This window comes from Hemiscyllium ocellatum, chromosome 10 (assembly GCF_020745735.1).
Source record: "Hemiscyllium ocellatum isolate sHemOce1 chromosome 10, sHemOce1.pat.X.cur, whole genome shotgun sequence".
In the NCBI taxonomy this organism is placed as follows: domain Eukaryota; kingdom Metazoa; phylum Chordata; class Chondrichthyes; order Orectolobiformes; family Hemiscylliidae; genus Hemiscyllium; species Hemiscyllium ocellatum.
The window spans coordinates 56,937,263-58,090,695 of record NC_083410.1 but is presented as its reverse complement, the minus strand read 5'-3'; the positions used below and the strand labels follow the sequence as shown (position 1 = coordinate 58,090,695).

Below are 1,153,433 nucleotides of genomic sequence, written 5' to 3'. Positions count from 1 at the left end.
CATTGATTCTAATCTAAAAAATGAGATAACAGAGTTTTACATGAATTCATGCAGTTTTTCAACAAAGTACAATATAACTCTGCAAGTACAAATTCACCCCACAAAATATATGTATATGTGTGCATGTGGGTCTTTGTTTGTGTGTGTGTGTGTGTCTGGGGTGGAGGGTTATGAGTGTCTGTGAGAGTGTATATGTGTGTGTGTGAGTGTAGAGTGGTTTAAGTCTCTGAGAGGATGCATGTGGGAGTGTGGGAGTGTGTGTGTCTGTGAGGGTGTGTGTGAGTGTCTGTATGCGTATCTGTGTAAAAAGTGAGGTCTGCAAATGCTGGAGGTCAGAGCTGAAAATGTGTTGCTGGTTAAAGCACAGCAGGTCAGGCAGCATCCAAGGAACAGGAAATTCGACGTTTCGGGCCAGAGCCCTTCAACAGGAATGAGGAGAGGGTGCCAGGCAGGCTAAGATAAAAGGTATGGAGGAGGGACTTGGGGGAGGGGCGATGGAGATGTGATAGGTAGAAGGAGGTCAAGGTGAGGGTGATAGGCCGGAGTGGGGTGGGGGCGGAGAGGTCAGGAAGAGGATTGCAGGTTAGGAGGGCGGTGCTGAGTTCAAGGGAATCGACTGAGACAAGGTGGGGGGGAGGGGAAATGAGGAAACTGGAGAAATCCGAGTTCATCCCTTGTGGTTGGAGGGTTCCCAGGTGGAAGATGAGGCGCTCTTCCTCCAACCGTCGTGTTGTTATGTTCTGGCGATGGAGGAGTCCAAGGACCTGCATGTCTTCGGTGGAGTGGGAGGGAGAGTTAAAGTGTTGAGCCACGGGGTGGTTGGGTTGGTTGGTCCGGGCGTCCCAGAGGTGTTCCCTGAAGCGTTCCTGTGCGTATCTGTGTATATGTGTGTCCATGTGTATGTGTGTGTATGGGAATTTTACTATAAATTTTGTGCCTTACAACTGTGGCCTCCACAACCACCTGATGAAGGAGCAGCGCTCCGAAAGCTAGTGTGCTTCCAATTAAACCTGTTGGACTATAACCTGGTGTTATGTGATTTTTAACTGTATTTACTGTGGAAAAGGAGATGGAACATATAAAATGTGGGGAAATAGAAGATGACATCTTGAAAAATGTCCATATTACAGAGGAGGAAGTGCCAGATATCTTGAAATACATAATATCCCCAGGATATGATCAGGTGTACCCTAGAACTCTGTGGGAGGCTAGGGAAGTGATTGCTGGGCTCCTTGCTGAGATATTTGTATCATCAAATGTCACAGGTGAGGTGCCGGAAGATCTGAGGTTAGCTAACATGGTGCCACTATTTAAGAAAGGTGATAAGGACAAGCCAGGTAGATATGACCAGTGAGCCTGATGTTGGTGGTGGGCAAATTATTGGAGGCAATCCAGAGGAATAGGATGTGCATATATTTGGAAAGGCAAGGACGGATGAGGGATAGTCAACATGGCTTTGTGCATGAGAAATCATGCCTCACAAACTTGATTGAGTTTTTTGAAGAAGTAACAAAGAGGATTGATGAGGACAGAGTGGTGGACGTGATCTGCCATTTCTCAGCTCATTGTCCCATCTGATCAAGATCCCATTGTAATCTGAGGTAAACTTCTTCGCTGTTCACTACACCTCCAATTTTGGTATAATCTGCAAACTTACTAACTACACCTCTTATGCTCACATCGAAATCATTTATGTAAATGACACAAAGTGATGGACCCAGCACCCATCCTTGTGGCACTCCACTGGTCTGTATGTGTGTATAGTGCAATGCGGAACATTTCAGAGAACACCTCTGGGACACCCGGACCAACCAACCCAACCACCCCGTGGCTCAACACTTTAACTCCCCCTCCCACTCCACTAAGGACATGCAGGTCCTTGGACTCCTCCATCGCCAGACCATAACAACACGACGGTTGGAGGAAGAGCACCTCATCTTCTGCCTGGGAACCCTCCAACCACAAGGGATGAACTCAGATTTCTCCAGTTTCCTCATTTCCCCTCCCCCCACCTTGTCTCAGTCGAATCCCTCGAACTCAGCACCGCCTTCCTAAAATGCAATTTTCTTCCTGACCTCTCCGCCCCCACCCCACTCCGGCCTATCACCCTCACCTTGACCTCCTTCCACCTATCACATCTCCATTGCTCCTCCCCCAAGTCCCTCCTCCCTACCTTTTATCTTAGCCTGCTGGACACACTTTCCTCATTCCTGATGAAGGGCTTATGCCTGAAACGTCGAATTTCCTGTTCCTTGGATGCTGCCTGACCTGCTGCACTTTTCCAGCAACACATTTTCAGCTATAGTGCAATGGTGGTCACCTATAATGTGACTTGTGACTCTATATGGACTTTAACATCTTCAATGCATTATCTGGGCCAACATGACACCACTTGTTAAAGTTCACTTGAGAATGTAACTTTTTAAAAACGTTTTGCAATTTACATATGAAAGAACTGAAACCAGCATGGTCATTCTAACAGATGGGAGACTTAACAAACAATCCAGGTCTTTTCTAATATATAATTTCAGTTACATCACACTGTAAACCTTTGCTACAAAATCTGTGTCTTACAATCTTATACTCCACAACCACCTGATGATGGAGCAGCGCTCCAAAAGCTAGTGCTTCCAATTAAACCTGTTAGACCATAACCTGGTGTTGTGTGATTTTTAACTTTGTACACCCCAGTTCAACACTAGCATCTCCAACTCCTTTCTGAAGGCTTCCCGTTTTCCAGCCATCCCTTTGTCTATGAACATCTGTCCTCAATTAGCTTTTGAAAGTTCTTAACCTAATACTTTCAAAATTAGCCTTCCTCCAATTTAGAACTTCAACTTTTAGATCTGGTCTATCCTTTTCCATCACTATTTTAAAACTAATAAGTTAATGGAGGTGCAATAGTATCAGTGACGCCAATACACAGATGGAGGTGCATTAATAACAATAAGCATTGATCTGATTATGATCAACCAATCACAACGTAAAATGTAGGAGAGAACAAAATCAACACTAGTAGAGAGCATATTGTACAACAACTCTTTTAAAGAAAGGCTCTGAATGGCACTTACCAAAAGAGCAATTAACGTCTTTCCATGTACAACTGAAGACTTGTTTTTACGAACTTTAGAACTAATACAAACAGGTACTGTTCAGGTATATTTTAGAGGCAGAGGCAGTAGAAATGCCTTCAGATGCACTGAAACCCAATCATGTGTTGTCAGAATATTTTTTCTGATTATAACATAAATCACCAGGCCAATGCATTCTGTCACTCAGTAAAAAATAGAAGAGATGTTTCTTGTGCTGCAATCCTTAGAAATAAGTATGCAAATAAAAGTGAACTTGACTAGCTACTGCTGATAAAGAAATCTCACTTAGCGCTGAATATTCACAAGTCAGTGCAGCAACAGAAGCATTGTTGTTACTTTTAGTTCTGCACCCCCCCCCCCCCCCACGAAAAAAATAGGCTGGTGCCAACTGCAGAAATGAACTATACATAGTAAAGATTTTTCTGTAAAATTAACGGTGAGAGTAACTGCATTCTCTGTTATTAAGATATAAGTGGTATAGCAATTTGCAGTGTTTGCACATGAACACCTAAATGTGAAACTCAGAAAGTTAACATCCAAATTTCCTTGTCCTTCAAAAGCTGTATGAGAATGTATCTTCGAGTAAAAAATGAGGTCTGCAGATGCTGGAGATCACAGCTGCAAATGTGTTGCTGGTCAAAGCACAGCAGGCCAGGCAGCATCTCTATTCCTGAGATGCTGCCTGGCCTGCTGTGCTTTGACCAGCAACACATTTGCAGCTGAGAATGTATCTTGCCAAGGAACTCAACATTCAAATATGTGAAACTGTACTTAGATGATATAGGCCCACTAAACTCACCAGAGGAAACCAGGCCTTGTCCATTCTAATTAAATATTTAAAGGCCTTATAGATCTTAATTAATGACAAACAACTTATTTGTTTTGTGAATGCTTTAAATTATGGATTAAATTTTATGTTTATTAATATTATTAACTTTTTATAGTTTAATGATGATACTTTGCCTTTAACAACTGCATTCACCAGTTGAAAAATAAGCTAAGTGCAAAACATGCTTTTATTATCCTATGTGCAATAGGTGGATTAGTTACATGAACTAGTTCTAATATAATTGAGCCCATAGTAGTCACAAGGAGTATCATTGTATGTACAGAAATAGCCAGGCCAGGACTTGTAAGTCTGAACAAAATGCATTGCCACAATATCTATTTTTATATTATTTGTCTAACTTAAATTAACTTTTGCAAAGTCTAATTTCTTCAGATTTGAAATATTGTTGAAGATATAAAAATGTCAACAATTTTTTTTAACATTTTCTTTCTTTGACTTCTATCTCACTATCCTAACTTAATTTATCTTTCCATTTCTTTCTGTAGCTAATGTAAAATTGAGTTAAATATTTGAATTGATTGCTTCAGACTCTGCATGTCTCATTAATAATTCTTCACAGATTCCCTGTGGAGGGGGGCATACTAAAATGGATTTCTAATCATTGCATGTGCCAGTGCAAAATCTTTTGCCTGAAATAATAACTGGCACAGTTAATTCACCACTGAGAACAAAATGTTGCCCAGTTACTTTTTCTCCCCAAAATCCTCCACTCTTCAAATGTTTTTATTATAAATAAAGCATGACTTATATATGTCTTAATTTTAACTCAGTTTGTCCTTTGCCATAGCAAGTGCTGGCTCATCTCAAATTTAAAAATTCAATTTTCAAATTGAAGAAATATAACAAAAAAATCACATAGGTAGCATATTTTCTGAAATAAAATGTTTGCAGAGTTTTGAGGCACCCATTAAAGTGATGTGTTGAGATGGCTGGAGGAGAAAGAGAGTTGTTCTCTAATTGCCTACGAACTGAGTGTGTGATTGCACTAGAAAACTGACAGCATGGTATTATTACTAGGACCTTTAAATTATTTGAAGCTTTCAAAAGAATAATTCTCATTTCCTTAGTTTGTGGCTCCACATTTTCAAAATTGAAAACTAAAGAAAGTCAAAAGAAGCAGTAAAAATAGACATTGTCACATTATCTAATTTATTAATATAAATATTAGCTGATGAACAAGTCTAGAAAAAGCCAGAATGAGTGACCAACAAAAAGAAAAATCATGTGTTCCAGGGATTAAAATTAAGCTTAAAATAGATGATGCACCAATAGGGTTTGTTCAGAATGCAAGCCCTAGCCTGGTTCTTTATATATGTATGATGCACCTTCTTGTGACTGCCAGTGACTCAATTATGTTAAAACAGTTCAGGTAACTATTCCAGTCATGCTTACACAGAAAATTAGAAATATGTTTTGCATTTGATCTCAATTTTCATTGCTCAACTGGATCTATTACAGGAAAAGTCATTAACCAACAAATAGCAAATACTCTTTAAAAACTCTTTAATTTATAAAGTATTCATTAATAATTTCACAGAATCGTTAAAACACAATCTAAAATGTCAATGCATTCATACTTAACATCAACTGATTTGAAACTCATTTGAATTTTGTTAGCTATAAGACCATAACACAAGGTCACCTGCTGAAACAGAGATATGTTTATAAATATCAAATATCTCATTTCTGGAAGCGTAGCAGTTACTTCCATAAAGGGCACACCCTTTTTAGGAGTGCCTTAATCCAACAAAGGGTATCTAAAATGTCAATCTCTCTTTTCCCCCTCAAATGCTAATAATTCTGCTGTATAGTTCCAGAATTTTCTTTTTTCTATTTCAGTCTATCTCAGTTTTTTTTTCACCTTACAAATCTATCTAATGAGAGATCCTTAAAAGAAAACAAGTTGCGTGTTCAGTTTATTAGTTTTTTTGGTGAATCCATCATTGAGTCTGGAAAATTAATGATTTATGAGATTGCTAAATATTTTTAATCATTGTACGGATCAATCACATTGATGGCATTTTCGAATTGCAACATTTTAACTGAACATTTCTGCAAGTTCTAATTCAGCATTTATTGTGAAAAGATATGTAAAAATGCATTTTGTGATGCGTCTGAAAATCTTACAGGAAATACTACCTAAATTAAATTTTCATGTATTAAAAATGAAATCTTTAATCACTGTGGACTGTTCCAATTGCAAAACTACAAGCATTCCCACAGTTGCAGCAGATTCAGTTATTGATTCAATAGAACCTTTATGTTTTTTATTCTCATACAACAGTTTGTATTAACAGTTATTGAGTGAACAAGAAAACCACTAAAGTTGATCATCAACGATCTTACAATAAGGGATGGCGTTTGAGGCTTCACACATCTGTTAGTCAAAATGGCAAAGCACCATATTATCCTATACTGGCTCAGCAGAGAGCAGCAGTGCTTCTTGTTCATACAATGACCAAATTTAGAAAACAGCAGGTTATATCCTCAAAACCATTAGGAAGACAAGGATCCTGTGAGACTTAATTTACCCAGCTGTCCATTTTGGTACCAGAGGACCGTGACAGTATTGTTTATAGTGTAAAGGCCCCTTATATTACTGATATCAATAAACTCTGCTAAGTATTGTGAGCTCTGACTCATAAAGTGTAGTGCTATGGATAAATACACTTTGTGACAAACTTATTTTTTCATTCTGGGTTGGGCTGCGAACGCTCACTTTATCATTATAGTGTTCTGTTAAAAAATGCAATACATTTCAATACTCTTTATGGGGGAGATCAAGATTAGCTCAGAAAACAAGTGAGGGATTATAACGTGTAATGATTGTGTCCATTCATTGTGATGTAGGCACCATGCAAGCAGCATGCTGCCTTCTAATTTAAATGATAGTGGCATGTAGCCGAGCACTAAACATACTGTTCAGTGGCAGCAAGTCTCAGCAGGGGATTCAATTTCATGGAGTTTAGATTAGTGTAGTGCTGGAAAAGCACAGCAGGTCAGGCAGCATCCGAGGAGCAGGAAAATCGATGTTTTGGGCATAATCCCTTCATCAGGAATGGAGGCAGGGGAGCCTGCAGGGTGGAGAGATAAATGGGATGGGGGGGGGGTGCTGGGAGGAATGTACCAAAGAGTATGACCTGGGGGTTGCACTGAGAGAGAGAGACTCACTGAGATTCTTATGGAGAGAGAAGAAGAACTTCTTCAAGATAGGCATCCTTTCAAGAGGATTCGCAGTAAGGTTAAAATCAACTAGGCAAAAGTGAGGACTACAGATGCTGGAAACCAGAGTTTAGATTACAGTGGTGCTGGAAAAGCACAGCAGGTCAGACAGCATCCGAGGAGCAGGAAAATCAACGTTTCGGGCAAAAGCCCTTCTTCAGGATTGCTGGAAAAGCACAGCAGGTCAATTTCATACCAGGTTAGCACCACAAATTAACATGTACAATTTAAACCTAAAAATCACACAACACCAGATTATAGTCCAACAGGTTTATTTAGAAGCACTAGCTTTTGGAGCGCTGCTCCTTCATCAGGTGGTCGTGGAGTATCACATCGTAAGACAGAATTTAGAGCAAAAGTTTACAGTGTGATGTAATTGAAATTATATATTGAAAAAAACCTGGATTGTTTGTTAAGTCTCTCATCTTTTAGAATGATCATACGTAAATCGCAGAACATTAAAAAGTTACATTCTCAAGTGAACTTTAACAATTGGTCAAGATTAGAGTCAGGCAGCATCCGAAGAGCAGAAAAATCTACATTTCGGGCCAAAGCCCTTTTACAATTGATGTCATGTTGGCCTGGATAATGCATTTAGGGCGTGAGGTGCCCTGTGTGAGACTGTGCCACAATGGTCAGACTGATTCTAATCTAAAAAATGGATTTACAGAACCTTACATGGATTCATGCAGTTTTTGAGCAAAGTAAAATGCAAGTACAAATTCACCCCACAAACCTATATGTGTATGTGTGCATGTGGGTGTGTGTGTGTGGGGGGTGGTGGGGGGGAAGGTTTGGCGGGAGCACTGCAACACTGCAACACTTCAGTAGTCCAGGACATATGACCTCCGACCTTCGGGTGACCGTCCTCCAAGGTGGACTTCGGGACAGACAGATTCTGTAAATCCCTTTTTTAGATTAGAATCAGTCTGACCATTGTGGCACAGACAGTCATACACAGGGCAGCCCACACCTTCAATGCATTATGTGGGCCAACATGACACTAATTGTTAAACTTGACTTGAGAATGTAACTTGTAAATGTTCTGCGATTTGTATATGAAAGAATTGAAGCCAACAGGCTGATTCGAAAGGATGAGAGACATAACAAACAATCCAGGTCTTTTTCAATATATAATTCTAGTTACATCACACTGTAAACGTTTGCTCTAAATTCTGTGTCTTACAATCTGATACTCCACGACCACCTGATGAAGGAGTAGCGCTCCAAAAGCTAGTGCTTTCAAATAACCTGTTGGACTATAACCTGATATTGTGTGATTTTTAACTTAGTACACCTAGTTCAATACCGTATCTCCAAATCATATTTAAAATTAGCCTGCATCTCTTAAAGAGAAAGCCCCCATTCAGGCTAATGTTGTAGGCTTTCACACCAGACTTTAATTCTGGAATCTAGATCTAGGGGTCATAGTTTAAAAAGACAATCGCCAATTAAAGCAGAGATGAAAATACACTTTCTCTCAGAGGGATATAAGTTTTGAATTACAATGTGCATCTTGAATGCTATGTCCTTACAAACATACCACCAGATTCACATACTGCTCTATTCACCAGCCGCCTGCATTGACCAACCAAAACTCTCTATCAAACACAATTCTTTCTAACCTTACTCTGTGCCATTATCCTTTAAGTTGACCAAGAACTACCATCTAGATGTGAACTGGTATAAGGGTGTGATTTGCAAAAGGAATAAGAGACTGGAGTCAAAGATCCCCATAGCCCCATCTCCATGCCTGGGTTCTGGGGGCCAATGGGTGGGGTGATGTAGTGTAGATGTGTACATCTCCAGCAGATCCTGAGGGTGCTGGACTTGGCTTTCCATTGACAGCTGCCAACCTGTTCATGGAGGCAGACAAACAGTTGTATGATTCACTGCATTGCTGTAGCTTCTGGGAATTGGGGTGCACTGTGTCCCACATACCTTTTTGCCAATCCCGTTCTTCCTTGTGCATTTGGATGGAATTCCTGATTTCAAACACCACAGAGTCCTATCTGGGGCTGATCAGGTGTCTAGTCTTTGTCAGTGCCTGTGGCCTAGAATATTGTTTTCATCAGACAGCTCTGGAGCTGTCACAATAAGCTGCTCACCACATTGAATACCCACAGTCTCTATGTCTATGGTTTCCCCCAGAGTGTCAGTATCTGGGTTGGTGCAGGATTCAGGAGGCAGTCTTGCTGATGTTTCCTCTGAGGTTTCAATGCTGTCATCCTCAGAGGCTGAGGATCGGGCTTATGGGAGAGCTGGGTGTTTATTTGCAGAGGTCATGGGCAGTCTAGCAGAACCAAAACAAACAAAGGAAAGAGGAGGCAGTGTTGCCAATGGTTGGATGAGGTGTTCAATCATTGAGAACGGCAGCGGGGTTAAAGTGAGAGTCACATTGGAATGACTAATGGTACTGACCCATTTGGTGAGATATGGATGTTTCTGCATCCACTCAGGCGTGGTCCAGATCTCCTCCTGCAAGTGCTAGAATTTTCTATGTGTACGGATGTTGGGCACCTCTCCAACCATACAAGCTCTCTCTGCCCTGTTATGGTCTGTCTTCTTCTGTAATGAGCAATAGCAGTAGAATGAGTGAGGGAACAGTGAGTAGGGTGACATGGCTGGTGCATGGGGACAAAGAAATAGTGCATACAGAAGGATCAAGGAAGCAGTGTGGCAATTTGCAGAATGATTGGAGGCAGTGTAAATGAGAATAAGTGAAGGAAGGTGTTACATGCAATAGTGAGAATGACCAAATATGAGTCTTGGTGTGTGGTGTGTGCAGTAGTAGAGATAGAGAGAGTGTAAAGTGGGCAGAGAAAAAATGTGCTACTCACCTTGGGAGAATGGAGAAGGCCATTGACCTCCTTGTGGCACTGGTGGCCATTCCCCCACACTCCAGACAACACTAAGTTGGGTAGCAACTATGACCAGACTGACAAGGCCCAGTAGCATGGTATCCTCTGCTGATCCTAGAGAAAAAGGATACCTCTTTTCTGCATCACCCTGTCCATCTCCAGTTCCCTGTTGGAAAAGCACTGAGTCATCTTTCCCTTCTCTGCTATGTTCTGACTGTACCCATTGATGAACAGGGCAGCTTTGGATTTCCAGGTGTATGAAAGATGTTTAAAGATGGCACAAATTCAAGGAATATTTGTATTTGCAGTCTTTGGGCAATACCTCCAATGGGCTGAGAAGTGGCAGGTGGAGTCTAATTAAGATAAATGCGAGGTGCTGCATTTTGGGAAAGCAAATCTTAGCAGGACTTATACACTTAATGGTAAGGTCCTAGGCAATGTTGCTGAACAAAGAGACCGTGGAGTGCAGGTTCATAGCTCCTTGAAAGTGGAGTCGCAGGTAGATAGGATAGTGAAGAAGGCGTTTGGTATGCTTTCCTTTATTGGTCAGAGTATTGAGTACAGGTGTTGGGAGGTCATGTTGCAGCTGTACAGGACATTGGTTAGGCCATTGTTGGAATATTGCGTGCATAAAACCATAAGACCATAAGACATAGAAGTGGAAGTAAGGCCATTCGGCCCATCGAGTCCACTCCACCATTCAATCATGGCTGATGGGCATTTCAACTCCACTTACCAGCATTCTCCCCGTAGCCCTTAATTCCTCGTGACATCAAGAATTTATCAATCTCTGCCTTGAAGACATTTAGCGTCCCGGCCTCCACTGCACTCTGCGGCAATGAATTCCACAGGCCCACCACTCTCTGGCTGAAGATATGTCTCCGCATTTCTGTTCTGAATTGACCCCCTCTAATTCTAAGGCTGTGTCCACGGGTCCTATTCTCCTCGCCTAACGGAAACAATTTCCTAGCGTTCACCCTTTCCAAGCCATGTATTATTTTGTAAGTTTCTATTAAGTCTCCCCTTAAATCTCTAAACTCCAATGAATACAATCCCAGGATTCTCAGCTGTTCCTCGTATGTTAGACCAACCATTCCAGGGATCATCTGTGTGAATCTCCGCTGGACACGCTCCAGTGCCAGTATGTCCTTCCTGAGGTGTCAGGACCAAAACTGGACCCAGTACTCCAAATGGGGCCTAACCAGAGCTTTATAAAGTCTCAGTAGCACAACGGTGCTTTTATATTCCAACCCTCTTGAGATAAATGACAACATTGCATTCGCTTTCTTAATCACGGAATCAACCCGCATGTTTACCTTTAGAGAATCCTCGACTAGCACTCCCAGATCCCTTTGTATTTTGGGTTTACGAATTTTCTCACCGTTTAAAAAGTAGTCTATGCTTTTATTCTTTTTTCCGAAGTGCAAGACCTCGCATTTGCTCACGTTGAATTCCATCAGCTATTTCCTGGACCACTCTCCCAAACTGTCTAGATCCTTCTGCAGCCTCCCCACTTCCTCAGTACTACCTGCCTGTCCACCTAACTTCATATCATCGGCAAACTTCGCTAAAATGCCCCCAGTCCCTTCATCCAGATCATTAATATATAATGTAAGCAGCTGCGGCCCCAACTCTGAACCCTGCGGGACACCGCTTGTCACTGGCTGCCATTCCGATAAAGAACCTTTTATCCCATCTCTCTGCCTTAGAACCTTTTATCCCAACTCTCTGCCTTAGAACCTTTTATTCCAACTCTCTGCCTTCTCTACAGTTCTGGTCTCCTTTCTATCGGAAAGATGTTGTGAAACTTGAAAGGGTTCAGAAAAAATTTACAAGGATGTTGCCAAGGTTGGAGGATCTGAGCTACAAGGAGAGGCTGAACAGGCTGGGGCTGTTTTCCCTGGAATGTCAGAGGCTGAGGGGTGACCTTAAAGAGGTTTACAAAATTATGAGGGACATGGATAGGATAAATAGGCAAAGTCTTTTCCCTGGGGTCGGAGAGTCCAGAACTGGAGGGCATAGGTTTAAGGTGAGAGGGGAAAGATATAAAAGAGACCTAAGGGGCAACGTTTTCACACAGAGGGTGGTATGTGTATGGAATGAGCTGCCAGAGGATGTGGTGGAGGCTGGTGCAATTGCAACATTTAAGGGGCATTTGGATGGGTATATGAATAGGAAGAGTTTGGAGGGATATGGGCCGTGTGCTGGCAGGTGGGACTAGATTGGGTTGGGATATCTGGTCGGCATGGACGGGTTGGACCGAAGGGTCTGTTTCCATGCTGTATATCTCTATGACTCTATGACCTGCAGAGTAATGAGTTGTTGTGGGAATAACATGTGGTAAGATGGAGTGAAAGTCAGCTGTGGGAAATGCCACAGAGCAAAATATGTAATTAAATCAATAAGTTTGGTAAGATACGATGAGGAAACCCATTTAGAGCCTGCAGCGAAAAGTTGTCCAAAAAATTCGATGCATCTGAGCCAAAGAAATATAAGGTGCAGCCCACTGTTACCAACTGATCAACAGTTGAATGATCCTAATGTGAAAACCTCTGGGCTATAGTCACCTTCACACTGCAATCTTAGTTTGGTCTAGCACTGTAGATCTGATTACAACAGAGATGTGTAATGGAGATCTGTGAGCACCTTGTTTTTAAAATGCAGATTGAAGCACACTATGCCCCTGCCTTAGGTGGAGGTATGAGAAGTTCTTCTGGTAGTTCCTCACTTGATTAGGGCTACTGAGAATCCCCCTCCCCCTCCACTTAACCCTTCCATTAGCAACATACCTCCTATTGGCTGCCTTTCTCCACCTCCCACAACAACAATGTAATAATGGTCAGACTTAGTGATGTAGGTTGTGAAATAAATATTGCACAGGACACTAAAGAGATCTCGCTTAATATGCTTAAAAAATATATTTTTTAAGAAACACTATGGGATCTTTGATTCCCATCTGAGATGGCAAGTCTGATCCTCAAGGTGGCACATTCTGACTGCAATGAAGTGCCAGCCTAGATAATATATTCAACTGAATCCATAACCTTGACTCAGAGGTTAGATTTTTAAACTGAAATTAATTACTATAACTGTATCGGAGTCATGTATCCATGCTGAATACCATGTGTCACTCATTCACTAAGCTATCTTAGAGTTATAGAAATATATAGCACGGAAACAGATCCATTGGTCCACCTCGTCCATGCCGACCAGATATCCAAAATAAATCTAGTCCCATTTGCCAACACTTGGTCTATATCTCTCTAAACCAATCCTATATATTTACCCATCCAGATGCCTTTTAAATGTTATATTTGGACGAGCCTCCAACATTTCCTCTGGCAGCTCATTCCATACACACACCATTTTCTGCTTGAAAAGTTGCCACTTGGGTCCCTTTTAAATCTTTCCCCTCTCACCTTAAACCTATGTCGTCCAGTTTTGGACTTCCCCAACCCAGGGAAAAGACCTTGTTTATTTATCCTATTCACGCTCCTTGTGATTTTATAAACCTCTATAAGGTCACTCCTCAGTCTCTGATGCTCCAGGGAAAATAGCCTCAGTCTATTCAGCCTCTCCCTGTAGCTCAAACCTTCCAACTCTGGCAACATCCTTGTAAATCTTTTCTGAACTGTTTCAAGTTTCACAACATCCTTCCTATAGCAGAGAGACCAGAATTGCACGCAGTTTTCCAAAAGTAGCCTAACCAATGTCCTGTACAGCCACAACTTGACCTCCCAATTCCTATGCTGAATGCACTGACCAATAAAGGCAAGAATACTCTAATACCTTCTTCACTATCCTAACTACCTGCAACTCCACTTTCAAGGAATTATGAACCTGCACTCCAAGGTTTCTTCGTTCAGCAACACTCCCCAGGACTTTATCATTAAGTGTATAAATTCTGCACTGATTTGCCTTTCCAAATTGCAGAACCTCACATTTATCTAAATTAAACTTGACAATATGTTATCTAGCATTTATAAATTTTAGCGACTGTTAGGCTGTTTGCTAGTCCAACATCACTACGTCCTGTCTGTTTTATAAGCTTCCTCAGTGTTTATTGATAGTTAGGCTTTGAAAATTGAATATGCTCAAATCTGAGTGGAATGTCTATTGCTCGCAGCTAAGAGACTAATGGCAAGGCTGCCAGATCCAATTGATTATGGTTCACTGGGCACAGGGTGATCAATTAAGGCAGAATGCAATATGTGAAGGTGGGAGGACGGCATGTGGAAATTAGGAAATGGGAACAACATGTGTCTGCATTTTAGATATAGATCCCAGGAGGAGCACCTCTTCCTAGTTTCACATTCAGGGAATTGTAAAATGTTGTATTCAGCTGTTTGGCACATGTTCTACCTGCAGGGATCCATAGGTCCTGCTGGCTTGATTGCTATCTACTAACAACAGCCAGCACAGCTCATACTACACGTAGTCACAATCCAAATTGACAAGGAGGCCAGAAACTGGACTGGGTCCCAAATTTTGATCAACAATGCACCTGATATCTTTTTCAGGCAAAGGCCTGGACAACTGCAGAGCAAATCCTAATCACTGTTGTTGGAGCATATTTTCAATAATGGCTGAGCAGAGATCTATGCAATATTGTATGATTCAGCAATCATTTCTTATATGAAGAACAAATGCTGCACAATTGATTTCTAAGCATTAGTATTTTATGCACAAGTTCCAAACACATTTTAAATTGCATTAAGAAAAATGTAATGAGCACAACAGACTCCGAGGTGATATAATAGCTCCACTGGTGCAGCTGGGCTCAAGTTCAAATCCCAACCTTGATTGTCAGTGAAATTATACCTGCTCTTACTGGGTGGTTTTGAAACATGCTTGAAAATTGAGCAACATTGTGGTACTCCACCTAAAGGGTGGAGAACGGTGGGGCATCAAACTTGCTGGATCACTTATTCATCACAAGAATGCTTTTCTCATTGAATGATTCATATCAGTTTGATCAGTTGTTTAAACTAATCCATCTTTACTCATTCCAGGTGAACTTAAAGCAGCTCTTGAAAAATGTTTTAGAGTACTTATGTACCCCTGCATAAATTCTAACACTAACGCTTTATTTTTATTCAGTCTACAAGTGACAGGAAAAATGATAAATGAGGAAAATTGTACAGTCAAAGCTGGGGAACTTCAACAAGTGTACAAAGTTAAAAATCACACAACACCAGGTTATAGTCCAACAGGTTTATTTGAAAGCACTAGCTTTTGGAATGCTGCTCCTTCATCAGGTGGCTGTGGAGAATTTCAACAGGTGTGGCAGCATCTATGCAGAGATAAAAAAAAGTTAAGGTTTGACTTCTGGAAGTTTTGAGAAAATTGTAGTTTTCAAATGTTTGACAGAGTCAGAGGAGGAGGGAGACAAACAGATGTGTAGGGAGCTAGTGCAACGGACAAAATGATTGCTAATTGTGATGTAAGAGAAATAGAGATGTAAAATGGGTGTAGACTAAGGTGTGGGAGAGAGAATATGGATCCTCTTCACTGAGATGAAAGTAAACTGTCATGGAGTGGGGCAAGGTGGAGAATGCAAGAAAAATGGATATAGACATATGTGTCAAGCTTTGAAATTGTAAAATTCAATATTGAGTCCAAGCTGCTGTAAAATGCGTAAGTGGAAAATGAGCTGTTGTTCCTTGACCTTGTGTTGTGCTTTAGTAGAACATTACAGCAGACCAGGAGAGAAATATTACCATGATAGCCATTCTAACCTACTTCCCTCTGAAATTTCTGCCTCCATTCTCTCACGTCCAACTCTCATTTCATTATCAAACCATAATTAACCACCCTTTTGCTGCCAGACCGGCTCAGTGTCTCCAACATTTTCCCTGTTAGTCGACTTGTACCTAGATTTCCTGGAACTTATTGAATTCCTTCAGATGCTTCTCAGTTGGGGTGATTTATGGTGTAAAGGAAATACTGTAGATTGAAACAAGCAACATTAAAATCACTTACAATGCATAGACATTTACATATTTATATTAGAACATAAAGAAAGCATTTGCGGGAGATCCAAGATGGCGGCGACTCAGCAAGTCTGAGTCTACAGAGCCCTTCCCAAAACCTGGGTAAAGTGGGTTTCCTGCCCCCACCACACTTGCCAAACCACCCAAAAAATTTCTTTAATCTTAATTAGCTGCTGAATATTATATTTAAATAGTCTAATACTGAGTGGATACTGAGTAAATCAAAGGGACCCCGCAGCTCTCAGAAAACAAAGACCCCTCCCCCACCCTCCTCTCCTCTGGCTGCAGCTGATGTAAAAACAGGCCTTATAGAGATGATTGCTAGATTGGAATCGACACTCGTCAATTTCATCGCAGAATCCCGACAGAGATGGAATGCATTCGAAGAAAAGCTGCAGAAACAGAATCAAATCATGGAAGAGCTGCAGGGCCGAGTGGAGGGGGCGGAACTAAAGGCCACGACCTCCGAGGCTGCAGCTCAAACAGTTGCAGAACAGGTGAGAGCTCTGGAGCAGAGAGTCAGGGCCTTTGAAATTTACATCGATGATATTGACAACAGAAATCGGAGAAAGAATATTCGGCTGCTGGGCCTTCAAGAGCAAGAAGGGAAAGAACAGTTAGTAGCATTTCTGGAGCGATGGCTGCCGCAGATTTTAAACCTGGGGGCTGAAACTGACCGGGTAAGGGTGGAGTGGGCCTACCGGGTCGCAGTACGCGGATCTGGCCCAAACCAGCGCCCACGCCCGGTCCTGTTCCGGCTGCAGAGTTATAGGGAGAGGCAGATACTCCTGGATGCCTCCAGAAAGCTTGGAAAGGATCCTAAAGCTATGATTCATGAAGGATCCAAGATTCTGTTATTTCAGGACTTCTCCCCGGCTTTGGCACGAAGAAGGAAGGCGTTTGGTGAGGTGAAGAAATGTTTAAGGGACTTAGATATTCAATACACCTTACGCTACCCAGCGACGTTATGCTTTACCCACGAAGGATCCGAGTATAATTTTAGATCATCGGAAGAGGCCAAGAAACTTTTAGACTCGGTTAAATAAATCGTAAGAGACAATTTATGTTGGCTTGCCTCTCCCACACTCCGTGGGGAGAAATGGTTACTTTATTCTACTTTACTTTTGCCTCTGGGAGCGGGGTTGTCTTCCTTGCTATGTTATTATACTTAACTGTAATCTGTTGGAGTTGTAATTTTATAGTTATGTGTGTTTGTACGTGGCATTGATGCTATTAGATATACTCAGGTATGGGTGGGGTGGGGTGGGGGTGCGGCGCTCACTGTTAACTCTAGCTCGGTATTATATCTAAATCCTATTAAGGAGCGCCCGGGTCGAGGGTGGGACACTGTTTGGGAGAGGATATGGTGGAACGTTGGAAAGGTAGTAAGGCCCCCTGAGAACAAGGGGGAAGATCTCCATTCAAACATGTTGAATTTTTTTTTTTGTTTGTTCTTATTGTTTGGAAATAGCTTCCTTTTAATCATACTGTTATGAGTGTATTAGAGAACATTTTCTCTTATTTGAAGGATGTAAGCGACTCAACTATACACTCTGGATGATTGTGGATTAGTTGAATTTTGATGATTATATATTTAAGATCTATTTTTATATTAATGTTTGTGCTTGAAAATTCTGCTTATTTTTGTAAATTTGTCAAAATGTTAAATTCCCAATAAAAATATCTATAAAAAAAAAGAAAGCATTTGCATTTATATAATGCCTTTCATGACTTCAACAACTAAGCACATTCAAACTGTATTATTGCTGCTGTGAGTAACACAGTGGTCAATTTGCACACAGCAGGGTTTCAACTGTCTCAAATGTCATAATGAACAGATTATCTTTCTTTTATTGCAAATTCTTGCATTGTAAACTAAAAAGGAAATGCTAGAATTCTAAGTCTTGGTGAAAGTTTGATTTGCAACAATAACTTTCTTTCTGTCTTCACAGATGCTGCTAAGCCTGTGCTTATTTCCACCATTTCCTGTTTTTATTTATTTTGTAATGTTGACTGAGGAGTAAATAAAACCCAGGACCCTAAAGAGAAATCTTCTACCGTGCGAATGTTTATGTTCATCTGAGAGGACAGATAGGGGTCACAGTTAAATGTTTCAACCAAAAGATGGCATCTCCAGTGGTGCAGCGCTTTGTGAGCACTACATTGAAGTGCCAACCTGAGCGAAAAGATCTTGGAGTAGAACTTGACCCAGTGTACACAGCTAAATGTGTATTTTCTTGCTGCAGTACTGAACGATACTGCACAGATGCTGTTTTCTTACAACTTGGAAAAGGCAAAAGTCTTCCTTAATTGGGAGAAACCACGTGGGGCATATTGTTCTAATGTATTAACAGGTAACAAAACAGCTAATGCTGGAAATTTAAAATCAAAAAGAAGTTGCTGAAAGTATTAAGTAGGTCAGAGACTTGTAGACTTAATGTTTCAGGTTGATGGCCTTTCATCAGATGAAAAATTCTGATGAAAAAATATTAAACTGAAACATTAGCGCTTGCTTTCTCTCCATAGATGCAGATTGACCTGCAGTATTTCAGCATTTTCTGTTTTTATACCATAGTTACGTTATTCATAGGAATATAAAACACGATAGCGCACTACAGGCTTTTCTGCCCTTGATGTTGCACCGACCTGTGAAACCAATCTGAAGCCCATCTAATTTACACTATTCCATTCTCGTCCTTATCCCTATCCAATGACCATTTAAATGCTCTTAAAGTTGGCGAGTCTACTACTGTTGCAGGCAGCGCGTCCCACGCCCCTACAACTCTCTGAGTACATAAATTACCTCTGACATCTGTCCTATATTTATCACCCCTCAATGTAAAGCTATGTCCCATCATGCTAGACATCACCATCCGAGGAAAAAGGCTCTCACTGTCCACCCTTGTGTGTCTCAACCTTCTTCTCTCTAATGAAAACAGCCTCAAGTCCCTCAGCCTTTCCTTGTAAGATCTTCCATACCAGACAATATACTAGCAAATCTCCTCTGAATCTTTTCTTAAGCTTTCCATTCTGTTCTCCTTCCTATCAGAAAGATGTTGTGAAATTTGAAAGGGTTCAGAAAAGATTTACAAGGATGTTGCCAGGGTTGGAGGATTTGAGCTATAGGGAGAGGCTGAACAGGCTGGGGCTGTTTTCCCTGGAGCGTCGGAGGCTGTGGAGTGACCTTACAGAGGTTTACAAAATTATGAGGGGCATGGATAGGGTAAATAGGCAAAGTCTTTTCCCTGGGGTCGGAGAGTCCAGAACTAGAGGGCATAGGTTTAGGATGAGAGGGGAAAGATTTAAAAGAAACCTTCGGGGCAACTTTTTCACACAGAGGGTGGTACGTGTATGGAATGAGCTGCCAGAGGAAGTGATGGAGGCTGGTACAATTGCAACATTTTAGAGGCATTTGGATGGGTATATGAATAGGAAGAGTTTGGAGGGATATGGGCCGGGTGCTGGCAGGTGGGACTAGATTGGGTTGGGATATCTGGTTGGCATGGATGGGTTGGACCGAAGGGTCTGTTTCCATGCTGTACATCTCTTTGACTCTATGACTGTATATCCTTTCTATAATGCGGTGACCAGAACTGTACACAATACTCCAAGTGCGGCCGCACCAGAGGTTTGTACAGCTGCGACATGACCTCATGATTCCGAAACTCAATCCCTCTACCAATAAGAACTAACACATCGTACGCCTTCTTAATAACCGTATCAACCTGGGTGGCAACTTTCAAGGATTTATGTACATGGACACCAAGATCTCTCTGCTCATCTACACTATTAAGAATCTTATCATTAGCCCAGTACTGTTTATTCCTGTTGCTCCTTCTCACTTTTCTGCATTAAACTACATTTGCCACAACTCAGCCCAGCTTAATTATGTCCCTCAGTAAACTACAACATCCTTTGTCACTGTCCAACTCTACTGACCTTAGTGTCATCCGCAAATTTACCAACCCAAACTTCTACGCCCTCATCCAGGTCATTTATAAACAGCAGTGGACCCAAAACAGATCCTTGCGGTACCCCACTAGTTACTGAACTACAGGATGAATATTTCCCATCAACCACCACCCTCTGTTTTCTTTCAGCTAGCCAATCTTTGATGCAAACCGTTAAATCACCTTCAATCCTATGCCTCCGTATTTTGTGCAAACGCCATATCGAAATTCATATATACCACATCAATCACATAACCCTCATCCAGCTGTTTGTTCACCTTCTCAAACAACTCAATCAGGTTTATGAGGCATGGCTTACTCTAATCAACTTATTCATCTCTAGAAGATTTATAAATCCCATCTCTTATAACCCTTTCCCCCACTTTACCCACAACCGAAGTTAGGCTCACAGGTCTATAATTACCAAGGTTGTCTCTACTCCCCTTCTTGAACAAGGAGACAACATTTGCTATCCTCAAGTCTTCTGGCACTATTCCTGTAGTCAATGATGACATAAAGATCTAAGCCAAAGGCTCTGCAATCTCCTCCCTGGCTTTCCTGAGAATCCTTGGATAAATCATATCTAGTCCAGGGGACTTGTCTATTTTTACATTTTCCAGAATTGCCAATACCTCCTCCTTGTGAACCTCAATCCCATTTAGTCTAGTAGCCTGTATCTCAGTATTCTCCTCCACAACATTATCTTTTTCTAGTGTGAGTAATGACGAAAAGTTTTTATTTAGTACTTCCCCATCTCCTCTGACTCCATGCACAACTTCCCACTACTATCCTTGATTGACCCTAATCTTACTCTCATCATTCTTTTGGTCCTGACATACCTATAGAAAGCCTGAGGGGTTTCCTTGATCCTATTCACCAACGACTTCTCATGTTCCCTCCTGGCTCTTCTTAACTTGCTCTTTAGGTCTTTCCTGGCTAACATGTAACTCTCAAATGCCCTAACTGAGCCTTCATATCTCATCCTAACATAAGCCTTCTTCTTCCACTTGACAAGAGATTCAACTTCCTTAGTAAACCACAGCTCCTGTGCTTGACAACTTCTTTCCTGTCTGACAGGTGCATACTTACCAAGGATCCACAGTAGCTGATCCTCAAAGAAGCTCCACATTTCAATTGTGCCCGTCCCCTGCAGTTTACTTCCCTATCCAATGCACCCTAAATCTTGACGAATCGCATCACAATTGCCTTCCCTCCAACTATAGCTCTTGCCCTGCTGTATGTACCTATCGCTTTCTATCACTAAATTGTTGTGTCTATCACCAAAGCGCTCATCTACCTCCAAATCTAACACCTGGCCAGGTTCATTACTCAGTAACAAATCTTGTTGACCTGTCTACAGACTGTGTCAGGAAACCTTCCTGCACACATTGGACAAAAACTGACCCATCTAAAGTACTTGAACTATCGTATTTCCAGTCAGTATTTGGAAAGTTAAAGTTCCCCATAACAACTACCTTGTCATTCTCGCTCCTATCGAGGATCATCTTTGCTCTCCTGTGCTCTACATCTCTGGAAACATTCAGAGGCTTATCGAAAACTCCCAACAGGGTGACCTCCCCTTTCCTGTTTATAACCTCAGCCCACACTACCTCGGTAGATGAGTCCTCAAACATCCTTTCTGCAACTGTAATACTGTCCTTCACGAACAATATCACCCCTCCCATGCACACATCCCCCCAATAGCCAAGAAACAGCTGCCTCCCTGCTTCTCCATAAACCAAAAGGGAAACATCTAGTTTGTAATTCAATCTTGAGGCAATCAAGTTTATCAGTGATTTCTGGACTTTTAAATCCCAAGTTTTTATATTAGAACACCAAGAGCCTTTCATGAGTTTAACAATGCCTTAACAACTTCACAACTTAGCATATCATTAGGAAGGGTTTGGAGAGATATGGGCCAGGTGCTGGCAACTAAGACTAAGTTAAAAATCACACAACACCAGGTTATAGTCCAACAGGTTTAATTGGAAGCACACTAGCTTTCGGAGCAACGTTCCTTCATCAGGTGTTGTGTGATTTTTAACTTTGTACACCCCAGTCCAACACCGGCATCTCCAAATCATGAAGACTAAGTTCGGTTGGGATATCTGGTCAGCATGGATGAGTTGGATCAAAGGGTCTGTTTCTATGCTGTCTATCTCTATGATTCTATATTCAAACTGCATTATTCTATTCTTTGGTAATCACCTTTTCTTGTGATTTTGTGTATGTGCATGTGTATGTATGGGTCATATGAGAACACTATCACATGTTACCTTTTTTCAAACTTGAGAGTAAGCTGTACTTTATTCTTTTGAGCTACAAGATTCAAAGGTTAGAAATACTCTTTCACTTTGAAACACAGCTATCTCTGGTCAATCGAATAGAGAAAAAAGTGGGATCAATCTACCATTTCTTCCCGGTCAGAAGCAAATTGTTGTATTGATACCTAGATATTAACAGAGATGTATGGACATTTCAGCCCTGTTTTTCCTTTGGTCAATTTTTAAAATCACAGTATTTTATAAGGTGGTACATTATCCAGTACCATCCATGCTTTGGGTGCAAGTTACAGTGGCAATATTTTATTTAACCTCTTTAACATATGAATGCATAACAAAAATACATAGTAGACATCTTAATTTTCCCAAATATATTGTGATGTGTGGGGAAGAGGTCAGGTAATATGGTCGTTGAAGGTTTTGGTAGGGATACCTGATACCTTCCTTCTGTCAAGGGATATTAGCAGCTGCACGAACCTCAGTGACACTGCTTCCACTGGGCTGTTAATTCAGCCATTCAATAGCCCAATTAATGGCCCATTCTGTGTTTGCCAGCATTTTGCAAATATTGAAAACAGTCTGTTGTCATGTGGCAAAAGTCAGATAAATCCTGATGGCACGCCTGTACATTCCTGGAGAGGAGAATTGAGTTCTTCCTTAACAGGTAGTCCATAGCTCCCATCCCCCACCAAGCCGCAGTAACAATGACTACCTCTGTGCCCAAGGCAAATGCATTATCTCTGTAACATATCCCACAGCTCCTCCAATCACTGGGGCCTGCCTGCTTAACACTTGTTTTTTCCAGAGTGATGCTGGTCTTTAAGGGTGCCTTAATATTAAAGAACCTTCTTGTTTGTGATGCAGCCTCTTAAATAGTTGTCACCTGCAAAATACTTCTGCAGGGTCCTATTTTTCAATCCTCAAACTTTGTCCTCCAGAATTTATATAAAAAAAGAGATAGATTTATCGAGTAAAAATAATTTATTTCCTATGTGTTCGAATAAGACTTTGAGTAGGTGTTAACTGGAAGGGGCTTTGCCAGCAGGATATGTGGAATGTGGTGAAGCTGGAATATGAACTTTTTAACCGCTCTAACCTTTAGGTGTGGTTTGGAGATTAGTTAAGTGATTAAGTAACTTGGCGAATTGTGATAGATAGTTGAGCTGTAGGTTTCTACTGTAGCAAAGATTTACTAAAATCAGCTGATCAAAGGCAATGCACTCCTCCACACAAGAGCGAATATAATCGTGGAGAAAATAAAGAAGCAGGGGAAATGCAGGCATTAATGTTTAAAGATTAATGATCTTTATTATGGCAATGAGGGTGCTGTTACATATGTACCAGAAATTTTTGTGATTAGGTCTTGTGATTTTATCACAAGATAATTTATTTTGCAGCTGAGATTTACACTGAGGTTTTTAGAGATTTATCTGCCTCATTAAATGGTAAAATAAATTTAAATTTACCTGGCTTCCAACTTTCTGAAATGTGCCCTGATATATTTGTTCTTCCAAAACTTTTTCTTGTTACATTTGAGAATCTTTTCTAGGATTGTTCTGCACATTTTTAGCTTTTTTGATCATATTTTATTTTCTGTCCATTGGGATTTTTTGAGTTTTACCAAATTAGGGAGAATAAAAGGTACCTTAAAGTATTAGTGTGTGTGTGTTTGCTGAAGTGAGACATTGAGTCCTTGTTAAAGGATGAAAGGAAGTGGTGATGTAATAGCAATATCAATGGAGAAGTAATCCGCAGCACCAGGCTAATGTTCTGGGGACATGGGTTTGATTCATAACACAGAAAATAACGAAATTTGAATTCAATAAAATCTAGAATTGTAAACCACGGCTAATTGTGTAAAAATCTCAGCTGGTTCAGCAACATCTATAAGGATATATAGATAATTTCTATCTTTACCTGATTATGTGTCTCCAACCTATAGCAAAGTGGGTTGATTCTTAATTGCTCAGTTGTATCAATCCCTCAAACTGAATGGACCACCCAACAGCAACCTAGACACTGGAAATGACAATGGAAAACTCAGTCTTGTTGACCCTACTAGATCTATCTTACTAATATCTGGGGGCTTGTACACAAAATTGGAGTGTTGTCCCACGGACTGGTCAAACAACAGTCACACTCATACTGGCATTCACAGAATCATGCCTATATAAACAATGATAGAGACAAAAAAACTGCAGATGCTGGAATCACCACCATTACCATCCCGATTATGTCCTGTTCCACTGGAAGGACAGACTCAGCAGAGGTAGTGGACAGGTATATACTCAGGAGAGAGTAGCACTGTGAGTCTTCAATGAGCAAAAAACCTCTCGCTAATTGCAATTTACCACCCTGCTCCTCCTGCACACAATTCAGCTGATGAATTAGCGCTCCTTCATGTTGAACACCACTTGGAGAAAGCAAGGGATGTAGAAAGGGCACAGACCGTACTCTAGTTGGGGGACTTGAAAATCTATCAGCAAACATAGCTTATAGTACCAATATAGACCAAGCTAGTTGAGTTCTAAAGCTCATTGCTGCTAGACATGACATCCCTGTTTAAAAAGGGAGTAAGGCAAAAGACGGAAAATTACATACCGATTGGCCTGACCTTGGTTGTGGGTACGAACTTGGACTCCATTGTGAAGGATAAGATTTCTGAATATTGGAGGTGTATGGTAAAACACGTAGGTGTTGGGCAAAGTCAGCATGGTTTCATCAAGGGGAGATCATGCCATACAAATCTGTTGGAATAAAGTAATAAGCAGATTAGACCAAGGAAAGTCAATGGATGTTATCTACCTGGACTTCAAGAAGGCCTTTGACAAGGTGCTACTGAGTAAGATAAGGGCCCATGGTGTTAGAAGCAATGTGCTTGCATGGATAGAAGCTTGGCTGTCAGGCAGAAAACAGAGAGTGGGGATAAAAGGGTCCTTCTCAGGATGATAGTCAGTGACAAGTGGTGTTCTGCAAGGCTCAGTTTTTGGACCACAACTTTTCACTTTATACATTAATGATCTAAATGAAGAGACTGAGGGAGTTCTGGCTAAGTTTGCAAATGATACAAAGATAGGTAGAGGGACAGGTAGCATTAAGGAGGCGGGGAGGCTGCAGAAGGATTTGGTCAGGTTAGGAAAGTGGGCAAAGTGGCAGATTGAGTACAATGTGGGAAAGTGTGAGGTCATGCACTTTGGTAGGAAGAGTAGAGGCATGGACTATTTTCTTCATGACGAGAAAAATTCATAAGTCTGAAGTGCAAAGAGATTTGGGAGTTCTTGTCCAGGATTCTCTCAAGGTAAACTTGCAGGTTGAGTCAGTAGTTAAGAAGGCAAATGTATGATGATATTTATTTTGAATATAAAAGCAGGGATGTATCTCTGAGGCTCTATAAGGCTCTGGAGTATTGTGTGCAGTTTTGGGATGCATATCACAGGAAGGATGTACTGGCCTTGGAGCGTGTTTATAGGAGGTTCACAAGAATGTTCCCAGGAATGAAAAGCTTAACATATGAGGAATGTGTGAGGACTCTGCGTCTATACTCAATGGAGTTTAGAAAGCTGAGGGAGGATCTAATCGAAATATACAGAACACTGAATGGCCTGGACAGGGTAGATCTTGGGAAGATGTTTCCATTGGTAGGAGATACTATAACCCGAAGGCACAGCCTTAGAGTAAAGGGAAAACCTTTTTGAACCGAGGTAAGGAGAAACTTCTTCAGCCAGAGCATGGTGAATCTATGGAATTCACTGCAACAGAAGGTTTTGGAGGCTAAGTCTGAGATAAATAGGTTCTTGAGTACCAAGGGAATCGAGGGTTAAAGGAAGAAAGTGGGAGAATGGGTTTGAGAAATGTATCAGCCATGATTGAATGGCTAAGCAGACCCAATGGGCTGAATGGCCTAATTTCTGCTCCTATGCCTTATGGTCTTACAATATAGACTAGATTTGTGACATGCAGTGAGGGAACCAATAAGTGGGAAAATACCTCCTTGACATTATCCTCAACAAACTATCTGTCGTAGATGTATAAGCCAGACTATCACATAATCCTTATGAAGATAGTATCCTATTTTCATGCCCATTGTGTTGTGTAGAACTGCCACCATGCTAAAAAGGATAAACTTAGAATAAATCTATTTACTCAAAACTGAACATCCAAGAGATGCTGTTGACTATTATCAGTAACAGTATTCAACCACAATCTATAACCTCATGGCCATGCATATCCTCCAGTCTACAATTACTATCAATCTAGGAAATCAACACTAGTTCAATGAAGAGTGCAGGACAGCAGTCTAGGAGCAGCAGGAGGCAAACCTAAAAATGAGATATTAACCAGTTGAAGCCAGAAGAAAGGATGTTGGCATGAGGAACAGCAGAAGCAACAAGTGATAGACAAAACTAAGTGATCCTGCAACCAATGGATGAGATCTAAATTCTGCAGTTCTGCTATCTGCAGTCATGAATGGTGGTGAATAATTAACCAACCAACAGAAGGAGAAGGTTCCACAAATATCCACATCGTTGGTGATGAGGGACTTCAGCACATCAGTACAACTGACAAGTATGAAGCATTTGCATCTATCTTCAACTAGATGTGCTGAGTGGATGATCCATACTGGCCTCCTCCTGAAATCTCCAGGATCCGAGATACCGGTCTTCAACCAATTCAATTCACTCCACATGGCATCAAGAAATATTTGATGGCACTTGTGGGATCGTGTTCAAATAATAACTGAAATTGATGAGCAGTAGAAATATTCAGCAATCACAGCACAAGTTTGAGGCGGCAATAGAATCCCGAAATGCAGTTCTTTTACGAGCCTCTTTATACACAGTTCTTACATATATTAAAATTCCATTACTGTGGTGTTACGTTTTTCATCTATAGTACACAAAAGTTTGAAGGGCTTCTGTCCTGGGGAGACAGAAGATGGGTTAAAACATGTGCTAAGTATTGGCTATTACTTGTGATGGGATTAAGGGTGTCTGTCTGGTTTGCTTGCATGATCAAGAGGTGTTAGTTCTTTCATCTTTTAAATTAGCAAATGTTAGTATGAAGAGTAGACCATTATGCTCTAAACCCAGGACTCTACAGATTAGATTAGATTAGATTAGACTTACAGTGTGGAAACAGGCCCTTCGGCCCAACAAGTCCACACCGACCCGCCGAAGCGAAACCCACCCATACCCCTACATTTACCTCTTACCTAACACTACGGGCAATTTAGCATGGCCAATTCACCTGACCCGCACATCTTTGGACTGTGGGAGGAAACCGGAGCACCCGGAGGAAACCCACGCAGACACGGGGAGAACGTGCAAACTCCACACAGTCAGTCGCCTGAGTCGGGAACTGAACCTGGGTCTCAGGCGCTGTGAGGCAGCAGTGCTAACCACTGTGCCACCGTGCAGGTGACCCCACTGCACAATACACTCTCTCTCGGTCACATTTACACTCTCTCTGTCTCTCTCCTCATTCCTGAAGAAGGGCTCATGCCCGAAACATCGATTCTCCTGCTCCTTGGATGCTGCCTGACCTGCTGCGCTTTTCCAGCAACACATTTTCAGCTCTGATCTCCAGCATCTGCAGTCCTCACTTACACACACACACACACACACACACACACACACACACACACACACACACACACACACACACACACACACACACACACACACACACACACACAATCTGTCGCTCCTACATTGCACACATATAAGCTTATGGGTGAATTTGTGAATTTGGTTTGGCAGAATTACATTTTATTTTGCTCAAAAACTGCATGAATTCATGTAAAACTATACAGGGGGTTTGTCAGTTTGACATAGCATTGGGAAACAGAAAGACTTTACACTTATTGTTTAAAAAGCTGAGCTATCTTGAAGATGTAATTTAAAAGAAGTTCTGGGATTTACATATCAAAGAACAGAAACCAGCATATCCCATTATGAAAGATGGAAGTTTTAATCTAAGATTGTTTACTGTCACATCTCTGTGACACTGGACTCTTTTGGCTATAAATTCTGTGAGGAGAAAGTGAGGACTACAGATGCTGTAGATCAGAATCGAGAATGTGTTGCTGGAAAAGCACAGCAGGTCAGGCAGCATCCGAGGAGCAGGAGAATCAATGTTTCGGGCATAAGCCCTGCTGTGTTTTTCCAGCACCAGTAATGGATTTGAATGGGTTGTTTTTAAATGTGGATACCACAGAACCGTGGTTTTATGAATGAATGAAACTGTTTTATAGTAAATAATGGGTCAGTAAAAGTTTATGAATGAATGAATGAATTTCTGTTTTCAGCAGTAGCAAGAGTGGGAGCTTGGACCAGGGCACTGTTGGGGAAGGTGAGTCACTAATTTAGATCTTTAAAAGCTGACCTCTGAGAGCAGAGGTTTCTGGGAAAGGAGGGACTTTTGTTTTCCCTCAGCTATATCAGTGAGTATTTTCAGGTATAAGAGGGGGAGAGTGTGGCTTTGTTAGTCAAGGACAGTATAACGGTGGCTGAAAGAACTTTTGACGAAGACTTGTCTACTGAAGTGGTCTGGGCTGAGTCTAGAAACAGGACAGGAGAGGTCACACTGCTGAGAGTTTACTATAAGCCTCTGCAAAGTTCCAGAAATGTGGAAAAGAGGATTGGCAAAACGATTCTGGGCAGGAATGAAAGAAACAGGATGGTCATTATGGGGGCTTTTAACTTCCCTAACATTGACTGGAAATGCTATAACTCTAGTACATCTGGTGGATCAGTGTTTGTCCAATGTGTGCAGCAGTATGTCAAAGGGCCAACAAGAGTAGAGGCCACACTGGATCTGGTATTTGGTAATGAACTAAGCCAGGTGTTTGATTTAGTGATAGGTGAGCACTTTGGAGAGAATGATCATTATTTGGTTACGTTTAGTGATGGAAAGGGATAGGTACATGGGCAAGAGTTATAAATGGGGGAAGGGCAATTAAAATGCAATTAGGCAAGACTTAGGAGGCATAGAATGGGCTAGCAAAATGCAGGGAATGGGGACAATCGAAATGTGGAGCTGGTTTAAGGAACAGATATTGCGTGCCCTTGATAGGTATGTCCCTGTCAGGCAGGGAGGAAGTGATAAGGTTAGGGAAGCGTGGTTTACTAAAGAAATTGTATCTCTTGTTAAGCGAAAGAGGGAGGTTTATGTGATGTTGAGACGAGATGGTTCAGATGAGGTGATGCAGAGTTACAGATTAGCTAGGCAGGATTTAAAGAAAGAGTTAAGAAGAGCAAGGAGGGGGCATGAGTAGTCTTTAGCAAATAGAATAAAGGAGAACTCTAAAGCCTTTTATAGGTACATGAAGAATAAAAAGATGACTAGGGTAGGAATAGGGCCAGTCAGAAATAGGAGTGGGAGGCTCTGTGCGGACCCTGTGGAGATCGGAGAGGTGCAAAATGAATACTTCTCATTTGTTTTCACTCAGGAAAAGGAAAATATTGTAGAGAAGACTGAAGTATGGGCTATTAGACTCGAAGGATTGAGGTTAGTAAGGAGGAGGTGTTATCAATTCTAGAATGTGTGAAAGTAGATAAGTCCCCTAGGCCGGATGGAATTTATCCGAGGATTCTCTGGGAAGCTAGGGAGGAGTTGGCAGAGCCTTTGGCAGATCTTTGAGTTGTCATTGACTACAGGTTTAGTACCAGAGGACTGGAGGTCTGCAAATGTTGTGCCCTTGTTCAAGAAGGGCAGCAGAGATAACCCAGGTAATTATAGACCAGTGAGCCTTATGTCTGTTGTAGGAAATGTTTTGGAAAGGATTATAAAAGATAGGATTTATAATCATTTAGCCTAGCAACAATTTGATTGGAAATAGTCAACATGGATTCGTCAAGGGCAGGTCATATCTCACAAACCTTATTGAGTTTTTTGAGAAGGTGACCAAGTATGTGGATTAGGGTAGGGCAGTTGGCGTGGTGTACATGAACTTCAGTAAAGCCTTTGATCAGTTTACACATGGTAGGTTATTGGAGAAAATGTGGAGGCATGGGATTGAGGGTGATTTAGCAGTTTGGATTAGAAACTGGCTTCCATTATAGAAGGATGTGGAAGCATTGGAAAAGGTGCAGTGGAGATTTACCAGGAAGTTGCCTGGTTTGAGGAAAGGCTGACAGACTTGGGTCTGTTCTCATTGGAGAGAGGAAGATTAAGAGAGGATTTAATAGAGACATACAAGATGATCAGAGGATTGGATTGGGTGGACAGTGAGAGTCGTTTTCCTAAGATGATGATATCGGCTTGTATGAGGAGGCATAGCTGCAAATTGAGGTGTGATAGATTTAAGACAGATGTCAGAGGCAGGTTCTTAACTCAGAGAGTGGTAAGGACATGGAATGTCCTGCCTGCTAATGTAGTTAACTCAGCCACATAGGGGCATTGAAACAGTCCTTGGATAAGCATATGGATGATGATGGGATAGTGTAAGGGGATGGGCTTAGATTAGTTCACAGGTCGGTGCAACGTTGAGGGCCGAACGGCCTGTTCTGCGCTATATTGTTCTATGTTCTATGTTCTTGCCATATTACTGAATATGGCAAGCTGGTAAGTGAGTCAATATAGATAGCATATAACACAATATCTCATAACACAATGTCTCATACACTCGATACTGCAAAGTCTATGGTCCCAGATAACATTCCAGCAATGGACTTGTGCTCCACACCCCTAGCTAAACTGTTCAAGTAATGCTCCAACAATTTATCCAAAAACATGGAAGCTTTTCCAAGTATGTTCTGTACACAAAAACAGGACAAATCTGACCTGGCTAATTACCAACCTATCAGTTTACTCTTGATCATCAGCAAAATGATTGGAGGGGTTGTCGACAGAGCTAATAAGAGGCATTTGCAAAATAATAATCTGTTAATTAATGCTCAGTTTAATTTCTGACAGCACCTCTCAAGTCCTGCCCATATTACAACTTCACTCCAAACATATGCAAAAAAACTGAACTCCTCAGCTGACAAGAGAGTGATTGCCCTTGACATCAAGGCAGCCTTTCACCAAGTATTGTATCAAGGAGACGCAGCTAACCTGGAGCTAATGAAAATCGGGGAAAAGGTTCCAAAAATGATTGGCTTTTAGCTCCATTAATTTCCCAGTACTCTGTCAGCAGTGATTGTTATTGTGTTTATTTCTTGCCCCCTTTAGCTCCTTGATTATTTAGTATGTTTGGAATGCTATTGGTATCCCCTACCATGAAGACTTCTCTGCCTTTTTTTTCAATCCCCATTAGTATTTTCCCAGCCTCATTCTTTTAAGTTAGCAAAAGTGAAGACTGCTGATGCTGGAAACCAGAGTTTAGATCAGAGTGGTGCTGGAAAACCACAGCAGGTCAGGCAGTATCCTCATTCTTTTAAGTATCTATGTTCACTTTGACCTCACTCTTCCTTTTTATATATTTAAACTACTTACTGTCTGTCATTTCTTGCTAGATTGCCTTTATAATTTAGATTCTTCCCCTTTACTGTTAGATGGTCATCTTTTATTCGTTTTTAAAACTTCCCAATCCCCTGGTTTATCACTAATTTTTGCTACATTGTGTGTGCTTTCTTCCAATTCATTAATATCTTCTCCTCCAGAGCAACTGCTGTAAATGGTAGTTACCTAACACAAGATCTGACGAAACACTGTTATGGGGGCAGGGGGAGGGGTGCAGCGGTATAGTGGTAATGTCACAGGGCTACTATCCTAAACCCCAGGTTAATGAGGTTCTGAGGGCACAGGTTTGAATCTCACCATGGCTGATGGTCAGATTTGTATTCAATGTGAAAAAAATCTGAGGACAAAAACATAGTTAATCTAATAGTAACTAAGTTAACATGCTGCCTGACCTGCTGTGCTTTTCCAGTGCCACACTTTTGACTCTGAGCTCCAGCATCTGCAATCGTCACTTTCTCCTATTGGTTGTAAAATCCCACCTGGTTCAGTATTGTCCTTTAAGAAAGGAGATCAGACATCCTCACCTGGTCTGGCCTACATGTGACTTTAGATCCACATCAATGAGGCTAATTCTTAACAGCTGGCTGGGAAATTCGAGATAGGCAATAAATGCTGACCTAAGCATTGACACCCAGGTACAAATAAAACAAAAGGCAATATGGGAGTACATGGTGAGTTGGGAACAAGCTCTCTATTCTTATATCCTTCCACTGAACCACTCCTGCTCATCGTGAGGGGTTTGGGGGTGGGAGGGGAGGTTGGGTGAGATGTATTAAAGTAGTCGACACCCTGGAATTCAAACAAGTCCATGTATGTTCAACTTTAAGGTGAACCTGGATGCTAGCAAGTGTTGAAATTCTGCAAGTTGTGTGGCTTATGGCTGCACTCATAATAGTTTTCTAAGACTGACAATTATCCTAGATTCATTTTGGAGTTGTATAAAGACTGAAACTATGTGTTAATTGCTCTATCCTATGCATCCATTTAACTTAAGTACATGCATTGTTTTGAATTTTACCTGCTGACCATAATTTGTATACCTTCCATTAGGGTAGCTCCATGACTGGGAAAAAGTTACAGATAAAGCTGTGAATAATTATTCAAAGGAGCTGATCCCATAAAATTTCAAGCAGTCTGTTCACTGTACTGTTGGCCAGTTTAGTTCCATTTCAAAGATAAAAAAGCATATACAAAGCTAGAACCTATGTATAGCTACATACTTTTTAGATTGCCCTTGGAAGATGTACCTAACATATATGTTTTACATTGATTTATACTTTGCATCTTAAAGGTAACTATATTTTTTGAGTTGCAGCTTATAATCAAGATTGGTCCCATCATTCTCCTTAAGTGTAGGGATTTCAGGGCCTACTTTATTTAATGTGATAGAGAAAAACCACTTTCAAGTCCAACTAGAAGAACGTTTTATAGTTACAAAATACAGTTTATTGCATTTTAGCAACTAGTTACAAGTTACATTGATATGGTTTTAAATATAATTAGATAGATTTAAGTGATCTGCAAGCAAAGCAATGGTGAAATGAGGATTTTGTTTCACTCAGTGAATAATTAGCGTATGGGATGCACTGCCTGGAAGTGTAGGAGAGGTAGGTTCAATTGAAGCATTCAAGAGGGGACTGGATGACTTTTTGGATAAATATAATGTGCAAGCATGTGGAGATTTAAAAAAAAAGAGATTGGCACTAGATTATGATGTGCATTTAACAAAGTTAGCCCATTGCACCTGCGTAAATGGCCTATTTCTGTGATTAACTAGGAGAAAGTGAGGACTGCAGATGCTGGAGTACTAAAGTTGGAAAAACATAGCAGGCCAGGTAGCATCCGAGGAGCAGGAGAATTGATGTTTCAAGTGTAAGCCCTTCTTCAGGAATGAGGCTGGTGTGCCAAGCAGGCTGATAAAAGGCAGGGGGGAGGGAATTTGGGGGAGGGGCGCTGGGAATACGATAGGTGGAAGGAGGTGAGGGTGATAGGCCGGAGAGGAGGTGGGGGCGGAGAGGTCGGGAAGATTGCAGGTCAAGAGGATGGTGCTGAATCTGAGGATTGGGACTGAGATAACATTACTACAAACTGACCGACTCCCACAGCTACCTAGATTACACCTCCTCCCACCCTGCCCCCTCTAAAAACGCCATCCCATAATTCCCAATTCCTCCGCCTCTGCCGCATCTGCTCCCAGGAGGACCAATTCCATTACCGAACAACTCAAATGGCCTCCTTCAAAGACCGCAATTTCCCCTCCAACGTGGTCGACGACGCTCTCGACCGCATCTCGTCCACTTCCTGCACCTCTGCCCTTGAACCCCGCCCCTCCAATCGCCACCAGGACAGAACCCCACTGGTCCCCACCTTCCACCCCACCAACCTCTGGATACATCGTATTATCCTCCGTCATTTCCGCCACCTCCAGACAGACCCCACCATCAGGGATATATTTCCCTCTCCACCCCTATCTGCATTCAGGAGAGACCACTCCCTCTGTGACTCCCTCGTCAGGTCCACACCCCCCACCAACCCAACCTCCACTCCTGGCACCTTCCCCTGCAACTGCAAGAAGTACAAACTTGCACCCACACCACCCCCCTTACCTCCCTCCAAGGCCCCAATGGATCCTTCTATATCCATCGCAAATTCACCTGCACCTCCACACACATCATCCGCTGCACCCGATGTGGTCTCCTCTACATTGGGGTGACAGGCTGCCTATATGCAGAACATTTCAGAGAACACCTTTGGGACACCCGCACCAACTAACCCAACCGCCCCGTGGCTGAACATTTTAGCTCCCCCTCCCACTCCGCCAATGACATGCAAGTCCTTGGCCTCCTCCTCGCCAGACCCTGGCCACACAAAGCCTGGAGGAACAGCACCTCATCTTCCGCCTAGGAACCCTCCAACCACACAGGATGAATGTAGGTTTCTCCAGCTTCCTCATTTCCCCTCCCCCCACCTTATCTCAGTCCCAACCCTCGGATTCAGCACCGCCCTCTTGATCTGCAATCTTTTTTCCGACCTCTCTGGCCTATCACCCTCACCCTCACCTCCTTCCACCTATCATATTCCCAGCGTCCCTCCCCCAAATTCCCTCCCCCCTACCTTTTATCTCAGCCCACTTCCTGAAGAAGGGTTTATGCCCGAAACGTCGATTCTCCTGCTCCTCGGTTGCTGCCTGGCCTGCTGTATTTTTCCAGCACCATATTTTTCAACTATTTCTGTGATTGTAAAGTAGACATTGTTGGAGACTTCCAGGAGGACCAGATGATAGGTCACATTCCTTGAAGATTCTAAGCTGTTTTGCCCACAAGTCCACATGATATCATTATTATGCCACTTCTCAGTGTTAACCCTTTCAGACCATATACAAGAAAGGTGAGGGGTCCTGTGGCCCAGTGTAGTGTCCCTATCTCTGAAACAGAAGGTCTGGATTATAGTCTGAATAGTTTGATTCAAAAATTCTACAAAGGTGAACAGCAGGATGTTGTGAATGCAGCAGTTGTCACCTAACCAACATATAGTTGTGTAGATTTAGCTAGCAGATACTTTAAAGTGACAATTTTTAATTTTCAATATTTTCATAGAACTGATCTCAGAAAGTTGTTGCACTTTTATTATTTTTGAAACAGGCTCAAACTCCCTCTCTGTTCTGGCCATTGTAGAAAAATAGCCACTCCTTCAGAACCATCACCACCTTAAGAAATGTACATTATCCTCTGGAAATTTGTCTTATGTATTAAGGATCATAGTTGTCTCCTAAAATATAGGCTGAAAAATACGCCAAATTCCTTAATTTTCATTATTTATGTTGCAGAGGGGCACTGCAATCTTTACAAAGCTGAATTAAACTAACATCAAAAGGGCCCCATCAGACAATTTAAAATGCTTCTGAGATAACCCAGTGAAAAGGCAAGATGGCCTGGATCCAAATTTGAAAAGACATTTGATTGATATTTTGCTGAAATTGCTGTGATGTTAATGGCTATTTTTCTTAAATTCAAATACTGCCTGTACTTTTAAACTTAATTGCATTGAAAATTATATTAAACATTTAAAAGCTTAAGTTGCAAAATCAATATATCATCATTACTTTATTTTTTATCACTGCACACATTGATTAAATTAATACGATGTCCAGATTTTGTTCTATAAATATATTTTGATGATATAATTCTTACCTAGGTCATTGCTACAATTTCATCAATTCTATAAGTCACTTTGCTGTATTTCAACATTTGAACAATCAAAATTTGGAGATTACACTTTTTCTATAAATATCTTTGGAAGTCATTAAAGTCTTATTTTTGACAAATTACACTTATCTTTAACTACCTTAGGTGGTGCTGGTGTATCTGAATTCAAATATCTCATGGGGAGATAAGGACTGCGGTTAGTGGCAGTGACAGAATTCCCACTGTCGTACCTGAAAGAGGAAGGATGTGAACCATTGTGACAGAAGGATTTAAGGCCCAACCAGTTAGTAACAGCCAATTAATTAATGATTATTAATTAGGAGTACCACATCCAGCACTTTCCTGCACCATCTTGCCAGCTTTCTTGCCTTGCATCTCCAAAATGCTGGTTAAACCTAGCCACATGACTAAGAATTGCAAATAGAGTGCTCAGTTGGGAAAAAAACTATTTCTTTAGCAATTAAGATTACAAAAGACTTATGCTAACTAATTAGGATAACAAGTTGTTTAGATGTTTATACTGGGCTTCCAATGCAGGTAGAAAATGCCATTGTTGCTCTTCACAGCCCATCCACTATACCAAAATTGACAGTGACTAACTCATGTAAATGAATGTCTGATGTTTCAATCAGACCAATCTAGTTCATGAAGGAAAATTAACCTGTATTTGTTTTTTTCCAGAGATGGAAATGAAGATGATGAGGAATAAAGAATTCCTGCTTCATGATCTTTGGGTCTTCTATGTATTTAAATCTTATGTTAACATTACTGGGGCAATCAGCAAGGTTCTCTGACACCAGCATCAAAGTCATGGTGGACAAGGTTGAAAAGCTCTGGCTGAGATGGAACAGATGGTGGATGAGTTGAATGTGATAATGCCCAAGAGGGAGGCTGAAGCTGCTCTGGGAGCATTGGAGACTGAGATTTGGCAGAGGGAAACAGAACTTTAGGCTAAACCCACATAGACTCCCTATGTGAGTTCCCTTGATGCTATGGAAGAAGAAAACAATACCTCCTTGTTGAATATTTGACTTGCTGATGAGTAGGGAGCTATGCAGATTCAGGGAAAGACCAGAAACATTTCATGATCCCATGATAAAAGACTGGATTGCGGACACACAGCTGGTTATGGCAGCCTCAACACGAGTGAGTAGGTGGTTTTTGTGATGGAACATCTAGGCAGGGAAGCCCATTGGGAAATATTCAGGTGAAGCCCAGATGTTCAGAAAAGTCTGCAGCTGATCATTGATCTACTGACAAAGGTTTCGGGGTCAGCACTATCTTGATATCATTATAGCCGAGGTTTATGAGTTCAAGAAGCCAAAAGGGAAAATTTGCTTTCTTTATCCCTTGAGCTGGTGAAGTTGTTTGATTTTATTACTCTTCTTCCAATTGACCAGGTCCAGAATACTGAAGGTCTGCTGATCAGAAGCAGTGAAGGATGGGAATGTTCAAATAAAGTTGAAGATGTTTAATAGAGATAAAGCCTATCAACCTGTATGGCACCCTGAATTGCTCAAGTAGCAGGGAATTGGGCTATCCCTCTACCTGGCTGCACAATCAATGTTCTTGAACACTCACACCAGCCATCTCCACATGTTCCCACTTGGTGTAACTCTGAGAGCCACCTTTGTCACTGTTGGAAAAAGAGTAGGGTACCCTTGTGGATTGCCAATTTCAATGACAAAGGTCTTTACCTCCAATCAAGAACTCCCGTATATGTATTTACACCTGCCACAATTTTCTTTTAGTTCATTCACTGACCAGGGCATCAGTATGTAGGCCTCCATTTATTGCTCAGAGGTAGTTAAGAGTCAACTATATTGCTGTGGGTTTGGAGTCACATTTAGCCAGACAAGGTAAGGATGGTAGTTTCCTTTCTTAAACGTTATTAGTGGAAAATAAGGGCTTTTCCGATAATTGATAACGGTGCCGTGGTCATCATTTGTTATTTAATTCCAGATTTAAAAAAAAATTGAATTCAAATCCCACTATCTGCCATGATGTGATTCAAACCCAAGTGTATCCTGGAACATTACCCGGGTTTAAAGATTAACAGTCCAGTAATAATACCATTAGGCTGTTGCGGGACATGGACTGATTGGAGGAGATGTCTCACTGGATTTCCAAAGATGACAGAGAAGGAAGCTTGTTTCTACTCTTGCCAAGTATGGGACAACTCTCCATAAAGATGAACATGACTTCGGGTATTACGGCCTAGTAAATCATGGGATTATGACTAACAGTGACTGTTCAGTAAAGGTCTCTTATCACCAGATCCCACTCATCACTGGGACAGTCTGCATAAGTGCTTGGAGTGAGGTGTCATCCAAGTGTCATCAATTCCATGTGCTTCATCTGTAGACCTTGTGAGCAAACAAAGTGGAAAACTGAGGAACTGTGCTGATTACTGGTGCAAAGACCTATCATGATGCTTACCCACCATCTAGAATTACAACTTCTAAGGTCCATACCGTTTCTTCAGTCTCAGTTTGGCCCACAGTTACAACTGTCTATCCATTGCTGAACAAATTGAAGAAATGGCATTCTAAAAAGGCACTGAGGGACTTTATGAAAGCCACTTGGCCTCTGTGTTGCTCCTTCTGCCTTTGTGTGTCTGATGGATAAAGCTTTTGGTAACCTTGATCTGCAGTTCATCTTTGTCTATTTAGATGACATACTCATCTCCTGTTCAATTTTTGAGAAGACTCTTATAAAGACAATACACTATCTTAGTCGATTTGTCACAGCTTAACTTGAAAGAATAAAGCAACTTTTCTTAAAATAAGCACAATTCATTGGGGGCAGTTCATTATCAATGAAAACATTAATCCTGTTGGAGAGAAAGTCCAACTGGTAGCAGAATAGCCCCAGCCTAAGTTGGGGGGGAATCTGTGTTGGGTTCCTTGGTCAAGAAGTGACTAAAAGAGATTTGGGCAAGTACAGTTGTCCGCCTCACTCCATGATCTGTCAAGAAAATCAGAGAATAATAAAGGAGTGGTTTGGAAAGGATGAATGATGTGCGATACATCACAGGGAGTTGGACTCCAGCACCCACAAGCAGAAGCTTGTCTCATCAACCATTTTTGGGCTTCCCAGATTTCCATTTCCCTTTCATACTCGAAAGTGACACCAGTTTCCTCAGCCTAAGAGCACTGCTGTCACAGAGGAGGCAATGGCCTAGTGGTCGTACAACTGGACAATTAATCCAGAAACTCAGCTAATGTTCTGGGTACCTGAGTTCAAATCACTCCATGGTGGAATTTGACTTCAATAAAAAGCATCTGGAATTAAGGGTCTAATGATGACCATTGCCGATTGTCAGAAAATCCCATCAGATAAGCTAGTGTCCTTCAGGAAAGGCAATCTGTCATCTTTACCTAATCAGGCCTACTTATGACTGGGCAGTTAGGAATAATCAATAATGCTAATAATGTCAATAAATGCTGATCCTGTGTGTGATTACAAACAGAAAGGCTCAAGACAGGAAGAAATGATTACTGCTTATGTCAGTAGCAGTCTCATGTCAAACAGGAGGAATATGGAGAATTACTCCAGTATGACAATTGGATTGCTAGCTTTGACGTTGGCTATTTCAGCTGATTAACATTGGTATGAATAGACAGCACCATTACTGAAAAGCCCAACTTCCACCTAAATGATGAGGGAGTCTAAATTGGCACAGTAACATTTGAGGTGCTGGAAGAGGATGAGGGAGGAGAATTGAGTCCTCTATCAGCTGGTTCATTACAAGGCTATAGAGGTGAAGCAACTCATCTTTTCTGGCAGCCTCAACTCTCTAGTTTTGGCAACTGTTCATGATTAAGCAGAACACAAAGCAACACTAAAGCTGACTGTGCTGACAGAGTGGTGTTACTGGAATCAGGATGATTGCTGATATTGATGACTACTGTCAAATTTGATAAAGGTGTACTTTGGCTAAAGCAGGGAAGTGACTTCATGCAAAATGGATCACTGTTTGCCAAGAGACTTCTAGAGGGCCTTGTAAAAGATTTTATAGACTTTGACTTGAGTAGTAATGGATCAAGGATGTTCTCATACTCATGGATGTCTTCGACAAATTCAGAACTGGTTAATTCTATAACAGCATTCTGCACTCATCATCAGGTTAATGTCCTCACCAACCCTTCTTTGGATGAGATCCAGTCCTTCCCATTGACCATCTCCATGGGTTCACTATGTTTTCTGATAGAGATGGTCAGATCAATGAGTAGATGGGCAAGTTTTGAGTGTTTGAGAAGTGGCCAAGAGGACTGAGAAGAAAAGCATTGAACAATTGCAAGACCTTTCAATTGACACAAGAATATACTTCTGAAATCAGACAATAAAGGGGCTGAATAAGTTACTGGATATATCCTGAAACCAAAGGAATCAAGCACAAAAATTGCTGGAAAAGCCTAGCAGGTCTGACAGCATCTGTGGAGAGAAAGCAGAGTTAGCTTTTCAGGTCCAGTGACTCTTCTTCAGAACTGATGGTAGCCAGGAAAATGTTGGCAGAAGATTTATACAGAAGATAGGTTGGGGAGAGGGTGAAGAGTCAATGACAGGTGGTGATAGAGCCCAAAGAGAGAGAAACACAGTTGGGCAGATAACAGAATGAGTAAGGGTCAGTCCAGAGGATCAATAGCTACTAATGGGAACTAATAGTACTATAAAATATGTAGTAGCAGCCCATGTGATAACAAGGCCTGCTGTATGGGTGTTAGGCAAAAGACATGGGAGATGGTGCTCCAACCCTAAAATTGTTGAACTTGACATTAGATCCAGGAGGCTGCAGAATTTCCAAGCAAAAAATGAGGTACTGTTCTTTCAGCTTGCTGGAGCACTGCAGCAAGCCTGAGATGGACTTTGGCCAGGGAACACGATAGCGTGTTAAAGCAGCAGGCAACTGGACCCTCAAGGCTATTTCTGTGAACAAAATGTAAGTGTTCTGCAAAGTAATGATCTGGTCAGTGTTTCATCTCCCCAATGAAGAGGAGACCACAGTATGAGCATGAATATAGCAGAGTAGATTGAGTGAAGTGTTAGTTACATTTGTTGGGAAGATCTTTCATTTGTCAGTGATTAAACTTCATCAACAAGGCACCCAATGGCTTGTGAGAATTCATCAAATTCAATCCTTTGTTTAAAGACCATTGACGAAAAGTCATGATTTTTATTTTGTTTTTTTTCATTATTTTTCTTTTACAAGATACACTTTGTGCAATTGCAGGGGAAGGCACATGGGGCTGCATGTCTGTTGAATCTATTCCAATGATGCCAACTTCGACAAGGGGGCCTTGGAAATGCCCACCTTCTTCTTCAACTGAGGATTCCCTAGTGCTATGGTTGACAGGCCTTCAGCCGTGTCTGACCCATCTACTGCACTTTTTCCTCATCTCCTGTCTTCCTTCCCACATCAGTGATAGGGATCCCTTGTCCTCACCTACCATCCCACCAGCATCCAAAAGATCATTATTTGCGATTTCTGCCCCCCTCCAGCAGGATGTCATCACCAGACATATTCCCTTCCCCTCCCTTGTCAGACTTCTGTAGGGACTTTTCCCTTTGCAACACCCTGGTCCACTCTTCTTTCACTTCCAACATCCCCCCACATAGCTCTGCAGCACCTTCTCCTGCATTCGCCTCTTCACTATCCAAGATCTCAGACACATCTTCCAGCTGAAGCAGCACTTTACCAGCACTTCACTTAATCTCATCTACTGTATTTACTGTTCACAAAGCGGTCTCCTCTACACTGGGGAAATAAAATGCAGACTGGGTGACCACTTCACAGAACACCTACATCTATCCGCAAAAAGACCCTGATCTTCTGATTGCCTACCACTTCAACAGACCACTGTGTTCCCTGCCCAACATTTCTATTTCAGTCTTGCTGTAGTGCTCCAGCAAAACTCAGTGCAAGGTGGAAGAACAGTATCTCATTTTCTACGTGGGAACGCTGCAGCCTTCTGGGCTCAACATCAAGTTCAACAATGTTAAGGCTTGATCAGCTTCTCCCATATCATTACCCATTGTACTCAGGTGCTGGTCACTGTCATCATGAGAATAATTCTGGTTATTGAGCCTCCTTGTTTGCATTATTGATTTTAATTATCCACCACAACTGAATGTGCAGGACTACAACACTTTGACCTGAGTTGTTAAATGTGTCCATGTCATGCTTTGTCTATAGTATGTTGCTTCTGATATTTGCTGAAAATGTGTTGCTGGTTAAAGCGCAGCAGGTCAGGCAGCATCCAAGGAACAGGAAATTCGATGTTTCGGGCAAAAGCCCTTCATCAGGAATGAGGAAAGTGTGTCCAGCAGGCTAAGATAAAAGGTAGGGAGGAGGGACTTGGGGGAGGGGCGATGGAGATGTGATAGGTGGAAGGAGGTCAAGGTGAGGGTGATAGGCCGGAGTGGGGTGGGGGCGGAGAGGTCAGGAAGAAAATTGCAGGTTAGGAGGGCGGTGCTGAGTTCGAGGGAATCGACTGAGACAAGGTAGGGGGAGGGGAAATGAGGAAACTGGAGAAATCTGAGTTCATCCCTTGTGGTTGGAGGGTTCCCAGGCGGAAGATGAGGCGCTCTTCCTCCAACTGTCGTGTTGTTATGTTCTGGCGATGGAGGAGTCCAAAGACCTGCATGTCCTTGGTGGAGTGGGAGGGAGAGTTAAAGTGTTGAGCCACGGGGTGGTTGGGTTGGTTGGTCCGGGCGTCCCAGAGTTGTTCCCTGAAGCGTTCCGCAAGTAGGCAGCCCGTCTCCCTGAAGCGTTCCGCAAGTAGGCGGCCCGTCTCCCTGAAGCGTTCCGCAAGTAGGCGGCCTGTCTCCCTGAAGCGTTCTGCTTCTGATATTTAGCATGTTTATTATCCTGTTCAGAAGGTTGAAACATCGTTCATAGAAATGACTAGTGCTGTTCCTTGCATTCTCTCTGACATTCTTCAATGACAGTGTGAGGATTATCACAGACTGTAAACTTGCAGCCGGTGGTGGACTACAATTCACTGCTGATGATCCATAACACTTCATGACTGCATACTTTTGAGTTAATAGTTGTTTTCTAAATATTTCCCATTTGTCATTCTGCTCGTGCCACCCAACATGATGTTGGATGCCTTGAATCAATGAGCATTGTGCAGTGGTCATTCCTACCAAAACTATAATAGATAATTGTATAAATGTCAGAAACCTTCTGATGATGCATTTTACTCTTATATTGATTGTCTCACCACCTGTCGCAGGCCCAGTCTGGCAACCATGTGCTTTAGGACTTGGCCAAGTTGGCCAATCAATTCACTCCTAGTTATGGATATCAGAGACATTCTTTCTTCTTACTATTTTTACTGCTTCTTCCAAGGACTGTTCAACATATATTAGTACAGATTTAATAAGTGAAGGGAGGACAGTAGTTAGCACAATTAACACAATTCTCACCAGTGTGAGACCTGATATCATGAAATTTTATGGGGTGTGGAGTCAGGTAGAAGACTCACAGGCCCCTTTATTTCCAAATGTAAGTATCCATGCCATAACTTTTGTGGGTTTGGCCTGCTGGTTGGGTGGAAGTTGGGTACCCAGATTTAATAACATCACATTGTGTGAAAGATATATTTATGTGAGATAAATGTCTGTTGCTTAGACTGTCTGTGGGATATATCAATCAATTTTGACATATTCACTTATTAATGAGGAGGACTTCAAAGAGTTGATTGGGCAAGGTGTGTCTTTATCATATCTGCTGCCAGTTTTGTTAATATTGTGAAGCCAGAGCTGAGAAGTATATTAAAGTACTTGCTCTATTTTATCAAACTATTATCTATTTACCATTTTCCTTTATAAGAATATGTGCTTAGCAATATTACAATAACTGATGCAATAGACAGATAAGTTTCACAATACTGAATGCTTCCTAAAAGTATTGGCCTCTCCACCCACTCTTCTTCTTAATATCCATCAATATGCCCAGACTTTTGATAAACTCACCAAATATCCCCTTTGGTTTGTTGTCAAATCTTTTTTTCATTTGATTCTATAAAATCCTTGCAATGTTATGGTTGCTACAGAAATACAAACATTTTGTCTTTTCATAGCACAATAAAGCTGGAAGTGGCTGAGATATCAATTACTGAAAGTAGTTGTCAATTAATTTAATGTTAAGTCAATGCATTTTAATTCATTCTGCCTATCTGCACATCAGCCCCCTCTGTGTTGCCTTCTCTTCCTAGAAGGCTTCAGATTTCTCAGCCCACTTTTCTGGCGATTGCCAAATTGTGAACCATGAAGCATAAAAAGGTGATATTGCTCACCTTTTTTAAACTATAGAGTATGTATCAAGCGATACATACAGTAGAAACATCGCTTGCCCGTACTAATCATTCACCTCCAGTGCACCCACTAAAAGAATGACTTATGTTGTTTTACAAACTACTACCATGAGGAATCACCTGCTGGTATGTCAACTAGGAATCTCGTGTGCACTATTTACAATTATAATACTAATGTATTGATCAACTATCATTTGAAAAAGTTCTAAACTCTCACCCACAGCTGAAGTTGTTTCACTGCAATTATTCTACTAAGTACTGCTCCTGTCAAATATGTTGACTAATTGGGTGACATGGTGGCTCAGTGGTTAACACTGCTGTCTCACAGTGTCAGGAACCCAGTTCGATTCTAGCCTTGGACAGCTGTCTGTGTTGGTTTCCTCTGGGTTCCCTGGTTTCCTCCCACAGTCCAAAGTTGTGCTGATTAGGTGAATTGACTGTGCTCCATTCCCATAGTGTTCAGGAATGTGAAGGTTTGGTGCATTAGTCAGGAGAAATGTATAGGGAAGGTGAATGAGTCTGGGTGGATTAGTCAGAGGGTCAATGTGGACTTGTTGGGCTAGTGTTTCCACACTGTATGGATTCTATGATTTGCTTGCTATTTCATGCATGTAGGCTAGCTGATTTCATTGGTGTCCCTTGTAATTCCCTGGAGGACTTGGTTGTAAAATGTTAAGGCTGTTACCATGTTCACAGTTGTAAGAAACTCTCATATGATTGAGGATGCTGTTTGCTGGTCACCAAGTAATATGTTTGTCAGATCAAGTTACTTTTCTTTGAAAAAGCACAGCTGCTAAGCACAAGTCTTTGAGATGTCTACATGTGAACTGTGTCGACTCAAGTCCTTATATTATGGAGAATGTACAAAGTCCCAGAGGTGCTTACATACGTTAAGGTGTTTTATGGACATTATCACCTTATCACACAATTTTTGAAACTTAAAAAAAGATCATCAGGCAGCCCATTCAGTAATTCTTCAGAAAATTTCCTCACAAATGAATTGATACAAATTGAGCAAAATCTAAAAGACTACTGCTCTTGTAATTTTAAAAATGAGGATTTTTCTGTTTTTCTTGGATTTCAGGATGCTGAAATTGTTTTTGAGTTATATGCCTTATTCATCTTGGCTAATCTCTTTCACTTTGACATTAGTGATATTTGCATAAACCATTGAAGAAAGAACAGCAATGCTGACCTACTTATTAGGGCACAGCAGGAGTTGGCAGTGGAAGGTTGGGGGGGGGGGGCGGGGGGAATGCTGCCATACCCAGCCCAAGGGATTCAAATGTCAAAAGTAATTTCCCCAGATGTCTCAATTGCAGAGTTTTCAAGAGATTGTGCTTCACAATAAAAACAGTGCAGCATGGAGGGAGGATTATGATTGTGCCATGCTAATGCCACTGAATTTGTAATCTAGAATCCATGACCAATTCTCTGGAGATTTGAATTTAAGTCACATTACAGCAGCTAGTGGAATTTGAATTCATTCAACAAAAAAAAAAGCCAATCTCAGTAATAATGACTATAATTAATTGTTTATTGTTGTAAAATTCCATTTCATTCACCAATGTCCTTCAGAGATGGAAATCTTACTTGGTACGGTCAGCACATGATTTCAAGCTCTCTGTAATGTGGTTGAGTCAGAACTGTCCTCTGAAATGGCCAGCAACCAACTCAGATCCATGGCAATTAGGATGGATAGCAAATGCTAGCTTTAGCATCAACACACACATCTCATGAAGGAACAAGAAAAAAGACCCAACTGCCTCCTGATCCAAGGAAGCAAGTTTGTGGCTGTGAAAGTCACATCTATCTGAACCTTTTTGCCCCACACTCCATCAAACAGTTACAGAAGACTCCATCCACAGGTCCCAGGTTTCAGGATACATTAAGCAACATACCAATTGCTTTATAACCAGAGCCAGACAGTTCAGTAGTCAGTTCAGGAAATTGCCTTCACAATGGATAGTATCAACTAAATTGAGAAATTTCTGAAATTTTGCAACTGTTGCCAGCTTCTCTTGTGCATTCAACATCATTACTTGAATGCACATGCTTATTTGGGAACCAGAGACTGAGTTGGGAACTTTTCTCCACAAAAAGGCCATGATTCCATCAAAATACACAGATGTGATCACTGCAGAAGGATCCTGGACATCTGTGCCGGCTGCTTCCAAGATGCTTTTGTTCTAAAACATTCATTCAGTCACCCATCCACTATTCCACCCTCCAAGAATGTAAGGCAATAGATATTAAGGGAGACAGAGATACACTTGCAATATGTAGTTGAAGACTCCCTCTACAATCCTAATATACTTACAAAAGTAGCTCAATATAATTGAACATACCATTGACAACTTCAGTTTATGTGACTTAATTTATCTGGGGGCTCCTTTCATATGACTTCAATAAATATTGGTTGTATAGTGGTTCTCTGCTATTCTGTGTGACGACTAATCAATGAGTAATTATTCTAAATTGCAACGATGAAACTTGTAATGCCGAAAGAAATAATTATTTGTTTCTCAGCCCAAATTGCTTGGTGGGTAAAGAGATAGTCTTCTCAAATTTAGTGCTTCTATGTTTTTGACTGCTGCTTAGAGGAATGAGTGACCAATAATATTTACAGTGAAATGTTAATGTTTCTGGAGGTGACCTTCTGTCTCTTTCTTGTCTGTTCCATTTAAAGGGATAACAAACAACAATTAGTTAAAATGACTGCAGAGTTCAATTAACTCTGCAGGGTGTAGGAGAGAGAGCTAGGTGTTGAGGTCTCCGCAGAGGCATGGGTAGATATTTGGGAAAATGCAAGAAAGATATAAATTTGCAATACTTCCCATGGTTTATAGTTGAAGATTCTCCACAGGGTCCATTTGGCTCCAGATCATTTGACAAAATTTAAACCAGGAGTATCTTCAACCTGTCCCAAGTGTAAAGTTAGTACGGGCACTCTTACCCATTGTCTCTGGTCCTGCGGTAGGCTTCAAGCATCCTGGAGCACTGTAGCATGTGCAATGGAGGGGATTTTGAGTGTAAGGGTCGAGAAGAACCCGATCTTTCTTCTTGTCCTGCCCAGTGTGTTCCCTGTAGATGCGCATAAGAAAAAACTTTTCAACATCCTCACTTTCTGCACAAGAAAGAATGTCTTGTTAGGTTGGATATCTGAAATTCCCCAGGGCCTGTCAGGTTGGCGGAAGATTGTTATGGAGTATATCCCTTTGGATTTTCTCACAAGTTTGGTACACCACAAAACGGAGAATTTCTATAAACATGGCAGCCCTTTTTGGAAACCTCAACACAGATTTGTCGGCCACACTAATAAGGGCTTTTATGTAGCCGTAACAATTGTGCTTTATGAGTCCAATATCCAGAGAGTGGGGAACTGCAAATGTATGAATAGGTGAAAATTAATGCTCTCGATATTCGAGAGTTAGTGTTTCGTTTGGCTGAGTTGTATTATTATTATTTATTAGTTTGTTGTTAGTTATTATTTATTTGGTTAAGTAGTTAGTTGGGGATTTTTGTTTTTTAAACATATTTATACTTTTGTACATGAGGGTGATTGGGATTTTTTTACAGTTAATTTGGTGTTCTTTCTTTGTGTTGTTTTGAATTGCATTGTTTTGTGTGTGTGTTGTAATATTAAAAAAATTATTTTTCAAGAAAAATACCTTTTAAAAAATGGTTGCAGAGAAACTGAACTCATAAGTTATTTTCTATAGAAGGACCAACAAGAGAACCTTCACAATTTAGTAACAGGTATTGTATGTGAGCCCAATAGAAGTACTAGTAAATGAAGCAAATTATCATGATGAACTGCCCTCTATGCCTTCAATAATTCCTATAATATGATTGACAGAGGTATATAAACCAAACAATTATATAAGTTTTCAAATGAAGGACTTCTTTCAGGTGATGGCTGAAAGTGTTGTCTGTCCTGTGCTAACCACAGTTGTTGATAATAAATTCTTGGAGCATATTAGCCCAGTCAGAGAGAGGTGTTTCTAAATGGCAGAATTACTTAGTATATGTGATTTGAAATGTTGCTAGGTTCCTCTTGACCTAATAAAATCATTAATATTTTTGTAACAATCAATTATCATCATAGGATTATTGAGTTGAATTGTAAGGGATTCTATATCACTGGAAATCTGGGATAGTATACTTTAGCAGCATTCATAGCAGCACATTTGCCTTTGGCATGGATATAGCTTTCTGTAACAGAAGGTGCCAAATCTACCAAAATTTGAAAGATAGCCTCACTTTTTCTTTTCCATATTCTCCATTCATTTAGAAAATTTGCCATGGGAGACAGCCTCTGTGCTGCAGTTTGTTGATAGGTGCAAAATCAGGTTTTTAAAGGTTGCTGTTTGCGGGGGCTTACTGTAGTTGCGCTAATCTGAGGAATGTGAACTTAAACAAGCCTGCAACTAGCTAGATGACAAAGGCTCAGTGCTCCGAAAGCTTGTATTTCCAAATAAACCTGTTGGACTATAACCTGGAGTTGTATGATTTTTAACTATGTACAATATGGGTTGTGGGAAAGACGGGCTCTTCTTAAGATGGATCTTTGGCAATCCCACATGAGGCAAAGCAAAGAAGCCAAAAGGCTGTTCTACTAATTATTGACTGCCACCACCCACAGCAGTAAGTAAATTATCTTGCAATCTTCTTACATTAGTCAGGTGAAATTGCATATGGGTAGAATATGAGTTCTTCAGGAAATTGTTGTCATAGATTCCATTTGCTACAATGCCAAAGCAACACCTAACTAACAAGAGAATCACAGAGGCAGTTGTCTCATTTGAAAACAGGCCATTGTATGAATTTGTGGCTTTACTTGGTTGGAACAATGTCTTCTTTAACTATTAACCAGGGGAGATCCAAGATGGCGGCGACTCAGCAAGTCTGAGTTTACAGTGCTCTTCCCAAAACCTGGGTAAAGTGAGTTACTCACCCCCACCACACTTACCAAACCACCCAAAAAAATTTTCTAACCTTAATTAGCTGTTTACTATTATATTTAAGCAGTTTAATATTAAGTGGATAATGAGTAAACCAAAGGGATCCCGCAGCTCTCAGAAAACAAAGACCCCTCCCCCACCCTCCTCTCCTCCTCCGGCTGCAGCTGATGTAAAAACAGGCCTTGAAGAGATGATTGCCAGGCTGGAAACGACACTCGTCAATTTCATCGCAGAATCCAGACAGAGATGGAACTCATTCGAAGAAAAGTTACAAAAGCACAGCCAGGCTCTCGAGGAATTACAGGGCCGAGTGAAGGGGGCGGAGCTAAAGGCCACGACCTCCGAGGCTGCAGCACAAACAGCTGCAGAACAGGTGCGAGCTCTGGAGCAGAGAGTCCGGGCCTTTGAAATCTACATGGATGACCTGGATAATAGAAATCGGAGAAAGAATATTCGGTTGCTGGGCCTTCAAGAACAAGAAGGGAAAGAACAGTTAGCAGCATTTCTGGAGCGATGGTTGCCCCAGCTTTTACACCTGGGGGCTGAAACTGACCGGGTAAGGGTGGAGTGGGCCTACCGGGTCGCAGCATGCGGATCTGGCCCAAACCAGCGCCCACGCCCGGTCCTGTTCCGGCTGCAGAGTTACAGGGAGAGGCAGATACTCCTGGATGCCTCCAGAAATCTTGGAAAGGATCCTAAAGCTATGATTCATGAAGGATCCAAGATTATGTTATTTCAGGACTTCTCCCCGGCTTTGGCACGAAGGAGGAAGGCGTTTGATGAGGTGAAGAAATGTCTAAGGAACTTAAATATTCAATACACCTTACGCTACCCAGCGACGTTATGCTTTACCCACGAAGGATCCGAGTATAATTTTAGATCACCAGAAGAGGCTAAGGAACTTTTAGACTCGTTTAAATAAATCGTAAGAGACAATTTATGTTGGCTTGCCTCTTCCACACTCCGTGGGGAGAAATGGATACTTTACTCTACTTTACTTTTGCTTCTGGGAGCAGGGTTGTCTTCTCTTGCTATTTTATGTTATTATACTTAACTGTAATTTGTTGGAGTTGTAATTTTATAGTTATGTGTGTTTGTACGTGGCATTGATGCTATCAGATATACTCAGGTATGGGTGGGGAGGGGTGGGGGTGGGGCGCTCACTGTCAACTCTAGCTCGGTATTATATCTAAATCCTATTAAGGAGCGCCCGGGTTAAGGGTGGGACACTGTTTGGGAGAGGATATGGTGGACCTTTAGAAAGGAAGTAAGGCCCCTGAGAACAAGGGGGAGGATCTCCATTCAAACATGTTTTATTTTTTTTGTTCTTATTGTTTGGAAATAGTTTTCTTTTTATTATACTGTTACGAGTGTATTAGAGAACATTTTCTCTTGTTTGAAGGATGTAAGTGACTCAACTATACACTCTGGATAATTGTGGATTAGATTAGTAGTTAACTGAGTTTCATTGTTTTTCTTTCTTCTTTAGTATCATTCCTTTGAATTTTGATGATTATATATTTAAGATCTATTTTTATATTAATGTTTGTGCTTGAAAGTTCTGTTTATTTTTGTAAATCTGTCAAAATATTAAATTTCTAATAAAAATATCTTTAAAAAAAAACTATTAACCTTCTTACACTTTCTTATTCACTGTGGTAAGGGGGATGTATGATGAGGTACATAACAATGATATGAGTTATATGAACATATCACATTTTTAAGGCATTTCATGAAACAAAATTTGAAACTTAGTCATGTCAGGAAATATAGAGCAAATCACCAAAACCTTGTACAAACAGGATGGTCTTTAGGAGTGTCTTCAAAGGAGTAAACGCAAGTAAAGTGCAGAGAGGTTGAGGAAGTGAATTCCAGATCTTAGTATCGTGACAATTAGAGTCTAGAGACGTACAGCATGGAAGCAGACCCTTCGGTCCAACCCGTCCATGCCGACCAGATATCCCAACCCAATCTAGTCCCACCTGCCAGCACCCAACCCATATTCCTCCAAACCCTTCCTATTCATGTACCCATCCAAATGCCTCTTGAATGTTGCAACTGTACCAGCTCCACCACTTCCTCTGGCAGCTCACTCCATACACATACCACCCTCTGTGTGAAAACGTTGCCCTGTAGGTCTCTTTTATATCTTTCCCCTCTCACCCTAAACCTATGCCCTCTAGTTCTGGACTCTCTGACCCCAGGGAAAAGACTTTTCCTATTTACCCCATTCATGCCCCTCATAATTTTATAAACCTCTATAAGGTCACCCCTCAGCCTCCGATGCTCCAGGGAAAACAGCCCCAATCTGTTCAGCCTCTCCCTATTGTTTAAATCCTCCAACCCTGGCAACATCCTTGTAAATCTTTTCTGAACCCTTTCAAGTTTCACACCCTCTTTCTGATAGGAAGGAGACTAGAATTGCATGCAATATTCCAACAGTGGCCTAACCAATGTCCTGTACAGCTGTAACATGACCTCCCAACTCCTGTACGCAATACTCTGACCAATAAAGGAAAGCGTACCAAACGCTTTCTTCACTATCCTATCTACCCCTGACTCCACTTTCAAGCAGCTATGAATCTGCACTCCAAGGTCTCTTTGTTCAGCAACACTCCCTAGGACCTTACCATTAAGTGTATAAGTCCTGCTAAGATTTGCTTTCCCAAAATGCAGCACCTCGCATTTATCTGAATTAAACTCCATCTGCCATTTCTCAGCTCATGAGCCTATCTGGTCCAGAACCTGTCGTAATCTGAGGTAACCCTCTTCGCTGTCCAATACATCTCCAATTTTGGTGTCATCTGCAAACTTACTAACTGTACCTCTTATGCTCACATCCAAATCATTTATATAAATGACAAAAAGTAGAGGATCCCTGTGGCACTCCACTGGTCCCAGGCCTCCAGTCTGAAAAACAACCCTCCACCATCACCCTCTGTCTTCTACCTTCGAGCTAGCTCTGTATCCAAATGGCTAGTTCTCCCTGTATTCCATGAGATCTAACCTTGCTAATCAGTAACCCATGGGGAACCTTGTCAAACGCCTTACTGAAGTCCATATAGATCACATCTACCACTCTGCCCTCATCAATCCTCTTTGTTACTTCCTCAAATCATGATGCCAATAAAATTGGGATTGACAATTCCAAAGAAGAGTCTTATTGGACTTGAAACATTAACAATGTTTCTCTCTCCACTGATGCTGTCAGATCTGCTGAGTTTCTCCAGTGAGTTCTGCTTTTATTTGTTGAAAATTAGGAATTGTTGAAGTGTCCAGAATTGGAGAAGTGCAGGGAATTGTAATGGAAGAAATCACAGTAATGAGGAGCAATGAAGCCTTGGTGATTTGTGAAGCAAGGATGAGAATGTTAAAATTAAAGCTTTGCATGACTGAGAGCTAATGTAGTAAAAAATGAGGTCTGCAGATGCTGGAGATCACAGCTGCAAATGTGTTGCTGGTCAAAGCACAGCAGGCCAGGCAGCATCTCAGGAATAGAGAATTCGACGTTTCAAGCATAAGCCCTTCATCAGGAATAAGAGAGAGAGCCAAGCAGGCTAAGATAAAAGGTAGGGAGGAGGGACTAGGGGGAGGGGCGATGGAGGTGGGATAGGTGGAAGGAGGTAGGAGATGACCTGGGGGGTGCAGTGAGAGAGGGACTCACTGAAATCCTTGTAGAGGGAGGAAGAGAGCTTCTTCAAGGAAGGCATCCTTGTAAGAGGATTCGCAGTAGGTTAAAATCTTCGAGTAAAAAATGAGGTCTGCAGATGCTGGAGATCACAGCTGCAAATGTGTTGCTGGTCAAAGCACAACAGGCCAGGCAGCATCTCAGGAATAGAGAATTCGACGTTTCGAGCATAAGCCCTTCATCAGGAATAAGAGAGAGAGCCAAGCAGGCTAAGATAAAAGGTAGGGAGGAGGGACTAGGGGGAGGGGCGATGGAGGTGGGATAGGTGGAAGGAGGTAGGAGATGACCTGGGGGGTGCAGTGAGAGAGGGACTCACTGAAATCCTTGTAGAGGGAGGAAGAGAGCTTCTTCAAGGAAGGCATCCTTGTAAGAGGATTCGCAGTAGGTTAAAATCTTCGAGTAAAAAATGAGGTCTGCAGATGCTGGAGATCACAGCTGCAAATGTGTTGCTGGTCAAAGCACAGCAGGCCAGGCAGCATCTCAGGAATAGAGAATTCGACGTTTCGAGCATAAGCCCTTCATCAGGAATAAGATGAAGGGCTTATGCTCGAAACGTCGAATTCTCTATTCCTGAGATGCTGCCTGGCCTGCTGTGCTTTGACCAGCAACACATTTGCAGCTGAGAGCTAATGTAGATCTAGTGAAGAAAAGCATTGTAGTTGAACTGGATTTAGTGTCAGTTGGCATAAGGGATGATTTCAAACTTATGAAAGGTAGAATGTGGGAAGCCTGCCAGGAATGCTGTTGAGTGCTCAAGTCTAGAGATAACACAGACATGAGTGAAGATTTCAGCAGCATTGTAACTGAGACACATTGGAGTCAGGTGACATTATGGAACTTAAACAGGCTGTCTTGGTGACAATATGGATATCTGGTAAGAGTTAGGATTTTGGTATCAAATGTAGCGCCAAAGATGTAAACAGTCTGGTGAACCTCCGACAATTGCTAGGGAATGGGATTTAATTAATGGTTTAGAAATTAAGATTGTGATGGAACAAAGACATTGGCTTTGGTCTTCCCACAATTTATTTGGAGCAAGTGTTTGCTTATCTAATTCTGGATGTTGGACAGGAGTCTGAGCATTTAGAGACAAGAAGAGTGTTGGTGAAGTGGAGCAATGTGTCGTCAACAAACATGTCGGAGGTCAAATGATGTTTTCAGCTGAAGGTTCGTATATAGATGAGAAATAGGAGGGGGTTAAAGTTTGATTCTTGGGGATACCAAAAGTAATGATGTGAGAGTGGGAAGAAATTCTATTTCAGATGCTTTCCTGGCTCTCATGAGATGGATTGTCATAGAACAAGCAAGTGCCTTTTTCACGGGGACAGAAATGGCAGAATGGGATTACATGATTAATCTCCTGAGAAGTAGCATGAACCTGATATGTTAATTGTTCTCCCATCTGTGCTGCTATGACTCTATGAAATTGCAACATTCTGGAGGAATGGTGATAGCTAATCCACTGGATATATCTACAGGGTCAGCACTGGCAGGTGTGAGAACGCATGATAACAGGAGAGAGGGGGCTAGAAAGTTTGGAAAAAAAAGCAAAAATAGGGCGGAAAATTGTGGATGTTGAATTGATAGACTCAGATCCATGCACAAATGAAAAGGGAAAATGCAAGCCTTATGTAACAAATATTAGGATGTATACATGTGTATGTATAGAGTTATAGTCATTAATCTTACCTAGTGGAATAAAGTTGATGTATGATTTGGAGGTGCAGGTGTTGGATTGTGGTGTACAAACCACCTGATGAAGGAGCAGCGCTCCCAAAGGTAAACCTGTTGGACTATAACCTGGTGTTGTGTGATTTTTAAAGTTGATGAACGTAGTGTTAAATTTGCAACAAGTATTAATGAACTGTTCTCCAAACTTGGAGACAGGCACAGAGATTAATGTAGTTGGAAAGCTGTTTGAAGTGTTGAAGCTACCATTAGGTCCAGAAGTTGTGCAGCAGAGTGTGGGATTCAGTGGAAACCCATAGAACAAGAAAGGGTTAAATTGGAGTAATCAGATCAGGGAAAACATAGCGAGACTTGATGAGATTAAGGATGAGTTCTTAACAAATAGGGTTAAAGCACTTACGTGAACAGCAAGGGGCTACTTCACTGAACAATTGCTGTTAACCACAGAGGTCAGTTTCAAGTGCTATTACTATAGAGCTAAGCCACAGAAAACACAAGGTATAAGAAAGTGAGCTGTGATTGGACAGGAGCAGCTGCCTTATACCACCTATGAATTTGTCACATCTATGCAGTTATCTTGTACCATCCAGATGACTGTCATATTTCTGCAATAAAGACTTAAAGAAAACATTGTGTAATTCCTGTGCCTGCTTATTCTATAATTGGGAAACAAGTACCCAACAGAATGTCTACAGCTCAAGAAAGTCAAGGTCTACTCAGTAACTAAATTGTAGTTGAAGCTAAAAATTTAATAAGAAATGGCAGACCAGAATAGCAGGAATCAGCAGCAAAGGGACAACAGTTACGAGCTGATCAAGGTTAAGTTAAAATTTGAGCAATAGAGCAGCACATTAGAGACAACAACAAGTATTATGGTATAAATCAGAAATCTAGGTTTTGTAGTCATTAGCATGCACGTGGCCACTTTGGAGCAATTTTGTATGTATTATCATTGCCAGACTCATACCCCTTAACTGAAATGAATTCACTGCTTTCATGGGAGATACAGCAACCTCATCCAACAGCCACCAATGTAATGGGCTTTCCCTCTAGTAGAGACACTCCTACACTTATTAATTTGTTGGCCTCTATGGGATGTGCATCAATGCTACCTACTTCAAGTCTCCTTTTCCCTCCATTGTTTCACATAATATTCTGGTCTAAAGAAAACCAGGAACTTGGAAGCTAAATTTGAAAAGAACTCTAGCCCCGCATCGAGTATAGGAGTTGGGAGGTCATATTGTGTCTGTACAGGACATTGGTTAGGCTACTTTTGAAATATTATGCACAATTCTGATCTCCCTCCTACAGGAAGGATGTTGTGAAATTTGAAAGGTTTCAGAAATGATTTACAAGGATGTTGCCAGGATTGGAGGGTTTGAGCTATATGGAGAGGCTAAATAGGCTGCAGCTGTTTTCCCTAGAACATTGGAGGCTAAGGGGTGACTGAAAGTTTATAAAATCATGAGGGGTATGGAAAGGGTAAATTTCCCTGGGGTAGGTAAGTCCACTACTAGAGGGCATAGGTTTAGAGTGAGAGGGGAAAGATTTAAAAGGGACCTAAGGGGCAACTATTTCACACAAAGGGTGGTGCGTGTATGGAATGAGCTGCCAGAGGAAGTGGCGGAGATTGGTACAATTACAATATTTAAAAGGAATCTGGATGGATATATGAATAGGAGGGATTTAGAGGGATATGGGCCAAGTGCTGGTAAATGGGACTAGATTAGTTTAGCATTTCTGGTCAGCATGGACAATTTGGATTGAAGGATCTGTTTCTGTGCTACACATCTCTATGACTCTATAATTCTAGTGTTTACTGTGAGAAAAGGTTGAAGTACAGACAATAGTGGTCTTAACTACTGGTTAACTTCAAGACAGTGTTAAATGCACTATTAGAACTGAGGACCAGAGGATACAGGTGAGAAAATAGATAGCAATAGATGGCCAAGGATACAAGCAGACATATGAATTCCACCGTCTCCTAAATCGAGAAACAAGATCTTAAATGTCAAAATATTTTATAAAATTCATAAGTTGCTAATTTTTCAACCATAAACAAATATTGATTCAAATGCATTTATTTCATAATTTGAGGATTCTTTAATGTCTGGAACAATATTAACTCAGCTAAAAATATTATATAAAATACTTTTCAAATATCTTACCTGTTTACCTCTACCTTGACATGCCTATCAATTTAATGCTACAATGACTGCACTTGAGATTACAGTAAAAGGAGAGATATATTTGATTTTATGATTTTCCTTTTGATTTTTAGTTTAATTCAATATTAAAGAGAGGGCATCTTTGTTTGATGAGAAGACTGCAATGTGTTTTTGTTGGTTTATTAGTAAAAGGAACAACGAAGATCTTGTGGAAACTGCAGCTACATGAAGCCTTAAACATTCTGTGTATTTCATGTGGCATGTTGCCTTTAAAGAAGTACGAGGTTGAAGAGAAAAATTAAAATAAGCTCCATTGAGTTGATCTCACTTTCCAATAATTAATAACTGCTGACTCGTCAGTTCAGACATCAGATATTGACATATGCAGTATTGAAACTTTAGTACAATGCCTGCTTGATTCTGTTGAGAGTACAAGGCTGAAGAAATGAATGGCACAAATATGAAGCAAAAATTGAAGAATAATTGTAAGATAATTAGGAAGTCTAAGTTCTACTTAGAATTTGCATCTCTCAGCAAATGGCTCGCCTCCAGAGACAAAGAGAAGGAATTCCCTTTCCTTTGTTGGAGTTCAGGATGGAAGTGATGAAGTGTCGGGGTTTACGAAAGCAGTTAATAATACAGAAGAAAAAAAATCATTGGAATCTTTTCTGGGATCGAAGTAGCCTGTACAAGAAGGATGGATTGCACCTGAATTGGAAGGGGTCTAATATACTGGCAGTGACATTTGCTAGAGCTGCTCAGGAGGATTTAAACTAGTAAGGTTGGTGGGGTGGGGGAACCCAAGGATAATGAAGGGCTTTTGACCTGAAATGTTGATTTTCCTGCTCCTCAAATGCTGCCTGAACTGCTGTGCCTTTCCAGCACTACTCTAATCTTGACTCTAATCTCCAGCATCTGCAGTACCTCCTTTTGCCTGAGGTGCAAAACTTGACCTACTCTTGGGAAATAAGGCAGCGCAGGTGACTGAGGTGTTAGTGGGGGAGCACTTTGGGGCCAGAATCATTAATTGAATTAGTTTTAAAATACTGATGGAAAAGGATAGACTGGATCTAAAAGTTGAAGTTCTAATTTTGACGGTATTAGGCAAGAACTTTCAAAAGCTGACTGGGGATAGATGTTTACACATAAAGGGAAGACTGGAAAATGGGAATCCTTCAGAAATGAGATAACTAGAGTCCAGACACAGTACATTCCTGTTAGGATTAAAGGAAAGGCTAGTAGGTGCAGGGAATGCTGGATGACGAGAGAAATTAAGGTTTTGGTTAAGAAAAAGGAAGCACATGCCAGGTATAGACAGGAGAGATCTAGTGAATCCTTAGAAGAGTATAAAGGCAGTAGGAGTATACTTAAGGGGGAAATCAGGAGGGCAAAAAGGGGACATAAGATAGATTTGGCAAATAGAGTTAAGGAGAATCCAAAGGGTTTTTATAAATACATTAAGGACAAAAATGTAACTATGGAGAGAATAGGGCCCCCCAAAGATCAGCAAGGCAGCCTTTGTGTGGAGCTGCAGGAGATGGGGGAGCTACTAAATGAGCATTTTGCATCAATGCTTACTGTGGAGAAGGACATTGAAGGTATAGAATGTGGGGAAATAGATGGTGACATTTTGAAAAATGTCCGTATTACAGAGGAGGAGTTTCTGTATGTCTTGAAATGCTTAAAAGTGGATAAATTCCCAGAACCTGATCAGGTGTACTCTAGAACTCCATGGGAAGGTAGGAAAGTCACTTGCTGAGAAACTTGTATCATCGAGAGTCACATGTGAGGTGCTGGAAGACTGGAGGTTGGCTTACGTGGTACCACTATTTAAGAAAGTTGGTAAGGAAAAGCTAGGGAACTATAGACCAGTGAGCCTGACATCAGTGATGGGTACGTTGTTGGAGGGTATCCTGAGGGACAGGATGTACATGTATTTAGAAAGGCAAGGACTGACTAGGGGTAGTTAATATGGCTTTGTGTATGGGAAATCATGTCTCACATACTTAGTTGAAGTTTTTGAAGAAGTAATAAAGAGGATTGATGAGGGCAGAGTGGTGGATATAATCTATATGGACTTCAGTAAGGTATTCGACAAGGTTCCTTATGGGTGCCTGGTTGGCAAGGTAAGATCTTATGGAATGCAAGGAGAACTAGCCATTTGGATTCAGAACTGACTCGAAGGTAGAAGACAGACAGTGGTGGTGGAGGGTTGCTTTTCAGATTGGAGGCTTTTGACCAATGGAGTGCCACATGGATCGGTGCTGGGTCCACTACTTTTTGTCATTTATATAAATGATTTGGATGTGAATGTATGAGATATAGTTTGTAGGTTTGCAGATGACACCAAAATTGGAGGTGTGGTGGACAGCGAAGAAGGTTCCTCAGAGTACATCGGGATCTTGATCAAATGGGCCAATGGGCTGAGGAGTGGCAGATGGAGTTTAATTTAAATAAATGCAATTTGCTGTATTTTGGGAAAGCAAATCTTAGCAGGCCTTATACATTTAATGGCATGGTCCTAGGGAGTGTTGCTGAACAAAGAGACCTTGGAGTTGAGGTTCACAGTTCCTTGAAAGTAGAGTCACAGGTAGATAGGATAGGGAAGAAGGCATTTGATGTGCTTTCCTTTATTGGTCAGAATATTGAGTACAGGAGTTGGGAGGTCATGTTGCAGCTGTACAGGATGTTGGTTAGATCACTTTTGAAATATTGCATATAATTCTGGTCTCCTTCCTATTGGAAGGATGTTGTGAAACTTGAAAGGGTTCAGAAAAGATTTACAAGGATGTTGCCAAGGAGGATTTGAGCTACAGGGAGAGGCAGAACAGGCTGGAGTATCGGAGGCTGAGGGGTGATGTTATAGAGGTTTATAAAATCATCAGGAGCATGGATAGGATAAAAGTCTTTTCCCTGGGGTGAGAGAGTCCAGCACTGGAGGGCATAGGTTTAGGGTGAGAGAGGATAGGTATAAAAGAGACATAAGGAGCAACTTTTTCAAGCAGAATGTTGTGCGTGTAAGGAATGAACTACCAGAGGAAGTAGTGAAGACTGGTACAATTGCAGAATTTAAAAAGCATCTGGATGGGTATATGAATAGGAAAGGTTTAGAGGGATATGGGCCAAGTGCTGGCAAATGGGACTAGATTAGGATAGGATATTTGGTCAGCATGGACGAGTTGAACCGAAGGGTCTGTTTCTGTGCTGTACATCTCTATGACTCTAAGGGAGCAAATTTTCCACATGAGAGTAGAACTCAATAATACTTAATGCAATCTGGCTAGATTTAACAGGTTAAGCCAGTTGTCCATCAAATCTGTACCCCTTGGACTGATGCCACTGAATTGTTGTATGTAAATAGTGCTTAAGAGTAATTTAACAGAAGTTCCATTGTATTTATGAATGCAGCAGTCTGGAGGGAGGGGTTGGATGCTCTATGCAGAGACACCAGTCATGCTGATCTCTGATCAACCATCTATATCTTCGCTTTGAATTTGAATGCACAAGCTCTTCATTATTACCTTTCCAGTAAATTAATCACAATACTCATATCCCTGCTACCTCCACATAGAACTGGTTTGTTAAAAATGCTATTCTAATTTTAGAATATTATGTCAAACACTACTGTAATGGCTATAAACTAGACTAGGTAGAGTGAGATAGGAGTGTGATTATAGATAGCAAGATATAGGTGAATCTGAAATTGTTCTCACCTATCCTGCCCAGGTTATGCCACATATATGCTTCTTGGACTACTATTGGGAATGTAACACAAACACAATAAATCCTGGGCCAGTTCAAGCCAGGATTACTTCATGGTAGCTGGTGTCTTTCGCCTGCCAACTATCTCCAAGATCTCATTGTGCCCACTAAGTTAGGCAGCACTGAGCTGTAGTACAGTCTGTGAGCATCCTAAGTCCATCCTACCTCACTCTACCTAGTTAATTCTATTTCAACATATTTTATCATCTTCCTTACAAGCACACCAGCCTTCTCTTTCTAAGAAAGGTTGCAACGATAACTAAACTCTGCTGAACTGCACGTAAGTGCCATATCCCAGGAGTCATTCATGAACAGGATAATTATTGATCTGGCAACAGAAATTCTCTAACATTCTAGCAGGCTTTATATGCAAACTTTCTATCAATGGAGACAGTGGGTAAAGTAGTGATTGTAATGAGGTCAGCCAGATGGACGTCATAGAATTTGAGTTCCCTGATTGCTGCTGTTAACCTGATCCAATCAGGGAACCTTGGCTCACAGATCAGATGGGAATATCAGAAATACTGTCACGCCGTTAGCAGACTCAAACTTAGGCAGTACTGAAGTCAAGGACTGTGCATGTGTAAATAAAGGGTGACTTGGTGACAGGATACCTGCTTCTGTGGAGTCATTTCAGTGGCAACAAGAGTAAGGAACGATCCTGAAGAAATTTATTCGCAACAGTCGTCTATGCGTTAGGGTAAGCTTGACTCATTCAACCCTGCCATTGAGGACTAGGTCCAGAATGTGGAAAGAATGCGTTATTTTTTCCCGAGCAAAGCTCCCACAAAATACTGGCTGAAATCTACCAGGGTCATCCAGGAATTTCCAAAATGAAGATGTTGGCAAGACATTTGGTCTTTTGGCCAGACCTGAATGCAGAAATAGCTATATTGGTGGGGTAGGGCCCAGAGTGCTAACAAGGACAAAAGTTACCACCAGCAGCTCCCAATATGGGAATGGCCAGGTAAACTTTGGATTCAGTTGCATATTGCCTATGCAGGTCTTTTCACAGGTTCAATGTTCTTAATCATTGTAGATGCCACTCAGGTGGCTGAATGTGCATAGGGTCCATTTATCAACACAGGGGCAATGATAGAAAAACTGCACACATCTTTTTCACGGAGTCCAGGACATTTTAGTCACAGATAACGGGCCATTGTTTACCAGCAGGGAATTTGGGTATTTCCTAAACTCAAATGGGATTTGACATATGAGGACAGTGCCATACTATCCATCCCCCAATGGACTGGCAGAAAGAGCAGTTTAAACTACCAAAGGCAGGCTTGAAGAAACAGCCTACAGCCTTGCTAAATACCAAGCTATCATAGTTCTTATTTGATTATAGGACTACCCCACATGCAACTACAGGGATAGCATCGGCAGTGTTACTAACAGAGAAAAGACCCTGAACCAGGTTAAATTTGAACTTCCCAGATCTGGTGGGGGGAGAGGGTGAAACACCACCAGGAATACCAATGCCAGACTCAAGCCTCTGTCAAGTGAGAGAGACGGATTGATACAGGGGGTGAAGTTTGGTGTTAGAATCATGGACATGACACCACATGGTTAAGAGGCATGGTTGATGTGAGGTCAGGACCAAAGACGTATAAAATTTGGATAGGTATGATGGTCCTGAACAAGCACGCAGACCAAATGAAAGCTGCCCCTCAAGACAATCAAATAGGCTGCCAGAACCCATGGGTTCACCCTCTCTGTCAAGTGTCCATGAGTCCTCAGAATCGAAGATAGAAATGACAGATATAGCTACCTTGACACCTTTGCTGCCAGAAGAGGGGAATAAAATTCTACTGAGGTGCTCCTGGTGCAAGAGGCAAGCTCTGATGCATTACATGCCAAACGTAGCAGACGATAAGTTAGAAGGACTTGGCCTGATGCTAAAACACAGCAGGGGGCTATCCAAGTAAAAGGGCCAGTCTATGTTATCGGTCTCTGAGGGGGAGGGATGTATAGTGTAATAAGGTCAGCCTGATTAAGAGTTCCCTGATTGGGGCTGTTAATCTGGTCCAATCAGGGAGTCCTAGCTGACAGATATAAACAGGAGTGTCAGAGATATTGCCACTCTGATAGCTGACTCTGAAGGGAAATACTAAAAACCAGGACTGTTCAGGTGTAAAGAAAGGGTGACTTGGTGATGGAATACTGGTATCTGTGGAGTTATTTCAGTCAACTTTGTGTGACATCAATCATCAACAGGCCTCAATCAAAACAATGTTGGGTCTGAATTGCATCATTGGCTTATAATTTGTCACGCATCTACGTCAAACTGCTCTCTGATGGTAGGAATCAAGTGCAGCTGAAATATGAGAGACAGAAGAGAACAAAGTGTTTCCTTATTAAAGCTGTGAATTCTCTAAAACTCCATCTTTGAACTGAATTGAAATTGTTTCATTCATATCTGTACCATATCCACTGCTGTCCATTCAATGACAAACATAGAAACACTCTATCATTAAGTAGTTGCAATAAAATGGCACGGACAAAAGCTCCGAAAGTTCTTCTGGTTTCTCACTTGATATTGTATCTCATTGATTTATCACCTCCCTCGCAATCAGTAAAATGTTTCTGCTTTCTTGCTTTTTTTATGTTATACAATTAATACTGAAATACAAAAGAAAGCTTTCTATCTTTGGAGCTAAGCTTCTAAGCTTCGGAGGGAGGATAGATATTAAATAAAAGCTAACATGTCTGTATAGGACAATACCTGTAATAGTTATTTGTGTGATGTTGTAACATACATGCAATAGGAGATAATGGAAACTATATATGCAAAAAATGGATAAGGTAATAATAGTGAAATTGAAGATTTTATTGTTAAAAGTGTAATGATTTGTTATACAATTCAAAAATAAAATTTAAGCACTTATATAAAGATTGGATTATGGTTTTTAAACCGTTAAAAGTTTTCAATATTCAAGGGTTATAGTCCAGCAAGTCAGATGTCTGCCATCATTACAAAGGGTAATTTTACAAGGCCATGGTGGGTGGTGGCATAGATCTGATCCAGGTATCTATCTATCCAATTTGTGGATAGGTAGATATCCACAAATATTTACCTATAGGAGATACAGGTAGCAGGGGTACTAGGATTGTGCTAGGATGGTGGGACTCAGAAATTATGGAAAGACACGTAACATTTCTCAGGAGAGGAAACAACCGAACTTTGGCAACCTAATTTTTTGCACTCCTACTACAAGAAGATCTCTTGAAATCTCATTCAATTACATGTATATGTTATCTCAAAACATATTCTTGGTTGCAGTTGGCTTTTTAAGTGGTTTCAAAGAAATTCCTAAACAATAAGAAATGCTTATTACCTAAGACAGTGACTTACATATAGGAGCACGAGTAGGCCAATAGACTACTGTAGAAACAACAAGAATCTTATCTTGGGAGTGCAATTGGGGGAACCAATGAATTTGCATTAAATTGTTTTCCTCTAGGATACCATCCAAATTACAGCAACATGTCTTGTTTTAGACTAGGCAGTTTGTAAGTGGGTCCGGTGGTCTTTTTCTCATGGGTCTGCTGACTTCACACATGATTCTGCCCATACTCCTGGGGTGGACTCAGTTATAGCTGCAAGTTGTTAACCCCTTGACAGTAGGAGTACACCAATAAGGGTAAATCCTGTCTTGCTACAGTGAACTGCTTCATTTCAAGTGACTGCTTGCATTTGTGATGGTATAGTCCTTTGTGTACCTCACTGTCTTAGGTAATAAGCATTTCTTATAGTTTAGGAATTTCTTTGAAACTACTTAAAAAGCCAAATGCAACGAAGAATATGTTTTGAGAAAATATATACATAAATCCAAATGAGATTTCAGGAGATCTTCTTGGGGTATGAGTGCACAAAAGGAGGTTCCCAAAATTAGTGTGTCTCCTTCTCTCCCAAGAAATGTTACTCATCCTTCCATAATTTCTGAGTCCCACCATCCTACCACAATCTTAATACTAATGTAACAGTCCTGTTGCTGTTGGGGAGGTGATGGTCCAGTGGTCTTATTGCTGCACTGTTAACCCAGAAACCCAAATAATGTCTGGGGATCTGAGTTCGAATCCTGCCATGGCAGGTGGTGAACTTTGAAGTCAATAAAAAAAATCTGGAATTAAGAGTCCTAATAATGACGATGAATCCATTATTAATTGTTGGAAAATCCCATCTGTTTCACTACTGTCTTTTAGGGAAGGAAACTTACCTAGTCTGGGTTACATGTGACTCCAGCCCCACAGCAATGTGGTTAACTCTTAACTGCCTTCTGGGCAATTAGGGACAGACAATAAATGCTAGCCTAGCCAGCAACACCCTCCTCTTGTGAATGAATAAAACAAAATCAGAAAAATTAGCTAAGTTCCCTCACCTGTGTCTCTGCTACGACATAATGCAGTCAGGTGTTGGAGGATGAAGAACAGTATAATACCTAATGGGGAAGAAAATTTTGCGACTTCAATTTAGGGCTATTTGATAGCAGACCTCCTTCATTGCCAGGCTTGCATCTCCCCTCCCCAATCCATTGTACAACCAAAACATGAGAAACATAAATAGAAATGTGGGGGTGGCAAATACAGCAAATAAATCAAAACAGTGATTCAGCTTCTCAATGTTTTAATAATCCTAAGTAGTGAGGCATACAGTTTAATAACAACCAACAGCTTCTAATCAACAGCTCTGTTACCAGGGTAATGTTTTGCTGTAAGGTAAATATAGCTTAACATTTGTTCATTTGCAGCTATATGAATCATACATTAATAAGCAATTGTTATCCACACTAAGGAAAGATTTTTTTCAAATATTAAGTTCCCTAAATTAATATTAGACAAAAAGTAGCAGGAATTGATAACAGTGCAAGGAGTTCAGATTACATCTTAACTATAACAGCAAAGCTTTATTGTTTTATAGCTATTGTCTGATCCAGTCACTTGTTAGACAGTCTCATGGGAGTCTGACAAGGTCAAAAGAGAAATTTAGAATTAAAGACATCATGACTCAACATTTTACCAAATGACAGACAGGCTTTAGAAGCTGTACAAATGCTACCTGACGTATGAATATTTCCAGTGCTTTCTGTTTATATTCCAGTTCTCTCTTATCTGCAGTATTTCGCTTTTGTCCTACCAATACAAATATGGCATCAGAGTGATCTATTATATGATACTGCAGGAACGAACAAGGGAACAACAGTAACTCAAAAAATTGTCTGTAATACAATGTCAGTCTCAGTAAAAGTGACCGTAACAGCTATCATCAATTGTTGTAAAAATGCATCTGATTCACTAATGTCCTATAGAAAACCTGACCATAAATTTTTGACAACATTCTGTGCTCAACAGTATTATATTGTGCTTATTTGTGATGGGCTGCATTCTAAAACATTCATTCACTCATCACTTGACAGCTAAAAAAGGTTTATTGAAATCAGTGACCCTGAAATGAAATCGCAATGCTCAAACCACATCAATTGCAAACATTTATATGCCTTTAATATGGTCAAAGCTGTTCCACTGAAATAACTTAAGAGTCATAGAGTCATTGAAATGTACAGCACAGAAACAGACCCTTCAGTCCAACTTGTCCATGCTGACCAGATATCCCAACCTAATCTAGTCCCATTTGCCAGCACTTGGCCCATATCCCTCTAAACCCTTCCTAATCATATACCCACTCGGGTGCGTTTTAAATGTTGTAGTTGTATCAGCCTGCACCACTTCCTCTGGAAGCTCATTCCATAAGTGCACCACTCTCTGCATGAAAAGGTTGCCTCTTAGGTCCCTTTTCAATCCTTCCCCTTTCATCCAAAACCTATGCCCTCTAGTTCTGGACTCCTCCACCACAGGGAAAAGATCTTGTCTATTTACCCTAGCCATGCCCCTCATGATTTTATAAACCTCTTATAAGGTCACCTCTCAGCCTTTGATGCTCCAGGGAAAACAGCCCGGTCTATTCGGCATCTCTCTGTAGCTCAAATCCTCCAACACTGGCAACATCATTGTAAATTTTTTCTGAACCCTTTCAAGTTTCACAACATCCTTCCTATAAGAGGGAGCTCAGAATTGCACATATTCTTCCAAAGTGGCATAAACAATGTCCTGTACAGCTGCAACATGACCTCTCAACACCTATACTCAATGCTTGGAATCATTTGACAAGGAATGAAGCTAGAAAGAAAAGCACCAATGCAATCCCACAGCCTGTAAATGACAAAGAAGAAACATCTTAGATAAACAGCGCACAGTTTCAGGCATTTTCTCAAGTCCCATGATCATTAGAGTGTTGTTGATATTAGTTATATTTGTTATCAGAATTAGCACTAACTAGCACTCACCAGAACGAAGGACCCAATACCCAGCATGTGCAAAACCAATGTAGTGTACAAAATCCCATGCAAGGACTGCACAAAACACTACACAGGACAAACAGGAAGACAGCTAACGATCCGCATCCATGAACACCAACTAGCCACAAAACGACATGACCAGCTATCCTTAGTAGCCACATGCGCAGATGACAAGCAACATGAATTCGACTGGGACACTACTATTATAGGACAAGCCAAACAGAGAACAGACAGGGAATTCCTAGAGGCATGGCACTCATCCACAGATTCAATCAACAAGCATTTTGACCTGGACCCAATATACCGATCACTGCAACGGACAGCTGGAACTGACAATCGGAAGTGGCAGATTCAAACCACTACAAATGCCGGAGGAAAGATCACAGAAGCGCTTCACAGGAGGCTCCCAAGCACTGAGGATGTCACCTAGACAGGGGATGAAACGTCTACAACACAAATACAAATCTTCTCACAGACTTTGTCTGTGTGGAGTTTGCAAGTTCTCCTTGTGTCTGCGTGGGTTTCTTCCAGGTGCTCCGGTTTCCTCCTCCAATTCAAAGATGTGCAGGTCAGGTGAATTGGCCATGCTAAATTGCCCATAGTGTTAGGTGCATTAGTCAGCGGGAAATGGGTCTGGGTGGGTTACTCTTCGGAGGGTAGGTATGAACTTGTTGGTCCAAATGGCCTATTCCACACTGTAGGGAATCTAATCTAACAATGTAGGGAATCTAATCTAAGTGATCCCACAATTAATAATTAGGTCTAAGCTCTGCAGTCCTGTCACATCCAGTTTTGATTCAGCAACTCACAGGAGGAGGTTCCACAAGTATCAAGTATTCCCATCCTCAATGATAGAAGAGCCCAACGTATAAATGCAAAAGATAAGGCTGAAGCATTCACAGCAATCCTCAGGCAAACATAGAAGAATCCTCACCAAAGCCAGTTCTTCTAGCATTGCAAACATGATTTCTTTAAGTTACCTTCATTGTCTAGTTGCTTTCCTCACAGGCCAAATATCAGCTTCCAAAACAGATCCCCTTCACACAACTCATGGGTGGCACCCAATCTCAAGATCACAGAGAAAATATTTTTAAGAACACTCTGAATATCTCTTTGAAATAATGTGCATAAAGAATTTATTCCAAATAAGGCCATGTTGTGGGCCCTCAACAATAAGCTACAACACAGTCAGCACAGTCAGAAATAGACTACATAACTTCTACTCTCAAGAAGCAATAAAACAGAAAGGGATTGAACAGAACACTGGCTTGAGAATCCTATTCCTCTTTGACCAAAGACTTATGACTCTAGGGTTGTGTGGCTCAGGAATCTGAGGACACATAAATCAGGAAGCCAGGCAGATATCATCCTTGTTTGGAGAGACTCATGCCGTGCAGTTCTGACAATACTCAGGTACTCACTCTTCAGAGAAAAGCAACCTACTTAATCCATTATTAACACACATTAGCAGCAGTGTGTACCATCTACAAGATGGACCACTACAATTCATCAAAGCTCCTTAGACAACATCTTCCAAACTTGTGACCTGTACTACCTGGAAGGACAAGAACAGCAGATACATGGGATCACCACCATGTGCCTACATCCCACCAAGACATACATCTTCCTAACTTTGAACTTTGTCATTGTATTCTTACAGTCGCTAGGTTAACCTGTTCCTTCAAGTTGGAACCCTGTGACCATTCACTTTGTCCTGTGGAGCAGCATATGACTGTGGTAAAAGCAGCTGCTGTTGCTGCGCCTGCTGCTATTAATGTTTCAGCTATTAGTGTGGCTGCTGCAATGATTTGCTCTCTTGATGCAGTGAAATCTGACAGCAAGGAAGCAATAAAGTGTCAAGTCCAAGTGAATGAAATGGCTTCCAGTAAGTTGGAACACATCTGTGAAGCACTGAAATTAAGCACTCAGAAAAACTGCTGTGAGCACAATCTTTTCACAAGCCGCAGCAATGCAGTTCCCCATTTAAAAGCTTGGGCGTTTCATTATTAAACAATGACACCGTGCTGTGATTTTGCTTTGTTGATCTTGGTGAGTTCTGCAGTGCTCAGAAAACTGTGCACTGACTGTTAAAGGCAGAACTCTGTACTAACCACAGAATTGGCTATCTGAGGTCAATCCATTCAGAGATGTTATGAGGTAACTCCGGAGCAGATGGGATTTGAATACAGGCCATCTGAGTCACTTTCAGTGTATTATCTGAATATGTCTGTCTTCTACATTTAGATAGCAGTGTATTCTCATTGATTTATAATACCTGTGTGCCAAATCATTCTGAAACTTAAAGCAATAATGCTGCTTCTTATGGTTTTTATTTCCAAAAACCAAAAAGACTTGTGATCATTTACAAATGAATCAAGTTCAGCTTTGATCATGTTTCAATTCTTAGATATTACAATCTGATACTTTGCAGTGCGTGATCTTGAATTATATTGGAATTCAGGATCAAGACCACCATTGGGTTCAGTGAGCTTTTTAAGACATTCTGAGACACTTTATTGACACTGTTCAGATTCACTTACAGATTTGCAACTTGGGGCAATGTTCTGGAAAGTTGCTAGGCTTCCTACAGCCATTTCCTGGGCTGTGAATTGGATTCCCTGGTCTAAACTTATACTGCAATGAAGAACTCTTGTAGTGAAAACATGCTGAAGTAAGAAATCCACTGCAACTTTAGTGGTTTTCACTTGATTGGGAATCGTCTCTGCATTTCCTTTAAATGTCTACAATGACCAGGACATGCTTATATTTCCCTTTATAGGGTGGTATGGGGCAGACGTTGTATATTTGAAGATCAGTTTATGGTTGTGCTACTGGCTTAGCACACCTTAACTTTTCTGTGTTGACACATTTATCTGGATTATTCTGGGTACAGGTGACACAATTCTTGACATAATTTTTCATGTCTTTTCTCATTTCTAGCCACCAACAAATTGCTTAATTTTGATAGATGTGGTTTCAGTCCTTAGATGACCCTGGATATCGTGACATTGACAAACAATTAGATTTCAGTCTTGGGCCAGTACCACATAGTGGGCGGCACAGTGGCACAGTGGTTAGTACTGTTGCCTAACAGTGCCGGAGACCCGGGTTCAATTCCCACCTCAGGCAACTGACTGTGTGGAATTTGCACGTTCTCCCCGTATCTGTGTGGGTTTCCTCCGTGTGTTCTGGTTTCCTCCCACAGTCCAAAGATGTGCATATCAGGTGAATTGGCCATGCTAAATTGCCCATAGTGTTAGATTAGGGGGTATGGGTGGGTTGCGCGTCAGTGTGGACTTGTTGGGCCAAAGGGCCTGTTTCCACACTGTAATCTAATCTAACCTTCTATTTTTGAGAAATGTCTGTCCTTACTATTTAACCTGCTCTATCGGATAGATATTGTTTCCTCCTGCATTTGCTTTAACTCATGTTGCTGTTCTGAAACTGTACCAGATCGTCAACCTTAATTTGGTTCACAGTGATGGTGTCTGGAATGGGGGTGTGTCATGTTTCTTCTTTGTGGGCACCCTTCTCAGCCAATTTGTCAGTTTTTATGTTCCTAACTGGGGAAGTTCAATGCTAGGTTCTAACATTAGTGATGTCATATTCATTATCTTGGGCAGTTTGGAGAAAAATTTGAGCATGGATGTATAGAGCAGTGGTTTCCTGCCTGCCAAGATGAATCCTTTAGCTTCCCATGGTGGCCGGAAATATCAGTTAAACTGTTGCAGACGTACATGCTGGGCGGGGAAAACACTTCAGGGTGGCTGATCATATTGGCTACAGCTACTATTTGGCCTCCTGAGTGCACATTTAATTGGGGAGCTTCAGTACAACTCTATCAGGGGTTTGCTCCAGTGGTTCTCCATATACACAGTATATACTACATCCTGTCTTTCAGTGTCCATCCTCCACTGTAGAGGATCCATCTACTTATGTAATCTAGAGGGATCTCTCTACTGCTTCCCAGGTGTCTTGGATCTTCTTCCGTTTTGTTGTGGCACAAATAGTCCCTTAGGGAAATTTGTTACCACTACCTGAAACCCATGGGATTCTCCTCCGTAGCTCAAATTCTTGGCTAGGTATGTTTGTCTGCAGTGTTGGGACCCTGCAACATTAAGGTCCAACACTCAATGTGATTTGGGATGACTGTACCATCTTTAATCCTGCCATCCAGCAAAAGTTGATTGGGAGCAGGATTTGTCAGAATGGTTGGGGGATTTAGGTCGACAATATTGGCAAAAGGTTGCTTTGTTCAGAACATGGCTAACAATTGCTTCTCACATATACAGAAGCCTTGCTCTACTGGTGAAAGTGTTTGAGAGGTATAGGCTACTGATCTGAATTTATTGTGTCATTCTTAGAGAAGTACAAATGCCAGTATGGCATCTGTTGCTGCAACTGTCAAGGTGAGAGCAAGTTCTGGGTCGGGTACCTGCAGTGTGGGATCTTGCACTATGGCCTGTGTGCTGTTCAGTCCATTCCCATGGTGAATTGCATTTGAGGAGGTCAGAGAGTGGAGCAGTTTTAGTGGTGAAACCATCAATGTGGTTCTGACAGTATCTCACTAGATCCAGACAGGAACACAGCGAGCACACTTCCTTGGGAGGGGCAAATGAATTATGTCTGCGATGTTTCCCCTTGAGTTATCATGTTTCCCCTTGAGTTATTACAATTCCCAAGCATGGGACCTGGAACCTTCTTGGTGTTAATTCTCTTCATGAGAACTCAAGTTTAACAGTTCCTGTAACAGTGTCAAATGTTCAGTCCTTGTCTCTGTCTGAAGGAGGAGATTGTACCAAACAGTCTGGTCAGGAAAACCTCTCTAGCCCTTAATCAGCCTCCAATAAAATATTGATGGAGAATTGTGAAAACCCTGGGTCAAGCAGGTCCACGTGTAATGGTGACCTTGAAATGTGAAGGTGAATTCATATTGGCAGTGTCGGTGCAGGGGAATGGACCAAAACCTCTTACAGATCTCCAGTATGGTGAAATACTTTTCCCACTGGGCCTGCATCATCATGTTTTCAGGGCTAATCGCCCATGTAGGTGCATGTTTGAGGTATTTTTATTCAGTTCCTGTAATTGATGGTGAACCACAACAGCCATCCAGATTCTTAACCAGCCATATTGGTGAGCGTAGGATACTTCATACTAACAAGCTCTGAATACTCACTTTCCCCTTTGCCTGCTTGGAGAAACTGTATTGTCTTTGTGGCTTTGGGTCAGGCCCATCTATCATGACCTTGTGTCATGTTTATGAGTGGCAAACATACCCTTTGCCCAGTGAACTGCTTGTGCTGCTGCATCCTCAGTCATGGCAGTGAGTCTTATTGTCCCAGGGTACACATTCTCTGTGTGTATGAGTCTCTTATAATCTCTGCTGGGGCTGCATTAACTTCAGGCATTTGCCAAATGCAATTGGCCGGGTCAAAAATTAAGTTCTGAATCTAAAATCTCCTCAGCATCAGTATGGAGATTAACCAACACTGCTGGATGATGGTAGACTATGTCTCCCAGTTTAACTTCTGTGGTTCTATCTTCGCACTCTTCTAAAACTGTCTTGCGAATCCACTAAGAAGAAATGTTCTTACTGGTGTGCATGTCTTATCAAAATGTCGGGATGAGTTCATTCTCGCTCTTAACTTAGTCTCACGAGAACACAACAGACTGGCCTTCCACCTTGCCATCAAGCAGGGGCTGTTCCACACTGTCCCATCTGGCACTGCACAGATGCAACTCCATCATGCTTTGGGGAGAGTATTCATCTGGGGGTGTAAAGAGTTAGACAGTAGGACTTCCTTCACTACGTTTGTCTGTGTGGTCTCCCCAACCAAATTCACTGGTTGTTTGTGTATCCAGTCCTTCCAGTAGCATTGACTGGGGTCTTGAGCCTGGCTCTTATGGTGGCGCTGACTGCCTGGGTACCCTGCAGGCCCTGGTGAAGTTGCCTCTGCACCCACAATTGTAGCATAACCCTTGCAGTGACAGCTGCTGCCTCAGTCTCCCTGCTGCTGAAACCTATTTCTCACTGCGCGATGAGCATATGGACGTAGGTAGCTTCAATAATAACTCCCCTTGTTTTGGTCACCCCCTATGTTCCTTTATATGGGACTGGGGTTTGGGGCTTTTACTCGGTGAATTTCCCCCTTGCCTTATTTGGCAGGGCTCTGATTCAAGGATCTCTTTCTCCCGAGCCTGGACCATTCTCCTGATCACCCATTGTTCTGTGCGTGGTCCAAGGGATCAAAATTTTCGCAGGCTTTCCTTGATGCCTCAGTGGCCAGTTTGTCCTGTTTTATGGTGTCAGTGCCGTCTGATCTAGATTACTGAAGATTCCTGTGAATAGTGTCCGTTGACACCTGGCAAATGAATTTGGGTCCTCTCTCTCTCTCTCTCTCTGGCAGCCTACACTTATTTCATTCTTCCAAACAGTCTTCCCTATTGTATCCTACAGTGACTAAGATTGCTATTTTCATGGCCTGCAGGTCCCTCCCTCCCACATTCTGAGGATTGGTTAAGGCAGAATGGAATGCAGGACTCAGGCACATTAACATTCATTTTACCTCCTTGACATTGTCAGGCCCATGGAGAACCCTTTGTTGGTGGGTGCTTTCGAACAACATATAGGGGCCACATGTGGGCTCAAATACAGGGATGTTTTTGCTATTTCTGGCAACTGCATCACCATAAACAATGGTTGTATAAGCAATTGGACTATTGTCATTCCTAAGGGAGAAGTAATCGAGTCACATTGTACAAAAGATAAATCGGCTTAACAAACATTCCCATATCGATTCCTTCTAGAATTGTTGAGCTGAATATGGTCTCAGGTCCAAAACTGGATGCTATAAATTGACTCACAGTCAGAGAAATCAAGTCTGACAAAAAATTTGCTTAACGAAATTCAGCAGCAGTCAGCAACTATCACTTTCAGAGAACAGTGGAAAACAAGATCAAAGAGGTCACAAAGATACAGGGGTAACCAGTTATAATCGGTCTAGGGTTGTGTATTGGAGAAGTATTAATCAGACTTTCTGGCATCTTGACTTGCAGCAAATGCTTAAGGACATGCATTTTACACCTCCCTGGTCTGGCAACAGCGAAGGGTATCAGCACGATCCCATGGGATGGTTTGAACCCAGCTCCTAACCCACAGAACACTCAGGAATATTCAGTAAATGCTAGTCAATAGCAAAAGAACATCTCACAATAAATATTTTGTTTTGGGTTTTGCAATGTGCAGGCTGATTGAGTACCAACAACATTCATTGGGGAAAGACCTTCCAGCAACCGGGAAGACTCTGGAGAAGATCTGCCCTGACCTGGAGACCCACCTTCATGGAAGAGAGCCAGCCCTATGTTGGACAAGAAGGCAATTTCAACGACCAAGCTCAAACACATGGATCATTGCAAGTAATATCCTTTCTCAGACAGATAAAGACAGATAGAGAACAAATATTGTGGGAATTTGGAAAATGCTCACATGGTGTTTTTAATAAGGTATATTTTATTCATAAAACTAAGTTGAACCACAAGTTGAATTCTGTGGCCCTTTGTCCTCCTTACCATCAAGAGTCTTGGTAAAATGTTTATAACACATAAACATGTTGACATGTCCAAAGCAGAGACAACACTGGCATCCTTGGGTGGGTTTTGATGAGAATTGTTTATACGACCTCTGAATTGTATTGAGTGTTGTATTGTCACTTGTATTTAACAAATAAATACATTGAAAAGTGTAGTATGCTGCCTTGCACTGGTGCCATTTTGATTTACAGAAGATGTTAAAATATAACTAGAATACAACTAAAAACAGAGTTCTCCCTCCTTTTGGTGGTCTGCTCGAAAAAGGAGGTGAAGGGCTTCCACAACAGGCTCCAGGCACACCAACACCCCTGTACAAAGAATAAAGAAAATTTACAGCCCAGGAACAGCCCTCCAAGCCTGAGCCGATCCAAACCTACTGTCTAAACCTATCCCTCAATTAGATTAGATTCCCTACAGTGTGGAAACACGCCCTTCAGCCCAACAAGTCCACACCAATCCTCCGAAGAGCAATCCACCCAGACCCATTCCCCTACATTTACCCCTGACTAATGCACCTAACAATACGAGCAATTTAGCATGGCCAATTCACCTAACCTGCACATCTTTGAACTGTGGGAGAAAACCGGAGCGCCTGGAGGAAACCCACGCAGACACAGGGAGAATGTGCAAACTCCACACAGACAGTCACCCGAGGCTGGACTCGAACCTGGGACCTTGGTGCTATGAGGCAGCAGTGCTAACCACTGAGCCACTGTGACGCCATCCTAAGCAGCTGTATCCCTCTGCTCCCCACCTACTCATGCATCTGTCCAGATGCACTTAAAATGAATCTACCAAGCCTGCCTCTTCTACCTCTGTTGGCAGCGTGTTCCAGGCACTACCACCCTCTGTGTGAAGTACTTACCGTGTGTATCCCTTTAAACTTCTCACCTCTCACCTTGAACGCGTGATCTCTCATTATTGAATCCCTCTCACCCTGGGAAAAAGCTTATCTCTATCTACCCTGTCTACATTCTTCATGATTTTGTCGACTTCAATCAGGCCCCCCCTCAATCTCCTTTTTTCTATTGAAAACAATTCTAAACTACTCAACCTCTCTTCATAGCTCGCACCTTTCATACCAGGCAACATCCTCGTAAACCGTCCCTGCACCCTCTCCAAAATGTCCACATCCTTTTGGTAACGTGGTGACCAGAACTGTACATAGTATTCTAAATGCGGCCGAACCAAATTCTTGTACAATTTTAACATGACCTGTATCACAGTCCGCTCCAGGGCTACCAAGCATTCTAGGAATACCAGACTAGGCCCACAATACCACTGCTGACGGAACTACTAAAGCTGAACCCAACAATCTTAAACTCTTGAACATCCAACCTAAACCTGGATTAAGAGGCAGCTGCTCTACATGATAGCCAGGATTCAAGTGGGTGATAAAGGGTGAAAGTTTCCAACCAGTGAGTCGGCCAGAAACCAAATGCTTGTAATGTGAGGAGGACAATAAATCAGAGTTCAGAGCTTGGATGGTCTAGGATTTTGTGGGTGCAATCAGGCAGGCAAATTGAATACAGGGTCGGAGGACCCACGAAGATACAAAGAAGCAAGGGTAGGATAGGGAACTCATGAGGTAAGAAATGTGAAAAGGGTTGGGACCTAGAGTTGCAGAGAAGTGAAAAAGCAGCTAATATAGAATCAGGAACCCATCAGAGAGAGAGAATGAGGAAGGATTAAATTAGAAGGAAACAGTAGGAGAAATGGCAGACGAGGTATTAAGAAAATATCGAAATAAGAAGTGGCCCAGGTGGGTCAAGCATTGCAATGAACAAATATCTGGTCTGGCACTTGTGGGACAGAGAAGTTGGGAAGCGGTATCAAAAAGCTGAAAGAAAATATGCTTTAAAACTCAGCAAGGTTGCATGGTGCAGCGGTGAGATAAAAAAACAGGAAAAAGTGAACCATGTAAGGAACTGGAGGAGGTGAATCAGGAACTGGAGAAAGTAAGAGTCAAAGTGGTAGAGCATGAGAGGAGGAACTAGGCGACAGTTTCAGATCCAGTGTGACAGACCATACAGGAGGAACAGCACGCTGTCAATGGTCGGAATGTAGTCCAAATAGCTGTGGATGAGCTGACCAAGAAATGGAAGAACGAACAGGTTTTTCTCAGAGTCCTGCACCAGATAGGTAAAGAAAACAAAGCCCTCACTGCAGACCATTTGAAATGCCAGTGTGAGATTGAAAAATTAAAATCCCACTTGCTATGCAGAAGGGAGGGATACGTAGTTGTTGTCAGAATGTTCATCAAGCGGGAAAGTTGGTAATAGGTTCAGATGGAAATAGCAATTATAGGATAGATTAGGAGGAAATGAAAGAACAAGCCTGTATATGTGTGGGAGTGATGAAAATGGGGGAACCCTACCTTTCTGGAAGGAGTAGACCCTTTGGTAAGCCAAAGAATTTATCCTGCTACATCAGAGGCAATGCTGCAAGGTAGGCCTAGGAGTGAAAGATGGTCCCTGAGGATCAGCAACTTCAGCGAAGCAGTGGCAGAAGGGCATCACAGCAACATCGACAAGGTGAGTCCAGTGGCGAGACATGTGACTCCAATGTTGGTGGGTTTGGTGCAGGCAGCAATGAGGCAGTGTGGAGGAGAAATCGGCCCAGCAGCGTAAAATGGTGCATGAAAAGTTGCGACTTCAACATTGGTTGGGTCCAGTGTAGGTGGCAGTGAGGCAGTGGAGGAGGGATGGTGATGCAGGTATCATTGATGATAAGCTGCATCAGGACTGATTGGCTCACTTTAAGCTGTATTTTCCTATTTTTTTTCTTATTCCTAAAACTATTCAAAATGGTGCTTGGTCATGACAACAGTAGAAAATTTTTCTTGTTTTTCACACTGTTAAATACAAGTGACAATAAAATCATCATTCGTTACTCTGTCCCGATGAACATACTGACCACAACCCGTCAGGAAAGCCAGAACAATAATCCAATTACTTATAAATTTCATTTACAATTGTGCAATTGCTGGAGATAGCAAAAAGAGGATGTCTGAATTTGAGTCCACAACCAACCCCCAATGTTTATCGGCAGTACCTATCAACAAAAGGTTATCCATGGGCACAATGATGTCAAGGAGGCAAAATTGATGTTAATGTGCCTGAGTCCTGTGATCCATTCTGCCTTTCCCAATTCTCAAAATGTGGGAAGAGGGGACATGTAGACCATGAAAACGGCAAACTTAGCTCCTGCAGAATATAATAGGGGAGACCTCTGTGAAGGGATGAAATAAGTATAGGCAGCAAAAGAGAGAGCGCACCCAACTGCACTTGCCAGATGCCTATATACATAGTTCGTAGGTGTCTTCAGTAACCTTGATCAGACTGCACTGGCAATGCAAAACAAGGCTGTGATGTCCATCATAGGTAGGGCAAGAAGGCAGGTCTTGGATCCAGCCCAGCAGGAATAGAGATCAAACTTTGTCCTCACTTCATGGCATTCTTGCCTGTTAATGATTAATAAACCATTAGTCTTGAAGGATTATGTTGCTAAGAGATCTGTTCTTTCTGAATACATAAATAATCTGAGAGTGAATTCTAAGATGGACTTGTGCCAACCTTGCCTCAGAAGCTCTACATTCAAGCCCAGTTCAGGACTTGATAACCAAGGACGATGCATTCATAACATGGCCAAACATGTTGATTTTTAACTTATAAATCCTTCTAACACATAGAGATGGCAGAGATTCTTGGTCAGCCATATGATGGAAAGAACATTTGGGCTTCAACCATCATTATTCATAGTTCAAAATGACAACATTTATGTGAAAGTGTATGTTGCCACAATAACTTGGACTTCTTGGAGGAATGGACAGTTGTCTGTATAGCTGGAGTAATCAGATTAATGGTATTAGGACAAAGTTTGATCTCCATTTCTGCAGTGGTGGATTCAAGAACTGCCTCTTTGCTCTACCTGTGATGGACTTCACTACCCTGTGGTTTGGTAAGACAACTGAAGAAAGAGAAAAGAATAGCGAATTTTAAGTAGTTACATATTTAGGATGCTATAGAAGGTTAGTTAATAAATCACATGATTATCTAGCGCCTGTGCAATGCCAGGTACGTAGCCAGCATGTCTCAGTGATTGACTGATCAAATCAAACAGTATGTTCTTTTGGTTGTTGGTACACTTTTGCCTACACTTGCAAAACCCAAATAAAAATATTTACTATTAGATGTTCTTCTGCTATTGACTAGCACTTACTGATCAATATCTAACAGCTATACTAACAATCAATTTAAGATAATCTTTCAATTTCAAAATGTGGCTCATTTATGCTTGCTCAAGCAAATATGATGTGCAATGTACATAGCAGAGGCATGTTCTTTGCAAAGGAAAGGAGTATATTTAAGTCTTGCACCTGTTTTTAAATTATCTGGGAGCTTGGAAAGTGTGTAGTTCCTCATGTCCTAGGTGTTTTCATGCAGAGGCCAATCACAGTCAACTTGCAAACCAATCAGCATCATTTTCTCTTGCTATTTGATTTTTTTGGAGTTTGGTATTCTTGTATTTGTCCTGATGAAAATAAAGTAAAAACCTTTGACAACATGTCTCCCTTTCCAACAATATATAAATGTTTATTTCTTAAAAGTAATATTGCAAATGTTATAAACTACAGAAAAAGCATTACAGGAAATACTGTGTGTGATCATGAATGCTCCTGTTTTGACTTATTACTTCATAAAATGCTGGAGAATGAGTTTGACCCTTGTGGAAGCATATCATTGATTTTATTCAGTTTTTAATTATGGCTAAAAAGTGACTTGAACATTGGAAATACGACGAGGTAAATTAAACATATTTTTGCACTTGCCTATATTTGTATATTCATGGAATCAAATAATTCTTTGTTGATGCTGTACACAAGAAATTATTAACAAAGATCCAGTAAATAGCCCTTTTGTTTTCTTGTTTGTAAAGATTTCCTCCTCATTTACATCAGTACCAGGCAGTAAAGACTCTGAATGCAGCAGCAAAGTAGGGCAAAATCTGCCTCCTGTGAAGCATACAGACTGAACAGTTTAAATCTCTGCTCACCTTCTATTTTATTAAAGTGCAGAATGGACAACAATGACTATCACTCTAGGTAGTTAAAAAAATGTAGAGGGGAGGGTTAAGGATTCATACTATTTCAATGCTGGAAATCCATTGATTTTATGACAGCCAATTAAACACTATTGTTTGCTGGACGCTGCATTAGATCTAGTGCAGAAAGATAAAATTAAATAGATATCTCTATGTATTCCCCCTTTCTCTCATTAGATTTACTAGTTAAAGTTGAACTTGTTTTCAGGAAAATTCCTGATGAAGGGCTCTGGCCCGAAACGTCGAATTTCCTGTTCCTTGGATGCTGCCTGACCTGCAGTGCTTTAACCAGCAACACATTTTCAGATCTGATCTCCAGCATCTGCAGACCTCACTTTTTACTTCAGGAAAATTGTCACCACAAATGATCTATAATTCAGTGTTAATTAAGCATTATCATTCGTATACTTCTTTAATTTGGATTTTCCCACTGCATTTATGATTATAGCACCCTAATTGTGACATGAAAATTCTAATGGACATATTAATGAACACAGAATTAAAATTTATCTGATTAGATTTCCACTGATTCAAGATGATGGTCTGTTGATCCTAACACGTACATGCAATGAAACAACAGTAAAAACTTCCCATATGATATTGCGACAGACAGCCACTTGTCTCAAAATGTAAATCTGAAATGTGCATGCAGCACACACATGTCCGCACATGTGTGGTGATACTCAGTCAAGATTGAACAGCAGATTATGTTTATTAATGTATCTCAGGAGACAGCATTTCTGAGTCAACACATTAAATACCTATAACAACGAGTTCAGTTTTTAGAAACACAATGGGCTAGATTTTTGTGGGGTTGGGCCAAATTCAGAAATCTTTGAAATGGAAGACAGGAGATAGATCCAGAAGTCACATCCCTATGTTTTGACAGGGACGGGAGGAATATGAATTACATAGACTAGATGCTACAACTTATAGGGCCATTCGAAATTAGTGCTGTGTTCAAATGGACCACAATCTTAAGGATCAGAGTTATGTATTTATAGTGTAGAACCAAATGATTGATAAGACTTATTTAAATGTTATGATGTGAAGTTTTAAAAAAAAAATTCCCACTCTTTAAATATGAAAGAATCAGGCTAAAGCTGTCAGTTAAAGTTAAGAAAACTCAATTTTTTGCACTGTTTTACTTGACCAGCAGCTAATATTGGTTAGAAAAAGCCATTACAATTTGTTCCTGCAGTTTCAATAGAGTTCTTAATTGACATTTTACAAGGATTATTATTTCAACTGAGGTCATTATGAACAGTTGTTTGCATTTCAAAAACCAAAAACATACAGCATAGAATTTTGTGTTCAGTTTTTGATTGGCAGTTCAAAAATACTATTAAAGGATTAGCTGTCTTTGATTTAAATACTGAATATAACTGAAGTTTCTTTTTATAGCAGGTTGATAGAACTTCATTAAGTTGTTATGAGTAATGTTGTTCATCTTGATACTAGAGGTCTGCCCAAAGTGGATAATGGGTGAATGGCTAAACATGGAGTACGGAAAGGGCATGAAGGGAATTTGAGTTAGCCTGGAGGTAGCATGATTGTATGAGATGGCATGGAAGGGGCATGGGGCTATGAGATAGCATGGAGGGAGCATATGGCAATGATAGAATTTGTGATTGGATGACAGGCATAAGGTACCATTGCAATAACATTCTAAAGCAACTAGGACAAAATCCAGAGAACTAAAATGTCCTACCAATCTGCTTTGCCACACTTATGATTTTTTTTCTGGGTTGACTAGTCCTGCCTCTGCCTCCCCAGAGCAAAATTTGATGTAAAAGAGGCCCTTTGTACCAAGGAAAATTTCTCAGCTCAAGCTAATGGCCGCCAGAAATAAAAATCCAACCCCACCTTTAAGTTTAGGATTCAAATGAATTGCTGACATATTGTAGACTGATATACTATAAGACAGAGGAGAAGATGGCACAAGTTGTACTTTCAGTGGCTGTTTGGAAAGGCATACTGGAGTATCACATTTGTTGTGGTTTTAGGTATGTTCGCCAAGCTGGGAAGATGATCTGCAGACATTTTGTCCCCTATCTAGGTCTCATCTTCAATGCTTTGAAGCCTCCTGTAAGCGCTGCTGTACTTCTGGAATTTAATTGGTTCCGTTTCTGCTGTTTCCAGTTGTTCATTGTAGTTATTGTTCATATTGGGTCTAGGTCAATGTGCTTGTTGATGGGGACTGTGGCTGAATGTCATGCTTCAAGAAATTCACTGGCTGTCCTCTGTTTAGCTTGTTCTATGATTGTTATCCCAATCGAATTTGTGGTCCTTGTCACCTGTGTGTATAGTTATTAGGGACAGCTGGTCGTGGCGTCAGTGGCTAGTTGGTGTTTGTGGATGCGGATTGCTAGTTGTCTCCCTGTTTGCTCTATATAGTGCAGTCTTTGCATGGAATCCTGTAAATTACGTTTATCTTGTACATGATGGATACAGGGTCCTTTATCCTGGTGAGTTGCTGTCTGAGCATGACTGTTGGTTTATGGGCTGTCATGAATCCTTGTGGTTGGTTACATACAAAAATGATTCGGACCTGACAACCAGACTGTTCCAACCATGAAACACTATATAGAGCAAACTTGCAATCTGCATCCACGAACACCAACTAGCCACTAAACGCCACAACAAGCTGTCCCTAGTAGCTATATATACAGATGTCAAGGACTACAAATTCAACTGGGACACACAATGATCATAGGACAAGCTAAATATAGGACAGTTAGAGAATTTCTCAAAGCATGGCACTCTACCACGGACTCCATCAACAAGCACATTTACCTAGACCCAATATACCAACCACTACAACGAACAATTGGAACCACAACTGAAAGAAGCAGAAATGGAACCAAATAAATTCCAGAAGATACAGTACAGCAGCACTTCACAGGAGACTCCAAAGCACTAAAGATGTCACCTAGACAGGGGATGAAATGTCGGTAAACCAACTTCCCAGCTCAACGAACATGCCCACAACCACAACAACCGGCACCCAAGCTACAAATCTTTATACAAATCTTTTTGCACATCTGTGTCAAGAAAGTTTCAAACAGCCTATAATCTCCTGTGAATCACACAATCATACAGAAGAGAAGAGGCTCTTTGGCCCATCAAGTCTGTACCCCAAAAATACACTATTACCTACACTTGTTCCATTATCCCATGCCTTGAATATTTTGAGACTTGAAGTTTTCATCCAACTACTTTTTAAAGGTTATTAGGTTACCCGCCTCAACTATCCTACCAGATTGCGGATTCTAGATGCCCACCAGCCTCCTGATCAAAACATTTTCCTCAAATTCCCTCTAAAGCTTGTGCCTTTCACTTTCAAAGTGAAAGTGCCACCTTGTTCTTGACTCTTTGACTGAAGGGAAAAGCTGCTTTCTATTGACAATGTCCAATTCTCTCATCATCTGATACACATCAATCAGATCACCCCTCAACTTTCCTTGCTTGGAAGAAAACAACCCTTATCCAGAGCTTTTCCAGCTCTTTTCATAGCTGAAATGCTCCATCCCAGGCAACATCCTGGTGAATCTCCTCTGCATTCCCTCCAATGCAAACACATCTTTCCTATAGTGTAGTGACCAGAATGCGCACAGTACTCCAGCTGAGACCTATCTAAAGTTTGGGTTAAATTCCATCTACCACTAATCAGTGTATATATCTTCCTGTAACTAAAGACTTCCCTCCTTGTTGTCAACCACCTGGTCAATTCTTGTGTCAACCACAATTTATTAACCCCACCCACATCTCATCCATATCATTTATGAATATCACAAACAATAAGGGATTCAGCATTGATCCCTGTGAAATTACATTGGACACTAGCCTCCAGTCACACAAACTACCACCACTGTCTCCTGCCACCTTAGCTAATTTTGGATCCAGGTTACCCATGAGCTTTTTGTTCTTCATCAGTTTCCATTTGGGACTTTATTGAAGGCCTTTCTGAAATCTATACAAATTATCTCAACTGCCCTACCCACCTCTATTCATTTAGTCACAGTTGGAGTATCTTAGACTATGAATTTGATGGGAGAAAAAAACAAGTCTGGGCAAGAGATGCGTTTGTTTTCACTTTCAAGAAAACACAGGGACAGGGACTAAAAGCAAATTTCAACCTTAGTCCATGTGTGCTAGTGAGCTTGAAGTACTACTATGCTGTGAAAGTCACAGTCGATGAACATGGTGGCTCAGTGGTTAGCACGACTGCCTCACAGCGCCAGAGACCAGGGTTCAATTCCCGCCTCAGGCAACTTTCTGTATGAAGTTAGCACATTCTCCCAGTGTCTGCGTGGGTTTCTTCCGGGTGCTCCGGTTTCCTCCCACAGTACAAAGATGTGCAGGTTAGGTGAATTGGCCAAGCTAAATTGCCCATAGCGTTAGGGGTAAATGTAGGGGAATGTTTGGATTAGATTACTTACAAGTAGGGGAGTGTGTCTGGGTGGGTTGCTCTTCGGAGGGTCAGAGTGGATTTTTTGGGCCGAAGGGCCTGTTTCCACACTGTAGGGAATCTAATCTAATCGAACTATTTACTAGCCATCTTTGTAATACAGGTAAAGGACTCTCTTGTTCTGGATGCTGGAAGCCAGTCAGCAAACAACTTTAAAAAGAAACAGGACAAAAGAAATACTCCCTCTAAGTGCTGGGAAACCAGTTAGCAAGCCAATCAAAAGGGACCAGAACTAAAAGATTTCACCTAACCTGAAAAGCAAAAGATATTGAAATCAATTGATCAGCTGTCAATGCTTCATTATCTACCCTTCATGAATGAATCAGAGACTGGTCAGTATATGTTTAACTTCCATATTTTTTGGATTAATGCATAGGTTAGAAATGAGAAATATGTGTATTACATTATTATGTCATCTTGCTTTTAGTAACTAATTATCTAATTCCATTGTTAACTCAAAAAACCATTGTCAAATTGACTCATTTTAAAACATAAATTCATTTGGTCTAGGAAGAAATTTTGTGAGCTACCAAAGAAGCAGCTGAATAAAGAAGGGGAGTCAGTTCATCCTCCTTACCTGGAAGCTTGACAAATTGGAGTTTCCCACTTAGAACTGGAATAATTTGGGGAACTCTGCCCAGGGCCAGATTGTAACACAGCATAATGGAGGGATTATGCAAAGAATTCAGGCTGGAGACAATCATAGCGAAATATGTTTATGTCAACTTATTTCAAGACCAGGTATTAGCTTTCAACTTTATAATCCAAAATGTTTTAAATGCTAAACATACAAATTAATGTTTGAATATTACATTACATAATTGCAGAAAAATGTTAAGTTGTATATACTTATTGCCTTATATTGAAAACTGAAGCAGCACTGAATGACTTTTTGAATTCATTTCAAGAAGCTTGTAGTTTGATTTGTGTTGAGAATGAACACATGGTTGAACAGACATTTTCTAAAATTGCTTATTCATCTTTTCTTGGCAATGTCTGAGTGACTCTGCGGTATATAGTTCTGCAGCTTTCACTTCCTCGGCAGTATTGCAGATAGAGGCAAATAATGAATTGCAGGGTACCAGAGTATCTGCATTTATGACTGACAAATACTGAGATGCACAGCCAGAGAAAGATCAATAGCATCAAAAAAATGGATTGCCAGACTAAAGGAACATTCATTTATATAAGATTTCAATGTTACATTTAAAATAATATGCACAAACACAAAGTCATTCTGACTCCACAGTAATGCCATGTAACCCCTTCAATGCTGGAAGGAATTTATTTGCACGTGGATTTAAAGGGAGATTTTGGCAATTCATTAATTATGTCCAGATGCTTTATTAATGCGAATCAGCACCTGTGTATAAGGAGCAAAACTGAGACCTAGGGGATACAGTCTCAGAATTAGGGTGTGTTATTTACTGAAGAGATGAGGAGGAATTCCTCCAGCAAGATGATGCTGAATCTTTGGAATTCTGTACCCCAAGGTTTTGTGGAAATGAGAGAGCAATAAATTTTGTAGATATTAAAGACATTGAGGGATATGGGAAGATATTGAAATGGTGTTAAGATAGAAGATTAGCTATGATTTGGTTGAAAGGTACAGCAAGTTCAAAGAGCTAAATATTCTACTTCTGCTCCTAATTCTGATGTTCCTATGCCAACATTAATTGCTTATAGTTGTTAGTTTATTTTTTAATTTATTCATTCATAGGATGAGGCCATCACTGGTTAGGCCAACATTTATTGGCCATCCCTAATTGCCCAAAGGCAGTTCAGTGTCAATTACATTGCTGTGGGTTTGGAGTCACATGTAGTTGAGACCAGATAAGGATAGCAGTTTCCTTCCCTAAAGGACAGTAGTGAATCAGATGGGTTTTTCCAAAAATCAACAGTGGATTCATGGTCATCATTAGTCTCTTAATTCCAGATTTTTATTGAATTGAAATCCCTCCATGGTGTGATTTGAATCCGGGTCCCCAGAGCATTACCAGGGTGTCTGGAGTGATAGTCTAGCGATAATACCCTGGGCCATCACCTCCCCATTTAAAACCTCTGTGGTCTAAGATGAGATGTGTGCCACAGTCTGGCATCAGGCCCATCGCGATATTGAGATCATTTCACTCCATCTTTTATGTTTTTCACATGTGGCATTGCAAAATTCTTGCCAGAGGCAATATGCAAACTGACTGAGATTACTGCTTATTGAAAGTTTTGTTAATGCCACAACCTACCTCATTAACATTTAGACTCCTATGTTACTAAATTTAACAAATAAGCTAGATGTTGAGAAAACCTGACAAGCAAACTAGTGCAAGAAACTGGTAGATTCAACTCACTGCTTGTCCAAGTGACCTCCATTCTGGAAACTAGACACCAACATCTTAGACCACACTGCCTGGACAGCAACCATGCCACCCCACATCATGGACATTGGCATTCAATGTTTGCTAGTCTCTCAGGACCCTCATGATATACCACTTGCCTTCTGCATTTTAATGCTATACCTCAGGCTGAGTTGGCAACTATTGTTGTAACGCTGCAGGAAGGACACTATGCACTGAGGGATACGTACTCTGAACTGGACCAGACTGCATCTCTGGGCTCTTTGCTCACTATCATAGCATTTACTCACTCTAACTCTACCAGAATACTCACAGCATCCCTACCTTCCATTGCCTTGTCCTTTGTTTTCAATTTTGTCACCTCAGCCAGAAATACTAGGGTAATTTAACTGCTGCCCGGGCCTTGCCATTCAGAGCAGACACAAAGCCAGGAAGCAGGCCTCAGACCAGTCAAGGGGATTCCATGGGGCAGCCTCTGATACCAGTCTCAGCCCTGCTCAGGGGGTCAGTATCAGGATATCTCCTTATAGGGGCTAGGAAGCCAAATTATGGGCAGCACGCCACCCATCTATTGTGGCCTGTATTCCTCATTGAATGAAAGAGGCAGGTACTACAGGAGGTGAATGTGGGTGGCATGGGTATTGTTGGCGCAGGTTGGGAGGTGCCCTGAATGAGCGAGCAGGCATGCAGGGTTAGTAGTGTCAGGAGTTTAGGGCAGGTGAAGGTGAGTGGGGAACTCAGTCCAGGTGATTGTGAGAGTGGTAGAGCATGACCTTTGGTTGGAGGTGGACACAGCAGCAGAGGTAGAGCGAGAGTGAGGAATCCAAGAGGAGCTGGTGACACTTACACTGGCAGAGTGGAGAAGGGCATTGACCTTCTTCATATAGCACTGGCCATTCCTCCAGATAGCTGAAATTGCTTAAACCAAGTTAGCAATCATGGACCAAGCTAGTGTGTGTCTTCCACTGCTGGTCATGAAGCAAGAAGTCCCATATGTGAATGATTCCTCCAGCAGGACCGCCAGGTTCCTGCCCATATAGTGGGGCACCAATTTCCTCTGTCTGCAATGTCCATGCAAATGTCTGTGACTCTGCAGGGCAACTCTGGACTGACAATACTTGTCCAGATGCTCAACGGGCTTTCAAAGATGGCATGGGTGCAAAGGATGCCAGTAAATTCTATGATATTCACCAACTGGGGAGTTGTTCTGAGAATGGTGGGGTAAGATGGAGTGGAATTCAGACTTGACAGATGTCATTGGGACAGGTAGATATTCAATGAGGTGAGTCTTACAAGGAACCATAAGAAAACTCATAAGGTGAGATACCCTCCATAAAACTCTATACCAACTCAGATTTAGACAAATAAGCATAAGATTTAACTCATTGTTTTCAGTTCCCCACCACAAACACCTTCCCAAGCTGCTAATTCCTCACTTTCTCTAACCAATGTCATAGGCTAGAGTAAATTGTTTACAATCGCTGATATACTCTCCACTATAAACAATGTGTACTTTCACTTTTGGAATAGCCATATCTCTGTCACTATCTCAGATGGTGAAACTCTCATCCTAGGAAGTATTGTTGAACAGAGAGACCTAGGGGTGCTGGTAGATAGTTCCTGGAAAGTGGCATCACAGGTAAACAAGGTGGTGAAGAAAACTTTAGCATGAGATTACTTACAGTGTGGAAACTGGCCCTTCAGCCCAACAAGTCCACACTGACCCTCCGAAGAGCAACCCACCCAGACCCATTCCCCTACATTTACCCCTTCACCTAACGCTATGGGCAATTTAGCATGGCCAATTCACCTGACCTGCACATCTTTGGATGCTGTGGGAGGAAACTGGAGCACCTGGAGGAAACCCACGCAGACACGGGGAGAATGTACAAACTCCACACTCTGCCCGTACAAATTCCACACAGACAGTTGCCTGAGGCGGGAATTGAACCCGGGTCTTTGGCACTGTGAGGCAGCAGTGCTAGCCACTGTGCCACCCATGCTTGCATGAATTGAGTAACAGGAATTGGGTCATCATGTTACAGCTGTACAAGACATCAGTGGCTACATTTGGAGTGCTGCATACAATTCTAGTCGCCCTGTTATAAGAAGAATGTTATTAAACTAGAAAGAGTGCAAAAAAGATTTACAAGAATGCTACCGAGCCTGGAGAGTTTGAGTTATAAGGAGAGGCTGGAGATGCTGGGACTTTTTTCCCTGGAGCGTAGGAAACTGAGGGGTGACCTTATAAAGGTTTATAAAATCATGAGGGACATAGATAAAATGAAAAGCCAAGGTCTTCTCACCAAGGGAAGGGTGTTCAAAACTAGAGGGCCAAGGCTTAAGGTGAGAGGGGAAAGATTTAAAAGAGACCTGACAGGCAACTTTTTTACACAGAGGATGGTATGTATATGGAATAAGTTGCCAGAGGAAATGGTCGAGGCAAATACAATTACAACATGTAAAACACATGTGGATGGGTGTATGGATAGGAAAGGTTTAGAGGGATAGAGACCAAATGCAGGCAAGTGGGACTAATTCAGTTTAGGAAACCTGTTTGACATTGATGAATTGAGCTGAAAGGTCTGTCTCTGTGCCGTATGACTCTATGACTTCAATATTCTATGACATACATAAACTGCCTCCACTTTTTCAATGTTCTCCTGGTTATCTGCCTATAGTTCATTCAATAAATTTGGCCGAAACCAAAATTCTGCTGCTCTATCCTAACAAAGGCCCTTTCATCCATCTCCTAATCCACCCATTGTTCGCTGAATAATATTGGCTCCAGTAATACAAAATATTTCCATTTTGCTTCCCCCACTTCTAGCCTCTTCTACATATTTAATTTGCTTTCCTCTTCTTTTGATAGCTACACCTTAAGCGACTAATCCCTAATCTGTGGAATTTCATCTCTGATCTTGCTCCTCTTTATCGCATTTTAATCCTTTAATATGTAAACTGTAACCAACTTCTTTAAATAATGAAGATGGTAAGTAGTAGGAGCAGAAATAGACCAGATGGTCTCTCGAGCCCGTTCTGTCATTTCATCAATATTATTAATCATTGGCCTCCACTCTTCCCTCCTGCCTACTCCTATATCCTTCAACTCCATTACTGACCATAATCTGCCAAGCTCAGACTTAAGCATATTTAACAAAGCAGAATCCACAACCCTCTGGGATAGGGAATTACCTTTGGGTAAATAAGTTTCTCACATTAGACTCTTATCTTGAGCCTGTGTCTCCTTGTTCTATATTCACCCAGGGGAATCTCTTCATGTTTACCTGTCAAGCTCCTTCTGAATATTCTATACTTTACTGAAATCCTGATTTGGAGATGCTGGTGTTGGACTGGGGTGTACAAAGTTAAAAATCACACAACACCAGGTTATAGTCCAACAGGATTAATTGGAAGCACACTAGCTTTCGGAGCGATGCTCCTTCATCTGGTGATAAGCGTCGCTCCGAAAGTTAGTGTGCTTCCAATTAAACCTGAAGGAGTATAACCTGGTGTTGTGTGATTTTTAACTTACTGAAATCACATCTCATTCTTTTAAAATCCAGAGAATAAATACACAATGTACTCAGCCTCTTATCATAGGATAAGCGTCTTATCTCAGAAAGGAAAAAAAATTTAAATGGATTAGTTAAAGCAGTTGCTGAGCAGTATGTGAAAACAACTGGGCACAGTTGATCTGGTTGCTGAGCAGGATGCGCTTCTGCCATCTGAATATAGTCAACATTGGTTGTGAATGGTCAATTAATACCTATTAGAATAAAAGCCGAAAGAATTGCAGACACTGGAAATCAGAAACAAGAACAGAAATTGCTAGAAAAGCTATTGGAAATGGTTATTGCTAGTTGTGTTCAGTCAGCTATGACCAGTTGGAAATGATTGACATTGGTTGGCTTTTCTAGGGCAAAAAAACTGCCTTGTTTCTTGTTAAAAATCACACAACACCAGGTTATAGTCTCAACAGGTTTAATTTAAAGCACACTAGCTTTCGGAGCGTCGCTCCTTCATCAGGTGGTATTGGAGGGCTCAATGCTAACACAGAATTTATAGCAAAAATTTATACTGTGATGTAACTGAAAGTATACATTGAAAATTGATTATCTGTTGAGTCTTTCATCTGTTTGAATACCATGATAGTTTCAAACAGATGAAAGACTCAACAATCAGTTTTTCAATGTATAATTTCAGTTACATCACACTGTAAATTTTTGCTATAAATTGTGTATGTTAGGATTGAGCTCTCCACTATTACCTGATGAAGGAGTGAAGCTCCAAAAGCTAGTGTGCTTCCAATTAAACCTGTTGGACTATAACCTGGTGTTGTGTGATTTTTAACTTTGTACACTCCAGTCCAACACCAGCATCTCCAAATCATGCCCTATTTCTTGTTCTTTTCTATTACTCTGCTTGAATGCAATTTGTGAAAAGGGGAATTGGTGAACCCACCACGAATGAATCTAGCTTTTGTTTATCAGGATGACGCGTTATCCTGAAAGATTAGTTAAAAAGCCAAAAGGAACATTGGCTGTAGCTATAATCAACACTTTCTTCACAAAATCTACATACAACCCAATTCACCTCCAGGAATCATCATTTCTTGGTGATATTGTGTTTTACTGGAGACACAAAATTTTCTTTACCTCTGATGTTTCATTCTGGACACTTAAATCTTGGGTGCTAAAATGGTAGATGAAGTGTATGGTAAGTAGAGAGAAGAAAAGAATAAAGCAAGGTTCAACTGAATTTGTCCAGCAAAGCAAAGATGACATTCAAATAAAATTACAGACCAATCTTGATTGAGCCTAAGTAAACCAGTAAAACTGAAGCTTATCTGTCTCTCAAACTAACTACTCTCAATAGCTCCTTTCTCTGTATTTTTCCCTACTCTGTATGTCTCCACAAAATGCTACAAAGAGAATCCAAGAAAATGAAAAATAATTCCTTAAAATACCTAATGGCTACATATCTGCAAAACCTTAATGGGTTGTTGATTGCAGGGTGAAATTTTCATCATTTTAATAAATAAACAATGATGGCTTAGACAGCTTCTGCTGGGGCACTGTATCAAACAAAAACATCAAAAGATCAAGACATCTTGTCCAGACCCAGAAGCAGAGCTATGAGGAGGTTTTACAATCTAACTGCCCCTGTCCACATGGAGAGCTCATAGATCAGGAGCATGGGGTTCAAGTGCATCCAAAAATTTAAAAGCAATCCCTTTAAGTAGATAAATATGGGCTGCAAATGAAAATAGTCTACATACTGTGAAACACTGTTTTCTCCAAGCCACATAAACTGCATGTGGCCCAGAACCCATGAACTTACTTAAGTCATACATGAACCCCTTCTACAGCATTTTAAAGGGCATATATGAAATTTCCTCAAGATGGTTCAAATTGGGAGGTACAGGATCCTAAGGGAAGGCTCAGTCTCCAGGAGCCAAAATAAATTCTAGACAGTTAGAAGTCAGTTCTTCCAAAAGATTACTGCAGGCTTGAGCCACTTTGGCCCACTGTGTATTCTCATGTACCACAGTCAGGAGTTTTCAGTTGGCTTTGGCAGCATGCTAGATTTTAACCAAAGCCTGAATGGTTGTTTGCACCAACATCATTCAGCTTGCGCCTCTGCCAGTGATCAATCCAGTATCCTGAGCTCTCTCTTCTGCCAACTACCTAAACACTTATTGACAAAAGACCCTGATTTTGAGCACTGATTTTCTTAAAACATATGCCACCCCTACCAGGCTCCCCTCCAATGTGAGATGGCCATGCATATCTTGAACAGGTCCACACAAAAGACAGGCAATTTTTGGAAGATGGCTCAAGAACCTGTCCACTTCGTAAACAGGAACTGTATGTCATATTGAGGCCATGTTTGTGACACCATTAGGGTAGAGCACCTTGGAGAAGGCTTAATGTAAAGGTATTGCTGTAGAATGTGAAGGCAAAAAAAAAATCAGTACACCAGTACCTGACCCGCTCTGTAAGTAGGAGACTCAGTACCTTAGCAGCAACCTAGTATTGCTTTTTGTCCCAGGAAATCCGAAGGTTTTCCCTTTATGTTTGTGCCAAATTCCAGGGAAGGGATTAAAAGGACCAGCTGGCAGTGCAACATAGCAGGGATCAGCTGGTTTCTAACCCAAACCCAACCTCAGTAAAAAAAACATTTGGAGCATCTTGTCCAGCATCCTCAGTGAATGGTCAATTTGGCTTCCAATCCTTGCAAATTCACCAGCCAGAATTCCTTAGCAGGGCAAAAATAGAAGAGATGAATCGCATTCAATTTGAATTGTCTAAGTTCCTCTGGTAACAGGTCCGTGTGCAGACATTAGAAACTCAGAACATTTATTCCAGTTGAATAGATCTCTTGGCATTTCCACATCTTCCGCATGTCAGCAGAGTCTTATAACATGAGCAGCACATTATTAGTGTCAGCCAAAAGGGCCATCTCTGTGCCTGGTCCCTGCAGAATCAAACCGGACAACTTCTTACATAAGAGATGCAGAAATATTGGGGAAATAGAGGGAAAGTCATAGGCATTTAAAGAGGTAAACCTACCAGATTAATAGGGGTCAGGTAGAACCCATAGGAAGTTACAAGGTGAAGAAAGAGCCGAGAGAGTTGAAATCCTCATCATGAACACAAGGAGACATCCCAGAGAGGCTATACAATCAACCCTGGAAAATGCAGGAGGAGAAAGAAACAACGTGGACTCAGATGTCTCAAGTAAAGTTACATAAATGTATTGGGAGCAAAGTACTAGATTGGATTGAAAATTGGTTGGCTGATAGGAAACAAAGAGTAGTGATAAATGGCTTCATTTTGGAATGGCAGGCAGTGACCAGTGGGGTACCACAGAGATCCGTGCTGGGACCGCAGCTTTTTGCAATATATGTTAATGATATAGAAGATAGTATCAGCAATAACATTAGCAAATTTGCTGATGGTACAAAGCTGGGTGGTAGGGTGAAATGTGATGAGGATGTTAGGAGATTACAGGGTGACCTGGACAAATTAGGTGAGTGGGCAGATGCATGGCAGATGCAGTTTAATGTGGATAAATGTATGGTTATCCACTTTGATGGCAAGAACAGGAAGGCAGATTAGTATCTCAATGGAATCAATTTAGGTAAAGGGGCAGTACAGAGAGACCTGGGTGTTCTTATGCACCAGTCAATGAAGGCAAGCATGCAGGTACAGCAGGTAGTGAGGAAGGCTAATAGCATGCTGGCCTTCATACAAGAGGAATTGAATATGGAAGCAAAGAGGTGCTTCTGCAGCTGTACAGGGCCCTGGTGAGACCACACCTGGAGTAGTGTGTGCAGTTCTGGTCTCCAAATTTGAGGAAAGACATTCTGGCTATTGATGGAGTGAGCGGAAGGTTCACGAGGTCAATTCCTGGAATGGCAGGATTACCTTGCACTGAAAGACTGAAGCGACTGGGCTTGTATACCCTTGGGTTTAGAAGACTGAGAGGGGATCTGATTGAGACATATAAGATTATGAAAGGATTGGACACTTTAGCAGCAGGAAACATGTTTCCGCTGATGGGTGAGTGCCAAACCAGAGGACACAGCTTAAAAATACGGGGTAGACCATTTAGGACAGAGATCAGGAGAAACTTCTTCACCCAGAGAGTGGTGGCTGTGTGGAATGCTCTGCCCCAGAGGGCAGTGGAAGCCCAGTCTCTGGATTCATTTAAGAAAGAGTTGGATGGAGCTCTGTAAGATAGTGGAATCAAGGGCTATGGAGATAAGGCAGGAAGAGGATACTAATTATTGCGGTTCTGTTCGCCGAGCTGGAAGTTTTTATTGCAAACATTTCGTCCCCTGGCTAGGCGACATCATCAGTGCTCTGGAGCCTCCTGCGAAGCGCTTCTTTGATGTTTCTTCCGGTATTTATAGTGGTCTGTCCTTGCCGCTTCCGGGTGTCAGTTTCAGCTGTCCGCTGTTGTAGTTGGTATATTGGGTCCAGGTCGATGTGTTTGTTGATGGAGTTTGTGGATGAATGCCATGCCTCTAGGAATTCCCTGGCTGTTCTCTGTCTGGCTTGCCCTATGATAGTAGTGTTTTCCCAGTCGAATTCATGTTGCTTGTTGTCTGCGTGTGTGGCTACTAGGGATAGCTGGTCGTGTCGTTTCGTGGCTAGTTGATGTTCATGTATGCGGATTGTTAGCTGTCTTCCTGTTTGTCCTATATAGTGTTTTGTGCAGTCCTTGCATGGTATTTTGTAAACTACATTAGTTTTGCTCATGTTGGGTATCGGGTCCTTTGTTCTAGTGAGTTGTTGTCTGAGCGTGGCTGTTGGTTTGTGTGCTGTTATGAGTCCTAAGGGTCGCAGTAGTCTGGCTGTCAGTTCTGAAACGCTCCTGATGTATGGTAGTGTGGCTAGTCCTTTTGGTTGTGGCATGTCCTCGTTCCGTGGTCTGTCTCTTAGGCATCTGTTGATAAAGTTGCGCGGGTATCCGTCTTTGGCGAATACCTTGTACAGGTGTTCCTCTTACTCTTTTTGCAGTTCTGGTGTACTGCAGTGTGTTGTGGCTCTTTTGAATAGTGTCCTGATGCAGCTTCGTTTGTGTGTGTTGGGGTGGTTACTTTCATAGTTTAGGACTTGGTCTGTGTGTGTTGTTTTCCTGTGTACCCTTGTGGTGAATTCTCCGTTCGGTGTTCTCTGTACTATCACGTCTAGGAATGGGAGTTGGCTATCCTTTTCTTCTTCTCTCGTGAGAAAAGGATAGCCAACTCCCATTCCTAGACGTGATAGTACAGAGAACACCGAACGGAGAATTCACCACAAGGGTACACAGGAAAACAACACACACAGACCAAGTCCTAAACTATGAAAGTAACCACCCCAACACACACAAACGAAGCTGCATCAGGACACTATTCAAAAGAGCCACAACACACTGCAGTACACCAGAACTGCAAAAAGAGTAAGAGGAACACCTGTACAAGGTATTCGCCAAAGACGGATACCCGCGCAACTTTATCAACAGATGCCTAAGAGACAGACCACGGAACGAGGACATGCCACAACCAAAAGGACTAGCCACACTACCATACATCAGGAGTGTTTCAGAACTGACAGCCAGACTACTGCGACCCTTAGGACTCATAACAGCACACAAACCAACAGCCACGCTCAGACAACAACTCACTAGAACAAAGGACCCGATACCCAACATGAGCAAAACTAATGTAGTTTACAAAATACCATGCAAGGACTGCACAAAACACTATATAGGACAAACAGGAAGACAGCTAACAATCCGCATACATGAACATCAACTAGCCACGAAACGACACGACCAGCTATCCCTAGTAGCCACACACGCAGACAACAAGCAACATGAATTCGACTGGGAAAACACTACTATCATAGGGCAAGCCAGACAGAGAACAGCCAGGGAATTCCTAGAGGCATGGCATTCATCCACAAACTCCATCAACAAACACATCGACCTGGACCCAATATACCAACTACAACAGCGGACAGCTGAAACTGACACCCGGAAGCGGCAAGGACAGACCACTATAAATACCGGAAGAAACATCAAAGAAGCGCTTCGCAGGAGGCTCCAGAGCACTGATAATGTCGCCTAGCCAGGGGACGAAACGTTTGCAACAAAAACTTCCAGCTCGGCGAACAGAACCACAACAACGAGCACCCGAGCTACAGATCTTCGCACAAACCAGGATACTAATTAGGAATGATCAGCCATGATCATATTGAATGGTGGTGCAGGCTCGAAGGGCAGAATGGCCTACTCCTGCACCTATTGTCTATTGTCTATTGTAAACAGCCTGAAATCAAGTAGAATTGAAAGGGGCCAAAAAAGGACCTGTAAATTTCACAGATGATAGGATTGAGCCAAAAATTGAACGTAAATAGCTTCCTTCCTGAAGTAAACAGGAACCAGAACAGCTCCCATGCAGATGAACAGATAGTGACAGAGGGACCCCATACAGTGAAACAGCCACGTAGCAGAGTAGTAGAAACGAGCTGACCCAATGTAAGCCATGATGTCCCAAAGGAAATGGGATACAATAATGATCAGCCCTTTCTAAAATTGCCTTGAGTGCATTTTTGACTTGGGGGTCTGTAAAAGATGGAGGCAATAAAGCTAGCGATAGTAGATCCCATTTAATTGTAGGAAGTTCATGAATTCCTTATAATTATTCTTGAAATATAGGATGAATGAAAGAAAGGTTTAAGGATATATGCACAAAGGACAAAAGTAAGCCACTTGGCTCCTTGAACCCTGCTCTATCATTCAATAAGATCACGGCTGATCTGATTTTAGTGTCAACTCTACACTTCTGCTTATTGCCGATAATCTTTCAATGATTATTTGTGTGAAGAGAAAAGAGGTTATCTTTGCTGACCAGGTTGATTCCAGAGTGAGCAGCTCAGAAAAGCTGATATGGTGATATGGTCATTGCAATATCATTGCTGCATATGAATTTCCCTATTTCACACACCAGCCATTTTCACTTCAAGTGAAATATATTTCCAATTTTGGGTAAATGAATCTGACCTCGCAAATGCTGCCTGTTGAATAATTGAAAGACCATGCGGAATTATAGCAACTGGCTCTGTCTAAACTCATTTCACATATATTCAGATTCCTCCACAGTGCTTTGGAGGATTAAATTATCTTCATAATATTTTCACTGTTGTTTAAGAAATGTCACAATTATTTCCTATATAACGAGGCCTCACAAACAGAAAATGAATAAGCAAGTGGACAAATAACATACTTTAGTGGTGTTGATTGATTTGAGGGATACATATTGGCCAGGTCACTCTGGGTGGAATTTTAACATCCAAATGAAAGCAGTTTTCAAGACACGGGAGGGAGAATTTTGAAATGAATGGATCAGATCTTCTGTCTGGTGTGTTATAGAGTCACAGTCATAGAGATGTACAGCACAGAAACAGACTCTTGGGTCCAACTTGACCATCCCCATCAGATATCCTAAATTAATGTAGTCCTATTTGCCAACACTTGGCCCATATCCTTTTAAACCCTTCCTATTCATATATCCATCCAAATGCCTTTTCAATACCAGCAATTGTACCAGCCTTCACTACTTCCTCTGGCAGCTCATTCCATTCACACACCACCCTTTGCATGAAAAAGTTGCTCCTTAGGCCCCTTTTAAATCTTTCTCCTCTCACTCTAAACCTTTGCTCTCTGGTTCTGGACTCCCCCAATTCAGGGAAAATACTTCGCCTATTTACCCTATCCATACCCCTCATGGTTTTATAAACCTCCAGAAGGTCACCCCTCAGCCTCCAACGCTCCAGTCTATTTAGCCTCTCACAATAGCTCAAACCCTCGAACCCTGGCAAAATCCTTGTAATTTTTTTCTGAACACTCAAGTTTCACAGCATCCTTCCTGTAGGAGGGAAACCAGAATTGCACACAATATTCCAAAAGCGGCCTAACCAATATTCTGTACAGCCGCAGCATGATCTCCCAACTCTGTGTTCCCAAATCCAAACTACCTTGCTTGAGGCAGGGTGAAACTGACATCAGCTGCCCATCCAGCAGTGATGGGTAGCTAATTATCAGCACAGTTCACTTAGGAGCAACTAGTTGATGCTATCACGATCTCAACAACAGCCAATGTGCCTCCCTGAAGCCAAAACCCAGCAGGTGACCAGAGGCAGCCTTCAAACACTAGGTTGGGAAGCCAGCAAGGTTTTTTTTATTCCACGCCTTTCTGTGATCCACATGTGTCAGAGGACCATAACTGCGGACTCAGGATTGCAAGGTTTCTCTCTAATCTGATGGATTAAATTCATACATTAGTTTTAAGCAATTAAAAGCCTTCAGAGATTTCCAACATGGCATTCACCTGTAGTGGCGGCGCCCATTCGACCTCCAGACTCTTAGTGCTTATAATAGCTGAGGAGCCTCCTTACTGTGCTTCATTCGAGGGATTCCTGGAGACAGTCTGTTAACCGGTTGCCTTTGGCAAGACTCAACAGGTGGGCAGAACTCAGAACCATTGGAATCAGAACCTAGAAACTAATTATCAGGAACAGGTAATATTCTGCCCTTTCATAGAACAATACAGTGCTGAACAGGCCCTTTGGCCCTTGATGTTGCGCTGACAGAGTGTACTTCTTCAAATAATGTCGTAGGATCTTAGGTCTGCCTAAACAAATGTCTCATGCAAAAGATGGCAATTCTAACAATATAGTATTTTGCTTGGTAGTTGTCCTGACAAATTTTATTTTCTTTCAGATTTGGTTTGAGATAAAAGCCTACCTATGATCCCAGTTGAATGTATTCATAAATGCTCAGAGCAATCTTCCAGTGTCCTGCTCTTATTTGTCTCTCTATCAACCATGCTATCTGATTATTTAAATTTATGACGTTACCATGTTCCTTGCACTTCAGTTCCTGTTAAGTCAAAGTCACAGGATTTTTAGGAACAACCGCTTGTACTCTACTATGGAACATTGTATAAATATATAGTCAAATTATAGTTTAAGATTTTATTTTAAAATCTTAACAACCTAACCATTATGAGAAGAGTTGAATTAAAAATAAAGCTGAAACAAAAGTTTATTCTGTTAAGTTTGTGCTTCAATACTTTGCTAAGAGGTCAGATGTAACTCTTTTAAATCAATTTCTCCAAATGTTTGTGATCTCAATGTGCCATTTGAATAAACCACTGAAGGGTGACAAATGCCAGGCTTGTCTCAGAAATCTAAATCAAGACAGAAATAGCAAATGGCTGAAGCAGTTATTTCATTATCTAGAAACTGACGAGTGGTGTGAATGAACATGAGAAGTAAAGTTAAAGGCCAATGAAAATCCAAACTGAAAATTTCAGACTCTTTATTAGCTGCATGTACAATCAGTATGAGAATTTTTTCTGTTATGGTCTATTACTTCACTCTTAGATAAACTTACAAGAGGCACTTGCTGTTTTGGAATTTAAGGGTCCTGTGGTATGTTAAAACATAGCAAAACTATTATCTGCAACAAATTAATGGACTATATGGGCTAAGTTTTTAAGTTACTGACTAGACTGAGAAACATAACAAATTTACTACAACAATGCCCTAGCTAGTTTCCAAGCTTTTATTAACAATTTTGCATGCTGTTATAAAATGCCGCTTTCAGTTGCTTTGAATTTTAAAAAAAACTTACATTGTCTACTATTTAGTACGTGCATATTGTCTTACAAATGATAACAGCTTATTTTCAAAACAATCAGTTTTTGAAATCCCTTCAGGAAAGATTTATTTATTTTCAATTTAAAATTATAGTAATATTATCTTATTTAGAAATAAGCTACAAATATTAAATTTCTATGTATGTTGAAAATATCTTTTTTGTAGAATATCTCTGATTTGTAATATATAGAGAAAATAATATAATTTTTTGTGTATAGCAACATAAGGTGATTTGGAAACAATTAAGCTTTGAAATAATTTTATTAGGTTTATTTTGTAATTAAATGTTTATGTAATAGGATGGTTTGAAATATATACAATAGTGACACTTTTTATCCTTTTACTTTTCTTTTCAGTACACTATTACTAATACTAGGCAAGAACTGGCAGCAGCTGAAGGTGGCAGGATGATGTGAATCCATAACTATCAATATCAGACATGGCTCATCTGCATAGCTTTTAGCATGACATCATTCCTCAAATACATAGACTTTTCTGGCAGTGGCATTCTGGACCATCTTTCTTTATGTTGAAGCTTGAAGTATTAATGGCAACATTAATTATGATGAACTAATTTGATGTATGCATGTTTTTAGTTATCACTGCACGACGTTATATTCAGGAACTTGGAGAATCTTTCCACTATTGGCAACCTGTTTTGCCAAGAAAATATTAACAAGGCCTGAATTTGTAAGTAATTCCAGGAACCTGACTGCAGCAATAGTCAGGCACTGCAGAGTCATTACCAAAATTGTGTCAATTCAGTGCCCAAACTAAACATCTCTTGTAATGTTACATTCAAAAAGCAAAAATGCATTACTGAGGCTAAGATTCCATGCGATGAGTACGGTGCATAAATTGATTTAAATGGTATCAACAAAATTCAAGTAAAATCTTAACTGTGCATTTTTATAGTTTTGGAGACACTCTTGCCATGAGACCCAGCGACATCTCTCACTACATTTAACCAAATGTACCTCCACTCAATGATGTCTCTCATGTGTGAGGTTATGCCCAGCTTATCACACATTGCTACACAACTCGCCACTCATTGGATAGCCACCAAACGATCAGCTTATTCAGTGTCTGCAAAATCTTTAAAGGCATGTTGGGCACCTAGACAAGCACATACCAGTCCTGAGTTGACATACATGGTTTCTGACATTAGCCCTGAACATGGAAAACAGGGACAAATTTGTGCCCCAGTTTGTCAACAGGGACTTGGAGATCCTGCTGAATGGGAAGGTGCAGTTGCAGGACCAGCAGTGGAGAGGCCACAACACCATGTCATGTCAGCTTGGTCTTGATATTGCCACTGTACCGAGCTCCCACAAAGGCCCAGGCTTTACCACACTTTCTATTGCATGCAATATCTTTCCCACTCACTCTCACCCACCCCAACTCTGATAGTATGAATATTGCATGCCCTCCATGCTGTCTACTCACGAACTTGGGACACTTCCCCAACTGCACCAATACCCATATCACCCACTTTCATCTCATGTAATACCTGCCTCTCCCTCATTCTGGGAGGAAAACAGCTCACAATAGGGTAGAAAGAGTATAAACAGGATCTGTGATACCCTTCATTTGGCTCCTCACTCCTTATGTGGAGACCGTCCTGACTCTGATCACCCTGCGTGGCTGATTGACTGTATCCAAGCCCCTGGACTGGTATCAGAGTTTGGTCTTGACCTACTGTGCTAACACCCTCTGTGAGAAGACTATTTCCCTTGACTTGACTGGGGCTACCATCAACCATGACTTCCATCTTGAGAATTCTTGATATTCAGCTTGCTTAGCATGTTTAATAAAAGAAGCTGAATATTGATGAGAATGACAACCCCAAACTGGGAACCAAACCAAAAGATTGCACAAAGAGTAGCAGGTTCAATATTTGGGCTCGTTTCATAACTCACATTGTCCTAAACACAGCCCAACACCAACAGTTCTAACCAAGCCTTTGGTTTAATCACAATAAAACAGAATTATACAGCAGCATATGAGGTCATTTGATCCCCAATACTGAAACTCAATTCCCTGTGATCTTTTAAATTTTCATTTTTAAAATATTAGTCCCCTTTCTTTTTGAATTTTATTATAATCCCTACCCCTTAATAACCACATGCAGTGAAGGACCATATGGCTTCCTGGCAAAGTATCTTTTTCTTCCATTTCCTGTTGGTCCTTCCATTGAAAATTCTTGAGCTCATTTCCAGAGTTCCTCAATCTCCCATCAATGAAAATACCTTTTGTTCTTTGCCCACAGGAAAAACTCCAGGTTTCATTTACCTCTTAGTGGCTCATCTTCAGTCTGTGCCATTATTATCTACCATGGTGTTGTTGCTGCTGCTTCGTAACCTGCAGAAAATGCTGGTCATCATTGCCATGCCCCTGCTCAAATGTTTGAGCCCCAATCTCAAATCCCTTTATTGCTCCCAATCTCCTCTTGTTTGCAAATTTTCAGTTTCCTGAGGTCAACCTGCCTTCCTGTCTCCTTGAGTCCCATTCCTAAGTCTCTACCTTTCTCAAGTTCCCTTTGTGTGACCGGGCAGACCTTTAAAAGTGGACTCTTGTGGCACAATGATAGTGTTCCTACTCTGGACAAGGAGACCTGAGGTCAAGATCCAGCTGCTCCAGATGTGTGTCTGAACAGGTTGATTATCTATCAGCATTTCTTTCCCCCTATTGTAATTATCCAACTTCAATACATCAATGCAATTTACATCAACTATTCAATGAAATATATGGAATTTTTAATTAAATAAATTTCTCCTAACTTCCTTGGATTCAAGCAGTGGGATACTGAGGTGCCCAACCAACTGTTCAATCGCTCCTACGGGAGGCCTTGTCCATTTAGAAAGCTTGTTACCTCAATAAATTAGAATATCTGAATTGCTAGTAGAAATAATTATTTTGCAGAATGGTGCAAAAATTCAAAGTCGCCGACATATTGTGATTCTGATTATTTCTGGAATCAGTAAAAAAAAGTTGCAAGTTGGTAGTCCATTCTTAAGGTGCTGAAGTGGTCCCAGATTAGTTTTGTGAGGTCTGTACTTTTGCTTCTGTTTGACCTGCAGAAAATATGTTTTACTTACCTTTTGATTGCTCTTGGCTACACTGGCAGCTGAAACTATGTTGAGCATGTGTGACACATCCTATACACAGGGTGGGTTGGCTAGCCCAGTTGGCTGGATGAATTGGTTTGAGATGCAGAATCATGCTAATATCAAAGGCTCAATTCCCATACCATCTGAGGCCACCATGAAAGTCCTGCCTTCTCAACATTGCTTCTCACTTGAGGCATAGTGACCTTCAGATTATACTCACCACCAGTCATCTCTCTTGATGAGCGAGCAGCTCAATAGTCTTCTGGGACCGAGGTTACTTTCATCCACTTGAACTCTTCAATGCCAATGTAAGTCCAATGAAATAGTGCTATTTGCAGGATCAGAGGAGCCCTTTAAAATATTGCAGATCAAATAAAAATGCATAAGCTGAGGACATGGATATTGAACACCAAAAAGACAGAAACAATGATAGTTAAAATGAATATAAGAAACCAGAGTGAAGATTAAAGTCAATGGTGTCACACTATCTATATGTCTATTTAAGACAGAGTAACAGACAATAGCTGATGTGATGCAAAAATTAGAAGGACAGGGATAACCAGAGGTTATTTTGTGAAGATGAAAAATGTGTTAACAACAAGAAAACTCAAGCTTGTAATAAGGATAATTGTAATAAGGACTGATTTTCTTGTATGCCTCAGAAACGCAGACAATAAGTAAAGATCTGAGGAAGAAAATACAGGCCTTTTAATTGTGGATGCTAAGACATATGTTAAAAATTCTATATGCAGACCATAAGAAAACTGAAAAGTACTTGATAGTGCAAGTGCAAAATAAAAGGTGACATCCAGAAAAGAAAATATCAGTATTTTGGTTATTTGTTCAGAACTGAAAAGATACTGACATCTCTTCTGGATGAGTAGAAGCAGAGGTCACCAGAAAGAGGTGTTGGCCTGGGTGTCCTTGAATGACAGATGTCACAGAGTGGTTGCAGGCATGCTTCAGAGGATATAGGAGGGTGATACAGCACTAATAAGCATGGCATACCATTATAGCAGTTCTCCTTGCAACAACAGGTACAGACTACAGCAGCAATAGCAGGTATTGTTGTATCTGGGTTTAATGGTCTAAAAATGGATTGGGATACTATCCCTGGCAGCATAAACCTTAGGTTGCTGAAAGAATTCACAAGGGTGTTGCCAGGGTTGGAGGATTTGAGCTATAGGGAAAAGCTGAATAGGCTGGGGCTGTTTTCTCTGGAGTGTCGGAGGCTGAAGGGAGACCTTATAGAGGTTTACAAAATTATGAGGGGCATGGATAGGATAAATAGACAAAATCTTTTCCCTGGGGTTGAGGATTCCGAAACTGGAGGGCATAGGTTTAGGGTGAGAGGGGAAAGATATAAAAGAGACCTAAGGGGCAACTTTTTCACACAGAGGATGGTACGTGTATAGAATGAAGGAAGTGGTGGAGGCTGGTACAATTGCAACATTTAAAAGGCATTTGGATGGTTATATGAATAGGAAGGGTTTGGAGGGGTATGGGCCGGGTGCTGGCAGGTGGGATTAGATTGGGTTGGAATATCTGATCGGTGTGGACGAGTTGGACCGAAGGATGTGTTTCCATGCTGTACATCTCTAGGACTCTAATTGGGAGTTGTATTCTATGACCTACATGATCATATCTTTAATAGCTCCTTAGGATGGAAAAATGTCCTTTGATACCAATCTTAAGAAACTGAAATAGAAAAAATAGAAATTGTAAAGGGCTGCAAGAAAGGCTTCTAAATAAGGTTGCATTTTGCGGTATAGATCAACAGATTCAAAATTGGATAAAGAGCAAACCGCACTTGCATGAAATGAACACAATTACCAATAGCAGAGTGTGTGTGCAGGAAGCGGACACTGCAAGGGTGTTGCTCTTTGCCATTTATATCAGCAATCTGCATATAACCATCGGAAGAACTAAGCATGTTAACAACACTGCGATAAGTGCATCTGTGTGTGTGAGATCTTAATTGCAAACTAAATAAATTACAGGCAGATCTGAATGGAATAGAAGAATTGAACATGTCTCCATTTCTTTTAGTACTGTATACAGAAATAGCGAACGTGGCTTTGTGCATGGGAAATCATATCTCACTAACATGATTGTGTTCTTTGAAGGCGTAACAAAGAGGATTGATGAGGGCAGAGTGGTGGACGTGATCTATATGAACTTTAGTAAGGGGTTTGACAAGGTTCCTCATGGTAGACTAAGCATCAAGGTTAGATCACATGGAATACAGGGAGAATTAGCCATTTAGATACAGAACTAGCTCGAAGGTAGAAGACAGAGGGTGGAGGTGGAGGGTTGCTTTTCAGACTGGATGTCACAAGGGGTGTGCCACAAGGATTGATGCTATGTCCACTGCTTTTCGTCATTTATATAAATGACTCGAATGTGAACATAGGAGGTATAGTTAGTAATTTTGCAGACGACACAAAAATTGGAGGTGTAGTGGATAGCGAGGAAAGTTAGCTCAGAGTACAACACGATTTGATCAGATGGGCCAATGGGCCTAGGCATGGCAGATGGGAGTTTAATTTAGATAAATGTGAGGAGCTGCATTTTGGAAAGCAAATCATGGTAGGACTTATATGCTTAATGGTAATGTCCTGGTGAGTTTTGCTGAACAAAGAGACCTTGAAATGCAGGTTCATAGTTCCTTGCACGTTGAGTTTCAGGTAGATAGGATAGTGAAGAAGGTGTGTAGTTTGCTTTTATATATTGGTCAGAGCATCAAGTATAGGAGTTTGGAGGTCATGATGCGGCTGTACATAACATTGGTTTGGCCACTTTTGGAATATTGTGTGCAATTCTGGTCTCCCTCCTATAGGAAGGATGTTGTGAAACTTGAAAGGGTTCAGAAAAGATTTACAATGATGTTGTCAGGGTTGGAGGGTTTGAGGTATAGGGAAAGGCTGAATAGGCTGGGGCTGTTTTCTCTACAGCATCGGTGGCTGAGGGGTGACCTTATAGAGGTTTATAAAATCATGCAAGGCATGCATAGGGTAAATAGAAAAGGTCTTTTCCCTGGGGTGGGGAGTTCAGAACTAGAGGGCATAGGTTTAAGCCAAGGGGGAAAGATTTAAAATAGACCTACGGGGCAACTTTTCATGCAAAGGGTGGGGTGTGTATGGAATGAACAGCTAGAGGAAGTGGTGGAGGTTGGTAATGTTACAACATTTAAAAGGCATCTGGATAGGTATATGAATAGGAAGGGTTTATAGGGATATGGGCCAAGTGCTGGCAAATGGGACTAGATTAATTTAGGATATCTGGTGAGCATGGATGACTTGGACCGAAGGGTCTGTTTCTATTGTATATCTCTATGACTCTTTAACTGCACAGTTTGTACATGTGCATGGAGAACTGCAAGCATGTATATCTCATACACAGTTGTGTGCTCAAGGCTATTTTCTTATCCTATTCCACTCCGATCATATAGTCCTACTCTGTGCACCAAACAGATGCAAAGAGATAAGACACTTTTTATCCTTTTCTGTGCACAACTTTTTCTGGTGTTCAGACCTTGTGGTGACTAATGAATGCTTTACCTCCTGCATGATCACCTCCTTGTATGGTCAAACTTGATGTCACTTCTTGTGCTAATGTCCCTTTTCTGGGCTGATACTGTGACATTAGGACAAGATCTCCTTCTGGTTGTTACAAGAGTTCATAATGGGATACATCCTGTAAATATTTTGATACATATGCATCAGGAAGCCCATTATCAGGGCAAGATTATGTTCAGATTATCTATCAGATTATATTCAGAAACACAATCTAGTAAGCACATCGCTAACACATGTCTGCAACCACTGAAAGACAAAAACGCCCGAGATCTCTGACACTCAACGTTGCATATGAACTTATGAATTAGGTGCAGAAACAGGTGATCAGCCCCTCAACAGCTCTGCCATTACATAAAATAGTGGATGTTCTGTTTGTGTTTCAAATCCAATTGCCTTCTGTCCCATAATCCTTGATTTCCTTGCCTAACAATAATCTAGCTATGTCTGCCTTAAAAATAGTCAATGACTTTGCCTCCATCCAAAAGAATTTTCATCTCTGTCCTAAAAAGGTGACACCTAACTTTAAAAGTGTTCCTGGATCTCGAATCACTCAGAAGGAAAGGTTTTTTCTATGTCTAGCTTGTTCAGGATAATATACACTTCAATCTAGACATCTCTCATTCTTCTACACTCCAATGGAAACAGACACAATCTCTCTAACCTTTCCTCATAAAACAACCCACTCTTTCCAGGTATCAATACAGAAAACCTTGTCTGAGTCACCTCTAATACGTTTATAATCTTTCTTCAATAAGGACTTCTTCAATAAAACTACAAACAGTATTCAAAGTATGATCTTATCAATGCCCTGCATAAATGAAGTAGAGCATTCTTACTTTTATGTTCACTGTCTGTTATAAAAATGGAGAGCATTCCATTATCCTTTTTGTTAATTACTTGCTGTATCTATGTTTTAACATTCTATACCTAGATCCCTCTTCACCTTGGAATTCTGCAGTCATTCTCCATCTAAGTAATTAGCTACATTTTAATTATTTCTGCTAAAGTGAACTGCCAGACTTTTGCCCACCTATCTATGTTGATCTGCAACCTTATTATGCCCTCTTCACAACATACTTTCCTAACTACTTTGTGCCATCTGCAAATTTAGCAATCACGCCCCTTTACTTGCCTTCAAGTAAGCCACTAACTTAAATTGAGGGCAAATTACTGATATGGCTGGGGAATTGGTCTAATGGCAGGTGACAGAAAGTAGGGATAATGGATAGGCACTCAAATCCGCAGAATGTGACCAATGGTATCCCACAAGGATCTGTGTTCGGACCTCAATTATTCACATTATTTACTAATTAATTGAGTAATGGTGTAGACACCCGAATTTGCTGATGACACAAAGTTAGGCGACATTTGTAGACATGTAGGCGGTTAGCATAAAATTACAAAGGGCTATTGATAGACTAAGTGAATGGATAAAACCGTGGCAGCTGGAGTTCAACGTAAGCAAGTATGAGGTTATCCATTTTGGATTAAAGAAGAATAGATCAGAATACTTTCTAGATGTATTTAAATATAATGGATGTTCAGAAAGACTTGAGGGTTCAGCTTCATAGACCTTTAAAATACAATGAACAGGTGCAAAAAATAATGAAGAAAGCATATGGAATGCCAGCATTTATATCTGGAGGACTGGAGTATAAGGATACAGAAGTTATGCTGCGTATATACCAAACCCTTGTTAGACTTCACCTGGAATACAGTGAGCAGGTCTGGGCACCACACCAAATGAAGGGTATATTGGCTTTGGAGAGAATACAACATAGGTTTACAAGAATGATACCTCAACTTTAGGGGTTAAGTTATAAGGAGACACTATATAAATTAGGCCTGTTTTCTCTAGAATTTGTAAGGCTAAAAAACTAGCTGATTGAAGTTTGCAGATGACACCAAAATTGGAGGTGTAGTGGACAGCGAAGAAGGTTACCTCAGATTACAACAGGATCTTGACCAGATGGGCCAATGGACTGAGAAGTGTCAGATGGAGTTTAATTCAGATAAGTGCGAGGTGTTGCATTTTGGGAAAGCAAATCTTAGCAGGACTTATACACTTAATGGTAAGGTCCTAGGGAAAGATGTTGTGAAACTTGAAAGGGTTCAGAAAAGATTTATAAGAATGTTGCCAGGGTTGGAGGATTTGAGCTATGGGGAGAGACTGAACAGGCTGGGGCTGTTTTCTCTGGAGCGTCGGAGGCTGAGTGGTGACCTTATAGAGGTTTACAAAATTATGAGGGGTATGGATAGGATAAATAGACAAAGTCTTTTCCCTGGGGTCGGGGAGTCCTGAACTAGAGGTCATAGGTTTGGGGTGAGAGGGGAAAGATATAAAAGGGACCTAAGGTGCAATGTTTTCATGCAGAGGGTGGTACGTGTATGGAATGAGCTGCCAGAGGAAGTGGTGGAGCCTGGTACAATTGCAACATTTAAAAGGCATTTGGATGGGTATATGAATAGGAAGGGTTTGGAGGGATACGGGCCAGGTGCTGGCAGGTGGGACTAGATCGGGTTGGGATATCTGGTCGGACTGAAGGGTCTGTTTCCATGCTGTACATCTCTATGATTCTATCTTGACATTTGTGAGGGCCTTCTTGGGTCATTTTAAGACCTCCATCTTCATAGAGGCAGATAAGCCATTCAACCCTATAAGGCTGCTCTGTCACTTGATATGATCTGGGCTGATCATCAAGCTCAGTACCTTAATCCAGTCTCTAGCCATTTTTTTAAGCTTCTTAATTATATTTTTCTTCCATTCTCAAGCTTTCAGGAAGGGTCTAGGGGCAAACATTAACTTGCTTCATAGAATCATAAAATCCCTTCAGTGGGAAAGAGGCCATTTGGCCCATCCAGTCTGCACCGACCATCCGAAGAGCATACTACCCAGACCCAGCTCCTCCACTCTCTCCGTATAACACCATATTTACCATGTGCTAATCCACCTAACCTGCATATACCTGAACACTATGGGGTAATTTGCCTTGGCCAATTGATCTAGCCTGCACTTTTGGATGATGGGAAGAAAGCAAAGCACTCAGAGGAAATCCATGCAGACATGGGAAATGTGTAAACTCCACACAATCACCCAAGATTATATTCTTACAAATTGCCAGAGGTCGCTCTGCACCTTCACAAAACATTCTTTTAGTTATTTACAAATTAGACTTTTACAGAATAATTATAGCACAGGAGGCCATTTAGCCCATCATGTCTCTGTTGCCTCTCCAAATGGACATCTCACCAAAACACATTCTCCTGCCTTCCCCGTCATCCTTCATATTGTTCCTTTTCAAATAATCATTCTTTTGAATAACTAATGCACACCAGCATTTACTTCTCCAAAGAGAATAGTCCTGACTTCTCCCTTGAACCATTCTCACGAACATCTTCTGTACTCCGTCTATTACCCTCTTCTTCTCAAAGTGCAGCACCCGGCTTTGCACACAATACCCTGGGTGAGTCCCTCATAACCTCCTTATTCTTGTACTGCATATTACAATTACAATTTTCTATTAATAAACACTAGGGGCCATATCCCATATGTTTTTTGCTAATGGAAACAGCTAGGATGCTTTGGGTAGTTTCACTATCACCAATCCTTTTTGCTGGCATCAGTCCATGCTATTGATACTAAGCAGAGAAGGATGCACTCGTCAGTAAAACAGGCTCAATCTTGGTGAACAATTTTTAAAATAAAAATGTATATTACTTAGTAGCTGGTTACATTACATTTGAGATACATGATTGCATCTTGTGTGAGGCAGGTTCCACTTAAAGATTAACTTAATCTATGTGCTACCAGCACTAACAACTCATTGGACACCACTGAGTCACAGTCCTTTACGTCCTGATGGTGCACCTTATAGTGATATTAATGATCCCTTTCAGGCATTAAATGCCTTATAAAATACTGCATGCTTTATTAAATGTTTTCTCAAATTGTCCTATCTCTGATCTTGTACTCCTATACGTGTCGTAACTTCATCATACGTTGTCTCCTCATTTTTCCCCCCCAGTGCATGACCTCACAATTACGTGCATTGAAGTCCAAGTAGTTACCCACCCTCTCCAGTATTTTGTCAGCAATTTATAACGCCTTAATTCTCACTGGAACGTAAAATAACTATTTTCACATTCCGCTCCTGCAAAATAAAATCCCCACAAAAGTGATAAGAGTTTAAAATTTAAAAACATAGTTTCTTAAGAAATATATTTTTTTTCTTAAGATAGACGTGATATTTCCAAACCCCTCAATGGACTACACATTTTCGTGAGTGATTTGCATTCATTATTATAATTTCCTAACCTTTTTGCACCTTGAACTGCGGAACAAAATAATCCTCTTCAATTATTGCGCAGGATAAAAACTGGGTGGACAACATTGACACGTCTAACCAATCAGATTATAACCTCAAACTCCTTTATCTTCATTGGTCCAGACTGATCCGCCGGCGCCGAGTATGACCGTCGTCCACTTTGTTGATTGGCTGAACACAACATCATTCAGTTCATTCACCTCCTCCAGGTTGGACTGGTCTCCGGAGCCGGCGGCGCCAGGTTTCTATGAATCACGGCGACGCCATTTTCTATTATTATAATCACCGCACAAGGGGAGTGGGCAGGGAGGGGTGGTCTCCTGCCTTTTTACTCAATTATACCCGCCTCTGTCTGGTGGCGCACTTCTCAACCTTTCAAACACGCATCAACGACGCTTTTGTGTTTTAAGTCAGTTAGGTAGGTGAAGACGAATAGTTAAATTTGTTTTAAAAATAAAGCCTGAAGATTTCAAAAGAACTAAGTCAGAACCATGACAGATCCCGAATGGCAGTCTCCTTCTGTCTCGTCCTCGGCTCGTTTAGACGACGTTATAGACGATCGTACCGCCGAAGGTATGGAGGAAATGCTGCATGATTTGGATCCTCTCAAGCCTGGGGCTGGCGACGCACCCAGATTTGTACCTTCGGTCCCTGTACCTCCGGCTCCCAGCGGCTTCGAGCTGGCAGAGAGCACTAACATTGGCGATGAGGATACCCAGGTCCCTCTACTTCTGCCCGCCAGAAGCCGACCAGAAGCGGACTCCACCTCAGAGACGGCGCCTGCTACATCCACAGTGTCCGCCAAGACCTGTCCAGAGTCTGCCGGTAAGTTTTAGGACTACCAACTTCACCCACCGCGGCTCATTATAACAAGATACTGTAACCAACTCAACCAGAGAACATGAGGCTCCACAACGTCACCCCACTTTTAGTTCGACGTTCTTACATTTTTATTTAGAATTTATACCTGAAAGTAAGTTAACACGTCCCGCACTTTCCGCCACAACGATGAAGCAGTTCGTTGTATTGTGTTTTTAATTGCGATTTGTGTTTAAATGGGGAAGTTTTAAGTAACTGGTAAAATCAGAAGTGAGTCACGAACTTAGCCCTGTTGAAAGGGCGGTGGTTGCAGATCCAGTAACTTCGAAAGGGAAATTTTAAAGAACCGAGAGAAACAAAGGGACCAGAACTGGCAGAGGCCGGACATGACGGTCCGAATGCTGCCTCCCGATTGTTAAAAGGTTTGGGTGTGTAGTGTATAGACTTTAGGGTTTAAATGAGTGACAATGCTTCAGTTGGCGTAATGTAACCGCTATCATCGGTGGATGTCAGGCAGCATGAGAAAGGGAAATCAGCCAGCGGGCCGTTTCCTGCCGTTTTCATTGACTGTCGCCGGGACATCTCCGTTGATTGGTCAGAGCCAGTGTCAATCAGGAAGATGGTGCCGACGGTATCTCCAATCACCGTGTGTGTGGGGGGGTGGGCCTTCTGATAGGAGCGGCTGGCCATGCGGTATGATGAGGTAAAAACAATGACTGCAGGTGCTGGAAACCAGATTCTGGATCAGTGGTACTGGCAGAGCACAGCAGTTCAGGCAGCATCCAACGAGCAGCGAAATCGACGTTTCGGGCAAAAGCCTTTCAGGAATAAGGGCAGAGAGCCTAAAGCGTGGAGAGATAAGCCAGAGGAGGATGAGGGTGGGGAGAAAGTGGCATAGAGTACAATAGGTGAGTGGGGGAGGGGATGAAGGTGATAGGTCAGGGAGGAGAGGGTGAAGTGAGTAAATGGAAAAGGAGATAGGCAGGTAGGACAAGTCTGGACAAGTCATGGGGACAGTGCTGAGCTGGAAGTTTGGAACTAGGGTGAGTGGGGGAAGGGGAAATGAGGAAACTGTTGAAGTTCACATTGATGCCCTGGGGCCGGTGTTCCGAGGCCGAAGATGAGGCATTCTTCCTCCAGGTGTCTGGTGGTGAGGGAGTGGCAGTGAAGGAGGCCCAGGGCTTCCATGTCCTCAGCAGAGTGGGAGGGGGAGTTGAAATGTTGGGCCACGGGGCTGTGTGGTTGATGTTTCCTAAAGCGCTCTGCTACGAGGCGCCCAGTCTCCCCAATGTAGAGGAGACCACATCGGGAGACCGGATACAATAAATGATATTAGTGGATGCGCAGGTAAAACTTTGGATGTGGAGGCTCCTTTAGGGCCTTGAATAGAGGTGAGGGCGGAGGTGTGGACGCAGGTTTTACAGTTCCTGCGGTGGCAGGGGAAGATGCCAGGATGGGAGGGTGGGTTGTGGGAGGGCGTGGACCTGACCAAGTAGTCACGGAGGAATGGTCTTCGCGGAAGGTGGAAAGGGGTGGGGAGTGAAATATGTCCCTGGTGGTGGGGTCTTTTTGGAGGTGGCGGAAATGTCGGCGCATGATTTGGTTTATGCGAAGGGTGGAAGGTGAGCACCAGGGGTGTTCTGTCCTTGTTACGGTTGGAGGGGTGGGGTCTGAGGGCGGAGGTGCAGGATGTGGACGAGATGTGTTGGACGGCATCTTTAACCACATGGGAAGGGAAACTGCAGTCTCTAAAAAAAGGAGGCCATCTGGTGTGTTCTTGGTGGAACTGGTCCTCCTGGGAGCAGATACAGCGGGGGCGGAGGAATTGGGAATACAGGATGGCATTTTTGCAAGCGGTAGGGTGGGAACAGGTGTAATCCAGGTAGCTGTGAGAGTCGGTGGGCTTGTTTTAAAAAAAATATTAGTGTCAAGTCGGTCGTCATTAATGGAGATGGAGAGGTCCAGGAAGGGGAGGGAGGTGTCAGAGATTAAGGTCAGGGTGGAATGTGTTGGTGAAGTTGATGAATTGTTCAACCTCCTCGCGGGAGCACAAGGTGGCGCCAATGCAGTCATCAATGTAGCAGAGGAAGAGGTGGGGAGTGGTGCCGGTGTAATTACGGAAGATCAACTGTTCTACGTAGCCGACGAAGAGACAGGCATAGCTGAGCCCCATACGTGTGCCCATGGCTACCCCTTTGGTCTGGAGGAAGTGGGAGGAATCGAAGGAGAAATTGTTAAGGGCGAGGCCAAACGAGTGAGTGTCGGTGGAAAGGTACTGTTGGGAACGTCTGGAGAGGAAAAAAAAGGAGGGTTTGGAGGCCCTGGTCATGGCGGATGGAGGTATAGAGGGATTGGATATCCATGGTGAAGATGAGGCATTAGGGGCCAGGGAAACGGAACTCTTGGAGGAGGTGGAGGGCGTGGATGGTGTCTCGAACGTATGTGGGGAGTTCCTGGACAGGGGGGATAGGACAGTGTCGAGGTAGGTAGAAATGAGTTCAGTGGGGCAGGAGCATGCTGAGACACCCTCCTTTAGCTTCTCTCCACGCTTCAGCTCTCTGCCCTTATTCCTGATGAAGGGCTTTTGCCCGAAACGTCAAATTCGATGCTCCTTGGTTGCTGCCATGCGGTATGATGTCAGATCTGAAGAAGGGTCACTAGACACGGGAATGTTAACGCTGATCTCTCTCCACAGATGTTCCCCAGACCTCCTGAGATTTTCCATCATTTTATGTTTTTGTTTTAGTGTTACGGGTGTGCGTGTGCAGTCAAATTCGTACAAAAGAATCTTAATTAAATGTGGGCAAGGATTAGTTTGATTATGGCAACTGTTAACTACTGAAGTATTTGGTCACTTTTTTTGTTTTGACCCGCTTTGTAATCTCTTCAGTATCTGGAATTGATGTGGAGCAATGATTGCAGCTGACTGAAAACTAAAAAGCTGCATGGCGCCCTCTTAGTGTCACACTGCAGCATAATGTTTGAAAACTTTCCAATTGAAATTAATACTGTCTTATAAGGGTCAGGAGAAAATCATTTACTTCAAATAGAATTTTAATGTTTACCGCCAGTTCATGAGCTCTTCGCACATAAGCATTCCAACCAGAGGTGAAATGGGCAACGTGGTATTTACAACAATCAATTGGAAGTCTAGGTGGTAGCAGAGTAAGAGTGTTCTGGGAAAACTTCCAGTTGACCAACATATACCTCATGTTGCTCTTGGGCATTCTGAAATTTTGTTGATATGTTCAGCACCAACCTGTCTGTCCCTTTTAAGTCACACTCAAGTAGTCTAAATGGTAAATTTGTGTTGAACCTAAATGTATAGTTCCTTGGGTTAATCAGTGAGGAATTACGGCTGATTTGTGGAAACATGGGCAAATTTGACTGATTTTAAAGCAACTCATTATTTTGCCAGTATTTCAGAAACTGATTCTCTTAGATTCTCCCGTAACACCATTCACGCTGAGTCTTTTTAATCTGTGGATGCTATCTACTTTTTAAATTTTATACTTGGGGTCCCTGTTGGGTTTCAAGGCCTCAAACAGTCCTTCTAAGTAAGATAGAGGTTCACTTGCTTCTCCAGCCGGGTTTACTGTATCCAGTGCTCCTGATGCTGTCTTCTCTATGTTGGGGAGACCAAACGTGACCTAAGGGAAAGTTTCGCCGAACATCTTAGCTGGACATGCAAGAGCTGAGCTGACCTGACCTCCCGGTCACAGCCTATTTTAATCCCAGTTGTTTTGGCCAATATCTGAGGTCATGTCTGCTTGTGAGACCTTGCTACTTACCCATCCACCATTTTTTTGGATGCAATGTCTTTGTTCTTTGGCGTCTTCTATCACTCCTAACCTGACTGTTTAAAGTTGCTAACAGGACTTGTACTAACTACTTTACTCTTTCTCTCTTACTGGAGATGTTTGCTGCTAATCAGTCAGCTGTTCTTACCTGTTCATGCTTGACACCTTGCCCTGCAAGTCAACTTTGTGTGATATTCGTTCTTTCCTCACTGATTTTGTTACTGTGCAGCTGTATTGATTGCAATTCCACTTTTTGATTTGCCTCTTGCAGATTAGAGTTTGCATAATTTACACTCAGCTGCTGCTGGCTCTTCTATAGCTGCACCACTTTGTTTTTGGCTGTGAACATTCTTGTGACATGCTTCAGTGGCCCTTTTCACAAGTGGCTTGGAAAGCACATAAATGTTACTTATTTTACCCCTCTTTTAACATGTACTTGAATAGGAGCCTTAATGAGTCAGTGAATAAAATTTTAAGCAGGTAAGCATCGTAATACTTCAGACAAAAGTTTCCACGAGCAGGGTTAATGGAACGGTAAAGATTCACTAGTATGCAAAACAAGCTTACAACCATTAGGTAAGATAACTAAAGTTGATTCACGGGTACTGCTATGGGCATCAGATGGCTAAGTTAGAATTTATTATGGTATGTTGTAAAACTTTCATGATGGTGAGATTCCAGAATAACCACCACACCTCCATTTTGGTGAATGAAAATATTTTTACTCAAAACTATGATATGCTTTAAACACATACTTTCAGTACTGGAACTAGTGATTTGCAGAGATTTAAGTGATAGCTGTATGTATAGTTAGGGTCTAAATTACAGCGGGATGTGACTTCTGTAAAGATTAAGCTAATATTTATCATGAATCTAGCAACAGTGAATTGCTGTAAACCTTTGTTCTGCAATTAAAAGCTGCTCTGAATTTGGAGCTTTGATTGTGTTCGTAATGGATTTCAGTAAATTAGCTTCTGTACATACAATTGAGTTAACTGCATGATTTAACTAAGCCATTGCTCACGGCTGTAATGTGGTACAACTGCATTACCATATTCTGGATTAGTGGTGCTGGAAGAGCACAGCAGTTCAGGCAGCATCCAAGGAGCAGCAGAATCGACGTTTCGGGCAAAAGCCCTTCAGGAATAAAGGCAGTGAGCCTGAAGTGTGGAGAGATAAGCTAGAGGAGGGTAGGGATGGGGAGAAAGTAGCATAGAGTACAAAAGGGGAGTGGGGGAGGGGATGAAGGTAATAGGTCAGGGTGGAGTGGATAGGTGGAAAAGGAGATAGGCAGGTAGGACAAGTCTGGACAAGTCACGGGGACAGTGCTGAACAGGAACTTTGGAACTATATACTGTGTCAAATGATAGATTCCCACCTTTGTTTGGCAGGAGTGACTACTGCTGCTTGTTGGCAAATTGGTTGAAAGGAGTTGTTGTTGAAGAGATGCAATTATTGCAGAATTGGTTCAGAAATGCTTGAAGGAGAACATTCTGATAAAACTAGTTGTTATTTCTATGCTTATTAATAATTTGAAGACACCAGATTGGGGGAGAGTGTATACATGAAAACACTTGTCGAATGTGGATGTAATTGGTTTTTAAAAAAAGCCTTACTATGAGTAAGTGTTTGTTAACCCTTCGAGGAAGGGTATGCCACTAATAGTTGGAAAATAAATGTCGAACATTGGTAGAGGAACACTGGGGTCTAATGGTTCAGGTACACTGAAAAACATAAAGTGGGGCAGAAACAGGCCGCACAACCTTTCAAGCCTGCTCTGTTATTCCGTATGGTCATGGCTGGTTATCCAACTCAGCTGTTTTTCAGCTTTCCTCCTATATCCTTTGATCCCTTTATCCCTAAGAGCTATGTCTACCTCCTTTTGGAAGTATTCAGAGTTTTGGCCTCGCTTGCTTATTGTGGGAGAAAGTTTCCCAGGCTTTCACTCTCTGGCTGAAGAATATCTCCTCAGTTCATTCCTAAGTTGCCTACCCCAATGTCCCTAAAATCTTGACCCCTGTTTCCAGACTCAGCAGTCATCGGGAACATCCTGTGATTACCCTATCTAGTTCTGTTAGAATTTTATAACTACTCATGATATTCCACCCCATCATTCTTCTAAAGTCCAGTGAAAATAGTCCTAACTGATCTGATTTGTCTATTTATATATCAGCCTTATTCCTGATGAAGGGTTTTTGCCCGAAACGTCGATTTCGCTGCTCGTTGGATGCTGCCTGAACTGCTGTGCTCTTCCAGCACCACTGATCCAGAATCTGGTTTCCAACATCTGCAGTCATTGTTTTTACCTCCTATCCCAGGAATCAGTCTGGCAAAGATTGTTGCACTTCCTGGATAACCAGAGGATATCCATCCTCTGACAAGGAGACGAAAACTACATAAACTACTTCAGCTACAATTGTAGCAAGACATCCTTGCTCCTGTACTTGAATCCCCTTCCTATGAAGGCCAACATACCATTTTGCTGTCTTTACTGTCTGGGTCACGTGCATGCTTGCTTTTAAGTGAACAATGAACAAGACACCCAGGTCTTGTTGCACCTTGTCCAATGCCAATTTCTTGCCAGTCAGATAATCTGCCTTCCTGTTTTTAATATCCAAAGTGGATAACGTCACACTTTCCACATTACGGTTCATCTGCCATGAATTTGCTCACTCACTCAGCTTGTGCAAAACACACTGAACCGTCACTCCATCCTCCTCACAGCTCATTCTTCCACCCAACTTTGTGTTGATTGCAAACTTGAAGCCATTATGTTTGTTTCCTCCTTGACCTCTTTATCTCCAACTGCCGTCGCAAAATTGACTGCCTCAACCTGTCCACCCCTCTTACCCACTCCAAACTCTTACTCTTGCATAAGCAGCCTTTCACTCTTTCAGCTCCAACCCCAACCTCACTGTTAAACTAGCTGACAAGGGGTGCAGTGGTAGTATGGCACGCAAACTCTACCTCACTGAAGCCAGATGCCAACTTGCTGACACCGTCTCCTACTGCCCCATAACCACGACCTCACTCTTATCACCAAACCATTGTCTCTCAAACCATCCATAACCTTATCACCTCAGGCAATCTTGCATTCACAGCTTCTAACCGAATAGTTCCCCAACCCTGCACCACCTGATTCAACCTCTTACCCAGATTCCACAAACCTGACTGCCCTAGTCAATGCAACAGTCTCCACCTGTTCCTGCCCCACTGACCTTATCCCCTCATATCTCGACTCCGTCCTGTCCTGTCCATAAGCTCCCCATATATGTCCAACGCCCTCACCAACTCCTCCATAACTTTTGATTTCCCCAGCCCCCAACACCAACTCTTCACTATTGACATCCAGTCCCTATACACCTCCATCCACTAACATGAAAACCTAATCGCCCTCTGTTTCTTCCTCTCCCACTGATCCAAGTAGCCCTCCTCCACCAACACTTTCATTCGATTGGCAGAACTGGTCCTCACCCTCAACGACTTCTCATTTTAATCCTCCCACTTCCTACTGACCAGAGGATTAGCCATAGGCCCCGGTTATGCCTGCATCGTTGTGGAATAGTCCCTCTTGAATTACACCAGCTCTATTCCCCCACCTTTTCCTCTGCTCTGTTAATGACTTTATCAGCCCCACCTTGTGACCCCATGGGGAGATTGAATGGTTCATCAACTTGAACATCTTCCACCATGACCTCAAGTTCACGTGGACTATCTGTGACGTTTCTGCTGACCGACTCAACGTGGACATCCATTTGAAACTCACCAGCTCCCACAGTGGCTTTGACTGTGTTTTCCCCACCCCCCCCTGTAAAAATACGGTCCCTTACTTCCAATTCATATTCATCTGCCTCTGTTATATCTGCTCCCAGGAGGAGAAATTCTACACCAGGACATCCCAGATATTCTCCTATTTCAAGGACAGCAATTTCCCTTCCCACATGATCAACAGTGCCCTCCATCTCATCTCCATGTCTTACACCTCTCTGTTCTTGAACCCCGCCCGTCCAACTGCAACAAGGATACAACCCCCCCCCCCCCCCCCTCACCTTCCACCCCACGAATCTCCAGGTACAGCATATCATCCTCCGCCATTTTCACCTCCTACAGTCAGACCCACCACCAAAAATATATTTCCCTCCCCACTGCATGTGTGTTCTGCAGAGACCATTCCCTCTGCAACTCCTCTCTCACCTCTCCCCCCCCCCCCCCCCCCCCCCCCCGCCCCCCAACCTCCATCCAAGGTTTCAAAGGATAACTTCAAATTGGGCAGAGATTTTACTGCACATCCTCCCACCTCATCTACTGCATTCACTGCTCTCTGTGGTCTCCTCGACTTCGGAGACAAAACGCCAACTTGCAGAGTGGTTCAGGGAGCACCTGTGGTCTGCATGCACCACCCAGCCTCACTGCCCTGTGGCCAACTATCTTAACTGTCCCACGCATGCCAAGGATGTGGAAATCCTGGGCTGCCTCCCCTGCAGTACCCTGCTAGTTACTGGTTGCCACTTATAGAAAGAATTGTTTATTCCCACTCTTCCCTGACAGTCGAATTCTGTATCTGTTGGTATGCTGTCTCTCCCCAGTCCCATATACTTTATTTTGACTTGCTAATTTCTTAAATGGGACCTTTATCAAAAGTCTTCTGCAAGTCCAGGTTAACCACATTGGCTGCTTCTCCCTTATCAACTCTACTAATTCCAATGTTGCAAAATTCTGGTAGATTTGTAAGTCCATGTTGATTCTGTCCAATCCTGTCACTGCTTTTCAAGTACTATGCTATCTAAATCTTTTTAAATGGCCTCTGGCAATAGGAAAAATGCAAATGTCAGGCTAATAGGCCTACAGTTCCCAGTTTCTCTACCTTTTATTAAATAGTGGTTACATTAGCGACCCTCTGATCTAGAGGGACTGATCTAGAGTCTAGAGAATCTTGAAAGATGGCTGTCAGTACATCTACTATTATTTCTAGGCCCACCTTTTTGAGTACTCTCGGATGTAGATTCTGACCTTGGGGATTTATTGGCCTCTTATTCCCATTTTTTTCCCTACTAATTTCTTTCAGTTCCTCCCTCTCACTAGGTACTGTGCTTCCCAACTTTTCAGACATTGGTTCTGTTTTCATGACGGATGACACAAAGTATTTATTGAATTGGCCTGCTATCTTTATTTAGAGTCATAGAGATGTACAGCATGGAAACAGACCCTTCGGTCCAACTCGTCCATGCGGACCAGATGTCCCAACCCAATCTAGCCCCACCTGCCAGCACCCGGCCCATTTCCCTCCAAACTCTTGCTATTCATATACCCATCCAAATGCCTCTTAAATGTTGCAATTGTACCAGCCTCCATCGCATCCTCTGGCAGCTCATTCCATACACATATCATCCTCTGTGTGAAAAAGATGCCCTGTAGGTCTCTTTTTATATCTTTCCCCTCTCACCCTAACTCTATGCCCTCTAGTTCTGGACTCCCCAACCCCAGGGAAAAGACTTTATCTATTTATCCTATCCATGCCCCTCATAATTTTGTAAACCTCTATAAGGTCACCCCTCGGCCTTTGTTCCAGGGAAAACAGCCCCAGCCTACTTCGCCTCTTCGTAGCTCAGATTCTCCAACCCTGGCAACATCCTTTTGTAAATCTTTTCTGAACCTTTTCAAGTTTGACAACATCTTTCCGATAGGAAGGAGACCAGAATTGCATGCCATATTCCAACAGTGGCCTAACCAATGTCCTGTACAGCCGCAACATGACCTCCCAACTCCTGCATTCAATACTTTGACCAATAAAGGAAAGCATTTCTGATTACAACTTCCACTATTTCTGAAACAAACCATTTAAAAGTACAAAAGCAAGTCAATAAAACTATTTACAAAATAAAGTGCAAGGCTTTCATTATATCATAAAGAGATGGGAGCATGAGTAGTCCATTCAGTCTCTTGACCCCTCCCCTTATACTATCATTCAGAAATCATGGCTGATCTGATTGCAGCCTTAACTCTACTTCCATGCTAACAAAACCCTTGATGTCCTTGTGAAAACATTCTTCAACTTAGCCTTGCATATATTCAATTACCCTTTTTTTTTGCTGCTTTCTTTGGAGGAAAATTCCAATGTCTCACAGCCCTGAGAAAAGATTCCTCCTCACCTCCCTCTTAAATGGGAGACCTCTTATTTTCCAAACGTGCCTGTTTAGTTTTAGACTTTCCGACAAAGGGAAACAGTCTCTCATCATCCACCCAGTCATGTTCCCTCAAAATGTACCTTTCATTAAGATCACCTCATTCTTCTAAACTCCATTGAACCTAGGTCTGATCTGACAACCCCTCAAACCAGAAATCAGCTAAATGAACCTTCTCTGAACTGATTCCAGTGGAATTACATCGCTCTTTAAATGCTGAAAAAACTTTTATTTTTCTTTATTTTTGATTATGGAATAAAATGGAAAGGTAATTATTTTCTTAAAATAAAAGCAAGTAGTATTGAAGAATTTCTGCACTTCAAAGCATGTCACCTAACACCAGCGTACCAGTAATTATTTCTTCTTCTATGCAGACGTATAAAGTCTGAGTGGCAACAACTTCTAGGACAGGAAGTCAATGATGCAAATGGTATTGACACAGTGATCACTTGGCACGGATCTTCTGAGCAGCTGTAAACATGCACAGCTTATGGAGAATATTGTCTTGACACTCGCTGTAATTCTGTTTATACAGCTGCTCGACCAAAGGATGTATAAAGTTGGTGATCAGTCATTGATGACAAAGGTCTGCCAGTGACTATGATTGACTCTCAGGTAGTGGAGCACTTGGGTAGGGGGTGACTGATTGATTTGTTTCAGACAATAGAATCTCTGGAAATGAAGAAACTGTTTTGCTCAGTAGAAAAAGCATCTTAAGCCTGGAAGATGATTTCAGAACTTGTTTGGGACCGTTTTATTTCACCTTTTTTAATTGCTGTAAGCTGTGACTTCTTAATTGCTAAGTTAATTCCTTATAGAACCGTTTACAGAAACTAAGAGCAAGAGTGTTCCTTTTGAACCCTTGACCTTGCTCTGCCATTCAATATGATCATGGATTGACCGCCCTTGTATTTCCTTATCTGTCCTGTTGGTTAAAAAAGTAAGTTCACCAAATTCTCGAGGGCAACTAGGGAAGGGCAATAAATGCTGGCATAGCCAGAGATGCCCATGTCCTATGAGTGAATTTTAAAAAATGCTCTTTCATTTCCTTATTGCTATCTGCTAGTCCTAAAACTTACTTGATCTGCCACTTATCTTAAATTATGTGCCTGCTATAAATGTACCTGTATTATTTCGTTATGTGTACTTTGCCTTGGTATAGCTACTGCCAGTAGACCCATATGCTAATCCCACAACTCAGTTTCCTTTGCTGTCTCTTATTTCCAACTAAACTGTGCGCGTTGCTACTCTGAACCAAAGCTATCTCACATAGCATGGAAGCTGTGGTTAGCACTGCTGCCTTGCAGTGCCAGGGACCAGGATTTGCATTCACCCTTGGACAACTGTCTGTGTAGAGCTTGCACATTCTTTGCGTCTGCATGAGTTACTTCTGGGTACTCTGGTTTCCTTCCATTGTCCATAGATGTGCGGATGATGTGGATTGGACATGCTAAATTGCGAATAATGTGCAGGCTATGTGGATTAGGGGCATGGTTTAGGTGGAATGCTGTTCAGTGGATTGATATGGACCTGATGGGCTGAATGGCCTGCTTCCACGCCATAGGGATTGCGTGATTCTCCTGTATTGATTTTAACCTTTTTTTCTTAAGAGCGCAATACTATCTTTTCCTTAACTCCTGCCCTTCTGAAATATCAAATGTTAAATATTCAGGTCCCAACCGTGGTTTCTGTAATCAGTATCAATAATATTTCTTTTAGTACTGTCAGTCCATCTGTTGTATGAATGCTGTGTGCATTTAGGTAGAGCTTCTAGTTGTCTTTCTACTATTCTTCCACATTCTGTCCTACCTGCTGATTATATTATTGTATTGTATGCTTTGTTTCTGATATTAGTATATCAAATACTGTAATGCCTTGACCTTAACTTTCCATTTCCTCTTGTGATTCTCTTCCCAACCCTATTTCTAAAGCCTTCTCTACAAGTATAAATTGTATTTTGAGTTCCTAGATATTGCTAATACCTGTTCAGAATCTCTCTTTCTGATTTATATTGGTCCCCACATGTATCGCAAACACTTGTACTTTTCCTCCCGCTTCAAGTTCCTCTCCAGCCCTCAGCAGAACGATTATTGCGCAATCTTCTTACACTGCTTTTTGCAGCAGAGTGTATGTCCCATCAACTACGCTACCTCTTTTACAGCTGAATTCCTTTTTTTTGCTTCATCTACTTGGGGTACTCTGCACTGTGTTGTCCTGTTAAGTTTGTTCACCCACTTTGCAACCCTGACTTTGATCTGTCAAATCACTAGAACTGCAAACCTGTTGAACAATAGCAAGAGCAATGTTTCTTCACTTCTAATTCCTAGATGCTCATACCTGCCTCAGCTGCAGTCTGATATCAACTTGACCATGAGCCAATGTGAAGAACTAGCTTAAGCATTGTGACTGCCTCAGGCAACTGTGTGCAGATACATCAGAAATGTTATCAATTGTAGTACCCTCAGCTTTGAACTCTGTGCTGAAATTGCTTGATGAGGTCACTGTGGGTAATGCTGTCTCCAGCCACTTCCACATGCTACATCATTTGCCCTTCATCCTAATTATGTTTTACTTAACAAATTAAGTTTCAAATATTCTTAATTTCCCAGCTCCCAACTCAAACAAGTGTCCACTTTTAGAGAGAAAATAGGAAAAATGTGCTCGTCAATCAATGGCTCAACTGACCTGTTTGTCATGGGTTGATCTTTTTTAGAACATAGATGGTCTGCTCTGAATCCACAGATCCAGCCAATGCTGTTAAGGTTTGCTGTTTTTCTAGAAGATAGAACTGTTGAGAGAAGATAATTATGTAAAGCATTTTTAAAAATGTTGGTTAACCCATTTAGACTCTTGGAACCAATTCTAGTGTTTTATGATGAAATAGATATAGAATTGGAGAATCAAGATATTTACCAGAATGATAACTGAGAAGCTATACTGAACAGACTTTAGTCGTCGTCTTTTTCTCAAAAAAAAAACAAAGGGATAACCTCAAGACACTTGGAAGTTTATGAATGCAGAGATGGTTTTCTGCAATTAGGGGAAAATCAAAGAAGGTCACTAACGTCCTATTGGGTGTTTGCTGAGACACTAATTAGAATAAAAGTTCTCTCCCACAAGGAGGAGTTGAAGGAATTGAATTTAATTGAGGTGAAGTGAAGGGGGAAGATCATGTAGAGCATAAAAAAACCTTTTTGGGATGAATGGCAAGATTATGCAATAAAATTGGGTGTGAAAATAGATATTTTCCCTTTATACTTCTGATGATTCACTGTTTTTTCTCAATGTTTAGCTTTTGATTTTGGTTTGGAACTGACTACCGCTATTTTTCCTCCCTGCTCTGCTTGCAGGTTACACTTTCCTAGAGCAGAAGCTAGATCCAGAAGGTAACACCACTGGTATCTGTTATATCAATTATTAATTGATTTGGTTACTTTTGATTTAAAAATAATTTTTGTTAATTGCTGATTTTAAAACTTTAATCCATTTAAAATTATCTTTTACCTTAATCACCAGTGTTTGGGTTGGGGGAGTTTTTATTTATGTAGTGCAGAAACAGTTCATTGCAAAGGGACTTGTATAGTGGTGTAGTGTGCCTACTCCTGGTCAGGAGATCTGGGTTCAAGTCAAACCTGTTGTGGAATTGTTTAGCATGTTTGGGTTGATTGATTGCATTGTACATTGATTAAATTTAATCAATTATATCAATTTGGTTGTTTTTTTAAACCTAATTTCCCAAATATATGCTACATTTTTGAAAAAAAGATTTTTTAAAAGGAAAATGTACAACACAAACATTAACAAAATCTAGAATTTTTAAACTTGCAGTGTTGGCTTCTCTGGTAGAAATGAAAACTAATTGTTTTTAACGTTTCCTACTGATATTTGTGAACTGAAGAAACCTTCAGATATCAAACAGTCTCTTACAAATGATACTTTAAAACATAACAATGTTGACTGTCAGACATATGTATGGCGTGGAATGATAATTTTGTTACTGCCTTGAATTTGAGCATTATCTAACTGAATCTGAAGCTCAAAGTAGAAGATCTTTATTTTGATGGGATTACCTAGATATTGCTCTTAATAACAGAAATTGCTCAGGAGATATTTGGCAGGTATGGCAGCTTCTGTGGAGAGAAAACAGTTAATGTTTTGAATCCAATGATTCTTCAGCCCCATTTTGGACTCAAAGTATCAACTCTGTTTTCTCACCACAGATGCTGTCAGTCCTGCTGAGTTTCCCTGGCAATTTGTCTTGTATCTCAGATTTCTGGCATCCGTGGTTCTTGTTTATTTGAGGTATTACTCTCAATTGTTTTGTTCAAAACCTATTTCTAACAAGGTTGTTTAAGAGATTTTTCTTCTGTTTGTATCAAATGCAGTAAATATTTTATATTTTCAGATTTTTTGCTTTGAATTCTATTGATTTGCGTCAGTTCTCCAAATCTTGTGTGAAGGTTTTGTTTGGAGATGAGGTTTCATGAGTATTGGATGTCTCAGTTTCCATATCTAAGTAACTGGTCATATTTGATTTTGAATATGGGAGAATAGAAGCAAGGATCAACCATATGCTCTCCAGAAAGTCAAAAAGGTTGGCAGGGTATGATCCACAAATGGAACTTGGTTTGAGACAAGAAGAAAAAATATTCTTTTTTTTGTGCCTAAGATGTCTCCAGTAATTGTACAGCGAATGAAATACTGAAGTTGATTTGCTAATACAGTGTAAGATATGCACAGGCAACTTCAACATGGTATGTTCAATGGGCAACAAATTAAATGACCAGATTATCTCTTTCGGATATTGTTGGCTGAAATGTTGGGGTCACAAAATAGGAATTTCTAACTCTCTGTTCGCCATCAAGACATCAGGTAGTTCATTGAATGCCACAATGATTACCTCCAATGAACATATTTTTTTGTCTAGTGTATTTCTGGTCTAGTATTTGCATTCATTTTCTATGTAGGGGACGTTTTAAAAGGTAGATAAGACTTAAGATAGCTGTAGCTGTGAAAGTATTTAGGAATGTAGAAAATGAAATGCAAATAGTTAAAAGGAATGTAAAATAATGCCATCACTAAATAGAATTAGTAAGGACTTTTATAAACATATGTAAAAAGAAAAACAATTGGAGAAGATTGGATTTCAGCCAGGCTGAGATGATTCAGTGTTTTAGTTTTTGTTAGACCGTGGTGTAAAGAGGAAGTTGTGGTATCAATGTTTGAAGTATCTGATGTAAAGGAATTTATTTTGAAAAATAGAACTGTTGCTGTGCATTCTAAACGTAGAAAGTTGGAAGCTCTGGGTACAATTCTAAAATCCCTTCTGAATAAGCAAATTCATAATTCTTCAAGCAAGAAAGGAATATGTCTGGAAAGTATAACATTTAATCTAATGAATATTGTAATTAGTTGAAATGGCTTTTTAAAAAGCATGGATTAATCAAGGATAATTAGCATTTTTTTTGTTAAAGACTAGTCATGATTTTTCTCGTAGTAATGGCAAATTGGGTAGTTGGAGAATATTGTGAATCAACAGTGAGGCTTTTCAGAGAAAAGGTGTAATTACTAAGAATATTGACTGGACACAGCAGTTTGGTTAAATGATAGTGGTCAGATGGGAAAAAAAATCATGACCTTTTAACAATAAACTGGGGACTTCGTACGTAGTGAGAATTTTCAAGAATTTCAGGAAGGCAAGTGGTTTGTGCTCTTGGTAGGCATTGATTGTTTGAGAATATTCATTTTGAAAGGACGATTGTAGAATCAGAATTAAAGTTTGAAGGGTTTTGGACAGCTGTTTGCCAACGAGCTAAACATCAAATTGCAATGTCCTGCGAACGTTTCGTACTTCAGTTTAAAACACTATGCAGATGAAGGCCATCTTGTGTGGGCCATCTTTGTTATTTATAAATTGAGCATTCTGGATTCATGTTTACTTGCAAATGGGTCCTGATGGCTATTGAAGGCTTATTTCATTCATGTTCGAAGAAAAGTATTTCTTTTAACATCTAGTTTTTTTTAAAAACTGACTTGCTGCTGTTCAGGACAAATCTATACAAACTTGACTTGTGCCTAGATTAAACTAGGTTTTATTACACCAGAATCTAAGTTTTTTTTGGAGCTGTGCACTGGAAGCAAATGGAATAATCGTATTTCTTGTTTCCCTACAATGTAGAAGGTGGCCATTCACATCATTGTACCTGGGTCTACTGAGTCAAATACTGAATCTTGTTATCACAATTAATCCCTTCTTGTGCTATTTTCGAAAAGTAATTTATTAACTGCCCTTAATACACTGTGGATTCTGCTCTTCTGAAGCTATCCAAAACTTGCGTTGTCCTCCAGTTATCAATGTTTTGATTTAATGCACCTCCATTTTGAACACCTCTATTAGATCTCTAATTGATGTTCTCTTTAGTAAAAGTCATTCTTGATGTCATGTAATGAATTTTGAGGACTCTGGTTCAATTGGCAATGCTGAGTCATGAAGTTCTGGTTTCAAGATCCACTCCAGAGATTGAAGAAAATGATCCAGGCTGATTTGGATTAGTGGGAAAGTACTGACTTTAGTATTTCACATGAGACAGTACATTTGGATTCCATTGGCTAGTTTGTGTGGATATAAAAGATCCCATTACATTATTTTGACAATGGACACAGCATTTATGAAGTATTTTTGCTAATATTTATCTTGATTAATATCTCATGAATAATCTGGTCATTTTTACATTTGATGTTTGTGAGGGTTTGGCATGAATTATCTGTCACATTTCCTACCTTGCAACACTGCATGTAAAGTACTTTGAGATACCTGCTACTAAAGAAATGCATTTTTTAGATATTCTGTTCATGGTGTTTTCATGTCAAAAGGATATCTAAAACTGGACAGACTATCCACTACTATTAAGAAACATTGCAAGTTGGCAAGGAGATAAGACTAGAGTTGAAAAGTGTGGTGCTGAAAAAAAACACAGCAGGCCAGGCAGCATCCGAGGAACAGGAGGATCAATGTTTCGGGCATAAGCCCTTCTTCAGGAATGAGGCTGGTGTGCCAAGTGGGCTGAGATAAAAGGTAGGGGGGAGGGGCGCTGGGAATACGATAGGTGGAAGGAGATGAGGGTGATAGGCTGGAGAGGGGGTGGAGGTGGCAGGTCAAGAGAGCAGTACTTGATCCGTGGGACTGACTTAAGATTTGGGGGGGGGGGGGGGAGGAATGAGGAAGCTGGAGAAATGTATATTCATCCCGTGTGGTTGGAGGGTTCCTAGGCAGAAGATGAAGTGCTCTTCCTCCAGGTGTCATGTGGCCAGGGTCTGGCGATGAAGGACACCAAGGACCTGCATGTCCTTGGCGGAGTGGGAGGAGGGAGTTAGTGTTCAGCCATGGGGTGGATGGGTTGGTTTGTGTGGGTGTCCCAAAGGTGTTCCCTGAAACGTTCTGAAAATAAGCGGACTGTCTCCAATGTAGAGGAAACCACATCGGGTGCAGTGGATACAGTAAGTGATGTGTGTGGAGGTGCAGGTGAATTTGCGACGGATATAGAGAGATCCATTGGGGCCTTGGGGCAGGTGTGGACGCAAGTTTTGCACATCTTGCGGTTGCAGGGGAAGTTGTGGGGAGTGGAGGTTGGGTTGGTGTGGGGTGTGGACCTGACGAGGGAGTTGCGGAGGGAGTGGTCTCTCCGGAACGCTGATAGGGGTAGGGAGGGCAATATATCCCTGATGGTGGGTCTGTTTGGAGGTGGCGGAAATGACAGGATGATACGATGCATCCGGAGGTTGGTGGGGGGAAGGTGAGGTTCTGTCTTGGTGGCGATTGGAGAGGCGGGCTTCAAGGGCAGAGGTGCGCGATGTGGAGGAGATGCGGTGGAGAGCATCATCGACCACGTCAGAGGGGAAATTATGCCATCCCATATTCCCAATTCCTTTGCCTCCGCCGCATCTGCTCCCATGAGGACCAATTTCACTACCGAACAACCCAAATGGCCGCCTTCAAAGACCACAATTTCCCCTCTGATGTGGTGGAGAGCATCATCGACCATATCTCCTCTACTTTGCGCACCTCTGCCCTTGAACCCCACACCTCCAATCGCCACCAGGACAGAACCTCACTGCTCCTCACCTTCCACCCACCAACTTCCGGATGCATCGTATCATCCTCTGTCATTTCCGCCACCTCCAAACAGACCCCACCATCAGGGCTATATGTCCCTCCCCAACCCTATCAGCATTCTGGAGAGACCACTCCCTCTGCGACTCCCTCGTCAGGTCCGCCGTGCCCCTTCCCCAACCCAACCCAACCTCCAGACCCGGCACCTTCCCCTGCAACCGCAAGAAGTGCAAAACTTGTGTCCACACCTCCCCCCTCACCTCCCTCCAAGGCCCCAATGGATCCTTCCATATCCATTGCAAATTCACCTGCACCTCCACAGACACCATTTACTGTATCCGTTGCACCGATGTGGTCTCCTCTACATTGGGGAGACGGGCTGCCTACTTGCAGAACATTTCAGGGAACACCTCTGGACACCCGCACCAACTAACCCAACCACCCGTGGCTGAACACTTCAGCTCCCCCCTCCCACTCCGCCAATGACATGCAGGTCCATGGATAGAAGTGTGGATTATTTTCTAAATGGGGAAAGGCTTCTGAAGTTTGAAGCACAAAGGGCCTTTATCCTTAAGAGAATCATGAACCAGGACTTATGTGCAAGGTTGAAATTAGGAAGGCAAATGCAATGTTAGCATTCATTTTAGGAGGACTAGAATAGTTGAGTAGGGATCTACTGCTGAAACCACACTTGAAATATTGTGAGTAGTTTAGGACTACATATCTAATGAAAGGATATTATAGCTTTGAAAGGAGTCCGGAAGAGGTTCACAAGAATTATCCTTGGAGTGAAGGGCTTGTAACATTAGGAGTGGTTGAGGACTTGGTGGAGCTTAGAAGGATGAGGGGAGAATTTCACTGAAACTTGCAGAATATTGAGAAGCCTGGACAGAGTGGACGTGCAGGTGTTTTCAATAGTAGTATGGACTAGGATCCAAGGGCGCAGCCTCTGAGTAAAGGGATAGTCCTTTAGAACTGAGATGGATGAATTTCTTCAGCCAGAGATGGTGAATTTGTGTAACTCTGTGGAATGCTGTGGAGGCCACTTCATTAAGACAGACAGATCCTTGATAAGGGGATCAAGAGTTATGGGAGGAGGCAGAAGAATTAGGGTTGAGAAACATATCAGCCATGATTGAGTGGTGAAGCAGATTTGATGGGCCATTTGACCCAATTCTGCTCTTATCTTTTGATCTTTATTAAAAAAGATTAGGTGACGTGTTTTTAATTTAAAGGTGAGTATTGAAACTCAAATCTTGTCTGTTCCTCTCTCTCTGTGTTTAGAGAAGTTAAAATAGAAAGTAATTTAAATGAGAGCAAACTGAATGAGGAAAGTTTTAAACAAAAAGATGCAAAGAGTATGATAACAGACTGGCAGTAAATGAAAAGAGATCAGCTAACGTATAAAGGTATTTATAATCCCTTTATGTAGGCATGTGGATAGTAAGAAAGAAGAAAAAAGGAATTGGGTTTGATAAAATGTAGAGCAGGAAAAAAGCACAGCAGGTCAAGCAGTGTCAGAACAGCAGGAAAATCTATGTTTCAGTAGGAATCTCTTCATCGTTTAGAGACTGAAAAAGGGATTTTTTTCAGGGGGCCTGTCTTGCCTGTAGTGAGACCTATGACTATATTGCCCTAAGAATGTGCCAAGTCAAATTGTGGAAGATTAGATAGTTAATACATTGTTTTTAAATTTTGTTTTAAATCTAATGTGGTTTTTTTGGTAGGTAGGCTGTGCTAAAACTTCAGGTACTGAAGGGATGCATCCAACAACATGGAAGGATGTAAATGTAGAAGCTGTAGAGACACTGACCTTTATCTCCCAACCTTCCCTGGATGCAGGGCTGGTATCAGAGGACTGGAGAATTGTACATAGTGTCATAGAAATGTACAGCATGGAAACAGACCGTTTGGTCTAACCCATCCATGCTGACCAGTTATCCCAACCCAATCTAGTCCCACCTGCCAGCACCTGGCCCATATCCCTCCAAACCCTTCCTATTCATGTGTTAAATCTTTGCACAGTAACTGTAGGTCTGTGACTTTGACATCGATCAAAGCTTTTAGAATAATTTGGGACAAGGTTAAGAGTCACTTGGACATGCCTGGATTAATTAGGGAAAGGCAGTATGGATTTTTTTTCTTTAAGGGCATAGTGATTAATTTGATTTATGCTTTTTGCTATTTGGAATTTGGTGAAGGTCTTGTAGTTTCCCCACTGGTAAGAATTCTATTCTCTATTTACGTTAGATTCTTTACAGTATGGAAACAACAGGCCATTTGGCTCAAAATGTCCACTCCAACCCTCTGAAGAGTAACCCACTCAGACCCATTCCCCTACTCTATATTTACTCCTGATTACTGCACTTAATACTATATGGACAATTTCGCATGGCTAATTCACCTGACCTGCACACCTTTGGATTGGGGGAGGAAACTGAGTACCCAGAGGAAACTCGTGCAGACACTGGGAGAATGCGCAAACTCCACAGACCCAGGCGGGAATTGAGCCCAGGTCCCTGGTGCTGTGAGGCAGCAGTGCTATCCACTGTGCAACCCTGCTCTATTCTGTTCATACATGGTTGTTTTCAAATAAAAAATGTATTTGCTAAAAGTTCATAGCACAGCTGAAAGACATAACATAAAGTGGGTGGTGGCAGCCAGGATATTAAGTTGGGTGTGACAAGCATCAATAGTGGTCAACAGTTGTCTAATGGTTTGGAGGTTGATATATAGTAGGGTTCCAAAGGTTTGATACTAGGACCATTGCTTTTGTTAATCCATATTGTATTAATGGTCAAGAATGTGTACTGAAAGAATGCAGAGAAGCAAAAACTGAAATGTACAGACTGCAGCACCTCCGGCTCCTTCAATAGCATCTTCCAAATGTGTGAACTATACTACCTGGAAGGAATAGGACAGCAGATGCATGGGAACACCACCACCTTCAAGTTCCCCTCTGAACCATGCACCATATTGTATTGAAACTTTACGGGTGACATGGTGGCTCTGTAGTTAGCTGCCTCACAAAGCTAGGGACCACTGTCTGTGTGGAATTTGCAAGTTCTCCCTGTGTCCGCGTGGGTTTCCTCTAGGTGCTCTGGTTTCCTCCCACAATGTGAAGATGTACAGGCCATGTGAATTAGCCATGCTAAATTGCCCATACTGTTCGGTCCATTAGTTGGGGGTAAATGTCGGGGAATAGGTCTGGGTGAGTTACTCTTCGGAGGGTCTGTGTGGGCTTGTTGGGCCCAAGGGTCTGTTTCCACACTATAGGAAATCTAATCAAATAATCTAATCTACATTGTCCCAGCAGTAGTGAAAGAATGACAAAATTCTGGAGTCTGAAATTTCCTTCTTAACTGAGTATATCTACACATTGCCTTCCAGAAACACTGCTGTCTGCAGTTCACCATGACCTTTTCGAGGGCAATTTAGTGTGGGCAGTAAATGTTAGCCTATCCAGTGATGCCAGTGTCTTATGAATAAATGCATTGAGGAGTAGAAAGAAGTAAGATGTTTGTACAATATTGAATGCATGATCTGTTGAGAAAAATGTCAATACAGGATCTTGGCCCTTTATAAATAGGGATATAGAGAATATTAAAAGCAAGAAATTTGTGCTGAAGCTATTAAAATCCCTAGTTCAGTCTCAGCCGACCATTTTGTCCTCTTACAGGCACAGCACCTTAGGAAGGATTTGCAGGCTTTAGAGTAGTTGCAGAAAACATTCATAGGAATAGTTCTAGGGATCAGAAGCTTCAGCTACAAGGATACTTTGAAGAAGTTGAGTTATTTTTGTTTCTGATAAGAATCAAGGGCAGACTTGATGGCAGTATTCAAAATTGAAATGTCTGGACAAAAGTAGATTGAAATAAACTATTCCTATTGCTGGAAGGCTTGAAGACCAGTATACATCAATTCAAGATGATTATGAAAAGAATGAATGTACAGTATGTGGTTAAGATTTGAAATACTCTGCCTCAGTATCTGTTAAGGCAGAATCAACCAAAGTCCTCAAATGAGTAAAATGGGAGTACAGAATTGAGGATCATGTTGCAAAAGGCAAACTATGAAATGCTGCAGGTTTGTTTGAAATAGGGGAAAAATTATCACTTGGAAAATTGGGCCCTTTAATTACTAGAACTAAGTTAAGATGTGACTGTTTAAGGATACCTTTAAGATCATGAGTTCTATTGGAGTTTTATTTTCTCCACCGTTTGCTTTGTAGGTAACAAGGATGTACATAGTTAACATGAATCTTGAAGAGTTTGTGCTTAGTTGAATGTTAAAAATATTCCTCCCATATTGTGGTTAGAATGGAGTTCTCTGCCAGAAGCCTTTGAAGTGGACTCCGTCAATATATTTCAGTTAGTTTAATTTTTGCTGAATGCCCTTGTGTCAAGCAGTTAGAATTCCTAGACTGCACAAAACTTATTCAGTAATTTTGATTTTCATGTGACTATTCTGAAACATTTTTGCTAAACTAATTTAAATGGCCAGTAAGCATATATATTGGAATTGATATATGAAAATATAGCATTCATTAAGTAGTAAACCTTATAGCTGAAGGCTGTGTTCTATAACATGTTAGCATCTTTCAACTGCTGATCCTTTACAAACGATAGTTTAGTATCATTGTTGGTACGATTCCTTTTAGACTTTAGACTATAGGAACATGGGAAATGGGAGCAGTAGTAGACAATTTGGTTTCTCGAGCCTCCTTCAGCATTCAGCTGGATAATGGTTGTTTTTTTTTTGTATACACAACATAGTGCCATTTTCATGCCACTACACCCCCAATCCTTGATGCTATTGTCTAAGAAATCTATCAATCTCTGTCTTGAAAATACTCAGAGTTTCTATACATCTCTGAAGTAGAGAATTCCAAAGACTCACCACCTTTTATGCTCAGAGTATGCCTACTGATTGTTGAACTCCCAATTAGATGATTCCATTTTGCATCAACCCCATTAAGCACTGTGTTCCACAAGATTGCCTCTCATTTGTCTGAACTCTCTCCTGAATAAATTTGACCTTGCAAAAAATTCTCTCATCCTAACCAAGTTCGATTTTAATCGTTTCTCTGAACATCTCTTGCTTTGTTGACTGTTTTTGCTTGGGCTATGCTCCTGTGGAGTGCATTGAATGCTTGTCTTCAATTTGAAGGCTTGGAGGTATGGGGTAGATGTAATTTTATTATATAGAGATATGTTGTAATTTGAGTTGATTTCATAAGTGGCTAAGCAAAAACTGATGTGCAGGTGCTGCTTGATTTATAAACAAATGTAACTTCTTGGGTTTGTGGTGATTTGGGTTTTTTAATGTCCTTTACTGAGCACTTCAAGTGTTATGGTTTTTAAAGGTCATAAATCTGGTCAAAAAGCAGTGCCAATGGTGGAATTCTAAGGGTTCCCCAGCATAATCTTGTATTTTCCATTTTGGAGTAGGATTGGGAGAGACATGAAGGAATGGGGTCAGTTGTTTAACCCAGAGTTTTTATTTTAAATTGCACACATCTTCCTATTAGGTTTTTTGGGACAGGATTCAAGTCTACAGATTGGGCAGTTAGGCTACATCACTAGTTAAAAAGGCCTTGCAGATGTTAGCATTTGGTTGCAAATCTGCAGTAGCTTTTGCACCCCAAAAGTTTGGCCACTCCAGTGGGGATCACAACCCACAGTTTGGGAAGCTCTGGTGCTCTGTAAACCTTCTCATTTGCAATTGTTTGTTCAGATGAAAATTCTCATTCTTCACCAACCTTAAACTTCTGTAATTATGGTACTGTATATTTCTGTACAATAACCATTTCTCAAAAGATTTTTAAAAATGCAACTAATTTAGGCTGTTGACGTGTCTCTTCAAACTTATAACTTAATTTAAATTATCCCTAACAGTATTGTTATTTGTTTGCATTAAATCCAATTCAATTTGCAGGCCACTACTCTTGTTTAATTAACTTCCCTTTTTTTTCTGTTTTTTTTTGCACAGGTCTGCAATTAGCAGTTGACTTCTGAGTAATTCCTTGCATTTGGAATGGCATTTTATAATAGACTATTAAAGAATGGGAAAATGCCAAGAGACTGTTATGAAATCCAAAATCTTAGCGTTAACTTTTGATTTTTTTTTGTGCTAATTATTTTCCTTCCTCTTTTCCCTCTTTTTTTACTTTCCTCTCTCCTCAACCAGAAGGAATTGCTTGGTGCAAAGTGTATACTGTATGGTGCCGAATGTGCTGTCTTTGTGCTAATTCTTTGTCTGAACCTTTATAGTGAAAGCTGCAAGGTTGTGTTGCTGAAATCTTTCACAGCTTTGCCTGTCCTCAAGCAGACTTTCCACAGAGGCATATTTAGACAAATGGTGAGCAGGAAATGATCCCACCCAACCCCCAAAGAAAGTGATTTAAACTTCAGGATGCATTGTTGATTCTTACTTGACTTTTTTTTAAAAAAAACTGTTTTTGATTTGATACACAGGTCCTTTTTCCCTTATGAGCAATATTTTAGGGCTTCCCAAAGTAGATGTTGGGATCCCATGTAGGCTTGTTCAGCCCTTTCCCCTCACTGTCACAGATCTTCTGCCTCCTGCCCCCTGCTCACTGATCTCTTAGGGTTATGACAATTTAAGTCTCAAAGTCAGTCACAATGGTAAAAGTTTTGGACAACACTGATTTAAGTATTATGATTGATCTGCACTGGCATTTGGACGACAAGACTAAAGTTTCAGATTAAGTCCCTTTTCATGGTCACTTGCATAATTTGATATTTAAAATCAAAATATTGCTTGAAAGCTTTAAAGTTCATTGGATTTGAAGGACTTTGTTTGGGCCATCTGATATCATTTAGTTATATTGCTTGCCCCGCTGAGGTCCTGTCATATTTGTTTTTCAGACGAATCCTTTCTTTCTCCTTCCGTTGCACCTGAATGTGTGATGCAGTCCTCTGCAGGCAAGTTTCTTCAGCTTTCCTTTTGTTCTTATCTGCATCTTAAAATCTAATCAGTTACGTAACATGACTTTTGATTTATTCTGGCCACTTGTTAAGGGCTTAATTACTAGATGATATGTTGGCTTCCTGTTTCAAAATATTCCTATATCAAAGTCTTACCTAAGTACAGAGTGTGATTTGCAGAGCTGAATGCAAAATGTTTGGCTCAGAAGTAAAAATTGTTTAAAGCCATATAAATCAAAGTTCACCATTTCATCCATGGTTAATGCCCTGCGAAAAACTATTTGGCGATTTCCATTGAAGAAGTAAAGACACTTTTCCTGATTGCATTGTTATTGCACTTCAAACAGGAATCTGTGGGTAATGTGGAAACAGTAGATTGTGATGTCCTCCATAGACTGATAATCTGCTGCATTACCTATTTGGATGTGATTCTGGAAGCTGACTGCAGTCCACTAAAAGTCAACATACTCAGCAGTAGAGATGGAAATAAGAATAATATAATTATTAAAGTATGCAGTAATTGAATAATTGACTTGTCATACTCTGCACTTTACAGCATTTGGTATCTTTTTCTTGCATTAACTTGCCTTAATTAGTTGCTAACCAGAATAGTGCACTATGTAGAAAAATACTGCTGTCTGTAATATACTTTAATCTTTCTGTTTTTTGTCTCTATCTTTATTTGTATATAATATCTCATCCTTATCGCTTCTCTTTTTGTCCAAATTCTGTAGCTACACTTGCCTCATAAATCCAAACTAATGTTCCACTAATAATGTGAGACAATCTTCATATTCAAAAGGACCACTCTGCAATACCTGAATGACCCTTTTGTTCTAAGAATGTAAACTGTGCTCAAACTCATGAAAGGTTTTAGGGGGAGGGCGAAGAAATGCTTTTAAAGTACTTTACTCGCAACAGACATGGAGTAAATACCCAGACACTTCCAAGACTTGCTTTACAGTATCAACGTTGGTATTAGTTATGCTGTCTTGCTTTTACCTTTTATGGAAAATAATCCAGCCAGAAGGAGGATGCATACTTCAGGAATATAATATATTGAGAAGGAGGAGCTGGGTGGATCCATTGAAATGTTTGAAGTTTGGTGTGTTCTTGAGTTTTGCTTTGGGAGGGGAGTTAAAGATGGGAGGTTTGAAACTAATTTGAAATGAGAGGAGAAATGTTTTTATAGAATCCCTACAGTGTGGAAGCTGGTTATTTGGTCCATCAAGTCCATACTGACCTTCCTGAAGAGAATCCCACCCATACCCTAACCCTGTAACCCTGCATTTCCTATGGCCAATTCACCAAAACTGCACATCTTCATTATTGTGGGAGGAAACACCACAGATGGGAAAAACGTGCAAACTGCACAAAGCCAGTCTCACAAGGATGGAATCAAACCTGGATCTCTGGTTCTGTGAAGCAGCAGTACTGACCACTGTTACCCTTTTTTGTTTAAATACATTGACTAAATGTATGCCCATTTTATCATAAATATTTTTGAGTTGGGTAGTCTTAATATTTTCAGCCTCATTTGTTTAGTCTTCTCTCAGTGTTGAGAAAGTATGATTCAACAACAGTGAAGGTATCGCTATCATTATAATTGAGTCAAAGGGCATCATTATGCATTAAAATGATAAACTGATACAGTGCCTTTAGAAATTAAGGTCCAGACTTTTAATATATTAATACTGTACAATATTCAGAAGAAATCCTTCTGAAGTTGCTGATACATAAGCAAATGCTTTTTGGAAATTTGTTATGTTCTCTAATTTGTTAGGTATCTATCAGCCAAGTGTACATCAAACTTCTCAAAATTACCAAGTGGTACTTTATAATTAAGCAGTTGCATTCATTTCTCAGAATATTTCTATATTTTTACATAGTTCTCCTTTGTGTACTGAACAATTAAGTGTTTCTAGAAATTGCATAAAATTATTTTGAAATATTTCCAGTGTCCATCCCATCCAAAAACTTTCCCACATGGTGCTAATCTTCAACGTGTGTATAAACCTCCGCATGAGATGAAGGCTTTCCCATTCTTTTCTATATCTGTTGTAACAGCAATGTTTTTATGGTCTTCCCATTCATCAAAAATCTATTTTGGAAGTCTAAATTTTATTTTAATATGATGTTTTAGATTCACAAATATTGCCATTTCAATGTTGGTTACTACTTTTTCCTCTGACGTTTTTTGTTTAAGCTGCATATCTGTCGGGGAATATCTAGAGTCCAAAGGAAGAAATTTCTTGGCTTTGTTCTTCAATTTTTCAATAATTTTCAAAGTTTGTATTTTGAATGGGCATTATTCTTTTGAGAGTCTAAATAGTTGGCAATGTATAGTTAACCATGGAATAGGCAGCTGAATTGCATTGGAAATTACCATGAGTCTTTCACCCTATCCACAGTATTCACAGGTGTACTTTTTTTAGTTGGCTTTTTGGGTAAAGTCATAAATCTTGCTTTTCTTATTTCCCTCTTCCAGTTATTCCATTTATATAAAAGCTTTAGATCTGGACGTCAATTGTCATATCCATAATCTATCTGAGTGAGTATTCATTAAGTGCTAGTTCACATCAGTATTGCTGTTGATGACATTTAAGTTCCAGCTAAATTCTGTTGAGTTGCTGTTGACTCAGTATATTGTTAATTTGGTTGGAACAACTTTTGTCAGCTCAAATATAGCAAAGAAGCTAAGTGGAATTTTGGCTAAAGGGGTAGAGTATAAAAGTAGGGGTGTGTTACTGCAACTGTACAAGGCATTAGTGAGACTGTATCTGAAGTGTTTTTTTAACAGCTTTTTAATTCCCTTACTTGCAGAGGGATGTAGTTGCATTGGAGCCAGTACAGAGGAACTTCACTAGGTTGAATCCAGAGGTTGAGGGGTTTATCTTCTGAAGAGACATTGAACAGTTTAGGCCTGATATAGACAGCTTTGACACATTGTTCTCATTTTAAAATCTGTGATGACTGACCGGAGTTGTCAATATCTATGTTGTTTGCCATGCATGATGATTGCTGGTGTGCGATATACTCGCTCATTCCTTGTCCAAGTCAGGGCAAAGAAATGGGAGAGATTAGGGCTGTTTAGGAGAACACAGTTTATTCTAGTTTTATTGAAAACCTCATTCTCAAGGCTGAACAGCTGGGCAGTTACTCGGTGTCAAAGCAAGGAAATGTTTAGTCATTTATGCTGCTTGCATATATATGCTAGCATGCAGTCATGAGTTTGTACTGATAAAAATTGGTAGCTCTATAGTGATTGAAATTTGAATCTAAACTCTGAAGCAAAACATAATATGCAAAATCTGCCAAAGTCATTTGCTAAACTTCTGAATCATGATTTAAGAAGCAAATTTGAGAAGAATTTTTTTTGTCTAATTTTAGGATTATTCTGAGTCTGTCCTTCATGTTTGAGCAAGCGTGTAGGATTTAGGAAGAGTAAAGATGATACATCTTCTGCCTTTAGATTCCATTAGGCATTGCAAACTTTTTCTTACATTGGGACTGGTCAAGACTATTGCTCTTCCTTTTTTTTATATAAAGGTTATTGAGATATGAATAACAGTGCCAAAGCTACATTTATTGACCCCTTTCAGAAGGGAAAAACATAATTAACTAGCCATTTGGATACAGAACTGGCTCAAAAGTAGAAGACAAGAGGGGGGTGGTGGAGGGTTGTTTTTCAGACGAGAGGCCTGTGACCAGTGGAGTGCCACAAGGATCGGTGCTGGGTCCTCTACTTGTCATTTTACATAAATGATTTGGATGCGAGCATAAGGGGTAGAGTTAGTAAGCTTGCAGATGACACCAAAATTGGAGGTGTAGTGGACAGCAAAGAATGTTACCTCAGATTACACCAGGATCTTGACCAGATGGGCCAATGGGCTGAGAAGTGGCAGATGGAGCTTAATTCAGATAAGGGCAAAGTGCTGCATTTTGGGAAAGTAAGTCTTAGCAGGACTTATACACTTAATGGTAAGATCCTAGGGAGTGTTGCTGAACAAAGAGACCTTGGAATGCAGGTTCATAGCTCCTTGTAAGTGGAGTCGCAGGTAGATAGGATAATGAAGATGATGTTTGGTATGCTTTCCTTTATTGGTCAGAGTATTGAGTACAGGAATTGGGAGGTCATGTCCTGTACAGTCGCAACATTGGTTAGGCCACTGTTGGAATATTGTGTGCAATTCTGGTCTCCTTCCTATCGGAAAGATGTGAAACTTGAAAGGATTCAGAAATGATTTACAAGGATGTTGCCTGGATTGAAGGATTTGAGCTATAAGGAGAGGCTGAACAGGCTGGGGCTTTTTTTCCCTGGAGCTGGGAGGCTGAAGGGTGACGTTATAGAGGTTTGTAAAATTGAGGGGCATGGGTAGAATAAATAGACAAAGTCTTTTCCCTGAGGTGGGAGAGTCCAGACTAGAGGGCATAGGTTTAAGGTGAGAGGGGAAAGATATAAAAGAGACCTAAAGGGGCAACTTTTTCACAGAGGATGGTACGTGTATGGAATGAGCTGCCAGAGGAAGTGGAGGAGGCTGGTACAATTGCAACATTTAAGGGGCATTTGGATGGATATATAAATAGGAAAGGTTTGGAGGGATATAGGTCAGGTGCTGGCAGGTGGGACTAGATTGGGTTGGGATATCTGATCCTTGTGGACGGGTTGGACCAGGGTCTGTTTCCATGCTGTACATCTGACTCTATTATGATCCAGTACAGTCTTTGTGGTCATGGTATACTTAATATGGCATTTATACAGAGAAGCCCAGGATTTTAAGTAAGAAATGAAAGGAAGTCCATTTTGGGATGAAAGTGGTGGTGATCCGATAATATTGGTAAAAGGAATGAAGCTGGGAGGTATTGTAAGGCGAGATGAATAAGCCTCTCTATTATCATAGCTATATGACTGTTTTTGTTCTAATTGTGTTGAATGTCTGGAGTGTAATGATTGCACCATCCTATCGGTATTCCATCATAATTTCCTTAAGGTGGCTGCAATCTGATTTTAGCAAGCTAAGTTATTTAGCATGTCTGCTATTCTCTTTTTTCTTTCCCATTGACTGCACCATTATTATCGCTTTACAAAAAGCCAACATTGTTATGACAACCCCTTTTTCCGATATGCACGGGAGAGGACTTTGTTGCTTTTGATACGTCTTGTAATGTTCTTTTTAATTCCTTTTTGCAGTTCTGTATGTTTTTGTAACTCCATCTTTCTTGTGTGCCAATGTCTATACGGTTTTGTATTTTTTGTCACATTCTCGATAACTTAATGTTTTATTTAAAAAACGAGACATTACAGCTCAGACAGTGCATTAAAAGAGAGGTTAGAGAAACTGTCTTTCTGAATCTCAACCTTGAGTCAGATTGGTTCTACTTCCAATGTGGAATTTATAATATGGATTGACTGCTCTGCAGATAGTGCACTTTTTGAACAAAATAAATTTATCTGCAAATGCAAGTTCATCCCGTAGGGTGTGTGTACGCGTACATGAGAGAGCGAGAGAGAGAATGTGAATGTGTGTGTGTTTGCATGTGTGCATGCTTGCCAACGTGAGAGTGTGATGGAGTGTACGCCTGTGAGAGTGTGTGTGGGGCTGTGTGAGAGAGAGAGGGCCTGCATGAGTATGTAAGAGGATATGCATATAAGAATGAGAGTGTATAGTGTATTGGGATCATCTATACTGTGACTTGAATCCAAAGTCCCGTTGAGGCCATCCACATGGGTACCGAACTTGGTCATCAGCCTCTGCTCCACCACCCTGCGTTGTTGTGAATCAGCCTTGCAGGATGGTCACCTGAAGATCAGAGGCTGAATATCTCTGGACAATCAATACTTCCTGGGAGCGGAGAATCTATGCCATGTTCTTTGCAGCCTGTGACACATTATTGACAAGGATGAGCACCTAGCCAAGACTTTGCCTCTGCCTCCACTTCTCCCCTTTTATACAACTGCCAAATCTTAAACAGATGATTGTTTGCAGCAAACTGCCCAGCCTTCAGGACAACATTGATCACGACACTGTACAACCCTGTCATGGCAACTACTGCAAGATTAGTCAGTGACGACATGGATACCATCATTATATGTGGGGGGACCCCCCCCCCCACCACCACCACCACCCTGTATGTGGCAGGTACTCATGTGACTCTGCCAACGTTGCCTATCTCATACGCCGCAGGCAAGGATGCCCTGTGGCATGATATATTGGCGAGCCCAAGTGGACGCTACAACAACAGATAATTGTGTCTGTCTGTGTCTCTCTTATGCATGCGCACACGCAAGTCAATGGGGTAAATTTGCATTTGTGAAATTATTTGCAGATATGTTCTATTTTGTTCAAAAGGTCCACAATCTACAGGTAGCCAATGCGGGCAATCAATCAATGTAATATTTTATAAATTACACTTTGGGAAATCGAACCATTCTGAGTCAAAATTGGGATACAGACCTACTGTAACCACACATCTTTAATGCATTGTCTGAGCTGAGATGTCACCTTTTTGTTATAAAATCTTGTTATCTCGAAGGTGGCTTAAAAGAAGTTCTCGCATTTACATATCAATGAACTGAAACCTGCAACCTATTCTAAAAGATGAAAGTTTAAACAGCAATCTACGTTTGTTCAATACATCATTTCAGTTGCATAACAATAATCTTTTTGCTATAAATTCTATCTTATGGTCCTGCTCCATAGCTACCTGATGACGGGGCAGCAGTCTGAAAGTTAGAGCTTCCACCTGTTGGAATATAACCTGGTGTTGTGATTTTTAACTAAGTGTATGTTCAGTAATTGCTCAAATTGAACAGTACGAGTATGATTTCAGATGATGCTGGGATGTTTTGAATCCAACTGCTATTTGTTGAAATTTCTTCTTGAGAAGCTGATTGGGAGAGTCAATGGAAATACTCCATTTTTTACCTAATTCCAAATTAAATGAATTAGTAATTCTATGCAATTTTACCATTTGAAAGGGAAATGAATAGACCTAACAAGGAAATCATTCAGGTATGTTTGAGTGGTCCTTTTTTTTTGTGTACTTATGAGAATTGCTTTTATATTAAATTTATATATGACTTGATATTTTTGTGTGTGTACATACATTCCAATTAAAACTAAGAGTTGACTTTCTCATTTCCTTTCTATCCATGAGCACAGACTTTTCTGTCAACTTGAAAGATCAGCCAGCTAGTGCCGAACCTGTGGGCCCACAGGATGCTGCACCTGTGCATGTTGAACCTGTTCCTGTCGAACCTGTTCCTGTCTTCTCTTTGCCCTCCTTTTCTTCTGATTCTGTAACTGAATTAAGAGTGTCCACAAAAACAGTCCACAATGATGATCTTACAGAGAGTGAAGTTCCTTTAAACACCGAATTACAAACAACCTTGGGTTTTTTCGACAATGCAGTGGACAAACAAGTAGCAGAGCATTTAAAAAAAGTTCATTCTGTTGATGGAAAGGCACAAGTGAAGCCAGCATTTATAGAATCATCAGAGGTAGACAAACTAAATTCTGCTGATGAAAGTCCATTTCAAGACACACTTGGTCAGTGTGTAGAGCCAAATGGAAATGAATTTAAAGGGACTACACTCCATGTTGAAGAAATGAAGCCAGAACAAGTCATTGCAGATAAGGGAGAACTGAAGATTAGTGAGGACATGAGAATACATAATGTTCAGTTATCAGATGACAAGAAAGTTGAAATGGAAACAAATAATTTTGGATTAATTAATGAGTATGTTGGTGTGTCAGGGGCTGATATGCTTCCCCTAGGCAGAGTTGTTGAGGAAAAGGAGTTTATGCAGAATACACTGGATTCTAATGACCAAACTATAAAACCAGTGGACAGTGGTCTTAACTTTTGCTATGGGGACATTTTGGAAGTAAAGGAGAAAAATGAACTAAAGATGACTGGTCCAACAATTAATCAGGTGGCTCTTATTGATTCTAATATCAAAGATGCCATCAATGTAATTGATAAGTCTGAGAAAGATGTGTTTGAAGATCAGGAACCTTCAAAGATACCATGTGAAACCAGAGAAACAATTATGGCTAGAACTACTGGAATGCTGGGTTATACAGACTTGGAGGACCATGTAGAACAGCCCTTTGAACAAGATGACAAGCTGACTCCAACTGGTGAAGCATACTTTGCTGTTTCGCAAGTTCCAGTTATAAATGAATCTCAAACATGTATGACCTATGCTACGTTTGATTCTTACAACGTGTTGGAGTCTGATTACTTCAGCACTAATGAAATGGTTCCTAAAAATGAAGTTATAAAAGGAAAGATTGTGTTCAAGGAAACTTCATTACCATTCCAGTTAACTGATGTTGAGTCAAAAGTAAATGATAAGGTCGGGGATCCAACATCTGCGGCACCAGTATTTGCTAAACACAAATCAACTTCTAATACAGATGTGACAGCTACTTCTGAAATGAATTCAGAACTGCTTAGTAACTTGGCAATCCATCCAAAGCAGACTGTGCAATCCGACTATTTGAATGAAATCATTAATTCCAATCAGACTGAGCCAAGTTTTGCACCCTACCATTTACAAAGAACTTCTGAAATCATGTCCCCAGGATTAACGCAATTAGAAATCAGTGAAAACTTGATCGAAACAGAAGTGAGGAAATCTCAAGAATCTCTTGATCAATTCAAACCACAACTTTACTCTTCAGAAGTGTGTGTTTTAGACAGATCTGATGACATACAAGATTTAACAGACACTATTGTTAAGGCACCAACTTCCATAGACACAGAGTCTAATCCTGATTATACTCAAAATGCTGCTAAAGAGCAAATTGTGCATGTCTTTCAGGAACCACTTAGTGCTGACAGTGATATTCCAGAGTTATCGAAAACACAGCCTTTCTTTGAAGAACAAAAGGCTATTACAGAAGGGGGAGTTATTGAAGATACTGTAATTATTTCTGAGAAGATTCAGGTTTCCGAAAAGGGAAATATACTAGAGCACACATTAGATTCTGTTGTAGAAGTAGGAGGTAATAACAAAGATTTACGTGTATGCTTGGAGCTCAGCGAGCCTGACGTGTCTGAAAAAATAAACACGTTTGATCAGTCCAGGAAAGAAGAATTATTACCTAGTAAGATTGTAGAAGATACCAGTTGTTCTACATTGCTTTATCAAATATCAGATATATCAGCTGATATTTCAGTGACAATGAAGAATCCAGATGTGATTACATGCAAAGAAGTTGCCATCAGTAAATCTGAACCTATTTTGGGAACGCAGGGAGCTGCTACAATTGGAATGAAACCTGTTGAAGGAATTTTAGCTGATTACAAACATGTTGAGCAGTGTTCACTTCCTCCACTTTCACTCCAAGATGAAACTGAAATCCCATCACTGATTAAAAATGTAACTGAAGATGTTCCATCTGACCTATTAAAGGTTACAGAGAAAGGTGTACCAGAAAGTAATTTAAGCTATCGGGACACTTCTGAGGAAATACTCCCATGTCCAACAATAAGTGAAAGGTATGACTTAAACAAATCTGGTCCTATTTTGATTGCTGATAGAGAATTTGGTTCACAAGTCTTGGCTGAAGGGACTAGTTTGACTACTTTCCATCCAGTGACTGGTGATATTGCCCCATCTTTGCAAAATACATTTCCAAACAATGTTTTAGAAAAAATTGATGAAATGAAAACCAGATTTGATGACCATTCTGAAAATTTGGAGATGATGCAAATACAGATGAAGACCCAAAGTGATGCTTCGTTCCCCATAAATGAAGAAGTAACTAAGGCTTCAAAAGAAGTGGTTACAAAAATTTTAGAAACCAGTGTTGCTTTAGCAGAAGTTTTGGGAGGGAAGGAAGCAGCAGTAGCACAATCCATATCTCAGCAAGAATTAGATATAATGTTTCCTTCCCCTGTTGAAGATGATGTAAGCAAAAAAATTGTTCCTGTAGAAGCCCTGGCGCCAGAACTGCTCCCTGTGGCTGAGAGTACTAAAACATCCACAGATGCTGCTTTTGTTGGTATTGAAGATTTTTCTGTAAAACCGGACAAAAAATCAGGTAAAAATATGTGCACATCATTGCTGTATTTCAGAAATGCGCCTTGACCTGCAGATAGAATGTGATATTACTATGTAAATTGAAAGTGCGTTCACATTTGTTAGCTTTTAGTAATGTCTTGAATGCATGACTGCTTAATATCTTTGTTTTTACAAATGCTCTTAAGTCTAATGTCCAAGTCCTTCAGTCTAACTCCTAAATAATACTGATGAATGCTTGATTATGCCAACATTTGATATTTTAGTGCATTTTCAACTGACCTACAAAATTGTAATCTAGGGATTTACGGTAAGATTAAGATACATTTCCTTAGATTGTGCATCTAATATTAGATATTGTGCTAATTTGTAAAACAATCCTTTGTAAATTATTTGATTACAAACTTTTTGATTTAGCTTGTACTTGTGGAAAAACTCCCAGGTCTACTACTTTTGAATTGCTAAATCATAGCACCAGATAGCTAACATTGTGGCAGCAATCCTAAACCATTTTCAAAAAAAGACTCCTTCCAGAAATGCAATCAGTCTTTAAATTTAGCATATGCTGTTCAAATAGTGGACTGACTATCTAGAAAATTTGAATCCTTCATTGTGAATTTTTTAAAGTATATTTTTTTCTTGAATTTATTTCTAAATTTCATTTTAAAATTTTTCTTATTCAAATTTGAATCATTCAAGACATGCCTCTTCATGTTTTGTCACTTCCTTTTGAAATTAATGGGAGTATCCAAACTCATGAAAAATTGAAAGAATATTTTGTCATTTTGATGTCCCCTTTGGAATGTTGGGTGTACAGTATTTGTGCACCTCTATGGTGAAAAATGCAGTATCGCCATTACTAATGTGATCAAAACATACTTAATTGGTACGAACTTTGCATATTTTCCTCCCACTGTGTTATTACCTCTGTCTCCTTGGACATCTGGTGGCATCCAGAACATAATTTTGTTCTGTGTACACTGATACCCATCTCTCCCTCACCTCTGCCTTTTTTGTCCTGTTTGCTGTTAAACTTCTTATCAGACATCCAGTATTTGATAAAACATGCATGAATGTTTGAACATTTGAACCATTTTGGTTTTGCTGTTCCTTTCCAAGTCTGGCCGGACCACATAGAACAGGACCTGACACTGCTTTATGCTCCCAAACTGCTCATTGTCAAATTGTCATCGAATATAAAGTTAATTCTTGATTTTTATTCTCCTCTCTTCTCTCTCTCTTCTCTCCCCCCCCCCCCCCCATATGTAATAATTTTAAACGTTTAACACCTCCACTGTTACTTTTTAAAAACCAGAAAGAGCACTGATTATGATTTGTTCATCTGCCATTGTCTTGCCTTTGCCAGGCTCACTTGCCAAACACACTCTGTGGTTCTTTGTTCTATTCCTAAACTTGCATCTTCCTCATTTCCCTCCCATTTCTTCTCATTCCCTCTCTTCCAAGTTTAACTTGTTGATGACCCCCACCATTTGCTTCCTTAACATTATTTTTAAACAGCAAAATCAATTCCCTTGCGAATGTCCATTTTAGCTGATACTAACAGTTCTCTCTTTCAAACTTGCAGTCATTGTTCCCCTCATCCAAAAAGAAAGTCTTGACCCCTCTGTTCTTATGCCTCCTTTTTTCCAGTCTACTCTTTTTCCTGTCAAGTATTTGAAATGTGTTATCTACCGCCTTCCTTGCAATCCATATTTGAAACTTTCCAGTCTGTTTTTACACTCATGACTAAAACAGTCGGTGTGAAAGTCACAATGACTTGAGATTCTGCCAATCTATCTCTCCTCCTCTTTCACAAAATTTGCAGTATCATTGCCTTGGTCAATCACACAATCTTCTGTGTCCTCCACCATCCAGCTTAGTTGGGCTGATTCTCCGTTCTTTTTGGTCTTACCTATGTAACCGTAGCGAGAGGAGCTTCTCTTCCTTCTTGCTCACTTATCTCTGGTGTCCTCGGTGGATCTTTCCAGGACAACTTTTCCGTTTTTCATCTGTATGGTGCTCCGTGGAAAAAAAGCGCATTACATCCTGCATGTTCTGATGAAGAATCATTGGATTCAAAACATTAACTCTGCTCTTTTCCAGATGTTGCCAGAGCTGCTGATTTTCTCCAGTAATTTCTGTTTTAGAATTTTTTGTCTCCGATTTCCAGCATCAGCAGTTCTTTGTTCTGCTTGTATGTTGACTTCATCAAGCTCTGTTTCATAACCAACTGTCTTGACCTTTGTCTGATTTCAGTATCCAGTTCAACATGGTTGCCATATCAAGCATCTTTAAATGTTGTCTCCTTACTCCACCCTAGCCACTGATTTGTGACTGAACCAGACTTTGCAAAGCCTTAGTGTTAAATTTGACCCCCAGGTTAGGTGATGAGTACACCACTTCACCATCAAAGTCACCTACCAAAATTACCATTTTTTAATGTCTACGTTTGCTCTAGCCTCAGCTTATTGCTGAAACCCTCATCTATGTCTTTTTAATCTCTAGATTGACTATTGCATTGCTCTCCTGGTCAGTCAACCAGCTATCTGCAATAAATGTGAGTTTATCTAAAGCTGCATTTGTGTTCATACACAGGTAGCAAAGTTCTGATCGCCTGTCACCCATGTAGACTGACCCACTGTGGCTCTTAGTCTGAAAATGCCTTTTTAAAATTCACAGTTTTATTTTTGTATAACTCCGTGGTCTAACCTGTCTTATCATCTGTGGTCGTATAGCCTAATCTATGCTCTTCCGATTCTGGGCCTTTTGTTTTGTATCCCTGATTTTTGATTTATCCACCTTTGGTACATACCTTCAGCTGCTTGGGCCTAACTTTGACATTTCTTCCCATTTGTGTTTTTTGATCCCTTTTCCTTTTAAGACATTTATTGAACCGTATCTTTAACTAAGCTTTTTGACATCAGTCCTAATATCTCCTTATTTAGTAAACTGTGTGGAAGGGCCTTGGAATGCCTTATAAATAGCTTACTATGAATGCAATATGTTTTATATTAGTTTTTTTTAAAAAGTGTTTTACCTCAAAAAAAAATGAAAATGTATCAGCAATAGCCACATAGCAACCATTCATAAACTGTTAGTCATGGAGGAATAGGAGCAGTTTGCATCTGGCTTCCAGCCTCCTCCTCCATCGGAAGTTCTCAAGTTCCCTTACTGCACCATGAAAAGAGAAAAGTCCAAAATTTAGCTAAACTTACTAGGTTTATGTTTGTGTCGTCCAGATGCTTCTTGCTGAATCTTTTAGTCAGTGGTTAAAAAATGCAGCTGCAGTTTTTTTTCCCTCCCTTTTCTGCCAGGTGGCAAGTCTATGTCAAGAGTACCTGTTCTAATGTATTTGTGGCTAAACATCTTACTTGCTGCTGTTGAGCACTGGTACTAGGAAATGCTCACTCATTGTTAGGAGCATTGCACTGCAGCTTCTAATGCTATACATGCTCAATAATTGCTGTTGATATTAAATTTTCTAGCTCTGAAGTTATATTATCAATGTGTTCCAGAAAAAGAAAATTCTCTAAACTTATGATATTAAAGATTGTGTAAAATAGCTATGGGGAGAGATTGTGCTAATGATTTCAACCAGCCATTTGGACTCAATGGGCAAGTTGCAGATTGGTTCAGTGGACTTTTATATAGATTGGTAAGGGGAACAGAGGACAAAATGTAGACAGTTATACCACTCAAGTATGTAAGTCATATTGCTGGATGATTAAGAATACAAGTCTAAACGTGGAGCAAGTCCTGGCTACAAAAAATGGTGGCATTTGTGGCATAAATAGCAGGGTGGTGCTTCAACTTTTTCTTTGCATTGAATAAGATGATTAAATTTGCATTACTTTCTGAAGACAACTATGACATGAAGAATAGTTGAGCTTTTCATACACCTTCAAAGTAAAACTAGTGAAGTGACTATTAAATGTTCATATTGATTTTTCTCTTTGCACAGAACTTAAGCACAAATTCTTCTGCCTGATTTGTACTATGAGCAAGGTGAGGTGTCAGGTGGCAGAATATTGGAATAGTTAAGTCCACAGATAATGAGCATGCATGAGAGTTCTAGCAGAAGTCCTGATGAATTGTTAGAACTGAATTTTATGGAGGTGAAAGAAGGCTGTCTTCGTGATGGAGAGGGTATTTGCTGAAAATTTCTCTGGTTAATTAAGATGTCTGTATTTTGAAGGAGAATGGTCGATGAGTAAGGCAGTGGAGTTCAGCTGCGGACCAAGATATTGGCCTTGGTCATCCCAATATTTTAATTGAATACTGTTTTTGTTCTTCAGCACCTGTTGGATACACGGTGTGGGAAATTCCTGGTATTGAAAATGTCATATATTATACAGCTGGAAATATTGATGGTGGGGAGCTCCAAACTCAAGAATGCCAAGGTTAAATGAGTGAAGCTGCCTCAAACTTTGTCATATTTATTAATGACTTGGATCAAGGAATTGAACAAATCGCTACCAGCAACTTGAGCACCATAAGTGGTATAAATTAGAGTAGGAAGTTACAAAGGGCCATTTTAAATGAATTGGTAAAAATTGAACAAATAAAGGTCATTATAGACAAGTTTGATTTTTGTAGTGGAGAAAGATAAATTGGCGTGTTTATGAAGTGGTGCTAAATTTGGGATTGTAGAAGAGCAGGATGCAAATCATTAAAAGTTGGATTAATTGAAAAGTACTAACGATCATGTTGACCTTTGCCTTAAAGGGGCTGAAATATGAAGGAAAAGAATTGTAGAGCCTTGTTCAGGACTGTATCAACATTACTGCATTCAATTTTAGCACAGCATCTCACAGAATTGTTACATCACAGGAGGAAACCTTTTGTCCTTTGTCCCTGCATTGCTTCTATTAGCTAGTGCCGATAATGGTAGCTAAGACCATAAGATATAGGAGCAAAGTTTAGACTCATTGGACTAAATGACTATTCTGCTATTCAATGAGATCATGGTTAATAGAACTCTGCAGTGTGGAAGGAGGCCATTAGGCCCATCAGTTCCACACTGACCTTCCAGATCCAACCCCTACCCTATCCCTGCATTTCCCATGGCTAACCCCCCTAACCTGTACATTCCTGAACACTAGGGCAATTTAGCCATGGTCAATCCACCCAACCTGCACGTCTTTGGACTATGGGAGGATACTGAAGCTGTCCGAGGAAACCCATTCAGACACTGGAAAAATGTGCAAACTCCACACAGACATTTGTTCCAGGCTGGAATCAAACCTGGGTTCCTGGAGCTGAGAGGGTGCAGTGCTAATCACTGAGCTACTCTGCTGTCTTCTGCTAGTCTGCTAATCTTTAACTCCACTTTCCTACTTTTACAGCATTTAATGGGCATTTGGATAAATACATGGATCGGAAATGTTTTGAAGGATACTTTGGTTGGCATAGACCAGTTTGGGGCTAAGGGCCTGTCTCCGTGCTGTAAGACCCAGATGACTTTTCCCCATAATTTTTGATTTCCTTACTGATTAGGTATATTCAAGGCTGACAGATTTTTAATGATTGAACCTTGACAGGGCTCGGTGGTAAAGAATTACACAGATTCTCTACCCTCAGAAGAAATTTCTGTTGATCTCCCTATTAAATAAATGACCCCTCATTTTGAAATTGAGGTCCTAGACTTCCATAGGCAAAACCAACCTTTCTGTATCTATCCTGTCAAGTCTTCTCAGAATTGAAAGTTTGAATAAAGTCGCCCCTCTTTTTTTGGGTAGGTCTCCAGTCTTTTCCCAGAGCCCGCATTACCATTTCTCAGTCCTATAGCATGGAGACTGGCCCTTTGGCCCAAACTTGTCCATGCTGATCAAAATGTCCAAAATGCCCCAGTTCCCTGTATTTGGTCCATATCCTTCTAACCCTGTCCTACCCATGTATTTATCCAGATGCTGCCTAAATGTTGTTAATGTAGCCACCCTCAACCACTGCTGGCAGTTCATTCCATATGCATACCACCCTCTGTTTAAAAACAATTATCCCTCAGGTTCCCTTTTTATTCTTTCCCCTCTAATCTTAAATTGATGCCCTCTAGTCCTTGATTTTCCCCAACCCTGGAAAAAAGACCAAGAGCATTCACCCTATCCATGCCTCACGTGATGTTATACACTTATTTAAGATCCCCCCCCCCCCCCCACTCAACCAATCTCCTACGCTCTAAAGGAAAATGTTTTAGCTTATCCAACCTCTCCCTTTAACTCACCCTTGAGACCTGGCAGTATCCTTGTAAAGAGTGGCTCAGTGGTTAGCACTGTTGCCTCTCAGCACCAGGGACCAGATTCAATTTCTGTCTTGCCTCGGGTGATTGTGTGTGGAGTTTGCACGTTCTCCATGTCTGTGGATTTCCTCCGGTTTCTTCCCACAGTCCGAAGATATGCAAGTCAGGTGATTTGGTCTAAGTTGCTAAATTGCCCTTAGTGTTAAGTGCGTTAGTCGGAGGGAAATGGGTCAGGGTGGGTTACTGTTCAGAGGGTTGGTGTGGACTTGTTGGGCTGAAGGGCTTATTTACACTCTAGAGAATCTCTAATCTAATTTCTTATGCATTCTTTCCAGTTTAATAACATCCTTCCTATGGATGTAACTTTGCTCACTGAGCTGGAAGGTTCGTTTTCAGACACCTTGTCACTATACTAGGTAACGTCATCAATGAGCCTCCAGTATAGCACTGATGTTATGACCTGCTTTCCTATATCAAGGTGATCAAAACTCAACCCAGTGCTCAAAGTGCAGCCTCACCAATGTCCTGTACAATTGCAAAATAACTCCCCAACTTCTAAACTCAATGTCCTGACTGACGTAGGCCAGTGTATCAAAAGCTTTCTTCACTGCCCTGTCTACTTTTGACTCCACTTTCGGAGAATTCTGAGCTCTTATTCCAAAATCCTTGTGTTCCACCACACTCAATAAGGCCCTACCATTCGCCATGAAACTCCTACCTTGATTTGACTTTCCAAAATGCAAGACATCACACTTATGTATATTAAACTTCATTTGCCATTTCTTGGTCCAATTCCCCAGAAAATCAAGGTCCTGCTGCAATTTCTGATAATCTTCCTCACTGTCCACAATACTGCCTATTTTAGTGTCATTTGCAAACTTAGTAATCATGCCTTGTACATTCTCATCCAAATCATTTAATGTAGATAACAAACAGCAATGAGCGCTTCACTGACCCCGAGGCAGTGTACTAGTCACAGGCCTCCAGTCTGACAAGCATCCTTCCACTATTACCCTCTGTTTCCTAATATCAAGCCCATTGTGTTTCCAATTGCCAGGTCCTCCTGGATTTGGTGTGATCTAACCTTCCAGAGTTGCCTATCAAAGGCCTTAGTGAAATACATATAGATATGTCTACCACTCTGCCCTCATCAACCTACCTGCTCACTTCATCAAAGAACTTTAACAAACTTGTACGGCATGATCTCTAATGCAAAAAGCTATGCTGACTATTCCTAATCACACCCTGTCTTTCCAAATGCATGTATATCTTACCGCTCAGAATCTTCTCAAGTAACCCAAGTAACAGATGCTAGGCTTACTGGTTTATAATTCACAGGTTTTTCTTTGCAGTCTTTCTTGAATAAGGGCATAACTTTTACTACCCTCCAGTCTTCCAGGACCTTACCTATGGCTAGTGATGATGCAAAAGTGTCAGCCAGGGCCCCTGCAATTTCTTCTCTAGCCTCTTGTTGTGTTTTTGAATATATTTGGTCAGACCAGTAGATTTATTTGCCTCTTATACATTCTTCTAATATGTTCAACACCATCTCTACTGTGATATGAACTGTCCCCAAGATATAGAGTCATAGAGATTTACAGTACGGAAACAAACCCTTCGGTCCAACTGGTTCATGCCAACCAGATATCCCAACCCAATCTTGTCCCACCTACCAGTACCTGGCCCATATCCCTCCAAACCCATCCTATAACACTTGTACTAATCTCCGCCACTTCCTCTGGCAGCTCATTCCATACATGTACCACCCTCTGCCTGATAAAGTTGCCACTTAGGTCTCTTTTATATCTTCCCCTCTTCCCCCTAAACCTATGCTCTCCAGTTCGAGAGACCCACCCCCCCCCCACCCCCATCCCAGGGAAAGACTCATGATTTTGTAAACCTCTTAAGGTCACCCCCCAGCCTCCGACACTCGGAAAACAGCCCTACTCTATTCAGCCTATCCCTACAGCTCAAATCCTCCAATCCTGGCAACATCCTTGTAAATCTTTTCTGAACATTTCAAGGTTCACAGTGTCTTTCTGATGGGAAGGAGATCAGAATTGCATGCAATATTCCAATAGTGACCTAACCAATGTCCTGTACAGCTGCAACATGACCATTCAATTCCTGTACTCAATACTCTGACCAATAACGGAAAGCGTACTCCAAGGTCTCTTTGTTCAGCAACACTCTCTAGGACCTTACCATTAAGTGTATGAGTCCTGCTAAGATTGTGCTTTCCCAAAATGCAGCATCTCTCATTTATCTAAATTAAACTCCATCTGCCATTTCTCAGCCTATTGGCACTTCTGATCAAGATCCCATTGTACTCTGAGATAACATTCTTTGCTATCATGTCTTTTTGTGACTAGTTGATGTTCCTGTATCCTGGTGGCTAGTTGGAACGACCTTTCCACAGACAACAAACAAAACTAATGTCATTTACAAAATACCTTGCAAGAACTGTAACAAAACACTACATTGGACAAACAGGCAAAAAACTAGCCACAAAAAGACATGACCCACTCATTAGTATCCTTACATACAGATGAAGAAAGACGCCAGTTTGGTTGGGACACTACCTCCATCCTAGGACAAGCCAGAGAGAGACACGAGAATTCCTAGGAGCATGGCATTCCAACAGGAACACACTCAACAAACCTATTGACTTGGATCCCATTTACCATCCCCGAGAAAAAGAACAGGAAATGATGTTACCATAGGAAATGACCTCACCAACCCAAGGAAACCTAGACGCATAAATAGAAAGCAGGTCATGCCGCCAACGCTTCATCTGGAGGCTCACTGATGTTACCTGGTTTAGTGACGATGTCTGGAAATGAACCTTCCAGCTCAGCAAGCACACCTACATTTAGAACCTCAACTTAAGCTACAAATCTTCTCAAAACTCGCTATCATATGTTCGTATGTGAGATTATTAAACTTGCAAGACTGATGTATTTTGTTAGAATGTTGTGCTGGGGACAAAAGACCAGTTTAGGTCTATCATGATCTGATTGAATTGTGACATAGCTTTAGATTGAGTAACTTGTTTTTCGTATCCTAATATTCGTATCTTTTTAGTTGCTAGCATTTGAGTTTCTAGAGGATGAGACATATTTCTCGATACCATTTGGAATCTTCAGTTATAGTCTTAAATTCATTTTTTATTGTTACAGTCTCGTAACAATTAAAACCAAAGGCAATTTTCCTGTAACTGATCATGGTTCTTTAATGGGTGAGTCTTGCAACCTTGAGAATGTACCATGCATATCAATGTGCCATAGGAGTAACCATGACATACATAGGATGTCCAACACAGAAACAGCTGTTTGACCTAACTAGTCCGTGCTAATGTATGTGCTCCACTTTAGCTTTCTCCCTGGTTTCCTTTTTTTAGATTAGATTACTTGCAGGGTCGTCCCAACTAGTCCACGTCGACCCTCCGAAGAGCAACCCACCTAGACTCATTCCCCTACGGCTAATACTGCGGGCAATTTAACATGGCCAGTTCACCTAAGCAGCACATTTTTGGACAGTGGGAGGAAACCAGAGCACCCAGAGGAAAAACACACAGACATTGGGAGAATATGCAAGCTCCACACAGAATTGAACCCGGATCTCTGGCGTTGTGAGACAGCGGTGCTAACTTCTAAATCCTATCTTTGTAAACCTTGATTCCATCTTCATTCTGGTGTCAAACTTGCCTTAAATATAGTTTTTTACTACTTACTTCAACCCACACCCCTTCATCAGAATGTTATCAACCTGGAAAATTAACTTTCTCCACAGATGATGCTACACATGTATAATTACAGTATTTTGAGATTGATCTTTAAATCCTCCTTTAAATGTGAAGTAGGATATGAAAAATGCAGTTTCTTTTCTGTTGAGGCGTGACCTAAATCTGCCTTGATTTTTTTTGTCTTTATCTACTGTGTCACATTTCTGTCTTGTGCACTGTAGATGGCGATCAGGTTCTGAGGAGTGAGGTGGTGAGTTACTTGCTGCAGGATTCCTACCCTCTGACCTGATAAACTTGATTGTGTTATTTAATATGATGGGGTGGTGATGTTGATGCATATATATATGGTGGTGGGTGATCGACTTTGCAAAGTTGAAGTCCCTGGGATTTGAGGAAAGTAGGGCTATGGATATGGAATGGGCTAAGATGCAGAAAATAAAACTGATATTTTAAGAAAAGAATAAAAGTAACAAATTTGAGGATGAAGAATGTATGCTAGACAATTACCTGTCACGAAGTTTAGTGCACAGTAGTGTGAAGTTGTGCATTTTGAAAGAAAGACTGAGGCTATGTAAATTTTAAAGAGGATGCCGGAAAAGATGCACTGAGGTTCAAAAACCTAAATATTTAGGGGCTAGCAGAAGTTGATGAGGCTTAAAAAGCAAGGGATCCTAATCTTTAGGTATAAGAATGTAAAAGTTTCAAAAAAAGTTGCACTAAATGTTTGTGGTCCCCTAGTTGCATTTAGGAAGATGTTAAACAAGGCTTTGAAGAGTGTCATCTGGAGAAATAGACTCCCTACAGTGTGGAAACAGGTTAGATGCCGCTGGCATTTGCCTGAGGACCAGAAAGATGACTGATAGTGGCTTAAACGGAGGGTCATCGTACCTCAAGCGAGGGGTTGTTGAAAGGCAGGACCTTCACAGGGACCTCAGTCAGTACGGGAATTGAACTCACACTGTTAATGGTGCCCTGCAACACCATTGCAAATTAGCCATCCAGTCAACGGAACTAATGGACTCCTATTTTTTGTAAATTAAATAGGATTTAATAAAGGTGTAACTGTTTGTGCTGGCAACTTGATTAGTAGCCAGACAGCAGAAACTTGTCATCTTCCTGATTCTTTTGTAAACAAGACATGAGAAGTGGTAGAGTCAATAGTAAATTTCAAAAGGTAAGTACATAAGATTATGAACATATTTAGACAACAGTAAAAATGTGAGGATCTAGTGAAAGAGCATGGGCATGTAACTAGTTGGCAAACATGAACTTAATGGGCATAAGGGCATCTTCTATGCTCTCTAATTCTATAAATTAACACTTGTTGCCCTGTACCTCCTCACTGACTTTCATCTCTGTTCATATCTCCCATAAAGTTTTGAACAATTTTAAGCTGCCTCAGCTGTGGTTCATGTTTGAGTCAGAAAACTTCCATATTTCTTAAACCTTGAGTTTTATTAAATGGTCAAATTAATTGTTAAATTTCATTTTACTTGTTCTGCTACAACTGGTGAATTAAAGCGGTTTGTCAATGCTGTTCACTTGACAAGTAGACTGACTGTACAGGACAATGCACTGAATATACAGAGCTCTCTTGGGTGTTTGGAGAAAAATGTTATTTAATGGGTATTAAGTAAATGAGTTGTTCCTTTTTAACTTTTGCGTAAATTTTGTCAGAGCAGTGGAGTGTGCTCAAGAAGGAAATAAAGTACAGGCCAAAGGATAGGACCAACCCATCCTGTGAACCCTGGATATCAAAGGGTATATAGGAATGGACAAAGAAGAAGAATGGAGGCTTATGATTAATACCAAGAACTCAAAACAGCAGAAGCCTTAAAGGAGTATAGAATATGAAAGAAAACATGAAAAGGAAATTAGGGAGCAAAAAGGGAGTGCATGAAAGAATAATGGTAGATAAAATAAAGGAAAATTTCAAGTTGTTTACAAATTCATTGAGGATAAAAGGATAGCTAGGGAAAGGGCCCCTTAACCGACCACCGTGCTGTTTTGTGGATGAGACTGTCAATAGGGTTCAAAATGATTAGTGTTACTGTTAGACCAACTGGCCTGTAGTTTCCTTGTTCCCTTGAATAACAGTTTGACATTGTTGAGTGAGAGGAATGGAGAACAGCCAGTGAGGATGATGTGAAAGACTGTGATATACTTAAAGGAATTAGCATAGATAGGAGGTTCTAAGTGGTCTGACAGGTTTAATAGATACATTTCCATGACCAGAGGAAATGGATCCCAGGCTATAGAGTGAGGCAAGGGACTGAATAACAGCACTGGCAATAATTTTCAATTTCTTTCTGGCTGGAAAATTCCATAGGATAGGAAGACAGCCATTGTGGTACTGTTGTTCGAAAAGGAAGCAAGTGATAAACCAGGAAACTACAGAACAGTTTCCTGACTGGCCTGAGACATAGAATTAATTGTTACTTGGAGAGGTAGGGATTAATCATGAACAGTTAGCATGATTTTGTTAAGGGGGATGTCATGTCTGCCCACTTCTTTGAATTTTTTCAAAAATTTAACCAGGTTTGTGAATGAGGCCAATGCATTTCACGTGGAATCTTGTCAAAAGCCTTGCTGATGAATTATGGGACCCTGGGAAAAAGAGGATCAGAGGGAAATTGGTGTATTTGATCTGTAGTCCTTTAAGGTTGTAAGACAGTAGATAATTGTTAATAAAACAAAGAAAACTTTCCTTCATTAACTGAGGCATACAGTATAAGAACAGGGAGATTATACTGGAACTTAGAAAAATTTGGTTAGGTCACAGCTAGAATATTGTGTACAATTCTGGAGTCCACACTACTGACGGGTGTACAGAGGAGATTTACCAGTATGATACATGGGCTGGAGAGTTTTAGTTATGAAAAGAGATTGGTGGCGTTTTCCTTACAGCAGTCTGACTGATGTATAAAATTGAAGGGCATAGAAAGGGTAGATAGGAAGAAACCATGATGGAGTGATCAATGACTATCATCATAGATTTAACTTAAGGTAAGGGGCAGGAAGTTTAGTGGAAATGTGAGGTGGAGAGAAAGGATAATGGAGTGTGGTGGGAATCTGGAACTCGCTGCTTTTAAGAGTGATAGAGGCAGAAACCCTGATAACATTTAAGAAATATTTTAGATATACAGTTGTGATGTAAAGGCATACAAAGATGTGGACCAGGTGTTTAAAAACTGGAATTAGAATACATAGGTAATTGTTTTTGACTCAGCAGACTCAAGGGGCCGAAGGGCCAGTTTCTGTACTGTAGACCTCCGACTCTAATGCTATGCGATTTTTAATATCTACCTAAACTACTAAAAGAGGCAGTTCATGCTCTGAAAGGCACTCACTCACTCACTGACCTGGTTGTCCATGAACTGGATTGTTCATGAGCAAACATTTTCAAAACTATCCTATGTGGACAATGTAACTAGCCATTGCATCTTACTAGATTGTCTATTTTGCCAAAAGTTGCCAAACTCTGCATCAGTCCTAAAATTGATTTTTGTGTACCTGTATTATCTAGTTTGTGTGCAAAGTCTCTGAAGTGGGTTCAAACATTAGTACACACAGTAACTAGACTTTTATGGACATGGTGAGCATCCAACATTACTTTAATGTGAACTGAAATCTGGGCCCTTTATCATTCAGTTGGCAACCCGTTCATTGATAGCAACTCGCTATTTTCAAATGTAATTCAAGCTTCAACCTCTATGTATAACTGTTTAGTCATTTTTTAAAAAGATGGTCATCACATTTTCTATGCTCTTTTTTTCATTTTTTTTAAAAAAGCTGTAAAATGTTTGGTCAGGAAGAGAATCTATGACTTTGCTTTGATCTTTTAATAAAGCATGTATGCAAAGCCAGTGAGTTAGAAATTGAATGTAAGTTTCAAACCATGAAATCTGAAATATCTGCAATTAAAAGACATTTGGACAGTTACATGAATAGCAATGGTTTAGAGTGATTTGGGCCAAATGCAAATAGGGCTAGTTTGGTTTGAAAAAGCTAGTTGGCATAGATGAGTTGGACTGAAGGGTCTGTTCGCTGTGCTTTTATTTGACTGTACAATAGAGGTGCTGTGGTCTGTGTAAGCTTGACTTCTTTATCTGTTTCAGCATGATTCAAAAAATTTTACTTTTATTCTTTTGATGCTTTATTCATTCAAGGGATATGGGTGTTATTGGCTGGGCCAACATTTATTGCCCATCCCTAGTTACTAGAGAAGGTGAGCTGTCATCTTGAACTGCTGCAGTCTATTTGCTGTAGGTTTACCCTCAGTGCTGTTGGGGAGAGTTTGAGTAGTTTGACCATGTAATATTTAAGGAATGGTGATATATTTCCAAGTCAGAATGGTGACTTAGAAGGGAGCTTGCAGGTGGTGGTCCCATGTACCTGATGCCTTTGTCCTTTTTAGATCCTGTCTAAGGAAACTTGATTAATTTGTGCAGTGAATACTTCTAACTTTGAGGGAAGATTACTTAAGAGGCAGCTAAAGATTGTTAGATCTAGAAACTCTTACACAGATGTCCTAGGGCTGAACAGAAAAACCATGCTGGAAATCAGAAATAAAAATATAAATTGCTGGGACAGGTGTGGCAGTGTCTATCGAGAGAAAGCAGAATTAACATTTTTTTGGGTCTAATAATAATACTTCAGAACTATTATAGGATTGGGATGACTGACCTCCAGTATTGACTACATTCTTCCTTTTATGCTAGGTATGACTTCAACCAATGAGCAGATTTTATTCCCATTCCCATTTGAGTTTTAATTTGCTTGATGCAGTTTCTGTCAAATATAACTTTGTAAAGGGGACTTGTACTCCATTTTAAAACTGCATGATTGAGTTCATACTTTTTAAACAGTTAATTTTTTTTTGAAGAAAATCTGCTTTAACTGATTATCCTTGTCTACATTCGATACATTGATTCATACAATCATAGTGAGAAAGAGGCCATTCGGCCCATTGGGTCAGCAACACACGCCCACCATGCACGTGCCGCGCCACCCCCCCCCCCCCCCCCCCCCCCCCCCCCCCCCCCCCCCCCCCCCACACACACACACACACACACACACACACCTGAATGCTGTCAATGTCAGAATTACCAATGCACCTCATTAGCACGTTTTTGCATTTAGTCCATAAGCATCCAGTACTTTATCCTTATTGTTATGAACTAAGCCAGACCACTGAAAACATTCTTAAACAGGCAGCCCACGCTATAACCTTGCACTCTTTGTTTTTTCGGTAGATGTACAGTGAAAATTACCTGGAGTAGGTTAGCTACGTTCACTACCAGATTTTAGGACAGGCAAAGATTTATTCACAAAATTATGCAATCAAACACAAAACAGAAAAAAGAACCCCTCAAAAACTCAGTCTATTCCATTTGGACTTAATTATACTGTTCCAAACGTACACAACAGTCCCAATATGCAAACCCCCTAAAACAGTAAAAATGGAACAAATACTTACAGGTTGAAGTTAGAAGGGCAGAAGGAGGGAGAGAGAGAGCATGTGTCCACACAGCTGAAGTCGTAACTAGTTCTGGACTGAACTGTTCAGCTAGAGAGCTGATCATTTCATCATGCAGGTTACTTCTAAAACATGACCACTTTTTGGCCTGAAGACTCATCTGTTTACGTATAAACAAAAAGGCCTCAATATATTTTTTCATCTCTGTACAAAACCAGTCTAATGGTAACCAGAACTTGTTTACAACCCCTCTGAAAAGAAAGCCAAGGATGCAATTTCCTTGGGAAAAGAAACAGCTTTCAGGTTAGTGAGTGGTAATGTATGAGGGCTTAATTAGGATGTCAAGAACCGGTTTATTGAGAACTGTACTGTTTCACATTTAATCATTTGTGGAAGAAGAAAGAGGAAGTGGGGTACACAAGTACAAGATTAACTCCAAACAATGGTTTCCCGTCAAAGGGTGTTACTTGAATGGGAAATTGGTTGAAAATAGTGTACTGTGTACTCCATGCTGAGTGCCTTCACCTTGTGCTGAAGGGAAGGTAGTTTAAAGTAGCCAAAGATTCTTTGGTCAAATACTTTTTCAACCTTTTGCACTGATCCTGGAACTAAGGTGGTCAGTTTTTGTTAACTGTAGCCAGTAGTCTGGCTTAGTCCATAACACACTGTGGGCTCTTTGCGGGATTTTGAACAGAGTGATAGGTGCTAGTGTTTTTATTTCGCGTGTTGGTTTGGTTGGGTAGACAAAGCTTGGAATAGTAATGGCTCTTTCAGTTGCCAAAAGCTTTCTGGAAGTGGATGTGGTGACTTTGGAAGTTTTGCGAAAAGTGAATAAGACCAAGCTGCAGCAATTAGCAGACCAGCTGGGATTGGATCTGCCTGCTTCTGTGAGGAAAGGAGAGATAATGACAGCAGTAGCTCCGAATTTAAACTTGCCAGAGAAATCATCAGAATCTATAGAGATGGCAAGAATTCAATTGCAAATGAAACCGCTTGAGTTAGAGACCAGAGATAAGGAAAGGGCAGCAGAAATGGAACAATTTGAGTTACAATTAAAAGCAGAAGAGAGGGAAAAAGAGAGCAACAGAAGAGAAAGAAAAAGAGAGCTTGTGAACTTCAAAAACTGACACTTGGAAAGGAAAGTCAGCTTAAAAGGCTAAAGGTAGGCTTAATAAGGAAGAGAGTGAAGAGGAGCAAGCTCCGGGTAGTGAGAAACTGTAAGTATGTTCAAACATTGCCTAAATTTGATGAGAAAGATGTTGGAAGCCTTTTTCATCTCACTTGAAAAGGTGGCTAACAAGTGCAGTGGCCATTGACAATATGGGGTAAGTAAGGCTAGTGAGGTATTTGCATCACTATCAGAGGGAACAAGTTTTGAGAAGATTTGTAGCGGAGGTTGAAGTTCTGGATATAGGTTTGCTCGCTGAACTGGAAGGTTTATTTCCAGATGTTCCTTCACCCTACTAGGTAACATCTTCAGTGGGCCTCTGGGTGAAGCACTGCTGATGATTTCTGCTTTCTATTTATATATGTTTGGGTTTCTTTGGGTTAGTGGTGTCCTTTCCGGTTCTTTTTCTCAGGGGGTGGTAGATGGGGTCTAACTCTGTTTATTGATGGAGTTCCAGTTGGAATGCCAAGCATCTAGGATGATATATGAACATCAACTAGCTACAAAAAGACATGACCCTCTCTCTCACTAGTACCCGTACATGCAGACGAGGAAGGACACCACTTCAACTGGGACAACACATCTCCTTGGGCAAGCCAAACCAAGACACCCATGCGAATTCCTAAAGCATGGCATTCCAACTGGAACTCTATCAACAAATACATCGGGTTAGACCCCATCTACATGCCCTGAGAAAAAAACAGGAAATGACCTCACCAACCCAAACATATATATAGAAAGCAGAAATCATCAGCAGTGCTTTGCCCAGAGGCCCACTGAAGATGTTGCCTAGTAGGGTAACGAAATGTCTAGAAACGAACCTTCCAGCTCAGTGAGCAAACCTACATCCAGAACTATCAGTGTGATCTAGGGAGTATGAGGATGTGAAAAAAGCTCTTTTAAATGCAAATGAGCTTGTACCAGAAGCATTTCAGGAAGGAGGGACCCAGGTCAAACCAACATTGAGTTTGAAAGGATCAAATAGATCAATTTCGATAGATGGAAAATAACTTTAAAAATCAAACGAAGCTAAGATGTCTTTAGAGAGGTAATTATTTGGGAGGCGTTCAAAAATTCATTACCTGAAGTAGTGCAAACTCATGTGGAAGAGCAGAATTAAAATGGCAAGGTTAGCAGCTGAAGTGGCTGATGATTGAGCTGGTCCATAAAACACTGTTTGGCTTCCAGAATTAATTTGTCTGAGGGATGGAAATTGGGCAAAGAGAAATTCTCATGTGGAAAGGGAAAAGTAGATCTCAGTGAAGATTCATAAGGATAACTTACCACAGGGTAAAGAAGAAACTCTCTAGGGGGACAAACAAGTTTAAAAGTTCCAGTGTTTTCATTGTGATAAAGTGGGCCACACAAAACCAGTGTGTTGGTGGGCTACGAGAAACCCAGACGTAGGAAAACCAGACAAGCCTGGGAGTTTTGTTGGACTAGTAACAAAAAGCACAAGGGAAGTTAGATAACTGTCTCAATGTACATGATGATCAGATCTGCTTAAAAAACATACATGCAAGGGTAAAGTTTATTCTCACAGGCCAGGCGTACCAGATAAAGAGGTTATAATATTAAGGGACACAGGATCCTCTCAGTCTGTAGTGCTGAAGGATGAGGCGATGTGTACTCCTGAGGGACTATTGCCAGAAAAGGTACCGTTAACAGGAATTCATGGGGACATGAAAAGTGAGACTAGAGAGTCCAGAGAAGAGTGGAGAATTTATGGTAGGAGTACTGGACACAAACTCAGCTTTAGGAATGCAACTTATCCTTGCAAATGATTATCGCTGATTCACTGGTAGGCATGCTGCCTACTCTAGTTGAAAAGCCAGTGGAGACGCAGGAAACTGAAGAAATGAAGAATCTTTATTCAGGGAATTTTCACAGATTGTGTGGTCACAATATTACAGAGCCACAAGCTGAAGTAGGAGAGATCAAAAGGCACAGGTAAGGAAGCTGATATAGCTTTGTTCAAGACACACTTTTTTTTATCATATAAGTGGGACAGAGCAGGAGCAACAATATATCTTTAGCTCTGCTACACTTGGAGCAGAAAGATGAGAAGTTAAAACAGTTGTATCAAAAGGCACATATAGCGAAGAAGAGTGAATGCATCTGTGTTATTACTTAACAAATGGTTTTTTTAATGAAAAACGGGCAGAGATTCGTCAAATTGTTTTGCCAGTAGATTACAGAAAGGTGCTACGAGTGGCACATGAGTTACCACTCGGAGGTCATTTAGGATTGAGTTAAGCACAGGCTAAAATACAAAGACATTTTTACTGGCCTGGATTACACAGATGTAGTTGAATTTTGCCAGACGTGTCAGTCATGTCAACTAATGGGAAAATCACATGCAGTCATAAAACCCGCACCTTTTAATACCTATTTGAGGAACTTTTTCACAAGAGTCTTGATTGTGTAGGTCCCCCATCTCAAACAAAAAGTGGAAATAAATATTTATTAACAATAATGGACATATCAATTAGATTTCCAGAGGCAATCCCTGGGAAGTTCTGGGATTTGCATATTAATCAATCGAAACCTGTAACCCATTCTGAAAGATGAAAGACGTAACAATCCAGGTTTGTTCAGTATATTTTTTTTGCATGACAAAGCATTCATAGCAAAAGATCAGTGTCTTATGGTCCTACTCCACAACTACCTGAAGGAGTGGTGCTCTGAAAGCTAGTGCTTCCACATAAACCTTTGGATTATAACATGGTGTTGTGATTTTTAACTAGCAAAAACAGTCTGCTTATCCAAACTTTCCTTATAGTTAATATACTCTAATCCAGGTGATGTACTGATAAGCCTCTTTTACACCCTGTTCAAAGTTTCATCTCAGGAACGTGCTACCAAAGTTCTGCCAACACATTTTCCTGTTCCACCAAAGGTTTGAACATCCTTGACCATTGCTACACAATCATTTAAAAGATGCCTACTGCTCCATTCCCCGTCACATTTTGGAAAATCAGACCACAATGCTGTGCTGCTCCTCCTGGCTTACAGGCAGAAATTGAATCATGAGGACTCAGTACAGAAAGTAGTGCAGTGTTGTTCTGCGGAAACTGAAGGGCTTCTATGGGGCTGCTTAGAATTGGTGGATTAAAGTGCAAGAACTCAGTGGCAACCTAAATGTGTGCCACTACTGTTACAGACTTTAGTAAGAGTATAGAAGAATGCATGCTGAAGAAGTTAATCCAAATGTTCCCCAACTGGAAACCATGGACGAACTAGGAGATCCATTCGTTACTGAAGTCTGCAGCATTCAAGTCAGCCGACCCTGACCTTTACAGGAAATCCAAGAACCACTTTCGCAAGGCCATCAGGAATGCCAAGATGCAATACCAAACTAAGCTTGAATAGAAGGGCAGTGAAACAATATCACCTGTCCCATCAACCTCTGAAGCACCTGTACACTGAGTCACCACTGCAGACATTAGATTGGTCGCTTTTTAATGGAGATCCCATGGAAATAGGGTCCCTGACCGTGCTCTCAGATCCTGTGTGGACCAGTTGACAGACATCTTTAACTCTCCTTACTATGATCTGAAGTCCCCAACTGTTTTAAGAAGATCACCAACATTTCCGTGCCAAAGATAAGTCATACAGCGTGCCCCAGCAACTAACACCCAGTGGCTCTGACCTCCATAATTATAAAGTACTTTGAGAGGATGGTCGTGGCTCACATCAATGCCACCTTCCCAAATTGACTGTTTCCTTGCATTTTGCCTACCAGAACTGGTCCACAGCAGACACCATCTCTCTGTCCTTGCACTCACCCATGGAATATCCATGGAACATGGATACCTACATCAGTCTCCTACTTCATGACTATAGCTTCACCTTCAACACCATAATTTCAAACCAACTCCTCTCCCAACTCTGGGTTCTCGCTCCTCTGTAGAGTCATAGAAATGTACAGCATGGAAACAGACCTTTCGGTCCAACTTGTCCACGCCAACCAGATATCCCAATGCAATCTAGCCCCACCTGCCAGCACCCAGCCCATATCCCTCCAAAACCTCACTCTTAAATGTTGCAATTGTAACTAACAGCCTCCACCATTCCTCTAGCAGCTCATTCTGTGCGAAAAAGTTGCCCTGTAGGTCTCTTTTATATCTTTCCCATCTCACCCTAAACCCATGCCCTCTAGTTCTGGACCCCCCGACCCCAGGGAAAAGACTTTGTCTATTTATCCTATTGAAGCCCCATAATTTTGTAAACCTCTACAAGGTCACCCCTCGGCCTCCGATGCTTCAGGGAAAACAGCACCAGCCTGTTCTGCCTGTGCCTATTGCTCATCCTGTAACCCTGGCAACATCCTTGTAAATCTTTTTCTGAACCCTTTCAAGTTTCACAACATCTTTCCGATAGGAAGGAGACCAGAATTGCGTGCAATATTCCAAGTGGCCTAACCAATGTCCTGTATAGTCGCAACATGACCTCCCAACTCCTGTACTCAATGCTCTGACCAATGAAGGAAAGCATGCCAAAAGCCGCCTTCACTGGTCTATCTACCTGCGACTCCACTTTCAACAGCTATGAATCTGCACTCCAAGGTCTTTGTTCACTTACCATTAAGTGTATAAGTCCTGCTAAGATTTACTTTCCCAAAATGCATCTTCATATTTATCTGAATTAAGCTCCATCTGCCACTTCTCAGCCCATTGGCCCATCTGCTCAAGATCCTGTTGTAGTCTGAGGTAACCCTCTTCGCTGTCCACGACATCTCCAATTTTGGTGTCATCTGCAAACTTACTAACTGTACCTCTTGTGCTTGCATCCAAATACATGTACATCCTGTCCCTCAGGATTCCTTCCAACAACTTGCCCACCACCAACGTCAGGCTCACTGGTCTATAGATCCCTGGCTTGACCGTACCACCCTTCTTAAATAGTGGCACCACATTAGCTAACCTCCAGTCTTCCGGCACCTCACCTGTGACTATCGATGGTACAAATATCTTAGTAAGAGGCCCACCAATCACTTCTCTTGCTTCCCACGCAGTTCTAGGGTATACCTGATCAGGTGCTAGGGATTTATGCACCTTTAACCGTTTCAAGACATTCAGCACTTCCTCCTCTGTAATATGGACATTTTGCAAGGTGTCACCATCTATTTCCTTACAGCCTATACCTTGCATATCCTTTTCCACAGTTAATACTGATGCAAAATACTCATTTAGTATCCCCATTTTCTGCGGCTCCGAGAAGAGGCCGCCTTGCTGATCTTTGAGGGCCTATTCTCTCCCTAGTTACCCTTTTTTTGTCCTTAATGTATTTGTAGAAACTCTTTGGATTCTCTTTTAATTCTATTTGCCAAAGCTATCTCCTGTCCCCTTTTTTTGCCCTCCTGATTTTTCTCAAGTATACTCGCTCTTCCTTTATGCTTTTCTAAGGATTCATTTGATCTATCCTGTCTATACCTGACATATGCTTCCTTCTTTTTCTTAACCAAACCCTCAATTTCTTTAGTCATCCAGCATTCCCTATACCTACCAGCCTTTCCTTTCACCCTAACAGGAATATACTTTCTCTGGATTCTTGTTATCTCATTTCTGAAGGCTTACCATTTTCCAACAATCCCTTTACCTGAGAATATCTGTCTCTACTTTTGAAAGTTCTTGCTTAATACCGTCAAAATTGTCCTTTCTCCAATTTAGAACTTCCACCTTTTAGATCTAGTCTATCCTTTTCCATCATTATTTTAAATCTAATAGAGTTATGGTCGCTGGCCCAAAGTGCTCCCTCGCTTTCATCTCCGTCACCTGCCCTGCCTTATTTCCCAAGAGTAAGTCAAGTTTTGCACCTTCTCTGGTAGGTACATCCACATACTGAATCAGAAAAGTGTCTTGTACACACTTAACAAATTCCTCTCCATCTAAACCCTTAACACTTCGACTGGGACTGCCAATGTTTGGAAAGTTAAAATCTCCTACCATAACCACCCTATTATTCTCCGAGATAGCTGAGATCTCCTTACAAGTTTGTTTCTCTGATTTCACTCTGACTATTAGAGGGTCTATAATACAATCCCAATAAGGTGATTATCCCTTTCGTATTTCTCAGTTCCATCCACATAACTTGCCTGGATGTATTTCTGGGAAAATCCTCCCTCAGCACAGCTGTAATGTTATCCCTTATCAAAAATGCCACTTCCCCCTCCCCTCTTGCCTCCCTTTCTATCCTTCCTGCAGCATTTGTATCCTGGAACATTCAGCTGCCAGTCCTGCCCATCCCTGAGCCATGTTTCTGTAATTGCTATGATATCCCAGCCCCATGTTCCTAACCATGCCCTGAGTACACCTGCCTTCTCTGTTAGGCCTCTTGCATTGAAATAAGTGCAGTTTAATTTATTAGTCCCACCTTGTCCCTGCCTGCCTTGATTGTTTGACTCGCTTCTGTTCTCAACTGTACCAGTCTCCGATTTATCTCTTTCCTCACTATCTCCTTGGGTCCCATTCCACCACCTTACTAGTTTAAATCCTCCCGAGCAGCTGTAGCAAATTTCCCTGCCAGTATATTAGTCCCCTTCCAATTTAGGTGCAAACCGTCCTACTTATACAGGTCACTTCTACCCCAAATGAGATTCCAATGATCCAAAAATGTGAAGTAATTGGTTTGTCAACATCCAGGTCAACAGACTGCAGTAGGTAAGGGTAGGCACCAGCACCACCTTCATGATAATCCTCAACACCAGTGCCCCACAAGGTTGTGTACACAGCTCCCTGCTGTACTGCTTATATATACACAAATCTGTGGCCAAAGTCCACACCAAGTCCAATTAAAAGTTTAGTGATGATGCTACCCTTGTAGGTTGGATCTCTGTGAGATGGAGTACAGGAAAGATATTGTTGACTTTACACCATGCTGTTAAGCAAAGGAGCTGGTCATTGACTTCAGAAAGTGGAGTGGAAGGCATACCCGTTTGTTTCACTGGGGCTGAGGTGGAGATGGTTGACAGTGTCAGCTTCTAGGAGGGATGATCACCAACAATCTCTCCTGGTCTACCCACATTAACACCAGAGTTAAGAAAGTCCTACTTCCTCAGGAAGCTAAGGAAATTCAGCACTTCCATAAAGACTTCTAGACATTTTATAAATGTGCCATTGGTAGCATCGTAGCTGGATGCAGCACAGCGTTGTACAGCAACTGTTGTTTTCAAGGCTGAAAGAAACTACAGAAGGTTATGAACACAGCCCAATGCATCATGCAAACCATTCTCCCATCCTTTGACTTCATCTATATTTCGTGCTATATCGGGAAAGCAACCAACATAACCAAAACTCCTTCCACCCCAGTTTGTATAAAAGTTTGTACACAAGTACAACTTCTCTGCTGTTATCAGACTTTTGAGTTGACCATTGCAATGTTAATTTCTGACTCTGCACTTTCTTAGCAGCTGTAACATTGTATCCAAGCACTTTGTTCTGTTACCCTAATGCACTTTCATAGTACAAAATGCCTGCAAAGCATGGAAGGCAACACTTCACTGCACCTCGGTACACTTGAATGTGTTAAATAAAATCATAAATCAGATTACATCTCATCCTTCTTATGCAGCAAGTAGAACTGCACACAGTACTCGAAATATGACCCAACTAAAGTCTTATACAGCGGCCATATAACCTACCAGCCTTTATATTCAGTGCCTCGATCAAAGGTAAGTATGCCGTGTACTACCTTTATCCACTTGTGTTGCCACTTTCAGGGACCTATGGATTTTCAACCTAAGATCCCTTTCTATATCAATGTTCCTAAGGCCTTTGCCATTTGGGGTATATTTTCCTTTTGCATTTGTCCAGATTAAACTCTACCTCTTTCCCTGCCCAACTTTCCAGCTGGAGCCAGTCATGCAGCTTGGAAACCAATACTTTGGACTAAACTCGTTCAAGCTGAGCAGACATCTCAGTCTGACCAAATCTCATTTGCCAGCATTTGGCCTATGTGTTTAAACTCTGTTTTCTTATACCCATTCAGAGACCTTTTTAAATGTTGAAATTGTACTATACTCCTCCTCCGCCAGCTTGTTCCATATATACACTACCCTCTGCGTGAAAAAAATTACCTTATGGGTGCTTTTTAAATCTTTCCATCTCACCTTAACCCTATGCCCTCTAGTTTTGGATTCCACACCCTAGGAAAAAGACCTTTGCTATTCACCCTATCCATTCCCCTGATAGTTTGATAAACCAAGGTCACTTCTCCAGCCTCTGACGCTCCAGAGGAGAAAAGCCCTCACCTATTCAGATTCTTCCTATAACTCAAACCCTTCAGTCCCAGCAATATTGTTGTCAATTGTTTCTCCACACACTCTCAAGTTTAACAACATTCTTCCCGTAGATATGTGACCAGAATTGAACACTAGTGAGACACTTTTCAAATGCATGTCCTGTACAGCTGTACCATGGCATCCCAACTCATATACTCCATGCTCTGACTGATGAAGGCAAGTATGCCAAATCCCCCTCCATCTTTTGTCTATTTTTGACTCTACTTTTAAGGAACAATACAAGCACACCCCTCTGATCTTTGTTCAGCAACACACACCAGGACTTTGACATTAAGTGTATATGTCATGTCCTGATTTGCCTTATCAAGATGCATCACTTCGTGTTTATCTAAATTAAACTCCTTGGCCCATTAGTCCACTTGATCAAAGCCCCATTGTACTCTGGGAATCTTCTTCACTCTCCTTTATATAGCTATTTTAGTGTAATTTGCAAACTCTGATCCTTAGGCCAGAATACTGGTCCAGTCCATAAAGCAAACCACTAATAAGTACCCTGCTCTGTCTCCTGCCTTTGCATCCAGTTGGCTAGGTCTCCCTGGATGCCATGTGATCTAACCTTACTAATCAGTCTACCATGCAGAACCTTGTTGAACACCTTGCTGAAGTCTATATAGACAATATCTATTTCTCTACTTTCAATCTTCAAAAAACTCAATCAAGTTTGTGAGACATGATTTCCCACTCAAAGGCATGTTGACAATCTCTAATCAGTCCTTATCTTTCCAAATGCATGTAGCTCCTGTCCCTCAATCCACTGCAACAACTTACCCACCACTGGCATAAGGCTCTCTGGTCTGTAGTCTCCTAGCTTTTCCTTACAACCTTGCTTTAATAATGGCACCTCATTAGCCACCCTCCAATCTTCCAGCACACTACTTGTGATTGTCGATGATAAAAATGTCTCAATGGGCCTGGCAGTCTCTTCCCTAACTTACCACAAGTTCTGTGAAACACTTGAACAGGTCCTGGGGATTTATCTAACGATGCATTTTAAGACCCCCAGCATATTCTTTTCTGTAACATCAACACTCTTCAAGACATCACTATTTAATTCCCTAAGTTCCATAGCTTCTACATCCTCCTCCACAGCAAATACTGACACAATATTAATTTAATAATTCTCCCATCTCCTGTGGTACCACACCTACATCTTTTAAGGATCCTTATTCTCTTTCTAGTTACTCTCTTGCCTCTAATGTACTTGTAGAATCTCTTTTTGGATTCTTAACTCTATTTGCCAACATTATCTTACATCTTGTTTTTGTCCTGATTTCCCTCTTAAGTATACTCCTATTGCAATTATAGTCGTCTAGGGGTTCACTTGATCCAAGTTCTCTAGATCTGATGTATATACCTCCTCCTTTATCTTGATCACAGCCTCGATTTCTGTGGTGATCCAGTGCCTACCATTCTTGCCCTTCATGCCAACAGGAACATCCTGTCACTGAACTCTTTACCTCATTTTGAAAGGCCTCCTACTTCCCAACCATATCATTATCTGTGAATAGCCTCCCCATGTCAACTGTTGCAAGTTCCTAATATCAAAATTGGCCTTACTGCAGTTTAAACTTTAACTTTTTGAGTCACTGGCCCTGCCAGTGCTCCAACTCCAGCCTCATTGAATAAGAAAGTTTTCTTTTCAAAATTCCTCTCCATCAAACCCCTTAATGGTATAATGGTCCCAGTCTGTTTGGAAAGTTAAAATTCCCTACCATTTATAACTGTTATTCTTTCAGATATGAAAGATCTCTTTTCATATTTGCTTCCCCATTTTCTGCTGATTATTAAGGGTTGCTGTAATACAATCCCAATAATGTTATCATCCCTTTCTTATTTCTCAGTTCCATCCATAGAACTTCACTGGCCAATCTCCCAGGAGTATCCTCCTTGAGTACAGCGATAATGTTATCCCTGACCGAAAACATCACTCTGAGTTGAACTGTCCTTTTCAAACAAGTTTCTGTAATGATTACAAAGTAATTCTCAAATACTAATTCCAGCTGTAAGCATATCTGCATTATGTATTAATCATCTTGAATTACAATAAATACATTTCACTTCAGACCGTGAGTCCCACCATGTTTGATGACCTGGCCCTGCCTCTACCTTCTCCTCAATCACTCCACATGCTGACCCAGTGCTCTGGTTCCCACCCTCTTGCCACGCTAATGCTAAATCACCCCCCCCCCCCCCCCCCACTTTCTGCAACAGAAAATATGCTTCAAGGAAACCAGTGCAACCTGTTCAGAGGAGATTATAAAGATACACAGGAGAATGCAATGGTGATAACTGAAAATGAGGGTGAGAATTTTAAAATCAGGTTGCTTGAGTAGTCCACAAGAAGTGATGGGTAGTAGGAGACACAGTAAGTTAGGTAGATGGGAAAGGAGAACACTTTTTCTTTCCCCCTCATGTAAAGTGTATTGCAGACTAATTAGACAAATGTGTGGTTTTATAAATTAATGTAATTCTATATAAATTTGAATGCTAAAAGCATTTTCACCTCTTGGAAGTTTTAACATTTATATAAATATTTTCTATGAGCTGGAAGCAAGGAAGTAGAAGTGCATTGATCATATGTCTTGTCTTTTGGAATTCTTAAAATCTTCACTTTGTTGTATGAGAAGTTAAAGTCCTGAGTGTAAGAAGTTTGAATTGATCAACAGGTTTATAGCTCAACTACTTCGGTAGATTACGTATTATAACCAGTGCCTAGTTTACAGCTGTCCAGTGGCTTCATTCCTTGTAGCAATCCTTGTCTTTGCAGTTAATATGTTGGACTTTGGACCTTCTGTTAAAAGTCTATGCAGTTGCCTCCAGTGTCTGTGAATTTGAAGCCCCTCAATTTCTGTCATTAGACTGGAATTTGTAATTGATAGCAGCTGTAGGTTGAATTGCTTTTGTGGTGGGGAATGGGGCGTTTGGGTAGCAACTGGAAGAATAAGGATATTTACTGTTTAAAATCTTCTTTTCACTTAAAGCTGCGTTTTCCTATTGGTGATTTTTTCCTTTGTCTATTTCTTCCTGTTGATTTCACCCCCCCCCCCCCCCGCCCCCATGTGCTGTATTATGTGCTCTTGCATTGAATTGAGTCCATCAGCTCAGAAATCTGGTTAGGTAGTTGTCTTTCATCTGATCACTTTTTGTCCTTTTTAATAAATACAAATCATATTATTTCTTAATTTTACTTGTAGCAAGTATGTTGGAAATACGGACATTACTAAAATCTCAATTCGCAGGTATATGACTTTATAGACAGGGCAGAGAATTTCATTATGTTCCACAAGTTCCTAACAGTTGGTCATTGATTTTGTAGTAGATTTCAGTTGCGCAGTCAAATAGTGCACAAAGACTGGATCTGCTATTTGTGCAGTGACACAGGCAACTACGTATGCAATTTAACCTCTGTATGACCTAGCAGGAAGTAAAAGGTTGTAATCAGCTGTGCCGGAGCTCAGTGCATGTGAACAGCTTCAAGATGGATGCCAAAATGGGTTTGTAATTTTTAAATTATTTTCATATGCTTCAGTTGAAATCTTTTCCCCTGGTTTTATTTCAGCAGAATGTGTCATCTCTGCTTTATTTTGGTTTTGAAAATTGGTATCTGAATTGCAGTTCACTATTTTGGGCAGAAGGACAAATAAGGTCAGATTGTGTACATACTGGAAGATTTATATAAAAAGTAATGAGTATTTTCAGTACGGGAGTACTTCAGTATTAAACATTCTTGTTTTAAAAACTGTAGAGTGGTTTCAGATAAGAGATTGGTTAAAGGTGGAGGGTTGGTAATTGGATGAGATCGACATGCTTGTTGCAGCTTATTGATACTATTTTTAGGCATAGCAGATGCCAGTAGTTGCATACCAAACATTGCAGTATTTTATATGGTCTGCTCCAGTTTGCACTGTTGCACAGCGTTGAACCGATTAAGTCATGCATACTAAAAATCAAGCCTTTAATTTGGGAATATTACTGCAACTGACTTGACAGTATTGTAAGTCTTTAACTGCTTCTGAACTGAAGAATTAAGTTCTTCTGAAAAATGCAGCTTTCTTATATTCACACCCAAAATACAAGTAATGAGTCTAATGTTTTTAAATTGATTATTTGTAGGTACATAGCAAAAAGGTAGAACAATAAGTAGCTTAACTGGTGTCCTAAAGCTGTATTTCAGAAATTTGAAATCTCATTGTTGATCGGGTTTTTAAAAAGAAATTGTTTTGGTGGTTTCAAGTCTTAACCTACAGAATGTAATTAAATGCAAAAATTTTAGATATGTACAGTATCTATCTGTAGTATTTTTAATACAAAATGAATATCTTTATTAACAATTGTAATCAAGTTATAGGTAAATGAATTAAAATTGCCACTCGGGTGCTTTTATAAAAAGGGAACATTTAACTAGAGTATTAAGCATGATCTGCCTAAAAGGAGAAAAGTAATCAGGCTTGAGCTAAGAAATCCATTAAAACTAAAGAGCTGGTAATTGAAGATCAACGCTATTTTCACTGATAAAAATACTAATGGGTCAAAATAAATACATGGTGGGCAATAAAGGCAAGCAGGCCTTGGGCTAGGTTTACTATGTAGGCGGATCTCCAGAAAAATGTTTTTAAGACTGCATGCTTTTTAGTGTCTTAACAAAGGTATATTTGTGTTAAGTGACCTTTTGGCTGTTAATAGATTTACAGTCTCTTTTATATGGATTCTTGTGAATAATTCTTTTTTGAAGTGGCTTGGGTAATTGCAGTCTAGTAATCTCAAGGCCTAAACTAACAATTGAAAGATGTGCAATTGAAAACACAAAAGCTAGTCTCAACCATGAAGCTGATAGATGGTTATTAAGATTCCATCTCATTCACAAATGTCTTTTTAAGGGACAAATTTGCTGTTTTACCTGATATGGCTGACATGTATCTCTAGAAATGTAGTTGATTCTTAAATACCCTCTAAGATGACCTAGCAAACCACTGAGTTGATCAAGAGGTGCAGAAAATTTGATTTAAGAATAAAATTGGATGGACCATTCATTAACTGTCTAATGTTTGATTAGATTAGACTTAGTGTGGAAACAGGCCCTTCGGCCCAACAAGTCCACACCGACCCGCCGAAGCGCAACCCACCCATATCCCTACATTTACCCCTTACCTAACAATACGGGCAATTTAGCGTGGCCAATTCACCTGACCCGCACATCTTTGGACTGTGGGAGGAAACCGGAGCACCCGGAGGAAACCCACGCAGACACGGGGAGAACGTGCAAACTCCACACAGTCTGTCGCCTGAGTCGGGAATTGAACCCGGGTCTACAGGCGCTGTGAGGCAGCAGTGCTAACCACTGTGCCACCGTGCCACCGTTTGCTTGGTAGTGTTTGAAGAAACTGCAAAATTGGGAAAGCTGTTCTACAGACTAAGCAATGACGTAACATTGACAGTAAAATGAGTCAGTTAGTGAGTATATCTATATCCCAGAGTCCTTTTAATACACCCCTTGGGAGTTCTTCATTTTGACTGCAGTTCCAAGGTTTTATGGCCTTATGTCAAGATGAGCAAGGAAGCCTGCAGATTATCCGGCACTGCAGGGCGGCACGGTGACTCTTGTTAATGTTGCTACTTCGCAGGACCAGGGACCCAGGTTTGATTCCGGCCTCGGGCAACTGTCAGTGTGGAGTTTGCACGTTCTCCCTGGCTGCGTGGGTTTCCTTCGGTTGTTCCAATTTCCTCCAACGGTTCAAATATGTGGAGATTAGGTGGATTGGCCATGCTAAATTGTCCGTAGTATCCAGGGATGTGTAGGCTGGCTAAGTGGGTTAGCCTTTGTAAATGTAGGGTTACAGGGATTGGGTAGGGGGTTGGGTCTGGCTGGGATACTCCTTCAGAGGGTCTCTGGACAAGCTGAGCCAAATGGCCTGCTTCCACCCTATAGGGATTCTATGATGATTATCTGAGTGCTTGTACTGCACAGACTCTTTCCCCTGTGTTGAACCCTGCTTGAAAGAAACACTGAAAGCTTGGATGCACAAGGTTCTGAATGGGGTACCAACGCCAAGCAATTCATTAGCACCACTCCTGAGTGAGCTGGCCAGGTTCTCGGGGCATATTTTCCTGACTAGGCCATGAGAAAATCAAGTTGTTAAAACCTACTTGACATTGTTTTTGTTTATCTACGTGGCAGGTGTATTTGACCATCAGGCTATTGTTAGGAGTGACCAGTGTGCAGTCCTAATGGAGATGAAGTCCTGTCTTTGGCCTTGTGTTCAAGTTAAGTCCATGCTTCTATAGGCTTTGGATATGTCAATTAACAGTTATAGTTGCAACCTGACATGAGTGCAGTTACCATTTTAACTATTTCATTCTTTAATTGAGGCAGAGGGTAAGTTGGGTGTTTTGTAGCTTTTGCTGTGCAGTCTTTTTACATTTCTTGTGCTCACTTATTAGGGGAAATAGTGAGAAAATGTGCTGTAAATGTAGCCAAATTTACTCCAAGCCTGCCTGATAACCTTCATACCTAGTTCAATAGACTATCAATCATTGGTTAACAAAAACAATGATGGATCTTTGAATATGAGGATAGTAATTGATAACAGTGAATCGAGAAGCGATCAGCAATTGTAGTTCCCTGTTTAAAATTGTGGAAAGACTGCAAGTCTGAGTCAGCTTTGTTGTCAAAAATGAACTCTTGAAGAAATTGACTCTTTTAAGGCAGCAGACTTTGTTTCCCTTTTTGTGATTTTTTTTAAGTCTACCGTAGACTGAGGCCAAGTTGGGGAAAAAAGATTCTATTTAAATCTAAGCATTGCTTTACCAGCTGTAGAATTATGAGATTAGATTAGATTCCCTACAGTGTGGAGACAGGCCCTTTGGCCCAACAACTCCACATCGACCCTCTGAACAGTAAGTCACCCAGACCGATTTCCCTCTGACTAATGCACCTAACACTATGGGCAATTTAACATAGCCAATTCAACTGAACTGCACATCTTTGGACTGTAGAAGGAAACCCACACAGACATGGGGAGAATGTGCAAACTCCACAGAGACGGTCACCCGAGGCTGGAATTGAACCTGGGACCTTGGTGCTGTGAGGCAGCAGTGCTAACCACTGAGCCACTGTGTCGCCCAAAGATTAATGCCAAGGAGGGGGTAACCACAAACTTTGGGAAAAACACATGGGAAAGTGTGACCGTAGATGCCAGAGGTTGACTTTGACTGGAAACTTAACTGAACTAGACACTTATGTGCTGAAGCAACAAGAGGTCAGAGGTTGGAAAAGCTGTGGTGAGCAAATCAGGATTGTGTTGGGATACTCATTTGTATGGATGAAAGCATATCCAGTTGCACTTAAAACTCATGGTTAACCAGAACAAAGCAGTCCTCTTGATTGATACAAGATTTGCATCTTGAACACTTATGCCCTCTTCCACTGGTAAACTAGCAGTAATGTGTGCCTTCTACAAGATGCACTGCAGCAATTTGCCAACCCTCCTTTGAGAGCATCTTTAAAATTTAGAAGATCAGGGCTGAGAGATTTTTGATAGGGGCCTTGAGATTTTTGGTTGGGCTTACAGGAATGTAAAACTATAATTATTACATCACAGAAGAAGGCTGTTCAGTTCATCCTGATTGCACTGGCTTTCTAAATGACTACACTGCTCAATGCCATTTTCCTGACTTTCCTCTCTGAGCCTGCATGTTTCTTTTTCAAATAATAGTCCAATTCCCTTTTTCAATCAATTGAATCTTCTACCATAGTGCATTCCAGCCTTGACAACATGCTGAGTGTAAAAGTGCCTTTTCTCCTAATGCTCTTGCTGCTTTTGCCTATTACTTTAATTGTCTTATTATGAAAGACATTTCCTCACATTCTTTCATAATCTTATTGAATGACAGAATAGGCTGAAACTGTCAAAAAGACTTGGGAACATCCCCATTTTGCAAGGTTTGCTCTAAGTTACGTGCCTTCCTAAGATGGAACTATATCATCCGCTGTTGCTAGATCAAAAACTGGAATTCTCTTACTAACATTGTGGGTGCAGCAAGCCATGTGAACTACAGTGGTTGAATAATGTGGCTTGCCACTTTCTATTGGGACAGTTACAAAGATGCACAGATGTTTTAAAAAGCTGTGAATACCCGTGAAATTCAGTAGTTATGAGGTCATTGCCACAGGTATGCTATCAGTTTTGGAAAGTTATTTTCAGGTATGTTTCAATTGATAGTCTGAATCATATGGGTCATTCAGTTCTGACTTTCTGTCACTAAAAATGGGCAGTATGAAATGCATCTAGAAATATAAAACTGGTTTAAAAAGTAAGATTAGTTGCAATACTGAACACTTTCAGTTTCTTTGGCTGGCTAAGAAGATGGAAATAATGGTACAGGTACAGAATTTTGTCATGGCTGTAGAAGTTGTTGACTTCAGTTTATCTTAACTGGAGGAAATTGAGTCTCATGCATAAGACTGCTTGGCTGATAGCCAACAGTTTGTTTGATGGATGCTAGGAGGAGAGTTATTTGAGTTAATGGAACAGTGGAGTTGGTACATACTCAGTTGAAACTGATCTCTTATCTTGAAGTGATGTCTATTTGATTTTGTAAAATAAATAAATATATAAATGCATTTTTGACGTTTTTTTTGTTTAAAGTATTGCCAACTATGTTGGATGGTGATTTCTTTCCACCACTATAGTCACCAGATTATCGGTTTGTTAACTTGTTCAGAGCTGATAAGCTATTCCTGGTGAGAGCAGGCGATGGTGAAAACAAATGTAGATACTTTTGTACTAAAGATGGCACCCTGTGGTGACTTTATAAACTATTCAGTGCACTCGTGTGAGAATATGTGACGATAAACCTAATTCTGATTCAATTTGTGGCCTTGACAATGGTGATGTGAGTTGCCAGAAGCTTTCTGCCCATCTGGGGCCAGCACTCTGAGTATTAAAGTCTGTTGGTATTGTCCTGTTTCCAAATCCCTGAATCTGTCAAAGCAAACACTCAGACACAGGATGACTCTACCTTTATTCTGGGCCCTAGAGAGAGAATGATTGTCCATGTACATAAAGACATTAGCTCTGATCTTCTCCTGAACAGCAGATTCTTAAGGAATTATATAGTCACTTACAGGGAGCAGCATCCAAATAAGACAACATCTATATTGATTGGGTGACTGTTACAATCAGTGAGTATCAACAGTAAAGATCAAGTCATCTGGTATTACACAATGGATGTTCCTCACCTCGTTAAACCACTACCCCTGCCTTCAGCAACTCATTGTTTACTGCAAATTCTTATCTGGTCAAAATCATGCTAGCTGAGCCTTTTGTCATGTAACCCAAAACTTAACACTTTCTCTACCTGCTCATACCTTGTACACATTCTCATTCCCTCCTTATTATTTCATGATAGCATAGGGGCTGACCTCAGTGCTATGTTGCCGTTTGAATCCTCAACTGCTGGTTATTGGGTCACCAAAGCCTGTCCTGTTGGAAATAGACTCTACGCAGAGAATATCATTTGTTGTAAGATACATTTCAGAACAGCTATTCCCAGGAATATTCCTATTATAATCACCCCTGCGTAAGTAGCCATATTGACTAGCCAGTCCTTCCATCCTCCGAGCCCCCAGTCTCCCCATCTGGCCCATCGCTTGCCCTCCTTTATAGACCCTATCTTGTTCATCTGCCTTGTGGACATAGTGGGTAACATTAGCAGTAATGTCATCCAGGCCCAGGATACATTTGTCTTGCACCATAGGGCAAACGCCCACCATGATGGGCGAGGAAGTAATCCAATGCATGGCGATTATTGTGTAGAGAAAAGTCTGAGTTGGTTCAGGTTCTTGGTGATGACCTTGAGTGCTCTGCAAATAGCATTGCCAGGCATGGTAAGTCTGTATGCAAGATAATTATGGTTATGGGTGGCCATGTTGGCCCCAGAGGCCCCTAGGGAGAATAAGCCTGCTGCACTGTAACTAGCTGTCTGTCCAGTAGTAAAGGTGGGAAGGTCTTTTATAGGCAGTGCAAAACTCCTCGGAGACATCATGCTTCTGATGGCTGCAGAATGGTCCTCAATGTCCTGTACAGGGTACTGTCCTGGGGAGTAGGGTGCCAAGCGCCACCGAGTGAGGGTAAGGGGACTCTAGGAAGTTTGTGGCCATTCTGTTAAAGAAGAAGAAAATCCCGGGTCTGCAAAAAGACTTTCAGAACAGCCTTTATCATGAGAGTAATTGTGAATAATCCAGGCAAATGTACCATCATGGGACATGAGACCTCCTTAACTCCTCTGTTTTGAGGAAGCACAAAGACTGGCATCCACTGTGAGGTGGGTATGGTTGACTTTATCACATAGGAGCTGTTCCCCTCATTTAAAGGGTACACAGTTGGACCCCTCACAATGATGGTTAACACTTTGCATGTCCTGGGTAGGTCGCACTCATGAATGTGGCAGGAATAGTAAAGGCAAGAGGTTTTTTCATCGCAAATGAACACTTCGAAACATCCCCACCCATGACCAGTGCAGTATCTCTCATCCCAGGTTGTTACTGGGCAGTTTCCCTCTTGTGCCTTCCCACCATATGTTCCCCTTCAGCCAATCTCTGTCCATGTGGTCAGAACGCTGGGGAAGATATATGTAGTCTGCCACAGGGGCCTATGCAGGTTGAATAAATCTATGAAAATTTATTCTTTGGGACCGTGGTAAACTATTACGGGCCAGAGCACACTGGTAGTGTAGGCTATGGTTCCACTGAAGGAAAATGGAGAAGTATGAGTTCACTCCAGTGGACCAAGAGAAGCAAGCAACTGTGCCATCACCGTTTAGCCGTTGGTAGACCTGGTAGAAATAATTGCCAGCCGTGTATTCCTGAATGGTCAATACCAGTTGCTCTTTTTCAGGGAGGGTTTATTTTCCAGAGCCTACTTAAAGCACTTCCCATCGTACAATTGGTGATGGTCTCTCCCTTCCAGGGGATCCCTCCTGCAGGTAAAGTCAAACTTGCAGCCCCAATAACAACACTGGAGTTGCCACAGATTCCTTTGGTCCAGGACCAACTTGTAATCTGTTTGGACAAGCAATCCATTATAGTAATCAATTTTAGTAGCCTTCCATATTCCAAATGGGTTCCCTTGCACATTGATACAAGTGAGAATGTCTCTTCTGCACAAATGATGGACCTGGTTACGTCTGCCCTGCCTGCAAATCTTGACCCTCCCTTCTCTCCAGGTTGGAGGGAAGTAGACATAGGCTTGGCACGATATCATAATGCTAATAATCTCCCTTGGTAACCCAATCCGTCACCTTACTGGAGGCAAGTGTGGAGGCACGCAGTGTATCCGTAGCAAAACTAGCAATACAGAAGAACACATTAAAGTTTTTCAGTCCTCCTTTAGTCCTTTTCCTCCTCCTTCCCTTGGTCCATAATCCGTTGTTTACAGTTGCTCAGGTGAATCCACTGATCCTTTCCTTTGACTTTTACTGCAGTGAAGGTTGGAGCAACACCTGGAACGGTACTTTCCTGCAGGGTCCTAGCTTCGGCCTTCCCTGCTCTCTGATTAGGACCAACTCAGCGGTCTCTACTCATTCCCAGTCACTGTCACAATTGGGGGGTGTGTGGTGGTTTCTCTCACCTGTAAGTGGAGAGACTCTTCAATCAATTAACAATGTCTGTAATAACGCTACATTTCATTCCAGCCCCACCCTCCCAAAAGTCCCATTATATGCCGATCAACCTGGGGTGGTGGGGACTGGTTGCCATCCCACGTGATAGGAACACACGCATTCACTCCTTTCCCAGGTGAGTGTGTGTAAATTGTCAACGAATAAAGGCAGAAGGGTCTCTGGGATGAGTGTTTGTCTGCCAGAGATTCGTAACAGTATTGCATACAACAGTGTTTCTGCACATATCCTTTTCTGAAGCAGTGGCGTCCCCCTGAAGTTGTAAAGTGGTGTGCATGTCTGGACATCCTGTGGCATGGAGAACCAGCATCATTTCTATTGTAATCTTCCCCACTATCAAATAACACCTGGGATCAAGGCATATCCAGTGACGCTGGAGAGACATTTTTCTCATTTTTGTCTTTCGTAGGCTTTCATTTGAAATCATATGTTTCACACGATGCCTTCAAAACCTCCCAATGATGGGTTTTCCCTTTATCATCGGTAATAGGGATATTCTTCTGTTTAGTGATGTGTTCCCAAGAAATTTGGTGGGATTTTTTTGTTTAATTTGGTGGCCACCGTCCTCCAATTAGTAATTAAATCTTTCCATTTTTGGGAAATATTAGACTTTGACACCTCGAACTCTGCTTTTGAACATTTATCTAGATCCCAAGATTCCCCCCACCAACTGTTCATTTCCCAATAATTTGTTCAGTCGAGTGATCAATCTTTGATAATTGAACTCATCACATGGATTATCCTGACAAATCTTTCCTAACTGGGTCAACAGACCTGATTTATCAAGTGTCTGCCCCATTTGTCTAAATATACTCTGGACTTAACAGTGATACTTGCAAGTCAATTCCTACTCTAGGGCACTTGAACCCCTTTCTCACTTTACTTCTCACGAGGACTTGAATCCCAGTTAGGTCCAGGGGATTTAAACGCACCGGCAAACAGGGGTTCATGAAACTGTGTCACTTGACTGAACTAATTACTGTTCAAGAAGTCCATAGAATAGAAAGCAATTGAATGAGGGGACTGTTTCTGACACACAGGATTATCGAAAGGGACCAAGGTTTAAAATCTTACCTGTGGGCCTGTCTGTCTCAAGATAGCGGTGTGCTGGGTGCTCGTTGACACTGCCCGATCATAACTATTCGCTTGCACTTCCTGCTGGTTCGCCATATTGTTGTTCCGTTTCTGTATCCCCATATCAGTTGAAGCAAGCACTCCGAGACACAGTATGTCTGTACCTTTATTCTGGGCCCTGGAGAGAGAACGTTTGCCCATGTACACACAGACATGAACTCTGTCGTCTCTTGAACAGCAGATTCTTAAAGAATTATATAGTCACTTACAGGGAGCAGCATCCAAATGAGGCAACATCTGTATTGATTGGGTGACCATTACAATCAGTGCGCATCAATAGTAAAGATCAAGTCTTCTGGCATTACACAGTAGATATTCCTCACCTCGTTAACTGGCATTGTATGATAGATGTACCTCACCTCACTAAACCACTACCCTTGCCTCCAGCACCTCTTTGTTTACTGCAAGTTCTTATCTGGTCACTGGGCCATTGTCAGGCAACCCCAAACTTAACACTTTCTCTACCTGCTCATACGTTATACACATTCTCAGTGATCGCTTTACACTTCGCCACCGGATCTCCTGAGCAAGTAAGATTTTATTTCCTTTCCTGCAGACAGAGGCAGGTCAGGGAGTAAGAGGCCAGGGCAAGAGTAGGCTTACAGAGGATTTCCATTCAGCTCATTAACTCTATTGCTTTCTGATTAGGAAGAATGCAAGATAAAACCTTTAGATGCCTTTTAAATGGCCACCTAAGGGCCTGAATTGCTGGTGAGTTAAGTCCCCAATGAATTTGCTGACTCAGTAATTAATTGCAGAGTTGGTGAGCAGGGGTTACATTTCATTCCAGGACAAACTCCCCTAATTCTCTTTTTCCTTGCCATCTTGAGTTTGAGGGTGGGGGGTGGGTGGGAGGAGATATAACATGCCCATGGTTTGAATATTCTTTTGATATTCTTAATGAGGTGGGATATAAAGAGCATATAAATTATTAGTTTCCTAAAATTAAGTTTTAATTGGAAGTTGTCCTATTCCCACTAGTTAAATCTGGAGATGTGGGCTGACTGAGACTGTAAATATTCATTTTTAACTATTCAGTTGTTTTCTGTCTGATTCCATTAGTTCTAGCTTTATGAATCCCTTTAGTTTTGATTATGTATTTTAAAATGTAATTTATATTTATGATCTTCATGCTGTAGTAATACCTGCAGTGTATGTATCAGCAGTATGAATTAGAATAAGCTTGCTGATCAAGCTGCAATCATCAACACGATTAATATGTCTTTGGTGCAGAATGGACCAAAAAACAAAACAGGTAGTGATAGAATCATCTCATTGGGCTTTTGGAAAATTGTAACTTTAAATAGGCTTCACAAATTCATTTTAATTGGCAAATACAGTTTATGTAAACCTACTAAAATTTGTGTAATATGAACATTCTTTGAAAAGATTGATATTCACTTGTTATTGCTCTTCACATGGATTCAACATGACATTCACTGGATTGTGGACTTTCCAACTATTCTGTGAATGGCTGAATGCAGTGCTACCAATGGTGAAATTGTCATGTCTAGTTCTAGTATACAGTTTTTTTCCTTCCTTAATCTCTTCTTTTTCTGATCTTTCAAAACAAAACCTTTTCAGTAGCAAATAATGCTGGTTGACTGATTTCTTGGACAGTCCTGTAATTTTAAATTACATGTTTTTAAAGTTACTTGTCCACAGTACAGCTGAGCAGTTTTATTGGAATTATAATCTTGTGTTCCAGTTTGAAAGATGATGTACTGATGTGTGGGGGAACAAATTGAGAACTATTCAATGGAATTTCTGGGTATCAGCTTGTTTAGGGTGTGTACTTTTTAACACTTACCCAGTTTGAAAATCTTTTTACAAATTAATTTGAAGTCCTGTTCCAAATACAATTGTTGAATGTAGTTACTGACTGACTTTGACTTTAAAAGTAATCAATAATTACATGACCTTACATTAGATTATGCTACTTATTATGCAATGGAAATAGTTAATGCAATATGCTAATTCATAGTTCTCCCCCTTTAATTCTGGCAGTGATGGACTTAATCTACTGGCGTGATATTAAGAAGACTGGATTGGTATTTGGTGCGAGCCTGTTCTTGCTGCTGTCTATGACCATTTTCAGCATTGTCAGTGTGATTGCGTACCTTGCCCTGGCATTGCTTTCAGTTACCATTAGTTTCAGGATATACAGAGGTATTCTGCAAGCAGTGCAGAAGTCTGATGAAGGGCATCCGTTCAAGTAAGTATAATTTAAATATTGGGGCTACTTTATTCTTCTTTGTGTTGTCATAATAATCTATAATATGAAACATTTTAAGAGGGTGTGAAGAAATTGAGAATCGCTCTCAACATTAGGTGCTTTTATTCTTGCATGTGACTGTCACAAGGCATGATACCACAATAAAGTGAAATTGTTATCCCACATTCTTGATTTTAGAAGTTTTCCTGAGAAACTTACAAACTGTTATAGTGAGCTGCATTTGTATCATTCTAAAAAATATTAACTTTTTAGAAGGCTTGCTTCTAATCCTATGCTGAAATGATGGAAGTTATCATAATTTAGTGTTTAAAGATGAAAACAAAACGTCACTCAGGTGATTTTCAGCTTATCAATATAGTTCACAGTAGGATTCCAATTAATTGGCAAATTCCTGTTTTGGTTTTTTGTGCTACCACACTTTTTTTTTCTTTTTAGGGCCTGTTTGGAGACAGATGTTGCTGTATCTGATGAACTAGTGCAGAAGTATAGTGATGTTGGGCTAAGCCATATCAACCGTGTGATTACTGAATTAAGACGACTATTCCTTGTTGAAGATCTGATAGATTCTCTGAAGGTAAGTATTCGTAATTTGTCTTGTCTTAAATGTCAACATTTTATTATGCATTTTGCTAATATATTGTATATTTTGAAGGTTTTGGTTATGTAAAAGTTTTTTAACAATATTTGAGTGCTAGTATTCGAGTAGATTGGTTTAATAAGTGACGTTTTTTGTTTGCATTTAAACAAAACTCTTACCAAAGCCAAATACAATAAATGGATATTATTGAAATTTTGTGCAAGCTGAATAAAAGCTTAATCAGGAATGGAATTTGGGGAGGACAAGGGAATAGTGTTTAAGATCTAGTTCTGGTCCTAATAAAAACAGTGATTTGAGTTCTGAAATGCAGGAAGGTTGATTTCCAATGTCAGCTTGCATCTTCATTTCCATCTGCAGAATGTGTTCTTCCCATATTCTGTTGCACTAGTATGGTACACTATATAAATGTATGGACAGTTTGGAAAAAATAGTTAAACCCATATCAGGAAAGGTTTCTGGGTATCCTCGACAGAAGTAATCCACTGGCATCCAACTCAACGATTATTCATTGTTGCGCTATTTTTGTTGACTTTTTGATAGTGTGTGTGTTTGTGGACTGAAAGTAATTTCATTTTTCTTTTCATCTCTAGAACATAGAACAGTACAGCACAGTACGTGCACTTTGGCCCACAGTGTTGTGCCGAGCATCTAAATCTAAAATCAACCTAACCTACACACCCCTCAATTTACTGCTGTCCTTGTGCTTGTCCAGCAGTTGCTTAAAAGTCCCTAATGTCTCTGACTCTGTTACCACCATGGCAGTACATTCCATGCACCCATCACTCTGTGTAAAGAACCTACCTCTGACATCTCCTCTATACCTTTCTCCAATCACCTTAAAATTATGACCTCTCATGGCTATTTCTGCCCTGGGGAATGTACTCTATCCATGCCTCTCATTACCTTGTACACCTCTTTCAAGTCACCTCTCTTCATCCTTCTCTCCTGTGTGGAAAGCCCTAGCTTACTCAACCCTCTCTTCATAAGACATTGCTCTCCAATCCAGGCAGCATCTTGATAAATCTCCTCTGCATCCTCTCTAAAGCAAATGCATCCTTCCTATAATGAGGCAACCAGAACGGGACACAATATTGCAAGTGTAGTCTAGTCACATTTTTATAGAGCTGCAGCAAAACCTCGTGGCTCTTAAACTCAATCCCCCTGCTAATGAAAGCCAAAACACCATGTGTCTTCTTAACAATCCCATTAACTTGGGTGGCAACTTCAAGGGATCTAAGTATGTGGACCCCAAGATCCCACTGTTCCTCCACACTGCCAAGAATCCTATCGTTAACCCTGCATTTAGCATTCAAATTTGACCTTTGAAAACAAATCACTCTGCATTTAACCAAGTTGAACTCCATCTGCCACTGCTCAGCTCTGTTTCCTGTCAGTGTCTGGTTGTAGCTTGCAGCAGCCCTCAACACTCTTTGGAACACCACTGACCTTTGTCGCATCAGCAAACTTACTACCCATCCTTCCACTTCTTCATCCAAATTATTTGTAAGAGCAGAGGCCCAAGAACAGATCCCTGCAGGACACCACTGGTCATCGAGCTCCAGGCGGAATACTTTCCATCCACTACCCCTCACTGTCGTCTTTCAGCTAGCCACATTTCCCTGTATCCCAGCAATCTCATTCCTCAGTTCTCATAGTAACTTGGAATATATCTGGTCTGGCCCTGGGGTCTTATCTATCTTGATTCTTCCCAGAATTTCCAGCACACCCACTTTCTTAATATCAATCTGTTCAAGTCTATTCATCACTTCCACTGTGTTCTCATTATCAACAGGCCCCTCTCTCTACTGAATACTGAAGCAAAAAAACCTCATATGCCCCCCCCCCCCCCCAAACAAACAGACAAACAGACACACACACACACACACACACACACACACACACACACACACACACACACACACACACACCTCTCTCTCCAGACTCTTGGTGCAAGTTCCCTCTACTTTCCTGACCGGCCCTAACCTCTGTGATCATTCTATTATTCCTCATAGAAGTGTAGAAAGCCTTTTGAGTTTTCCCTAATCCTCCTCGCTCAAGGCTTTTTTGTGCCCCCTCCTTGCTCTCCTCAGTTCGTTGGAATTGTTTCCTAGCTACCCTGTGATACTCTAAGCTGTGCCAGATCCTTGCTTCCTCAACCTTAAGTAAACTTCTTCCTCTTGATGAGACTCTCCTCTTGTTTTGTCATCCAAGGCTCCTTCACCTTACCATCCTTGCCTATCTCAGTGGGACAAAATTATCCAACACTTGCAACAAATGCTCCTTAAACAGCCTCCACGTTTCTGTTGTGTATTTCTCGTAGAACACATGTTTCCAATTTATACTCCATAGCTCCAGTTAATAGCATTATAATTTCCCCTCCCTCAATTAAATAACTTCCCATCCTGTCTGTTCCTATTCCTTTCCATGGCTAAAGTAAAGATGAGGCAGTTGTGGTCACTCACTGAAATAATCTTCCAACGAGAACTCGTGACACCTGGCCTGGCTCGTTGCGACACACCTGACAAAATTGGCTCCATCTGGACATTTAATTGTTCAGAAATCAATCCAGAGTCAATCGTATTGTAACATATAGGCCAAGGTAGGCAGATTTCCTTCCCTGAAGATATTAGTGATTTCCTTCCCTGAAGATATTAGTGAGTCCCTCCCCTGTCCTCTTGCTCTCTTACTCTCCCTCCCCCAACTTCACCAGTCATAAGTGTAGATCCAAAACAAATTGGTGCCTCATTACGTTGTCCTCTTGGATCTCTCCCATCCACCTACCCACCTAAGATAGCTTTTGGCATGAAAACTAATTATCTTTGCAGCATCTAGTTAAAAGTAAGAGTGTGGAGTTCACTTCCTCACGTCAAACTGATTAAGACTCTATGTGAAACCCAATCCATTGATTGGTTTCTACAAACTCCCTGCATATTAATAGTGCAAGAGGGTTTTTGTTACTTTAATTGACAAGTGTTGATTCTGAGTACTCATCTCCTGAAAAATCAAGCTAATCTGATTTGCTGTAATTATTCATGCTGTACATATTGCTATGATGATTTTAAAGTGGACATTTAAGGAAAAAAACATTGGTGCTGTAGTGATTCAGTAACTTGAAATTCAAACCTAATTTCCTGTCTTTTACTGGTACTGTATATTACTGCATGTGTCAATCTTTATACTTGTAAACCTCTTATTGCAGATAATTTCAAATGCTTGAATCTTAAATCCACGTGTACACAAAATGTTGGTAAAATTCTTAGTTCTGTGCATAAATTGATAGCTCAAAAAGAATGTTCACTAATTTTAGAAAAATCGATGCAAACTTTGTACTATTTTACTTTTTTATGAATCTAAATTCATTGTTTGAGAGCACTGACGTCATGAATGGCAGTGATTTATTTATTTGTTGCTTAATACGTTTGTTAATTTTGGATGCTAGATAGATATTTTAGTCATACAGATACAGTGAATAAGAAAGCAGTACAATTTATTTTAAATAAAAACTGAAAACTGCAGTGCTAAATCAAACAAAAATAGATGTTGCTGGAAAAACTCAGCAGGTCTGGTAGCATCTGTGAAGAGAAATCCAATGTTTCTGGTCTGGTGATCTGTCATAGACCCTTCTCTTCACAGATGCTGCCAGACCTGCTGAGCTTTTCCAGCAATCTCTTTTTTTTTTGCTTTTAATTCATTTTACTATCCAGACAGATTTGAAGCCTGTTTGAAACCTGTGCCATTGACATCTTGTACTAATTACACTTCAAATCATAGTATAGAATGATGCAGCTAGCTGGTCAATTCACTTTGATTTTAGGAGGAGGATGAGTACTAAAAATTCAAAATGATCTCCGAATAAGAATTCAAGAGTAGGCAAATAGAAAAAAAATTGAGTGGTGTTGATATTTGAACCAGCCAACTGCTGTTCTGACAGCACTTCTGCACTAGAAAATACTTCACTGCTTAGAACAGACTTTTGAGAGAATTGGGTTATTTAATATGACTTATTTGCAGTACAATTTCTATCATTTATAGCTTTTAGTTTATTTTGCTTATGTTTTTGTCCCTCCTATGTTTCCCTGTCTGAGTTAAGATGTCAGGTGAAGAAATAACTTGTGCTAGTAAGATTATTACTACCAGGAGTTCTTGAATGCTGTGGAGATCTTTGGCATAATTTTGAAGTGATTTATGATCTTTTAAGTACATAGACCTAAATTGAAACATGAGTATTTCACTGGTCATTTCTGACTGCAGAATTCAAGTTAGTCAGTTCCACAAACACCAAGTTTAGATTTGTAAGATTTAGGCATCAATCCCACTGCAGAAGCCAGGCAAGAATGTTGCTGTCATCCAAATAACCTTTAGTTAAACCATATGTAGTAAATGCCCCAGACATTTTAAGGGTTGGGGAATCTCTCTCTTCCCTGCTTGAGGAAATGTGGGATTCTGCAGTGGGATTGATGCCTAAATCTGGTCTTATCCTAGTTTCTAACTATATTTCTGATAAGAATCTTTGGAACCATCCAACTGATAAGAAATCCAATATTCTTTCTGTAATTGATATTATAATGTCCAACTGTGATTTTTTTTGTCTCCCCCCAGGCCTTATTGTTTAAACCTTTTGTTTCTGCTGTTTAATTATTAGCATACACAATTGCTGGAGAATCACAGCAGGTCTGACAGCACCTGTGGTGACAAAACAGAGTTAGTGACCCTTCAGAACTGATAGCAGGTGGGTTTTATGCTGGTAGGGGTTAGGGGCATGGAAAATCAATGGGCAGAAAGTTGTAAAGGGAGCCAAGAGAGAATGATCTGTCATTGACCCTGAGCTTAGGGTTGTTTGCTACTTTGTGCTGAGTTGCTGTGCCAACATTTCTGTCTCTGACCTGCTGCAGTGCTGCAGCAACTTGATGCAAGCTAGAAGAGTGACACCTTATGTGGGCGGCACGGTGGCACAGTGGTTAGCACTGCTGCCTCACAGCGCCTGTAGATCCGGGTTCAATTCCCGACTCAGGCGACTGACTGTGTGGAGTTTGCACGTTCTCCCCGTGTCTGCGTGGGTTTCCTCCGGGTGCTCCGGTTTCCTCCCACAGTCCAAAGATGTGCGGGTCAGGTGAATTGGCCAAGCTAAATTGCCCGTAGTGTTAGGTAAGGGGTAATATGTAGGGGTATGGGTGGGTTGCGCTTCGGCGGGTCGGTGTGGACTTGTTGGGCCGAAGGGCCTGTTTCCACACTGTAAGTCTAATCTAATCTTATGGTTGGAGCCATATCTGGCAATAGGAAGTTGGTCACGGTTGTTGGAGGTCAGTCATCTTAGGTCCAGGGGATTCTGCAGGAGTTCCTCAGCGTGGTGTCTTAAGTCCAAGCATTTTCAGTTTCTTTATCAATGACCTTCTTTCTAGTTTGAAGTGGGAGTGTGCTGTTGTCGGCGAACAATGTTCGGCATCATTTGTAACTCCTCAGATACTAAATCAGTCCATGTTCAAATGCAACAAGATCTGGACAATATCCAGGCTTGGGCTGACAAGTGACAAGTAACATGCATACCATGCAAATGCCAGGCTATGACCATCGCCAATAAGAGACAATCTAACCACTGCTCTTTGACATTCAGTGGTGTTTCCATCACTGTACCCCCCCCACTATTGACATCCTCAGGGTTATCATTGGCCAGAAACTTAACTAGATTCGCCACATAAACACACTGACTACAAGAACAAGTCAAAAACTAGGAATACTGCAGCGGGTAACTGACCTTCTGCCTCCCCAAAGCCACCATTGATTAGTCAGGAGTGTGATGGAATACTCCCTACTTAACTGGATGGGTGCAGCTCCTACAACATAAAGAAGCTTGACACCATCCAGAACAAAGCAGCCTGCTTGATTGGCACCACATCCACAAGCATCCAATACCACCTCCACTGTTGTTCAGTAGCATATTGTATATTATCTACAAGATGCACTGCATAAATTCACCAAAGATCCTCAGCCAGCATCTTCCAAACCCACGATTGCTTCCATCTAGAAGTACTAGGGCAGCAGAGATATAGGAACATCTCCACCTTTTAAGTTCCTCTCCAAATCTATCTCTATCCTGATTTGGAAATATATCACTATATTCCTTCACAGCCGCTGGGCCAAAAATTTGGGACCCCCACTCCCCCACCAATGGCATTCTGGGTCAACCACCGCAGGTGGACTGTGCAGTGGTTTGACGCGGCCACTCACCACCATCACCTGGATAGCAATTAGGAATAGACAATAAATGTTGGCCCACCAACGATGCTCACCTCCGAACAAAGTGAGTTTTTAAAAAAAAAAAATCCCTTCATCTTCTTGGGAACTTCTTGCAGCCGTCTGGACTCAATATCACGTTGAACAGTTTTAGAGCATGACCATCTTCTTTCAGGTTTATTATCCATCTCGACTCCCTACATTTTGACATGGCACTGGTTTGTTCCAGCACAGCCAAACTATTTTCACTTTCTCAGTGCCCATTATAATAGGTCTATCTTCTCTTCCCTGGCATACTGTCAACATCCCTTTTGTCTGACTGACCTTTTTTGCTGCCTGTCTCATGATTTCTGTTCGGGTTCTCTCCACCTAATCTTCTAACTCCTTTATTTCCAAACCCCCAACCCCACTCTGTCATCAGCATAAATACCACATTTTCCTAGCTGAACTTCTTCAGAAGAGTCACTGGGTTTGAAATGTTCACTCTGCTTTCTCTGGACAAGTGCTGCCAGAGCTCCAGCAATTTGTTTTTTTTTGTTTCAGATCTCCAGCTCCAAAAGTTCTTTGTTTTATTTTAGGTTTTAGTATATGTATGTAATTTCCATGTCCCTTTTTAGATGTGTCCTTTACCCTCAGCTGAGTTTGAGTTGTTCATGGTTAGATTCTGCATGAATCTTTAGCTAAAACTGTTTTTAATATGTGCATCACACGAAATTATACTTGTTTCTCTCACAAGCTGTATTTCTAACCTGATATAGTTAGGTGTTTTTTGATTAATTGCTAAAGACACAGACCATCTGTAAAACTGTCAACTATTTTCTTAACGAATGAGGAATATTAATGTATTATTTTGATTAAAGCTTAAATGTTTTTGTTTGTGGGATTTGGGCCTCACTGGCTAGACCAGTATCTATTGCCCATTCTTAATTGCTCTGGAGAAATGAATGATAAACTAACTTCTTCAAACCCTGCAGTGCATATGGTGTGAGCTCATACACACCACTGTTGGGGAATTCTAGATTTATCTATCTATCTTTTGTCTTTGCCTCTTCCATCATTTAGCATGTTTTTTATACCATTAGATTCCAATTAGCTCCTAAATCCCCCTGCCATTCCACTGACTCACTCATACACATGTGCACTCTTTCCTTTGCCTGTGTCTTTGCCTGCTGTCTCGCATTATCCATAGCTCCACTATATAAATCTTTTTTTCTTAGCTTTTAGGTTTAGTATACATCCTTGACTTCACTTGCCCGTCACCTGTACCCTCAATAGTTTCTCACCCTTTCCATAGGATTAAATTTAAAATCCTTTATATCTATAACTGAGCCCACATCTGCATCATCTCTGGTAATATTCATATTATCAGCTGTGCAACCACCAGGTTCAAGTACAGCGCCTAATATATATATAGAGAGGCCCAGTTCATGCACGCATAATTGTGTGCCTCTCTCAACATGACTAAATAGATGACAGCCATTCTCTGGTTCAATTCTCAGGGCAATCCCTTCATCAATTAGAATCATTTTGCCTTGTTTCAAATTTAAATAAAGCTCGATAGTTAACTGTCTTATTCTCCAGGCCAGCATCTGTACCATAGTCCAGTTGCCAATCAATCAGCACTCTCTTATAAAATATTAATGCTGTTTGCGCTCTACTTTGGTTTAGATGAATTGCCCACTGAATGCCAGGCAAAAAGCTTTGACAAAATGTCTTTGCAAGATTCAAATTCCATACTATCAAGCTTATTAAATCCAAGACCACATTTAACTATAATATGTAATACATACACACACATAGATACCTTCATTACATGCAAGTATCTCCACACTTTGAGCTTTGACTGACAATCACTTGACTGACGATTCCAGTTGTCAGCCTAATTTTTTGCCCCCTCAGGTTTATGTAGCCAGTGTTGTCCATTTGCAGAATTCTATCCAATATTGGATACTTGACTTTTGCAGGCACAGGTTATTTGGGTTGTCAGTACTTTGCTTGTAGTGAACAGCCGAAGTGATATGTTATTTGATGCTTTTTGCCAGTCTTTGGGTGTATGGTCTGCATGTTTACCACACCATCACTGAAATATACACACTATATTACTTGCTTGTATGATAGGAAGAATGTCTTTTACTCGACAGCAGCATCCGATTAGTGATGAACACCACTTGCATTGCTATTGCATTTTGGTCAGGCATTTGAGATGCCTTGCCCTTCGAGGCTAATTTAAGGTAGACTGGGCACTTCTTAATGCCAGTAGTGATGGTATGAGGCCCGTTCATGATTTTAAGAACATACAATGGATAATTATCTTCAGGGTAGCCATTTGCACCTACATTAACTTGCATGGTGAACAGACAGCTTGGGCGTTAAGTATGAGTATGCCAGTAAGGTCAATGTGATAGCACGTGGAACTGTAGGAATCTCTGTGTAAATTGCCCAGTGAAAATAGGATTGTATCAGATGGTAATAGAGAACTCTGGCTGATCACTTGACTTCAAGGAAAGGGAGCCCATTTGATTGCTCCATTTTAAAGTTGAATTTGAGCACAGAATGGAGCTCATTAAGGCATGTAAGGCAATTTTTCCAATTAACTACATAAAGTATGTAAAGTATATTGCTGTTATGTGGAATTTGGATTTTTTTAGATGAAGAGGGGCATATGAATGTGCTTTAGAAGAAAGTCAAATTCACTCCGAATTAGCAATCTAAGTAAACCAAGATGATGTGACTGCAACCAAGAGCTTGGGAAAATCTCCTAGACTGTTGATGGAATAATGTGTTTAACCTTTGGAGTTGACAATAAGTAGTACAAACACATTAATCCATTCAAAGAACAAAGAAAATTTACATCCCAGGGACAGGCCCTATGGCCGTCCAAGCCTGAGCTGATCCAAATGTACTGTCTAAACCTGTCGGTCAATTCCTAAACATTTGTATCCCTCTGCTTCTCACCTATCCTGCATCTGTCCAGACGCATCTTAATCTACCGTGCCTGCCTCTGCCACCTCTGCTGGTAACGCGTTCCAAACATCCACCACCCTCTGTGTGAAGTACTTGCCGCATGTATCCCCCTTAAATTTTCCACACCTCCCCTTGAAAGCATGACCTCTTCCTTTTGAAATGAGTTGAAAGTTAGGTTCAGTTGAGAATAATTGTGTTGAATTCAGAAATAATGTTTAGTTTTGTTCCTGGCTGGAGTTTTTGTTTCTATTCAGATGAAACCAGTATTGCATTAGTTTGTGAAATTTCCAAAGTAGAAGAATTTGGGATAGAAATGTTTGTTAAAATTAGGAGCAAAAAAAATCCTAAATTTATTGCTTAGTCCAATAAAGAGAAACTGGAAAGAGTAAGTTAATTGGAGACTTTAATTTAGAGCAGAGTTTAATACTTCTGGCCACGAGTCTGCAGTGGCTAGTGTTAGAGGAATGCTTTTGGGAACGGAGAGTTGTGTCCACAGGGATCGGTGCTGGAACCTCTATTCATGGTCTACAAAAATGATTTGAGGGAAATATAGTTTGCAGATGATACAAAGATGGATGGAGTTGTGAATAGTGAGGAGGGTTGTCAGTGGATACAGTAAGGTATAAATCAGTTGGAGGCGTGGACAGAAAAATGGCAGATGGAGTTTAATCCGGACAAATGTGAGATGATGCATTTCGGAAGGTCAAGTACAGGTGGAAATTATGCAGTGAACGGCACCGCCCTTAAGGGTATTAATATGCAGAGGGATCAGGGTGTGAGGCTCCACAGACCACTGAAGGTAGCAGCGCAGGTAGATGAGCTAGTTAAAAAAGGGTCTATGGTATGCATGCCTTCATTGCAAGGGACATTGAGTGTAAAGATCGGAAAATTATGCTGCAGCTTTATGGAACTTTTAGTGAGGACACACTTGGAATATTGCGTACAGTTCTGGTTCCCACACTACCAGAGGGATGTGGATGCTCTAGAGAGGGTTACAGAAAATGTTTGCCAGAACGTGGCCTGCATTGGGGGATTTTAGCTAAGGAAGGTTGGATAGACTGGGTTTGTTTTCACTGGAACACAGGAGATTGAAGGGTAACCTGATAGTTTATAAGATTGTGAATGGCATGGATAGAGTGGAAAGTATGAGGCTTATTCCCAGGGTGCAGGAATCAATTACTAAGTCACAGGTTCAAGGTGTGGGGGTAGTTGGGAGGGGGTTGGGGTGGGGAAGGAAGTGGAAGGTAGTGAAGTTTAAAAGAGATGGGACATGTTTTTCCACAAAAGGTGGCGAGTGCCTGGAATATGTTGCCAGAGAAGATGGTGGAAGCAGACACAATAGCAACATTCAAGAAGCACCTGGGCATAAGTGAAGACAGTTTTAGTATAGAAGGGCAAAATGTGTCAGCTCAGGTCTGGAGGGCCAAAGGGCCTATTCCTGTGCTGTATTGATCTTTTGTTCTAAATAAAGTATTTAAATTTTTAGTTTTAATTTTATTTAAGCTCTAAGTGTGTATCTAGAGCTTGGTTGGTTGGTTTGCTTCCTTTTGTGTGATAAATATCTGTTTTGAAAGAATATCTGCAGCCTTGTGACCATTTCAGTGACTAAGTGTCACACTAACTAACTAAACCAAAAAAAATTAAAGATAATGATCTATCTAGCAGTGTTTCATTCTGCAATCTGACTTGTCCAGAAGTGCCATCAGTGAGGACCATAATTGCCACTCTGCTGCAGTACAAACATCTATGGCTTCCTTGAGTGGTACATTAGTGAATAGGCCAGCAATTTCAAATGTGTATGTATGATATGTATGATACAAATGATATGTAAGTCTTGTATGAATTTTTGTGCCAGTATGATGTAGGTTATACATCTCCAAAGGCTGTTTGAGCGTATCAAATACCTTATTCCTTTGGCTGTTTGCAGCAAGCAAAGTATTGTGCATACTGAACCATTCTACCTTTGCAGAGATTCAACACTGGACAATAGCAGAACGGATTCTGCAATTGCACACTTGCTAAATATATAATATTTTCATTGTTTTAATATGAAATCATTTTCTGGATGTGCAGAGCATGACATTGAATTTAGGATTCAGTCTGGCTTGCGGCATGACATACCTGTACTGGAATTGGCATATAATGCCTAGGGCTTGATTCTTTACACAGAACATGTACATTGTGTACCTGTTTCAGTGCAACAAAATAGATAAGACATTGATTCATTTCTCAGGTCAGTATTTTGACAAGTCAGTCTGTAAGATTCCCTTCTTGAGATTCTTGTGTGCTTGATGCAACTGCAGTGCGGCAATTTCTGTGAACTGCCAGGAGTTATTTTAGCAAGTACCAGCTTCTAGAGAATCACTTACACTCTGTAAGCATAGCCTCATTTGACAACACTCTTTGCTATCTGAACAAGGGAATCATCCTCCCTTTATACAGGGTCTTACATCAGTCAGTCATGCATGCAAGACACTCCCCCATAGTAGGAGAAAGTGAGGACTGCAGATGCTGAAGATCAGAGCTTAAAAATGTGTTGCTGGAAAAGCGCAGCAGGTCAGGCAGTATCCAAGGAACAGGAGAATCGACGTTTCGGGCATAAGCCTGAAGAAGGGATTCCTGAAGAAGGGCTTATGCCCGAAACGTCGATTTTCCTGTTCCTTGGATGCTGCCAGACCTGTGCTTTTCCAGCAACACATTTTTAAACTCCCCCATAGTCACATGTCACCCAAAAGCAATGTATGATCAGAACATCCCTCAAAACAGTGTATGATTAAATTATTTCTCAAAACAGTGCGTGATTAGGTTACTCCTTGAATTGTAGCATTTGCAGAGTATGATTAGATTGTCACATCCTGCCTGTAAGACACAAACCCCCTTCTGGGACATCCAATTTCTTATATGTCAGCAAATTAACCCTTTAATATCTCAAGTCCATCTGCTTTGTTTAAAATCAAGCAACTCTTGGCAGCTAACTATTTGTCATTAACAGGTGCATTCTTCAGGGCAACAACTCTCCCAATTGTAGTCCACTGAACAAGTTGCCATTTTGCTGTCATACCACATCAATGTTGTTTTCCCATCTGACCCTTCGAGCCTGGTCTGCCATTCAATAAGATCATAGCTGACCTTTCATGGACTCAGTTCCACTTATCCGTGCTCTCACCGTATCCTTAATTCCTTTATTGTACAAAAAGGTGGCTGTCTTAGCTTTAAAAACGTTTACTGAAGTAGCGTTAACTACTTCACTGGGCAGGGAATTCCATAGATTTACAACCCTCTGGGTGAAGAAGTTCCTTCTCAATTTAGTCCTAAATAGCTTTGGTTTTCCTTACAAATTGTCCAGATGAGTGCTAGATAAAAAGCTTTGACACACTGTGCCCTTTTTCAGCAATACTGAATATTCAACTTTATATTGATTAGCCAGTTAACAATAAAATTTTAGCAAATCATTAATGTCAGATGTTTCATAATTGTTTTATAAAATTGATGTTAAATGTCTTAATGATAAAATCTAAAGTAAATGTAGAAACTAATGGATTAGCTGAGTAACAGGATGTAATTGTCAAAAAAGGGAGCTCTAAGGCTATGATATCAGTTTTTGCAGTTTTTTGTTTGAATGCTTTGAGGATTTGAAGGGATTCCGACTGTTATCAAAATTGGAGTGAAGCTAATTTGGTCTGATTTGTTAAGTGGGAGATCCAAGCTTGTTTGAACGTAGTTAGAGAAGCATGCTAATTGTCTGATCTGTGGTTACGTTCTAGCAGATAGTATTCGCAGGCAAAACGTTGGACAACTTGTTGCACTAATGTTTCAAAGCTCATTTGTCTAGGGCAGCAGATATGATTTTGTAATAATTGACCTGATTTAAATATTTGGAAGATTGATGCCATAATAGGAATCAAGAACTCTAACAAAGATGTAATTCTATTATATCGTAAAAACTGAGCTGGTATTCTCAGGAGTAAATTAGTTTAAAATCCATAATTGGCAGTTTTAATTTTTTAAATTTATACAATTAAGTATACTGAAATTGATTTTAACTATTAACTCTTATGTAAAATTTAAACCTATTTTACATGTATTCATAATGGAATGATTCTGGAATTAGCATTCTGTAAAGATTTAATTGCAATTCATTCCAATTATTTGGCAGATATGTCACCACATATGTTCAACTCCTACTGTTAGGGAGTAGTCTACTCCATGTTTTGGACTAATAAGGAATTGATGCTTTTCATTTGCATTAGTTGAAAATTGCTGATGAGATTTGAAGTATTGAGAGTTGAGGTTTAAAATGCTGCTGCTGCTGGGGCATTGATGCATTTTCCCCAACCAATTCTGACATTGATGCATAGGTTTTGTATGTGTTCATATGTGTGTTCTTGTAAACCCAAGTCATTTTAAAAGCAACTGATATACTCTGTTGTGATTTGCTTTGGATTCTTAATAGTGTCTTGATAAGAACCTAAGAACTAGGAGCAAGTATAGGCCAATCGGCCCTTCGAGCCTCGTCTGCCATTCAATAAGATCATAGCTGACCTTTCATGGACTCAGTTCCACTTATCCATGCTCTCACCGTATCCCTTAATTCCTTTATTGTACAAAAAGATGTCTGTCTTAGCTTTAAAACGTTTACTGAAGTAGCGTTAACTACTTCACTGGGCAGGGAATTCCATAGATTTACAACCCTCTGGGTGAAGAAGTTCCTTCTCAATTTAGTCCTAAATTTGCTCCCTCTAATCTTGAGGCAATGCCCTCTTGTCCTAGTTTCACCTGCCAGTGGAAACATCCTTTCTACTTCTATCTTATCTATTCCCTTCATAATTGTATATGTTTCTATAAGATCCCTCCTCATTCTTTTGAATTCCATTGACCATAATCCCAATCTACTCAGTCTGTCCTTATAACCCAACCCCCTCAACATCAGAATCCACCTAGTGAACCTCCTCTGCACCCTGTCCAGTGCCTGTACATCCTTTCTCAAGTAAGGAGACCAAAACTGCACACAGTACTCCAGAGGTGGCCTCACTAGCACCTTGTATAGTTGCACCATTACCTCTGTGCTTTTAAACGCAATCCCTTTAGCAATGAAGGACAAAATACAATTTGCCTTCCTATTTACTTGTATCTGCGGACCGACCTTCATGATTCATGCACAAGGATCCCCAGGTCCCTCTGCTTAGCAGCATGCTGCAACTTTTTACCATTCACGTGATGATCCTTTTTAATGTTACTCCAACCAAAATGGATGACTTCACCTTTATTAACATTGTATTCCATTTGCCAGATCTTTGCCCACTCACTGAAAGTATGTGTTCCTCTGCACAGTTTGCTCTGCTATCATCTTCGACTCATCTGCAAACTTTGACACACTGCAGTGAGCCCCCCAACTCCAAATCATTTATCTAAGTTGTGAGTAATTGCAGTCCCAACATCGATCCCTGAGGCACACCACTAGTCATTGTTTGCCAGCCAGAATAACACTCCTTTATCCCCACTCTTTGCTTCCTGTTAGGCAACCAATCATCCAACCATGCTAATACTTTACCCATAATGCCAGGCATCTTTATCTTATGCAGCAGCCTCTTGTGCGGCACCTTGTTGAAGGTCTTTTGGAAATCTAAGTACACCACATGCACTGGGTCCTTGTCCACATTGCTTGTAATGTCATTGTAGAGTTCTTAAAGATTTGTTAAGCTTGAACTCATGCTTTATCTGCCCAATGAGACAAGTTCTATCGAGATGCCTTGCTATTTCTAAATGAAGAGTATGAAGGCAGGTAAGGGGATCCTAAGTTCAGGAATGGAGGAACCTCAGCTTTAGACTTTATCTAGCAGATATGAGCTGTTTGCTCAGAGTGTGGATGAGGGAAAGGGGTGCAGGGAGGATGAGCCAGCTGACCACGGCACCATGGTGCATAAGGCCATTTGGGGGGTGAGCAATAAAACAAGTGGTAGTTATACGGAATTCTATAGTTAGGAAGATAGTATCGTTTGCAAGCCGGATCGGGAGTCCTGCATGGTGTGTTGCCTGCACGGTGCCAGGATGCAGGATATCTGACTGGCTTGAAAGGATATTGGAGAAACAGGGGCGAGGATTCAGTTGTTGTAGTCCACGTTGGTACAAACAGCATAAGCAAGGCTGGGAAGGAGGATCTGTTTTGGAGATTATTGAGCACTAGGAACAAAACTAAGGAACAGGTCCTTGAGGGTCATAATCTCCGGATTACTGCCGAAGCCATGTGTAAATTGGCTTAGGGATATAAAAATTAGGAAAGTAAGCACAGTGGCAGCATGATGCAGCTGCTTTAAAATAGCATCTAGATTTCTTATTATTGTCAAAGTTTGAAGTGAGGCATTTTATGCTGAAAGGAGGCAGACGAGGTTGGGAATGTCTATTGGAAAGGCTGGACCATGCCAGTTCCTATTCTTCTGAGATTGATCTGAAGTGAAATTTCAGATCCTGAGTGCTTAAAACTGACCTAATACTGAAGGAATTAATTATTTTTAAATCTGATTATTTCGTGACAGCTTTTATTATCTGGCAATAGTGACCTTTTTCAATTATTACTCTGTTCTTTGTCTCATCTTTGTTACAATTTTAATTTATTATGCCTGTTGGCTGTTTTGGATAAGTACAAACAGGTCAACTTTGACAAATCTGTTATGTCAAATCTTTTAAAATTCCTTGTGCCTATCTGCTTTTAAGGTTTAAGTAATTTACTACCTTTAGCACATAGTTAAATTGAAGGCTGTTCTCACTGAAAAAAGCCTTTTGTACTAGTATTTACTATGTTTAATCTTAAAGGATTGTCCCAATATGCTACATCCGGGGTAAATCATTATTCCTGCTAAGTGTGGAAGTCTTCTGTTTAGATCAGATTGGCATTATGGAATGTAATTTTTACCCAATTTACGATCAGTTTTCAATTTACCCTCTTGAGCTCAATTTGATACTTTGTGTTCTTTTGTTTACCAAGACAATGGTTATAATCTTGAATTCTTTCCTCTGTTGTTAGTAGCTAGTTGAGGGCTTGCCTGAAATAGTTCTTCTTGGTTTTACTTTTATGGATTAGACAACTAATTTGGTGTTTTTGGGGGACTTATTCATTTTTAAAAAAGTCTTCTATAAATGTTGCTCAGTGCAATTCAAAATGCATGCTTTGAGTTGTATTTAAATTCATGTTCCTTTTATTAGTTTTCAGCGCTGATGTGGCTGCTCACTTATGTTGGTGCCTTGTTTAATGGACTGTCCCTGCTGATAATAGGTAAGTGCAAATAAAGACGTTGATTGCAATTTATATTCCTCTTATTTGCAATAACTTATAGCTTCTGTTTTTTGAAATGCTTACATGATGGGTACATGTATGTTAAAAATACATGGCTGGCGATTGACTCAGTTCTATTCCATTTATTTACTGAGAGCTTGCTCTGTAGGTCTGGGTTGCATCTGCTTGAGCCACACATCTAAGTATTTTGTTTAGTTAGTCATGCATATCTCCTTTCAAAGATGCATTCTTAACATCCTGCTGAAATCTCAAGATATGGTCATTTGGGTATTGAAGCTGACTTTGAAGAATGCTCCCAGAATGGAAGGTGAAATAATTTAAAAATGCAATATTTTGATAACAACCTGATTTTGTGCATTTTCATAATAAAACTATCTAAGCTGCCTCAAGGAGATCTGTAGAGGGGGATTTCACACTGAAGATATACAAGGGCAGATGGCCAGAAAGTTTGATAAAAAGTTGTCATTTCGAGGGCATTTTAATGGAGAAAGGAGGTGAAGTCTCTGGTGCACAAGCAAGAGCTGAGAGTGGGCGGAGGCAAAGGCATGACTACCAGTGGTTGTGTAATTAAAATCAATGCTCAAAGTCACAAGTAGGTGAGTTTAAATCTTTGAAGGGTGTGGAGTGAAAGTGCAAAGATAGGAAGGGTCAAGGCAATGGAGGAATTTTGAATCAAAGCTAAGAATTTTAAAATCGAAGCATTGCTTCACCAGAAGCCCATGTAGACCAGTAAGCACAAGGGTGATGGTTTAATGAAATTTGGCACGTGTAAAGGCAAAGGCGGCAGAGACTTGGATGATTTCAAATTTATAGAAGTGACATATCCATAGAGAGCAATTATTTCTTAAAATATATTTGAATGCTAAATGATCAGCTTAAGGGATTGCTTGATAAAGTTTCAAGTTTAAGACTTTTAGGGCACCAAACTAAACCTTAATATTGATTAAACTCAGTATAAATTAACATTGCATCTGCAGCCTTCTCTCTGTACCAGCAGCCACCTTTGTCTCTATGCAGTCACTCCTTAACAAAAAAAAATGACAGTCCATTCCAGTTGCTCCTTCCTTTGTCTTCAATGTGAGCACTTTTTGCAACTTGAGCCAGTAAGTCTCAAAACTGGGCCCCAGTCTCCATGGTACCCAAGCTAGGCAAGTTGATTGTCCAACAGAGCTCATAGCAGATCAGACTCATTTCATTCTTCAGTTGTACCTTGAGTTAAAGAGATAATTCAAGATGTAATTTTCTTTTTTTTAAAGAAAGCTTTTCTAATCGACCTGTTCAGAGATGTTATTGGCACACCTCTGAACAGGTGAGACTTGAAACTCGGTCTAAAAATTTCAGTGAAATAAGGATTGAGACTGACTGACTGCTCTTGAAATCATGGCTACCTTTGAGTGAGTGTGGCCTTAATTTGAAGATAATGGGATTCAAGGTAAAATTCTTCACGGCTGCAGTCTGTGGCTAAACAAGTTAAATATAGCATCAGATTGAAAGCATACAGTTACTGTTCAGAAGATGTAGAAGCAAAAGTAGGGTATTTGTTCCATCGTTCAGTGAGATCATGGCTGATTTTTATATTCCTCAACTCCACTTTCCTAACTTGGCTCATAATGCTTGATTCACTTCCTGATTAAAAGTCTATCTCATCTTTGAATGAGATGGCCTCTGTGATAAAAATTCCACAGATTTCTCCTCACCACTGTTCTAACTAGATAGTTCACTTATGTTGTCCAGTCCTAGACTCTCCTACAAGGCAAAACAACTTCTTAACATCAGCCCTGTCAAGGCTCCTAAGAATCTTTAAAAACAAAATACTGCAGATGCTGGAGGTCTGAAATAAGCACTCCAAGTTCTGGAGAAACTCTGTCAGCATCGGTTGTCGTGTGTTTCAATATGATCGCCCCATATTCTTCTAAACTCTGTACAATCTTACTTTGTAACAAAATCCTTTTATGCCTGGGATCAACCTAGTGAAGTTTCTCTGACCTGCCTCCAATGCTAGTATCTTGCCATGAGTAAGGGACTGAACCTGTTCACAATATTCTAGATGTGGTCCAACTAGTAGCTTGTATTGTTTTAGCAAGACTTTTCAATTTTTATTTTCCATTCACCTTGAAATAAATACCAACACTACGTTTTCCTATTATCTGCTGAAAATGTATGCTAGCTTTTTGTGATGTGTGTGTGTGTGTGTGTGTGTGTGTGTATATATACCTCCAAATCCTCCTGCAGATTTCTGCAAACGTCACCTGTTTAAATAATATTCGGCTCTTCTACGCTTCCTAGCAAAGTGCACAATGTCACGTTTTTCCACATTGTTATATCTTGTCAAATCTTTGTCCAGTCACTCAATCTGTCTTTTATTTTCTGCAGATTATCAACCTCATTTACTTGCCTTCACTTTTGTCATCTGAAAACTTGGCAATAATGTATTTATTTCCCACAACCAAGTCATTAATATGTGTATTATAAATGATTGTGGCCCTAGCATTGATCTCACTGCTTATAGGTTGCCATTCTGAAAATGGCCCCTTATTCCAACTCTCTTCTACTGTTGCCAATTGTCTATCCATGCTAATACACTACTCCGAACACCATAGACTCTATCTTAAGTAATCTTGTGTACAGTACCTTATCAAATGCTTTCGAAATCAAAATTTTACATCAGTGGGTTCTTCTGTATCCTGCTTGTTATCTCCGCAAGAGTTGTAATAAATTTTGTTAGGCATGATTACCCCTTCATGAAGCCGTGCTGACTTTGTCTGATTATATTACGATTATAGTCTCAAGGACAGATGTTAATCAAACCGACCTACAGTTGATTATTTCTTGTTTATTTCCCGTTTTGAATAAAGCTGTTACATTGGCAGTTTTCCAATCCTCTGGGACTTCTCCAGAATCTTAGGATTCTTGGAAACTTGCTGCCAGTGCATCCACAGTTCCTGTAGCTGCTTCCTTTAATATCCTGAAATGCAACCCATCGAATGCAAGGGACTATTGTGATATTTTAAATTGGGCACTCTCAAGATTGTTGCCAATGTGTCTGAATTGAGGCTTATGTTCTCACTTTCTTGGCTAATATTCCATTTCTTTTCTAAAGTCTAAATTGAACAGGGGAATCCTCTCTAAATTTTTATTCTAATATATACATACTCGTGTATTTTGTCCCCAAAACCTTGTATTTTCCATATATCTCATGTATAAGTTGACCCTAGTTCTTCACACTTGCAGATCAACATTTAAGTCAATGTGCCTGCCAGTTGTGCTCAGCTCTGGCTTTCAAGTCTGCTGGTCGTAGTGCTCTGTTCTGGGTCTTCTAGTCCACCAGTCGTCGTGCTTTGCTGCAGGTTTTTAGAATGACTGTAATGGAATGACAGTACAGGGCAACCACCATAACCGCGGAGTCACTTTTCACAGTTTCAGTTATCTGCGGCTTGCTGCAGCCTGAACATATAGGGAACCAGGGACAAGGAGGCTGCCGGGAAGGGAGGTTTCCCATTTAAGTGAATGGGTCTGCGGTTTTGGGCCTCCACTGTAGGTCTTGAAAGGTATCCCCGTGGGTGCGGGCGGGACTTCTGTACCATTCTACTGTAGCAGGCAGAATAGAGACAGTTATTTTACAGATAAATATTCAATAATGGCCATAATTCTTTTTCCTTTCATTGTTATTATTTTATATAAAGATCTGGCTCTTTGTCCATTTTTTGACTCATACCAAGCATGAATTTCATCCCCTTGAAAACAATACCTTCAAAATTCGACCTATCCACAAGTATTTACGGTATATCTTTTCAGTAAGCTATCTGGATAGTTTGTGCATCTAAATTATGCTACATTTTTAGGGCAGAAGTTACTGTGAATCAGAAAGAGTTGATTATTTTGTTATAGGAGTAAGAAATATTTTCTGAATCATTTAGTTTTTAATATTTTTACATTTTTTTTTCCTGTAGGTCTGGTAGCAGTTTTCAGCATTCCTGTGGTTTATGAAAGACACCAGGTAAGTGATAATTTGAGCTGTATTTTGTGCATCTCTCCCCCTCTTCCCTCCCTTTACCACCACCCCTCTCCCCACCCTCCTGCACAATAAGAATGAATTGGCAATTGAATTTGTTGGTATGCCATACTGATGTCCTGACACTTTGTGTGGATAGCTTTTTTTATTATTCTTATTCAGTTGTGGGATGTGACGATCACATTTATTGCCCTTCCATAGTTGTCCTTAGAAGGTGATGCTGACTACTTGAACCAACAAGACAGATGTGGAAGCATTTCTTCACTTGAGTAGTCAATCTATGGAATTCACTATGACAAAAGCTGTGGAGGCAGTGACACTGAGTTTATTCAAGAAAGAGATTTAGATTTTTGGAGATTAAAATACATCCTGGGACCTGGAAAGAATGTAGGAATATGGAGTTGAGTTAAAGGATCAGCCGCAATCGTACGGAATGGCAGAACTAGCTCAAAGGCATAGTCTTCCTCCTAGTCTCTCTTGATTTATCAGTTAAAAATCACATTAAGCTAGTCATTTTGGTAGAGTGGGAATTGTCATAGTTAGCTGGTTCTTGGTTCAAGGATGATGTATACTCGAGGTTCATGAGCCTGCCATGGATCTTCATGTAACTGAGCAGGCAATCTCTTAGCTCATTGGTCTTTGAGCAAATGTGGCCAGCCATTCCAGGAGTAAGAAAATCTGGAATGGCAAGGCTCGCATTCTTTCCTTTGTCACCACTGTGCCTCATCATTAAAACATTGATTTAATCTGATCCAACTTGATGGACAGATTATCATTTTGAACAGTTATCATACACTTCCCAGTCATTAATGTCAATGTGGCAATGTATGTTTGTACCCTTTCCTTATACCATTTGAGAGTTGAGAACAGAAACTGTATTTGGAGACTTTTTTCAATCATCTGTCGCCACACAGTTTCATCCAGCATAATTGATCTTTTTTATAGGCCATTTTGCCTGAATGCTTGTGGAAATGGCATCTAGTAGAACTCCAGCATTTGTTTGGTCCTCCCACTGATTCTGAATGAGTGAGCAGGCATTTGCTGATGGAATTTCTGTTACGTGTTGCTGATGCACGATTAAGATCCATCCTTAGTAATGGAGTAAGATAATGACTGCTCTGTTTACGAGGACCTTCGTTGACTTGCCGATGTTTTTGTTATCAAACATTCACTGCTATAGTTTGTAAAAGGCTGAACTGGCACATCTGATCATCAGCACCCTTTGAAATTATGACCTGGACTATAAGGTCTGGGGATTAGTTGGTTCTAGCAAGAGTCCTGATCCCAACCCTTGGGGATCTCCACTATAGACATTCCTTCAAAGTGAAAAAAAATAACAAATAGAACTAATCTGATGCAAAATTGGGATACAGACAAATTAACCTCACCTTTAAATTGGTGGGAAAGTTGCTGGAGGAGGTACTGAGGGGTAGGATCTATTTATATTTTAAAAAGAATGGGTTTATCAGTGATAAATGCTGAAAATGTGTTGCTGGAAAAGCGCATTCCTGAAGACGAGCTTATGCCCGAAACGTCGAATTTCCTGTTCCTTGGATGCTGCCTGACCTGCTGCGCTTTTCCAGCAACACATTTTCAGCTCTGATCTCCAGCATCTGCAGACCTCACTTTCTCCTCCTTTATCAGTGATAGGCAGCATGGTTTTGTGCTGGGGAGATTGTGCCTTACCAACCTAATAGAATTCTTTGAGGAGTTAATCAAGTTGATAGATGAAGGAAGGGCTGTTGATGTCATATACATGGATTTTATAAGGGGTTTGATAAAGTTCCCCATGATAAACTAATAGAGAAAGTGAAGTCACATGGTGTGCAGGGTGTTCTAGCCGGTTGGATAAGAATTGGTTGAGCAACAGGATACTGAGAGTAGTATTTGAAGGGAGTTTCTTGAACTGGAGAAAGGTGACCAGTGGTGTTCCACAGGGATTAGTACTGGGGTCACTGTTATTTGTGATATGCATAAATGATCTGGAAGAGGGCACTTGCTGTTGGGAAAAGGTAACGAACAGAGAGATCTGGGAGTGCAGGTGCATTGTACGCTGAAAATTGCTGCACAGGTGAAAAGGATGGTCAAGAACGAATATGGTATGCTTGCTTTCATCGGACGGGGCATTGACTATAAGACCTGGCAGGTCATGTTAAAATTGTACACCGTGTTGGTTCGGCTGCATTTAGAATACTGTGTACAGTTCTGGTCACCACATTACCAAAAGGATGTGGACGCTTTGGAGAGGATGCAGCAAAGGTTTACGAGGGTGTTGCCTGGTATGGAAGTGTTAGCTATGAAGAAAGGTTGAGTAGGTTAGGTTTGTTTTCATTAGAAAAAAGGAGATTGAGGGGGGGGACCTGATTTGAGGTCTACAAAATCATGAAGAGAATAGACAGGGTAGATGGTTTTTTCCCAGGGTGAAGGATTCAATAACAAGAGGTCACACTTTCAAGGTGAGAGGTGAAAAGTTCAAGGGGGATACACATGGCAAGTACTTTACACAGAGGGTGGTGGGTGTTTGCAACGCATTGCCAACAGAGGTGGTAGAGGCAGGCATGGTAGATTCATTTAAGGTGCGTCTGGACAGATGCATGAGTAGGTGGGGAGTAGAGGGATACAGATGCTTAGGAATTGGGCGACAAGTTTAGACAGTGGATTTGGATCAGCTCAGGCTTGGAGGGCCAAAGGGCCTGTTCCTGGGCTGCAAATTTTCTTTGTTATTTAATGCATTGTCTGAGCTGAGATGTCACCTTTTGTTATAAAATCTTAAGATATCTTAAAAGAAGTTCTGGGATTTACATATTACTGAACCAAATCCTGCAACCCATTTTAAAAGATGAAAGACTTAATAGCAATCTAGGTTTGTTCAATATTTTGTTTCAGTTGCATGAAACTGCAATCTTTTGCTACAAATTGTGTCTTGCAGACTAATTCTCCACGACCACTTGATAAAGGAGCAGTGCTCTGAAAGCTAGTGCTTCCAAATAAACCTGTTGGACTGATTTTTAACTTTGTCCAGCCCAGTTATTTTTAGATTAGATTGCTTAGTGTGGAAACAGGCCCTTCAGCCCAACAAGTCCACACCAACCCACTGAAGTGCACCCACCCAGATCCATTCCCCTATGTTTACCCCTGCACCTAAACACTACAGGCAATTTAGTGTGGCCAATTCACCTGACCTGCACATTTTTGAATTGTGGGAGGAAACCGGAGCACCCAGAGGAAACCCACACAGACACTGGGAGAACGTGCAAACTCCACACAGTCAGTCGCCTGAGGTGGGAATTGAACCCAGTCTTTGGCGCTGTGAGGCAGCAGTGCTAACCACTGCCACCCAGTTACTGGCTCCTCCACATCATTACTTAAATCCATACAACTTATCCCAAGCTTCCAATTTTAAACTTTTCAAGTATCTGAGCTGCCTCCTTTCTCACTATGACTAGTATGCTATCATCTTCCTTGATAAAGACAATGCATGAGTCCCCTTTTGATCCTTAATCAGCCCCAGAACTTTTGCTACCCTTTCTTTGATTATATGCCTTTGGAAGATTTAGAATTCCTTTTGTATCAGCTGTCAGCCTCTTTTCCTACTTTTGTTTTCTGAATTTTTAATTCCCCTGTGAACTATTTATTTTCACTTTGTTTCTCTCTTGATGAGCATGTTTTCTTATTCATCTTGATCTTTCTCTCTTTTGTCATCCATTTAGCTCTGAATTTATTTGCTGTACCTTTCCACTTCATGGGAGTCAAACTTACCTGTCCCCAAAACACACCTCTCCAAAGGCAGTACATCATTTCAGATACTGTTTTGCCTGCCAACCTTTGATTCTTGCCATCTGGGCAGAATCCATTCTTAGCCATTAAAATTGATTTTTATCCCCAGATAAGCATTTTATTCTGGTTTGTTCCCTGTTTCCACAATTAACCTAAGCTTTATGATACAATGATTAATGAGGTTTATGAAGCTGGGAAAGTAGAGAGGGGGTTCATTGTTTTGTGCTATTACCACCGTAATGGAGAGGTAGGATAGGCTGGGAAAACTCATTGGAGCATAGGAGATTGGGGGTTGACTGTAGAGATTTATAAAGTTATGAGGGGTATAGATAAGGTCAGTGGCAGGTGTCTTTTCCCTCAGTAGGGATTTCAGGACTGGCAGCATATTTTAAAGGTGAAAGGAGAGAGATTTAAAAAATGATGTGAAGGGCATTTTTTTTTTGTTAACATAATGGTTTGTCTGTGGAATGAACTTTCAGTGGAAGTTGCAACATTTGAGATGTCTCCAACTCTATTTTCATGTTGAATTAATTGCATTAAGTGGTACAGGTAATGTGTTTCAACAAAAACCTACTTTGTAACCTAAATGACTTCTGAGAACTCTTGCACCATTTTCCCAGCATACTCCTGGTCACTATTGATGGATGTTTCCATTGATAAACTGTGAAGATGAGACTGGAGCTAAAACTTTTCTCCGGTCTTCCAAATTAATGGTTGTGAACTTTGAATTCTGAGGGAATTGTTTTGCCCCAAATACAAGAAGCAGTTCTACAATTCAATTTAATCAGGTTGTTGCAATATCTGCACTCATTTACATACAAGAAAGCTTTTTATGGCTAGTTCTTGCACATGAATGACTGACTCCTTTTCCCCCCCCAGGCCTCTAACATTAAAATGGTCCATAATTTCCATCATTATCATGTATTGCTGGTCTTGAGGAAGGCTGGGATTTGCTGGAGCTATTTAATGTGAGGCCTCTACTAGAATGATCTTAAATATATGAATGCCCCTTTAACTGTCTTTTTTATTTCTTTAGGCTCAAATTGATCATTACATAGGGATAGCAAGTAAGCAGATTAGAGATATTACTGCTAAGTAAGTATCCAAAAAATTGTGACATGTTTTAAACATGGTAACTATGCAGTGTAACATTTTATTGCAAGTGGAAGTTTGTGTCTCAATTTATGATGCATGTTTTTAACTTGAATTTAGCTGACATGCCTATGCAATTTATAAAGCTGTGATGCTACATTGTCCTTGAACACTAGAAAATACTTCTGCATTTTTGCAGTCAACCTTAAAGTTTGGTCATGTTCCTAAGGGAAATTAGTAAACACCATTTCTCAGATTTTGATGTTAGCTAAACTGTAAATAAAATTGTATTTTGGCATGTTAACAATTCCATAACTTAGTTTCTTACTGTGTGCCTTGCTTAATTCTAAAAGATGTCAATATACCAGGTGTTGGAAATTACTTGAAATAATTCTGGAAAGAAAATCAATTCCAGAACTTTCTTTCTATTTGAGATATATGGTATTGATGTTGAGCTATACAGTTACTAGGCTTGCAAATTTTAAAATTCATGGTGTGGTTCCTATGCCCTTGCTGTGTTCATAATTTTTCTACGCTGACAACTTTTTTTTTAAAGCATTCTTCATTTGTGTGCACAGCTTGATTTGGAATATCACTGGTTTGTTACACCATGAAAGAAATTAGCATCTTATTTATTGAAGTTCTTATCTGTTTTTGTTTAGATTGACTTAGACCAGTTCGTAAGCGGTTTAGAGTTCTGCTCATTCTTCCTTTTAAAAGAAAGTTACTGTTTTAATTAATGGCATTGATTGTCCTTTGGTTTGTAATGTTTGTCATGTTGAATTAATTGCATTGCTCACTGGACGTTTTCCCAAAATTCCTTGAGTTAATTTGTGTTGGTCTTTGTAAATTTCTGTAATGCTTTGCTGGTGTCACATAGAAAAATGACTTTCTGGTCAGCAGCTATAGTGAATTTGGTAAGTTTACTTTGCTGTTGCAGGTAGATAAGAATGAATTGGGCCCAGCAAACGCTGAGTGCCAGATCATATGTTAAAGCTTCTATCAGATTAGGAAATAAATTGTTTCAGTTTCATGTACCCACTGATGCTATTGACTACCATTTGTTTGAGGCATGTTATAGAGTTGACTGCTTGAATATTATTTGTAAATTTAGCCTAATTAATTAGGATTGATACTCTCCTCTGGTTCTGTCATCCTTACTCCATATAGTTTCTTGAGCCATTCTTTAAGACTTATTGGTTTGTTCCTGGCCTATCATGCCAATTATTAATTTTTAAATTTTATATTTTATGGAGAGATATGAAGTCAGGCTGTTTGTGGTTTTTTGATGTGTGATTTCTCTTAGCCTACCAAGGCAACCATATAGCTTCATTTTAACTAGTTTTGTAGTTTAACTAGGTCGTAGCATTTTCAGTTTGATGTTTTTGTGGGCACTAAGAAATTTGAAATGTATTCATTTATGGATGAGGACCTCTTTGGCGAGGCCAGCATTTATTGCCCATCCATAATTGTTTAGATGGGGCAGTTAAGAATTGACCATATTTTTGAGAGTTTGGAGTCACATGTAGGCCAAATCAGACTAGGATGGCTGCAATCCTTTTGTAAAGGATGTTGGTGATTTATGACACTGACAGTTGTTAGCATGGTATACATTAGGACAGCTTTTGCTGATTTTAAAATTTCAACATCTGCCATTGTGGGATTTGAACCCACGTCCCCGTAATATTAACCTGAATTCTGGATTACTAGTCCAGTGGCATGACTACTAGCCCTGATGCCTTATTAAGAGTATTGCAAAAGGTTCATATTACCTGCATGGAATTCAAAACGTTATCCTGATTTCTATACTCCAGGCTTTCAGTGATCAGACTTAATTCCAAAATGCCCACAGTTTTAAACAATTACAACTTTTATTTTTAATTTTTTTCCATTTATGCATGAGAAAAACCATTAAAGCCATTCCTAAGTGCATCTATTGTGTGTAATCTTTGACTAAATGTTAATGTTTTGTCATAAAATTTTACTTCACTGCTGTGCTATAGTTACTGCCTACTACAGAATGTATATGCAATTACCTTTAAAATTGTGAAACTGGCTAATGAAATGATATAGACTAGTAAAAGTATATAATGTTTTAAATGTGTAATATGACAAATTTGTGAATTGTATATCAATTTGTATCTTCTCATTCTAGGATTCAAACGAAAATTCCTGGACTAAAGAAGAAGACTGAGTAATGGAGCTTGTCCTGTGCTTCATAGCATGTTTTCTGCTGGGCTGTGACTTGGATTATCACAGGGAGGATTGGAAAGAACAAAATAGCCTTGGAACTGCAGTGTAATTTGCAAGTCTTTTCCATTTTGGTAGTAACAAAGTGTTTAACTGTAGTCTATTTCGTATTACATTATATCATATGCTAACATGTAGGAAGTTTGAATTCAGTTTATTTATGTCATTTGGTACAGAGAACACTGGTTTGTATTAAAGATTTGAGAAACTGTACATTGCACGTGTCGGGGTAGTGTCTTATTATGTGAAAACAAATCATGGTGCAGTTGGAGCTTTTGGTATTCCCTGCCCCCTCCCCAGTTTGCACACTGTTTGTAGGATCTACGCTGTGAGGTTGGTGCAAATTTCTAACTCCATGTGATCAAAATATTTACTGTTCCATTGTAGTGAAATTTGAGGTCTTGCTTTTCTGACTAAAACCTGTCGCTGTATTAAGATTTTACTGTTTTAACAATTACCCAGTTAGTGTTTCACTAAGCTAGCGAGTTGACTTGAGCAGCTCCACAGTGCTTGTTATTTCAGAGGGAACTGAATTTTAAAGATGGATCCACAGCACTGAACCATACACTAAGATATATATGCCATAAAATCTCAGCATAAATGTTCAATTCATCAGATTTTCATCTGTTTAGCCAGAAATGTATGAGCACATCTATAGCAAAATTTTAACTGTACTTTTGATTATTTGTGGACTGTATCTAATGCTATGAATAAATGTAACTTGGAAATTTCAAACATTGTTTGCGCACATCTGAGAGTGGACATTACATTGTAAATGAATTGGGCTCAGGCCTTTGGGGAATGCATTGTGAAATAAAAATGAGAATGAATAAAGCTTACAAACAACATGGATTTTGTGTGTAAACCATACATATGTGGGTTAGCTTAGTATAAAATTATCCGTGTACAAAATTTGTATATTTTATATAGAAGTTGTCTTTGTCAAAGTAATTTGAAATTTGTTAATGGTCTGTAAAGGCCCTGTAGTTTTTCAAATGTTTATAGAATCATAGAATGATTGCAGCACAGAAAGAGGCATGTCAAGTCTACAGCCACTCTGCAAGAGCAATTTAACTAGGCCTACATACTGACCCTAATAATAAAGAGCAAGTGTAGTCCATGTCGTCTATTGAACCTGTTCCACTATTCAGGTTGATCATAGCTGATATCTGGCTTCAACTGCTCTTTCCTAATCAGTCCCATATCCCTCAATTCCTGAGAAACCAAAAAAGATGTCTGTCACAGCCTTAAATATATACAATGGAGTTTTGACGGCCAAATGGGTTACATAATGCCAAAATTTCTGAACACTTCAGTGAAGTAATACTTAATTCCAACAAACCACCAGGACTTTTAGTCCCTGGTACTTCTCCAGTATTTTTTCCTTGATTGTTAATTGTCCTAATTTCCTTCCCTTTAGTTACTGTCTATTTCTGGATTGAATCTTATTTTAGAGTCATAGTCAGAGATATACAGCACAGAAACTGACCCTTCGGTCCAACTTGTCCACGCCGACCAGATATCCCAACCCAATCTAGTTCCACCTGCCCGCACCCAGTCCATATGCCTTTAAATCCTTCCTATTCATATACCCATCCAGATGCATTTTAAATGCTGCAATTGTACTAGCCTCCACCACTTCCTCTGGCAGCACATTCCACACAATGCACCACCCTCTGTGTGAAAACATTGTCCCTTAGGTCTCTTTTATATCTTGCCCCTCTCATCTTAAACTTATGCCCTCTAGTTCTGGACACTCCCACCCAGGGAAAAGACCCTATCGATTTACCCTATCCAGGTTCCTCATGATTTTATAAATAAACTTCTTTAAGGTCGTCCCTCAGCTTTTGATGCTCCAGCCTGTTCAACCTCTCCCTATAGCTCAAATCCTCCAACCCTGGCAATATCCTTGTAAATCTTTTCTGAACCCTTTCGGGTTTTATAACATCCTTCCAATAGGAAGGAGACCAAAATTGCACGCAATATTCCAAAAGTGGCCTAAGCAATGTCCTGTACAGTCACAACATGACCTCCCAACTTCTGTACTCAACACTCTGACCAATAAAAGAAAGAATACCAAACGCCATCTTCACTATCCTATCTACCTGGTGCGACTACTTTCAAGGAGCTATGAACCTGCACTCCAAGGTCTCTTTGTTCAGCAACACTCCCCATTAGATGTATAAGTCCTGCTAAGATTTGCTTTCCCAAAATACAGCACCTCACATTTTTAAACTCCATCTGCGAATTCACAGCCCATTGACCCATCTGGTCAAGATCCTGTTGTAATCTGAGGTAACCACCTTTGCTGTCCACTACATCTCTAATTTTGGTGTCATCAATGAACTTACTGTACCTCTTAAGCTCACATCCAAATCATTTATATAAATGACAAAAAGTAGTGGACCCAGTACTGATCCTCGTGGCACTCCACTGGTCACAGGCCTCCAGTCTGAAAAACAACCTTCCACCACCCTCTCTTCTACCTTTTGAGTCCGTTCTGTATCCAGATGGCTAGTTCTCCAGTGTTCTATAAGATCTAATCTTGCTAACCAGTTTCCCATGGAGAACCTTGTCAAATGCCTTACTGAAGTCCATATCAATCACGTCTACTGTTCTGCTCTCATCAATCTTCTTTGTTACTTCAAAAAAACTCAAGTTTGTGAGACATGATTTCCCATGCACAAAGCCATGTTGACTATCCCTAATCAGTCCTTGCCTTTCCAAATACATGTACATCCTGTCCCTCAGGATTCTAATCCAACAACTTGTCCATCACCAATGTCAGGCTCACAGGTCTGTAGTTCCCTAACTTGTCCTTACCACCTTTCTTAAACAGTGGCACCACGTTAGCCAACCTCCAGTTTTCTGGCACATCACCTGTGACTATCGATGATACAGATATCTCCGCAAGGGGCTCAGCAATCATTTCCATAGCTTCCCACAGAGTTCTAGGGTACAACTGATCAGGTGCTAGGACTTTATCCGCTTTTGTGTTTCAAGATATCCAGCACTTCCTCCTCTGTAAATTGGACATTTTTCGAGATGTCTGTTTCCCTGCAATCTATATCTTCCATGTCCTTTGCCACAGTAAACACCGATGCAAAATATTCGTTTGGTATCTCCTGTGGCTCCACACAAAGACCACCTTGTTGATCTTTGAGGGGCCCTATTCTCTCCTTAGTTATCCTTTTGTCCTTAATGTATTTATAAAAACCCTTTGGCAAATAGAGTTATGGAGAATACAATGTTATCTCATGTCCCCTTTGTGCCCTCCTGATTTCCCTCTTAAGTATACTCCTACTACCTTTATACTCTACCTGACATTTGCTTAACCAAACCCATAATTTCTTTAGTCATGCAGCATTCCCTATATCTACTTAGGTTACCTTTCACCCTAACGGGAATATACTGTCTGGACACTCCTTATCTCATTTCTGAAGGCTTCCATTTTACAGCTGTTCTTTTCCCTGTGAACATTTGCCCCCAATCAGATTTTGAATGTTCTTGTTTAATACCATCAAAATTTAGCCTTCCTCCAATTTAGAATGTCAACTTTTAGAGATGGTCTATCCTTTTCCATTACTATTTTAAAGCTAATAGAATTATGGTCTTTTGTCAAGTCAGACACAAAATGCTTAATGCCTCTGTTGTTTCCTCATTTCCCACTCTGGTAACAATGCAGAAATGATTGTTTGATGTTCTGTACTTTTAAATTTGCAGCCTGAATCCCCTCATTCTCTCAGGTAGAGCTAGAAATGATATTCTAATGACACTTGTTTCCACGTGAACCATAATACCTGAATCTTTCCCCTTCCATCTCCAAGTTCCTCTTCAATGTGAGGAGTTTCTAATTGAGGCTACAGAGAAGAACATTTATAGTATTCTCTATCATCCAACTTCCTCCTCCTCCATTCAAATGGCATCCCTCACCATGATGCCATGGTCAGTCTGCTTATCCTCCTTGCAGTCAATTACTTCATTCACACAGGTAACAAGTACATCCTACTTGTTGGATGAGGCACTGGAGTTTTCTCCCAGCTGGTTCCTTGTATTTTACCTGTCACAGCTTGCTTTCTGTGAGACCTTTAACCAAATCTAAAGTTCTATATAATCTTAAGGATATGTCTGCCTCCTGCAACAAAGTGCTGAGGATACTCTCCTTCCTGACGCCCTGCAGTGTTTGCAACTCATACCTGTTCAGCAATACTGAGCCCAAAGGTGCACAAGCTGCAGACAGTTACTGCAGGTATGGTTGTCCAGAACTGCTAGGAAGCCTGGGTTTTTAAGTCACATTTGCTTGAGAGGTGTGTAACAGCATCACTGAAAAGTATCAATAATAAGTTGTGTGGCACTAATACGTATTCCTACATACCTCAGTTACCACCAGTGCTTCCATTTATAGAATTATACAGCACAAAAGCAGATCCAGCTGTCCAACCAGTGCAGGCCAAACACAATCCCAAACTAAACTAGTCCCAGCTGCTTGCTCCCTGACTCATCTTCCTCCAAAATATTCCTATTCAAGTGTCTATCCTAATGTCTTTTGAATGTTGTAATTGTACTCTTATCCATCACTTCCTCAAAGTTCATTCCACAAGCAAACCACCTTCTGTGTAAAAAAAAAAGCCTTGTCTTTTTAAATCTCTCTCCTCATAAGACTGAATGTGTCCCAGTCTTGAAATTCCCCATCTAGGGAAGGCATACTACCCTATCTATACTTCATTATTTTATAAACTTCTGTCAGATTGCCTAAGCTCCAGTGAAAAAAGTACCAGTCTATCCAGCCTTTCTTTAGAACTCAAATATTCCACAACTGGCAAAATCCTGGTAAATCTCTTCCAAACCTCCTCCAGCTCGATAATATCCTTCCTATAACTGGGCAACCAGAACTGGACACAATATTCCAGAAAAGACCTCATCAGCTTCCTGTACAACCTCAACTTGTATACTCAAAGGACTGAGCAAATGAAAGCAAAATAATACCTTTTTAACCATTCAGTCTATATATGATGCAAACTTCAAAGAATTATGTACCTGTACCCCTAGGTCCCTCTCTTCTACAACACTACCCAAGGCACTACCATAATTGTATAAGCCCTACCCTTGTTTGTTGTTTCAAAATGCTATACCTTGCATTTATACTGATTGAAGTTTATCTGCCATTTTTCAGCCCATTGACTCATTTGATCAAGACCCCTTTGTAATCTTAGAAATCGTCTTCACAATCTACTATGCCACGAATTTTGGTGGTGTCTGCAAACTTATGTTACAACTGCCTTCAATGTTTTAATATACATCATTTGAGTAAATGATAAACAACAGAGGACCAAGATCTGATCCCTGTAGAACACTGCTGGTCACAAGCGTCCAGTCCAAAATGCAACCTTCCACTATTTTTTTTCTTTTACAGTGAAAGACACAAGGTGCACAAATCTTTATTCAGTTTCCACCACCAGGAAGATAGGAAAACACCCGAGTGGCCAGTGACAAGCAGTGCCCTTCACATCAAAGGGCAATGCTGTGTGATCAAACAGTGAAGGGTAGGGCAAGGATTAAATCAAAATAGAGTTGGAGAGGGAAATAATGCACTCCACACCCTGCGGTGCCCACCTCTCCCTGAACAACACCCTGGTGTTGGTGGAGACCGTGTGCTCCTTCTCCAAGGACACTCAGGCTCTAACATAACCGTGGAAGAGGGGCAGGCAGTCGGCCCTAACGACCCCCTCCACGGCCCGCTGCCTGGACCTGTTTATGGCCAGTTTGGCCAGGCCCAGGTGCAGACCCACGAGGAGGTCTTCAGACTTGCCCTCTCTCCTCCGTACCGGGTACCCGAAGATTAGGAGCGTGGGACTGAAGTGCAACCAAAAGCAGAGGAGGAGGTTTTTAAGAAAATCAAAAAGGGAGTGCAAACACCCACACCCAATATACATGTGGTCCACGGACTCCACAGTGCCACAGAACAAGGAGTTGAGCTGGGAGTCCGTGAACCACCGCAATCTGCGGTTGCAGGGGACCGCTGCGTGCAGCATCCTCCACCCCAGAGAGAAAGGGAGAGTACTCCCACGTAGAGAGCCCTCCACTGGGGATCCCCACCGCCCGGTGGCAAATGGGCATACTAAGGCGTGTCTGGACGGTGGATGAGGGAGAAGAGGTGGACGGTGTGCAGCAGCAGACGATACAGGGCCCGCCTTTTTACGTCCTTAAAAGAGACAAAAATAAAATTCCGGAGGCGGCTCTGGTTGTGGGACACAGGCTCCCACGGAAAGCACGGGACCTTGTGAAATTCCGTCCAGGCAACTTCTACTTACTTTTTTTTCCTTTTTCTTTTTCTCAGATTGAGCAGAACCTCTGACACTCCGTATTTTTTCTCCTCCCCCACACTACCGCCTAACTGGGATAGTGCTTATTCTTTCCCCAGCACCTATGTTATGTGTGTGCAGGTGTGAGACACAGTGATAGACACAAGGTGTACAAATCTTTATTCAATTTCCACATTCAGGAAGCTAGGAAAACACCCGGGTGGCCAGTGACAAGCAGTGCCCTTCACATCAAAGGGCAATGCTGTGTGATCAAACAGTGAGGGGGCGGGGTGGGGGGGGTGGTGGCAGGGACTAAATCAAAATAGAGTTGGAGGGGGAAACAATGCACTCCACTCCCTGCGGCGCCCACCTCTCCCTGAACAACTCCAGGGTATTGGTGGACACCGCGTGCTCCTTCTCCAAGGACACCCGGGCTCTAACGTAACCGCGGAAGAGGGGCAGGCAGTCAGCCCTAACAACCCCCTCCACGGCCCGCTGCCTGGACCTGTTTATGGCCAGTTTGGCCAGGCCCAGGTGCAGACCCACGAGGAGGTCTTCAGACCTGCTTTCCCTCCTCCGTACTGGGTGCCCAAAGATCAGGAGCGTGGGACTGAAATGCAACCAAAAGCAGAGGAGGAGGTTTTTAAGAAAACCAAAAAGGGAGTGCAAGCGCCCACACCCAATATACACATGGTCTACAGACTCCACAGCACCACAGAACAAGCAGTTGGGCTGGGAGTCAGTGAACCACCGCAATCTGTGGTTGCAGGGGACCACTGCGTGCAGCACCCTCCACCGCAGATCCCCAAGAGAAAGGAGGAAGACTCCTGTATAGAGAGCCCTCCACTGGGGATCCCAATCACCCGGTGGCAAATGGGCACACCAAGGCCTGTCTGGACGGTGGATGAGGGAGAAGAGGTGGACAATGTGCAGCAGCAGTTGATACAGGGCCCACCTTTTTGCATCCTTAAAAGAGACAAAAATAAAATTCCGGAGGCGGCTCAGGTTGTGGGGCACAGGCTCTTGCAGGAAGTATGGGACCTTGGGGCTAATGTGAAATTCTGTCCGGGCAGCTTCCACAATTACTTTTTTAAAATTGTTTTTAACCCTCCTCTTTTTATTTAATCTCCCGTTTATATATATTTTTTCTTTTCTTTTTCTCTAACTCCCACACTACCGCTTAACTGGGATAGTGCTTATTTTTTCTCCAGCATCCATGGTGTGTGTGTGTGCAGGTGTGAGACACAGTGAGACACAAAGTGCATGAATCTTTATTCAATTTCCACCACCAGGAAGATAGGAAAACACCCGGGTGGCCAGTGACAAGCAGTGCCCTTCACATCCAAGGGCAATGCTGTGTGATCAAACAGTGAAAGAGAGGGCAGGGACTAAATCAAAATAGAGTTGGAGGGGGTAAAAATGCACTCCACTCCCTACAGCACCCACCTCTTCCTCTGAACAACTCTAGGGTGTTGGTGGACACCGCGTGCTCCTTCTCCACGGACTCACGGGCTCTAATGTAACCGCAGAAGAGGGGCAGGCAGTCGGCCCTAACAACGCCCTCCACAGCCCGCTGCCTGGACCTGTTTATGGCCAGTTTGGCCAGGCCCAGGAGCAGACCCATGAGGAGGTCTTCAGACCTGCTTTTCCTCCTCCGTACCGGGTGCCCGAAGGTCAGGAGCGTGGGACTGAAGTGCAACCAAAAGCAGAGGAGGTTTTTAAGAAAATCAAAAAGGGAGTGCAAACGCCCACACCCAATATACACATGGTCCACAGACTCCATAGTGCCACAGAACAAGCAGGTGGGCTGGGAGTCCGTGAACCACCGCAATCTGCGGATGCAGGGGACCGCTGCGTACAGCACCCTCCACCCCAGATTCCCGAGAGAAAGGGGGAGGACTCCCACGTAGAGAGCCCTCCACTGGGGATCCCCACCGCCCGGTGGCAAATGGGCTCGCCAAGGCGTGTCCGGACAGTGGATGAGGGAGAAGAGGTGGACGGTGTGCAGCAGCAGTCGATACAGGGCACGTCTTTTTACCCCCTGAAAGGGAACAAAATTAAAATTCCGGAGGCGGCTCAGGTTGTGGGACACAGGCTCTCGCAGGAAGTACGAGACCTTGGGGCCAATGTGAAATTCCGTCCAGGCAGCTTCCACTATTACTCACTGTCTCCTGTCATTAAGCCAATTATATATCTAATTGGCAAGCTCACCCTGAATCCCATGTGACCTAACTTTACTAATTAGTCTACCATGCAGAACCTTGTCAAAGGCTTTATTAAAATCCAAATAAACAGCATCTACTGCATGGCCATCATCAATCTTTTTGGTAACTTCCTCAAAAAACTCAATCAAGTTTGTGAGACACTATTTTCCTTGCATACCACCATGCTGACGATCCCTAATCAATTTTTGCCTCTTCAAATGTCCATTAATCCTATCTTTTATAATCTCCTCCAACAATTTACCCATAACTGACATAAAACGCAAAAATCTATAGTTCCCCTATTTCTCCTCAAACCCTTTTTAAACAAAAATACATTAGCCAGCCTACAGTCCTCAGGCATCTCACTCGTAGTTATAGATAACACAAATATTTCTGCAAGAGGTCTCTCAACTTCCTCCCTTACTTCCCACAATGTTCTGGGATACATTCGATCAGGTCCCGGAGATTTATGTGCCTTTATATTCTTTAAGACCACCTGAGCCTCCCTTTCTGTAATGTGAATTGTTTTCAAACCATCAAAGTATATTACTCTGCATTGTCTAGACTTCATTTCTTCCTCCACAGTAAAAACGGATATGAAATATTCATTTAGTATCTCTCCCATCACCTGGGGTTAAACACAAAGATGACTACTTTGATCTTTAACAGGTCCTACCCTCTCTCTAATTATCATCTTGCTGTTAACGTAGTTGTAGAATCTCTTTGGATTATCTCCTCTTGGTCTTCCTGATTTCTTTCTTAATCAATATAAAGAGCGTAGAGGCATTCTTAACAGATTCAACTGAACCAACTTGTCCGTGTCTAAAATAAGATTCTCTTTTATTCTTGGCTAGAACCTCAATATCTTTACTCATTCATTGTTCCTAAATCTTACCAGCGTTACCCTTCACTCTAACAGGAACATAAGGCATCTGAGCTCTTTTCATCACACTCTTCAACACCTCCCACTTGTCAGATGTCCTTTTACCTGTGAACAGTCTACTCTAATCAATTTTTGAAAGTTTTTGTCTCATATCATTAAAATTTGCCTTACTCCAATAAAAAACTTTAACTTTTATGGAAAGCTTATCTTTTTCCATAACAATTTTGAAACTAATACAATTATGTTTATTGGACTCAAAATGTTCGCCGACTTTTACTTCAGTCACCTGCCCTGCAATATTGCCCAAAAGGACGTATAGTTTTGCTCCATCTAGTGAAAGAAGATTTTCTTGAACACATTTGACATTCTTCACCATCCAAATCTTTAACACTACGGTAGCCCCAGTCAATGTTTGGAAAATTAAAGTCCCCCATTATTACAACCTTATTATGCTTACATATATTCAAGATCTCCTTACATATGTTTGTCAATTTCCCTCTTACTATTGGGGAAGGGGGTCTACAGTATAATCCCAAAGTGATCTTTATTTGTTCAATTAGTTAATAATTTACTCAGTTAAGTAAATAAAGTAATACATTTTAGGAATTTGCACTTTCCTAGCTTGGAAAGAAAGGAAAATATATTAATGACTGGATTTTAAAAAGACAGAAGTGGAGACTCTTTCTCTGTTAACCAAATTCCCATGTGAACTAAATTTGCCATTATACACTGATAATGTTTTGTTTGGGTATAAACATACTATGCATTGCTTACCAGTCCAAGAATCTATTTTTCTGTAACACCGTTTATGACTTTGGGATGTTATAAAGCATTTTATAGCCATTAACATTTTGGGATATCAGAAATACCTCAGTTAATACACAACAACCTCCCATAAAAAGCAATGATATTGTGTGTTTTATTTTTGATATTGCTTGAGAGATAAATATTGGGGTCTATTAGCAATGTCTAATTCTAATTACCATACTTCTAAGTGCAGAACTCCATCAGTAGTACTCTAGAATTTCAGCCTACATTTTCCTTTGTTCTTAAGTGGGACTTGAATCCAAATCTTTCATTGGAGTGCTATCCAGTGAGTCATAACTTGCTTTTTCCTTAAAACTAGTGTCTAACAATGACCACTTTGCTAGCAGTATCTTTAAGTAGTGTTTGGATACCATATACTAAAACATTGAAAATTGAATCATGATTTTATTTCTGTAAAAAAACATTGACCACATGTTCAGAGAATTTGATGCTGCACTGGCCACAAGCAAACCATATTTAATTTAAATACATACAATCACTATTCTTGTGAAAAATTTAAAAATAATTTCATGCATGAAGCTGTTTCTTATATATTGTTACAATGTATAAAATTTATTTAAATATTTACAGTATTTAAAAATCAAATACAAAAATTATATAGGACTATATTTTCCAAACTGAATCAAAATTAATATAGTTGCAGTTTATAACCATTTCATGTCAGTATTTCCATGGATATTTATTATATTGCTATTTTATTCTACTGTGTACTACATCGCTAACTCAGTTATACACTGTCATTTGGATACATTAAAAAAACTCAATTTCATAATCTTTAAATTTTGAAAGGCAAAAGGATTAGCACAAATACAGACTATAAATGATAATACAAACTTTGTTTACTACCATTACTAATTTGATATTCGTATGAACTATTCAAAATTAGTTTGAAACCACCATGCTAGTGGCCACTGCATAGTGAACTTTGGCTTGCAGAATTTAGACACCAATTTAATCCATATCCTTAAATATTATAAGGCAATATTTCTTGAAATGTGAATATTTCTGTAAAGCTGAATACAGTAGTCAACTAAAGATGCTGAAAAATATTATACTTCCTAAATTATTAGGAATTTAAATTTCTTAGAGGACTCCATATATCAGGACATTGCACAATGGGCACATCATTCAATCAGTGGGATTATGCTGCATATAATGAGAAAATTGGGGTCTGATGTATCATATTTCATAGCCATTTTATATATTCTAGATACACCAAATTGCCTTAGCAATTTCTGCATATTTACTTCTGGTATCAGTGGTTAAAATACTGCACATGTGGCAGATATGCTCTTTTAATTTGAAAATGTTAAAAAAAATCGTAACTGTTAGCCAATACATTTAATTCCAAATTGTTAAATGCAAAAAATCCAGCATTGTCTTGCATCTGGAAATTGAACATCAAAATCAGTATAAACAAAAAAAAATGCAGTAAGGATTTGATTTTATACATTTTTAAAAATCAGATTCAAGATAGCCCTGGTTTTATTTCAGTCTTTCTAGATATGATAGCACCATGAATGGTCAACATTTCTATTTTTAAAAATAACTGATTATGTAGAATTTCTGTACAAAGGCACTTGTGCATAGGACTTCAAGTCAGTTAACCATTATTCATCAGTGATAAACTATGAAATACGAGTTACATCCAAGGAAAGCCATGGCATAAAAGGATTCAATTGCATAGGAGCAACAAAAGTGGTATCTGAGGTGTACTGTTAGGAGTAATTGGAGGAACACATTCACACACAGGACTGAAACATGATTGGAAAAGATACAATTTTGGATATCTAGATGCTTTCTATGAAGGCTGTTTAAAATTAATTTCATCTAAAAATATTTAGCACTTCCTCACTGAGTATGTATTGGGATTTTGCAAACTAAAGACATATTTTTGGCACAGACTAGAAAAGCTACTTTAGCTAGCCTAGACAAAAATGTAAAGAGACTAAAATCATGATCTTTGTAAAATTGTAAAAGTCTGCCATAGTTCCAGAAAATGGTTTTGTTTCCATTTTCTTTTTGATTACATAAATGTCACCATAATGCTGTTCCTATTTGAAATTCTATCTACACATGGGGAACATTCTTTTCATTTGTGTGGATCAATTAATCCACACACCGATAGAAAGACTTTCTTTAGCCAAACCTATCAATTTGATCCTATTTTTACAGAAGTACAACACATTGTCTTTCAATTTACCACTTCTTAGTTTCATAAATGAAGCCTGTAACTTGGCTTGAACAATTCCTGTTTGGCACTTTTCAAGCTTTTGATCATAATGTGTGAAAAACATTGTGAGCTTTACAATAACATAAACAGCAATATCAAAATCTGTAGTTTGACACGTAGGAAGGGATGTCAGGTTTGACATTCCTCCATGATGCCTGAAATTGGGTTGCAAAGCTGCAGAAGACAAATCAAAATTGGAAGACAAGGCCTGCTACCTTTGTGCTGCCCAACTCTCATTCAGCTTGCATTTGTACCAAGTCTAGGAACAGTATAGACCACATCTTTGTGACTTGTTGCATGTAAATATTGACAAGATGTTAGAAACCTGCCTTACCAGCTAACTTCGTTCTCATCACCCTGTATTATTTGCATTCCTTGGGACTGCCAAATGAAAAGCAATAGTGGACTCAGGGAATTTGTGGTAATAATGGTTATTTGCTTTACATTTTAGCCTGATCCTCATGGCGACAGCCTCAATGAAAACTTAAGAACTTTATAAAATTTATCATCCCTGGTGTTACATTGGCCCTTTTAACTGAGTTACTAAGCCTTTAGTTTTGCTGCAAAAATGCCAGATTTTCACATGTTAGGAACAGAAGACACTTTTTTTGTAATTAAAGCTGACTAAGTGCCTGGACTGTTTGCCACGTTAACAAAAAAATTGGCTTAGGTTACAATGAGGTAGGAGAGACAGGCAGAAATACTGCCCACCATTTATCTTGGTGCAAAAAGGAAAGTTCAGCCTATGATATAAACCGAATGATAACTCCTCCCTTGCAAAAACATTATATCCTTGTTACAATTCTAATTAAGAATGGTACTAAAATTCACTTCATTTGAACTCCCTTGAATTCAGACATAGAATCGTTGGTGAAAAGACCATTATGGAACATGTCTAATGAGCTGTGCCTCTGCCCATTAGTAGTCATGACTAATGTAACTAGCATTCATTATTCTATGAAACATTGAACCCACTGCACTTTTAAGAACTAAATAAACTTTTAAGTGCCACCATATTAACAAAAATATTTAGAATATTTTAACCTGAATAAAAATGTTCATGTAAACTTGGAACTAAATTCTGCAGCATTTCTCTTGTTGCAGAGTCATATTGCATTATGCAGGCATATTCTCTGATTCGAAATCACTCTGATAATCACCTCTATAATGCACTAGTGCTTTTGGTTCAAAGGACATACATTTGTTGCAATACATAAACAACTGCCATGTGTTAAAAGCTGTTTAGCGAAGTGATTTTGTTTACTCTAGCTAACCTTAGTTTTATTTAAAAACTTAAAATGACTATTGCATAATTTTTTCAAATGTATGTGCCATTTTGTCCTCATTTTCAGCATCATCAGTGACGTTTACATCATGAGCTTCACAATCACAATATATGTGTTGTAGACGGATATCTTAAACAAATACACACAATTATTTTTAGTATATGCACCTTAAAACACTTTTGCTTTATAGCAGCCAGGTTGTTATTGAGGCATCTAAGATTCCACTTATTAAATGAGAAGGTCATTGGAAAATGTTCCTCCTTCAAAGACATCGCCATACAAATATACTGGAAATAAACAAAAATGTACACATAATTGTATTTATTTTCCAGGAATTTATGTTGAAAATGCCATCTTGTTAAACTTAACTAAAATATTTGGCAAAAAAAATTCTATAGCACTTAGATAGTAAAAACTATATAAAAACTACAGCATCCAAAGTCTTTCCTATTGAATATTACCTTCAAATCAAATTTTGACGAAATAGAAAATTAAACTGAAGGGGAAATACTAAAAATACTAATACTTTAATCGTGCAGAATATATTCTATTTTATGAAAGGACAGATGACCATTCCTCCATAATAAAATTCCCTTTTTCAAAGAAAAATAGCCACCACATCATAGCTTGAATGATGAGTATTATTTACATTTTTTATATTTTTGATCATAGGATATGGAGATCACTGGCTGGACCAACATTCATTGCCCATCGCTAATTGACATCAAAAAAGTGGCCTTCTTGAAGTGTTACCATCTACATGAGGTCGGTACACACACAGTGCTTTTAGGTCAGGGGTTTCAGGATTTTGACGCAGTGACAATTACGAAATGGCAATATATTTCTAGCTCAGGATGATGTATAGCATAGAGGCCAACTTCCAGGTGTTGTGTTCCGATGCAGTTGCTGCCCTTGGTTTTCTAGGTGGTACTGATTGTGGGTTTGGAAGGTGCTGTCTAATGATCCTTGGTGAGTCCTATCATGCATCATGTAAATGCTACACAGAACAACTTCAATTATCCGAACGAGATGGGAGGGGAGTATTTTGTTCGGATAACTGATCGTTCAGATAACTGATCAGGGTTCCCATGGCTGCAGCAAAAGCACGACCCAGGTTCCCATGATAGTGGCAATAGCAGAAACAGGGTTCCCGTCACGGCGGCAATAGCAGGAACGTGGTTCACATGGTGGCGGCAATAGCAGAAATGGTTCCCGTGATGGCGGCATAGCAGAAACTGGGTTCCCGTGATGGCTGCAATAGCAGAAACAGGGTTCCCGTGATGGCTGCAATAGCAGAAACAGGGTTCCTGTGGTGGGGCAATGGCAGAAACAGGGTTCTCAAAGTGGTGGCAATAGCAGAGACCGGGTTCCCATGGTTGCAGCAATAGCAGAAACAGGGTTCCTGTGATTGCGGCAATAGCAGAATCCGGGTTCCCATGGTGGCGGCAACAGCAGAAACAGGGTTTCTGTGATGGCAGCAATAGCTGGAACCGGGTTCCCAAGGTGGTGGCAATAGCAGAATCTGGGTTCCCATGGCGGCGGCAATAGCAGAAACAGGATTTCCGTGGTGGTGACAATAGCAGAAACAGGGTTCCCAGGGTCCCTGGGTCCCTGCTCCCACTGCCAACCCATGCTGCCTGATCTCGCTGTGCTGCTATTTAAATTTCATAAAATTTTTATGGGACCTTGAGATCTTGTTCAGATAATCTGAAATTCGTATAATTGGTGTTTGGATAACTGAGGTTGTTCTGTACATTGCTGCCAGCGTATATCAGTGATGGAAAGAATGAATGTTGAAAGTGGTGGATGGGATGCCAATTAAGCGATTTGCTTTGTTGTAGTCAGTGCTGAGTTATTGAGTGTTGTTTGAGCTGCAGTCATCCAGGCAAGTAGAGAATATTTCATCACACTCCTGGCTTGTACTTTGTAGATAATGGGCAGGCTATAAGGAATTAGCTTCTGACTTACTCTTCTAGCCACAGTTGGCCCATGTTTGGTTGGCCCAGTTCAGTTTCTGATCAATGGGGTTAGCAAAATTTGACTTAGATGCTCATTATGTTTGCATCTTAAATACAAGATTAAGGATTTATAATAAAAAGGGAATATATAAAAATATATATAACGTGAAAGGATGCCATTTGGTGCTTTGCCTCCATGCCCAAACATTATCCAGAATAATCCTACTTCCAACTTTTAGTCCACAACCTTCTAGATTAATAGACTTCAATTTCATATCATGGACATTTTAAAAGTAATGAAGATTTCTGTCTCTTTCACCTTTTCAAGCACTGAGTTCCAGATACCCATTGCCTTCAAATTTCCCTCTAAGTCACCTGAATCTATATGCCTTGTGATAGTCTGCTCAAGCTTGGGAATAGGATACTCTTTTCTAACCTCTCTAGATTTCTCATAATTTTATACATTTCAATTGCGTCTCTCTTTTGCATCCTACATTACACAGAAAACAACCCTTGCTTCTCAAATCTTTTCTCTCAACAAAAATTCTCTTGTTGCTACTTGGACATCATAAATATCCTCTGCTTCCTCTCTAATGTGCAATCAAACATTTCCTATAACGTGGTAACCAAAACTGCATGATGTAGTCTAACTACAGTTTGACCAGTATTTTATATAGTTATAGCACAATCCCTCAGCTCTTGTATTTCTTCTAATAAAGGCAAATATAAAGTCTACCATCTTAACCAACTTGTCTACCTGTTCAGTTGCCTTCAGGGATGCACTTCTATTCCTCCACACTTCTCAGTATCCAAGCATTAATACTGGACTTTTCACTGTCATAATTGTGTGGACATTAGTGAACCAGATAGTTTTCATGGTAACCATTACCCATTTAGCATTTTTGTTTACTTAACTGAATTTAAATTTGTCAGATTCCACATTTAAACTCATGTCTTCAGATCATTACTCTAGGACTCTGGATGACTAATCCAGGAACATATTGATTATGCTACCACAATATATGGACTTGTAACTTCAGACAGCCAACATAAATATTTACCATGATTTTAAATTTAAAGTACTCGAGCTTTTCTGAAACACTGGAAATTAGTACAGAATTTATTGCAAAATTATAATAAAACCTATCAGCATTGCCATTGTGTACAACCAAAGATCTACAATTCATTAAATTCATCACATTCTTTGCAGACACTATTAAACATTTTACCTGCAGTCATCACCACCAGCACTGATAACATACTTGTCATCATGCGAAAAGCGTACATTGGTCACATGAGCAGAATGACCAAAATACCGCTTGTGTTTTGCCTAATGAAAAATAAACAAAACAAAAATTCAAGACTATTAGTAATTCAAAAACTACAACAATGAAAAATAACTTTAAAGTTATAAAAGGGTTTGATAAGGTATATATTTGAAACCATTTCCTCATGGTAGTTGTACAAAATGAGCAATATTGTTAGAGTCCAATCCATAAGCACTATTTTACATTAAGGCACTCTTTCCCACAAAGAAAGTGAAAGATGGGTCAACTGAAAATTTTAAGACTGAGATTGATAGTTTTCTATCAATGTGAATGTGTGGGAAGGAATGTCTAACTAAGAGTGTTAAATAAAGTTAAGGTTCAGATCAGACATTATCCAATTGAACAGGGGAACAGATTATGAGGAACTGAATGGCTACTACTGTTGCTACTTTCTAATGTTTCTATGTTCCACCTTTTATCAAAGACATGAAATGAGCAGACCATATGGACTTACAAAATCCATATGATGGATTTTGGAACATTAGTAAAAAAATACATTGGATGCACCATTTTTGCTAGTATAATCTGCTTTCATTGGTGGCAAGCTTGAAGGCAGGATAGGCATGAATTAGTGAGTTGGTGGCATAGCTGTATGTTCCATTGTAATTTCTGCTGGAATTAAATTTTGGCTGAGGCGACCAGATATTCCTACCTCACTGCCAACTGAGGTCATTGCATTACCACTTCAGGGCTTCATCCCACTGCCATTGGTATTAGCCAAGTTACAAGTGGCCCTATTGCCAGTTGAAACTATGTGGTCAGCTTGTCAGTTCTGGGGAGCAGGGGTTCCTTAATAAAGAAACAGAATCTAATTCAGAAACTGGAATTAGAACTGTTGGTTTCTGATTGTCCTGTGGCTCTCAAAGTATGAGACATCTAACTCAGGGTCTTGATTTGAGGAATGCTTGCTGGTGGCATTGCTACTGTCTGACTGGTTTGTGGTTTGGAGGTTTTTCCCAAAAATAGGCAGTACAGTCTCAAGCTCCATCTGTTATCTCCAATTCTGGCTAAGCTATAACAGTTACATTGCTCTGCAATCTCTCTGCAGGTCCAGGAGTTTCAGTTCTAAGATCTTTTGTGACTACAGCATTATCAAGTATCTGATTACATATGGAATTTACATCAACAATTAATAGTAATGAGAATTGTAAAAATAAATTGTGAATAATATTTTAGTTTTAAGTATTTTAACATTTAACTTACATATTTTTCAGTGCAAGGAAAGTCAAAGAGCTTCACCAAACCAAAATCATCCCCAGACACTAAGTTTAATCCAGCATGAGACACGCAAGCACAGTTGACATCTGCTTTATCAGCATTGCGTGGCCAAATTCCAAGGACCTCGTCTCCCAAAATGCTATCCAAGGGAACGAAAATGCACAATAAAATTGTTAATTTAAAATTTCTCACAGTAAGCATTTGCATTTTTACACACCCTCCATAAATAAAATCCTTGCTTTTCTTGCAAGTTCATACTACAACCTGGACTTTCCCCTGTTATCCTCTCCTTCTTAGGCTGCTGTCAGTGTTTTTAAAATCCCATGTTTCTTTGAGTACTTTAAATAAACTGTAAGGGTTTTGTTTTCCTCTTTTTGGTGTCCCACTGAAGTATTACCTATATTTCACTGCAAAAGTTGTGGATAGGTACAGGGTGGGATTTAATTGGAATGCAAACCCATTACAGCAGGCCTGTAAAATTCTGATGATGGAGTCTGATCTCTACAGATATAAAATCTCAAGAGGATTAAAGAATCTGAATTTTGTTGTTTTTCTAAATTTTTCCATACTTTTCCTTTTTATTCACTTTCTCTCTTAACCTCATCTTTTTCTCTCTTTGTTCTCTCTACATTATTTGCAATCTATTTCCTCTTCCAATGTTCTTGTTTCTTTCTCGACTGTTACATTGTTATAGTTATGGGAGACAAAACATTGGTCCAGGCATCCAACATAATAAGCACAACCGGATTCTCGACTTTCTAACAAACAGACTGCAGTAATTAAGTATTGGCATCCACACCTCCTCCACAATAATCCTCAACACTGATGCCCCGCAAGGTTGTGTTCACAGCTTTCTACTATACTGCTTATACACACACAACTGTGTGGCCAAATTCCACTTACACATTTGCTGATAGGACCACTGTTGTAGGTTGGATCTCAAACAATGAGATGGATTACAGGAAAGAGATAGTCCTTAACAGCATGGTGTAAAGCCAACAATCTCTCCATTCCCATTAGCAAAATGAAGGAGCTGGTCATTGACTTCAGGAAGCGGAATGGAGGGCATGCCCCTGTCTGCATCAATGGTACTGAGGTAGATATGATTGACAGTGTCAAGTTCCTGGGAGCAACAATCACCAACAATCTGTTCTGATACACTCACAGTGACATTATAGTCAAGAAAGCACGGTAACAAATCTACTTCCTCAGGAAGCTAAGGAAATTCAGAGTCCATAAAGACGTTTACAAATTTTTATAAATGCACCATAGAAAGCATCCTATCTGAATGCATCACAGCATAGCATGGCAAGCGCTCTTCCCAAAACTGAAAGAAACTAGAAAGATTTGTGAACACAACCCAGTCCCTCATCCAAACCAAAATCCCATTGATTTCATCTATACTTCCCACTGCATCAGGAAAGCAATCAACATAATCAAAAGCCTTAGCCCACCCCGGTGACATTCTCTTCCATCGGCAGAAGCTATAAAAGTTTGTATACGTGTATGATCAGATTCAAGAATAGCTTTTCCCCTCTGTTATCAGACTTGTGAATGGACCTCTCTCTGCACCTTCTCATTATTGTAACATTGTATCCTGCACTCTCTTCTGTTACCCTGATGCACTTGTATAGTACGATCTGCCTATAAAGCATGTAAGACAACTCTTTTCACTGTACCTTGGTACACAGGACAATAATAAATTAAATCAACTGTCCCATTATCCACACTGTATTTATGCCAACTCATATAATCAGTAAACTGGAGAACAAAAAAAGTGTTTCAAACTAAAGGCTGAGTGAGGAAAAATATCCACCAAAGGAAGCACCCCGCAGGATGCTACACTAAAGCAAAATCGAGGTCAAAGTGATAAATTATTTTAAGTAACTTAAAATAATGTTTATGTTATGTAACAAGTTAATGTAACAAAATAAATGAATAAAAGATCTGCTGCATCTCATAAGCATCAGTATGACTAAGTAAAAGAAGCAATTTTATAGATAGACAAAATTAAAGAAAGGAGAGAATAACAGGGATGAAGAATTCATATAAAGTACTAAGGCAATGAGCAATTATGTCACCTGTAAATGTAAATAAAATATTAGTTATTATATTTATATTCTATAAAGTGTCATAGTGTTAGTCACTTTCACAAGTGGCCTGAATAACTTGCATTTCTAATGTACTGCCAAATATCCCACTATAAGATGTAACTTGTAAAATTAACTTCATATTATGGACTTGATTTTACTGTCTTTCATTATGATGCTCCTCCAATTTCATTAAAGACAGACTAAAATACTTCGTAAGACGAGGCCAGGTACAAATTGTTAAACTGTTTTGTTATACAGAAAGTGAAGGACATAGAATGCAAAGTTATGATCAAAATCAGTTTAATCACCAGAACCTGACTTCATATAGTAAGGTACACAGCATACTTCCCCTGTTCATTCAGTTCTTCTACGTGACTGAAAGAAAACAGGTAAAATTTCAACTTTGCCAGCATTGTAAAATAGCAATAAAGTATCACTCATCTGTTACATATTTTGGAGGCTGCACTGTTGCATGGCAGTCAATACCTAATCGCATTAGGAGGAGGTTCTGAAAGATATGGGAAATGATTCATGTTGTCCAGGAACTTAGTGCAGATTTTGATAGCTGAGGGGCAGTGTTCTGTGGCAGGACTGGGCTGGCGGAGAACCTTTATTTTCCGGATTCCTAGTCTCAGTCCCATTCTCTTATATGCTTTGATGAATGTGTCATGATGGTTTGTACCTCAGTTTCTGAGTGTGCACACGCAAAGGTGTCATCTGTATACTGCAGCTCGATGACAGAAGTTGGGGTGGTTTTGGTTCTGGCCTGGAGGTGTTGAAGATTGAATAATTTCCTACTTATCCTGTAAGTTAGTTCTACTCCAGTGGTGAGCTTCATAGAGATGGGACTGGGTGTTACAGCAAGGAAGTTGGAGAAGTGCATTGATGTGATGGTGCAGCCTTGTTTGACCCCAGTTTGCACTCATATTGGGATTATGTTGGGTCAGAGCCTGCATGTTATCATGAAGCTGGCAGAAAATGGTGACAAATTTCTGTGGGCAGCTGAATTTAAGGAGGATATTCCACAATTCTTCATAGTTGACAGAGTCAAAGGCCTTTGTAAAATCAAAAAAGGCAATGTTTAGAAGTTGACGTTGTTCCTTGCACTTGTTTGACAGTAACACCTTGCTGTTCGGCAGGCAACTCAATATACTCCGGCTTCTTGTATAAATGCCCATAAATACTCTATTTGCCACCCCATTGATGTCCTCATTTAAGTCTTCTGCAACAGTGAATGTTGTTATTTCACTCTCCAATAAAAAATTCCTATATTTGCTTCAGACCATATATCCTAAATCTCACAAGATCCCAAATCTATGCTTGCTTCCAAATCAGATGCAGTATAGATAGTTCTTCTATAACGATAGCTGCATTCTTGTGCAATGCTGCATTATAGAAAAATTGCGCTTTAGCAGGCAGTGCTTAAAGCATTGGCAATGTAATGACGTTACAGCCAACACACGTTTTAAAAGTTCACACTTTAGACACTCAGGCACCCGGGTTTGATTCCTGCCTCGGGCGACTGTCTGTGTGGAGTTTGCATATTCTCCTTGTGTCTGCGTGGGTTTCCTCTAGGTGCTCCGGTTTCCTTCCACAATCTAAAGATGTGCAGGTCAGGTGAATTGGCCATGCTAAATTGCCCATAGTGTTGGGTGCATTAGTTAGGGGTAAACATAGGGTAGGGGAATGGGTCTATACGGATTACTCTTTGGAGGGTCGGTGTGGACTTGTTGGGCTGTGTTGTCATGGTACAAAAACAAATTCAAATGCGGCCAATCAATTTAAATTATGCCCCAGATACCAAATTCTAATCAAATTTGAATTTTACTGTTTGGAATGATATCAAGCCAATGAATGATTTGAATGTTTTGGGGTATAAAACCTAACATTTGGAACAGCTGTGGAGAACTGTCAAGAACACCAACAAATCATGAAGGGAATGGTTAGAGTAAATAGACAAAGTCTTTTCCATGGGGTAGGAGAGTCCAGAACTAGAGGATATAGGGTGAAAGGGGAAAGATATAAGAGAGATATAAAAGGTGCAACTTTTTCATGCAGAGGGTGGTATGTGTCTGGAATGAACTGCCAGAGGAAGTGGGAGAGGCTGGTACAATTGCAACATCTAAAAGGCATCTGGAGGGTATATGAATAGGAATGGTTTGGAGGAATATGGGCAGGGTGCTGGCAGGTGGGACTAGATTAGGTTGGGATATCTGGTTGGCATTAATGAGTTGGACTGAAGGATCTGTTTCCATGCTGTACATCTCTATAACTCTATGACTCCATGTATAGACTGCTAGCAGAATCATTCTCCGAAAAGTACCTGACCATAAGAAAAGTTGTGCAGCAGAAGACCAAAGAAAAGACAACCCAGGAAAATACAGTGAAAAATCTACAAAGGGGAATTGACACAGTTGACTGGTTTTGAAACGTGATTTTTTTTTGTAAATCTTAATTGGGTTTTTTTTTTAATTGGACCAGTACCGCAGAATGGGAGGTAAAAGAACGGTTTAAGAGAAAGGAGTTGTAAATAGTTGTTTAATGTTCTCTTTTGGACTTAAAGAATAAAATTGTTAGCTTTTACTTTAAATAATGAGATCTGGGATGGTTCATTGCCTCTCAAAGGTTAACAGATTACGGCGTGAGGTGAGCTTCTCTGTGTGTCGGGTTTAAATTAGCAGAGGGGTTTACCCCGTGTCGGATCAACTGGTATGAGAGGAGGGTTGGAGTGGGGATTTTAGGATCATGTCAAGGCAGCAGGTTTCTCAATACACTAGATGTCAGCATCTGGTATGCTGGGAATTGAGAACCAACATATGGAACAAATATGCCATTAGGTTCAATGTTCTCATATGTGGGGCTTAGGATCTATAGTTCTGTCTCTGTGAAGCTGTTAGAATAATTGTGGCATGAATGCCCACCCTTCTGATCTAGACTCCAGTACTGACCTTTCTGGTCTCTTGCTTATTCTCAGGTTGGTCCTGAAGGGCCTCCTACTGTCTGTCTGCTCTCCTGAGCAGAGACCATAGGCAGCTTGATGTAGAAGACATTTGAAGCAATGATGCAGGCATGCAGACAAGGTGAGTAAACCAAATTTTCAATTCTAATTGAGAATTGAAACCTTTGGTGCCCAATAAACAGAACTGTCCAATTTCAAGCCCTAAAATCTCTCAATATAATGTTTATGAGGTGCATTACAACTGTTGACAGAGGCTAATTAGTTGCTTAATATTCAAAGGATGTGAAGAAACAATGTCATTGTAGCATATTTGCACTTTAGCTACTTATTATTTCAACAACTTCCTAAAAAAAATTTGTCTTAAAACTTGTTATTCGATATTACTCTTCTCAAGTCCTTTCTTTGGAAAAGAAGTTACAAAGGATCTTGGGATGTTGTATGTGCTAAAAACATACATTCAAAATGTTATGATGTTTGACCCAGAAGCAGGAAACTCTAATTTCTTCAAAATGTCTATAGAATATGTATTTTTTAAAATAGTATTTGAAAAGGATGTTTTAGAGTTTGCATCATGTGTGAAGAGATAAATGTAATTTTCTTAGATAATAAGAAAGAATGGTTCATATGACCTGAACACCCTTTTAAGTGAAGGCAAAAGGAAGGAAGTTAAATGACTAAAGATAAAACAAAGCGACAAGTAAAGGAGCTGATGAGTGAAGACTCAGGTGCAGAACAAATCAAAGAGAATTCTTATGACAAGCAACAAGTTAATAAGAGTGAGGTTTCTACTTTGGCAGAAAAGGAGACAGGAATTCTTGAAAGTGATTTAAAATCTGGCTAAAAACTTCTGAAACATGAGAAACCTTGCAAAAAGCTTACATACAGTAAACAGTTGAGTAGTTTCCAGTGGCCAAACATAAACTGTGGTGTTATTGGTTGGTCAGTTGAAAAGTAACTCTGGAAAGCTACACAATCAGAGATTGTTGTGACCTGAGAGAGCTCAGAGAAATGTGTATTGCTGATGATAATCATACCAGTGAAAATCAAAGGTGAAAGCTGTTGTTAAGCAGGACAACTGACCTATCCTGTGTGAATGAGAAAGATCATATTGTGGAACTGTGTAGTTATGCAGTGTTGTCATATCTGTGCAGGAAATGATGCAAATACTTGTTGCACAAAATGCAATTTTGTTGTGCTGATGTTTTAAAAGTGAAATTTACCTTTTAGTCTGAAGGATCATTTAACTTCTAATTAATGTGTACTTTATTCTGCTAATTCATGTCAAAATATTATGTGTTCCCAATAATAATCCCTAAATGATGCACACTAGCCTCACCACATCATCATGCACATCTCCAACTCATTTAGAATACAGTTATTCACTTCAATTCTGTACTTTGGAATGCACTGCTGCCTTGCATTGTAATTCTGCTGCTCAGCAGGGACACATACCCATTTCATGCATTACAGCAGACAGCACCTCTATCTGTGCATACATTATTGTACTTGCAACATCACACTATTAGTGCAAAAGGAAGATAACTACGTTTTAGCAAAGTTCTGAACAGGGCACTTAATTGAAGCTGAGATCATTGTGGAAAGCATTTTACCCCGTTTTCATAAGTGTATTTCCAAATAACATCTACTGTGAGAAAGAATTGCTTGTTAGAAGAAAGTATTCAGTATCACTCAAAATACATAAGTTACTTGTATTGTTGCTCTAAGTATATATTGACTGAAGCTTTAGTTTATATAGCATACAAATGAAAAGTAAACTTTGACAGCCAGTGTGGTTCCATCACTTACCTGACCAGATTAGTTTAGCCACCTAAATGTCAGATTATCATTTGGAGAGCATTACAACCATTCTTGATGCTGTTCTTACTTGATATGGAAACTACATTTGCCTAATTTCTTTCCCACAATTTTGGAAAGGCAAATCAGGGTAAGACTGATATACTTAATGGTAAGGGCCTGGGGAATGCTGCTCAAGAAAGTGACCTTGGAGTGCAGGTTCATTGTTCCTTGAAAGCGGTGTCGCAAGTAGATGAGATAGTGAAGGCGGTGTTTGGTATACTTTTCTTTATTGGTCAGAGCATTGAGTATAGAAGTTGGGAGGTCATGCTGCGGCTGTACAGGACATTGGTTAGGCCACTTTTGGAACATTGTTTGCAATTCTGGTTTCCCTCCTATAGGGAGGAATAAAGCCCTTCATCAGGAATGAAAATAAGGCAAGATTGAAAAATTAGATTTTCAATGTAAAAAAAACTTAGATTTTGCCACCGAAGTTTGAACGGCAAAATGAGACCCTTGCTAGTGAGTGTCGAAAGGCCTACTTTCATGCATTAACAGCCCATTATTCCCTATTCTTCCCCAATTTATATGCAGTTTGCCCCACGCAGTGAGAGAAACTAGATAAAGACGATTCCTAACATGAAATTAAGAGTGCGTACCAGGAGGATGCTGATCACACTTGCTCCTTAGGGCCTCCATCTTGGCCAGCTGTCCCCAATATCTCAGGGACATGCTCCATGGATATTGAATGCCTGCAATCATTTCACGGAAGTTGACTCAGATGCACACTAGCCTCATCACATCATCATGCACATCTCCAACTCATTTAGAATACAGTTATTCACTTCAATACTGTACTTTGGAGTGCACTGCTGCCTTGCATTGTAATTCTGTTGCTCAGCAGGGACACGTACCTATTTCATGCATTACAGCAGACAGCATCTCAGGACTCTTGCTTTCTTAACAGTTGCTCACTATGTGCCTACATGGATGCTCACAGCATCTCTGCCTTGCCTCACAGTACTTCTGTTTTGCTTTGCCTTTTAGTACATGGTTGTCATGGTATGGCATCATATTACATTATATCACACTTACTGCATGTGCCAGCAACGTAGGCAGCAAACACACTAAATTATGCTTCAATCAAATAGCCATGTCTCAAAGTCTAAGGGGAGCAGTCCTGAGTAAATTCAAGGTAGTCTTTTGTCAGTTAAACGCAGTGTCAGATTTCAGTCCATAGGTTTAGACACAGTCAGCCACTTGGGGCAGTCAGAGCCGGTCCTGCAGCTCCGTTGCAACCAGTCCAGAGATTAGCAATTGGCTAGTCAGGGAATTGCACAGAGATAATTTTGGGGGGTAAGGTCAATCATCAGTTGGGGCTCTCATTGAAAATCAGTAAGGGTGGACCATGGTCAGTGCTGGGGGCCTCACCACATCATCAAGGGGCTTATCAAGGTCCGTTAGCATGGCAGGGAAGTTGGAGAGGTAAACTGTGGGGATTGGAGGCAGCATGTTGGGATGCACAGGGGACTATATTTGTCTTGGGGGAAACTCAATAAACAAGGGTGGGAGACAATAATGCATGAAGGTCATGGGACTCTCTGCTAATTTATGTCTCGCTTAAATAGTGTTGGAGATTTCTGACAGTTCCATAGTACTTACTTGGATAACAGAAAATGTTAAAACCTAGTCAGTCCCTGCAAATCACATCGTCCCCAATCCCTGACGTTCTACTGACCATAACTACACTGTAACCTGACTTATCATCCCCAATTTGACTACACCCTGAACACTCAACAACTTCCCCACCAGATTTGACTATCTCCCAGGAGACCATCCAACTGATCTCCTGTCCCATTCTAATTTCTTTTTCAACAATCTGACTACATTGCCAACCCAAATACCCTGCAACCAAACACCACCTCACTTGACCACCCCTGACCTGACCTAACCTGAGTGCACCACAAGACCAAATACCCAGCCATCCTCCTTCCCTTTACCCAGCCTATTATCCTCACTCATGTATGCATCTCACACATTTCTCACTCACTTACTCACCTTACCTACCTCAACCACCTACTTCCTCACCCATTTGTCCACTAGTTCACATCAGCCACTTGCTCAATTGCCCACATCATCCATCTATTCACCACCCATTCACTTATTCACCCGTCCATCCACTCACACAAGCACTCATCCATTCACTAACATTCTAAGACTGGACGTTTAAACTTACCATATGGTAGCTAGAATCATAAAAAGAGTGCTCCAACAGAATTTTCCAATGAATGCTGTACTGCACATTTTTATGAAAAAGCTTTGGAAGGCCACAGTAAAAATGAGTAGCACTGTTGAGTTTTGGAAAACTATGAGTGCATCAGCAATCATTGCTGCTGCTTAGCTCATCTAGACTAAGATGAATTACCACAAATCATTCCACATAAACAGAACATACCATACATGTTTGAGTTCAGGGCAACCAGAAATTGATCTGTAATCACTTCAGTTATATGTAACTTGGTCATTAAATTATTGGAATGATCCACAAATATCTTAGTTGACAAGCTTGTTAACAAACAACAACTTATGTTTACACAACTTTGGAGGAAAATGTCTTTTGGCTCTTTACACAACCAGAAGGAAAACTGAAGTTTAAGCCAAAAATTAAAAGGTAGAGTTACCAAAACTCTGATCACAGAAACATAGTTTTAAGTACGATCTTAACGAGGGAGATGAAAGTGTACTTATGAAAAGGTTTACTCAGTTAATTTCAGATTATTAGGTCTAGGTGGAAGGTTGCATTTAATCTAATAATGGCATAAAAGGAGAAGGGATCAACCAGAGGTCAGGGCAGGGAAAGGAGTGGGGCCTATAGGGTTGAATAAGATAGAGATAGAGAATGTGGTTGCCATAGAGGGATCTAAGCTGAAAATGTGTTGCTGGAAAAGCGCAGCAGGTCAGGCAGCATCCAAGGAGCAGGAGAATCGACGTTTTGGGCATGAGCCCTTCTTCAGGAATGAGGAGAATGTGCCAAGTAGGCTAAGATAAAAGGTAGGAAGGAGGGACTTGGGGGAGGAGTGTTGGAATGTTACCTATTGCATTTCCAACACCTCTCCCACAAGTTCCTCCTCCCTACCTTTTATCTTAGCCTGCTTGGCACACTTTCCTCATTCCTGAAGAAGGGCTCATGCCCGAAACATCGATTCTCCTGCTCCTTGGATGCTGCCTGACCTGCTGCGCTTTTCCAGCAACACATTTTCAGCTCTGATCTCCAGCATCTGCAGTCCTCACTTTCTCATAGGGGGATCTAAAGCAAGAATGAGAATTGAATTACTACATTGGAAAAATTACATCAATTCTCTTAATAACTTTCACCAACCTTGTCCATGATGCCCATGTGATTTTCTCAATCGATGCCTGGTCAGATAGTTGCTTGCCTGATGGAACCTCATGTATCTGACGCTTGTAGGCACCTGTAGATACCTGCACAGAGAGATGTATTTACTGAAATTACATGATTTATGTTTCAAATGAAAACGATCGAGAAAACAATCAGTGCTTTTACTGCTCTTCACTGTAACTGGAATTGCTTTGACATTCAACATTGTTTTGCATAGCACTTATGCATAATACGTTTGGTAAGAGCAGTGCTACTTCAGGAAGGTACATGGTATATATGTAGGAAAAGGTTCAGAAGCATTTTAGGTGGAAAGTAGAATAAGTATGATAAGAAACATAGTACTATAAACTGGGAAAGTTAAAAATCACACAACACCAGGTTATAGTCCAACTCATTTGGAAGCACTAGCTTTTTGAACGCTGCTCCTTCAGGTGGTTGTAGAGTATAAGATCATAGGACACAGTATTTACAGCAAATCTTTACAGTGTGATGTAACTAAAATTAGATATTGTAAAAGACCTGAATTGTTTGTTAAGTCTCTCATCTTTTAGAATGAGCATGTTGGCTTCCGTTCTTTCATATGTAAATCTCAGAACTTTCTTAATGTTACATTCTCAAGTGAACTTTAACAATATGTGTCTTGTTGGCCCAGATAATGCATGGAAGGTGTGAGGTGCCCTGTGTGAGGATGTCTGTGCCCCAATGTTCAGATTGATTCTAATCTAAAAAAGGGGATCTACAGAATCTTACATGGATTCATGCAGTTTTTCAGTAAAATAAAATGTAATTCTGTGAGTACAAATTCACCCCACAAACTGAGATGTATGTGTGTGTGGTATGAGTGTCTGTGACAGAGTATGTTTTTGTGTGTGAGTGGGAATGTTAAGGGGTACAAGTCTGTGAGAGTGTGACAGTATATGTGTGAGCATATGAGAGAGAGCTTGTGTATAAGAGAGGGTCTGCGTGAGTGTATGGAAAGAGTGTGTGTGTGTGTGTGTGTGTGTTGCAGTGGGGTCACCTGCAGTGTGACATGAACCCAATGACCCCCAACCCAAGGTTGAGGCCATCCCCAGATATGAACTTGGCTATCGGCCACTTCGCATTGTTGCCTGTCCCAAAGTCTGCCTTGGAGGATGGTCACCCAAAGGTAGGAGGTCAAATGTCCTGGACTGCTGAAGTGTTCTCTGACTGGGAGGGAACATTCCTGTTTGTTGATTGCTGTGCGCAGCCTCTGCTTGGTCTCACCAATGTACCATGCCTCAGGGCATCCTTGTCTACAGCATACGAGATAGACAACGTTGGCTGAGTCACATGAGTACCTGTCACGTACATGTCTTTCAGTGTCCACTATGACAAGGTTGTACGGTGTTGTCCTGACAGCTGGGCAGTTTGCTGTGAACAATGATCAGTTTGAGGTTTGGTGGTTGTTTAAAGGTGAGAAGTGGAGGCGTGGGGGAGGTCTTGGCGAGGTACTCATCCTCATTGATAATGTTTTGCAGGCTGCGAAGAACATGGCATTGTTCTTCGGCCTCTGGGAAGTACTGGAAAATGAAAGGTTGCAGCTCGTGTCTGTTTCCTGAGGAAGTTATTACGGTTTCTCGCTGCGGCAAGTCGGAACTGGCGATTGATAAGTTGAGCATTGGACCCCGTTCTTATGAAGGCATCCTTGAGTACTTTCAACTGCCTGTCATGTTCCTCCGCATCTGAACAGATCCTGTGGATGCATAAGGCTTATCCGTAGGGGATGACTATTTTAATATGTTTCAGGTGAAAGCTGGAGAAGTGTAGCATTATGAGATTACCTGTGGGTTTGCGGTAGAGTGAGGTGCTGAGGTGCCCATCCTTGATGGAGATGCATGTGTCCAAGAATGAATCAGATTTTAGAGAGCAGTCTATGGTGAATTTGATGGTGGGATTAAACTTGTTGATGCCACTGTGTAGTTTTTTCAGTGACTCCTCACCATGGGTCCAGAGGAAGAAAATGTCGTCAATATACCTGGTGTATAGTGTTGGTTGGAAGTCCTGCATAGAGAAGAAGTCTTGTTCGAACCTGTGCATGAAAATGTTGGCATATTGCGGTGCAAATTTGGTCTCCGTGGCTGTTCCATGTGTCTGAACGAAGAACCGATTGCCAAAGATGAAAATGTTGTGGTTGAGGATAAAGTGGATGAGTTGTAGGATGGTGCTCAGAGATTGGCAGTTGTTGGTGTTGAGTACCAAGGCTGTTGCCGCGATACCGTCATTGTGGGGGATGCTGATGTAGAGTGCTGAAGTGACAAGGAATGTTCCCAGTTCGACTGGTCCGTGGGTGCTGAGTTATGATAGAAGCTGTGGGTCCCCTGTACAATGGGTTTCAAGTTGCCTTCAACATAGCCAGAGAGGTTCTCCCACAGGGTCCCAATGCCTGATATGGTGGGACATCCTGGTGTATTGGCTTTGTGTATCTTTGGAAGGCAGTAAAGGTCTCCTACGCGAGAAGTACGTGGAATGAGGGTGCATAGAGAACTTTGAAGAACTGGATCCAAAGTTCTGATCCATGTGTTTAGTTCACAGGTGTGCTGTTTGGTCAAATTGCCTGTAGTTGTTCAGTTGTCAGTACACTTCTTTGCAGTAATCTGTTCTATTCTGAATGACAACAGCTCCTTTTTTATCTGCTGATTTGATGACAATGTTGTGATTAGTTTTGAGAGCATGGATGGCATTGCATTGTGATTGGGTGATGTTTTGCTCTACTTTGTGGGTGCAGTTGATGAATCTGGCATTTATATACTTTCTGGCGGTTTGAGCATACAAGTCAAGCCCAGGGCAGCACATCCAAGTTGACTCCTTCTTTGGTTGCCCCTCTATGGATCCCTGTGATGACTGTTTTGGTTCCTCATTGGGATTACCAGAGTCTCATTTGTCTGATGAATTCCTCGGTGTCTGCTACATGACGCAAGGGGTCAATTTTGATGGTGGGTCAGAAATTGAGATCCATCTAAGAACTTCAATCTCGTCCGGTTGGAGGGTGTGGTCCGACAAGTTGACAATCAACTTCCCTGTAGTGATAGCACTATCCACTGTGGTTCCTGGGTGGGCTGGGCTACTGTTGGTGATGATGCCGTTTCTCCAGTTTCTTGTTCTTTATGTGCATGTACGTAGTGTAGTTTTGTCAGCTTATCAGTTTGGCAATGTACCATAGCTGTACTGCTGTATCCTGGGTGCAGGCTGAGATGTGGACTTCATCTTAATTTCAAGGTTGTGGCGTCTACTGTAGAGTTGGTGCACAAGATGATTGAGGAGTTTGCACGAGGTGCAGTGGCAAAGTCTCTCTGTGTAGTCTGTGTTTTAGGTTGACTTGAGTGGGTTCGTGATCCAAAATCCTTTTGGGATCTTTCTTGCATTTCTGTAGAAACTTGATGTATGTGTTGATATGCACGATCTTCTTGGAGATCCTGTCCACTTTGAGCTGGCAGTTAGTGGTGTCGATGGTAATCATTATTTGGAGATGCCGATGTTGGATGGGGGTGTACAAAGTTAAAAATCACACATCAGGTTATTTGGAAACACTAGCTTTCAGAGTGCTGCTCCTTCATCAGGTAGTTGTTGAGTGTAAGATCGTAGAACACAAAATTTATAGCAAAAGTTTACAATGTGATGTAACTGAAATTGTATATGGAAAAAGACCTGGATTGTTTGTTAAGTGTCTCATCTTTTGAAATGGGCATGTTGGTTTCAGTTCTTTAAAACGTACATCCCAGAACTTTCTTAAAGTTACATTCTCAAGTGAACTTTAACAATAGGTGCCATGTTGGCCTTGATAATGTGAGGTGCCCTGTGTGAGGCTGTCTGTGCCCCAATATTCAGACTGATTCCATTCTTTAAAAAGCATTTACAGAATCTTACATGGATTCATGCAGTTTTTCAGCTAAACATAACGTAATTCTACAAGTCCAAATTCACTCCGCAAACTTAGATGTGTGTGCATGTAAACGCACGTGTGGGGTATGAGTGTCTGTGAGAGTGTCTGTGCATGTGTATGTGTGAGAGTGTAAACGGGTACAAGTCTGTGAGAGGGTGCGTGTGTGAGTGTGCAAGTGTGTGTGTGCGCCGATGTGAGAGAGCTTGTGTATGAAAGAGGGGGTGTGTGTGTGTGTGTGTGTGTGTGTGTGTGTGTGTGTGTGTGTGTGTGTGTGTGTCTGTGTGAGCAAAGTTCGGTACCCATGGGGATGGCCTCCACCGGGACCTTGGGTTCATGTCACACTATAGGTGACTCCACTGCCCTACACACACACACAGATACAGACCCTCTTTCATACACCCTCTCATCCGCGCACACACACACTTCCACACTCACACACGCACCCTCTCACAAACTTTTACCCGTTTACACTCACACTCACAGACAGACACATACTCACAGATAGACACGCTGACACACACACACTCCTATAGACCTATACACTCTTGCATACATGGGAGGGTGGGGTGGGGGCAGTGTTGGGGAGTGGGCCAATGGAGGTATTGGGGGTTGGGCGGAGAAAGGTATTGAGAATGGGTGGAGGGAGGTATTAGGGGGCAGGCGAAATATTGGGGCAGACAGAGGGAGATATTGGGGGGCAGGCGGAGAGAGGTTTTGGGGTCTGGCGGTGGGAGGTATTGGGGTCTGGCGGACAGAGGTATTGGGCCAGACAGAGGGAGGCATTGGAGGGCAGGCGGAGAGAGGCCTTGGGGTCTGGCAGAGGGAGGTATTGGGGGTCAGGCGGAGAGAGGTCTTGGGGTCTGGCAGAGGGAGGTATTAGGCGCAGGCGGAGGGAGGTATTGGGGTGCAGGGAGAGGGAGGTATTCGGGTGGGCAGGTGGTAGTGTTGGATGGGAATTTGGGGGCGGGCGGGGGACAGGCGCAGTGTTGGATGAGATTGGGAGTGGACGGGATTGGGAGCAGACGGGGTTGGGGGGAGGGGGCGGGGCTTTGCGCATAGTGTGCTGCAGTCTCCTGAACAGGGAGTAGACTTAATTAAAAACTCCTGAACCCCAGAGGAAAGGCATTGAATCGATTAACCGAATAATCAATTATCTGAATGAAATAGTGCTTGCACATCTCATTCGGATAATCAAGGTTCCTCTGTACACTCAAACTCACACATACACATACTCTCTCACAGATACTCATGCCCCCTCATACACACACACCCACATACATACACACACATCTCAGTTTATGGGGTGAATTTGTATTTGCAGAATTACATTTTATTTTGTTGTAAAACTGCATGAATCCATGTAAGAATCTGTAAATCCCTTTTTTAGATTAGAATCAGTCTGAACATTGGGGCACAGACAGCCTCATGCAAGTTACCTCACACCTTCAATGCATTATCTGGGCCAACATGGCACCTATTGTTAATATTCACTTGAGAATGCAACTTTAAGAAAGTTCTGGGATTTACCTGTGAAAGAACTGGAACCAAAATGCTCATTCTAAAAGATGAAAGACTTAACAAACAATTCAGGTCTTTTACAATACATAATTTCAGTTACACCACATTGTAAACTTTTGCTATAAATACTGTGTCCTACGATCTTATATTCCAGAACCACCTGATGAAGGAATAGCGCTCCAAAAGCTAGTGCATTCAAATAAACCTGTTGGACTATAACCTGGTGTTGTGTGATTTTTAAATTTTGTACACCCCAGTTCAACACCGGCACCTCCAAATCATAAACTGGGAAGATGGATTTTCAGAAGATAAGGGGAGCAGTTCTTCAAAATAAAGTAGTTTCTTTAGCTTGTATTACACTGCAGTCACTAACAACTGTGAGTACGGATAATTACAGATAGAATGTACTCTAACATGAGACCTCTAATTCTCTAGATTCCAGAAAGGCGCCAAATATTGCCAATGTAACAGCACTATGAAACAGGAAACTATAACTTAGCCTAACACCGTTCTTCAGGAAATGTTATAGACCAGACCAAACCACCTCAAAATATATTTAAAAGATAGTCTAGACCCCAACTTTTCCTTATGTTTAAAGGCAAGTGTAAGGCATTGTGTTCCAGATGCAACTTGATTGGTCAAACTACCAGGCTTGAAGCAAAACACACTATTTGTGCACTATAGTTACAATACAAATGAAATAAATAAGAATTAGAATAACAACTCCACTGGAAAGCTTAACAGAATAATACATTATTTAATTACTAAACAGCAACTGTTCCAATAGAGTAACATCCCATAAATATGCCTTTAGCAAAGGCAAATTCATTAAATGTCTCACATGCAATTCTAACAGCAGGAAGAGAACCCAAACTTTTCACTGTGGCAGAGAAGAAGCTTCCATATCCTTTCAGACCCCAGCAAGTACTGAAAGTTAAATTAAAATCCTACGGGAGCTTGATCCCATCTTTTCATGTTGCTTCTGTTGTTCCAAGTTTTAAAAAAAGCCGAAGCCTTACAAGCTACTTATTTTATCAGATTGGAATGTTCACTCAGCACCTCTGTCTCAACCTCTCTTCATTAAAAAAAAGGAAAAAATACACCTCTTAATGTCATAGTATCATCACAGGAAAGTACAAATCTATTATTAAGGAAGTACCAACAGGACATTTGGAGTATCATAACACAATAAGGCAGACTCAACACTTCTGCAAAAGGGATTTTTTGTTGTTCTTCCATGAAATATTGATGTTGCTGGCTGTTCCAGCTCTTATTAACAATCCCAAATTGCTCTGGAGGGTGGTGGTAAGTTGCCATCTTGAACCACTACACTGGCACTTACCCAACAATGTGGAAAATTGCTCAGTCATGCCATATGCCTACAAATTCAACCCACCATTTACTGCATTATCATTCTAGTCTTGATCATCAGCAAGGTGATGGAAGGAGTCATTCACAGTGCTATCAATTGGCACTTTCAAAGGAATAACTTGCTCACAGATGTTCGGCTTGGTTTCTGCAAAAGCCACTTAGATCCTGACTTCATTACAGCCTTGGTCCAAACATGGATTTAAAAAAATCCAGTGGAATGGGCATAGGGTTTTGCAGCAAAGATAGTTGAGGAAAAATTGCAGACATTTAAGAAAATAGTCCACTGCTTACAGCAAAGACGTAGACAAGTGAGGATGAAGGATTCTAGGAGGAAGATGAGCCAACCATGCTTAACCAGAGAAGTTATGGATAGCATCAGATTGAAAGAAAAAAGACTTATAATGTGGAAAATTCTAATGGTAAGCCAGAAAATTGGGAATGTTTTTAAAAAATCAACAAACAACAACCAAAAGACAAGAGGGAGAAAATAAACTTTGAGGGTAAACTTAGAAACAATATTAAAATGGATAGCAAGAGCTTCCGTCAATATATATAAAGGAAGAGAGAATCCAAACAAGTATAGGCCTCTTAGAGAATGAGGCTGGGGAAATAATAATGGGGAATCAAGGATAGTAAAAGGGAGAAGGGGGAGAGGAAATAAATACACAAACTATCACAAGAGAAAAGGCACTAAGGAAACTAATAGGCTAAAGACTGGTAAGTCCCATGGATCTGATGAAATGCATCCTAGGATTTTAAAGGAAGTAGCTACAGAGATGGTGGATGCACTGGTAGTAATTTTCCAGGAATCCTTAGATCCTGGAAAAGTTCCAGAGGATTGGAGATCTGCCAAAGGTATACATTTATTTAAAAATGGAAGCAGTTAAAAAATAGGTAACTATAGGTCAGTTATTGTTATTGGGAAATTATTAGACTATTATAAAGGACATCTGTTATTGGGAAATTATTGGACTATTATAAAGGACAGAATAACAAAGTATTTAGAAATACATCAAATGATTAAGCAGAGTCAGCCTGGCTTCATGAAGGGGAAATCATGGCTGATTTATTTACTATAATTATTTGAGGAGCTAACTCTCAGGTTAGATAAAGGGGAAGCAGTGAATCTAATAATTCAGATCTTCAGAAGGTGTTTGATAAGGTACTGCAAATTAGACTACTTAATATGATAAAAACACATGGTGTTGGAGGTAGTATATTAGCATGAGGCATGTGTCAGGTCACGGGGAGGTTATGAATTCTTGCCATGATTTTTGTTTGAGTAGGTGAATGGAAGGGCATTGTGTGAGACTAGTAATTGATTTGTAATGATATAGCATTTGAAGATGCAGCCTTTGACTTGTGTGATTAATGAAACTTACTTGAGACTTGTTTATATTGACAATAATGGCTATCTGTTCTAACTATCATCTCAATTTCTGTTCAGCTGGCCCACAATAGGAAAAGAACATCTCTTCTCTTGCTAAACTTCAAAGCTAAAGAGAACCTTGGACCAAGCTCTTTGCTCAGATGAGCCATTTTCATTTTTCTTCTGGCTCAAATACTCTTTCACTGACATTTCTAGCATCCGTAGCCACCAAAATGCATCTCCCCACAGAAGAGCACACTTTGTCCTGAGCAGTATGCAATTATCATTTAAATCGACAAAAGGAACAAAGTTTGCAGGCTGCCAGTTGCATAATGAACAGGCATGTGTTAATTGCACATTTTAATCCCCATGCCCAGTATCATGCCCTTTTCAACATATTTCTCAATAGAAAAGATTCCACAAAGACAACATTCAGCTAAAGTATCTTCAGCTAAAGTTTTCATTCAATTTTGAAACTTAGAATAGAAGTTTACAATGCATAGCAAGCTCTAAAAATAATTAAAAAAAAGCAATTCTGGGTTAATAAATACTTATTTCGAAACTTACCACTGAAGGTCAGCTTGATGAAAATGAAATTCAGTCTTCAGGAAGAAGCATCAAAGCTGCCTGACTTTCAGCACAAAATACATTATATAGCAACGTAAATCACAAGCTGACACGAATTCTATTTTACTCTAAACTGTATTTCTCTTTCTCTCTGAGTTTGCATTGCTCACTCTTTTCCTCCCCAGTTTATGTTAGTCTTTCTTGCTCTCCCTATTTTATACTTCCTTCTCTTCCTCTGTTCCTTCATTATGTTTCTCTCTCCTTCCCTGCTTGTGCTGGTTTTTATATTTTCTCCCTTTCCATTTTTTGATGCTATTTCTCCCTTTTTTCAGCTTTAAAAATCACACGACACCGGGTTATAGTCCAACAGGTTTAATTGGAAGCACACTAGCTTTCGGAGTGATGCTCCTTCATCAGGTGATGGTGGAGGACTTGATCGTAACAAAGAATTTATAGCAAAAATTTACAGTGTGATGTAACTGAAATTATACATTGAAAAATTGATTGTCTGTTAAGCCTTTCATCTGTTAGAATACAGTGATAGTTTCACTTCTTTCACGTGTAAATCATAAAACCTTTTTTTTAAAGTTGCATTCTCGGGTTAGCTGTTAACCTGGGCATTGATTAGATTAGATTACTTACAGTGCGGAAACAGGCCCTTCGGCCCAACAAGTCCACACCGACCTGCCGAAGCGCACCCACCCAGACCCACTCCCCTACATTTACCCCTGCACCTAACACTATGGGCAATTTAGCGTGGCCAATTCACCTAACCTGCACATTTTTGGACTGTGGGAGGAAACTGGAGCACCCGGAGGAAACCCACGCAGACACGGGGAGAATGTACAAACTCCACACAGTCAGTTGCCTGAGGCGGGAATTGAACCCGGGTCTCTGGTGCTGTGAGGCAGCAGTGCTAACCACTGTGCCACCGTGCTGCCCAATTGCAATATAGTTGCAAGCACATCAGCAGGATACTGATTTATCCTGTGTTGGCAGCTGTAATTCTCAGATGTCCAACTGTCTACGACAGTGGTCTCCCACTTGTAAACCAATGGGAAACATATTTCATGTAATCAGGTTGTCACTTTGTATGTAAAACAATAGATTTATAATTCTAAATTCGACATAGATTAATTAGGGAAAGCCGATTTGGATTTGTTAAAGACTAATAGTCTCTAAATAATCATTAGGAAACAAATGGTTGATGAGAGTAATGAGAATAATGTGATGTCATTGGTTGCCAAAAGGTGTTTGATAATACACTTGTCATCAAAGTTGAAGCTGAAGGCATAAAAAAGGTGGCAGTGTGGGGTAACAGGAAACAGAGTAGTACAGGTACACAATCCTTTATCTGAAAAGCTCTGAAATGAGAAGCTATTCTCTTGAAGCCTTTTCTGTATAAGTGACATGGCAGTGTGGTCCAACACTGGCAAGCGTCAATTGTGTCTCAGCGTTCGAACTAGTCACACATGGGTCTGCTGTTCAGTAATTGTTTTTTACTTCACTGTGAAAATGTCATTTATTCTGAAAACCAAAAAACAACTGGCCCTAATGATTTTGGATAAAGGATTGTGTACCTGTACTGAAAAATTATATTAAGGGAGGATAGAAAGAGTGGCAGATATAGGATCACTGATTTTCTTGATCTATATTAATGACCTAGATTGGAGTCTGCAGAACACAATTTCCAAATCTGCGAATGACACAAAACTTGGAAGTATTGTGAGGTGTGAGGGTAGACTTCAAGAGGGAACAGGTGGATGCAGAAAAGTATGAAGTGATAAATTTTACTAGGATGAAGGAGGAAAGTCAAAACATAATGAAAACATTATTCTGCAGCTGGTGCTGGAAGAGATCCTATGTACATATATACACAAATGGTTGGAAATAGCAAGGCAAGTTGCTAAAGTGGTTGAAGGGCATATGGAATTGTAGGCAATAGAGACGTGAAGTACAAAAGTGAATCAATTATTCAGACCATTTGTGAAGTTCTGGTTTAGTCTCAACTAAATCCAGTTTATTGTATTCAAATTTGGGCATCACGCTTTTACGATGTGAAGACTTTAGAGTATGTGCAGAGGAGATTTCCAAAATATAGTTCAGGGATGAGGGACATTGGTTACCTGAATGCTGTTAAGAAGCTTAGTCCATTCTTTCTATAGAAGGAAACCCGGGTGCTCCGGTTTCCTCCCATAATCCAAAAATGTGCAGGTTAGGTGAATTGGCCATGCTAAATTGCCTGAAGTATTAGGTGAAGGGGTAAATGTAGGGGAATGGGTCTGAGTGGGTTGACCTTCGAAGGGTCGGTGTGGACTTGTTGGGCCAAAGGGTCTGTTTCCACACTGTAAGTAATCTAAGTGAAAAAGAGAAATTGATTGGGGGATTTGATAGAAGAGTTCAAAGTTATCGGGGATATGGACACATTTAGTTAAAGTAACGAACAAAAGAAACAATAGCACCTCAAGAAAAAGATACATAGTGACTGATTAAGTTTTGGAGTGTACTACTTGTGAGTGTGATGGAGACAGATACAACTGGGCGTTCAAACAACATTTGATATGCCACCTGAAGAGAAAGAGAAAAACAATACAAACCTATGGGGAAAGAGTGAGGGAGTGGAACTAGGTAAGCTGCTCTTTCAGGGACTATGCACTGATAGCAGGCTAAATGGCATCCTTTTATGCTGTAACTGTGCTATGATTGTAAATGAAAAACATTAATACAAGATGTTACTTTATTTGAGGTTTCACTATCAAATGTACTCCAGCAATTTAATAATAGGCTTTGTTATAATCCCATGTGATGGTAATGCTGACAAGTCAGATTCCAGAGTGAAAGCGGGCTTGATAGATCATATGTTTAATTTTTGCCATTGGTTACCATGATGGGCTGTCACCAGACATATAAAAATGAAGCTGGAAAGGTTATTTAACAAAAGAACACAAATGTTTTACACAAGAATAAAAACAAATTTTCTTTACATGTATATAGTTCAGAAAGGTTTTAACATAAACAGCAAAACAAAGAATCAACTTATTTGCCAAGACTCTCCTTTACAGATACTCAATCTCAGAGAAATAACAACTCTTTAATTTCTTACTTAACTGACTCTTCTTGGATTGCTGCAACAATTTTATAATTTCTTTCAGAGTCTGTTTTTATCATTCAGATAGCTGAAATGTCTTTTCAGTTCCAATAATTTGAAGATGCCGATACAAAGTCTCATAGCTGGCAGTTTCACAAACCAACATCATGTTGCTGGAGTCTGGTTCCTCTGAACTGAAACCTTGCTTCTCATGCTAGGAGGAAACAGTTCTCCCTTCTAAACTGATTTCCTGATTCTTCCAAACTGAAGTCAAAAGCTAACTAATCACCTTTGGTCTGTTTTCTTTGTTGTAAACCCAGCAGCATAGAAATTCCATCATTTAATGCTTCAGACTGGATCACATGGTTCTTGGAAATGATATGTTTAAATTATTTTGATTGAAAAAAAAATCTCTATAGAACTGACAAAAATCCATCTGCCTCTATTTTAAAAATCCAAATCCTAAATGATAATATATTGCATTAATATTTTGTCACAGTATTGAATAAGCAGAATCCTATTAATGCACAAACCCTCACAAATCTATGCACTCTATCACTGCTATAATCATCCTGTTATAACCTCATAGGGATTAAAAACTTTTATGGAGAAATTCAAAATTCTAGTTAATATCTGAAAGAAGCACATTTCAAAACTTAACAGATGACTAAAAGCACTGTTGCCTAAACATCTCTCTTTTATATTTATCGCACATTGCAATCTCCGTAAATTACAGTCCTTAATTATATGCCTGCTACACTGAGTAGAAACCGAGTAATATTTTCTAAGCACTTTTTCAGCTTCCAAAGAATTTCTTAAATCCATCACCAGCATTAAATCCCATTCTGTTGATTATTCTGTCCCCAGACCATGCTGGGATCAGTTTCCTCAGAAGGCTGCAGGATGTAATGATTTGACTAGAGAGCATCATCCTTCTGTATTTGATTACATGCAAGGCCAAGAAGTCTCTTTTTCCTATTGAACATTCAGATCTGGTGTCTATCTGAGATAGCCATTGATTTTCAGGAAAACCTGAAACTTGATCTCAAAAATGGCTGCCTTAGCTCTCTTCCTCGGGTCAGGGTGAAATACATAAACCATGCATCCAGGTAGAAATATTAATTAGCTATCTTTAGCCATGACTCTCTTTGATTTTAGAAATAAATGCACAGCTTGCAGAATAACTGTTTACAACCTGGTACATTCAGCACATTTATAGAACTTGGGCTGTACCCAAGGTAAATTCTTGCCACCATTGCCTCCAAGCATAAAAACCTTGCGCCTCAGTAAAACAATCTTTGCCTTCCTATGATTTCTAACAATCAAACTCCCCTCAGGAAGACTGCAGAACAGATTGATTTACTCTAAATTTGAAGCTACATGCCCAGAAATAAAACTTTTGTAAACCTCATAATTGTAATAATGAAATAACAACAATTTCGGCCACTAGTTTCAATTTCTACTCTTTGATTAATTTTTAAGGAATGAACATTACATCTGCAATTTCATTGCACAATAGAATTCAAGAACTGGTAATATATGTACCAGAGTGATCAATATTAACTGCCCAGATTTGCAGGCGTCCAAAACTTCTCTCCCACATTTTTACAGCAAATTCTGATTTAAATAATGGCAGATGACAAATATAAAACTGTTAAAATGAAATTTAGGTAAATTGATCAAATGATTTCTTGCCATCAGAAAGTTGACAAGTACTATCCTGCATACTTTTAGTTGAATCAGGAAATGTACTCAAATAATCTAATGAAGGAAATTAAATTGATGAAAGAAAACTCCTAAATGGAACTCCCTTCTCTTCCCAGTAAATTCCACAGAGAATAGCACAGTACTCTGCACATTACAGACTTTTATGGCTGTTCATCCATACTTAAAATACAGGGTTTGATGAACTGTGAGATTTATATAGTTTGGAATAAGAGTGTTTTCAGTGAGGATTTGATTCCCAGCAGTCAGATTACTCAGTTACTTTACCATTTCCAAATGAGTGGTGATCATCTGCATGGTAGAAGGAAAATATGAACACTTTTTAGGATTAGAAGACTCAAAGAAACAAGTTGTTGTTTCCAATACAATATGAAATTTGTCATTGAGCAGGTGATGAATGTGTCTAATATTGAACATGATAAAGAATGCATTAAACATAGAATTTTCAGCAAGAAGTCAAAATTGGATCTCTGTCTGCTTAAGGATGCCATTAATTCTGCTTTGTACTTCAAAAGTGCTGAGTAACTAGATATTAAAAACCTTGGTCATGTAAAACTTCATGAATTACTCATGGAAGTAACTAAGGAAAATGAATCATCTGAAAATTTGTTGTTTCTTTTTTATGATGGAGGACAGAATACAATGCTACTGTGCTCTGATTGTGTTTCCAAGTGTACTGATGCCATTACTAGATCTTTGACAAGGCTATGTTCTCGCAAAATTCTTTTGGACTTGAACTACAGCTAAGACAGACATGAGCAATGAAGCAGTTTGTGGCACTATTTATTGGAAGGAAGCAAGAACTGTATCTTGCCTGGAAAAAACAACGTCATTGTTTTGTTGAACATGCTTTTATAGAAATGATTGCTGTATCATTCATTGTATATTTAATGTTAACATATTAATATAGCTAATAAGATTTAGATTTAATACTAAAATAATTTTGATGAAAATGTGTTTTTCTTTGGGTGAAGGTGTGATAAAAGTTTGAGTATGTATTTTATATGTATTTTGGCATTGTTTGCTGTAAGTTTGGACTTTTGGAGCTCTTTGTTAAGCATGTGAATTTGTAAGTTTGGAGTTGCTAATTGGCTTTTGAGATAAAAGCTATAATATAGATGATTCCAAGCAATGACCGAAGGGTCTATTTCCATGTTGTATGACTGTATGACTATATGAGAGGATAGAATCATAAAATCATGGAATCCCTACAGTATGGAAGCAGGCTATTTGGCCCTATAAGTCTGCACAACCATCCAAGCAGAATCACACCAGACCCATCTCCCTATCCTATCCCTGTAACTCTGCATTTCCCATGGCTAATTCACCTACCCTGCACATTCATAGACAGGATTGCCAAATTAGCATGGCCAAGCCACCTAACTGCACATCTGAAGTTACCCTGATATCCTAAAGAATTGCTCAAAGGGCTTAGGGAGAGAACTTTCCAGATTGATTCAGTATAGGGTGGGAAGGCATTTCAGAGAGAAGCATCTATTAAGCTCTGAAGCATTGAGACATTTTTTGATAAAGTAACATCTACTAAACAGCATTATTAAGAAAAGGGACTTAAAGTAATAAAATTATCTTAGGATAAGAAGTTAATATTGCCAGTCTGAAGTATTGGGCAACACTGGTTAACGACAGAAGGGCAATAAATTTTGGCTAAGTCAGTAATGCCCACATTCCATGAATGAATTTTAAAAATACAGTCAGTAGAAAAGAAGTGATGAAGGTTTTGAATATCGTTTAAAAGAGGAAATGCATCAGAGATGGTAAAATACTGGAAGTTAATCACAAATATAATAATAATTAAGAAAGAGTTATCTACAGTTTCAGCAAATGAGATGAAATTGTAATCAGTTCAAGCTCATCTAAGTATAAAAACAAACAGAAAAATCTCTCTCAGTTGGACATGAATTGAGCTAGAAATGAAATACTGGATGTTCATGGAATTGCAACAATATTTTTAAGCTGTACCGTGTTTGGATCATTTCCACAGTGTGTTCAAATATCTTTGAATCTGTGTTAAAACAAATAGAATGTGTTTTCCTCTTTGCTTAGCCTCACTTCTATTCTTAACAACCTTTTGTTTTATTCTTTAAACAAAGACAGCAACATTGTTGCTTTTATTTTATGAAAATGCTGGAAAACAGCATGATTAAGTTCTATAAAGACTGTGCATGTATGAACCCAATATTATTCTGAAGTAATGGAAAGCAGCAGGTAGTTTCAAATAATGGTGCCAAAAGTGTACATTATCAAAGAAGAGAAATCCAAAACTGGGTGGCCTGAATCATATCCAGCAATGAGTATGAACAGATAGATTGTGAGGCCTTTGAAGGGCAGCTGCGGCAGTAAAGCTCAAGTAGCAGTACTGTTCCAGCGGCTGTCAATGGATAATGACACGATCCAGGATGAGGAGGTGGATCATTTCTTCTTTGATGGTGAAGGAGAGCAATAGCAGCCCTTATCCTTGGGCAGTATGGCATCTGGAGAGGTCCGGGTGGGGAGGGGGGTGAGCATGATGAAGGAACAGCAGCTGAGGAGACTAACTCTACAGACACCATAAAGAAGGTGAAGGTACTCTTCATCTGCCCCAAACCTCCATCTTTGCCTCCCTCTTGCTCCAGCCTCCATGGCCCCCTTATTCCAGTCCGGTGACATCCAGAAGCCTGTCACAGCCAGTTGATGTTATAGGCTGCATCTGTGCATGTGTTGGCATTATGGATAATCACTTTGATGTATTTTGTATGTCACATTTTGGCCAAAAATTAAAGAGAATATAAAGAAGTAGTGTAAGTAGGAATTCAGTAATTTATAAGCAATCGTTTGTCTATGGTATTAATATTTTGTATTTATCTGAGGCATTAGCATATTGAAAAGTATCCAAATAATTATCAGAATTTGCACACTAACTGATATTTGCTGAGATTAAAGAAACACCTTACCTGAATGTGTTTGCTGTCAGCTGAGAAGTCCATTTGAATGACAAAACTAGGAATGTCTTTGCAATAACCAGTTCTGTTTAAAGTAGGGCCTTGTGTGAGGTCGTAAAAATCAACTGTATTTTCTGCAGAACCAACAGCCAGGTACATGGAATTGGGGCTAAACCTAAAAGAAAAAAAAAATGATTAAAAAGACAGTATTATAAATTTGAATATACCAATATTTTATCAATACATTTTTGTATCTTTCTTATTGTTAATTGATGTAACATTTGATTTCTAAGATTATTTTCTCAATTTTCAATTATATCCACTGTACACTCTTGGCTTGATGAGGTAAGTGGCTGTGATTTCTTCTGATTCCCGTAAATTAGAACACTCAAAATATACAACTTCATCAAGCATATTTCTTACTATCTTCCATGCAGCTGGTGGACTGGGAAACTTTTACTCAACATATGATTGCAGTGTTGTTGCAAATGTGATATCCCAGGATATCATATTCTGATTTAACCAACAAGGTAATTAAATTAAGTAATTATATGAGATTAGCCAGATGGCGGACTTTTAAAGGAGCACTGATACAAAAATCAAATCAACAAAGGAAATTTACAACATATAAATTAAATTGGTTTTGAGGGATAATGGCGTACTATAGCTCCCATGGTGTTCACTGGTTGTGATCTTGGGGTATATATTTACATTAGTACTAATTCCAAGATTTTTATGAATAATACAAGTATAAATGTGGTATGATTGCATGTAGTTAACCTAATGATAATGTAAATGATGATGCTATTCTAATATCAGAAGAGCAATGGAGAGTCCAGAGAGAACATCATAATGGAGGAGGAGTGAAACACTATACTAGAGACCTGTATTTAGTAAAACGTATACTTAAGTGTAAATAAAGTGTTAACCATACTAAACAGTACTTTCATTCTAGGATAAGGTCAAACTAAGGATTCCAGAGGTGCAAAACAATTGCCTAATAAGACAGAGAAAATCTAAGAGTGCAAATGCAGACACCCAACTTCCTAGAAAACTGAGACAGAGTAGAATTCATGAAGGGATACACAGCCCAAGTCATGGTGACCAAGTCATGTGTTCATAAAATATATTGATAGCAGTATTCACTTAAAACAAGGCAGGAGCAAGGTGGAGTTCAAAATCAAAAATCTGAAGTCAGATCATAGTTCACAAGGAACAGAGGAAAAAGGTGGAAGACTGTGATGGCCAAAACTGAAATTTGGAAGATTTGAAGACAAAACAGTCTGGCAAAAAATGGAGAGAAAGAACTTAACCAGCTCAGTACGGTGTGTTGAAATGCCAGCTTCAGCCTCGACATTGTAATTACCACAGTGATATGAAAATGCTGAAGGCCTACAACAAGGCCAGAAGAGGAAGGACTGGAAACCGCAGTTCCTGAGTTACAGATCAGTACATTTCAATACTGTTGGGAATGTAGCAAACTATGTCATAAGACTTTAAATCTTTAATTAAAGTGCTTGTCAAATACTGTAGTCCAAAAATAAACCTGGTCATAGAATGAGATTTAGTCAATGGCCATAGTGACAATGAGAATTGATTGAAGATTTATCTAGATTAGCTGAATGTTGTGGATATGCAGCATTAAAAGATAAGGTAATAAGAAATCATGTCATTATAGGCACCAGGGATTAAAAAAATGTCTGACCTCCTTCAGTCAAAAGATGACACCACACTGGAGCAAGTAATTCAGTATAGTACACAAGTCAAGATCACAATGCATCCTTAGAGGCAACACCGAGGTTCTTCTAATTTGATCGGATAGGTAAGCCTCAACATGATGTGAACATGTTCCCAAGTGCTCACAGCTGGAAATAATATCACTGCCTACATCAGAATGTTCAAAGCAATAGCAAAATTGCAATGTGCTAGATAGGAGGACCTGAGTGGTGTGCTATCAAGGTGGAATATAGAATTCTTAAAAATTGTTGTTTAGCAGTTCCCACCCACCATAAAAACAGAGAAGTCACACCAAGGGAAAAGTTCCTGACAAAGGTCAATGATTTGGAAAAAAAAATCAAAAAATCAAGCATAATGATCAACAGAGTAAGCCAACATTCTTAAGTGAAGTCAAAGAGCCAGCAGAGATTTTGGGATAGCATCTTACAAGTGAAAGGATATAATGCAAAATTTAAACTTGATCCAAGGGCGGCTGTTTCAGTACTGGCTGACAATCTACATAGTTAATATCAGTTGAGATTCAATCTGTGAGCATCGAACTACAACGTCTTGGGGCACAGATCTTCAGGTGCACAGCCAGTTTATCATCACACGCAGTTATAAAGATTGAGAGATCAGTGAAATTTTTTACATATTGAAGAACCACAACAAATACTTGCTCAGTAGAAATACACACATACAGTAGGACTCTTAGAGAAAGTGGGTGTAGTGATGTAAGAGAAAATGGAAGAGTATTTTTTTCAAGAATTTTCAAGATTATTCAGAGGATTTGGCAAGCTAAAACAGAGCACCACATTATGCTGCAAGAAGATGCTGACTCCATCTGCTGGTATACTCTTGAAAAGTACTTCATCTACTATTAGAAACAGTGAAGGTGCAGTTAGAGGACATTTGAAAAGTATGTTCATATCATTAGTGAAAGGACATCACTGCTCATATTAGGATGTTCAAGACAAGAGGAAAAGCACATCTGGATTCCACTACAAGCTGGGGGCTTGTAGATTGAGTGCTGGTGTTTTGAAGATATGGGTGTACTGTACCTTTAAGAGAGTTAAACTACCTGACACAGCACCAAGTGTTCTGAAAAAGATATAATGTAATAGTTGGTCGAACAACTTGATTAGTGGTTGCCTGGAGATGACAAAACAAATTTGAATGAGGCCAATCAATTTAAATTATACCCTGAAAAAAACAAACTCTAATCAAGTTTGAATTTAGTATCCTGACGACCTTAAAAGCCAATGACACAATATGATGCTTTGGGGTATAAGATCAGGGAAGATTGAACAGTTGGGAGGAGAACTGCCACACTATGAGCCTGTACAGACTGCCTGAAAAACCGCTCCCTTAAAGGTACATTTATTGATCCATGACCTATGAAATACAATCCTTAAGAAGAAGAAAATAAGACAGAGGAAGATCCAAATAGAAGATTTGACAGCTGGCTAGTTTTGAAATTTGAATTTTTTCAGTAAATCTTAATCGGGGGTTTTATCAGACTAGTATTACAGAAGGGAAAGTAAAAGATAAGTTTGAGGAAGGAGTTGTAAATAATTGTTAGTTAATTATTCTCGAAGAAATAAAGTAGTTAATTTGTACTTTAAATAATTCTTGGCCTCTCAAATTTTCACAGATTACTGCATGGGATAAAATTTTTCTGTATTGCTGGTTTAAATTAAACAGGAAGGTTTCCCCCATGTCATAAACTGGCAAAGTGAAAGAACACTTGCTCAGAACTTGTAACAGTTCCAAAACTCAATGAAGGACAAAAAATTTGCACAAATCTCACACTACTGAACAAGAGTGTTTAAGGAAAAAAAAACATCCAATTTCATCAGTCAATGATAGTTTGGCCAGGTTAACCAGGACCAGGTTTTAACCAAAATTAGATGCAATTAGTGGACTTTTGCAGATATCCCTGATCAAGATTGTCGATTATATTCATCAATCTTTTGGAATTTTGTAAGTAATGTCAAAGATTCTTGAAAGCAAGCAAAATATTATTTGTCAAATGGATGACATCCTGATACATGGCCAGACCAAAGATGAATATGACCACAGGGAATATTAAGTACAGTTCTTACACTCAATGAGAAGAGCAGGGAATCTTAGTGGCTCCTGAAAAAAAGAGGCCCATACAAGACTTTCTGCAACAAAGTGCATAAACAGTACACAAGGTTTCTAATGAATGGTGAATTAAGTAGAACATTTCACTTCTAACTTAGTCAGCTCACTGAACTCATAACAGATAATTCCATCAACCACCCTCCCCACTAAATGAACAGATCACATATTTTCAAAAGATTGAGAAGCTACTCTCCTTAGATGTACCAATTTACTATAACTCAGGCTTATTAAACATAATATTTGCAGATGTATTGTCCACAGGATTAGGTGCAGTTCTCATTAGAGTGCAGAACGATGGAATCAGGAAACCAATGCATTTTGCATCAACAGCATTTACAAAGACTGAACAAAGATATGCTTAAATGGAAAGGAAGCATTGGCTAGTACATAGTGATGTGAACAATTTGCAGATTACCTCATAGAATTCAGATTTCAGGTCGAAATAGATCATAAATCAATCGTCACGTTGCTGGAGTTCAAAAGAGGTTGCAAAATATTCTGAATACCAAGTTTCATACTTGGACTAATCAAAAATGACAATGTGGTACTCTATGACCCAGGCAAGGCGTAGATTATGGCTATTACACAATCCAGGGTAGTCGTGGACGACGAACAAAGAAAATTTGATCATTGATGAGGTTCTACTACAGTTATCAATACACCATCAGGTATTGAGGTGAAGTTCAAAGAAATGTGTGCAACTCAAAGTAGACAAGCAGTGCCTAAAAATGTTGCAACTTTGTCTACAAGGATGCTCAGATACTTTAAGCAGATCAAGTTCTGAAAATGTATGCATGGAAGCAGCATTACTACTACTGATTCGTTATATTGAATTCAATGAGGCAAGAAGTGTTGAAAGACTTTTTTTTAAGGTGGACATTGAGGGATCACAAAATGCAGAATTAGAGTTGAACAGAACATTTAGCAGCCAGGTATTTTCAAGGAAATTGAGCATTTTATTTTGTTGTGTCACATATGTGCTGTCCATAATCAGGATCCAACAAAGCATTCATTAATGTTTTCAAATTTTCTAGAATGGCCATAGGATAGACTAGCAATAGATTTAGGTCAGGCAGCATCCAAGGAACAGGAAATTTGACGTTTCGGGCACAAGCCCTTCATCAGGAATCATCAGGGCTTGTGCCCGAAACGTCAAATTTCCTCTTCCTTGGATGCTGCCTGACCTGCTGCGCTTTAACCAGCAACACATTTTCAGCTCTGATCTCCAGCATCTGCAGACCTCACTTTTTACTAGCAATAGATTTATTCAACTTCAAAGGGAAGACATATTTGGTCCTGGTAGATTACTAGCCCAGATGGATTGAAGTTTTCAGACTATTGTTATGGAAAAATTTAAAGATAATCAAGCCCCACTACTCTACCAGATGGATCTCTTTTGAACAACTATCCAGAATAAAAGAAGCACGCACTAGGAATATTTATTTAATTATGACAACTGAGATTCTTTTCTCTGAACTTTCACCAAGTTGATAATGGGAGGTCAACTAGACAACAACCCAATCGCCCTCCTGTAGCTTTAGCATCCACATCTGACAAATAGCAACACCCAAAACTAGTTCACCCAAAACAAGATTAGTTGATGTTAGGTTCCCAGTGAGGCCTCTGTTAATATCCGAACATTTGCCGTTTGTTTGAGCATAATGGATCTCCAAAACAGCAATGTCTACAGTGTTCTTTGGACAAGAATCAACCTATACTTAACTTCCAGGCCTGGCCTCATTTAAATTTTTTTTAAAACAAACCAGTGTTCACAATCCAAAGGTCACATTCAGCTCAAATTCACAACTCTAAAACAAAAATGATAAAAATAAAACCAAAAGAAAAATGGTCTCGGTATCAGACAGGAGTCTTAAGCTATTACCCTTCCATCACTTGCCATCAGTTACAAATCCTGCTATCAGGCAAGTTAGGAAAGGAATGGGATACTCTCCACTTGCCTACATGAGTCCACTCCAAGAACACTCAAGGAGCTTGAATCATGCAAGACCAATCAACCTGCGTTACTGGTACTGTGATGATTAGAACCCACTGGATCATGTATACTATGAGATCCTTGATTGGGGTTGTTAACCTGAGCCAATCAAGAAATCCCTGGCTGACCAACATAACCAGGAGATGGGGCTCTTGTGGTACGTTGGTAATATCCCTACCTCTGGACCAGATATTCAAGTCCCACCTGCTCCAGACATGTTATAATGTGTCTGAATAGATTGATTAGAAAATATCTGGATTTCTAAGTGTGAATGGTTGTTAATTATGGAGTTTGGCCTTGCCACCCCTTTTCCTGGTAAATCACTATTTATTGTTCACTGTTGACTATTTGTATTTTGTACCATTTGATAAAAAAAAACAGGAGATAAGATTCTCTTCAATTGAGGATTGACTCTGAGTTGGCTGGCCACAGACAGTGTACCATGCACAAGTGAAAAAGGATGACTTGGTGACATATTACTGGCGTCTGTGCAGTTATTTCAGGTACCTAAACAAATACCTTCAAATTTTACTCCTACCGCAGTCAATGCACAGTTGTGTAGTGTGGATACATTAATCTGTAACAACTGTAAGATGTACTGTAACAGTTCACGAAGGCTCCTCAGACAGATTCATCTAAATCTGCAATCTCTATGACGTGGAAGGACAAGGGCAATAGAGTCATAGAGATGCACAGCATGGAAACAGACCCTTCAGTCCAACCTGACAATGATGACTAGTTATCCCAACCCAATCTAGTCCCACCTGCCAGCACCTGGCCCATATCCCTCCAAACCCTTCCTACTCATATACCCATCCAAATCCCTTTTAAATGTTGCATTTGTACCAACCTCCACCACTTCCTCTGGCAGCTCATTCCAAACGTACCCCCCTCTGCATGAAAAAGTTGCCCTTAGATCCCTTTGATATCTTTCCCCTCTAACTCTAAACCTATGCCCTCTAGTTCTGGACTCCCCCACACCAGGGAAAAGATTTTGTCCATTTATCCTATCCATGTCCCTCATAATTTGTAAACTTCTATAAGGTTACCCCGCAGCCTCTGACACCCCAGGGAAAACAGCCCCAACCTGTTCAGCCTCTCCCCATAGCTCAAATCCTCCAACCCTGGCAACATCCTTGTAAATCTTTTCTGAACCCTTTCAAGTTTCACAACATCTTTCTGATAGGAAGGAGACCAGAATTGCACACAATATTCCAACAGAGGCCGAACCAATGTCCTGTACAGCCGCAACATGACCTCCCAATTCATGTACTCAATACTCTGATGAATAAAAGAAAGCATACCAAATGCCTTCTTCACTATCCTATCTACCTGCGACTCCACTTTCAAGGAGATATGAACCTGCACTCCAAGGTCTCTTTGTTCAGCAACATTCTCTAGGACCTTACCATTAAGTGTGCAAGATTTGCTTTCCCAAAATACAGCACCTCACATTTATCTGAATTAAACTCCATCTGCCACTTCTCGGCCCATTGGCCCATCGGATGAAGATCCTGTCGTAATCTGAGGTAACCTTCTTCGTTGTCCACTACACCTCCAATTTTGGTGTCATCTGCAAACTTACTAACTGTACTTCTTATGCTCGCATCCAAATCATTTACGTAAATGACAAAAAGTAGAGGATCCAGCACTGATCCTTGCGGCACTCCACTGGTCACAGGCCTCCAGTCTGAAATACAAACCTCCACCACCACCCTCTGTCTTCTACCTTTGAGCCAGTTCTGTATCCCTTTATTCTGTGAGATCTAACCTTGCTAATCAGTCGCCCACGGGGAACCTTGTTGAATGCCTTACTGAAGTCCATGTAGATCACATCTACTGCTCTGCCCTCATCAATCCTCTTTGTTACTTCTTCAAAAAACTCAATCAAGTTTGTAAGACATGATTTCCCATGCACAAAACCATGCTGACTATCTCTAATCAGTCCTTGCCTTTCCATATACATCCTGTCCCTCAGGAGTCTCTCCAACAACTTGCCCACCAGCGATGTCAGGCTCACTGGTCTATAGTTCTCTGGATTGTCCTCACTACTCTTCTTAAAGAATGGCACCACATTTGACAACCTCCAGTCTTCCGGCACCTCACCTGTGACTATTGATGATACAAATATGTATCGTACAAACATGACGACCTACAAGTTTGCCTCCCAGCTGCACATCATTCTGACTTGGAAATATACCGCTGTTCCTGTAGCTGGATCAAAATCTTGGAACTCCCTACCTAACAGCACTGTGCACGTACCTACACCAGAATAAACACAGCTCAAAAACCCAGGTCACCACCATCATCACAAGGGCAATTTGGGGTAGCCTAGCCAGTGCCATCTGAATCTTGTGAATGAATGAAGAAAGGTCTTGATCTCAGTGCAAGGACTGAACACTTTACTAATCATATTTTTCCACTTTACAACCTAGACCACCTCTGCTCATCTCTTTGAGTGCAACACAGTTTATTATGTTCCCTGGGCAAAGCCTGTCTTTTATCAGTTTATTAGGCCTGCTCAGCTGTTACCTGGATTATTTGCATTTATGGTACTGGAATCTACATTAATCTACTATACCAATTTATAATATTAGAATTATAATTTATTGGATCATTGTATAATAACTTCTGTTATATTATACAATATTGTGCATACACACTTTCTGTCCTTAAACTTCAATTTTCTATTGACAGGAATACCTTTTCTCTGTTGGAATTTCCTTCCAAGCTGTGTTTTCATGTAAACAATTGGCCATCACTCTTAGTTGATGAACTAATCATGTCACTCTAAACGATCTACCACCAATATTTATGAATAATTAAACTTACAAGATCCAAAAATTTTCAACGATAGTATTATTTAATAACATATTAAGGTTACTAGGTCAAGGGAGGCTGCACCCTCCATCTTTCCCACTGTTCCACAGGCCTGCCACCCCATGACCCACATTGTCACTGCTTGCTGCAAGTTTCCTCCTGCTGGATTGTATTACCCATGCTAAGGACCATCTCACTTTAGCTTATAGAACATTGGTGGGTAATGACTTCCTTTCTGGCAGGTTGGATCTCCAGAATGGAATCAGCTGGTTGAGGAGCACTTGGGAATCTGGGATAGTGAAAGAGTGATGCAGACTGGTGAGAGGAATATGGTTGGGCTGGAAAAGCAGGAATGGGGATTGAAAATTGGGGGTTGGTGGGTTTTATTCACTGGTAGAGAGAGAAAAACTTAGGGTCTCGATCACAAACTTGGTGAGAGGAGATACTGTAGATTAGTGGATAGAGTTCTAGGTGGAATGTGGGAAATTAGACAATAGGAAAGTTGAACATTGTGTCCAAGATTTGGGGAAAGGGAGAGATTGAAGACTTGAGGCTGGTATTAGGGCTCGGACAGATTAGGAGAAGCATAGTAGTGGTTCTTTGCAAGTTCGCTCCATTTTGGGAGCCTTGTTCCATATCTTGGTACCTTGTTAGTCCATCCTTTATTTTTCTTCACCCTTCTGGATTCCATATGATGGTAGGATTTAGGAGTAGAATTAGTCCATTAAGCCCACTGAGTCTGTTCTACCATTCAATCATGGCTGATATGTTTCTCAACCCCATTCTCCTGCCTTCTCTCAGTAACCCTTGATCCCCTAACTAATCAAGAATCTGTCTTCCTCTGTCTTAAAGGCACTCAATGACTTGGCTTCCAGATACTTCAGTGGCAATGAATTTCACAGATTCACCACCTTCTGGTTGAAGAAATTCTTCCTTAGCTCAGTTCTGAAAGGTCGTCCCTTCACTCTGAGGCTATACCCCGGGCCATGTCCAATTTATCCACGCTCTCACTATTCTGTGATCGTCCCTCATGTTTCTAAACTCCATTGAAGACCGACTCAGAATCCTCAACCGCTCTCATATGACAACTCTTCATCCCTGGCATCATTCTTGTCAACCTCTTGTAGACCCCTCCAAGGCCAGCTCATCCTTTCTTAGATACAGGCCCAAATCTGCTCACAATATTCCAAATGCAGTCTGACCCGAGCCTCATACAGCCTCAGCAATACATCTTTGTTCTTGTATTCCAGCCCTATTGAAATGAATGCTAACATTGCATTTGCCTTCCTAACTGTCAACTGAACCTACGTGTTAACCTTAACAGAGTATGGCCTAGGACTCCCTAGTCCCTTCCCTTTCAACATGAACTCAATTTCCAGTGGGAGTTCACTGGTTATTTATCTGGAGGAGGAACCCTGGCTGCTGTTCAAGGTTCCCAGGTTAGTGGGTAGTGATCAAAATTAGGTTTATGTTGCTAACACTCATAGGCAATTTGTGTTTATCCAGGAAAAAGGTAAACCCCAGGAACAGATTCTAGCAAATCAGTGGAAATGAGTAGATTGAACTATTGTTCACAATTTTTTGTGTTGGCTTAATTGCCTTGCCTGTTAGCAGGGGCTTTCCTGGTTCTAGAATCTTCTGACATTTGCTGGCATGTAACAGCTAATAAAGATACTCAACTACAGAGCATTTAATTGTTATGAACTACAATAATATGTATAAACTTCTGGGAAGCATCATGCACAAAGGTGTAATATGAACAGGTACCAAGTGATTAAATATCACATGATTATCTGCAGTGCTGTGACAGGGAATAGAATGGTTCACATTGGGCAATCTGCAACCATATGAAATGTTGAAAGCATAGCAAAACAGTTTTTCACATAGCTGACAGTTGACCATGACGCTAAAACTGGTGGCTAGGGTACCAAACAAGCAAACTGATGTTGAGCTTCGAGAATAGCTGCAGTTAAATGCAAACATGCAAGTAGAATATATTTCATTACACCCCGGATTTACGCTTCGTAGGTGCTAAAGAAGCTGTGGAGAGTCACTCACTGCAGATCACCAAACCTCAAACTTTCCCTTGTAGCTATACTATTTATTTGCCAGACTCAATTAAGTTCCTGGTCAATAGTAAATCCCAGGATGTTGTTGGTGAGGGGTTCAGCAATGGTAATGCTGCTGATTGTCAAGCAGAGATGATTAGGCTCCCTCTTGTTGGAGTTAGCACTTGTGTTATAGAGTCATAGAGATGCACAGCACAGAAACAGACCCTTCGGTCCAACTCGTCCATGTCGACCAGATATCCCAACCCAATCTAGTTCCACTTGCCAGCACTTGGCCCACATCCCTCTAAACCCTTCCTATTCATATACCCATCCAGATGCCTTTTAAATGTTGCAACTGTACTAGCTTCCACCACTTCGTCTGGTAGCTCATTCCATACATGTACCACCTTCTGCATCAAAAAGTTGCCCCTTAGGGCTCTTTTATATCTTTCCCCACTCACCCTAAACCAATACCCTCTAGTTCTGGACTCCCCCACCCCAGGGAAAAAGACCTTGTCTACTTAAGTATCGATGCCCCTCATGATTTTATAAACCTTTAAGATTATCTTTCAGCTTCCGATGCTCCAGGAAAAACAGCCCCGGCCTATTTAACCTCTCCCTATAGCTCAAATCCTCCAACCCTGGCAACATATAGGATTTACAACATCCTTCCGATAGGAAGGAGGCCAGAACATGCAAATGTTACTTGCTATTTCTCAATCTAAGCCTAAATCTTGCATCGGGCATGGCATGCTTCATTATCTGAGGAACTATGAATAGCTTTGAACATTGTTCAATCATCAGTAAATATTTCCACAATAGTCAGAATAGTGAAAGTCATTAATAAAGCAACTAAAGGGAGTTGGGTGTCTAAGTAAAACATCCTGGGCTCAAGATGATTGGTCTTCAAAAATCACAATTATTTTCCTTTGAGCCAGTTAAGACTCCAGACATGGGTAAGTTTTTTCCTCTGATAATGTCTTGAACGTAACTGAAGTAGGGTCAGTGGGCTCAAAATGTTAACTCTGTTTTCTCTCCCAGACCATCTCGACACCTCCCTCCCTTTCCTAGACCTCTCCATCTCCATTTCCAACCTCCATTTCTTCCTATGCTACTGACCTAACCAGCATCCCTCCACTGACACACTAATTTGATGAGCTGAACTGGTACTCATCCTCAACAACTCCTCTGAATCTTCCCACTTCCTTCAGACCAAAGGGGTAGCCATGGGAACCCGCATGGGCCCCAGCTATGCCTGTCTCTTCGGTGGGTACATGGGACAGTCCATCTTCTGTAGTTACACTGGCATTATTCCCTACATTTTCCTCCCCTACATTGATGACTGTATCAGCACCACCTTGTGCTCCCATGAGGAGATTGAACAGTTCATCAACTTCACAAACATCTTCCACCTGGCCTCAAATTCACCCGGACCATCTCAGACATGTCCCTCCCATTCCTGAACCTCTCCATCTCCATGCCTGGCAACCGACTCAACATGGACATCTACTTCAAACCCACCGACTCCCACAGCTACCTGGACTACACCTCCTCCCACCTCCTCACCCCAGCCTGCTGTAAAAATGCTATCCTTTACTCCCAATTCTGCCTCTGACACAATTCCACTCCAGATCATCCCAGATGGCCTCCTTCTTCAAGGAATGCAATATCCCCTCCCATGTGGTCAACAAGGCCCTCCAACACATCTCCACTACGTCCATCACTTTGACCCCCACCTCTCCAACTGCAACAAGAATAGAAGCCCCTGGTCCTCATCTTCCATCCCACTAATCTCCAAATACAACACCTCATCCTTCGACATTTCCACCACCTACAGTCAGACTCACCAGAGATATATTTCCCTCCCCACCCCTATCAGCATTCCGCAGAGACCCTTCCCTCTGCGACTCCCTTGTTAGGTCCACACTCCCCACTAACCCACCCTCCACTCCAGGCACCTTCCCTTGCCACCCTAAGTGGTGTAAAACCTGCGCCCACACCTCCTGCTCACCTCCATCCAAGACTCCAAAGGATCCTTCCAAATTTGGCAGAGATTTTCCTGCACATCCAAGCACCTCATCTACTGTGCCTGTTGCTCTCGATGTGGTCTCCTCTACATTGGGGTCACAGGACGCCAATTTGCAGAACGTTTCAAAGAACCTCTCTGGGATACATGCACCAAACAATCCCAGCACCCTGTGACCAACCACTTCAACACCCCCCCCACTCTGCCAAGGGTATGTAAATCCTGGGCCTCCCCCAGCACAAAATCCTAGCCACCTGATGCCTGGAGGAAGAACGCCTCACCTTCTGCCTAGTAACCCTCCAACCACATGGCATCAACATCCATTTCACCAGTTTCCTCATCTCCCTTTCCCCCACCTTATCCCAAATCTAACCGTCCAACTTAGCACTGCTCTCTTGAACTTGTCTCACCTGTCCATCTTCCTTACCATCTATCTGCTCTACCCTCTGCTCTGGCCCATCACCTTAACCATCCCACCCACATATCACCTTCCTAGCTATACTCTCCCCCAGCCCTACCCTCCTCCTATTACCTCTCAGTCCTCCCCCCACCACATTCCTGCTGTAGGGGTTCTGCCTGAAGTGTCAACTCTCCTGCTCCTCAGATGCTGCCTGATCTGTTATGCTTTTCCAGCGCGACACCTTTTGACTCTCATCTCCAGCATCTGCATTCTTCACTTTCTCCTTTCTCTCGAAAATGCTACCAGACCTGCTGAATTTTTCCAGCCCTTTCTACTTTTGTGACTGACTTCCAGCATCTACAGTTCTTTGATTTTGTTTTTATTTCTTGCACCTTTGAGTATCTCTTTAATCAATTTTGATGGCTGAAACATATTGATAGGATGATAATTGACTAGATTGGATATGTCCTGCCTTTTCTGGTCAGCAAATAACTGGATAATTTTTCACATTATTGAAGCTGCACCGTGTAGCTAAAGCTGCAACTAATTCTGGAGCATTACAGTTAGATTTTGACATAATCTTTTCTGCATAAGGTGCAGTTTCTTGATATCATACAGAGTGAATCAAACTGGTTAATGATTGTCATTTGTGATAGTGACAACCTTAAGAAGATGTTGAAATGTTAACATTGTCTATATTTTTGCAACAGGTTAGTAAAGAGATACTTTACATGGTGTGCCACTATTCTGGTGATGAGGTGTTACAGGAATTTAAGCCTGTACTCATGCTGATTTTCATTAATTTATTCTGATATCACTATCAGAGTACGCACTTAGAAACTGCTAGCCATTAGCTAGACATTTCTACCATGAAAACATGAGCCTTCTGAGGAATCCTTTATTTGACAAATGCATGCATCATCTCCCTACCTTCTTTGAATGGCTGGCAAAGGAAAATGCAGGATGTCAATGCTGTCTTATATAGCCAAGGCAAAAACCTGCTACTGAATTAAATGAATCCCAAACTTGCTCCTGACTTCCCTCTAGGATAAGATTCCAGTCATTGCTCTCCAGTGATTCTCAAACCATGATGTGAGATACCTGATTGCACATTTGGTACATGTGGAAGTGTAACTGTTTGGGCAATCAGCTTCTGTTGAATCCATCCTGACCAGTAGATGATCTACACAGCCTGGATGTTACAACCTACTGTGGCAGTTTACTGACACCAAAAACAGCACATTATACCTGGTATCGTTGATGGCAGCACTCCGGTCACGTTTTTTGCCCCACACTTTCAGAGAATTAACCAGCAGTATAATGAATTCTCCATTCTTCATTCCAATTGCAACCATTTCTCCATCAGGGCTGTAAGCAGCACATTTTGCACCGTAGCCAAGGTTCACTTTGTTTAGCAATTTCTACATTGGGGAAAAATCAGGAGCATAATTTAAAATAGTTTAAAATATAACAAAGCTCATATATCATGCTTAGATTTACACAATTATTGTTTGAATTTTCTAATCTGGATCAGATTCTGATGATTAAAGGATAATAACATTCTGATTCATGACATTGGAATTCCAAATAGATTATCTCGGTTATCTAACCTGTTAAGTTGCCCTATCTCAGCTGTTTGGTCAAGAAGACAAGAAAATCAGAGTAAAGATCAGAACTCAATAACAACATTTTTTTAATAGATATTTTTATTAGAAATTTAACATTTTAACAAATTTACGAAAATAAACAAAACTCTCAAGTACAAACATTGATATAGAAATAAATCTTAAATATACAATAATCAAAATTTAACAAAAGAAAAATACCGAGAGAGAAAAAGCAATGCTCAATTAACTACTAATCTAACCTACAATTAGCCAGAGTGTATGATTGAGTCACTTACATCTTTCAAATAAGAGAAAATGAGAGAAAAAAAGAAGTGGGGGAGAAAAAAAATCCCAACGGTTAACATAGAAGTTGGATATTGAAATACTTGCTCGGAATGTGTTAACATCATATATAACAAAACCCATATTCGTGCGGGATTCCTCTCCCAAGGGGCCCCTGACCAGCCATGTTTGTAATCTCAATTAAATAAATAAAAGCCCTTGTTAGGATAACCAAAATATCTATGTAAAAGGGCTGCCATATTTTATAAAATAATTCGGTCTTTCGGTGCACCATATTTATAAGGAAGTCAAGAGGAATACATTCCACGATTAATCTGGGCCAATTTGAAAATCCAGGGGAACCTTCAGCCACCCAGTTTACCAAAATATTTTTCCTTATATGGAAAGAGAACAGAAAATAATCTCTTCCTATTTGACATTCCAGGTGTACCACTTAACCGACTGATCAACCATAATCATCCGGGTAAATCCGATACCCCTCGGGAGGGGAAACCCTATCTAAAACATCCCGAGCATAGAGCATATAGAATTTACAAAAATAAAGGTTCTCTAATACACTCATAACAGTATAATAAAAAGGAAACTATTTCTAAATAATAAAAAAAATATAAAACATATTTGAATGGAGATTATCCCCTTTGTTCCCAGGGGGTATCACTTCTTTTCCAACAGTCCATCATATCCTCTCCCAACCAGTGCCCCACCCTTGACCCAGGCGCTCCTTAATAGGATGAGAAGAATTCAGATATAATACAGAGCTAGAGTTAACAGTGAGCACCCTACCCCCACCCCATCCCCACCCACACCTGAGTATATTTGGCAGTATTAATACCATGTACAAACATATATAACTATAAAATTACAACTTCAACAAATTATAATTAAATATAATAATATAAAATAGCAAGGGAAAATAACCCCGCTCCTAGAGACAAAAGGAAAATAGAATAAGGTAACCACCTCTCCCCACCAACATTAACTAAACCCCCTGGCTTATATATATATACATATATACACATACATGCATACACACATATATGTACATACACACATACATACGTATAATAATAAAATAAAAGAACCCTAAGGGGGGGGGAGAAAATCGTTAAATGGAGAGCAAATAAATAATTCCCTCTCCCCCGCCCAAGATAATAATAAACAGTAAGATAAGAAAAAGAAAAAGGGGGGGGGATATAAATCGGAGTGGGGAAAAGGCAAGCCAACATACATTGTCTCTTATGATTTATTTAAGAGAGTCCAAAAATTCCTTAGCCTTTTCTGGAGATCTGAAATTATACCCGGATCCTTTGTGGTTAAAACATAGTGTCGCTGGCTAGCGTGAGGAGTATTGAATATTTAAGTCCCTTAAACACTTCTTCACCTCATCGAACTCCTTCCTCCTTCGAGCCAGAGCCGGGGAGAAGTCCTGAAATAACATGATCTTGGATCTTTTATAGATCATGGCTTTGGGATCTTTTCTAAGATTTCTAGAGGCATCTAGGAGTATCTGCCTCTCCCTATAGCTCTGCAGCCGGAACAGGACCGGGCGTGGGTGCTGGTTCGAGCCAGGCCCGCGTATTGCGACCCGGTAGGCCCATTCTACCCACACCTGGCCTGATCCAGCCTCCAGATCCAAAAGTTGAGGCAACCACTGTTCCAGGAATGCTGTGAGCTGGCCTTTCTCTTCCCGTTTGGGAAGGCCCAGCAAACGAATATTTTTTCGGCGACCTCGATTATCGAGGTCGTCGATGTAATTCTCTAAGGTCCGGACTCGCTGTTCGAGAGTCCGGACCTGATCCACGGCCGATTGAGCTGCAGTCTCGGAGGTCGCGGCCTTTAACTCCGCCCCTCCGACTCGGCGCTCGAGTTCCTGGATGTCTCGGCCGTGCTTTTGCAGCTCGGCCGAGAGTGATTCCCAGCAATTTCGGGACTCCTCGATAAATGCGTCGATTTTCGCGTCCAGCTTGGTGATCATCTCCACAAGGCTTGTTACTGTCGATAAGTCCCCCAGGGCGGCTATGGACGCCTCAGCTGCAGCTGGAGAGGGTGGGGGAGGGGTTCCTGCTTGCTGAGAGCTGTGGGGTCTCCTTCCTTTAGTCATTTTTCCTAAGAGATTAGATTATTTAAATTTAATACTAACACTACCAAACAACTAATTATATTAAATAAAAGCTATTTTAGATGATTTGGTGAGTGTGGTGGGGGTGGGTGATCCACTTTTCCCAAGTCTTGGGAGGAGCACTGTAGACTCAGACTTGCTGAGTCGCCGCCATCTTGAATCCCCACATATTTATTTTTAAATACCACTGTATTCATTATTGTAGATATACAAAAGAAAAACATTAAGGTTAACTTTCAAAAGCAGCTTGGCTGCTCCCCTGCTGTGAGCTTCCACAATGGTGGCTCAATGGTTAGCTCTGCTAACCATATATGTTGCTCTTTTGTTGAACCTGTTTTTTGCTAAAAATCACACAACACTAGGTTATAGTCCAACAGGTTTAATTAGAAGCACACGAGCTTTCAGAGCGATGGTCCTTCATCAGGTGATTGTGGAGGGCTCATCGTAACAAGAATTTATAGCAAAAATTTGCAGTGTGATGTATCTGAAATTATACATTGAAAAACTGATTGTCTGTCAAGCCTTTCATCTGTTAGAATACAATGATAGTTTCACTTCTTTCATGTGTAAATCACAAAAACCTTTAAGTTGCATGCTCGGGTAGCTGTTTGTGCGGGTTTTTTGCTGGTTGACTACAGGAAGCTACATGCCTGCTTCACATGAATTTAATGCAAAGCTCAGGGAGACCTTAAAGAGGACAGGAAAAAATTGTGACTGTAAGAGCTGCTCCTTTTTTGAGGTATTTTCAGCATTGGAGCTGATTTCCTTGCATCTAGGAGTAGTAATTATTGTTTAAAAAGTGCTGCATTATTTTGGAACTTTGGGGGAAAAAAAATCAAAACAACTGCACTTTAAAAAGGAGGATGACAAAAAAAGGCAGTGACCACATGGGCAGTGATTCAAACAGAAAAAGAAACCAGTAGTAACCTGCACAGCTGCTGCCTAGTTTCAAGATTAGATTAGATTCCCTACAGTATGGAAACAGGCCCTTTGGCCCAACAAGTCCACACCGACCCTCCGAAGAGCAACCCACCCAGACCCACTCCCCTATATTTACCCCTGACTAATGCACCTAACACTATGGGCAATTTAGCATGGCTACTTCACCTGACCTGCACATCTTTGGATTGTGGGAGGAAACCGGAGCACCCGGAGGAAACCCACACAGACACTGGGAGACTGTGCAAACTTCACACAGACAGTCGCCCAAGGCAGGAATTGAACCCGGGTCCCTGGAGCTGTGAGGCAGCAATGCTAACTACTGTGCCACTCATTTGAATCTTTGGACATCAGTTTGTTCTTTGAAAATTAACAAACGGCAAAATTCACAGCTGATCTTGGAGAAACCTGTGTTTTCATAGAATTCCTGCAGTGTGGAAACAGGCTATTTGGTCCAACAAGTCCACACTGTCCCTCCAATCAGTATCCTACCCAGATCTATTTCCCTGCCCTATTACTCTACATTTCCCATGACTAATGCTCCTAACTTAGCATACCTGAACACTTTGGGCAGTTTAGCATGGCCAATTCACCTAAACTGCACATCTTTGGACTGTGTGAAGAAACTGGAGCTCCTGGAGGAAACCCACACAGACACAAGGAGAATGTGCAAACTCCACACAGAGAGTCGCCTGAGACTGGAATCGAATCTGTGAGGCAGAACTAACCATTAAGTCACCATGTGTGGGGACTCTCAGGAGGGGAACAGCCAAGCTGCTTTTGAAAGTTAACTTTAATGTTTTTATTTTGTAAATCTACAATAGTGAGTACAGTGGGGTTTAAACAAAAAATGAGTTGTTATTGAGTTCTGTCTCTTGATTAAAATGTTAATACAAAAACACAGGTACTAAGCTAGCCTGGAGCAATTAAACTGTGCTATTTTTTGGGTCTGTAGTTCATTAAGGTGCAAAGATGGCCTTCAGTAGAGTATTATGCTCTTTCTGTTAGGGCCAGTTTCCATGTTACTGACGATTATGTCTGCAGGAAGTATGTTTTGTTGTGAATCCTATCGGATTGCATGGATTGGTTGGAGCGGCAGTCAGTGACAATGAGGAATTTACAGGAACTAGGGGGTGTGATAAATGGCAGTTGCAGAAGGGAGATAAACCGAAGATACAGTCATGTAGAGGGGTGACCTCCAGGAAAGTTAGGAGAAGAAGGGAGGTAGTGCAGGAGTCTCCTGTGGCTATTCCCTTCTCAAACAAGTATGTAAGGGGTGATGGACTCTCAGGAAAATGTAGCACTGACAGCCAGATTTCTGATATCGAGACTGGCTCTAATATAATGAGGGATATGCCAGGTTCCATGTGATTGATTGTGATAGGGGACTGTCTAGTCAGAGGCACAGGAAGACAATTCTGTGCCAATGGTCAGAAATCAGAATGGTCTGTTGCTTTCCTGGAGCGAGGTCAAAGATATAAAGAGAAAAGAATAAAGAAAATTTACAGCACAGGAACAGGCCCTTTGGCCCTCCAAGCCTGAGCCGATCCAAATCTACTGTTTAAACTAATCGCTCAATTCCTAAGCATCTGTATCCCTCTGCTCCCCACCTACTCATACATCTGTCCAGACACATCTTAAATGCCTGCCTCTACCACCTCTGTTGGCAACGCGTTTCAGACACCCATTGCCCTCTGTGTAAAGTACTTGCCGCGTATATCTCACTTAAACTTTTCACCTCTCACCTTGACTGCATGACCCCTCGCTACTGAATCCTTTAACCTGGGAAAAAGCTTATCTCTATCTACCCTGTCTATACCCTTCATGATTTTGTAACCCTCAATCAGGTTCCCCGTCAATCTCCTTTTTTCTAATGAAAACAAACCTAACCTACTCAACATCTCTTTAACCTCTCTTCATAGCTAGCACCTTCCATACCAGGCAACATTTTTGTAAACCTTCTCTGCACCTTCTCCAAAGCGTGCACATCCTTTTGGTAATGTGGCAACCAGAACCGTACACAGTATTCTAAATGTGGCCGAACCAATGTCTTGTACAATTTTAACATGATCTGCCAGCTCTTATACTCAATACTCGTCCGATGAAGGCAAGCATACCATATTCCTTCTTGACCACTCTATCCACCTGTGCAGCAACATTCTGGGTACAATGATCTCTTTGTTCATCAACTTTTCCCAATGAGCTTCCTTTTACCGTATAATTCGCTCTAGAATTAAAGCCTAAATGCATCATCTCACATTTGTCTGGATTTAACTCCATCTGCCACTTTTCTGCCCAACTCTCCAGTCTATCTATATCCTCCTGTATTCTTTGACACTCCCTTATGCTTTCTGTTACTCCACCAATCTTTATGTCATCTGCAAACTTGCTGATGATACCAACAGTGCCCTTTTCCAGATCATTTATGTATATTACAAAGAACAGTGGCCCCAGGACTGATACCTGTGGAACACCACTGGTTACCTTTCTCCATTTCAAGCAACTCCCTTCAACTACTACTCTCTGTCTCCTGTTGCTCAACCAGTTCTTTATCCACCTAGCTAGAGAACCCTGCACACCATGTGACTTCACTTTCTCTATTAGTTTACCATGGGGAACCTTATCAAATGCCTTAATAAAGTCCATGTATATGACATCAACAGCCCTTCCTTCCTCAATCAACTTGGTCACTTCCTCAAAGAACTCTATTAAGTTGGTAAGGCACGATCTCCCCCCACACAAAACTGTGTTGCCTATCATTGATAAGCCTATTCTTTTCTAAATATAAATAGATCCTATCCCTCAGTACTTTCTCCAGCAACTTTCCCACCACTGACATCAGGCTCACTGGTCTGTAGTTATCTGGAATATCCCTACTACCCTTCTTGTACAGGAGGACAACATGAGCAACCTTCCAGTCCTTCGGCACCTCACCTGTGTTTAAGTATGCCACAAAGATATCTGTCAGGGCCCCAGCTATTTCCTCTCTCACCTCTCTCAGCAACCTGGGATAGATCCCATTCAGTCCTGGGGATTTGTCCACCTTACTAACCTCTAGCCTATCCCAACACATCTTCCCTACTTATGTCAACGTGATCCAGACTAATCAAACTTCTATCTCTAATCTCAACATTCATCATGTTCCTCTCCTCAGTGAACACTGATACAAAGTAATCATTTAGAATTCACCCATGCTCTCAGGTTCAGCACCCAGCCTTCCTTCATTTTCCTTTAGTGGACCAATCCTTTCTCTAGTCACCCGCTTGCTTCTTATATAAGAATAAAATGCTTTGGGATTCTCCTTAATTCTGCTCGCTAAAGCTATTTCCTGATCTCTTTTAGCCCGCTTGATTCCTCATTTAAGACTGGTCCTAATCTTTCGATATTTCTCCAGGGCCTGTTCTGTTCTTAGATGCCTGGACCTTATGTACGCTTCCCTTTTCCTCTTGGCTAGTCGTACGATTTCTCCTGTTATCCACAGTTCACGTATCTTGCCTTTCTTATCTTTTGCCTTCAATGTGACATGCCTATCCTGCATCATCTTTCACCTATCTTTGAAAGTGTCCCACATATCAAATGTGGACTTCCCTTCAAATAACTGTGCCAATCCATATTTCCCAGCTCTTGCCTAATTTTGATATAATTGGCCTTGGCCCAAGTTTAGTACTCTTCCCTTAGGACCACTCTCATCTTTGTCAATGAGTTTTCTAAAATTTACAGAATTGTGGTCACTGTTCCCAAAGAAATCTCCCACCACAACTTCTACCACTTGTCCTGACTCGTTCCCCAGTACCAGGTCCAATATGGCCCTTCCCTCATCTGACTATTGATATACTGCTCTTGAAAACTCTCTTGGACTCTTCTTACAAATTCTACCTCATCCGGACCTCTGACGCTAAGTGTATCCCAGTCAATGTTGGGAAAATTAAAATCGTCCATACCACTACCCTATTGCTTCTACATCTTTCCATAATCTGTTTACCTATTTGTTCTTCTACCTCACGCTCACTGTTGGGAGGCCTGTAATACAGCCCCAACAATGTAACTGCACCCTTCTTATTTCTCAGCTCCATCCATAATGCCTCACTACCCACGCCCTCCATAGTGTCCACCTTTAGCACAGTCGTGATATCATCCCTGACCAGCAATGCAACTCCACCCCCATTTTTACTTCCCTCCTTCTCCCGTCTGAAGCGTCTATATCCTGGAACATTTAATTGCCAATCATGCCCTTCCTTCAACCAAGTCTCTGTGATTGCAGTAATGTCATACTCCCAGGCACCAATCCAAGCCCTAAGTTCATTTGTCTACACACTATACACCTTGCATTAAAGTAGATGCACTTTAGGCTACCAGTTCTTTTGAGTTCATCTGCTCTCTGTCTCCTCTTCCCCTTATTAATGCTATTTTCATGACTCTTACAGTGTCCAGTTTCCACCTCGCTGTCTACTTGTCTTCTCTTCTGGTTCCCAGCCCCCTGCCACATATCTTGGAGATAGTGCAAAATATTCTCAAAGGAGAGTGAGACCAGCAGGAATTCATTGTACACATTGGAACTAAAGTCACAGGAACAATAAGGGACAAGATTCTGAGGAGAGAATATATAATATCAACCAGGAATTTAAAAAGTAAGTCCTTGATGTTAGTAATATCTGGGTTACTTCCAGTGCCATGAAATAGTGAGGATAGGAATAGGAGAATAGAGCAGATGAATCCATGGCTGAGGAGTTGGTGCAGAGGAGAAAGGTTCACAATTTTGGATCATTGAAACGTCTTATACAGTGACCTGTATAAGAAGGACAGATTGCACTTGAACTGGAAGGGGGTCAATATACTGGCAGGGAGATTTGCGAGAGCTGCTCAGGATGATTTAAACTACTCAAGGGGAGGGGTTAGGCATTTGGACTTGGGGAGATAATAAGCAAAGAGATCAGTCTGAGACTCGTACAGATGGGAAAAGGAGTCAGTCAAATTGACAGAGTAGGTTGGAAATAAGTAGAGAATGAGGTAGGACTGATAAATTGAACTGCATTTATTTCAATGCAAGAGGCTTAACAGGTAAAGCAGATGAACTCAGGGCATGGTTAAGAATATGGGACTGGGATATCATAGCAATTACAGAGATGTGGCTCAGGGACGGACAGGTCTGGTAGCTTAATGTTTCAGGGTATAGATTCTGGAGAAAGGATCAAAAGAGGGGCAAGAGAAGAGGGGAACTGGCGTTTTTGATTAGAGATAACATTTCAGCTGTACTTCGGGAGGGTTTTCCTGGGAATATGTCCAGGTAAGTTATTTGGGTGTAACTGAGAAATAAGAAAGGGATGATCACCTCATTGGGGTTGTACTATGAACTCCTCAATAGTTAGTGGGAAATTGAATAATAAATTTGTAAGGAGATGTCACATGAACAGCCAAGTTTCTGGTATTGAGACTGGCTCTAATGCAATGAAGGATACGTCAGGTTCCAAGAGATCAATTGTGTTAGGGAATCTCTAGTCTGAGGCACAGATTGACATTTCTGTGGCCAGTAGTGAAAAATCAGAATGGTGTGTTGCCTCCCTGGTGCCAGGATCAAGGATGTCTTAGAGAGGGTGCAGAATGTTCTTAAGAGGGAAGGGAAACCAGTAGGAGGTCATTGTATACATTGGAACCAATGACATAGGAAGGCAAAATAATGACATTCTGAAGGGAGAATATAGAGAGTTAGGCAGGAATTTAAAAAGGAGATCCTTGAGAGGAATAATATCTGGATTACTCCCAGTGCTGCGAGCTAGTGAGGATAGGAATAGGAGGATAGAACAGATGAATGCATGGCTGAGGAGCTGGCATTTGGGAGAAGGATTCACATTTCTGGATTATTGGAATCGCTTCTCAGGTACAAGTGACCTGTACAAGAAGACAGATTGCACCTGAATTGGAAGGGGACTAATATATTGGCAGGGAGATTTGCTAGAGCTACTCGGGAGGATTTAAACTGTTGTGGTTCTGTTCGCCGAGCTGGGAATTTGTGTTGCAGACATTTCGTCCCCTGTCTAGGTGACATCCTCAGTGCTTGGAAGCCTCCTGTGAAGCGCTTCTGTGATGTTTCCTCCGGCATTTGTAGTGGTTTGTCTCTGCCGCTTCCGGTTGTCAGTTCCAGCTGTCCGTTGCAGTGGTCGGTATATTGGGTCCAGGTCGATGTGCTTATTGATTGAATCTGTAGATGAGTGCCATGCCTCTAGGAATTCCTTGGCTGTTCTCTGTTTGGCTTGTCCTATAATAGTAGTGATGTCCAGTTGAACTCATGTTGCTTGTCATCTGCGTGTGTGGCTACTAAGGATAGCTGGTCGTGTCGTTTCATGGCTAGTTCCGTTCCAACCAGAGGCCGAACAGGGAAGGTAGATTAACTCAGGGCATGGTTAGGAACATGGGACTGCAATATCATAGCAATTACAGAAACATTGCTCAGGGATGGACAGGACTGGAATCTTAATGTTCTAGGATACAAATGCTACAGGAAGGATAGAAAGGAAGGCAAGAGAGGACAGGGAGTGGTGTTTTTGATGAGGGATAGCATTACAGCTATTCTGAGGGAGGATATTCCCGGAAATATATCCAGGGAAGTTACTTGGGTTGAACTGAGAAATAAGAAAGGAATGATCACCTTATTGAGATTGTATTATAGACCCCCTAATAGTCAGAGGGAAATTGAGAAACAGATTTGTAAGGAGATCTTGGTTATCTGTAAGAATAATAGGGTGATTATGGTAGGGGATTTTAACTTCCCAAACACAGACTGGGACTGCCATAATGTTAGGGGTTTAAATGGAGAGGAATTTGTTAAATTTGTACAAGAAACTTTTCTGACTCAATATTCAAGAAGATGCAAAACTTAATTTTCTCTTGGGAAATAAGGCAGGGCAGATAACCAAGGTGTCAGTGGAGGAGCATTTTGGGGCCAGCGACCATAATTCGATTAGTTTAAAAATAGTGATGGAAAAGGATAGACCATATCTAAAAGTTGAAGTCCTAAATTGGAGAAAAGCCAATTTTGATGGTATTAGGCAAGAATTTTCAAAAGCTGATTGAGCCAGATGTTTGCAAGTAAAGGGACGGCTGGAAAATGGGAAGTCTTCAGAAATGAGATAACGAGAGTCTAGAGAAAGTATATTCCTGTTAGGGTGAAAGGAAAGGCTGGTAGGTGTAGGGAATGCTGGATGACTAAAGAAATTGAGGGTTTGGTTAAGAAAAAGAAAGAAGCATATGTCAGGTATAGACAGGATAGATCAAGTGAATCCTTAGGCAGTAGGAATATACTTAAAAGAGAAATCAGGAGGGCAAAATGGGACATGAGATAGCTTTGGCAAATAGAGTTAAAGAGAATTCAAAGGGTTTTTACAAATACATTCAGGACAAAAGGATAACTATGGAGAGAATAGGGCCCCTCAAAGATCAGCAAGGCGGCTTTTGTGTGGTGCCACATGAGATGGGGGAGATACTAAACAGTGCTTACTGTGGAAAAGGACATGGAAGAAATAGATGGTGACATCTTGAAAAATGTCCATTTACAGAGGAGGAAGTGCTGGAGTTCTTCAAATGCATAAAAGTGGATAAATCACCAGGACCTGATCAGGTGTAGCTGAGAACTCTGTGGGAAGCTAGATAAGTGATTGTTGGGTCCCTTGCTGAGATATTTGTATCATCGATAGTCACAGGGGAGGTGCTGGAAGACTGGAGGTTGGCTAACGTGGTACCACTGTTTAAGAAAGTTGGCAAGGACAAGCCAGAGAACTGTAGACCAGTGAGCCTGATGTTGGTGGTGGGCAAGTTGTTGGAGAGAATCCTGAGGGACAGGATGTGCATGTATTTGGAAATGCAAGGACTGATTAGGGATAGTCAACATGGCTTTGTGTGTGGGAAATCATGTCTCACTAACTTGGTTGAGGTTTTTTGAAGAAGTAACAAAGAGGACTAATGAGGGCAGAGTGGTGGATATGATCTATATGGACTTCAGTGAGGCATTCAACAAGGTTCCACATGGGAGGTTGGTTAGTAAGGTTAGATCTTATGGAATATAGGGAGAACTAGCCATATGGATACAGAACTCACTCAAAAGTAGAAGTCAGAGGGTGGAGGTGGAGGGTTGTTTTTCAGACTAGAGGTCTGTGACCAGTGGAGTGCCACCAGGATCGGTGCTGGGTCCACTACCTTTCAACATTTATATAAATGATTTGGATGCGAGCATAAGAGGTATACTTAGTAAGTTTGCAGATGACACCAAAATTGGAGGTGTGGTGGACAGTGAAGAAGGTTACCTTGGATTACAATGGGATCTTGATCAGATGGGCCAATGGGCTGAGAAGTGGTAGATGGAGCTTAATTTGGATAAAGGTGAGGTGCTGCATTTTGGGAAAGCAAATCTTAGCAGGACTTATACACTTAATGGTACGGTTCTGGGGAGTGTTGCTGAACAAAGAGACCTTGGAGCGCAGGTTCATAGCTCCTCGAAAATGGAGTCGCAGGTAGATAGGATAGTGAAGAAGGCATTTGGTATGCTTTCCTTTACTGGTCAGAGTACTGAATATAGGAGCTGGGAGGTCATATTATGGTCATACTAAACCAGTATTTTGCATCAACGATTACTGTGCAGAAGTATATGAAAGACACAGTACGTGGCTAAATAAATAGTGACATCTTCAAAAATGTCCAATTTACAGAGGAGGTGGTCTTGGCTGTCTTAAAATGGATAGAGGTGAATAAATCTCTGGGACCTGACCAGGTGTACCCTTGGACTCTGTGGGAAGCTCTGGAGGCAATTTCTGGGCCTCTAACTGAGATATTTGTATCATCGATAGCCACAAGTGAGTTGCCAGAAGACTGGAGGTTGGCTACCGTGATACTGCTATTTAAGAAAGGTAGTAAGAAAAAGGCAAGGAAGTATAGACAGATGAGCCTGAAATCGGTGGTGTTATGAAGTTGAAGGCATGTACAGTCACAGAGTGTGCAGGAAAATTGGAAGATGTAACATTTGGCTGTAACCTAGATACTGCAGTTGTTTTCACAGCAGTTTGAATTTAATGACTTTAAAATATGTCCAAATATACTCAAACCCAATTGAATTTGAATTTTACTGTTTTGACAACATCAAACCAATGAGACGATCCAATGGTTGGGATATTTAAAAAGAAAGCAGGCAATATTGACAGTTAGCAAGAAAGAGCACCAACTGCCATTGACAGACTGCTATTCATCACATCGTCTTTAAAAGGTACCTTTCTTCATATGAAACATCTTTGTAGCAGAAGACCGAAGATGACCCAGGAAGATCTACAAACAGAAGACGATCGACAACAGAGATGATGGCTGCTGTCTGATTTTGAAAATTAAGTTGTTGTAAATTTAATAGGGGCTTTATTGGATCAGTATTTTGTTTAGAGTGGGAGGTAGACAACAAATCTTTAAGAGAATGGAGGTTAAGAGTCGTAGCTAGTTGTTTAATGTTCACTTTTAGCATTAAAGAATAAAATTTATACTTATGTTAAATAGTGGAATTTGGATATTTTTTTGTCACTCATTCTTTAACAGATTACGAGACAAGGTGAGCCTTTCTGCATGTTTGGCTGAATTAGCAGAAGGGTTTACTGCCGTGTCGTAACAGTTTGGGGGCTCAGGTCTGTGATTTGGACAGGTTTAGACAGATCCAGTCTGACATCTGGACAGATTTCAACAGATTCAGGATAAAAGTTTCCAGCAGAATTAAACATTTGCCAACTTTTGTCCTAAATCTTCAAATAAAACGTAGGTGAGACGATTTGTTTAATTTCGGTTACTTGTGGTTAGTTAAATTAAAAGTGAGAAAAATGGCTCTTAAAATTGCTAAAAGAGGTTCTGGGGTTTTAAAATGACTCCCAAATGTACCAAGAAAGGTTAGAAAGAAATGAAAAGACCATACTTTTTAAATTAGCAAAGAGGTTAGAATTGGGTTTAACCAAGGACAAAAGTAAAGCTGAAATTATAATGGAGTTACTCAAACACTTAAGTGGGTCAGAGAAACAGACAAGTGCAGTAGAGTTAGAAGAACCTAAACTACAATTGAAGAAAATGGAATTACAAGATAAAGAAAGGGAGAGAGAGAGAGAGAAAGAAAGGGAGAACGAAGAGAGAGAGAGAGGAAAAAGAAAGAGAGAAGGTTCTTAGCTGAGCAAAGGGAGAGAAGAACGGGAGAGAGAAAAAGAGAGAAAAAAAACAGAGAAATTGGGAGAGAGTTTGAACTTCAGAAGTTGCGACTCGGTCAACAAAGTCAGCAGGATGGAGATGAAGAGAGAAGGAAGTAATATATACAAATATGTTAAAACACTGCCACATTTTGATGAGAAAGATGTCAAAACTTTCTTTATTTCATTTGGAAAATTGGGTAGGCAGACGGAGTGTCCAGAGGACTTATAATTCAGGCTAAACTTGTAGGCAGAACTAGTGAGGTATCTGCAAGGCTGTCAGATGAGGGGTCAAGAGATTATGAAGAGGTCAATAGAAGCTATTTTGAAGGCCTATCAATTGGTACCAGAAGCACATAAACAGCAGTTCAGAAACGTAAAGAAGGAAACAGGTCAGACTTATGTTGAATTCGAAAGAATTAAACATAGTAATTTTGATAAATGGGTGTGGGCCTTAAAAATAGATAAGACCTTAGAGCTTTAAGAAAGATTAATCTGCTAAAGGAGTTTAAAAACTCACTTCCAGACATGATAAGAATTCGTGTGGATGAACAGAAAGTTCAAGAATGAGATGAGCAGCAGAGATGGCAGATGAATATACATTAGTGCATTAGGCAAAGTTTTGCTTCTGGCAAGACTTTCATCCTCTAAGGGATAGAAATTAGGAGAGGGGGAGATCCTACACTACGAAACAAAGCGTAGAGAACACTGGTAATTGTTGATCACAGGTTAAAAAAGAAACCCAAGAGGATGGAAAGGAGATGAAAGGCCTCAGGTGTTTCCACTGTGGTAAAGTGGGACTCATAAAGTCACAGCGCTGGTCATTAAAGAAAGGCACTGTGGGAAAAGATACAGTAAAAGAAGCTAAGCCAATAGCATTAGTGAAAGTTGGAAAGGAACTCCTAAAACTCGAGGAGCTACAGGAAAGTGCACAGTCTAGGCAGGGGCTGGGTTTGGAGTTAGTGCCTGATCTCTATAAAGAATTCACCTCTGTGGGTAAAGTTTACTCAGAAAGAACAGGGGAGAAGGGAAAGAAGTTATAATTTTGAGAAATACAGGATCTAATCAGTCTCTAATAATAAGCGATGAATGTATTTGCACTCTTTCTGCCCTGTTACTGGAGAGAGTGGTAATTTGTGGAATAGATGGACAGAAACTTAGAAAACTCCTCTACGTAAGATCAGGTTGGAGTGCCAACTCAAGACTGAGGAAGTAACAGTGGGAGTGATTGACTGAGTGTCAGTTCCAGGAATACAATTTGTTCTTGGGATCAATTTAGCAGGTTTCAAGGTGGAAATGATACCTATGTTTTGGAAAAGCCCAAGGAAGACTCGGGAACTGAGGAGTTAAAAGGAAAATTTACCCTGAAATTTACCCAGCTGTGTAGTAACAAGATCCCATTACCATAAGTCACAGCACGAAGCAAAAACTAAAGAGAAAGAGGAAGGAGTTGAGGTTCAGTTAGCGGACGCCCTATTTGATGAAATGGTGCAGGAAAAACCTGGACAGACAAAGGGTCAGGCAGAAGTGTTTAGCCCTGAAAGACTAATGAACTTACAACAGAAAGATCAGACAATAAAAGATATATATGTTGATGCATACTTAGAAAAGGAACTGAGAATATTCTAGAGGGTTATTATTTTAAAGCCAGAATCCTAAGATGAAAATGGAGACCATGGCAGGTTAGTGCAGAGCAGAAATGGACAGAAGTGCACCAGATTGTGTTGCCGGTAGCATACAGATAGGAAATGTTAGTGGCAAATGAACTACCAATAGGATGTCACCTAGGTGTACGGAAGACTCAGGCTAAGGTACAAAAACATTTCTATTGGCCTGGAATGTACAGGGATGTGGTTAACTTTTGGTGTACATGTCAAATGGTAGGTAAGACACAGGCAGTAATAAAACCAGCACCTTTGTTGCCAATTCTCACATTCGAAGAGCCTTTCACGCAGGTTATGATTGATTGTGTAGATATCCTCTCAAAGTGGGAACCAGTACTTGCTAACTATAATGGATATGTCTACCAGATTTCCAGAGGCAATTCCATTATGAAGCATTAAGGCAAAAAAGGTGGTAGAGGAGTTAGTAACTTTCTTTGTGTGGTATGGGCTACCCAGAGAGATTCAGTCAACCAAGGGTCTAATTTTACTGCTCGTCTGTTTAAGGAAGTCATGGATAGCTTAGGTATACAGCACTTTGAATCAAATGTGTATCATCCTGAAATCCAGGGAGCTTTGGAAAGGTGGCATCAGACCCTGAAGATAATGTTGACAGCATACTGTCAGGATTACCCAAAGGTATCCCATTTGTATTATTTGCCATTAGAGATGCCCAAACAAATCTACTCAGTTTACCCCCTTTGAGTTAATATTCGGAAATGAAGTGAGAGGCCCTTTGAAATTAATTAAAGAAAAATTGACAGAACCAAAGTTTGAGATCTCACACTTGGAATATGTATTGGAGGTGAAGGAGAGATTAAATCGAGTAGGTGAATTAGCTAAACAGCACCTGAAAAGGACACAGCATTGAATGAAGCAGGTGGCAGATAAAAACTCTGAAATTCAGACATTTTCCTGTGGGGATGACATATTAGTACGATCACCAGTGGTAAGAGATCCCTTCAAAGCCAGGTTTAGTGGTCCCTATCAAACTGATAAAAAGTTGAGTCAGGTAAATGATCTGGTAAAGATGATGGATCAGAAAAACTGTATCACATATGTCACATGAATATGGTAAAACGTTATTATAATAGAGAAGAAACTGGAGAAACAGGTGTTAGTCACTGCCCTGCAGAGTGAGGAAGCAAAGCCAGATGTTGTGGAGTTTCATGTGCCTCAAAATATGTTAAATAATGAGGAAGTTCTTAAGGAGTGGGATAGGTTAGGAAACTATCTGTCTCAGGAGCAAAGAACACAGTTGAAAGGTTTGCTGCAGCAATATGAGGACATATGCAGGAATAAGACGGGGAGGACTAATGAGGCAGGACTAGGGAATACTGTTCCAATAAAACAACACCCCTACAGGCTTAATCCTTTCAAAGCCACACAGGTCCAGACAGAAGTGGATGCGATGCTCAACGAAGATACCATTGAACGAAGTCAGAGTGAGTGGAGCTCGCCGATCGTCTTTGTTTCAAAACCTGAGGAGACTTAATGATTTTGTGTGGAATGTTGGAAGGTCAACGCCGTAACAAAATCAGACTCATACCCCATACCAAGATTGGAGGACTGTATAGAGAAAGTTGGAAAAGCCAGTTACATCACAAAGTTGGACTTACTGCGTGGTTATTGGCAGGTACCTTTATCAGAGAAAGTGAAAGAAATTTCTGCGCTTGTAACCCCAAATGAGCTATATCAATTCAAAGCGATCCCCTTTGGAATGAAGAACACACCAACCACATTCTAAAAAGTCATGAACAGAGTTGTGGCTGGGTTAACAAACTATGCAGTCTATCTGGATGATGTAATGATCTTTAGTGACTCCTGGAAAGATCACATGTTACAACTGGCAGAGTTCTTTGAATGACTAAAAGAAGCAAAACTGGTAATTAACTTAAAGAAAACACAGTTCGCGAAGGCAGAGGTGACATTCTTGGGACATAACATCGGTCATGGAAAGTTGACTCCAAGGAATGCAAAGACAAAAGCCATTAAGGAATTTCTACGACCAACCTCAAAGAAAGAAGTGCTTCGATTTTTGGGACTAAGCGGATTCTACAGAAATTTGTTCCAAACTTTAGCAATGTAGTGGTACTGTTAACAAATTTGCTGAAGAAGAACACAAAATTTCACTCGATAGACCAATGCCAAGAGGCATTTGACAATTTAAAAGCAGTATTTAGCACTGCACCAGTGTTAGTTACACCACACTTTTTGAAACCCTTCAAAGTTGCAATCGATGCTAGTGACATAAGGTTTGGAGCTGTACTGCTACAGGAAGATGGTGATAGAATTGAACTGCCAGTTGGTTACTTTTCAAAGAAACTCAAAACCCACCAGATAAAATACTCTATGATTAAAACTGAATTATTGGGTTTGGTACTGGCCTTACAACATTTTAATGTTTATGTGATGAACAACGTGTTAGAGATCATTGTGTACATGGATCATAAACCTCTTGCATTCCTGGAATGATTTAAAGACAAGAATATAAGACTAGTTCATTGAAAAGTGCTCTAAGTTGCCCTACCATGAACTTAGATTAATGTCCAATATATTTCATTGTAATGACATTAAGAATTAGAAAAAAAAATGAAGCCATTTTTCATTATGATGGCTCATTTTTTTCTTAAGGGCAAGTATTATGAAGTTGAAGGTGTGTACTGTATCTTTAAGATAGAGTGAATGCTGAAAGTTGGCAAGCATCTGTCATGTGACTGACTAGCAGTCACACAGTATGCTGGAAAATTGAAAGATTTGGCTGTAACCTAGATACCTCAACTGTTTGCAGAGCAGTTCAAATTTAACCAGTTTAAAATTATGCCCCAAGATACTAAAACACAACTGCATTTGAATTTTACTCTTTTGACAATATCAAACCAATGAGACAATCTGATGTTTGGAAAATTTTTAAAAAGGCATTTTGGACAGTTAGCAAGAAAGAACATCAACTATCAATGACAGACTGTTATTCATCACAGTCCCTGTCAAAGGTACCTTTTCTTATATGAAACCTTTTTTATATGGCAAGGACTGAATGACATCACAGGTTCTAAAAAGAGACAGTGCAAGATAACAGACGATGACACATCCCTCCCAGATTGTTTCAACATCTTCTATGCTCGCTTTGAGCAGAATTTCAGCAGAGAGGCAACATCTATTCTAACAAGTCCTGACGAACCTATCACAAGAGGTCAGATCAGTTTTCCTTCGTGTGAATCTAAGGAAAGCGATGGGAACAGACTGAGTACCAGGCCGTGCACTCAGAATATACGCAGATCAACTGGCAAAAGTCTTCTCAGACATCTTCAATCTCTCCCTGCAGCAGGCCACTGTCCCTGCCTGTTTCAAAAGGGCCAACTTCATTCCTGTGCCTAAGAAGACACATGTAACATGTTTCAATGACTATCGCCCAGTGACCCTAACCTCATTGGTCATTAAATGCTGTGAAAGGCTGGTCATGGCATTAAGCAATTCTGGCCTCTCCACTATTCTGGATCCACTCCAATTTGCCTATCAGGCCACCAGATTCATGTCAGATGCCATATCACTTGCCCTTCGCTCCTCACCAAGAACAGCTATGTAAGAATCCTACTCATTGACTACAGTTCAGCCTTCAACACTATTATCCCCATGAGATGGATTATTAAATCTTGGACTAAGCCCCACTTTTTGCAACTGGATCCTCAGTTTTCTGACCCACAGGCCACAATCAGTGAAGACTGGGGACAAATATCTCATCCTCACTAACACTCAACGCTGGAGCCTCCCAGGGGTGCATACTCAGCCCCCTACTGTACTCACTGTATTACCAGACTAGACTAATGCCATTTACAAGTTTGTTAATGATACCACCACCGTTGGTCAAATCTCAGATGGTGACGAAACAGACTACAGATGGGAGGTTACAGTTCATATGCAGAAGGGAGGGTGGGGGAGGGGCAAGAAGTAAATGCTAGGTGGAGATAAAGTCCAAAGAGAGAGAAGAGCAGTTGGACAGACAAAGGAGTGGATAATGATCTGGCTATGAGGGTGAATAGCTATTAATAGGGACTATTAATGGCTAACAATGGGTTAGGTATAATAACAGACTATGTGATAACAAGCCCTGGTGAGTGGGGGGGGGGGGGGGGAGTGTTGGTTGGGTAGGGACATGGGAGAGCTCAATTTATTGAACTTGACATTGAGTTGGGAGACTGCAGGAACTCCAAATAGAAAATGAGGTGTTGTTCTTCCAGCTTGCACTGAGCTTTGCTAGGGTACACGGTGGTGTGTTGAAGTGGTTTGTTCTGATGATGCCAACTGCGACAAAGGCGCTTCTGAAATATCCACATTCTTCTTCAACTGAGGATTTCCCAGCATTGTTGTTGACATGATCCTCAGCTGGATCTAACCCATCTCCTACCCTTCAACCCTCAACCCCTCTTTTCCCTCTTGCAACAATGATAGGGTTCCCCTTTTCTTGACCTACAATCACACCAGCATTCACATCCACAGGATCATTAGCCAGCATTTCCACCATCTCCAGAGGGATGCCACCATCAGACACATATTCCCCTCTCCAGCCTTGTCACTCTTCCTTCACTCCCAACATTCCCCCACAAGTTCACAGTACCTTCTGTTGAAATCGTAGAAGGTATAACACCTGTCCATTTACTTCCTCCCTCTTCACCCTTCCAGGTGAATCAGTGCTTTATCTGCACTTCACACAACCTTGTCTACTGCATTTGCTGCTCACAATACGGTCTCCTCTACACTGGGGAAACAAAGTGTATTCTGGGTGACCGCTTCGCAGAACACTTGCATTCTGTTTGTAAAAAAGTTCCTGAATTTCCCGTTGCCTGCCACTTCAACACATCACCCTGCTCACTGGAAAACATCTGTCTCTGGCTTGCTGTAGTTCTCCAGCGAAACTCAGTGCAAGCTGGAAGAACAGCACCTCATTTTCTGCCTGGAGCCTTTGCCACCTTTTGGAGTCTATATTGAGTTCAAAATCTTTATGGCTTGAGCTCTCCTATGCCCTTACCCCACTTGGAGAAACTGAGGACTGCAGATGCTTGAGATCAGAGTTGAAAAGTATGGCAATGGAAAAGCACAGCAGCATCCGAGAACCAGGAGAGTTAATGCTTCAGGGATGTGAGGAATATGTCCTTACCTCAACCTCCCACACAAGCCCTTTTATTGGACGTGTTGTAATGAAGGTTGACTCCTTAGCTCATGACATTGTACATTTTCAAGCATTTTCTGTTCACTTTTTGAAACTACTTATTTGTCCAGAAAACAACTTAAGACAATAGAATTTGTGTTCAACATGAGACAGATGCCATTTTAACTATAAACTGTGAAGAACTAATCAGATCTTAATGGAAAGTAAAATGGAATGTTATTTCTCAGAATAGTCAACTGGTTATTTCTGTTCGGGATGGGGGTGGTTGACCAGCAGCTCTACGCTCAGAGGTATTTATTGGTAGTTTAATTTCTGTTCTGTTCTGACAGATTCAATGAAGTTCACATGGGAATGTAAGGGTAGCAATGTTTAGATAAATTTGTTGTGCGCGTGTATTAGTCACTTGTCTAGTTTGGGCCACTAGTAAAGTGTTGTGATATTGTTACATTTGTATATAGGAAACTACAAATTGGAAGTAACAATGATGTGGAGATATTGGTGTTGGACTGGGTTGGACAAAGTTAAAAATTACTCGACACCAGGTATAGTCTAATAGGTTTATTTGGAAGTATAAGCTTTTGGAGTGCTATTCCTTCGTTAGGTCCCTAGTTGAGTAGGAGTATAAATTGAAAGATTACTTGAAAGTGCTGGTGGCTATCTGACGAAGGAGTAGCGCTCCAAAAGCTTGTGCATCCAAATAAACTTGTTAGACTATAACCTGGTGTCATGAAAGTAATAAGTGGGATCTGACCTACTGAATCACTGTTACTGGCCCAGATTTACTTCTAATAAGCCTTTTTATGAAACTTGTTTTGTATGTGAAACAGTCTGATAAAGAATTGATTCTTTGTGGAGTGTGGAAGTTAAAAGAACTTAAAAAGAATTGTGCCAAATTCTATGAAGCAATCTGTGATGTTTTGACAATATTCCATTATCAGACATATACATATTAAACTCACTCACATTTTAGAGTGAGTATGATCCCATTTAAGGGGTTGGTCTTAATACTGAGCAAATATCTCGACAAGTCCCGAAAAAAAACTTAGAAACATGAATTCAAATTCTACCAAAGCAGTTTCAGATTTTTAATTTCTTCAAAAGTCTGAACATACAAGCTTTTTAAAATCAGTATGAATTAACATGAGACTATCATAAAAAGCCACATGGTTAACTTAGGTCGTTTTTTGCTCCGACTCTCTGAGGTGGCCTAGCAATCAACTGTATGAAGCTGCTCGGATGGAAGCTTGACATCATCCAGGATATTTACCACTTCACTACCTGATATATTGACTCTCTCCACTGGCATATTTAGCTATGTTGGGTCTTGCTCTGCAATAATTGTCAAAGGCTTTCTCAGAAGGACCCCCAAACCCATTATCTTTAATATTCAGAAAGAAGAGCCAGTAAGTTTTTGAGAACACTGGCATCTTCAAGTAATCTTTCAATTTATATCCATCCTGATTTGGACAAAGATTACAAAGTCTGCTCTGACCCTGAATTAGAAAATTTAATCAATTTCCACTCTTCCCTCACTATCATATAGTCCATATCTGACTCGTCCTTCCCAGTTCTCAAACTCTTTATTAGCATTGCGTGGGAAGATTAATGACCAAAATTAACTTTAACCCAAATGTGTCCCACAGCTGCCTCGATTACATTTCCTCCTATCCCTCCACAAACTCCACTTCATTCTGCCGGGTTCTTAGTTTCTGTTGCATCTGCTTTTATGGTGCCAATTTCTAATGCAGTGTTTCTGGTATGTCTTCCTCTCTTTCTCCCAAACTGGGATTTCTCTCCTGAGACAGTAATAGAATTCTTGATCTTGAGCATTTCAATTTCTGTACTTCTTCTAATACCCCTTCAGCCTCCTTCCAGAATCACAATAGGACTTACACATCCTCAACTTACATCCACCAACATCCACACCTTACATCCATATTCAATGGATCATTCCTTCAACAACATCACAGCTCCTTCTTCAATCACCACCCATTCCCTTTCTCATGATGCTTTCTTGTAAAAGTGCAAGGAGGCAATTTCAATCCTTTTACCCTCTTTCTCCATACCGCCCAGGGCCCCAAACATTTCATACACATTCAATTTAGTAAACTGCATTTCAATGCTCACATTGAGTGACTGACTTCATTTAGTTCACAAATATGATACAAGCTTCCAATCACCTGTCATTTTAATTCTCCAACCCACTCCCATTTTGACATTTTTGTTCGTAGCTCCTACCTACACTGTTTGTATGAAACTGCATGTAAGATTTCAACTTTTGTTCAGATACCTCGCAGTGTTCTGAACTTAACACTAGGTTGAACAATTGCAGAATCATTGCTATAATTTTTCCAGATGTCAGTGTTTGGTAATGATTCTGTAACTCACATTTCTATTTACTTTGGACTTGCACTTTTGTTTCTTAAGTTGTATTACTATCCTCTTTTGCCTTGCACCATCATCTTTTTTATGATTCAATCTATTCTGCCTTCCACCCTATTACATCTCTTCCCTTTTGCTGTTCCTGAACACATTTTCCTACTTCTGTACTTGTTTACATCCTGTAAAATTTTTGTTTCCCGTTCTAATGAAATGCCATTGATCCTGATATATCAACTTTGTTTCTCTCTCCACAGATGTTGCCTGACCTGCTCAGTATTGCTTTCTTGAAGGCAGAAAATTTTAGGAATGTCCCTTTTTCATCCTTCCTCACTTACTTTATCAGCCAGATCCCAGATTCTTATAGTGCCATCATCACTTGCTGAAATCAGGTGGTCTTTAGCGGGATGTGTAGCAAGGCCCCAAATTTCTCCTTCCATGTGTGCATCAATTAGACAATTTGATGCTGCATTCTTTTCTCCAACTTCAATTATCTGACCATCTTTAGTTCCAACAAGTATTTTTCCCTGTAATCAATAATAATGTGTATTAGATAGAAAGCAATGTTAAGATGTAAAGTAAAAAGTGACAAAACCCCTGGAGATCTGAAAAAGAAAACAAATCAAATATTATTGCATGTGGTGAAATTTTGGTTTTTATTAAAAGTGAGTTTTTTTTTCAACTTAGTTAAGTAATAAATAAGCAGAAGATGCATTACATTTTAAGGTATCCTCAACTCCAGTCTCAGCAGCACTCCTCTGTTTAGAGCAAAGGTAAATTGTGTGCAGAAATTAGATTATTACAGAGAATTTTGAAACATCAATACGATAGCTCCTTTTGTGCAGCCTATATGATTAAGGAGTCATACAGCATGGAAACAGATCCTTAAATGCAACTAGTTCATGCTGAACATAATCCCAAACTAAACTAATCCCATCTGCCTGCTCCTGGCCCATATCCCTCCAACCCTTTCCCATTAATGTACTTATCTAAATGTTATAACTGTGCCCACTTTCATCACTTTCTCAAAGTTCATTCCTCAAACAAACCACCCTCTGTAAAAAAAATCTGCTGTCATGTCTTTTTAAAATTTTTCTCCTCTTGTCTTAAAATATGCCCCCTTGTCTTAAAATCCCCACTCTAGGGAAAACCCACTTACAATTAACTCTATCCATTCTCCTCATGATTTTATAAATCTCTATAAGGTCACCTCTCAATGTCCTACGCTTCAGTGAGAAAAGTTCCAGCCTATCCAGCTTTTTTTTAATAATTCAAACTTTCCACACCTGGCAACGTCCTGGAAGATCTTTTCTGAATCCTCTCTAACTCCATAATATCCTTCCTGTAACTGAGTGACCCGAACTGGACACAGTACTCCAGAAGATGCCTCACCAATGTTCTGTACAACCTCAGCATGACTTCCTAACTCCTATATTCAAATGACTGAGCAATGAAGTCAAGAATGCTAACAATGAAGTCAAGAATGTTAAATGCTTTTTTAACCACCTTATCTATGTGACACAACTTCAAAGAATTATGTATCTGAACCCCTGGATCTCTTTGTTCTACACTATCCAAGGCCTTACCATTAATTGTATAAGTCCTACCCCTGTTTGTTGTACCAAAATGTAATACCTCACATTTATCCAGATCTGCCATTTTCAGCTCATTGATCCATTTGATTACGATCTCTTTGTAATCTTATAAAACCTTTGCTGTCTACTATGGCACCAATTTTGGTGTCTGCAAACTTACTAATCATGCCTTCTATATTCTCATCCAACTTATTGGCAATCAAAGAGGACTCAGAACTGATCCCTGTGGAACACCACTGGTGACAGGCCTTCAGTCCGAAAAGCAACTCACTAAATTGTATCTTGCCGTTAAGCCAATTATGTATCGAATTGGTAAACTCACTCTGAATCCCATGTGACCTAACTTTATTAATTAGTCTACCAAGTGGAATCTTGCTAAAAGCTTTACTAAAGTCTAAGTAAACAACATCTACTGTTCTGCCCTCAACAATCTTCTTGATAACTTGCTCAAACAACTTGCCACATTATTTACTGCATTTTGTAACTGACTGACAAACTACAACCTGAATTTTAAAAATATGAAATAACTGTTTTTCAGATTATAATTTAGGAATCTAAAATTGATTACCAAACATACTGTAGTATCTATCATGAGATTTTTGCATTTTGGAGGTATTGAGACTTATGGTCAGAATGGGTGGTTGGTGTTTGGCTGCTTTAGAATAGACCTTGAAAGAGGAGCCTGCCATGCAGAGGTCTGCAGGAATCTGTACAAAGGACAGCAGCAGAGAGGGGGAATAACAGAGAAGTCAAAGTTGTAGGAGACAATACCTATGTCAGAGGCATATGGACAGATGTTCGGCTTCCTGTATCTCAAATCAACTTAAATTATGTATCACATTTTACATAATAAATCATCTCGCAATGCAATATATAGCAAAATACGATACCAAGTCACATAAGGGAAATTTGGTCAGATGATTAAATATACTACCAAAGATATATGCTTTAAGGAGTGTCATAAAAGAGGAAAGCAAGGTGAAGAAGTGCAGGGAAGGAATACCAGAGTTTAGGAAATTGTCAATTGAATCAATGACTGCCAGCAGTGAAGAGATTGAAATCATAATGCTCAAGAGCTCTGAATTTATATGCAGATATTTCAGAGGGTTGTGACCTGGAGATTACAGCGATGGGAAGGAGGAAACCGGAGAGGAATTTGATTAAAAAGGATTCCAAAATCAAGCTGTTACTTGATCAGAAATGAAAAAAAAGATCAGTAAGCAGAGGAGTGATAGATGAATGGATTTGGCACAATTTAGGGCATGGGAGCATAGTTGTTGATGAGTTTTACAAAAGACTTTATTAGAAACGTTGAGTCTAGAAGTAACAAAAATTTGAATGAAAGTTGCAGGAGCAGATAAAGTATGGCATGAAGGTATGGTTGGAAGTTAATCTCTGGATTAAGTATGGCACCAAGGCTGCAAAAAGTCAAATAAAAACAAATACTGAAGATACTAGAAATCTGAAATAAAAATCTGAAATTGCTGCAGAAACTTAACAGGTCTGGTCACATCAGGAGAGATAGAAACAGAATTAACATTCTAAATTCAGTATGACGCTACTGAAAAAGACTCAACATTAATTCTAAATACCATTGGGACATAAACTATGTAGTATGAAGTGAGTTGCAAAATACAGTTGGAGGAACTTCACTAGTCTTCTTCTTCAGAAGCCATAAGCTGAAGCAAGCCTGGTTAAATTAGTTTTTAAAAAACATAAAATAATTTAGTATGAGAGAAACGCATTCATTAGGGAGGAATCCTTTTTAAAATTAACGTTCTTACAACTAACTGAGGGAGCAGATGAATAAAGAAGGGGAAACAGTTTATCCTTTCTCCCCAGAGCCTCAGCTATTTGGATTTACAGTCTGGAGAATCTCATCTAAGTTCTGGTTGTAATAATGTGCTTCAAATACCTGGACAAATCTTGAAAAGTCATTTATATTTGCCATGAGGGTCTCCATTAAGGTCTAGAAGACATTCTGCTTCCATTGTGCAGTGGCTGGGACTGGAGTTGCATAAAGAATCTAAGCACAATTTGTTTAATGGCTAATCCAACAAAGAGGAAGACAATTCCCAGTCTAACACATCATCAGCTGAAAGGGTGAATTCTCATTTAGCAAGCAATGACAAATGTAGAAAAGTGGTGATATTTTCCATGTGATTATAAGAAACAATAGAAATAACTAAATCAATAAATCCAAGTTAAAAGGTAGTCTAACATGACTGTGAAACCATTGCTGATGTAAAAATCCATCTGGTTCACTAATGCCCTTTAAGGAAGGAAATGTGCCTTCCTTACCCAGTGTGGTTTACATACAACTCTGACCCACAGCAGTATGATTGGATTTTAACTGTCTTTTGAAATGACTGAACAAATCATTCACTTCAAATACAAATAGAGATGGGCATAAATGCTGGCTCACAAATCATACCCCATGAAACAATAAAGAAAACATAAATTTGACCATTTTTCACAGCCATATGTACTGAGCATTTGCATGAGTACTTAGCATGTCAGGATTCTCATAGCTGAAAAGTTCAGTTAAACACTACCACTAGACTAATGTAGCAGTCACATCTAATTCGACACCTACTCAGATCTCACTGACATGAAAGGAGTCTTATAATCAACCATCTCCCACTGTACATGCCCCATTTACAGTCAAAGAGTCATAGAGATGTACAGCATGGAAACAGACCCTTCAGTCCAACCCATCCATGCGGACTAGATATCCCAACCAAATCTAGTTCCACCTGCCAGCACCTGGCCCATGTCCCTCCAAACCCTTCCTATTCATATATCCACCCAAATGCCCCTTAAATTTTGCAATTGTACCAGCCTCCACCACTTCCTCTGGCAGCTCATTCCATACCCGTACCATCTTCTGTGTGAAAAAGTTGCCCCTCAGGTCTCTTTTATATCTTTCTCCTCTCACCCTAAACCTATGCCCTCTAGTTCTGGACTCCCTGACCCTAGGGAAAAGACTTTGCCTATATACCCTATCCAAGCCCCTCATAACTTGGTAAACCTCTATAAGGTCACCCCTCAGTCTCCAACGCTACAGGGAAAACAGCTCAGACTGTTCAGCCTCTCCCTATAGCTCAAATCCTCCAACCCTGGCAACATTCTTGTAAATCTTTTCTGAACCCTTTCAAGTTTCACATCTTTCCCATAGGAAGGAGACCAGAATTGCATGCAATATTCCAACAGTGGCCTAACCAATGTTCTGTACAGCCACAACATGACCTCCCAACTCCTGTACTCAATACTCTGACCAATCAAGGAAAGCATACCAAATAACTTCTTCACTATCCTATCTACCTGCGACTCTACTTTCAAGGAGCTCTTAACCTGCACCCCAAGGTCTCTTTGTTCAGCAACACTCCCCTAGGACCTTGCCATTAGTGTATACGTCCTGCTAAGATTTGCTTTCCCAAAATGCAGCACCTTGCATTTATCCAAATTAAACTTCATCTGTCACTTCTCAGCCCATTGGCCCACCTGATCAAGATCCTGTTGTAATCTGAGATAACCCTCTTCGCTGTCCACTACACCTGATCAAGATCCTGTTGTAATCTGAGGTAACCCTCTTCGCTGTCCAATTTTGGTGTCAACTGCAAACGCACTAACTGTACCTCTTATGTTCGCACCCAAATCATTTATGTAAATGACAAATTTACTCTGAACATTATCAATAAGTGGCATAAAGAGTGTACTTTGTCATGACCAAATGTGTGAATATAATTGATGGGGTAAGGGATTGCTGTACAGGCTCTGGGAAACCTCCCACCCCACCCCAGGGCAAGTGATGGTGACTGAAGAGATCTTATTGCCTACTCCCAGACTCCTTCACATCCTGGACTCCTGCCAGCTCGTTGCTCCTCACACGAGCCTTTATTCGGTTCTAGCTGGCATCTCAGCCTCCACCTTAGGTACCCCACCCCTTGCAAGATGGCGCAGGCTGTGCACGGAACACAACGATGTCACTGGGGCATACGCAGTAGCTTCTTGCATTCTGACGTGTTAAGGCTAGGTAAGATCACTGGCTGTGTCAACACCATTACATTTCATATAATAACTGCATTGTTACCCAAAGGGAAATGAAAACCTAGAAATTAATAAACTGGTCGTACAGGACTGATGTACATAAGATGAGTCTGACCCGAATGCGTCATTCACAAGTTTTACTAGTTTTTCCTCTGGCTCACCATTTCTTCCCATTCATCAACAGCAACAGAAAAGTAAGTTCCGACTTGGCAGCCAATAGCTATACACCAAAGTGGCAAAGTACTAATTTTATATCACTTTATTAAACAAAGAAAATGAAACAACATAATATTTTCACATACATAGAGTCATAGAGATGTACAGCATGGAAACAGACCCTTCGGTCCAACCCATCCATGCCAACCAGATATCACAACCCAATCTAGTCCCACCTGCCAGCACCCAGCCCATATCTCTCCAAACCTTCCTATTCATAACCCATTCAAATGCCTTTTAAATGTTGCAATTGTACTAGCCTTCACTACTTCCTCTGGCAGGTCATTCCATACATGTATCACCCTCTGCATGAAAAAGTTGCCCCTCAGATCTCTTTTATATTTTTCCCCTCTCACCCTAAAGCTATGCCCTCGAGTTCTGGACTCCCCCACCTCAGGGAAAAGACTTAGTTTATTTACCCTATCCATTCCCCATATAATTTTGTAAACCTCTATAAGGTCACCCCTCAGCCTCTGATGTTCCAGCGAAAACAGCCCCAGCCTGTTCAGCCTCTCCCTATAATTCAAAGCCTCCAATTTTCACAACATACTTGTAAATCTTTTCTGAACCCTTTCAAATTTTACAACATCTTTCCAATAGGAAGGAGACCAGAACTGCACTCAATATTCCAAAAGTGGCCTAACCAATGTCCTGTACAGCCACCACATGACCTCTCAACTCCTGTACTCAATACTATGATAAAGGAAAGCATAACAAACACATTCTTCACTAACCTATCCACCTGTGACTCCACTTTCAAGAAGGTATGAACCTGCACTTGAAGGTCTCTTTGTTCAGCAACACTCCCTAGGACCTTATCATTGAGTGTATAAGCCCTGCTAAGATTTGCTTTCCCAAAATGCAGCACCTCGCATTTATCTGAATTAAACTCCACCTGCCACATCTCAGCCCATTGGCCCATCTGATCAAGATCCCATTGTAATTCGCTGTCAACTACACCTCCAATTTTGGTGTCATCTGCAAACTTACTAATTATACTTCTTATGCTCACATCCAAATCACTTATGTAAATGATGAAAAGTAGAGGACCCAGCACCGATCCTTGTGGCACTCCACTGGTCACAGGCCTCCAGTCTGAAAAGCAACCCTCTGTCTTCTATCTTTTGAGACGTTCTGTATCCAAATGGCTAGTTCCCCTTATATTCTGTGAGATCTAACGTTGCTAACCAGTCTCCCATGGGGAACCTTGTTGAGTGCCTTACTGAAGTCCATATAGATCACATCTACTGCTCTGTCCTCATCAAGCCTCTTTGTTACTTCTTCAAAAACATTAACATACCTTCGTGCAACTATAAAGGCTTACTCTTTTTTAAAGTTCTTCCCTGTGGAGCTATCCTTGAACTTTAGTGGAGCTATAGTGGTAGCCTACACAGAATTCAGTTCTTGCAACTGAGATATTCTTGGCCCAGGATGTATGTTTTGGATCCTGTGAAAGTGCCACAAAAAAATAACTACATGCATCTATGGCAGATTCAGCCATTGGGTGAGATGGTAGCATGTTAGCTCATAACTGAAGAACGGGCAAAATAGTCACTGGATGAATGGTAAAGGGTGAATAGATGGGAATATTAGAAAGTGTTTCAGAAGAGAATGCTGGATAAATGGTGTGAGAAATTATTTGATGGAGCAGACATGATAAGGTAAGGTCAAGTATATCAAAGAATAAAAGTGAATGTATAAGAATATTCAAGGCAGATTGGAGTCAGGTTTTGAGGTTAAGTCAGATCAAAATAGGGTGAAGTCTGGGGGTGGTGGAGGCATTGACAGGTAAATGTTTAGTTGTGGGCTGGTAGTTAGGAGGTCAGGGGGTTAGTTGAGTGGCAAAATCAGTAATGGGGTATTGTTTGTAGTGAGGGGTGTAATATGATTGGCTCAGGAGAGAGTCAGTGATGGTGATGAGGTATAGTTGCTGAGGTCAGTTATATAGTTTCCCAGGATCTAGACTAGGATTTAGACTAGGATTTTTCTAACATTTCCGAAATAAACATTCAATTAAAAAAATCAGATGTCTCTAACTATAAATCTTTGTCCCATGGAGCCAGACAATTGCCATTGGAAATTCAAATTTCTCAGGCAAATCCTACTGTGTTAGGATTTCCCTGGGTTCCTAGCACACATCTTGTGTTGTAATCTGGTCTCTGACCAGAGAGATGAAGATGTGAGTCATTGTTAAATTGATGACAGCTGCAATACTCCGTGCCCTGAATGTCTGAAGAGATATTTCCCTTTTGATTAAAATTTTTAATTCCATTGTAACTCCAATTTCGAATGAGTGTCCTTACCTTTAGTCTCAAACCTTCCTTAACATCAAAGACAGAGCACTCTACCCCAAATCTTTTCAATTACTTTTTACCAAATAAGCACATTTCAAATACAGTACTACCATTAATTGGCAATACTTCTCACATTCAGTTTTCCAACAACTCAATGTTGCAATTTCATGAAACTTGGAATTGAAATATTACATTTTTTGTATTGTAAACAGACAGTAACCTATTCTTAACCCTTTGCCCTGTGAATTTTAGTTAAAGTTTTGTCTTGTTAAAAATGTGATCATTTAATAGAAGGCAATAATTTATGATATCACAATGAAATTTTCTATGCAAGTCAGTTCAAACCACATCAACTGAAGACGAATTTCAATCCAACACAGAATTTTAATAGCTGTCTTTTTTTTTTGGATGGATGAACTACATTTTCAAATATCATTGCAATGGACTTTAACCAAAATGCTTTTTAAATTTGAATGTTCTGACCTTTCCTCGACAGACAGAGCGCACACAGTCCACAAGTTGTCCTGTCTCCAACTGAAATGGTCGACATCGCTTCATTTCCTGATCCCACAGTTTTACTGCACCTCCCTCTTTTGTCCTTTTAAAATTAAGAGCACATCAATCAGTTTTACAGTAAAGAGCAAATAATTTGATCACTTTAATTTGTCCAGGTTAGACTAACAATTGCATGAACAAAATCACATATAAAACTTTGAAACCGATGGTATTCATGGTGGTTTCTGTGCATTTATGTTAATGATCCCCATACTGAAATTTATGTTTCCTGCATTGTTATTGTAACTTGTGATATAAATTAATGTCAGCTTTAGCTGGCTAGGTATGGAAAAGTAGGTTTCTTACTGGAGCTTTCAGTACTGGTTGTAATGTCTATTTTTTTTCCTGAGTCTCATGAATTTAACATGCTGACTTAAGAAAGGGGTATATTTGCACCATTGATGCTATATTCATCTGTTGATTATCCCATTTATGAAATATCCGGCAATCAAGAATAGCAAGGAAGCAAGATGTCCACAATGGATGCTCAAAGACGACAGAACTTAAGAGATATTTCCATATGCATATTTAATAAGTCTCACATATAATTTTTATGTACAACAGCACAACAATAGACACCAGGGTGGAGGACTGTGAAATATTAGAAAAAACTGAAATAAGGGAAAGGATATATTAGTGGATTTAGCAACCTTAAAAGTGGATAAATTTGGAGGCCAGGATAAGATATGAGTTGTATCCTAAGCTGTTGAGAGAAGCAAGGGAGGAGATATCAGGGGTCCTGACAGTAATCTTCAGATCCTCTTTGGCTATAAGTGAGGTGCCAGAGGACTAGAGGACTGCTAATGTTGCTGCAAAATTTAAATGAGAAGAAGGAATAGAAAAGAAACCTACAGCCCAGCCAGGTTAACTTCAGTGGTGTGGAAATTATTGGAAAAACGTCTGAGATACACAATTTATTGGTAGTTGGAGAAGCATAGATTAATCATGGATAATGTTAAGAAAAGATCATGTTTGATTACCTTTTTTGAAGAAGTAACTAGGAGTGTCAATGAGGGTAATGTATTTGTTGTGATCCATATGGACTTTAACAAAGCTTTGTCAAGGTCCCTCATGACTGCTCAATAAAAGCAAAGTGGCATGTTTGATCGAAAACTGGCCGAGAGACACAAAGCAGAGTGACAGAGTGATAGCAGATGGATGTTTATGTGATTGGTATGTCTGTTTCCAGTGGAATTGCTCAGGGCTCATGCTGGGACCCTTCCTGCTTATCATGTACATTAATGATTTGGACTTAAAAGTACGAGATATGATCAAGAAGTTCATTTCTGACACGAAAACTGGTAAATGGTGGAGGATAGCTGTAATCTGGAGGATATCAATGGACTGGTCAGCTGGGCAAAGCAGTGGCAAATAGAATTCAACTTGGAGAAGTAGGAGATAGTGCACTTGGAGAGGGGAAGGGTAAGAAGGCAGGGGACTACACTATGGAAGGTAAGACCCTGGCAAGTACTGAAGTTCAGATATAACATGGTGTGCATATCCACAGATCACTGAAGGTAGCAGAGCAGGTAGATAAGGTGGATAAGGCGGCATATGGTATATTTGTCTTTATTGGCTGAGGCTTAGAGACAAGATTAGGGAAGATCTATTTGAACAGGGATGGTTCGCGTGTGTAATGAACTTCCAGAGGAAAATGGTAGATGCAGGTACAGTTCCACCATTTAAAAGACATTTGGACAAATATATGAATAGGAAAAGTTTAGAGGGTTATGGGCCAAACACAGGAAAGTGGGACTAGTTTAGTTTGGGTAACTTGGTCAGCATGGGCGAGTAGGACCAAAGAGTTTGTTTCTGTGCTGTAACTATGACTCTGATGAAGGGTTTATGCCTGAAAAGTTGACTCTCCTCTCCTCGGATGCTGCCTGACCTTTTGTGCTTTTTCCAGCACCACATTTTTCGACTCTGGCTCTCCATCATCTGCAGTCTTCACTTTCTCTATGATTCTATAACTGTATAAAACATAGTTAGGCCACAACTGGATTACCACTAGCAGTTCTGGTCAACACATTACAGGAAGGATGTGATTACATATTCAGAAGAGATTTATCAGGTTTTACGTAGGCTGGCGGTGGGTTAGAGAAAGATTGGATAGGCTGGGACTATTTTTTTTTGGAGCAGCATAGTTTGAACGGGATCTGATTGAAGTGTACACGATAATGAAGGGTATAAGAAAGAGTTGATAGGAAAATACTGTTTCCATTAATAGAGGGGTCAAATAAAATAAAAAGGACGGCGTAATGGCTCAGTGGTTAGCAATGTTGCCTCACAGTGCCAGGGACCCAGGTTCAATTCCCACCTTGGGTGACTGTCTGTGTGGAGTTTGCAGATTCTTCCCATGTTTGCGAGGATTTCCTCTGGGTACTCTGGTTTCCTCCCACAATCTAAGATGTTCAGGTTAAGTGAATTGGCTGTGCCAAATTTCCTGTGGTGTTGGGTGCAGTAGTCGGGGTAAGTATAAGGTAGGGGTATGGGTCTGGGTGGGTTACTCTTCAGACAGTCGGTGTGGACTTGTTTGGGCGGCACGGTTGCACAGTGGTTAGCACTGCTGCCTTACAGCGCCAGAGATCCGGTTCAATTCCCGCCTCAGGCAACTGTCTGTGTGGAGTTCGCACATTCTCCCCGTGTCTGCGTGGGTTTCCTCCGGATGCTCCGGTTTCCTCCCACAATCCAAAGATGTGCAGGGTAGGTGAATTGGCCATGCTTAATTGCCCATAGTGTTAGGTGAAGGGGTAAATGTAGAGGAATGGGTCTGGCTGGGTTGCTGTTCAGAGGGTCGGAGTGGACTTGTTGGGCCGAAGGGCCTGTTTCCACACTGTAAGTTATGTAATCTAATCAATAACCGACGGGCATAGATATATATTAAGAGTTAAATGGGGAGTTGAGGAGAAATATTTCACCCAGAGTGGTGGGAGTCTGAAACTCACTGCCTGAATTGGTGAATGTGTTGCCAAAGCCTCCAGAGTTATGGGCTATGAGCTGGAAAATTTAATTAGTATTGTCAGATTTGTTGACTGGGTGGACAAGATGGGTCAAATTGCCTCCTTCTGTGTTGTAACATTTATAAGTCTATGAGATAAATGTTCACAGTATGATTAGAGCATGCACCACCCATTTGTACAAGGAACAAATTGTCCGAAGAGCAGGATCCTTGAGGAAACCACTGAACACTACTTCAAAAATGATGAGGAAATAGTTTTGAAACAGGTCTGGAACAATAGCGATGTTCGCATTTATACCTGCTCTCCAGGTTTGTATTTACTGTCCAAGGAAAATCTATTTGGGCTTCTCAGAATAAATTTAATTGTGGTGTTCCAATTCATAAAAAAAATGCCATTATTCCAGGTCAACAAAATAAACCGAAATTCATAATTGCCAGTTAAAATTACATTAAGTTTGAAAATCTACATGTTTTACATATTATTAAATTAAAGAGGAATGCAGGAAAAAGGTAGAAAATGTCAAGAAATCTAAAGATTGAGAGCCATAGGTAGTAATCAAGTTCTAATTGAATTAATTTTAAAAATTGTGAAAGGAGTTTATAACCATATTTGGGGAAAACAAATACATTTACAGACTTTGAAATTAAAGTGGCAATGATTAAAATAATAGCTATTAATTATACTAATTGCTTCTAGAAATATGTTTGGGAGATGTGATAGATTGACCACAAACACTGAAGGATTGCAAATAACCTGACACCAACATACATCAAAACAGAACAATTAGATGATGACATCTTTAAAAATGTCCATATTATAGAGGAGGAACTGTTAGATGACTTGAAATGCAAAAAAGTGGATAAATGCCCAGGACCTGATCAGGTGTAACCTAGAACTCTGTGTGAAGCTAGGGAAGTGATTTCCGGGCCTTTTACTGAGATATTTGTATCATTGATAGTCAAGGTGAGGTGCCGGAAGACTGGAGGTTGGCTAACGTGCTACCACTGTTTAAGAAAGTTGGCAAGGACAAGCCAGGGAACTATAGACCAGTAAGCCTGATGATGGTGGTGGGCAAGTTGTTGGAGGGAATCCTGAGGGACAGGATGTACATGTATTTGAAAAGGCAAGGACTGATTAGGGATAGTCAACATGGCTTTGTGTGTGGGAAATTATGTCTCACAAACTTGATTGAGTTTTTTGAAGAAGTAACAAAGTGGATTGATGAGGGCAGAGCAGCAGATGTAATCTATATGGAATTCAGTAAGGCATTTGACAAGGTTCTCCATGGGAGACTGGTTAGCAAGGTTAGATCTCACAGAATACAGGGAGAACTAGCCATTTGGATACAGAACTGGCTCGAAGGTAGAAGGCAGATGATGGTGGTGAAGGGTTGTTTTTCAAACTGGAGGCCTGTGACTAGTGGAGTGCCACAAGGATTGGTGCTGGGTCCACTACTTTTCATCAATTATATAAATGATTTGGATGCGACCATAAGAGGCATGATTAGTAAGTTTGCAAATGACACCAAAACTGGAGATATAGTGGACAGCAAAGAAGGTTACCTCTGATTATAACAGGATCTTGATCAGATGGGCCAATGGGTTGAGAAGTGGCAGATGGAGTTATTTTAGATAAATGTGAGGTGCTGCATTTTGGGAAAACAAATCTTAGCAGGACTTAAACACTTAATGGAAAGGTCCTAGGGGAGTGTTGCTGAACAAAGAGACCTTCGAGTGCAGGTTGATAGCTCTTTGAAAGTGGAGTCACAGTTGGATAGGTTAGTGAAGAAGGCATTTAGTATGCTTTCCTCTATTGGTCAGAGTACTGAGTACAGGAGTTGGGAGGTCATGTTGCAGCTGTACAGGACATTGGTTAGGCCACTGTTGGAATATTGCATGCAATTCTGGTCTCCTTCCTATTGGAAAGATGTTGTGAAGCTTGAAAGGGTTCAGAAAAGATTTACAAGGATGTTGCTAGAATTGGAGGATTTGAGCTATAGGGAGAGGTTGAATAGGCTGGGGCTGTTTTTGCTGGAGCGTTAGAGGCTGAGGGGTGACCTTTATAGAGGTTTATAAAATCATGAGGGGCATGTATAGGATAAATAGACAAAATATTTTTTTCCTGGGGCCAGGGAGTAGAACTAGAGGGCATAGGTTTAGGGTGAGAGGGGAAAGATATAAAAGAGACCTGAGGGGCAACTTTTTCACATGGAGGGTGGTACATGTACGGAATGAGCTGCCAGAGGAAGTGGTGGAGGCCAGTACAACTGCAACATTTAAAAGGCATCTGGATGGGTATATGAATAGGAAGGGTTTGGAGGGATATGGGCTGGGTGATGGCAGGTAGGACTAGATTGGGTTAGGATATCTGGTCGGCATGGACGCGTTGGACCGAAGGGTCTGTTTCCGTGCTGTACATCTCTATGACTCTAATTAATGAAAATACAATCAGACATAAAATGTCAGAGCTGTTAAGTGCTGTTGAATATAACTACCCTAAATTGATATTGTGTACACTTCTAAGCACTGATGTGGAGATAATTCTTGCCTTCTAGGAAACAGCATGGCACCTCAATTGCTAAATGATATTAGGCACCAGTGCTAAAAGGAATGAATCAGGGCACTAGGGATGTTGTTTTAGGGTTAAAAGTGACTATATTGAACTAATTAACATCACTAGTGTGAAAGATTGGGGATGAAATTGATGGTTGTGAGTGGGGAGAAGCTGTGTTCTAATTATAGTTCTAGAAGCTCCACATTCAGTTAAATATGTCCATCTTCCTGACGTTAGTACTACATTGTAAAGTGCAAGCAAAATGTAACACTATTCGAGATTTTAAAAAAATCAAATAAATGTCCTCTAGGTGGACACAGATGATTAATTTTTATTGGTCTTGCAAACAAATCTTATTAATCATAGATTGCAAACAGACTTAATAGAAACGAAGTGAATCCACTAATAGAATTAAACACATGTTAATGTTAAACATTAGAAGAGTTTTTAAAGTAATGTGTATTCATTAGGATAAACATATTCTTTAAAAAACAATTAAAAATCTAAAAATTAATCTTACGGTCTTTCTTTGCCTCCAGTAACTATCAAGCCATCTCTCAAAGTTGTGTACATTGTAAAAACAGGTCCTGTATGGGCTTTTGCTACAACTCGAATTAAACTGTGATCCTTCCAGACATATACATCTCCGCTTATGGCACCAGTGAACGTAAGATTGTTCTATAAATGAGAGATATAAAATTAGATAGTAAATAAGTAATGCATTCATACATATTTTTAGTTCAGAGGTAAATACTGTAGCTTGACAATTTTTTCTTGAGCTCTGTCAATGGAGAAATGTGCGTCTGCCATGGAACTCACAGCTCAGGTGCTTAATAGTTATTTTGTCTGAAGTAATTAAATAAGTAGTCATTCTCTTGGGATGTTGCAACAGGAATTAAGACCTTGGGGCTGAAATTGCAGTGTTGCTGGAGACAATATAGCAAAACTGAGGCTGAGTTGGATGTGCTGTTCCAACAGGATCCAATTCAGAACAGAAATGCGGAGACATTTCTTCAGCCAGAGAGTGGTGGGCCTGTGGAATTCATTGCCACGGAGTGCAGTGGAGGCCGGGACGCTAAATGTTTTCAAGGCCGAGATTGATAGATTCTTGTTGTCTCGAGGAATTAAGGGCTACGGTGAGAACGCTGGTAAGTGGAGTTGAAATGCGCATCAGCCATGATTGAATGGCGGAGTGGACTCGATGGGCCGAATGGTCTTACTTCCACTCCTATGTCTTATGGTCTTATAGGCATTTCTAGTATAGCATCCCATCCTAGAAAGGGTGTTTGGATGTGCATCCCATGCAAACACCAGAAACCTCTGAACTAGGGCTGTCATGACTTCAAAAAGCCCAACTGGCAGACTTGATGAACTGTTTGCAGACTTGGGCCATGTGGATTGATTCAACACATTTGCTTGTCATTCATTAAATAACATAAGTCCACTTGCAATAGGGATTTAGCAATTAGATTATTTGCAGGATCAAACATTCACATTACAGGGAAGGCAATTCTGAATAACCTTTGCTCTTGTAAAGTCACTATAAGTACTGTAGAATGTTCTTGGAAGTATAGTGGTGAGTTCCTGATTTTGGCAGGAAGTGTTACTGCATCATTGCAGGGAAGGCAAAGGATTTGTAATCTGCCCACACAAAACTTCAAAACATATAAAGCTGCAGCTGCAATGTTTTTGGATCAGTGGTGATAGAAAAGGTGCAGCAGAGGTTTCAGAGGAAACAACTGTCTATGGCATACTCTAACAAGTTAAAGTCAGACTCCTCCATGTTCCTTGACACTGACTTTGGCAGACATTTAAGTATGCATCCTTATTAGCATTCTCCTGTATGCTGCCATCTCCAGTCCACTGGAGCAGAACTCGTTTGCGCTCCAATCCTCCAAAGAGCTGACACACAAATATTTCTTACCTTTGGCCTGGCTGTAGCCAACCCATGCACGGTGATTCATCATGTGATGATCACAACTCCATATTTGCCTCTAAATTATGTGCAGTGTTAATGTCAAAGTTGTGGCTACAAGTGTTAGATTCAGTGATGGGGACTTTTCATAAATGGTGTGTTGTTGTTGTATTTCCTCTTTCTAGGTGTGATATGATTGGAAAGTGTAGTGATGGGAATCAGAGCCACATTGACTGCGAGATCCTCGATTGGGGTTGTTATCCTAGGCTACTAAGGGAACCCTGGCTGACAGATGTAAACAGGAAATTCAGAAGGTCCTCTCAGTTCAGGGACTTTCTGTGAACTGGCTGGTCAGAGCCCATGTACTGCATACACGTAAATAAAGAGTGACTTGGTAACAGGATATCAACCTCTGTGCAGTTATTTCAGTGGTAACGAGAGTGGAATCTGAACCCATGCATGAAAAGCACAATGGGTTAACTGCTTCTTGCAGATGGAAAACTGACAGGGATGCTATTCTTCATGAAGCTGGACAGGAGCCACAACTATACTAGATTGCTATTTGGGATATCATCAGCCTGTACCCTTTTCCATTGTACAAAGAAGAACATTTTACAAGGCCTACCTCAGGTTGTCATTTATCTGGCTGATGTACTAATAACTGGGAATAAAGAGCACTTGGAGAACTTGAACATTGTGCTTAAATGTCTCTCCCTGGTTTGGAGAGAATCAACAAAACCAGGTTACATCCATTCAAAGATAAAGTGATGGTGATCAAAGGTGCCCCAGCTCCCATGCCTGTACTGGAGCTTAGGTCTTTCCTTGGGTTGGTAAATTATCACAGGAAATTCATACATAACCTGGCCTCCAGCTTGACACCCTCAAACTTGCTATTGAAAAAGGATCAGCCTTGGAACTGGTTGCATACTCAAGAAGTAGCCTTTAGGGAAGTGAAAAAGTCATCTAAGTTGCTAGCCCACTACAATCCCAAGTGAAAGGTAATATGACATGCAATGCCTCCCCGTATGTTATTGATGTGGTGTTGGCTCACCAGGGGCCCAATGGAGAGGAACGCCCAATAGTGAACTTTGGCTAATGCCGAATGCAAATATGCCCAGATAGAGAAGGAAGGTCATCTTTGGTGTGTGAAACTAATGCCATTTTGAATGTAAATATGTCACAGTATTGAACCACAAACCCCTGTGACCAGGAAGGCAAAACTGTGTTGCCCATAGCTTCTGGTCAAATTCAGCAGTAGTCCCTTATTTTCAGTGCATACAATTACAAGTTGGCACACCATCCAGGAGGCCAAATGACAAATGTAGATGCCTTTAGCTGCTTCCCACTGGCAGATACTCCACTGATAATGCCTCCCTTGGAACAGTCAGTTCTGGTTTTAAACCATCGACACACCCTTCCAGCCACCACTGACAATATTTGACTGCGGACAAAAAAAAACAGAAGAGCCATTACAATCAGGATTGAAACTTTCCTGGGCCCAACAAGACCAGATGACTGTAGATGATGGCATATCAGTATGGGGAGCAAGAGTGACTGCTCTGAGTAAAAGTTGCCATTTGATACTGGCTAACAATATCAGGGTCATCCAGGGGTTTCCAAAATGAAGATGTTGGCAATGAGTGGCCAGATGGTGGTCAGAATTGGATGCTGACACACTGCGTTGGTGTGGCAGTATTCAGTGTGCCAACAAGGACCAAAAGATATCACTGGCAATGCCCCCACATTCACGGGAATGGCCAGGTAAATCCTGGACTTAGTTAAACGTCGACTATTCAGATTCTTTCATGTGGTCAATGTTCCTGATCATTGTGGATGGCCATTCAAAGCAGTTGAACATGTATAAAGTTCGTTTGGCAAACTCAGGGATGACAACTGAAAAGGTGCTAGCACCATTTGTGATACACAGACTTTCAGAAGTATTCAAAGTTTGTGAGAAGATTTGTAGCTCGGGTGCTCGTTGGACAACACAGGACAAACAGGAAGACAGCTAACGATTTGTATCCATGAACACCAACTAGCCACAAAATGACATGACCAGCTATCCTTAGTTGCCACACATGCAGATGACAAGCAACATGAGTTCGACTGGGACAACACTACTATTATAGGACAAGCCAAACAGAGAACAGCCAGGGAATTCCTAGAGGCATGGCACTCATCCACAGATTCTATCAACAAACACATCGACCTGGACTCAATATACCGGCCACTGCAGCAGATAGCTGGAACTGACAACCGGAAGTGGCAGAGACAAACCACTATAAATGCCGGAGGAAACATCACAGAAGTGCTTCACAGTAGGCTCCCAAGCACTGAGGATGTCACCTAGACGGGACGAAACGTCTGCAACACAAATTCCCAGCTCGGCGAACAGAACCACAACATTTCAGAAGTATTGGTCATGAATAATGGCATGTCACTTATCAGCAGGGAATTCGAGTATTTCCTAAAATTGAACGGCTTTCAGCATATTCAAACAGCTCCATACCATCCCTGATGAAGGGCTTTTGCCTGAAATGTCGATTTTCCTGCTCCTCGGATGCTGTCTGACCTGCTGTGCTTTTCCAACACTACCCTAAACTCTGGTTTCCAGCATCTGCAGTCCTCACTTTTGCCCATACCATCCATCATCCAATGGTCTGGTGGAAAGAGCAGTCCAAATGTTGAAGGCAGGCTTAAAGAAACAGCCTACAGCTTCATTTGATACTAAACAGTTAGATTGTAGGACTCTCCTTCACGCAACTATAGGGATAGCTCCAGCAGAGTTGCTGATGGGCAGAAGACTCTGCAACAGGTTAGACCTGATATTCCTGGACCTGGGGATGGAGGGTGAAATGGCAACAGGAATGCCAATGCTGGCCACTTGCCACTCCTAAGCAAGAGAGAGACCGTTTATTTAAGGAGATGAGACTTGGTGCCAGAACCACAGAAATGGCCTGCCATGGGTATGAAGTGAGGTCATTGCGAAGTCAGGTACCGTGACATACAAAGTTCGAGTAGATGAGGTGGTCCTGAACAAACATGTGGATCACCTGAAAGCTGCTACTGTGCAAACTGGACAGGAGCAAAGCATACCTACCCCTCAGAACAGCTGGAAAGGCTTTCAGAAACTGTATGTTTGTCCTCTCCCTCGAGCATTGAGGAAACCTCTGAGTCTGAGATGGATGCAGCCTTGATACTGCTACTGCCAGAAGAAGAAAAAACTCTTCGGAGATGTTCCAGGTGCAAGAGATGGGCTACAGTCTGGTACACGCTGCCCTTTTCCGAGTCTAAGTCAGAGGAACCGGACCTGGGATGAAAATGTCCCAGGAGAATCTACAAGAGAAGAAACAGGCCCATAGTCCCAGAATTTTGGGGAGGGAGGGGGTTGTTTGTGGAGGGATGTAGTGATTGGAACCAGGGCCAAGTGGATCTCATTGACTAGGAGATTCTTGATGGGGTTGTTAACCAGAGCCAATCAAGGAGCCCTGGGTGCCTGCCATAACTGAGTTACAGGAAGTTTTTAAAAAGGCTTCTGATTAGGCCTTTAGACTTGAGAGACCACGCTTCATCATTCAATGAATAGGAAGCCCAACCCCTGGCCATTAATTGGCCACACTGTGGAAAATGACAACAGGAGCACTGTTTCCCTCCCGGTATATTGACCCATATTTTAGTTTGATAGCAAGGCTCAGAAATGTTTATTTGGGATGTAGGAGTTTCTTTTGTGGACAAGTTGTAAGGTTGGAAAGCATATAAGATATTGATGGGGTTTGATCAGGTAGATTCTGAAAGCTTGTTTCCAATGGGGGTTCACTAAAATATGAGAGCCCAGTCTCAGAATAAAAGGGGCAATCAGGGGTTGTAAAGATCGATTGCCTGCCCCTCTTCCACGGTTACGTTAGAGCCTGGGTATCTCTGGAGAAAGAGCACCAACACCCTTGAGCTGTTCAAGGAGAGGTGGGCACCACAGGGAGTGGAGTACATTATTTCCCCCTCCAATTCTATTTTGATTTAATCCCTGCCCCCCTCCCCCCCCCTTCACTGCTTGATCACACAGCATTGCCCTTTTGCTCTTTGATGTGAAGGGCACTGCTTGTCACTGGCCACTTGGGTGTTTTCTTTCATTCCTGGTGGTGGAAATCAAATAAAGATTTGTGCACCTTTGTCTTTGACTGTGTCCCACACCCGCGCACACAAATATGGGTGTGGGGGAAAAATAAGCACTACTGCAGTTAGGCGGTAGTGTGGGGGTAAGGGGAAAAAAGAACAGGAGTGTCAGAGATTCTGTTCACTCTGAGAGCTGGCTCTAAAAAATATTAAAAAATAAAATAAAATGGGCAATCATTTAGTGCTGAGATAAGAAGAAGTTGCTTCACTCAAAGAGTTGTGGTTCTTTGGTATCATCCAGCCCAGAGGATTGCGCATGGTCCATAATTAAATGGATTTAAGGCTTGGGTCTCTCAGGGAATCAAAGGATATGGAGAGCAGGGCGAAAGATTGAGTTGAAGCCCAAGGTCAGCCATGGCCATATTGAAAACAAGTACAGGCTCAGTGAGACATACTGTCTAGTTCTCCTATTTTTGTGTAAGAGGCAAAACCATCAGCTGGAGGATAAAATTGTAATTTCGTCAATTTAATTAAACATTTTTCATTATAAATATGGACATAGGGATAAATAGAGCAGAAAATAACACAAGAGCGGCAAAAGAAAGTAAGGATTATGGCAAGAAATGTATACAGAACATAAGAATTTTAATATCACAGATTTGCTAACAATACTTATAAAAAACAATAAATTCCAGCCATGGAAAAGAAAACACAACAATTTCCTGCTTAGGTTTTATCGCAAGAAGAGTCCTGGATTGGGAGTATATTTTAAAATGATAATTATTAGTTTTCTAATATGTAAATCTATCCATTTCTTATAATGTTGAATACTATTAATAAGATAATTACTATTTGAATAATCAAAAAATACTTACAGCACCAAAGGCAACGGATAGCATGGTTTGCATCCTTGCATCATTCACAGTTCCAATGGTGCCTTTTTTCGAAAGTAATGCTCCACCAGCCAAGGTCCAAAATTTTATATGTTTTATCCCCACAGATACAAACTGTGTATCTGAATCTGGACGGAACTCAACCACAAAAATTCTCTCACTATGGGCACTTTTGCTAGTAACTTTGACACCTAAAACAAAACAAGAACAATGAACTTGATTAAATCTGTTCCAGGTGAGAAATTGTGTCTGACATAAAGTAGTTTGTTTATGCATCCCTTTGTTCATAGAATCCCTACAGTACATGAAGAGACCACTTGGCCTATCTACACAGATCCTCCAAAAAGCATCTGACCCAGTCTGACCACCCCCCACTTCATGCTCATAACCTGTATTCAGTGGCTAATTCATTTAGCCTGCACAACTTTGTATTGTGGGAGGAAACCGGAGCACCTGGCAGAAACCCAAGCAATCATGGAGAGAATGTGCAAACTCTATGTGCAACACTGGCAAACTTTACCAATTTTATCCACTGAAGACACAATGCTGTGTAAATTAGTTATCTGATTGCATTCCTTTATTACCACCGCCTGATCTTTAGACATCATTGTAAAGTTGCAGAATCACTCTTTCTAGTGACCAAATGTGAATCATCAATAAGGATATAAAAATTGAATTTCTGAAGGTATACCGGGGGTCACTGCAAAATAATGTGGAATGAGTAAGTATTCACCAACTAATTGTTAGGACTGATGTCAAATTTTTTTGTAGAAGGTCTGGAGTTGAGGGCCAAAATGTGGCTTACATGGAGGTCTCATTCCATCAATTGCTACTGGAGACCCTTTCTCCCACATCCCTGATGCCATGACATGAATGTAATCTTCCCATTACAGATAATGCTGGTGAGAAGTGCCCAAGTTGAATTCTGGGAGAAGTCAGCTCAGTCATCACAACTGAGAAGAGGATTGTGGGTATAAGCTTTGACGCTCAAGGCTAGATATGTTGACTGAGTGAATAGTGCTTGGAGAGAGATAAGGTACTTTGTAGTTATGAAGGATGGGCCTGGCCTTGTCGTTGCAGAACACCCCAAGTAGTTGGATCATTGTGTATCATTCTTCCTTCATAGAAAAATTTGTGAAGGAAAATACATTGACCACAAGTCCACTAGGCAGTGGTTGTGGGTATATTGGAGTTGGGTAATGGTGACAGATTTGAAAAATAAGTCATCTCTGCCATGGTATGTGTTTACAGTTTCATTTAGCATGGGGATGGAAGGGGGTTTTAATTGTTTGGTCATCAGTTTGGTGGAAACAGAGAGAGAGATTGCATCTTATGTGGAAGTCATTCAGAGAACATGTGGGAGGAGACAAGAGAGAAGCTAGAGAAAGACTTGAGTTTAAGGTTTTAGCAGGAGAACTTAAGGCCATTAAGCTTACTGGTTAGGGGAAAGGGCAAATGAATAGGTAATTTTCAACTTTTGTGAAAAGATGTTCATAAGCTCCTTTCAGTTACAGGTTGTTCTGCTATAACATGTGTTTTGTTAACACAAATTCACTGTAACGCAATTGATGAATTGGGGACACTGTTTCTAAAGCATGAACTTTTAAAATGTGTGTTGGCTGTAATGCAAATTACATCACAAACACTTTAATCACCGTTTCTAAAGTGCAATTTTTCTATAATTCAGGGTTGCACCAGAATGCAACCACTGCATTATAGAAGAACTACCTGTATTCTTGAAGGTGATGGTAAAGTAGGTGGGAGAAGAATTTAAGTAGATGGTGGATATTGAAGAAGAGAGACAAAGCATTGTTTTTAAGAATCTAGGATGATTCTAAAGTTGTATAGGCTCTATAGGATTTTATGGGGTCTACCCAAATCTTCCTGACCTCTCCGCCCCCACCCCACTCCGGCCTATCACCCTCACCTTGACCTCCTTCCACCTATCACATCTCCATCGCCCCTCCCCCAAGTCCCTCCTCCCTACCTTTTATCTTAGCCTGCCTGGCACCCTCTCCTCATTCCTGATGAAGGGCTCTGGCCCCAAACGTCGAATTTTCTGTTCCTTGGATGTTGCCTGACCTGCTGTGCTTTGACCAGCAACACATTTTCAGCTCTACCCAAATCTAATGGATGGCTGAATGTCAGATGTGAATTGTGCCAGTCAGACTTGGGGGATATGCGTCAAATTTTTGTCAAAATCAGAAATTAACTAGGCAGAAAGTGAGAAAATAATAGAATAAAAGAAAAAAACTCAGACAAATGGTCTCTGTCTCATTGCTACTGATGGAAATGTAAGATGAGATATCTTGTTAATCATTTTTTGCCTTTTGCTGTGAGTTCAAATAAAGCATTGATGCAAGTTGTACAGAATCTACAACCTGCTCACCTACCATAATTATAAATAAACGAATGGAGGTCAATGATTTTGTAAAATAGAATAAATACAATAAATAACTTCTTAATTATAATTAGCTTAAAAATTACCTTCCTGCCACCTCCAAACAGTGATAGTGTGTTCAGGGTCGACACCCACTGATAACAGCAACTTGCCAGTGGCACTGAAGTTAACATAACTGACACCTTTATTGTGGGAACAACGGAGAATAGAAAGCGTCTGCTTGGTTATGACATCCCACACATGAATGGATGGAGTTGTCCCTAGTAATTGTAGAAATATTGCATTAATCAAAATGAAAGTATAGACACAACAAGATAAAAATATTTAAAACTTGAAGGTGGTTTTCTTTCAGTAGCTTGCATAAACATTTTAATTAATTATTTGAATCTTCTCAGAATCAAAATCCATTCACAATCAACTAATTTAGTTCAGGCAAGTAACATAGAATAAAGGCTTATTATCCTAATACTAACTATTAAGCACTGCAATGAACTCAGAACAAAATCATAGGTTGTACATTCACATGTATCTGCTTTATGAGCAAATACATTGTGACAGTTTCACAGTCACGAGAGAACCAATGAAACTGCACAAATAAATATAAAGAGAATGATGGAAAGGAGGAGGAACAGTGGGCATTGGAAAAGGGAAATAACTTACCTGATGTATCTGCAATATCACCTGCATTGAGATAGCAAGTGCAAATGAGGAAATATTGATCCTAGATAAATTATACCTCTGATCTTGAGGCATTATACAACAGAATCCGAGGAAAAATACCAATAACAAATTAAACAAGTAAAATGGACGCAAGGTAAGATGTGTTTTTAAGAAAAGCAAAATTCTGATTTGAAGGCAAATTAGAAGTGTGACATGGATATTATTACCATGTATGAAACTTTATTATTCAAACTAGCTTGTTAAATTAAGATTACAATTTAAATAATTGACCCATATTTCAAACGAGGTTTACATTATAAAGTACAGTGAAGAAATAGTTTTAGTCTTACTACACAATAGGAACTAAGCACTAACACAATGAGAATACTAACTACATTCAAGGTTTGTGCGAAGATTTGTAGCTCGGGTGCTTGTTGTAGTGGTTCTGTTCGCCGAGCTGGAAGTTTTTGTTGCAAACGTTTCGTCCCCTGGCTAGGAGACATCATCAGTGCTCTGGACTGATTGAAAAATACCTTGATTGTTTGTTAAGAATCTCATCTAATAGAATTATAACAGATGAGAGACTTAACAAACAATCAAGGTATTTTTCAATGTATAATTTCAGTTACATCACACTATAAACTTTTGCTGTAAATTCTGTCTTACAATTGTGGACTCCACAACCACCCGATGAAGGAGCGGTGCACCGAAAGCTAGTGCTTCCAATTAAACCTGTTGGACTATAACCTGGTGTTGTGTGATTTGTAACTTTGTACACCCAATACCGGCATCTCCAAATCAAGTCAAGTACCAGAATGCAAGAATATGAACAACTGCTATATGCAGTTCATCAGATGTAGGTTAAATATATAGTTATCTGTACAGAAAGTTATAGCTCAAGGTTTTAAATAAGTCTTCATGCGATTTTAAAATAAACTGAATACCCAAGCTTCTTAATCTGTATTCTTACCAATAACACAGGAAATAAGAGATGGTGATCAGAACTGGGGATTTTTCTTAAAAACAAAGCAGTGACAAGTTTGAATATCACAAGAGATGACGTCAGAGAAATGCTGCAACAGTGAAGAAGTTACACCTATGCTGGGATTCCAGATTAAAAAAAGCTACCCAACTGTGAGTAATAGATTTGTAAAACAAAATTAAACAAAGACCAAGCTGCATGTAAAAAAAACAACAGGACAGAATGAAACAAACATAAAAGAAACAGAACAACACCACTGCTGAATCTTTGAAATGAGATAGTAACCTTATAGTAACAAGAGCACAATAAATTCTCATTGTTGAAAGCAAGAAACATCAGAAAGATGACCAACAAAGGCCATACCCATCCTATTCAAGTGTAGGCTCTTTCAACAAACAATGGAGCTGTGCTTTTTAGATCGAAAAAACAAGGTAAGCAAGGAGAGAAAAGAAGGAAGTCATTGGAAACATTTCTGGCCTGTTTCAAAAAGACCATATAAATCTTGCTGAACTATGAGAAATGGTGGAAAATCAGCCTTGTGTAAAAATAAACTTCACCATTAGAATAGCTATAAGATTTAACTGACCAGCTTGGATCCAAATACTTTGACCATGCATGACATCACTAAATGCCAACTGCAGCAGAAGAGACCAAGGATCCTCACATTGAGTATAATTGTTGTGGGACTAACCCAGACAAATTCAATGCCATGGAAAACATTTGAAGTTGGTGCTGGATTGTATAATGAAAAGAGGAAATTTTGTCAATCCCAGAAAGCTCAGCTCACATGAGGAAGCTGAAGAAATCAACATTGATGCAGTGTGGTTGGAGGGTCCCAAGGCAGAAGATGAGATGTTCTTCCTCCAGGCATCAAGTGGCTAGGATTTGGTGGTGGAGGAGGCCCCGGACTTGCATGAAAAGGAAGGGTTGGAGAGATATGTGCACCAAGTGGGATTAGATTCAGTTGGGATATCTGGTCGGCATGGACGAGTTGGACCGAAGGGTCTGTTTCCGTGCTGTACACCTCTATGACTCTATCTCTCTATATTATTGGCAGAGTGGGAGGAGGAGTTGAAGTGGTCGGCCACAAGGTGGTGGGGTTGTTTGGTGCATGTATCCAGAGATATTTTCTGAAATGTTCTGAAAGTTGGTGGTGTGTATCACAAGTTCCAAACATACCTGTTTGGAAAGCAATTCACTAGGGAAACTACAGAGAATTGGAAATGATTTTGTACAAATCACTATAAGTGCACTGTCTGGACTACAAGGAATTCCTGTAACACTACAGAATTATGATTTGATCACTTACTACACACTCAAAGTGCCTATATCTCTGGACATACGCTTACCTTCACCAACAGAGACCAAGATAGGATAATATTGCCAGGCTGCTATCTGTCTAGACTCTCAACAAGTCCTAACACTGACCAACATAAAGGAAAGACAGAAGCTAACACAAGGAACTGTGCAGTACTAGAATTATGCACAAAACACACACAAAAATAAGGTATGGAAAACCATTAGGATAACAGTTAAGACACTAACAGCAAATAAGATTCCAACATACCTACAAATCAAGAAAAGCCAAGTGCAAAGTCTAAATCTCTGGAAGGTTACACCATCACAAGACCCAGAAATATTGTCAAAACAAATATACATTATATAGACTCTTGGACTCAAACTCATAATCTTTTCAATTTTTTTTGTAAGTAATTTCACAACTACCATAAAGTGTAAGTTGCTGGAAAAGCTCAGCAGATCTGGCAGCATCTGTGAAGAGAAATTAGAGTTAATGTTTTGGGTCCACTGACCCTTCCTCAGAACTGAAACATTATCTCTGATTTCTTTTCATAGATGCTACTAGATCTGCTGAGGTTTTCCCAAAATTTCTATTTTTGTTTCTGATTTACCAGCATCTGCAGTTCTTTCAGTTTTTACCATAACACTTATATAGGGTGTATGTAACTTGTTCATGGAAGAATGAGATTGTATTATTATTTTAAGAGCTGTGTTACTTTAAGTCACACTCTCTCATACACAACAGACACACACATACATACCCCACACTCACACCCTTGGACACACCCTCTCACAGGCTTATATCCATCACATACACACACACCTTACTAAGCTTGTGCACATGCAAACACACTCTCTCATGCACACACTCACAAACTCTCTTGGTCTCATGCGCGCACACACACACACACGCACAGTCTATTTGGGTGGATTTGTATTTGCAAATACATTCTATCTTGTTCAAAAAGTGCACCATCTGCAGGCAGTCAATGCAGGCAGTCAATCCATGTGATATTTTATAAATTCCGCTTTGGAAATAGAACCAGTCTGACTCAAGATTGAGATACAGACAGACTCTAACCTCACACCTTTAATACATTGTCTGAGCTGAGATGTCGCCTTCTTTTATAAAATCTTAAGTTATCTTGAGAACATGACTTAAAAGTAGTTCTGGGATTTACATATTAATGAACCGAAACCTGCAACCCATTCTAAAAGATCAAAGACTTAACAGCATTCTAAGTTTGTTTAATATACCATTTCAGTTGCACAACACTGTAATCTTTAGCTATAAATTCTGTGTCTTATGGTCCTGCTCCACAGCTACCTGATGAAGGAGCAGCGCTCTGAAAGTTAGTGCTTCCAAATAACCCTGTTAGACTATAACCTGGTGTTCTGTGATTTTTAACTTTGCCCACCCCATTTTAACACCGGCTCCTCCATATCATGGCTTTAAGAACTGGATATGTAAATCAACCAAATAACATATGTATCCACATTACCAAATATCATATACAGTCAAGGAGAAACAAGCTAGAAGCAGATTGCATATGTGATTATATTTAAATGTGAGTTGTAGTTTGAGCTGTTAAATTTGCATGAGATTTTCAAGAAAACTAAATCTGTGTTACTAATCTGTGCTGCTTGCTAATTAATACAAGGAATTCAACAATTTTATGTTCATGGGGTCTTGTGTGAAAATTGGCTGTCACACCTTGCTACCTTGGAGCAATATCCTGCCAAAGTACTTCACAGTGGATTTGTTAAGGCAAGGTTGTATTTGAAAAATTTGATTGAATATTTTGAAGAGCTTACTTGGCCTGTTGATGAGAATAATGCATTTGATGTGGTTTGCATGGGCTTTAGCAAGGCTTCTGACAAGGTCTCTCATGGCAGACTGGTCAAGAAAATAGGACCCCATGAGATCCAAGGCAAAGTGGCACACTTGATCCAAATTTGGCTGAGAGGTAGGAAGCAGAGGGTGGTGGTAGACAGATGTTTCTCTGTTGAAACTCTGTCTCCTGTGGAGTTCTGAATGGCTGCTATTTATGATGTGCATTAATAATTTAGATTTATATGTAAGGGGTATGTTCAAGAAATCCATGGATGACATGAAAATAGATAGGGTGGTAACTACGCTTCTATGCGATCTAATGTTCTTGAACAATCTGCCATGTTGAACCTTATCAAAAGCCTTGCTAAAGTCCATTTGGAGCATATCAAATGCATTTTCCCTCATCAACACTTCCAGTTACCACCTCAAACTTGCCAAATTTGACATTCCCTTAAATACCTATGCCAACTATTCCTTAACAATTCGTATCTCTCCAGGTGTCCTTCAATTGCGTCCCTCAGAATACTTTCTAATAACTTCTCCACACTGAGATTAGACTGACTAGCCTGTAATTTCCTAATATGACCTTCCCACCTTTTTAACTAATCGCACAATGTGGGCTGTCCTTCTGCAACCCACCTATGGTCAAACAAGATTACAAATCATTGCCCGAACACTCCCTTAAGATACATATCATCCAATCCAGCTGATTTATTCCTTTTAACACCACTAAACCCACTAGTCCCTCCTCTCTCTCTGTTTCTTCCAATATTTCATGCTCTCCCCCTGAAGTCTATAACAGTATTATCCCTTTCATTGTGGAGATAGAAACAAAGTTTTAATTGAGGAATGTTCCATGTGCAGAATCGTATAGGGGCCTGGCTGATGTGGGCTCTTGCTCCACCTTTCATGCAACCACTGAGCATTGAGGTGAGTTTCTTGCGAGGCAGTGGTGAAGTTGCCTATTAGGGTGGATTACTGCTTGTTAAGCACCTTATTACCATATATACATAAGTAACAGTCAGTCAATGTCATGTAAAGATCAATCCTCTACTTTTTACCAAACAGATGGAAAATTCCAGGTTATCTCGTGTAAAAGTTGACTCTAGTTCTTCACAGATAACAGATCAATATTTATTAAGTCTATGTGCTGGCCATCATGTTCCAATCCAGCTTTCCATTCTGCCAGTTGTTCTGCTTTGCTCCCAGTCTTGCAGTCCACTGGTTGTTGTGCTCCACTCCAGGTTTTCAGAATTAACAATTTTTTTTCCCTCTTTCTTCATTTAGAGATCAGTTGGGTTTCTGCTAATGATATAGTATGAATTTTGATGGGCATGAATTTCAGCCCCTCAAAAGTAGTATCCATGTAATAGTCAACTCCAAAAATGTAACCTTAAAAAGTAGTCCAAAAAATTTGACTATTACTCGAGTATATACGGTAATTGCATTTTTTGCCTCATTGACATATATACCTTCCAATCTCACTAAATTTGTTAAACAAACAAGATGCCAAGAATTCTCAACCGGAAGTCAGTGTAGAAACCTGGTGACTTCAGCTCACCATTGGCTGTAAATAGCTTAAATGTTGCGCAGCACAAAGCAGCATCTCAGGGCACATCCAACTTGTTTGGTGCATTTGACAAGATAGAAAGCTGACTATAAATTAGGTGAATTGGGCAGTTAGCAAGGCAATTAACAAGCAATAATAGTTCTTAATTGGCAACTCTTCACTGCCTAGCAAGAAATTTGCCTTGCAGCTCGCAAGAGCATTACAAAAATGGAACAAGATACTTCAATGTAGAGATTAAGCCTTGCTGGATTTCTCACCTATTTTTTGCCACAAATCTTGCCATAGTCAACATTGCTCAGACCCCTATAAGATTTGGTCCAATATAACTGAAAAGACGTTGGGGGTAAAACTCACCATTTGTTGGAGAAGAGGAGCAAAATGACTCAGCATTATATATAGGTGAAAGTGAAGACTGCGATCAGCGTGAGATCAGAGTCAAGATTAAAGTGGTGCTGGAACAGCACAGCAGATCAGGCAGCATCCAAGGAGCACCAACAACCCACCCTCCCCTCCTGGCACCTTCCCCTGCCACTGCAGGAATTGCAAAATCTGCACCCCACACCTATCCCCTCACCTCCATCCAAGGCCCTAAAGGAGCCTTCCATATTCCATCAAAATTTCACCAGCACTTCCACAAATGTCATTTATTGTATCCGTTGCTCCCGATGCAATCTCCTTTACATTGGGGAGACTGGACACCTTCTCGCAGAGTGCTTTCAGGAACATCTCTGGACACCCGCACTAATCAACCCCACCACTCCATGGCCAAACATTTCAACTCCCCCTCCCACTCTGCCAAGGACATATAGGTCCTGGGCCTCCTCCACCGCCACTCCCTCACCGCCCGACACCTGGAGAAAGAATGCCTCATCTTCTGCCTCGGAGCACTACAACCCCAGGGCATCAATGTGGACTTCACCAGTTTCCTCACTTCCCCTTCCCTCATCTTACCCCAGTTCCAACCTGCCAGCTCAGCACCATCTTCGTGACCTGTCCTTCCTGCCAATCTTCCCACTCTCCTCTCTGACCTATCACCTTTACACCCACCTCCATCCATCTATCGCACTCCCAGCTACCTTCTCCCCAGCTGCCCACCCCCCATTATCTCTCCACCCTGGAAGCTCCCAGCCTCATTCCTGATGAAGGGCTCCAGCCTGAAGTGTTGATTTTCCTGCTCGTCGGATGCTGCCTGACCTGCTCAATGTTATATATATCCATGAAGAGAAAAGAAAATCAGGTAGGTGAGTAATGGTGGCTGATTGGCTACTGCCCATTTTCTACCCTACCCAGGGCAGAATGTTACTGTTTCAGCATTTTTAAAAAAACATTAGTTCAATCTATATCTTTCTTTCATTGATAGACTTCTGCACCACTCAGCAGAAGCTTCTTACTTCATACTGATGAAAGCATTTTGATTGGTTTTGACTGAATTATTTTGTTCATCTTCATATAAGCATTGCAACAGATCAGTGTTCAATGAGCAATGTTAGGAATGTGCCATTTTTAATAATTATATGGAAAAGTAACACTGAAATCTGCCAATACAAATGACCAATGTTTGAAATATGATGGAAGAAAAATTCTCTATTTTCATTTTGTTAGAAGTAAATCTTATTTGGTGTTGCTCACAGTAAACACAACCATGTACCACTTTATAAGCAATATACAAAGCAAATCATTAATATTTCTTGCTTTAGATTTATCCTTTAAGGCTACATAGTCTAATTATTGTTGAATAACTAGTGGTTTGTTTAATGCAAAAGATAGTTAAATAGCTATACACGTTCTGTATTTGGTATTTTGTATCCTGGTGAGATACTGATTCCTTTACACTTATACCTGAAATGTGACATTCGAGCAATAACAGAAGTATTTGCTTTTCTTCAAACAACATTTTTAAGAGCCAAGTTTGGAATCCTTAACCACCATAGCCCTGGCAACTGTTGTATCTCACCACAAATCTGGTTGAGATCCTGCAAGTAGACCTGTTGTTGTATTTCTGGTGAAGCTACAGTGAGTGAACAGGCACAGACTCAAGTAAGTTCTGGATGACCTTGAGTATTTTTTTCCTTTTATTCTTCCCTACTTTTGTAAATCTTGGTGTTTTCCTCCACTGTGTATTGTGGTTTAATTTTAAGCTAACATATAAATACTATTGGAAGCTAGTGCTTTCACTTAAACCTGTTGGACTATAACCTGGTGTTGTGATTTTTAACTATACAAATACTATTCTATTATTAATTGAGCCAATTGATTATGATGCTTCTGTTTTGAGTTGAAATAGCAATTTGTCTTACCTATTTGTCCAGTTGCTACAACATTCTTGTACTTTGGGTGTTGGTTGACAGTTAAGCAGAGTATGTCATCTGTATGCTCCACATAAAAACTTTGGAGACCTAATGAGAATCATTTAAACAGAACAGATACAATACAAAATAAGACATCTGCATACTGGACCAAGACAATATAAATTTCCTATTGTAAATTCACACATTTAATTTACACAAATGCTTTGATATTCAAACAGATTGACATAAATTTTAAAAAAACTATCCATTATCTGCACCGAGGAGCTTGGTTTTATCCTATAAAACCATTTTGTCAAAATGATTGATGGCCTTTTATTTCAAACCAGGAGCGACCAGCACAATGCAGTCAATCTAAGGACCAAACAACATATATTCCCTCTAAGAAGATAAGGGGACCTAATTGAGTGTTTAAGCTACTAAAGAAGCTGGATAGGAACTGTTTCCTCTGATACAAGTTCAGAGCAAAAGGACATAACCCTAGACTTAGAGCTAAGCTGTTCGGGTTGATTTCAGGAGAGACTTCTCTGGACTTCGTGTAAAAACCTGGAACTCTCCCCAAAATGCTATTGAGACTGTCAACTGGAATTTTTTAAAAACCGAGATTATTGGATTTATGTTTGGCATAAGAACTAGGGGTTATGGAATCAAGACCATAATTCAAGAATTACATATGAATTCACTTGAAGGCAGAAATAAAATAGCATAATTGTTGCCTGATGTTCAGAATTCTATCTTCTTTGCCTGAATTGAAAAGTCATTTACTTATTACCTGATGACAGGTTCTGAACAACGCCAGCAGCAGCTGTGTGAAAAACAATATCAGTCCCATCATTGAGATAATGAAGATTGTTGCGGCAGTCAAAGCCTCTGTATCCAAACACATGTTCTAAGGTAATTTCCTGAAAGAAAAACATGAATTTAATTTCAAAAACACCACACTTCAAAATTACACAGTGGAAATCTGTTATAATATGAACATTGGAGGTTCAGAAAGTGAAGCCATGTTATAATGAAACCATGAATCATTGTTGGGGCAGACACAGTCAAAAAGAATCTGGACAGAAGCCAAGCCCACTTTTCACAAAGTCTAAAAGCCTCTTTTACATGCAAAGCTATTTCAATAATTTTAAAATTGGGAGGAGGAATTAGTGGTGGGGCTTAGGTGAGTTTGGGAGGGGGTCAAGCAGGAATTGGGTTTTGGCTGGTGCTAAGAGGAGAGTTAAGTCTGTGCCATATGCAGGGTGAGAAAGAGCTGAATGGGACAAGTTGGAGCCAAGCAGCACAGCGGATGCTAGGGTACTTCATACAGATGCTGGAAGGAGTCCAAGAAGGGGTCATAATCTGGCAGAGGATTTGCAATCAAGATCCAAGAAGAGAAGGGAGTCCAGATTGGGGCTGAGACTGAGTGGGAGTCAGGTTGGATCTAGTCTGAGAGATGAGGTGAGAGGGAAGGGAACAGGGATCAGCACCAGGCAAGTAGTGTTGTCAAAGAGGGAAGTGGGTCAGATTGGGACCAAGGTGGTGGGGGGGGGGGGGGGGGGCGGTGGATAAGTGTTATCAGGTAGGAGATAGAGCTGGGATTGGGGTGGAGATTCAAGTTAGGGTCACTTAATACTAAAGCAGCCACAAAAATTCAAAGGCAAACACTGTTTGGATAATGTAACAGAGAGATGAGATTGACTGGGTATTAGTGGTGTCGAGAGTGTGGTGCTCGAAAAGCCCAGCGGGTCAGGCAGCATCTGAGGAGCAGGTGAATTGACGTTTCAGGCATAAGTCCTTCATTAGAAATGAGGATTGTGGGTCAGGAGGCTGAGAGATAAATGGGAGAGGGTGGGAGTGGGGAAGGTAGCTGAGAATGCAGTAGGTAGATGGTGATGGTGATGGGTCAGAGACAAGGGTGCGGCAGGTAGATGGGAATGATGATGGACAGGTCAAGAGGGCAGTGCTGAGTTGGAGGCTTGGGACTGGGATAATGTGGGGGGATGGGAAATGAGGAATATAGTGAAATCCACATTTGGTTGCAGGGTCCCACGGCAGAAGATGAGGTGTTCTTCCTCCAGGTGTTGGGTGGCTAGGGTTTGGTGATGGAGGAGGCCCAAGACTTGCATGTCCTTACTGGAGTGGAAGGGGGAGTTGAATTGTTTCCCCACGGGTCAGTGGAGTTGACAGGTGCGGGTGTCCTAGAGATGTTCTCTGAAACGATCCGCAAGTTGACATCTTGTCTCCCCAATATAGAGGAGACCACATTGGGTGCAAATGATACAGTAGATGACATTAGTGGAGGTGTAGGTAAATTTCTGTCGGATGTGGAAGGATCCTTTGGGCCCTTGGATGGAGGTGGTGTGGGTGCAGGTTTTGCACTTCCTACGGTGGTAGTGGAAGGTGCTAAGAGTGAGGTGGGGGCGCCATGGAACAGATGAGAGGGGAGTTGTGGGCACAGGGCATCCGCACCAACCAACCCCACCACCCTGTGACTGAACAATTCAACCACCCCTCCCACTCCACCAAGGACATGCAGGTCCTGGGCTGCCTCCATCACCAAACCCTAACCACCTGATGCCTGGAGGAAGAATGCCCCATCTTCTACCTTGGGACCCTGCAACTAGATATAATTGAATTTAGACCAGTATTGTTTCAACTGTAATGGAAGGAGTGCATTGAAAATCAAACTCCTCTAACAAGTGCATCATCAGTATAATTGTTTAATCTAATTACTTTTCTTTTGTACTATTGTTCAGCGTAAAAGAAATGTTCACCAGGCTTCTTTAATGAACTCAAAATTTTAGTTATTATAAACCAACAATGACTAATATCTAAACTATAATCCAGAACTGGAATAATATCCCATGAATCCTCACATAACACAAAAAGAAAACAGTCCCTGTACAGATGCTACTTTAACAAAGGCCAAAGGAAAAAGAAAACTGAACCAAGGATTTGAAAACAAAGGATTGAATTTAATGGCTTCTCATGGTCCACTGGGTCTTCTGATCACAATTGATTCCAATTTTGCTTGTAATTAACTTGAATCCAATTCTTTGGAAAGTGGTCACAGCCCAGCTTTTCGCGATATGCAAAGTTGTCAGAAATATTACTTTAGGAAACTTAAAGTTCTTAGGAACTTCTGACAAAATGAGAGAGACTTGCAGCTTCTGGGATATCTTTAATGAATTCATTAGTCTATAAAATAGGAAACCATTCCAGAAAGGGGTGCTAGGCAACTCTGAGCATTAGTTTAAGGCCTTTAAATACTGAAAAACCAATCTCTTATCTCCTTGAGTTTGCTTGCCTTTGCTCTAAAGTCAACAAATTTTCTTTAAACAGCAGGTAGCTTACATGATGCATAAATTTGTTGATTTATAAAGCTGTAGTCATCAGTAACCAGGTGACACTAAGAAAAATTGCAAAGGTTCAGGCATCAGTAACCAAACGGCTCATTGTTATTCCTTGATAAATTCACATGGTAAACCCATGCAATCCAGAAATGTCGAAACAGCTCCATATCTTGTAATTTTTTTCATAGTCCTTAAAGTTAAGTAATTATTCCCAACCGGGTGGCATGGTGGCATAGTGGTTAGCATTGCTGCCTCACAGCGCCAGATACCTGGGTTCAATTCCCGCCTCAGGCAACTCTGTGTGGAATTTGCACATTCTCCCCGAATTCTCCCTGTGTCTGCGTGGGTTTCCTCTGGGTGCTCCGGTTTTCTCCCACAGTCCAAAAATGTGCAGGTTAGGTGAATAGGCCATGCTAAATTGCCCGTAGTGTTAGGTGAAGGGGTAAATGTAGGGGAATGGGTCTGGGTGGGTTGCTCTTCGGAGGGTCAGTGTGGACTTTGTTAGGCCAAAGGGCCTGTTTCCACACTGTAGGTAATCTAATATTAGTGTTTAAATTGCTAGGATGTTTCATATGTGATTGATCCTCAGAGGGACATGTTAAATTTGAAGCTTTGAAAAAGCTCATGGGGAAGCAGTATTTCCTTCAGCTTTTGTGGAACCAATGGAACACTTCATGGAGACAAAGAATAAGTAACTTCATGATTACCAGATTTTGAACACAGGTGTTGAAACAAATGGAAGGGTTAAGGACAGGCAGGATGATGACTGAAATAGTTTTACAGCAGCTGGTATCCGCATCACCAAGTCACCCTTTCTTTGCACATAAATAGTCTTTGATGATAGTACAGTCTCTTACAGAGTCCGGCTCAAGAATGTCAGTATCTTTGACACTCACACTTACTGTACATCAACCAAGTCTCCCTGATTGGACCAGATTAACAGCCCAAATCAGGGAAATCATAAGCTATGAGGTCCAGCTAGCTGACCTTGTTATAATCATCACATCCTTCTCATTCTGCCTCCACGGACATAGACTGGTCCTCTTTTGTTGGAGAGTGAAATAACTGCAGAGGCATGTATCCTGTCACCAAGTCACTCTTTATTTACATGCGCACAATACATGGGCTCTGACCAGCCAACTTAAAGCCAGTCCCTAGACTGAGAAGACCTTCTGAATCTAAATCAGAGAATGTAGGCCTATTCTTTCTATTGTAACTTCTCCTGGGACATTTTTGCTCCAGGTCCAGTTCCTCTGTCTCAGACGCAAACACAGGTGGTGGGTACTGTGCCCAGAGTGCCTTGGGAGAGTTTTCTCCTTTTTTTCCCCAATCGTAACAGTATTAAAACCTTAAGACATCGGAGTGGAAGTAAGGCCATTTGGCCCATTGAATCTATTCCACCATTTAATCATGGCTGATGAGCATTTCAACTCCACTTACCTGCACTCTCCCCTAGCCCTTAATTCCTTGCGAGATCAAGGCAGAGCTTGATAAATTCTTGAAGACATTTAATGTCCCAGTCTCCACTGCGCTCCGTGGCAATGAATTCCACAGGCTCACCACTCTCCGGCTGAAGAAATGTCTCCTCATTTCCATTCTAAGTTGACCCCCTCTAATTCTAAGGTGGTGCCCACGGGTCCTAGTCCCCCTGCCTAATGGAACAACTTCCCAGTGTCCACCCTTTTCTAAGCTGTGCATTATCTTCTATCAGATCTCCCCTCAAACTTGGAAACTCTAATGAATACAATACCAAGATCCTCAGCTGTTCATCATATGTTAGACCTACTATTGAGTCTGCATTCATCTCATACTCTGAGGTTTCTTTGCGATTCTGGCACCAAACCTCATCCCCCTGAAGTCAAATGTCTCCCTTGCTTAGAGGAGGCATGCAGTCAGCACCTGCATTCCTGCTGTTATTTCACCTTTTATCCCTCCACTAGGTCCAAGAATATTGGATTTAACCTGGTGCGGAATATTCTCCCCATCAGCAACTCTGCTGGAGCTATCCCTGTAGTTGTGTGAGGGGTAGTCCTCAATCAAACAGGAACCAGGACAGTTTGGTATCAAGTGAAGCTATAGGCTGTTTCTTCTTTAAACCAGCTTTCAACATTTGGACTGCTCATTCCACCAGAGCATTGGAGGATGGTTGGTATGGAGCATTCCAAACATTAACAATGCTGTTTGACTTTAGGAAATACTCTAATTGCCTGCTGATAAGTGACATACTGTTGCCTATGACCAATACTTCTGGGAGTCCATGCAATGCAAACAACCCTCACAGCTTTTCAGTTGTCACACCTGAGTTTGCTAAATGAACTCTATGCAATCACTTTAGTCATCCACAATGACCAGGAACATTGAGCCAATGAAAGGACTGGCACAGCAGATGCATAACCAAGTATAGGGTTTAACTGGCCATTCCCACGAATGTGGGCATGCTGCCGGCAGTAAGCTTTGTCCTTGTTGGCACTCTGGGCACTGCCACATCAATGCAGCTATGTTGCTATCCAATTCTGGCCACCAGACATAATTCCTGCCAACTATTTCATTTTGGAAACCCTTTGATAACCCTGGTGGAGTTATCTGGCGGTGACAAGCATTTTTGCTCCCCACAATAATATGCTGTGTTTTTGGTCCTGGTTCTGATGGGGCATCTGTTTCCCTTGCAACCACCAGCTGTTTTAATTTTAACAGGATGGGATGTTCTTGTGTCCATGCTGTCAGTAGTGACCAGAAGGTTGTCCAGGAAGTTAAAAACCATAACCGACTCTTCTGGTGGGAGGCAGCTCAAGGCAACCACATTTACCACATGGCTCCTGGACAGTGTTCCAACTTGTAGTTGTATGCACTGAGAATAATGGTCCACCACTGAATTCAACTAGAAGCTGTGGTCAGTATAGCCTTGTCGTCTTTACATAGTTCCAGCAGGTGCTTGTGGTTTGTTAATATGACAAATGTACATGTACAAAAGTATTGCTGGAACTTTCTCATACCAAAGGTGACTCTCAAGTCGTCTTTCTCTACCTGAGCATATTTGCATTTGGCACAGGCCAAAGTCTGGGAAGCACATGCCACTGGGCATTCCTCTCTGGTGAGCTAACATTACCTCCATACCATGTGTGGAGGCATTGCATGTCGCTTGGGATCATAGTGAGACAACACCTTCCTTGAGTTACTTGGCTACATAACCATTTCTAAGGCTGACTCTTCATGAATAGCAGATATGAGTGCCATAATGAATGTAAGGTTACATAGGAATTTCCCATAATAATTCACCAACCCAGGAAAAACTGAACTCCAGTACAGACCTGGGAGCCAGAACACTTTTGCTTGCTTTATCTTCCAACATGTCTAACCTGCTTTTTGTCGGCTCTGTAACCAAAGTAGGTCATTTGGAATACCTGGAACACCCATTTTTTACCTTCTCATGTGTTTGCCCACCTGGGAGAAACATTTTAAGCACCAAGTCCAAGTTCTCAAAGTGCTCTTTTTTGGTTCGCCTGATTATTAGCATGTCATCCAGAAAAATGGCAACCTGGGGTAAATCTTGCAAAATGTTCCCAATCATCCACTCAAAGGGTGCAGGCTGATATCCCAATTGGCAGCCTTGTATACTTGTATAAACTCTTTTTATGGGCATAATTGTGTCATACTTCTGGAACTCCTCATTTAGTAGCTCTTGTGGGGATGCATGGCTTATGCCCAGCTTTGTGAAGGACAGCCCCTTCATCAATTTTTTGCATACAAGTCCTCTATGAGAGGGATTGGATATTTATCCAGCTGCAAGAAGTGGCCCATTGTTTACTCAAAATTCCCATACAGGCGAACCAAAACATCAGGTTTCACAATCAGTATGACCAGTGCTGCCCATTCCGTAATTTGCTCTGGTTTGATGATTCCTTTGCTTTCCAGCCTCTTGTTTTCTGCCTCTATTTTTGTCCATAAGGAAAGTGGCACTGGGCAGGCAAAATTTCCTTCTGGTCAACATGTAAACTAGCCTTGGCCCCTTGTTAGTTTCCTAGCCCTTCTTGAAAACTTTGGCACATTTAATTAGGCAGCCATTTTCCAATGGACAAATGTGAACCAATAAAGATTAATTTTCCTCAATCAATTCTGTTGCAATAGACTTGGGCACGAGCCTGTTACTACAATCAGTGATGGTTAGGAGCACAGTGCTGGTCTGAGGCAGCACAACAGCTTCCACATGACTGCCTGGAATTGGTGGACTGGTCCATATTCAAGAACACAATGGGCAATCTAAATGAATATAGCACGACCGTTACAGACTTCATTAGCAAGTGTGTAGATGACTGCATGCCAAAGAAGTTAATCTGAATGTTCCCCAACTGGAAACTATGGATGAAATGGAGATCCATTACCTACTGAAGTCCAGGTGCGTGGCATTCAAGTCAAATGACACTGGCCTTTTCAGGAAATCCAGAAGTGATTTCTGTGTAGAGACACCAAGAGAACAATACTGGACTAAGCTAGAGACCCAAACTAACCACATGGACACCTGCCTTTTGTGGAAAGGCCTACATGAAATAATGGGCTACAGAGTGAAGCAAAACATAACAGCAGACAAATATTCATTCCTCCCTGATGCTCTCAATGCATTTTACGTTTGTTTTGAAAAGCAAGTTAGTGAAACAATGTCACCTGCACCAACAGCCTCTGATGTACCTGTTCCCGCAGTCACCACTGCAGATGTCAGATCAATCTTCTTGGACAGTGAACCTACGGAAAGTGACTGACCCAGATTGAGTCTCCAGCTGTGCATTCAGATCCTGCGTACACCAGTTAGTGGGAGTATTTGCTGACATCGTTAACCTCTCCTTACTATGATGTGAGGTCCTCACTTGCTTCAAGAATATCACCATCATTCCAGTGCCAAAAAGGACTTGTGCTTCAATGACAACTGCCTGGTAGCTCTGACTTAACCATGAAGTGCTTTGAGAAATTAATCACTGCTTATATCAATTCTAGCCTCCCAGTATGTTTTGATTCCTTGCAATTCGTCTATTGTCACAATAGGCCGATGGCACATGCCATCTCCCTATACTCATCCCTGGAACATCTGGATAACAAGGATACCTCTGTCAGGCTCCTACTTATTGACTACAACTTCACCATAATTCCAACCAAACTAATCTTCAAACTCCCAGACATAGGTTTCTTTCAAGCACTGCAACTGGATCCTCAACTTCCTGACCCACAGACCACAATTAGTGAGAATAGGGAACAATATCTCCATGATAACCCTCAACACTGGTGCCCTGCAAGGTTGCCTTCATTCCCTTGGTTATAATCTCTTCCATGGGGCAGAAGATACAAAGCTTTAACACACATCAACTGATTGAAGAAAAGCTTATTAGACTTCTGAATGGACCTCTGAAAGTTTGAGTTTAGTGTTGATCTTGCTCTTTGTGCACCTTCTCTGCAGTCATAACATTTTTTGCGCTGTTCTATTACTATTATGCACTTTTTATGGTATGATCTGCCTGTACTGCATGCAAAAAATCTTTTCAGTTTACCTAGATATGTGCTAGTAATAAATTAAATGAAACCACAAAAACTTCTGGGCCTCCATGTATTACAAAAGATGCGTGCAGTTTTTCTATGGTCGTCCCGGTTTTTGATAAATGGACCCTATGTAGGTCCAACCACTTTGAGTGGGCATCTATAATTATTATGAACATTGAACCCATGGAAGGACTTGCATAATCGACATGCAACTCTGTTCCGTTTATCTGGCTATTTTCACGGATATGGTGGAGCTGCTGTTGGCACTCTGGACACTATCCCACCAACATAGCTGTGTATATCCAAGCCTGGCTACCAGACTTAACAATCTTCATTTTGGAGAGCCCTAGATGGCCCTGGTGGATTTCAGCCATTATGTGATAGCAACCTTTGCTTGGGATAATCACTCTTGATTTCCCCCTAACAATACGCCATCCTCTACAGTAAGCTGGTCTCTCCGGGTCCAAAAAGGTTTCAGATCGAGTTGGGACAGCACTTTTTTTTTCCCATAAATACCAGTTTCAGTTTGGAAAAGGCTGGATTTTGTTATTGTTAGCTGTGACTAAGACAGTGTCCAGAAAATTTAATATCATTCCAGAATCTTCCATTGGGGGCACCATTTACATTGTATCACTACTCTGGCTCCCAGACAGTGTTCTAACTTTTAGTAATAAGCACTTAGTATTAGAGTCCATCACTGAATGTGGCCCAAAGATATGGGTGGTACTGGCCTTATTCTCTTTAAGTAGGAGTTTGTGTCCATGATTACACAAGTATCTTTATGAATGGAAATGTGTGGAATTTCTTAACTCCAAATATGACCACTAATCTTTCATTTACTATCTGGGCATTATTGTGCTCTGCATTAGTCAAAGCCCTGGATGCATAAGCTATTAGCCATTCCTCTCCATTGAGCCACCTATATGCGAATACCAGCCCGAAGCCATGCAGTGAGGAATCTTGCATCAATAACAAATCTTTCTTGGGATCACAGTGTGTCAACACATTATAGGATGACAGCTACTTTATAGAACATAGAACATAGAACATAGAAGGATACAGCGCAGTACAGGCCCTTCGGCCCGCGATGTTGCGCCGACCGAGTCCTACCTAACCTATACTAGCCCAATAACTTCCAAATGCCTATCCAATGCCCGCTTAAATGAAAGCCAGAGCTGGTCGTTGAGACTATTTCCAAGGCTAACTCCATTTTAGGAGTTGATACAAAAATGCCAGGTTATGTATGAATTTTCCATAATTTAGCAGCTCAAGAAATAAACAAAGCTCCTGGACAGACATGGTAATCTGGGGCACCCTTGATCACTGTCACTTTTTTTTCAACAGGTGTGCCTTAGTCTTGTCAACTCTGTAGCCTAAGCAGGTCACTTGCACGGTCAGGAACACTCATTTTCCTTTCTTAGCCATATGCCTGCCTCTGAAATAGACCTTTTGGACTACATGCAGGTTCTCTAAGGTGTTCCTTAATCTCATCTATTAGCACAAGCCCTTATGAGTATTAATTGGAGTGTTCTTGTGCAACTAAATGTGGCTCATGTCCACCTTCTTGGAGATCAGCCCCCACCCCTGCCATCTTTGGGTATAAATCCCCTATCTGAGGGATTAGGTTATTATTCAGCAGCAAAAAATGGTTTATTGTTTGTTTAAAATTTCCCACAAACACCCATTGGGCTTCAAAATTGGTACACGAATTGAACTGGTTTGATAATTTCTTCATTTGCCAGCTTCTGATTTCTGCCTCTACTTTTGCCTGTAAAACAAATGGTGTGGACAGACCTTGCTGAATCATGGAATTGCTTACAAGTCATTTTGGCTCCTTTGACATTCCCTCAATCTTCCTGGAAAACTTCCTGGTATTTAATTTGGACTTCACTCAGTCAACCATTTTCTAATTGGAAAAATGTTGAGCCAATCCAGGTGAATCTCTCTCAATCAATTTTGTTCTTGGGCCTGAGCCTTTTATTGTAACAGAATCATTCTCTGTTCATAAGAGACCAGAACTGAAATTGTATCCTGAATCTGTCAAGGTTTCCTGGTATAGGTTCTCAGCCTAGCTGTGCTCTTATGCAAAGAGCAAGGAGGAGTCCAAAGTGAATCTTTATTAAAAACTGCGATCGCTGATACAACTGTGCCAATATTGACCTCCATTAGCACTGAAAAGACCATTTAAGCAGACATTTATCTTGGTTCTGATTTTAATGTTGCTAAGCAACTTAATTGTTGCAAATCTGATGTAGATGGACTTTTCAGGGTATGAGCTTTAAGGATGCCAGTCTATGAGCCATCTTAATCAACTTAGATGCTGTCTTGATTCTGCATACTGGCAATAACTACAATGGCTTGCTGGTCAGAATCCTGGAGATGTTTTAACTGTTTGGTAAAGACTTGGCTTTGGTTTTGGAGCTTTGCTGTGGGTCTTCCGAGAGTCCCTCTGATCAAGATATGTCCTGAGTGAGGCTGTGCACTTGCCTGCACTTAAGTGGTGTTCACTTGGCTTAGTTGGACTGAGGGTGTTCCATCAGAATTCCCTGCAACTCATGCTCCACATTTTCAAATGATGAAACCATTTGTAGCAACTGTTTGAAATCCAGTTGAGCTTCAGCCAGCGGCATTTTTTGCATAGTTACATCATTAACCTCCATATCAGATGGTCCCTAAGCATCTCATTAAGGGATAGCCCAAATTCACAGCCTTCCATCAGTCATCTTAATCTTGTCAAAAACCTGAATACAGATTCTTCCGGCTCTCTCATTGCCCAATGAAAGTGATAATGCCTCAGAATTAGAGGAGGCTTAGAGTTTTAATATTTCTTAACTATGTCAGTGTATTCTTGAAAGGTTTTAGCATCTTGTGCCTCATGAGAGGTATGTTTGGTATGTTGCCTCCCAGGTGCAAGGGTACGTGATGTCGCTGATCGTGTTTTCCGGGTCCTTAAGGGGGAGGGGGAGCAGCCCCAGATCGTGGTCCACGTTGGCACCAACGATATAGGTAGGAAGAAGGGTGAGGATGTAAGGCAGGCTTTCAGGGAGCTAGGTTGGAAGCTCAGAGTTAGAACAAACAGAGTTGTAGTCTCTGGTTTGTTACCCGTGCCACGTGATAGAGAGTCGAGGAACAGGGAGAGAGAGCAGTTAAATGCGTGGCTACAGGGATGGTGCAGGAGGGAGGGATTCCGGTTTCTGGATAACTGGGGTCCTTTCTGGGGAAGGTGGGACCTCTATAAAAAGGATGGTCTACACTTGAACCTGAGGGGCACCAGTATCCTTGGGGGGAGGTTTGCTAGTGCTCTTTGGGAGGGTTTAAACTAACTCCGCGGGGGCATGGGAACCAGGACTGTAGCTTTAGGGTACAGGACCTTGAGTGTAGGGAGGTTAGGAATAATGCAGCGATCTCTAAGGAGGGTGCCTGTAACCAGAAAGGTGGATTGAAGTGTGTATACTTCAATGCCAGAAGTATAAGGAATAAGGTAGGTGAACTTGCAGCGTGGGTTGGTACCTGGGACTTCGATGTTGTGGCCATTACAGAGACGTGGGTAGAACAGGGACAAGAATGGCTGTTGCACGTTCCAGGGTTCAAATGTTTTAGTAGGATCAGACATGGGGGTAAAAAAGGGGGAGGCGTGGCATTACTTGTCAAAGACAGTATCACAGCAGTGGAATGGACGATGGAAGAGGACTTGCCACCTGAGGTAGTTTGGGCTGAGGTTAGAAATAGGAAAGGTGAGGTCACCCTGTTAGGTGTTTTCTACAGGCCTCCTAATAGTCCTAGAGAAGTAGAGGATAATATTGCGAGGATGATTCAGGAAAAGAGTGAAGGTAGCAGGGTGGTTGTTATGGGGGACTTTAACTTCCCAGATATTGACTGGGAGAGCTATAGCTCGAGTTCATTAGATGGGTCGGTGTTTGTACAATGTGTGCAGGAGGGTTTCCTGACACAATATGTCGACAGGCCAACAAGAGGGGAGGCTATATTGGATTTGGTTCTAGGTAATGAACCAGGCCAGGTGTTAGACTTGGAGGTAGGTGAGCACTTCGGGGACAGTGACCACAACTCGGTGACTTTTACTTTAGTGATGGAGAGGGATAATCGTGTGCCGCAGGGCAAGAGCTATAGCTGGGGGCAGGGAAATTATGATGCAGTGAGGCATGACTTAGGATGTGTGGATTGGAAAAACAGGCTTCAAGAGAAGAACACTAATGAGATGTGGGGAGTGTTCAAGGAGCAGCTACTGCGTGTCCTCGATAGGTATGTACCAGTCAGGCATGGTGTAAAGGGCCTTGTGAGGCAGCCGTGGTTTAGTAAGGAATTGGAGTCCCTTGTGAAAGGGAAGAAGGCGGCATATGTAAAGATGAGGCGTGAAGGTTCAGTAGGGGCGATTGAGAGTTATAAGGTAGCCAGGAAGGAGCTAAAGAGGGAGCTAAGAGAAGCGAGAAGGGGACATGAAAAGTCTTTAGCTGGTAGGATTAGGGAAAACCCAAAGGCTTTCTATAGGTATGTCAAGAATAAAAGGATGACTAGGGTAGGTATCGGTCCAGTCAAGGATAGTAGTGGGAAGTTGTGTGTGGAGGCGGAGGAGATTGGAGAGACATTAAATCAGTACTTTTCATCAGTATTCACTCAGGAACAGGACACTGTTGCTGATGTGAATATGGAATCACAAATAATTAGAATGGATGCCCTGGAAATATGCAGGGAAGAGGTTTTGGGAATATTGGAAAGGATGAATATAGATAAGTCTCCTGGGCCTGATGGCATTTACCCCAGGATCCTATGGGAAGCTAGGGAGGAGATAGCAGAGCCATTGGCCTGGATTTTTATGTCGTCGTTGTCAACAGGAATAGTACCAGAGGACTGGAGGATAGCGAATGTGGTCCCATTGTTCAAGAAAGGGAGTAGGGATAGCCCTAGCAACTATAGGCCAGTGAGTCTGACTTCAGTGGTGGGCAAAGTCTTAGAGAGAATGGTAAGGGATAAGATTTATGAACATCTGGGTAGGAATAACGTGATCAGGGATAGCCAGCATGGTTTTGTGAAGGGCAGGTCATGCCTCACAAACCTTATTGAGTTCTTTGAGAAGGTGACCAAGGAAGTGGATGAGGGTAAAGCAGTAGATGTTGTGTATATGGATTTTAGTAAGGCGTTCGATAAGGTTCCCCATGGTAGGCTAATGCTAAAACTTCGGAGGTATGGCATTGAGGATACATTAGAGGTTTGGATTAGGAATTGGCTGGCTGGAAGGAGACAGAGGGTAGTAGTTGATGGATTATGTTCATCTTGGAGCGCAGTTACTAGCGGTGTACCACAAGGATCTGTTTTGGGACCATTGCTTTTTGTTATCTTTATAAATGATCTAGAGGAAGGACTTGAAAGCTGGGTAAGCAAGTTTGCGGATGACACAAAAGTCGGTGGAGTTGTGGATAGTGAGGAAGGAAGTGGTAGGTTACAGCGGGATATAGATAAGTTGCAGAGCTGGGCGGAAATGTGGCAAATGGAATTCAATGTAGCTAAGTGCGAAGTCGTTCACTTTGGTAGGAATAACAAGATGATGGATTACTGGGCTAATGGTAGGCTACTTGGTAGTGTGGATGAGCAGAGGGATCTTGGTGTCCATGTACACAGATCTCTGAAAGTTGCCACCCAGGTAAATAGTGCTGTGAGGAAGGCATATGGTGTACTGGGCTTTATTGGCAGAGGAATTGAGTTCCGGAGTCCTGAGGTCATGTTGCAGTTGTATAAGACTCTGGTGCGGCCTCATCTGGAGTATTGTGTGCAGTTTTGGTCGCCATACTATAGGAAGGATGTGGAAGCTTTAGAACGAGTGCAGAGGAGGTTTACCAGGATGTTGCCTGGAATGGTAGGAAAATCTTATGAGGAAAGGCTGAGGCACTTGGGGCTGTTCTCATTGGAGAAGAGAAGGTTTAGGGGAGATCTGATAGAAGTGTATAAGATGATTAGGGGTTTAGATAGGGTAGATACTAAGAACCTTTTACCGCTAATGGAGTCAGGTGTTACTAGGGGACATAGCTTTAAATTAAGGGGTGGTAGGTATAGGACAGATGTTAGGGGTAGATTCTTCACACAGCGGGTTGTGAGTTCATGGAATGCCCTGCCCGTATCAGTGGTGAACTCTCCTTCTTTATGGTCATTTAAGCGGGCATTGGATAGGCATTTGGAAGTTATTGGGCTAGTATAGGTTAGGTAGGATTCGGTCGGCGCAACATCGAGGGCCGAAGGGCCTGTACTGCGCTGTATCCTTCTATGTTCTATGTTCTATGAGAGATTAGGCTCCTAATGACAGGAAAAAGCTGCAGCACTACAGGCTGTCAGGATAATTTACTGTTTTTTTTTATCTGCCACAATGGTATTTGCCAGGAAAATATAACTTTTTTTTTCAGTACGGATGAAAACAGCAACAGAACTGAGAATTTGTTTTTCTCTGAAGCTAGTAAAATATATATTTTGCATTAGGAAGGCATGACAATGGAAATGATGTTGCCAGGAAGATTTAATTTCCGAGATGGATCAAATTGAACACAGAACTGAATATCTTGGAACAAATGTCTTCACGGGTAGAAGTGACCTGTACAAGAAGGATGAATTGGACCTGAATTGGAAGGGAACTAATATACTGGCAGGGAAATTAGTTAGAGCTGCTTGGGAGGATTTAAACTAGCAAGGTAGGGGGTTGGGACCCAGGGAAATAATGAGGAAGGACATCAATCTGAGACTAGTACAGCTGGGAAAGGAAGTGAGTCAGGGGAAGGAACAAAGCAGAAAACAAGGTAGGACTGATTAAATGAAACTGCATTTACTTCAATGCAAGAAGCCTAACAGGGAAGGCAGATGAATTCCGGGCATGGTTAGGAACATGGGACTGGGATATAGCAATTACAGAAAAGTGGCTCAGGAATGGACAGGATTGGCAGCTTAATGTTTAAGGATATAAATGCTATAGGAAGGGTAGAAAGGGGGAGAGGTGGTATTTTTGATAAGAGATAGTATAACTGCTATACTTAGTGGGAAATATTCCTGGGAATACATCCAGGCAAGTCATTTGGGTGGAAATGAGAAATAAGAAAGGGATGATCACCTTATTGGGATTGTATTATAGACTCCCCTAATAGTCAGAAATTGAGAAACAGATTTGGAAGGAGATTTCTGTTATCTGTTAAGAATAATAGGGTGGCTATGGTAGGAGATTTTAACTTTCCAGACATAGACTGGGACTGTGTTAAGGGTTTAGATGGAGAGGAATTTAAGTGTGTACAAGAAAATTTTCTGATTCAGTATGTGGATGTACTTACCAGAGAAGGTGTAAAACTTGACTTACTCTTGGAGAAGTCAGGCAGGGCAGATGACTGAGGTGTCAGTGGGGGTGCACTTTGGGGCCAGCAACCATTATTCTATTAGTTTTAAAATAGTGATGGAAATGATAGACAGGATATAAAAGTTGATGTCCTAATTGGAGACAGACTAATTTTGATGGAATTAGGCAAGATCATTCAAAACTGAAAATGTGTTGCTGGAAAAGCGCAGCAGGTCAGGCAGCATCCAAGGAACAGGAAATTCGACGTTTCAGGCATAAGCCCTTCATAAGATCATTCAAAAGCTGACTGGGGGCAGATGTTCACAGGTAAAGGGACAGCTGGAAAATGGGAAACTTTCAGAAATGAGATAACGAGAGTCCAGAGACAGTACATCCCTGTTAGGGTGAAAGGAAAGGCTGGTAGGTGTAGGGAATGTTGGATGACTAGAGAAATTGAGGTTTTGGTTAAGAAAAAGAAGAAAGCATATGTCAGGTTTTACACCTTCTCTAGTAAGTACATCCACATACTGAATACAGGATAGATAGAATGAATCCTTAGAGTATAAAGGCAGTAGGAGTATACTTGAGAGGGAAGTCAGGAGGGCAAAAAAGGGACTTGAGAGAGCTTTGGCAAAAAAGGTTAAGGAAAATGCAAAAGTTTTTTTTTGTAAATACATTAAGAACAAAGAGTAATGAGGGAGAGAATAAGGCCTCTCAAATATCAGCAATGCAGCCTACTTGTGGCGCTGCAGGAGATTGGGGAGATAATAAATGAGTATTTTGCATCAGTGTTCATTGTGGAGAAGGACATGGGAGGATAGAATGTGGGGAAGTAGATGAACATTTTTCAAGATGTCACCACATTACACGGGAGGAAGTGCTAGATGTCTTAGTGCATAAAAGTGGATAAATCTCCAGGACTTGACCAGGTGTACCCTAGAATTCTGTGGGAAGCTAGGAAAGTGATTGCTGGGCCGCTTGCTGAGATATTTATATCATCAATAGTCATAGGTGAGGTGCTGGATGACCTGGAGGTTGGCTAACGTGGTGCCACTGTTTGAGAAAGGTGGTAAAGACAAGCCAGGGAACAATAGACCAGTGAGCCTGACATCAGTGGTAGGTAAGTTGCTGGAGGGAATCCTGAGGGACAGGATTTATATGTATTTGGAAAAGCAAGGACTGATGAGGGATAGTCACCAAGGCTTTGTGCGTGGGAAATCATATCTCTCATGCGTTTTTGAAGTAACAAAGAAGTTTGAGGGCCGAATGGATGTGATCTATGTGGACTTCAGTAAGATGTTCGACAAGGCACCTCATGGGAGAATGGTTAGCAAGGTTAGATTTCATGGAATACAGGAAGAACTAGCCATATGGATACACAACTGGCTCGAAGTTAGAAGATAGAGGGGGGTGGTTGTGGAGGGTTGCTTTTCAAACTGGAGGTCTGCGACCAGTGGTGTACCACAAGGATCAGTGCTGGTTTCACTGCTTTTCATCATTTATATAAATGATTTTGGATGTGAATTTGGGGAGTATGGTTAGTAAGTTTGCAGATGACACCAAAATTGGACATGTCGTCGACAACGAAGAAGGTTACCTCAAATTACAACAGGATCTTGATCAGCTGGGCCAATGGGCTGAGACATGGCATATGGAGTTTAATTTGGATAAATGTGAGATGCTGCATTTTGGAAAAGTAAGTCTTAGCAGGACTTGTACACTAATGGTAAGGTGCTAGGGAATGTTACTGAACAAAGAGACCTTGGAATGCAGTTGATAGTTTCTTGAATGTGGAGTCACATTTGATAGGATAGTTAAGGCGGCATTTGGTATGCTTTCCTTTATTGGTCAGAGCATTGAGTATATGAATTGGGAGGTCTTATTGCAGCTATACAGGACATTGGTTAGGTTGCTTTTGGAATATTGCATGCAATTCTGATCTCCTTCCTATCGGAAAGATATTGTGAAACTTGAAAGGGTTCAGAAAAGATTGATGAGGATGTTGCCAGGTGTGGAGGATTTGAGCTAAAGGCAGAGGCTGAGACTGCAGTGTTGGAGGCTGAGGGGTGATCTTATAGACCTTTATAAAATCATGAAGGGCACGGATAGGATAAACATTCAAAGTATTTTCCCTGGAATGGGGGAGAGCAGAAGTAGAGGTCATAGGTTCAGGGTGAGAGGAAAAAGATTTAAAAGGGATCTAAGGGGCAACTTTTTTACACAAAGGGTAATGCATGTATGGAATGACCTGCTATAGGAAGTGGTGGAGGCTGATACAATTTACAACATTTTAAAAGGCATCTGGGTAGATATATGAATAGGAGGGTTTAGAGTGATATGGGCTAAGCACTGGCAAATGGGACTAGATTAGGTCAGGATATCTGCTCGGCATGGACGAGTTGGACCAAAGGGTCTGTTTCTGTGTTGTACATCTGACTCTATGGCTCTAAATAATTTATAAGGCACCAAATAACTTCTAAATTAAATACTAAACCGAAAGCTGAAGGAGTAAATTGACTTTAACACACAACTGGGAACATAGCTGATGATGTCATTCACTCATCAAGGGTAAAAGAAGCAACACCTACTTTTGAAGAAGTCCTAAAACATTAAAAGCTTTTGAATAGAAGAGTTAAACATTCAGGGGAACCCCTAGATGGTTTAATTTAATGATCTCTACAGATTACTAGAGAAACGAAACTAAGGTGACTTTAAGTCATACCTCATAAAAGACAGAGAATTGCTCGTTTATTACAGTCCAAGGAAAACCTGACTGCACAGAAAGCCATTCAGATGGTGACTGAAGCTGAAGTTTGAATGCAGCATCAGATCCATCCTTCAAGGAGAATATCAGTCTTGGCAAAGGAGATGAGCAGTATCCACTCAATTTTTAAGGTACAAAACTACAAATAATTTGTGAGAAAATAACTCAGTGAGTTAGGTACAAGACAGTAAAATTCTTCATCAGTGCTGTGAACCAAAGGCACTTCACAGGCACAGACACTATTCAGCTATTAAGTGAGTGTTTTATCTGTCACTTCCTGCAAAAGAATGGAAATGGGACACTGTTCCAGAAAAGCAAGAAATCAAACAATGACTAATAATGAAGGTGAAAAACTGCATTTTGGGAACCTGATGCTTATATCAGGTTTACCTCACGTATTTATACACTGGGGCAAGTGTTGCTTTTTCATCGGATGGTTACCTTATGGTTAAGAAAAGTTTACAGCCAGCAACAGTGGAACAAAATTGTCTGAGACATGTCATTTAAGATTAAAGGAATGTTACAGCAATTTTGCAATATAGAGGAGGTCAAATAGTAGAAATCCTATATGTACTTCAGAGCGATAATTCTTGACTGTGAAGTAGGAACCTTAACTGTAACCCTAACCAATTCTTGAATTAAAAAAAAGAGTAAGGAGGATATGAGAAACTAAAAGGGGAAAACATGAGGAAAGGAGCAGAATACTACAAAATATGCTGTACAGTAAAATGTAAGATCAGACTAGCAGTAGAGAGTAGGGCTAAGTGTGGACTACATTCATATAAGGAAATAGTTAGTGCAGCTTAGGCAATTTAACCACAGGAATATAGAAAGGGAACAATCAGTTGTGTGTGTGTTGGGCAAGATGGTCATTCTATATGATTCCTAGACCACAGGTCATTGGCATTGCACAGTACGGTGAGCTATGTATAGGAATACAGGATATGGAGGACAGATGGTGAAAACAGATTAGCCTTATTAGGGAAACAGAGGATCTGGTGGAAACGTGAAAACACACAATTGAGAACTGACTAGCAAATGACTGACATGGTAGTTGATTCATATCAATATTGCATGTAACCATCATGATGCAAAATGTATAAATATGCTGTTTTCAGCTGTATCCAAACCAGACTTAGAGACCTACCCTGCATAGATGTGGTACAAGATTAAATAAATTCACCTTGTTATGATCTCCTCAGGCCTGATGACTTGATCTTGCAAAACCCTCTGCCAAGATCAATCTCATTCAAAAGGTAGAAGAGGTTAAACAGCAGAACATATGAAAATATGAATTAGGAGCAGAAGTAGATAATTTGAACTTGCTCAGCCATTCAAGATCATCACTGGCCTGTGGTGTTTCCAATTCCACCTTCCCATCTAGCTTGTAACATGTGACTCCCTTGCCTTAAAACAATATATCCACCTCTGTCCTAAATACACATTCATCATCTTCTGAAGTAAAGTTCCAAAGCTGCACAACTTTTAACAGAAAAATTTCTCCTCATCTTCGATCTCAAGGGTGACCCTTTAATATTTAAATAGTTTCCCCTAATTCTGTACTCACCGACAAGAGGAAACATCCTTTCCAGGTTCAGCTTGTCAAGACTGTTCACAATTTTAATGTACTTCAATCAAGTCCTCCTCATTCTTATAAACTCCAGTGGAAACAATCCTATTCTGTCCAAACTTTCTTAATGAGACAACCCACTCATTCCAAGTATCAATATAAAAAGATCTGCTGAACTGACTCCAATACCCATTACACCCTTCCTTAAATTCCTCAATTGCGCATAGTAATCAAGATGTGGTCTGACCAACACTGTCAAACTGAAATATAACATGCTTAGTTTCATGTTCAATTCCTGTCTTAATAAAGTTTAGCATTCCATTAGCTTTCTCAGCTGCTTGTTCTTTTGGTGACTCAAACAGTAGGACACTTAGATCCCTCTGTACCTTTAGTATCCTGCAGTCATTCTCCATTTAAATAATATTCTGCAAAAGTGCACAATTTGCATTTTGGCAGACTATTCTCCTTTTTGCCAGATTTTTCCCATTCTGGCAACCTACATACAACTGTCCACAATCTTCTTCTGTACTTTTCTCATGTTTCCCTATCAAGTTTTGTCATGTGCAAATTTAGCTACCTTACCTTTGCTCCCCTCATCTAAGTTATTAGCACAGATCCCTCCAGGACTTCAGTCATCACATCTTGCCAATCAGAAAAAATACATACTTATGTATATTCTATGCAGCTCAGAGAAGGTTTACTGGATTAATTGGAATGGGCAGATAATGTTAGAAGGAAGGATTGAACAGTCTTAGGCTTTTATACACTGGAGTTTAGATGAAATGACTTGATTTAAATATATAAGATTCGCAGGGTATTGACAAAAATTAATTGGAAAGGACAGTTCCTGTTATGTAATAATCCAGCAATAGGGGATCATATTTTAAAAATAAAGGGTCATCTCATCAAGACAGTTGATGAGAAACATTTTTTCTCAAAGCAATACAAATCTTTGGGACACTTCTTCAGAATGTGGTGGAAGCAGGATCTTTGAATATTTTTAAGGTAGAGGTAAATAGATTCTTGGTAAGTAAGAGTGAAATGTTACCAGGGTAGGGCAGAAAATTGGAGTTGAAGTTATGAACAGTTCAAGAGGGTGAAAGGTCCAAAATCTTAATAAAGGAAATTTATGATGGCATGAAGCATGACTCCGCTATGATGGATTGGGAAATATTACTGAAAGGAATGTTAGTGAATAGGCAATGGCAAATATTTTAGAGTGAATGGGGTGAACTACAAAAATTGTTTATTCTCGCACAGCACAATTGTGCGAAGGAGCAGTGGCCAAACCATGGCTTATGAGGAAAGTTAGATGGCACTAGATGCAAAAATGAGGCATACAAATTGGCAAGAAAAGAGAACAGTTGAGAAACAAGGGATTTATTTAAGAAGGGGAAAATGGAGTATGAGAATAAGCTTGTAGGGAACAAAGGAACTGATGGTAAAAGTTTCTATAGGTATGTATAGCATAGGAATCCAAAAATGATATTTCCAAATCATAATATTAAGGGTCAATTGGGCCAGCAATAAGCAATTAATGGAGAGTGGAAAAATGTTTTGCAAGAAGATGGGCTTGGCGCAGGAACAGGCTATTTTGCAGTGACACCTGGACTTGTTTTTGACCACCAAGCACAGGAATGCTTGGGAAAAGTATTCAGAAGAGGCAATTCAGCACATAACATCTAATGAAGTATATTGAGGACTTCTCATAGTTTGTTGGACTAGGGTTGTGAATGGTACCACAGAAATTGAGATCGTGCTTTAAGTGCCAGCTATTGTTCAGAGGTCCCCGATGAAGCTCACTTATTGAATATGAAGTATCTTAAGCTAATATATTGACTCAAGTTTGCATATACTTAAAGCAGTTTAAGATAATAGATTAATCATTAGTTTGCATATGTCTAAACTATTTTAAGCTAATGAATATACTTATTAGTTTGCAATATATTTAAAGTGGTTTAAACTAATAAATTTACTTTATATCAAATTGCAGATGTCTTCTTGAATTCATTATGATCAGACCTTAAAGAACCTGTTAAAGCACCTTAGACTTACATTACACTTGACACTGTGAGCAGGGTCTGAGCAAAATATTAAAGAAGGTCAACTTCAGGGACAGGACAATTAAACTTTTACAGCTAGCATGACGAGTTGGCTCATGCACAGTGGGCTGGCCCAATAGCAGGAGGGAACTGCTGGGGCTGGCACTGAGGTTGTAATGTTGTCAGGATAGTTGGTGGACATTGAAGAAGACTGAGTTAAGATGCAGCTAATGTAGAGAAGTAGATTAAAGAAACCCCAGGAAAAATCAGGAAGCCAAAGCAAGAGGTAACAAAAACAAAATGTTTGCTGCCTTATTGAAAGCAGGAATAGATAAGTCTGAAATGAGGGATGGCATGATGGTTCAATGGTTAGTGCTGCTGCCTCATAGAGCCAGGGAGCTGGGTTTGATTCTACTCTGGAGTGACCGTCTGTGTGGAGTTTGCACATTCTTCCCGTGTCTGTGTGGGTTTCCTCACACAGTCCAAAGATGTCCAGGTTAGTTGGATTGCATGCTCAATTGCCTGTAGTGCGCAGGGATGTGCAAGCTAGGTGGATTAGCCATGGGAAATACAGGGATAGGGTAGGGAGGTGGGTCTGGTGGGATGCTCTTTAAAAAGTCAGTATTGAATCGATGGCCTGTTTCCATACAGTTGGGATTCTATGATTTTTATTCTGAAATAAATGATATGCCTACTAGTATTTTGTTGTTTCTTTAGATGAAGGTCCATGCTGACACAAAGGGTGGTAGATTGTGAATTAGTTGTGTGAAGCTAAGGGGCATTGTCAGGACCTTTTTGAATAATTAAATGTTAGCTAGGCATGACAGCTACAAGTCCTGAGCAATGGGCTTCTGAGAGTTACTGCCTTCAGGCAGCATTTGACTCAAAAAGCCTGGCTAGTATGATAGCTGAATAAAGGTAATCAGAAAGGAAACCAAACAACCAACAGATGGCTAAAGTAATACTGGTTGGACCAGTATTGCTGAGTCCACGTGGAATTAACAAAAGACATGTTGGAATTGAGGAACCAAAACTCCCATCAAGACTGCGTATAATAAGTACTGGTTCTGGAATCATTAGATGTGAAACTACTTGTATATCTCTCTCTCACTGAGCAACCACCTGATGAAGGCGCAGCGCTCCAAAAGCTAGCGCTTCCAAATAACCTGTCGACGTGTGATTTTTAACTTTGTACACCACAGTCCAACACCCGCATCTCCAAATCATGAGTTAAGAATAAGCATAAAGTTAAAAACTGAGATTGGAACAAATTGTTCACATGTTGTAGGGAAGACCAAGACCAGCTTTTTGTTTTCAATTGTGGTAATAAATCTTTTCTGTTCTTCCAGTGTCAACAGTCACTGAGCCAACTATTAACTCTTTGTAGTCCAGTTTGTAGTTTGTTGGCTGTTAAAATACTGTCTTGTATCATTGTATGTTTTCCATCCTTGGATCTTGAGATCTGGGGATACTTTGAGTTTAATTTATATTTTGAGTGTATGCTGATTTGAAAGTGCTGTGTATACTTTTATCAGTTTGGAATATGTTTGGTTAGGTGGTGTCCATTTAAGGAACAATTGGTGGTCATTTTCAAAAAAAAACCTGCTACAGAATACTTATTTGGAATTACCTTCTTGATTTACCTCTTTGACTGACTGTAATTAATTACAATCTAAAACCAACTGAAAGAGAAAAAAAACAAGTCAAGTAACTTATTTCCCCTTTCCTTAAAACACTAATATTTGTTGATTTTAGTTTGAGGAAAGAGTCCTGGATAAGTAGTTAAATTCAGAACCCTTAATTGAAATTCCATAACAATAATTCATTCTCTGGCCTCAGTGAACTTCCAAATATTATTTTAATAAACTCTCTTAATTCTGACTTAAGATTCAGCTGCACACGACACTGGTATGGCCGCACCGGGAGTATTGCATGTACATCTGGTCACCACATTATAGGAAGAATGTGGAAGCTTTGGAAAGGGTTTGGGAGATTTACTAGGGATGTTGTCCAGTATGGAAGGAAGGTCTTACGAGGAAAGGCTGAGGGAACGGAGGCTGTTTTTGTTGGAGAGAAGAAGGTTGAGAGGTGACCTAATTGAGACATACAAGATAATCAGAGGGTTAGATAGGGTGGACGGTGAGAGCCTTTTTCCTCAGGTGGTGAAGGCTAACTAGAGGGGACGTAGCTTTAAAGTGAGGGGTGATAGATACAGGACAGATATCAGGGGTAGTTTCTTTACTCAGTAGTAGGGTTGTGGAACGGCCTACCTGCAACAGTAGTAGACTCGCTGACATTAAGGGTATTTAAATGGGCATTGGACATACATATGGATAATGAACACTGCAGGTTAGATGGACATCAGATTACTTTCACAGGCTGGCATAACATCAAGGGTTGAAGGGCCTGTACTGCACTATAACATAGATATATATTACAAACAGCAGGAGTCCCAGTACAAATCCATGTGGAACACCATTAAACATGGACCTCCAGCTCTATCTTCATCAAACATCTTTTGTGACCACCTAAAAAAATTGAATCAAGCTTGTAAGGCATGACCTGCTCTGCACAAAGCTATGCTGACTGTTCCTAATTACGCCATGCTTTTCCAAATTTGCGTAAATTCTGTCCCTAAGCATTCTCTCCAACAGCTTCCCCGATACTGATGTGAGACTCCACTGGTCTATAGTTCCCTGGATTATCACAATTTCACTCCTTCAACAGGAGAACATTAGCTACTTGCCAGTCCTCCAGGACCTCTCATGGTATTGAGAATACAAAGATCTTGGTGAAGGCCTCAGCAATCTCGTCTCTTGCCTCTCTCAATAACCTGGGGTAGATACCATCAGGCCCTGGGAACTTTATCCACCTTAATGTTCTCTAAGAGACCCAACGCCACTTCTTTCTTGATCTCAAAATGCCTTAGCATATTAGCATGTTCCACACTAATATTACTATCCTCCACATCCTTCTCCTGAGTGAATACCAATGCAAAGTATTCATTTAGGATCTTGCCCACATTTTGCCTCCAAGCACAAGTTCCCTCCTTTATCCTTGAATAGTCCTATCCTCTCCCTAGTTATCCTTTTGTTTTTAATGTGTATATATAGAATGTCTTGGGATTCTCTTTTAACATCACTTGCCAAGATCATTTCATGGCCCCTCCTTGCTCTCCTAATTCCCTGCTTGAGCTCTTTCCTGCTTTCGTTATATTTGTGATTGTAGTTAGGTCACCAAAATGGTGGGTTGTCGTGCAAATATTTCTTCACCATGCTAGGCTATATAAATGTGACTTCTGTGACATCACATCCACAACCTGCACTACAAATCTTCACAAGATTCTTTATAGTCATCATGGGCCTTATCCAATTTTAGCTTCCTAAATCCTACGTATGCTTTTTTCCCTTTTTGACTAAATTCACAACTTCCCTTGTTAATCAAGGATCCCTTACCCTGCCATCCTTGTCCTCCCTCTTTAGTGGAACACACTCATCCTGAACTCTGATCAGTAGGTTTTTAAGTAGCTCCCACATGTCAAATGTGGCTTGCACAATAACTGCTGCTCCCAATTACTTTTCACTAGCTCCTGCCTAATACTAATTTGCCTTCACTCCCCCTAATTTAGTACCTTCCTGCAAAGTTCTGACTTTTTATTCATAGCTATCTTAAAACCTAATGAGTTGTAATCACTGTTTCCAAAATGCTCTCCCACTGAAAGGTCAGTCACCCTTTGATGTGAAGGGCACTGCTTGTCACTGGCTACTTGGGTGTTTTCTTTTCTTCCTGGTGGTGGAAATTTGAATAAAGATTTGTGCACCTTGTGTCTTTCATTGTCTTACACCTGTGCATGCACACAACATGGGTGCTGGAGAAAAATTAAGCACTACCGCAGTTAGGTGGTAGCGTCGGGGTTTAAAAAAAATGAAAATAAATTTTTAAAAAAGTTAAGTCACCTTGCCAGGCTTATGAGCCAATACAAGGTCCAGTAAGTCTCCTCTATATGGACCATGCACATACTGTTTCAAGAAACGCTCTGATGCACCGGACAAGTTCTGATCTATCTAAGCCTCTTGCTCTAAGGAAGTTCCAGTCAATACGGGGGAAGTTAGTCACCCACAATGACAACCCTGTTGTTATTGCATCTTTCCATAATCTGCTTACATATTTGTTCCTCAATGTCTTGGTGGTCGTTGGGGGCCTACAGTATCCCTGCAGAGAGATTGCACACTCCTTATTTTTGAGCTCTACTGCCTCAGTGGATGACCCCTCCATTATATCCTCTAAATGCAGATGTGACATTCTCCCTGATTAGTTATGCAATTTTCCCACCTCTTTCACCTCCCTCTCCACCTCATCTAAAACAACAACAACCTGTAATGTTGACTCGCTGGTCCTGTCCCCTTCTCAACCAAGTCTCTGTAATGGCCATCACATCATAGTCCCATTCACTCATTCAGGCTCTAAGCTCATTTGCCTCACCCATAATACCCCTTATATTGAAAGAAAAACATTTTAGCCCACTGTGTTCATTTTCCTGTTTCTGCTTGGCTTTCCTTTCAGACTTACTGGTCCTAATATCTACGTTTCCCTCAATCCCTCTATTTGCTGACCTGCTGCTCTTGTTCCCAACCCCTACCATTCCAGTTTAAACCCTCTCGTGTAGCATTAGCAAATCCCCTTGTGAGGATGTTGGTTCCCCTCCTGTTTAGATGTTCCTATTGTACAGATCGCTCCTACCCGAGAAGAGATCCCAAAGATCTAAGAACCTGAAACCCTATCCCATGCACCAGTTCCTTAGCCATGCATTTATTTGTCCTATATTTCCATACCTTGCCTCACTGGCATGTAACACGAGTAATAATTTCTGAATTACTACCATTGAGATCCTGCATTTTGGCCTCTTTCTTAACTCCCTGCATTCACTCTGCAGGACTTCATCCCTCTAAGTAAAGTTGCAACAGTCACAGAGGATTGTTCTCTCATTGGAGGTACAGAGGTGATTAGGGGTTGATTAACCTAAGGGTCACCACACCTCACATGAGGGAAAAGGTTGAGAAGTAGAGTTGGAGTTGTACAGCATGGAGAAAGGCCGTTTGGTCTAACTTGTCCATGCCTACCAGATATCCTAAATTAATCTAGTCCCATTTTGCCAGCATTTGGCCCATATCCCTCTAAATCTTTTCTATTCATAGAATCCCTACAGTGTGGAAGCTGGCCATTCAGCCCATCGAGTCCACACCAACCCTCCGAAGAGCATCTCATCCAGATCCACCCACTTAGCCTGCACATTCCTGAAAACTAAAGGCAATTAAGCATAGCCAATCCACCCAAACTGCACATCTTTGAACTGTGGGAGGAAACCCATGCAGACATGGAAAGAATATGCAAACTCCACACAGATAGCCACCAAGGTTCTTGTGCTGGGCAGTGCTAACCACTGAGCCACCATGCTATCTGTACTCATCTAGATGCCTTTTAAATGTTGTAATTGTACCAGCCTCCAGCTTCCTCTGGCATCACATTCCACACACGCACCACCCACTGCATGAAAAAGTTGCCCCTTATGTCTGTTTTAAATCTTTTCCCTCTCTCCTTCAACCTAAGCCCTCCAGTTCTGGACTTCCCACCTTGGCTATTCACCCTATTCATGCTCTTCCTGGTTTTAAAAAACTTCTATAAGGTCAGTCCTCTGCTTTCGATGCTCCAGGGAAAATAGCTCCAGCCTAATCAGCCTCTTCCTTAGCTCAAACTCTCCAACCCTGGCAACATCGCTGTAAATCTTTTCTGAACCGGGAGAGCAGAATTGAAAGCAATATTCCAAAAGTGGCCTAACCAATGTCCCATACAGCCACAACATGACATCCCACCTCCAATAATCATAGCACTGATCAATAAAGGCAAGCATACCAAATTCCTTCAATATCCTGTCTCCCTGCAACTCCACCTTCAAGAAACTATAAACATGCACCTCAAGGTCTTTGTTTGGCTACACTCCCCAGGATTCCTTCATTCCTGATGAAGGGCTAGTGTCCAAAACGCTGATTCTCCTGCTCCTCGGATACTGTTTGACTTGCTGTGCTTTTCCAGCACCACATTCCCAGCTCTGATCTGCAGTCCTCACTTTCTCTAACACACTCCAGGGCCTTCCATTAAGTGTATAGGACCTGCTCTGATTTGCCTTACAAACTCCTCACATTTATCTAAATTTAAACTCTAACCGCCTTTGGTCAGTCCATCAAATCAAGGTTCCATTGTACGCTGTGATAGTCTTCTTCACTTCCACTACACACCAATTTTGATATCCTCTGCAAACTTATTTAAACTATAGTAAGAAATAAAGGCAAATTTAAAGAAAATTGTAAGTTAGAATTCTGAATGTTGACTTTTGCTGTAAACATTAATTACTATTATCAATGCATTATCACAGCAATTTATCTTTGATTTCTTAGATTACAGTTTTTCAACCTATTTCCAAAAGATTTGCCAAGGACTACAATACTCAAATGCTTGGAACAAATTTTACAACATTTTTATACTTTTGTAGAACTGCCATTGTAACCTCAGCTAGAGTGTGAAATGAATCCACACTGTTGGCATCACTCTACATTGTAAACCAGCCATCCAGCCAACTGAGCTAATCAGGCAAGAGCAGCAGAAGGTGTTTTCCTAATAACAGCTATGAATTTCTGAATTTGTCTGCAGACTTCTGGTATTGTAACAGGACAAATTGGGTTGTATTAATGGAGTTTGCATACAAGTTCAAAGAGAGCACCTATTACGTTCAACTGAAATTAGGACTAAAACACAGTACTCTGAAAGTATTAATAGGTTCAAAACTTTGAAATATTATATCAGTGAAAAGTTTAAAAAGTTTCTGTTTTAAACTGTTATAGAAAAGATGTGATAATATGGTTTAGCTTGTTCTCAAAACTTAGATACATTTTTTGAAGACATCCAATTTGAACTCAAAATTTGGAATGAGGATTGTTTTGTCAATATACTTTTTTTTGTGAAGAGGGTCTTAGAGAAAACATTTCGTAGTTATTCCTCTCAAGACATTAGAAATTTAAAATGCCAGTTTGAGATTATCAGAAGATTTGAACAGTTTTTGAACAGAGCACAGGAAAGTATAGCATAATGTGATCTGGGTGATTTGGCCCTTCTCAGACCAGCACTCTTTCAGCTGAGAGTTTTAAATCTTTTCACACACCTTCTGTGTAATGAAATGTGTGATTTTGGACAGGACTAAACTCATTCTAAAAAGAACATAAAATCAGATCCTTTGGCCCATCATGTCTGTGCCAGTCTAAACTAATCTCATCTGCCTGCACATGGTCCTTATGCTTCAATTCCTTTACTGTTCATGTGTCTCTTTAAACGTGTCTTAAACTTTGTTAATGTAACTATTTCTACCACTTCCCCTGGCAGTGTGTTACAGGCATCCTGTTTCCTTGCACATCTCCCTTAAACATTTCCCCTCTCACCTTTTAAACCTATGTCCCCTAGTATTTGACATTTCCACCCTGGAAAAAAGACTGACTATCCACCCTATCCATGCCTCTCATAATTTTATACACTTTCACCTCAACCTCTGACACTCTAGTGAATGCCTGCAATCTCTTTAGTCATCTTCACAATATACATTCCTATCTATCCTTGGGTATCAGCTAAATTAGATACTAAGCTTTTGCTCCCCTCATCTAAGCTATTGATGTAAATTATAACATTTTCAGCAGGATACTATTCGTCAAATCCTGTCAATCAGATAAAAACCCACTTATGAATATGCTGGCTGGCTAGTAGAAAACAATCTTGTGACCATGCTAATATATATTGTCATGAGCTTTAAATTCTGCAATACCCTTTGATGAAGCACTTTATCATTTGCCTTCTGCAAAGCTGTATACAGTACATCATCAGCTCCCCTTATCTACAGCACATAACTCCTTCAAAGAATTCCAATAAATTGAATAAGCATGGTTTCCCTTTGACAAAATTATGCTGACCCTTCCTGATTACCTTGAGTTTTCCCAGTTACATGGCTATGATCTCTTCAACAATTGATTCAAACACACTCCTCTTGACAAATACAACCCTGTGGGCCAGTTAGCATTATATTTTCTGCCTCCCTCCTTTCTTGAATAAAGAGAAGTTATATTTGCTACTTTCCAATCTGATGCAGTCTTTCCTGAATTGAAGGAATTTTGGAAGATTACACCAAAGCATCTACTAAGTCATTAGCAATTGGTTTGCGATACAGATTGATGTAAACAGTTTGGGTTCAATTCCCACACTGGCAAAGGTCATCATAAAGGACTCTCTTTTTCTCAATCTTTTCCCTTACTTCACCATGGTTATTGGCATTTTTTTATTACAAGCATCCAATATTTCTGCATACTTTGTCTGACATTGTTAATATTAAAGGGCCTGATGAAAACTCCCACTACTGACTTCTTTGACCTACTATTTTTCTTCTTCACCCAAACTGATTCTACATCCTGATCTCCTGAACACTGGAACAGAAGGCCATTCAGCCCCTGAGCCTTTTCCATCATTCAATGAGATCATGGCTGATCTGTGACCTATCTCCAAATACCTGCCTTTGGCAAATATCCCTTAATAATTCAGCTTAATTTTTAAAACAAATCTCAGATTTAGAATTAAAAAGAAACAATGTCAGTTTTAATTACCGCACACATGCCATCCTTGATAAACAGTGCTACCTCTGTATCTGTACCTTGCTTCCATTCTTCTTGAATGCCATTCACCCCTTAATGTTCAGGACCCAATTCTTATCCTGTTGCAGCCACCTTTGTGTAATAGCTTTCAGATCATAGTTATTTACTTCAATGTGCACTATAAACTTGTTTGTTTTTACTATGAATGTTATGTGCAAATGTATTGGAGACTAAATTCCCTGAGGCCTTACTCATCGTGGCCAGTGACGTCAACCAACCAGGCCAACCTCTAGGGGGTGCTACCAAAATACCACCATCACATCTCTTGCTCATTAGGGGGCCAAATATCCTTGACTATTGCTACACAACCAAAGATGCCTATCAACCCACATCCCTTCACAATTTGGAACATCAGATCACAACACTAAATTCTTCCTCCTGGTTTATATGCAGAAGTTGAAACATGAGGACCCAGCACAGAGTACAATGCTGGTGTGAAGCAGTGGAACAGCTTCTCAGGCAATGGAATCAGTGGACTGGACCACATTCAAGAATTTGGCAGACAACCAAGATGGGTATATCACCACAGTCACAGAGTGCATTTCAAGTGCATGGAGGACTGTGTGCCAAAGAAGTCCATCCTAATGTTCCCCAACCAGAAACCTTGGATGAACCAAGAAATCTATTGTCTACTGAAGGTCAGGCATGTAGAATTCAAGTTGGACAATCATAATCTTTTGCAGGAAATTCAGATACCATCTCTGCAAGCCATTAGAGATGGATCAAGTTAGAGACCAAAACTAACCACACTGATTCCAGCTGCCTGTAGCAAGGCCTACATGATATAATTGGATACAAAATGAGCAGAACAAAATAGTGGACAGAGATACATCCCCCTCTGATGCGCTCAATGGTTTTTATGCTGTTTTGAGCAGAATGCCAGTGGTACGGTGTCACCTGCCCCATCTGGACGCACCTGCAGACGTCAGATCAGCCTTCATGAGAGTGAACTCAAGGAAAAGGACTGGCCCACATGGAGTTCCCAGTTGTGCCCTCAGATCCTATGTGGACCAACTGGTGAGACTATTTGCAATTTCTTCTTGCTACAATCTGAAGTCATCGCCTACTTCAAAAAGTCCACCATCATTCTAGCACCAAAGAAAACACATGTAACATGTCTCAACGACTACTGCCTGGTGGTTCTGACCTCCCATAATTATGAAGTGTTTTGAGAGGTTAGTCATGATTCACATCAACTCTAGCCTCCCAGCCTGCCTCAATCCCTTGCAATTTGCCTACCAGGGGACCATGTCCATGGCAGTTGCTATTTCCCTAGCCCATCTCTGGAGCATCTGGAAATTAAGGTTAACCATATCAGGCTTCTATTTATCGACTACAGCTCCACCTTCAACACTTTAATCCCAACCAAACTAATCACTAGACTCCCAGACCTAGATTTCAGCTCTGCCCTCTGTAACAGGATCCTCCGCTTGCTGACCCACAGACAACAATCAATTAAGACAGACCACAGCTCCTCCTCCATGATAATCCTCAACACTAGTGTCCGGCAAGGTTACATACTCAGTCTCATGCTGTACTTCCTATACACTCACGACTGTGTGGCCAAATTTTGTCCAGACACCATCTACAAGTGCACTGATGACATCAGCTTACAGGCTGGTTATCAAAAATGATGAGACAGAATGCTTCATGTCATGATGCAAAGGTAACAATTCCTCCCTTCAATGTCTGTAAAACTAAAGAAGTGATCATCAACTTCAGGAAAAAAGGAGAATCAATGAAGCAGAGGTGTAGAGAATGGAGACAATCAAGTTCCTCACACTGATGATAACCAACAATCTGTCTTGGTCCTCCCATGTAGATGAGATGGTCAAGAAGGCCTCTTCTTTTTCTTTTGAGGGCTAAGGAAATTTTGTATGTCCATTAGGACCATCATCAACTTTTACAGGTGCACCATGGAAAGCATTCCATCTGGGTGCATCATGGCTTGGTGTAGTGTAGGACTGTAAGAAATCATAAAGATGGCTTGCGTGATGGCCCAGACCATCACGCAAGCCAACTTCCCATCCATGGACACCATCTACACTTCTCTGTGCCAAGGAAAGGCAGCCAACATCAACAAAGAGCCCTTCCACTCTAGTTATACTTTCTTCCATCTCTTCTGTCAGACAGAAGATACAGATGCTTAAACACATATACCAACAGGTTCAAGAATCTTCCTTGCTGTTATTAGACTGCTGAATGAACCTCCTGTAATTTAAAATCTAATGTTGATACTGCTTTTGTGCACCTCCTGTGCAGCTGTAACCTTGTATGCCTTGCTCTGTCTAAATACCCTATGATCTGTGTCTTTGTATGTTTATGATCTGCCTGTGCCACACTCAAACAAAACTTTTTTAACTGTACTTAAGTACATGTGACAACAATAAATCAAATCAAATCAAATCATTCATATACAAAGACTTTAGCTGTTTTCTTTTTGTAATTTTTGTGACATCTGCTCCTGATTTTTCGTGTATTCCTAAGTTTTTTTTTACCTCCATTGTTCCTGGCATTCTCTGATTAGTCACATTAGTATTTTCCTCTCCTATTTTGTCTCTGCTCTTTGATACACCATGCCTTTTCACAATTGAGCCCTTGACCTGTTGATATTCAGGAGCTCTCATATGCTGCAGCCTTGTCACATCACCTGTCCTGTCATCCTTAATGAGTTTTAATTAGTTACGTTATTCATTTACATTGCTAACTTTACCATCAATTTGTACACTACATTATACTTAAATATTTAAAAAGCCTTAATTTTTACATTATTCACCCACTGGGTTTCTTCCAGAGCCACAGTTTTTTTTTGTTTGGTATTTAAACAAGTTTCAAAAACACAAGGAAGGAGCTGGAAGTCTTGAGCAGACAAAGTCTTTGAAAACAGGAGAACCCTGAATTGACGATGATCACTTGAATCTTCAATATAAGAACACTTTTTAAAATTACAAAGCCTAGATATAATTGTTACTGAAATTGGGTCTGATAAAATGACTTGATATAAATTGCTAATTCAAGCATGCAATAGGAAATTCAATTTAATTTTAACGGGTAAATAAATTTCAATATTTAAAATTTAAGTTAAAATTAGAGCTAATGGAAAGCCTCAGTGGTTTCAATTTGTATCAACAAAAATAGTAAAAAGATTGCGAATAGATTTAATTATTAGTCAATTAATTGTTAGCCCACCAACACATCTGCAGCTGTACATAAGAGGAATTCTTGATTTTCTGCTGTTAATTTTAAATTTGGAATAATTTTAAAAGAATAAGTCACATTTGAGAAAATTGTACATACTCTCTCTTATGAGAAAGAACAAACAAGCAAAGCTTGATAATGCTAGAACCCACATAGTAATAATGTTTGTTTTCCTGTTTTAAAGCTATTATGAAGACATGCTTTTCTTTAAATTGGACAGTAAAGTTTCTTCAGAGCTTCTGTATCAGTTATAATTGTAATTAATGGAAGGCGCACTTTGAGAAAACGAATAATGAAAGGAAAAAAAGTAAGATGGTATGAAATAGAAAGGACTCACATTGGGTGTAGTTAAGTGGAATATATTCAATGAAATGAAAGTGTAGATAGAATTAAATGATTAATAATTTTCTCTTGGAGATTTGTGAACCCTTGCCTATGAACTTTGTTTAAAAAGGGAACTGAACTAGATGATTTGGTCACCATGTGGAACAGCGGGTACAAGAGAAGAGGATGCATAAGTAGCCTCCACTTTAGAAAAGATTGGCTGAAAGTCAATGTATGGCATGATCATGGGATGCCATTTTAAATGTGCAAAAGTGATTGTTATAACTGAAGTAACTAACACAGTGTATTGTGTGGCACTATCACTGTACTAAATGTGACAGACTTCGAACATATCTAGCAAGTCAAGACTGGCCATCCACGAGGCTTTGTTGTCCATCAACGGCAGTAGAACTGTACTCCACCACAATCTGGAACCTCATGGCCTGGCACAACTCCCTTGTCAAAACAGGGGTATCAACATCTGTTCAATGGATAGTGCAGGAGGGCCAGCTAGGAGCAGCATCAGGTACACCTAAAAATGACATCATTCGTTATCATCACTTCACAGGTGAAGATGATTTACTTCCACTCTCAGGAAGAGTCTGTAGGTGGCTGTACAGACCCATGTGGTTTCTGCAGGCTCTGATAGACCTAGGGCAGGTCATCACCGGAAGGAGCAGGTGGGGCCTTGGTGTGGCAGTGTGCCCCTTATGCTTTTCTCTCCTGGTCTCTGCTTATTCCTGATGACAAGTCTTGTGGTGCTCGATGCCTTCATGGATACTCCTCCTCCAATTTGTATGGTCTTGGGCTAGTGATTCCCAGGTGCCTACGGTAATACTGCACTTCACCAGTGAGGCCTTGAGAGTAGCACTGAAGCGCTTCCTCTGTCTACCTGGGGCTTGTCTGCTGTTTCAAAGCTGGTAATAGAGTAGCTGCCTGAGGAGTCTCTTGACTGGCATGTGGACGATGTGCTCAACCCTGTGCAACTGATTAAGAGCGGTCAGTGCCTCAATGCTGGGGATGTTGGCCTAGACAAGGATGCTGGTGTTGGTATGTCTTCCTGTTACTGCGGATTCACAGAATCTTGCACAGGCAATATTGGTGATACTGCTCCAGCGCCTTGAGGTATCTGCTGTAGACAGTCCATGTCTCAGAGCCATACCTATAGATGGGAACCACCACAGCTTTGTAAACCATGATCTTGGTGTTGGATCTGATGTCGCTGTCCTCAAACATGCTTTCCCTTGGTGGCTGAAGGCTAAGCTAGCACAGGTGGTGGTTCTCGATCTCTCCATTAATAGGTGCTTTGGCCAACACGATAGTCCTGAGATATTGGAAGTGGTCAACATTCTCTAAGATCTCCCAATGGACCTTAATGATCAGGAGTTCACTCCACTATGCCGGGCCAGGTAAGTGGAGGACCTTCATCTTGTGGATGTTCAGGATAAGACCCATGCTCTCATATGCCTCCGTAAAGGTGTTGACAATGGTCTGGAGTACATAAAAATGAGGTGTCAACCCGCTGAAGCTACCAAACAGGATTACTTATATGCAAAACAGTACAAGCAGCAAGTGAGAGACAGAGCTAAGCAATCCCGCAACCAACAGGTCAGATCTAATCTCTGCAGTCCTGACAGATCCAGCCCTGAATAATAGTGGACAATTAAGAAACTAGTTAAAGGAGAAGGTTCCACAAATATCCTCCTATTCAATCATGGAAGAGCCTAACACATCTGTGCAAAAGATAAGGCAAAAACATTCACAGTAATCTTCAGCCAGAAGTGTCAATTGGATGATCCATCCTGGCCTCCTCCAGTTGTCTACTGCATGACTGATACCAATATTCAGCCAATTCGGTTCACTTCACGTGATATCAAAAAAATGGTTGGAATACTGGGTACAGAACAGAATAGATTAGAATCCCTATCGGGTGAAGCAGGCTATTCAGCCCATCAAGTCCACACTGATCCTCTGAAGAGCATCCCACTCAGACCTACCTCCCTAACCTATCCCTGTAACTCTCTACATTTCCTATGGCGGATCAACCTAACATGCACATCTTTGTGACTGTGGGAACAAACTGGAGCACCCAGAGGAAACCCATGCAGATGTGGGGAGAATGTTCAAATTTCACCAGAGTCAGTCAGCCGAGGGTGGAATTGAAATGGCGCTGTGAAGCAGCAGTGCTAACCACTGAGCCACCATGCAGCCTCCTATTAAACCTAATGCACTTCCTATTCCAGACGGTCTGCCATCCAAGTCCAAACGAGGCCTGAGTCTGCTTAGCTTCCGAGATCAGATGAGATCAGGCATTTTTTAGACGGGTACGGTTGCAGGCTCCAAAGGCTATGGGTTCTGACACTATTCTGACAACAGTACCGAAAACTTGTCCTTCAGAATTTACCACTCTCCTGGCCAAGCTGTTCCAGTGCATTTACAACATTGCCATCTACTCAAAATGTGTGTCCTGTGCAAAAGCAAGGTCAAATTCAACCTGGACAATTACTGCCCCATCAGTCTACTCTCGATCATCAGCAAAGTGATGGAAGGTGTCATCAACAGTAGAAACAAGCAGCACCTATTCAGCAATAACCTGCTCAGTGAAGTTGAGTTTGAGGTTCCGTCAGCTCTTGACCTCATTATGGCCTTGGTTCTAATACAGGCAAAAGAGCTGAATTCCAGAGGTAAGGTGAGAGTGACAGCCCTTGTCATCAGGGCTGCATTTGACCAAGTGCGGCATCAAAGAGCCCTAGCAAAACTGGAATCAATGGGCATCAGGGGCAAACTCTCCACTGGTTGGAGGTGTACTTGGCACTTGGGAAGATGGTTGTGGTTGTTGGAGGTCAGTTATCTCAGCTTCAGGACATCTCTGCAATAGTTCCTCATGATGGTATCCTCGGCCCAATAATCTTTAGCTACTTCATCAATGACCATCATAAGATCAAAAGTTTGGATGTTCATCAATAATTGCACAATGCTCTACACCATTTCCAAATCCTCAGATACTGAAACAATCCATGTTCAAATGCAACAAGATCTGGATGATATCAAGGCTTGGGCTGACAAATGACAAGTAACATTTGCGCCATACAATGGCTATCTCAAATAAGAGACAATCTAACCACTTCCCCATGACACTCAATAGTGTTACATCACTGAGTGCCCCACAACCAACATGCTGGGGGCTACCATTAACCAGAAATTTATTGGAATCACTACATAAACACAGTGGCTACAACAGCAGTCACAGGCTAGGAATATTGTACATAGAACAATACAGTGCAGAACAGGCTCTTCAGCCCTCGATGTTGTGCCGAACTGTGAACTATTCTCAGCCCATCCCCACACTATCCCATCATCATCCATGTGCTTTTCCAAGAATTGTTTAAATTTCCCTAATGTGGCTGAGTTAACGACATTGGCAGGTAGGGCATTCCACACCCTTACCTCTCTGAGTAAAGAACCTACCTCTGACATCTGTCTTAAATCTATCACCTCTCAATTTGTAGTTATTCCCCCTTGTACAAGCTGACGTAATCATCCTAGGAAAAAAACTTTCACTGTAACCCTATGTAATTCTTTGATCATCTTGTATGTCTCTATCAAATCCTCTCTTAGCCTCATTCTTTCCAATGAGAACAGACCTAAGTTTCTCAGCCTTTCCCCATAAGACCTTCCCTCCAGACCAGGCATCATCCTGGTAAATCTCCTCTGTACCTTTTTCCAATGCTTCCACATCCTTCCTGAAATATGGCGACCAGAACTGTACACAATTTTCCAAGTGCAGCCGCACTAGCTTGCTTGGTAACTCACCTCCTGTCTCTCCAAAGCTTGTCCAGCAGCTACAAGGTACAATTCAGGAGTGTGATGAAATACTCCAAACTTACCTGGATGGGATCAGCTCAAACAACACTCAAGAAATTTGACCGGCATCCCATCCACAAGCACTCACTTCTTCCATCACTGATGCTCGGTAACAGCAGGGTGTACTATTTATAAAGATCCATGCAGAAATTCGTCAAAGATCTTTAAACAGCTCCTTCCAAACCCTTTACCATTTCCATCTAAGATAAGTGTAGCAGGTACATGGGAACACCACCACTTGAAAATTCTCCACCAAGCCACTCAGTATCCTGGATCAACCTACAGTGTATGGACTGTGGAGATTCAAGAAGGCAACTCACCACGTTCTGAAGGGAAAGTAAGAATAGATAATAAATGCTGGCAACCAGCAATGCTCATGTGCCATGAGTGAATAAATGAAAAAAAATTCTTGTAGACTGCTAAGAGTTTCAAAGAACTTCCTAAAAAATAGTTAGGTGCTTTTTTGGACCTGTGCAGACTCGATAGTCTGAAGGGCTTTTTCCTATACTGTAGACATTTATAACTCTGACTAATAGATGTGTTAGAAGTTTAGTGAAACATTTAAATTAAACTTCCATATAAATTAGGAAGGTAAAATCACCATATCCTCCCGGACTATAGGGTTGTTCTCTCACTCAAGAGAGAGAGAGATGACTAGTGGTGGTTTAATTTGAGTAAAAAATGAGGTCTGCAGATGCTGGAGATAACAGCTGAAAATGTGTTGCTGGTCAAAGCACAGCAGGCCAGGCAGCATCTCAGGAATAGGGTCACCACACCTCTTGCAAGGGGAGAGGTTGAGAAGGACAATCTTTCATGGTAACCTCAGCCACTTTGAGAAGTGAACCCATGATACTGGCATTATTACACATTACAAACAAGCCATTCAGCCAGTGAGCTACTGAAAGAGAATTCCCAGGAACATTTTTAAAAGTGTTCTGAGGAAAGGTCACTGAACCTGAAACATTAATTCTGATTTCTCTCCACAGATGCTGCCAGATCTGCTGAGCCTTTCCAGCAATTTCTGCTTTTGTTTCCAATTTCCAGTATCCACAGTTCTTTTGTTTTTTACATTTCTAAAGGAAGTGTTTACCTTCTAGTTTGCACATCATGTGCATCAGATCAAGTTGTGTAAAATCAACTTTTCTAAATTAGTGAGAAATTTCCTTTCACTCAGTTTCCCCATCAAAAATGTGCGAACTGGGGAAAGATCTCATGCAATTGAGCTCTTCAATTCTGAAATCAATAGCACTCCTTTATGCCTGAAATTCAGTTGTTATCAATTTTCAAATGTAATGCTCAAAATGAATACTTAGATGAGACACCCACTATTTGAGCATTCAAAAGGGAATAGTTTCAAAACTGGTTAAAATCCTATTAAGTATTTTCTAAAATTTTGGATGATAAGCTTCATGTGACATTTTTGACTGTGTTTTGCTTGATCATTAAATGACTCCACTACATGTGAATTTCAAGTTTCCAAAACTGATGCAATGATGTTTGATGTCTGATCAGCTGTTGATAAAAGATAATTAGTATCACTGAAAGTGCTTAAAAGAGCTCAGGATTTGGTTACCTCCACCAGTTTTTTCTTCTTGTTAAGATTGTTCTTTTGTAGTTTCTCCGGTTGAGGAGTGGCTCTGCTGACTGGTGGTCTGCAAATAAATTGACAGAAAATGTAACTGTGCAACTGCCTGATAAATTCATTGTGTGGTTTATTACTAACTAGAGATCAAGATTTGGAAAAACTCTCAATTAATAAGTGAGTTTTAATTAAAGCTTAGTGATGGACCAATATCTGGAACAGAGAGTCTTACACTTATCTTTTTCAAAAATATAAAAGTTACGGTCTAGGTTGTTTCCATAGAAGAAATCTGGTCTTGTCCATGACAACTTATCATTGGGATGTTTTTCGTTGGTATATTCTTTAAGTTTATCATGCATCTCTTTGCACCACCTGTAGATTGCACATAACCTGCACCAAACCTGGCCACTACTTTGGTAAATGCGGCTTAAAGTGTCATTTGGGCACTCTGCTTCCAAACACCTCATTTATTAGCAAGTTCTCAGATGCTGTACAACTTCACCATTTAGTTTCAGAATCTGCTTTGTTTTTGCACTTTGAGTTTAGTTTCATGTCAATTACTTCTTCCAAAATACTCGAACCTCAGTCTCTGCAAGGCTGTAAATATGCAAAATTCATTTAAGTTTGAAGGCGGAAATAATATTATCCCAATAAGAAGACACCGTGCACATCCTTTTATTGAAGACCTGCTATTTAAATATGTGTGTTTGCTGTAAAACAAATGTTTAAGTAACAAAAACTATCAAATAAGAAGCCAACCCAAAATTAACCAAAACTACAAGATTTTTGATAGTGGCTGCCTTTCTGCTGTTGTCATTTACATCTCTCTGAGATCCAATTTTATTTCTTTATTTATGCCATGATTACTTTCCTTTTATTTTACATTGTCTCTTAATGCAATTTTATATCTCCTGTTTTCTGTCTTATGTCAGACTTTTCCTTTTGTTCTTTCCATGCCTTTGCATTTACTTAAAACTAGCTTTTCCTATTAAAACGTATGGAGAAATCTTAACAGGGGGGAGGAGGTGCGATTAAGTTCAGATGGTGATGAAATGGGTAACCAATTGAGTACTTAAGAAAGCTGCATTGGACCCATCAACTTCTGGGGTTCACATGGTTAAGAACAGACAACGAAACTATTCCATAGAGGTTTAACGTGTCGGAAGAGTTAGTAAGACTGGACAACCTAAATTTAATTTACTTTTGTGCTATAACACTGGTATATGGGCTTCCTGAGTCTCAGAGAACCTGGCGGATTCAGTACTTGTGGCCAGGTCAGCCATGAGGAAAAGGCTGGTCCCTTTTATAGCATGCAGTGCATGAGGAGGAGCAGGAATGCTTGCCTGTACCGACAAAATGTGAGGCTGGGGCATTAGACCAATCAGCTTGATTAGAAACCATATTTGTCAGTTCGGCTAACTTCCGGGCAGGAACCTGACCCAGCTAAAAGCCATATCTGAGGAAATTCAGACTTCCAAGTCTTCTGCTTGCTATCAGACCTGCCATTTCTCCTCAAGTTTATTGGCAAGTAACAGATATATCTGTTTCTTGTTTGACGGATGCTATCTGGACTGAGTAGTTCCAGTTTAAAGTAAATTACATTTAATTTCAGATTTCCAGCATTCGCAATATTTTGCTTTTGTAAAACTTAATGGTAATAAGTCCACTACATTGCCGCATAGCTATGCTCCCCATTATTGAAGCTCAAGAAAGAAAATATGGGCTACTACTGCTCTTGATTTTAATTCCCAACCACCTACTCTCCACATGTTTCCCATTACCTATGAACATAGTGTCAATTCAGTCCACCAAGCTTTGTTGGCCCTAAGCCAGCAAAGTACCCCTGAACACCTATCTTTAATGTGTAACTAGACAAGGAACATTACTGAGATTTATCCTAAAGGACACGGCTTTCTAGTGCAGCTCATGTAATTAGGTACTTTGTTGGCTTTCTACTGAGGTATTAAATTTCTTTCTTAGATCTTGGATCACCCTTCCTGCATATATGGGAGCGATATTAGACTTACATTCAGTTATTACCAAGTCAATGATCAGTGAAAATAATCTTAACCCTGAGCACCTCTCTTAGTTCCTTGCTTAACCTTGTTTGGTCCAGTCAATAGAGATTATTTTAAAGTTTCTTGTAATCAATAATATTGGCCTATAAATGAAACAGTAGTTAATCATTCTGTTTTTATACAATCCAAATTTTCATATTTACTTATGGAGTAATGTGAACAATGAAAGTATATTGAGTTATTTTTACACAACACATTCAGGATACAAACTACTGAAAATTTAGAAAATAAGACTGGTGATGTACCTGGATCCCCTTGACAGCAGCAAATAAATTTAAGTGAAAAGAATTAGTATAATTAGGAAAATTATGTAAAATAACTGAATTCATGCACAAGCATTTTCATCAGTTTCAACCAACATTCCTGTATGGCACAAACCATGCTTCTCAATCATGCCAGCAAATAAAACCAAAAATCAGAGTGTACCAGTCTACAAATTCAGAAAACCCATACCCTGATATCACTGGGAAAATTCTGCACTAAGCTCCTATAAAATAAGGAGGAAACAAAGAGGAAGCTATGTCAATGCTTCCTATGAGCACTGGGTTCATTTAACCCTCAATAATCAGTACTCAATAATACTTACTGCACTTGCAATTTCTGAAATGAAAAGGTGAAGAATACTAAATGATTAAATAATAGAATCATAGAAGAAAGTAACTGGCAGCTGCTGGTGTAATTAGTATATTTAAATCAAAGTAACTATTCCTGAGGTAACCTATCCAAAGAAATCTTGTTTCTTTGGATGAAATCTTGTATGAAAATTCTTGTTCTGCGCTGTACATCTCTATGACTCTATATCCAAAAATTTTTTCATAGTCTGAAAGATTAAGAAATACGCAGTATTCCTCAACTTAATTTTACCATACAGTACTTAATGTAGGTAAGGTAAAATTAAATTAACAAATATGTTGTAATTTTTCAACTTTCAAACTATATTTGTATACCTTACAAGAATTTTGATACAGGTTTTTCTGGATAATTACCAAACATGGTATTCATAGATTAATCTCTAAATATTGATAAATTAGAAAGTAACAGCAAGTTACTAGGCCTGTAACCAAGTGGTTGGAGACTGGGTGAATTATAGAGAAGTATTAATCTGGAGAAATTTTGCAATGTACTATATCTGACTCTAAATAATTAGCTACAGTTCACAAAACATCATACAGCCATCTCTCCATTATGGAGAGACAATTGGTAATGCTTAATTTGAGTGAGCACAATTCTGTAAGTATAGAGCAAGGCAAGAAGGCAGGCCTCCATAGACTACCATAGCTAAAGCAGTCAGCACCAGTATCATTTTGCACCTCATTTTTACTTTCTCTCAGCATTTGGAAAACAGTGACAGGATTGGGCAGAGTCAGCATGGATTGATGAAAGGAAAATCATGCTTTGCAAACTTACTGGAAGTTTGAGGATCTAAATAGTTCAGTAGATAAAGGGGAACCAGTAAACGTGCTTTATTGGACTTTCAGAATGCTTTCACTAAGGTCCCAATAAGAGATGAGAATGCAAAATTAAAATTCATGGGGTTGGGTATAATGGATTGAGAACTGGCTGGCAGAAAGGAAACAAACAGGAGGAATAAATGGACCATTTTCCAAGTGACAACCAGTGATGTACAGCATGGATCAATAGTTGGACCCCAGTTATTCACAATGTCGACTAATAATTTAGTTGAGGGAACTGAACATATTTTCTCAGCAATCTCTGAGTTCTCAATGGGTAGGTTGATTGTCTCCTAATGTTGCATTTTTGAAAACTGTCTATTTATTTCTAAGCTCAAATACAATTAGTGTCAAGAATAGCCAAACCTCAACCACTCTCCCTGGATGAAAGGGTAATTTGTTTTATGTTGCTAGGAGGAAGACACCAGTAGAACTCAATTTTGAGATCAAGTTATAGGTGTTCCTAGAAATAAATGAATGTCTCAGATAGACAGTAGAAGATCTATCAGAGGGAAAAGGCTATTTGCCTTTTCAAGGCACCATAGTCTGATGTGGGAGAGAGATTCTGCAGCCGTCACAGGATTCCAGGAGATTCATGCTAGCATGAGAAGAATGATATGCATGGGCTTTAATATGTTTTTCCCATTTATTTTCAGGATATGGTCATCACTGGCTAGGCCAGCTTTTATTGCCCATCCCAAATTGCACTTGAGAAACTGAGTGTTAAGCTGCTTTCTTGAATGTCTGCAATCTTTGGGGCTTATATGCATCCATAGTTAGTAAGAGAGTGGTACTGGGTGAAGGGTTTTTGAAACTCTCCAAAATCTGTGGAAAGCACTTAGAGATAGTCACTCTATGTTCTTGCTTGACAAAGTGGGAATGGAGAAATCCTTTGGATGCTGGGAACAAGTTATGAGAATTGTCATTCCATGGTGCAATATGTAGTAAGTCTAGAGGAATGTTCTTTTCTGTAGTTTAAAATAAAAGTTGCCTACACAAAATAAAATAGTATGCAATCAATAGCACTTTCAGTCAGTTGTTTTACAAAGTTTTAGAGTATGAAACCTTGTGTATTTTTTCAACTCTCAATGGAAGTTCAAATATCTTTTGAAGTATTTTCAATCCCTTTAATGATAATAATACACACTATTTTAAGAATACTCAAAGATATTTTATTGTGTCAAAATGTCAAAACCAGGATGCAAATTATAATACACAGTGACAATGTTTTTCTATTAATATAAAATATAGAATTATAAAATTATATTTATAATTAAATATACACATAATACTTACTTGACAATTCCCTGCCTCCAAAGGAAAGCAAGTTAAAACATAATACAATATTAAGTGTTTCTTAGCAGATGTTTAAATTTTTTAAGTAATTGCACAGTGACTGAATCTATCAAGAGGTCTGTTTTCAGGTAGAAAATTTGCTAAACAGGTAAAGAAGACATTTGTGTCACTTTATTTACTTTATTCAAACTTATATAACCTTATTCAGTAGGCAAAATAGCTTAAGTCTATTGTTAGCTAAAGCTGATAATAATTAAATCTGTAGCAAGGAGTCGGACACCAACATTTTAATCAGTGTGCTTTGCCACATTACAAGACAGTATCAATGTCGTCAGACTAATTTGAATGTGTTACACTGATGTAGCTTAACACTTGAAATTCTTGATTTGTGTGAAATGAAATGATGGATTTTTGTTACTTGGAATCAAGTGTGGTTTAGACTGAATCATGAGGAGAAACAAATTCATGTTGATCATCTACTTCGATATAAATCCATCACTTTATTACTGTGCATGATTTTTATATTACAGATATCAGAGTTGTAGTCAGGCAGTTTACTAGTTGAAATAAAATTTGTCAAAACATGGTCAGCAGACTAATTTAAATGCTGATTTATTTACAGCAGAAGCAGCAGCCTAGAGATACTTGAACATAGAAATCCATTAATTTTACCGACACTTCGTATTCAAAGCATTCAGTAACGGAGTTAACGACTACAGTGTTTTCGCATACTACTATACTATTCAAAACATCAAACAAAACTTTTAGAGCAATAGAATGGATAGATTTGATTTGAAGGATATTCTTTGAATAGAATTCAAATGTTGCAAATGCAATAATGGATAAAAATTCAAATAAGTATATTTTTAATCACATCACAGCAAAAGAGTTGTTGATTAACTGACCTTAAAGATTTTTCACTAAAAAAACTGTCAATTCATTTAAGCAGCAAAATGAAACAAAGAATTATTACTTCCTAATTACCAACTATAAATTTATTTCAAGACTACTTAAATCTATTTCATTGAAGAACACTTTAATTTCAGTATTTCCAGATATTGTATTAATCATGAGTAAAGCTCTTAATTCTATACCAAATATCAAAATATACGATACTTCCATAAGCTCTCTTTACACAACTAATATGCATTGTTCAAAATTTTCTCTGCTTGTCCTTGGAACAAGCAAATTAGACAAAAGAAAGTTAGTGGATGCAATCTATTTGAATTTCCAGAAGGCCTTTGACAGGAGGCTGCTAAACAACAGAAGAACACATAGGTTAGGGGCAAGGTACTGGCATGGTTAAAGGATTGACTGACTGACTGAAGGCAGAGGATAAACAGGTATTTTTTGGATGGCAGCTGGTAACTAGTGGAGTTCCACAAGGCTATGTAATTATTCATGCTATACTTAAATGACTGGAAGAAGGAACTGAGGGAATTGTTGCTAGATTTGCAGATGACATAAAGATAGGTGGAGGGCAGGACATGCTGAGGAATCAGGTATGCTGCAGAGGACTTGGACAGGCTCGGAGAGTAGACAAGGAAGTGGCAGATGGAATACAATGTGGGAAAATGTGAGGTTATACACTTTGGTAGGAAGAACAGAGGCATAGACTATTTTCTAAATGGGCCAAAACATGTGGTGCTGGAAAAGCACAGCAGGTCAGGCATAATGAAGCATTCCTGATGAAGGGTTTATGCCTGAAATGTTAACTCTCCTGCTCCTCAGATGCTGCCTGACCTGCTGTACTTTTCCACTACCACGCTTTTCGACTCTGACTCTCCAGCATCTGCAGTCCTCACTTTCTCCTATTTTCTAAATGGGAAAGGCTTCAGAAATCTGAAGCACAAAGGGACTTGGGATGCCGAGTTCAGGATTCTCTTAAGATTGACATGCAGGTTCAGTTCACAGTTAGGAGGGCGAATGTAATATTGAACAGAAGGATACTGCTGAGGATGTATAAGGCTCTGGTCAGACCGCATGTGGAGTATTACATGCAGTTTTGGGATCTATATCTAAGGAAGGAGCTACTGTTGTTGGAGGGGGTACAGAGAGGTTTATGAGAATAATTCCAGGGATGAAAAGCTTGTCATATGAGAAGTGGTTTCAGGGTGCGGTTCTATACTTGGAGTTTAGACGGAAAAGGAGAGATCTGATTGAAACACAGAATATTGAGAGGCCAGGATTGAGCAGATGTGTTCTTCTGTTCCCTTTCCACACCTTGTGGTCTACGAGGGAGACAAAGCTTGTGCTTATGTTGGTTCTTGTATCTGTTCTTTATCCTGAAACAAATTATGAACCTGTTTCTAGGAGATATAACTTGAGATTCGCCACTCCACATTAAGCAGGAATGACCAGGAGATTCTTCTGTTATAGCTACCTGCTTTAGGGTGTTGGTTTGCTCGCTGAGCTGTAGGTTTGATATCCAGACGTTTCATTACCTGGCTAGGTAACATCATCAGTGACGACCTCCAAGTGAAGCGAAGCTGTTGTCTCCTGTTTTCTACTTATATGTTTGTCCTGGATGGGGTTCCTGGGGTTTGTGGTTATGTCATTTCCTGTTCGTTTTCTGAGGGGTTGATAGATGGTATCTAGATCTATGTGTTTGTTTATAGCGTTGTGGTTGGACTGCCAGGCCTCTAGGAATTCTCTGGCATGTCTTTGCTTAGCCTGTCCCAGGATAGATGTGTTGTCCCAGTCGAAATGGTGGGTTTTTTCATCCGTGTGTAGAGCTATGAGGGAGAGAGGGTTGTGTCTTTTTGTGGCTAGCTGGTGTTCATGTATCCTGGTGGCTAACTTTCTTCCTGTTTGCCCTATGCAGTGTTTGTGGCAGTCCTTGCATGGAATTTTGTAGACGACCTTGGTTTTGTCCATGGGTTGTACTGAGTCTTTTAAGTTTGTTAGACTTTGTTTGAGAGTGTTGGTGGGTTTGTGTGCTACTAGGATTCCGAAGGGTCTTATTAATCTGGCAGTCATTTCTGAAACTTCTTTGATGTATGGTAAGGTGGTTAGGATTTCTGGCTGTGTTTGGTCTGCTTGTCGTGGTTTGTTCTTGAAACTCTCATTCCTGGACGTCACAGTCAAAAGAAAGGACAATCGAGAACTACAGAAAACCGACAAACACTGACCAAATACTTAACTACACCAGCAACCATCCCAACACACACAAACGAAGCTGTATGAGAACACTATTCCAACGAGCCTCCACACACTGCAACTCAGACGAACTTTGGAAAACAGAGAAGAACCACCTATACAACGTATTCAAGAAGAAAGGATACTCAAAAAATACAGACCGCAGATTCCTCAAGAACAAACCATGACAAGCAGACCAAACACAGCCAGAAATTCTAACCACCTTACCATACATCAAAGAAGCTTCAGAAATGACAGCCAGACGACTAAGACCCCTCGGAATCCTAGTAGCACACAAACCCACCAACACTCTCAAACAAAAACTAACAAACTTAAAAGACCCAGTACAACCCATGGACAAAACCAACGTCATCTACAAAATTCCATGCAAGGACTGCCACAAACACTACATAGGACAAACAGGAAGAAAGTTAGCCACCATGATACACGAACACCAGCTAGCCACAAAAAGACACAACCCTCTCTCCCTCATAGCTCTACACACGGATGAAAAAACCCACCGTTTCGACTGGGACAACACATCTATCCTGGGACAGGCTAAGCAAAGACATGCCAGAGAATTCCTAGAGGCCTGGCAGTCCAACCACAACGCCATAAACAAACACATAGATCTAGATACCATCAATCAACCCCTCAGAAAATGAACAGGAAATGACATCACCACAAAATGCAGGAACCCCATCCAGGACAAACAAATAAATAGAAAGCAGGGGACACAGCTTTGCTTCACTTGGAGATTGCCACTGATGATGTTACCAAGCCAGGTAATGAAACGTCTGGATATCAAACCTACAGCTCAGTGAGGAAACCTACACCCTAAACCTCAACCTTCACAAACCTTGCATAACTACCTGCCACTGGTATTGTGAAAGGGTCCACACATTGGTCGTGAAGTTTTTCGGCTATGTTACGAATGCACCTTCCAAGACCATTAAGTCTTGGAGTGGACTGAAACTCAGAACTTCTAAGTCAGAAGGAGACTATACATTGTACCACAACACCTCTTATCTGTTGTGTACATAAGAACAACTGTCAGCCAAAATCACTGAAGAGCAATAACTACTAATTGGATCCCAGCATAAATTTTCCAAAAAAACCCCAAGAATCTTACAAATATTTGCAATGCTTTTTTAAAAAAAATTAAACATACTACATCTTATAAATATAATTCTAAGGCACGTAAATGGATGCTATCAAGAAATTTTACAGTTGTTAAATTGGGGATTTGCCTTCATAATGTCTTGGTCTGCAGGAAAGCAGTGCAGAGTTGTGACAACTGATCAAAGAATACTTATAAGTACCAAACAGGATTGGAATGGCACGTGCAAGATCAATCATTGTCAGTCATGGTCGAAAGCTTTGCTGCACTTCATTGTAAGTAAGGCACAATGTTAACTTCTGGGAAGCATTGTGAATTGGCATAGATAGCCAAATTCTCATTACAGGATTTCATGAAATACCAGATTGATTTGAGTGGTCAGAGTGGAAATTGACGAATGCCATTTTTCTGAAAAATGCACCGAGTATTTCCCTCACAACTCATGTCCTTTTCTTTAATAAACTTGTCAAAGGCTGCCATGCTTTGGTTTCTATCTTTAATAATCTTCTTCAATCATAGCCCTCACAAATATTTTCTCCTACAACTATTCTGTTCTTCAGATTCATTAAATGTTGGAGTGACATGTTGGTTTGTTAGTTTCCTTTTGCCACATGTATTGGCTTGTATGTTGAATAAGAATTAAAAATCCACTGCAAATCCTAAAATTTAGTTTGAAAAACTGTTGACACTGCTATAGATGCAAAATATTAAGTATGTTCAGTAAGTTTTTGTTTATGCATGAAATCTGTCCCAAAATAAAGAACCTTGTTTATATACCTCAAGTAATGTAAAATTGTTAAGGTTTAAGACAGTTATGTTTATTCTACAAGTGTTCAAACTATTAGAATACCTAAGAAGTATTATTTAATTTGTGCTGTGAATTTTCTATGGAAAATATAGATGTGTACTTTGATAAAATTTTCCATTAAGAACATGCAAAAGTGTAATAAAAGTGTAACAACTAAACCAAAGTGTAATAAAAATGAGAACAATTATTAACTTTTATAAGATATAATCAACATTGCCAATAAGGTGGATTTTCAAAGTAATAATGTACCTTTCTTCTGTTGAGACTTCTTTCGGTTGAAGATGTGGCTTTGTGCCTGACATCTCCCTGATACTAACTGCATAGATCTTGGTTGTGTAATCGATGGACTTCTCTTTTGCAACATCACTGTCATAGCCTAGAAAAATGTAGAATCAATTGTTGAAAAACAATAATGAAAAGTAATCTTCTTCTGTTTTATGTTCAGGCACAGAATTGGCCTCATTGGTGCTGTATTATCTTGGTAAAGATCTATGGAGCTGGTAAATAAGAAATGGTAAGTTTCCATTTAAGTGGTGATCTTTTAAAGTGATTGAAATATCAAAGAATGATTCAAGAAACAATAAGAAAAGATGCCACTAAGATGACCATTACTGTTAAACTAATCAGGAATTGGGGATACACCACCAAGTCAATCCATGTTTCATCATGAATGGTTCACGCACTAACAAGACAACTGGAACTGAAGATTATCCTAATCATGGCTGAGGCATAATGGCTAGTAAGCATTCATAAGGCTTAGTTCTAAGTAGTACTGTGTATTAAAAGAAAAAGACAGAAGGATAAATTTAGTCAATGGGAGCACAGCTATCATCCAAGACAACTAGAAATTGAGAGCTGGTTTTACACTGTGAATTGATTGAGTCCACTGCTTTTATTTAGAATTTTTTTTTGCTTGTTGTGATAACTTAAATTTGTGAAACCTCTTCAGACTTCTAATCGAAGTAGTCTTATAATTAGTCAGAACCAATAGATAGACTTGCGATTGACTTAAGTTATCCAATTCAAGTTGAATTGAATTCCAAAATCCTACAATACACTGTCACAACCATTATGGAACAAGAATGGAGATATTGAACACTTAATTGTACATGAGTTTTTTAAAATGAGGAGACGATGGGAAAGGGTCAACAATGTGAGTGAGAGACATGTTTATTCTTTCATCCCCTTTCAAAATTACACAAGAACTGGGGTTAAATGCCAGTCTCACCCTGGTCTGTATGTGTTAGTGAACTAAGGTGTTTGCATGTGCCAGGGCTGAGATGTATATTAGCCTGGCTTTGAGTGATAATGTGCTGTGAAAGTAGTACAATGGAAACTCGAGTATCCGAATGTGGTGGGTGGGCACTATTTCAATCGGATAATCGATTATTCGGAAAATCGATTAAATGCCTTTCCTCTGGGGCTCGGAGTTTTAAAGTCTACTCCCTATTCAGGAGACTGCAGCAGTGCGCAGCGCGAGACCTGCCCCCCCAACCCGGTCCAACCCCGCCCCTCCAGCACAAAGTGCGCAAGCCCCCGCCACCACCCCCTACCCCGGTCCTACTCCGGGGTATCAGCATCCGGACTGCACACCAACAAGAAGACTGCTGTTGTCTTTGTGGGGTAAGTCTCCAAATATTCCTGGGAAGCAGGGAGGGGTTAGGGTACACCCCTCTGAAGAACTCCAGGGAAAGTGTGGAGAGAAAGAGATGACGGGAAGTCAGTCATTTGGAGATGGTGTCTGTTTAATCACTATAAACAAAAGACACGATCGCTGCTGGAAATAGGTCTTTGATGTAATGTTTCTATCAGGTCCTCAAGATCTCCTTCGGATAATCCGATTTTCGGATAATTGGTATTTGGATAATTGAGTTTCCTCTGTAGTCAAAGAACTACGACAACTGTATTCCAGGTAAGGGGGTTTCTCACTTTGAGTGGGGAAGCCATCGAGCAAGTTAATTCAAAGGGAACTAGGACAAAGCCAACAATCTCAAAATAGACTGCTCAACTATCAACATTCTACAATCTACTATTCGAAACAACCCAGAGACTGATCTGTATATCTTTTAACTTTTTTTTTGGACTTCTCTCACATTTGCTTTTTATGTGGCTACAACATACTTGTCCCTTTTTTCAAAGTTATTAACACGGATTCTAAATAGTTTACACCCCGCACAAATCCCTGTCAGTCTACCACCCTGTACACCAAAATTGTCCAAACCTTTTGTAAGTTGTTCACATGGGCAGCACGGTGGCTCAGGGGTTAGCACGCTGCGTCATAGTGCCAGGGACCTGGGTTTGATTCAGCCTTGGGCAACTATCTGTGTGGAGTTTGCATGTTTTCCTGTGTCTGCGTGGATATCGTCTGGGTGCTCCGGTTTCCTCCCACAGTCCAAAGATATGTAGGTTAGGTGGATTCGCCATGCGGAATTGCCCATAGTGCCCAGGGATGTTTAGGCTAGCTCGATTAGCCATGGAAAATTCAGGGTTATAGGGATAGAGTAGGGAGATGTGTCTGGGTGGGATACTGTTTGGAAGATTGGTCTGGACTCGATGGACTGAATGATCTCCTTCCACACTGTAGGAAATCTATGATTCACAATTCAATATTTTTCTCATGTGACAAACTAGTAAGCAAAGCTCAGTTAAGCTAGGGGGCTGAATATTACATACCTTTGCTGGGTGTGTTTTTGGTGGTGGTCCTGTAACATCGGACTAGCCCACCATCTTCTAGAGCTCACCTCATAATTAAGGATAAATTGAGTTTGTTATAAGTTCACCTGACTCCAATAATACACTGCCCATTTAATAATGTAGTTGGTATGGAATTCATAATTTCTTTTAAAGTACTAAACCCGTGTGGAGTGGGGAGAGAAGGGATGTTATTAATGGAGGATGCCTCTTGTCCATGAAGATGGGAAGTTCCTCAAGAAAGAGGCTAAAGTCCCACGAGGAGCTCATTTAATCTATCTGGGAAGCAGACCTGTTCTTTCTTTTGTAGCTTCTCCTGGGACATTTCCACACCAGGTCTAGTTCCACCGACTCTAACTTGGGCAGCATGTACCAGACCTTGTGCCCAGAGCATCTCGGAAGAAATTCCTCCTCCTCTTTAGGCGGTAACGGTATCAAGGCTATGACATTGGCTGCGTCCATGTCAGACTCTTAGGATTCTTCATGCCACACAGCAGGAGAGAACCCACAGTTTCTGACAGCCTTTCTGGCTGTTCTGAGGGGCTGGATAAATTTTGCACCTAACCTGTTTGCGAAGAAGCAACTTCAATGTGATCTACATGTTTGTTCAGGACTGCTTCACCTACTCGAACTTTATATATCACAGGACCTGACCACATGTTGACATCACCTCGTACCCATGAAGGACCATTTTGACTCCAAACTTTATCCCCTGAAGTAAACTGTCTCTCTCGCTCAGAGAGCATTGGTGTCCCTGATACCCCACAGGTCTGGGAATATCAGGTTTAATCTGGTGCAGATTCTCCTATCTATCAGCAACTCGTTGGAGCTATCCTTGTAATTGTTTTAGGGGTGGTCTTATAATCAAACAGGAACTGAGACAGTTTAGTATCGAGTGAAGCTGTAGGCTGTTTCTTTAAGCCTGCTTACAAAATTTGGACTGCTCTTTCTGCCAAACCATTGGATGATGGCATGGAGCTCTCTCTAAACACGCTGAATGCCATTTGGCTTGAGGAAATACTCGAATTGCCTGCTGGGAAATGACATCCCGTGGTCTGTTACTAATACTTCCAGGAGTCTGTGTATTGCAAATGATGCTTGCGGTTTTTCAGTCGTCATCACCAAGTTTGATGACTGAACTCTATGCATGTCAACCACTTTGAATAGGCATCTACGATGACCAAGAACATTGAGCCCATGAAAGGACCAGTATAGTCGATGTGCAACCAAGTCCAGGATTTCATTGGCCATTCCCATGAATGTTGGGGAACTGTTGGCAGTAATTTTTGATCTTGTTGATACTCTTTGCATTGTTTCACCAATGTGGCTAATGTCGGAATCCAATCCTGGACACCAGACATATCTTCTTGCCAACATTTCCATTTTGGAAACTCCTCAATAACCCTGGTGGAGTTCAGCCAGTATCTGGCAGCAACCTTTACTTGGGACACTCACTCTCGTTCCCCAAAATAATGCACCATTCTCTGTGGTGCTCTGATCTTGTCTGATCCAGAAAGATTTCACTTCTGGTTGTGATGGCCCTTTTGCTTTCCAAATCCCCAGCAGCTGGTTTATTTAAGACAGGATTGGATCTTTTTGTGTCCACAGTCAGATAATGTCATTGGTGATGGGAAGGGTGTCCAGAAAGTAAACGGACTCTTCCAGGAGAGGTATCACCGGTGGTGTATCTGCCCGTGGGAGGCGGCTCAAGGCATCCGCATTTGCCACTTGGCCTCCCAAACGGTGTTTTCAACTTGTAATTGTACGCATTGGGAATGAGGGTCCAACACTGAATTCTACTAGAAGCTATGGTGGCATTTCCTTGGCTTCTTTAAGTTGCCCAGCAGGTGTTTGTGGTCCATTACGATTACAAATTTATGTCTGTAAAGGTATTGTTGGAACTTTATCATTCTAAAGATAACCGCCAAACCTTCCTTCTTTACCTGTGCTTATTTGTGTTCGGTATCAGCCAAAGTCCAGGAAGCATACACTGTTGGGCATTCCTCTCCATTGGGCCAACGGTGAGCCAACACTAAACCTGATATTGTAGGGATGCATTGCATGTCAGCACCACCTCTCGCTTGGGAATGTAGTGGGCCAACATCTTAGAAAACAATAGCTACTTTTTCACTTGCCTACAGGCTACTTCTTGGCTAAATGACCATTTCCAGGGCTGACGCTTTATCAATAACAGGTATAAGGGTGTCAGGATGGAGGCCAGGTTAAATATAAACTTTCCGTAATAATTCACCAACCCAAGGAAAGACCTAGGCTCTTTTTACAGACATGGGAATGTTGATCGTCCTCACTTTATCTTTCAATGGGTATAAACTGGTCTTGTTGACTCTGTAGCCCAAGTAGGTCACTTGGGGTGCCTGGACTACACACTTCTCCCTTCTAAGGTGTACACCCACCTGGAAAAAACATCTAAGGTCTGTCCAAGTTCTGTAAGTGTTCTGTATTGGTCATCCCTGTATTAGCATGTCATCCAGACAAAAAATTATCTGGGATGAACCTTCTAAGATGTTCTCCATCATCTGCTGAAAGGTTGCATAGGCTGATGATACCCCCAAATGACAGTCTTATATATTGATCCAAACTCTTGTGGGTATTAATTGTGGCATGCTTCTGGGACTCCTCATCTAGTCATAATCACAGGTACTTGTGGCTCATGTCCAGCTTCACGAAGAATAGGCCCCTGCCAGTTTTGCGTACAAGTCCTCTATGCTAGGCTTTGGATATTTATCCAGCTGCAAGAAGCAATTTACCATTTGCTTGAAATCACCACAAGGGCGACTGACCTATAAGGCTTCACAATTGGTACGACCTGTGCGGACCATTCCACAAACTGTACCAGTTTGATGATTCCTTCACTTTGCAGCGTCCTGATTTCTGCCTCTACTTTTGCATACAAGGCAGATAGTAGTGAGTGGGCCTTGCAAAATCGTAGAATTGCTTTGTGGTCAACATGTAAGATGGCCTCAGCTCATTTGATAGTCCTTAGTCCTTCCTGAAAAACTTCTGGGTATTTAATTTGGACTTCACTTAGGCAGCCATTTTCTAACTGAAAAATGTGGAACTAATTAAGGTGAATTTTTCTCAATCAAGCTAGGGCCTGAGTCCTACAATCAGTGATAACTGAACCAGTTGCTACTCATAGGAGACCAGAATGGAGGTCTCACTCTTAATCTTAATGGTTTTCTGGTACAGGTTCTCAGCCTGGTCAAGGTCTTGCACAAACTTAAGGATTGAAGTCCAGAGCGAATTTTGTTAAAGACTGGTTCTGCAATCATTGATTAGCTGCACCAGTATTGACCTCCATTAGAACTGGGTTACCATTTAACCAGATATTTGTTTTGATTAGTTCTAATTTGGATGCTACTAAGTAATTTAACTGTTCCAAACCAGTAGGTGGACTTTCCAGGGTATGCATTTTCCTGGATACCAGCCTTGAGTCCTCTTACTCAAGTCAGGCAACGTAGAACTCATTTGTTGTTTTGAGTCCGCATACTTGCAGCAATTAAAATAATATGCCGGCCTGGATCCTGAAGAACATTTTAGTTATTTGACCAATGCTCAGCTTTTTTTTGGAGTTTTGCTGTGGGCTTATCTAGGGTCTCATGACTCAGGGTATATCCTGCATCAGGCTATGCAACTGCTTACACTCAAGTGGTTTTTCCCAAGCTCAGTTGGACAAGTGAAGAAAAGGGTAGCTCTGTGTCTGCTTCAGACCCACAACCTCACCCACCCACAGTGGAATGCTAAATTGCACACGTTCATATAGTAGTTACACACACTCACTTGCTCAGCCATTCACCCATCCACTAATGTTTACACAGTCACTTTGCTCTTACTCACATCAACACATGCACTGAGTCACACAGGCCCAGGAGGTTTAGTGATTAATATCAATGAGAAGCAGTACCTGTAGCTATGATGATGACAACCTGTGCTTCCTCCTGCCTAGGTAACACTCCAGCCTTCCTGTCTTGCATGGCTGCTGCACCCACAGCTTCTCTTGCCAACATCTCTTCCAACAGAACCCCAACCTCCACCTCCTCCCCCTAACTCCAGAGGCCCAGCTCCCCTTCTCCTCCTTCCCACCTCCCAGTGGCACAACTCTCATTCACCTCCTCTTCCTCTCAACAGATCAACTCTCATTTTCTACCTCCCAAATCAGTGCCCCAGTAAAATACTCCCAGTTTCTATTCTACAAACTCATTACTATAGGGGGGCACAGTGGCTCAGTGGTTGGCGCTGCTGCCTCACAGCACCAGGGTCCCGGGTTCAATTCCAGCCTTGGGCGATTATCTGTGTGGAGTTTGCACATTCTGCCTGTGTCTGCATGGGTTTCCTCTGGATGCTCTGGTTTTCTCCCACAATCACAAAGATGTGCAGGTCAGGTGAATTGGCCATGCTAATTGCCCATAGTGTTAGGTGCATTTGTCAGAGGGAAATGGGTCTGGGTGGGTTAGTCTTCGGAGGGTCGGTGTGAACTTGTTGGGCCGAAGGGCCTGTTTCCACACTGTAGGGAACCTAATCTAAACTAGCTTCAAATGTGAAGTCAAGTGAAAATACTTACATTTCACTATTCACCACTATCACTACAGATCATTTATTTCCATCATTTGCTGTTGATATGATCACTAATGGTAAAAAAAAAGTCTCTGATTGGAGGATTACTCCTTGTAAAACATTCTAGTTATGTTTACTTGCATTTACAACAACGACTTGGCACACCACATATGATCACTTGATGATCCACACTATGGCCTGCAGGCTGCCTATTGAATAAGCTTAAGATAAATGAACAATTTATCCTCTCAAATTCTTTGTTTACCAATGCTCTACCCATTTGAGGATATTCTTCCCAATAACAGGAGCTGCCCTTATTTAATGCAGTAAACTTTTATGTAGCAGCTTACTAAATGTCGTTGGAAATCCAAATAAACTACATCTACTGGTTTTCCTTTAGTTACCTGCTTCATAAGTCCTCAAAGAACTCTAATAAATTTCTGAAAAAGCAATTTCTCTTTCATAAAACCATACTGGGGTTTGTTGAAAATTTCTAAAATGTCTTGTTACTATTAACTTAATAACAGATTCCAGCATTTTGCCAATCATAGATGTTAGGCTGTTTCTTGTTTCCTATTTCCAAAGAAGGGGAATTGCAATTAAAAAAGAAAACTAGACAAATATTTGCAAAGGAAAGAATAGGTGCTGGAGGTGATTTCCTCGAATTGCAGGAGCAGCAATTACTGTTTCATATGCTGTTATATTGTTTTGGAACTTTGGAAAAAAGAAGTCAAAACAACAGCAGTTTTCAAAGGGAGAAGAACAGACAAAGGAAGCACATGGTGAGGTCATTGCAGAAGGGAGAGAGAGAGAACCTGCACAGTTACTGCCTTTGCTGTTTGAATTCGTGTATCGCTGGTGTAAATATATATTAAAAAAACACTTACCTGGAAACTAAATTGTCGGGTCTGGGGGGCGTGTCCTCGGCGCTCGGAGGTCATGTGGTCCTCTGATGCGCGCGCAGAGGATGATCATGTGATGCTCCGGGACGCGGGCGCTGTCACGTGGTCTCCCTGTTTCGCGCTCCGGGAGGTCACGTGATCAGCCATTTCGCGCCCCGGAAGTGGGCGAGACTGCCGTTTTGCGCTCGAAAGGAGGCCGCATGGTGGTCCTTTGTCTCCGATAAAAGGAAGGTCACATGAGAACGGACAGCCGGAAATGCGAGGAGGCGGGGAATGTTATCGGAGCAACAGCCAATGAGAAGACAGTTGCACTTGAGTGATGGTGTGATGTTTTGTATAGTATAAAAGATTGGATCAGGGACAGAGAGTGGTCTTTTTTCTTTGTGAACTGACTGACTTAGTAGTTTGTCAGGGACAGAAAGGTTTAGACCCAGAGCTCTGTATACTTTATCCACTTATTGTTAGAATAAAACTAAAAGTGTAAGATTAAATGTTTTTTCTTATTGCTTTTATTTTAAAGAGCACGCAGGACTTGGCTCACACATAAAAGATAATAAGTTTGTAGATTGAGCCTAAAGTCCATCAGATGGTGAGCCTGACGTGATGCTGACGTGATCCCGGCTGAGCGACGTAAATGAGAGGAAAATAGAAACAACGGACACTGACGTCTGATGACGACAACAAGCTGCGCCGCTAAACAAAAAAGGTGAGCAGACACCTGTTTATATCGAAGTTCTGCGACTGGAGATACTAAATTGATTGTTGTCACTAGACTGCAAGTGTCCTAGTAATAGTAAGTGGATAAAGTATAAAAAGAATTGGTTGAATACGTACGGGTTTAAAGTCCCATGGGGTTAGAGTCCTCATAAAAGCACCAAGGTACGTATGTGTGAGAAGGTTTAAAGTCCTTTGAGCAGGGTCTCATAAAAGCACCGCTCACAAGTGTTGGTCAGATACGTACGGGTTTAAAGTCCCATGGGGTTAGAGTCCTCATAAAAGCACCAAGGTACGTATGTGTGAGAAGGTTTAAAGTCCTTTGAGCAGGATCTCATAAAAGCACTGCTCATGAATTTTGGTTGATGATTGATATGTTGTAAGTTTTGAAATGATATTGGGAATGTACGGAGGGTGGTAGGAAAGTCAGTGGTGTCTCTGAGACAAAGAGGGTGGTGTCTCAGTGAGAAAGAGTAGGCAGTAAAAATCTAAAGGTGATAACAAAACTGCTGATAACTCGGACTGTAAGGGCCAGCTTCCTGGGGTGTATTTTATACAGATTGATTGATTCACAACCGGATTTGTTTTAATCGGGTTGGTTGCTTGGTTAAGTTAAATATAAATCGATTGGTTATTGGACAGGAGGATTTTTTAAAAAAACAGAAATACATAAAATGGTAGGGGAATTTGATAAAGAGTGTGAGGAAATCGGAGGATGTTCTTCTGATTTAATGTCCTTAAAACAGCAGTGGGGGAAAGTTAGCAGTCAGTTAATTAGCGGGCTTGCAAAGGACAAACAAAAAACAATGATGAAGAAATATGATAAGATTTGGGAAGATTTACAAAAACAGGGCAAAGTCCCTAAAGATGAGGAGAGGAAGAAATTGTCACCGTTTTTGGGAAAAGCAGAAGAGTAGATTAGATTAGAAGTAGAAGAGCATGTGAAGGGAAACAAAGGGTCAATACTGGTTGGAAGAAAGTGGACAAAAGAAGGCGAAGAGAAAGAAGAGAGGAGGAGTCAAGGAGTAGCACAGATAGTGAAGACGAGGAGTCCCGCCCAGGGGGCGGTCCAAACACGTACCCTGTCACTTTAAAAGGCTCACTTACCATGCATACTGAACAGAGCTTCTCAGGGGTACAGCCTCCGTTTGAAAACAGTTATGATTTGTGACGGAGGGAGATATTGCGGCTGCCCATAAAATATCAGCACCAACTGCCTCTAGATTATAAAGGCTCTTTTATGGGGGATGTGTATCAGCCCTTTACCTATACGGATGTGAATTGTATTTTGGATAAAATGTCCCCACCCATGGAGGGAGGTGGACCCTGGATGACTAAATTTTGCCAATACACACTAGGCTTCAAGTTGGCCATGGGTGATTGGAGAGCATTCGTGGGCAAACAATTGAGTATGTGGGAGGTACAGCAGATTGAAGTGTCTGCGGGGACCACCTTAGTACCTGACTCGGACCCGTTTGCGCAGCATGCCAACTGTGTGGGAAGGGCAATGAGGGATAGATTCCTGATTCCACCGGGAGCGATGCACTCGCTCACCTTCACAATGAAGGAGGGCGAGAAGATGCTTGCCTTGCGGGGAACCATCCAGGGTCAGGTCAGCTACAGACCACGTTATTTAGGAATGCCGTTTTGGCAGGGATGCCTAAGGAAGTAAAAGAGGCAATGGAGAATAATCCTGATATCCCAGGGTGTTCTACAGAACAGTGGGAAAAACATTTGATGCATCAGATGAAGCGATATAGGACAAAACAGAATGAAGATAAACAGAGCAATGAGTCAGCACAAGTGCAGTTGCTGAAGTTACAGCTTGATGAGGCTAGACGGAAGGTAATGAGACAAAGAAGGCCTCCCAAAAGACGACTAATCAGATGGTGCAGCAGCCCTTGCCACAAAATAACCGGCAGAGTCTAGACCCGGTACCTGATTCGATGCCATACTACCCCCTTTTAGGGGGGCAGGCCAAGAGGTGTTCCAGGAGGAATGCGTGGTAGAGGAAGGGGCTGTGGAGGAGTCAAAGGTTAGCCACCGGACACTTGTTTTGAATGTGGCCAACCTGGGCATTAGAGAAGAAAATTGTCCCTGGCTGTGGGGACTCCAGGGATTGATCTGAGGACAGTATGTCCCCTTAAATCAGCCTCGTAATCTGCCTTTGACATCGCCACTGTGGCCAGGCAGACTTTTTATCACCAATATATTTCATCACCTGCATGCCCTGTGAATTTGATGGGACGTGACTTGCTGGAGAGATGCGGGGTCCCGGTTCTGTGCGGAGGACCAGACGGACTCGTAGTGACCTTTCCAATTGGCTATTCTGTTAATTGTTCTATGTCAATGATTCACTCTGGACCCCAAGTGATATTATCACCAGACGCATCACCAATGGCAGAAGGGCAGTGGGCAGATATATACTGGGGACTCCTTGAACCTGAGAAAAGGCAGAATAATGGCATACAGTCTTTATATAACCAAGGGCGACCCTGGGTTCAGATGCTGCATCCCTATGCTCCTCCTGCAGATCCCCTTCATGTGATCCTATATTACAACAGATGACAATAAAATCTATCCGCATGCATTCTATCAACACCTGGAAGGTGCGGTGGGTGTTGTGGAACTAACTCTGAAACAGTTGGAATGGTATGAGATATCTGAAGAAGCTATACCGCATTTCACATTGGCAGTGCATGCTGAACATCAGGCCAAAGATCTGGGACTCATGTCCAAACGCTTGATAGAGCTAACTGATTGGGTTCGGACTCAGTTACCCGGTTTGCAATATTCACCCTCAGTTGAAGCTTATTGTCTTGTGCACAGAACAACTGACAAGGTGTTGCTGGAACATAGGCAGATTGAAAGGTGTCATGGCAGGGAAAAGACGGACTATCCACAGGCTGCAGCAATGCTTGATACACTACTGGGTGCCTTGTGGTCAGCAGGTTCGACGGACGTTGGTTACTGCAAACATGTCGCACCAATCACATTCGAGGTAATAGACTACACTCCGATTTGGCAGAGACAATACCCACACAAACCAGAGGCTGAAGCCGGCATCGCCGACACAATTGAAGGATTGGTAGCAGCAGGGGTGCTAGAACCCTCACAGTCAGCCTGGAACACTCCTATCTTACCTGTAGAGAAGCAGAATACAGGCAAATATAGGATGGCGCATGATCTTAGACGGATCAACAGTGTCGTTTCTACTCCGACAATTTCGGTCCCAAACCCCTACACTGCGATGTCTGTGCTGACCCCTGACCATAAGTGGTTCTCGTGCATTGATCTGGCTAACGCGTTCTTCTGTTTGCCCCTAGCTGATCATTTCAGGGACATGTTTCGTTTACCTATAAAGGCCATCAACTTCGTTATACAAGGGTCCCTCAAGGGTTCATTTTGTCACCTGGGGTGTTTAATCAGGTACTGAAACAGCAGCTGAAAATCTGATGCTCCCAAAGGGGATGGTATTGATCCGATATGTGGATGACATTCTTATGGCGGCACCCGACCATGTTTCTTGTTTGGCAGCTACAAACTCATTGCTGTTACCCTTGTATAACGTCGGTTTCAAAGTTTCATGGGTTAAATTACAATGCTGCAGACGAACGGTGTCTTTTTTGAGCAGAGTTATTTCCAGTAAGGGGACAGGTGTGTCTCCATCCCATAGATCCTCCATTCTGCATCATGCCAAACCAGTCACTGTAAAAGACATGCTCTCATTTTCTTGGATTGGCAGGACACAGAAGACAATTTGTTCCCTCATATGGGGAGCTTACTTTCCCTCTAAGGGCCATGGTAAATGAGCAAGGCATGAGAAATTTGTTTGCCCATTTGCAGTGGACCACGGAGGCAGACGACGGTTTATATCTCTAAAACAGGCCCTAACGTGGGCTGATGATTTAGCGGTCCCGGATTACAGAGAGCCATTTTTCCTCGATATTTCTGAAAAAGAACACACAATAAATGGTGTTCTTTTTCAGAAAAAAGGGGGAGGCAGGCAGGTGCTGATGTATGTAAGTGTTACTCTTGACCCAATAGAGGGCGGCAAAGAATCAGCCCAATTGGCTGAACTACAGGCAATGAATGAAAATTATATCAGAGAATGTAAAACGTGTTCAGAATATAATTTAAAAGCAACAGTAAAACCACAAGAGGGAAAATTTCCTCCCCCAAGAATGCCAGGTCAGGAAATAGTGATTGACTACACTGACAGGGTAGAGAAAGTAAACAGATGTAGGTACCTTTTGGTACCAGTGGATGCAGACACTGGTTGGCCAGAAGTGATACCTGCGAAAAAGAAAGATGCGAAGACAGTGATCAAATTTTTGATAAACCAATATATTCCAACGCATGGGTTTCCAAAGAAAGTCAGGTCAGATAATGGCACACATTTTAAGAATAAAGACCTGCAAGAAGTAGAAGCAGCTTTAGGACTGAAACATGCATTTGGAACGGTGTACCATCCTCAGTCACAGGGAAAAGTGGAGAGAATGAACCAGTCCATAAAGGGAAAAATAGGAAAACTGTGTGCACAAACGAAGTTAAGCTGGGTGGATGCCCTACCTTTAGCCTTAATGTCTATTAGAAGCTCAGTAAACTCTATTACAGGGTTTACCCCGTACGAGCTAACAACAGGGCAGCAGTTTCCGGGACCAGGAGCTAGAACACAAATGTTAGAGGGAGGAGTCTCAATAAGGTACAAACCTTATTATGATCAACTAACAGCTTTGGTCTCAGCTTTCTCTAAACAGGTTGGATCGGAAAAAGGGGGACCTACAGAGCCAGGCGCCATCCACCATAGAGTGGGTCCTGCTGAAGGTGATCAAACGGAAATGGTCGGAGCCACGGTAGACAGGACCTTACAAGGTGGTGGAAAGGACATCTCATGTGGTTCGACTACAAGGGAAAGGAGACACTTGGTAACATTGGAGCCAGTGTGCGGCCACAGAACCGCCAACGAGAACTCTAGAATAAATAAGAACAGAAAAGGAGTAGAAGGGTCTTAAACTTTTAATTTTTGTGTAACGAATGTCATGTTTATTTTAGTAACTAGCCCACATTATCCTAGGCCGTTAAGGTTGGGAGTTTTCACTATTTTATGTATAAGTGTTATGATACTGTTAATAATGGCATCAACCGCGAGGGACAAACACACAGATGAGGTAGAGAGTCCCAGGAATAAGAGATCAACAGGACAAGAGATGGACAAATGTTAAGGGAGCCGGGTAGACAAAACCAGGTAACAACAGGATTTGAGAATCTCCCAATCATTAGTGCTTTATTCCCAGTTACGCCGAATAAAAACATTGATCAAATTAATTATGTACATTACAATGTACTCAGGCTAGCCAATAGAACTAGAGACGCCGTGGCAGGACTCTCTAAACAACTGGCAGGGACCTCATTGATGACAGTACAAAATAGAATGGCCTTAGATATGTTGTTGGCAGAAAAGGGGGAGTGTGCTCTATGTTTGGAGATCAATGTTGTACGTTCATCTCCAACAATACAGCACCCGATGGCTTGGTAGCCAGAGCCCTGGAAGGATTAAGAACTTTGTCTGAAGACATGCATGAACATTCAGGTATTGACAACCCTCTAGGAGGCATTTTCGATTCCTGGGTAGGGAAATGGAAAGGATTAATTGTGTCTGTGTTTATGTCCCTCGTTGGTATGACCATTGTGTTCGTGTTGTGTGGATGTTGTTGTATCCCCTGTATCAGATCTTTGTTGAACAGGGTAATTATTACAGCAATTGAAGGGAAGGCTCCACCGCCCTATCAGATGTCACACCTATCAGATGTCACAAATAGCGGTGGAAACCATGGCCCTGGCAAGAGGGGAGGACTACGTGTCATGGAGTGAATGTGATGCATAAAACTGGTTTGTTGGTCTCATTTTCATGAGACCAAAAGGGGGAGTTGTAAATATATATATATATATAAAAAAACACTTACCTGGAAACTAAATTGTCGGGTCTGGGGGGGCGTGTCCTCGGCGCTCGGAGGTCATGTGGTCCTCCGATGCGTGCGCAGAGGATGATCATGTGATGCTCCGGGACGCAGGCGCTGTCACGTGGTCTCCCTGTTTCGCGCTCCGGGAGGTCACGTGATCAGCCGTTTCGCGTCCCGGAAGTGGGCGAGACTGCCGTTTTGCGCTCGAAAGGAGGCCGCATGGTGGTCCTTTGTCTCCGAAAAAGGGAAGGTCACATGAGAACGGACAGCCGGAAATGCGAGGATGTGGGGAATGTTATCGGAGCAACAGCCAATGAGAAGACAGTTGCATTTGAGTGATGGTATGATGTTTTGTACAGTATAAAAGACTGGATCAGGGACAGAGAGTGGTCTTTTTTCTTTGTGAACTGACTGACTTAGTAGTTTGTCAGGGACAGAAAGGTTTAGACCCAGAGCTCTGTATACTTTATCCACTTATTGTTAGAATAAAACTAAAAGTGTAAGATTAAATGTTTTTTCTTATTGCTTTTATTTTAAAGAGCACGCAGGACTTGGCTCACACATAAAAGATAATAAGTTTGTAGATTGAGCCTAAAGTCCATCACTGGACATCGGAGTGCATCTGGGAAAATTATCAAACAACGAAATTCACAACTGATCTTGGAGGAACTGTTGGGTGAAGTTCACAGCACAGAATCAGATAAGTTAAAAGTTGTTTTAAGTGTGGCCTACAAAGAATCTGCAGTAGTGAGTAGAGTAGGTTCTTTCTTGATTATATGTTTTTGGAGACATGTCTCTTGATTAAACTTAAAATATAACTCATAACTATTAATTTAACCTGGGGCAGTATTTGTAGAGGAATAAGACGGTGTTATTTTCTGGGTCTGTAGATTGTGTGAAGGAGCAAAAATGGCTTTGAATAGAGTGATATGTACTTCTTGTCAGATGTGGGAGTTTAAAGAGAGTTTAAGAGTTACTGCGGATTATATCTGCCATAAATGCTGATGGCTGTGAATCTTATCAGATCGAATGGATCGGTTGGAGAGACAGTTTGAAGCAATGAGGAATTTGCAACAGCCTTGATGGATGCCAGTTATAGGAAGGGGGAAAGTCTCAGATACAGTCACATAGATGGGTTAACTCCAGGAAAAGTAAGACAGGTAGGCAGCTAGTGCAGCAGTCTTATGTGGATATACCCATTTCAAACAGGTATGCTGTTTTGGAAAATGTAAGGGGTGACGGATGGTCAGGGGAACATAGCATGAACAGCCAAGTCTCTGGTATGGAGACTGACTCTAATGCAATGAGGGGTACGTCGGGTTCCAAGAGATCAATTGTGTTAGGGGATTCTCTAGTGCGAGGTACAGACAGACGTTTCTGTGGCCTGCAGCGAAAAAGCAGAATGGTGTGTTGCTTCCCTGGTGCCAGGATCAAGGATGTCTCAGAGAGAGTGCAGAATGTTCTCACGGGGGAAGAGGGGCCAGCAAGAGGTCATTGTCCACATTGGAACCAACGACACAGGAAGGGAAAAGGTTGAGATTCTGAGGGGAGATTACAGAGAGTTAGGTAGAAATTTAAAAAGGAGGTCCTCAAGAGTAGTAATATTTGGATTACTCCCGGTGCTACGAGCTAGTGAGGGCAGAAATAGGAGAATAGAGCAGATGAAAGCATGGCTGAGGAGCTGGTGTATGGGGGAAGGATTCACATTTTTGGATCATTGGAATCTCTTTTGGGGTAGAAGTGAACTGTACAAGAAGGATGGATTGCACCTAAATTGGAAGGAGATTAATGTACGAGCAGGGAGATTTGCTAGAGCTGCTCGGGAGGATTTAAACTAGTAAGGTGGAGGGAGGGGGGAAGGTAGGTGGGACCCAGGGAGATAGTGAAGAAAGAGATTAATCTGAGACTGGTACAGTTGAGCACAGAAGCGAGTCAAACAGTCTGGGCAGGCAGGTACAAGGTAGGACTAATAAATTAAACTGCATTTATTTCAATGCAAGGGGCCTAAAAGGGAAGGCATATGAACTCAGGGCATGGTTAGGAAAATGGGACTGGGAAATCATAGCAATTACAGAAACATGGCTCAGGGATGGGCAGGACTGGCAGCTTAATGTTCCAGGATACAAATGCTACAGGAAGGATAGAAATGGAGGCAAGACAGGAGGGGGGTGGGTGGCACTTTTGATAAGGGATAGCATTACAGCTGTGCTGAAGGAGGATATTCCTGGAACTACATCCAGGCAAGTTATTTGGGTGGAACTGAGAAATAAGAAATGGATGATCACCTTATTGGGATTGTATTATAGACCCCCTAATAGTCAGAGGGAAATTGAGAAATAAACTTGTGAGGAGATCTCAGTTATCTGTAAGAATAATAGGCTGGTTATGTTAGGGGATTTTAACTTTCCAAACATAGATTGGGATTGCCATAGTGCTAAGGGTTTAGATGGAGAGGAATTTGTTAAGTGTGTACAAGAAAATTTTCTGATTCAATATGTGGTTGTACCTACTAGAGAATGTGCAAAACTTGACTTACTCTTGGGAAATAAGGCAGGGCAGATGACTGAAGTATCAGTGGGGGAGCACTTTCGGGCCAGTGACCATAACTCTATTAATTTAAAATAATGATGGAAAAGGATAGACCAGATCTAAAAGTTGAAGTTCTAAATTGGAGGAAGACCAATTTTGATGGTATTAGGCAAGAACTTTTGAAAGCTGATTGGGGGCAGATGTTCGCAGGTAAATGGATGGCTGGAAAATGGTAAGCCTTCAGAAATGAGATAAAGAGAATCCAGGGAAAGTATATTCCTATTAGGTGAAAGGAAAGGCTTGTAGGTATAGGGAATGCTGGATGACTAAAGAAATTGAGGGGGTTTGGTTCAGAAAAAGAAGGAAGAATATGTCAGGTATAGACAGGATAGATCGAGTGAATCCTTAGAAGAGTATAAAGGAAGTAGGAGTATACTTAAGAGGGAAATCAGGAGGGCAGAAAGGGGACATGAGGTAGCTTTGGCAAATACAATTAAAGTGAATCCAAAGAGTTTTTACAAATATACTAAGGACAAAAGGGTAACTAGGGAGAGAATAGGGCCTCTCAAAGATCAGCAAGGCAGCCTTTGTGTGGAGCTGCAGAAAATGGGGGAGATACTAAATGAGTATTTTGCATCAGTATTTACTGTGGAAAAGGATATGGAAGATATCGACTGTAGGGAAATAGATGGTGACATCTTGCAAAATGTCCATATTACAAAGGAGGAAGTGCTGGATGTCTTGAAATGCATAAAAGTGGATAAATCCCTAGGATCTGATCAGGTGTACCCTAGAACTCTGTGGGAAGCTAGAGAAGTGATTGCTGGGCCTCTTGCTGAGATATCTGTGTCATCGATAGTCACAGGTGAGGTGCCGGAAGACTGGAGGTTGGCTAGGGAACTAGAGACTAATAAGCCTGTCCTCAGTGGTGGGCTAGTTGTTGGAGGGAATCCTGAGGGACAGAATGTACATGTATTTGGAAAGGCAAGGACTGATTAGGGATAGTCAACATGGATTTGTGCGTGGGAAATCATGTCTCACAAACTTGATTGCGTTTTTTGAAGAAGTAACAAAGAAGATTGATGAGGGCAGAGCAGTAGATGTGATCTATATGGACTTTAGTAAGGCGTTCAACAAAGTTCCCCATGGGAAACTGATTAGCAAGGTTAGATCTTATTTGGATACTAGCTATTTGGATACAGAACTAGCTCAAAGGTAGAAGACAGATGTAGGAACTTGACCAGATGGGCCAATGGGCTGAGCAGTGGCAGATGGAGTTTAATTCAGATAAATATGAGGTGCTGCATTTTGGGAAAGCAAATCTTAGCAGGACTTACACACTTAAAGGTAAGGTCCTAGGGAGTGTTGTTGAACAAAGCAACCTTGGAGTGCAGGTTCATAGCTCTTTGAAATTTGGAGTCGCAGGTAGATAGGATAGTAAAGACGGCATTTGGTATTCTTTCCTTTATTGGTCAGAGTATTGCTTACTGGAGTTGGGAGGTCATGTTGCGGCTGTACAGGACATTGATTAGGCCACTGTTGGAATATTGTGTGCAATTCTGATCTCCTTCCTATCAGAAAGATGTTGCAAAACTTGAAAGGGTTCAGAAAAGATTTACAAGGATGTTGCCAGGGTTAGAGGATTTGAGCTATAGGGAGAGGATGAACATGCTGGGGCTATTTTTCCTGAAGCATCGGAGGCTGAGCGGTGACCTTATAGAGGTTTTTAAAGTTATGAGGGGCATGGATAGGGTAAATAGGCAAAGTCTTTTCCCTGGGGTCAGGAAGTCCAGACCTGGAGGGCATTGGTTTAGGGTGAGAGGGGGATAGATATAAAAAAGACCTACAGGGTAACTTTTTCACGCAGAGGGTGGTACGTGTATGGAATGAGCTGCCATAGGAATTGGTGGAGGCTGATATAATTGCCACATTTAAGAGGCATTTGGATGGGTATATGAATAGGAAAGGTTTGGAGGGATATGGGCTGGGTGCTGGCAGGTGGGACTAGATTGGGTTGGGACATCTGGTCAACATGGACGGGTTGGACTGAAGGGTCTGTTTCCATGCTGTACATCTCTAAGAATCTATGACTCTGAAAGATAGACAAGAGGAAAAGGGATAAAACATGGATATCAGCTTAAAATGATGCCTGTCAAGAAAAAAAGACATCAGATGCTGACTCAGAAGCTGACTCATAATCTAAAACACAGTAAGGGAATAGTTACACGGCAGAATTTGAAGAAAAAGATGTGGAGGCATTCGTTGTGTATTTTGAGGAAGAGGTGAATCAAATGAATTTGTTAAAGAGAACTTGGACGTTGCCCATGTAGAGTAAGGTGATATGTAAAGCACAGGAAATTTATCCTTTTCTCTCAGGGGAGGTTTCTATGATATATTGGCTGCATAAGTGTTAGTGCCCTAGGCATTTAGGAGATGGTTTTGAAGTTTAAGCCAACAGCCAAGTATACCACGCTGAATTTCAGAGCCAAGGAAAGTAATTCTGACAGATTGATAAGAGCATGAGGAGCTGAAACTATGTATGAAGAGAGATTCTTCTTTTAAAAACTCATTACCTTCCATAATAAGAACCCATGCGGAGAATTATAGAGTTGCAATTGCTCAGTTGGTAGAAGTAATGATTATGTAGAAGTAGATGATTATGAGCTAATTTACAACCTTACATGTTTTTTCCCTTTCATCACAAATTTGAAAAGGATAGAAAGTGTGATGCTGATTGGAGGACAAGTAGCTAGGAATGGCCCAACATCTTTTCCTAAGATCAAAAAGTAAAGTACTGAGGGTGAAGGTGAAAATTGAAGGCTGAAATTCTTCCACTGTGATATTCTAAATTTATTCAGAATACCATAAGTTACAATGGAAGTCCATGGTATTTGTGTGAAGTATGTAAGAATGAGTCCTAAAAGGGAACTCAGAAGGAAAATGCCACAGATCAAATTGTAGCTGCAACTACAACTAAGTGACCAGAGATAAAGAGGTAAACCAGAGGACTTGGATGTGAAGAATGAAGGGCATGGATAGAGTAAATAGACAAAGTCTTTTCCCTGGGGTGGGGGAGTTCAGAACTAGAGGGCATAGGTTTAAGGTGAGAGGGGAAAGATATAAAAGAGGCCTAAGGGGCAACTTTTTCACACAGAGGGTGGTACGTGTATGGTATGAGCTGCCAGAGGATGCAGGGGATTTGAAAATACACCAATCAGGGATCTGGACAATCATGTTTAGGATCTCTTTTGTCAGAGGTCTGGAGAAAATAGAGTCCTCAATGTCCATTTGTTGATTTGAGTTCAAAGAGTGGTCTATAGGCACAGCGGGGTTCAATGACAGAAGGAGTAGGGGAGTCAAGGATAGAAGCAGAGGGATTTACAGTAATGGAGATTATGACAATGTTAGAGAGATCACAAGTTCAATGGGTGGAATTTGGACTGTAGGAAGGAGGATTATTAACTCTGACCAACACCGTGGCCTCCACTGGGAGATGATAAAACAACAAGATTGGAATCATCAAGGTGTAATTCAGGTTTCAAGGCAGGGAGGACAGTTCTGGATGAAGTTCAATATGGTGGGTCTCCCTTTTGGGGGAATGGGTTGAAATAGACTGTCAGGGTAGTGTGATAGTAGGCAACATGCAGTGAATAGGCAGGTACCTAGTGACAGGTAGTACCATGTACTGGTGACATCCAACCTAATCTGCATTGCCAGCTATCACTTGTCCCTGTTTACATGTGAACTGCTCCTAGAAAATAGCTGAGACAATGCTCAGGATAGACAGAGTAAGAGTCAGTTTAGTGGCTAAAAGTGCGGAATCCATGTTTTCTGGACATCACAACATTACACTGATAAAAATGTTTGAAAAACACAACTACATTGGAATTACTGAGTGGTCAGATGCTGGTCAAAAGTAATTTGCTACGTGCCATTAATGCTGCAATTTGAACTTGTTGAAGTTAACAACAATAACAATGCAAAAGGCCAGTGCTGGGTGAAGAAGAACCAGAATTAGTTCCACCATCAAATGTCCTGTGCCGGGCATGCAAATTTGAGTCCTCATCAATCATGTAAGTTTGATATGAATATAGGGTTTGGAGGCTGATATTGTGCTGCAAAGAGTCCCTTTCTGCTGATATGTGGTGGTCACTGAGCCAATGTAGTATAGGAAGTCCCTGGGTTATGAATGAGTTTCATTTTTAAGTTTGTTCGTAAGTCGAATTTATATGCAAGTCAGAACAGTTACGTACGGTGCACGCTTGGCATCAATTAGTTCAACGTTTTTCTTAGCATATATGTTTTGAGCGTTGTGCAAAAGTAGTCCGGATGTTCATTAGTGTGAACCAATGTATGTCATGTGATTATTTAAAATAAGAGGCTTTACAGAGGTCAGTTTGTAAGTATGGGCATTTCTAAGTTGGGCGTTTGTAACCCGAGGAAGCCTGTATATTCAGCAAGTGACTATACATGCTGTGGCAGAATGTAGATATCCAATGCAGACATGAACCCTATTATCCACATCCAGTATGCCTTATGCGCGGCAAGTTATGCTCATCTGAAAAGTACATCACCATTATTGTTCTGAGATCCATGAATGTTTTTGCTCCTTCACTGCTCAATTTTCACTGAAAGCAATGGGCCTTGCAGCTGGTGGAATGTCGGATATTGGCTGCTTACCTAAGGCAGCAAAGACAGATGAAGGAGAAGCAGCACTGACGGCAAGCCCAGAAACATCAGCAGGCCACAGTAGAGGTTGAGGAGCACACAGTTCAAGAAGAGGTCACAGCTGCAGGATCCCTCAGAATGTGTGGGATATGCTGCAGGCCTTGAGTTGTCTGGCCTCTATATTTCCTAGCATGAGTGAGGTAATTGCTGATACAAATTGTGTGTCTCAAGAAATGTTAATGGAACTGTGATAGGTGCTATATCCAACCTGAGGGTTGCAGAAGTGGGAGGTCATTCTCTTTTGGTGGAATGAAGGTCACTAGAGCGGTGAACTCCTTTGCGCTGAACTCCTTCCAGCGAACAGTGGGAGACCTATGTGGAATGTGTCAGTCATGCATCCACACATGCATCAGGATTGTGACTGATGTTGTCTGTGTGAGGTCATACAGGTTTATTTTGTTTCCCCAAGATGTGGTCAGTGCTGAAGCCTTGGCAGTTGGATTTAGGAACATAGCTGGGTTCACCTAGCTACATGTTGCCATCATTTGCATACTCAGTCGCACTGAGAGTGCTGTATCATGACACTATGGAATTCATCAACAAGAAGGGAGTTCCATTTGATTAATGTCCAGGTGTTCTGTGCTCACCATTATAACTTCCTAGAGGTGTTTACTCGTTAGCCTGGCAACTGCGATAGGTCAAACATTCTGGAATGCCCTCATATACTCAGTGTGTTTGAGGGTTGGGAGCTGTACAAATTCCTTGCTGAGTGACAATGGCTAACCACAGTGACAGTGGCTCACAAAACCATTGAGCAATCCCTCAACTGATGCAAAGCGCAAGTTCAACGCTATTCATGCTTTAACCAGGCATGCTGGAGCAGAGTATAGGGCTCTTGAAGGTGCTTTTCTGCTGCCTGGAAAGGGTAGAAGGGGGTAAGGCACTTTACTCCAGATAGTGTTCCACATCATCCTGGCAAGCTGAGCTCAGCATAAGTAGGGGGCATGGTGGCACAGTGGTTAGCACTGCTGCCTCACAATGCCAGAGACCCGCCTCAGGCGACTGACTGTGTGGAGTTTGCACATTCTCCCTGTGTCTGCGTGGGTTTCCTCCAGTTTCCTCCCACAGTCCAAAAATGTGCAGATTAGGTGAACTGGTCATGCTAAATTGCCCATAGTGTTAGGTGCAGGGGTAAATGTAGAGGAATGGGTCTGGGTGGGTTGCGCTTTGGCGGGACGGTGTGGACTTGTTGGGCTGAAGGGCCTGTTTCCACACTGTAAGTAATCTAATTGGTGTATGTAATGAGGTTATATCCTGGATACAGAGGAACTAGGGGAATGGGAGCAGACTTGAGTAAGAGGACAGGGATGTTGGGGTGGAGGAAGCTGACATTGTCCATGATGTTTTTTGAAAACAATGCCAAAATCTGGTTGACATTGCAGGGATGCAGTTCAGCCTCTATGTCTGTTCCCTTTTCCTTTCTGTCAATGAAAAATCGTGGTTGTAATGGAAATGATACTATCATTGTTATTGGAGATTTTGAGTGGTATAGATATAGGGAACCAGTCAATGCAGTAAACTTCGATTTCCAAGAGGCATTTAATAAGATGTGATTCAAAATTTTAATAAGCAAGATGGGGCTCATTGAACTGGGGAAACATATTAACAAGGATACAGAATTTATTAACTAATAGGAAGTCAGGGCTGGGCACACATGGACCATTTTCAAGTTGGCAAGCTCTAACTAGTGCTGTAGCAGATGGATCAGTGACGGGGCTTCAGGTATTCACAATGTATACTGATAACATAGACAAAAAGACAGAGAGTAAAGTATCCAGGTTTGCTGAAGATACAAAACTAGTTGGGAAGGCAAGCCGTCAGAAGGACACAAGGAGGATAGAAATAGATATGGACAGATTAAGTGAGTAGGCAACAAGTTGGCAGATGGAGCATGATGTTGGAATTTTAAGGTTATTTATTTGATTACTAAAAATAGGACAGCAGAATATTTTTAAAAATATATGGAACTTATGAAAGTTGGTGTTCAGAGGAACCTATGTGAATACAAGGAAAGAAGTGAGGATTGTAGATGCTGGAGATCAGAGTCAAAAGTGTGGTGATGGAAAAGCACAGCTAGTTAGGCAGCATCCGAGGAGCAGGAGAATCGACGATTCAGGCGTAAGCCCTTCATCAGGATTCCCCTGCTCCTTGGACGCTGCCTCACCTGCTGTGCTTTTCCAGCATCGCACTCTCAGTTCTGAATACAAGGAAGTCAAATGTTTAACACTTGGCATGGCAAGTAATTAGGAAGATAATGGCATAGTTCCCTTTATTGCAAAAGAAATGTAGCATATGTAAGTGTTGATACAATTGTACAAAGCTAGCAACAACTTGCCCGCCACTGAGGTCAGGCTCACCGGTTTATAACTCCCTGGTTTGTCTTTACCGCCCTTCTTAAACAGTGGCACCATGTTTGCCAACCTCCAGTTTTTCAGCACCTCACCTGTGACTATTGATGAAACAAGTATCTCAGCAAGAGGCCCAGCAATCACTTCTCTAGCTTTCCACAGAGTTCTTGGGTACAGCTGATCAGGTCCTGGGGATTTATCCACCTTTAACCGTTTCAAGACATCCAGCACTTCCTCCTCTGTAATCTGGACATTTTGCAAGATGTCACCATCTATTTCCCTACAGTCTATATCTTCCACATCCTTTTCCACAGTAAATACTGATGCAAAGTATTCACTTAGTATCTCCCCCATTTTCTGAGGCTCCACACAAAGGCCGCCTTGCTGATCTTTGAGGGGCCCTATTCTCTCCCTAGTTACCTTTTTGTCCTTAATATATTTGTAAAAACCCTTTGGATTCTCCTTAATTGTATTTGCCAAAGCTATCTCATCTCCCCGTTTTGCCCTCCTGATTTCCCTGTTAAGTGTACTCCTCCTTTCTTTATACTCTTCTAAGGATTCACGCGATCTCTCCTGACTATACCTGACATATGCTTCCTTCTTTTTCTTAACCAAACCCTCAATTTCTTTAGTCATCCAGCCTTCCCTTTCACCCTGACAGGAATATACTTTCTCTGGATTCTTGTTATCTCATTTCTGAAGGCTTCCCATTTTCCAGCCATCCCTTTACCTGCGAACATCTGCCTCCAATCAGCTTTCGAAAGTTCTTGCTGAATACCATCAAAATTGGCCATTCTCCAACTTACAAATTCAACTTTTAGATCTGATCTATCCTATTCCATCACTATTTTAAAACAAATAGAATTATGGTCGCTGGCCCCAAAGTGCTCCCCCACTGACACCTCAGTCACCTCCCCTGCCTTATTTCCCAAGACTAGGTCAAGTTTTGCACCTTCTCTAGTAGGTACATCCACGTACTGAATGAGAAAATTATCTTGTACACACTTAACAAATTCCTCTCCATCTAAACCTTTAACACTATGGCAGTTCTAGTCGATGTTTGGAAAGTTAAAATCCCTTACCATAACTACCCTATTATTCTTACAGATAGCTGAGATCTCCTTACATGTATGTTTCTCAATTTCCCTCTGAATATTAGAGGGTCTATAATACAATCCCAATAAGGTGATCATCCCTTTCTTATTTCTCAGTTCCACCCAAATAACTTACCTGGATGTATTTCCAGGAATATCCACCCTCAGCACAGCTGTAATGCTCTCCCTTATGAAAAATGCCACTCCCCCTCCTGTCTTGCCTCCATTTCTATCCTTCCTGTAGCATTTGTATCCTGGAACATTAAGCTGCCAGTTCTGCCCATCCCTGAGCCATGTTTCCGTAATTCTTATGATATCCCAGTCCCATGTTGCTAACCATGCCCTGAGTTCATCTGCCTTCCCTGTTAGGCCCTTTGCATTGAAATAAATGCAGTTTAATTTATTAGTCCTACCTTGTCCCTGCCTGCCCTGACTGTTTGACTCACTTCTGTTCTCAGCTGTACCCTTCTCAGATCGATCCATTTCCTCACTATCTTCCTGGGTACCCCCAACCTTACTAGCAAATCTCCCTGTCAGTATTTTAGACCCTTCCAATTTAGGTGCAATCCGTCCTTCTTGTACAGGTCACTTCTACCCCAAAAGAGATTCCAATGATCCAAAAATGTGAATCCTTCTCCCATACACCAGCTCCTCAGCCATGCATTCATCTGCTCTATCCTCCTATTCCTGCGCTCACTAACTCGTAGCACTAGGAGTAATCCAGATGTTACTACCCTTGAGGACCTCCTTTTTAAATTTCTGCATAACTCTCTACTTATGATTTATATTTGGGAACAATTTTGATACTTGATACTTTTGAGAATAAATGAGTGAATTGGTTAATTTAGTGTACTGTGTGCCTTCTAAACTCTGCTGAGGTTAACTGTTGTATCAGACAGACAGGCAACAGAATTTGGAATTCCTAGGTGGGTGTCGACAAAATGTTTTACTGGACCTACCAGCCTACCTACTAAAAGGAAACATCCAGACTGAGGCCCTGAGGGGATGCCAGGAGGGGAAGGAGCTAAAATAAATAGTGGAATGAATCCTGAAGGGTACAGAGCTTTTAAAGTTAGGAGTGTTGTTATAAATTGGGTTTAGGAACCCTGACTGGAGAGGATTTCTCGATCAATACGTGGCCAAGAAGTGTCCAAAATACAGCAAATTTACCACAAAGACGGTACTGGATGCGAGGCCCACAGTAACATCCTTTGGAACTTAGTTAAGGATAGCATGAGGAGTGGAAAGTTTAAAGAGTTACAGAAGACTGTAGCAGTCAGTTATCTGCTGGAGGACTGGGCAGAAAACCTATAGGAAATGCTGAAGCTATGAGTCCAGATAAATGACCTTTGAAAAGAGATGAACAGACTTACAGAAAAAGCTGAGAATTATTTCACCCACATGAAACAACATAAGATACAGTTTTAAAAATTAGAGAGAGGAAAATAAATATGAGAAGGCATCTGAACAAGAGAAGAGGCATTGAAAAAGCAATGAATGATTTGAAGATTGCTATGAATGTAGTACATAAAACAGCTCAGGAGAATTGTAGTACTAAGGAGGATCACACAAAGTGAGAGAAATAGAGAAGTTATGGAGCTACATCACAGCTCAGCAAAGCATAACACGTGCCTTTGCACCCCCCACTCTTTGAAGAGGAAGGGGGAGGAAGTGGAGTCGTAGACTGAGGAGACAGAGCTGCTAGGGTACAGTGAGGAAGTTAACCAGGAATGGGATGACCCTATTCCCATGTGAGAGAAAACAGAAAGGCCCAGCCCTGTCTGCTCCAATGGCTTCTGTAGTGACAAATCGTACCGGAGGCAGGAAATGCTTGGACCATTAACTATTTCACTCTCTTTGGACTCTCAGAACTGACTAACATTGCCAAATTTGTAGGCACGTGTCAGCTTGGGGATAATGCCCTGGAGCTGTTCACAAAACCAAACATCAAGAGACTGATACATGGATTAGATGATGATGAGCAGAAATTAGTATTAATCTGCCTACACCCAAATGTTGTTTTGGCCCTACTAAGAGAAAAAGCTAATGGACAGGGAACCTGCACTCAGTTAAAGGAAGCTATTTTAACAGCTATTGGAGCTATTAGAGATGATCCTGTGGCGTTATTAAGTAAGTGTAGGCAGAGAAAGGGGTAACACCCAACAGCATTTGCTTCCCAAATCTGGTCAGTGTTTTGGAATATTTATGGGCTGGGTTTAGATCACCAGAACCTATAAGACTGAAAGATCTTTGTATCACATGGTATGGAAGACTTAGAAAAGGCTTGTGACCCAACAGAGACCACACACATAGAAGCATGGAAAGTAAGATGGATGACAAGAGCATGGGATAAGGCAAGGAGGAATCCAAATAAGACCAATATGATGAGAATGGCACTGGCTAACAATGCTAGATACCCTGGAAAACGAAGGGAAAAGGTCCGTGCTGGGAGACCCATCCCCATCATACCAAATGATGGATTATGTCAGGGCGGTGAAGGGGAACCGCCGGCAGCAGACACATCATGGGAAGTAATAGTTGGTGTTTTATCTGTGAAGGAGTGGGACACTACGCTCGAGATTGTTCAACCCCTTGGAAGAGAGGGACAAATCAAATGCAGATTTAAAGCTTGCCACTAGAGGGACCCCAGCCTGTGCCACAAAATAATATACTACCAATGTACCCCACCTCATAATGACAATTTCAGGCACCTCCAAATTAGATGTATGATGCCAGGAGGGATGGAACAGGAACCCCCTTGGTGGACTGTAGGGTTGGAGGCCATGCTACCACTTTTCTTTGGGACATAGGGGGATCCTGAACCACCCTAAACACATTCACTTTACACCAACATACCTGGAAAACAAAGGCAGAAATTATTCTAATTGGGTTTACAGGACATTTACAAGTAGAATAGGTAACTAGTCCTTTAAGTGTATAGTTTGGATCTGTACTCTTATAGCACTGTGTGGTCCTACTACGACTACCTAGCAGCAAGTGATTACATGGTAAGGATTTTGCTTTGACCTGCTAAACTAATGAACTGGCAGATATCAGGGAGGAGCAAGGAACATTCTGTTGCTGAAATACCTGTTGGTCAATACTGGAAATGAGTTTGCACAGTGGGAGAATTGTGGATATCTTCGAGTAAAAAATGAGGTCTGCAGATGCTGGAGATCAGAGCTGCAAATGTGTTGCTGGTCAAAGCACAGCAGGCCAGGCAGCATCTCGGATCCAACAATCCAGACCATACAGAACCAAAATGCTTTTGCTAAAATCAAACAGGAGGGAAATTTGTGTCCAAAGAGACATAGAAACAATAAGAGTTCCTTAAACAATAGAAGGAGAAAGTAATCCAGAGTTTAGTAACTCAGGGAATATTGTGACCTGTTGCCAGGACTAATAATTCTCCAATTCGGCCAGTTGAAAAGCCAGAAGGGAGCTGGCAATTAACCACTGACCTAAGGGAATTAAATAAAGTCATGCCTATGGCAGCCCTTACAGTGGCTACTAGCCTTGAAACTATGACTAACCAAAGCGAGTTAGCACAATATTTTACAGTTTTAGACATCAACAATGTATTTTGGTCAATCCATTTGAGTGTCAGTATAAAGTTGCATTTACCTTTAAAAGATAGCAATATCTGTGGACAATTTTATCATGGGGAGTCTGCAATTCCCTCTCAATATTTCATTAATGGTTAAGCAACAGATATTTCTAGGCCAGACTGATACAATACGTTGATGACATGGTTTTACAAACAGGAACTGAATGGGAGCATTACCAGTCCTTGAATGAGTTGTTGCAACTATTAAAGAAATTTGGGTTGAAAGTGAACCCGAAAAAGGTTCAGATAATGAGGCAAGAAGTGAGTTACTTAGGTGTTAACAGCAGGGAAAAGAGCAATGTACAAACAATGAATTGAAACTGCAGCTAGACTTCCCATCCCCACATTTAAAGAAGGGACTAAGCTTCATTTTTGGGCTTAATTGGGTATCACAGAGACTACATCAATGATTTTGCCACAAAGGCAGCACTATTAATGACATTATTAAAGAAATAAACTCCATGGGAATGGAAGCCAGAACAAGCAATATCTTTGAAACACGCTTGGTGAATGTTTCTGCCCTGAAAATCCCAAAGCCAGCTGAACCATTCTCCCTACAATTTTTATTGCAACAGGTACATAATCAGTTGAGTTTATTAGCCTATTCCTTCGTGCATGCCTATGCCAGTACAGCAGGGATACATGACATGTGAAAGGCATTTGTTGATGGTGTCCTGGACAGTACAGCATTTTACCTACATTGTAGGGTGGAATTTATTGACAGTTTTGATGGAAAATGCATCCATTCGGATGCTGCTGAATGGACGTATTAATGATGGCACAGTGAGCCAAAATAGGATTGCCAAATGGGCATTGCTATTACAAGGGAGGAACATAGAGCTAAATAGGATTAAAAGTAGCACCATGTTAGCAGCCAATTTAATTTACTTGGGGACACTGCATGAATGTCACGTGATAGGGGACATTTGTATCAAAACTAAAAGGAGAACACAGAGAAAACTTTTGTTGATTGCTGTTCACATTTACACACTGTGGAAAGAAAGACAAAAAGGTGGTTTGTACATAGAGAATAATAATGACAGGAAATGGATAGTATAGTCCTGAAACTGCCCAAGACCATAAGTGCTCAAGCAGCCAAGTTGGCAGCAGTGGCATACACAGTGAGACACCCAGTGATATATCCCTCAGGATCTATTATCTGCTCAGACAATACTCATGTGTACACCAGCCTGATGGAATATCGACTCTTAAGGGAGATGAAAGGGTTTGTATCAGCAGATTAGAAAGCCCTACTGTCTGTCCCATTGCTAAGGTATAAGGTATAAAAGGCAAAGGGGAAAGAATATGGAGTGATCAAAGAAAAAGCTGATTCCAAGTTATCACCAGAGGGAAACAGAAAGGCAAATTAAGATTAGATTAGATTACTTACAGTGTGGAAACAGGCCCTTCGGCCCAACAAGTCTACACCGACCCTCCGAAGAGCAACCTACCCAGACCCATTCCCGTACATTTACCCCTTCACCTAACACTACGGGCAATTCACCTAACCTGCACACTTTTCTTTGGACTGTGGGAGGAAACCGGAGCACCCGGAGGAAACCCAAAGCAGACATGGGGAGAATGTGCAAACTCCACACAGACAGTTGCCTGAGGCAGGAATTGAACCTGGGTCTCTGGTGCTGTAAGGCATCAGTGCCAACCACTATGCCACCGTGCTGCCAATTAATTGGCTAAACATGGGGTAATAGCAAAGAGTGGCAGTTGCAGAGTGAGGAAATAGGAGCACAGAAAGAGAAAGAAAAGAACCCCACAGACTTAACAGGAGAACAGAGGAGGGATACTGAATTACAAACATTTCTAAAAGAAGAGAAATTGGGTTGTGATGAACAAAAGGGACTACATGTAAGAGATGTAATTGTTCTATGCAGCGGCAAGTTTGTAGAAGGAAAGGAACCAACTCTCACACTGCTTTCATAACATTCGCAGGCACTAAGGAGCAAAGAAAGCCTGGAAAGACTTAAGGAAGTGTGTTGGAGGACACGCATGAAGGGAGTCGTGGTGCATTATGTCAAGAATTGTTTGATATGTGCACAACATAACCCGGATAGGAATGTTAAGAAATTAGCTTTGAGACGTACTGGGCCAGTTGAAAGACTTGGACAAACTTGCAGATAGATTTTGTGGGTCCACTACTCCCAACCACAGGAAGATATAAGCATATCCTAGTGAAGGTGGATACCTTCACCAAATGAGTAGAGGTATTCTCTACTTTAACCGATACTGCTAAAAGTATGGTCAAGATCCTGTTAGATAAAGTCTTTACATGTTGGGGTTTACCAAGGAGTACTGAATCAGATTAAGGATTGCATTTACGGCCCAAGTGATGCAGAATGTCATGACATTACCAGGGATAAAACAAAGGTTCCACATACTCTATTTGCCCCAGTGGGATAGTAGAAAGAATGAATCGAACTTTGAAGAATATGTTGGCTAAGATGGTGTAACAGTATATGACCACTTGATTGACAGTGTTTCCTCATGTCCTGATGATAATAAGAAGCACTGGGTCTTTCTCTATTGGATTTACCCATTACACATTGATGACAGGATGACAGGATGAGAATTAGAGCCCTTGCTAGAGTTGGACCTCTCAGAACCAAGAGTTGACAACATAACAAGGAACAGGTGGGTTCAACAGATAATTGAAAGAGTAAAGAAAGCTAATCACGTAGCAGCTAATAACATGGAAAAATGGAATCAACAAAGTAAAGCTCATTTTGATTCAAAGGCAAAGCTAGCAGAGTTATAGGTGGGTCAACAAGTAATGATCTCCATCCACCAGACAACATTCTTTTTAGCCCCCAGATTTGCAGCACCATATGAAGTAATTGATAAAGCCAGGCCCTCTTTATACAAGGTTCTAACAGCCCCTAACAAGGGTGGGTGATGTCATACAAATCAAATGAAACCTTCTAGGGAGATGAAAACAATATCACCATAATCAGCACATTATGTTGGATTCTTTTGCAGCCAAAGGAATTTCCGGATGGAAGAATGGGAAGATCTTATGCTAGATTGGTTTTGAGAAGGTGGCTGAGAACACTGGGGCAACCAGGTAGAACAAGAAATGGATTCCACTGAGGTCCCCCTCATAGAAATGCAAAGTAACAGACCAATACCAAATTGTACACTGATTATCTCCCAATGGAGAAAGCAGAAAAAGAAGGATAGAGATCGACATACTCCTTTTCAATCCAGATGGATGGAGAGAAAAACAGGGAGAGTACAAGAGGTACCAGATATGCCTGAAGTAACCCAGAGGGTGCAGGGTCTGTCACTGGAACAAAATCTGATTGACTGCAAATAGAGCATAAACTACATTAGTTTTCTAGAAAGAAGAATCAACAAGAATATGAAGGATCATTATCGTCATTTTCCTTTGAATGGAGCCCCTTCCGCAATGAATACTGTGACTGATGTTTTCTAAGAACAGGAGGGGATAATGTTGTTTGATTGTGAGCAGGGCATATTTCATGTTTGAACAAATGTCACAGTAATGGTCGCATGTTGGGAGGAGATGTGGGGATACCAAAACGGATGGAAATGGTGTGCTTTGAATGGGCATAATGTGGCGATTAGAAATGTTCCTCCTGATTTAGTCACTGGCTCCAAAATTTTGTTTAAGCCTGAACCTAATGAGAAATTGTGTATAACTCTATCCTTCCGTTGAAATGACACAGATGAAGATTTGTGACAGCTTGTAGCTGCGGACCTTCCCTCATTCCACAATTCATTGCAGACTGGATAAAGATTATCCATAAATGGAGCACGACTGGAACTCTCCGGAGAATAACAATGTTCAAGGAACTCCTAGCCAGGAGGTGGGGCAAAGACAACAAAGGCACTGGCCAGCCTCCCCTGGCCAGGTGACCATTCCTGGGAAATGAGCTTTAATTAAATGAGCAGAAGGGTGACTAGTGTGGTTTCCCTCAATTATTTGTGATTTACATTTGGGAATAATTTTGATAATTGATATTTTTGAGAATACAAGAGTGAACTGGTTAAGTTAAACTGTGCTCTGTGCCTTCTATACTCCCTTCCATTGGGATTAATTGTTGTCTCAGACAGAGAGAGGCAACAAAACTACTGAGTATTATGCTTGATTTAAAAAGTCTGAAACGAATTTGTTGGAAAAGTAACTGCATGCAGTTTTTTCCCCTCCAATTCCATTTTAATTTCAATTCCTCCTTCTCCGCTTATCCTTTCCTATTTTTGCTGCTGCTGTACTGCCTCTGTGCTTGTTATTGTTTAATCTTTCAAATGGGTGATTTATGGGGGGTATTAAGAAAATGCAGTTTTGTGACACTGGGGTAATATATTGTTGCTGTCTGGTGGATTGGTGAGATAATTGTAAAATTTCAATTTATTGCAAAGATGAAAATAATTACGTATTTGAAATATAGCTGTATACTGGTTAAGAAAATGCTCAAATTATGAATATATTTTCTATCTACCTCCATCTTCATCAGTGTCATCAGACTCTTCACTGTCCACAGGCTTGTTGTCCCTGTTTCCATCAGTTTCCCAACTCCAGATCATCAAAGCGGTGTCAGCTCCACCCACCGTCAGCAACATGCTGTCGTCTTGTGCCCATCGCACATTAGTCACATGTGCACTGTGGCCCACATACTTCTTAAACTTTGCATATCGGCCCTGGAATAAAAATTAGTTCAATTTTCTACCAGGTTTTGGTTATGATGACTTTATATACCTAGTATTAGTAAACCTTGACAATACAGAAGCACGTATACCATACCTCAACTAGATATTTTTGTTGATACTTTACATTTTGCTGATAATTTTAATAAGTTTTTTTCTGGATTAATTATCCAAAATTTGTACTGCACTAAATAACAGAAAATTTAAAAAAAATAAGCCATTTTGGCTTTCGATAGATTAATATTTTGTGTGCTTGTCAATACTAATCTCCTTCCCTACTACCAAAATTCAAAATTATATTCTCATATGAAGTTTTTAAAAAATTGTAATATCTCATAAAGTGCTCGTCATTGAGTCATACAGCATGGAAACAGATTCTTTGGCCCAACTCATCCATGTGGACCAGATTTCCTAAACTGAACTAGTCTCATTTGCCTGTGTTTTGCTAATGTCCTTCTAAACCTTTCCTATTAATGTACCTGTCCAAAAGTCTTTTAAATATTGTAATTGTACCTGCCTCTACCACCTCCTCTGGCATCTTGTTCCATATATGCACTACACTCTCTGTGAAAAACTTACTCCTCCGGTGCATTTTAAATCTTTCTTCTCTCACCTTAAACCAATGTCCTCTAGTTTTGATAGACTAATTGTGGCAAAATATGACCTCATGGCAATTCTGTTGTTTAAAGGTGAGGAGGGTGGCATTTCTCTGATTGGTTGTCCTGTGAATGATTTTCTTAAGAGATTTGGGAACATCTGGAGGTAAATTTGCCTGCTGTCTCCCCAAATATTTTGAGTATTGAAATCTATCCAAATTATATTATGGCATCAGCCTTGTCAGAAGGATTCTTGCTTCTGCATCAGATGAAGTGCAATTCTCCAGTTTTAGCCTCTTGTGAATCTCTGATTTCTTCATTTCACATTAGTGACTGTGCCTTTGTGTCTCGGCCCTAAACTCAGGAATTTCCTCCTGAAATCTCTTAGTCAAGCTTTCAGTCACTTTTCCAATATTCCTTCATGCAGATAAGGTTAAATTTGGTTGATAATTCTTATAGGTAGTCAATTGAGATTTTTTCTACTCTAAAGTTGCTACATAAGTACAAGTTATTGTTGTAAAGGGTATATCAAATCAGCAGAACCCAAATGCATAATTGTGCAATCTAGCTATAATTCCGTATCTCTTCAAAATGGGAAAATTTGGGTATAGCTTTGTCGGCAAAGACTAAGAGACAGCCTAGTTGTTTACTTTATAAAACCCATAAACAGTCTGTAAATGATTGAGAGACTAATGAACACAAACTGATGACACACGATCCATGGAATTTAACATAAATGCAGAAAGTCGTGAACCTTTTGTTTTTTCTGTAAAATAAATTCTGTGAATTAAATTAAAACTGGATTATGCAAAATATTGAGCTTATATGAATGATGAAATTATAATTCTGCAATATTTTATTTTATGCCATGAATTATGTTTTTTGTCACCTCAATTTGGCACCTGCTGCCATGATAAACCGATTGTCTATCTAAAGATTCACCTTAAAGCTTCAGAAAAAGGACCCAATAGAGATCTTGTTGATTAAAAATTAATATTTTTATGTAAATTTAGCATTGTCCTGTTGCCTTTATTGTTGCTTTTGTGTGACTTATTTGTGCAGATTTGACTGATAGGGTGAACACGATCTCACACTGTGGTATTTTTCTGAAGAAGATAGCACTGCATAACATAGAGTCATAGAAATGTACAGCACAGAAACAGACCCTTCTGTCCAACTTATCCATGCCGATCAGATATCTTAACCGAATCTAGTTCCATTTGCCACCACTTGACCCACATTCCTCTAAACCCTTCCTATTCATATACCTTTTAAATGTTGCAATTCTACCAACCTCCACTACTTCCTTTGGCAGCTCATTCCATCCACGCACAACCATTTGCAGGAAAAAGTTGCTCCTTAGGTCCCTTTTATATCTTTCCCTTCTCACCCTGAACCTATGTCCTCTAGTTCTGGAGTCCCCCACCCCAGGGAAAAGACTTTGTCTATTTATCCTACCCATGTCCCTCATGATTTTATAAACCTCTATAAGGTCATCCCTCAGCCTCCGATGCTCCAGGGAAAACAGCCCTAGTGTATTCAGCTTCTCCCTGTAGCTTAAATCCTCCAGGAAATTTATATTCATTAAGTTGATAACAAGGCAATTTATTTTCTATGTTTTAACTGCAGTTTACAAACAAATTGATTTGTTTTCAGGTCATAGAACTAACAGCCTGTGGAAACTGCCTTGTGCTTCAAGTATGAGTGAAGAATTTTGGGAGTGAAGCTGAATTGCAACAGGACCCATTCCTAAGTATTGTTAATTTTCATTGTAATTGTGCAAATATTCTCCTTTGATCTGGAACTTATAAATGTTTGTGAACACAGTGTTCCTATTTTAGCATCCTGCAATTCTCCAGTGGTCAAGGTCAAGGTAAGTACAAGGTCCTATCTATATTTTATTTATTTTTAATGCAAGGTTCTGCCTTTCCCAGCCTTTCTATCTCTAACTAATTTTCACACATTCACTACTGAGAGACAAGATGAAGAAACACAAAAGCTTTAGTTTCAAAGTTGGAACCACAAAATTGCACAAATACACAGGATATCATCATTCAAAGGAGCAGAGTAAGTTCATATTTAGAGGACAGCTTCCCCTTGAATTTCTGCTTTTAGACATTGTCACAAACTGTTAATGCATCCATGTAGCCTATCTCATATTAGTATAAAAGTTGAGGATGAATGGGTGGATCCCCTATAAAGTTCCATCTCCGTGTTCTAGGTTTCATACATCGTATTCCACTGTAAATGTTTTTGCTCTGTCCTTGGCTAAAACATAAGAAATTTTTTTTAGTTCTTCTAACATTTAAAAATAAACTGGAATTAAATAGAAGGGAGAAATATCAGAGTTGGGTACCTCTACAACAAAAAAAAACCCCTTTTTAAAAACATGCCATTAATTTTCATCCAAAAATTTAGTTAGAAAATGAAAGTTTGAGGGTTTGTGATTTTCTGATCAGAACTACCTGAAATGATAATTATACAAGTTTTCCAAAGAAGACATTAGCCACTCTGGATTGTTGCCCAAAAATTGAGGATTATTTTATATCTCTATGTATTTCAGTTTAACTTCCCAATAATTCCATGCAATATTTTTTGAGACCACACCTAATATCCATGCTTTTTACCTGCACCACATGACTGTGGATGCATTTGTAGAATATTAAAACAATGAAGTATCAATAGCCTATGTGGTTGCAAACTTAACTGAGTGAGCATGTTTGACAGCAATCACACAGAAAGTACAATATTGTCCTGTTATGACAGAAAATTTAAAATTAAGGTGTATTGATTAACCATCTGGACTTTTTAAAATTTAGACAAAATACTACTTATATGAATCACGTTACCTTTACTGGATAAGAAAAGAGTTTCATAAAGCCAAAATCATCTCCTGTGACAATGATTTTTTTGTCTTTGGTCAGACAGGCTGCATTGACATCTGTGATATCACTGTGTGTAGGCCAGATTCCTTCACATGTTGGTCCTAAAACGCATGACCAAGTAGCCCAATCTATCTTCTCTATCTGCATAAAAGATGAAACAGATAAATTGGAACTTCCTTCAGATCAAATCAGTTACGATTTACTGTTATTAAGCAGAATAATTTATCTCAACGTAGGAACATTGAAATATAGAAAAACAAGTAGGTCATTCAGCCCACCGAATCTGTTTCACCATTGAGGAGATCATAGATCATACAATCCCTACAATATGCAAACAGGCTATTTGACCCATCAAGTCCATGCCAATCTTCTGAAGAGCATCCCACCCAGACCCACCACCTATACCCTATCCCTGTAACTCTGCATGGCTAACCCACCTAGCCTGCAAATCCATGGACACTATGGGCAATTTAGCATGATCAATCCACCTAACATGCACTGTGTGGGGAATCCGGAGCACCCAGAGGAAACCCTAGCAGACACAGGGAGATTGTACAAACTCCACACCATTGCCCAAGGCTGGAATTGAACCCTGATCCTTGGCGCTGTGAAGCAGCAGTGGTAACAATTATTGAGCTGATGGGTGATCCACAGCAATTCTCCAAATATTTTTGTTTGGCCCATAACCATGCCTTTGGTCCATATCCCTTGATACTTTGGCTTCACAAAAATGTATCGATCTCAGATTTAAAATTAATAACTCAGAGTCATAGAGCTGCACAGCACGGAAACAGATCCTTTGGTCCAACTTTTCCATGCTGGCCAGATATCCTAAATAAATCTAGTTCCATTTGCTAGTATTTGCCCCATATCCCTCTAAACCCTTCATATTCATATACTCATCAAGATGCCTTTTAAATGTTGTAATTGTACCATCTTCACCACTTTCTCTGGCAGCTCATTACATATGCACAGCACCCTCTGCATGAAAAAGTTACTATTTAGATCCCTTTTAAATCTTTCTCTCACCTTAAACCTATGCCCTCTAGTTTTGGAGTCTCCAATGTCAGGGAAAACATCTTGGTTATTCACCCAATCAAGACCGTCATGATTTTATAAACATCTGTAAGGTCACTACTCAAGCCTCTGACGCACAAGGGAAAATAGCCCCAGCCTAATTAGTCTCTCCCGATATTTCAAACCTGGCAACATCCTTGTCAATTTTTTCTGAAACATTTCTAGTTTAACAATATCTTTCCTATATTAGGGAGATCAGAATTGCACACAATATTCCAACAGTGGCCTAACCAATGTCCTGTACAGCCTCAACATGACCTCCCAACTCCTGTGATCAATGCACTAACCAATAAAGGCAAGCATACCGAAGCCTTCTTCACTGTCGTATCTATCTGGACTCCACTTTTAAGGAACTATGAACAAGCACTCCAAAGTCTCTTTGTTCAGTAACACTCCCCAGGACCTTACTATTAAGTATTGTTACGACACAGGTAAACCCCCCACCCGCTAATTTAAACCAGCAACACAGAAAAGAATTAAAGAATCTATGAAAATTTGAGATATGAAGAATTATTCCAAAAGTCACTCTTTAAAGTAAGAATTAACAACTTTACTTTTTGAAATATAACAGAGAATAAGTAACTAACAATGATTTACAACTCATTTATCTAAACCTATCTTTTACCTTCCCCTCTATAATATTGGTCCAATAAAACCCCCGATTAAGATTTACCAAAAAATTCTAATTTCAAAACCAGCTGTCAAATCTTCTCTTTGCATCTTCCTCTGTAGACTTGTTCTCCAGATTGGTGTTGATGTTTTTTCTGTGCGAACTCCTTCTCTTGGCAGGTTCTTATTAACATCCGTTGGTCTCTTGGCAGTTCTCTTTGCTGCTCTGATTAACTGTTCAAATTGTCTCATACTTATACTCCAAAGCATCGGATTGTTTCACTGGTTTAATACTGTCAAAATAGCAAAGTCAAACTTGATAGGAGTTTGGTATCTTGAGGCATAATTTAAACTGGTTGAATTTGAATTTGTTTTTCTCTCATAACAACCCAGCCAGTGCTAGCTGTCCTGACCAAGTGTTACATTGTTACCTTGTTCCAAACTCCCTGTGCCTCTCTAAGTCCTTGCTAGTTTTCAACTCTCTTAAAGGTACAGTACACCTTCCACCTTTATAACACCTTAAGAAAAAATAAACCATCATAATGAAAAGATGGCTTCATTTTTGTTTCTATTCTTTAAACACATTACCATAACATGGAGATAACTTTAATCTAAGTTCACCTTCTTCCCATATACATTGGATAAATACAAATCTCATCTAAATGTTATCAGTTAAATCTGCAATAACACATATGCAATTATATTCTTACCGCCCGTTACATGTGCGATTTTTAAATTAAAAGTCTGTAACATAAGACTCCAATGAAATAGTCTCATATTCTTGTCTTTAAAGCGTTCTAAGAATGTAAGAGGATTGTGATCGATGTACACAACTGTCTCCGTCACATTGTTCGTGATTACACATTAAAATGTTGTAAGGCCAGTACCAACTTAATAGGTCTTTTTTGATCGTGGAATATTTCTTCTGGTGGATGTTGAGTTTCTTCAAAAAGTAACCAACTGGCAGTTCAATCCCATCCTCATCTTCCTGTGGTGTACAGCTCCAACTCCTATGTCACCAGCATCAATGGCAATGTAAAAGGCTTTGAAAAGTTTGGAGTAGCTAGAACTGGTGCAGTGGTTAATTTTTGCTTTCAAATTGTTGAATGTCTCCTGGCATTGTTCTGTCCACCAAAACATTGTGTTCTTCCTCAGCAAATCGGTTAATGGCGCCAAGGCACTGCTGAAGTTTGGAACAAACTTCCGATAGAATCTGCTGAGTCTTAAGAATCGAAGTATCTCTTTCTTCGAGATTGGTTGTGGAAATTCCTTGATGACCTTTGTCTTTGCATTCCGTGGGATCAACCTTTCATGACTGATGTTATGTCCCAAGTACGTCCCCTCTGCTTTTGCAAATTCAGTTTTATTTGCTTATGACCAGTTTTGCTTCTCGTAGTCGTACAAAGAGCTCTGCCAACTGTACCATGTGATCTTTCCAGGACTTACTAAAGATCACGACATCATCCAAATAGACTGCACAGTTTGTTAACCCAGCCACAACTCTGTTCATGAATCTTTGGAATGTGGCGGATGTGTTCTTCATTTTAAAGGGCATCATTTAAAACTGATATAGCCCATTTGAGGTTACAAACACAGAAATTGATTTCATTGTCTCTGATAAAGGTACCTGTCAGTAACCATGCAGTAAGTCCAACTTGGTGATGTAACTGGCTTGTCCGATGTTCTCTAAACAGTCCTCCAATCTTGGATAAGCATCTGATTTTGTAACAGAGCTGACCTTCTGATAATTCGCACAGAATCATTGAGTCACGTCCAGTTTAGGATCTAAGAGCATCGACGAACTCCACTTGCTCTGGCTTGGTTAGATGATATCCTCGTTGACCATGGCTCCACCTCCTTCTGGACCTACCTGGCTTTGAAAGGATTAAGCCGATCGGGGTGTTGTTTTAGCGGAGCAATATTCCCTATGTCTACTTCATGTACAATAGCATTAGTCCATCCCATCTGATTCTTACATACGTCCTTATACTGCAGTAATAAATCTTTCAACTGCATTTTTTGCTCCTGAGACAGACAGTTTACTAACTTATTTCACTTCTCAAAGACTTTTTCATTTTTAAATCTATTTTGAGGCACATCCTCAAAATCCACAATATCTGAATTTGATTCTTCACTCTGCATGGCAGTAACGAACATCTGTTTCTCCAGTTCTATCTCTCTGGTATGATACAGTTTCAACATGTTCACATGACATACCCGATACCTTTTTTTTCTATCTGGCATCTTCACATCTTTACTTTTTCTCAACCACTAAACCTGGCCTTGAAGGGATCTCCTATAACTGGTAACAGTACTGACATGTCATCCCCTCGGGAAAATGATCAAGTCTCAAAGCTTTTATCTGCCACCTGCTTCATTCTATACTGTGCCCTCTTTAGGTGCTGTTTAGCTACTCACCTACTCGATTTAATCTCTCCCTCACCTCCGATACATAATCTAAGTGTGAAATCTCCAACTTTGGTCCTGTCAATTTTTCTTCAATTAATTTCAAAGGACCTCTCACTTCATGCCCAAATATTAACTTGAAGGGAGTGAACTGAGTAGATTTGTTTGGGGCATCTCTAATGGCAAATAAAACGAATGGGATACCTTTAGACCAAATATTTGGGTAATCCTGACAGTATGCTGTCAGGTGACAGATGTCACCCTTCTAAAACTCCCTGGTATTCATGATGATATGCACTGGATTTCAGATAATAACCCTCAGGAATATTTTCTGACTCCTTTTCTGATTACGCACCCAAATATATATCTTTTATCGTCTTGTCTTGCTGTTGCACGTTCCTCAGTCTTCAGGACTAAACTCTTCTCTCTGACCCTCTGCCTCTTCAGGTTTTTCCTGCACCATTATATTAAACAGGGTGTCTGCTAACTGAACCTAAACTCCTTCATCTTTTTCTTTATTTTTTGCTTCGTGCTGTGACTTATAATAGTGGGATCTGGGAAAACACCAGGATATTTCTGTTTTAATTCCTCAGTTTCTTGGTCTTCCTTAGGTTTCTCCACAACAAGAGGTATTATTCTCACCTTGGATCCTGCCAAAACATTTCCAAGGACGAACTGAATTCCTGGAACTGACACGCTGTCAATCACTCCCACTATAACTTCCCCAGTGTTGGGTTGGCACGCCAATCTGATCTTACAAAGGGTAATGCTAAATTTCTGTCCATCTATCCCACAAATTACCACACTCTCGGGTAATAGATCAGAAAAAGTGCATATTTGGTCATCTCTTACTATCAGTGACTGGTTAGATCCTGTATCTCTCAAAATTATAATTTCTTATCCTTCTTCCCCTGTTCTATCTGTGTAAACATTACCCACAGAGACGAATGCTTTGTAGAGATCAGGTACTAACTCCATACCCAGCTGCTACCCATGCTGTGCACTCTAATGTCACTGGCTTACCTTCGTTTACCACATCTTTTCCCACAGTGCCTTTCTTTAATGACCAGCACTGTGACTTTACGTGTCCCACTTTACCACAGTGGAAATACCTGAGGCCTTTCATCTTCTTTCCACCCTCTTCGGCTTCTTTTTTTGACCGGTGGTAAATTCTTACCAGTGTTCTCTACTCTTTGCTTCAAAGTGTAGAATCTTCCCTTCTCCCAACTTCTTTCCTGACAGGACAAAACTCTGGCCGGAAGCTTGTCTTATGCATTAACATGTATTCATCTGCTAATATTGCTGCCCTTCTCATTTCCTGAACTTTTTGTTCCTCCACATGAATTCTTACCATCTTTGGAGGTGAGCTTTTAAACTCTTCCAGCAGAATAATCTCTCTTAGAGCCTCAAAGGTCCTATCTATCTTTAAAGCACACACCCATCTATCAAAATTACTATGTTTAATTTTTTCCAACTCAATGTAAGTCTAACTTGGATCCTTCTTTGTTTCTGAACCACAATCTAAATGCTTCTGGTACCAAATCATAAGCACTTAAAATAGGCTGTTTAACCTCTTCATAATCTCTTGACCCTTCATCTGACAGTGCAGCAAATACCTCACTAGCTCTGTGTACCAGTTTAGTCTGAACTAGCATTACCCATAAATCCTTGGACCACTCCATCAGCCTAACCAATTTTTCAAATGAAATAAAAAAGGCTTCAACATCTCTCATCAAAATGTTGCAGAGTTTTGACATATTTGTATTTCTTACTACCTTCTCTTTTAATCTCCATCCTGTCAACCTGACTTTGTTGACTAAGTTGCAACTTCTCAAATTCAAATTCTCTCTCTTTTTGTCTCTCTTTTTCTTCTCTCTCTCTTTGCTCAGCTAAGAACCTTCTCTCCCTCTCTCTCGTTTGCCCCTCTCCCTTTCTCATCTCTCTTTCTCTCTCCCTCGTCTATCTCTCTTTATCTTCCAGCTCCATTTTCCTCAATTGTAATTTAAGTTCTTCTACCTCTACTGCGCTTGTCTGTTTATCTGACACACCAAAGTATTTGAGTAACTCCCTTACAATTTCAGCTTTACTTTTGTCCTTGGTTAAACTCTATTCCAACTTCTTTTCTCATTCTAAAAATATGACCTTTATCTTTGCTTTGAAACTTTCTTGGCAAATTTGAGAATCATCTTCAAATCCCAGAACCATTTAAACAATTTTAAGAGCCATTTCTTTCACTTTTAATTTAATCAACCACAATCACTGAAATTAAACAACTTGCCTCATCTATGTTTTATTTAACATAAACGAGGACACTAACTTGCAAGTTTAAATCTACTGGGTGTTTTTGTACCAGAAATGTGTCTAAAACTGTTCAAATTTCAGATGAAAGCCTCCAAACTGTTACGATATGGAGTAAACCCCCCTGCTAATTTCAGCCAGCAACACAGAAAAGACTTAGCTCATGCAGTAATCTGTGAAAGTTCGAAAGGCAAAGAACTATCCCAAAAGTCACTATTTAAACTAAAAATTAACAACTTTATTTTTTGAAGTACAACAGAGAATAATTAACTAACAACTAATTGCAACTCATTTATCTAAACCTATTATTTACCTTTCCCTCTACAACACTGGGACGATAAAATCCCCGATTAAGATTTACCGAAAACCTCAAACTTCAAAACCAGCAGCTGTTGAATCTTCCCTTTGTATCTTTCTTTGTAGATTTGCTCTCTTGGTCAGTGTCGATGTTTTTTTCTGTGCAAACGCCTTCCCTAGACAGGTACCTGTCAGAGATTTCTTACTAGCTGCCTACATCTGTTGGTCTTTTGGAAGTTCTCTTTGCTGCTCTGACTAACTGTTCAAACTATCTGATACTTATACCCCAAAACATCGGATCGTTTCATTGGTTTTAATATTGTCAAAATACAAAATTCAAACATGATTGGAGTTTGGTATCTTGGGGCATAATTTAAACCGATTGGATGAACATGAATTTGTTTTTGTCTCATAGCAACCTAGCCAGTGCTAGCTGTTTTGACGAAGCATTACATTGTTACCTTGTTCTGGACTCTCTAAGTCCTCGCTATTAAATGTACATGTATTTGGAAAGGCAAGGACTGATTCGGGATAGTCAACATGGCTTTGTGCATGGGAAATCATGTCTCACAAACTTGATTGAGTTTTTGGAAGAAGTAACAAAGAAGATTGATGAGGGCAGAGCAGTAGATGTGATCTATATGGACTTTAGTTAGGTGTTCGACAAGGTTCCCCATGGGAGACTGATTAGCAAGGTTAGATCTCATGGAATACGGGGAGAACTAGCCATTTGGATACAGAACTGTCTCAAATATAGAAGACAGAGGGTGGTGGCGGAGGGTTGTTTTTCAGACTGGAGGCCTGTGACCAGTGGAGTGCCACAAGGATTGGTGCTGGGCCCTCTACTTGTTGTCATTTAAAAAAAATGATTTAGATGCGAGCATAAGAGGTTCAGTTAGTAAGTTTGCAGATGACACCAAAATTGGAGGTGTAGTGGACAGTGAAGAGGATTACCTCAGATTACAACAGATCTTGATCAGATAAGCCAAAGGGCTAAGAAGTGGCAGATGGAGTTTAATTCAGATAAATGCGAGGTGCTGCATTTTCGGAAAGCAAATCTTAGCAGGACTTATATACTTAATGGTAAGGTCCTAGGGAATGTTGCTGAACAAAGAGACTTTGGAGTGCAGGTTCATAGCTCCTTGAAAGTGGAGTCGCAGACAAATAGGATAGTGAAGAAGGCGTTTGGTATGCTTTCCTTTATTGGTCAGAGTACTGAATACAGGAGTTGGGAGGTCATGTTGCGACTGTACAGGACATTGGTTAGGTCACTGTTGGAATATTGTGTGCAATTCTGGTCTCCTTCCTATCAGAAAGATGTTGTGAAACTTGAAAGGGTTCAGAAAAGATTTACAAGGATGTTGCCAGGGAGAGGCTGAACAGGCTGGGGCTGTTTTCCCTGGAGTGTCGGAGGCTGAAGGGTGACCTTATAGAGGTTTACAAAATTATGAGGGATATGGATAGCATAAATAGACAAAGTCTTTTCCCTGCGGCCATTGAGTCCCAAACTAGAGGGTGAGAGGGGAAAGTTATAAGAGAAACCTAAGGGGCAACTTTTTCACGCAGAGGGTGGTACGTGTATGGAATGGACTGCCAGAGGATGTGGTGGAGGCTGGTACAATTGCAACATTTAAGAGGCATTTGGATGGGTATATGAATAGGGAGGGTTTGGAGGGACATGGGCCAGGTGCTGGCAGTGGGACTAGATTGGGTTGGGATATCTGGTCGGCATGGACGGGTTGGACCGAAGGGTCTGTTTCTATGCTGTACATCTCTCTGACTCTATGACTCTAAAGGTGCAGTACCCCTTACACCTTCATAACAGTATATAAGTCCTGCCTTGATTTGCCTTTCCAAAGTGCAGCACCTCACATTTATCTCAATTAAACTCCACATCCCACTCCTTGGCCTATCTGATCACGGTCCCATTATACTCTGAGGTAAATGTTTTCGCTGTCCACTACACATCCAATTTTGGTGTAATCTGCAAACTTACAAACCATACCTCCTATGTTCACATCCAAATGATTTATATAAATGATGACAAGCAATGGATTCCAGCACCGATCCTTGTGACATACTGCTGATCATAGGCCTCCAGTCTGAAAAGCAACCCTTCACCAACACCCTCTGTGTTCTACCTTTGCGACTGTTCTGTATCTGATCAAGCATCACTTCTGTTTGTGAAAGACTGTTCCAAACATCTATCTTGCTTTGCGTGTAGAAATGCTTCCTAACATCTCCCCTGAACGGTCTAATTCTCAGACTATGCCTTTAGTTCTAGACTTCCTAATTGTTGGAAATCATTTATCTTTATCTCGCCTGTCTTTTCCAGTTAATATATTGAAGATTCTGATCAGATTACCCTTGACTCTCCTAAATTGGTTAGAGCTCTCAAGGATATTTGGAATCAAGGGTTATGGAGATTAGGCAGGAACAGGATACTGATTAAGGATGATCAGCCATGATCATATTGAATGGTGGTGCAGGCTCGAAGGGCAGAATGGCCTACTCCCGCACCTATTGTCTACTGTCTATAAAATCTCGAGAAAATGGGCCTCAAATCTCTCCTCATAACCCTGAAATCTAGGTGCCTTATAAGCCTGTATTGTACTTGCTCCAAGGCCAATATATCCTTCCTAAGATATGTGCCCAGATCTGCTCTCAGTACTCTAAGTGGATTCTGAACAGGGTTTTGTATAATTGCAGCATAATTCTACAAACTTATACTCCAGACTTATAAAAGAGCCAGCATTCCATTAATTTTCTTGATTATTTTCTCCACCTGTTTGTGACATTTTACAGGTCAATGCATCTGAAGCCCCAAGACTCTTTGGAAATCCACTGCATGTAACATGATACTATCTAAAAAGTACATAGATCTATCCTTGATAAGTCCAAAAGGAATAACCACACACTTGCTTACATAGAACACAGAACAGTACTGCACAGTACAGGCCCTTCAGCCCTCAATGTTTTGCCAACCTTTTATCCTACTCTAAGATCAGATTAATCTTCATACCCTTCATTTTACTAATTTCCATGTGCCTATCCAAGAGTTGCTTAAATGTCCCTGATGTATCTGACTCTACTACCACTGCTGGTAGTGCATTCCACACACCCACCACTCTCTGTGTAAAGAACCTATTGATTAGATTACTTACAGATTACTTACAGTGTGGAAACAGGCCCAACAAGTCCACATCGACCCGCCGAAGCGCAACCCACCCATACCCCTACATTTACCCCTTACCTAACACTACGGCCAATTCACCTGGCCCGCACATCTTTGGACTGTGGGAGGAAACTGGCGCACCCGGAGGAAACCCACGCAGACATGGGAAGAACGTGCAAACTCCACACAGTCAGTCGCCTGAGTCGGGAATTGAACCCGGGTCTCAGGCGCTGTGAGACAGCAGTGCTAACCACTGTGCCGCCCACGATCTCTGACATCTCCCCTAAATCTTCCTCGAATCACCTTAAAATTATGTCCCTCGTGATAGACATTTCCACCATCAGAAAACGTCTCTAGCTATCCACTCTATCTATATCTCTCATCATCTTGTACACCTCTATCAAGTTACCTCTCATTGTCCTTTGCTCCAATGAGAAAAGTTCTACCTCCCTCAATCTTTTATTCATAAGACATGCTCTCCAGTCTAGGCAGCATCCTGGTAAATCTCCTCTGCACTCCCTCTAAAGCTACTACATCTTTCCTATAAGGAGGTGACCAAGACTGAACACAATATTCCAAGTGTGGTCTAACCAGGGCTCTATAGAGCTATAGCATAATCTCGCAGTTCTTAAACTCTATCCCCCTGCAAATGAAAGCCAACATACCATATGCCTTCTTAACAACCCTATCAACTTGGGTGGCAACTTTAAGGTATCTATGGACATGAACCCTAAGATACCTCTGTTCCTTCACACTGCCAAGAATGCTGCCTTTAACCTTGTACTCTGCATTCAAATTTGACCTTCCAAAGTGAATCAGTTTGGACTAAATCCCATCTGCCACTTATCAGCGCAGTTCTGCATCATGTCAATGTCTCGTTGCAACCTACAACGCTTTCCACAACTCCACCAAACCTTGTGTAATCGGCAAACTTACTAATCCACCCTTCCACTTCCTCATTTAAGTCATTTACAAAAATCACAAAGAGCAGAGGTCCCAGAACCGAACCTGCGGAACACCACTGGTTACTAAACTCCAGGCTGAATACTTTCCATCTACCACCACCCTCTGTTTTCTGTGGGCCAGCCAATTCTGTACCCAGACAGCCAGACTTCCCTGTTTCCCATCTGTCAAACTCTTTCCCATTCATTTAGTCTATCAATAGCTCTTTGTAATTTTATGTTATAATCTTTGGTAATTTTGAGTCATCACAAATTTGGATGTATGACTTTCTATGTCATTATCCAATTCATTAACAGATAATGTGATTATTTGGGATCGTGAGTATCTACCCATTAACCTACTTTCTGTCACCTGCCACTCAACCAGTTTCCAAGCCATGCCAGTAATTTGCCCATAATTCCGTAGGCTTCTACTTTAGTTAACAATCTCTTATGTGGGACTTTATCAAATGCCTTCTGGAAGTACCTATAAAACAACATCCATTGACATTCCCTTATCTAATATCCTAGTCATCTCTTCAAAACATTTCAGTGAGGTTTGTCTGGCATGACCGACCTGTAATGAATCCATGCTGGCTCTCCCTGATTAACTGCAAATTTTCAAGGTGTTCAGTTACCCATGGGTAATAAACTCCGACAGTTCCCTCAACACAGATGTTAGGCTAACCGGTCTGTAACTCCCAAGTTTTCCTCTTTCACCCTTTTTAAAAGTAGAAGGAATGTGCAATTTTCCAATCCAGAGGGACGACTCCCCTACCTAGGGAACTCTGAAAGATTACAGTTAGGGCACCTACGATATTTACGAGGAAGAAGTGAGGATTGCAAATGCTGGAGATCAGAGCTGAAAAGGTGTTGCTGGAAAAGCGACACATTTTCCTGAAGAAGGGCTCATGCCCGAAACGTCGATTCTCCTGCTCCTTGGATGCTGCCTGACCTGCTGCACTTTTCCAACAACACATTTTCAGCACCTACAATATTTCCCTACTTCCTTTAACCCTCAGATGCAAACCGTCAGGTCCTGGGGGGATTATCATTTATTACTTCCATTCATTTCCTCTTAATGATGTTTAACTTATGTTAATTTTATTCAGTCATTGTCCCCGATCCTTTTCTAATTTTCTTAGGACTTCTGGCAAGCTTTCCTTGCAGTTTTGTAAAAATAAAGCATTTGTACAACTTTGGGGCTTCCATTAGAATTTGATAGCATCTGCATAAAATTTTACTTGATGCATGTTGAAATCATTCAGTAGCTGTTTATAGATATTGCACCTGAGTTCTTACATCTGAGCAAGATGCCAGTGGGCATACACTAAGTTGGGGGGGGGGGGGTCATTAAATACATCCAAAAAGGGGCATGGGGAACATGGAATGCAATTAGCCCTTTTAATTCATTGTATTGCAGACAGCATGGTAAATTTGTGCTGCCTGCTTCTTTACATGTTTGCAGTGAGCAACTAGTGTTATCCTTGGAAGCAGATTACATGGTATTGCATGTGGCTGGTGCTACATAAAAAGCAGCCTGTGCCTCCTAAGAAGGAGATGGCATGTGGCTGCAAGATGAAAACTGTACCTATCCTCTCATATTTGAACAATGGTTACACATTAGAGAAAGGGTGCAACATGATGTTCAGACAATGCCCTTGAGGTCTCTATCAAAGAAGTAGAAAGGAAAGCTATCCCGATCTGCTGAGGGGACAGACTGCTGTTCAGGAAGCATGTAAAGTGGTATTGGCAGAGGTCAATAGCATAAATATTTCTTCAAGAACATGGTCATAGTAAAGGGAGAAATGTAACCATATTACGAGTTGTCAAGATGAATGAGATAAATTTTAAATAGCCAACAATATCACTAGCCTCAGCCACTGCTCAATTCACCAGATGCCTATATAAATTCCTGATGAAGGGCTTATGCCCGAAACGTCGAATTTCCAATTCCTTGGATGCTGCCTAACCTGTGCTTTAACCAGCAACACATTTTCAGATGCCTATATAAACCTAACAATCTCTATCAATTAATAATCCTTCAATTCATTTGCCTTATCCAACTTCACACTTGGTGCTACTGCAAGCCTGGCACTCAATTCACAGCTCTCACCCACTGACAGATCCTTATTAACAGAATTCTCTTTTTCTTGCAGAAGAAGGTGACATAAAATAGCAACAGACAATAAAAAAGTGGAGAGGATTAAATCAACTGCATTGGTTTTAACCAAGGAAGGAGACAGATTTTTGTCTCTGTCTTGAGAAGAAGGGCATCATCGACCTCAATCTCGTTCTCCCTCATCTCTTAATATCTGCTAAATGTCACAAAGCTACTCCTTTTTCTCAAGATTATTGTGTCTTTGATTTCTTTCAGACGGGTTGTGAAAGTGCTCAGGCTCCAAAAGGGCTGAGTTGGTGCAGGGATGAATGGTTTACTGGGGGCCTTTTCATTTACCCCAAAATAGGTGATACCTTAGGCCAAAGGCTTTCATGTTTTAGAAATAACATGTATAATGAAAGTGGAGTGGCCAGTCCTGGTTGGTGAGGTTCTTTTGGTTCAGTTGCAGCAGGGGATGTAAGAAACCGGCTGCTGACGTCTCTCTCTCTCTCCTTCCAAACTGTAAGCCTTTGTTTGATTTTATCTTCTGTGCCAAGGGCTGTGTTCATTGGGATTGTTGCACATATTTTTAGAACAACATCATTAAGTCAGGTTTGGAAACGTTGTTATACGGTATTTTGTTTTCTATTCTTTGTGTTTCGTTCTGTAATTTTGTAAATAAATCTTGTTTGTTTAAAACTTGGCAGTCGACCCAGCTAAATTTACACCATACATCAAGCTAAACAAATAACAAAACATAAAAGCACCTCTTTCAATTTGGTCTATTGCATTCGTTGCTCCCAATGTGGTCTCCTCTATATCGGAGAGACAAAATGCTGACTAGGTGATCGCTTTGCTGACCACTTTCGGTCTGTACGCAATCAGGTCCTGGATCTTCCCGTGGCTTGCCACTTCAACACACAATCCTGCTCCCATGCCCACATGTCTGTCCTTGGCCTGCTGCAATGTTCCAGTGAAGCTCAACGTAAACTGGAGGAATAGCATCTCATCTCGACTAGGCACGTTACAGCCTGCTGGTCTCAACATTGAATTCAACAACTTCAGATGATTATCCTATCTAGACTTCTCTGTTTTCATTCTGCTCCGTAATTTTATTTCATTTATTTTATCTATCTTATTAAAAAAATTTTCACTGTTCTGTACCTCTTATTTCTTATTTGTCTCTTTTTCTCTCACTCCCCACTCTCTCATCACCTTTTTCCTCTCCTCTTTCCCCTTTGCTACCCTTCTCGCCTGTTTTCCATTTTGTCTCTGCTTCACCCATTCCCCCACCCCTCACATATTTTGTCACATAGCACTAGCTTCAGCCTTGGTCATTCACAGCTCCTAATCATCCTATAATCTCTCTATGCACTGTCATTATCACCTCTTTATTGCTACCTTGCTTCTGGAGCCATGACTCATCTTCTCTCAGCCTAGTATAAATACCTCCCTATTTCTCCCCTTTTTGTAGCTTTGACAAAGGGTCAGTTAGACTCAAAACATCAGATCTTTTCTCTCCTTACAGATGCTGCCAAACCTGCTGAGATTTTCCAGCATTTTCTCTTTTGGAAACAAATAACAAAGTTACAGTCTGGGTTACCTGCTTAAAAATGTTTTGTGGGGTCTGGCCTAGTCCATAACATGAATGAGACATTGTAGATTATATAAGCACACACTTCTTACTTTCTCCTCTTCCCTCACCATCAGCAAAATTTTGTCCATTTTTCACTTCTGTTACCTAAGAACTAAAGGTTTTCCACAACAGACTCTGTCACTCAGTCAACAGTCACATCCATCAGGTGGACATATTTTAAAGATTAGGATACAACAGGGCTAAACACATGATCTGACACTATTAGCCAGAGTAGTAGGGGAAACATGCTCTCTGTAGGGCAAGGTCACATATCATTTCTTCTGAGAAGGACTTCAATGAATTAGATTAAAGGTGGAAGTGGAAATAGCTAAATCTTAATGCACTCTAAAGGGTGCTAGAATGTCTCTCCTCAATGTCAGGGAGGATGAAGGAGTCCAGCACTGGCTTGGCTTTGGGCTATATTTTCTCACACAAAATGGAAGATTCTCTCCATCAGCACATCTGTGCAGCATTTGATGGTTGATGTCAGAACTTTAATTGGGCATAATTTCCATCACAAGTTTCCGTTACAAAACAGTTTTCAATCAAGATCTGATGAAGGGCATTCCTGATGAAGGGCTTATGCTCGAAACGTCGAATTCTCTATTCCTGAGATGCTGCCTGACCTGCTGTGCTTTGACCAGCAACACATTTGCAGCTGTGATCTCCAGCATCTGCAGACCTCATTTTTTATTCAATCAAGATCTGTCTGCTGAGGTGCAAGTTCAGAATGTTATCAACATGGCTCTGGATGCCACTGTTAAAAGTAGCTTCAAAGTCACAACAGTCCAACAATCTGTTCTTCAATAGATTAGCAAGATTGTTGAGGAGCTATTCCAAGAGAATGGCAATAGATAGATTTAGACAAATCTGCCTTAGTCTCACAGAAAGAAAGCATTACCTCTCTCATTCCTGCAATGTTGGCAAACCACGGGAAGATCCGGGACCTGATTGCGTATAGACCAAAGGTGGTCAGCAAAGCGATCACCTAGTCGGCGTTTTGTCTCTCCAATATAGAGGAGACCACATTGGGAATTATAAAATCAGGGGATTACTTAACCTGCAACCAATAGAGATTAGGGACGATAGGTAAAAAGGACTTGACGTGAATGAGAATGAAGACAGTAGAGTTTTGGATGACCTCAAGTTTATGGAAGTTAAAATAGGAGGCTAGGAATATTGTGTTGGAATAGTCAAGATCATAAGAACAGATATTTTGTTTCTTAAGCCTTTTAGCCTTCAGCAATTGCTCTTTAAGAGATAACTGCTGGTTTGCGGAAGGTAGGCAAGGTTTAATTGGTCCTAGCTGAAAATGTGTTGCTGGTTAAAGCGCAGCAGGTCAGGCAGCATCCAAGGGACAGGAAATTTGATGTTTCGGGCACAAGCCCTTCATCAGGAATCTGGTCCTAGCCTGGATTGAACATGAATTCAGCTGAGAGTGCAGTTACTTAAACAACAGATTTAGTTTGGGAATTGTAATTTCACATCACAATTTCCATGCCTGCTAAGAGGCCTGAGCAATTCTTAGCCCACCAACTTTAACATCATGGTGGAAATTAAGTTTCACAATAATACTCAAGATCAGGACAAAGTGACCCACTTGACTGGCATCACATCAAAAACATTCACTCCCTCCACCATCGGTGCTCAGCATCTGCAAGATATATTGCAAAAATTCATCAAGGATTCTTAGACAGCACCTTCCAAACTCACAACAATGACCATCTTGAAGGACGAGAGCAGCAGAAATGTGTCACTGGATCTAAATCCTGTAACTCCCTGCCGAATGGGACTGTGCGTCTACCTACACTAAATCAATTGCAGCTGTTGAAGAAGGTAACTCATCACCACCTTCTCCTAGACACCTAGGGATGGGCAATAAATGCTGACCCAGACAGCAATGCACACCTGTGAATAAATTTTAGGAAGTATCCAACATAGGAACTTAAACATTATCAAAACAGTAGAAGTGACTTAATTTAAATAACAAAGCTCTGGAATGAAACAAAAAAACTGACCATTGTGGAAGATTCAAATGCAAAGCTACTCTCTCTAGATCTAGCACATTGCAACGATATGTGAGACCTTTGTTGCCATTTGTTGCATGTTCCGCCTGATATATCCAGGAATTCAAACCTCATTTTGAGCAGGCCTATCACCTGTTCAATCATTATCCTTTTATTAGCATGGAAGTAGTTGTAGATGTCCTTGTCTCTTCTGTAGGGGTTCTCATGGGTTTAAGGAGGTATGTCCTCAATTCTTGTCAAAAATATCCATCCACTAAGGTACAGACAGCTTGGATTAGCTGAGGGACTTAGAGGACTTTCTCAAGATGAGAAAGCAGTGGAAGCCACTTGACAAACTTGCACACAAATACAGGATCCTATGGCCACAAATTAACTGTCCATTCAGCAACCAGAAACCTCTTTGTTCATGAAGATCCCTGGATATCTGTGGAATCATTGATAACCACGTATACAATTGATTATCCCTGAACCTGCAGAGAATCCAGCTAAATCCTGAATCCTAGCATTCTTTGGCCAGTTAGCTCAGTTGGTTGGATGGCTGGTTTGCAATGCAAAATGACACCAATACCATTCCTGTGCTGGTTAAGGTTACCATGAAGGACTCTCCTCTTCAGCCTCTCCTCTCACCTGAGCCACTGTGACCCTCAGGTTAAGCTACCACTGGTTGTCTCTCTGTCTAAAGAGAGAGCAGCCCCATCATCTGATAAAACGATGGTGACTTTACTTTTGGCCTGTGGTTAAATACTTTAAATCAGATACTGTATAAGGACATACTGAGGATAGTATATCCTGTGAATGTTACATAGATAATCAGTGCTGATAATATATATTTAACAAAATCTGTGAGTAAGGGAAGTTTACAGTTTGATCTTGCTGGCTTGAAATAAATGCTGGAGACAAAATAATCTTGAAATTTAAATAGGAGGATCCAAATCAGCAACCCTCTGATTGTTTTCCAAAACGAAATGCATGCATGAACAACTCAGAAGTCATTGAGGCAAAGCATCCCATAATATAATGGTTTTGAAACAATGACATTATTTATTATGAAACCTTAGTGTTTTCATAAACTTTACTTTTTATTAAAAAATAGAACTTGTTAATTAATATTAATTAAGTTTAATTGTAAAAATGCATGGAAGTAGTTAATTTTTTCATGCCTGTAACTGGAAATGGGCTGTCATTGTTGTTTTAGGCTAGGTAGTGTTTGGTTATAATCTGCAACTGTATAAACAAAGGCTTATAAGGATGTATAAAGATTTGCTCTGGATACATTGTTTATTAACTGGTTTTCTAGATTATAACAATTTACGTAGCAAAATTAAGGAATTTCATACCTCTGTACTTCTAATAGATTGCCTTCTCCCTCTTGGTGCTTCAAAAAACAAATGCTCTTTAGCACCTGAATTAACTTGTAATAGCTTCCCTGCATGAGACACAAAAGTCAGAATTTATATTTACAGCCACAAATGAATATTGTTTACTGCAATGATTTCTGTTCTTTGAAGCTAGTAACACAGAAAAGTACATTTTGAAATTTGAATAACATGTACTTAAAAACTGAAAAACTTTCAAATTCATGCCGTGTCTTCTTCAAATCTTAGATGTCTAACAACTGCAATTCTATCTGTTTTGCATCACATCCTAAATAGAAATATTAAAGAGTGAATATATAAACTGGGTAATGTGAGGAAGAATAACAGAAAAATATATGAAATGGCAACATTTTAAAAGGAATGCACCTTAAGAGCTCAAATGCAAAAGTATTTGCAAATGGGAAGAAAAGATTATAGTGCTGTTTAAATAAAACATACAAATCATAAAAGACCCTGCAGCTTCATACAGAAGTCTTGAGTACAAAAACATAGAATTCGAAGTCTAGACACAATTAATAGTTAAGCTGTATTTATAATATTGGATGGAATGTTGTGCACTTTCCCATGGCAATTTTAGCAACAAGGGGACATTTAATCAGGCAGAAAGGTGGTAGATAGGTATTTTTGAGAGCAGAAGAGTTGCTAAGCTCTGATTTATTGGCAGCTCTCAGCAAGATGAGCATCGTACCTGGTGTCCTTACATTCTGGGAGAAGGCTTACTGTTGGCCTGTCAAAATACCTTAGTGGCACAGGATTTGGCATGCCTTCTCAAGAAGAAATGATGTAGGGCTCAAGTCAGCAGTCAAGACTCCCGCCACTTCCAAAAGATTTCACTTATTATGCCTAGCTTTTGAGGTCCTACATTAAAATCACAGTGTATAGGAGAGATGACTAAAAACTCTTGCCAATATTGTGAAGCTAAAAAACCTCAGAAGTATAACCATGCCTAGCTTTAGAAAGTAAATGCTTTTACTGTAGGAAAGCAGGTTACTTACAGAAAACATGCCAAAGCAGAACACAGCAACAGAAAAGCAGAAGACCAAGAAGGTTTAGAGAAGAGATAAATGAACTAGCATAGTCTTCAGAAGAGTGGAAATCAGTGAACCAGTCCAAACTTTTAGCAAGTAGACATTTATATCATTGGACATCACATGAGGTTCAAGTCAGAAACAGGAACAAGTGATGCAATATTGTCACATGGAGAGTCACCTTGATTGACAAAACTTACAGCTGGCAGAGTTCAACCACATGTTTGGGAGTGTTGCACTTAACATTAATGTATGATGTGTTATGGACTAGACCAGATCCCTCAAAACATTTCAAGAAAGTAGCCCAGACTCTAACTTTGCTCGTTGTTTTAAGTAGGTGTAACCCAGATACAGGTATTCCAAGGGGGATATAGCTGGTCAAACTACTTAGTTTTAAACACAACAGAATTTATTTACAAGATTACCAAATGAAACACAAACAGAAGCCAATACTGAATAACTTACCTATCTGAAAACCAAACAGATTATACCAACTTAATAATGCTGCTCCAAATACTTGCAACAATCCCCACAAACACTCCTTAGCGCAAAATCAAACACAGGGTCTTACAAGAGAGGTGTGTGTGTGTGTGTGAGAGAGAGAGAGAGAGAGAGAGAGAGAGAAAGCATGGAACAGCTTCTTCTACAGAGCTGTTTCTTGGATTAGCAGCCTCAAAACTATGCTATGCTAAAACCAAACCAACCCAGAAAAAAGCTGAACTGGGAGAACTGGCCACTCCCCTTTCATTGTATAAGTGTTTTTTTTTAAACTTGAAAGCCTATTTCCCCAAGGCAGTATCTGTTAGCTATAATCAAACTGGCTCTAAAACACATCCAAACTAGACTTTTCAGAATCGCTGCTTTTACAACCTTTCTGCGAAAAGAAATAGCCAAGTATAGCATAACCTTGTTAAATGAGCAACATCATCACAGATGCAAGCAAGTCTATATCTTGGGTTATCAAATACTAGAAACCTAAACATAGATCACAACCAAGAACTTTCACCTCTGAGGTCAAAGTTCATTAAACGTAAGCCCCAAGTCCTAATGATTTAATTGATTAAAGCAACATCGAAAACATGAAACATGTAATGTTTGTTCGTGGTTAAATTGATCATTTGCTGGAGACTAGATAGTGTCAAGATTTGGATGCATGTTTTCTTTGCATGGAAAAAGTATAAAAAGACCCTTGCCTCACTAGACAATTAGCTTGAGGAAGTGGTCTTCTGATCAATGGCTGGAGGTTGAGATGGAACAAGCTAATCATCTAGTCTGGCCTGATCTGTGGTCAAGTCCATATAAAAGGGCTCAGTTATGATTGTAAGTATTGATTGATTTTTGTAGTACGTTTTAAAGTGTACTTTGATTTAATAAAGAACATTGAAGGTGTAGTGGACAGCGAAGAAGGTTACCTCAGATCACAACGGGATCTTGATCATATGGGGCAATGGGCTGAGAAGTGGCAGTTGGAGTTTAATTTAGATAAATGTAAGATGCTGCATTTTGGGAAAGCAAATCTTAGCAGGACATATGCACTTAATGGTAAGGTCCTAGGGAGTGTTGCTGAACAAACAGACCTCGGAATGCAGGTTCATAGTTCCTTGAAAGTAGAGTCGCAGGTAGATAGGATACTGAAGAAGGTGTTTGGTATGCATTCCTTTATTGGTCAGGGTATTGAGTACAGGGGTTGGGAGGTTATGTTGCGGCTGTACAGGACATTGGTTAGGCCACTGTTGGAATACGGCGCGCAATTCTGGTCTCCTTCCTATTGGAAAGATGTTGTGAAACCTGAAAGGGTTCAGAAACATTTACAAGGATGTTGCAGGGTTGGAGGGTTTGGGCTATAGGGAGAGGTTGAATAAGCTAGGACTGTTTTCCCTAGAGTGTTGGAGGCTGAGGGATGAACTTATAGACGTTTATAAAATCATGAGGGATATGGATAGGATAAATAAAGTCTTTTCCCTGGGGTCAGGGAGTCCAGAACTAGAAGACATAGGCTTTGGGTGAGAGAAGAAAGATATAAAACAGACCTAAGGGGCAACGTTTTCATGTACGGAATGAGCTGCCAGAGGAAATGGTAGAGGCTAGTACATTTGCAACATTTAAAAGACATCTAGATGGTTATATGAATAGGAAGGGTTTGGATGGATATGGGCCAGTTGCTGGCAGATAGGACTAGATTGGGATATCTGGTTGGTATGGACGAGTTGAACTGAAGGGTCTGTTTCCGTACTGTACATCTCTATGACTCTATGTTCATTATGAGCCCCTAATAACTGCCTTAGGTTATTGATATCCACGTAAACCCAACAATGGGATTAAAATATTATTTCTCCTCAATGTATTATTAAGATATTATTAGGATCCAATTATAAAAATGGTGAAGCAGAATTCTTAGTAGCTTTTCACACTTCAAATCATGACTGTTCTCTGATCTATCCATGTACACCACATCCTAAGAAAATACTTTTTAGTCATAAGGCAAAATTTTGTGTAGCAATGAGCAGTTGCCAGGTACCCACAGAAAATACATTGGGGCAATTGGGTGCCATTGAAGACATCCAGAAGGGGAAATCCTCATTGAGTAAATTAGGTGGTGACCTATTTTTTAATGAGAGGTCAGTAGTCATTCAGGCTAAAAAATGACCATGCAACTTGGATTTTAAAGGAATATGACAGAGAGCAAAAGCAGGAAGGAGGAGACATGATGATGTCATGCAAGCTGCTTTGTCAGGAATATTTTACAATCCCAAGCACTGACCCGAAGAACCTGGTTATAGTCCAACAGGTTTATTTAAAATTGCAAGCTTAGGATTTGATTTTTGACCTTGTCCACCCAAGTCCAACTCTGGTGTTTTCACATCTTGGCTGAAGAACCTGAAGTTCCCATTGTAGCCTAATTGCCCACATATACATATAGAACATAGAAAGATACAGCGCAGTATCGTTGTTGCGCCGATCCAAGCCCACCTAACCTACACTAGCCCACTTTCCTCCATATGCCTATCCAATGCCCGTTTAAATGCCCATAAAGAGGGAGAGTCCACCACTGTTACTGGCAGGGCATTCCATGAACTCACGACTCACTGAGTAAAGAATCTACCCCTAACATCAGTCCTATACCTACCACCCCTTAATTTAAAGCTATGCCCCCTTGTAATAGCTGACTCCATACGTGGAAAAAGGTTCTCATGGTCAACCCATCTAAACCCCTAATCATCTTGTACACCTCTATCAAGTCACCCCTAAACCTTCTTTTCTCCAATGAAAACAGCCCCAAATGCCTCAGCCTTTCCTCATACGATCATCCTACCATACCAGGCAACATCCTGGTAGCCCTCCTCTGCACCTGTTCCAGTGCCTCCACATCCTTCCTATAGTATGGCGACCAAAACTGCACACAATACTCCAGATGCGGCCACACCAGAGTCCTATACAACTGCAACATGACCTCAGGACTCCGGAACTCAATTCCTCCACCAATAAAAGCCAGTACGCCATATGCTTTCTTCACAGCACTATTTACCTGGGTGGCAACTTTCAGAGATCTGTGTACATGGACACTAAGATCCCTCTGCTCATCCACACTACCAAGTATCCGACCATTAGCCCAGTACTCCATCTTCTTGTTACTCTTACCAAAGTGAATCACTTCACACTTAGCTACATTGAACTCCATTTGCCACCTTTCTGCCCAGCTCTGCAGCTTATCTATATCCCGCTGTATCCTGCCACATCCTTCCTCACTGTTAACAACTCCACCGACTTTCGTATCATCCGCAAACTTGCTCACCCAACCTTCTAGCCCCTCCTCCAGGTCATTTATAAAAATGACAAACAGCAATGGTCCCAAAACAGATCCTTGTGGAACACCGCTGGTAACTGTACTCCAAGATGAACCTTTACCATCAACTACTACCTTCTGTCTTCTTCCAGCCAGCCAATTCCTAATCCAAACCTCCAACTCACCCTCAATGCCATATCTCCGTATTTTTTGCAGTAGCCTACCATGGGGAACCTTATCAAACGCCTTACTAAAATCCATATACACCACATCTACCGCTTTACCCTCGTCCACCTCCTTAGTCACCTTCTCAAAGAATTCAATAAGGTTTGTGAGGCACGACCTGCCCTTCACAAAACCATGCTGACTATCCTTGATCACATCATTCCTATCCAGATGTTCATAAATCCTATCCCTTACAATTCTCTCTAAGACTTTGCCCACAACAGAGGTAAGACTCACTGGCCGATAGTCACTAGGGTTATCCCTACTCCCCTTCTTGAATAAGGGAACCACATTTGCTATCCTCCAGTCTTCTGGCACTATTCCTATGGACAACGAGGACATAAAAATCAAGGCCAATGGCTCTGCAATCTCCTCCCTTGCTTCCCAGAGAATCCTAGGATAATGCCATCAGGCCCAGGGGACTTATCTATATTCACCCTTTCCAGAATTTCCAACACCTCTTCCCTACATATCTCAAAGCCATGTTGGAACAAATTCTTCCAATCCATTGTCTTTTCTACTTTCATGACATATATCCTAAACCTTAATATAATAGTGACTAAGCTTTTGGATTAGTGGACAAATGATTCAGAAAAAAAGTATTTGAATTGATTTTCTGGAAATATGGAAATAAAAAGCCGGGGCCAGATATTACATGCTCCCACTGGGTATGTGTTTGATGGTGATAGGTAAAGGAGGGGTTGTCACAAAATAGGTCCAATGCCCAGCCAACCATTTACCCATATATCCCTGAAATCACCCTCAGAAAATGGGTTGGTGACTGGAGGAAACTCAATATATTTAAATAAATAATTAAGAGTCAATAGAGCTTGTTAACCTTAATACATGTTAAAAGCTCAATTAATTCAATATTACCATGCCAGGCCATAATATGTTTGGCATGGACATGCAAGCAGGATTGAGCAGATTATGGTTTTGATAATTTTTTTTAAAGTGCAGGGAGGGAAGTGGTGCATTCACTTCAGAGGGTGTTCTTTGTCCATTTGGAGCACCTCCCAAGAATACAGTCACTTCTTCTTCCTATCCTCCTATACTTAAAAACCTATCACCTCACCCCTCCCTTTGTCCAAGATGGCAAAACCCAATACTCCTCATTTACTTCAGTTCAGGATGGATCAGATCATGAGTGTGCCTTCAATCCTGGCAGTACCAACTACAAATCTCTCATCTGGCTGGGATTGTATTTTAATTCATTTGTGAGATGCGAGCATCACTGGATGGTCAGCATTACTTGCCTGTCCCTAGCTGCCCTTGTGAAGGTGGTAGTGAGCTGCCTTCTTGAACTGCTGCAGTTCATATGCTGAAGGTTGATCAACAAAGACATGGGGGGGTGGATTCCAGGATTTTCACCCAGAGTCAGGTGGTATATTTCCAAGTTAGGAGGTGAGTAGCTTGGAGGAGAACTTGCATCTTGTCCTTCAAGATAGAAGGGTTATGGGTTTGGATGGAGCTGTGAAAGGATCTTTGATGAATTTCTGCATTGTCTCTTATACATAGTCAATGGTGGAGGGAGTGGATGCTTGTGAATGTGGTGCCAATGAAGCGGATTGCTTTGTCCTGGATAATGAGGTGGACTTCACCAGTTTCCTCATTTCCCCTCCCCCACCTTACCCCAGTTCCAACCTTCCAGCTCAGCACCATCCTCATGACCTGTCCTACCTGATAATCTTCCTTCCCATCTATCCGCTCCACCCTCTTCTCTGACCTATCACCTTCATTCCCACCCCATCCACCCATTGTACTCTTTGCTAACTTCCCCCACCCTCCTCTCTGACTTATCACCTTCATCCCCACCCCTATCCATCTACTGTATTCTTCGCTACCTTCACTCCAACCCCACCCCCATCTCCCATTTATCTCTCCACCCTGGAGGCTCCCTGCCCTCATTCCTGATGAAGGGCTTTTGCCCAAAATGTCAATTCTCCAGCTCCTCAGATGCTGCCTGACCTGCTGTGCTTTTCCAGCATTACTCTAATCTAGACTCTGATTTGCAGCATCTGCAGTCCTCTCTTTTGCCTTGCCCTGGATAATGTCAGGAAGTGGGGAATATTCCATAACACTCCTGACTTGTGCCTCCTTGGATGCTGCCTAACCTGCTGTGCTTTAACCAGCAACACATTTGCCCCTGTAGATGATAGACATGCTTTGAGAGTCAGGAGATGGGTTATGCGCTGTGGTAGTCTCAGCATCTAACTTGCTTTTGTAGTCAGTGTTTATGTGGTGAGTCCAGTTGAGTTTCTGGTCAATGGTAATCCCAAGGATGTTGATAGTGGGTGACTCATTGATGTTATACCATTGAATGTCAAAGGACATAGTTAAACCTCTTATTGGAGATGGTCATTCCCCTTGCATTTGTGTAATGCAATTATTACTTAGCACTTGTCAGCCCAAGCCTGGACATTGCCCAGATCTTGTTGCATTTGGACATGGACTGATTCAGTATCTTAGGAGTTGCAAATCGTGCTGAACATTGTGCAATCATCGGCAAACATTCCCATTTCAACCTTATGATGGAGGGAAGGTCATTGATGAAGCAGCTGAAGATTGTTGGGCCGAGGGCAGTACCCTGAGAAACTCCTGCAGAGATGTTCTGGAGCTGAGATGCCTGACATCTAACAACCACAACTGTCTTCCTATGTGTCAGGCATGACTCCAACCAGTGGTGAGTTTTTCCCCAATATCCATTGATTCCAGTGTTGCTCGGGCTCCTTGATGCCATAATTGGTCAAATGCAGCCTTGATATCAAAGGCTGTCACTCTCACTTCACCTCTGGAATTCAGCTTTTTTGTTCATGTTAGAATCAAGGCTGTAATGAGGTCAAGAGCTAAACAGCCCAAGTAGAACTCAAACTGGGCTCCGCTGAGTAGGTTATTGCTGAACAGATGCTGCTATATAGCACTTGCTTGATACCTTCCATCACTTTAATGATGATCAAGAGAAGATTGAAGGGGCAGTAATTGAATGGGTTAGATTTGTCCTGTCTTTTGCAATCAGGACATACCTGGGCAATTTTCAACTGTACTGGAAGAGCTAAGTGAGGGGAGCAGCAAGTTCTGAAGCACATGTTTTCGGTATTTTTGCCGGAATTTTGTCAGAGCTTCTAGTCTTTGCAATATCCAGTGCCTCCAAATGTTTCCTCATAACAAATGTACTGAATGAAATTGGCCTGAAGACTGGTATCTGTGATGCTCAGCACCATTGGTGGAGGTCAAGCTAGAGCTACTAGCCCATCAGATTGGCTGGCAGCTCCAGAAATCAGGACGTATATCATTCTCGCAATTCAACCCACCCTTACCATAATATATCATAATAATAAGAGAAAGTGAGGACTGCAGATGCTGGAGATCAGAGCTAAAAATGTGTTGCTGGAAAAGCGCAGCAGGTCAGGCAGCATCCAAGGAGCAGGAGAATCGATGTTTTGGGCATGAGCCCTTCTCCCTGAAGAAGGGCTCATGCCCGAAACATCGATTCACCTGCTCCTTGGATGCTGCCTGACCTGCTACGCTTTTCCAGCAACACATTTTCAGCTCTATATCATAATAATGTCCATTATGAAAGAAAACTGCTGCCACACACAATCTAGTTTGTATATGACTCCAGTTTCATGGTTAACTCTCAATTGCCCAAATGACTCAGTTGTATCACCTAACATGCTGGGCAATAACAAATACCAACCAAAGTGGCTACATTCACATCTCATAACACAGATCTTTCTAGAGTTGCCACTTGCCCAAAAGATTCTCTGACATCTCCATGCTTCTTGACTATTGGATTTCTGGGAGGTTTTCTAATGCATTAAGTATCTGGATATGCATATCCATTAACTGCATTAGCATTCTGCATGCCTCCATCATATCCATCTTTGAGTCTGCTAGTGCAGAAATCCTAAAAGATCAACTCATGCAACTCTTGCTTATAAAAATCCCCCAGAGAATTCAGTGTTCAGCATTTGAGTTGGTGCTTATGAGTGTGAAGAATGGTGTTTCTAACGCTTTTCAACTTTTCTCTTTCACCACTGTCTTGCACATTTACAATTCTTAGCTATTTGAAAGCAGAAAGATGCACAGGCATGGTTGTAATGCACCAAGCCTCTTTCAACAGCACCTAAAAGGACAGATTAGGCAGATGCAAGAGACCATCATAGCTTGAAGGCTCCCCTTCAATCTAAGAATCTTCCTGACTTGGAAATATAACATCATTCCTTCATTGCAGCTAGGTCAAAATCCTAGAACTCCTATTCTAATAGCATTGTTGCATACCCATATCAAATAAACAACAGTAGTTCAAAAAGGGAGCTTATTGTTTGTTTCTCAAGGGTAATTTGACATAACCAACAATGCCCACAACCTGAGAATGAATAAATTAGAAAAAAACAAAAACGTGTGTGTGGCATCGAGGAAATACAATGGGGTGACTTCTGTTAAAGGCCGTGTGTCAGGCCATCTCTCAACATCATGGACCCAATTTCTAAACATCAACCTACCTGCCAGGTATTTTAGTCTCTGGATATTCTGAATGAATGTGAGTCATGGCTCCTTCCTTCTAATGCAGGCCAAAGGTGGGAACAGAGGCGAGCAGATGCCAAGATTATTTACTGGGGCATTGGCCAATGATTGTTAGGCCCTCTAGCCCTCACATCTTACCCTCAATGTCCTTCCTCCATACCCCCATATCTCGCATGCTCCTCCAAAACCTTTTTTTTCCCATGTCTCCTCCATGCTCTCATTTATCCTCCAGATTCAGTGACCCAGTATCCCATATATACGGAATCAATGGGCTATATACTTATTTGTACTTGTAAACATTTGAAATGTTCATGAATTTAAAGAACATTTATCAGATGTTCAACATTCCCTTTGAACAAACTGTTAATTTTATCCAAATAAATGTACAAGCATTAAAAAAGCACCACAAAGAAAGATCAAGCCAACACAAAATAATAAAGCCGTCACTCAAAGTCAGTGAAATTTTCACTGAAGGAGACTTTAATCTTGTTTTGAACAGTTGAGCAAGGTATCTATTTTGCAAGATGGCCTAATTATTAGTGCTAGCCTCAGCTAGCAAAGGTTTGTTTACTCAGTTGCAAAGTGGTTAATTCCTTTGTAATCTTGACTCATTTTTAAGATGTTTTTCACTTTGGATGAGATTAAATATTCCTATTATGGAAATGTCATCAGCTTTGTTTGAGTGACAGATTTATTATCTTGTAACAATTTTTTTGAAGTCATTTTTCAATATAGTTTTATGTATTTGGACAAGATGAAAAGTTTCCTCAAAGGGAATGTTGATTGATTTTTAAAAATATTCATGAGCATTTCAAAGACTTACCAGTATTATTGTATAGCCCATTTGCTCTATATCACAGTTACTGAAAGAGTATTTCAAATGCGTAGCAGATGTCAGGACATAAAGTTGATTTGAAAATCAATTCACTGCATTGAAAACATACTTGAATTACAATAAACCATTACATTATGACATCTGAAGTTGACAAGAGCTTTTAAAGTGACTTCACAGCAGGCTTCCTCTGAAGTTGACAGCTGACTTGCCTGGTGTGGATCCCAGTCTTCAGGAATCCAGCAATTTACATGAAAATACCAAAGGCAGGGGAACATCATATTGGGGTAGGCATATGAATAGTAAATCTGAGTCACTTCAAGTGGGTGTTTGGCCTCAAACCAATACAATTCCCAATTCAACAAAAATGGCAGACAACTGAATTGGAGAAGAAATTTTAAATGTGGTCCCAGCAGTCTGATGTTATGTTGTCCTACTTGGGTTCATTCAGCATTCAGAATGAAAGTTTAGCCCAAGGTGTTTACGCATAGACCATTCGCCGTTTGTAAATTAGAAAGATTATGAGATGAAGGAGCATTAAATATCAGAACACTGATTAGGTATGTGCATGCCATCATCTTTAATGCGTCAGCTATGATCATGATTACTCCAATAATGGTGAGACTATGCAGGAGCAGCTTTTCTCTGTTGAGTATACATTGTTGCCTCTAATTATGTGGCACCTTGTTTTACAAGAGGGAGTGTAGCAGGTATGGCACAATCCATTTGGGTGATTTGGCTGTCATGATTGAACAGTATCTGCAAGCTGCAAGATGTTGATGTAAAACTTGTAGTAATATTAAGTGTGTGAGAATGAGATGTAGCTAAGAATGTTAGACATGAATTATGTTTAATAAAGTGTGTTGGTGGCTGAATGTAGAGGGGATGGTGGATTCGCAGTGTGAGGCTAATAAGTAAGCGGTGACATTTGAAGATGCATTCACTCACTTTGACAACTGGCAATACTGCATCGAGATCCTTGAGCTTGACCATTGATATTACTGACAACAGTCATCTAGTTATACTCCTTTGCATGGATGTCCTCCTTATGATGGAGGATCTTCCTGACCACCTTCTGTACCAAGGCCTATAATGCAACATCTGAGAAACTTGGAGCATGCAACACCAGTCACTGTTCTTACAGGCCAATCTCTTTTTCACATCAGAATCAACAATATTTTAAAAGCACTTACTTTATAAAAAGGGCAGGTTAATTCTAAATCGTGCAGGCTAACATAAGTGCTGGTAGCCTTGTAAAACGTAGTGTCCCTGCCAAGTCATGCAATCACTCAAATGTACGTCTAGTGTTGGGACTACAATCATTAAAGTTAACAGGCCTGGTGAGGATTGCAGGTTGGAAACAATAAACTAATTACACATTGTAATCCTGACGTCAGTTTCTGGAGTGATCAAATTTTGCTTCCCAATAGGTCTGAGTGATTTAGGATTTTCAGTTGTAAAGTAGGTTGCCATTGTAGGAAAAAAGAACTGCAGGATTACAGCTTTTTGTTCATATAAAATGCAAACCATTGTACTAGGGAACACCTCATTAAATTACATGAAAATTATATCTCACTAATGGTAATGAATTGTACCCACCTTGTCATAAATACTTGTCTAGATCAGACTTCTGGAGGGATCCAGTGCTTAAGTCTAGGTATGTTGAGTTTAGTCTTTAAGTATAATAAAACGTTTTTAAAATAATATACTGTTTTGCTAAATAATATTTAGCCTTAAATTTTAAAAGCAGATATATTTTAAAATTAGTGACTTTGTTATATTAGGAACTGATGTACCCTAGTCAACTTCACAACAGAACTTCTGTGAGCATTTCTTTAAAGTTTTGATTTTTTGCAATATATTTTTGATTTCTAAAATGCTTTATAGAAAATATAGAAAAGACTTGAGGAATAACTTCTCACCTCTTACATCCCAGTCTATATGAGTAATATAACTAGAAGCTCCTTTACATATTCCAACTCTTTTACTTGAAAGCACATTGTAGATGTCCACAAAATTATCATGTGAAGAAACTGCCAGGTATTTCCCTGCATCTAGGAGCATAATAAATATGATCAATAATCACACGCACATACAATTGTGATTTTAAGCTGATAATATTCTGAAGACTTCAATAGTTGATTTTATCAAGAGCTATTACAGTCATAGGGAAGTAACATATTAATGTTCTAAGTCACTTTGCAACAGACTAGCAATAGGAAGAATCACAAAAGTGGGTGGGAAAATGAATCACTTGCACTTATTCCAACAGAGCACACCCTGCATATTAATGATCCAACCCCAAATGATGCAATCTCTTCAAACAGGTCATCAAGAGCTTTTAGATTTTATAAGGCAATCAATAAAATTCCAAGGGTAAGGTGGTCCTCATAAATAATCATAATTGCAACAACTAACTGATTATAGATGTACCTCTTTCCTTCAAAGGTGAGTTCTTTCTCTCAGTCATGAAGTAACAAAAAGCAAGTTGCTTCCTTATACGTTAGACACATCAGGTTGTTCTTCCTACTGACCTTAGTGCCACCAAAGTTCCCTTTAAAACTTAACTGTGGTCTATCATCAATTTTTTTCAGTGTAATTTCATTACATTGTCACAGTCATCACAGAACAGGATGTGATCAGCATCTTCTAAGCTGCTGTGTGGCTGTGCCCCTACATTGCTTAGCAGGAACATATTTGTTTGACACCTTTCTTAGTCAAGAATAATGTATGCAATGAATATTAATCTATAGAAGAGAAGCGAGGAAGGTATAAATGAAGCACTTGGAAAGGCTGAAAGGCCTATTTCCACACTGACAGGATTCTGTGGAAAGTACAAAAATGGATTTGTATCATGCCCAGATATCAACTTCTACCTTTAACTTCCAAGTTAAATTTGTGATGTTGAAGGAAAAAAGGCATTCCTCAGTGAGCCACAAAGGAAAGTCAGAGGGCAGAATCCTGCAAGCCTCTTACCTACCCTCATGGATGTTTACAAAATAACATTGGTATACGGATTTGTAAATTCAAACAGCCCTATGCCAGCTTTTCTCTCCAGCCAAGACTTGGGACATGAAAGGAATTATTTGTATAAGTGTGGATAAAGACGGTTATGGTCGGGGCATGATGGAACACAAGGTAAATGGGAAAATATTGACCAGCATCAGAGGGCATGGTAAGTTACAGGAGGGAGATTATTGACTATGTTCATGAGTGTTGCTTCTACAGAGAAGAGTGTAAAAGAGCAGGATAGCATCGTCTAGACATAAGCGGTGTTTGGCGAGCAGGGTAAACAGTTGTAGGCAAAGATCAATGTGATGGATCTCTACAAATTAGGGGAAAGGATAGAAATTGGTATTGGAGTAATGTGAGGTAAGAGGGAACATGGACGCTCAGGAAGTACTTAGTGCCCAGATTGGGCCTGGTGCAGATGGTGTACACAGTGAACTGTATTCCCTGACTTCACGTCCCCTTCTCTAAATGCACAATGCTACAAGAAAATTTCTGCAACAATGGTTGGCAAAGTAAGTGGCAGTTTGAAGGCACAGGATCTGTGTTTCCTGGGCACCATGACTTTGCAACAACAAAAACATAGAGCAAGCATTTTCAAAGTTCAGCTACACCAAACTCGCAAACATTTCATTGCCCATTTGCCATGCATGCAGAGTGATGGTGCTTAGGGGTCAGATGCTTGCCAAAACTGACTTGCTACATCCATTGGTGCTTGCAAATTGAACTTAAACATCTCAGTAGTACTGAAGTTATCAGTAATATTTCCACATGAGGCCACTACAAGCCATACAGAACTCACTGACACCTGCTTTCTAATTGAAGAGAATAAAGCAGCTCACAATTATTCATTGTAAAACAAATTTTTGTTCATAATTGGTTGGCATTGTGGAGGGGAGAACAGAGTGGCAGAATGTTCAGCCTCTTTTGGCTTTATTTGTGTTCCCTTTTGCTTTCTGTAGATAAAAGCTCATGTGTTTATATTAATTCAATAGCTTGCCTGTATATGATATTCCCTTGCTGGACAATGACAGATGCAAATTTACAGTGGGTAAAGCTGAATTGGTGAGATTGTTTAGACAGGATATAGCTAGTATTATAACCCTTGCTGATTTTTCATTATTTTTGTTTTATTCGTTTTATCATTTTTGATCTGGACCTATGAACTATGAGCTGAGAGGTAACAGGTGACCTTGCAGCAGCTTGTGTTGTTTGCTTTTGAGGACAGGCCTGAAAGTTATTTGTAGGTTGTTTCTTGATCAAAGTGCTCCATTGATGCTTCGATTCCAGAGCGGCCTTATTCTCAAACAGATGGCCAATGTTTACTGTTAACTAGAACTCTGGGGAGATGGTCACTCTGGCAGGAAGAGGCCAGAGTTTGAGCTGGTTTTTGTACTGTGATTTGGTCAAAAGGATTGTGCCTGATTGCCCTCTCACCAACAACTTATTGAACATTCAGAGAATACTCATCAGAGCCTACTGGAAGCTATTTGCATGCATTGGTAACATCAGAAACCATGCAAGATATAATCCCATGTGCTGGTAATGTTATACATCATCGTGTTGCCTTAAATGAACTAGCTTTTATTTATCTCATCCCATTTATTTTTCCTTTTTGATACGTCCGTTAACTGTGTTTATCTTTACGTGAAAATGGAGCCTAGAAGTAAAGAGTTTTGGGTTTAAATCTTAGACATTAATTAGCCTTGTTGTTTAAATTTGCTCCACTTAAGTTATTATATTGTTATTAGTCATATAAGTCATTAAGTCCTTTGTATGAGCTATAAACTTGCTGTTTAGTATTAATTATTCACAAAGTCTGGTACTGATTATTCAAAAGGTCTGGTTAGGAACCATTGGGGTCAATTTTGATGAATATTAAGCATTTTAATTTTACTGTGTTATGAATACAGAGGTAGGGAGGCTGATTTGACTTGGCTGTTTGCCTCCATGTTATAACACTACAGTCAAGTAAATTGTGTGATGTGACAGTTAAACAGCAACTAGGATGACAGAGATTAAATTTGTGTGGGTGAGTCTCACTATGTGTACTGGACAGCAAGGCTTTGTGGTTGCTGTACTAATATGCTGCTGGTAAGGGGCAACGCTGGATTGCCAACACTTGTCCAGTTATATTAGTGGCTTTTCAAAGGTATGTATTAGCAAGTACTTTAATTGGTGGCAAAACATGACAGTTGACTTAAAATATAAGCCATAGCTATTAATTTAACCTGGGGCAGTGTTTTGTAGAGGTATAAGACGGTGTTATTTTCTGGGTCTGTAGATTGTGAAGGAGCAAAAATGGCCTTTGCAGTGATATGTACTTCTTGTCAGATGTGGGAGTTTAAAGAGAGTTTAAGGGTTACTGCGGATTATATCTGCTATAAATGCTGTTGGATGCGAATCTTATCAGATCGAGTGGATCAGTTGGAGAGACAGATAGAAATGATGAGGAATTTGCAACAGCAACGATATGTGATGGATGGCAGTTATAGGAAGGGGGAAAGTCTCAGATACAGTCACATAGATGGGTTAACTCCAGGAAAGGGTAAGAGAGGTAGGCAGCTAGTGCAGGAGTCTTTTGTGGATATACCCATTTCAAACAGATATGCTCTTTTGGAAAATGTAGGGGGTGATGGATTCTCAGGGGAATGTAGCATGAATAGCCAAGTTTCTCGTTTTGAGACTGGCTCTAATACAACGAGGGGTACGTCGGCTTCCAAGAGATCAATTATGTTAGGAGATTCTGTAGTCAGAGGTACTGACAGACATTTCTGTGGCCAGCAAAGAAAAAGCAGAATGGTGTGTTGTTTACCTGGTGCCAGGATCAAGGATGTCTTAAAGAGGGTGCAGAATGTTCTCACGGGGGAGAAGGGCCAGCAGGAGGTCATTGTCCACATTGGAACCAACAACATTGGAAGGCAAAAGGTTGAGACTCTGAAGGGAGATTACAGAGAGTTAGGCAGAAATTTAAAAAGGAGGTCCTCAAGGGTAGTAATATCTGGATAACTCCCAGTGCTATGAGCTAGTGAGGGCAGGAATAGGAGGATAGAGCAGATGAATGCATGGCTGAAGAGCTGGTGTATGGGGGAAGGATTCACATTTTTGGATCATTGGAATCTCTTTTGGGGTAGAAGTGAGCTGTACATGAAGGATGGATTGCACCTAAAGGGGACTAATATACTGGCAGGGAATTTTGCTAGAACTGCTTGGGAGGATTTAAACTAGTAAGGTGGTTGGGAGGGGTGGGGTGGAAAGGGATCGATCTGAGACAGGTACAGCTGAGAGCAGAAGTGAGTCAAACAGGCAGGGCAGGCAGGGACAAAGGACGACTAATAAATTAAACTGCATTTATTTCAATGCAAGGGACTGAACAGGGAAGGCAGATGAACTCAGGGCATGGTAAGGAACATGGGACTGGGATATCATAGCAATTCCGGAAACATGGCTCAGGGATGGGCAGGACTGGCAGCTTAATGTTCCAGGATACAAATGCTACAGAAAGGATAGAAAGTGAGGCAAGAGAGGAGGAGGAGTGGCATTTTTGATAAGGGATAGCATTACAGCTGTGCTGAGAGAGGATATTCCAGGAAATACATTCAGGAAGTTATTTGGGTGGAACTGAGAAATAAGAAAGAGATGATCACCTTGTTGGGATTGTATTATAGACCCCCCAATAGTCAGAGTTACAAACTTGTAAGGAGATCTCAGCTATCTGTAAGAATAATAGGGTGATGATTTGGAGATGCCGGTGTTGGACTGGGGGTGTACAAAGTTAAAAATCACACAACGCCAGGTTATAGTGCAACAGGTTTAATTGGAAGCACACTAGCTTTCAAAGTGACGTTTCTTCATCAGGTGACAGTAATAGGGTGGTTATGGTAGGTGATTTTAACTTTCTGAACATAGACTGGGTCTGCCATAGTGTTAAAGGTTTGGGTGGAGAGGAATTTCTTAAGTGTGTACATGAAAACTTTCTGATTCAGTATGTGGATATACTGACTAAAGAAGGTGCAAAACTTGAGCTACTCTAGGGAAATAAGGCAGGCAGATGACCGAGGTGTCAGTGGGGGAGCACTTTGCAGCCAGCAACCATAATTCTATTAGATTTAAAATAGTGATGGAAAAGGAAAGGCCAGATCTAAAAGTTGAAGTTCCAAATTGGAGAAAGGCCAATTTTGATGGTATTAGACAAGAACTTTCAAAAGCTGATTGGGTGCAGATGTTCACAGGTAAAGGGACGGCTGGAAAATGGAAGCCTTCAGAAATGAGATAAAAAGAATCCAGAAAAAGTATATTCCTGTCAGGGTGAAAGGGAAGGCTGGTAGGTATAGGGAATGCTGGATGACTAAAGAAATTGAGGGTTTGGTTCAGAAAAAGAAGGAAGAATATGTCAGGTATAGACAGGATAGATTAGACTTACAGTGTGGAAACAGGCCCTTCGGCCCAACAAGTCCACACCGACCCGCCGAAGCGAAACCCACCCATACCCCTACATTACCCCTTACCTAACACTACGGGCAATTTAGCATGGCCAATTCACCTGACCCGCACATCTTTGGACTGTGGGAGGAAACCGGAGCACCCGGAGGAAACCCACGCAGACACGGGGAGAACGTGCAAACTCCACACAGTCAGTCGCCTGAGTCGGGAATTGAACCCGGGTCTTCAGGCGCTGTGAGGCAGCAGTGCTAACCACTGTGCCACCGTGCCACCCACAACCCACATAGATCGAGTGAATCCTTAGAAGAGTATAAAGGAAGTAGGAGTATACTTAAGAGGGAAATCAGGAGGGCAGAAAGGGGACATGAGGTAGCTTTGGCAAATACAATTAAGGAGAATCCAAAGGGTTTTTACAAATATATTAAGGACAAAAGGGTAACTAGGGAGAGAATAGGGCCCCTCAAAGATAAGCAAGACAGCCTTATTGTGGAGCCACAGAAAGTGGGGGAGATACTAAATGAACATTTTGCATCAGTATTTATTGTGGAAAAGAATATGGAAGATATAGACTGTAGGGAAATAGATGGTGACACCTTGCAAAATTCCATATTACAGAGGAGGAAGTGCTGGATGTCTTGAAATGCATAAAGGTGGATAAATCTCCAGGACCTGATCAGGTGTACCCGAGAACTCTGTGGGAAGCAAGGGAAGTGATTGTTGGGCCTCTTGCTGAGAGATTTGTATCATTGATAGTCACAGGTGAAGCGCTGGAAGACTGGAGGTTGGCAAACGTGGTGCCACTCTTTAAGAAGAGTAGTAAGGTCAAGCCAGGGAACTATAGACCTGTGAGCCTGACTTCGGTGGTGGGCAAGTTGTCGGAGGAAATCCTGAGGGACAGGATGTACATGTATTTGAAAAGGCAAGGACTGATCAGGGATAGTCAACATGGTTTGGTGCATGGGAAATCATGTCTCACAAACTTGATTGAGTTTTTTGAAGAAGTAACAAAGAGGATTGATGAGGGCAGAGTGGTAGATGGGCAGCATGGTGGCACAGTGGTTAGCACTGCTGCCTCACCCCGCCAGAGACCCCAGTTCAATTTCCGTCTGTGTGGAGTTTGCACATTCTCCCCATGGGTTTTCTCCGGGTGCTCCGGTTTCCTCCCACAGTCCAAAGATGTGCAGGTTAAGTGAATTGGCCTGCTAAATTGCCCATAGTGTTAGGTGAAGGGTAAATGTAGGGGAATGGGTCTGTGTGGGTTGCTCTTCAGAGGGTTGGTGTGGACTTGTTGGGCCGAAGGACCTGTCTCCACACTGTAAGTAATCTAATCTAATCTATATGGACTTCAGTAAGGCGATCGGCAAGGTTCCCCATGAGAGACTGGTTAGCAAGATTAGGTCTCACGGAATAAAGAGAGAACTAGCCATTTGGATGCAGAACTGGCTCAAAAGTCGAAGCCAGAGAGTGGTGGTGGAGGGTTCTTTTTCAGAATGGAGGCCGTGACCAGTGGAGTGCCACAAGGATCGGTCTGGGTCCTCTTTTTGTCATTTACATAAATTATTTGGATGCGAGCATAAGAGGTGCAGTTAGTAAGTTTGCAGATGACATCAAAATTGGAGGCTGAGCGAACAGCGAAGAAGGTTACCTCAGATTACGACGGGATCTTGATCAGATGGGCCAATGGGCCGAGAAGTGGCAGATGGAATTTAATTCAGATAAATGCGAGGTGCTGCATTTTGGGAAAGCAAATATTTGCAGGACTTATACACTTAATGGTAAGGTAGTAGAGAGTGTTGCTGAACAAAGAGACCTTGGAGTGCAGGTTCTTAGCTCCTTGAAAGTGGAGTCGCAGGTAGATAGGATAGTGAAGAGGGAGTTTGGTATGCTTTCGTTTATTGGTCAGAGTATTGAGCACAGGAGTTGGGAGGTCATGTTGCGGCTGTACAGGACATTGCTTAGGCCACTGTTGGAATATTGCGTGCAATTCTGGTCTCCTTCCTATCGGAAGGATATTGTGAAACTTGAAAGGGTTCAGAATGAAAAAACAAAATAAGAATAACAATTGAAGTACAGGTATGAAATTTTCTTGAGACTGGGGATAGTTCATTTATGTTGTTATGATCACAGGTCAGAATCCTGAAGTACTGTGACCATCTTTAATTTGTAATTCAAAAATATGTTTTTTAAAAGAGTACTGATATAGTCAAAAGTGGCTGTGAACATAAATTAAGTGGCTGAGATATTAATGGAATATAACACCTAAAGTGTCAAAGAAACCTCAGACAGACTGGACTGGGATTTCTTGTGACTCAAAAGAGTAATTAGGGGTTAATGAATCCCAGGTCAACAGCAGGCTACCCACTATGGATTACATAGAGTCATAGAGTCATACTGATGGACAGCATGGAAACAGACCCTTCGGTCCAACTCGTCCATGCCAACCAGATATTCCAACCCAATCTAGTTCCACCTGCCAGCACCTGACCCATAACCCTCCAAACCCTTCCTATTCATATACCCATCTAAATGCCTCTTAAACGTTGCAATTATACCAGCCTCCACCACATCCTCTGGTAGCTCATTCCAAACACGTACCACCCTCTGTAAGAAAACGTTGCCCCTCAGGTCTCTTTTATATCTTTCCCCTCTCACCCTAAACCTATGCCCTCTAGTTCTGGACTCCCCGTCCCCAGGGAAAAGATTTTGTCTATTTATCCTATCCATGCCCCTCATAATTTTGTAAACCTCTGTAAGGTCACCCCTCAGCCTCCGACACTCCAGGGAAAACAGCCCCAGCCTGTTCAGCCTCTCCCTGTAGCTCAGATCCTCCAACCCTGGCAACAGTCTTGTAAATCTTTTCTGAACCCTTTCAAGTTTCACATCTTTCTGATAGGAAGGAGACCAGAAGTGCATGCAATATTCCAAAAGTGGCCTAACCAATGTCCTGTACAGCCGCAACATGACTTCCCAACTCCAGTACTCAATACTCTCACCAATAAAGGAAAGCATGCCAAACACCTTCTTCACTATCCTATCTACCTGCGACTCCACTTTCAAGGAGCTATGAACCGGCACTCCAAGGTCTCTTTGTTCAGCAACACTCCCCTAGGACCTTACCATTAAGTGTATAAGTCCTGCTAAGATTTGCTTTCCCAAAATGCAGCACCTCGCATTTATCTGAGTTAAACTCCATCTGCCACTTCTCAGCCGATTGGCCCTTCTGATCAAGATCCAGTTGTAATTTGAGGTAACCTTCTTCGCTTTCCAATACACCTCCAATTTTGGTGTCATCTGAAAATTTAGTAAATATACCTCTTACGCTCACATCCACATCATTAATATAAATAATGAAAAGAAGTGGACCCAGCACCAATCCTGGTGGCATTCCACTGGTCACAGGCCTCCAGTATGAAAAACAACTCGCCACCACCACCCTCTGTCTTCTACCTTTGAGCCAATTCTCTATCCAAATGGCTAGTTCTCCCTGTATTTCATGAGATCTAACCTTGCTAATCAATCTGCCATGGGGAACCTTATTGAACACCTCATCCATCCCATACTTCAGAAACATTTTATGTTTCTCCCTTGGATAATACACAAGGACAGGGGTTTAGAAGCCAGTTTCAACTCTAAAGGAGTGTACTGGTGGGACTGAACCAGCCTGGTTTCAAGCATTATTGTGCTGTGAAGAACTATGAGCTTTTTATACTTAAGTTGCAGGTAAAACTTCTTTCTGACTCAGCGTGCCAAAACCAGTTAAATAGGAAAGATAACAAAAGGCCCACCTCTCACCCTGAATGCTGAAATTCAGTCATGGTCAAAAGGAAACAAAACTGGAAAATCTCAACAAGGTTACAAAACTGAAGATAGTGAAACTGACTGTTCAACGATAAACATCAATACTCCACTGCAGCAGCACAATGTTCAATGATCTGCCTTTTGTGAACATTTCAGAGAATGATCTGTATAACCTCTTTAAAACGTAATCTTTTTGTATTCACCTCTTCTTTCTAAATCTATGTGTAAGTGTGTTGTGTTCCCAAGTCTTCTCAGATTTATTAATTTATAAAATTGCTCTTTTTGTTAATTCAAGAAATTAGTTAATTCTAGCTAAATTGCCTCCTCCTTAAAATGTAAGTTCCTTTGGTGTAGGAGAAAGATCTTCACAAGGTTACGTATCATTTTCAAATTAACCTTGTTGCAACCAACTTAGAGCATGAGTGAATAAAGAAGGGTTGTCAGTTCATCTGACCTCACTTTGCTGGAGTCTAGTCATGACAATGAAGAGCAAATGAAGACTTCTTTGCCAAGAAAGGAGTGAGAGTCAATTACGAATGACTTATTTATTTGTGAAATCCTATTTTCTTAAAATAGAATGATATATCATTTAGGATGAAATGTTCACATCCGCTTTTGTCACTCAGAAATATAGTCAGTTCTGCTATAATATAGTAGTTCCAATCTCATGCAATAACGTGTTACAAGAAAATTGTGCACTAGCAGCACCATTTAAATAAATGGGGCCGCAATCATGTTATAACCAACACACTTTAAAAGTTCGTGTTTTAGAAACAGTGTCCCCAATTCGTAAATTGCATTACAGCGAATGCATGTTTTAAGAAACACACATTATAGCAGTACGACCTGTACAAATTAAATGTATTAGTAAACTTTCAGAAATATAAGCATTCTATAGATTTTTTCATTTAGTAGGGGATGTTATCATTTAATGTAGAGTTGAGACCTGAAACTGGGAATGAACTCCCCTGTCTCCTATGTATCCTATAACTGGGGCGGCACGTGGCTCGGTGGTTCGCACTGCTACCTCACAGCGCCAGGGACCCAGATTCAATTCCTGCCTCGGATAACTATCTGTGTAGAGTTTGCATATTCTCCCCGTGTCTGCAAGGGTTTCTTCCGGGTACTCCAGTTTCCTTCCACAATCCAAACATGTGCAGGTCAGGTGAATTGGCCATGCTAAATTGCCCATAGTGTTAGGTGCATTAGTTAGGGGTAAATACAGGGTGGGGGAATGGGTGAGAGTGGATTGCTCTTCGGAGGGTCTTGTTGGACCAAAGGGCCTGTTTCCATACTGTAGGGAATCTAATCTAATCAAACTGCATCATATACCTGTCTCTTTTTGAGTTTCTTCATTTGAGAAACATTGAGCATAAGGACATTTAGATAATTATTTCTTGAAATGTAACAATATTATTTGCATTCCTAACTTAAAAAAAAATTAGTTCTTTCCCTTATCTTGTCAGGTCATTTATTTCACCTTTCTTTTCAATTTCATTACACTGTGGGGAGTGGGTGTGGAACTCATGTGTGTCACAGTACAAGCAGACTTATGTCAAATGACTGGGTCAGGCAGCATTCTGAATGATTCATGCAAAGTTCTTCTTTGATAACACTGAAGAACCCCGCACATATGGTTGTAAACCATGTGCTGCTTGCACCAATAAATTGACATAAGTCTGCATAGCTGAAAATGTGTTGCTGGTTAAAGCACAGCAGGTTAGGCAGCATCCAAGGAAGTCTGCATAGACATGAAGAGAAATTACTTCATTCCAAGAGTTATGAATCTGTAGATTTCACTATCCCAGAATGTGTGATAGATGCTACACTGAGTAAACTTAAGGGGAGTTAGATTTTTATCTAATAAGGGGTTGAGGTTATGGAGAGCAGGTAGGAGTAGAGTTGAGATTGAGATGAGATCAGGCATGGCAGTACCAAATAGCTGATCAGGCTCAAGGGACAGAATTGTCTACTCTGGTCTTACGTTTTACCCATTCACCTTCCCAACACCACAAAACTAAAACATGTGGGGCACTCTCTCCTGTGTTGGGTTTACAGAACTGGGAATTTTTCTGACTCTCTGTTCCCAAGCCAAGTGTGAAAAGGCAGATCAGTTTTTATCAATTCCATGTAAATGCAGCAGGGATTATTATTTCCAAACTTAACAGATACAACTGGATTTTAAAAAAAAGCAAAAGCTGATTTACTTCTGCTTTACCTGGTGAAAATTTTATATCGGATATATTTTCCTTCCTGTGGTGAAAAGACACTATATCTTCCAGGGTATCCGCATTGACTACATGAAAACTCCCATCATTTAAACCAACGGCTAAGACTTTTCCATCTGGTGAGAAATCACAACATCTGCCACCTAGAAGAAATAAGAACAGACACAATTGAATATTTTCACACCAACAAATAAAATAAAAACATTTATTTTGGAGCTGTTTTTGTTTATTTCCATTTTGTTACACAAAATAATATTATCCTTTCACATCGAGAGATTGGTTTAATAAGTGATCTTACTGATTCTGTGCTGCCTCCTTACACTACTTGTTCAATCTTGTCCCACCTTATCACCATAATGAAAGTACAGTGTAACAATTGTAATGAGGTCAGCCAGGTGGACCTCACAGAATATGAAGTCTCTGACTGGGGCTGTTAATCAGGTCCAATTTGGCAACCCTAACTGACATATATAAACATGTGTGTCAGAGGTTCAAGCTGAGAGCTGGCTCTGAGGAAGCTGGATCAGTGTCAAGGACTTTCCACATGTCAATAAAGGAAGATTTGGTGATGGGACACTGACTTCTGTGGAGTTATTTCAGTGACAAATGAAAAAAGCACACTCCTAAAGAAATCTGCTCACAACAGTCATCTTTGAGTTGGGTTAAGTATTTCTGGCATCATGCTGTTAATTGGGAAGTTTGACTCGTTTGATCCTGCTGTCAAAGACTGGGCCTAGCATGTGGAAAGAAATCATTATGTTTTCTGGGCAAATGATATTGGGCAGATGAAAAGCAATTCTCCTGATAGCTTGTGGACCTGCAGCTTTTTCATTTATTAGGAGCCTGACCTTCCCTGAGGCATCAGATACCGAAACTTTGCAAGAGTTGATGGACTTAGTTAAGGAATATTACAATGCCAAGTTTCCTTTAATTCAAGATTATATTGGTTTTAGTCATAATTTGAGAACCATGGGGATTGATCAGTTGGAGATTTTTGACGAGGTCTAGATGACTGGCAGAGGCATATGAATTTGGTTTAACCTTTAGTGAGATGCTGAGAGACTGTTTGGTGTTTGGGATTAATGATATAAATATACAAAGGCATTTACTAGCTGAAGCACAACTGGACTTCAAACAGGTATTACAACTGTCTTTTTCATTGGAGAATGCGGCAAGTGGACCATATGAGTTGCAGGAGGTGGAAGTGATCACCCTCACTGAGCTTGGGGACACTACTTGAGTGAAGATTGCACAGCCTCACTCAGGACATATCCACAACAAAAAAAAGCCAAGCCTCAGCCAAATGGTTACAATTTTAAGGGGGCGGTAGACCATTGTAGTTGCTGCTGTTATATGGACTTAAGGCAGCAAAAGAGTTCCACTACACTTAAATTGAGTAGGAAAATTGGGTGCAGAACTGGCTCTAAGGTAGAAGACAGAGGGGCGGATGGTGGTTGAGGGTTGCTTTTCAGACTGGAGGCCTGTGAACAATGGTGTGCCATAAGGATGGGTGCTACGTCCACTGCTTTTCATCACTAATATAAATGATTTGGATGTCAACATAGGAGGTACGTTTCGTAAGTTTACAGATGACACCAAAATAGGAGGTATAGTGGACAGCAAGGAAAGCTACCTCAGAGTACAATGGGATCTTAATCAGATGGCCAGTAGGCCAAAGGAAGGGCAGATTGAGTTTTGTTTAGATAAATATGAGGAGCTGCGTTTTGTAAAGGCAAATCAAAGTAGGACTTATACACTTAATGGTAAGGTCCTGGTGAATGATGCTGAACCAAGAGATCTTGGAGTGCAGGTTCATACCTCCTTGAAAGTGAAGTCGCAGATAGATAGGATAGTGAAAAAGGCGTTTGGTATGCTTTTCTTTATTGGTCAGAGCACTGAGTATAGGAGTTGAGAGGTCATATTGCGGCTGTACAGGATGTTGGTTCAGCCACTTTTGGAATATTGCGTGCAATTCTGGTCTCCTTCCTATCAGAAGGATGTTGTGAAACTTTAACGGGTTCAGAAAACATTTACATGGATGTTACCAGGTTTGGAGGATTTGATCTCCATGGGGAGGCTGAATAGGCTGGGGCTATTATCCCTGGGAGTGTCGGAAGCTGAGGGGTGACCTTACAGAGGTTTATAAAATCATGAGGGGCATGGATAGGGTAAGTAGACAAGGTCTTTTTCCTGGGGTGGTGGGGGAGTCCAAAACTAGAGGGCATAGGTTTAAGCTGAGAGAGGAAAGATTTAAAAGTAACCTAAGGAGCAACATTTTCACGCAGAGGGTGATGCATGTATGGAAGGAACTGCCAGAGGAAGTGATGGAGGCTGATACAATTAAAACAGTGAAAAGGCATCTGGATGGGTATATGAATACGAAGTGTTAGGAGGGATATGGGGCAAATGCTGTCAAATGGGACATTTATTTAGGATAGGTTGACATAGACTGGTTGGATCGAAGGATCTGTTTCTGTGGTGTACATCTCTATGACCCTATAACTGATGGGCTTGTGTCCAAGAGAATGCATACCCTGGAAAGTCCACCTACATCTGGTTGGAATAGTTTAATTGCTTAGCAACATCCAAACCAGATAAAATAAATAAATGACTGCTGAAATGGTCACCCAGTTCCAATGGAGGTCGATATCAGTGTGGCTGTTTCAGTGTTTGCAGAACCAGTTTTACCAAAGTTTCCTCTGGACTCCAACTCTTAAGGTTATGTAAGACTTTGGCTACCTTGAGAACCTATACCGGAGAAACTTTACAGACTAAGGGTACAATTTCTGTTCCAGTCTGTCATGAGAAGCAGCTGGTTCAGTTACCACTGATTGTCATAAAAGGCTTGGGACCTAGATTGACGGGTTGAGAAAGATTATATCCAAAGCCTCGCATAGAGGATTTATATGCAAAACTAGCAGGAGAACTGTCCATCACATGAACCATACTTGCAAATACAGTTAGATGAGTGTATAACAATTAATACCTGATGAAGGGCTTTTGCCCGAAACATCAATTTTCCTGCTCCTCAGATGGTGCCTGACCTGCTGTGCTTTTGCAGCACCACACTCTCGACTCCAATCTCTAGCATTTGCAGTCCTCACTTTTGCCTACAATTAATACCCACAAGAGTTTGCACCAATATACAAGACTGCCATTTGGGGTATCGTCAGCCTGTGCAACTTTTCAGCAGACAATGGAGAATATTGTAAGAAGTCACTATTTAACTAGATGACGTGTTAATAGCAAAGAAGACCAATAAGGAGCTCTAAAGAGAATTTGAATATAGTCCTTAGATGTTTCATCTGGGCAGATGTATGCCTTTGAAGGGAAAAATGTATTTTGCAGGCACCTCAAGTGATCTCCTTGCGCTGCAAAGTTGACAAGATCAGTTTACATCTGTTGGAAGATAAAGTGAGGACAATCAAAGATGTCCCAGCTTCCAAGTCTGTATCAGACCTTAGGTCTTTTCTTGGGCTGGTGAATTTGATTAGATTTCCTACAGTATGGAAACAGGCCCTTTGGCCCAACAAGTCCACATCGACCCTCCGAACAGTAGCCCACCCAGGCCCATTCCCCATTTAACCTTGACTAATGCACCTGACACTATGGCCAATTCACCTGACCTGCACATAGAGTCATAGAGATGTACAGCATGGAAACAGACCCTTCAGTCCAACCTGTCCACGCCGACCAGATATCTCAACCCAATCTAGTTCTACCTGCCAGCACCCGGCCCATATCCCTCCAAACCCTTCCTATTCATATACCCATCCAAATGCCTCTTAAATGTTGCAATTGTACCAGCCTCCACTACATCCTCTGGTAGCTCATTCCATATACGTACCACCCTCTGCGTGAAAACATTGCCCCTTAGGTCTCTTTTATATCTTTCCCCTCTCACCCTAAACCTATGCCCTCTAGTTCTGGACGCCCCGATCCCAGGGAAAAGATTTTGTCTATTTATCCTATCCATGTCTCTCATAATTTTGCAAACTTCTATAAGGTCACCCCTCAGTCTCCGATGCTCCAGGGAAAACAGCCCCAGCCTGTTCAACCTCTCCCTATAGCTCAGATCCTCCAACCCTGGTAACATCCTTGTAAATCTTTTCTGAACCCTTTCAAGTTTCACAACATCTTTCCGATAGGAAGGAGACCAGAATTGCACGCAATATTCCAAAAGTGGCCTAATCAATGTCCTGTACAGCCGCAACATGCGGAGCACCCAGAGGAAACCCACGCAAACACAGGGAGAATGTGCAAACTCCACACAGACAGTCTCGCGAGGCAGGAATCGAACCCAGGTGCTTGGCACTGTGAGGCAGCAATGCTAACCACTGAGCCACTGTGCCAAAACGTTCATACATAACGTGACCTCCACCCTGGCACTTTTGCATCAACTCCTGAAGAAAGGGTCATCGTTGGAAATGGTGTGCAGCCAAGCCATAGCCTTCAGGAAATTGAAGAAACAGCTTTCATCCTTTAAAGTATTGGCACACTATGGTTTCAAGTGAAATTTGGTATTGACATGCAATCCCTTCCTGTATGCCATCAAAGTTTTATGAGCTCATGGGTGGCACAATGGAGAGGAATGTCCAAAAGCATATGCACTCAGGACTTTGGCAATTTGCCTAGATAGAGAAGGAAAGCTTGGAGTCATATTTGGAGTCAGGAAATTACACCAATACCTTTGTGGGTGTAAATTTAGAATAACAGATCTCAAAGCTGAAAATGTATTGCTGGAAAAGCGCAGCAGGTCAGGCAGCATCCAAGGAGCAGGAGAATCGACGTTTTGGGTATGAGCCCTTCTTCAGGAATTTCCTGAAGAAGGGCTCAAGCCCAAAACGTTGATTCACCTGCTCCTTGGATGCTGCCTGACCTGCTGTGCTTTTCCAGCAACACATTTTCAGCTCTGATCTCCAGCATCTGCAGTCTTCACTTTCTCCTAACAGATCTCAAACGCTAGTTCTATTTAAACAGGACAAGGCAGTGCCACCCACAGTTTCAAGCCAAATTCAGCAGTGGGTCTCTAATACTAAGTTCAAATAATTACAAGTTGGAACATGGTCCAGGAGGCCAAGTATCAAATGCAAATGCACTGAGCCACATCCTGCAGACAGATACACCACCAGTGGTACAGCCACTGGAACCATCTGTAATGGTTTTAAATTTTCTGGACACACTTGCAGTCACAGCTCAAAATATATCAGGCTTTGGACGCAGAAAGATCTGGTCATGGCAAAACTGAAATGGCTGGTGGTCATGAGGGAAAACAAAGAAATGAAACCTTTCTGGATCTGAGAGCTGGGTCTGTGGAAGTTGGATCAGTATCAAGGGCTTTCCATATGTAAATAATGGGTGACTTAGTGATGATTTACAGGTGTCCCTGTGGAGTTATTTTATTCAGATTATTTTCATGTACACCTAAAGAACAAGAGGGTAAGAGATAAGTGTTTTAAAGAGCAAATTTAATACAACAGGAAGCCTATCTTTATAGAATTACAAAGTGTTTTATAGGAAAAGTGGTCAGAGTTAGGGTTTCGGGCTCATTATAGCATCTATTAAGAAACTGATAGATTTACAATAGTAAGATTAATATTTTAGAAGCCTAAGATTAAGTTATTTGGACAAATGTATGGACTGTAGAAGAGGAGGCACATCTATGAAGAGAGCTAAGGCCTGATCTGCCCATAATTATGATAAATGGCCTTTAATTCAGATAAGCACAATGTAATGCATTTAGGCAAGTTCAAACAAGTGTTAAACAGCACATGGCATGAAAATAAAACTGAAGAAAAAAAAACAGCTTGGTTTTATTGCTACAATTCTCTAAAGTTGATGATCAGACCAAAAAAAGGTGTTTATTTATATAGCACTTTTTGTGGCCACTAAAACTCTTGTAGTACATAACAGCAAATGAATTACTTTTTGAAATATAGTCACTGTTGTAATGTCAGAAACCTGGCAACTTATATGCACACAGGAAACTCGGGTGCTCACAAACAGCATTGTTATTGTGACCAGATAGTCTGATGTCTTTTAAAAGGTAGAGTTAATACTAAGTAATAAAGATATAGAGTTGAATTTAATCAGCTCTCTGGAATCAGAGTGGAAGGTAGGAAACCTTTTAAAATGTGGTAGGAGGTGTCAGTGGGTGAAATGGGCAGCTTCCTGTGACAATGAGATATTTTCAATGGTGGTAATCAATTAATTATCCATTAATGGCCACTTCCTGTCCTTGTCAGGTTTTATTAGCATTGGGAAGGGTACATAGTGCTTGGAATATCATTAGGAAAACTGCAATAGCCTCTCAATGGATTCCAATGGTGCAAGAGCCTTCCCTTACAAAGATAATCCCTGCATCTCTGACACTGCCCAATGGAAGGCTCATCCCTCTAAGCACCAGAGTCTAGCTACCTGAATCTGTTACAACACAAAACAATTATTCAGCCCTCAGGTAATGTCAACATGAAGATGTTTTCTTCTCCTTGTACAGTCTGCACTGAGTTTCTTTACCAATGGTTCTGCTGAACCTGCCACACTGCCAGCCCTCTGATCGAACTTGCAGTTCTCAGAAGTGGGTTGCCTTGTTCAAGCACACAGTCATACTGCCCACATCCACTAAATTGGTTTCTACCAATGATATTCTCACAAGGTCTATCAACCATTAGTGCAGGCTTGGCACTTGCATTTAGTCCACTTGGAGTGATAAACTGTGGCTTGACAAATTTCCATCCATAGCCAACATGGCCTCCTTGATTATTTCTGATCAACTGAAGAGTCTAAACTGTATTTTTTCTTTACCTAACTGGACTTGGGGATCTTCTGAATTTTTCCCATTTCCAAGAGATTACAGGATTGATGGGGAAGGTGGATACATCAGTTGATGGGAAGAGAACTTAATCATAATGTTTTAGCTGTTGTCCTTCTTTTTCAGGTTTATTTTTCAAGCATATTGATTTAATATGTTTGGACATTCATAAAGAGATGAAAGGTTTTCTTCACTGAACCTACTTGCAGCAAATTACAGATAGCCCATCTAATTCTTCCATCTAGAAATAACCCACGAGTCTCCTAAATGTAGCACCTAGTTCTTCTTAATTTATTCCAGGCTTTCTACCCCTATTGCTCTAAATGATAACCTTACCCATACAATGATGAATATGTAGAATTCTCAGTATCATTCTAAAGTAACCTTTCAGTTGTTTGAACTTGTATCTCTTGTTCTGGACTTGTTACTTAGTTTAATTAGTATTTTGAATTCATTTTATCTATTCCATTTGCTATACTTCTAACTATCTCCTCGATGACTCCTTCCAAATTAAAATGCCCAAGTTTTTCCCATTTTTCCAGATAGCTCAGCCCTTCCAACACTAAAGACCAGATGCATGGCTCCTTTCTGCATAAGCTTCATCACTTGCATAGCTCCGTTCTGTCTTACTTATTGTTGATCACAGTTTAATCAGGACTGGCTTACATTCCATTGTTTTGATTGTCTGTTAACAATCTACTGCTCCTATTGATGTCTGTGATGTATTGGTTAGATATGGCTAATAGTAAGTTAAAAAAGATTCCACTTTGGACCGGTGATATTAGGTGGAATTGTACCAGGTCCTCAATAATATAGAATATGTTGAGAAGTCTGGGAGAATCATGTGAGATGGCCAGCAATATTAGGAGCAACAAGTAGCATTTTCCAGTTGAGTTCTAGACATTAAGATGAGATTCTAACTAATCAGTTACAAGAGACCTATTTACAAAAATTATTGCTAATCATCGCAGAAGGAACCACCGAATCTTGCCTTATTGATACGTAGGTAACTTTTATGCCACTAATGGATAGAAACTTGATGCTGAGGAGTCCAGACATAAAAGTCAATCTCCAAGTCAGCACTTTGTAATCCCGATCACCAATTGGACACTAGCACCAATGCCTCAGGGCACGCTCCATAGGCAGCAGTTGAGTGCACACCACATACAATAGAATATAGAACAAAATATCCTTTACTGACACATGTACTCAGGAGAACAGTGAAAAGGTTTTTTTATAATAGCTGCCTTTAATGGCACCATCTTAGGTGCAAGTAGCTGGGTAGAAATCTTGGATACAAAAGAGGATTAAAAGGAAAAGTAGTAGCATTACTTAGTGTTTAAAAACTAAGTTAGAAATAAGATAGTTATAACAGAGCTAAAAGATTTACATCACAGTCCAGTAAAAAATTTCAGATAGCAGGAGATCAGCACATGATCTTACTGCTGGCAGCAGGCACAAATCCAACAACTATCCTGCTCTGCTCCAGCCTCCAATCCGCTCCTCACCAGCACTCAGCTGCAGCAAGGTAAGTTGTGCTGTACCAGGACTCGCTTCTCTTGTGCTGCACCAGGACTCTGGTTTCCCCGCGTGCCACTGCGGTACATTCATGAGCATCCAATGTGTGCCAATCTCTCTGCATCATCATGTAATATCTTCAATCCACTTAAGTATGCTTCACTGTAATGCTGCACTTTGGAGCGCAATGACACCTCTCCTTGAAATGCTACTGCAAGGACACTTTTCACACAGGCATAAATAAACACTTAGGTGCGAAATAAATACTTAGCATGTGTCTTTACTTTGGAGGCAAATACTGTCCAGTGGAGGAAACCAATCACTAGGAGGGTCTAAAATTGGCCAGGGGTGGTATTGGATAAGCTGTCAGTACTTAAAGTTGATGAGGCATATTGCAGGAAGGGAGTGTGGAAATTGCAAAGGGACAGGCAATAATCTTTCATTCTCCCCTAGGATTAAGGGTGATGCAGAAGGACTGAAGAACTGCAAACATTATGCTTCTGTTCAAATTACAGAGATTTCCTGGTGGGAAACATCTGGAAACAATTCTATGGGATAAAATTAATAGTCGTATTGAAAAATGTGAGTTATTTCAGATGTCAGGACAGATTTGTTAAAGCAAAACCTTGCCTAACTAATCTGCAGGAGTTTTTTTGAAGATGTAACAGCATAAGTTGATGAAGGCAAGGTTGCTGATGTGGTGTACATGGATTTCCAAATAACTTGCAATATAATGAGACACACCAGGCCTGCAAGGATATTACAGGTCATAAAAAAAAGGGACACTGGCAAAGTAGATATAAATTATCTGAGTGATAAGAAACAGAGAGTAATGGTAAATGTGTATTTTTTGTGTTGGAAGAATTTTTGTAGCAGAGTTCCCCAGGAGTTGGAATTGGGACCCTTACTTTTACTGATAATATATACATTATCTAAATTGTGTCGATGCTATGGCTTTTGACCTGGATTTATTTATGAAGAGAGGTTTTAAGGCAGAGGTATCAAGCAGTCTACCAGAACCACTAAGTCAACAGTTTGTGAGGTCATGGGATTTTTCTTTTAAAAGTTGGAACAATAGAAGCAGCCTGAAGGAGTGTGGGCACACTCCCACAGAACCATGCTCTTTAGTTTAGCTATCAGCAGTTGACTATCAGAATTGTCTTTTGATGTTCTTTCCTCCTGCATTGGAGAACTACATGTGAGACAAGCTGTTTTTTTTAAATTTGCCTTTTGCCAAAAGGGTGTGTTTATGGAATTTTGCAATATTGAACAGTTAGTTTGTCACAGTCACTGTATCTATTGTTTTGTTAAGTTTTCAAATAGAATTAGGTTATTCAAATTCCTTCTTTCTTTTGCTGTATTTTAAAGAAAATGGATGAATAAACTGTGTTTTGCTTTAAATCCAGTAGTTTAATCAACTGATTTGCATCTGGAATGCAATACCTTATATCCACCTTTAAATCCAGAAAAGGCAGAGTCTAGACCATCTTCTGAATAGTTTGAGTGAATTTAGTCTGGTCCATTACAATATCTTGATGTATGATGGACAATTTCATGCTGTGGACAACACAAAACCTAAAAGAATTGCAAAGTGTGTGGAGGATAATATAGAACTTCAAAAGGACAATGAAAGTGGAGTGAGCAGATGGGTTGCAGATAAAGTTCAATGCAGAATAATGTGTGGGATACATTTTGGTACAAAGAAAATAAAGAGACAGTATAAAATAAAACTTACTATTCTAAAGGGTGTCAGGAGTGAAGTGATTTGGGTGATGTAAAGATCATGTCATTTTATTTTTATGTACTTTTGATTGTGGACTGAAATGGAAAAATGACTATTTTATTGCAAAGGACAGCAGAAGGAATTGCTGAACTTTTAGAAAGCAACTTACAGAGACTCATTGTAAGTGGTGCTTGCTTTGTTGTTTTGTTCAAGGAGTAGTGGAGGTGTTTGCAGATGTACTGGCACCAGAGAATATGTACAAAGTAATATTTGTCTGGCAACAGGTTGCTGATTGAATTGTGGAATTGTGACTAAGGCCTTCAGCCTGACAACAACTGACTCCTATGCAGCTGAACAGTTTGTCGGAGTACATGATACTTGCAGCAGCCTTTGGCCTGTTGCAAAGGCAGATGGTGTGTTTTCTTCTGCAATAGAATATCCAAAGCCTGAAGAAAGCTGGTTTATTTTCTCTACCAATTCATGTACGCCCTAGTCTTTAATCAGTAACTAAGAGACTTTGCAGTTAATGTACACTGCCACATGTGAAGAAGTAATAAGAATCTGGTTAAAAGAGAATGAAAAATAGAAAATTCTGACAAGCAAAACAATCACTTCAGTTGGACTAGCGACACTGAATTCCTTCCCCAATTTTTTTCCCTCCATCTGTAAGTGCCTGCATACATGGTTGGAAGGGGATTAGAGATTTAGCTAATGGAATTATATGCCAACAATTCATAATTGTTTGCCTGTGGTTAGAATCTACTTACTTATAATAACTAGTCGTCCTTGTTAATCTGTTTTCTGTTCGCCTGGGTCCATCTGACAGGTAAATTGCATACTTTGAGAAACTTTTAAACTTTTATGATAACTTCAGGGGTAATGGAGTTTGAGTTCAAACACACTACCCCAGTGAGGCATGACAAGTCATGAAAGGTGGCAGAATGTGTGGAGAGAACTATTAAACAAAATTGTTTTCCAGACTTCACTAACAGAGGACAAGAGCAAGGAAATTACGCTAAACCTATGTAGGACACTGGTGTGACATCAGCTGGAGTACTGTGTACAGTTCCTTTGTAAGGAATTGAACACACTGAACTTAGGTATTCAACGATGAGAAACTTCAGTTATGAAAATACATTGGAGAACCTGGGGTAGCTTTCCCTGGACTGGAGAAGCTGAGGGGAGGTATGCTGGAAGTTTTCCAGATCATAAGGAGTCTGGACAGAATGGATAGGGAGAAACTGTTCTGACTTGTAATAGGATCAGAAACCAGAGGTTTTGAAATGTTTTACAAAAGAAGTACGTGGAAAGTGAAAAAAAATTATCACAGTGAACTGTTCAAGTTTGGAATGCACTGCCTGGAAGTATGGGGAAAGCAGGTTCAACTGAGGCATTGAAAAGGGCATTGGATGATTATTTAAAAAGTAACAATGTGTGCAAGGTTGTGAGGAAAATGTTGGCACTAAGACAAGATGTTTGGAGAGCTGGTGCAGACACAATGGGCCAAATGACCTCTTCTGTACTATAACAATTCCATGATTCTGTGATTCTGGTGATTGAGTCAAAACATTTATACTAGTATAAAGCTCTCGAGAGAAGCCTGATTTCTCTTGATTATTCCTCCCATTACAGATATAACAAAGAATTTTTTAAAAATACCCTCACACAGAGCTGATGCTTTCAGAAATGAATCACTTATCTAATTTACCTCTGCACTTAATGATATCCTTTAGCCCTTTCTTCCATTTCAGACGCAAAACATCCACATAGACCTCAGGTGGGAGTGGAGGAGGGGGAAGCCAGCATGAAAATTAGGAGGCACTGTAGAATAGGAAGTGTCACGCCACTTTACATAGGGACATAGCCTGTTGTTATCACGTAGGCAGCTGAAACAGAAAGTCCTAACCAAAACCAAAGTTCCAGCAGTATGTCGATAGATTGTTGACAGTCAGAGTTCATCAGGATGACCTTGTACTGCCAAATGAAGTTTCCTTAGTTAAGTTTGGTAGCCTTCAAACTGTAGAAACATCTCACTGGTTCATTTGAATACATCACTGTGCATACAAACTAGACACCATTTATTAGTTTAGTGTTATGTTATCATGTGTTTTTACTGGACTCTCAACTTTTCCTCAGTACTGATATTAGGCTAACTGATCTGTAATTCTATTTTTCTCTCCCTCCTTTTTAAAAAAATACTGGGTTATATCTGTCACCCTCCAATCAATAGGCTGTGTCACCATAGCATTACCAGACCATAGCAGCTTCTCTTTTATTAGAGAGAAGTGACTAGTGGTGATTTAACCTGAGGGCCACCAGATCAATTCCCAATCAATAGGACTCTGCTTCAGAGTCTATAGAAGTTTGGAAAACAGCCATCAATGCATCAGATATTTCCAGGGCCACTTCCTTTAGTGCTTTAGGATGCAAATGATCAGGCCCTGAGATTTGTCAACCTTTAACTCCATTCATTTCCCCAGCATTATTTTCTTAGTAATGCTTCAAATTAATCCCTCTCACTAGACCCTTGGTTGCCTCACATTTCTGGGAAATTATTTGTGTCCTTTTTTCTGAAGAGAGAAGCAAAAAATGTTTTCAATTGCTTTGCTATTTCTTCATTCTTCATTATAATTTTGTTCCATTTATTTGTCTTCACTAATCTTTTTTCTTCACATATTTATAAAGCTGTTATAGTCAGTTTTGATGCTCAGTGCAAGTTTACTGCATTTCCCCTCTCTTGATCCTTTCTTCCTCTTTTGCTGAATTTTAAACTGCTTCCTGTCCTCAGACTTGCTACTTTTTCTGGCAATTCTACGTCTCCTCTTTGGATCCAATATTATCCCTAATTTCTCTTGTAAGTCATGGTTGAGTCACTTGATTGTTCTATTTTTGTTCCGATTAGGAATTCGTTGTTATATTTTGTGCATATGTTTGTTAAATATTAGCCATTGCCTATTTACTGCAACCCTTTTAGTATGGCTCATCAATCCATCATTGCCAATTCAAGCCTTTGTAGCTCATTTTGTTTAGATTCATGACTCTCATTTTCCATTCTTTACTCTCCATCTTTATTAAAGTACTTTCATATTATGACTGCTCTTACCCAACAAACCCCACATAACAAGGTGGTTAATTAATTCTTTTTGTTTTCATTTACCTGTACTCAGTCAAGGGTAGCCTGCTCTCCCAATGTATTAGTCTAAAAAAAGACCATCATATACACACTCTGCAAATCCTTTCCACAGTATTATAGTTGGTTTGGTTCTGTCCAATCCATATGTAGATTAAAGCCACCCATGATTGCAGTTGTACCCTAAATGCATGCATTTCTAATCTCCGATTTAATGCCTTTACTTACATTGACACTACTGTTTGGCAGTCTATAGATAATCTCCACCAATGTTTCCTGCCCTGCTTTTCTTAACTCCACCCAAACAGATTCCACATACTGATTTCCTGAAGCAATTTCTTTCTTCACTATTCCATTATTTGTCTCAATTACCACCAATGCTATCTCACCTCCTTTCCCTGTTTATCTGTCCTTCCTAAATACTGAATGCCCATGGATATCCTGCTTGCTTTCTTGTTCATCATGCAGTCTAACTCCATACTTGCAATGATATCATAACCATATATATATTTATTTGTGCTGTTTATTCACCTACTTTATTGTGAATGTGCCAGCAAGGTTAAAAGGAGAAGTCAAATATAATTCATTGTCATTTTATTTTGCACCACAGCTCCATTTGTTGTTCAGCTGTGATTTTTCTGCCTTCTTATGCTTCTTACTTTTCAGTCTTTCATTTCTATCACTGTTTTCTCCCTCTCTGTCTCCCCGGTCAGGCTCTCATCTAACTGCAATTTTAATTAAATCTTCCTCTACGGCACTAGTAAACAAACCATCCAAGGGCGCTGGTCCAAGTGCTGCCTAGAAGCAAAGCATTCTGTTTGTAGGATCTGTTCCAATGTTCCAGGAATCTCAATCCCTGACCCCTATACCATTTCTTCAGTCACATACTTATCTGATTTATCCTGTTATTTCTAAGCTCCTAACATGTGTCACTATGAGGTCCTTATATCTAATTTACATCTTAACTCATTATACTCAGTTTGTAGTATCTTATCTTTTTTTTAACCTATGTCATTGATACAGATATGTACCACGAACACTGGTTGTTCATCTTTCCCCTTCAATATGGTTTGCAGCTTTTGGAGCTGCGTCTGATCCTGAGGCAATATACTATTCTGGAGTCCCTTTATGGTCATAGAAAAGCCTGTCTGCTTTCTTTCTTAATGAATCATCTATCACTCTGCCACTTTTCTTCCTCCCTTCTTGTTCAGCAAAGCCACTGATGGTGCCATGGACTTGACAGTTGTGCAATCCTCTTAGAATTCAACTCCCCTAACAATATCCAAAATGCTATGTCTTTTATAGAACCATTGAGTCTCTACAAAGTGGAAACAGGCCATTTGGCCCAACAAGTCCAAACTGACCCTCCAAAGAGTATCCCATACAGACCCATTCCTCTAACCTATTACTTTACATTTCCCCTGTCTAATGCACCTAACCTACACATCCTGGAACACTATGGGCAATTTAGCATGGCCAGTTCACCCAACCTGGACATCTTTGGACTTTGGAAGGAAATTGGAGCACTCTGAGGAAACCCATGCAGAGATGGAGAGAATGTGCAAACTCCACACAGTCACCTGAGGCTGGAATCAAACTGGGCCACTGTGCTGCCCTGAGAAAGGGAAATGGCCACAGAGGTCACTTGCACTATCTGTCTACCTCTACTTTGCCTGTAGTCACTCACACCCTTTCTGGCTGTTCAGTCTTTATCAGTAGTGTGACCATCTTACTGAATGTGTTGTGCATGATAATCTCAGTGTCACAAGTGCCCCACAGAAAGTCACCCTGCAGTTGTGGTGCAATGATAACAATTTCTCTCTCAATGTTGGCAAAAACAAAAGAACTGATTATTGAATTCAGGAAAAAAGGAGAAGGAACACCCCTATCTACATCAACAGAGCTGAAATGGAGAGGGTCGAGATCATCCAGTTCCTAGGAGAGACAATAACCAATAACCTGGACCTCTCATGAAGATGCGATGGTCAAGAAGGCACAACAACACCTTTTCTTCCTCAAGCAACTTAGGAAATTCGGCATGTCTATAAGGATCCTGTTCAACAGGTTTATTTGCAAGTACAAGCTTTCAGAGCGCTGCTCCATTGTCAGGTAGCTAGTGGAGCAGGATCATAGGACACAGAATTTATAGCAAAAGATCATAGTGTCATCATATAAGGATCCTCACTAACCTTTTCAGATATATCATAGAAAGCATTCTATCCAGGTGCATAATGGGCTGGTGTGGCAACTTCTCTGCCAAAGACCATAGGAAGCTACAGAAAATTGGGTGCACAGCCCAAACCATCACAGAAACCAACCTCCAATCCATGGACTCCATTTACACTTCTTATTGCCATGGAAAGGCTGCCAACATAATCAAAGATTCCCCCACCCCTGTAATGTTCTTTACACACACCAACAGGTTCAAAAACAGCTTCTTCCCTGCAGTTATTAGACTGCAGAATGGACCTCTTTAACTACAAATAATGTTGCTCATGCTAACATTGATCTTGCTTTGTGCATGTCCTGTGAAGCCGTACTTTGTATGCCTCACTCTAAGTTCCCTATGATTTGTGTATCTTTATTTGGTATGATCTGTCTCTTGTAAAGCAAAACATTTTGCTGCACCTAGGTACATGTGACTACAATAAATCAAATCAAGTCAAGCTCCAGCTCTAAAATGTGGTTAGCCAGTAGCTATACCTCGACACATATAGCACATATGGCCACCAAGGTCAGATGGTCATGTGTACCTAAATATGACACATCTAAGAAGGTATGTGACTTCAGTCAACTGCTTGAGAGAATCCTGTAGTTAATGGATAAAATGTTTATACTTTTGAGTTTATGACAAATAGAGAAACCACATCAAAGCAATTAGTTTAATTTCAAATTCAGAACAGAAGGTTCAAGTTCTCAGTTATAAGAGTCCAGATTTCCGTTCTAAAGAGAATAGTTTTGTTTTTGTACGAGGAAGACTACTTTTATTTTCAATTTGTTTCAGGGGAATGAGAACCCTCAGGAGATGTGCTTTTTCATCTGTGGAGTTTTCAAGTTGGAAGAGTTTGTATAGAAGTTTTCAAGCTATTAAGAATAAAAAAGTTTAGGATATCAGAAATATGAAAGGCTCATGCCTAATATTTGGAAAGGAACTGGAAGTGGAATGAAACTACAAAGTGTGAGTTAAGTAAAGAATTCAAAATGCAGATATTGTTCTGGAATTGAGTCACTGTAACAGACAGCATTGGGAAACACATGAAAATTTTGTTTTGATTTTTGTTAAATATGTTTCTGTCTTCTATAAATGTATTCAGATGTTATTTTTTCTTCTTTTACGTAATACATTTATATTCTGTTGTTAAGGGATATCTTCAGCCTCGTATAAATACATTTCAGTGACTTACTAACATGTTAATCAAAAGCAAAAATTAAATATATGATCCATGAAGTCATGTTTCATTTGAGATCTGGCTTGTTCAGTATTACCATCAGCCCGAATCACAACAGTACAATACATTAAATAATTCTGGTTTTTACTATAAAATTAATTTACAAAGTGGGACCATATGCTGACACTTTTGACATATTATGCTAAATTGAGAAAATAATGAGGTATTTACCTTTTTTAAGTTTACGCACTGCTAGCATACGATGATTAAAGGAGAGTTCCCAAATTCTTAATGTTTTATCATCACTTACAGTAGCACAGATGGGGAGCATAGGATGAGCTGCAAGACCCCAAACCTCCCCTTCCATATGACCCTAATTGGATAAAAGAAAATTAGTGCCGTTCATTGTATGTCATATTTAGTCACAGTACTGAATAAGGAGAAGAAAGTAAAATCAAACACAAATGTATAAAAGATACATGACATTTAATCACTTTGATGAAATTTCTGTAATCTATGTATACTAACTCATGAAGGTAATGTACACCTGTAGTTAGAAAGGGAAATTGTGGTGCAGTGGTCATGTCCCTACCTCTGAGCCAGGAGGTCCAAGTTTAATCTCCACCTGCTTCAGTGGTGTGTAATAACATCTCTTAACAGGTTAGTTAGAATATATCTAAAGCTACAGAAAACCAGCTTCTTTAACTGTATTAGTATTTGAGGAATTGATGAAATTCATTGCCTTCTTAATGCTTAGCATGTCATATACTATTTGCATTCTTGCAATTTTTCAAATTATGAGCCATGAACTGTAATGCTGCGATTACATTAAAGTTATTCCTAATATAAATATGTGAACATATACATAATCAGAATATAAGAAGGTTGCTGCCAAATTTTGTAATATCAAGTAATACTCGATCAAACGTGAAATGTATTCAACTACATTGGTGCAACTTACATATTCAAAAATGCAAATAAATGACGGTTTACTTAGACTGAATTACATGAGAATTGTGCACATATGGCCACCAAGGTCAGATGGTCATGTGTACCTAAATATGTCACATCTAAGAAGGTATGTGACTTCAGTCAACTGCTTGAGAGAATCCTGTAGTTAATGGATAAAATGTTTATATTTTTGAGTTTATGACAAATAGAGAAACCACATTAAAACAATTAGTTTAATTTCAAATTCAGAACAGAAGGTTCAAGTTCTCAGTTATAAGAGTCCAGATTTCCGTTCTAAAGAGAATAGTTTTGTTTTGTACTAGGAAGACCACTTCTATTTTCAATTTGTTTCAGGGGAACGAGTAACCCTCAGGAGATGTGCTTTTTCAAGAAAAACATTGGAACATTATACAGTTTAGTATACATTTGATTCAAAAGACTTCATCACAATGTATGTTAAATACCTGGGTGGGTTTTCGTTTAAAAAGTCTGTTTGAGTCATATGGTGAAGTGCATATGTTTAAAAACAGATGTGAAATGCAAACTCACCTATTGCTGGCTTTCATGTTTTATTGTATCATGTTATATTAGCTTCATATATGTGTCTGCTATTTGCCAGTTCTCCTGTGTTTTAGCTTCAGTATGTTGATACCTACTTTTTAGATATCCTGACATGCCCTCCTGCACCTCTCATTGAACCAGAGTCGATCTCTAAGCCTGGCTATAAAGGTAGAGTGGAGACATGAAAAGATATGAAGTTACAGATTGCAGCTGAATACAATTCCTCTGGTACTGATGGCTCACAGCACCCCATGGAAGCCAAGATTTAAGTTGCTAGATCTATTTGAAGTCTGTTCCATTTGGCACAGTGGAAGGGACACACAACATGGGATATCCTCAAAATGAAGACAGGACTTGGTGTCCACAAGGACTGTTTTGTGGTCACTTCTACTGACACTAATAAATTAAATTGACCCCAAATGTTTAGATCTATCAGCTGTGAAATCTACTGTACTTGAGTACTGCTAAATCCTAATTTTTGATATAATAAATGGTTAGGTGTCCCAGGCAGATGATACGAGGAACAGGTAAAGTATATTTTTCTCTTTTGTTGGTTCCACTATCACCTGCTACAATCCATTTCAGCTGCTATAGATGGTCTACCTGATTTAATTCCTTTCTTTGGGTTTTGTAGCAATTTTGATGCAACTGAGTGGCTTGCTAGGCCATATCAGAGGCTGTTCAGAGTTAACCACATCGCAGTGGGTGTGGAGTGACATGTAGGCCAGACCAGTTGTGAACAACCAGTTAGTGAATAAGACATGGTTACCATTATGTAATGATTGTAATGAGGTCAGCCAGGTGGGAATCATAGAATATGAGCTGTCTGGTTGGGGCTATTAATCTGTTCCAGGGAAGCCCTGACTGACAGATTAAAAACAAGGCTGGCCCTTCACTGTTTGATCACACAGCTTGTCACTGGCCACTTGGGTGTTTCTTTTCTTCCTGGTGGTGGAAATTGAATAAAGATTCATACACCTCGTGTCTTTCACTGTGTCTCACACCTGTGCACACACAACATGGGTGCTGGGGAAAAATAAGCACTACCGCAGTGTGAAAACAAAAAGAAGGAAAAAAACATAAGTGTCAGACATCCTGACATCCTGAGAAAAAAAAAGGACTAGCAGACATCTTGTTTCATGTGAGAGCTGGGTCCGAGGGAGCTGGATTAATATCAAGGACTCTCTATGTGCAAATAAAGGGTGACTTGGTGAGGAGATACCAGCCTCTGTGGAGTTATTTCAGTGGTGATTCAAGAGAAAAGCACGCTCCTGATAAAATTAATTTGCAATCACTATCTTTGAGTTGGCTTAAGCATTTCTGGCATCATGGCATCATTTAGGAAGCTTGATTGGTTCAATCCTGCCATCCAAAGTTGGGCCCAGGAAGTGGAAAGAATGTGTTATGCTTTCTGGGCAAATGATATTGAGGCAGATGAAATGCAACCAGTAATTCTCCTTGACAGCTTGTAGAACCCACAGTTTTTTTGATTATTAGGAATTTAACTTTCACTGAAGCACCAGATACTAAAACTTTTCAGCATGGATATTGTTAAGGAATATTACAACCCCAATCCTCTCTAATTATGAGAACTATCAATTTTACTTGGAAAATCAAGAACCCGGGAATCCATATCAGTATTTTTGATGAGATTAAGGTAACTGGCAGAGGCATGTGACTTTAGTTTAACTCTTAATGAGATGTTGAGATACCATTTGGTATGTTGGGATTAATTATGTAACCATATAAAAGCACCAACTAGCTGAAGCCCAACTGGACTTCAACAGGCACTACATCTGGTTTTATCATTGGAAAATGAGGCAAATGGAGCATTTGTGTTGCAGGTATTCTGACGGAAACAGACACCCTCATCAGACTTACTTAGTTTGAGGAATACTACTTGATTGAAGGCAATAGCATAACCTCATTCAGTAGGTATCATGAACAGAGGGACTCTACATCAGCCCACAGCAAAACTCTAAAACAAAGCCAAACCTCAGAGAAATGGTTAGAATTTTTTTCAGGACCCTGGCCGGCAAGCTATCGTAGTTGCCTCTAGTATGTGGACCCAAGACAACAAAGGGGTCCTATTTAACATAAACTGAGTAAAATAACACATAGGCTGGTATCTAGGAGAGTGCACACTCTGGAAAGACTATCTACATTGGGTTTGGAACAGTTGCTCAGCAACATCCAAATCAAAACCAAACAAAATAAACGTCCGTTTAAATGGTCACCTGGCTATTTCAGTGATCGCAGAATCAATCTTTCACAAAATTTGCTCTGATTCCACCCTTACATTTGCACAAGGCCTCAGCTAGACTGAGAAACTATACTGGGGAAACTTTACAGATTAAGTGCACAACTTTGATTAGTTTGTTATGAGAAGGAACTGGTTCATTTAGCAAAAGCATACAGCCCTGGCTGTAGCAAAAGACTTGGGCCCAAGCTTGATGGAGCAAAATTGGTTGAGAAAGATTCACCTAGATTGGCTCAATATTTTTTGATTAGAAAATGGCTACCTAAGTGAAGTCCTAATTAAACACCTGGAAGATTTGCAGGAAGGTCTGAGGACTATCAAAAGAGCCAATGCTGTCTTACATGTTGACCAGGAAGCAATTCCACGATTCTACAAGGCCTGTCCAGTGCTATTTGCCTCACTGGCAAAAGTACAGGCAGAAATAAGAAGGCTAGCAATTGAAGGAATCATCAAAACAGTCCAGATTGTGGAATGGGAAGCACCAGTCATACCAATTGTGAAGCCTGACAGGTCGTTTCAACTTTGTGTGGATTTTAAACAAGTGATACACCACTTTTTGGAACAGAATAAATACCTAAAGCCTTGCATAGAGGATTTACATGCAAAGCTAACAAGGGGGCTGTCCTTCACAAAACTGGATATGAGCTATGTGTATTTGCAAATTCGGTTAGAGGAAGATTCCCAGAAGTATGCCACAATTAATACCTCCAGCAACAGACCTCCCTCTGGATCCTCCGGTCCACCCTTACAGCCATGCGTCGCTACCTACGTTCCCTGCAATCAGCCCTACCCCAGCTCAGGACAACACTCTCACAGACCTGCAAAGGACCTCTACTGTTCTTCATCTACAGAAGAATCCACACACTAAACAAACAGTTCTTCCTAGTCATATCAAAAATTAAAGACAGTAAGTACCGAAAACTTTCATGTACTTACCCCCACACTCGTGGTTCCTCAACTGTTCCAGAATCTTCTATCGGCCTGTCGGACGCCATTACACATGTGGCCGCTACAGCGCCCGCGGCACCAACGGCCGCCGACGACTGTGACGTCACTTCCGCCCCCACCGACCTCGCAGCCTCCGCGTTCGCCGCCCAAACAACCGCCCCGACGATCACCGCACAGACAACCGCTTCCACGATCGCCAGGAAGATCGCCGACGGACTCGCGACCCCCACGGCTACCGGGAATGACAACAGCTCTTTCGTCGCCACAACCATTTCCGCCCCTTCGGCTGCCGTCGCCGCAGCCACTTCTGCCCCCACTTACATCACTAACCTGCATGACCGCAATGCCTCAGGTGTCTCCGCCCCCACGCTGACTTTCGTCATCACGCGTAACCCTGCCCTCACGCCGACTTGCGTCATCACGCGTAACCCCGCCCCCACGCCGAATTTTGTCACCACGCATAACCCCGCCTCCACGCCGAATTTCGTCACCACGCGTAACCCCGCCCCTACGCTTAACCCCGCCCCCACACCAAGCTTCATCACCACGTCTAACCCCGCCCCTACGCCGATCTCTGCCCCCGCCCCTAACCCCGCCCCCACTCCCAGCTCCAGTCCCACACCAGGTCCTAGCTCCCAGCTTTGCCGGGTCTTCACCATCCCTCCAGACCTCCCCCTCTCTGAGGATGAAAGATCAGTCCTCAGCAGAGGCCTCACCTTCATTCCCCTACACCCTCGGATTAATGAGTTCAACACGCGGCGAGATATTGAACAATTCTTCCGCCGCCTTCGCCTCCGTGCCTACTTTTACAACCAAGACTCCCGCCCACCCTCTGACGACCCCTTCTCCCACCTCCAACACACCCCATCCACCTGGACACCCCGTGCTGGCCTCTTACCCGCCCTCGATCTATTTATAGCCAACTGCCGCTGCGACATTAACCGACTCGACCTGTCCACCCCTCTCACCCACTCCAACCTCTCACCCTCAGAATGTGCAGCCCTCCACACCCTCCGCTCCAACCCCAACCTCACCATCAAACCGGCAGACAAGGGAGGTGCAGTAGTAGTTTGGCGCACCGACCTTTATACCGCTGAGGCCAAACGCCAGCTCGCGGACACCTCCTCCTATTGCCCCCTTGACCATGACCCCACCTCCCACCACCAAACCATCATCTCCCAGACCATCCATAACCTCATCATCTCAGGGGATCTCCCATCCACCGCCTCCAACCTCATAGTCCCACAACCCCGCACCGCCCGTTTCTACCTCCTGCCCAAAATCCACAAACCTGACTGCCCCGGCCGACCCATTGTCTCAGCCTGCTCCTGCCCCACCGAACTCATCTCCGCTTACCTCGACACGGTTCTGTCCCCTTTAGTCCAAGAACTCCCCACCTACGTTCGGGACACCACCCACGCCCTCCATCTCCTCCATGATTTTCGCTTCCCCAGTCCCCAACGCCTTATCTTCACGATGGACATCCAGTCCCTGTACACCTCCATCCCCCATCACGAAGGACTCAAAGCCCTCTGCTTCTTTCTTTCCCACCGCAACAACCAGTACCCTTCCACTGACACCCTCCTTCGACTGACTGAACTAGTCCTCACCCTGAATAACTTCTCTTTCCAATCCTCCCACTTCCTCCAAACTAAAGGAGTTGCCATGGGCACCCGCATGGGCCCCAGCTATGCCTGTCTCTTTGTAGGATATGTGGAACAGTCCATCTTCCGCAACTACACTGGCACCACCCCCCACCTTTTCCTCCGCTACATCGATGACTGTATCGGCGCTGCCTCGTGCTCCCACGAGGAGGTTGAACAGTTCATCAACTTTACCAACACCTTCCATCCCGACCTCAAATTCACCTGGACTGTCTCAGACTCCTCCCTCCCCTTCCTAGACCTTTCCATTTCTATCTCGGGCGACCGACTCAACACAGACATCTACTATAAACCGACTGACTCCCACAGCTACCTGGACTACACCTCCTCTCACCCTGCCCCCTGTAAAAACTCCATCCCATATTCCCAATTCCTTCATCTCCGCCGCATCTGCTCCCAGGAGGACCAGTTCCAATACCGTACAGCCCAGATGGCCTCCTTCTTCAAGGACCGCAGATTCCCCCTAGACGTGATCGACGGTGCCCTCCACCGCATCTCCTCCACTTCCCGCTCCTCCGCCCTTGAGCCCCGCTCCTCCAACCGCCATCAAGACAGAACCCCACTGGTTCTCACCTACCACCCCACCAACCTCCGTATACAGCGTATCATCTGCCGTCATTTCCGCCATCTCCAAAAGAACCCCACCACCAGGGATATATTTCCCTCCCCTCCCCTATCAGCGTTCCGCAAAGACCACTCCCTTCGTGACTCCCTCGTCCGGTCCACAACCCCCACCAACCCAACCTCCACTCCCGGCACCTTCCCCTGCAACCGCAGGAAATGCAAAACTTGCGCCTACACCTCCTCCCTTACTTCTCTCCAAGGCCCCAAGATCCTTCCATATCCGCCACAAATTCACCTGCACTTCCATGCACATCATCTATTGCATCCGCTGCACCCGATGTGGCCTCCTCTATATTGGGGAGACAGGCCGCCTACTTGCAGAACACTTCAGGGAACACCTCTGGGACGCCCGAACCAACCAACCCAACCACCCCGTGGCTCAACACTTTAACTCTCCCTCCCACTCCACCGAAGACATGCAGGTCCTTGGACTCCTCCATCGCCAGAACATAACAACACGACGGTTGGAGGAAGAGCGCCTCATCTTCTGCCTGGGAACCCTCCAGCCACAAGGGATGAACTCAGATTTCTCCAGTTTCCTCATTTCCCCTTCCCCCACCTTGTCTCAGTCGATTCCATTGAACTCAGCACCGCCCTCCTAACCTGCAATCCACTTCCTGACCTCTCCGCCCCCACCCCACTCCGGCCTATCACCCTCACCTTGACCTCCTTCCACCTATCACATCTCCATCGCCCCTCCCCCAAGTCCCTCCTCCCTACCTTTTATCTTAGCCTGCCTGGCACCCTCTCCTCATTCCTGAAGAAGGGCTCTGGCCCGAAACGTCGAATTTCCTGTTCCTTGGATGCTGCCTAACCTGCTGCGCTTTAACCAGCAACACATTTTCAGCTCTGATCTCCAGCATCTGCAGACCTCACTTTTTACTCTACAATTAATACCAACAAGGGTTTGTACCAATGTATGAAATTGCCATTTGAGATATTGTCAGCCTATGCAATTTTTAGTGAAAGATGGACAATACTTTAAAGGTCTACTCCCAGCTCACTGTTTATCTATATGACATGCTAATAACAGTCAAGACCAATAAGAAGCACTTAGAGAACTTGAACATTGTCCTTAGGCATTTCTTCCTTAAACGCATACGCCTTAGAAGGGAAACATGCGTGTTCCAGGCACTCCAAATGACCTACACAGAAATTGCTGGAAAAGCTCAGCAGGTCTGGCAACATTTGTGTAGAGAAATCAGAGTTAACGTTTCAGGTCGAGTGACCCTTCCTCAGAACCTACAGAGCTGACAAGACTGAGTTAGATCCACTGGAAGATAAAGTGAAGGCAATCAAAGATGCCCCGGCTACCACATCTGTACCGGAACTTCGGTCTTTCCTTGGGTTGGTCCTTTAATATGGAAAACTCATACATAACCTGCCATCCATCCTGGCACCCTGGCATCAACTCTTTTCAAAAAAGGATCAACCTTGGAAATGGTCATGAAACCAAGCCATAGCTTTTAGAGAAGTGAAGAAACAGTCATTCTGTTATAACGGCATTTGGTTTATGTGAAATTGCTGTAACACCATTGACAAACTGGCAACACTATTTCTAAAGCGTGAACTTTTAAAACTTGTTTTGTGGGATTATGTCACTAACATATTAAGCGCTATTTCTAAAGTGCGATTTATCTATAATGCGGGGCTGCAGAAAAATGCAACCGTCAAGCTATAGAAGAACTACCTGCATTGACATATGATGCCTCTCCATATGGTATCGAGATAGTATTAGTTCATAGGTGACCCAATGGACAAAAATGCCCAACAGCATACGTATCCAGGACTTTGGCTAAATACGCCCAAATAGAGAAGGAAGATTTGGTGGTCACATTTGATGTGAGGAAGATCCACCAATACTTTTACGGAACACAAACCCCTGTTAGATCTATTTAAAGAGGACAAGGCAGTGCCACCCGTAACTTCAGGCCAAATTCAGCATTGGGTTCTAATACTAACTGTATATAATTACAAGTTGGAACACCACCAAGAGGATGAGTAGCAAATGTGGATGTATTGAGCCGCATCCACTGGCAGTTACACCACCAGTAGTACCAACTCTGGTAGAATCCATAATGATTTTAAATTTTCTGGACACACTTCCAGTCACAGTTGACAATATTAGTCTTTGGATGCAGAAAGGTTTGGTCCTGGCAAAACTGAAACAGCTGGTGGTGATGAGAGAAACCAAAGGGCCGCCTCAATCAGAACTGAAACCTTATTGGACTCAAAGAAAACAGATCACAGTACAGGATGGCATAGTATTACTGGGAGCAAGAATGATTGTCTTAAGCAAAGGTTTCCACCAGATATTGGCTGAACTCCACCAGGGTCATCCAGGGGTCTCCAAAAGAAGATATTTGTGAAAAGTTATGTCTGGTGGCCGGGCTTGGATGCAGACATAGCTACCTTGGTGGGGCAGTGAATGCCAACAAGGACAAATATTAGCACCAGTAGCACCACTACATTCATGGGAATGGCTGGATAAACCCTGGACTCAGTTACACATGGACTATGCATGTCCGTTCATGGACTCAATATTCTTAGTCATTGTGGACGCCCAGTCAAAGTGACTGGATGTGCAGAGAGTTCAAATGTGAGGAGGACAATAGAAAAACTGCATGCACTTTTTGCAATAGACATACTCTGGAAGTGTTGGTATTTGATAATAGGCCATCATTCACGAGCAGGGAATCTGAGTATCTCCCAAACTCAAATAATATTCATTATAGCAGGAGAACTCCATACCAACAATCATCCAACTGTCTGGCAGAAACTTTGAAGACAGGCTTAAGAAATAGTCTACAACTTCACTACATACCAAACTGTCCTAGATTCTATTTGATTATAGGACTGCCCTTCATGCAACTCTTGGGATAGCTCCAGCAGACTTGCTCATGGGGAGAATACTCTGCACCAGGTTAAATGTGATCTTCCCGGACCTGGGAGTGATGACAAATGGCATCAGGAACACCAATGCTGAACATGAGACTCTGCTAAGCAAAAGAGACAGTTTACTTCAGGGGACCAAGTTTGGTGTAGGAACTATAGGAACGGCCTTGCATGGGTAAGAGGCATGGTTTTCATGATGTGGGCCCAGCGACATACAAGTTAAGGTGGATGCGATGATCCTGAACAAGCACATGGACCATATGAAAGCTGCAAAATTGCAAAGAGTATGGGAGCAAAACATGCCCCTTTCCTCAACAGTCTTTCTGACTGTTCCAGAACCCATGGGTTCTCCCTCTTCATCAATTGTTTGAGATACGTCAGAGTCTGAGATGTACGTGGCAGATCTTACCACCTCATGTTTTTGCTGCCTGAAGGGGAGAATGATTTTCTCCAGTGACACTCTTGTCAAAAGAGGCAAGCAACGCACTGCCCTTATCAGAGGCAGAGTTGGAGGAACCTGACCTGGTGCTAAAATGCTCCAAAAAGAGCTACAAAAAAAAGATCGACCGATGTCCTTGGAGTTAGAGAGGGAGGGATGTAGTAATTGTAACAAAGTCAGCCGAGTGGTGTCATAGAGTATGAGTTCCCTGACTGGGGCTGTTAATCTGGTCAAATCAAGGAGCCATGGTTGACAGATAGGAACAGCAATTTCAGACATCCTATCTACTCTGAAGAATCAGCATCAAAAATTCTTTGTAAATAAACGATGACGTGGTGATGGGATACCAGCCTCTGTAGAGTTATTTCACATCAATCTTTTTTTTTTAATTCCATGTTTTATTGAACTTAAATTTCAATCCAATGACATTATTACTATGCCACTATTCCCTAGTGATGTCATTTGACTAATAATCCAGAGGTCTAAGCTAATGCATCGGTACAAATCCCATCGTGGCATCTGGTAGGATTAGAATTTGATCAATAAATCTGAAATCATGGTTATTCTGACAATCATCCTGAGAGGCACATCAGCCATTCCACAAACTTAATTTTGTAACTATGTTACCATCTAGAGGTACCAGTTCAAGTACTGTGTACAACTAGTGCTTTCACAAGTTCGAGTTTTATCTCTGGATTACTTTTTTACCCTTGAACAAATGGACATAGTGCAAGCAAGATTTGAAGCCTGAATGCATAGCTCAAATATTGGAATGGAGGAAATATTGCTGTGGCTGGGACACCACGACTGGAGAAAATGTGGCCTGTACCATTGTTACATTTGAACAATACTGGGACATGTGTTTTGGCAAATTGTATAACCAGTGTATACTAAACAGTGAGGGCAAGGGATCGATTGTGGGAAATGAAACAGCAAAGCTATCGAGCAGGTCAGGACTTTGGACATGATTACTAGTGTGTGATAAAATTGGATGGAACACAGATTAGAGATTAGCAAATTTAGAGACAATGAGAATCAGGGTGGGGGAAACTCTCTGCTGATTGGAGTAATATCTGACACTAAGGAAGATGGTTGGGATTGCTGGTGGTTCAGTTATCTCAGCTCCAAGACATCTCTGTAGGAGTCCCTCATGGGCGGCGCGGTGGCACAGTGGTTAGCACTGTTGCCTCACAGCGCCTGAGACCCGGGTTCAATTCCCGACTCAGGCGACTGACTGTGTGGAGTTTGCACGTTCTCCCCGTGTCAGCGTGGGTTTCCTCCGGGTGCTCCGGTTTCCTCCCACAGTCCAAAGATGTGCGGGTCAGGTGAATTGGCCATGCTAAATTGCCCGTAGTGTTAGGTAAGGGGTAAATGTAGGGGTATGGGTGGGTTTCGCTTCGGCGGGTCGGTGTGGACTTGTTGGGCCGAAGGGCCTGTTTCCACACTGTAAGTCTAATCTAATCTAAAGATAGTCCTCGGCCCAGCTATCTTCAGCTGCTTCATCAATGACCTCCCTCCATCATAAGGTCAGAAGTGGGATGTTCACTGATGATTGCACAATGTTCAGCACCATTTGCAACTCATCTGAAACAGATACAGATACTGCATGTCCAATGCTGCAAGACATGAACATCATACAGGCTTGGCGTGAAAAGTGGCAAGTAATGTCCGTATCACACATATGTTAGGCAATGACTATCACCAACAAGGGAGAATCGAACCATCAACCTCTTGACATTCAATGGCATTACCATCACTGTATCTCTCACGATCAACATTCTGGGGGTTACCAGTGATCAGGGATCATAGTGGCAGCAAGGATATGCCAGAGGCTAGGAAGCCTGTAGCAAATAACTCACTTCCTGACTTCCCAAAGTCTGTTCACCATCTACATGGCACAATACTTCTAAATTACTGAGATGGCTGCAGCTCTAACAACACTCGAAAAGCATTAAACCATCCAGGACAAAGCAGCACATTGATTGGCACCATATCCACCAACAGTAGGGTGTACCATCTACAAGATGAACTATGGAGATTCATCAGACTCCATAGTCAGACCCTTACAAACTCAAACATTTCCATCGAGAAGGACAAGGGCAGCAGATACATGGAAACATCAACACCTGAAAGCTTGACAAATGTGGCTTTGAAACGGAGTTCGAGGAGTGCCTTTCGGACAATTTCTTAGAGTACATATGCTGGACTGAACCAGGCAGCAGAATACCTTCACTAAAAGTGTGGCGCCGGAAAAGCACAGCTGGTGAGTCAGCATCCGAGGACCAGGAGGGTCGACTTTTTGAGCATAAGCTTTTTATCATGATTATGGGGGTGGTGGGGATCCCAAGGGGGTTGAAGGATAAATAAGAGGAGGGTGGGGCTGGGGGAAGGTAGCTAGGAAGGTGAAAGGTAGACAAAGTTGGGGGGCACTGGTAATGGTCAGAGTGGAAGGCTGAGCAGATAGGTGGGAAGGAAGATGGACAGATAGGATATTTTAAGAGGGTGGTGCCGAGTTGGATCTGGGATAAGGTGGGGGAGGGGAAATGAGGAAACTGGTGAAATCGACGCTGTTTCCCTGTGGTTGAAGGGTCCCAAGGCAAAAGGTGAGGTGTTCTTCCTCCAGTCAACAGGTGGCTAGGATTTGGCAGTGGCGGGGATCCAGGACTTGCATGTCCTTGATGGAGTGTGAGGGGAATTGAAGTGATGAGCCACAGGGTGGCTTGGCGAATCACTTCAACACCCTCTCCCACTCTGCTAAGGACATGTAAAATACCTGAGCCTCCTCCACTGCCAAATCAGAGTCACCTGATGACTGAAGGAAGAACACCTCAACTTCTGCCTTGGGACCCTCCAACCAAAGGGAATCAATGTCAATTTCACAAGTTTCCTTATTTCCCCTCCCCCCCACCTTATCCCAGATCCAACCTTCCAACTATGCTCCACCCTCCTGCAGTGTCCTATCTGTCCATGTTCCTTCCCACCAATCTGCTCCACCCTCCACTTCGATCTATCACTATCAGCCCCAGCTTCATCCACCTATCGCATTCCTGGCTACCTTCCCCCAGCCCCACCCTCCTCTCATTAATGTCTTAGCCTCCTACGGCTCCCCCAACACCACATTCCTGAAGTAGAGCTTATGCTCAAAACGTTGACTCTCCTGCTCATCAGGTGCTGCCTGACCGGCAGTGCTTTTCCATGCCACGCTTTTTGACTGATCTCCAGCATTTGAAGTCCTTACTATCTCCTAGCAGAATACCTTAGAAGCTTATAACATGCAATGGAGCAGGGTGGATCAATAACCTCATGCGAAAGAGATGTCTAGGTGACAGTGATCACAACATGATAGAATGTCATGATCAGTTTGAGAGGGACAAGAATGACTCTGTGATTAATATTTTAAAACAAAATGACGTTAGATAGTGGTGTACTAGTAATGTCAATGGACTAGTAATGCCACCTCTCCCCTTATCCCCTGAAACCCTAACTTTGCCTTCAACATAAATACCACTTTTTCCGAAGTGCTTACAATTCTGATGAACAGTCACTGAGCTTGAAATGTTAACTCTGCTTTCTTCCCATAGATGCAGTCAGACCTGCTAAGTTTCACCAGCAATCTCTATTTTTATTCATAAGACCATAAGACATAGGAGTGGATGTAAGGCCATTCGGCCCATAGAGTCCACTCCGCCATTCAATCATGGCTGATGGGGATTTCAACTCCACTTACCTGCATTCTCCCCGTAGCCCTTAATTCTTTGTGACATCAAGAATTTATCAATCTCTGCCTTGAAGACATTTAGCGTCCCGGCCTCCACTGCACTCTGCGACAATGAATTCCACAGGCCCACCACACTCTGGCTGAAGAAATGTATCTGCATTTCTGTTCTGAATTTACCCCCTCTAATTCTAAGGCTGTGTCCACGGGTCGTAGTTTCCTCACCTAACGGAAACAATTTCCTAGCGTCCACCCTTTCCAAGCCACATATTCCAATACATGTACATCAAGAATAATTAACATCACTTTCTCAATGAGAAATCATGTTAACTGATCTATTCAAGTGTTTTTGATGAAGTAATATTCATAGAGTCAGAGAGTCATGGAAACAAACCCTTCAGTCCAACTCATCCATGCCGACTAGATATCCCAAACCAATTTAGTCCCACCTGTCAGTACCCGGCCCAAATCCCTCCAAACCCTTCCTATTCATATACCCATCCAAATGCCTCTTAAATGTTGCAATTGTACCAGCCTCCAGGGGCTCATTCCATACATGTACCACACTCTGCATTGCCCCTCAGGTCTCTTTTATATCTTTCCCCTCTCACCCTAAACCTATGCCCTCTCATTCTGAACTCCCCAACCCCAGGGAAAAGACTTTGTCTATTTATCCTATCCATGCCCCACTTAATTTTGTAAACCTCTATAAGGTCACTCCTCAGCCTCCGACGCTCCAGGGAAAACTGCCCCAGCCTGTTCAGCCTTTCCCTATAGCTCAAATCCTCCAACCCTGGCAACATTCTTGTAAATCTTTTCTGAACCCTTTCAAGTTTCACAACATCTTTCTGATAGGAAGGAGACCAGAATTGCATGCAATATTCCAATAGTGGCCTAACCAATGTCCTGTACAGCCGCAACATGACCTCCCAACTCCTATACGCAATACTCTGATCTAATCAAACATATCAAATGCCTTCTTCACTATCCTATCTACCTGCAACTCCACTTTCAAGGAGCTATGAACCTGCACTCCAAGGTCTCTTTGTTCAGCAACACTCCCCTAGGACCTTACCATTAAGTGTATAAGTCCTGCTAAAATTTGCTTCCCCAAAATGCACCATCTCATATTTATCTGAATTAAAATCCATCTGCCACTTCTCAGCCCATTGGCCCATCTGGTCCAGATTCTGTTGTAATCTGAGGTAACCTCTTTGCTGGCCACTCCACCTCCAATTTTGGTGTCATCTGCAAACTTACTAACTGTTCCTTTTATGCTCATATCCAAATCATTTATGTAAATGACAAAGTGTAGAGGGCCCAGTACCGATCCTTGTGGCACTCCACTGGTCACAGGCCTCCAGTCTGAAAAACAACCCTCCACCACCACCCTCTGTCTTCTATATTTGAGCCAGTTCTGTATCCAAATGGCTAGTTATCCCTGTATTCCATGAGATCTAACCTTGCTAATTAGTCTCCCAAGGGGAACCTTGTTGAACGCCTTACTGAAGTCTATATAGATCACATCTACTGCTCTCCCCTCATCAATCTTCTTTGTTACTTTTTCAAAAAACTCAATCAAGTTTGTGAGGCATGATTTCCCATGCACAAAGCCATGTTGATTATCCCTAATCAGTCCTTGCCTTTCCAAATACATGTACATCCTGTTCCTCAGAATTCCCTCCAACAACTTGTCCACCACCAGTCAGGCTCACTGGTCTATAGTTCCCTGACTTGTCTTTACCGCCCTTCTTAAACAGTGGCATCACGTTTGCCAACCTCCAGTCTTCCGGCACCTCACCTGTGACTACTGATAAATATATCAGCAAGAGACCCACCAATCACCTCTCTGGCTTCCCACAGAGTTCTCGGGTACACCTGATCAGGTCCTGGGGATTTATTCACCTTTACCGGTTTCAAGACATCCATCACTTCCTCCTCTGTAATCTGGACATTTTGCAAGATGTCACCATCTATTTCCCTACATTGTATATCTTCCATATCCTTTTCCACAGTTAATACTGATGCAAAATATTCATTTAGTATCTCTCCCATTTTCTGCGGCTCCACACAAAGGCCGCCTTGCAGATCTTTGAGGGGCCCTATTCTCTCCCTAGTTACCCTTTGTCCTTAATGTATTTGTAAAAACCCTTTGGATTCTCCTTAATTCTGTTTGCCAAAGCTATCTCATGTCCCCTTTTTGCCCTCCTGATTTCCCTCTTAAGTATACTCATACTTCCTTTCTACTCTTCTAAAGATTCACTTGATCTATCCTGTCTATACCCAACATATGCTTCCATCTTTTTCTGAACCAAACCCTCAATTTCTTTAGTCATCCAGCATTCCCTATACCTAACAGCCTTTCCTTTCACCCTGACAGGAATATACTTTCTCTGGATTCTTGTTATCTCATTTCTGAAGGCTTCCCATTTTCTAGCCGTCCCTTTACCTGCGAACATTTGCCTCCAGAGCTGAAAATGTGTTGCTGCAAAAGCGCAGCAGGTAAGGCAGCACCCAAGGAACAGGAAATTCGACGTTTCAGGCATAAGCCCTTCAAGTACAGTGGTGTTAGAGGTACAGTATTTGCATAGATAAAAAATTGGTTCATGAATAGGAAGATAATAGAGAAAAATCCGTCTTTTTTGGGTTGGCAAGCTGTAAAGTAGTGGATAGTCACAGAGATTAGTGTTGGGTCCTAAAGCATTTTCAATATATACCAATGATTTGAATGAGGGGACTGCATGGTTGCAAACTTTGCTGATGACACCAAGATAGGAGTGAAAGAAGTTGTCAAGAGGATATAGAAGGTCTGCAAAGATAAATAGACAGATTAAGTGAGTGGGAAAAAGTTTAACAGATGGAATATAACATAAATAAACATGAACTCATCTATCTTGTCAAAGAAGAATTGAAAAACAGCATACTATTTAAAAAAGGGAGAGTGTCGGATCATAAGAACCATAAGACATAGGAGTGGAAGTAAGGCCATTCAGCCCATCGAGTCCACTCCGCCATTCAATCATGGCTGATGGGCATTTCAACTCCACTTACCAGCGTTCTCCCCGTAGCCCTTAATTCCTCGAGACAACAAGAATCTTTCAATCTCTGCCTTGAAGACATTTAGCGTCCCGGCCTCCACTGCACTCCGTGGCAATGAATTCCACAGGCCCACCACTCTCTGGCTGAAGAAATGTCTCCGCATTTCTGTTCTGAATTGACCCCCTCTAATTCTAAGGCTGTGTCCACAGGTCCTAGTCTCCTCGCCTAACAGAAACAATTTCCTAGCGTCCACCCTTTCCAAGCTATGTATTATCTTGTACGTCTCTATTAAGTCTCCCCTTAATCTTCTAAACTCCAATGAATACAATCCCAGGATTCTCAGCCGTTCCTCATATGTTAGACCTACCATTCCAGGGATCATCCGTGTGAATCTCCGCTGGACACGTTCCAGTGCCAGTATGTCCTTCCTGAGGTGTGGGGACCAAAACTGGACGCAGTACTCCAAATGGGGCCTAACCAGAGCTTTATAAAGTCTCAGTAGCACATCTCTGCTTTTATATTCCAACCCTCTTGAGATAAGTGACAACATTGCATTCGCTTTCTTAATCACAGACTCAACCTGCATAAGAACATAAGAACTAAGAGCAGGAGTAGACCATCTGGCTCTTTGAGCCTGCTCCGCCATTCAATAAGATCATAGCTGATCTTTTTGTGGCCCCAGCTCCACTTACCCATCCTCTCACCGTAACCCTTAATTCCTTTATTGTTCAAAATTCGTCTATCTTAGCTTTAAAAACATTTACTAAAGTAGTGTCAACTACTTCACTGGGCAGGGAATTCTATAGGTTCACAATCCTCTGGGTGAAGAAGTTCCTTCTCAATTCAGTCCTAAATCTGCTCCCCCTAATTTTGAGGCTATGCCCTCTTGTCCTAGTTTCACCTGCAAATGGAAACATCCTCTCTACGTCTATTTTGTCTATAAGGTATTCTATATGTTTCTATGGGATCCCCCCTCATTCTTCTGAATTCCAATGAATATAATCCCAATCTATTCAGTGTCTACTCATAGGCCAGCCCTTCAACGCCAGAATCAACCTAATGAACCTCCTTTGCACTCCCTCTAGTGCCCGTACATCCTTTCTCAATTAAGGAAACCAAAACTGCACACAGTACTCCAGGTGTGGCCTCACCAGCACCCTATACAACTGAAACATAACCTCCCTGCTTTTAAATTCAATCCCTTTTAGCAATGATGGACAAAATTCCATTTGCCTTCCTAATTACATTTTGTACATACAGACCAACTTTCTGTGATTCATGCACAAGGATACCAAGATTTCTCTGCATAGCAGCACGCTGCATCATTTTACCATTCAAGTAATAGTCCTTCTTACTGTTATTCCTACCAAAATGGATGATGTCACATTTATTAATATTATATTCCATCTGCCAGATCTTTTCCCACTCAAAGTATCAATCCTCCTCTACAAAGTTTCACAGTCCTCTGCACACTTTGCGCTGCCATTCATCTTACTCTCATCTGCCAGTTTTGACACACTACGCATAGTACCCAACTCCAAAGCATCTATATAAATTGTGAATAATTGTGCTCCCAACACCGATCCCTAAGGCACACCGCTAGTTACTGATTGCCAACCAGAATAGCACTCATTTATCCTCACCCTTTTCTTCCTGTTAGTCAACCAATCCTCTATCCATGCTAATACTTTACCCGTAATGCCGTGCATCTTTATCTTACGCAGCAGCCTCTTGTATGGTACCTTGTCGAAAGCCTTTTGGAAATCCAGGTACACCACATCTACTGGGTCCCCGTTGTCCACCGAGGCTGTAATATCTTCATAGAATTCCAAAAGATTTGTTAAGCATGACTTGCCCTTCATGAACCCACGCTGCAAATGCCCAGTGGGACAATTTCTATCTTTGTACCTTGCTATTTCTTCCCTGATAATAGATTCAAGCAACTTCCCCACTACAAAGGTTAAGCTAACCAGTCCATAATTCCCTATCTTTTGTCTATCATCCTTTTTAAATGCATAGGACATGAGAGCAGAAGTAGGCCACTCAGCTAATCAAATCTGTTCCATTATTCTCTGAGATCATGGCTGATCTGATAATCTTCAACTCAATTTTTCTGCCCTTTTCCCGTAACACTTGATTCACTTATTGTTTAAAAAGACTTCAGTGGTAAAGAGGGATTTGGGTGCCTTGATACACAGAATCACAGAATGTTAGTCTGTAGGTGTAGCAAGTGATAAGAAAAGCTTTGGGAATTATTAACAAAGAGAATGGAATGTTGTAATTTATTGGAGGGGAAATGGAACATAAAAAAGTGAAATTTTATTGCAGCTGTTCAGGACATTGATGAGACCACATCTGGAGTCCTGTCTTCTTTATTTAAAAAAAATATATAACCCTTTATAAGCAATTCAGTAAAGGTTCATTCAACTCATTCGTGGAATTAAGGGCTCATTTTATGAAGCATGCTTGGACAGATTATCCTTATGCTGAAAATGTGTTGCTGGAAAAGCGCAGCAGGTCAGGCAGCATCCAAGGAACAGGAGATTCGACGTTTCAGGCATAAGCCCTTCATCCTGATGAAGCGCTTATGCCCGAAACATCGAATCTCCTGTTCCTTGGATGCTGCCTGACCTGCTGCGCTTTTCCAGCAACACATTTTCAGCTCTGATACTCCAGCATCTGCAGACCTCACTTTCTCCTCGCAGATTATCCCTATGCCCAATGAAATCTAAAATAAGGAGGGGTGATCATAATGAAACATGTAAGAGTCTTTGGGAGCTGCATTGGGTGGTTTCTAATAGAATGTTTCCTTTTGTCGACGAGACTAAACTAGGGGACATACTTTAACAAGAAGCCATCTCTCTTTTAAGACAGAGATAAGTAAAAATGTTTTCTCTCAGAGGATCATTAGAGCATGGAGTTCTGTTCCACAGAAGTTCTTGTAGTCTGGCTCTTCTAAGAACAAAAACTCATTTTCCAAAACCCTGCATGCACAATAATGTACTGCGATGACCAATAAATCTTTTGTTTATGCTTCTGTAGAAAGCTATTCTCATAACTCTATCTATTCATTTTAACTTTTCTGTCTATAACTAAGTTCCATTGTTAATTTTTAAAATTTATCAGAGAAGATTCTGAGTAAGGGTTCACAATTTGTTCTAGTGCCTCTCCAACTGATGTATCGATCTTGGTGACAGTAGCAATTAGTACAGATTGGGAGTTGCCACTGATTGTTCACTCCAACACTGCAGAAAGCCAACCAAGGTTCAGAGGGAGCTTAATCCTATGACCTTGCAACAAGTCCAAAAATGACCAGTAAAGGAAGTTACAATCCTTAGGTAAAAACGAGGAGGCAGAATTGTCAATCCGAACCCCGCAGCTGTGTGTGTCTGAAGTCAATGGTTAGAGCTTGAGCAGTGAGGTCCTGGAAATAATTACTCCCAGAGAAGTGACACACCGCAAATGCCTGCTTGGTAGGGAATCATGGGGATACTGATTGAAGCAAAGAACAGATAGTTGTGCCTGGAGCTGTAAAGGTAGAACTGGAGTGGTGTGGAGTCATATTGTTAGTGTCGATTGATAAGATACCAGGAGGAGATTTCCCATAAGAAGAAACCAACCCAACTCAATAACTCTTTCAAAGGCTTAAGCTCTTTCATCGCCGAATTGTCATAGAGCTGTTCAGAGCGGTTTAGCATATTTGGAGGTCAAAATTGCTAAAGTGCGATTCAAATAAAGAGTCCAGCCACCCTTCTCTCTTTCTATATTTGACTTAACATCTAACCTCCATTACTAACCTTTTGTCTTGTTTATCAGGTTTAAGTGCCAGCTTGGGAGAATAAAGGTGGATTTTGGGGTAATAGGCTGGGTTGTTAGCTAATAGTTTTAAGAGTTTGCCAATCCTAGAATGTTGTAAAATACTTCTCGTTCATAATAAGTAGTTATTCTGGTTTTACATAAAACAAACGTCAACAGAAGTCATCTAAACTGTAAGTATAGTTTTGGATAATAAATTGAGGGATTGATGAATTGGGAAGAGTTATTGAGGTGACTTCAAGAATTCTCATATGCTATGGACCTGTGGTTCTGCTGGTATCACAGGTATGACTTTACGCTCCCATCCTTAATTTGTTCCCTACATGTATCCAAAGGTCTACTTGACAATTATTTGAATAAACTGATCTGACCAATATGAAGCATTTTCACCACATTTCTGTTCAGGAAGGATTAACACAAGTTTGTAAACCTTTAAAATATGACTAACACCCAGAGGAAAGTTACCACATAATGTATATCATTTTAGAGCAGTAATTAATAAAACAAGTGAAATGCTGAACTAGAGCATAAGCCTAAAGTATCAAGTGGAAGTTATATTGGTCTCTGGTCCTGCTTTATTTAAATCCTTTGCTCTTTAATGAAAAACAAATACCTGAACTAGCAACGTGATAGGTCCACTTTTATCAATTTCAAGTATTTCACCATTCTTTGTTCCGACAAGTATATGTCCATGTCCCAATGTAATGGCACGTAATGAAGGATTGTCTTCCAGAAGCAAACCTGCAACAACACCAAAGAATCATATAAAAAGCACAAGCAGTAGCCTACTTGGCTCATTGTCTCTGTGCCTCAGACTTATCTACTCTATTGCCATCCATTTCCTGTACTATTTTATGTTTTCCTTCTTCAAGTCTTTTACTCATATCCTCTTAAATGTTGACTGATATTTGCAGCAGGTATTTGTGGTAATGTACCTCATATAACTTAATATTTCTTAATATAAAAAGAACCTTCTAACCTCCTCCTTACACTTGTACTTCATATTGTGAATGCAGAAGCTTTTGTTCACTTTATTTTAAATTATTGCATTTCCCTAATTATGTGCCAAGACTTTAGGTCCACCAGTAAATAAACACTAAATTACATGAAATAGGGAAAATAAATAACAATGAATAGCAGATTTTAAAATGGTAATGATAACAAAGTATCCAAAATCATTTAGTCATTAAACAGACGGCAACTTTGAAACTCTGCATACATACACAATAATATTGAAAATCTGGAAACTGCTGTTGATGAGTCCATGCACCTCTAGAAGGGCAATGCAGAGGTTTCCATAAATCACAAGGAAAATGTCCACTTCAATGATGTTTAAATTATTTTAAACTCATTTTAAATACTCTTGAGAAAGTTATAGCTTGCTGAATTGGATGTAACTCTATATTTAATACTAATATCCTAACTATTGCAAATGTCCTGAAAAAAAATTGTGGAATGGAAAATTTTGTTGCAATATTAAAGAAAGACTTATTTTAAATTTTTTTAGAAGCCCATTTATCTTTATTAGTTTCTATACTAATCAATCATAAATAATACACTTTGCTATCTGGAAAATATACCTTAGCAATGAAAGATATAATCATAAGTTCCCTACATTGCAGAAAGAAGCCATTTGACCCATCAAGTCTGTACCAATCTGCCGAAAAGCATCAGACCCAGCCACCTACTCTATCCCTGTAACCCCACATTTACCACGGCTAGCCTACACATCCATGGAAACTACTGAAAATCCACCTAAGCTGCACATCTTTGGACTGTGGGAGGAAACTGGAGTACCCAGCAGAAACCCATGCACACACAGCGAGAACTCGCAAATTTCACACAGATGGACAGTCACCCGAAGCTGGAATTGAAACTGGGTCTTTGTGAGGCAACAGTGCTAACCACTGAGCCACCATGCCATGCAGATATCAAGTGCTCTCAACTTCCTGGTTTCCTGCGGCCGAATACTTCAAATTATTGGCTGCTCACCTCCTTGCTGACATAACTGATTCAGATTTAAGCTGTAGTCAGAAGGGGGAAAAAGAAAGTCATGCCACAGAGATCACTAAATCTTTTAGGGTGGCTTTTATTCATGGTTAGTGGCAAATATTGTTGCCTCACTGCTGACCACAAGATCTGGGCCAATATACAACAATATACAAGTCAAGGTCATTAACTGATGCATGACCAATGCACAGGTAACACTAGGAAGTGGGAAAGAATCAGGGATAAACAACCCAGAAATTCAAGAGACATGAAGATCTTGCTGAATTGTTTGGGGATTGGGGAGAAGAACCTATATAAAAACTTGTCGTCATGAAAGGAATCTGTTAAAAGAGATATACTATCCCAATTAGGAGTTTAAGATATTAAATACAGAAAACATTGGTCAGAAAAAATCAGGTTCTTTCCTTGTTCTTACAACTTGTACTTTTGATTGACCCCTCCAAACTTAGAAACTTCAAAGACGCAAGTAATATTCTGTTAACAGAAAATGATTAAGCTTCATGTAACAGTATATTTAAAGTAAGAAACATAAGAAATGAGAGCAGTAGTAGGTCATACTGCTTTACCATTCAATAAGAAGAAAGATCAGCCATTTAATAAAACTGAAGTTTATCCGTGATCTTGTTGAATGGTGGAATAGTTTTGAGGGTCAGTATGGCCTATATCTGCTCCCAATCTTATGTTTCGTACTGTATAAATAATGTATATGAAGCTAAACTAATTTTGTTACAGGAAGAGAAAATATGTGCCCTTAACTTCTTCGGGAATCAGTTGTGAAACTTGGGCTAAAATCTGATTCGACCAGATCTCAGAACCTTTTATCAACATCTTAAAATTTATATATCAAGGTATATTTCAGGAAGGTTAATTTGGTTAAGCTAATGCTGAAGTCTCTCTGAAACAAAACCAGAAGTTGCAGGAAAAGCTCAGCAGGCCTAGCAGTATCTGTGAAGAAAAATCAGAGTTAATGTTTCAGGTCCAGTGAACCTTCCTCAGAACTGCAGTTCTGAGGAAGCAACTTTTGTTTTTGTTTCTGATTTACAGATTCTGCAATTCTTTCAGTTTTGCTGTAGTATACCTTTTGAGCCAGGTGACAATGCTGATCTCTTGATTGCATATGTCTTTAGACATCTCTCAAATATATCATCCCAGAGTTCAACAATACCATCTTTGCCACCTGTCACAAATCCCTGAAGACAAATATAATTGTAATAATTAGGAACATTATAAAGTACATTGAGAGTTTGTGCGAAATATTTATAATGATCCATTAGAAACATTTTATAATATTGCCCCTTTTTAATAATTAACAACTAATAAATTAAATAAACAAAGAGGATTTAAGGTTTCCAGCAATTAGCATGTCAATTTATGTCAAATCAATTCAGTATAAAACTATTTAAGGAGCTGCACAGAATAATTAAGTACTGTCTAATTTGCTGAAAGTAATGCTTCAAAATTCAATTTTGTAGAGCTATATTTCAGTGCTATCAGTGCCATTTTGCATCCAAAATGGTTTCTGCATTACAAACACATACTTCTGGTATGGGTCTTGCCAGACTCTATTTTGGATAGGTTGGCATGACATTGGTAAAGTATGCCCGAGAAGAAGGTTGAGACATCAGTAAGCACATGGTGCTGATTTTATTCTCAGGATATCACTCAATCTCAACACTATCATTGAATTCATCTTAAAGTTGCATTACTGAACTTCTCCTTACCAGCAGAAGGACCATTCTACCACATAAGCACTATTTAAAAGGATGATTCGGCAATCTCAGATTAGTTGCTGATTGATTTCTACTAACTGCTACGGAATTAGGAAAAAGTGTTTGGCAGATTTGGACGCTCATTTAAAGTTTGTGAAAATCATAGGGCATGAAGTGATATATAGCGAAGACCCAGGTTCTGACTTGAAGAGTTCTACACAGATTCAGAAATCAGTGCTGTAGTTTTCAACATGCTTGGCTTGCAGAATGGCAGGGAAAATAAGCAGTGGTGACGGAGAAGGCGTGGTGGAAATGGCTCTCAGCAGGAAGCCATTGTCACCCAGGGTATGAAGGGAGTATTTCTTTAAGATCAACTGAGACAAGAAACAGTTATTAGAGCCTGGTTTCTGAAAGAGGCATTGATTGAAATCCGGAGAAAGTGAGGACTGCAGACGCTGGAGATCGGAGCTGAAAAATGTGTTGCTGGAAAAGCGCAGCAGGTCAGGCAGCATCCAAGGAGCAGGAGAATTGACATTTTGGGCATAAGCCCTTCAAACCCACTATCTGCTGCAAACAGACTTTCCAGCCTCAGGGCAAAAATACCACTGCAAGATGCTGTTAAGATGGCTGTGGTCAGTAAATTCTTCATGTCACACTCCTTTCAGGTTGAAGCAGGAAACAGCTACAACACCTTGTAGTTGATCATCTCATATGAAAAGTAAGATTATACATTGGGTTGAATTTTCCCATTTCGAAATAAATGAGTTGAGTGGGATTCATGGAACCTGCTCTTCCATGGCTGAGGGTGACTTCTTATGCAGTCTTCCATTCTTCATCTCAAAAATTTAGTATCTGGGCTCCATGGTACCTTGGCACCGCTCCATGGTGGGGTCATACTGCGAACGAGGTGGAAGTGCCTGCTACTGCCAGGGCTAGACTCCGATGTTTACACCCTAGCACTATATTTAAAGCTCAGCTGCACAACACTTCAAACACCGTCTGCCAAGAGTTGATCCTTACACAGTGTTGCTTGACAATTATAACTGAGCATGCCGCTCAGAAGCTGACCTTTCATTCCTTGTGGACAGGGTGGTACAGAAGATGGCAGTACTTTATCCTGATGGCCATACCACCTGAAAAAGCTAGCCTGAGCCAAGACAACGGCACAGGTCCACGTTGTATCAAAGGTACAAAAGAATGCAAAACAATGCAGGAAAAAAGCCAATGATCCTCTCTGCTCTGCAAGGGTACGTCTATGATCTTTTTTGTGCTACCATGCATTCACAGGGCCACCCACTCTAATTTTGCCAGTATACAGGTCTCCCACAAATGTTCATGGACTACAACTCTCACCACTGCATTCATTATGTCTACTCAACGGGTCTCGTCTACTTCATTCTCAAAAACCACAACAGTTTTCTTGCCCTGTGCTTCTTACTCCATCACTCAGTATAATGCATCACTTCTTCTGTTCCTCCATCAACAATAATTGTTCTTTCAGCAAATCCCACCATAGTTAACCCTTGTTTTGTCTCACTGCAGGAAAACTAGCCCACATTCAGACAGAGTGTCAAGACAAGCAAGTGGGGTAGGACATCAGGCTCCTCACTCAATATGAAGAGAAAATTCCTGAGCTAACTAGAAAAGAGCATGACCATTCCTGTGAGGATACGGGACCTCAATGTTTCAATCAACCCAGTATGCTTCATTGTGTTGTGTTGTGCACCAGTGCTAACTCAAACTTAACCTACATAAGGTTTTATCCCTTTCAGGAAAATAATTTATTTTCTTCTCTTACGTAGGTACTAGCAGCATCTAGCAAACCTCAGCCAAAAAGAGGGTAGCTCCAAAGACCCTCAGTTCTCCATTACATCTGAGGAGAAAGTCACTGAACCTTAGAGGATGGCAAGGTTTTCATCTGTACCCTCCCCCAGTTTAGAGACTTTCATCTTGGTGGATACTCTACCTGGATTAGGCTCAGGAGCGTAATCTTGCGATAGCATCACAGGACACACTGCTGAAGCAGTATAAGGAAGAAAAAGCCTGGATCTCTGAAATTCAGAGGACTGTCAGAGACCCAGGCAACAAATACTTAATTAAAATGCCCTGATAGAAACACGAACAGCAGGCAGGTTTGCCAAAGGCAGTTAGTAATCAGCATCAAGGGATGGAAAACTAATGTTATCAGTACCTGCTGGCTCAATATGCATCTGGTTATCTCCATGAATAGATCAGCAACTGCCATAGGGATTCAAGTCCAGTGCACTTAACATCAACCATTTGTTACCAGTACTATGTAGCTGTAGCCATAAGTACTTGGTGTTAATGGTGAGCCACAAGTCATAGAGATGTACAACATGGAAACAGACCCTTCGGTCCAACCCATCCATGCCAACCAGATATCACAATACAATCTAGTCCCACCTGCCAGCACCTGACCCCTATCCCCCCAAACCCTTCTTATTCATATATCCATCCAAATGCCTCTTAAATGTGGCAATTGTACCAGCTCCACCACTTCCTCTGGCAGCTCATTCCATACACGTACCACCCTCTGTGTGAAAAAACTGCCCTGTAGGCCTCTTTTATATCTTTCCTCTCTCACCCTAAACCTATGTCCTCTAGTTCTGGACTCCCTGACCCCAGAGAAAAGACTTTGACTATTTATCCTATCCATGCTCCTCATAATTTTGTAAACCTCTATAAGGTCACCCCTCAGCCTCTGACGCTCCAGGGAAAATAGTCCTAGCCTGTACAGCCTTTCCCTATAGCTCAAATCCTCCAACCCTGGCAACATCCTTGTAAATCATTTCTGAACCCTTTCAAGTTTCACAACATCTGTCTGATAAAGGAGACCAGAATTGCACGCAATATTCCAGTGAGGTGAGAGAGCAAGATTCCTTGACCTCACAGCAGGTGCCTCCTCCAGGCATCCATTGGGAAGAGAAGTCCAACATAAGATTCCCAGAAGCTTCTTTTCAAGACACTCCAGAGGTACCTTGCCCCTCCACCTTGTCCTCTTTCTGACTGTGAAGTCTGCAGTAGTTCAAACCGAGGAATATCAGTCTGCATCTGGGCAGGGGACTGCTACCATGTTTGGCCCCAAAAGTCATCAGAGCATGAGTGACCTGCCAAATCCGGATGGATGTGTTGGACAAAGAATCCTCAATTTTAAGTAGCAATGATCAAAATCTGTGTGTGAAACTGACATGTGAGATCTTGATCCAACATTTATTGGCTGAGATTTCCTGGATATAAATAAAGCTGGTGATGGCTCCCATCTTTTCATCTCTTCCCAGTCTTTTTCTAAAAGCTGTTTCTGACCCTTGTTTGTTCAAACTGGAAAGGCTGTCTGAGATCAGATAGCATTTGTAGACATGCGAAAAAGAATGGCCACAGAGTCATAAAAACATAATTTATAGCAGCTATTATAGTAACTGTGTGTTATTTTTGGCTTCATCAACTTAAAGAATTAATATAAAATCTATAAAATTCAAAACAGTGCTTTTGCTGAAAAGCTGTACCAAGAATAGAAGCTCAAAACACAGAAGTTAATCAATCTCTGCTCTAAGTTCAGACAAGACTAAAGAAATTGAGGGTTTAGTTAAGTAAAAGAAGGAAGCATAAGTCAGGTACAGACAGGATAGATCAAGTTAATCCTTAGAAGTGTATAAAAGAAGTAGGAGTAAAGTTAAGAGGGAAATCAGGAGGGCAAAATGGGGACATGAGATAGCTTTGACAAATACAATTAAGGAGAATTCAAAGGGTTTTAACAAATATATGAAGAACAAAAGGGTAACTAAGGAGAGAATAGGGCCCCTCAAAGATCAGCAAGGTGGCCTTTTTGTGGAGCCACAGAAAATGGGGGCGATACTAAATTACTATTTTGCATCAGTATTTACTGTGGAAAAGGATATGGAAGATATAGACTGTAGGGAAATAGATGATGACATGTTGCAAAATGTCCAGATTACACAGGAGGAAATGCTGGATGTCTTGAAACGGGTAAAGGTGGATAAATCCCCAGGACCTGATCAGGTGTACCTGAGAACTCTGTGGGAAGCTAGAGAAGTGATTGCTGGGCCTCTTGCTGAGATATTTGTATCATCGGTAGTCACAGGTGAGGTTGGCAAACGTGGTGCCACTGTTTAAGAAGGGCGGTAAAGACAAGTCAGGGATCTATAGACCGGTAAGCCTGACCTCAGTGGCGGACAAGTTGTTGGAGGGAATCCTGAGGGACAGGATGTACATGTATTTGGAAAGACAAGGTCTCATTAGGGATAGTCAGCATGGCTTTGTGCATGTGAAATCATGTCTCACAAACTTGATTGAGGTTTTTGAAGAAGTAACAAAGAAGATTGATGAGGGCAGAGCAGTAGATGTGATCTATATGGACTTCAGTAAGGCATTCGACAAGGTTCCCAATGGAAGACTGATTAGCAAGGTTGGATCTCATGGAATACAGGGAGAACTAGCCATTTGGATACAGAACTGGCTCAAAGGTAGAAGACAGAGGGTAGTGGTGGAGGGTTGTTTTTCAGACTGGAGGCCTGTGACCAGTGGAGTGCCACAAGGATCGGTGCCGGACCCTCTACATTTTGTCATTTACATAAATGATTTGGATGCGAGCATAAAAGGTACAGTTAGTAAGTTTGCAGATGACACCAAAATTGGAGTTGTCCAAAATTGGACAGCAAAGAGGGTTACCTCAGATTACAACAGGATCTGGGCCAGATGGGCCAATGGGCTGAGAATTTAATTCAGATAAATGCGAGGTGCTGCATTTTGGGAAAGCAAATCTTAGCAGGACTTATATACTTAATGGCAAGGTCCTAGGGGAGTGTTGCTGAACAAAGAGACTTTGGAGTGCAGGTTCATAGCTCCTTGAAAGTGGAGTAGCAGGTAGATAGGATAGTGAAGAAGGCGTCTGAAATGCTTTCCTTTATTGGTCAGTGTATTGAGTACAGGAGTTAGGAGGTCATGTTGCGGCTGTACAGGACATTGGTTAGGCCACTGTTGGAATACTGCGTACAATTCTGGTCTCCTTCCCATCGGAAGGATGTTGTGAAACTTGAAAGGGTGCAGAAACGATTTACAAGGATGTTGCCAGGGTTGGAGGATCTGAGCTACAGGGAGAGGCTGAACAGGCTGGGGCTGTTTTCCCTGGAGCGTCGGAGGTTGAGGAGTGATCTTATAGAGGTTTACAAAATTAAGAGGGGTATGGATAGGATAAATAGACAAAGTCTTTTCCCTGGGGTCGGGGAGTTCCAGCACTAGAGGGCATAGGTTTAGGGTGAGAGGGGAAAGATATAAAAGAGACCTCAGGGGCAACGTCTTCACGCAGAGTGTGGTACGTGTATGGAATGAGCTGCCAGAGGAAGTGGTGGAGGCTGGTACAATTGCAACATTTAAGAGGCATTTGGATGGGTATATGAATAGGAAGGGTTTGGAGGGATATGGGCCACGTGCTGACAGGTGGGACTAGATTGGGTTGGAATATCTAGTCGGCATGGACGAGTTGGACCGAAGGGTCTGTTTCCATGCTGTACATCTTTATGACTCTGTGACTCTAAGACAATATTTTGGGCTGAGACCTAATTTTGTTTAAAAGCAAAATATTTTAATATTTAAATTACTTTAAATATTTAAAAATATATTAGAACTAAAAATATATAAAACAAAACAACATTTTCTGTTTTTATTACTTTGCTTATTTTGTAAATTACTTTAAAAGCTATATTGTGCCAATGCTGCAAATCGCATTCATTTTCCAATTAAATTTAACTGCCAATTTAAATTTAAATCAGCTTGTTCACATTGGATAACATTTGTTACTTCACATCTTGGGCAGAACTGGATTTAGAAAGCATTTCCAAGCGAACATCATATGAAATGTAGAGGGCACTTTAACCAATGCCACCCAAAGATTTAGATTTACAATGAATCTTGATATAAATCAGTTCTAACTGTTCTTTTTTTAATGTAAAATCTACTGATATGAATCTTTTTAACTTGTAAAAAGCATTGAAGGTTTCAGCATATTCAATAATAGAGTGCCAGTGTATTTATTCAAATTTTTAACTGAAATTATACTTAGCATACATACATATGGAGCAATGTTCTCTTTTGGCAGCAGCAGAAAATTGGTATTTATAGACCCCATTATTGACATTATCTGACTTTTCTTCTAAGGATTTCGATGGAGGCTTATCTATTAGGTCCAATCCCACCAAAAGTGAAACTGGTTCTACATAGTAGACCACACAAGACATATATTGTAAAATTAGTATTATGAATTAAGACAGAAAATTCAAAGCACCTTATCTAAGGCATGCATAGCAATAACAGGACCATCATGTGCTTTAATTGTCTTGAGTAGAAGGTTTCTTTTCCAGATGTAAACATCTCCATTTGCTGCTCCAGAGAACATCATGTCTTCTATCTGGCCATACGAAACACACATCATTGTCTCCAGTTTCCCCATGTTACCAAATGTTCCTCGCTTAGAAGTAAGGCCACCACCTTAAACATCAGATAACTGTTAGTAATATTCTAATCAACAACTGTGGTAAAGCAAGGTATTAAAAATAAATGAATTCTAAGTCAATTACAATCTGTTAAACTAGTTCCAGTATACTTTCTTTATGCATCTATTTAAGTTTGCAATTTTCCTAGCTGAAGAAATTGAAAATTTAATTTGGTTGGAGGATAAGATTAATACATGCAAGATATACTTGTGATAAGGATTTTTTCTGGCGCAAACCCTTCCTTAAAATATCCAGAAGTGTAACTGAAGCAGTAATGTATTATTCTGATTCAAAGTAAACGTTATCAACAAATATCTAGTTCTCTGAAATAATGTCATTTCTGGAACCAACAACAATTTATACTTTTTTACTACCCAAATGAATTCAGGGTGGATTTATGAACATCTCAACCTTACATCGAAAATGCAACATTTTTAGGATAATTTATGGAATATCCATTATTGTACTGGGTTTAAGACATACCATTCAGTCCTACCAAAGTAGTTAGAGAATGCATTTGAAGTGGAAACCAACAGTTGTAGCTATTACATTAACTACATTTGTTGCTAATATTATGCAGTTAGACATAGCAGTCAATTTCTTTGGTGGTAGCAATTGGATTTGTATTGGGGACCAAACATAACAATTTCGGTCTTCACAAATTGGAGAAATATCTGATCATCTATGAGTATTGGATGTTGGAAAAGCTGTCTGATAAATTAGCAAGAGTGCAGGCATCGAGTGAGATGATAGTAAGCTACATAAGATCATAAGAAATAAGAGTGGGAACAGGTCATTTGGAACCTGAGCTTGGTCATTAGTTTTATATAACCCCATTGTTAGAAAACAAGAAGGTAAAAACAATGACTGCAGATGCTGGAAACCGGATTCTGGATTAGAGTGGTGCTGGCAAAGCACAGCAGTTCAGGCAGCACCCGAGGAGCAGGAAAATCGACGTTTCCATCGATTTTCCTGCTCCTCGGATGCTGCCTGAACTGTTATGCTTTTCCAGCACCACTCTAATCCAGAATCTGGTTTCTAGCATCTGCAGTCATTGTTTTTATCTCGTTGATTTTAACCCTACTGCAGATCCTCTTGCAAGGATGCCTGCCTTGAAGAAGTTTTTATCCTGAAGGGCTTTTGCCTGAAATGTTGATTTTCCTGCTTCTCGGATGCTGCCTGAACTGCTGTGCTTTTCAAGCACCACTCTAATCCAGAATTAGAAAACAAGAAACTATAGCCCAGATAGCTTAATATCTGTCATGGTGAATGGGTTAGAAACAGCCATTATAGGGATGATACCTGCACATTTAGAAAAATCAGATTAGTTGGGAAGAGGAGCAATGCAGTTTCATCAAAGGGAAATCAAGTTTAACCAATTTATTGGAATTCTTTGAAGGAGTAAGAGAGATATGTTCAGTGCTGCTTCTCTTGCAGAGAAATGTTGCCACAATGGTGCCAGGATGTCTGCTTCAGATAGGTAGTTGCTAAAGGCACATGTGCAAACTCCACACAGTCAGTCGCCTGAGGCGGGAAATGAACCCGGGTCTGTGGCGCTGTGAGGCAGCTTGGAGGTATTTGAGGGTTTTTAAAAAAATTATACAAAAGAAGCACAAGTCAGTTGGGTAAGGCCTCACACAGACCCAGAAAACATTTTAATTTTGCTTTCAGCTAGTGAGGAAGTTTCTGCTGCTGGTGAGCAAACAGTTTGAGTTCTCTGCAGCTAGAGTTTTGGATAAGAGGCTTACTCTTAGAAATAAAAAGAGGCAGATTAATTTCTTTCAGTAACTCATTCTCCCAGACTGAAGAGTTGCAGTATATGAGAACCTTAACTGTTTTGCTAAATTGTCTTGCCAAGTGTGTGTTTATAGGATGCTACCTATATTGAAACAGATGATGATTAGTGGTTAACTAATATATTATCTTGTTAAGTATTCTAAAAACGTTAATTTGCCTTTTCTTGTACTTTAACTGTGTCGTAAGGATAAACTGTGTTTTGATTAGAGCTTGGTGGTGGACCAATCGATTCACATCTGGAACACAGCATTTTGCACTTGTCTGAAACAAATATAAACGTTAGGGTCTAGGCTATCTCTTTACTATATTTTGGGGAGACTGATCTGGTCCATTACAAGTAAGATGCAATATGGATAAAGGGGAGCCTGCAGATTTCTTACAGTATGGAAATAGGCCCTTCGGCCCAACAAGTCCTCACTGACCCGCCGAAGCACAACCCACTCAGACCCATTCCCCTACACCTAATACTACAGGCAATTTAGCTGACCTGCACATTTTTGGACTGTGGGAGGAAACCGCAGCACCTGGAGGAAACCCACACAGACACGGGGAGTATGTGCAAACTCCACACAGTCAGTCGCCTGAGGCGGGAAATGAACCCGGGTCTGTGGCGCTGTGAGGCAGCAGTGTTAACCACTGTGCCACCGTGTGTTTGGATTTCACGAAGGTATTTGATACATATTTTGATACATATTGCGGGAAATTAAACCTAAGGTATGAGGGTAATGCATTATCATGGAATGAAGAGTGATTGGCTATCAGAAAACAGAGAATATGTGTAAATGGATATTTGATTGGCAGGATGCGATAAGCCACAGGGGTCTATGCTGGGTCCTCAACATTTTACAATTTACGTCAATGACCTAGGTGAGGAGAGCAAAGGCATATAAACTAGATTTACCAAGACAGATAGGAAAGTGTGTTGTCAAGAAGATGTAACAAAAATGCAAACAGATATAGATAGATTGAATGTGTGGTTGAAATCTGGCAAACGGAGTATAGTATAGGAAAACGTTAAGTTCATTTTGGCAAAAAGACTCATAAAGCAAAGTATTACTTAAATGGAAGATCTCTGTGAAATTCAAAGACAGAGGTGCAGAGAGATTTAGGTGTCCTAGGGAAGGAATCACAAAATATTAGCATGCAGATATAGCTCAAAATTATGTGTTGGTGGTTGTGGATTGGACAAGGATGACCCAGAGGGAATGATCCCTGTGAGATGTAGAGGTGGAGTGAGGGGAAGATGTGTTTGGCAGTGGCATTCTGCTGGAGTTGTCTGAAATGGTGGAGACTGATCCTTTGAATACAGAGGCTGGTGGGGTGAAAAATAAGAACAATGGTTCCTGGTCATGTCGTTGTGAGTGATGGGAAGGGGCAAGAGCAGATGCACGTGTGAAAGGTCGGATGCAGTTGAGGGCCTTGTCAACCTCTGTGGGCAGGAAACCATGGTTATAGGAGAAGAAAGCCACGTCAACAACACTGATTTGGAAGGTGGCGTCATCTCATCAGATGAGACCTAGGTGAAGGAACTGGGAGAATAGGATTGAATCCTTGCAGGACATGAGGTAAGAAGAGCTGTGGTGAAGGTAGTATGGGAGTCAGTGGCTTTGTAGTGGATGGCAGTGGACAGTTTGTGCCCCAAAATGGAGACAGAAAGATCAAAAAAGGAATGAAGGTTATTGGAAATGGACGGTATGGAAGTTATAGGGGGTGGATATTGGAGGCAAAATGAACAAATTTTTCAAGGTCCAGACAGGAGCATGAAGTAGCACCGAAACAATCGTTGGAAGTACCGAAGGAAGTTGTGGTACGGGCCAGTGTAGGTCTGGGACACCAACTGGAACAAGAATTGTTCCACATACCCCATAAAGAGGCAAGCATAACTGAGACACGTGAGTGCCCATGGCCACTCCTTTAACTTGGCAGAAATGAGGTGAATTAAAGGAGAAATTGTTCAGTGAGAGAACAAGTTCAGTCAAGCGGAAGAGAGTGGTGGTGGATGGAGATTGTCCAGGCCTTTGGTCGAGGAAGAACTAGATTGATATCTGGAATGAACAAGTTGTCGTCTGAGGATAGGGTGGATAGGATGGGCTTGTTTCCGCTGGAGTTTAGAAGTGTGAGGGTAACTTGTTGAAGTTGTAAGATTCCTAAATGGTCTAGAAAAGATGCATGTGGAAAAATGCTTCCTCATATGGCTGAGTTCAAAACTATGAGACGTGACTTAAAAATTAAGGACAGAGAAGAGGGGATATTGTTTCTCTCAGGCAATTATGCAACTTTGGAACTTTCTGCCCCAGAAAATGGAAAGAAGGGTTAATAAATATCTTTAAGGAAGAGATGGAGAAATTCTTGTTAAACAAGAGAATCAAAGAGTATTGACGTTGATGAAAACGTGAAACTCAAAACATAAACAGACCAGATCTTATTGAATGACAGATCAGACTCCAGGGGCCAAATGGTCTACTTAGAGTCATAGAATCATAGAGATGTACAGCACAGAAACAGATCCTTCGGTCCAACCCTTCCATGCTGACCAGATATTCCAACCAAATCTTGTCCCATCTGCCAGCACCCGGCCCATATCCCTCCAAACTCTTCCTGTTCATATAGCCATCCAAATGCCTTTTAAATGTTGCAATTGTATCAGCCTTCACCACTTTCTCTGGCAACTCATTCCATACACGTACCACCCTCTGAGTGAAAAAGTTGCCCCTTAGGTCTCTTTTACATCTTTCCCCTCTCACCCTAAACCTATGCCCTCTAATTCTGGACTGCCCCACCCCAGGAAAGAGACTTTATCTATTTATCCTATCCATGCCCCTCATAATTTTAGAAACCTCTATAAGGTCACCCCTCAGCCTCCAAGTTCCAGGGAAAATAGCCCCAGCCTATTCAACCTCTCCCTATAGCTCAAATCCTCCAACCTTGGCAACATCCTTGTCAGTCTTTTCTGAACCCTTTCAAGTTTCATAATGTCTTTCCGACAAGAAGGAAACCAGAAATGCACTCAACATTCCAACAGCAGCCTAACCAATGACCTCCCAACTCCTGTACTCAATACTCTGACCAATAAAGGAAAACATATCAAATGTCTTCTTCACCACCCTATCTACCTGTGACTCCACTTTCAAGGAGCTATGAACCTGCACTCCAAGATCTCTTTATTCAGAAACACTCCTCAGGACATTACCATTAAGTGTATAAGTCCTGCTAAGATTTTTTTCCCCAAAATGCAGCACCTCACATTTATCTGAATTAAACTCCACCTGCCACTCCTCAGTCCACTGGTCCATCTTATCAATATCCCATTGTAATTTGAGGTAACCCTCTTCGCTGTCCACTACACCTGCAATTTTGGTGTCATCTGCAAACTTACTAACTGTAGCTCTTATGCTCGCATCCAAATTATTTATGTAAATGACAAAAAGTAGAGGGCCCAGCATCGATCCTTGTGGCACTCCACTGGTCACAGGCCTCCAGTCTGAAAAACAACCTTCCACCACCACCCTCTGTCTTTTACCTTTGAGCCAGTTCTGTATCCAAATGGCTAGTTCTCCCTGTATTCCTTGAGATTTAACCTTGCTCACCAGTCTCCCATGGGGAACCATATCGAACTGCTCCAATTTGATGTTTCGATATGCACCCTGACAATGGAAACTGTTTAACTGAGCATTGAACATGTTCAATGACCCAGGTAGAGGCAAAAATGAGAAAGAACAATATGTTATCATGTTACATGCAAAAATGGTTTAGTTCAGCTGACTAGATGGCTAGTTTGTGATGCAGAGCAACACCAACGTTGGGGCTTCAATTCCTGCAATGACTAAAGTTATCATAAAGGTTTCTCCTTCTCAACTTCTCTCCCTCCCTGAAGTATAGTGACCCTCAGGTTAAGCCACCGCCAGTTATCTCTCTTTAATGAGAAAGCAGCTCCATGATCTAGTAAGACTGTGGTGACTTTATCCTTACCTATATGTAAAACCATGTGGTGTGCTTTTCTGTGTTATCACTACTATATGATGAGAAACGAGGAAGGCCGAAGTCAGAAAGAATCTTAGGAAATGCCATAGGTTAGCGTGCAAGAATGGAAAGAAAAACCATAGGTAGTAATTCTCCGGCTACAATTTTTTTGCTCAGAATAGAACCAAGCAGGCAGGGTGATGGAGTGCATTTGAAGGTTGTAGAATATTTGAGAAAGATGCGGAGAATTAGCTTGCCTTTGTTACACTGCACAGAATTTTATTTCTGACTATGATAAGAGCTCCTTTGGCAGAAGCAGAAACATGATTAGAAGATTTGGAGCATGAACTCTTAGAAAACATGCTCAAATTTTGGAGCATTAAACACCTTCAGGAATTGTGAAGTGAGAAAACATTTGAGATGGAGTAGTGGTTTGCAATAACAGTTGGACCAACAGTTAGCTTTGTAAGAAAAAGCGTGATGATTACAGATTTAAAGGAGAGAAGGACAGAACCTGAAGGGAAAAGACCATTGACAATAGCAGCTAAAATAGAACCAGGAAGGGAAGTTGGGCAGGCAGCACTCTCATCAAAATAAGATCAAGAGTGCAGGAGGCAAGTGTCAGAGACAAGATGACTCCAACAAGAGTAAGGGGAGATAGAGGAGAAACTAGAAAGGAAAGTGAGTTTCTGGCAAAGGAAATAGGACCTTCAAGCAAGTCTTGCCTGGTTGGTAAGGGGCAGACAAAGAAATGAGGCAGCTGGTCAAATGGCTTCAATCAAGAGTGGTATAGAGGGGAGAGGTTACACAGTCAGCAATGGGATGGATAAGTTGTGAGGGAAGCAATAGGATCAATTAAGAATGCTCCATGTAATCAGGCAGTGCCAAATACATAAACGGGCTTTTGGAAGACACCAAGAGAGGTACAGAGGGAGGTTATAAATGTATCTAAAACTGAGTCAAGCCCAGATAGTTACAAAATAGAAAATAATACCACAGTCAAATAATGTTGAATAGAGAATTGTGGAGTTGAATCTTATTTATTATTGGCTGTCAATTTTGTTGGCTTTCATGGAACGTTTCTCTCCATGAAGACAAGTAGGTTTTCCCATGCTAGTGTCTCAAATTTGCCTTATTAATTACACATTCCACCCTATGGTGACCCTCTCTTCTAATGATAGCCCAATTCTCCCACTCATCTTAGCCAGAAGAATTTGCTGCTGCCAGAATACCACAGATTGGACTGGCATCCTGGAGCATGTGCCATTTTTAAAAAGCTTTTATGGACCTGGACAAGCAGAGTCAGTCTATAGTTGCCTTGCATGATTTGTGACATTTGTCCCAACATGGCAGGTAAGGAAAATGTTGTGTCCCTTTTTGCAGACAGGCACCTGGAGATCCTGATGGACAGGGTCATGCAGAGGAAAGTTGATCCTTGGCCCAACAGAAGACGCCATAGTACTGCAACCTGTCAGCCTTGCTCAAGGTTACCATCTTGGCCAGTTACTCTGGATATGGTGAAAGATCTTGTTGGACTTTTCACATAATTCTCCCAGATTTCTTGCCATGGCCCAAGACATTTAAGCTCCAATAAGATTCCATCATGTTGCTGAAACCTGCCAAGCAATCAGCACTCCTTTCTTTGTTATAATAATTGTGTTTTTTAAAAATTTGATATTCTTTCTTAAATGTGATGCCACTGTTTAAAATGGAAGGTAGACAAAAGATGGGGAAGTATAGACCAGTTAGCTTAACCTCTGTGGTGGGGAAGATGCTTGAGTCTATTATCAAGAAAGAAATAGCAGGGCATCTCAAAAGAAATTGTCCCATTGTACAGACGTAGCATGGGTTCATGCAGTACAGGTCATGCTTGACAAAACATTTGAAATTCTATGAAGACATTTTGAGCAAGGTGGACAATGGGGACCCAGTGGATAAGTTGTACCTAGATTTCCAAAAGACCTTTGACAAGGTGCCGCACATGAGGCTGCTGCATAAGGATGCATGGCATTATGGGTAAAGTATTAGCATGGATGGAGGATTGGTTGACTAACAGGAAGCAAAGAGTGGGGATAAATTAGTGCTATTCTGGCTGGCAATCAGTGACTAGTGGTGTGACTCAGGGATCAGTGTTGGGACTGCAATTATTTACAATTTATACAGATGATTTGGAGTTGGGGACCAAGTGTACGGTGTCAATGTTTGCAGATGACACTAAAATGAGTGACAGAGCAAAGTGTGCAAGGACTGTGAAACTTTGCAAAGGAACATAGATACATTGAGTAAATGGGCAAAGATCTGGCATATGGAATAGAATGTTAATAAATGTGAAGTCGAACATTTTAACAGGAGAAACAGTAAAAAAAGATTATTATTTGAATGGTAAAAAGTTGCAGCATGCTGCTATGCAGAGGGACCTGGGTGTCCTTGTGCATGAATCAAAGAAGGTTGGTCTGCAGGTACAACATGTAATTAGAAAGGCAAATGAAATTTTGTCCTTCATTAGTAAAGGGGTTGAGTTTAAAAGCAGGGAGGTAATGTTGCAGCTGTACAAGGTGCTGGTGAGGCCACACCTGGAGTATTGTGCACAGTTTTGGTTTCATTAATTGAGAAAGAATGTACAGGCACTGGAGGGGTTGCAAAAGCGGTTCACTGGGTTGATTCTGGACTGAGGAGGTTGGTTTATGAGGAGAGGCTGAGTAGATTGGGATTATATTCATTGGATTTCAGAAGAATGAGGGGGGGATCTTATAGAAACACATAAAATTTTGAAGGGAATTGATAAAATAGAAGTAGATAGAATGTTTCCACTTTAAATAATAGACACAGCATGTAAAAAAAATGGCTGCCAAAGACTACATAGTCGATTCTTCTTGATTCACTTCAGCCAGCCAAAAAGCAGACTGACTGATGGGTTACCCGAAAAGAAATTATTTGGAATTCAATTACCCCTATATAGAGTACAATTGGCTTTTGAAAATGTTAAAATTAAAGACTTCAGAGACAGGCAAGAGGACGGCATGGTGACACAGTAGTTAGCACTGCTGCCTCACAGCGCCAGAGACCCAGGTTCAATTCCCGCTTCAGGCAACTGACTTTGTGGAGTTTGCACATTCTCCCCATGTCTGTGTGGGTGTCCTCCCACAGTCCAAAAATGTGCAGGTTAGGCGAATTGGCCATGCTAAATTGCCTGTAGTGTTAGGTGAAGGGGTAAATGTGGAGGAATGGGTCTGGGTGGGTTATTCTTCGGAGGGTTGGTGTGGACTTGTTGGGCCGAAGGGTCTGTTTCCATACTGTAAGTAATCTAATTTAATCCAAGCATAATTGACTTTGCTTCGTGGGACAATGATTCATTAAATATTTACATGAATCAAACATTATGTAGCTATTAAGTTTGATCTGTATGTTAAGCTGTGAAACCAGAACCCCATTAGGAAGAACACTGAAAGGCAACTTCTTCAGGAAAGACAATACTTAGCTAAAAGAGAAAGGTTTGCTTCAGAATTAAACAGTAGTTCCCAGCAATCAGCAAGCGCTATAACTAAAGTGTTACTGAATAATAGGAAACTTTCTCTATCTCAAAGCCTGCTATAATTACTATATCTACCTTAGCAAGTGACTTCAAACTATTCAACTCCAGAATCTATCAGATCAGTTGGATCAGCTATCGAGGAATAATCTCTTAATTTCAACATGAAGGAACTCAAGCAATGGGCTCTGGTGTTATACAACAAGGAGTTATTGAGAAACATAACATAAAGACTTATTGGAACTTCCTGTTTATGAGTATGCTTTCATCTTACCTGCATTTTATTAATCTTAGTATCTTTAATTTCACAGTAAATAAAATTATTCATTTATTCTTAGGGAACAACCAAAAGCTTAGCTGCTGGTCCTTTTTAACTTGAAACATACCAATTAAAAAAAAGACTCAATGAACTGTATTGGACCAGCTATGAACTTCCTTTAGCGATTGCAACGTAATAAAAAGATTTCTATCAGTTATTGATTGGTTAGGCCATTTTGGAATACTATGGAATTTTGGCGGTCTCCTTCCTATCAGAAGGATGTTGTGAAACTTGAAAGGGTTCAGAAAAGATTTACAAGGATTTTGCCAGGGTTGGAGGGCTTGAACTCTACGGAGAGGATGGGGCTATCTTCCCTGGAATGTCAGAGGCTGAGGGGTGACCTGATAGAGGTTTATAAAATTATGAGGGTCATGGATAGGATAAATAGACAAATTGTTTTCCCAGAGTCCAAAACTAGAGGGCATAAGTTTAAACTAAGAGGGGAAAAGATTTAAAAGGGACCTAAGGAGCAACTTTTTCATGCAGAGGGTGGTGTATGTATGGAATGTGCCAGAGAAAGTGGTGGAGGCTGCCTCAATTGAAACATTTAAAAGGCTTCTGGATGGGTATATGAATAGGAAAGGTTTAGAGGGATATGGGCCAAATGCGTACAAATGGGATTAGATTAATTTGGGATATCTGGTCGGCATGGCTGAGTTGGACCAAAGGGTCTGTTTCCATGTTGTACATCTCTATCACTTAAAAGGTCATAACTATCTTACAGTTTTGTCTTGAAATTAATATGTTCTAGGTACACAACAAGAAAAAGTAACTTAAGTACCATGTTTGTTGACCAAATCACAAAAATGTAGGTGAGGCTATGATAGTAAGTTAGTAAATTACTAAAGGAAAACATTCATTCCAGGAACATGGGAATGGTATTCCAATGTTTGGGCCTTAACACACTTTAGACAGCTATGCACAACAGTAAATGTTTTCATCTCCTGGATGGTGGAAACTTTGTCATTTCTGAAACATACTAAATTTTCTTATCAGTTGCAGTAAATTAAAGTATCCAATCAGAGCACAGTTTTCTTATACAACATTTAATGTGATACATCTTCATATAATCACCAGGATAGTAATGGTGGCAGAATATGGCAGAAAAGAAGGTGATTCTCTTTTACGGAAGCTAATAAACCTTCATCCTACAGGAAATATGTTTAAGAGGACTGCAAATGCTGTCGTAATCCCAGATAATAGTAATGCAAGACCACTCATAACCCTAAATGATACCTAACTTGATTAAACATTTGTTTAATATTTTACAGTTGGTGATTAATGCTTGAAACATATTCACATGAGGCTGCAAATACCCTTTAACAATAGAACACAAATTTATTACACAAAAGAAAATAGACAAAGATATACTCCTAAGATAGTTAGAAAGATACTCACACTGGAAAGATACGAACACCAACAAAGAACCAAAGTTTCAATGATTCCAGATACTATCCTTTTATGGAGCCTAAATTCTGGAGAAATATCACTCATATCTTAAATAGTGGGGCGGCACGATGGCACAGTGGTTAGCACTGTGGCCTCACAACGCCAGAGACCCGAGTTCAACTCCTGCCTCAGGCGACTCTCTGTGTGGAGTTTGCACATTCTCCCAGTGTCTGCGTGGGTTTCCTCCGTGTGCTCCGGTTTCCTCCCACAATCCAAAAATGTGCTGATTAGGTGAATTGGCCATGCTAAATTTCCCCCAGTGTTAGGTGAAGGGGTAAATGTAGGGGAATGGGTTCTGGGTGGGTTGCGCTTTGGCGGGTCGGTGTGGACTTGTTGGGCCGAAGGGTCTGTTTCCACACTAGTCTAATCTGAAAAAAGTTAAACTTTCACTTAATTGACTTTTCCCAATTTCTTTTCCTTGAATTGCTGACAAAGTATATGATTATTTTCCAAATCTGCTGGCATGATTCTTTCACAAATTCCAAGGGCCAGAGCTTTTCCATTTCTAACAAGTTGAAGACTTCTATTCAAACTCTCTCAGCTTGAAAGCTCTGTGAATTAGCAATACGTCAACTACAGTGATTGGTTTCCCTGAACTAAACTTGATTCTGCTGCTAGAAGAAAATTGTTCTTTCTTTTGAACTGAAGTCCTAATTCTTTGGAACAGAAGTCAAAAGATCAACTAATAGTCTGCATTCTTTTTGCTAACACAGCAGTATAAATATGCTATCCATTAGCATTATAGGTGTCCTTTCAGGCACTTGTCTGAAGTCATATGCCTTCTTGGAAATAATGTATTTAGGTCACTGTTCTAGATGACTTTCTGGACTTTGAAATATAATTACCTTCAAATAAATGCCAAAGTCCACCTACGTCTGCTTTAAATTCCAAATCTGAAATGACGATAATTTTTTTAATACACCTTTAATCACAATCTTAATATGCACATTGTGAAGGAAGGCCAGGAAAACATGTCTGAGCATTGAATGCAATCAGTATATACACGTGGTATAGAAGGAAGTCCTGAAAACATTCAATCATGTCAAGAAAACTAGCTAGGATAAAATTGTTTTCGATTGGCAGGCCTGAAACACCACTGACAGCAAATTGCAGTCATGGAATGAATTGAAGACGTGAAAAAATATCTAAAGTATTCAGCTTTTCAGTATTGATAACAAAATTGGGAATTTCACCAATTATTCTGCAAGAATCTTTTCAATTAATTTTTCTGCTTCAAAACATCTTATTCAACTGGAAGGCTAATATATACTAATAAAACAAAAAAGCTACACAGATGCTAAAGTAATCTATAATATTATATCTACCAAATGATAAAAACAATGACATTACTACCGAAGCTTCAGCAAATGTACAGATGGGCTTGATTACCAGAACTGTAAAAGGAACCATTTAAACACTCATTCTCAAAGATACTGAGGCACAGATAATGATTTTAATGTGCAATTTACTCATCAAGGAAGGTCCTGGAACTGAGCTACCAACTGATTGAGGAGATGCAGATGACAGTGTGGTAAGAGTTAAAGTTGCCACAGTCCTAGAGGACCACAGGGCTGCTCGATCATTAGAGAGACTTGACTGGTGGCAGTTTAACCTGAGGGGTACCATTCCTCAGGCAAGTAAACAGATTGAGAAGGAGAGACTGTCTAGATATCATCACTGCTGTCATTTGCACACACAGTCTAAAGTATCTGACAAAAAGAAAGTTTAAAAGTCTGTCCTTGAGATAAATCCATTCTGAATCCAATTTAGCAGCCAAATTGAGAGGTTAGCTATCTTTTGAATGGAAGACTTGAAGTGGAGCTACTGGGGGAGTGGACCACAAATCAGAAAAGATTGGGAGTTGGCATGGAGTGGTGATACCTGGCTACAACAATATTGATGAAACAAGGCACATAAATTATATGCAGGGAGGATCGCTGTAGTGGAAAGAAAAGTTGCAGGGTGGGTGGAATCATGGGGCTAAAGAAATTCTAGCAAAAGGTTTTACAGAAGGCAGGAAAAAATATTTCTACTCCCATTGGCCCATAAACTGTGCTGGAAAAGCATTTACTAAATCCTTATTTCCAGCCTCCCTTCAACTATGCGGTTTCCCATGTTTTAGAAAACCAAACCCAATACAGTTAAACTTAATTGTCTAAAAGAATCTGAGGAACATTGCCACATTTAAGTATTATAATCACCAACTTGTGCATCTAGACAGAGTTACTAGGATGTCTCCTACCTCAGTTTAATTTATCTTGCTTATAGTAGGTTGGGTGTACTTATTTTAAACATTTTAACCTTCCTTCTTTCTGATCCTTTACCACCAGTTGTGAAGGCAAAACCTGTCCTTACTTTCAGTGTGATTTTAAATTCTACCATAAATAACATCCAATGACTGACAGAGTTATTTTGCTGAATTCTTTCAGCATTAAGAAAAATTCTTAGATCTGTGTAAAATCTGCTTACAAACAGATTAAAAAAAACTTGAAGTATTTCAAAAATTGTTGAAATGCATTAAAATTACCACCAGGTAGGTCATTGGCCCAAAGCTCCTTTCAATAGTTCATTATGAACTAAATACAAGTTTACATTAAAAAGTCATTCATTATGAAATAGCTTGAGGTGTAAATAGGAATCCTTTCCCAATAGATTCAGCAAAATGGACTTGGAGAGAAAAAAACAGGTAAATGGAAGGTTACCTGTATGTTGCCAGAATTTTATATGCTTTACCCCAACAGTAACAAGCTTGTCCACATGGTGCGGATTGTACTTCACTACAAAAATCTTGTCTTTATGTCCTCTAAGAAAAAAGTAAAATGCAATCACATTACTAAAATAGACATTTAAAAAATAAAATGAACAGTAATAAGTTATTATTCACCTAAACTACTCAAGAAAGATTGTAAATTATTTCATGAATTTCAGAAAATTGTGTACAAGCACGTGGGCTGTGAGCTCCAGAACAGCGTAGGAAAGGAGTCCTGGAGCAGCATGTGGGGAAGCAGCCCTGGAATATCGCGCAAGCAGTGAGTCACGGGTGGAGACTCTTGCTGGGAAGGCAGTCCTGGGACTTATCTTGGAGCAGCTGAGTGCTGGTACAGGACTTGGAGCAGAGCAAGGATGGCTGTTGGACTGGGGTATGGCGCCAGTGGTTAGACCAGTGCAGAGGCCCCTGCGCTGAGCGGCTACACTATAATGTTTATTAAAAATTTCCTACCTTACTGTAATGTCAACCCTTTAATGTTGTGCTTTTTTTAAACTTATTTTTCAACTCTAAGTAATGCAGCTAATTTTTACCCTCTGTGTATACATAAATTGTACCTATGTACTTTTACATAAGATGTCACAATAAGAGGCAAACATTGTAAAAGCTTTTCACTGTATCCCTACAATGGAGTACATGAGACAAGTATATTGTATTGTAAGAAGCATATCAAGTGCTAACCTTGATGTTGCTTGTCTTTCTCCCTTTTTCCAGTCCCACACTACAATAGTGTGGTTGTCATCCAAACCAACCGACACCAAATTTTTTCCATCAGCTGCAAAATAAATGGAAATGTCAATAAAATGTATTGCTTACTTTTCAGAAATGCAAAGTAATTTAAAATTCAGATTGCATGTGTTATTGCTTCATAGAATACTAAATACTAGTGTAATAACTATATAATACACTAAATAGTACGCTACCCAATAGTCAACCTTCGTTAAAGGTATTGGAGGTATTTAGATATATAATGATACAATCACCATTCTCCAATTATGGCTAAATTATAAACAATAAGAATGAAAAATAAATGAGAGCTGAAAACCAGCTTTCTAACTGAAGTTCCAGAATTATAATATTCAAGGCAATTATTTTATTTGGCATTTCACAATTTACAATAATATATATATATTGCATACAGCCATTGCATTTTTTTTTAACTTTGGAAGGTAGGATGGAGTACATTATTATATTACATTTCTTGTCAAACTTCTAAGAGAAACTTGCAATAGAAAGTGCTGGAGAAACTTAGCAGATCTAGCAGCATCTGTGGACAGAGAAACAGGGTTAATGTTTGGATTTGACTCTTCTATTTTTATTTCAGATTTCCAGTATCGACAATATTTTGCTTTTACTGGTAGAGAAACTGGATCAAGACAGCAGAAACTGTGGATTAGGACCAGGCAATTGCTGTTTATATTGCAATAATGCAAAGTTCACAAGATATAGGAGAAGGATTAGACCATTTGGCCCTCCATGTCTGCTCTGCCATTCGGTCATGGCTGATATGCTCCTCACCCTCATTTTCCTGCCTTCTCTCCTATTTCCCATCAATGCATTACCAATTAAAAATCTGTCGACCTCCTCCTTAAATTTACTCACTGCCCCAGCATCCACTGCACTTTGGGGTAGCCAATTCCAGAGATTTACAACCCCTTGGAAGATGTAGTTTCTACTCAACTTTATTTTAAATTTGCTACCCCTTATCCTAAGACCTCTCATCCTAGAATGCCCCACAAGAGGAAGCATCTGCTCCACATCTATTTTATTCACAAGTTTTATCATCTTGAACACATCAATTTGATCTCCCCTCATTCTTCTAAACTCCAGAGTATAGGCCTAAACTGTTCATAAACTGAGCCTTCCGAAAGAATCCACAATACCTAGATTTGCTTCCAAAAGGTTTACACAATACATGTCATTTTTCATTCATTTGGTCCCAAAAATCAGATAATTGGAAGCAGCTGTAGATTTATATGGACAGCTACACCCACTAAAGACAGGTGCATGAAATGCAATCTACCTCTATTCCTGCTTTTTTGAAAATGGCAAGTGTCATTTTTGGGGAGGGGGCAAAATGTTCAATTTTTGGCCTCCTCCAATATTTTCGCAAGGATGGCAAGGCTCCATGGTTTCAAAAATCTAGATATGTCAATGAGCAGATTACTGAGTTCCATATCTGGGCCAACATGACACCAATTGATAAAATTCACTTGAGAATGTAACTTGTAAAAGAGTTTTGCGATTTACATCTGAGAGAACTGAAATTAACATGGTCCTTCTAACAGATGAGAGACTTAAAAAACAATCCAAGTCTTTTTCAATATATAATTTCAGCTACATCACACTGTAAACTTTTGCTATAAATTCTGTGTCTTACAATCTTATACGCCACAACCACCTGATGAAGGAGCAGCTCCGAAAGCTAGTGCTTCCAATTAAACCTGTTGGACTACAACCTGGTGTTGTGTGATTTTTGACTTTGTACACCCCAGTCCAACACCAGCATTGCCAAAACAACGGACTTGAATCATTAACTCTGCTTCTCCTTTCACAGATGGCACCAGACCTGCTGAACTATCCAGCATTTTCTGTTTTTGTTTCTGAGCAGATTATTGCTCTTTCAGTGCTACTTGATAGCCATATGGACAACACTTCCCAATACTTTGCTGATCAAGAATAGACTTATAAGGCAGTAGTTGGCTGGGTAGGAATTGTCCTGACTTTCCTGGACATGACCACCTGGCCAATCTTCCGCCATGTCAGGTAAATGCAAATGTTACAGCTGTATAGGAACAGTTTGGCTAAGGATGTAGCTAGTTTTGGAGTACAAGCCTTTAGTACTACTGCCTTCAATCTTGTCTTGATATCATAGGAGTAAAGTGAATTGACTGAAGACTGACATCTGCGATGCTGGGGACCTCAGGAGATGGATCAACCATTTTGACTGAAGATAGTTGCTAAAGTTTCAGTGTTGCATTTTACACTGATACACTGGGCTTCCCATCATTGAGAATGGGTCTATTTGTATAGTTTCCTCCTCTGGTTGTTTAAGCTCGCCATTGCTGATTGGATGCGGCAGGACTGATTCATTGGTTATAGGTTCCCTTAGCTCACTCTATCACAATTTGTATCATCTGTTGGCACACAAGCAATTCAGTACTGTAGCTTCATCAGATTAATATACCACATTTAGTATGTATGATGCTGCTCCTGGCTGCCCCCTCTGTATTCTTCATTGAGGCAATCTCCTGGTTTGATGCTAATGGTAGGTTGGGGGATATATCAAACCATGAGATTGTGATGGAATAAATCTGCTGCTATTGCTGATGGCCCATAAGTGTGTTATGAATGCCCAATTTTGAATTGCTAGATCTGCTTGAAATCTATCCATTTAGTACAATGGTAGTGCCACACAACATGATGGAAGTTGTCCTCAGTGTGAAGATGAGACTTTTTCTCCATGAAAACCATGTGGTGGTCAGTCCTATCAATACTGTCATGGTCAGATGAATCCGCTGACAGGTAGATTGCTGAGGATGAGGACTAGTATGTTTTCCCTCTTGCTGACTCACCCACTACATGCCACAGAACCCAACTAGCAGTTATGTCTTTTAGAGCTTAGTTAGCTTAGTCAGTAGAAGTTTCTTTTTGTATCTGTTTTTGTCACCTTCAGTCCTTCTTACGATTGGTGTAAAACATTGAGGATTAAGGAGGTGGGGTTTGGGAATAGGTGGTGTACAACAGGAAATCTGCTTGTCCAAGTTTGACCAAATATCATGACGCTTCATGAGGTCCACAATCAATATTAATGACTGCCAGGCAACTCCCTCCCAAATGCACACAGTGTTGCGACTTCTACTGGGACTATCCTGCCAACAGGAGAGATCCTACTGAGGGTAGTGATGTCTGGGACATTGTCAAGAAATGATTCCATGTGCGTGACTACATTAGACTATTGCTTAATTAATCCGTGGGTCAGTTCTCCCAATTTTGACACAAGCTCCACAATATTAAGAGGAATTTTCAGTCAACAAGGCCAGATGTACAATTGTCATTTCTGATGCTTAGGTGGATGCTGGGTAGTCTGTCCATTTTGACTTTGAAACAACTGGTTTGATAAGTAATTTCTAAGGGCAGTTAAGAGTTAATTACATCGCTGTGGGCCTGGAGTCGCATATAGAGCCAACTATGGGCGTATGACTGATTTCCTTCCCAAATGTGCATTAGTGAACCAGATTGTTTTCACAATGACAAATGGTGGATTCATGGCCACCATTTTTAGCTTTTAATTCCATATTTATTAATTAATTGAATTTAAATTCCATCAATTTTGGTGGTGAGATTTGAAACCATGTCCCCACTAATCCAATGGCATTCACCATGCCAGTAATACTCCCTAACGAGGCTTATGGGATAAAAGGGGCAAGAGAAACATGTACCTAAATTTGAAGGTGTAAAGACAGATTAATAAGACAGTTAAAAAAAAGGACCCTGGGTTTTAAGAGAGAGGTATCCACTATAAAAGTAAAGGTATAAAGGCTTTGGAAAGGATACAGAAGGGACTCACCATAGTGGTTATAGACTGTAGAAGCTGGGGTTGTTCTCCTTACAGTCCAAAGGGATTTGGTAGAACAACTTAATATCATGAAAGGCTGAGATAGAATAAGTAAAGAGAAATTGCTTCCAGTGATTGAAGGGTCGTAACTAGAATGCTCAGACTTGAGATGATTGGTGAAAGATAAATGAGAAGAAATGTTTCTATGTATGGATGGCTATGATTTGAAAATGATAGGCTCATGGATACACAATCAACAGTAGCCTGCACAAGGGATTGGATACAAACTTAGAGTAAATTTCATGGGAACTGCCAAATTATCAGGGTTGTGGGTCTAATTGGATTACTCTTTAAAGAGCAGACACTGATCGATAGACTAAATGGCCTCCTTTAGTGCTACACTGTTCAATGAGTTAAATAATTCAATTTCTATAACACCTCTCAAACGTTAAGACATCCTTTATATCCAATGGATTACTTTCTTTTAGTGCAATCACTGTTATAATGGAGCAAAGCAGTCCAATGCTTTTTGGCATAGTATGGGGTATAGCTTGGAACTATGCAGGTTTGAGAATTCCAATATTACAGGGAATAGCTATACTGTCATTTATGGCCCTCCTTATTTCCCATGTTGTACTATTAGTTACTTAATCCATGCACAGATGAAACATTACAAGTTCCAACTGAGAAAAACACACTGTGGGGAAGTTTATATTTTCCTTTGAGGAGGAAGATGGGCACACAAATATGCTTTTCTGCAGTGAATATATCTAGCAAGCATTCAGTTAGTTCCTCGAAAATTGAGAGACCAGTTGTAATATTGAAAATCACTTTCTAAGAATTATTAGACTTTGGAACAGATGCTGAAGAAGTAACTTACATGAAAAGTCAAGGGCACATACTCCTCTCTGGTGCTGTCCTTTCAGTAATGACAAACATTTAAGAGTTTGAGTATCCCAAACGTGAATTGATGGATCCCGTCCAACCTAACAAAAAATATTGTTACTGTTAACATATAAACATCAATCTACTATAGATTGAACTGAAACAAAAAAGGTATTTCAGTAAACATATTAGAAATGATTAATTGGCAAAGATTACAGCCAAGTCATTTGTCTATCCTCCCTTGCTTTTCTTGTACAATGCAATGTAATTCAAATTTCCTTCATCTTCTGAGTTACAGTCTATTCTGCTCTCCAGCACGTGGAAAATTTCAGAATTTAAATTCTATAGTACCACCCTGTGAAAAAGGTCATTTCAATTCTAACGGGCTATACCTCATTGGCACAGTATCTGTCTATTCATATATTTAATATACAATGTCATATGTCCAAATAGGTAATAGTTTAATGATGAAATAAAATTCAGATTCTATAATTTGTAAATACCTGCCCTGTAGCCACATAGTCCTTTACTGGATGAATGGCCAGACAAAGAATATCATCATCATGTCCAAGGTAGAATCTCTGTGAATGCTGTTGTCGATTATAAACAATACCAACAGCAGCAACATGGTAGACCACTTCAGCAGTTTGAGTATAGAAGAGGTTATTTCGACAATCATATCCTCTGTACCTTAAGAAAACAAAATACAAAACAAGTATATACAACATAATGACGCCATAATGGAGTGCATTTTAAAAATATATAATTATGCTAACTCTCCATCTCATTAAGTATTTGAACTACTTAGGATACAACTTGTCTTGAATGCACTGAAGGAAGCCATTTGGTCCATCATAGTTGTGCTAGCTCTTTGAAAGAGATCCAGTTAAATCCTGTGTGATGCACTTTGCACATAATCTTACATTTTCCATCAAACATTTATCCAATTTCCATTGTTTCCACCATCATATCCAATAATCAGTTCCAGATTATGTTGGTTACTGTATAAAAATATTTCTTCTCATTCTCGGATTCTTTTGCCAATTACCTTGAATTGTCTCTGATATCCTCTGGTGTGAATTCACTCAGTTTCAGCTATAAACCCTGAGTTGATCAGTCTTTGTGTGTTAGACTGCCAGGAGGATTCTATTCTGCTATGAGACTGCTACCTTAAATAGTTCTGTCTCCACTCTTGCTGTGCTGCATCTGCATATTGTCCTTACATAAGTGTAACTACTGCTGACTCTCAGGAATTTCAACATACTTTTTTAGTTGCACATTATACATTATATTGAAATCTGTATTACGGCTCTCTAGTATAGGTTAAGCCATTCATTTTTGAGTCTTATTAATGTGATTGCTGATATCAATGTTACACCATCTAATATATCATCACGCTATTAACATATTATACTACATCACGTCAGAGGAAACAGTTTCTCTCTGTTTGCTCTATCAAAAAATCTACTACCTCTCCTTCAAGAGTCGAAAGCGAATCATAAACAATGAGCATTATGTGCAGATTACCAATGATCTATTTCATAAATTAAACATGACCCACAACAAAGGACAATGATACCTTACCTGGAGACATACTAATATTTAACAGTAATTGTACAAGGTTTTCTAACAACAGAGGTAATTTTATGAACATAAGCTCTCTATACACGTCACTTTAATTATCGGAAAAGGCATTAAGGAAATTCAGACGCAAATTACCTCCGAGTTTTTATCCAAGCTGGAAAATTGGGAAATATGGGATAGAATTTAATGTACTTTACACTAAGTCTGAGGAAGACATCTTTAATGATGACAGTGCCCTACTGTCAATCTGAAAAAAGTTCACTGGATCAAGCATCAATCAGGTACTCAACTGCTAAGCAGCTAACTTCTTGGTCTAACAAGTATTTTGCCAGTGGAAGTCTCAATCCAACAGAAGCAACCAGCAATATTAATCTGGCAGCACTTGGAGTTGAAGAGTCAGACAGGCTTAAGCTGCTCCCACCCCCTTCAACTTGGCATCCTGTTGGGAAACCATTCACTTTTCTTGCCTGCTAAGAAGGCAGCTAATTAGACCAATAATGAATTGAACCACTAAATTTGTTATTGACTGACCACTTATAGACCTTAATTGTAGTAGACCAAACGTTTGTCCATGCATATTCCCAATCAGAACTTGATTTCTGAGTTGACTGAAAGAGGACCGGTATTTTTCTGGTGCTAACCTGCCTCATTATTTGCCCATTTTGCCACCTGCCCTGCCACTTCTAAGGAGGGAAAAATGCCACTTATTGACTAAATTATTCAGTGCATTTGTGATGGGCAACATATCAAATCACACACTCTATTGACCCCAGACTTAAGAAAAAGAACTAGATTAAATAGGTATCTATTATTTGACTATTCAAAGAATAAATTAATACAAAAGGAAGTTATGAAGTAACCAGTTCTATTGCTCCATGTTAACTCAGCAGTGTATGAAGGGAGTTTTGCACGCATCAACCAACCCGATCTTCCAGTTGTTATCCATTTTAATTCCCCCCTCCCACTCCCTGGTGACATGTCCATCCTTGGCCTCCTCCATAGTCAAAGTGAGGCCTAATGGAAACTGGAGGAACAATACCTTATATTTCGCCTGGGAATCTTATACCCAAAGGCCTCAACATCGATTTCACCAGCTTCAAAATCCCTCCTCCCCCAGAATTAGCCCATGTCTAGCTCACCCCTCCTCCTCCTCTCCCTGACCTGGCCTAACCTGTCCATCTTCTTATGCACCAATCTGCTCCACTCTTCTCACTGACCAATCACAATAATGCCCTAGCTGCATCCACCTACCATCCGACCTACCCTTCCGCCAGCCCCAATCCCCTCCCTCTATATACTTTTGGCATCCCTCTCCCTCCCAGTCCTGATGAAGGGTTTCAGCCTGAAACGTTGATTTTCTTGCTTCTTGGTGCTGTCTGACCTGCTGTGCTTTTCCAGCTTCTCATTTATGACAAAGGGATTTTTCTCTGGTACTGATATTGAAATGGCAGGATCTCAGACTAACAAGCAGAATGTGAAAAACTGGAATACGAATGGCTCTGTAAGTTTTCAGTGCCTTTGCAAAATAACTCGTGAACTTTTGGTTTGTGTCATACAAGATATTTATGGAGTAAAGAGGAGGTATACTCTAATTTCTGATGTGTTTTAGTGAATTAAATTAGCTTTATTGTCACATGCACTCAAATGAGTGCAGTGAAAAGTTTGCAATGTTGCTTAGTCCTCTTGCCAAATATGCACCAAAATGGGATGTTCATTTTGTGTGCCAGAAACCTTATGTAATGAAATTTTAAAGTTGCTTGGCAGAAGATAATTAATTAGTGCACACCAAACAGCTACAGAAAACATTGCAACGGAAGCAGATTTTTATACAAGTTGTTTTACAAAATGGAAGTTATGTCATAATACAATTTCAGCACCATAACTTTGTTACACTTTATAACATTCACATATACTGAAGAGATTTTGATTTAAGAAAAATGGAAAAAACATCAACTGCAACACAACAAAAAGCAAATTATAAGGTGAACAGTGGCAAACAGTTAGGTTGAACTATATTATTGGAATATCTATTGTAAAATCTATGGGCTGAATCTTTTGGGGATGTGTGAGTTGTGTTTAGATTTTTGGATTTCTCACTAAAGGTCCAGTGGGTTTCCTCATTATATTTTACCAAAGCTTAACACCAACTATCTACTCAGCCCCAACATGTTCAGCACAGCCAATTCCAGCCCCATCTTATCGTGCAATTTTTCCATGCAATGTGCACCTGGACAAACTCTGGCAATCCAGGGCTGCCCTCATTGACAATGTCATGGCACTGCAGCCACGCAGTCCACAGCACATAGCTGGCACGACAACATTCTCTCATGCATGCAAGGCCATTCTCTCAAACTAGTGTTTAACCTTTAGATGACACAGTTTATTGATCCACAGATACAATCTGTCAAAACACCCTTTATAAGGTACCGCTACTCTATCCCCAATGCCCAGTGGACATCCACAGCTTGTCATTGTCCAGCAGGAAGACATCACATAAATCCAACCTATTGGAAAATTCTAAAGATGAGCTTTTATTTACTGGCATCAAAAGAGATCACAAGCAAAATCAATTTAGGATAAAGTTCTCTCCCACTCTGCAAACCAAATGCTGGCATGATGACCAACAGCTCTTTTAGTCTGTGATGGTCTACTACAATCAGGTCCCATCTACTAGAACTGGGTGTCAAGCAGATCCTGTTTTGCTTTTATCAACCAATGGAGCAAAGCTCTGTCACACACAAGGAGAACTTTCTCCTTCCCAAAGTCCTTGTCCTCCTCTCAGAACACTATTCCCACTCCTCCAATTCCTCAGCATCTAGCAATGCTTCATTACTTACTTTAACTGTGCACAGCACAGCATATCAGGATGATGTGGCAATATAGTGCTTTCTGTTCAGAGGATTTGCTGAAATGATTCTTGTGCTGACCTGAACATTGCTTCTCAAACTTCTTCCCCAGATGACTTCACTGATTTGCAAAAGGCATAGTGTGGCTAGTCATAGTTAAAGTTTTCTTATTAATTGAAAGTCACAGCTTACAGCAACTGCTGAAGGAAAGAAAAACTGGTTTTCTTCAGGCTTTAAGTGACTTTTACTGCAGAGAACAGAGAGAGACCTCCTGAGACGTTAGAGGTTTGATGCCTTCTCACTATCTTGTTCATAATTTCAAGCTGTTCAGCTATCTGAGAACAAATCACACAGTTGCTGGCAGGCAGAAGGCCTTTGACATTGATAATTGGTCACTAGTCTACAGATAATTCAGATACTTGCTGCAAACAAATCTCCATTTGTAGATACCCCTTGGCTCTAAATCATTCACAAACTATACTCAAATTCTGAATGAATCACCAGCTGTGTAAATGGTGCTTACATTGAGTTTCAGGTTATCTACTTTTAAAACTGCGATAATCCATCAACAATCTTTGGTTTTTAAAAAAAGCTGTTTTCCTATTTCAGTTCACAAACAAAAATACAGAAAAATTAAAAGACGCTGTCTTTACAATATGAAGTTGATAGGACAGAAAATATAATTCCAGAATTCCACTCTATAGGGTATTCCAATCCCACTGCTGCAACTAGTACTGGAGATTGGAAAATAATCCCACATATGTCTATCCATGGAATGCCTAATGATGACTATAAAGAAAAGGATCTTTTTGGAGCATATAGGTAGAGATTAAAGGTTATCTCTAAGGGGAAAAAAAGAGCTTTTGAAACCCAAAGGATTAGCAGGAAATAGATCGGACAATTCCAGTGGAGATTAAGATCACTGTGGGTAGTGGAAGGTACTCTATCTACGATAATATCTATAATTCATGAGTGACTACAGTGGTGTTATGTGATAATTATCTCTATTATGAGGAGAAATCATAATCTGAATAGGATTTAGGGCCCAGATAAGGTATTTGCAGTTTGGCTGCACAGGCTCACAATCAACTCCTTAAGAGCAACTAAGATTGGGCAATAAATCTTCGAGTAAAAAATGAGGTCTGCAGATACTGGAGATCACAGCTGAAAATGTGTTGCTGGTCAAGGCACAGCAGGCCAGGCAGCATCTCAGGAATAGAGAATTCGACGTTTCGAGCATAAGCCCTTCATCAATTCCTGATGAAGGGCTTATGCTCGAAACGTCGAATTCTCTATTCCTGAGATGCTGCCTGGCCTGCTGTGCCTTGACCAGCAACACATTTTCAGTTGGGCAATAAATGCTTGTTTTGTCACTCAAACTCAGATCTCATGAACAAATTTTAACAATGCACTGGTTGGCTGTATTTTGTTGGTTGTCTGTGGCATGTCAAACAGTCACACCATTTCAAAACTTGTTATGCATTAAAAAATAAAGTTGAACAAAAATGTTTATAAAAGTACCCATGGACAAACTGTAGCTTCAAGCTTCCTTCAGGAGCTTTGTCTCTTTTTAGAGAAGCTGCTGCTTGCTTTTTCTCTTTGCTTTGCTGTTTGAGCTGAGGTAGATCTTCTTTATACACCTAAAAGTTAAAACAACATGTTACATTTCCACCCTACATAACAAACTTTTCAAAATAAATTTATATGAAGTATTAAGCACTTTAGGAGGCTAAAATTTCAAGTGATAGCAATCGATATTCATGCTGAGATCGTGCTATTATCTATTTTATGAGGGCTCACCATTTTTAAAACTTCATAAGCTTGCTGTAACTGATTTTGTAGGCTGTAAAACATGAAAGGTACTTGGAAATCTTCCTGTCCAAGCCCTGAAATATCACAGCCACCTTACAGTCCTGTTTGTAGGCCATTTATATAAAACTCCCAATGAGACCTGTTGCCAATGATGTCGGCCTATTAAAGATCAAAGTGTATATATTAGTCTTGGCTCAGCAGTAGTATTCTCAACTCTGAGTCAGAAAGATGTGGATTAGGTACCACTCCAGAGACTTGAGCAACAGTCGACCTGTCACCAGGAGGAAGGTTGAAAATTTTGTATATTTTAATGCAGTTAGCAGATTCTGATTTAACCTGTCTTGAAAGTTGTCTTGGGAAATCCAAAGGAAATTATGGCCAAACAGAGTAGTTGGCAATCCTCTACTGGATCAAAGATATAAAAACTAGCAATGGTGTAACATATCTCTGCCCCTTTCTGCAATGGTGGATTTGTAGCATAGATTAGGAAACCCCACCATTGTATCTCAATACACATTTACTCTTAATGGAGGATTTTGTTAACATTGTCTCTCAGCAGATAGATTTTTTAAAAAATTAACAAAATCCAAGATGTTACAGCTTCCTTGCCGTGGGAAGGCATTATCAGGGATGAAATAATTTCTTATGCAGTACATAAGAATAGACTTAGGAAAGAGAAATTGGCCTGGTTAGCACAACGGGGTCTGTCTCAATTAGACTCTCTTTACGCAATCTTTAAGTCTTCAGAAGTATATAAACAATGCATACCCCTACAGGCCGAGTATGATGTTGTAATGTCACAAGACACTATTGAGCTTTTATTTCACTCTAGGTCTAAATTTTATGAACAAGGACATAGAACTAGTAAATTGTTGGCACATCAGTTGCACCAAATGTCCTCATCTCAATTAATCTCACAATTAAGGCTAATTCAAGTGTCACGTCAGACTCATTAGAAATCAACAAGACTTTTAAGGAATTTTATATTTCACGTTATTCATCTGGATGTTCTTCTGCTTTTGATACCTTTTTTGATAAGATTAACAACAACCAATCACAGCAATAGAACTTGAGGCTGTAGCTCGATCACTACAAAGCGGTAAAAGTCCTGGAGCCAATGTTTTCCGGCTGTGGTTTATAAAACATTTTGGAAAAAGCTGGCTCTGCTTTTGGTAGATGTGTTTGTTGAAGCATTTAATGCTGGCTCGCTTCCTCAAACTTTAACTCAGGCATCAATTTATTTGCTTTCAAAGAAAAACAAAGATCCCTTATTGTGTGGTTCATGTCGTCCTATAATTCTGCTAAATGTCGATTTAAAATTATTGTTAAAGTTATTGGCCCAATATTTGGAAACCATCCATCCATCTATCATATCCTTGGATCAAACTGGATTTATTCGCAACAGTCACCCTTTTTTAATCGGGTATTTAACATTGTTACATTTCTTCCCCATCCACTCTTCCTGAGGTTTTAATATCTTTAGATGATGAAAAAGCCTTTGACAGAGTGGAATGGAATTTTCTTCTCTTTACTATGGAAAAATTTGGCTTTGGGGAAAAATTTATTTCTTGGATCAAACTACTCTATGCATCACCACTGGCCTCTGTTAGGACCAATAACATGAATTCTGATTATTTCCACCTTTATCATTCCATTAGAAAAGGTTGCCCTTTGAGTCCACTGCTGTTTGCCATTGTAATTGAACATCTGTCTATTGCTCCATGGACTCATCCTGATTTCAGAGTCATAGAGATGTACAGCATGGAAACAGACCCTTCGTTCTCTGGCATTAATAGAAATGATGTGGAGTTGAAGGTTCCACTCTATGCAGATGATCTTTTGCTACTTGTATCAACATATCTCTCTCCATTCCCAATGCACTTTCAGTTTAAAAATCTTTCGAGAGATAAACTGAATTTTAGCACAAGTGAGATATCTGCTATCAATAAACCTGCCAGGAAATACCCACTAGATAACTTACCATTTTAAATTGACAGATCTGGTTTTGTTTATCTTGGTGTTCAGGCGGCAGATACAATAAGCAATTTGTACAGGAAACTTTTTGAATCGATACTAGTACAAATTAAATGAGACTTCGACAATGGTTTCTCTTTAATTTGTCTGTTGCTGCCTGCTGACAGGAGTGGCAGCTGTGCCCATATAATATTCCTACATGAGGTAGTTATATCGCCATTCACGCAGCTTGATGCTACGTCACAGTCAGCTTTGCGCCGAACTAAGCGATGGTATGTCCCTGATCCGATGATTCAGATTGATAACATAGGACAGCCAAGAGGTATTCCTAATGAGTTTAAGGCCCGCAATAAGATTGCCGCAGGCTGGGAGGCTCTCATCCCAGTGATAGGGGTTAGTAAGAATGCTGAATAGATTAATTACATTTATCAATTATACTGACGATGCCCTTGTGGCCATGGGAGAACAATTGGATGTTACTACTGAAATGACATGGCAAAACAGACAGGCCTTAGACTGGATACTGGCAGAAAAGGCGGAGTTTGTGTGATGTTTGGGGAGCATTGCTGTACCTTTATACCTAACAACACTAGCCCTGGGAGATCTTTTATTAAAGCAATGGAAAAACTAAAGAATCTAAGACAGAAGCTAAAAGACAATGTGGGGTTTGGTCATCAGGCTTTTGATCGGCTGAATAACATATTAGGGTCTTGGGGAGCATAGTTTGTCAAGATTGGTCTTATTGTAAGTACGGTTTTGTTTGTTGTCACCTTCGTCTTTTGTTATGCTTTACCTTTTATTAAGTCCTTTTCAGTTCGCGTCACTACACGGCAATTTGTGATCATTTCAACTACCCCAGGAAGTACTTACTCCTCTGACAGAACCCCACTACTCTACTATTATGATCTAACAACCGCCATGGTGCAAGGAATATGTCCATGTGGGGATGTCAATGATACTTCTGAAGAAGATTGTGAGGGATCTTGGGTGTTTTTTCCTGTTCTGGTTATTGGAGGACAGGTTTTTGACCCAAGGGACCCCAGGAATGGAGGAAGTCTCAGACTCCAAATATTATTTAATCCGTGTTGGGACCTACATTGTTTATATTGGGCACAAGAGAGGCTGAGTTTATTGTCTTCTTTCTCTAGGTGAGAAAAGTAGGTCTCAAAGGGGAAAATATGGAAAATAAAGAACATGAAAGCATGGGAAGGGTTAAAGCACAAAGACCACTGGTAATCTGTGATCTGTGGAAGGCAGGATGGGATTAGAATAGTGGAATGCTCTTACACCAATTAGCAGAGAAAGGTTAAGGCTGAAAGGTCACTATGGCGAGAGATGAGATAACACAAGTAATAAAACAAGTTTCTCTGTTAAGTGTTATTATGACAGGATTGGGACAATAAATATTTGGGACATGACATTAAAATATCTAATTAATAGTTAGTAGAGTCAGCTTGAGACAGGAGACTATTGTAATAGATGGAATAGCTAAATATCTATCATGACAGGTTAGTCTGGAATAGAAGATCACTGTAGCAGAGTTAGCAATAAATATCTAACCGTGACATTAGAATAACATTAAGTAGAATGTACAACTAAAAAGATAATGGGAACTAACATCACTGATTTATTGTGTAGCTAGAATGAGGTACTTTGATTAATATAGTTGGACATGCTGATAAGCTAACAGAAACATGATAAAAAAAATATAAAAATCCATGAACCCTGAGGTTCATGGGCATTCGAGAATCTGTCTTCTGTGTCATGGTTTTTTTTGTTTGCAAATAAAAGACCTACTTCTTGAAGAACTCTCTGCGTCTCCTGGTGATTCTCTATATTTTCTCCACAACACGCCCTGTATAGCTGAAATATAAACTTTCAATTTTTACATTTGCCTTGCAATAAAAGTTTAATATTTGAGTTACTTTCCTAATTAGTTGCTGTATCTTCATGTTAACCTTTTGGAATCACGCACTCAGATACCCAGATCCTGCCAGGTCTCAGATTTCTGCAATTTGTCAAGGTGGGAAATCATTCTTATTTTGTTAGAATCACATATTCATGGATTATGAAAATCAGAAAATGGAAGATTCAGATATCGCTGGCTTGTAGAGAGATTTATTATATGATTGTTGGAACTCAACATGTTTATAAAAGTCAACTGACTTTGTGCAGAATGCAGGCCAAAGTGATGTTTGTGATGCTGTGGTAGCTACCTCTGGACCAATTTCCACCTGCTCTAGAGATTTATACAGTAACAGCATCTATGAACAGGTTGATTGAAAAAATATTTTTGAAAAAACATTTAAAATAAAGATAGCATATCATTTTTATAGTCTTAATTGCTAGACAAACTGACTGAGCTTTGGAAGAAGTTTTGTGTTTAAGGTTACCTACCAACATCATTTGGACTTGTGAGAAATCTTCCCAGTTCCGAAACAATTCATTCAACTGGGAAGTCACCTTGTTAATTGGGAAAATCATAAAAATGAGATTCTGAACATTGAGAGAAAAGATCTGATTTTCTTCCCAAGGTTTTACTGGTGAGTTGAGAATCTCACTACCGAGCAGGGAGGAACCCAATTGCTTCCACTGACACATTATCATTGCCTAATTTAGCTTCATTTATATATAGTTTGCTATTTTACCAGGTGGTGGTAGTCAGAGACAATTTTCAATATGAGACTCTGAGTGAAGTCCTGGCAGCTCCAGTTTAATGCTTGATTTTCTAGGCCTCTACCTTGGCCAGCAGACCCTACCACTTCAGGGTATGCTGCATAGGCAGAGGGCACCTGCATCCTTCAAACGAGGAAGCAGTCTCACTACATCAGCATACAACATTTCCATCTCACTTATAACACAGATCATCATGTCAATACTGCACCTTGGAGCACACTATCACCTTTCATTACAATGCTGCATGAGGCCACTTTGCACAGAGGTACAACCACACATTTCACACATCAGAACAGGTTATTGCACGTCAAGGCTATTGACTTGTTATCTTAGCACTGACCTACCTTGCACCTTATGGATGCTCACTCTATCATTACCTTGCATGCCTTTTTGCACACATCTACCTCATTCAGGACTCACAGCTTCACATACTTGTGTCTGTCGTGCCTTTTAGAGCGATGCCAGATATCTTGTCAAGTTTGCCAGCAGTGATCAGCCAAAGGGGTAAACATTTTGCTGTACAGCACTGTGAAATGTCAATGTCACACCTAAAATATGTGCCAAATACACTGAATGTGTTTCAACAAAATGTCCATATTATAAAGTATAAGGGGACAAATCCTCAGTCAAGTCAATGCGGGCTATTGTCAGTCAAGGGGTCCTGTCACAGTCAGTCAAGGAGATTGTTGAGTCTCAGTCAGAGCTTGAACTCTGTTAGTCAGTTGCATGAAAGATCAATGGAATTTAAAGTTGAGGCTAAACTCAGTTCATGAGAAAGTGAGGACTGCAGATGCTGGAGATCAGAGCTGAAAAATGTGTTGCTGGAAAAGCGCAGCAGGTCAGGCAGCATCCAAGGAGCAGGAGAATCAACGTTTCAGGCATAAGCCCTTCTTCAGGAATGAGGAGGGTGTGCCAAGCAGGCTAAGATAAAAGGTAGGGAGGAGGGACTTGGGGGAGGGGCGTTAGGAATGCAATAGATGGAAGGAGTTAAGGTGAGGATGGTAGGCTGGAGAGGGGGGTGGGGGCAGAGAGATCGGGAAGAAGATTGCAGGTCAAGGAGGCGGTGCTGAGTCCGAGGGTTAGGACTGAGATAAGGTGGGGGAGGGGAAATGAGAAAGCTGGAGAAATCTGCATTCATCCCTTGTGGTTGGAGGGTTCCTACGCGGAAGATGAGGTACTGTTCCTCCAGGCGTCGTGTTGCCATGGTCTGGTGGAGGAGGCTTAGGACCTGTATGTCCTTGGCGGAGTGAGAGGGGGACTTAAAGTGTTTAGCCACGGGGTGGTTGGGTTGGTGCGGGTGTCCCAGAAGTGTTCTCTGAAACATTCTGCAAGTAGGCGGCCTGTCTCTCCAAAGTAGAGGAGGCCACATCGGGTGCAGCGGATGCAGTAAATGATGTGCATGGAGGTGCAGATGAATTTGTGACAGATATGGAAGGATCCCTTTGGGGCCTTGGAGGGAAGTGAGGGGGGAGGTGTGGGCGCAAGTTTTGCATTTCTTGCGGTTGCAGGGGAAGATACCAGGAGTGGAGGTTGGGTTGGTGAGGGGTGTGGACCTGACGAGGGAGTCGTGGAGGGAGTGTTCTTTCCGGAACGCTGATAGGGGAGGGAAGGGAAATATATCCTTGATGGTGGGGTCTGTTTGGAGGTGGCGGAAATGACGAAGGATGATACGATGTATCTGGAGGTTGGTGGGGTGGTAGGTGAGGACCAGTGGGGTTCTGTCCTGGTGGCGATTGGAGGGGCGGGGCAGCGGGAAGTGGAGGAGATGTGGTGGAGAGCGTTGTTAACCACATCTGAGGGGAAATTGTGGTCTTTGAAGAAGGAGGCCATCTGGGTTGTTTGGTATTGGAATTGGTCCTCCTGGGAGCAGATGCGGCGGAGGCAAAAGAACACCTCTGGGACACCCGCACCGACCAACCCAATTGCCCTGTGGCTGAACACTTTAATTCCCCCTCCCACTCCGCCAAGGACATGCAGGTCCTTGGCCTCCTCCATCGCCAGACCATGGCAACACGCCTAGAGGAACAGCGCCTCATCTTCCGCCTAGGAACCCTCCAACCACAAGTGATGAATGCAGATTTCTCCAGCTTTCTCCTTTCCCCTCCCCCCACCTTATCTCAGTCCCAACCCTCAGACTCAGCGCTACCATCTTGACCTGCAATCTTCTTCCCGATCTCTCCGCCCCCACCCCTTCTCCAGCCTATCCCCCCCACCTTAACCTCTTTCCACCTATTGCATTCCTAACGCCCCTCCCCCAAGTCCCTCCTCCTTACCTTTTATCTTAGCCTGCTTGGCACACCCTCCTCATTCCTGAAGAAGGGCTTATGCCCGAAACGTCGAATCTCCTGCTCCTTGGATGCTGCCTGACCTGCTGCGTTTTTCCAGCAAGACATTTTTCAGCTAAAATCAATTCAGCCATGATCATACGAAATAATGGAGCAGGCTCAACGAGCCAAGTGGCCTACTCTTGCTCCCTGTTTATATGGTGTCCAGGACTGGAAACTAAATGCTCAAGTATATTCGAAATTTGGGAAGGACAGACAAGAAAGAAAAAGAGGTGGAGTTGCACTGATAATAGGGATGGGATCAGTACATTCGGAAGGGAGGAACTCAGATTGGAAGAACAATGTGTGGAATCTATTTGAGTGAAGCTAAGAACAGCAAAGTGAAGCAGACATTGGTTGGAATTACTTACAAGTGACAAACTGTAATTGTAGTGTGGGACATGGTATTAATCAAGAAATGAAAGAAACATGCCACATACTTCATGACAGTTCATTAACCTGTGTATTGACTGGGTAAATCAATTGTGCACTAAAGCTATGGATGGATAATCTTTAAAGAACTGTTATATGACTTAGAGCAACTATACATTTCTTCAAAATGCAAAATCTCAAAGGAGGTCAATCAAACATGACTCACAAAAGAAGTTCAGAATTGCATAAGATTAAAAGAAAAAGACATAAATTATATATATGAATATATACATATTATTGCCAGAAATGTCAGTAAAACTGATGATTAGGAGGTTTTTAGAATACAGCAAAGGAAAATGAAGAAACTGATAAGGAAAAGGAGATAAAATATGATGGCAATAAAGCAAAAAATAAAAAGAAAGCTTCTACAGTTATGTAAAAAAATGTTGGGTTACAACAGAAGTGGTCCATTACAGACACGGTCAGGAGAATTTATACTGAGCAATACAGAAATGAAAGAAAACTGAATGATTATATTTTGCTTGCTTTCAGCATAGGAAGATGCAAAAAATCTAGAGAAACAAAGATCCAAGTGACTACGGAGAATGAGGAGTTGAACATAATTAATAAGAAGACTGCACAGGAGAAATTAATGGTGCCGAAAGTTGATTAGTCCGCAGAACCTGATATTCTACATCCCAGAGGTTAGAGGAAGGTGGCTATGAAGATAATTGAGGCATTGGTGATTATCTTTCAAAATTCTATAGATTCTGGAATGTTTCCTGCAGACTGGCAGGTAACAATAGTTACCCCACAATGTTAAAAATGAGCAAGAGACAAAACAGGGAACTACAGATCCGATAGCCTCACACCAATAGCAGCAAAATTGCACGAATCTGTTATAAAGGGTTTGATAAATTTGGATAAAATTGACTTGATTCGGCATAGTCAACATGGATTTGGGAAAGAGAAATCTTGTTTGACGAACTTGTTTAAATTTCTTTGAAGATGTTACTAAGTATATTGATAAAGGACAGCCAAAGTCTTTTAATAAAGTCCCATTCAAGAAGCTGGTTAGAAAAATTAAAACACATGGGATTGGATGTAATGTATTGGCACGGATTAATGATTAGCTAACAGATAGAAAGAGAGAGTAGGAATAAATGAGTCATTCTTGTGTTGGCAGGTTGTCTCTGGTGACATTCTTCATGGACTAGCATTTGGGTTGCAGTTGGTCACAATATTTATCAATGATTTGGAGTGTAATACTACCAATTTTGTGGATGATACAATGTCAAGTAAGAGAACTCTGAGGAATATTTAAAGTGGCTTCAGGGGGATTTGGACAAGCTTAGAGAATGGATAAAAAATATGATAGATGGAACATAACGTGGAAATATGTGAGGTTATCCACTTTGGAGAAAGAACAGATGTGCAGAGTATTTTTTAAATGGTAAAAAGCGAGGAAATGTACATATATAAAGCAGTCTTGGTGTACTTGATAAGTCACTGAAGGCTAATAGGCAGATGCAACAAGCTATAAAGAAGGCGACTGCAATGCTAGCCCTTATTACAGGAAGACTGGAGTACAGGAGTGGTAATGTCTTACTTCAATTGTACAGGAGCTTGGTTAGACTGCACCTGGAATAAAGTGTGCAGCTGAGGTCTCCCCATCACAGAAAAGATAACATCGCCATGGAAAAAGTGAAATGAAAGTTAATCAAACATTTCCCCAGAATGGCTGGACTGTCCTATGAACAGAGATAGAGTTAACATGGCCTGTATTCTCTGAAGATTTTGAAGAATGAGAGGTGATCTCATTGAAACTTATAAAATGCTGAATAGTGTTGATGCAGATATAATATTTCCCTTGGGATCAAGAACCGGAGGGAGAATTTGAAAATCCAGGGATACCACTTAGGTCTGAGCTGAGGGGAAATATTTTTTACTGTAAGGCTTGTGGACCTTTGGAGGTCTCTCCCGGAGAGGTCTGTGGGTGCTCAATCTTTGGTTTTTTTTTAAGGCAGATACATTTCTTTTTATCAATAGAAAATTATGGAAATGGGGTGGGTAAAGGCATTGAAATGTTTTCATCAGCCACAATCATGTTAAATGGTAATGCAGGGTCAACAAGCTGAAGGACCAGCTCCCATTGCTGTGTACCTATTCCCTCCCACTGTGCATACTGTGAAGAGCCATCCCTAGTTGGCAGCATTTGACCTGGTGTACAGCTGGGCTTTAAATATAGCACTGAGGGCATTAATACGAGATGGTCCCAGTAGCAATGAGTACTTCTGCCAATGGGTGAGTGTACGATTGTGTGAGCACAGTACCTTTGAGCAGCAGACGATTGCATAAGATAACTCAGTCAAGATCATGGACACAAACTCTCTTTGAAATGGCCTGAAATTGACAGTTAGCTGTCTACTGGTAAAATTTAGCTTTTGATTTCTGTTTTGCCACAGACATGACAGTTGGAAAAGAATTTCCTAGCTGAAAAGTGGCAGTTAAAAAGCTGCTGGCAATTGTGGATAGGTTTACAAGGTAGCAGTCTTGTAACTCTCTCTCTCGCTCTACAGGTAAAGGAACTCTTAAAGAAAACCAGCTGAAGAGATATCTCACCAGAGTATTTGTGAATCCCAAAAGTTTTAAATATCAGGTTCCCAACTATTCATCGTTGAAATTAAAATCTGGTCTGAAGATCTTCCATTGTTTTGTGACCAACAGCAATTGGATTTTATTGTCAGGGACTTTAAGGAAATTTGAGGAGTCAATCTATTCTGCATTTGAATCCTTGACCAACAAGCGCACTTTCCATTTCCACTGAGACAATGCGGTTTTAAGACCACCTCCCCTTCCTAGCTTACTTCTAGCAAACATAAAATCTCCAGAGAACAAGATGGACAAACTCAGATCAAGGCTCAGCTTCCAACATGAATTGCAGGACTGCTGCGCACTCTGCTTCACAGAAACCTGGCTCAACTCATCTATTCCTGACTGCACACTTCAGGATGATGGTTTTTGTATCCATCGTATGGACCGCACATCAACCTCGGGTAAGACAAAAGGGTGGAGGGGTTTGCTTTTTAATCAACAACTTGTGGTGCATGGACATTGCAATCCTGGGCAGCCATTGCTCCCCAAACCTTGAACTCCTCACCATCAAATGCCGCCCCTTCTATTTACCACAGGAATTTACCGCTGCTATACTAACTGCTGTGTACATATCACCACAAGCAAATGTTGAGGAAGCTCTTGATGTGCTGTACTCCACCACGAACACCCTGAAGACAGAAAACCTCGAGGCTTTGTTTGTTGTATGGCGACTTCAATCAAGTCAATCTAAGGAAGACGTTGTCCAAGTACCACCAGAACATTACCTGCTCCAGCAGGAGCCCGAACATTTTAGACCACTGCTACATCACTGTGAAGAATGCCTACCACTCCATCCACCACCCTCATTTCGGGAGCACCGTTCACAATGCCGTGCTTCTTCTCCTGGCTTACAGGCAAGACCTCCTCGCAGATACAAGTGCAGCGCTGGTCAGAGGAGACAGAGGATTAACTCCTGTGCTGTCTAGAATCGGTTGATTGGGCCATGTTAAAACTGTCCGCAGGTATCTTGGACGAGTACGTCACCACCATCACAGATTCTGTCAGCAAGTGTGTGCAGGACTGCATACTGAGGGAATCAATCCATGTGTTCCCCAACAGGAAACCCTGGTTTTTCTATCCATCGTATGGACCGCACAGCATCCTCGGGTAAGACAAAAGGGTGGAGGGGTTTGCTTTTTAATCAACAACTTGTGGTGCATGGACATTGCAATCCTGGGCAGCCATTGCTCCCCAAGATTGGGGGAGCAAGAAGATTGGCCATGTTAAAACTGTCCACAGGTATCTTGGACGAGTACGTCACTACCATCACAGACTCTGTCAGCAAGTGTGTGCAGGACTGCATATTGAGGGAATCAATCCATGTGTTCCCCAACAGGAAACCCTAGATGAATCAGGACATACAGAACGTGCTAAAAACCAGGCGTGAGGCCTTCAGATCAGGAGACCCACTCAAATATAAGTAATCCAAGTATGACCTTCTCAGAGCCATTAAGACAGTCAAGGACCAAAACCAATCCAAGCTAGAGACCCAGACAGACACCCGGCAACTATGGCAAGGACTGAATGTCATCACAGGTCCTAAAAAATACAGTGCGAAATAGCAAATGATGACACATCCCTCCCAGATCATCTCAAAGCCTTCTATGCTCACTTTGAGCAGAATTTAGGTGGAAAGGTAACACCTATTCCAACAAATCCTGACGAACCTCTCCCAAAAGTCACTGCATCAGAGGTCAGATCAGTTTTCTTTCATGTGAATCCAAGGAAAGCAATGGGATCAGACAGTGTTCCAGGCCGTGCACTCAGAGCATGTGCAGATCAACTGGCAGAGGTCTTCTCAAACATTTTCAACCTCTCCCTGTAGCAGGCCACTATCCCTGCCTGTTTTAAAAGTGCCAACATCATCCCTGTGCCTAAGAAGGCTCATGCAGCATGTCTCAATGATGAAGCCCAGTGGCCCTAACTTCGGTGATCATGAAGTTCTTTGAAAGGCTGGTCATGGCATTAATCAACTACAGCCTCCCCACTACTCTTGACACATTCCAATTTGTCTATTGGACCAACAGATCCACCTCGGATGCCATATCACTTGTCCTTCACTCCTCCTTAGAACATCTTGACACCAAGAACTGCTATGTAAGAATCCTACTTATTGACTACAGTTCAGCCTTCAACGCTATTATCGCCTCGAGACTGATTACTAAACTCAGTGATCTCAGACTAAGCGCCACTGTCTGCAACTGGATCCTCAGTTTCTTGACCCACAGGCCACTTTCAGTGAAGATTGGGGACAATATTTCATCCTCACTAACACTCAACACTGGAGCCCCCCAGGAATGCGTACTCAGCCCCCTACTGTACTCACTAAATACCCATGACTGTGTTGCCAAATACCAAATTAATGCCATTTACAAGTTCGCTGATGACACCACTATAGTCGGTCGTATCTCAGATAGCGATGAACCAGACTACAGACAGGAGTTGGAAGACCTGGAAAAACGGTGCACTGAGAACAACCTAGCTCTCAATGCCAGCAAAACCAAGGAACTCATCATTGACTTTCGGTGGGATATTAATCATGCCCCACCCACCTGCACCCCTCCCTCCAACACATTAACAGCACAGAGGTGGAACAATTGGAGAGTGTCAAGCTCCTGGGAGTGGTCATCCACAATAAGCTTTCTTGAATTCTTCATGTGGACGCACTGGTTACAAAGGCCCAACATCTCTTCTTCCTCAGGCAGCTGAGGATATTTGGCATGACAATGAATATCCTTGTTGACTTTTATAGGTGCGCCAGCAAGAGCATTCTGTCTGGATGTATCACTACCTGGTATGGGAACTGTACCATTCAAGATTGGAGATGGTTATAGAGTGTGGTGAACTAGGCCTGGACAATCACAAAGGCCAACCTCCAATCGACAGACTATCTACCAGGCCCGCTGTCAAGGAAAAGCCACCAACATTCTCAAAGATCCATCCCACCCTGGCAATGCTTTTCTACAACCTCTACTATTGTGGGGAAGGTACAGAAGCCTGAACACACACAAGCCGATTTCATAACAGTTTCTGACCTACTGTTGTTAGAATACTGAATGGACTCACAAACTCTTAACATTCACGTGTACCTGTGTTTTTGTTTTTGCCGCTGTTACCTATTATTTACTTATACTTAACTCTGTGATCTGCCTGTATTGCTCACAAAGCAAAGCTTTTCACTGTGCCTCGGTACACATGACAATAAATTTAATTCAATTCAATTTTGTCTATTTTTTCCCATCCATAATAACCTGCAGAGCTATGTCACCTTGTCTTGTCCATATATGAATGTGTATGTCATAAAGTCAGAGATGTACAGCATGGAAACAGACCCTTCGGTCCAACCCGTCCATGCCAACCAGATATCACAACCCAATCTAGTCCCACCTGCCAGCACCCGGCCCATATCCCTTCAAATCCTTCCTATTCATTACCCAGTCAAAATGCCTCTTAAATGTTGCAATTGTACCAACCTCCACCACTTCCTCTGGTAGCTCATTCCATACATGTACCACCCTCTGTGCGAAAAAGTTGCCCCTTAAGTCTCTTTTATATCTTTCCCCTCTCACCCTAAACCTATGCCCTCTAGTTCTGGACTCACCAACCCCAGGGAAAAGACTTTGTCTGTTTACTCGATTCATGTCCCTCATAATTTTGTAAACCTCTATAAGGTCACCCCTCAGCCTCCGACGCTCCAGGGAAAACAGCCCCAGCCTGTTCAGCCTCTCCCTATAGGGATAAAAGGGAATTTAGTTTAATTCTGCATCGTAGCATAGTTAATAATCATTTTTGCCACTAATTGGAAGAATGTATTTTGCCTTTAATAAACATGGTATTTTTGGGTTTATTGAAGAAGACTGGTGGAAGTCCCTTTTGGTCCAGAATAGAAAATTAAATTGATCATTTTGGTTATTAAGACGTTCACATTTCTAATGTCACCAGTGGTTTGGTGGGCTTGATTTACATGGAATTCCTGTCAGAGTTGTAACAATTACTCTTGCCAAAATGGACAATTTCATATTTTCCCACATTATATTTTGTCAGATCTTTGCCAAATCACCTAATCTATCTATTTTCTTTTGTATCCTCATGTTCTCTTCACAACTTACTTTCCTAACTTAACTTTGTGTAATCAGTAAATTTAGCAAGTAAAACTTCAGTCCTGTCATCCAAATAAATTGTGAAGACTTGAGACTCTAGCACTGATCTTTGTGGGTTACCAGGCAACAACCTGAAAGTGATTCATTTTTGCAGCATCAGTTTTGTTTTAGCTAGCCAATCCCTTATTCATGCCAGTAGGTTGCTCCCTACACCATGAGCAATGATGTAATACAACTTTAATAACATACACCAACTTTCTGCAATAAACTTTGATGTGTTACCGTATTAAATGCCTTCTGAAAATCTAAGCATAGTACATTTACTAGTTCCCCATTATGCATAAAAGCTAAGCCTGTCAGTCAGGCTGATTTCATAGAAATAGAATCATTGAATGTTACATGATAGGAAAGCTTTTGGCCTACTATGGTTCAATAAACTGGCAAGAGCCAGCCAGCTCAATCCCATTTTACTGCAACTTGTCCATTGTTATACAGGTTTCTATACTTCAAGGTCCTGTCCAAGTATTTTGTAAGTGTTTTCTGCCTTCCAGACAGTGAGTTCCAGGTTTCCACCCTCAGGGTGAAAAATATTTTCCTCAAACTCCCTCTAAACAGCTAGAGACTGTTCTGCAATAACGCATGTTTCATTATTGCGAATTGGCTATAAGATAATTGATGAATTGTGGACATTGTTTGGAGAATGCAAACTTTCTATTCGACAGGTATAGCGATCTGTCCTGGCATGAATTACTGTAGTAGGTTTCTACAGCATGATTTTCTGTCATGCGAGGTTGCAGAGGAACACAACTGTCATGCTATAGAATGACCTGTACTTCCAAATCTATGCCCTAGTTGTGACACCTCAACTAAGGAACAGGGCCTTCTTATTCACTCTGTCTAAACCCATACCTGAGAGCAGGCTTCCAGCACCCAAATTGGACAGGCAGGAGGTTGGAAGAACACAGGCCTGGTAGCATCAGGAGGTGGAGAAGTCAACACTTCAGGTGTAACGCTTCTTCAAGATCCTCCCCCAGTTCTGAAGAAAGGTTACAACCGAAGCGTCGACTTCTCCACCTCCTGCTGCATGGCCTCCTGTGTTCTTTCAACCTCCTGCCTGCCTGCCTAATTTTGATTCCAGCATCTGCAGCTTTTTTGTCTCCTTCCAGCACCCAAATGGCAGATGGTAATTTTTCAAACTAGCATTGCCAGTAAAGACAATGAACATGGACATTTAGGTAGGTCTAGGATCTCTCTCTGAGGGCAGGATGACTGATCCTGGTGAAGAAGGGTGGAGGCATGTGGACAAGGCAGTAGAAGAGGGTGGATATGGTGATGCAAAACTGTGGGAAATGACCTCTGATTGGCATCAGGTCCTGTCCTCTTGCTGACCATAAATAAAAATAGTTAAGCTATCAATGAATTCAAAATGGTAATAAATATGTCAATATCACCACATAAGGTCGAGCAAAAATGCCCATCAGATACTCTGGACTAAAACCCTCTGAACCTAGGACATGAACCTTTGAACTAAGAGTCATTGGGGTTTCTGACTGAGACAAACTAAGCAATATGCAAACTCAGGGCAGCTGTCTGGAACAGGGTTTCAGCTTGAAAAGCTAAAGGAAGAACCCCCACAAATGCCTCAGCTAAAAGACAATTAACAGCAGCAAACAATCAACTCATTCTGGAGCCTACAAAATTATGAAACCATTTAACTTTTAATCCTTTGCTCAGATACAGAGATAATAAACATTTTGCACCATTGTACGACATGCAAACCTATTTGCCTGGAATGGGAAGGCCTTCACACTATCAGCAACATCTTAATCTATACCCATCTAAGAGAAATAATGGACATTCAGAAGTATCAGAAACCCACTCACTTTAATTGGAAAACCATTCACACTTCATCTAATACTCAGGAGGCTCATTCAGACTCGAGAGGAGTGACAACAGCTCGGTGATCAAATTAGATTTGATGGGAGATAAGAGAAACTGACAGTCAGTATAACTGGGGAACCCTGATCTCTGGGGTTGTTCAGCAAGAAGTCCAAGCAGCGTCAAGAGAATCACTCACAGCCCAGTTGCAGACTCAGGAAAAGAAGAAGAGTAAGAATCTTCTTATCCATGAACCTCCACATATTGACGGGAAGTGACTGGAGAGCTGAGAGACTGACTGGGGGCAGCACCAGCGAAATCCACCACTGTCCAAGCCAACAAAAGCCACTTTGGAGGTGAGTATAAGGTCATTGAGATCCTCTGTCCCAGCTCAGTAAGATAGGATAGGGAGGGTGGACTTCAGGGCCAAGGGTGCAGGTCGCTCCCCAGGGAAGGGAAGCAGGATAGGACCCCAGGATTTGCGTTTACTCTCTCTCGTTTTTCCCTCGTCACCCAATAATTGACAGCTCTCTGTAATTCAGAACCCACTGTACCAAGTGGTGCAAGGGTGAAGTGGGGTGTTAGTAGCTATCAGACAAGTCTCATTTAATTGATGCATAGCATGGTTTTTTCTAAATATTCATTTACCTGTCAGGAATTATACATATTCTCAATTTTGCTACTTTTAATAATTCAGAGTTTCCTTTGCCTCTGAAGCATCTGCCTCCTATGTTTTTCACCAGACCACATCTCACTACAAAATCCCACTGTCAGAACCAGGGAGCTGTTATACAATACCGAGCAGCACTCCCTACACCACTGAATTTACCAACCTGACGATCATAATTAATTTGGACTTCTTGTTCAATGTCAGAATCTAATTCTGCCACATCCGAGAGATCTGAGTCGGATTCTTCACTGTTCGAATCAGCATAACTTTCTGTTCAAAACAAAATAAAGTATAACAAAATTATAATGCATTAAAGTATAATTTTATGTTTAAAATTCTTTGAATACATTAATTTCCATTATCTTACAAAACAATATGTTCAGGAAAGTGGAATTAAGATCAAGATCAGATCAACCTTGATCTTATTGAATTGTGCAGCAGGTTTGTGGGGCCATATAGTCTACTCCCACTCCAATTTCTGATATTCTTATGCTTCAAACCAATTAAGCTTCAATAATTGTATAATTGCACATATCTAGACACAATCGAAAAACAAGTTTCAATCATGACCAATCTATCATATAAGCAATGCAAGAAGAGCCAAGGGCATGAGAATTAATAGCATAGTGGAATAAAATAGACAGATTTTAAGCATTTCCTGATGGCAAGCTAGTAAGATTCCTGGGAGAAGATTTACAAATATGTAAGTATTGAATTCTTGGAGATATTGCAAAAATACATAATTGGGACAAACTTTTACGGTCTCATGGCTGGTGAGTTTGCTAGCAGGCAAATCTAAATATTCCTGGTGTAAACTTCCTGCTGCAAATTCACTCACTTGTCCATACATTTGCAAACAGTGGTAGAGATGGTGTTGTTGGCAAATAGATTCTACGGCAACCAATCATCCCCAGTGGAGATCCTTAAGCCAACAATTATTGGCAACTCAAAGGAAGCTTATCCTCCCCCCAAACTCAATAGTTATATTTATGGGAGGAGTTCAGGGCAGCATGTTGGATGGATGAGAAGAGACACCTCCCTCAAATGCCATTTTTGTACTTCAGACATCACTCCCATCTGGTCTGCCAAATACAGAAGTTTTCTGCACCCGTCTAATAGTCTACAATCCCCAAAACTTTCTCCTCAGCCATCTTGCCCTAGCCTTCCTTGCCATATGTGAATTTCCCAACACTTAACTGGCATTGCATTCTGGGATTACTATTCACCACTGCTACAACTGATGCAGCCTGGGCTACAGACTGTCAGAATAATCAGATTCGTCAGCAGTTCTCCAAGTTGGGAGTCTTGTGATTGAGGGGAAGAAGTCCCTGTATTACAACCACATTCAATACTTGTACGTTGAAATTTGGCATGATCATAAGGACCCTCACCAACTTTTAAAAATGCACCACAGAAAGTATACTGTCCGGCTACATAATGGCCTGGTATGCAATTGCTCTGTCCAGGACCACAAGAAACTATAGAAGGAATTATGCACAGCCCATACCATTATGAAAGCCAACTCCCAGCCATGGTCTCCATTTACACTTCCCGTTGTCATGGAAAGGCTGCTAACATCATCAAAGACCCACCCCACCCTGGTAATGCTCTCCTACAACCTCTACTGTCAGGCAGAAGATACAGAACTTGAACACACGCACCAGCAGGTTCAAGAATAGTTTCTTCCCTGCTGTTATTAGACTGATGAATGGACACTCTAACTTCAAAAATGTTGATCTTGCCTTGTGCATGTCCTGTATGGCACAATCCTGTATGCCTCATTCTATCCAAGTTTCTTTCACCCTATGGTCTGTATGTCCTTACTTACTATCATCTGCCTGTACTACTCGCAAACAAAGCTTTTCACTGTACTTACATAGATATGACAATAAATCAAATTAAATCCTTCGCTGAGTGCAGCATTATATCAGCCAAGTGCTCCGATTTTCACTCACTCTTTGATACAATATTAGTCAGAGTCATAGCATGGAAATAGACGCTTTGGTCCAACCATATCATGTTGACCATAATCCCGACCTCAACTAGTCCCACCTACCTACGCTTAGTCCTGATCCCTCCAAATGTTTCTTATTTGTGTGCTTATCTAAATGCCTTTTAAATGGAGTTGTATCTGCATCTACCACTTCCTCTGAAAGTTCATTCTCCAAAAGTCAGTCTTTGTGTAACTTTTTTATGTGAACCCTATTAAATTTTTTTAACATTTCTTAACAGTAGCAGAGATAATTTATTGCCATTCCATTATGTGGATTGCTATCTCAATTGGTCCAAATGTCTGGTCAGGATAGAATAATGATAATTATGATATCTCATAATGGTGTATTTCAAAATTCAATATTGACACAAAACATTGGCACTAGTGTAAATACTAATGGGCAGTTGACAAGAGTTGAGAAAGAAATTTCAGATAAGCAAATTATGTATTTCTATGTTTGCATGACAAGTTGGCCCTAGTTCAATTGTCAACACTTTTACCATTGAGGCAAACAATTGTAGGTTCAAGTCCCATTTCAGCACAAAAATCTAAACTGAAATTACAGTGCAATATTAAAGAAGCATCTCACTGTCATCTCTTGAAGAAGATGTTAAACTGAAGCCCTGTCTGGTTTCTCAGATCACATAGCACTACTTCAAAGAAGATAGCCCAGCCTCCTGGACAATATTTATTCTTCAGTCAACATTTCAAAACAGAATACCTGGTAAATATTGCATTACTGTGTGGGTCTTGGCAGTGCACAAATTAGCACCATGTTTCCACTTCGAAAGTACTGTACAGTACTTTTCCTGAGTGTTCCGTTCCAAAAATTCAGTTGAAACAGGTTCGAAATTTACTCAATTTTATACTTAAATATTATAATTATATAATCACATTTTTAGTTGGTGTCTGTTTATAGGACTCAAATTAATGCCCAGTGTTTAATTATATCATCCACTATCAACATCCTCTGGGTTCCCACCAACCATAAACTCAACAGGCCATGCCAGTGACTACAAGAACAGGCCAGAGACTAGGAATACAGCAGCAAGTAACTCACCTCCTGAGTCCCCCAAAGCCTGTCCTCCATGTACAAGGCACAGGTGAGGAACATAATGAAAAACTCTCCATTGCCTGGTTGAATGCAGCTCCAACAATACTTAAGAAGTTTGATCCATCCAGCACAAAGCAACCCCTTAGTTAGCACTACATCCACAACCATCCATTCCCTACACCACTGGTGCTCATTGCAGAAATTCACCAAAGAACCTGAGACAGCATCTTTCAAATCCATAACCTCTTCCATTTAGATGGACAAGGGCAGCAAACACATGGGAACACCATTACCTACAAGTTCCCCTCAAAGCCACTCTGTGACTTGGAAATATATTGTCGTTCTTTCACTGCCTGGAATTCCCTCCTTAATGGTGTTGTGGGTCTACCTACAGCACATAGATTGCAGCAGTTCAAGAAAGCAGCTCACCACCACCTTCTCAAAGGAAACTAGAGTTCAGCAATAAATATTGGCCCAGCCAGTAATGCTCACATTCCAACAGCAAGTAAAACACTTTCTAAAAATGTTGTTAGGTTCAATTCAAGCCATAATGAATTTTGAGTGCTCCTTTGATTTGAACTGGCTGCGACAGACATCTTGTTTCTTTGTCATTTGCATTGGCTGGGTTGGAATATTCTTAAATCACATGATAGATCACATTCTAGGATGATGATGTATGCCATTGTCTTCTGATTACTGCTGGTCAGAACTTCTGAGAAATTATAGTCAATTGGCATCACATTAGCAATGGCACTGTTGCCAGTCAGCAAAGTGTTCACTTTTAAGAAAATTGAAGCAAGTCAATATAGTTTTAAGCAAGCAAAACAAGTAATACATGGGAGCTAGCAACACAACATTATCAGAAAGTGAACCTTTTATTCACAAAGCACTGTTTACAACTGACAGAATCAAGCAATACAGAGGGCACCACACTTAATTTTAAAATTATGCTAGAAATACCTCTCCAACATAGGTTTTGTGATATTTGATGTCCCTTATAAGTATGTCACAAACAGATATTCTCACTCAAGAGTAGAAAGATGTGTTGAATGGGCTAATTCTGCTCTTACATCTTATGTCTTGTCAGGGGTATGTCATCTAAAGATGTGGCCAAGAATTGGGTCATTGTAGTGCTTTCTACATATAACCATATACTATTTTCCATTCTATGCTACAAGTACATATTGGTTTATAGAGATGCACAGCACAGAAACAGATCCTTCATCCAACCTGCCCATATCGACCAGATATCCTAACTTAATCTAGTTTAATTTGCCAGCACTTGGCCCATATCCCTCTAAACCCTTCCTATTCATATATCTATCTAGATTACTTTTAAATGCAGTAATTGTACCAGCCTTCACCATTTCCTCTGGCAGCTCATTCCATACACGTACCATCCTCTGCATGAAAATGTTGCCCCTTAGGTCCCTTTTAAAGCTTTCCCTTCTCACCTTAAACCTAGACCCTCTAATTCTGAATTCCTCCAGCCCAGGGAAAAAACCTTTGTCTGTTTATCCTATCCATGCCCCTCATGATTTTATAAATCTCCATAAGGTCAGCCCCCAGCCTCTGATGCTCCAGGGAAAACAGCCCCAGCCTATCAGTCTCTCCCTATAGATCAAATCCTCCAACCCTGGCAACATCCTTGTAAATACTTTCTGAACATTTACAAGTTTCACAACAATCTTCGATAGGAAGGAAACCAGAATTGCACGCAATATTCCAAAAGTGATCTAAGTATTGTCTTGTACAATCGCAACATGACTACCAACTTCTATACTCAATGCTCTGACCAGTAAACCAGACACATGAGCCTGCTTTTATTAATGGCAGGACAAGAGATGTCAAGTGGTGAAGGAAGTCTAGGATCCACTTAACAGTGAGAGCGAAACATCTAGGAAGATACGCGTCATTCATTGATAGAAGAAGTTTACTTGTTCTAATCTATGTCTCAGCGCTAATATACGCACATGTAGCTCAAAATGGGTTCCAAAATGTGCCGTTACTTCTGGATCAGATGACTTCAATTGAAATGAATTAAACGATTTTTGATGCAAATAGAATCCTGATGAGTCCCTCAAGTCTCTAACCCTGCCCGATCATTTCTTTGTACAATTGGGACACCTTCATATTTTTGTCATCCCTTCTACCTCTTCTTCCACATCCTGTTCATCCATTTCCTCCGCTGAGCTGTGTTGTTCTTATTGGGTGTCACCTTCTTCAAGGTGCACATTTCTATGAGAGGTCACATCACGGGGCAAAAAACCACAATGAGAGCCTTGCAGGATGATATTGCAAGCCATGACTTCATCAAAGTAGTCACTGGAGCTGAATCTGTAAAGCCTGAAGGCATGCTCAATCATTGTCCTACTGAACCATTGACTTTGTATCACCTCCATGTCTCTGTCTTTGGCTCCTATGGAGGAGCAAGTAGAAATCTTTTCACGCCATATCCTTTGTCCCAAGAATCCATTTATGGAGTTTGGAGATTGGAGTGAATACTTTTGGCAGCCTGGACTGACAGAAAATAAAGGAGTCTTGGTAGCTGCCAACAAGAGACAGTTATTATGATCGCTGACCAGCTAAATTTGCCTAACAATACTGTGGGTGCAGCTATACCACATTGACTGCATTGGTTCAAGAAGACGCCTCAGCTTCACCTTCTCAAGTTCAGTTAGGGATGGCGAATTAAAAACTGCCTGACTCAGTGATGCCTACATCCTGTGAAACAATAACTACATAAAAGCACAGCATCTCTCCTTCTGATGAATTTGATTAGCCAGTCACTGGATGTCTTCCTGACCATCTAAAAACAATTGATGGTGCCCTTGCACCTGAGGGAATTAAGAAGTGGAAGCAAAAGCCATTGCCATCTGCTCGTATAAAGCTGTGTCTGACCAGAATTGAATGTACTGTCCAGCTCTCATAAATAGGGCACCAGTAACCTGTACAATTCAGTGGTTTGTGAGCAGCCACCAAGGTTTGGAAAAAGCCAGTAAATGAAGAGTTTTAATGTCACAGAGACTTTGACAGGTACAAGCAAGACATGAAAGAATTGTTGTGAGGTAAGAAGTCTTAAGTGGTGCGAGGACAAATCTCTATGACTATCTGGGGAAATGCAGTTGCCTGTGGCAACAGTTCATGGTCATCTCAAGGTAGCTCCAGGATAGTTCATTCTCTGGTAAATGATGGGATGCATGTAAGACTGCCTTATTCTGCTTGCCTCTCATTCCTTTCCACTGGCTTTCTAATGCTCTGCCCTTTTTGTGAAAGGTGTTGCACTTCATCACTGCTCATCTTAAAATCTGTTAGTTATGTCCCCATCACGAATTTTTGCTTTTCTTGAGTGCTCTGACAATTTCTAAAACCTGTATTTAGTAGCCATGCCTCATCTTCTTATTCTCTCAATGCTAGAAGGGTAATGATCACTTGAACTGCCCAAGCATTTACTGCTGCCCAAGTTCCCCTCTATGCCTCCATGTACATGATTCCCAAGGGTGGCCATTACAGACATCCCAGTGTATATCCACCTTCATTCAGCTGCTCTTTTACAGACAGCTTTGACATCATTGTCAAAGTCACAACCTGCCCCTCCAAAGCTTAAAAAACCATACTGAATGTACACCGATTCTCCATATTTAACTTATGGTAGTCAGAAAGCAAACATAACAGCCAACCTGGTGATCTGAAATCATTATTTGTTGCTACGACTGAATCAGGGTAATTCACTATTAGGTCATCAAAGTTAATATCCTAGCGGAAAACATATTTGCAAAAATTTTAAGAATACCAATAAACTATGAAGCAGACAGAACATCTAAAATCCAAAATGATTGTGAGCTGCCTTCATCTTGTTTACCTTAAATTCCTCTCATCTTTCTTAATGTCAACCCATTTAATTTAAATTAGAGCGTGTTATGAAGCATGAAAGCAGAAGATGGAACCAAATATATATATTTTTAAAAGATCAGTTGGAAAGCCTCACCAGAAGATATTGTTAGGCCAATGGATCAGAGTGGAAATCCATCTGGAAAATTATGGAATATAAAAAGAAAAAGCAATACAGCTTCTCACATTTTCAATGTTAATTAATTGGACATTAGTTGTGTTTAACTTTATACATAGTGTAATTGAGATGTACAGCATGGAAACAGACCCTTCGGTCCAACCTCTCCATGCCGACCAGATATCCCAATCCAATCTAGTCCCACCTGCCAGCACCCAGCCCCAAACCCTCCAAACCCTTCCTATTCATATACCCATCCAAATGCCTTTTAAATGTTGCAATTGTACCAGCCTCCACCACTTCCTCTGGCAGCTCATTCCCTACACGTACCACCCTCTGCGTGAAAAAGTTACCCCTTTAAGTCCCTTTCATATCTTTCCCCTCTCACCCTAAACCTATGCCCTCTAGTTCTGGAACTCCCCCACCCCAGAGGAAAAGACCTTGTCTATTTACCCTATCCATGTCCGCTCATGATTTTATAAACCACGATAAGGTCACCCCTTAGCTTCCAATGCTCCAAGGAAAACAGCACCAGCCCGTTCAGCCTCTCCCTATAGCTCAAACCCTCCAACCATGGCAACATCCTTGTAAATCTTTTCTGAAACCTTTCAAGTTTCAAAACATCTTTCCGATAGGAAGGAGACCAGAATTGCACACGATATTCCAACAGTGGCCTAACCATTGTCCTGTCCAGCCGCAACATGACCTCCCAACTCCTGTACTCAATACTCTGACCAATAAAGGAAAGCATACCAAACACCTTCTTCATTATCCTATCTACCTGTGACTCCACATGCGGACATTAACTTGCAATTTACTTGAGAGCATAGAAGTTAATGCATATTAAAACCGTAGCGCTGGGATTAGGAACTGTATTCTTGAAAAGTGTAATGACCATGAAACTGATCATGATTAGTAACACCTAACATAGTAATTTTCCTCACAGGTAGTCTATTGCAGCTGGTTTTAAAGCATTGCTTGTGGGTGAAAATATTACCCTTTAAATTGAGATAAAATGGTTTGTTATAAATTCTTGAGTTGTTGAAACTTTGATTTTGTGAAGGTAGTCAATGTGGGATGCTAGTTGTTAAACATTTTGAGTGAGATTCTTAATAAGTGTTATATTGAATTGTATATACATTGAATGTTACATTAATAATTGTTCATTCAGGAACAAAGTAAACTGTATGAAAATCTGATATAAATTAATCTTGCTGTTTGAAACAAATCATGCAGAGAAATAACTTACTAAATCGAAAGAATTGAACACAAGTCACCAATTACCTAATTGTTTTATACAGAAAATGCACATACAAAGATCATTGTTTGAGGTTTCTGAGGAGGGCTGTCTCATGATGCGATGCATTGTACTTAATATGGAGATGTCTAATTTAGTTTATCAAGAAAGTTTGGTTGTTTGCTTTATTTAAAGAAAGTGAAGGTTGAATGCATATTAATTGGATATTTTTATTCACTTGTGGAACGTGGGTGTGCCCATCCCTAGTTGCCTTTGAAAAGATGGAGGTAAATTGCCTTCTTAAACTGCTGCAATCCATGTGCTGTAGATGGATCCACCCTGTCATTAGGGAGGAAGTTCAAGGATTTTGACTCAGAGATAGTGAAGGAAAGATGATAGACTCTCAAGTCAGGGATGGTGAATGGCTTGAAGGGGAACCTGCAGGATTTGCTGCCATTGTCTTTGTAGATAGAAGTAGTTGTAAGTTTGGAAGGTGCTGTCTCAGGACCTCTGGTGAATATCTGCTACCAAGCCTTAGTGGTGGAGGGAATGAATTTTTGTGAATGTGATGCCAAATAAAACAGCTGCTTTGTCCTGGATGGAGTCAATCTTCTTGAGTGTTGTTAGAGCTGCACTCATCCAGACTAGTCAGGAATATTCTATCACACACCTGGCTTGTGCCTTGTAGTTGATGGACTGGTTTTGGGCGGCAGGAGGTGAGTTATCTCCTACAGTGTTTCTAGACTCTGACCTGTTTTTGTAGCCACTGTATTTACATGGTGAATCCAGTTCAGTTTCTGGACAACGGTAACGTGATGGTAATGTGTTGAATATCAAGTGGTGATGCTTATATTGTTATTGGAGATATCATAACCTGGCATTATGTAATGAATGTTACTTGCCACTTTTCAGCCCAACCATGAATATTATCCAGGTTTTGCTACATTTAAATACGTACTGCTTCAGTACCTGAGGAGCTGCGAATTGTGCAGTCATTGGTGAACATCCCCACGTCTGGCCACGATGACGGGAAAGTCATTGCCGACATAGGTGCCAAGATGTTTGGGCCGAGGAAAATCCCCTGAGTAATTCCTGACAGATGAGCTGAGATAATTAACCTCCAACAACCACAACCACCTTGCCAAACAGTGGAGAGTTCTTCTCCACCCCCTCCCTGATTTCTATTGAATCCAGTTTTGCTTAGATTCCCTGATGTCAGTCAAATATGGCCTTCACATCAAGGACAGTCACTCTCACCTCAACTCTGGAATTCAGCTCTTTTGATCATGTTTGAACCAAAGGTGTATTAAGGTCAGGAACTAAATGATGGAATACAAACTGGGCATCAGTGAGCAGATTATTGGTGAGCAGGTGCTAACAAATATATTTATAATCACACTGTTGATGGCATCTTCTATCACTCCAGTGATGGTTGAGAGTTGACTGATGGACAATAATTGGCTGGGTTGGATTTGTCCTGCTTTTTGTGTACAGGACATCCAAGGGCAATTTTCCACATTTGGAGTATTGTGCACAGTTTTGGGCACAATGAAGGATGTACTGGCCCTGGGGAGTATTCAGAGGAGGTTCACGAGAATGGTCCCAGTAATGAAAAGCTTACCTTATGAAAAATGTTTGAGGACTGTAGCTCTGTACTCGATGGACTTTAGAAAGATGGGGTTGGGGACTTAACTAAAACACACAGGACACTTAATGGCCTGAACAAAGTAGATTTTGGAAAAATGTTTCCATTGGTAGGAGAAACTAGGACCCAGGGCACAGCCTTAAAGTAAAGGGAAAACCTTTGAGAACAGAGATAAGGAGAACCTTCTTCAACCAAAGAGTGGTGAATCTATGGAATTCATTGCCATGGGAGGCTTGGTCATTGAGTATATTTAAGACTGCGATAGATAGGTTCTTGAGAATCAAGGGGATCAAGGGTTACAGAGAGAAAGTGGGAGAATGTGATTGAGAAACTTATCAGCCATGATTCAATGGCGGAGCCGACTCGATGTGCTGAATGGCTTAATTTCTACTCCTATGTCTTGCAGTCTTATTGTCAAGTTGATATCAGTGTCATAGTTATACTGGGAGAGCTCGGTTAGGGGAGTGGAAAGTTTGGGTGCACAAGTCTTCAGCACTATTGCCAGCATGTTTCAGGGCCTATAGTCTTTGCAGTATTCAATGCCTCCAACCATTTCTTGATACTACGTGGAGTGAATTGAATCGGTTGAAGGTGGGCATCTGCACTTCTGGAGATGTTTGATTGAGGCCAGGATAAATCATTAACTCAGCATTTCTGGCTGAAAATTGTTGCAAATGCTTCAGCCTTACCTTTTGCATTGGTGGGCTGGGCATTCCCATCAATGAGGACGGGAACATTTGTGGAGTCTCCACTTCCGGTAAGTTGTCCACCGCCATTCACGACTGGTTGTGGCAGGACTGCAGAGTTTAGATCTGATCCTTGGTTATGGATTTGTTTAGCTCAGTCTATTACTTCCCACTTGGGCTGTGTGGCAAACATAAGTCCTGTTTTGTAGCTTCACTAGGTTGACACCTCATTTTTAAGTTTATGTGGTGCTGTTCCTGGCATGCTTTCTCTTTATTGATCCCTGGCATTAGACAATGGTAGAATGGCGGATATGCCGGACCATGAGTTTGCTGATTGTGTTTGAATATGATTCTTCTGCTGCTGCTGTTGATGGTCAATATTAGCTCAAAGATTCCCAGTCTTATTTGTTAGATCTGTTTGAAGTCTTGCCCATTTAGCAGACAGACAGTGCCACGTAATATGATGTCAAGAAGGCAGACTTCATTTTCATAAAGACTGAGTGGATATTACTCTTAGTGATACCGTAATGGATAGATGCAACTGTGGCAGGCAGATTGGTGAAGATGAGGAGAAATGCATTTTTCTATCTTGTTGGTTCCCGCACCAACTGCTGCAGTCAAAGTCTAGCAACAATGTCCTTTGGGACTTGGCCAGCCCAATCAGTATTGCTGCTGCCCAGCACCCTTGATAGTAGATACTGAAAGATCCCACCGAGAATGTATTCTGTACCCTTGCCACCCTCAGTTCTTCCTTAAAGTGCTGCTCAGCATGGATGAGTGGTGATTCATGGTTACTCAGGAGTTTTCCTTGCTCACATTTAACCTGATGCCATGAGACTTCATGGTATCCAAATTCAATGCTGAGGACTCCTAAGGCATCCTCCTCCCTTATACTGCTATGTCTGCTCAGCTGTCAGGACATATCTAGGGATGGAGCTAGTGGTGGCTGGGACATTGTAAGGTATGATTCCGTGAGTATGACTATATCAGGTTGTCGCTTGACCAACCTGTGAGATGGCTCTCCCAATTTCACACTAACCCCAACTGTGTGTAAGGAGGACTTTGCAGAATTGACGAGACTAGCATGTGCTGCATGACCATATGGAGTGGGAGTAGTTATTTCTTACATATAACCCAAATGTTGAAGAGAAGTCAATAGCTTTTGTATCAAGATTGTTCAACAAAGCAGGAATTAACTGTGCACAGATAAAGAAAGAAACTCTAGGAACCAATTTTGGCATTAGATAATTCTATCGATATCTGTATGGCCAGTTATTGACTCTATTAAAAGACCACAGGCTATTGACCACAATATTTGGGCCTCACACAGGGATACCTCCTCTACATTCTAATATGCAGAAGTGGGTGTTGCTGCTATCAGCTCACACTTACACAATTCAGTATTGTCAATCCAAATTACATGGAAATGCTGATGGGTTCTCTAGATCAACTTTGTCAAATGAGTAGACTACAAACAGTAGATGTTTTCTCCTTCAACCAAGTACAGAACACTTCAGTAAGGGAAGAACAAGTTAAAAATTTAAGAAGTACACTAGAAATGATCCAGTACCATCAAAAGAGTGGACATGTTACTTAGAGGCAAAATCATGGGAACAACCCAGAACTGAAGCCACATATGTCACATAGAAACTAGCACAATCTATATAAGCAGAATATCTCCTATGGGGAATGAATGCCATCATTCTACTACAGTTAAAGAAACCTGAGCTAAATCAAGCACATGATGGTCACTGTGGCATTGTCAGAATGAAGGAGGTAGGCAGAAGCTATTTTTCATGGCTTCACTTCAAAATTGAGGACAAAGCAGAAATATGCAACTTGCACAAGAATTCACAACCTACACCCATTAGCACCATTCCACCCTTGGGAATGGCCAAAAAGGCCATAGCAAAGAATCCACACTGATGATGCTGGATTCTTTCAATGGACAAATATTTTTCATAATGGTTCACACACAAACTAAATGGCCTGAAGTTGCCATCATGAAGATGACACCTTCAGAGAAAATCATTGAAAGATTGGGGGAGATCTTTGTAATATTTGGTTATCTGGAATAATTTTATAGTGATATAAACTGTGGACTTTAATCACAAGAGTTTACAGACTACCTGAAGTAGAACAGAATTCAATATATTTGATCAGCACCTTATCATTGAGCCAAAACGGTTTGGCAAAAAGATTTGTTCAGACAATGAAATATTCCTCATAAGCTAAGTCCAGAACAATAATCATTATCCAAACAAGTGAGCCAATTTTTGTTAACATATCTGAACACAACCCACTTAACGACTCAAAGTTCTCTGGCACTGCTCACAGTAAAGCCTCAGTTGTACACAGCCTTTGATTTGCTGAAACCTTCCATGGCAAAATATATTGTTGACAGGAAAACACCGAATCAAGTTTTCTGATGAGAAATCAAAGCCACGTTTTTCAAAAGGTCAGGAAAGGCTGGTGAGGAATTATATCGCTGGCAAGTGGGTACTACTCATCACTTAATGTAGGTCAGTTAGCTCAGGTGGTTAGAGCACGGGTACTAATGATGCCAAGGTCGTGGGTCCAATCCCACATTCATGAGATGTGTCGTTGTGATTTGCAAGTGTGTCAGTCAGAGCAGGCAGGGAGGGACAAAGCAGAAAACAAGGTAGGATTGATAAATTAAATTGCATTTGCTTCAATGCAAAAGGTCTAACAAGGAAGACAGATGAACTCAGGGCATGGTTAGGAACATGGGACTGGGATATCACAGCAATTACAGAAACATGGGTCAGGGATGGACAGGACTGGCAGCTTAATGTTCCAGGATACAAATGTTACAGGAAGGATAGAAATGGATGCAAGAGAGATGGGGGAGTGGTGTCTTTGATAAGGGATAGCGTTACAGCTGTGAACAGCTGTACTAAGGGAAGATATTCCTGGGAATACATCCAGGGAAGTTATTTGGGTGGAACTGAGAAATAGGAAAAGGGATGATCACCTTATTGAGATTGTATTATAGACCCCCTAATAGAGGGAAATTGAGAAACAAATTTGGAAGGAGATTTCAGTTATCTGTTAAGAATGGGCCAATGGTCTGAGAAGTGGCAGATGGAGTTTAATTTAGATAAATGTGAGGTGCTGCATTTTGGGAAAGCAAATCTTAGCAGGACTTATACACTTAATGGTAAGGTCCTAGGGACTGTTGCTGAACACAGAGACCTTGGAGTGCAGATTCATAGCTCCTTGAAAGTGGAGTCACAGTTAGATAGGATAGTAAAGAAGGCGTTTGGTATGCTTTCCTTTATAGGTCAGAGTATTGAGTACAGGAGTTGGGAGGTCATGTTGTGGCTGGACAGGACATTGGTTAGGCCACTGTTGGAATATTGCATGCAGTTCTGGTCTCCTTCCTATTGGAAAGATGTTGTGAAACTTGAAAGGTTTCAGAAAAGATTGACAAGGATGTTGCCAGGGTTGGAGGATTTGAGCTATAGGGAGAGGCTGAACAGGCTGGGGCTGTTTTCCCTGGAGCGTCGGAAGCTGAGGGATGACCTTATCGAGGTTTATCAAATTATGAGGGGCATGGATATGATAAATAGACAAAGTCTTTTCCCTGGGATTGGGGAGTCCAGAACTAGAGGGCATAGGTTTAGGGTGGGAGGGGAAAGATATAAAAAAGACCTCAGGGGCAACTTTTTCATGCAGAGGATGGTACGTGTATGGAATGAGCTGCCAGACGATGTGGTGGAGGCTGGTACAATTGCAGCATTTAAGAGGCATTTGGATGGGTATATGAATAGGAAGGGTTTGGAGGGATATGGGCCGGGTGCTGGCAGGTGGGACTAGATTGGGTTGGGATATCTGGTCGGCATGGACAGGTTGGATGAAGGGTCCATTTCCATGCTGTACATTTCTATGACTCTGTAATAATAGGGTGGTTATGGTAAGGGATTTTTAACTTTCCAAACATAGACTGGGACTACCATAGTGTTAAGGGTTTAGATGGAGAGGGATTTGTTAAGTGTGTGCAAGAACATTTTCTGATTCAGTATGTGGATGTACATACTCGAGAAAGTGCAAATCCTGGCCTACTCTTGGGAAATAAAGCAGGGCAGGTGACTGAGTTGTCAGTGGGGGAGCACTTTGGGGCCAGTGACCATAATTCTATTAGTTTTAAAATAGCGATGGAAAAGGATAGATCACATCTAAAAGTTGAAGTTTTAAATTGGAGAAAGGCTAATTTTGATGGTATTAGGTAAGAGCTTTCAAAAGTTGATTGGGGGCAGAGTTCACAGGTAGAGGGACAGCTGGAAAATGAGAATTCTTCATAGATGAGATAATGAGAGTCCAGAGACAGTATATCCCTGCTAGGGTGAAAGGAAAGGCTGGTAGGTGTAGGGAATACTGGATGACGAGAAAAATTTACGGTTTGGTTAAGAAAAAGAAGGAAGCATATGTCAGATATAGACAGGATCAAGTGAATCTTTAGAAGAGTATAAAGGCAGTAGGAGTATACTTGAAAGGGAAATCAGGAGGGCAAAAAGGGGACATAAGATAGCTTTGGCAAATAGGGTTAAGCAGAATCCAAAGGGTTTTTACAAATACATTAAGGATAAAAGGGTAACTAGGGAGAGATTAGGGCCCCTCAAAGATCAGCATGAAAGCCTATGTGTGGAGCCGGAGGAGATGGGGCAGATACTAAATGAGTATTTTGCACCAGTGTTTACTGTGAAAAAGGATGTAGAAAAAATAGAATGGAGGGAAATAGATGGTGCCATCTTGAAAAATGTCCATATTACAGAGGAGGAAGCACTGGATGTCTTGAAATGCATAAAGGTGGATAAATCCCCAGGACTTGATCAGGTGTACCCGAGAACTCTGTGGGAAGCTAGGGAAGTTGATTTTGGGCCCCTTGCTGAGATATTTGTATCATAGCTAGTCACAGGTGAGGTGCTGGAAGACTGGAGGTTGGCTAATGTGGTACCACTATTGAAGGAATGTGGTAAGGACAAGCCAGGAAACTATAGACCAGTGAGCCTAACATCAGTGGTGGGAAAGTTGTTGGAGGGAATCCTGAAGGATAGGATCTACACATATTTGGAAAGGCAAGGGCTGATTAGGGACAGTCCATATGGCTTTTTGTGTGGGAAATCATGTCCCTTGAAGTTGATTGAGTTTTTTGAAGAAGTAACAAAGAGGATTGATGATGGCAGAATGGTGGACGTGATCTATATTGACTTCAGTAAGGCGTTTGACAAAATTCCCCATGGGAAACCGGATAGGTTAGGGATTCCTATCCCTAGATAGGAATACAGGGAGAACCCAACATTTGGATACAGAACTGGCTCAAAGGTAGAAGACAGATGGTGGTGGTGAAGAGTTGTTTTTCAGGCTGGAGACCTGTGGCCACAAGGATCGGTGCTGGGTCCACTACTATCTGCCATTTATATAAATGATTTGGATGTGAATATAGGGGGTATGGTTAGTAAGTTTGCAGATGACACCAAAATTAGAGGTGTAGTGGACAGTGAAGAAGGTTACCCCAGAGTACAAATGGGTTTTTGATCAGATGGGCCAATGGGCTGAGGAGTGGCAGATGGAGTTTAATTTAGATAAATATGAGGTGTTGCATTTTGTAAAAGCAAATCTTAGCAGGACTTATACACTTAATGATAAGGTGCTAGGGAGTGCTGTTGAACAAAGAGACTTTGGAGTGCAGGTTCACAGCTCCTTGAAATTAGAGTTGCAGGTAGATAGGATAGGGAAAAAGACATTTAGTATACTTTCCTTTATTGGTCAGAGCATTGAGTATAGGATTTGGGAGGTCATGTTGTGGCCATACAGGATGTTGGTTAGGCCATTTTTGGAATATTGCGTGCAATTCTAGTCTCCTTCCTATTGGAAAGATGTCATGAAACTTGAAAGGGTTCAGAAAAGATTTACAAGGATGATGCTAGGATTGGAGGATTTGAGCTACAGAGAGAGGTTGAATGGGCTGGGGCTGTTTTCCCTGGAGCATTGAAGCCTGAGGGATGATTTTATCGTGGTTTATAAAATCATGAGGGGCATGGATAGGATAAATAGACAAAGTCTTTTCCGTTGGGTTGGGGGAGTCCAGAACTAGAGGGCATAGGTTTAGGGTGAGAGGGGAAATATATAAAAGAGACCTTAGGGGCAACTTTTACATGCAGAGAGTGGTGCGTGTATGGAATGAGCTGCCAGAGGAAGTGGTTCAGGCCACTACAATTGCAACATTTAAAAGGAAATTGGATGAATGTATGAACAGGAAGGATTGGAGGGATATGGGTCGGGTGCCGGCAAGTGGAACTAGGTTAGGTTGGGATATCTGGTCAGCATGGACAAATTGGAGTGAAGGTCTGTTTCTGTGCTGTATGCCTCTATGACTCTATGTATCACAGATTAGATTTGACTCCTACACTGTACAGACTACAGATGGTAAAGTATGGAGAAGACATGAAGATCAACTCTTCACAATCATAATAAGTGCGGAAGAGACAATAACCATAATTGAAAATCCACAAATAATTTTGCCAGGTAGAGCACCTGGATATACCTGAAGACAGGATTGTAATTGGAACATCTGAGGGAAACAATACCTCAGGAAGATTATCATGAAATTGTGCAAACCTCTGAATATTGAATTATCTCAGGAAATGATAACGATAGATGAAGTTCCTAGCTCACCTAAAACACCAGGGGTTAAAGCAACAGGATAAATAAACAGTCACCTGATATGCACTGACAACAGGAATCAACATCCTCCGGAATGCCTTACCTATGTTGTATTATTATAAGTATTGGAACTGTTTTCATTGCAGGAACCTCTGATGTAAAGGGGAAGGAATGCTGCATATTTGTGTTGGTATGCTAGACTGTAGTGATGATGTCATCAGGGTTGCAATTGACCAGAAATTCAATTAACCATATAAATACAGTAGGTGAAGGTGAGGACTGCAGATGGTGGAGATTAAAGTCGAGAGTGTGGTGCTGGAAAAGCACAGCAGGTCAGGCAGCATCCGAGGAGCAGGAGAATCGACGTTTCAGGCAAAAGCCTGATGAAGGGCTTTTGCCCAAAATGTCGATTCTCCTGCTCCTCGGATTCTGCCTGACCTGCTGTGCTTTTCCAGCACCACACTTTTGAGATTAATACAAAAGCAGATCAGAAGTTAAGAATTCAGTGGTGAGTATCTCACCTCCTAACTTCACAAGTCTGTTGAGTACCTACAAGACCCAACTCAGAGGTATGACAGAACACTCTCCACTTACCTGGACAGGAGCAGTTCCAACAACTCTCAAGAAGCTGGACATCATCCAGGACAAAGCATCCTCAGCTTACGTATTACTCCCGCTACCACCAGTTGTAATGGTGCTTTAGAATCTATAAGATGCACCGTAGCAATTCACAAAGGTTTTTCAACAGAATCTTCCAAAACTGTAACCTCTCTCACCTTGAAGGATATGGGTAGCAGACATTGAGGCAACACACCTGCAAGATCCCCTCCAAATTATAAACTGACTTGGAACAATAACGTTGCTCCTACACAGTCATTTGGTAAGAATTCTAGAACCCCCTTCCGAACAACACCGACCTTGCATGGAATGTAGCTGTTGAAAGAGGCACCAACTTCAAAGGCGATTTTGGACGGGTAAGAAATTGGCGTGGCTAAAAATGTCCAGACCCTGACAGCTACTTTAAAAAAAAAGTTTTGCTGAACTCCAAACACCACTAAGTACTTCACTCACAAGAGACTGGTGATACAGTTGTCAGATATGTAATATGTAACAGTCTATCAAATGTTAATATATTAGCTTAACACACTTTAATTTATCCTACAACTTGCACACGAAGTTATGCTCATGAGAGACAGAGAACTGTTCAAAAGGTGAGTATATTAGTATTATTCACTGGTCATATAAAACTAACAATACCTGCAGCACAATATTAAGAAAAAGGCAGGATGGCTTCAAATAATTTCCTGACCGTCCTGATTCCAAGATATAGATAGTCAAAAATGAGTGACCTGCATCTATATAGTGCAAACACAGTGATGTATCTTTAAAAGCAAGACAAATGAAAAGAAGCATCCATTGCAACAGAAATTTTGTTTGGATCTTTATTGATCTTGTCTCATCATATGAGAATCATATGGACAGTTCACAGAGCAACCATGCTATATGGATTCTAAACTGGTGGACTGTGCTTAGATTCTTGAGCACTGCTGCAGCTGCATTCATTAAGGCCATATTTAATCACAAATCTAACTTGTGTTTTGTAGTAGTTAAACAGCCTTGGGAGTCAGGAGGTGAGTCACTTACCACAGACTAGCCAGTTTCTGCCTTATAGTAACCATAGAATTTAGGTGAAATGCTGGATGCCAATGTGGGGAGATTCATTAATGGCACTGCCATTGCATAACAAGGAGATGTGATTTTCCTCACCTTTCTTGGAGATATTCAGTTTGGCACTTAGCATGCCACAAATATTATTTGTCACTTAGATGCCTACTGGGTTTTGCTGTGTGAGCTGTTTTATTATTTATGGAAAGGCAATTTAAAAAAAAAATCACTCTCAGGATGTGGGCATCACTGGCTGGGTCAGCATTTATTGCTCATCCTTCATTGCCCACAAGAAGGCGGTGGTGAATTGTTTTCTTGGACCACTGCAATCCATTTGATGTACATACACCCACAATGCCACTAGGGCAAAAGTTCCACGATTTTGATCTCGTGATACCTGAAGGAATGGTGATATATTTCCAAGTCAAAATGCTGAGTGGCTTGAAGGCGAACTTGCAAGTAGTGGTGTTGCCATAGTGGTGGTGCTAACTAAGGTGCCTTGGGGAATTCCTGCTGTGCATCTTGTAAATGATACACTGAGCATGGTGATGAAGTGAGTAAATGTGTGCGAATATGGTGCCAATCAAGCAAGATGCTTTGTGCTGGATGATGTTAAGCTTCTTGAGCATTGTAGCAGTGATCCAGGTAAGTAGGAAATGTTCCATCACACTCCTGACTTACATCTTGTAGATGGAGGACAGGCATTTGAGTAATCAGGAACTGAGTTACTCGTTGCAGAATTCATTGCCTCTGATCTGCTCTTGTAGGCATTGTATGAATATGGCTACCTCAGTTCAAACTCTAGTCAATGGTAATCCCAAGGCTATTGATAGGAGGGAATATAATGATGAGTGAAATGCTTTGCAACCACCTTCACTGGTAATTTTACAATGGAAGAAGAGTCTTTGATGAAGCAGCAGAAGATAATTGGGTCTCGGACATTCCTATGTGTAACTCATTCCATAATTTTCTGGAGTTAGATTCCAATAACTACAACCATAATCACTTATAACTAATCCAGCGACATATTATGCATTGTTAAGGTCCCAGATGATCGTTACATTTGACAAAACATTTTCAAAATGAAACATAACTTGATAGATTATAAGTTTGCAACTTGTTTACTGTGGTCAGTCACTGAATATCTTCACATGAGGATGTCAATGTACCATTGAACAGAATAACAAGCTCATTACTCAAACAAAAAGACAAAGCTATATGTTGGAATTTGGAAAGATCTCATCATAAATAGAAAAATGATTCAGCCCTTTTTCCCAGCTATATATTTTACATAAACTCAGTCCCAGTAAAGTATCATCCTTATCTGCACTTTAAAATTTCTTACTGAACAGATGAGGTCACAACCATGCTTTTTCAGCAACATTCTGCACATTTACCAGACATGATTCTCTTCATTACTTTCTCTCCCTGAGATACACAGTGGAGCTAATCTCATTATATTTTCCCCAAATTTGACTACTTTGAAGTTGCGAAAACACATTTAAACTTCATTCTAGCTGTGATAGCCTGATGGCTTCCACAAACCAAACTGCCCGTCGACTGGTATGACTATTTCTTTCTGAACTCAACCTCCTGTAGTCCTGGCCTTCTGTATCCATTGATCATAGAGGCTGCTGTTAGTAAACGACCCTGCAAATACCTTATCAGGTAGCTTATCTAGTCATTTAGCTTTAGCCACATACTTTCTTTGAAACAAACAGAGAAATACTGGGAAGCTCAGGAGTTCTGGTATTACCTGTAGAGAGAGAAAAACAGATAATATTTTTTCACAGCTGAAAGGAATTTAAAATGGTGTTTTTTTTACACTTTGACAAAGGTGGAGAAGGACCAAGGGGGTCAAACAGTGTAGAGGTTCAGGGAAGAAGTCATGTCAGACTTGACATTTTAACTCAGTTTCTCTCTCTGGGAATGCTGCCAGACCTGCTGAGTTGCTCCAGCATTTTCGATATTTGTTTCAGATTTTCAACATCTGCAGTATTTTGCTTTCTTGAAAAGGCTGTTTTGAACACCCTGTTGGAAATGATTTTCTGACTCTTTCTTAAAACAAAAATCAAACTTTCACAGCATTAAAACTAAAAGTCCATTAGCATCTATTTTAGAATCTGGATTAACAATGATAAGTTATTATTTTCACCAGTACATATAATACAATATGTAGCTTTCCTTACCTTGTGCTGCATCAAAGCCTCCATTTGACATCCCTTCTGGAATAAATCTCCATTGAAATACAGAATGATCAGCACCACCTGTGCTAATTATCCACTGAAAATCATATGACCAACGCACATTAGTCACATGGGCAGAATGTCCAACATATTTACGGAATTTTGCTCCTAAAAATAAGGAAACAGATAACCATCCAATAACCAATTAAACTATTGAATGCAGTTATTTATAATTGCTTTGACTAAACTAAGTTTTGATGTTAAAATATTGCTGAAGCTAGCAAACTCAAATCTTTTAAAAGAAAATGCTTAGAATGGAAAGTTTTTAGTTACACCATCTGTTCAATTTGTGGAAGCAGAAGTGAAACAGCTTCTTTTTTAATAAAATTTTGGCAGCAGACTGAAGGATATCTATTCAATCCAGACATCTGAATTCTGGTGAGTTTATTGCACATAGTTGACTTTCATCATGGAAATGTTAAAATTCTATTTATTATAAATATTGTTACACAGATGTTGTCATGAAACAAAAGCATCGATCCCTGTGGACCCCCAATGGTTGCCAACCTGAAAAAAACCCTTATTCTCCCTTGCTGCTTCTTGTCCATTGCTTGATTCTATATCCACATCAATATACTGCCTGCAACACCATGATCTCTTATCTTATGATTTAGCCTTTTGTGAGCCTGTTGAATGCCTTCTCCAACTCCAAATACAAAATATCTACTGGTTCCCCTCTATCCATTCTGATTGAGACTTCCTTGAAAAACTCTAAAAAATTAGTCAGATATAATTTCACTTTCATGAAGCCATGTTGACTCTGCTTGATTGCATGATTTTCCAAATGTGCTCATACTTCCTTAATAACTAATTCCAACATATTGACAATAATAGATGCTAGACTAGTAGGCCTATAGATACCCAACATTTGCCTCCCCCACTTTTTGAAAAGAGGTGTCAACTGACAGTTTAGAATCCTCAGGTACTTCTCTAGAACCCACAATTTATTTTGGAAAATTACAACTGATGCATTCACTCGGTCATAGCTACTTCCTTTAGGATCCTGGATGCAACCCATCAATGGCAAGAGTTTTATCTGCCTTTTGACCCATGAATTTATCTAATACTACCTCTCTACTGATGGTGATGACACTTAATTCTTCCTCTGTATTTTTCAGTATTAAGGAGATGTTTGAAGTATATTTTACAATAAAGACTGATGTAAAATACTTGTTTACCTTCTCTGGCACTTCCTTGCTCTCCATAACTATCTCCCCAAATTCATTTTCTAAGGAGCCAATGTTTACTTTAATCTCTGCCTTCCACTTTAAACATATAAAGAAGCTTTTATTGTCAATTTTTATATACCTCACTGTCTTGCCCTTGTAATTTATTTTCTCTGTCAGCTTTTTAGTTCTCCTTTGCTGGATTCTGAATTTATCATTGACTTTTGCCTTCTTATAGGTTTTTTCCTTCAACTATACACTCTTCTTAATCTTTCTATTTATCTAATTCCCTCTCTAATGCTGCACCCACCTCCCAAAAGGCTCATGCTCTACCATTTTTACTAAGGCATGCAACATCTTCCCCATTAATTGTCACATACCCCAATCTGTGACCTTGCATGTCCTCTGTGCTGCCTATTCACTTATTCACTTGTGAAATCTCTTCATCTGCACCAAAAGCAAACACTGTGCCACCTACTTTCATTTCCATAATATCCGCTATCTCTCATTGCAAGACCAAAACAGCCCATGATGGGTCAGAACAAGTCAAAATAGGAGTTGTACTGCCCATCACTCAACTCCTAAGCCCTAATGAACATCAAATTCTGCCTCTGACTGTTCCAAGCAGGGCTTGGACTCGTACAGAAGCTGTACTTGACTGACTGTGCTGAGATCTCCTGAGCAAAGCAGTCCCTTGACTGGACTGCGGCTTGCTGACAACTGTGGCAAGCTCCTGGCTGTGTGCCTGTGCTAAAGGGCATGGTTGGATAGTAATAATATAAACTGAGTATCTCTAGCTGAAGGAGCAAAGTGCAAAAAGGAAAGGCAAGGCAAAACAGGAATGCTACCAGTTTTCAGTTAGGCTTGGACTGATAAACAGCATGACAATGAGTGAAGAGCTCAAGATGTAGCTTGGTCCAGTCCATGAGCTGCAACACAATGACGTTGTAAAGGTATAGTATTGAAGTTCAGAAGTGACTTGTAAGTAGATTGGACATGTACCATGAGAGTTCATGAAGGCTGGCACATGTTAATGCTAACGTCCATCAATGTGAGATGCACTTGACCAGTACCCATGGAGCTTGATTGAGATGCTGAAGCCTGGTGTCCAACATTGGAGGTCTTTTAGAGCAAATGGTGAGTTGAACCCACCAAGAACCCAGCTGGTTTCCATGTGAAGTTTTCCAGAAGGCTAATTTGAATGGCGAATTTGGCAAGATTGCAATCTGTGATAAGTTGGACTTCTAATAAGTTATTTACCAAGCAATGAAGAACATCAGTTGGGAGACTCGGACTATATAGCACGCCATCAGAGTGAAGGAATGAGCCTTTGGAATTGAGATGAGGAGGAATTTCTTCAGCCAGAGGGTGTTTAAACTGTGGAACACATTGCTGCAGAGAGCTGTGGAGGTCACTGAGTGTATTTAAGACAGAGATGGATGGCTTCTTGATTAGTATTGGGATCAAGGATTATAGGGAGAAGGCTGGAGGATAGGGTTGAAAAACATATCAGCTTTTGATTGAGTGTCAGAGCAGACTCAGTGGGCCAAATGCCCTAATTTTGCTCCTACATCTTATGTTCCGATAGTGACTCGCTACTCCCTGGCATGAATCTCATCATGCTGCTTGAGCAAAGCAGGGAAGTTGTGACGAGATAATCTCAATGTAAAAGATGACTGATTCTACCTCTCCACTCACCATAGCCTACATCGCTCAGACTCTAGTGAAGTTGTACCTTATGTGTCAGCAAAGACATGATGGACAATTGTATTACTTCTGTGATAAGTTCAGAACAAGGAATCACTAATATTAATATAAAATAGCTGATGAATTAGTAAAACATTAAGGAAGATTTTTGAAAAACAGCAGTAAAATGTGGAACTTGCCATAGACGTATGTGGTTGAAGTAGTTCGCACTGGTGAATTTGTGATTTGGACTGGGATGTACAAAGTTAAAAATCACACAACACCAGGTTTTAGTCCATCAGGTTTAATTGGAAGCACACTAGCTTTGTACTTGCAGAGTTACATTGTACTTTGCTCAAAAACTGCATGAATTCATGTAAAACTCTGTTATCTCACTTTTTAGATTAGAATCAATCTAAACATTATGGCACAGACAGAGAACACAGGGGGCTCACACCTTTAACATATTGTCTAGCTAACACCAATTGTTGCAGTTAACCTGAGAATGCAATTTTTTAAAAAAAGGTTTTGCGATTTACACATGAAAGAAGTGAAACTATCATGGTATTCAAACAGATGAAAGACTCAACAGACAATCAAGGTATTTTCCAATGTATAATTTCAGTTACATCGCACTGTAAATTTTTACTATAAATTCTGTGCCTTACAATTGTGTCCTCCACAACCACCTGATGAAGGAGCGGCACTCTGAAAGCTATGTGTTTCCAATTAAACCTGTTGGACTATAACCTGGTGTTGTGTGATTTTTAACCTCGTGAATTTGACGGAAGATTTTGATGCATCAATGTGAATAGAGGAGAAACACAGATAATGAGCAAACTGGGAAGGGGAAATTAGAAAGGGATGAGAGTTAGCAGTATACTTTTACTTTCTAAGACATGAAAATCAATGCAGTTTCTAAGAGATCTGGATCTTTCCCATGCTGTAGCAAAAAACTACAACATGGGAATTGATAATAATAAATGATAACGAAGCGGAATTGCACTGAAGTGGGCGACATCTGTAATTTGTAATCCTGAGAAAACACAAATTAACACAGATCATAATAAGTGTATGTGTTGACAGTGTCAATTGGTGGGAGTGTCTTCTTTTGGAACCAGCAACCTGGTGATGCTTGGAATAGACATATCTTGAATTATAAACAATATTTTACCATAATGTTTCTCCTTTGTAATTGAAGATACCTGACCTTGCATCTAATAGCCTTAGATTTGGGATTGAACAATATATTATTCCCACCAATTAACTGACAGGCTACAAACTACATTGATTCTATTAAAAGCCTCAGCACAAGAACAGTGCTTCAACAATATGACTATAGAACAGCCAAATGAACCTCTGGATGAAACTTACAAATAAGATCATTTTTAGACAGATGTGGATGTGAAATTTCCAAATGTACTTCACTTTTGTGTTACTCGTTCATTTCTAGCATCATATCATCTGCCTTGTGTCCATGCTGCTGTCCAAGCTTGCATTATTTCAGTGTGTAATATGTATTTCAGGAAATTGGTGAAAATTCATCCAGTTTGGTGGAGACGACATAACAAAATTATGTGCAGATCTACCAAATAGCTTGGTTCCTTTGCAAATAGGTAGTACGCACACAGCATTGCCAGCTTCTTAAAGTTAACTCCCTGAGGAAGTGGTCCCTATGGTTTTGGAAGCATGGAATGAATTATAAGGAATACCTCAGGCAGCAGTGACCTCAAAGAGGGCTGCAAGGAGAATCTACAATCAACTTCTTGCCAATATACTCTCATCTGTCTTAATCTGTCTTCCGTTATGAAGCAACTGTAATTCCTACATATTCCCCCATTTTCAGAGGAATAACAATTCAATCTGGTTCACATCCTAGTACTTCACAGTCCCTCACTCATTTCTTGCCTTGTGAGCTGTTCTGGCCTACATAAAAACACAAGCAGCTGAAGTGCATTTCTCCTTCATTGCATCTGCTAGGGATACATATTTATATTTAAGGGCTCCGTGAAAAATGAAAAACTCAAAATAGCTTATTATGTGTTTTTTTTGGGAAATTAAACCAACAGTTTAATGAGTGCTAGAGCTTACTTTCTGTTTCCAGAAATTCAAATAATAATTAGGAACCTATTAAAATTTCCAGATATCAGGATTTCTGACTGTTTATGCCCAGAAAAGTTAAACAGTGTCCACTTTCTAAAAGACTTAGATCAATCTTGATTTGAAGGTCTGAAGATCTTGCATTAGTCTACATTGTCAGTAATTCAATTTTGTCAACAAGAAACCCATTAGACCATGAAAAGTCATCACTCTCTACCCTCTGTTTTTACACTCTGGCCAACAGGGGTATTTTTACTTTTGCCTTTTTAAAAATAACTATTCTCTTTCCAAAGTCTGTTGTCTTTTCATGCTATGTGAGCATGTTTGTATTTGGAATTATGGGAGGATAATTTTAATTCCAGATTATAGTTTAAACTTTAAACACGCGTTTGGAATTTGTTTTAATTGTAACAGATGGATTACTTTCAATTTGTTAAAGAAACTTGTTGAAAGCGTCTTTTTATTCTGGACAGTAGCACAAAATGAAACTGGCATTTAATGATGGAATCAAGACATTCTATTAATAGTAAGACCAGAGAAAACTGAGAGGGGATCTGATTAAAATGTAAAATTATGAGGACATAGACAAGGTGGATAGGCAGCAGCTGATCCCCTTCGTTGAATGGTCAATAACAAAATTTTAAGGGGAAAGGCAAAGGTTTAGAGGGGATTTTAAGAAAGTTCTTTATCATCAAGAGGATGGTCGGAATCTAAAATGAACTGCCTGAGAGGGAGGTTGAGGTGAGAGGTCTTACAATCTTTAAAAAGTACTTGGATGAGCACTGTAAATGTCATAACATCCAAGTTCAGGAAAGTGGGACTGTGTAAGTGTAGTACATTTTGTTAGTTCAGAGACCTGCAGTCTCTTCAGTACTTTATGATTCCGTAAATGAGATGGCCCTTTTCCAAAGTCAGCTTGATTACAGCAAGGCACCTGGTGTGGGCTGCACTTTTTGAGCACCTGTCTGGATAATCTGGTCTTGTTTGTTATATGTAATCACAGTGCTCTGAGGGGATAAGATGTTGTTACAGCAAAGTTGCCATGCTGAAAAATGGTGGTCTAATGCAAACAACAAGGCGTCATCATTGTGCTGGACCCATGATGTGCGAATTCACTGATTATCTTATGATCTATTAGCAGTTTTACAGAGCCACAGTATCTGAAAGTTGGGTTGCTTGGAGGATTCTGGGAAGTGCACTCATTCATAGTCAATCACGGGACCTGGCAATAAGAGTTCCCACCACCACCTTTATTGCCTACCCCTTTCACACCCCTCCTCTGCACCACCAACCCTGTGAACTCCCACCCTCCACTTGCCTGGATTGTATCAGCAGGAGCTGCTATACAGCTACCAACCGCTGATCAGTTGGCAACTCTCAACAAGCAGGACTTCTAGCCTCAAGGTGCCTGAGGTCTATTCTGATCTGTCAAATACCCAAATGGTGAATTATGAGCTAGGTTTTTCTGAAAAAGAGAGGCACCATGTGACTTTTGCTAGCTGTGGACAAGACCTATGTCACCCCCATAAAATATCACTTATTGTGTCAATTAAAACAAGGCAGCACTTGTTGACATCCAAATATTTAAACAAAATTATAAAAACCTAACAAAGATAAAAATGAAAATAAAGAGGATATCTGTGAATGGAAGGGTTAAACATAGTAGATTTGTAAAAGGTTTTCAATAAATAATGTTTATACTGCATGTGTGCATACACATATTCAGTCTGAACAAAAGTCAGAAGTGAGGAAACAAAGATTTTATCAAATAAGTGTCCATTTCTCCAATTTGCCATTTGCTGTTCTGCTAATTTTTGCTACAAGGTTAATAACCTGCCTTCAAATCCAAGCGCTTAAACTTTAGCAAACAGTATCTTATGACGAACTTTAAGAGGGACAGAAAAACCTTTGCCAAATCCTCATACGTTACATCTGTAAATATTCGCCTGTCCACTACTTGAGTCACCTCCTTGTGTATAAGGCAGTCAGCCTTCCAACTCTTCAATATTGCTTCAAAACTTGGACTACATGTAGAAGCCATCTCAACGACCTTAAGTACCATCAACATTGTTGTGGAGTCATACAGCAGAGAAACAGATCCTTTGGCCCAACTTGTCCATGCCAACCAGTTTTCCTAAACTGAACTAATCCCATTTACCTGCATTTGGCCATATCCCTCTAAACCTTTCCTATTCATATACCTGTCCAAATGTCTTTTAAATGTAATTGTACCCAGCTCTAACACTTCCTCTTGGAGCTTGTTCCATACATGTACCTGTGTGTGAAAAAATTGCCCCTCAGGTCTCTTTAAATCTTACCATTCTCATCTTAAACCTCTGGCCTCTAGTTTTGGACACCCCTACCCTGTGGAAAAGACCTTATCTATATCTCTCATGATTTTATAAACCTCTAAGTTTGAGACAGATTCTCTACATCAGCTGGGAGGACAGGCATTCTAAAATCAGTGTCTTCGAAGCAGGTAAAGCACTAGCCATGATCATCCGAAACCAACACTGCTGGGCCAGCCACACGCTTAGGATGCTTGAGTTTCAACTATCAAATCATCTTTGCTCAGCTCAAGGAAGGCACTCGACAAGAGGGCATCATAGAAATGTGTCAAAGGCTTCCTGAAAGTTTCCCTCAAGAAATGCAACATAGACATTAACACTTGGAAAAGTCTCATTCAGAAGAAACAGATTTGGAATTAATTCCTATATGAAGGGACATAATTCTTCGATAACACCCATCAGAAAGAACAATTATAGAAAAGCAACACTAGCAATTAAATCCAAGGACCACTTTCATTTACCGAAAACACCTGCCAAATGCATGGTCGGAGATGTGGCTCTGGGATCAAGTTCATAAGCTACATAAGGACCCACAAAACTCATGAGCAGTGACTTGGAATTTCCTCAGTGGACAATCATACAACTTTAGTTACCTCTTCAAAATAATTAATCAGGTTAGTCAGACATGATTTATTCTTTACAAATCAATAAAGGCTCACTCTAATCAGCTCATATGCTCAAGATAATTAGTCTTTCTATTCTAAATCGTACACTAATGTCTAGATATCAGAAGGTAGGCTAACAGGTCTACAATTACATGGTTTTGCTCTCACCTTTCTTAGACACTGCTGTGACATGTGAAATTTTCCACCATTCAGAGAATTTTGAAGAAATATTTAGAGCATCAGCAATGTTATTATGTACATCCTTTAAGACAGCATCTAATTCTATGGGTTAATCACTCTTTAATACTTTGTTTTCTTCATTACTGTTATATCACTTTTAATATGAGAGTTCGCATCTTTATTCAATAATTGTTTATTCGGGGTGTTGGCGTTCTGTCTTCTTTACTGTAAATGTTGATGCAAAGTAACTATTCAATATGTCCAACATTTCTTTGTTTTCATTGATAGGATCACAGTTAAACTTACAAGAAGCCCAAATGCCCTGACCATTCACTTTTATCAAATATGTTTTAGAAAAATTGTGCACTTATCCCTTAGAACTGTTTTAATGCTTCCCTTTTGTAGATATTACTATCTAAACAAGGTCTTGAGCTTTTTGTTTGCATTTTTGTATGCTTTTCATTTTAGTTTGAGTTGTCTATATCCATTTTATTGGACAAAAGAAGACATTTGCCACTTTGGGCTATAAATTTATTCAATGTCATTTATTTTTCAAACTTTTCATTGATCAAATTTTCCTAGTTTACATGGGGACAGTTTGACTCATCCCACTGAAGTCAGCCCTACCTAAACTTAATATCCTAGAAGCTGTTTTAGATTGTTTCCTTTCAAACAATGCTGAAATCAGTGTTATGATGATTATTATAGATTAAAATTTATGCATTATTAGTGTGTTAACTAAGTCTGACTCATTACATATAATGAAATCTAACATGACCTATCTGCTTTTTAGATCCATAACATAATATTGCCGAAAATTATTTTGCACACAAGAAATTTGCTACCTTTCTGACTTGAGTGCATCTAATTATGTCGATCTATACGAAAATGAAAATGTACTAACCAAATCACCTGCATGCTTGCATAATTCTTGCTACTTCACAGGTTTTACCAACAGCCTACACATTTCACACAAGTCTTAATTCCTTTATTATTTCATAAGTTCATACATAAAGTTTCCACTGTGCTTACCCCATTATATCGTCCCTGACCCACAAACTTCCACTGCCTAGCCACCTCCCAGTCTTTCAACTGAGTTTACATTTTTTCTGAATTAAGATTGCATAACTTGGTTAAGGCTAGCTTTTAAGATACATCTGTTAGGTAACATAAAATAGCTGGCAATGCTGTGAATCTACAGTTGCACCTTATTACACTGGAGGAAAATAATCTAAGAACTAGCAGCACAAACAGGCAATTCAGCCTTTTGAGCCTGCTCCGCTACTTAATACGATCATCTTTCATCTCAGATCGGCCTCAACCCCATTTTCCTGCCTGCTCTCTACAACTCTTCAACCCATCACCTGTACTAATTAAGCAGCTGTCTAGCTCCTCTTTAAAAATTTACTCAATGTACCAGCATCCACCACACACCACACTACTGAATTCCACTTCACAACCCTTCGAGAAAGAAACAACTTCTCCTCATCTGTTTTTTAAATCTGCTACCCTTTATCCTAAAAGGATGACCTCTTCTTCTGGTTGGCCCCACGAGGAAACATTCTCGTGTCATACTATGTCTACTTCATCAATCCACTTTAGCATTTTAAATACCACAATTACAACTTTTCTCATTCTCCTAAACTCCAGATAGTACAAACCTAAACTGCCCAATTTATCATCAAAAGACAAACACCGCATCTCTGGAAACAATTCCACGAACCTCCTCTGAACTGCCTCCAATGTAATCATATCCCTCCTCAGGTATGGGGACAGAACTTTCAAATTAACATTTCACATGCAGTCTCACTAGCGTTCCGTACATTTTCAGCATTACTTCCCTACTTTCATACTTTATTCTTTTAGTAATAAGTGGCAAAATTCCATTTGTCTTCCTTAATACCTAATGTAACTGCATACTAGTTTTCTGCAATTCATGCATGTGTACACCCATCTCCCTCTGCACTGAAGCACTCTGATGTTTCTCTCTATTTAGATAATAACTTGCCTTGCTATTCCTCCAATCAAAGTGGATAACTTCTCACTTATCCACATTGAATATTTCATCTGCAAATCTGGCTATCGTACTTTCTTTTCTGGCATCCAAATCATTAATAAACATTATGAATAGTTGGGGCCAGAGGACTGAACCCTGTGGCACTGACAAGTTACATCTTGCCGGAAAAAAGACCCATTTATTTGTCTGCTCCTTATTAGTTAGACAATCTCTATCCACATTAAATAAATTACGCCTAAACCCATGTGATCTTAACCTGAATTAACCTTTTGTGAAGCATCTTATCAAATGCCTTCTAAAAGTCCAGATATATTACATGTATAGGATCTCTGTTATCCATACTGTTTGATAAATATTCGAAGAACTCTAGCAAATTAGTCATATATGAGTTACCCTTCATAAAACCATGCTGACTCTGATGGATCGTACCTTGGCTTTCTATGTGTTCTGTTATTACTTCTTTAATAATAGATTCTTCCTTAATAATGCATTTCCCAACAACATGTTAAATTAACTGGCTTGTAGTTTCCTACTTTCTACCCCCTCACATTTTGAATAAGGGTGTTATGTTAGCAATTTTCCAATCCAATAGAACCTTGCCCACATCCAAAGTACTTTAGCATGTTTTATCAATGGATCCATCAATTCTGCTGCCACCTCCTTTAAGAGCCTAGGATGTAGACCACCAGAGATTGGGAACAAAAGCCATAATTCCCAATAGTTTGCTCAGTACTGTTTCCCCCCACCCAGTGATAATGATTGTTCCTAGTTTTTCTCTTTCAACAACCTCAATATAATCTGTCACTACTGGGATGGTGCTAGTGTCCTCCTTAGTGAAACTGAAAACTGAAGCAAAATATTGATTTAGTGACTCCACCATTTCTGTGATCCCCATTGATAACTCCCCAGTCTCATTCAAAATTCAGTTTAGCTACCCTCTTCCCTATTATTTATTTATAGAAGCTTTAGCTACCTTTTTTTTATATTTGGCGCTAGGTTTTTTTCATAATTTATTTATGCTTTTTTTTGTAGTAACCCTTAGGTGATGTATAAAAGTTTCCCAATCTTTCAGCCTGCCATTTATCTTTGCAATTTGGTATGCCTTTACATTATCTTTAAATTCCTTGCTTAGCCATAGATGTTAAACCCCTCCAATATCCCCCTTACAATCTTTATTCCTTTCTGGCATTTAATTCAGTTCAGAGCAGTTGAGTATTTCCTTGAACATCTGCAAACGTTCGTTAACAGTCCTATCTTTTAGTCTTTCCCCACTCCACTACGGTTAGGCCTGATCTTATACCTACCGTACATACTCGTGTATAGGTAGACCATATATATAAGTTATCCCTTGTTTTTGGCCAAATAAAATCTGATATTTTTCATATACCTTGTGCATATGTTTACTCTAGTTTTTCAGGGGTCTCTTCCTGATCATATATGCAGCCTTAAAGAACATGATTTGCACATTTTGATTTAAACACACATTTTTGATTCAATACCTGCATCATCACATGTTACGCACATCAGTACATATTTGCACAACATGATTTTCAAGTCGTTAAATTGCATGTTGATAACTATATATACTGTGTATATATACATATATTTATGTAATATTTACACATATATATTTGACTTATGAATGCAAATATACACGGTACCTTTTGGCAGCCCTCTACTTTGTTTTCTCGTTGTTGCCTCAGTCTCTCAGAAGTAGGTGTCATGTACAGTCGTGCTCTGAACTTACTGTAAAACTCCCCCAAATTTTTTGACAAAATGGCATCACAAAGAAACAAGTATACAGCACAGTTTAAACTAAAAATTATTGAAGCTGGAGAGAAGAACAACAATAGTGAAGCTGCAAGGAAGTTCTACGTTTCCGAAAAACTTGTCCGAGATTGGAGGAAAAAAGCCACATAGCTAGAGGCTATGCCAAAACAGAAGTATGCCAACCGAGGAAAGCTGAACAAGTGGCCACAACTACAAGAAAAGATTGTTAACTGGTAATTCAGTGTTGTCAGAACAGAAGCACAGTGACTCGATACAAGGATATATGCGAGAAATGAAGCAAAAAAAAGATGGATTCAGTGATTTCAAAGTCAGTGCTGAATGGTGCAATAGGGTTATGAAAAGGTATGGCACAAAACCAAGATTGCCCAACGTCTACCAGCAGAACTCAATGACAAGTTAATAGGGTTCCATTGCTTTGGAATCAGAAGTCAGAAGAAAAATGGGTATAGGCTCTCATGCATCAGCAATATGGACGAAACCCCAATGAATTTTGATATGCCAGGGAACAGAATTGTGGACAAGATTGGAGCAAAATCTGTTTTAGTTAAGACTACTGGCCATGAAAGGAGTCAATTCATTGTGGTACTTGATTGTATGGCGGATGGCATAAAGTTAAAGCCTATGGTGATTTTTAAGCGGAAAATTCTGTCTAAACAGGAATTTCTGAAAGGCATTGCTGTCTTCGTCCCTTGAAAAGGAGTGGATGGCTGCAAGACTTGGATTAGGAAGGTCTGGAATATGCAACCAAGTGGACATTAAAAGGAAAAAAAGCTTACAGGTTTGGGATGTGTTCAAATCATGTAGAGTAAAAATGTTATCAGTGAACTTTGAGCGAACAATACTGACATTGCAATGATTCCTGGTGGCCTTACGAGCATGGTGCAGCTACTTGATGTTAGCATCAATAAATCTTTTAAAGAACTTAGTATAGAAGAAATGGGACACTTGGATGCAAGAAGGGGGAAAAAAACTTCACAAAGGGTGGCAACATGCATGTTCCATTACATGCACCTGTACGTGAGCAGATCGTTGAGTCCTGGAATTAGATGAAAACTGAAATTATTATGAAAACCTTCAAAAATGTAGAATTTCTAATGCTTTAGATGATATGGAGGATGATTATTTATGAACAGATGGAAGTAATGACAAATCAATTGATGATCCCCTTAAGAATGCAGATGAAGATGATCCATATGACGATAAGCTTTACCCAGATGACTGGAATGAATTCAGTGGTGCAACCGATGAGGACAGTGAATTTGAAAGATTCTAATGGACTTTTACATGTACTGGTAACTTTTGTTTTAAACAGCTATCCCATAATATTTGTGATATGCGGTGAGAAGAGTTTTTTGATGTGAAGTGTTTATCATAAATTAAGTTTCATGCGGTCTTTTTAAAGAAACTACTAACAAACTTTTGTTTTGTTTTGACTGCTCGTCTGTTTTTATTTCATGAATTGCGTGTTGTATAAATACCCCCGGTAGATGGCCTGACCGTCTGCTGGTATGCCTATTAACTTTTGTAGAAATGTGTACACCTACATGCGCTTTACTATACTTCTAACTAGAATACAGTACAACAGCAACATTCTACGGTAGCAGGCAGAATGGAGACAGTTATTTTGTAGATAAATATTCAATATGGCCATAATTCTTTTTCCTTTTGTTGTTTATTATTTAATATAGAGATCTGGCTCTTGCTTGACCATTTTTTGACTCATGCCAAGCATGAATATCATTCCCTCAAAAACAATAGCTCGTGTATAAGTCGACCCCCTAGTTTCAGCCCAAAAAAAATCTTCAAAACTTGACCTATACATGAGTATATACAGTATATATGAGATCATATACAATTGTTTAATTCCAAAATGCTAGCTAGTGTGAGACTCCAGTTTATCTCGCTCCAATTAAATTTGAAATTCTAGTGTGCTATGTGCTATGATTACTTTTCCCTGATGATCCTCTATTATGAGATAATTAATTCCATTTCATTATTCATTAACAAATCTAGAATAGTCTGCTCCCTGGTTGATTCCCAAGATATTGTTCCAAGAAATAAATCTCTAATATATTCAATGAAACCTTTCTCAAGGCTACCCTTTCCAATTTCATTAATCCAGTCTATATGCATATTAAAATCACCCATAATTATTACTGTACCTTTCTTACAGACCCCTAGTATTTACTGGTTTATACGGAGCCCACTGTAGGACTACTTTTTAGGTGCTGATAGACTACTACGATCAAGGACTTCGTTCCTTACTTTTCCTTCTTTCTCTCTGTCTGATCCGACGGCTTGATTTCCAGAGCCTATATCATTTTTCACTCCAGCACTAATCCCTTCCTTTACTAACAACATTATACTACCTCCTTTCCTACTTGCCCATCCTTCCAAAACACTGAGCGTATTGATGGTCAGCCTGGTCTTCCTCCAATCATGCCTCAGTAATCAAATCATATACATATCTTTATTTTCACTGTTAACTCATTAATTTCATTCCAAAAGCTTTGTGCATTCAGATACAAAGCTTTTAAGTTTGTTGATTATCAGATTTCCCTACTCGTGCATAATTCCTTGGTGTGATAGGTCAAATACACACGCTGTCCCTTCCTTTTATTTTCTGGTAATAATCAGACTCATAACTAACCTGTACTGCGGCCTTGTCCCTGAACTTTGATTTTCTAATTTTCTATTCAACTGAACCCTCTGGATTGGAACAGCGGTAACATTCTTCAGAAAATAGTTGGTGGCACATATTGCAAATCAATATTTAAGAACACTTCAAATCCAAATGCAGAGTAAAGGGTGACTAACACAGCTACCATTTTGTAGGATATCAGTAATACTACCACTTCCATTCTTGTTATGCAAGATGCTTCCAAGATTTCCTCAGTTCGCAATCAATTTGCACTATTAACATGTATCTGAAGGTCTATCTTATTTAAATGTTGTGCCTCCCCCCTCACAATCCCACCTTCCTTTCAATAATCCACTCCCTTAATGTCTCTGGTCTGCTTTAATAAAACAAAACCCTCAAAGCTGCCATAAAAATCTCACAGGAATGATCTAGTGCTTTGGTCTGCCTTTAAAGTTAAGTGATGTCCCTTGGTCCTAGATTCCATAATCAGCAGAAATAGTTTCTGCTAATCTAATGTGTTTGATTTGCTTAAAACATTGAAGTCTTTGATCAAATCTCACTCTAACTTCCTATGACTTGGAGGTGCTGGTGTTGGACTCGGGTGGACGAAGTTAAAAATCACACAACACCACATCATAGTTCAACAGATTTATTTGGAAGCATGAGCTTTCGGAGCGCCACTCCTTCATCAGGTGGTTGTGGAGGTTAAGATCATGCTCACAGAATTTATTGCCAAAGGAGTCCAGTGTCATGGAGATGTGATACAGTACACCATCTTAGATTAGATTCAGTACTCATCACCAACAACTGCCAATCTCCGAACACCGTCCTACAACTCATCTGCTTTATCCTCGATCACAGTTCTTCATCCAGACACATGGAACAGCCATGGGGACCAAATTTGCACCCCAATATGCCACTATCTTCATGCACAAATTCAAACAAGACTTCTTCTCTATGCAGGCCCTCCAACCAACACCAGGTACATTGACAACATTTTCTTCCTCTCGACCCATGGCGAGGAGTCACTAATAAAACTACACAGTGATACCAACAAGTTTCATCCCACCATCAGACTCACCATGGACTACTCTTTATTATCTGTCCCATTCTTGGACACATGCATCTCCATCAAGGATGGGCACCTCAGCACCTCACGCTACGACAAACCCACGGACAAACTCACTGTGCTACACTTCTCCAGCTTCCACCCAAAACATATTAAAACAACCATTCCCTATGGACAAACCCTAAGCATACACCGGATCTATTCAGATGAGGAGGAACATGATGGGCACCTGGAAGTACTCAGGAACACCCACAAAAGAACGGGGTACGATGCTCAACTCATTGACAGCCAGTTCTGATGTGCCACAGCGAGGAACCGCAATGACCTCCTCAGAAGACAGATATGTGCTGCAACCGACAGGGTACCCTTCATTCTCCAGTACATTCCAGGAACCGAAAAACTACGCCTTGTTCTTCGCGGCCTGCAACACTTTATCAATGAGGATGAGCATCTAGCCAAGATCTTCCCCACATCTCCACTGCTTGCCTTTAAACAACCTCCAAACCTCAAACCGATCATTGTTCATAGCAAACCGCCTGGCTTTCAGGACAACTTCATACAACCTTGTCATGGTAGGCGCTGCATGACGTGTCAGAGTGTGGACCTGGATACCACCATTACGTGGGGACACCTCCCACCATGTATGTGGCAGGTACTCATGCGACTCAGTTGTCTATCTCACATGCTGCAGGCAAAGATGCTCTGAGACATGGTACATTAGTGAAACCGAGCAGAGGTTACAGCAATGGATGAATGGGCACCACACAACAGACAGGAGTATTCCCTCCCAGTTGGAGAACATTTCAGCGGTCCAGGACATTTGACCTCGGACATTCATGTGACCAAGGCGGACTTCGGGACTGGCAGCAGCGAAAAGTGGCCGAGCAGAGGCTGATACCTAAGTTTGGTACACATAGGGATGGCCTCAACCAGGACCTTGCGTTCATGGTCACACTACATGTGACCCCATTACACTATACAAACACACACACACACACTTTCTCTCACGAACAGTCACAACCCCCACACCCCCCACCCCACATATATATGTTTGTGGGGTGAATTTGTACTTGCAGAGTTACATTGTACTTTGCTTAAAAACTGCACGAATCCATGTAAGATTCTGTTAATTAATTTTTTAGATTAAAATCAGTCTAAACATTATGGCACAGACAGCAGCACACAGGGCACTAATGCCTTCAACACGTTATATGGTCTGACACCAATTGTTAATGTTCACCTGAGATTGTAACTTCCTAAAAAAGTTTTGCAATTTACATATGAAAGAATTGAAACTAACATAATCATTCTAACAGATGAGAAACTTAACAAACAATCAAGGTATTTTTCAATGTATAATTTCAGTTATATCACATTGTAAACTTTTGCTATAAATTCTGTGTCTTACAATTGTGTACTCCATAAACGCCTGATGAAGGAACAGTGCTATAAAAGCTAGTGCTTCCAATTAAACCTATTGGACTATATCCTGGTGTTGTGTGATTTTTAACTTAGATTAAAACTTTCATCTTTTATAATGGGATACGTTGGCTTCTGTTCTTTGATATGAAAATCCCATAACATGATTTGTAGCAAACTGCCCAGCCTTCAGGACAAGAACACCATATAACCCTGCCACAGTAGCCGCTGCAAGAGGTGTCAGAGTGTCGACACTGGTAACACTGTTACACATGGGGACGCCTCCCACTATGTACGCAGCGAGTACTCATGTGACTCGGCAAACGTGGTCTATCTCATACATTGCAGACAAGATGTCCTCAGGAATGGTACACTGGCACAAATGAGCAGATGCTATGACAACTGATGAATGGACACCACACAACAATCTTCAGGCAGGAGTGTTCCTTCCAGGCCGTCAGAGGTGACCATCCTCCGAGGCGGACTTTGGGACAAGCAACAACGCAGCGTGGCTGAGCAGAAGCTGATAGCACAATTCGGTACCCATGGGAATGGCCTCAACCAGCCTTGGGTTCATGTAACACTACTGGTGACCCCACTACATGATACACACACACACCCTCCCTCATACAAAAGCTCTCTTTCATGTGCATACAAATACACTCTCTGCACTCACACCGACACATGGACCCTCTCACACATACCCCATCACACTCACATACACACATTTAACCAAGCTTATACACACACACACACACACACACACACACACACACACACACACACACACACACACTCTACCAGGTGCAGTCACACCCACACGCACACACTCACATGCACACTCAATCTGTCGCTCCTGTATGCGCACACAAATTAGCTTATGGGGTGAATTTGTTTTTGCAAAATTATTTTGCTCAAAAACTGCACGAGTCCATGTAAAACTCTGTAAAACTATGCAGAGGATTTGTCAGTCTGACACAGCATTGGGACACAAACAGACTTTACATTATTGTTTAAAAGCCTGAGCCATCTTGAGATTGTAGTTTAAAAGAAGTTCTGGGATTTACATAGCAAAGAACAGAGACCAGCATATCCCATTATAAAAGATGCAAGTTTTAATCTAAGACTGTTTACTGTATCACACCTCCATGACACTGGATTCCTTTGGCTATAAATTCTGTGAGCACGATTTTAACCTCCACAACCACCTGATGAAGGAGCAGCGCTCCAAAAGCTAGTGCTTCCAAATAAATGTGTTGGACTATAACCCGGTGTTGTGATTTTTAACTCTAACTTGCCAAATTCTCAGGAATACAACTTTTGTTTGAGTAATACAGCCTTAAATTTTGAATTCATATAGACCTTTTTGTTTACTACCTTTCACTTCTCTTTTTGACCAAGGTTCTTTAAATTACACAAGTGGATATTTCCAGTTAGGGCATTGATTGATTTATTTATTGTCCTTGTACCAAAGCACAGTGAAAAGCTTTGATTACGAACAGTGCAGGTAGATCATAGTAAGTCAGGATGTATAGAACAAAAGACTTAGATGGAGGCATATGGATAACATTGCACAGGGCATTCAAGAGAGATAAATGTTAGCAAGATCAGCAATATTTGAGCATAGAGAGTCCATTCAATACTCTAATAACAAATGGGAAGAAGCTGTCCCAGAATCTACTGGTGCATGTGTTCAGGCTTCTGTATCTTCTGCCAGGTGGAAGAGGTTGTAGGAGGAGTGCCAAGAGTCTTTGATGATGTTGACAGTGTTTCTGGGCAGTGATCCATGTAAAGCTTGCGTGATGACCTGGGCTGTGAACACCACTCTCAGTAGTTTCTTACCATTCTGGGCACAGCAGTTGCAACCCCAGACCTTTATGCACCCTGATAGTATGCCTTCAATTGTACATCTGTTGACATTGGTGAGGGTGCTTATGGATGTGCCAAATTTCCTGAGCCACCTGAGGAAGAAGAGGCATTGCTATGCCTTCTTGACCATCGCAACTACATGGGAAGACCAGGACACATTGTCAGTTAACATCATTCTGAGGAACTTGACGTTCTCCACCCTTTCAACCTTAGTTTCATTGACATGGGTGGGGGCGTGTTTTCCTCCTTTCTTATTTAAGTCAATGATCAGTTTTTTAGTTTTGTTGACATTGAGAGAGTGGTTGTTCTTATTGCACCACATCACCAAACCTTGTATCTCCCTTCTGTATTTTGACTCGTCATTGTTAAATATTCATTCTATTAGTGGCGTTGTCAGTGAACATATAGATGGCATTCATTTAGAATTTGGTAATACAGTCTTGACTGTACAAGAGTACAGTAGGGTATTGAGGATGGATCCTTAGGGGATCCAATGTTGAGGTTTTCATGTGAAAGGTTCAGTTACCTATCCTCATTGACTGCAGTCTATGGGTCAGAAAGTTGAGGATCCAGTTGCAGAGGGTGGCACCAAGATGAAGGTCACAGAGTTTTGACATCATTCTGAAGGGGATAATTGTGTTAAAGGTGGAGCTGTAGTCAATCAATAGGAGTCTGACATAGGTGTCCTTGTTGTCTAGATGGTCCAGGATCAAACGCTGGGCTAGGGATATAGCATCCGCTGTGGACCTGTTACGCTGGTAGGCAAATTGTGGGGGATCAAGGCTGGCTGGGAGACTAGAATTGACCAGCCTCTTGAAGCATCTCATGATTATGGAGGTCAGACCCACTGGGCAGTAATCATTAAGGCACATTGCAGGTGCTTTCTTAGGTATGAAGATGTTGGTGGTCTTCTTAAAGCAGGTGGGGACTATGGCTTGTAGGAGGAGAAGGTGAAGATGTCACTGAATATCTCTGCCAGTTGATCTGCACAGGATTGGAGTGCTGGAATGGGGACACTGTCCAGGCTTTCCTTGCATCGGCATGCACAGCTCTTACATTCACTAAATAGTTTAACGCTTCTAATGGTTCGCCTGCAGTTTTACCCATTAATACATCTGCCCTTTGCACTGTCTTCAGTTTTTTCCCATCCCTCCAGAGTCCATGTCATCCAAATTTAAAACCTTAGTTCATGATTCATCCTTCTTCAACTAGATCCAAGCTAAATCACAACTGATGAGAATTCCTTTCGAGAGATAAGTGCACATGCAATTCCAAATAAGCAGAGAATTCTTGAAGTCAAACTCACTTGGTCTAGATAATAATGACTAAACTTTACAGTATGTCTGGAAAATGGCTCCCTTATGTTTACTTCTTTGTTCACTCCTAAACCTCTTCTTTCCTTCATGTCTGTTCTCCTCTGTGTCAGAGGCAGTTTTGTCTATCCCCTGGTGTAAGTCTCAGATAGCTTTAACAGATGATATAGTTCGATTAAGACTTTCTATGTAAAAGCAATGTATGTGAAACATTCCTCATGCAGTCAGTTCATGTAGAAGAACTGATCATTTAAGTTCTGCTTATATAATGATCTCCTGCACATTGTCCTTCTCGCCACATCCCCATGTTTATCCCAAAAGTATCACATTGATTATCACTACAGCACAACCTATAACAGTGCAGCACCAGCAAATTCTTTCCCTTAGCAGTCAGAATTAAATTTGGACAGTGTTAATTCAGAAAGCAAATTAATTCAAATATTTTATTCATCAATTTAAGAAGTTATGGCTTGTGCCCTGAACACAACTGGAGCTGCCAAACTCTCAATGTGGTGGGCAATGAATTTCCAACTTGCAATGAATATTGCATAATGACTGACATACTGGATGTTTAAATGTTTGTTTTGTGCCTTACGAACAGGCATAGTTATTGTGTTTCTAGATGCAGGGCTCCAGAAATCTGAATGTGATGCATCTCTAATAAATATTGAGGACTGACAATCAGAAATTTGTTCATGATAGATACTCTAACATCAGGAAAAATATCCTAACTTAATCATTGATAGAAGTGGTTCTTCAGCATTCACTTACTAATGGAGGCACAAATTCCAGTTTACAGAGCAAGTGATTGGTGGGTTTGAGAATTGGTTCGGGTCCCCTCCTCACAAGAGATTTTCATTTTATACCCAATTGTCCTTTTATAAGGAAGGTACACTGCAAATTTCAAAACATGACTTGCTTAGTTTCAGAAATCTACAGTATAACCATAATCTGGACCTATGGATAGCCAGCCATACCTCCACGTACTATAAGCAAGGGTCAAGCACAGGTGAATTCACCGCAAAAAAGGGACTTTTCACTCCCATTTATGTTAAAAGACATGCTTGGGAGCTTTTCCTTAACAGGTCATTCTGGAAAGTTCAACCAAAACCTAGGATCAAGTTTGCCTACATCATAGCCTAGCTCTAGATTTTCAGCACCTGGATAAAGTACTGATGGTTACTAAGAGTAAAGAAAATGTGGATTGAAAAGTACATAAGAAACTGAAAGGTAAAGTAAAAGCAAGAAAATGGTAAATGTGGGGAAGAAATTAATTCTCATTCCATCACTCCTGGTGATTCTAGTTAATTTTCTGAGGACAAGTAGTGCCAGATACCATTACCTGTGCAACCTGTGGCACTGCCTGCTTCCAGTAGTCTGCATAATGCCACTATCCAAACAAATATTTCCAAGTTGTAAATCTTTGGAACATATGTATCTGATGTATTAGGGCAACATTTACTATTGATAGACAGCATATATCAATAAAACATGGCAATCAAAAAACATATTCCTTACCTTTCTTCAAACAAGGAAATCTAAAAAGCTTGACAAATCCAAAGTCATCTCCAGATACGAGTATAGCGCTGCCAAAGTTCGCATCCACAAAATTGATGTCTGTAATGTCTGTGTATTTAGGCCAAATTCCATTTACTTCAGGTCCAATTACACAAGTCCAGGTGGCCCAGTGAATTCCTTTTATTTCATCTTTACTTGTTAAGTGCTTTCCAGCTTAAAAACATATTTGATCAATTAATACAGAAAATTCCATATTTTATTCACATTTTAAAAACACAGGCTGGATAAATAGTGTTGGGCTGAAAAATGTGTTGCTGTTGCTCCACTATTTCGTATGATCATGGCTGAATTGATTTTGGCTGAAAAATGTGTTGCTGGAAAAACGCAGCAGTCAGGCAGCATCCAAGGAGCAGGAGAATTGACGTTTCGGACATAAGCCCTTCTTCAGGAATGAGGAGGGTGTGCCAAGCAGGCTAAGATAAAAGGTAGGGAGGAGGGACTTGGGGGAGGGGCATAAGGAATGCAATAGGTGGAAGGAGGTTAAGGTGAGGGTGATAGGCCGGAGAGGGGGTGGGGGCGGAGAGGTCGGGAAGAAGATTGCTGGTCAAGAAGGCGGTGCTGAGCCCGAGGGTTGGGATTGAGATAAGGTGGGGGGAGGGGAAATGAGGAAGCTGGAGAACCCCTCACCTTAACCTCCTTCTACCTATCGCATTCTCAACACCCCTCCCCCAAGTCCCTCCTCCCTACCTTTTATCTTAGTCTGCTTGGCACACCTCTTCATTCCTGAAGAAGGGCTTATACCCGAAACGCCGATTCTCCTGCTCCTCGGATGCTGCCTGACCTGCTGCACTTTTCCAGCAACACATTTTTTAGCTTTGATCTCCAGCATCTGCAGTCTTCACTTTCTTCCATAAATAGTGTTGGCTCAATTTAATAGCCAATAAAATGCAAATTTCTACATTTTAAGGCAAATATTGTCATGTAACTTCATTCAATATGTACCAAAATATAAGCAACTTTTTTTTACAAGACACCACAAAGCCAAAATGATTTTTTGGTCAAAACAATAAACAATGCTTGGTCAACTAAAGCTGCAAATTTCGCTAGGGGGTTACTCCCAGTCTTTCTGCATTTAAAGGAAACAATGCAGGCAAGTCATGCTGCAATAATAATACAGAAGTGAATAGCACTCACCACTATTATGGGGTAAATTGAGCAGCAACATCTGACAATGGCAAATGCACAGTAAATGGTGGAAATCCAGAAGTTTTGTTCAAGGATAACTTGCTCTTCCATCCCCGTGCGCTATTACAGTTGTCACTGTTAGGTTCCATATTGAAATAACTGGAACTACATGTACTTGACCTCTAGATTCACACTAAATATGGCTGCAAAAGCTAGGCTGATGCATTCATGTGCAAGAATGTTTTTAATGGCATTATAAATGATAAATAATTGCTGAAATACCTCTGTGGCCACAAAAATTAAATTAATGTGAAGTCTTAGTTCCTCAGAAGAAAAGTAGTATGTGAGATGCTCTTTTACTACTGGCTGCATAATCAAGACCATTGTTTTAAATAATAAAATTGCTTAAATGAAATATTTTGCAGAGAAAGAGTTTTTATGAAATTCTTACAACATTGCTTCTAGGCCTGATGCACCACTTAATTTTATAAGAGCTATCCCTTCTAATTTACAGAAGTGTAATTGTAGAACATACATATGTGGCAAAGGACATCAAAAATATAGCCACACATATTTTAATGATATTTTTAAAATTTAAATGGTGGCTTAGGTAACACAAAATTCATATTACAAGCCATTGTGTAATCAAAAGATAATGATGAACTTCAGAGTAATTATGAGCTTTTAAATTTAAAGACACTGTGAATCTTGCACAAAGATCCCAGTTAAGGGGTAGGATCTTCTAATCTGGGGGAAAGTTTGGTGGCAGGACCAGAAATGAGCATCACTTTGTTTTTGGGCAGGACAGCTTTTCTAACATCATTACATTGTGGTCAACCAATTAGATATGCATGTGGAGGGCAGTAAATCCTGTGGCATGGTGAGCAAGAGGTCAATGAGCCATTGTTGTCTTGTAGGATCAATAGTCCAAGTGTATTATTTAAAAGGCACCTTGATAGCTATTCATTCATTGCAAGCAAGGACATCAACCTGGGACTTATACTGCAGCCAATTATTGAGTCCTTCTCAATCCCAGCTGTCTTGTTACTTAGGATGTCTCTAAAAAGACGATGAGCAGCTCCACAGTTTAGCAATGTCTCAAACATAGGATTTCTTCACTTTCCTGGATGGACTGGAGGAGAACCTATTTCCCAATGGCAGGAGTTCCTCCCATCTGTCCAAGGTGGCCTGAATAGAGCTTGCAGCAAGGAATAGCACCAGTGGGTTCACTCCAGATCATGGGTACGGTACAGGAAAAGGATAAATAACCTGCTGTGTTCCACAAGGGTAGGTGGCAGCATATTGAAACTGCAAAGTGCTACTCATAGGATGTCAGCAGATGAAATATGTAGGTTGAATGAGCAGGAAGCTATTCACTACATAAATGTTTCAGTTGCAGAGAAGTGTGGATCCCAGCACCTACTGGGGAGGGCTCAGGTGTACATGCTTACAAAATGGTTATGCATTCATAGGAATGACAATCATGTGGAGTACAGAAGAACTCATAATCGCTGGGGGAAAACAGGAAGATTTTTAAAATAACTCTCACCTTCTTTTTGGAGAAGGCCGTAGAACTTGTTGGGGAAAGATGGAATTGAGCTTCTGTGGATGGAGAGATCAAAGTCTCCCAACATAGATGCCTCCATTTGCTGTCACTCGATGTACATACAGAACAGGCACCTGAAATATCACTGTGAATAGGAATAGGGCTTTACCATCATCTTGTACTTTATATTCTCCTCTGCAAGTTCTGGCAGAAAGACCACATGGTGGAGGCAACTAGGAGAAAATGAGGGCTGCAAATACTGGAGACCAGAGACCAGTGGTGCTGGAAACACAGCAGGCCAGGCAGCATCCGAGGAACAAGAGAATCAACGTTTCGGGCATAAGCCCCTCTTCAAGAATGAGGCTGGTGTGCCAGGTGGGCTGAGATAAAAGGTAGGGGGGAGGGAATTTGGGGGAGGGGCGCTGGGAATACAATAGGTGGAAAGAGGTGAGGGTGAGGGTGATAGGCCGGAGAGGGGGTGGGGACGCAAAGGTCGGGAAGAAGATTGCAGGTCAAGAGGGCGGTGCTGAATCCGGGGGTTAGGACTGAGATAAGGTGGGGGGAGGGGAAATGAGGAAGCTGGAGAAATCTACATTCATCCCTTGTAGTTGGAGGGTTCCTAGGTGGAAGATGAGGTGCTCTTCCTCTAGGCGTCGTGTGGTCAGGGTCTGGTGATGGAGGAGGTCAAGGATCTGCATGTCCCTGGTGGAGTGGGAGGGGGAGTTAAAGTGTTCAGCCACGGGGCAGTTGAGTTGGTTGGTGCGGGTGTCCCAGAGGTGTTCCCTGAAATGTTCCGCAAGTAGGCGGCCTGTCTCCCCAATTTAGAGGAGACCACATCAGGTGCAACGGATACAGTCAATGATATGTGTGGAGGTTGATCCCTTGGGTCCTTGGAGGGAGGTGAGGGGGGAGGTGAGAGCGCAAGTTTTGCACTTCTTGCGGTTGCAGGGGAAGGTGCTGGGAGGTTGGGTTGGCGGGGGGTGTGGACCTGACGAGGGAGTCGCAGAGGGAGTGGTCTCTCCGGAATGCTGATAGGGGTGGGGAGGGAAATATATCCCTGGTGGGGGAGTCTGTTTGGAGGTGGGCAACCTACATGGTAGAGGCAACCTATCATGCCTCTATTTCTGAGGATAAAGACTTAGAATCCAAGAGGGTGCATTGTAACAGTATTAAACTGTATTCTCCACAAGCAAAGACATTCATCAAGGTGTTGACATTGTAGTTTAGGATCAGGATCACAATCTGCTGAGCACATCACAATTACTTCTCCACAGCCGGAGGATGTAGGAGCCGAGGTTGTAGACATTCTGAAATATTGGAGACAAGGCCCCTTCTAAGCCTCATGCAGATGATGAGCCTTCAGATTCAGACATAAAAGACATGGACCTCAAATGTCAGGCAGAGATGCCAGAGGTCTTGCATGGACTTCAGGGAAGGCTAACGTCCCATTTATATATTGTCATAACAGCTTCATGAGTACTGACAAATTTCTGGCTAGTGAGCAGTTGCTTTCCTTCATGGAGAAGGTGGCAAAAACTGATAATGGTCTAATCAGACAGAGCATTCAGTGGGTGCAGGTTATGTGTTCACACCTGCATTTTACACATGGCTGTGACATAGACATAGATTTAGAGTTACAATTGCAAAGGGAGAGGGAGACCTCTAATAAATTCTCCATTTTTCAACTTTATGCTGGAAGACAATGCATCAGTATACCAATCAGCATTCATGGAACCTCAGATCAACTGTGCAACTCACAGCTTAGAGGGAACATTAGACCTGGCATGTTGACATCCCTCCAGGTGTTCTGTGTCCTTGTGAAGAAGAGGAAGTGTGATTTTGCACCAGAGAGGTGGATTGCTAACAAGGCATCCTGGAGCCTTCATGCTGAAATTAATTCCTAATCAATTTTGCAATGTGTGGACCAGTGACACATATTTATTCCCTCCATATCATGAGTGACATTTAAGTATACTGATAGGTATTGGGTTGAATCTTGAGCAACATTTGTAAACTTGAGGCCTTGGAACACATCTGCAAATCCATCAAGTAGTGATCACATGATTATCATCCACTTGGGGCTATTATCTAAACAGCGCCTACAGCCAAGTCTGTGCATTCCTTCCTGGTGTCTGCATGACAGACCTTTGCAAAACGCTACCCTCATGCCTCATTAACACATTCTCCACTTTATTGTTTTCCTGCCATATTAAGATTGCCTTTGGCTTCCCATGTTGCATGCATCTAGCGTGCTATGCCAAAATGTTATGATCACAATTGGTAGTAACGCTGGAGAAGACATATTCCAGAGTGAAACCTGGCCTCATCAACCCTAAGTTTTAATTTAGAAACTTGGTTATGGTGGTCCTCAGTCACTGACATATTCTTAAAAAGCTGCTGAAAAACTATCATTGGAAGAAACTAAGTTTATAATGTTACAGAAAGCAACTTGGAAAGTCTTCACATAGGCAAAAAGAAATTAAAATCACCAATTTTCCCAGCAATCTCCTTTTATAGACATTACACTCCAGTGAAGTATCACTCCCACCTTCACTATAAAAAGCATTTATTTTGGTAAACTTCTGCACATTAACTGCACTGGATTCTTTTCATTACCAACTCTCCCCCAACACACAGAACACTGACTAATTCATTGACATTTATCACGGAACTCAGGAATATCTCAAGGTTTTAACTACTTTTAGGCTGTTACAGTACATCAGCTGGTATGAACTGAGCCCACTTTTGACCTCTGGGTACGTTCTGTAGGTTATTAAAGCTCAACTTAGTAAAACAATATCTAGTTCCACAAATAAGTCCAGCAACAGCCTAACTGTCAGACTCATGAAATAATATGCTACAGAAAATGCCCCGCCATCTCCATCCCTGGGTATGACTCATCTTACTAGCAAGACAGACCCACTAGAAGTGGTAGCACAGTGATAACCAGACAGGAAAGAGAGAGTTCCTCTGTGAGTCCTCAACATTCACTCTAGACCCAAGAAGTCTCATAGTAACAGGTCACACATAGGCAAAGCTCCCCAGCTGATTATCACTTCTTAAGCTCAAATGTACTGAATCAGTACTCCATCATATTGACCACCACTTGAAGAAAGCATAGACGGTGGCAATGACACAGAATGAACTAAAGATGGGGGACAGTAATATCAACACTGAGTGTGGCTCAGTAGCACCATTACAAATTGATCTTGCCTCATCTGAAAACACATAGCTACTAGACTGGGACTGTGGCAGATGGTGAGGAAATCAACAAGAGGGAAAAAAATCCACTTGATCATCATTTTCCCCAATCTACTGGTCACAGATGCATCTATCCTTGACAATATTGTTAGAAGTGACTACCAATTTAGAGGACAGCATGGTGGCTCAGTGGTTAGCACTGCTGCCTCAGTGCCAGAGTCGTAGGTTCAATTCCAGCCTTGGGTGATCGTGTGGAATTCATACGTTCTCCCCATATGTGTGTGGATTTCCTCGGATGCTTCAGTTTCCTCCCACAGTCAAAAAATGTGCATGTTAGGTGGATTGGTCATGCTAAATTGCCCTGTAATGTCACCTGCAACATTGACTTCTCCACCTCCTGATGCTGTTTGGCTTGCTGTGTTCTTCCAGCCTCCTGCTTGTCTACCTGTAGTGTGCAGGCTAAGTGGGTTAACTATAGTAAATGTGGGGTTATGACGATAGGGTGGGATGTTCTTTCAAGGGTCACAGTGCAGGCTTGTTGAGCTGAATAGCTTATACCTGCACTGTAGGGATTCTGTGACTACTGCACAATCCTTATTGATTGGCATGTTTGTGGTGCCTCCACTTTCTTTAGCTTTTCAAAATTGTCCACCACCGTTCTCTAGTGGAAATGGCAGGAGTTCAGAGCTTAGATCTGATCGGTTGGTTGTGGGATTGCATTACCCTGTGTGTTCCACACTGAGCCTTCATAATCATCATGCCTCACAACAAAATGGAGAGTACCATTACCATGCTAAATGGGACAAAGTTGAACAAATTTAGAAGCTCACATCTGGGAATCTATGAGATGCCATAGGCCATCAGTAGCAACTCCTAGTCATCCTTCTATTGGCTACAACCTTTCTTCATGACCAGTCAATGCTCTCTCCTAGCCCCACCATGATCCTCTGTTGCATAACTGCCCATGCAAAATGTTCCTCAAGCTACAACTTCAAGCTACGTACTGTACAATTGATCGAGAGCCTCTGCTTCATGTTCTGCTCTGGAACTGTCTCCTCAGAGATCAGACAATGTTGTCGTGCTCATTGCCTGCCCCACACGACCTCTAAACCGAAGCTCCACTATTTAGCCCAAATGCGCTCTGTCTCCATAGCATCCTTTAAGGCTCCAGATATTGCCTCCTTACTGATCAACAGTTTCTTCAACACTAAACACAAAATTCTCAAAAATGAGCTACTTGTGAAGGAACACAATAATAAAAATAAATAGCCATCATGACAAAACTACATTTGTTTTCCACAGCTGCATAGCACTCTCGAGACTTAGTGGTGGGCTCAAAATCAGGCCTTGAAGAGATAAACTGCTGATGCAGAATTGACAGTAGTAGCCACAAAATTAACCTGATGTAGAAACAAGAATCAAAACTTAAATCTCGGCTGAATCTCAAAAATATCTATGATCTCCCTCAGGTTCTTGAAAACTAGGGACCCATATCTAATCTTCATGTCCTTTATAGGATTCTCAATGTGCTGCCGCCTTCTAAATCTGTGCCCATCTTTCCCACAACGTCATGTCTGAACCTCTCCAACTAGCTTTCCACTGAAATTTTCATGAGTATGACTTGGCGTATTATCCTTCATTCTAAACACTTCTGCAGCCTTTGGCAGCTAGAATTGACCATATTACTGCAAAGCATCATCTGTCATCCATCTGAGTGGAACTGCTGTTACCTGTATACAGTATCCAGTTGTGACCAGAGAAACATCAGTATTGACCTTTTACTGGTCCTGCATCATCACCTCCTCTTTCAAAAACAAAACCATTACTTGTATGCTTGTAACACAATTAAAATTGCAGCAGGTTGCAGATGTATGCTAATAATACGTAGCTCCATTTCACCTCTGGCTACCTTGATGTGGCCTCTGTTGTCAGATGTTTTACTTGACATCCAGTCCTGTACTAAAAATTTCCTCCAAATAAATATTAGGAAGACGAAAGCTATAGATGATTAAATTGGGTCATGGTATGCTTTTTCCCTAAGCTGTCAGGCAACCACACAAAATGAAAATGGGGTCCAAGATGTCTTTCCCACACTTTTAACAGAAAATGTGCAGGTCACCAACTTGTTAACAAGATTTGCCTACAAGTGCCTAATGACTACTTGCAGCCTGCAAAGAGTAAGACACACAGCTGGAGATGATGTTAAATGGAATGAAGGACTTCTCATTACTGCTATTTAAAAGGAATCAAGGGTCACTTAACAGGTTGACTAATGAATTTCTTCTTCTTCTTATATTTCTATTGGTCCACTTCCATGTGTTTTTGGATGTTTTCTACACCTGACCAAAGTCTGAATATTCTAGTGGGAGCAATATGACTGGTTTCGTAAGCATTTTTGATCATTTTAAATCATGTGTTGAAACAAATTGCGTCCAGATATGAGTGGCTAGATTGAATTTGCTCTGGAAGAATGAAGATAGACCATGCCTGGAACAAACAGCTGACAAGTCCAAGGAGTTAATGTACTTCATTCTCGGACCTTAAAGAAGCAGGTGAGATTGTTGGGCGGCACGGTGGCACAGTGGTTAGCGCTGCTGCCTCACAGCGCCAGGGACCTGGGTTCAATTCCTGCCTCGGGCGACTGACTGTGTGGAGTTTGCACGTTCTCCCCGTGTCTGCGTGGGTTTCCTCCGGGTGCTCCGGTTTCCTCCCGCAGTCACAAAGATGTGTGGGTCAGGTGAATTGGCCATGCTAAATTGCCCGTAGTGTTAAGTAAGGGGTAAATGTAGGGGTATGGGTGGGTGGCGCTTCGGTGGGTCGGTGTGGACTTGTTGGGCCGAAGGGCCTGTTTCCACACTGTAAGTAATCTAATCTAATCTAATCTAATTGTATAAACATTTCATTTTGCATAATTCCTTAGATTCTGGAAAGGTCACATCAGACTGGAAATAGAGAATGCAAGGTCAGTAATAACAAGGAGTAACATATGTTGAGAGTTCTAATTTATTAACAGGCTAAGATCGGAATTGAAATGCATCTTGATTTGTCTCTATCTCTGGGCTATAATATCAGTTTTCAAGTTTCACCTGCTAGAGGTGTGCCACAATGTGTCCAAATGGATTGCTACTTTTTTGTAAATCCTCTATTCAAGAGGATACTCCAAAAATAAGACATTACAGGCTAGTTGGCCCACATTTGTTAAAAAGGAAATGCTAGAATCTATTAAGGAGGTTATAACAGAGACTTAGAAACTCTATGGATGTGGTGCTTTTAGATTTTCAGAAGGCATTTAATAACATCTCACAACAAAAGGTAACTACCTAGAAAAAGAGCTCATTATATAGGCAGTATTGTATTTGAATGGATAAAGGATTGGTTAGCTAAGAGAAAAGATAGAAAAGGCATACATTTTTTTTGAGTTGGCAAGATTATCAAGTGGATCATTGTTGGAGCCTCAAATAGTTACATTCTACATCAACAGGTAGATGAAAGGGCTGTATGTATGATTGGTAAATTTGCTGATGACATAGAAAGGATGACATAGAAAGGATGACCAGTTGTGAAGTGAATATTGGAAATAAATAGGTGAAGGGAGTGGGCAAAAATTTAGCAGATGGACTATAATGTGGGAAAGGATCCACACTTGCAGGTTATATTGGTTTAGAGTTTACAACAGCTTCACTATTATTTCTATCAACACTCACTGAAGGAATGAACAAGACAATATAGAATACCTTTTATTATTCCTGGATAGTCCTAAACTGTAAATTGCAACACATTGCTCTCAGCTGAAAAGGACTACCATTGCAGAGAAGAGATGATGGTGAAACCCCCTGCCACTGGGAAGGAAATCCTAGCCTTGATTTGCAGCTTCAAGAAGGAGGTGTCACAACTATTGTCACCACCACTTTAATGAAGGCTCTAAAGGCACTTCTCCTCATGCATTAACATCACATGCTGATGTGAGAAGAGCATTTCAAGGGAATACGTTTTTAAAAAGAAACCTTATTCTCCTCTCAATACACAAGAAATTCCATTTAAAACTGCCTGCTCTGCACATCCTGCTGAGGTTGAACAGATATGGGAGTGCAACTACCATCCTCATAACTATGGGAAGCAATGTCATCATTTAGGCAATTTTTTGCAAGGCTTGTAGCTCAGTTTGAGGTTTAGGGTGTAGGTTTGCTCGTTGAGCTGTAGGTTTGATATCCAGACGTTTCATTACCTAGCTAGGTAACATCATCAGTGGTGACCTCCAAGTGAAGCGAAGCTGTTGTCTCCTGCTTTCTATTTATATCTTACTCTTGGATGGGGTTCCTGGGGTTTGTGGTGATGTCATTTCCTGTATGTTTTCTGAGGGGTTGATAGATGGCATTTAGGTCTGTATGTATGGTTGGAGTGCCAGGCCTCTAGGAATTCTCTGGCATGTCTTTGCTTAGCCTGTCCCAGGATAGATGTGTTGTCCCAGTCGAAATGGGACATACATCAAAGAAATTTCAGAAATGACAGCCAGACTACTAAGACCCCTCGGAATCCTAGTAGCACACAAACTCACCAACACTCTCAAATAAATACTAACAAACTTAAAAGACCCAGTACAACCCATGGACAAAACCAACATCTACAAAATTCCATGCAAGGACTGCCACAAACACTACGTAGGACAAACAGGAAGAAAGTTAGCCACCAGGATACATGAACACCAGCTAGCCACAAATAGACACGTCCCTTGTAGCCCTACACATGGATGAAAAAACCACCACAGGCTATGCAAAGACATGCCAGAGAATTCCTAGAGGTCTGGTACTCCAACCACAACGCCATAAACAAACACATAGATCTAGATGCCATCTATCAACCCCTCAGAAAACAAACAGGAAATGACATCACCACAAACCCCAGGAACCCCATCCAGGAGAAAGATATAAATAGAAAGCAGGAGACAACAGCTTCACTTCACTTGGAGGTCGCCATTGATGATGTTACCTAGCCAGGTAATGAAATGTCTGGATATCAAACCTACATTCTAAATTTAGGCAATGTCATCATTTACCTCTTTTGTGCTCAACGGAAGCCTCCAAAAGTCTCCAGAAACTCAGCATTAGCTTCCAACAATGTGACTGTGGATATTTTAAAATCAACCTGTTCAGCAATGTTATAACAGGGGGACTTGAAACCCGGTCTCATAGCTCAGAGATAAAATCAGTACCACTGTACCACAAGAGCCCTCAACAACTTTGCTGTGCATGATTAAGTCAAAATGACTTCAGATGGTGACTCTTTAAATAACCTTGGTCAATACTATTTCTGAATGCTTGTCTCAGAAGTGGCCTCTGACAACATCCCAGATTTAGTGCTGAAGACTTACCACAAGAAACAATCTGGCTTGTAACAGACCCAGTTTAATCTCAGCCATCAGTAAAGTAATGGAAGGTGTCATTAATAATGCTATTAAGCAGTATTTAACTAGCAAAACTTGGTAAGGAATGCCCAGTTTGATTTTTGGTAGGGCACTCAGATCCTGAAAGGATTACATTCTTCGTCTAAACATGAACAGAAGTGCTGAATTCCAGGAGAAATACGCGATGAATGCAGCAGTCCTTGACATCAAGGCAGGATTTGCTTATGGCATCTGGGCATCAATGGCTAGACTAGCATTTATTACCCATCCCTTCTGATTTGCTGGGCTCTCATCATTGAAAATCATATTGTGGAAATTCTCATCCTGTTTGTTCTTCCAATGTCCATCAACAATAACAACTATGTTGATGTGACAGGATTGCAGACTCTGACCTGTTGGCTTGTGGAGCCACTTAGCCCTATCTATTGGATGCTGCTTGGCGTGGAACTAGTTCTGTGATATATCTTCACCAGGTTGCTTGGTGCTGCTCCTTTCATGCCTTCCTGCTCGCTTTTTTGAATCAGAGTTGATACTTTGGCTTTTGCTTGTCATGGCAGAGCAGGGGATATGCTGGGTTTTGGGATTACAGATTGTGATTGAATACAATTATGGCTGACAATGGTTCATGGATACCTGCTTTGAATTGCAAAACTATTTGAATTTTCCAAATTTAGCATGCTAATGCTACATTAAATGATTGACAATATTCTCAATGGTGCCCAGAATGGGACAATAGGGGACAAATGGTGCAAACACAGCAGCAATTCAGTAAAAATGGTAAAACAGCAAAAATTAATGGTTCTTTGCTCGAATGCGTTTAGCATTTAGAATAAACTGATTAATAGCACAAAGAGAGGTAAATGGATATGATCTTGTAGCCTTTATAGACATGATTACAAAGGAGATCAAAACTGGGGGTAAAATATTCAGGGGTATATGACTTTTTAAAAAGGGCAAGTATGAAGGAAAGGTGTTGGGGCAGTTTTGTTAATATTGGATGTAATAATTGATAGCAAGAAATGATTTTGGGCTAGATGACTCTTTGACTCTGAGATGGTTTAGAATCCATGTGGATGAGGAGAAGAAATAACAAGAGCAAAAGGACACTGGTAGGAGTCATGTGTAAGGGCCACTAACAGTAACTGTAGGGTCGGACACGTTTTATCTGACCATGGCCTCTTGTGGGGTTTGTTTCAAACTGACATAAGATGGTCTAAGAAATTTTAGCTGATGCAGCATTTATAGAGCTCAAATCATGGACTTCACTGACAGACAACGAAATGCCTCTTGAGTCTTAGTAAGATAGAGCTAGAATGAACAGTAAGGCTCTGATAAGGCAGCTCAGATGAAAACTATCTGATTTTAAATGTCCTATTTTATTATGAAATGGAAAGGGGAAGGCACTTTAAATAATTATAATTACAGTTTAGAGTAGACACATCTATTATTGTATGAATATTAGTTTAAATGTATTAGACACTGATAAATTTAATTAGACTTCTGTAGGCAGTCAGCCTCGGATGCAAATACTAGTTTTGATATACACCCTTGGAGAAACCTTTTCTCCATCAGCAGGAAGGTTAGAACAACAAAAAGGTATGAAAATATAATCTAGTAAGAGTACCAAGAGACAATGGGGGCTGAAACAATTGGGAAATACGGTCACCATGACCTTGAGAAAATAAATAATAGCTGCTTTCTAACAAACAGACTGAAGTACAAGGGAAGATTGGCAGAGAAAAATGATTGAGAAGGGAGAGAAAGAGGCCATGTCCCCATGAACCTTAATAATCTAAATAAGCTTGATTTAAAAAAATGATTTGCTAAAGCTGTAAAAGTGATAAATTTCATTTTGGATTTGAATAGTAAAGATAGTTAGTATGAAATGTGTTTAAAGGAATGACAATAAATCCATTCTAGTATCAAACATCTGTTTTAGAACATTTTGCAGGATGCAAATAGAAGAAGTTGTAAATGGCAGCTGCTCAGAGAAACTGTGTTTGAATTTTTAAAGTTGGGTAAGAGGGAAGCTGCTTCCAAAATTGTCAACTTTGTCACAAAATTGTAAGATAAGGTGTAACTTTAACTCTAATATAAAGTTATTTATAATGTTACAAACTTTTATAACAATTGATCAAAATTAACATCCTTTTCTAATCTTCTGAACGAAGGTTACCTAAAATTATAAATTGTGAACAGAATTTAAAAAGTCATTAGTAATAAGCAAATATATAATACAGAGGGCAGATGTCTGGGAAGGAACAAACCAACTAGTGTTCAAAATGTAGTCAATACAATATATTGTAAGAGCCCAAGGACAGGTGATGGGAGTCTGGCAATGATGGAAGGACCTAAGGTTGACCAAAAAGCTGTCCATGAGTGAACGTGTATTCACAGGATTCAATATTTAGGCCAGAGAAGACGTGGCAAGCACTGATGTCAATATTTGCACCTAACCATTATAACACGATATGTATAAATATCTTATACTTTATTGGAAAAATCCTAGAGACTTCTTCCACACTATAATGAACAAGGAGCTCAGAATAAAGATCAGTTTTTGCTTCTGTATACGTTACTCAAACCACTCTTTAAGATCCCTCTCCAACACAACAAAACCTGAAATGAACGTTTGTTTGGTGACTTTAATCATCATGTAGATTGAGCAAGTTAAATTGGCAGAGGTAGCCTTTCCTTGCGTTGGCAAAGGAAGAGTTCAGTGGTTTTCCAGACAGTTTCTTAGAACAATGTAGATCAAGTTATTTTGGATCTAGTGATGTGCAAGGAGGCAGGTTTAATAGAGATTTCAGAGTCAAAGATCCAACTAAACAAAATAAGGGTAATTTATAAAGGAAGTTAGCTGGAGTTGAATGGAAAGAAGCTTAGTAGCAAAGATAGTTGAAGAAAATAGGTCTTGGCCCATAAAGATATATTCCACTAAGAAAGAAGGATTTGAGGAAAGGAATAAGCCAACCATGGAAGTCAAAGATAGCAACTAACTGCAAGTAAGAAAAATGCAATGCATCAAAGATTAATGGTAAGCTCGAGGATTGAGAGTTTTAAAACCAACAAAAGATGAGCAAAAAAAGGAAGAAAACAAACATTGAGAGTAAATTTTCAAGTAGTATCAAGACAGTCAGCAAGAACTTCATATATATCAAAAAGAGGCTCAAATGAACATAGGTCCTTAGATAATGAGGGAAAGGAAATAATAATGGGGAACCAAGAACTGGCAGAGGAATTTAATAAATATTTTGCATCAACCTTCACAGGAAAAGATACTAATAATATTCCAACAATACAAAATCAAATGGGAAAAACATAGGTGTGGTGGGGGGAATAAATAGAACATATACCATTAGTGAAATTAATGAGGCTGAAGGCTGATAAGCTGTCTGGATCTGATGGGATGCATTCTAGGATATTAATAAGTAACTGTAGTAGAGATGATGGATGCACTGGTTGTAATCAACCAAGAATATTCAGATTCTGGAAAAATGACAGTTTTGCAATCCTCAAACAGCTTTATTAAAAGATGAAAAACAGGCAAAAGGCCAAATATCTGTAATCGGGAAATATTAGAGTCTGTGATAAAATAATCTAATGTTACAGCATTTAATAATACGTAATATAACCAAGCAGAGTCAGCATGGCTTCAAACAAAAAGGGGGTGGGGCAATAATGCCCATTCTTTGAGAAATTACAAGCAGAATTAATAAGCAACAAGCAGGGTAGTAGTGGATTTCTAGAAAGTGTTTGATAGTATATTAACAGGGATGGAGAACTGGCTGATTAACAGAAGACAAAGAGATGCAATAATAGGGAACATTTTCAGGCTAGTAGGCTGTAACTACTGGAGAACCACAGGGAATCAATGCTGGGACCTTGATTATTTATAATATAAATAAATGACTTGGATGAAGGAAGTCAAAGTACTATATAACCAAATTAAGGATTGAAAAATTCTGCTACTGAACAACATTTAAATAATTCAGACTGTGCCAAAAAAAAATCAGAATACAAAACCAATCTGAGACCATCAGCTGGACTTAGTGTTATACATTTGCGGCCACTAGAAGCTACATATATCATCAAACAGGACCCTGTTTTAGGCAGAACAAATTTGTATATACACTGCATCTTTTGATTGGAGGTTTGGGGGGTGGGAGATGGGTGTAGCAAGGAAAAATGGGGGTAGCAAACAGAAAGGCTGTCATGGATCTCTCAATTCTGTCACATTCCCATGGCAGTTCCCAAACAAATTAGTCAATAGCATATTTTGTGAATTAAGATGGACAGTTAACTGTTTCTGCTGCATCACCACGCCAAAAATGGCCCTCCCAATTAGCCCCTCACATTGTTTAAATTAATGTTATTTATTCAAATCTGGTTTCTTTCATCCTAGCTCTGAGTGTAAGATGAAAAGCTTCAACTTCTTGACTCTTTTTAAGTGTTTAAGTTATACACGACCAAGCAAATATTTAAATAAAAACAATTAAATAATAGTAAGTGATGTACAGTACTATAAGTTAACACCCAAGTAATCCATTGTAATCATACCTGTGTTAACTGTCTGCTGCTTAACAAATATCAATTTAGGAGGTGATGGGCAAGAACCCAACCTTTAAACAGGCAAGGGAGGAAATTACCTGGGCATTTTACTCCAGAAGGCAGTTACATCTCTAGGTATGGTAATATAGATTTGGCCTAGAACCAAAGCCAGGAGGATGAGAATATAGGCACTGCAGGTCTGGGAATCTATAAGGTTGAAACAGGCTTAGCCCCTGCACGAGGAGAAAGTGAGAACTGCAGATGCTGGAGATCAGAGTTGAGAGTGTGGTGCTAGAAAAACACAGCAGGTCAGGCAGCATCAGAGAAGCAGGAGAATTGACATTTCGCGCAAGAATCCTTCATCAGGAATGAGGCCGCTCTTGCCTGTAAGTTTGATTCTCCTGCTCCTCGGAAGCTGCCTGACCTGCTGTGCTTTTCTAGCACCACACACTCGAAACTTAACCCCTGCATTGTCCAGCAGATTCAACTTTAGTCAGCTTGTGTAGACAAGATTAGCAACTGAAGGGAAGAAATGTAAACTGACCACAGTTCAACAATCCAGGGATATTCAAGGTTTTTTGTGGGAGATGGAAAAAAGTTAACTTGATGCAATAATGAAGGGCAGTATAGTTAGACAGACAGACAGACAGACATTGTTCTTTGCAGCAGAGCACACAAGTCCCAAAAGGCAGTGTCGCTTGTCCATTACCAGGATTATGAAGATCTCCTCAAGCCTGGAATTGAACTTGGGACAGGAGGGGAAGAATCTGCCTTTCATGGTCCACATTGGAACCAACAACATATGAAAGGACCAAGGAAGAGGTTCTGCTAAGGGATGTATGAGTAACAATGGACAAAATTAAAAGTTAATCTTTGGAATGCCGAAATAGTGTTTACATATTTACTATCCATTCTTGATATTCTTACAACGCATTAACGATAGACATCAGCTTATGTCCTGGTCATCCATGATCAGCTACTTCAGATAGACAGAGGACAAGCCAGCATCATCAACAGTAACTGGTTCATGCAATGGTGAGCGTGCAGGAAGTTGCCAGTAGCACCTCGTCTTTGCAAATATGCAAATACACTTGCACAAATTACTCGAAACTATAAATGTAATTTTTCTCTAATAGGAATTGCACGAATCATTTGAAACTGTGTTTAATAGGTCAATATCCACTTATTGTTTTCATGAGCAGCTTTATTATGACCATACAGAAATGAAAGAACTATAACATGGCATAGATGAAGGCATGCATTTCCAAATAAGGGAGAAAAGGATCAGTACTTACATGGCATTTTGTAAAATAATCTTTCTCCAGCACCATCATTGACCTGTAAATGTTTACTATCAATAGACCAGTCAATGTGTGTAATAAAACTTGATGATTTGCTGCATTCTCCAACTTTCTTGTATCGTTGTGAAACTGCGTAGATGTCAACCAGACCATCATTTGAACCTACAGCAAGGTAAGATCCATCTGGAGAATATTTCATTTCATGAATTACTTCCTTTCGGTCTTTAATGTGGACCACTTCCGTCATATCTCTGTGAATGTGATAAAAGGTAGAACAGTTTTCCCAATTGATAGACACAGTATCATTGTTGTGCTAAAATAAAGATCCTCAAATATTTTATCCATACTGTGAGAGTGGATATTAATCAAAATGACATTATAAATCCGTTGAAGAAAAGGTCAGCATTGGTTTTTGCTTCTGAATACAATGAAGGAAACATACTGCTGCAGTTTTGCAATCTTTAAAGAATTTGAAATGAAAAATGAATTTTATTTACCATTTAACCAAGACAGAGAAAATTTGAGCACACAAAGTACAGCATTTCGATTTCAGAAAAGATTCAGGAAATGTGGGCTTGTGCTAAGGCCCATATTGAGCAGTTCCAGAAATTTCTTAACTGAAGCTGGATGTACAAAGCTTCTTCGGAATAAGGCTAAGTTTTAAAACAATTTTAAATGAGGTTACCTCTGTGTCATGGAGTTTATTTGAAGTTTGCAGAAAAGATGTATTTGGTTAAAATGTTGCAGGACCTGTTTGAAGCTCAGAAAATTTAACCTTGGTTACATGATGAATCAAGGAAGAGGATGAGTTTCTCATGACTGGGAAGTTAAGCCACAGCTAAGTCAAATCCTATGTGATATGAGAAGAGAATTCTCTCTGATATTTCAGTACTGTATGGGATGCTGTTGGGATTAGTTGGATAACATTTTTGCTTTTGAAACAGGATTTCTTTTAAACCATTTTAACTACATTTCTTTCGTGTCAATAACTATTGTGGTGAAGTTCCAATCTGAAGCATTGAGTGTGTGCTGTTCAGTAAAAGACCACCACCTTGTTAAAACCAAAGTGTAGTCTATCTACCCAGCTCTTATTCTAAGATCTCACTTGTCCAGCAACATCAGTTGGGATCAAAACACCTAAATCTGGAATCTCAGAAAATTCCTGCAATACCACTTCATTAAAAATGATTTTATCTACATTTTTAATGAGAACCACTATAGAAACTTGTCAGACTGCAAGCTTCCTGGCAAATAGTGTTTCAGCACCTTGGGTCCCCTGGACACTTTGTCTTATTTCATTCTTCATGCCTTATACTGTTAGTCAGTCTTGTACCACTCCTGAAACTTCAGATATCCTCTGTGCTCTGTCTAATTATCTTCCTCATCCAGTTTTGGCCCTGGTTCTGCACTCTGAACTGATGTGGCCCTTTATTTTTCCTTTTTGTTCAATCCATGCTCAACAACTGTTGTTCTGCCTAGTTGGCTCAAATACACATCTGCCCTATCTTTGATAGTCTTTTAGTTCATATACAAGTTGAAACATTTTATTGTTCACTTTTCTGAGTAGATACTCAAATTGTTTCTCAAATTGTTACAGTATTTCAGCTTTGTGCTGCTTGAAATTATTGGAATGTAGGTCAGATGAACTGGAATAGGTTTCTTTTAAATTCAACATTTAAACAGGTTATCCATGCTTAATTTAAGTATATCAAGCTGAAGAAAAAATGCATAAAGTATATTTAATTTCTAACTTACTCCTTGAATAAAGACACTGAATTTTCAAAGCCCAAGGAAAATAAGTAGGGCTAAACTTTACCAAAGAAAACTGAGAAATTTCACAGAAGGCTTCTTTTCATGAACTCTTGTGTTCTCATGAAATAATCTGCTCTCACTTTATTATGTATGCACCACACCACTTATGGCACTCCACTCAAGCTATCTTGTAATCACTAATGGCAGAAGTACTAGCCAATGAGGGTTCTTCTGGGATTGCTTAGCTGTCAATTGCTGCTAGTCATGGACAGCTTCTCACAGTACATATAATAGGAGGGAATCGAAAAAGAACAGTATCTGAAGACATATAATTGGCATATGTGATACTTCATTAAAACAAAATATTATTTGTAAGTGCACTGCTACCTTACATCATCTGTCAGCAACTGCAGCTGCAAGAATGAAGCTACGCCCAGATATGACACCATACCATTTAATAATCTCATCTCAGGGAGTGCTACTCTTGCCCCAATGCCAAGTCTAATATCTTGTCATTATTCAGTGTGGGATTCTTCACATATTGGAAAGTCTTCAAAAAGTGGTAAAATGTCAACTTGTGTTGAACAGCTTGAAAAGCAAAAAAAAAATTGGAGCATAAACAAACAGTCCCTTCAAGAAGCAACAAATTTACAGTCAAGGAATGATCACTACACCTAGTTCAGATCCTTTGGATGTAATGTTAACTAAATCCCATCTTTCTTGTCAAGCCCAATGCTACAAGATTCTATCGCAATGAACGAGGTGATGTTCCTCCTGTTCAATGTCTTCCGTCTTCCCTCTCAGGATACTGCTGCCATTCTTCCAATGTCCATCACATTCACCCCTTGCCTGCTCCAATTGTTCATAGCAAAGCTCTCTCAGACTGATCCAAGAATCAGAACCTTATTTTCAAGAAGCCCATTGTTTATTTGACAATGGTCCTAGCAGAGAATGTTTAAAAAACACACAACACCAGGTTATAGTCCAACAGGTTTATTTTGAAGCACTAGCTTTTGGAGCACCGCTCCTTCATCAGTTGATTGTGGATATTAAGATCAAGCTCACATGTTGGAAAGTCTTCAAAAAGTGGTAAAATGTCAACTTTATAGCCAAAGGAGTCCAGTGTCATGGAGATGTGATACAGTAAACCATCTCAGATTAAAACCTTCTCTAATAGGATATGCTGGTTTCTGTTCTTTGATATATAAATCCAAAGAACTTCTTTTAACCTACATTCTCAAGATAGCTCAGGTTTTTAAACAATAGGTGTGAAGTCGGAGTGTATTCCAATGCTATATCAGACTGACAAACCCTTTTTATAGTTTTACATAGTTTAACATGGATTCATGCAGTTTTTGAGCAAAATAAAATGTAATTATGGGGTGAATTTGTTTTTGCAGAATTACATTTTATTTTGCTCATTTTACTTCTGTGAGCATGATCTTAACCTCCACAACCACCTGATGAAGGAGCAGTGCTCCAAAAGCTACTGCTTCCAAATAAATCTGTTGGACTATAACCTAGCGTTGTGATTTTTAACATTCTCTGCTAGGACCATAGTCAAATAGACTATGGGCTTCCCAGTCCAACATCTGCACCTCCAAGTTCTAGCAGAAGAATGATCTGCATTGAATCTATACTTAGATTCAGACAGAGTATTGTTGCATCATAGAGGAACCCACATTTTTAAATGGTAGCCCTGGTCTCCAAATAACCTCCTTATGAGACATCCAAAAATTAAAGTGAAACAGGAACCCAAGAATTCAAGGATACGGGCATCAAGTTTGCAGATGGTTTGGTATAAATCAAACAGCTGCTATATCCTTGATGGTGTCAATCTTCTTGAGTGTTGTATCTGCACTCATCCAGTTTAATGGAGAGATTTTCATCACATTCATGATTTGTGCCTCGTATATGTGGATAGGCTTTGGGAAACAGGACTCCTACCCTCTGACCTGCTCTAGTAGCCAATGTACTTACAGTTCAGTATCTGGTCAATGGTAACACCCAGTATGTTGATAGCTGGATATTCCTTGATGTTAATGGCATTGAATGCCATGGGGCATTGGTTAATTTCTCTTGGATATGGTTGCTGCCTGGCAAAAATGTTAGATTAGATTACTTAGTGTGGAAACAGGCCCTTCGGCCCAACAAGTCCACACCAACCCGCCGAAGCGCAACCCACCCATACCCCTATATTTACCCCTTACCTAACACTACGGGCAATTTAGCATGGCCAATTCACCTGACCAGCACATCTTTGGACTATGGGAGGAAACCGGAGCACCTGGAGGAAACCCACGCAGACACGGGGAGAACGTGCAAACTCCACACAGTCAGTTGCCTGAGTTGGGAATTGAGCCCGGGTCTCAGGCTCTGTGAGACAGCAGTGCTAACCACTGCCACCGTGCCGCCCACGGTGCTACCGTTAGTTGCTACTTGTCATCCCAAGCTCAGTTATGTCCAGCTTTAGCTGCATTTGGACATGGATTATATCAATATCAGAGAAGTTGCAAGCATTGTGTAGTCATTAGCTAACATCTACATTTCAGACTTTAAGCAAGAACAAGAGGTCTGCAGCACAGGAAAGGTCCTTTGCAAATTAAATCTGCATTGGCCAAAGACTAATTATTGTAGTCCAATTTTCCAGCACTTGCCCAAAGCCTTGTATGCCTTGGCATCACATTGGAACATCTAAATGCTTAAATATTTTTGTGAGGGTTTCTGCCTTAGCACCCTTTATAGTCAGCGAGTTCCAGATTCACACCACTCTGTGCAAGGAAGAATTCTTTCACACACCTTCTAAACCTCCTGCCCTACTTTAAAGGTGTGCTCCTGGTCATTGATCCTTCCACCGAGTAGAATGATATCTTCCTGTTTATACATCTCAATCATGTCCCTCCCCTTCAGTCTCTGCCACTCTAAGGAAAATAACACTAGTCTATCCGCGATCTTTTCATAACTAAAACTTTCCAGGCTAAGCAACATCCTGGTAAACCTCCTCTGTACTCTCTCCAGTGCAATCAAATCCATCCTATATGTGGAATCCAGAACTGTACAATACTCCATAAAACATTAGTTAAGCTATAGCTAGATTTCCAGCATCACCACCTCCCTGCTCCTATGCCTCCCCAATAAAGACAAGTATTCCATATCCCTTCCTAACCACTTAAGTAATTATCCCAAAACCATAAGGAACAGGTGGACATGCACATCAACATCCCACTGATCCTCAGTGCTTCTACCATTTATCATGTATTCCTTTGTCAGCCTTGTTCATCCTGCCCGGTGCATCACATCACATTTATCTGAATTGAATTTCATTTCCCACTGATCAGGCATCTATATCCTTTTGTATTCTAAGGCTAACCTCCTATTTACCACACCACCAATTTTCATATCATCCACAGCATATTGATCAACTCTCCTACATTTAAGTCAAGATTATAGTGGTGCTGGAAATGCACTGCAGGTCAGGTAGCATCTGAGCAGCAGGAAAATCGACATTTCGGGCAGGAGTCCTTCATCAGGAATGAGGCTGGAAGCCTCGAGGGTGCAGAGAGATAATTGGGAGGGGGTGGGGCTGGGGAAAAGGTAGCTGGGAGTGCAATAAGTGGATGGAGGAAGGGGTAAAGGTGATTGGTCAGAGAGAAGGGTGGAGTGGATAGGAGTGAAGGAAGATTGACAGGTGGGACAGGTCGTGAGGATGGTGTTGAGCTGGAAGGTTGGAACTTGCGCAAGGTGGGGGGAGGGGAAATGAGGAAACTGATGAAGTCCACATTGATGCCCTGGGGTTGAAGGGTTCTGAGGCGGAAGATGAGGCATTCTTCCTCCAGGCGTCAGGTGGTGAAGGAGTGGGGGTGAGGAGCTCCAAGACCTGTATGTCCTTGGCAGAGTGGAGGGGAAGTTGAAATGTTCAGCCACAGAACAGTGGGGTTGATTGGTATGGGTGTCTAGGAGATGTTCCCTGAAGCGCTCTGCAAGAAGGTGTCTCGACTCCCCAGTGTAAAGGAGGCTGCATCGGGAGCAACAGATGCAATAAATGACGTTTGTGGAAGTGCAGATGAAACTTTGATGGATGTGGAAGGCTCCTTTGAGGCCTTGAATGGAGGTGTGGATGCAAGTTTTACAATTCCTGCGGTAGCAGGGTAAGGTGCTAGGAGGGGAGGGTGGGTTGTTGGGGGCGCATGGACCTGACCAGGTAGTCACGGAGCGAATGGTTTTTGCAGTAAGCAGGTAAGGGTGGGGAGGGAAATACATCCCTGGTGGTGGGGTATATTCGTAGGTGGTGCAAGTGTCAGAGGATAATGCGGTTTATACGGAGGTTGGTGGAGTGGAAGATGAGGACCTGGGGGGGTGGGTTCTGTCTTTGTTTCCTACATTTAAGTCTAACAGTAATGGTCTCAAGTGATCTCTGCAGAACCCCACTTGATACAGATGTTCAGTCAAAGAAAACTCAACTATTACCCTTTTCTTCATTACACTCAGCCAATTCTGTATCCAATTAGTCAAACTTCCTTGGATCTCATTACTTGCATTTTCAGTCTCCCATTAGAAACCTTAACAAATGTGTTGTTGAAATTCAAATAAAATACACTACCCTGATCTACACACCCAGTTACCACTATGAAAAATTCAAGAAGGTTGGTCAGACCTGACCTCTCCAATTAACAAAAGCATGCTGATGATTCATGATTAATCTCCAAGTGCAGATTAAGTCTGTCCCTCTGAATTGCAATCAATAATTTCCCAACCACTAAAGATAGTCTGCACAGCCTGTAGTTTCCAGGTTTATCTCATGTTCCCTTCTCGAATAACAGAACCACAATAGATGTCCTCCATTCTTCTAGTATCCGTTCTGTGGCCAGAGAGGTATTCAAAATTTTTGGTAACACTGCTACTATTTTCTCTCTTGCCTCAATCAACATCTTGGGATACACTTCATCTGGTCCTGGAGAGTTATGTATTTTTAAGCTTGCCAGATCACTCAGAATCTTCACTCCCTGTGCTGATTTCTTTAATCATAACACAGCAGTTCTCCCTGATCTCTATACCCACGTCATCCCTCTCACTCGTGCGCACTGACGCAATGTATTCACTTACAACTCTACCTACGTCCTTTGGCTCCAGGCATAAATGACCACTGTGATACTTAATGGGGTGAGGACACTACCCTCTGGAACTTGGGGACCTTGTGGTGCACTGGTAGTATCCCCACCTCTGAGCCAGGAAGCCCGGAATCAAGTCCCAACTGCTCCAGATGTGTCATAACATCTTTGAGCAGGATAATTAGAAAATCTCTACCTTCAGGAACTCTTGGAGCTATGATGACTGACTTCAACCACGTGGGGTTCGGAGTTCAAACAAACCAATAAAGGATGGTAGTTACTTTCCCTAAAAAGGGATAGTAGTGAACCAGATAGATTTCTTCAACAAACAAGAGCCTCATGGTCATCATTAGACTTCTAATTTCACACTGAATTCAAACTTCCATGGAGGGGTGCAAATCCCAAATTTGCCAGAGTATCTGGATTATTTGTCTAGCAACAATACCAGCATGGTCAGATCCACTGGTCACATTTCTAATCAAACAATTTCAGGAATACCCCCAGAAACAAGATGTTCTCAGTAATGCATGTAGCAAATATTCATATCATACGCAAATGACAGTTTTGCATTGTCCTTAATACAATCAGACATGGAAGGCTCTGACCTGGATGGCCTATACACTATGCCAACAATCAAATGTATCTTATTCTGATCACAAAAGCCATGTTACTCAAATACAAGAGGAGATTGCAAGTGAAGTAGGATTACTGAAATCTTGTCCCACCACCCCACACCGCCCACATTAACCAAGAAAGGCTACAGTGCATATAAGACTATGCTGACAAATATTTATAATCCAAGGTGTGAAGAAATCTGTTCCATGCTGACTGACCTTGCAAATTAATCCTACAGTGATGCTCCTAAAGTTACTGAAATTATTTCTGTTTCACAGAAATGACAATGATCAATTTGTAATGGTAAATGACATGATTAAGATTACCAGTGGCCAGGATTGTATCCCACATAGTTGATCACTACATACTTTTCACATACAGGGTTCCATGATTACTGATGTCTTTAACCTGTCCTGCCTACTTAATGCAACTGTTCCCTAAAGGGCCTCACTGGGGCAGCACAATGGTTCAGTGATTAGCACTGCTGCCTCACAGCACCAAGGACCCAGGTTTGGTTCCAGCCTCGTGCAACGGCCTGTGTGGAGTTTTCATATTCTCTCCATGACTGCGTGGGTCTCTTCCAGGTGCTCCGGTTTCCTTCCACAGTCCAAAGATGCGATGTTCAGGGATGTGTAGGTTAAGTTCATTAGTCAGGAGTAAATATAGGGGAGTGGGTGTGGGTGGGTTACTCCTCAGAGGGTTGGTGTGGACCTGTTGGGCTAAAGTGTGTTTCCACACTGTAGGGGTTCGATGATTCAGTCACAAGTTGAGCCTGACTCCGCAGGCAAGAAAAATCTTTTTATATTCACTTCAGGTATTGGGGCAGTCATCTATTGAAGCCAGGATGGTGGTGACCATTGATTGTCCACCCCTCCACATTGTCCAATGTACTCTTGTCTTCCATCTTCATTTATTGAGTTGCTCCCTGTCGGCTCTGCATCTCAGCATGCTACTCAGTCACAATGGTGGCCCTGTAGCTCACTTTGACTTTTAGTGAACAGATACTCAGGACTGACCGTTGCCCAAATCCCCTTAATGGCTTGGAATGACAGTCCCAACTGACAATTGACCAGACCCCTGACTGCACCTCCCCAACTGACTTACTGCTAATCCCCTGACTGGTTGCACTAGACCTGCAAGTCTAGCTGTGATCCTCTCCCTAGAATCTGACCCCTAAGAAACTAAATGGCAGACCCTGGACTGAGATTGATGCTTTCTCGGCTGATTATGGTCAGACTTCCAATTAAAAACAGTACCTTGTGGCATGATTGAGAGCTTCTCGCCGCAAACTTTGAAATATAGCTATTTGGCTGATGCACGGTGTCTTAGCTGTGTAAGCTGCTGGTACATGTTATAGGTATTTTTATGGACTAGGCCAGACCACTCAAAACATTCTTAAGCAGGCAACCCAGACCGTAACTTTACTATTTGTTTCGATAAGTGTACAGTGACAATTACCTGGATTAAGTTAGCTAGGTTGACAACTAGGTTTTAAAATAGACAAAAAATTGTTCACAAAATTATGGAAGGAAATAAAGAACATAGTAAAGAATACCCACAAAATTCAGTCTATCCAAACTAGACTTAAATTATGTTGCAACAGTTCCAATAAACAAACCCCTTAAACACAGAGCAAAAATTAAACAAAGACTAACAGGTCGAAGTTAGAAGGGCAGAAGGAGAGACTTTAGCAGCCTGTTTCCACACAGCTTTTGCTGCACTGATTCAAACAAGTCTTCAGCTTTTAGGACTGATCACTCCACTTTCATTATACAGGCCACTTCTAAAACACAAAAGCCTAAAGTTCCATCTGTTTACGTATAAACAAAAAGGCCTCTCGGTATATCCTTTCATCTCTGTACCAAACCAGTCATTTCAGAGCCCGGACTGTTTTATGACCTCTGAAAAAGCCAAGGACACAGTATCCTTGAAAAAATGAACAGCTTTTGGAAAAAATGACCAGTTTTGAGACACATCGCCCCCTTAAAGTGAACCATCAATATCCAAAGATGGCTTCATTTTCAAAACTCCTCAAAAAACACACATATACACTATACTGACTAGACACATGCAAACATGCACAACCACATTCGAATTCAGGCCGTGGCATACCCGCCACCAAACACCTTCATATCTCATTTGAATCTTGACAACGCATCGGCAATCATGGTTTCGCGACCTGCCAAATGCACAATTGTGAAATTAAATGGCTACAACAACAAGCTCCATCTAAACCGTCTGGCGTTTTTCTCCACAAATGTTAATAGGTTATGGTCAGTGTATACAATTGTCTTAGATGTGTTGCTGGTAATATAAACATTGAAGTATTGTTATGCCAACACCAAGCTCAAACTCTCTTTTTCAACTGTTGAGTATTTCTGTTGATGAATGTTCAACTTCCTGGAAAAATACCTGATGGGTTTTTCTGTCCCCTCGTCAACCTCCTGCAGGAGCACCACACTGACCACCGGCATCAATAGCCACCTTGAAAGGCTTCATGTAATCTGATGTGGCTAATTCTGGGGCAGTGGTTAATACAGTTTTTAGGCTGTCAAATGCCTTTTGACAGTCTGCTATCCATTGATACTTTAGATTAGACTTACAGTGTGGAAACAGGCCCTTCGGCCCAACAAGTCCACACCGACCCGCCGAAGCGCAACCCACCCATACCCCTACATTTACCCCTTACCTAACACTACGGGCAATTTAACATGGCCAATTCACCTGACCCGCACATCTTTTGGTCTGTGGGAGGAAACCGGAGCACCCGGAGGAAACCCACGCAGACACGGGGAGAACGTGCAAACTCCACACAGTCAGTGGCGGGAATTGAACCCAGGTCCCTGGCGCTGTGAGTGCAGCAGCCACACCGCTAAAATTCAGCACAAACTTTTGGTAAAATCCACTCAATCTCAGGAATCGTAGTACTGTTCTTTTCATCAATAGTGTGGGAAATTCCCCCATTACTTTCATTTTTGCATTCCTATGGGACCATTTGTCCATGTTCAATAACATGGCCCAGGAAGGTGACTTGGCTTTGGCAAATTCACTTTTAGCTAGGTTTACCACCGAGCCTACCTTCCGAAGACAAATGAAATAAATGCTGTAAATGTTCCTTCCATGAGTGACTAAAAATCACCAGGTCATCAATATACACCACACAATTGGGTATCCAGCAATGACATTATTAATTCGTCTCTAAAATGTGGCTGGAGCATTTTTCATAACAAATAGCACGACTCTGAACTGATATAGTCCATTAGGTGTTATGAAAGCCGAATTTGTCTTTGCCCTCTCTGACGAGGTACTTGCCAGTAGCCTCAGAGTAAGTTCAGCTTAGAAATGTAAGTTGCTTGTCCTACCTTTTCAACACAGTGCTCAAATGGTGGAATTGGATAAGCATCAGTCTTTGTAACTGCACTGACTTTGCGATAATCCATACGTAATTGTTGGGTACCATCTGGCTCTGGCACCATGACTGTGGGTGAGCTGCAGTCACTGTAACTCACTTTGATTATGCTATCTTGGAGCATGCGTTCTAACTCCTTCTGAATCTGTGCCAACTTGAGACAGTTATGCCTATATGGATGTTGTTTAATCAGAACAGCATCTCCTATATTTACATCTTGCACATCTTATCTCCTCATGTGATAGTAGTAACTCTTTCAGGTTGTTTGAATTTTCTTGTGGAAGGTAACTCAATAATTTATCCCAATTTTTGACAACTTCCTTTATTGTCCAATTTGATTTGAGGAATGTACAATTCAGAATCGTCTGAACTTGGTTCTTCCTTCTGGGCTGTAATCATTAACCCCTCCTCTTGCTTTCCTTCTCTGTCAAAATACCTTTGAGCATGCTGAGAGATTTCTTCCTGTCTGGAGTCCCTAACAAGTAGTTCATCTCACTCAATTTCCTCTTGATTTGATAAGGTCCACTAAACCTTGCTTTTTAAAGGTTCACCTATTACGGGATGTAACACCAATACCTTACCCCAATGGCAAAATTGTGAATTTTTGATTTCTTGTCCACTTTGTGTTCCATTGTATGCTGAAATACTTTTAAATGCTGTCCAGCAAACTCCCCAGCTCTATTGAGTCATTCTCTAAAATTTGACAGATAGTCCAAATGGGTGGTCTCTCAATTCTGACTTATTAATTTCTCCTTAATCAATTTTAATGGCCCTCTTCCTTCATGCCCAAAAAAAGAATTCATATGGTCTGAATTTGGTCCATCAATTCGATGCATCTCTGATTGCAAAAAGCACAAACAGAACTCCCTTATTTCAATCATTTGGATAGTCCTCACTATAAGCCCTCAACATGGTCTTTAGTGTTTGATATCCCTTTCTAGCACTCCTTTCGATTCTGAATGGTATGCAGTAGATTTGAGTTGTTTTATTCCCAAATTATCTATAACTTCCTTGAATAGTTTGGATGTGAAGTTTGACTCTTGATCTGACTGGATCTTTATTGGTAGTCCATATCTAGCAAAAAAATTTAATTCCTCTGCAACCCTTTTTGCTGTGATATTGCATAATGTGACTGCCTCGGGAAATCTAATTGATACATCCATTACTGCTAATAAATATTTATTCCCACCTTTTGTTTTAAGTAGAAGATCTAAGCAATCAATCAAGACTCTTGTGAAGGATTCTTCAAATGCTGGAATAGGTATAAAAGGTGCAGGTTTTATTACTGCCTGTGGTTTTCCATTTAACTAACATGTATGATTTGTCGGGCAAAATTCAACTACATCCTTGTGTAGTCCAGGCCAGTAAAAATGTCTTTGTTTTAGCCTGTGTTTTCCTCACTCCTGAATGATCTCTAAGTGACAGCTCATGTGCCATTCACAGCACCTCCTTTCTATACCCTACTGGCAAAACAATTTGATGAACTTCTGCCCATTTCTCATCTGCTTGAATGTGCGATGGTCTCCATTTCCTCATTAAGACATCATTTGTTAAGTAATGATACTCATAGATTTATTCACTCTCCTTCTCTGTATATGCCTTTTCATACAACTATTTTAAATTTTCATCTTTCTGCTGCAACTCATAACCTTAGCAGAGCTAAAGATATTTTGCATATTTACTTATTTGGTCTTGTTCTGTCCCACTCATCTGATCAGAAAAAGTATTTTGAGAATGCTACTTGCGCTTCCTTATTTGTGCCTTTTGATCTCTCCTCTCCTCGTTCAACTTGTGACTCTGATCTCGTTAAGACACAATCTGGGAAGATTCTCAGATAAACCTTCTGTATTGCTTCAGTTGCCTTTGTCTCCACTGGCTTTCCCACTAGAGTAGGCAACACACCTACCAGTGAATCAGTTATATCATTTGCAAGGCCAAGTTGTATTCCTGGAGCTGACAGTTTGTCCAGTACTCCTACCACAAATTCTCCACTCTATTCCGGACACTCTAGCCTCAGTTTACATAATCGAGCATTTTTAGTTTCTCCATGAATTCCTGTTACCAGTATCTCTTCTGACAATTGTCCTTCAGTAGTACATATCTCCTCATCCTTCAGCATCACAGACTGAGGGGATCCTGTGTCCCTTAATATTGTAACCTCTTTACCCGGTACTCCTGGCCTACGTGGATAAACTTTACCCTTGCATGTATATTTTTTAAACAAATCTGGCATGTCCTCCTTTAATCAACCTCTGCAGCTTTCTAGCTTTCACTGTGCTTTCTGTTACCATGCCAACAAAACTTCCAGGCTTGTCCTGTTTTCCTACATTTGGCTTCCTCCTAGCCTATCAACTCTGTGATTTCATGTGTCCCACTTTATTACAATGAAGACACTGGAGCTTTTTACATTTTTGTCCACTTCAAGGGTTTCTTTTTACCCTGTGGTAAGTTATCCTTATGATCTTCACTAAGATCTACCTTTCCCTTTCCACGTGAGGATTTCACTTTGCCCCAGTTTCTATTCCTCATAGATTGAAATTGATTCTGGAAGCTAAACTTTGGTTTACGGACCAACTCATAGTCATCAGCCACTTCAGCTGCTAACCTTGCCGTTTTAACTCTCTGCTCTTCTACATGAGTTTGCGCTGCTTCAGGCAATTAATTTTTGAATTCTTCCAAAATAATTACCTCTCTAAGGCCATTGTAGTTTTGCTCTATTTTTAAAGCTCTTATCCATTTATCGAAATTACTCTATTTGATCCTTTCAAACTCAAGATAGGTTTGACCAAGGCTCCTCCTTAGATTCCTGAAACATTGTCTATAGGCTTCTGGTACAAACTCTTATGAACTTGAGATGGCTTTTTTCACCTCCTCATACTCCCCAGATACCTCCTCCCATAGTGATGCAAAGATCTCACTAGCCCTACTACAAGTTTTGTTTGGATCAATAAAACCCACATGGTCACTGACCACTGCATTTGTTTTGCCACTTTTTCAAATGAGATGAAAAAGTCTTCCACATCCTTCTCATCAAATTTAGGCCATGCTTGAACATACTTAAACAGTTTTTCACTAGGCTTTTAATTACCAGGGGCTTGCTCATCCTCAGTCTTCCTCACTAACCCTACTTTAAGCCTTCACCTTCATCATTTTATGCTGACTTCACCTTTTAGTGTCAGTTTCTGAAGTTCTTTCCTTTTCTCCCTCTTCTGCTGCTCTCTTCCCTCTCTTCTGCTTTTAATCATAACTCAAACTGTTTCAATTTTACTGCCTTTTCCTTCTCTCTCACCTCTACCTCAAGCTGCTTCATTTGCAATTGAATTATTTGCATATCTATAGATCTTGATAGTGTTTCTAGCAAATTTAAATGCGGAGCTACTGCTGATATCATCACATCTTTCCTCACATTAGGAGGTAGCTTCAACACCAGCTTGACTACTGACTCCTGCATCTTGGTCTTATTCACCTTCTGAAAAATTTCCAAAGTCACCTCATCCACCTCCAGAAAACTCTTCGCCACTGAAAGAGCCATTGCTATCCCAAGCTTTGTCCACCCAACCAAACCAACACCCGAAATAAAGACACTAGCACCTACCACTCACTGTCTAAATCTCTTAAAAAAAGGCCCCGATCATTTTTGGACTACACTTTGTTTCCACAATGTGGAGGAGATCAAGTTGTGAGCAGTGAATGCAGTAGACTAAATGCATTTGGGCCCTTGGTTACTCATGAGGGAGGAAGTAAATGAACAAGTGTTATACCTTCTACGGTTGCAACGGAAGGTGCCGTGAACTTGTGGGGGAATGTTGGGACGAAGGAAGAGTGGACCACGGTGTCCTGGAGGGAATGGTGTCTGTGGAAGACTGACAAGAGCGGAGAGGGGAATAAGTCTAGTGGTGGCATCCCTCTGGAGGTGGTGGAAATGGTGGCTGATGATCCTCTGGAGGTGTGAATGTTGGTGGGATGGTAGGTAAGGAAAAGGGGTCCCGATCATTGTTGCGGGAGGGAAAAGAGGGGTTGAAGGGCGGGAGATGGGTCAGACCCAGCTGACGACCATGTCAACAACAGTGCTAGGGAATCATGGCGGCACGGTGGCATAGTGGTTAGCACTGCTGCCTCACAGCACCAGAGACCCGGGTTCAATTCCCGACTCAGGCGACTGACTGTGTGGAGTTTGCACGTTCTCCCCGTGTCTGCGTGGGTTTCCTCCGGGTGCTCCAGTTTCCTCCCACAGTCCAAAGATGTGCGGGTCAGGTGAATTGGCCATGCTAAATTGCCCGTAGTGTTAGGTAAGGGATAAATGTAGGGGTATGGGTGGGTTGCGCTTCGGCGGGTCGGTGTGGACTTGTTGGGCCGAAGGGCCTGTTTCCACACTGTAAGTAATCTAATCTAATCCTTGACTGAGGGAAAATGTGGAAAAAAATTTCAGAAGCTCCTTTGTTGCAGTTGGCATCATCAGAACAAACCACTTCAACATACCACCCTGTAACCTGGCCAACTTCTTGGCTTGCTTGCAGTGCCCCAGCGAAGTGCCTCAGTGCAAGCTAGAAGAATAACACCTCATTTTCTATTTGGAGTTCCTGCAGTCTTCCAACTCAATGTCAAGTTCAATAAATTTAGGGCTTGAGCTCTCCCATGTCCCTCCCCAACTCCTGCACACCAGGGCTTGTTATCACATAGTCTGCTATTATACACAACCTATTGTTAGCCATTAACAGTCCCCATTAATAGCTATTCACCCTCCTAGCCAGATCATTATCCACTCCTTTGTCTGTCCAACTACTCTTCTCTCTCTTTGGGCTTTATCCCCACCTAGCGTTTACTTCTTACCCCCTATCTTCTGCATTTGAACTGACATTTTCCTAGTTACCATCAGCTAGCTCTGAGAAAGGGTCACTCAACCCGAATGTTAACTCTGATTTCTCTCCACAAATACTGCCAGACCTGCTGAGCTTTTCCAGCAATTTCTATTTTTGTCTCCGATTTACAGCATCCGCAGTTCTTTCGATTTTTTTTTTATTATTAAGTATTGAAGGCTCTTATGGCGAAGTGATGGTGTTTCTACCTTTGAGTCAGGAGGCTTGGGTTCAAGTTTGAGCTGGACGGTTAATTTTTAAAATAAAGTGCAGCACAAATTCAGCAACTTCTGGATTAATAATCAGATTAAAATGGAAGATTTTTGAAATAAAAGACATTGGAATTTTAATCGCACAACTTGGGCTGAGGGCTGAACAGGAAAAAAAGGGTAACTTCTCACAAAGTTTTGCTTCTCACAGAATCATACAGACATAAAGCATGGAAGCAGACCCTTCGGTCCAACTTTTCCATATCGACCAGATATCCTAAATAAACCTAGTCCCATTTGCTAGCATTTGGCCATATCCTTTATAAATCCTTCCTATTCATGTGCCCATTCCCATTCAGATGCTTTTAAATATTATAATTGTACCATCCTCCACCACCTCCTCTGGTAGCTCATTGCATACATGTACCACCTTCTGCATGAAAACGTTGCCCCGTGGGTCCCTTTTAATTAATTCCCCTTTCACTTTAAACCCATGCACCCTAGTTCTGGACTCATCCACCCCAAGGAAAAGACCTTCTCTATTTACTCTATCCTACCTGCCATGATTTTATAAATGTCTGTCATGTCAGCCCTCAGTCTCCTATGCTCCTGGGACAATAGCCCCACTCTATTCAACCTCCAACCTTGGAAACATCCTTGTAAATCTTTTCTGAACCCTTTCAAGTTTAACAACATCCTTCCAATAGGAGGGAGACCAGAATTGCACATAATATTCCAAAAGTGGCCTAACCAATATCCTTACAAGATACAGTCACATGACCTCCCAACTCCTATATTCAGTGCTCTGACCAACACAGGAAAGCATACCAAACGCCTTCCTCACTATCCTATCTACCTGCGACTCCAGGAATTTCAAGAAATGGTGAGCTGTGCAGCAACTTGTCAACCTCATTGATTGATCACTGCCGACAACCATGACAAGCTGCCTGTCCGTGCGAAACAGCAAAACAAGAGAGCCTGTAGGTTCTAAGTGAGGCAGCAAAACACATAAAAGTAAGGCAAGGATACTGTGAGTATCCAAGTTAAAGAGAATGCTAAAAAGACATGCTAAGAGGTCTACCCTGCTCCATTGATGAGATGGGTGTCGGTCCCTACACAAAAAGTAGCAACGAAAGGTGTCAATGCACTACAAAGTACAGGACGAAGGTGGAATACATCATTCCAAGTTTGTTGGAGAAGTACCATGATTGTGTGTTGAGGCTTCTGTCTGTCTGATAAAAGCTCTGTGTACTGGTGGTGGGTGGGCAAGGAGGAGGTGGAGCACAGTGGCTCAGTGGTTAGCACTGTTGCCTCACAGCACCAGGGTCCCAAGTTTGATTCCAGCTTCAGGTGACTATCTGCGTGGAGTTTGCACGTTCTCCCTGTGTCTGTGTGGGTTTCCTCCCACAGTCCAAAGATATGCACCAGGTGAATTGGCCATGCTAAATTGCCCATAGTATTAGATGCATTAGTCAGAGGGAAATGCATCTGGGTGGGTTACTCTTCTGAGGGTTGTTGTGGACTGGTTGGGCTGTTTCCACACTGTAGGGAATCTAATCTAATCTAAGTGGTGAGTACACTTTTTCATGTCAGTAATTGCTAGTATCAAGTTTATCTCTGCCTCGTGGGAGAATAGCAAACTGTGTTTAAATGACCTAACAATGAACAATGTTCAAAGTTTTTGGCTGCAAAATCAGATTTTTTTTTCTTGAGGATCACATTTTTCTGATGTCTCCATATTTTCCCAAACTGACTCATTATTTTACAAGTTTTCAGAGGGTGAAAGAAGTCTGCTCATAGCTCTGATTCCAGAAAGCAGTGTTCTACTGCTAAATCAGAATGTTTATATTTTAACTACGACAAATGAGTGAAAGAGTAGTCAGTTAAAATTAAATTCCTACATTAAATTTTTCTCTTAAAATAAGACTTACAAACCACTGCTGACGGTCTCATATCTTCAATATAGCTAACTTTTGACTTATCTTTAACTATTGAAAGATTTTTACAACTCTGAATGCCAAATTTCAGTTTCCTCCATCAATGTTCTATTGTTACGAGCATATTGTCGAGGTCAGTGATATCAGGGGAAGGTTTTCTCAAAGAAAATATTTTGAGGTTCTGACTGACATCCAATTACAATAGGCATTTATAAGTAGTTAGTTATAACTGAATTAATTAAACCTCAACAATTTTAAAAGATTGTAAATTACACACTACAACTGACACTAGTAGATTAGACTTAGAATTGAAAGATAAAAACATGCAACAGAGGGGGAGGGGAGGTAATGTAGGTAAACATAGTAACTATCACTAGAGAAAAAGTACAAGGGGAATTAACAGGGCATTAAGCCTGTGGGACTCTGGAAATAACGACAAAGATAGTGAATGCATTGTTTGTAATTTTCCACGAATCAAGTCCCTGAGGATCAGAAAACTGTCAACGTAACATATGTATTCAAAAATGGAGACAAAAACTGGTAACAATAGACTGGTTAGCTAGACATTTATCACTGGGAAAATGTTAAAGTTTACTATAAAGGATATAATGGCAGAGCAATTAGAAATACATGATATCATCAAGCAGAGTCAGCATGGCTTCATGAAGGGGAAATCATAACTGACAAATTTATTACAGTTTATTTTGAGGAGGTAAGAAGCAGGATAGATAAAGAGGAACTGGTAGATGGAGTATATTTGGATTTCTGAAGTACTTCAATAAGATACCTGTTACATCCCACTGGAGTAGCATGCTGTAAATAGAGTCCCACTTGAATTGTACCAATTTTTTTTAAAAGGTACACACTGTACCCCAATTTACCTGACATTCAGTCTAAGGTTGATAGAACGCACAAACTGATTTCTGTGCTAAACAAAAGTTATTATTTATTATAAGTAATTGGATTTTAGTTACAAATAAACAGATATAAACCATAGGTAGATAACATTACTCACTAAAGCTCTAATTGTATTATAAATCCCTCCTTTATACACACACACACACACACACACACACACACACACACACACACACACACAGAAAATAGAATATTGGCAACATTTTTAAAATTTTTAACTTATTCTAAGATGTTACACATAGGATAATGTATCCATACCTTTTTCATTAAGAAGATAAATAATTTTTATAATATGGTTGCAACAAAAGGCTCAATCTGACTAGTCACGTGTTCCAAACTTTAAACTTTTCAATAAACGCTAGTGGCTTATGAAGCGTGCAAATTGGTGTTTCCTTGTTTCCATCTTGGAAACAAGCCTAAAATCTTTTTTTTTATATATAGAGTGTTTCTTCTGATTCTGGTTTAGTTTCTTAGAAGCATCCCACTAGTTTCTTTGTTCCTTTCATATCATCCTGTAAGAAGACAACATCCTCCTCTAATTCAACTATTACTTTCAAAAGGTATAGAAAAGTCAGGGACAATCAACATTTGCTTATTCATTAAGGTTGCCTTCAGCTTCTCAAGTAAAAAGTGAGGTCTGCAGATGCTGGAGATCAGAGCTGAAAATGTGTTGCTGGTTAAAGCACAGCAGGTCAGGCAGCTTCCAAGGAACAGGAAATTCGACGTTTCGGGCACAAGCCTGATGAAGGGCTTGTGCCTGAAACGTCGAATTTCCTGTTCCTTGGATGCTGCCTGACCTTCAGCTTCTCAAGCACTATGCATTTTGTCGATCATGTGATGTTTGCTTGTTTTGTGTTAAAAGGTGCAGCAGTTGAACTGAAATTAAGCAAAAAATTTCCTGAAACATACACTCATTCCATAAAATCCAATGATTTCTCATTTTGTGTTAGGAATACTAAATTATAATGAAGGCTTCACTTTCACTGTCCTTGGCAACACCAGTCTTTGTCCAGTGGTGCTGGAAGAGCACAGCAGTTCAGGCAGCATCCAACGAGCAGCGAAATCCTGGATGCTGTCTGAACTACTGTGCTCTTCCAGCACCACTGATCCAGAATCTGGTTTCCAGCATCTGCAGTCATTGTTTTTATCTAACCAGTCTTTGTCCAACCAAATGTTCCAACGAAGTCACTCATGCATTCGCAAATTCACTTTTGGCTAAATTTATCACTAATCCAGCTACCTATAAATGCTAAAATAGGTCTTCAACTTGTTTCACATGATTTTCCCAAGTGCTACTATAAACCACAACATCATCTAAATACATGATGTAGTTACAAACACCAGTTATGACTTGATTCATAAATCTTTAGAATATGTCTAGGGTCTTCATTGACTGAAATGGCATCACACAATGTTGGAATAATCCATTTGGGATAACAAAAGCAGAGATTTATTTAGCCCTTAACTTAAATGACTTTTGATGATATCCCTTAAAATCAATCTCTAGAAAGAAATACGACACTGCCAACAATATCAATGCAATCTTTCAACTGGACACAACTGAGGACAAATCTGTTTTCGTGTCTGTGTTCACTTTTGTATAAATTAGTCAAAGTCTAGTTAATCCAGGTCTAGGAATCAACACTATATTTTTTTATATATTCATTCACAGGAATATGGGCATCACGGCCAGCACTTCTTACCCATGCCTAATTGCCCAAAAGGCAGCTAAGTGTCAATCATATTGCTGTGGTTCTGGAGTTATGTATAGGCCAGACCAGCTAAGGTCAGCAGTTTCCTTGCCTAAAGAGTATTAATAAACTAGATGAATTTTTCCAACAATCAACAATGATTCACAGTCATCATCAGACTCCTAATTCTAGATGTTTATTGAATTCAAATTTTACCACCTACCATGGCAAGATCTGAACCAGGGTTCCCCCCAGAACATTACCAGAGTCTCTGGATTATGTAGGAGACAGTGGGGTCTGCAGATGCTAGAGATCAGAGTTGAGAGTGTATTGCTGGAAAAATACAGCACGTCAGGCAGCATCTGAGGAGCAGGAAAATCAACGTTTTGGGCCAGAATCCTTCATCAGGAATGATGAAGGGCTCCAGCCCAAAACATTGATTTTCCTGCTCCTTGAATGCTGCCTGACCTGCTGTGCTTTTCTAGAAACACATAATCATCTCTGATTACATGTCTAGTGATAATATGTCTAGGCCATCAACTCCTCTTACACTGAACTCCAGCTGCTTTGACTAGGTCCAATCAAGGGGCTCTTTAACATGTACTGAGCTTCTGTTTCTACCTACTTGTTTATCTGGCCACAAGGATGATTTATTGGTTCTACTCTCCTACACCCAAATCGTGTCTAGCTAGCATAATCCATATATATTTCCACAGATTGCCTCATACTTCCTCAATAGTCTTGGAAAATCCTTCATTGTCCCTTCTCCAATAATCCAACACACTGTCCAACTGTCTCAATATTTCTATGTTAGCTCATCAAATTGTAGGAGTTCATTTTGAGAGCTGTCTTCTACCTCAGTCCCATTATCTCCTTCTGGTAAGATGGTAGTGGAGTAGCCTCTGAACCCATGGCTCAGCCAATCTGTCTGCCTTTCTTTTCATTTATTTTCTTGGTTTTGAAAAAGAAAATTTTACTACTTACCTTTTGGTGAAGAGCTCGGTCGCAGCAACAGCATTGGCAAGTGGGCCCTGTGCAGACGCGAGTAGGCTCAACAGCCTGGACTCATGGCAGCGGCATTGGGGAGATTTTGGGTTCCCAGCCACTTCTGCATCATCAAAGCAGTACTTGCACCAACTCATGGCCACTGCAACAGAGGCCAGTCTGGGTTCCCAACAGCATCTGAGTCTGGTGCAAATTCATGAAGGCAACAGACACATTGCCAAAATCCAAAGATGTGTTAGGTGGATTAGTCAGAGGGAGATGTGTTATGAAGATGTGGGTATATCTTTAAGAGAGTGAAGAACTTGGCAAGTAAACCGAGTGCTGGAGAATTTACAAAGTAACATTTGATTCAGAACAAACAGCACTTGCTGAGTTGCTATGATACAAAAACACAAATTTGAATTCAGCCAATCAGTTTAAATTATACCCCAAAACATATCAAACTCTAATCCAATTTGAATTGAGTGTACTGACAATCTTAAAAGCCAATGGCACAATCTGATGCTTTGGGAGTTTAAGACCGGGGAAAATTGAACAGCTGAGAGAAGAACTGCCAAGCCCAGCATGTAAACAGACTGCTTGAAAAATAGCTCTCTTATAAGTACCTTTTCTATTAGTAACCTGTGACACAGAAGTTCCTAAGAAGAAGAAAAAAAGATACAGGAAGATCTGAGTAGAAGCACGAAAGCAGCCTGGTTTTGAGATAAATGTGGTTTTGTAAATCTTAATTGCAAGTTTTATTGGACTAGTATAGAAGGGAAGGCAAAAGATAGGTTAGAAGAAGAAATTGTAAATAGTGGTTAGTTAATTATTCTCTGTTATACTTTAAAGTAAAAATTAACAACTTTATTTCTTAAATAGTTCTTAGCCACTCAGAGTTTTACAGATTACGGCACAGGATAAATCTTTTCTCTGTTGCTGGTTTTAAATTAAACAGGAGGGTTTACCCAGTGCCTTAACAGATGGGTCTGGGTGTGGACTTATTGGGCCGAAGGGCCTGTCTCCACACTGTAGGGAATCTAATCTACCTCAAATCATCATTAAATTGCTTCCTACATATCTATAACCTTCTTTAAATAGGGTAACTAATACTGTGTACATTACTCCAAATTTCCCCTCTGTATATGCAGATAGAATTGAGGTAGAACATCAACCATGATCTTGTTAAATGACACAACAGGTGCAAAAATCTTAATGATCTACTTGAGCTCTTATTTCTTTCTTATGAACCAGTTTAAATCTGGAATCAATACAGAATAGGTTGAAAATTTGCAAACTACTTGTAGACCTAGCACTCAACATAAGCAAGGGGCATAACATATAATGTGATGGAGATACAAGAAGCATAAACCAATGTAATATCAAGAAATTATGCTCCATGACAAGCAAGTGCCTTCCAGAATCAAACCTGAAATATGTTACTGACCGCTTGAAAGAATAACTGTTATGCATTGCTTTCCCAGAATTTCTACTATTCATAGAATCCCTACGGTGTGGAAACAGGCCATTTGGCCCAACAAGTCCACACTGACCCTCCGAAGAGCATCTCACCCAGGTCCATTCCGCTACCCCGTAACTTTACATTTTCCCTGACTAATGCACCTAACCTACACATCCCTGACCACTATGGGCAACTTTGCATGGTCTATCCACCTAACCTATACATCTTTGGACTGTGGAAGGAAACTGGAGCACCCTGAGGAAACCCATGTAGACAAGGGATGAATGTGCAAACTCCGAGGCTGGAGTTGAACCCGGTTCCCTGGCACTGTGAGGCAGCAGTACTAACCATTGAGCCACTGGGCTGGCTCATTCTTGCCATGTTAAGCCCAGTGTGAATTATACTCGCCAGCAATGGGTCACAGTTACATTCTGGAGATGATGGAAAACTGACATCATGTAGGTCAATGATCTTTTACCATAGAACCACAGAAAAATTATGGCAAACAAAGCCCATTGTGTCTGCACCTGTAAACAAAGATATACTTCTGTTTACATAGGATATATGGCACTGAATCTGATCATTTAGCCCAACCAGGCTGTGACAATGCAAACTTTACAGATTGAATGAATTACTCTTTCTGGAATAAACTGTTTCTACAGGTGAAAGATATCAAAAAAAAATTAAAAGCAGCACGTGAATTGCTCACTTCAGGAAGACAAGAGATAACAAGTGGTTGATAACTTTCTGTCTTGTAACAAATGGGCAATTATGTCCACTTAAGTAATATTCTGAAGAAAAGGGGTTAATTGCAAGAAAAGCTATGTTTTAAACAGACAACTAACCCTGAATATAACAAGGAACAGAGGAACTACTTCTGATAAGAAGGCAAGCTACAGACTTCAGATCTCCAGGAAAGTAATCAATGTTGGGGATAAAAGAATCCATTGAATCATCAATGTCCCACCAAAAACTTAAAAGAGAAAATTGTAGAAAAATCCAACACCAGAACAAGTCAGTAACAGAACTTTGAAGAACAATAATGCAAAAGGATCAATCCCTGGACACCTCCAGAGACTTTTGTTTAGAATCCTGGCCAGATTCCATCATTAATCAAGTAACAGCCAAGTTGAGTTGTGAGGCTTAGCTTGTTTACTTAAGGGGTCTTATTTTAGTTGATACATGCAATAAAGCTTAAATCATTGTTTCAGTACTTGATTATCTGTGATATTTCCAAATAAGTAGCCGAAGTAAAAGTAACTTGTGATTTACTCACAACAAAGTCATGCTGATTTTTATGCACCATTGAAGTCTCCTCCCACCTATTACTAAACAAATAAAGCTAGGATTTAACAAACTTGTTTTCTTCTGGGACCTGGCTTGTCCAGTATTAACATCAGCTAGGGTCATAACATTAAATGAGAATAGATGGGAGGAGGCTTCAGTGTTGCATAAAAACCAGCATGGCCTTGTTGTGTACCACTGAAGCCTCCTCCCATCTATTCTCATTTAATGTTATGACCCTAGCCGATGTTAATACTGGACAAGCCAGATCACAGAAGAAAGCAAGCTTGTTAAATCCTAGCTTTATTTGTTTAGTAATCATGTTTAGTAATCAGTTACTGTACATGTTCACAAAAGATACATAAAGAATTAAGTATTTTTTAAACAAAAAGGCCTGAGCTATATTACACCATAAATAAAAAGGCTGAAATGATTTCATAGCACATATCATATAAGGATTCAAGCTCATTCTAGCTCTATTTCCTAGCAATATCTAGGAAACCAAACCTTCACACTTAAGTTTCTTGCTCAGCACACGCTTCTGTGAATTTCTTTGCAGTCACTGAACACTTTTTCTCTTTATCTGGTGCTTCTCTCAGTGACACCTAAAACAAACTGCAAATAAATTCATAATGACTTTAACTTCAAAGAAAACCCAAGTTCTCTAAATTCAGTGTCAACAATCCTTCAGTATCGAGCATATTCCACACTAACTGACTTTGTGAATTCTGCTATTCCCTATATGTTACTAGAGCCCTACTGCCAGACAATAGCATTTTTTTGCCCTAATTTATCTATTTTCTAGTGCATAGAACTATAAAACCTCAAAAATGCACATAAACAAAATAGCTCTCCAAACTTCTATATGCCACAGCCCTCAGCTCACTAATGAACTTAAAAAGGTCTACCCATGTGTTTCCCTCTTAACATACAAAATAAAAAAAACCCTCAAAATTATAAATTATTCATAATATTAAATTTACCATAGTAGCCAGTTCTGCAGAATAAACTTGGCTACTTTTCCCTTAAATACATCTATATTTTCACTTTACCCACTGTGTGACAAGAAATTCTACTTTCTTACCACTCTTGGATGAAAAGGGTTCTTCGGAGTTCCTTATTGGATTTTGTGATGACTCTCCCATCATCTCTACTTTTGTTTTTCATAAGAGCAAACATTCTGTTTCTACTCTATTAAAACATCTCATAACTTCAAAGAACTCTCCAAGATCATTTACCAACCTACAATTTTCCCCCCACCAAGACAGAAGAGATTCAGCCTGGCATTTCTTTTCCGATAATGCATACCCAAAACTTTCCAATATCATCGTTGTAAATCTTCTTTATACTTTCTCTAGGATCTATGTATTTTTTTTAAATATGGCAACTCGAATTGGATGCATTACTCTGAGTCTGGTCTAACATTCATTACAAATTTAGCATAACTTTCCTACTTTGCTAAACCTCTAAAATAAACCTAGTACTTAGGTTGCTTTTTTTAAGTGGCCATGTTAACCTGTGACAAAATTTCAGTGACTGACGTACTCTGAGATAATCTGTTCTTCTACCCACATAGATTTGTGCTTTCCAAGCAGTAAGTGACCTCCCCATCTACCAACATGAATCAACTTGTTCATTTATTGTTTTCAAACTCCATTTGACAATTATTTCTCCACTTTTAAAAGTAATAAAATTTTTAGAAATTTTTATTTTGAAGTTCAAGTTTTTAATATAAATGGTGAATCTTATGGAACATCACTACCACTTCACACCTTCTACCACTCTGATTAACTATTTTTATTCTTGTCATGAAGCCTGCTAGCAATGCATTGTACCATTTTCCCCTAATTTCACATTCCCTGATCTTATTCACTAGCCTGTTATAGGGTAGTTTATTGAATATTTTTTGAAAATTCAGATAATGTACATTGATTGCACTACATTCACTCACTTATTTCTATATATAAAAAAAGGCTAGTTAAGTAAGATTTTCCCCATTGAAATCCATACTGACTATTCATAAGTAAACTTCTCATTTGTAGTTACAATTTTATTCTCTCCTTTAGTACAGATTTCTTTATTTTCCTATCTCTAACAGATCTATAATTTCATGGACATATACTGTCCCCTTTTAAAATGTAAGGATTGCAATAGCTATGTTTCTTTCTCTAAATCATTTTCTAAAGAATGTGCAATCACTCTTCTCTCTCTTTCCTCAATTCTCTTTATGTACATTGATGTAATCCAACAAGACCAGATTCTTTAACCTCTTCTGGCTTGCTTTGCATATTTGTGTACAGCCCCCAATTTAAATTTAATTGTAGACATCTCATCACTTATCTCAGCTAATTATGACATGCCTATCTATTCAATCGCAGGAGGAAATACTGAAGCAAAATAGTTATTCAACTTCTTTGTTTTCTCTCTATTTTTACCTGTGGTATTATCTTGTGTACCTCTTAATAATCCTACCCCTTCTCAGTCTTTTTTTAATTAGTGTAGCTATGAAATACTTTACTATTTAATTTTACACTCCTCAATAATATAATTTCATTGTTCCTCTTTCCCTTCTTAATTATTTTTTAAAGTTTTCTCCTAATTTCTTCACATTCTTTCTTAAACAACAGTCTTCTGCTAGATAATTTTCCTTAATCTTCCATTGTTCCCTCACAAATTTATTTATGGAGTATCACTAATATTTAGCTTGTTCTTTTCTTTTTGCAGAGGGCAATGAAGAAAATGTCTTCTTACCTGACTCTGAGTACAGTAAACGAACCATCCTTCATTCCTAGCGCAAGCTGTGATCCATCACTACTGAAAGCAACACTGCGTACTGCCTCTTCCATGTTACAGCGTGCAATAAGAGCATGGTCAATAAGACTCCATAAACTGTGTGCAAAAATGAAATAAAACATTGAATATCACAAAATTATTTTGTATTCCTCTCTAAAATAATCGTTTGTCCACTTGAGTTTAGCTCCTTAAATAGATATAAGTTAAACCCCTTCTTGAACATTCTGAATTCATTAGGTAAGACTAATTTCCAATTTTTGTCAGAAGAGTACAATCATGCTTCATATTCTTTCCAAAGTAAACCATCATTAACATTACAGTTGTGAAATAATTCACAACTGTAAATGCATTCAACTTTTCCAAATATACATCATTTATCATTACTAAGAAGCAGTTTTTAAAGAACATGTTCCCCAAATTTAACCTATTGTACCCAGCAAGAATGGGGTATATATAGGTTGAACATCCAACTTGATTTTTTTGTTTCACTGAAATTGTGGTGAGTGAACATCATGCATTTGTCACATGTGTACGCTGTTCTCACTTAGCACATTAGACTAAAATCAGGACGAACATATGCAGTGTGAAAATCTAAAACAAAACAGAAAATAATGGATACAATGGTCAGTCAGCAGGTTTGAAATGAATAAATAAGAAATACTGTGTGTTCTCTCATCTTCATAGCTGAAAACAATTAAGGATAATCTAGAATTTTAACAGAATTGGTAGATGGGTAGATGAGTTAAAATCTCACCTAATATCAATTAGGTACACAGACTACTTAAAAGATAAGAACAGGAATAAGAGTGTTTGTCCGACATGGAACGGATGTTTAAAATAGTTAAAGAAGTAATACAAACAAATGTTTTAGAATAGTTAAATAATGATAAGAATATCTAAAGTAGAAATGAGAAAACTGGAGACATGGGACTGGATTTTCATCATGGAAGGAAGAACTGAGCCAGAAATTTTCAGTCTCACCAATGTCAGCTGATGGCATTTTCATTTTTTTGATGAGGCAAAGTTGGGGCCTATGGGAAAAGTTGGCAGGGAGCGAATAGCAAATAAAATCACTCACAGTCGCTCAAACATCACCCAAAAGTCTAACGCAAAGCATAGCACAACGTGAATACAAGTTGAAATCATAGTTATTAATAAAACAAAAGTAAATTTAACACAATACATTTAAAAAATGTACAGTACCTCTCACAGAAATGTGTGACATTGGCGGATGCGCAAAACAGCACTAAGACCGGAGCTGACATCGCACATGTGCAGAATGGCACAATGACCAGCACCGATATAGTGCACACGTGGACACCAGCACAGAATGAAGCATGCAAACTGATCCCCATGAGAATTGCATTATTGTCGATGGAGATGAGCATTCTCCACTGTTCCCTAATTCTTCGCATTGTTATAGCCAAATTGCGCTGCCGAAACGCACATTATTCCAGAACTACCTGTATAGCATCAGCATATAGTGAATCATCCAGGCAGAAGCAGACTGCACCTAGGCCAGTTAAAAGCATGGATCATTTGCCAGAACAAGTGGCCCAACAGATAGGCTCTGCATTAGAGTGCTCAGAGGTAAGTTTTGCTGCACACTTAGGGAAAGTACTGATGACCATGGACCACTGAGCTGCTGTGTGCATTGACTGCAATGCTGGACAACCTCCATTCACTATCAAGAAGCATGAGGTGTCAAGTTTCAACTTGACAGAAGTCATCAGTAAAAGCCTTCCCTCTTGACATCTCTGCTCCATCTACCTGTCCATATCCACTGAGACTACTGTTGTACTCAGGTAAAAAGTGAGGTCTGCAGATGCTGGAGATCAGAGCTGAAAATGTGTTGCTGGTTAAAGCACAGCAGGTTAGGCAGCATCCAAGGAACAGGAAATTCGACGTTTCAGACCAGAGCCCTTCATCAGGAATGTTGTACTCAGACCTTTATGTATATGAGCCAACTAACTCTTCTGCCATTCCTGTGAGGATGTAGTAACATTAATTGCCAAATCAGGAATTCAACACAACACCTTCAAAAACATTCTAAACTACTTGCTGACGGTTTGCAATAGTAGATATGCCTGAAGGTTACCTTACCTGCAATTTGAGTGTCTCACTCTTTAAGGAGGTGCAGCAGTGTCCACCTTATAAATTCATACTTGTAGTTTGTTGAGTGGTTGAGAAATTAATTCCATGAACTACACTGTCTAAATTTGGTGTCCTGGAGTCATCTTAGGAGCAGGAGAATTGACGTTTTGGGCATAAGCCCTTCATCAAAATGAGCTCATTCCTGATGAAGGGCGTACATCCGAAACATGATTCTCCAACTCCTCGGATGCTGTCTGACTGGCTGTGCTCTTCCAGCACCATACTCTTCGGCTCTGATCTCCAGCACCTGCAATCCTGATGTCCTATGTGTCCTTTTTTTGAAAGAAAGTTGGACAGGTCATGCAGGAACTGACCAAGAGACAACCAATGTAATTCAGTCGCACATTAATTACAGTTAAAAACACCACAGAAAGCTAGGCTAGTTGGATTTGCCTGATAAAGAGAATACTTAGTTACAAGATTTAAGTTTCAGGAAAGCCACTCTTGGGAATGAAACACATGAAATCATGGAATATTACTCCTGCAGGTGTAAATTACTGTTGAGATTTTCAAATTTTAAAATTCAATATTGTTCTCATTGTTTTAAAATTTTTCCTCTCTGCCTGAACCCAAATTTTATTTGTCTTTCTTTTCTTTTTCTATGTCTTATTTGATCTATTCTTTCTAATTCCTTCACCTTCATTTCTCTGTTTTCAATCCATGAATCTTATTATTTAAAGAGATTATTTGTTGTGTCATTTTCTCCAAAGTCCCAGATACCCATTGTTATCAACTTTAATTTCAGAAACTTGTAGACCAAAGTTTTTTCCAAGCTCTTGGCTCAGGGAGAAAAGCTAATTAACATAGCACTATGTGATGTACCGCTCCAGCAAATTCTGAAGCAACACAGGAGATCTATAGGGACACATTTCAAAACCATACAAAAATCAAGTGTGTATTCAGGCCAAGAATATCATGCCAATACTTAAAAATTGAAACTTCAAGGCTGGCTAACTGCTTTGTGCTGATGTTGGTCAGAGCATCCAGTTGGATGAGCCCGGATCCAGGCCCATTCTAAGCATTTAATGAGGATTGTAATGTTGAATTTTCAACTTTTTAAAAATTTTTCTACCTTTATACTAAATGTCTGGTTTATTTCTGTGTTTTAATATGATGCCAGAGTGCAGTGACATTATACGATACTTTTCAAAGTATTTGCAATAAATATATGTGACAATAAATATTTAATATATCACAAAAGAAAAACAGTTGGTCCATCATGCCATGCAGACAATTTCTAAATACATCATCACCATGGTCCCATAGCCAGCTGCCCAACTTCTCCAACAGAACCACTGCTGAGATCCAAAACAAAAGAGTAAAGCATTTTAGGCCAATCTGCGACTAAGTTCTAGGAATTTAATCTCTGACTATGAAGTAACCTAACAAGTTCCAGGAGATGATGGTGATTGGAGCGTAGATCCTCATTATCTACTTCTAAATGCAGTACACTTTCAAATTTTCATAACTACGTTTTCTTTGGATTGTTTCACTGGAGGTCACTTTTGTCTATTCCACCCCATAGCAATACAGGGGGTATTCTAACTCCAAATCCAAGCAATTTACTTACAGACCTTTAATCTTCTTCTCAGTTACAGCATCTTGCATCTTTGCAACAGAGTTCAGATCTTTGCAAGAATGCTTTATGCTCCTAAGTGGAGTCAAACACAATTTTCCAGCTCTAAAAACAAGCTAAAACTATTGTGTTTTTAAAATATTTGTGATCAAATAAGGAAAATCAAACAAATACTACAGAATAATGACCAACTATATAACTTACTGTACTCCCTTGTGAATGCCACCAGCAAAATACAAAGTCCAATTCTGATGCTGTTGATGATGCAAAGTTCCAAACTGATGATTCTGAATTAGCCAAACGTACATACGCTAGTCATATAACCAGACTAACCAACCAGAACAAAATTAGGCCACAATAGAAGGTGAAATTATGGGCAAAACTGCAACTTGGCCCCAAAGTAGTATCATCTACTTCCTAAATGAAGGGAACAATATGTAGTGATTGTAACAATGTCAGCCGGCGGACCTCATGGAATCTGACTTTCCTGATTGGATCAGATTAGCAGCCCCAATCAAGGAGCCTGGCTGATAGTTATAAACAGGAGTGTCCTCCGCCTCAAATCTACTTTGAATTAGTCCCTGCCCTCTTCAGTTCACTTTTTTGTTCATGTAGACATTGCCCTTGAAGAGAGGGGTACTGCTTGTCACTGGCCACTAGGGTGCTTTTTCTTCCTGGTGGTGGAATGTGAATAAAGTTTCTGCACTCGATAAAAAAATAAACAGAGGTGTCAGAGATACTGCTACTCTTATAGTCGACTCTAAAGAGACAATACTAAAGTCAAGGACTGTTCACGCGTAAATAAAAGGCAACTTGGTAATGGGATACCGGCTTCTGTGGAATTACTACAGTGGTGATGAGATTGGAATATGTTTCTGAAGAAATTCGTTTGGAACAGTTGCTTTTTGAATTGGGATAATCATTTCTGGCATATTCGGGAAGCTTGACTTGTTTGACCCTGCTGTCAAAGACTGGGCCCAATATGTGGAAAGAATGTGTTATTTCTTTCCAGGCAAATGACATTGAGGCAGATGAAAAACAACCAGCAATTTTCCTGACAGCTTGTGGACCCACAGTTTTTTCAGTTATTAGGAGCCTAACTTTCCCAAAGGCACCAGATTATAAAATCTTTCAAAATTTGATGGATTTAGTTAAGGAATATTATGACCCCAAGTCTTCTCTAATTCTACAACACGATCGGTTTTGCTCAGCAATTCAAGAACCAGGAGAATCTGTATCAGGATTTTTGACAAGGTTAAAAGGACTGGCAGCGGCATGTGACCTTGGTTTAACCCTTAATGAGATGCTGAAATACCGTTTGGTATGTGGGATTAATGATGTAACTATGCAAAAGTGCCCATAAGCTGAAGCCCAACTGGACTTCAAATAGGCACTACAAATGGCTATATCATTGGAGAATGAGGCAAGCAGAGCACGTGTTGCAGTGTTTCCAATGGAAGGGATCACCCTTGCCAGGTTGACTGAGCTAAGGGAACACCATTTGAGTGAAGGCAATTAAATAGCCACACTCAGGACATATCCTGAACAGAGGGATTCTAAGTCAGTCTACAGCAAAACCAACAAAACAAAGCCAAGCCTTGGCCAAACAGTTACAATTTTCTTCAGGATCCGGGCCGGCAAGCCATTATAGTTGCTGCCAGAATGCTGAGTTCAGGCAGCAAACTGAGGAAGAGAGTTTATAGGCCAGTATCCTGGAGAATGCAAACCCTGGGGAGTCCAGCTAATCTGGTTTGGGACAGATACATTGCTTAGCAATATCCAAATCAGAACCAAAATAAACATCTTGGTTAAATGGTCATCCGTTTCTACTGGAGGCCGATACCAGCACGGTCATTTCAGTGATCACAGAACCAGTCTTTAATAAAATTGACTCCAACCCTTAAGCTTGCGCAAGACCTCGGCCAGACTAAGAACCTATACCTGGGTACTTTTTCACAATAAGAGTATAATTTTGGTTCCAATCTCTTAGGAGAAGCAGCTGGTTTAGTTGCCATTGAATATAGTAATATGCTTGGGCCCAAGCTTGACGGAGCAAAATTAGTTGAGAGAGCTTCACCTAGAGTGGCTCAACATTTTATGGTTAGAAAATGGCTGCCTGAGTGAAGTCCTAATTAAATACACAGAAGGCTTTCAGGAGGGTCTGGGAATTATCAAAGGAGCCAAGCCACCTTGCATGTTGACCAGGAAGCAATTCTGCAAGGCCCACCTAGTGCCATTTGCCTTACGAGTAAAAGTAGAGGTAGAAATCAGGAGGCTGGATTGCAAAGGAATCATCAAACCAGTCCAGTCGTGGAACCAGGCAGCACAGTCATGCCGATTTTGAAGCCTGACAGGTCGGTTCACCTTTGCAGGAATTTTAAATAAATGGCAAACTGCTTTTCACAGCTGGATAAACACGCAATTTCTCACAGAGGATTTGTACACAAAGCTGGCTGAGAGGCTATCTGTCATGAAGCTGGACATGAGCCACGTATACTTGGCAATTGCAGTTAGATGACGTTTTCCAGAAATATGCTACAATTAATATCCACCAACACACTAAAACAGCAGCTAATGAACTTGAAAGACCCTATACAGACAAGAAGCAAAACTAATGTCATTTACAAAATACTTAGCAAAAACTGTAACACTACATTGGATAAACAGGCAGAAAAGTAGCCACCAGGATACACGAACATCAACTAGCCACAAAAAGACATGACCCGCTCTCACTAGTATCCTTTCATATGGATGAGGAAGGACTTCGACTGGGACAACACATCAATCCTTGGAGAAGCTAAACAGAGACACACACGAGAATTCCTAGAAGCATGGCATTCCAACCAGAACTCTATCAACAAACACATTGACTTGGATCCTATTTACCATCTCCTGAGAAAAATAACCGGAAATGATATCACCAAAAATGATATCTCAGGAAATGACCACCAACCCAAAGAAACCTAAACAGATAAATAGAAAGTGGGCTATATCACCACTGCTTAATCCAGAGGCTCACTGAAGATGTTACTTAGTATGGTATCACCATCAATTTTGATGTCACCTGCCAAATTACTCACTATATGTCTGCTCATATCCAAATCATTTATATAAATGATATAAAGCAATGAACCTAGTACCGATCTTGTGGCACACCACTGATCACAGGCCTCCAGTCCAAAAAGCAAATCTCCACCACCACTCTGTCTTCTACCTCCAAGCCAATTTTGTATCCAACTGACTAGTTCTCCTTGTATTCCATGTGATCCAACCTTGTTAACCAGTCTACAAAGTGGAAGCTTGTTGAACGTCTTGCTGAAGTCCAAATAGATAATATCTACTGTTCCTCCCTAAAAGCCATCAGCAAACCAGATGGGTTTTACCTTCAATTGACAATGGTTTCATGAATTTTATTAAAGTTTTACTGCCATGGCAGGATTCGAACCTGGATTCCCAGAATATTTCCTGAGTCTCTGAATTAACAGTAAAGCAATAATACCACTAAGCCATTGCCTACCTACTGAAGGTTATTTAATCTTGGGTATCTTGCCAAAGTCAAAGCTGACCTGTTGTTCTTGCCAGAATGGGGAATACTACACCTCAGCACCTGCAAACAATTAGTAATTGTTGTCCCACAAGTCATCAATCTGGTTGAGAGAAAAAGACTCCCATTTCTCTGGAATGCACTTCTGCAATAGGGAGGCAACCTCACCACCTCCAACGCTGGGGAGGTAGTAGGTAGTTACCTCCTTGCAGCAGAAATAATGTGAAGAAATATTTCTCATGTCAGCCAAAAGACTGAGCATTTCACTACATCCAAATGTCTCCTGATACTCTTACAATACAAAGGGCTAGTTATCCTTGTGTGAGACAGGGGTGGGTATAGACCGATAACTCATCAGTATGGAGAACAAAGGTTTTTAACAGAATATCTCACTCCTATATTATAGACATAACCTTCAAAATAGGAAGAGAATCCTTAAATGGTTATAATGACTCAACATATATATCAGTAATACTGTTTCACTCAATGGTTAGGAATCAGAATGTTTACTGGAGTCAGGCAAGGCAGTCTTTTGTTTATATGCTTCCTACAGCTTTAGCAGAGTCCACCAGAAAACATTTGGGCATACGATGATAATGAAAATTCCGACAGCAAAGACATCTGAGCAATATCAGCATCTTCTGTTCAGATCTGCTGTTGCTGTACAGATTGATGTATGTCAATGAAGTGTTCAGCTAGTCTTGAGTGTCAATGTAATTCTTAACAACAGCAATGTTCTTTGGGAACTGTGCTGACAATTATTTGCTTGTTACACCATAAGGTCAGACTACTAACATTACTGGTTGTATCACTCAGAGAGGTCAAGCTGTGTGCACAAACATCTGGAAAGTGTACATGGCTATCATGAAAGAGAAACTGGACATATGGGAGTGATGGTCCCTTTCCATTGAAGGAACAACATCATCAGGTGCAAACTTTTCTCTATATGGCATACATTTCATCCATATCATTTCTACATCACAGCATTTACTAGAGTGATCTGATCCAGAGATCAAAAACAGATAATATATTAAATTCTAGGTAAAGGACAAAAACATGTATCCAGTGTTGTTTAAAGACATAAGAGCAGAAGTAGAGCATTCGATCATTCAGTCTACTCACCACTCAAAGAGATCATGGTTGATCTGATAATCCTCAACTCTGCTTTCCTGCCTAAACCCACTACACCTAAATTTGCTTACAGATTAAAAATCTGTCTATCTCAGCCTTGACTATACTTAATGACACAGCTTCAACTCTGCTCTGTGGTGAAAAATTTTCTGTTCTCTGATAGAAAAAATTCCTCTACATCTCAACCTTAAATGGGCAACCTCTTATTTGAGATTTCTGCGCCAACCTCATCAAGTCCCTCAAGAATATATATGGTTCAACATAGTCTGCCTCTCATTCTTCTTAACTCCAAAGAGTACAGACTCAATATACTCAATCTTTTCAAACAAGAAAATCTCTCATATCCAGGATCAATACAGTGAATCTTCTCTGGAATGCCAGTACATCTTTCCTTAGTTAAAGAGACCAAAACTGTTCATGGTATTCTAAATGTGGTCTAACTAGTGCCTTGTATAATTTTAGCACTGTATTCCCTTTGAAATAAAGGCCAATAATTCACTGATCTTCCCATTTAACTGCTGAATTTGTATGGTAGCTTTTTATGAGTTATACACAAGGACCCCCAAATCCCTGTGTACTGCAACTTTCTGTTGTTTTTTTGAGATCACTTACGGTGTGGAAACAGGCCTTCAGCCCAACAAGTCCACACCGACCCTCCGAAGAGCAACCCACCCAGACCCATTCCCCTACATTTAACCCTTCACCTAACACTACAGGCAATTTAGTGTGGCCAATTCACCTAATCTGCACATTTTTGGACTGGGAGGAAACCGGAGCACCCGGAGGAAACCCACGCAGACACGGGGAAAATGTGCAAACTCCACACAGACAGTCGCCTGAGGCGGGAATTGAACCCAGGTCTCTGGCACTGTGAGGCAACAGTGCTAATCACTGTGCCACTGTGCCACCCATTTAAGAAATATTCTTCCTGCCACAGTACACAAGCATTTTCCCATGTTACATTCCATCTGCAAGTTCTTGTCCACCTACTTAGCTATTTGTATCCCTCTACAAAATTGCTTTGTCATCTTCATCACTTGCCATCTATTTTGTATCATCCTTAAAAATGGCTACACTTCCCTCATCCAAACCATTAATATGTATTGTTAATAATTAAGTCCACAACCTTGAAGCACTCTACTAGTTAGGAGTTGTCAGCCTGAAATGACTCATTTATCCCAACTCTATCTTCTATTCGTTAACCAAACATCTATCCATGCTAATATACTACCACGGGTTATCTTATTAAATAGCCCTTTTTACAGTTTCTTAACAAAAACCATTTCAAAATCCTGCATGTTACGAGTTTCCCTTCATTTTTCCTGCTTGTTATCTTCTGACACAATTTTCATAAGACTGTCAGACATGATTTCCATTCATGAAGGCATGCTGACTCTGTTTGATTATATTATGTATTTCTAAATGCTCTACCATTATATTATTCATAAAAGAGAATAACAGAAATTTGTTAAGTGGCCTATAGCTACCTGTTGTGTCTCCATCCCTTCTAAACTAAAGGTGTAAATTGGTAGTTTACAAATCCTCTGGGACTTCTCCAAAAGCTAAGGATTCTTGGATGATTATCACCAATTCATTCACAATCTGAGCAGCTACTTCCTTTAACATCCTAGGACCTAAGTCATTAGGTCCAGGGGACTTATCAGCTTTTTGCCCCATTATTTTCCAAAGTACCTTTTACTTAATAACTGTATATATTTCTACCCACCTATCTGCCCCTTGATTCTTTAGAAGGTGCAATTTGGAATGCTATTTGTGCCTTAAATTCACCTTGTTCCTCATTACTAGGATTTGAGTACAGGACTAGATTTGAGGATAGGAGTAAGGATGTCTTGCTGCAGTTATACAATGCCTTGATGAGGCCATACCTTGAGTATAGTGTGCAATTTTGGTTTCCTAATCTGAGGAAGAACAGTCCTGTTATTGAGGGAGTCCAGCAAAAATTCGCCAGACTGATTCCTAGGATGGCAGGACTAACATATGAAGATAGATTAGATTGGCTGGGTTTGTACTCACTGGAATTCAGAAGAATGGGGGAGGGGGAGATCTCATACAATCATGTAAAATCCTGATGGTACTGGACAGGCTAGATGTGGAAACAATGATCCTGATGTTGGGGAAGTCCAGCATTAGGGGTCATAGTCTTAGTCATTCAGGTCGGAGATGAGGAAGAATTTTTTCACTCAGAGTTGTGAATCTATGGGATTGTCTACCACAGAAAGCTATTGGGGCCAGTTCGTCAGGTATATTCAAGAGGGAGCTGAACATGGCCCTTGTGGCTAAAGGGATCAAGGTTAAGGATAGAAAGCAGGAGTGGGATACTGAAGTTGCATTATCAGTCATGGTCATATTGAATGATGGCACAGGTTCAAAGGGCCAAATGGCCTACTCCTGCACTTGTTTTCTATGTTTCTATTATTTCCTCAGCTTCATTCTCTATGGGGGTTATGAACACTTTGTGCTCACTTTTCCTCTGTTTTTTACTCACATGTGGGACATGAGTATCCCTGGCTAGCCAGGATTTATTGCCCATCCCTAGTTGCTCAAGAAGGTGATGGTGAACTGTCCTCTTGAACTGCTGCAGTCTTCCTACTGTGGTTTGCTTTTATAACATTCTAGGACCATTTATGTTTACTCGTGGAGGTATTGGATATATAGGAAAAGGCCTTAGTGGAATCTGCATTTTCTTTACACTATTCATGGGATGTCTGTACCTCCAGCCCTTGTGAATAATGAGGACTTAGTGTACTGCCATAGAAATTCTTCCTTTTTCCATTCATTTTTTGCAATTTTGAAGTTTTATAAGATTAGTATGCTTAGGGACTATATCTTTTGATTTATAAGAATGTTGTAATTTAGAACGGTACATTTAAATTTAGCATAAAGGGAAGAAGCGATGTGACATGCTGGAGCCTGCATGGCAATCGGTCCAGCTACAGGTCATTCTGCTATAATGCGTGTTTCGATAACACAAAATTGCTATAACACACCTGACAAATTGGGGACAGTTTCTAAAGCACAAAGGTTTAAAGCATGTATTGTTATAACGCGATTCCGGCCTCAATAGTTTAAACAGTACCTTTTCTTTTAACAAAGATTGTACAAGAACAGAAGTGGGGCATTATACCAGAACTGACTGTAGTTTAATCGTAAAAGACCAAAAGAAGACAGATTCTTTTTTTGAGGAAACTACAAGATATTTACACTTAGAGGTCCCCTTAAGTACCAGAAATGTAGTGTTATGGATATATCATATTTAATATTTTTTGAGAACTCATTTTTTAAAGAGTTGTACAAAAAAAGATGGAGTTCTGTGGAGAACTGTTCTTTAAAAAAAAGGGATCCTCGAAAGGTCATTTGGAGTTTGGAATTTCATGTAACAAGGCATTTTTTTTGTAGTCACATGACTTCAGTTAATCACTTGAACTCTCTTCTTTGAAATTACCTGTCTATATTTTATTGCTATGGTTAGACATTGTTTGAGGAAAAGCTCCCTGAAGGAAATGCTGCCCAAGTCATCTCCATGCCTTTCCGAAACATTGTTTTGTGAGCCCAGTGTGAAATCTGATTGTTGAGGCTTCCGTGATGTGGTGGTAGTGTCCTGATGCTGAGCCAGGAGGCCTGGGTTCAAGTCCTACCTACTCCAGTGGTGTTAATAACAGTTTGATTAGGAAAATATCCAAAACCTGATTATAATCCTTCAGGGTGCTGGGAAGACTTCACAACACATTTTTTCTGAGTAAACTACATCTGCCAAGACCCCAAAGACAACTGCATGTGCCCCAGAATGCCAGATTGATGGCTATCTGAAGATTCTATAATTTTTGCTACCTTCCTTCAAGAAATAAAATGTTGTTTCCCCAAAAGTGAATCTCTGCAGAGGGAAATCAATTTTCTTGTCCTTTACTTGATGTGTATGTTTTGGGTTATTCAGAGGAATAATACTTACATTTTCATATTACAAATTATGTTTCTTAACCAGTTTTGCATTTATGTTTAATAATCTTTAGTTATAATAAATAATAAATTTTTATTTATTAATAAAACCTGATCAATGGATCTTTTATTCTGATTTTAATATAAAGAGTATAGCGTGGCCATATTGGGAACTAGGTAAAACTATGTTGTGACCCATGGAATAGTAGGACTAGAGGGTGACAGTGCACGCTTCCCATCTTCATCATATCAATAGTATCAATATTAAGTTGGAAATAACTATCATTGAAAAAAAACTACCTCTTTACTTATAATATGAGAAGCAATTGTGATCATTGATAACTGAGAAGCATTTCTACTTAGACACAAAGCTCAAGCATTTTCCATTGCTGGGAAGTAGCTTAAGAAGAATTTTTGAGATCAAGTTCCAGGCTTCCCTACAAACCCAGGTAGACAGGGACTGCAATTTTGTTTTTGCTTGCAGTCAACTAAGAGATAGAAAACAAGTAGCAGTTAAAAGTAACCAGGCTGATACCCTAAGCAGACAAAATGCTGACACTACTGTTCAACATGCGAATTGTAGATGAGAGCTTGCACTCAATTTGCAGAGCAAATTCATTAGAATTAAAAGCGGCTCAAAGTTTTGCTTAGTTTAGAGATAGAAGAAGACAGCTGAAGTCTAACCTTTAGAGTGAGAAACAGTTCTAGTATTAGAGATCACCAAAGAAACAGCCCTCTTTAAGCTTGGAGCACAGTGATTTTTTTGCTTTAAGACTTAGATTTTCAAGGATAGTGTTGAACTACCAGGAATTATTTATTTCTATAGTTGTAAATGGTACTTAACAAGAAAATAATAGTTTATCAACAGTGTATTTAGTCATTTGGAAGTCAGTTATCTGGACATCTGGTTTGCAATGTAATGATGCCCAACAGCATGGGCTCAATTCCTGAGATTACCAGGACTCTCCTTCTCAATCACCCCCTTGTGTGAGGCATGGTGACCCACAGGTTAAAGAATCAGTTAACTCTCTCTAATGACAGCCCAATTCTAGCCTAGCCTTAGATCTCCAAATTCAGACATGCAATGAGACTGCAGTAATTTCATGTCCAAAATTGAGAATGGAGAACCCCAAGACCAATGCACCCAGAGCTTGTTTACTTTTAATAACTATGTCCTTGTATTTAAGAGCATAATATAAATTGGGCTACCAAAACCCAAACATTGAGATTAACATTTTAGATATTTTTGAGAAAATTTGCACCAAACAGTGAGTATACATAAAAAATTTTCTTGTAACCTAAGAAATATTGCATGCCTAATATTCATATCATTATTTTTCTATATGAATTTGTTTAAGTAGTAAAATGATGACATTTTGGCTTTATTAAAAACCACTGGAAAATAGTTATGTTGAAAATAGTACTCTCTCTTCTAATAATAACACAACAATAAATTAAACTGCAACAACATGAAAGACAAAACAAGCCCTGAAAATCAAAGCATGAAAGAACACTAACCGTACAGATCGATCATCACTGCCTGTGACAACCAATGGTTTCTTAGGATGAGCTGCCAAGCCCCAGAGCTCTCCTTCACAGTGGCCCTGCATGATAAGGAGAGGTTTATCTCGTTCTCGAACCATCACTTCAAATATTTCACTGTCCTGGGTTCCTGCTAGAATACGGTCGCTTTTCCAACAAACACTCCTGATAGACAAACCTTTTGAAAAATATTAAAGCAAAGTAATCGATACAGGAACCTCTGGTACCACTATTATGTAAGTTAATATAAAGAAAAACTGTTATAGATTCAAAACAGTAACTTCTTGTGATGTTCTGGAGTGCTCAAAATTTATTTAAGTCATATTTTAAAGCAAAATGTCAACAATATGTAGCCCAAAAGCAGATTACAATACCTTTGTATCCCTGATCAGTCTCACGAAGATCAATTTTTGTGATTGGTTTGAAATCAGTGTCCCACAGTCGGATGCAACCATCTCTCCCTCCAGTAGCAAAACCTTCTTCACAGGAGTACATACTGAATATGCCTGCCTACCAAGGTAAAATAAATTATACTGAATAGATATTTTGCATTCTGAGTATTTTAAACTGGAATTTCACTTTACTACATTTAACACAAAGGTAAATTCCTCCAGTGCTCAGAGCACACAGGCTGGAGCTAGGTAGGACTACAACAAAAGCACCAAATCTGCTTTAAACTCCAATCTTGAACCAGTGAACTTAGCCTGCAGACTTTAAACATTGTACATAATGCTTCACAAAAACACACTTAGAGGTGAACCAGTTAAAATCGTTTTGAATAACTTATAGTTGTAAGTCAGATCTTTCAAATTGTAAATTGCATTTATTGTAAACTGCGACTATGTTAGATTATTTTACAGTGGAGTAGAAACAAGAATATGAAAAATAATTACAAATGGTGAGCAGATAAAGTGGTATAGCAAAAATACAAAAATTAAAATGCAGCATTATCACCAAAGAACATAAAGAAAATTAGGATGGATAACTTTAAAAACAAATTAAAGAAAGCTCAGGAGAATCATATTACACCTGGAGAATAATCCAGAAGAGAAAAAATTAAACAGTTCATATGAAAAAAACTGCATTTTAAGTGGCTCATAAAGGGCAACAATATAAAAAAATCAGGTCCAAGGAAACAATCAGGTCACATGCCAAACTTCTGCAAAAGGAAAATGAAATTGCCAGCAGTTGATTGAAATGAGCAAAGAAAATTTAGCATACATTGATAGAACTGTCCTCGCTCATGGACACAGGACTGAAGGCAGAGTGGAAACTTTAATATGAAAGCCTCGAGTCAGTGGTCCAATATATTCCCACCTCCAAAAATCTCATGGAAGTGATCAAATGCAGTGTTTATCTGCCCAACAGTGAAGGTTATCAATTTGAATTAATTAGGCAAGTCCAGACTGTGTTACTGCAAAAACACAGCAAGTCAGGCAGCATCCGAAGAGCAGAGAATCGACGCTTGAGGCACAAGCCCTTCAACAGGAACGAAGCTTGTGAGCCAAGGGAGTAGAGAAATACATTGGAGGGGAATAGGGCTGGGGGCGGGGGAGATAGCTGAGAATGTGATAGGTAAATGAAAATGGGGGTAATGGTCGGAGAGGAGGGTGGGAAGGAAGATGGACTGGTAGGACAGGTCATGAAGGCGGTGGCATGTTGGAAGGTTGGATCTGGGATAAGGTGGGAGGAAGGAAAATGAAGAAACTGGTGAAATCCATATTGATCATGTGTGTTTGGAGGGTCCCAAGGCTGAAGATGGGGATTTCTTCCTTCAGGCATTGGGTGATTAGGGTTTGGTGATGGAGGAGGCCCAGCACGTGCTTGTCCTTGGTGGAGTTGGAGGGGGAGTTAAAGTGTTTAGCCACGGGACGGTGGGGTTACTTCATGCATGTGCCCCAGAGATGTTCTCCAAAGCGTTCTGCAAGTAGGCATCCTGTCTCCCCAATGTAGAGGACACCACACCGGGAGCAACGGATACAGTAAATGACATGCGTGGAAGTGCAGTTAAATCTCTGATGGATGTGGAAGGCTCCTTTGGGACCTTGGACGGAAGTGAGGTGGGAGGCGTGGGCACAGATTTTGCCATTTTTGTGGTGGTAGGGGAAGGTGCCGGGAGGGGGGGGTGGGTTGGTGGGGGGCTTGGACCTGACAACACAGTCGCTAAGGGAGTGGTCTTTATGGAATGTAGAAAGAGGTGGGGAGGGAAATATATCTTTGGTGGTGGGGTCTGTTTGTAGGTGGCGGAAATGGCGGAGGATGATGCGATGTAGCTGAGATTGGTGGAGTGGAAGGTGAGGACCAGAGGAGTTCTGTCCTTGTTGCAGTTGGAGGAGTAGAGTTTGAGGGTGGACATGTGGGAAGTGGATGAGATGCATTGGAGGGCATCACTGACCATGTGGGAGGGGAAATTGCAGTATTTGAAGAAAACCCCTTATTCCCAATTTTTCTGCCTCTGCCTCATCTGCTCCCAGGAGGACCAGTTCCACCACAGAACACACCAGATGGCCCTTCTCACCTTTGCAACACGTAGCCTTCCACTCCCTCCGCCCCAACCCCAACTTTACCATGAAACCAGCAGACAAGGGGGAGGGCGCAGTGGTAATTTGGCACACTGATCTCTACACCGCTGACGCCAGGTGCCAACTTGCTGACACCTCCTCCTACTGCCCAGTTGATGATGACCTCACCTCCCATCACCAAACCATCATCTACTCAACCATACACAACCTAATCACCTCAGCAGATCTCCCACCCACAGCTTCCAACCTCATTGTCCAAGAACACGCACCACCTGGCTCCACCTCTTATCTAAGATTCACAAACCTGATTGCCCTGGCTGACCTATCATCCCGGGTGGCTCCTGCCCCACTAAACTCATCTCCACATACCTTGATATTGTCCTATCTGCCTGGCCCAGGATCTCCCCACCTATGTTCAGGACACCACCCATGCCTTCCACCTCCTCCATGGCTTTCATTTCCCTGGCCCCCTATGCCTCATCTTCACCATGGACATCCAGTCCCTATACACCTCTATCTGCCTGATGAAGGCCTCTAAGGCCTCCGTTTCATCCTCTCCCGGCATCCCTACCAGTACCCTTCCATTGACAACCTCATTCATTTGGCTGAACCGGTCCTCACACTCAATAATTTCTCCTTCGAATCCTCCCACTTCTTCCAGACCAAAGGGTAACCATGGGCACCCGCATGGGCCTCAGCTATGCCGTCTCTTCATCAGGTACATGGGATAGTCTACACCAGCACCATTCCCCACCTTTTCCTCCGCTGCATTGATGACTGTCGCAGCACCACCTCGTGCTCCCACTCCGATTTCCACCCACAGTCCAAAGATGTGCAGATCAGGTAAATTGACCGTGCTAAATTGCCCAAGGTGTTTGGTGAATCAGTCAGAGGGGAATGGGTCTGAGTGGGTTACTCTTCAGAGGGTCAGTGTGGACTTGTTGGGGAAAATGGTCTGGTCCCACACTGTAGGGAATCCAATCTAATCTAATCAAAGAGGTTGAACAGTTCATTAATTTCACCAACACATTCAACCCAAATCTTAAGTTCACCTGGACCATCTCGGAAAACTCCCTTCCCTTCCTGGATCTCTCTATCAATAGTGACCGACTGAACATGGACATCTTCTACAAACTGACTCCCACAGCTACCTGGATTACACCTCCTCCCACCTTGCCTCCTACTATCCCTTATTTGGAATTCCTCCGACTCTGCCTCTTCTACTCCCAGGAGGGTAATTCCACTACAGAACACACCAGATGGCCACCTTCTTCAAAGACTGCAATTTCCCCTCCTACATGATCGATGATGCCCTGCAGTGCACCTCATCCACTTCCCTCACCACCGCCTCGAACCCCATTCTTTCAACCGCAACAAGGACAGAACCCCCCTGGTCCTCACCTTCCACCCACCAACCGACGGATACATCACGTCATCCTCCGCCATTTCCACCACCTACAAACAGACCCCACCACCAGAGATATACTTCCCTCTCCATTCCTATATGCATTCCATAAAGACCATTTATTCCATGACTCTCTCTGCCCATGCCTCCCACCTCACTTCTATCCAAGGACCCAAAGGACCCACATCCATCAGAGATTTCCCTGCGCTTCCACATGTCATTTACTATATCTATTGCTCCTGATGCGGTCTCCTCTACATTTGGGAGACAGGACACCTACTTGCAGAAAGGTTCAGAGGACATCTCCGGGACAGATGCACGAAGCAACCCCGTAGCCAACCTCGTAGCCAAACACTTTAACTCCCCCTCTGACTCTGCCAAAGACAGGTGGTGCTGGGCCTCCTCCATCACCAAACCCTAACCACTAGATGCCCGGAGGAAGAAAGTCCCATCTTCTGCCTTGGGACCCTCAACCACGTGATCAATATGGATTTCAACAGTTTCTTCATTTCCCCTCCTCCCCACACCTTATCCCAGATTCAACCTTCCAACACACCACTGCCCTCTTGGCCTGTCCTACCAATACATCCTCCTTCCCACCTATCCACTCTACCCTCTCCGACCTATCACCATTCTCCCCGCCTTCATCTACCTATCGTACTCTCAGCTTCCTTTAAACCCAGCCCTACCCCTCTTCCCATTTATCTCTCTACCCCCTTGGCTCTCAAGTCTCATTCCTGATGAAGGGCTTATGCCCAAAACGTCAATTCTCCTGTTCCTCGGATACTGCCTGACCTGCTGTTTTTCCAGCACTACACTCTCGACTCTGATACTCCAGCATCTGCAGCCCTCAGTTTCTCCTAGTTGAATAATTAAGCACCCAACTGTGGACAGATTGGAGATGCCAGTCAAATCCTTCTAACAGCATGCAGACAACCTGATAGCAGATGTTTGGAATTGGTTTATCAGCAAATTGCCAGAGGGTCCCTCATGTACAAATTCTCTCCATAAAAACTACTGTCTCCTTACCATGAACAGAGCCACAATGATTAGGGGTGATCAATCAGCAGTAGGAATATTTTAAATGTAAAAAGCAAATGGCTTTTCAAAGGGTTCCCAAGATAGGGATACTCTCAGATCCCTCACCTACAGCAGTAGCATTCAGCACTCCTTTCAAAGCTGAGCGGAAGACCTGATTGGATCAAAATTTGTGAGAAGATTTGTAGCTCGGGCACTCATCCACAAATTCTATCAACAGACACATCGACCTAGACCCTATATACCGGCCACTGCAGCGGACAGCAACTGACAACCGAAAGTGGCAGATTCAAACCACTATAAATGCCGGAGGAATCAGCACAGAAGCCCTTCATAGGAGGCTCCCAAGCACTGAAGATGTCACCTAGAAAGGGGACGAAACGTTTGCAACAAAAACTCCCAGCTCGGCGAACAGAACCACAACAACCTGATTGGATCTTCAGCATCCAGACTTTGCCTGTGATCCACAGTTGGATGGCAAACAAACAGATGACCAATTAAGAGGCTACTGGTATATCGCTAACAAGTGTAGAATCAAAAGATGTGGTGTTGGGAAAGCACAGCACGTCAGGAAGCATACGAGGAGCAGGAGAATTGATGTTTCGGGCATAAGCCCTTTCTAACCTCCAGCATCTGCAGTCCTCGCTTCCTGCTAGCAAGCGCAGGTTATTCCCTGGAAATGGGCCCATTTCACAATATATTTTATAGCCTATAAGAATCTGTCTATTATTTACGCCTTCCCAGATCAAATCCTCTCCTCAATAGAGCAGATGAAATGAACATAGCGCTCTTGTGAGCAGTATATCTTGGTTAGACTCATTGCACATCCTCTTCTGTCTCTATGTAAAAATTCTTATTTATTCACTGTTGGTTGCATCTCCAACCCACCTACAAATGGTTGCTCCCGTTTTCACAAATTACAGACTGCTTGCAGCTCCAACTCAGAAGCAACTCCTACTCCATTTTCTTTTTATTTTTTCCAAACTGTGATTCCCAATAAACAACCCCTTTCCACATTGTCACATATTGTCCACTCATAATTGGTCATTCAATGGTTTAACTTCAGCACCACCTCTACAGCATCCTCAGTCCTCCCCTCAACTGGCACAAATATGAATTTCCTTAACTCTCTAAATTACCAGTATTTTTCTAGTTGTTGGTATCACTTCACCACTTACACAGAGAACTTCTCAGGCATTGATGCAGTCCATTGTATGACATATCTTTTCTGAGCACCTCTTGCTCTTGCTTCTCTTTTTTTTGTTTACTTCCTTTCACTGTTTTACACCCTGCCTTCTCTTGTCTATTCAGTCTATCCTCAATCTCCTCTACTCCTTTTCTACTACTCACTTATTACTTATCACCTCCTCTCTTGTCACTTTCACCTTCACCCTTGATCCTTTCCTCCTGACCTTGCATAATCTTACTGTATGTAGCTGATCTGGACCCACAGATGATTTTCTAATGACACAAAAGTAGAGGGTTTAGCAAAATAAGGAAGACTGAGAAATATTTTAATCAAGCATGGACTGGTTAGTGGAATGGGCAGACTGTGCCAGATATGGAGATAATGTTTCTAGGATTTTATGAACACTGAAAGCAGTCGTGTTCAGAAACAGAGGAAGTTCTGTAGTCAGGGCAAACAGATTTCCAGTAAGACTAAGATGATTGTAGTCTGTCAGCATTTCCATGAGTAGCACGCTCTTGAAGCTAGGAAAACAGAAAGCAACTGCCATTGCACTCTAAGTTCTCCTTTATGTTTGGCACCAGTCAGGCTCCATTTCTGATAAATTAGCTGCTAATACACTCTGATAAATGTCTTACTACACGTTTCTCCATCAGTAATATGTTTCTATCTTTTGTTTTTGCTTTGAAACAATCCATCATAACTTATTTTAAACTGAATGGACAATGACATACCAATTTCTGAACTGCAGGAAAACTGAAAAATTTAGTGTTATGTTAGTGTATTTGCTAACTTTCACAGGTTTTTTAAAACATAAATGATAAAGTAGAAAAATTAGCTCAAAATGCTCAGATGTTCATCATCACATTTTTATATAAATGAAAATCTTTAAACATTTATAAATCATTTAGAAGAGAGCAGTTTTTAAATTAAATATCAACACCAATATCTTCTCTGTAGGTAATCTTTGATTTATTTTCTAATAATCAACAAATAAACCAAGATAAAGGCTGTTTGATTAAAACAGTCTATTCACAGGATGTGTATCACTGGCAAAGCCCATTCTGAAAGGCCTTTGAAAAGTTAGCAGTCAGCCATTTTCTGGAATACAAATGCGTGGCTTGTTAGGCATTTCAGAACAAACAAGAGCCAGTCACATTGCTGGAGCAGGAGATACATTTTTATTTGCCCAGAAATACATTTCATTCATACAATTTCTAAAATCACATTGCAAAACATTTCAATTTAAATATTACAAAAGATGCAGTAAAATTCAAAATTTCTGTTTTGCAAAATGCAAGCCAGACATAATCAACATTATTGGTCCAATCTTGCTAGTCCAGGTTATTATGAGGTTCATAAGATTACTATATTTTGGGACAGTACTTTTAAATTTAGGAAAATAGAGATGGAGTCATGTGATCCATTTCAAAATCTAGGTACTTGATTGCTAGAGATAAAGGAGAAAGTGAGGACTGCAAATGCTGGAGATCAGTCAAAAAGTGTGCCGCTGGAACAGCACTGCAGGTCAGGCAACATCCGAGGGGCAGGAGAATTGATGTTTCAGGCATAAGCCCTTCATCAGGAATGTTGAAGGGGTGGGGGTAAGGTAGCAGGGAAGATAACAGGTAGATGGAGGTGGGGAATTATGGTGATAGCTTGGAGGGGAGGGTGGTGCAGATAGATGGAAAAGAAGATGAGCAGGCAGGACAGTTCAAGAGGGCGGTGCCAAGTTGGAGGGTTGGTTCTGGGATGAGGTGGGGGGAGGAGAGATGAGGAAACTGTTGAAATCAACGTTGATGCTGTATGGTTGAAGGGTCCCAAGGTCGAAGATGAGGCATTATTCCTCCAGTGTTGAGTGGCTTGCATTTGGTGGAGGAGGACTTGGAGGCCCAGGACTTGCATGCCCTTGGAATGGGAGAGGGAGTTGACATGGTCAGCCACATGGTGGTGGGGCTATTGGTGTGTGTCTCAGAAGTGTTCCCTGAAATGATCTGCGAATTGTCGTTCTGTCTCCCTGATGTAGAGACCACATCAAGAGCAACGGACACAGTAGATGACATGGGTGGATGTGTAGGAAAATCTCTGCCAAATGTGAAAAGACCCTTTAGGGCCTTGGACATTGGTGGAGGGGTAGCTGCAGGTTTTACACCTCTTGCGTGGCAAGGGAAGGTGCTGGAGGTTGAAAGTGGGATGGTTGGAGGTGATTTAACGAGGAAATCATGGAAGGAATGGTCTCTGCGGAATGCTGATAGGATTGGGGTGGGAAATATATCTCTGGTGGTGGAGTCTGATTGTAAGTGGCGGAAATTGTGGAGAATGATGCACAGTATCCGGAGATTGGTGAGGTGGAAGGTGAGGACCAAGGGGTTTCTATCCTTGTTGTGGATGGAGGGGTTGGGTTCAAGGGCAGAGGTGCAGGAAATAGGAGAGATGGGCTGGAGGGCTTGCTGACCACATGGGAGGCGAAATTGCAGCCCTTAAAATAGGAGGCCATCTAGGATGTGTTGGAATGGAATTGCTTGTCCTAGGAGCAGATACGACAGAGGCGGAAGAATTGGGAGTAAGGGATCATGTTTTTATAGGATGGGGGTAGTTGGAGGTATAATTCAGGTAGTTGTGGGGTCGGTGGATTTGAAGTAGAGGTCCGTGTTGAGTAGGTGGCTGGAGATGGAGACAGAGGTCCAGGAAAGGGAGGGAGGTGTCTGAGATTGTCCAGGTGAACCTGAGGACAGGGTGGAATGTATTGCTGATGAACTGTTGGACCTCCTCATGGGAACACGGGGTGGTACTGAAACAGTCATCAACGTAGTGGAGGAAAAGGTGGTGAAGGGTGCCAGTGTAACTGTGGAAGATGGATTGTTCCATGTATCCGATGAAGAGGCCGTCATAACTAGGGCCTATGCAGGTGCCCAGACCTACCCCTTTGATCTGAAGGAAGTGGGAGAATTCGAATAAGAAGCTTTTGAGGGTGAGGACCAGTTCCACCAATTGAATGGGTGTCTGCGGAGAGGTACTGGTTGGGTTGGCAGGAGAGGAAGAAACAGAGAGTTTGGAGGCCTTTGCCATGGCAGATGGATGTGTACAGGGATTGGATGTCCATGCTCAAGATAGGGTATTGGGGGCTAGGGAAACGGAAAAAGGGGCCTAACACGGAAGGCAGATGAACTCAGGGCATGGCTAGGAACATGGGACTGGGATATCATAGCAATTACAGAAACATGGCTCAGGGATGGGCAGGACTGGCAGCTTAATGTTCCAGAATACAAATGCTACAGGAAGGAGAGAAAGGGAGGCAAGAGAGGAGGGGTGTGTGGCATTTTTGATAAAGGGTAGCATTACAGCTGTGCTGAGGGAGGATATTCCAGGAAATACATCCAGGATCTGAGCTATCTGTAAGAAAAAAGGGTGGTTATGGTAGGGGATTTTAACTTTCCAAACATAGACTGGCACTGCCATAATGTTAAGGGTTTAGATGGAGAGAAATTTGTTAAGTGTGTACAAGAAAATTTTCTGATTCAGTACGTGGATGTGCAAGGTGCAAAACTTGACTTACTCTTGGGAAATAAGACAGAGCAGGTGACTGAGGTGTCAGTGGGGGAGCACTTCGGGGCCAGTGACTATAGTTCTATTAGATTTAAAACAGTGATGGAAAAGGATAGACCAGATCTAAAAGTTGAAGTTCTAAACTGGAGAAAAGCCAATTTTGACAGCATTAGGCAAGAACTTTTGAAAGCTGATTGGGGGCAGAGGTTTGCAGGTAAATGGACGGCTGGAAAATGGAAAGTCTTTAGAAATGAGATAACGAGAATCCAGAGGAAGTATATTCCTGTTAGGGTGAAAGGAAAGGCTGGTAGGTATAGGAAATGTTGGATGACTAAAGAAATTGAGAGTTTAGTTAAGAAAAAGATGTAAAAATATGTAAGGTATAGACAGGATAGATCAAGTGAATCCTTAGAAGAGTATAAAGGAAGTAGGAGTATACTTAAGAGGGAAATCAGGGGGGCAAAAAGAGGACGAGATAGCTTTGGCAAATAGAATTAAGAAGAATCCAATGAGTTTTTACAAATGCATTAAGGACAAAAGGGTAACTAGGGACAGAATAGGGCCCCTCAAAGATCAGCAAGGTGGCCTTTGTGTGGAGCCGCAGAAAATGGGGGAGATACTAAATGAGTAATTTGCATTAATATTTACTGTGGAAAAGGATATGGAAGATATAGACTGTAGGGAAATAGATGGTGACATCTTGCAAAATGTCCAGATTATAGAGGAGGAAGTGCTGGATGTCTTGAAACACATTAAAGTGGATAAATCCCAGGACCTGATCAGTTGTACCCTAGAACTCTGTGGGAAGCTAGAGAAGTGATTGCTGGGCCTCTTGCTAAGATATTTGTATCATCGATAGTCACAGGTGAGGTGCCGGAAAACTGGAGGTTGGCTAACGTGATGCCACTGTTTAAGAAGGCTGGTAAGGACAAGCCAGGAAATTATATACCAGTGAGCCTGACTTCAGTGGTGGGCAAGTTGTTGGAGGGAATCCTGAGGGACAGGATGTACATGTATTTGGAAAGGCAAGAACTGATTAGGGATGGTCAACATGGCTTTGTGCATAGGAAATCATGTCTCATAGACTTGACTGAGGTTTTTGAGGAAGTAAAAAAGAGGATTGATGAGGGCAGAGCGGCAGATGTGATCTGTATGAACTTCAGTAAGGCGTTTGACAAGGTTCCCCATGGGAGATTGATTAGCAAGGTTAGATTTCATGGAATACAGGGAGAACCAGCCATTTGGATACAGAACTGGCTCAAAGGTAGAAGACGGAGGGTAGTGGTGGAGGGTTGTTTTTCAGACTGGAGGCCTGTGACCAGTGGAGTGCCACAAGGATCGGTGCTGGGTCCTCTACTTTTAGTAATTTACATAAATGATTTGGATGCGAGCAAATGAGGTACAGTTAGTAAGTTTGCAGATGACACCAAAATTGGAGGTGTAGTGGACAATGAAGCGGGTTACCTCAGATCACAACAGGATCTTGACCAGATGGGCCAATGGGCTGAGAAGTGGCAGATGGAGTTTAATTCAGATAAATGCGAGGTGCTGCATTTTGGGAAAGCAAATCTTAGCAGGACTTATACACTTAATGGTAAAGTCCTAGGGAGTGTTACTGAACAAAGAGACCTTGGAGTGCAGGTTCATAGCTCCTTGAAAGTGGAGTCGCAGGTAGATAGGATAGTGAAGAAGGCATTTGGTATACATTCCTTTATTGGTCAGAGTATTGAGTACAGGAGTTGGGAGGTCATGTTGCGGCTATACAGGACATTGGTTAGGCCACTGTTGGAATATTGCATGCAATTCTGGTTTCCTTCCTACTGGAAAGATGTTGTGAAACTTGAAAGGGTTCAGAAAAGATTTACAAGGATGTTGCTAGGGTTGAAGGATTTGAGCTATAAGGAGAGGCTGAACAGGTTGGGGCTATTTTCCCTGGAGCGTCAGAGGCTGCGAGGTGATCTTATAGAGGTTTACAAAATTATGAGGGGCATGGATAGGTTAAATAGGCAAAGTCTTTTCCCTGGGGTTGGGGAGTCCAGAATTAGAGGGCATAGGTTTGGGGTGAGAGGGGAAGATATAAAAGAGACCTATGGGGCAACTTTTTCACGCAGAGTGTGGTACGTGTATGGAATGAGCTGCCAGAGGAAGTAGTGGAGGCTGGTACAATTGTAACAGTTAAGAGGCAGTTGGATGGGTATATGAGTAGGAAGGGCTTGGAGGGATATAGGCCGGTTGCTTGCAGGTGGGACTAGATTGGGTCGGGATATCTAGTTGGCATGGACGGCAAGGGTCTGTTTCCATGCTGTACATCTCTATGATTCTATGACTCTAATTCATGTTGGAGGTGGAGTACATGGGTGGTGGCCTGAATATATATGGGAAGTTCCTGGACTAAGGGGGACAGGACAGTGTAGAGATATCAGGAGATAAGTTTTGTGTAGCAGGAGCAAGCAGAGACAATGGGTCGACTGGGGCAGCCAGGTTTGTGAATTTTGGGTAAGATGTAGGACTGGGTAGTGTGAGATTCTGGGGGCTGGAGGCTGTAGATGGGAGATCCCTGAGGTGATGAGATTGTGTCTGGTCTGAGAGATGATGGTTTGGTGATGGGAGGTGAGGTCATATTCGAGGGGGCAGTAGGAAGAGGTGTCGGTGAGTTAGTGCCTGGCTTCAGCATTGTAGAGATCAGTGTGCCAAACTACCACTGCAGCCCCCTTGTCCGCTGATCAAAGGAGGGCTTAGATTATTTTACTAAGAAGGTGTTTATGCTTGGAGGGAATAGGTGAAATTTTATTCTAGTATCACGATTACACCATTTAAATGGCATCTGGACAGGTATATGAATAGGAAGGATTTAAGAGGGGTATGGGCCAAATGCTGACAAATGGGATAGATTCATTTAGGTTATCTAGTCAGCATGGCGGGTTGGACCAAAGGGTCTGTTTTGTGCTGACTTGATGACTCTACGTTAGGAGTTCTGATGGTGGAACCAGAAGTGTGTCTTACTTCAGTTTGTCAGCAGATGGTTGACCAGTCACGATCACATGGCAACTAGCCAAATATCTATTCAAAACTGAAGGCCACAGTCAACAGTCTGAATACTGATAGAAGGCCCTTCAGTTCAGCCAATGTGTGGGGGTATAGCAGGAAGTGGTCAGCTCCACCTTGCCTCACATATTTAAACAGCATCCACTTCTTCCTGCCATCTAATAACATTGGTCTGCCAAATTTTGAGGAGTTTTTCTGAGTGGAACTGTTGTTCATCTGTTCTTCTGAACTGTCCCCTGGATCCCTGAAATGCCTGTTATTTCCATCCCCATAAGTTGATACCAATCACCTGATGTGACCCTACCAAATGTTTGCAAATTGGTTCTGAGCAGAGGCCCTTCAGTTCAGCCAATGTTTTCTTGCAGGTTCTCCAGCATGCAGTGATTGTAACAAGGGCAGTCAGGTGGTCCTCATAGACTAGCACTTCCCTAATGGACCAGATTAACAATCCAATCCAGAAGCCCTGGCTGACAGATAAGAACAGGACTATGTCACCCCGGGTGGGTACTGGGTTGGGCTGCCCTAGAGGTGATTGAAAGGTGTGTCAGGGCAGACCGAGAACTGAAAGAGGCATGGGTTGGACCGAGAGCTGGAAGGTGTGTAGGAGCGGGCTGCCTTAGAGTGGTCGGAAGGTGGGAGGGACGGGAGTTTGCTGGGTCTGTATTGTCTGCACTTTCGTATGTAACAGTATTGTCTCATGTACAACGTCATTGTCGCTGTCTTTTATATGTGGGAACTGAGATTTGAGGTTTGTCCTCATCTCCCTGCAAACTGGTTGAACGGTAGGGTTTGGGGCCTAGCTTTGCTGCTCCTCTCCCTTGTAAAATTGCTGTTGTATACAGCTGTAAATGTTAACTGTTTTTTATAAACTGTTTTGTAATTGTTTAATAAAATAATATAATTAGGGAAAAAAAAGAACAGGACTATCAGAGATTGCGTTCACTCTGGGGAAAGCTGGATCAATGTCAAGGACTCCCCTGTAAATAAAGATGACTTGATGACGGAACACCGGCCTCTGTGTAGTTATTTCAGGGGAAGGTCATGTTTCCCAGCAGAAGGCTATCCCTCCGAACCAAGGCAGTCTAGATAAAAATGGCAGCAGGATTAGTAACTGTAGAGTCCAAAAGCAATACTGGGTCCAGTAGTGGAAAAATTTTAAATGCCTCCTGTGGTTTTTTTAGATTAAGTGGCACTGTATAATCACTACGAAGTGATACACATAATTGCATTAAGCAATGCAAGTGCACAAATGTAGAGGGATGCTAAACAAAAATTTGGGTTGTATATCTCAGTATTCACATGGAGTGCGTGTGTGGCAGCCAATTAATATATGAAGGTATAGTAGTTGCAGACACTTCATGGGTGAAAGACTTAATAGGGAGAGCAAGAACATACACACACAAAGCAGTTATGCACCTACCGGGCTGGTACGCAATTCTTCTTTCTGCCTGTTGGAAAAAAAATCTCATAACACTAGCAAGCGGTTGTAGATAGTTAGAAGTCTCCTAGACATCAGAATATTGATTTGTACAAAACAGGTGGTTGCGGAATTAGATTAGATTCCCTCCAGTGTGGAAACAGGCCCTTCGGCCTAACAAGTCCACACCGACCCGCCAAAGAGTAACTCACCCAGTCCCATTTCCCTCTGACTAATGCACCTAATACTATGGGCAATTTGGCATGGCCAATTCACCTGACCTGCACGTCTTGGGATTGTGGGTGGAAACCGGAGCACCCGGAGGAAACCCACGCAGACACGGGGAGAACGTGCAAACTCCACACAGGCAGTCGCCCGAGGCTGGAATCGAACCTGGGACGCTGGGGAGGAAGGTATTGATGGAGAGCCCAGGATTTCAATTATCCAAGTGAGAATGCCTCCACTCTAGTATTGACAATTGAACAAAAAGGAGATACACATGACACATTGGCATTATTACGAGCTAAGTCTTTATGTTCTCATAGGAGAATGGCACAATGTCTATTACTGGAGGATTTGGAGGGCCAAGATTGGGACGATGGGCCAAATGGCTTTCTCTGCTCTGTAATGATTCCATGAGGTTTTGCAAGAACCAAGTCTAGGCTTGGGATTTAAACATACAGTCTGAGTTAATTAGCGCACAGAGACTAGTTGACCTCAGTCCTGAAAATAAAAGAAAAAAAAAGTCTTTATGTTCTCCAGTACATACCCTTGCAGTCAAGAGAAACAGAAGAGGCAGGCTGCAAGGTTCAACTCTACCTCTGAGGGTGATGAGACAGAACACTACGATAATCAATCACTCACCCTCTCCCTTCACCAGCACAGAGACCATGATCTCAGTGGCTACCCATTCATATTCACATCACAGACACATATCAGCAGCTGTTGGAAAACATGAAAGCCAAGGTCCAGAACAGGAAGACTATATTGGGACAGCTAAAACCAGACATATGCTGAAGACTAACCTCTAGTTAAAACTGAAATAAACCTGCTGGAGAGCAAGAAAACATTTTTTAGAGATGTCTGAGCCAAGCACAGCCTTGCCCAAAATGTGGAGAAGTCCATTCAAATTCAGTGCTGTCATGGCTCCAGCATGCATGCACTCAACTTACTCCCGGGAAAAGCCATTGTCTTTGTAAGATAAGTCCAACAGACACTCACTGGTCATTGGATAGGCACTCAGACCTATCTTCTGTTGCTTGTCAATGTGCTTTATACAGTAGTAGGCAGGAGGGGCATGACGCAATTCAATCTGTTCCCGGGTGTCCCTTCTTCTCCTGTATTCAAGGAGGTAGCATTGCATTTTAATTCTTAACCATTGCTTGTATCTGATTACTAGACACTAAACATCATAAACTGTTTAATGCACAATGTACATATTAATGCACACGTTAAGGGTAGCAAGACGGATGGAAAATATTACTTGAATTATACGCAGCAACTAAGACATAAGTTAGCTCTTAAAATGGATAGGATTTTAACCAGTTTATTCTGGAAAGTACCATCTCTTTGGGGATGAATCTCTGTGCAGTTATTTCAATTTAGAGAAAATTGTACATGACTTAAGAAAATTTGCTTGCGATAGTTGTCTTTGAACTGGGTAAGCATTTCTAGCATTATGCCATTATTTGGAAAGCTTGACTTGTTTGATCTTGCCATCAACGACTGGGCCCAGTTTGTGGAAAGAATGCAATATTTTTTCCTGGCAAGTGACATTGCTTTTCATCTGCCCCAATGAGTAATCTTCTGACTGGTTGTGGACCCACAACATTTTCGGTTATGAGAAGCTTCCCTGAGGCACCAGATTTTAAAACCCTTCAAGATGTCAGCAAGAAGTTACATCTGGTGGACAGGATTGGCAACTATGGTGATTCAGTGGCCAGAGTGCCAGCAAGAACAAAAATTACCACCAGCAGCACCCACACATTTGTGGGCATGACCTGGATTTGAATAAACCCTAGATTTATGTTACCTTACAGTCCTTTCATGAGCTCAATGCTCCTGGTTATTCTGGATGCCCAAAGTGGTTAGATGTGCATAAAGTTCATTCGGCAAACTCAGTGAAGTTGAATGAAAAACTATGAGCATCATTCATAGTACAAAGATGCCCAGGGATGCCCAGAGCATTGGTCAAGGACAAAGATACATCATTTACCAGCAGGGAATTCAAGTATTTCCTAAAGTTGAGTGGCATTCATTGTCCAAAGGTCTGGCAGAAAGAGTAGTCCAAACATTCAAAGCAGGCTTAAAGAAACAGCCAACAGCTCCACCCGATACCAAATTGCCCGATTCCTGTTTGATTATCGCACCATCTCTCACACAACTGCAGGGATAGCCCCAGCAGAGTTGCTGAAAAGGAGAAGACTCTGGACCTTGATAGGGAGGTTGAAACAGCATCTGGAACTCCAATGCCAGCCACAAACCTCCTCAAAGTGTGTGAGAGAGAGAGAGAAGAAAGAGAAAGAGTTTACTTCAGGGATGAAGTTGGTGCTGGAACTACAGAAATGGCCTGGCATCGATACAAAGCGGGATTGGCACGAGGTCAGGTCCTGTGACATATAAAGTTTGGGTAGATGATGCAGTCCTGAACAAACATGCAGATCACCTGAAAGCTGCTACTGTGCAAACAGGCCAGGAGAAAAACATACCTGATCCATCAGAACAGCCAGAAAGGCTGTCAGAAATCATGGGTTCTCCGCCTCCGTCTTTTGTCAAGGAAACCTCAGCGTCGAAGACGGATGCAGCCTCGATACCATTACCACCAGAAGAAGAGGAAGAAAAGGCTGCTTGAGTTTATGACCACCACAGTCAGATGTGGGACAGTATTTAGTTCAAGCGAAATCCATTTAAGGATTCTAAGAGATTCATCCTGATGTATCCAAGGGTGAAGAATCATTGGAGCTGTTGTTGGATTTAACAATTTTTCAAAAGCCAAGGAAAGCATCTAGCTACTTGACTCAATATTACTATTTGGCAAAATGCAAATACTAGATCAGATTAGAAGTTATGGATTACACTGAACAAGTTGCTAAAAGGACTACAATTCTCTGGAGACTGAGATGATGATAGGTACAGAAAAACAAAGTAGACTATTCAGCCCTTCGAGCTCACTGTCATTTAATTAGATCATGGTTGATCTTTCACTTTGATGCTATTGTATTTTCCTGCCCCATTCTTATATCTCTGAACTTCTTAACATTTAGAATTCCATCAAGCTGAATTCTGAATATACCAAATGATTGCTGTACTGTCAGGAGCACAGAACTCCAAAAATATATCTTTCTCTGAGTGAATAAATTCATCCTGCTGTCAGTCATAAATAGCTTCCTCATTTTGTGACTATGTTCCCAGGCACTAGAACACCTCCCCCAAACTTCCCAGTTTCCAGCCAGGTGAACTGTCCTTCCGCATTCACTTTGAATGAGATCATTTTTCATTCTGTAAACCCCAGAGAATATAGGCTAATTTAATTAATATTTAATGAAATCTATTTAATCTTTCTTCATCGGTCAATGCCTCAGAAACCAGGAATTACTTTGTTGAATCCTCTATGGCAAATATAATTTTCCTTAAATAAGGAGACCAAAACTGCACACCTTCCTCCAGATACAGCCTCAGGATTTATATAATTGCAATAAGACATAGAGTCAAAGAGTCATATTGCAGAGAAACAGACTCTTCGGTCCAACTCATCCATGCCGACCAGACATCCTAAATTGATTAATCCAAATTGCCAGATTTTGACCCACATCCTTTTAAATGTTGTAACTGTACCAGTCTCCACCATATCCTCCATACATACACCACCCTCTGTGTAAGAAAGTTGTCCCTCACGTCCTTTTTAATTTTTTCTCCTCTCATCTCAAAAATGGAGGGCATAGGTTTAAACTCCCCTACCCTGGAAAAAGGAACTTGGCTTTTCACCTTATCCATGCCCCTCATGATTTTATAAACCTCTATAAAGGTCACTCTTCAGATTCCAATGCTCCAGGGAAAAAATAACTCCAGTCTATTCAACCTCTCCCTATAGCTCAAACCTTCCAATCCTGGCAACATCCTTGTAAATCTTTTCTTAATCCTTTCAAGTTTAACATCTTTCTTGTAGCAGGGAGTCCAGAATTGTACATAGTATTCTAAAAGTGACCTAACCAATGTGCTGTACAGCCGCAATATGACATCCCAACTCATATACTCAATGCACTGACCAATGAAGGCAAGTGTGCCAAATGCCTTCTTCACCACCTTGTCTACCTATGACTCCACTTTCAAGGAACTATGTACCTGCACCCCTAGGTTCCTTTGCTCAGCAAAATTCCCCAAGACCCTACCATTAAGTTTATTGGTCCTGCCCCAATCAACCTTACCAAAACACAATACCTCACATTTGTCTTAAGTAAACTCTCTCTGCCACTCCTTGGCCCATCGATCCATCTGATGAAGGTCCCATTGTACTCTGAGGCAACGTTTTTCACTATCCACTATATCACCTTTTCTGGGGTCATCTGCAAACTCACTAAACCTATATCCTTTATTCACATCCAAATCATTTAAGTAAATCATGTAAAGTAATGGACCCAGTATTAGTGTTTGCAGCATACCACCGGGTCACACTGCTCCAGTCTGGCAAAACAATCCTTCATCACCATCCTCTGTCTCCTACCTTCAAGCCAATTTTATATCCAGTTGGCTAACCCATCCTGGATTCCATGTGATCTAACCTTACTAACTGTCAACTATGTGGAACCTTGTCGAACATCTTGCTGAAGTTCATGTAAACAGCATCTACTGCTCTGCCTTCATCAATCTTCTTTGTCATTTCTTCAAAAAACAATCAAGTTAGTGAATCACTATTTCCCACACACAAAGCCATGTTGACTCTCCCTAATCAGTCACTTTCTAAATGCATGTAAATTCTGTCCCTCAGAATCCTCTCCAACAATTCACTCACCACTGACGTCAGGCTTATCAACCTATAGTTCCCGGACCTTTCCTTATCATATTTCTTAAATAATGGCACCACATTAGCCAACCTCCAGTCTTCCAGTATTTCACCTATGGCTATCAATGATACAAATACCTCAGCAAGGAGCTCAGGAATCTCTTCCCGAGTTTCCCACAAAGTTCTGGGATAAACCTGGTCAGGTCATAAAATTTAGCCACCATTATTATTTTAAGATGTTCAGGATCTCTACTGTAATATGGACATGTTTCAAGATATCACTTGTTAATTTCCCCATGTTAGCTAGCTTCTATATCCTTCTCCACAGTTCACTGACGCGGAATACTCATTTAGTATCTCATCCATTTCCTGTGGTTCCGTATCTTTACTTCTACATGGAAATGTTTTTGACATAAAGGCCATCATAGTATTTGGATTCTTAATTTTTGCTATACTTCCACATGAAATTTCAAAGATTGATGAACAAGGACACCCAATCACGTTGAAGTTCAACAGTCTTCAGTTTCTCACTATTTTTCCTACCAAATGGATAGTGCCGACTTATTTAACTTCTCAGAATTTCATTGAAACATGTGTCTTCCTCACAATGCTCATATCCACATACTTTTGTGTCATCTGCAAACTTGTAAATATTACATTTAATCCCCATATCCAAATCATTGTTATGGACTATGAATAGCCGGGGCCAAGCATCAATTGTTGTAGTACCCCTTAAGCAAAGCCTGCAAACCAAAAAATGACTCACATATTCCTACTCTGTTTGCTATTTATGATTACTCAATGATTTTTTTAAACAATTTCTTCAGCAAAGAGTTTAAAGAATGAAATTTTCACAGTCAGCTAACTGAAGAAGTACGAAACCGTTTTTATTAGCTTATCGATCTCTTTGGAAATGCTAACAAATTTATTTAATTAGTCATAGAGGTGTATAGCACAGAAACAGCTCCTTCGGTCCAGCTCATCCATGCTGACCAGACAGTCTAAATGTCCCATTCGCCAGCATTTGGCCCATATCCCTCTAAATTCTTCCTAATCATGTACCCATCCAGATGCCTTTTAAATGCTGTAATTAGAGTCATAAAGTCACAGAAATGTACAGCATGGAAACAGTGCCTTTGTGTCCAACTTATCCATGCCAGCTAGATATCCCAACCCAACAGCCTCCATCACTTCCTCTGGTAGATCATTCCATACACACTCACCCACTGGGTGAAACAGTTGCCGCTTAGGTGCATTTTAAATCTTTCCACTCTCACCTTAAATGCCCTTTAGTTTTGGACTCCCTGGACTTGGAATTATATTTTCAAATCGTTACTCAAGACCTCTGGATTGCCAGTAACATAAGTTATACTAAATAATTATCAAATGCTTGCTTGAAATAATAGTTCATGGACTCAGTCATCAATTTATTTTGATTTTTCAGAAAAACTTAAATGCTCAAAATCTCACTTTTCAAGGCAACATCCTAGGACCGAACACCATTATCAACCTGATATACCTTACTCATGGGTGGAAACTAAGGACTCCATTTCATGGCAGGTTGAATGTTTCTGCCCATGCACAGAGCATTGCAGCCTCTCAGCCAATGCATGCAACTGTTCTAGCTTTCTCTCCAAAGCTGAAGAGTCAGCCATTTTGGACAAGAGGGCAACCATATGGATGTTGCAGCAAGAAAATCACAGTACCAGCATGGCACCACACAAAAAGTGATTCCTGTGACTGAGAAGGCCTCTGGGAGAGACACAGAGAAAGAGGCACCAAGCAGGGAAGTGATGTCATTTGCTTATTTTGCACAGTTAGAACTCAAAAATGTCCTGGGTGATTTAGGGCTGATACAGCAACAAAAGATTGCTGATTACATTGTTAGGAAGTGCTAGGGCTCAGAAATCATCCTGCAAACCAATTACAGCTCTATGCAGCTTAGAAATTAGGGTTTCAGAAAAGTGAAGGGCAATTACAGCTTAGTGAATCTAATTGTCTGCACAAGAGCTGAAATTGGGCTGGAATACAGGCTCAAGAATCATGTGGAAAGCAACCTCAGAAAAAGTGATTGAGCCACCGGGAGGCTCCACTGTCAGCAAAAACAGTGACTCAGAATGGGTGCGTAACATCTGAATCAGAGTCACATCTGACAATTTTAAAAAGTCTTTACAAGTCCAGCAAAATCGAAGGGAAGTGTTAGACAAAATAGTGGAAATCCAAAGCAAGAAGGTATTGAGACCTTTCAAAGGGAACTACATTAAATTAATTTAGAATTGGATCAAAAAAAGATGAAAGATTAAAATTACTTCAAGTACGAACCAAACAAATATTTCAAATTATCACATCTTGAACATGAAAAAATCTGACCAATATTCTTAAAATAGATAAAGGGGATTTTTATCAACCAAGGAATGAGTTGTTAGCAGAAAATGAATCCATTTTGAACTTCTTCTCTCCAGAAGAAAATTTACAATGTATGAGCCACAAAAAAGTCGGCTGGCAAATACCCTTCTATTGTCAATAATGAGTTCAGAAACATGGTGGTAACATGAATATCAATTTTGCAGCTGAAAGAGCAAAACAATGTCCATCTTGTTGTGGTTCTGTTCGCCGAGCTGGGAATTTGTGTTGCAGACGTTTCGTCCCATGTCCAGGTGACATCCTCAGTGTTAGGGAGCCTCCTGTGAAGCGCTTCTGTGATGTTTCCTCCGGCATTTATAGTGATTTGTCTCTGCCGCTTCCGGTTGTCAGTTCCAGCTGTCCGCTGCAGTGGCGGTATATTGGGTCCAGGTCGATGTGCTTATTGATTGAATCTGTGGATGAGTGCCATGCCTCTAGGAATTCCCTGGCTGTTCTCTGTTTGGCTTGTCCAATAATAGTAGTGTTGTCCCAGTCGAACTCATGTTGCTTGTCATCTGAGTGTGTGACTACTAAGGATAGCTGGTCATGTCATTTCGTGGCTAGTTGGTGTTCATGGATGCGGGTCGTTAGCTGTCTTCCTGTTTGTCCTATGTGGTGTTTTGTGCAGTCCTTGCATGGGATTTTGTACACTACATTGGCTTGCTCATGCTGGGTATCGGGTCCTTTGTCCTGGTGAGTTGTTGTCTGAGAGTGGCTGTTGGTTTGTGTGCTGTTATGAGTCCTAGTGGTCTCAGTAGTCTGGCTGCCAGTTCAGAAATGTTTTTGATGTATGGTAGTGTGGCTAGCCCTTTGGGTTGTGGCATGTCCTCATTCTGTTGTCTTTCCCTTAGGCACATGTTAATGAAATTGCAGGGGTATCCGTTTTTGGCGAATACATTGTATAGGTGTTCTTCTTCCTCTTTTTGCAGTTCTGGTGTACTGCAGTGTGTTGTGGACCTTTTGAACAGTGTCTTGATGTAACTTCTTTTGTGTGTGTTGGGGTGGTTGTTTTCATAGTTTAGGACTTGGTCTGTGTGTGTGTGGCTTTCCTGTATACCTTTGTGGTGAATTCTCCATTCGGTGTTCTCTGTCCCATCACATCAAGGAATGGGAGTTGGTTGTCCTTTTCTTCCTCTCTAGTAAATTCTAGAGGAGTGATATCACCATTATCTTCATTGTTATTGGCTCAAAATTTTAAACTAGGAGATAGTGAGGATTGCAGATGCTGGACAAGTCAGAGTTGATAAAGTGTGGAGCTGGAAAAAGCTTTTTCCAGTGCCACACTTGATCAACTCAAAATTCTGAAACTCCATTTTTAGTAGAACTGTGGGTGTCTCAAAATCCCAAGGAACTTAGCAATTCAAGAAGATAATTCACTACCACTATTTCTAGGAGAATTAGTAATGAGCAGTTAATACTGGCTATAGTGAACATCTTGTCTATCATACCTGGGGCACAGCCACATTTCTAGGCCTTACACTTCAATAAGGTGTCTGAGTCAAAGGTTGCACTTCAACAGTAAGTCCCCGATTTATGAACGTCCGACTTACAAACGCTTTGCACTTATGGAATAGATTGAACATTAATGTTAATTTTAAGGAACAGACATTTACTCATACTCACAAACTGATATTTTAGCTTGCATTATATTGTGTTCCGATTTGCATATGATTGACTTACAAATATACTCAAGAATGGATGTGAGGATATAAGGACTTTAAGAAGTGTATTTTGCCCTGGTTTTATTATGAAGAGAAGTTGAGATGGAGGTGGCGAGCAGACTGTTCCAAGTCAACAAAGTAAACAGCCTGTGAATTCTTGTTTTTTTTAAAAATGGTTGGAATAATGGAAGCAGCATGAAGGGGTGGGGTCGAGCTTCCACAAAACCGGGATTTTTTTAAAGAGGTAAAAAGTGAGGTCTGCAGATGCTGGAGATCAGAGCTGAAAATGTGTTGCTGGTTAAAGCACAGCAGGTCAGGCAGCATCCAAGGAACAGGAAATTCGACGTTTCGGGCCACAGCCCTTCATCAGGAATCATTCCTGATGAAGGGCTCTGGCCCGAAACATCGAATTTCCTGTTCCTTGGATGCTGCCTGAACTGCTGTGCTTTAACCAGCAACACATTTTCAGTTTTATTAAAGAGGGTCGTGAAGCTGGGCACGAAAGCTGTCATTCCTCTGTCATTTTACAGCTAAAAGCTTGGGTTCTCTTCCTGCTGGTAGAATTGCTTATGAGACAATTTATTTTACTGAATTTGCCTCTGCCAAGGGCATGTTATGGGATATTGCTACAGAACATATAATGCTACAGAGCAGTACAGTCCCTTCATCCCTCAATGATACGCCAACCTGTGAAAATAATTTGATGCCCATCTAACCTACACCATTCCATTATTATTCATATGTATGTCCAATGCCCATTTAAATAACCTTAACGTCGGCGAGTCTACTACTGTTGCAGGCAGGCCATTCTATGCCCCTACTACTCTCTGAGTGAAGAAACTACAGCTAATATCTGTCCTGAATCTATGTCCCCTCATGTTAGCCTTCACCATCCGAGGAAAAAGGCTCTCACTGTCCACCCTATCTAACCCTCTGATTATCTTATATGTCTCGATTAAATCACCTCTTTACCTTCTCTCCAACGAAAACAGCCTCAGTTCCCTCAGCCTTTCCTCGCTGGACCTCCCTTCCATACCAGGCAACATCCTAGAAAATCTCCTCTGAACCCTTTCCAAAGCTTCCACATCCTTCCTATAATGTGGTGACCAGAACTGCATGCAATACTCCAGGTGCAGCCTTACCAGGGTATTGTACGGTTGAAGCATGACCTTGTGGCTCTGAAACTCAATCCTTCTACCAATAAATGCCAGTAGAAATCGGATGAAGATTAAGAGAGGGAAGAAGGAGCAAATTGGATCAATACTGTATAAGAAGGAGAATAAAGGAGTGGAAGAAAGGAACAGAAAGAAGGATATGGTTGGAGTTCAAGTGAAATGAGTGGAGAAGGATTGAGAGAGTAAGGGATGGGTTTATCGACTGGTTGGTAGGCATAATTTCAATGGAATGGGGAAAGAAAGAGAAAATTGTATAGGTATCAAAATTGCACTTCTCACAATGTTAATTAAGTTTTCAGTATCAATTTATGATTTCTTTCACTAAATTGCTTTGGATAGAGGTTCAAGGGTGACACTATAGGCAGCCAAGTTTGGAGAGTGTAGAATTACAAGCATTTCTTTAAACAAGTACACAAGGAAAACAAAGGTCTCCATTCATGTCGGCTCAAGATGATGAAATATCACAGTTTGGATGATAAATCATCAACATTTAGACAAATGTATCCATAGGTACCTTTGATGATTCAGTAATAACAGATAGCTTAGTTTGAGGTTCCATCAGTATGATTTCTGATATCGGGAGCCTACAGGTTCAGTAAATGCATGAAGATGACAAAGTGGGAATAGATTTGTTGGAAGAAGCCATCACTGCATTTGAATATTACATGCAGTTTATTAATGTGGTAGAATGCAATAATGTGTAAATCAACAATTAATGCATACTTATTAAATACCAGCATGAGCACAAAAAATATAAACCCATTATGGTCATATTGTAACACAGCTGAAAGTCTGAAGAATGGGCCTTTAAGACTAATAAACAATATATAAGAATGTGTTCTAAACAGAAAGATTCAATTCAAACACTGCATAAAGATTTAGATGCTATTACAAATATAATGGTATGTAAAAAAATATTAACAGCAATTTTGAAGGAATGTTGATGGTGACAGGGAATACCAACATTGATAATACATTATGAAACAAAGAACTATAGATGCTGGAGATCCATTCAAATTCAGTACAGTACTATCTCCAAAGATACTGCCAAATCTGCTGAGTTTGTCCAGCAATTTCTGTTTTGGCTATGAAATCCTCAAGTAGGCCACTTTTGCCCATCTAATCTTTTCACTTGAGATGTAGATTATAACCCTCCTGATTTCAGTTGCAGTGTTCTCATAGGGTCTCACTATTTCTTCCTTTATACTCCATTCCACTTATTATTGTAAGGCAACACTTCAGATATCTGAAGTCTTCTACTATATTCACCTTGTCAAAGGGGCTCTCTGCCATGGCAACAATCTGGGTCAAAGGCCAAAACATAGCTTTTCACATATGATGCATGATAGGCATTTAAGAGTGATGCTTATTGCATGCAGGCATGCTGGGTATTGTAGGCAAACATTGACACTTGTGAAAGATATATTCGTACTGAAATACAATCTGCTTTATCAATGCATTTTAAAATGAAATGGTGTGACTCAATCAATTATTTTAGTAGTTGTAGTGGTATATTCCTTGGTATTCACCTATGTCCAAACCATGGGTGGTGGTAAAAGGTCTTTTTACAGCTAAACCCAAACTAAAGAATTAGACGGATATAAGCTTCTGCCTTAACTCCTTTGGCTGCTCTTGCATGGTCTCAAAAGCAAGGAGTATCCAAAATATCTGAGTAACTTGCTAGCTACTGTGGACGATCAATTCAGAGCGTATCTCTACTTTTACCCCTTGCTACATTACACTGAGAGTTACTAACTTTGAGGCAAGCAAGAACATAGGCCCTAAGGACTACCTCAGCCAAGAGGGATTGGATGCATGTTGTTGACATTATTAGCCAACTGAGTTAATTGATCCCCTCCAATTTCAATATATAATGGTTAACACAAGTCTTTTTACAGGGGATAAAAATAAGAAAAATACCTGAAGTACGCACCAATTAGTAATGGAGGGAATTAATTTTAGACTAAATGATTTAAATTCAAATTTTCCATGCTTTACTGTTATTCTAAGCACATTTTCAGCTGTCAAACAACATTTAGAATACTGCTTACTGTGATAGCAGATGCAAACAGGACTTTTTATTGACATTCAGTTATCCTGTACTCATCTGCAGAAGCAGTTTCATGCTATTCCAGCACCGCATACATTTTGAACAGCAAACAACTTCGCGTATGTAGGTGGGGAGAAGCAGACAAACATAATAATTTGAACCTCAAAAGTTAAAAAATATTTTGATATGTTCATGAAGATATAAAACATTTACTTTGTGATTAGAACAACTAAACTCATTGATAAAATATATTAATGTTAAAATAAGAGAGAGAAAAACTATGGACTGTATATCAGATTTACTTACTCCATGAGCTCCCTGAATTGTGCGGACCAAATTTAGCCCTTTCCAGACGTAAATATCGCCATTTAATGCACCAGAGTATGTAGTTTCATCTTTAGCACATGCTAAACACAGAATGGTCTGTAGGTCACCAGTTTTACCAAAGATTCCCCTTTTGGGTGTTAGTGCATTCCCACATAATGTCCAGAACTGTAACATGAAAAGATAAACAAAACTTCACAAGTCTACACATTTTAAAATAAATCAACATTTTCAATTAAATTGTTGTTTTCACAGCAACAGAAGTGACAGATATCATGTATGCTATTTCTTTAATTACTGCTATGTATACTTCCATTATCTTCCATTTTAAATAAAAAACATATATTTAATTTCCTTTGATAATCTCTACTTCAATATCCACTTATCTGTTTTATCCCCTGCATTTTTTCAAAGAATGTATTCTTAATATTTTTGTCTTCTTTTTAAAGATGACAATTTCAAATCATGGAAACCCACTCATCTAGTTTCTTTTCCTGCTTGGCTATCCAGCACCATCACAAACCGAAAGCATCACTGGATTCTGGAGTGCTTCAGTTGACAATACACGATGCTCTAACTTTGGACCAATCGAGACCAGCTCTGGAATGGTAAGATCCTGAAAAACTGCACTGTCTAGCCAGAAAGTGTGCACTCCCCACTTAACTGGTTGTTTCTTGGGGTTATCATTAAACAAATATGACCCTGACCTGATCAACAAACAAATGAAAAGTGTAACCAATACGAATAAATCGGCAAAATTAAGGCCAAGGAGATAATTAAGATTGTTACAGGAAAATGGAGACATATTAAAAGGGTAATTAGAGGAGCAAAGAGAAACATAGAAGAACAGGTCCAAAGATGAAACAGCATTAATGTAAAACAACTGTGTCCACTAGGACATACACACCTTTTCTGTCACAATTGTCATCATTGGTGTGACCGGTCAATAGGTGTCTGCTTGTGCTGTCCAGTGAGCCACTTGTCTGAGTCCTGACTGTCATTTCTACACTTCTGCATCTCTCTGGCCTTCATCCTGTATGGAGTGCTTGCTGCCTCTTGCTATTTCCAACTGCACTCTCCCCTATTTCTGTGACTCATTCAGCAAGCCACTGGCCTGACCAACTGCCAAGTCCCTATATTCAGGAGGTAGGAACTGGATGTGATCATCATTAATTCTAGACACCATGTAGTCTCAGGGTATTATGTCAAAATGCAAAAGAAAACCACATATTGATTATCACAAACTACCTTCCTCGACAGATAAATCAATATCCCTTCATTTTGAACACCTTCAGAAAAAACACAAATAGTAGCAAGGGTAAAATCTGTAATTTCGGTGAGGCACTTCAAAAGTGGCTCAGTAGTATCACAATTGACAGAACTGACCAAACCTTGAAGGACATCTTTTGGATACAGGCGGTATCAGCTGCAACAAGAAGGAAAAGTCTATTTGATTTCACTATTGTCAATCCACTTGTTGCAGGTGTATCTATCTATTGGTAGGACAGATCACTGCACAGCACTTATAGATACAATGGACTAAATATTACCATTTATTGACAAAGTATTTTCTTCCCCCAAATGAAACACATCACATTCAGACCTCCATGGTCCATGATATTTTTTACACAATCTTTCACTCTAGATCTTATTAATTTTGCAACTGCCGTCTTTGGCACCTATCCCATAGATTCAAGTGGCAGAAAAGTCATAATTAGATGCCATTGCCAAGAGTTTACATTTACGCTGCTGGTGCCATATTTAAAACCCAGATTTGCAACATTTTAGATACTGCATGCCAGGGGCTGCCCTTCACACTGCAATTGTGTATCATATCCAAAAGGAAATGGCCCAGGAAGGCATGTCAGCTCCTCCTCAGTTTGGTGGTAAGGACCTGAAGGTGCAGACAGATAGGGCAATAGAAAAGGACAACAGTGTTTCACCCTGTTGACTGGCAAAGAAGGGCTTGCCTTCAGACTTAGCCAGCCTACTCCAAGATAGCAACTTGGGTTCAGGGCAGTGTTCCAGGTAAAATGTAACATACAGTAGTGCAGGTAGAAGGTTAATGATCTCTTCAATTTCAGAAAAGATTTACAAGGATGTTGCCAGGGTTGGAGGATTTGAGCTATAGGGAGAGGTTGAATAGGCTAGGGCTGTTTTCCCTGGAGCATCGGAGCCTTATCGAGGTTTATAAAATTGTGACAGGCATGGATAGGATGAATAGACAAAGTCTTTTCCCTGGGTGAGTAAAGTTCTAGTTCTAGTGAGTCCAGAAGTAAAGGGCATAGGTTTAGGGTGAGAGGGGAAAGATATAAAAGAGACCTACAGGGCAATTTTTTCACACAGAGGGTGTTACGTATATGGAATGAGATGCCAGAGGAAGTGGTGGAGGCTAGTACAATTGCAACATTTAAGAGGCATCTGGATGGTACATGAATAAGAAGGATTTGGAGAGATATGGGCCAGGTGCTGGCAGGTGGAACTAGATTGAGTTGGGATATTTGGTCGGCATGGACGAGTTGGGCCGAAGGGTCTGTTTCCGTGCTGTACATCTTTTTAGATTTTAGATTAGATTACTTACAGTGTGGAAACAGGCCCTTCGGCCCAACAAGTCCACACCGACCCGCTGAATCAGGACCCACCCATACCCCTACATTTACCCCTTACCTAACACTACGGGCAATTTAGCATGGCCAATTCACCTGACCCGCACATCTTTAGACTGTGGGAGGAAACCGGAGCACCCGGAGGAAACCCACGCAGACACGGGGAGAACGTGCAAACTCCACACAGTCAGTCGCCTGAGGCGGGAATTGAACCCAGGTCTCTGGCGCTGTGAGGCAGCGGTGCTAACCACTGTGCCACCGTGCCGCCCCTTAGAGTCATCTCTATGACTCTAAGTGCTAACATCTTGCATCTGCTAGCTCTTACTTACAAGGCCACCACTCATTCAAACTCTGCCACTGCACATTCAACCCACCAAGACTTATGGACTATAATTCTCAATACTGTATGTACCAGTCCACTTCATTCTCTCAAACTACCAATTATTTCTGCCTGGTGCACTTTCAGCTCCCTCACTTGGGACACCTCACTAACAACTCTCCTATTCATGTATAACTGCTAATTGTACTTACAGTCACTTCCACAATACTCAATCTCTCCCTTTGTCACACTATTAGGCCCTGAAGCTGGGTCCCTTAACTGACTGCTGCAGTACCCCACCGGACTATTGTACCCCGTGACTCCACCAAAGGCTAGTTCCCTCTGACTTTCACGCATGATTATCCGTTGAAAGCACATGCACTATGTTTACTGTGTAAGCTGCTGGCATGTGCTATAGGTGTGACATTAACACAGCATGGTGCTGTACAGCAACATGTCCATTCCCTTGATCTTATGGTCCTCCAAATCATGACAAGTTGCTGCCTCTCCCTTTGCGTTAAAAAAGTACAAGCCACAGAGGCTGACAGCTTCCAATTCAATACAAAATGAATAAGCAGTAAGAATGGAGCTAAAGAGCGTAAGATGCATCCTGTGTAGACACCCAACATGGGTGTGTTTCCTTTCATGTAGTGACCTGGCAGAAACATGCAAGTCATATATGGCCCTAGGCTTCAAAGTCAAGTCCGGAGGGGCTGAAGTGGTGTGAGAGTTGATCTGAAAACAACATGGTGTGGTCAGACTGGTGGTTTGTAGTTGCCAACTTGTACTGACAAAAGATGGAGAAGGACGTACCCATAAAGTATGCAAGGATCTTGTGATGTTACTATTTGGATAGACATTCAGAGAAGCAAGTGCTGAGCTGCTGTCACCAGATTACCACTCTGGTTTTAATGTCAAGAACTGGCAGCATTTAGTGCTCTGGGAAAGAGAGAAGAATTAAAAGTTGTACAAAAATGAGGCGAGTTTGGCTATTACTAGCATACAAATGCGTGCAAGTAAGATAGTCATTGCTCATTTGAGAGACTTTGAACTCACTGTTAAGCTTTCGGTGGAGAGAAAATGTTTTTTCTTAACAGTTTTATTTTCATTGTATTTTCCCATATTTCTTGCAATTGCTCACAATACTCTAGGGAATGAAAAATTCCCATCCAATATTTTGTCTTCATACTGAGGTTAATCTTGTCTTGTGTGTCAACATCATCGTGCCAAATGTGAAACATTCAGAATTAATCTATCAGCACAAAACTGGATATTCATGAAGCATCAACGGACGGACCATCAGTGCAGAAAAACTGCATTTTACAACTTCAAAGCCTGCATATCCTTCATCCTACTATGACCATCAAGCCATGATTAAATGAGATGTCAGGAAAAACAACCTCCTGAAGCTACAATATAAGATGTAGCTTGTTATAGACAAAGTTAACTCACTACCCAACAAATTGACATGAACAAAGCTTTGTTACTTCCAATCATGTAGGAAAGCTTTTACACAAACAGTGGAACTCAGCACAAGTGCAAAGAACAGGGATGTAACATTTACAACTACCTATAGCCATGATCGCTGAGTAGGTTATTGATCTTAGCTTGCTACTGAGTACTCATCATCACAGATGCTAATCCCAAGCAATTGGTATCACTTCAGGTGATATTGAAAATCTTTGGAGCATGAATATAACAAGTTCATAGGCCTGGCAACATTGCAGCTCAAGCGTTAAAAATTTCACACTAGTGGGGCTCACCTGGCCAAGCTGTTCATACTGATACAAAACGTCTACCTACCCAATAAAGTAGAAAAATGTCTAGGTATGCCCTCTCCACAAAATGAGGACTAACTAAACCAGCCAATATGGTCTCCATTCTTAATCATCACAAAATAATGAAAGATGTTGACAACAATTATTTTAATTTCAAAAATACACTATTCATAAGTATCATCTGTAAGTTGATAAAAACATCTCCTAAATAAGTTTTGTAGAGAATTTGCAGAGAAAAGAAAACAAATATTGGAAAATTTGACATTTCTTAGAGCTTTTCTACAGTTTCCAACTTATGCAGATAACTACTTATATTCATTTTCAGACACCAAGAGGGTCTGACAATTGAAGGAGTTGTTTTACTTTGACTGAAGGACTCTAGATGGCGGTCTTTTTCCAATGCACCTTAGTGGCAACTGCAGCTTTAGTGAATTCCTCAGCAAGTAGTCCTGAACTTGGAATGTGCTAGTTTGCAACGCTCGGTCGAGGTCAACTCTTTATACATGAAGACCAACAAATTTCGGGCAGACAAAAGATCGTCTTTCCTCAAGTTAATGGTTCTCCATTTGATGGCTGTCTGGCGTGCATCCGGGGAAAAGCCTGTAGAGCACAGAGTCCTGCATCATGAAGCTGCTCGGGATTAACCTTAACAAAAATCATTGCATCTCTTTCTACCTTCCTTACAAAGGTTTTTTTTCCAGAAGGTGATTCAGTGACATCATCTCTTCACCATTGTAGTTGCTTCGAGGACAGTAAGCAGTGGCATACAGAGAACCAGGAATGCATGAAGGATCTGACAGGCAGATAGTGGCCTTCTCACCACAAACCAAGCTATGAAAAGTGTTGACAACAGTACCATCAAGTGGCACTTACTCAATAATTACTTTTTCATCAATGTTCAGTTTGGGTTGTGCAATGTCACTTTATTGATGGCCACATTACAGCATTGGTGACCATTCCTTACATTATGTCAGCATTTGATCAAAGGTGACGTCAAGGAGGCCGAGTAAAATTGAACCTCTTCACAGGCTGGAGCCATATCCACCACAAAGGAAAGATGTTGTAGCTGTTGGAAGCCAATCAACTCAGTCCCAGAACACTTACACAAAAATTCCACAAGCTACTGTCCAGGACAACCATCTTCAGCTCCTTCATTAATGACCGCTTCTTCGTGATAAGATCAAAAGTTGTTCACTGATGATAGCAGAGTGCTCAGTTCCATTCAGAATTTCTCAGATAATGAAGCAGACCCTGCCCATTTGCAGCAATCTCAATATTCAGGGTTGTGATTGTAAACAGCAAGTAACATTCATCCCACTTAAATGCAAGGATATAACTATCTCCAAAAACAAAGAGTCTAATCATCTCAGTTTCAAAGTCAAAGGCTTTATTATTGCTGAATATTCATCCCCAATAGCCATTGAGCAAAAATATAATTGGAACATCTTTATGGATATTGCGAGTACAAGAATAGGTCAGAGGTTGTGAAATTTAAAGCGAGTAAATCATCTTCTGACTCTCGAGTACAAAAGTGCATTTTTTTTTATTTTTGCTTGTGAACTGAATTGGGGAAATGACTGCTTTAAACCAAGGACTGAGGGAGGAACTGCACATTTATAAACAAGTTACTGGAATTCAATGAGAGTTGTGTTAATGCTCTCAATTTGCAAGTAGTTGGGGAAGGGGAGTTAAGCAAGCATGGCACTGGGTTGTGTGTGCAGAATGAGATTTAGCTAGCCAGATTGCTGATTGGTTTTTGCATTTGTGACCAGTTGTGGTCATCAGCCTGGTGACAACATGCTGATTGGTTCATGAGCAGCTGAACAACTGCTTTTTGTGAATGATAAAGGGACATGATCTCCAGGCTAGAAGAAACAGGTTCTAATGTCTCTATCTCTCTAAAATAAAAGTAACGGATGCCTGAGAAAAGCCAGATATTTTCCTGTTAGTTGTTGTAAACTATTACTTTTGCCCAGTATTTAAGAAACTTTATAATTAGTGTTCCAATGACCCTATCCTTTCTGCAAAATAATGAAAGAATCCAGAAAGAAGATCAGAGCAAAGGTGGTCTTGAGGAGCAAAAGCAAATATCATATACAATCCTGTGGACTTGTGGTATTGAACTGTTCTTTCCCCGGGATGGTTTCTTCCAACCATAAGACCATTCTTTTGTTGTTTGCTTGTAATCTCAGTCTGAGTTATCAAAAATTACAAAGATATATCAAAGATTAGGTGAGTGAGCAAAACTATGACAAATGAATTTCAACATGAGTTTTCCACATTGGACTAAAATGGGGATAGGACAGGGTTCTTTCAAAATACTAAGTTTTTTTTATTTATTGGCTTTGCAGTTTTACTACATTTAAGTCTTTGGAAGAGGTAAGCACAGAAAGTTCTACTGCAATGAAAACAGCTACTTGATAAGTCATTTTACAAATAATATGCAGAAAATAAACTTAGTTTATTTACCTTAATATGTTTCACGCCACAGCTAACAAGTCTATTTTGCTGATATGGATCCCAAGCAATATCAAAGATCTGCAAACAAATGGAATATTTCATATTCTTTGTGGTGAGCCCAATTTTGAGAAATATCATTAGAATTACCATCCAAAAGTATAAACAGATTATTTAAGGACTATAAATCCAAATCAAAGTTCACAATTTGTATGTAATTGCAAACATCAAGAGAAATCATAGAAATCTTAAATAGATAGGATTGCAGCTATTAATACACTTGGAATAAAATAAATTGTAGAAAAAAGCCAATTTTAGCTGCCTTCCATCATTAACAGTAATGCAGATGCCAAGATTGGCCAAACAAAACTGTCAAGACATGAAAACCAAACATACTCCAGGCGAAACCTGTTGGACTGGAATCCTAAGCTTCACTGAGTCATTTATGGGTCTGCATAGTTGAGTGTCACAAGATCATAGTAGCAATTTTTATACTGCATCCAGCAACAGCGATCAATAGTTCATCTCAGAGTTCATAACTTTTATTGGAATGGCCAATTGATCTCCTGAGTGCTGCTGGTAAATCTATTGGAAAAAATAGTTCCCATATGTGCAGCTTATGTATGCACACTTGGCTACTGTGGCTTGCAATCAGTCTTCTGAGGCTTGTTGTTCTCCACATTTTTCTATACTTACTTGTGGGATGTGGGCATTGCTGGCTGGCCAGCATTTATTACCTGTCACTAGTTGCCCTTGAGAAGTGATGAGTGAGTGGTCATCTTGAATTGCTGCAGTTCAGCTGCTGTAGGTTGGCCTACAATGCCATTAGGGAGGCAATTCCAGGAATTACTCAGAACGTACTGTTGACAGGGCTGACAAGTATCATGCAGACACATTCTGAATACTCAGAGCAACTGAAGGAGTAAGTGAGAGTCAAAGATCAACACAAACAGAAGGACAATGAAATAAAGAAACAAATTGAAGAGATACAGGCAGAAAGATAGCGAAGGGACACAGAGAAAATTACAAACTTGGGCGAAGAGAGGCAGAAAAAGACAGACACATCTCAGGGCAGGGAGAGAATGAAACACAAATTGGACATAGAGATAAACACAAACTAGACGGAAGTTGCATGAAATACAGACTGGGCATGAAGAAAAATAAAATACAAACAAAGGAAGGTGAGAGCTACTCTAACAATGAAGAGCTGATGGCATCCCATGATGTGCTTTGTTATTTAATGTATTTCTTCCCTCAATGTCAGGCAGTTTCATCATTTGTCTCTAAGGACTGAGACTCTGATCCCTTAAGCTAGGCTTGCATGGTGCAGTGTGGGAGTCAGAACACTGATTTAAGGTTGGTCTGACAAGAGTCGTCAACTTGAAACATTGGTCAAACAGCCTGGCACGAGGAAAAATGTACATCAGTGGCACACATGGGTGAATGGCAGGACATGTGCTAGGATTATATTAGCAAGAACCAATTAAGGATCTGCAGTCAGGACAGTCAGCCAATTACCAATGCCAAACAGGCCCTGATGCAGATAGCCACAATAGGCACATAGGAAACAGGGGCAGGAACTGGCCATTTGGTTTCAAGTCTGTTTCCATAATTCAAATAAGGCAAGATTCACCTTCCACCTCAATGCCATATGTTTGATATCTTTAATATATGGCAATCTATTGATCTCGGTCTTGAACATAATTGTGTTTTCACAGCCCTCTGGAATAAAGAATTCCAAAGACTCACTGGCCTCAAGATGAAGTAACGGTTTCTCATCTCAATCCTAAAATGGTCCACTCTTTCAGAGCCAGTTCTCAGGAAAGCAGGTGGGGAGGCCAAAATGCATAAAAGTGACTGGATTACACTAACTTTAAACAAATTAAAGTGCCAGGAATTCCTGTGAGCATGTGTGCATACATGTGTATACATGAGTGCATGCATGCTTTTGTGACTCTGAGATTGCCGATTGCATCTGATACCCCGGACTCTCAAGGGCTTTGATATCCAGAGGAGGTTCAAGTATGTTGTGAGAGAATCCATGTCCTTTAACATTACTTGGTATGTGTTGGGGTTGGGGCTAGGCTTTGGTATGGGGCTCCAGCACAAGTGCAGAATACAACAGGGGGAAGGGCTGCACATGCTCCATTCTGGGTTTCCTTTGAGAGGGCTGAAAATGTGTTGCTGGAAAAGCGCAGCAGGTCAGGCAGCATCCAAGGAACAGGAAATTCGATGTTTCGGGCATAAGCCCTTCATCAGGAATGAGGGCTTTGAGAGGGGGCAAAAATCAACTTCAGGACTGTGCTTTTGGGCATACAGGCAAGCCCAGATGACTAGATTATTCTGGTTTGGGGAAACAGTAGGAGCCCAGAGGCAAGAGTCTTGAGAGTAACAGCAAAAGTACAGTGGCTGTTCTGTGCAGCTTGGTAGTTACAGCTCAAGAAAACTGGGAACAATGTCAGATCAGTGAAGCTGAAGCCAAGTCTTCTCAGTACATCTTGAGAACAGAGATCATATTGATAATTAGATCCTAGGATTCAGCCTAAGAAATCCAATGGGGCACAGTCTCAGAAGAGTTTGAGTAACTGTAGGGTGAGCAGTTGCTGAGGCAGCCTGAACTGGAATCCAATTGCCTTACAATCTCTTGCAGGCAGAAGTAACAAGAAGGTTTCACACCCAAGTTGGAGCCACTGGTGTAAGAAATTATAAAATACATTGTTGAAGGACAGGAGTTAATATCCTACATGAGGAAGACAGAGTTTAAAGGACTTTTTTCTGACTCAGTAATCACTATAGCAAGAAAACTCATGGGACATGTCATTGTGTCTGCCATTTAATGTGCAGCTTTTGGGTGTTTGGCTACTGTGTTAATTCTTGTTAATCTCATGATAATTATGGATGTTGGAGTATGACAGATAATATTGACTCTTTGCTTTAGTGACCACACTGTAATAAAGATTCTTCTGTTTGTTTAAAATCATTGAACATAATGGCTTTATTCATTAGTAAGTAATTGGGATTTCACACTTTATCTATTTTACAACACATGTTATTGCTCCCGAAAGAGATCTTTCTCAGGATCATCACATTTATCCTCATCTATAGAGGAGTTTTATTTTTCCCTATTGTCCTGACATAAGAGCTCATCATGCTGTCTGGTCACATCGTTCAATGTGCGACATACCATGCTGCACATAAAACCCACTGTAGTGCATACTGTAGAGACCCTCTAGACATGTTCAGAGAATAAATGTGCATTTTTAACTTGCTAATGGTCTATCCAATGATGGCTGTGGTGGATTGCAGTGTAGTATTCTTCTGCTGCACTGTGGGGATCACCCATACTATCACCAAGGTCTTTTTGGTGGGGCGGGGGGGGGGGGGGGGGGGGGGGGGGTAAATTGCCCTCGTCACCAAGGATTCAGCCATGAATCTAGAAAGGTGCCTGAGAAATCTCAGACAGCTGCAATTTCTGCACCATAAAGGAGTCATGAAAGCTCCAAAGGAAATACTCTCAGTTGTGACTGTAGACCATAGAATCCCTTGTGATACACATATGCTGCTTGATATCCCAAGAAAGATCTAATGGTAAAATACAGTCAATTATCCATGGAAATGAGCAATAGCTGTCATTATCTGTGCTGGACCATTAACTCATTGACATGAATAAAAAAGAGGGCATTGGTCACCTCTTTGATATACCTGTGGGGTTCAGACAAACAAAATACCACACAATGTCTTTGAAGCCCTGGAAACAAATAGTGGAAAACAGGCTGAACAACAGAATCACTTTGAGAGTTGCAGGCAAAGGGCTGCTGCCAAATTCGTGTGGCTGCAGGTCTACAGTGGGATCTGGCAAATTTCAGTGACTGCTTTCAAGAACAGTTTTAGGAGTCTCTGGCATTGCCTCTTGTGCATCTCAAGCTAGTTTATGCATGTCCTGAAGACATGCTGACTTGCCATGACCTTCTTCATCAATGTCTTCCTCTGCATGATTGCCTCCATATCAACTTTCCCCTCTACTGCTGCCTATTGATGGCCTTACAAACTTAGTTGTGATCAGCAAGAGCCCTCCTTTATCACATCCCTTCCTCCTGCAGCAGAAGTTGTAAGACTTTTAGGGGTATGAGAACAATAGGCATTACACCAAGTGAAGCTTATATGAAGGGTTGAAAAGTGGCGCTGGAAAAACACAGCAGGTCATGCAGCATCCGACGAGCAGGAGAATCATGTTTCATGCATAAGCTCTTCATCAGGAATGTGGCCTGACATGCTGTGCTTTTCCAGCACCACATTTTTCGAATCTGATCTCCAGCATCTGAAGATCTCACTTTCTCCAAGGAACTGTGTATAAAGGCAGACAATACTGTGAGAATCCATGTGTCTACCATTTTCCTGCATAGACCTCTTGAGCTCTAGAATTTTCTACTCCTTCCATTGTCCACACTCAAAACTCAAACTGTCCCATACTGGCTTCCTTCTGCCTTGACCTCTAAGCAGCTATGAGTTGGTTTTGGACATAGCCAATAACAGTATATAAGTGGTACTAAGAAATTGTAAACCATGACATTCAATCCCTCTCTCATGACCCTCAACTTTGTCCCTATTAATCTCGACCTTCACAATATCACTGTGCACTTTCTACTTGTAACATTTGAACCTCTCACCTTCACTCTGAACATAATCATCATGGAACTTGACATGCTCTTGGTCCTCCTGGCCTACCCCACCATTGTTAAAATTCCCCTTCTAATCAAAGACCACTCTACATTATTCTTAGAGTCTCCAATGGTATTCCCTGTAAGACCTCTGAACATCCCAACCTCAGACCTGACCTGACCACATTCCAGTGAATCAGACTCCTCTGGATGAACACAAACTTACCCTTAGTCAGCTAGCATCCTGGATGTGACCACAGGACTCAACTTTGGATTATACTAACCCCACCCTTTAAGCCTCTTGTTCCATTTATCTTCACAGGCTGCATCTCTCTCCTCCAACCTAATTCTGATCACTCCCAAGACATTAAGCCATTCCCAGTAAATACTTCAGTGCATTGGCCCCATCCAATGTCATCTCAAAAAGCCCTGTTCCAGTCCTCCACATCACTGCCCAAATGTCGAACTCCCTCTCACACCTAGCTCATCTGTGCCTTTCCTGAACCTTCCATTCATGCTGCAATTCTCCCATTCCCCTTCCTTGTTTAGTCAAAACAACCATTCACCTTAGTCAATCTGAATAAAGTTGACTGAGTGAATGCTACCATCAAGCCAACGTGAAGCAGAGCCATGCTGGACTCACACATCACTGGTTGCGAAGGTAGTACTTTATTTCAAAGCTTTTAAAGGTAATCAACAGTCATGAAATGCAAATAGATTACAATGAGGAACTTGCTACAGTTCAGAATGAAGCCCGACTTATTATTGTCACCCATTGTCATAATATCAAAGTTTCAGCTCACATATAATTAATTAATTCTTCCCCCCATGTTTCCTGTTCCTGCTGTCATCATTAAATTCAGCTCTCAATATGCAATTATTTTGCATTTATTTTTATGCTACATTTAATAATGCTGACTAGATGCAAAATCAAATTCAGAGGTGGTAAGTACAACAAAGGGTGTCTTCAGTACTTTTGTTAAATGACTGGGCATATAATGCTCACAGATACACAGAGAGATGGTAAAGATCTCTCAGGAAAGGTCAGCAAGACTGCTTCTTGGAGAAAATAAGCTAAATTTATTGCTGATATTCCCGATGGGTCTCCAGTTGGTTAAGTGCCAAACGACAGCCTGCTGACTGCTATTGGAGGTCCCAGCTCCTGCAGGGAGAACTGACTGCAAAATTTCAAAGTCAGAGCAATAGCACCACAAACTATAGCCACAGGTAGAAGACCCAAGGGTGAAGATAGTCACTGGAGCTCTGAAATACAACTGAGTGAAGCAGGACTGCAAGATCTCTGGGACTAGTCAGGGTGACTCCTGTGAGGGAGATGGGGAGTAAGGGAAGTTGGCTTAAAGGGGTGGGGTAAGTGAGGCTAGGAGGTAATATTTAATTCCACCCTACATCCTAATTCGGTAGCCTTCAGCATTTGTCCTTAACAAGTCAGAGAATCTGGGGTCTCACTGCAAGGCATATTACCGTCCAGAAAGTTAGGTCCTTTTGGGACCATCCTAACTGATTAGCACCTGAGACATGTCATGCTTATCCTTCTTCACGAAGGATGCAGCTCACTTACATGTCCTCATTCAATTCCAGCATATTTGGTAGAGGGACAGCTGAGGGATTTGGGATAATTTAAGAATGTAAGAGTCATTACAACTTCTAGAAATTGTATGCATATCTGCATGATTCAGTTACAGCAAATCACAGATGACTTAATTACTGAGGGAATGGAATCTCTTCCTGCTCATGAAGATGCCACACTGCTCTAAGAGGAGTCTTGATGACCACATAAGTACAGTCAATGACTCCCATATACTTGCTGAAATTCAATCATGATCCTTAGGCCAATTGCACTCAACATCTAATGGACCTGATCAGTTGCAAACTTGATATGTTGCTCATGGGACATGGCATCCATGAACTCCTTTATGCAGCAAAGGGTTGCTGACAGAGAGTCAGCACAGATCTCTACACCATCCTTGTAACAAATTACAGGGACAACTGGTGAGTGCCAAAGGTATGTTTTGAGATACAGTCATTGGGTGTGCATCACTTTCTATTGGCATCATATCCTGCTCCAACATAGCATGCAGTTCTACCACCACCTCCAACTTGTTGCTGACACTGGTGCTCAGACATTTCCATTAAGTTAAGTCTTTGACCATAAACCTTTTAATCATATAGTGCATCTATAGCCATGTACCTACACTCTTGCCTCCAAGCGCCTTCCACATCCAGATATTCTCAGTGTCGGAGCTCCCCTGGCTGATGCACAGATGTTCTATCTAGCTGCATCCTCTATCTGTACCATTCTCCTTGTCAAAGTCTGAAACTTATAATCCCATAGTCAGATGATTCCTCCACTATGAATCAGTTCTGAAGAATCTTGTCCTGCTTCCAGTGGCTGCTGCAGGCCAGTGAGGCACCTATCCCCTTGACCTCATCCCCTGCAGTGCTTCCATACTTGCATCTACAATTAAGACAAGGAATCTGCCCTTATGAGATAAGCAGGGATAGATATATATGTGGGTATAGATAAATATTCTGGAGTTTTGCATTATTTCCTTTAGGATTCAGAAACTACCATTTCCTGAATACTTTTAGGAAATTTATTCAGCAGTATATGTTATGTCGCATCAAATGCTGTTTAATTCTATGAAAGAATTGGGCTTAATACATCAAATTATTGTTTCTGGCTGCATGCTTTCTTGTGTTCTGATGTGCACGTGTAACTATTGGTCAAGCACAGGATTGAACTTGGCTGTGGTGCTTCTCAAGATCAAGTAGGCTCACTCAATGATCAACATATGAAATGCAGGTCATTTGATGACACTAGTGAATTGCACACAAACACAGCTTGCATCTTCAAGATAGTAACAGAAAAAAATGTGCAATAAACAGGAAAATATCAAACAAAAATATCTGTGGGAGGAAATAATCTATCCAATGTACTATGAAATTCTGCTGTTATATCAAATACTGAGGAGAACCAAGAAATATGCAGAAGGTTATGGATTTCTACATAGATAAATATAACATTCATAGGTCTCAAACTGCTTTCCATTTTATAATACCGTCAAATAATTTTATTGATATAATACATAGACTGCACAAAGCTGAACACACCAGAATGACTGCAAATGGTGACTTACCCTATCTGAGTGACCAGTTGCTGTTGCTAGCACTTTTCCTTTCTTCCAATCCCAGATGCAGGCTGTATTTTTGGCATCCAGACCTACAGAGGCTAGGCGCTGTAAGAAAATTAGATCAATTGCTTCATCATGTCAAATAAGTTATATTTTTTAATATGCCATAAACACTCTCAAGCACTTTTCTCCCCAGTTTCACGCAGGTAAGTGGTTTTGAACTTTAAACAATTTGAGCTCAATTATTACAGAGATTTGTTCTTATTATTACAAAAAATATTAACCACAAATGAATCACATTCAAATGTTTACTTTTGTTTCAAATGTATTTACAAAATGACATTTTTTTAAAAAATCTGTTTGCATAAAGTAGATGTGGTTGGTAAGTCCAGCACTTATTGCCCATCTCTAACTACCATCAAGAAGATGCCAGGAAGCCAGCATCTTCAAAAGCTCTATTCCAAGTGATGCAGGTACACCCCAAAGTGTTGCTACAGAGAGAGTTCTAAGATTTTAATGTAGGGTCAGTGAAGGAATTAATTACAAACAAAAACAGAAGTTGCAGGAAAAGCTCAGCAGGTCTGGCAGCATGTGTGAAGAGAAATCAAAGTTAATGATTCAGCTTTGGAGACCCTTCCTCAGAACAGTGAAGGAATTAATTATAATGTTTATTGGTGATTTCTATCCTTTGACTGAAATGGGACGGTTTACAAATGTCAATATTAATAGTCTTTGGGAATAGAGTATAAAAGTAGAGAGGTTTTGTCAAAACTATAGAAAGCATTAGAAAAATATACTGGCACTGATGGCAATCCATAGAAGATACACTAGGTTGATACAAGTTTTGCAAGTGTTGTCTTACGAGAGGAGGTTGAGTAGGTTGGACCTGGAAGTAATTGGAATTTATAAGAATAAGAGGCAACCTTATTGAAACATACAAGATTCTTAGGAGGCTTGAGGGCAGATGTAGCAAAGTTACTTCCCATTGTAGGAGAGTCTTCGACCAGGAGGCATAATCGCAGAATAAGTATCATGCACTTATGACTCTAAGAGGAGTGAACCTGTCGAATTCTTTACTACAGACAAATGTTGAGGCTGGGTCATTAACTATATTCAAGGCTAAAATGGTGAAATTTTTAACCATAAGAGAATCAAGGATTATAGAAGGCAGTAAAATGGAGTTGACAGTTATCATATCAGCCAGAATCTCATGAATGACAAAGCAGACTTGATAGCCTACTTCTGCTCCTGCAATGCGTAGTCTTATTTGAGCAGAGAATCAATTTAGTTCAGAAAAAGCTGAAAATACTTAAGTCATCTTGGACAAGCTTCCAGAAGATTACTGGTCCTAGGTGGAAATATACTACAAATGACACACAAAGAAAGAAATGAGCGGAGAATGAGTGTGGTGTAAATAATATATTCTTGTTTTCTTCCCCTTAATTTTACTTCACTACTCCAATCTCCATTACTTATTACTGCTCTTTATTATTTCAATTATTTTTGATTTTGCTTTCATAATTTTCACCACTCAGGTCTTCCTTTACTTTATTTCTGACATGATATTCAAAATTACCAGGAGAAAGTTGCAGTTGGAATAAACAGGTCAACTGACAAAGGTCCAAAACAAAAAGTCCAAATGCCACAATAACATATCACACTTTCCAGAGAATTGAAAATAATGTTCAAAACTAAAAGAAAACTTAAACCTCAAACATGAAGAAAAACTGAAAATTACAGGACTGTTTTTAATACTTTGTAAAATTTTACATTATGTACAATATTACATTATTTACAATATTACATTTGTGAAACTTGTTATTTTTCATCGTGCTTCAGTGAGCTAACATTTGATGTAGGTTTTATAAACTTACTGAAGCACGATGAAAAATAACAAGTTTCGCAAACATAATGTTCTCTCTGAAAAATTGTAAGAATAGATATTGCTAAGATAAGGAAAAAAAATCAGGGTAATACACCAAAGGAAAGTACATATTAAATGTGCAACTAGAGAGATCATATGGCTTGAGAAGCTACGAATATAGAAAGTCTCAGCAGAACAGCAAACCATAATATATACCACTTAGGTAGTTTCTACTAAACTATGTGAACCACATAAATTATTACAAAAATTAGCAAAATTATCTTGATGCTGTTGAGAACTTGATTCTGATCAATAGCTAAATAAGAATACATCAAATTTGCTAAAGTGTACAGTTGGAATTTCTTGGCTGGTTTGCCTCAAATTTACATGCATTAGCTACTTATCCAAAAGTTGGAAAAAATAATCTGGTTAAAGAATCCAGAGGCAGAATCTTGCACTGCTCCTGGGAGCTGGAAGAATGGCAGGTGGAGGAAACTAATTGAATGAGAGACCAGGTTTCTGATAGCACATTGCAAGTTTGTAATCAGGGCAGATGTTATACAGTACATAAGTGTGGCCAAACAAAGAGACCTAGGGATGCTGGCGTATAGCTCTTTGGAAGTGGAGTCACAAGTAGACAGGGTGATGAAGGTGGTGTTTAGCATGCTTGGTTTCATTGGTCAGTGCATGAGTAAAGGAGCTGGTACAACAAGTTGTAGCTGTACATTGATGAGGCCACTTTTAAAACATTGTCAGTCTTCAATACAAAAGATATTGTTGAAGTTGAGGATGCAGAAAGAGTTACAAGAATGTTGCCACAACTGGAGGGTTTGAGTTATAGGGGGAGGCTGAATAGACTGGGACAATTTTCCCTGGAACAGGAGCTGAAGGTGACCTTATAGAGGTTTATAACATCATGTGGGACATGGATAGGGTGAATAGTCAAGGTCTTTTTCCTAGGGTGGGGAGTTCAAAAGTAGAAAGCATAGGTTTAAAGTGAGAGGGGAAACATTTCAAAAGGGCCTGAGGGGTAAAGTTTTCATGCAGAGGACGATGTGTGTATGGAAAGAGCTGTCAGAGGAAGTAATGGAGGTGTACAATTACACCATTTAAAAGGCACCTGGGTAAGTATATATGAATAGAAAGGGTTTAAAAGGGATATGGGCCAAATGCTGACAAATAGAACTAAGTCAAATTAGGACGTCAGGTTGGCACAGACGAGTTAGATCGAAGGATCTGCTTCCATGTTATATGACTCTAAGTTCTTGAAACACTGAAGATGAATCAATGTTCCTAATGCAACCATCAGGAAGATCCTTTGCCTGTCTTTGTATGTGTGCTTGATGTCATATTTTTATATTTTGGGAGTTAGTACATAAATATTGTGTTTCACTCAATAAAGCTGGTTCTATTGTTTATATCCATTCAGTTATAAGTTGGTCATGTGGTATAACTGTTTACTAAAAGAAAAATAAATATTTGTTGCAATCGATGCACAGAAATTTAAAAAATGGATGGGAGGTGCAATTCACTCTTCTTATATGATCATAACAATGATAAACTGCTTTCATTTGCAGATTTTACTTACATACCTGTCCATCAGAATCAAACGCCAAGCAAGCAATTCCATGCGTGTGAATGTCTTTCAGAATAGAAACCATCTGTACATTGTAAGTATCCCAAATGCAGATATAAGGATCCTTTCCAACTTGACCTGTTGCTACCAGACTTCGTTCAGGATGTAAGGCAAGGCTGGAAAGGAACGAACAAATCAATTTGCACCTGACATTTCATTACATTTGAATGGGAATATTTTTCTTATAAACTGGGAACTGACATACTTCAACACAGATTACCTAAAACCCCAAGTTAAATTGCATTATCCTCATGAATGGTACATTTTATAAAAATGAATAAGATTATTTTAATTGTTACAAGCATAATATGTTTTGGACTGTTTCTTTATAATAAATGAAGTAATGAAGAGGGTCACATGACCAACTCTATATTCTGTCTGACAGCATACCCACGTGGCTTGATATCATGGTAACTGGGGGCCCGGACTAAGATTCTCTGAAAGCAATATGTAGTATGTTAAAATGTGGAATCATAGGTAACTACACTGTCTGTGGTGAAAATTTCTGTCCCACAGCTATTGGATTGACAGTGATATCCTTTGTAGCTCTAGGATCGTTTGAAGGAGTTCTGCGACCACATCTTTAGAGAAGTGGAGCCACTATAGACACTATTATATCTGAGGTGGGTTAGAAGAAGAGCTCTTTTCTTTTGTCTGTCAAAAGCTTCTTTTCTTTGTTGTCTTTTCACCATCTCCAGGTCATGCTGCATCCCAAGAGAAACTTCAATGTTAACCCTTGATTGGGAATATGTAATGGTTTCTTTATGATTTATGGAGCAATGAAGAGGGTCCTCATATACCAAACACTGACAGTAAGTGTACAGGTGCTGCAGGTGGTGAAGAAGGCAAACTATGTTGGTGCTCATAGCAAGACAATTCAAATATGGGAGCAGGAATGCCATGCTACAACTGTATAGGGTCAGAAGTCACGACACCAGGTTATAGTCCAAAAGGGTTTTTGAAATCACAAGCTTCTGACTTTATCCACCCCAGTCCAACACCAACACCTCCAATCATGGCAACTGTACAGGCGTTTAAAAAACCATATCTAGAGTACTGTGCGCACTTTTGGTCTCCTTCTCTGAAGGGAAGATGTTATGGTTATTGAGAAAGTGCAAAGAAGGTCTATCACATTGATTCCTGGAATGGCAGGACTTAGGGTATGGGGACAGATTGGGTCTGCTGGGATAATATTCACTAGAGTTTAGAAGAACGAGGTGTGATCTCACATTAGACAGGCTGGATGCAAGAAGAATGTTCTCGACGATCAGGGAGTCCAGAACCACGGGTCACACAGTCTTAAGGATAAGGGAATAGGCCTTGTAGGTCAGAGGTGAGGAAGAAGTTCTTTACTCAGAGTGATGAGCAGTCTCTGCCACAGGAAACTGTTGAGGCCAAAACATTGAAGACTCTCAATAATGATGTAGATATTGTTCTTTGGACTAAAGGGATCAAGGAGTAACGTGAGATAGCAGCAAGAAGATACAGGGTTGGATGATCAGCATGATCACACTGAATGGCGAAAAAGTCTCGAAGGGCTGAATGGCCTATTCCCATTCTTATGTTCTATGTTTCTATCAAGTGGGCCATACTGCAAAACAGGAAATTTCAGACATTTTCAGAGGACTGAGGAGAGAATTTTCCATGGTTGCTCAATGTCACAACTTAAAAATGTTATCAAGGTAAACTCACTGGAAGCTGTAAAGATTCAAATGGTAAGCACACTCTAAACTGTATAATAGCATGGAGTTGTTGGTCATGCTAAGATATTGACAAAGAATCACACTTTCTGTAGTTAAATATTAATTGCCTACCTTGCTTAATCAATGCCATTTTCAGTTGGTACATAGCAGTAAAAGTCTAAAAGCGAGTCATATAATCCCTTAAATTTGATCATTAAGAATTAAAAGCTCATGTTTAGGTTTATTGGCGTTTATAGACATCATAACATAATACATAAACCATTGCTAATCAGATAATTTTCATTAAGGATCTTTAGTGCATGATCCCTCATCTTTAAATAAGTATCCTCACCATACTATGAATAATGTCATTCCACTAGCAACCTGGCTTTTCAGGACACCTGTATCCATACTTGTTCTCTATCTCTGAACTGTTTCGCTATGACACTTTATCTTATGCTAACCAACAGAATATAAATTGCTTTAGACAAAATTAGTTTATCCATTAATTTTGCAGGGAATAAAAAAAAGTAATTTCAAATACTATTTAGTCCAGTTAATTTTATACTGGTCTTCAAGTTCTGTGTTCAAGAATTAAGGCAAATAATATGCTCTTTGAGATAGACCATTTATTCCTCATACTGAAAAGTTGAAACATGTTTCCTCTTTATATTTCCTTCAATAAATGCAAGCTCAGTTTTGGAATCACTGTATTAATACACCTGCATGTTTTCAAATTTATCATGCTCCACATAAATGTGATCAATTGATAATGATTACTATGGCCTGGATTTTCTAAGTGGTAGTCTCCTGCTGATTGCTACTCTGCCCATTTTATTTTTATTAAAGGTGATCTCCACATATTCCTTGGAGTGGGATGCTCCAGCCAGAACTTGCTCTCTCTGCCTGCTCTTTTCTTTTCCCCTCCTCCTTTCTGTGTTTTCTTCTCCTCCTATGTCTTCTTGGACCCTCTGCATTGGACAGCTGGCCCAGGCTTCAGACTCCTGGCCTCCGAAGTGGGGTCAGCAGTCTGGAGTGGGGGCCAGCGACCAGCAGCTCGGTGCAGAGCATGGCGATAGCAGCTGCAGAAGCCCAGTGTGGATCAGAGGCAACGGCACTCTGCACAGCACATGTGCAGCAGCAATGGCACAGTGCAAAGTGTGACGACAGCCAGAAGTCAGCCTACATGGAGGTCCCCTGCACTGGTCTGCCCTCAGAGAGAGACTACGTTTGTCTTTTTAATTTTGCTTCTTTTGACCTATGAATATACTGTCTATATCTATAATGTAACTTACTTTTCTTCATTTATTTATTCTGTAACTAAGGATTATACCTGGATACTCTGTACCTGAGATGTTGCCACGTGTTAGTGACATTATTACACTGTAATTAATCTTCTAACTTAAGAAGCTGTACCTAGGTATCTTTGTACTTAAGATGGCATTGCAAATGGTGAATTATAAACTTTTCACACAATTAAACTTTTAATTTGAGTTTATGTGACAATAAAGCTATCTCAATTCAATTCAACATTTCTGACAGGCAAGTCCGATCAACAGTTCTTCCATAGTGTAGAATGTTTGGGTGAACGAAAACCACAATCCCTATTCACAAGTTGTATTCTGAATTTGAAACATCTAGAATCTCAAACAGCCATTTTGACAGCTGCTTTCAGACAGAAAGTACATAATATAAGTGTGAGAATAAGGTATCATGAAGATAGGCTATTAATTCAAAATGTCTTACACAGCCATGCTCCATGACCCTCATACTCTCCAAAACAAGAACGTCTAACAAAGGTGCCAGAGCTATGCACAGTGTCAAGCAAACAATGAAAGATTCTGCCATGCCTCTTGTGTATGAGCATGTCCATGGAGAGAGTCAGGGCTGCTGCTGATAACTTAGAGCCTAAGACTTGGAGTACCCAACAAAGTCACTTCAAGCAATGAGCCATAGTGTTCAGCAGGTCTTCTCTACCTGAGCTCCTGAAGTCAGAGTTGCATCAAACCATAGTGGTAGACAACATAAAAAAAATCATCAGTTTCAAAAAAGTGCCTCCAAACATATTCTGATGCTGTATGCTTACATACTGTAAGGAGCTTGTCTTATTACTTTAAAAGATGTCAACTGTAAGATGAAAAAAAAACTCTTTTAGAAAAAAAGGATTTTCCAAAATGGCTGTATAATTTCATTGTAAGGAATTAATACTTAACCTGAATTTTTTTTGTGGCTATAGGTTCCTACAATCAGGTGCTGAGGAGTTGTTTTCAAGTAAAACAGATTGCTTCTTGGATAACTGAGTAGGTTGAGACTGGAAACAGGTAACAGAAGTACAGACACACAGACAGAGAAAGACACAGAAGGGTTCACTGTTGCTGCCGAAGCTGCCTGGTCTTAGTAGTTAAAAAAAATCTCAGTTTAGACCTGAAAAAAACAATTATCATTCCTGCACCAGTTGCTGTGAGCTTTGACTTTTGAATTGATAAGTCAGACATATTTTCCAAGTGAATCAGTTGTGCTCTACTTTTTACAAGCCATTGGAAACTTCCAGAATACCAAGGGTCTCGCTAGTAACACAGGAACAGCAGTAGGCCATTCAACCCCTCAAGCCTGCCCCACCATGCAATAGGATCATGGCTGATCAGTGGCCTAACTCCATATGCCTGCCCACATTCCTTGATGCTTGCATAATAAAAAAAATCTCAGATTTAAATTTAACAATTGAATTAGCAGACTGCCATTTGAAGAAGAAAGTTTCAATCCTCCACTACTCTTTGTATACAGAAATACTTTCTGGCATATCTCCCTAATGGCCTGGTCCTAGTTCTTAGACTCTGCCCCCTGGTTCTAGAATTTTTAGCTAATTGAAGTAGTCTATCTTTGACTTCTCTGTTTCCCTGTTAATATCATCAATACCTTGGTTAAATTACCCTTCAACATTCTAAATTCTAGAAAATATGTTATAATTTGTCTCTTCTCTCCTCATAACGTAACCCCTGAAGTCCATGTATCATCCCCCCAACTTGTCATTGGATTAGGGACCCAAAGACCTAAGCTGATTTTCCAGTGTTTCTACATCCACCAATAATCTACTTTCCCTATTTGCTTGTCTGTATGTCTGTGCATGCATGGGTATGTAAGAGGAGTTTATAAAGGATCAAAGGCTTAATTTGTTAACTTATAGATATAGTCTAATTACTTATAATAAGATTTCTTTTTAAGAAAATAAAGACTTTAAGTAAAGTCTGTGCTTTCTATCAAACTTGGTCTGAAAGTCAGCTAAATTGAGGTACTGTGCATACTTTTAAAAAGATCTTTAACATTTGTCATGACTCCAGGTACAACAGGACTCTATTTATAGTGCACTATTTCATTGGATCGTAACAAGCTTGGGGTTTGTCTTGAATTTGCTTTGAATTGGATTGGATTGAAAACAGGTGCAATGAGGATTTAGGTGTGGTTTGATAAATAATACTGCTAAACGAGTATACCGGTTCTGTACTACACATAAGGCATAGCATTAGACATAATGCCCACATTCTCCCCGTGTCTGTGTGGGTTTCCTCTGGGTGCTCCGGTTTCCTCCCACAGTCCAAAAACGTGCAGGTCAGGTGAATTGGCCATGATAAATTGCCCGTAGTGTTAGGGGCAGTGGTAAATGTAGGGGAATAGTTCTGGGTGGGTTACGCTCCGGCGGGTCGGTGTGGACTTGTTGGGCCAAAGGGCCTGTTTCCACACTGTAAGTAATCTAAATCCAAATAATAAAGTATTGTCACTGGCAGCCTTATAGGAAATTTCTAAACCAATTGGCAGTTAAACTGGAGATAGAATTGCATGACACAGCTAAAAGGGCAGAGATAACAGAGGTACCAGCACAGCACATAGGTTTTGAGAAAATATGCAGTTCTCTGTCTTGTCCACAAAAAAGCCACTTGATTTCCACTATGTATCTCTCAACAGAGAAAGAGCCGACACCTTTTTCCACAAGAAGTGAGATCAAGAACTCGAATTTGGAGAGGACTTTTAGAATAGATCCGGTGCCTAGACACATGATTTTAGATGTTGGAGGATACGAGTGAGAATTTAGCGAAAAAGATTATTTTTCAAAAAGTTAGTGACCATCATATTAAGTTATTAGTAATGACCTAGATGATGTGAGGTGGTAGTGAGCTGTGTTATGCAAATTAAATTAAGTGAAGATGTTTCATCTCACCGAGATCTGGTTCATCTTTGATTGAATGTTTGGAAACCAATTGGAAGAAAGTAAAATTCAAAATGGAGAGACAATAATTACAGCTTGGAACTCTGTAGGGTGAATTAACTCCACAAAGGCCAGTGTCCTGTCATCAAGGTTGCACATGCATAGTACATGACACTGGACCAGCTAGCTTAAAGGAGAAAGTGAGGTCTGCAGATGCTGGAGATCAGAGCTGAAAATGTGTTGCTGGAAAAGCGCAGCAGGTCAGGCAGCATCCAAGGAACAGGAAATTCGACATTTCGGGCATAAGCCCTTTTTTAATTAACATTAACAGTTATATACAAGAGTAACAGCAATTTACAAGAGAGAGGAGCAACAAAGCTAGGCCCTAAACCCCACTGTTCAACCAGTTTTCAGTGAAATGAGGACAAACCTCAAACCCCAGTCATCACATAACAGTAAGAGCGACAAATACATATAAGACAGTCCAATTACATAAAAACAGTGCATAAAATACCATCAGTGTATCTGCCAGTGGAAGACGGCTCAAGACATCCACATTTGCCACTTCCCAGACAGTGTTCCAACTTGTAATTGTATGCACTTGGAATAAGAGTCCACTGCTGCATTTGACCTGAAGATATGGGAAGCATGGCTCTGTCCTCTTTCAGTGGTCCTAGCAGGGGTTTGTATCTGTTATTATTACAAATTTACATCCGTAAAGGTGTCGGTGGAACTTTCTCACACCAAAGATGGCCACCAAACCTTCTTTGTCTAACTGGGTGTATTTTCATTCAGCATCAGCAAAAGGCCAGGAACCATACATTGAGGCATTCCTCTCTGCTGGACTAACATTATTCCGATACCATGTGGGGAGACATTGCATGTCAGCAATGCATCTTGCTTGGGATCATAATGTACCAAAACCTTTGACAATGATAGTTGTTTCTCCACTTCCTTCAAGGTTACATCTTGACTATTAGACCATTTTCAAGGTTGACCCTTCTTCAACAGCAGATGTAAAGGGTGTTAGGTTGAGGCCAGGTCACGTACGAATTTTCCATAATACTGCACCAACCCAAAGGACGACCTATGCCCGGGAACAGCTCAATAGATTGTCTCATATATTGGTACAAACCCTTATGGGCATTAATTGTAGCATGCTTCTAGGAATCTAAATTGCAATAGCAAATACATATGTCTCATGTGCAGCTTTGTGAAGGATTTGTTTCTTAGCCAACTTACAAGGTGGCCTTAGCTCCTTTGATTGTCCCTAGACCATCCTGAAAAACCTCTGGGTATTTAATTAGGATTTCACTCAGGCCGCCAGTTTCTAATTTAAAAAATGTTGAGCTAATGGTGATGCCTGTTTAAAGTCTAGTTGGGCTTCAGCTCGTAGGCACTTTTGCATGGTCTTATCGTTAATTCCACATATCAAATGGTCTCTCAGAATCTCACTTAGGGTTAAATGAAAATTACATGCCTCTCTCAATTGTCTTAACCTTGTCAAAAATCCTAATATGAATTCCCTTAGTCCCCAAATTGCCAAGTTAAACCAATAGCATCTCAGAATTCGAGGAGGCTTGGGTGGTAATATTCCTTCACTAAATCTGTCAAGTATTGAGAGATTTTAGTATCTGGCGTTTCCATGAAAGTTAAGCTCCTAATAACTGAAAAAGCTGCTGGTCGACAAGCTTTCAGGAGAATTACTCTTTACTTTTGCCTACCCTAATGTCACTTGTCTGGAAAAAATACCGCATTCTTCCCACATACTAGACAACAGATTGAATACGTCAGGCCTCCCAAATAGTGGCATGAGGCCAGAAATGCTTATCTCAACTCAAAGACAGTAGTTGCAAGTGAATCTCTACAGAGGTATTTTAGCTCCACGAAGACCAGTATCCAATCATCAAGTTACCCTTTATTTGCATATACATAGTTAATGACAATGACCCAGCTAACTCAGAGCCAGCTCTTAGAGTGAGAAGAATCCCGGACACTCCTGTTAATTTATTTTTCTTTTTTTTTCCTTTTTTTATTAACCCCCACAGTAGGACTAAGATTTTACCCACCAGAGTCTGCATCACCTCTTCAAAAGTTCAAGACACACCATTTCCAACAAAGCCGCGCTATCCCTAATCAGAGCTTACCTTTCCAAATACACATAGATCCAGTCTCTCAGAATCCCTCCAATGGGTGCCTATTCTCTCCCTAGTTACTCTTGTCCTTAATATACTTGTAGAAACTCTTTGGATTCTTCTTTACCTTACCTGTCAAAGCTATGCACCCTTTTGCCCTCCTGATTTCCTTCTTATGTGTACATCTTCACCCCCCAACACTATTAAAAAGATTCACTCGATCCCGGCTGTTGATATCTGACGTCTCTTTTTCCTTGATCAGTGCCTCAATATCTCGAGTTATCTAGTGTACCCTGCCAGCCTTGCCCTTCACACCAACAGCAACATGCTGGCCCCAAACTCTTCCCTTGCTTTTGAAAGCCTCCCACTTGCCACTTTAAACAGCCTCTCCCAATCAACTTTTGAAAGTTCCTCGCCTCAGCTTGAATTTTAACTTGTGGACTAGGTCAATCTTTTTTCTAAAAGTATTTTAAAACTGGATTTGGAGGTGCTGGTGTTGGACTGGCATGGATAAAGTTAAAAATCACATAACACCAGGTTATAGTCCAACAGGTTTATTTGAAAATACTAGCTTTCGAGGCGCTACCTCTTAATCAGGTGGTATAGAATTATGGTTACTGGTCCCAAAGTGCTCTCCCATTAATGCCTCAATCACTTGTCCTGTCTTATTTCCCGAGAGGTGGTCAGGATTTGCCCCTTCTCTAGTAGAGCCATCTACTTATTGATTGAGAATGTTTTCCTGAACACACTGAACAAATTCCTCCCCATCCAAGACCTTAACACAACGGCAGTCCCAGTCTATGTTTGGCAAATTAAAATCCCCTACTATTACAACTCTATTATTCTTCCAGCTATCTGTGATCTCCCTACATATTTGCTCCTCAATTTCCCATTGACTGCTGGGGTCTTACAGTACAATCCCATTAAAATAATCACCTTCTTCTTATTTCTCAGTTCCACCCATATAGCTTCATTGGATGATCCTTCAGGAAAGCTTCTCTAAATATGCTGTCATGATTTCCCTAATCAAAATGTCACTCCACCTTCTCTCTTGCCCATCTTCTAGCTATCCAATAGCATCTGTGTCCCAAAACATTGAGCTGCCAATCCCATCCTTCCAGCCATCTTTCTGTAATAGCTAAGCCATCCCATTCCCATGTTCTCATCCATGCCCTCAGTTCATCTGCCCTACCTGTCAGGCCTTTTGCATTGAAATAAATGATTCTGTCGTCCCTCATTCCCTGCCATTGCCTCTACCTACCTTGTCCACTTAACGTCCTCTCTTTAACTTCTATACCAGCCTCAACCTTCTCTCTGGTCTCACAACTGCTTAGGGTCCCACTCGCTCCCCTGCCAGACCAGTTTAAGCTTTTCCAAATAGCTTCAGGATATCTCCCTGCCAGGATACTGATTTCCCCATCCAGTTCAAATGCTACCCATCTTCCTTGTATAGGTTACTTCTGCCCCAGACGAGATCCTAATGATCCAAAAATCTAAATCTGCCCCTACATCAGCTCCTCCACCACACATTCATCTGCCCTGTCTTCCTATTCCTACTCACACTATCATGGGGCATCACGAATAATCTAGAGATGACTACTCTTGAGATAGGTTATTAGGGTCATAGAGATGTACAGCAAGCAAACAGACCCTTTGATCCAACTTGTCCATGCCAACCAGATATCCTAACTTAATCTCGTCCCATTTGTCAGCACGTGGCTCATATCTCTCTAAACCTTCCTATTCATATATCCATCCAGATGCCTGTTAAATGTCGCAATTATACCAGCATCAACCACTTCCACTGGCAGCTTATTCCATACACGCACCATCCTCTGTGAAAAAGTTGCTCTTTAGGTTCCATTTAATTTTTTTCCCCTCTCACCCTAAACCGATGCCCTCTAGTTCTGGACTCCTCACCCCAGGGAAAAGACCTTGCCTATTTACCCTATCCATGCCCCCTGCGACTTTATACACCTCTAAGGTCACTTCTCAGCCTCCAACACTCTTCTCTTAGAAGAATTTAAAAACTCTCAATCTTCTGCGATAAGACCTCATGTTGAGGACTAAAAGTTTGCAACTGCTAGATGGGTGGTATATTAGATTCCCTAGAGTGTGGAAACAGGTCCTTCGGCCCACAAGTCCACACCGACCCTCCGAAGAGCAACCCACCCAGACCCATTCCCCTACATTTACCCCTGACTAATGCACTTAACACTACGGGCAATTTAGCATGGCCAATTCACCTAACCTGCACTCTTTGGACTGTGGGAGGAAACCAGAGCACCCGGAGGAAATCCTTGCAGACACAGGGAGAACGTGCAAACTCCACACAGTTGTCCGAGACAGGAATTGAACCTGGGTCCCTGGCACTGTGAGGCAGCAATGCTAACCACTGAGCCACCATGGTAATTGTGAGTTAATCAATAGAACTAAACATTTTTTCTTTATCACCCTTATAAATTTGAAAATGGGAGAATGAAAGAATGACAATTTGTCAAAGTAAGGAATGGATTGTGTCTCTCCTCCGGTCAGGAAATACTGAGGGTGAAAGTGAAAATTGGAAGCCAAGATGTTTTCAGTATAACAAGGTAGAATATGTTCATTCAGAATGCTAGAAACTGAGAAGAGGAAACCTACAGAACTTACTGGAGCTTATAAAAATAAGTCTGAAAAGGAAATTGAGAAAGAAAAGGTCACTGATCAGATTGTAACTACAATTAAAAGACTGCAGGTAGAAACTACTGGGTGTGCAGAAGAGGTGCATAGGGTAAATGAGACAGAAATTAAAATTTGGAGATGCTGGTGTTGGACTGGGGTGTACAAAGTTAAAAATCACACAACACCAGGTTACAGTCCAACAGGTTTAATTGGAAGCACTAGCTTTCAGAGTGCTGCTCCTGCATCAGGTGATTGTGGACACAACCAATCTGATGAAGGAGTCGCGCTCTGAAAGCTAGTGCTTCCAATTAAACCTGTTGGACTATAACCTGGTGTTGTGTGATTTTTAACAGAAATTAGAAGGTTTTTAATCGAAAGGGAAGATGACCTATTTTCTTCAAAAGAAGAAAACAAGCCCATAACTAATTCTGAGAGATACAGGGGTTACTCAATCTCTCTTGCTAGAGAAGTGATTTGAAGATGCTTGTGTTGGACTGTGATGTACAAAATTAGAATTTAATTGGAAGGACTAGCTTTTGAAGCGCTGCTCCTTCATCCACAACCACCTGATGAAGGAGCAGTGCTCCGAAAGCTCATGCTTCCAATTAAATCTGATGGACTATAACCTGGTGTTATGTGATTTTTAACTTTGGTGGAGAAGAATTGAGTTTTCCTCCAGAGAGTTCACTGAAACCCAAACTATTTGGTAGGTGGAACAGGTGGAGAGTATATCCCAGTTCTATTGTGCAAGGTCCAACTGGATAGCGACTTGTCTGGTCTAATAGTCATCAGGATGCTGAGATTACCTAGGGAAGGAGTTGATTTAGTTCTGGGGAATGATTTAGCAAGAGTGCAAGACATAGCTTCATCTATAATCATAAGAAGTCCATTTGAGGTTAGATAGATGGAACAGTTGCAGAAATAGTTCAGAATATTTTTCCTGAATGTATGGTGGCCAGAGCTTTGCCTTAATGAAGTTCAGGAAAAATCACATTAATAACATGTTATGAAACTCATATTAAGAGACAGAATAGTGCAATAGAGGTGTTTGGCATGTCTTCACTGATTTAGGCTAAGCAAACAGAAATATGCACGTTATTAGACAGTTCCCAATGAAGCTGAGGGTGAAGGATTTCCGAATGCTATCATATTGAAAATAGTTATGAGGAAGTGGAAACATCCTCTCAGACCTGCAGACTAAGAATGGATGGTTCACCAAATAGTCATTCTGCCCAGATATCATAAGGAGATAGTGCAAGTAGTGCATAAAGTTTCTATGGGAGGGCTTACAGGCATATGGAAAACACAAGCATCAATAAACAGGTATTTTACATGTGCAGTACTGTAAAACATGTTATTTTGGAAAATCTCAACATGTCATCACACTTGCACCTTTGACAACTAAACCAGTTTTTGCAGAATTATTTAGTGGAGTGTTAATGGATTGTACAGAACCTTTACCAAAAACGAAAGCAGGATATCAATATATCCTCAGAGTTGACAACTTGAAACCCAAAGCTATTTCTTTAAGAATAATTATAGCTAGAGTAGTAATGGAAGAGTTAACAGTTTTATTTATAACTCATTATGGACTACTAATTGAGGTACAGCCTGACCAGGATTCTAACTTCACATGAAAGGTTTTCCAGAAAATCATTAGCAGTTTTGAGGAAAAAAAATGAAATGAACTGTGTATCATCTGCAAACACGGAGATTTGGAGCGGTACAATCAGACCCTCAAAACCATGATTAAGGCTACTCCCATGAATACCCACAGAATTGAGACAAAGGATTAGTTTTTTTTATTAATTTCTAGCAGAGATTCTCTAAATGAATCGTTAGATTTAATCCATTTGATTGGTTTCTAGTTATAAGATTAGATGGTGATACGGTGGCTCAGTGGTTAGCGCTGCTGCCTCACAGTGCTAGGGACCCTGTTTTGATTCCAGCCTCAGGTGACTGTGTGGATTTTGCACATTCTCCCCATGCATGAGTCCTCAAAGGGTGCTCCAGTTTCTTCCCACAGTACAAAGATGTGCAGTTTATTTAAACTGGACATGCTAAACTGCCCATAGTATCCATGGATTTGCAGGCTAGGTGGATTAGTCATGGAAAATGTAGTGTTACAGGGATAGGGTAGGTGGTTGAATCTGGGTGGGATGCTCTTCAGAGGGTTCATGTGGACTCAATAGGCTAAATGTCCTACTTCCACGCTGTAGGGATTCTAGATCCATCAAAATTGATTAGAAAAATGTTTTTGAATGAGAAAGATGAATTCTTAATGTTGGATTACATGTCTCTTTTTCTAGAAAGACTCACAGGAGCATGTAGGGTAGCACATGAACATTTAAACATTTTACAGGTGTTTCAGAGTGGGAAATGAAGTATTGGTTTTGTAGCATTTATAAGGTGAACCTTTGAAAGCAAAATTCAGCATTCCATATAAAGTAGCTAGAAGGGTTAATAAAGTGACTTCTCTGATCAATACTCCTGAATGTAGGAAGAAGAATTAGTTATCCAGTATAAGTGTGCTGAAAAGGTACTATCTTTGGAATAGGATAAGGATGAGCAAGTGTGTCAGGTGATAAGGCAGAAGATAACAAAGATAATGAGATTGAGGTGGAAGGGGATATAGACAGTTCTCAAAGTGAACCTCCTACAGTTCAACTAGGTAATACACAACTACTGGAACAGTTACTGTGTTTTCATAATGAGAGAGAGGACAATAGGAGAAACTTGTAAGATCTTGTAAGACCAAGAAAGTATGATATAATCTATAGAGATACACCTGGATGTACTATATTACTAGACATGATGTGGACACAGCAGAGTCAGAACTAATAACCAACATCCTTATCAGATTGACACAGAAAAACAAGTTTAGATAGAATTAGAAATTCAGTAGTTGGAAGAAAACCACTTGACTGAACTCATGCAGAGCATTTGGAAATAGTTCTCTATATATTTCAGTCCACTATTGCCAATCCCACATGCTTTGATTTTACATGCTAGTGTCTAATGTAAAACCTTAACAAACACTTTCTTATAGCCGAAGTAAACCATATATACTGGCTCCCCTTTATCAAGTCCACCATAACTTTTCATAAAAATTAGGTTTATCAAGCATGATAACCTTCTTGTAAATTCTGGCTGATTTCATCCAAACCTCTACTATTTTACAAGCATTCAGTTATAAATCTTTTATAATGGCCTTTGGCATTTTCCCTATACTAACTGGTTTCTAATACCCTGTTTTCTCTCAACCTTTGTTAAATAGTGAGGCTACATTAGCTACCCTCCGATACATAGTACCTGTTCCAGAGTCTATAGAATCTAAGATAACCACCAATACATGCATTATTTCTATGGCCATTACCTCCAGTACTCTGGGATATAGATTATCAGGGCCTGGAGACTTATCAGCCTTTAATTTCTAGTTTCCTGGACATCATAGAGTCATAGAGATGTACAGCATGGAAACAGACCCTTCAGTCCAACCCGTCCATGCCGAATAGTTATCCCAACTCAATCTAGTCCCACCTGCCAGCACCGGTCCATATCCCTCCAAACCCTTCCTATTCATATACCCATCCATATGCCTCTTAAATATTGCAATTGTACCAGCCTCCACCACTTTCTCTGGTAGCTCAATCTATACATGTGCCACCCTCTGTGTGAAAACGTTACCCCCCCCATCAATGCTGATTTCTTTCCTACCCCCCCTCCCCCCAATTTTCTTTGGAAAGTTACATGTATCCTCTTTTGTAAAGACAAACAAAATATATATTTAATTAGTCTGCCTCCTCTTTTTCCTCATCACAGTTATCCTGTTTCCAATTATCAGGGTCTGTTCCTGGACCTGGGCATAAACAGATCTATATAGGAAGGGTTCAGGGGGGACATTCTGCCTGACTACTTGCCCCTCTTCCATGGTTACATCCATACGCAGGGCGCATGCAGTGTTTACTGGTATGCTCAAAGCCTTCCATGGTCAGTCAGGGACTGGAATGCATCATCTCCACACAATGACATTTTAATAGAATGTTGTTAAATTAAATTTGAACATTTGATTTTCTTTCCAGCACCCCTTAATTGGGCTGGTACATATTAATTTGAGTCAAGATTAGGGTGGTGCTGGAAAAGCACAGCAGGTCAGGCAGCACCCGGGGAGCAGGAAAATCGATGTTTTGGGCAGGAGCCCTTTCAGGAATCTGATGAAGGGCTCCTGCCCAAAACATCGATTTTCATACTCCTTGAATGCTGCCTGACCTGCTGTGCTTTTCCAGCACCACTCTAATCTTGACTCTGATCTCCAGCATCTGCAGTCCTCACATTTGCCTTCATATTAACTTAATTTCAAATTGCTTTAAAAAGAGTAACTCAACACCATTCAGTTACAACCCAATCTCATGAAGTACCAAGCAAAAGCACATTGTAACCAGATTGAGATCTCCCAATGTCACAGGTCTACAAAGTCAATGGAGAAAGAGATGCTCATTCATGCTTCATAAGACTTAGGAGCTGAAGTGGGTCATTCCAGCCCATTGAGTTTGGACCACCATTCAATTGGATAATAGCTGATATGATAATCCTCAAACTTCACTTCCCTTTCCTTTCCACATAAGCCTTGATTCCCTTACTGATTAAAAATCAGTCTCAGTTTTGAATATACTTAACTTGCTCATATCTCATATTCATCTTCACATTTGATAATGGAGACCATCACAAGAACTACAAGATATGACACTGTAGTTTGTTTAACCTCACATACAAGACAGAGAGGTAGATGAAATCTGATCTGGTGGAGTGGGCGAGTTCTCTCCATGCAAAATAGCTATACTAAAATCCATAGATCCTCTCTCTAAGGTAATGGCATCCAAAGTAGAAGCTGCCTCAGGAACTCCTGAGCCAATATCTCATCTCTATGTCATCTACTGGACAAGAACCTGTGGCAATTGGGTTTCAACCCTAGTAGCCCTAGAGATGACATTTGCCCTCAATCCCATGTGTTTCTGGGGACCTTTGTTGCAGTTCAAAGGCATCAACTAACTTGTAATAATATCTGGAAGGGTCTGATGCTTTCTTTGCAAGAGTGCATCAATCAATCTCTTTACCTTTTAACATGGGGGGTGGGGGAAATCGGCCAGTAAGGGCATTAGATTTTAATGGCATTGCTGGTTTTCTGTTGGTTCAGAGTGCAATTGATTGCATCTGCATGGCAGATGCCTTATCATGAACTAGCAGTTTGTACCAATAGAAGATTCCACTCTGTTAATGTATAGTTCATTAGTAACCACAATAGCTAGAAAATGCAGGTCTGGGCTAGATCTCCAGGGAACTGCTACGATTTTTTCATCCTGTACCATTCATAGTTGTCAGCATCTTTCTAACAGACAAAAAAAACTGCTGACGTTGGAATCCAAGGTAGACAAGCAGGAGGCTGGAAGAACCCAGAAGCCAGGCAGAATCAGCAGGTAGAGAAGTCAACGTTTTGGGTGTAACCTTCTTCAGGATTGGGGGTGAGAGTAAGGGAAGCTGCAAATAAAGGAGTGGGGGAGCAGGGTGTTGAGGTGGGAATAGGTGAACACAAGTAGAGGGTATGACCTGGTTGGTTGATGGGAGGAAGGAATCCAATTGGTGGCACTCAGTCTGTGCAAGGGTGGTTGCTGGGTAACAAAGGGATACCCACTCCAAACCAATTAGGACCACAATTGTCCACAATATATATTAATGGCTTTGATGTAGAAAGGAAATGCACTCTTGTCAAGTTTGCAGGTAACAATTGGGAAGTCAAGTGATGAGGATGACATAAAGGAATCTGGCTGCATTACATGAGAAGGGAAAAAGCAGATGGAATATTTTATGGAAAAATGTGAGGTTTCTTTGGCAAAGACTATGGAGGAATGTGGGATCCCTGACAACAAATTATAAAAAATAAGCATCCAAGTAATGGGGAAGATAAATGGAATGTTGGCCTTTATTTCAAAGTAAAAACAGTTCGCTAAAACTATACAAAATAGCAGTCAGACCACACTTAGAATACTGCGAACAGTTTTGAGCCTCTAATCTTAGGAAATGTGTACTGGCATTGGAGGCACAGAGGGACTGTCCTATGAGGACAGGTTGAGTAGGTTGGACCTTTACACATTGGAATTTAAAGGAATGAGGTGACCTTATTGAAACATACAAGATTCTTAGGGAACTTGATGTGATACAGAAAGATTGTTTCCCTTGTAGGAGAGTCTAGCACCAGAGGGCATGATCACTGAATAAATAGCAGCACATTTGAGATAGAAATTAGGAGGATTTTCTGCTCTCAGAGTGAAGTGAATCTGTGGAACTCTTTACTGCAAAGGGCTGTTCAGGCTGAATAATTTAAGGCCTGGAGGGACAGCATTTTAATCAGAAAGGGAATCAAAAGATAAGGCAAGAAAGTGGAGGAGTTAAGAATTATCAGATCAGCCATGATCCCACTGAATGGCAGAGTAGATATCACGGACTGATTAGCATACTTCTGCTCCAGGTCTTATATTCTTTATTTCCTGGACAGGATCCAATAGAAACTCTTAGGAGGTATAACTGAACCATGGGGCAGATTTTGGCTTCTTTTATGGCATTTTCAAGAGGGTTGAGGGAGACCAACACAAGCTCTTATGAAGCTCCCGGCTTGGGGCAAATAAAATGACTTCCAAATGGCCTTTAAATAGGAGGCCAAAACCTACCACCTCAGAAGAAACTTCCCAGAGACAATCTTTCTGCATGCTCATCGCTTCTAATTCACAGTCTAAAACATACATCTCATTAGTGATTGAGCCATAGCAGAAGTGATAACTTAACACACCGAACACCAATTTTGAACTTCAGAATGGAAACTTTTGACAACAAAGATCCTAAAATTGTCAATCCTATCAAAAACTCCAAATCTACATAAAATGGGCTAAATGTTTCAAAGTGCATTAGAACCCCAACATGGGGTTAAAAGATGGATTCTAAGCACTGCTCAACAGCTTCATCAAAGTCTACCTCCTAAGTGGCCACCTGAGAACATGCCACCATCTAAAGTCCCAATCACAGGACTGACAACTCTGAAGACTTGACAGCACCAAAAGGGAAATGGTTGCTGCTGAGGAATACCGGTGACCTGAAGTCTTTGATGGGCACGGTATTTTAAAAAGTTATAATACTAATGGAGCCAAAGATTAAAAGGACACACCCTTTGGAGAGATTGTTGGGGCTACAGGGATAGCCTTCCCTGCTCACAGCCCCTTCCTTGCCCCAAACTATGGCAAGGGGTTGCCTCCACTTACATATAGCAAAGATTACCCCGTGGTTAGAAAAACATTGACAGCAATGTAAGAAGTTTCCTAATAGGGAATTTAATTATATGAACTGGATCCCTGCTTCATAATCAGGTAGCCTCTTTGTAACTGGAACCGCCTTCAAAACATTCTTGGACTACACGACCGAGTCGGGAAGCTGAACCAACTTGCTGCCCATATTTTTACTGCTTCAATATCCTTCCTAGGGACATGTAAATTCCTGGCCAATTTTTTTTTTAGATCACTTCCACTCACTAATATTGCAATTATCAATAAGATTTTTACACTGCACTGAAATAAAAAAGATCTTGCAATGCATACAAATCTTTTTCCACTCATTACCGAAGTAAAGGTTTAATGCAGAGACCTGCAGAAAAATCAAATCTGTACATTAAGCATCGAAATGTATCATGTGCTGCCATAAAATTTCCAGTATATTTCTAAAGCAACAGAATGTATACTCTTTCAATGCAACTTAGCCTCTGAATCAAGTCTTATTTTACATATAACAGGTTAGTTAACTGTATACCATATAATTCATTGTTCTATACAGTCAACGCCTCTGTTCACTGACAATCAGGACTCAGAAGCTTGTTTAGCTTTTAAAACCAGACTAGGTGACATGCAGGCTTCTGCTGATATGATAACCTCTTGATGTTTTAAATTCAATTCTGCCTTTTCCACAGCAAATAGTAGCTATTATAAACAGGCAAGAATGTGAATCAAAGTAAATGGAATGATTGCGATCTGGTGGGGACAGGAAATGCAAGGAAAGGACAGGAAAATTTGCCTCTTCTTTAGACATAATACTTCTGCCCAAAAGGAACCTCAAGAAAAATAAAGAAAATATTTAGCAGGTGTCTTCAGTTCCCATTCCTGCTTGCCACGAGTTTTTTTACTGATAATTTCAAATCAGTGTATGACTCACACAGTGAGTACAGACTTAAATAAGCTTTGGATGCAAAAGATTTCTTCAAAATCCAATATTTACATATTCACAAGGATTCAACCTGACCATCAGCAGATGGCCACCATGCTCCCAAAAATGTGGGAATCACATGATGTAGTAATCCAACATTCACTCGCTGACCACCATATACATTATTCCTGATGGCAAAATCATTGCTTAAATGTACTAGATCTTATGGTTGGTCTTATCAAGATCACTTTTATGCTGAACTCAAGGACAGCACCAGTCTAAATGAATAGTACCTTCACAATAAACATTGACTTTATTCACAGGTTGATGACTTTTTATAACAGCACTCATGAAAGGTGGCACAGTTTAAATGTTAATTTTGTTTCTCTCTCCATAGATGTTCATGCAGAATATTTTCAGCATTTTCTGTTTTCATTTCCTATTTCCAGCATCCAGAATATTGCTCGCTTTGATATTTCGATATTAAGTATAAATTGCTTTAAGGGCAAATAAATTTATAAATCTAGCAATTTTTTTGTATATATGCATTGTTTTGCAAAAAGAAGTTACACTGTTGATGTCTTGCTTTGACCCATTTATTTTTGAAGATTTCCTTTCTCAAGTCAACTAGCCATCTTTCATGAATTCAGAAAATAATTATCTCCTTTGTACAGAATATGTAGCTTACTGAATTAATTTGTTTTGGTTGGACAAAAAAATTCAGATTTTGAGACACACACACACACACACACACACACACGATATTGTATTATTTTCATTACAATTTTATATTATTTGCTTAAAAATAGACGAGAAGGTGAGGACCAACTGGGGATTCCTTGGGACCCTATAAATAAACACTGGACTATATCTTCTTCTGGGTTTGGAGGTGTATTTCGGTGTATGAACGGCATTTGATTTTCTTTTGGAGGTGATCCAATTTTCTTTGGGGTTGCTTACAAAATGCACATATGGCCCATACTTCCCTCCTAACCACAGCCCTAAAACAACCTCTTTGGAATCTTGATTTAAACATTTTGTTCTGTGCATCATTTTGTCTGCGCATCATTTTGTCTGCTGTTACAGAGTTTTAGAAGCACATTAAAAACAAGCTGGATTCGAGCTGAGGGGTCCAGACGTATGGAAAACTAAATGTACAATTTTTCACACCTTCAAATATTACCATTGGATTGTGTGTTTTAATTTACAAGATGTTTTTAATGCAGTAATGCCCAAGGACAATTCTCCATGATGCAAGTTGATTTTTACAATGACGAAACATGCATATTTCATTATAATTTATTTTTAAAAGAAGAAAGCACCATAATGCAGTTGAGACACTATTTTATATATAGTTTGAAGAGCACCATTCCATAAGTCTAGGACAAGGTAAAGAAGCAAGTCTCCACAACAACTCAGATTAGATCCGCACTATTTGCATCATTTTGCAACTTATTCTGGCCGCCTAGCCAACTGAGCTAACTGACTCCCACATTCTACTCTAACTCAAATTGCAATGATTGATTGAATAGTCTTGTTTTTACACTAAACATAAAATCAGAGAATGGTTACAGAAGAGGAAACCATTCACCTAACTAGTCTGTGCTGGGTTTCCAAGGAGTAATACGTGTCTTTTGATTGAATTCTTTTCAGTAGGCCACCTGTTGTTTACAGAAATATCAAATGAATATGGAGAAAATCACCAAGCAAAGCTTTCAAGATGAGATAGAGTTTATTAACATGATTAATCACTGGAAACCTGGCATTGAAAAGACTAAGAGGCTCCTACTTAATAGCATCTTCACAAGCCTTCCTGGATTTATAATTCAGTACAGATGTAGGGAGTCAATAAAGAAGATATCCCAAAAACTGAAAGTGTTTCACCTTAAATTTTGTTTCCAATAACCTAATAAAGCTTTCAAATACGAGTTCTTTCGACTATTTTGTGAATGACGATAATCTAGGCTGTGTCTACAGGGGGTTCCTTATTTATTAATGTTCAACTTACAAATGCTGTACTTGCAAACACAATCCCATACGTGGATGTAATTTTAAAGACCCAACATACAAACAGTTCCTGTACTTATAAAAGGCTCCTTTACATTGTATTGCATTGTGTTCTAACTTGCAAACAACCCAGGGATTCAACTTCATCAGCAGAAAAGCCAGTGGACATGAAAAGTCATCATCTTTTACCCTTTTAAAGAAGAGTATAAGAGTACATTTAAAGAAGCCTGGTAAAATTCTCTTCTAGTTGGAGAGGAATTTGGAACTGAAGGGAAGAATCAAGTTGTCATGGGTCCAAATTGGTACCAATGTTTTACACAGGATGAGGAAAAAGGTTCTGATGAGGGATTGTAAGCAGCATGAGTCTATTTTTAAAAAAAAAACAGAACCACAAAGATAATAATCAATATCACATGCAAATTGGTGAAGGGCAAATAAAATTGGAGAGGTAAATGCATGGCCTAAAGATTGGTGTGGAAGAAATGGGTTCTGATTCATGGAACACAAGCACCTAGAAGAGAGAGAGCTATTCCATTGGAAATGCTTCATTTGAACCATGCTGGGATTGGTGCCCTGGCAATTTGTCTAATGTGGATTGTAGATAAGGCTTTAAAAAATAATTTGAGTGTGTGTGTGAGCACGTATGATAGTGTGCACGTGAAAGCATGTTTGAGAGTGAAGGAGGTAGGATGGTTCAATTTAAGGAAAGTTTAAAAAAATCAAATGAAACAACAGCAGGCTGGTGAAGAGGTAAACAATAATCGAAGTGAAATAGGAAGAGTACGATAGAAACAGGAACCAGAATAAATAATAATCGTAAAATGTTCAAGGGTCTTCAGCTGAATGCTTGTAGAATTTTTAGTAAGTTAGATGAGCTGATGACACAAGAAGAAATAAATCGATGTGACTTAATACCTATTACAGGAACATGGTTGCATAGTGACCAAGATTGAGAACTCAATATTCAAGAATATTCAATGTTCCAGAAGAATAGACAAAAAGGAAAAGGAAGTGGGATAGCTTTATTAATAAAGGATGGTTGTCAGTGTGGTGGGAAATAGGTGTAATAAATCGGGACGTGGAATCAATTTGGTTGGAAATAGGGAAGAGCAAGGGAAAGAAGTCATGACTGGGATCATCTATAGCCCCACAAAGAGGTGCCTCATTATAGGATAAAGTATAAATTTGGAACTAATGGAGAAATGGAAGAAGGGTACTACAATTAATATGGATTATTATAATCTACGTATTAAGTGGACAAATCAGAAGGGCAATGGTAACATGGGAAATGAATTTGTAGACCACACCAAAGATTGTTTCTTAGAAAAGTATGTTGACTAACCCATCTGAGAACAAGCTATCCCAAATCTAGTAATGTGTATTGAGGTATGATTAATCAGAGCTCTTGTAGTTAAAAATCCTCTAGGGAACAATGATCTCACATCCTGGTAGAATTTCAATTTCAGTTTGATGAAGAACAACTCAGGTCTCAATTAAATATGAACAAACAGTTGTCTAAGGTGTGCTGGAAAAATAGACAAAGGGGGAAATGTCAATCAACATACAGTGGCAGACAGTTGAGCAGACATTTCATAACACTCAAAAATTTATTCTTGTCAAAAAGGAGAATTCGTTGAGAAGGATGAACCACCATGATTAAGAACAATAGTTAAGGAGAGCATCCAATCAAAACCTAAGGCATACAAAGCAGAAAAAAAAGCATAGTAGAAATATTAGGAACCAGCAGCAAATAACTAAAAAGCTAATAAAGAGAGAATGTTGTTGTGGTTCTGTTCACCAAGCTGACAATTTGTGTTGTAGACGTTTCATCCCCTGTCTAGGTGACATCCTCAGTGCTTGGGAGCCTCCTGTGAAGCGCTTCTGTGATATTTCCTCCGGCATTTATAGTGGTTTGTCTCTGCCGCTTCCGGTTGTCAGTTCCAGCTGTCCGCTGCAGTGGCCGGTATATTGGGTCCAGGGTGATGTGTTTGTTGGTAGAATCTGTGGATGAGTGCCATGCCTCTAGGAATTCCCTGGCTGTTCTCTGTTTGGCTTGTCCTATAATAGTAGTGTTGTCCCAGTCGAACTCATGTTGCTTGTCATCTGCGTGTGCGGCTGCTAAGGATAGCTGGTCATGTCGTTTTGTGGCTAGTTGGTGTTCATGGATACAGATCGTTAGCTGTCTTCCTGTTTTTCCTATGTTGTGTTTTGTGCAGTCTTTGCATGAAATTTTGTACACTACGTTGGTTTTGCTCATGCTGGGTATCAGGTCCTTTGTCCTGGTGAGATGTTGTCTGAGAGTGGCTGTTGTTTTATGTGCTATGAGTCCTAGTGGTCATAGTAGTCTGGCTGTCAATTCAGAAATGTTCTTGATGTATGGTAACGTGGTTAGTCCTTTGGGTTATGGCATGTCCTCATTCTGTTGTCTTTCCCTTAGGCATCTGTTGATGAAATTGCGGGGTATCGTTTTTGGTGAATACATTGTAGAGGTGTTCTTCCTCTTTTTGCAGTTCTGGTGTGCTGCAGTGTGTTGTGGCCCTTTTGAACAGTGTCTTGATGCAACTTCTTTTGTGTCTGTTGGGGTGGTTGCTTTCGTAGTTCAGAACTTGGTCTGTGTGCGTGGTTTTCCTGTATACCTTTTTTGATTAGGGAATGTTGATTAGGGAAGTAAATTGGTAAGAAATATAAAAACAAACAGCAAAAGCTTCTCAGGGTATATAAATAGGTATTTGCTGAAACAAGTGTGTGACCACTGGAGGATGAACCTGGGGAGTTAATAATGGCAGGTAAGGAAATTGCAGATAATTTCAACCAATGTTTTGCATCCATCTTCATAGTAATGGACACTATAAATATCCAAAAGATAACTGTTAAGATAGGGATGAATTGGAGTAAAGATCTTTTAACATCTATCATGAGGGTCAGAATATTTGACAAAACAATAATACTGAAAGGAATAAGTTGCCAGGACATGATAACTTGCAACATTGAATCATTGACAGGCACAGGTGAGGTACCAGAAGACTGGAGGTTGGCTACATGTTGCCACTATTTTAGAAAGGTGGTAAGTACAAGCCAGGGAACTAACGATCGGTGAGCCTAACGTCAGTGGTGGGCAAATTGTTGAAGGGAACCTGACGGACAGGATGTACATGTACAGAGGAACCATGAATATCGAAAACCAATTATCCGAAAATCGGATTATCCAAAGGAGATCTCGAGGTCCCGTGGAAAAATACAGCAAAGAAGTATTTCAACAGTGATCGAGTCTTTTGCTTACCTTGATTAAACAGGCACTATCTCCAAATGACTGACCTCCCACCCTCTCTCTTTCCCCACATTTTCCCTGGAGTTCTACAGAGGAGTGTATCCTAAACCATCCCCTCTTCTCCAGATAATCTCTCCAACATTGTCCTGTACAGGGCAAACGTGGAATCTGTCAAAAGGTTGCAGTAAAACGTTTTGTGTGTGGCTGTGGCTGTGTGTGCTATTTGGAGACTTACCCCACAAAGGCAGCTGCAGCAGTTTTGTTGTTGGTGTCCATTCTGGCTGCCCCGGAGAGGTGGGCGGGGGGCGATGTTGGATGGGGTTGGGGCAGGCAGGGGTGGTGTTGGGGGAGGTGCAGGCAGGGAGCAGAGACGGTGGGGAGGGCAGTGTTGGATGGGGCACAGGTGGGTGGTGTTGGGACAGGGTTGTGGGTAAGGCAGGGGGCAGTGTTGGATGGGGTTGGGGGACGGGCAGGGGCTGGGGGCGTGGTGTTGGGGGGGGGCGTAAGGGCTGGGAATGGTGTTGGACAGGGTTGGGACCGGGCAGGGACTGGGGGCGCGGTGTTGGATGTTGGGGACGGGGTCTCACGCACTGTGTGCTGCTGCAGTCTCCTGAACAGGAAGCAGTCTATAAAAAATCCCAGTCCCAGAGAAAAGGCATTTAATCGATTTACCGAATAATTAATTATCTAAACTAAATAGTGCCCGCCCATCTCGTTTGAATAATCGAGGTTCCCCCATATTTGGAAAGGCAAGGACTGCTTAGGGATAGTCAATATAGCTTTGAGCGTGGGAAATCGTGTCTCACAAACTTGATTGAGTCTTTTGCAGAAGTAACAAAGTGGATTGATGAGGGCAGAGCGGTGGACGTGATCTATATGGACTTCAGTAAGGAATTCGACAAGGTTCCCATGGGAGACTGGTTAGCAAGGTTAGACCGTATGGAATACAGGGAGAACTCGCCATTTGGATACAGAACTGGCTCAAAGATAGAAGACAGAGGGTGATGGTGGAGAGTTATTTTTCAGACTGGAGGCCAATGACCAGTGCAGTGCCACAAGGATCCACTACTTTTCATCATTTATACAAATAATTTGGATGTAAGCATAAGAGGTATAGTTAGTAAGTTTGCTGATGACACCAAAATTGGAAGTGTAGTGGACAGCAAAGACGTTTACCTCAGACAAATGGGTTTTTGATCAGATGGGGCATTGGGCTGAGGACTGACAAATGGGGTTTAATTTAGATAAATGTAAGGTGCTGCATTTTGGGAAAAATGCAAATCTTAGCAGGACTTATACATTTAATGGTAAGGTGCTAGGTATTGTTGCTGAACAAAGAGACCTTGGAGTGCAGGTTCATAGCTCCTTGAAAGTGGAGTCACAGGTAGATAGGCTAGTGAAGAAGGCATTTGGAATTAGATTTCTTAGTGTGGAAACAGGCCCTTCTGCCCAACAAGTCCACACCGATCCGCCAAAGTACTACCCACCCATTCCCCTACATTTAGCATGGCCAATTCACCTGACCTGCACATCTTTGGACTGTGGGAGGAAACCGGAGCACCCAGAGGAAACCCACATAGACATGGGTAGACTGTGCAAACTCCACACAGTCAGTCACCTGAGTCGGGAATAGAACCCAGGTCTCTGGCGCTGTGAGGCAACAGTGCTAACCACTGTGCAACCGTGCCACCAGGTATGCTTTCTTTTATTGGTCAGAGTATTGAGTACAAGATTTGGGAGGTCATGTTGCAGCTGCACAGGACATTGGTTAGGCCACTGTTGGAATATTGTGTACAATTTTGGTCTCCTTCCTATTGGAAGGATGTTGTGAAACTTGAAAGGGTTCAGAAAAGATTTACAAGGATGTTGCCAGGGTTGAAGGATTTGTGCTATAGAGAGTGGTTGAATAGGCTGAGGCTATTTTCCCTGGAGCGTTGGAGACTAAGGTTTATAAAATCATGAGGGGCATGGATAGGATAAATAGACAGTCTTTTCCCTGGGGTTGGGGAGTCCAGAACTAGAGGGCATTGGTTTAGGGTGAGAGGGAAAGATATAAAAGATATAAAAGACACCAAAAACGCAACTTTTTTCACACAGAGGGTGATACGTATTTGGAATGAGCTGCCAAAGGAAGTGGTGGAGGCTAGTACAATTGCAACATTTAAAAGGCATCTGGATAGGTACATGAATCGGAAGAGTTTTGAGGAATATGGGCTGGCTGCTGGCAAATGGGACTAGATTAGATAGGGATATCTGGTCGCATGGACGAGTTGGACTGAAGAGTCTGTTTCCGTGCTGTACATCTCTATGACTCTAAGTGTTTTATGATACATTACGAAAATTGGTGGGGTGGTAAATAGTGAAGAGGAGAGCCTTAGATTACAGGAGGATATAGATGGGCTCGTCAGATGATTGAATTCAATTAGTCACTGATCAACCTAGTTAAGTGTGAGATGATGCACTTGGGCAGGACAAACAAGGCAAGGAAATACATGAACGGTCAAACCCTGGAAAGCACAAAGGATCAGAGGGACCTTGGTGTACATACCCCTTTCTGTCACTTAAAGTAGCAGGACAGGTGGATAAAGTGGCTACGAAGATACATGGGATATTAGCCGAGGCATAGAGTTTAATAGCAACTGGGATATACTGGATCTATACAAAGTGTTGGAGACCACAGCTAGAGTTGTATGTGCAGTTCTGGATGTTACTGAAGCTGGAGAGTTCTACTATGAAGAATGACTGAAGTCGTCTTCCTTGGAGCAGAAGAGATGGAGAGAAACATGATTGAGATGTATAAAGTTATGAAAGGCATAGATAGGATAAACAGAAAGGAACTTGCCTCTTGGTGGCACAGATTTAAGGTAAGAAGCAGAAAGTTTAGAGGCGATGTGAGGGGGAAAGGATTTCAACCCTAGGATGATAGGAATCTGGAACTTACTGCCTATAAGGATGGTATAAGCACAAACATTTAAGAAGTATTTAGATGTGTACTTGTCATGCTAAAACTTACAAGATTATAGTCCAAGAGCTCAAAAATGGGATTGGAATACTTGTGCTTGTTTTTGACTGGCACAGGCTCAACAGGTCAAAGGGCCTTTTATTTTGCTGCGAATATCTCTGACTTGAAACAGCTGTAGAGATTGCAAAGGTACTGGTCAAAATATTCCAAAATCACTTCTTAGAACCCACGCTGATTTCTTCATTTTTACTCTAATCAATTTTTGGTTTGCAGCTGTGAACGTGAGCTAAGAATTGATGGGTGATCTTAGGACTGTGGTAAGTAATTTTCGTTAAAATCAAATAGAACAAACAAGCTATTATGTGTTTTTGAGGCCAAGCCTGAAACTTAATTGCAGTTTAGTTCTTGATCAAAGAACTCCATAGAGTTTTCAACTCCAGAGCAGCAGATTGCTTAGGTAGCAGATGTTTGACTCCTCATGAAGTCAGTATCTGAGAACTGATGCCAGCAAGTCTGGGAGAAAATATGATGACCAAACGGAAGGAGAGGTTGGAATATTTTTGACCTGGAGGGTTCTGAGGAAAGAGTCTGGCTGTTGATGCTGCAGCATGGAGATTTGAAAGCCCCCTGCCTAATCTACCATTATCAGCTATTGGTAGTTCAATGAATAGAAACTAGCTTGCCTTCTCTCTTCAGCTGCTGCCTGACCTGCTGTGATCTCCAGCATTTTTGTTTCTAGTATGTTATAACTGTAATTGCCTCTTCAGAGTGAACTCAAACAGCATTGATCAACATTTTTCAAAATCAAGAGATCATTTCACATACCAGTGAAGCAGCACATCATGGAAACTGCTTAAATGATCTGACCAGTTTTATGTTTCCTTTTCTTAAACTTATCCCTTAACTGTGTTTGTGTCTCTTGTGACTTTATTTTATTATTTAATTTTGCTTTGCTAATGTTACCGTATTATTGTTAAATTATGAAGTATTTTGTTTAAGCTATCAAGTGTCAAATACTGATTATTCATAAAGTCTCAGACTGGTTATTGAAAAGGTCTGGTTAGGAATCATTGGGGTCAATTTTTGGGACTTAAGGTTTTAATTTTACTTTATTATAAACATAGTTACGAGGACTGATTTGATTTAGCTCCTAAATGTTTGTCTCCATGTCATAACACATTGAATTCTGGGAGGGTTCCAGCAGCGTGGAAAACTGATAATGTGACACTGTTAAACATCACCATTAATACGGGTTTTATTATGACTTGATGTTAATTCGTTCCGAGCGTGTACTTCACTATTTAATTACTATGTTAAACTTTTTTTTTCTCTTGTGTAATGTAAGATATTTTCTTACACGCTCTGGTTAGTTATAGGTTAGATTAGTAGTTACTTGAGTTTTGTTTTCTCCTTTTTTTTCTCTTTATCTCTTCTTTTTGTCTGTTAGGTTTTGGTTATTTATTTAATATTTAATTGTATATTAATATTTGTATTTGCATGTATTATTCTCTAAGTTTGTAAAAACATGTTAAATTTTCAATAAAAATATCTATTAAAAAATATTAAAAACCCACAGATTCTGGAAGGGATTGTTACACTTTTTAAAAGCAAGCTACCAGCACTTAGTGTTCAAGTTGTGCCCAATAACTAATCAAATAACAGCACCCAGAAAACACATGTTCCATGTACTCTACTAACATATGACAGGTAAAACACAGTGAATTTTCTTCTATGAAAGACAGATTGACCTGAAGCTCTTTCAGACAGTACTTCAACCAAAATGAATGCCAAAAGCTCCATCTTCAGTCAATTACTAATCTCTTGTAGCACCAAATGGCCATGGGACAACTGTGATTGGTGGGGATACATTTCTCACTAACTATTCAGGTGACAGGGCAGGAAACCACTCCTTAACCTTACAGCATAGGAAATCTTTCAATACAAGTTTATGCCAGCTTTCAATAGAGCAATCTAGTCAGTACTATTTCTCTTGCTCCAGCCCCAAAGCTCTGCAAATTCATTTGTCACAATTATGCTTTTTAGTTCACAGTTCTTTTTAGCATTCTGTCAGAAGGCCATTCCAAGTTAATATCACTTACTACATAAAACACAGAATCGTCCTCACAACCTGCTGTAAATCTAAAATGTCTTCCCAAGCAGGGGGTGGTGTGTGGAATTGCAGCAGTACAGAAAATGTCAGAAAATGAAGACTAACTGAACTCTTTCTGCACAATCAGCATGGACTCAAATGGGACAAATGTCCTCTTTCTATGCTGTAGTCATGATTCCACCTGTCATTTAATCAATGTCCATATTCAATTAATCATCCAGTACAATACCAACACTGAACATTTCCACCTGGTCACCTCCCTTTCAACTAGCACAAGGATCATTCCTTTTGTAGCACAATAGCCCTTTCACCTCACCTTATCCCTTCCTACCATCAGGACCTCAAACATCACCTCAGACAAAAAAAAGCCTATGTTTTCCATTTAATGCACTCTGTTGTCTGCTCATCAAGCTGTATTCTCTCCGATAGGGAGAGAAAAGTACCACCAATTAGGTGAAAGCTTTATTGAACACTTTCATTCAATCAGTGTGCCCGACTTTGATCAGGTGCTTCTTGACCCTTCAATTGCTCATCCCATTCTGAACTCAATCTCCTGCATTGTTTAATTGCAATTCAATGGAAGACCAAGGCATAACGCCCATTTTACAAATAGGCTCTTTACAGTTATATGGACTCAACAGGGAGTCCAACAATTTCAAATCATAACCACTGTTCTAGTTTATTTTCCAGACGGCTGTTTCCCAATAGTTACTTTAGATGAACCTTTAGATTTTTCACTTGTTCCATTACCATTTCCTATTATTTTGCACGATTGAGCAGTACACTTCTTTTAAGGAAGTTCTGCCACATTAAGTGCCATTTCTAGGTACTGACAGTTCTTCACAAGATCAAAGGCTCTGAGGGTAGAAGTCCCCCAAGGCTGAGAGAACCAGGGACTAGCAACCTACTGGACAATATGATCAATGATGGCTGATATCAATACAACATCCACCAGAGACCTTGAATCATCAATGGACACCAGTGGTTGGTAGGAGTGATGCAAGAAAGGTGAGGTTGGTAGTAAGAGCAAAGTGGGTCTTCACAAGCTCCCATGCTTCCAAATGCCAAGTGCTTTAATCAGGTATGGAATTGCTTTGAACAAAAACCTTAATGGACTCAGCAGGAAGGCCATTCCATCATGTCCCCACTGCCACATTTCTTTCCATGTCCTTCCCATCATTAAGTTCGCCACTGAGGAGCATATTAAATTGGTCTTTTACAAAACCTTTTCATAGAGTCATAGATAGTCATAGAGATGTACAACATGGAAACAGACCCTTCAATCTAAACCGTCCATGCCGACCAGATAACCCAACCCAATCTAGTCCCACCTGCCGGTACTTGGCCCATATCCCTACAAACCCTTCCTATTCATATACCCATCCAAATGCCTTTTAAATGTTGTAATTGTACCAGCCTCCGTCACTTCTTCTGGCAGCTCATTCGATACACACAGCACACTCTGTGTGAAAAAGTTGCCCCTTATGTCTCTTTTATATCTTTGCCCTCTCACGCCCTCAACCTATGCCCTCTAGTTCTAGACTCCTCGACCCAGGGAAAAGACTTTGTCTATTTATCCTATGTATGCCCCTCATAATTTTGTAAACCTCTATAAGGTCACCCCTCAACCTGCGACACTCCAGGGAAAACAGCCCCAGCCAGTTCAGCCTCTCGCTATAGCTCAAATCCTCCAACCCTGGCAACATTCTTGTAAATCTTTTCTGAACCCTTTCAAGTTTCACAACATCTTTCCGGTAGGAAGAAGACCAGAATTGCATGCAATATTCCAACAGTGGCCTAACCAATGTCCTGTACAGCCGCAACATGACCTCCCAAGTCCTGTACTCAATACTCTGACCAATAAAAGAAAGCATACGAAACGCTTCTTCACTATCCTATCTACCTGCGACTCCTCTTTCAAGGAGCTGTGAACCTGCACTCCAAGGTCTCTTTGTTGAGCAACACTCCTCAGGACCTTACCATTAAGTGTATACGTCGTGCTGTGATTTGCTTTCCCAAAATGCAGCACCTCACATTTATCTGAATTAAACTCCATCTGCCACTTCTCAGTCGATTGGCCCATCTCGTCAAGATCCTGTTGTAATCCGAGGTAATCTTCTTCGCTGTCCATGACATATCCAATTTTGGTGTCATCTGCAAACTTACTAACTGTACCTCTTATGCTTGCATCCAAATCATTTATGCAAATGACAAAACGTAGTTGACCCAGCACCGATCCTTGTGGCACTCCACCGATCACAGGTCTCCAGTCTGCAAAACAACACTCCATCACCACCACCACCCTTTGTCTTCTACCTTTGAGCCAGTTCTGTATCCAAATGGCTAGTTCTCCCTGTAGTCCATGAGATCTAACCTTGCTAAACAGTTCACTCTCTCATTTGTTCTCCCTTTTATCACTGCCGCTGCAGTTACTAAAAAAAACTGATATGTCCTCTACATTTTACTCATTTTGACAAGTCATGAATCTTAACCTTTGTCTCTTTCCTAAACTTTTTCTAAAAATTAAATTCAAGTTTCCAGAATCTGCAATTTGTTACAGCAATTAAATATCACTGATTGAACTAACTATAGAACATTCTTCAGGGATGGAAAAAAAATGTATATGCCAAAGTAATGCCATATTATCTCCATCAAGGGACTGAATTAACATTTCCCAGTCAGCTTCTGATTCTGACCTGCTCTGGGCTGGAGAATGAGCCTTTTGTAACACAGAGTTCTGCCCGTGAGTCTTTTTGATCTTTACTTTTCTCTTTGTGTACACACAGGAAATGGAAGAGCTCTGTTCATCACGAACCAACCCCTTCTCAATATCCCAAACAACTCTCACCATTCAGTCATTGATTAGAATACCTTAATCATTTCAATCCTAAGACATTACTGCAAGAATTTCTCAGGGCAATGTCCTAGGATCACCTATTTTCAGCTGCTTCAGCAATGGCATTTCTTCCATCATAGGGTCAGAAGTGGAGATGTTTGCTGATTATTCTAGTATTTTTCTCAGGTAATGAAGCAGTTCATGTTTTCTGATTATTCTAATATTTTTCTAAGGTAATGAAGCAGTTCATGTTTGCATCCAGCAATTCCTGGAGGAAATGCCCGAAACATCGAATTTCCTGTTCCTTGGATGCTGCCTGACCTGCTGCGCTTTTCCAGCAACACATTTTCAGCTCTGATAATTCCTGATGAAGGGCTTATGCCCGAAACGTCAAATTTCCTGTTCCTTGGATGCTGCCTGACCTGCTGCGCTTTTCCAGCAACACATTTTCAGCTCAAGCAATTCTTGGGCAACATTTAGGCTTGGTGTGCCGAAAGTGCTGGGAAATGAATATATCCATTGAGAGAATCTAATTATCTCCCTTTTGACACTGAAAGGCATTAAATATTGTGACTAATTGTATGACCAAAGTCGCAGTTGAGTTCAGCATTTAGAGTCATGTGACCAAGCTTCATTTGGGTTGGGCATGAAGGAGACAGTTACCATTGAGATGAAGGCTTGAGCTGCAGATAACCAGCTATCTCTGGTCCATCTCAAAGGTTAATTGGACACTCATTATCACATCATCTTCCAGGATTGGTGTTACCTGCAATTCTATTGTGTATTTGTTTTTGGCAGTTTATGACACAATAGTTAATTTGTGCATCATTGGGAAACTGATTATCTGACTGACTTCAACATTTGAAAAGCTTCTGGAAAAATACTACAGCACTAAGTCCAATGATATTTATAGCAGCCATCTTTGTTCAGTTGTTTAATGTGCTTTCATAAACACAGTCACCTATAAATTATAAATAGATAATAAAGTTGGTTTTTAATCTGGTCATGATTGTTGGCTGTTCTGGTCCATGGCAATTTCTAGAATGTTGTTCATGATGGGGGATTCAGGAATGGTAATACCATTGAAAGTTAAGGGTAATCTGATCAAAGTCTTCAAGATATTAGCAGGAAAAGACAGGGTAGATGAACTATTTTGACTGGATGGGGATTCTACAAGTATGTGCTATAGTGTGAGAATTAGGGCCAGACTGTTCAGGTTAAATGTTAGCAAGCACTTCTACACAAACAATGGTAGACATGTGGAACTCTCTTGAACAATTAGCAGTGGATGCTTTATCAGTTGTTAATTTTAAATGTGAGATATTTTTTGTTAGCCAAAGATATGTATAAAGAGTTAGGCCACTAATCTTATTGAATGGCGGAACAGGCTCAAGGGGCCAAATGACCTACACCTAAATGTTCCTATGAATATCAAGAAGACATAGTTAGATCCACTCTTTTTGTGGATGGTTATTCCCTGAAACTTCAGAGATTAGATTGGATTAGATTAGATTACTTACAGTGTGGAAACAGGCCCTTCGGCCCAACAAGTCCACACCGACCCGCCGAAGCGCAACCCACCCATACCCCTACATTTACCCCTTACCTAACACTACGGGCAATTTAGCATGGCCAATTCACCTGACCCGCACATCTTTGGACCGCGGGAGGAAACCGGAGCACCCGGAGGAAACCCACGCAGACACGGGGAGAACGTGCAAACTCCACACAGTCAGTCGCCTGAGTCGGGAAATGAACCCGGGTCTCAGGCGCTGTGAGACAGCAGTGCTAACCACTGTGCCGCCGTACTGCCCACCTGTGCCACCGTGCAGCTCACACTGTGCCACCGTGCCGCCCACACTGTGCCACTGTGCCGCCCACAACTGTGCCACCGTGCCGCCCACAGATCTGAATGTTATTTACCACTTACCACCCCAAGCCTGAATTTTATTCAGATCTTTGCGTATGTGGAGATGGATTGCTTCAATAAGAAAGAATTTGAGAATGGTACTGACTTTAGGCAATCATCAGTGTGCTTTCCAACTCTGACCTGAAGGAAAAGTCATTAATGATGTAATTGAAAAAGTTTAGGCCTAGGACTCACTTTGAGGAACTCATGTAGTGAGTTGGACTGAGGACCAGGACTGAGATGCTTTGCCTCCATTTATCTTTGTTCTTTGTGTGACTCCAGTAAAGAGCATTCTCCAATTCTCATTTATTTCAATTTTACTAGAAAAGTTTGAAGGCACATAATCTATCAAAAGTTACCATGATATTAAGGGTATTCACTCTTATTTCCTCTCCAAATGTCAACTCTTATGTCAATGTTTGACTACAATTGTAATTTGGTAAAAACAAATTTTACAGTTGTAATTTGACTACAGTTGGTAGCAGCCCCTCACATACTACAAAGAAAAGGGGGAAATATGTAGGTTTAGGATCTGGGTCTGGATTCCCCCGCAATATATCTGTAGGGTGCATATTGAAGGTAATGATTAGCATTAGGGATCAGGCTAGAGTTATAGGTCAGGGACTCATGTTGTCAGGATTAGGGATGTGAGTGATCCAAGGCATAATAGATTTATGGCTTGTTTACTACATTGACAATTTATGTGCATTTCTCTGCAATGAGAAACAGAGGTTTGTGTTTCATTGTTTACCTCCCCACCAATGTGTACGAGTAATCTAGGCCATATCAACCAGGAGAATTCATCTAATGTGAGGGTTATCCTCTCTATAAATGTTCAAGATTTCATTCACAAATGTAATTTGTGCAGATGTGAACTGCCTTGTTTCTGCACATATTAGAAAACTGCATACGATCCTAAACCATGTGGCTCATCACTTCTAGTAGACAGAACTACAAGCTATGAATCAATCAGGGGCTAAGTTTGACTGATTGGAATTTGCCTGCAAGAGATCAGAATTTTGAGAAAATTGTTCACCAGCGATTTATTCTAGCTTCTGGAAGAAGGTTAATCTAAGAAAAGCAATCAATTTCATTCATGTATAGCTAAACTGGAAAAATTTAAATTAAGTAAAATGAGTCATTTATTGGAGCACCAAGCTACAAGACCCAAATGAGCCGAATTAAGAAAAATTCTTGACAGAAGGTGTAGTTAACTGAAGTTTTATGAATATTTCACACAAGTAAGAAATTATGAACTGTTGGGTTATCTGAAGCAGTGTGGCATTATACTCTCAAATACAAGAATGCGATAGTAGATCTGGTGCAGTGTAGCTGGGATGATCATGATGAGCTACTGAGCAGAAGATTAGGAAGAGACAAAGTACATTTTTAATTGAATCCAACTGATGTTGATAACTAGCTTATGTGCCAAGAAATATGATTTTTTTTTGTGCAATTATAAAAGATTGAAAGTTACTATATCTAAGATCTAGCTTTAAACATGTGTAATTGATTGTTTTGATTCCATTGCTGCTCATCTCCTGTGCAGAGAGCTGGCAGTAAACACACATGTGACCAAAGTGAGTAAAATTAATGAAAAGGGATAAAAAAATTTTTGGAGTAGAACAATAAAAGCTAGGGAGAACCCTACTTATTAAGAACTGTCCACAAGATGGATACAGGCAATAAGACAATTGGATAATCTTTTAAGAATGTTTGATTAACCATTTAGAGCATATGTACTAATAATTAGTATCCATTGTTTTCCTTTGGAAAATAAAATTGAATAGATATTACCCCAGATAAACCTGGGAAATAATGGAGTGAAATTAAATGAGGGGTGTCCAAGAGTACTCCTTTCCCTCAAAAGATGTGGATTGTGTGAATCTTGGGAAATCCCCATAGAATTTTCCTCCTAATTAATGGAAACTAAATAATATTGCCAAGTGAACACATTAAGTTCACATCTGTAGTGAACTATATTTTAATGTTATTTAATGCTTCTGTGTTAACGCAGTTGCAAAGTAATTTGGTGGGAAAATCATAATTTGGGTTTTTATTGACTAAATGCTTTATTGTCCTGAAAGGTATGAAATTGAAAATTAGTTAAAAATAAAAATGCTGAACTAAACCAAAGAATTGCAGATGTTGAAGATTTGAAACCAAAACAGAAAATTACCAGAAAAAAATTACAATAATCTAGTGGTATGATCAATGAACTGTTAATCCGGACACCCAGGAATTGATCTGAGAAGCCAGGTTCAAATTCCATCACAACAGATGAATCCGTTATCGATTTGTGAGGAAAACTCATCTGGTTTGCTCATATCCTTCAGGGGAGGAAACTGCTAACCTCACACATAATTCCAGACCACAAATGGGATTGATACTTGACTGTCTTCTGGGCAAATGGGATAGTAAATAAAAGCTGGCCTAGGCAGACATGTCCTCATCCCATTCAGCAGGTCTGGCAACATCTGTGGAAAGAAAATAGAGTTAAAGTTTGGATCCTGTAACCCTTCTTTAGAACTGATAGAGGCTAGGAAAAGGTGGTATTTATGCTGTTGACAGGGAGTTTAGGAGAAGGAGAGGAATAAGCAGAATTGGGAGATCCTACAGTCTTCAGGACCCAGTTTCAAATTCAATAATTTTACAATAAACATCATCGTCTATGTCCTCTACCCAATCTACATTCCAGGTCCTCTCATGATATGTGTTCCAGCACAGCGAACCTGTTTTCATCCAAACATTGTCCCAAGTGTCAGTTTTTCCTGGTCCCTGGCATACTATTAACTATCCCTTTGTATGCCTAACTTTCTTTTTCTCTTTCTGGACTCCATCTTCATCTATCCGTGTTCTTCTTTCTCTTCCAAGATGTTTCCAGACTTGCTGAGTTTCCTCAGCTATTTAGTTAAAAATAAAACTTCAGCAGAACTCCTGTAAAGTGAGAATATTCAACTTGCTATTTGAGAAACCAAGAGTTCTCAGAGAAGACCGAAATAAAAGCAGTAACTTGAATCCTAGGCAAAACAATTAGATATCACAGTTATCTTATTCCAATGAGTTATTTTTTTTTCTAATCAATGCATTCAGAGATATTACACAACTTTAGAGTAGGTGAGAGTTGAACCAAAGCCTTCTTGTTCAGAGGTAGAGAGACCCACTGTGCCGCAAGAACCCTCATTCTCGCTACTTGGTTTAGCATGGCTTGGGCAGTACAGCTGATTCAATTATTTGTAATTGGCCATTCTAAATGATAACTTGGCAATGATTAGGATACATTGGTCCCCACAGATATTTGCTGTGTAAAAAAAATATACGGGTGAATTACTGAAAAAATGGTTTTACATATTGTGTTCACAAATGTCACAGTGACTGAATTAGACAAGAGATTATTTAGGCAGAGAGAAATCCTTTGCCCAAAGAGCCGATACATTTCAATTCTACAGTTACAGATATTAGCATGCACTGAATCAAACAGAACAATTGTCACCAACTCACAGTTATCACTTTAAATCATTTGGTACTCAACTCATTGAACTGCATATTGCTATACCCTGTGGCATCAATCTAGTTATGATTGAGGTGGATATCTCAACTCTCTCTGCAATCTCTGTTTGATTGCTTGCAAGGCCTGTCTGTACATCAAACATTACTGCTGCTAAACAATTCCTCTTTACTTTAATGGCACTGTATACAGCAGGTGTCCAGCTGAGCAGAGCTTGGAAAGGGCTGTGTAGTTGATACAGATTCTCCACTAATAGACTTGCCAATATCATCCAATCTGGTTTATTTCACCAAGTGAAAACCTGGTCTTATTAAAATGTAAGTGTCTATGCTAGTGCATTTTTCAGTTTGCCTGATGTTGTAGTAGTCATTCGCTATAATTCATTTACAAATGTGCTATAGGAGATCAAAGATATGTTGCAACTTAATATGAAACTGATCAAATTTTACTTCTTGTTGAAATCAGCACCCTGATTTTGAGGTAGCAATATAGCAAAACTGTACGTTTCCTACTTCCTTAGAAATTGAAAACAACTTGAGGAATCCATGCATATATGCTTAACTCAAGAGTTCCTGTCAGTGATTTTACAATTCCCAATAGAGTGCACTACTGAAGGCCCCTTTAAAAAACACAATCAAATAAAAATTACTGAATAATCAAGAACTTTCCTTTACACTATTATTCTAATAAAAATGCTTGAATGTTGCACCTTGTTAAGTGAGAAGTAACTGGACTTTAAAATGTGTGCTAAGATCAGATCTATTTATTAACAGCTTCATTGGCTCTACAAACCTAATTTTATAGTTACAGACTTTTAAATTCCTCCATCATGACTAAGCAAAAACTAGCAATTTTAAAATCATTCTTAGATGTTAATGTTTAAGCTCCTACTCTCAATCTGTAGGTATAGATGATTTATTTTATTCTCTATAAAATTAAAGTGGAAAATCTTAAGTGAAAGGGATTTCTGCTTGCTGTATTGACATCCCCACTGTTTCCACAAACCCAGAGATATCCCCATTTGGTATCAGAATCATATTAGGAAAGGAAAAATTCATACTAGAGACCACGAGAACTTCAAGACCTGCTTTCTACAAGATCAGCAGCGAATTACATTACTTCACTACTGACCAAAATGTCAGGACTATCAGTAGAATGACAAGTAACTTGCTACTATTGTTGTTTCACCAGGCAGGTGGAGGTTTCCACCATCCGATCCTCCAGGATCAAGAATGCTGAAAGTTCACTAATCACTAACACCTTCTCTGCATTTGAAAACTGGAAACTGAGGAGGCAGACTTTTTGTTTTTTGTGTTTTTTTTTCATGCAAAGAGGGAAGCAATAGACCTAATAAGTGACTGTAATGGCATCCAGCTGATGCAATCAATTTCATAAGGATGCCTATCAGAATGAGAAATTAATTACACAATAAGTGAAAGCAATAGAATAATGGATGATGACTTGAGGAAGTATATAGTAAAGAAGATTTGATGGGTGTGCAAATGGGTGTGAGATGTGCTATAATGGAGCTAGTTTGACAAGATAATGTAAAAGGGTGGTGTGTCAGATGTAGATTATATTAAATTATTCACTTTTTCTGACTCAGTTAGGTCACTAAAGAAACTGAATACACAAAACTGGTTCTATTCCTGCACTGTCCTCCTCAGCCACTTCCAGTCATTTTTTTCCCATGTCAGCAATGAATTAGCTCCCACTGCTAACTGAGAGTGCCTTTCTCCAGCTCCTCACTGGCAATGCCAGCTCAAAACAAAACATTGCTAAACCATGATCCTTCTTCTGCAATCCATTATCACATCTTGTCACTCTTTTTGCAACTCAGTTTGGGTCTTTAAATACAGGAGTTGAGACTGAGTTACATGGATTAAAGTCACAGGTCCTGTTGCACATTGGGCCTTAAACCTGTAAGTGAATTCTAATGAACTGGCGAGTTTAAAAGGCATCATTAGAGCAGTGCAATGTGTCTTTCTTTGATTCGTCAATTGATCACTCCCCACCATATTTTCAAGATATATTAAAGCCTTTAATCTTATCAACAAATCTCCTGTGCTACAACATATCAAGTATCTTTTTAAAATACTGGTGGCATTGCACAGTGACTTAATTGGCTGCTGCCTATACAAAAAGGGCAATTGATCTGATTCCTGGTCTTCCTCAGAGGAAGTCCCCCAGAGCTGAGAATGATTTGGGAAGCCCTCTCAAAATTGCTCCCTTATATATCCCGACTCTCTACCCCTGCAGCCAACACCACCACTACCCCACAAATTCCAGTCACCCACTTCCATTTCTAAGTTTCTCCTTTCCTCTCTCCTCTCTTCATCTCCTTTCCCCAGCTCAAACTTGCACTCTTAGCTCCCTGTACTTTGTCCACATCTCCTGTCCCCAAACAACACACACCCTACATCCATTTTATGGCTTCCAAATCCTATAAACTCTGTGTCTCCACCATTTCTTCATCTTCCATGAATGAATTTCTGCTTTAGTTTCTAATTGGTCCTAACTTTTCTTTAACAATTTTGTTATCACAGTATGATAGAATGATTTATAGTCAGCCTGTTTGTCTACGCTGGCTCTCCAAAGGAGCAAGTTACCTTGTGTCACTTCCCTGTACTTCTGCCCTGCATCATCTCTCTCTCTCTCTTTTGGATAATAAGTCAATTCAGGTCATAGAGTCATAGATGTGTACAGCATGGAAACAGACCCTTCGGTCCAACCCATCCATGCCGACCAGATATCCCAACCCAATCTAATCCCACCTGCCAGCACCTGGCCCACATCCCTCCAAACCCTTCCTATTCATATACCCATCCAAATGCCTCTTAAATGTTACAATTGTACCAGCCTCCACCACATCCTCTGGCAGCTCATTCAATACACATCATGGACCAGAGGAAAAAGTCTGAGTGAGGGATTGCACAGTTAGGACTTATATAAGTAAGAATTTGTTCTCTCAGAGTAATCTGTGTACTTCTTTATGACAGAGCAGTATAGAGGTTGGGTTGCTAAGTATTTTCAAGGCTGAGACAACACTCAGTATGGGAAAAAACATGAAAGCAGTTGAGGATCATCAAATTAGCCTTGACCTTACTGAATGGGTCAATATTCAATAGGAAGAGTAGACTCAATGGCTTACGTCTGCTTCTACATCTTAAGAGTTGATCCCCCACTTCTGGCACCAAATTTTTAGCTTTTCATGTATTGCATGTATAACTTGATTCCTGATATTCAGCCCTAAAATCTTTTATTGTTAATTTTCCTTCTACCAGTTTTGAGAGTGGAGTCAATGGGACGCTAAAGTAAATCTTTTTTTACAATTGCTCTTTTGTCATTTAAATGACAGAAAAATTATTAGATAGCTGGGACTAGCTATTTTCTGCTGAATTCAGGACCACGGCCAGCAACCATAGTTATTTTCAGCCCAATACACTTGCAACGAACATTCAATATTAACTTAACCAACAGTTCTTCTAAAGTAGGTTAGCTAAACTATGCACAGTATCAGAATATATATGTACTCCTTTCAAAAAAAGTAGTGCCACAAATACAAAGTTTATAAGAGAATATTCTTTTACAGAGCTATATAGCTGTGGGAATCTATTTCCAGTACAATATGAGCAGTCAAGGCAGAAATGTTCAACATTCAAAATTAGATTGAAGAGGGGAAAAGAGAAAAAGTAAACAAAATACTGAGCTATAGGAACATGTTGAATAAAATATGATTAACTATTTGCTTTCTTTGAGTGAAAATGTTGACAGGCATTGGCCAAGACAAATGTTTTCTTCTCTCAAGTTATCACTCCCTTAGAAATCTTGTACACAGCAATGTATATGTGGATATTGACCTCTAATCTTGCCAAGAATCTTAAGAATCAAGGTCACCTACAGTCAATACTTTTGGAACAAACAAATAAAAGTAATCTATACATTCACCAAAATACATCATCAATTTTTATTCTCTGCTCAGAAGAGTTATTTTGGACTCAAAATGTTAACTGTTTTTCTCGACACCAATGTTGCCAGACCTGCTGAGTTTCTCCAGTATTCTGTGCTTTTTAAAAATTTTTAATCTTTCATTTCATATTGGGTCTTCAAAATAGGATCCATTTACAAGATGAATTCATATTGATACAATGAACTCCAGCAACAGTTGAAATCAAGAAAATTACACCTTTATTCAGAAAAGTTTCTGAGATGTGTTCACCTGTGCATGAAGTTAGGAAGAGCAGGAATACAACTTCTGTACCCACATTAAATTAACATAGGACACCACCAATGTTTTTCTCCTCCTTCAGTCAACTCCCAATTTTCATTAATTCTCCAACTTGCAAATTTCCCAACCAACAGCTCACTGAATCAAGAGGTACTGCAATACTAGCAAAAACACCAACAGACACTTAAAATTTATCCACTGGCCTCAACATTCAGAATAAATTCATTTAAACATGCATCCCCAACATTCCCCCACACCGACCACCTCCAATCTATGCACCTAAAAGCAATTGTATTAGATTTCCTAACCCCAAGTCTATATTTGTTCTTCCCAATGTAGCACAAACTAATCAAATCATTGATTTGCTATGTGTGATTTCAAAATCCAATTATATGATGCAGCACATTATATTATGTAAGAAATTACTAAGGACCTTCAAAAATTAGTTATACCCATTTCTTTGCAACTTGTATAATACTTGTTTTCACACAAGCATTTCTAAAGTTCTACTTTTCACCTACCAATTGTGGGATGTTGAATTTATTGCACTTTCCATATATGCAAATATGATTCACAAGAATCCCAATTAAACAAAACTTTCGATCTTTAAATCGGAAGCTCTCATCATTCAATGTGATCGAGTTCAGTAATCAATATTCCTAAGAACTGGTTTTACTTGGTTGAAAATGATGCGTGGATGTGAAAGAAATGGAAGTGAATGGCTAAACAGAACAAGTACCATGGCTTCTCGTTGCGCGGGCAAGCAAGTACACACTCTGAGGAGCAAAACCCCACTCTTCCCAGAGTCATCACAACAATTCGAGATTTCAAGTACGCATTATTCCCCAATTTACCTACCTTTTCGGACCCAGGTCGATGGAAAACTCTGACCACACTCTGTACTTCACAAAAATGACTATTTGTTATAAATAAATGGATTCTAAATACAAATAAACAATTATTTACTTTCAAAAAATAGCTTTACCAGTTAAAACTAATTCCCTTAAGAAACCCCACCCCCTCCATTTACACATACAGACATCACAAACAGAGACAAAACAAAAATGGTTATTATGGGCAGTGAAAAAGCCTGGGAAGGCTATCCACTGAGTTTACTGAAATGATTCCTGTGCTGATCAGAATGCTGCTTCTCAATATTCCTTCTCTAGATACTTGTTTGCAGGAGGTGCAGGGACTGATTCCTCTATATATATAGTCACAATATAAAGTCACTGGAAAGTAGAATCAAACTGGCTATCTTGAGGATTCGGATACTTTTTTACTACAGAGTAAAAACACAATGTCTTTTCTTTCAGAGGTTTTATAGTTTTTACCAAAGCATTTGTATCCCAGACTGTCCAGCTACCTCACAAAGTTGCTGTTAGGCAGAAGACCTTTGTCATTGATAGTCACTACTCCATTGGCCAACCTTGGACTAGATCAGCACTGTCCAATTCTGGTTTGTTTTGCTTCCCTGATTTTAACAGTTCCACCAATGGTATCTATGCCTGCAGCTGTTGAGATTCTTGCCTTTAATCTCTTCACTTCTTTTTCCTACTTTAAGACGACCTTTGAAACCTCTCTCTTTGATGAGGTCTGTGGTCATCAGACCTAATGTATGGCACAGTGGCTGAGTGCTTAGCATTGCTGCCTTACAGCACCAGGGACCCAGGTTCAATTCCAGCCTTGAGTGACTGTGTGTGTGGAGTTTGCACATTCTCTCTGTGTCTGCATGGGTTTCCTTCCACACTCCAAAGATGTGCAGTTCAGGTGAACTGGTCATGCTAAATTGCCCATCATGCTCGGTGCATTAGTCAGTGGTAAATAGGTCGGGGTGGGTTACTCTTCAGAGGATTGGTGTGGGCCTCTTGGGCCAAAGGGCCTGTTCCCACACTGTAGGGAATCTAATCAAATGTCTCCTAACAGTCAGACTCTATTTCATTTGATAATTCTTCTGTGTAAGAGTGTGTCATATAAATATTGGAATTTTGTAAGATTCAAGTGATATACATGCATGTCTGCCAGAGGTTGAAATTTTATACTTGTACAAGTTAGTTCATCCAGAACACAGGAAAAACTAAATGCTTTTATTTTTAATATTAGGAGCAGTAAATGGAGACGTTGATGTCTTCTAATTTACACTAAAAATAAATCAGAATTTGCTGAAGTATATAAATCTAAGAATGAGAGTATTTTTAATTAATTATTAAGATTCTATACTATATTCACCCTTAATGTTAAGATGTTATATGTATATAAAAAAGCAAGCAAATAAAGTTTGCTATGGATCAAATCAGCCTTGACTTTTGATACTTATGGCTTAAATTTTCAGTTCCACTGCAATTTGCAATGTTGCAATTTGCAAAATTAGTTGGTTTCATTATTTAATTTACAGGAAGCTGAAATTTTGTAGAGTCAGAGTCACACAGCACGGAAACAGATGTTGTGGTTCAATCAGTCCATGCCAAACATAATCCCAAACTAAACTCGTCTCACCTGCTTGTTCTTGGCCCATATCCCTCCAAACCTTACTTTTAGATATCCCTATTAACATGATACTTTGAGACTACAAATTCATCATAAATTTAATAATTTTATAGTCATTGTCAGGAGTGTCTCAGCCAACACACATCGTAAATAAATTAACTGTTAGTAAAGGTTAATAAAACATCACAATTAGTAGATGGGCTGTTGTTACTGACCTACTTTCAATTTTTTAAAAGGAATTCATGTATGGATTTTAATTCAACTGGTTTTGTCAAGAACAAAGCTTACAGTTTTTAAACATTAAAAATATGAGGATCAGCTTTAAACTAAAGTGAGCATCTTCCTAACAACTACAAAACGCTGCTGTTGCTGCTTTAACTCCTCATGCTAAAGACGGTGTAAGCTAATATACAAAATAAATGGCATTCAGGTCAAAATAAATAGTTTTACAAATATTTGTACAGCTAAGATTACATTAATACATAAAAGTTGTGAACTGATATCATAATAAAACTGTTGCAACTTTCCTAACCACTACCACTTTTTTCTTTAAAACTCAAACTCAAAACAATAGTCACAATGGTGGAAAGAGAATTATGTGGTGCAATATAATAATGTGGAGTTTTTCAATGTTTTAAAGTAATTGTTAAAGGTTAATTTTGTACACTGATAGTCCCAGAAAAATTTCAAATAGAGGCTGCATCATAAGAAAAGGAGCACCGTAATGAAAGTACAGTAATTTTTTTAAAAAAGCTAGGCTTGCACAGCGCTATTAAAATACATAAATGCAAAAGAAAGGAACAGAATAGCAGTGCTCAAAAATCATGAAAATTATTTTAAGTGAGATGCGTTGTAATATATATGAAGATCGCTTTTTGTTCTACTTAACAGAGTAAAAGGAATAAAACCAAGATCAGAATTCATCATGATGCATGACTGTTAACGTATTGCATTGTACCTCATCGTTGCAGCTGGACACGCTTCAAATTTAGCAGCGGAGTTGTCGTTGGGAAAAATATAGTAAAATAGATTCGGCTAGTTATTACTGTCATGTACGGTACCACTCTCCGAAATAATTTGCCTTAGCTTATGTCTCCATAGAGGATGCGTAGTAAAACAATTTCGTTCACCTCCGCGTCAGTATTTATTGTTTACTTAGAGATTATTTTCATCTTTCTTTTCAATACCAACGGAAACATCAAAACAGACAGTGATTTTACTCAAGTTACGTAAACCAGCAGCCGAGTTAGGACGGTATCAAAAATTATCAAATCAATGTAAAACTGAAACACACTTGGAAACATGTATCTGAATTTCTTGAAATAATCATTTTAAATATTACTCAAATATGAAAATTTGAACTAAAATGTGCTTAAAATAACGACACATATACACTGAAATGTATTTGTAATAAAAATAACGCGTCGCATATTTAATACTCCAGTTTATCCATAAACATGGCTACAAAATACTGTGAAACTTGATGCTTAAAATTAATACATCTGCTATAATCTGAAAAAGCAAACATAAGACATCAAGAATGATGTACGTAATACAAACATACTGTAATTTAATATTGAAAGCATAAATCATATTTTTAAAACAACTGGTGTACTGTTGGGGACTATTATTTTGTTAAGTATTACATTTCATTCCACATGGTAAATACTACCTGATAACATCATCGTTATGGCCAAGGAAAAATTTCTGTGTGTGTTCCCTGGTGTTGTACACAATTCCCACTCCAGCAACGAAGTAGACCACCTCCTTGGCAACCGTGTAGTATAGATTATTCCGGCACTGGTGACCTCGGTAACCATAAACCCACTCTAACCGCAGCTGGCATTTCGGTGCAGTTCTATCAGCCATTTCCTTCCCTTCCTATTATTTATTTGCCGTCCTTCTCAATGGCTTAGGAAGAGTGCTGCAAAAAAAAAATCGCTTTCAAGGACAACAAATCTTTAGCAAAATTTCAGAAGCACAATCTCCCGTTCACAAAGTATCTCTTCACAATTGCAATAACAACCTCAATGATGTCAGCTAAATGCAGCAGCAAACAGCTAACACTGAAGGACGGGGCTGAGTTCGGTTGGAAATGCTGCGCGCGCTCGTTACCAGGTGGGCAGTAACGCTTAGTAACAGCGCAGGGCGGCCGTTGACGTCTGTGAGGGCTATGGGGAGGGAGACGTAAATGTGCGCAAACTGCGTGCTCGAGCGTCAAACCACGCGCTTGGAGACGGTCTGCAGAAACAGTCCCTTAAATCTATTTGTGTTCCTCCGAGGGAGTTGCGGAAATGTTGTTTCCAAAACTCAATGCTGGCGTCAGTATATAGCACGTCATCAAGAATGGGTTAATGGTTTGAGTTCTGATATTTGCTGGTGGTGGAAGTGAAGAGAGGGCGTCTGAAAACATTATATAAAGCTGTTTGCCCACCGACAGAAAGCGACTCACCCAGACTCCAAATCAGTGACCTCTACCACCCAGAAGGACAAAAGCAGAAGATGCATGGAGGCATCTTGAAATCACCTGCAAATTCCTTTGGAAATCACACACCAAGCTGCCTTGAAACAACGTGGGATCAAAATTCTGAAACTCACCGTTTACAATACAGTGAATGTTCCTATTACCAGTGGTTGTATCACATCATATTTGCAGTCCAGCACTGTCTTACAATGATACCAAAAGGATTTTTGCCAGCTATGCACTCATTCCAGAAACAGATAAAATGATTTTTCCAAAGAGGGCATTTGAAATCTGGTTTGCATATGAAATAGTTCTGATCAACCCAATCACAAACTGATGACTTTGATGAAGAGTCATTTAGACTCGAAATGTTAGCTTGCTCTCCTTGGATGCTGGCTGAACTGTTGTGATTTCCAGTATTTTTTGCCTTCAATCACAAACTAGATTGTCCAGAATTTGGATCAGGTAGGATACATTATGAGGATAAAGAAACTGTAACAAAATGTGGGAGGTTTGAATGAAATAAAAATAATAGGAGAATGCAACTAGACATGCAACATTTATGAACCAAATTGATTGTGCATTTTTCTGGATTGTACCTTCAGCCTGCTCACTGATGCTCAGTATGGATTTTGCTAGGGGCATGCAGCTCCTGACCTCATTACAGCCTTGGTCAAAACACTGAAATAAAAGTTGAACTCCAGAGATGAGGTGGGATTGACTGTTCTTGACACCAAAGCAAATATAGCATCAAAACATCCTAGCAAATCTGCAGTCAATAGGAATTGGAGGAATGCTTTCCACTGTTTGGGATGGAATGGTGGCTCAGTGGGTTAGCACTGTTGCTTCAGGGCTCCAGGTTCGATTCTAGCCTCACTTGACTGTCTGTGTGAAGTTTGCAGAGTCCCTCTGTGTCTGCATGGTTTCCTCCCACAGTCCAAAAATGTGCTGGCCAAGCTAAATTGCCCATAGTTTTAGGTGCATTAGTCAGAGGGAAATGGGTCTCTGGTGGGTTACTCTTCAGAGGGTCGATGTGGACTTGTTGGGCCAAAGGGCCTGTTTCCTGTAGGGGATCTAATGTAATAAAGCAAGATGGTTTGTGATAGTTGCAGGTCAATCAACTCAACATAAGAGTAGGTCAAACATCTCACTGTAAGAGTTCCTCAGGTAATATCCAAATCCAATCATCTTAACTGTTTCATCAATGACATTTCCTCCATTATGGTCAGAAGTGGGACCATTTGCAAATGATGGCACAATGTTCAGTGCCATTCATGTCTCCTCAGGTACTGAAGAGTCCCAAGTCCACATGCATGAAAATCTGGACACATCTAGTGGCAAGTAACATATGCTGCAAATGTGTTGCTGGTCAAAGCACAGCAGGTTAGGCAGCATCTCAGGAATAGAGAATTCGACGTTTCGAGCATAAGCCCTTCATCAGGAATAAGAGAGAGAGAGCCAAGCCGGCTGAGATAAAAGGTAGGGAGGAGGGACTAGGGGGAGGGGCGATGGAGGTGGGATAGGTGGAAGGAGGTCAAGGTGAGGGTGATAGGCCGGAGTGGGGTGGGGGCGGAGAGGTCAGGAAGAGGATTGCAGGTTAGGAGGGCTGTGCTGAGTTGAGGGAACCGACTGAGACAAGGTGGGGGGAGGGGAAATGAGGAAGCTGGAGAAATCTGAATTCATACCTTGTGGTTGGAGGGTTCCCAGGCGGAAGATGAGGCGCTCCTCCTCCAGCCGTCGTGTAGTTGTGTTCTGCCGGTGGAGGAGTCCAAGGACCTGCATGTCCTCGGTGGAGTGGGAGGGGGAGTTAAAGTGTTGAGCCACGGGGTGATTGGGTTGGTTGGTTCGGGCGGCCCAGAGGTGTTCTCTGAAGCGTTCCGCAAGTAAGCGGCCTGTCTCACCAATATAGAGGAGGCCACATCGGGTGCAGCGGATGCAATAGATGATGTGTGTGGAGGTACAGGTGAACTTGTGGCGGATATGGAAGGATCCCTTGGGGCCTTGGAGGGAAGTGAGTGTGGAGGTGTGGGCGCAAGTTTTACATTTCCTGCGGTTGCAGGGGAAGGTGCCGGGGGTGGAGGTTGGGTTGGTGGGGGGTGTGGATCTGACAAGGGAGTCACGAAGGGAGTGGTCCTTGCGGAACGCTGATAGGGGAGGGGAGGGAAATATATCCTTGGTGGTGGGGTCCGTTTGGAGGTGGCGGAAATGGCGGCGGATAATACGTTGTATGCGCAGGTTGGTGGGGTGGTAGGTGAGAACCAGTGGGGTTCTGTCTTGGTGGCGGTTGGAGGAGCGGGGCTCAAGGGCGGAGGAGCGGGAAGTGGAGGAGATGCGGTGGAGGGCATCGTCGATCACGTCTGGGGGGAATCTGCGGTCCTTGAAGAAGGAGGCCATCTGGGTTGTGCGGTGTTGGAATTGGTCCTCCTGGGAGCAGATGCGGCGGAGACGAAGGAATTGGGAATATGGGATGGCGTTTTTACAGGGGGCAGGGTGGGAGGAGGTGTAGTCCAGGTAGCTGTGGGAGTCAGTCGGTTTATAATAGATGTCTGTGTTGAGTCGGTCGCCCGAGATAGAAATGGAAAGGTCTAGGAAGGGGAGGGAGGAGTCTGAGACAGTCCAGGTGAATTTCAGGTCGGGATGGCCGACCCATTGTCTCAGCCTGCTCCTGCCCCACCGAACTCATCTCCCAATACCTCGACACGGTCCTGTCCCCTTTAGTCCAAGAACTCCCCACCTACGTTCGGGACACCACCCACGCCCTCCACCTCCTCCAGGATTTTCGCTTCCCCGGTCCCCAACGCCTTATTTTCACTATGGACATCCAGTCCCTGTACACCTCCATCCCCCATCACGAAGGACTCAAAGCCCTCCGCTTCTTCCTTTCCCGCCGCACTAACCAGTACCCTTCCACTGACACCCTCCTTCGACTGACTGAACTGGTCCTCACCCTGAATAACTTCTCTTTTCAATCCTCCCACTTCCTCCAAACTAAAGGAGTTGCCATGGGCACCCGCATGGGCCCCAGCTATGCCTGCCTCTTTGTAGGATATGTGGAACAGTCCATCTTCCGCAACTACACTGGCACCACCCCCCACCTTTTCCTCCGCTACATCGATGACTGTATCGGCGCTGCCTCGTGCTCCCACGAGGAGGTTGAACAGTTCATCAACTTTACTAACACCTTCCATCCCGACCTGAAATTCACCTGGACTGTCTCAGACTCCTCCCTCCCCTTCCTAGACCTTTCCATTTCTATCTCGGGCGACCGACTCAACACAGACATCTATTATAAACCGACTGACTCCCACAGCTACCTGGACTACACCTCCTCCCACCCTGCCCCCTGTAAAAACGCCATCCCATATTCCCAATTCCTTCGTCTCCGCCGCATCTGCTCCCAGGAGGACCAATTCCAACACCGCACAACCCAGATGGCCTCCTTCTTCAAGGACCGCAGATTCCCCCCAGACGTGATCGACGATGCCCTCCACCGCATCTCCTCCACTTCCCGCTCCTCCGCCCTTGAGCCCCGCTCCTCCAACCGCCACCAAGACAGAACCCCACTGGTTCTCACCTACCACCCCACCAACCTGCGCATACAACGTATTATCCGCCGCCATTTCCGCCACCTCCAAACGGACCCCACCACCAAGGATATATTTCCCTCCCCTCCCCTATCAGCGTTCCGCAAGGACCACTCCCTTCGTGACTCCCTTGTCAGATCCACACCCCCCACCAACCCAACCTCCACCCCCGGCACCTTCCCCTGCAACCGCAGGAAATGTAAAACTTGCGCCCACACCTCCACACTCACTTCCCTCCAAGGCCCCAAGGGATCCTTCCATATCCGCCACAAGTTCACCTGTACCTCCACACACATCATCTATTGCATCCGCTGCACCCGATGTGGCCTCCTCTATATTGGTGAGACAGGCCGCTTACTTGCGGAACGCTTCAGAGAACACCTCTGGGCCGCCCGAACCAACCAACCCAATCACCCCGTGGCTCAACACTTTAACTCCCCCTCCCACTCCACCGAGGACATGCAGGTCCTTGGACTCCTCCACCGGCAGAACACAACTACACGACGGCTGGAGGAGGAGCGCCTCATCTTCCGCCTGGGAACCCTCCAACCACAAGGTATGAATTCAGATTTCTCCAGCTTCCTCATTTCCCCTCCCCCCACCTTGTCTCAGTCGGTTCCCTCAACTCAGCACCGCCCTCCTAACCTGCAATCCTCTTCCTGACCTCTCCGCCCCCACCCCACTCCGGCCTATCACCCTCACCTTGACCTCCTTCCACCTATCCCACCTCCATCGCCCCTCCCCCTAGTCCCTCCTCCCTACCTTTTATCTCAGCCGGCTTGGCTCTCTCTCTCTTATTCCTGATGAAGGGCTTATGCTCGAAACGTCGAATTCTCTATTCCTGAGATGCTGCCTAACCTGCTGTGCTTTGACCAGCAACACATTTGCAGCTGTGATCTCCAGCATCTGCAGACCTCATTTTTTACTCGCAAGTAACATATGTCCCACATAAGTGCCAGCAATGACTATGTCAAACAAGAGAGAATCAAACCATCGCTCCTTGACATTCAATGGAATTATCATCATTGATTTCCCCATTATCAACATTCTGGTGGGGATAGCAGTGGGGGTTTGCCAATGACCAGATACTGAACTGGACCAGCCATCTATATACTATGGCTACACAACAGGTGAAAAATTGGGAATTCTGATTTGATGATTTATTATTGTTGTCACTTGCATTTTACATTGAATAATAGACTAAAACACAATAAAAAGCTTCAACTGTCACCACAATCTGGCACCATTTTGAATAGTTTAAAAACAAAAAGGTAGAACTGGAAGAGTCCTCCACTGCTTCGTCATTGCCTGCGCCAGACCCACCAAAGTAGGAGTTACCGTTCTCTAGGTGCCATCTCTTCTTGACTAGGTGTCTTGTCAATTAAAAAAAATCACAGCTTGCTGCAATTAATGAGGGAAAATAAACAGGCACCTTCAGTCTTGAGTTGCTTTGTACTACAGATCAAAAGCAGCTCCTTCCAAAAGTTCAGTGATTTCTGCCCAAACGTTAACGCCCCAAGCTGTTCAGCTACTTGGGAGACAATCACACAGTTATTGGCAGGCGGAAGGCCTGTTAGCATTGATGACTTCACAATTCTACAGACCGATCAATTACTTAATGACAGTCAAATCACCAATTACACATAGCCTCTTGGTTCAAGCTTGTTTGTAACTAGGCTTTCCCCATTTCTTGCACTAACAGCTGTGAATGCCATTTAAAGTGGGTGTCAGGGTAATTTGCTTTTAAAAAAAACATTTAATTCAGATAAATGCGAGGTGTTCATTTTGGGAAAGGAAATCTTAGCAGGACTTATACACTTAATGGTAAGGTCCTAGGGAGTGTTGCTGAACGAAGAGACCTTGGAGTGCAGGTTCATAGCTCCTTGAAAGTGGAGTTGCAGGTAGATAGGATAGTGAAGAAGGCGTTTGGTATGCTTTCCTTTATTGGTCAGAGGATTGAGTACAGGATTTGGGAGATCATGTTGCGTCTGTACAGGACATTGGTTCGGCCACTGTTGGAATATTGCATGCAATTCTGGTCTCCTTCCTATTGGAAAGATGTTGTGAAATTTGAAAGGGTTCAGAAAAAATTTACAAGGATGTTGCCAGGGTTGGAGGATTTGAGCTACAGGGAGATGCTGAACAGGCTGGGGCTGTTTTCCCTGGAGCATCGGAGGCTGAGGGGGTGACCTTATAGAGGTTTACAAAATTATGAGGGGCATGGATAGGGTAAATAGACAAAGTCGTTTCCCTGGGGTTGGGGAGTCCAGAACTAGAGGGCACAGGTTTAGGGTGAGAGGGGAAAGATATAAAAAAGACCTAATGGGCAATTTTTTTCACACAGAGGGTGGTACGTGTATGGAATGAGCTGCCAGAGGAAGTGGTAAGAAGTGCAACATTTAAGAGGCATATAAGAGGATGGGTATATGAATAGGAGAGGTTCGGAGGGATATGGGCCGGTTGTTGGCAGGTGGGACTAGATTGGGTTGGGATATCTGGTCAGCATGGACAGGTAGAACTGAAGTGTCTGTTTTCATGCTGTACATCTCTATGACTCTAATTCTTGGCTTTTAAAACAATTATTTCCCCATTTCAGTCCACAATTAAAAACACAGAGAAATAAAAATACATGGTCCTTGTAGTGATTGTAACAAGGTCAGCTAGGTTTTCTGATTGGGCTGTTCACCTGGTCCAATCAGAGTGTCACTCCAGCAGGAGCCTGTGGCCCACAACCTGAGCCGCCCCCAGGGGTCTTAGTTTTGTCCCCATCAGGGATGTTAAACAATGGGCCATTTATCAACTGCTGCTGCACACCATCCACGTCTTCTCCCTTATCCACTGCCCTGACATGTCTTGGTATGCCCATTTACCACCAGGCAATGGGGATCCTCAGTGGAGTCCTCCCCTTCCACTTGGGGATCTCGGGTGGAGGGTGTTGCATGCAGCAGTCTCCTGCAACCGCAGATTGCAGTGGTTCACGAATTCCCAGGGTTGAAAAATGTGGTGCTGGAAAAGCGCAGCATCCGAGGAGCAGGAGAATCGAATTTCGGGCATAAGCCCTTCTTCAGGAACGTCAGGAGAAAATGAGGACTGCAGATGCTGGAGACCAGAGTTGAAAAATGTGGTGCTGGAAAACTGCAGCAGGCCAGGCAGCATTCGAGGAGCAGGAGAATCGACGTTTCGGGCATGAGCCCTTTTTCCTGCTTCTCGGATGCTGCCTGGCCTGCTGCGCTTTTCCAGCACCACATTTGTCAACTCTGGTCTCCAGCATCTGCAGTCCTCACTTTCTCCTAGTTCACGAACTCCCAGCCTAACTGTATGTTCTGTTGTGCTGTGGAGTTCGTGGACCATGTTCGTATGGGTTGTGGTATCTGCACTCCCTTTTTGTTTTCCTTAAAGATCTTTTTTCATGTTTTTGGTTGCACTTCAGCCCCATGATCCTGATCTTTGGGCACCTGGTGTGGAGAGGGGAGGGCAGCTCTTGAGGATCTCCTTGTTGGTCTGTTCCTGGGCCTGGTCAGGCTGGCCATAAACAGGTCCAGGCAGCGGGCAGTGGAGGGTGTTTTTATGGCTGACTGCCTTCCCCTCTTCTGCGGTTGTGTTCAGGCCCGGGTGTCCCTTGAGAAGGAGTACCCAGTGTCTACCAACACACTCAAGGTTTTCAGGGAGAGGTGGGCACTGCGGGGTGCGGAGTGTTTTATTTCCCCCTCTGATTCTATTTTGATTTAGTCCCTGCCCTCCCTTCACTGATCACTTAGGCATCACCCTTTATTGAGAAGGACACTGCTTGCCACTGGCCTCTCGGGTGTTTCTTTTCATGACATGGGTGCTGGGGAATAAATAAACAGTAGTGTGGGGGTTTACTGGGGAAAATAATGTAACCAGGAGATTAGAATTTCCTCAGTTCAGGTGACTGACTCTGAGCTGGCTGGCCACAGCCAGTGTACAGCATGGAAAAGTTCGTTCTCTGGACTGGGAGACATTTGCCTTCTGGTTTTGTTCTTTGTTTTCGTGTTTTTGATTTTTCTTTTCTGTTACTGGGCTGTATTCAGGTGCACAAAAAAAAGGATAAACGGAGTGTTGGGGCTTTGCTCGGTCTGAGAGCTAGCTCTGAGAAAGCTGGACCAGTGTTAAGTACTATGGATTGGTAAGTGTAGGGGTGGCAGAATACCTGCCTCTGTGGAGCTTTTGCAGTGGTGATGACAGTGGAATTAACGACAGTAAACATCCAAAGAAGCCTACGAGCTGGACTTCGAACAGGCACTACAACTGGCTTTATCACTGGAAAATGTAGCAAGTGGAGAACATGACATAAAGGGTATGCTGATGGAAGTGGACACGCTCACCAGGATGACTGAGCTTAGTGGACATCATTAATTCCTCTTATGCCCAAAACGTCAACTCTCCTGCTCCTCAGATGCTGTACATTTTCAGTGCTACACTTTTTGACTCTGATCTCCAACCTCCACAGATCTCACTTTCTCATCTCTTGAATGAAGGCAGTTGCATATCACTCAGGACATATCCTGAACAGAGGGATTCTAGGTCAGTGTTCTGGACGAGGCCAGACCCCTTCATAATATTTCAAGAAGGTTGCCTAGACCCTAACTTTTAATTATTTTAAAGACAGATGTGAAGTGAATATTCCAGGTGTGATGCAGCTGGAAAACTTGGTTTTAAGCAAAACAGAATTTATTTAAACACTACAGTTGAAACACAAACAAAACAAAATGGAATGTTCATTTGCTTAACTATTGGAAAACTTAACTGACCCGAAACAGCAACTTAACTAAGGAAGTGTTCCAATCCAGTAACATTCCATAAACACACCGCTTGGCAAAAAGGTAAATTCTCACAGGCAGGAGGGAACAACATTCAAAGAGATTTAATAAACAAAATAACCTTGTTAACATGACAGTATTGTCACACCTCCCCCCTTAAAAAAATGAACCACCAATATACAAAAATGGCTTTATTTTGGATCCCTTAGTCTTACGTTGTTAGTACGCTCCAATAAACATACATTGCATTGACTATAACCATGCAAACATTCATTACTACATTCTATTTCTGTCCATTTACTCCTGCCACTGAATGCATTTGTTTTTTCATCCAAGTCTCAACAATATGTCAGCAATTACGTTTTCTAGCCTGCCACATGCATAATTTTCAAATTGAATGGCTGCAATAATAAGCTCCATCTAAACAGTCTGTAATTTTTGTCCTTAAGTTGTACAAAAACTGTAACGAGTTATGATCAGTATATATGATTGTCTCAGACACATTACTGGCAACATTAGATTAGATTAGATTCGCTACAGTGTGGAAGCAGGCCCTTCGGCCCAACAAGTCCACACCAATCCTCCGAAGAGTAAACCACTCAGACTCATTTCCCTCTGACTAATGCACCTAACACTATATGCAATTTAACATGGCCAATTCACCTGCCCTGCGCATCTTTGGACTGTAGGAGGAAACCGGAGCACCCAGAGGAAACCCACTCAGACACAGGGAGAATGTGCAAACTCCACACAGTCGCCCGAGGCTGGAATAAATGTTGAAATATTGTAAAGCCAAAAACAAGCTCAAGGTCTCCCTCTCAATTGTCAAATATTTCCATGGATGAATGTTCATTTCCCTGCAAAACTATCCACTAAGTCTTTCTATCTTTTTGTCGTCTTCTTCTAAGAGTACAGCACCGATACCCACATCACTCACATCGATAGCCACCTTGAATGGCTTTGTATAATTAGGTGTGGCTAATAGTGGGGCAGTGGTTAACACAGCCTTCAGGCTGTCAAATGCTTTCTCCTAATCTGCCATTCACTGAAACTACCTGCATTTCTTCAGTAATTCAATGAGTGGAGCAACCACACTGCTAAAATTTGGTACAAATTCCTGATAAAACACACTCAAACCCAGGAATCATAGTATTGCTGTCTTTGTCGATGGTATAGGAAATTCCCCAATAACCTTTGCTTTCACATTCCGTGGAGCCATCTATCCGTGTCCGATAACATGGTCCAGGAACATGACTTGGGCTTTGGCAAATCCACTCTTAGCCAGGTTTATCAGAAAGCCTGCCTCCTGATAACTCTGATAAGTTCTGCAACTGTTCCTTCTATGTGTGACTAAAAATCACCAGGTCGTCAATGTATGCCACATAGTTGGGTAATCCAGAAATGACTTTATTGATTAGTCTTTGAAATGTGACTGGCGCACTTTTCATACTAAATAGCATGACTTTAAATTGATACAGTCCATTCTGTGTAATGAAAGCTGAAATTATCTTCTTGTGGATAAGGGTTCCTGCCAGTTATCCTTTGAGTAAGTCCAACTTAGAAATACACATTGCTTGTGTCACCTTCCCAATACAGTCTTCCAAACATGGAATCAGATATGAATCAGACTTTCTAACTGCATTGACTTTTGCAATAATCTACACATAACCATTGGATACCATCTGGATTTGGCACCATTATGTTGGGTGAGCTCCAGACACTGCAACTCACTTAGATTATGTTGTCTTGAAGCCTACGTTCAATCTTGCTTTAAACCTGTGCCAACTTTAGAGGGTTAAATCGATAAGGATGGTGCTTAATTAGAACAGCATTTCCTATATCTACATCATGCAAAATTAAGTTAGTACTTCCCAGCTTATTTCCACATATCTCCCCATGTGATAGCAATAACTCTTTCAGGTTATTTCAATTTTCTGTGGAAGGTAACTCAATAACTTATTCCAATTTTTGACAGCTTCCTCATTGTCCAATTTAATTTGAGGAATATCCAGTTCAGGATCCTCTGAACTTGGTTCTCCACTCTGTATAACCAGTAACACATTTTTCTTTTACTTCCCTCTCAAAATACCTTTTGAGCATGTTCACATGACACACTCTATGAGGTTTCTTTCTGTCTGGAGCCCTATCAAATAGTTCACCTCACTCAATTTCCTTTCAACTTGATAAGGTCCACCAAACCTTACTTTTAAAGACTCACCTATTACTGCAAGTAACATTAATACTTTATCTCCATTAGCAAAATTGCAAGTTTTTGATTTCATGTTTGCTTCCTGTTTATCATATACTATGAAGGCCTCATCTTCATTCCACTATGCTTCCGGATCAATGAATTCAACACATGTTGTGAAATTAAACTTTTCTTCAGCTGCCTCCACCTCCATGCTTACTTTTTCCATCAAAACTCCCACCCACTGACCGAGGGCCCCTTCTCCCGTCTCCAACACACTCCATCCACTTGGACACCCTGTGATGGTCTGTTACCCACCCTCAATTTCTTCATTTCCAACTGCCGCCGTGACATTGATTGCCTCAACTTGTCCACCCCTCTCATCCACTCTAACCTTTCACCCTAACAATGTGCAGCCCTCCACTCCCTCTGCTCCAATCCCAACCTCACCATCAAACTAGCAAGAGGGGACCAGTAGTAGTTTGGCGTACTAAGCTTTACACCACTGAAGCCAGGTGCCAACTCAAAGACATCTCCTCCTGCTGCCCCCTCGACCACAACCTCACCACCCATCACCAAACCATCATCTCCCAAATCATTCAAAATCTCATCATGTCAGGGGATCTCCCAAGAACATCCTCCAATTTCATAGTCCCAGAACCCCACAACGCCTGGTTCTACCTCTTACCCAAAAACTCACCCCGGTCAACCCATCGTCTCAGCCTGCTCCTGCTCCACCAAACTTATCTCCGCATACCTTGACACCATCCTGTCCCCCTTGGTCCAGGATCTCCTCATATATAGTTGAGACACCACCAACTCCCTCTATCTCCTCCATGACTTTCGGTTCCGTGTCCCACAATGCCTCATCTTCACCATAGATATCCAGTCCCCATACACGTCTGTCCACCTCCAAGTCCCCTATTTCTTCCTCTCCCGCTGACCCAGCCAGTACCCTTTCACCAACATACTCATTAGATTGGCTGAACTGGTCCTCACCCTCAACAATTTCTCCTTAGTATCCTACCACTGCCTCCAGAACAAAGGGGTAGCCATGGGCACCCGCATGGGCCCCAGCTATGTCTGCCTCTTTGTCGGGCAGATGGAATTGTCCATCTTCTGCAGCTACACTGGCACCTTTCCCCATCTTTTCCTCCACTACATCAATGACTGTATCGGTGCCACCTTGTGCTCCCACGAGGAAGTTGAATAGTTGAGTCAACTTCACAAGCACCTTTCACCCTGACCTCCAGTTCACTTGGACCATCTTGGACACCTTCCTCCCCCTCCTGGACCTCTCCCTCTCCATTTCCTGTGAACGTCTCAACACAGACATCTAGTTCAAACTTATTGACTCCCACAGCTACCAGAACTACATCTCCTCCCACCCTGCCTCCTGTAAAAATGCTATCCCTTACTTCTAATTCCTCTGCATCCACTGCATCAGCTTCCAGGAAGACCAATTCCTCCATAGAACATCCCAGATGGCCTCCTTCTTCAAGGACCACAATTTCCTCTCCCATGTGGTCAACAATATCCTCCAGCATATCTCCTCCACTTCCCACACCTCTGCCCTTGAACATCACCCCTCCAATCACAACAAGGACAGAACCTCCCGGGTCCTCACCTTCCACCCAACCAACCTCCAGATACAACACATCATCCTCCGCCATTTCCATCACCTACAAACAGACCCCACCACCAGAGATATATTTTGCTCCCAGCCTATCAACATCTTGCAGAAACCATTCCCTCCGCAACTCCCATGTTAGGTCCATGCCCCCCACCAACCCACCCTCCATTCCCGACACCTTCCATTGCCATCGCAGGAGGTGTAAAATCTGCACCCACACCTCCCCCCTCACCTCCATCCAAGGCCCCAAAGGATCCTTCCACATCCAACAGAAATTTTCCTTCCCCTCCAAACATGTTATCTACTGTGTCTGTTGCTCCCGATATGGTCTCCTCTACATTGGGGAGACATGATGTTTACTTGTGGAACATTTCAGAGAACATCTCTGTGACACGAGCATTAATCAACCCTACTGACTGGTGGCTGAACACTTCAACTCCCCCTCCTACTCCGCCAAGGACATGCAAGTCCTAGGCCTCTTCCACCACCAGATTCTAGCCACCCGATGCTTGGAGGAAGAACACCTCATTTTTTGCCTTGGGACCCTCCAATCACACAGGATCAATGTTGATTTCATTTTCTCATCTCCCCTCGCCCCACCTTATCCAAGATCCAACCTTCCAACCTGGCACAGCCCTCTTGAACTGTCCTATCTGTCCATCTTCTTTTCCACATATCCACTCCACCCTCCATTCCAAACTATTACCATCACCCCCTACTTTCATCTACCTATTACATTCCCAGCTACCTTTGCCCCCAGCACCACCCCTCCCATTTATCTCTCACTCCCCCACTGGACCTTTTTAACTTATCTTTCCCCTTCAAAGATTTCCATTTTACCCTGTGGTGAGCTATCTTTAGCATCTTCACCGAGATCTACTTTCCCCTTATCATTTGAGGATTTCTCTTTTCCTCAATCTCTATCCTTCACACATTGAAATTGATATTGGAAGCCAAACTATCATTTATGAATCAACTCATAATCATCAGTCATTTCATCTGCTAATCTTGCTGTTTTAACTCTGCTTTTCCACATGAGTTCTCACTACTTCAGGAAGTGAATTTTTGAACTCCTCCAAAAGAAATGTCTCTCTAAGAGCATCATACATTTGATCTATTATTAATGCCCTTATCCACCTATCAAAATAGTTTTGATCCTTTCAAACTCAATGCATGTTTGACCAGGGTCCCTCCTTAGATTCCTGAAATGTTGACTGTAGGTTTCTGGCTCAAGCTCATATGCATTTAAGATGGCTTTCTTCACCTCCTCATATTCCCCAAATGCCTCCTCTGATAGTGTTACAGATACCTCACTAGCTCTATCTATCAGCTTTGTTTGGATCAACAAAATCCACATGGTCAAGAGCCACTGCATTTGTTTAGCTATTTTTTCAAATGAGACAAAAAAGGCTTCTACATCTTTCTCATCAAATTTAGGCAATGTTTGGATATATTTAAACAGATCTCCATCAGGCTTTTGGCTATGTCCATCCTCACCATCCTCCTCACTGAGCTTATCTTCTGTCTTCAATTCCATCATTTTAAGCCGACTTTTCTGTCTAATTGCCAATTTCTGAAGTTCAAACTCTCTCTCCCTTTGCTCTGCTAGAGTCTTCCTCCTTTTCTTTCTCTTCTGCCACAGCAATTTTTTCCTTTTCCTTTTGTTTTGCTCAGGCAATTCATTCTTTTTCTCTTTCCTCTGCCTTTAACTGTAATTCAAGCTATTTCAATCCTTTTCATGTTCAAGATGCCTCATTTGCAATTGAATTTGAGCCGTTTCCAAAGATTCTGATGGCATTTCCAGCAAATTTTAATGCCAAGCTATAGCTGTAATTACATCTCCTTTTCTCACAGATGAAGACAACCCCAACTCCAGCTTGTCTGCAAATTCCAGCAGCTTTGCCTTGCTCACCTTTTGTAAAATCAGCAAAGTCACTTCTTCCAGCCCCAGAAAACTCTTAGTGACTGAAAGATCCATAACTCCACCAAGTACTGTTTAAACCAATTTAATTCAATACTAGCAACACCTAGCATTCACCGCCTTTGAGTCCAACAACCCTAAACCCAAATTCGAATTATAGAATCAATCCCTATAAGAAACCCCAATATGTTGTGGACCAGGCCAGGCCAGCTTTAAGCAAAACAGAACTTAAAGTTGGAACACGAACAAAAGAATGTAGAATTGGATAATTTAACCGACCTGATACAGCAACTTAACTAAGGAACCCTTTCAATCCAGTAACATTACATAAACACACCACTTGGCAAAATGATAGATTGAAACACAGATTCTTACAGGGAGGATTAGATTACTTACAGTGTGGAAACAGGCCCTTCGGCCCAACCAGTCCACACCGACCCGCCGAAGCGCAACCCACCCATACCCCAAAAAGATTTCAGAGAGAAAATCAATCAGGAAACATTGACTGAAGCTTGTAACCTTCCTGGACTCCAGCATCTTGTAACTGCCACTGTTAAACCAAATTAGAAAAAACCTGAACTGGGAGAACTGGCCACTCCCCTGCCATTGTTAAACTAGGCTCTTCTCAGACCCCTTGGTATGTCTGCCTTTATAACCTCAAGTTCTAAAAACCCTAAGGACAAAATAACCCTGTTAAAGTGACAGCACTGGCACATCAGTCCACAGCAAAGCACCAAAACAAAGCTTTGGCCAAACGGTTAATGTTTTCTTCAGGATCTGGACTGGCAGGCCATTGTAGTTGCTGCTGGTATGTGGACTCAAGATAGCGAAAGACTCTTATTAGGCTTGATTTGAGTAAGAGAACTCACAGGCCAGTATCCAGGAGAGTCCAACTCTGGAAAGCCCACCTAGATCTGGCTTGGAACATTTAAAATGCTTAGCAGAATCTAAATCAGAACCCATCAAAATAAACATCTGTTTAAATGGTCACCCCGTTCAAATGGAGGTTGATATATAACAGTGATTGCAGAACAAATCTTTAACAAAATTTGCTCTGGACTCCAATCCTTAAGCTAGTGTAAGACCTTGGTTAGACTGAGAACCTGTACCAAGGAAATTTTACAGATTATGGGTACAACTTCAGGTTCTATCTCGTATGAAAAGCAACTGATTCAGTTACCACTGATTGCAGTAAAAGGCTCATGCAAAACTGGGTGAGTTTGATTGGCTCAACAAGTCCACACCAACCCGGTGGAAGCGAAACCCACACCATACCCCTACCCTTATATTTACCCCTTAATCTAACACTATGGGCAATTTAGCATGGCCAATTCACCTGACCTGCACATTTTTGGACTGTGGGAGGAAACCAGAGCACCTGGAGGAAACCCACACGGACACGGGGAGAACATGCAAACTCCACACAGTCAGTCACCTGAGGCAGGAATTGAACCCGGGTCTCTGGCGCTGTGAGGCAGCAGTGCTAACCACCATGCCACCGTGCCATCCACAGAAAATAGCTTCCTGAGTGAAGTCCTAATTAAATACCCAGATGCTTTCCAGGAAGATTGAGGGACTATAGAAGGAGCCAAGGCCACACTATATATTAAGCAGGAAGCAATTTCATGATTCTTCAAGGCCCATCCAGAGCCATTTGCCATATATACAAAAGTAGAGGCAGAAATCAGAAAGTTGGAAAACAAAGGAATCATCAAACCTGTACAGTTTGTGGAATAGGCAGCACAAGTCATACCAATTGTGAAGCCTGACAGGTCGGTTCACCTTTGTAAACTGCGTCTTGCCGCTGGATAAATACTAAAACCCTTGCATAAGGGATTCATACGCAAAGCTGGTGGTGGAGCTAACCTTCACGAAGTTGGACATGAGCCATGCATACTTGTAATTGTGGTCAGATGAGGATTCCCAGAAGTATGCTACAATTGATACCCATAAGGATTTTTACCAATATACGCGACTGCCATTTGGGGTATTATCAACCTTTGCCATTTTTCAGTGGATATTGAAAAACATTTTACAAGGTCTACCCTAGGTCACCATTTATCTGGATGACATTCTAATAACAAGGAAGACAAATAAAGAACACTTAGAGAACTTGAACATATTTCTTAAATGTTTCTCCAAGGTGGGTGTATACGTTAGAAACAAAAAAATGTGTGTTCCAGGCACCCCAAGTAGGAGAGCGTGAGGACTGCAGATGCTGAAGATCAGAGTCGAGACTATAGTGCTGGAAAAGCACAGCCAGTCAAGCAGCGTCCGAGAAGCAGGAGAATCGAAGTTTCGGGCATAAGCCCTTCTTCAGGAATCTTGTCACGCTTTTCAACTCTGATCTCTGGCATCTGCAGTGCTCACTTTCTCCCAATAATCATGGTGTACCAGGGTCTGTGTCATTCATTGGAAAAGTTAAGTATAACTAGTCTGATGTTTATTTCGTCCCATTGTGGAAGACACTCACTTTCCATCTTTTGGCCACTCATATTGTATGATGTATTGTTACAGTGGTTTAGAATGAAAAAAGATAATTGGAAATATGAAACTGAAGATTTCTCATGTATCATATTAGTTTTCAGCTGATGAAAGCTCACTTTAATACTTGGCAATAGACCAATAGTCCAAACATAATTATTAATTTTTCATGCTCACTTTAGAGTTGAGTCAGGTGCATAATTCATTGTTACTCATAAAAATTAAAATAACCTAAAATTATCGAAGAAATTGCAAATTTTCTGAATAAGTGGAGATGTGCAGTTAGGGAGACTATAAACCATTTGCATATCTGATTAATTTGCTAGTGATTAATAGAGAAACATATCAGCCAAATCAGATTTAGCAATTTTTTAGCTTTCACTGACACAGGTTGCAATTCTCATGCTATTGCATTTCCTGATTAGAAATTCATTGTGAAAGTTGGAACAGTATTAGGCTTGAAATTAAAGTTGAAGAACCATCTGGCAGCACAAACAATGGCTGAAAAGAAATCAGAGCATAGTAAATTTCAGCAAGCCTGTATAAAACATATCTTGTGCGGAAGAGGATCATGTAGTCTGAATGCTTTGGTTTTGAAATATATTAACTAGTGGTTGACACCTTTCCAGTATCTGTTTGTTATTTTAGGTAAGTTACTTAATATTTCTCAAATCCCATTTTTATATTTCCCAGTGACTAACAGGAAGTATGTAGAGGGGATAAGTTGACAAGATATAACTTGCAGAGTGCCACAGCAATCAGTCCTGGGACTTTCATCCCATGGCATTCAAATATATGATAGCTAAATTTGCTGATGACACCAAGTATGAAAGCAGGTTGTTAAGAGGAGGTAGAGATTCTGTACAAAGAATAGAAAAGCAGTGTGATACTTATTTGGAGTGATTGCAGAACTCAGAGATACAAAATCTCCTTGTACATGAATCACAAAATGTTGGCTTACTAGTACAGCAAGTGGCTCAGTGGTTACCACTGCAGCCTCTTGGTGCCAGGGCCCCAGGTTTGATTTTCAGCCTTGGATAACTGGATGGAGTTTGCATATTTTCATCATGTCTGCATAGGTTTTTGCTGAGTGCTCTGGCTTCCTCTCACAGTCCAAAGACATGCAGATTAGATGGATTGGCTATGCTAAATTGTTCATAGTGTCCTGGGATGTGTAGCATAGGTGAGTTAATATTGGTAAATTATGGGGATAAAGTGAGATACTCTTTGAAGGGTCATTGAGACTTGATAGGCCGAATGTCCTCTTAGAGTCATAGAGATGTACAGCACGAAAACAGACCCTTTGATTCAACTTGTCCATGCCGATCAGATATCCCAACCTAATCTAGTCCCACATGCCAGCACCCGGCCCGTATCCCTCCAAACCCTTCCTATTCATATACCCATCCAGATGTCTTTTAAATGTTGCACTTGAACCAGCCTTCACCAGTTCTTCTGGCAGCTCATTCCATACACGTACTGCCCTCTCCGTGAAAAAGTTGCCCCTTAGGTCTTTTTTATATCTTTCCCCTCTCACCCTAAATCTATGCCCTCTAGTTCTGGACTTCCCCCACTCCTGGGAAAAGACTTTATCTATTTATCCTATCCATGCCCCTCATAATTTTGTAAACCTCTATAAGGTCACCCCTCAGCCTCCAATGCTCCAGGGAAAACAGCCCCAGCTGTTCAGCCTCTCCCTATAGCTCAAATCTTCCAACCCTGGCAACATCATTGTAAATCTCTTCTGAACCCTTTCAAATTTCTCAGCATTTTTCCAAAAAGAAGGAAATCAGAATTGCATGCAATATTCCAAAAGTGGCCTAACCAATGTCCTGTACAGCTACAACATGACCTCCAACTCCTATACTCAATACTCTGACCAATAAAGGAAAGCATACCAAATGCCTTCTTCACTATCCTATCTACCTGCGACTCCATTTTCAAGGAGCTATGAACCTGCATTCCAAGGTCTCTTTGTTCAGCAACATTCCCTAGGACCTTACCATTAAGTTGTATAAGTCCTGCCAAGGTTCGCTTTCCCAAAATGCAGCACCTCGCATTTATCTGAATTAAACTCCATCTGCCACTTCTCAGCCCATTGGGCTATCTGATCAAGATCCCGTAAGTGTTTAGGAAGGCAAACAGAATGTTGATGTTTTTTGCAAGGAAATTATAATGAACGAGGAGGTAATTTTGCTACAATTGTACAGAGCATTGAGAGACCATATCTGAATTACAGTGTACAATTAAGGTCACTTAAATTGAAATCAGATATGTATTTTAGAAATAGTTCAGAGAAGGTTGTATCAAATCACTTTAGGGTCACAAATATACTAAGTGTGGGACTAGTATAACTCATGAGTTTTTTATTTTGTGACCTAGATCATCCAGACTCCAAAAAGTCTGAGACCGGATGGACTGGAGGTACCCATGAAGACTCATTAGGAACAGGCAGAAGTCTGGATACACTGACTGCGAGAATTGCCTGGGTACTGATGTCTGGGAACTTCTGAAAAGCCCAACTCTGAGTTAGAGTTTGGAGGATTCCAGCTGGCTTAATTGAACATTTAGCCAGGAAAAGGTAAAGGATTAAACCAGATCTAACTCTTGGCTGTCTATACAACTGATCCTCCAATCCCTCACACTGACAATTCCCATCAATGCACTAACCAAATAATTGAAAGAACCGCTGATGCTTGAAATCAGAAATAAGGCAGAAATTGCTTTAAAAAGTCAACAGGTCTGGCAGCATCTATGGAGAGAAAGCAGAGTTAATGTTTCAGGTCAAGGGATTCTTCAACAATTTCTGTTTTTGTGTCTAATGGATGAATTACCTGATTGTCTCCCATAAGCCCCCTATGGACCAAACCTGACCAAGTCCCAACATCTGTCTAGGGTTCCAACACCCCCACCCCATCCACCCTAAAATATATTGCTCGCAAACCTTGTAGACATCCAACATCTCCTCTTTGGATTCAATTCTTTTCTCCCCTCCTCACAAACCAACATTACCAGTCCCCTAATACCCCATGGACCCCTTTACCCATCTGATTTCCTCACCCAGTTGGCCATCTTAACCCTCACTACTTGCTAGCCTTCTGTCCACTTGCCTTCCACTCAATCTTCTTCACCCAGCTTGTAATCACACTTCACCCAGCTGCTATCTTTAGCCCCCTACCACCTGACAACTTACTTCCTCACTCATCTGACACCCGACCCCATCCCATCTCCTTATCTATGCACCACACTACCCTCTCTCCCATTTACCCTAAACACTTAGCTTTCCTGGCAGCTATCAAAGTGACTTCAGGATTTTTGCATCTTGGATTACAGTAGTTACTGTCAGAAAAGGGCAGAGTTCCACACCACTACAGGCTGCATGTATCTATGACCTGTAGTATACAGCTTTAGCTCAGAAGGCTCCTGATTCAGAAGTCTAGAACTTCACCAAAGGTAAATGTGTTTTTTTTTTGTCCAGGTTGATTTCCTCTAGATAGATACTTGTGCTAGACATCTCTTAATTTGAGAATGCTGTTCCAAATCACCAGACACACATCCAATTAATAGCTGGAGTAACATTTCTGACCCTGTTCAGAAATCTATGCAAAAACAGCACGTATCGCCAACTTTTGGTTTACGAACATTCTAACTTACAAAATTATCTACTGTAGAATTTTAGCTTTAAAACAAGTCCAATATTACTCAAATATTACTGAAAGTTATTAAAGCAGCTGCTACATTATTACAAATGCAAACATTAAAAGTAGATATGGTTTATTGTAAAAATTAGAAGACGATTGGCCTGTTATTGTTGCAAGTCTGTTACTTGTTGAAGATTTGTCTTTACAAGGTGAATGGGTTGAAAATCTGAAGACAGAATTCAGTAGCTGTGATTTTTTTTTTCTGTGTCTGATCAATTGGAGGCTTTACCCACTGATGGACTGAGCAGAACAGGCTCTGAGAAATAACTTTTATGGTCCAATACAACTGTTCTGACCAGGCTCACCTTTCCTTTCCTTGTTAAGAATTGTCTCTCTGATGGTGTTCTGTTTCATTTCTTCATAGTGGTATGTTTAGAATGTCATCTCACTGAGACTTTTTCATACCAAATTTCGGGTAACTACTATTGTAATTTTGAAATAATTACTCTCCAGGAAGTAAATCAGTTTTACTGAAATTCTGTATGTTTGTAAGTTTGTCTGTGGGGGGTGTATTTTTCCAATCCCCAATTTATCTCTTTGAATTTTCATATCTTTAAGTACTCATTGTGTTAGCCAAGGGTTAATATATATCTATATGATTTCTTTTATAATTACTGTTGAGAATGTGTTGCTGGAAAAGCACAGCAGATCAGGCTGCATCTGAGGAGCAGGAGAATCGATGTTTTGGGTATAAACCCTTCATCAAGAATGAAGGGTTTTCCAGCAACACACTCTTGACTCTGATCTCCAGCAGCTGCAGTTCTCACTTTCTCCTCCTTTATAATTACTGTTGAGATAATATACCTAACTATCTGCTTTTTTAGCTGATAGTGAATTAACAGAGACACATACGTGACTTCTGGGAGCCATCTTGTCAGCTGATATGTCCCTCTTGAAAATATATGTAATATTGTATTTACGCAGTCATGATACTGGGATAAAGTGGATTATCATGAAAAAGGTTGAGCTTTTACTTATTAGAGTTTACAAGAATGAGAAGTGATCTTATTGAGATATATAATAGCCTGAGGGGACTTCTAAGATGTTTCTCCTTGTTAGAGATACTAGAACTGTAGGCACAATTTAAAAAGAAATCTCATTTCTAAGATGAAAATGAGAACTTTTTTTCTCTCTCAGGGGGTCAGAAGTCTCTGAAATGTTCTTACCCAGAAAACAAAAAAGGCTGGGTCTTTGAATTTATTCAAGGCTGAGTTAGGTAGTTTTTGATAGATAGGAGAGTCAAGACCTGTAGGGCAGACCAGGAAAGTGAAGTTGAGATAATAACCCCAGCAGTCATGCTATTGCTGAATGGTGGAGCACACTCACAGGGCTAAATGACTAACTGCGGCCCTTAAGAAATATGTTCCTATGTTGTGTGTTTATGAACTTGTCACCGGTGAAACTATGAACGATATGCTTTCAGTTTATTTAAAAAGTCTTCATCTCTACATCTACCTCTCAATACATTCTTAAGCTGGTCTCAGGAGGTCAACAAAAATCAAAACAGTACTCACTCATTCATCCAGCTTGGCAAAATTACTGCATTATGAGTCTTCACTTGATTTTCAACAAAATGATGGAAAAAGTTACAGTGCTATCAAGCAACCTTTACAAAAGAATAATATGTTCCCTAGTACTTAGCATGAGTTCCACAGGGCCACTCAGCTCCTGACTTTATTACAGCCTTCGCCCAAAAATAGACAAAAATAACATAAAGGCAGCATTTGGTTGAGCATGCCATGGGGCCCCAGCAATACTGGAGTCAATGAAGATCAAGAGAAATCTCTTCCCTTTAAAGTCATGCCTAGAAAGAAAGATTATGGTTGCGGTTGTTGAAAGTTAATCCCCTCAGTCCAAGAGCTTCACTGCATGAGTTCCTTAGGATAGTATCTTGGACCTAACCATTTTCAGCAATGATCCTCTTTCTATCATAAGGACAAAAGTGAGTCTGTTCACTAATACTTGCATCATATTCAAAACTATTTACAACTCCTCAGATACAGTGAAGTCCAAGCCCAAATGCAGCAAGACTCGGGTGGATCTAAGTTTGCACCGAATACTGGCAAGTAACATTCAGTCCAGGCAATGACCATCTCCACGAAGAGAAAATCTGACATTTGCCCCATGGCATTCAGAGGCACTACCTCACTGAAACCTCCACCTTCCAACATCCTGAGGTGACCATTAATCAGAAACTGAATTTGCCCAGCCATTTAAATAAGGTGGCTGCAAGGGCAGGTCAGAGACTAGAAATTCTGCGGAAAGCAACTCATCTACCATACTCTACAATGCTTTTTATCATCTATAAGGTGCAAGTCACAAGTGTGATGGAATGCTCTCTTCTTATCTAGATTTAGCTCCAACATAGAGTCATAGAGATATGCAGCATGGAAACAGAGCCTCAATCTAACTCATCCATGCTGACCAAATATCCCTAACCTAATCTAGTCCCATTTGCCAGCACTTGGCCTATATCCCTCGAAACCATTCCTATTCAATTACCCATGCAGGTACTTTTAAATATTGTAATTCTACCAACCTCCACCACTTCCTTGGGCAGCTCATTTCATACACGCACCACCCTCTGCATGAGAATGTTGCCCCTTAGGTGCCGTTTAAACTTTTCCCATCTCACCATAAACTTATGCCCTCTGATTCTGGACTCCCCCACCTGAGGGAAAAGACCTTGTCTATTTATCCTATCCATGCCCCGCATGATTTTATAAACCTCTATAAGATCACTCCTCAGCCTCCAACACTCCTGGGGAAAACAGCCCCAGTCTATTCAGCAACTCCTTGTAGCTCAAATCCTCCAACTCTGGCAACATCTTTGTAAATCTTTTATGAATCCTTTTAAGTTTCACAACATCCTTTCAATTGGAGGGAGACCAGAATCACACACAATATTCTAAAAGTGACCTAACTAATGTCCTGTACAGCCACAACATACTAAAGAATCTCAACATCATTCAGGACAAAGTATCCACTTGATTGGCACCATATCTATTTATTTCAACATTCACTTTTTTCACTACCAACACACAGTAGCAGTATTGTGTACCATCCACCCGATGAGATAAGTTGCCGGTACCCAACAAATGTCCAACAACACCTATGAAATCTTCAACTCAAGCTAGAGGCCAGCCTTACCTGGAACTATACCACATTCCATAATTGTCTTTGGTTCAAAATGCTGGAACTCATTTCCTACCAGCATTTTGTGTGTTTGTGCACACTAAGAACTGCAGTGTTTCAAGAAGGAAGCTCACCATCACCTTCTCCAGGCCAGTTAGGTATGAACAATAAAATGTCGACTTACCCAGTGAAGCCCACACCCAATAAACAGATTAAAAAAAGGTGCGCTATTTAGCAATTGGCATACTGATCCTATGATCAAAAGTGGGTATACCACTCAACCAGTTGTATCCACCACAGGCAACTGACTACAATCATGCACTGACTAGTCAGTTAAGGGTCAGCCAATTGGTAAATTGTTCTAAGAGTGGCCCAGGAAGTGAGGGTAGGAAAAGGTAGAAGACAGTGCCATTACGGTGCTCAACGGGTCACTGGCAATGTCCAAAGGTAAAATCTTGTGGACATGATGGGGGAGAGGGTTTGGCCTCCAGTTGCAGAGCCAGTGAGAAGCCTGAGTCATCTCCTTTCAGGAAGATTTTGTACATCATGCCCCTCAGACCATTAGCAGGCCAGCAGCAGGCTTTCCCTTAGGATCCAGACCTCAGGAACTTGACAGGCCTTCCCAAGGGATCAAGGACTATGAGGCCAGAGATCCTACCCACCAACTGCTTTCAGCCAATCTGAGGCATTTGTTTGGCAGCACAATCAGGGATTAATGGCTACTGCTTTTTTAAAATTCACCTGTGGGCTTCTCTGGCTGGCCAGCATTTATTGCCCATCTCTAGTTGCCTTTGAGAAGGGCAACTCCACCCATCCCATCCCAGATCCAACCCTCCAACACGGCACTGCCCCCTTGACCTGTCTTACTTTCCATCCTCCTTCCCACCTATTCATTTAACCTTCCCCCTCTGACCTATCTCAATTACCTCCCACCTGCATCTTTCCCCCCCACCCCCCACCCCCAGCCTAACTCCCACTTCCCTATTTATCTCTCAGCCTTCTTCCCCCTCCGCATTCTTATGCTGGAAACATCAGCTCTCCTGCTCCTCAGATGCTGCCTGAACTGCTGTGCTTTTCCAGCACCACTCTTTTTGGTTCTGACTCTCCAGCATCTGCAGTCCTCTCTTTTGCCTTGAGAAGGTGGTGGTGAGCTGTCTTCTTAAATGGCTGCAATCCACCTGCTGTGGGTTGTCGCACAATGCCATTAGGAAGGAAATTCCAGGATTTTGACCAAGCAACAGTTTTTTATTTCCAAGTCAGGATGGTGAATGGCTTGGGGGGAACTTGCAGGTGGTGGTGTTCTCATGTATTTGCTGCTCTTGTCCTTCTACATAGAAGTAATTGTAGGTTTGGCAGGTGTGTCTGAGGATCTTTGGTGAATTTCTGCAATGCATCTTCTAGATAGTACACATTGCTGCTATTGAGTGTCAATGGTGGAGAGAGTGGATGCTTGTGTATGTAGTGCCACTCAAGTGGGCTGCTTTGTCCTGGATGGTGTCAAGCTTCTTGAATGTTGTTGGAGTTGCACCCATCCAGGCAAGTGGGAATTATTCCAACACAGTCCTGACTTGTACCTTGTAGATGGTGGACAGGCTTTGGGGAGCCAGAATGTGAGTTACTCACCACAGCATTCATCGCCTGGCCTGCAGTTATAGTCACTGTGATAATGTTGGCAAGTCCAGTTCAGCTTTTGATCAGTTATGAGGTCGGAAGTAGGAATGTTTGCTTATGACTGCACAATGTTCAACCCCATTTGCAACTCCTCAGGTATTGAAGTAATCAATGTTCAAATGCAACAAGATTTGTACGATATCCAGGCTTGGGTTAACAAGTGGCAAGTAATGTAGGTATAAACAATGACTGCAGATGCTGGAAACCAGATTCTGGATTAGTGGTGCTGGAAGAGCACAGCAGTTCAGGCAGCATCCGAGGAGCAGTACACTGCTCCTTGGATGCTGCCTGAACTGCTGTGCTCTTCCAGCACCACTAATCCAGAAAGTGGCAAGTAATATTCACATCACAAATGCCAAGCAATTACCATCACCAACAAGAGACAATCTAACCACTGCCCTTTGACATTCAATGGTGTTACCATCACTGAATGCCTCTAACCATCCCTCTCCCCCAAACTATGAGTGATATTGGTATTTGTGTGGCAGGAAATATTACTTGGCACTTGACAATTCAAGCCTGAATATTACCCAAATCTCATTGCATTTGAACATGGACTGCTTCAGTACCTGAGGAGTTATGAATGGTGTTGAAAATTGTGCAGTTATTGGCAAATACAGGAAGGTGAAGGTCATTTCTGAAGCAGCTGAAGATGGTTGGGCCGAGGACACTACCCTGAGGAAATCCTGCAGAAACACCTTGCAATATATGATGGACCTCCAACAACTACAACCATCTTCCTATGTGCCAGGTATGGAGAGTTTGCCCCTGATACCCATTGATTCTAGTTTTGCTGCAGCTCTTTGATACAACATGTGGTTAAATATGGCCTTGATGTCAAGGGCTGTCACTTTCATTTCTCCTCTGGAATTCAGCTCTTTTGTCCATGTTTGAACCAAGACTGTAATGAGGTCAGGAGCTGAGAGAACATGGTGGAATCCAAACTGGGCAACACTGAGCAGGTTATTGCTCAGCAGGTACTGCTTGATAGAACTGTAGAGGACACTATCCATCAGTTTAGTGCAAATCAAGGGTAGATTGATGGGCAGTAATTGGCCGAGTAGGATATGTCCTGGCTTTTTATGTTCAGGACATTTATTTTCCCACACCAATCTTTACGACACATTTACCTCTTTAATTTTGTTGACATGTGGCAGTTAGCTTGTGGCTTAGGTTGCGATCGGAGATTATTACCTCTTTGGTTCTGCTTTTTAATTTAGCCCCTAGCTCCTCACATTCCTTCAGCAGCCACCTTTTCTCTTTCTATATGGCTGCTATCTACATGTTCCATAGCAATTAGATTTTTCCCCCATTCCAAGTTCTTCTTCAGCCCAGATATGATATCCTGAACTCAAACACCAGGTAGGCATACAGCCTTTAGGACTCTTGATTCTGGCCACAGAAAACAGTGTCTATCCTCCAATTATGCTAACCCCAGTCAGAATTAAATTTCTCTTTCCTCCCTGTACCATGACTCTGAGGTCAGTTTGTTCATCCTCCCTTCAGCCCCTGCTCTCTTCCACACAGGGAGCAAGAATCTCAAAACTGTTAGACATATTCAAGGGCTGATGTTACTTCTGCACAATCTCTTGGATCCCTTTACCCGCCTCACTCATAGTCACACCCATCTATCCCTGGCCACTGACAGAATTCGAGGAGTTAATATAAAACACAGTCCTCAAGTAGCTCTCCTGATATGTTGCTAGTTGGCCGTGAAAGACATTAATTGGACCACAATGGACTCTCACTCAGTACTCCATGAGATCAGGTTCAAATTGGATGGTATTAAATACTCTTGAAATATATTAAACAATATTAAACAAGAATTGTTTCAAATTAAAGGTTAATTGCTCCTTAAGAAATCAGATGTTCAAGTTAAAATGTCATTTTGGGAAGATAATGTATTATAGCCTATGTTTACCCACCAATCATGGAAGGACTCAAGCATTCCAGTGACAACTATGGGCTCCCTCTCCAGGATTATTCAGCTACAAATATAGCTGAGGAAAGGGAGCAGGCAGAAATGCTGAAAACCCCCTCAATTGCTTTGTTATCTGGTTCTGTTTAAGGCCATTTTAGCCAGACCCAGAAGCAAATTGACAAGAAGGTCCTCATATCTGTCCACTGGGTCACCAAAAATTAACAGTGTGAGTCTGAAGGATGAACAAAACCTGAAGGGCAACTCCTTCAAAACTGAGAGAGGATCTTCAAATGACTTGTCATTAAAATGCTTGACAATATTCATGCTTGGGAAGATTCCCTTGCCATGAAATGTAAATGAGGAATCTAAGAATTGTGTTTGAAAAAAAATTGGTTTTAGAATATCCAATTACAATGCCAACAGGTCATAGTATATATTCAATGTTATAATTGAGGAAACTAAAAGGTTTTCTGAATTCAACCTACTAACAGATGGTCAAATTAGCTTTGTTGTGGTGGTTGCTAATAATTTTTTCAACAGAATTTGTTTTAGATGGAAAAGCAGACTGTTAGCTAGTACAAGTCATTCTGCTATATTGCGTATTTCATTAATGTGAATTCGTTATAACACGATTGATAAATTGTGGACACTGATTCTAAAGCATGAAGTTTTGGAGCATGTGTTGGTCATAATGTGTTTCGGGCCCCATTAATTCAAATAGTGCTGCTATTACATGATTTTCTTATATGATCCATGATCCATCAAATGTTTCCTAACTATGGTGGGGGAGGTGGATGTTGAGATAGATATGGTTGTTGAGTGGCAAAGGAGTTCAACAATGATGTTGGAAAGTTTCATGATACAGTTTTCAAGAGATCATCTTACAGCATAGAATGGATCGCTATTTCCATGCATTGGCAGAATCAGATTGCAGTGCCGATATGCAAATTCATATTCGCTTCCCTAAAGCTTCTACATGGTTCAGCAGAACTTATTTAATGTCATTCATGAGATTCAAACCACATCTACTGTGGTGGAACAGATCATATGTGATGCAATCAAATCAGCTAACAACCTCCAGGGAAATGACTTTGAAGTGAGGTCAAAGCTAGTTTCCATGTGATTGTGTCTAACATACCGAGGAGATTAACTAACCCTCAGAAAGATCAAGATCATCCTCTTGGTCTTGATTCTTGAATTTGAAGTTGAAGATGCTGTCAAGGTTGATCTTCCCTCCAACCTGGCTTTAACAATGGAAAAGTTCTATTGACTTTCTAAAAAAATTGACACTGTCAAGAAGATCTTTTCATCCATTTGGACATTTTTTTTGGATATATGTGTTTTTTATTTAGCATGAGTTATTCCATACTGTTGTGTCTGTTTATTCCTCTTTTTATTCCCACCACTGATTTATTTCTTCGTATTTTTAATTTGCACCAAATCTCCCCATTATGGATATTTTAAGTTTTCCAATTCTGAAAAATGATGTGATGATCAATACCTCATTATAACTGCTTTTGTTCTGACACAGTGGTGAACCTTTCTGCTAATTAAACCAAACACCCAGAAAAGCTCACCTCACCTCAGAGAAGTCCCACCTTCCACTATTTAAAGAAAAAATATCTAAAAATGAACATTAAACAACAATTATTTACAACTCTAAACCTGCTTTCTCTTAAATGCCTCTATTAAGGTTACGTAAACTTAATTTTCAAAATTAGACAGTGGCTGTCATTTCCAGCATCTGTCTTCTTTCAGCTGCAGATTGCCTTGGTTCGTCTTTGGTCTCTTGCTGCAAAGATGTTTCATATGAGAAAAGTACCTTTGATAGAGGGTATTTTGAATAACAGTCTCTCTCTAGATGGCAGGTTGTCGCTCTCTCTCTTTCTCTCTCTCTAGGTAAAAACAATGACTGCAGATGCTGGAAACCAGAATCTGGAGTAGATTGGTACTGGAAAAGCACAGCAGTTCAGGCAGCATCCGAGGAGCAGGAAAAATGATGTTTCGGGCAAAAGCTCTTCATCAGGAATACAGCTGTATTCCTGATGAAGGGCTTTTGCCCAAAAACGTTGTTTCTCCTGCTCCTCGGATGCTGCCTGAACTGCTCTCTCTCTCTCTCTCTCTGGCTAGCTCTCTAAAATGCTGACTTATTTATATCCCACACATCAGATCATCTTTTTGGTTCGATGTTTTCAAAACAGTAAAATTCAAATTCAATTGGGTTTTAGTATCCTGGGGCATAATTTAAACTGATTGGTTAAATTCAAACTGTTGTGAACATAGAAGCCAAATGTTACATATTTTCAATTTCCCAGTACACTCTGAGACTGCTAGTCAGTCAAATGACAGGTGCCTGCAAACTCTCACTGCCAAAACGACTTTCACTCTCTCTTAAAGGTACAGTACACACCTTCAATTTCATGACACCTACCCCCTTATGAAAAAACAAACCATCATAATGAAAAGATAGTTTCTTGTTTTTTTCCTAATTCTGAACCACATTACAATGGGATACACGCACGCACACATATATTTATATATAAAAAAATTTGTATCTGTTCAATCTTATCTATACTTTATCCATTAAATTCGTGAAAACGCATCTGCTATCACATTCGTATAATCCACATGTACGAATTATAAATTAAAAGTCTGTAACAGAAGACTCCAATGAAATAGTCTCATATTCTTGTTTTTAAAGCATTCCAAGAATGTAAGAGTATTGTAATCTGTGTACACAACTGTATCTGACACAGCGTTCATCACATAGACATTAAAATGTGGTAAGGGCAGTGCAAAACTCAATAATTCCGTTTTGATCACAGAGTATTTTCCCTGTGGGTATTGAGTTTCTTTGAAAAGTAACCAACTGGCTGTTCAATCCATTATCATTGTCCTGTAGCAGTACAGCTCCAACTCCTATGTTGTTAGCATTAGTTGCAACTTTGAAGGGTTTCAAAAAGTTTGGTGCAGCTAAAACTAGTGTGGTGGTTAATACTGCTTTTGAATTGCCATTGTTCTGACCACTGAAAGTTTGTGTTCTTCTTCAGCAAATCTGTTAGTGGTGCCACTATGATGTTGAAATTTGGATCAAACTTCTGGCAGATTCTGCTTAGTTTCAAAAATTGGAGCACCTCTTTCTTCGAGGTTAGTCGTGGAAATCCCTCAATGGCTTTCATCTTTGTGTTCCTTGGGGTCAACCTTCCAAAGCTCCCTGGGATTCAGAATGATTCACACTTGATTTACAATGCTGTTTGCCTAAGCTATCCATGATTTCCTTAAACAGCCTAGCAGTAAACTTAGACCCTTGGGCAGCCTACACCATGTAAGAAAACTACTAATTCCTCTACCATTCTTTTTACCTTAATACTCCATAATGGAATTGCCTTTGGAAATCTGGTAGACACATCCATTATGCTTAGCAAGTACTGGTTCCCCCTTTTAGTTTTAGGGAGGGGACCTACATAATCAATTATAACCTCCATGAAAGGAATTGGCAACAAAGTTGCAGGTTTTGTTACTGCCTGTGGTTTACTTACCATTTGGCATGTACGACATGCACAGCAATAGCTAACCATATCCTTGTGCATTTCAGACCAATACAAATGCTTTTGTACCTTAGCCTGAGTCTTCTGTACACCTAGGTGCCCTCCTACTAATCGTTCATGTGCTACCCGTAACACTTCCTGTCTGTATGCTACCGGCAACACAATCTGGTGCACTTCTGCCCATTTCTCTTCTGCACTAACCCGCCGTGGTATCCATTTGTTTCTTAGGATTCTATCTTTAAGATAATAACCATCAGGAACATTCTCTGACTCCTTTTCTGAGTATGCATCTATATATATATATATATATCTTGTATTGTCTTGTCTGTCTGTTGTAAATCCATTAGTCTTTCAGGATAAACACTTCTGCCTGACCCTCCAACTGTTCAGGTTTTTCCTACATCATTACGTCAAACAGGGTATCCGCTAACTGAACTTCAATTCCTTCATTTTTCTCTTTAGTGTTTGCTTCGTGCTGTGATTTATGATAGTGGGATCTTGTTAACACACAGTCTGGGAAATTTCAAGGGTACTTTTTGTTTAACTTCTCTGTACCCTGGTCTTCCTTGAGCTTTTCCACAACAAGGGGTGTCACTCCCATCTTGGATCCTGCTAAATCGTTTCCAAGAACAAACTGTATTCCTGGAACTGGCACACTGTCAATCATTCCCACTGTTACTTCCCCAGACTTAAGTTGGCACTCCAACCTGATCTTATGTAGGAAAACACTAAATTTCTGTCCATCTATCCCACAAATTACTACTCTCTCGGGTAACAGGTCAGAAAGAATGCAAACACATTCATCTCTTACTATTAGAGACTGGTTAGATCCTGTATCTCTCAAAATTGTAACTTCTTTCCCTTCTCTCCCTGTTCTTTCTGCGTAAACTTTACCCATAGAGGTGACTTCTTTCTAGAGATTGCACTAGCTCTATTCCCAGCCCTACCTCGGCTGTGCACTCTCCTGCAGCTCCTTGACGTTTCTTGGGGTTTCCTTTACTACTTTCACTGGCTTAGCTTCTTTTATCACACCTTTTCCCACAGTGCCTTTCTTTATTGACTAGCAATGTGACTTTACGTGTCCCACTTATTACAGTGGAAACACTTGAGTCCTCTCACATCCTTTCCAGCCTCTTGGGCTTCTTTTTTAATCTGTGGTAAACAATTATCAGTGTTCTCTACTCTTGGTTTAGTAGTGTGGAATCTCCCCTTCTCCCAATTACTATCTCTCACAGGAAGACATTCTTGCCAGAAGCTAAACTTTGCCTTATGCACCAATGTATATTCATCTGTCACCTCTGCTGCTCTTCTCATTTCTCAAACTTTCTGTTCAACCACATGAATTCTTATCATTTCTGGAAGTGAGTTTTTAAACTCCAGAAGAATAATCTGTCTTAGAGACTCACAGGTCTTATCTATTATTATCCACACCCATCTATCAAAATTATTATGTTTAATTCATTCAAACTCAACATAAGTCTGACCTGATTCCTTCTTTATGTTTCTGAACCACTGTCTATACACTTCTGGTACAAATTCATAAGCACTCAAAATAGTCTGCTTGACATCTTCATAATTTCTTGACTCCTCATCTGACAGCTTTGCAAATACCTCATTAGCTCAGCCCACCAGTTTAGTCTGAACTAGCATTACCCACAAGTCCTCTGACCCTCCCTCTGCCTAGCCAATTTTTCAAATGAAATAAAGAAGGCTTTGATATCTTTCTCAGTATTTTAACATATTTATAGATATCACTACCCTCTCTCTTCTTCTCCATCCTGTTAACTTGACTTTCCTGACTAAGTCACAACTTCTGAAATTCAAATTCTCTCTCCTTTTCTCTTTCTTTTCTCTCTTTCTCTCTCTCTTTCTTCTCTATCTCTTTGCTCTGCTAAGAACCTTTGCTCACTTTCTTTTTCCTCTCTCTCTCACTTCCTTCTCTCTCTCTTTCTCTCTCCCTTTCTTTTTCCTTTCTCTCTCATTGTTTATCTTCAAATTCCATTTTCATCAATTGTAATTTAAGTTTTTTCTAACTCTACTGACACCTGTCTGTTTCTTTGACACACCTAATTGTTTCAGTAACTCCCTTATAATTTCAGCTTTACTTTTGTCCTTGGTTAAACCTGAATCTAACCTCTTTGCTAATTTTAAAATTATGGTCTTTTTCTGTCCTTGTAAACTTTCTTGGCAAATTCAGGAATCACCTTCAAGCCCCAGAACCTTTTTAACAGTTTTAAGAGCCATTTCTCTCACTTGTAATTTAACCAACCACGAGTAACCAAAATTAAACAAATTGTCTCCTCCATGTTTTATTTAAAAACCTAGGACACTAATCGACAAGTGTTTAAACCTGCCGGGATCTTTCGTACCCCAAATCTGTTCAAAACTGTCCAGATCTCAGACAGGACCTGTCTAAACCTGTCCAAATCACGGACCTGAGCCCCCAAATTATTACAACACAGCAGTGAACCCTTCCACTAATTAAACTAAACACCCAGAAAAGCTGACCTCGCCTCATAATCTGTTAAAGTATGAGTGACACAGAACTCCTAAATTCCACTATTGAAGGAAAAAGTATTAATTTATTCTTTAACTCTAAAAGTGAACATCAAACCACAAGTGTTTACAATTCTAAATCTGCTTTCTCTTAAATGCTTGTTATCTACCTCTCACTGTATAACAATATATTGATCTAGTGAAAACCCCTATTAAACTTAGGTCAACTTAATTTTCAAAATCAGACAGTGTCTGTCATCTCTGGAGTCTGTCTTCTTTCACCTGAAGATCTCCCTGTGTCATCTTTGGTCTCTTCCTGCAAAGATGTTTTATATAAGAAAAGTATCTTTGATAGAGGGTGTTTTGAATAGCAGTCTCTCTCTACTTGGCAGTTTGTCACTCTCTCTGGCTAACTCTTCACAATTCCAACCTATTTATACCCCAAATATCAGATCATCGTTTTGGTTCGATGTTGTCAAAACAACAAAATTCTAAATTCAATTGGGTTTTAGTATCCTGGGGCATAATTTAAACTGATTGGTTAAATTTGAACTGTTGTGAACGTAGCAGCCGAATGTTACATATTTTTAATTTTCCAGTACACTCTGAGACTGCTAGTCAGTCAAATGACAGGTCCCCGCAAACTCTCATTGCCAAAACGACTTTCACTCTCTCTTAAAGGTACAGTACAAGTCTTCAACAGCATAACACATTTTTGAGAGGAAGATTGAAGAAACAACAGAGGCAGATAAATCCATAAATCACAGGCATTTTGCAAGTGAATCAGTTGCACTGTCCGTCTTACAAACCAGTGGAAGCTTTCAGAGAAAGGCAACAGAACTTCAAGGACCTGGCTAACTGAAGCAGGATCATCTCAAAATCAGAATTAGGAAGCAAAGCCACTTCCAAAGATTTTTTAAAATCTCCACCAATAATCTATTTCTCTATTTGTTTGTCTGTGTGTATGTAAAGGAAGCTTTTAAGGGGACTTGAGTTCAATTAGTAGTGTTAAATGACAATGACTTATATCTGTCTATTTGTAGTTATTCCTGTTTAGTGCAGAAACCTGGTCTGTGCTTTCTATCAATCTTGGTCTGAATGTCATGAATTCAGGTACTGTGCATATCTTAAAAAAGCTTTAACATTTGGTACAATTTAAGGACTTACGGTATGCAATCCTAGTGGGTTGTAGCAGAAGACAGATGCCAGAAGGTTAATGATAGTTCCAAACTTCATGGTTACACCACTTGAGACTATGAAGGAAGCTTTGATGGCAGGAAGGCAGGTGCACTCTCTAGAGAATGGCAAGAGAAGATCAGACAGCCTCACTGTTTTTGGAATCCATGTCCTTGTGTAAAACATATCTTTAAAAATCAAGCTAGCATTGAACTCTCCAGTTGGCCTAAATTAAATGACATAAAGTTTGCTTTGCCAAAAATATTCAAGGTATTTGCTTCCAGGAGTTATTCCTGTCAGCTCTAGCCTAACACTGTGACTGGTCTATTGATTGTCAGTTTCCCCTTTTTTGCAGTGTTGGTGGATTGAATCCTCATGACTGCATGCTGTACACTTGTCTTCCTTACCTTGCCACATTGCCAACATGTTGCGTGACTTTTGTTACTTGGACAGAACCGTTACATGAGTGAAATGTCTCTTTATTGGCTTCTTCATTGTCCTTCTTGTTTGCGTATTTCACCCATAAGCATTCCTCAGTTCCTTGGCAACCTGTCCCTGGAAATCTAGGGAGAGGCAAAAATACTTGACTACGCATCAAGCTCTGTTCTTCCAATTACCCTCTCCTCCCTTGGTCAGTCCGAGCAGGAACAGCAGCAGCGACTGAGCAAAGAAGAGTGAACCTGGCGGTAAACAGAAGAGGCTTGGAGCTGAATCTAGGTGTGGAGCTCTGGAGGTGACATCATGATTCAAAAAATGACATCGGCTTAGTTGCTGAAGAACCAGGTTTGCAGACTGAGCGAATAACGTCTGAGCAGAGATAAAATGCTTACTTTGTGTTCTGCAAGGAGTAGAGAGCAGGAATGAGAGATCTGAGTTTGATGAGGAGTGGATATGGTTGTCTAATCAGTGCCTGGATTATTGTTTGTCGTTAATAAGATTTATTTAGTCAATAAGGTTTACAATAACAGGAAAACGCAGCACCATAGAATGTTCTTCTTGCAATATGTGGGAATTCAAGAACATTCCAGTGTCTATCATGACTAGATATTCAGGAAGTATGTTCAGTTGCAGGTTCTGATTTGCTGTATGGAGCTGCAGATGGACTTACTATGGAGTATCCATGAGGCAAGAATGTCATGGATAGCATGTTTAGGGAGCTGGTCACATTACCTGTAATGACTATACTAACAGAGAAAAGTTGGATGACAACCAGGAAGATGACTAATCATGGGGGCAGGCAATGTCAGAGTCCCCTGTGGCCATTCTCCTCTCAAACGAATTTTGGATACTGTTGCAGGCATGGTGTGTCAAGAAAAAGCAGCAGCAGCAGCTAGGCCAGTGGCACCATGACTGCCATGACTGGCTCTGTTGTATGGCAGGAAGGGTCGAAGTGTTGGTGAGCAATAGTGATAGGGGACTCAGTGATCAGGAATAGGATAAAAAAACAAACATGTATACAGATAGGGGTTCCTGTGACTGCATGCAAGATTGCAGGATGGTATGCTGCCTCCCTGGTGCCAGGGTCAAGGATGTCTCTGAGCTGGGACAGGATATTCAGAAGAGAAATGGTGAGCAGCCAGAAGTTGTGGTACATATTGATACTAATGATATAGGCAGAAAGAGAGATAAGCTCCTGGAAAGGCAGTTCAGGGAGTTAGATACAAAGCTGAAAAGTTGAACTTCTAGGATTGTAATATCACATGCCAGTGGGACTAGGACTGGGAAGATAGTGCAGTTAAGTACATGGCAAAAGAGCTGTATTAGGAGGGAGGGCTTCAAGTATGTGGATCATTGGGATGTCATTCAGGGCAGTTCAGACCTGTACAAGAAAGACGGGATGCACTTAAACTGAAGATACACCATTGCCCTGGCAGGGAGGTTTGCTCCTACCACTCAGGAGGTTTGAAACCGGTGTGTTGGGAAAGGGTGGGGAACCAGAACAGCAAGTCAGTAAATAAAATGACCAAGGAGGAGTTTGGCAATGAGACTAAGAGAAGGAACAGACAGGGAGAGGTTGGTGAACACAGTGGGATGTAGTATTAAGTAAATTTTTTTAATGTAAGGAGTATGACAGGTGGAGCTGATGAACTTGGATTAATGCACATAACTATAATGTTGAAGTTAATTTAGAGACTTGGTTAAGAGAGGGACCATCAGCCCTTCCTGATGAAGGGCTCTGGCCCGAAATGTCGAATTTCCTGTTCCTTGGATGCTGCCTAACCTGCTGTGCTTTAACCAGCAACACATTTTCAGCTCTGATCTCCAGCATCTGCAGACCTCACTTTTTACACTAAGAGAGGGACCAGCATTTAAATGTTTCAGGTATGATATAGAAGGATGTAAAAGAAGTGGTGGAGTTGCATTACTAATAAGAGAGTCTATTACAGCTCTACTGTGGGAGGGCACCTTAGGTGCTCATGCAGTGAGGTCTTATGGGCAGAGTTCAGGAATAGATCGGAAGCAATCACTTTTGGGGGTTGTACTCAGGCTTCCCAAAAATCAGTGGGTGATAAAAGAACAAAAATGTATACAGATTATGGAAAAATGTGAAAACAACAGGGTTGTTCCATGGATGATTTTAACTTCACTGGAACTTGCTTTGTGCCAGGGGTTTGGATGGGCAAGAATTTGTTAGATGAGTCCAGGACTGTTTTTGAAACAAAATGTAAATAATCCAACCAAGAAAGGGCCATATTAGACCTGGTATTGGGGAATGAGCCCATCCAGGTGATTGAAGTTTCAGTGTAAGAGCATTTTGGGAACAGTGACAATAATTTTCCAAGTTTTAAGTTAATTATAGATATAGATAAGTGTAGTCCTTTTCTGAAAGTTACAATTTTCCTGAAGCCTAACCAATGCAATATTAGGCAGGAAATTGGGAATGTACACTGGGGATGTACAGTTGTTTTAGGGTGAATGTATATCTGGCATGTGAGAACTTTTCAAAGGTTAGTTGATTTGAGTTCAGGATCAGCATGTTATTGTGAAAATGAAGAATAAAGATGGCAAGATTTGGGAACCTTGGATGACAAGAGGAATTCAGAGCTTAGTCAAAAAGAAAAAGGAGGCATACATAAGATTTAGGAAACTGAACGTAGGCAGAGCACTTGAAAAATTAAAAGATAGTGGGAAAGGACTCAAACAAGCAATTAGGAGAGCTAAAAGGGTCATAAAAAAATCTTTGGCAAACAAGATTAAGGAAAATCTCAAGGCATTTTATACATATTTAAGAAGCAAGAGGGTGGATTAGGGAAAGGACAAAGGATGGAATGTATGCGTGGAATTAAAGAAAGTATGTGAGATCCTTAATGTATACTTTGCACTGGTATTCACAATGGAGAAGGACATGATGGATGGTGAATCTCAGGAGGGTTTTCTGGGGCATCTCACTGTAATGAAGGAAGAGGTGTTGGGTATTTTAAAAAGCATTAAGTTAGATAAGTCCCTGGGACCTGATGGTATCTATCGCAGAATGCTGAGGGAGGCAGATGAGGAAATTGCTGGGGACGTGTATGAAATCTTTGTATCCTGTTTAGCCACAGGAGATGTTCAAAAGGACCATAAAATAGCCAGTGCTCTTCCTTTATTTAAGAAGGTCAACAGCGGTAATTTGGGAAATTATAGGCCAGTGAGCTTGACATCAATGATGAGGAAATTATTGGAGAAGATTCTTAGGAATAGGAATTACTCACATTTGGAAAGATGTGGTCCTATAGGCATCATGGCTTTGTGCAGGGAAGGTCATGTCTCAGAAATTTAACTGAGTTATTTTGTGGAAGTAACAAAGATGATTTTTGAGGACAGGGTGGTAGATGTTGTCTGTGTGAACTTTAGTCCCTCATGGCAAGCTGATATAAAAAGGTGAATCTGCAGTGAGCTGATGAGAGGGAGAGTAGTGGTGGAAGGGTGTTTTTCTGAGTGGAGATCTGTGAATAGTGGACCTCCGCAGAGGTGAGTGCTAGGACCCTTGATGCATGTATTACATAGAAATGATTTGGAGGACAATGTAGGTGGTCTGATTAGTAAGGATGCGAATGACATGAAGATTGAGGAGCTATGGATAGTGAGGAGAATTGCTAAAGGATATAGCAGGATATAGATAGGCTGGTGGCTTGGGCCAAAAAACAGCAAATGGACTTTAATCTGGACAAATGTAAAGTGATGCATTTTGGAAGATCTAATGCAAGAGCAAAGTAGACAGTAGATAGTAGAATTCTTGTTGCATCAAGAAACAGAAGAATCCATAGAGCCTTACCAACTCGACACCGAACCCAGACACCGAGAAGCTCCAACTAGTCTAGGTCTGATCCCCGATCTCTCGACTACCAGACCCCGAGGTGGCCCGGCCCTATCAGGCCTGGTTCACTCCCCTGCAGGAGCAGCAGGCTCACACACCAACTCCCAGGACTGTCCAGATGCAGAAAACCTACAAGGAAATCCAGATTTGACCTCCACAAAGTCATCAGGGATGTCAGAGGCAGCACCAGACCAAGTTAGAGGCCAGAACCAATCAAAAAGACTCCCGTTACTTATGGCAAGGTCCAAACATCATTACTGGATATAAAACAAAGCAGAGCAAGATGTCCAACAAAGACACATCCCTCCTTGATGTGCTCAATGCTTTCTTTGCTCGGTTTGAGCAGAATGCCAGAGATATGTGTCACCTTCCCCGACAGCTACGGACATACCTGTGCCCACTGTCATGGCTCTGATTTCAGATTGGACTTCCTGGAAGTCAACCTAAGGAAAGCAACGGGCCCAGACGGAGTCCCCAGATGACTACTTAGATCTTGTGCAGCCCAATTGGCAGAGGCATTCACTGATGTCTTCAACCTCTCGCTTCTACAATCTGAAGTCCCCATCTGCTTCAAGAAGACCGCCATCATTCCCGTACCCAAAAAAGAACACGCAACATCCTTAATGACTACTGCCCAGTGGTTATGACCTCCATAATCATGAAGTGCTTTGAGAGGCTGGTCTAGGCCCACATCAACTCTAGTCTGCCAGCCTTACATGATCCCTGCAATTTGCCTAAAAGACATGACAGGTCTGCAATGGTCCCCATTTCCCTAGCCCTGCATTCATCCTTGGGACATCTGGACAACAATGACACCTATGTCAGACTCCTGCTCATCGACTACAGTGCCGCCTTCAACATTTTATCTCTTCCAGAGTGACCTCAAAATTCTGAGACCTTAGTCTCAGCTCTGCCCTCTGCAACTGGATCCTTAGCTTTCTAACCTATAGCCTGCAATCAGTGAAGATAGACAACTGCACGTCCTCCATGATAACACCCACATTGGACCCTCCCAAAGGATGCATCTTTAGCCCCCTACTGTACTCCATGGACACCCAAACTATGTTGCCAAATTCCAAACAAATGCCATCTGTAAGTTTGCTGGCGATATCACGGTGATTGGACAGATATCAAACAATGATAAGTCAGAATACATCAAGGAGATAGAGGGCTTGGTGATTGGCATTAGAATTACCAAATCGTGTTTCGGCTGTGTTGAACTTTAGTTCAGCCACATTTGGAATATTGTGTTCATGACTGGTTGCAACACAACAAGAAGATGTGGAAGCTTTGGAGAGGATACAGAAATGGTTTGCCAGGATGTTGCTGGTTTGGAGTGTATTAACTATGAGGAAAGATTGGACAAACTTAGTTTGATTTTACATAAATGTCAAAGAATGAGAGGCAACTGGATAGATGTTTACAAAATTATGAAAGGCATGGCTGGAGTCTTTCTCCCAGGTAGAAATGGCAATTACGAAAGGTTTAAGATAAAAGGCAGTAAGTTTAAAGGAGATATGAAAGACAAGCTTCTTACATAGAGAGTGGTAAGTGCATGGAATGCGCTGTCAAAGGAGGAGGTGGAGGGGATACAATAGCAATGTCTTTGTTCTCCCCACCCAAGAACTCCTTTTTAATTCCATTTTGAGATTTATATGTGTTAGAGAGAATGAACTGGCTTCTCATGGACTCAATCGTACTTATTCAATCTTGAATCATAATCTCTCTCAGATAGATATGAGCAAGCACTAAAAGAACTCCTTCTAAGCAGTGCATCAGTGATGGGGAGAAGCTTTGTAACCACTATCAGGCCAACAATCTGTGCTTTTTGAATTGTGTTGAAAATTCTGGCAATATTGGTACAGGTAACACTCAAATATCAGCACTGCAAGGTGATTATCCAACTCAGTACTTTTTTCTGGCTTTCTCCCAATAATCTTAGATCCCTTTCACCCTAAGAACTACACCTAACTCCTTTTTGAAAACATTCAATGCTGAGGGCTCAAATGCTTTCTTGGGCAGAGAATTACATAGGCTCACTGCTCTCTGTATGAATATATTTCTTTTCATCTCAGTCCTAAATGGCCTATCCCTTATTTTTAGACAGTGAGCCCTGGTTCTGGACTCCCCATTTAAACACCATTCCTGCATTTATCCTGTCTAATCCTGCTACAATTTTAGAAGTTTCTGTGAGATCGCCACTCATTCCTTTAAATTCCAGTGAACATAATCTTATCCGATTTAATCTTTCTTCTCATGTCAGTTCTGCCAACCCAGGAATCAGACCGGTAAAACTTGTTGTGCTCTCTCCAACGTTGAAGAGTGTGGTGCTGGAAAAGCACAGTTGGTCAAGCAACATCCAAGGAACCCTGATGAAGGAGTTATGCCCGAAACGTCAACTTTCCAACATCACACTCTTCAACTCTGATCTCCAGTGTCTGCAGTCCTCACTTTCTCCTCGTACTCTCTCCAAAGCCAGGATATCCTTCCTCAGGTAAAGATACCAAAACTTTACACAATGCTTCAAGCATTGTCTCATCAAAGCCCCGTATAAATGCAAAACAAGACATTCCTGTTTCTGTACTTGAACTCTCTCAATGTGAAGACTAACATATTATTTGTCTTCTTCACTGCCTGCTGCACCTGCATGCTTACTTTCAATGACTGGTGTATGAGGACATCCAGGTCTTGATACATCTCTCCTTTTCCAAATGTATCACCATTCTATTGAGACCATTACAATTTAATTTTATTTTTATAATTTTGTTTGTTTTATGAGCTGAAGTTGAGAACTGAATGTTGAACTTTGAACAACAGCTTGTCTTTTTTAAATGGGAACAAGCAAATTGATATTGGCAATGGGAACTGACCTAGAAAGGTTAAATATTGTTCTAAGAACATTGGAGACATTTTGGCACCAGAATGTGTTATGTTTGAGGACTGGCAGCTTGTTGGATGTTGTATTGGTCGAGCAAGGCGAGGCCGGTGCTGACCAGCTAACAACAGATAAAGCTGCAAATGTGTTGCTGGTCAAAGCACAGCAGGTTAAGCAGCATCTCAGGAATAGAGAATTCGACGTTTCGAGCATAAGCCCTTCATCAGGAATAAGAGAGAGAGCCAAGCAGGCTGAGATAAAAGGTAGGGAGGAGGGACTAGGGGGAGGGGCGATGGAGGTGGGATAGGTGGAAGGAGGTCAAGGTGAGGGTGATAGGCCGGAGTGGGGTGGGGGCGGAGAGGTCAGGAAGAGGATTGCAGGTTAGGAGGGCGGTGCTGAGTTGAGGGAACCGACTGAGACAAGGTGGGGGGAGGGGAAATGAGGAAGCTGGAGAAATCTGAATTCATACCTTGTGGTTGGAGGGTTCCCAGGCGGAAGATGAGGCGCTCCTCCTCCAGCCGTCGTGTAGTTGTGTTCTGCCGGTGGAGGAGTCCAAGGACCTGCATGTCCTCGGTGGAGTGGGAGGGGGAGTTAAAGTGTTGAGCCACGGGGTGATTGGGTTGGTTGGTTCGGGCGGCCCAGAGGTGTTCTCTGAAGCGTTCCGCAAGTAAGCGGCCTGTCTCACCAATATAGAGGAGGCCACATCGGGTGCAGCGGCCTCGGACCCCACCACCAAGGATATATTTCCCTCCCCTCCCCTATCAGCGTTCCGCAAGGACCACTCCCTTCGTGACTCCCTTGTCAGATCCACACCCCCCACCAACCCAACCTCCACCCCCGGCACCTTCCCCTGCAACCGCAGGAAATGTAAAACTTGCGCCCACACCTCCACACTCACTTCCCTCCAAGGCCCCAAGGGATCCTTCCATATCCGCCACAAGTTCACCTGTACCTCCACACACATCATCTATTGCATCCGCTGCACCCGATGTGGCCTCCTCTATATTGGTGAGACAGGCCGCTTACTTGCGGAACGCTTCAGAGAACACCTCTGGGCCGCCCGAACCAACCAACCCAATCACCCCGTGGCTCAACACTTTAACTCCCCCTCCCACTCCACCGAGGACATGCAGGTCCTTGGACTCCTCCACCGGCAGAACACAACTACACGACGGCTGGAGGAGGAGCGCCTCATCTTCCGCCTGGGAACCCTCCAACCACAAGGTATGAATTCAGATTTCTCCAGCTTCCTCATTTCCCCTCCCCCCACCTTGTCTCAGTCGGTTCCCTCAACTCAGCACCGCCCTCCTAACCTGCAATCCTCTTCCTGACCTCTCCGCCCCCACCCCACTCCGGCCTATCACCCTCACCTTGACCTCCTTCCACCTATCCCACCTCCATCGCCCCTCCCCCTAGTCCCTCCTCCCTACCTTTTATCTCAGCCTGCTTGGCTCTCTCTCTTATTCCTGATGAAGGGCTTATGCTCGAAACGTCGAATTCTCTATTCCTGAGATGCTGCCTAACCTGCTGTGCTTTGACCAGCAACACATTTGCAGCTGTGATCTCCAGCATCTGCAGACCTCATTTTTTACTTTAACAACAGATAAAGGAAGAGTAACCATAGATTGAATTGGTTTTTGAGTGAGCTTTTTGGGCAGAAAGTTGTGTGCTTAGAAGCTGCTAGACTGGGAAGCTATGTTTGAATTTTACTCTCTCTGACATTTATATTCAGTTAAAAAAATGTTGAATGTTCTAAGAAAAGAATCCCAGTTTATAAGAAATTTTCTTTGGAGTCTGCTGGAAGCTGTTTGCATTTACTTGCGAATTTAGAATTCAGGTATTATATAATCCCATATGTTTACGATACAACACATCATTCAAGGATTCCATAAAGACCTGATTCTCATTGTTGAAAGGGAAATTGAATTGGCAAATTACTACTCTTTTATTTTCTTTATAATTTAATCCTTAACGCTGTCTCTGTCTCTGTCTCTCTCTCTCTCTCTCTCTCTCTCTCTCTCTCTCTGTCTATGTAAATAATGGTAGTAATGATCAAAGAAGTTTAAATCATAGACATTAATTTTAATGCGTGTTGTTTAACTTTGTTCTGCTAAAGTTACAGTGTTAATATTAAATTGTAAATTTCAATTTAAGTTATAAACTTGGTGTCTGATATCTGTTGTTCTCAAAGTTTAATTAGGAACAATTGGGCAATTTTGAAGGTCATCAAAAGTTTTAATTTCACTATGTTGCAAATCCAGTATTAATGAATTTGATTTGATCTGGTCTCTTTCCCTGTGATGATTCAGATAATAATCCAGCTTCCTGGTTTGCTGACATGATAACCTCATATTTATCCATAGGTTACTGCATCTGTCATTCATTTTCCCACTCACTCAACTTGTCTAAATCATCCTTCTTGAAGCCCAACTTCCAGTCATATGCAAATATGGAGATATTATGTTTAGTTCCAACATCTAAATAATTGATATATGTTGTGAATAGCTAGGGTGCAAGCTATTGGTGTCACACTAATCACTGCCTGCCACTTGAAAACAGACTTGTTTATTCCTCCTCTTTGGTACCTGTCTGCCAAACAGTTCTCAGTACACTACCCCTAATCCTTTGCACTTTAATTTCACATGCTAATCTAATTGGTGGAACCTTACTGAAAATTGCCAGCTGGATTGTCAATTATTCCTTTCTCATTAGCTAATATGCTGTCTAGGTTGGCCTGTACCTAGTTGACTCCTCAGCACATGGATCCAAAAAACCTATGTACTTCAGGAATTCTTCATCTACGGTATTGTTACAGATTTGATTTGCCCAATCCAAATGCAGATTAAAGTAACCCATGGTTACAGTTCTACCTTTCTAGTTTGTCTCTAATTCCGAAAGCCAAAGAAAACCACATCCACTGGCTCCCCGTTATCAACTGTACTACTTTCATCCTCAAAAAATTCAGAGGATTTGTCAAGCATGATTTCCTGTTCATAAATCCACACTGACTCTGTCTGATTTGTCCTGCTATTAAATCTTTACTAATGGACTCAATAGTTTTTCCCACCTTCCAAACCACAGGAACTGTTCCAGAATCTGTACAATCTTGGAAAGATGACGACCAAAGAAATATTGCATGCTAGGTCCATTTTCTTAAATTCTTAGGGGTGTAGATTATTAGGCTCTGGGGATTTATCAGTTTTTAATCTCATCAATTTTCTCAACACCATTTCCCAACTATAACTGATTTTATTCAATTCCTCTCTCTCACTAGACCCTGTGTTCCCTAACATTTTTGGCAACATGTTTTTGTCCTTATTTGTGAAGCAGAACAAAATAGTATTTAATTGGTCTACCATCTTTGTTCCCCATTTTAATATCCCCTGTTCTTTTTCTCTTCACATAGCTATAGAAGCTTTTGTAATCATTTTGTAAGTTCCCCAAAGCTTACTTTCATAATCTATCTCCCCCTCTTAATCAACCCCTTTGTGCTCCTTTACTGAAATCTAAATTGGTCCCAATTTTTAGGTCTGTAATGTTTTTGGCCATTTGGTATGCATTTTTGTTAGATCTAGTACCGTCCCTAATTTCCATGGTTAGCCATGGTTGGAGCCACCTTTCCTTTAGTTTTGTATGTGTATAAGTCCCCTGTGGCCATTCCCCTGCAAAACAGATTTATTGCTTTGGAGATTTGTTTTAAGTGTTTAAGTGGGGGGGGGGGGGATTGGGGGTGGGGGGGGAGGTTGGGGGGGGAGGTGGCCTCTCAGAGGAAAGTCGCAATGGCCAAATTCATTATTCTGTTATTCTTCATTAAGCTTTGGGGAACACACAGCTTTGATAAAGGGTCAGTTAGACTCAAAATGTCAGCTCTTTTCTCTCCTTACAGATGCTGCCAGACCTGCTGAGATTTTCCAGCATTTTCTCTTTTGGTTTCAGATTCCAGCATCCGCAGTAATTTGCTTTTATTCATTATTCTGTGGTTGGCTCTGTTGTACAGGAGAGGAGGAATACGTGGGAATGCTTTAGTGATAGGGGATTCAATGGTAAGGGGAACTGAGGGACATTTCTGTAGTTGCAAACAAGATTCCAGGATAGTAAGATACCTCACAGGTGCTACGGGCAATAATGTCTTGCAGCAGCTACAGGACATTCAGAAGTGGAATGGTGAACATCCAGTGATTGTGGTAAATTTTGGTACCAATTATATTGCGAAGAACAAGGATGAATCTCTCCAGGTACATTTTCATCTGTTATATCCTGGTATTCCTATTTTGAATAGTACATGATCCAGAGAACAACACTTTTGAGGTCCCACATTTTAACCTGCTTCCTAACTTTTTAATATTCTGTTTTTAGGATTTCATTAGAAATGTTGGTCTGTTCTCCTTACCATTGAACCCCCTGTCATTATAGCATTCCCGAATATTCCTCCTCTCCTGTGAGGCAGAGCCAATCGCAGTGCAATGAGTTTGGCAGTTGTGACTTTCTTCTGAGAGACCATTCCTCATAACAATCTCCAAAGCAATAAATCTGTTTTTCAGGGAATTGGCCACAGGGGACTCAGACATTGCCTGCCTTATCTTCTTTCTCTACTGGCAGTCATCCATTCTCTCCTTGTCTGTGACACAGAGCCTTAGCTTGCTAGATGATGGGGAAATACTGTTTTCAGGAATGCTACTGATTTATAGCTTGTGTTACTAATATTTTTCATATTTTTAGAAAAAGCTTAAAGCCTTTAATTGACTTCTTTTTTTTGTATGCTTTTCCCATGTGCTTTATGCCTTATCTAGCCATTCTTTATATGAGTGAGTGTAAGAATCTGGTAGAGGTAGTATAATGTAGAAAAATGTCAACTTGACCAATCTGCAGCAAGAATTGAAAAGCAGCATGTTATCTAATAGCAATAGATTGGAGAAATCCAGTGCAGAAGGATCCTGTTATATGCATCACAAAAGGTTAGGATGCAGGCACAGAAAGTGACTCAGAAGGCAAAATGGACTGTTGTCATTTATTGCAAGGGGAATGGAATATAAATGTAAAGGTAATTATTACAACTGTACAGGACATTGGTGAGGCCACACCTAGAATACCATTTACAGTTTTGGTTTCCTTATCTTGGCATAAAATCAGATTGCAGGCTAGATTTCTTGGTGATAAAGGTAATGTTTCATTGTCACGTTTGTAGACATTTATATTTACTGTTCATGTTCTATTTAAATCTGTTGTTTTTACACTGCCTGTAGTCATTCTGAAATGTTCAAAATTATTTTATTAGTGAGTTATTTAATACTACAATAGTTTATAAAATAGGAAATAGATATTAACACAGCACGTTTGACAATTGTACCAAGCATCTCAATTTCACATTGTTCAGCAAGAGTTACCTCAAAAACTTTGAAACAAGGAATGGCTGCTAAAACAGAATGTAACTTGCTCCACTTTCCTGAGGTGGGGCAGGGATTATGCCACTGAATGTTAGAAAAATAGTCTCAATTATTTTGAAGTCAATCCCATATTCATGTAAACAGGATTACAAAATTTGTAATTTTTTTCAAATTTATCAATTTTAGTAAAATAAATACATTTAACTCAATCTTGTCAATAAGTCAAATAAACAAGAGGTTTGAAGTGCTTAAAGTTTATATTTAACAAACACAATTCAAAATTGAAATGCTGCTCTTCTGGAATAGTGCATCTTGCTAATACCAGCTCTAAAAATATGCATGTGAGATTCTGTTGATGCTTGTATTCAATTAACTGACATTTTGAAGTATGTGTTCCTTTTGTTTTAAAATGCAGTTTGCCAGGATCATCAGCAGTGGTTCTTCCGGATACATTGGATGAAGTTGAGAGCAAAAAAAGTCCTATTTCCCAAAAATGTGTTGAATGAGATTCTCACTGGTGAGCAGCAAGAGGCCTATTTGCATATATTAGCATGTATTAATATCTTACTATTTCTTCATTTAACCTCATTAAAATGCAATTTCCTATCTTCCACTCATCGGGTAAACAGTAAATAGTGACAGTTCCTGACATGAAAATCAAAGTGGTTACCTGAGGACTCCAGCTCGTCACTTACTCCTCCAGTCCTCAATCTTGGACACCAGGCACCAGCACATTCCATGGGCTGTTACTGCACACACCATCTTCCCCCCAACCCTCCTGCTGTCCACAGACATCGATGACTAACTGTACCAGCCTCACTGCATCATCGTGGCGTACCTCTTTCCACTGACAATATTGATAAAGTTCAGACTTCTGAACTTTAATAACTCTTCATAGACTGAAAAAAATGACAAAAATAAACTGTTATATGTAGAAAGAGATTAAAAAAAACTGCTGATGCTGGAATCCAACATAGATAAGAACAGGGCTGGAAGAACACAGCAAGCCAGGCAGCATTAGGAGTGTAACTACAGTTTACTTTAGGGTGCAATCCTTCTTCAGGACTGGTGGGGGGTGGGAGGGGGGGTGTTTAAGGGGAGCTGCAGATAAAGAGGAGGATGGGGGAGAGTTTTGGGTGAGGAGAGGGATGGGGTGGTGAGGTAATGATAGTGAACACAGGAAGAGGATATGACCTAGTTGGTCAATGGGAGGAATGAATCTGGTTGGTAGCTGGAAGGGTCGGTCAGTGGAATGGAAGGGAGGGGAAGGGGCTGGAAAGGAAATCAAAGAGGGGAAAGGAGGTAATTTGAAATTCCACTCCACTCCTCTCCCTATCCAAAACCCTCCCCAATCCTCCCTTTATCTACAGCTCCCCTTACACCACCCCCAGTCCTGAAGGGTTGCATCCGAAATGTGGATTTCTCCACTTCCTGAACTGCTTGGGGTTGCTGCCAGACTCTTGCTTGTCTATCAGACATGGAAAGAAGCAGCAATAACTCTGTCTGGAATAAACTATTAAAGAGAAGGACAACCTTATATAGGAATTAAAGCAATTAGCCATGTCTAGGAAAAGAGGGAGATGAAACTGATACATGAACAAAACTGTTTTGGCATCTGCTCGATAACCGGCTGCATTAAGTCACAAGGGCAACTGGCTATCCTGCAGAAGAATTTAAGGAGTTAATCTCTGGAAAGCTGTGTGCTCAAATAGACAGTTCAGGTCAAATGTTACAAGGAACAAAGAAGCCACTTCCGATAAAAAAAAGCAGGCTGTAGTATTGTGGATGAAAGAATCTAAAGAATCACATCATAGACCTAAAGACTGAAAATCTGTATAAGAATCCAAAACTAGAACAACCCAGTAGCTGTACTTTGAAGATCAACACTACACATGGGCAAAATCCTGGACCTTCAGAGATAGACACTGTTGGTTAGAATCATAGTTAAATTTTAATCATAGTTAATTGGGTAGTAGCCAAGTTGAATTGTGAGGCTTGATTTGTTTACTTGAGTGATCATATTTTGGTTGCTACATGCAATGAAGTTTAAATCATTGTTTTAGTACTTGATTGTCTTATACATAACCAAATTAAAGGTAGCTTGTGGTGTTTTACCCACAACAAATAAGGTTCTGCAATTCAATGCTGTGCAATGGACCAGACTGGCACCTTTCATTGGAGTGCTGCTGCAACACTTCTCACCTTGTTTTCACAGTGCTCATTCACTCTGCATCTGCTTGGATGCTCATAAAATCCCTGCCTTGCGTTTTTGCATCTTGACCCCTGAGCCAGTCAGAACAAGTTCATCGTACTTCTGATGAATTGTTTTCAGTGCAGACACAAAGCCAGGCAGCTTATTCAGTGGTCAGTTGTATGGCTGGACATGTTGTTGTATGGCACTGTGCTACACCAATCTCCCACGCGCACCATAGTCTGTAGAGTAGTGGCATATACATTGCATGTGCTGTAAACAAAAGGCCATATCTCAAAGCCCACAGTGAGTAGTCCTCAGTCAAATTAAGGAAGGCACAGTTAAGCCATTGGGTCCCAGCATAATCAGTTAAGGGCAGCTTCCCCTATCAATCCTGAGGCTTGGACACACTTGGTTGACCACCCAGGGTTCTCATGATCAGGGAGTCTTTTTACTGCAGTGCATGGAGTGGGCCAAATCAGCATCTTGGGTCCAGCACATCCAGAAAGCGATGTCTCAAGATGTCAGTTGGGGAACTGTACTGATATAATTCCACGGTCTGCTCACTCATTATTCGGGGCTGTTCATCTACTTCAGTCAAAGGGGTTGGGACATGGTCCGTCTTGGAGTCTGAGCAATAAAATTCAAGCAGAGATTATCAGGAGTCACTGTTGGTGGAGAGAATGTGGGAAACAAAGAATGCTGGGATGGAGAGGATAAGAATTACAAAGGATAAACTCAATATATAAGGAGGGAGTCGATATAGCATTGAAAAGAATGAAGTAATGTGGAAAGTTGAATCATTGAGTCAGCAGCACTATGTCTTCCAACTCTAATCTACTGAGATGTCAGTGTCTGAGTTGATGCAGGCTGCAGAATGCTGTCGACTTGTGCTTCCTCTAAGAAATCTGTGCTTTCTTCCTCTGTGGTGGAGGAAGGGGGTGTCTTGTAGGGCCACCCTCTTAGCAACAGAGACCATGCCACTTTTGCCTGCAGCACACAAAAGATAAAATGCATTACAAACACGGTGGCACAGTGGTTAGCACTGCTGCCTCACAGCGCTAGAGACCTGGGTTCAATTCCTAACTCGGGCAACTGTCTGTGTGGAGCTTGCATGTTCTTCCCGTGTCTGTGTGGGTTTCCTCTGATTTCCTCCCACAGTCACAAAGATGTGCAGATTAGGTGAATTGGCCAAGCTAAATTGCCCGTGTTAGATGAAGGGGTAAATGTAGGGGAATGGATCTGGGTGAGTTGCTCTTCGGAGGGTTGGTGTGGACTTGTTGGGCTGAAGGACTTGTTTCCACACTGTAAGTAATCTATAAAAAAAAGGTAAAAGTTCTGGCATATTAATAATACATTCACAGTAGGAGCAATGGGAGATTAGCACAGCAATGGACAATGCTTCTTACTAGGTTGTCAGGACTTGGATATTTTGGTGTCTCTATAGGACTGGTTGGGATTTGTAGAAATGAGTGAGGGAAGATGTTGCATGCTACAGTGAAGCATGAGCCTTGCAGGGAGGTGGGTACAGAGGCAGATATAGTGTGAATGTTTGATATCAGGAAGAAGATGGAAGCACAGTACATTCCTACCCGATGAGCTTGATGCATTCTATGCTCACTTTGAACAGATCAGGAAAACAATGTCATCTATCTCAACACCTTTGGATGCACTTGTACCCATGGTCATGCTGTGGATGTTAGATTGGTTTGCTTGAGAGTGAACCCATGGAAAGTAGCTAGCCTGGTTGGATGCCCCCGACTGTGCACTTAAATATTGTGTGGACCAGCTGGCTGGAGTATTCGCAGACATCTTTAACCTCTCCTTACTATGATCTGAAGTCCCCAACCACTTCAAGAAGACCACCACCCTCATCCCGGTCCCAAAACAAAATCATACAGTGTATCTCAATAATTGCCATGCAGTGGCACTGACCTCCATAATTATGAAGTGCTTTGAAAAGTTAGTCATGGCTCACATCAACTCCATCCTCCCAAACTGCCTTGATCCTTTGTAATTCGCCTACTGGCACAACGGATCCATGGAAGATAGCATCTCCCTGGCCATATAATCATCCCTGGAACATCTGGATAACAAGGATACCTACGTCAAGTTCCTACTTATTGACTACTGCTCCACCTTCAACATCATAATTCCAAACAAACTCATCTCTAAACTCTCCTCTCTGTAACTGGATCCTCGATGTCTTGACCCATAGACTGCAATCAGTAAGAATAAGCAATACCTCCTCCACCATAATCCTGAACACTGGTGCCCTGCAAGGCTGCGAACACACCTCTACTGAATTCCTTGTACACCCATGATAGTGTGGCCAAATTCCTCAACAACTCCATTTACAAATTTTCTGATGACACCGCTGTTGTATGGTGGATCTCAGACAACAACGAGACAGAATACAGGAAAGAGATTGAGTGCTTAGTGGCATGGCATATGACAACAATCTCCTCATCAACAGCAGCAAAATGGAGAAGCTCATTAACTTCAGGAAGTGGAGTGGAGAGCACGCTCCTGTCTGCATCAACGGTGCTGAGGTGGAGTTGGTCGAGAGGGTCAGGTTTCTGGGGATGATGATCACCAACAATCTGTCCTGTTCTACACACATCAGCAAGACAGTCAACATAGCACAACAATGTTTCCACTTCCTCAGGAGGCTAAGGAAACTCAGCATGCTCAAAAGGATTCTTACCAATTGTTACAGGTGCACCACAGAAAGGATCCTATCTGGATGCATCATGGCATGGTATGGCAACTGGTAGGAAGGAACTAGAGTCATGAACACAGCCAAATCCATCAAGCAAACCTGCCTTCCATCCATTGACTCTATTTATACTTTCTACTGCCTCAGGAAAGTAACTGTATAATTAAAGACCTCTCCCACCTCAGTTTTACTCTTTCATCCTCTTCAATCAGGCAAAAGATATAAAAGTTTGAATATATATACAGATTCAAGAACAGCTTCTTCTCTGATGTTATTACACTTTTGAATGGATCTCTCACAAACGTTAGTTCTGATCTATCTCTCTCTACACCTTCTCTGTGGTTGAAACACTATTCTGCGCATGTTCTGCACATTGTATGTTATGATATGCCTGCATAACATACAAAACAAAACTTTTCATGGTGTCTTGGTATGTGAAAACAATAAATCAAACTCAAGCACTCACCCTGAAGGAGCAGAGAAGTTCATTGACCGCCATCTTACACTACTGGATATTCCTAAGAATGAATGGGATCTCATTGACCAGGAAAAAGTGAGGACTGCAGACGCTCAAGATCAGAGTCAAAACGTGTGGCAGTGGAAAAGCACAGCAAGTCAGGCAGCATCCGAGGAATTCCTGATGAAGAGCTTATGTTCGAAACATTGATTCTCCTGTTCCTCGGATGCTGCCTGACCGGCTGTGCTTTTCCAGTACCACACGTTTGGACCCCCCATTGACCAGACTGACAGCCTAAGGCAAGGCTGGTACTCTAATGTTGTGGCGTCCTTGACTGATTTTGAGGTATGTGGACATCTCTGTGCCATCTTGACCAATAGGATCTCCAAACCCCTGTCCACAAAGTGGACACCAATTTACCCTTATCTGTCCTCTCCAGACACTTGGAATGGGTGCACCACACGTTTTGAAATGTCCAGTAATCCTGGAGCTCCTGGCTGTTGCACACACATCGGCCTTTGATGAGTAGGAAAATAAGATCAGCTTTAGGGGAATGGCAGATGGTTAATCAGGGGATTTTGGGATGATTATGTGAGAAAAGTTACTAGGCCTCAAAAAGAAACCATTTATGGAACTCAACAAATGTAACACTTGGCAAATTTCTGATAAGATTCAGCTATTGTCACAACTTTGGGTTTTTGGTGCATGATTGCATGCTGCAAATTGTGATGCAGTTTTCCACTATTGCAACCACAAAATAGAGCCCAACAACTCCTTTGTACAGACGTTTCTGAAGAAAAAACGTACTGACCAAAAGTATCCGTGAAAGTGGAGCTGTTAGAGCTAATGGATAGAGTGAAATTGATAGGCAAATGTAGTGAAATGGCTAGTTGTGGTTAGAGTGGTTAAATTGGCTAGTCTGGATGGTTTGCACCCCATGTAACTAAGGGCATTTGGGATGTAGATAGCAGAAGAACTTTTCAATCTTCCCTAGGTATGTGGTGGGAGGTCAGTGGATTAGAAGGCAACAAATGTAAATTCCCATTCAAGAGTGAAAGAGAATTAATTGTCACTACAGATTGGTCAGTTTAATATCAATGTTGAGTAAAGTTTAGAAACAATAATTAAGGAAAAACGTGACACACTTGGAGAGGTTCGATCTAACTAAGGACTACCAACATGAATTTGTAAAAGGCGGTTGGTGCTTGACTCATCTGATTGAATGTTTCGATGAAGTAACATAGCAGGTTGATAAAGGGAATTCAGAGGTCGCTTTCCATTTTAAGAACATTTGACAAATTGACACAAAAATAGCAGGTGAAAAAAACTGAAGTTCTTGGAAAGGCAGGTCAGTGTTAGATTGGATAAAGAAAAGACAAGGAAAGAAACTGGTGAGTTGTGGCAAATGGTTATTTTTCTGACTGGAAGATAGTCATCAGTAGTGATTCCCAAGAATCAGTGTGAGGCCCACCATTTTTAAAATTATAAATAAATGACTTTGAAATTTAAGTACAGGTTAAAATTTCAAAATTTGTTTTGATATCAAACTTGAGGTGTGGCAAATTGTAAGAAAAATACAATTTGACTACATAGACTGACAAAATGGACAAACAAATAACAGAATTTAACACAGTAATTAAAGTGATTCATTCTGGCAAAAGGGATACAAAGACATCAAATGCTTAATGGTACTGTTTGAATGAATGCTCATGGATGGAGGAACATTGGAGGAGAGCAAGTACACAGATTTTTGAAAATGGCACTTCAAAAGTACTTAGCAAAGCACATGGAATGTGGTTTAATAAAGTTATTTGGCTAAATCTTCTGATCTCTGGATGATAGATCCAATATCCAATGACTAAAAATGTTTCAGGACCCTATTGAAGTCAAAATGCATGGACCGATATGGTAATTGTCAGAGAAGTTAAAAATATCTTATAGACAATTCCCCTTCTCTTCAGGACCCTTAGCCAATGTTTCAGATTCAAAGCTGGTGTTGGATTCTTCAGACAATTCCACATTACTTACCTGAATAGTTACCGAGGAAATATTAAGGTAGATTAAAGCCTAGGTTAATACCTGGGTAACTTCATAACTGCCTACTCAATCAAGCCCTGATTCTACTGACCACTTAATTACTTGCACAAGCCAAGTACCCTCTTGATTACCTGACTATCCCCTGACCAAACCACTCACCTACAAATTTCCACATCCACGGTCTTTCCCGCTTTGACTTTATCTTCTCAACCTACTCACCCTATCAACGTAATGAATAGATCAGTGGATGAATCAATAACATTCAAAGACTGTACCATCACATTTGCCACACAACAGTTAGTGCCATAAAAAGGGCATTGTCCTGCCTTCCCCAATTATACTCAATGAAGTTTCCTGAGGGATGTTGCGCTGTACATTTCTTTGACAGATGTGCTGCAGCATGAAAGTCAAGGGAATCTTAGACCATGGTAACAATCTACTCATCATTTTTGGTGCTCAGAAGGTGTAGGCCATTGACTGCAAAGGCAGGATTTATGCTGAACCTCTATAAAACTCTGGTTAAGCCACAACTAGATCACTATTCAGTTCTTATCACCACAATTTAGGAAGGGTGTGGACTTGATATGTTGCAGAAATAACTTATCTGAATGGTTACATAAATGGGGATTTTACCTCCAAGGTTATGTTGGAGAAACTGGGGCTGCTTTCCATTGAGCAGGGAAGTTGAAAATCTAATAGATCACAAGATTAGATTAATCAGAAAGGAAAATCTATTTCTATAACTAAGATGTTGTGCAAAGAGATAAAGGGAATAAGATTATGAAACTTTAGGGTGTTGGTTTGCTCGCTGAGCTGTAGGTTTGATATCTAGACATTTCATTAGCTGGCAAGGTAACATCATCAGTGGTGACCTCCAAGTGAAGCGAAGCTGGATGATGTTCCTGGGGTTTGTGGTGATGTCATTTCCTGTTCGTTTTCGGAGGGGTTGATAGATGGCATCTAGATCTATGCGTTTGTTTATGGCGTTGGAGTGCCAGGCCTCTAGGAATTCTCTGGCATGTCTTTGCTTAGCCTGTCCCAGGATAGATATGTTGGCCCAGTCGAAATGGTTTTTTTCATCCGTGTGTAGGGCTACAAGGGAGAGAGGGTCTTTTTGTGTTCGTGTATCCTGGTGGCTAACTTACTTCCTGTGGCAGTCCTTGCACGGAACTTTGTAGATGACGTTGGTTTTGTCCATGGGTTGTACTGGGTCTTTTAAGTTTGTTAGTTTTTGTTTGAGAGTGTTGGTGGGTTTGTGTGCTACTAGGAATCTGGGTCTGCTACGTAGATGACACCTTTGTCATCACAAAACGAAACAAGGTAGAAGAGACATTTAACATAATCAACAACACCCTCACAGGCATAAAGTTCAACAAGGAGGAAGAAATCGACAACGAACTTGCATTCCTGGACGTCACAGTCGAAAGAAAGGACAACGGAGAACTACAAACCTGCATATACAGAAAACCGACAAACACTGACCAAATACTTAACTACATCAGCAACCATCCCAACACACACAAAGGTGCACCAGAACACTATTCCAATGAGCCACCACACACTGCAGCACAGACAAACTTCGGAAAACAGAGGAGAACCACCTATACAACGTATTCAAGAAGAACAGATACTCAAAAAAATACAGTGCGCAGATTCCTCAAGAACAAACCTACGACAAGCAGACCAAATACAGCCAGAAACCCTAACCACCTTACCATACATTAAAGAAGTTTCAGAAATGACAGCCAGACTACTAAGACCCCTCAGAATCCTAGTAGTACACAAACCCACCAACACTCTCAAACAAAAACTAATAAACTTAAAAGACCCAGTACAACCCATGGACAAAACCAATGTCATCTACAAAATTCCATGCAAGGACTGCCACAAACACTATGTAGCACAAACAGGAAGTAAGATAGCCACCAGGATACACGAACACCAGCTAGCCACAAAAAGACACGACCCTCTCTCTCTCATAGCCCTACACAGGGATGAAAAATAACACCATTTCGACTGGGACAACACATCTATCCTGGGACAGGCTAAGCAAAGACATGCCAGAGAATTCCTAGAGGCCTGGCACTCCAACCACAACATCATAAACAAACACATAGATCTAGATGCCATCTATCAACCCCTCAGAAAACGAACAGGAAATGACATCACCACAAACCCCAGGAACCCCATCCACGAGAAAGATATAAATAGAAAGCAGGAGACAACAGCTTTGCTTCACTTGGAGGTCACCACGATGATATTATCTAGCCAGGTAATGAAATATCTGGATATCAAACCTACAGTTCAGTGAGCAAACCTACACCCTAAACCTCAACCTGAGCTACAAACCTTGCAGTATGAAACTTCTTGCATGGTGAATGGGCATGACTTGAAAGTTAGATAAACACCAAGGAAATATACTGGCAGTGCTGCAGATATAAAGGGAGAGAACAGAACAGAGTATAGGTTTCTTGTGGTTCAGTGGTATGTACCTACCTCTGGATCAGTAGGTCTGTGATCTTGTCCTGCCTGTTCCAGGCATGTGTCATAATGAATACTTTGATTAAAAATACCTAGAACTCAGGATGTTGCTCTACAGAGGACTGATATGGGATTAATGGACCAAATAGCTTTCTTTTCTGCTTTAATAACTCTACAGGCAGAATTTTACCAGGCCACAAATGGTGGGAATGGAGACAGCCATGGCAAAATTGTAGAAGCCATGTTAGTATGGCCTCCTGATGCAGGCTTGTCACCAAGGTAGCTCCTTAACGTACATGTTCAGTAAGGTAATTGGATTTCATTTATGCTGTCCAATACCTGCCCTCAATGTTCCTAAATCAGCAGTTAGCACACACATTCAAAAGAAGGAAATTGTCACTTGGTCACATTAAGCTGGGTGTTCTTTCAATATTGGCAACTGCCGTTCAAACAGAGTGAGTGTTCTTTTCCTGCACATCTGCTACATCAAATCTGACTTGAGCTTGCTTGAGCTGAGTGGGTCCATTAAAAAAAATTGACAAAACACTATCAAAATGACTTCTAAGTAAACTTAAATTCCATAGAATGTTTGTTAAAATTATACGTTGGATATCAAATTGGTTACACTGCATAAGCAGGTGGCGGTAATTAATCCAATCAGCTCTGTGCAATTCCAGGAGTAAGTAGCCACAAACAGTCATCCATTGCTCATCACTGTCTTTAATAACGATCAGTTCAAAGGCATTGATGCTCTGCCAATAAGTTTGTTGATGACATGCAGAGCTCAGACACTATTCTAATTAGCTTGATTCTTCTATTTGGCTCTAAAACTTGGATTACATACAGACTCTACCTCATGGCCCTGGAGAGGTACCATCAATGTTGATTAAGACAGATTCTCCACATCAGCTGGGAGGACAGATGTATTAACAACGGTATCTTCGAAGCAGCTAATAGCACCAGCATCGATGCCATAATCATCCCAAACCAACTCCATCGGGCACTCACCTGCTAAGGATGCCTGAGCTTGAACTACCCAAATAAATCTTCTTTGTTCAGTTCAATGAAGGCACTTGAATGAAAGACTGACCTAGGAAGCATTTCAAAGATTTCATGAAGGTTTAATTCAAGGAATGCAATATGGATGTCAATGTTTGGGAGGCTCTCATTCGGAAGAAACCAACCTGGTAGAACCTTTTGTACAAAGGGACACTTCTTTAAGAGCAATTACAGAAAAGGAACCTGAGATAGGAATGCCAATGACCTCGATGAGACCAAGTCTTCTTCCCAGAAACACCTGTGACTCTAGGATTGGGCTCATTAGCCATGTAAGCACTCAGAACTTTTGACCAATTTCTTAGATGGACAATCGTACTCATTAGTGAGTGATTGCTACCACGGAATTAGTCTGAAGCTGAGCAGAAGGTTCTACAAGTATTGAAGGTCCATTACCAATGCCATGTTGGTGCAGAAATGCAGAACATTAACGTTTTATGTTGATATCTTGCGTTCATTCCAAGAGTACAATTCTTGGAAGTTAGATAAACACAAAGGAAATATACTGACAGGGCTGCAGATATAAAGGGAGAGAACAGAACGGAGTATAGGTTTCTTGTTGTCCAGTGCTATGTCCCTACATCTGGATCAGTAGTTCTGGGATCCTGTCCTGCCTGTTCCAGACATGTGTCATAATGAATACTTTGATTAAAAATACCTAAAACTCAGGATGTTGCTTTATCTTGTATAAAGGCTTTAGTCCAGCTTTATTTCGAATACTGTCTCCAATTGAAGTTCCTTCACAAGGTGGTGTATGTATGTAGGTCACTAGCTCGATAATTAGTTTTGAAATCCACAGATGTCAGGAAGGTTTACAGAACTTTTATTGAGAAAAGTGCATAATTTGTGAGGACATGATTGAGGACTTTAAAATGACAAAGGGTTAGACTCTAACCAAGTCTTACAATCCTTCAACTACATGTTTTGCAATAAGATTTTTCTGGCAAAAAGCATTTACAATAGACAGCTTTGGATAGGATATTAATACCTAGCTAATGAAAGTGACCATGTAAAATTTTGGATTTGGTTTAGATTGGATTATAAACTAGTACAGCCAACAAGATAAATCCACCTATAATTTGGCAATATTAGGCACCCTCAGAAAAATAAAATTTTGTGCACACCTTAGCCAGTTTAGATTAATACATATTGCTGCCAATCATTTCAGCCCTGCATTTAAACTGCTGTGGTTCAATGCTGGGGGTAAGTTGGTAAGAATCTTTCCAAAGTAATGAACTTGGTGATTACATACAGCAGTTAGAACACTGAAACGATAATATATTGAGGCAAAGGTTTCTCCAGTGTACACAAACCACATTTAGCTCTAAAACAGGAAGGTTTATTGAAACTTATACAAGAATACCCATGGCACAATAAGTTTTAAAAGCATTTAATGACATCGCACATTTTAACAGATAGGGTAAAACTCTACAGGTGCAGTCCCATACAACAGAAAGCCTGTTGTACTATTTGACTACAGGCCCAGTTTTTGCAAGGATTCATTCCTATTATGTATCCTGATTGTGCAGTAAGATGAATTTTTCATTACAATAGTTACAATGACAGAAATACACACTATGTATCAAATAGTAAGATAATATAGCAAAATTAAGACACAGTGCTTTAGCCAACAAGCAAATAACCATTTGAGTAACATTACTTTTCCAGATAATGAATCCCCACTTCAACACTTAACATCAATGCTTTGAAAGGTTTTAATATACATCTAAGGTTTTATACTTTGTACTAGAATTATTTGAAACATACAGTATAATGCAACTGAGCAACAAAAAAGGAAGTTAAAATTACAGATTATTTAAAAGTGAATCAGTATACTAATTCATTCTTATATACCAACATTCTTTATTCACGCTTGCTGCACAAAAACCTAATAGTTTCTGTTAATATCTGCTGCCAGGCTAACATGATTTTTATTTAATTAAAATGCAAATTAATGCACATTTGCCTTTTGTCATAGCAAAGATGATACAATATACGTTTTAAATAAATGTAAAATGGAAGTTTCTACTAGCCAAGACTCAGGAATAGCAACTTTGATAAATGGAGTTGGACAAGTATTTTGGATCTTTTTAATCCATATTCCATGTGCACAATAAAAGATTTCAAAAGCATTGCTGCCTTGCATTCCAGTAGCACATGGATGTAAGTTGTTTTATTTCCAAGACAGCCTCACAAAATTGAGGAGAAATTTAGATATTTGGATCCTAAACTACATATAAATCATTAACAACTGGCCCTTTAATTGGAAATGAAAACTGCCAAATGCACCTCACATTCTAGAGATTAAGCAACTCTTTGATGATCTCCATAAATTAAAACTAACTGCCTTGAGGTACATGAGGCACAAAGTATAATGCACTGGTTCTAAATGCTCATGCTGGAGTTTTGTTGATAAAGAAACGAAGGCTGTTGAGCTGCTTTACTTCTTCTTGCCAAACAGACTGAATCTCTTCTCTTTGTCTTTCTCTTTGTCTTTTTCTCGTCTCCCAGGGCTGGATTCCCCAGTCAAAACAACACTGGCTGGTAGGGTCTGTGCACGACTAGCTGCTGGGGTACTCTGACTGCTTGGAGTTGCCTCACTCTTGTCTGTAGACACAGTCGAGGTGATAGCTTGAATCCAGCTGTTCATTTCCTCCTGTTTTCAAAAATGAGGTTGTCACCAAGTTAAAATATTTATAGTACTGTCTCACTGGGGTAGGATGCTGGAAATCAAGTCCATTATTCCAGGCATCATCACAAAATTTAAAGATTTTATCTAAGTGTGCAAATTATCTTACTTTGTAAAGCCAGGAAAACTGAAAACCAGCTTTCTGATTTAACAACATTGGCTATTTATTATAAATAATTTAACCCTAGCTGCAGATAAACAACTGGGACTGTTGACATGTAACTGTGTGAGTTATAATTTTAAATCCCTTATAAAACACTTTCTTAGACAAACATATAGACAAACACAGACAGAAAAAAAAGTGTTATGGGTGGAAGGAAAATCTGCAAAGGCATTTTAATGGCCTTGATGTTCTCCGACCTCTCTTTTCCAGATACTTTCACTTCCTTGCCATGGTTGGAGAGCAACTATGCCACAAATTGTTAAGTGTCTGACTTATTCATAAAAACCAACAGCTTACACCGACTGATGGGAAAAAATAACTGGCTTTCTTCAAGCTTCACTTACTTTTATTGCAGAGACACACTAATTCCCCTTCTGGGGAACCAATGGCTTTTGGCAATATTGTTCACATCCTCAAGCTGTCCAGCTACTCAGGAACCAACCACATAGTTATTGGCAGAGAGACAGTTTGTCATCTACAACTGGTCACACCTCCACGAAACACTGAGCTATTTGTTGCCAGCCAGGACTCATTTTGTACACACCCCCGGTGCCAGTCTGCCATCTGACCCATATAATCTCAGCAGTGTTTACCTCCTATCTCTTCATTGCAGTTACAGCAACAGTTGGAGCTGTGGCCTTTTCCTTTTTTGAGTTTCCTTTTTTGACTCATTATTACAAGTTCTGATAACTATGCAATTTCTGGCATTCTGACAAACGTGACTCATCTAGTGACAAAGAAAATAACTTTGGCTTTTGATTTTTATCCTCCACCCCTAGTACTTTCTGATTTGAGAAGTCATCCTGCGAGTAGCTATCATCTATGGATGACATCCTTACCTTGTCTACTTGCCTTCCCTTCAAACACACATTTTCCAACCTTTCAAATTTAAGACTAGCAAGAAAAAGGTTTTATGGATCAGCTTTTAATCACCAGCCATTACTGATGCCAATCTTCAATCCTCAAAGTTGTGAGAAACGAAGCTCACTGTTCAATAATTTCAGTCCGAGTCAAATTCTGAAGCAGTCTTTATTCATAAGTTCTTGCAAGCCTGGGTGACCACAAAGTGGGCACACTTCTGAATAATTTTATTGCACGTTTATACGGTTTTCTATGAGCCCCTCTGTACCTCATGTGTGACAGTTGTATTGCTCTGTGCATCTGCTAATCTAATCGGCTTACCACATCTGTCTGGCCTGTTGTTAGCATGCAAACCCCACCCCCCACCGATAGCTGAGTCTTATTACTTTGCTGACGCAACACTGGGTCTTATTTGGTTATCTTGTTCATACAAACTCCCTATGTGCGTGACAGTTGTAACTGTCATGTCAATACATCTGTTTCTACCAGTTGACCACCTCCCTTTTTGGCTAGTTATTTCTTGGTATACACCCTCATGATTCAGCCTTGTGATTTTTGCAGAAACAACAACATTTGCAAGCGCCTCTCACAAAGTGAATTTTTATTATAGAAATTGTTAAATTCTTTGAAGAGAATAATCTCCCTTCTAGCTGCATAGGTGGTTTCAGCTTCTAATGATTACATCTACCCCTGGTGCTAGCCTGTCTGTAACCAGACCGGTCAAACAGTAGCATAAACAACACTAACAATGAATTTTAGTAAGTTGCATTTATCATGTTCAATAATTTTTTTTAAAAAAAGTCCTTTTCCCATTTGAGTCCACAATCAAAATGCAGAAAAAAAAAGATTCAGTCTTAATGGCACCCTTCATCAAAATTTTGCTTTATGTATAAATAAATAAAGGATCCATGACTGGACAAAGTAGATTACACTGAACCATGAACATTTAGCAAAAATTACAATTAAGAAACAAGAGAGTTTGTACACAATTAAACATTGTAAAACTTAATTCACGCATCAAAGATTCAGGAATATATTACTGGGGAAATAAAAATAACCTGAATAATGAAATGCAAACAAAATAATAAATGCTTAAATTTGTCCTTGACTAATTTAGAAACTTACATCATCTTTAGCTTGGAAGAGATATTCATTGCCATCGCTCAGCCTGTTTTTAACGAGAAAAACACATTACTTGCATTTGGTTCTGTCACAGTATAAAACTAACCATACCATAGTTACTGGATTCATCCACTAACTACTAACAGAAAAAACTGTTTAGTTTTTGTGGATGTTTTGAAAAGAATAAAGGGGAGAAGGATGCTCCCACAATCAACTGGTGAGCTATTGGACACTACATACAAAGAATAGTTGCTTGTGAGAAACCAGCAAACATCATTCAAGCAAGCATACCCAATATCACCTTTGAGAGGTAAGGTGGAATAGATAATAGACTGCATTATATATATTTTTTGTAGCTAATGCTTGAATTTTTTAAAAAAAAATTGCATCTATTAGAAATGTTTAGTCATTTTTGCACACATTTGACACTATAGGTGAGACAGAAATGCAGAATCATGTACTAAATGCTAATTTCTAATCACTTTTCTTCAATCTTCACTATATCAGTAATTGATGAACCTGCCCAGCATCTTATCCATTATAAACAGCCCTGCCTACTAAAAAGATTGTAGATTTAATCTCAAGCTGAAACGAACTTATTGACCACAGCACAGGTAGGAACTGCCTTAGGATTAAAGTAGGGAAGGCAATTAAAATGTTAGGGCATATAGGTCATTATCTAGCCTTCAATGCAAGCATTTGTGGTTGGATAGTAGGCAAAATGATCGGCTGACCCTTTTGGTCTCAGTAGCTTGTTAACTGACAGTCATTGTTGAGGCTCTCGCAGGAATGGCACAAAGTATTAAGGGGCATCGGCCATCTGTATTTCTATACCATGGTACAAACTCAACTTTGAGAGGAAATTACAGTAAAAAAAACTCTACTTGCATCACACTGTTGCAAAGCACTACTTGAATGGACTGTTTCAAATCAATGAAGAGATTATAATATTGAAACAACAGGTAAACATGTCTGACCAATTAGTAGTTCACAAATTGATCTGTATGAACCAGGTATTGTAAATATCATGGACGGATGCAATGAGTTCCTAGAATCTCTAAATAAAAAAAAATCGAAAGGCTAATGAGAATCAGTTTGAATGGAAATTTATGCAAATAATTCAAGTTAATGATAGCAATTTTTGCAAATCTGTGTGAAGGAAACACAGTAACTTTGTCTCATTGCGACATTCAATAGGAACCTGATTTGGCTGCATTTCATTTGTAATCATTACCATTGCTAATTCAGCTCAGACATAATTCAACATGATTAAAAATTTACTAACTTTGCTTTGCTACTTCTTAGTATTACATTTTCTAACTATTTTATCTATGACTTGAAAATTATATTCAAGCAACATCCAAAATGTTGTCCTATTTTCTCTTTCAGGAGTTAATTATCCACTAGGAACATTCTGTTGTTTCCCTCACACTTCATCTCTAATGATAGCTGTTGTATTTATTTTCACTCCTCCTTTTGCCCCTTGATTACTTAGTAATTTTGGGATGCTCGTCGTGTCTTCTACTGTGAAGAGTGATGCAAAGCATTTATTCAACTCTGCCGCCATCTCCTGGTTCCCCATTATTATTTCCCCACCTCATTCTATAATGGGTCTATGCTCACTTCCACCTGTCCCTTTTTATCATGCTATCAGTCTTAATATTACTTACTGCTTGCCCTCAGTTTATCTTCTCCCTCTTTTTACTGGTTGTCTTGTCAGTTTTAAAATTTCCCCAGTCCTTCAGCTTACCACTAAACTTTACCACATTGTATATTTGAGCTGAAAATGTGTTGCTGGAAAAGTGCAGCAGGTCAGGCAGCATCAAAGGAGCAGGAGAATCAACGTTTCGGGCATGAGCCCTTCTTCAGTAATGAGGAGAGTGTGCCAAGCAGGCTAAGATAAAAGGTAGGGAGTAGGGACTTGGGGGAGGGGCGTTGGAAATGCGATAGGTGGAAGGAGGTTAAGGTAAGGGTGATAGGCCGGAGTGGGGTGGGGGCGGAGATGTCAGGAAGAAGATTGCAGGTTAGGAAGGTGGTGCTGGGTTTGAGAGTTGGAACTGAGACAAGGTGGGGGAAGGGAAATGAGGAAACTGGAGAAACCAGACCAACCAACCCAACCACCCTGTGGCTCAACACTTCAACTCCCCCTCCCACTCCACCAAGGACATGCAGGTCCTTGGACTCCTCTTTCGCCAGACCATAGCAACACGATGGCTGGAGGAAGAGCGCCTCATCTTCCACTTAGGAACCCTCCTACCACAAGGAATGAACTCAGAATCTTCTTCCTGACCTCTCCACCCTCACCCCCATCTGGACTATCACCCTCACCTTAACCTCCTTCCACCTATTGCATTTCCAACACCCCTCCCCCAACTCCCTCCTCCCTACCTTTTATCTTAGCCTGCTTGGCACATTATCCTAATTCCTGAAGAAGGGCTCATGCCCGAAACGTCGATTCTCCTACTCCTTGGATGCTGCCTGACCTGCTGCACTTTTCCAGCAACACATTTTCAGTTCTGATTTCCAACATCTGCAGTCCTCACTTTCTCCTCCACATTGTATATTTGTTCATTCAATTTGATGCTATCATTAGCTTCCCTTGTGAACCATAGTCAACTTCTCCCTTTCACAGAATCCTTCTTTCTCAGTTGGGACATATCTTTTATGTGAGCATGAACTATTTGCTTAAATGCCTAGTATTGTTCCTCAATCTTCTTTGCTGCTAAACTCATTTCCTAATTCACTCCAGACAGTTTTGCCCTCATTTCTTTGTAATTATCCTTATTTAAGCTGAGCACAGTCATTTCTGATCTAAGTTGATCCCTCTCAAACTGAATGTAAAATTCTGCTACTGTCACTGTTTCCCAGGGATATTTTACACTGCCATCATTTATTAAACTCATCTCATTGCACATCACCAGATCCAAAACAGCCTAATCCCTTGTTGGGTCCACAAATATTGTTCTAGGAAACTGTCCCAAATACACACACTGAATTCTTCTTTGTGGCTATTTCTGCCAATCTAGCGACTGCAATCTACACGAAGATTAAAGTCATCTAGGATTAACATAATGTATTTTTAACTTATCCTCATTATTTCCTTCTCTATCATACCGCACAGCTACTGTTAGGGGGACTCATAGATAACTCTTAACAGTGTCTTACCCTTTTTAATTTCTTAACCCCACCCATATGGATTCTATATTTTTTGATGTAAGGTTATTTCTTGCTATCGTACTTAACCCATCCGGTGCTATCAATGCTATCCTGCTTCTCTTTCCAAATTTAACACACCCCTGAGTGTTTACTTTCCAACATTGATCTCTGTGTAACCATGTCTCCACAACTTCAATAAAATCATACCCATTAACCTTGATCTGCACCATTATTTCATTTATTTTGTACCAAATATTACCAGAATTCAAGTAAAGAGATAAAATTAATTTGATCTTCTTAGCATTTTTCTCCCTGACCCTATTTAGTGCTTTTTTTAAAAAGTTTGTTCAATCTATCCCTTCCTGTCTCACACTGGGTATCACTATCCAAATAGATGCTCTGTAATGCTGCCATATCTTCTGGCTTTGTAAGGCTACACTTTTTTTCTCCCAAACAATTCCCCTCCTCATTAGTTTAAAGCCCGCTCTACTGCCTTAGCTAGTGGACTCACGACAACAATGGTCCCAACTGAAGTCCATCTCATGAAACAGCTCCTTTCTACCCCAGTACCAGTGCTACTACCTGATAACCTGAAATCCATTCCACCCACCCAGACCGATCTCTGAACCACATATTTAGATTCTTGACATATCTTTAAACCATCTGCCAGTTTACCCATGGTTTGTGTAGTAATCCACAGATTATTAACTTCGAAGTTCTACTTTCGAGTTTGGCTCCAAACTATTTTAAATCTTTCAGCAGAACCTCCTGCCTTGTCTTATCATCATTATTGGTACCAACATGGATGATGACTACTGGACCACAACTTTCCCACTACAAGTTCTTCTCCAGCGGGAAGGAGATGTCCTTAATCTTGACAAGGGGCAGGCACAGTCTTCGAGAGTTACGCTCATGCTGCAAATCCCAATATTTATCCTTCTTACTGTTCCTTACCACTCCTGCCCATTACCATTATAACAACACATCTATTTCCTTCGCCCATTTGAACAGCTGTGGTCAGTTTGTTCATCCTCATTGCATCCACTTCTGTCAGCACAGGCTGCAAGAATCTTGTAACTGTATGTTATTGGGAAAATATTAAAGTCTATTATAAAGGATGTAATAGCAGAGTATTTAGAAATACATAATACAAACAGCATGGTTTCATAAAGTAGAAATCATGCCTGAAAAATTTATTAGAATTTTTGAGGTTGTAGGAAGTAGGATACATAAAAGGGGAGACAGTGGCTGTGATATATATTTTGAATCGTTGAAGATGTTGGATAAGGTACCACATGTTAGGCTATTTAATAAGGTAAGAGTTCATGGTGTTAGAGGTAGTATAATGGCATGGATGGAGGATTAGCTAACTACCAGAAGACAGAATTGGGATAAGGGATGGCAATCTGTAAATCATGAAAAGCTATGACCTGGGTGAGAAAAGTGAATGTACTAAAGCCCAATTTACCGATGACAAAAAGGTGGAAAGGCAAGTGGATTAAAACTTGGAAAATGGAATATAATGTGGGTAAACAAGGTTATGCATTTAGCAAGAAGAATAAAAGTGCTGAATATTATTTAAATGAAGAAAGCCTTAAGGTAGCTACAGTACAGAGGATTTGGGAGTCCTCATGTATCAATCACAAGAAACTAGCATCCATGTTCAAAAGTTAATAGTGAAGAAAAATGGAATGTTGGCTTTTATTCCAAAGGAAATAAAAAGTAGGGATTTCTTGTTAAAACGGTACATTGCATTAGTCAGATCACAATAGGAATACCATGAACAGTTTTGGGCCCCATCTCTAAGGAAATTTACATTAGCATTTGAGGCAGTCCAGAGAAAGTTCACAAAGCTGATCCCAATATAGAGTCTGTTTTATGAGAATAGGGTTCATTTGTTTGGGCCTGTCCTCATTGGAGTTTAGAAGAATGAAGGGCAACCTTATTAAAACATATGACATTCTTCGGAGACCTGACAGGATAGATACGGAAAGAATATCTCTCCATGTGATATCGAGGGCACAATCACAGAATAAGGGGTCTCCCATTTAAAAAAGGGATGAGGAGAAATTTCTTCCATTGGAGGGTATGGAATCTATGAAATTCTTTACCAATGAGGACTGTAGAGGAAAAGTCATTAAGTATATTCAAGGCTGAGATATAGTTTTTTTAATGAGTAAAGGAATCAAGGGCATGGAGGAAAGGCAGAAAAATGGGTTTGAGAATTATTAGTTCAGCTGTGATCTCAAGGTGTGGAGCAAACTCAATGGGTTATTCGGTTTCTACAACTTATGATCTTTTAGAATGGATTTGAAAGATACATATTTCACATTTCATGTGTTGAGTATAGCACAAAAGGGGACAAAGAAAAAAGTACTTACTTTAGCTTAAAAACGTGCTTCTTCTTCTTATAATCAACAGCTACTTCACAGAGTGCTTCCTTTAGGCTAATTGGAACCTCACCATGATACGTGATACCTGAACTAGCATTCTTTGCATCTTTATAAAAGCCCATCTCCTGATTATTTATCACACAATACACATTGTGCCAAGATCTGAAAAAAAAGTTCTCATTAATAGTCCTGCAGTTATACAAGATATCAACATTTACACAATCAATGCCATAATGTTGAATTTAAGATGTTCTACTTTTCTCTTAAGGATCAAACTTGGATTCTAAGTACTATTTTCCCTGGATTCGATAAGCCTATGAGTGTTTTATTCAAACAGTCAATTCTCCTTGTGAATTCAATACTGACGTTAACTATTATACAACAGCCAAACACAATTCAGATTTATGGAACATCCATACCAGGGTTTCACACTGTTTCCGTGGCAGACTGTCCCCTTCTTAACTTCAACTGTTCGATCCATTTAATCTGAGGAACATCAACTGGTTTGGAATAGCTTGAGTATTGAACTCGGAACTTCATCTGGTTGAATAATGTTCCTAGCTTTGTGTTTACTTAGTAAACCACAAAGGAATTCTCCATGTTGAACATTTTACTGAGATTGATTAGTTAACACCTATTTTGAAAACCCTCTGCATACCTACCAAATAGTACATCTCAGATCCTCTTCCCAAAACCAGTTTGAACTCTTAATAAATTATCTCTACATGGGCCACGTTTTTACATTATATAAAAATAATTTTAACATATCTCAATGTTTTTTGCATTCTGCAGAAGTTCTTAATATGCCTATTGAATTACTACAGTCCTAAATGATGACTCAAAATAGCTGTTTGCTGTGTTGCAATGCAGTACAGCCGATACAACTAGCAGTGCTAAATACTCCTGCTTACAGGTGAAGACGACAGAATAGATTGTATAGCCATGACCTGAAAGATTCCACGTAAGTTTGCACAAGTTGGCCTGTAAGTTACAGCTAAGTTACTTCTAAGATACAGATCACACAAAATAATTTAAGGGGCCTGTCCATTCAAACATTACGCAGCTAGAAAGATAGATACAAGAAGAAACAAAAGATCAAGGCATAAGGCAGGAAATTGTCGGCAGAATTGAGAAGGTCTGAGAACAAATTTCTCTCTTTGCTACTAGAGGTGCAAGCTGACCAAAGAAGGGTTCACAATCTGAATAAATTAAACAGGAATTGCATGAGATAGTCTAGATTCAAGCAACTTCATATACTTGTGTGTACTTGAGAAAATGACACACCTGCTTGATGCTTTCTTGTTGTGGGCTTCCCATTCATGTTTGCGATGTAGGAATCCTTCCATCTGTGCTGAAGGAGTTTCTTGTGACTTAACAGGTAAAGTAGCAGATTGAGCCTGCAAAGGTGAGGTCTTAGTTTTGCGATCTGATGTTGGCGAAGCTGCAGGGCTGGGTTCTTTTGAACTGGTTCTCTGTTCAGTAGCACCATTCACCATCTCGCTTGTTTCAATTGTCTGAGACACCTGAATTAAATAGATCACAGGTTAATCACTATTTTAATGCAGTCCAAAAAGTGACTGAGACCAAACACACACCAGAGGCTTTGCATTCTACATGCACTGAAAATTTTAATTTTGGTGTATGAATTTTATGTATTGACAAATGCAATGGATGCGAGTTACAGTATATTCAGGTGTTTATGGATTTATATGAATTGATGAGAAAAGGTTGTCTGGACAGCACCACAGTGAATTTAATTATGTGGGTAACTAAAGTCCTAACTTGGATTCATGTTATAACAGGAATTAGTTGAAGAGACAATAGGACTCTTACAGTAGTAGGGAGGGAAGAAAAGCAGGATTTTAACTCCAAATGCCCAGCCATTGATCCAAGCTCAAATTGAATGTATCTGGATATGGAGGAGCAAGCCCAATGATAATGATCAGAATGCTCAAAAAGCTAGTGCTGATACTTGATTTCTAATTTTATGTGGTAACTTGAATAGGTAGCAGAAAGCTACAGGTGCACGTGCACCTGAACAAAGGTTGCTCGCTTCCGAATTTTCCAAATCTCATGAAAAAGGGGAACGGAGTAAACTGCTGGTATTGCCAATTTTAATGAAAGAAACAAGGGTGAAAATCTTTATTCCTAAGATTAACATAGTGGAACCTATTGGACAATTACCAGGAAGCTCCCGTAACCCCTGAAATGACTGACATGTAACAGCAGCCTCTAAGTAGGAAGCAGATTCAAAGCATTCTTGCATATCAATTTTTTCTTCCAACCAGTGATGCTAAGCACACAGCTACTTTAACAGTGACCTCGCCAAGGTAAACTGTTATGAATATGAAATGAATATAAACAAAGTCTATATCAAGTACTATTTTTTTAGAAAAAAAATGAGGTGTTTACTATAAGATTTTTTCTAAGCTTTTTTCCTTTTTTATATTCTTCTCAACTAGAATTAAGATTAACCCATGACTACTTGGTTTGTCTGTTGAATATAATCTTAAGGCAATTCAGATGTGACACTGCTGAGAGAATGTGGCATCAAATCGCTTCACTAGAATCAAGAACAAAAAAGAGCACTGCAGCTGGATTTTTGAAATGGAAAGGAAAACTCTCAATGTAAAGTTTTACATCAATCAATGCCAGTATATAAATGTGCTGTCCCCAAGACACTTTACTAAACAAAAACTAATTCTAGAGTGGTCTTTATACAGATGCTAATGGGAAGACTGTGAAAATTTTGAGGGTGTACCCAACCAGACAAAGAAAATGACATTTAGCTATCACATTCCAATTAGCTCCCCTTCAATATAGATTGAGCTCTCTTTTAGCTGAGACTTTGCTTATGCTCATTCACTTTTTTTCAATTAAAACATCATTTAGGCATGCAGAGATTTTAATATTTATGAATCACATCATGCAGACCAATTCCACCATCTAGATTTAGTGATTTGTAATTTAATAAGATAAAAGAAGGAACACAGCTTTCAATGCAAACAGCATTTTAAGCAGACTAATCATAACATTTTAAACTATATTACGAATTTGAAATTTGTTAAGAAAGCCAAAGAAGTCACTCAAAGCCAACACAGTTATTTACCCCCAAAAACAGACAGACCTAAGGTCTTGTCCATCATTCGCTTTGTTGTTCGTGCCGCTTGCTGCAGTGTGATCCTGACAACCTAGAGAGCAGCCAAGCTTCCAGCAGCTCTGCAGTCTCTATCTGGATAGGGTGGGTATCTTCAGAATCCAGTCATCCAAATTATTTGAATTATAATTCCACTATATTTAGCCACAGAAATGCAGATCACTCTTGGTTTTCATGCTATCAATACTTTTCTGAATCATACTTGTAAGGTACATGCTGTAGTTATCTAGTCACACTATAAACATTATGTAATTAGCTAAAGCAAAATATTTTCTCGTGCTTTAGTTTCAATTAATGGAGAGTCAAATGTGTACAGTTGCAAATTCATATCAGGCCAAGAGGTAACATCTTGAATTCTTCTTACATTAGATGCAGACACCGGATATGAATTAATTCAGGTGACTATAGCATTACCTTATAAATCTGATTGATTGTCCCTTTTATGCTTTCCAATATTGTACAGACTATACTGATAGCTCTTTAGACCTTCAAATATGACTTCACATATACAACTTTTTTAGAAAAGGGAAAGCAAAAATTAGCTGCCTTATTTCCCTCCTATTTTGCACATTAACTCAGGATTAAAAAAAAACCTGACATTGCAGAAACAGACAACTTCCAAAGCTTTTACATGACAAGTATGTTTAAGCACTTTCATATCTCAAATTGTCCGTTGGCACAATAACACTCATACTTTCTTTAGGTAAATAGATATATATACAATTCCTCAGCTCAATGATTAATCATTCATTAATAGCTGAAAAGAGACTGATGCACAAAGGAAAATTGGGTGGAGCAAAATAAAGATTTTTGTCTGACATTTCAATTTGATATCACAAATCTCATAGTGAAGCCATTTCTTGGGCTGAGATGGCATTAAATAGCCTTCTCTGCCATATATTTGGTACATATGATAATTCCACCAGTTTCATTTGATGACATCTTTCTTTAAATTGCCAATTATCTTTCTCAATGATTTTCCATAGAATTTGGTAAAATAAAAAGCTGACAGTAAAGCAGCTCTGGTGGTGCAGTGGTTCTTACCTATGTGCCAAGAGACCTCGGTTCAAGTCCTAACTGCTCCAGACTGTGCAGTAACATATCTTAACAGACTAATTAGAAAACATCTAAAAACCTGGAAATATATGCATGAACGCTTCCTGGTCAAAATTGAAAGCTCTGTAGAGAATCAGTTATACTGAATACTGTAGATTAACTCTAAGGCACCCTCTACTGTAAAAAAAAAGTTGCAGTTAATGGGAAATACTTCAAAGAATCTGATTAAATGAATAGGACTAACAAAGTAAAATTGTGTTTGTAAATTCAGAGAGAACACAAAACAGAATACTAGGCATTTGTGTTATTGTGACCTCTGGCCTTTTAAGTTTAAAGTTATTCACATTAATACTTTAAAGACATACAGTTCTGAGAGAGAAACATATGTACAAACTATGACAATGCTCTTTCAGAAACACAAACACAAAGTTAACAAACATTAAATATAAGGTGAACTTTAATAATTAAGGTTTAAACATGCTAAACACATGCAAAAATAAATACCATTGAAAACAAAAATGACACAAGTTAGGTAATCAAGTGACAGTTACAACAGAATCAAAACTAATGCCAGAATTGTTCCATTCGTGTGTGTTAGTAGCAATGCTTTAATGTTCAATTAGTCAATGGCTAACAATTGAATCAAAATGAACAAACATGCAGTAAGAATAGCCTGTGATTAAAGGTGAAAATAAAACGTATCAACAAACTTTGCGAGCACAAAACAATTAAAGTGGTTCAAAGACAGATTACATTTGAAAAATATTAAATGGCAAACACCCAAAAGAGCAAGTTTAAATTGGGCCTAAATTAAATTTCAATAAATATTATTTAAAAGAGATATAGATTGGCAAATCACACAAGCTTTGATCCTTCCAGCTGCTGAAGAATAAAACCAGACTTAATAGGAACTTTGAATATTTGAGAACTGACTGATTCTTATATTTTAAAATGTAGAGTAAATTATTAACAATTTGCTTAGAACTCCATCAAATTTTGACTTAACTGCTATTAAACAGAATCAAGATGTACTACTCAAAAGTTAATTTTGTTACCAGAATTTTAACTCATTCAATGAAATTGCCAACATTTAAGACATTCACCACTGAAGTCTTATGAACCATCCCCCCAAACAGAGCTCCTATATCGATGTGCATAATCCATCATCATCATTGCAGAGAAAACACAAAATATTAATATTGCAACAACAAACAGTGCAAGGTACAGGGACGATGATATAAGGGAGAGAAGTAACTAATTCATTTGAATCAATTGACAGTAAAGTGATAAATTGTTTGTAATTTAGCTACAATGGAGAATATGGAAGTAATTCAAAATGATAACTCCACTGTATGAACAAAAATGCCACATGTACTCATATAACGAACATGAACAAAATTTAGTATTTTAGTATTTATTATTTAACGTATATTTGGAGGAAGTTTTAACACCTAGTTTTGTTGTTTTGCAATATTTGATTTGGAAAAAAATACACTAATAGCTCTGGATTCTGTTTAGTGATGTTAATGTGCTCCATGTTATTTGAATATAAGATAAGGCCTTGATGACTGTCGCTTGTATGAGTGGCTTTCAAACTTGCTAGCAATTTATTAATAAATCCATCTCAGCTTAGTGCTCGATGTCTCAGATTTCATGTAAACTACTCAAGACATATTTTCCTGCAGTAAGGAAAACCACTGCTGCAATCAGAATGCAGAAAATCACTGTCACTGACACTAAGTTCACTTAAACAGTATATATTCTCTTTCATATGTTGAATTTAATTTGTTTTTAAGCAAAAATAGGTTTTGCTTGAAAAATTGAAAGACCAAATTAAAAATAATTGTTAAAACTTAAAAAGCTGACAGTAAGCTTAAAAGTCTGCTGACACTTTGGCATTGCCAAAATTTGTTGTTGCCAAATCTCTTTTCAGAAATAATTTATAAGTGACTGGAATGTGCTGAATTTTGCTTTCCCCTGATGTCAGCACCAGCCAGAAATAAAACATAAAACCATTATCTTAAGTATTTCCCTCCTGGGGACCATATTAAATAGTGATAGATACATTTAATGCATCACTCAGATTATCTGGTGTATGACTGGTCTTACTGCATAGACACTGAACAACACATCAGTTTTATGAAATAATCTCCATCACATCTGGGGCGGCCACTTTATTAGTTAGGCATTATTTGTCAATTTGATTAAGAGAAATACTCACAATAAAAACTGTAGATCAGAAATCAAAGCTTACAACAATGTTGTTTGTTTTATTTTTGCTGATGTTAAATAAAACCTACGCTATAGATAATAGAATCCTGGTATTACTTCGGTATAATAATGAGCTTTACGTAATTCGTCTACCTGGCATCTCTTTGCAGGCAACCTTCAATCAACCTCTTTAACCCACTTTAATTATGCAAACACCTCAATAGAGGATAAAGTAATTTTCTCTGAAACACACAGATGGAACCAGAGTTAACAGCCTCAGCATTTGATGTTCTGTCAATGGAATAATATGACCTATTGTCCATTAATAGTATAAATAAGGTTATTGTGTTATGTAGATACGTGATTGTTCAGTCTGATAAAATGCTGCACAGTAATTCAGGAGAGCAGCTAGGCAACTGTTCCAAAGGGAGTCCTGAATTAGGAGAGCAGACACTATTCTAATTTCTATTGGATCTACAATTCAGTTCCTTGCTATTTTTGAGGGAGCAAAATATTTGTACCTATATTTTTTTACATGCATGAAACACAGTATCTAGATTTCACTCACATTACACTTAAACTGCCACCTACTACAATTTGGACATACTTGTATCAAGTCTGCCCTTCCTTTGTTGTGGACTCCATTTGGAATCGGAATGAAAGCAGTGGTTTGTTAGATGTGTTTCAGATTTAAGAACTGTATTTACTTCTTGAAAACTACTGGACCATTTTTTAAATAAATACCTTCACGAAAAATTACTTTTAAAACACTTCAAATAATTTTTAAAATAATTGATATGTAGAAGATGAGAAAGAGATCAGAAGGTAGAATGCGACACAAAACCTCAAGTACGGATGAGTGCCTCACTAAGCAACAGGTGAACTGAACAAGGATTTGACCCTGCAGTAAATGTTTAACACAGTTGTGGCATTACTAGCATTGCAAAAGTCGTTATAGTTATCAATTGGTATATTTATGGCTTATTCCTGGTGAATGATGTTTTGCTCAGCAAAGCCAGAACTTTACAAAAATTTCCTTCACACCACATACCTTGATGTGTCTACTGTATGTCACTGCATGGAACATTTTCTTAAGTGGAAGGGATTATTGTCACATGTCCAACATGAAGACAATAAGAGTGGGGCTAGGTTTTCAACTGTTTATGCATAGTGACTACCTATTTTGAAATACGTAAACATGTTATAAAACAGAAGCATCATGATTCTGACAGTCAGATAGGTTGCCTGTAAATGCAGAATAGAAAACAGGCACCAATCTGTGGAATGAATGGTAAGGTCCTAGGGAGTGTTGCTGAACAAAGAGACCTTGGAGTGCAGGTTCATAGCTCTTTGAAAGTGGAGTTGCAGGTAGATAGGATAGTGAAGAAGGCGCTTGATATGCTTTCCTTTATTGGTCAGAGTATTGAGTATAGGAGTTGGGAGGTTATGTTGCAGCTGTACAGGACATTGTTGGAATATTCTGGTCTCCTTCCTATTGGAAAGATGTTATGAAACTTGAAAGGATTCAGAAAAGATTTACAATGGTGTTGCCAGGTTTGGAGGATTTGAGCTATAGGGAGAGATTGAATAGGCTAGTGCTGTTTTCCCTAAAGTGTCGGATGCTGAGGGGTGACCTTACAGAGGTTTACAAAATCATGAGGGGCATTGATAGGATAAATAGACAAGATATTTTCCCTGGAGTGGGGGAGTCCGGAACTAAAGGGCATAAGTTTAGGGTGAGAGGGAAAAGATATGAAAAGGAGACTTAATAGGCAACTTTTTCACATAGAGGATGGTACATGTATGGATTGAGCTGCCAGTTGAAGTGGTGGAGGCTGGTACAATTGCAACATTTAAAAGGCATCTGGATGGATATATGAATAGGAGGGGCTTGGAGGGATATGGGCCAGGTACTGGCAGGTGGGACTAGATTGGGTTGGGATCTCTGGTCCTCATGGATGAGTTGGACTGAAGGATCTGTTTCTGTGCTGTACATCTCTATGAGTCTAACTATTGAACAAGAATGATGCATTTAAGATGAAAGAGCACTGTCTTCTCATGCATCCCATTTCCAGATGTTGTAGTCAGTCCAGTTTATTACCACCTCCTTCTGGGGCGGATGTTCTTGAGTGTAACACAGAATAATTTGTCCTTGTTAATACTTCATGCAGCCATTGTTTGAGTGTTGGGGCAACACCACTCTTTTATTTGCCTGTTTTGTGTCTTTGTGTTACTAAGCTTAACCATCTAACATCACCAATCAATTTGACACCCCCATCCCATAATAACTACATGTGCAAAGATAAAAACCAATGCAATAACTTCAAAGCTGTCAGCAATTTATCTCTGTGATTGTACCCCTTTGTATTTACAGTACAGTTCTTTCAAAGCTGTATGCTTTGGATTAGTTCTATTCACCACATAGTCCAACTGCACTGCTGATGCCACTGCTTATTTCAATAGACTGTATGTATAAGGTTTCAGCTCTGCAAGGAGCACTAGTAAAGCTATAAAATGAGTTGATCGTGTTGTATCTGGTGAGGTTAGCTACAACATTGTTTTTCAAATGAGCTCATGTTTCCACAGAATCACAGAATTGATTGTTGTAACCCTTAATTAGGATGTTTTGCTGTGACAGATGATTAATGACCCTGTTGCTAAACAACATTTTCAAACTCTCAGTACTTTCAGTCACTCTAATTGCTCCCAGAAGCTGAATTATACAACATAAAACAAGGAACAATAAGAACTCATTCCTTACATAGACCAGGTATAATTTGTCTTCTTTCAAATTCCATGCCAGTCATTCAGTCTTCTAAAGGAAGATTATGGCTAAATCCTTGCTAATTGCTTATTGTAATAAAAGATGAGAATATTTGACCATTCCCACATCTCTCCAGTTCAAACTTGGATGGCTGCCCATCAAAACAAAATTTTCACCTGTTCTAATAACACAAGGAGTCATCGTGTCTCATGAATTATATCTAGTTATTCTTATAATTGCAATATAAAAGCTGCTTGCATCAGGAAAGTTATTTGGTTAATCATGTAGCCATGCCCCTTACAAGCTCTTAAGGTCACAAACAAATTTTCAATTTCTTATGTTCTTATCATACAAGGCTGCCAAATACATTGCTGGCTATTATTTATGGCAGAGAACCAAAAGCAGTATGAATGCTTGAAATGAATGGATACTCTTCGCAGAATTATTCATTAACTAAACTGATTTTGATAAACAAAGCAGATGAAAAAAGCATCTGTTAAAGAGATATGAATGTGTGTATGGGTTAGTCTCAAAAGGTACAAATACTGCATTCTGATTGGTTTGAATTTCACAGTCCAGATCGGGCCCATTCACTGCCAGCTCGTCTGTTCTGAAAGTTTTTGTAGGTTTGGTAGTTTTGAGAGCGGTAACTAACCCGTGGGGACTCCTGGTCTGATGGTAATCCATTCTGAGAAATGTGTTCTCCTTCTCTAGCTCCTTCCCTGCGGAAAAGAAAACAGGAGATAAACTTCATGAGATAAGATGCATGCAATTGAACATCCATGGGCAAACAATTTTCTGTCTGTAAAGTGGATGTCTCTTTATCATTTTATATTTAAACTACAACTAGGTATGTTTAGCTGGCATATGAATTTACGACTGGGACCAAACAGAGACAGTACTGGGTGGAGTGGCCAGAAGTCCCGCCTTCATACTGTACTTGGCCATTTTCACGAGGCTGAGGATAGATGACTACAGTCACTTTAGTGACTACAGTCAGTCTTTGCTTTAAGTTTCTCTGTTTTATGTTACTTGGATTACATTTTTAAAAATTAATTCATGAAATGTGGGCATTACTTGCTGGACCAGCCTTTATTGCCCACCCTTAGTTGCCTATGAGAAGGCAGTGGTGAGCTGCATTTATGAACTGTTTTAATACTTTATTCCGATATGAAGGTCAAAATAATTCTAAATAAAATTTTTAAGTTGCTTGTAACGGGAAAATCGAATCCTTGTACTGTTTCATTTAGAGTTATACTTTTCAGAAAAGCAACTGCAATGTTACGCAAGAAATTATTGTATTCTGCTTGAGGAACAAAATAAACTTAACTGTTTTTGATCAAATAAACTAAAGCAATGATATTCCCTTCCACCCACAAGCTCTTACAAAATGTTTAATGTCTGAGCATTGTTCAAATTCTACTGAATATTATTAAGTACGGTGGTTAGTTACTACATTAATGTGGCTATTACTTTCCAAAGAGCTAAAGCTTTTTAAAAAGTTATATTTAAAATCTTTCATAATATCTTACTGTGGTGATTCAGACTCGTCAGAAGGCTGTGAGGTTGGCTGTGGGGATGGCTGCCTCTTTCTTTCCTCCTCTTCTTGCCTCCTCCGCACTTCAAGCAGTTCCAGCTGTAAGAATAAGAAATGTAAGGTTCACATTTGTATGATTTCAAATTATAAAACCTATTATGGGTCATTATTCTCAGTTTGTTTTAATCTTTTGAAATTCAGAATGTGTCTATTTTATATGTCAAATGTATAAATTGATTAGAAAATTGTCAAGATACATCATGGTACAATCTCAATTTCAGAACTTGTGAAATTAAATTCTTTGTATCAGAAATCTGCCTCAGCCCCATTGTTGCGACAATTCTAACACTTATTTTATCCTCAGGCTGATATTTGTAATGTTCTTCTCATTTCTATAAACAATTTATTCAAAACTTTATGATCCCATTTATTTGCACAAGATCCTACAAATTCAAGCCTACAGCCTGGAGGACTCAAAATTGAGTTCACCAATTTCAAATAGCCTCCCTTCCCATCTCCCGATCCCCTTCCCAACCCCTCCCCTTCCCTTCCACTCCTGCCTGCCATCAAGTGGATTCATTCCTCCCAATGACCAATCTGGTTGTACCCTCTACCTGTCTTCATCTATCCTTACTTCACCACCCTACCCTTTATGTACAGCAACCCCTACACCCACCCCCATTCCTGAAGAAGGGTTACACTTGAAACGTTGATTTCTCCATCTCCTGATGCTGCCTGGCTTGCTGTGTTCTTTCAGCCTCCTGCCTGTCTATCTTGCCTGTACAGCCTTCCTTGCCTTCCAAGCCTACACAGTCCTCCAGAAAATTGATTTCAAAATGTTTACCTTCACTTTGAAATCTTTCCACAGATTCACCATTCTAAACTCAAAAGATTTCCATCAGCTATATTTGTCCCTTATGACTGTTTCATTCTTCTGACATTAATCTACTTCACATCTTCCCCTTGCCTCTATTCTACAGAAGTTCTCACACCCGACCTTACTGTCTTCCTCCCTAAATTAAAAGTCTAAAATCCCTTCCCTTATAAAGTTCTCTAAGTTTCTCTTTTCCCTCTTGCTGGTTGCCCATTTGCTTGGCCTGTCTCACAGAAATAATAGAGCATGTTTCTCTTTTTGTAAGTTACTCCAAAAATAAAAGGAATTCTAGAGACAAGCTAATGTTCAGTTATTAAAAACCATGTAGATTATAAAAACATAAAACTGATTTTATGACTATGCTATTTGAATTTGCATTTGTGAAGATAATTAGAACTATATCACGTCATTATCATGTCACTGAAATCTCTCTTTTTGATTAATTGAACAATTAATTGCTTTACAGAAAAACGTGCTGCTTTATTTCAATTAAATGTCAAATGAATTTCAGCACGCACGTGAGAAAATCACCTCCGTATAGAATTGAAAAATCAGTTAAAATTAAGGCATTTGACTCAAATAACATTCTAGCCCAGAACCCAAAATAAAATCCAACTAAGTCAAGCTGACTAGTTATTTTTAAGAAATGATTGAAGCACTAGATCTGTAACTGATGACATGTTTTTATGGGATATTGAAAAGGGATTATTCATAAAATATACTCACTGTTGTCAGTCTCTCCAATGCTGAAAATCTTTCATCCCATGTAGCTGCTGATTTCTCAAATGCCTCGTGTCTCTTAATCAATTTCTCTACTTCATCCACGCTCTGACCCAATTCTCGACTGGACAGATATGGTTCTTGGCCTAAAAGCCAGGCTTCTGCCACACCTGCATCTCTAGCAAACTGATGCACTTCCAAAACTAAGCAAGAAACAAAATGAAACTTGAAAGGAGGATTCACAAATTAAAGACAGAATGCCGTTGCAAAGCAATTATGTTCACAGATTTGCAATCAACATCAGATGCAACTGTAAGACAAAATATTCTGAAAAAAAGCTCTCCATTGCAACATAGTCAGAAAGATTGACCAAAAATTCTTACAAAGAATTCAATTGTAGAACAATGCACACATTCAAAAAAATCTTAATCACGATTTCTGCTGTGAAAGAATGATAGCTAGTATTTACCTAGTCTGAGCCACTCCCACCTGTCCTCCCATTTGTCAATCATTTCTTTCCTCTTATCCGTTAGTTGCAGCAATTTCTCTTTAATCTATATGTGAAAAGAGAATTAATTCAAGTAATGGTAGGATAAACCTTACTGGTATTACTATTCATTTCATAATGCCTTCCTTTTCTCATATTACAAGGAAATACAATAATGAAGCATTCATTCAGAAATTGAGACAAACATCTATGCAATGAATGAACTTAATAAAAGTTGTCAACTCCTTAAATATTGATATAAACTGAGAGTCATTTTTACAACAATCATCTAATAACACCTGGTGCTGTTAATGTTCCATCTGACTTGAGAGTGTTTTAATGGTGTTCAAAGTAGAGAGTATTCTATTCCCCAGTATTCATCTTTCTTAGAACTTCGTAAGTAAATAATTCACTCAAACATCATTACAGCTTAACTAAAATTCTCCTGTGTTCTAATAATCCAGTAAAACTAGCTGCATTTTCATAGTTAATATTTAATGACCAGGTAACTGAATCACAATGAGAACTGACAAAATTGTGGTCAGCAATCTTAACATTAGAACTAAGTACATTGTTCTGATAAGGGATGTGCTACCTCTTCAGATGCATAATGTTTTCTTGCCAGGAGAGATTTGCCAAGTTCAATGCAAGTAGTGAAACTGTCATTACGGGCATCAATCTCAGCTTTGATGCCTTGGTGATTGTTCATTAGCAATTCCACTGATGAAACATCTCTGAAACAAGATAAAATAAATATTCCAATCACTGCATCATGACTGTACAAAATATTTGAAGCACAAATCAAATACTGGATGAAATGATAGCCTAGAATTCTCAAAATACTAGCTAATAATTACTAATTATCTCCCTGCCTTTAACTTAGCACATTCATTTTACCTTGGTTTCTCTTGGGTTTCAATTTGCCGAATAACATCTTCCATCCATAGCATCAGATCACGCACCATGCTAAAGAAACGGAACTTATCTCCAGTATCAAAAAGTTTTGCCCTCCGAGCTTCACATGCATCAAGAAGTGTCTTCCACGCTTCCAATACTTCTGCTTCGCGTTTTTGAATGTCATCAGCCTTGTCACCAGCATAAGCAGCCTGAAGACGAGCAGCATCCTCCTGCAGCTGTCTTACCTGTAATAAAAGAAATGTCAGTAATGTACTGCAATCTTTTATTCTTATCACAAACAGCACATGGTTCCCATATCACAAATGCACCAACAAAGCAAAAACTAACAATTAGAAATTAAAAGAGCAACTTCATGATAGCTCGGGTCTATGTGTTTTGAAACAAGTAGCATATAACAACAGTATTTTCAAAGTTATATGGCTGATCTTGTTCAAAGAGAAAGTGAGGACTGAAGATGTTGGAGATCAGAGCTGAAAATGTGTTGCTGGAAAAGCGCAGCAGGTCAGGCAGCATCCAAGGAGCAGGAGAATCGACGTTTCAGGCATGAGCCCTTCTTCAGGAATGATTCCTGAAGAAGGGCTCATGCCCGAAATGTCGATTCTCCTGCTCCTTGGATGCTGCCTGACCTGCTGCGCTTTTCCAGCAACACATTTTCAGCTCTGATCTTGTTCTAATACTCAAGCTAAAATCACACTTTTAAAAGACTTAAATTATTAAAATGTTTGCAAAGCACATACTTTGTATACATTCACACATAATAATTACACATTTTCCACTTAGAAGCAAGAAACAGAAATGTATTAGTGATTTAACATCTCCATAATTTATGTCACTCAATTTCTTATCTCATAACTCCATGTCAAAACGATGGTTAAAAATCAGTACTATAGATAACTTTACATAAATCAAATGATTAAATCATTTATAAAGGCTATTATTGTAAACGCTCCCCCTCAACAGAAGTTTTTTTTCTAAACCTTTGAATTTATATTCAGGATGTTCTGAACTATTTCCTTTGTTTTTTTAATAAAAGATGCAATTATGCTTCATGAAATTATACTTAAGATAGAAGCTATTGTAAGGTTGAGAATAACAAATAACCTCGGACTTCAATCTTTAATTTGCAGTAAAAGATGTCAATAATTGAGAATAATTAAGGAGAATACTTTAAGGCAACTGCAAAATTCTTCTCTGAGAATATGCAATTAATTTTCTGCTATATTTATTAACACTGCATGCTTTATTATAATGCAAGACAGCTTGATCTTCATTGTATGTGCGACCGCAGAATAATGTTGACAATAAAGGGTATTAAAGTGATTTGATCTGCAGTGTACCACAAGGTGGTTGTTTGTAGCTATCAATGTCTGCAGTGAGGCCACAAGTCTGCCACATAGTCATGACAAGACATTGAGAAAACCCGCTACTTTCTCACAAAAGATGGAGACAAATGAAAGGCCTGTCAAACACGTACAGTTTCTTGATTTCAATTTCAATATGACACTGAGAGAGTCCTGTACAAGGTTACCAACTCAGTGTTTTGCTGGAGATGCAGGCCAATAAAAGAAATATCATTTTTAATTTAAAAAGCATCATTTTTATCCTCAGTTATCAAGCAGCTTTAATGGAAATATAGCAATTCATACAAAAGGTCACCTGGTATGTGTCATCTGCAAGATTTAAGTGAATGGTCTCTTCAGCTCACTCTTCAGCATAAGCAATTTTATTAGAAAAATATACATTTTTTAAAAAATTACAAAAGTATTGCCTATGAGGAAATGGGTGTGACTGACTAGATCAGCCTCTATTGTTCTTTCCCAGCTGAGACAGTGGTATGTGGTGAGCTGCATTCTTGAATGCTGGACAGGTGGTTACAGTCTTAACAACACTATTTCATCATCTTGTACTCACATTGTGCAGTGATCTTTAAAAACTCACAGTGATACCATTTTAACTTAGAAGTCCTACTTAAGTGTAAGTTAATTTGCAAAAGTATTGTTACTATGGAATATTCCATTAAAAAGGTTTGCATATCCAATCTGTGGCTGTTGTCTTATTAGTACAGAGGAAATTCAGTATAATGTGGATGTTGGTGTCTAAGAGGTGAGTATGTTTTATAGCTGTACGGATCTAAAGCTGGACAGTTAAAATTATTCCTGATGAAAGGCTTATGCCCGAAATGTCGATTCTCCTGCTCCTCGGATGCTGCCTGACCTATTGCGCTTTTCCAGCGCCATACTCTCGACAATTAAAATTATTAACTGATGATCTCAGCAAAGGTTTGGTTCTATTATTTATTACCATACACATGCATAGGATGCCAAAATCAACACAAAATAATAGAAATGTCAAAAAAAATCTCCTGAGATCAGCCCCTTCTTTCAGCTTTCTTTGTATCTCAAGATGGAAGTGAAATTTTCAAGTATAGGAATCATAAAATAGCATCCAGAAAACAGATGCTGAAGTTAAAAATAGCAAGGAAACTTTGCACCTGGATATTTATTCAGTGTGTGCTTTATAAAATTAAGTAGCTATGTGGAGTTGAAGTTGAATTTTAAAAGGAGAAAATAATTTTCTTTCAGCAGGAAAAATGATTCATGATTGCGATTATCTGGGGTTCTATAGATTTTCTGTCAGTTTATTGTGCAATCAGGAGAATCCACTTATGTATCCATTTACAACATGGGCCAATTATTTCAATGAAGAAACATACATTTCTACATGCCCAAGAAAGATAAATAAAAATGAGTTTTCCATTTGTGATTTTCTTTATTTGGAGTAATGGGACTCTCAAGCTATAAGTAAATTCACAGGTAAATTAACAGTATATCCTTATGTGTTGTATCAGACTTGCACTCTAGTCATATTGAGAATGCTAGATGTTTTACCTGAGTACCAAGAGCTTGAATGTCATGTTCAAATGTTGTATGCATTCTCTGCAACGCTTCCACAGTGTTCTGATCTCGTCCTAGCTCCTCTGGAAGCTTCTTGTGCTTGTCTTGAATTCGTCCAAAGATCTCCTTGGCATCATGGTAAAACTTGTGCAACTCATAAGAAGCTGCTAGAATCTGTGTTCTGGTGTCAATAAGCTCAAGGAGATCAGCCCAAGCCTCATTGAGTCCATCTTTCCATTCAGCAACTGTGGCAGCATCAGAATGCCCAGAATTAATCAGCTCATCAGCCATACGATTCACACTGTCAACTCGCTCCTGGCCAATGTTTCCAGTATCACGAGCAAATTCACGGAACCTCTCTTGCAACATCTGAAAAGAAATATAATTTATAAAAAAGAAGAACAGCTTGTGTTTTGATTGTTACTTAGCTGAATCTCTATCTTGGCGCATTGCTAATGTCACTATTTCAGAGCCTCAATCTAATACTCTAGAAGCATGGTTTCAAATCCCGCTACAGGAAATGGTGATATTTGAATTCAATAAAATCTGGAATTAAAAAGTTGGCCGAATGACCATGCAAACATAGCTGATTGTCATAATAACCTATCACAACATCTTTCAGGGAAGGAAATCTGCCATCCTCACCTGGTCTAACCTATATGCAATCCAGATCTATAGCAATGTGGTTGATTCTTAACTACCTTCTGAAATGCCCATGCAAGCCACTCAGCTGTAACAAAACTGCCACAAAGCAAGCAACAAAAGGTGGAAGAGTTAGCATTGACCTTAGCATTGGGCAAACAGCAACATACACAGCCCTGTCAACTCTGCAAAGTATCCCTAATTAACGTGGAGGTTTGAGATGAAATTAAGCTCAGAAGTGCAACTTGGTCTGCAGGGAGCAGCAGCAGCCGCTGCATAGAGAGAGTATAAAACTCAGGGCACGCTGTAGCTGCAAAAAAAAAATACTGGAGTGATATCACAAGGAAGCTGTGACCTGGTTGGCTGGAAGGAAACCTGCACGAAGTTTGAAAAAGAGCATAGCAGAGAAGCATTAAGAAATGTATTAATTTATATAAACTTATGAGTTAATTAAGTAACTAAGTAGAGATGATGGGGCCGGTGATGTACTACAGATGTATGATGTGGAAGCTGGCTAATCACATTGTGAGCTGCAGTAAACACATCTGCAGCAAGTGTTGGTTGCTGGATGAACTCAGGCTTAAAACTGATCATCTGGAATCATAGCTTCAAACACTGCAGCACATCTGGGAGGGGGAAAAGTACTTCAAATTCAATCAATCAATCAGTCATCAGGGATAACAGGGTGTGATTGCAACTGAGGCAGTTGGGGAATCTTGAATTCAGGAACGGAGGAGCCTCAGCTCTTGACCTTATCCAACAGGTATGAGGTACTTGCTCCCTGTGTGGATGAGGAAAAGGGTTGCAGGGAGGATAAGTCAGCTGCCCATGGCAATATGGTGCAGGAGGCCACTCAAGAGCAAAAAGACAAGTGGTAGTTGTAAGGGATTCTATAATTAGGGGGATAGACAGTATCCATTGTTAGTAGGATTGTGAGTCCCATATGGTACATTGCCTGCCTGGTATCAGGGTACAGGACACCTCTGACCGGCTTGAAAGGATATTGGAACAGGAGAGCAATGATCCAGTTGTTGTGGTTCTCATTGAGACAAACAACATAGGCAAGGCTAGGAAGGAAGATCTATGTGGGGATTATCAAGCACTAGGAACAAAATTAAGGAATGGGTCCTCAAGGGTTATGATCACCGATTACTACCTGAACCATGTGCAAATTGGCTTAGGGATAAGAAAATTAGGGAAGTAAACATGTGGCTAAGGGAGTGGTGGAGGAATGAGGGTTTCCATTTCATAGAGCAGTGGCATCAGTTTTGGAACCGGGGTAGGGGGAAATAGGATGGTCTCCACCTGAACTAATCTGGAACCAGTGTTCTAATGAAAAGGATAAATCGGGTAGTCACTAGGATTTTAAACTAGTGAGTAGGAGGAAAGGGAAGGGGAAAACAACAGGGAGTATGGTGGCAAATAAAAGGAAAGCAGCAGGTTAACTTGTATGCAGGAGTGTTTAACTACATGGCAAAACTATGAAAGAAGTAGAAAGAAAGGAGATATGTTATTGGAGATGTTGGAATTCATAAAGAGGGTATAAAAACTAGCATAAGGGCACTTTACCTGAATGCTCAGAGCATTCGTAACAAGTTAGATGAGTTAACGACACAAATCATCGTGAATGAATGTGATTTAGTAGCCGTTATGGAGACATGGTTGCAGGATGGTCATGACTGGGAGTTAAATATGCAAGGGTATCGGACTATTTGGAAGGACAGACAGGGAGGTGGTATAGTTCTGATATTTAAGAACGACATCAAGGCGATGGTTAGAGATGATCCTCTTGGAATGAGCGATCACAGTATGGTTGAATTCAGAATACAGATGGAAAGTGCGAAGATAAAATCCAATACCAAGGCCCTGTGTTTAAACAAGGGAACTATAGTAGGATGAGGGAGGACTTGGCTGAAGTAGACTGGAAGCAAAGACAGGTGGTGAACAGTGGAAGAGTTTCAAAGCAATGTTTCAAAATGCTCAGCAAAAGTATATACCAATGAGAAAGAAGGGCTGTAGGAAGAAGGGTAATCTGCCATGGATGTCTAAGGAAATAAGGGAGGCTATCAAATTGAAAGAAAAGATATACAAAATGGCCAAGATCAGCAGGAAACTAAAAGATTGGGAATGCTTCAGAGGTCAACAGAAAGCCACAAAAAGAGCTATAAAAAATGTAAGACAGGTTATGATAAAAAAAAACTAGCTCAGAATATAAGGACAGATAGCAAAAGATTCTAAAAATATATAAAACAGAAGTGGCTAAAGTAACATTTGCTCTTTTTGAGAGGATGAGAAAGGGAATTTAGTAATGGGATTCGAGTAAATGGCCAATGCAACGAATAGGTATTTTGTGTCGGTCTTCAGTGGAGGACACGAATAACATGGCAGCAAATGACAAAGAGACGAAGGTAGATGAGGACCTGGAAGTAATCATTATCATGAAAAAGGTAGTGTTGGGCAAGTTAATGGAGCTAAGGGTAGACAAGTCTCCTAGCCCTGATGGAATGTATCTCAGGGTGCCAAAAGAGATGGCACTACAAATAGCAAATACATTTGTGATAATTTTCCTAAATTTCACTGGACTTTGGGGCAGTTCCAGCAGATTGGAAAACAGCAAGTGTGACGCTACTGTTTAAAAAGGGAGGTAGTCAAAAGTTGAGTAATTATAGACTCGTTAGCTTAACTTCTGAGGTGGGGGAAATGCTTGAGTCTATTATCACGTAAGAAATAGCAAGGCACTTAGATAGAAATTTCTGTCTTGGCAGACGCAGCTTGGGTTCATGAACATAATGAACTTCAGGGACTCAGATGTAGTATATCTAGATTTCCCAAGGGCATTTAACAAGGTGCTGCACAAAAGGCTGTTGGGTAAGATAAAGATGCAGGCATTATGGGCAATGCATTAGCATGGATATAGAAGCAAAGAGTGGGGGTATATGAGTGCTTTTCTGGTTGGCAATGACAAACGCTGTGACTCAGGGATCAGTGTTGGGGCCACAATTATTCACAATTTACCTAGATGAGTTTAAGTTGGGGGATTATGTGTTGCGTGTCAATGTTTGCAGATGACACTAAAATGAGCTGGAGAGCAAAGTTTGCAGAGGAGTGTGAAACCTTGCAAAGGGACATAGATAGTTTAAATGAGTGGGCAAAGATCTGGCAGATGGAGTTAATAAATGTGAAGTCCTCCATTTTGGGAGGAATAACATTAAAAAGGACTATTACTTGAATGGTAAGAAATTGCAGCATGCTGCTGTGCAGAGAACTGGTTGTCCTTGTGCATGGATCACAGAAGGTTGGTCTGCAGGTGCAACAGGTAAATAAGAATACAAATGGAATTTTACCCTTCATTGCTAAAAGGATCAAGTTTAAAAGCAGAGAGGTTGTGTTGCAGCTGTACAAGGTGCTGGTGAGGTCACATCTGTAGTACTGCATGCAGTTTTGGTCTCCTTACTTGAGAAAGGATGTACTGGCATTAGAAGAGGTACAGCGGAGATCCACTAGATTGATTCTGGAGTTGAGGGGGTTGGCTTATGAGGAGAGACTGAGTAAACTAGGATTATATTCACTGAAATTAAGAAGAATGAGGGGGCGTTTTATAGAAACATATAAGATTATGAAGGGAATAGATAAGATAGAAGTAGAAAGAATATTTCTATTGGCAGATGAAACTAGAACAAGAGAGCACAGCCTCAAAATTAGGGGGAACAGATTTTGGATTGAATTGAAATGGATTGTGAACCTTTGGAATTCCCTGTCCAATGAAGAGATTGAGGCTTCCTCAATACAGAGGAACCTCGATTATCCGAATACCAATTATCCGAAAATCAGATTATCCGAAGGAGACCTCGAAGTCCCAATGGAAACATTACATCAAAGACGTGTTTCCAACAGAGATCGCATCTTTTGTTTACAGTGAGTAAACAGGCACAGTTTCCAAATAACTAACGTCCCGCTCTCTCTCTCTCCCCCCACACTTTCCCTGGAGTTTTGCAAAGGGATGTACCCTGAACCCCACCTCCCTTCTCCAAAATTGTCCTGTACAGGACAAAGGTGGAACCTGTCAAAAAGTTGCAGGAAAAAATTGTGTGTGTGTGCGTGCGCGCTATTTGGAGACTTACCCCACAAAGGCAACTGCAGTAGTCTTGATGGTGTCCAGTCCAGTTGTCCCAGAGAGGGGGCAGGTGTGTACGGGGTTGGGGGGGGGGGCAGGCGGGGAGTGGTTTTGGATGGGGTTGGTGGGTGGTGTTGTGGGCAGCGATCGGTGCTGGATGGAGTTGGGGGCAGGGGGAGGTGTGGGGGGGGCATTGTTAGACAGGGTTGGGGGCGGTGTTGCACGGGGACAGGGCTGGGGGCAGGTTCAGTGTTGCACAGGGTGGGGGGGCGCTGGTCCTCATGCGCTGTGTGCTGCTGCAGTCTCCTGAACGAGAAGACTTTAACTCCAAACCCCAGAGGAAAGGGATTTAATCAATTAACCAAATAATCGATTATCCGAACGAAATAGTGCCCGCCCATCACGTTTGGATAATCGAGGTTCCCCTGTAAATGTTTTTAAAGCTAAGATAGATAATTTTTTGAACAATAATGGAATTAAAGGTTATGTCGAGAGCAGGGGTAAGTGGACTTGAGGCCACAAAAAGATCAGCCATGTCTCAATGGAATGGCGGAGCAGAACAGATGGCCTACTGCTGCTCCTAGTTCTTATGTTCTAATTGGGACAACTATCTCACCGATCTGTGAAGCAACAACCTGACATTGTAAGGTACAATTCCATGAGTATGACAACATCTCAGACATCATCATCATCATTCCTGAGTTTGACCTGTCGCACCAGAAGCACAGGCTTGTCACATCAACACTGCTTTCATATACCTCTTCTACCTAGAGTCTAACACTCAGACATTCCAAAATCTGGTGGGCAACATGAGCACAGGGATGATGGAAGCAGTGGATGAACACAGCCTGATCAAACTTTTCACAAGCTGTGGATCAAACAGCTAAAGTATGCTGATACTTGATTGACTCTGAATCCCTTATCCCAAGGACCAGATGCAGAAACTGCTGTTGAAGTGAGTTGGAATTAAAAGACCACCTTTATTTAATCACCTTGTCATATCCACCTATGCACCCATTACATATAATCAATAGAACATTATTAGATTAGATTACTTACAGTGTGGAAACAGGCCCTTCGGCCCAACAAGTACACATCGATCATCCAAAGATCAACCCACCCAGACCCATTCCCCTACATTTACCCCTTCACCTAACACTACGGGCAATTTAGCATGGCCAATTCATCTAACCTCCACATTTTTGGACTGTGGGAGGAAACCAGAGCGCCCGGAGAAAATCCACGCAGACACAGGGAGAATGTACAAACTCCCACAGACAGTTCCCTGAGGCGGGAATTGAACCCGGGTCTCTGGCGCTGTGAGGCAACAGTGCTAACCACTGTGCTGCCCCTGGATATGGGACTGCAGCTCTGAAATCAAGTTTCCCTAATACAAAAACCTGAAAGAACTGTGGATGCTGGAAATCAAAAACAAAATCAGAAATTGTTGCAGAGGCTGAGGAGGTCTGGCAGCATCTGTGGAGAGAAATCAGAGTTGATGTTTTAGGTTCAGTGACCCTCAGAACTGATGTTAGCTAGGAAAAAGTTGGCTTTTATGCAGAAAACAGGGTAGGGGAAGGGGGAAGGAGTAAATGATAGGTGGAGAAAGAACCAAAAGAGAGAGAAAAACAGATGGACAAAGGAGTCAATAATGATCAACCTGGGAGAATGAGTAGCTGTCAGTGGACAATTAATGGCTAATGATGGGCGGCATGTAATAGCAGAAAGTGTGGTAACAAAGCCTTGTATGTGGGTGTTGGGGTAAGGACATGGGAGAAGGTGCCTCAAATCCAAAAACTGTTGAATTCAATATTGACCCCAGAAGACTACAGTGTTCCTAAGCGGAAAATGAAGTGCTGTTCTTCCAGCTTGTACTGAGCTGCAGCAAGCCTGAAACAGAGATGTTGGCCAGGAAACATGGCAGTATGTTGAAATGGCAGACGTATCAAGGAAGGGAAGGGAAGATTCAGAGATGATCTTTGACATCTCTACTTCCATTTCTGAGGATAAGCTTGCCACTAATATCCACTATAAACCTACTCCCAGTAAATTGACAATACATCCTGCTCCTGTAAAGACTCTAATCCATCCTTCCAGTTCCTCAGTATCCATTGCATCTGTTCTAATTATTCTAACTTTGACAAGGGGGCCTCTGAAATGTTCACCTTCTTCCTGAAACCAAGGATACCCTAGTCCCATAGTTGATAGGGTCCTCACCTGGATCTGACCCATCTCCCACACCTCGGCTCTCAAACTCTCTCTTTCTTCCCATAACAGTGATAGGATTCCCTTGACCTCACCCACCATCCCACCAGAGGATCTTCAGCTGCCACTTCCAGTCAGATGCCGCCTCCTGACATATATTCCCCTTCCCTGTTAGCCTTCCACAAGGACCGTTCCTTGATTCATTCCTCCTTCACTCTGAACATCCTGTCATAACCCCAAGGCATCTTATCTTGCAATCACAGGAAATGTAACACCTGCCATTCAATTCTTCCATCTGCAGTATCCAAGGACCCACATACACCTTCCAGGTGATGCAGCGCTTTACCTGCATTTCACTCAATTTAGTCTACTGCATTCGCTGTTCACAATGCAGTCTTCGCCACATTGGGGAAACAAAGCGTAGACTGGGTGACCACTTCACAGAACACCTACATTCTGTCTGCGCAAAAGACCCTGAGCTTCCAGTTGCCTGCCATTTCAACAAGCCACCTTGTTTCCTGGCCAGCATCTCTGTCTCAGGCTTGCTAGAATACAGCAGCGAAACTTAGCACCAGCTGGAAGAACAACACCTCATTTTCTGCTTGGGAACTCTACAGACTTTGGACTCAATACTGACTTCAACAATATTAAGGCTTGAGACACCTTCTGCCATGTTCTTAGCCCACCCCCATTAATCAGGCCTTGTTATTACATTGTCTGCTATTACACACCACCCATCATTAGCCACTAATTGTTCATTAATAGATATTCATTCTCTCAGGCTGATCGTTATCGACTCCTTTGTCTGTCCAACTGTTCTTCCTTCTCTTTGGGCTCTATTTCCACCTATCGGTTACTCCTTCAACTCTTCCCCCCACCCAACCTTCTGCATAAGAAAACAACTTTCTCCTAACTAACATCAGTTCTGAAGAAGAGTCACTAAACCTGAAATATTAACTCTGATTGCTCTCCACAGATCTGCTTCACCACCTGAAGAAGGGTTACATCAGAAACATTGATTTCTCCACCTCCTGATGCTGCCTGACTTGCTGTGTTCTTCCAGCCTCTTGCTTGCCTGACAGAGAGAAATACAGCATAGAAAAGGGTCTCTGGCCCACCATATCTTTGCTGACCAATAAACTCCAAACTACACACATCCCATTTACCTGCACTTGGATCCATAGCCACCTATGCCCTGATATTTGAAGTGCTCATCCTGATGTATTATAAAGGCTGGGTAATGTGAAAAGAAATAAGGAAAATACAAAGTACATGGCAACTTAGCACACATTTTAAGAATTAATGTTTAAAATGAAACATTAGGTCCTGAAAAGAAGAAGCTGATACCTACTGCAGTGCCTGGCCCAACCATCTATTTAAAAACATTTAGCTTTGAAAATGGGCATGAGGCTTGTGGTGTGTGATTAACTTACATCCACTGCTCGAGGTAGGCAACAAGCAAACTTAATGTTGCCTGCTTTATTAAACAGTAGCATTGTGCAGCCAGCACCAAGTTTGCTGCTGATGCCTGTATGCTTTAACAGGGAGCACAACATAAGAAAGGCTATCACCACTTATAGACTGCAGTACTTATACTTAAAAGGATGTACTGTGGCTGGAAGTTGTGCTAGAAGACATTATAGAATTCACAATGACATGGAAAAAAGATAAAATAATGATAAAAGTTAGCCTCTAAGCAAATTTTGATCTGTTGTAGCTGACCTGTTGTATGGTACTGTATAGTTTAGAATGGTCCTGGAAAAGCACAGTAGGTCAGGCAGCATGAGAGGAGCAGGAAAATTGACACTTTGGGCAAAAACCCTTCATCGGCCCTGCCTGAAGGGCTTTTGCCTGAAACACCGATTTTCCTGCTCCTCAGATGCTGCCTGACTTGCTGTGCTTTTCCAGCACCACTCTAATCTAGACTCTGATTTCCAGCATCTGCAGTCCTCACTTTTGCCTGGTACTGTATGGTGCAATTCATCAGAATCTTCAACTGATTTCTCTCAATTGACATCTACATCTGCTGGCTGCACTACATTCTAGCCAGTCTTCTGATTCCATCCAATGGTAACACTGCACAAGTCAGACCCCAGAATGAAACCTGCCTTGATAGATCAAGGACCGAACCTTAAATTTCTTTTTCTAAGTGTCAGTTTTGTTACGTGTTTTGGACAGTTTCACACTGTGACGTTTGGGGACGTCTGTCACCTTATTTTACAAAACCCACCTGATTTATTATCTACCCCACCCTTTGCTACCCTTCTTAAATCGTCTTGCACCATCATACCGTGTGCCATTTCCAAAACAACTCACCACCTCCTGGATATCCCAGAATTGACCAACATCCGTGGTGCAGCACCATTTTAAAAAAAGATATTGTGCCCCAAGACCTGTCAGGCCAGAGCTGTCCTGCATGGTCCCTGACATTAGCCCTGGACATAGCAGTCAATGGAAAATTGGTGTCTCTTTTTGTGGGCAGGAACTGATGGGGATGGGGTGATGCAGAGGCAGGATGTCCTTTTCTCCTAGGCCAGAGGACTTCATTCTATTGGAACCATGCCAACCTGGACCAGGGTTATCATCCAGACAACGCAGATTCAACTATCTAAGGGAATGCACAGAACGTAGGAGGATGATCACTAACCTCCTCCACTCTGCCAGTGAAAGTGCCATCATCTTCTCAATGGTACCTCATACTCACTCTATCTCTGCTACTATAGTCATGATTTCCTGCAACATCTTCCCCCTCACTCTCATCCTCTTTAACATCCGACTCTGACTGACCCTGAATTTCTTCTGCATGGCCGACCCAATCCCTCAGGACATCTCAACACATGCACCAACAGTAACAGTATGTCACCTATTTTTCTCTCCCTTACCCCTAAGTGCAGAGTTTCCTGACCACCCTGAGCACCTGACTGACCATGTCTAAGATCCTGTACTAGTAGTTTTTGCAGTTGATTGCCATAGCGATTAGTCACTGAGACAAATTTCACACAAGTCTGCAGATATTCTTTAACATCTAAAAAGAGAGGAAAAATGCTCTTAATACAAGCAACATAGCCAAGTTTCAAACTGCTCCTCAAAAGCCCTTTTACTGTTAGTCAATTCCAGTGAAATTTCACTCTTATCTCAATTCTTTAAATTAACAGACTGCTCCCAGCTTCATGTCTTCAGCTGTAGAGACATTTTCACAATGCTTTTCCAAGTCCACTTAAGCACACATGTTTACTGATCATGTGATGCTGATGCAGAGGCCAGTCCTCAGTGTACCGCCACACCTAGTGCCGGGGATGAGAATTGTGTAACAGCGAAAGGGAGTTCGCTTTAAAAACATTAGCAATTCACAAATTGCGTTACAGACAAATCATGTTGAATAAACAAGCATTACAGGAGAACTATCTGTACAGTTATTATTGGCTATAACAGTCACATCACTAAGGTGCATTGCACCACACTAACACATTTTCGCTGTTTAGAGTCAAGGAATTACACAACCTGAGGCAGCAAGCACGAACAGGTGAGGAATAAATGTGGCTCAACATCCTTATGTTCATGTAGGAGATAGTGCTTGCCAAATCATGGGAGCAGCCACTGCAGGGCTGAAACAATAGATGGCAACAATATAAAACTCCTTGTCACATCTCACTTTCCCTCATTCCACAATTTCTTCCAAATGGTGAGCATGCACCTCTTGTTACTCTTCCCCTCTCACAGCTCAACACAACTCTTGTCCCTTTTCTTCTTACTCCCAAAAGAACTTCAATCTGGTCAGGCAGTGTTTGCAACATCAAGATAGTGTTTCTTCATCGGTACTGTCACCCAATCTGACATCCAAGCTGCCAGCTCAGATAACAAATGCTGTGCATAATTTAAGAGCAAAGTTCAGAAGTGGATATGGTGAGATACTGATCATGAGTGCAGCCAGGACAGAGGACAAAAGTATCATAGGTATCAGCTCACAGGAGGGAGTGGTTACAATTAGATTCTCTTGCAAAACCTTCAGGCAGCATTTCAATGTGGCAGATTACAGAAAATGGTTAATGGGATATAGAAAAAATGCACTGTGTTTTAGAAGGTGTTGGAAATAGGATGTCCTTCAAAATAATATGCTTTCTGTATTGCATATTCAGTATTTCCTGTGTAGCATATGATCTCACTTAACTGTGATACAATAGCAATTAGCCTTCCACAAGGATAAATGAATGCTTTATCAGGCACCACATTTATTATGAGTGTAATATTTTCAAAAGTAAGGTTTTGTTTTGAAAAAGGATGGATACACAACAAAAAAGGAACAGGAGTAGGTCATTCGGCCATTCAAGTGTGTTCCACAAAACAATATCATGGTTGATCATCCTACTCAGTATCCTGTTCTTGCTTTTGCTTCAGAGCAGTTGATTCCTTTAGTCCTAAAAAAAACTAACTCCTCCTTGAAAACATTCAATGATTTGGCCTCATCTGCTCTCTGTGGCAAAGAATCCACTCGCTGGATGAAGAAAATTCTCCTCATCTCAGTCCTACATGGCCTAGTCCTTACCCTTAGACTGTGACCCTGGTTCTGGACTCCCCAGTCATTAGGAAAATCCTTCCTGTGTTTACCCTGTCTAGTCCTGTTCAGATTTTATAGATTTTATAAGAATCTCCTCCTCATTCTTCTAAACTCCAGTGAATATAGTCCTAATAGTCTAGTCTCTCTTCATATCTCAGTCCTGACATCCCAGGAATCAGAGTGGTGCATTCGATGCACTCCCTCAAAAGCCGGAACATCCTTCCTCAGATAACGAGGCCAAAACTGAACACAATACACCAGGGGTAGTCTCATCAAAGCCTTGTATAATTGCTGCAAGATATCCCTGCTCCTGCATTAAAGTCCTCTGGCTATGAAGACAAGCATAACTTCTACCTTCCTCATTACCTGCTGCACCTGCATGCTTACTTTCAGTAACTGATATATTTGCCATTCAGATAATAATCTGCCTTCTTGTTTTTGTTACTAAAACTGGATTATATCACATTTATGCACATTATACTTCATCTGCCAAACATATGGCCACTCATTCAATTTATCCAAATCACAATCAAACATCTCTTCATCCACCTCATAATTCACCTCTCACACAGTTTTGCCGTTGAAAGCTTACCTTCAATGAAGAAGAGAGGCTAAAGTAAATGTTGATACTTTAGAGGATGCGAAGGAGCAGTTAGTTATGGGATATGATGAAATGGCTGAGGTGTTGAACAGGTACTTTGCATCGTTCTTCACAAAGGGGAATACTAATAACATGCCAGTAAGTGACAAAGAGACGAAGGTAGGTGAGGACCTGGAAACAATTATTATTACGGAAGAACTAGTGTTGGGTAAGCTAATGGAGCTAAGGATAGACAAGTCTCCTAGCCCTGATGGAATACATCCCAAAGTACTAAAAGAGATGGTGGGAGAAATAGCAGGTGGATTGGCGGTAATTTCCCAAAATTCGCTGGACTCTGGGGCAGTCCCAGCAGATTGGAAAATAGCAAATATGATGCCACTGTTTAAAAAGGGAAGTAGGCAAAAGATGGGCAATTATAGACCAGTGAGCTTAATCTCTGTAGTGGGGAAGATGCTGGAGTCTATTATCAAGGAAGAAATAGCAGGGCATCCCGAAAGAAATTGTCCCATTGTACAAATGCAGCATGGGTTCATGAAGGGCAGGTCATGCTTCACCAATCTTTTGGAATTCTATAAAGGTATTTCAAGCAAGGCGAACAACGGGGACCCAGTGGATGTGGTATACCTAGATTTCCAAAAGGCCTTTGACAAAGTGCTGCACATGAGGCTGCTGCATAAGATGCATAGTGTTAGGGATAGAGTATTAGAGTGGATAGAGGATTGGATGACTGATAGGAAGCAAAGAGATGGAATAAATGAGTGCTATTCTGGCTAGCAATCAGTGACTAGTGGTGTGCCTCAGGGAGTGGTGTTGGGACGACAATTACTTACAATTTATATAGATGATTTGGAGTTGGGGACCATGTGTACGGTGTCAAAGTTTGTCAATGACACAGATGAGTGGCAGTGCAAAGCATGCAGAGGAATTTGCAGAGGAACATAGATACAATGAGTGAATGGGCAAAGGTCTAGCAGATGGAATACAATGTTGATAAATGTGAAGTCATACATTTTGGTATGAGTAACAGCAAAATAGATTATTACTGGAATGGTAAAAAGTTTCATTCATGCTGATTTGCAGAGGGACCTGGTGTCCTGATGCATGAACCACAGAAGGTTGGTCTGCAAATACGACAAATAATTAGGAAGACAAATGGAATTTTGTCCTTCATTGCTGAAGGGGTTGGGTTTAAATGCAGAGAAAGGTTAGGCAGCATCTCAGGAATAGAGAATTCGACGTTTCGAGCATAAGCCCTTCATCAGGATGAAGGGCTTATGCTCGAAACGTCGAATTCTCTATTCCTGAGATGCTGCCTAACCTGCTGTGCTTTGACCAGCAACACATTTGCAGCTGTGATCTCCAGCATCTGCAGACCTCATTTTTTACTCTTTAAATGCAGAGAGGTAATGTTACAACTGTACAAGGTGCTGGTGAGGCTATACCTGGAGTAGTGTGCACATATTTGGTATCCTTACTTAAGAAAGGATGCACTGGTGCTGGAGGAGGTTCACTAGGTTTGTTCCGGAGTTGAGGGAGTTGGCTAATGAGGAGAGACTGAGTAGATTGGGATTATATTCGTTGGAATTCAGAAGCATGAGGGGGATCTTATAGAAACATAAAATTATGAAGGGAATCGATAAAATAGAAATAGATAAGATGCTTCCACTGGCAGGTGAAACTAGGACAAGAGGGCATGGTCTCAAGATTAGAGGAAGCAGGTTTAGAAATGAACTGAGAAGGAAATTCTTCACCTGGAGGGTTGTTAGTCTATGAAATTCCTTGCCCAGGGAAGTAATTGATGCTACTTCCATAATCGCTTTTAAAGCTAAGGTAGATACTTCTTTGAAAAATAAAGGAATTAAAGGATATGATGAAAATACAGGTAAGTGGAGTTGAGTCCATGAAAAATTTAGCCTTGATCTTATTGAGTGGTGGAGCAGACTCTAAGGGCCGGACGGCCTACACTTCCTCTTCGTTCTTACATTCAAATGGAGGTGGGAAAAGGGACAATGCCCTTCCAACATCATGAGTAGCTGTCCATGGTCACTGGCCAAAACTATTCAGATAACTGATAGTTTATATTGTGTCAATCAGCCTGCTAGAAATGGAATGTATCATTATGTGCTCAGGGGCAGAAGACAGTCCTCATCAGGCAGTCCTTGTAGATAGCAGTCCTCATCAAACCTCATGGATAGTCCTCAGAGAGCTGACTTCTCCAGATGGTAGAAGGACATAAGATGATGACATGGGGAAAAGCTCCCTAAAACCATGGCTAAACAGTATACAATGTTAACACAATGTAACGATACCAACACATTCCACACCAACAACCTGTTTATCCTCTGCTATCAGTGAACCTTCCTCAATTGTCATGGTTGTATTCATTACCTAATTAAAAAATGTATCATTTCTAAACTTAATAACTATCAGAAAATTCCCGTAAATTGTTGACTGCTTATTATTAGGTGACTATTTCATAAATCCCTAAAGTCAACAGTGGTGCCAGAAGTTGGATATCACAGAAGTCAAAATTTAATTGGCTTTAAGTTTGAGAAGCTAGGAAGTTTTAGATGCAGTTATACACATGCTGAGCAGTTCTTAAATTAAAACAGGAAATCACTATGATACTGGAGTAACTTAAAATGTGACCTTCAGTTTAATGGGATAGGTAGAACCATCAGTAGTGGAAGCTGTACTGGAGAATTTAGAAATATACAACAGTATTTACCAGTGTCTCTTAGAAACAGTCCGGAATGAGTTAACCAATGGTGCACCTTTCTGAGTTTTAAAGTTGGATGAGGAAAATAAAAAGTTGTGGAAATTGGTAAAACATGCTGTGCAGTAAAATTGATTGGCGACATAGCATTCCTGAGAACAATGTATGTCATGAGAAAAAGCACTGCAGTTAGATCCAGCATTACAACTGCATTTGAAATTAATGATGAAACTGACTTTTCCTTTGACTTAACTAAAACCAAAACATGTCAAGCAGAAACCTGTGAACAGACTGCAGCTGCTACCTCACAAAACAACTTGTCTCTGTACAGACCTGGTGTATAACGTCACCCAGGAGCAGGAATAGGTGGGTGAAGGACCCTTAGGCACAGTTAAGCAAGAGATTTAAGACTCTCCAAAAGTCCCTTTCCCCAGCCAAGGCTAAAGTGAAAATTGGATTGGATTCACATGGAATTCTCATGACTGTTACAATGACAGACTATTTTATCATTCAATGAAAATCAGGACTACAACAGGGGAAAAGAGTCCACAAGCACCACCAACTCAAAATTTATTTCAGAAAGAATCCAAAAGTTGAGACAAATGTTTGGAAGTAGTGTTAACTTTACTCTTCAACTTTATTTTTTTAAAAAATCTGTGCTGTGAAAAGCGTGTTCCAAAAATGTACTGTTAAGTGGAAATTTGGCAATCATCCAAGTATTTATTCTAGTTTCTAGGAAGAAAAAACCCAAAAAACATAAGAGTGAGAAAACACCTAAAACAGATATGACATGATATCACCTGGTGACTTGGGCTTTGCCCCTTCTCAAACTAGCAGGGAATTAACTTTTCTGCTGACAGCTTTTAAATCTTTCTGCATGTTTGTGTCGGCAGATAAGAGATTTTGGACAGGACTAGGCCTTGGATTTCTGAATTTACACACACATTTGGGTGTTATAACACTTTGGGCTTCTTCTAGAAAAATACAGCTCAGTACAGGCCCTTTGGCCCTCGATGTTGCACCGATCCAAGCCCACCTAACCTACACTAGCCCACTATCCTCCATATACCTATCCAATGCCCCTTTAAATGCCCATAAAGAGGGAGAGTCCACCACTGCTACTGGCAGGGCATTCCATGTACTCACGACTCGCTGAGTAAAGAATCTACCCCTAACATCTGTCCTATACCTACCTCCCCTTAATTTAAACCATGCCCCCTTGTAATAGCTGACTCCATACGTGGAAAAAGGTTCTCATGGTCAACCCTATTTAAACCCCTAACCATCTTGTACACCTCTCTCAAGTCACCCCTAAACCTTCTTTTCTCCAATGAAAACAGCCCCAAGTGCCTCAGCCTTTCCTCATACGATCTTCCTACCATACCAGGCAACATCCTGTAAACCTCCTCTGCACCAGTTCCAGTGCCTCCACATCTTTCCTATAGTATGGCGACCAGAACTGCACACAATACTCCAGATGTGGCCGCACCAGAGTTGTTCAAAAGTTTGATATTAACAGTTCTAATAGCTCTATTATGCTATCTCAGTATATAATCAAGAAATCAGAGAACCAAACTCGAACCTTAGAAATAAATAGGTTAGTTAAGAATTAATTGTGATAAGTCCATAAGGATAGTTTCTTCTCAAAAGAGGAACTGGTGCCCAATAGACTCAACAACGGTCTTCTAGAAAGTCTGTGATCTACATCAGGGGGTAAGGAGTCCAATGCCAATTTGGCACAGTATTTTGCCAAGAGCTCATTCATCATTTCCAACATTGCCAAGTCAATAATACACTTATGGATCCAACTATTGTGCAGCACTGAATGGAGGTGGCTCAGCTTCTGTCGTAATTTATGTCAAAACTATCCACTCAAATATCATTATAGCTCAGACCTTCTGCAGTCACCTTGTTTCCTCATCACTACCTGTCACGTCATCTATCTTTGTCATCTGAAAATTAGCAACAATGTCCTCAGTTTCTCCATCGAGATCATTAATGTATAATGTGAATAGCTGTGGGTCCCAACACTAACTCCTGTGAAACTCCAGGAATCATCAGCTGCCATCCTGAAAAAGATCCCCTTTTCCCTATTCCCTGCCTTCTGCCAGACAGCCAATCCTCTAACCATATCTTGCCCCTAACACCATGGGCTCTCATCTTATTTATTTGATGTGGCACCTTGCCAAAGGCCTACTGAAAATCCAAACAGATCACTTGCACTGGTTCTCTTTTGGCAAACTTGCTCACTACCTGCTCAAAGAATTCTAACAGTCAGGCATGTCCTCCGCTTGATGAAGCCATGCTGACTCATCCCTATTTTATCACGCACTTCCAAGTACGCCGGAATCTCATCCTTAATAATGGACTCGAAAATCGAATCAACGACTGAGGTCAGGTTAACTGGCCTTTCATTTTCTGTCTTCTGCCTCCCTCCCTTCTTGAACAGAGGTGTTACCTTAACCATTTTCCAGTTCTCTGGGACCCTCCAGTCATTCCTGCATGTACCTTCTAGAGAATCAAAATGGAAATACCTGGATTTTTACAATAATAAATGTTTGACCAACTGTCCAGCTAAATAAATTTCAGTCAATCATATTTTTCATGAGGTATGAAAAGAAATTAGTAGTAGACTGAAATATTTTCCAGAGATAAAGTAGCAAGTATACATATTTTACATATACATTTGAGGTGAATATTTACCGTAACATGCTCATAATCCTGCCCAAGTTCATGCGATCCAGCGACCACCTCACGTTCAGCTATCCATTGCTCCAAATCATCCACCTCTCTGTTTAACTGAAAAAGGCGATATCTCTCATCCAGTTTCCCTCTTCTTTCCTCAGCCAAATCTTTCAAGCCAGCATAAAGCTTGTCCACCTGGGACTGGCGCATGCTGATACGCTCACTGAAAAACAAAAGATGTTAAAAATTAATGGATAGTAAGGTTTCCTGTAAAGGTAAATGTCAGTTACACCATACCCAAAGGAACTAGGAACCAAACAAAATAAGCCCAAGAAGAGTATGGTTTTCTGCAATTGCATAGTGATATGCAATTGCATAGGGAAAAGACATCTAAATCACATACTTGCTATCTAATCTATGATACCATAGTAGAAGTGAGGACTGCAGCTGCTGGAGATCAGAGCTGAAAAATGTATTGCTGGAAAAGCGCAGCAGGTCAGGCAGCACCCAAGGAGCAGGAGAATCAACGTTTCAGGCATAAGCCCTTCTTCAGGAATGGCATGCCCGATGATACCATGGTTCTAACTTGACATTCACCTACGTTTGCCAAGTTTCATGCTGTAATTAGTCTTAACATTACAAATATAGGATATAGGATTCAGAATGACAAATGGGCCATTTGGCTCTTTTAGCATACTCTGCCATTCAATAACATAATGGCTGATCTGGATGTGGTCTCAACTCTTCTTTCCTGTCTGCCTTTCATAACTCTTGGTTCTTTCATCATGAAAATCTGACAGAGTCTTGAATACATTCAATAATCCAGTCTCTTCAGTTTTCTGAAGAGATTTCCACAAGCAAACGACGAATGAATAAAACTTCACATCTTAAAGCAAGACTGCTTCTTCTTAGTGAGTTCTGGTTCTGGTCTCGCCTGCAAGGAAAGACATCCCTTCAAAGTGAAAATGGGTGGCACAGCTTTCCTTTCGTGCAGATGGGGAGGTGTCAGCTGAAAATGTGCTGCTGGTTAAAGCACAGCAGGTCAGGCAGCATCCAAGGAACAGGAAATTCGACGTTTCGGGCCAGAGCTCTTCATCAGAGCCCTTCATGCAGATGGGGAGGTGTCTCAAGTGAGTGAGAAGGCAACACAGATGACATGCAGGGCCAGTGGTATTGGGTCTGAGGTTAGTGACAACATGTGAAGGAAGATATCGTAGGCAATTTTGAGAGCTGTAGAGCATTAGCCTTCGTTAGAGGTTGACACAGTAACAAAGGTAAAGTGAGAGAGGTATCAGAGAGAGGATGATAGCACATATGCTGGAAGAGTGGAGAAGGATGCTGCCATCTTCTTATAGTGGTAGGCAATCCTCCCAATGGCTGCAAACCTCAAACCAAGCTGTCACAATCTGATGTTGTGGCTTCCACTGCTGGTTTTTTTAGGGAGGGGCTGGTGGTGAGAAGGAGGAAGAGGAAGCTCTACGTTTGCACTTACCCATCCAGTAGGATCTCCAGGACCTGATCCGGCAGCAGTGATAATTTCTTCTCATCTACATGTCAACAAATATCAGGAATTGTGCACAGGACAGCTCTGGACAGGCAATGGTTATCCAGCTGCACAATGGGCTTTTATGAATGGCATGGGCAGAAGGGATGCTGGCCTTTAGGTAGATATCCAATGAACGGAGAGTTATTCAGGGAACATGGGTAAGATGGTGAAAGAATCGAATGTGAGGGACAATACTGGGTTAGGGTACGTAGCTACCGGGGTGGATTTGGTAAGACATGGTGACAAATTTTGCTGGTCCTTGTGGCAAGAATTTTCCCCAAACCTTGACACAATTTGCACTTAGCTAAAATCATTAAAATTCAGCCAACACTTGTAATTTTAGATGAAAGCTTAGATATTAAAGTGTTTGCAATTTGTTTTCAGAAATAATATTTTGTTACAATAAACAGATTATTTTGAGTTATTAAAGACGACATATGAAGGTCACTTGTATTTTGGATGGAGTCACACAGCATGGAAACGGACTGCTCAGTCAACTCACCCACACCGTCCAATCTAACCTAGACCCATATGCCAGCAATGGCCCACAGACCCCTAAACCCCCACAATTGATGTAACTATCCGAATGCCTTTTAAACGTTGTAACTGGACACACCTCTGGGAGTTTGTTTCATACACTCAGTGTCCTCTGTATGAAAAAGTTATTCTTCAGGTCCTTTTAAAATCCTTCCCCTCTCACCTTAAACCTACATGTTCTAGTTTTGGACTTCCCAACCTCGGAGCTAGACTGTTGCTATTCACCCCATCCTAGCCCCTCATGATTTTATAAACCTTTCTAAAGTCACCCCTCAGCTTCCGATGCTACAAGGAAAATAACCCTAGTCTATTCAGCTTTTCCCCATATCTCTAACCTTCCAACTGTGGCAACATCCTTTTAAATCATTTCTGCACCCTTTCAAGTTTAACATCATCCTTCTGATAGCTGGGCAATCAGAATTACACACAGTATTATAAAAATGGCCTCACCAATGTCCTGTACAGCTGCAACATGACATCAAAACTCCTATACTCAATGCTCTGACCAATGAAGGCAAGCATGCCAATGTAGCACAGGAAAAAAGCAATTAGAGCATTAGGTGATTGAATCAACACATTTGTACAAATGATGCAATTGGTGGTTTACTTGGACTTTATTTCCAGTGTATTCCTCTTGTCACAATCAGAACATACAACAGATGTAATAATGCCAAAGATTAAACTAACCTCTCTGGGTGTCCATCTGCCACTAGAGCTCTGCTGGTCTTTGAAAGCTGATGCACAGTCTCAGCATAATCCTCCACCGCCAGCTCCAAAATCTGATGTTTTTTCAACATCATCACTGCACTCGGCTCATCCTGCAAAGTGACACATCATGAAAAGTTGCTTTCAACAGGTTCCTGAGAAGCTTTTAAATTTTTATTTAAAAATGTTAAATAAGAGATTATCACAAGCACTGTGACTAATCATTTAAGTAACACTGTTACAGGATTTTTAAAGATGTTTAAAATTGCAAATTGTAAAAAAAAAGGGAAATAACAGCAATCATATTGTGCTCTGAGTATGTTGACCAATATGTCAATATCTTTGGATGGGTTGGGTATTATAGGTAATTTTCTTTTGAAATACTATAAAAAGAAAGAAAAATAACTTAATGGGATATCATTCACTGGAAGTTCTAGGAAAATGTCTCAATGGATATTAAACAATTTGTCCAAACTTCACTTCATAGAGCTGTCATTCACTTTTACTAATGAATGTTTCTTTAACAATTGCTCTGTTTCTTTTCCCCAATTCTAACATAGTTCTTTTGCTTTTTTGTTATTCAGCACATCTATCAGAGTATAAAATACACAATATTCAACCTTCGCTTTCTCTTCCGACATCATGTACAATTCTTGTTCACTCATCCATGCTTCAGCCTCTGCAGCATCAAAATAGTACTGTTGGGCTTTGTGAGACTCCACCAGCCGATTGTGCCGCTTCTCTGTTTCTTCAGACAATAATTTCCAAAGTTCTCGCAGATCTGATAATCTCTGCTGAATAGCCTTAGCACTTGGGGAATCTGCAGCTACTGTACTTTGGCTTCTCTCGAATATATCATCAATACGTGGCTTATGGCCTTGAATTTCCTTTTGAAGAGTCTAGACAGGACAAAAACACATGTAGCATTATCAAAATAATAGAGAACCAATACAACCTCCATTGGTGATAACGAGTGCACCCAATGAACATGATTTACCTACCATAGGTGATAGCTATGAACTACTGCAAATTTATCAAATGCGAAGCACCTTGACCATTTGGCCTGATGAGTTACTATGCCAAATGCAATTGTTCTTTTAAAAGAGTTTGCAATCTCACCACGATCTAATTTTAAGACTATATAAATATTGCTATTTTTAATCATAAACTTTCTGTTTAGATGGGGTGAAAGACACAACTGCTGGACTATTGCTGAGATAGCCTCCTTGTGTACTGTTTGGTAATTTTAGCTGCGTGACAGGTTATATGCGAGCTTATTAAACATCAACTGCTGACAAAATGTAAAACAGTTAATGAATGTCTTTCACTGATCATCTTGTTTTTGGTTGGCCAAAGACTTTTCATGGACTTGTCAGCATACAGCATCCTGTATGTGACCGATTATGGTGCTCTCTAGAGTATATTTGTGATCAGGGAAAACAGCAGGATGGTTCCTACCAGACTAAAAAAATCTTCACAGATTGCAAACAAGTAAAAACAGGAAATATAAATTACAATAAAATCACTGCCTTTCATGTTCCAAATACGTGACTCAAATAAATTATTCCAGCTTTGTGAATATATGATGTGAATGCATTAGCTGTGACATCAACCAATCTGGAAGTTGTGTTTAGGATGACGACTTTGTGAGTCAATTTTCTTAAAAACCAAAATCCTGTTGCTAACCTATGGTCATCGCCTTATACCAAATTAAACATTGTGATGTGTAGGAAATCAACGCTTTCCTTGTGCGTTGTGGCTTTAAATTTAATCAATAGATTAGATTAGATTACTTACAGCATGGAAACAGGCCCTTCGGCCCAACAAGTCCACAACAACCCGCCAAAGCGCAACCCAACCCAGACCCATTCCCCTACATGTACTCTTTCACCTAACACTATGGGCAATTTAGCATGGCTAACTCACCTAACCTGCACATTTTTGGACTGCGGGAGGAAACCGGAGCACCCGGAAGAAACCTACACAGACACGGGGAGAATGTGCCAACTCCACACAGTCAGTCGCCCGAGGCGGGAACTGAACCTGGGTCTCAGCACTGCTGCCTCACAGCGTCCAACCACTGTGCCACCGTGCTGCCCATTGTTGACAATTATTGAGAATATTGATGAATTCTAATTTGATTTCTGCATTCATATACCTAATACGTTAACACAAATACAGAGGAAAATGTTACTGCGTGACTGCATCATGTCAAAAAGTAGCTTCAAAAATCAAACAGTAGCACTCTAAAAAAGTCTCAAGAGGACTCCTGGAAGGAAAAAAAAAATTGCCCTTCACTGTACAGGAAATTATAAAAAATCATGTTTGTCCCAAACTTTTCTTTTAGATTGGTAGAAAGAATAAAATTCATAACTTATAATTTTCTTGTCTCGCATAGATGTGATGTTTAGCTGTATATTACACTGGTACAAACTCACATTCTCTTTAATATGCCCTAGCTGTAATGTTACCAACAATTCTTAGCATAATATGCGGGGAAGAACTTTTGCTTCCATAAAGTCACACCATCAGGTAGCATGCTGGCACCATCTTGCCTCTCGACCAATTTTCTGAGAAGAAATGGAGGATGACATAAGATTCCTGCCCGTAAGTAGATATTTCTAACCAACCTATTTAGAGATGTTAATAGATATATTTGAGCAAGTGGAACCCAAACACAGGCTTTTTGGCTCAGAGATAGGGACACCACCATAAGAACCTCCAGTCTTGCCTACATGTAACAGAATCCAATTAAGACCAAGCATGAGACTAATTAAAGCTACTTATCAAAGGTCAATTGGAATTTTCCAGTTAAGAACTTCCAGTAAGAACTTCCCTCCTCTTTAGAGTTGGCTTGGTTGCTTTTAATATTCAAAATTTGGTAAAGTGGCTGAACAATGCCTCAAGATGGAGGTGTTCACTCCCTCCTTAATCTGAGGAGGCATGCTGCTGCAACTCGTGTACTGGGAGGCCTTTTAATTGCCTGTGAGCTTCAAGTGGACAGTGAACATATCCTCTGGGCTCTAACTAGACAAGTCATGAAAAATCTCTAATGGATAAATGTTCTTAACACAGTGCCATTTCAAAACAGTCATTTGATTCCATTCTCAGGATCTTGATTCAAACCAAAAGTACGGCTCCCTCATTATCCTAATTCAGGCATTTATGATTCCATTGCAATTTTGGAGGAGTTAGATGCTTTTAACAGCAATTTCTGGGTTGCTGCATTGAATAGAAATATGAACACTAATAAGCTGCTGTCAAATTAAGCCTTCAAGTAAGACAATGCTCACCATTACTACTGCCACAAAATTTGGGCTGATGCATACGGACCAAGGAAAGTGAAATCTGTCTCAATAAACCCCTTTAGTACATGCAGTGCACTGTGTCAATGTACTACATACTTACATTTCTTCTGTGCAACAGGATATGTACCAGTGTATTTAAAAAGTAATTTCTGTCCAAGACAAATGTAGCATTTAAGTCACCAGAACTGGCGGCTTTGAAACTGATGATATTGCAGAGTAACAAAGGTATATTGTCTTTTTGGCTGTTATAATTGAGTATAATATTTTAAAATGTGGCCATTTTAAGTGATGGGCACTATATTTCAATACTGTTAAAATCACCGTTTAATTTATCTGATATTATTGTAAGCTTGAAACTAAATCATAATTAGATTACATTTTCCATTCTTCTACATCACAGAAAAAAATAGCTTGTACTAAATGACAACTTTCTCATAAATGGCATTCCTGAAGAAGGGCTTATGCCCGAAACGTCGATTCTCCTGCTCCTTGGATGCTGCCTGACCAGCTGCGCTTTTCCAGCAATACAGTTTTCAGCTCTGATCTCCAGCATCTGCAGTCCTCACTTTCTCCAACTTTCTCGTAATCAAGATAATCCAAAGTATTGCATATTCAAGAATTATTCTTGAAACATCACTGTTTTCTTTTTAGCAAATGTGGCAGTGAATTCATAAATAGCAAGTCATCACAAGCATTAATAAAACGCATAAGCAGTCAATCCACTTCAAATGGTGTCAAAGGATCCAACCGTAAAAGGAATGAGACTTTGGTTTAACATCTCATTCAGAAGAAGGCACTTACATCAATGTAGCACTGCTTTGGTATAGCAGTAATGTATTAGTGTGAATTACTTATGCAAATCCTACATACAGGCTGGAAGCCACAAACCTCTAACTGAAAAGCAATAGTCCAAGTCATTGGATATTTTGGGCTATTAGGCTACTACCAGTGAACGATCATTCTTCATTTTTAAAACATTTGTATGTATATTTTCCATTTTTCACCTGATTTTTCTTGATCAGCATCTGTACAGTCTGGAGGTTATGGCCATGGTCAGTGGATGTTGCAAGAGGCATGCGTTCTTCAGCCCACAACTAAAAAAGATAAAAACGAATCTCAATGCTTGCTTTTTTTTTATTATTGCCCATATCAATACTTGTGGTACGTCTGTTAATAAAATATATTTTATCTTCTGCAATAAATTTTTCTTTTATAGTTGGCTTCATATTGCCATAAACTCTCAGTTTGTTGTACATTTTAAAAGTGTATTTTTGAACAAAAAGAACTTAGAACAGAGGATACCTGAAAGTTTATGCGCTTGTCACTTATACAGCCATTCTTCAGTTTCATACAGCAATAAGAATGTGTCTTTTTATTCAGAACATTAACTGATTGGAGTGTCAATTTGTAATTTTACCATTTTTCTACCTGTTCTAATTGGGAACAAATTAAATAAAAGTACTTCACGTACGTCATTAGGGATAGTGTTGATGATTCTATCCTTACTAGCAATTAAAAGACATTTCAAGCAATATTATAGATTAATGATGTTTATTTACAAGGCTGCATATGCACTTTTGAAATACATTAAAGCAAGTATCAGTAACTTTGCAGTCAAGAAATGTAATCTTTGATCTAACAGGTTACAATTAACAAAAAGTTTGAACCTAAAACAACAGCAATATAGATATAGTGTCTAATTTCTGCATGGATTTTATTCAAACCAAAACAAGGTTCAAGTTGACATGCTCTGTTTAAATGACACACATTGAGATTTCTACTTACAATTTCATCCTCCAGATCTCTGTTGAATTGATGTATTTCTTTAGATGCCAACAAGTAGTGTTTCCTTTCATTTAGGGGTTCCAGTAGCTGCAAAAATCTTTTTTCCACTACTGTGCGCTTGCTATCCACCTCATCAATATCTTTACCTTCTTGGCTCAAAATCTGAGCCTGACTCTTCAATTCGTCCACTTCTTTCTTTCGCACTTCAATCTGATTTTCTAACATCTAATGAGAGAGGGGTGTAAGAAAGTGGTTTCTAACTTGCACCAAATGACAAATGAGCTGAAATACAGAATTCCTCCCTGTGCTTTGCAGTTATCGTGGGAACAAAAGCAGATCTAATCCAAAATCACTAGACCATTAACAGAAGAATGCAAATCAGTACACAAAAGTCACATCAATTTTAAATTTCTCAACCTTGTTTTCAAATTCTTGCCTTGTCGAATTTTTCCGTTTCTCTGTATCCTCTTCCAGCCTTAGAATCCTCCAAGACTTTTATACTGTGTTATACCTGGCTTTTTATCCTCAATCTTAATTGCTCCACTACTAGCAATCATATGTGTCAAGGTCCTAGGTTCACCAGCTATCTCCGTAACCCCTGTCACTTCTTTTTCCTCTTTTAAGATGCTCCTGAAAAACTACTTTTATCTGTTATTTCCTTAAGTGGCACAGCATCACATTTTGTTTGAGAACACTCCTGTGAGGCACCTTGGAAGTGTTCATTAATTTTAAGGCGTTAAATTAAGTTAATAAGTTATAGTTGCTGTGGATTCACAACAAAAAGCTGAATTAGCAAAGTGCCCTAAAGAAGCCACCCAACTACCCAGTCTGAATCTTATGATTTCCAGTGAAAACATGTTATTCCTCATTATTTTTACTGCTTACTCTACTGAAAAGTAAATGGGATACAGAAACATACAGAGTCAGGATACAACACCTACGGCAACTCGCACTCTGTGGGCCTCCAGGATAAATCACACTGTGTGACCCCACCATGCGCTTCCAGCTGTTTCACCTATTCTGCAACCAAAGGTCAACCTCCCGCCCCCCCTCTAAACCCTTGCTTACGGATCCCCCCCAGTTGCCTTTGGTCCAAGCATGTGCCCTTAAAGCAGTCACCCCATTCGCCTAACCCTAAAGGTGATTCTGGAAACATAGTATGTATTTGGAGTTTCCTGATGACAATTTCACTGAAACACTCTGTTTAGACAAAAAAAAATTAATCAAAGATATGTAAAATGATGTTTTTAAAAATTCTTGATGTTGTAAACTTTCTATTATTTCACATCATTTTGAAAAGAATAAGCTGTAGCTGGGAACTTTATTATACTGCAATTAATTTTCAAAAGTTGCCATCTCAATCTTTTCTCTGCACTGAGGTTTAATATTTATATAGCTGCCATTTTCACATGAATATACAATTTGACTTCGTACAGTATGTTACTAAAGTAATGAGAATAACCTCTAAGCTCCAACATACACTTAGTTACCAAGATGTCCAACAAAATTGTGCTGGATCATTCATTTTGAAATGGATGATCAGAGGAATATTAAACCAAAAGGCACATTTGAAGGTTCAGCTGGCCCGTGCTCCCTTGTCTAACTGAACATATTGGGTAAATACCTGTTGTTTCTTGAGTAGAATGGAGACACTGGTAAGGTCTTTGCCATAATCATCAGACTGGAGCTGTCCTTCCAGGTTATGTAGCCATTTGTCTAAATCAGCACAGCTCTGGGTGAAAAGCTCTGCTTTGTTGGCATCAAACAGACGCTGAGCTTTGGCCTGAGTTGTAGATTCTAGTTCTTCCCACAAATGGTGAAGGGCTGTCAACTTTTCCTTCACAACCACCTCAGTCTCTGGCTTCTCTGCAGTTAGCTGCATGCCGTCCTACAGGAGAAATTGAAATTATATTCAATATTTACCAGTTTTTGCAATTTTCCAAGTAATGGTGGAAATTTAAGAAAGCTATCTTAAGTGGTTTAAAATGTTAATTCTTTGCATTTGATTACAAAATTGAAATACTTGAGAATGTGAATATCCTGTTGTGCCGTGTGATTTAAGAACAGTGTGCGCAATATTAGATAAGGGAGAGGAGGGCGAGAGCACGCAAAGGAGAAAGAGGGCGACAGAGCATGAGGGAGAGAAGGAGACAGGGAGCGAGACAGCCCGAGGCCAGAAGTGGCGCAAGCGCGTGAGGGAGAGAGGGTGGCAAGAGTGCACGAGAGAGAGGGACAAGAACATGCAAGGGAGTGACAGTGCATGAACAAACTAGAGCGCTCGAGAAAGTGAGAGTGCGCGAGAGGGAGAGTGGGCAAGAGTGTGCGGGGGACAGAGGGCGAGAGCGTGCAATGAGGTGGGGGCACGGGAGTGAGAGGGACGACAGCACGCAAGGAGTGAGGGGGTGAGAGCGTGCGAGGAGGGAGAGTGCAAGAGCGCTCGAGGAAGGAGGGGGTGAGAGTGTGCGAGGGAAAGAGGAAGAAGGAGACGAAGTGCACAAGGAGGAAGGGAAGTGAGAGCACACGAGGAGGGATGGGAGTGAAAGCGCCAGGAGGGAGGGGACAAGATTGCAAAAGAAGGGGGCGAGAGCATGCGGGGTAGAGAGGGAGGGAGAGGGGTTGTGTGAGAGAGAGGGGTCGAGAGCACGCCTGGGAGAGGGGATGAGGGCACTGAGGAGGGGCTGTGTGAGGGAGGGGAGACTGGAATGCGACCGAGAGGGAACATGCACGAGGGAAAGGGGTAGTGTGACAGAAAGTGTAAATTTATGATATTGCGTGAGTATTTGTCAGTGAGTAAGATGCAACATTAGTGAAGGATAGCATGAGTGAGATAGACAGTATAAGTTAGTGTTTGTGTGTGTGTGTAGAGAGAGAGAGAGAGAGAGAGAGAGAGAGAGAGAGAGAGAAAGCAAAAAAGATTCTTCATGATTGAGAATGAACAAGACTAAGTGAGTGTGTATGAGTGAGACAGTGAGTGAGAGAGCTTGAGTGCTAACCCATGAGAGAATAAGTTAGTGAGAATGAAATAATGAGTGAGAGAGAATGAGTGAAAATGAATGAGACAGTGAGAAAGAATGGGAGGGTGAGCACGTCAGTGAGTGAGAGAATGAGAGTGGTAATTAGAGTGTGTGTGAATAGGAGAAGTTGAGTGGGAGAGGTTCAGTGAAAATGAGTGGGAGATAGTGACAGAGGGAGTGACAGAGTTAATGGCACAGAATTGGAGTGAGCCTGAGACAGAGAGAGAGCATGAGTGTTTGATTGTTAATGACAGAGTGTGAGCGAGTGAGAGTGGAAGAGAGAGAAAGTGGAAGAAAGAGCAAGAGTGAGTGGAAGACAGAAAGTGAGTGAGAGACAGAAATGGTGATTGAGGAAGAGTGAGAGTTGGTGAGAGACTGGAAGAGAGTGAATGCAAGAGTGTGTGAGTGAGACAGTTTGCGAGGGAGGAAATATTGAGTGTGACTGAGCCAGAGAGTGAGAGAGAGAGAGAGACAGAGACAGAGAGTAAGAGTGAGAGCGTGAGAATGAGATTGTAGAGTTTCCAGGTTCCTTATTTAAACACATTACTATCAACCATTTATATCTAAAATTGTACATTTTCTTTAAAATACTAGCTCATTAAATTCAGACTTGTGTGAATTTAGGTAATGATAGGAGAATTAAGACTGTTTGGTAACTACATAAAGGTTAAGATTGCAAAGCTGATTTGGAAAAAGTAGTAAACCAGAAAGGGAAGAACATAATTTAAGTAAAAATGTAATCTAGCTCTGCAGTATTATAGCAAATCAGTAAAGCAAAAATACCAGTTGACAATTTATATTTGCTGTTTTTCCCTCTACTTCATGAGAAGCAAGCTTCTTACTTTAATACTGTAAGTTTTAACATTGTATACATCTAATAAGTTGACATCAATTATTAACTATTTTATTACTGCCACAAAAATAAAAATAGAAGTGAGTTAACTGCTATATATTTATCACAGAGAAGTGCTCGGAGTATTCAAAATTCCATCAAACCTTATCAATTTTATCTAGCCATTCCTTATTTGATGCAAGCTCTGCCATAAAAGCCTGATGTTTCTGCCATTTGCTATGCAAATTTCTCGCTTCATCATAGGACATGTCCTGAGCAGTGAGCATCTTCTCACTGATCCAAAGGGACAGCTGCAAAAGAAAAACATTATTATTTAAGGAACAAAGCAATAATTATTTGCAGTGAGATACAACAAAACAGCGTATGTTAATTTGGTAAAATGAGTCGTAAAGCAAACTTACTTCCTGGCAGTCTTGAAGGAACTTCTGCAGATCTCTGTTGTCCTTAAGGCGCATAAGTAATTCACTGGCAGCCTCACGGTTCTTCTTATGTCTGTAAGTTAAATTTAATAGGAACATTTTTAAGCTATTTAGACTAAATTTTGTAAATTTTTTAAAAATTTGCTTTTTTTAAAAAAAGGAATTCTGCTAAAGATTATCAAGCACTAAATTTTAAATGTGTAACTTTTCCCCTTTTCTTCCCTGTTATTGCACCCTGATGAAATGGAGCTTCTGAATGGGCCAAAGAAAAAATAATTCATTAATCCATTCTACACACTAAACACAATAATTAAAGCTTGAAAATGACACCACAAAACAATGATGTAACACAAGTCTACGATTCAGATTTGGTCAAATGCAAGGACAAATCAACAATAGTTGAGTCTTGAGGCACTTCCTCTAAGCGTTAAATGCAGCCCAAATGGGACATGGGTTAAGAAGAACAGCAAGGGAAAACAAACATTGGTGAGAGTTGTTTATAGAAAACTAAGCTAAGATATGAGGTGTTGGGCACACTACAAATTAAGATATTAGGCGAGATGCATTATTACACAGTAATAATGGACGATAGATTTGTACATTGACTGGGCTATCAAGTCAGCACCAATGCTGCTGTAAAGGAACTTTTGGGAAAAAGAGGTGAGATGATAGAAACTATAAAAGCTTCCATCAATATATGAAAAGAAAGAGATTAGCAAGATTAAATAAAGATTTAGTGCCAGAGGGAACAGGAGAATTTATAGTTGAGAACTGTTCCTGTATAACCTTAAAACGTCTAGTTGTTTTCCTGATTAAAAGTCAAATTTTGGTACTGTAATAGGCATTCAATGAAAATTCCTTTCATGACGCATTCGCCAACAAGGTTCCAATATTACATAATAAAACACTTATAATAATGTAGATTTTTCAGAGCAAATACTTCATGAAAATAGGATATTAAACTCAGGGATTTACAAGAAGAACTGAACCTCACTTGATTGGTGTATTTGTACCTTTCATCAATTGAGTCAACTTTTTCCTGGATTTTGTCAGAATAAATATTGCCATCGCTGACTAGTCTCCTGCCTGTCTCCACCACTCCATTTATCTTATCTTCATTCGCATCCATGGTAGTCATGAAGTCCTCCTGCTTCTTAATGGCAGCTTCAGCACCCTCCAGTGTGGTGGGCATTTCAGTGTGTGCCAAGACATACTCCTTTATTTCAACAAAGGAAAGAATTGCCAATCAGCTTCGTACTGCTACTTGTAATCTGAGAAGTAATACATCGATTGCACATAAAATGATGAGTTCCGCCTTTTAACATGATATATGCTCTGTACAAGAGTTTTCTTGGAACAGCTTGGATTACAGTTCAGTATTTTCTAAATGCTTATAATTACCTTTATATTGTTATAATTCACTGCTTAAATTTTGATTTGCAACTTTCTTCCTAATAGTACTGAGAGTGAATCCACACCAGATGTATTACAACAGTTCATGTAGGCCTCTCACTTTAAGGGCATTTAGTGCCTGGCAACAAATGCTAGCAACATTCACATTCCATGAAAGAATAAGAAGCAAATTTAGATTAATACTAAAAAAACCCGATTGACTTCTAATCAGAAAAAAAATAATCTATTTTATTGTTTATATCTGCTCAGCTGAGAAGTTCGTGTTGATCTGGACCAAAAGGCAACAAGTTTCAAACAGTGGGCCACTGGAATTTCAGTTCCATCAAATTTAAGTAAAATTTTAAAAAGTGAAGGAAAATGTTATAATGCACTAAGGAAGATGCTAGGTCAATACTAGAGACATACCAAATACTCCAGGACTTACGGTGGAATTGAAAGTCAATATTAAAAGTAAGTCCATATTTATCTTACCTGGTTGTTGAGGAACCCCTCTGCTTGTTTTGTGTCTCTTAAAAACAATTGGTATGAATGAGATTGAGACAAGTGATTCTGCCTGTTCTCCCACATTTTGTGCAGCTCATTCCATCCAGTATCCAAAGCTTGCAGACGCTGGCGTAAGAACATATATTGTGCATCTGTCTGTCCCTGTGTTACCATTTCACCCATATCACGCATTTTCTGATAGTCTTCTTCATAATTATTAATTTCATTTTTGATGTTTTCATGCTGGGTGAGCAGCTTCTCCCCTTCTGCCAGAGTGTTGGGCATATCTTCAGAAGCAATAGCGGTTTGGGTTCTTGAAAGCCAAGATTGGAAGTCATCCAAATCGCGCAGGAATTGCTGAAGCTTATTTGCCTCACCAAGTGATTCTTCTCGGTTCTTCAAAGTACATTTCATTTCTTCCCAGACATCATTAATTTCTGAAAGTCGGCTCATGATAGCATTTGCCTGATCAGGATGTTCAGCAGCTAGTCTTTCAGCTTCTTTCTGTAGATCATCTAGCTTAGCTTCAATAGCTGTCAAATCACGTTCCATTCCAGTTAATTTCCTTTGGAGGGCCATGACACCAGCAAGATCATTGCCCAGATCTTGCGTGGATTCAATGACTTTGGTCTTTTCCCTAATCCAAGACTTTGTTTCATTGCATTCAAGGTGGTAATTCTGAATGCTGAGTGCAGAATTGAGTGCATCTTTCTTTTGGTCCACTAGTTGACGGAATTGACTCCATCTACAATCAGAATAGAAAGTGAAATCAAATTTCCAGACATACAGAATTTTGCCCTTGGCCACAAGAAAACTTGAGAGATAAGCAACAAGCATATTTAAACTGCTCTCCACTACCATCCAGATTACTGCCAGGTGGAGTAGTTAAAATCAAAACGCATGTCTGTGTGCTTTTACCTTTCTGTGGCATCTATTCAGATTTTAATCCATTCAAGTTTGATACATGAAATGTTTCACTCTACAATAAACTGATAAATATCTTTTGAATGAGGAATAAAATGCTCACTTGACTTGACAGTTTTAAGTCCAATCCACGTATAATCGAAAACATACATGCAACATAACTGCCTTCACTACGCTAAGAAACCAGTAAACACAAATCTAGTGAACTACTGAACAAATATAAGTAAATGGTAGGTTAGGCCGGTAGAACTGAAAATTATACCCAACTCTAATTAACCGATTGCAGAGGTTCATACCTTACAGATTAGGATTTAAGAAAACTGCAGCAAAATTAAAATGAGGAATATATTTATTGCTCTCAAGTGATAAGGTGGCAAATAACGCTGTTGAAATTCATTTGATGCATCAGCAAAGGATCTATTGACCATTTAGCCAATGTAACTAATGATAGCTTGAATTAGTTGGCAGCAAAGAAATTCAATGTTCTAAGTATTCTAGAATCATATAGCAGGAGATACTTTAGGAGATATGCACTAAGATTCATTAAATTGTAAATCATGTATAAAACTAGACATTGGATTTTCTATAGGTACTGATGCTCAATGCAAAATTCTTTCCACAAAATTTTTCAATCATATTCTATTTTCTAATTACTCAATATTTATTTTTTGGGTGCCAAACATACCTTGTATTTAGCTTATCTTGCTGTGCTTTGATCTCCTTTTCACTGGGATGCCCACTGTGGATCAACTGACGAGCAATTTGGTTCACCACTGCAATACGAGAAGCCTGGTTGTTCATTTCTGGCTCCAGACTTTCAAACCTGGAGTAGAAATACAGAAGAAAATTAAATAAATCAGAAGTTTGAATATGGGCTTGATTCCCTAATTCTTTAAAAGCAAAAGTATTGAATAATATTATTATTAAGAGGAGTCTGGGAACATGTACAAAATCTAATATTTTGGTTAGTTTTATACTTGTATAAAATGAGCAAGTTTTGACATCGCCAACCCAAGGAAACCTAAACACAAATAGAAAGCGGGTCACTAACAGCAGTGCTTCACTGGGGGCTCACCGAATACAAACCTGAATACAGCCTTCCAGCTCAGTAAGCAAACTTACATCCAGAACTTATATACCGTATTCTGTCTCCAACTTTCTATCTTCGTGTTCCATAAGTGAATAAAGCAATTTATGCAATAATAAGAGGTCAGTGATACTTATAACTTTCTGCTCTCTACCATGGTGGGTATTCAATATATGAACTGGGATAAATAGTACTGGCAGACTCCAATTGTGGAGATAGGTCAGATTAGCTCAATCTTATACTTACATATAATGCACTGTGGCATACTGTTTCAGGATACATTATTGAATAGCCATTCGATGCAAAATATTGGCTGAATTTTCTGTTCTCAAAACCAAAGGTTTGCAGACACACTGTAGTGTTCATCAAGAATTCAGCAGTGATCAGATTAGTCAACCCAGGCCAAGGATCCAGGGATTTGAAACCTTGATAACTCAGTAACACAAATCAGCAGCCGTGTATTTAAACAGTCAACAATAAAAGGTGATTATTCTAATGCAATTGTGGCCAATCCAGTGGGGGCTCATACTGTAAACCAGTCTTCCATCCATTGATTCCATCCATATTTTCTATGGCCTTGGGAAAGCAGCCAACATAATCAAAGACCCCTCCCACCCCAGTTATACTCTGATCCACCACCGGACAAAAGATATAAGTTTGAATACACACACAAATAAATTCAAGAACAGCCTCTTCCCCACTGTTATCAGACTTTTGAATGAACCTCTCAAATGTTAATTCTGATCTCTCTCTCCCTCTCTGCACCTTCTCCACAGTAGTAACACTATTTTGCACTCTGTTCTGCTACCCTGGTGCACTTTATATGGTAGGATCTGCCTGTGAAGCATGTAAAACCACACTTTTCATTGTATCTCAGTACAAGTGACATCAACAAATCAATCAACAGTAAACATTAACCTCATCAAAAAAATTCTGAAGTAGTAAACTGACTATTCAAATGAGTATTTAATAGAAGTGATTTTAAAAAGTACCAAGAATCAAAGCTTAACAATATTGCCAATCTTTGCTTTTTTGGTCAAGCAAAGCATGGGAGAGAAAAAGAATAAGACCCAATTAATTTTTACGAGGGGAGAGCATGATGACTGGGACCAAGCTAAGGATTGAGATTTAGCTAATGCTGACTTTGCATTGCTTCTGTTGGAGGTCACTCCAACATGTCCTTGCCAAAACTTCACAGGAAACGTGAGGGCTTAAAGTGAGTTGACGTTTAGACTGGGTTTCCTCCTCTTCTTCTTTCATGCCCTCCCCTTCTTTCTCCTCTCACTCTTCCCATTCTCTGAACCCGTTTAGAAAATAACCCCTGGGATTCTGTGCTCCAAAGAACTTCTTTAAAAAGAACAAATTGCTCAAGGGAAATGAAGCATGATGAACAGCAAAATTGCTTTAGAAAGTTTTTGAAAATGCATTCCAACTCCTTTTGTGTATGAAGGCAGCGCTGCAGGTCTCCAAGATGGTAGTTTACTGGGAGCACTTCAACATGTACCACAGACCAGATACCTGCTGGGCGAGTACCCAGAAACCACCAATCCTTACAAGTTCAATGGGGTATGGTCAGCGGCTCCCTGCTTCCTTAACTGCACGGACAGAGACTGGGTCCCTCCCCACCTTCCTACACCCTTCATCTCCCGCAATCAGCAGTAGTGACCTGGAGTGGTCGCCCCAACAAGCCAGGAGAAGCTGCTTGAGTTGGCCTAGTCCTTGCACTCCTGCTCAGCCCTGGTTGCCACAGCCACCCACTATACCCCCGACAAGAAGCTGACCTTCAGGTAGACCTACTAGTACATTATCGAGGATTTCCCCTTCTACAAGAATAACGCAAGCTAACACATTTACACCTGCCACCACGTGTCCCCAGTGACTGCTTTGTGGAGTCCAGGGGAGGATGAAGCAAATGAGCAGTCTCCTCCTAAGTCCCAGACCTCACTTTTTTCCTCCTGCCCAAGTCACCAGCGATCCCTGATGAAAATCTCTGGTTTCCAGAGCCAGCCTGCAGACTCACTGCCGGGGCTCGAGGCCTCTAGCTGCTCATGCATATTTGAATCACAGAACGGTTCTCTTCTTCAATTTGATGGTGATCGGCACACACGCAAACCTGCAACAGGCAGGCCAGGAAGAACCCCTGATTGGACAAGCAGTTTCTGGAAAGATTCATGTTTGTGCTGTAATTCAAGGCTGGATGAAATGTTGGTGTGTTCTCTGTGGACCACAGGTTGAGTGCCACTATTCTAATGAAATGTTATTTTCCTCTTCACTGATGTTGCCTGACCCACTGAATTTTTCCCAGCATTTTCTGTTCCTACTCATGATATTTTGTTCTTGAGCCATTAAAATAGCCTTACATACAATGCGGGGTAACCTAGGGGTATACTGTACATGATAAAACTAGTAACCGTAGAACTAGTACTTCAATACACTGGCATGGTATTAACAAACACTATGCTATTTAAACATTAAAAAGTGTTAATTTTAAAATGAAGAACAATGAATTCATATTTACATGGAATCAAAACAGAAATGCTGAAATAGTCAGTAAATGCATTTCTCTTACAACAAAGCATTCACACACTATGCACCCAGATCTGGATCTGCTCTGGAACCACAAGCAGCTCATTACAGCCTTGTTTGTTAGCTGCGCTCCATTAATCACACCCATTTTGAAGTTAAATAAATGGCTTTTCCTTTTCTTAAAAAATGTTTATTAACATAGACCCAGATGGGAGGCACTTAAAAGCAATGACAGGACCTGATTGCAGATTTTTACCCTAATTCTCAGTACTCCCAGATTCCAGTGTGGGCTTTACTTTAATCTAGCTGGCCCAATTACAAGGGTAGAATTCTCCTAGATCCCAAAAACTTTAGAGTTAAGTCACCTTGTCTATGAAACATGGTTCACAGATCCCACAGGAGCTGCAAACCATCATTTGAACTCAAAATCTTTTGAAAGACAAGGTCAAAAGGTCTTACCCATGCCCACTCCTCATGCCAACATCATGCCAACTCATGCATTACACCCATCCCCATAGCCCCTTTCAGCCTCATGCCACACCTGTCTATCCCAATTCCCCCTCATACCTTTCATTGCCAACTCATGGCTCTTACATATATATTCATCCAATCTACACAATGTACAACAATATTAGGATGTGCTGAACTGCCTAGATATATAATTCACCCGTTCGTAATTCTCTGGAAATGAAGTGGTATCACAAAGCATGTTTGGCTGAGAGTCTAAATTCACAAAAGGATTAATTCTGCAGAGTCCTATTGAACAGCTGACGAGAATTGTTACGAATGCTTGACTTACTCTAAGTAGTTAGAACATTCAGGGTAATTTCTACTCAGACAGGTGCAGTGAGTCAAGAAATTTTCAGGCCAACGTACTTATGAGAAAGCACTATTCCAATAACGTGTTTCTCATAAAAGCCTTTGAAATGTTCTCTGTCATGTTTTTCATTATCAGTAAATTTAAAAAAATCTCTTCTTGGTATTAAGTTTGCTGACCTCTGACTTACAATATTTATTTTCAATTTCAATTTTCATTCACATCTCTTTTAACATGGGCCTTGAATAATTAATCATCTTTTACCTTCCATAATGCGAACACTTTATTCCTCACCTATGTTGGATAACCTCGAGATCTTCAAGTTTTTCTGGTATCTCCATGCTGTTCAGCCACTGTTCCTTTTCATCAATCCATAATTCACATGCATCTGCTTCACTGAACATTTTATACTGTGACAGCGCATCCTGGAGGGCTTGTTTACGAAGCCGTGCCAGTTCTGCTAACTCCTTGTAACGCTCCTCAATATCAGTCAATCTCCCTTCTATTTCTGGTGACTTGTAATACTCATCCGGCAGACTTCGCCCCTGTTCATGTAGTGCATCAATGATTTGTCTGTAGCTTGCAATCTCCTCACCAACATCTTTGTGTTTCTTCACTAGGGCTTGAGTGGAGTATTCATCATGACCAACATCATTACTGGAGACAATCCTCAGAATATCTAACATCCACACATCAATATCATCGCCATCAGCTTTAAACTGGTGAACATTAGCAGCTTCTTCCAATCGCTTTTTCTGAACTGCAGATAGTTGTTCAAGGTGGGCCCACTGCTCCTGGATGTCTTTAATCCTCTCCTTAATCTTTTCTGATCCAAAGTGCTCCTCTGATACCATCGCTTCACCTTCTTTTATCGTTTGTTGAAGAGGTCCACGCCGTCCACTCATTTCATCCTCAAATGCCTTGTGCTTACTGAGAAGACGAATTACACTGGTCAGATCTTTGCCATAGTCAGCTGATGAAAGTATCTGCTCTTTCTCCCGGATCCAGCCTTCTTCCTCTGCCATCTCCCAGAAGAACTTCCAGAGGCGTCGGGACTCTTCCAAACGAGCCCTTCGCTCAGCTGCCAGTTGACAAAGCTCTTGGTAACAGAATTCCAGGTGGGTCACACGATCACGAATAACCTGTGGATCACATGGCTTGTAACCTGAAGGGGGAGGAGAAGAAAATGCCTCTTTCAACATGTTCATAAACTTACCAACAAAACCCATTTCAATTGAGTTGAGTAGTACAGCAACAGTATAGAATCCTGTATGCCAACAGGAACTCCTACCATTTCTAAAATACATATTTAGAGTCAAAGAATTATAGAGATGTACAGCACGGAAACAGATTCTTTGATCCAACTTGTCCATGCTGACCAGATATCCTGAATAAATCTAGTCCCATTTTCCAGCAGTTGGCCTATATCCCTCTAAACCTTTCTTATTCATATACCCAGATGCCTGTTAAATGTTGTAATTGTACCAACTTCCTGCACTGATTGATGTGGACATTGGTGAGACGGTTGGGAGAACCATGTGAGATCAGCAACGGGTGGCTTCCTTCCATTGTGAGCAAAAAAATCCCATTTTCCACCCAAGTGTTGAATGAGATTTTCACTAGTGACTAGCAAGAGTCCTTTACAGTGTAATAATGTATATCACTTCATTGCTGTTTAAAGCAAATCCCATTCTTCCACCTACTGGAAAGAAACTAGATGTTGACAATTTCTGACATGAAAATTAGGAGATTATGATCATTGGGGCACCATAGGGTCGAGTGCATTGGTAATGAAGCAGGTTTGGGAGGACAGTATGAGAAAATTCACTAGGGTTCACAGTGTGTAACTCTCTATGTATCGTTCCAAACAAGGCACTTAATAGATTTCTAGTAAGGTTCAGTCCTCATTGTCAATATAGCATATCATATACTGAGCCACAACTCTGGCATCCAAAGTATTACATAAGAAGCCAAGACAAGAAGAGACAAAACTTAAAACACACCTTCACCTTCTGAAGCAAATTTCTGAGCAGAAGCATTGACAACTTTCACTCTGTCAGCCTGGATAGCAATATCAGCTTCCACCAGTGCATGTTTCTGCAGGAGATCCTCTACGCCAAGTAAATGTTTCCCATAATCTTGTGACAGCAAAAGAACCTGCAATAATTTCAACAACTTCCACTAAGTATTAGGCCAAATATACTAAAATCAACGAAAAGGATTTATAAAGCATTAACAAGTTATTTAGAATGGAAATTTCAAATCACCTATTTTGTATATATGCTGTTAAAAAATTGCTTTGGGTACATTTGTCAGTTACAGCTTATGTAAATGGAATAAATTTCACAGTACATCTCTATAATATTGGAAAAGTTTATTTCTCTACCTTCATTTCATCCATCCAGTCCATGATATACAGCATTTCCTGAAAAATCTTTTGCAAGTTGAGATTCATCTCTAAACGATGACGACGAGCTCGGAGTAATTCCAGGAGGTATTCCCATAGTCTGTAGACATTCTCTTTCCGTGCGGTAATGCGTTTGATGTCATGGTAATTCTCTGCTTCGAGCTCCTTGGCCACAGCCACTACTGCCTGCACTCGCTCTTCATAAGCAGCAATATCTGTCTCAATAGCTTCATGCTTCTTAGTGGCAGCTTCCACAGCTGGGAGATCAAAACCAAAATTGTCCTGTGGCACAAGAGTTAGAAGTCATATTAGATGATGGCATTTTAAAATATTCAGAAAGAGGGACAGCTGTGAGTACAGCCAAACGGATGGATTAATAAAATATACATGATTTTCAGAAGCCTACCAAAAAAGATGAAAAAGTATTAAAAAACTACAGCTTTAAATAGTTGCATCACAATAGTAGCACAACATATTTTTAAGTTCTCATTATAGGAAAGTATGTGGTTGAACACAAGAATTTCTTAATTTTACTCACCTGCCTCAAAATTATTAATTTTCTTGCCACAACTCATCAAACAGTATTCAAGTTAACATATAACTGCCCTCCTCAAAAGCCTCTGCTAATGACAATATGTAATTGACGAATGCAACAATCTCATTCATTGCCACGACTTGGACTGATTTAGTCAGAAAGTTTGCAACATGGTGAGGACAACTAAGTTTCAGGATCAGGAATTTATTACGGCTATGGGACTATAACATTAGTTCCAACAATGACTTCATCAAAATTTCCAAAGTGCTCATTTTGATGGAGAGGAGTGAAGGAAATCTCTAAAGAGCTTAAGATAGCCATCATCTCATGCTGTTAAAAAAAATCATTGGTTACAAGACCAGAAAACGCGAAGACAGCTTTGAAGAGAATGGCTCCATCATCCACGATCATTGACTTTGAGGAAAGCTCTTGATGCCTTGCAAGATGACATCATCAGCAAGGCAGAGAGAAGAAATTATCAAACAGCAAAGGCAGATTTACAAAGAACAACTAGGAAAATCAAGAACCAATGGTGGCTTTAGAAACCTAAGGAGCTGCAATTCCTTACCAACAAGCATGACATCTGGGACTTCTTCAGTGCTACCAAGGCAATATACGGATCCAATACCCTTGGCCTTAAATTGGTGTGCAGCAGGAAAGAATCTTTTTAATTGATATAGAGACCATCAGCCTTCGATGGAGAAAACATGTAAGTGGGACTAGATTGGGTTGGGATATCTGGTCGGCATGGACAGATTGGATCGAAGGGTCTGTTTCCATGCTGTACATCTCTATGACTCGATAACTCCTATATTGCAGAAAAATTGTAGAAGAGGACATCTTTGAGGAAATCCTCCAACTCTCCACCAAAGATGATCTTGGAATATCATTTAACGTGGCAGAGGTTGAAGTTATATATGAAGATTGGAAAAGCTGCACAAATGGGATAAGATTCCAAAGGTAATTTTCAAACTTGGAGGAGCAGAATTTACCTGTCATCTCCTTCAACGGTTAATGAAAATCTGGGACAAATCCCTGATCTCAGGAATGCTGCTATCGCCACCATCTTCAAGGAAGGAGTCAAATCAACTCTGGGTATTACTGAGAGTTCTGCCTACTTTCCATCGCTGGGAAAATCATTTCCCGAATCCTCAATGGGCACCTTCTCCATTCTCTGAAGAAATCTGTTAGTGAGTCAGCCCATATAAACTGTGGAAATATACAAGGCCTTCATTTATCTGATCAAGGTTTTTGAGTTAGTCAATTGGGAAGTATCAAAGGCTGGTTGTCCACAGAAATTCATCAACATTCTCCATCTCTTCTAGAACAAGAGGTTGGTGACAGTCCTCTCTGACAGTATTATGACAGAATCCTTTGAGGTCAAGCAGGCATTTGTTATTGCCCCACTCTTTTTTCCATCTTCATCGCCACCATCTTTTATCTGATCAAGAATAAGCATTTCAGTGGTTTGGACATTGTCTAAAAGAGAGACGGAAAGGTTTTCTACCTCAATAGGTTAAGTCCAAAGGAAAAAAGAACACCAACCTTGCTTGCGAAACTTCAGTATTCAAATGACAATGTCATCTATACTTTTGTGGAAGAGAATCTTCAAGCCTCGCTATCACCTTTGTGGAAGTATACCAAAGAATTGGCCTCAGCCTCAATCTGGAGATGACTCAAGTCCTTTACCAGAGCAGGTTCTGGTCAATCCCACCATTTAGATCAACAGAAAAATCCTCCAAACATGGAACATTTTCTCTATCTGGGGTGCCACCTCTTATCTACTGCTGATATCAACATTGAAGTTCAGTCCACAAGCACCACCTTGGAATTTTTACGGATGAGACCCTTTGACAACCAAAATCCTTGTTTTTAAGGCAACTGCCTTTATGACTGTTTTATATGGCTCTGAAACTTGGAACTATGTATAGATACTACCTCAAGGCCTGGGAGAAGTACCACCAAAGCAGTTTGAGACAGATTCTTTATATTAGCACTCTTGAAGGAGTCAACAACACCAGCAATGAGAATATGATTATCTAAAACCAACTTCCATTGGGTCAGCCACATGCTGAACATACCTGAATTTTGATTACCTAGGCAAATCTTCTTTGCTTAGCTAAAGGAAGGCACTCAAATGAAAAGAGGACCAGGGAAGCATTACAAACAGTCTCTGAAGGCTTATCTCAAGAAATGTAACAAATATCAAAGCATGGGAGACTTGTCCAGAAGAAACTGACTTGGAGGAATCTCCTATACGAAAGGATACAATTCTTTGAGAACACCCTTCGGCAAAAGAAAGTACGGAGAAGGAACGGGAGAAAGGAATGCTCATAATTAAGGCCAGAGTCCAGTTCCACTTCCCAGAAACACCCACCAAATGTGTGGTCAGGGATATGTTTCTAGGATCAGGCTCATCAGCCACAAGAACCCTTAGAATGCATGATCAGTGACAGGGAATTTCTGAGGTGGACGACAATTATTAGGGTATGATTGCCGATGACTTTAAAGTAGTGCATAAGTTCTGGAAGAGAGGCACTGAAAAATAAATCCATGATCATAGGTCTCCTTATTTTTGTGTACTACCATATAACTGATGCTTACATAGAGATGAACTGGAAAAGTTATTTTGTGTTATGCTCTGAACTTGGACAGCAAAAAGATTTCTGGAGCTGCAAGAAGCACCTGAAATTGTTTATTTTATGATCGTTGATTGTGGTATTTATTCCTACTTAAACATTATCAATGATAATATATTACCAGTTGTATTTGACTTTTATTAAACATAGATAATAAGTTTTATTTTAATATAAAAGTGAGCTCTTTGTACCCGGATTATCTCAAGTCCAACCAGCTGTTTATGAAACATTAAATGAATAAGAACAGTAGCATCAGCCTTCACCTTCATTCTTGTTTAATACTGTAGTTTCAAATTCTCAGAGTTATAAAAGCATTCTAAAACCTTGATTAAATGAATTGATTTAAAACTATATTATTTTTGCTGTATATTGAAATCAGATAAAACATCACCTGAGAAACAAGGCGCTGGTTTTCACTTAGCCAGGTTTCCCTCATAGCAGCTTTACGATCAAATCGACGTGCAAGTTGTTCCAGCTTTTCTTGTCTGATCAACTCAGTCCTTAATGCCAGTTCTCGTTCATGTTCAGCTTTTTCCAGTCTTTCCCAGGCCTGTAAGATTGGTATTCAATAATGTCAACCTTTAATTAATTAATTACTCACTGAACTGCATTAAAAATGAAATGAAAAATAGCTAATGTTCCAGGTAAAATTAAGATTACCTATAGTAGATGAAAGTGGCTGAAAATAGAAAAAAATACAAGTTTTGTTATTTGTGACCCAGTCATATGGAGACAGACTGAGCAGCAATACACAGTTGCCATAAGAAGCTCATAAATTGATCCCAAAACGAAGGACAAAAACATGATTAAATTGCCACCAAAGCTCCATAAAGATTTGCAAACACTAATGGTCCTCTGTAAAACGTAAGAATCTTGAAATCTTTTTGGGTAGAGAAAAAAAGGCCAAAATTTCAGACCTCTGTGGGATAACAATCAACTGCAGACTCCAAGCAATTTAAAAGATGTGAAAACATTCAAGTAAAATTCTTAATGAAGGAATTCAAATGCACAAATGAAAACTTTGCTGTCAACTCTTGTCAGATGGAGCTTAATTTAGATAAATGCGAGAAGCTGCATTGTGGGGAAAGCAAATCTTAGCAGGACTAATACACTTAATGGTAAGGTCCTAGGGAATGTTGCTGAACAAAGAGACCTTGGAGTACAGGTTCATAGCTCCTTGAAAGTAGAGTCGCAGTTAGATAGGATAGTGAAGACGACATTTGGTGTACATTCTTTTATTGGTCAGAGTATTGAGTACAGGGGTTGGGAGGTCATGCAGTGGTACAGGACATCGGTTAGGCCACTGTTGGAATATTGCGTGCAATTCTGGTCTCCTTCCTATCAGAAGGATGTTGTGAAAGGGTTCAGAAAAGATTTACAAGGATGTTGCCAAGGTTGGAGGATTTCAGCTCTTGAGAGAGGTTGAATAGACTGGGGCTGTTTTCCTTGGAGCATCAGAAGCTGAGGGCTGACCTTATAGAGGTTTATAAGATCACAAGGGGCATGGATAGGATAAATAGACAAAGTCTCTTCACTGGAGTGGGGTAGTCCAGAACGAGAGGGCATAGGTTTAGGGTGAGAGGTGAAAGATATAAAAGAGACCTAAGGGGCAATTTTTTCACGCAGAGGGTGGTACGTGTATGGAATGAGCTGCCAGAGGAAGTAGTGGAGGCTAGTACAACTGCAACATTTAAAAGGAATCTGGATGGGTATATGAACAGAAAGGGTTTGGAAGGATATAGGCCGGGTGCTGGCAGATGGGACTAGAGTGGGTTGGGATATCTGGTTGGTATGGATGAGTTAGACCGAAGGGTCTGTTTCTGTGCTGTGCATCTCTATGACTCTACTATGTATTGTGTTATTTTGATATCTCTTGTTTCAATCAAAAATAGGAAACCATAGCATTACTGTTAAAGCAAGAACTGTCATCCAATATTTCTATTTGATCAGCAGATGCACTACTAGGTTGAGCTGGAATGCAGGCATTTTTTATAGTAAGGCAGGGTTTTGGTGCTGGTGGTGGCTTGGACAAGTTAATCAATCTCCAAAGGGAAAATGTGATGCATATTGAAACATTTCGCACAAGTCTTCTTTCATTGAAGATCTTCTGTGGTTGCACATAGTGAGTAAGGAAGGGCTTTTATGAAAGAGATTAAAGATTACTTTTGCACCCATGTTTATTAGAAATAAAGGACACTCTCCCTAGAAAAGATTATGGATGTTGAGTCAACATATTTTCGATTTTCAGAGATATGTTCGGTAACAGGTTGTCAAGCAATACGGTCGGTAAATGACAGTGAGGTACAGATTTAACAGAATGATGGAATGACTCAGATCCTGAATGGCCTACTCCTGTTCATGTATGTTCAGCCAGATTGCACCAGACATAATGATTATTCAGTACTGAGGGTGACCCTGGGACCAGTAGAATCAGAGCTTTTATATCATGGAAAGAGGCCCTTCAACCCATTGTGTCCATGCCAGTCAGCATACATCCATATTTTCTAGTCCTATTTTCCAGCATTTGGCCCCTACCCTTGTATGCTTTGGCATTTCAAATGTTCAGCTGAACAGTCCTCAAATTGTCTTGAGGATTTCTGCCTCAACTATACCTTTAGGCAAAGAGTTCCAGATATCCACAACCTTGGGGTGAATTTTCTTTTTTTTCCCCCCTCGATCCTTAATCTCATGTTCTTTACCTTAAAACTGCAACCCCCCCAACTTTCCCACCCGCAGTTATTATCTCCTCTATTATGGGACAATTTTCTCCCTATCCGAATTTTGTATACCTCAATCAGAATTCCCCCTCAGTCTTTCCTGTTCCAAGGAAAATAACCCCAACCTATCATAGCTGAATTGGTCCAGCCCAGGCAACATCCCGTTTCTCTTCTGTACCTTCTCTAATGCAATCACATTTTTCCTGTATCTTGTGGCGATCAGAACTGCACAGTACTCTAACTGTTGTCTAACTGATATTATGTACAAGTCCCCATCATAACCACCTTGTTCTTGTGTTCAATGCCTAGACGAATAAAGGCAAATATCCCATAAGCCTGTTTAACCACCTTATCTACCTGTCCTCCTGCCTTTAAGGATCTATGGTTATTCATCTCAAGGTCCATCTGATCCTTTGTACTTCCTCTGGTCAAACTATTGAACATTTACTCCCTCATCTTGTAAGTCCTCCCAAAATGCATCACCTCTTACTTTTCAGGATTAAATGCCATTTGCCATTATTCTGCCCAACCCAATTATATTGCCCTGTAGTCTAAAGCTTTCCCCCTTGCACTCTACCGATTTTCGTGTCATCTGTGAACTTATTAATTAAATTCTTATATTTATGTCTTGATCATTAAAGTAATTACAAAATGCAGGGGACACAGCACAGAACCCTGTGGTGCGGCAATGGATACAAGCTTCCAGTCACAAAAGAACCCTTCAACCAACAGCCCCGCTTCCTGCCACCAGATCAATCTTAGATCTAATTTACCCTGGGTCCCTCGGAGTGTTAGCTTCATAATCAGTCTGCCGTACAAAACTTTGTCATTTGGATTAATGAAGTACATATAAACTACATTAGTTGCACCAGCTTCATTAACACACTTAGTTACCTCCTTAAAACATTCAAATTTGTTGGATTTCGTTTCCCCTTACAAAGCCAGGCTGACTATCCTTGATTAGTTGAAAATGTGTTGCTGGTTAAAGCACAGCAGGTCAGGCAGCATCCAAGGAATAGGAAATTCGACATTTCGGGCATAAGCCCTTCATCAGGAAGGGCTTATTCCCGAAACGTCGAATTTCCTATTCCTTGGATGCTGCCTGACCTGCTGTGCTTTAACCAGCAACACATTTTCAACTGTGATCTCCAGCATCTGCAGACCTCATTTTTTATCCTTGATTAGTTCTTACCTCTCCAAGTGGAGAATAATTCTGTCCCTCAAAACATTTTTCAAAAACTTCCTTACCACAGCTGTTAAGGATAAACCAGGAAACTATAGGCCAGTGATTTTAACATCCTTCTTGAATATGGCATCATGTTATCTGTACTCTGGTCATCTGTATCCACTCCAACGATCAGAGAGGATTTGAAAACGAATGGCAGAAGCCCTGAAATCTGCTTCCTCACTGCCCATGCAGCCTGGGAGAGATCTCATCTGGGCTTGGAAATTTAACTGCATTCCAGCCCACTAAGATTGCTAACATCTTGCCCCCTCAGTGATAACTCATTTAAGTACATCACAGTTTGTACCCCTGATTTCTATATCTACGATGTCCTTTGTTACCACGATAATAGATACAATGTACTCAGTTAAAACCTTAGCTATGTTTTCTTCGTCGAAATACACACGCCACTTTGGCCCTTGATGGGCCCTACTCTTTCCCTGGTTATTCACTCTCCCCTAATACACTTCTAGAAGTAATTTCTTAACCCACAACTACATTTGCCACTTGCCCGGCTTCGTTCTCCAAACCTATGTCCAGCTCTCTTGGAGGATTTTCTTTTGCTCAAGAACAAAAAACAGTAACAAATTGGAACTGGCCCTTCAGTGCACCAAAACTACACGGAAACATGATACCTTTCTAAACTAAAAAACTTTTGCCTCAATACAGTTATAGGGTCATAGAGATGTACAGCATGGAAACAGACCCTTCGGTCCCACCAGATATCCCAACCCAATCTAGTCCCACCTGCCAGCACCCGGCCCATATCCCTCCAAGCCCTTCCTATTCATATACCCATCCAAATGTCTCTTAAATGTTGCAATTGTACCAGCCTCCATCACTTCCTTTCGCAGCTCATTCCATACACGTACCATCCTCTGTGTGAAAACGTTGCCCTGGAGGTCTCTTTTATATCTTTCCCCTCTCACCCAAAATTCACTCTGACCAATAAAGGAAAGCACACCAAACGCCTTCTTCACTATCCTATCTACCTGCGACTCCACTTTCAAGGAGTTATGAACCTGCACCCCAAGGTCTTTTTGTTCAGCAACACTCCCTAGAACCTTACCATTAAGTGTGTAAGTCCTGCTAAGATTTGCCTTCCCAAAATGCAGCACCTCGCATTTATCTGAATTAAACTCCTTCTGCCACTTCTCAGCCCATTGGCCCATCTCGTCCAGATCCTGTTGTAATCTGAGGTAACCCTCTTCACGGTCCACTACACCTCCAATTTTGGTGTCATCTGCAAACTTACTAACTGTACCTCTTATGCTCGCATCCAAATCATTTATATACATGTCAAAAAGTAGAGGGCCTTGTGGCACTACACTGATCACAGGCCTCCAGTCTGAAATACAACCCTCCACCACCACCTCTGTCTTCTACCTTGGAGCCAGTTCTGTATCCAAATGGCTAGTTATCCCTGTATTTCATGAGATCTAACCTTGCTAATCAGTCTCCAATGGGGAACCTTGTCGAACGCCTTACTGAAGTCCATAAAGATCACGCCTACCGCTCTGCCCTCATTAATCCTCTTTGTTATTTCTTCAAAAAACTCAATCAAGTTTGTGAGACATGATTTCCCACGCACAATGCCATGTTGACTATCCCTAATCAGTCCTTGTCTTTCCAAATACATGTCCATCCTGTCCCTCAGGATTTCCTCCAACAACTTGCCCACCACTGAGGTCAGGCTCACTGGTCTTTAGTTCCCTGGCTTGTCTTTACCGCCCTTCTTAAATAGTGACATGTTTGCCAACCTCCAGTCTTCCGGCACCTCACCTGTGACTATCAATGATACAAATATCTCAGCAAGAGGCCCAAATCCCACTATTCCCTGCCTATTCATATATCTGTCAAAACGCCTCTTAAACATTGCTATTATACCCACTTCCACCACCTCCTCTTAAATGCTTAAGAAGCTCTCCTGAACACATTTTAAGAATTCTGTCCTCCTCTAAGCCTTTCACACTTTGTCTATTCAAGTTAATATTGAGGAAGTTTAAATCCCCTACTATTATCACCCTATTTATTTTACACGCGAGATGTGCCTACATATCTGTCTGTTAGTCAACACCCTCAACTCATCTGCCTCACTCGCAAGACTCTTTGCATTAAAATAATTGCCATCCTTGTGCCTTAATTGGATTGTATTTGCACTGTCTTCTAGACTGACTTGATTTTTCTTCTATATTTGTCTGTGCAAAACCTCCTATTGTACTTCACTTGTATCTCAGACCACTGCCAGAAAGCCCCAGTAACAGCACTAGCAAACTGAGAATCAAAGATGTTGACTTGGTTCTGGTTCCGGTGCAACTGTCGAGCTTTTTGAAGTCATACCTTCCCCAGAAATTAGAAAGGTCCCAAGTATGGAGAGACTTGCTTATGAAGAGAGGTTGAGTAGGTTGGATCTGTACTCATTGGAGCTTTGAAGAATGTGAGGTGACTTTACTGAAACAAATGGGTTCTCGGGGGATTTGAAAGGGTAGATGCAGAAAGGTTAATTCCCCTTTTGGGAGAATCTTGGACTAGGGACAATCTCTGAGCAAGGGGTTGACCATTTAAGATAGGAATGAGGAGGAAATTCTTCTTACAGAGGATAGTGAACCTGTGGAATTCCTAACTATAGATGGTTACTGTAGAGGTTGGGCTGCATATTCATGGCTGACACAGACAAATCTTTCATCAGTAAAGGAGTCTCTGGTTTGGAGAAAAAAAACAGGAAAGTGAAGTTGAGGATAATTAGATCAGCCATGATCTCACTGAATGGTAGAGCAATCTCAATGAGCCAAACGTCTTAATTCTGCTTCTATGTCTTATGACATTGAGACCCAGGATTTGATAGTACAAAGGAACCTCAATGATCTGTTCGACATGGGCAGGGAGTATTTTGTTCAGATAATCAAATGCCGGATAACACAGTTTCGCCAAGCATTGGGACCTTGCGATCTTGTGAGGATAATCCAAAATTCGGATAATCGACATTCGGATAATTGAGGCTCCTCTGTACTGAGATAGCTCACGGCTTTAACAGCATCTTAAGGGAGTGACAATACAACAGAGCCATTATTTGAAAAAAAAATCACAAATATTAGAAGAAATGCTACTCTCCAATGCTGTACCACCCCGGTCATGGGTTAACCATTTATTTACCATCTATTCCTGATCTTTCCTTATGTTCATCTAAATTTTGCCCTTAGTGGATACTTCCCATCACAGGATATCATTTTAGTCTGAATAACGGTGACACCTCTGGTCAGACAATGAATGTTAGGTGTGAGGCCATGTTTCAAGTCTGTTTGTATCTGTCAGACCTCCATTTTAATTGATTAAAGATTTAATAGCCATCTAGGTTTTTTTAGTACATTTGCATGAGTTGAATGATCCTTTGACCTTTTACTTCGAATAAATCGGACACCGAATATATCAGTTCAAGATCAAAGGGTCATACAACTTATGCACCTTTATTCTGATAAAACCCGAGTTATCTTGGGGCAGTGCCTGTACAAACTACAACTGGCTTCTGACAAGGTTAAATATATTTCCTTCCAGAAGAAAATGAAATTTTTGTAATTACCTTGTTGATATCGGAGATGAGTTTGCCTTCTCTTGGCATATATACTTTCTGATTGTTTGCTCTCATTTTGCTTTGAATAGTGAAAAGCAATACTTCTAGATTTCCTTTCTCTGTAAACCTATACCAGAAGGAAACAAAATAGCAGATGAGTTATTTTAGATATTACACAAGAATAATGCAAATTGTATTCTTTTCATGTTTCTGTTGTAAAACTCAACGGGTGATGCACAAGTTTAGTTGTGACAGAATTAATTGGAAGTTCCAGAAAATTACACTTGGCATATATGAAATAAACATACATTCTTCCTGATAACAGCAAGGAAGAGGAACTTTGGCAAATTGAGCTTTGAAAAATCAGAATTGCCTGTTTGTACTGTGAAAAGCTTGCTCTCGATCAAATAATATTCAGCTTAGGTAGAATAGGAGCATGTAACATTTGTTCTGAAGAAGGTTCACTGGACTCAAAACATTAACTCTGCTTTCTCTCCACAGATGCTGCCAGAACTACTGAATTTCTCCAGCAATTTATGTTTTTGTTAGAGAGTATGTCCTGACCACTCAAAATACATGATGCTCAGTCACAAGAGTTTTCAAGAAGCTTGACAATATTCAGTAACAGAACAGTCTGCTTGAATGCCAGCCCTTCCACTGACTTCATATTCATTCCCTTCCATCATCAACAAACTATAACTACAGCACATATCATCAGTAGGAATGCCATTCGACATACCTCTCAGCCCCTTGTGGTAGTGAAAAGCAAAACAGCAAAATGGAAACATCATCATTTCCCAATAAAATACTAACCTGACTTAGACCTAAAATTTCATTTTTTAATTGTTGCTTGATAAAATTTTGAAATTCTCCATTGATGATAGCAATCACCTGCAAAAACATGCTTCCAGTATCTTCACAGACCAATTAAGGTAAAAAATCAAGTCTCAGTGTCACCCATCTCCATAAACTTAAAAAAAAATTAAATCATTCTGAAGAGCTACCTAACCATCATCACCCCTCTAGGCTTTTCTTATTGAAATTTTAATGTAGTTTACCACTATTTGTGCACTATGACACAAGTGTAATGTTAACTATACTGAGTCAGACAGCTATGAGAAATGTTCAGTAGTCAGCTCTTATTTATGTTTTCCCAAGTGACTGATGAAGCTAGTTTAAATAGCAAGTTAGTAACTGTTTAATAATCTTACTTTGATGGTTTTTCTACAGTGCGATATGTGTTAAAAGCTTGTAGCTGCTGCTGAACGCCAACCAGTGAATTGGCAAATTTACGATTGTTCAGGATGATGATAGTCTGTTCAATCCACTCCAGCAGGTCAGATGCCAATGATTCATATTTTTCTATCATTTTTTCAGTTTCAATTGCATAATCAAGTACCTGTCACATGTGAAGACAGAACAAGTTTAAAGTAACAAAACTCATGAAATGTCAAATTTGCAAAAAGAATATTCAATAATAATTTTAAGAAATAACTTCTGGGGTTGTTTAATGTGTTAATCATATTAGAATGGATGCCTTGGAATGGGTTAAATGATGGTAACATGATCAAGGAGGTTAGATGACTCGAGCATTTTGAGCTCAGCAACCAATAGACTAAATAACAACTTTGTTACCTTTGAAGATGGACTGAGGGCATGCCACTACGTTTGCAGTTGACAAAGATAGATGGATGGGCAGGCAGTATGCACGAAGCAGAGTAGCTGCAGAAGGACTTGTCAGACTAGGAAAGCGGTCAAAAAAGTGGCAGATGGAATACAATATGTGAAAGTGTGAGGGTATGCACTTTGATAGGTAGAATAAAGACTATTTTCTAAATGGGGAAAATTTTCAGAAATCTGAAGTAAAGGGACTTAGGAATCTTAGCTCAGGCTTCTCTTAAGATTAGCATGCAGGTTCAGTTGGCAGTTAGGAAGGCAAATGCTATATTAGTATCCATTTCAAGAGGGCTAGAATACAAGAGTAGAGATGTGCTGTTGAAGCTGTACAAGATTTTGGTCAGACTGTATTTGGGCCCTGTAGCTAAGGACAAATCTACTAGCTAGTAGGCGTCTAGAGGTTTAGGGGTCTAGGGGTTTACATGAATGATCTCAGGGATGAAGGGCTTGTCATGTCAGGAACAGTTGAGGACTCTACATCAGTACTTGATAGAGTTTGGAAAGGCATGGGATGGGAGATCTCATTGAAACTTAGAATAATGAGAGGACTGGACAGAATGAACATGGAGAAAATGTGTCCACTAGGAAGAGAGACAAGAACCCAGGGCACAGCCTCAGAGTGAAGACGAGGTCCTTTAGAACTGAAAGGAAGAGGAATTTTTTTCAGCCAGAGACTGGTAAATCTGGCTGGTGCGATATCTTTCTAAAACTAAGGCAAGTAACTGTAGGCATGGACTCTACACATTAGCAGACACAAAGCAGAAAAAAAGGTCAGACCATTGGTAATGGAATTTAAATACTTAAGATGAGATGATTACACTTCAAAACGATTCAGTTTCACATGTTATCACAACTGCTATAAATATATCTCACCACTGAAAAACATTATACTGTTCTCAATCTTACTGGACATTCTCCTCAAAATTAATACAAGAAATTTTGAAATACCTTTCCAATGCGCTTTCCTTCCACAGCCAGGGCCTTCATCTTTGAGAAGTAGTGGTAATATGTCACCACATAGGTAATAATTGACTTTTCATCAGGATGATCAACACTGACATCTGGTGAATAAATGGTGAGTATTATCTTGCTACATAGTAGTGGCCAAACAGCTTGTATAAATTGTAAATAAAGGGGAACTACCAGTTTTAAGGATCATTACATGACAGTGACCATGAAGGTCATTGATGGTAATGTGCTTTTTAAAGATAACAAGGGAGAGGAAACAAATAATATTGGTAATATTTCAGAGCTACTTTTGAATCCAAACTCAATTTAAACCTACTATAACATCAATTTGGAAAAATGGTGTCAGGAATGGGGCGGAGGAGAGTTCAGGAAATAAAAGGATGATTTTTTATGTGTGGGGAATTAACATTACAGAATCCAAATAACATTCTTCAAATATTGTCAAGCAGTAAATTATACATGAACATGAATAAAGTATTATGCTAACATTTAAAAATGAAACATTATAAACCTAACCTTCAGGGTCCAACAGTTTGGTAAGCCCAAGGTGCTGCTCTGCTAGGTTGAAAGCATTCTGGAGATTGTAGTGAGCATTAGACTTCTTAAGCTTGTCAAAATCAATCAAGTCCGGCCTGACCAAATGATAATAGAGTGAGAAAATATAGACCACATACATACTGCAAAATAAATGCAAACAATGTGATTTAAACATTTATTTGAAGCTAGCAATGCCAACATACCTATGCTTGTGTATAACAGCATTGAATGCCATGCCATCCCTCCAGCTGGTGGTAAAGTTGTGAATATTGACATTGGGGTAGCTAGAGAGAGAAAAAGGAAGTGTAAGATTTTATTTCTATCTTGAAACCTAAATTAAGAATCAAATGCAACAAGCTAAAGTTAACATGCCAGATCGATTCATGGTTGTCATTTTGGTAAAATTTTAGAAACAGGTGGTTCTATAATGGATGGTCATGTTCTTGTGCAACCTCGTGTTATAGGGAAAAAAAAAATCGCTCTTTAGAAAAGAGTGCTTAAAGTGTTGGTGATGTAATCGTATTACTGCCAACACACATTGTAAAGGTTCACACCTTTGAAATAGAGGCCCCAATTTGTCAGTCACGTTATGGCAAATTCACATTAACGAAACATGCTTTATAGCAGAATGACCTGTGTATTCTTCAAAGACAGAATTCTAATTTGGTTACAGAGGGAGTCTCCTTATGATTTTGCAATATTGTTACCGAATTGTTAACATTTAAGCAAATCCTCATCTCCGGTAAACATGATCTTTACAGTTGTGCCAGAAAAATAGGAAAACTGGCTACAATTATAAATGTGACAATGCTGTGGCTTTAAGGGTTTTTTCTGAACGTTGTTTTTTAAATAGAAGTTGTAAGGCAGAGGTGCCGAACAGTCTACCAAAACCACTAGAGGAAACTTGGGGCATTGGGTTTTTTTTAAAAAGTTGGAACAATGGAGGCAGCCTGAATAGATGTGGTCAGCTGTCACAGAGCAGGTTTTCCGTTTTGTTTAGTTTTTAGGCTTAGCTTTAAGCAGTTGCTGGTGTGGGCTTGAAGAGGTAGTAGTTACCTTTTCCCTCTTTTGGTTACAGCTAGAAGCTGGGGTTTCTCTCTGCTGCTGAGTTACCTGTTGGACAAATCTATTTTTCTGAATTTGCCTTTTTTGACAAGGGAGCGTTTATGGCATGTTACTATATTGTAACAGTTAATGTATCTATTTTTGGTTAACTTTTCCAATAGAGTTAAGTTATTTTAAGTATTTCTTTCTTTTATTTATACTTAAACTATAGTGTTTAAATAAATTGTGGTTTTGCTTGAAAAACTTGGGATCTAGGCGACCTTCTTAAAATATTTTGAGGAGGGGTCTGATCTGGTCCATAACACTAGCATATAGTAACTAGAAAATAATTACTTCCCCAGCATTAAAAAATTCAGTTAGCAAATGTGGAGCCATTATTATTTGAAAAAATTCCTGATGAAGGGCTTATGCTCGAAACGTCGAATTCTCTATTCCTGAGATGCTGCCTGGCCTGCTGTGCTTTGACCAGCAACACATTTTCAGCCATTATTATTTGAGGTAACTAGCTTTTTACTTGATATGACCAGGAGTAATCATAGGATGCCAAATAAGGTCAAAATACAGGTGTTGGAAAAATTAAGGTCGTTTAAACAAAACACAAATACGGAGCTAATTTATTCATACTTTTGCTGGTATTATATAGAATTACAAAACTTTATGGAAACCAATGCCAAAATTATTTCACTTAATATCACAAATGGCAATTTTAAAGCAAAAGTTGCATGTACATGAGTGAATGGATACATGTCAGTTGTGCGTAAGACTTAAGGATTGAGAATACAAAGGAATCTCAATTATACATAGATCTACCTCATAGGTACTCTGCAGGAAAATTTTACTGAGATATTCAACCAAAGTTAGTTAAGTTTTCAATTTCACATTATTTCCAAGTACCAATACAATCACTGCAAAAAGAGGGGTTCACAAATAGTTAATTTAAAAAAACATTCCAATTGTGGACACTATTACATGATACAACTATTAAATGTTTTTTCATTATGAAGGAAAATATAAAGTATTATGGTTTTGTTTTGAAAATCCAAGTAAGACTTAGATGAAGCATTCCATCAAAACAATTTATTTTAATGGTGTTATTCAGGTTCAAGATTCAACAAAGAAAAAAAATCACTCAGCTGCATTGTATGGGTCTCTGCTGGTGTGATTGAAGTGAGTTGGGTGGTATGAAGGCAATTAAAGTCAACCACAGTGCTAATGTATCTGCAGACACAAACAGTCAGACTGGGTAAGGTTCATAGATTTCATTCCCTAAAGCACCATAGTGAACCGGGTGGCTGTTTATGATAAATTGACAATGGTTACACGGTTGTCACTATCTGGCTTTTAATTCCATATTTTTACTGAATTCAAATCTCACAATCTGCCACAATTTATTTTAATTTAATATTCCCCACCATCCCTTCCGCAGGGTATTTTCAATATTAAGACGGCAGTACCTTAAACTTTCAATCTTTGGAAAGGCTTAACTCCCTGGGGAATAAGGAGTGAGGAAGGCACAAAGAACTGTGTTTATCACCCATAATCAGGAATGAGATCCAGTGTGATCCCTATGAATCACATAGGTCATTATTCTAAAGCTCCTGTGAACTGTAAATGATCAAATATCAAACCTATATCCTCAGAACATTAGTGTGGGCCTCTGGATTTCTAGTCCAGTGACAATATCAATATGTCACTGCCTCCCCTTTTTGGCTGGTGGGTGAGGAGCTTATGCCTCATAAAATCGAGCCTTCTGTCTTGTGGAAACGGTGTGACAACAATTCCACTGATAACACTCACCCTGCAGTTTTCATCTGGCACCATAACAGCAAAGCATCTTTTGCAGATTTCTTTTCCTTGTTGTCTTCTGATTCAACACTGATATCTTGGATCTTCGGAATAAAAATGAATACTGTTAAATGGAGTGTCTCACTTGCATGACTTAATAATTTCCTGAAAGCTAAAGGAGCTATTGAAAGGAAGCAGATTTAGGCAATTCCGATTTGGTTGCTTTTAACAAGGGGAATGTTCATATTTGCTCAACACAGGAACAAGAGTAGGCTATTCAGTCCCTCAAGCTTGTTTCTCCACACCTGCTTTTGGAAAATATCCCTTAATCCTTTGCTTAACAAAAAAACATGTCTCAGATTTAAAATTGACAACTAATCTAACATCTCTCTGTTCTAACATCTCTCCTGAATGATCAGGGCCTAATTCTCAGATTATTCCTTTTGCTAGAATCTCCAATCAGTAGGACTTTATCTACACTGTTTCTTCTGTTAATATCTTAGTGACTTCACCCTTAAACTTCTAAGCTTTAGAGAAAACAGGCCTAAATTATAAAAATCTCTCCTCATAACGTAATCCTCTGATGTACAGGTATCATTCTTGGAAACAAGTGGTCAAAAATTAGAATAATAATTAAAGCAAGCATCAAGATCCTAGTGACACTTACTGCACTGTTGAATTTACCTGGAATCGGAGAATGATGGTCCAAATTAGACCAAGAGTCAGCCGGTGGTTTCCATCCACGATATCATGAGATCCCATATTTTCTAAATGTACTCTTTGCTCTTTAAGAAACTGAAGGGCTTTGTCAACATTTTCAAGACAATGAATTCGCATTCGTCCTTTTGTTGGTTTGGGCTGATAGACAAAGACAGAGGGAAAATGCACATAAGTGCCAAACGTCATGCAAAAGAACTATATTCCTGACATACCAAGTAAATATAGACTCAAGGTTTGCAGTTGTAATGGCAGCAACATGTTCAGCATTCTCTGTCATTACTCTATTGAAACTGACAGTATATTCCAGAATCCATTTGCGCAGTTTGAGATAAAAATCCAGATGTGGTCATCAGCAATTCTACACTTCTCCGGAGAATGTGCTGTTGAGATTTTCCAAAAATGCAATCAATGAAAAATTAATGAACTGATGAAAATATCAAATCAACCACCATTTCTAAATTCTTTCTCTTGTCCAAAATCCTTGAACCATTTTGCTATCTCCCAAAACTGTTTCTATCTTTACCAAGCATGCCACGTACAACACTGTTTTTTGACCCAAAATACCAGCTGACTATCAGTCCTGGAGATCCCTAACATCCCAAATGCCTGTCATCAGCCGATCCAATTTATACCATGTGATAACAAGAGACAGTTGAAGTCACTTGGTACAGCAAAGACCACATTCCTAAGGTTTGCGACTATGATTTATTCAATTCCTAACGTTCAACATAATATAGCAACTGGTGGTAAGGTTAATCAAACAGATAAAAACATAACTAAATTTAAAATTGAAAATAAGTAGTACCTTACAGCACATTAAGGATGGCAGGACTAGTAATGTATCTCAGTTCCAACATGTAGGAGTTGCTGATGCTAGTTTAAATTCAGATCAAGGACACCGGCAAATTTGAGCAACTTTGATTCAGGGTTTGAGTTAGAGACTGAACTACAGGCAGTGGACTCATCAGCCACACCTCCTGGAGTCTGGCTGTCCGATTTGGTCAGTGTTCAGGGGCAGCATGGTAGCTCAGTAGTTAGTACTGCTGACTCACAACGTTAGTGACACGGTTCAATTCCAGCCTCAGACGACTGCCTGCGTGGAGTTTGCACATCCTCCCCTTATCTGTGTGTTTCCTCGCGATGCTCTGGATTCTTCCCACAATCCAAAGATGTGCAGGTTAGGTGAACCGGCTATGCTAAATTCCCCACAGTGTTCTGGGATGTGCGGGTTGGGTACATTAGTCAATGGTAAATGAAGATTAATACGGAAGGGGAACGGGCCTTGGTGGAGCGGTGGGGGTGGGGTTTACTTTTCGGACTTGTTGGGTCAAATGGCCTGTTTTCACGCTGTAGGGATTTTATGATTCAGGGATAGGGCTGTGAGACTCTGGGTGAGGCAGGTAAGGTAACCCAGAGGACAGAAGCACACAAGCATTGGCCTTTCCAATTAGAGTCATAGAGATATATAGCACATAAACAGACCCTACGGTCCAACTTGTCCACGCCGACCAGATATCCTAAACAAATCTCGTCCCATTTTCCAGTATGCAGCCCATATCCCTCTAAACCTTTCCGATTCATGTACCCATCCAGATGCCTTTTAAATGTTGTAAATGTCCCAGCCTCCATCATTTCCTTGGCACTTCCTCGTCCTATGCATGAAAAAGTTGCCCCTTAGTCCCTTTTAAATTTTTCTCCCCTCACCCTAAACCTGTGCCCTCTAGCTCTGAACTCCCTGATGCCAGGGAAAACACCTAGACTACTTACCCTATCCATGCCCCTCATGATTTTATAAACTTCTATAAAGTCACCCTTCAGCCTCCGATGCTCAGCCTATTCAGCCTCTCCCTATAGTTCAAATCCTCCAACCCTGGCAACATCCTTGTAAATCTTTTCTGAACCCTTGCAAGTTTCGCAACTCCTTTCAATAGGAGGGAGATCAGAATTACGCATGACATTCCAACCAATGTCCTGTACAGCCGCAACATGACTTCCCTAATCCTATACTCACTGCTCTAACCAATAAAGGACAGCATACCAAATGCCTTCTTTGTTATCCAATCTATCGGCAACCCCACCTTCAAGGAATTTTGAACCTGCACTCCAAGGTCTCTTTGTTCAGCAACACTCCCAAGGACCTTACAATTAAGTGTATAAGTCCTGCTTTGATTTGCCTGTCCAAAATGCAGCACCTCAAATTTATCTAAATTAAACTCCATCTGCAACTCCTCAGCCCATTGCCCCATCTGATCAAGATTCCATTGTACTCTAAAGGTAACCTTCTTCGCTATCCACTATACCTCCAGGTTTGGTGTCATCTGCAAACTTACCAATTATACCTCTTATGCTCACATCCAAATCATTTATATAAATGAACAAAAAGTAGTAAACCCAGCACTGATCCTTGTGGCACACCACTGGTCACAGGCCTCCAGTCTGAAAGGCAGCCTTCCATCACCACCCTCTGTTTTCTACTTTTTAGCCAGTTCTATATCTAAATGGCTCATTCTCACTGCATTCCATTGATCTAACCTTGTTAACCAGACTACCATGAGTAACCTTGTCGAACACCTTACTATCCAAACAAGTTTAAAGAACCTCTGAGCTATTGCATGAATGTGAACTCACTAATTGATTCTGTTACAGGATGCTATTCAAGACAGGGCCCAAAGAAGAAATGTAGTGGTAATTTGGGGTGATAGAGTGATTAACATTGTTCTCTGCATTGTCTGCCTAGGCTGTAAGGTTTAGGACCTCTGCTCAGACAAGTAAGGGGGGAGGATCTGTTGCTATGGTCCTTGTAGGTATCAACAACATACACATGACAAAGAACGAAATTTGCATAGGCAACATGAGGAGAACGACCTCACATTGAGCAGAACCTCAAAAGATTAATCTTAAATCTCTGCATTATTACTGAAACCACATGCAAATTGCCATAGAACATATCAGATTAGAGATATGAATGCATGGCTCAAAATGGAAATTGGGTTCCAGTTTGTGGGGCATTGGCACTAGGAAAATGTAGTGGTGTAGTTCTGCAAGTTAACTGGGTGTTATGGACCAGGCTAGACCCCTTCAAAACATTTCAAGAAAGTAGCCTGGGCCAAAACATTGCGAGTTGTTTTATTCCAGGAGTGATACTGCTGGCCCAGTCACTAAGTTTTAAACCAAACAGAATTTATTTGCAAAGAAAATACAAACAAAAGAGAACAGAGTATAGAATAACAATCTAAAAACCCAAAAGATTATCCCAACTTAATGGTACTGTTCCAAATTCCTGCAACAATCCCCATAAACAGCCCTTGGCACATGGTCTTACAGGAGAAAGAGAGCGAGAGTGAGAGAGAGAGAGAGAGAGAGAGAGAGAGCGCAAGACAAAACCAAACAACAGAAAAGCAGAGCTGGGAGAACCGGCCAATCCCCTTTCATTGTACGAAATGTTTTTCTTAAAAAAAAACTTGAAAGCATTTGCCTAAGGCAGTATCTGTTTGTTGTAATCAAACTGACCCATAACCCTTCAAACCTAGACCTCCTGGAGTTGCTGAGTTTATGACGGCTCTGAAAAAAAGCCAGGTGAGCATAATGTCATTAAAAGGAGCAGCATCATCACATCTCCTCCCTTTAAAAGAAGAACCATCAACATCAAAAGATGGCTTCATTTTGAAACACCTTAATCTTAAGTTGTTAGTATACTACAATACCCATATGCATAATGTTGACAATAATCATGCAAACATGCACTACTACATTTTGTTTCAGTCTGTTTTACTCTTGCCACCAAATGCCTCCATTTCTTATTCAAGTCTCAACAATGTGTCAGCAATCACATTTTCTTATCCTGTCACATACACAATATTCAAAAATGAATGGCTGCAACAAGCTCCATCTAAACAGTTTGGAATTTTTGTCCTTAAATTTCTCCACAAAAATGGGTTATGATCAGTGTATATGATTGTCTCAGATACATTACTGGTAACATAAACATTGAAATGTAACAATGCCAACACCAAACTCAAAGTTTCCTTCTCAACTGTCCAATATTTCTGATGAATGTTCAATTTCCTGTAGACATACACAAGCGGTCTATCTTCTCATTGTTTTCCTGGTGAAGCACAGCACTAACACCTACATCACTTGCACCAATAACCACTCTGAATGGCTTTGCAGAGTTAGGCGTGGCTAGCACTGGGGCAGTGGTTAACACAGCTTTCATGCTATTAAGTGCCTTCTGACAGTCCGCTGTCCACTGAAACTTCTCGCCTTTCTTTAGCAATTCAATGAGTGGAGCCATCACACTACTAAAATTTGGTATGAATTTTCAATAAAATCCACTCAATCCCAGCAACATGCTGTTTTTGTCAAATGGTACTGAAACTCCTCAATTACTCTGTTTTTTTCATTCTGTGGGGCCATTTGTTCATGTCCAGTAACATGGCCTAGGAAGGTGGCTTGGGCTGTGGTAAATTCAGTTTTAGCCAGGTTTATCACCAAGCCTACCTCCTGAATTCAATCGAACAATTCTGATAAATGTTGCAAATGTTCCTTCCATATGGTTTTAAAAATCACCAGGTCATCAATATAAAATACACAATTGGGTAATCTGGCAATGACCTTATTGGTTAGTCTCTGAAATGTGGCTGGTGCATCTTTCATACCAAACAGCATGACTTTAAACTGATACAGTCCATTACAAAAGCCGAAATTGTCTTCAGTCTTTAGGACAAAGTTATGTGCCAGTATCCTCTGAGCAAGCCAAACTTAGAAACATAAGTTGCTAGTCCCACCTTTTTAATACATTCTTCCAAACATGGAATTAGATATGCATCAGTCTTTGTAACTGCACTGACTTTGCAACAGTCTACTCATAATCATTGGGTACCATCTGGTTTTGGCACCATTACTATGGGTGAGCTCCCATCACTGTAACTCACTTGGATTATGTCGTATTGGAGCAAGCTTTCAATCTCCTTTTGAACTTGTGCCAACTTTAGAGGGTTATGCCTATAAGAATGTTGCTTCATCAGAACAGTATCTCCTATATCTACATCATGCATAAACTGGGAAGTACTTACCTATTGTTTCCACATATCTCCCCCTGTGATAGTAATAACTCTTTCAGGTCATTTTGATATTCCTCAGGAAGGTAACTCAATGATTGGCAAAAATTTGGATCAATTTCCTCATTCCCCAAATTAAATTGGCCAATGTCCAGTTCAGAATCCTCATAACTTGGTTCTTCAATCTGTATTGTAACCAATAATACAATCTCCTTTGGCTTTCCTTCCTTGTCAAAATACCTTTTGAGCATATTCACATGACACACACTGAGATTTGGTCAATTTAATCGGGTGCATCTTTGATGGCAAAAAGTACAAACAGAATTCCTTTATCCCAATCATCTTGATAGTCTTGACTGTAAGCCCTCAACATGGTCTTTCGTGTCTGATACCACCTTTCTAGCACTCCGTGATTCTGGATGGTGTGCAGTAGGTTTGAATTGTTTTAATTGTAAACTGTCCATAACTTCCTTGAATAATTTTGATGTAAAGTTTGACCCTTGATCTGATTGTATCTCTGTGGGTAGTCCAGATTTAGTGAAAGAAATTGACTAACTCCTCTACAATCCTTTTAGCTGTGATACGGCATAATGGAATGGCCTCTGGAAATCTAGCAGGCACATCCATTAATGCCATCAAATACTGATTTCCACTTTTTATTTTAGATAGGATTCAATCTTGTAAAAACTCTTAAGAATATTGTAAAAGGTTCCTCAAATGCAGAAATAGGTATTAAAGGTGTGGGTTTTACTACTGCCTGTGGTTTTCCAATTACTTGACATGTATGACTTGTCTGGCAAAATTCAATCTTATCATTACGCAGTCCATGCCAGTACTTTTTTTTTGTATTTTAGTTTGTGTTTGTCTTACCCCTAAATTTCCCCTACAGGTAGTTCATGCCCCACCTGCAACTCCGCCTTTCTGTAACCCACTGGCAATATGACTTGATGAATTTCTGCCCATTTCTCGTCTGCCTGAATATATGATGGTTTCCATTTCCTCATTAAAACATCATTTCTAAGATAATAGCATTCAGGGATACATTCAGATTCTTTTTCCGTGCTTTTGATATAATTGGTTTAAATTTTCATCTTTTTGCTGTAACTTAGTTAATTTATCTGAGCTAAAGATGTCTGCTTTGTCATGTATCTGCTGCTGGTTTGTCTCAACCATCTGATCAAACAGGGTCTCTATTAATTCCACTTCAACCCTCTTATCTGTACTGTTTGTTCTTTCCGGTTTCACACGGGGACTTTGTGACCTCATAACCACACAGTCGGGAAAAATCCAAGGATATGTGTGCTGCAGTAGTTCAAATGCCTGAGTTTCTACTGGCTTTTCAACCACAATAGGCAGCAACCTTACCTGTGAACCTGCTGTATCGTTAGCAAAGACAAATTGTATACCTGGAGCTGAGAGTTTGTCCAATACTCCTACCATGACTTCTCAATTCTTCATTGGACACTCTAACTTAATTTTACATAATTGAGTGCTTCTTGTCTCACTGTGAATTCCTGGTACTTGCACCTTTTCTGGCAATAGTCCTTCAAAAGGTACTTATCTCCTCATCTTTCAAAATCAAAATGATTGAGAAGTTCCTGGGTTTTTTCATATTGTAGCCTCTTTACCTGCTGCTACTAACCTACATGAGTAAACTTTATCTTCTCAGGTATATGGTTCAAGAAGATCTGGCACTTCTTCCTGAACCAAACTCTGACCAGGTTATACATTTCGGTGAAACTTTTTAGCCTCCACTGGGCTTTCCATTACCACTTCAACAAAATTCATTGGCTTATTCTGTTTTCCTACAGTTGGCTTCCCAGTGCTTTTCCTAAACTACCAACACTATGATTTCATGTGGCCTATTTTGTTGCAGTGAAAATACCAGAGCTTTTTAAACTTCTCTTTCCCTTTCAAGAGCTTCCTTTTTATCCTGTGGTAAGTTATCCTTATGATCTTCACCGAGATCTAACTTTCCCTTTCCATGTGAGGATTTTTCTTTACCCCAATTTCTATTCTTCATGGATTGAAATTGATGTTGGAAGCCAAACTTTGATTTATGGACCAACTCATAGTCATCAGCCATTTCAACTGTTATCTTGCCATTTTAACTCTCTGCTCTTCCACGAGTTCTTACTACTTCAGGAAGTGAATTTTTCAACTCGTTCAAACTTACCATCTGTCTAAGAGCATATTAGGTTTACGGTGTGTTTAATGCCCTTATCCACCTAACAAAATTGCCTTGTTTGATCCTTTCAAACTCAATGTAGGTTTGACCAGGGTGCCTTCCTAGATTCCCAAAATGTCTGCTGGCTTCTGGCATGAGCTCATATGCACTTAAGATAGCTTTCTTCACCTCCTCATAGGCCTCATACCTCTGATAGTGATGCAAATACCGCACTCGCTCTACCTACAAGTTTTGTTTGGATCACATTATCACTGGCCACTGTATTTGTTTAGCCACCTTTTCAAATGAAATAAAAAGGCTTCCACATCCTTCCCATCAAATTTAGGCAATACTTGAATATATTGAAATAGATTCTCACCAGGTCTTTGGCTACCATGAGTTTGTTCACTCTCACTCTCTTTCTTACCAAGCTTATCTTCACCTTCATCTACATCCTTTCAAGCTAACATTTCCTGTCTAAGTACCATTTCCTGAAGTTCAATCTCCCTCTCTTTCTTCTTTTCCTCACTCTCCTTTTCTCTCCCTTCGCGCTCTCTTTTCTTTTTGTTCTGCTAAGGCGATTTAGTCCTTTCCTTTTTATTCTGCTGGGGTTTTTCATTCTTTTCCTCTTTCCCCTGTTTTAATAGTAATTCAAACAAACAGTTTCATTTCTGTAGTCCTGTCCTTGTTTTTTGCCTCTAACTCAAGCTACTTCATTTCAATTCAACTTTAGCCATCTCTAAAGGTTCAGATAGAAATTAAATTTGTTGGAAACGCTGAGTTATATTTGTAATTATCTCTCCTTTCATTATGGGGAGGAGGCAGCTCCAACCCCATCTTGTCTGCTAATTCCAGTAGCTTGGCTTTAATCACATTTTGTAAAACCTCCGAAGTCCCATTCTTCCACTACCAGAAAACTCTTAGTGACTGAAAGAGCTTCCCAAGAATGGTTTAAACCAACCAAAATCAACACCCAGAATAAAGGACACTAACACCTAGCACTCACTGCCTTCGAGCCAGGCAACCTTAATACCAAATCTGAACTATAGAACAAATCCTGCAAAATGCCCCCAGTCTCTTATGGCCTGGGTCAGACCCTCTCAAGACATTTCAAAGTATCCCCAACTTTGCTAGTTGTTTAAGGTAGTGTAAAATGGATATACCGGAGTGATGTAGTTGGCCCAGTCACTTAGTTTTAAACAAAACAGAATTTATTTGCAAGATTACTGAATGAAATACACATAAAAGAAAACAGAATATAGAATAACTTATTTATCTGCAAACCCAAAAGATTACCCAACTTATTGATGCTGTTCAAAATTCCTGCGACAATCCCTATAAAGACCCCTGGCAAAAAAAAATGAAACACAGGGCTTACAGGAGAGAGAGGGAGGGAGAGGGAGAGGGAGAGGGAGAGAGAGTTGGGGGCAGGGGAGACACAGAGAGAGCAAGAGCGCGAGAGCGCACGCGCGAGAGAGAGCGAAATGACAGAGATTCAGCATGGAACGCCCTCTTCCATGTAACAGCAGCCTCAAACTGACTGACTGCTTTCAATGAACAGCCAGACTGCTAAATCCAAACCAAACCAAGAAAACTGGCCACTTCCCTTTCAATATACAAGTGTTTTTTTTGAAAACATCTTGAAAACCTTTTGCCTGAGGCAGCATATGTTAGCTATAAACAAACTGGCCCTAAAACCCTTCAAACCTGGACCTCCTGGAGTGTCTGGGTTTACAACCATTCTGAAAAGAAAATCATGGACAACATAACCTTGACAAAGGAGCAGCATTGTCACACAGAGCATTAGCATAAAAGCAAGGGATAACGTAAATTCAGGGAACTAAAATGTGGAAATAGAAATGAGAAATGATAAAGGCAAAAAGTCATTTATGGAAGTGGCATACAGGCCCCCGAACAGTATCTGGATAGTAGGGTGGAGTATAAAGGAAGAAATATTATAACTTGTCAGAAAGACATGCTAATAATTGTTAGATTTTAATCTACTGATCATCTGGAAAAGTCAGTTGTCAAGTGTAGCATCGATGAGGAGTTCATTGAAATTTTCAAGATAGCTTTTTAGAACAGCATGTTCTAGAGCTGACCAGAGAGCTAACTCTACTAAATGTGACATTGCACAATGAAATAGAATTAATGATCTTACAGTGAAGGTGCTCTGAGGTAGTAATGATCATAATAGGACTGAATTTTACATTTAGTTGAAGGAGAGAGGAGTGGGTCAAAGGCTATTCTTAAAAAGTTAAATATGGGGAACTATTGGGGGATGAAAGCAGAGCTGATGAAAATGAATTGGTAAATTAGGTTCAAGAATAAAATAAACAGGGATGCATTCTCTGACATTTAAGGAAATATATTAGAATATATGGAATAGATACATTCCAAGGAATAAGAAAACACCTAAGGTCCAGACCCCACCACTGTGGCCAACTAGAAATGCTAAAGATAGTATCAAACTAAAAAAAGGTGTATAACTAATGCAAAGGAAGGTGACAGGCCAGAAGATTGGACAGAATATAAAAACAGCAAGAATGATCAAAAAATTAATGGCAGGGAAATATTAGAATGAGGAAAAAAGCTAATCATAAATACAAAAATGGATAGCAAGAGTTTCTGTTAATACATAAAGAAGAAAAGAGTAAACAAAGTGGGTGTTGCTCTTTTAGATAGGGACACTGGAGAATTAGTAATGCAAAATAATGCAGTTGGCATTATGACAGATACATGGACAACGCAGATTAATTGAAAGGTATTTTTATGAATCTTTGTATGAGGATACAAGTAACATTCCAAAAGTAAGGGCAAATCAGGAAAGGAAGGGAGGAACACAGTGAATGGTTAGAGATGCGGGCTAATGGACTTCATCTAAGGATCTTAAAAGAAGTGACTCGTGAGATAGTTGATGCAGTTTTGGTTAATTTTAATTTTGCAAAACTTACTTTATTCAGGAAAGATACCAGTAGATTACATGATAATGCATGTAACACAGAGGGAGACAGACAGTAGGAAAACACAGGCTAGTTAGTTTAATGCCAGTCGTAGAAATTGCATTGGAAAATATTATTAAAGAAGCTATGGGAAGACATTTGGCTAAGTTTAAGGGAATTAGGCTGAGTCAACATGATTTTGTGAAAAGGAAACCATGTTTAACCAATCTCTTGGAATTCTCTGAGAGGGTAACATGTGCTGTGAATAAAACGTAACTAGTGGATGTACAATACTCAGATTCCTAGGGGGCATCTGATAATGCATCACCTCAAAGATTATTGAAAAAAATAAGAGCTATCGAGACAGCTCACTAGTGTTGATAGAAGACTGGCTGGCTAAGAGGAAGTGGAGAGTAGGTTAAATTAGTCTTCTTTAGATTTGTGATATGTGATTAGTGGTGTACCACAGGGACTTCAGCTGAGACCTCAAAATACTTACAGTTTATATGAATGACTAGATGATGGGATGGAAATATAGTTGCCAAACTTGCTGACAGTGCAAAATACATAGGAAAGTAAATTGTGAACAGGATAAAAGGAAGCTACAGAAAGATTCACTGGGGGTTAACAGTAGACAAAGACATGGCAAATGCAATATAACGTGGGAAAATATGAAACTGTCCATTTTGGCAGGAAGAATTACAAACATATTATCTAATTGTGAGAGCTTGTAGAAATCTGAGACACAGTGGGATTCTGGGTGTCCTCATGTATGAATCACAAAATGGGTAGCGCATAGCTTTCCTAATTATACAGCTGGAGCTAACAGAATGTTGTCATTTATTGCAAAAGGAATGAAATACAGAGTTGTCATGCTTTAGTTATACTGGGAACTGGCAAGAACACATCAGGAGTACAGTGTATAGTACTGGTCACCTTATTTAAGGAAGGATGTGGATGTAAATGCACTGGAGGCAGTTCAGCCAAATTTTAAAGGATAATATCTGGAATGGGAAATTTGGACAGGCTGGACTTGTATTCACTGGATAGTAAGAGGTAATTTGATTGAAATATAAAATCTTAATGGATCTTTACAGACTAGATATACAGAGGATTTTCTTATGAGAGAATCTAGAATTAGGGGTCAATGATAACACTACCCACTTACAACAGAGATGAGATTAATTGTATCTTTCAGAGATTAGTGTTTGGAACTCACTTCACGAAAAGCTGGTGGAAACAGAAACCTTGAATATTTTTTAAGGTTGGGATAGATGATTTATTTATGTTAAAGCAAGGAGGGGAGGGCTGTAATCGGTACAGGTCGGAATATTAATTTGACATTACAATCAGACCAGCCATGATCTTATTAAATGACAGGGCAGCCTGAAGGAGCTGAATGGCCGATTCCTATTCCTAATTCACATGCTTGTAAGTGAGAAATTTCCACCAAAAGTTCTGAAAAATAGTGTTCTATGTGGTTCTAGTACAAATCCAACACTGATATCTATCTGGGATTATGAAAAATTATCGTGTCCACAAACAGCAGGTCAAATCCAACCTGGCCAACTATCACCCTATAAGTCAAGATTTAATTATCATTGAAGCAATGGATTATTGACAGTGCAGCAATAACCTGCTCAGTGAAGCGGTTTGGTTTCTGCCAGTTCCACTCAGCTCCTGACTTCACTGCAGTTTCAGTCCAGACACGGGCAAAAGAGATGGGCTCAAGAGGAAAATTCAACGTGATTGCCCTTGACAAAAATGTAGCATTTGAGCACAAAGGAAGACGATTGAGAGTGTTGGAAGTCAATAATTTCAGCTACAAGACACCTATATGGGAGCTCCATAGGCTATCATAGTTCCAATGATTTTCAACTACTTCATTTGTCTCCTTTCATAGCAAATATATTCACCCAGTTCCATTCTTATTGGAATATAGAAAAAAAACACTTTGAATGACTTCTCTTCTTGCTTTTACACCATTACATCTGGCGTTCCGTTGGATCTATACCTGGTCCTCTCCTTTTTCTCACTTACATGCTGTTCCTTCTTGATATCATAAAAGCAAAGCATTAGTTTTCACATGTACTCTGACTTTACTTGACAACTCTATAACAAAACAGAAATTGCTGGGGAACTCAGGTCTGGCAGCATCTGTGGACAGAAAGTAGAGTTAATCTTTGGAATTCAGTGACTCTTCATCAGAACCTTCTATTTCTCTATTGTTGCGATCACATTGCTTAACCAACTGATACAGCATGTGAAGAAATTTCCTCCAGTTAAGTATCGGGAAGGGTGAAATCATTGTAAGGTTGTACAAGGATAAGGTAAGAGTTGCTGAAAATGTGTTGCTGGAAAAGCGCAGCAGGTCAGGCAGCAGCCAAGGAACAGGAAATTCGATGTTTCGGGTATAAGCCCTTCATAAGCCCTCCTCTAAGGTAAGAGTTGGGCAGTTTACCCACCCTTGAGTCTATTGATGGTCAATAGACAAGATGAGGCACTTTAGTATCCATCAATTGGCCCCAAAGTAGGTGGTCCACCTGATCCTTCCTCTATGCTTGCAAAAGTTTACAGTTCTGGGGAGAGTGGGTGGTTGATGGAAAACAACTTCATTTTGCGTGCTCCCATCTTCAAATCCTTAGTTGGAGAAATGCAAATATTTATTTTGTGATTTATAATTATATGAGCTTGTATTTAATCCATGTGTATATCCTGATCATCTATATTCTTTTAAAATTAAAATTGAAAGATTCAGAGTTTTTAACTTCCAGGTTTGCTCTCTGAAAATACTTCATCATACCAGCAGTTTACAAAACTTCGAACCGTAGAATATAGGAGCAGGAATAGGCCATTTAGCCCTTTGGAGACTGCTCTGCCATTCAATACAATCATGTCTGATTAGTCAATTCAGTACCCCGTTCCCATTTTCTCCTCACGCCCTTTGACCCCTTTAGCCTCAAGAAATAAAATCTATCTCCTTCTTAAGATCATTAAATATTTCATCCTCACCACTTTGTGGCACAGAATTCCAATGGCTCACCACTCTCTGGGTGAAGAAATCTCTTGTCGTCTCTTTCCTAAAAGGGCTACCCTTTATCCTGAAGACTTTGACCTTGGGTTCAGCACTCCTCAATGATTGAGAACATCCTTTCTGCATCTATCGTGTCAAATTTTATTAGAATTTTACAGGTTTCTATGAGCTTCCCTCCCAATTCTTCTAAACTCTAGTAGCGAATATAGTTCTAAATCATCCAGTCTCTTCCCAAACGCCAATCTTGCTATACCCAGGACTCTCTCCATAGTCATAACATCCTTGCTCAAGTAAGGAGACCAAAGACGCACACAATATTCCAGGTATGGTCTTACCAATGCCTTGTACAACTGCAGCAAGAAACACCTGCTCCTGTACCCAAATCCACATTATGATGGCCATCATACTATTTGTCGTCCTCACCACCTGCTGCATCTGTATGCTTACTTTCAACTTGACACTCTTTGACTTGGTGCAAGATTCAAAGAGATATTTCTAACAACTAATCCAGGGCTCAGAAATTTTATGGACTGCTTTTTTAAAGGTCAGCAGCAAATACTTTGTTTTTCACTGATCACAATACCTTCCCCTTTTATTCCCAACATTACTCTAGATTAAATTAACAAGGGAAATATTAATTCTCAAAACAATTAACAGATTTCTTCTTAGAAAATAATTCAGATAGGCAAAGAGATACGTTTAAGGAGAGTCTTTAAAGAGAAGTGTGATGGAGAGATGGACAAGTTCTAGGGAGGAAATTCTAGAGCTCAGAACATAATCAAGTCAAGGCACAGTCTTAAATTGTATGCTCATTAAATCAAGGTATGCAGGAGATCCAAACATATAGCAGCACAAAAGATCACAAGTTGTAGGGATAGCAGGAGGTTATAGAGATAGGAGAAGAGAAACTGTGTAGAGACTTTAAAACAAGAACAAAAATTTTAAAATCAAACTGTTGTCAAACAAAGAGCTAAGGAGAAAGTGAGGACTGCAGATGTTGGAGATCAGAGCAGGTCAGGCAGCAGGAGAATCGATGTTTCGTTCCTAAAGAAGGGCTCATGCCCAAAACGTCAATTCTCCTGCTCCCTGGATGCTGCCTGACCTGCTGCGCTTTTCCAGCAACACATTTTCAACTCAAACAAAGAGCTAATACAGGGATGGATAAGAGGACAAGATGCAAGTCCAACTAATGAGTTGAACACTAATATTAATATTGGCGATCAAGACAGTATGAGGTTAGAAGCTCAGCTATGGGTCAAACAAGAAGGCAATTATCTATCTGTGAAGAAAAATAGAGTTGATAGCTGGTAACAAGGTTTGCAACAGATACTGAAGATAATGACTTCAGTTGCCTCAGTATTTGGTTGGACCAATCAAAAAAGTTGGAATTATTCTGGCTGCATGAGATCCTTATTTCTGGATTCACAATTAAACACCACCCTACTAAATTTTATAAAAAAAACAATAATTCATTCAATCACACAGATAGCAATCTGCAACACAATGTTACTGAAACAATAACTGGTTAAATAGTAATCTTTATTCCTTTTCAAAGCAGGATTCAACAATAGCCATTTAAATTGTCTCAGTTGATAGCAATGTAACGTCTCAGATGACTGTTCAAACTCCACGTTTGAGCGTCAATGCATGAACTATGCTGTCACTGCAATTAAAGGAGTATTGAATGCTGGCATTGTTTGGCAAGAAGATCTGTAGACATTCAGGTGACTGCTAAAGACACTAGAACATTTTGTGAAGGAAAACAAAATTCCAAAGATTTTTTTATTGCATGTGTGTACCACATGATATGACCACATGTTGGAAGGCGCTGGAGTTCATGAGAAACAAGGCCAGAATATTTAATCAATTAGCTTGCATTCTTAAAAATTGAGCCCATTTTAACATTACCCATTTTACAATTTATAATGTGACTGAAGACAAGGAATATTTACAGCAATAATATATCCTTTGAGAGCTACATAATGAGTTCATCCAAAATCTACAAGGAATACTATGAAAGGCAAATATATGAATGATTTTACAATCATATTAGTTTATAACTTAAGAAACATTCTTTGTGTTTCTTTGGAGAGAGATGCTTATCCCTCTAAGGAGGGGAAAGAAGAAAAAAAGAAAAATGGAAGAAAAAGAAAGCTGCCTTAAGAGACCGGAGTGAGGTCAGTGAAATGCAGAGGTGAAGGAAAATGGAAGTAAAAGTCTAAGGAACAAACAGCATCAAAATAACCTAAATCCATATTCCACACAGGGAGTCGTTCATTAGTCAAATTTAATGGTCAATCAATGGTCGACAAGGGGTTGTGTGCTTTCTTGAACTTTCTTCTTGCTCTCATTCTTCTTTGTTCATCATTCGCTTCGAAGAAAGCTACACCTTGATAAAGCAGATCTTCCCATCATACATAGTCCACTGCATTCTTTTTCTAACTACTGGGATCGAAGCCAATCTTCAAGTAGGGACTCTAGGGTACCTAAAAAATATTTGGTCTCTCAGGAGAGAGATGAGAGTCAAGAAGAGTGCATGTTAAAAGGTAAGTATTTGGCATTTTGATGCAGAGACTTGTGCAGCTGCTGTCTAGGAATGGCTACCTCTATGTTCAAGATGCCTACCGCCTGGGGGAATGCTCATGTTTATGCAGTGGCTCATCAGATGATACATAGAATTTCTTGAGATATGTCTCAAGCTTTCCCAGGTATCAACAAAATGTCTCAAGCTTTCCAGTCACAGGAGCACTGGAGGATAATTCTCATTTAGCCAGCAACCTTCGTGTATGTCTGCAGATGGTGGTTAGCGAAGATTCCTTACAGCAATTTCCCAAAGGAGGAAATTGGGTACTAGACCTTGTGTAGGATCTCATGGTAGCTGAGCAGCCTGATGCTGGGAGGATATGGTGAGATGCCCAGTTCTGGTTGGTAGGCCTGCTCCAGTGCCATCCTGCTTTGTGTCTGCCTAACTCTGGCACAAAGTGGTCCCTTCCATTGGGAAAATCCTGTTTTTGGCAGCCTGACAGAGATGGGACCATAGTGGTGTGATTGGTCCTGCCTTTCACCTCCAACTTTCAATCTCAAGATCTGTTCCCAAGTTTCAAATTTAAACTTTTTAAATCATAAACAAGGACAATTAAAAGTAATAACTGTGATGACCTTAAATGATGGCACAATAACTATTAATAATTTTATTTATGCATTTGGAATAGCTTTCTTCCCTCAAGCAATCTCACGTCTAAGATTTCTGTAGGATTCTTCGAATAGCTGAAACCTGTAAGGCCAGTGCTACACATGGACTTAGTCTGATAAATATTACATCTCAAATGTAACATTTTTAAGTTCATATTTTATTAAAGCACACCAGATATAAAACATGGCACCAGAGCTCAGCAATGGCCATGCTAAGAGCTTTTATTCAAGATTTTAGCAGCAAAAAGAAAATGATGACACTGAGCTCTTTTTGCATCACTCTCTTGATGTAGTATCATATCTCACTGGAGTGGTCCTCTGGAAATCAAAAAGAATGCAAAACTCACAAGTTTACCTGTCTTTTACACCCAGTTTAATAGAAAGCATAGGACCAGGTTTCTGCACTTAGAGGTTATTATTTATTTCAAATACTGTAAATTGTTTATAGCTACAGGAAAAACTAAGAACCATCAACATATAAATTCCTTATAAAACTCTCCTTACATGCATGTGGACACATATAAACAGACAAAAATAGGTGGAGGGACAAGCTGGAAAGACAGTTTAATTGTTCCTGTCCATGGGGTTTACTGAGGTTATCCTTTTGACTTATCAGGGCTTGCTATTCATTGATCTCTTTCCCCTAGTGTTTTTTCATTTTCTTGCAGGAGGTACAACTCATTCTCAAATTATACGGTACCTGAATTACTGACTAAAGACAACACTTTACAGCAATTCATGAGGGAAAATAAACTGACTTTCTTCAGGCTATGGGTGTTTTCTTTTACTGTAGAGTACGGGCAGAAACCTTTCTGAAGGTCCAATGGCTTCTCATCTTAACATTCACACCACAAGTTATTCAGCTACATGAGCCAATTATGTAGTTATTGGCAGGCAGAAGATCATCAGCGACTTGTCACCACCCCACCGATCAAACAGCTATTTGTTACTGACTTAATCTTCCTTTGTACATATCCCTAGCTCCAGCTCAGCTGCAGTAACCTCCACACTATTACTTGTATAACAGCAATGTAAAACAACATTTACAGCAATACACATTGGAAGGTTCCTTTTAAAAACTGTAGCAACCCTTTCCACAAGCCTTGATTTTAACAATGGTACTTGTTCTATTCAATACATGATTAAAAACAACGTAAAATAAAGAGATATTTTCAGTAGCATCTTCAAAATCCAAGATTTGTTAATAATGGATGATGCCATGATATCACAAAAGCGGTAAGGGGAGGAGCAAGATACAAGTAATACCTCACTTGATATAAGCATCAAGTTCATGCTGTTGACATTATTCTGTGCCACATTCTACCTTCCCAGTCAACTGAGCTAAAGGACATCATCTCCAGAAAGCCAATGAATATTCGTTTTTTAAAAATAAATCACTTAAATATTTTTACTAGTCAGAATAACTTTTAATAAATAATGAAATTACTTTCAGCCTAAAGCAAAACTGTTGCTGTAATTAAAGCCATTCTTTCCTTCTCAAAAGGTTACATCTGAAGCTGCAATTTATGTACAAATTTTAATTTAATATACATATTCTTCCATAGTTTACAAGCATTGTGAGAAAAATAGAACATATTATTGGTTTTTTGGCAATTCAATACTTACAAGTCTTTCTCCTGACAACACCTCAAGTAATTTGATCAGCATTCGGCCATCGCGCAAGTCTGTGTACAAATCTGTGATTCTGCAAGACACCCGTGCCAAGTGTGAGTTTACCCATTTTGTGAAAGTCTTCTTTTGAACAGCTTCACGTTCATCTGTAAATGAAAACAACCAAAATGCTCGTTTAATCATTGTTCATCATTTCAAAGGACTGCTTGTCATTAAGCCTGCAAAACAGGTATTTCCAGGTTTCTCTGTAACATCTCAGTTCCCTCAAATGATGGCTGCTGTGGGCATTCCAAATTAGGCCCACAGTTTATCTGACCCAGCTAGCTGTAAGTCATCTCAATTCAGGGATCATTCAAGTGAAAATCTGAAATTTAATCAGTTTCCCACCAGAGGCTAGCTCTGACTGAAAAACACTCCAATTCCACATTTTGCCTTACTGACAGGCACTAAGTCCCTGATATCAGTTCAAACAGCACTCCTGCATGTATATATTCTCAGAATATAACCTTTTCATTACTTCTACAAAAAGTAAATCCCAGAAGCAGTTAGACATTTCTATATATGATCTGGAGGTGAACATAGGAATGGTTTGTACGTTTGCAGATGACACCAAAATTGGGGGCGTAGTGGACAGCAAAGAAGGTTACCTCAAAGTACATTAGGATCGTGAGCAGATGGGCCAATGGACAAGGAGTGGCAGCTGGAATTTAATTTGGATAAATCTGAGGTTTTGCATTTTTGGTAAAGCAAATCAGGGCAGGGCTTATACACTTAATGGTAAAAAAAAACAGCGGAGTGTGCTGAACAAAGAGACCTTGGAGTGCAGGTTCATAGCTCCTTGAAAGTAGAGTTGCAGGTAGACAGGACAGTGATGAAGGCGTTTGGTACGCTTTTCTTTATTGGTCAGTGAATGGAATATAGGACTTGGAAGGTCATGTTGCAGCTGTACAAGACATTGATTTGGCTACTATTGGAAAACTGTGATGTGGAGGAGCCAGTGTTGGACTAGGGTGGACAAAGTTAAAAATCACCCAACACCAGGTAATGGTCCAACCGGTTTATTTTGAAGCACTAGCTTTCGAAGTGCCTGATGAGGGAGCAGTTCTCCCTGCTACAGGAAGGATGCTGTGAAACTTGAAAGGGTTCAGAAAAGATTTACAAGGATGTTGCCAGGGTTGGAAGGTTTGAGCTATAGGGAGAGGCTGAGTAGGCTTGGGCTATTTTCCCTGAGCATCAGAGGCTGAGGGGTAACCTTATAAAAAGGTTTATAAAATCACGAGGGACATGACTAGGGTAGATATACAAAGTCTTTTCCCGGGACAGGGAGTCCAAAACCAGAGGGCACAGGTTTCAGATGAAAGGGGCAAGATTTAAAAGGGGCAACTTTTTCACACAGAGGGTGGTACATGTATGGAATGAGCTGTCAGAGGAAGTGGTGAAGGCTAGTACAATTACAACATTTAAAAGGCATCTAGATGGGTATTTGAATAGGAAGGGTTTACAGGGATATGGGCCAAATGCTGGCAAATGGGGCTAGATTTATTTCGGATATCTGGTCTGCATGTTTCCATGCTTTTTATCTCTGTGACTCGATCTCAGTTTGCAAATAAACCATCATCTTATCAGAATTATGGAAATGTGAAGCTTCAATCCTTTCTGGTTGGCTCATGAAGAACCATTCTGTGAAAGATTGCTAAATAGTAAACAAAATATACCTCAGACACCTTTGGTACTGTAAAAAAAAGGATCACTTTATATTGGTGCTATGATGTTTATTTCTGACACTTGTCTCTAACCACAGTATCTGCAATTAGTTTTGGTTTCTAACCACTGCCTACCTTCATCTATCCCCATTTCACCACCCTCTCTCTGCCACCCATTTTATCTGCAGCTCCCTCTACACTCACCCCAAGTCCTGAAGAAGGGTTACACCTGAAACTTCAACTTCTCTACCTCTTGATGCTGCCTTGCTTGCTTTGTTCTCCCAGTCTCCTGCTTGTCTACTTAGGTTTCCAGCAACTGCATTTCTTTTGTCTCTAATATATTCACTAGATTTACTAAGACTAGAACAATTTTTTAAAAATTGGATTTTCTTAACTGCCAATCTGTCTAAACCAAGTAATGTGCAATGCTCAATGTTTTGTAACTCCTGTAATATGGGGTCTGTGAATTGCTTGAAAAGTATGTTTATTTGAAAGTACTATATAATGTAAGGTACATCATGATAAGAGCATGCAAAAATCATATCTAACATCACTTTATCAGTCAATATTTTATACATGTACACTAAACAATCACAGCTGTCTGTGCAGACATTACATAGCTTAGTCTAATTTCCAACTGGCTTGCTGAGAGACTGATTACAATGTAAGTTCAAAGTGGAGGGTTGGTTGCTCTTAAAGATAAGGCCAGAAATACAATAGCAGATTTACATTAATTTCTAATTTGCAACAAGCTGTACGTTCGGTTTAGGCTTTCATGTACTTTCAGATTTTAAAAATAAGGTAAATCATCCTACATCTTCTGATGTTACTCGAATTCATTGTTCATAAATGTAGAAACAGATTCTGGATCAGGACTGCAATAGATAGCAAAATAAGGATCAACTTCTAAATCTTCTAGTGCCATTGAATGCCAAGTACAGAAAATGGTGGATTCTAACATATCTGAGGCATTTAATCAATTCAAATTAGTCTCTCACTTTACATCATAGCAAGGAGTCAATTTAAGCACTGGACCTCAGGGAGAAAAAAATTACCATGACTTAGACCAACTCTAATCTAAAAACGGCATGGGCAAATGCAGGTTCAACATCTTCAGCTTCATACTAGTTTTTGAACCAATGTCTTAACAAAGGACACTAGGATCACATGTCTTTCATCATGGGTTACATTTGGAAATTCAACACGTTAACTATATATTGCAATGTTTCCTGTGATTAGAATTATTGCTATATTTATGACTCCTGCGTCAAAATTTTCTGATTTCTCATATCATGATGTTAAAATTAGAGTAATCTCTAGCAAATTCTTCTGCAGTTTTTGGTTCACATGGCGTCTGAGATTTGATAGATTCATAATGAATCTGGCATAGCTGAGTCAGTAAACACATAATTAATGTAGACAAGCAACTATGTATAGAATGAACCCCTTGGTCCCAAGTTCCCGTCACAATCATGCAAGCAGGAGTTCATTTTCAAAGAATGCTTTGTACCTTGATTTCTAGTGTTTACTGTTATCAATTTCATTTTGAAATTTAGCATTTTTAGTTGGATTTTAATAAAACCAGAATCCTTACACCTTAGCTAAGGAAGTTAAAAATTAGGGAAATCAAGTTTAATGCACAAGAAGAATGTATCTTATGATCCCTCCCATTTCAATGCTTCTGATTGCAAATTAACTTTCATGGCTACAGCTGATCTCTGCGCTATGATTGATTTAGTAATTAGAATTGAAAAGGGTAATGGGTGGTACCACTGAAATAGAAATTCACATCAAACATAGTTGAGCTCAAAAATAGCAATTACAGTCCTTACTGACAGACTTGCAATGCATGTGTAGTCTATGCATTTTATAAATAGCAGTTTCCTCACACATTTAACACAATGCTTAAATCTGATCAAAGCCCGAGCCCCTTAAAAGACATTTCTTTTTAAACTACTGCATAGCAAATTCTGCTGCTTTTTCAAGCCAATGGAGGAGTGATATGCTTAGAATATTTATGGGCCACACAAGTACCATTGTTTTGACAATAATTCAAACAGTGCTGCCAAGCAACAAAAAATGCACCAAGTGAGCTTCAACTGAGGCCTGAGAAACAAATAAATTAGCTTTTCAATCTAAGCATTCCATAGTAGGTCTGACACTGAAAATCTATTCTATTACCTGAATTAAATAGAAATAAAAAATTAATTTTAAAACTAATTACAGAACAATAGTGCTGTGGCTAAACATAAAATGGGCTATACCCAAAAGCATGTAATATTGCTTTTTATTGGTTCTAGGAATGCTGTGTGTATCATTGGTTAAGTACTTTTTTTTAAATAGACACAAGTACTAGTAGCTGTAAATCAGAATATTAATAGAATGGTCTCAGTTCTGGAGTGCTAAATACATTTTCCTCAACCACACCTGCAAATAAATCAACAGCTGGCATAAGCTGAATACTCTTTATACTGACCTTGTTTTCATGACGAGAGACAAGTGTCAGCCAGCTAATTGACTAATTGTGAAAGACAAGTTACAAAACTGCGTCATTTATGAAATATAACATTCAAACTCTACCTTTCTCTTTATATGCTACACTATTTTTTAAAAAGTATTAAAAAGGATAATAAATGTAAAGATTAAATGTTTGTTTGAATTATTATTTCTCCTTGATATATTAAAGGCATCTACTGCATAATATGACATCAGGATCATTTTGACATCACTGGCAAACTGCACATCTAAAGTCAAACTTTTAAGACCTTAGAACTAGTCAGCTATTAAGTGTGATAGGGTATATGAACAGCTGTCAACATGACTCAAATCTGTTCATCTTAAAAGTTCCCACTGTCACTTAAGAAACTTTTGAATAAATAGTATTTTATTTTAGTTATTCAAGAAACTCAGGGGAAAACTACAAGATATAGGTGGGGTGTTATTTATCTTGCATATTTATGTGAATGTTTTCCCAGGGGCAAAGAAACAGAACATATTCTATGAAGAACTAACACAGGAAAAAGGAAACTGCACGAACATTTGCATTGATAATAAGTAGTCACTGAGTGTTATCTTCAAGTAACACAAAAGGAAGTTTCCTCTTGACGGAAATAGCACACAGTTTAGAGTTACCACATTAAGGATTTCAGTTACTGCATCAATATCATTAGCACAAAATGTGGTTGTTATTTGGTTAACCTAATTCATAACCTATCTTCTCCCTCCCTGAAGATCTGTAGAAATAAAATGAAAAAGGGAAAACTTAAACGTACAAGTATATTTTATTGCTCCTTTCACACCCTTCAGAAGACTGTGTATTGTAGAAGCAGCCAGCAAACAGACTTATTTTAAAAAAGAAAACTGATGCTAAAAATTAATTAGATCATACGATGCAATATTGTATTTTGAGATTCCCAACATTAGGGTCATAATATCAGAACCAAAAATGACATTAAAATATGAATACAAAAATCTTGCATATAATCCTATCAATTGTGCTTGAACACAGTATGAAACAAAATTTTAGACTGTTAGTTTTGAGAAGCTTTATAATTGCAGTTACTTTTAAAACCTTTGCTTCACTTGTCAGTTATAGTGCCTCATTTCCTTTTACGAAAGTGAACTGATACAATTATCCTCGTGATCAAATTGATATAGTTCTGATGATGCACTTTATACATAACATATAGATAGAAAAACTACGAAACCAATAAAAGCTTTATCACAGCATAACATTATATTTAAGCAGTCCAACCAAGTCTCAAGCAGGTAAGCATGTGTACATGAACATATATACATGTGTGCAGGTAGGGATAAGTGAGTAGGCAGGTGGATGCGTGCAAGAGACAAAGTAAAGACCAAGAGTGGTCATTAAGCATTTAGAGTATCAAATATAAAATCAGCAGTTTACAATATATAGTTTAGCACAATAACAGCAGAACACCCAGTACAAAAGCAAATACAAATGCAATTCAAAAGCAAATGCTGCAAATTCTGCAAATCTGAAATGATAACTGAAAATACTGACAATAAAGTACCTGTGTAGGAGAAACAATAAATCCTTTTGATTTTTTAAAATCAAAGCTGGAGAAATTTAAAGATTTAACAGGTTTTAAGCTAGAACGGAGGTGTTGAAAAGCTGAGGAAGGACAAATTGGAAGGTCTGTGATCAGGAGGTGAGGTTGAACAAAACAACGCAAGATTTAGAAGCAGGAGTAAACCATAAGGTCCATCAAGCCTGTTCTGCCATTCTGCACTATCACAAGTAATCTTCAGTTTCATCTCTACCTTCCTGTCCTCTCCCCATATTTCTCGACTTCCTGAGACACCAACTATCTGTCCAGTTCGACTCTGCCAGTCTGCCAGATTCCCCAGCTCGGGGAAACTAATTTGCAGCAAATTTATCAAAACTTTTCAGTGGAAGTACTCAGTAAGTCTGGCAGAATCTAGGGAAAGAAGAAAAAAATTAAGGTTTCAGGTTAATGAGCTTTAATTAGAGCATCATCTCTCACTCTTGTAAAATCCAGAGAATGCACTCAGAATTTAGTTAGTGTTTCTTCATAAGACAATCCTTTCATCCCATGAGTTAATACACTGCCTCTAATGTAAGTATACTTTTCCTTAAAATGTGGAGACTGAAACTGCACACAAAAATTCAAGTGCGATCTGACCAAACTTTTTATAAGTGTACTGAGACTGCATTATTTGTGTACTTCACGTTCATTGCAATAATGCAACTTATGCTCCTGATTACTTGACTGTACTTGTTCCGTACCTTTTAACTATTTTCTGATTTGCAGTGGATTTAAAACTATTTCTGGGATTTTTACTTATACCCACCATGATGAGATCCTGCAAAATATTTATTTAATTTCTCTGCTATTTCCCATTATCAATTCCCATAAGACCTATACTCCCTTTGTCATCTCGTTTTTAAATACCCTTGGAAACTCTTACTCTATTTTTTATGTTCTGGCTAGCTTTCTCTTGCACTCTAACATTTTCCTCCTCCTCAATCTTTTAGGCACGTGTTGCTACTTTTTCCTCTGATCTGCCACTCTTCTTTCCACAATTACAAAGAAACCTCAATTATCCAGCATTCGATTATCCAAATTTTGGATTATCCCAGGAAGATCGCAATTTCCTGATGCTTGGCTAAACTGTGTTATCCGGCATTCAATTATCCGAACATTCGATTACCTTGACAAAATACTGCTGCCAATTTCGTATGGATAATCAAGGTTCCTCTGTATATGCTTTCTCTTTAACCTTAATACTAGCTTTAGCTTTTTTAGTTAAGTACGACTAGTGTTTCTTTCTTTAGAAATTTTTATTTTTTATTGGAGTATATCTGCTCTATGTCTGCCACTGCAACTCTATTGGCTTATTCATTAGCCTAACTTGTCAGTTCACTTTTTTTCAAATTTACTTTCATGTCCTCATCAATGCCTTCATTTAAGAATAAATGAGGCTACAATGTGAAATTGCTAATTCAAAATTGAGCCTAAGTTTGTAAAGTAGCTACAGAAAGACAACTTTTTTTAAAACTTACATTGATCCTTGTTCAAAGAGGGATCAGAGTGAGAGGGGAGGATAACAAATTAAATTGACAGGTCACCCAGATGTATAATAGAAACCTCCATAGTGCGGAAGCAGGCCATTTGGCCCATCAAGTTTACACTGGCCGTCCGAACAGCATCCCACCCAGATTCACCCACTCTCTATATCCACTTAATCTACATATCCCCGTACACTATGGTCAATTTAATATGGCCAATCACTGGCATCAATCCAACAATGTGGAAAATTGCCCATGTATGTCATGTACATAAAAAAACAGGATAAATCCTATCAAGCCACTTACCATCCCATCAGTCTACTTTCGACGCCTTTCACCACTTTCCTGACATCAGCAACAGTGCTATGAAGCAACACCTGCTCTGCAATAACCTGTTCAGTGACACCCAGTTTGGTTTCTGCTCAGAACCTTTCAGTTCTTGACCTCATTACGCCTTGGTTTAAACATGGACAAAGGAGCTGAATTCCATTGGTGAGGTGAGAGTGACAGCCCTGACATCAAGGCTGTATTTAAATAAGTGTGGCGTCAAGGAGCCCTAGCAAAACTGGAATCAATGGGAATACGGGGGTAAACTCTCCAGTAGTTAGAGTCATACATAGAAGATATTTGTGGTTGTTGGAGGTCAGTCATCTGGAGTCCTAGGATATCTCTGCAGGGGTTCTTCAGGGTCGTTTCTTTCACCCAACCATCTTCAGCTGCTTGATCAATGAGCTTTCCTCCATCATAAGGTCAGAAGTGGGAATGTTCGTTAATAATTGCACAATGTTCAGCCTCATTCAAGACACCTCAGAAACTGAAGCAGTTCATGGTCCAAATGCAACAAGATCTAGACAATATCTAGGCTTGGGATGAAAAGTGGCAAGTAACATTTGTGCCACACAAATGCCAGGCTATGACCATCATCATCAAGAGACAATCTAACCACCACTCCTTGACATTCAAAAGTATCACCATCACTGAAGCCCCCACTGTCAACATCTTGGGGGTTATCATTGACCAGAAACTCAACCAGACTCACCATAGTGGATACAAGAGCAAGTCAGAGATTAGGAATACTGCAGCAAAGAACACACCTCCTGACTCCCGAAGGTCTGTCCACCATCTACAAGGCACAAGTCAGGAGTGAGATGGAACACTCGCCAATTCCCTGGATGAGAGTAACTCCAACAACACAAGAAGCTGGACACTATCCAGGACAAAGAGCCAGCTTGATTGGTACTACACCCATAAGCATCCACTCCCTCCACTACCGATGCTCAGTAGCAGTAATATGTACTATCTACAAGATTCACTGCAGAAATTCACTAAAGAGCCTCAGACAGCATCTACCAAAACCATGATCACTTCCATCTAGAAGGGCAAGGGCAGGAGACAAATGGGAGCACCACCATCTTCAATATTCTCTCCAAACCACTCACTATCCTGACTTAGATATATATCACTAAATCCTTCACTGTCACTGGTTCAAGCTCCTGGAATTCGCTCCCTAATGGCATTATGGTTTAGCACACAGCAGGTAGACTGCAGCAGTTCAAGAAGGCAGCTCATCACTATCTTCTCAAAAGGCAATTAGGGACCGGCAATAAATGCTAACCACACCCACATCCCACAAATGAATAAACTGAAAAAAAAATCCACCTAACCTGCACATTTTCAGACAGTGGGAGAAAACTGGAGCACCCAGAGGAAACCCATGCAGACATGGGGAGAAGAAGGTGCAAACTCCACACAGAGGGGGAATTCTGTCCGAGGATGAAATCAAACCCAGGTCTCTGGTGCTGTGAGGCAGCAATATTAACCACTGATCCACTGTGCCACCTTGGAAGCTTGGGTTCACCCCTTGTGAACTGAATAGAAGCAAATTGGTATTTCGTCTCAGTAGAGAAGACCACATTGCGAGCAGTAAAGATGTGAAATTGAAGCAAATCATTGTTTCACTTCAAAGGAACATTAGGCAAATGAGGAGTTAAAATGGCAACTTTGCAAATTCACATGGGAATATTCTATTAGAAAAGGGTGGCTGTTGTGTGGGAATAAGGAGTGGACCAGGGAGTCTCAAAGAAGTCTCTTTGAAATGCTGAAAAGGAAGCGGGCAGGTAGATTAGTTTTGTGATACCATCAACTGGAAGTGGTGGATCTAGTGGAGAATGATTACTTAAATCTACAGTCTGGTAGAATGAAAGTTTGGGACAAGGTAAAATCCATTGTGTTTCTGGAAAGAAAGGGAAGGGGTGAGAGCAGAAGTCATTTGGAGTTTTATTATAAGAGTTCCTACCAGAACAGTGGGCTCATTTATGAGTTGAGAACCTGACTGGTGAAGGAGCAAGCTTTGCCAAGGTTCTTTCTCAAAGCAATAGCATCAGGATTTGGCCTCTGAGTTGTTCAACCAATTAGGATGATAAAGTACGGATTTCCAACTTCCATAATTTGATTATAATACAGAGGCCTTCATGGAGGAAGTTGTTTTAAAAAGAAAAAAACATGGATCTAAAATAGCAGCAATAATCAAACACAGATTGAGGTGAGCTCATGAAAGCAATGTGGAATTTTAAAAAAAACAAAACTAATATTGTAATTTGACATTGAAACTTTTCAGCTGAATCAAGCATCAAGAAACTCTCATGGATTCATAGAATCCCTCCAATTTGAAACCAGGCCATGCAGCCCATCGATTCCACATTGACCCCTCCCCCCAAAGAGTATGCCATCCACACCCACCCTTCATCCTTCCTCTGTATCTCCCTCGGTTAATCCACCTAGCCTGCACATCTCTAAACACTATTGGCAATTTAGCAAAGTCAATCCACCTAACCTGCATTTCTTTGGACTGTGGGAGGAAACCCACACAGATATGGGGAGTATGTGCAAAATCCATAAAATTGAATAGAACTGTATTCCTGGCACTATGATTTGATTTGTACTTGCATGATAAATGGCACATATTTGACATGAAAGATTGCCTGCTTGAAAAAGACACACTTGGAAATGTGCAAATGAACTACACTGGTCTCCCCGTCTGCTGCTCTCCCAAAAAATGGAATGGCAACAGCAAGTATGACCCTCTCTTTTCCTGTTGTTTCGTTCAGCCTCAGGAGATAACACTAGATGCAAAAAGCAAATTGGAGAAACAACCATTCACCAAAAACTCAAAAGATTATTTTGCTGCTGCTCAGGACAAAAATCATCAACCATGATCACTTGGGTTTAAAACCACAACACCACAAGGACTCTTGAATTTCATATTCTTTATTCTTCCTGTCTGTACTAGAACTGTCTCCTTTTTACAAATTCATAACTGTGATTGAGTTTGCATTTGATACCATGTTTATTATTTTTCTCAGGTAAGGTAATAAAATTCCTTCCTTTCAGTCAAAATAATCTTGTGATTTTCTCCTTAATTTGAGCTAGTACAATATTTAATTAAGATGTGATATAGCTACATGCCAAAAGAGAAATAAAGCTTTTATTGCAATCGACCAAAAACATTGAAAGAGGATCTTTGATCCATCATGTCTGTGCTAGTCAAACATCTATCCATTCTAAACCCATTTTCCAGCATATGGAATTACCTAGTTTTGTGTTGTGTTTCGTCTCCCTAATGCAAAAGAGTCTACACTGTGAACAGCAAATACAGTAGATTAGATTTAATGAAGCACAGGTAAATTGCTGATTGATCTAGAAGGTGTGACTGGGGCCTGGGATAGTGAGGACGGAAAAGGTAAATGAGCATGTGTTACACCTTCTGTGACTGCATGGGAAGGTGCTGTGACAGTGAGAGGTAGTGTTGAGAAATGAAGGAGGAGTGGACAAAAAGTATCCCAAAGGGAACAGTGCCTGTGAAAAGTTTGGTTTGATTTATTATCCTCATTTGTACCTAAGTACAGTGAAACATTTTGTTTTACAGGCAGATCACAACATACAAGGATCATAAGATAATTGAACAGCGAGGAATACAAGTTCTGGCTACAAAACAAAATGCACAAAAAGCAAGATCAACATTAGATCTAAAATTTGAGAGATCCATTCAGAAGTCTAATAACAGCTGTTCTTGCTATTGGTACACTTGTTTAAACTTTTGTATCTTCTGCCTGATGGGAGAGATTGTAAGAGATTATAACCAGCATGGGAGGGATTTTTGATGATGTTGGCTGTCTTTCCACAATGAGAAGTGTAGATGGAGTCAGTGGAGAGAAGGTTGGCTCACGTGATAGTCTGAGCTGTATTCACAACTCCATGGTTTCTTACGGTCCAAAGCAGACTAGTTGTCGTATCAAGCCGTGATACATCCAGATAGAATGCTTTCTATGGTGCATCGGTACAAGTTAGTGAGGATCCTTATGGACATGCCAAATTTCCTTCGACTCCTGAGGAAGAGGAGATGTTGTTGTGGCTTCTTGACTGTTGCATCAACGTGGGTGGTTCAGGACCGATTGTTGGTGATCATCATTCCTAGGAACTTGACAGTCTCGACCATGTCCACCTTAGATCCACTGATGCAGGTATGGGCATGCCCGCCTCTTTGCTTCCTGAAGTTGATTATCAGCTCATTAAATTTTGCTGACATTGAGGAAGAGGTTGTATTGAAAGCAAAATATGCCATAGAAAGGTTGGGTGTGAAATTGATAGAAATTTGAAAGTATGGAATTAGGCCATAAAGTTATTGAACTTAATGTTAAGTCCTAGAGACTGCTGGGTCCCCAAGTGGAAAAGTGAGATGTTGTCCTTCAAGCTTGCGCTGAGGTTCGCTGGAAAACTGCTGTCAGTGTGGGAACTCAGAGGCATGTTGAAGTGGCAAGCAACTGGAAGCTCTTAGCAGTTGTCAGCTGTAAAGCTTATCTTGCACCATGTCAGCAATCACTCACTCTCTTACCTGTATTCTGTCACTGCTTGTTCTGCATTCTTGTTTGCAAGAGAGGGGAGGGGGAAGTGTTTGAACCTCCGATGGGTCACTGTACCTGAAAATTTAACTCTGATTTCTCTCTACAGATCCTGCTGAGATGTTCCAGGAATTTCTGTTTTTGCATTTCTGAATTTGTTTGTATATAGGATATATATATTATATCAGGAACTGCAAGAGGTTAGCTAGGCATTTCCTGTTACAGAGGATGGTTTCATAACGATGAATACAATCACATTTCAATTTTTAATAAATTCTTCATGGAATCTGCAGGAATAGTGCAATGAAATCAGAATGCTACGTGACTGATGGAAAATATTACAAGCATCTCCTTGCTCATATTAAGTTTGAAATTAACATTTCTAATTTGTCCAGCACATACAGAAAAGCAAATCTAAATACTGACTGGAATGTAGGCATGACCAAATTTATACAAGTCACTAAATAACTAATTTCAGTACGGCAGCATTTTTAAAAAAGAAGTGTCAAGAATGGACACCAACATTTAATGCACTTCTAGGGACAGAAATACCATTTATTCTGGTTGAGTTCAGAACAAAGAGCAGTACGCGTCCTTGGACAATACAGTCAGTTAAGGAAATTCAGGAAATCTAGCCCTTCCTGCAGAATTTGTTTAACGTAATATACATACAACAGCAACTTGGCGAAGTAAGTTAGGAATTATTCATGCATATTCAGATATTGCCAATTCAAAGTATATTTAATTTTGGAAACAAAACAAGAGTCTTGTTTAGGAAGGTTCAAATGGAAGGGAAGATGATGGAGAAGGGGATGAAAAATGGAAGGCAATGTGTTTGAATGTTTACATATAGAGAATGTGCAACAAATTCAATGCAATTTGATTTAGGAGTGCAGAGTCTAACATACACAAAGCTCCATAATCGATTTTGCAGCTGGAAATTGAGCAATGCAACCTACTGTAAATATCTGAATTGTGAGGTCGCTCTGATGCGATTTTTCATTATAAAGGCATCCTTTTTGCATGGTTTAAGCAGAATCCGATTAAATTTCAAAAGGAAATTTGGATAAATGCTTGTAGGGAGAACATAAATAGGGGTATGGAGAAACAGCCAGGAAGTCGACTCACTGGATTGCACTATCAATCCAGTGAGGAACTAACACAGGCACAATGGGCTCAATAGTCTGCTTCTATGTTGCAATATTCTACGATTCCCCTAAATTAAAGTTAAAGTACCAATTAAACCTTGTTTTATTTTGCCATAGATTGCACATCTTTTGTGAACCCTGTAAAGCAAAACCAGATTCAAAGTAGGTCCCATGAAAACCACCTGATGAGATAGCTGGGACTTGAGATAACTGGCGATTATAATTTTGTTTTCCCATGTATGAAACCATGATGCAGTGTCAAGGGATAACACCTCTAACTTTGCAGAATCAAATGTTAAATGTCACTCAGATCTTTTAGCAGATTAATATTTGTCAACTCATAACATGCTTTCATGGAATTTTTAATACTTCCATATTGTGTACAACCAATATGTTTTTGGATAAATTCAAAGGAACTTTGACAATGTATTCACCTACATAATGTCTTGAAATTCTGCCTCAAGTTCCCAGATCTTGAGAACTTCATAAGTCCTGAGATGTGTTTAAAAGTGTCAATAACAACACAGAAATTTTTCAAGCTTTAGCTTGTACAGTCATAGCTGTTACTGCAAAAGGTTCATTCCCAAAAATGAAACAGTTCTAAGGCATAAACATAGTAACATTGAATGCATGAATGCATTGTGTTGTGTTGTTAATGTCTTTCCACAATGTGGATATATTCACAGAATACACTTGGACAATTTGACAGTATAAGAAGCCTATGAGTGCGATGTTTTTCATTATTATGTTATATCACAAAGTCTCTGCAAGGTCTTACCAAGTATCCTTTCCTAGGGCTTTTTTTTAAGACTTATCATTGAATAAATGATGTATTTAGGTACACAGGATATAAACATTTGCAGGAAACAATGCACAGACTTCCACAATAGACATTACCAAAGCCACAAATGCTATCTTTGTCACTTCCCATTGAAGAAGCAAATTGTGAACTTTTAACATCTACATGTTGGGGAAAAACTAAGGAGCATATCCTGCAATAAATCATCCATTTCCATTTGCTCTAAATACATGTTAAATAAGAACTCTGTTGACAGAACTATATTCGAGTTCTAAACTACTATTAAATTACATTGTTATTAAAGCAAAAACAAAGTATATTGTATAGAATGCTCCTTAATTCATTGGCATCTATCAATAAGAAAGCATATCACAATCTCGCACTGTACGCACAATTTTCATTTCAGTATTAAAAAGAGCACCCATTGTTTTAGAGGTCATTAAAAATCATGCATTTCCAAAATATTTAACATAACCCCACTTTTCTGGTAAAGTATTGCAACATCATAGACTGATTTTTCTGACTTCATGCAAAGACATAATTGCAATTATACTGTAAATAGATTATAGAAATATTATCTGCAGAAGCAATGCAGAGTGGAACAATTTACCATAACAGAAAGCATTTTCGAAAACTGAATATGCCAGCCTGCATGTGAGTATTTTAAAACTTTAGAAACCAAGCCAATTTCCCACCATTATATAGAAAACATCATATTATAAATGTTTCAGAAACCACTAATTACAAAATGGGAAGGAATCAATGTTGATCATCATTCTGGTGGGCCTTTCCATTGTATATAAACGAGTAGCCATACCAAACCAGAATGGGAACTGATTTCAATTTTGTAAATTAAGGTAAAATGAAGCATAATGGGTCAGTAGTCCAGCGTACATCTTCTCACATATTTTATCCTAATGACGGACTCAACTAACAAGATCTTTAATTGTTTGATCCTTTCTTCATGATTAGTCCCCTCAGGTTGAATCAACAACCTAGATATTCCAATATCCTATACTTATTTCTGCAGCATTGACTGGAGTTGTGGATCTCCTTAAATTGCACCATACAGCTCCAGTGAACATCACAGCCGATCCAAGCTCTCCTTATAACTCAAATGCTCCATTCCCAGCAACATATTGCAAATCGCTTCTGAACCCTCTCCAGCTTAATATTCTTCCTATTATAGGGCAACTAGAACTGGACACAGTACTGCAGAAGAGGCCTCACAAATGTCTTGTACAACCTCAACATAAAGTCCCAACTCCTATATTAAAAGTCTGAGCAATAATATATAGAGATGTTCAAAATTGAGGAGTTTTGATGAGTAAAGGTGGAGAAATTTTTCACTGACAGCACGGTTGATATCTTAATGCTACGCCCTATGGTTAAGTGCCAAAAAGGGAGCAATGATCTTTTTATAATGTAACATTCTTATAATCTGGAAAGAATGCCTTAGTGGGGGAAGCAAATTCAATAATGTGTTTCAAAACAGAACTGGATATAGACTTGGAAAGAAAAAAAATTGCAGCATTTATGGGGAAAGAGCAAGGAAGTGGGATAAACTGATTGCTCTTCAAAGAGTTTGAAAAGAATGAGTGGTTGCATGTTTCCCTTCTGTGCTTCTTGATTTTATGAATAGCTTGTCAATTATTTCTCTGACATTTTCAGCAGTATCAAAAAAGTACAGAACAGAAAGAGGCAATTAAACACATTCCTTCCATAAACTACATAGAATTCACTGCTTGTGTTACACCCAACACATTTCTTTTATCAAAGGGAGAGTCTCAAAATAGACAGAGCTAAGTGACGCAAAACGATCAGATCTAAGCTCTGCAGTTCTGCCATATCCAGTCATGAATGGTGAGACACAATTAAACAACAACAACTGCATGAGGAGGTTACACAAATACCCTTATTCTAAATGATGGGGGGATATCAACACATTAGTACAAAAAATATAAAGCTACCTTCTTCAATTGGAATGCCAACTGCATGATGTATCTCAATCACCTTCTGAGGTCCCCTGTATCACTGATGACAATCTTTAGCCAGTTTGAGTTACTCGACATGATATCAAGAAACAATTGAAAGCAGAGGATACCAGAAAGGCCGTGGACCTGGATAACATCAAGGCCTGTGCTCCAGAACCGGTCACACCTTGGTCAAGCCGCTCCAGTTCGTTTACAGTATAAACATCTATCCAATAATGTGGAAAATTACCAAAGGTGTTCAGATTAGGTGGATTGGCTATAATAAATCTCCTGATAGTGTCCAGGGATGTGCAGATTAGGTAGATTAACCATGATAAATAAGTGATTATGGAGATAGGGTGGGATGCTGGTGCAGATGTTCGATGAGCCGAATGGCCTCTATCTCCACAGTAGGGATTCTTTGATTGCCCAAACCTGCCCTGTCCAAAACAAAAACTGGAGAAACCAAACCTGGTTAATTACTACCTAATCAGTCTACTCTTAATCATCAGCAAATGAAGATGTCACTGATAGTGCTATCTATTGAAATGACAATTACCCAACAATAAACTATGCATGGAGGATCAATTTGGATTCTGCCAGAGCCATCCATCTTCTGCTCTTACAACCTTGGTTCAAACATGGACGCACTCCAGAGTTGAGATGAGTGTTATTGCCCTAAAATGCAGCCTTTGACAGAGTGTGGCATCAAGGATCCTGAGTAAAGCAACATGAATTAGACGAAAATTCTCCACTGGTTGTAATCATACTTCGCACAGAAGAAGATGGTAATGGTTGTTGGAGATGAGCTACTTCAGTCTCAGGATATGCTGGAGCTCCTTAGAGTCATAGAGATGTACAGCATGGAAACAGACCCTCCAGTCCAACTCGTCCATGCCGACCAGCTATCCCAACCCAATCTAGTCCCAGCTTCCAGCACCCAGCCCATATCCCTCCAAACCTTTCCTATTCATATACCCATCCAACTGCCTATTAAATGTTGCACTTGTACCAGCCTCCACCATTTCCTCTGGCAGCTCATTCCATACATGTACCACCCTCTGCGTGAAAAGATAGATATTTTCTTATCAATCTGTTAAAGATGCTATTACATACCTTTGGAGCAGGTGAGGTGTGAACCGAGGCCTCCTGGCTCAGAGGAAAGACACCAACATTGCATCTCTAGAGCCTTAGTTCCTCATAGCAGTTCCCCTGGGTGCACCTAGATCATGAGTACCGCAAAATGGGTCAAGGCAGCAACTCATCACCACCTTCTAATAGAGGCATGCACAACTGCTGGTCTAGTCAGTGATTCCCATATTCTGTGCAAGAGCTTGCATTCTGACAAGTATAGCAGACAAGAATCTAATCTTACTTGGTATTCTGGACCATTCCATTTCTTAGTTTGCCCATTTCTTGCTTTAAAAAGTAAATTTTTTTTTAGATCACTTTCAGTGTGGAAACAGGCCCTTTGGCCCAACAAGTCCACACCGACCCTCCGAAGAGCAACCCACCCAGACCCATTCCCCTACACCTAACATTACGGGCAATTTAGCATGGCCAATTCACCTAACCTGCACATTTTTGAACTGTGGGAGGAAACCCGTGCATCCAGAGGAAATCCACGCAGACACGAGAAGAACGTGCAAACTTCACACAGACAGTTGCCTGAGCTGGGAACTGAATCCGGGTCTAACCACTGTGCCACCGTGCCACATTAATTGACATAATTAATTGTTTTCTCTGGGATAGAATTCCTTGCATTCAACATCATGTGGAATGATGGTCTGGAAGAGGAGTAATGTGAAAACTCCAATTTCAGACTTTGCTTGAGGTTTGTCAACTATCTGCTTACGCCTCTCAGATCAATGGCAGTTAAAGAGAGGAAACTAAACATCACTAAAAAGACAAGTTTAAAAAAACTGTTAATACTGTAAAATTATACATCTTAAGACTGAAGATTGAATGTAAAGAGATTTAGTTTGGACCTTCTATAAAAGAATTAGTACACTGCAAGGTTTTGTTCACCATACACCAAGTCAAGAGCCTTCCATTACAATCTTAAATTTAAGACCCAAACTAACCTAACATGCGTGAATTAGCTTATTTATTAATCGCTTAATATCCTGATTAATAAATTCCTCTCACTTATGGGAGAATCTAAAACTAGATTCACAGTTCTAAAATAAGGGCTCATTTAAGACAGAGATAAGGAATATTATTTTCTCACAGGGTTGGGAGCCTTTGAAACTCTGCTTCCACCACTTCCTTGAGGAAGAGATTGTTTGAATATTTTTAAAGCATAGGTAGATGGAAACGTGGAACAATCAAATCAGTCATGCTCTTATTGAATGATGGAGCATACAGGAGAAGCTACCTTCCAAGATTCCTGTTGTCAAGCTAGGTTATAGGGGTCAGAGAGCATGTCAAAATCTCAGCTATTTTTTAATTGCTGCTATTACTCTGTGCCCTAACTAATAATTCAGTCCCTCTGCCTTATTGTTTTCTAACTCAAAGGTGAGCTCCAACACCATATCCTCTGAATCACAGAGACCATCTGCTTCCAAAATGTCCAGACAATGAGCAAAACTAGTGTCATTTACAAAATACCATGAAAGGACTGTAACAAACACTACATTGGACAAACAGGCAGAAAACTAGTCACCAGGATACATGAACACCAACTAGCCACAAAAAGACATGACCCTCTCTCACTAGTATCCTCACATACGGATGAAGAAGGACACCACTTTGACTGGGACAATTATTCCATCCTAGGACAAGCCAAACAAAGACACGCATGAGGAAGCCTAGAGTTCCAACCAGAACTCTATCAACAAACACATCGAGTTAGACCCCATCTACCACCCTCCAAGAAAAGGAACAGGAAGTGACTTCACCACAGGAAATATCACCACCGCTGGAAATGACATCCCAACCCAAAAGAAACCCAAACATATAAATAGAAAGCAGGAATTTTCAGCATTGCTTCGCATGAGGTCTACTGAAGATGTTACCTAGTAAGGTAACAAAACATCTGGAAATTACCCTTTCAGTTCAGCGAGCAAACCTACATCCAATTGATATCTTGGTTGTTGTGTATCATGAACTTACAACATTCAATAGACAATAGCTGCAGGAGTAGGCCATTCTGCCCTTCGAGCCTGCACCACCATTCAATATGATCATGGCTGATCATCCTTAATCAGTATCCTATTCCTGCCTTACCTCCATAACCCTTGATTCCACTATCCTCGAGAGCTCTATCCAACTCTTTCTTAAACGAATCCAGAGACTGGGCCTCCACTCCTCTCGAGGGCAGAGCATTCCACACAGCTACCACTTTCTGGGTGAAGAAGTTTCTCCTCATCTCTGTCCTAAATGGTCTACTCCATATTTTTAAGCTGTGTCCTCTGGTTCGGCACTCACCCATGAGCGGAAACATGTTTCTTGCCTCCAGAGTGTCCAATCCTTTAACAATCTTATATGTCTCAATCAGATCCCCTCTCAGTCTTCTAAATTCAAAGGTATACAAGCCCAGTCACTCCAGTCTTTCAGCGTAAGGTAGTCCCGCTGTTTCAGGAATTGACCTTGTGAACCTACGTTGCACTCCCTCAATAGCCAGAATGACAGTCAAGAACCTTTTTCTTTTTAAAATCAGCATCTCCTTGTTCTTCTTTGATTTAATCTCTTCTACATTTTGAAAAAGTGATTGAGGACAATGAATGCCTCTATCAATTATCAATAATTCATCAGTACCAGAATCACAGAACCCCGTCAGTGCAGTAAAAAGGGCATTTAGCCCATCAAGTCTGCACCAACGCTCCAAAGAACATCTCACCCAGATCCCACCTTATCCCACACACAGTCACCGAAGGCTTGAATAGAACCCAGGTCCCTGGCACTGTGAGACAGCACTGCTAACCACTGAGCCACCATGCCATCCAAGTAAAGCCAACAATCTGATCTCTTATGAATTATGACATTAAATTACCATACCCACAACTGTCCACAAGCCTATGATATTCTACACATTTGTTAAATCTTGCCTTTTCAAAAATATTATTAGATCAGAGGTTGCAATCATTGTCAACGACCTCCAATGGATCTCTAAGTTTGTCGTATACTTCAGTTTCCCACCTTGGAGGAACAATAACAGCACCTGCCACTCCCCTAATTGTGTACAAAAGTATCAAAAAATCCCTAGTGTGGAAACAGGCCATTTGGCACAACAAGTCCACAGTAACTCTCCGAACAGTAACCCAACCAGACCCATTCCCCAAGCTTATTACTCTATATTTCTCCTGACTAATACATCTAACCTACACATCCCTGACCACTATGGGCAACTTTGCATGGCCAATTCACCTAACCTGAACATCTTTGGACTGTGGGAGGAAACCGGAGCACCCGAAGGAAACCCATGCAGACACGGGGAGAACATGCAAACTCCACACAGACAGTTGCCAGCTGGTGGAATTGAACCAGAGTCTCTAGCACTGTGAGGCAGCAGCGCTAACCACTGAGACACCGTATATTGACTTGTTCAGCTTTTGTCTTATAAACCAATTTAGAAGCTATTCCATATTTAAGAATTTTCTTCTTCAGAAAGTCCAATTTCGTGTTCCGTTTCGTCCCTCTCTCAAAGTAAATATTTCTGGCAGTATTATTACTTCAGATACCATAGTTTCCAACTGCAATTTAAAATCTTTAAAGATAAAAATATCAAGTACAGAGTAATAGTGGGTCTCCCGTACTTTGCTACTGTTCTAAAGGGTTTTCCCATACTTTGAGTCACAGAATCCCTTCAATGCAGATAGAGGCCATTTGGCCTATTGAGTCAGCACTAACGTTCTGAAGAACATCCCCACCCTATCATCATAATCCCCCATTTACTATGGCTAATCCACCTAGCCTGCACATCCCTGGACACTATGAGGCAATTTAGCCTAGCCAGTCCACCTAACCTGCACATCTTTGGCAATTTTCCAGCGTTGGATGGATGTTTGTATTGTAGATGAAATGCGGGAGAAAACCCATGCAGGTACGGGAAGAACATTCAACCTCCACAAAAGTCACCAAAATTGGAATCGAACCTGGGTCCCTGGTACTATGAAGTAGCAGTGTTAACTATTGTGCCGCCATGACACTTAGGCAGATTTTTTTTCCACTCCGTGCACTTGTAATAGAGGTTTTCTCACTTTTCTGAATACTGTTGACACATTCTTGTTCTTAAAAAAAATTTTGGTATTAGTCTATAACCACATACTTTAAGTGTCCAAAATTTATTTGCTTTAAATGGCTTGGTATGCTTTAAAAGCCACTTTTTAAACCAATTCTTTGGTCACCTTGCTTAACTGTGGGACATTTACCCATGTTGAAAGCACCTTAGAAATACAAGATATCATTAATGTATTGTGAAAATTCTTTTCACCCAAGATACAGAAACTCTTAGTAAACTAAATAACAGTTTTCCCTGAAATTTTGACATTAAAATATGGATCATGTTACCTATAAGTTGGACAAAAGATAATATGTGGTTGTTGAAAAACTTACTTTCACTTCAATTACCTTAGGCTATTTGATATTAGTTTTGGATAGACGTATGTGAAAGGCTGTGACAAGATGCTAAACTTTGGCAATAAATCTGTTCAGGCCTTTTGTTCAATCATTAGCTTTACTGAGTCTAATTTAGTCAATCATGCTGCATCAAATGATAAATAAACAGATCCTGCCCCACTGAAGACCAAGTAGATGTTTTACCATACGTATGAAAATCAAGTTTTATATACTTTGTGTTAAGGTAAAGAAAGATGTGGGAAATGGATACATAAAACCATTTATAAGCACTCAAGATTATACACTTTCTTTTGAGTCTTTGGAGAGCAAGGTTACTGAATCATTCTCCTTCATAACTCTTTGTAAGAGCTCCAGTTGTCATGTGCTGTCCATCACTCCATGCACAGACTGAGTGGGATGCTTTGGCCTGTGCACAAGCATTAAGTACAGTGATATCTTAATAATGCAACACAACTACAGAAAGAACAAACGTTTGCGACAATACTTCCAATGCCTATGTTGACAGGAAGACCAGGCTGAGGAAGAGTCAATAAAAACATGTGCGCCTTTCTTAAGAAACCCACGTATTTAATTTGATGTGGCAATTGTTGGTGCAAAATCCATTCTCGGAACTGGCAGATAAAGAACAATTTTAACTAAGCAAAGAGCCATGCTGATAAATAAAATCCTATCGCCAGCAGTACCGGACACCAAATTTTGAATGCCATGAGATGAAGCACTCTGGCCATTTTTACTTGTCCACTTGAACTTTTTCTTGTTCAGTAAATAAACTCCAATTATTTAAAACTGTTCAGTTGCTAAGCAATACTGATTTATTTGCACTGAAAATAATAATGAGAAATGAGCTGTGCTATTGCTGGATATTTGACTATGCTTTTCAATACTGAACTTTACTTCAGTTATGGAAAAGACACCGAATAATACAATAATTTCAAAAAATTCACATGATCTTAAAGCCCTGAAATTCGTGACCACACTAATATCACTGTACTGCTATTTAAATCATCTGTTCCTCTGAATAAAAGGCTCCACAGTTTCACATTTTTTTCAAGTGGGACACAGTGAAGCATTCAATGCTGCTACTAAGACTAGTTAATGTCGATTTCTCTACAGTTGTTCCCTCACAAAGAACACACTCTCCTCCAACAGTTCGTATTCCAACAAGGCTATATGAGCTTCTTTGTCTAGCAAAGACTCTCCCACCATCGTGACCTTAGTGACAAAAGTAGAAGTCACATGCGCGAGTGGGTATTATTCATTTTGTACATTTATAAGTGAGGATTAAAGGAAGTCAAATTCATGGATGCAGAACAAAACCCAACCAAAAAAGATAATGATCAATACATCTTGTTTCCAGATTACAAACTTCCCACCCTCACTCAAGTGGAATAAAAAGCAATAGCAAAATATCCATTATAATAGCAACAAGGTTGCATTAATACATTTCTAACATTCATATGTTTAACTTTTGTTTGCTGGTTTTGGGTGCAAAGATTTGTGGACGCAGCCTCAATCTCCATGGATACAATTTTGCATCAATTTCAGTTGTTTACCACCAAACAGTCAGGTCACTAAGGTCCAGTAAAGTATAAAGCATAATACAGCTTTCATACCATACTGACTCCAAGTGTACTCAGAAATTGAGTAACATATTTTGGCTCTCAAAGTTTGAATTTGTCTGGAGAAGGATGCATTAATCTATCCTGTGAATGATTCATTAGGTTCATGTCTTGCAGTGATTTTTTTTTGTCTGCATAAGGTGCGCAGATGACAAAGGCTTAAAATATAATTCTATTCTCTCTTTCCTTTGTAGGAGTCATAGTGACAAACAGCATGGAAACAGACCCTTCGGTCTAACTTGTTCATGCTGACCAGATATCCCAACCCAATCTATTCCCAACTGCCAGCACCTGACCCATTTCCCTCCAAACCCTTCATATTCATATACCCATCTAAATGCCTTTTAAATGTTGCAATTGTACTAGCATCCACCACTTCCTCTGGCAGCTCATTCTATACGCGTATTACTCTCGGTGTGAAAAAGTAGCCCCTTAGGTAATTTTTAAATCTTTCCCCTCTCACCATAAACCTATGCCCTCTAGTTCTGGACTCCCCCCATCCCAGGGAAAAAGACCTTGTCTATTTACCCTATCCATGCCCCTCATGATTTTATAAATCTTTATAAAGGTCACCCCTCAGCCTCTGACGCTCTAGGAAAAAACAGCCCCAGCCTACTCAACCTCCCCGCTATAGCCCAATCTTCCAACCCTGGCAACATCCTTGTAAATCTTCTCTGAACCCTTTCAAATTTCACAACATCCTTCAGATAGGAAGTAGACCAGAACTGCACACAATATTCCAAAAGTGGCCTAACTAATGTCCTGCAGAGCCAAAACATGATCTCCCAACTCCTGTACTCAATACTCTGACCAATAAAGTAAAGCATACCAAATGTCTTCTTCGCTATCTTAAGTACCTGCGACTCCACTTTGAAGGAGCTATGAACCTGCACTCTAAGGTCTTTGTTCAGCAACATTCCCTAGGGCCTTACCGTTAAATTTACAAGTCTTGCTAAGATTTGCTTTCCCAAAATGCAGCACCTTTCATTTATCTAAATTAAACTCCATCTGCCACTCCTCAGCTCATTGGCCCACCTGATCAGGATTCCGTTGTAATCTAAGGCAACCCTCTTCGCTGTCCACTACACCTCCAATTTTGGTGTCATCTGTAAACTTACTAACTATACCTCTTATGCTCACATCCAAATCATTTATATACATGACAAAAAGTCATGGACCCAGCACCAATCCTTGTGGCACTCCACTGGTCACAGGCCTCCAGTCTGAAAAACAACTCTCCACCACCACCCTGTGTCTTCTACCTTTGAGCCAGTTCAGTTTCCAAATGGCTAGTTCTCCCTGTATTCCATGAGATCTAACCTTGTTAACCAGTCTCCCATGGGAAACCTTGTCAAACACCTTACTGAAGTCCATACATTCACATCCACCATTCTGCCTTCATAAATCCTCTTTGTTAATTCTTCAAAAAATTCAAATCAAGTTTGTGAGACATAATTTCCCATGCACAAAGCCATTTTGACTGTATCAAAATGAGTCCTTGCCTTTCCAAATACATGGACATCCTGTCCTTCAGGATTCCATCCGACAACTTGCCCACCACCAAAGTCAGGCTCATAGGTCTATAGTTCCCTGGCTTGTCCTTACCACCTTTCTTAAACAGTGGCACCACGTTAGCCAACCTCCAGTCTTCCGGCACCTCGCCTGTAATTATCGATGAGACAAATATCTCAGTAAGAGGCCCAGCAATCACTTCCCAGCTTCCCACAGAGTTCTAGTTACCCCTGGTCAGGATCTATACACTTGTGTTTCAAGACATCCAGCACTTCCTCCTCTATAAATATGACATTTTTCAAGATGTCACCATCCATTTCTCTACATGGAGTAGGATGGAGATCTACCGAGCACATACTTTAGTGGCTAATTGCTACCTTTTTTATTATGGTAAGCTAACACAATGCCTCAGAAATGCAGAGATCAGAGACATGCAAAATGAAAGGCCATTTCATACAGGATACTAACATATCACATATTTACATAACACAAAAAAATTCTTCGATTTATATCACACCTTTCACAACCTCAGCAAATCCCAAGTGCTTTAGAGCTAATGAATTAATTTTGACCTATAATCATACAATGATTTGGAGTAAAAGGTCCCAAGACATTTTACAAGGCTGCTAACAAACAAATTCTGACATCACATTACATAAGTAAATAATAGGACTTGTGATCAAAAGCTTGAAGGGGAATGTTTTAAGAAATGGCTTTAAGAAAGATGGTGATAGAGAAGCAGTGCAGTTTAGGAAAAATATTCCAAAAAGTGCAAAGCGAATGTTTTTTCCTAAGGTGGGAAGTTCAGAAATAGAGGGCATAGGTTTAAAGTGAGAAGGGAAAGATTTAAAAAGGATATGAGGGGTAACTTTTACACGCAGGTTGTTTGAAAAGGAATATGGATCAGTATATGAAGGGTCATGGGGAATGTGGGCCAAATGCTGGCAAATGGGACTAGGTCAGATTGGGATGTCTGGTCGGTGCAGACAAGTTGGAAGGGTCTGTTTTTGTGCTGTATGACTGACTATGACTCTATGTGCCGCCTTTCAGATATTATGAGATGTTCTCTCATATTTCCAATCTAATTATGACTGGACAGTTGTCTTTGCATTCTAACAAACATATATCCTTAAATCATTATTAAAATCAGATTTTCTAATTATTTACATCAACGTCATTTGTCGAACCTTGCTGTGTGCAAATTGGTTATTGCCATTCTCTACAACACTAACCTGTGCATTACAGCCAATGGAACCTTGTCAAAGTTGTGAAGTGCACTATATAAATCTTCTTCAAATCAGGCAGAATATTTATTGACAAGATTAAATGTTTGCACTCAAAAGGAAAAATTAAATGCATCGGTTTGTGGATTAGCAGCACAATTCTGAGTTTGACAGTATAACTCATTTATCCAAGCTCAAAAAGGAACCCACTCTTATACTTGCATTAGAGTTGCAAAATGTGAGTTTAAATTAATTATGTAGGAGAACGTGAGGACGACAGATGATGGAGATCAGAGTTAAACAGTGTGTGCTGGAAATGCACAGCCGGTCAGGCAACCTCCGAGGAGCAGCAAAGTTGACATTTTGAGCATAAGCTTTCCTGCTGAAGAACTTATGCTAGAAACGTCGACTCTCCTGCTCCTCAGATGCTGCCTGACCAGCTGTGCTTTTCCAGCACCACACTCTTCGACTGCAAATAATTATGACCTATCCCCTTCTCCAAGCAAAGCATACAGAGAACTACCACCTGAATAGTTAGCTTAACACAGTGTACAAAGGAAATCAAATGAAAATCAAATTTTATAGTTAAAGCCAATTTAAAGAAATTGCTTCTAATAGAATTCAATTGAAAAGAATGAGACTGGCACTCGTACAATCACTAAAGTGACAAATTTACCTTCATAGTTGACCAGAACATTATTGAATGCACTTTATAACAATCTGTATGCAGCATCATAAAAATGCTACATTATTGTAAGCTGTTAAGTTACAAGTGAGCTATAGGGAGATGTTGAATAGGCTAGGGCTGTTTTCCCTGGAGCATCAGAGGCTGAGGGGTGACCTTATAGAGGTTTATAAAATCATGAGGAGCATGGATAGGATAAATACAGAAAAGACTTTTTGTGGGGTAGGGGAGTCTAAAACCAGAGGGCATAGGTTTAGGGTGAGAGGGGAAAGATATAAAAGACACCTAAGGGGCAACTTTTTCATGCAGAGGGTGGTACGTGTATGGAATGAGCTGCCAGAGGAAGTGGGGGAGGCTAGTACATTTGCAACATTTAAAAGGCATCTGGATGGGTATGTGACTCTAAGTGCTTCTTAGACATCACAAGAGGGTAATCAAACTAAATTTGATACCTAATAAAGTATTAGGACACATAATCAATAGATTGGTCAATGAAGTAGGTTTTAAGGAGCATAAGGCAGAAAGAGAAGTAGCAAAGAGTCTTCGGAACAGAATTCCAGAGTTTAGGGAAATCATGGCTACTAATGATGGAAAAGCTAAGACTGTAGGTGCTCAAGAAGCCAAAAACGGATGGAGTGCAGATATCGCAGGGCAATAGAACAAGAAAAGATTCCAGAAATAGAGATGATGCTATGGAGAGATTTAAAATAAAAGGAGATGATAGTTTGAAAAATCATGTTGTGCTTTAAATGCTAAACTAATTTGTAGAAGTCATTTCATAGTCTCAAGACTTCACACAAGAAAGCTAAAAAGAAATTATATGGATAAAGTATATTTTCCTGCGTAACAGAAGTTATTTTGAAAACAAAGAAAATGGCCAGAGGAGGCGAGGCTATTTGGTCCTTTGAGCCTGCTCTATTGTTCAATATAATCACAGCGTTCAATCAAATTCAGTAAAGTATGGTGCTGGAAAGGCACAGCTAGTCAGGCAGCATCCGAGGAGCAGGAGAGTCAATATTTCAAGCATGAGCCCTTCGTGAGGAATTAGGGGGTGGCCCAAGGGGGGGGTGGTAAGAGGGGTAATGAGGAAACTGATGAAATTGACATTGATCCCATATGGTTGGAGGGTCCTAAGGTGAAAGATGAGGCATTCTTGCTCCTGGTGTCAGATGGCTAGAGTTTGGCAGTGGATGAGGCCAGGACTTGAATATCCTTGGCAGAATGGGAGGGGGCGTTAAAGTGTTGACCACAGGGCTGTGGGGCTGTTTAGTGAATGTGTCCCTGTGGAACATTTCAGAGAACTGTGCACTAGGATTTTACAATCAATACACAGAGGTGTTGGAAATCAATAGAATTTAGCAAAGATAGGTGACAGGAAACCTATGCAATGCTTTTGCTCTTTATGCTATTGATTACAAATGGCACACAAGGGCTTATTATAGTAAGAGCTACTGAAGCATGACTGACAGATTTCCATTAGTAATCCCATCTGCACTTTTAAAGAAAAAAATGGCACATTAGTTTGATTAGCAATGTTACTTTACATTATCTCAACATTTACCCCGGAGGCGGCTACGGGGTGAAACAAGGTATTACACAATACATTGTCATACTTTGCAGCAATTTAGCAGGGTTTATTTGACATCATTATTTAAGAAATTACTTTTCAAAAAATCCCTAATTTAAGAATATTAGGGTTAACCACTGCCTTAAGCAAAGTCAACTGAACATTTCCAGAACCAAATTAACAAGTACGCCCAAGTATGCAGGAAGCTCTTTCTTCTTTTGACTGGATTAGTGTTCAATAACTGGATGTAATTTAACTAGATGTTAAAACTACCAATTTTTTGGTTAGTTGGCAACCCAGTGCTACTATTAATTGCTTCTAATCCAACTTACTTACTCAGAAAAAAAAATCTAGAATACAACATCAATAAGGTGCCTGTTTTGGTTGCTAGAATCAGGTGACTAATTTAATCACCAATTTGTTGGTTTACTTAGAACAGAAGGAAATGAATCGCAGAGCCATAAATAAAGTTGGCCAATCAACTGTCAAGTGATCTGTGATACTACAAACCTGTCCAATTAAAGTACTGGATTACAGAGTATGCCACAGTAATCAGCTCAGTTTCACTCTCCCATTACCTATTTCCAACAGGGTTTCCACCTTGGTTAATATTTAAAGGAATTATCAGTTTTCAGAGAAAAAAAATCTCTTTCCAATGCTCTGAAATGGTACTGAGGTGACAAATTTCAATTTAGTGCTCAATTTATTAATATCCTATATTGAGTCAATTTTTGAAAAACAACAAAAGTTAAATCATACTATGAAACAAAACAGAGCCTATTCTTGGGAAATAAGGTAGGGCAAGTGACTAAGGGATCAATGGGGGGAACACTTTGGGGCCAGCAACCATAATTCTAGTAGTTTTAAAGTAGTATAGGAAAAGGACAGACTGGAACTAAAAGTTAAAGTTCTAAATTGGAGCAAGGCCAATCTTGACAGCATTAGGCAAGGCTCTAAAACAGGACTAATGACAAAATCAACCAAGAAGGGAAAGGAAAGTACCTCTTGAAGTGCAACTAGTTGGTAAAGCTTATGGAGTCTTAAGAGGTGTACAGCATGGAAACAGACCCTTTGGTCTAACTCATTCATACCGACCTGATATCCTAAATTAATCTGGTTCCATTTGCCAGAACTTAGCCCATATCCCTCTAAACCTTCCCTATTCATATACTCATCCAGATGCCTTTTAAAAAAAATGTTGTAATTGTACCAACCTCCACCACTTCCTCTGGCAGTTCATTCCATACACACATTACCCTCTGTGTGAAGAAATTTTCCACTGGGTCCCTTTTAAATCTTTTCCCTCTCACCCGAAACCTATGCCCTCTCATTCTGTACTCCCACACTGCAGGAAAGAGGCCTTCTATTTACCCTATCCATGCCCCTCATGATTTTAAAAACCTCTAGAAGGTCATCCCTCAGCCTCCGAAATGCTAGAGAAAACAGCCGCAGCCTATTCGGCCTCTCCCTACTGCTCAAACCCTCCAACCCTGGCAACATCCTTGTAAATCTTTTCTGCACTCTTTCAAGTTTCACAGAGACCAGAATTGCACACAATATTCTAAAAGTGGCCTTACCAATGTCCTGTACAATCCCAATATGACCTCCCAATTCCTATTCTTAATGCTCTGAACAATAAAGGAAAGCATATCAAATGCCTTCTTCACTGTCTTGCATACCTGCAACTCCACTTTCATGGAACTGTGAATCTACAATCCAAGGTCTTTGTTCAGCAACGCTCCCCAGGACCTTACCATTAAGGTATGTAAGTCCTACCCTTATTTGCCTTTCCAAAATGCAGCACCTCATATTTATCTAAATTAATCTCCATTTGCCACTCCTTGGCACATTGGCCCATACAGTCAAGATCCCATTGTATTCTCAGGTAACCTTCTTCGCTGTCTACTACACCTCCAACTTTGGTGTCATCTCCAAACTTACTTACTATACCTCCTATGTTTACATCTACACTATTTATATAGATGACAAAAAGCAGTGGACCAACACCAATCTTTGTGGCACACCACTGGTCACAGGCCTCCAGATTGAAAAGAAATCCTCAACCACCACCCTGTCTTCTACCTTCGAGCTAGTTCTGTATCCAAATGGCTAGTTCTCTCTGTATTCCGTGAGATCTAACCTTGATAATCAGTCTACCATGAGGAACCTTGCTGAACTGAAGTCCACATAGGTCAAGTCCACTGCTCTGCCTTCATCAGTCCTCTTCATGACTTCAAATACTCAAGCATGTGATCTACCACACACAAAGCGATGTTGCCTGTCCCTAATCAGTGCTTGCCTTTCCAAATACATGTAAATCCCGCTCCTCAGGAATCTCTCCAACAATTTGCCCACCACCGATGTCAGGCTCACCAGTCTATCGTTACCTGGCTTTTCCTTACCATCTTTAATAGTGACACCACTTTAGCCAACCTCCAGCCTTCCAGCACCTCCTCACTTGTTACTATTGATGATACAAATATCTCAGCATGGGCACAGCAATCACTTCCCCAGCCTTCCACAGAGTTCTAGGATACACCTGATCAGATTCTAGGGATGTATCCACATTTATGCATTTTAGAGACATCCAGCACCATCTCCTCCACAATATGAACATTTTTCAAGATGTCACCATCTATTTCCCCACATTCTATAGCTTCAATGTCCTTCTCCACAGTAAATACTGATGCAAAATACTCATTTATTATCTCCCCCATTTTCTGCGGCTCCACAAATAGGCTGTCTTGCTGAGTTTTGAGAGGTCCTATTCTCCCCCTAGTTACCCTTTTTTCCTTAAATGTATTTATAAAATCCCTTTGGATTCTCCTTAACTCTATTTGCCAAAGCTATCTGATATCCTCTTTTTGTCCTCCTGATTTTCCTCTAAAATATACTCCCCCTACTGTCTTTATACTCTTTTCAGGATTCACTTGACCTCAGCTGTCTGTAGCTGACATATGCTTCCTTCTTTTTCTTGAAGAATACTTCAATTTCTCTAGACATCCAACATTCCCTACACCTATAACCCTTGCCTTTCACCCAGACAACAACATACTATGTCTGGACTCTTGTTATCTCATTTTTGAAAGCTTTCCATCTTCCAGTGGTCCCTTACCTGCAAACATTTGCCAATCAATTTTTAAAAGTTATAGAGTTCATACAGATGTTCAACATGGGATCAGACCCTTTGGTCTAACTCTTCCATGTCTACCAGATGTTCTAAATTAATGTAGTCCCATTTGCTAGCACTTGGCCCATTTCCCTCTAAACCCTTCCTCTTCATATACTCATCCATATTCCTTTTCAATGTTGTAATTGTCCCAGCCTGCACCACTTCCTCTGGCAGCTCATTTCATACATGCACCACCCTCTCGGTGAAAAGGTTGCCCCTTAGGTCCCTTTTAAATCTTTCTCCTCTCACCTTAAACCTACGCCCTCTAGTTGTGGGAATCCTCTTGCCTAATGCCGTCAAAATTGGCCTTCCTTCAATTTAAAACATCAACTTTTAGATCCAGTCTATCCTTTGCCATCACTATCTTAAAACTAATAGAATTATGATAATTGGCCCCAAAGTGCTTCCTCACTGACACCTCAGTCACTTGCTCTATCTTATTTCCCAAGCATACGTCAAGTCTTTTTTTCCACAGAATCCCTACAGTGTGGAAACGGCTATTTGGCCCAACAAGTCCACACTGTAGCTTCTCTAGTAGGCACATCCACATACTGAATCAGGTAATTTTCTTCTACACAAATAACAAATCTTACAATGAACTCGTCCCTGCCTGTAGGCCAAAAGGTCTGGATTCAAATGCCATATGTTGTCATAATCTCTCTGAACAAGTAGATTATAAAGTTTCCACAATGAATCAGTGGGAACAGTGCAGTGATATTTCAACGGTCATTTATACATACTTTTGATTACTTAAATGAAAAAAGTCAATTGCCTATTTTCACATGTGTAACGAGAGGTGGTGTCTATGACATCTTTTCAAGGCTTTTGTGGCACAATGTTTATGTCTCTATCTCTGAACCAGGAGGCCTGGGTTCAAGTCCCACCTGCTCCAGAGAGATGTTATAACATCTCTGAACAGTTTGATTATAAAATATCTGTGACATCTTCTCAAGGTTAATACTACAAATTACAATTCACAAACCAACACAATCATATAAACTCATTCAGCTTCTTGCAGCAAATTGAATAAATCAAAAATGAGCTTTTCTTTTAATTGTGAAATTCAAAAAGTGAGCAATTATGAACAGCACATTATGTTTTCTGCTTATTGGAATAAATTCCATCATCATGTGCTGTACTCCACCACTAATACCCTGGAGACGGAACACCCCGAGGCAATGTTTACTGTAACTGGTGACTTCAATCAAACCAATCTAAGGAAGGTGTTGTCCACATACCAGCCCTATAAGGGACCCGAACATTTTAGACCACTGTTAAACCACTGTGAAGGATGCCTACCGCTCCATCCCCTGCCCTCATTTCGGGAACTCTGACCACAATGCAGTGTTTCTTCTCCAGGCTAATAGGCAAAAGCTCAAGCAGGAGACCCCTTGCAGATACAGGCCCAGTGCTGGTCGGAGGCAGAGGATCAACTCCAGTGATATCTGGAATCGGCTGACTGGGCCATGTTCAAACAGTCCGCAGGTACCTTGGACGGGTACATCACCACTGTCACAGAATCTATCAGCAAGTGTGTGGGGGACTGCATACAAAGGAAGTCAATCCAGCTATTCCCAAACAGGAAATCAGGACATACAGAACCTGCTAAAAATCAGGCGTGAGGCCTTCAGGAGACCCACTCAAAAATAAAGGAATCCAAGTATGACCTTCGCAGAGCCATTAAGACAGCCAAGGACCAATACCAATCCAAACTCGAGACCCAAACAGACACCCGGCGACAAGGACTGAATGACATCACAGGATCTAAAAAAGAGACCGTACAAGATAGCAGACGATGACATATACCTCCCAGATTGTCTCAATGCCTTCTGTGCTCACTTTGAGCAGAATTTCGGCGGAGAGATAACACCTTTTCCGACGAGTCCTGACAAACCTATCCCAACAGTCACTGCATCAGAGATCAGATCAGTTTTTCTTCGTGTGAATCCAAGGAAAGCGATGGGACTGGATGGAGTATCAGGCTGTGCATTCAGAGCATATGCAGATCAATTGGCAGAGGTCTTCTCGGACATCTTCAACCTCTCCCTGCAGCAGGCCACTGTCCCTACCTTTTTCAAAAGGGCCAACATCATCCCTGTTCCTAAGAAGGCTCATACAGTATGTCTCAATGACTACCCCCCAGTGGTAGTGAAGTGGTCATGAAGTCCTTTGAAAGGCTTGTCATGGCATTAATCAACTCCAGCCTTCCCACTACTCTTGACCCATTCCAATTTGCCTATCGGACCAATAGATCCACATCAGATGCGATATCACTTGCCTTTCACTCCTTCCTAGAACATCTTGACACCAAGAACAGCTATGTAAAAATCCTAATCATTGACTACAGTTCAGCCTTCAACACCATTATCCCCTCGAGACTGATTAGTAAACTTAGTGATCTCGGACTAAGCCCCACCCTCTGTAACTGGATCCTCAGTTTCCTGACCCACAGGCCACAATCAGTGAAGACAGGGGACAATATTTCATCCTTACTAACATGCAACACGGAAGCCCCTCAGGGATGCATACTCAGCCCCCTACTGTACTCCCTGTATACCCATGACTGCGTCGCCAAATACTAGACTAATGCCATTTACAAGTTCGGTGAGAACACCACCATAGTCGGTCAAATCTCAGATGGCGATGAAACAGACTACAGACAGGAGATGGAAGACCTGGAAAAATGGTGCACTGAGAACAACCTAGTTCTCAATGCCGGCAAAACCAAGGAATTCATTATTGACTTTTGGCGAGATGTTACTCATGCCCCCTTTCACATTAACAGCACAAGTGGAACAAGTGAAGACTGTCAAGCTCCTGGGAGTGGTCATCCACAACAAGCTTTCTGGATGCATCACTACCTGGCATGGCATCTGTACCATGCAAGATCAAAGACGATTACAGAGAGTAGTGAATTTGGTCTGGACAATCACAAAGCCATCTACCAGGCATGCTGTCAAGGAAAGGCCACCAGCACTCTCAATGATCCATCCCACCCCGGCAATGCTTTTCCACGACCTCTACCATCGGGGAGAAGGTAGAGAAGCCTTAATACACGTACTAGTCGGTTTCATAACAGGTTCTACCCTACTGTTGTTAGAATACTGAATGGACTCAAACTCTTAGCATTCGCCTGCAACTGTGTTTTTGTTTTTACTGCTGTTTACCTATTATTTACTTACCTATACTACTTAACTATGTGATCTGCCTGTATTGCTTCAATATAAAGCTTTTCACTGTACCTCAGTACATGTGACAATAAATTCAATTCAATTCATCAGTACAAAAAAAGTTACGAACATCTGAAACAACAATGGGCAGTCCAGTCGGTTCTGCTATAACACATGTTTCTTCAACATGAATAAGCTTCAACATGATTGAAGAATTTAGACTGTTATTTATAGAACGCAAACCTTCCTTACCTTTATTGACTATAGCGCGATTCTGGTCCCATTAGTTTAAATGGTGTGGCTATTGCACAATTTTCTTATAACATGAGATCGCATGAGAACGGAACTATCGCGTTATATCAGAACCGACTATATGCTGTATGTTCAATTCACTCAAACGGTTGAAATTCAGTCCCTAGTTCGAATGAGTTAATACAAAATCTACACAATTTATTTCCAACGGGGATCTGTATTACGGATGAAAATGTGTTGCTGGTCAAAGCACAGCAGGCCAGGCAGCATCTCCGGAATAGAGAATTCGACGTTTCGAGCATAAGCCCTTGATGAAGGGCTTATGCTCGAAACGTCGAATTCTCTATTCCTGAGATGCTGCCTGGCCTGCTGTGCTTTGACCAGCAACACATTTTCAGCTGTGATCTCCAGCATCTGCAGACCTCATTTTTTACTCATCTGTATTACGGAGCCAACTGAAAAATTTGTATTCCTAGATTTTAGATTCTTGCACAAAATTATAATTTTGAGGACAGGTATAGAAAATTTTATTCTGATATGACCTTTGTCCTAAATTTAACTACTGCCAGTGATTCATGAAATGTTACACTATCAGCCACATTCATCCCGCGAGCATTTTAGGACTAAACGTAATCTCTCATTTATGGGTACGTTATTTTCCTAGTAGATGGATATGGGCTAAATACAGACAAATGGAATTAGGTCAGTTTGGGACACCTAGTTGGCATGGACGAGTTAGACTGAAGGGTCTGTTTCCATGCAGTATGACTCTATGACTATAAACGGTGACAGTTAGCGATGTCATTGGGTAACTGATTTGCAGGAATTCCTGTGCTTTGTTGTGCAAGGACACTGAATTACATTCAAAAATGAATTGTATTTGAGCTATAGTGTAGCATTACTAACTACATATTTAGTTCACTCCCTTGCCACAAAATTAAACAATTTTTTTTCCCCAAAAGCACAGGTGCTGGTTTGGAAAAATACTTACATTATTTAAAATGTACACAACTTCTCTAACTAATAAAGTAGAATGTGTCACTGATGTATTGGTTAAACAGGTAGAGAGGAATGTCTTCAAAGACAGAGAGGGAGAGAGGTTAAGAATATTATAGAGTTTAGGATCAAACAGCTTAATACTAGCAATGATGGGATGAAGCAAGCTAAGAATGCACAAGAGGACTGAGTGAGAACATCTCAAGGTAATACAGATGCAGAAGATACAGAGCTCAGGCAGGGAAAAGCCCTGCAGTGGTTTGAACACCATTTTAAGTATTTTAAAAATCATGGTATTGGCTGACTGGGAGCAAGACCAGGTATGACAAACAAATGGGAATTGGCATGAGCTAGGATGGCATTGTGGGTGACACTTTAGTTGATGTCGAGTTACGAAGGGTCCAAGATGAGAAGGCCACCCAGAAAAGCATTGGAAGAATCAAGCTGAATTGCATGCATGACAACTGCAGCACACCATAACCAGAGACACTTGATGGCAAAAAAAGATAATATTTCATGATGGATAGGATGTTGGGTGGGAAGATCAGCTTAAAGATCAAACAGGACACCAAAATTGGGAACTGCCTAATTCAGCAGATGTTGTGCCAAATCAGAACAGGTTGTATTTTATTTAAAAAACGTCATTCTTAACAATATTACCCTTCAGCCTGATACCTCACTGCTACCTTTCTAAATCATTCTAAGATGCAGTAGCTCAGGATTTTGTCAGCATTTCTGGTCTAAGTCCCAATGTGTAATTCAAAAGACACAATATTATGACTTAAGAATCAAGAGTGCTAACAATTAGGCCGAATGAACATTAGTAAAGATCCTATCTTCTGAAAATCAGGCAGCAGAAATCAAATCACTTCAGACTACAGATACTGCCTGACCTCATTATTTCCAGAAATTTCTTTTATTTGAGATGTCCAAGAGCTTATACAATATTTTGCTGTGGTAAATTGTCTATTTCGTACTGATCCACTTCTTTCAAGGTGCATTTCCACAATACATTTTAGTGTCAGAACAATTGGTGCAGTTGAAACATACAGGAAACTGAAATCTCCCGAAGCGTGGTGTTGCTTCACTTTGTCAGAGTCAGTTAAGCTTCACATCTAAGAAGTCACATTCGAAATTTAATATTAGTGCAAAACCAAAGCAACTCAACAACTAAACATGTAGGCTTAAAAGTTGTTTAAAAAAATAACAGTAGAGAAAAGTACTAAAAGGCATTGGTAAATAAGGCCTTTGGCTCGGAGTCCTTCCCTTTCTTTCCATCCCTCTGAAAGTAATGTGTTTGTGTCTTTGCTGCTTCTGCTCCCTCTTCCTCTTAATGCCAAGAACCCTCAGAGTCAAAGCCAAGGCATGTCCACAAAGTTGACAATTCTTGTGTGTAGAAAAGTATCACCACCTCGTCTATAAATTCATACAGAGACAGCTGAGGTCCATTAAAAACTAACCACGTCTATGAGCTCTTTAAATACTGCCTTAGGCTAGTCCTTTGAGCTATTGAACCCATGGCCATCTGTGATACAGGAGATAGGATATTAGCTTGGAATAATTAAATCAAAAGTGATAAAGCTAGGATAGAAACATTGCACACGTATGCCAAAGCCTGCCTACTCTGCATTTTTGACACAAGCTCCTAACATCAAGGCTAACAGCCTCAGATGGTATCCAGTGCATGCACATGTAGCACAGGAGTCATTTTAGTTCCCAAGCAATAGTTGCAGCACCAAAACTACAGATGCTGTAGAGTAAAATTTTATGGTCTGTATGTTAAGAGATCCTCTGTACAGCATATTTTCAAAGCAATGCTTTCACATATATTTGATCTTTTGTATGAAATTTAAAAACACTCAGAAACCATTGCAGATGTTGAATATCTGAAACAAGAACAGAAATTGCTGAAGAAACCCAGTATGTCTGGCATCTGTGGAGAGAAAACCGAGTTAATGAGTCCAGTAACCCTTCTTCAGAACAAGATTCTAGCTTTGCTCTGGTGCTAAATTGAATCACTGTAGAATTCCCAACATTATACAATTTAATAGACATGGAATCTGGAACATAAACTAAATCTCTATAAGACCACACATGACCATTTTGGTGTAGTTTTGTTGTTAACTCAAGTCTGGATTTCTGTCTAATTAGAAAAGTATCCGGATTCTCAATATGGTGATACATCAATCCTAGGAAGTAGGTTCAGTTTCCTTCCTTTTTTACTGAGGCAATTTCCTGACTGGACATACACCAACTGCATTGATACCATCTGGGTAGGACTCTCTAGATTTTCCTGAATGAGAATAGAGTCTTCTGTATTTTTAAAAATATATTTGATAGGTTAGAGGAGAAGGAAACTCAGAAATATAACCAATTAGAAACTTTGCAATGGCTAAAGACTATATACCAGCAACCTTCATCCATAATACCCAAGCCCCTTATTGATATATTGAACTAATAAAAATGATGTACATTTCTTTTACAGGGCATCATTTGTACGCCACTTCTAAAAATACACAGTGTATGATATTGACAGGCTTTTCTACATGATGTTGTTAATGAATATGCTCTAACTTAATCAAGATTGGCTCTTAAATTCAGCTCAGAAATATCCTATTTCAACTTATTACACAGATGACTGTAAATGGAGTTAATTATATTATAACAGTTTTATTCAAAAGCAATTTTTTCAACCTACCTTTTCCAATTTCAAAGTACACACTGACTGCTGTGATATTTAACAGTTTGTTTCAAACTCATGCCTCCCTCCACATTAGCAGCGCAGAAGTGGAACAAGTGGAGAATGTCAAGCTCCTGGGAGTGGTTATCCACTAGCTTTCTTGGACTCTATGTGGACACACTAGTTACAAAGGCCCAACGTCTCTTTTTCCTCAGGTAGCAGAGGAAATTTGGCATGACGGCAAATACCCTTGCCAACTTTTATAGGTGTGCCATCGAGAGCATTCAGTCTGGATGGATCACTCCCTGGTATGGCAACTGTACTATTCAAGATCAGAGACTGTTACAGAGAGTGGTGAACTTGGCCCAGACCATCACAAAGGACAACCTCCCATCTACAGAATCCATCTACCAGGCCCGCTGTCAAGGATAGGCCGCCATCCCACCCTGGCAGTGTTTTTCTCCAACCTCTACCAATGGGGAGAAGGTACAGAAGCCTGAACATATGCATCAGTGGGTTTCAAAATAGTTTTTCCCCAACTGTTGTTAGAATACTGAATGGACTCACAAACTCTTAGCATTTGCCTATACCTGTGTTTTTGTTTTGCCACTGTTTGCCTGTTATTTACTTATCTATCCTGCTTAACTATGTGATCTGCCTGTATTGTCCACAGGACAAAGCTTTTCACTACGCCTCAGTACACATGACAATAAATTCAATTCAATTCAATTCAAACCAAACACCGGTTGGACAGTTTTAAGCAAATACAGATTGACTAGTCAAAAGGGAGAAGGGTATAAAACTTAAAACAAACTGACACTCCAACCATGTGACGACACATTGATCATTTTCAATAGGGAACAATGCTGAAACCAAGTAAAAAGCTTATTTGTCACAGTTAGAAGAAACGTGCACTTATATTACACTCTGCATCACTACCTGATATCTCACAGCACTTTTTGTTAAGAGAAGACATGTTCGTGCATGCAGAAAAAAAGCAGCAAACTTTCAGAAATAGGATGAGAGAATGACCAAATAGTCTGCTTTTTTGTTTTTTAAATGAAGGATAAATTTTGGTTAGGACATCAAGATAACACACAAGTTCTTCTATTGGATTTTTAGGTCCACCTGGAGGCGCAGGTGGAGACAGTTTAAGATCACTTCTGAAAGAAACCTCCACAGCATTAGTGAGACTGCATCTGGAGTAGCGCATACAGTTATGGTGTCCTTACTGGAGAAAGGATGTAATTCGTTGGAGACAGTTCAGAGAAGGTTCACTAGATTAATTCCAGAGATGAAAGGCTTGTCTTACGACGAGAGATTGAGCAGTTTAGGTTTATAGCTGCTAAAATCTAGATGACTTGAGAGGAGGCCTTATAGCGACATATAAGATGTTAACAGATATTGGCAAAATACATGTAGAGTGGATAGTTCCAATGTGGGGCAATCAAAAATGAAGAGTCATTAAGCTAAGGGCTGACAAATTTAAATCAGAGATGAGGATGAATTGCTTCTCTCAAAAGTATGGATGCCAGGATAAATTTGAGGAGGAGACAGTTGGATTTTTATCAGTAATGGGTCAGAAGGTTGTGGGAGTGGAGAGGAAAATGGAATTGGGGCTCAGATGAGATCAGGCATTAAATAGCTGAGCAGGCTCAAGGGCTAACTGTCTACTCCTTCTCCAAGTTCATCTGACACCACAGATGGTGGAGCACTACATCCATAGTATCAGATTTCATTTTTGTGCTCAAGTCCAGGATTGGGAATTGAACTCAAAACCAATGACTCAAGAAAGCCGAGCTCAAGCTGACACTGTTCACATATTTGTCAGTCATTTGGAATAATTCTACTGGCAACTAGAAGCTGAATGCGCACAATGGAAATAAGCAATTTAATTCATTTAGTCTGATTCCATATTTGTCCTTTACTTGAGCCTCTTCCACCTTACATCATTCCATTTACCCAGCGTAAATCTTCAATTCCTTTCTTCCTCATGTGTATATCTAGCTTCCCCTTAAAATGCATTTACACGGTTTGTCGAATTCCTGTTACAACAAACTCCATATTCTAATCACTCTCTTCCATGCCAGTTCATTGAGCTTTTGAAGACAGAAATTATGCAATGTTTTGGATTCAATAGTGATTAAAAGGCTAAGAAGGGAACATTTATGTAATTTTTAAAGAAATCAATAATATAGACATGATCAGATTATTTGCAGTGAAGTAGCCAAGAAGCAGAGAATTGAGAAAGTAGGTAATCCAGTTCAATGAGAAGAAGATTTATTTGAATGATCGATTAGTGAGACCGGGAAAAGACTAGGTGAGTAAAAAGTGAGGTCTGCAGATGCTGGAGATCAGAGCTGAAAATGTGTTGCTGGTTAAAGCACAGCAGGTCAGGCAGCATCCAAGGAACAGGAAATTCGACGTTTCAGGCCAGAGCCCTTCATCAGGACTCAAATTAAAACAACAACAATGAGTAAAGATTCTGAGATTCAAGTGTTCTGGTTCCAAATCACCAAGTTCAACTGCCTTAGGTGTATGTAAGGAGAAAGTGAGGACTTAAATGTACCTAAGTCTTGAGTGACATATTTGTAATCTATGAACATAAACATAAACCATACAAATGCCAAAAAATTAATGTGGAAGAACGGCAATTCCCAAGATTGATTCTCTGCTCAAATCCCATTTCAAAATCTTCAGGTTACTAACATTGATACAAAAAACAAAGCTGATGAGATGAGTTTTCATTTGTTATTTAGAAATTTAACAATAGCTTTTTTAAATCATCCTTTTTTAAACTATCCTACAGCATATGCATGGAATAAATTGATTTCCTTCCCCCACCTATTCTAGGTTTAAGTCTTTAAGGTTTTGTTTATGCTGCGCTTTCCATACGGTTTTGGTTCATTTTCAGTTATAACTTCCATTCATTATTTTATTTAACTCAACATAGCACAGTCTCATCCTAGACTTTCAAATGTCCTGCCAGTCTGACATAATGGCAATAGCCATTTGTGTGTCGCGATCCACTCCAGAACTGGAGCACACTATTAAGATTAACACTTTAATGTAGTATGAAGACAGTACTGCTGGTCAGAAATACTGTTTTTGACAGGACTTAACAAGGTCAAGTCTTATTTGCTATTGATCTTATTTGCTATTTGTGGGACTTTGCAATGTTCAAACTGATTCTTAGGTTTGGTCCTTTTTTTCACTTGATTTATTATACTGAGATACAGTGAAAAATATTGTTTTGCATATTTCCAAAACAAATTGTACCTTACGTAAGTATGTCAGAGCAATAGATCAGAATTCAGAATATTGTGTTACAACTACAGATAAGGTGCACAGCACGATCAACTCTAATATAGGAGAGGCCCGTTCATAAGTCTGATAACAGCAGGAAAGAAGCTGTTCTTGGATCTGTTGGTTTGTATTTTCAAATTTTTGTATCTTTTACTCAATGGAAAAGGATGGAAGAGATTGGGGTGGAAGGGGTCTTTGATTATGTTGGTTGCCTTCCTGAGGCAGTAGAAAGTATAGACAGATTCAGTGGAAAGAAGTTTTGTGTCAGATTGGGCTGCGTTCACAGCTCTCCGTAATTTCTTGCGGTCTCTGGCGCAGCAGCTGCTAGACAAAGCTATACTGCATTTGGATAGGACGTTTTCTGTGGTGCTTCTATAAAAATTCATGAGTCATTGTGAACATGCCAAATGTCCTAAGCCTTCTGATGAAGTAGAGGTATTGGTGTGCTTTCTTGACTGCTGCAACAACATGGATGGGCCAGGACAGTGTATTGGTGAGATTTACTCCTAGGAACTTGAAGCTCTCGACCATCTCACGTCAGCACCATTGATGGACAGGGGTGTGTCCTCTACTCCGCTTCCTAAAGTCAATGACCAGCTGTTTTGTTTTGCTGACATTGAGAGAGAGAGAGAGAGAGAGAGAGATTGTTGTCTTTATACCATGCCCTTAAACTGCCTGTCTTATTTGTTAGGTAAAAGCAATGACTGCAGATGCTGGAAACCAGATTCTGGATTAGTGGTGCTGGAAGAGCACAGCAGTTCAGGCAGCATCCAAGGAGCAGCAAAATCGACGTTTCGGGCAAAAGCCCTTCATCAGGAATAAAGGCAGAGAGCCTGAAGCATGGAGAGATAAGCTAGAGGGTGGTGGGGGTGGGGAGAAAGTAGCATAGAGTACAATGGGTGAGTGGGGGAGGGGATGAAGGTGATAGGTCAAGGAGGAGAGGGTGGAGTGGATAGGTGGTAAAGGAGATGGGTAGGTAGGACAAGTCCAAACAAGTCATGGGGACAGTGCTGAGCTGGAAGTTTGGAACTAGGGTGAGGTGGGGGAAGGGGAAATGAGGAAACTGTTGAAGTCCACATTGATGCCCTGGGGTTGAAGTGTTCTGAGGCTGAAGATAAGGCGTTCTTCCTCCAGGCGTCTGGTGGTGAGGGAGTGGCAGTGGGAGGGGGAGTTGAAATGTTGGGCCACGGGGCGGTGTGGTTGATTGGTGCGGGTGCCCTGGAGATGTTCCTTAAAGCGCTCTGCTACGAGGCGCCCAGTCTCCCCAATGTGGAGGAGACCGCATCGGGAGCAATGGATACAATAAATGATATAGTGGATGTGCAGGTAAAACTTTGATGGATGTGGAAGGCTCCTTTAGGGCCTTGGATAGAGGTGAGGGAGGAGGTGTGGGCACAGGTTTTACAGTTCCTGCAGTGGCAGGGGAAAGTGCCAGGATGGGAGGGTGGGTCGTAGGGAGGCGTGGACTCGTCCAGGTAGTCACGGAGGGAACGGTCTTTGCGGAAGGTGGAAAGGGGTGGGGAGGGAAATATATCCCTGGTGGTGGGGTCTTTTTAGAGGTGGCGGAAATGTCTGCGGATAATTTGATTTATGCGAAGGTTTGTAGGGTGGAAGGTGAGCACCAGGGGCGTTCTGTCCTTGTTACGGTTGGAGGGGTGGAGTCTGAGGGCAGAGGTACGGGATGTGGACGAGATGCGTTGGAGGGCATCTTTAACTATGTTGGAAGGGAAATTGCGGTCTCTAAAGAAGGAGGCCATCTGGTGTGTTCTGTGGTCCTCCTGGAAGCAGATACGGCAGAGGCGGAGGAATTGAGAATACGGGATGGCATTTTTGCAAGAGTTAGGGTGGGAAGAGGTGTAATCCAGGTAGCTGTGAGAGTCTTTGGGTTTGTAAAAAATGTCAGTGTCAAGTCGGTCATCTTTAATGGAGATGGAGAGGTCCAGGAAGGGGAGGGAGGTGTCAGAGATGGTCCAGGTAAATTTAAGGACAGGGTGGAATGCGTTGGTGAAGTTGATGAATTGTTCAACCTCCTCGCGGGAGCATGAGGTGGCGCCCATGCAGTCATCAATGTAGCGGAGGAAGAGGTGGGGAGTGGTGCCGGTGTAATTACGGAAGATCGACTGTTCTACATAGCCAACAAAGAGACAGACATAGCTGGGGCCCATATGTGTGCCTATGGCTACCCCTTTGGTCTGGAGGAAGTGGGAGGATTCAAAGGAGAAATTGTTAAGGGTGAGGACCAGTTTGGCCAAACGAATGAGTGTTGGTGGAAGGGTACTGCTGGGGACGTCTGGAGAGGAAAAAAAACGGAGGGTTTAGAGGCCCTGGTCATGGTGGATGGAGGTTTGGATATCCATGGTGAAGATAAGATGTTGGGGGCCGGGGAAACGGAAGTCTTGGAGGAGGTGGAGGGCATGGGTGGTTTCTCGAATGTATGTGGGGAGTTCCTGGACTAGGGGGGGAATAGGACAGTGTTGAGGTGGGTAGAGATGAGTTGAGTGGGGCAGGAGCATGCTGAGACAATGGGTCGGCTTGTGGATCTTGGGAATGAGGTAGAACCGGGGAGTGCGGTGTTCCCAGACTATGAGGTTGGAAGCTGTGGGTGGGAGATCTCCTGAGGTGATGAGGTTCTGTATGGTCTGGAAGATGAGGTTCTGTATGGTCAGCGGTGTAGAGGTCAGTGCGCCAGACTACCACTGCGTCCCCTTTATCTGCTGGCTTGATGATGAGGTTGGGATTGGAGGGCTGCGCGTTGAGGGTGAGAGGTTGGAGTTGGGGAGGGGAGTAGACAGATTGAGGCGGTTAATGTCCTGGCTGCAGTTGGAAATGAAGAGGTCGAGGGCAGGTAATAGGCCAGTGAGGGGTGTCCAGGTGGATGCAGTGTGTTGGAGGTGGGCGAAGGGGTCCTTGGAAAGTGGGTGGGAATCCTGATTGTGAAAGTAAGCTTGGAGGCAGAGGCGACGGAATGTTTGAGCTTCAATCCACTATGGTGGTGTCATTCGCAAATTTGTACACCAGTTAGAGCTGAATTTGGCCACACAGTCATGAGTATAAAAGGAGTCAAGTAATGTGCTGAGTACGCAGCCTTCTGGGGCACTGGTGTTGACGATTATTATGGAGGTGTTGTCACCTATCCTTACTGACTGTGGTCTGCAGGTCAGGAAGCCAAGGATCCAGTTGTTGAGAGGGCAGTTTGGAGATGTGTTTTGTTGGAATTATTGTGTTGAAGGCAAAGCTAAAGTCAATAAATAGGGACTCTGACGTAGGTGGGGTTCTTGTTATCCAGATGCACCAGGGATGAGTGTAGGTCCTGGGACATGGTGTCTGCCATGGATATAGCAGTTGAATTGTAATGAACCACGGCAATCTGGGAGGCTGGAATTGACGTGTGCCATTACTAACCTCTTGAAGTATTTCACAACCATGGATGTCAGATTCACTGGGCGGTAGTCATTACGGAACAATGCCTGATTTTTCTTTGGCAATGAGATGACAGTGCTCTTCTTGAAGTAGATGGGAACCTCACATCAGAGTATGTATGCATATGATAAATAGGTACTATCTAAAAGTACTAATTGATTGCACAGCCTTTTGTGGAGGTGATGCATATGTAAAATACACAGTTTCTTTCTTGCAGTCACTTCATGGCAGCAGGGAGAATACAAGTGGAACTGAAAGTGAGAGAATGAATGTGCATGAGACAGAGGAGATCTGGAAGAAGATAGAAAAGGCAATTAGAATAAAGAGTATCACATACAGAATGTGCCATTTAACCCATTGCATCTGCACTGATAATAAAAGAACTATGTATCTATTCCCATTCCATCCTGCCCCCAGTCATTTTACTTCCTTTTTTATGTGCTACTCTGCTGTTTTTTGAAAAAAGTGATTATGAATTCTGGTTCCACCGTTATTAGTGCCCAGCCATTTCACATCCTACCTATTCTGACTGAATATTCTTCGGATTTCTCCTTTTATCCTTTTTGTAAATTTATACTCTCTGGATAGCAACTGATCTGCACAAAAATTGGAAACAAATATTTACCTCAAAGTTTGTCAACTTTTGAACCTCTCAATCAGATCTGCTCTAATCTTTATTGCACTGATGGAAATAACCCTTTTTTTTCCTCAAATGAAGCAACTGAGACCTGGTGTAATCTTAGTGAATCTCTTCTGTATCTTAACTATAATAGTGATTCAAGACAATGATTTGTATAGATTTAACATTATCTTATTGATTTTATATTTTATGTACCTATTTATAATTAGCGAGTTTTGAGAAAATTTATAGCTCAGGTTGAAGTTCTGGACGTAGGTTTGCTCACTGAGCTGGAAGGTTAGTTTTCAGACATTTTGTCACCATGCTAGGTAACATCATCAGTGAGCTTCTGGATGAAGCTTCATCCGGAGGCTTACTGATGTTACCTAGTTTGGTGACAAAACGTTTGAAAATGAACCTTCCAGTTCAGCGAGCAAACCTATATCCAGAACCTATTTATAATGTCTATCTTCCTAGACTTTTAAAATTCACTTTATCAATACTTCAGCCTAGTTTCAAAAATCAACATCTCAGAATCTTTAAATCTGTCTTAAAGGGTTATGTACTCAGGATAAGAAAAACAAGTATGACACACAAGATCAAGGTCTTACTGCTCTCATTCTGTAACACACCTTTTCTTCATCACCACCTTCTAAAAATGGCAATATTTCACAAACCTCTCTCAATACTTTCTGTCTTACCCCTTGAAGACAGATGGACAAGGATTCATAACTTGTTACTTTTTGTGCAAAATGTTTATTTTCTGCTCGGATTCTGTAATATTTCAAAAGTGAAGTTTCATATTCCTGGAGGACTGTGGTGGTGTTAGTCTTCACCAGCACCAATGCAATATAGTTCCACAAATGAATCACTGAGCAATATCAGTCTTCCTCATATGAAACTAGATTCCCTGCTTTCTCTATTTAGTCGATGTCTAGTTCTTTTTGGCTACATCACAACAACAAACAAACCGACCACCTGTATAGTAGTGATTCCAGCAATAACTTCAAGAGTAATAACTTCAAGATCCCCACAATTTTTTAAATCACTTGAATCCAAAATCATAGCAGGATTTCAATATACTAGACAGGAAGTGCGGATGATACAGTCAGAATCTATGTCCGTCATCGTATCTTCTTTGAAGCCAACATAGTTCTCATTATAGGAATTGCAATGATATAGTTCTCTGATGAGGTCTCCAAAAACTTTACTAAAGTACTATTCAGTTTGGACACTGCATCTTAGAAACAGGTTTGTTTTGGTGGCAGCTGTTCAGCAAGAAATTGAACCTTTATCAAGTTGTCAACATAATTCTCAAGACTCCTTTCCATTATCTTGAATCTGCTTACACAATTTTACTCTTGATACTTTAAAAGGAACAAAGAGACATCAAACAAGCACCAAATTAACTACGAATCATAGTCTACAATTTATTTTCCAGAGTCTGTTATACAATATTCACGTACTTAGTAGTTGTGCTAATCATCACCATTTCCAATTTATTTTTAAAGATGCAAAACAGGCAAACCAGTGAAACTTTGGGTAAAATAAGACATGATACACTTAGGGATGCAAGTACATAATTCTTTGAAGTTTGTATCACATATAAACAAGGTAGTTCAAAAAGGCATTTCACATGCTTGCCTTCATTGTTCAGTCCTTGGAGTAAAGGAGTTGTGAAGTCCTTTTAAGGTTGTACAGCACATTAGCAAGGTCTTTTCTGGAGTCCTGTCTCAGCTCTGGTCACTCAGGTATAGGAAGGATATTAATAAGCTAGAGAGGGTTCTGAACAGATTCACCAAACATGTTGCTGGGTATGGAAGGTATAAGTTATAAGGAAAGACTGGATAGGCTGGGATGTTTGTCGCTAGAGCATATGAGATTGAGAGGTGACTTTATAGAAGTTTATAAAATAATGAGAGGTATAGATAGAGTTAAGGTAGTTGTCTTTTCCTTACTTTAGGAGATTTCAAGACTAGGGGGTACATGTTTCAGGTGGAAGGAGAAAAATTTTAAAAAGACAGAGAGCATTTTTTTTAATTAACAGAGGGTGGTTCCATGTAGAACGAACTTCTTTAGGAAGTGGTTGATGCGAGTACAGTTACAACATCTAACAGACATTTGGGTGAAGAGGAGAGCTTTGGAGGGTATGGGCCAGGATCAGGTAGGTGAGACAAGTTAATTTGGGACGATATTCAGCATGGACTGGTTGGACTGAAGGATCTGTTTCCATGCTGTATAACTCTACGACTTGTTAAAAAATCTTTTGGAAATTGAAGCAGTTGTTTTATATAAGATCAAACCATGTGTCTTCTTCAAAAGGGACCACTTTTATTGAAGAAACCATTTTCTATCAAGCATCCCCTTTCAATGTCAAGTTGCAAATAATTGGTTTCACCACTCTTCTTGAAAGTTAATGTGTATTCTACTTGTTGCTTCTCCAAAAATGTATCTTAGGTTTATTTAAATTAAAAATCAAAATTTTCCTAGTCTAATCTGTCTCTTTGTGTCGTGTCTTATAATACTATTTACTCCCTATTTTTCTGGCATCTGTACAAGTATTACAGTACCCAGACAGAACAAAGTATTTCTCACAGGCTGCTGTTGTAAATCACAATTTGTAGATCATGTGGCTAGCACTCCAACCACTATTATCATTAATAACAATGCTCTTCAAGATTCATTTAACTCCAAAACAAATTAAAACCACCTTCATTTTTCCCTTCTGCATAATCTCTACCTCTCTTTACAAAGTCACTGTTTCCCTGTCTTATTTTTCAACCCACCCATCTTACCTCGATCACAAAATAAATCGATCTACTCCAGAAATTCACTAAAGATCCTTATACAACAGCATCCACATCCATGACGACTTCCATTGAGAAGGACAAGGGCAGCAGAGACATGAGAACACCACTACCTGCAAGTGCCCTCCTAGTTACTCAACATCCCAATTTGCAAACATTCCCATTTCTTCACTTGTTGATGGATCAAAACCCTGGAATTTGCCATTAATATCAATTGTGGGTCTACCTTTAGCACATGGAATGCACTGACTCAATAAGGCAGTTCATCACCATCTTCTCAAGGGCAGCAAGGCTGGCCAGCGATGCCTATGTCCCATGAATGAATTAAAACAAAATCAGGCCCTTAAAATAAATCAGATAGGTCTTGGTCTAGTCCTGGGAGTAAACTAGCGACCTATCTGGATTTTATAATGCAGTGGAACACTGTCACTTGCCACAGAAACATTTTATTAAACTTGAAATGTAAATACCATATTGCAACTTATACCAGTATTTCCCTAGGTTAATGGTGTACCATATTGTATATCCTTGAAAACTGTACAACAGTTTTAGACCAAATGCAGTAATATTATCATGTCATCCATACTTCCTGCTCCTTAACCAACATAATCAAAGGCCCCTTCCTCCATGGTTATATTCTCTTCCACCCTCTTCTGTTGGGCAGAAGGTATAAAGATTCAAATTGATGTACAAATATAATGAAGAACAGTTATTAGATTTTTGAATGGACTTCTCAAATATTCAATTCTGATCTCTCTCTTTGTACATTTTCTGCAGTTTTAACACTGCATTTTGCACTTTGTTCTGCTACCCTGATGCACTTTATATGGTATGATCTGGCTATATAGAGACAAAAAAAAACCTGCAGAAGCTGGATCTATAGTCGATAAGCAGGACACTGGAAGAACACAGCAAGCCAGACAGCATCAGGAGGTGTAGAAGTCCTCCCGTAACCCTCCTGGGTGTAGGGGAAGCTGCAAATGAAGGGTGAGGTGGGGGCAGAGTGGTGAAATGGGGATAGGTTAAGACAGGTGGAGGGTACGACCAGGTTGGTCAATGGGAGAGGTGAGGATCGCGAGTGTAGTGCTGGAAAAGCACAGCAGGTCAGGCAGCATCCACGGAACAGGAGAATGGATGTTTCGGGAAAGAGCTGTTCATCAGAAACTCTTGCCTAAAGTGTCAATTCTCTTGTTCCTTGGATGCTATCTGATCTGCAACTGCTTTTCCAGCACCACACTCATGACTCTGATCTCCAGCATCTGCAGTCCTCACTTTCTCCTAATGGGAGGAATGGATCCAGTTGGTGGCAGGCAGCAATAAGAGTGAACTGGTGGGGCTGGGAAGGGAGTTGGGGGATGAGGAAGGAGATTATTTGAAATTGGAGAACCCAGTGTTGTGTCCTCCAAGCTGTAGGGTGCCTAGACAGAAGATAAGGTGTTGCTCCTGTTGGTTTGTGTTAACAATGGAGGAGATCAAGTATGGTCATGTCGTAAAGGGAGTGGTTAGCACAATTAAATGGGTGCTGACTGGGAGGTCCGGTCGGCCCCTGCGGACCCAGCTGTGACGTTCTGTGAGCTGTTCCCTAAGTTTATGTTCAGTCTCCCTGATGTAGAAAAGACCACATCGGGAGCACCTGATGCAATAAAATAGGTTGGAAGAGAGGGAGGTGAACCGCTGTCTCATCTAGAAGGACTGCTTAGGGCACTGAATGGAGGTGAGAGGGTTGATATATTGGCAGGTTTTGCACTTATTTTGGCTACAGGGGAATGTACCTGAGCGTTTGGTGGCAGGGGTGGCGCGAACTAAGGACTGTTGGAGGGAATGATCCTTGTGGAGGTTGAGAGGAGAAAATATTCTTGGTGGTGGGGTCTAGTTGGAGTTGGCGGAACTTTTTGAGGATGATGCATTGGATGCGGAGACAGGTGGGGTGGTAAGTGAGCACAAGGGGGATTCAGTCCTTATTGCGTTGGGGGGGTGGAGTTTAGTGTGGTGGAACAGGGAATGGAGGTGGTGTGGCAGTGGGCTGACTGGATGACCGAGGACAGAAAACCATGTCGCTCAAAATAGGTGGACTTCTGGGATACTCGCAAGTGGAGAGTCTCCTTAAATGAGCAGATGCGGTAGAGGAACTGGGAGAATGGGATGAAGTTTTTGCAGGATACTAGGTGGGAGGAGGTATAGTCCAGGTAGTTATGGGAGTCTGTGGATTTGCAGTACACTCCATCTGCAAACTGTCGTCGGAGATGGAAATGGTAGGTTGAGAAAGGGGAGAGAGGTGTCTGAGATGGACCAAGTGAATTTGAGGGAGGAGAAGAAGTTGTGGGTGCAGTCGATGAACTGCTCCAGTTCAGCCTGGGTGCAGGACGGTGCACTGATGCAGTCATCGACGTAATGCGGAAAAGTTGAGGTAGAATGCCTGTGTAGGTGAAGAGGAACTGTTTGATGTGGCTGACAAAAAAGGTAGGTGGAGCTGGGCCCACCTGGGTACCAATGGCCACCCACTGGATTTGGAGGAAATGGGAAGAGTTGAAGAAAAAGCTATTGAGGGGGACGGGCAGTTCAGTGAGGCAGAGGAGGTTCTTGGTGGAGGGGGAACTGGATGTGTCTGTTCCAGCGGAAGAAGCTGAGGGCCTGGAAGCCATCTTTGTGGGGTATGGACAGATATAAGGATTGCACAGCCTTAGTGAAGAGAAAGACTGCGGGCTGGGAAAGTGAAAGTTGTTGAAGCTATGGAGGGCATGGACGTAGGTGGGGAAGTGCCTGAACTGGGGGGGGTGGGGAAAGAGGACACAGTCAAGGTAGGACAAGATGAGTTCGGTGGGGCAGGAGAGCCAAGACAATGAGTTGGGCATGGCAGTTGGGCTTATGGATTTTGGGGAGCAGGTAAATCCTGGCATGCGGGGCAGGGGGACTATGAGAGACACAGTCAGTGCCTTTGTTTCCTCTGGTGATCTCCCCTTTACCTGTTCTGCCTCCAAACTCAATTTCCTAGCCCCGCACTACCAGGTTCTACCTACTCCCCAAGATCCACAAGCCCAACTACCATGTAAAACCCATAGTCTCAGCATGTTCCTACCCCACCAAACTCATCTCGTCTTACCTATACTCCATCCTCTCACCCCTAGTTCAGGCACTTCCCACTTATGTCCACACCTCCATAGCTTCCACAACTTCCACTTCCCCTGCCCACAGGCTTTCTTTTCACTATGGCCGTGCAGTCCTTATACACGTCCACGCCCCACAAGGATGGTCTCTAGGCCCTCAACTTCTTCCTCTCCAGCAGACCTATACTGTCTCCCTCCACCAAGCTGACCTGGTCCTCACCCTCAATAGCATTTTCTCCAACTCCTTCCATTTCCTCCAAATCCAGTGGGTGACCATGGGTACCGAGATGGGCCCCAGCTCCGCTGCCTCTTTGCAAGCCACATCGAACAGTCCCTCTTCAGCACCTGCACAGGCATGATACCCAAAGTCTTCCACCGTTAATCAATGACTGCATCAGTACAGTGTCTTGCACCCAAGTTGAATTGGAGCAGTTTATTGACTACACCCACCACTTCCACTCCATTCTCAAATTCACTTGATCCATCTCAGACACCTCCCTTCCATTTCTCGCCCTTCCCTTTCCATCTCCGGCAATAGTTTGCAGATGGATGTCTACTACAAATGTACAGACTTCCATAACTACCCGGACTACAACTCCCCCCACCCACTATCCTGCAAAAACTCCATCCCATCCTCCCAATTCCTCTGCCTCTGCTGCATCTGCTTTGACGAAGAGACACTCCACTCGCAAGTATCCCAGTTCTCCACCTATTTTAAGCAATACGCTAAACATTCCTCCATTATCTAGACATCTCTCTGGAGCACCACCTCCATTCCTCATTCAATCGCTCGAAACACTACCAACACAATAAGGGCAGAGTCCCTCTTGTCCTCACCCAGTCACTAAATACCCAGGTACTTTCCCCTGTAACTAGAGAAAATGCAAAACTTGCCAGTACACCACCCCCCTCACCTCCATCCAGTGCCCCAAATAGTCCTTCCAGGTGAGACAGAAGTTCACCTGCCTCTCTTCCAACCTAGTTTATTGCATCAGGTGCTCCCGATGTGGTCTTCTCTACATCAGGGAGACCGAACATAAACTTAGGGAACAGCTCACAGAACATTGCAGTCAGGTCTGCAGGGGCTGATTGGATCTCCCAGTCGGTGCCCATTTCAACTCTCCCAACCACTCCCTTTCCGCCATGACGATCCTTGACCTCCTCCATTGCCAAACCAAACCACAGCACCTTTGGAGGATCAACACCATATTTTTCGCCTGGGCACCCTACACCCTGGAGGACTCAACATTGAGTTCTCCAATTTCAAATAACCTCCTTCCCCATTCCACCGGATTCATTCCTCCCAATGACTAACCAAGTCGTATCCTCCACCTGTCTTCACCTAACCCCACTTCACCACTCTGCTCCCACCTCCCCCTTTATCTGCAGCTCCCTCAATCCTGAAGGGTAACACCTGGAACGTCGACCTCCACCTCCTGATGCTGCCTGGCTTGCAAAGATCTGCCTGTATAGCACACAAAATACCACTTTTCACTGTATCTCAGCATGTGACCACAATATATCAATCACTACAGTCAGCACCCCAATAAATGAAAGGGATTGTTGACTGTTACATAGCAAGAAGTTGGGAACCCGGAGTTATCTGTCTCCAACTAGCAAGCACAGAAACACCCAGCTTAGAATATTCTGTTTCCAAGGCCACAGAAAACGCCTGGGACATTCCCGATCAGCAAGATTTGGCAACATAGTGGAAAAAACTCGGTGCTAACAGGGAAACGTTTGAGAACATTTTTACAGCTAAATCATGCACGTAACGTTGTAGTTGGTTGCTCGCATTTTAAATAGTGGTGAAGCAGTTTTTTTCTTTCAGTTAATACAATACTAGCCTTCCAGAATATAATACTGTTGAAGCAATCTACCAGTTAGCTATTAAATTGCATTCAGTGAGAAAGATCACCTTTTTCTCAGATTAAAAAAATTGAATTACAAATAAAAGCTCCTTTCGCCATTTCAAGCTCAAAGGCATAATTGTCTGGAACACAATTATCATGGCTTCAGTCATCTTCCATCTCCTGTTTATAATTTATGTGCCAATGTTAAATATTTCAAAGCATAGCTGAAGAACAAGGGAGTCCTTTCACAGTCTGAAGCAGAAAGCAAAGCTTTGTTCCCACAAGATTAAATGGCAAAACAAAATTTAGCAATTTCATAAGTAGTCTAAAAAAAGGACCACTCCCTCTTTTCTTCCTCTATTGTTCTCATTCACTCAGCTACCAAAATGTTCTGTTAACTCGGTTAAGGCTAAATACAGGGAAGGTGCATTATCTGATCACTGCATCTAGAAGGTTGTTGTCAGCCTGTTTTCTGTTTTAAAATGTTTTAACTTATTAATAATATTTAGCTATTTTCTACCTAGCACATATCATTTATTTAAAAAGCTTTAAAAGTGCAACTTGTTTTAAAAATATTATGGCACCACATGGTTATTGCACCTGCTAACTGGAGTTGATAGGGATACCAACAACAGCACTAACAATGGCTTAGCATGCTTACCTTGAAGCTGCTTGAATCTTCCTTCCAGCTGATTATAATTGTATGGTATCTGAGAATGAAAGCCAGTGGATAATGGTCCTGACATGCTAGATGTCCTATGTATTTCCATTTGATAGCAATGCAATGAAGGGCAAAACAGTAAAAATAAGAGGAATGTAATCCTCCTGCAGACTCAGTTCACCAGAGAACCCTGGTAGAAAAGAGTGGCTGGTTACCGTTCGTGTAACTGGCCTGTAAGTAAGCTTCTTAAATGAACGAAAATCCAGCATACTCCATTCACTATAGGTTGATGGTGTAAAAAGGCATCACCCATAGATCAGCATCATATCGCCTTTTGATTGTTCAGTTTGCTAATCTCCAGACTATTTTAGCCAGCAGCTTTAAAATTTCCAAGGAAATGAACGACTGAACGGCACACCCACTAAACACAAGCCTGCAGCTTATCTTCCTTCTTTCTGAAGCCAATAAGCACACCTTCACATTACTCCAGTCTGCACTGTAATTTAAGTAGTAGGCAGTCACAGTTTGAATGATGTCACTATTAACATAAGAGTAGGAAGGAATGGGAATGTACCACTTGCAAAAAAAAGGGGTTTACAAAAGGTATGCAATGATAAAAAGAATCCAGTAGTTGCTCGAAAAAGCAGTTGCTCTTTGTGCACACACGAGATTAACTAAAATTTGTAAGGTTTCCAATTTTTAAATGAACAGGGGTTTTCTACAAAAAGCGCACAATTAAGTAGTTCCTGTAAGAGTCCCTCCTTAAATATGGAAGAATTACAACCATTTGTTTAAGTACCTCACGTAACGGGAAAGTCTCATATTTCCATCACAAGGGAAGGAGGAATAATGTTCTTCTTTTAGTTGCATTCCATACACAATAGGACGGCAGTATAAACATCTCAATATTACCCTTAAACTTATGGAATCACTTAAAAGTGGAATTAGACACCATAGTCACGTGTCTGTGTTTCTACTGAAAATTGATTATTAAACCTTAAAATAGTGACAGCAATTTAAAATCTTGAGAAACAAAACAGTACTTCCCAGACTGCTTTAGTTTTTTGAGACTCTCAGATACAGAAGAGTAAAAAGCGGGATTTGCAGATCAAGTGTCTAGACTTCCAACTCTTCTTATCATTAACAACAACCTAAGCAAACCGTATAATTAAATGCCCTTAAGATCCAGTTAAATCCAAACAAATTAAAACGCCTTTATTCCTTCCACATAAACTCCATCTCTCTTTATGAAGTCATCTCATTTCCCTGTTTTGTATTTTTAGACCCACCCATCCTGCCTCAATCACAAAAAAGATCTATCCATGTTTTTGTATACAGTAACAGCAACGTAAACAGAAGCAAATATTAACATAGCACTTGCAATTTATTTTTATTCCATTACTGGATGTGGTGTCAATGTTTATTGTCCTGTCCTTCAAAGAATGGTATCAGCTGCTGCTATATGCAAACATATCCATAGTGTTGTCGTGATCAGAGAGCTAGAATCTTGACCTTACAACTGCAAAGAAAGAATGATATCGTTCCAAGTTGGGATGATGTGTGGCTTGGAAGGGGAACTTACAGATGGTATTGGTCTCATGCATCACTGTGCTTGATCTTCTAGTTGTTGGGGTCATAGATTTGCAAGTAACATAGAACATAGAACAATACAGCATAGAACAGGCCCTTCGGTTGTGCCGAACATTTGTCCTAGTTTAAGCACCTATCCATGTACCTATCCAGTTGCCGCTTAAAGGTCACCAATGATTCTGACTCTGCCACTCCCACAGCCAGCGCATTCCATGCCCCACCACTCTCTGGGTAAAGAACCTACCCCTGACATCCCCCCTATACCTTCCACTCTTCACCTTAAATTTATGTCCCCTTGTAACACTCTGTTGTACCCAGGGAAAAGGTCTCTGACTGTCTATAAACCTCTATCAAGTTACCCCTCATCCTTCGCCGTTCCAATGTGAAAAGGCCTAGCACTCTCAACCTATCCTCGTACGACCTATTCTCCATTCCAGGCAACATTCTGGTAAATCTCCTCTGCATCCTCTCCAAAGCTTCCACATCTTTCCTAACGTGAGGCGACCAGAACTGCACACAGTACTCCAAATGTGGCCTTACCAAGGTCCTGTACAGCTGCATCACCTCACAACTCTTGAATTCAATCCCTCTGCTAATGAATGCTAATACACCATAGGCCTTCTTACAAGCTCTATCCACCTGAGTGTCAACTTTCAAAGAGCTATGAACATAAACCCCCAAGATCCCTCTGCTCCTCCACCTTACTAAGAAACCTACCGTTAACCCTGTATTCCGCATTCTTATTTGTCCTTCCAAAATGGACAACCTCACACTTGACAGGGTTGAACTCCATGTGCCACGCCTCAGCCCAGCTCTGCATCATTTCTAAGTCCCTTTGCAGCCGACAACAGCCCTCCTCACTATCCACAACTCCACCAATCTTCGTATCGTCTGCAAATTTACTGACCCACCCTTCGACTCCCTCTTCCAAGTCATTAATAAAAGTTACAAATAGCAGAGGACCCAGAACTGATCTCTGCAGAACTCCATTTGTAACTGGGCTCCAGGCTGAATATTTACCATCTCCCACCACTCCCTGACTTCGACTGGTTAGCCAGTTCTCTATCCAACTGGCCAAATTTCCCACTTTCCCATGCCTCCTGACTTTCTGCATAAGCCTGCCATGGGGAACCTTATCAAATGCCTTACTAAAATTCATGTACACTACATCCACTGCTCTACCCTCATCCACACGCTTGGTTACCTCCTCAAAGAATTCAATAAGACTTGTAAGGCAAGACCTACCCCTCACAAATCCGGGCTGGCTGTCCCTAATCAAGCAGTGTCTTTTCAGATACTCATAAATCCTATCCCTCAGTACCCTTTCCATTACTTTGCCTACCACCGAAGTAAGACTAACTGGCCTGTAATTCCCGGGGTTATCCCTATTCCCTTTTTTGAACAGGGGTACAACATTCACCACTTTCCAGTCCCCTGGTACCATCCCATTGACAGTGAAGAAGAAAAGACTATTGCCAACGGCTCTGCAATTTCCTCTCTTGCTTCCCACATAATCCTAGGATATATCCCGTCAGGCCCGGGGGATTTGTCTATCGTCAAGTTTTTCAAAATGCCCAACACATCTTCCTTCCTAACAAGTATCTCCTCTAGCTTACCAGTCCGTTTCATACTTTCCTCTTCAACAATACGGTCCCTCTCATTTGTAAATACTGAAGAAACGTACTCATTCAAGACCTCTCCTATCTCTTCCGACTCAATATACAGTCTCCCATTACTGTCCTTGATCGGACCTACCCTCATTCTCGTCATTCTCATGTTTCTCACATACGCATAAAAGGCCTTGGGGTTATCCTTGATCCTACCCGCCAAAGATTTTTCATGCCCTCACTTAGCTCTCCTAATCCCTTTCTTCAGCTCCCTCCTGGCTATCCTGTATCCCTCCAACGCTCTGTCTGAACCTTGTTTCCTCAACCTTATGTAAGCCTCCTTCTTCCTCTTTACTAGACATTCAACCTCCTTCGTCAACCAAGGTTCCCTCACACGACCATCTCTTTCCTGCCTGACAGGTACATACGTATCAAGGACACGTTGTATCTGTTCCTTGAAGACGTTTCACATTTCAATGACATCCTATGCTCTCAACTTATGCTCCTCAGATCCTGTCTTGCAGCATCGTATTTATCCTTCCCCCAATTGTAAAACCTACCCTGTTGCACGCACCTGTCTCTCTCCATAACCAAGGTGAAAGTCACAGAATTGCGGTCACCATCACCAAAATGCTCACCCACTAACAAGCCCATCACTTGTCCCGGTTCGTTACCAAGTACCAAATCCAATATGGCCTCCCCTCTGTTCAGACAATCTACTTACTGAGTTAGAAAAGCTTCCTGGACATACTGCACAAACACCACCCCGTCCAATCTACTTGATCTAAAGAGCTTCCAATCAATATTTGGGAAGTTGAAATAACCTTTCTAAGTTGCTGCAGTGCATCTTTTCTATACACACAATGTTTCACTGTGAATTGTTAGAGGAGTGAATAGATGTTTAAATTGATAAATGGAATGCCAAACAAGCAGGCTATTTTGACCTGAATGGTGTTGATCTTTTTTGTTTATTGATTAGATTACCTACAGTATGGAAACAGGCCCTTCTGTCAACAAGTCCACACCAATACTCCAAAGAGTAACTCACCCAGAGCCAATCCCCTGGCCTATATTTACCTCTGACCTGGTAATTTGGCATGGTCAATTCACCTAACCTGCACATTTTATGAATTGTGGGAGGAAACCGGAGCACCCGGAGGAAACCCACGCAGACACGGGGAGAACGTGCAAAATCCACATAGATAGTCGCCCAAGGCTGGAATTGAATCTGGGTTCCTGGCACTGTGGGGCAACAGTGCTAACCACTGTGCCCCCATGCCACCCTTCTTGGGTGGTTGGAGCTTCATTCATCTTAGCAAGTTGAGAATATGCCATCGTTTGATTGATAGGTGGTGGACAGGATTACTCCAAGTTTGTGAGGTGCTTTTGTATTTATATGGCTGGACCAGTTCAATATTTGGGTGGGGATTCAGTAATAGTAATGCCGTTGAATGTCAGGTTGCAGATAGGCATTCCCTCGCATTTGCGTGGTGTGAAGGGTACTTGTCAACCTAACTGTTGTCCAGGCCTTGCTGCATATACGAATGCACCACTTCAGAATCAGAGAAGTTGGGAATAGTCCTGAATGTTATGAATTAGAAGTGCACACTTCCACTTTGTTGGAAGGAATATTACTGATAAGTTGATAAAGTTCAGGGTGGTTGGGTTCAAATATTTTGAAGAATTTACACAGCAATGCACCTGCGACTATTCAATTGGCCTCCAACACAACCACCTTCCTTTTTACTAGTTACAAATCCAACCAATGGAAGCTTTTCCAGATTCCCAAAGACTTCAGTTTTGCTCAGACTCCTTGATGCCAGACCAGTCAAAGGCCACCTTGATATGACAGGCAATTACTCTCACCTCAGCATTACTGTCCATCTTTGAATCAAGTAAGCACTGACGTCAGACAGTAAGTTGACCTCGTGGAACCTAGATGGTGCATACTGAGCAGGTTTTTGCAGTGTGAATATTGATTTATAGCACTGCCTGTGACACCTTCCATCATTTGGTAATGATTATGAGGAGGCTTACAGAGTGGTAATTAGCCACACTGGGTGTGTCCTGCATTTGCAACAGAACACATCTCCACAGCAAGGCTCTTGAGGCACAGCAGTAGTGTCCCTACCTCTAAACTAGGAGGACTAGTTTTAAGACTTATCTGTCTTATATGTGTGTCACAACATGTCTGAGCAGTCAACATTATCAGGTAGATGTCAGTGTCACAGATGTATTGAAACTGCTTGTATAGGGTTCAGAGAGAATTCTAGTGCACATATCTTCTGTACTATTGACAGGAATGTTTTGGGAGCACATAGTTGAAATATTGGATACTGCATTAACTGTTTATTGATATTGTGTGGTGTGAATTAAATTGGTTGAATACTGATCAATGATGCTAGGGACTTTAGGAGAAGGCTAAAATGGATCTCCACCAACAGTTTTAGTAGAAGATGATGGTAAAGCTTTATTTTTTACACCAATTTTATGGCTTCCCCTTCATTGAGGATGGAGATATTTGCATGGCCTCCTTCTCCAGTTAATTGGTTAAGTTGTACAATAACACCATTGATCATTGGATAGAGAAGAATGTAAAGCTTAGACAAGGTTCATTGTTGGAGAGGTAGCTCCATTCTGTCAAATATTGCTGTTTCTGCTGTTTAGCATACAAGTGGTCTTGAGTTGTAGCTTTACAAGGTTATTACCTCATCTTTATGTATGTGTTCCTGCATTCTTCACCGAACTACAGTTGATCCCTTGGCTTGATGCTAATGGGAAAGTTAGGGATACAAGTTTCCAGATCATTGACAGATATCATTCTGCTGCTGCTGGTCACCTACTGTGCTTTATGGTTGTCCAGGTTTGAACTGTCAGCTTTGTACAAAATCTATCCCAGTTAGCATGGTGGTAATGTCACAGAGCACAAAGGAGGGTTGGCTCACTGCAAAGATGAGATTTGGTCTTTACAAATAGTAAGGACTGTGCTATGGTCACATATATGCTGCCAAGTTCAGATGGATCTGCAAGAGGTAGTCTAGTGAATGCTGGGTTTAGTAGGTTTTTTTCCCCTCTTGTTAGTTCCCTTACTACCTGCTGCAAGCCCAATATCAGGAATATATTCTTCTGTTTTCATTCTTGAAGATAAAAATAACATCCCAGAAATAACTGGAAATCTCAAGATGAGAGGGAGTGAATAACTTAAAATTATTAGAAAAGGTACTGAGGAAATTATTATATCCAAAATCTTATATGTTCCCTGGCACTGATGATCATGATCCAAGGATGTTAAAACAAATGGCTGCTGAGATAGTGGATGCATTGGTTTCAATTTTCCAATTTCCCTAAATTCTCCTAAAAGCCCTGTCAGACTGCAGAACAGTAAATGAGACTCCTCTATTCAAGGGAGGAGGGAGACAAAGTAGGAAAACACAGGCCAATTAACCAAACAATTATCATAGGGAAATACAAAGATCTATTATTAATGAGGTTACAGCACAGCACTTAGAATGTCTTAATGTAATCAGGTACAACCAACCTGATTTTGTGAAAAATAAATCATGTTTAACTAATTTATTAGGTATTTATTAGAGACAAAGTAACAAGCAATGTAGATAAATGATAACCCATGGATGTACTGCCCCTAGATTTCCAGAAAACAACTGATAAAGTGTGACCTCAAAGGTAAAAGAAGAGATTATGGTGTAGGGTATAATATATTGACATAGACAAGAATTAGCTAACATAGAAATTTAGAAAATAGGAGTAGGATTAGCCACTGTAGGAGCAGGTTACTGCAGATGCTGGAATTTGTACTGCAAACAAAAAATGCTGGGTACCACAGTGGGTCAAGTAGCATCCACGGAGAGCTAGTTAACATTTCAAGTCTAGATGACTCTTCATGAGAGTTGGTGTCAAGTGTGGAGAGGGCAGCATGTATGGAAGAGTGTGGAGGTGGTGTGCTGGGGGAGAAAGTGTGGTGATAGTGTAGATTAAGTTTTCGGAATGTGAGAATGGCAGATCAATGGTATATCCAAATGTCAAACTGGAAAGAACAGCTGGGCCCACTGGAGTTGGGGGTGGGAAGTGAGGACATGGTGACAGAGAATGCAACAAGCAAAGCTAAAAGAAAGGAAAGAAATGGGTTCACAATCTGAATTCACTCCCATTCAATGATTAGTCTGTCTTTTCTCAGGTAAAGAGAGCAAAATCCACATCCACTACACCAGGTATAATCTCACCAAGGCCTTGTTCAGCAGCAGTAAGACTCCCTTGCTCCTGTACTCAAACTTTTGTACAATGAAGGCCAACAAATATATTTGAAAATGTGTTGCTGGTTAAAGCGCAGCAGGTCAGGCAGCATCCAAGGAACAGGAAATTCGACGTTTCGGGCACAAGCCCTGATGAAGGGCTTGTGCCCGAAACGTCGAATTTCCTGTTCCTTGGATGCTGCCTGACCTGCTGCGCTTTAACCAGCAACACATTTTCAGCTCTGATCTCCAGCATCTGCAGACCTCACTTTTTACTCAACAAATATATTTGCCTTACTAACTATTTGCAGCAGCTATGTGCTTACTTTCAATGACATGGGCATCCAGGTCCCTTTATGCATTAACTTTTCCCAATCTATAATTTAAGTAACATTCTACTTTTTGTTTTAACTACCAGTGTGGACAACTTTACATTTATCCACTGCATACTACATTTGCCCGCTCACTCACCTTTCTAAATCAACCTGAACCTCTCCATGTCCTCCTCACATTCAAACTCCCACCTAATTTCGTGTTATTAGCAAACTTGGAGATATCACATTCAGGTCCCTCATTCAAATTGTTATACATTGTGAACAGCTGTGACCCAACTGCTGATCCCTGCAATACACCATATTTTACCATTTTCCACAGTGAAAATAACCCATTTATTCCTACTGTTTCCGGTCTGCTAACCAATTCTCAATTCATGCCAGTGTGTTACAACCAATCCCATTTGGCTTTGCACAATAAATTCACATTTGAAACTTTATGTGCACCAAATACTAGCAATTGGGATCAGAACAGATAGATAGTTATCTTTGTTTGACACAAATTCAATGAGCCAAAGGATCTTTTTCTGTGCTTTAGATATTTATGACTATGACTTCATCAAAAGCTTTCTGAAAATCTGAACACACCACTTTCATTGCTTCACCTTCATCTTTTCTGTTACATCCTCAAAAAACTTCAATAAGTTTGTCACATACCATTTCCCTTTTATAAATCGATGCTGACTTTGTGTAATACCACTGATTTTACTTTTAACTGTTTTGTTATCATATCCTTTATAACGTATTTTGGAATTTTATGATGTCAGGCTAACTGGTAATTCCAGGTGAACTAGAGGGCATAGGTTTAGGGTGAGAGGGCAAACATTTAAAAGGTATCTGGATGGGTATACGAATAGGAAAGGTTTGGACAGATATGGACCAAGTGCTGGCAAATGGGACAAGATTAATTTAGGATATCTATTTGGCGTGGACGAGTTAGACTGTACATGACTCTATGGTTACTTCTGTAATCTATGGGATTACATTTGCCACCCTCCAGATCTGCTGGGACTGTTGTAGAATGCACAAAATTTTAGAAGATAGTAATCGATATATCCACTATTTACATGCCCACCTCCTTAGTACCCTGAGATGTAGATTATAAGACCCTGGAGATTTATCAGCTTTCAAACCCATTTGCTTCACTAGCACTTTTGTTAAAAACTAACACTAGCTTCTTTTAATTTCACCTTTCTAAATGACCTTTGCTTCCTTAACACTTCTGGGAACTTCTTGTGTCTTCTTCTATAAAGACAGAACAAAATTAGTTGTTCAGTATCTTTGAGTTCCTGCTTTTTAATTTATGTCAGAACTTCTTATATTCTGCTTGTGGGATCCCATCCCTCTTTTTACCTATGTTTTTGATACAAACATGGACAATAATCTGATTTGTTCTCTTCATCCCTTCGGAATGTCCTCTAGCCATTCAGTGACATCCCTGACCCTGACATCTGGGAAGAAACTTATTTTTTTTTGTTTATTCACTCACGGGATATGGGCAATGCTGGCTAGGGCAGCATTTATTGCCCATCTCTAATACCCAGAGAGCAGTTAAGTGCCAAGCACATTACTGAGAGTCTGGAGTCACATGTAGACCAGACCAGGTAAGCATGGCAGTTTCCTTCCTTTAAGGACATTAGTGAACCAGATGGATTTTTACTGACAATTGGTAATGGTTTCATGGTCATTGTTAGACTCTTAATTTCACATTTTCATTGAGTTTGAATTCCACCATCTGCCATGGCGGGATTCAAACCTGGGCCCCCAGAATATTAGCTACCACTAGGCCATTGCCTCCCTGTCCGTGGCTGCAGAAACATCTGCTTTCCTTACAATAGAATCCCCTTTCACTACTGCTCTCCAACAGTGGAGTGGGGGTCATTGTATACTTTTAAGGCAAAATTAGAGTCTTGAATAACAAGGGAGTTTAGGAGTAGGTGGGCAATGTGATATTGAGCCATAGATAAATCATGATCTTATAGACTGGCAAAGCAGGACAAAGGAGCCAAACCACCTTCTTCTGCTTTAATTCATATGTTTGGGACTTAGCCAATGCACTCTTGTCACCTTCAGCACTTTCACCAAGTGCTGCCATGTTCTGAAGTTTAAGTTATTGTCTTACGCCATCTGCAAATCTTTGAGAAGCATTTTATTTTACTTCAAGAAACTAGATAGGTACAGTTGCCTTTCAATCTGAAATCTGAGCTGAAATCCATGCCCAAACTATAGGATGGGCATCTTGAATATCTATGGCATAAATGTTCCAAGGAAAATTGGTTTTGGCCAGCTTCCATCTAACTCCTTGTGTTATGGGCAAAACAAGAATATTTGTAAACAATAGCTAATTGCACAGGTGACTCAGAAATTGCTTCCATATTGCATGAAGTCAACATCCTGCCCACTGTTTCCTGAAGTGTGGGATTCACACTGAAAGACTGAAGTTAAATTCAGGGTCCTACTGAGAAACTAGTTGTCAGGAAGACTGGCCTTTAGAATGAATTTTGCACAACATAAAAACAGCTTGAGAAATCATAGGATGAATGATGAACAGTAGAAAATATCAGACGTGGCCTTGGCACAATAGAGTTAAGATTGGACCTGTAACACATTGGCGAGATATTTTAAATCAAATATAGAAGCAGTGGAAAAGGATTCAACATTGAGATTCCTCATCCCAGAAAGAGTACAAACTCTCACAAAAACCTGTCCTCATTTTGGAAGTGATAGACAGAATTAATCACATATGATGTAGCAATAATTAATCTGAACAAATGTGGGCAAATAAAAATATTTCACAGGCCTTGCACCATTTAAAAAAAATTGTTAAGCCTGAATAAATACCTGATGCATATATGGCAATGGTAGCTCAGTGGTTAGCACTGTTGCCTCATAGCACCAGGGACCTGGATCCAATTCCAGCCTTGGGCAACTGTCTGTGCAAACTCCATACATTCTCTGACATCTCCATGGGTTTCCTCCAGGTGCTCCTGTTTCCTCTCTCAGTTCAGAGATGTGCAGGTTAGGTGAATCAGCCATGCTAAATTGCCCATAGTATCTAGGATGTGCAGGCTAGGCGGATTAGCCATGGGAAATGCAGGGTTACTGGGATAGGGAAGGATGGGTCTGGTGAGACCCTCTCAAGACCATCAGTGTGGACTGAATGGTCTGCATCCACACTGCAGGGCTTCTATGATATATAATAGAGAAATAATTCTTCTACACCCTCAGGACATTTCAAAGTGCTCCAAAACCAATTAATTGTCTTTTATTTTAGAACAGCAAAATGATCAGCTACTCTCTGATTGGGGAGAACACCACTGGTTTTCTTCTGATCGTATTATGGAAAATTTTACATTTAAGCAAACAAATCGTCAATGCTACACAAAACACAAAGAACTGCGGATACTAGAAATCTGAAATAAAAACAGAAATTTCTGGAAATGCTCAGAAGGTCTGGCAGCATCTGTGGACAAAAAGCAATTTCGGGTCCAGTCACCTTCTTTAAGGCTGTTGCTGAATGCCTCAATTGGAAAACAGCTACAATGACAAGGTGGCACATTCTCAATCCTGAACTAAAACACTGGCTATGATTACATGTTTAAAGCCAGGATTGAGACTTGGATTCAAGGCCTTCACATTATGAGGTAAGTGTGTTATTAATGTGAATGGTGGTATAATTTTATTTTTAAAAAGGGATAAAATAAAAAGCTTTATTTCTATAGCTTCTTTCTTAACTTCAATGTATTTCAAAGTACTTGACTGTTAATGAAGTACTTTTTGAAGAGCAGTTACTGCTAATAATGGAGGGTAATGTGTGGTGACCAATTTGTGCACTGCATAGTCTCAAAACCAGCAACGTCCAAATAACCTCTTTTACTAATGTTGGTTAAGAGCTAAACATTGGCCAGGACATCAAAGCACTTGCCTCACCTTTCTTTAATTATTACCCAAAAAGCTGGGTAATGGCTGATTTGAACTCTCATGATATTTTAAATGCAAAAACATGCTTTATTCATAAAAATCGTGAGGTACATATATGGGTACTAAAGCAGTTCTTCACATAGCAAAAAGAAAACATTGGAATTTGATATTCCCTGTAGTTGTAAAAACCAAAGGCGTTCCCTACTCATGCAGGACACTATTTGCATAGATTGAGGCAAGGAGAGGGACTGATAACTGAAATCACCGCTGTGTACTTTGGCAGAAAGACATTAGAGTGTGGTCTTTCCCCACTGCATCTTGACAGTAATTGCCCAAAGTGCATCTCTTAGCACAAGGTCCTATACCTTGGAACATGCCATTCTGAAACACTTAAGAGTATATCACAGAAACAGACCAGTTGGTCCAACTTTTCCAGGTTGACCAGATAACCTAGATTAATCTAGTCCCATTTCCCAGCATTTGGCCCATATCCCTCTAAACCCTTCCTCGTCATATGCCCATCCAGATGCCTTTTAAATGTTGCAATTGTTCTAGCCTCCACCACCTCCTCTGGCAGCTCATCCCATACATGCACCACCCTCAGCGTGAAAAAGTTGCCCCTTGGATCCCTCTTTAATTTCTTCCCTCTCACCCTAAACCTACGCCCTCGAGTTCTGGGCTCTTCACCCCAGGAAAAAGACCTTGTCTATTTACCCTTGGTCGAGGTCAACTCTCTATACTGGAGTCTTTCATTGGGTTGATAGCCTTCCAACCACTGTCCACGTTTGTCTCATTGTGCATCCCAGGGAACAGACAGTCCAGAAGGAGCATTCCAGAAGGAGATATATGACAGCCTCGACCCATCATCCCGGCTGCTTCAAGGCAGCGCGTGGTGATGGAGAGAGTGTGGGTGTGCATGAAGGATCTCACAGGTGTGCCTTTCTCACTACTAGCCAAGTGACATCTTGGTGCTTGTTGGAAACTTTTGGCAATGACAGATTCTGCCAATTAACTGACAGTCTGCTCAAGGATCAACTCTGCCTTTTTCCCACAGGGTCTCGAGGATGCTGTGTGCTTACTATTGACTTATGGTCAAAGGTATTTTCCTTTACAAATTTTTCCATGAGGGACAGGTGATTCAGAACAATTATAGTCCAACATCTAGAACAGGTAGAACCTCTGTATATAGTGACACTCTCATGATAGCATTTTCAATAGTTGAGCAATGAAATATCAGTCAACATTCAGGTGTTCAATCTCTCAACTGATATTTAGACTCAGAACTAATAAATTGAAGCTGAGCTTAACAAACCTTGATGCAGGTATCTGTGAAGTTTGGAATGCTTGAGAGAAAACCAAGTGGAACAATCTAACTGTCACATTTGTGTTTTCCTATATGTAACAAATTGCTTCAACATACAGTTCTGTAAAGTTGTTTATGGAACAATAATTATGGATGGCAACAGAGAAGACACTTGTATTCCCAAAGAATGGGGAATGTTACATTGTACTGTTAAGAGGAGGGGGAAATAGGTCATTAATTGAACTGTATTTCAAAAATGATTGAACTCTTTCAGCATTTATACCAACATAGATTTAGGATTCAATTTTTTCAAATAATATTTTGAAACTCAAGGAACTTGCAACATGCATGGTGGCTCAATGGTTAGTACTGCTGCCTCATAGAGCCAGGGAATTGGGTTCAATTCCGGTCTCGGGCGACTCTGTGTGGAGTTTGCATGTTCTCCCCATGTCTGTATGGGTTTCTCCCACAGTCCAAAGATGTCACGATTAGGTGAATGGCCATGCTAAATTGCCAGTGTGTTCAGGGATGTGTAGGTTAGGGTGCATTAATTAGGGGAAATGTAGAGTAATAGGATAGGGGAATGAGTCTGGATGGGATGCTCTTTGTTGGGCCAAATGGCCTGTTTTTACACTGTAGGGATTCAAATACTTTGACAAACAATTTGCTAAGCAAGGAATAATTTTAGTTTTTTTGTACACAGGTATACAATATGGTATCTTGAATTATTGTTGTGAAGGAAACAATTGAATTAAGTGGACGAAAGCGATAAGAAAGAAAATGCCTTAGAAATATCCAAACATAATTAGTTTTTTTTTTAAATTGCTGTATTTTGAACTCATTATTACAATAGGAGTTAAAACAGTACAAGATAATTATTGCTTGTGCAAAAGGGATTTTAAATTAAACAAAATTTGAGTAGCATATTTGTATGGAGATCTCAGTTATCTGTGAAAATATACAGTTGTAAGAGAAGGAATTTTAACTTTCTAAACATAGACTGGGACTACCATAGTATTAAGGGCTTGGATGGAGTGGAAGTTTTTAAATATGTACAAGAAAATTTCTTTTTTCATTACGTGAATGTATCAAGAGAAAGTGAGGACTGCAGATGCTGAAGATCAGAGTCAAAAAGTTTGGTGCTGGAAAAGCAAAGACAATCAGCCTGCATCCGAGGAGCAGGAGAGTCGACGTTTCAAGCATAAGCTTTTCATCAGGAATGATGATGAGATTATGCTTGAAAGGTCAACACTGCTGCTCCTCAGATTCTGCCTGACCGGCTGTGCTTTTCTAGTACCACACATTTTGAATGTGAGTGTACCCACTCAAGAAGGAGCAAAACTTGACCTTCTCTTGAAAAATAAGGGAGGGCAAGTGACTGAGGTATCAGTCAGGATACACAGTGGCCAGTGATCATAATTCTGTTAGCTTAAAATAGTTATGGAAAAGGATAGGCATGATCGAAAAGTTAAAGTTCTAAATTGGAGGAAAGCCAATTTTGATGGTTTTAGACAAGAATTTTCAAAAGTTGATTTAGGGAGGCTATTCACAGGAAAGGGACAGCTGCAAAGTGGGAAGCTTTTAAAATTGAGATAAGCAGAGTTCAGAGACAACATATTTTTGTTCGTGTGAGGAGAAGGCTGATAGGTGCAGGAATACTGGACAACCACAGAAATTGAGGCTCTGATCAAGAAAAAGGAGGACGTATTGACTGTGGTGATCAAGTGAATCCCTAAATGCAGTAGGGGTACACTTGAGAGGGTAATCAGGAAGGCAAAAAGGGGACATGAGATAGCTTTGGAAAACCCAAATAAATTCTACAAATACATTAGGAGAAAAGAGTAACTCAGGTGAAAATAAGATCCCTTTAAAGATCAACAAGGCCATCTGTGTATTCAACCGCAGGAGATCATAAATGAGTATTTTCTGCCAGAATTTACTTTGGAGAAAGATATGGGAGTTAGAGAACTTGGAGAAATAAATATTGAGTTCTTCAAAGATTTCTATATTACAGAGGTGTGGAGCTGGACATCTTAAAATGCATGTAGGTGGATCATGCCTGAGACCTGATCAAGTATACCCACCAACTTTGTGGAAATGTAGGGAAGTGATCGCTGGGCCCCTTGGTAAGGTACTTATATTATCGATAGCCACGGGTGAAGTGCCGGGAGACTGAAGATTGGCTGATGTGGTGCCTTCATTCAAGGAATATAGTAAGGAAAAGCCAGGGATAATAGACCAGTGAGCCTAACATCAATGGTGAGTAAGTTGTTAAGAGTGGATTCTGAGGGGCAGGAAAGGTAAGGACTGATTAGAAATAGTCTACATGGCTTTGGGTGTGGGAAATTGTGTCGCATTGACTTGATTACGTTTTTTGAAGAAGTAACGAAGAGGATTGATGAGGGCAGCGCGGTGGATGTGATCTATATAGACCTCAGTAAGGAGTTCAACCATTGTAGACTGGTTAGCAAGGTGAGATCACACATTAAAACAGGTAGAACTAGCCATTTAGAGTCATAGAAACATAGAGATATACAGCATGGAAACAGATACTTCGGTCCAACCCATCCATGCCAACCAGATATCCCAACCTAATCTAGTCCCACCTGCTAGCACTTGACCCATATCCCTCCAAACCCTTCCTATTCATATACCCATCCAAATGCCTCTTAAATGTTGCAATTGTACCAGTTTCCACCACTTCCTCTGGCAGCTCATTCCATACACATACCACCCTCTGCGTGAAAAAGTTGCCCCTTAGGTGTCTTTTATATCTTTCCCCTCTCACCCCAAACCTATGCCCTCTCGTTCTATACTCCACCAACCCAGGGTAAAGACTTTGTCTATTTATCCTATCCATGCCCCTCATAATTTTGTAAACCTCTATAAGGTCACCCCTTAGCCTCCGATGCTCCAGGGAAAACAGCCCCAGCCTGTTCAGCATCTCCCTAAAGCTCAAATCCTCCAACCCTGGCGACATCCTTGTAAATCTTTTCTGAACCCTTTCAAGTTTCACAACATCTTTCTGATAGGAAGGAGGCCAGAACTGCACACGATATTCCAACAGTGGCCTAACCAACGTCCTGTACAGCCGCAACATGACCTCCCAACTCCTGTACTCAATACACCAATAAAAGAAAGCATACCAAACGCCTTCTTCACTATCCTATTTAACTGGGACTCCATTTTCAAGTAGTTATGAACCTGCACTTAAAGGTCTCTTTGTTCAGCAACACTCCCTAGGACCTTACCATTAAGTGTATAGATCGTGCTAAGATTTGCTTTCCCAAAATGCAGCACCTCGCATTTATCTGAATTAAACTCCATCTGCTACTTCTCAGTCCATTGGTCCATCTGGTCAAGATCATGTTGTAATCTGAGGTAACCTTCTTCGCTGTCCACTACACCTCCAATTTTGGTATCATCTGCAAACTTACTAACTGTACTTCTTATGCTCACATCCAAATCATTTATGTAAATAACAAAAAGTAGAGGACCCAGTACCAATCCTTGTGGCACTCCACTGGTCACAGGCCTCCAGTCTGAAAAACAACTCTCCACCACCACCCTCTGTCTTCTACCTTTGAGCCAGTTCTGTATCCAAATGGCTAGTTCTCCCTGTATTCCGTGAGATCTAAACTTGCTAACCAGTCTCCCATAGGGCTTTGCATCTGTATAGTGCCTCTCATGAACCAAGCTTGTCCCAACCTGCTTCACAGATCATTAGAATCGCAAAACCCCTATAGTGTGGAAGCAAGCCATTCGGACCATCGAGCCCACACTGACCTTCCAAACAGCATCTTACTTAGACCCACCTCCCCTACCCTATCCCTATAACCTTCCATTGCTCATGGCTAACCAACCTAGCCCATAGATACCTGGACACTATGGACAATTTAGCATGGCCAATCTACCTAACCTGCAAATCTTTGGATTGTGGGAGGAAACCCACACAAAGAGAACACACAAACACCAGACAGGTCACCCAGGCCTGGAATTGAACCTGGGTCCCCAGCACTGCAGGTTAGCAGTGTTAACCCTGAACCACTGTGTCGCCCATGAAGGGGTGACTGGAGTGAACATGAGGCAAAAATGGCATATCATTACATTGTAATTACATTACAATTCCCGACTCAGGTGACTGACTGTGTGGAGTTTGCACGTTCTCCCCGTGTCTGCGTGGGTTTCCTCCGGGTGCTCCAGTTTCCTCCCACAGTCCAAAGATGTGCGGGTCAGGTGAATTGGCCATGCTAAATTGCCCATAGTGTTAGGTAAGGGGTAAATGTAGGGGTATGGGTGGGTTTCGCTTCGGCGGGTCGGTGTGGACTTGTTGGGCCGAAGGGCCTGTTTCCACACTGTGAGTCTAATCTAATTGTAGTAGCAACATTGATTAGGAGCCCAATTCTCCACAGATCTTTCCACTGGAAGGCAATTGAAAAAATGATTCATTCAATATAGGAATTATTTAAAGGGAAGACCAACATTGATGATGTCTAAGTCTAGTAAGAACTGTACAGGGTGTTTGTGATGCCATACCTGGTCTACAGTGAACACCTTTTGCTATTGTTTTTGGAAGAAAGAATATACTGCCGTTGGAGGCTTTTCAAAAAGAGGATCACTGGCTAATTCCTGGGATGAAGAGGGTTAACGTGTTATGAAAAACTGAACAGGTTCGACCATTACTGGTTAGAGGTTAGGAGAATGGGGTGATGTTCTTGAAATGTACAAGATGCCAAGGGGGTTTGACATGGCAGATGTCGAAAAGCTGTTTCCCCGAGTGAGGGAGTCTCAAACTACAGAGATTGGTTACAGAATGAAGGGAGACTCACTTAGACTTGAGAGGTGAAGGACTTTCTTCTCCTGAGGGGTAATGAATGTCAGGAATTTTCTACGCCAGAGAGTTGCTGAGGTTACATGACTGAAATATTTAAAGAGGAGATAGATTTTGAAAAATCGGGGAGTTATGAGGAGTTGAGGCCTGGGGCAGATTGGCCATGATCTTACAAAATGGCTTGAAGGGCTGAACTGGTCTGCTAATGCTCCTATTACGTGTTTCCTGGAGGTTAGGAAGGTTTTGACAAGAACAGCTCTTTTTATTTTATCTGATATCCTATTTTTCTGAGAAAATTACAATTTACAGAATATGATCCCAAAGACCTGAAATAAAAAATAACCTCATACAACATAAACAGACACTGACCTGAACTCAGTCAGTCATTGGGAATTGGTGGCCGTGGTAAGCACTAGTCCAGCTCATCCTAACCTTGGATAACCTCAAACTAGATACGGGGATACACAAATGACAAAAAGAAAGTACAATGTGAGGGAACTCTTTTTGTCTGGTGCAAAAATAGCATTGGTATAAGAAAAAGAAAATCCGCAATACATTCTGAATGTCCTGGGGGTGGGGGTGATTTCCTTTCTATGAAAGGCTAGTCAGGCCTGCCAATCTGAAGACTGGCCAAGAGATTTCAGGATGTGCTGAGAAATACTGGTGGCCAGGGTTGGCAGAAAGAGTTCAGGGCGTCAAGGCATGCTTTAACATGAAATTGCACCATGCGTACTTTTTTCAACTAAATATTAGTAACCACAGCCAACATGTTACATATGTAAATATAATTGCATTCGACAAAGAAAATGTGTCCAGCCTTAACAGTGAAGTTGTCTTTGGGAACTCCTGAAAGTGTGCGCTGTCTGTGCTTTCGAGTAAATTAACAGCAAGCTTAAAAGATTTTTTTTTGTGACATGAGTTTACACAACAGCACAAATTGCACCCGTAAATACCCAAATATTGAACCAGTCATAGACTTAGAGTTGTAGAGACTCTGAGCTTATCTCATATATAGAAAGGATACAGAACTGGCTCAAATGTAGAATACAGAGGATGATGCTGGAGAGTTGCTTTTCAGACTGGAGGCCTGTGACTAGTGGTGTACCACAAACATTGGTGCTGGATCCACTGCTTTTCATCATTTATGTAAATAATGTGGATGTGAACATAGAAGGTACAGTTAGTGAGTTTGAGGATGACATCAAAGTTGGAGGCGTAGTGGATAGCGAAGAAGGTTACCTCAGAGTAAAACGGGATCTTGATCAGATGGGCCAATGGGCCAAGGACTGGCAGATGGAGTTTAATTTTGATAAATGTGAGGTGCTGCATTTTGGAAAGGCATTTTGGGCAGGACTTATACCCTTAATAGTAAGGTCCTGGGGAGTGTTGCTGAACACAGAGACCTTGGAGTGCAGGTTCATAGTTCTTTGAAAGGAGTTGAAGGTAAATAGATTCATAGAGTCATAGAGATGTACAGCATGAAAACAGACACTTCAGTCCAAACTGTCCATGCTGATCAGATTTCCCAACCCAATTTAGTCCCACCTGCGAGCACCCGGCCAAATCCCTCCAAACCCTTCCTATTCATATACCCATCCAAATGCCTCTTAAATGTTGCAATTGTACCAGCATCCACCACTTCCTCTGGCAGCTCATTCCATACACGTACCACCCTGTGTGTGTGAAAAAGTTGCCCTGGAGATCTCTTTTATATCTTTCCCCTCTCACCCTAAACCTATGCCCTCTCGTTCTGGATTCCCCGACCCCAGGGAAAAGACTTTGCCTATTTATCTTATCCATGCCCCTCATAATTTTGTAAACCTCTATAAGGTCACCCCTCAGCCTCCGATGCTCCAGTGAAAACAGCCCCAGCTTGTTCATCCTCTCCCTATAGCTCAAATCCTCCAACCCTGGCAACATCCTTGTAAATCTTTTCTGAACCCTTTCAAGTTTCACAACACCTTTCCGATAGGAAGGAGACCAGAATTGCATGAATATTCCAACAGTGGCCTAACCAATGTCCTGTACATTAAGTATATAAGTCGTGCTAAGATTTGCTTTCCAAAAATGCAGCACCTCGCATTTATCTGAATTAAACTCCATCTGCCACTCGTCAACTCAATGGCTCATCTAGTCCAGATCCTGTAGAGGACCCAGCACCGATCCTTGTGGCACTCCATTGGTGACAGGCTCCAGTATGAAAAACAACCCTCCACCACGACTCTCTTGTCTTCTACCTTTGAGCCAGTTCTGTATCCAAATGGCTAGTTCTCCCTGTATTCCGTGAAATCTAACCTTGCTAATCAGTCTCCCATGGGGAACCTTGTCGAACGCCTTACTGAAGTCCATATAGATTACACCTACCACTCTGCCCTCATCAATCCTCTTTGTTACTTCTTCAAAATTCAATTAAGTTTGTGAGACATGATTTTCCATGCACAAAGCCATGTTGACTATCCCTTAGCAGTCCTTGCCTTTCTAAATACATGTACATCCTGTCCTTCAGGATTACCTCCAACAACTTGCCCACCACCGACGTCAGGCTCACTGGTCTATAGTTCCCTGGCTGTCCTTACTACACTTCTTAAACAGCGGCACCACGTTAGCCAACCTCCGGTCTTCCAGCACCTCACCTGTGACTATAGATGATACAAATATCTCAGCAAGAGGCCCAGCAATCACTTCTCTAGTTTCCCACAGAGGTCTCGTGTACACCTGATCAGGTCCTGGAGATTTATCCACTTTTATGCGTTTCAAGACATCCAGCACTTCCCCCTCTGTAATATGGACATTTTGCAAGATGTCACCATGGATCTTTCATATCATTTTCCACAGTAAATACTGATGCAAAATACTCATTTAGTATCTCCCCCATTTTCTGTGGCTCCAAACAAAGGCTGCCTTGCTGATCTTTGAGGGGCCCTTTTCTCTCCCTAGTTACCCTTTTGTCCTTTATGTATTTGAAAAAACTCTTTGGATTCTCTTTAATTCTATTTGCCAAAGCTATCTCATGTCACCTTTTTGCCCTCCTGATTTCTCTCTAAGTATACTCCTACTTCCTTTATACTCTTCTAAGGATTCACTTGATCTATCCTGTCTTTACCCTATGCTTCCTTCTTTTTCTTAACTAAACCCTCAATTTCTTTAGTCATCCAACATTCCCTGTACTTACCAGCCTTTCTTTTCACCCTAACAGGAATATACTTTCTCTGGATAGTGGAGAAGGTGCTTGGCATGCTTTCCTTTATTAGTCAGAGCACTCAATATAGGAATTGGGAGGTCATGCTGTACAGGTTAGGCCCTTTTTGGAATATTGTGTGCAGTTCTAGTCTCCTTTCTATAGGAAGGATGTTGTGAAACTTGAAATCATTCAAAAAAGATTGACAAGGATGTTACCATGGTTGAATGATTTGAGCTATAGGGAGAGGTTGAATAAGGCTGGAGCTGTTTCCCCTGGAGCACTGGAGGCTGAGGGGTGACCTTATAGAGGTTTATAAAATCATGAGGGGCATGGATAGGGTAAATAGAGAAGGCCTTTTACTCGCACTGGGGGAATCTAGAACTAAAGGGCATAGGTTTAGAGTGAGGGGCAAAGATTGAAAAGAGACCTAATGGCCAACGTTTTCAAGCAGAGGGTGGTGTGTGTATGGAATGAGATGCCAGAGGAAGTGGTGAATGCTGGTACACTTACAATATTTAATAGGCATCTGGACGGGTATACAAATAGGAAGGGTTTAGAGGGATTTGGGCTTAGCCAAATGGGACTAGATTAATTTAGGACATCTGGTTGGACTGAAGGGTCTTTTACTATTCTGTACATCTCTATGACTCTAAGTGATAAAGAAGATGAACGAAGACAAAGTGGTGGACATTATCTAGATGGACTTCAGCAAAGCATTTGACAAAGTTCTGTTCGATAGACCTGTTAGCAAGGCTAGATCACTTGGAATATCTGGAGAGCTAGTCATTTGGATACAAAATTGGTTTGAAGACAGGAGACAGAGGATGTTGGTGGACGGTTGCTTTTCAGACAGGAGGCCTGTGACCAATGGTGTGCCGCAAGGATCGATGCTTGTTCACTGATTTTTGTAATTTATATAAATGATTTTGATGTGAATACAGGAAATATGGTTCGTAACTTTGCAGAAGACACCAAAATTGGTGGTGTAGTGCACAATGAAGAAGGTCATCTTGGAGTACAACGGGACCTTGATCAAATTGGCCAATATGCTGTGGAGTGACAGAGGGATAAATGTGATGTGTTCAGTGATATGTTTCGATAACTGTGATGTGTTCAGGGCAAATCAGGGCAGGACTTCCAAACTTAATGGTAAGGTTCTGGGGAGTGTTGCTGAACAAAGTGTAGGTTCACAGTTCCTTCAAATGTAGAGTTGCAGGTAGATGTGGTGATAAAGAAGGCATTTGGTATGCTTGCCTTCATTGGTCAGTGAACTGAATATAGGAATTTGGATGTCATATTGCAGACATGACATTGGTTAGACACTTTTGTCATACTGCATTCAATTCTGGTCTCTCTGCTATAGGAAAGATGTCGTTAAAGTTGAAAAGATTCAGAAAAGATTTATAAAGGATGTTTGAGCTATGGGGAGAGGCTGAATAGACTGGGGCTATTTTCCCTGGACCATTACAGGCTGAAGGATGACCTTACAGAGGATTATAAAATCATGGGGGGCATGGATTGGGTGAATAGCCAAGATCTTTTTTCCCAGGGTAGGAGAGTCCAAAACTAGAGGGCACAGATTGAAGGTGAAAGGAGAAATATTTAATAGCGACCTAAGGGGTAACATTTTCACGCAGAAGATGGTACGTGTATGGAATGAGCTGCGTGTGGAAGCAATGGACACTCATACAGTTACAACATTTAAAAAGGCATCTGGATGGGAACATGAATAGGAAGGGTTTAGAGGGATATGCACAAATTGCTGGCAAATGGGACAAAATTAATTTGGGATATCTGGTCAGCACGGATGAAATGTACTGAAGAATCTGTTTCCATGCTATACACCTTTATGACTCTATAAACATTTCATAGGCATAATCGATAGTTTTGCAACTGCGCAAAGATGCAGCAGGAGCTTGTCTGAATAAGTGATAAGTGTGAACACAAGGACAGAACGTTTTGACAGGATGTGCTGTGACACCTAGAACCAAAGTACTTTTCATTGGATTTTAGGACTCAATTTTAATTGCTTACCAGTTGGCTTTCTGTAGCGCTTCTTATGTTAAAAGGAAAACTCCAGACATAATTGGAAGCAGATGGTGAGTGAAGAAAACACAGTTGGGAGGTTGTAAGGGCAGAAATGAAATGGCACACTTGCTGGGAATGATTAGCCTATGGTCAAGTGGGAGTAGGATTTCAGAGGCTGGACATTATTGGGTCCTTAAGGAATGGCCCTAGATGAACAGGAATGTGGCTAGGCAGAAGGACAGACGGTATGGTGATCATGGTAGAGGAAGGAGTTCTCAATGTGGAGGAAACATGCAATTTGTTTTTGGAGTCCAACAAAGGATCCCTGCTCTTCCTGCCTCCATGGAAGTCAAAAGAAAACAAAGATAAATATCTGGGTTCCTTCTGCCTCTGGAAATGTTTGCCACAATCAGGCCTGAGGTTAAAGTTAGAGATCAAACTCAAATTGTGTCACTGGAACATAAGATGCATACTTGAAGGAGGACCCTTGATTCCTTCTGGCAGACGTCATATTTCATTCATCAGAAAAAGGCTAAAATTCATAACAGTGAACAGGCAAAGGAATCACAGCAAGTAGGATGCTGGGGTCATTTCAGTGATTAGTGATTGCACTGCAACTGCCAATCATTATAAATGGCAGAACTTGCAAAGTCTGTACCCAACACAGCAGTCAAACATTTCCAATAAGTTATCAATCCTACTGTCTTCCTTTGTATTAATTTGACATTATCACATAAAAGCAGATTCAGCATAACCCACCACTGCTCTCCTGCATCAAACTGATTTGGCTCCCAGTCAATATTTATTGAAGCAGTACATACAGGCAGGTACATGCTGAAGAACAATTATGCACAACAAATGAAGCACATGCAATTAGATCAGATGAGACAAAAATGAAAAAGTCCCTTAGCAAAGAAAAATGGGTTATAAAGGACAAACTTTTCTTTCTTACATCTAGCAGACTGACTATGGATTGGATCTCCAGATTAAAAGAATGATATAGTTCCAAAATTTTGGACAAACTTGAACAAAGGCATTAGTGCTTCTGCGATGACTTGTCAAAAGTGGGTCTCATTTAGCTTGTAGCAATACTGAAAGTAAAACTTGTCAAATAACTCTGTGGCTAAAGATTCATTTTCATGACAGCCAAGGATAGAGACGAGTTCTACTGATATACATGATTAAGAATTTTAATGAATCTGGGATTTAGAGATTATGAACAGCTATCTGAGACCTATGCATCAGGAGCCAGTGGCCTCACTGCTAAACATAAAACCTCCCTAGTTAATATTTTACAACATGCAGTATGAAAGCGCGCTGTTAGTTCAATAGTATGAACACTGGCAGATTTTCAAAGTAGAATACCGAAACTATGCACACCTTATAATTACAGCATGCTTTCATTTACTTAACATATAATCTTAATAATGAGTGTGTCTGCAAATTATAGACCTCATAGGTGCCACTGCCTAGCCAAATTCTATGACCATTCAAATATACCAGGATAAATTATCAATTGTCAATCAGGAGTGGTATCTATACTCATTGTTTCCCTTCTCTTCTTGGAGGCACTGTATCTTACTACGACAATCATTAAAATCTACAAACGAGGTATTGCAGACAGGAAACTTTTCCGATGCAATCTGAGAAGCTTTTGAATCCATCCATACATATTGTTTTCTTCCTTGTTCCCCACTATAGCTACCAAATGTACAATATTTGTCAAACTGCTCAAAATGGTCTAGTTAGAACAGATGCCTCAAATTAAAAACTCTCTCATGTAGAATCATAGAAAATTACAACACAGGCGTGGAGCTCTTTTTCCACTGGGTTTGTGCCAGTTCTTTTGAACAGTGATCTATCTGAGCTTACATCCTAGCCTTTTCCTCACTATCTCGACATTTTTTTCCACCTTCAAGTTTTTATCCAATTGTCCCTTTGAAAGACACTAATTGAATCTGTTTCCACTACCCTATTTGCATTCCACATCCAAACCACTCACTGTGTAAAGATGGTTTGTCCTCATGTTATGGATGATTTATTTTTAACCAATTAGCTTAAATCTGCATCCTGAGGTTATGAATTAGTTTATCCATATTTACTCAGTTTAAATTCATCATAAACTTCTTTGCACTCTTCAATTTCAGGAGGAATAACCTATCTTCTTCAACTTATCCACATTACTGTGATTTGTCATGCAGAACCATTCACCAGAATAAGACTGAGAAAGGGGTCTGAGCTGATTAGTCCAAGTAAGACGAACTCAGAATAAGTGAGAAGATTATTGCCTTTTTGTGGTACTGCCAATAACTCTGTCGGTCACTTTGCTGCTGAATGAGAATAGACTGATGGGATAGTAATTAGCTAGATTGTATTTGTCCTTTCTTTTGTGCACTGAAGATAGCTAGGCAATGTTCCACATCATTAGGTGAATGGCAGTATTGTGGCTGCACTGGAAAAGCGTAGCAAAGAGTGTAGCCATCTCTGGAGTGTGTCTTCAGTACTACAGCTGGGATGGTGTTAGGACTAATACCATTTTCAATATCTATGTCTTAATTCAAGTAACTTTACTATGAAAACACTATCGATGCAAGATTTATTAGTGAAACATTCCGAGGTGCTTAAGAGGAGCATAATTACATTGACATTTACACAGAGGAAAAGGAGATATTCAGCTATGAAACCAGACATTTGATCAGAGGGAGCTTCTTTACGGAGAAGGCGGAATTATGCAGGGAGGGGGCATCAAAACTAGCTTTATGGAGAAGCCCCTTCACCTTCATCAAATCCCTACAGAGTGGAAGCAGGCCATTTCGCCCATTCAGTCCACGCCAACTCTCCAAAGAGCATTCCACCTAGCCTCATCCTGAAACCCCACATTTCCCAAACACTATGGCCAATTTAGCACAACCAATCCACCTAACCTGCGCATCTTTGGACTGTGGGACAAAGCCAGAATGTGTAAACTCCACACAGACAGTCACCCGATGCTGGAATCAAATCCAGGTCCCTGGCGCTCGCCATTGAGCCACCTAAAGTTGACATAAGGCCAACACTAGGCCAAATTGAGGACTGCAGATGCTGGAAACCAGAATTTAGGTCACAGTGGTGCTGGAAAAGCACAGCAGGCAGCACCCGAGGAGCAGGAAAATCGACGTTTCAGGCAAAAGCCCTTCACCAGGAATAGAGGAGGAAGCCTCCAGAGTGGAGAGATAAATGGGGGTGGGGCTGGGGTGAAGGTAACAAATAGTACAATGAGACAATGATGAGCTGGAAGGTTGGAACTGAGGTAAGGTGGGGGGAGAGGAAATGAGCACTGTCCTCATGACATGTCCTACCTGCCAATCTCCCTTCCCACCTATCCGCTCCACCCTCCCCTCTGACCTATCACCTCCATCCCCACCTCCATTCACCTATTGTACTCTTTGCTACCTTCTTCCCACCCCCCACTTATTTCTCCACTCTGGAGGCTTCCTGCCTCTATTCCTGATGAAGGGCTTTTACCTGAAACGTCGATTTTCCTGCTCCTCGGATGATGCCTGACCAGTTGTGCTTTTCCAGCACCACTCTGATCTAAACATAAGGACATCACCACTGTTGGGGTGAAGGAAGTGAGAAACAAGAGATGTACAAAATGGTCAAAAGAAGGAACAAAAAATTTTCAAAGAGGCGAATGGCTGCTGAAAATCAGAAATGGGAGCAGCAATGCTATGCACAGCTTTGAAAACAAGGGCAATATTTTTAAAATCAGCCATTTATTCACCTGCAAACAACTCAGGTTAACAAGTACAAGAGATGGATGTACTTAATTGCCAGACCTGCTAAGATTTTCCAGCAATTTCTGATTTTGTTTCCGATTTCCAGCCATTCTTTATGCTTTTTTAAACATTACTCAGTGGTGTCCTGGTTCTGGAAATCTGACCGAAATTGTCCCTATTCTTGCAATTTATGAAAGCAATTTGGAGAGAATCCACATAGTGTTACTATATCATTTGTGCAAAAAGAATGATCCAATGTCAAGTTGATATTCAGATACAGGACACAGCAGTCGGACTTTAGGCCTGTCAAGTAAAATGCCCCAAGGACTGAAGATTTTTGTCTTTGCTAATTTAACAAAAATAGAGACACACAATAACTGGCAGAACATCAGCAGCATTAAAAGTAATTTGCCTATTCCCACCATTACAAATAAGATTTATTATGGTAAAAAATCATTTATCTTTCTTTATTGAGGTCTGTTTAAGGTCATGAATGAAAAATTCCTGAAACATTTCACTGCTGCAGTCAAACAAAATCATTTTCTCCTTGAAGCCAAACCTTATGGCCTCAATGAAGAGCACAGCTTTCAAGAATCACAGGAAGCAAGCTACAGACTTGCAGCAACTATGACACATGAAGGCTATTGTTGACCACTACCTTTCTAGAACATTATTTGGGAAGAGTAATATCCTAGATGTTAAGCGAATTAAATCTGAATTCTGAAAAAAATCTCATCTGCTTTGGTTGGAATTTGAATATATTATGTTCACATGATCAGCATTTTTTACCTATTATGTTAATAAAAATTGTATTACCGTCCACAAGTTCCAGGAACATTGTGTTTCTGTGAAAAGAAATCTCTTTACAAAATAAGTTTTACAACAACAATTTACATTTATTTAGTGTATTTAGCTTAATAAAACTATTAGTTATGAAACAAAATTATGATACAGAGTCACATTAGAATACAAGCCAAATGACCAGTACTTGTTTAAAAAGGTAGGTTTTAATAAGAGACTTAAAGGTCAAAACAAGATAGAGAGGCAGAGGGACTGGGGGAAGAGAATTCCACAGCTTAGGGTCTCAGAAACAGAAAGCAAAAGCCAAAATGGAGAAATGTTTAATGGTGGAGTGATACCGAATAGGTCAGAATTGGATGAGCACAGGTATCTCAGAAGGTTGTGGAGCTGGAGAGATTAGAGACATAGTATGGGCTAAAGCAATGGAGAGATTTGAAAACATGGAAGAGAACCAAAAATGAAGGCACTGCTTGATTGGGTAGCTATTAAGTGTAGGAATAAAAGGTGAACAGGATTTGGTGCAGTGTAAGACACAAGTAGCAGAGTTTTAGATGATTTCAGGTTTACAGCAGGTAGAATATAGAGACCTGACAGCAGTGTGTTTGAATATTCAAGTCTAAAAGATAATAAAAGAATGGATGAAGGTTTCAGCAGCAGATAAGCCAAGGTTAGGGCAAAGTCGGTGGTGAAAATAGATAGTCTTAGTAGTGGCACAATTACATGACGAGTTGGTCATCTCAGGCTCAAATATCACACTGAAATTTTGACAAAATCATTTAATCTCAGACTGTTGTTATGCTGATGGATGGAGTACATTTAGTTTGGCATGGTGACTGAAAACAATAGCGTCAGTTTTTCTAGTTCTTAATTAGAGGAAATCTCTGCTCATTCAGCACTAAAAATTGAATAAACTATTTAATAATTTAGCAGTGATGAGAGTTAAGAGAAGTGGTATAACAGTAGCACATTTAGATGACAATTTTGAGAGGGATGCATGTAAATGAGTGATATAATAGCGCCAAAGATAGATCCTAAAGGATTACCAGAGTTAACAGTGCAAAAGCAGATGAGAAACTACTATGCCACTGTCACTGCCTGTTTCAGGAGGGCCGCCATCATCCCTGTGCCTAAGAAGACTCATACAGCATGTCTCAATGACTACCGCCCAGTGGCCCTAACGTCGGTGGTCATGAAGTTCTTTGAAAGGCTGGTCATGGTATTAATCAACTACTGCCTCCCCATCACTCTTGACCCACTCCAATTTGCCTACTGGACCAACAGGTGCCATATCAGATGCCATATCACTTGCCCATCACTCCTCCCTTGAACATCATGACACTAAACAGCTATGTAAGAATCCTACCCATTGACTACAGTTCAGCCTTCAACACTATTATCCCCTCGAGACTGATTACTAAACTTAGTGATGTTGGACTAAGCCCCACTCTCTGCAGTTGGATCCTCAGTTTCCTGACCCACAGGCCACAATCAGTAAAGATTGAGGACAATATTTCAACCTCACTGACATTCAACATTGGAGCCACCCAGAGGTGTGTACTCAGCCCCCTACTGTACTCCCTGTATACCCATGCCTGCATCGCCAAGTACCAGACTAATGCTAATAACAAGTTCGCTGATAACACGACCATAGTTGGTCGAATCTCAGATGGCGATGAAACAGATTACAGATGGGAGATGAAATATCTGGAAAAATGGTGCATTGAGAACAACCTAGCTCTCAATGCCAGCAACACCAAGAAACTCATTTTTGACTTTCGGCAGAATACTACTCATGCTCTTCTACACAATAACAGTACAGAGGTGGAACGAGTGGAGAGTGTTCAAGCTCCTGGGAATGGTCATCCACAATACGTTTTCTTGGACTCTTCATGTGGATGCACTGATTACAACATCACTTCCTCAGGCAGCTGAGGAAATTTGGCATGACGGCGAATACCCTTGCCAACTTTTATAGGTGCGCCATCACGAGCATTCTGTCTGGATGTATCACTACCTGGTATGGGAACTGTACTATTCAAGATCGGAGACGGTTACAGAGAGTGGTGAACTCAGCCCAAGCAATCACAAAGGCCAACCTCCCACCTACAGATTCCATCTACCAGGCCTGCTGTCAAGGAAAGGCCACCAGCATTCTCAAAGATCCATCCCACCTTAGCAATGCTTTTCTACAACCTCTACCATCGGGGGAGAAGGTACAGAAACCTGAACACACGCCAGCCAGTTTCGTGACAGTTTCTACCCTACTGATGTTAGAATACTGAATGGCCTCACAAACCCCTAACATTTGCTTCTTACTGTTTTTTTTTGTTTTTGCCACTGTTCACCTACTATTTACTATCTATGCTGCTTAACTATGTGATCTGTCTGTATTGCTCGCAAGACAAAGCTTTCCACTGTGCCTCGGTACACGTGACAATAAGTTCAATTCAATTCAATTCAAAAGATACTCTGATTGTAATTAGATAAGATTAGGTAAGAATAAAACCAGGGAACAGGGACAGTAGAGGGACAAAGGAGGACAATAACCAACAGAGGCAAAGGCTGTAGACAGGAAGGGACGAGGATGGCATGTCTATCTTTATTACTGTTACACAGGATATAATTTGTGACTTTGATTAAATCTGTTTCAGTACTATAAGAAGGGTGCAGAACTGATTGGAAGAATTCAATCATGGAGTTCTAGGAAAGATAGGCATGGATACCGTTATAGAAATCTACACTAATCCAAGATACACATGCTTTGATGATGCAAGATGATGCATGTACTGGTTTTATGCATACACAAACATGCCCAGTACTAAGTATTTTTAGGAGACATTCCAATGTCTTTGAGCAAAAATGAAGTGTCAGCATAAAATCTTGAAATGTTGACGCAGTATCAACTTTTGTAAATGAACTTATCATTTCATATTTTCCATAATAACAGTTGGAAACACCATGGAACAACATGGCCAACATCTCATTCACTACTCAAAGTAATAATCTAGAAGTGCCTACCTATTTGTCAAATTATATCACTATGTAAGAATTTCAACAGCTCACGTGTTTTATGGCACAGTTGCCAAAATTTTGCAGAACTTTTTTTTTATTTGATTTGATCTGATAAAGCTGCTTATGCAAAGCTTCCAGTAAGAACATATTTAATAGAGAACAGTATAAAATATTTCCTATACAAGGAAGGGCACTGAAGTAATATTATTTGGTCATCACAATAGGAAGAAAATCTTCTAGATTTAGATAATGCTGAGTGCACCTAACAGCAAACAAGTTTTAAACTTTTGAGCAAGAACACTTTTCTCACTGATCAATAACTGGAATACCTTAGCACTTCCTCCTCACAAGAAAAAAAACCTTTGATTCAGAACATAATACAATTCTTGAGTATTCCTAAAAACAATATGCATTTTGTCAAAGCTTTTCGTTGTGCACTCATCAGCACAATACACAAGAAGAAAACTAACATTTATTTTTTATATTTTTGTTAGAACTTCTGACCCTCGTTTTTTTTTCCCTTTTTACTCCCACACTACCTGCGGTAGTGCTTATTTTTTCCCCAAAACTAACATTTATATTGCATTAGAGGAGAATGCTTATTGGTGGACACTGATTGGTGGAGTTGAGTGCACACATTAATGCTGATTGACAGACTTATGCCAGACTTTGTCAATATTCTAAATCACGTGGGTTGATGCTGATTTGTATAATTTAATATATAGAAATGAGAGGACTGATTTATGATTACTCTAATTGTCATGCATCAGTGAAATCAGTTTCACGGAGATTGAGAATGAGTACCAATCTAGCTAAAGTTGTACAATAATAGTTTGAAAGATTCTGGGCCTGCAACAGCTATTTACTGCAACAAAATGGCTGAGTTTGAGATTTAAAGGATGACACAAACAGAGGAAGATTTGCATAACTGAGGATCTAAAAAGTCTGATTATACTCGGAAAGTTTAAAAAAACTCACTCCAACTCACTGTCTGCCAAGGCTGAGGAGAGAAAAATGAAGTACTAAACAGAATTAAGAGCAGGCCGTTCAGCCCCTGAAGCCTGCCTTGCCATTCCAGAAAATAGTAGGAATAAATAGATCTTGCAAACCTCCTCCAGACCTCTTCAATACTAGAGTATCCTTCCTGAGATAATCGGTCTCAAAACAGTTAGTGACGTTCCAAATGTGGTTTTGCCAAAGCCTTATACAGCATCAGCAGGACATTCTGCTCTTCTATTCTAGTCTTCAAATGAATGCATTTGTCTTCGTAACTGCCAATTGAACCTGCATGTTAACCTTTGGAGAAACTTTAACTAGGACATGTACATTTCTTTGTTCTTCAAACTTCCAAAGTCTTTCCTCATGCTTTCCCATGCTGTATTCCGTCTGCCATTCTTTGCCCACTCTCCTAGCCCATCCAAGGCCTTCTCCAATCTCTCTGCTTCCTCAACACTAACTGACCCTCCACTTACCTTTATAAGGGGTTATATTTGCTACTTTTCAATCTAATGGAAGGTTCCTGAATATAGGGAATTTTAGAAAATTAACGCCAATGCATTTACTACTTCATTAGCTACTTCTTCTCACACCTTAAGATGAGGTCCATCAAGTCCTGGAGACTTATCAACCCACAGTTCCATCATTTTGCTGAATACCACTTCCTTAGAGATTTTAATTTCATCAAGTTTATCTCTTTCTTTAAACTCCTGACATACAAGTATCTCATTGGACTTTTTGGCTACATTGTTACAGGAGATGGAGCAAAATATTTATTTTTTACAAATCTTTATTATCTATTAGCTTTGTAATTCATTCATGGGACGTGGCAACTCCCATTTTCATCTTCTAAAATGACCAACTCATTTTACTTACTCTTCCCTTTTGTGGATACCTATAGAAATTCTTGCTATTTTACATTTCTTCCCTATATGATCTAATTTATTTGCCTTGTTAACCTTAAAGCCATTTTTTGGCTATTCTTTGTATTCTGTCCACTCATCTGACCTTTGTGCAATCATATGCTTTTTCGTTATGTTTGATGTTCTCCATCACTTATTTAGTTATCCTGGATTGAGGGTCATCTCTTGGGATTTTTTTAATAATAGGAATGCATGTATTCTGAAATATGCCTTAAATGTCTGTCACTGCTTCTTTACCAAGCCATCTCATAGCAAAACCTGAGCTAGCTCATCTAAGTTGGGGTACTAAGCTATCTCAACTCACTTCAGCTAGCTCAGGTTTTGCGCCACATAGTTGCCTTTAAGTTTAAAATATAGTATCATATCCACTCTTTGCCCATTCAAACTCGATACAGAATTCTATCATATTATGATTGCTGCAATAAAGAGTTGTCTGTATTCTGAGGTCATTAATTAGTCCTGCCACATTACACAATACCAAGCCTCGTAAAGATTGCTCTCTGGCCAGTTCCAGAACATGCTGCTCTAAGAGATATCTCAAAGTCATCCTATGAACTCCTCACTTAGGTTACTAATACAAATCTGTTTTTTTCACTTTGTCTAGAGTTTAAAATCACCAATAATTATTGCAATCCCTTTAACACAAACACCTAATATTTCTTCTTATGTTCTTCTTCTTGCAATATCATGGTTACGGATTGGCAGGTGTAGATCACTTCCATGAATGACTTCTTTTCCTTACAATTCTTTATTTCCTCCAAAACAGGTTCTACATCCTAATCTCCTGAACCAAAATCATAAGAACCTATTTATTAATATAAACAGAATTAGGAGCAGGCTGTTCAGCCCCTGAAGCCTGCCTTGCCATTCCATAACAGAACTGTTAATCTGCCACAGGTTTCAACTCTGCTTTTGTCTCAGCTCCTTGATGCCTAAACTCCCTAATTTTTCAAAAAATCTTTCCTCTTAAAATATTTTCAGTAACCTAGCCTCAACTCTCCAGATATTTCAATAGCCTCAAAATAATGCCCTTTGTGTGTCAGTTTTAAATGAGTGTCCTCTTATTCATAACGATGTCCCCTAGTTTGAGATTTTCCCACTAATGGAAATACTTCTCAACATCTACCCTTCACACCCCCTTAGAATACTTCTTATTTCAATAAGATCATCCCTCATTCTTCTAAACTCCAATGAATAAAGACCCAACCTGTTTAGCCATTCTCAATAAATCAATTCCATCATCCCAGGAATCAGCCTAGTGAATCTGTTTTCAATTTCCTCCAATGCAAGTACATCTGTTCACAAACATGGGGATAGTTGTACAGTTGTAACATGATTTCCCTCTAAACTCCAAACAATAAATGCCGAAGTTCCATTTGCCTTCTTAATCATTTGCTGTTCTTGCATGACAACTTGTGTGTTTCCCTCTACACTGCAATCGTTTGGAATCACTCTCCATTTTAATAATAGTCTCTGTTTTGATCTTTTACACCAAAGTGCATGACCTCATATTTTGTGACATTAAACTCCATCTGCCAAGTTTAGCATATTCAATTTCTTGCTAACCCTTTCAAATTCCTTATGGATTCATCACAACATGTCCTTGCATCTATTTTTGTAACATCAGCAAATATAGGTAACGTTACAATCTGTCTCCTTCTTCATGAATACAAATCATAAATATTTGAAGCCCTAGGACTGATCCTTGTGGCACTCCATTATTTTCTTCTTTCTAACCTGAAAGATACATTAAATCCATTAAGATCAAATAATCTGTTTTGTCTGTGTTAACCAATCCTCAATCCATGTTAATGTATTACCTCCAATACCGTGAATTCCTATTTTTGTGCAATAAATATTTGTGACAACTTATCAAATACCTTCTGCAAATTCAAATACTCCTGATGGATGGGTTTCCCTTTATCAATTCTGTCTGGTATATCCTCAAATTAGTCAAACACTACTTTTGCTTCATAAGGCCATGTTGACTCTGTTTGATTGCATTATGTTTTTCCAGATGTTCTGCTATTTTCTTTAATGATGGACAATAGCACTTCCAATGACAGACATTAGGCTAACTGGCCCATAGTTTCCTGCTTTCCGTCTCCCTCACTCCTTGAATAGGGGTATCATATTGATGGTTTTCCAATCTGCTGGAACCCTCCTGGAATGTAATGAGTTCTGGAATACTTCAGCTAATGCCTCCATTACCTCTGCAGCTACTTCCTATTCAAAATTGGATACAAACCTTTAGTCCCAACACTTTGTCAAATATATTGCCCCTTGTGATAGAGATTATTACAAGATTCTTATTCCCAGTAGCAATTTGCTTATCTGATACCTTTGGCATGTACAAATATAAAATATTGGGTTTAAATTACCTGTGGAACAATATACCAGCCTCAGAATGAAGGGATTGGGCAATGAGAACAGATTTGTATGGACTAAACTATATACTCCCTAGTTTTGAAGTATGGAGAGTGAATTTTCTTGAAATAAACATTGAGGGTGACTACCCTGGTTTAAGATTCTAGAACGAATGGTCAGTCTCAGAACAAGGTTGCCATTTATTACTGCATTAAGGAGACACATTCTCATTGAAAGGATGGTGGAATCTTGGAATTTTCAAACTTTAAAGATGTAGATGCTCAGTATAAGTATATTCAATTCAGAGACCAAAAGGCTTCTGGATTCTATGAGATCAAGGAATGGGAATAGTGAGTGAAGGTACAGCTGAGGTGAAAAGAAATCAACTGTGATCTTCCAGAATATTGGAAAAGATTTCAGGGTCCGAATGGCCTATTTCTACTCTTACTTGTAATTTAAGATGAATAGCACATTTTCCGCTGAAGTAAATGCTTCTGCTTTCATTTCAAAGCTGAAGACCACAGTTTGTATCTGATCAATGGTTGCTGCATGACTAAACTTCTAGGCAATTACAATTTAGAAAAATTCCAGAGGTTTTTCTGAGTCCATCTCTCACACTACTTTGAAACTTGCAGGTATATCAATACTTACCTTGAGTCAGTAATTTAATGGTGCTATCGACCTTAGACTATATTAAAAGTTAATGTAATTCCAAGATTGTTTTCAACAAATAATCTGCCATCTGCTTCCACTGTGCAATTGGACACTTTTTAAACATTTAAAGCGGAAGTGGCTACAAACAGAACATTGAATATTTTCACTTGCATTTCCAATTTGTTCACTATTGTAACAATAGTCAAGATTATAGGCACACATTGTTCAAAATAAAATGTTCATAAATGATGGTGAGAAATAAAAATACTTTCTAAGAACTATATTCCTGTATTATCTGCTTCTATACAAACTCATTACCATCTGTCTCCTCTTGCATATTTCAAGAACAATTAGATTGTTCACTTAGTAATTGTTTTTTAGCTCCTTCCTAAATATATGATGGATCACTGAGGTGAACACCGAAAGTAATTGTTTTGCGTAGTAACTCATCATGTAGAATCTTACAAAAATAATAATGTGAAGTGTCCTTAATCAGTCAACTTTTTAAAAAATTGCTCAAGGCAGAAGCATGAGCCAAAAGCGTTGAATGGATGCTATATCTTGGCATCCTCCTGACAGATGCAAACCTTCAGCCAATTTTATTAATTCTATGTGATATTAAGAGCGAGCTGAGCATTTGAATATATAACAGATACATGTTTCAATAATAAGTAGCAGTGAAGACTTCTGATTAAGAAGCAATGGAGTAATTCTGGAGCGCAGAATTACTTTCAACAGAAGAGGTTCTTGTTGTTGGGAGGATGTTGCATTAGTCAAACAATACAGGTTGAGAAGGCCAATTGGGTTCCTGCCACAAGGACAGCAAAATGAGGCCTTTAAGTGGCCGTTAATTGGCAGTCCTCAACCTTTCCCATATAAGATATCATCAGGTGGGGTCAAGAAGGGATTTTCACTCCATCCTAGTTCTTCCCACCTAGCAGTTCTGAAGAACAATCATTTTGGGCTCAAATGTTATCAGTAGAAATTTGAATTAAAAGTTTTGCTGCCTTTACTTGGGTGAACTGAGGAGGTGATCTTGATCAATGTTCCTCCCTCCACAAATGCTGACAGATCTGCTGAGTGTCTCCAGAACTTTGTTCATACTTCAGGAAATTGATATGTTGAGCCGACTCATCAGACAGCTTGAGTGCATTTATGGAAGCCTACTCCTGTTGTTACTTGTTTAACTGGCTACAACCATTTACAATTGAACGTGGCAGGACTTCAGAGCTTTCAACTGATCCATGGGTTATGGAATTACTTAGCTCTGTCTATTTTGGGTTGTTTCTGCTGTTTCAGATGCAACTAGTCCAGTGTTATAGCTTTAGCAGACTATTCACTTCATTTTAGGTATACGCAGTACCACTTCTGCCATGTCCTCCAATGCTCATCACTAAAATGAGGATTGATCTCTGGCTTGATGGTAATTGTGGAGTGGTTGCATATGAGTCCATGAGGTTGTGGATTGTGGTTGAATACAATTCTGCTGCTGATGGCTGCCCAGGTTTGAGGTGCTAGGTGTGTTTGAGATCTATCCCATTAAGCATGATGGCATTGCAATACAACATGGTGGAGGGTTTTCTCAACATTAGATGGGACATAGCTTCCACAGAAACTTTGTGGTAGTTCTTTCTACAGTACTATCTGGGATAAATGCATTTGTAACACAAAAGAACAAACCAAAAAAGCTTTGTTTGAGAGGCCAGGCCTGGAGGCAAATTGCAGGGTGAGCCTTGATCAAAAAGGTTCTAACTAATGGGGAGACCCAGGAAGTATATTTTGTTTCAACAAATAGCAGAAGTTGGCTATTAATGAGGTCAGTACTTGGGAATTGATTGCAGCATGACTAGAAGAGACCCTATGTTCAAGCAGGTGGCAGTTGTTGAATGGTAATTGAGGCCTCAAGAAAAGTCTAGCAGGGCAGAACTAGAATTAAAGTTGTTCATTTGAACTATATTTTCTGAGATGGCTCTGGGCTGCTGCTGAGACAGCATGAATATTTGAATGCTTCCTGCCTAATCTGACACAGCAGTCTCCAGAACTCAAACAGTAGAAATTTGAATTATAAGTTTTGCTGCCTCTACTTGGGTGAACTGAGGAGGTGAACTTGATCAATGTTTCAAAAAAACAGCAGCCAACGAGTCCATGTTCATGCCTTCGTAACAACGCATTATGAAATCCATTTAAGTAATCTGGCCAGTTTTGATATTTTCTTTTATTTATTTCTTGAATATGTTTGTTTGACTGTGTGTCTTTTGTGCGAATGGAAGCTAAAGACAAATGTTTGGGATAAAGCACAGACATTAATCAGCTTACCGTGTTGTTTAATTTTCTCTGCTAAAATTGTGTATTTAATAAATAATTAAGTCTTTTATTGTAGATACAAATACAGTGTCAGGAAATTAATCATTTGCAAAGTCTGGGACTGGTTATTTGAACACCTCCCACAAATATTTTTTCAATTATTTTCAATATATGTGACATAAATTTTAATATTTAAGATTTGTGGTGCTGAGAGCAGAGTATTTTCACAGTTGTATCTGGGAAGGGAAAATAACACTGTTGGGAGGGACAGACAGCTTCTCTTCTGAGGAATGATGCACATAAAGGGAAGAAAAGGAGAGAACAAGCAATAGAAAAGAAACTAGAAATTAAAGAGAGCGAACAAGAAAAAGAAAAAATGTCTTTAGCTGCCTCATATGACTTTTTAAAAAGTCCCCAAAATCACTCATCTTTGACCAGTCCATTAGACATCACAAACTGCGTTCTCCCTGGTTAACAATTTTTTAAAATGTCTATTTGTGAAGATCTTAACACGCTTCTCTAGATTAAAGGCTGCTGTCATCATGTGCACATTAACTAGCCAGTTGAACATCACTGGAGCCTTGAACATCAGAGCTCTGCAAATGTATTATTTTAGGAAGGCTGAATCAAACAATATATTATAAGTTTGTGATGCTGGTTCATTTACAGGTCTACTAATTAATATTTAAGACTGCAACTTATTTCAGGGCATAACTGTACTTACAGAATTCATAGAGTGCTGACATGCCTTGTCAGTATCCCACTTCATTTGCCTCATTACTTATATTGCCCATTATTGACTGGATCACTCCAGTTTGTGGCAGTCTAAATGAGGTATCTGTTAAGGGATTATGGTAGGAATGCAAGAAGTAAACAATCATTTGATTAGGAATGGTACTGTTAAAGATGCATTGTGCTATCTTAAAAGCAGCTGATCAGCAGAAAAATTGTAAATATTTATTCCATCAAATCTGTAAACACTTCAGAATCAAAAGCGCACTTGCAGCCATTAAACTACTCAGTGATTGTCCCTTTCACGATTATACATTAAAATCAAAGACATTCACTCAGTTAAAATACATTTCACAACAGTAATGAGAAATATGTTACAAATACTCTCTTTACAGTAGAATGACATTACACAGTTTCCAATATAATTAATAGCACACATTACATGGGAAGGGAAAGGAACCTGGAGGAAAAATATATTTGTGAAAAAGACTAGGACTTCTCATCCTAATTACTATGCAAGAGGTCAGGCTGAAAGCTGGGTTTGTGTACAAACCATTATTAACGTCAAGACTGATGTCCTCTGCAGGTGAATAACATTCAAGCATTCATTCTCTTCCAAATAATAAATGGAAGCTTCAGTAAGAACTGGATTACCGTATGCCATATGAAAAACAAATGGTCTTCCAGAAATGAGAAAACAACCAAACTGGCAAACTTACATTGTAAAATACATAACAAGTACACTTCTCTTTATATTGTAAGTTTAACCCAACTAAAAAGGGTCTTGCATACATGAAACATACCTGCTAAAGCTTTGATACGGGATCTTTCAAACAGCCTGGCAGAGCTGTTTTCATTATCCCATTCTTCCACATCCCAACGATTGTTGACGTCACTATATTGCTGTTGAATATCAATGTTGTCGTAGTCTGTTGCTATTGCTGTCATCTTCTTAGATGTCCCTCGTCATGAGCTGCCTTTCATAAAATATTCTGAAAACAAATCAGAACAGCACTTTAGAACACAAAGGATCATAAGTTGTAAATGTACATCTGAAATTGCAGATCTTAAATTTCTGTCTTGCTCAAAGGCAGATCAGCACGTAAATAAAACCGTCATAGACAGCACAAGTTAACTGGTCTATAAGAAAGGTGCATCAATACAATGCAGCATAAGAGTGGAATAAATTCCCAATGACAAAATATTTTGCCTAAAGTATCATGAATGAGAAACTAAATACCACAGAAAACAATTTTAAATTGCTAAACTAATTAAGTTTTTTTAAACTGTTCAATAAAAGGAGAAAGGCCACACTGAATAACATTTGCTAAGTATCCAATATCATAAAATTAAAATTATTATTTGTGATTAGGCTGTCTCTTGTACAACACATTTGTTCAAGTAGCAACAATAATAAAAAAACTGTATAATATTTTAAATGGAGAGACATTGCAAGTGTTACATACAAAGCAATTAGATGTCCTGGTAAAAGAATCACAAAATTTGGTACACAGGCACAATGAATGATTAGGAAGACAAATGGAATAAGACCATAAGAAATAAAAACAGAAATAGGCTCTTCAGCCCCATGAGTCTGCTCCACTATTCAATAGGATCCTGGTTGATTCCTCATAGCCACCCGCCTGCCCTTTCCACACGACCCTCAATTCCCCTACTGATCAAGAATCTATCTCAGTCTTAAACATATACAATGACTCTGCCCCACAACTCTCTGATGGTATTTAACAAGGGAAATAGAGTATAAATGTACAGATGTGCTGTGGCATGTCACCACAGTCCTATAGGGTTCCTTTCTCATTAAAGACAACTGGTAGTGGTTTACCTTGAAGGTCGCCACTCTCATGCAAAGGATAAGGTTGAGATTCATGGTAACCTCAGCAGGTACAGGAATTTAACCCACTTTGTTAACATTTCTCTGCATTTGCAAACTAACCATCCAGCCAGCTGACCTAAGTGACCATCACACAGTTGTAACAGGCCTTAGTAAGAACACATCTGGAGTACCATATAAAGATTAAGTCTTCTTGCTTAAGAAAATAAATAACTGAAAATGATGCTGTTCAGCGAAGGTTCACTTAACTAATGGTGGCCCAGTGGTTAGCACTGTTGCCTCATAAAGCCAGGAACCTGGGTTTGATTCCAGCCTTGGACAACTGTCTGTGTGGCATTTTCACATTCTCGGTGTCTGCATGGGTTTCCTTCCGGTGCTCCAGTTTCTTCCCACAATCTAAAGATGTAATGGTTTGGCGGACTGGCCATGCTAAATTGCCCACAGTGTCTAGGGATGTACAGGCTAGGTAGATTAGCCATGGGAAATGCAAGGTTACAGGGTTAGGCTAGGGGAGTGGAATGCTCTTCAGAGGGTCAATGTGGATTTGATGGGCTGAATGGCCTGCCTCTACACTAGTGATACAAAGGGTCCTGGAATGAAAGGATTATTTTCTAATGACAGATTATCAGATTGGATTTACCATATACCAGTTGGATTTTAAAAGAATGATAGGTGATTAAAATATAAGATTCTGAGGGGATTTTATAGGGTGGATAATAGGGAGATTTTCCCTATTTGGGAGCATTCACAACAGTCAAAAAATACACCAATGTTTTAATATATTAACTAATAAGGTAGGAAGAAATATATGACTGTTATTTCAATTGAGATTTGGTTGTTTTTAGTGAAACTAGGGAAGAACATTAATATCATCTGACTGTTTATTCAACTACAAAAAGTCAATTAAGTTATAAATTTGGTAAAGAGTAAAATTACCAAGACAAAGGTGGCTTAGTTGGCCCACACTTTGGGACAAGGCCAAACAGCACTTAGAGAAATAAAAACATGGATTCTTCCCTGTGCCTAGGACAAACGGTGAAATTTTGCATTAGACTGGCATGACTGGATTCTATCACAGGTTTGTTCTGCATTTCAGCACTGTTGTTGCAGCTTTAATGAATTTGTTACAGAAAGGCAGAAAATTTAAATGGATGCCAGTGTCAAAGTGCCTTTGAAAACTTGAAAGCTGTGCTGAGAAACCACATTAATTTTAGCTGCACTGAATTATGCAAAGCCATTCAAACTAACTGTTAATGCCAAGGTCATTGGTATTGGGGCTGTTTTACTGCAAAATGAATAATTGGGGATTGGATGGCCTGTCAATTATTATTTAAAGAAATTGATTACATCAACATTCTGCAGTGGAAAAGGAGACTTTGAATCTTGTGATACTTTTACATCATTTTAAAATTTACATGAGCATCATAGAAGAAGGTATTACTTTATAGACCACAATCCTTTGATTTTCTTGGAAAAATTTCAGAATAATATTTATGATTATTGCCGTGGAATAAATTCTCCAAGCAAACAATTTGAAAATTATGTTCCCAAAGAAAATAATATTGAGGGTGCTTTATTGACAGCAATATAAACAACATTGATGAGGTGATGCCCAGCGACGTATGTAAAACATGGTTGCTGTGTAATTCACTATATGTCTGTCAATATTATTACTTACTGTTCAGGTGACATAGCAATAATATTACGGTAATTTTTGATAAGTAATGAAAATGCCTCAAAGATGAATTTTTATTCTCTTTGGGGAGGTGTTTTGTGAGGAAAAATAAATTTATGTTGATATTTAGACATTAGCTGCCCACAAAGGCAAGCTAATGTCTAAATAACTTTTTTGAGCTGTCATCAAACTGAATTTACAAATCCTTACTTGCTGTGATATTGATTGCTTGACTGCACTGTGTAATCTATGTCAATACTCCAATGATAATATGGTGTATAGAGGTCAGTTAGCTCCATTGGCTGGACAGCTGGTTTACAAAGCAGAGTGAGTTCAATGCCTGCAGCAGTTGAGATTACCATGAAAATCCTGCCTTCTCAACCTCACCCTCAACTGAGGCATAGTGAAGTTAAACTCACCACGAGTCGTTTCTCCCAAATGAGAGTTCAGTCTTTGGCCACTTTAACATTGTTTATTGACATAAACCTGTCATTGAATTTTCTGGCAACAATTTGTTTTCAACTCTCAGACACAGACAGGCAGTATTTTTTCTATTTTTGAAAGGCAGGCTATTTAAGTAACTTGACAGATCTTATCAACCCTTCACAGAAAGAGCTATAAATGTTCATGGCAGTTTGAGGGGTATGATTGGCACCATGTTTTGTAAGGGTGACATAAGGTGCATTGTGCAGGGAACAGACATAGGTTGGCTCTAAGCTGGCAGCAGGGCTCCAAGGAGTATGGGTGTGGCTGAGCAGTACAGTTTGGCATGTTTGACCTGAGATGTGTTGTTGGTGGGGGTATGAAGCCTGAAGTATCTAATCATACACTCAGATGTACAGCATGGAAACAGACCCTTCATTCCAACTCGTCCTTGCCGACCAGATATCCTAAATAAATCTAGCCCCATTTGCCAGCACTTGGTCCATATCCCTCTAAATCCTTCCTATTCATATATCCATCCAGATGCCTTTTAAATTTTGTAATTGTACTAGCTTCACCACTTTCTCTGGTAGCTCATTCATACACGTACCACCCTCTGCGTGAAAACATTGCCGCTTAGGTCTCACCCTAAACCTATGCCCTCTAGTTCTGGACTCCCCCACCTCCCATAACTCCTGCCGATTTACCCTATCTATGACCCTCATGATTTTATAAACCTCTATAAGGTCACCCCTCAGCCTCCAACTCTCCAGGGAAAACAGCCCCAGCCTATTCATCCTCTCCCTGCAGCTGAAATCCTCCAACCCTGGCAACACCCTTGTGAAGCTTTTCTAAACACTTTCAAGTGTTCTTTCGGAGAGGAGGGAGACCAGAACTGCACCATCCTGTACAGCCGCAACATGATCTCCCAACTCCCATACTCAATGCTCTCTCCAAAAAAGGAAAGCATGCTATGAACACGTTCTTCACTATCCTATCTACCTGCAACTCCACTTTCAAGGAACTATGAACCTGCACTCCAAGATCTCTTTGTTCAGCAATACATCCCAGGACCTTACCATTAAGGGTATAAGTCCTGCTAAGATTTCGAAGTCCTGATAAGTCCAAACTTCAGTCTCTCACATTTATCTAAATTAAACTCCATCTGTCACTCCTCAGCCTATTGGTCCATCTGATCTAGATCCCACTGTACTCTGAGAGGCAATCTTCTTCGCTGTCCACTACACCTCCAAGTTTGGTGTCATCTGCAAACTTATTAACTATACCCCCATGCTCACATCTGAATCATTTATGTAAATTACAAAAAGCTATTGTTTAAGAATACAACGGGCATGAGGTTCTGAAGAACTAAAGGGGCGGCATGTTGGTGTGGTCAGCACTGCTGCCTCACAGCCCCAGGGACTCGCTTGATTCCACCCTTAGATGACTTTCTGTGTGAAGTTTGCATGTTCCATGTCTAAGTGGGTTTCCTCCAGGTGGTCCAGTTGCCTCCCACAGTCCAAAGATGCACATGTTGGATGGAATGGCTATGCTAAGTTGCCCATAGAGTCCAGAGATGTGCAAGCTAGGTTAACGATGGGAAATGCTGTGTTACAGGGTAGAGGTTGGTCCTAGTTGAGATGTTCTATGGAGGGTCCTTGTGGACTCCACACTATTGGAATTCTGATTCGATCCACTGAAGAAGCCAGACTGCCTCAAGACTTGCATGCATGTGCCCACCTGTGTATTCTCACCTTTGCTCTTTCTATTTGGAAACCAACCGACATCGTAGCCCCTGCCCCTCAAATTCCTAACCTGCCTCAACTCCGTAATTCCTTCCTTAATCTTCTGCTGTCTTAATTTCTTTATTGCTTTGCATGTGAAGCAAGGCTGAACAAAAAGGCTACACAGAATATGCATGGCCACCACGGCTAAAGAAATTACTGAGGTTCACAAGACTGAAGTTAACAGGGGAGATGTCAGAAAATTTGCCCACTGAGCTCAAAGAAACAGGAAAGCCTGCACAGATGTGAGGAATGCATTTAAAGCTGATCAAATTGGAGTGGTCAGGCTTGAAAACCAAGGAACGTCTAAAAATATTTAAAGGAAAGCAAATTGCCATTAAAGTTCTGCGATTATCAATTATATAAATAGGGTGGGTTCACTGACCAAGAGACTAGAAATGAAGGACATCTCCTAGTAGCAAACAGTTTGCAATTCCACAACAACAGATAGCTACTTACACTAGGAAATTCCCACTATGTGTGTTTACCAATCATAAATGTTGACATGAAAGTCTCTCCAAATTAGCAAAGTTTTTAATCTACTGGTCAATACTTAATTGACCAGGAAATATGGTTAGTCTTTGACTTCATCTTCAGGTGTTGCTGATTTTCTGCCCCTCCTGTGTCATTTTCTATTGATGTTTCATTCTCATTGACTACTTCAGATTTCTTTGTCTTTTGCACAAGAATTGACAGGTGATCAAGTACAGAACAGAGTCACCAACACATTCAACCTACATTTGAGGAAGGTGTCGCCCGACCCCAAGCTATCGTATTTTTTTTGACCAATCCCATTCCATCATTTCCCCTATCCCCTTACCTTCCTGTTAAATTACTCCTTTCATTCCCCTTAATTCCTTCCTGTATCCGGTCCTTTCTCTTGCTTGACTAACAATTAATTCACTCCCAAGGGTACGTTATGTTGTCAGTTAGCCTCACCCTCAAACTAGAAATTTACCTCCCTCCTCATCTCCCTATTAACATTTCCCTCAGACACTTTGCTTTCAAAATTCAAATTTTTAAAAATAGATAAAGGCTGTCTGTCTTTATCCTAGTTTTATTGACATTAGACATTCGGATCTCTCAAGTAAACATGTCCAGCACTATTTTTGTTTTAATTGCAACAAACCAAAATCTTTGATAAGACTTATTGTCACATGCACGGAGATAAAGTCAAAAGTGTTGTTTAGCATGCTAACCAGATATATCATACCTTACGTAAGTACGTCAGGGGAACAGAACAGAAAGCAGAATATACTGTTACAGCTACAGAGAAGGTGCAGAGAACAATCAAATTTAATATATAAGAGGTCATTCATAAGTCTGATAAAAGCAGAGCAGAAGCTATTCTTAAATCAAGGTAATATATTCGAGTAACACCTAGTGTGCCCACACAATGTGAAACTCAAAATGCAGAAAGTATCTAATAGATCACCACCTACAGAAGTAACATAAGATTGATCATTTGTATGTTAAATTTGGTACATGAAACCAGTAATATATAATTGATCACTTCCCCATGGTAAATTGTAGAATTGGGCCAAGATCAAGTTTAAGCTTTAGGTTACGGAGAATAGAATTGGATGAAGGAAGCAAGAGGAGGGAAAAAAGGAGAGATAGAAAGCTGAAAATGAGAGATAGACAATAATAGTGATGACCAATTGTTAGCAAACAATTCTATAGTTTAATCATGAAACAATAAAAAGTACACTGTGCACATTAAGACATAATTTGATCCTAAGATATAAATATATGAATATTTTCTTTTGAAAAATCTGGAGTAATTTTATTTTAAACACTGGTGCCCCTCAGGCTTTTATTTGAATTCTAAAGCATTTCTGTCTTACAAGCACAAAAGTTGAGCTAATCAACAAGGCATGACATCTTGCATGCAATGTACAGGAAGTGCACTTACGCATGTTTTTAAGAATAGCATCTAAACTATTTTTCTCTTCCGTTCCCACGCATGCAGGGAACACATTGGGAAATTGTACTCCTAATCCATGCTTGAAATATACAAGTTCTCAACATACCAAAAATATTTTATTAGATTGATGTTAAAATAATGTAAGAGAGTATGAGTAAAGTGAACCATGAAGAGACAGTCTGATTATTTTTTCAAATTGCTGATTTAGTTCATTGTTCACCTGTATTTTCTGTTGCTGTTAATGCCTTGATTTTTACATGTAGTTTGCTTTTTGGCAAATAATCAGTTGTAATTTTTCAGTTTCAACCACTAAGTGGCAGTACAACTACATATGTTGGTAATACTTGGTGCAGTCACTGCTCCAAACTTTGATATCTGACTGAAGCATGCAACTGTGGATTTCAAGACAGAAATATGAAAAAAATCCAACAGAACATTTAATTGAAAGAAACTGGTTATGTAAATATGTAAATGTAAATTCCATGACATCTCTGTATGTTATGTAGTGCAAAATCAAAATAGTTTAGATTTTGGGGGCATAGAACTTTAAATTGTTTTTAAATCACGATTCTTACAAGTAAAAACCTAGAGTCTTCAATTTTAATAGAATATTTTGTTGTAACTCAATGCTTCAGTTTTCCAATCAATTGGTCTTGTTTTCTAGTCTGAAAATGGAAGAAATTTTTCATACAACTGTACATTTACATTCAATTAAAATTACACTCATACACTTTTTTTGTGCAGTTTAAATTATTCTTCCCTTTAAATTTGAACATTCTTCTATCTTTACTGAAGAGCATAAATGAAAAAGGTTTGACATACTGTCTCCTTTTTCAGCAATACTCAATTCTATTCTATTCAATAATCCTTTGTTCTTCAACTCTCCTTCAATGTCTCTCTGAGATCCATCAATTTGCAAACTGTACAACTTGAACAACTTGTGGATGAATACAGGAAAAGTGCAATATCTTAAACCCACTTTCAATTTTCCAGTGCATATCTATACTGAGGTTTTAGTTACAGTCTCAATGGCATCAACCTACATTTCCACTGACTCAACAAGCTGCAGATTTTTATTTAAACATCATCACTTGACAATTAAACAAGAGCTTTGGAATCTCATATAAACAAAGGAGTTCCTGAACTATCAGAAATTGATGGTATTCCAAGACTTTTGCATGAATAGAATTTTGTAAAATGTTTAAACACCAAGTATTTATTGCTGGAATTGTCACAGTATTAAAAATACTGCAAATTTGATTCTGCACAATATTGTGCTACAACTGCACAGATATGCATGCAATATATGCTGAACAAGTTTCCAAAATAGTCATTTTCATACTTAACACATTGAAAGGGAGAAACCACAAAAGGGTTTTCCTGCCTAATCCAGCACTGTTACACCTAGAGTACCCCCAAGGATCAATCCTTGGCCTCCTCTTTTTTCTCACCTACATGCTATGTTTGAACAATATGAACCAAAATCATAATTTCCAGTCCACGATATCCTGAAGACACTAGTTCTACCTCATCACCACTTCTCTCAACCCCTCACTATCTTTAATTTATCACATGTTGTTGCCTTTAACAGTTGTAGACTCGCCAACTTTAAGAGCATTTAAATGGTCATTGGAATAGTTTAGATTAGATGGGCTTCAGATGGGCAGCACAGTGGCTCAGTGGTTAGCACTGCTGCCTCACCGTACCAGGGTCTTGGGTTCGATTCCTGCCTGTCTGTGTGAAGTTTGCACATTCTCCCTGTGTCTGCGTGGGTTTCCTCCAGGTGCTCCAGTTTCCTCCCACAATCCATGGATGTGCAGGTCAGGTGAATTGGCCATGCTAAATTGCCCACAGTGTTAGGTGCTTTAGTCAGGGTACATAAAGGGTAGGGGGGTGGGTTTCTCTTCGGAGGGGCAATGTGGACTAGTTGGGCTGAAGGGCCTGTTTCCACACTGTAGATAATCTAATCTAATCTAAATTCAGATTGTTTCCACAGGTCAGCACAACATCGAGGGCCGAAGGGCCTGTACTGGGCTGTTATGTTCTATGTTTAGGGGGTGCAGCAGCCTGTACTAGATCAGCAGAAAATTTCTCCAATATAAGTATGGTCAAAGCCATCATCTTTTGTTCCTATCATGAATGTAGAGTCCAGCAACACCTCAAATTGTAAAAATCATATCCCAACATATAAATCTACATGATCTTGCTTCTTCCTTCAAATCTACAATCAGTCTCCCACATTCCTGAAATCTGTGTTCTTCCAAATCTGAGCTCACCCTCATCATTATTTTCATTGCTCAATGATTACCAGCCAAATGCTTAGATGCTACACTCTGGAGTTCTCTCCCATAATTCTTCACCTCTTTCTTCCCCTTTATGGCACACCTTAACCAACATTTCCTCCAAGCTGCACAGATGCATGCACACTTCAAGGTTCCGCGCATGTCACTGAAAGTCACTGCTGCACATGAACATCAGAGGTCCTCAAAGCTTACAAAAAAATTAGAGGGAACATTAATATTAATTAATTAGTGCAGACATTAACCTACGTCTTTGACCAAGTTTTCGATCAGTTATCCTAATGTGTCTACCAAGCTGCATATCACATTATGCTTGATAATGCTCATGTGAAATGCCCTGGAATGTTCACTTAAAAGGGATACTTAATAGACATTCTTGTCATTAACTGTAATGAAACAAGTGTTTTAAGATTACATTGGGCCAGATTTTCCTCTCCAGGTGGAGGTGTTAATCAGGTCATAAAATGCTAATCTTGACTTTTTTGAAGAAAAAGAAACAATCCTCTTTTGCCTTCCCAACTCCACAGCATTTTCATGTGGCCTTTCAAAAGACCTTGTAGGCTCCCCACAAGAAGACTTTATTTCCTCCCACACATGGTGGTTGAGAGATGGTGTACCATTTGGAAGCCCTAAAACAATTAGGGCTTTGAAGCATGAGTGACCGTTGGGTGAAGTCTGATCAGAAGTGTCAAATATTCTGAAAGGTAAATGTAAAATGTTTTGCCAATCTCAAAGGTCAATATTTAGATACTTGTTTGTGATGTAATGCAGTGATTCATCATAACAATCTGTCTTGCAAAGGTAAATCGATCCTCACATTGACCACCATTATGTAAGATTTATTAAGCATTTAATATTCCAGATCACAGTAATACTGGACAATTCAGACTGCAGAATGAAACCTGGTCCAAAAGGCAGTTTTATTTTTGCTATTTATTTACTATGGTGCTAAGTCATATCCACAAAAGGCTAACAATGTGGTGTAAACCACAAAACAACAAAAATTATCAGAAAAGAAACAAAAAGAAACTATTTTACATGACATAATTAATTGAAACAATTTTATTACAAGTATCAGAAATAACAGATCTTCTGCATGATTTTGTCTTTCTAAAATAACTTGTTTCTGTCTCTGTCTGAAGTCCGGCTTTTACAAAACTTAAATATGCAGGTAATCCAAATGCAGCATTTGGGATTTATTGTTAATACACTTTGTTGTTGTGCAACAGCTCAAGTTTACTCTCTTTCTCACCCTTGCTTTTAAGGCACTGAACTATTCATCTTAAGGGTTTAAAAAGCATTATTTAAATAGACAGAAATACATTCATCATCACTCAAAACCAGGAATGAAATTAAAACTACATACTTGCCTTTCAAATTTACAATATAGAAATAAAAATCAAACTTACATCCATACATGGTTCTGTCCAATTTAGAACCCAAGTTACGAAATTAAAATAACATTGTATCATGAATCACCACCATGGCAAAAATGCATCAGAATTTGTTCAAAATGTAAAAAAAAATTGTCAGCATATGATTTCAATTGGTTGAGTGCTCTGCTATACTAAAAAGTGCAAAGTTTAAAAAAAATCTGCACCTCTTCATTGATTATCACTCTGCTTTAAATGGGAGGTGATGACATTGTGGTACAATTGCTGGAGTAGCAATCCAGAGACCCAGGTAAATGCTTTGAGGACAGGATTCAAATCTTGATAGAGAATGAAATTTGATCTCAATAAGAGAAAATCTGTAAGTTAAAGTCTAATAATGACCATGAAACCATTACCCATCTGGGACTTATCAATGCCCTTTTAGGAAGGAATTCTGCTTTCTTTATCTAGCCTGTCTTACATGCAACTCCAGACCCACAACACGGTTGTCCCTAAACAGCCCTCTGAAATGACCCAGCACCAACTCAGTTATAGCAAACCACTAAAATGAAACTGGGAACTGGACAACCTAGACACCAGAAATGACAACAGCAAACTCAGTTCACTCAATCCTACAAAATTCTCCTCACTAACATCTGGAGGCTAGTACCAATATTGGGACAGCTTAGAATCACTAGTTTCTTACATAAAATAGCCATAGGCAAAAATAGAATTTGCTGGAAAATCATCTGTGGAGAGAAATCAGAGTTAAGGTTTCGGGTCAATTTACCCTTCCTCATGCCTTTGTTTACTGGACAGTGGTGGTCTCCCTATACGTTTCAGAAAAACAGACAAACTACAGCTTAAAGCATTGGAGATCTACCAACAGTGCCTTTGCATGATCCTCTAAATGTGGTAGCAAGAAAGATGATCCAATAGCAGAATGCTCTACCAAGCCAACATTGAGATGCTAAACACACTAAAGCAGCTCCACATGTCTTTCACGTGCCTGACACCACATGGCAGAAGCATCTGTTCCACCAGACTTTGGTCACTGTAGAAAATTTCTAGGAAGGCAAATATCCCTGACAATGCATGAGACTTTCAGCCTTGTGACCAACTAAAATGGAAAAGCTTCACTCAGGAATGCATCAGACACATTGACGGACTTTGTCAAGAACACTCTGAGTTGAAGTCCAGGCCTTCACAAACCTCCAAATGAATGATCTACCCAACCCTCCTAACACTGCCTACTCAGCATGTGGCAGGTTGTGCACTAGATTTATCAGTCCAAGAACCAAGTGAACTAGAATGGAAAAAAAACATATTTTTGACCTACAGGAGCTGCCTAAGGATGAGTTGTTTGTAAACAAAACCTCATGGCTAGTGTGCGTTAGTTGTGTGGGAATATAAGTTCGCCATTGTGTAAAATAATTGAGATCATTGTTTGATTGCCACAGCTAGTAAGGGCTTGTTTTGTTAAATCCAAAAGCCTTTGACTCAGGGCAACCTAGAAAAGCTCCACATAGGCAGCCATGAGGTTAATTTTTACGTTCTGATCTACTGTGATTGAAATAATTAAAATAATTTGATGTTGAGAAACTGGCTTCTCTTGAACTGAAATAGTGATGAACTTATGCAACATCCTGGGTTTGCTCACTGTTCTTTGTTTTATAATTAACTCTTCATAACCCATACAGCAGAACAGTATTAGTCAGTGCATTGAATATAAGAGTTGGGAGGTTATGTTGCGACTGTACAGGACTTTGGTTAGGCCACTACTAGAATACTATGTGCAACTCTGGTTTCCCTTCTATAGGAAGTATGTTGTGAAACTTGAAAGGATTCAGAAAAGATTTACAAGCATGGTGCCAGGTTTGGAGGGTTTGAACTATAGGGAGAAGCTGAATAGGCTTGGGCTGTTTTCCCTGGCACATCAGAGGTTGAGGGGTGACTTCATAGATGTTTATAAAACCATGAGGGGCATGGAAGGAATAAAAGTCAAGGCCTGGGATTGGGGAGTCCAAAACTAGAGGGCATAGGTTTAAAATGAGAGGGTAAAGATTTAAAAGGGACCTAAGGGGCAACATTCACACTGAGGGTGGTCTGTGTATGGAATCAGCTGCCAAAGGAAGTGGTGAAGGCTAGTACAATAACAACATTTAAAAAGCATCTGGATGGGTACTTGAATATGAAGGGTTTAGAGGGATACAGGGCAAATGCTGGCAAATAGGACTAGATTAATTTAGGATATCTGGTCGGCATGGACGAGTTGGACCGAAGAGTCTGTTTCCATGCTGTACATCTCTGTGATACTGGGAATAGTATTTGGCAATGTCCCAGAGTATATTCTGCCACACGAGAAACACAGATCCAACAGAGGTGATGACATGGTGGAACAGGGAAGGAACTGCCCTGAAAGTCCTCAACATTGACTCCAGACCCCATAAGTCTCATGTTAATAGGTCACACTATCAAGTCCACAGATGCAACTATCTGAGATGGTAGCCATACAAGTAATCACTGCACAGTTCTTGCGAAGACAAAGTCCCATCTTCACATCAGGGATACCCTCATCATGCTGTACGACATTATCACTGCGCTAAGTGTGATAAGTTTTGAACAGATCTAGCAACTGTGCATTACATGAGGTGTTATGGGCCATTAGCAACAACACAACTGTATTCAACCACAATTTGCAACCTCACATCTGGCATATTCGTTACACTTCCAATGCTCAGGGGATTAACCCTGGTTCAAATCAAGAGCGCAGAACGGCATGCCAGAGACAGCACCAGGCATACCTAAAGAAGAGGTGTCAATCTGGTAAAGCTACAACTCAGAATTCCTTGCACCCTAAACAGAATAGGCAGCAATCGATAAGTGGAATTAAATAATCCCACAACCAGCATGTCTGATCTCAGCTCTGCAGGCCAGTCACATCTAGTTGTGATTGGTGTAGGGCAATTAAACAACTTATAGCAATTCTACAAATATCAGCATCCTCAACAATGGAAGAGCCCAAACATCAGTGCAAAACATAAGGCAGAAACATTTGCAACATCTTCAGCTATAAATGCCAAGTGGACGATTCATCCCAGCCTCCTCCCAAGGTCTCCAGCGCTATAGATGTCAGTCTTCAGTCGATTTGATTTACTCTTCATAATGTCAAGAGGCACCAAAGGCTCTGTATACTGTTATGGACCCTGACAATATTCTGGCCAAAAACATTGAGCTCCAAAATTACAAACCTGTACACACAAAGCAGAAGAAATCCAAACCAGCCAACTGCCACCCTATCCTTTAACCTTTGATCATCAGTAAAGTGATGGAAGATATTATCAAGCAACACTTGCTTAACAATCAACTGCTCACTGATGGATCATGCCCACTCAGCTCCTGACCTCAGTACAATCTTGGTGAAAACTGGGAACAATGCGGAAACCCCTCTGCTGAATGGAACCATCACGAGCACAAAAGAAGATCATTGGGCTTGTTATAAATCAGTCACCTCAGTTCCAGGACATGACTGCAGGAATTCCTCAGGCTAGTGTCCATTACAAGCCATTTTTTATTGCTTCAATGACCTTCCCTCTGTCATAAAAGTCAGAAGTGGAAATATTTCTCTTACGATTGCAGAATGTTCAGAGCCATTCATGACTTGTCAGATACTGCAGTAGTCCATGTCCAGCTGCAGCCAGACTTGGACAACAGTCAGTGTTGAAATGACATAGCAAATAATATTTGTGCCACACAGGTGTGAGACAATCTCCAATGAGAGATAATCTGACTATCACAATTGTCATTCACTGGTTATTACAAATTGCTGAATTCCCCACTATCAAGGTCCTTGGCAACTATACAACGTCAGCCTTCCAAATACATGGGATATTAAAAAATACCAAGGAATGTTTGGCACTAAATTGGTGTTCCACAAAACTCAATGTTGAAATCACTAAAGGATTTTGAATGTAATGGAAGTAATTAACTATTCCGTTAGTTCATAAAAACAGACTGGCTAAAACATTGTCTCATTCCTAACCTCCCCTTCCTCATTAAATCCTTGAACATTTGTCTCCACCCATTGCCCACTGTTCCCAAAGCTCTTGAATCCCTCCAATCTGGTTTCTGCCCTGTTATAGTATTGAAGTAGTTCTTATCAAAGTCATAAATAATATTCCACGTGACCATGAAAAGGTAAACTTTTCCGCATTATCCTTCATGACCTGTTCGCAATGTTTTACATGGTTGACCATTGTGTCCTCCTTCAAATCTGCTTCACCATCTCTCAGATGGGTAGAATTGCATTCACATGTTTCCATTCCTGTTTATTCACCTTTAGTCAGAAAATCACTCACAAGGCATGTTTTCCTTAGTGTCTCAGCATGACGTTTAGTATACCCCCAATGATCTGTCCTTAGCCCCTATTTCTGAGCTGTATGCTCCCCCCAACAGAATTATTTGAAAACATTGGTTTCCATGTGTACACTAACACCATCCAGCTCCACCCTCCACACTTCCTAATCCCTTCACCATCTTTTGATCAGACTGTTTGTCTGATACCCAGAAATCTCCAACAACTAAGTATTGGGAAAACAGTAACCATGATCTTCAGTGCTCACCAAAAACTCTGATCCCTAGCTATGAACTCCATCCCTTCCTGTGACAACAATCTGAGTCTAAACTAATTTGTGTCATACTTGATTCCAAGATGAACTTATGCATACGTAAACTTATATTAGCTTTTTCTTTTCAGGTAGTCCCTTACAAGACAAAATGGATTTCATCCACTCCCGTTTTGTGGGTCCTAAGGTGACTAAACAGCCCAATGCTATATCCGCTACGGGTAAGTGGGATACTCAGGTTTCTGTGTGCTTCTTCCACTGTTTGCACTTTGTCATGACCTGGACCATGTTTTACTCTCTCTAAACTTGGGGTCATCCAAAACTCTATTCAAAACCATTTAGACATCCATTCACAAATCATCCTGTATGCAATGACTGTATTGGATCCTGATGAAAAATTATTCATTGTTAAAATTCTCATTTGTCCTCAAAACACTTCACAGCCTCATGCCTCCTCATTACTGTAATCTTACCAGCCCTACATCCTCCAAGATAGCTGTGCTCTTCCAGTTTCATCTTCTTTTCTAAAAGTATTACAGATTGATGGTTGTATTTTCAGCTGTCAATGTCCTAAGCTCTGAAATTCCTGCCTTAAATCTCTCCATCTCTCTTTTTCCTTTATAGTGGCCCTTAAAATATACCTCATTGACCAAACCTTTGGCCAACTGCCTTAATATCTCAATGTACTGCTGTCAAATATTTTTGTTTTATTACATTAAAAATGAGACAAATAGGTATTGTTTCAAGCTTCAGAAAGAGCAATCTGTTAAAGAATATACAATCAATCTGATGTATTAATTGTGAATAATGTTAGGATGGTACCAGCTGATAGTAGAATTGGATAAGTCAGATCCCTGAATGAAATCTAGCTTGACAGATTATTTTCTTTTATATAGTCAGTTAACATAGTAGTTAGTTGCTAACACATTTAAATGAGGCTGCAGATTTTATTAAACTGTTTGTCATTAATTATACACAATACTTGTTTTTTTAAAAATGGAAGTTATCTAAATATAGGAAGCAGTTAGAAAAATCTAAGACACATAGCAAAACAAAATTTTGTTCTGTTTCCCATACAGAAATTTAAGTTCAAATGAACTGCACATTATTTTAACCCTTCATGATTCTACTTACTGATTCTGAACAGTGTCTTTGTTGTGAATTATGAAGACAATTTTTTCAAGTCCTTTCCAATTCTGCTGACATGAACTTTTCTACTATCTGGAAACCTAAACTTTCTCAGTTCTAATAACATGTAAATTTCTATCCAAATTCTCCTGGTTTGGAAGTTTTACAAACTAAACCCTTCAGACCCCTGAACTCCTCTATGAGAGAAACTAAAGTTACTTCCCACCCAATAATGGTGCTTTCTGAACTGAATTCAAAACTTGCTTCATCCTAGATTCTTCTGAATTGAAAACAAAGTTAATGGCTATACCTTACCCTACCTTACAAAAACACAGCAGTCTAAGCATCTTTCCATTAACACAACAGGGGTCTGCAGTCACCTGCTTTTTGACAAAATTATGGATTTAGACATTATTACAGAAATTTTTAATCCATTCACAGAAATAGCCAAGGCGTATCGATCTTAATTTTGATTTGGAGATGCCAGTGTTGGACTGGGGTGTACAAAGTTAAAAATCACACAACACCAGGTTATAGTCCAACAGGTTTAATTGGAAGCACACTAGCTTTCAGAGCGATGCTCCTTAATCAGGTGGTAGTGGAGGGCTCAATCCTAACACACAGAATTTACAGCAAAAATTTACAGTGTGATGTAACTGAAATTATACATTGAAAAATTGATTGTCTGTTAAGCCTTTCTTCTGTTAGAATACAGTGATAGTTTCACTTCTTTCATGTGTAAATCACAAAACCTTTTTTTAAAAAGTTGCATTCTCAGGTTGGCTGCTAACAATGGTGATAGCTAGACAATATGTTGAAGGTGTTGGCCCCCTGTATTCTCTGCCTATGCCATGATGTTTAGATTGATTCTAATCTAAAAAATGAGATAACGGATTTTTACATACATTTATGCAGTTTTTGAACTCAGAGTTCTACATGAATGCATGCAGTTTTGAGCAAAGTACAATGTAACCCTGCAAGTACAAATTCACCCCACAAAATATATGTAGGTCTTTGTCTATGTGTGTGTGTGTGTGTGTGTGTGTGTGTGTGTGTGTGTGTGTGTGTGTGTCTGTCTGTCTGTCTGGGTTGGGGTTGAGAGTGTGAGAAAGTGTATGTGTGTGTGTGTGTGGTGAGTGCAGAGTGTCATAAGTGACCACCATTGCACTATTCACACACAAAGGTACTCCTACACACAGACACACACTCTCTCTCACACACACACAGAGGCACTCCTATACACACAGAAACCCATACACACCCTTACAGACACACACACTCCCACATGCATCCCCACAAGACACTCTGCACTCACTACACATACACACATACACTTTCTCACACTCACAACCCCCAACCCAGACAGACAGACAGACAGACAGACAGACACACACACACACACACACACAGATAGACAAAGACCCACATATATTTTGTGAGGTGAATTTGTACTTTCAGGGTTACATTGTACTTTGCTCAAAAGCTGCATGCATTCATGTCGAACTCTGAGCTCAAAAACTGCATGAATTTATGTAAAACTCCATTGTCTCACTTTTTAGATCAGAATCGATCTAAAAATCATGGCATAGACAGAGAACACAGGGGGCCAACACCTTCTATATTTTGTCTAGCTATCACCATTGTTAACAGCTAACCCGAGAATGCAACTTTTTAAAAAAAGGTTTTGAGATTTACACATGAAAGAAGTGAAACTATCACTGAATTCTAACAGATGAAAAGCTTAACAATCAATTTTTCAATGTATAATTTCAGTTACATCACACTGTAAATTTTTGCTATAAATTCTGTGTGTTAGGATTGAGCCCTCCACTATCACCTGATGAAGGAGCGTCGCTATGAAAGCTAGTGTGCTTCCAATTAAACCTGTTGGACTATAACCTGGTGTTGTGTGATTTTTAACTTTATCTTAATTTTGACATCCAAATATGATATTAATACATATTAGTTGTACATTCTATATATCATAAGAGTTCACACAATGTATGGCAAGCACTATATGCCAAAAAATCCTGTTAAAACATTTACAGAGGAACCACGATTATTCAAACAAGATGGGCGGGCACTATTTCGTTCAGATAATTGATTATTCAGTTAATTGATTCAATACCTCTCTGGGGCTCTGAGTTTTCTGAAGTTTCCTTTTTCCTCATTCTGCCTGCCTTGCTCCCTCTCTCTGTCTCAGGGTATATTTCCTGAGCAGAGACACACTTGTATGTAAGGGACCTGGAGCATTGCTGAAGTCCCCCCACGCCCCGATCAGTTCAATGGGATTGACACAGCGAACACTTACTAAGTCGGCTCTCTGTTCAGGAGACTAGGCAGCAACACACCATGCGTGTGCTTCCACCCACCACCCCCTGACTGACGAACCCCAACCCCATCCAACCCTGCCCCCCGTCCAATCCCACCTGCCCCAATCTACCCCAACCCCTCATCTGCCCATCGCCTCTGCCCCGTCTGACACCACACACCATCCGTGCCACCTCCACCGTCTGCCCCCTAACCCTGTCCAACCCCGCCCGACTCCACATTCTGCTCCCCCAATCCTTCTGTGCCATCACTTCCCGTCCAACCCGACTGCACCGCCCACCCCCAGGAGAGCCAGATTGGACACCAACAGTAAGACTGCTACTGCCTTTGCCAAATCTCAAGTGAGTCTCCAAATAGCACACACGCAGACACAACTTTTTACTGCAACATTTTGCCAAATTCCACATTTGCCCTGTACAGGACAATGTTAGAGAGAGTATCTGGGAAATTGGGTTCAGGGTACACCCCTGTATAGAACTCCAGGGAAAGTGTGGGGAGAGAGAGAGGACGGGAGGTCAGTCATTTGGAGATGGTGCCTGGGCTCCCATCGATGTCCAGGGCTGTTCTTGGCAGCATTTCAGTAAGCTAAGTTCGTTTTTAATCATTGTAAACAAAAGGTATAATCAGTTTTGGAAACACCTCTTTGATATAATATTTCTATCGAGACCTTGAGACCTCCTTCAGATAATTTGATATTCGGATAATCGAGATTCCTCTGTACACTGATGACAGCGATGCGTAATCTTGTTGCAGTATTACTTAAGAGTACTTTGAATTATATCTTTGCAGTGGATTCATTGGCCTGGAGCAAACTGCTTTCATTCATCCACATATTTCATATGTGCTACTGTCTCAGCACATTCATTGATAGCCATTGCTAGTTTTCAGACCATCAACAAAATGGTATATCACTATACCATTTTGTAAATAATGGCATATAATGCCTAAATTCAGACCATTTGATAATGCAGTTATATTAGCAAAACCCTTGTATACGGGGCTTGGATCATTGTAATCACTTAAGAGAAATTTTTTACCTATTCAATAAAGTGAAACTAACTAAATAAAAATAAGTGAAATACAAATTTGGTGTTCATTAAACCTTTATAACATACAGTCATAGATTCATAGAGACGTACAGCAAGGAAACTGACCCTTCAGTCTAGCCCGTCCATGCTGAACAGATATCCCAACCCAATCTAGTCCCACCTGCCAGCACCTGGCCCATATCCCTCCAAACCCTTCCTATTCATATACCCATCCAGATGCCTTTTAAATGTTGCAATTGTACTACCCTCCACCACTCGCTCTGGCATCTCATTCCATACACGTCCCACCCTCTGCATGAAAAGGTTGCCCCATAGGTCGCATTTATATCTTTACCCTCTCACCCTAAACATATGCCCTCTAGTTCTGGACTCCCCCACCCCAGGGAGACATTGTCTATTTATCCGATCCATGCCCCTCATAATTTTATAAACCTCTATAAGGTCATCCCTCAGCTTCTGACGCTCCAGGGAAAAACTGCCCCAGCCTGTTCAGCCTCCCCCTATAGCTCAAATCCTCCAACCATGGCAACGTCCTTGTAAATCTTTTCTGAATCCTTTCAAGCTTCACAACATACTCCCTATAGAAGGGAAACCAGAGGTGCACACTGTATTCCAGTAGTGGCCTAACCAATTTCTTGTACAGCCGCAACAGGACCTCCCTACTCCTGTACTCAATACTCTGACCAATATAGGAAAGCATACCAAACGCCTTCTTCACTACTCTATCTACCTGTGACTCCACTTTCAAGGAGCTACGAACCTGCACTCCACAATCTGTTTGTTCAGCAACACTCCCTTCCCATCTTTCTTGAACAGTGGCACCACGTTAGCCAACTTCCAGCCTTCTAGCACATCTCCTCTGACTATCAATGATACAAGTATCTCAGCAAGAGGCCCAGCAATCACTCCCCCAGCTTCCCACAGAGTTCTAGGGTACACCTGATCAGGTCCTGGGGATTTATCCACTTTTATGCGTTTCAAGATATCCAGCACTTCCCCCTCTGTAATATGGACATTTTTCAAGGTATCACCATCTATTTCCCTACATTCTTTATCTTCCTTGTCCTTTTCCACAGTAAATACTGATGCAAAATACTCGATTAGTATCTCCCCCATTTTCTGCAACTCCACACAGCTGATCTTTGAGGGCCCCTATTCTCTCCCTAGTCACCCTTTTGTCCTTAATGTATTTGTCAAAACCCTTTGGATTCTCCTTAATTCTATTTGCCAAAGCTATCTCATGTCACCTTTTTGCCCTCCTGATTTCCCTCTTAAGTATACTCCTACTTCCTTTATTATCTTCTAAGGATTTACTCAATCTATCCTGTCTATACCTGACATACATTTCCTTCATTTTCTTAACCAAACCCTCAATTTCTTTAGTCATCCAGAATTCCCTATACCTACCAGCCTTGCCTTTCATCCTAACAGGAGTGTACTTTCTCTGGATTCTTGTTATCTCATTTCTGAAGGCTTCCCATTTTCCAGCCATCCTTTTACCTGCGAACATTTGCCCCCAATCAGCTTTTGAAAGTTCTTGCCTAATACCGTCAAAATTGACCTTTCTCCAATTTAGAACTTCAACTTTTAGATCTGGTCTATCCTTTTCCATCACTATTTTTAAACTAATAGAATTGTGGTCGCTGGCCCCAAAGTGCTCTCCCACTGACACCTCAGTCACCTACTCTGCCTTATTTCCCAAGAGTAGGTCAAGTTTTGCACCTTCTCTCGTAGGTACATCCACATATTGAATCAGAAAATTTTCTTGTACACACTTAACAAATTCCTCTCCATCTAAACCCTTAACATTATGGCAGTCCCAGTCTATGTTTGGAAAGTTAAACTCCTCTACTGTAACCACTCTATTATTCTTAACGATAACGGAGGTCGCTTTATAAATTTGTTTCTCAATTTCCCTCTGACTCTTAGAGGGTCTATAATACAATCTCAATAAGGTGATCATCCCTTTCCTATTTCTCAGTTCCACCCAAATAACTTCCCTGGATGTATTCCCCAGCTGTAATGCTATCCCTTTATCAAAAGGGCCACCCCCCACCCCACTCCTCTCTTGCCTCCTTTTCTATCCTTTCTGTAGCATTTGTATCCTGAAAGATTAAGTTGCCAGTCCTGTCCATCCCTGAGCCATGTTTCTGAAATTGCTATGATATCCCAGTCCCACGTTGCTAACCATGCCCTGAGTTCATCTGCCTTCCCTGTTAAATTTATCAGTCCTACCTTCTTCCCTACCTTGTCCCTGCCTGCCCTGACTGTTTAACTCGCTTCTTTTCTCAACTGTACCAGTCTCTGATTGATTTCTTTCCTCACTACCTTCCTGAGTCCCACCCTATCCCAACTTACTAGTTTAAATCCTCCTGAGCAGCTCTAGCAAATCTCCCTGCCAGTATATCAGTGTCTTTCCAATTTAGGTGCAATCCATCCTTCTTCTACAGGTCACTCTACCCCAAAAGAGATTTCAATAACCCAAAAATGTCAATCCTTCTTCCATACACCAGTTCCTCAGCCATGTATTCATCTGCTCTATCCTCCTATTCCTGCCCTCACTAGCACATAGCACCAGTAGTAATCCAGATATTATTACTCTCGAGGACCTCCTTCCTGTTCCAGAAAATAACAACAGGAATTCACAATCTGCATAATAAGCAAAACAATGTCAACTTTGATAGAACTACAAAGTACGGTGGAATAAGGACCTTATCAAATTTAGGGATGTTCTTACCTCTAGGATTTAATCAGATTAAAAAAAGCAAAACCTGGGAGATTACATTCAGTTGCAGTTAAAGAACGATTTTGCTTTCCTAGTTATGAATGCTAAATACTGCACAACAAATAACTGTACTTATTCCCGCATTAAAACATGTATTTGCATTCACTATATTTAACTTTGTAATATAATGATGCTGCTCCTTTGACAAGATTATGATGCCCTTGTTTTTTTTGAGAGAGGTTGTAAATGCAGATATTCCAATGTATCTGGTTTGGATGGGTTTTAGGACCAATTTGATTACAGCTAACAGATTATAATCTGTTCGCAAAAGGCTTTCCAGTTTAAAAGAAATACCTGTACAATAAAAGGGAAGTGGCCAGTTCTCCAATATCAGATTCTCTCTAGTTTGGTTTGCTTTGGTTTTATATCAATAAACGTTTTATAAGGATATCAAACCAGCCATATAGAATATCGAGGAACTTTACTATTAATTGGATGCTGGAAATCTTAAATAAATGTTCTGAACAGCCATAATGAAACTAAAATGTTAACCCTATTTCTCTGTCCACAGATACTTACATGTTAGTTGTGTTTCTCCAGCTCTAATTTTATTACCAATTTCACAGGTGGTATGGAGGTTCAGTGGTTATCACTGCTGCCTCACAATGCCAGGGACCCGGGTTCAACTGTAGCCTCAGGCAATTGCCTGCATGTTCTCCCTGTGTCTGCGTGGATTTCCTCTGGATGTTCCAATTTCCTCCCACCATCCAAGGATCTGCAGGTTAGGCGGATTGGCCATGCTAAATTGACACATAATGTTCATGGTTAGCCTGTAGGATTACAGGGTAAGGGTGGGGGTCATGGTCTGGGTGGGATGCTCTTTTAGAGGGTCTGTGCAGACTGAATAGGCCAAACTGCTTCTATCTGCACTGTAAGGACTCTACGATTCTCATACAAGTTACTGACCACACTTTTTTTTTTAAACAGTGCATGAAACATCTTACCAGAAACATCTGCTGACATCTCCAGAACATATATTCCAAATATGAGTGGGCTGCAAGAGTTGTGTGGATGTTTAATTCCTTCCACATGGTCAGTATCAAGCTGTGCAGTAGAGACAGAAACCAGCTCTGGAATACTTTACTGAGGTTTAACTAAGAATACTGGAAAAAAATACTGATATAAAACAAAACAAAGGACTGCAGATGCTGGAGATCTGAAACAAAACAGAAATTGCTGGCAAAACTCAGGAGGTCTGGCAGCATCAGTGGGGAGACAGTTGAGTTAACATTTTAAGTCTAGTGACTCTTCATCAGAACTGATAGCATCTAGAAATTATGCTTTCAGCACAGTCTACCTATTCTCTCCTAGTCTTAGCTCTCATGATCACTTATTTAGTTTCTTTTCTGTCCTGGCCATAATCTCCTCATCTGCCTAGTCCTTACTTCTCCTTCTCTCTCTCTATCTCAGAGTTCCATCTCCACTTATCTGCTCAACTCCCCATCAACAACTTCTTCAGAATAAATACCACTTTTTCCTAGCTGTTATCAGTTCTGATGAAAAGACACCAAACTTGAAACGTGAACTGTTTTCTCCTTAAAGATGTGGCCAGACCTGCTGAGTTTTGCCAGCATTTTGTTTTTCTTTCAAGTATTAATACTGCATACTTTCAACTAAAACTCAACAGTGGGCATTACAACTAGCAATAATACAAATATTTGACTAAAAACTGCCACTTTTTTTAAAATAAAGACAGCTTCCAATTCTGGTGTTGGCAGATAATCGTTTAAAACCATTAAGATGGCATTTTCATTTGCTCCTTTGCTATCAGTTGAATATTTGTTACCTTTAAGTGGTCACCAGCTTTGGAACTGGTATTGCATGATTATTAGCACTGGCATGAGGGAAACAAACTCAAGAAAACCCAATGGCTAACTCGACATAAAATACTGTGATATTTTTACTATGGGTATGCTGCCTACATTCTTAGTTTCTCTCCTGCCTATGTGTCACGCAGAGGCAGTAGCATAGTGGTAATGTCACTGAACTAATAATGCAAAATCTCAAGTTGGCTCACAAGTTCAAATCTCACCATAGCAGGAAGTGAAAATTTAATTTAAATAAAACTCTAGCCTAATGACAACCATGTAACTGTGCGGATCACCATAAAAGCCTATCTGCTTCACTAGTGTCCTTTAGAAAAGGAAATCTGCCATCCTCACCTGAGCTGGACTACATATAGCCCACAACAATGTAGATGACAAACTGTTCTAGGGACAATTAGGGACCGGAAACAAATGATTTCCTAGCTAGTGCATCCATGTCGCAGGAATGAAGACAGACCTCTTCAGGACTTAACTTTGGAACTCAGTGACACTCATAACTTACATGATTTCACAAGTTCCTGTTGTGCACAGGGACCCACATGCATCTCGCACATCTATGAAGGATACATTTTATGGCTCTTAGCTTAACTTTTGAGGATGCATTCACTTTGCACTGACTTGGAAACTGCTAGTTTCTGGGGTTTGCATTGCTTTTTAATGCAGAAGGAGAGGTGGGCACAGCTTGTCATGTTTCAGATTTACTGAAACAGAAAGGAGATGGACATATTGCTGTAGGACCCTGTGCTATGTAAATGCTACACCTACAGCACATACGAGCAGCTAAAGTGGAAAATATGCTTCCTATAAATGGACATGTCTGAATCAGAAGGGAACAGTCTTTAGTGTGGTCAAGGAAGATTACAATCAGTCTGTCAGTGGATGTTACCAACTTTTTCAAGGTTCAATTCCAATACAGAGGGGTTGCTACTGTCACTCATGTAGGTCAGTTGCAACTAGTGATTACAGTTTGGTCAGCTGGGGTACTGTAGAGACAAGGTCCAGGAGGCTGGATTTTGTCAGTCAGTGTATTCCTATCAAGTCAGTCTAGCAATGTGGAGACCACGAGAAAGTGAGCACTGCAGATGCTGGAGATCAGTGTCAAAAAGTGTGGCACTCGAAAAAAAAAGCGGGTCCGGAAGCATCTGAGGAACAGGAATTCCTGCTGAAGGGCTTATGTCCGAAACTTCAACTCTTCTGCTTCTCGGTTGCTGCCTGACCTGCTGTACTTTTCCAGGGCCACACTTATTGACTCAGTCAAGCAATGTACCAAACCGTGAGAATTTGAAATTAAACGTTAGGGGTTTTATCAGGATCCAGACCATGGAGTCCTGGGGAACCTAAGAAGCTCAAATCTGGGGATGGCATCCACTGCATTGAATTGCCAGCAGGTGATTATAGAGGAACCTCGACTATCCGAATATCAGATTATGCGAAGGCGATCTCGAGGTCCCAACAGAAACATTACATCAAAGATGCGTTTCCAACACTGACCGTGTCTTTTGTTTACAGTGATTAACAGGCACCGTCTCCAAATGACTGACCTCCCACCCTCCCTCTCCACACTTTCCCTGGAGTTCTAGAGAGGTTTACCCTAAACCCCCCTTCCCCAGATAATCTCTCCAACATTGTCTTGTACAGGGCAAAAGTAGAACCTGTCAAAAAGTTGCAGTAACAAGTTTTGCGCGTGAGAGACTGTGTGTGCGCTATTTAGAGATTCACCACCCAAAAGGCAGTAACAGCAGCAGTAGTCTTGTTGGTTTCCAGTCAGGCTGCCCTGGAAAGGGGGTGTGAGCGGTGGGGAGAACAAAAGGGGGGGGGGGGGGGGGCGCAGGCAGAGGGTCAGTGTTGGGGGCGCATGGGGTGGTGTTGGACGGGGTTGGGGGCAGATGTGGGGCGGTGTTGGCAGCAAGGGCTTTTTTGGTGTACTGCTGCCTCATATGCTGAACAGGGAGCAGACTGAAAAAACTCCGAGCCCCAGAGGAAAGGCATTTAATTGATTAACTGAACAAAATAGTGCCTGCCCATCTCGTTTGGATAATTGGGGTTCCTCTGTATATGAAAGAGGGAAATTCAAGATAGAAGGATGGTATCTCAAAGCATAGAAGGTGCATGAACTTCCAGCAGAGTAAATTTTCACATGTCATGATCACTTTGACAATGCATGAGCAGAGTGCAACCAACAAGGACAAAACAATTCACAAAGCCATGGGCTCTGGAATAAATTAGAGACATTAGTGGTTATGCAAAGGGGATAAACAAAACGGGGTGAAGAGATACTGGAACACAAAGACAGCAACACCAAAGGGACAATGAAGGATGGAGGACATCATGCAGTGTCTCAGGCGGAGTCTGCAAATCACTACGAGGACATGAGTGCCATCTTTGATCCAAAGTCAAGTGCATATTAATGAGATATATTTAAGTTCCTGGCTTATTTTTCGGGAGTGCAGCGTTATTCTTTGAATTGGAGTCTCTGACAGAGGCATCTACGTTAATCATGCCTCCACTAATTCAGGAATGCCACCAATCTGGCATCAAATTGTAACTGATTGATAAATCATTCTTTTTCCAAGATTAAACATTAAGGCCCCAAGCAATCACTACAATTTGCATCAAATGTCATGCCAGATAAGCAAATCTAATCAGATGGTAAATTGAAAGGTCTCATCTGAGTTTGTCATTTTAAAATCAGATTTCATACCTGATATTAGAAGTCACAAATTTAGAGCTGCCATTTTGCACACTGATCAACGTGTTTGCAAGTACACAGACCGTTCAAGGATGACAATTTTTGAAATGGAGAGCTATTTTGCTGAGTTTGTTCGCCAGAATTTCATTCCCCAATATAGTGTGAAGCTTTTGGCTCTAAACACATATTTGGATCTGGTCACATAACTCAGCGCTCTTTATCAATCCACGCCATTGCCCTCCATGTGAAGCCTCCATTACACAGTGATAGTTCATTGTGATTGATGTGCAGACTCAATTATTGAAGTGCTGTTCTCTTTCTAACATTCATGTAGTCATATAGCACAGAAGAGGCTCTTCAAATCTGCACCAACCTATCCTAAGTACAGTAATTCCACTTTCCAGGTATAGCCCATATTCTTGAATGTTATTACATTTTAAAAAGTGCAAGGCTATTCCTGATTCCAACACTCTCTAGATGAAAACGTTTTTCCTCCAAGCCCTTTGCACTCAAATTAAAATTAGGCCCCCTTTTATTGACCCTTCAACCAAAAAAGTTACAGCTGCTTCATATTCAGCCTGTCAAAGCAGCTTAATCTTACATACGACAATCAAGTCCCCCCTAAGCTTTCTCGGTTCTAAAGAAAACAACCCAGGCCTTTCCAGTTTCACAGCTCTACTTCACAATTAAAATGTTCTAACCTTAACAATAGCCTACAGAATCACCTGTGCACATCCTCCATTGTAGTCACATTCTCCCTATAGATGACCAAAACTATACACAGTGCTCCAGCTGTAGCTTAACCAAAGTTTTATATAGCATCAACATAAGTAATAGAGTCATACAACAGGAAAACAGATCCTTCGGTCCAACTCGTCCACATTGACCAGACATTCCAATCTGGCCTAGTCCCATTTAGAGTCACAGATGTCATAGAGATGTACAGCATGGAAACAGACCCTTTGGTCCAACCCGTCCATGCTGACCTGATATCCTATAATAATCTAGTCCCATTTGCCAGCATTGAGCCTATATCCATCTAATTCCTCCTTATTCATTTACCCATCCAATTGCCTTTTAAATGTTGTAATTGTACCAGCCCCCACCACTTCCTCTGGCAGCCCAGTCTGTACACATAACATCCTTTGTGTGAAAAACGTTGCCCCTTGGGTCCCTTTGAAGTCTTTTCCCTCTCACCTTGAACCTATACCATTTGACTCCTCAAACCAGGGAAAAGACCTCAGCTATTTACTCTATCCATGTCCTTTCTTAGCCTCCGAAGTTCCAGGGAAAATAGCCCCAGCCTATTCAGCCTCTCCCTATAGCACAAACCTTCTAATCTTGGCAACATCCTTATAAAGCTTTTCTCAACCATTTCATATGTCACAACTTCCTTCCTATAGTAGGGAGGCCAGATGTGAACACAGTATTCCAATAGTGGCCGAACCAATTTCCTGTACAGCCGCCTTACCTCCCAACTCCTCTACTCAATGCTCTGATCAATAAAGGAAACCTTACCAAATGCCTTCTTCACTATCCTATTCACCTGCAACTCCACTTTCAAGGAACTATGAACTTGCACTCCCGAGATATCTTTTTTCATCAACACTCCTCAGGACGTTACCATTAAGTGTATAAGTTCTGCCCTGTCTTGTCTTTCCAAATGCAACACCTCACATTTATCTAAATAAAACTCCAACTGCAACTCCACGCTTATTGGCCCAACTGATTAAGATTCTATTGCATTCTGAGGTAACCTTCTTCACTGTCTTTTATACCTCCAATTTCATCTGCAATCTTCCTAATCATATGTTCCCTATGCTCACATCCAAATCATTTATATAAATGACGAAAAGCAATGGATCTTTGTGGCACATCGCTAGTCACAGGTCTCCAGTCTGAAAAGCAACCCTCCATCACCACCCTCTGTCTTCTACCTTCGAGCCAGTTCCGTATTCAAATAGCTAGTTCTCTCTGTATTCCATGTGATCTGATCTTGCTAACCAGTCTACCACGAGGAACCTTGGTGTACACCTTACTGAAGTCCATAAAAACCATATCCTCTGCTCTGCCCTCAATGAAGTTAGTGAGACATGATTTCCCATGCACAAAGCCACATTGACTATCCTCAATCATTCCTTGCCTTTCCAAATACATGTAAATCCTACCTTTCAGGGTCAGCATTCGGCCCATATCCTTCTAAGCACTTCATATTCATATAACCATCCAGATGCCTTTTACATGTTGTAATTGTACCAGCCTCCACCACTTCCTGTTGCAACTAATTCCATGCATGTAACCCCCTTTGTGTGAAGAAGTTACCCCTCGGGTCCTTTTTAAATCTTTCCCCTCTCACCTTAAACCTGTATCCTCTTGTTTTGGACTCCCCAACTATAAGAAATCATCCTTGGCTATTCATCCTATCCATGCCCTTCGTGATTTTGTAAACCTCTACAAGGTCACCCCTCAGTGTCCAACACTCCTGGGGAAAAAAGCCCCAGCCATTAGCCTCTCCCTTTAACTCAAACTCTCCAGTCATGGCAACATCCTTGAAAATCCTTGCTGCACTCTCTCAAGTTAGAACTCTCTGGTCTTATAACCTGAACCACAACTGAAAATAGCAAATGTCGTGTACGTCTACGTAACCAGACAATTAACCTCTCCTGCCACCTTCAGCAATGTGTAGTCAAGCATCTTCATCCCTCAGGTCCTAGTATCCTGCCAATTGCATTTCCTAGTATCCTGCCAATCATTGAGAATCTCTTTATTTTACTACTTCTTCCAAAGTGCATCACCTCACATTTATCAGGTAAATTCCTGCCACTAATTTGTCCATCTGACCAACTCTTCTAATCTTCCAGTAATCCAAGACCTTCTCCTTCACTATTAATTATGTGGGCAAACTTTGTGCCATCCACAAATTTACTTATCGTTGCTCCACATTCTCATCTGTATTGTGCAGCTCAGATCCTTATTGTATGCCACTGAATATTCAATTCCAGTCACACAAACAGCCTTCTACCATCACTGTGCCTCCTGCCATTCAGCCAATTTTGGATCCATCTTGTCAAGTTATGCTGGATCCCATGTGCTTTTATCTTCTTCATCAAGCTCCATTGTGGGACCATGTCAAAGGCCTTGCTGAAATCCATATAAATGGCATTAGCTGTATTATCCTCATCTATACACTGATCACCTCCTTGAAAAATTAAAGTTTATTTGACATGATCTCCCTCTGACAAAGCCATGCTGACTAACCCAATCAAACTTTGCCTCTCCAAGTGGAAATTAATTCTCTCCTTCAGAATTTTCTTCAAAAGTTTTCCTGCCACTATTGAGAGATTCTAATTCATCTGTAATTCCCTGGATTATCCCTACCAACCCTCTTGAAAAGTAGAACCACATTAGCTGAACTACATAATTGGCATTCCACTTGATTCATTCATCATTGATCATGAGTTCACACATCTGATAAGAACACTCCACTTGCGGATTCCTTGCTTCACAGGGAAACAACATTGGAGGAGAGAGAAATTCCTTTGTCAACAAAACCTGCAACTTCCAGGAGGGGTTGCATTGCCTCCAGAGGGATAAGCAACAAGTGAAGATCTATCAAGGAGGTCGAGGAGAATGACATGTCACAAATGTACATTTTGCACTGTCATTTTCTTGAGCTCTCAGAAACACATTGCAAGCGCAGATTACGGATGTCGTAAGCCATCATCAGCGAACTGTGCTGTCCATTGGAGGAGGACGTGCTCAGAAGGAACGGGTGGCCACCTCATCCTGGAGGCCATAAAAATCTCAGTTACCTTGGATTAATAAGCCATTAAGCTATTTCATAAAGCTGGGGAACTTGTGCAGCATCTCTCAATTCTCACCCAACAAATGCATTCCAGATGTCACTGGTTAGCCTGCTTGCTCAAGAAATGGGGGACTGACATCAATCTTCTGAGATGAAGGTGAGAACATAGATCAGGGACATCCAAAAGAAAATTATAGACCAAACCATCACTGAGCAGAGAAACCAGAGAGAACTCAATTAAAACCTTTGCCCAGTATGAATAAACTGGGTTTAGACTATTTTTTATCGTACAGCTTTCTGTTGGTTACAATGAGCAGCAGTTTCTGGCCATTGTAAATTACATGTCAATTGGTTATTTTTAACATTCTTGTAAATTTTGTGTAGCTAAACATTCCTATTCATAAGATAACACACCCCTTAATTTGGGGTTATCCCATTTTTCACTTCACATGTGTTGCTCACCATTGGGAGTAAGTAGCAGTCAACAAGGTAGAGGTATAAACTGCCGGGAATTAAGATGAGCTTTCAAGGAGGCTTCAGTCAGTATACAACAGGCTGTTGTACCATGAAATGTGACATCGTAGGCAGCAAGTTGGGAGCAATCTTGGGGCATCTCTAGTTATAATGACTTTAAAAATGAAATTGTGGATAGCAGTATGAACAAAATCATTATTTCCTTAAGTCATTTTCACTTTTCATTTAAGAATTTAAAACCTACAGCCACTTTGAAACAAAACTGGTTCACTCTACCAGTGTTACCTTCATCAAGCTGCAACAATGTCAACAAAGGTCAGGTCTAGAAGGCTGCTGTTTAACCACCTTCCTCTGCTGCAGCAGAACTTGGACTATCTATAAACACCACACTGGAACCTTTCAAGGATCTCACCAGCAGTGCTAATGTTGAATCATGGAGATCCAAACAGCAGGATTGACAGACCAACCCAAGGTGTCCATCATCAAGGTGTCTACCAGGATCGAAGTCCTGCTTCTGAAGAATCAACTCCAAATGGGTCTGCTTCAAAGTTTCTTCTTTCAGCTCTCCATTGGCCAACAGACAAAATATAGGATACATATTGTTCTGTCATAATGCACGTTCCGTTAGGGCGGATTCGCTATAACGTAATTGACGAATTGAGGACACTGTTTCTAAAGCATGAAGTTTGAAAGCATGTATTAGCTATAATGTGATTCCAGCCTCATTAGTTTAAATGCACTAAACAACCCCACCACCCTGTGGCTGAACACTTTAACTCCCCCTCCCACTCTGCCAAGGACATGCAAGTCCTGGGCCTTATCCACACCAAACTCTAGCCACCCAACGCCTGAAGGAAGAACACCTCATTTTCCGCTTTGGGACTCTCCAACCACAAGACATCAATGTGGATTTCATCAGTTTCCTCCTATCCCCTCCCTCCACCATGTACCAGATTCAATCTTCCAACTCGGCAATGCCCTCCTGAACTGTCCTGCCTGTCCATCTTCCTTCCCATCTATCCGTTCCACCCTCCTTTCCAAACTATCAGCATTACCCCCTACTTTGATCTACCTATCGCAATCCCAGCTACCTTCCCCACAGCCCCATCCCCCTCCCACTTATCTCTCAGCCCCCTTGGGCCACCCTGATGTTCCTGATAAAGAGCTTATGCTCGAAACATCAAATCTTTCGCTCCTCGGATGTTGCCTTTCCAGTGCCACACTCTTCGACTCTGATCTCCAGCGCCTGCAGTCTTCACTTTATCCCAGAATTGACCAACATCCATGATGCAGCATTATCTTTAAGACCTTATGCACCCAGACCAAGAGCTGTCGGTCCAGAGTTGACCTGCATGGTCTCTGACATTGACTCCAGACAGGGCAGATAATGGAAAATTGGTATCTCTCTTTGTGGGCAGGAACATGGAGATGCTGCTGATGGCAATGGGGTGATGTAGAGGCAGGACATCCTTTTCTCCCAGGCCAACCTACTGGAAACACACCAACCTGGACCAGGGTTATCATCCAGGCTAGTGCAGTATCAAACATCTGAAGGAATGTAAGAAGAATATCAATGACATTCACCACTCTGCCAGTGAAAAGGCCAGCTTCTCACATTCATTAGTTCTGCTACTGTACCCACCATTTCCTGCCAAAATCATCCCCACTCTTACTCATCCTCACTAACATCTAACCCTGAATCTCTTCTGCACAGCCTACTCACCCCCCTCAGGACATCTCCACACACGCACCAAAAGTGATAATGTGCCACCCACCTTTCTCCTCCTAACCCACTATGTGCCGAGTTTCCTGGTTCAGACCAGCCTGAGCAGCTGACTGGCCATGTCCAAACCCCTATACTGGATTGTCTTTTACAGTTGGTTGCCATAGTGATTAGTCATTGAAACAGATTCCCATGAATCTACAGATATTCTTTAACATCAGATACATTTTTCTTAAAGAAAAGGAAAATACAAACAAAAAAGCCAGTCCATGCCAAACAGATATCCCAACCTAATCTAGTCCCATGCCCTTCTAAACCCTGCCTATTCATATACCTATCCAGATGCCTTTCAAATAATACAATTATACCAGCCTCCACCACTTCCTCTGGCAGCTCATTCCATACACGCACCAGCCTCTGCGTGAAAAAGTTGCCCCTTTTATAACATTCCCCTCTCACCCTAAACCTATGCCTCTAGTTCTGGACTCGTCCACCCCAGGGGAAACACTTTGTCTATTTAACCTATCCATGACCCTCATGATTTTATAAATCTCTATAAAGTCACCCCTCAGCCTCTGACTCTCCAGGGAAAACAGCCCTAGCCTATTCAGCCTCTCCCTATAGCTCAAATCCTCCAACCTGGCAACAACCTTGTAAATCTTTGCTGAACCCTTTTAAGTTTCACAACATTCTTCCAATAGAAAGGAGACTGGAATTGCACACAATATTCCAAAAGTGACCTAATGTAGTGTCCTGTACAGCTGCAACATGACCTCCCAACAACTATACTCAAAGCTCTGACCAATAAAGCATACCAAACGCCTTCTTCACTATCCTATCTACCTGCGACTCTACTTTCAAGGAGCTATGAACCTGCAACACTCCCTAGGACCTTATCATTAAGTGTATAAGTCCTGCTAAGATTTACTTTCCCAAAATGTAGCACCTCGCATTTATCCAATTTAAACTCCATCTGCCACTCCTCAGCCCATTGACCCATCTGATCAAGATCCAGTTGTAATCTGAGGTAACCTTCTTCGCTGTCCACTGCACCTCCAATTTTGATGCAATCTGTAAACTTATTAACTATACCTCCTATGTTCATATCCAAATCACTTATATAAATTTCACTCGTATCTCGACTCCTTAAGTTTTTAAATTAACAGATAGCTCCCAGCTTCTTGTCCTCAGGCTGTACAGACATTTTCACAACACTTTTCCAAGTCCACTAACAAACATTTCACGATATCTTTCATGAGAAATCTTCATGAGAAAGTACGAGTCCACTGATCATCTGATGCTGACGCAGAGGTCATTCCTCCACGCACCTTGACAGCCAGTGCCAGGGATGAGAATCGCATAACAGCAAACAGGAGTTTGCTTTATAAAAAAAGCACGGTTGGGAATTCACAAGTTGCATTGCAGTCAAATCAATTTTAATAAACGAGCATTATAGGAGATCTACCTGTTAGTCAACTGATTAGCTTGTTGGGCCAATTCAGAGGGCATTTAAGAGTTGGCCACATAGCTGTGGTTCTGGAGTCATATCAAGACACCTCAAACAGCAGCTTCAAAATTTGGAAAATAGCAAAATATCAAAAACAATTCAACTTAATTGTGAAGTTACTTGAGTGCTTTATACTTGAAAGTCAGAAAATTGCTTCAAAGGAACATAGGAACAGGAGTGAGTCATTTCGCTTGTTGAGCTTGTTCAGCCATTTATTGTGACCTTCACTGATCATTCTCCTCTGACTTCTACAATTGAGCCAATCTGAATCCGCTTTATAAAATTACCTTGCATCCCAAATGTGCATTTACCTTCTTAAGATTGCTCTGAACTTAATCTCCCCAAGCTCTGTGCTCTTATTAAAACATGCTGCCTCCATTCTTGGTACTCTGTATAGAATGAAGCCATTCCTGCTTTCTGCGCTTTTTAAGCTCACTCCTTTCTCTCTAATGTTGTATACATAATGAGGCCACTCCTCTTGTGCTTTGTAAACTTGTTGCCTCATCTTTTGGCATTGTGTTCAGAAAGAAACCAGTCCCCTGCTCTCCACACTCTAAAACTGTTACCCCCTCTATTGATTTTCTGTACAAGACTACTAATATAAATGCACTGGCAGATTTAAAATAATTTCACTTAATGGACACTGCATCAACATTTTTTCCAACAGAATTCAATACTGAGGCTGATTGGTTGAAAATATTTTTATTGTACTGCAGAATAGAAGGTCCTGGAAAAGCGTGACATCTTACTTTTTCCATTGTGATTGCATTCCTCATTCACACGTCAGGACTACTCCTGGATCCAAAGGTTTCATGATTGGCTGCACAAAGCTGGCTTCATTCACCACTTCGCAGTAATCACCTCTCGGTCAAACAACATAGCTAGCCTGCCTTTTGAAAGAAAAGGAGTGTTTCTGTATCTGATTGTAACGTTTTCAAATACTAACTTTACAAATTTCAATTTCCTACTTTGATAACATTGAGATTCAAGTAATGCAACTGGCTAGCATTTTGAAGAGATAATCACTGCTGAAAGATGCAGGTAATATATAAGATAAGTACAAATAAGTTAAAATAAACTTCAATCAAAAAGAATTTATAATTTTTTTTGAAAATTTATTTGATTTATTGCCGTTTGCTCTTTTAGAGCTCCAGATTTGGCCTTTTCTGCTCTCTAGCTGGGTACCAGAGTGTACAAAGACAAAGGAGGATAATTGGTCATCCCACTTTCCATTTTGTTTTGGAGGTAAGAGGTGGGAGCCCTGGCTTGCACATGATGCAGTGCATCAAAGTAACAACTCAATATACTTAAAATCACTGACACAGGTGTGCTTTCCACCGCTGTATTATCCAAGTCAGGATGTTCTTTATAAAATTATTTTAATGCATAGGAATTATATTTCTTCATACATCTTCCACAAAATATTGTGCTTACGCAGCAATGTTATAGCTTTGGCATAACAGTATCTATATATCAATTATATTTCACTGACTTGATAAATTAACCAGTTATCCAATTAACCAAGAATGCTAAGGAGGAGGAGGTAGTAATTTCCCTAGATATTCAGCATGTAGCAATTAACAGGTAATAATTTGTGACTTTTTCATGAATGGAGCATTTCTGGCAATGACAGTACGTCAATCATGCCCTCTATATAGGTTTTCACCTACACTTTATACTAAATTTAAAGTTTTCCATGATACATGTTTCCAATTTTTTTCTTATTCTTTCAGAGAATATGGCTGGCATTACCATCCTTAACTGCCCTTGAACTGATTGGCTTGTTATACCATTTCAGAGAGCAGATACAAGTCAGCCATAATGCTGTGGGTTTGGAGTCACATGTAGGTCAGACTGGGTAAAGATGGCAGATTTCCTTCCCTAAAGGATATCAGTGAAACAGGTATGTTTTTATGACAATTAACAATGGTTTGGTAGTTATCATTACTGAGGCTACTATTTTCCTGTAGATTTATTCACTGAATTTAAATTCCACCAGCCGCCATAGTGGGTTTTGAACCAGTGTTCCCGGAGAATTAAGCTGGACTCTGGATTTCTAACTCCTTACTATGTCATCCTATCCAAATTGTATTACTCTTTAATATCAGATCGAGTTGAAAAATTTTCTGACACAGTGTTAGAGGCCCGAGTTTAGGAGATTGAAAGTAGAGGAAAGGCCACGTTTCTGCAGGAGATCAGAGGTCCTCTGGGCAAAGCTGGTTAGAAAGGTGAATTTCAGGAGTCTGCGCCTGAAATAACATGAGTGGTCAAGCTCAGTGAATGTATTTACTATTGATATTTTCCATCCTCCATATCATCAACCTCTAATGCTATTCAATCTATCACAGGCTCATCACTCAGCAATCAGTGCTCACGCATAACATTTAGATGTTCTAACTCACTCAATTAGCCATGCTTCATGCCTCCCACTCACATTTTGCAATTTCAATCCAATTTTCAGGCTACCTGCATCTCCTAAAATCCCTGGATGAAACACGGCCAATTGCCAAACGACGTTCTGCAAAGAGAGCATTGTGCAGGAATACTAGACCAAAGGAACTTTTAGATCAGGCACCAGGAAGTGAACATAAGTGAATAGCTCAGTTGTGTGTGTGTATTGTTTGAAGTATTGCTGCTAGAAACTGTACTGGCAGGTATTTTTTTCATGATGTATCTAATTTTAGGACTTTGGCAAAAGTGGCACAGTGGCGGCACAGTGGCACAGTGGTTAGCACTGCTGTCTCACAGCGCCTGAAACCCGGGTTCAATTCCCGACTCAGGCGACTGACTGTGTGGAGTTTGCACGTTCTCCCTGTGTCTGCGTGGGTTTCCTCTGGGTGCTCCAGTTTCCTCCCACAGTCCAAAGATGTGCGGGTCAGGTGAATTGGCCTTGCTAAATTGCCTGTAGTGTTAGGTTAGGGGTAAAATGTAGGGGTATGGGTGGGTTGCGCTTCGGCGGGTCAGTGTGGACTTGTTGGGCCGAAGGGCCTGTTTCCACACTGTAAGTAATCTAATCTAATCTAATACTCTGATAACTCTTTCAATTTGATACTAACCACAATCTCCCTATTAAACCATGGTTGACTTCTACCCTTCCTAAAATTGTTCTTTCTCATTAGGATACATCTTTGGTATGAGCCATGAACTATTTCTTAAATATCTGCCATTGTTCCTCAATTGTGTTTTCTGCTCAACCCCTTTCCTAATCCATTGTAGCTCGCTTTGGCTCATTCCCACATAATTATCCTTATTTAAGTTTAGCATGGTTTTTCTGACCCAAGTCCTTCCCCTTCCCATCTGAATGTTAGAATTCTACTATGTTATGGATATTGTTTCCGAGGGAATCTTTTACAATGGCATAGTTTATTAATCCTGCCTCATTACACATAATCACATTTGAAATATGCTGATTCCTGTTTGGATCCAAAACATATTGTTCAAGAAAGCAGTCCCAAATACACTCTCATGGCTTTCTTTTCCATTCTGAGTTTCCCAGTCTACATGAAGATTGAAGTCATCCATGATTAATATACTGCCTTCATTATTCTTGATTTACTCAAAAGACTAAATTCTCTGATTAGTGATGTCACATACACATACTTGACTGACTGCACTGTCTGTGACAAAGACAGGGTGATTGAAGATGAAATTTCTACCTTTAGACCACAGGTTAAGATGTCATGGAAATGTTTTACAGATACACAGTATCTTTGGGGTCTGGAATCTACACTATAATACGTATTGAATAAACTTTGGACTATCTAACCTAACGTTCCACCACACAGCTTAGTGTCAAGCTTCGTTTGATAATCACTCATATGAATTGCCTTGGGATGTACCTGTACATTGCAATTGCAATATAACGAGTAAAAAGTGAGGTCTGCAGATGCTGGAGATCACAGCTGAAAATGTGTTGCTGGTTAAAGCACAGCAGGTTAGGCAGCATCCAAGGAACAGGAAATTCGACGTTTCGGGCCAGAGCCCTTCATCAGGAGATTCCTGATGAAGGGCTCTGGCCCGAAACGTCGAATTTCCTGTTCCTTGGATGCTGCCTAACCTGCTGTGCTTTAACCAGCAACACATTTTCAATTGCAATATAACGTCAATTTGTTGTTGATATTTTGTCTTGTCCTGGTAAGGAACTATGGAACAGTGGTGATGTGGAGATGAAATTTCAGAGGAACCATAATATGATAAATTACTCAGGCTAATTTAGAACAGCTATATCTCAGCTGCTTCCACCTTTCTTCATATTCTTCTCTTCCCAAAATCCAAGTCAAAAGACCTAATTGCAAACATCGCGTTAAGTTCAAGGGAACTGCAGGTCATCACAACTTTGAAGACATGTTCAAAAGAGTATTGGAAGGTATCCCCTGAAATTCTCTAGCGTCGGTACCTCATATCACCAACTCACCCTTCATTTACACATGCATAATGCTTGACACTGGTCTGTTTCTTCACAGCCAGCTCTCGGAGTCAACAAAACCTCTGACAATAGTCCAATCATGGAACTCATATTATATAAGGTTCTCCTTACTGCCCTCAAGAAAGGCCTGTTCTTTCTCTTGTAGCCTCTCTTGGGGTGTTTTCACACTGACTCTGGCTCCTCCTACTCTGCCTCAGACATATGTAGCATGTATCAGACTATAGTCCACCTCTTGTGAACGGGGCATCTTGGAAGAAATTCATCCTCTTTTTCAAACGGTAAAGGTGTCAAGGCTGTGACATCCACCATGTCCATCTCAGATTCTGAGGCTTCTTAGATGCTAGACAGAAAGGGATAACCCATGGCTTTCCAGAATCTTTCCAGCTGTTCTGAGGGTGTGGGAATGTTTTGCTCCTGACCCATTTGAGAGTTTGCAGCTTTCATGTGGTCCATGTGCTTGTTAAGTATCAACTCACTGACCCAAACTTAATATGTCACAGGACCTGACATTGCCTCTTACCCATGTAAGGCCATTTTGATGGTTCTGGCACCAAATTTTATCCCCTGAAATAAACTCTCTCTCTTGCTTAGAAGACATTCATGATGCCATTTCACCCCTCCCCCAGGTCCAGGAAGATAAGACTTAACCTGGTGCAGACTCTTCTCCCCATTAGCAACTTTGCTGGAGCTATCGCTATAGCTGCATGAGTGATCAAGTAATGAAATAGGAACTGGGGCAGTTTGATGTCAAGTGAAGCTGTAAGCTGTTTCTTTAAGCTTGCCATCAAAGTTTAGACTGCTTTTTCTGCTCGGTCACTGGATGATGGACGATATGGAGCTATTCTGTTGCACCAACTGCCCTTCACCTTTAGGAGATACTCAAATTTCCTGCTGGTAAATGATGGCCTGTTGTCTGTGACCAACAATTTCGGGAGCCCGTGCATCGCAAAGGATGCTTGCAGCTTTTCAATCATTGTCCACGTGTTTGACGAATGAACTCTATGCATATTCAACCAGTTTGGAATGGGCATCCATAATAGCTAAGAACACTGAGCCCAAGAAAGGCCCACTGTCCAGGATTTATCCAGCAATTCCCATGAACATGGGGGAGACATCTGGTGATAATGTTTGTCCTTGTTGACATTCTGTCACTACGCCACTAACGCAGCAATGTTTAGATTTAGATTAGATTACTTACAGTGTGGAAACAGGCCCTTCAGCCCAACAAGACCACACCGACCTGCCGAAGCGCAACTCACCCAGACCCATTCCCCTACATTTAGCCTGCCCCTAACACTATGGGAAATTTAGCGTGGTCAATTCACCTAACTTGCACATTTTTGGACTGTGGGAGAAAACCAGAGCACCCAAAGGAAACTCACACAAACACGGGGAGAATGTGCAAACTCCACACAGTCAGTCACCTAAGGCGGGAATTGAACCCAGGTCTCTGGCACTGTGAGGCAGCAGTGCTAACCACTGTGCCACAGTGTCACCCACGGTCTGCATCTAATCTTGCCAACTCTGTAGCCTAAGTAGGTCACATGGTGTTTGGAGCACATATTTTTCCCTTATGAAGCATACTCCCTTCTTGGAGAAATGTCAAAGGATTACATCCAAGTTCTCTAGTTGTTCTTTATTGGTCTTCCCTGTTATTAGAACATCATTCAGATAAATGGCAATCTGGGGTAGATCTTATAAAATGTTCTCCATTGCCCAATGAAAAATTGTACAGGAGGACGATACCCCAAATGGCAGTCTTGTATATTGATACAAACCCTCATGGATATTATTTGTAGCATGCTCCTGGGAATGGTCATCTAACCGCAACTGTAGATACGAATGGCTCATGTCCAGTTTCATGAAGGATAGCTCCCCTACCAGCTGTGCATTTTAGTCCTTTATGCAAGGGATTGGGTATATATTCATCTGTAAGAAGCAGTTTATTGTTTGTTCAACTCATCAAGCTTCACAATTCGTATGACTGGTGCTGCCCATTCTGCAAACTGGATTGGTTTGATGATTCCTTCACTCTCCAGCCTCTTCCTTTCTGCCTCTACTTTTGCACACAAGGTAAATGGTACTGGGCTGGTCTTGCAAAGATCATGGAATTGCTTCCTGGTCAACATGCAAGATGGCCTTGGCTCCTTTGATAGTCATAGAATCATAGAGATGTACAGCACGTAAATAGACCCTTCACTCTAACTCATCCACACTATCCAGATATCCTAAATTAATCTAGTCCCATTTAGAATTATACAGTCACAGATGTACAGCACGGAAACAGATCCTTTGGCCCAATTCATCCATGTCAACCAGGTATCCTAAACTAACCTAGCCCCATTGCCAGCACTTGGCCCATATCCCTCTAAACCCTTCTTATTCACACACCCACTCAGATGCCTTTTAAACACTAATCGTACCAGCCTCCACCACTTCCTCTAGCAGCTCGTTCCATACACGCGCCATCCTCTACTTCTTAGGTTACTTTTAAATCTTTCCCCTCGCACCCTAAACCTATGCCCTCTAATTTTGGACTCCCCACACTCCTGGGAAAAGACTTTGCCTATCCATGCCCCTCACGATTTTATAAGGTCAACATTTGGCCCATATTCCTCTAAACCCTTCCTAATCATGTAACCATCCTGATGCCTTTTAAGTGTTGTAATTGTACCAGCCTCCATGGCTTCTGCCAGGTCATTTCACACTCACACTGCCATCTGTGCGAAAAACGTGCCCCTCAGGTCCTTTTTAAATCTTTCCCCTCTCACCTTAAACCTACGTCTTCTAGTTTTGTACTTCCCTACCTTGGGGAAAAGACTTTGACTATTCACCCTACCTATGCTCCTCATGATATTGTAAGCCTCTACAACGGTTAGCCTCTGATACTCCAGGGAAAATAGTCCCAGTCTATTCATCCTCCCACTACAGCTCAAACCCTCCAACCCTGGCGACATCCTTATAACAGTCTCTGGACCTTCCTGAAAGACATACAGATATTTAATTAGGACTTCCCTCAGGCAGCAATTTTCTAATTGGAAAATGTTGAGCCAATCAATACGAATCTTTCTCAACCAATTTTGCCCCAACAAGCTTGGGCCTGCAACCATTGGTAACTGAACCAGGTGCTTCTCATACTAGGCCAGAACAGAAGCCTTTCCCTAAATTGAAAAGGTTCCCTGGCATAGGTTGTCAGTGTAGCCAAGGTTTTAAGCAAACTTAAGAGTTGGAGACCAGACCGAATTTTGTTAAAGGCTGGTTCTGCGATCACTGATTCAACTGCATCAGTATCAACCTCCATTAGAATCAGGTGACCATTTAACTAGATGTTTACTTTGATTGGTTCTGATTTGGATATTGCTGAGCAATTTAACCATTCCAAACAAACAAGATGTCAGGAGAGTGACTCATTGGTTTTCATCTGCCCCAATGTCAATTTCCTGGAAAAGTAATGCATTATTTCTGCATAATGACACCAGTCTTCAATGGCAGGATCAAAGGAGTCAAGCTTACCAAATAACAGCATGATGCCAGAAATGCTTATGCTTGCCAGAAATGCTTATGCTCGCTCAAAGACGACTGCTGCGAATGAATTTCTTCAGGACCGTATTTTTTTCTCTTGTCGCCGCTGAAATAGCTCCAAAGGTCATCATCAAGTCACCCTTTATTTACACGGGCGTAATATTTGATACTGGTCTGGCTTTTCAAAGCCAGCTCTCACAGTGAACAAAACCTCTGACACTCCTGTTTATATCTGTCAGCCAGGCTCCCTGACAGAGGTTGTTAACCTGGTCCAATTAGGGAACTAAGTAAATGACGTCCACCTAGCTGAGTTCATCACAACCACTATACCCCCAACCAGTCCCAGCAGCAGGACCATTATTTTAGACGTGCACAAGTCTGCACCAACTGGTGGCACGATAGCTCATGCTGTAGGCACACTTTTTATTCATGATGGGGGCATGTCACTCGCCATGTGTAGAGTGCATGTGTATGTGAGAGCGTATCAGAGAGAGCTTGTGTATATGAGAGGGTCTGCATGAGTGTATGGATCTATAGGAGTGTGTGTTAGAGTGAGAGTGAGTGTGCATGTAATGCAGTGGGCTCACCTGTAGTGTGACCTCCTCACATTGTAATTTCTCAGAACACTAGGCTAAGATTGACATGGAGTCACCAGGTTGAGGCCATCCCTATGGGTACCGAACATGGCTACCAACCTCTGCTCAGTCACTGCGTTGTTGCCTGTCCCAAAGTCCGCCTTGGAGGATGGTCACCCGAAGGTCCAAGATCGGATGTCCAGGACTGCTGAGTGTTCTCAGACTGGGAGAGAACACTCCTATTGGTTGATTGTTGTGTGGCGTCCATTCATCTGTTGCCAAAGCCACTGCTCAGTCTCGCCAATGTCCCATGCCACAGGGCATTCTTGCCTGCAGCATATGAGATAGGCAACGTTGGCTGAGTCACCTGAGTACCTGACGCATACATGGTGGGTGGTGTACGTACGTGTAATGGCGGTATCCGCATTGACAATCTGACACATCTTGCAGCGTCTGCCATGACAAGGTTGCATGGTGTTGTCCTGAACCCATGGATGTTTGATTCATGTCACACTGCAGGAGATCCCACTGCACTACATACACACACACACACACACACACACTCACTCCTACAGACCCATATACTCATGCAGACCCTCTCTTATACACAAGCTCTCACTCATACGCTCACATGTATACTCCCACACTCATGCCCAGACACGCACCCTCTCACAGACTTATACCCTTTTACACTCACTCATACACACACTCTCTCACAGACACTCATACCACTGCCCCCCCCCCCCCCACCCCCAAGCCCCACAAGTTTGTGGGGTGAATTTGTACTTGCAGAATTACATTTTATTTTGCTCAAAATCTGCATGAATTCATGTAAGATTCTGTAAATCCCTTTTTTAGAAACAGAATCAGTCCGAACATTGAGGCACACACAGGGCACCTTACGCCTTCAAAGCATAATCTGGACTGACATGGCACCAATTGCTAAAGTTCACTTGAGAATTTGAAATAAAGTTCTGGGATTTACATATGAAAGAACTGAAACCAACGTGGTCATTCTAAAAGATCAGAGCCTTAACTAACAATCCAGGTCTTTTTCAATATATACTTTCAGTTGCATCATACTGTAAACTTTAGCTATAAATTCTATGTCTTACTAGCTTATACTCCACAACCACCTGATGAAGGAGCAGTGCACCGAAAGCTAGTGCTTCCAAATAAACCTGTGTGCTGTGTGATTTTTAACTTTGTGCCAACTGCACTATCCTCATCTACAGACCTAGTCACCTCCTCACATTGTAATTCCTTAGAACACTTGGCTAATATTGACACGGAGAAAATGGTTCATGGACTTTTTTTTAAATAATCCGACTGCTCTCAAGTTTGCTCACAGCTTTCCAGTTCTGCTGCCTATGCTCCTTGTCCCTTCCACACAGCCCAAGAGATACTGCAAGTATAACTCCCATTATTGAACACAGGCTTTCTACTTCCAGGTCTCCTCAATTCCCAAAGAAAATTCAGTAATACTCCCTGACTCCAGAAACTTTTCTGAAGTCCTCCAACAACAGTGAAACATTACCTTCACTCACTCTGCAGCAGCAAAAGTAGTTAAAAGCACCTCACCTGAAAATCCCACGCTGATTCCTTTAAACAGCTAGTTGGTGCAGAGGGAACCATTACACATCTGAACTTGTCTCATAATTTAGGCATGTTTAATTATCATTTATAGCATTCACAGTTCTATTAAATAATTTCAATTTTTCTTAAAAAATCAGGACAATGTATTCTTTGTAAAAGTTAATCATTACCCAGTTTCCTTCTCTCAATGGAGTGTTGACGTAAGCTTAACAGCTTCCATTATGCTTTACATATTATTCTGATCACACACATTAGTAATACTAATTAATTCAGCACATACTATCACCTAATGCACTCACCTTTGAGGACAAAGGTCAAAACTCATCACAACATGTATTCCACACAAATTTTATATATTTTACTTATTAGTAAATCTCATGGAATGAGTTTTATTTTTGTTTGTTAACAAAGTATTTTCTTCACGTTTGGAATGTTCAGCCAAAGCAAGAATATTCAATTTTGCAAGTGCTTGGCCATAGTTCCTGATTTCAGGGATGAAAGGGCTGTCATACAAGGCGAGGTTGAACTGCTTGGGCTTGTACTTGCTGCCGTTCAGAAGAATGAGGTGGGGGGATGTGATTGAGGTATATAAAATGCCAGTGGACATTGGTACAGTCTCAAACAAGAGGTCACAGATGTAGGATGAGGACTTCAGTTCAAAACTGAGATGAGGAGAAACTATTTCTCTCAAATGATTGAGTGTCTATGGAACTCACTGCCCCAGAATGCAGTGGAAGCAGAATCAATCAACAGATTCAAGAAAAAAAAATGTTTCTGCTGAAAAGGGGATAAAGGGATATGTAGAACAGGCAGGAAGTGGAGTTGAGACCAGGATAAGATCATCCATGATCATGCTAACTGGCAGAGTGGCTCGAAGTGTTGAATTGCTTACACCTGCTCCCAATTCCTATGTTCCTTTCTATCTTTGTAAGAATTCAGGATATGAAGTAAGCATGATAAGTAAAGCACAAGGTTTCAAAATGTACTCCCATTTCTTACAGCTTTTTCTCATGGATGTTGACATTGAAATGCTTACATAATGCAATAAAGGATCATACAACATACTAGAATTTAACTAACCTTACTTTTACAAATATACTAAAGTTATTTTTTCCATGCTACCACTGGAAACCAAACAAGCAAGAAATTGGAATAAATTTAAATCAAACTACATCAAAACATATTTCTTAGGACATTGCAAGCAATCTACATCCAATGAATGACTAAAGAGCACTGAATGTAAGAAATCAGCTTGCATATTCTATTTTCACATTACTTTCACCACACTATGCTCTGGTTGAAGCTTACTTCCCATTTAACATTGGTTGAATCCATCCACATATCATTTGTGGCTGAGAAGCCACCCCAGAATATGCCAGTAACTATGGGCAGATTCCATCCAGGAAATGCAGTGAAAGCGTCACCTCTCAAATGAAACAATGCAAAGGGGAAAGGAAGGAATCACAGAATAGTTGCAGTATAAAAAGAAATAATTCAACACATTGATGTCTACAAGACTAATTCAACTAGATCACTCCCTTCCTTTGCACATTTTCTTTTAATATTAAATTTTAATAAGTACATAACTAATTCCCTTTCAAAAGCTACAATTGAATCTTCCTCCAAAACACTCTTAAGCAATGCATCCCAGATTCTAGTTGCTCGTTTCAAATACATAGCCTCTGCCTCTCAAAACACTCTGTGTGGACCCTTCATTATTTTAAGCACCTCTCACAAATTACATTTCAACCTGTTCTCTAAGAAAACTATTCTAATTTCTCCAATCTACCCTCATAGTTGAAGTGTGCAGAGGACTGTGAAACTCTGCAAAGGGTCACAGATAGTTCGAGTTAGTGGGCAAAGATCTGGCCAATGGAGTACAATGTTAATAAATATGGCCGGAATAACAGTAAAAAGGACTATTACTTGAATGGTTAAAAAAAAAAATTCAGCTCTGTAGAAGGACATGGGTATCCTTGTGCATAAATCACAGAAGGTTGGTCTGCAGATGCAATAGGTAATTAGGAAGGCAAATGGAATTTTGTCCTTCATTGGTAATGCAGGGAGTTTAAAAGCAGGGAGGTTATGTTGCAGCTGAACAAGGTGCTGGTGAGGCTACACCTAGAGTACTGCGTGCAGTTCTGGTCCCCTTACATGAGCAAGGATGTACTGGCACTGGAGGGGATGCAGAGATCCAGGATTGATTCTGGAGTTGAAGAGATTGACTTATGAGGAGAGACTTAGTAGACTATATACATGGGAACCTAGAAGAATGAGAGGGTATCTCAGAGAAACATAAAATTATAAAGGGAATAGATAAATTAGAAGTAGAGAGGATACTTCTACTGGCAGGTGAAACTAGGACAAGAGGGCATAGCCTCAAAATTAGGGGAAGCTGATTTGAGACTGAATCGAGAAGGAACTGTATCCAGGGGGTTGTGAATCCATGGAATTTCCTGCCCAGTGGAGCAGTTGAGGCTTCCTCAATAAGTTTTTAAAGCTAAGATGGATAATTTTTTTGAACAGTAAAGCAATTAAGGGTTTTGGTGAGAGGGCGGCTAATTGGAGATGAGGCCACAAAAAGATCAGCCATGATCTTATTGATGGAGAAGCAGGCTCAAAAAGGGCCAGATGGCCTACTCCTGCTCCTAGTTCTTATGTTCTAAAGGTCTGGGGTACATGTGCACTAATCATTGAAGCCAGATTGAAAAAGGTGTTTGAAGGACATGTGGGATCTTAGGCTTTATAAATGCACTCAGTTAAACAGCAATTAAAGTATGTTGAAACTTTGCTGTACCACTTATCTTAGCGTTATCCACAAACTTTGACACACTACGTGTGGTGCAAAACTACAAATCATCTATGAAAATTATGAATAATTGTGGTCCTAATACTGATCCCTGAGGCATACTACTTGTCACTGATTGCCAATCAGAGAAGCAATCATTTATCCCAGTCTTTGCTTCCTGTTAGTTAAGTAATCCTCTACCCACACTAATACATTGCCTGTAACACTTGCATCTTAATCTTATGCAGCAGCCTTTTGTGCGGCACTTGATCAAATGCCTTTTGTAAATCTAGATACACTACACCTACTGGGTCCCCACTGTCCACTGTGCTCATAATATCATCATTGAATTTCAGTACATTAGTTAAGTATGACCTGCCCTTCATGAACCCGTGTTGCGTCTTCCCAATAGTACAATTTCTATCTAGATGCTTTGCTATTTCTTCATGGTGAACAGACTCAAACTTCTATTCCTTTCAAAAATGTTCTCTCCAGTTTATATTTCTGCTCCTTTCTTTTCCTACTAAAATGTATCACTCCACATTTTTCTGGTTACATTTTACCTATCACTTTTCTAACCACTCCACCAGTCTACGTTCCCTTAAGTCCGTCACTATTTCTGTGACAGTTCACAGCACTTTCAAACTGTCACCTACAAATTGTAGAATTATGTGCTACATTACTAAAGCTTAAGTCATTTAAAAAAGTGGTTCTGAAATTACCCCTGGAAATATGGCTGTATATCTTCCTTCAATACGAAAAGTAACTGTTAACCATTATTCACTGTTTTTTGTCATTTTTAAAACAGGCTGCCACAGTCACATTTAGCCTTAAAGGCCTCAACTTTGCCGATAAGTACTTGTGCAATCCTCCACTGAAATCTCAGCTTAGATTTTATGGTCAAATCTCTGGAAAGGAACTTGAACATATATACCCTGGGGTCAGAGGTGAAATGCTATTAATAAGTCAAGGCTATCAACTTGAAATGCAATTAATTGTTGATAGGAATTAAAATGTATGCAAGTTTTTTTTAAGATCTACCTCTTTCTCTGTCAAATGCATTACCCGATGTTTAACAAATCATATGGAGCAGAACTGTGCAATGTTTGATCTCTGAGTGTATTCTGCTCAGAAGGATAAATCAGACTAAAGCAGTTTAGAGATAGGATAATCACTTAAGATATCATGATTTGGAGGTAACAATGTTGGACTGCGGTGTACAAAGTTAAAATCACACAACACCAGGTTATAGTCCAACAGGTTTATTTGGAAGCACTAGTGTGGGCGGCATGGTGACACAGTGGTTAGCACTGCTGCCTCACAGCGCCTGAGACCCGGGTTCAATTTCCGACTCAGGCGACTGTGTGGAGTTTACACGTTCTCCCCGTGTCTGCCTGGGTTTCCTCCGGGTGCTCTGGTTTCCTCCCACAGTCCAAAGATGTGCGGGTCAGGTGAATTGGCCATGTTAAATTGCCCATAGTGTTAGGTAAGGGGTAAATGTAGGGGTATGGGTGGGTTGCGCTTCGGCGGGTCGGTGTGGACTTGTTGGGCCGAAGGGCCTGTTTCCACACTGTAAGTAAGTCTAATCTTTTGGAGCACTGTTCCTGTGAACTACCTGATGAAGAAGCTAGTGCTTCCAAATAAACCTGTTTGAACTATAACCTGGTATTGAGTAATTTTTAACTCAGTTAAGGTGTGGAATGGAGAACCTAATTCTGTTGCAAAATTACATGTAGGGGATTGTTGAAACAGAACTCTGTTATTACTATTAAACACACTGTGTTGAACCTCTGGAAGGACTATTCTACAACTTAATGGAAATCCATAGGGAGCTAGTGATTTCTTTTAGCTAAAAAGCAGTTTTTATTTTGCCATGTATATACTAAAATTAATTAACTGACACAGACATTTCAAGTCAACACACAAGGTGGCTAATAATTACATTAAGTTCATTTAACTGCACTGAGCTGACCCAACCAGCTTCCTGCTAAATTGTTAACATTTTCTCCAAAAAAAATCAATCACATGACCAGAAACAAAAGATTAACAATTGGCAAGGGTAGAAACCAAAAGATAATATTTTGGCTTTGATATAGAAAAAAAACAAATCACATACAGTAAAATATGCAGTGACATCAGCAGACTCATGACACATTCTGCAAATTCAGGCTGCTCCCACCTGCAGCTGTTGATGACGGAGTGTGATACAGAGGTAATGTTTGGATAACCAATTTGCAGGCACATGATGGCCATATTGCAAACTCCATTCGGAAAACCGTTCTGCTGAGTTTCTTCAGTGATAATTAGGACCTCAGGGTTGTACACACTGCCACTGTCATAAACTCGGATGATCACCAAGCCACTGAAGAAGGGAGAGAGGTTCAATATGTTCAGCCATGTTGCTTCACTAGCTCCCATTTTGTCACTGACCTTGATGAGTTGTACATTACTCAAAATTTCAATGGACCTCCAAAAGATTTTAGTGGTGATGCCCAAAACCTGGAAGAAATAGGTCTTTTCAGAGCCTAAACCTAAAGGGTTAATTTGGGATTTACCTAATTTAACAGTTTATTTTAAAAATTGCAACATTAATAACAGAATTATTGCTTGCAAATTTGTCATTCAACTCCAGTTTGAAATTAATGATAGTTTTACATAGTTAAAAATATTAAAACAAACCTTTTCATACATTCTTTACCAACGTTTAATCATAAACAAAGGGAAAGGCCATGCAAATATACCAAGATACCACAACAATCTTCAGCCAGAAGCATCAAGTGGATGATTCATCTTGGCCTCCTCCACAGTCTCCACCATCATAGGTGCCGACCTTCAGCCAATTCAATTCATTTCATGTGATGGCAAGAAATGGATGGAGGCACTGGATACTTACTGCAAAGGCTCTGATAACATTGTGTTAATAATATTGAAGACATCCTCCAGAATTAGCCACATTCCCTAGCCAGCATAGTTACAACACTGGCATCTACCAGACAATATGGAACATTGTCCAGATACAACCTGGACACAAAAAGCAAGACAAATGCAACTCAGCCAATTACTGTTCTCAGTGTCTAGATCAGAGTGGTGCTGGAAAAGCACAGCAGGTCAGGCAGCATCCGAGGAGCAGGAAAATTGATGTTTCAGGCAGAAGCCCTTCATCAGGAATCAAGGCAGAGTGCCTGCAGAGTGGAGAGATAAAATTACTGCTCTGAGTCTACTCTTGATTATCAGTCAAGTGATGAAAGGTGTTATCAATACTGCTATCAAGCAGCACTCACTCAGCAAAAACCTGCTCACTGATATTCTGACTGGGTTCCATCAGGACCACTCAGCTCCCAACCTCATTCCTGTCTTGGTTCAAACATGGTCAAAAGAGTTGAATCCTAGAGGTGAGGTGATAGTGACTGACCTTGACATCAAGGAGCTAGTAAAACTGGAATCAAAGGGAATCAGATGGAATACTCTTACAGCTGGTTGGAGTCAATATCTGGCACAAATGGCTGTGGCTGTTGGAGGTCAGTCATCTCAGTTGCAGGACACCCCTCAGGAGTTCCTCAGGGAAATGTCCTAACAACCTTCAGCTGCTTCATTAATGTTTGTCCCTCCATCATAAGGTTAGTAATAGGCATATTTGATGACAATTGCACAATGTCCACTATAATTAGTGACTCTCAGATACGAAATGAGTCCATGTGCAAATGCAGCAAGACGTGGACAACATCAAGGCTTGGGCTAAAACACGGCAAGGAATATTCACATCACTTAAATGCCAGGCAATGGCCATCTCCATCAAGAGAGAATGTTAAGTTATGGTGAAATTAAGAACATCTTAACAAGTTAACAAGTACAATGGAATGTTATGTGATGTGGAATCTAGAGGCTTCAACTAACAATCCAGTGATTTTGAGATAAAAACAGAGTTTAAGAATTTTAATTCAGTTTAAAAATCTAGAAATCAAAGATGGTATCAGTAAAAGTGACAATGAAGTGATCAAAATGTTATAATGATCATAACTAACTGCCTTTAGAGAAAGAAATCAATTTAGATTTTTTTTTTAGATTACTTACAGTGTGGAAACAGGCCCTTCGGCCCAACAAGTCCACACCGACCCGCCGAAGCGCAACCCACCCGTACCCCTACATATACCCCTTACCTAACACTACGGGCAATTTAGCATGGCCAATTCACCTGACCCGCACATCTTTGGACTGTGGGAGGAAACCGGAGCACCCGGAGGAAACCCACGCAGACACGGGGAGAACGTGCAAACTCCACACAGTCAGTCGCCTGAGGCGGGATTTGAACCCAGGTCCCTGGCGCTGTGAGGCAGCAGTGCTAACCACTGTGCCACCGTGCCGCCCTTATTCTTACCCAATCTATCCTAAACAGGACCCTCATCCCACACCAACACAGTCAAAGCTTAACAGTTCTCCAAAACGACCAAGCAAGCCTCCTATCACTACTCACTCAAGTAAGTAACTAGCAATCGATAATGCACATCAGCCTCAAAGATGCCCACAACATTGATGTTGAATTGAAAATTAATGCATGTATCAAAATTGAACAATTCACTGAATAGCATATTTTACATTAAGGAAACAAATTCAAACACTGATCAAAGGATAATCTTGTTATTTCAGCCAGGTTGATTTCTGGTTGCTATTTTCGGTTTGAAGAGTCACGTTATGACCTTCTATACTTCAATAATTTCCTAACTAGATAGGTATATAAGTCTTGAGGTTGAGAAAAGGGAATCATTGCTTTCTAGATTTGATTTGATGTTTTGTAGTCACAAATATCTAAGTACAGTGAAAAGCTTTGTTTTATGAGCAGTACAGGCAGATCATAGCACACAAGGATATACGGATCATAAAATATAGAACAATACAGCGCAGAACAGGTCCTTCGGCCATCGATGTTGTGCCGACCTGTGAGCTATTCTCAGCCCCCCCTACACACTAATCCATCATCATCCATATCTAAGGATTGTTTAAATCTCCCTAATATGGCTGAGTTGACTACATTGACAGGTAGGGCATTCCATGCCTTTACCACTGAGAAAAGAACTTGTCTTAAATCTATCACCCCTCAATTTGTAGTTATGCCCCCTCATACAAGCTGACGTCATCATCCTAAGAAAAAAAGACTTTCATTGTCTACTCTATCAAATCCTCTATCATCTTGCATGTCTCAATCAAATCCCCTCTTAGCCTTCTTCTTTCCAATGAGAACAAACCCAAGTCTCAGTCTTTCCTCATAAGACCTTCCCCCTCCAGACTAGGCAACATCCTGGTAAATCTCCTCTGCACCTTTTGCAATGCTTCCACATCCTTCCTGAAATATGGCGACCAGAACTGTACACAATATTCCAAGTGTGGTTGCACCAGCGTTTTGTATAGTTGCAGGATGATATTGTGGCTCCAGAACTTAATCCCTCTACAAATGAAATCTAACACACCATATGCCTTCTTAACAGCACTATCAACGTGGGTGGCAACTTTCAGGAATCTATATACATGGACTCCAAGATCCCTCTGCACATCCACACTAACAAGAATCTTTCCATTGACCCAGTACTCTGCCTTCCTGTTATTCTTTCCAAAGTGCATCACCTCACATTTAGCTGCATTGAACTCCATTTGCCACTTCTCAGCCCAATTTTGCAGTTTATCCAAGTCCCCCTGCAACCTGTAACATTCTTCCAAACTGTCCACTACTCCACTGACTTTAGTGTCATCTGCAACTTTACTAACCCATCCACCTACGCCTGCGTCTAAGTCAGTTATAAAAATGACAAACAGCAATGGTCCCAAAACAGATCCTTGTGCCACACCACAAGATTATAGGGTACTTAGAGCAGAACAAGTCATACAAGGCACAAAGCAAGATCAATATTATTTGAAGTTAGAGAGGCCCATTCAACAGTTTAATAATGCCAGGGAAGAGGCTGTTCTTGAACCTGTTGGTGTGTATGTTCAAGCTTCTGTATTTTCTGCCTGATGGAAGAGGTTGGAAGAGAGCATTGCCGGGGTGGGATGGGTCTTTGACGATGTTGGCAGTCTTTCCAAAGCAATAAGAAGTGTAAATGGAGTCCATGGATGGGAGGTTAGCTTCAGTTAGCTCACTGGTCTGAGCTTACAAATTTCTTTAGTTTCTTACAGTCCTACGCAGAGCAGTTGCCATATCAGGCTGTTATGCACCTGGATAGAATACTTTGTATGGATCAGCTGTAAATGTTGGTAAGGGTCCTTATGGACATGCTGAACTTCCTAAGCCACCTGAGGAAGAAGAGGCGTTATTATGCTGCCTTGACTGTTGTATTGATGTGGGAAGCAGGACAGATGGTCGGTTATCATCACTTCGGGAACCTTTCCATTCCAGCTCCACAAATGTAGAAAGGGCCTTTCTTCCCTCCTTTCTTCCAGAAGTCAAGACCAGTTCTTTTATTTTGCTGACTTTGAGAGTTGTTATAATTTCACTATGACACCAAGCCCTCTAACTCCTTCCTGTATTCTGACTCATCGCTGTTTGATCTCTGTCCTACCATGGTGGTAACAAACTTGTAGGTGGCATTCATTCAGAATTTGGCTAGTACAGTCATGGAAGTACAGGGCGTACAGTAGGGAGCTGGGAACACATCCTTGCAGGGCACCAGTGTTGAGGATTATTGTGGAAGAGATGCTCTTGTCTAGCTCCACTGATTGCAGTCTGTGGGTCAGGAATCAGTGAGTCCAGTTGTAGAGGGTGGAGCTGACCTAGATCTTGCAATTTTGAGATTAGTCTGGAAAGTATTATGGTGTTGAAAGAAGAGCTGTAGTCAGTGAGTAAGAGCCTGACAGGTGTACCTGTTATCCAGATGTTCCAGGGATAAATGCAGGGAGAGGGAAATGGCATTCATGTGGACCTGTTTCACTGTTAGGCAAATTGCAGGAGATCGAAGCATGGAAACGGACCCTTCAGTCCAACTAGTCCATGCTAACCATGATCCCAAGCTAAACTAGTCCCATCTGCCTGCGTTTGGCCCATATCCCTCCAAAACTTTCCTGTTCACATACTTATTCAGATGCCTTTTAAACATTGTAACTGTACCTATACCCACCACTTCCTCTGGCAGTTTATTCCATACACTAACCCTCTCTGTGTATAAAAGTTGCCTCTCATGTCCTTTTTTTGATCTTTCTCCTCTCACCTTAAAAATATATCCCTTAGTTTTGAATTACCACACCTGAGGGAAAAGACCTTTGTCATTCACCTTATCTATGTTACTAATGATTTGATAAACTTCAACAAGGTCACCCAGTCAACTTCAACGCTCTGAAGATCTGGACCCCGGGGGTCTCTCTCTGTTCCGAGATCGGTCAATAAACACTCGCAATCGGTTTAGTTCTTTAAGACTTTACACTTTATTTCTTACACGGCCAGGCGGAGATCATCCAGAAACACATAGGTTAAACACTTCCATGTTCCTCAGAGGCTCATGGCTTAAAACAAAGACATTTTAATACTTTTCTTAAAGAGAGGTACAGGCCAAAATTGTACCAATTAATTAATGGAATGGTTTTATTGACAGCAACTCAGTCCCATGATATTTCCTGGGAACCAACTTTGTTTTCCAAAACTTAGGCCATTCTTATCTCACAAACCAAGTTTTTGCACCGGCACTTGAAGGTCAGTTAGGATGGCCAATAGTGTCTTACCTATTCTAGTTATTTCTATGCTGTAAAGGAAGCATTGTCTGCTAATCTTTGTTGAGACAGACTGTGGAAACGCCAATTATGCAGCTTTAGCAGGGTTAAAAGCCATTTTATGCAGCTTTGAGCAGAATTGTCAATTTGCAGCTGAGAAGCCACTTTGTCATATTATTTGCATTAAGAAGCCATTTTATTGCCACTTAAGTTAGTAAGAATATGTATTAAGTGGTTTGTTCCTGACAACAACTAGTTACCTACTAATATTCAGGTTTCAGATCCTCAGCTCCATTGAAAAAGTCCCAGCCTTTCCAATCTATTTTTATATCTCAAACCATTCCATTCCCAGCAATATCCTGGTAAATCTTTTCTAAATCCTCTCTGATTTAATAGTATTCTTCTTATGAAAGGGCAACCAGAATTGCACACTGTACTCCAGAACAGGCCTCACCAACATACTGTATAACCTCAACATGATGTGTGTTATGATATGTTATGACACACATCTAAAGTAGATGAGACTTCAACCCAGGTTTTCTGGCCCAAACGGAAGGGGTTCTACCACTTTATCACAAGAGCACCTTTTATAGCCTAGCTCTGTATCTTCTTGAAGCAGGTGGGGACTTTTGCTTGTAGCAGGGAGAAGTTGAAAATATCAGTGAATACCTTTGCTAGCTGGTCCGTACCAGATATAAGTGCATGGCCGGGGGACTCTACTGCTTTCCTTGGGCTGACTCTCAAAAGATTGATCTGTCATCTGCAGACAGACAGAACATGTGCATCCGCGACTGTCAGAGCAGGTGATGCTGCACCACTGGCATTCTGCTCAACCTGAGTATAGAAACATTGAGTGCATCAGGGAGGGTTGGGTTTTTGTCTACAACCTTGCACTGCTTTGTTCTGTATCCCGTTATGTTGTATAGGCCTTGCCAAAGGCAGCGGGAGTCCATACGATTGGTTTGGGTCTCTAACTTGGTCCGGTACTACCTCTAGACATCTCTGATTACTTGGATTTTTTAAATAAGTCATCCAACTTGAATGGTGCAAGCCTGGTCTTCAGTAGCCAGTGGATTTCTCAGTTCATCCAAGATTTCTGGTTGAGGAACACATAACTTGACTTCTTTGGTATGCAGTCCTCCACACACTTGCTAATGAAATCTGTGACAGTGGTGGCGTACTAGATTGTCATATAGATTGTCTGCTGAATTCTTGAATATGGCCCAGTCCAGTGATTCTAAACAGTCCTAGTGAAGCTCTTTTGCTGCCTCAGACCAGCATGATACTGCTTTCTGTGGAGGATCCTTCCATTTCAGCTTCTGCTGTAAGCAGGGAGGAGAATCATAGAACTGTAATCTGATTTTCCGAAGTATGGACAGAGTATGGAGAGATAGGCAGCTGATTCATTTATAACTGATACCCTTTGTCTGGCAAGAGAAAATGTCCAATTGTGAAATAGATCAGACTGACCTTAGCCCTCAAACTTAAAAGTAACTTCATATTAGCCAGAATTCAGGCCAGCAAAAGTCCAGAGGTTCATTAAATACAGTTAGTTTCTAGTAAGAAATAAACTAGAGAAAGTAATCCCAGCATCAGTGTAATGAATTTCAAACATTTTACCATTGCTGTAAAGTTGCTGACGTTTGACAAAAGCACTTTGAGTAATTTATGGAATGGAAGTGGATTTGATAAATTATAGACAAACAATTCCTGAAACCTAATGAATTACTTTCATTCTTGGTCTTAGTTATCCAGTTTGACCAGGATCAGTCATTATATATAAAATCATGAGAATAAAAGTATTAACTCTGTGGTTAGAATATATGGGTATATACAACAGGAAGAACTGGCAAATAAATGTTCAAATCCTGCCTGAAGTGCTATGCAGCTATTTTGTATTGAGTGACAGATATACATTATGACTACACATTTATTGAATGGATATATGACACACCAAGAATGTAATCTCCACATGCCTAATGCATGAATGACAAATAGTTAGCACTTCAACAGCAATCATCATGTTGAATGGCTCACTTTAAATGCAGACGTTAGATGAAGACACAATATGAAAATATGGGGAGAGAAGAAAATATGTCTTTTAACTTAAAAAAAATACATGCCTTTGTTCTTCCTTCTCATGACAGTTAGGTTATTCCTACTAAGATACAATTGCCTTGCAAAACTTTAACACTAAGACCCATTTAGTAAAAACGTTTCCATCACCTTCTCCTGAATCCAAATGTGGCATGATCATTAACAGTGTGCATTGCACTTGTGAGTATATGTTATAAAGTATATGAAAAACTGAAAAAGGCTCCTTTGAATTAAACATTTAATTGAATTAAAACTTCATTTCAAATTTGATATTTTCACTTACCACTGGTAACAAGTAAAGCAAGTATTGTTGTTTTTATGTTCAAGCAGGAGCTGAGACTTATTGCCAAAAGGATGATTTCTAAAAAGCAATGAATGCAAAATGCATTTTAGCCAATTGTTATTACACAGATGCAAGTAATGCACAATGATAAATCCTGAACAATACTTCCTAAACTTACCCCGAAGAGGAGTTATCACTACTTTTTAAAATTCCTTCTTGGATTTGGGCATTGCTGTCAATCTGTAGTCTCATGTAGACCAGACCAGGTAAGGATGGTAGATGTCCCCTTCTGAAGGACATTATTGTACTAGATGGACTTTTACAACAATCAAAAAACTGTTTCACAGTCGCTATTACTAAGAATAGTTTTAAATGAAAACAAATCTGGATCAGAAGTTCCATCAGCTGTCCTGGTAGAATTTGAACTCATGTCAGAACATTAGTTTGGGCCACCTCATCTTCCACAGTTCTAGAGTGCATGGCATTACACAAAGTGCAAGTTCAGACCACATACGCAAATTATCCAGACCAAATATTGCAACAATTCATTTCAGGTTACTTCAAATGAAAAGCTAGATACCCAATTATGAGAAGGCTGGAATGTTCCTTTTTTGTGACAATCATACATCACTACCACAATACATTCCAAATGATCAAACATGGTCATCCATGGGTTATCTTTTTCAATTATTTAAGATACTACTGTCATTTCACATCAAACAAATTAATTTTATGAAAAAATCTATTAGGATTGTCACCACCTATGTGCCTTTTAAAATTCCAGTAAAATGTATCTTGCATTCAGAGACTGAACAAAGAATCCAAAATTGGATCTGCCTTTTAGTACAGTGTAATGCATCGATTTTGAACTTGGCACACAGATACGTGGCAACAAAGTGCAACTGTCACGTTTAGGATTTGTGGGATTTATGAGTAAAAGTACACACTGGCTGATCCTAGTAATATTTCTTGCTAATGCGTGAAAGGTGAAATGACAATGTTTAGTTCAGTAGTCATTTTCATTTCTCCTGTCTCTCGTGGATCTTGCAGCTGCTCCTGAGATTGCAGACTTAGTTAAAGATTTATTACTTTTTATTTTACAGTTATTGCAGTTATTATATTTTACAAATAAGATTTATTTCCATTCTGTTTCATCAACATTAACTGTTTTTTTTAAACTGATGTTTTTAAAAAATGAGTTTTTAAGGGTCTACAGCAAATAGCTGAGATGACTTCTATTCTAAATTCAGAAATTTAAAAAAGACGATATGCATCTTAAGAGGTCTTTTTTAACATTGCAAAGGTTTTTTTTGAAAATTGAACAGTTTGTTCAAAATAAGGAGGAGCTGTATGTTCGTTCCAGAGAGTCCTACACATGGTCAGCTCTGGAGAAGATTTTTTTGAGGAATTTACTGAAGAGGTGTCATTCTACTTCAGTTAATCAGCTAATTGATTGATTGTATTTAAGTTTTATATGCTTGATAAATGTTTTATATATTATATATATATTCCATTTTAACATTATTTTCTGGAGGTAATGAAAGTTAGTTTATTTTATATATAAAGGCATTCATGAAACATCTGGTTTTTTAGACTTAATGATATTAAGGCCATATGTAAGGTACAGAGTGAGATGGCTGGTAGATTTAGAAAAGTTATTACACGGCAGGATCCGTTAAATGGGTGACTGTCAGGAAAGATAAGAACGTAGTTTGTAAGTTTCTGGCGGCTAGTCCTCAATCAAATAGATAATCAGTTTTTGGAATTGTTGAAGGAAATAGTCTCCCCGAGGAAAATAGAAGGGCCGGTTAGTTAACGGACACTTGGAATGATTCTTATGTTAGGCAGCGTTTGACAAAATTTAATAGAATTATTGTTATAGAGGATTCTCCTGTCGGGGTAATGAGCGTAAATTTAGGATGGTTTGTTGCCTTCCTGATGCAAGGATTAAGGATGTTGCTAAATGTTTCAAGCATATTGTTAAAGGCAAGATTAAGAAGCTAGAAAATATTGTACACATTGTGGGCGGCACGGTGACACAGTGGTTAGCACTACTGCCTCACAGTGCCAGAGACCCGGTTTCAATTCCCGCCTCATGAGTTTGCACATTCTCCCCGCGTCTGCGTTGGTTTCCTCCAGGTGCTCCGGTTTCCTCCCACAGTCCAAAAATGTGCAGGTTTGGTAAATTGGCCAAAGGGGTATATGTAGGGGTATGGGTGGGTTGCGCTTCGGCGGGTCGGTGTGGACTTGTTGGGCCGAAGGGCCTGTTTCCACACTGTAAATCTAATCTAAACTGCCCATAGTGTTAGGTAAAGGGATAAATATAGGGGAATGGATCTGGGCGAGTTACGGGTCGGTGTGGACTTGTTGGGCCGAAGGACCTGTTTCCACGCTGTAAGTAATCTAACCTAAAAAACATTGATAGGTATGACATTTTTAGGAAAAGATTAAAGCAGTACAGAGTGAATTTAAGAGGTTAGGTAGAAGATTAAAAAAGAAGAATGATAAAAGTAGTAATTTTTGGTTTACTCCCAATGCCAAACTCAAATGAAGGAAGGAACAAAAGCTAAAGGAGAAAAATAAATGGCTGAAGAGCTGATGTATTGTTCAGGGATTCAAGTTTTTGGACAATTGGAATGTCTTTTGGGATAGAACAGATCTGTTCAAAAGGGATAGGTCTAATGTAAACTAGAAAGGGACCAATATCATAGCAGGGAGATTTGCTCATTCTATTAGATTCCCTACAGTGTAGAAACAGGCCCTATGGCCCAACAAGTCCACTCCGAAGAGCAACCCACCCAGACCCATTCCCCTACATTTACCCCTGCACCTAACACTTTGGGTAATTTAGCATGGCCAATTCACCTAACCTGAGCATCTTTGAACTGTGGGAGGAAACCGGAGCACCTGGAGGAAACCCACGCAGACACGGGGAGAACGTGCAAACTCTACACAGACAGTTGCCCAAGGCGGGAATTGAACCCGGTTCCCCAGCGCTGTGAGGCAGCAGTGCTGACTACTGAGCCACCGTGCTGCCCAAAGTACTGGGCAAGAACGTTCATTTATTACTTTTCAAAAAAAATCCTCACAATAAAGTGTAGAAGAATACAGATCAAGTGAATTGGGAAAGACCTGGCAAATGCAGTAATAATGTGGGAAAAAGTGAGATCAAAATGCAGAAATAATAAAAGAAGGCATATAATTTAAAAGACGAGACTGCAGAACTCAGATACAGAGGGATCTAAATGTCCTAGCTCATGACTCACAAAGTCTAGTTTGCCAATACAACAAATAATTAGAATAAGAATCTTATTATTTATTGTGAAGGGTAGTGAATACAAAAACATGGAAGTTATGTTTCATTTATACAGGGCATTGGTGAGACCTTACCTGAGATAATGGATACAGTAATGATCAACTTATTTGACGATGGATGTAAATGCAATGGAAGCAGGTCAGCGAAGGTTTACGAGACTAATTCCTGGAAACAGATGTATTTTCTTATGAGGAATAGTCAGGCAGGCTAGGTTTGTATGCGTTGCAGTTTAGGAAAGTAAGAAGTGACTTGATTTAAACACAAGACCCTGTGATAGCCTTGACAGAGTAGGTGTGGAAAGGTGGTTTCCTCTTATGGGAGAACAGTTTAAAAGTAAGGGATCGCCCATTCAAGACAGAGATGAAGAAAATTTCTTTCTCAGAATGTTATGAATCTTTGGACCCTTTTCCTTAAAAGACAGTGAAAACAGATTCTTGGAACGTTTTTAAGGAAAAAGGAGATAAGTAAGGCAGCAGAGGGCTACTGGAGAATAGGAGGGTAGGTGGATCAATCAGAAAATTCATGACCTTAATAAATGGCACAGCAGGCATGAAGAGTCAAGTGGATTACTCTTGCTCCTAATTCACATTTCTTATGTGAGAAAGATTTCAAAGATGCACTATTTTTTGTAGGTCACAGTGAGGTGAAATTAACAGCTGTAAATTTCTTCATCCCTGTGTAAAAACAATCAAGTATACAAAGAATTCAAGGCATTCAGTTTATGGTACAGATTTGGCAGTTGTATTCTGTCACTATAATGCCAAAAAAAATATGAAATTGTCATCCATCATCACTCCTTGGACATATTCCGATCACTAGTTCTAATCTAGCCAACATATACATCCATGATCTAATGCATATTTGGAATGCCAAGTATCAAAAATGCGATTACGCACAATTTTCTACACGAGAAATAGTAATAAGCTTTCCAATGTTGAACGCGTAGTTTAGTACACTGTCCGAGATTGCAAAAGTCAAATCCTTTTCAACACTGTGCTTCAGAGTAAACTTCAACAGCTCAACATATAATTCCAATTTTTGTTCCTACACATATGAAAATAATCCAAAAGAAAACCAAGAAACGTTTTTGATGAAATTAAGAAAACCGCACAAATTGCTGCAGTGTTTTGGAAACATTATCAAAACTTTGTTATCTCAGTTGAGGAAGGAGCATTTATTCGAAAATGACAGAGGCACAAAATTTTGCTTCTGCTGAAAAACTGCCACTTTCTCAACTGAACAGAGATTAGGTGATTTTTTTTCTCTCCCAGAGAGTTCAGTCTTCTCTCCCTTAACAAATGGTGGAAGAAGAAGAATATTTTTAAGGCAGAATCAGGTAGATACTTGATAAGCAAACAATTGAAGGGTTATCGGGGGGTAGGCCAATTTATTGAGCAAAGCAGGTGCAAGGGACTGAGTGTCCTACTAAAAAAGCCAAGGATCCCACATGTACTTTTTCTTCTTTTAAAAAGGCCTTTGCAAGGTGATCTGCGATCTTGTGTGTACAGCCTGGGTTTTCCTGCTCCTGCACATGCATTGTATTTTTGCATTCTGTTGTTGGAGCAAGCAAACCTTAGTAAAGTAGAAGCATAAGATCATCTATCAATTATGTTAAATCCTCCAAACTCACTACTTTGTTTCAAAAAAAATAAATCTCTTTATTTCTTATATTTGTAGAGATGAAAATATTAATTAGGATGCTATCAATGCAGTGTATTCCATAATCAGAATCCTGTCACATTACGTTGTCCTTTGTTCAACCAAGGGCAGATTTAACCCATTTAGTCTTTGACACAGCAAGTGAGTTACTTCCAGTTGATGAAAGTGCAATGCAGAACACTTTATAGAAATACAAATGCATTCCTCCCTGGGAACTGAAACCCATTTCATACTACCGCTGAATACTGCCGCATTTCACAGATCAAAATGGCTCTTTGCCTAACCTCACAATCTGCTTTTCAATGAATACTCCTCTTAACAACAGCTGCTTTATTTTCAGAATGAGTACATGGACATTCTTGCATTCTACTGCAGTGGTAGATCGACAACGCTTTTAGGGTCATTTCATGTTTATATAACTGTTCAGCGTGTTCAACCCAAGAATGAATTTATAACCTCAACAATTCGAAGAGCTGCAAAAAAAATCGTCAATTCTATTGAATGCTCATTTTTCATTCAATCTTCCTACTTATAGATTTAAATCCTGTGAAGTATTAATTTATCCTAGATTTTTAAAAAAAGCATTTGGAGGTGCACTAGATTAGATGCTTTCATCCTTGAATTTTAAAGATTTCAAATTCATTTCAGTTTTTCTCAACACTAGCAATGATTGATGCAAAATTGACAATTCTACTCGCACCAGAAAGTGTCAACATGTAAAAATATCACACTGGTGATAAAGGGTGCTTTTCTGAAGTGAGGACTGCAATGAAAGCATATGAGAACACTTTTCATCTAACTTCCAAGAGTTGAGCCCTGACATTAGGTACCTGAAATTGAAAACTCTACTATTGACCACTTTCAAGTTCATAAGTCAAATCTTTCCAAAGACAAACTTAGCAAAGCTAGTTCATAGCAGTTCTACACTTCCATTTACATCAAATGCAGTTCACATTGACATGAAGTTCCAGATTTAAACACTTTAAAAGTTAAAATATTATCTATTGAATTTTTCCTTCAAAGGATGTGACATTAATGATTCATGGTAACCAAACAGCAGTGCAAGCAATTTGAATTATATAATCCACCATACAACAAATGGCTTCAGCAAAGATATCTACATTAAAACATGTCAACCAAAGAGATTTTTGCCTTTCACAAAAATGTATAGTATTAAGACAACACGCATTTCTGGAATACTTTACTTACAAACTTAATGGATGTTCACAGAATCTTCCCGAATTGGGGTCTAAATTTTTGCCTTTTGTTTAGAGGAGTGTGGTTGGACTCTAATTGCCATACTTCAACTTTCTTTGGAAGAAATTTAATTCTTTTCCCCCACATTCCCCTTCATTTTTGCATGTTGGAAATACCTCATGTGCAAAATATATTCCTGCCCCCACTGAGGTCAGGTTTTTCATTTGGAATGAGAGACAAAACTCAGAATTGCGGATGCCTATTAAAAACACACATGGTTTGATGGTTCATAAAGAAAATCAAAACCATGATCATGTCTGGAGCACTCACAGGTAAATGGGAAGTGTTTGCACACACTCAACTGTCACTATATGGTGTTCTAATGCGATATAGGGTAAGTTTAATGCAGACCAATCATTGACAACTGTTTTGTAAATACAAGTTAAATGCTACACTGACCAATGGAATAGAGAAAGCACCATAAAGTAGTGAAAAATATTACAAAATGTCCCATATTTTAATGGTGCTATATAACTGACACAAGATGAAGAAAAATGTTTTCAACTTGGACAGAAAAACTGGAATTTCATTTTGGATTTGACATCATATTTTTGAGGAAAACAAAAACTTGTTCTCATCTGTCCAAACAATGACTGCGTTTATGTACTAATAAGTTTCAGCACAGTAGGTATCCTATTCAAAGAATGAATGGCAGCTTCAAGACATTATAACAATAGATTGCCGCTTTGATGTAGTTTCCGGTTTGCCGACGAAGCTAACAGGATCATAAGTATTAGAAGTCTCATTCCTTCACCCAACCACTCCTGGCAAAGAAAAATAGTAGCATGCATTTCTTTTAGTCTCAAAGGCATGCAAGTGCTCAGTAGATGATATATTAATTTTCTTCCCCCAAGAAAAATCAAATATTTTCCATTGATATTACTTGGAGGACTACACACAATACAGACAGTGTGAGTGACTCGAGGGAATACATGTGCAAGTGTAACACAGAGATGGCATGAACAATCTGAGGGGTCATGGGCTGTGGGTAGGTTTGAGAGAGAGAGGGATAGACTTTAGAGGGACAGTAAACACCAGATGGGATACAATGTGTTTTCCAGAGACCAGGTGAGAATTTGGAACCAAGAATATAAATAATCTACTATTATTCTTTGGCCAGTACACATTGAAATAATGGCAGGGAAATTTCTAAGTCACTAATTCTAGGTATATTCAAGACATGTACAGTGATTCAGGGCAGTGCTGGCAGAGCAACCTACCCTAATTTTATTTTACTGCTGATTCTCCATTTTAAATTCCGTATCATGATGATTTTATATGAATGAGAGAAAGAGCTTTTTATAAAATAATAGTTCAGAACTTGCTTTTGCAAAATTCACACACTATGAAGTATTTTTTTCAGAAACTGTTCATTTGTACTCTGTTAGAAACAGAACGTGGGCATAGAATCAAAATCACAGCACTTAGAAGTACGCGAACGTTTGAATTTAAAGTTTATTGAACTCTATAATGTAGAATATTCTGCACAAAAATCTAAAACCAAAATGAATGGGAATCCACAATTCTCCAAGATCTTCCCATGGATTACCCAAGTTTATCCATCTATAAAAGAACTGAGCTTATGTTTCTTTTAGGTGAACAATTTAGTAAACAAAACAATGCCTTTTGTGTAATAAATGATTGTATTGTAAGTCAAAATCCCAAATAGTTAAAATATCAAAACTTTATCTAAAAGACTGTTCTAAAGAGCTTGTCATTTGTAAATTAAAAGCTTTTCCTCCTAAGAACTATCTTAAAGGTTTAGAACACTCCAGAAATACTGCACACAATAAAACACGTTGCCTAATCTTTTCATACACTGCATTTCAAATTTCTTCCATCATCATGAGTATTATAAAGTCCAAACTAATTTCAGAATGTTTATTTTTTTCTCATGAAGCTTAATGAAAACTGGTTTGAGCTGGGTGAAACCAGAACAAGCTTGCTCAAATCTCCTTTCACACAAGCTAGTTACCACAGAATTCTCAGGAGTGAACGCTGCTATTAGTTGATGAGGTTTCGTATACTCCCACAAACTTCCAAATGGCAATAACATTTTAATCAAATTTTCAGTGCCAGAAGTCATGCAATTGCTTTTAGAAATTCCATTACAGTATCAAAAATTTCTGATCTTGATAATACATGAAAATAATTTTGTAAAAAGTAAGAAATTTACCATGAGTAAAATAAAGTGTCTGTTCCCTCACAGCAAACATGTTGCAAAAGCTCGTAAATATAACTGTCCTGTTTTCCTTCCTGTTATTTCTATATTTCAGATTTACAACATGACCAAATCCAAGCCTTCACCTGGTGATTTACAGGAACATAGGATAAGTTATTCTTGTAAATTCACATCTTTCATGTGGGAAAGCAGTAGGCTTCTACTGAAGTCTTCTCTAATATGTTCCAAATTCTCATCAAATTGAACTAATGTACTCTATGACACAATAGCCCACTTTATACACCAACAACTCTGACCAACAATCTGATTGCAAATCACCTTAAATTTGGTAACTTCAATTGAAAAAAAAACTCGAAACTCTTAAGCTCAACCTCTGCCCAGAATTGGTGCAAGGGGAATCTTAGCTTCACCTTCAGCTTTGGACTCCTTCCACAATGTGTTTTCAGAAGTGAACATCCTACATTTATAATTACCATCTTTTACATTATAAAGGGGGAATATTATGATTCTGATTGTACTTTCTCATTGCTTTACACTATTAACAGTATATGTGCTAAAAGCAATGCATATTACAATGTGCAATGTGGCTTATGCGATTTAATACTATGTTTTCCAGCAAAAATTAACAGATGCTGTGTGTGTAATTTACACAACCAATCATTATGATAGAGTGGACTGGTTTAAATTAGATTCTTTGATATTATTTACTGATTTGCAGTTTTGAAACAGTCATGTAAATCTATAAAATTATAAAACTGTCACAAAAAACAAACATTGAACATCAAAAAAGACTGCAACGTAAATACATGGAAAGCAATAATTACGTAGGTATATGTCGATGTAAATTGACAGATCGAGATCTTCTTTAAAGTGGCCTTAATCTAATTTAGTACAGAAGAAAGTTGTGAAAATGTTTTGTTGTATGATATCAAACAGTATTTGTCATTAATAAGTTGATGCACTTGTTAATTAGAAAATAATGTTAAACAATTTAACATTAAATTGCCAGGCTAAATTTTGGCCATTTTGGCTAAGTGTCATTTACAGGAAGTTTCTTGAAAGGTTCCCCTCTGTTGAGCATTCTCTCACAACCTTCTGCTTTTCACATCATTCATTACGCATCAGGTTCCATGGCACACTTCTGGTTGAATTGTGCAAACAAAAAAGTGGAATTGATGACCTTCCAGAATTGATACGACATACTTAAACCTCACATACTCTCCAAGTCAAAGGCCGCAAGCCCGAAACTGTAACAAAAAGTCTATTCCCCAATGAAAATTATCTGTAAACAGCTGTGAAGGGTAGCAGGTACTCTGGCTTATGGCTAGGTGTTTGTAGGTCTGGCAGATGGGATGGAAGAGAAGGGGGTTTCAGCCTTTCCTCTTAACTGCTGAAGAGGCCACGTCACTAGACGCTGATGGCGTGGACCAAGATGGCAACCTTTCCTGATGAGAAGAAGTTCCAAGCTAGAACAAGAGTCATTCACTTTCTACAGTCCCCGAGAAGTGCCATCACGTACAAACTCTGTCACAGACACACACTTCCTATCAAGTCTACCATTCTCAATGCTGCATGAAGTAGCTTCACTCAACGGCTTTCACTCATTCATCCTGCCAAAGTACTTGCACCCTCTGCTCCCAGCACTTCCTATTCAGTCACTGGAGACACTCTTCTGACCTCACATTACTATTAACAGCTCATTGTGCCACTTTCATTTCACTCAATCCTTCCTTTTGTCAGGATGACCTTGACTTGTAAATCCCCCACCTCTTCCCGCAAGATCTCATGCTATCCTTGTATCTATCGAGTCATCCTTCATAGTCATTATCTCCATTTAGTCCCAGCAAATTGGCTCCAAACTCCACTTTCCCCACATTTAGGAAAGCATGGAATGTCCCCTGATAACCTCCCTTAAAGTTTACTACCTAAATTGCCTTAAATAGGATTCCAGTTAACCCCTTTGACTGAGATTAAACAATTGAAAATGTGTTGCTGGTCAAAGCACAGCAGGCCAGGCAGCATCTCAGGAATAGAGAATTCGACGTTTCGAGCATAAGCCATGGTAGGTCCTGGCACATTTTGCAGGTATGACACTGAGACAGAACAATGCTGTAAAACAACATATCCACCCTTTGACTATTTAGTGCTGATAACCTTGACAAGCTACCTGGCCTTTTGACAATGAAAAAGGCAAGGCAAAGGTGCTTCACGTGTTCAAATAAGCATACTGAGTCAATGCTAAGAAAAGAAGCAAAGAACAGAGGTATGCATCTGTGCAAGTGCAGGAGATGGATGTGTCCCTGAATGCAGTAACCTGATGGGAGCATTGCAATATAAGGTGACAGTGACCATTAAAGTGCAAAGTGCTAGTGAGTTCTGAGCTCGTCCAAGATTGGGCACAAGACTCATTTAACCCATTGAGTATGCTCTAATATTCAATGAAATTGTGGCTAATCTGATAATCCTCAACTCCAATTTGCTGGTTTTTCTTTATAACTATTGATTCCCTTGCTGATTAGAAATGTGTCTATCTCAAACTGATTACGCTAAATAACCCAGCCTCTACAGCAAATTGTAGACAACAAAGTCCTCCTCCTAGCAGTCTTAAATGAATTACCCTTATTTGTGATTATGCCCTCTGATCCCATCTTCTACAAGGGGAAATGACCTTTCCACGTCCATCCTGTCAAGCACCCTAAGAATCCTGTACTTTTCAATAAGGTCACCTCTCATTTCATTAAACTCCTATGAGTACAGGCCCGACATCCTCAATCTTTTCTCATAAGGCAGTCCCTCCATATTCTGGATTAGCCTATGATCCTTTGCTGGACTGCCTACTAAGTGATCGTAATGAGGTCAGCCAGGTGGATTTCATATTATGAGTTCCCTGATTGAGGCCGTTAATCTGATCGGGGCTGTTAATCTGATCTAATCAGGGATCTCAGGCAGACAGAGAAGAACAGGAATGTCTTCACTGTGTTCCACACCTGCACACACACACACACATGGGTGCTGGGGGAAAAAAAAAAGTGGGGATTTAAAAAAAAGAACAGGAATGTCACCATGAGAGCTGGCTCTGAGGGAGCTGGACATAATGTGTTTCAGGTGTAACTCAGTTCTCATTAGGGGATTGTTGTTTCACTGGCTGGTTACAGCCTATGTGTTACTCTTTTCTCTTTTTTTGAGAAAAGGACAATGTTAATTTTATGGTAGGGTTTAGCCCTTGGACTCTAGTTTTCTTTGTTTTTTTGCACGTGTCTTCACTTTTTAATTGGTGATTGGATTGAGCCTTTGTGGAAGACATACATTCTACCAGAGGAGCTGTTCCTGTGGGGAGGCCTAGCCCTGGGACTGGGCCTCTGAAGATTGAACACGTGTGTGTGTGCGCGCGCGCTGGGAGGTGAGCAGTTGCTATATCCTGGAGTTTGGGAGAACACCTTTCCTTCAGGAGTGGACCAAACCGCTGTGAGTTAACTGCAACTGTACAATGTACTGTTCCTGTGAGTGGGCCTGGTTTTCCAAGGCTGGGCCAGGACTCTATGGAGACTAAACAACTGTGCGCTGTGGGGTGTGCATTTGCTGCCTTCAGGAGTGGACTCTGCCCTTGGTTGCGGACTCTGTTATTAGTAACGGACTCTGCAGTTTGGAGCAGACTCTATTTCCGACAACGTACATCGTATATTGGAGTGGACTCTTCCTAGAAATGGATTCTACATTTTGAAGACTGCATAGATTTGGACTGTGTACCAGAAAGGACTATTTTTTTGGTAACTACCTGTATTGTGGTGTTTCCTGGATCTATCACCTGCACTTTCTTGTGTGTCTCTGGGACTGGCAGGCCTTACTGTGAGCTGGGAGACTCATGGGTCGTCCTGAAAGCTGTCACCCCGAGAGCCGGAGGGCGGGTAGGCCATCCTGTGAACCTGAAGGTTGGTAGGCTGTCCCGAAAGCCAGAGGGTGGGTAGGCCACCCTGATGCCAGTTTCCTGAGAGCCAGATGGTGGGTGGGCCGTTCTGAGTACTGTCGTCCCGATAAGGGATAATCGGGACGGGCTGTCCTAGAGGTGGTTGAAAGGTGTCAGAGCAGCTTAGAACCAGAAGGCGCGTAGGGGCAGGCTGAGATCCGGAGGGCTTGTGGGCTACCCTGCACACTGTCGTCCCAGGGAAGGGGACTGGCTGCCCGAGAGGTGGTCGAAAGGTGTGCCAGGATAGCCCACTGGCCAGATGGCACATTGGGGTGGGTGAGAGCCCAATGGTACATAGGGGCAGACCGCGAGCCAGAAGGTGGGTAGCCGTCCTCAGCACTGTCACCCCGGGCGGGTACCGGGGCGGGCTGTCCTCGAGGTGGTCGAAAGGTGTGTCAGGGCGGACTGAGAACTGGAAGGGGCATTGGGTGTACCGAGAGCTGGAAGGTGGGTAGGGGCGGGATGCCTTAGCGTGGTCGGAAGGTGGGAGGGACAGGGGCTTGCTGGGTCTGCATTGTCTGCACTTTTGCATGTAACAGTATTGTCTAATGTACAAATGTCATTGTCACTGTCTTGTCATATGTGGTTCTGGGATTTGAGGTTTGTCCTCAGCTCCCTGTAAAATGGTTGAACGGTAGGGCTTGAGGCTTAGCTTTGCTGCTCCTCTCCCTTGTAAAATTGCTCTCTCTTGTGTACAGCTGTAAATGTTTTTTGTAAACTGTTTTGTAATTTGTTTAGTAAAAAAAAGAACAGGAATGTCTTCACTGTGTCCCACACCTGCGCACACACATGGGTGCTGGGGGGAAAAAACAAGTGGGGATTTCAAAAAAAAGAACAGGAATGTCACCATGAGAGCTGGCTCTGAGGGCGCTGGGGCACTGTCAAAGACTCTCCATTTATGTCAGGAAGGGCTGGTGTTATAGTCAGTGTGTTACTGTTAGTTTCTGCTTCCCTTTTTTTTGGGAGCAGAACCGGATTCCTGAACTGGCTGAATTACTTAGCCAGTTTGTTAACTAGCATTCCTTTTAGTGAGGACTGATTGTTAAACTCCTGATGCACATAATGTGTTTCAGGTGAAACTCAGTTCTCATAAGGGAAATGTTGTTTCACTGGCTGGTTACAGACTGTACGTTACTCTTTTTGAGAAAAGGATAATGTTAATTTTGTGGTAGGGCTTAGCCCTTGGATTCTAGTTTTCTTTGTTTTTTGTACATGTCTTCACTTTTTGTTGGTGTTTGGACTGAGCCCTTGTGGAAGACATACATTTTACCAGAGGAGCTGTTCCTGTGGGGAGGCCTAGCTCTGGGACTGGGACGATTAAACACCTGTGTGTTGGGAGGAGAGCACTTGCTGTATCCTAGAGTTTAGGAGAACACCTTTCCTTTGGGAGTGGACAAAACCTTTATGAGTTAACTGCATCTGTGCAATGTACTAAGTTCCTGTGAGTGGGCCTGGTTTTCCAAGGCTGGGCCAGGACTCCATGGAGACTGAACACCTGTGTGCTGTGGGGTGTGCGTTTGCTGCCTTCAGGAGTGGACTCTGTCCTTGGTTGCAGACTCAGTTTTTAGCAATGGACTCTGCAGTATGGAGTGAACTCTGTTTCCGATAATGCACGTTGTATTCTGGAGTGGCCTCTTCCTGGAAATGGATTCTATATTTTGAAGACTGTGTATAGATTTGGACTGTACCAGAAAGGACATTTTTTTTTGGTAATTAACTGTGTATTGTGGTGTTAGTGCAGGTGATAGATCCAACAGTCTTGTGTGTCCCTGGGTCTGGCAGGCCTTACTGTGAGCTGGGAGACTCATGGGTCGTCCAGAAAGCTGTCACCCTGAGAGCCAGAGGGTGGTTAGGATATCCTGTGAACCTGAAGGTTGGTAGGCTGTCCCAAAAGCTGGAGGGTGGGTAGGCCACTCTGATGCCAGTCGCCTCGAGAGCCAGATGTTGGGTAGGCCGTTCTGAGCACCATCATTCTGAGAAGGGATAATCGGGACGGGCTGTCCTAGAAGTGATTGAAAGGTGTGTCAGAGAAGCAGAGAGCCAGAAGGCGTGTAGGGGCAGGCTGAGATCCGGAAGGCTTGTGGGCTACCCTGCACGCTGCCATCCCTGGGAAGGGGATGCGCTCTCCTAGAGGTGGCTGGAAGGTGTGCCAGGATAGCCCACTGGCTGGATGGCGCACCGGGGTGGGGGGTGAGAGCCCAGTGGTACATGGGGCAGACCGAGAGCCAGAAGGCGGATAGCTGTTGTCAGCGCTGTCATCCCGGGCAGGTACTGGGGCAGGCTGCCCCAGAGGTGGTCGAAAGGTATGTCAGGGCAGACTGAGAACTGGAAGGGGCATGGGGTGGACTGAGAGCCGGAAGGTGGGTAGGGGCGGGCTGCCTTAGAGTGGTCGGAAGGTGGGAGGGATGGGGGCTTGCTGGGTCTGTATTGTCTGCATTTTTTTTTAATGTAACTGGATTCTCCTTTTATGTACAAATGTCATTGTCACCTGTCTTGTCATATGTGGAACTGGGATGAGGTTTGTCCTCATTTCCCTGTAAACTGGTTGAATGGTAGGGTTTGGGGCCTAGCTTTGCTGCTCCTCTCTCTCGTAAAATTGTTGTTGTATACAGCTGTAAATGTTAACTGTTTTATAAATATTATAAACAGTAAAAAAAAACAAGAATGTCTTCACTATGTCCCACACCTGCACACATACACATGGGTGCTGGGGGGAAAAAAATAAGTGGGGGTTTTAAAAAAAAGAACAGGAATGTCGCCATGAGAGCTGGCTCTGAGGGAGCTGGGACACTTCGAAGACTCTGCATTTGTGTCAGGAAGGGGACTGACTGCACTGGCTGATGTTATGGTCAGTGTGTTACTGTTGGTTTCTGCTTCCCTTGTTTTGGGAGGGGGAAACCGGATTCCTGAACTGGCTGAATTATTTAGCCAGTTTGTTAACTGGCACTCCTTTTAGTGAGGACTGATTGCACATAATGTGTTTCAGGTGTAACTCCGTTCTGATTAGGGGGGTTGTTTCACTGGTTGGTTATAGCCTGTGTTACTCTTTTCACTTTATCGTTTTGAGGAAACGACAATGTTAATTTTATGGTAGGGCTTAGCCCTTGGACTCTAGTTTCCTTTTTTTTTTGTATGTGTCTTCACTGTTTTTGGTGTTTGGACTGCGCCCTTGTGGAAGACATACATTTTGACAGAGGAGTTGTGCCTGTGGGGAGGCCCAGCCCTGGGACTGGGCCTCTGAAGATTGAACACCTGTGTGTGCTAGGAGGTGTGCACTTGCTGTATCCTGGAGCTTGAGCGAAGACCTTGCCTTCAGGAGTGGATCAAACCCGAGTTAACTGCACCTGTACAATGTACTATGTTCCTGTGAGTGGGCCTGGTTTTCCAAGGCTGGGCCAGGACTCCATAGAGACTGAACATCTGTGTGTTGTGGGGTGTGATTTGCTGCCTCTAGGAGTGGACTCTGAAGTTTGGAATGGACTCCATTTTGGACCATGCACCTCAAAAACTGGAGTGGACTCTATATTTTGAAAACTCTTATCAGAAAGGACTTTGTTTTTCGGTAATTAACTGCATAGTGTTGTTTATTGGGTCCATCACTTGCACTGTCTTGTGTGTCCCCCTGGGTCTGGCAGGCCTTACTGTGAGCTGAGAGGCTCATGGGTTGTCCTGAAAACTGTCATCCTGAGAGCCGGGGGGGGGGGGGTAGGCCATCCTGTGAACGTGAGGGTTGGTAGGCTACCCTGATGCCAGTCGCCCCGAGAGCCAGATACTGGGGATGACAGCACTCAGAGCCTACCAAGAAGGGGTAATCTATGGGCTGTCCTAGAGGTGGTTGAAAGGTGTGTCAGAGCAGCCGAGGGCCAGAAGGCATGTAGGGGCAGGCTGATATCCGGAAGGCTTGTGGGCTACCCTGCACGCTGTCGTCCTTGAGGTGGCCAGGTGTGCCAGGATAGCCCACTGGCCAGATGGCGCATTGGGGTGGGTGAGAGCCCAACGGTACATAGGGGCAGACCAAGAGCCAGAAGGTGGGTAGCCATCCTCAGTGCTGTCACCCTGGGCAGGTACTGGAGAGGGCTGCCTCAGAGGTGGTCGAAAGGTGCTGAAGGTGGTTAGTGAAGCCGGAAGGTGGGTAGGCCGTCCTGACCTCTGTCACCCCAGGTGGGTACCAGTGTGGGCTGTCCTAGAGGTGGTCGAAAGGTGTGTCAGGGCAGACCGAGAACTGGAAGAGGCATGGGGTGGACTGAGAGCCGGAAGGTGTTTAGGGGTGGGCTGCCTTAGCGGCCGGAAGGTGGGAGGGACAGGGGCTTGCTGGATCTGTATTGTCTGCACTTTTGCATGTAACAGTATTGTCTCATGTACAAATGGCATTGTCACTGTCTTTTCATATGTGATACTGGGATTTGAGGTTTGTCCTCATCTCCCTATAAACTGGTTGAACGGTAGGGCTTGAGGCCTAGCTTTGCTGCTCCTCTCCCTTGTAAAATTGCTGTTTTATACAGCTGTAAATGTTAAGTTTTTTCCTTTTTGTAAACTGTTTTGTAATTTTGTAGTAAAATTAAAAAAGCAGGAATGTTGCCATGAGAGCTGGCTCTGAGGGAGCTGGGGCACTGTCAAGGACTCTCCATTTGTATCAGGAAGGGGACTGACTCTGAGCTGGCTGCCCACATCCAGTGTGTACTGCTACTGTTAGTTTTTGTGATTTTGGGGGGGAAACCTGATTCTTAAACTGGCTGGTTTACAACACCAGTTAAGTGGTTCCTTTTTTATTGAGGACTGATTTCTAAACTGCCTGATCCACACAGTCAGTGTTTCAAGTATAACTCAGTTCTCATTAGGGAACCATTGTTTCACTGGCTGGCTACAGCCTGTGTGTCACTCATTCTTACTTTGAGAAAAGGACTACGTTGATTTTGTGGCTGGGCTTAGCACTTGTAGTCTGTTTTTCTTTTTTTTTAAATGTATTTTCACTTTTTTGATGTTTGGACTGAGCCCTTGTGAGAAAATACATCTTTCCAGATGAGCTGTTCCTGTGGGTAGGTCTGCCCCTTTGTTGGTGGACTAAACCTCTGTAAAGATTGAACATTGTGTGCTGGAAGGTGAGCATTTGCTGCATCCTGGAGTGGAGTGGATTCTGCCTTTGGGAGAGGGCCAAACCCCTCTGAGTTAACTGTACCTTTAAAATGAGCTGTGTTCCTGAGAGTGAGCCTGGTTCTCTACGATAAACCAGGCCTCTATGGAGACTGAACACCTGTGTGTGGGGTATGCATTTGTTGCCTTCAAGAGTGGACTCTGCCCTTGGTTGTGGACTCTGTTTTTGGCAATGGACTCTCCAGTTTGGAGTGAACTCTATTTCTGACAATGCACTTTTTATATTGGAGTAGACGCTACGTTTTGAAAAGTGTTTAGGGTAAATGAATTCTGTATTAGAAGGGACTCTGTCTTGTTGCTTGTTGGGTTTACCACCTGCACTGTCTTGTATCCCTGGGTCTGACAGGCCTTACTGTGAGGTGGGAGGCTCATAGGTCGTCCTGAAAGCTGTCATCCTGAGAGGCGGAGGGTGGGCAGGTTGTCCTGTGAACCTGAAAGTGGTAGACTGCCCCGAAAGCTGGAGGGTAGGTAGGCAACCCCGATGCTGATCATCCTGAGAGACCAGTGGGTAGGCTGTCTGAGCACTGTTGTCCTGAGAAGGGGTAATCAGGACGAGCTGTCCTAGAGGTGGTCGGAAGGTGTATCAGGGCAGTCCACAGGCTGGATGGTGCATCAGGGTGGGCGAGAGCCAGAAGGCGGGTAGGCCATCTTCAGCACTGTCGTCCTGGGCAGGTACCGAAGCAGGCTGTCCTAGAAGTCAGCTGAAAGGTGCAAAGGGCGGTTAGGGAAGCTGGAATGCAGGTAGGCCGAACTAATTGCTGTTGTCCTGGGGGTGTTGGGGGAACAGGACGGGCTTGTTCTAGCAATCGTTGGTAGCATCAGTGGAAGCAAAGACAATTGCTGACCGAAACACCAGGCGGAAGATAAGAACTGAAAATCTGGACTTCCTCCTTTTTCTTTTGAATAAAGACTTTAAGATCTGGACATTTATCTTTTGGTTCTGTTTCTTTTATTTCTTCTCTTTTTAAATTATTGTTTTGTATTTTGTATTTTGGCAATTTTGTACATTTTTCACTGTATTCCTGTACATGTGACAATAAAATCTAAGTCGAAAGTCCTTAGCTGACTGATAAATGAAGATTTTAAAAAACTCACCAGGTTTCTGTATTGTCTATTATATAAGTTAGTTATTTTAAAAATTACAAAGTTATCTTCAACCAAAAGAACTGAGGAAACATGAACTGCTAACATTTAATTCTATAACTTGAACTCTATCCCTTCTTGAATGGGCTCTCTCTCACCCCTTTCACACAACGACAGACACTGATGCTAAGACAGTTAAGAAATCAGAAATACAGTTTGATATCAACATCTAGACCATGGGAATTAAGTTGTTTATTTTAGTTTCTTCCAATTCCTTTAAGTTCTTTGTTGGTAGGTGGTTCACTGGTTGAGAATTGGTCTGTGCACTGTCTTTCAAGGGGTTTTATTCCTCCTTCAGCAGGAGATATCCAGGGAAGGTGAGTGGAAGATAGCCAGTTGTATGTGAAGACTTTATGGTACCTCCATCAAGAGAGAATTTATGATGCTATCTTTTTTGCAGGTTAGGGAGTTCTTCAGCACTGGCCCCATACAAGCATGATCAGCTCCTGATGAGGTGATCACGAGTCCTGTTGTCAAGCAATTTTTCCTCTAGCTAAGAACTCAGTGGCTCGGTAGTGTTCGAATTTCATTTCACTGTTCCAGGAAACCTGCAACATTATATGCAACTCAGTGTGGTCTACTGAACATGATTATTAAAACCACAACCACCTCTTTGCACAATCTCATTTCATCTGTGGAGTGAAAGAAAGTGAAGATACTGCTTTGAGTCCAAAATAAAGGAAACAAACAGATGTGATCTTACATAGGTCTCTGCAAAGCACTGCTCTGGAGAATTTTTTTTCTCTATTGTCACACCATTGTAAGACCTTACACTTGATACCACATCATAATGAAAACTAGAGGGGGAGCTGTGGGAGAGATTAAGTTTTGTTCAGTGAGATAAAACATTCCAACAAAAAAGACATTCATTGTTGGAGAGGCTCTGGTGGTGTCAATGATCAAGCCTCAGATGATTCAGAACTGGAAACTTACATGAGCTGCACTTTTGCATGCCAGGGAAGGAGAAAACAACAAGATCTGTACTGTGATAATATGATAGAAGGTTTTGCAGACATTTCACATAAAGACATTTGGATAGATGCTGTTCATCTGTTCTGAAAATCCACATAATGCCATCTTCATGCCATTGTTTTGATACAAATTTTCAGAAATTCCAGGCCATCACTTAAAGTAATGACAGACTATATTATGGCAGTGAGGAACGGGCATTCTTACAGCACATTGAGCTAAAATTTATAGGTCATAAGAAACTGGAGAAAACAAACAAACCAAAACAATTATCCCAGTAAATGAAAACATGAATGGGATTACATAAAAAGAGATAAAGTCTGTTTCTATGTTGTATGACCATACAACCTAAGTGGAGAAATAATTCCATAACATGTTAGAAGTCGAAAAATAAATTCTAGGAACACAAAAATGCTTTAAGCAGTTTAAAAACCATGGTGGTGGAATCCTCAAAAATGAGAGATTATCAATTTTTGTGTAGAGAAAGGAAATAGTACAATCTTTAAAATAAAAGTACAACTTCCTCCCTAAAGCAAAAGTTCAGTTATAGGTTGTGGGCAATGACAAGTTCAATATATTTTACCTATTCCTAGTTGACCTGGAAAATGTGGAAGTTAACTGCCTTCTTGTACTGCTACAATCTGAGAGATAAAAGGTCCACCACAATGTTGAGACAGAGGAAGTTGCAGGTTTTTGACCCAACAATGAAGCAGTGGTGATATATTTCTGATTCAAGATGGTACATAATCTAGCAGCAAACTTGCAGGTGAAGGTGTTCTCATGAAACAACTGTACTTGCCCTTCAAAGGCAACAAACGTTATGAGAGGTGCTCATGAAGAAACCCTGATGAATTGTTGTGGTGCATCTTGTAGATGGTACATACTGTTGTTCCTGTGTACTTGTGTTGCAGGGCATGAATATTTTAGTTAGTAGGTAACATACCAATGAAGTGAGCCCCTCCGCCATGATCCTACTGAATGATAGAGCTGGCCCAAGGGGCTAAACTGCCTAATCCTTTTCCTATTCCTTACAGTCCTTTCTAGATGGCAGACAGGCTGCAAAAAGTCAGTTGTTAAGTCTCACACTACAGAATACCCAGTCTCTTATCTGCACTCGTAGATAAGGCACAATTTTGCACTTCAGTTAAAGCTGACGCCTCAGATGTGCTGAGGGATCTGGCACTGTAATTAACACTACCATGCTGCTTTGGGGATGCACACAAGCCCCTCACCCAGAGCAGATTTTGAACACTTGCTCTCCTTCATGCTCTACATGGAGGGTCATTAAATGCATCAGTTCAGGGTTGACAGTTGATGGTAATTAGCAAGGGTGTTTGTAGCCCATATGTGGCCTCATGTCATGAAACTTCATGGAGTTCAGAGTAAATGTCTGGACATCCAGAATCACAATCTCTTGATTGCACACTATTATGCTGTCACCTCTGATGGATCCATCCTGTTGGTCAGACAGGACATACCCAAGGTTCATGATGGAGCAGTCTATAAGTTATAATGTAGTCTGAGTGAGGCCAAGTTAGAATAAAACAAAGAACTGTGGACACTGGAGATCTGAAATAGAAACAAATTGCTGGCCAAACTCAGGAAGTCTAGCAGCATCTGTGGGAAGAAAGCAGAATTAATGAGTCTAGTGACTTCATCAAAACTGATGATCAGAAAAAGCTGTTTTTTATGCTGGAGAACTTTTTTGCACGGGGGGGGCTTGCAGGGGTAGAGGTGGAGATGGATCCCAGAGAGACAGCAATATAGAAGGGGTAAAAAAAAGGGATTACAGATGGCAGGCCGGGTCAGAAGAAAAGCTGAATCACTGACAATGAGAGCTGAGGGTAGCAGGGAGGTTGTCTGTGTTGAAAACTGATAGGCATGTTGATAATAGGCTTGAGTGTCAGTGAAAATGGGTTGGCTGTGCTAAACGCAACCCATTTTATAACAGGGCTGGCACTAAGTCAGCCCTTGGTTGATTTGTTAATGGGAGAGTCTCCTAATTTTAGTATAAATAAGCGGTTAGTGTGGAGTTGCCTGGACTGCCTTTGTCATGTCTAATTTCTAACTTGATGCCAGATGGTCAATCTAGTTTTATTCTTGCTGTTTTTCATAGAATGTTATCTATTTGTATCAAACTGCTAAGACATTTCAGAATACAGTTAAGAACCAAACACTGTGTCGGAGACTACATATAAAAGGTTAGATTTAATAATAATAAAAGAATTCCATCTCAAAAGGAGATTAGTAAACCAGGTGAGTTTTTAAAGACAATCTAATAATTTTGTCATCACTATTACTGATGCCAGAATTATTTAAATCAATTAAATTTACATTCCCCAGCTGATGTGGTGGAACTTGAATTCAATCATTACTTAAGGTCTCAGTAACATAACCGGGACTTCAAACAGAAGGAATATTAGTCAGTGAAAAGTTATCACAGAATCATAACAGGTTAGAGAATTTCCTATGACATTGCTTATGTTTAGCAGCAAATGTACTCTGTATTTTAGGTTAACTACATCAGCTGGTAATTGCTAACACTGAGAAACGTTTTGCTTCAAAATAACAGGTTTCCAAGGATAACGCTGCAAATGCAGTGCTTGTAATGTGACAGACGTACTAGAAACACCATTTTATAATAAATGCCTGTACATGTAGCTGCAAGATCTTCCCATTAGGTTATGATGTCAATCAAGTTTGACTCTCTTCTAGTTCATCTGATGAACTCCCTCCCTAAAGAGCCTCACAGAGAATGGAAGGGGAGACCAATAAAACAACCATTCATTCACTACAGAACTATTCATTGAAGACATTCCTTACATTCATTTTCATCCATTTATCGTTTTGTCTGTCTACTCTGCTTAATTTTAACTGTTTTATATATATTTGCGGGTTTTGGGAAGATTTGTAGCTCAGGTTGAGGTTTTGGATCTAAGTTTGCTTGCTGAGCTGGAAGGTTTGTTTTCAGACGTTTCATCACCATACTAGGTGTCATAATCACTGAGCCTCCAGTGAAACACTGGTGGTATGACCAGCTTTTTATTTGTGTGTTTAGATTTCCTTGGGTTGGTGATGTCATTTCCTGTTCTTTTTCTCAGGGGGTGGTAAATGGAATCCAAGTCAATGTCTTTGTTGAGAAGAGTTCTGGTTAGAGTGCCATGCTTCTAGGAATTTTTGCACGTGTCTCTGTTTGGCTTGTCCTAGGATGGATGTGTTGTCCCAGTTGAAATGGTGTCCTTCCTCATCTAGCCACAAACAGACATGACCCACTCTTACTAGTATCTTTACTTACAGATGAGGAAGGACACCACTTCAACTGGGACAACACATCCATCCTAGGACAAGCCAAACAGAGACACACGAGAATTCCTACAAGCATGGCATTCCAACCAGAATTCTATCAACAAACACATGTACTTGGATTTCATTTACCAACCCCTGTGAAAAAGAACAGGAAATGACATCACCAACCCAAGGAAACCTAAATACAAATAAAAAGCGGGCCATATGACCAGTGCTTCACTGGAGGCTCACTAATGATGTTACCTAGTATGGTGATGAAACGTCTGAAAATGAACCTTTCAGCTCAGCGAGCAAAATTATACATACATACATGTCAGAAAGATATTGCAACAGGCACGAGGACAAGGACAACAAACTGTTCATAACAGCAATGAACATATAACAATTCAAGTGTCAGAGTCACAGCACTGAAGCTAGAAGCAGGAGGACAAAAAAAACTACATTTGAGTACAAGAATACAGAGACAGATAGGGAAAGACAAAAAAGATCATGCAAACAGAAAAATTAGTAGGAGATAGAGATCGGTGATAACAAATAATTGTTTCACACACACAGATTCAGAGGTAAACAGGCGAACGCAGAGAAAAAAAAAATCAAATTACTTGCATTGAGATTAGTTAGATAAATGTCACAATGACAGAGAAGACATTAACCTCCAAAGAATAAAACAGAAATTATGAAAGATTGTAACTATGCATGAGATTGTAAATCACAAACAGCATGGAGATAATGATTCAAAACTAACACCTGGTAAGATATACAAGCATGCTGTGGTACAGAGACAGACAGAACAAAATAGACAAAAGATCAAGGGAACAGAGAACTGACTGTGAGCAACACCACAGGATATCTACTAAACATCTGGCCTCCCACATTGTAGCTCACAATTAGTTAGCCAAATATCCTTTTATCAATGTTTAATACAAAAACTCAGAAGTACACAGCACTGCTTGCAACTTTATTTTAAGAGATAACCAAGTCATCCTGCGCAGGGAGGCAGAGCAGGAGTCATTATTTTCCACTGAAATCAATGGGGCTGAAAGTATTAAAACATTTCCAACTCAAGGATTATATATAGACAGTTAAATATATCTATGTGATCATACTTATTGCCTTGACATAGAATTCCCATAAACATTTCATTTAATTTTTATATAAATGTCCACCCCATTCTTTGATGATTAGTTTAAAGTAAACCAGGAGCAAAAAATGTAAAGTAATTGTAAGATTACGAATACAAAGCAAATAGCAAGAAAAGTGTTTTTCTGAGAAATTCGTGGAGACTTGCGAAACATCAAGTTGTAAATAAGTACACAAGATATTAAGAATAGAATTAGACCTGCTCTGGTCTGCCATTCGATCCATTACTGCTGATGTTTCTTAGCCCCATTCTCCTGCCTTCTCTCCATAACTTTTGATCCCCTTAATAAGGACTCAAAGGCTGTGCCTGCAGATGCTAGTCTTTGCTACCAGTTGAGACATTCACTTTACCCAGACCTCTCAGAATTCTAAATCAAAAAAGGATGCTGCTGGAAAAGCACAGCAGGTCAGGCAGCTTCCAAGGAGCAGGACAGTTGGCATTTCAGTTATAATCTCTTCATCCTGATGAAGGTTTTATATCCAAAACATTGATTCTTCTGTTCCTCAGATACTGCCTGACCTGCTGTGTTTTTCCAGCACCACCCTTTTCCACTCTGACTTTCCAGCATCCGCAATCTTCACTTTCTCCCTTTTAGTATTCTGTATGTTTCAATGAGATTCCCCTCATCATATATCCCACAATATTATTTTCAAATATGATGTTGATTGTACATTTTGTTCAATACTTTAGTCGTTGACAAATTTTTTTTTACCATAATGGAAAACAATCATTAAAGTATTTCAGTGTGTGTTTTGTAACGGTTTAAGCATACTGAACAGCGACTTTGAGCAGATTTTCAACTAGTAAGTGAAAGCTGTTAGCTTGCTTTAAAGTCAGAGAGCAAGTTAAGCAGTGACAAAGAGAAAGATGAAGGGAAAGAAGAATAAACCAATCACTGCTCACATAAGATTTGGCTGTGAGTAACCATTAAACTAATTTTATGTTAATTGAAAGATCAGAAGTTGCAAATAGTCAGTTTTTTTTCCTTGGAACTTTAACATAATAGCAACATCGATCACTTCAATGTTAGGGCTTCGTGCTTAAAAATAATTATCAAATAAATAATAGTTTCAGAGCTGGTTTTGGGAATATTTACCAGTGATTGGAAGAACAGGCTCTTTATGATGTTTGCTGCATCTCCCACCTGTTCCTATCCTTTTTGAGACAAGAGATTGTCTGGTTCAAAACAAAAATACATTTATCATACAAGCCAAGTTTCTAGTCACTGCTACAAAGAGGCAGAAACAGAACAAAGTTTGTGTAGCTGTAAAACCTTTACCTCAACAAAGCAGTTTTTTTCAGAAATCAATTATGAAACTGTATAATTATTAGTAGAGAACTACTGCAATTTATAAGTCAGCTCTGCCAGGTGCAAATTTCATACCAATGTTGTTAGACTTTTGTCCTTCCCCACTTTCATTTTCAACAGATTCCAGATGTCCCCACTGAACAAAATCCCAAATGTGCCAAATACCAAGATTCTTCTGTGGTGTTGCCAAAGTTCAGCAATTCCATTCCAAAACTGTTCAATCTCAAGCCATAACTGTAATGTTGTTGCATTCAAAACCACTCCCTCACACCAGACTCACCAATAAAGTTAAACATTATATATAATTTCCGTCATCATGAACACATCTTTATATGTCCTCTGCTTGTAAGAGATATCTGCAGGTGAAGGAATATATTATTTAAAAAGTTTATTTTTGTATTCACAATCAAACCACAGAATTATAATTATGAACAATCGCAGAATTCAATCTCAATTCATCCAGAACATTAGAAATTTATTCAATGCCAATAAACTACTGGCCCTGAATTCATTGTGTGCTAATGGCATAAACCCTCTATTGTTAGAGAACATCCAATATTCCAACTCACCAAGAACATCAAAAGAAATTTGCTGAAGTAATACTTAGTTCATTTCTCTCTGTACAACTGTAGGTATATACATTTTTTAAAACCGTAATGAAGCTGCAGTGCTATTTCACATGACAAATCAGAGATTCTGAAGGCAGGAGAACACAAAGATAATGATAGGAATGACAGCAGAATCAATGAGATTTCTGATGAAGGGCTCCTGCCAGAAACGTTGATTTTCCTGCTCCTCAGATGCTGTCTGACCTGCCGTGTTTTTCCAGCACCACGCTAATCTTGACTCTAATCTCAGTCCTGCATCTGCAGTCCTCACTTTTGCCTCAATGATATGTCTGTTCATAAAATAATATGTCCTTTTTCTAGTTGTAAAAAATGAGGTCTGCAGATGCTGGAGATCACAGCTGCAAATGTGTTGCTGGTCAAAGCACAGCAGGTTAGGCAGCATCTCAGGAATAGAGAATTCGACGTTTCGAGCATAAGCCCTTCATCAGGAATAAGAGAGAGAGCCAAGCAGGCTGAGATAAAAGGTAGGGAGGAGGGACTAGGGGGAGGGGCGATGGAGGTGGGATAGGTGGAAGGAGGTCAAGGTGAGGGTGATAGGCCGGAGTGGGGTGGGGGCGGAGAGGTCAGGAAGAGGATTGCAGGTTAGGAGGGCGGTGCTGAGTTGAGGGAACCGACTGAGACAAGGTGGGGGGAGGGGAAATGAGGAAGCTGGAGAAATCTGAATTCATACCTTGTGGTTGGAGGGTTCCCAGGCGGAAGATGAGGCGCTCCTCCTCCAGCCGTCGTGTAGCTGTGTTCTGCCGGTGGAGGAGTCCAAGGACCTGCATGTCCTCGGTGGAGTGGGAGGGGGAGTTAAAGTGTTGAGCCACGGGGTGATTGGGTTGGTTGGTTCGGGCGGCCCAGAGGTGTTCTCTGAAGCGTTCCGCAAGTAAGCGGCCTGTCTCACCAATATAGAGGAGGCCACATCGGGTGCAGCGGATGCAATAGATGATGTGTGTGGAGGTACAGGTGAACTTGTGGCGGATATGGAAGGATCCCTTGGGGCCTTGGAGGGAAGTGAGTGTGGAGGTGTGGGCGCAAGTTTTACATTTCCTGCGGTTGCAGGGGAAGGTGCCGGGGGTGGAGGTTGGGTTGGTGGGGGGTGTGGATCTGACAAGGGAGTCACGAAGGGAGTGGTCCTTGCGGAACGCTGATAGGGGAGGGGAGGGAAATATATCCTTGGTGGTGGGGTCCGTTTGGAGGTGGCGGAAATGGCGGCGGATAATACGTTGTATGCGCAGGTTGGTGGGGTGGTAGGTGAGAACCAGTGGGGTTCTGCGTTGTATGCGCAGGTTGGTGGGGTGGTAGGTGAGAACCAGTGGGGAGAACCCCACTGGTTCTCACCTACCACCCCACCAACCTGCGCATACAACGTATTATCCGCCGCCATTTCCGCCACCTCCAAACAGACCCCACCACCAAGGATATATTTCCCTCCCCTCCCCTATCAGCGTTCCGCAAGGACCACTCCCTTCGTGACTCCCTTGTCAGATCCACACCCCCCACCAACCCAACCTCCACCCCCGGCACCTTCCCCTGCAACCGCAGGAAATGTAAAACTTGCGCCCACACCTCCACACTCACTTCCCTCCAAGGCCCCAAGGGATCCTTCCATATCCGCCACAAGTTCACCTGTACCTCCACACACATCATCTATTGCATCCGCTGCACCCGATGTGGCCTCCTCTATATTGGTGAGACAGGCCGCTTACTTGCGGAACGCTTCAGAGAACACCTCTGGGCCGCCCGAACCAACCAACCCAATCACCCCGTGGCTCAACACTTTAACTCCCCCTCCCACTCCACCGAGGACATGCAGGTCCTTGGACTCCTCCACCGGCAGAACACAACTACACGACGGCTGGAGGAGGAGCGCCTCATCTTCCGCCTGGGAACCCTCCAACCACAAGGTATGAATTCAGATTTCTCCAGCTTCCTCATTTCCCCTCCCCCCACCTTGTCTCAGTCGGTTCCCTCAACTCAGCACCGCCCTCCTAACCTGCAATCCTCTTCCTGACCTCTCCGCCCCCACCCCACTCCGGCCTATCACCCTCACCTTGACCTCCTTCCACCTATCCCACCTCCATCGCCCCTCCCCCAGTCCCTCCTCCCTACCTTTTATCTCAGCCTGCTTGGCTCTCTCTCTTATTCCTGATGAAGGGCTTATGCTCGAAACGTCGAATTCTCTATTCCTGAGATGCTGCCTAACCTTTTTCTAGTTGGCAAGTTTTCTCAATACAACTTTGTCACATTTAGATGCTGATTTGCATGTGATTTGGAGCTGCTGGTGTTGGACTGGTGCGTACAAAAAGTTAAAAGTCACACAATGTCAGGTTACAGTCCAACAGGTTTGTTGGTTGTGTGAGTTTTAACATTGATTTGCACAAGCATGTATTTCAGTTTTCTCAATATTAGGTGGCACTGTAATTTCAGCCAGCTGCATCCAGGTTAGGTTTTATTTCAAATGAATTTAATATTTCCTAGCAACTCAATTTATTTGAAATGTATTCTAATTTACAGATATTGTAACCCTAAAAATTTCATACTTATATGTTACTGTCTGCATTTCGATATTTTCTTACCAACCTGTTCAGAGATGTTATTACACACCTCTGGAGCAGATAAGACTGGAACATGGATCACGAGTTTGGAAGTTAGGGCACTGACAGCTCTACAACAACTTTTTTTTATTGAATTCAAATTCCACCATCTGCCTTGGTGGTATTTGAACCTGGGTCCCCAGAAAATCTCAGTTTCTGAATTAATAGACTAATAGCCTAGTAGTAATGTCGCTAGGCCATGACATTTTTTTTCAAAAAATTCATTGACAGGATAAGGGCATTGTTGGCTCAGCCAGCATTTATTGTCAATCACCCAGAGGTCAGTTTTGAGTCAATGCCATTGCTTTGGGTCTGGAATCAAATAGGCCAGACCAGTTAAGGATGACAGTTTCCTTGCCTAAAAGCCAATAGTGAACCAGATGGGTTTTTTTGACAATTGACAATGGATTCATAATCATCAATAGACTCTTAATTGCACATTTTTCAGTAAATTGCCATGGTGGGATCGACCAAGGTCCCAGAACATTGTCTGGGTCTCTGGATTAACAATCCACTTATAACACCACTAAGCCATCACCTTCTAGACAGACTTACAAATCATTTCAATTAATGACACCTGCAGATGAAGTAAAAATTCAAATTAGAAGCTGCTAGTTAGGACAGAGTTATTTCCATCAGAGTGCATTGATACAAGGCTGGCAGATGCAAAAAAGAAAAGTACTTTGAAAAATAAAGAAATGAAATTGCGCCAAATCAACATATTTATCAAAGCTAAAATTTTATGTAGAATGTGTTTTTCATTAAATGCTAGATTCTTCAATATCTTCATAGGTAAATGTCAAAATTCTGGAACTCCCTTCCTAACAGTGCTGTACCTACAACACATGAACATTAACAGTTCAAAGGCTCACCTTCCAGGACAATTCGGGCATAAATTGCTGGCTGAGCCTACAATGCCCACATACCACGGAAGTGTAAATAAAAAAAGGTATGTTGACTGACATGATTCCCAAGTATGACCCTGGTACCCACTGTTTAAAAAAAGGAAATTGACCAATGTTCCTGTAATATTACTCAAGGACTTTTGTCATCACCTTCAATGATGGGAATAAAATGGGATGAAGATAAAAACATAAAAACAACCTTTAAACCTCAAATGATTTACAGGGTTCCTAATTTAGGAGTGTTCATAATTACAAAAGCAATCCCATACAAGGGTGTAATTTTCAAGATCTAACATACAAACAGTTCCTATACTTACAAACAGCTATTTTATATTATCCTGCATTGTGTTCCAACTTGCATACAAATCAACTTGGAAGTGGACGCAAGAACAGAATCCATTCACAACCTGCGGCTGCCTGTACTCTGAAAAGATCTACAAACAATAAAAGTTTCAGGTTATTGACTCAAAAAGTAACTCAATTTAAACTGTCATGTGAAAGCAAATCACCTAAGTATATATTTCAAATCATATTTTAGGTCCACAGTTAGGTTTGAGGGGGCTACTTTTGTCACTGTTGTGATGGTATTCTGCCTTTAAGAGGGATTTGTTCTGTCCCATTTCGTTTGCAGAGAGATGTTGTCAGCTGCAGTGGAATGTCTGCTTCAGAAGCAGTGGTTAAACAGCTTCGAGCTCGGAGAGCTTTTTTTAAAAATTAGACAAAAGAAGCATGAGTGGATGGAATCCTGCTGACACAGACCAGGGTTTTGGTTTGTTTTCAATTGAAGTTGAAGTTGGGGCTGATGAAGCTGATGGGATACAAAACTCTCTCTGCTGCAGCAAAAAGCTCCAGAACATTCTTTATTCCAGAATTGTTTCTTTCAGTGTTCTTTGTTCCTATACTGGAGTTAACACAAGATTGAAACTGTTTTGCTGAATTTGTCTTTGTCAGGAGTGTGTTGATGTGATGCTACTATATTGGAAGTTAAATAATTATTTTACTAATATTTCAACAGAGTTAAAGTAATGCCAATTCTTCTTTGGTTTGATTTTTAACTATTGTAAGAATAAAGTGTTTCGCTTAAAGCCGAGTAGGGGACCAACTGGATCACTTCTGAAACACAGCACCTTACAATTGCCTTTAAATAAGATAAAAGTTGGGGTCTGGGCTATCTCCTTGGTATATTTTGAGGGGATTTGGTCTGGTCGGTAACACTGTTCTTCTGACAGTTACACTTCATTAAGGAAAGAAAATAAAAAGTTTAACTTGCAGCTAATGACAAAACTAATGGTGATTATTTCAGAATAAGAGTCTAAGTAACTAAAGAGCACCTTTAGCACCTTTCACACCATGAGTCGATAATTTACTTTTTGAAGTGCAACAACCATTAGAACATAGAAACATGGCAACAAGTTTGCCTGTAACAAGAATCAGTGAAGAGTTGTAATAAACAGTCACCTCTGCTCCATTTCAATAGCATTATGTGTGAACCTCCTTAATTTACTCATCTTTATGACACCACAGAATCACACCTGTAACCTTTACCACTGATTTTGTTCAGTAACTCTGTGGAATAATTCACGAGGTGAAATAATCAGATGCTGGAGATTAGAGTGGTGCTGGAAATGAACAGGTCAGGCAGTATCCAAGAAGCAGGAAAATCAACGTTTTGGGCAGGAGCCCTTCACCAGGAATGAGGCTGGAAGCCTCGGGGATAGAGAGATAAATGGAAGGTCGTGGGGCTGGGGAGAACGTAGCTGGGAGTGCAATGAGTGGATGGAGGAAAGGGTAAAGGTCAGAGAGGAGAGTGGAGTGGATCGGTGGGAAGACAGACTGACAGGTGGGAAAGGTCATGAGGATGGTACTGAGCTGGAAGGTTGGAACTGGGGTAAGGTGGGGGGGGGAGAGGAGGGGAAATGAGGAAACTAGTGAAGTTCACATTTTTGCCCTGGGGTTGAAGATGAAGTGTTCTTTGTCCAAGCATCAGGTGGTGAGGAAGTGGCGGTGGAGGCGGCCAAGGACCTGAATGTCCTCGGCAGAATGGGAGGGAGAGTTGAAATGTTCGGCCACGGGGCAGTGGAGTTAATTGGTATGGTTATCGTGGAGATGTTCTCTGAAGCGCTCTGCGAGAAGGCGTCCAGTCTCTCCAATGTAAAGGAGACATTTGTCGAAGTGCAGTTGAACCTTTTATGGATGCGGAAGGCTCCTCTGGGGCCTTTGATAAAGGTGATTTTGGTGGGGGGGGTTGGGGGCAAGTTTTGCAATTCCTGCAGTGGCAGGGGAAGGTGCCAGGAGGGGAGGGTGAGGGTGAGTTGTTAGGGGGCATGGACCTGACCAGGTAGTCACGGAGGGAACAGTCTTTGCAGAAAGCAGATAGGGGTGGGGAGAGAAGCACATCAGAAACATATCTCGCATCAGAGAGCGGCGGGAGCTGGGCAGAAGTGAAGACAGAGCGCAAAGCCGGTTGGGAAGGTAAGTGATTGTTATTTGAGTGGGTGTGTTCTAGACCCCAGGTCCTAAAGTAGGGCCTCCTTCCCTCCTCCTCTAACCTAAATTAGAGTCCACAGACTTGCCCCAAAAAGAAGGTCCAAGGAAATTCCTATGGATCGAAGAGTGAGGCTTTAGCTCAGGAGTCTTTGACAAGGAGGTTGAGTGAAGTGATTACGCCACAGTTGAAGAGGGTGAAGACATGACTACCAAGCTGGTTCAGTGTGCTACCTGCTTGATGTGGGAGGTCAATGACGCTGGTGTGTCTGGCTTGTATAAGTGTGGAAAGGGTGTGCACGTTCAGCTACTGACAGAGCATATTGCAGCACTGATGAAAGAACTTGAGCACCTTAGGCACATCCAAGAGAACAAGATCTTTCTGAACAAGACCTTCAGTGAGGTTATTACACCAATCATACCAGAAGAGGAAGGCAGAGAGGAGACAGGTGCAAGAGACCCTGGGGGAAGTACCTGTCAGGAACAAGTTGAATCTTTTGGAAACAGTAGAGACAGATGTCACTGCCAGTCCACGAGGTGGCCAGGTCTGTCAATCAAAAGTTGGCGTGGAGACAGAGCGGAAGAGTCGGACATCACACAGAGCTGTGGTAATAGGGGACTCCATTGTGAGAGAAACTGACCGGAGTCTTTGTGGCAGCAGACGGGACTTAAGGATGGTGTGTTGCCTTCCTGGTGCCAGGGTTAAAGACATCACAGACAGAGTGCAGGAAATCCTCAAGGACGAAGGTGAAGAGCCAGAGGTGGTGGTACATGTCAGCACAAATGATGTCGGGAAGAAGAGGAGGAACATACTACAGCGGTACTTCAGAGAACTAGGAAGAAGGCTGAAAAGCAGGACGTTCAAGATGGTTATCTCCGGTTTGCTTCCAGTTTTTGGGGCTGGTGAGGCCAGAAACAGGGAGATAATGGACTTGAACGTGTGGCTGGGGAACTGATGCAGGAAGCAAGGATTTAAATTCTTGGATCACTGGGGTATGTTTTGTGGTAAGCATAAATTCTACAAGAGAGACGGTTTGCATTTTAATAGGTTAGGGACCAGCACTCTGGCAGGCAGGTTTGCTACTACAACACAACTACACTTAAACTAAGTAGCGGGGGGGACAAACTGGATGTTTAAGAAGGAAATTGGAGAGAAAGTTAGAACAAGGAAGTCAAGAAAGACAACTATATCAATGAGGCAGAAAACTCAAAGGGATTATGCTGTAAGGTTGAGTGAAATAGGAGTTGATGGGAAGGGTGAGGGCAGTAACAAATTAAAAATACTATACATAAATGCACAAAGCATTAGAAATAAGATGGATGAGCTTGAGGCTCTTTTGGAAATTGGCATATACGATATTATAGGGATAACTGAGACGTGGCTTCAAGTGGACAGGGCCTGGGAAGTGAATATTCAAGGCTACACGTGCTATTGTAAGGACAGACTGACGGGCAGAGGGGGTGGGGTGGCCATGTTGGTAAGGGATGATATTCAGTCCCCTGCGCGGGGGGACCTAGAATCAGGGGATGTAGAGTCAGTGTGGATAGAACTGAGAAATACTAAGGGTAAAAAGACCCTCTTGGGAGTTATCTACAGGCCCCCAAACAGTAGTCTGGAAGTCGGATGTAAGTTAAATCAGGAGCTGAAATTGGCCAGTCGCAAAGATGTTACTACAGCTGCTATGGGGGATTTCAACATGCAGGTAGACTGGGAGAATCAGGATGGTATTGGAGTTCAAGAAAGAGACTTTGTGGAGTGCCTCCGAGATGGATTCTTAGAACAGCTGGTGCTGGAGCCGACCAGGGAGAAGGCAATTCTGGATCTGGTATTGTGTAACGAAACAGAATTGGTCAGGGACCTCGAAGTGAAGGAGCCATTGGGAAGTAGTGACCATAATACAATAAGCTTCAATCTGCAATTTGAGGGGGAGAGGGCACAATCGGAAGTGACAATATTTCAGTTGAATAAAGGGAACTGTGGAGCTATGAGGGAGGAGCTCGCCAAAGTTCAATGGTGCAATACCTTAGCAGGGATGACAGTGGAGGAACAATGGCAGATATTTCTGTGTATAATGCAGAAGTTGCAGGATCAGTTCATTCCAAAAAGGAAGAAAGATCCTAGGAGGAGGCATGGGTGGCCGTGGCTGACGAGGGAAGTTAAGAAACATATGAAGTTAAAAGAGAAAAAGTATAACATAGCAAAGATAAGTGGGAAAATGGAGAACTGGGAAGCTTTTAAAGAACAACAGAGGATTATTAAGGAGGAAATACTCAGAGAAAAAATGAGGTACGAAGGTAAACTGGCCAATAACATAAAGGAGGATAGTAAAAGTTTTTTTAGGTATGTGAAAGGCAAAAAAATGGTTAAGACTAAAATTGGGCCCTTGAAGACAGAAACAGTAGAATAGATTACAGGTAACAAAGAAATGGCAGAAGAATTGAATTGGTACTTCAGATCTGTGTTCACTGGGGAAGACACAAGCAATCTCCCGGAGGTAATAGTGGCTGAAGGACCTGAACTGAAGGGAATTTATATTTGCCAGGAATTGGTGTTGGAGAAACTGTTAGGTCTGAAGGTTGATAAGTCCCCGGGGCCTGATGGTCTACATCCCAGGGTACTGAAGGAGGTGGCTCGAGAAATTGTGGATACGTTGGTGGTTATTTTCCAGAGTTCGATAGATTTGGGATCAGTTCCTGCAGATTGGAGGGTGGCTAATGTTATACCACTTTTTAAGAAAGGTGGGAGAGAGAAAGCAGGAAATTATAGACCAGTTAGTCTGACCTCAGTGGTGGGAAAGATGCTGGAGTCTATTATAAAGGATGAAATTACAACACATCTGGATAGTAGTAACAGGATATGTCAGAGTCAGCATGGATTTATGTAGGGGAAATCATGCTTGACTAATCTTTGAGGATATAACTCTGAAGATGGACGAGGGAGATCCAGTAGATGTAGTGTACCTGGACTTTCAGAAAGCTTTTGATAAAGTCCCACATAGGAGGTTAGTGAGCAAAATTAGGGCGCATGGTATTAGGGCCAAAGTACTAACTTGGATTAAAAGTTGGTTGGCTGATAGGAAACAAAGAGTAGTGATAAACGGCTCCATTTCGGAATGGCAGGCAGTGACCAGTGGGGTACCGCAGGGATCAGTACTGGGACCGCAGCTTTTTACAATATATGTTAATGATATAGAAGATGGTATGAGTAATAACATTAGCAAATTTGCTGACGATACTAAGCTGGGTGGCAGGGTGAAATGTGATGAGGATGTTAGGAGATTACAGGGTGACCTGGACAAGTTAGATGAGTGGTCAAATGCATGGCAGATGCAGTTTAAGGTGGATAAATGTATGGTTATCCACTTTGGTGGCAAGAACAGGAAGGCAGAATACTACCTAAATGGAATCAATTTAGGTAAAGGGGCAGTACAGAGAGATCTGGGTGTTCTTATACACCAGTCAGTCAATGAAGGTAAGCATGTAGGTGCAGCAGGTAGTGAAGAAGGCTAATAAAATGCTGGCCTTCATAACAAGAGGGATTGAGTATAGAAGCAAAGAGGTTCTTCTGCAGCTGTACAGGGTCCTGGTGAGACCGCACCTGGAGTACTGTGTGCAGTTCTGGTCTCCAAATTTGAGGAAAGACATTCTGGCTATTGAGGGAGTGCAGAGTAGGTTCATGAGGTCAATTCCTGGAATGGCGGATTACCTTACACTGAAAGACTGGAGCGACTGGGCTCATATACCCTTGAGTTCAGAAGACTGAGAGAGCTTATGATTGAGACATATAAGATTATTAAAGGATTGGACACTCTTGAGGCAGAAAACATGTTTCAGCTGATGGGTGAGTGCCGAACCAGAGGACACAGCTTAAAAATACGAGGTAGACCATTTAGGACAGAGATGAGTAGAAGCCTCTTCACCCAGAGAGTGGTGGCTGTGTGGAATGCTCTGCCCCAGAGAGCAGTGGAGGCCCAGTCTCTGGATTCATTTAAGAAAGAGTTGGAGAGAGGTCTCAAGGATTGTAGAATCAAGGGTTATGGAGATAAGGCAGGAACAGGATACTGATTAAGGATGATCAGCCATGGTCATATTGAATGGTGGTGCAGGCTCAAAGGGCAGAATGGCCTACTCCTGCACCTATTGTCTATATCCCTGGTAGTGGGGTCAGGTTGTAAGTGGTAGAAATGTCGGTGGTTGATGGAATTTATGCAAAGGTTGGTGTGGTGCAAGGTGAGGACCAGGGGAATCTGGCCTTGTTGCAGTTGAAGGGGTGGGGATTTGAGGGTGTAGGTGTGGGACGTGGATAAGATGCATTGGAGGGCATCTCCAACCACGTGTGAGGGGAACTTATAGTCTTTAAAGAAGGAGGCCATCTAGTGTGCTCTGTGGTGGAATTGGTCCTCCTGGGAGCAGATTCGAAAGAGGGTGAGGAATTGGGAATACTGGTTAGCATTTTTGCAGGAGATAGGGTAGGAGGAGATGTAATCCAGGTAGCTGTGGGAGTCATTGGGGTTTATAAAAAAACTTTGGTGTTGAGTCGGTTGTCATTGATGGAGATGGAGAGGCCTAGGAAGGGGAGAGAGGTGTCAGAGATGGTCCATGTGAATTTAAGGTCAAGGTGGAATGTGTTTATGAAATTGATGAACTGCTCAACCTCCATATAGGAGCATGAGGTGGTGCCGATATAGTCATCAATGTAGCGGAGGAAAAGGTATGGAAGATATGTTCCACATAGCCAACGAAGAGACAGGCATAGCTGGGGACTATGCTCAAGATTACATTTACATGAGTCCAATAAGATTAAAACTGGACAATACAGATGCTTAAATTATGATTGGTTCTCAACTGTCTTCAGCATAGACTTGCAGACTACCTTTAGGTATTTTTAATCATCCTGTTCAGATATACAGAGAGTCATACAGCATGGAAACAGACCATTCAGTCCAAGCTAACCATGTTCCCAAACTAAACTAGTCCCATCTGCCTGCACTTGGTCCACACCCCTCAAACATTCCTGTTTATGTACTTCTCCAGATGTCTTTTAAACATTGTAACTGTACCTACATCTACCACTTCCTCTGGCAGTTTAGTCCACACACAAACCACTCTGTGGAGAAAAGTTGCTCCTCATGTCCTTTTTAGATCTTTCTCCTCTCACCTTAAAAATATCCCCTAGTTTTGAATTACTACACCTTAGGGAAAAGAACCTTGTCATTCTCCTTATCTATGCCCCTAAATATTTGATAAACCTCCATAAGATCACCCATCAACCTCCCACACTCCAGTGAAAAAAGTCCCAGCCTTTCCAGTCTATTTTTATATCTCAAACCTTCCATTCCCAGCAATATCCTAGTACATTCTTTCTGAATCCTCTCCAGTTTAATTGTATCCTTCCTATAAGAGGGCAACCAGAATTACATATTATATTCCAGAAAATGCCTCACCAATATCCTGTATAACCTCAACATGTAAAGTAGATGAGACTTGAACTCCTACTGACCCAGATGGAAGGGGCTCTATCACAAGATCACTTTTGATAGCCTAGCTTTGTGTATTTTCTGAACTATTCTGTTCAGAGAGGTTATTACTGCACACCGCTGGAGCAGATGGGACTTGAACCACGGCCTCATGGGTTAGAGGTAGGGACACAACCACTATACCACAAAAGCTCCTAAAATACAGGCTTAATTGTATTAATTGCGTAGATATTTTCCAATTCAGCAATTATATATCTCAGGAGCAGTAGGACTTAAAAGTAGGCCTCCTGACTCAGAGCAGGGCTACCAGTGTCACAGGAGTAGTGCAAATGATTGTTCAACTACTCTGCCATAACTACAGTCTGAACTATATTTATAGATATTTCATCAACCTGCTCAAACATGTTATGACACACATCTGGAGCAGGTGGGATTTGAACCCAAGCTTTCTAGACCAGAGGAAGGGACACTACCACAGTGCCACAACAGGTATCTGTAGCCTAGCATTATGCTTGGTAAGAGTTAATTTAGTCATTCATCCGCTTGAGGAGAACCTAATTCAGGTTTACTAAATTAGTAGATGTTTCAATGAGTCAAATCAGGTTTCAAGCATTCCCAATTTAATTCTTTGAGGTCAATCTCAAGAGCTGTTGTGGTACATGGTAGTATCTCTACCTCTGAGCCAGGAGGCCTGAGTTTCAAGTCCCATCTGCTCCAGAGGCATATCATAACATCTGAACAGGTTGATTAGGAAAATATCTTTCAGGTCAATAGCCAAACTGTTTCTTGGTGAGGAGTTAAAAGGAAAGTATTACGCATGTGTGGTATTTCATCATACAGATGTCAGAATATCAAAACCCAGATTTTTGCTGCATTCACAATATTAACAAGTGAAGCTATGGATCACTTCACATGGTGACGCTACATTTCTAACAGGATGCATAATTACTTAGTTTAAATGCATATTAATGTATAAAACAAAACAAATTCTCTCTGATGTGAAAATTATTTTAAATTTAAAATGTAGCATCATACTTTTTCATGGCAAATTGAAGCTATTATTCAAACTGAAACAAAACATGATCACACTTTCCAACTGAACAGAAAGCACTATACTGCTGTCCAGCTGTACTCAGTAAGATTAATATATTTTAATAATAAGCTAACTGTATAATTTTAATTAGGACATTATATCTACCTCCAAAATAAATCATTTATTTACAGGCCATCACTGTACCAGATTCATAAATGTCGGTGAATTATGCATTTCCATTCTCGAATTGACAGCGGCATATAATACAAACATTAGGCAGTTTTTAAACAGAAAAACTGTTAAATAGGCATATAAAGAGCTTTCACACTATTATTAACGTCTTAAACCTATAAATGGTTTATCTGAGATATGCATATTTCAGCGCTGTTCCAAGAAACTGGATAGAGTACAGCAAAAAAAATAAGCAAAGCATTAGTTATATATTCACTTGAACCAAAAAAAATCTCACCAATATGATAAGATTTTGCCTTTCCAACCTGTTGTGTTTAAAGACTGCTTTAGTTTTAGTTAATACAAGGTGAAGTGTCAGTGGTTATAGATTCATCATGGAAACAAATTTAGTGATTAAATATTATGATACAAATTGATAGCGATGCAGTTATTCATGTAGAATTTTTTTTCATTAAAAGCTTTGTTACACCACTGTTTAATGAAGGCTTGCACATTATGTCCCAACTATGAAGGTTATTTCCTCTACACACATATATGAATTGTAGCCAAAACTTAACCATAAATCTGCATACGCTGTTTTTAAGCAAAGTGCTGGTTAGAGTACAGAACACAGGTCAGCTACAGAAGCACACAAACTCTTACGTTCCTCAGAATTAAAACTTACAACTTCCAATAGCACCACAATTCATAGTATGCTTTCTAAAAGGCATTCTAATGGCTATAGGTGATTTATTCAGGGGCACTCTGACTTGAACTTTCATAAGAATTTTCTCAGATCAAATCAAACCGTTTACTATTTACAGCATATACAGAATAGTTTATTCTTTTTCACACTAATTGTTGCCAGCTGGACAAAAAGGTATTTATTCAATGGATTTAATAAAATCATCCCCCAATAAGACTTTTTTTGGAGCAGACACAAGAGCATTAAAAGTTTCAAAGGAATTTAACATTAAAGATAAGCACAAGATGATTCAATTAAAATTGTATGATTAGTCCTAAACAGAAGACTATCCCAAAAAATCTACCAGATCTTAATTTAAGACCACTATAAATGGAAAAATGGAAGCTGCATGTACTTGAATATTTCTCCAGGGTGAAACAGCATTTATACCAAAGTGTTGACACTTTCAAGATTTATGAAACAATGACATTCATTGGAAAACAGTAAATTAGAAAGGCCTATTTTAAAGGGTGCCAAAGCAGACATAGCCTAGTACAGATAAATTATTTTACAAGAAGTTGAAGAAAGACCAATATGATTAATGAGGAATGAACTGGACTATCTGTAAAATAACAACAGACCAACGACTTTGTGGAGGTGATCCTGAATGATCAACTTGCACAATTCCTTTGAAGTAATGACAATCTAGGTTGACTAAATCATTAACCAAAACAGAAGTGTGCTAAACAACAGATGAAACTTCAAGTTGACAAGAGGAACTTTTGCTCATCAGAAGGATAAAATGGGTGCTATATTTTCCTGATACAGTACTAAAATAGCTATGGGGAAAATTAAAATACAGCTATGAGTCTTAGATTTTAATAAAATATTAAAAGTTCTAATATCCTCTGAAATCTCAACATGATAATATTAATTAATTAAGAGTACACTACTCAAATATTCTTGATTATATTAGGTTAGATTCCCTACAGTGTGGAAATAGGCTATTTCAGGTAACTTTGGATACAAAAGAAATGCAAATGAATGAACTTGAATTTAGGTTGCATTTTAAACTTCATCCTGCTCTGGAAATCTCTCATCGTCTCCTGAAAACCTCCACTTCATTGTTTATAAACTTTCATATTTCCACTGAAACGTGTGACCAATTTTGAAGGAGTTACATCAGAACTCTATGAAACAAAAGGAGATGAATTCGCCAAGATTCAGAACCTAAGCTGGTCAAACAAATGCTCATTCATATATAAGGTTGATTCACTTACTTCAAATGTCTGTAAGAATTTCAAAATATGTGACACATATTTTTAAATCTTGAATATATAGTAAAGGCAAAGTTTAAGTTTTGCTAATGTACATTTCAAAGACAATTGCAAAAATCAAATGTAGCCTCATGTCACCAAGCTAACTTAGTCAATTTTTGTAGATGAGAGGAGCATGTTAGTTAGTTTTTGGTTGCAATTTGAAAGTCATCAGCATTTTAAGATTAATATGCATTTTAATGGATGGGACATTTTTATGTACTGCTATACCATTTTTCAGATCAATTACTGGTACATTTTCCAGTGGTATTGGTCACCATAAGCTAAATGATAAACTATTTTATAAAAGGTCACAAATGTCATATCATATAGTGCACAATGAATTGTTCTGTTCAAACAACTCAGAATGGCCTTCTTTTTTGACCATAAAATCTAGTACTAAAAGTAGCTTCAGGCCAACCAATGTTTTGATTGCTTTTCATGGGAAAATTGTGCAGATTGCAACATTTTTACAAAATTTCATGCTTGAAGACAACATTAGAAATGTTCAGAAAATGATCGCTTGACTTATTCCTGGGTCAAAGGGCTTATCTTATGAATGTTGTATAGGTTGCTTCTTTAAATATTGGAATTTGGAAGAATGAGAGATGATCTTACTGAGATGTCATTCCCTTTATGAGAAACTAGAACTAAGGGCCACAGCTTATAAACGAGGTCTCCATTATTCCTTTTAAGAGTGAGATGAGGAGATCTGTTTAATATCAGTGGATAGTTAGTCTGTGGAATTCCCTTCCACAAGTTGCATCATTAAATTTATTTAAGGCTGAGATAGATAGATTTTTGATAGGCAAGGGAATCAAGGACTGTGTGTGTTTGAGGGAGTGGTGCAAACAGGCAAGCAGCTCATGTTGACATCACAAACAAATCATATTAATAAATGGCAGAGCAGGCTTGAATGGCCCGCTCCTGCTATATGTATATATATCTGCTAATCTAGATAGGCTCAGAGACAGACATTTTCCTGACTTTTATTAAACAGATGACTTTGTAAAAGTCATACATAATTATTTTCGTCTTATTTTTATTTTAGACAGTCAATGCTACATTTGGACTGTGTACTTGATGCAAGATATTATGAACAATAGTGGTGATAGTCACAGAATACATATTTTATAAATGACAGTGTTACTATAGGTTATACTGCACAGTATATAGTCGTGCCACAAAGTTATAAACCCAAGTCAACTTCGTGCATAATTTGCTGCAGAGTCAGAATGCTTGGGTCAGTTGCAGGTCTGGCTTTCAGTTATTTACAAACTTCATTTTAATTAATGATAAAACATTAGCTAGTCAGGGAACCATAGTGATTGGAATACATTTTTCAGGCCACACTTGGTTATAATTTTCTGCTTTTATTGAAATTTTATCAAGTTCAATTTTGTATACAACAATTGTCTAATAAAATAAAGCATATTTATGTCCCACAGCACCTTCTCTTATAGATATATAATTTTAACACATTTAGAAGTCACTCACAGTATAAGAGTTAGGATAGAATTAGACTAATTCTGGTGAATAGAAAGCCCTAAAGAAATCAGGATGGTAGGACCAAACCAGACCAAAGATTTAAAAAGTAATGGTGTGGACAGTACAGAGGGCCAATAAATGTATTATGGGGAAAATGAGAGACTTTAGTGATTTCCTGTTTTCTCTAGATTGCTGCTGGAATCTGAAGTAGAGACATGACATGACACATGTCCATTAACTTTCCTTAGTCATAAATGGTAGGAATACTGAACCAGTGAGAAAGCTTTGGCAGCAGGGACTGTTTTTAGGAAAGAGGTGAGGAGAATATTTTTCTCAGAGGGATGCACAACTTAGATATTCTCTGCCTCAGAGGTTGTGGAGGTAGACAGACTCTTGTTATGCAAGGGAATCAAAAGGTTATCTGGAATAGATGGAAGTGTGAATTTGCAACACAAACATCAACTATGATCCTACTGAATGACAAGAGCAGGCTTGAGAAGCTTTCTGTTCCCAATTCATAGGTTTGTACGAACAGGTGAGCAAACAAAATTAAGATTGATAATAAATTGTGATTTACAGAAATATTATTTTAAATGAAGATTTGTAAATTGGTGCAAAATTTCATTTATTAATTTTATCAGAAAACAGTGAAATTTGCTCATACTGGTCGAAATTAAGGTTGATTTTTAATCCCACAAAAAAAAAGTTTAATTCAGGAAAGGTAAGTGGCATAGCTCAACGTTTCACCTCCAACTGGTTTCAAATCCAGTTTATACTGGGGCACAGACATTTTTTCCCCACCAGTTGTTTGGAAATAAGTCATAATCCAGTTCCTAAAGGCCATCCCACATTACATCTCTAAGGTGAAGCTAGTTAACTTTTAATTCAGAAAATCTCAGGAATGACTAATATCACCTTTGGTTTGCACACTGACTGATATCATAAGTGAAAATCATACACTGATGTCAAAGAGGTGTTCAAATTAAGGCACATTTGCTGGAGTACAATGGAAAGAACTTGAACCTCGCCATGTTAAAGGAAACCAGGCAGTGACCAATACCAACATTCTGTATACATGAAATAGGATAGAGTTCCATTTCCAGCAATATATTTCTCTGGGTTTGTTTCTAAGTTTAATCATTCACTTACTGTAAAATGCCAGACAATGAACAAAATAATGTTGTAAAGTACTGATTTTTTTAAAATAATGGAATGTATTGCTTTTGGTAGACTAATGAAGAATGCAATATTCAATATACATTTTTTTTTCAGACCTTGCCAAAACTGCATTCTCAGATACATGAAGAAGTGCATATCCTGTAAATAGAGGCACCGCAGAACTTTGAGGTACAGAGGGATCTGGGTGTCTTGGTACAGGAATCACAAAATGTCTGTATGCATATAAAGCAGATGATTAGGAAAGCAAATGAGTTATTGTTATTTATTGCAAGGGAAATGTCATATAAGAACCAGAGTTGAACTTACTGAAACGCATAACATCCTGCGGGGACTGGACAAGGTGGATGCTGGACGGATGTTTCCCTCTTGAGGGACAGAATCAAATATGGAGACAGGCATTAAAACTAATAACTCTACCATTTTATTTGGAGATGAAGATAACTTTTTCCTCTCAGTTGGCTATGAGTCCATGTGGAGGTAGGGTCATTGAATATTTCAAGATAGAAACAACAAGGAAGTCAAATGGTATTGGGGTAGTCAGGAAATGGAGTTGAGGCCACTTCAGATCAGCTATGATATTATTCAATGACAGAGCAGGCTTGAGGAGTCAAATGGCCTAGCCATATAATTAGTATGTTTATGACTTATATGGACCCCCTCACTCAGCAGAATTATAGAGATTGACATTTTAAAAGAGAGTTCTGATGCACTAAACTTCCAATGGAATCAATACTGGAGCAGGAGTGAATATATCAGTTTTCCTACAATAAGATTACAGAATGCAACAAGCAAGCCATTTAGAAGCATATTATGTAACACAAATAACAATGTGTTGCAAAATAGCAACAATACATAAAAAGTAAGATGACATTACAAAGCATGAGTAAAGCTTCAGCAGTATATCCATGCTTTTCCCCAAACCCCGTGGATATTCCAACAACAATCGCACACAAGAAATCCTACATCAATGGAAATTACAAGATCGAGTCATACAGCATGGAAACAGATCCTTCAGTCCAACTAATCCACACCGAACAGGTTCACAACAAAACTAGTCGCACCTGCCTGCGTTTGGCCCTCCAAAACATTCCTTCTCATGTACTTATCCAAATGTATTTTAAACATTGTAACTGTACCAGCATCAACCACTCCCTCTGGCATTTTATTCCACATACTAACCACTCTGTGGAGAAAAGTTGCTCCTAATGTCCTTCTCTCTCACCTTAAAAATATGCCCCTTAATTTTGAACTCCTCCACCTTAGGGAAAAGACCCTTGTCATTCAAATTATCCATGCCCCTCATGATTTTATAAACTTCAGTAAGGTTGCACCTCAACCTCCTACATGCCAGTGAAGGAAGTCACAGCCTATTTTTATAACTCAAACACTCCATTCCTGGCAGCATCTTGGTAATCTTTTCTGAACCTCCTCCTGTTTAATAGTAACCTTCCTATAGCAGGGCGACTAGAATGGTAGACAGTACTCCAAAAGAGGCCTCACCAACATCCTGCACAGTCTCAACATGATGTCCCAATGCCTACACCCAAAATCTCAGCAATGAAGACAAGCGTATGAAAACCTAAATTATGGTTTTACTTGCTTATTATTGAACATGAAAAACAAGGATTTTGCAGAAGTAAGTTCAAAATATATTGAAGTAATTGCCATTAAGTTATTTCTAAATGAAAGTAAAGTTTCTTAATTCTAATGATGTGCATATTGGCCATTTCCAAATAAAATTATAGCCAATCCAAACATGGCATGTCGAGCTACTTTGACCCAATAAAACTGAACAAAATTTGAATCAGTCAAATCAGATTTATCCAAATGACACTGGTCATCAGACAATATGAACACTGTTTATATTTAGTTTCTGAATCACTATAAAGTAGATCTTGAATTCAAAAGCAGTAGAAGTTGGTGGAACAGATTGAGAAATATGATTTTGAAGAGAATGCCGAACAACTGTTTGGTAAGTAAGATGGTGAAAAGACATCCAATCAACACATTACATAGATCTGATGTCTTTATAGGTCAATTATAAAGGTGGTGGTAGTAGCTACAAAGCAGAGTTGAGACTCTGCTTGGAAGAACTAGCAAATTTAATATTATGTTAATGTCTTGCAGTGTACCAACACTAAGTGATAATATTTTCAGGCTAAGTTTTAAGGATAGCCATGAAATTCCCAAATTAACCATCATTACATCCCTGTTGATCAAGAACAGTTTAATATACTTACTGTGGTGTATCAGCAAGAAAATAAAGTGGACACTGGAAGAGATGCATGTTAAGCAGAAAATAAAATTATATTCAGAGTTATCACTGTAGTTCTAATCTAATCTAATCTAATCAAAGCAACGTAGGCTCTAGCGTAAAGAGAATAGGTAGGAGATATTGCCATGGAACTTGATGCTGCCTTATTTAACAAGTCATGCAGTAACAGCGTTCTGTGCACAAGGGCACATTTTTAAAATGTATAATTACGGCAATTTTAGCTGCGCTTATTATGACCTGCATGTACTCGCCAAATAACGCAATGGTTAGTGGGGCTATCCGTTAACAATTTTATTATTTCGGTTATTTCAAAGTATTTTTTTAAAAAGCATGTTTTTGTCCTTTCTGCTGACCTTAAAACACAAACCACAAAATGAACCTTGAGAACATCATTTCAAGACCACGTTCGAATAATTTATTCAATACTCGATTTGCGACGTCCAAAAAATTCCAAAACCGGAAAGAGCCTGGGAGGTCAAATTTCACACGTAAGTTTATTATATACCTTAAAGCGTTTAATAGGGTCGGTAATGAGTTCATTTTGATTGAGGAAATAAATGGGATGCGAAAAACCAAGGATGCCTTTACTGCCCCTCTGTGTACGCCATTGGAAATGGAGAAGACGGTACTGTACAGTACAGTACAATCAACAGGATAATTAGTTCTGCATTCTCAAAATGTCATCAAGCTTGTTTTCCAATTGCAAATCCATACATTTTAATTACTCACATTGCATCTAACCCCACCCTGACAAATCTATTCTACAGTGCAGATTAATATGGAATGCAGCTGCAAGCTAAGCCCGACAAGCACCGCATTCGGGTTGCAGCATTGCGATCCATAATGAAGCATCGCGTTATGACCACCACTCCCACCCCCACCTCATTACCAATTCACTATGGCAAAATGCGCAACTTTCCACGTTTTACACCGCTGATTACCTTTAAATGTTACTGACAACTAACCAAAAAAAAGGATCATTTACGGGAAAAATCTCAGACCTACAAGGGCTTTCGTTTAAAAAATACGATTGCTGCAAAATTGAAAAACAGATTCTCTATACAAATTCCATTTATGAGACGGCTGTAATCAGAAAATGAAAACCAAAGCGCTTAGTTTTTCGCGCATTCAACAGCTCGTATTCGGATCGCAGCCCGAGATCCGCACGGCCACGCCTATTTACATCTGTACCGTTAGATAAACGAGAAAAATAAACGATAGGCATCCACAAGATTCAAACTTGGATATCAGCTACCAATCCCAGAATAAATTAAATGAAATAAGTGCATCTTCGATTCCAGATTGAGGACACTTACATATTAAACAAATCCATCTGCTCTGGCTGAAAACTACTGAGAATCGTCAGATGCCGCAGATATTCCCACCTCTACTTCTTCACCTTCACACTCATCTCTTTTAAATGAAACAACAATGTACCTTGCTCCACTCAATCGAAATGTATCTGCATAAACTAAATAAGGGGTCTGCATACGACCTGTTTCCCACTCATCGTTCTTGCCCGGTGAAGAATACCCACCTTTACCCGGAGAGAAGCGATTAATGTGAAGCTGCAGGAGCCAGAGCCAAGGGTGAAACAATCCGCACCGTGGAGCAAAAGCAGAGGCACTGATTGAGGAGGCACTGACACAGGCAGCAAGCAGGGGATGGGTGGATTGGGCCGGGCCTGGGCGGGGACAGGAATCAGCGTCACCTCATTCCTTTCCATCCAACAGCAGCAATGTGCACGGCCCCCGCGTTGGACACTCAGCCCAGAACGGTGCCGACTCTGGGCGGAGGCTGCAGTGTTGGCGGCCTCGCGGGATCCGATGGCGCCCAGCACTGCGGCGGAGGGATAAACAAACCGCCGCAGCGTGTGGGTGAAGCGGCCTCGCGAGGCTGTAGCCAGTCTCTCGCCGAGCTCGTGGCCAACGGTTTTCTCCAAAATGAACGCTTTAGTCTCGATCATTATCATGGAGCCGACCGATGGTAGAATTTTAATGTATAAGCGGTTAATAAAGAGTATGTATTTTATCGTTATCAATAGGCGCAGAGAGGTTGAAATCCAGAAAATTTAATGAAGTATCGTAACCAGCTCTGGGTACCACGGTTTAGGAAGTCATTACAGAGAAGCTGCAGAAAAGATTTGTTAGAATGGTCTTCGAAGCAGGACTTCAGTTACAGAGAAGGATTGGAGCAGCTGAGGCTTTTGTATCAAGGGAAGGTTCGAAGGAGATTTGATAGAGATATTCAAAATCACGAAGAATGGCTTCCAATACTGTAACCTTCGTGTAGAATTATTACATAAATACACCAGTGGACCACAACTATTGCAAGGAGATTCCTTACTCAATTTTTGAAAGTAACCTTTTGGAGCATCACACGTTCCCATGGGAGAGTTTTTTTTAAGTGAGTTTTTTAAAAAATTAGGGCATTTGTGTTTATATTGCTTATAGTTCCAAAACACAGTAGTTATTTGCAAGTAGTTATGTTTTTGTAGGCATTTTCTCACGTGTAATGCTCCAAAATAATTAATCTTTGCCTGTGCAGATTCCTGGATTGGGTGTACAGCTTCGCCTGCGAAGGCTCCTCGCCCGAAGGTTCATAAGGGAAACTTCTCTAAAGTGGGGCAACGTTTAGTTTGATCTTGGTCAGAAGTACGGATTCTAGTTCAGAACAGAAGATTTGAGCTACAGAATTTCAGGTTTACTTCTTCGGGTTTAGGTCGTTTACATAGTTAACGCGTTTAATTGAGGCTGTCTATGATCCTCATTTGGTAAATTAACAAATATCACATTTTCTGTGACTTAAGAGTTGTAGGGCAAAAAAGAAATAAAGTAAACTTTTAAGAAGCAAAAAATGGTTGAAAATCCAACATCATGGAAATAATGAAACTGGTAATAATTAGAGATGCATGTCCCTTTAACTACATTTGTATACATTTCTTGAAAGCATTTTACAAAACTAGCTCACCTATCTTTGAGAAAGCGCAAATATACTTGCAGAAATTTAGTTCTTAAATACAAAGGTCTGGTTAGAAAATAAGTCAATTTTTGCCAAAACTAAAGGTAGAAAATGTTGTTTCAAGTAGCAAGTGATTCAAGAATTAATTTATTACTCTTCCCAAAGAACGATGCAAAGAGATGAGGGGAACTGAAGGCCAAACATCACAGTTGAGATACTATGGAAGTCAGCAGATCTGAGGCTGAAGTTTGGAATAACAGGGGCCTTTGTGAATTAGATAATTATAAGTGTGTGCAGTGAAATATTATTGAGAAGTACTCTGAGTAATCAAGATCTTCTCTCTCACATTGCATAAAATCTTTGCTTTCTTGATTCATGCAGACTCGATAATGGTAAATTTTTTGGAAAAATAACATTAACCATCTTTGTGATTATAAATGGAGATAAGTCTCATCCTCCATAATTTCAACCTTTAATGTAAAGTAAAATCCCAAGATGGAGCATTGAAACCGGAGCGTTGTAGACAAAATATGACACCAAATCTCATAAGGCAATGTAGTACCAATAGCCAAAAACTTTGTCAAAGAGGTAAGTTTTGAGGATCAGCTTAAAGGAGAAAAGAGAGGTGGAATGGAGGTTGAGGGAGAATGTGCCAAAGCTTTGGGCTTAGTAGTTAAAGGCATGACAACCAGTATTGGAGCAAATAAAATCAGGATTGTTGGAAATGTTAGTACAGATATCTTGGAGGGTTGTGGGAATGGAGGAGAACTCTTTAAAAAATCCCAACTCTAATATTGGTTCACCATATCATTTGAGCACTTACTGATTTGTTCAACCATGCCCTCACTTCACCTTTGATACTACAGTTCTACTAAAACCATTACTCACTCTCATCTGGGCTATTCCATTGGTATAGCTCCATTTAGCAGGTGACACATTTTGACTGCCAGATCTGCTGGACCAAATTAAAACCTTATTGGATTCTGCTTTAGTGCCGAGGGAGTGTTGTTAAACAAAGAGACCTTGGGGTGTAGATTCATGGTTCCTTGAAAGTGGAATCACAGGTAGACAGGGTGGTGAAGAAGGCATTTGATATACTTGCCTTCACTGATCAGTGCATTGAGTTGTGCTGTCTTATTGCAGCTGTATAGGACATTGGTTAGGGCACTTTTGGAATATTGCATACAATTCTGGTCTCTCTGTTATAAGAAAGATGTTTTTGAACTTGGAAGGGTTCAGAAAAATGTTATAAGGATGTTACCAGGATTGGAGAGTGAGCTAAAAGGAGAGGCTGAAAGGCTAGGGCTATTTTCCCTGGAGAATTGCAGGCTCAGGGTGACCTTACAGAGGTTTATAAAATTATGAGGGGCATGGATAGGGTGAATAGTCAATGTCTTTTCCCCAGGACTGGGGAGTCCAAAACAAGAGGGCATAGGTTTAAGGTGAAAGGGAAAAGATTTAAAAGGATCCTAAGGAGCAACATTTTTATGCAGAGGATGGTGTGTGTATGGAAAGAGCTGCCAGAAGTGGTGGAGGCTGGTACAATTACAACATTTGAAAGACATCTAGGCACGCACATGAATAGCAAGAGTTTAAAGGGATATGGGCCAAGTGCTGGCAAATGGGACTAAATTAATTCAGGATATGTGATCAGCATGGATGAGTTGGACGAAGGGGCCTGTTTCCATGTTGTACAACTCTATGACTCTATACCAAAACTATTCACTATTTTCAGGAACATCTTGGGAAGGAGGGATAATCTCCAGCTTCTTTACTGCAAACCATCTTTTAAAACTCCTCTTCCTTGTCTCTTCCACACTCACCTCTATTAATGTAACAGACGCTTATGGACTTCTTTGCCATCAAAATTGAAACCATCTGATCAACTGCTATTATTTTCCCCTTTCCCATGGCCCACCAGTTTACACCTCCTCTAAAGTATCCTGTCATGTTGTCCCCCACTCCCCATCCTCACACTACACTCATCTCCCTCTCCTATTTCCCTTCTTGCACTTCTCAATTTCTTCATGGGACCCACGTCTTGCTCCCTTGATCCAATTCAAATTAAATACCTGCTCATCAGCATCTCTTCCTGGTTCCCATGTTATTTGATCTTGTTAACGCTCCCCTGTCTTCTGTCTCCCCTGTACTGCCTCTGTCTTCTTCAAAAATGCTGTCATTACCCAATTCCAAAAGAACCCTTGATCCATTTGACCTTACAAATCACTGACTTTTTCTGTGTTTCTTCCTAAAGTCCTGCATCTGTTTTCATCCTTCAATCTTTTTCCATCTTTCTGGGAGCTCCATTTTTGAATTCATTAAGTCAAGATGCAAAACCAATCCCACCAGTGAAAGATGTCTTATCAAAGCAATGATCGGCATCCTGTGAGACTGAGAGAAAGATAATCTCTTCTTCCTCATCCTTCTCAACCTGCCTTCAACCTTTATAATGATTTACTACGCCATTCTCCTCCAATGTCCATCTATCATTGTGTAACTGGTTGGTACTATACTCATTTTTTTCCCTCTAATCAGATATATTATTACACAACAATGGAGGGGGTGGGACTTGAACCTGGGTTTCCTGGCTCAGAGGCAGGTGGGACCTGAACCTGGGTTTCCTGGCTCAGAGGTAGGGAAGTTGCCACTCACTTAGTTTTATTTACATCTATCTAATTGAAGCCAGCATATGGCCTGTTTTGGCTATTGGCCCCCCTCCTGCATCATAGCCTCTGGTGTCCTCCAAGGTTCTATTTTTGATACCCTCCTTTTTCTCAGTTGCATGCTGCCCTTCAGCAATATCATTTGAAGGCACAGCATTAGTTTTCACATATACTCTGGTGACATCCAGCTCTATTCACCAGCACCTCTCTCTACTCTTCCACTGTATTTAACTTGTAAGACTGCTTATTCAGAAATGGATGGACAAAATATTTCTGTGATTAAATAAATAAAGGGTAAATTTAAGCTATTGTTTTTGGTACCCACCACAAACTCCTTCCTAATTACCAACTCCATCCCTGGCCCTGGAACTGTCTGATGTTGAACCAGATGGTGTCCACTTATTTAACCACAAGATGAACTTCCAATGATATATTTACATCATCGCTAAAATATCTATCTCCACATTTATAATGGAAACTCCTTGGTTCCGTTCATGTCTCAGTCCATCTGCTTACTAAAGCCCTCAACCATACACTTGTTATCTGTAATTTGTTTATATTCTAATGTGGTTCTGATCAGCCTTCCACATTCTACCCTCCTTAAATCTGTGGTAATGCGAAACTGCTGCTTCACTCTACTTGTGCCAAGTCATGCAAACTTATCACTTTCGTACTCACTGACCAACAACCAGTACCTGATCAAGAAATGTTCCACTTTAAAATTCTTATCTCTGTCTTAAATTCCTCCAAGGCCTTGCCACCTCTGTCTTTGTAATCTTGTTCAGCTTCATAATCCTCCAAAAGATATTTTTTTAAATTCTAGCCCTTTGAGCAAATTGCAACACAGTTGGTGGTTGTGTCCTCAATCTTCTAGGCCATGACATTCCCAACCTATAGCTTTCTGCCCCTGCATCTTTTTTCCTATTTTAAGACTTACTTTAAAACATAGAAAAAAATAACAGGAGTTAGCCATTCAGCTCTTTGAGCCTACTTGGCCATTTAAAATGATGATGATTGATTATTGAACGCAGTAACCTGTTCCTGCTTTCTCCTAATACTTGTTGCTCTTTTTAGCCTTGAGAACTATTCATCTCAAAGACTGTCTTCTTTGGCAAAGCCTTTGATTACTTGTCATAACATCATCTTTTGAGGTTTACTGTCCATATGACAAGAAGTTTTATTCTTGCATTTTGATCCTTACAGAATCTTTAATCCCTTGTGTCAAAATGGTCATGCTGACCATGTCCACTTTATTGCCAGTTATATTACCATCTCCAGCAAAACAGAATGCTAGACATGACAATTGGAAAATATATTTTCCAAGCAGTAGAAAGGCATTTTAATTGAATAAATAATTAATGAATGGTCAGAAATGGCTTGTAAGCATATCTGATGGTCACTTTGAAATATTTAATCCAAGCTTCTGATATAAAGTAGAAAATTCTTAGCCAGTCTCATTCCTATTATAGACATAGACATAGAACAAAACGGCACAGTACAGGCCCTTCAGCCCTATTTTAAAGATGTTAGAAACTTATAGTCTCTACAGTGCGGAAGGAAGCTATTTGGCTCATTGAATATGCACTGACTATTTACTAGGCTAATCCACCTAACCTGCACATCTTTTGACTGTGGGAGGAAACCAGAGCACCCAGCAGAAATAGGAGAACATGCAAACTCTACACAGACTGTCATCAAGGTTGAATCAACTAGGAGAAAGTGAGGACTACAGATGCTGGAGATCAGAGTCGAGGTTGTGGTGCTGGAAAAACAAGCAGGTTAGCGAGTATCCAAGGAGCAGGAGAATCGACGTTTCGGGTATAAGTCCTTCATCTGCATTCCAGATGAAGGGCTTATGCACGAAATGTCGATTCTTTTGCTCCTTGGATGCTGTCTGACCTGTTGAGCTTTTCCAGCACTACACTCTCGAAGGCTGGAATCAAACCTTGGTCCCTGGTGCTGTGAAGCTGTAGTGCTAACCACCAAGCCACTATGCTGCCTGTAAATTGAGCAGGACTGTCCACAGTCAGCTTTGATGAAAAGCTCAGTTGGAACAAAGGCACTGCTGAAGACTTGAACTCTTGACTTGTTTACTAGACAGTGCTTTAGCATTAAACCACAGTGCCATGTTTGCAGAAAAACAAATAGCATTTTTATGATTAATGATATTTCCAACATTTTAAGGGCTCTTTTCATTAATGATTTTCTTATATGATGAACATTGTTCATAAAATAATAGTCATGACAAGAATGCTTCCAACAATGTAAAATATGATAATCTGCTATTCTCTTCAGCTATTTTAGAAATTAGTGAACTAAACGGAAGTAAAATGGAACATAGAATGTTTGAAATATCAAAATGAAGAGGAAAGTATAAACAGTCTAACCAGAGCAGGAACCAGTGGTCAGGAGTTTGGTGGAGAAAAAAGCAAATCATCAGCTTATTTATGTGTTATAAGGAAGGAAGAACAGGAAACTGACAGACTGTCTTTGGGTGAACCTCAAAGATCGAAAAGGGAAAAGAAATCTTATAGGAAAATGTTACAAGCTGCCACAAAATAAAATGGAGGTGATGTACAGCTGTAAACTGTCATAAGAGATTGGTGTTAAGGCTTAAATTGTAATCATGGGGATTTCAATTTTCTGAACATAGCCTGCATTTTAAAATTTGGTATGTTAAATTTGAGTGTTGTAAATGTAATATTATCTTCTGTTTCTGAGTTCCCTCACCCACTGATTAAGAAGATTCTTACAGTGCTTCAGTAAGCTCTGTTATGCATGTAAATTGCCTCACATTTCTTTTACTGATAAATGAGCAATACCTTATGTATGAAACAAATCAACCCTAAGATTACCAATCCAGCTAGCTCCTGTGCAGAGAACAGACAAGTTAACATTTCTGGCCACAGCTCTTCACTAGAATTTAGGCCTTTTAAATATGTCTTTTTAAATTTTATAATGGGTAAATGTCCTTGAAGTATATCTGTTATTTGTAACAAATTACTTTTATTATTGATTGCATAAGATAAAAGCTTATAATATTTAATCTAATTTAATCTATTATTAGTGGGTGGAATACATATAATTATAAACCTTAAAACATATTTGATGAGTAGTAAATAAAAAAGCCTGATCGTTTTGGGGGAAGAGTCTCTAAAACATCCTGGTATCCAGTCTTGAGATAATGCATCACAGCAGTCTTAGAACACGATGAGATTTGATCTTTCAAAATGTAAACAACCGAGTACAAACAATGATGTAAAGGAAATGATGTCATTGTTTCCAGTTAATGCCTGACTAGCCTCTACTTTTGAATAGGCAAGGTTTCTGAGCTTATTCAATGCCTACTGGGAAATAAATTTATTTTAAGATGCTACCTGGCTTTGTTCATCGATGAATGAGTAGAATTGTATTGCAAGCTGAAAAAATCCCTGTTGGCCTCTTTAAATTTGGCAAAAACAATGAATTTGCCAGTTGTAAAATGTTAAAAATTGTAAACTGCATCAAATGAAATGCTGTTTGTAAAGCGAATCTTCCACATGCGTTTTGAACTTGTAAAGATGGCTCATTCCTAGCACTGTCTTCTACACCGCCTGAATATGGAAACAGAAATACATATATGACTTCTTAAAGCTCTTTGCCTTTTTAATTTATAATTCTATATTGAGGATTCCTCACTTTTATTTCTTTCCAATCACATTTACTGATTGCTCTTTAACTTATTTTGTGCATATGTTTTGCTTAATTCTGTCCATTCATTATTGTATTGTCTCCATGAACTCAATCTTTCTTGATGTAAATCTGTATGTCAGCTCATCAAACTACCCAGAAGTGTGGATATATTTTACAGAACAGAAGAAAGCTGTTAACCTACATCACCTTCAATCCTAAATCAAAGTCATGTTAAAGTCAGACTGAGCTCCAGTGTGCAGATTATGCCTGGGTCTTCACTTAGTCTGAAATTGAGTTCCAGGTCATTGTCAACTTCTACTCTGAAGCAAATGGGAAAATGGCCTTTTATTGAACAACTGGAAAGCTAAAATCCTCTTTCATGACTTCTCACAGCACAACTCCAACAATATTTAAAATCAATGGTGAGATCCTGGAAAATATAGACCATCAAAGACAATCTAACAGTAATATCCTCTCCTAAGCCACCATGCTCATCATGTAGATGCTAATCACTCAAAACCAGCTCTTTAACTTAGTGCATGTTGTTCATTGCCTGACACCAGTCTTCCAAAGCTCCTGCTCTACTGGTTACGACAGTAGACACCCAGAAAGACTAAAGAAATAATATAGGAAAGCAAACCTAAGGAGTTCAAACATCCCTACGAACTCAACAGTTTCTGGCTTGTGACTGAACAAAAAACTAAGTTTATATGGAAGGCAGTAAACACATTGAAACACTGCTTGGGAATACACAGGACTCTGAGCCATGTCAGAACACTGACTCAGAGTGGAAGCAAATCACTCTTGGTCCTGAGACAATGGCTGCGAAGAAGAAAGTCTCAATTTTTTGAGATGAAATTATAATCCAGATTGAGACTAGTCAGTTTGCTGTGTTTATATTGGCATTTCGTAGAGCACCCAAAACTAATCATATTGCCCTATATTCTCTCTGCACTGCTGTAATAATTTTTTTTTTTAAACCTACATTTACTTGTCCCTTTAAAAAATGCAATACCTGATCAGCTTTTCCATGCCCTTACTGTGTCAAATGAGTTGGTAACATGTTTTGGTGCAATTATCTCATTACCTGATTGAATTGTTGCATCAAGTAACTGCCATATTACTGATTAACAGTGTGTCCTAAAACCATATAGTGCAATCAACCTTCTCTTAGAGGCAGCCTTTCTTTTTTTAAAAGGATGCTGAATTACAGAATAATGCAGGAAAACAATATTGCTGCAATTCTCGAACAAGGAAAATTGTCACTGAGGGCAGAGAATAGGCTTCAGGTCCATGATGTGGATCTGAAACCCTTTGTGCAGTTGGATAGGAGTGAAGATGTCACGGTTCTGTGGGAGGACAGGAAGATGTCAAGAAGTATCCCTATAAGATATTGCAGGCAAGTGGCAAGGAAATTAATTTTTCCTGTTGGATCCAAGGGCTGGGCAGTCAAGCTACAAATGACCTCAATCAGGTGATCAAGTCAGTGAATGAATCTTCCCATTCCATCTCTTATCCATCACCCTACCATCACCTATTTATGCTGATCAATGCACTCTTCTCCATCACTCATCCAGCACCAGTACCCGGTATTTGGTACCCATTTCTGGCATCCAGATACTGAACCACATTCTCTCATACCTATCATTGCTGTCAGCTTCGCATCCAGCTCTGGCTACCTTCACATGTTTCCAGATATTCAGTCAGCTATGATGGACTGTGACGAAGCTACCCCTTTAACAAGGGTGTGTTGTCCTTGGTTTTTTTGTCAAGAGGTGTCGTAAAGGCAGAGGTTCCAACTTGTCTGGAAATATCTACTTGAAATGGCTTTAATGTTTTTTTTAAAAACACTTGTACAATGAAAGGGCAGGTGGCCAGTTCTCCCAGTTCAGGTTTTCATCTGGTTTAGTTTGGTTTTAGCAAGCAGTCTTTTTGAAGCTGCTGGTCAAGCTTTAGCTGGGGCGGGAAAGAAACAGTTTCATGCTGATCCTCTCCATCTCTGTAGCCTCTCTCCTGTAAGAACCTGTGTTTGAATTTATGAGGGGTGTGTTATAGGATATTGCAGGAAATCAGAACAGCTCTTTGTTAAGTTGCATTTTCGTGTTGATTGGGTTTTCAATAGTTATTTTATTCTAAATTTGGATTTCTTTTGTTCGTGTGCAAATAAATTCTGTTTTGTTTAAAACAGCGGTTTGACCAGCTGTGTCGCTCCTGGAATATTCACCTTACATCTGCTTAAAACAACTAGAAAAGTTAGGTTATGGGCTACCTTCTTAAAATGTTTTGGGGGGGTCTGGCCTGGTCCAAAGCATGGATACATCACAATGCTCCACAATCACTGACATTCTTCTCATTCTATGGAAGGACAAAGTTGCTCACAATAGAAGGGGTTGAAGCAGAACTGTGGAGCCATGAACAGTTGAAGGAGATTGTTCCTTTTTGTATTGCACTGTGCAGCAACAGTGTAAAGAGCAGAAAGACAGTGCAGTGTTAGGAGTGGAAACACAATTATGGCAATATGAAGACCAGACATGTAAATCAGCTGGAGTCTAAAGAGCAAAACTGTAACATTTGGCAGTAAAAATAAAATACGTCACTGGGAATTGTGTAAATGGTTGGTTAGTATGTTTTTTTTTCTCCTTAGTATTCATTCACTGGGTATGGGTATCATGGCTAGGCCAGCATTTGTTGCTCTTAAGAATGTCATGATGAGCTGCTTTCTTAAACTGCTGCAGTCCTTGGGGGGAAGAAACACCCACAGTAATATTAGAAGGGAGTTCCAAGGTAGTTAGCCAGTGACAGTGATGGAATGTGATATAGTTTCAAGTCAAAATGATATATGGTTTATATGGGAACCTGCAGATGATGGTGCTCCCTTGCACCTTCTATCCTTGTTTTTCTATGTGCTAGCAGTTGCAGGTTTGGAGGTAGCAAAGAAGGTGTGATGGATTTTTATAGTGTACCTTGTGGATGATATACACTGCCACAAAAATGCATGGAGAGTATGAATGCTGAAGCCACAGATAGAGTGACAACAATTTCTTTCTGTCTAGGATGTTTGTCCAAATTAGGGAGCTGAAAAATTAACCAATTCAATCAGCATTTGTATAATTGCATGCAAATTAAAAAAAATAAGCACTGATCGGGTCTAGAGTTTATAAATGAATAGTTTAAACAAGCTACTACACAATGGTTGAAGAGAGTCAGAAGAGATTTTTCTATGTTATCAATGAGCATCTGAGACCTGTGCTGGCAAGTCCTGCACCGTGTAGGAACTTCAGGACAGCTTGTGAGTTAGGTGACCACTATATAGTATAGTAAGTGTCTCCAGTGCTCCAGGTAGATCAGGAAAGAAAATGGAGTCCTCTATTGGTTGGTTTATGGCAAGAAAAGAGAGGTGAAACAATTCATCCTTCCCAAAACCTTCAAATGTCAAATGTTGGTATCAGTTCATAATGAAGCAGGACACCAAACTAGGAAAAAGCTGACTGCCCTGATTAGAGAGTGATGGGAGTAGCCTGAGATAGCCACTGTGCTGTTGTTTCCTATCCAACTTGTGAATAGTAAACTATAAGCAGGAAACCTGCCTCACTCCAGCATGGCTACTTTGTCACCAAGCAATCTCTAGAGGTCCTTGCAATGATTTTACAGTCCTTAATCCAAGATGTAATGGGACTGACTATGTTCTTCAACTTACAGATGTCTTCAAGTTCACGCAGGACATTCCTACCTGCAATCAAAAGGTCCCAACTTTTGTCAGAATGTTATTGCATGATTAGTTCATCCATTTCTGTGTTCCATGTTCAGATTCACAGTGATCAGGTGTTCAAGGTTGAGAGCAAGATCCTACAGGAGCTTCACAAGTCTATAGAATTGCCAAGAGCAGCACCACCTTCTACCATTCAGAAGTTAGTGGATATTGCTAATGATTCAACCATATCTTTCATGACTGTCTGGCACCTTGCCTCCTGAGAGTAAACAAACCTTTCCTGAGCTTTAATAGCTCCCTGCACTGGTTAATGCTTTAATAGCTCCCTGCATTCATCCACAGGTTATTCTATACATAATCTCGACTTTGGAAGAGAATCAGTCCTTCCCCTGGACCATTTCCTTGGGTTCACCACACTTTCTGATGGAAATGGCCAAGTCACTGCATCACATGAAGCTAAGCCAGTAAAGGTGAGAGAAAAGTGCTGAGAAGAAAATGTTGAATGATTGCAAGGCTTCTCAAACTGACCTTCCAATCAACACACTAGGGTGTACCTCTGAAATCAGAATATAAGGGTTTGGAATAAGGTACTAGATGTATCCTGAACCCAGCAGGATGCAGGTGGCCATGTCTACGTTTTTAGGTTAGATTCCCTACAGTTTGGAAACAGGCACTTTGACCCAACAAGTCCACACTGACCCTCCAACGAGTAACTCACCCAGACTCATTTCCTCCGACTAATGCACCTGACACTATGGGCAATTTAGCATAGCCAATTCACCTGGCCTGCACATCTTTTGGAATGTGGCAGGAAACCAGAGCACCCAGACAGACACTGGGAGAATGTGCAAACTCCACACAGATTGTCACCTGAGGCAAGAATCGAACGCAGGTCCCTGGCACTAGGAAGCAGCAATGCTAACCACTGAGCTACCCTGCCACCCATGTTGCTGAATCAATATCTGTAGGGCAGTCTCAGTTCACAGCTCACAGATAGGAGTTGGTTGAGGCCCGGAATCTGAAAAATGATGTGTCATAGAATCCCTACAGTGTGGAAATAGGTCACTTAGCCGAACAAGTCCACACCTACCTGCCAAAGAGTATCCCACACAAACCCAATCCCCTACCCCATAACTCTACATTTCGCATCACTAATGCACCTAACCGTTGAGACAAGCAAGCCAAGTGACCTGTGAGTTGTGAATCCAGGTGTTCTATCCAATGTGATCAGGCCTACTCCCATGCTTTAAAAGATTACCTCAATGGCACTTCTACATACAAGAAGAAAATATATTCAATACGAACCAATTAATTATGTTGCTTTTTCTTTTGAACAACAAAGGTTTGGCTGTTGCATTTTAAATGCACAAGTGGCAGCATTCTCACGTTGCCAATCTGGACAAATGGTAAAGACTGGGGCATAACTAGGAATTTCTCAACATGACCTTCTCAGTTTCTTATCTGGTACCATTCCAAGGGCTTGAGACTCTGTATTGGACCATCCATATTGAGATGTAGGTCAATATAGTAAAAAATGAGGTCTGCAGATGCTGGAGATCACAGCTGCAAATGTGTTGCTGGTCAAAGCACAGCAGGTTAGGCAGCATCTATTCCTGAGATGCTGCCTAACCTGCTGTGCTTTGACCAGCAACACATTTGCAGATGTAGGTCAATATCCCAATTTGAGAATATTGGGAGTCATATTATCAACACATTTGTTTCTTCAGTTTCTACCTCTAGTAAGTTTTCCTTGCACTGCTTTCCAAGTTGGGAGCAGAATGTGCAAACATTCTAGCTATTGTGGTGCAATTGAACCTGCTAACCACAGAACTGCTGAGTGCATGGTCACTGTGTGCCACATGTAGCTGCCAGAACAGAAAGTTTCAAGCAGAGAAGTGTGTAATGGGACTCCAGCAGCAGAGGGCAAATGTGAGAGAGTGCAGAAGAGGAGGGCTCAACCATCTGTCCTGGGACCTCCTCCAGCAGGTAGCAATGATAAGGTAGAAGGTTATGGGAGCGTGATTGGTACAGATGAGCCAAGCACTAATGGGATGAGACAACAGACAGACAAAGAATTCTTCAGCCCAGTGTAACCCACAAGCTTTATTTCATGTACACAGTTTCTTGCTTAACTTTAATTTCCCTTCATATTTATAACAATCTGATGCCAGTAGAATACATAGTTCCTGCTTCATGATCTTTAGGCTGTCTGCATGTTCAAATCCCATGTTACTCAGGGTACTAACTAGATGGTGAAAGAGGGAAGAAAGGGATTTTTTTATATCATGGATGAGTATCTGATACCCATTGCTTCGAAGTCCAGCACTATGTGAGAACTTCTGCACAACTTAATGTGAGTTGGATAACCACATACTGTCGGGTGGATGTGTCTCCAGGTGCTTTAGTTTGAGCTTATGATTTCTGGGTTTGAGAGCCAGCTGGAGCCGCCACAGAGCATCAGGAAGGATAATAGTTCAGATTTTACATTTCAAGAGATGGCCACTCTCTGGCAGTTAGCATTCAAGATAGCAGATGGGAAGTCATCTGAATAAATAGGAAGAGGCAGGAAATGCAGGAGTCTTCAAGGTGCATGCTGCTGTCAAACAAATGCTTTGTATTGAAGACTGCTGGCAGTGAGGCTATCCTGAAGGAGTGCGATCTGACCCTGGTACCAATAGGCAGAGGACAGCCCAGTGTTAAACAGGAAGCTGTTATAGGAAACTTAAAAGACCAAGGACAGAAAGGCATTTCTGAAACAGTCTTGCCTTGGTATGTTGCCTCTTTGGTGCCAAGGTAAAGGCCATCATGGAAAGAATATAGAATATTCTGCAAGAGGAGGATAATGGTACCAATGACATAGAGAGCATAGATATGAAGTTCATACAATCAAACTTTCAGGAGCTGGAAGGAAATTAAAAAATAGAACCTTAATCAGCATCTGAGGAGTTGGGAATGGAGTCTGCAAGACAGTTTCCTGTTACTGTTTAAGTTGACAGAAGGCATCAGAAAGACCTTGTTCTCTCCAGAGTTTCACTTCCATCTCCTTGTCACATTACAAATCCAGCACTACACTCAAAACCCCATACCTGTTTAGCTCTTATGTAGACATTCACCAAATCCTCTGTCCACCTTGCGAGGATGCAGCAACATTGTCATATCCAGGAACTTGCCACAACACCTCAAAAGGGTTCTAAAATAACTTTAAAAGTTTTAAAGTTCAAAATCACACACCAGGTTATAGTCCAACAGGTTTAATTGGAAGCACTAGCTTTTGGAGCTCCTTCATCAGGTCTTTGTGGAGTGCACAATTGTAAGACACAGAATTGTAAGACAGCAAAAGTTTACAGTGTGATGTAACTGAAATTATGCATTGAAAAATATCTTGATTGTTGTTAAGTCTCTCATCTGTTAGAATGACCATGATAGTTTCACTTCTTTCATATGTAAATCACAAAACTTTTTTTAAAAGTTACATTCTCAGGTTAACTGTAACAATTGGTGTCAGCGCAGATAAGATGTTGAGATGTTGAAGGTGTTAGCCCCCTGTGTTCCCTCTCTCTGCCATAATGTTTAGACTGATTCTAGTCTAAAAACTGAGTTAACAGAGTCTTACATGGAGTCATGCAGTTTTTGAGCAAAGTACAATGGAACTCTGCAAGTACAAATTCACCCCACAAATGTATATTTGTACGTGTGCATGTGGGTTTGTGTGTGTGTTTCTGGGGTGGGAGTTTGTGAGTGTCTGTGAGAGACAGTGTATATGTGTGTGTGAGTGTAAAGTGGTCTAAGTCTGTAAGAGGGTGCATGCGTAAGTGTGGGAGTGTGTGTGTCTGTAGGAGTTCGAGTGTGTGTTATGTGTGTCTGGGGTGGGGGTATGTGAGTGTCTGTGAGAGCGTGTATATATGTGTGTGAATGTAAAGTGTCTAAGTCTGTGAGAGGATGGATGTGGGAGTGTGTGTGTCTGTAGGAGTGTGTGTGAGTGTCTATGTATAAGAGTGCCTGTGTGCATATGTGCGTAGGAGTGTCTGTGTGTATGTATAGTGCAATGGTGGTCACCGGTAGTGTGACATGAAACCAAGGACCCGGTTGAGGTCCTCCCTATGGGTACTGAACTTAGCTATCAGCCTCTGCTTGTCCACTTTTCGCTGCTGCCTGTCCCGAAGTCCGCCTTGGAGGATGGTCACCCAAAGGTCGGAGGTCGAACATCCTGGGCCGCTGAAGTGTTTTCCAACTGGGAGGGAACACTCCTGTCTTATGATTGTTGTGTGGTGCCCATTCATCCGTTGCCATAGCCTTTGCTCAGTTTCACCAATGTACCATGCCTGAGGGCATGTCTGCAGCATATGAGATAGACTCAGACACACACACATACATATGCCAAATCTTGTGAGATGGAGAACAGCATTACTGCACAAGAGCAACAGAAACTATTAACTTCATAAGGTATATGCACTTTAAACTGGTAAATAATAAGGTAATATGAAAGTTGGCAAGACATCATATACTAACGGCCGCATTTCCCATTTTCATTTCAAGAGTTTTCTCGAATGACCTTCATTGAATGCTATTAGTCAAGATTTGTAGTGACTTATCTGATTCGTACTCTTAACTAATTATGCAAGTGGATTGTGCATGCTCTTCTCAACGAATCATGCAAACAGAGAGGCCGAAGTATTCACCACTGCAACAATCTTCTGGATTCCACTCTTCTGACACCATAGTTAAAGCATATCAATTCAGATGCTGCAAGCCAGGAACTGACCCTCTTACTGTGGTGTTTCAGTTATAGAGCTGTGCAGCATGGAAACAGACCTTTTGGTTCAACTCATCCAAGCTGACCAGATATCTATCCCATCTAGTCCCATTTATCAGCATTTGGCCCATATCTCTGTAAACCTTTCTTAATCATCCAAATGCCTTTTTAATCTCTTTACTTCAAAAGTTCCAAAACAATGCAACAGCTTATAAATCCATAATGACTACTCCAAGCTTTCAAGGAAATCAGCTCCAATGCTGAAAATACCTCAAAAAACTCTTACAGTCACAATTTCTTTCCATTCTCCATCGGAATCCTTCACTGATAGTTGAGTCAATCTCTGATGTTCTCCAAAGCCTTGAATTCAGTTGTTGCTACAAAATATTTTGCCTTCTCTGCAATATCAACGACTTTCTAAATTTGAACAGGCTATTTATCTGCTGTTTCTTCTTGATGCCATGTTAAAGGGCATTATTGGAGAGAACACAGCACACAGCAGTAAGTGATAACTTTGACAGCAAATGCTGATGGACGCACACTCAAGGAACGATCTTTGCATTACCAGGTTTTTACCAGCATGTTTAACTTCAGCAGCAAGGGGTAGTAAGTAAAAAGAGTTTAAATTTTCTGGCTACAATTTGAGGATTGACTTACACACAGCATATTTGAAAAATGAATGACTTATAGACCAAAGGTTGGGATTTGACTTTTACTTAAGATGAACCATTATTGGAATACATGCTGTAGAGAAAATGAATGGCACAGAAGGGGGTCATTTGGCCCATTGTCTCTTTGCTAGCTAAATAAAGGGTTCCTGCCTAATTCTGTTTTTCATTTCTGTAGATTACGACACTTAAAGCATATATCCAAGTATTTTTTAAATACAGTGAGAATTTCGGTCCGCCCCATCCTTTCAGGCAGCTCGCATCAGATCCCATCACACTCTGGGTGAAAAAGTTCTCCTCAACTCCCCTGTAATTTTACTGCCAAATGCTTTAAATTTATGCCTTCAGGCTATTGACTTATCTTCTAAGGGAAATATTTTGTATCTATTCATTGCATGCCTTTTATTATTTTACATAGCCCAATCTTCAGCCTTTTCTGTTCCAAAGAAAATAGCCCTAACATAACTAATCTTTGCTCAAACCTAAAATTCTCCATTTCTGGCAACAACTTTGTAAATCTCTCTTGTAGCTTCTCTAGCTCAGTTACATCCTTCCTGTAACAACTGTATGCATTAATCTCACTGTGACCTAAAAAGTATTTTGTACAGTTCTAACAGAACATTACTGCAATGACATTCTATGCCTCTACCAATAAAGGAAAGTATCAAAACAAACAACTGACCTAATATCTTCAGGGATCTGAGGTTATGCATTCCAATATTCCTCTATTCCTGTACAGATCTCAGTATGCCACAACAACAGCAACTTATATTTAAGTAGCACCATTAGCATAATAAAGCATTCCAATAATTATATCATAAAACTAAAGTGCATTAATGCTACATTAGATATTAGGTCAGATAACAGAAATAAAATTGGTCAAAAAGGTGGGTTTTAAGGTGTATTTTAGAGGAAAGTGAGGTATAGAGGCAGAAAGGCACAGGGCGGGCATTCCAAATCTTGGGGCCCAAGCAACTAGAGGAATAGTCACCTATTGTGGAACAATTAAAATTGGGGATTCACAAGAAGGCAAAATTAGAGGAGCACAGATCTCAAGAGTGTTGTGGATCTGTAGGAGATTGTAGAGGAAAGGAGGCATGGGATTGAGCACGATTTAGCAGTTTGGATCAGAAATTGCTAGCTGAAAGAAGACAGAGGGTGGTGGTTAATGGGAAATGTTCATCCTGGCATACAGGTACTAGTGGTGTACCGCAAGGATCTGTTTTGGGTCCACTGCTGTTTGTCATTTTTATAGACGACCTGGATGAGGGTGTAGAAGGATGGGTCAGGAAATATGCGGATGACACTAAGGTCAGTGCAGTTGTGATTAGTGCTAAAGGATGCCTGATGTTGGTGGTGAGTAAGTGTTGGAGGGAATCCTGAGGGCCAGGATGTACATGTATTTGGAAAGGCAAGGACTGATTAGGGATAGTCAACATGGCTTTGTGCATGGGAAACATGTCTCACAAACTTGATTAAGTTTTTTGAGGAAGTAAAAAAGAGGATTGATGAGGGCAGAGCGGCAGATGTGATCTATATGGACTTCAGTAAGGCGTTTGACAAGGTTCCCCATGGGAGATTGATTAGCAAGGTTAGATTTCATGGAATACAGGGAGAACTAGCCATTTGGATACAGAACTGGCTCAAAGGTAGAAGACAGAGGGTGGTGGTGGAGATTGTTTTTCAGACTGGAGGCCTGTGATCAGTGGACTGCCACAAGGATCGGTACTGCATCCTCTACTTTTTGTCATTTACATAAATTATTTGGATGTGAGCATAAGAGGTACAGTTAGTAAGTTTGCAGATGACACCAAAATTGGAGATGTAGTGGGCAACGAAAAAGGTTACCTCAGATTACAACAGGATCTTGACCAGATGGGCCAATGGGCTGAGAAGTGGCAGATGAATTTTAATTCAGATAAATGCGAGGTGCTGCATTTTGGGAAAGCAAATCTTAGCAGGACTTATATACGTAATGGAAAGGTCCTAGGGATTGTTGCTGAACAAAGAGACCTTGGATTGCAGGTTCATAGCTCCTTGAAAGTGGAGTCACAGATAGATAGGATAGTGAAGGTGTTTGGTATGCTTTCCTTTATTGGTCAGAGTATTGAGTACAGGAATTGGGAGGCCCTGTCTCCTTCCTTTTGGAAAGATGTTGTGAAACCTGAAAGAGTTCAGAAAAGATTTACAAGGATGTTGCCAGAGTTGGAGGATCTGAGCTATAGGGAGAGGCTGAACAGGTGAGGCTGTTTTCCCTGGAGCATCGGCGGCTGAGGGGTGACCTTATAGAGGTTTACAAAATTATGAGGGGCATGGATAGGGTAAATAGACAAAGTCTTTTCCCTGGGGTGGGGGAGTCCAGAACTAGAAGGCATAGGTTTAGGGTGAGAGGGGAAAGATATAAAAGAGACCTAGAGGGCAACGTTTTCACAGAGGGTGGTACATGGAATGAGCTGCCAGATGAAGTGGTGGAGGCTAGTACAATTGCAGCATTTAAGAGGCATTTGGATGGGTATATGAATAGGAAGGGTTTGGAGGGATATGGGCCGACTGCTGGCAGATGGGACTAGATTGGGTTGGGATATCTGATCGGCATGGACGGGTTGGACCGAAGGGCCTGTTTCCAAGCTGTACATTTCTATGACTCGATATTGCAGGTTACAGAGGGTCATAGATAAGCTGCAGAGTTGGGCTGAGAGGTGGCAAATGGTGTTTAATGTGGAAAAGCGTGATTCACTTTGGAAGGAGCAACAGGAATAAAGAGGAATGGGATAATGATAAGATTCTTGGTAGTGTAGATGAACAAAAAGATCTCGGTGTTCATAAATATAGATCCCTGAAAGTTGCAGCCCAGGTTGATACGGTTGTTAAGAAGACAAATGGTATGTTAGGTTTCATTAGTAGAGGGATCGAGTTTCGGAACCATGAGGTCATGCTACAGCTGTACAAAATTCTGGTGCAGCCGCACTTGGAATATTGTGTGTAGTTCTGGTCACCGCATTATAGGAAGGATGTGGAAGCTTTGGAAAGGGTTCAGAGGACATTTACTAGGATGTTGCCTAGTACGGAGAGAAGGTCTTATGAGGAAAGGTTGAGGGACTTGGGGCTGTTTTCATTAGAGAGAAGAAGGTTGAGAGGCGATTTAATTGAGTCATTCTAAGATAATCAGAGGATTAGATGGGGTGAATAGTGGGAGCCTTTCTCTGAGGATGATGATGGATAGCAGAGGGGGCATAGCTTCAAATTGAGGGGTGATAGATATAGGACAGATGTAAGAGGTAGTTTCTTTAATCAGAGAGCAGTAGGGGCGTGGAATGCACTGCCTGCAACAGTTGTAGACTCGTCAACATTTCGGGCATTTGGATAAGCATATGGATGAGAATGGAATATTGCAGGTTAGATGGGCTTCAGATTGGTTTCACAGAGTGGCACAACATCGGGGGCCGAAGGGCCTGTACTGCACTGTAGTATTCTATGTTCTGAAACCACAGAGGGTTTGAAAACAAGGATAAAAGTTTATTGTGCATTCCGTTGACTGGCCTACTCACACTTCTCTGAATTAAATTCCATTTGTCACTTTCCTGATCACCTGAGCAGTCAACTAATATCTATCTACAGTCTACAACTTTTCTTCTTATTGTCAATCATGTGTCCATTTTTCTTCAATCCTGTACAAACCTTTTAATCGTGGCCCCTATACTTCAGTGTAAATCATTGATATCTACGATGAAAATGAAGGGACCTAATACTGAGTGCCCAGAGAAGTCTACTGGAAATATCTTCCAGGCCACTAGCCATTCTTGTTTGCTTCCTGCTACTGAGTCAATCTTAAATCAAACTTACAGGTTGCTCTTGCTTCCTGTGACTCTTACTTTTTTGACCTGTCTGCCATTTGGTACCATATTAAAACTTTGGTTAAACTCAATGTAGATGTCATAGAATAGATATAGAAACATTACAGTACAGAAGGAGGCCATTCGGCCTTTCAAGACTATGCTGGTTCTCTGCAGAATACATTGAAATGATATCCTCATTGACCCACCTTGTTATCTGCTCAAAAAAAGGCTAACTTTTCCTTAAACTTTCACACTGAGTCTCCCTGATTACTTTTGTTTTCCTCAATGAAAGCTTATAGAGTCATAGAGATGTACAGCATGGAAACAGACCCTTCAGTCCAACTCGTCCATGCCGACCAGATATCCCAACCCAATCTAGTCCCACCTGCCAGCGCCCGGTCCATATCCCTCCAAACCCTTCCTATTCACATACCCATCCAGATGCCTTTTAATTGTTGCAATTGTACGAGCCTCCACCACTTCTGGCAGCTCATTATGTACACATACTGCCCTCTGCGTGAAAAGGTTGCCTCTTAGGCCTCTTTTATATCTTTCCCTCTCACCCTAAACCTATGCCCTCTAGTTCTGGACTCCCCCCACCCCAGGGAAAAGACTGTCTATTTATCCTATCCATACCTCTCATGATTTGGAGATGACGGTGTTGGACTGGGGTGTACAAAGTTAAAAATCATACAACACCAGGTTATAGTCCAACAGGTTTAATTGGAAGCACACTAGTGTGCTTCCAATTAAACCTGTTGGACTATAACCTGGTGTTGTGTGATTTTTAATTTTGCATACCCCTCATGATTTTGTAAACCTCTATAAGTTCGCCAATCAGCCTCTGATGCTCCAGGGAAAACAGCCCGGGCAACATCCTTGTAAATCTTTTCTGAACTCTTTCAAGTTTCACAACATCTTTCCGATAGGAAGGAGACCAGAATTGCATGCAATATTCCAACAGTGGCCTCACCAATGTCCTGTACAGCCCTACATGACTTCCCAACACCTGTACTCAATAAAGGAAAGCATACCAAATGGCTTCTTCACTATCCTATCTACCTGTGACTCCACTTTCTAGAAGCTATAAACCTGCACTCCAAGGTCTCATTGTTCAGCACTACCTCACTACCGAGGAGTTACCATTAAGTATATAAGGCCTGCTAAGATTTGCTTTCCCAAAATGCAGCACCTCACATTTATCTAAATTAAACTACATCTGCCACTTCTCAGTCCATTGGCCCACCTAATCAAAATCCCATTGTAATGTGAGATAACTTTCTTCGCGGTCCATTACACCTCCAATTTTGGTGTCATCTGCAAACCTGCTAACTATACCTCTTATGCTCACATCCAAATCATTTATTTAAATGATGAAAAGTAGTGGACTCACCACCAATCCTTCTGGCACTCCACTGGTCACAGGCCTCCAGTCTGAAGAACAACCCTCCACCACCACCCTCTGTCTTCTACCTTTGAGTCAGTTCTATATCCAAGTAGCTAGTTCTCCCTGTATTCCATGAGATCTAACGTTGCTACCAGTCTCCAATGGGGAACCTTGTCGAATTAGAATTTTGCTCACTTCTGAGGTCAAACTGGCCTTTACTTTCTCTGTCTATGCCTTCCTCTCTTTTTAAACAATGAGACATCAGCAGTCTTTTAGTCTTCTGGCATCATGTCTGGTCAGAGAGATTGGAAAATGATGGCTGAGCTTCCATTATGTCCACCACTGCTTCTCTCAGCAAGTTTAAGGACTTGTCAATTTTCAAACATGCTAAGTCTCTTAACATTTCCTATATCTCTATGTTTTTCTCATATAATATTTCACACTCCTTTCCTTAAAGACAATGTCTGCATTGGCCCTCCCTTCTTGAAGACATTGTAACTATTCATGAAGAACCATGCCAGTATCTTTCATTTCTGATTACATCATCTTTTTAATCTCTAATCGGCCTTGCTTGCTTTCATTATCCCATTTATATTTTATAATACATTTTTGGATTTTCCTTGACTTTTCTTGCCAGCTATTTTACATGGCTCTTTTCTGTTCTCCTAGTTTACTTTTTAATTTCACCCTGCACTATTTATGCTTGAGCTTTCAGAACCCGATATAAGCTTCCCTTTCTGGTTTTATTTACACAGAATGCTCTTTCTGCGGGGTTTACTTTTCAGAGTCCCTGTCTTTTACTTTTAGAAACACCTTTGTCCTCAACCTTCTCTGGATCCTTCTTAAATTACTCTGATGCTGAATTTTCTTAAAGTTGCTATTTCCAGACCAATTTTTGCCAAACCAGACCACACCTTAGTAAAATTGATCTCTTTCCAACTTCAAAAAAAAGTACTGAACTATCTTTATTATTTTCCTGAATCATAGTCACTGTCACAAAAATACTCTCTCACCGATAAGCCTTCATTTGACCAGCTTCATCTCTTAAACTAAGAGGCGACTGACTGTCTGGAGTTTGCAAGTTCTCCCCGTGTCTGCCTGGGTTTCCTCCAGGTGCTCCGGTTTCCTCCCACAGTCCAAAGATGTGCAGGTCAGGTGAATTGGCCATGCTAAATTGCCTGTAGTGTTAGGTAAGGGGCAAATGTAGGGGTATGGGTGGGTTTCGCTTCGGCGGGCCGGTGTGGACTTGTTGGGCCGAAGGGCCTGTTTCCACACTGTAAGTAATCTAATCTAATCTAAGCTGGTTACAGGGATGGGTGGGGGAAGATGTTAACATTATGATAATGTTACTGGAATAGTAATCTAGAGACCCAAGTTAATGCTTGGGGGACACAGTTTTAAATCTCACCATGTCAGTTGATAGTATTTAATTTCAGTTAATAAAATCCAGAATTGAAAGTAAGTCTCAGTAATGGTTACCATGAAACTATTGTCAATTGTTGTAAGGATTCACCTGATCCATTAATATCTTTTTGGAAAGGAATTTTGGAACCACAGCAACATGTTTGCTCTCTCACATGGCCAGAAAACCATTCAGTTCAAGGGCAATTAAGCCTTGCCTGCAATGTTCACATTCAATCAAATATTTTAAAAATAGCTGCCCCTTTTCTTGTTCAGCTTGCTCTGCCTTGGCTAAACATTCAACCACATTAAAATCTATCTATCTATTTATTCAGTCACTGTGTTTATGAAGTCAATTATTATGCTGCTTAATAATTACAATATTTCCAAGTTTTGTTTGATCTGAAAACATCTAAATTATACAAACTTTAAGTTATGTAATTTTATGCTATATTGTGTCTTTGAATACTGCCTGAAGTAGTCAGGATGGGAGACTTATTGGGCTTAGTGTAGTTTGCTCACTTTGGAGTACACCTAACATCTATGTGTCACTAGTTGTCCCCAGAAGTTGTTTGCATATGGCAACAAACAAGAGGATCAACCCTGGTTCAATGGAGAGTGCTGGAGGGCATGCCAATAGCAACACTAGGCATATCTAAAAACTGAGATGTCAGTTTGGTGAAGCCCACCAAACTACTTATATGCCAAACAGCATAAGCAACAAATTCACAACCAAAGGATCAGATCTTCACTCTAGATATCCAGTCATGAATGGTGGTGCATAATGAAACAATTCACTGGAGGAAGAGGCTCCTCAAACATCCCAAAGCTCAATAATGGAAGAGCCTAACAGGTCAGTGCAAAAGATAAGCATGAAGCATTTGCAGTAATCTTAAGCCTAAAGTGCCAAGTTGATGTTGCATCACAGTGTCCTCCAGCAGTCCCTGTATCACAGTTGCCAGTCTTCAGCCAATTCGATTCACTCCAATTCACGTCAAAAAACAGATGGAAGTCACTGGATATTGCAAAGGCTGTAAGTCCTGATCACATTCCAACAATAGTATTGAAGGTTTGTGCTTCAGACTTGCCACAACATGACCCAAGCTGTTTCTGTACAGTTACCACACGGACATTTACCCGACAATGTGGAAATTTGCCTAGGTATGTCCTATACACAATAATCAGGACAAATCCAATCACCCCACCAGTTTACTGTCAATCTGCGGTAAAGTGTTAGATGGCATCATCAACAGTGCTGATGCCCCGTTTGGGTTCTGCCAGGGCCATTTGGCTCCTGACCTCACTGCATAGACAAGCACATACAACTGAGGTGAGAGTGGCAGCCCTTGATATTAAGGCCAAATTCAACAAAGTATGGCATCAAGGAGCAAAACTGGAATCAGGAATCGGGGCAAGCACTCCATCGGTTGGAGTCATACCTGGCATAAGGAAGATGGTTGTGGATGTAGGAGGCCAGTCATCTCAATGTCAGGACATCTCTGCAGGAATGGCTCAACCATCTTCAGCTGCTTCAATGTTTGCCAATGAAAGCACCATTTGTGACTCCTCAGATACTGAAGCAGCCCATGTTCAAATGTAGCAAGATCTAGGTAATATCCAGGCTAATGTTGAGCCTCTCATCTCTAATAAGATGCCATTTAACCACTGCCCCTTGACATTCAGCAGTGTTATCATCATTGAATTCCCTGCTATCAACATTCTGGAGGTTACCATTGATCAGAAACTCAACTCAACTTGTCTTATAAATGCAGCAGATCAGATGGTAGGAATACTGTAGCATTCCTGACTCCCCAAAGCTTGTCTACCATCCACAAGACACAAGTCAGAAGTGTGATGGAATACTCCCTACTTTTTTGGATGGATGCAGCTCCAACAACACTCAAAATGCTGGACACCATCCAGGTCAAAGTAGGCCTCTTGATTGGCACCACATCCACTCCCTCCACCACACTCAGCAGCAGCAGTGTGTACTATCGACTAGATATACTGCAGAAATTCGGCAAAGATCTTTAGGCAGCATCTTCCAAACACACAATCATTTCCATCTACAAGGGCAAGGTCAGCAGATGCATGGAAACTCCACCACCTGCAAGTTCCTCTTCAAACCACTTACCATTCTGACTTGGAAATATATCACTATTCCTTCACTGTTGCTGGATCAAAATCCTAGAATTCTCTCCCTTAAGGCATTGTGGGTCTACTTACAGTACCTGACTGCAGCAATTCAAGAAAGTAGCTCACCACTAACTTCTCAAGAGCAATTAGGGATGGGAAACAAATGCTGGCCGGCCAGCAGTGCCCTTGTCCCATAAATGAATTTTTTAAAAAACACCATGGTCATCCACTGCAGCCAAGCAAGCTATTGTACAAATTCACCTTTGTTTCTTTCTCCAAAGGTCCTGCAGTATTGGGAGTATGATGAAGTGACTGAGAGAGGTGATCACAAGCAGTCATTGTCACAAACCTGCACATTGGTGGCCCTCAGACCAGTGGCTGCTCAACTCTGTACCAAAGGCAGAGGAGCTTGGCAGCAATCAGAGTGATTGGGCAGCCTTCTGCAAGACAGCACTGTCTACCTATGTGAGAAAAGGTCCCCGTATTATTGCCTGCCCTATAAATGTCTGGCAACCATACTGCAGCTGATGGAATATCTGCAAAGTGGTCGAATAACAGTAAAATCAAAGAAATAAAAACAATCTATCATTGGAATTTGGAATGTCCATATTTTGCTGGACAGAAACAACACAAGGTCTGAGGAGGAGAATAGCTTTTATACCCAAAGAACTAGCATTATTGCAATGTTGGGTGAGTCAAGGCTTGCTAAAGAGGGTTCAATAAAGGAAGATGGAGGTGATTACACATATTTCTGGAAGGGACAAATGGAGAGTGAAGACAGAATGCACAGTGTCAGATTCATGATCAAATGAACTCTAATGAAAGCCATTGCTATACTCCATTCCAACATAAACGAATGCCTTATGAAACTGTATGGTCCAGTGAAACAAACAGCACACAAACCATAATTGTCAATGTAAAAAAGTCTCAACAAACCTGTGGACCGGAAAGAACAATTCTTACGGATCAGGATCAATTAATTAAATGCAGATCTGATAGTAATAAGCTCAGAATTGTGGAGATCTTCAACATCCATTAAGGGGTATCTCAGAGATCACTGAACAGAAGTTCTGGGTAAATCTAACAGGAATGGCTTGTTAGTCCCGAGCAAGTGTGCTGAGCATTTTTGCATTGCCAACACAATGTTCAAATAATTGATACGACAAAACTACATGGTCAAACCAATGGTATAGGATGAACTACATCATCATGTATTAGAGAGTACAAAGTCCATGAAATGCACGGTGCAGAATTTTGGACAGGTCAAAAACTTGGTAAGAACAATCCTCATCTTTTAAATTGCTCAAATTCAGCATAAGTGACCAAAGGCCATCAGAGCTCCTTTCAGTATGGTTTGACTGAGAAATATCACTTAGAGTCATAGAGTCATAGAGATGTACAGCATGGAAACAGACCCTTCGGTCCAACCGATCCATGCCAACCAGATATCCCAACCCAATCTAGTCCCACCAGCCAGCACCCGGCCCATATCCCTCCAAACCCTTCCTCTTCATATACCCATCCAAATGCCTCTTAAATGTTGCAATTGTACCAGCCTCCACCACATCCTCTGGCGGCTCATTCCATACACGTACCACCCTTTGCATGAAAAGGTTGCCCCTGAGGTCTCTTTTATATCTTTACACTCTCACCCTAAACCTATGCCCTCTAGTTCTGGACTCCCTGACCCCAGGGAAAAGACTTTGTCTATTTATCCTATCCATGTCCCTTATAATTTTGTAAACCTGTATAAGGTCACCCCTCAGCCTCCGACGCTCCAGGGAAAACAGCCCCAGCCTGTTCAGCCTCTCACTATAGCTCAGATCCACCAACCCTGGAAACATCCTTGTAAATCCTTTCTGAACCTTTTCAAGTTTCACAACATCTTTCCGATAGGATGGAAGACCAGAATTGCACGCAATATTCCAACAGTGGCCTAACCAATGTCCTGTGCAGCCGCAACATGACCTCCTAGCTTCTGTACTCAATCCTCTGACCAATAAAGGAAAGCATACCAAACAGCATCTTCACTATCCTATCTACCTGCGACACCATTTTTAAGGAGCTATTAAACTGCACTCCAAGGTCTCTTTGTTCAGCAATACTCCCTAGGACCTTACCATTAAGTGAATATGTCCTGCTAAGATTTGCTTTCCCAAAATGCAGCACCTCACATTTATCTGATTTAAACTCCATCTGCCACTTCTTAGCCATTGGCCCATCTGGTCCAGATCCTGTTGTAATCTGAGGTAACCCTCTTCGCTGTCCACTACACCTCCAATTTTGGGGTCACCTGTAAACTTACTAACTGTTATGCTCATATCCAAATCATTTATGAAAATGACAAAAAGTAGAGAGCCCAGCACCGATCCTTGTGGCACTCCACTGGTCACAGGCCTCCAGTCTGAAAAACATCCCTCTAACACCACCCTTGAGCCAGTTCTGTATCCAAATGGCTAGTTCTCCCTGTATTCATGGGCGGCACGGTGGCACAGTGGTTAGCACTGCTGCCTCACAGCGCCTGTAGACCCGGGTTCAATTCCCGACTCAGGCGACTGACTGTGTGGAGTTTGCACGTTCTCCCCGTGTCTGCGTGGGTTTCCTCCGGGTGCTCCGGTTTCCTCCCACAGTCCAAAGATGTGCGGGTCAGGTGAATTGGCCAAGCTAAATTGTCCGTAGTGTTAGGTAAGGGGTAAATGTAGGGGTATGGGTGGGTTGCGCTTCGGCGGGTCGGTGTGGACTTGTTGGGCCGAAGGGCCTGTTTCCACACTGTAAGTCTAATCTAATCTATTCCATGAGATCTAAGCTTGTTAATCAGTCTCCTATGGGGAATCTTGTCGAACGCCTTACTGAAGTCCATATAGATCACATCTACTGCTCTGCCCTCATCAATCTTTTTTGTTACTTCTTCAAAAAACTCAATCAAGTTTGTGAGATATGATTTCCCACGCACAAAGCCACGCTGTAATCAGTTTCAAGACACAGATCAGAAGCTCACAGCTGGATTCAAATGCAAATTGTTTTGAGATGTAGAGAAAATTTAAAGAAATTGTCTCTAAAACAGCAAACACTGTTCCTGAAGAAATAAATGGATCAGGATTGCTTTGAGGAAAATAATGAAAATATCGTACAAACTCTTCAGGCCAAAAATAAAGTATAGATATAGTAGCAGCATTATCCAACGTCCAACCCCTATAACAGGCAAGTTCTGGGCACGAAGAGCAATAGTTAGAGTTAGCTGGTGCACAAAAGATGCTGGGAAAGGATAGTAGAAGAAATACAACACTATTTAGGCTCATACAGCTCATAGATTCGGTTTCCCTGAATCTAAGTATGGACCCTATAGGACAAACTGCACACAACTGATCATAGTCAAAGGATCATCTTTGATTAAAAATGATGCGGAAATAAAAGTAGAACCGACTGACTATCATTAACCAAGCAACCTCAACCTGATTCATCAGCAACCTGTTATTGATGAACTTGTCTTGCCTATCTCTGTTGAAGAGACCAAGAAAACCACTATGCAGATGAACTCAGGCAACGTGGAATACCAGCAAAATGTTTGAAATGATAAGCCCTGAGACAAGAGAGGTCATCCATGATATCCTCATGCAGTTAAAATGAAGAAATAAATGCCAAATAACTTTTGTGATAAATTGTTTGTTCGTCTTCTCAAATACAAAAACAGTAAAACAATATTTGGCAACTACAGAGTTATCTCACTTCTGTATAGAGAAGAAAGAATAGAGGCTTGCACCACCCTGAACAGACTCATTGTGGTAAAAACAAATCTAACTGAAGCTCAGTGTTACCTTTACCCAGATTACAGCACTGTGAATATGATGTTCACAATGCGACAAATCCAGGACAAATCCTCAAGCAGAACATGGTCTTTTACCTCATTTCCATTGACCTTGCAATGACAGTGTCAATAAGGTGGGTGACTACATATCTGGAATGGCCTAGTTATCCAAAAAATCATACAGCTGTTCCATGATGGATTGCTGTGCTAGGTCAATTGAAATGTTAAATTATCAGCTGTCTTTGTGATCTTGAATAGAGTGAATCAGAGCAGTGTTGTAGCATCACCGTCAACGATCATGAGTATGCAGGAGGCATTTCTGATATCATTTTGACAGCTCACTCTTTGATCTACAAGGCTTAGTCCAAAAATCAAAATGTCTGTGAATCTCATACAGAAAGTCCAATTTGTGTGCTAAAACAAGAGATTTGTAGATCACTGTTGACAGATTTTAAAAGGCTTCAAAGCTGTTTGTCTTGGTCATGAGGGAGATATTAAGGACTACATATACTGGAGGTATCAGAGTTGATAAAGTGTGGCACTCAAAAAAGCACAGCTGGTCACACAGCATCTGAGAAACAAGAGAGTTAACATTTTGGGCTTAACCCTTCATTACTTTGGAATGATAGAGGTTCTAGCTGTGCTTCTTAAACAAAAAGGATTTCAAAAGGGGTTTATATTGGTTAGCTCTATTGCTTGGCACTTTGAATTATCATTTTATCTTTTCTGTCACTGAGTCAACATCCTGAAATTCCGTTCCTACCTACCTGTGCTGGACAACAGTGGTTCAAAGATGCAGCTCACCATAACCTTCCTCAGGCTCATTGTGGATGGGCAAGAAATGCTAGCTTAGGGAGTGAAACCCAATCTCATGAGCAAATATTAAAGAAATAGTTAAGACCTTTGCAGAAAGGAATACTGGAAAGGACAGTGATAAAGTTTAGACTTGCCACCCTGCAGGGCTGAACAGTATTTTGAAGTTAAAGCAAGCAATAGATACATTATGGAGCACATGAGAAGAAAATGAAGGTACATGGGAACATTATGGAAGGATAACTAAACTAAGCAAAGAATATTCAAATAAATTCAAATATTTACAAGTAAATCCATTATAAAAAGGCTTGGCCATGTTAAACCTCACTGGGATAGAGCACTAGAAGTCAAGACCCACTATTCCCAGAGTCATTGTGAAGCTTAATATTTTATAAAATCACATGATGTTCCTCAATTTACTTCTCTTTTAGATCTAGTTTGACAAAAAGAATGGTTCAGGATTCTGTACTTAACAATTATTATTTATTACAAACAAATAGATTCTAGCTACAGTTATTAACCATTATTAACATATAATTAGAATAGAATAAAATAGAATCCCTTCAGACGGCCATTATGCCTATTGAGTCCACACCTACCCAGACCCATCTACCTACCCTATCCCTGCAAACCAGGCTAACCCACCTAGCCTGCACATCCTTGCAGACAATGGGCAATTTAGCACAAGCAATCCACCTAACCTGCACATCTTTGGACTGTGGGAGGAAACAGAGTACCCGGAGGAAACCCACGCAGACAAGGAGAGAATGTGCAAACTCCACACAGACAGTCATCCAAGGATGCTACCCCTAAGTTCTATAATTTAAAACTCTAATCCTCTTACAAACACCTCCACACATACATGCAAACAAAAACAAAAACAAATCATGAGAATGATGGGGGAGGGAAAGGCTTGGAAGGCAGTTCAATGATAGCTGGTTCACTGAGGTAGTCCTTTTGGCTTAATAGGACTTGCCACTCCTCAATCTTCCTTCTACAGGTATTTTTGCTTGCATCAGACGCACATCAACTGGTCCACACTTATAAAGTCTATAATTTATTGGTTACACACAAAAGCTTACTGCAACCAATGAGGGAAAATAAACTGGCTTCTTTTGGAGTTAAGTTTACTGCGGAGAAAAGGACAACTTCCTTTTTGGAGGTTTGATAGCTCCTGATCAACATCCACACTCAGACTATTCAGCTTCCTGGGAGCCAATCACATATTTGTTGGCAGGCTGAAAGACTTGTCAGCAACAACCATTCATCTTTCTACAGAACAACCAGTTATTTGTTGCTGACCAGATGTTCCTTTACCTGGCTCATCTGTAGAAACCTCCCCATTCTTGAACAAGGAGCAATGTAAACAGCATTTACACTGAGTCCCAGGTAATTTGGTTTTAAAAGGTGCAGTCTATCTTCAAAAATTGAGAAAACATATGGTTTTGCACCTGTAATTGAAACCAGTTGGATCCCCAATTTTGTGAGTCAATTCTATATAAAGTCAGACACGCAAGACATGCTTATTTAGTTCCCATAAGAACTCATAACATAACCCAAGTATATCCAAATATTTTCTGATAATATAAAGTCCTAAAAGATATGTTGAAACTTGGGCCTTCAGTTCCATTGACATTTTATAATTTAATGCTCATAATTGAATGAAATAGTGTTTCTCAGAAATGTCGAGACATACAAAAACACCCAAATTTTAAAAGCAGTCAACAAATTAGGAGATCATCAATGGCAGGAAATAGCTTATAATGCAAGTCAACACCCAGGTAAGAATGTTTAGCAGCCAGATAATTTTCCTGATTATTATAACTGCAATGTCATGCTTCCTTAGCTGCTTGAAATTCCAAGTGAATCTCCAATCCAATAACCTAGCACTGCTAGAATGACCTCAAATGAATGGTCAAGGTCAGGTAATCTTTTCCTACAAGTGCCCCAATAACCCCTAAAACTGCTCAATTCATCACACCCCCTTAATTCACCTGGCCTTTATCAAACATGGTTCATATATATGTTCCAATTTCCACTCTCACAACTCCTGCAAACCTCATACCTGCATCTCACAGCTTACAGCTGTAACCTGTTCAACAATTAAAGTTACCTCACCCAATTTGGATGTCACTTATTAACAAACTGTCCCCACAAAATCAGACAGTTCATTCTTGCCAGCACGATGGGACACCACACAGGTCTTTAGTTACATCGCCATATTAGAATGCGCAACTCTATATACAAACAAATTTGTCATCTCTAATAACAAAGGAAAATCAACAAAAAGCATTGACATTACATAATATAGCAAATAATCTTACTTTGTAAAAAAAATGCCAATTGTCCTTCATGAATGATCTGATGGATCTATTTAGTCACAATGTATTCTTCTTCAATTTTGTGGTGAACCGTTGTATTTTATGAAGAGATTTAGAAATATTCCCATGTATTCTTAAATAACTCCGGTTGTAAATAAAGTGTATACCTCATACTTTCCTCAGTAATTGTCTTCTTCAGTATCTGTAATCACATAACAACCTTAGAGAATTTGTTCTTCATCCTGAAGAATGTGATATGTATTGTGATATCAATATAAGAAGTACACATTTTCTCCCACAAGGTAATCTATTGTTTTTATTTGGGAGGCCAACCAAGTCCAACAGATTACTAAATTGATATGTTATGCTATGATAACCTTCTTGCCACATCCAACATTCCTATGCCTTTGTACTACATAACATAACTTAATTAAAATGTAATCTAATAAATATTTCCTTGTCTGTAAAATAGTTAGAAGTACAGAAAGAGCACGACCAAGTTTTTTTAAAAGTAATTTTCCACCACATTTGTTGTAAGTTTCAAGTTTATGTTACAATTAAAGATTTTCAGGAACCCTGTAGTTTCCTCTTTGGCACATCACACCTCTGTTGATAATGAATCTATATCAGCCCATATAAGAAATAGGAGTAGGTCATTCAGCCCCTCAGACCTGCTCCACCATTCAATAGGATCATGACTGATCTGGCATTTCTCATATCCACTTTCCTGATTTTCCCTGTGAACCTTAATTCCCATACTGATCAAAAATACATCAATCTCAGCCTCAAATATATGCAAGCAATCTGCCCCATAGCTCTCTATGGTGTGGAATTCCAAAATGTCACAACAGCCAGAGAAAACAAATTCCTTTTTTTCTCATTCTTAAATTGGAGCCCCTTTATTCTGAGGCTATGCCCTCTGATTCTATGCTCCCCCATTAGGGAAAATATCCTGTCAGCATTTACCCTGTCAAATCCTTTAACAAGGAGAGAGTGAGAACTGCTGGTGCTGAAGAGTCAGAGTGGATAAAGAATTGAGCTGGATAAAGCACAGCAAGCCAAGCAGATTCAGAGGAGAAGGGGAGTCCATGTTTCAGGTCAGAACTTTTCATTAGGACTGGGAGAGGGATGGAGGCTGCAAAATAAATAGAGGGAAGTGGTGGGATGGTGATAGGTGGATGCAGGTAGGAGTTGGCTGTGATTGGTCAGTAGAAAGGGTGGAGCACATAGGTAGGGAGGAAGATGGACAGGTAGGGTCAGGTTAAGGGGGCAGGTTGGAGAGGGAGGAGTATGCCTGGAATGAAGTCGGGGTGGGAGGTTTGGAAGTTGTTGAATTCTATGTTAAAGTCGTTTGGTTGTAAGCTTCCAGGGCTGTGACATCACCTCTACTTCTTCTAAGTAGTGGCACAGTGGCACAGTGGTTCGCACTGCTGCCTCACAGCGCCAGAGACCTGGGTTCAATTCCCGCCTCAGGCGACTGACTGTGTGGAGTTTGCACGTTCTCCCCGTGTCTGCGTGGGTTTCCTCCGGGTGCTCCGGTTTCCTCCCACAGTCCAAAGATGTGCAGGTCAGGTGAATTGGCTATGCTAAATTGCCCGTAGTGTTAGGTAAAGGGCAAATGTAGGAGTATGGGTGGGTTTCACTTCGGCGGGTCGGTGTGGACTTGTTGGGCCAAAGGGCCTGTTTCCACACTGTAAGTAATCTAATCTAAATTCCAACGAGTAGAGTCTGGCATTTGCTCATAATACAATCCCTTGATACCAGGGTTCATCTTGGTGAACTTTCTCTGAACTGCCTCCAATTAAATAGCCTTCATTAAATAAGGGGACCAAGACTGCTGAGGACAGCAATTTGTCCAGTTCAATAGTAGTGCAATCTCCTGATGTACAACTGAACTTTATAGCTAAGTTTCGGTTCTGTACTGAGCTAGTTAATATTAGCTGGATAAGAATTTTAGGGCAGTAAAATTGGCGTCTGTACCTCATACTAGGGAAGGAAGATCATTAAGGCCTGTTTTCAGGTTTGAGGATTGCGATGTGGAATGGCTGTGCATCCAGTTCCAATGAGATAGGCAATACTCAAACTTGGTGCTGCATGTTCATTTATATGATCTGAGGTGACAACCTAATGCAAAACAAATGGCTGCATGTTCAAGAATGAAGGTCAGCAGCATATGCAACTAACACAACATACAGCTAGCATGGACTTCTCAAGGTATCCTGCCCCTCACTCAAAAGAGTTCCTTATCAAGACATATCCTACGCTAATATTACTATCTTGCACGAAGTGCACAATGTAATCTATAGATAGTGTGATTACAGACCTCTTGCATTCCACTGCAGTTCACTTTTCCTCCTTCTGCATTTTTGCTTTCAGATGTCCAAGAGCAGGTGTCTGACAGTCATCGCAAGCTCATCATGAAGGGCAAGCAATAAACCAAACCTCTGATCAAGAGTCAACATCACTTGTTCAAACATCCAGAGCCACTAGCTCAAATATAGCAAATTTTGGGATATCAAATCAGAATTCATTTGAGGCTGTCAGTCAGGGTGCATGCACAGGTCACACTGTAAATGGCCAGAATTTTCCAGCCAGGACCTTTTAAGCTTGCAATTCAACTATATTCCATTCCGAATCAAAATAGCAGCAGAACTGGGTCTGTAAACTTGGGAGTGTGGAGGAAGGTGATTCTGTCATGGGAACAATGGGAAGGCACTTTAAGGACTTGTGAATACAGGGAAGGATTATGTCATTGAATTGAAGTCCTGGTAATTGAATAATGGCAGAATCAATTGTCTGGCTGGACTGTGGCATTGTAACATGACAGGGCTGGGATTAGTGTCAAGAATATAGTGGACCCATTCCAATATAAAGAGGTCCACGCTGACTATGGCAATTTTCAGATAATCAGTCACCACCCACTGCACTTCCGATGACCAGCCTTACCCTGTCTCTTTCACAACTCATTTTGAACTGTTAAGCATCCATCCACTACTTACAAGTTACTGCTTTAAAGTTCACAATTAGTGAGTTGGCCAACTTATGTAGTGTTTAATACACAAAAATTTTGAAAATCAACAAAAGTTCATCATAAAAGATCAAAGGTTCCTTTTTTTGCAGTTTCAATGTATATATAGAAAGCTAACTGCTTTTAATCCTCAAAGTTGCTTTGCTGTCTCTACTAAGGGAAAATTATTTTTTAAATGTACTTTGTACGAAAATGAAAAGCATTTTTACACTATGCAATAAAATATCCCAGAGTGCTTCAAAGGAACAAAATTCATCACCAAACCACATAAGAAGCTATTAGATTTGATGAGCAAAAACTTAGTTAAAGAGGAAGCCTTTAAAGAGGAAATAGAGTTAGAAATGTGGCAAGTTTTATGAAGGGGGTTGAAGTCTTCCAACATGGAAGACACATTTTGAATTTGTTGATGAGTGGATGGAGGGGGATAAAGGGGATAAAGACTTCAACCCCAGGGCATCAATGTGGACTTCACCAGTTTCTTCATTTCCCCTCCCCCACCCTTACCCCAGTTCCGACCTGCCAGTCTCAGCACCATCCTCATGACTGTCCTACCTACCAATCTTCCTTCCCACCTAACCGCTCCACCCTCCTCTCCAACCTGTCACCTTTATCCCCAACTCCCTCCACCTATTGCACTCTTAGCTACCTTCTCCCCAGCCCCATCCCCTCACATTTATCTCTCCACCCCAGAGGCTCCCTGCCTCATTCTTGATGAAGGGCTTTAGCCTGAAACATTGCTTTTCCTGCTCCTTGGATGCTGCCTGACCTGCTGTGCTTTTCCAGCACCACTGTAATCTTGACTGTGATCTCCAGCATCTGCAGTCCTCATTTTTGCCCATTTTTTATCTGTCCCCCTCACCGTAAACCTATGCCCTGTAGCTTTGGACTCCCAACCACAGGACTATTTACCATATCCATGCCCCTTATGATTTTATAAACTTCTATAAGCTCACCCCTCAGCCTCCGATGATCCAGGTAAAGTAGCCCCAGTCTATTCAACTTCTCCTTATAGCTCAAACCCTCCAATCCTGGCAACATCCTTGTATATCTTTTCTGAACCCTTTCAAGTTTCATAACATCCTTACTAATACAGGGAGACCAGAATTGAATACAGTATTGCAAAAAAGCCCTAACCAACAGGCGCAATGTAGCCTCCTAACTACTATACTCAATGCACTGACTAAAAAAGGCAAGCATATCAAATGCCTTTTTCACTATCCTATCTACCTGTGACTCCACTTCCAAGGATCTATGAACCTGCACTCCAAGGTATCTTTGTTCAGCAATACTCCCCAGGACCCTACCATTAATGTGGATACTTATTCTAACTTGAACAGGGCAAGAAATAAATGTTTGAGATTTTCATATGCTTTTCATTGTGAAAAATGCTAAATCATCATGTTCAGCCGACACTGTAATAAGCAATGGTCAAGCCCTGTGAATAAATAAGCGATATAGTTGAACTGCATTGACAGTGTCAACAGGAATATTATTTTAGTGCTACATGGCCATAACACATTTACAATAAATGATGCTTATTTATATGTGAAAGCAGACAGCACAGCATAGACTGAAGCTACACAGTCAAGTCATGATAACTATATGAGGACTAATTCTGGTCATAGCATACATTCCATACAGTGTTATCTTAATGTGTAGAAATAATATATCCATATGCATTCTTGTACCTGTTTATTATAAATTATTTAAATGGGGAAATGTTGTATTATTGCATTGATTACACATAGAGAAGGAAATTTACTTTTAACACAGTTAAATTATATCACAACATGTGATATTCCGTTAAAAAGGCATTTGCTTCAACCTCAAAAGCGTGTATCTAGACAGGAGTAGCAGTAATTATGATAAAAGCAGTAATCACAGAAGCCAGTTTATTGGCTAAATATTATTTTTATCACATTTCATTGAGAGTTTCTCTTTGCAAGGTCTAACAACTTTTCGTATGTCATCATCCCAAGTTTGCCTTGTTAACTAGATACCGTGTCCCTATGGCACCCCCATTAGCCGATGCAAGCTGGATTTTCCAACTCACCACAAGCAGATGTACTTGAAATTCCTGACAGGGCATATGTGAAAAGGTTGTTTCCTCTTATGAGTCTGGGAGCAACGGGCATTATCTCAGAATTAGGGAGAGAGGAAGAGGAATGTCTTCTTTGAACCGATAGTGAATCTGAAGAATTTGTTACGACAAAGTTTGTCAAGGCTGGACCATTAAGTATAATTAAGTCTCATATAGACAGATTTTTAATCAATAAGGAAATCAAGTATTATGGGGAAAAGGCAGAATATTGGAATTGAAGGTTATCAGATAAACTATGATCTCATTGAATGGCAAAACAGATTCATTGGGCTGAATGACCTATTCCGCTCCTATGCCGTATGATCTTATGCCACATCTGGATCCCTGAAGCTGGCTCCAAATTTAAAAAGTTGATGTGGACCAGGGTGACAGTCCAGACCTGTCCCAGCTATTTATCCCAGGTATGGCAGACAAAGGGACATTGATGTTGGTTTTGCAGAGAGGCACCTAGAGATCCTACTGTACGGCATGGTACAGAAGAGGGATGTTCTCTGCAACCAGAACTGGCAGATTAGGACAAGATACTAAATCCTTACAGCCTGGTCCAAGATTGTCACCTGAGTCAGTGCAGACCCTATGGTCCCAAGAAATGTCTAGCAATGCCAAAAGGAGGTCAATGATTTCTCTATTCCACCAGATACATGTCACCAACTTCTCTCTGCTACCTCATTTTCTATGCATCCACTTCTCACTAGAGCTCATGTTCTACCACTCTCAATGTTACATGCAACATCTTGCTTCACTCTCTCTTACCTAAATGCCGCCTGCATTGCCTATGCATTCATACAGGATATTTCACCATTTCTGCCTCTTCTGGACCACCACCATCTACAATCTTGCCATCCACTTTCATTTCACTCAATCCTCACCTTAGTCACAGTCCAGGAGAAACTGCCCATACTAGGGCCAATAGGTGGTGGAATGCCTAGCATTCTTCTCTTCAACCCTACAAAAAGAGGAATCTAATCCTGACCACCCCAAACATTCAACATACCATTAATTTTAGCTACCCTTGATTTACTGGGACAGGAATCCCTGGACTTGACTGAATACTACTCCAGTTAGACTTTTAGACACAGATATACAGTTTCTTTATAAGTTTGTCCTTGTATCTTAATAGTTTATTCCAGATAATTGTTGATGCTTCTTTCCATGTGTAACAGTTTATCTTTGCTGATTCTTTCAATCCATGAACAGTTATTAAAGTTTTAAAGTTTATAATATCACACTTGGGAGAGACTGGTATGTGTCAGGTATAATGCCCATGGACATGCGGTGCATGCGGCCACTGACCATGGATTATGCCCTGATAATTTGGTGCTGGATGTCCAAGATGACAATTGGAGGAACAAGCAGCAAGCTGGAGTCGCCATGTCTCATGGCTTTCATGTTACAAAATCTCAGAGTCTATTTTCTATCCGGTAGTTAAGAGAATCAAAATCTGCATATTAGAGTAGTGAGGGTGAAAATGAATGATAATTCAGGTTAATAGGCCTTTCACTGCTCACTAATGAGGATCTTGTATCAACATCCAGGACTTGGTTGAAATATGTAACATTTTGGTCTCAATGTTGAGAAAGCCTCATCGGATATCACCTGATTTTCACAATTTTTTCTTGCCATAGCCCACAACATTTAGGGGTTAAGAAGACTGCTCTATTTGTAATTTGAGATCATATAGCATTGTAAATAGTGTTGTTAATAAATTTAAAGATCTCTGTCTTAACAAGAACCAGCCTCATGATTTCTTACTCATTGAGTAACATGTAGGGAATACTTAGACCTTATCGTACTAGCAGTAGTGCTTTAACCAAAAACTATCAAGGGCGACCACAACACCCTGTCCCAGCACCTCTTTGTTTGCTGACTCAGAAGAAAATTGTGTTGTGCAAGAAACAGGCTACTAGTGTGCTCTTTGTACCACTTCCAAAATAAATTTGATGTCCACTAAGTTATAAGATTTATCACATAACCTTCACTGTTCTTTAGATTTTCAATTTCTAATGTGCTAGAATATGTCTATCATATGCAAATGCCTTCTAATTAAGCTTCTAACATATTCTGAACTATCTCCAGCTATTGAAATGATTATTACAGTAATTCTATGCTTCATGAGGGATGCTGCCTTTTAGAAAAAAATCATTCCTGTATTTTCATTTACGTTTTTATTTTAGGTCTCATAGATAAAAAGATCTACTCTCATTTTATGTAAACTTTTGACATTTCATCTGGATAACAATGATACCTACATCACACTCCTACTTACTGACTACAACTTCAACTTCAACACTATAAATCCAACAAATTAATCTCCAAACTCTCAGACCTAGGTCTCTGCTCCATTCTCTACAACTGGATCCTTGACTTCCGGACCCATAGACCACAATAATCTCCATCTGCTACTCCTCTCCCCATTGGCTCATCTGACCAAGATCCCATTGTACTTTGAGGTAATCATCTTTGCAGTCCACTACACATCCAATTTTGGTGTCATCTGCAAACTTGCTAACTATACCTCTGATGTTCCAAACATAGGAAGTATAGTTAGTAAGTTTGCAGCTGACACCAAAATTGGAGGTATAGTGGACAGCAAAGAAGAAACTATGTGAGTAGGCAGATTATTCTTCAAATCCCATTTATATCACCACCACTTATCTCCCTAAATATGTCGATTGCTTCCTTTACAATGTGGCAAGCTATAACATCATCTTCTATACTCCCAGTTGTATGGAATACACACGGTGTATTTACTTACTCAGATTCCACCTTAGCATGCAGTTATTCCATATCTTCTTCAAGAACTGTTTCCTCCAAGATGCCCAATTTTGTATTCTAATTGGGCCATCCCGGAAATTAAATCTTCCTGGCAATATTAGTTCCGATGCCATAGCTGCATAATGTCCTTAATATTTTTTATCAATATTTATCAAAGATTTTTATCCTGAAGTAATATCAGTTCTCCTGCACTTTGCTGCTGTACAAGCTTTTCCTATACTTTCACCAGATTGGAGGTTATTTTGCCTTCTGTTACGAACCAGGCCAAACCCCTTCAAATATACCTGGAAGATAATCTACACCCTAACTTTTATATTATTTAAAGGCAAGTATAAGTTGCAGTGTTCTGGATGTAATTTGATTAGCCATACGACTTGGCTTCAAGCCGCTTCAAGCAAATCACACTTTATTTTTACCCCCAGTTAAAACACAAACAAAAGTAATAAGAATTAGAATAACTTAACTCTTTTGGAAAACTTAACAGGATAATAGATTATTTAACTCCTAAACAACAACTGTTCCAATATAGTAACATCCTGTAAACACACCCTTTGCAAAGGCAAAGTCATTAGAACAAATTGTCTCACATGCAATTCTGGCAGCAGAAAGAGCACCCAAGCTTTTAGTTATAACACAGAGAAAGATGTAGGAGTTTCCACAACCAGCTTCAAAACCTCAGTAACTGCTGAAAGTTAAACTAAAACCACCATGTTTATGTGGGAGCCTGATTCCATCCATTCATGCTGCCTCTATTGTTCCAACTTTAAAAAGTACCCAAGGACTCACAAACTGTTACTTTATTGGATTGGACCAGACAGCTCATCACCTATGGTTCAAGACCTCTCTTTAAAGAAAAACTGGACAAAATGCATTTCTTAAAGCCATAATATCATCACATTTCCCATAACTTTACTAGCAGATGCCGACCTTTGTATGGTTTTAATGGAGGATTTCCACCATTTGCAGCATAAATTGAGGATCATGTATTTATTTATGGCTTTACTGGATGATTTCATCCTTCTTTATGGTTTTACTGAATTATGTCTTATTGAGACTTTAATCAAGGATCTCTAGCCTTCCACAGGCTTAATCAAGTCTCCTTAAAGGCTTCTCTGTTAGACCAGGGCAGCTCATATCTTTAATTTTCCAAATGCTTATCTGCATTTAATTACTGGGTTTGCAATATCCCTGACTCTCTTACTATGCTTCATAAAATCCTCTCACCAGCGATGCATATTCTGAGCTGTAACTTATATCTTAAATGCTTTCCTTTAAGCCTAGAATACAGCACCATTGATAATTTTCCCCTGGTACCAGGGATTTTTTTTTCTCTCAAACAATCTGTGATGTCTGTTCACTTACTGTCTGAATTTAAACTCAGGACTGCTCCCATAGATGTTGCAATGCAGCTTGTATTTGTAGCCTGAGAGCAGCATATTTCTCGTGTTCCAGTGTGTCCCACATCAGGTCTGAAATGCTTTCTAAATGTCTTTGATGTATTCTTCAATATTAATGTTGCTATGTGTTTCTTTTCTCAAGAGTTCATCAAACCTGCATATATCTGCTGATAACCTTCATAGTGCTGTTCACAATACTATATGTGTAGGCAGATTATTCTTCCGATCCCATTTAGATGACCACCGCTGATCATCATACAATATAGTGAAGCAAAAGCAAATATTTAGTTCAACACTACTGCTTACCATGTTGTACTGTGCAGCAACTAAATTAAATCTGTGGATCTCCACCACTGCTCACCATGTCTTTAGATCCCTATCATTACTCACTATGTTGTATCAGCTATCACCTGTATGTTGAGGAATACTTTCTTCCAAGGTCAGTGTGCACTGCTGTAGATGAGGATAGTTACCTTCTGGTCTAACTAGAAGAGTCTCTTGTAATAAGCAAAGCATAGTTTATTGCATCTCTGCAACTGTTTACATGTTACAAGAATTTGGTATGCATTATTATGAAGATTGTTGGGAGGACCTGGACTAAGGTCTAAGTCCATCAAAATTCTTAATCTGCCCACTAGCTTGTGTTAGATCATCATAGTGGATGGTGCTTGTGAAATGCAACCAGTAATAACCCTTTCAGCTAACATTGGATCATGTCTTCAATAAAAATAAAGCTAGGAAAAAGTCAGGTAGCAAAGGGCTGTGAGAGGAGAAAGATTTTTCACTGACCTGTGAAACAGAATATAGAGAAGTCATTGAATTAGAAATTGACAAACTCCAAGACCTAGGACTCTGTTCCCCCAATCTGCAATTGGATCCTTGACTTCTTAATCCACAGATTGCAATTAGTAAGGATGTACAAATCTGAGATGTTCAAGTCGGGTGATCCTGACCTAAGCAGGAAATCTAGGTACAATCTTCGCAAAGCCATCATGGAAGCCAAGAGACAATACCAGATTAAATTAGAGTCCCAGACTGACCATACAAACCCACATCAACTGGCCTACATGATATAATGGACTACAACGGAAAGTTGAGTAGAATTGGTGACAACAATGTATCCCTCCCCCATGAGCTCAAGCATTCTGTGCTCATTTTGAACAGGAGGTCAGTGAAATGATGTCACCTTCCCCTTTAGTAGGTGTACCTGCACCCACAGTCACTGCAGCAGATGTCAGATCAGCCTTCTTGAGAATGAACCCATGGGAAGCGACTGGCCCAGACGGACTCCCCAGCCATGCACTCTGATCCTGCGTAGACCAGCAAGTATTTGCAGACATCTTTAACTTCTTCTTACTCCAATGTAAGTTTCCCACGTGCTTCAAGAAGACCACTATCATCCCAGTGTCAAAGAAAAATCAGGCAATGTGCCTTAATGACAGCTGCCTGATAGCTACTGTCCAGTGACTCTGACATCCACCATTATGAAGTGCTTTGAGAGATTTGTAATCAAAACATTAACTCCAGATTCCCAGATTGCCTTGATCAACCTTGATAATTGCCTTGACAATTTGTTTACTATCACAATAGGACCACAGCAGATGCCATCTCCCAGCCCTACACTCATCCCTGGAGTATCTAGATAACAAGGACATTTACATTAGACTCCTATTTATTGACTTTAGTTCTGCCTTCAACACCATAATTCCAACAAAACTCACCTCAAAATTCCAAGACCTAGGACTCTGCTCCCCCACTCTGCAACTGGATCTTTGACTTCCTGACCCGCAGATTGCAATTAGTAAGGATTTGAGACAACACCTCCTCCACCATTATCCTCAACACTAATGCCTCACAAGGCTGCATACTCAGCGCCTTTCTATACTCTTTGTACACTTACAACTGTGTGGCCAAATTCAACTCTAACTCCATTTACAAACTTGCCGATGACACCACTGTAGTGGGTCAGATCTCAAACAACAAGACAGAGAACGGGAAAGAGATAGACTGCTTAAAGATAACAATCTCTTCTTCAATTCAACAAATGAAGGTTTTGTCATCGACTTTAGGAAGTGGAGTGGAGTGGAGTAGCAATGGTACTGAGGTGGAGATAGTTGGCAGCTTCAAGTTCTTAGGTGTAAATATCAGTAGTAATCTGTCCTGGTCCATCCACATCAATGCTACAGTGAAGAAAGCACAAAGCCTCTACAGAAGACTAAGGCAATTCAGCATCTCTACAATGACTGTTACCGATTTTTATTGATGCACAATAGAAAGCATCTTGTCCCAGATGCATCACAGCATGGTAGTGCAACTGTTCTGAAAATGTGTTGCTGGTTAAAGCACAGCAGGTTAGGCAGCATTCAAGGAACAGGAAATTCGACGTTTCGGGCCAGAGCCCTTCATCAGGCTCTGGCCCGAAACGTCGAATTTTCTGTTCCTTGGATGCTGCCTAACCTGCTGTGCTTTAACCAGCAACACATTTTCAGCTCTGATCTCCAGCATCTGCAGACCTCACCTTTTACTCGTGCAACTGTTCTACCCATGACAAGAAATTACAGAGAATTGTGAACGCAGTCCAGTCCATCATGAAACCAGCCTTCCTTCCAATGACTCCGTCTATACTTCCCACTGCCTTGGGAAAGCAGCCAATATAATCACATACCCCTCCCATCCCAGTAATACTCTGTTCCACTCTCTTCCATTGGGCACAAGATGCAACGGTTTGAAAACATCTACCAGCAGATTCAAGAACAGTTTCTTCCCAGTTGTTTTCAGACTTATGAATGGACCTTTTGAGCTGACATTTCTCTGTACCTTCTCTGTAGCTGTAACACTATATTCTGCATTCCATTCTATTATCCTAATGTACTTATGTAACGTCTAAATTGTCTGGATAGCACAAAAAGCAATACTTTTCACTGTATCTCAGTACATGACAATAATAAATCAAATTAAATAAAATAAAATCAATATCAGGTCAGTCATAATCTCATTGAATGGGAGAACAGACCTAATGGACAGTCTCCACTGCCATCACTTGCAATTCTCTAGATGTGAAATGCAGCTGTAAAATGCCTGGGTGAAGTCAGTGTTAGTTTGATAGGAAAGCATGGGATCTATGGCTGTTGGATGCTAGGACATTGATGGACAAATACAAAAAGCATGAATTTGCAAACTCCAGGTCCATTTAATTTGCAGTAATTTCTTTGTTCATTTGCAATGCCTGCAAAATAAACATGCTTAGGATTCAAATGCTGGTCAAAGTGATTTGTACCAGTGCAATTTGAAGATTAGTATTCAAATTCTGGTCAAAGTGATTTGTACAAGTGCAATTTGAATATTAGTATTTCAATGATTCAGAAGTTAGAAATAATGACTTAAAAAGAGGCAGGTGCGGCCAAAAATGACTCATCACTTGTGCAACTTCCAAGGGTGCTGTGGGAGGCAGAGAGAATCACTTCATCACCAATGTTGTAAGTATAATGACAGACACAACTGAATGCAATGAAAAGTTTAATGATGTGGGCCTGGGGTGGAAAGAGGATAAGAGTTCAGCAGGTACTCCCTTTTGATGTAGTGTCAGTCACACAACTGCTGTGGCACCTTAACCAAGTGGGTGCACATGCTGAGGCTGAAGCTGAATGAATGATGCTGGTATGGGGTGCTGCATGTCTCGATGTATGGAATCAAATGTGCAACCCTCAGCTCCAGGGTATATGATTACTGACTGTTCTGAGACCTAGGAACCTGTTTTGCTCCTTATGTTCTGGACATCATTTCCAGCAAGGACAATGTCCCTTCCCCAATTGGAATGTTTGTCACAAGAAAGCAGGTACAGTGACTCCTTAAGAAAGCAGGTACAAAGGAGGCCAAAGCAGATGCAGCAGGTCCAGAGCTGGTGGCAAATCCAGGGACAGCAGCAAACTGACATGGAGGGTGTGAAACATCCAGGTCAGGCAGAGATCACAACCACAGAGCCCTTTCAGGCTGCATCAGGTCCACATAAGGATCAAAGTGTTTTTGCTCCTGACTTCACTTCCTGGGGATAAACAAAGCACAGTATCAGGCAGATTCTGGGTGTCCCTGGACGTTGTGATGGGACTATATCAAATGCTACAATGGGATCTCAGGGCTGCAAAAGTGGGAGGAGATCCTCTCCTAGTGACTGTGAAAGCCACAGCTGCTTTGAGCTTCTATATGTCTGGCATTTTTCAGCCAGTGATAGATAACCTGTATGAGATTTCCCAGGCACCTACAAATTCATTGGGATGGTGATTAATGTAATCTATGCAAAATCTCATCAATTCATTTTGTTTCCCGCTAATGGGGTCAGTGCTGTAGTCTAAGCAATAGGATTTGGAAACAGCTCACTTTTCCAAGTTGCAGAGTGCTATTGTTCACTCACATGGCACTAAGAGGACTGTATTGTGCTGTGGAAGTCATCAACAGATAGGGGTTGTATCAAGTAATCTGGAGATATGTACTTGCTACCCTGGAAGTGACCACTACTCCCTCATCCTACAGCAGTCTCAGTTACAAGGTATGTTTCAGGGTTATGGTGCCTTACAGAGCTGGTTACTGGAAATAACATGACTATGGCTCATGATACCATTGCTCAACCTCCAGCTGATATGGAGTGCAAGTACAAGGCTGCCTATCTATTGCCCAGGGTCAGGGTGCAGCAGACGATAAGGCTGCTGAAGATGTGGTTCCAGTATAGGCTGGACAGTGTTCCGCATTATCCCCTCATACTGTGCCTTGCACAATTGGTAAAGATGACAAGGTGATGTGATAGATGCTGAAGATCTGGGACAGCAGGAGCAAACTTTGGAGGAAGACAAGAATATTGGGGAGGAGGAAGCTCCCCTTGCACATGACAAAGCTCAACTGTGTTAGATGCTACAAACCAAATAGAATCTGATTGAAACCCAGGTCTAATAGATGAGAGATGGGTGCATCATGGAATGTAAAATAATTGTTGCTCATGTTGCCAGCATTGGTTTGCAATGTGGAAGTGAATTGCAATCTATTCATTTTGTTTCTATTCACTTTTGCTGTTTGTAGATAAAAGCTTGTGTTTCAAATTATCACAGTGCCTGGCAGGATGTGGTGTTCTCATACTGGGCAAGATGTAGGTTGCCAGTCATCATTGGAGATAGAGTGGCAGTGAGAGAATGATTAGATGGAATGTAGCTAAGGGCAGGTAAACTGCGTGGCCTGGTGGTTAAACAGTAACTATGTGAGACAATGGGTTGTATATACAAGGGAGTGTCAGCCATGCTGATTACATGATTAAGCAGCATACCTTTATGGCTGCTACACCATTACATTGCCAGTGATGAACAGCACTGGATTGTCAACACTTACCAGAAAGCACAGTGGCCTTTTAAGGATGGCACAGGCACGAGGGATGCTGGTCTTACTATGGATATCCAGTGATTGGCGAGTTATTCTGGAAAGAGTTTGTGGTAAGTTGAAGCTAGAATTGGGCAAATGCAACGTCACGGGGTGGGGTAGATAGTCAATGAGGTGGTTTTGGTAAAATATGGGGAGAAATTCTGCAAGGCCACACAGTGAAACGACCTGAAACGAGTTTCTCTGATTTTGTACAAGTGTCTATTCACTATCCAGTGCTCATCTTGACTTTACCAAGGACATCGATGTTCCAAGCTAGCACACAGTCGTTGATCACATGTTGTTTCCATAGACAGAACATTAAAACAGCTAATTAGTACTTTTAAAACAAACTTAACTTCTTAACAAAACCCAGCTAAATAATATAACTATACTATTAATTAGTGATTCTTCAATTATAGCTTAATTGAGGTACGTTATGTCAGTCAATCAACTATTTCAGGCTGTTTACTAATTCTTGATGAATACAGGAATAGTTATGAAGTACAGATTACAAAATTGTTTCTTTAGCCTCATGTTAGTACAAAATAGTTTGCTAGTAAACCTTGCTAGTTTACTACAGTAAATGTAAAATGGAAATCGTTTTAAAATAGTAAAGTTTCATTGAAAATCTAGTATCTAGGCGTACCTATATGTTTTGGCTAGAACTGGAGATTATTGCAATATCTTGGAATGTACTGTTCATTGTTGCATAAGAAAGGACATGGAACTGACTACTCATTCTTTGTTATCAACGAGAATCAAATGGTGTGAGAACGTCTTCACTAAGATTGCATCCTTCCCCATGGTGCAGGGTGCCATTGACTGCATGAACATTGCTTTGTAGGTATTGCATGTCAACCCGAAGAGATTCCATGCCTTTAACATCCTACTGCAAACATATGCAGTGACCCACGTACCTTAATGTTATATATTCTGGCAGCAGTCACAATGCTTTAATACAGCAACAGTCCACAGTTCCTTATAAGCTACCACAACAAAGTAGAGGATGCTACTCAATGAAATGGGATATCTGTTGGCACATATGGTTCATGATTTAAATGCACAATCCCCGTACACATTGACAATATTCATATTACAAAAGTCAGATGATAGTGAGGATTGCAGATGCTGGACAGTCGCAGCAGATAAGGTGTGGCACTGGAAAAAGCACAACAGGCAGCATCTGAGGAGCAGGATAATCAGGATAACGTTCTGGGTAGGACCCTTCATTAGGACTCTCCTGCTTCTCAGATGCTGCCTGACCTACTGTGCTTTGACCAGCAACACTTTTGCTACTGTGCTTTTCCCAGCATCGCACTTTACATATTACAAAAGTCATACGAGCATATGAAATATTATCAAGCAGATCACTGGGATGCATAAACTCTAATATTTGGACATCTCTGGAGGTTCCTTGTTGTACTCAGCAGAACATGTTCATTGTGGTCTGCTCCATACTGCAAAACCTTGCTATCATGAGGGCATACCCTGGCCACCAACCGCATGGAAACTAGCTCAGGAGTCTCTGAGGATCAAGAGGATGATGGAGAGAATGGCAATGAATACAGCCTCTTTCCAGCCAGTCTGTATTAACATCAGAGGATGGTATCTCATCACCAAATCATCCTTTATTTTCACGTGGAAAGTCCTTGATACTGATCCAGCTTCCTCAGAGCTAGCTCTAACAGTGAACAGAATCTCTGACACTCCTGTTTACATCTATCAGCCAGCGCTCCCTGATTGGACCAGATTAACAGTCCAAAAGATCGACATCATTACAATCACTGTATGGGTCATCTGATCGACTCATGTGACTTCAATATGGTGAACAATCCCACATCCTGCCTTCCCTTTTTTAACTGTCACAGCATGCTCTGAGCAACAAAACTAAAACAAAGGCTAACACAAACCAAATATTTCAAATCAAATATTTAAATCAAACATTGACAAATTGAATGCAGAAGTTGACTCATCACCCTTGTGTATTCCATTAGTGGCACATCTCTGTATACCTTTGCCTGCTCCAGAGCTCCTATTCAGTGGTTCCTCAAGTGGCTACAGCATGGCTGATGCAAGACTGCTTATTTCAGAGCCATAGACAGTAAATGACTTTGGAGGATGACCTTTATCAACTTTGGATTTAGAAGTCCTGACTCTGGACTGTTCTGTCATGACAGCAATGGATGGATAGCTGAGTACAGCTGAGAGCATGTATTGATTTTTTTGAGAGAGGTCAGCAGGTTCCCCTCCACTCCCTAAGTCTAAGTTCCCTCCCTAATCCTAGAAAACTGCTACAAGCCCTGGCCAGTGCATTGGCAATCTTATTGTTTGAGGACAAATTGCTAGATTGCAACGATACTTCACAAGATCCTTTACGCATGACAATCCACAGCCAGGATGGCAGAAATCTAAACTTGGTGCAGCATTAGCCATCATGTTTGAATCCATGAATGTGTAAAGGGACTAGGCCACCACTTCCATGGCAGAAAAGATGGAGAATGGTTGTGCCATTACTATAGTTATTGGTTGAAGATTAGCCATCAGGTTTCTTTAGCATTTAATTGAGCAAATGCAACAGTTTTCTTCTGTGAGCAACCTTATCAAGCTGTTAATTTGTGTCCCCTGACACAGAACCCCTGTGTAACTTCACTGTCCAGCAACCAGGCATCTTTGCTCTCCTTGCTCCCTACCCTTCTTGCCGGTCACTCATATCTGGTGTCTTACCACCTGTGGTTCCCACCCCAAGGCTATTCTTTAAATTATGTCAGTATCTAATCTGGTGGCTGAGAGTATGAAATGACATAACACTGTATTTTCAACATCATTCTCTTCCTGCTGTTCTTTGATTGTCTGATCTAGTTGCAAATCATGGGTAGCTGAAAAGCAAGGCACATGTTTAAAGTTGTGGTGACCGGGGAGGTGAAAAATTGATCCACGCTGACATGTGCTTATAAATCAGATTAGAGTGTGTGATTTGGGGGGGGGGTGGAATATGTGAAGGAGGACTAGCTATGCAGTTTGATGGTTCTAATCCTGCTCTGTGAACAACCTCAGTAATTAACATCTCAAAAATGGCTGATACTATCTGTCCTATGGAGTTTAGGATATGCAGTCTAGGATACTCGCCCTCCATTACATACCTGCCCTCTATGATTGAATGCTATCTTTTCCTGTGAGAGGGAAAAGTGTATCCATTCATATTATAAAATCTGCTATATGGTTTAACTGTGGTACTTGAATACTTGACTGTTTTTGCAAGTTACAAAATCCGAGTTTGCACAGTACGTATGTGAAGGTGCAGCGAAGCATATGATTGTGAAGTACATTATGACACCTGATTGATAAAGCTTGTTGGTAGGTCAGTGATAAGAGTGCAGTGAATTGAGTATTGTCTGTGACTAGTGGTGCAGCTATTGAGGTATGAAATTGAAGACATTTTCACTGATCTTGACCACTCACATGAAGCCATTTATTCTATTGTGGCACTGCATCCAGATTCTGAGGACTAAACCTTCAAGGCTCTCTGTTCCCATTTTGCTGATATTTTTGATAACTTCCTCTACCCCAATAGATGTACCTCTCATCATTTCCCCATCTCCACTACAACCTCCAATGCAGCATTAAAAAACACTTGAATGCTACTCTCCTATGTTCAAAATTTCCCTGATTAGATTCATTTCTCGCACACTCCCCAACATCAATTCCAATATTAAAAGGTGCAAAATATGTTTAATTATTTCTGAAGGCTCATGATATTAGTGTTCTATTTATGAACAGCAAGGAGGTGTGCCTCGTTATCAAAATTTTGAAATGTGTAGTCAAAATGAAGGTGGCATTGTGTCTGGATTGTAAACAATAGGCACAGGTTACTGTTGCATTGCAATCTCCATATTAATTTTCAGAGAGTTATCAAATTTATCTCCTGTTCTGTTTGTCAGAGGGTCTTAACCTAGGGTCCATCAACTCTTTAGGGATCTATCATAAGGTTTCAAGGAGACTGCTAATATCTAGGTAAAAGTAATACCTTCTTTGCTCTAGCTAAGTAACCTGGCTCAAATCAACACAGTTCTCACTTGTGTGATGGACAATATGGTGACTGGAAAGTTGATGACAATTGGAAACTATCACTAATGCTATGTTTGAAAAAGACAGGTTGTTATAAAGCTGTGGAAACAGTTGAAGGGCACATCTCAGACAGAGTTGTAATTCTCCCAGTAATTCACCTGCACACAATGACACCATGGCTTCTGGGTAAGTTCAAATACTCCTCTGGTAGAGGGAGGCAAGTAGGTATTATGTTGATGGTTAACTGGATGAGTTATACACTTGCCCTTCTCTGACTATGCACTGCTCCCAGTGAATCTGGCTTCTCCTAGAGGATGTGCCTTCCTGGGTTTAGACTCTGGTATTCTGATATTTAATCATCTTCAGGTGGCAGTTTTGATAATCCAGGGGGCAGAAGCTCATGCCAACAACTCATTAGGCAGCTGCTCCCCAAAACTGTGGACAAAAAAGAAAATTACTGTAATGAAACAATTAATGGAAAACAATAAATGAGTAAACGTCACAAGTAAGGCCAGACAACATTTCTTTACAAGGATTTATACCTTTGTTAACTAGCTCAGAGTATCTGATGCACACATTTAAGTTTGGAGTTTCATGCTTTACATGTCATACAGCCAAGACCTAGAATATTTTTGAATATGTTTTGATTCTTGAAATGTGGAATTTAATGCTGGGATTTAAGCTCATCTCTAGTTGTTGCATGTTTATTGTAATGTAAAAAAAAAGTGTTATGATAAAATTAGATAACTCTCTAAATGAATGTGATGATTTTACAGTCATTAAACTTGAGTATCTACCTTAGACTCAAATTTGTAACAAGCACTTTTGTTTTCTTTGAGTTAACTTTGGCTAATATGTTCTAAATAGACTAAAGTTTTCTAATCTGAGACCATATTCATAGAAACCCAAATTCGCAGAAACTGTGTTGAGAGTGTGAAAGCCTATTTCACATAAAACTCTTAAACCCAGTAAGGTTAAAACCAATAGATTCAAACTTAGATCTCCCACACGAGACTGTGATGTCTTCTATTTTAGTAAAAGAAAACATTTTCATGTAACTTGTTATTTTTATTTGATGACATGGATTGTGAAAACGTATTTCTTTGCAAGTTTAATGCATTACACTTAAAATATATAGCAATAAAGCAAACTCAAGTAGTTTCCATTTTTTTATTTGGTAGATTTACAGTTTCTTTATTATTTTCCCATTTTGTAACTGCTAGGAAATTCAAATAAAAATGGTATGAAATGTTGGAAATTCACCAGGAATTGTTGGCATCTGAGAGAAAAGAAGGCAAATGTAATGGATGGTAACCTGCTATAACTGATGAAGGAATACACCCAAAAATATTTTGTACTTTCTGTTGTAATCCGTCTTTCTCAGTTGTTGAGTAATCTGCAAAACATTTGTGACATATTCCCACTGCAGCTCTGCTCTTGGCACCAGTTATGAAATTTAGTCATTAAGAATGAAAAATTGAGGAATCAACAATGATGTCATATTGAGATTGTACAGGATATTGGTGAGGCCTCTTCTGGAGTACTCTGTACAGTTCTGGTCACCCTGCTAAAGGAAAGACATTATTAAATTGGATAGGGTTCAGAAAAGATATACAAGGACGTTGCCAGAACTGGAGGGTTTAAGTTATAAAGATAGGCTGGATTGGCCGTGACTTTTTTCACTGGAATGTAGGAAGTTGAGGATAAAAGCTTAGAAAATCGTGAGGGGCATAAATAAAATGAATAGCAAAAGTCCCTTCCCTAGGGTGGACAGGGGCATAGTTTTAATGTGAGAGGAGAAAGATTTAAAAGGCAGCTGAGGGGCAACTTTTTCACACAGTGGGTGGTTCATATGTGGAATAACTGTTAGAGGAAGTGGTAGATGCAGGTACAATTACAACATTTAAAAGACGTTTGGATAAGTATATGAATACAAAAGGTTTAGAGGGATATGGGCCAAATGCAGGCAAGTGAGATTAATATAGTTTGGGAAACTTGGTGAGCATGGACTAGTTGGACCAAAAGGTATGCTTACATGCTGTATGATTCTATTAATCCATAATAGACTTAGCAAATTTGGGCATACTAACCTCCATGGCTGAATACTCAATTTGCATTCTCTTTACATGAAACTCCTTATTGAATTCTTCCAATATTTAAACTATAAAATGGTGATTAAATTAGTACTTTGCATCTAGAAAGCTATTTAGAAGTAATATTTTATTAGAATATGACTGATTAGTCGTGATTAAATTTTGATTGTGTCTTGTTTTTCAGCCAAATGTACTAGTTCTATACATTTTGAAATTTAGACACAAGCGCTTGAGAACAAAGTTAATACAATATTCAATCATGCTTTGAAGCACAAGAGAAGCTAAAAATCAACCTTAAATTCAACCAGAGAAATTTAAATCAGAAAACAGGTGAAGGCCAATTTGTTGAAAATGCTAAGTCTTTAAGTGAAGCTATGAGAGAGTCACAGACAGTTTTCACGGCACAGTAAAAGGCCTTTTGGCCCATTGTGTCCATTCTGGCCATCAGCTTCTTTCTATTCTAATTCTATCTTCCAGCATGGTAATAGTGAAGAATGTTGGCGTAACTCTGTTGGATGATTTGAGTCCCACTGGTCAAAGGCCACAGAGCATTCTAAGAAGATTTGGTGCAAGGGAGATAAAAACTCACACACACACACCTGGAAA

The 1,153,433-nt window shown here is 40.5% G+C and overlaps 3 protein-coding genes and 1 long non-coding RNA gene across 19 annotated transcripts; 1 reads left to right on the top strand and 3 right to left on the bottom strand.

Annotated features, from left to right (window-relative positions):
• Positions 1 to 15,232: 15,232 nt before the first annotated feature.
• Positions 15,233 to 110,666, bottom strand: LOC132819439 (uncharacterized). 4 transcript variants are annotated; one of them, XR_009645079.1, is made up of 7 exons: positions 110,607 to 110,666; positions 102,934 to 103,064; positions 64,898 to 64,957; positions 47,201 to 47,328; positions 24,852 to 24,997; positions 15,899 to 15,971; positions 15,240 to 15,318 (listed from the first exon to the last, which is right to left on the bottom strand). It is a non-coding gene; the product is annotated as an uncharacterized LOC132819439 (long non-coding RNA). The 4 variants fall into 4 exon arrangements; XR_009645078.1 differs by lacking the exon at positions 15,899 to 15,971 and having other exon boundaries at positions 15,233 to 15,318; XR_009645081.1 differs by lacking the exon at positions 47,201 to 47,328.
• Positions 110,667 to 110,822: 156 nt separating this feature from the next.
• LOC132819769 (reticulon-4-like) lies at positions 110,823 to 215,550 on the top strand. Of its 7 annotated transcripts, none has more exons than XM_060831506.1 (9): positions 110,823 to 111,441; positions 136,418 to 136,474; positions 143,641 to 146,532; positions 186,257 to 186,464; positions 186,921 to 187,059; positions 203,479 to 203,548; positions 207,520 to 207,566; positions 212,395 to 212,453; positions 214,606 to 215,550. In XM_060831506.1, exons 1-9 carry the CDS (start codon positions 111,108 to 111,110, stop codon positions 214,646 to 214,648), a joined length of 3,849 nt encoding a protein of 1,282 aa, XP_060687489.1. In that variant the 5' UTR covers positions 110,823 to 111,107; the 3' UTR covers positions 214,649 to 215,550. The 7 variants fall into 7 exon arrangements, with proteins under 7 accessions (XP_060687489.1, XP_060687490.1, XP_060687491.1 ...); XM_060831507.1 differs by lacking the exon at positions 136,418 to 136,474 and adding an exon at positions 124,768 to 124,803; XM_060831508.1 differs by having other exon boundaries at positions 110,850 to 111,441; positions 146,425 to 146,532.
• Positions 215,551 to 228,679: 13,129 nt separating this feature from the next.
• On the bottom strand, positions 228,680 to 740,977 carry LOC132819436 (echinoderm microtubule-associated protein-like 6). 5 transcript variants are annotated; one of them, XM_060830942.1, is made up of 44 exons: positions 740,744 to 740,977; positions 694,796 to 694,955; positions 691,346 to 691,444; positions 683,542 to 683,610; positions 676,352 to 676,537; positions 649,973 to 650,108; positions 649,575 to 649,776; positions 635,656 to 635,793; positions 608,674 to 608,930; positions 591,495 to 591,707; positions 569,716 to 569,880; positions 548,714 to 548,820; positions 531,611 to 531,729; positions 526,163 to 526,349; positions 525,655 to 525,760; positions 520,898 to 520,991; positions 520,152 to 520,252; positions 506,188 to 506,390; positions 499,238 to 499,349; positions 496,763 to 496,890; positions 475,469 to 475,610; positions 458,657 to 458,809; positions 447,111 to 447,242; positions 434,754 to 434,842; positions 416,814 to 416,990; positions 413,164 to 413,362; positions 379,787 to 379,913; positions 374,472 to 374,486; positions 371,970 to 371,978; positions 369,638 to 369,716; positions 330,152 to 330,281; positions 329,371 to 329,469; positions 321,389 to 321,409; positions 320,815 to 320,988; positions 318,310 to 318,518; positions 311,930 to 312,087; positions 305,825 to 305,939; positions 297,525 to 297,713; positions 274,067 to 274,239; positions 259,677 to 259,839; positions 243,166 to 243,269; positions 232,926 to 233,079; positions 231,624 to 231,724; positions 228,680 to 228,723 (listed from the first exon to the last, which is right to left on the bottom strand). In XM_060830942.1, the coding sequence occupies exons 1-44, from the start codon at positions 740,938 to 740,940 to the stop codon at positions 228,699 to 228,701; spliced, it is 5,916 nt and encodes a 1,971-aa protein (XP_060686925.1). In that variant the 5' UTR covers positions 740,941 to 740,977; the 3' UTR covers positions 228,680 to 228,698. The 5 variants fall into 5 exon arrangements, with proteins under 5 accessions (XP_060686925.1, XP_060686924.1, XP_060686923.1 ...); XM_060830941.1 differs by lacking the exon at positions 371,970 to 371,978; XM_060830940.1 differs by lacking the exon at positions 374,472 to 374,486 and having other exon boundaries at positions 371,970 to 371,993.
• Positions 740,978 to 800,645: 59,668 nt separating this feature from the next.
• Positions 800,646 to 1,099,563, bottom strand: sptbn1 (spectrin, beta, non-erythrocytic 1). 3 transcript variants are annotated; one of them, XM_060831503.1, is made up of 37 exons: positions 1,099,381 to 1,099,563; positions 1,052,226 to 1,052,303; positions 994,777 to 994,965; positions 901,074 to 901,225; positions 883,017 to 883,190; positions 882,345 to 882,436; positions 879,686 to 879,766; positions 879,462 to 879,577; positions 878,925 to 879,037; positions 877,511 to 877,698; positions 876,309 to 876,426; positions 869,181 to 869,339; positions 865,595 to 865,897; positions 865,212 to 865,365; positions 863,503 to 864,373; positions 859,464 to 859,601; positions 857,843 to 858,599; positions 856,972 to 857,174; positions 855,941 to 856,031; positions 855,683 to 855,829; positions 853,297 to 853,560; positions 851,673 to 851,897; positions 850,892 to 850,981; positions 847,200 to 847,478; positions 846,562 to 846,692; positions 843,810 to 844,014; positions 826,268 to 826,642; positions 823,359 to 823,603; positions 823,057 to 823,195; positions 822,444 to 822,528; positions 821,981 to 822,177; positions 820,376 to 820,479; positions 819,499 to 819,565; positions 810,940 to 811,178; positions 809,644 to 809,817; positions 804,110 to 804,152; positions 800,646 to 801,927 (listed from the first exon to the last, which is right to left on the bottom strand). In XM_060831503.1, exons 3-37 carry the CDS (start codon positions 994,919 to 994,921, stop codon positions 801,712 to 801,714), a joined length of 7,080 nt encoding a protein of 2,359 aa, XP_060687486.1. In that variant the 5' UTR covers positions 994,922 to 994,965; positions 1,052,226 to 1,052,303; positions 1,099,381 to 1,099,563; the 3' UTR covers positions 800,646 to 801,711. The 3 variants fall into 3 exon arrangements, with proteins under 3 accessions (XP_060687486.1, XP_060687487.1, XP_060687488.1); XM_060831504.1 differs by lacking the exon at positions 1,052,226 to 1,052,303; XM_060831505.1 differs by lacking the exons at positions 994,777 to 994,965; positions 1,052,226 to 1,052,303; positions 1,099,381 to 1,099,563 and adding an exon at positions 955,384 to 955,868.
• Between the last annotated feature and the right edge of the window lie 53,870 nt (positions 1,099,564 to 1,153,433).

Bases quoted from the DNA above. Each gene is read 5' to 3' on its own strand.
- LOC132819769 (XM_060831506.1), top strand. From the start codon at position 111,108: ATGACAGATCCCGAATGGCAGTCTCCTTCTGTCTCGTCCTCGGCTCGT. The intron at 136,475-143,640 runs GCAAGTTTCTTC...CCATGAGCACAG, and splicing joins TGTGATGCAGTCCTCTGCAG to ACTTTTCTGTCAACTTGAAA. The intron at 146,533-186,256 runs GTAAAAATATGT...TAATTCTGGCAG, and splicing joins AAAACCGGACAAAAAATCAG to TGATGGACTTAATCTACTGG.
- LOC132819436 (XM_060830942.1), bottom strand. From the start codon at position 740,940: ATGGCTGATAGAACTGCACCGAAATGCCAGCTGCGGTTAGAGTGGGTT. The intron at 496,891-499,237 runs GTATACTACAGC...GTGTTGTTGCAG, and splicing joins ATTGTCACCTGGCTCAAAAG to GTTTGCTTCTGGAAGACAAT. The intron at 458,810-475,468 runs GTAAATACCTCA...TATTTCTTCTAG, and splicing joins AGTGCGTAAACTTAAAAAAG to GTGGCAGATGTTGTGATTTC.
- sptbn1 (XM_060831503.1), bottom strand. From the start codon at position 994,921: ATGACAGCAATAGCAACAGACTACGACAACATTGATATTCAACAGCAA. The intron at 859,602-863,502 runs GTGAGGAATAAA...TTTCTACTCCAG, and splicing joins CTCGAGGTTATCCAACATAG to GTTTGAAAGTCTGGAGCCAG. The intron at 853,561-855,682 runs GTTTGATGGAAT...TTTCTCCTGTAG, and splicing joins GGCTAGATAAAATTGATAAG to GACGGCATGCAGCTAACTGC.